The following is a 1,153,433-nucleotide window of genomic DNA, read 5'->3' as shown; positions in this document are numbered from 1 at the left end:
TGTGTTTTTGTGCTGGGGCATCCGACATGAGGTATAGATGTTCGGTGGCTTTTCGTGCACTAGCGGTATCTGAGTCAGTGAAAGACCTACGAGTGCATGCTTCCATGTGTCATGCGTGTCAACTCAAGGTCACTCGTGGTCGGGCACATCATCCTCTCTCGGCCTTGATATGTCCACCCATGAAGATGCTTGCAAAGTGATTGTCACTGTTGCATTTCCAACATTTGTGTGCCAAGCACCGACGTGCGGGTATTCCAGGCCGCAACAATAGCATGTCCGTTAATGTTTCTCCTTCAGTGGCAGAGTTGGCATGTCTGCTGCTGCTTTCGGCCATGCGATGAGCCTGTTGCATCATCCGCATTCTCCCAGTTTCCATTTGGATGGCATGCTATGTGACCCTGGCTTCTGACTGAGTCATGGTCAGTATTTTGTCCAGTGTGTATGTTTCCTTCAGTATCTTCGTACAGAACCCAGTTGAGTGACACCCTTTGATGATACGCAGCCTTATTTTTTACTTGTTGTCAAATTTGTCGAATTTGCAGTAGGTGACTAGTTTGCCTAGTCGGGTCGCAAAATCAGAGAGGGATTCATCTGCTCATTGACATGCCATGTTGAACATGTGGTGTTTGAAATCAACATTTCTTTGGAGGTTGAAACTGTCTGTGAGGCACTTTATTAGGCCTTTGTATGTAGTAAGTGACTCAGGAGGGAACATTACCAGCAGGTCCTCAACATCATCCCCAATGAGTTTTAGAATTGGGTCCTTGCCTGTTCATCTCTGTGATTTTTACAAGTAGCGTTCAAAACACCTGATCCATTTTTCCCAGCAAGCAACTTTTGTCTGGGGTCAGAGAGGTCAAAGGACAGAGGGCGCCTGAAGATCACGCTTGAAATTGCCTCCTTATGACTCTCCTCCCTCATGGTTGTGGCAGCTGATCGCATGCAAGGAGTACGATGGTACAGTTATCTCTGTCCTTATAGTGATGTTTAATTGGTGTCACAATTGTAAGTTGAATCTGGCCTCAACACAAGCAGACCGCAGTTCTTCAATATTCCACCATTGCTAGCAGTGCACAGTCTAGTGTCTGTCAGCTTCTGTGTTTAGTGTGGGTGCCTGACTTCAAAACGGCTGCAGGGCTTCCCTACAGCTAATTGGCTCCTGGCACCTGACCTTAAAATGGCCGCAGTGACGTCACACTCTATTGAGATCTTGCATGAGCTGGAGATCAGAGCAGGAAGCTTAACTTCCCTCTGCAATTAGTGTTGCAGAGCTCGGTAGTGCTTACCAAATGCTTTCTCTTCTTTGAGGGCAGATGTGTGATCAGCAGGAGGGCCGGTGTAGTGGAGCAGCGTAGGTGGCGATCCAGATGCGGGGAAACATTGCGGTGGAGCAGGGTCAGTCTCGGTTCACGCTCCCCACCTTGGTCACCAGTTGTTGTGTCTCCTGGATCTCAACCCCAAAGAAGGACATGGAGGGAACAGAAATGGCATGAGGAATTTACTTTATTCTTTTGCAACAGTCCCCTGTGTATGGGGGGAATGTCCTTCCCCTCATGATGCCTGGTAGCCGTGTGTCCTCCTCCCCTGACTGGAGGTGGGGCCTGGTGTCCAGTTCCCTCACAGTTGGTGGACAGTGTGTGTGGTCCTAGTGTCCACACCTACTTGCGCCCATCGTTCTGACAGTTGTTATACTGTTAATAGAATAAAACACGTCTTTAGTCTTTTATTGGATCGTAAGGACTTTTTTTGCAGATGCCAACCGGCCTGCACTGATTTGCACCGATTTGCAAATCTCACAAAACCTTGATATGAGGGCCTTAATTCTAAAGTCAACTTTCAGTAACTTGGTATCAATGCTTGCCACAAAAAGCCAACAATTCTTGGATCCTTGAGCCGAAACGTTTAACATTTCAGCATATGAGGTTGTACGGAACACAATTTTGTAACACTACATGCACTCTTAAAATCTGTACTTTTCTTTCTGTGCTTCCAGTCTTAAAGGCGTATATCATGTATTTCAATTTGCCATTTATCCTGCTCAATAATCTGAAATAACATTTGCCCTAATGTTGCTTTGCTAGACATCTGAAGGTGGAGTACACATAAAAGCATTTGTGTTTTATCTCATAGGGGTATTCTTTCATTCTTAAAATGTCAAGTGCTCTGGAGATTAGATGATTTATTGACAGATATTGTAAGAGTCCAATAAACCAAAGTATTATCAAAATAGACGGATTTGCTATTTTAGAGATGGACTGGGTTCTTTAAGGGAACTTTTGATCGCCTGAGATCTGGAGCTAGTCAGTATGCAGGCGCAATCTAAATGTCTAGGGAATTCCCATATATAAGAGAAATTTCGTAAGATTTGTTACCAGTGTTCTACACCACAGATAGCTTGCACAAAGGTATATAAAATACCTTTGTGCAAGCTATCATATCTCCATGGCACTAAAACCCTTGATCATCAAGAGGTAAATGATTCTGCAGCAAGGCCCTTGGGTGATGTCACACTACTTTGGTTTTATTTAGGGACAAGTAAACTTGAGCCACCTCCAAATCACTGACAGACTGGAACTGTTGGAGCGGGGTCTGTGAAATGATGAAGCAGAGGAATTCAAGTAAGCATAGAGGCATCTAAAACTTCAGGTGTCACTTGTCTCTAGATGAATTAATTCAAGAACTGAGGCCACTCCTCATTAGAAACCTTTGTAAGTAAACAGGAGCATGAGGGTTAAAGTAATATTACTGTGGAGCAAGATAATTTTAGCCAGTAACATGTAATGCAGAAAGACCCAACTCAGCTCAGTGGTGCTGAAACAAATTTTAGAATGGGGATGCTAGGGTTTAGTTTTATGCTTCATGATGAAAATATCACACAAACTATATTGACTACAACTACATCGTTAAGGTACATATACCTACTTTGATGATAAGGTGATTGTTGATGTAGCAGCTGTATATTTTTGTGGATCTTTATTACTGAACTGGATATAATAACATACCACTGTGCTTGTGTAATAGTGTCTGCTTCCTAAATCATAGTGGCCAATCTGTTTAAATTTGTTGAGATTTGGGAGTTCTTGGAGTTCTTTGTTCTAAACAGTACATAGTAATAGCAAGTCAGCACGTCAAAGGAGCCCATAAAATGGTGGCCCATACATTGTGTGAATAATGCCATAACATTAACAGATGAGGGTACAGAGTGCTGTTGTCAAAATACTAGTATAGAAAATGTGCCAACATTTTTCTAAGAGGGACTTGGCCGTTACCTTTATTTCAAAGGGGAATTTTAAATGATTTTGCCAACCCAAAGGTATTATTTTTAATTTGAAGAAGAGTATGAAGAAAGTTAAAAGCACTATTTAGTCCAAGTAATGATCACACTTAAAGCATAGTGAATGCAAGGGATTCTCACTGAAGAGACGCACTAGATATAATTCCTGGTCCCCTGACAGCGGCAGTAAATTTATATTATAGGCACCCTGCGTTGGCTTACCACTAATAGGCATGCAACACTACACTAAACAAGGAGTACAGCATAAACTGACATTTTAGACCTCATAAGATGCCAGTGGCCCTATGCTCTGGGCCACAACTTGATAGACATGAAGATTCCAAGTTCAACACATGAACTGAATGGAGGTTTTTCCTTAGCAGCAAAGTGTTAAGTATATATACAGCATACAAACAGTTAAAAAGTGAGAACACAACACAAATAAAAGCCCACACCAATATAGAAAAATAGAGTAAATTTGAATAAATAAAAGTATACCAGAATGACAAAAATCCAATCTGCAGAACTAATGATATGCAATTTCAAACGTGTAGGTAAGTATAGCACCTAAATGCAGAAAGTGCCCCTTGCGGTTGTCTGATTGTGTAGATAGGGGGAAGGCTACAAGTTCAGTCCAACAATGGTGGAGTGCAAGGCGTATACAGGGGCCAGGTTAGTCCCACTGAAAAAGTTACCCTTTCAAGATCTTGCATGAAAAGTCCAGTTCACAGTGGAGGAGGCAGCAAGGAGGGAGAGTGTGGAGGATGGTTATTGCTGTATCGAGAAGAGAAGGCTAGGCATCACAGATGTTCATTGCTATGGTCAGAAGGTGCAGTTGGGCTTTGCAGATGATCTTTGCTGGAGCTTCACGTTGGTGGTCTTTGCAAGCTTTCATTGCTGTAGCGTGAAGTACTGATATTTTCTTGCCATGGGGCGCACATCTTCCCACTAGCACAGAGTCAGGTTAATCGCAGCTTCACTTCAGCGGTTGTTTTGGGCAGCAAGGTCTCAGTGTGAATGGCCCTGTTCACACTGTGAAGAGCACAACACTTCAGGATTTCACCTTTCTTTAGCAGAGGAGCGCACTCAGATGCCAGCCAAGGGTCCAGGGCCGGGGTGGTACCTCTTGGGGATCAGGGAACCACTTCTGCAGAGGCCAGCAGGGCTCAGGCTTGTCCTGATGCAGGTCCAGACAGGTACAGATGCAGCAGGTCAGGTGGGCAGTTGCAGGGAGACTGATGGAGTGTGTTGTATCCTATTAGCTCAGGAGGTCAGCCAACTAACCTTTGGAGACACCTGAGACCAAACATGATATTTTGACCGGTTCCTAATCATTAAATGTAATAAGGTAACCCATTATCATCATTGGAGAGAGGTAGGCCTTATAGGAGTAAAAAAATTAGTTTAGGAGTTTTTCACTACCAGGACATGCAAAACTTAAATTCACATGTCCTAAATTAAATACAATATACTCTACTCTATTGGCTGTTTAATGCCTACCTTAGGAGCGACATATGTATTACAAATGAAGGTTCAGGACTGGCAAAAGGGTTTGTTTGCCAGGCGAACTGGCATTTTAAAACTGCATATAGGCTGAAATGTCAGATCTGAGACAAGTGCTACTCTAGTCCATGGGAAAATGAGTGCTGCAGACCCATTAGTAGCATTTCATTTACAGGCCCTGGGTACATGTATTACCACTTTACTAGGGACAGACAAGTAAATTAAATGTGCTAATCACATGTAGACCAATTTTACTATGTTTAAGGGAGAAAACACAAGAACTTTAGCACCAGTAATCAGTGGTAAAGTGCAGAGACCTAATGGCAACAAAAATGCATTCAGAAAAGAAGAGGAGTGAAGGCAAAAGGTTTGGTGGTGGCCCTCCAGAGAGGGCCAAGTCCAGCAATTACAAAATCCACCAAGATGGTTGACAGTCTTGTGGCTTCATTTTGGCACCCTTTGTATTTTTTTAAGCTATTTATCCGGGGCTAAGAACAGACACTTTCAAGTGTTTGGACTCCTCCAATAGAAAACCTTTTTTGGCTTTTATTCAGTTTGCAACGTAGCTGTGCACTGAGGTAAGATGTTATGTGAGGATTACTCAAGGAGACTGCTCAGCCCATTCTTACATGGAAATCAAGTATTTATTGCTGAGCGGGGGGAAAGGAAACCCCTTTGCTTAGGATTACAAGGGAAAAAAAGCAAAAACAGTCCTGCTTGCTTCTATTAAAGACAAAAACAACTGAGGGAATACCAGAATGCTTTGTTTCAAGCATTGATTTTACCTGATCGGTTTCCTGTTAGCTCTTTGGCACTGTGATTTCACTTTAACTTTTTGTTTGCCACATTGCGAGGTCATCATTTTAAGGTTTCACATGCACAGCTCTTATGCTGTGCTGATGAAGTCTTTTGTATTTAATATAAAGCTTAAAAGGGGCATAAATCCCTCTCCCTTGCTTTCCTTGCTTTTCATTGGTTCCTGTGTTTGGCACTTACTTTTCCTCAATTTTTAATGGCGGTAGCATACCTTTTACTGTTCTTCCTCGGGTTGTTCCTCCTGTGATTTTTTTATCAGTTTCAGGTCAACCAAGTACTGTTTCCATCTGCTTTGCTGGAACTTCTTGTCAGCACCTCTGCATGCTTCGAGCAGCACACTCACCAGTCCCCCCAGGGCCAAAGTAGGCACCCACTCTAGTGCTCCGTTCACTAGTTCCCCCCCCCCCCCCCCGGGCCAAAGTAGGAACTTGCGCTAGTGCTCCCTTCCGAGCAACTTTTGAAGCGCTGTATATTTTTGAAGGGCTCTCTGCTCTGTTTGTTTGCTCCCTGCTTTTTCTTTTTCCTTACAGGCCCAGTTTCAATAGTTTCATCTACACACACAAGCACAACTAAGAGAGACACCAGGTAACCCACACGGCGTGACTGCAGTGTGTTTCCCGTACACCTGTTCAGAGACATGCAGGACATGAGAGCTACACAATTAGTGTGCAGGGTTTACAGAATTTACTTGAGCTCATCCACTCTAATGAGATTGCGATTATGGGTGCAGTGTTTCACTGGCGGACTCTGCGCACATTTATGCAGTCTTTTTTGAGTTACTGTTCACAGCCATGTTCACAATACTGCATCCTTGGTGGGAAAATGCTTTCGTAATCTTTGGCCAATTGACAGGAGAGGGGTGTCTCAATGTAGCCGGTCCCTTGACTCATCAGTCTGTTTTCCCGGCATTAAGTGTCGACTAGGAATTATTTTAAAGTGCTAGTGGTGCCTAAAATATATATTGACACAGATGTTGGCCCTCAATATGACCCTGGTGGTCTTCTGACTGCCTGGGCCACGGTGGCAGTTTCACTGCCCACAGGCTGGTAGTGAAGACTGCCACATTATGAGTGTGGCAGATTGGCTTCTGCCAACCCACCACATCCCCACTCATATTGCCAGGGCGATTGGACCAGCCGAGCCAGAGATGAGCATCTCCGACCTGGGGGTCCACAGAAGACTGCCGGCCTGTTGCCGGTGAAACCGCCACCGTGGCCCTGGCAGTCAGAAGACCAGGACCAACCTGCCACACTCATAATGTGGCAGTCTTCACCGCCACACTTCCGCTATTGGTCAATTTATGAAGCCCCAACCAGGGGAGCCTCAGCGCGATGGACTTGTCTTTCCCTGTGGACTTAAAGCATAATTTCCTTACTATCCCTAATGTGTGTTTTAAAGGCTGTGATATAGATTTCATTTAGAATGATGATTCATATTACTGCTAAACACAACGAAAATTTAAAGACAACCCTGAATATTCTCTGATTCAGAATATTAACGCTCCTTTTTCTCTCTGTGATGGAGCGCTCTCGTTGGGAACGACCAGGCAACATGCCATATATTTCACAGAAAAGAAGATAGAACGACAATAATGAAACAGTTGTAAAAGGAAGAGAAAAAATAAGGGAAAATGCCTTATAAAGTTTTCTGTTTTTATTCTTTTTCCAACTACACTCGAATAATATGAAGCATTGTTCTTTTCCCCTGTGAATAACAATCAAAGACAAGAAAAAAGGGAAATATAAGTACACACATCGCCTATCCCTTGCATTCTGTTCAGCTACAAGAGACAATTTTGCCCTCTGAATAAAGTGAGTAAATCCTTGTAAACTAGTATTACTCAAAACGGTCTGTTTCAGACAAAACACGTGACTAAACTTACCAGTAAAATCCCCTTCATAAACCATGTCAATATTGTGCTTGGCTCATTTCCTCCACAATTAATTTTCCAGCTAATTTTGGGACATTTAGCACCTGTGTTGTGCTCTTCAGTGTTGTGGGAGTGCATTCGAAGTTTCTGGTCACCATGTATTTCTAATAGCGTGAATTTGGCAGTGCTCGGAGTTGCCTGATCGACACCCACAGCTTGCTTCTCCTTGACGTCATATGGAGTCAGCGCCATAGCCAGTAGCATAGGTTTTGGGAAGCCTGGCCCCCGTGATTTAAACAACATAAAAGTAGTAAACAAAGGGTTCACAAGCAACATTGATTTGGGCCATAGGTATGGGGACTTCAACACTTAGGGATAATTTTTAAGATATACTGCTACGCTTTCAATTTTTTGTAGTATATTTCAAATGTGGTATTATTCTCCTGAGGGCATTACTTACAAAAATGTGTAAATTGTGGCTTACACCGATTATTTTCTATTGTATTTATAGATTTAGATATGTTTCTCGCTCACAGACTTTTGAGCAAATGCATGCAAATTGTTGCATTTTCAACACATTTGTCAACTATGAATGTAATGCATCTTAAAAACAAAAGTGAGTTGGGGTTCACCGGGCTTCTTAATTCTCATTTAGACCAGTATGATGTTTGTTTCTGGGAGAATCACTTTTTGTTCCAGTATCTTACATAGTTAATATATGCAAATGGATAACAGAAAATGTGAAAATAGAAGTTCCACATGATTCTCTTCAAATCAGAATGCACATCATCTTTTCCCATTTGCATTCTTCTGGTTTCTGTAATCTGGTCTCCTCTTTATCCCATCACATTAGTTTATTTACAGAATCTCACTTCTGAGATGCACCTCCCAAGTGCAAATATGTTCATTGCAAAACCCTCTACAGGTTCTTTCAGCTATGTCTGGGATCCGTCAAATATCTAAAAAACGATATATTTATTTTATGAGCTCCCTCTTAATTAGAACATACTGAACAAATACCCCAGTGGAACTTACAGAACAAATACATTTCTCACCCTTTCTCACACCTGAGAGTTCCAAAATGGCATACTTTTTGTCTGCTAAATGTTTGATCGTTGAGGAGTCCCGGGGGCACTCTGGGCATAGAAGTGACAGCGTTGCTCTCATTGGATGTGAATCAAGTTGTAACTCTATCAATCTGCACAATATGTACACAATCAGATACTCATGGTATACAATAAGTAGGAGTGTGATAGCGCGTCCAGCCCTTATAAATTACTTGTACTTGGACACGCTGGAGGTCGGTGAACCTTTTAGCCGAAATGGGCTCTCCTCATCCAGGAATAGTCGGATCACTCAAATTAATAAACAAGAACCATTATGATCAATACCCAATACTAAATTAATGGATCAATCAACACATTAAGAATCAATAACAATCAGTGTTTCGACGCACCATGACCTTTCAGTCATGAATAACCACACCAGTTTATGAGAAGTTAATGAATTTATTTCCCTATATTAACTAAGCTAGCATGATATAAGTGAGTCTCAAAATCAAATGGTATACATATACGAACATTACTATCTGTCCATAGTGGCGGAAGAAACGCAATATACGCAAAATCTGGATTATAATGCACTTGGGTATAGCAATTCAAATCACTAGAATAATCAGCTGAATTTTACTAATTGCATACATCTGTCAGCATAACAAGATTTCAATTTAGCATGATGCATCAAGTGAAATACCTCACCTAACCTCTAATTAGCAGTGGCATGTGGAGCTTCATGCAAAACGAATTTAGTCAACACAAATTTAGAAAAACTCCTAGCTTGGGCCCTATCAAAATAAGCAGTTGGTACCTAGGAAAGAAAACACAATGCATAATACAATTATCCTTTCATATTTACCAAATACAATCAGCATTCAAGAAAAGTCTTCGTCCTTCAGGTAACGGTTCGATCAGCATGTGGCAGATTTCAAGGGGGCGAAGTTAAAGCAAGTTTCCTTGCGGCAGCAAGGGGAATGGGGCAAAAGTTACTACATGGAAAGAATGGGGCAAAGTTAAAGTTAAAGTCTCCAGGGTGAGAATTCTTTAAAGTCTTTTTCTCTGCGACAGAGAAAAGGCATCAATGGCTCGTCCCAAAATGGCGTCTTGGATCAGACTTCAAAATGGCATCTTCGAAAATGGATGACTTCTCTTTGTCCGGTGGGTTTAAGTAAGAAACATTCCAAATTCTTCAGGGTCTTCCATTGGAGGGTTCATAGGGTGGCTTCCTTTTGACCAATGAATAGTGTCCTTCTCCTAGTACTCATTTATGCATAAGGCGTCCTTGGAGCCTTGGAACACAAGTTGCAACAAAGTTTGCCAATTATTTCGGTTTAAAAGCTTTTATTGTCCGCACTTGCAGAAACCGACCTTGCTTCAAAACGGATGAAACTAGCCTAGCACGAAACCTTGAGATAAGTGTATTAGTAATCTCTACTGGAAAAATACAGCCTTAAAGTAAAATAATATGTCTTTGTTAATACAAGTGAAAACCATGCAGTTAAATTTGAGACCAGGCAACTAGGCCAAAGCCTCTGCTAAATTTAAGCTAAGCATAAAACAGTTTAGACAAGAAAATCATAGAATACATTTGTAATTATGACGGATTACTACATTTTCAGTTCTTCATGATTAATTAAGCTTGTTTATAATAATGGTGAACTACCCTGTGGGCACAATTTCCCACGTACATTATTTTTCTTTGCTAAAATCACACTATCTTTTACGATTTTGATTACATGATATATGAGTATTTGTTAGTCCTTCTTTTTCTGCGTCATCAAGTGGACAACAAATTCCCCACCTTTGTCTTGCACTTGTTACGTGGAGTTCTGGCCACGTTTCATCTTTCATGCGGCTCGCTAATGGTAAATTGACAAGCACAAGTGAGAATTGGCATCCACTAGCATGATTCTTGGGTGCTTTATGGTGCTAGGAGGGCACCCAGTGAAATGTTCCCACCATAAATGGTTAGGGCCAGTCTCAACCATTCACGGTGAAAAAGCTGATGGTCAGTAGAACATCTACTTGAGTGGCAGCAAAATCAAATCAAGCAGCAGCACCCTTTGGTGTAGTTTGTGCTTATTTTTCAGCACAAAATGAGCCCCCAGTGCTAAAAACAGAGCAAGCAGCACAGCATTACGATTTTCACTTGTTCACAGAAGCTTGCAGAGTTTTCATGTGACTCTGTGGAATTCATGAACACATATTTATACAAACATGTGCAGTCTATGGCAAATGCACAGATTAGAATACATATCCTGTATATTCCTCAGGTCTCTGATATTTACAAGGGGTGCACATCTTCTGGCCTATAAACAATGTGCAGACTTCTAATATGTATCAGTTGTCCGATAAATGTGTTATTAATGCATCAGATTGTGTCTGCATACATCAAATAAAATGGTTTAGTGGTTTAATGCTCACCCCTGACATCTGATGCTATCTGCAGGAGGCAAAATAGAATCCAGCAATGCCAAGTCAGTTTACCATCCTTCCTAGGTCAATCAGTAAGGTAGGTAATAGGACCTGTTATTTACACTTCAAGAATGGAGTGTGAAACACCATAAAAGACTAAGATACTACTATTCTATATCTACCACTTGAGAACTAGTCATTTAGCAGAGGCATTCATATTGTTGTGTATCTGAGGTTTCTAAATTTGTGTATTATAAGTATATTAAGTACACGAGGTGCTTCTATGTATATATATATATATATATATATATATATATATATATATATATATACATGTATATATATATATATAAAATTATATATATATATATATACATGTATATATATATATATATATAATTATATATATACACACACACACATATATATATATATATATATATATATATATATATATATATATATATATATATATATATATTTTACCTACTGGTGGGCCATGTTTCCAAGGAAATCTTTTTTTGACTTGTATAAATCTTTTGCACTGTTTCCCGAAATTCTCCCAAAAAGTGTGCTGGTGATTCTTGTTGCGCACAGGAAGTTTTGGGGTGATCTGTCAAGTGGGGACCGAGGAAAAGAGAGCAAAAAACGTTGCTTTTCCCATGTTTAATTCTCATAGGACATTTGAACACAACTCACAACAACCGCTGGATGGAATTACACCAAATTTGGCAAAAAGCTAGCTGTCAGTATGCAGGTTACATTTTCACTTATTTGGTGTAAATCTGTTCAGTAGTCTTCAAGAAATTAAAGGAAGAATACATTTGTATATCTCTGGCTGTGATGACTTCGCAAATATTGACGAGCTTGTGCAGGGCAATGCACTGATCTGATTGGTTGCCAATACTTCAACCACGGAGTGTAGGCAGTCATCGAGTCCCAACAAAAAGTGCAAAAAACAAAAAGGAAAAGGGGTCAGGGTAGAGACACCCTGACCCCTTAGCCCTGGTGATGTGGTCCCTGAAGGGCCCTGCCAGAGCAGAAATCCACTTTAAAAAAGAAATGCTGCATGTTTGCAGCATTGCTGCAAATTTGTGACAAAAAGTTTTTTTTTAAAAGAAGTGTGTTGTCCTGTGCTTGTTTTTTAAAGCCCCCAGGTGGGCCAGGTCCCGGGGGCATATACAAAAATATGGAGGGGGTACACTTGGCCCCTCTCCTGGGCTCATTACTGCCCCGGGGGCTTTACTGAAATATTATGCGGTGGCCGTGCACCCTCATAGCCCCAGGGACTGCCACCTACCTGGCACTTCCTTCTATTTCAATTAGGGGGCCACAAGGCCCTGCCGCAGCCCTGGAGAAAGCACCTCCCTGGGGCTTGTTTGTATTTGAATGCAGAGGGGCCATACACCCCCCCCGCCGCAGCAGCCCCGTAGACCACTACCTCCCCGGGGCAAACATTAAAAAATATAAAGGGAGTCTGTTCTGAACCCCCAGAGACTGCCACCTTCTCGGGGCTAAATTTGCCTCCACTGCCACACGGCCCCCCTCAAAGAGCAAATGATGGCCCTGGGGACTGTCACCCCCCACCACCCCTCAGGGCTGGCTCCTGCTATATCCTGCGGTGCCTATCCCCAGGATATGGCTGTTTGCTTTTGCTTGGTGGGAGCTCCCGCCAAGCAAAAGTAAACAAAGTCCTCTTTCTGCAAGTGAGAGCTGTCTAACAGCTCTCACTTGCAGAAAGCAGAGTTCTGTCTGTCTTCCCTGCATGCAAATATGTGTGCGGGGAAGGCAGATGAAAACATTGCTCCACCAAGCAGGGAGTTGCTATTAAAAGCATCTCCCTCCTTGGGGGATCAATGTCAGCTCCTGCAGGATGCAGGGACCAGCTTGGACCATGGGGTCCTTCAGACTTCCCCCTCCTATCCTGTCACTCTCTTTCTCTCTCTTCCATCCCATAATGAGTGGAAAAGAAAGAGAGAGTTTGCCATTGCAATGGTCTCTCCATACAATGAATTTAAAGAGTCAGACTGGCAAGATATTTGGGACGAATGTTATAGCTACATTTGGATGGAAAGCAGAACATAGTCACTTGTGGCCTAATGGCCATGGTCTTGTGCTTTCACTCAGGTGAAGGTTCAAATACTAGTAGAGCTTGGCAGTGTGTTTGTTTATTTACTAATGTTTTGACTTTTAAACCCTCCTAGTGATGGAACATTCACATTTTTTCCAATTACATGTGTGGTTTTCAATGTCATATGTTTTTCCGGGAGCATCACAGTAAGGAGCCACCTAAGGCCTAAAGGTTACAGTCATAGACCTTCACCCTGAAAGTTGAGGATTTCCACTCCATATGTGCCCATTCACATTTCCTTTTTTATTTTTTTTTAAACTTCAAAAGTTTAAGGTTCATACTGAAAGGTAATCTCAGTCTTTTTTAATTGACAAATGTATTTTTCTTTTCAATTTGTCTAGAAATATCCCATTCTAAGTATATCATTCATCAAAGTATAAACATGATATCTATCTCTCTCCCTCTTTCTCTCTCTCTCTCTCTCTCTCTCGCTCTCTCTTTCAGTCTCTTTCTGCCACTTTCACACCAACTCAGACTCTTACGCACCCACTCAAAGATCCACTCAGACACTCACGCAACTAGTCACAGACCCACTCAGACCCTCGTGCACCCACTCACAGCAGTACTCAGACCCTCACACACCCACTAAAACCCTAATGCACCCACACACAGACTGACAGACACTGAAGCACCCACTCACAGACCCACTAAGACACTGATACACCCACTCTCACACCCAGAAACATATTCTCACAGCTGCTCTCACACCCAGATACACCCTGTCACACCTATTCTCACACCCAGAGAGACAGGTTGCATCCAACTCCGCCTTGAATGGCCAAAGGCTGTGCACATCGTGAGAATGGGTGGTTAGGTGGGTTGGCCACAGCGTCTGGCTGCAGACCAGGCTCTGAGGCCAAACCCCTCTGTGCACATCCAAGGCCATGTGCAGGGCGGTTTTGGGTGGTCATAGGGGTTGGCCGCACAGGCGTGGATGCAGGTGAGCCCCTGTGGCCAACTCCTGCTGTGCACAGCTGAAGGCCATGTGCAGCTCAAGGTTGGCCTGTTAGAGTGGTTGGTGCACCCAGGCCCTATGGCCAACAGGATCCGCGCAAGGCCAAAGGCTGTGCGCGGCAGTGGCTGGATTAACGTATAGTAATGAAAGCTACTTTATGTTTAAAAAAACATAGAAATTCAATTAAAAAAACAAAGGTTACGGGGACATTATAGTTATGCTCACATTTTAAATTCCAAAACCATAGAAATTCCCCTGACAGAGTTATCTCAAGTAACTATATCTTGTGCCCTAAGCTAACTATAACTCGCGCCCTCGCCATGCACTGCTAATTATCCAACAAATTACAGCAGTCATGACATTTCAGATAAAATCATTGAAAATGTCACTGTAACATCTGTAGTACATCTGCAGTATAGTTATTGATCATATAACGGGGCATACGTTATAGTTAACTTAGGGCACAAGTTTTATATATATATCTTCCATACAAGAATATGATGGCATACTCTCCATCTGAATTTGGGCTCTGAAATATGCACATTATATGCATATTCATATTCAACTGTGGGAGAAAAGTCTTTGAAAATAATAGAAATTTGACTTCCCGAAATTGAACTAATAAGTCATTCAGACAGACATATTGGATGAGTACCACACATTCAATTCTTACCATTGAAACAGCAGGACATTAGCACATTCTAATGCAGGCACCATCAGCATGCATCTATCCCACTGACTTCATGGCCAACTACATCAAGATGATCACAGGCAAACAAATTTTCAAATCAGCAGAAGCTACTAACTTGCAACCAGTATGCAAGAGGCCACTTTTGGCAAACTCATCAACATAGAAGGCTTGGACAAAAACCTTCCCTCTATCACCTCTGGAATGGCCAGAAGAACCAGTTTCAACAGAAATGTATGGACTGTCTAATCATTACTAAACCCATCCACTGCCTTTGATTCAGTGCCTCGTGTCTTCTGAGGCTAGAAGATCTTGGTATTTAAGGAACTTTCATAGGATGGATCTCCTCTTATCTCTTCAAAAGATGAAGCATCATCTTGTTTCCACTGTACTCTAACTCCTTTCTACATTAAATAGGTAGGCTCACAATGTTTCATCATTCCTCCACCACTCAGCCAACTACTAGAACTCATCTAATCTTTCAATGAGACATGTTACAGCCATGTAGAAGACACCCACTGCACTTTAAAGCTCAAAACTTGACCTATTCTCTTTTGTCCCATACCACTGCCTCCAAGCCATCGATAAATATAACTAATCAATCTCCTGAATTTTAACTCATCAAAAACTGTGGGAAAATTGAAAGTTATCACCCTGTGCACATCTGGCCTCAGTAACTGGATCACTTCTAATGACATGCAGAAAATCTTGGGGTTTTCATGGGCACTCACCTGTTACTAGTGCCACAAGCAAAGAAAGTTACAGAAAGTGGCATCTTTATCATGCCAACCCTCTCCCACATTTTTTCTCATATGTTTCCCTCAGAAATTTTGGACCACCACATCTTGATACTGTCCTAACTGGGCTAAGCAAACTTACTGTCCATTCCACCGTTCAAGAAAATGTGCATTGGTGGCAAATCCCTGTCTCTTCAGCAGCCAATTACAAGAATCTACTGCCGGCAAGATTGACAAATATTCATCATCTCCTGGCATTCAAAGAGGTAGCAAAAAGCTGAATTTTTACAAAACGATTTCTCTCTTATTTCAAACTCCACCAAACCAGATCTTGACTACCTAGCAAAGGAAGAATCAGCTATGCACACACAAATATTTCTAACAAACTCCTACTTTACTTAATGATGAAGCATAACTACAAGTTCACTATGACATGAAAAGCACACCTATCTGGGTCCCATGCAAAATACAAAAACTCTTTCCACATAAGCAACACTACAATCCCCAAACTCTATTAATTAAGCACAGCACAACAAATGGAGTATCAGTAAAGAGCTCAAATCAAAGGAAGTCTGGCTCAGTCTTTCATCATTCTGAGCTCATTAAATTTAGTAATTGTTGCATCTTCTATTTACAGTGTTTAAAAACAGTACCATATAGAAAAACAGTGTCTAATAATTATCACTGAGGGGACATTTATCTTGAAGAGTTAAAAATAAAGTTATACATCACTGCACTTGCATATGGGTTTAAATATGCCCCTTGTTTTAAATGGCTCTATCAACCCCCACCTTTGTAAGGATATGGCACCTGATCTATATGTAGAAGCATTGGATTTGTATGCTGCCACTTCTGAGATGATCTTCATTGTCCTCATGAGGAGCATTTCTCAGAATCATTAAGTACATTAATCCCATAAAAAAGGCTTTTTAATTGCAAACCTAATAACTGTGGAATGTGTTTGTGGAGAAGGCAGCATCATAATGCAAAATCCACTTTAGGCATCTTCTCAAACAACTTTCTTATTTTGTGTAAATACTGATGTTTTATACTACAGTGTCATCCTGTCTAACTTTGTTTGATGCTAATAGTTTATTGAACAGAGATAGCCAGCCTAACTAAAGGTGTTCCATGGACAGTGCAAAAAATGGTCAAAACTGTAATGATGAGCATTATCATCTCCTAGAAAACTGAAAATCAACTGGGGTGGTGACTCTTCAGGGCTGCGATTGGGGCAGCCATGATTGTACACTGACTCTCACACAGAACAAGAGCCAGTCTGCCCTTTTCTGACATGTTAAATGGATAGGGCTATGTACAGACTGCTATAACCTTGGCAGGTTCATTCCACAATATCCATGGGTTGGGGTATGGGTTTGCTATCATAGTTGCTGAAAAGTTGCACATATGTATTTGCAAACTGTTCAGCTCAGTCATCAAGCTGTTGTCTGTAATGGTACAGATGCACTGGTATCTCTTTACTGTGATTGAAAGTGAAGGATGCCACTGAGTAATGTAAGTTTCATTCGTTCCAAATTATACTGTTTATCAGTACAGTTTGTTTCTAGCATCTTTGGTAATGGTTATATGCATTTGATTGCCAATGTAGTAAAAAGTGACCTTGTGACACCAGAGCTCACTTTGTGTTCTCCCGCTTCATTTCCTGCTGATGTTGATTTGTTTACTTCTGAACACCACAGTCACTGAAAAAAGGCAGAGAACCAAACAGCTTTTGGTCATTTACCACAACCCTATTTTTGGACACATGCTGAAACCATGCAGCTTTTCCATATGTACAAACATTGATAGTGTGGTGGTTGTCAGACTCCTTAAATAAGTTCATGGCAGGGAATGAGGATTTTACACAAATATAAACTAATTTTGTGATACTCCAAATGTAGGCCAAAGTATGGTAGCATTGTCCAGCGGTTCCAACCTATGCTGCACACTAGCAAGCTTGCAACATGCCCTTTAGATGGTGATGGAAAATAACCACGGAGTACCTTGTACAATGGCGGGATAAAGCCTTAGTATGTTCCAATGAAGATGGGATAGTTCCACGATGAACACTGCATGATAACTGAGTAGGATGATAGACCCTATGGGTACCTGGTATTGAGACAGGATCCCTCCATAGGGTAATCTAAATAGTGAATAGCCAGAAGTGTATGTCAATCCACATGGTAATGAAATCGAACTTTAGTTTACCTAGTGTGGTTCAGGCTACAACTCCTGGGTTTTCCATACGGTACTAGGGTAGGGCAGTCCCTGTGACACTTCTTATCTTTATTTAACTGACCTTTAAGCTCTTCTATGACCTTTATCTGGATATAGGAAAATGTCTTGAACAAAGTCTTTGAGCACTTTGTACTAAGGTGAGCTATAGGTTTCAGGTACTCTGTCTTGAAGTACTATTGAGACTTGGGACATGAAAGTGCCCTGGCATATTCTACACTGATAATGGATAGAGCCTTTAAGTACTTTGTGTTGAGGTACAATTGAGGCTTTGTGTACTCTGTTCGAGAGTGTATTCTGTACTGTCATAGATAAAATCTTCAACTACTCAGCATTATGATGGGACATTCTGTCTTTGAGTAAACATTTCATGATCCTATGTCTATGTTGACATTGCTATAATGACTGTCACATGTGGTGGCACTCAGAAATATGTGAACCTACTTAAACGGCATTGTGTGTGACAAAATATAGACAGGTAAATATCCAGAAACTTTTGGTTGTGCAAGACTTCCACAGCCAACGGCATGACTGAGCCCTGCTGATATGCAGTAGTTTTGTAGATCGTTCAAGGGATGCATCTACTGCTGCTGAAGCTGGTCAGCTAAATTCAACTCATAAAGAACAAATTATGGCTCAAGGTTAGAAAACATTAAAGTTTGAAACAGTTTACCTAAAAATTAATTAAGCTATGGAATTGTAGTTTTAGTTGAAGGCATTTAGTTGATGTCATTCTTTAAATATGTTTTAAACGGTGAAGTCAGTAATGTTTGTGCTCTACCATACAGTAAACCTTTAAAGCTCTCCTGGAATTTCTGCTACATATGAAGAACACTCCCTTAATCTGTGGGTTTCATATTTTTTCTTGTATTAGATCATGCAAATGCTAACAGGAGCACCATCTCCCCCTTCTTGTCATCTGTTCTAATACTATCTTCCAAGGAAACAAAACGTTACAGTTATAAAACACTTCTTACAATCTACATCGACCTCCCACTTCATTCCTCCTTCTGCTGCACCTTTAAGTGGATAGAAAAGCAAGTGAATAAATTAAAGGTAATGTAGCACCCTTCCAACGTGTTTGTTTGCCTTTGTATTTTTATTCCAGTGATGAAACAAAGGGCAGACCTGTGAGCCTAGGAACTTGAGAAAACAGAGATAAGCGGAAAAAGGTTTCGTTGGAATATATTTAAAACGGATCCAATTAATTACGGAGTGCATTCAATGCACAAATATGAAAGGGTAAATAGGGTATGCTAGCAGGCCATGTAGAGTACAACACAACCACTTGTAGACAATTATTGTTGATTATGAGTAAAGACAATATGCCTTTCAATACAAATGTTTCCAAACAACATTGGAAGTGCTACAATAAATATCCTAAAGTGTGGGCACAGGGCTCATTATTAGTGTATGTGAAATAGGAAAATAGTGTGTGTGAAACAACAGACAATTTCAAGAGTAATTTCGGTGTAATGTTTTTGGTTTTGACATGAAACATCAAACCGTGTTTGTTTGCAAAAGGCAACTACTTGTTTGAATGAATAATTATGATAAAAAGCTGCGCAAAACATGGAGTCGATGACACAAATTATGAAACCAACAGATCCACTTAAGAGGATCTTCATTATGACATGGTGCAGAGCCAATGGGCAGTGGTTTTCCAATTCAAATCAACCTGTGTAATTCAGATGTGAAGAGAATCATACAATAGGGGGAAAGATGATGCAGGGGTGACAAGCATCTACCAGTGTGGGGGAGTAAGGAGAAATAGGGCTATGTATTCCTTTCAGAGAAGCACACCTAGCAGCAATCAGCAAGTCCTATTTCTTTTTACTGTAGTCCACTTAAATTTTACATCATATTATTAATATGAATTAACATTCTAACTTTTTTAAACTTTTATATTTGTAAACTAAAATATTTACAAATGTAAAGCTTTACATATGTAATTTTTCAAGCTATTTGTTTTAAAGTTTTGATCTCTCTAAGCTAAATTCTCAGCACTATTCATAGATTCGGAAGTTGTTCTCCCCCGAATTCGGTTTCACACTTACTACTATGGATACTTAAGAGTAAGAACTGAAACTGGAGTAACCTTTCACTAATTCCTCAGCAGGCAAAAATTAAATGGCTATGTGCAACAACAATACAATTGTGAGAAACTGGGGCTGATTGCAGAGGCCCCCTAACTTTTTGCCCCCATTTTCCACTTTATGCTGGTGTTTTCCTGACTCTGCTGGTGCCCTGGGTACTGCTAACCAGTCCCAGGGCCTGTGCTCTGTGTAAAATGGATATGCAAATTAGGCTAATTATAATTGGCTAAGTTAACCTACCTATAAGTCCCTAGTATATGGTAGGGCATGTAGGTTTAGGGACCACAGCATAGGTGGTGCACACCTAGGTGCATTGCTGAGGTGCCCAGTGTCATTTTAAAAGCAAGCCTGCCTTGCTGGCTGCTTTTAAATTAAAGTTATATGCAAATTCGACTTTGGAATTAAAGGTACTTCCAAAGTCTTAAACTACCTTATTTTTACATATAAGTCACCCCTAAGGTGTGCCCTATGTGCCCCTAGGGCTGGGTGCCATGTAACTATAAGCAGGGACTTTATAAAAATAGATTTATAAGCCCTGGTGAGGTAAAAACAGCCAAATTCGTTTTTCCCTCATTGAAGTAAATGGCCTTCATAGGCTAGAATGGGCAGACTTTATTTTAAATTTTAAAGTCTCCTTAAATGTTACATACCAAGAATTTGGTATCAAATTGATTGTTATAATAAATCCCACAACTTCCAGTTGTTGGATTTAATATAACTAGTGCAGGTAAAAAGTTTAGACTTTACCTAAAAAGTTGCCAATTTCAGCTCTGCATTGTTTTTGCTCCTGTGCTCTGATTGGCCAGCCTGCAGCAGCTTCTGCCAGGCTACTTTAATGAGGTGTGAAGTGGCCTGACTTCACACAAAGGAATGTGCTTGGGGGAGAGAATCTCCCCTCAGCAGATGGGGAAGCAGGAAGGGGGAGGGCTGCCAAACTGGTCTTCAAAGGCAGAGAAGGACATCTGGAACACCCAGCAACACCCCCACATCCTGCAACCCCAGACAGCTAGGTGCCCCCTTGATTAGATTAGGAGAGGGCAGGAGAGGGGTGTGTTTATGATTTTTAGCCACACCAGTGGGTGGGCTCAGCCAGATCTCTCCTCTAAAAATCAGATTCATCCATTTTGGATTTTTAGAGACTGTTGCCTTCTGGGATGGATTGTTGCCACACTTCCCAGGAAGTGGTCATCACAGGGGGACGACCCTGTCCCTGATTGGAGGACCAGGGCCCCCCTGCTTTTCACCCAGGAGCAAGGATAAAACTGGCAGACCTGCACCCACGCCTCAGATCCCCACCAAATTTCAAGAAGAAAGAACTACAAGAAGAAGAAGGACTGCCCTGCTGGACCCCTGGCCTGCACCTGGACCCTGCACTCAGAAAGACTGCACCAGCTGCACACTTGGGCTTCACCACAAGAAGGACTTTGCCTGACTTCCACTGGTTCAAGGAGGGACTCCCTGTTTGCTACAGGTGAAAAATTGCTAACCAGAGTCCCCTGCACCAACTCCTGAAAAAGTGACCAGCTGACCACTGTCCAGTGGCCAAAAAGGAGTTTGCGCCAGGTGCACTCTGGGAGTTGAAGTCCGCACTTCCCAAGGACCATCACAGAACTTCTGGACCCTTGGGGTGAGCTGTGGACCCCAAAAGAACCTTAAAAGAACATCTGGGTGAAGCCCCAGAAGTTTGGAAAAGATTGGAGAAATTTTGGAAAAAAGCTCCATAAAGTGACCGACCCGACGCGGAAATTCTAGCCGGCTTGCCTCAACCGCGACCCGGCCTGACTTCGTGGTTCGTCCCGGTAAAGAAAAACATCCGAAAAAGAGACTAAGTCCGAACGTAAAAAGTTGACCGGGACCTTCCAGCCATCGTATCCGAGAAGGGCTCCACGGACGTCGGATCAAGATCCAGGTTTACCCCGGTCGAAGGATTTTCATCTCGAAAAAACGACTAAGTCCGAAGGTAGAAATCACCACCGAGGAAACCGACTTCGCGTATCCGGACAAGGGCTCCAGGAGGTCGGATCCAACTGGCAGGTTCGTCCCGGTGAAGAAAAACTTCAAAATAAAGACTAAGTCAGAAGGTAACTTTTTAACCGAGGCCTCCCGCGACCTGTAGCCGAGCAGGGCTCCATCGCGGTCGGCCTGAAAGTTTGACTTTGTCCCGGTCCTGGTGCAACCAGATGACCCGATTGGCGCTTTTTGTTTCTATGCGCTAGAAAATAATAATACTTTAAAAATTCATATCTCCGGTTCCCCTGAACCGATTTTAATCGTTTTTGTGTCATTTTAAAGATAAAAATATAAGCTATTTTTATAAATTGGTTTTGGATTTTTAAACTGTTTCCTGTGTTTTATTTAATTACTGTTGTGTGATATTTGAATGCTTTACACTTTGACTCCTAAGTTAAGCCTTGACGCTCGATGCCAAGCTACCAAGGGTAGAGCTGGGATTAATTTACTGAGACCTAACTGTACTTTTGTGGAGGTTTGTGGCTTGTTGCTAGGTGTAGGTACCTACCTGCCCTACCAATAACCCATTTTCCAACATAATTGGAAGCAGCGACGGGAGCCTGTACTTGTGTTCAATATCACGTTACAGTTTTAGATAAAACAAATTAAAAATCCTTTAAATTGTCCTAGTGCGAAAATTGTTTTTAATTTTTAATTTTAAATTTTTTTTAAAAAATTAATTTGGATTAATTTCAATTATTGAATTTTTGTAATTTTTCTAAATTCTTGTTTCCAATTTTTGCAAAAAGTTTTTGTTGACACAAAACTAGGGAACCATGGAGCTTGATCTGGCTAGCCTACCCACACTAACAGTAGTCCAGCTTAGGGGGTTGTGTATTGAGAGGGGGTTGCCTGCAACCCCTGATCTCAGGAAGCAAATCCTGATTAAATCCCTGACAGCATGGGCTGAGGCCCAAGAGGTAGAGACAGAGGAAGCTCCAGAGGGGGAAGAAAAAGAGGAAGATGCTAACTCTAACCACTCAGGGGAGGGAAGGCATCAGACCCCAAGTGAGGAAGAGGAGGAACGGTCCTCACTGGATACAGTCACTAGGGGCAGACCCAAAGCTAGTGGTAGGAAGAGGGTCCTTTCAGGAGGAGAGAACCCATCCATCAGGGAAAGAGAGCTGGAAGCCCAGCTAGCCTACATAGCTTTGGAAGCAGAGAAGCTGGCCCTAGAAAAGAAAAAGTGGGCATACAAAGAGAAAAGAGATGGAAGCAGCGATAAAGAAGCTGAGGTGTCCATGGGTGGGGGAGTTTGCCCCAGATTACCCAAGGGGGTGGTTCCTGCTTATGTAGAGGGGGATGACATAGATAAGTGGCTAGGGGCCTTTGAGAGGGCACTCCAAATGAGAAGGGTTAAGCCTCAATACTGGGGTTCCCTTTTGTGGGAGTTGGTCCCCAACTCAGGGAGGGATAGTCTTCTGACCTTAAGGGGGGAGGAGGCAGATTCATACCCTAGTATGAAGAGGTGCTTAGTCAAGAAGTTTGGTCTGACCCCAGAGCAATATAGAATGAAGTTCAGGGACACCCAGAAGGTCAGTACCCAGTCTTGGGTTGACTTTGTGGACACCTCACTAAAGGCACTAGAGGGCTGGATTATTGGCAACAAAGTAAATACTTATGAGGGGTTATACAATCTGATCATGAGAGAGCACATCTTGACCAATTGTATCCAAGAAAGGTTACGCCAGCATCTAGTGGACTCTAAGCTGACCAACCCTAGAGAGCTAGGGGAGGCAGCTGATGAGTGGTTGAGAACCAGGGTGGTTGTCAAGTCCCAGGGGGGAGACTCCAAGAAGGGGGGGACAGGTCCCCAAAAACCTAAGGAGGGAGGTGGTAAGCCCACCACAGAGACTCCCTCTGTACCCCAGAACCCTAAGAAGGAGGAGAGTAAATCCCACTCCCACTCTGACATACAGAGACAGGGAGACCCAGGGTTAAAAAAGCTCTTGGACAGTAGGGCTTGCTTTGACTGTCAGCAGACAGGTCACTTCAGAGGAGATGCAGCCTGTCCAAAGAAGGTGGTTAGCACTGGGCTGTCCAGTGTAGCCATAGAGGAGGATTCCTCAGATGATGAAGTCCTCCTAGCATTGTGCTGGGAGACAGGACCAGATGGTAAGCTGGTGATCCCTGAGGGTGGGAGTAGGCACTTCCACCACATTCAAGTGAATGGGATCCCTACCACTGGCCTGAGAGACACCTGTGCCAGTCACACTGTAGTGAGTGACCGGTTAGTGACCCCAGACATGTATGTCCCAGGAAAGACAAAGAAAGTCAGGATAGCCACAGGGGAGGTCACCTCCAAACCTGTAGCCATAGTGCCCCTAGAGAGGGAGGGTATCCTTGACTGGATTAGGGTGGTAGTCAGTGCTGACCTTCCCCTAGATTGTATCCTGGGCAATGACCTCCCAGAGGTGAGTCTGGTCACAGATAAGGTGGTCGCCCAGGGCGCCCCCCCAACCCAAAGTCCTGGGGAGTCAGTCCCTACAGTTAGGAGACAGGGGTCCCCAAGAAAAGGAAAGAAGAAAAGGAAGGGTAGGCCACTCTTAAAGAGAGTTCCAGGGAGCCAAAGGCCTTCTGCCCCAGTAGGGGGGGAGCCCAGAGTTGGCACTGGTGAGGCCTCACCTGACCCCAAGGAAGTCCTGAGTAGTCAGGCAGCTGTCCAGATGCAAGGTGTTGCCCCTGCACTGACAGAAGGGAGAGTGGAAGGAGGGTGTCGGCCACAGGAGGTGGTAGCCCCCCACTCAAGACAGCAAGAGGGGTGCCAGGACCCCAAAGATGCCCCTAAAGCAGCTCAGCCACCTGTCAGTGGAGAGCTTAGGGTGTGGTTCTGGGTACTGACAGCTGTCAGTAGCCTCTGCTGGGTGCTAGCCTTCCTGGCAGCACTGTACTTGGCCTGGGAGGCAGACCCCAGGGCCAATAGTAAAGTAGGCCCCCTGACCCTATTGGTCATGGTGGGGTTGCTCTAGTGTTGGGTGACCTCTTTGGGTAAGCTAGGTGTTGCCCTAGCAAAGTTTGGAGTAGGGGAGGTGGGCACCTCACTACCCAAGTTGGCAGAGAGAGAGGAGGAAAACCCCCCTAGAGGGAAGTTTCAGTTTGAGTTGGGTCCTTTTACTGTTGGGATGGCTTCACTACCCAGAGGGAGTGACCCTGACAGGAGGATATAAGGCAGAGTAGGCCCTGCAAAGGGACAGCCAGTTTTCTTCACTGTCTTCCTCGCCTAACAAGCCAGGAAGACTCTCCCAGGGTTGGGCTGAGTCTCCTGGGCGTGTGGGCTGGGGGGGGTTGTGTGAGAAACTGGGGCTGATTGCAGAGGCCCCCTAACTTTTTGCCCCCATTTTCCACTTTATGCTGGTGTTTTCCTGACTCTGCTGGTGCCCTGGGTACTGCTAACCAGTCCCAGGGCCTGTGCTCTGTGTAAAATGGATATGCAAATTAGGCTAATTATAATTGGCTAAGTTAACCTACCTATAAGTCCCTAGTATATGGTAGGGCATGTAGGTTTAGGGACCACAGCATAGGTGGTGCACACCTAGGTGCATTGCTGAGGTGCCCAGTGTCATTTTAAAAGCAAGCCTGCCTTGCTGGCTGCTTTTAAATTAAAGTTATATGCAAATTCGACTTTGGAATTAAAGGTACTTCCAAAGTCTTAAACTACCTTATTTTTACATATAAGTCACCCCTAAGGTGTGCCCTATGTGCCCCTAGGGCTGGGTGCCATGTAACTATAAGCAGGGACTTTATAAAAATAGATTTATAAGCCCTGGTGAGGTAAAAACAGCCAAATTCGTTTTTCCCTCATTGAAGTAAATGGCCTTCATAGGCTAGAATGGGCAGACTTTATTTTAAATTTTAAAGTCTCCTTAAATGTTACATACCAAGAATTTGGTATCAAATTGATTGTTATAATAAATCCCACAACTTCCAGTTGTTGGATTTAATATAACTAGTGCAGGTAAAAAGTTTAGACTTTACCTAAAAAGTTGCCAATTTCAGCTCTGCATTGTTTTTGCTCCTGTGCTCTGATTGGCCAGCCTGCAGCAGCTTCTGCCAGGCTACTTTAATGAGGTGTGAAGTGGCCTGACTTCACACAAAGGAATGTGCTTGGGGGAGAGAATCTCCCCTCAGCAGATGGGGAAGCAGGAAGGGGGAGGGCTGCCAAACTGGTCTTCAAAGGCAGAGAAGGACATCTGGAGCACCCAGCAACACCCCCACATCCTGCAACCCCAGACAGCTAGGTGCCCCCTTGATTAGATTAGGAGAGGGCAGGAGAGGGGTGTGTTTATGATTTTTAGCCACACCAGTGGGTGGGCTCAGCCAGATCTCTCCTCTAAAAATCAGATTCATCCATTTTGGATTTTTAGAGACTGTTGCCTTCTGGGATGGATTGTTGCCACACTTCCCAGGAAGTGGTCATCACAGGGGGACGACCCTGTCCCTGATTGGAGGACCAGGGCCCCCCTGCTTTTCACCCAGGAGCAAGGATAAAACTGGCAGACCTGCACCCACGCCTCAGATCCCCACCAAATTTCAAGAAGAAAGAACTACAAGAAGAAGAAGGACTGCCCTGCTGGACCCCTGGCCTGCACCTGGACCCTGCACTCAGAAAGACTGCACCAGCTGCACACTTGGGCTTCACCACAAGAAGGACTTTGCCTGACTTCCACTGGTTCAAGGAGGGACTCCCTGTTTGCTACAGGTGAAAAATTGCTAACCAGAGTCCCCTGCACCAACTCCTGAAAAAGTGACCAGCTGACCACTGTCCAGTGGCCAAAAAGGAGTTTGCGCCAGGTGCACTCTGGGAGTTGAAGTCCGCACTTCCCAAGGACCATCACAGAACTTCTGGACCCTTGGGGTGAGCTGTGGACCCCAAAAGAACCTTAAAAGAACATCTGGGTGAAGCCCCAGAAGTTTGGAAAAGATTGGAGAAATTTTGGAAAAAAGCTCCATAAAGTGACCGACCCGACGCGGAAATTCTAGCCGGCTTGCCTCAACCGCGACCCGGCCTGACTTCGTGGTTCGTCCCGGTAAAGAAAAACATCCGAAAAAGAGACTAAGTCCGAACGTAAAAAGTTGACCGGGACCTTCCAGCCATCGTATCCGAGAAGGGCTCCACGGACGTCGGATCAAGATCCAGGTTTACCCCGGTCGAAGGATTTTCATCTCGAAAAAACGACTAAGTCCGAAGGTAGAAATCACCACCGAGGAAACCGACTTCGCGTATCTGGACAAGGGCTCCAGGAGGTCGGATCCAACTGGCAGGTTCGTCCCGGTGAAGAAAAACTTCAAAATAAAGACTAAGTCAGAAGGTAACTTTTTAACCGAGGCCTCCCGCGACCTGTAGCCGAGCAGGGCTCCATCGCGGTCGGCCTGAAAGTTTGACTTTGTCCCGGTCCTGGTGCAACCAGATGACCCGATTGGCGCTTTTTGTTTCTATGCGCTAGAAAATAATAATACTTTAAAAATTCATATCTCCGGTTCCCCTGAACCGATTTTAATCGTTTTTGTGTCATTTTAAAGATAAAAATATAAGCTATTTTTATAAATTGGTTTTGGATTTTTAAACTGTTTCCTGTGTTTTATTTAATTACTGTTGTGTGATATTTGAATGCTTTACACTTTGACTCCTAAGTTAAGCCTTGACGCTCGATGCCAAGCTACCAAGGGTAGAGCTGGGATTAATTTACTGAGACCTAACTGTACTTTTGTGGAGGTTTGTGGCTTGTTGCTAGGTGTAGGTACCTACCTGCCCTACCAATAACCCATTTTCCAACAACAATACACTGAGCAAACATTACAATAGGTAAGTTCAGGCCATGATCTCAAGTTAGCCCCATTGAATGTGTTACACCTTCAGTTAGTCCTAGCCTTTTATCCAACACTGTTTTGCATTCCAAGGCTAGAAATCCCATATTTAGAATGGGAAACAGTGAACTCCAACTAGAAAAAAGAATTTGGCTGGTGGCAAAAAGCCTGGACTTGCGAAGGTGCTATACATGACATGGGCCCCTGCAGTTATGAACATTGAAACAGATGTGGACATAAGACTACAATAATAGGTAAAATAAATTCAACAATAGTACTGTTGTGTCCCTGGCATGTCAATGGCAATCGCTCACCACTCCACAACTGACTTAATCAAGTGTTAAATGTAGTACAAATAGAAATCTTATCATTTACAGAAAATTAGCTGCACACTGACCCTAACCAAAGCAAAGGAGCATTTGGTTACAAAAACACAGCATAAATGACATTCATCCTGCAGCTGGGCTTTAAGAACCCATTCCATTTTCTGGTATTACAATGTGGACCTTAGAGTAGTATATTTTATTGGGTTAGGTATACACCTATTTTAAACACATTATGGCTCTCATTACAACCCTGGCGGTAAATTGAGCTTACCACCCTGCTGACGGCCGTCAAGATAACATGGCCGTGGCAGAAATCCGCTACAGGTATTGAGACCCACATCTCGTAATCCGGCACAATACAGACACCCACACAAGTCAGCCACACCAAAGGTCAGTGATAAACTGGTGATAGCAAAACCTGCACCGTCATGCCAACAGGAATATGCCCACAGTATCACGACCCACGAATCAACGTGGCGGTCTTTCAACCGCGGTAATCCATTGGCGGTACACACCGCTGCGCTCAAAATACACACACATTTACAAAACACAACCACATTGGACAATTCAAAATACACACACCTGAGACACATGCACACACCCCACACTCACACCACTATAAAACACACACCCACATTACGCACAACCCCTTACAAAGCAAATTTTGGAAGAAGCAGAGAGAGAGATAATAGCAAACAAAACACCAGCATCCACAGGCACACAGCACCATCACTCATACAACATCCACTCACCTCAAAGAACACACACCAACACGTCACACAGCACAAAAAACATCACCTTACACATCACCCACACCACATTATGGCACCGCAAAGACACCCCAGGTTTTCTGAGGAGGAGCTCAGGGTCATGGTGGAGGAAATCATCTGGGTAGAGCCACAGCTATTCGGATCACAGGTGCAGCAGACATCCATTTCAAGGAAGATGGAGCTATGGCGGAGAATTGTGGACAGGGTCAATGCCGTGGGACAGCACCCAAGAACACGGGATGACATCAGGAAGAGTTGGAACGACCTACGGGGGAAAGTGTGTTCTGTGGTATCCAGACACCAGGTAGCCGTACAGAGGACTGGCCATGGACTTCCACCTCCTCCCCCACAACTAACAACATGGGAGGAGCAAGTCTTGGTGATCATGCATACTGAGGCCTCGCAGGAGTATCTTTATTCTCCAAATTTCAGAAACGAATATTCATATCTACGTTCTTCAGTTCTTCAATTTTCCAGCTGTTGATTGTTGGTTGCCATAAGAACCCGCCAACACGTGTTTCGTCAGGGGTGTACCCCAAGACTTAATCAGGGCTGTAATGGTATATATATGGCATGTTGTCATACAGTACAGTATAAACTAAAAAATACTCCATAACAAATTTGTTTTTATACATTTCTCATACAAAGAGAGGGATCATACTGTTTAAATGTTAAGTGTCAGTTACCATAATAAGTGAAATAAAGTGAAATTTTGCTTTCTAACTATTATATACAATGATTTTTTGTGGAGATAAAAAATCATGCACATAAGAAACAAGTGGAGCAAGAAGACGGAGGAGACCCAGCTGGGGTGGCCTCCCTACGTAGAAGGGGTGCAGGTCGCACCACGACCCCCCTGATGTACTGGATCCTGGCGGTGGCATATCCGGAGTTGGATGGGCGCTTGAGGGCATCCCAGCAGCCACAAGGGGGTGAGTACAGTGTCATTCAGCTGACTCAGCGCGCTTTACGAGGTGTCTTGGTGGGGTAAGTGTGCTGTCGCTTCGCCTAGGCCAGGGTGAAATTGGTCGGGTAGGTCCCTTGTTAGGCACGCTCTGTGGTACTCCAATAGTGGTAGTGGCCATCTACACCTAGTCAGGCTCCTGTAGATTCCAGGTGTGCAGCAAATGGGCTCAGCCACAGTCCACCATGGCCAGGTCATTTTCCTAAGAACTGTTAGTGCATGGCCTAGTGCATAGGGCCGGTCCCTGTGTGTTGTGTCCGCCAACAGTGGTGTTGTTGCTGGCATTGACCATGTGTCTTCTCTGTCTTTACCCCATTTTTGTTTTGTCACCCTGTTCTTGTGTGCATTAGCATCATCTGGCAGAGGAGCAGTGGCACTGGAGCAGGAGGGAGCTGCAACCCACATGGCCCAGGAGGGTGAATGTACGGAGTCTGAAGGCACCAGTGGGACAGAGGGCGAGGGGATCTCCACGAGGAGGACATGAGGAGACACCAGTGACAGCGACTCCTCCTCTGATGGGAGCTCCCTTGAGGTGGAGGTCCCCTCTGTGCCCACCGCAACAACAGGTACAGCTGCCACCCCCCTACCAGCACCGCCCTCCCAGCAGCCCCTCAGTGTGTTTTCTTTGCCCGCTCACCCAGGAGGGTGGGCATCTCCTTTGCCCCAGGCACCTCAGCCCCTGCCCCAGTCAGCCCTGCTGCCCTCAGTGAGGAGGCTATTGACCTCCTGAGATCCCTCACTGTTGGGCAGTCAACCATTTTGAATGCCATCCAGGGTGTCGAGAGGCATTTGCAACAAACAAATGCATACCTGGAGGGCATTCATTCTGGCGTGGCGGCCCAACAGAGAGCATTTCAGGCTCTGGCCTCAGCACTGATGGCAGTCATTGTCCCTGTGTCCAGCCTCCCCCCCCTCCAACTTCCACTACCCAGACCCAGACCCAGACCCAATCCCCTCTACCTCAAACTATCACAAGCACACCATCAGACCAGCATGCACACACATCTACACACAAAAGTGGCTCTGGCAACCATGAGCACCACACATCCCACAGGCAGTCACACAAGCACCATACCCATGCAGATCCACCAACATCCACTACCTCCACTTTGTCCCCCTCCTCCACATCCTCCACCTCCCTCCTTGTCTTGTCTCCACTCACACCTGCATGCACTACATCCTTAGCCACTACCTCCCTCACCAGCACGCCCATCACCACACACCGCTCACATGCAAACACCACCCCCAATACTATGCACACGTCCCCTGTGTGTCTGTTGTCTGTGAGCCCTGTTCCCAAATTACACAAACGCAGGCACACACCCACTCAACAGCCATCCACCTCACAACAGCCTCCAGCCCATGGCTCTTCACCCAAACTCAGCAGATGTACACCTCCTACAGCCACTACCTCTTCCTGCACTGCCAAACCCCCTCCATCTTCCTGTCCCAATGTGTCTAAGAAACGTTTCCTAACTTCCGTTGACCTCTTCCCTACACCTCCCCCCAATCCTTCCCCTAGGGCCAGGATGTCCATATCCCAGCCCAGCACCTCAGCCACAAAATCCTCGAGCACTGTGGTCCCTGCAAGTCCGGGAAAAGCGAAGGCGGCACCCATCAGGGCTGCCAGTGTGCCACTTAGTGAGGCCAAGAACCACCCTTTTCCGCCACCTGCCAAGGTGAAGAAGGGGCCCACATGTTCAGGGAAAAGCTGCACCAACCACCCAGCAAGGCCTCGTCCAGAACCAAAGAGGACAGTGCCAAGGTCCCAGCAGCGACTTCCAAGGTGGGGGAAGGGACACAAGGGCAAAGGGAAGTCAGCTCAGGACACGGAGCCTCCGGGTGAGGGACTGGTGTCACCTCTTCTGCAAGACAGAACAGCAACCTGTACAGCGGTGGCCACCGCCACAACGACCGCCACCTGCACCGCCACCTGCACGTCTGCTGCCTCTACTATAGTCCCCAGCATCAACCTCAGTGGGCACCCTTCCAAGACTGCAGGAGACGGCCTGGTGTCTCCCTCCACAGGTACTGACACCTGCATTACCGCCAGCATCTCCGCCGCAGACACCACCGCAGCCACAACCACCTGCCCTGCGACGTGCCCAGCCAGTGCAACCACAGCGGACATCAGCAGCATCCCCAGTAGGCACCCTTCTGAGGCTGCAGGAGATGGCCTGGACCCTGCACACACTACATGAGGCACCACAACTAGCACTGGCACTACCAGCAGTTGGCAGGCTAAGTCGCCACAGGGTGGAGTGTGTCTCTGCCTCCATGGAGTATCATGCTACCTGTTCCCTGAAAATCTTGTGCCTCAGACACCCAGGTGAGGGAATGGGAACTACCACACTCAAGGTGCAGCATCACTGGGCACAAAACCCCCCTCCAGAACCAATGGAGAACAGCATCCACTGCCCCAGTCCTTGGCAGGATGAAGCACTCTGGGCACCATGTCCCCTCCAGAACCAGTGGAGAAAAGCATCCACTACCCCAATCCTTGGCAGGATGCAGCACTCTGGGCACCATGCCCCCTCCAGAACCAGTGGATAAAAGCATCCACTACCCCAGTCCTTGGCAGGATGAAGCACTCTGGGCACCATGCCCCCTCCAGAACCAGTGGAGAAAAGCATCCACTAGAGAGACTGTTGCTTTGCACTCCCCAGGACCAAGCAGTGGGCAAACCACCCACTTGGAGACTTGAGAGACTGCGGCTTTGTACTCCCCAGGACAAAGCAGTGGGCAAACCACCTACTTGAGAGACTTTGGAGACTGTGGCTTTGCACTCCCCAGGAGCAAGCAGTGGGCATGGAGCCCCCTCGTGGAGCAGTGGCATCGTCCCGTCATCCGGCTGAGATGCCCCACCTTCCCTTCCCCCTGAGGTGCCTGTGTTTTTTTCAAACTGATGCCCCTGCTGTGTTCTCTCCGTTTTGAGGCAGGTGTCATGTGTGGGCTTTGCCCATGCTTTTTGGGACCACTGGTCCATGGACATGTAATGGAACAGTATACGGACTTCTGTACTTGCTGTAAATATTTGTATATACTGGTCTTTTAAAGTTATCTTGGCCTATCTGGATTCTCAATGATTACACTTGTTACAAACATTTCGTTTGGTCCTTGCGTTGTTCCAGAGGGTGACAGGGTGCATCTGTAATGTGTCTGGATGTGTTTGTGTGTCTGTTGTTGTGGGTGGGGGTGTTGCGTGTTGGTGTCACTCTTTCCCCAGTCACCTGTGTGCTAGGTGCAGTACTCACCGTGGTCGTCGCCGCAGTCTTTGATGTTCCTGGTAGAAGAGTAGGTAAACCAACATTGGTAACACCTGTAACTCGGGCTCCATGGCGTCCTGGTTCCTCGTTGGGTGTCGAGAGGTGAGTGGATTCCGTTCTACAGACTTTTCCCCTGTGCTTTTGATGGGGTTGGTACCGCCCTGGAAAAGCTGGCGGATTGGTGCCTTGTAATACGGTGGGCGGAACCTTCCGCCTGACTGTTGGCGGTTACCGCCACGGTGTTTGTTTCTACTTCCGTTAGAGGTTTCCTCAATGGTAGTGATTCAATTTTTTTTACTGCCAGCCTGTTGGCAGTATTACTGCCGCTTTATGACTGACCGCAGGGTTGTAATGAGGGCCTCTATGTACATTATTATAAATAATTTTCAAAAGGTGCTTCTGAAGGTGACGATAAGTATGCTTGCAGATTGGTCTTTGGTATTCAAATTTCAGTGGCCCAACAATGCTTTCCCTCAGGTCACCAACATCAAAATCATGACCCTGCTGGATCGTAGACCTGGCAGCAACTGATTGATTTCTCAATAATGACTGAAAAAAAACCTTAACGTAATCCATGTCAGAGATGCAGTTCCTGTTTACATTTACCATGTTTTACTTCGTGTTACATTTCCTAAGAGTACTTTCTTTTTCCAGATATGTCTCACATGTACTTTTAAATCTTGCTGAATATATCTTTTGTATAGTACATGCAGTGAATGGAATCACCTCTAGGTTTCCGACCAAATTTAGGTTGGGATTGAGTGGTTATGCTGAAGCTGCAGGCAGTGCATCATAGAGATGTGCAGACTACATGGACATCCAATCTTTGGCTCTCTTCAAAGTGGACATAGTAATGGTCACATATGTACCAACTGCATTTGTGATTCTATGATAGAGTGTCTGAAGGGGTGGTCTACTGTGGAAATATTGACAGCACCTAAAGAAAAGAAATCGCAGTCCTTACAAGGGAGAGGTCGATTTATATGTGGGAGGGATGGTAAATGGGGGAGTTCAAAGGAATTGTGTGCAGGAAAAAGTAAAAGGGTACTGAAGAGAAAATAGAAAACTTGTTAGATATTTAAATGAACTTCAGACAGACGATGCAGAGAAAAAGTTTGTTAGCATCTAAGAGAATCAGAGCCTGCAGAGACTGGAGAGGAAAGCAAAGGGGAGAGCAGGGATGATTGAAACACTCAAAAGACCTGCACCCCTTTCACAGACCTTAGTAATCATTAATTCAAGTACCACATTTTTATACTAGCAATTTAGAACAAAATTGTTGTTGCCAATTTATTTAATACTGCTTACGGGCACCGGGACAGCTTAGTGTTAGCGCCTGACCTTGATAAGTGAATTTACAAGTTGATGTGAATGGGTAGATGAACCTTGTGACTCGCAATTAATATGTTCTTACCATAGCTCTAGTACACAATCAATAGTCAATACACAGTAATAAAAAAACATTAGCAATCAATAAAATCAATAATTAATGTAGTCAGTAAATGTCACACACCATGACCTTTCAGTCATGAATGAGCACACCTTTAGAAAAAGATAGAATATTTATTTCCCTACTATTAACAATATTAATGTCATGTAGATTAATCCAATATCAAATCAAAACACATACAGAATCAATACTGTTTATCTGAAGTGGCAGAAAACTCAATCTACTCAGCTTAAACTACAACACATTTTATGGTGCTAATCAATAGCAAAGTCAGTTACATCAACGAAGTTAAACAAAAAGTTTAGCAGAGAAAATCCACCAAGTATTAGTCCCTGTTACCATAAATCATTAGTGAGAATCCTTAACTAACACCAAATTAGCATTAGCATGTTGGGCTTTATGCAAAACTATTTAGTAACACAAATTTAGCAAAACATCTAACTAGGACTCTATCAAAACAGTGCAGTTGGCATCTAGAAAGAAAAGCAAATTTGCATGATAATCACATTGGCGATTTATACCTATCCTCGGGTGGATCAGCAAAGCAGAATCAGTCTTCATCTTCAGGACATCAGTCGATCAGCAAAGCATCAAGATTCATCAGCAAAGTTCATTAAGCGCAAAGTCTTTAAGCATTAAAGTAAAGCACGTCTTCAGACGCATAAAAATACTGGGCAATAATAACTGTTGGAATATTCGCAATAATAAGAACTCTACACACTATGTGGTGGCATTAAGTTAAAATCATCTAAACTCGCCCCTAATTCCCTATTGGTCAGTCAATCGTATGTTCATACTTTACCTAATTACATTTTGGTTTCAAATCTAAGAATTCTACTATTTCTCCTTTCACACGTAGTTGATTGGTTGTCTTTCAATGTCCTCATCATCTGGCTTGTCCGGTTACAATAATGTTGCATCTTATACTCCAGTCAGTGTCTTCATTGTTCTCATCCTGAGAAAGTTGTCTTACACCCATTACACATACAATGTTACATTGATAGGAGCATCATCTTCTAGCAACCGGTTCTCATGAGAAAACTTCAGCTATGAGCACATTTAACAATACAGAATGGAAAATCACAATTTAACTCACTTGGTCAGCATTTTAATCAATTCTAAGAAATACAGCATCTGCATGAGGGTTGGCAAACTAGGCCAAGACACTTGCTATGTTATTGCCTACAATTAATAAAACACATATTTAATACATAACGCTAATCTAGTCAAACATATGATCATTATTTCAGGTTAAAACTCATTAATTAATACACTTTGTTAACATTGGTGGCCACTCATCATAATCACATTTTCAAATGCATGCGTTATTATTTCTGCATTATTACATTTTCTACACAAATCCATTATTCTGAATACATGAACAGTCTCCACTGGTTCTGGAGTGGCCATGGTGCCCAGAGTGCTTCATCCTGCTAAGGACAGAGGAAGTGGATGGATCTATCCACTGTTTCTGGAGGGGGCATGGTGCCCAGAGTGCTTCATCCTGCTAAGGACAGATTAGTGGATGACAGTTTCCACTGGTTCTGGAGGGGGCATGGTGCCCAGAGTGCTTCATCCTGCTAAGGGCAGAGGTAGTGGATGACAGTCTCCACTGGTTCTGTAGGGGACATGGTGCCCAGAGTGCTTCATCCTGCTAAAGACAGAGGTAGTGGATGGATCTCTCCACTGGCTCTGGAGGGGGCATGGTGCCCAGAGTGCTTCATTCTGCCAGTGACGGACTCAGTAGTCCCTTTGTGCTCATGGGCCAGCGTTGCTTGAGAAGGCGGTGCCCTGTTCAGCGGTGCTTGAGACGGCGGTGCCCTGTTCGGCGGTGCTTGAGACGGCGGTGCCCAGTTCAGCGGTGCTTAGAGCGGCAGTCTCCTTTGCAGTGACTCAGCTGCTGGCTGTCCTTCATGGACCAGCAGGGCTTGTGCTGGCGGTCCTCTATGTCCCAGCGGGGCTTTTCCTGGCGGTCCTCTCTGTCCCAGCGGGGCTTTTCCTGGCAGTCCTCTCTGTCCCAGCGGGGCTTTTGCTGGCCGTCCTTCATGGCCCAGCGGGGCTTTTTCTGGCGGTGGCCTCCTGGGCAGCTGGGCTTGTGCTGGAGGTGGCCTCCTGGGCAGCTGGGCTGGTGCTGGCGGTGGCCTCCTGGGCAGCTGGGCTGGTGCTGGCATTGGCCTCCTGGGCAGCGGGGATGATGGCGGTGGCCTCCTGGGCAGCGGGGATGATGGCGGTGGCCTCCTGGGCAGCGGGGATGATGGCGGTCTTCGCCGTGCTGCTCTTCCCAGACTTGCTGACTTTCTTGTGGCCCTTCCCCACCTTCGAAGGTGTTGCAGCTGACTCCACACTCCCACTTGTACCCCTGGGAGTGGCTTTGGTGGCTGGAGTCATCCCCCTCTCCCGCCAGGCACTGGACAACTTCTGATGCTTCACAGGTGGGGGACTGTCTGTGCTGTGGCTCCATGCCACACTGGCTGCCCTGGTTGGCCGGTGCACTCCAGATTCCGGTGACTACAGGCACCAGTGGTCCCGGAGATATTGTGGCAGAGGTGCTGGTTCGGGCCCTAGGAGACGGACGGGGTGGGGGAGGTGTGGGAAAGAGGTCAAGGTTGGACAGGAAAAGTTTTTGGGAGACACTGGGATGGGTAGCTGGAGGGGGTTTGGGAGTGGAGGAAGAGGTTGTGGTTGTAGGAGGTGTCCGTTTGGTGACTTTGGGTGAAGGTGCATGCGCTGGAGGCTGTCGTGAGGTGGATGGCTGTTTGGTGGGTGTGTGCCTGCGTTTGTGTATCTTGGGAGGGGGCGTCACAGACACACTGGGAGAGGACACAGGGGACGTGTGAATGGTAGTAGGGGTGGTGAGTGCACGTGAGCGGAGTGTGGTGGTGGGTGTGCTGGTGATGGCAGTAGTGGCTGTAGAGGTAGTGCATGCAGGTGTGAGTGTAGACGAGACTGGGAGGGAGGAGGGAGACGAGGAGGAGGGGGACACAGTGGAGGCAGTGTACGTTGGTGTGTCTGCATGTGTGTGATGCTTGCGTGAGTGCCTGTGGGATGTGTGGTGCTTATGTTTGCCTGATCTTCCCTTGTGTGTTGACGTGTGTGAAGGCTGGTCTGACGGTGTGCTTGGGATAGGCCGGGGTACAGGGGATTGGGTCTGGGTGGAGGAAGTTGAACGGGGGAGGCTAGAGACAGGGACAATGGCTGCCATCAGTGCTGAGGCCAGAGTCTGTAAAGCTCGCTGAAGGGCCGCCTGACCAGAATAAATGCCCTCCAGGAATGCATTGGTTTGTTGCAACTGCCTTTCTACACCCTGGATGACATTCAAAATGGTAGACTGCCCAACAGTGAGGGACCTGAGGAGGTCAATGGCCTCCTCACTGAGGGCAGCAGGGGTGACTGGGGCAGGGCCTGAGGTGCCTGGGGCGAAGGTGATGCCCACCCTCCCGGGTGAGCGGGCACGGGGCGAAGGCTGAGGGGCTGTTGGGAGGGCGGTGCTGGAAGGGGGGGTGGCAGCTGTACCTGTAGATGGGGGGGGCACAGATGTTGCCGCCACCACAAGGGAGCTCCCATCAGAGGACGAGTCCGTGTCACTGGTCTCAGCTCCTGTCCCCGCCCTGGAGCTCCCCTCGCCCTCCGTCCCACTGGTGAAGTCCGATTCCATAGCGTGGCCCTCCATGGCCATGTGGGATGCAGCCCCCTCATGCTCCGGTGCCACTGCTCCTCCGCCTGATGATGCTAATGCACACAAGCACAGGGAGACACAAAAAGGGGGGGACGACAGAAGAAAGACATGTTGAGTGCATGCATTACCGCTACCGTTGGCGGACACGACAGACACAGAATCCCCCTGCACTACGCCGCGCTCTTGGGCTCCACTGTTCAATCCCTGGGAAATGGCCTACTAGGCTATGGACGATATCTGCACACATTGATGACACACGGGCATGACTAGGTGTACTTGGCACTCTACAGAGGTGCGGTGGGTTGCCACATGGCCATCCTTACGGAGGGACCTTGCCTACGGAACTCACCCTGGCCTAGGGAAACCCACAGCCCACCTTCCCCACCCAGACCCCTCCACTGTATGCACAATCAGTAGAATGCGAGTGTACTCATCCACTTGTGGCTGCTGTGATGCCCTCAAGCGCCTATCCAACTCCGGGTACGCCACCACCAGGATCCTGAACATCAGGGGGGTCATGGTGCGACGGATACCACTTCCACGTTGGGAGGCCATCCCCAGCTGAGCCTCCGCCATCTTCTTGCTCCAGCGGCGAATGTCCTCCCATCTTTTCCGGCAGTCGGTGCCCCCTCTGTGGAAGACCCCCAGGGTCCGGACGTCCTTGGCGATGGCACCCCAAATGTCTTTTTTCTGGTGGGCGCTGACCTACATGAATTGTCCAGGGAGAAGAAAAAGTTATTACCAACTGCACCGTCAAAGTGATTGGCCCCCAGCCCTACCCTTGGCATGTGGCACATGCACTCACCATCGTTTCATGCACGCCGCACTCTCCCCCCTTCCTTTTTACATCCACCCCTCTCCACACATGCATAGCCCATACAGAATGTTGCCAGTGTACTTACCTGTTTGTCTGGAGGACCGTAGAGTAGCGCGTACTGGGGGAGAACCCCATCCACGAGTTTCTCCAACTCCTCCGATGTGAAGGCAGGGGCCCTTTCCACAGAAACTCGGGCCATTGTCTCTTCCAGACCGAGGTCACAGCAGCACTTGCAGTGTAGGTCCTCTCCTGTCAAAGATCAGGTATCGAGTGATTGAACAGATAGAAAATGGCGGTCATGTCCATGGCGGTGCGTACCGTCACCACTGGAGTACATCGTCATTGGCTCCTGGGACCCATAGGGTCCAATGTTAACCAATGCAGCATTTCGCTGCGGTCTTCGACTGCCTGCCGCTACGGTGTACAACGCCAGCGCAGTTACCTCACATCCCATTGTCCCACTGTACAGGTCAGGCAGCCGCCATTTCAGGGGCCCACATGGCTACATTTTCAAATGCATCCCACATACCTAGGCCTAGACTCAACACACATACAGGCCACTTTTTAGATTATGAATGGTGTTCTGTGTAAGCTGTGGGTACATACCTCTGAGTTGGTTGACTCTGTGCTCGCTGTTGTCCTTCATAGGCACCGTCCGTTGGGACATGTGAGGAGATGGTGGCATCCTCCGGTGTACCAACCGTTGGTGGACCTGTCAACAATGGAGGAAAGACATGTGATAATCACATACAGGCTTGACCGTGCCACAGTCCAGGAACTGTGTACCCAGTTGGAGCCAGACCTGATGTCAGCTATCCACCATCCCACAGGAATCCCCCCTCAAGTGCAGGTGCTGTCAGTGCTCCATTTCCTTGCAAGTGGGTCATTTCAAACAACAGTGGCCATAGCATCAGGGATGTCCCAGCCTATGTTTTCCAATGTGTTGTCCAGAGTGTTGTCTGCCCTGCTGAAACACATTCAGAGCTGCATCATTTTCCCTCAGGTGGAGGATTTGCCTACAGTAAAAGGTGATTTCTATGCCCTGGGACATATCCCCAACATCATAGGTGCCATTGATGGGACCCATGTGGCTTTGGTCCCCCCCACAGGAGTGAACAGGTCTGCAGAAACCGGAAGAGTTATCATTCTATGAATGTACAGATGGTGTGTTTGGCAGACCAGTACATCTCCCATGTGAATGCCATGTCCCCTGGCTCTGTGCATGACGCCAACATCCTGCGGAGTAGCAGCATCCCTTATGGGATGGGTCAACTCCAGAGGCACTGTGTGTGGCTATTAGGTGAGCACCTGGAAGCTAGTCAGTGGGAATGGTTGTGTGGGTCTGGGGATATCCCTCCAGGTTAGTGTGTGTCTAACAGTTGTCCCTCTATATTTGCAGGTGACTCTGGTTACCCCAACCTGTCATGGCTCCTTACCCCAGTGAGGAATCCCAGGACAAGGGCAGAGGAACGCTACAATGAGGCCCATGGGCGAACTAGGAGGGTGATCGAGCGGACCTTTGGCCTCCTGAAGACCAGGTTCCAGTGCCTCCATATGACAGGTGGATCCCTATTCTACTCACCAAAGAAGGTGTGCCAGATCATCGTGGCCTGCTGTATGCTTCACAACTTGGCTTTGCGATGACAGGTGCCTTTCTGCAGGAGGATGGTCCAGATGGCGGTGTTGTTGCAGCTGTGGAGCCTGTGGACAGTGAAGAAGAGGAAGCAGAGGAAGAAGACATGGACAACAGGGACTCAGCGATCCAGCAATATTTCAAGTGAAACACAGGTGAGACTACAGAGCTGCCTACTACATGTACTTAAACACTACTGCCTCTTTACTGTCTGTAGTTTTCACCCAGTGTATGGTCACTGAATTGTCACTTTCCCTTACAATTTCACAGATCTGGGTCCCACAGTGTGTCATCTGCTTTGACTCCTCATGGACTAGAGCTGTGTGACATAGGTATGTTGACATTACAAATGAAAGAGCCTTTTGCAATAGTTATTGCTAATACAGTATTCCGAAATCACAGACAGACTCCAGATTGTTTTGTGCTTTAAGAGTGTTTATTTAAGTGCTCAATATTGGAGGGGATAGTAAAATGGTGAGGGGTGATGGTGGAGGAATGTCCATGGCAGAGTCCAGTCTATTAGTCTCACAGGTGCATTGCCCAAAGGTGCATAGGAAGTGGAGCTGGGGCAGTTTAAGGATGGACAGGGTGACAAAGTGGGACAGTAGGATGACAATCAGGGTGGTCCCATTTCTTGGTGGGGGTCTTGGCATCGTTCTCTGTCTTGTTCCTGGATCTCAGGGACCGTTTGCGAGGTGGTTTCCCCTCTGCAGGGGGTGGGGTGCTGGTGTGGTGGTCCTGTGGTGGTGCCTCCTGTCCACTAGCCCGGCGGAGGTGGTGGGCAGTTCATCATCCATGCTAGTGTCAGGGGCTCCTTGTTGTGCCACAGCGTCCCTCCTGGTGTTGAGTACTTCCTTCAGCACCCCTACGATAGTGCCCAGGGTGGAATTGATGGTTCTGAGTTCCTCCCTGAATCCCATATACTGTTCCTCCTGCAGGCGCTCGGTCTCCTGAAACTTGGCCAGTACCATTGCCATCGTCTCCTGGGAGTGGTGGTAGGCTCCCATGGTGGAGGAGAGGGCCTCTTGGAGAGTGGGTTCCCTGGGCCTGTCCGCCCTCTGTCGCACAGCAGCCCTCCCAGTTCCCCTGTGTTCCTGGGCCTCTGTCCCCTGGACCGTGTGCCCACTGCCACTGCCCCCAGGTCCCTGTTGTTGTTGGGGTGGTGGGTTAGCCTGGGTTCCCTGTAGTGGTGGACACACTGCTGAGTGACTTGTCCTGGGGCCGGAGGTATGGGCCCGCTGGGTGGTTCTGTGCTGGTGTTTCCAGAGTGGGGTAGCTCTGTGGTGGCCTGTGACTGGGTGTGGGGAAACGACTGTCCTGAGGTCCCCGATGGGCTGGGCTGGTCATCTAGATCCAGTTGGACAGAGGTGCTGTCATCACTGTGGACCTCTTCTGTTGGTGGTGAGGACATGTGTGGACCCTCCTGTCCGGTGATGCTGGGTAGGGGTCCTGAAGGGGTATAAAAGGATGTTTATTACATCTGTGTGTGCCATGGGGTGCAATGGGTGGGTGACCGTGTTCCCTCAGTGCTTGCATTCCTGTGTGGGACCTTGTGTGATGATGGTTTAGGGGGGTGTTTGGGTAGTGGACTGGGCATGCTTTAGTGATGTGTGCCCATGCGTTGTTGTTGCTTGCAGGGCTTGGTGTTGGGATGGGTGGGTTGTGATATTGGGACATTTGTGAGGAGTTGGAGTGATGGGGGTGAGGGTGAGGGTATGTGCTGGCATGCAGGTAGGGTGGGGAATGTAATAGTTAAGATTTGAATTACCAGAGTCCATTCCTCCACCTACTCCTGCGAGGCCCTCAGGATGCAGAATCGCCAAGACCTGCTCCTCCCATGTTGTTAGTTGTGGGGGAGGAGGTGGGGGTCCGCTGCCAGTCCGCTGAACCGCCTGGTGGTGTCTTGAGACCACGGAACACACTGTCCCCCGTAGGTCATTGCACCTCTTCCTGATGTCACCCCGATTTCTTGGGTGCTGTCCCACTGCGTTGACCCTGTCCACTATTCTTCGCCATAGCTCCATCTTCCTTGCAATTGAGGTGTGCTGCACCTGTGATCCGAATAGCTGTGGTTCTTCCCGGACGATTTCCTCCACCATGACCCTGAGCTCCTCCTCCGCGAACCTGGTGTGTCTTTGCCGTGCCATGGGGTGGTATAGGTAATGTGTGGGGTGGTGTGTGGGGTTATAGGTGTGCTGATATGTAGTGGTGTGTAGTGTGAGGTGCGTGGAAGTTATGTGGGTGATGGTGTTGTGTGCCTGTGGATGCTAGTATTGTTGATGGTGGTGTCTCTCTCTGGCCTGCGTTCGTGAAATTTGGTCATAGGGGTTTGTGGGTGATGTGGGTGTGTGTTTTATATTGTATTGGATGTGTGGGATTGGTGTGTGTATGTGTATCAGGTGTGTGTATTTGGAATTGTCCAATGTGTCTGTGTTTTGGAGATGTGTGTGTATTTTGTGCGCGGATGTGTGTACCGCCAATGGAATACCGCGGTTGTAAGACCGCTGCGTGGATTCGTGTGTCGTGATAGTGTGGGCGTATTTCTGTTGGCGTGACGGTGGAGGTTTTGTTTTCTCCAGTTTATCACTGACCTTTGGTGTGGCGGACTTGTGTGGGTGTCTGAATTTTGGCGGAGTCTGTGCTGTGGGTCATAATAGCTGTGGCGGTTTTCCGCTGCCGCGGCGGTGTGTTGCGGTCTTCTGCTCGGCGGTAAGCGGCTTTTACCGCCAATGTTGTAATGAGGGCCTTAGTCTTTATCTGAAGATTTTCTTCAGCGGGGCGAACCTGACAGTCTAATCTGACCTCCTGGAAGTCTTCTCCGGATACGCGTTGCGGGAGCCCTCGGTGGAGATTTTTACCTTCGGACTTAGTCGTTTTTTCGGGGTGAAAATCCTTCGACCGGGGCAAACCTGGATCTTGATCCGACGTCCTTGGAGCCCTCCTCGGATACGCTGGCTGAGAGGTCCCGGTCAACTTCCTACGTTCGGACTTAGGCCCTCATTCTGACCTTGGCGGGCGGCGGAGGCCGCCCGCCAAAGTCCCGCCGTCAGGTTACCGTTCCGCGGTCGAAAGACCGCGGCGGTAATTCTGACTTTCCCGCTGGGCTGGCGGGCGGTCGCCTTCAGACCGCCAGCCAGCCCAGCGGGAAAGAGGCTTCCACGATGAAGCCGGCTCGGAATCGAACCGGCGGAGTGGAAGCTGTGCGACGGGTGCAGTTGCACCCGTCGCGTATTTCACTGTCTGCGCAGCAGACAGTGAAATACATGTAGGGGCCCTCTTACGGGGGCCCCTGCAATGCCCATGCCAGTGGCATGGGCACTGCAGGGGCCCCCAGGGGCCCCGCGACCCCCCCTACCGCCATCCGGATCTCGGCGGTCCGACCGCCGGGATCTGGATGGCGGTAGTGGGGGTCGGAATCCCCGCGGCGGTGCAGCAAGCTGCGCCGCCGCGGAGGATTCAATGGGGCCGCGGTACACTGGCGGGACCCCGCCAGTGGTGCCGGTCCGACCGCGGCTTTACCGCCGCGGTCGGAATCCCCATTGGAGCCCCGCCGGCCTGTCGGCGGTGCTCCCGCGGTCCTCCGCCCTGGCGGTCAAAGACCGCCAGGGTCAGAATGACCACCTTAGTCTCTCTTTTGGAGATTTTCTCCACCGGGACAAACCTGCAAGTCAGGCTATGTCACGGTTGAGGCAAGCCGGCTAGAGTTGCAGCAGCGGGTCGGTCCCTCTATGGAGCTTTTTTTCAAAAGTTCTCTAAACTTCTGGATCTTCTTCCAGATGTTCCTTTAAGGTTCTTTTGGGGTCCACAGCTCACCCCAATGTTCCAGAAGCTTTGAGATAATCCTTGGGGGTGTGGACTACAACTCCCAGAATGCACCTGGCGCAAACTCCTTTTTGGCCACTGGACAGTAGTCAGCTGGTTGGTTTCTTCAGGAGTTGATGCAGGGGACTCTGGTTAGCACTTTTTCACCTGTAGCAAACGGTAAGTCCCTCCTTGAACCAGTTAAAGCCAGGCAAAGTTCTTCTTGTGGTGAAGCCCAAGTGTGCAGCTGGTGCAGTCCTTCAGAGTACAGGGTCCAGGTGCAGGCCAGGGGTCCAGCAGGGCAGTCCTTCTTCTCCTGTAGTTCTTCCTTGTTGGAATCTGATAGGTATCTGAGGTGTGGGTGCAGGTCTGCCAGTTTTATCCCTGCTCCTGGGTGAAAAACATGGGGGTCCTGGATCTCCAATCAAGTGCAGGGTCCTACCCCCTGTGATGACCACTTCCTGGGAAGTGTGGCAAAAATAAATCACAGGGAGCAACATTACTCAAAAATCCATCATGGCTGAAAGTGATTTTTGGAGGTTACATCTGGCTGAGCCCACCCACTGGTGTGGCTAAAAATCCTAAACACACCCCTCTCCTGCCCTCTCCTAATCTAATCAAAGGGGCACCTAGTTGTCTGGGTTTGCAGGATGTGGGGGTGTTGTTGGGGTGCTCAAATCTGTCCTTCTCTGCCTTTGAAAACCAGTTTGGCAGCCCTCCCCCTTCCTGCCTCACCATCTGCTGAGGGGAGATATCCTCCCACAGGCACATCTCTTTGTGTGAAGCCAGGCCACTTCACACCTCATCAAGGCAACCTGGCCAGGCTGCCAGAGGCTGGCTAATCAGAGCACAGCAGCAAAAAACACTGCAGGGCTGAAGTTGGAAACATTTCAGGTAAAGTTTAAAACTATTTACCTGAACACGTTATATTAAACCCCACAACTGGAAGTTGTGGGATTTAGTATAACAATTAATTTGATACCAAACTCTTGGTATCTATCACTTAAGGGGACTTTTAAAATTAAAATAAAGTCTCCCCATTCTATCCTATGGAGGCCATTCACTACAATGAGGGTAAAACAGATCTGGCTGTTTTTACTTCACCAAGGCTTATAAAACTATGTTTTATAAGGTCCCTGATTATAGTTACATGGCACCAATCTCTAGGGGCACATAGGGGTGACTTATATGTAAAAATAAGGTAGTTTAAGACTTTGGAACTACTTTTAATTCCAAAGTCGAATTTGTATGTAACTTTAATTTAAAAGCAGTCAGCAAGGCAGGCCTGCCTTTAAAATGACACTGGGCACCTCAGCAGTGCACCTATGCGGGTGCTACCTATGCTGGGGTCCCTAAACCTCCATGCCCTACCATATCCTAGGGACTTATAGGTAGGTTAACTTTGCCAATTATAATTAGCCTAATTTGCATATCCACTTTACACAGATCACTGGCCTAGGACTGGTAAGCAGTACCCAGGGCACAGCCAAGAGTCAGTAACCACCAGTACCTGTCCAAAAAGTGTGGGGGTGACCAGGGCAAAAAGGAGAACTTTTCTACAGACCAGAAATCCGAAACGCAGTATTAGTTCTCTAAGCAACAATGTTGCTACTGTGAGACTCTCATTTCTACGTGTAGGGTAAGCTTCAATCCAGTGACTAAATATGCAAACGATCAACAACACATATCTCAAACCTCCACACACAGGCATTTCAATAAAATCAATCTGCAGTCTGCTAAATGGACCTCCAGCTCTTCCAATGTGGCTCAAATTAACCACTTTCTCTTTTCCTGCGTTTTCCTGCTGGCAAATGATACAGTGATGGCAAACTGCTTCAGCAACTTGTCTAAACCTCGGGTTAAACCAATCATGTTTGAACAAACAAATTATTGCATCCCTCCTGATATGTGCCCGACCATGATAGCACCTTGCCATCTGAGACAACATGCTATCTGGCAAAAACTAATTTCCCTTCTTCAGAAACCCACATTTCATCTTGTCTTTGCACACATTTCATTTTGCCCCATGAACGTTTTTCCTCCCTGTCAGCTTGGTTTTGTAGCATTTTAAATTCCTCCAAAGTGTCAAGTACTTTCAATGCATAGCTTGAACATTGTTCCTCATCCTCAGATAACAGTCCCCATTTGTCTTTGAATAATATACAGTTCAATGCCCAAAATCTTGTGACTTGATCCGCATATCCATTTACCATGGACATAAAGTCCTGCGACTTTAGATGTGCACTGCATTTCACCACTGCAATTTTTTCAGGCATTTGTATCGCTTGTAACAATTCTTTAATTTTCTCACCATTTCTCACTGGTGACCCAGAAGAGGTCATGAAACCTCTCTGTGACCACAACTGGCCAAAATCATGGACTAATCCAAATCCATACTGGCTGTCTGATTAGATTGTGACTTTCATTTGAGCAGAAACCTGGCATGAGCTGGTAAGAGCTACAAGTTCTGCTACTTGAGCAGAATACACTCCTCAATGTGAAGATGCTTCTAGGATACTAGTAACTGTACACACAGCATATCCTGCATTATCTCTTAGACAAGAACCATCAACAAAGACAATTTGGTCATTTTCTTCCAATTTTGTATCTCTAATGTCAGGTCTCGGTTTTGTGTACAAGTCAGTTACCTCAAGACAATCATGCTCAACATCTTCCAACTTTTCAATTTCAACATTTTCATTGGAACTAAAGTTGCTGGGTTCAGCACTTTACATCTTTTCAATGTTACATTTGGCGAACCTAGGATGCTTGTTTCATAGTTGCCAACCTTGCACCAGTCAAATATTGCATTTTTGTCCTTGTCAGTAAAATCTCAATAGAATGAGGGACCATTACAGCCAAGGGATGTCCCATCACACTGCCCTCATCCTACCCTGAGTAAAGCTTTGACCAACTGCTGTAACTGTGTGCAACAACCTGGAAAGGCTGCTACGACTGGGTCCAAAGGAGCTGAAAGATATGCTACTAAGCGATGTGTGCCTCCATGGACATGTGTCAAGACAGACAAAGAACAAGCATCACGCTCATGACAAAACAATCTGAAAGGTTTTGTGTAATCAGGCATCACCAATGCTGGAGCCTTGCACAGACTCTCTCTCAATTCAGTGAGCGCTTTCATTTCATCCTGGTCTAACACTATAGGATCAGTGACCTCTTTATGAGTCAGCTTCTGCAATGGTCTTGAAATGACTGAAAAATGTGGAATCCACTGGCGAAAGTAACCTACCATCCCTATAAACATCCTGACATCTCTCTGTGCAGGTGGTCATAATCCTTTCTCTGGATATTTTCCTTGAACCCCTCTCAATCTGGTGACCCAAATGTCTCACTACTTTCTGACAGTACTGCAACTTAAGTGGAGACACTTTGTGACCACTCTTTCCCAAATGGTCCAACAGGGCAAATGTATCATACTTGCATTCGTCCCTTGTTTAGGACGCAATCAGTAAGTCATCAATGCAGTGACCCAAGATCGATTAGAGAGGCAAGTCTGCCGACGCCAAATTCTTTTTCAAGATCTGATTGAATATGGAAGTTTACTCTGGAAACCCTTGAGGAATTCTGCACCAGCAATAGACTCGATCCAGGAATTTGAAACAAAAGAGAAATTGACTATCCTCATGAAGAGGCACAGAAAAGAAGGCTTGTGACAAGTCGATGACAGTGAACCACTCGGCATCACAAGGAATCTGAAACATTATTACTACTGGAATCGGTACCACAGGGCAACATTTAACCACAATCTCATTTATTTTTCTCAAATCCTGAACTACTCTCACTTTCCCACAAGGTTTCTTCAGCCCCATTATCAGTGAATTGCATGGACTGCTCAATACTAACTTCAAAACTCCTTGCTTTACAAAGTCTGCATTTCTCTGAGCCACTTTCATAAGGACATCCTGTGGCATGTGGCACTGTGGAAGTTGAGGGAAAACTGCATTTGGCTTCACAGTAACTTTAAATGGCTCAACTCCCTTGATCAAACCTACTTATTTTCCTGTCAACTTCCACACTTTCTCCATAACCGTTCCCTGCCAACCAGGATGAAGCTTTTTCACTGTGAACATCGGGAAACACTCAATCAACAGGTAGTCCTCATTTTGAGCTTGGTCATCTTTATCCACTCTATTTGTCTGGACTTCAATTCCCTCAGCTGAACAAGTAATCAAACACTTCATTTCACACATCATGTCTCTTCCCACTAGGGATACCGGAATTGAATCACAGACTACGAATTTGTGCAATCCCTGAAAGCTGCCAGTCTCAACTTGGACTGGATCTGTGATCGGATTTGTCACGTACTGGTTTGCTACTCCTACAACCTGAACTGTCCCCCCTGAAAGAGGTAAATTTGGAACTTCTGCACTTCTAACTGTAGAGCGTGTAGCTCCTGTGTCAACCAAGAATGAAACTCTGTGACCCATAAACTTTTCTTTCACATAGGGTCCCCTTTGATCTACCACTAAAGAAGCTGCAAGCACACATGGCTCCTCATCCAAACTGTCACTCGTCCATTCATCATTTATTCCATTTATTCTCACTGTGTAACAGGAATTGGTGCACTGTGTTACTACTTTGGTTAGACCTCTGACCTGTGACCTGTTGAGAAAGCATCATCTGTTGCTGTTCCATCGGGGCTTGAGGTATTTGAATTTGCTGTCTAGGTACCATGGGAACCTGCTGGGAACCTGCGTTTGCATCAGCTGCATCTGTGTCATTTGTACACAGGGCATTTGCACCTGCTGCATAGGCTGAGAATTCTGCACATTATTCTGAAAATTTGGATTGGGACCTCTCACTCTCGGTCATCTCACATTCAGGAATGAATAGATGTCATTACTCTGCTGAATGACACCCCCCTGCACCATCATCAGACACTCTTGTTTCCAATGTCCAATGGCTCCACAAATGTGACAAGGTAATAGCTTCTTCATTTCCTACACATCATTCTGAACTACTACAGTACTTAAGTCTGGACCACGATTCATATTTCTTCCACGACCTGTACCTCTCATCTGTGGCTGAAACATGTTAAGCTGAAACATAACGTTTTCTTGCTGCTGCTGTGGTAGCTGTTGCAGAAAATTCCCTTGCAACCCTGTTTGAGCTACTTTAATCTGCATCACCATTGCCTTGTCTTTCAACTTTCTCTGCTTCATTTCAATCTCATCACTACAGTATTTCACATACTGTAATACTTTGCTTGCCAGCAAATCAAATTACTCTTAATCATCTTGCTAATTTCAGGTCTCAATCCTTCCACAAATCTGAACACGAAATGGAGCATGTCTTTCACCTCATAGGATTCTGTACCGCTGTAATGTTTGAACGCCTGCAAAAATCTCTCATAGTACGAATGTGTTGACTCCTTTGCTTCCTGAGCTGTCCTGTCAATCCTCTGCCAATCGATATTCTTAGAAGAAATTCTTGTTTTCAAAACCTCAGTCACCTTATAGTAATATTTAATTGCCTGAGGAGATGGTGCACCTGTATTTATATCTCTCTCAGGTTCACTTGTCGGCCAATCTACACTCCTCTTACACTCAATCCATAGATCATCTGGAACCACTGTCTCTACTAATGTGTCCAAGTCTTCCCACAGGCACTTTGCAAGTTTCACAAACCTGTCTGTCTGCTGATACCACTCTACTGACTTCAATTTTGAATAATCATTTGTAAATATCAATAGAATATCACCTCTACTCCACGAGACGTGAACAAAATTCCCCCCCTGGAATCTCCCTCATTGTTAAAGTTTTCACTGGATCATTATCCTGCTGCACATTTACAGTCAGCTCTCCAGAATCTCTTTTCCTCTTTTCTCTCTTCTTCACCCATCTGCCTTCCCATTTGTCTAATGCTCCCCATGTCTGAGCACTTTGAAGCAATTCCTTAACCCCTTCGCAGCCAGGCCTTTTCCCCCTCCTGTGCCGAGCCTTTTTTTGGCTATTTGGAGCAGTTCGCGCTTAGGCCCTCATAACTTTTCGTTCACATAAGCTACCCACGCCAAATTTGCGTCCTTTTTTTCCAACATCCTAGGGATTCTAGAGGTACCCAGACGTTGTGCGTTCTCCAGAAGGAGGCCAAGAAATTAGCCAAAAAACAATGAAAGTTTTGTTTTTTTCAAAACAATTGGAAAAATGGGCTGCAGAAGAAGGCTTGTGGTTTTTTCCCTGAAAAGGGCATCAACAAAGGGTTTGTGGAGATAAAATCACCAGCTTCCCAGCTTTCAGGAACAGGCAGACTTGAATCAGAAAACCCAATTTCTCAACACAATTTTGGCATTTTACTGGGACACCCCATTTTTACGATTTTTTGTGCTTTCAGCCTCCTTCCAGTCAGTGACAGAAATGGGCATGAAACCAATGCTGGATCCCAGAAACCGCAACATTTCTGAAAAGTAGACAAAATTCTGAATTCGGCAAGGGGTAATTTGTGTAGATCCTACAAGGGTTTCCTACAGAAAATAACAACTGAAAAAGAAAAATATTGAAATTGAGGTGAAAAAAAACATCACTTTTTCTCTACGTTTTACTCTGTAACTTTTACCTGCAATGTCAGATTTTTGAAAGCAATATACCGTTACGTCTGCTGGACTCTTCTGGTTGTGGGGATATATAGGGCTTGTAGGTTCATCAAGAACTCTAAGTACCCAGAGCCAATAAATGACCTGCACCCTGCAGTGGGTTTTCATTCTATGCCGGGTATACAGCAATTCATTTGCTGAAATATAAAGAGTAAAAAATAGCTATCAAGAAAATCTTTGTATTTCCAAAATGGGCACAAGATAAGGTGTTGAGAAGCAGTGGTTATTTGCACATCTCTGAATTCCGGGGTGCCCATACTAGCATGTGAATTACAGGGCATTTCTCAAATAGACGTCTTTTTTACACACTGTCTTACATTTGGAAGGGAAAAATGTAGAGAAAGACAAGGGGCAATAACACTTGTTTTGCTATTCTATGTTCCTCCAAATCTCCCGATAAAAATGATACCTCACTTGTGTGGGTAGGCCTAGCGCCCGCTACAGGATATGCCCCAAAACACAACATGGACACATCACAGAAAACAGAGCTGTTTTTAGCAAAGTGACTACCTGTAGATTTTGGCCTCTAGCTCAGCCGCCACCTAGGGAAACCTACCAAACCTGTGCATTTCTGAAAACTAGAGACCTAGGGGAATCCAAGATGGGGTGACTTGTGTGGCTCGGACCAGGTTCTGTTACCCAGAATCCTTTGCAAACCTCAAAATGTGGCTAAAAAAACACATGTTCCTCACATTTCTGTGGCAGAAAGTTCTGGAATCTGAGAGGAGCCACAAATTTCCTTCCACCCAGCGTTCCCCCACGTCTCCCGATAAAAATGATACCTCACTTGTGTGCGTAGGCCTAGCGCCCGTGACAGGAAATGCCCCAAAGCGCAACGTGGACACATCCAAATTTGTGAAGGAAAACAGAGGTGTTTTTTGCAAAGTGCCTACCTGTAGATTTTGGCGTGTAGCTCAGCCGCCACCTAGGGAAACCTACCAAACCTGTGCATTTCTGAAAACTAGAGACCTAGGGGAATTAAAGATGGAGTGACTTGTGTGGCTCGGACCAGGTTCTGTTACCCAGAATCCTTTGCAAACCTCAAAATTTGGCTAAAAAAACACATGTTCCTAACATTTCTGTGGCAGAAAGTTCTGGAATCTGAGAGGAGCCACAAATTTCCTTCCACCCAGCGTTCCCCCATGTCTCCCGATAAAAATGATACCTCACTTGTGTGGGTAGGCTTAGCGCCCGCGACAGGAAACGCCCCAAAGCGCAACGTGGACACATCCAAATTTGTGAAGGAAAACAGAGGTGTTTGTGCAAAGTGCCTACCTGTAGATTTTGGCCTGTAGCTCAGCCGCCACCTATGGAAACCTACCAAACCTGTGCATTTCTGAAAACTAGAGACCTAGGGGAATCCAAGATGGGGTGACTTGTGTGGCTCGGACCAGGTTCTGTTACCCAGAATCCTTTGCAAACCTCAAAATTTGGCTAAAAAAAAACATGTTCCTAACATTTCTATGGCAGAAAGTTCTGGAATCTGAGAGGAGCCACAAATTTCCTTCCACCCAGCGTTCCCCCACGTCTCCTGATAAAAATGATACCTCACTTGTGTGGGTAGGCCTAGCGGCCGCGACAGGAAGCGCCCCAAAGCGCAACGTGGACACATCCAAATTTGTGAAGGAAAACAGAGGTGTTTTTTGCAAAGTGACTACCTGTAGATTTTGGCCTGTAGCTCAGCCGCCACCTAGGGAAACCTACCAAACCTGTTCATTTCTGAAAACTAGAGACCTAGGGGAATCCAAGATGGGGTGACTTGTGTGGCTCGGACCAGGTTCTGCTACCCAGAATCCTTTGCAAACCTCAAAATTTGGCTAAAAAAACACATGTTCCTAACATTTCTGTGGCAGAAAGTTCTGGAATCTGAGAGGAGCCACAAATGTCCTTCCACCCAGCGTTCCCCCACGTCTCCCGATAAAAATGATACCTCACTTGTGTGGGTAGGCCTAGCGGCCGCGACAGGAAACGCCCCAAAGCGCAACGTGGACACATCCAAATTTGTGAAGGAAAACAGAGGTGTTTTTTGCAAAGTGACTACCTGTAGATTTTGGCCTGTAGCTCAGCCGCCACCTAGGGAAACCTACCACACCTGTGCATTTCTGAAAACTAGAGACCTAGGGGAATCCAAGATGGGGTGACTTGTGTGGCTCGGACCAGGTTCTGTTACCCAGAATCCTTTGCAAACCTCAAAATTTGGCTAAAAAAACACATGTTCCTAACATTTCTGTGGCAGAAAGTTCTGGAATCTGAGAGGAGCCACAAATTTCCTTCCACCCAGCGTTCCCCCACGTCTCCCGATAAAAATGATACCTCACTTGTGTGGGTAGGCATAGCGCCCGCGACAGGAAACGCCCCAAAGCGCAACGTGGACACATCCAAATTTGTGAAGGAAAACAGAGGTGTTTTTGCAAAGTGCCTACCTGTAGATTTTGGCCTGTAGCTCAGCCGCCACCTAGGGAAACCTACCAAACCTGTGCATTTCTGAAAACTAGAGACCTAAGGGAATTCAAGGTGGGGTGACTTGTGTGGCTCGGACCAGGTTCTGTTACCCAGAATCCTTTGCAAACCTCAAAATTTGGCTAAAAAAACACATGTTCCTAACAATTCTGTGGCAGAAAGTTCTGGAATCTGAGAGGAGCCACAAATTTCCTTCCACCCAGCGTTCCCCCACGTCTCCCGATAAAAATGATACCTCACTTGTGTGGGTAGACCTAGCGGCCGCGACAGGTAACGCTCCAAAGCGCAAAGTGGACACATCCAAATTTGTGAAGGAAAACAGAGGTGTTTTTTGCAAAGTGACTACTTGTAGATTTTGGCCTGTAGCTCAGCCGCCACCTAGGGAAACCTACCAAACCTGTTCATTTCTGAAAACTAGAGACCTAGGGGAATCCAAGATGGGGTGACTTGTGTGGCTCGGACCAGGTTCTGCTACCCAGAATCCTTTGCAAACCTCAAAATTTGGCTAAAAAAACACATGTTCCTAACATTTCTGTGGCAGAAAGTTCTGGAATCTGAGAGGAGCCACAAATGTCCTTCCACCCAGCGTTCCCCCACGTCTCCCGATAAAAATGATACCTCACTTGTGTGGGTAGGCCTAGCGGCCGCGACAGGAAACGCCCCAAAGCGCAACGTGGACACATCCAAATTTGTGAAGGAAAACAGAGGTGTTTTTTGCAAAGTGACTACCTGTAGATTTTGGCCTGTAGCTCAGCCGCCACCTAGGGAAACCTACCACACCTGTGCATTTCTGAAAACTAGAGACCTAGGGGAATCCAAGATGGGGTGACTTGTGTGGCTCGGACCAGGTTCTGTTACCCAGAATCCTTTGCAAACCTCAAAATTTGGCTAAAAAAACACATGTTCCTAACATTTCTGTGGCAGAAAGTTCTGGAATCTGAGAGGAGCCACAAATTTCCTTCCACCCAGCGTTCCCCCACGTCTCCCGATAAAAATGATACCTCACTTGTGTGGGTAGGCATAGCGCCCGCGACAGGAAACGCCCCAAAGCGCAACGTGGACACATCCAAATTTGTGAAGGAAAACAGAGGTGTTTTTGCAAAGTGCCTACCTGTAGATTTTGGCCTGTAGCTCAGCCGCCACCTAAGGAAACCTACCAAACCTGTACATTTCTGAAAACTAGAGACCTAAGGGAATTCAAGGTGGGGTGACTTGTGTGGCTCGGACCAGGTTCTGTTACCCAGAATCCTTTGCAAACCTCAAAATTTGGCTAAAAAAACACATGTTCCTAACATTTCTGTGGCAGAAAGTTCTGGAATCTGAGAGGAGCCACAAATTTCCTTCCACCCAGCGTTCCCCCACGTCTCCCGATAAAAATGATACCTCACTTGTGTGGGTAGGCCTAGCGGCCGCGACAGGTAACGCTCCAAAGCGCAAAGTGGACACATCCAAATTTGTGAAGGAAAACAGAGGTGTTTTTTGCAAAGTGACTACCTGTAGATTTTGGCCTGTAGCTCAGCCGCCACCTAGGGAAACCTACCAAACCTGTTCATTTCTGAAAACTAGAGACCTAGGGGAATCCAAGATGGGGTGACTTGTGTGGCTCGGACCAGGTTCTGTTACCCAGAATCCTTTGCAAACCTCAAAATTTGGCTAAAAAAACACATGTTCCTAACATTTCTGTGGCAGAAAGTTCTGGAATCTGAGAGGAGCCACAAATTTCCCTCCACCCAGCGTTCCCCCACGTCTCCCGATAAAAATGATACCTCACTTGTGTGGGTAGGCCTAGCGGCCGCGACAGGAATCACCCCAAAGCGCAACGTGGACACATCCAAATTTGTGAAGGAAAACAGAGGTGTTTTTTGCAAAGTGCCTACCTGTAGATTTTGGCCTGTAGCTCAGCCGCCACCTAGGGAAACCTACCAAACCTGTGCATTTCTGAAAACTAGAGACCTAGGGGAATTCAAGGTGGGGTGACTTGTGTGGCTCGGACCAGGTTCTGTTACCCAGAATCCTTTGCAAACCTCAAAATTTGGCTAAAAAAACACATGTTCCTCACATTTCTGTGGCAGAAAGTTCTGGAATCTGAGGGGAGCCACAAATTTCCTTCCACCCAGCGTTCCCCCACATCTCCCGATAAAAATGATACCTCACTTGTGTGCGTAGGCCTAGCGCCCGTGACAGGAAATGCCCCAAAGCGCAACGTGGACACATCCAAATTTGTGAAGGAAAACAGAGGTGTTTTTTGCAAAGTGACTACCTGTAGATTTTGGCCTGTAGCTCAGCCGCCACCTAGGGAAACCTACCAAACCTGTGCATTTCTGAAAACTAGAGACCTAGGGGAATCCAAGATGGGGTGACTTGTGTGGCTCGGACCAGGTTCTGTTACCCAGAATCCTTTGCAAACCTCAAAATTTGGCTAAAAAAACACATGTTCCTAACATTTCTGTGGCAGAAAGTTCTGGAATCTGAGAGGAGCCACAAATTTCCTTCCACCCAGCGTTCCCCCACGTCTCCCGATAAAAATGATACCTCACTTGTGTGGGTAGGCTTAGCGCCCGCCACAGGAAACGCCCCAAAGCGCAACGTGGACACATCCAAATTTGTGAAGGAAAACAGAGGTGTTTTTGCAAAGTGCCTACCTGTAGATTTTGGCCTGTAGCTCAGCCGCCACCTAGGGAAACCTACCAAACCTGTGCATTTCTGAAAACTAGAGACCTAAGGGAATTCAAGGTGGGGTGACTTGTGTGGCTCGGACCAGGTTCTGTTACCCAGAATCCTTTGCAAACCTCAAAATTTGGCTAAAAATACACATGTTCCTAACATTTCTGTGGCAGAAAGTTCTGGAATCTGAGAGGAGCCACAAATTTCCTTCCACCCAGCGCTCCCCCACGTCTCCCGATAAAAATGATACCTCACTTGTGTGGGTAGGCCTAGCGGCCGCGACAGGTAACGCTCCAAAGCGCAAAGTGGACACATCCAAATTTGTGAAGGAAAACAGAGGTGTTTTTTGCAAAGTGACTACCTGTAGATTTTGGCCTGTAGCTCAGCCGCCACCTAGGGAAACCTACCAAACCTGTTCATTTCTGAAAACTAGAGACCTAGGGGAATCCAAGATGGGGTGACTTGTGTGGCTCGGACCAGGTTCTGTTACCCAGAATCCTTTGCAAACCTCAAAATTTGGCTAAAAAAACACATGTTCCTAACATTTCTGTGGCAGAAAGTTCTGGAATCTGAGAGGAGCCACAAATTTCCCTCCACCCAGCGTTCCCCCACGTCTCCCGATAAAAATGATACCTCACTTGTGTGGGTAGGCCTAGCGGCCGCGACAGGAAACACCCCAAAGCGCAACGTGGACACATCCAAATTTGTGAAGGAAAACAGAGGTGTTTTTTGCAAAGTGCCTACCTGTAGATTTTGGCCTGTAGCTCAGCCGCCACCTAGGGAAACCTACCAAACCTGTGCATTTCTGAAAACTAGAGACCTAGGGGAATTCAAGGTGGGGTGACTTGTGTGGCTCGGACCAGGTTCTGTTACCCAGAATCCTTTGCAAACCTCAAAATTTGGCTAAAAAAACACATGTTCCTCACATTTCTGTGGCAGAAAGTTCTGGAATCTGAGGGGAGCCACAAATTTCCTTCCACCCAGCGTTCCCCCAAGTCTCCCGATAAAAATGATACCTCACTTGTGTGCGTAGGCCTAGCGCCCGTGACAGGAAATGCCCCAAAGCGCAACGTGGACACATCCAAATTTGTGAAGGAAAACAGAGGTGTTTTTTGCAAAGTGCCTACCTGTAGATTTTGGCCTGTAGCTCAGCCGCCACCTAGGGAAACCTACCAAACCTGTGCATTTCTGAAAACTAGAGACCTAAGGGAATTCAAGGTGGGGTGACTTGTGTGGCTCGGACCAGGTTCTGTTACCCAGAATCCTTTGCAAACCTCAAAATTTGGCTAAAAATACACATGTTCCTAACATTTCTGTGGCAGAAAGTTCTGGAATCTGAGAGGAGCCACAAATTTCCTTCCACCCAGCGTTCCCCCACGTCTCCCGATAAAAATGATACCTCACTTGTGTGGGTAGGCCTAGCGGCCGCGACAGGTAACGCTCCAAAGCGCAAAGTGGACACATCCAAATTTGTGAAGGAAAACAGAGGTGTTTTTTGCAAAGTGACTACCTGTAGATTTTGGCCTGTAGCTCAGCCGCCACCTAGGGAAACCTACCAAACCTGTTCATTTCTGAAAACTAGAGACCTAGGGGAATCCAAGATGGGGTGACTTGTGTGGCTCGGACCAGGTTCTGCTACCCAGAATCCTTTGCAAACCTCAAAATTTGGCTAAAAAAACACATGTTCCTAACATTTCTGTGGCAGAAAGTTCTGGAATCTGAGAGGAGCCACAAATGTCCTTCCACCCAGCGTTCCCCCACGTCTCCCGATAAAAATGATACCTCACTTGTGTGGGTAGGCCTAGCGGCCGCGACAGGAAACGCCCCAAAGCGCAACGTGGACACATCCAAATTTGTGAAGGAAAACAGAGGTGTTTTTTGCAAAGTGACTACCTGTAGATTTTGGCCTGTAGCTCAGCCGCCACCTAGGGAAACCTACCACACCTGTGCATTTCTGAAAACTAGAGACCTAGGGGAATCCAAGATGGGGTGACTTGTGTGGCTCGGACCAGGTTCTGTTACCCAGAATCCTTTGCAAACCTCAAAATTTGGCTAAAAAAACACATGTTCCTAACATTTCTGTGGCAGAAAGTTCTGGAATCTGAGAGGAGCCACAAATTTCCTTCCACCCAGCGTTCCCCCACGTCTCCCGATAAAAATGATACCTCACTTGTGTGGGTAGGCATAGCGCCCGCGACAGGAAACGCCCCAAAGCGCAACGTGGACACATCCAAATTTGTGAAGGAAAACAGAGGTGTTTTTGCAAAGTGCCTACCTGTAGATTTTGGCCTGTAGCTCAGCCGCCACCTAAGGAAACCTACCAAACCTGTACATTTCTGAAAACTAGAGACCTAAGGGAATTCAAGGTGGGGTGACTTGTGTGGCTCGGACCAGGTTCTGTTACCCAGAATCCTTTGCAAACCTCAAAATTTGGCTAAAAAAACACATGTTCCTAACATTTCTGTGGCAGAAAGTTCTGGAATCTGAGAGGAGCCACAAATTTCCTTCCACCCAGCGTTCCCCCACGTCTCCCGATAAAAATGATACCTCACTTGTGTGGGTAGGCCTAGCGGCCGCGACAGGTAACGCTCCAAAGCGCAAAGTGGACACATCCAAATTTGTGAAGGAAAACAGAGGTGTTTTTTGCAAAGTGACTACCTGTAGATTTTGGCCTGTAGCTCAGCCGCCACCTAGGGAAACCTACCAAACCTGTTCATTTCTGAAAACTAGAGACCTAGGGGAATCCAAGATGGGGTGACTTGTGTGGCTCGGACCAGGTTCTGTTACCCAGAATCCTTTGCAAACCTCAAAATTTGGCTAAAAAAACACATGTTCCTAACATTTCTGTGGCAGAAAGTTCTGGAATCTGAGAGGAGCCACAAATTTCCCTCCACCCAGCGTTCCCCCACGTCTCCCGATAAAAATGATACCTCACTTGTGTGGGTAGGCCTAGCGGCCGCGACAGGAATACACCCCAAAGCGCAACGTGGACACATCCAAATTTGTGAAGGAAAACAGAGGTGTTTTTTGCAAAGTGCCTACCTGTAGATTTTGGCCTGTAGCTCAGCCGCCACCTAGGGAAACCTACCAAACCTGTGCATTTCTGAAAACTAGAGACCTAGGGGAATTCAAGGTGGGGTGACTTGTGTGGCTCGGACCAGGTTCTGTTACCCAGAATCCTTTGCAAACCTCAAAATTTGGCTAAAAAAACACATGTTCCTCACATTTCTGTGGCAGAAAGTTCTGGAATCTGAGGGGAGCCACAAATTTCCTTCCACCCAGCGTTCCCCCACATCTCCCGATAAAAATGATACCTCACTTGTGTGCGTAGGCCTAGCGCCCGTGACAGGAAATGCCCCAAAGCGCAACGTGGACACATCCAAATTTGTGAAGGAAAACAGAGGTGTTTTTTGCAAAGTGACTACCTGTAGATTTTGGCCTGTAGCTCAGCCGCCACCTAGGGAAACCTACCAAACCTGTGCATTTCTGAAAACTAGAGACCTAGGGGAATCCAAGATGGGGTGACTTGTGTGGCTCGGACCAGGTTCTGTTACCCAGAATCCTTTGCAAACCTCAAAATTTGGCTAAAAAAACACATGTTCCTAACATTTCTGTGGCAGAAAGTTCTGGAATCTGAGAGGAGCCACAAATTTCCTTCCACCCAGCGTTCCCCCACGTCTCCCGATAAAAATGATACCTCACTTGTGTGGGTAGGCTTAGCGCCCGCCACAGGAAACGCCCCAAAGCGCAACGTGGACACATCCAAATTTGTGAAGGAAAACAGAGGTGTTTTTGCAAAGTGCCTACCTGTAGATTTTGGCCTGTAGCTCAGCCGCCACCTAGGGAAACCTACCAAACCTGTGCATTTCTGAAAACTAGAGACCTAAGGGAATTCAAGGTGGGGTGACTTGTGTGGCTCGGACCAGGTTCTGTTACCCAGAATCCTTTGCAAACCTCAAAATTTGGCTAAAAATACACATGTTCCTAACATTTCTGTGGCAGAAAGTTCTGGAATCTGAGAGGAGCCACAAATTTCCTTCCACCCAGCGCTCCCCCACGTCTCCCGATAAAAATGATACCTCACTTGTGTGGGTAGGCCTAGCGGCCGCGACAGGTAACACTCCAAAGCGCAAAGTGGACACATCCAAATTTGTGAAGGAAAACAGAGGTGTTTTTTGCAAAGTGACTACCTGTAGATTTTGGCCTGTAGCTCAGCCGCCACCTAGGGAAACCTACCAAACCTGTTCATTTCTGAAAACTAGAGACCTAGGGGAATCCAAGATGGGGTGACTTGTGTGGCTCGGACCAGGTTCTGTTACCCAGAATCCTTTGCAAACCTCAAAATTTGGCTAAAAAAACACATGTTCCTAACATTTCTGTGGCAGAAAGTTCTGGAATCTGAGAGGAGCCACAAATTTCCCTCCACCCAGCGTTCCCCCACGTCTCCCGATAAAAATGATACCTCACTTGTGTGGGTAGGCCTAGCGGCCGCGACAGGAAACACCCCAAAGCGCAACGTGGACACATCCAAATTTGTGAAGGAAAACAGAGGTGTTTTTTGCAAAGTGCCTACCTGTAGATTTTGGCCTGTAGCTCAGCCGCCACCTAGGGAAACCTACCAAACCTGTGCATTTCTGAAAACTAGAGACCTAGGGGAATTCAAGGTGGGGTGACTTGTGTGGCTCGGACCAGGTTCTGTTACCCAGAATCCTTTGCAAACCTCAAAATTTGGCTAAAAAAACACATGTTCCTCACATTTCTGTGGCAGAAAGTTCTGGAATCTGAGGGGAGCCACAAATTTCCTTCCACCCAGCGTTCCCCCACGTCTCCCGATAAAAATGATACCTCACTTGTGTGCGTAGGCCTAGCGCCCGTGACAGGAAATGCCCCAAAGCGCAACGTGGACACATCCAAATTTGTGAAGGAAAACAGAGGTGTTTTTTGCAAAGTGCCTACCTGTAGATTTTGGCCTGTAGCTCAGCCGCCACCTAGGGAAACCTACCAAACCTGTGCATTTCTGAAAACTAGAGACCTAAGGGAATTCAAGGTAGGGTGACTTGTGTGGCTCGGACCAGGTTCTGTTACCCAGAATCCTTTGCAAACCTCAAAATTTGGCTAAAAATACACATGTTCCTAACATTTCTGTGGCAGAAAGTTCTGGAATCTGAGAGGAGCCACAAATTTCCTTCCACCCAGCGCTCCCCCACGTCTCCCGATAAAAATGATACCTCACTTGTGTGGGTAGGCCTAGCGGCCGCGACAGGTAACGCTCCAAAGCGCAAAGTGGACACATCCAAATTTGTGAAGGAAAACAGAGGTGTTTTTTGCAAAGTGACTACCTGTAGATTTTGGCCTGTAGCTCAGCCGCCACCTAGGGAAACCTACCAAACCTGTTCATTTCTGAAAACTAGAGACCTAGGGGAATCCAAGATGGGGTGACTTGTGTGGCTCGGACCAGGTTCTGTTACCCAGAATCCTTTGCAAACCTCAAAATTTGGCTAAAAAAACACATGTTCCTAACATTTCTGTGGCAGAAAGTTCTGGAATCTGAGAGGAGCCACAAATTTCCCTCCACCCAGCGTTCCCCCACGTCTCCCGATAAAAATGATACCTCACTTGTGTGGGTAGGCCTAGCGGCCGCGACAGGACACACCCCAAAGCGCAACGTGGACACATCCAAATTTGTGAAGGAAAACAGAGGTGTTTTTTGCAAAGTGCCTACCTGTAGATTTTGGCCTGTAGCTCAGCCGCCACCTAGGGAAACCTACCAAACCTGTGCATTTCTGAAAACTAGAGACCTAGGGGAATTCAAGGTGGGGTGACTTGTGTGGCTCGGACCAGGTTCTGTTACCCAGAATCCTTTGCAAACCTCAAAATTTGGCTAAAAAAACACATGTTCCTCACATTTCTGTGGCAGAAAGTTCTGGAATCTGAGGGGAGCCACAAATTTCCTTCCACCCAGCGTTCCCCCACGTCTCCCGATAAAAATGATACCTCACTTGTGTGCGTAGGCCTAGCGCCCGTGACAGGAAATGCCCCAAAGCGCAACGTGGACACATCCAAATTTGTGAAGGAAAACAGAGGTGTTTTTTGCAAAGTGCCTACCTGTAGATTTTGGCCTGTAGCTCAGCCGCCACCTAGGGAAACCTACCGAACCTGTGCATTTCTGAAAACTAGAGACCTAGGGGAATTAAAGATGGGGTGACTTGTGTGGCTCGGACCAGGTTCTGTTACCCAGAATCCTTTGCAAACCTCAAAATTTGGCTAAAAAAACACATGTTCCTAACATTTCTGTGGCAGAAAGTTATGGAATCTGAGAGGAGCCACAAATTTCCCTCCACCCAGCGTTCCCCCATGTCTCCCGATAAAAATGATACCTCACTTGTGTGGGTAGGCTTAGCGCCCGCCACAGGAAACGCCCCAAAGCGCAACGTGGACACATCCAAATTTGTGAAGGAAAACAGAGGTGTTTTTGCCAAGTGCCTACCTGTAGATTTTGGCCTGTAGCTCAGCTGCCACCTAGGGAAACCTACCAAACCTGTGCATTTCTGAAAACTAGAGACCTAGGGGATTTCAAGGTGGGGTGACTTGTGTGGCTCGGAGCAGGTTCTGTTACCCAGAATCCTTTGCAAACCTCAAAATTTGGCTAAAAAACACTTGTTCCTAACATTTCTGTGGCAGAAAGTTCTGGAATCTGAGAGGAGCCACAAATTTCCTTCCACCCAGCGTTCCCCCACGTCTCCCGATAAAAATGATACCTCACTTGTGTGGGTAGGCCTAGCGGCCGCGACAGGAAACGCCCCAAAGCGCAACGTGGACACATCCAAATTTGTGAAGGAAAACAGAGGTGTTTTTTGCAAAGTGACTACCTGTAGATTTTGGCCTGTAGCTCAGCCGCCACCTAGGGAAACCTACCAAACCTGTTCATTTCTGAAAACTAGAGACCTATGGGAATCCAAGATGGGGTGACTTGTGTGGCTCGGACCAGGTTCTGCTACCCAGAATCCTTTGCAAACCTCAAAATTTGGCTAAAAAAACACATGTTCCTCACATTTCTGTGGCAGAAAGTTCTGGAATCTGAGGGGAGCCACAAATTTCCTTCCACCCAGCGTTCCCCCACGTCTCCCGATAAAAATGATACCTCACTTGTGTGCGTAGGCCTAGCGCCCGTGACAGGAAATGCCCCAAAGCCCAACGTGGACACATCCAAATTTGTGAAGGAAAACAGAGGTGTTTTTTGCAAAGTGCCTACCTGTAGATTTTGGCTTGTAGCTCAGCCGCCACCTAGGGAAACCTACCAAACCTGTGCATTTCTGAAAACTAGAGACCTAGGGGAATCCAAGATGGGGTGACTTGTGTGGCTCGGACCAGGTTCTGTTACCCAGAATCCTTTGCAAACCTCAAAATTTGGCTAAAAAAACACATGTTCCTAACATTTCTGTGGCAGAAAGTTCTGGAATCTGAGAGGAGCCACAAATTTCCTTCCACCCAGCGTTCCCCCACGTCTCCCGATAAAAATGATACCTCACTTGTGTGGGTAGGCATAGCGCCCGCGACAGGAAACGCCCCAAAGCGCAACGTGGACACATCCAAATTTGTGAAGGAAAACAGAGGTGTTTTTGCAAAGTGCCTACCTGTAGATTTTGGCCTGTAGCTCAGCCGCCACCTAGGGAAACCTACCAAACCTGTGCATTTCTGAAAACTAGAGACCTAAGGGAATTCAAGGTGGGGTGACTTGTGTGGCTCGGACCAGGTTCTGTTACCCAGAATCCTTTGCAAACCTAAAAATTTGGCTAAAAAAACACATGTTCCTAACATTTCTGTGGCAGAAAGTTCTGGAATCTGAGAGGAGCCACAAATTTCCTTCCACCCAGCGTTCCCCCACGTCTCCCGATAAAAATGATACCTCACTTGTGTGGGTACGCCTAGCGGCCGCGACAGGTAACGCTCCAAAGCGCAAAGTGGACACATCCAAATTTGTGAAGGAAAACAGAGGTGTTTTTTGCAAAGTGACTACCTGTAGATTTTGGCCTGTAGCTCAGCCGCCACCTAGGGAAACCTACCAAACCTGTTCATTTCTGAAAACTAGAGACCTAGGGGAATCCAAGATGGGGTGACTTGTGTGGCTCGGACCAGGTTCTGTTACCCAGAATCCTTTGCAAACCTCAAAATTTGGCTAAAAAAACACATGTTCCTAACATTTCTGTGGCAGAAAGTTCTGGAATCTGAGAGGAGCCACAAATTTCCCTCCACCCAGCGTTCCCCCACGTCTCCCGATAAAAATGATACCTCACTTGTGTGGGTAGGCCTAGCGGCCGCGACAGGAAACACCCCAAAGCGCAACGTGGACACATCCAAATTTGTGAAGGAAAACAGAGGTGTTTTTTGCAAAGTGCCTACCTGTAGATTTTGGCCTGTAGCTCAGCCGCCACCTAGGGAAACCTACCAAACCTGTGCATTTCTGAAAACTAGAGACCTAGGGGAATTCAAGGTGGGGTGACTTGTGTGGCTCGGACCAGGTTCTGTTACCCAGAATCCTTTGCAAACCTCAAAATTTGGCTAAAAAAACACATGTTCCTCACATTTCTGTGGCAGAAAGTCCTGGAATCTGAGGGGAGCCACAAATTTCCTTCCACCCAGCGTTTCCCCACGTCTCCCGATAAAAATGATACCTCACTTGTGTGCGTAGGCCTAGCGCCCGTGACAGGAAATGCCCCAAAGCGCAACGTGGACACATCCAAATTTGTGAAGGAAAACAAAGGTGTTTTTTGCAAAGTGCCTACCTGTAGATTTTGGCCTGTAGCTCAGCCGCCACCTAGGGAAACCTACCAAACCTGTGCATTTCTGAAAACTAGAGACCTAGGGGAATTAAAGATGGGGTGACTTGTGTGGCTCGGACCAGGTTCTGTTACCCAGAATCCTTTGCAAACCTCAAAATTTGGCTAAAAAAACAGATGTTCCTAACATTTCTGTGGCAGAAAGTTCTGGAATCTGAGAGGAGCCACAAATTTCCTTCCACCCAGCGTTCCCCCATGTCTCCCGATAAAAATGATACCTCACTTGTGTGGGTAGGCTTAGCGCCCGCCACAGGAAACGCCCCAAAGCGCAACGTGGACACATCCAAATTTGTGAAGGAAAACAGAGGTGTTTTTGCAAAGTGCCTACCTGTAGATTTTGGCCTGTAGCTCAGCTGCCACCTATGGAAACCTACCAAACCTGTGCATTTCTGAAAACTAGAGACCTAGGGGATTTCAAGGTGGGGTGACTTGTGTGGCTCGGAGCAGGTTCTGTTACCCAGAATCCTTTGCAAACCTCAAAATTTGGCTAAAAAAACACATGTTCCTCACATTTCTGTGGCAGAAAGTTCTGGAATCTGAGAGGAGCCATAAATTTCCTTCCACCCAGCGTTCCCCCACGTCTCCCGATAAAAATGATACCTCACTTGTGTGGGTAGGCCTAGCTGCCGCGACAGGAGACGCCCCAAAGCGCAACGTGGACACATCCAAATTTGTGAAGGAAAACAGAGGTGTTTTTTGCAAAGTGACTACCTGTAGATTTTGGCCTGTAGCTCAGCCGCCACCTAGGGAAACCTACCAAACCTGTGCATTTCTGAAAACTAGAGACCTAGGGGAATCCAAGATGGGGTGACTTGTGTGGCTCGGACCAGGTTCTGTTACCCAGAATCCTTTGCAAACCTCAAAATTTGGCTAAAAAAACACATGTTCCTAACATTTCTGTGGCAGAAAGTTCTGGAATCTGAGAGGAGCCACAAATTTCCTTCCACCCAGCGTTCCCCCACATCTCCCGATAAAAATGATACCTCACTTGTGTGGGTAGGCATAGCGCCCGCGACAGGAAACGCCCCAAAGCGCAACGTGGACACATCCAAATTTGGGACGGAAAACAGAGGTGTTTTTTGCAAAGTGCCTACCTGTAGATTTTGGCCTGTAGCTCAGCCGCCACGTAGGATAACCTACCAAACCTGTGCATTTCTGAAAACTAGAGACCTAGGGGAATCCAAGATGGGGTGACTTGTGTGGCTCGGACCAGGTTCTGTTACCCAGAATCCTTTGCAAACCTAAAAATGTGGCTAAAAAAACACATGTTCCTCACATTTCTGTGGCAGAAAGTTCTGGAATCTGAGAGGAGCCACAAATTTCCTTCCACCCAGCGTTCCCCCAGGTCTCCCGATAAAAATTATACCTCACTTGTGTGCGTAGGCCTAGCGCCCGTGACAGGAAATGCCCCAAAGCGCAACGTGGACACATCCAAATTTGGGACGGAAAACAGAGGTGTTTTTTGCAAAGTGCCTACCTGTAGATTTTGGCCTGTAGCTCAGCCGCCACCTAGGGAAACCTACCAAACCTGTGCATTTCTGAAAACTAAAGACCGAGGGGAATCCAAGATGGGGTGACTTGTGTGGCTCGGACCAGGTTCTGTTACCCAGAATCCTTTGCAAACCTCAAAATTTGGCTAAAAAAACACATGTTCCTAACATTTCTGTGGCAGAAAGTTCTGGAATCTGAGAGGAGCCACGAATTTCCTTCCACCCAGCGTTCCCCCATGTCTCCCGATAAAAATGATACCTCACTTGTGTGGGTAGGCCTAGCGCCCGCGACAGGAAGCGCCCCAAAGCGCAACGTGGACACATCCAAATTTGTGAAGGAAAACAGAGGTGTTTTTGCAAAGTGCCTACCTGTAGATTTTGGCCTGTAGCTCAGCCGCCACCTTGGGAAACCTACCAAACCTGTGCATTTCTGAAAACTAGAGACCTAGGGGAATTCAAGGTGGGGTGACTTGTGTGGCTCGGACCAGGTTCTGTTACCCAGAATCCTTTGCAAACCTCAAAATTTGGCTAAAAAAACACATGTTGCTAACATTTCTGTGGCAGAAAGTTCTGGAATCTGAGAGGAGCCACAAATTTCCTTCCACCCAGCGTTCCCCCACGTCTCCCGATAAAAATGATACCTCACTTGTGTGGGTAGGCCTAGCGCCCGCGACAGGAAACGCCCCAAAGCGCAACGTGGACACATCCAAATTTGTGAAGGAAAACAGAGGTGTTTTTTTGTAAAGTGCCTACCTGTAGATTTTGGCCTGTAGCTCAGCCGCCACCTAGGGAAACCTACCAAACCTGTGCATTTCTGAAAACTAGAGACCTAGGGGAATCCAAGATGGGGTGACTTGTGTGGCTCGGACCAGGTTCTGTTACCCAAAATCCTTTGCAAACCTGAAAATTTGGCTAAAAAAACACATGTTCCTAACATTTCTGTTGCAGAAAGTTCTGGAATCTGAGAGGAGCCACAAATTTCCTTCCACCCAGCGATCCGCCACGTCTCCCGATAAAAATGATACCTCACTTGTGTGGGTAGGCCTAGCGGCCACGACAGGAAACACCCCAAAGCGCAACATGGACACATCCAAATTTGTGAAGGAAAACAGAGGTGTTTTTTGCAAAGTGACTACCTGTAGATTTTGGCCTGTAGCTCAGCCGCCACCTAGGGAAACCTACCAAACCTGTGCATTTCTGAAAACTAGAGACCTAGGGGAATCCAAGATGGGGTGACTTGTGTGGCTCGGACCAGGTTCTGTTACCCAGAATCCTTTGCAAACCTCAAAATTCGGCTAAAAAAACACATGTTCCTAACATTTCTGTGGCAGAAAGTTCTGGAATCTGAGAGGAGCCACAAATTTCCTTCCACCCAGCGTTCCCCCACGTCTCCCGATAAAAATGAATCCTCACTTGTGTGGGTAGGCCTAGCGGCCGCGACAGGAAACGCCCCAAAGCGCAACGTGGACACATCCAAATTTGTGAAGGAAAACAGAGGTGTTTTTTGCAAAGTGACTACCTGTAGATTTTGGCCTGTAGCTCAGCCGCCACCTAGGGAAACCTACCAAACCTGTGCATTTCTGAAAACTAGAGACCTAGGGGAATCCAAGATGGGGTGACTTGTGTGGCTCGGACCAGGTTCTGTTACCCAGAATCCTTTGCAAACCTCAAAATTTGGTTAAAAAAACACATGTTCCTAACATTTCTGTGGCAGAAAGTTCTGGAATCTGAGAGGAGCCACAAATTTCCTTCCACCAAGCGTTCCCCCACGTCTCCCGATAAAAATGATACCTCACTTGTGTGGGTAGGCCTAGCGCCCGCGACAGGAAACGCCCCAAAGCGCAACGTGGACACATCCAAATTTGTGAAGGAAAACAGAGGTGTTTTTTGAAAAGTGCCTACCTGTAGATTTTGGCCTGTAGCTCAGCCGCCACCTAGGGAAACCTACCAAACCTGTGCATTTCTGAAAACTAGAGACCTAGGGGAATCCAAGATGGGGTGACTTGTGTGGCTCGGACCAGGTTCTGTTACCCAGAATCCTTTGCAAACCTCAATATTTGGCTAAAAAAACACATGTTCCTAACAATTCTGTGGCAGAAAGTTCTGGAATCTGAGAGGAGCCACAAATTTCCTTCCACCCAGCGTTCCCCCACGTCTCCCGATAAAAATGATACCTCACTTGTGTGGGTAGGCATAGCGCCCGCGACAGGAAACGCCCCAAAGCGCAACGTGGACACATCCAAATTTGTGACGGAAAACAGAGGTGTTTTTTGCAAAGTGCCTACCTGTAGATTTTGGCCTGTAGCTCAGCCGCCACGTAGGGAAACCTACCAAACCTGTGCATTTCTGAAAACTAGAGACCTAGGGGAATCCAAGATGGGGTGACTTGTGTGGCTCGGACCAGGTTCTGTTACCCAGAATCCTTTGCAAACCTCAAAATGTGGCTAAAAAAACACATGTTCCTCACATTTCTGTGGCAGAAAGTTCTGGAATCTGAGAGGAGCCACAAATTTCCTTCCACCCAGCGTTCCCCCAGGTCTCCCGATAAAAATGATACCTCACTTGTGTGCGTAGGCCTAGCGCCCGTGACAGGAAATGCCCCAAAGCGCAACGTGGACACATCCAAATTTGGGACGGAAAACAGAGGTGTTTTTTGCAAAGTGCCTACCTGTAGATTTTGGCCTGTAGCTCAGCCGCCACCTAGGGAAACCTACCAAACCTGTGCATTTCTGAAAACTAAAGACCGAGGGGAATCCAAGATGGGGTGACTTGTGTGGCTCGGACCAGGTTCTGTTACCCAGAATCCTTTGCAAACCTCAAAATTTGGCTAAAAAAACACATGTTCCTAATATTTCTGTGGCAGAAAGTTCTGGAATCTGAGAGGAGCCACGAATTTCCTTCCACCCAGCGTTTCCCCATGTCTCCCGATAAAAATGATACCTCACTTGTGTGGGTAGGCCTAGCGCCCGCGACAGGAAACGCCCCAAAGCGCAACGTGGACACATCCAAATTTGTGAAGGAAAACAGAGGTGTTTTTGCAAAGTGCCTACCTGTAGATTTTGGCCTGTAGCTCAGCCGCCACCTTGGGAAACCTACCAAACCTGTGCATTTCTGAAAACTAGAGACCTAGGGGAATTCAAGGTGGGGTGACTTGTGTGGCTCGGACCAGGTTCTGTTACCCAGAATCCTTTGCAAACCTCAAAATATGGCTAAAAAAACACATGTTCCTAACATTTCTGTGGCAGAAAGTTCTGGAATCTGAGAGGAGCCACAAATTTCCTTCCACCCAGCGTTCCCCCACGTCTCCCGATAAAAATGATACCTCACTTGTGTGGGTAGGCCTAGCGGCCGCGACATGAAACACCCCAAAGTGCAAAGTGGACACATCCAAATTTGAGAAGGAAAACAGAGGTGTTTTTTGCAAAGTGACTACCTGTAGATTTTGGCCTGTAGCTCAGCCGCCACCTAGGGAAACCTACCAAACCTGTTCATTTCTGAAAACTAGAGACCTAGGGGAATCCAAGATGGGGTGACTTGTGTGGCTCAGACCAGGTTCTGTTACCCAGAATCCTTTGCAAACCTCAAAATTTGGCTAAAAAAACACATGTTCCTAACATTTCTGTGGCAGAAAGTTCTGGAATCTGAGAGGAGCCACAAATTTCCTTCCACCCAGCGTTCCCCCACGTCTCCCGATAAAAATGATACCTCACTTGTGTGGGTAGGCCTAGCGGCCACAACAGGAAACGCCCCAAAGCGCAACGTGGACACATCCAAATTTGTGAAGGAAAACAGAGGTGTTTTTTGCAAAGTGACTACCTGTAGATTTTGGCCTGTAGCTCAGCCGCTATCTAGGAAAACCTACCAAACCTGTGCATTTCTGAAAACTAGAGACGTAGGGGAATCCAAGATGGGGTGACTTGTGTGGCTCGGACCAGGTTCTGTTACCCAGAATCCTTTGCAAACCTCAAAATTTGGCTAAAAAAACACATGTTCCTCACATTTCTGTGGCAGAAAGTTCTGGAATCTGAGGGGAGCCACAAATTTCCTTCCACCCAGCGTTTCCCCACGTCTCCCGATAAAAACTGATACCTCACTTGTGTGCGTAGGCCTAGCGCCCGTGACAGGAAATGCCCCAAAGCGCAACGTGGACACATCCAAATTTGTGAAGGAAAACAAAGGTGTTTTTTGCAAAGTGCCTACCTGTAGATTTTGGCCTGTAGCTCAGCCGCCACCTAGGGAAACCTACCAAACCTGTGCATTTCTGAAAACTAGAGACCTAGGGTAATTAAAGATGGGGTGACTTGTGTGGCTCGGACCAGGTTCTGTTACCCAGAATCCTTTGCAAACCTCAAAATTTGGCTAAAAAAACACATGTTCCTAACATTTCTGTGGCAGAAAGTTCTGGAATCTGAGAGGAGCCACAAATTTCCTTCCACCCAGCGTTCCCCCATGTCTCCCGATAAAAATGATGCCTCACTTGTGTGGGTAGGCTTAGCGCCCGCCACAGGAAACGCCCCAAAGCGCAACGTGGACACATCCAAATTTGTGAAGGAAAACAGAGGTGTTTTTGCAAAGTGCCTACCTGTAGATTTTGGCCTGTAGCTCAGCTGCCACCTAGGGAAACCTACCAAACCTGTGCATTTCTGAAAACTAGAGACCTAGGGGATTTCAAGGTGGGGTGACTTGTGTGGCTCGGAGCAGGTTCTGTTACCCAGAATCCTTTGCAAACCTCAAAATTTGGCTAAAAAAACACATGTTCCTAACATTTCTGTGGCAGAAAGTTCTGGAATCTGAGAGGAGCCATAAATTTCCTTCCACCCAGCGTTCCCCCACGTCTCCCGATAAAAATGATACCTCACTTGTGTGGGTAGGCCTAGCTGCCGCGACAGGAGACGCCCCAAAGCGCAACGTGGACACATCCAAATTTGTGAAGGAAAACAGAGGTGTTTTTTGCAAAGTGACTACCTGTAGATTTTGGCCTGTAGCTCAGCCGCCACCTAGGGAAACCTACCAAACCTGTGCATTTCTGAAAACTAGAGACCTAGGGGAATCCAAGATGGGGTGACTTGTGTGGCTCGGACCAGGTTCTGTTACCCAGAATCCTTTGCAAACCTCAAAATTTGGCAAAAAAAACACATGTTCCTAACATTTCTGTGGCAGAAAGTTCTGGAATCTGAGAGGAGCCACAAATTTCCTTCCACCCAGCGTTCCCCCACGTCTCCCGATAAAAATGATACCTCACTTGTGTGGGTAGGCATAGCGCCCGCGACAGGAAACGCCCCAAAGGGCAACGTGGACACATCCAAATTTGTGACGGAAAACAGAGGTGTTTTTTGCAAAGTGCCTACCTGTAGATTTTGGCCTGTAGCTCAGCCGCCACGTAGGGAAACCTACCAAACCTGTGCATTTCTGAAAACTAGAGACCTAGGGGAATCCAAGATGGGGTGACTTGTGTGGCTCGGACCAGGTTCTGTTACCCAGAATCCTTTGCAAACCTCAAAATGTGGCTAAAAAAACACATGTTCCTCACATTTCTGTGGCAGAAAGTTCTGGAATCTGAGAGGAGCCACAAATTTCCTTCCACCCAGCGTTCCCCCAGGTCTCCCGATAAAAATTATACCTCACTTGTGTGCGTAGGCCTAGCGCCCGTGACAGGAAATGCCCCAAAGCGCAACGTGGACACATCCAAATTTGGGACGGAAAACAGAGGTGTTTTTTGCAAAGTGCCTACCTGTAGATTTTGGCCTGTAGCTCAGCCGCCACCTAGGGAAACCTACCAAACCTGTGCATTTCTGAAAACTAAAGACCGAGGGGAATCCAAGATGGGGTGACTTGTGTGGCTCGGACCAGGTTCTGTTACCCAGAATCCTTTGCAAACCTCAAAATTTGGCTAAAAAAACACATGTTCCTAACATTTCTGTGGCAGAAAGTTCTGGAATCTGAGAGGAGCCACGAATTTCCTTCCACCCAGCGTTCCCCCATGTCTCCCGATAAAAATGATACCTCACTTGTGTGGGTAGGCCTAGCGCCCGCGACAGGAAACGCCCCAAAGTGCAACGTGGACACATCCAAATTTGTGAAGGAAAACAGAGGTGTTTTTGCAAAGTGCCTACCTGTAGATTTTGGCCTGTAGCTCAGCCGCCACCTTGGGAAACCTACCAAACCTGTGCATTTCTGAAAACTAGAGACCTAGGGGAATTCAAGGTGGGGTGACTTGTGTGGCTCGGACCAGGTTCTGTTACCCAGAATCCTTTGCAAACCTCAAAATTTGGCTAAAAAAACACATGTTCCTAATATTTCTGTGGCAGAAAGTTCTGGAATCTGAGAGGAGCCACAAATTTCCTTCCACCCAGCGTTCCCCCACGTCTCCCGATAAAAATGGTACCTCACTTGTGTGGGTAGGCCCAGCGGCCGCGACATGAAACACCCCAAAGCGCAAAGTGGACACATCCAAATTTGTGAAGGAAAACAGAGGTGTTTTTTGCAAAGTGACTACCTGTAGATTTTGGCCTGTAGCTCAGCCGCCACCTAGGGAAACCTACCAAACCTGTTCATTTCTGACAACTAGAGACCTAGGGGAATCCAAGATGGGGTGACTTGTGTGGCTCGGACCAGGTTCTGTTACCCAGAATCCTTTGCAAACCTCAAAATTTGGCTAAAAAAACACATGTTCCTAACATTTCTGTGGCAGAAAGTTCTGGAATCTGAGAGGAGCCACAAATTTCCTTCCACCCAGCGTTCCCCCACGTCTCCCGATAAAAATGATAACTCACTTGTGTGGGTAGGCCTAGCGGCCACGACAGGAAACGCCCCAAAGCGCAACGTGGACACATCCAAATTTGTGAAGGAAAACAGAGGTGTTTTTTGCAAAGTGACTACCTGTAGATTTTGGCCTGTAGCTCAGCCGCCACCTAGGAAAACCTACAAAACCTGTGCATTTCTGAAAACTAGAGACGTAGGGGAATCCAAGATGGGGTGACTTGTGTGGCTCGGACCAGGTTCTGTTACCCAGAATCCTTTGCAAACCTCAAAATTTGGTTAAAAAAACACATGTTCCTAACATTTCTGTGGCAGAAAGTTCTGGAATCTGAGAGGAGCCACAAATTTCCTTCCACCCAGCGTTCTCCCACGTCTCCCGATAAAAATGATACCTCACTTGTGTGGGTAGGCCTAGCGGCCGCGACATGAAACACCCCAAAGCGCAAAGTGGACACATCCAAATTTGTGAAGGAAAACAGAGGTGTTTTTTGCAAAGTGACTACCTGTAGATTTTGGCCTGTAGCTCAGCCGCCACCTAGGGAAACCTACCAAACCTGTTCATTTCTGAAAACTAGAGACCTAGGGGAATCCAAGATGGGGTGACTTGTGTGGCTCAGACCAGGTTCTGTTACCCAGAATCCTTTGCAAACCTCAAAATTTGGCTAAAAAAACACATGTTCCTAACATTTCTGTGGCAGAAAGTTCTGGAATCTGAGAGGAGCCACAAATTTCCTTCCACCCAGCGTTCCCCCACGTCTCCCGATAAAAATGATACCTCACTTGTGTGGGTAGGCCTAGCGGCCACAACAGGAAACGCCCCAAAGCGCAACGTGGACACATCCAAATTTGTGAAGGAAAACAGAGGTGTTTTTTGCAAAGTGACTACCTGTAGATTTTGGCCTGTAGCTCAGCCGCTATCTAGGAAAACCTACCAAACCTGTGCATTTCTGAAAACTAGAGACGTAGGGGAATCCAAGATGGGGTGACTTGTGTGGCTCGGACCAGGTTCTGTTACCCAGAATCCTTTGCAAACCTCAAAATTTGGCTAAAAAAACACATGTTCCTCACATTTCTGTGGCAGAAAGTTCTGGAATCTGAGGGGAGCCACAAATTTCCTTCCACCCAGCGTTTCCCCACGTCTCCCGATAAAAATGATACCTCACTTGTGTGCGTAGGCCTAGCGCCCGTGACAGGAAATGCCCCAAAGCGCAACGTGGACACATCCAAATTTGTGAAGGAAAACAAAGGTGTTTTTTGCAAAGTGCCTACCTGTAGATTTTGGCCTGTAGCTCAGCCGCCACCTAGGGAAACCTACCAAACCTGTGCATTTCTGAAAACTAGAGACCTAGGGTAATTAAAGATGGGGTGACTTGTGTGGCTCGGACCAGGTTCTGTTACCCAGAATCCTTTGCAAACCTCAAAATTTGGCTAAAAAAACACATGTTCCTAACATTTCTGTGGCAGAATGTTCTGGAATCTGAGAGGAGCCACAAATTTCCTTCCACCCAGCGTTCCCCCATGTCTCCCGATAAAAATGATACCTCACTTGTGTGGGTAGGCTTAGCGCCCGCCACAGGAAACGCCCCAAAGCGCAACGTGGACACATCCAAATTTGTGAAGGAAAACAGAGGTGTTTTTGCAAAGTGCCTACCTGTAGATTTTGGCCTGTAGCTCAGCTGCCACCTAGGGAAACCTACCAAACCTGTGCATTTCTGAAAACTAGAGACCTAGGGGATTTCAAGGTGGGGTGACTTGTGTGGCTCGGAGCAGGTTCTGTTACCCAGAATCCTTTGCAAACCTCAAAATTTGGCTAAAAAAACACATGTTCCTAACATTTCTGTGGCAGAAAGTTCTGGAATCTGAGAGGAGCCATAAATTTCCTTCCACCCAGCGTTCCCCCACGTCTCCCGATAAAAATAATACCTCACTTGTGTGGGTAGGCCTAGCTGCCGCGACAGGAGACGCCCCAAAGCGCAACGTGGACACATCCAAATTTGTGAAGGAAAACAGAGGTGTTTTTTGCAAAGTGACTACCTGTAGATTTTGGCCTGTAGCTCAGCCGCCACGTAGGGAAACCTACCAAACCTGTGCATTTCTGAAAACTAGAGACCTAGGGGAATCCAAGATGGGGTGACTTGTGTGGCTCGGACCAGGTTCTGTTACCCAGAATCCTTTGCAAACCTCAAAATGTGGCTAAAAAAACACATGTTCCTCACATTTCTGTGGCAGAAAGTTCTGGAATCTGAGAGGAGCCACAAATTTCCTTCCACCCAGCGTTCCCCCAGGTCTCCCGATAAAAATTATACCTCACTTGTGTGCGTAGGCCTAGCGCCCGTGACAGGAAATGCCCCAAAGCGCAACGTGGACACATCCAAATTTGGGACGGAAAACAGAGGTGTTTTTTGCAAAGTGCCTACCTGTAGATTTTGGCCTGTAGCTCAGCCGCCACCTAGGGAAACCTACCAAACCTGTGCATTTCTGAAAACTAAAGACCGAGGGGAATCCAAGATGGGGTGACTTGTGTGGCTCGGACCAGGTTCTGTTACCCAGAATCCTTTGCAAACCTCAAAATTTGGCTAAAAAAACACATGTTCCTAACATTTCTGTGGCAGAAAGTTCTGGAATCTGAGAGGAGCCACGAATTTCCTTCCACCCAGCGTTCCCCCATGTCTCCCGATAAAAATGATACCTCACTTGTGTGGGTAGGCCTAGCGCCCGCGACAGGAAACGCCCCAAAGCGCAACGTGGACACATCCAAATTTGTGAAGGAAAACAGAGGTGTTTTTGCAAAGTGCCTACCTGTAGATTTTGGCCTGTAGCTCAGCCGCCACCTTGGGAAACCTACCAAACCTGTGCATTTCTGAAAACTAGAGACCTAGGGGAATTCAAGGTGGGGTGACTTGTGTGGCTCGGACCAGGTTCTGTTACCCAGAATCCTTTGCAAACCTCAAAATTTGGCTAAAAAAACACATGTTCCTAACATTTCTGTGGCAGAAAGTTCTGGAATCTGAGAGGAGCCACAAATTTCCTTCCACCCAGCGTTCCCCCACGTCTCCCGATAAAAATGATACCTCACTTGTGTGGGTAGGCCCAGCGGCCGCGACATGAAACACCCCAAAGCGCAAAGTGGACACATCCAAATTTGTGAAGGAAAACAGAGGTGTTTTTTGCAAAGTGACTACCTGTAGATTTTGGCCTGTAGCTCAGCCGCCACCTAGGGAAACCTACCAAACCTGTTCATTTCTGAAAACTAGAGACCTAGGGGAATCCAAGATGGGGTGACTTGTGTGGCTCGGACCAGGTTCTGTTACCCAGAATCCTTTGCAAACCTCAAAATTTGGCTAAAAAAACACATGTTCCTAACATTTCTGTGGCAGAAAGTTCTGGAATCTGAGAGGAGCCACAAATTTCCTTCCACCCAGCGTTCCCCCACGTCTCCCGATAAAAATGATACCTCACTTGTGTGGGTAGGCCTAGCGGCCACGACAGGAAACGCCCCAAAGCGCAACGTGGACACATCCAAATTTGTGAAGGAAAACAGAGGTGTTTTTTGCAAAGTGACTACCTGTAGATTTTGGCCTGTAGCTCAGCCGCTACCTAGGAAAACCTACCAAACCTGTGCATTTCTGAAAACTAGAGACGTAGGGGAATCCAAGATGGGGTGACTTGTGTGGCTCGGACCAGGTTCTGTTACCCAGAATCCTTTGCAAACCTCAAAATTTGGTTAAAAAAACACATGTTCCTAACATTTCTGTGGCAGAAAGTTCTGGAATCTGAGAGGAGCCACAAATTTCCTTCCACCAAGCGTTCCCCCACGTCTCCCGATAAAAATGATACCTCACTTGTGTGGGTAGGCCTAGCGCCCGCGACAGGAAACGCCCCAAAGCGCAACGTGGACACATCCAAATTTGTGAAGGAAAACAGAGGTGTTTTTTTGTAAAGTGCCTACCTGTAGATTTTGGCCTGTAGCTCAGCCGCCACCTAGGGAAACCTACCAAACCTGTGCATTTCTGAAAACTAGAGACCTAGGGGAATCCAAGATGGGGTGACTTGTGTGGCTCGGACCAGGTTCTGTTACCCAAAATCCTTTGCAAACCTGAAAATTTGGCTAAAAAAACACATGTTCCTAACATTTCTGTGGCAGAAAGTTCTGGAATCTGAGAGGAGCCACAAATTTCCTTCCACCCAGCGATCCCCCACGTCTCCCGATAAAAATGATACCTCACTTGTGTGGGTAGGCCTAGCGGCCACGACAGGAAACACCCCAAAGCGCAACATGGACACATCCAAATTTGTGAAGGAAAACAGAGGTGTTTTTTGCAAAGTGACTACCTGTAGATTTTGGCCTGTAGCTCAGCCGCCACCTAGGGAAACCTACCAAACCTGTGCATTTCTGAAAACTAGAGACCTAGGGGAATCCAAGATGGGGTGACTTGTGTGGCTCGGACCAGGTTCTGTTACCCAGAATCCTTTGCAAACCTCAAAATTCGGCTAAAAAAACACATGTTCCTAACATTTCTGTGGCAGAAAGTTCTGGAATCTGAGAGGAGCCACAAATTTCCTTCCACCCAGCGTTCCCCCACGTCTCCCGATAAAAATGATACCTCACTTGTGTGGGTAGGCCTAGCGGCCGCGACAGGAAACGCCCCAAAGCGCAACGTGGACACATCCAAATTTGTGAAGGAAAACAGAGGTGTTTTTTGCAAAGTGACTACCTGTAGATTTTGGCCTGTAGCTCAGCCGCTACCTAGGAAAACCTACCAAACCTGTGCATTTCTGAAAACTAGAGACGTAGGGGAATCCAAGATGGGGTGACTTGTGTGGCTCGGACCAGGTTCTGTTACCCAGAATCCTTTGCAAACCTCAAAATTTGGTTAAAAAAACACATGTTCCTAACATTTCTGTGGCAGAAAGTTCTGGAATCTGAGAGGAGCCACAAATTTCCTTCCACCAAGCGTTCCCCCACGTCTCCCGATAAAAATGATACCTCACTTGTGTGGGTAGGCCTAGCGCCCGCGACAGGAAACGCCCCAAAGCGCAACGTGGACACATCCAAATTTGTGAAGGAAAACAGAGGTGTTTTTTTGTAAAGTGCCTACCTGTAGATTTTGGCCTGTAGCTCAGCCGCCACCTAGGGAAACCTACCAAACCTGTGCATTTCTGAAAACTAGAGACCTAGGGGAATCCAAGATGGGGTGACTTGTGTGGCTCGGACCAGGTTCTGTTACCCAAAATCCTTTGCAAACCTGAAAATTTGGCTAAAAAAACACATGTTCCTAACATTTCTGTGGCAGAAAGTTCTGGAATCTGAGAGGAGCCACAAATTTCCTTCCACCCAGCGTTCCCCCACGTCTCCCGATAAAAATGATACCTCACTTGTGTGGGTAGGCCTAGCGGCCACGACAGGAAACACCCCAAAGCGCAACATGGACACATCCAAATTTGTGAAGGAAAACAGAGGTGTTTTTTGCAAAGTGACTACCTGTAGATTTTGGCCTGTAGCTCAGCCGCCACCTAGGGAAACCTACCAAACCTGTGCATTTCTGAAAACTAGAGCCCTAGGGGAATCCAAGATGGGGTGACTTGTGTGGCTCCGACCAGGTTCTGTTACCCAGAATCCTTTGCAAACCTCAAAATTTGGCTAAAAAAACACATGTTCCTAACATTTCTGTGGCAGAAAGTTCTGGAATCTGAGAGGAGCCACAAATTTCCTTCCACCCAGCGTTCCCCCACGTCTCCCGATAAAAATGATACCTCACTTGTGTGGGTAGGCCTAGCGCCCGCGACAGGAAACGCCCCAAAGCGCAACGTAGACACATCCAAATTTGTGAAGGAAAACAGAGGTGTTTTTTGAAAAGTGCCTACCTGTAGATTTTGGCCTGTAGCTCAGCCGCCACCTAGGGAAACCTACCAAACCTGTGCATTTCTGAAAACTAGAGACCTAGGGGAATCCAAGGTGGGGTGACTTGTGTAGCTCGGACCAGGTTCTGTTACCCAGAATCCTTTGCAAACCTCAATATTTGGCTAAAAAAACACATGTTCCTAACAATTCTGTGGCAGAAAGTTCTGGAATCTGAGAGGAGCCACAAATTTCCTTCCACCCAGCGTTCCCCCACGTCTCCCGATAAAAATGATACCTCACTTGTGTGGGTAGGCATAGCGCCCGCGACAGGAAACGCCCCAAAGCGCAACGTGGACACATCCAAATTTGTGACGGAAAACAGAGGTGTTTTTTGCAAAGTGCCTACCTGTAGATTTTGGCCTGTAGCTCAGCCGCCACGTAGGGAAACCTACCAAACCTGTGCATTTCTGAAAACTAGAGACCTAGGGGAATCCAAGATGGGGTGACTTGTGTGGCTCGGACCAGGTTCTGTTACCCAGAATCCTTTGCAAACCTCAAAATGTGGCTAAAAAAACACATGTTCCTCACATTTCTGTGGCAGAAAGTTCTGGAATCTGAGAGGAGCCACAAATTTCCTTCCACCCAGCGTTCCCCCAGGTCTCCCGATAAAAATGATACCTCACTTGTGTGCGTAGGCCTAGCGCCCGTGACAGGAAATGCCCCAAAGCGCAACGTGGACACATCCAAATTTGGGACGGAAAACAGAGGTGTTTTTTGCAAAGTGCCTACCTGTAGATTTTGGCCTGTAGCTCAGCCGCCACCTAGGGAAACCTACCAAACCTGTGCATTTCTGAAAACTAAAGACCGAGGGGAATCCAAGATGGGGTGACTTGTGTGGCTCGGACCAGGTTCTGTTACCCAGAATCCTTTGCAAACCTCAAAATTTGGCTAAAAAAACACATGTTCCTAACATTTCTGTGGCAGAAAGTTCTGGAATCTGAGAGGAGCCACGAATTTCCTTCCACCCAGCGTTTCCCCATGTCTCCCGATAAAAATGATACCTCACTTGTGTGGGTAGGCCTAGCGCCCGCGACAGGAAACGCCCCAAAGCGCAACGTGGACACATCCAAATTTGTGAAGGAAAACAGAGGTGTTTTTGCAAAGTGCCTACCTGTAGATTTTGGCCTGTAGCTCAGCCGCCACCTTGGGAAACCTACCAAACCTGTGCATTTCTGAAAACTAGAGACCTAGGGGAATTCAAGGTGGGGTGACTTGTGTGGCTCGGACCAGGTTCTGTTACCCAGAATCCTTTGCAAACCTCAAAATTTGGCTAAAAAAACACATGTTCCTAACATTTCTGTGGCAGAAAGTTCTGGAATCTGAGAGGAGCCACAAATTTCCTTCCACCCAGCGTTCCCCCACGTCTCCCGATAAAAATGATACCTCACTTGTGTGGGTAGGCCTAGCGGCCGCGACATGAAACACCCCAAAGCGCAAAGTGGACACATCCAAATTTGTGAAGGAAAACAGAGGTGTTTTTTGCAAAGTGACTACCTGTAGATTTTGGCCTGTAGCTCAGCCGCCACCTAGGGAAACCTACCAAACCTGTTCATTTCTGAAAACTAGAGACCTAGGGGAATCCAAGATGGGGTGACTTGTGTGGCTCAGACCAGGTTCTGTTACCCAGAATCCTTTGCAAACCTCAAAATTTGGCTAAAAAAACACATGTTCCTAACATTTCTGTGGCAGAAAGTTCTGGAATCTGAGAGGAGCCACAAATTTCCTTCCACCCAGCGTTCCCCCACGTCTCCCGATAAAAATGATACCTCACTTGTGTGGGTAGGCCTAGCGGCCACAACAGGAAACGCCCCAAAGCGCAACGTGGACACATCCAAATTTGTGAAGGAAAACAGAGGTGTTTTTTGCAAAGTGACTACCTGTAGATTTTGGCCTGTAGCTCAGCCGCTATCTAGGAAAACCTACCAAACCTGTGCATTTCTGAAAACTAGAGACGTAGGGGAATCCAAGATGGGGTGACTTGTGTGGCTCGGACCAGGTTCTGTTACCCAGAATCCTTTGCAAACCTCAAAATTTGGTTAAAAAAACACATGTTCCTAACATTTCTGTGGCAGAAAGTTCTGGAATCTGAGAGGAGCCACAAATTTCCTTCCACCAAGCGTTCCCCCACGTCTCCCGATAAAAATGATACCTCACTTTTGTGGGTAGGCCTAGCGCCCGCGACAGGAAACGCCCCAAAGCGCAACGTGGACACATCCAAATTTGTGAAGGAAAACAGAGGTGTTTTTTTGTAAAGTGCCTACCTGTAGATTTTGGCCTGTAGCTCAGCCGCCACCTAGGGAAACCTACCAAACCTGTGCATTTCTGAAAACTAGAGACCTAGGGGAATCCAAGATGGGGTGACTTGTGTGGCTCGGACCAGGTTCTGTTACCCAAAATCCTTTGCAAACCTGAAAATTTGGCTAAAAAAACACATGTTCCTAACATTTCTGTGGCAGAAAGTTCTGGAATCTGAGAGGAGCCACAAATTTCCTTCCACCCAGCGTTCCCCCACGTCTCCCGATAAAAATGATACCTCACTTGTGTGGGTAGGCCTAGCGCCCACGACAGGAAACACCCCAAAGCGCAACATGGACATATCCAAATTTGTGAAGGAAAACAGAGGTGTTTTTTGCAAAGTGACTACCTGTAGATTTTGGCCTGTAGCTCAGCCGCCACCTAGGGAAACCTACCAAACCTGTGCATTTCTGAAAACTAGAGACCTAGGGGAATCCAAGATGGGGTGACTTGTGTGGCTCGGACCAGGTTCTGTTACCCAGAATCCTTTGCAAACCTCAAAATTCGGCTAAAAAAACACATGTTCCTAACATTTCTGTGGCAGAAAGTTCTGGAATCTGAGAGGAGCCACAAATTTCCTTCCACCCAGCGTTCCCCCACGTCTCCCGATAAAAATGATACCTCACTTGTGTGGGTAGGCCTAGCGGCCGCGACAGGAAACGCCCCAAAGCGCAACGTGGACACATCCAAATTTGTGAAGGAAAACAGAGGTGTTTTTTGCAAAGTGACTACCTGTAGATTTTGGCCTGTAGCTCAGCCGCTACCTAGGAAAACCTACCAAACCTGTGCATTTCTGAAAACTAGAGACGTAGGGGAATCCAAGATGGGGTGACTTGTGTGGCTCGGACCAGGTTCTGTTACCCAGAATCCTTTGCAAACCTCAAAATTTGGTTAAAAAAACACATGTTCCTAACATTTCTGTGGCAGAAAGTTCTGGAATCTGAGAGGAGCCACAAATTTCCTTCCACCAAGCGTTCCCCCACGTCTCCCGATAAAAATGATACCTCACTTGTGTGGGTAGGCCTAGCGCCCGCGACAGGAAACGCCCCAAAGCGCAACGTGGACACATCCAAATTTGTGAAGGAAAACAGAGGTGTTTTTTTGTAAAGTGCCTACCTGTAGATTTTGGCCTGTAGCTCAGCCGCCACCTAGGGAAACCTACCAAACCTGTGCATTTCTGAAAACTAGAGACCTAGGGGAATCCAAGATGGGGTGACTTGTGTGGCTCGGACCAGGTTCTGTTACCCAAAATCCTTTGCAAACCTGAAAATTTGGCTAAAAAAACACATGTTCCTAACATTTCTGTGGCAGAAAGTTCTGGAATCTGAGAGGAGCCACAAATTTCCTTCCACCCAGCGTTCCCCCACGTCTCCCGATAAAAATGATACCTCACTTGTGTGGGTAGGCCTAGCGGCCACGACAGGAAACACCCCAAAGCGCAACATGGACACATCCAAATTTGTGAAGGAAAACAGAGGTGTTTTTTGCAAAGTGACTACCTGTAGATTTTGGCCTGTAGCTCAGCCGCCACCTAGGGAAACCTACCAAACCTGTGCATTTCTGAAAACTAGAGCCCTAGGGGAATCCAAGATGGGGTGACTTGTGTGGCTCCGACCAGGTTCTGTTACCCAGAATCCTTTGCAAACCTCAAAATTTGGCTAAAAAAACACATGTTCCTAACATTTCTGTGGCAGAAAGTTCTGGAATCTGAGAGGAGCCACAAATTTCCTTCCACCCAGCGTTCCCCCACGTCTCCCGATAAAAATGATACCTCACTTGTGTGGGTAGGCCTAGCGCCCGCGACAGGAAACGCCCCAAAGCGCAACGTAGACACATCCAAATTTGTGAAGGAAAACAGAGGTGTTTTTTGAAAAGTGCCTACCTGTAGATTTTGGCCTGTAGCTCAGCCGCCACCTAGGGAAACCTACCAAACCTGTGCATTTCTGAAAACTAGAGACCTAGGGGAATCCAAGGTGGGGTGACTTGTGTAGCTCGGACCAGGTTCTGTTACCCAGAATCCTTTGCAAACCTCAATATTTGGCTAAAAAAACACATGTTCCTAACAATTCTGTGGCAGAAAGTTCTGGAATCTGAGAGGAGCCACAAATTTCCTTCCACCCAGCGTTCCCCCACGTCTCCCGATAAAAATGATACCTCACTTGTGTGGGTAGGCATAGCGCCCGCGACAGGAAACGCCCCAAAGCGCAACGTGGACACATCCAAATTTGTGACGGAAAACAGAGGTGTTTTTTGCAAAGTGCCTACCTGTAGATTTTGGCCTGTAGCTCAGCCGCCACGTAGGGAAACCTACCAAACCTGTGCATTTCTGAAAACTAGAGACCTAGGGGAATCCAAGATGGGGTGACTTGTGTGGCTCGGACCAGGTTCTGTTACCCAGAATCCTTTGCAAACCTCAAAATGTGGCTAAAAAAACACATGTTCCTCACATTTCTGTGGCAGAAAGTTCTGGAATCTGAGAGGAGCCACAAATTTCCTTCCACCCAGCGTTCCCCCAGGTCTCCCGATAAAAATGATACCTCACTTGTGTGCGTAGGCCTAGCGCCCGTGACAGGAAATGCCCCAAAGCGCAACGTGGACACATCCAAATTTGGGACGGAAAACAGAGGTGTTTTTTGCAAAGTGCCTACCTGTAGATTTTGGCCTGTAGCTCAGCCGCCACCTAGGGAAACCTACCAAACCTGTGCATTTCTGAAAACTAAAGACCGAGGGGAATCCAAGATGGGGTGACTTGTGTGGCTCGGACCAGGTTCTGTTACCCAGAATCCTTTGCAAACCTCAAAATTTGGCTAAAAAAACACATGTTCCTAACATTTCTGTGGCAGAAAGTTCTGGAATCTGAGAGGAGCCACGAATTTCCTTCCACCCAGCGTTTCCCCATGTCTCCCGATAAAAATGATACCTCACTTGTGTGGGTAGGCCTAGCGCCCGCGACAGGAAACGCCCCAAAGCGCAACGTGGACACATCCAAATTTGTGAAGGAAAACAGAGGTGTTTTTGCAAAGTGCCTACCTGTAGATTTTGGCCTGTAGCTCAGCCGCCACCTTGGGAAACCTACCAAACCTGTGCATTTCTGAAAACTAGAGACCTAGGGGAATTCAAGGTGGGGTGACTTGTGTGGCTCGGACCAGGTTCTGTTACCCAGAATCCTTTGCAAACCTCAAAATTTGGCTAAAAAAACACATGTTCCTAACATTTCTGTGGCAGAAAGTTCTGGAATCTGAGAGGAGCCACAAATTTCCTTCCACCCAGCGTTCCCCCACGTCTCCCGATAAAAATGATACCTCACTTGTGTGGGTAGGCCTAGCGGCCGCGACATGAAACACCCCAAAGCGCAAAGTGGACACATCCAAATTTGTGAAGGAAAACAGAGGTGTTTTTTGCAAAGTGACTACCTGTAGATTTTGGCCTGTAGCTCAGCCGCCACCTAGGGAAACCTACCAAACCTGTTCATTTCTGAAAACTAGAGACCTAGGGGAATCCAAGATGGGGTGACTTGTGTGGCTCAGACCAGGTTCTGTTACCCAGAATCCTTTGCAAACCTCAAAATTTGGCTAAAAAAACACATGTTCCTAACATTTCTGTGGCAGAAAGTTCTGGAATCTGAGAGGAGCCACAAATTTCCTTCCACCCAGCGTTCCCCCACGTCTCCCGATAAAAATGATACCTCACTTGTGTGGGTAGGCCTAGCGGCCACAACAGGAAACGCCCCAAAGCGCAACGTGGACACATCCAAATTTGTGAAGGAAAACAGAGGTGTTTTTTGCAAAGTGACTACCTGTAGATTTTGGCCTGTAGCTCAGCCGCTATCTAGGAAAACCTACCAAACCTGTGCATTTCTGAAAACTAGAGACGTAGGGGAATCCAAGATGGGGTGACTTGTGTGGCTCGGACCAGGTTCTGTTACCCAGAATCCTTTGCAAACCTCAAAATTTGGTTAAAAAAACACATGTTCCTAACATTTCTGTGGCAGAAAGTTCTGGAATCTGAGAGGAGCCACAAATTTCCTTCCACCAAGCGTTCCCCCACGTCTCCCGATAAAAATGATACCTCACTTTTGTGGGTAGGCCTAGCGCCCGCGACAGGAAACGCCCCAAAGCGCAACGTGGACACATCCAAATTTGTGAAGGAAAACAGAGGTGTTTTTTTGTAAAGTGCCTACCTGTAGATTTTGGCCTGTAGCTCAGCCGCCACCTAGGGAAACCTACCAAACCTGTGCATTTCTGAAAACTAGAGACCTAGGGGAATCCAAGATGGGGTGACTTGTGTGGCTCGGACCAGGTTCTGTTACCCAAAATCCTTTGCAAACCTGAAAATTTGGCTAAAAAAACACATGTTCCTAACATTTCTGTGGCAGAAAGTTCTGGAATCTGAGAGGAGCCACAAATTTCCTTCCACCCAGCGTTCCCCCACGTCTCCCGATAAAAATGATACCTCACTTGTGTGGGTAGGCCTAGCGCCCACGACAGGAAACACCCCAAAGCGCAACATGGACATATCCAAATTTGTGAAGGAAAACAGAGGTGTTTTTTGCAAAGTGACTACCTGTAGATTTTGGCCTGTAGCTCAGCCGCCACCTAGGGAAACCTACCAAACCTGTGCATTTCTGAAAACTAGAGACCTAGGGGAATCCAAGATGGGGTGACTTGTGTGGCTCGGACCAGGTTCTGTTACCCAGAATCCTTTGCAAACCTCAAAATTCGGCTAAAAAAACACATGTTCCTAACATTTCTGTGGCAGAAAGTTCTGGAATCTGAGAGGAGCCACAAATTTCCTTCCACCCAGCGTTCCCCCACGTCTCCCGATAAAAATGATACCTCACTTGTGTGGGTAGGCCTAGCGGCCGCGACAGGAAACGCCCCAAAGCGCAACGTGGACACATCCAAATTTGTGAAGGAAAACAGAGGTGTTTTTTGCAAAGTGACTACCTGTAGATTTTGGCCTGTAGCTCAGCCGCTACCTAGGAAAACCTACCAAACCTGTGCATTTCTGAAAACTAGAGACGTAGGGGAATCCAAGATGGGGTGACTTGTGTGGCTCGGACCAGGTTCTGTTACCCAGAATCCTTTGCAAACCTCAAAATTTGGTTAAAAAAACACATGTTCCTAACATTTCTGTGGCAGAAAGTTCTGGAATCTGAGAGGAGCCACAAATTTCCTTCCACCAAGCGTTCCCCCACGTCTCCTGATAAAAATGATACCTCACTTGTGTGGGTAGGCCTAGCGCCCGCGACAGGAAACGCCCCAAAGCGCAACGTGGACACATCCAAATTTGTGAAGGAAAACAGAGGTGTTTTTTTGTAAAGTGCCTACCTGTAGATTTTGGCCTGTAGCTCAGCCGCCACCTAGGGAAACCTACCAAACCTGTGCATTTCTGAAAACTAGAGACCTAGGGGAATCCAAGATGGGGTGACTTGTGTGGCTCGGACCAGGTTCTGTTACCCAAAATCCTTTGCAAACCTGAAAATTTGGCTAAAAAAACACATGTTCCTAACATTTCTGTGGCAGAAAGTTCTGGAATCTGAGAGGAGCCACATATTTCCTTCCACCCAGCGTTCCCCCACGTCTCCCGATAAAAATGATACCTCACTTGTGTGGGTAGGCCTAGCGGCCACGACAGGAAACACCCCAAAGCGCAACATGGACACATCCAAATTTGTGAAGGAAAACAGAGGTGTTTTTTGCAAAGTGACTACCTGTAGATTTTGGCCTGTAGCTCAGCCGCCACCTAGGGAAACCTACCAAACCTGTGCATTTCTGAAAACTAGAGACCTAGGGGAATCCAAGATGGGGTGACTTGTGTGGCTCCGACCAGGTTCTGTTACCCAGAATCCTTTGCAAACCTCAAAATTTGGCTAAAAAAACACATGTTCCTAACATTTCTGTGGCAGAAAGTTCTGGAATCTGAGAGGAGCCACAAATTTCCTTCCACCCAGCGTTCCCCTACGTCTCCCGATAAAAATGATACCTCACTTGTGTGGGTAGGCCTAGCGCCCGCGACAGGAAACGCCCCAAAGCGCAACGTAGACACATCCAAATTTGTGAAGGAAAACAGAGGTGTTTTTTGAAAAGTGCCTACCTGTAGATTTTGGCCTGTAGCTCAGCCGCCACCTAGGGAAACCTACCAAACCTGTGCATTTCTGAAAACTAGAGACCTAGGGGAATCCAAGGTGGGGTGACTTGTGTAGCTCGGACCAGGTTCTGTTACCCAGAATCCTTTGCAAACCTCAATATTTGGCTAAAAAAACACATGTTCCTAACAATTCTGTGGCAGAAAGTTCTGGAATCTGAGAGGAGCCACAAATTTCCTTCCACCCAGCGTTCCCCCACGTCTCCCGATAAAAATGATACCTCACTTGTGTGGGTAGGCCTAGCGGCCGCGACAGGAAACACCCCAAAGCGCAACGTGGACACATCCAAATTTGTGAAGGAAAACAGAGGTGTTTTTTGCAAAGTGACTACCTGTAGATTTTGGCCTGTAGCTCAGCCGCCACCTAGGGAAACCTACCAAACCTGTGCATTTCTGAAAACTAGAGACCTAGGGGAATCCAAGGTGGCGTGACTTGTGTGGCTCGGACCAGGTTCTGTTACCCAGAATCCTTTGCAAACCTCAAAATTTGGCTAAAAAACACATGTTCCTAACATTTCTGTGGCAGAAAGTTCTGGAATCTGAGAGGAGCCACAAATTTCCTTCCACCCAGCGTTCCCCCACGTCTCCCGATAAAAATGATACCTCACTTGTGTGGGTAGGCCTAGCTCCCGCGACAGGAAACGCCCCAAAGCGCAACGTGGACACATCCAAATTTGTGAAGGAAAACGTAGTTGTTTTTTGCAAAGTGCCTACCTGTAGATTTTGGCTTGTAGCTCAGCCGCCACCTAGGGAAACCTACCAAACCTGTGCATTTCTGAAAACTAGAGACCTAGGGGAATCCAAGGTGGGGTGACTTGTGTGGCACGGACCAGGTTCTGTTACCCAGAATCCTTTGCAAACCTCAAAATTTGGCTAAAAAAACACATGTTCCTCACATTTCTGTGGCAGAAAGTTCTGGAATCTGAGAGGAGCCACAAATTTCCTTCCACCCAGCGTTCCCCCACGTCTCCCGATAAAAATGATACCTCACTTGTGTGGGTAGGCCTAGCGGCCGCGACAGGAAACGCCCCAAAGCGCAACGTGGACACATCCAAATTTGTGAAGGAAAACAGAGGTGTTTTTTGCAAAGTGACTACCTGTAGATTTTGGCCTGTAGCTCAGCCGCCACCTAGGGAAACCTACCAAACCTGTGCATTTCTGAAAACTAGAGACCTAGGGGAATCCAAGATGGGGTGACTTGTGTGGCTCGGACCAGGTTCTGTTACCCAGAATCCTTTGCAAACCTCAAAATTTGGCTAAAAAAACACATGTTCCTAACATTTCTGTGGCAGAAAGTTCTGGAATCTGAGAGGAGCCACAAATTTCCTTCCACCCAGCGTTCCCCTACGTCTCCTGATAAAAATGATACCTCACTTGTGTGGGTAGGCCTAGCGCCCGCGACAGGAAACGCCCCAAAGCGCAACGTAGACACATCCAAATTTGTGAAGGAAAACAGAGGTGTTTTTTGAAAAGTGCCTACCTGTAGATTTTGGCCTGTAGCTCAGCCGCCACCTAGGGAAACCTACCAAACCTGTGCATTTCTGAAAACTAGAGACCTAGGGGAATCCAAGGTGGGGTGACTTGTGTAGCTCGGACCAGGTTCTGTTACCCAGAATCCTTTGCAAACCTCAATATTTGGCTAAAAAAACACATGTTCCTAACAATTCTGTGGCAGAAAGTTCTGGAATCTGAGAGGAGCCACAAATTTCCTTCCACCCAGCGTTCCCCCACGTCTCCCGATAAAAATGATACCTCACTTGTGTGGGTAGGCCTAGCGGCCGCGACAGGAAACACCCCAAAGCGCAACGTGGACACATCCAAATTTGTGAAGGAAAACAGAGGTGTTTTTTGCAAAGTGACTACCTGTAGATTTTGGCCTGTAGCTCAGCCGCCACCTAGGGAAACCTACCAAACCTGTGCATTTCTGAAAACTAGAGACCTAGGGGAATCCAAGGTGGCGTGACTTGTGTGGCTCGGACCAGGTTCTGTTACCCAGAATCCTTTGCAAACCTCAAAATTTGGCTAAAAAACACATGTTCCTAACATTTCTGTGGCAGAAAGTTCTGGAATCTGAGAGGAGCCACAAATTTCCTTCCACCCAGCGTTCCCCCACGTCTCCCGATAAAAATGATACCTCACTTGTGTGGGTAGGCCTAGCTCCCGCGACAGGAAACGCCCCAAAGCGCAACGTGGACACATCCAAATTTGTGAAGGAAAACGTAGTTGTTTTTTGCAAAGTGCCTACCTGTAGATTTTGGCTTGTAGCTCAGCCGCCACCTAGGGAAACCTACCAAACCTGTGCATTTCTGAAAACTAGAGACCTAGGGGAATCCAAGGTGGGGTGACTTGTGTGGCACGGACCAGGTTCTGTTACCCAGAATCCTTTGCAAACCTCAAAATTTGGCTAAAAAAACACATGTTCCTCACATTTCTGTGGCAGAAAGTTCTGGAATCTGAGAGGAGCCACGAATTTCCTTCCACCCAGCGTTGCCCCACATCTCCCGATAAAAATGATACCTCACTTGTGTGCGTAGGCCTAGCGCCCGTGACAGGAAATGCCCCAAAGCGCAACGTGGACCGAGCCAAATTTTTGAAGGAAAACAGAGGTGTTTTTTGCAAAGTGCCTACCTGTAGATTTTGGCCTGTAGCTCAGCCGCCCCCTAGGGAAACCTACCAAACCTGTACATTTCTGAAAACTAGAGACCTAGGGGAATCCAAGATGGGGTGACTTGTGTGGCTCGGACCAGGTTCTGTTACCGAGAATCCTTTGCAAACCTCAAAATTTGGCTAAAAAAACACATGTTCCTCACATTTCTGTGGCAGAAAGTTCTGGAATCTGAGAGGAGCCACAAATTTCCTTCCACCCAGCGTTCCCCCACGTCTGCCGATAAAAATGATACCTCACTTGTGTGGGTAGGCCTAGCGCCCGCGACAGCAGACACTTCAAAACGCAACTTGGACACATCACATTTTTTCATTGAAAACAGTGCCTACCTGTAGATTTTGGCCTCTAGCTCAGCCGGCACTTAGGGAAACCTACCAAACCTGTGCATTTTTGAAAACCTAGAGACCTAGGGGAATCCAAGATGGGGTGACTTGTGTGGCTCCGACCAGGTTCTGTTACCCAGAATCCTTTGCAAACCTCAAAATTTGGCTAAAAAAACACATGTTCCTAACATTTCTGTGGCAGAAAGTTCTGGAATCTGAGAGGAGCCACAAATTTCCTTCCACCCAGCGTTCCCCCACGTCTCCCGATAAAAATGATACCTCACTTGTGTGGGTAGGCCTAGCGCCCGCGACAGGAAACGCCCCAAAGCGCAACGTAGACACATCCAAATTTGTGAAGGAAAACAGAGGTGTTTTTTGAAAAGTGCCTACCTGTAGATTTTGGCCTGTAGCTCAGCCGCCACCTAGGGAAACCTACCAAACCTGTGCATTTCTGAAAACTAGAGACCTAGGGGAATCCAAGGTGGGGTGACTTGTGTAGCTCGGACCAGGTTCTGTTACCCAGAATCCTTTGCAAACCTCAATATTTGGCTAAAAAAACACATGTTCCTAACAATTCTGTGGCAGAAAGTTCTGGAATCTGAGAGGAGCCACAAATTTCCTTCCACCCAGCGTTCCCCCACGTCTCCCGATAAAAATGATACCTCACTTGTGTGGGTAGGCCTAGCGGCCGCGACAGGAAACACCCCAAAGCGCAACGTGGACACATCCAAATTTGTGAAGGAAAACAGAGGTGTTTTTTGCAAAGTGACTACCTGTAGATTTTGGCCTGTAGCTCAGCCGCCACCTAGGGAAACCTACCAAACCTGTGCATTTCTGAAAACTAGAGACCTAGGGGAATCCAAGGTGGCATGACTTGTGTGGCTCGGACCAGGTTCTGTTACCCAGAATCCTTTGCAAACCTCAAAATTTGGCTAAAAAACACATGTTCCTAACATTTCTGTGGCAGAAAGTTCTGGAATCTGAGAGGAGCCACAAATTTCCTTCCACCCAGCGTTCCCCCACGTCTCCCGATAAAAATGATACCTCACTTGTGTGGGTAGGCCTAGCTCCCGCGACAGGAAACGCCCCAAAGCGCAACGTGGACACATCCAAATTTGTGAAGGAAAACGTAGTTGTTTTTTGCAAAGTGCCTACCTGTAGATTTTGGCTTGTAGCTCAGCCGCCACCTAGGGAAACCTACCAAACCTGTGCATTTCTGAAAACTACAGACCTAGGGGAATCCAAGGTGGGGTGACTTGTGTGGCACGGACCAGGTTCTGTTACCCAGAATCCTTTGCAAACCTCAAAATTTGGCTAAAAAAACACATGTTCCTCACATTTCTGTGGCAGAAAGTTCTGGAATCTGAGAGGAGCCACGAATTTCCTTCCACCCAGCGTTGCCCAACATCTCCCGATAAAAATGATACCTCACTTGTGTGCGTAGGCCTAGCGCCCGTGACAGGAAATGCCCCAAAGCGCAACGTGGACCGAGCCAAATTTTTGAAGGAAAACAGAGGTGTTTTTTGCAAAGTGCCTACCTGTAGATTTTGGCCTGTAGCTCAGCCGTCCCCTAGGGAAACCTACCAAACCTGTACATTTCTGAAAACTAGAGACCTAGGGGAATCCAAGATGGGGTGACTTGTGTGGCTCGGACCAGGTTCTGTTACCGAGAATCCTTTGCAAACCTCAAAATTTGGCTAAAAAAACACATGTTCCTCACATTTCTGTGGCAGAAAGTTCTGGAATCTGAGAGGAGCCACAAATTTCCTTCCACCCAGCGTTCCCCCACGTCTGCCGATAAAAATGATACCTCACTTGTGTGGGTAGGCCTAGCGCCCGCGACAGCAGACACTTCAAAACGCAACTTGGACACATCACATTTTTTCATTGAAAACAGTGCCTACCTGTAGATTTTGGCCTCTAGCTCAGCCGGCACTTAGGGAAACCTACCAAACCTGTGCATTTTTGAAACCTAGAGACCTAGGGGAATCCAAGATGGGGTGACTTGTGTGGCTCCGACCAGGTTCTGTTACCCAGAATCCTTTGCAAACCTCAAAATTTGGCTAAAAAAACACATGTTCCTAACATTTCTGTGGCAGAAAGTTCTGGAATCTGAGAGGAGCCACAAATTTCCTTCCACCCAGCGTTCCCCCACGTCTCCCGATAAAAATGATACCTCACTTGTGTGGGTAGGCCTAGCGCCCGCGACAGGAAACGCCCCAAAGCGCAACGTAGACACATCCAAATTTGTGAAGGAAAACAGAGGTGTTTTTTGCAAAGTGCCTACCTGTAGATTTTGGCCTGTAGCTCAGCCGCCACCTAGGGAAACCTACCAAACCTGTGCATTTCTGAAAACTAGAGACCTAGGGGAATCCAAGGTGGGGTGACTTGTGTAGCTCGGACCAGGTTCTGTTACCCAGAATCCTTTGCAAACCTCAATATTTGGCTAAAAAAACACATGTTCCTAACAATTCTGTGGCAGAAAGTTCTGGAATCTGAGAGGAGCCACAAATTTCCTTCCACCCAGCGTTCCCCCACGTCTCCCGATAAAAATGATACCTCACTTGTGTGGGTAGGCCTAGCGGCCGCGACAGGAAACACCCCAAAGCGCAACGTGGACACATCCAAATTTGTGAAGGAAAACAGAGGTGTTTTTTGCAAAGTGACTACCTGTAGATTTTGGCCTGTAGCTCAGCCGCCACCTAGGGAAACCTACCAAACCTGTGCATTTCTGAAAACTAGAGACCTAGGGGAATCCAAGGTGGCGTGACTTGTGTGGCTCGGACCAGGTTCTGTTACCCAGAATCCTTTGCAAACCTCAAAATTTGGCTTAAAAAACACATGTTCCTAACATTTCTGTGGCAGAAAGTTCTGGAATCTGAGAGGAGCCACAAATTTCTTTCCACCCAGCGTTCCCCCACGTCTCCCGATAAAAATGATACCTCACTTGTGTGGGTAGGCCTAGCTCCCGCGACAGGAAACGCCCCAAAGCGCAACGTGGACACATCCAAATTTGTGAAGGAAAACGTAGGTGTTTTTTGCAAAGTCCCTACCTGTAGATTTTGGCTTGTAGCTCAGCCGCCACCTAGGGAAACCTACCAAACCTGTGCCTTTCTGAAAACTAGAGACCTAGGGGAATCCAAGGTGGGGTGACTTGTGTGGCTCGGACCAGGTTCTGTTACCCAGAATCCTTTGCAAACCTCAAAATTTGGCTAAAAAAACACATGTTCCTCACATTTCTGTGGCAGAAAGTTCTGGAATCTGAGAGGAGCCACGAATTTCCTTCCACCCAGCGTTGCCCCACATCTCCTGATAAAAATGATACCTCACTTGTGTGCGTAGGCCTAGCGCCCGTGACAGGAAATGCCCCAAAGCGCAACGTGGACCGAGCCAAATTTTTGAAGGAAAACAGAGGTGTTTTTTGCAAAGTGCCTACCTGTAGATTTTGGCCTGTAGCTCAGCCGCCCCCTAGGGAAACCTACCAAACCTGTACATTTCTGAAAACTAGAGACCTAGGGGAATCCAAGATGGGGTGACTTGTGTGGCTCGGACCAGGTTCTGTTACCCAGAATCCTTTGCAAACCTCAAAATTTGGCTAAAAAAACACATGTTCCTCACATTTCTGTGGCAGAAAGTTCTGGAATCTGAGAGGAGCCACAAATTTCCTTCCACCCAGCGTTCCCCCACGTCTGCCGATAAAAATGATACCTCACTTGTGTGGGTAGGCCTAGCGCCCGCGACAGCAGACACCCCAAAACGCAACTTGGACACATCACATTTTTTCATTGAAAACAGTGCCTACCTGTAGATTTTGGCCTCTAGCTCAGCCGGCACTTAGGGAAACCTACCAAACCTGTGCATTTTTGAAACCTAGAGACCTAGGGGAATCCAAGATGGGGTGACTTGCGGGGCTCTGACCAGGTTCTGTTACCCAGAATCCTTTGCAAACCTCAAATTCTGGCTAAAAAAACACATGTTCCACACATTTCGGTGACAGAAAGTTCTGGAATCTGAGAGGAGCCACAAATTTCCTTCCACCCAGCGTTCCCCCAAGTCTCCCAATAAAAATGATACCTCACTTGTGTGGGTGGGCCAGGTGCCTGCAACAGAATAAGGCCCAAAACTTGTAGAGATAGAGGGGATAGCACAGCAAGTTTATAAGGACATATTCTTTTATACATCTTTAGACTGACTCTGCTTTGGGGACCCACATAAGTGAGGTGTCATTTTACTTGGGAGACGACTGAGGGGAACACTGGGGAGTAGGAATTTTGTGCTGGAGTGGTGATCTTACGAAGAAAAGTAAGGAAAATATGCTTTTTTAAGCACATTTTGAGGTTTACAGAGGAGTCTGGGTAAGAAAATGTTGGGGGATCCACGCAAGCCGCACCTCCCTGGACTCCTTGGGGTGTCTAGTTTTAAAAAATGTCTGGGTTTGGTAGGTTTCCCTAGATGAAGGCCGCACACAGGACCAAAAACATAGGTGCCCTCTCCCCCCCAAACACAGGTAGTTTTGTAATATATCGTTTTGATGTGCCCACATACGTCCGTGATGTGCCAAACACTAAAATTTTGAAAAGAAACACACTTAGGTTATGTGAAAAAGACCCCTCACCCACCAACCAAGTTGGTGGCATGCTTCATCATTGGGGTCCCACCTGAGGCACCTAGCGTGTCACAGGTGTGCTGCGACGCCTGATTACCGCGGAGCAGGTTTTGTCATTTTTACCACACATACTGGTTGGATTTGGCACGAGGGTGAGTGATGGTTCAGTGGATCAAATTTTACTAACAGAAGAGCTTTCACAAAAATGAAATGCACGGTTAGTAACTGAAAGGCAGAAAACTGAACCAATGACTCACAGCTCGTGAGCTGTAAAGCCGCGACAAGGCACCAACCGCTTTACAGTCCATTCACACAACTTTCATACATGACACACACAAGGCCATTCACACCGCCAGCCACGGGCCCAGCACATTACAACACTCACATCGACAGACAGCGCCACTCAAGGGCCCATCCCTTACATACGCCCACATGCCTGATACAACAATCACACCAGCTGATGGGAGTGTGTGGACTGGTGTTTGGCTGGCAGTGTGTTGCAGTAGCCAACAGCAAGTCAATATGTACACTCTCAGCCAAGCCCCACTCCACACACAATGGCATCATTTTTTTTTTTTTTTTTAACAGAGGCACCCCTAACTAAGTAGAAAGAATTAAAAAACTACAAACACAAAAGCTCTAACTAAGAACATGACAGAAATGCTAACCATGAAACTAAACACATGAAAATACAAAACAGACATGAGTTTACACTCATGGTTGTTCCCAGAAATTCTTCTGGGTGTGGTAATTCTTAAAACAAGCACCGACACACAGCCCAGGCTTTGAAGGACAATCTGGGCAGTACATTCGAGTCTCCCTCCGGATACCTCTTCGAAAACACACTCTACATTTCTTAGCTGGAAAGTCTTTTTTGGGTGTGGGAGGAATGTGCTCAGCAAAGTGGCGATCTTTCAATCTAGCCACATCCTCCACCACTGCTTCTCTAGGAACTCTGGCCTGTTCCACCACAATAAGGCTCTCTATCACTGACTCCTGAAATTTCACAAATGTCATCTTTGACTCTGGAGACCTATCCCTAAACACAATAAAAGCATTGAAGGTTGCTAAGTGGAAGAGGTGAAGTGCTAACTTCTTATACCAAACGTAAGACTTACGAATAGCAGTATAAGGTTCCAACCTCTGGTCAACTCTATCTACACCTCCCATGTGCTTATTATAATCTAAAATGCACACAGGTTTGCGCACTTCAGCAACCTGGCCCCAAACAGTCACAGGGGAAGTACTCTCATCATGGATGGTACTTAGCATGTAGACATCCCTCTTGTCTGAAAATTTCAAAGCTAGCAGCTCCTCGTTCCGCAAGGCACAGCACTGTCCTCTCTCAAGTTTTTTACAGACAAGCTCCCTTGGATAGCCTTTCCGGTTAGAACGGATTGTGCCACAAGCAACTGTGTCCACTCTAAACAATTCCTTGAACAATTGCACACCAGTGTAGAAGTTATCTACATACAAATGGTGACCTTTGTTGAACAGTCGTCTACCAAGATCCCACACAATTTTCTCAGTAACTCCAAAAGTGGGAGGACAACCAGGGGGGTCAATATTGGAATCCCTACCAGTGTACACACGGAAACTATACACATATCCTGTCCTACTTTCAGACAGCATATACAATTTAATTCCATATCGTGCCCTTTTGCTAGGAATGTAATGCCTAAAAACCAAACGACCCTTGAAGAGGACCAAAGACTCATCAAAACTTAACTCTTTGCCTGGAACATAGACCTCCGAAAACCGATCTACAAAATGATCAAGTACAGGCCTAATCTTAAAAAGACGGTCAGAATCTGGGTGATCTCGTGGCAAGGCTAATGCATTGTCAACAAAATGCAGCATCCTAAGAAGAAGCAAATACCGATTACGACTCATGGTCGCTGGAAATATAGCTGTTGCCATCAAGGGACTAGTAGACCAATACGAAGCCAGTGACGGCTTCCTTATCAACCCCATCAAAAAAGTCAAACCCCAAAACTTTTTTAACTCCTCCAAATTTGTGGGAATCCACTGGGCAGCTCTAGAGTGTGGCCTAAGTCTAGCAGCGTTGTCCCTCAAATGCTGCTCCGCATACAAATTAGTCTGCTCAACAATCTCTTCCAAAAACATATCATCCATGAATAACTCAAAGAAATTGATAGGCATAAAGTTCTCTGTATTGGCGTTACACCCCGGGAGACCAGTAAAGGCAGGCAACTCTGGCTGCTCCATGTTTGGGGCAACCCAGACATCAGGTCTTATAACGGGAAACCTTTCAGCCCCAGGTTGCTGCACTATTGGCACATCAATGTCCTCCTCTAAAACAGGCCCTTCATCTGCACTGAGTGTGGCTTCATCATCAGAAGATTCCCCTCCAACAGAAACATCACTGCCAGAATCTCTGACTTCCTCCTCTGCCTCAGATGCAGAGTCCGTCTCATAGTCATGATCAGACTGTGACTCAAAAAGCATACCAACCACCTGCTGAGCGGTCATCCTGCGGCTAGCCATAATCTCTCCTGCTAAAATTAACTGGACAAATTCACCACCAACAACCAGCACTGTGTAAGACAAGTAACAAAGTGTAGCTTTGTTAGTAAGAGTTATAAACTCACAAACTATACCGCTCACTTGCCTGAAAAAGCTTGATTCACCAGCAACTACACAGCAATCACCAATGATATCCCACTAAAAATAAAGAAAGAAAGGCAAATTAGAAATAAGACAAACAAATATCATTGTGCACAAACCTAAGGACAATTTCACACACAATCCTGCATTTAGTACACCCCCTACAAACATGTCATTCATGCATTGCAACAATACTCCTTTGGAGTAAATTGTTTTTACTTACCTAAAACATGCAACTGTGCAAACTACAGGTCAACCACCACCAAAACCACAAGGAGCCACAGCAAATAAAGCAAAAGCTTTGAACTAGAACAAAAAGGAGGAAAACATTTTTTATCACAAATGCAAAGACTTCTTCAGTTGACAAACACCCCACCATCAAACATTTAGAAATTGGTGCCTAAGTGGATTCTGCCATAGGGGCAGATGGGCCTACTAAAAGAATAGGCCTGTCTGCCCCAAGGAAGCCAGAAAATACCTTTAGTAGTGTGTCCCCATGGAGAGCGACCCTTGCCAAAGGGGACAGCCCTCAAACAAACAAAAAAACAAAAAACACACACAACACTATCCCTGGTGCCTAAGTGGCTTCTGCCCCCCTTGGGGGCAGGTGGGCCTAAGAAAATAGGCCCATCTGCCCCCAGGGGGTTTAGAAATGGCCAACAGGTCAATGCCCCCCTTGGGGGGGCGCCCCGTGACCAAGGGGACGCCCCCCCACAAAAATAAACAAATAAAAAAAAAACCCTGGCGTTCTAGTGGTTTCTGCCCACCTTGGGGGCAGACCAGCCTAAAAATAATAGGCTGATCTGTCTCCAAGGGGTGCAGAAATGGCCTGGGTACATGTGCCCCCAAAGTGGGGGGCGACCCTTGCCCAAGGCCCCCCCCCCCATCCACTAACACACACACACTATCCCTGGTGTCTAAGTGGCTTCTGCCCCCCTTGGGGGCAGGTGGGCCTACAAAAATAGGCCCATCTGCCCCCAGGGGGGGCAGAAATGGCCAACAGGTCAATGCCCCCCTTGGGGGGGGCGCCCCGTGACCAAGGGGACGCCCCCCCACAAAAATAAACAAATAAAAAAAAAATCCTGGGGTTCTAGTGGTTTCTGCCCACCTTGGGGGCAGACCAGCCTAAAAATAATAGGCTGATCTGTCTCCAAGGGGTGCAGAAATGGCCTGGGTACATGTGCCCCCAAAGTGGGGGGCGACCCTTGCCCAAGGCCCCCCCCATCCACTAACACACACACACACACACACTATCCCTGGTGTCTAAGTGGCTTCTGCCCCCCTTGGGGGCAGGTGGGCCTTACAAAATAGGCCCATCTGCCCCCAGGGGGTGTAGAAATGGCCAACAGGTCAATGCCCCCCTTGGGGGGCCGCCCCGTGCCCAAGGGGACGCCCCCCCACAAAAATAAACAAATAAAAAAAATCCCTGGCGTTCTAGTGGTTTCTGCCCCCCTTGGGGGCAGACCAGCCTAAAAATAATAGGCTGATCTGTCTCCAAGGGGTGCAGAAATGGCCTGGGTACATGTGCCCCCAAAGTGGGGGGCGACCCTTGCCCAAGGCCCCCCCCATCCACTAACACACACACACACACACACACACTATCCCTGGTGTCTTAATGGCTTCTGCCCCCTTGGGGGCAGGTGGGCCTAACATAATAGGCCCATCTGCCCCCAGGGGGTGTAGAAATGGCCAACAGGTCAATGCCCCCCTTGGGGGGGGCGCCCCGTGACCAAGGGGACGCCTCCGCACAAAAAAAAACAAATTAAAAAAAAAACCTGGCGTTCTAGTGGTTTCTGCCCACCTTGGGGGCAGACCAGCCTAAAAATAATAGGCTGATCTGTCTCCAAGGGGTACAGAAATGGCCTGGGTACATGTGCCCCCAAAGTGGGGGGCGACCCTTGCCCAAGGCCCCCCCCATCCACTAACACACACACACACACACACTATCCCTGGTGTCTAAGTGGCTTCTGCCCCCCTTGGGGGCAGGTGGGCCTACAAAAATAGGCCCATCTGCCCCCAGGGGGTGTAGAAATGGCCAACAGGTCAATGCCCCCCTTGGGGGGGCGCCCCGTGCCCAAGGGGACGCCCCCCCACAAAAATAAACACATTAAAAAAAATCCCTGGCGTTCTTGTGGTTTCTGCCCCCCTTGGGGCAGATCAGCCTAAAAATAATAGGCTGATCTGCCCTCAAGGGGGACAGAAATGTCCCTAAAAGACATGCCCCCCAAAGGGGAGCGACCCTTGCCCAAGGGGGCGCCCCCCCCATCCACTACACACACAATCCCTGGTGCCTAAGTGGCTTCTGCCCCCCTTGGGGGCAGATGGACCTAAAAAAAATAGGCCGATTTGCCCCCAAGGGGGGCAGAAAAGGCCAACAGTTCTCTGCCCCCTTGGGGGGGGCGCCCCTTGCCCAAGGGGGCACCCCCCCCACATAAATACATATAAAAATAAAAAACCCTGGTGATCTAGTGTTTTCTGCCCACCTTGGGGGCAGATCTGGCTAAAAAGTAGCCAATCTGCCCTCAAGGGGGGCAGAAATGGCCCTAAAAGACATGCCCCCCAAGGGGAGCGACCCTTGCCCAAGGGGGCGCCCCCCCATCCACTACACACACAATCCCTGGTGCCTAAGTGGCTTCTGCCCCCCTTGGGGGCAGATGGACCTAAATAAAATAGGCCGATCTGCCCCCAAGGGGGGCAGAAAAGACCAACAGTTCTCTGCCCCCTTGGGGGGGGCGCCCCTTGACCAAGGGGGCACCCACCCACATAAAATGCACATAAATATATAACACCCTGGTGATCTAGTGTTTTCTGCCCCCCTTAAGGGCAGATCCGCCTAAAAAATAGGCCAATCTGCCCCCAAGGGGGGCAGAAATGGCCATAATGAATTGCCCCCCAAAGGGGAGCGACCCTTGCCCAAGGGGCCGCTCCCCGCCAACAAGAAACAGGTAAGTAAACAAAAAAAAAGAAATCCCTGGTGTCTAGTGGGCATTCCTGCTGCCCGATCGCAATGAGATCGGGCAGCAGGAATGCTCAAAGAGACACCGGGGGAAAGGAAAAGCCTTTCCTTTCCCCCGGTGCCTCTTTAGCTCAAACCCCCCACCCACCGGGAAGAGGAACTCACCTCTTCTCCGCTCGCCGCACAGGAAGCAAATGGCTTCCTGTGCGGCGAGAACCCCATAATGAAGTCAGCGCGCAATCGCGCGCTGACGTCATTATGGGGGGGGGTGGGGAGGTCGGGGGTGGAAGGGGAAGGGCTTCCTCTTCCATCCCTGACTTTGGGGGGTGGGGGGAAGCACACAGAGGGAGCGAGAGCGCTCCCTCTGGGCTGTGTGCCGAGGACGTAGTGGTTACGTCCTCGGCACAGCAGCACTGTGCCGCGGGACGTAACCACTACGTCCGCGGCACAGAAGGGGTTAAGATGCGCCTTCATTCCAGCAGATCTCATGTGTTCAAAATCTTTAGTCTTAAAATCTAATCTGTAACTACTCTTCAGATGCTTCGTTTTCTCTATTTCTATGCCGTACTTCTCTGCCAAATCTGCTAATCTCTCATGCACATTGCGCACTTCTCTCATAATTTTCAGGCACAAATATCTCAACTCTGCCTCTGTGTAGGATTCCAATCTGTTCACCCCCATTGTTCGCTCAATGAGCTCACCCGCTTCCATGCTTAGCCTAGCACAATTCAAGTACTCCTCTCCCTTAGGGGCACTCTGTGGGGTATTCAGCTTGTCTAACCATTCAGGTAACTACTGCGCTGTCAATCCCTGTAACAATATGTTACCTGCTTGGACTGGTGGCACCTGTTGTGCAACTGTATTCCGGGTCTGTGATGTCAGCAATTTCAAACTCTGACTAACGTTTTGTCATAGTTTCTGGAAGTAGTAGCACTGGACTAAGGTCTAATAATGATCTCGACCTGTCAAACATCTGTTCCATAGAAGAGACTACTTGAGCATCTTCATTACGACCTTCCCTCATTATACTCTGGTACATTGCTCCCTGTTCAAATAATGGTAAGGCTGGACCTACAGTAATAGGCAGTGACATAGCATCTGGTGCTTCTCTGACATTTCCACTCTTCGGAGGAATAACCCCCATGTTCTCATCATCGGAGTCATCTCCGATTGGGCCCCTGTTACCGGAGTAAATCTCGACATTGCCTGCGGCTGTACTTGGGGCAATAGTAATGAAGTTGGTTCTGTCTGAACCAGAATTGGTCTCGGAATCACTTGCTCCGTAGGCTTCATTAAGTTCGAAGTTGCTTCTAAAATGGGCACAAAAGGATAAATTATCTGAACCTGTGGTGTTTGCATCAGTGTCTGCACTACAGGAGTGGTAGGCCCATTAAGGCCACTCTGCATCACATTCTGTGTCAGGCTAGCATTGACCTGCGCTGGACTCTTTGTCCCATTAACCTGTGTCGGGGCTGTTGGTTCTGTACTGGTACTTGGACCATTCTCTTGTACTGTATATGGTGGTGGGCAATCTCTCAATAACTGAGTAATAAACTCATCATCGTCTGATTCTTCCTCTGTCCTTGAAGACTTCCTAGCCTCTCTACTCTCAGTCGGACTTCCATTAGACTTTCTAGTAGCTTTCTTTCCTTCCTTTTCATTGTCCTGTGTATTTGGCGAAAACAACTTAATCCCTTGCAACGTCTCTCTCCACCATCTTTTCTGGTCCCAATCCCATTTGGCCTTCGCTACAGTCTTTTCTGCTTATCTCATCCTCATCTCAAATTTCTGTTGCTGCTGCTGTCTAGATACTAGCTCCCAAATTGCTAACGCTTCAAACTGTGCTGGCTTTGGAAGTGCCTTTGATTCCTATAGCACCATCCATAAAGGCTCCAAAACCCCCAAATTGAATGCCAAGTTCCCATCTTTCTCTGTCAGTTTGCACCATTGCTTTTGCCAAAGACATGGCGCAACACCCTTCTCTTACATCACAATGTAAGCTGGTAAATTCTCTGGCGGCGTAGCCTCGTCTACACTCGCTGTAATATACATATCTCCCTTTAGAGCACTTTTTAATGCTTTGAAAATGTTCATCTTTTCAACCTTTTTTGTTATTCAAAATCAGTGCAGGGAGTGACTTTTAATCTCAAGATTTCTTTCACCTACGATCTCAACCAATTGCCTCTCATGGATGGCAGCCAATCCATGTGCCACCTTTCTTACTAACCGACCTATGCCAGCGCGGCTCCACTGATGTCACACTTACACGTACTGCGGCTGACAAAGTTTTGCAGCTTGTCCTCCTAAACTTTAACTCACACAGAACTAATGCAATGTATTGCGAGCACTAATCAAAAATCAAAAACCAAAAACAAATCTGCTGGTTTACTACAGGAAAGGTAACTCAATCGCTTCAGAAACCTTACGGATTTTTCACTGATGGCTCATCTCGCGCTTACAGCTACTCCTTCTTTCTCGGTCTCCCAGATTCGCAAGTAAAATTCCACCCGCAAATTTTACTCCTAACTTGATCAATGGGTCTGTCCTGGTGCACATAGAACACGCCAAATCTCAGTCAAAATTCTCTTTCACTCACTTTAACTCATACTGCATAAACCAGACAAATTACAACATATAACCAAGTGTCTCATAAACGTTTTCAAAATATTCCAGAGTCTTAGACCACGCTGGGTCCGTACATCAACAACCACATGCGCAATTTGTGAGCACAAAGTGCCACACACATATGAAGTTCAACGACTTCCCTACTCTTACGTTGCGGAGGATGCACACTCCATCTACAACTTCATTTGGAGTACACAAACTCCCTAAACCCCTCACAAACCTCACAATTCACCTGTGATTTTCATAAGCTGTGCAAACACAACCTACTTCATTCCCACTATCACTAGAACGCCGGCAACATCCTCAAACAACCATTAGCAGGATCCAGGAACTGGGAAGTCATTTCGGGGCTTAAGGGAACATGATTTTCTCTCCAGTTATCATCTTTGAAAGACAAAATCCAAATCTCAATAATAATGATTCTCGAAAGTACCAGCTTCAGACTGCTTCCATAACTGGAACACCTGTCACTGTATATTGAACGTCGATGGTATGATTCTAAAGAGACGAATCATCAGTCTCTTACCTTCAACTGTTATCCTCTGTACCGGTCATCTATGGCAAGCTCTTAAAGAGGATAACCGTTACTGCTGTTACCATAACTGTTATCACTCTGTACCAGATATCTATGGCAATCTCTTCAGGAGAGGAACCATCAATCTGCTACTATGACTGTTAACGCCCCAGACCTTGATAAGTAAACTTACAAGGGGACATGAATAGGTTGATGAACCTTTTGACTCACAATTAAGATGTTCTTACCATAGCTCCAGTACACAATCAATACACAATAATCAACAATCATTAGTAATCAATAAAGGGCCAGATGTAATAAGCGATTTTGAATTCGCAAATGGTGCGAATCGCAAAATTTGTCAGTTTACGAATGCAAAAATGCTGTTCGCGCTGTATGAAAGGCATTCGCAGTGCGAAAAGAAGGAATCGCAAAAATAGCGATTATTCACGAGTGCGACATGAGTTTGCGTATTGCAGAGTATTGCAAATAGCTAGACGAAATACCGAATCGCAATTTGCGAAAACCAAATTGCGACACCGAATAACGAATCGCTGATAGCGGTCTGCAAAAAGAGGTCGCTATTTGCGATACGCTGATGGTGACACGCAAAACCATGTCGGAATGCGATACATCAAAAATTCTCAATTTGCGATTATTCGCAGAATGGCCTTTTGCACATGCAGTTTACCACAAATTGAAATCATGTGGTAACCAGGTGCAAGCTATATAAAGAGGCCCTGAATGACTCAGCCTCTTTTCCACAATGGCTGCACTCTAAGAGATGGCGAGGAGAATGAGGATCTTGGCAGGTTTGAGGAGAGGTAGTAGGAGACAGGAGCTCATTGTTAGGGTGCGCATAACCATTTTTGACCAGAATAAGGAGGAGATTTATGAGAAGTACAAGTTGAGCTCAGCCATGATACTTGACCTGATAGCTGAGCTACAACCCATGCTGCAGCGCACAACACACAGGACCAATAGCATACCCACCCATGTGCAGGTATTATGCTTCTTGCACCTACTAGCCTCAGGGAGCTATCAAGGGGTCATAGCAGCAGCTGGAGGGGTATCACAGAGTGCCATACTGAGCAGGATACAACACTCCATCAGACTCCCCAACACCCCACAGGAATTACAAAAAACTAAAATTAAATTCTACCAGATAGCACAGTTCCTTCATGTCCTAGGCACCATAGATGGGACACATGTTGCAATCTGTCCACCATTGGCCACAGTGTACGTGTACCGCAACTGTGAAAACCAACATTCAATGAACATACAGGTGAAATGCAATGGCTCCTAAATCATCACTGATCTCGTGGCCAGATACCCAGGGAGCACACATGATTCGTACATCTTTCGCCACAGTGGGATTCACACAAGACTGCTAGCTGGGAAATTTGGTGAAGGCTATCTACTAGGTACTTTGATAGTTTACAATGTTGCATTGATGTTAGTGTGACGTCAGATGTCACAAGTACTCATTTTACTCTCTTTTCCTTCTAGGAGACAGTGCCTAAGCAGTGCGCACCTATATGATGACGCCCTACCTGAACCCTGCAACACCAGCAGAGTGGAGGTTCAATGCAGCACACAGGGCAACCCACAATGTGGATGGACCACACCTTTGGGCTGCTGAAGAGCCGCTTCAGGTGTATACATAAAAGTGGAGGGGCACTACAGTACAGCCCAAAGACCACATGTAAAATTGTGGCCGCATGTGCTATCCTGCACAATATAGCAACCACCAGGGGCATCCCAGTAGAAATAAGGGAGCTAGACTCAGAGGAGGATGATGATCCAGTTCTACCCCTACAGCCAGCAGACAGGAGCAGTGCAGCTGAGGGCAGGCAAAGGCGTGCTGACATAGCGCGCAACGATTTCTGATGTAAGTAATGACAACACCACCTCAACAATATGTATTTCTGTAGTTAGCATCTTTATTACCTTGACTTCAGGTAACATATGTGTCAATAGGACATAGCTGTACACTATATGCAGACATAAGCTATTAACAGTGTCACACTATTAACATCCTAGCATAACTGTACTGCTACATGTTAAGGTAGCCCCCTGTAGCCCTCAATATCACTTCTTACCACCACACACTCCACTTGAGTGCTCAGTGCCCTCACTGGCACCTCTTGTAGTGAGGTCACAGGCAGTACTGTGTCTGGCACTGCGACGCCTAGGATCAATCACAGGGACTGTCAGACTGCTGAGGCTAGAGGACTCCTCACTATCCCCAACACCCAGTTCGCTGGTTGCAGCACTGCGCGCTGTCTGCATTGCATCCAGAATGTTGGTTATTTGCAACAATCCCTGTGCAACGTCCCGACTGCAATGTGCCATCTCCACCTGGATGGTCACAGTACGCTGTGAGATCAAGGCAGTTGAACTAGCAAGCCAATTGACGGATCTGCAGAACCCATTAAACCTTCCCATAAACTGGTGATGGCGCCTGCGGTGGTTGACATGCTCCTGCTTAATCATACTACAGAGTTTACCAGTGGAGTTTGGCATCTCCTTTGTGTTTTCTGCTGCTTTTTGCTGACCCTCATTCAGAGACTCCAACTGCTTGTTTATTGATCCAATGTTTTCATTGAGTACATCCATCTGCTTGTGCAGTACTGGCATTGTTAGACTCAAACTGCCTGTGCATTAATCTCATGTGTTTGCATTGCAGGTGCTGCACTTTCAGCATGGACGCTTCAAGGCCGCCAAAGATTGATGGGCCCTCTCCGTCGTCTGTGCACTGTCTACCTGCTTCGTGACGCCTCCTGAAGGCAGTTGACTGATGCTGGGGCAGGGACTGCTGTCTTCTTGTGGATATAGCTTCTGGGGGTGGTGTGTGGACTTCATCCGGCATTTCATCTGAGTCCATGTTCAACTCTGAGAGAGGTAACACCCTTGCCCTGCATCTAGTTGGTGCAATAATCAAAGACTCACTGGTGTTTGAGTCGGACTGTGGCTGTGTTTCAGCATCCCCCACATTTCCAAATTCTGCTGCGACAGGGCGTGAGACATCTGCAACGACAATGTGCAGCATGTCATTTATGAATGTATTACAAACTGTTGCACAATAGTAATAAATGTACACTTACATCGTATCACTGTGAGCTGTGTGTGTTGTTCCTCTGTGTGGCTGTACACTTACTTGCTATCTATGTGATATTCGCAGGTTAGGGTTGTGGACTACCACTCCCATATGGACTACTCATCCCAATGCATTGCACTAATAGCTATTTTCTAAGGGGCATTTGCACTTGCACATCTGGGGATACACATCATTACTGGCCTTACCTTTGCTGGTGCTGTGTGTGCCTGAGGTGTCAATGCCAGTGACCCCACTGACAGCTTCAGGGAGTAGTGTGGACTCCACCATGTCGTCCGGTGGTGTAGATGGTGTTTGGGTGGGTGGTCGGCCTCCGGTACTCCTTGCTTCCTTCAGCCTGCTGGCTACCCTTTCTTTGGCACGGGAACACAAGCCATACCATCTCTTGTGTATCTCCTCCACTGAGTGCTGCGCAACACCCACTGTGCATATTTATGTTTGGATTTCCAACCACAGCTTCCTTTTATCACTTTCTGGCACCTGTAGTGAGTTCTTTCCAAACAGTTTGTCATGGTTCCTGACAACCTCTTCAGTGAGCACCTCCTGTTCCTGCTCACTGAATATGAGCTTGTGCTTCCTGTCTCCCTTGTCCTTCTCCTTCCCGTCACTGGCCATGTTGCAGTTTGGTCCTGGTAGGCTCAGAAAACTGCCTCCCTGGTGCTGGGCTGTGTCTCTCTGCCTGCTCCTGTGAGTGTGGATCCTGGAAACAGCATGGGCTGAGCATGGGCTGACTCACTTCCTGGTTGTGATGTCATCAGGTTGTTCCGGTTTGCTGTTTTTGCAATTTGCGAGTTTCAAATACTGAATCTCTATTTTTTTGCAATTCGGTATTTGGACCTCGCAAATTGCGTTTGCGATTTTTAAGATTCTCTATTACCGACTCGCAATTTTGATACATCCCATTTTGCATGTCTCAATTAGCGATTTCTTAAAATTCGCTATTTAGGAAATGCACACCGGGAGCTTGATACATCTGGACCATAATCAATAATCAATGGAGTCAGTAAATGTCACACACCATGACCTTTCAGTCATGAATAACCACACCTTTAGTAAAAGTTAGAATATTTATTTCCCTTCTATTAACAATACTGATGTCATGTAGATTTATCTCAATATCAAATCAAAACACATACAGAATCAATACTGGTTATCTGAAGCGGCAGAAAACTCAATCTACTCAGCTTAAACTACAACACATTTTATGGTGCAATTCAATACCAAAGTCAGTTACATCAACAAAGTTAAACATGAAGTTTAGCAGAGAAATTCCACCAAGCATTAGTCCCTGTTACCATAAGTCATTAGTGAGAATCATTAACTAACACCAAATTAGCATCGGCATTAGGGCTTTATGCAAAACAATTTATTAACACAAATTTAGGAAAACATCTAAGTAGGACTCTATCAAAACAGCACAATTGGTACGTAGAAAGAAACGCAAATATGCAGAATAATCACAGTGGCGATTTATACCTATCCTCGGGTGGATCAGCAAAGCAGAATCAGTCTTCGTCCTCAGGACATCAGTCGATCAGCAAAGCATCAGGATTCATCAGCAAAGTTCAGTAAGTGCAAAGTCTTTAAGCAATAAAGTTAAGCACGTCTTAAGACGCATAAAAATATTGGGCAATAATAACTGTTGGAATATTCGCAATAATGAGATCTCTACACACTGTGTGGTGACATTAAGTTAAAATAGTCTAAACTCTCCCCTAAATCCCTATTGGTCAGTCAATCGTATGTTCACACTTTACCCAATTACATTTTGGTTTTAAATCTAAGAATTCTACTATTACTCCTTTCACAAGTTGTTGATTGGTTGTCCCTCAATGTCCTCATCATCCGGCTTGTCAGGTAACAATAATGTTGCATCGTATACGCCATTCAATGTCTTCATTGTTCTCGTCCTGAAAAAGTCAGTCTTACGCGCATTACACACAAAATGTTACATTGATGGCAACATCATCTTCTAGCAACCAGTTCTCATGAGAAAACTCCAACTACGAGCACATTTAACTATACAGAATGGAAAATCACAATTTAACTCACTTGGTCAGCCTTTTATTAAATTCTAAGAAATACAGCTTCTGCATGAGGCCTGGCAAACTAGGCCAAGACACTCACTAAGTTAAGGCCTACAATTAATAAAACAGGTACTTAATACATAACCCTAATTATGACGCATTACTACATTAGTCAAAAATATGATCATTATTTCACGTTGAAACTCAGGAATGAATACACCTCGTAAACATTCGCGGCCACTCATCGTAATCACATTTTCAAATGCGTGCATTATTATTTCTACATTATTACATTTTCTACGCAAATCCATTATTCTGAATACATGAACTCTCATAAATATTTTTATTACTAAATCTGCGCTAGCACAGGTTTGGTTTGTCCTTTGAGGTAATATAAGTCTGAATGCAAGAATAGAAAACGCACAAGGAGACATCAAAATATTTGTTAGGTGGCACTCTGTGTGAAGCAGAGGCTTTTTGGGATATATGTTTTAAACTACAACCTTAATGACATAGGAAAGCAATCTTCGTTAGATTTCTATGCCACGTTTATTTTAGAGACCCCCACCCTCTTTTCATTCCACTTAAAAAAGCATGATCATTAAAGAGTGGTGGTACTCGGTTGTTTAACCAAGAAAGCTAATTATCCAAGCAATTTGGGCTAATTTTATGAAACACTTTCGTTGTTTCTGTCTCTGTAGCCGCAAAGCCATCAAGCATGTATGTGGAGAGATGTTATCTCAGTCTGCTCCAGTTAAATTATATAAAGCCAATTTACCAGATTCTAAAACTGCTTTATCTCGATCATCCTACCTGCCTCTGCCACGCTTTCTCTTTCTCCTTTCTGCATGGGCTTGGTGTAGGGACTCGTGTCAGACACATTTAAATCATCGTTGGCTGGACTTGCTGCAATGACTCCGGCAGACGAGCTTGAACAACTGCTGGCTGGCACTGTGAGGGAAGAAGCAGGAGTGCAAACTGTCCGAGCATATTATTACTTTATCCAAGCATTTTTGCTGTGGTTCCATCTGCACCGAGTGGGGCATAACCAACAGTATGCAGTAGGAAGGTAAAGCATGCTAAGATACTGTCATCCACATCGGTGTGACCCAGCTCTCCAGTCGCTGCGCACTACACCCTGACTGGGAGTGTGGTACCACATGGTTTATACAGGGCGAGCCCAGGACTCTGTGGGACCTTTGTGTGCAGATCTGCTGCTCGGGCCAAAACTTCCACACCTTTAAAAAGGTTCACAAAAAAAGAACAAGCAATTGTAATCCGATGGGTCACGCGTTTCCTCGAGTCAGAGCCATTAGCGTTGTAAACTCCTAACTGGACTTTTCTTGCCACATAAACTGAAAATGAAAAGTAAAACAGTTTCACATAAGGGAGCTGTTTTAAAGCACCACGCCATGAGCGTGAAGGTGACTAATCAGAACAAAAAGACCAGTCCGGTTTTGCCTTTGCATAGTAATAAAAAAAAAAATAGCACGATCGTGCTGTGTAAAACCTTGAATTTGCAAAGGAGCGCTAGGATAGAAAATTGAATTAAACTGGTAGTCATGAAAAGCGCTTGATTACTGCCCAGCGAGATTGTGCTGTCTAAAAAAGAAAGAATAAAAACCATATGGAAAACATGGAGTATTGTATGTTTTCAGTAGTTTACTGGTGCGCTCGAGGAAGGCTAAACACCGGAAAAGGCATGACGTATGCATGCCTTTCCAAAATTAAATCAAGCAAATTTTAAGAGGCAAGCCCACGAACCAACAAAAGTGATGGGTGTGACATGGGCATGGTTAAAAGCCCACAGAGAGATTACAACAGGGACAGAGCGCTTGCGCGCTCAACCCTAAAACAAAGAATATTAAGCAATTTTTTTAAGTACTAGTAATATGGGGCTTCAGATTTAGGGGGGGGGGCAGACAGAAATTTGGGCTGGCCTGGCCCCACTCGTACCTCAACACTCCCCACCCCCGTGGCCACGGCTCTCTATGGAGTGCTCATCTAATTAAAGATCCGATGGCAGCCTGATGTTCTTACTTTAAAGGTTTCCCCATCCATCTGTTGTGATTGATTGTGTAGTTCACACTTATCTCTGTTACCTGCAGATTACCTCGGCGAAGATGCCACCAAAAAATTACCACTGACTTTCACTTTAAGTCGAATCAGTAAATCACCTGAAAAATCTTGCAGCATTCCAGGGAGCTCTCCCCCTACTAAGAACGAAAACAAATCATGAACTTGTGCTACATTATGAGGAAATGTTCATTAAATATTGATGCCATAGACAGTGCTGCTGGATGTAATCTTCAATACTCGCATTTACATTCCTCTCCCCAGTGTTTTAGGTTTTGCCTGCACGCTGTGGTGCACTCTCAATGATCGAGGAAAGTGAAGCCTGCCAGAAATGCACAATGTCACACAAGACATAGAGCCACTTAGCAGTTTCACATTCTTTCTGCTTGTACTGCTTTGTAACTTACACCTTTGTACGCTGTCGGTCAGTAAGAGCATTACTTACATCCTTTTCCCTTCCACTGTACTGCACAGTTGTCCCCTTGTGTGATTATTTTTATGATAACCTACGCACATCACCCACTGCTCTTACACACACTTTCCTCCATACATTCTTTCTTCATTTACACATCTGACCACCTCATAAACTATAATCCCCTGTCAACGCTCTTTTTTTGTTTGTGTTTCCATTATTTAATTACTCCCCGAATTATTGCTGTTCCAAGTCCACTAAAGTGGTATAGTAAGTTCCTTATGCTCATGGGCCCTGGTGAAACTCCTCATGCAGCACCCTTGATAACTAGCGCTCTTCCCTGCATAGAAATGCACACAATGTTATCTTAGATTATTTGCTGAATAAACAAGTCATAACACTGTAAATTATACTGCCCAACCACTCACCAAGCTAAAGCTTAAAAAATATATATAATTCATCACATAGCCGAAACCTAAAGCATTCACCAATGCTTGTTAACTGTATGTGGAAAACAATTTTGCTTCTAAAACATATCTGCATCGTTTGTTACCCTATAGCTTGTCTGTCTCTAGGCCTCTATTTGTCTGCTTTTTCTGTTTAATCAGTGGCCATTTTAGCTGTCACACGATAGACTGAGCTTAGTTGGTGATCTACATGCTCATGTGGACTGAGTGTCTTATATAGCGCAGGCTCAGCAAGTAGCCTTGCTGCACAAGTTCATTTTCGAATTTACACTGACTTGTTCATAAGTAAGATTTTAACATACTCCCCATTACCTTCTTTTTCTCTTTTGCAATAACAGCCTTCCCGAAGCTAGAACCATTCAAACGCTAATAATCAGTCTTCCCATTCCCAGCAACCCCTCACATGCACTCTAATTTAAGATTTTATTATGCAGTGTCAAATTGTGAGAGAAACAAAATAGATGCTAACAGCCAAAGTCAATAAGGAGGCGGAACTGTGATAATCTCCACCTTTCAACTGAACATTTGAATTCTTACCCCATCTTAGACTGTCTGCCCTTTCTCTGTAAAATTTGTCAATCTTACTTATAGTTTCGTCCTAATATCCTGACCAACCCTCCCCACCCCCCCACCCCTTACTATTTAAACTCAAAACGGGTTCAATTGGCTGAAGCAATTGGACAACATTCATCATGAAAAAGTTATTCAGTCATTTTGGGAGATCTAAACTTTTCCTTTAAACTTCCCAAGAGAGCAGCCATCCTCCAGGTTAAACAAAGTTTATAGACTTTTATCCTTCTCATACACTTTCTCAGGCTACATCAATTGGCAGGCATCTTTTTGGTTCGATTTTCTCCACAATTTATGACACTGAAGTAAGCCAGTTTCCGGTCGACTGGTAAAACTGGGTCCAGAATATTTAACAGGGAGATCTAAATCTCTGTAGGAATAAGGGCATTCAGTGTGAGGGAAGTAGAAATATTCAAGGGAGTACCTGAGAACTTGGAAGGACAAGGACAGAATAGCAGCTGAACACCAAAGCAGGTTACAGTGGACTGGGATCATGACACTGGACATCAAGATTCCTGCAAATAGGAAATTACACAGCTTAAGAACAATAGACGATATACAAAATTAATGATAACAAGGCATGCAGCAGTTGATCTCACGGAGTCCTGGATGACACTCAACAGCTTCTATAACGGAAGATCATGGAGCACGTCTTTGTGCAGGAGGCTCTCACAAACACTTTCTGGTAACAATGACTAAGGTCTCAATATTAACACAAAAGAGGATAAAAGGAATACAGCACAGTAAATGGACCTTAGGAAAAGCAGGGGCAGTCTAAGGAACAAAAACAAAATAAAAATACGCAGAGGAGTCTGCTCCTCTCAACACTACACAACTGAGAGAGCGTAGCACTTACACTCAAAATTAACATGAAATGTTTATGAACTAATGCATAATAATGCCACATAGAAAAATTTATTAATGTACTTTTGCTAAACGTGCGCTTGAAATGTGCCCACGGGGAGTGGCCGTCAATATATACAATGACTAATGAAACTGACTAATTATGAGAAAATGATATGATAATGTATGGTTTTACACTAATATTAAGAATTATATGTTAAGGTTTTGCTAATAAATCATTAGGCTTTAGTTAGCATGAGTCGAGGCCTAGCTGCCCGGTTTTTATATTAAATGTGTTTTTCGAACGTGCAGTGTGCTGACTTGCTGAAGGACATTTACTCGTACTTTTCCAAAAACTACAACCTGAATGTAACCGTAGTAGATCCGTTCCCATGAAATTCGACTTGCTCAGTGAAACATTTTTGCCGAATGAAACAGTGTAGACTAGAACAGGTACAAGGTCGCCTAAACCGGTACAAACAATGGACCTACTGACTGAAGTTGCGAAGAGGACCACAAGAGTATGAAATCATACCGGACATTCTGCCCGCTTGAGACGTCAATCATAAGAACCAATAAACTACGTGAGAAATGTTATGGGGTGACAAATTTGATGAAATCATTGGAAACTTATTGGATGGAGATAATGGGGTACCAACCCCATCCAATCGGAAATTAGGGTACTGTACAACAGAAAAGGGATAAAAACCTTTGACACGAGGAGCCATTAGGAGATGCTGTTGCAAACTTTTGCTATGACCCAGACATTTTGTCACTCTGCATAGAGACTTTTCTGTTTGGTTCTTTAAATCATCCTTGTCCTTATCTTGCCCGTTATATACTTTTCCTCCTTATGAGGGAAGTGTCCCTTCTTACCCGTCTTGCTGAATTCCCTGTCTGATGGCAAATCAACTGATGTCCAGAGGACGAAGACTGAACCTGTATGCTGACCCAATACGGAGGATAACTATATGATGATAAAATTGTAATTGTCTGTTTGCCTTTCCTTTCTAGGTACCAACTGCTTCTTTTGACAGAGAACATAGGGCCAGATGTACCAAAGGATTTTACCCATTCTGGGTCAATGGGAAAATGCTTTAGTACATATGGCCCATAGTTAGATGTTTTCCAAATTAGTGTTACCAAATTATTTTGCATGAAGCCCAACATGCTAATGCTAATTAGAGGTTAGTTAAGCGGTTTACTTAACGGGCACAAATAGACAAATGACTGATTCAATGCTTTGTTGAATAATGTGCAAATGATACTCTGCTAAGGTTAACCTATGTTGACGTTGTGCTATGTTCTAATGTTTGTGATCTTGGCTTTGATGAAATCTTATTCGAGTTGCCATATTATGGCAATGCTGATGTGTTTCATGGTTATGAGACTAATAAACTTGCAAGTAGAATTGTAATCAATAGGGAATAAATATCACAAAATTGTACTAAACTGGTGTGGTTATTCATGACTGAAAGGTCATGGTGGTTTCTGAGTCTTATTGATGATGTTATTGACATATTGATTGACATGTTAATCAGTTATCTCATCCTAAGGTGTCTTCAATTAGGGTCAATAGATTCATTGGCCTAAAACGAGTCCCAGGGTGAATAAATTAACTAGAAAGGGACACGTTAGCATTTCTGGTAGCAGAGGGACGGTTTAGGCCCTTTGGGGCCCTAGGACGAGGGACCATTGTTTAAAGGTGTTTTTTGAAATAATGCAAATTTGAGGTATGATGTGTCTCTAAATTCCCCATGACTTTCCTGGAATCTCGGAGCTTGCCTAAGTGAGTAGGGTATGTTCTCGGCGTTCTAGTATGTGTGGTGTAGAATTTGCGCTTGCTCAGCTTATGCATATTGCAGATGATTTGTGAAGTTTGTGTGGATATGGGCCAGGTAATGTTGTTTTAGTAGGAGTGGCCGTACTCCGCAGTATGAGAGTAGGGAAGTCGACGAACTTCATGTGAACTTCATGTGAGTGTGGCGCTTTGTGCTAAAAAATTGTCCACGTGGTTGTTGGTGATGTATGGACCCGTCGTGGTCTAAGACTCCGGAGTATATTGATAAGTGTAGGAGACACTTGGTTTATGTTGTAATTTGTGCGGTTTAATAGATCAATCGGCGTGGTTGACAAGTCGAGTTTGAGTCAAATTGTGTGAGTGAAACCTTCGATGGAGATTTGGCAAGTTCTAAAGTGCACTAGAACGAGCCATTGACAAGTCGAGAGTAGGATTTGCGGGGCGAATTCTGCTTGCAAGTGCGGGAGCTGAGAAGGAGAGAGTAGCGGCCGAGGCTTCAAGTGAAATCTCTGTAAAGTTCTGAAGCGATTGTGTTACCCTTCCTGTAGTAAACCGGCAAATTTGGGTTTTTGTGTTAAAAGGTGCTCACAATATATTGCATTAGTTTATGTGTGAGGAGGACAAGCCGCAAGACTTTGTCAGCCGCAGTGTGTGTGAGTGTGACGTTAGTGGAGCTGCGCTGGGATAGGTCATTTGCTGAGAGGGGTCGCGCACGGATTAGCAGCCGCCCGTGAGAGGCAATAGGTTGAGACGGTGGGTGAAGAGTGTTCTGGGAATTAAATTCACTTCCTGATTAGATTCTAAACGAAATAAAAGACGCAAAAATGAAGTTTTTCAAGGCTCTCAAGAGTGCCTTGAGGGGAGATACATACATTACAGCGAGTGTGGGGGAGCCTACTCCGCCTGAGGGTACTCCAGCTTATATCCTAATGGAGGAGAAGGGAGTTATGCCATGTCTTTGGTTAAAGCAGTGATGCAAATTGACAGGGAAGGAGGGATGTTTGGTGTTTCCGGAACACAGAGGGGGTCATTCTGACCCCGGCGGTCTCTGGTCGGCGGGAGCACCGCCGACAGTCCGGCGGTGCCCCGCAGGGCATTCTGACCGCGGCAGTTCGGCCGCGGTCAGACAAGGAAAACCGGCGGTCTCCCGCCGGTTTTCCACTGCCCCTGTGAATCCTCCATGGCGGCGGAGCGCGCTCCGCCACCATGGGGATTCTGACACCCCCTACCGCCATCCTGTTCCTGGCGGGTCTCCCGCCAGGAACAGGATGGCGGTAGGGGGTGCCGCGGGGCCCCTGGGGGCCCTTGCAGTGCCCATGCCAATGGCATGGGCACTGCAGGGGCCCCCGTAATAGGGCCCCACTTTGTATTTCAGTGTCTGCTTTGCAGACACTGAAATACGCGACGGGTGCCACTGCACCCGTCGCACCTTCCCACTACGCCGGCTCAATTCTGAGCCGGCGTCATCGTGGGAAGGTTGATTTGCCCTGGGCTGGCGGGCGGCCTTTTGGCGGTCGCCCGCCAGCCCAGGGCAAATCCCAAAATACCCTCAGCGGTCTTTCGACCGCGGAGCGGTATTTTGACTTAGAATCACCCCCAGAATGTTTAATATAAGAATTTTGGAAAATTTGCGGGTGATGTTAAGTGTGCAAAAACCGCCCCCCAGACCAGTTCAGTATAAGAATTTTGGAAAATTTGCTGGTGATGTTAAGTGTGCAAAAACCGCCCCCCAGACCAGTTCAGTATGAGGCATTATTGGTCTTGGATTTAATGACCATAAAACAAAGGCAGCAGAAATTTATGAGTAGAATGAAAAGAGCAGAAAAGACTTTTGCAGAAGCTAAATGGGATAATGAGACCAAGATGTGGAGAAGGGGAATAGTTGATGGAATTAAGATGTTTCCGGCAATAACCCAAGAAGGCGAGACACAGGGAAAGAAGTCTACTTGTGAGACAGACAAAGGTTCTAGTAAACCAAAAGAGACTCAGAGGTCTTGGGCAGACGCAGATGATTCAGAAGATGAAGAGTTTCTTAATCAGTTGTTATACGATCACCTGCCTCCATACGCCATAAATTAGAATAAACAGAGTACTAGTGTGGGTCCTGAAGAGCTGATACATAATAAGGGAATTGCGAATACAGTACAGACATGTGATATAGTTTTGATACAGAATGGTGTCAGTGTACCCACTGCACCAGACACACAGATTCAGTTGCAGCCACCACAAATTCAGAGGCTCTATCCTGATGTCCCAGTATTGGAGACAACTACGAGTTTGATGGTGCCACCTGATCCAGTATACATGAGATCAAAGTTAGTGCAGATTGATCCAACTCCGCAATCAATCAATCAATCAATGAATTTATAAAGACCGCTATATACCCGTTAGGGTTTCCAGGCGCTGGGGGGGGGCGCTGCTATCGTTCGAAGAGCCATGTTTTGAGGAGTCTCCTGAAGGTGAGGAGGTCCTGGGTCTGGCGCAGTGAGGTGGGGAGAGAGTTCCAGGTCTTGGCGGCGAGGAAGGAGAAGGATCTGCCGCCAGAGGTCTTGCGCTGGATTCGGGGGACGATGGCGAGGGCGAGGTTGGCAGAGCGTAGTTGACGTAGAAGTTGAGTCTGGTGTTCAGGTAGGTGGGTCCGGTGTTGTGTAGTGCCTTGTGTGCGTGGGTGAGCAGTTTGAAGGTGATCCTCTTATCCACGGGGAGCCAGTGGAGGTCCTTCAGGTGAGGGAGATGTGACATTGGCGGGGTATGTCGAGGATCAGGCGGGCAGATGCGTTCTGGATACGTTGGAGTCCTTTGATGTCTTTTGTTGGGATGCCTGTGTAGAGTGCATTGCCGTAGTCAAGTCTGCTACTGACGAGGGCTTGGGTCACCGTCTTTCTGGTTCCTGTTGGAATCCACTTGAAGATCCTGCGGAGCATGCGGAGGGTGTTAAAACAGGAAGAGGAGACTGCGTTGACCTGTTTGGACAAGGTGAGAGCGGAGTCGAGGATGAAGCCGAGGTTTCGTGTGTGGCTGGCTGGGGTGGGTGGGGGGCCGAGGGCGGTGGGCCACCAAGAGTCGTTCCAGGCCGAGGGGGTGCGCCCGAGGATGAGGACTTCCGTCTTGTCGGAGTTAAGTTTCAGGCGGCTGTTGCTCATCCACTCGGCGATGGATTTCAGTCCCTCGTGGAGGTTGGTTTTGGCGGTGAGAGGGTCTTTGGTCAGGGAGCGGACGAGCTGAGTGTCATTGGCGTAGGAGATGATGCTGAGGTTGTGTTGGCGGGCCAGTTGTGCGAGGGGGGCCATGTAGACGTTGAACAGCATTGGGCTAAGTGAGGAGCCTTGGGGGACACCGCAGATTAGGTTGGTGGCTTTGGAGCGGAAGGGTGAGAGTCGGACTCTCTGGGTTCTGCCGGAGAGAAAGGATGAGATCCAGTTGAGTTCTTTGTCTTGGATGCCGGCTTCGTGGAGACGGGTTAGTAGGGTGCGGTGGCAGACTGTATCAAAAGCGGCTGATAGGTCGAGGAGGATCAGGGCTGAGGTTTCGCCATTGTCCATTTGTTGTCTGATGTCATCTGTGGCGGCGAAGAGTGCGGTCTCAGTGCTGTGGTTTCGTCTGAAACCAGATTGAGAGGGGTCTAGGATGGAGTTGTCTTATAGGAAGTGGGCGAGCTGTGCGTTGACGATCTTCTCGATGACTTTCGCTGGGAAAGGGAGGAGGGAGATCGGTCGGAAGTTTTTGAGATCGTTGAGGTCAGCCTTAGGTTTCTTGAGGTGGGGTTGGATTTCTGCGTGCTTCCAGCTGTCCGGGAAGGTAGCGGTGTTGAAGGAGAGGTTGATGATCTTGCGGAGTTTGGGGGCGATGGAGGCGTCGGCTTTGTTGAATACGTGATGTGGGCAGTGGTCAGCGGGAGATCCTGAGTGGATGGAGTTCATGGTCTTTAGGGTTTCGGTGTCGTCTACTTGGGTCCAGGTGGTGATGCGGCAGGCGTGGGAGGAGTTTTCGGGGGTGGGGTCTGACGGAGGTGAGGTGTTGAAGCTGTCGTGGATGGCTGCAATTTTCTGGTAGAAGAAGATGGAGAGATCGTCGCAGAGTTTCTGGGAAGGAGGGACGTCGTTGACGTTGGCGTTGGGATTGGAAAGTTCCTTCACGATGCAGAAGAGTTCTTTGCAGTCGTGAGCGGTGTTGTTGAGGCGTTCTGTGAAGTGGGAGCGCTTGGCGAGTCGGATCAGTTGGTGGTGTTCACGGTTGGCTTCCTTGAGGGTAGCAAGGTTGTCGGGTGTGCGCTCGAGGATCAATTTTTTCTTGAGTTTCTGGCAGGTGCGTTTGGAGGTGGTCAGTTCATCTGTGAACCAGGCTGGTTTTTTCTTTTCTTGGTTGGCGGTGGGTCTCTTGAGTGGAGCTAGGATGTTGGCGCAGTTGAGGATCCATTGATGGAGGTTGATGGCGGCGGAGTTCGGGTCGGCCGGGTCGGGTGGTGGGTTTTTGGCGAGGGTGCTGGTTAGTTGATCTTCGGTGATTTTTCCAAAGCGGCGGTGAGGCGGTAGAGGGGTGCGGTGGTGTTCGATGTTTTTCTTGAAGGTGAAATGGACGCAGTGATGGTCGGTCCAGTGGAGTTCGGAGGTGTGGCTGAATGAGATGTGGTTGCTTGAGGTGAAGAGTGGGTCAAGGGTGTGTCCGGCGATGTGGGTGGGAGTGTTGACCAGTTGACGGAGACCGAGGTTGGAGAGGTTGGTGGTCAGTGATGCGGTGTTGGCGTCATTGTTGTTCTCCAGGTACAAATTTAGATCTCCCAGGAGGATGTAGTCTGGAGAGGCGTGGGCGTGGGTGCTTGCGAGGTCGGAGATGGTGTCGCTGAAGGGGGCTCTTGGTCCTGGAGGGCGGTATATGAGGGTTCCTCTGAGGGTAGTGTGGGGGTCCGTGTGAATCTGGAAGTGGAGGTGTTCTGCTGTCTTGAGGGTGTCGTCCGTGTGGGTGTGGATCTTGAGGGTAGATTTCTGGGCGATGGCTATTCCTCCTCCGATTCCGTTGGTGCGATCTCTTCTGGTGATCTTGTATCCGTCAGGGATGGCGATGGCGATGTCAGGGGCCGAGGAGTCGTTCCACCAGGTTTCGGTCAGGAAGGCCACGTCTGGGGCGGTGGTGTCGAGCAGGTCCCAGAGCTCGATGGCGTGTTTTCGTGCGGAGCGTGTGTTGAGGAGGATGCAGTGCAGGTGGTTTGTGGTGGTTGTTGCTGGCTTCGTTGTTCTGTTGCAGGAGAAGTTGCAGGTGCGGCAGGAAAAAGGTCCTTTGGTGTGCTTCGGGGTGGCCTGGAAGCATTCGGTGGAGGGGCCAGGGTTGAGGGCGAGGAGTTCGCTGGCTGAGTATCGGAGGGAGGGGGTGCGGGGGGCGTGAGGACCAGGGGGGGTGGCGCTGGGCGCGGTCCAGGCGCGGACGGGCGCAGACGGGCTTGCCTCTGGCGCGCCAGCCATTAAGAAGGGAGCAGCTGGGAGGCGGGAGGCGGAACGGAGCGGCGAATGGGGGCGCGAGGGGGGGCGGGCCGCAGGGAGGCAGCGGCAGGGAGAGAACTGCAAGGAGGAGCGCCCAAGGGGCGAAAACAAGAAAACAAGGCAGAAAAAAGTCGGGCACAATTTGAAAAACAGTCACAAAAATACACTAATGGCACAAAATACAATCGGGGTACAGCAGTCAGGGGGACACAACGGGGGCAGATGCGCAGGAGGCAAGGCGCTTGAAAGACAAGTAGAAAACAATAGAAAAAGCACTTATGGGACGGCGAAAAGTGGCACAATCAGAAGGGGCCCGACGGGGGCAGAAGCGCATGGAGGCAAGGCGCTGAAAATATGAAAAACACTTACAGGACGGCGGAAAGCGGCACACGGGTCAAGTGAAGCTTACTAGAGCCCACTAGACACCAGGGATGAGGCGCAGGAGGATGCCTGCGGGTGGAGGAGGGCCTCGAACACGCTAGCAGCAGCTTGGGCGGGGGTCAGAGGCAGGAGACAGCAGGTTGGTGCTGCGGACGTGGGGGGCGAGCTCTAGACCTAAAACAGGTCAGAGGTCGCTCACTCGCGACGCGCAGCGCCAGCCATTAAGAAGGGAGGGGGGAGCGAGGAGCAGCTGGGAGGCGGGAGGGAGCGGTGAATGGGGGCACGAGGGGGGCGGGGCCGCAGGGAGGCAGCGGCAGGGAGAGAACTGCAAGGGGGAGCGCCCAAGGGGCGAAAACAAGAAAACAAGGCAGAAAAAAGTCGGGCACAATTTGAAAAACAGTCACAAAAATACACTAATGGCACAAAATAAAATCGGGGTACAGCAGTCAGGGGGGCACAACGGGGGCAGATGCGCAGGAGGCAAGGCGCTTGAAGGACAAGTAGAAAACAATAGAAAAAGCACTTACGGGACGGCGAAAAGTGGCACAATCAGAAGGGGCACGACGGGGGCAGAAGCGCAAGGAGGCAAGGCGCTGAAAATATGAAAAACACTTACAGGACGGCGGAAAGCGGCACACGGGTCAAGTGAAGCTTACTAGAGCCCACTAGACACCAGGGATGAGGCGCAGGAGGATGCCTGCGAGTGGAGGAGGGCCTCGAACACGCTAGCAGCAGCGTGGGCGGGGGTCAGAGGCAGGAGACAGCAGGATGGTGCTGCGGACGTGGGGGGCGAGCTCTACACCTAAAACAGGTCAGAGGTCGCTCACTCGCGACGCACAGCGCCAGCCATTAAGAAGGGAGGGGAGAGGGAGGAGCAGCTGGGAGGCGGGAGGTGGGAGGGAGCGGCGAATGGGGGCGCGAGGTGGGCGGGGCCGCAGGGAGGCAGCGGCAGGGAAAGAACTGCAAGGGGGAGCACCCAAGGGGCGAAAACAAGAAAACAAGGCAGAAAAAAGTCGGGCACAATTTGAAAAACAGTCACAAAAATACACTAATGGCACAAAATACAATCGGGGTACAGCAGTCATGGGGGCACAACGGGGGCAGATGCGCAGGAGGCAAGGCGCTTGAAAGACAAGTAGAAAACAATAGAAAAAGCACTTACGGGACGGCGAAAAGTGGCACAATCAGAAGTGGCACGACGGGGGCAGAAGCGCAAGGAGGCAAGGCGCTGAAAATATGAAAAACACTTACAGGACGGCGGAAAGCGGCACATGGGTCAAGTGAAGCTTACTAGGGCCCACTAGACACCAGGGATGAGGCGCAGGAGGATGCCTGCGGGTGGAGGAGGGCCTTGAACACGCTAGCAGCAGCGTGGGCGGGGGTCAGAGGCAGGAGACAGCAGGTTGGTGCTGCGGACGTGGGGGGCGAGCTCTAGACCTAAAACGCAATTGCTGCCCCAGCCGCAGCAACAGGTGGTTCCGAGTTACACTTCTGTTGCAGGACCGCAATCAGTAGCTACAGCACCCATAATGAATCAAGCTATGGGAGTTAATGCTCCACAGGGTTTGGGAGTTGGTCAGCCACCAGCTGCTATATCATTGCTAATTACTGTTGGTCCACCAGTACAGCTGTGTGCGCAAGGTAAACCTAGTGTATGTGATCAGGGAGTAAGGACCCAAGAGGCAATAAGAGGAGGGTCTACCGGAAACCTGCAGGGAATGACACAGGGAGGACAGACAGCTGACAGGTCTAGATCCTTGTTGGACTTTAGTCCGATTGGGGTTCCTTTGGAGACGATGAGGCAAGCAGGGTTGGGAACACTAACCCCACAGGTAATGAGTACAAATACGACACAGACACCAATGATGCAGTCTGGAAATGTCTAGTTGCAAGGCTTAACAGCGCAACAATTGAACGTGTGGTTAGACAAGCTTAACACTCCGCAGACTACTACAGTAACCACAGAGAGGTCAGAAAGGGAAGAATATCTGAATTTTGTTAGGCTGGGTGTAGAAGCCACCGAATCAGTAAAAGGAACGATGGGGGTGAACACATTATAGTCAAACACGGAAGCAGAATTGAGGTATCTGTGCCCCAAAATAACCAAGGAAGTGAGCAGAGTGCATCAGAGGTTTGGCAAACCTGGCGGATAAATATGGCATAGATAAAAAAAATACTAAGCATTTGAAGAAGAGCTATAGGTTAGACTTCGAACCTAAAGACTTTTATCACATGAGATCCACTGGGATGAAGGCACATCTTAAAGAAATACTGCAGAGTGCTCAAATTTGGGGAGCCTTAGAAAAGTGGGAAGGCAGATGGGCAAAGAAGAGAGATAAAGAGAAAGGTGACAGCCCGGAACCAAAGCAGGCAAAAATTGCACCAGACATGGGAACAATAAAGATGTTGCCAATGAGAGAGACAGCTGGAGAGGTTCTAGTCCATGTACCGTGGTCCAGGGGTGACATCCTGTCATTCACAAATGATTATCCCAGGTTGAGGGAGAAGCCAATAGAGTGGTATCAGCAGACGGACAGGTTTGTGAAGCTTGCAAAATGTCTCTGGGAAGACTTGAATACTAGATGTTTGAGATTATAGTTCCAGACGACTTATGGCTTGAGTGCAAGAGGGGTGTGGATTGGCCGACAGAGGAGCCGGCAAGGGACAAGGTCACTGGAGCACCGTCTTCTGAAGTGGTGAGGTATTATCATAAGGTGATTGAGTTTTTAAAGCAGAAAGTATTGCCGAAGGTGACTGATTGGCAGAAAATTGATCGAACATCACAGGAGGGCAAAGAGTCGATACATGCTTACTATGAGAGGTTGTTGAAGGCATTCAAACACTACAGTGGCACTGAGGTCATAGAACCAAAAGACATGAATCATCTTGTGTTCAGGTTTGTCGAAGGGCTGAGACCAGAGATTAGCCAGATGATTAAGAATTATTTGATCTGTTGGCAAGCAAAACCGATTGATGAGGTGTTGCAGTATGCGAACTACTGTAGTGACGAGATTGAATTAAAGCAGAGAAAGTTGAAGTTGAAAGTGATGGTGATGCAAATTAAGGCAGCGCAAGCAGGGATGCAGGGAAATGGAATACAGAAGATGGTACAGCAGCAACCTCAGGGAAATGGCATGTTTCAGACACAACCGAGAGGTCAAGGTCGAGGAGGTTTTGTGAACCGTGGTCCAGACTTGAATACTGCTGTGGTTCAAAATGATGTGCAAGGGATGAAAAAGGTGCCACCATGTCAAGCTTGTGGGGGCGTGGGGCACTGGAAGCTGGAATGCCCAATGGTGGTGCAGGATGGTGTTCAACAAAGCAAAGATGTCAGTACATTTCAAAATGTTAGGGGTTCAAAAATGAGAGGTCAAAACCCGAACTTTCAGAATAACATGGTGCAGATGCAGGGTCTCCAACCCGTGCAGCAAATGCCGTGTGTTCAACCAGCACAAATGCAGCAGGCACAACAGCAGATTCCCATGGTACCTAGACAGCAAATGCAGATACCATTAGTGTCACAGTTCCGGCCGGGTCTGATCAGGACTCTGGTTTGGACACCCCTTGAGGTCACTGAATATCCTAAAGAGGTAGTGTACTGGGGCAGAAGAGCAGCTAAAGGCATACACGGAAAGGACAGCTAAGGACAGACACAGGAAACAGGAAAGTAAAAGCAGAGCAACCCTTGTGTGAACAAATAGGAAACGGATTACTAGTGGACAAACACGCTGGGGTTGTACACAGAGTAAGGTGCAGAACCTCCCACAGTGACAGGGAATCTCAATGCCTCTGTGCAGTTTGCTCTTACAGATAGTCACCCTGCCAGCCCCATAGAAAGGAGGCAGCAGAAGTGATTCTGTCTCTGGACCCTAGAGCACAAACAAGGATAGTACTTACATACACAGGACACGCTCTTGTGGGTCCAGCTGGAAACACAGTGGCGATTCCTGAGAAAACAGCAATAGCACACTGTCACTGTTAGGCACAAAAGACAACATATAACACTAGACAAGGATGGGGGCTAGAATTGCCTCCTGGAAACCAGGAGCCAACCCCAGTACAAAGGAGGACACTTATACACTGGTGAAGACTGATAGAACACTTATCAGACACAAAGAACCAAGAAGAAACAGAAACAGAAGGGAACAAACAAAGAGGCAGAGGCAAGAACTGGGAACAGGCTCAGTCTGAAGTAAAGGCAGGACTAGGACTTAAAAACAGGGTGCAAACTTCTGGCTGGAACAAACAGAGATGGGACTGGGAAACTGAGAGCAGGCTCTGGCTGGAACAGGCAAGGACAGGACTGGAATACAGGGAGTAGGAATGAGTAGTAAACAGGACTGGGAAACAGAGAGCAGGTTCAGGCTGAAACAAGGCAGGAGCAGGGCTGAGAAACAGGGAGCAGGCTCTCGAAGAAACAAACAGGTACAAGGCTAAGAGATTGGGAGCAGACTCTGGCTGGAACAATCAGGAACAGGGCAGAGAAACAGGAACCAGGATCAAGCTGGAACAGCGCAGGAACAAAACTGGAACACCATCCGACAAGGGGTCTGTAACACAAAGGAATCGAACTCCAATGCACGACGGGGATCTTGAGGAAATGGCTGCTTATAAGCAGTTCCAAGCTGGGCAGCACAGGAGAGGTCTCAGATGTGTGTAATTTCAGACGCTTGCAAGTCCTGGAGTAGAGGATCCGGTGAAAAGGAGCAACTGGACTTCTCCCATAGAAAACAATGGGAAAAAGAATCCAGGTTTTCCTGACTACCAGGCTGTGCATTATGGGAGTTGCAGTCCCAGGAAGCAACTGTAGTACTACACAAGTATACCATGGCCAAAAGAGAAACAAACAGGAGTCAGCAAGGGACTCTAGATAAATGTTTAAGGTGATTCCCAGGCTTCCGACAGTCCCCTTACAGCGCCCCCTAGAAATGGGATGACAGAGTCGTAACAATTAGCTCCAATGGGACAGCAACAGGTGATGCTTCCTCAACAGGTCACAGCTCAAACAATGAGTCAAAATAACACAGTACAACAGTTCCCATTGTGTGGTGAGGATGGGATAAACGATGAATGGTCGGATGATTGTTTAGACAGTGAGGAATGCAGGCTTGCAGCGTCCTTAGAAGTAGATCAGAGGGGTCCTTATGTGGAAGAAAGGTGATGGGTCACAAGGTTTCATTCCTAGTTGATACAGGAGCTACCCGCCCAACAGTCAGAAGTGCATAAGTTCCGAAATTGCCACTTTCGGGGTGTACCATAAGGGTGGTCAGAGTAGCAAATCAGTTCCTGACAAATCCAATTGCAGATCCGGTTCAAGTAGAGATTGGTACCTTCCAGGGATTACATAGATTTGTAGACTGTGATTCGAGTCCCGTATCCCTACTGGGAAGAGACTTGCTGTGTAAAACGAGGTGTTTGATTACATGTTCCAATGAAGGGATTAAGGTGCAGACGAACAGTAATGATGAAGGGGACGATGGTCAGATCTCAGAATTAGAGATAGAGACTGCAAATGATGAATACCCTTTGATATCCTTATTCACGATGTTCACCGTGACTGACTTACCGTTCGAACTACAGGGAACAGTGACAGACAAGGTGTGGGACCTGACAGGAAAAAAAGTGGGACTAATAAATGGAGTAGAACCCGTCAAAGTAGAGGTGAAGCCAAATGCAGTGTTTCCCCAGGTACCGCAGTACCATATGGCACAAGATGTCCTTATACAGGTGATGCAGATAATTGCAGACTTCATAAAACAAGGCATTGTAAAAGTAGTAATGAGCAGCCCGTGTAATTCACCAATAATGGGTCTGAAAAAGCCTTGTGGGAAGGTTCGAATTGTTCAAGATTTGAGGAAAATCAATGAGATTGTGGTAAAATTTTGCCCCATAGTGCCAAATACAGCCGTGATTATGTTTCAGGTTCCGTGTGATGCAGAGTGGTTCACAGTTGTGGACCTGTCTCAAGCATTCTTTTCGGTGCCTCTTCATGAGGACAGCCAATTTCTTTTCAGTTTCAAATCCCTGGACAAGGTTTACAGTTGGTGTAGAATTCCTCAAGGGTTTTCTGAATCACTTTCCATCTTCAATCAGATATTGAAGAAGGACTTGAAGTCATTAGAATTGCCTTTCAGTTTGACTCTAGTACAGTACATTGATGATTTGTTGATTGCGTCCAGAACAAAAGATGGCTGCAGAATAGACACAATTGCCTTACTGAGCCATTTGGGGAAGAATGGACATAAAGTGTCCCCAAAGAAGCTGCAATACTGTCAGAAAGAGGTGAAGTATTTAGGTCACCTGATTGAAAAGGGGTCGAGAAAAATATCCAAAGAGAGGGTGACAGCCATATTGCAGATGAAACCCCCGACATCAAAGAGAGACGTTAGGATGTTTCTGGGAATGGTGGGCTACTGTCATCAGTGGATTCCCAACTTCTCGATTATCTCTAAACCTTTGGTGAGATTGACTGTCAAGAAAATTCAGGATGGCCCAGGTCCTATAACCATGTCCGAGGAAGAGACTGAGGCATTCATGGAACTGAGGGAAAGCATGTGCAGGGCACCAGCTTAAGGTATGCCTGATTACACAAAGCCTTTTGTACTGTTTTGACATGCTTTTTCTTTGTCTGTCCTGACACCGGTCCATGGAGGTTCAAACCGCCCAGTAGCATATTTTTCAGCTACTTTGGACCCAGTCACAGCAGCATTACCGGGTTGTTTGTGTGCAGTTGCAGCAGTTGGTCAAAGCCTCACTCAGTGTGAAGGTATAGTGATGGGACATCCTTTAACAGTGATGGTCCCACATTCAGTTGAAATCCTGTTGACCCGAACAAAGATGCAGCATGTGACAAATGCAAGACTTACTAAGTACGAAACAATTATACTGGGGTCACCAAATGTATCCTTAAAAAGGTGCACTGTGCTAAACCCGGCAACTTTGCTTCCTATTGAAAATGCAGACATTGACGATGCTGAGGAGATAGAACATGATTGTCTTGAGGTAACAGATCTGTGCACCAAGCCGAGACCTGATATTAAAGATACCCAATTGGAAGAAAATGATTACATTATCTTTGTTGATGGTTCATGCCTGAGAGACTCAGTAGGAGTACTGAGAGCTGGGTATGCCGTGTGCACAATCACTGGTATCTTAGAAGCTTCCTGGCTCGAAAGAGTATACTCTGCTCAAGTGGCTGAATTGATTGCTGTTACTAGGGCATGCCACGCAGCTGAAAACCTGAAAGTCACTATATATACTGACAGTAGATATGGATTTGGAATTGTACATGATTTTGGCCAATTGTGGTCACAGAGAGGTTTCATTACCTCTTCTGGTTTACCAGTGAAAAATGGCGAGAAAATTAACGATTTGTTGCACGCGATTCAGTTACCTCTTGAAATTGCTGTGGTAAAATGCAATGCTCATGTTAAGTCACAAGACTTCGTGTCAATGGGAAATGGATATGCAGATCAAGTCGCAAGGTTTTGTGCATTGAACTGTATATCGTTTCAAGACCAGTGGGAATTGTTACCTGAAACTGAAAATTAAACATGCTCAAATTATGCATTAAGGGTGGTTGACACACTAGAAAATCATTGCAGGGACGTGCTAGCAAAGAGGAGAAACGCTCCTGGCAGAGAACGCAATGTGTACAGACATCTGATGATTTGTGGGTTTCAGAGGAGGGGAAAATGGTTTAGCCAAAAGAGTCTTTTGTCACAATTTGAGAGGTTTTACCATGGTCAAGCACATGTTGGGAGAGACGCAATGATCAGGTTATTCAAAATCGATTGGTTCAATCCAAAATTCAGACAAGATGCTAACCTGATTTGACAAAGGATCCTGGGAGTGAGTGTAACGCTGTAAATACTTGCTAAGAAAGAGACTTGCAGAAGAAAGAAAAAAAAAAGAGCTTTTATATCATCCTCAAGTTGATTATTTGCTTTATCTTATTCTGCTCTCTGATTCTTTATAGATCATGAGTAACACTAGAAATGATAATAGAGGTAGGATGTGTGGTTGGTTGAGAGCTATTTTGGGTATTGTGTGTGCAATAATAATTATAGGTGTGATTGTGGGAATGCCATTGGTGGATAAGAGTGTGACTAACAATGCTTCAACTCCTTAAACTGCTACACTAACACCATGGGAGAGGTTTGAGCAGGATACAAATTACTTGCATGAGGGAACTAATTCTAAAAGGGAACTATCTACTCATTTCTTCTATCGCTTGCTGAATGATTATGTTGACACAATTGATGCGAAGAATTGCTATGTGTGCACAAAGATTCCTTCATCAATACAAGAAGGGGTTACTTACCATAGTCTGCCACTTACATATGGAATAAGCTGTAGTTTGCTATTAACGAGATTCTATGATCAAGAACATGTGCAATACTTTTACTCTAATCTAGACGTGGTATTTTCTTTTGTGCCTGTGATTGAGTTTCTAAATAAATTAGCTAAGGAGCATAACATAAAAATAGTTAGGGATTTCTTTGATCCAACACTGACAATTGGAACAGCTTATGCCCACCGCAATAATCTGACCTGCTTACTAACACCTGTAGAAAAGAGCTTCTCAGATCACTGTAATGGGTTCTTTACCTCCAGGTGGAAGGGATATTGGAATAACTCTATAGACGCAGGTTTGAGTGGAAAAGTGATTTATTTATAATTAATTATGGCTGTCTTTTTAGTTCTTATGTCTCAGGTCGGCTTTTAATTCTATTCCTCTGGGTTCTTTTCTCTCTCTGACAGGGTTTTCAAACGAGATTCCGGTGTTGCCTGTTCCTGAATCGAAGGAGGTCCGGTCTTTTCCCTCGTGGCAGCAGCCCAGGTTTCCCCAAAACAAAAGAAGAGCAGGAAAACAGGTAAGTGCAGAGGTAAGGCAGGGGATGAATAAAGTTAATAGGTTGGTGGGAGGGAAGGGAGGTGTGGGATAGTGGTGGGATGACTTTCTTGCACAGTGTGTCACCTTCCCGTGAGTCTCCTAGTTTCTTTTCTCTCTCTTTACTTTTTATCTTTTTTTTTCTTATGACGGGCTTCCCCTTACAGTGAGGTTAGGGGGGGGTTCAGTATGTTTCCCCTTCTTTATAAGATCTCCCCTCCTCGCTCCCAGTCTTCCCCTCCCTTGGTTTCTTTCCCCTTAACCAAGCCGGCCAGAAACCCCAGGATAGGTACGAACGTACCTGTGGGTGCGACGCCCCTCTGGGGATGTGGCTGGTTCCTTCGTGATCTCCCGACTTCTCTCCGGGAATGGCGGGAGGCGCCCCGTGGCCTCCTTTCTTCTCCGGCGTTCCTCCTGCGGCGTTGCTCTTTCCTCCGACGTCCTGTAGCTCTGGCGTTTCTCTTCCTTCGGTCAGCATCTCTCAAGTCTCTTTCTGCTCTCTCCGACGATCTTCACTTCGTCCGTCTTCTCTTTTTCTGTCCGACGAGACGCCTTCTGCGTCTGACGTCACCCCTCTGGGACTCTCTCAAGTGCCCCGGGGGTATATCGATACGGGCTCCGTCAGCGCACGTGTACCGGTGTCGACGGATGCCCGGTTACACATCCCCTCCCCTGAATGGGGCTGTTCGAGACCCAGAGGGCCCAGGAACCGGGACAAATAGTCAGCCTGACCCATAAGATCACCAGGGAGGTGGCAAACCTGGAAGGAAAAAGGTTGAAGCTCCATAAACCATCTCAGAATACGGACGTTGGTATCTTTATATCTCGAGAGCCATGTAAGAGGAGCGTGGTCTGTGTACAGCAGGAAAGACCTTCCTAGGAGGTAATACTGCAGGCTCTCAATCGCCCACTTGATGGCCAGACACTCCCGTTCAATAATTGGATATCCCTGTTCTCTTGGAAAAAGCTTGCGACTAATAAAGACTACAGGATGGCTCACGTTTTCCTCATCTTTTTGAAAAAAAACGGCCCCCAGACCCACGTCGGAGGCATCCGTTTGCAGGTGAAACGGGAGATCGAAATCAGGACATTTTAATACCGGTTGGGTAGTAAGACACCTTTGTAAGGTATGGTAACTATGTGACTGGACCGGGTTGAGATTCGTAATATTTTTGGGCTGACCTTTCTTTAGGAGATCCGTCAGGGGAGCGGCCAATGTGGAATAGTGCGGTATAAATCTCCGATAGTAACCCACTAGGCCTAGAAACGAACGTATCTCCTTTTTCGTGGTAGGTGTTTTTATGCGGAGAATGGCCTCTACTTTATTCATTTGTGGTTTATTGATACCTCTTCCTATGTGATACCCCAGGTACGAGATCTCATTAAACGCTAGTCGGCTTTTGGAGGGGTTGGCTGTCAAACCCGCCTTTTGTAGGACTGTAAATATCTTGTTTAAATGTGACAAATGGTCGTCCCAAGTTTCGCTATAAATAACGATGTCATCCAGGTAGGCGGCTGCGTATCTGGTATGAGGTCATAATATGGTATCAATGAGACGTTGAAAGGTGGCTGGTGCCCCGTGTAACCCAAAAGGGAGAACATTAAAATGATATAGGCCTGAGGAGGTAGAGAATGCCGTTTTTTCTTTATCCTTTGGTGCTAAAGGAATCTGCCAGTACCCTTTTTTCAAGTCTAGGGTAGACATATATTTGGCTTTCCCTAATCTTTCTATGAGTTTGTCTACCCTAGGAATGGGGTAAGTATCAAATTGGGATACGGCATTGACCTGTCTGAAGTCAGTACAAAAGTGTATAGATCCATCCGGCTTTGGTACTAACACCACCGGAGAACACCAGGGGCTTTGTGAGGGCTCTATAATACCTAGGTCTAACATTTTCTCTATTTCTTTTTCCACTAAAATTTTCCTAGCTTCGGGAATACGATATGGTCGTAACCTGACTATTTTACCAGGTTGAGTTATAATTTGGTGCTGTACTAACTTGGTTTTACCCGGTATCGGGGAAAATACTTGGTTATGATCGTTGAGTAATTAGGTTAACTGGCTATTCTGTTGGAATGAGATTTCTGTATTTCTTTGGGGTACCTCGTCTTCAGAAGGGCGGTCTGTGGGACACCATCCTATTTCCAGTTCCTTAACCGTATTAACTAAATATCCAGCTGTCTGGTCTACCATAGGTTCTTCCCATTTTTTTAGCAGATTGATGTGAAAGATCTGGGATCTTTTGGGATTAGCAGTTAGTTGGATGTTATAGGTAACAGGGGTTACTACTCCTATCACCTTATATGGTCCCTGCCATTTTGCCAACAGTTTGTTGTCGGAACTGGGTAGAAGTACTAACACCCTGTCCCCTTCTGCTAAGGTTCGCATTTGTGTGTTCCTATCGTAATATTGCTTTTGCTTACCCTGGGCTCTTTCTATATGTTCCCTTACGTCTTCCCATACAGTTTGTAATCAGGATTTTAAATTGCTGGTACAGGGAGTGCAGAATTATTAGGCAAATGAGTATTTTGACCACATCATCCTCTTTATGCATGTTGTCTTACTCCAAGCTGTATAGGCTCGAAAGCCTACTACCAATTAAGCATATTAGGTGATGTGCATCTCTGTAATGAGAAGGGGTGTGGTCTAATGACATCAACACCCTATATCAGGTGTGCATAATTATTAGGCAACTTCCTTTCCTTTGGCAAAATGGGTCAAAAGAAGGACTTGACAGGCTCAGAAAAGTCAAAAATAGTGAGAGATCTTGCAGAGGGATGCAGCACTCTTAAAATTGCAAAGCTTCTGAAGCGTGATCATCGAACAATCAAGCGTTTCATTCAAAATAGTCAACAGGGTCGCAAGAAGCGTGTGGAAAAACCAAGGCGCAAAATAACTGCCCATGAACTGAGAAAAGTCAAGCGTGCAGCTGCCACGATGCCACTTGCCACCAGTTTGGCCATATTTCAGAGCTGCAACATCACTGGAGTGCCCAAAAGCACAAGGTGTGCAATACTCAGAGACATGGCCAAGGTAAGAAAGGCTGAAAGACGACCACCACTGAACAAGACACACAAGCTGAAACGTCAAGACTGGGCCAAGAAATATCTCAAGACTGATTTTTCTAAGGTTTTATGGACTGATGAAATGAGAGTGAGTCTTGATGGGCCAGATGGATGGGCCCGTGGCTGGATTGGTAAAGGGCAGAGAGCTCCAGTCCGACTCAGACGCCAGCAAGGTGGAGGTGGAGTACTGGTTTGGGCTGGTATCATCAAAGATGAGCTTGTGGGGCCTTTTCGGGTTGAGGATGGAGTCAAGCTCAACTCCCAGTAATACTGCCAGTTCCTGGAAGACACCTTCTTCAAGCAGTGGTACAGGAAGAAGTCTGCATCCTTCAAGAAAAACATGATTTTCATGCAGGACAATGCTCCATCACACGCGTCCAAGTACTCCACAGCGTGGCTGGCAAGAAAGGGTATAAAAGAAGGAAATCTAATGACATGGCCTCCTTGTTCACCTGATCTGAACCCCATTGAGAACCTGTGGTCCATCATCAAATGTGAGATTTACAAGGAGGGAAAACAGTACACCTCTCTGAACAGTGTCTGGGAGGCTGTGGTTGCTGCTGCACGCAATGTTGATGGTGAACAGATCAAAACACTGACAGAATCCATGGATGGCAGGCTTTTGAGTGTCCTTGCAAAGAAAGGTGGCTATATTGGTCACTGATTTGTTTTTGTTTTGTTTTTGAATGTCAGAAATGTATATTTGTGAATGTTGAGATGTTATATTGGTTTCACTGGTAATAATAAATAATTGAAATGGGTATATATTTTTTTGTTAAGTTGCCTAATAATTATGCACAGTAATAGTCACCTGCACACACAGATATCCCCCTAACATAGCTAAAACTAAAAACAAACTAAAAACTACTTCCAAAAATATTCAGCTTTGATATTAATGAGTTTTTTGGGTTCATTGAGAACATGGTTGTTGTTCAATAATAAAATTAATCCTCAAAAATACAACTTACCTCATAATTCTGCACTCCCTGTATATTCCAAAAGGGATTTTTCCCCATCATCATCCTCTTCCCATAACTCCGCTGCCATGTCTAATAATGTTCTAGTCTGTCGTCCGAACACCAATTCAAAAGGACTATGTCCCGTGGAGGATTGCTCATGTGTCCTGATGGCATATAATACTAACAGTAGCTTCCTATCCCAGTCCTTACCTGACTCTGAAACCGATTTTTTTAAGAGAGTTTTCAGGGTGCGGTTGTATCTCTCCACTAACCCATCCGTTTGTGGATGATAAACTGCAGTCCTTATTTGTTTAATTCCCAGAAGTTGACAAATCTGAGCCATTAATTTGGACATGAACTGGGTACCTTGGTCCGTTAAAATCTCTCGGGGAAAACCTATTCGGGAAAAGAACCCTATCATTGCATTGGCAACACTCTTGATGTTAATACTGGTGAGGGAGATGGCCTCGGGGTACCTGCTAGCGTAATCTACCAATACTAGTATATATCGGTAGCCTTTAGAGGAAGGTAGAAGAGGGCCTACTATGTCCATTCCTATCCTTGAAAAAGGTATGTCATTAATGGGAAGAGGCTGTAATGGGGCTCTTTTCTTTGGTCCAGGATCGACTAATTGGCATTTAGGACATTGCTGACAGAACTTTCTGATCTGAGAAAAGACCCCAGGCCAATAGAATCTCCTTAACAGGTACTCTTCTGTCTTCTCTCTCCCATAGTGACCACCACCCGGCTGACTATGGGCCAGATGTAGCACCTGCTGCCTGTAGGGTTCAGGAACTAGTAGTTGTTTCTTTTCTTGCCTTTCATTGCTAGTGATTCGATATAACAAATTCTTAATTATAGTAAAAGAATGGCCCTTATCGCCAGGGGTTCGGGGTCGGGCGGTCTTCCAGGCATTAATCAAACTAGGATCTTCCCTTTGACAAATACGGAAGAGGGGAAGACCAGTGAGGGTATGGACCCGTGTAATTACCCTATTGTAGGTCGAGTCCCCTTTTCCATAGAGTTTCCTTGTTTCTCGTTTTTCTTTCGTCGTAGGTTTATACCGAATAGCCTGGGGTTGTATTTGTATGGTAGAAAAGGGGGCGCTCCTCCACCAGGAACTCGTGTCCTCTTTATTCCTTGTGCTATCCAAAAGTATCGAAAAGTCTTTGAAGTCTGTTTCTATGATGGCTTCTTCAACCAATCGTTCAACCACTCCAGTCCTTATGGGGGTTTCCTTTCCCTCCCATGAAAGGGTGGCCCAAGTCATGGGATACTCTTTTGTTTCCCCATGTATACAACAAATGGAGAAAGTAAGTCCCGGAGTGAAGGTATGGCTGTCTATCAAATCCGCCCTGATTACGGACTGACTACATCCGGAATCGATAAGTGCCACAGTTAGTCTCTCATTGATGAAAAGCTCTTTCTTGTATTGAGTATCTTTTCCCCCTGTAAAGAAGACCCTCCCTCTAGTAATTCCTATTTCCATAGGCTCTGGTTTCTTAGTTTTCAGGTGACAAACCCTGGCTATATGGCCCCATTCCCCACAACTATAACATTGGGGTTGCTGTACATACGGTCTCTTGCCCCTCGTGATTTACCTGGGTATTCTACCGGTCTTCGCCCCATGGACGCGGTTTGTCCGAGGTTCTGTCGGATGGGGGTAGGCGTTGTGCGAGGGAGGGGTGTCTTAAACTCGAGGGAACGGTGGAAAGCACAGGCCAACTCAATGGTAGTGTTCATGTCAGGACTCGGGTGTTGTTTGATCCAGTTGCGGGTATGGGTAGGTAGGGCATCTAGATCTTGTTCCAAGAGGATGGCCTCGATAATATCTTCCCTATTAGATCCTATGGGTCCTAACTATTTAAGACCCAAATCTTTTATCCGAAAATATAATGCCCTGGGATTCTCGGATGGTCCCACTTGGCTTTCCTAAACCTGACCCTGTAATGTTCTGTTTCAAAGCCCACCCGCTCCAGGATGCTCTTTTTAATGTCTTGATAGGGCATTGTACCTCCCAGGTTTACCGCTTGATAAGCTGCTTGGAGAGTCCCGGTTAACAAAGGGGCGAGATACTGGCCCCACCTATCCTGAGGCCAGGTGGCGGAAGTAGCAACCCGTTCAAAGTTGGTAAAAAAGGCGTCCGGATCTTCGCCTTCCTGATACCTTTGTAAGACGGAGCTGGGTACATTCGGATGTACTCTGGTGGCCGCAATGGTATCTGTTAAGGTTTTTAATTCATTCTCATGTACCAACTGATTGTTGGCCATGATAGTGGCCTGACTTTTGAGAGCGCTTTGTAGTGCCTCTCTTTCCACTTTTGCTTCTTTCTGTTGTTCCTCCCACACGATCTGCAGATGTCTCTGTCCCTCCGCCAATTGCTGCATCATGTCCGCTATGGTGGGAGTACCCTCCATGGTCTCAGTCAGTCCTGTCGCCTATTCCAATATCCCACTTCTGACACCACTGTAATGGGTTCTTTACCTCCAGGTGGAAGGGATATTGGAATAACTCTATAGACGCAGGTTTGAGTGGAAAAGTGATTTATTTATAATTAATTATGGCTGTCTTTTTAGTTCTTATGTCTCAGGTCGGCTTTTAATTATATTCCTCCGGGTTCTTTTCTCTCTCTGACAGGGTTTTCAAACGAGATTCCGGTGTTGCCTGTTCCTGAATCGAAGGAGGTCCGGTCTTTTCCCTCGTGGCAGCAGCCCAGGTTTCCCCAAAACAAAAGAAGAGCGGGAAAACAGGTAAGTGTAGAGGTAAGGCAGGGGCTGAATAAAGTTAATAGGTTGGTGGGAGGGAAGGGAGGTGTGGGGTAGTGGTAGGATGACTTTCTTGCACAGTGTGTCACCTTCCAGTGAGTCTCCTAGTTTCTTTTCTCTCTCTTTACTTTTTATCTTTTTTTTTCTTATGACGGGCTTCCCCTTACAGTGAGGTTAGGGAGGGTTCAGTATGTTTCCCCTTCTTTATAAGATCACCCCTCCTCGCTCCCAGTCTTCCCCTCCCTTGGTTTCTTTCCCCTTAACCAAGCCGGCCAGAAACCCCAGGATGGGTACGAACGTACCTGTGGCTGCCACGCCCCTCCGGGGACGTGGCTGACCCCTTCGTGATCTCCCAACTTCTTTCCGGGAATGGCGGGAGGCGGCCTGTGGCCTCCTTTCTTCTCCGGCGTTCCTCCTGCGGCATTGCGCTTTCCTCCGACATCCTGTAGCTCCGGCGTTTCTCTTCCTTCGGTCAGCGTCTCTCGGGTCTCTTCCTGCTCTCTCTGACGATCTTCACTTCGTCCGTCTTCTCTTTTTCTGTCCGACGAGACGCCTTCTAAGTCTGACGTCACCCCTCCGGGGCTCTCTTGAGTGCCCCCGGGGTATATTGATACGGGCTCCATCAGCGCGCGTGTACCGGCGTCGACGGATGCCCGGTTACAATCACGCTGATGATAGATGAAAATCATTAAAGGAAAGCCTAGAAAAGGGATTAGAAAAACGACGTTTGCAAATGATTATGCTTATAGTGCAATAAAGACACAGGGCAAATTAGCTATAGATGCATTACATGTAGGAAGGCTTTGTATATATAGGCCAAAATCTGATCATGACACTTTATTTGTGGGAACAAGTGAATGCAGGCATGTGTTTTTGTTTCAGAGTAAATGAACGTTCATGTTAAATGGACAGGATCCAGCGATCCCTGTGATCTATTACATATGTGAACTTAGGGGTTCATTACAACATTGGCGGTATAAGGCGCTTACCGCCGTGCAGAAGACCGCCAATACACCGCCGCGGCGGCGGAAGACCTCCACAGTTATTATGACACACATCTCGGAATCCGCCGAAATTCAGACACCCACACAACACCGCCACACCAAAGGTCAGCGATAAACATGCGGAAACAAATCCTCCGCCTCCACGCCAACAGAAACACGCCCATGCTATTACGACCCACGAATCCACGCGGCGGTCTTACAACCGCGGTATTCCATTGGCGGTACACACCGCCGAGCTCAAAATACTCACACAGCTCCAAAACACCGCCACATTGGACAATTCAAAATACACACACCTGATACACATACACACACCACTCCCACACACCCAACACAATATAAAAAACACACCCACATCACCCACAAACCCCTACAACCAAAAATTCTGAGAGAAGGCGAGAGATAGAGCACAGCTATTGACAACCCGATCACACGAGGCACACAACACCATCACCCACACAACATCCAAGCACAAAACACCTCATACCACTACACTCACCGTACTCATCACCACATACACCACCCCACACATCACCCACACCACCCCATGTCACGCCAAAGACACCCCCGCTTCTCCGAGGAGGAGCTCAGGGTCATGGTGGAGGAAATCCTACGGGTAGAGCTACAGCTATTTGGCTTACAGGTACAGCACATGTCAATAGCCAGGAAGATGGAGCTATGGCGCAGAATAGTGGACAGGGTGAATGCCGTGGGACAGCACCCAAGAAATAGGGAGGACATCAGGAAGAGGTGGAACGACCTATGGGGGACGGTGCGTTCCACGGTCTCCAGGCACAACATCGCGGTGCAGCGGACTGGCGGTGGACCCCCACCTCCTCCCCCACAACTAACAACATGGGAGGAGCAAGTCTTGACCATCTTGCATCCTGAGAGCCTCGGAGGAGTCGTTGGAGGAACGGACACTGGTAAGTCAAATCTTAACTATCACATCCCCCACCCTACCTGAATGCTATCACACACCCCCACCCTCACCCCCTCCGTTATCACTCCAAATCCTCACTAATGTACCCATGACACTAACCACCCATCCCAACCCCAAGCCCTGCTTGACACAACTAAGCATGGACACCCATCACTAAAGCATGCCCACTGCACATACCCAGAACACCCCCCCAACCATCAGCACACAAGCCCCCACACAGGAATGCCTGCACACCCAACCATTGCACACCATGAAACACACACATGCAATAATCATGTTCTTATACCCCTGCAGGAACCCTAAGGAACGTCACCACACCAGAGGGTCCAGACAACACCACTCCACCCTCAGGACAGTCGGTTCCCCTTGCCCAGCCACAGCCCAACACCGAGCTTCCACCCTCTGGTAACACCAGCACAGCACCCACCCAGCGGGCCCAAACCTCCCTACCCAGGACAGGTCAATCAGCGGTGTGTCCACCACTACAGGGCACCCAGGGTAACGCACCACCCCAACAACAACAGGGACCTGGGGGCAGTGGTAGTGGGCACACGGTCCAGGGAACGGAGGCCCAGGAACACCGGGGAAATGGGAGGGCTGCTGTGCAACAGAGGGAGGACAGGCAAAGGGAACCTACTCTCCATGAGGCCCTCTCCTCCATCATGGGAGCCTACCACCACTCCCAGGAGACGATGGCAACGGTCCTGAACAAGTTGCAGGAGACCCTGCGTCTGCAGGAGGAGCAGTATTTGGGGTTCAGGGAGGAGCTCAGGACCATCGGCTCCGCCCTGGGCACCATCGTAGGGGTGCTGACGGACATTCAAAAGACCTTGAAGGACACCGTGGCACTCCAAGGGGCCCCTGACACTAGCCAGGACGACGAACTGCCCACCACCTCTGCCGGCGCTAGTGGACAGGATGCCCCGCCACAGGACCACCACACCAGCACCCCACCCCCTGCAGACGGCGAACCACCCCACAAGCGGTCCCTGAGATCCAGGAACAGGACAGAGCACGATGGCAAGACCCCCGCCAGGAAATAAGACCACCCTGATTGTCCCCCCACTGTCCCACTTTGTCACCCTGTCCAAATCGGAAATGCCCCAGCTCCACTTCCAATGCCCAGATGTGCAGTGTACCTGTGAGACTGATAGACTGGACTCTGCCATGGACATTCCTCCACCATCCCCCATCACCAGTTTACAACCCCACTTCATTTTTTGAGCACTTAAATAAACACCCTTGAAACACAAAAAAATCTGGAGTCAGTCTATGATTTGTAACTTTGTATTATCTATAACAGTGTCATAATGGGTTACCCATTGGAAGGCCAACATACCAATGTCACACATCACAAGCCCTTCAATGATGCAAGCAGTTGACACGTAGGTTATCACACTTGTGAAACTGAAATGGAAGGGTACAACTCAATTAACAAATAGTGAGTGAAATGGAGGTACAGGATAGAGGTAGACGTGTGAAAGTTAATGTAATGTAAAACCAGAAAACGTCCTCACCTGTGTGTCACTGGAAATATTGCTGTATGACTGAATCCCTGTTGTCGTTTTCTTCTTCCTCAGCTTCATCCTCATCACTGTCCACAGGCTCCCCAGGCTCCACAGCTGCCACAACACCGTCATCTGGATCATCCTCCTGCAAAAAAGGCACCTGGCGTCGCAATGCCAAATTATGGAGCATGGAGCAGGCCACGATGATGTCGCACACCTTTTTCGGTGAGTAGAATAGGGATCCACCTGTCATATGGAGTCACCTGAACCTGGCCTTAAGGAGGCCGAAGGTGCGTTCGATCACCCTCCTAGTCCGCCCATGGGCATCATTGTACCGTTCCTCTGCCCTGGGATTCCTCACTGGGGTCAATAGCCAGGAAATGTTGGGGTAGCCAGAGTCCCCCAATAGCCATACACGGTGCCTCTGGAGTTGACCGATCATATCAGGGATGCTGCTATTCCGCAGGATGTAGGCGTCATGCACAGAGCCTGGGAACATTGCATTAACCTGAGAAATGTACTGGTCTGCCAAACAGACCATCTGGACATTCATCGAATGATAACTCTTCCTGTTCCTGTACATCTGTTCACTCCTGTGGGGGGGGACCAGAGCTACATGGGTCCCATCAATGGCACCTATGACGTTGGGGATATGTCCAAGGGCATAGAAGTCACCTTTCACTGTAGGCAAATCCTCCACCTGAGGGAAAATGATGTATCTCCTTACGTGTTTCAGCAGGGCAGACAACACTCTGGACAACACGTTGGAAAACATAGGCTTGGACATCCCTGATGCCATGGCCACAGTTGTCTGAAAAGACCCACTTGCAAGGAAATGGAGCACTGACAGCACCTGCACGCAGGGGGATTCCTGTGGGATGGTGGATTGGTGACATCAGGTCTGGCTCCAACTGGGTACATAGTTCCTGGATAGTGGCACGGTCAAACCTGTAGGTGACGATTAAATGTCGCTCCTCCATTGTCAACAGGTCCACCAGCGTTCGGTACACCGGAGGATTCCGCCATCTTCTCAATTGTCCCAACTGACGGTGCCTAGGAAGGACAACAGCGACCACAGAGTCAACTTTTTTCCAGGTATGTACCCACAGTTACACAGAACACGACACCAAACACAAAACCCTTCCTGTATGTGTGTTGAGTGTAGGCCTAGCTCTGTGTGACGCAGAAGTAAATGAAGCCATGTGGGCCACTGAAATGGCGGCTGCCTGACCTCTAAACTGGGACAATGGGATTGTGGGGTAACTGCGTTGCCGTTGCACACCGTTGCGGTAGGCGGTCGTAGACCGCGGCGCAATGCTGCATTGGTTAACATTGGACCCTATGGGTCCCAGGAGCCAATGAACAAGTGCGCCACCGGTGATGATACGCACCGCAGTGGACGTCACCGCCGCAGACGTCACCGCCATTTTCTATCTGTTCAATCACTAGATACCTGATCTTCGACAGAAGAGGACCTACACTGCAAGTGCTGCTGTAACCTCGGTCTGGAAGCGACGATGGCTGCTGCGTCTGGGGAATGGGCCCCTGCCTTCACTGCTCAGGAGTTGGAGAAACTAGTAGACGGGGTCCTCCCCCAGTACAGGCTACTCTATGGTCCTCCAGACCAACAGGTTAGTACACAGTTAGCACGCTGTATGGGCTAGGCCTGGGTGGAGAGGGCTGGTTGTAAGAGGGAAGGGGGCAGAGTTCAGGGAACATTAATGCATGTGAATGCATGTGCCACATGGCTAGGGTAGGGAGGGGGGATACTCACATCGACGGTGCAGTTGGTAATGACTTCTCTTCTTCCCTTGTGCATGTCATGTAGGTCAGCACCCACCAGAAGAAGGACATTTGGCGTGCCATCGCCAAGGACGTCCGGACCCTGGGGGTCCACCAGAGACGGGGCACCCACTGCCGGAAAAGATGGGAGAACATCTGCCGCTGTAGCAAGAAGACGGCGGAGGGTCAGCTGGGGATGGCCTCCCAACGTGGGAGGGGTGCCCGTCGCACCATGATCCCCCTGATGTTCAGGATCCTGGCGGTGGCCTACCCGGAGTTGGATGGGCGCTTGAGGGCATCACAGCAGACACAAGGGGGTGAGTACAAGCTCATTCTCGGTACTTGGCACGCAGTGGAGGGGCTGGCTGAGGGAGGAGGGCTGTGGGTGTACCTAGGCCATGCAGAAATATGTAGGCTAGGCCCCTCCGTAATGCAGGCCATGTGGCACTCTACCCCACCGCAGTAGAGTGCCAAGTACAGGTATACATGCCCCTGTGGCATCCATGTGTGCAGATGTCCACCATAGCCATGTAGGCCAGATCCCAGAAATTGCATCTGTAGAGGCCAGGAGCACGGCGTAGTGCAGGGGGCTGCTGTGTCTGTATTGTCCGCTAACGGTAGCGGTATGCCATGCACTCAACCTGTCTTTCTTCTGTCTCCCCCCTCCCCCTTTTCTGCTCTCCCTGTTTTTTTGTGCATCAGCATCATCAGGCGGAGGTACAGTGGCACCGGAGCACGAGGGAGCTGCATCCCACATGGCCATGGAGGGCCACACCACGGACTCTGAATGCACCAGTGGGACGGAGGGCGAGGGGAGCTTCACGTCGGCCACCGGATCACCAACCAGTGACATGGACTCGTCCTCCGATGGGAGCTCCCCTGTGGTGGCAGCACCATCTGTGCGCCCCACTTCTACAGGTACAGCCGCCACCTCCCCTACCAGCACCGCCCTCCCAGCAGCCCCTCAGCGATCGCCCCGTGCCCGCTCACCCAGGAGGGTGGGCATCACCTTCGCCCCAGGCACCTCAGGCCCTGCCCCAGTCATCCCTGCTGCCCTCAGTGAGGAGGCCATTGACCTCCTCAGGTCACTCACTGTTGGGCAGTCTACGATTGTGAATGCCATCCAGGGTGTAGAACGAGAGTTGCAACAAAGTAATGCATTCCTGGAGGGCATTCATTCTGGTCAGGCTGCCCTTCATCGAACCCTGCAATCTCTGGCCTCAGCACTGATGGCAGCCATTGTCCCTGTGTCTAGCCTCCCCCCTCCAACTTCCTCCACCCAGATCCAATCCCCTGTACCCCAGCCTATCCCAACCACACCATCAGACAAGCATGCACACACCTCAACACACAAAAGTAGCTCTGGCAAACATAGGCACCACACAACCCACAAGCACACACACAAGCATCACCCACATGCAGACACAGCATCATCCACCGCCTCCACTGTGTCCTGCTCCTCGGCGTCTGCCTTCTCCCTCCAAGTATCGTCTACACTCTCACCTGCATGCACTACATCTACAGACACCAGGACTCGCACCAGAACACCCTGCACCACACCCCGCTCACCTGCACTCACCACCTCCACTACCATTTACACATCCCCTGTGTCCTCTCCCAGTGTGTCTGTGATGCCCCCTCCCAAAGTACACAAACGCAGGCACCCACACACCCAACATCCATCCACCTCACGACAGCCTCCAGTACCTGCACCTGCACACAAAACACCTAAAGTGACACCTCCTACAACCACCTCCTCTTCCTCCACTCCCAGACCCCCTCCAGCTACCCATCCCAGTGTTCGTCAGAAACTGTCCCTCTGCAAAGTTTACCTTTTTGCCCCACCCCTCCAATTCATCAGTCCCGTCGTAGTGCCTCAGCCAAAAAGCCTCCAGTACCAGTGGTGCGTGTTACAGGTGTGTGGAGTGCACCGGCCACCAGGGCAGGCAGTGTGACACAGAGCCAAGGCACTGCCAGTCCACCCCCTGTAAAGCATCTGAAGTTGGAAAGGGGCCGACAGGACCGGGTGAAGACTCCTGGAGGCAAAACTGCTCACAGAGGTCCCAGGGGGATTGCAGAGTCAGCTGTGACTCCTCCAAAGGTGGGGAAGGGCCAGAAGAAGTCTGCACAGCCTAGTCTGAGCATCACGGCGGAGAAGGCCGGCATCCTTCCCGGCGGCCGGGACGCCAGCACCTGCACCGTCGTCACTGGTCATGAGACCACCGCCAGAGTCAGTGCCCAGGAGGGCCCAAGTCTCGTCACTGGTCAGGAGACCACCGCCGGAGTCAGTGCCCAGGAGGGCCCAAGTATCGTCACTGGTCAGGAGACCACCGCCACCGCCGGAGTCATTGCCCAGGAGGGCCTAAGTATCGTCACTGGTCAGGAGACCACCGCCACTGCCGGAGTCATTGCCCAGGAGGGCCCAAGTATCGTCACTGGTCAGGACACCACCGCCGGAGTCTGTGCCCAGGAGGGCCCAAGCATCGTCACTGGTCAGGAGACCACCGCTGGAGTCAGTGCCCAGGAGGGCCCAAGTATTGTCCCTGGTCAGGAGACCACCGCCGGAGTCAGTGCCCAGGAGGGCCCAAGTATCGTCACTGGTCAGGAGGCCACCGCCAGAGTCAGTGCCCAGGAGGGCCCCGGCAGCCACAGCCCCGCTGGGCAATGAGGGAGCGTCATGCCACACACCAATGCCCAGTCTAGAGTACGTCATGCCACACACCAATGTCCAGTCCAGAGAACGTCATGCCACACACCAATGCCCAGTCCAGAGAACGTCATGCCACACACCAATGCCCAGTCTAGAGACCGCCATGGCAAAGCACCGCTGAACAGTCCAGGACTGCCATGGCAAAGCACCGCTGAACAGTCCAGAGACCGCCATTGCAAAGCACCGCTGAACAGTCCAGAGACCGCCATGGCAAAGCACCGCTGTACAGTCCAGGACCGCCATGGCAAAGCACCGCTGAACAGTCCAGAGACCACCATGGCAAAGCACCGCTGAACAGTCCAGAGACCGCCATGGCAAAGCACCGTTGAACAGTCCATAACCGCCATGGCAAAGCACCGCTGAACAGTCCAGAGACCGCCATGGCAAAGCACCACTGAACAGGGCAAGCACAGCTGAACAGGGCATGCACTGCTGAAGAAGGAAAAGAGCGCCACATCAAGCATCGTTGTCCCATGTGCAGCTGGGACAGTGACGGGACAGGAACTGTCACGGGGAGACTAATCCAGTCTGGGCACCAGTCCCCCTCCAGAACCAGTGGAAAGATCCATCCACTCTGTCTGTCCTTCACAGGATGAAGCACTCTGGGCACCAGTTCCCCTCCAGAACCAGTGGAGGATGTTATCTACTTGAGAGACTGTGGCTTTGCACTCCCCAGGATGGTCCAGTGGGCAACCCACCCACTGTAGAGACTTGAGAGACTGTGGCTTTGCACTCCCCAGGATGGAACAGTGGGCAAGCCACCCACTGTAGAGACTTGCGAGACTGTGGCTTTGCACTCCCCAGGATGGAACAGTGGGCAAGCCACCCACTGTAGAGACTTGAGAGACTGTGGCTTTGCACTCCCCAGGATGGAACAGTGGGCAAGCCACCCACTGTAGAGACTTGAGAGACTGTGGTTTTGCACTCCCCAGGATGGAACAATGGGCAAGCCACCCACTGTAGAGACTTGAGAGACTGTGGCTTTGCACTCCCCAGGATACATAAAGGGGCATGGAGCCCCGTTGTGGATCTGGCTTTGCATTCATCCGTCTGAGGTGCCCCCCCCTCCTTTCCCCCTGAGGTGCCTGTTGTATTTCTCTCTGATGCCCCAGCAGTGTTCTCTCCATTTGTGGACAGCTATCTTGTGTGTGCCTCGCCCATGCATTTTTGGACTAGTGGTGCACGGACAATGATATGTGCATATCTGCACTACTTCTCGTAATGTATATACTTTTGACTGATTTTATAATATATCTGTATATATTTGAGACATTTATATTGATACATTACAATGTTTGAACTGATTTTGTTTTGTCTTTCCATTCTTCCGGGGGGTTGTGGGTTGTTACTGTGATGTTACTAAATGCATTGGTATGTGTGTTGTAATATGCGAGGGTGGGGGTGTTGCGTGTGTGTCCCCCTGACTTTTGCCTCCCCCCTCCCCTATGTCGTAGGTGCAGTACTCACTGTTGTCTTTGCCGGCGCCGGCGTTGATCTTCGTAGATGAGTAGGAATACAAGGGCCGGTAGGATTTGTAATTCCGGCTCCATGGCATCCTCCTTCCTCGTGGGATATGTTCAGGTGAGCGTTTTCCCATTGCAGAAACTGTTTCCGCCATGTTTTTATCCACCGTGAAACCGCCCCGGAAAAGGTGGCGGATTGGCGGGTTGTGATACTATGGGCGGTACATTGTCTTCTGCCTGTCTGTTGGCGGTGACCGCCGCGCTGCTTGTCTGTACCGCCGTGGCGGGCGGTGTGTTAAAGTGGCTGTCTGTGTTGGCGGTTTCCGCCAGGGTCATGATTCCCTTTTTTTGTCCACCGGCCTGTTTGCGGTCTTACCGCCGCTTTAACACCGTCCGCCAGGGTTGTAATGACCCCCTATATGTTAAGGTTTGCCTAATAAATGATTAGGCTTTAGTTAGCATGAGTTGAGGCCTAGCTGCTCGGTTTTTATCTTAAATGTGTTTTTCTAACGCGCAGTGTGCTGACTTGCTGTAGCACATTTACTCGTACTTTTCCAAAAACTAGAAGCTGAATGTAACCATAGTAGATCAGTTCCCATGAAATTCGACTTGCTCAGTGAAACATTTTTGCCGAATGCAACAGTGTAGACTAGAACAGGTACAAGGTCGCCTAAACCGGTACAAACAATGGACCTACTGACTGAAGATGCGAAGAGGACCACTAGAGTATGAAATCGTACCAGACATTCTGCCCGCTGGAGAGGTCAATCATAAGAACCAATAAACTACGTGAGAACTGTTATTGGGTGACAAATTCGATGAAATCATTGGAAACTTATTGGATGGAGATAATGGGGTACCAACCCCATCCAATCGGAAATTAGGGGACTGTACAACTGTACAACTTTGTCACTCTGCATAGAGACTTTGCTGTTTGGTTCTTCAAATCATCCTTGTCCTTATCTTGCTCGTTATATACTTTTCCTCCTTCTGAGGCAAGTGTCCCTTCTTACCCGTCTTGCTGCATTCCCTGTCTGATGGCGAATCAACTGATGTCCTGAGGACGAAGACTGAACCTGTATGCTGACCCAATACGGAGGGTAACTATATGATGATGAAATTGTAATTGTCCGTTTGCCTTTCCTTTCTAGGTACCAACTGATTCTTTTGACAGAGAACATGTTTTGATGTTTTCCAAGTTAGTGTTACCAAATTATTTTGCATGAAGCCCAACATGCCAATGCTAATTAGAGGTTAGTTAAGGGGTTCACTTAACGGACGCAAATAGACAAATGACTGATTCAATGCTTTGTTGAATAATGTGCAAATGATACTCTGCTAAGGTTAACCTATGTTGACGTCGTGCTATGTTCTAATGTTTGTGATCTTGGCTTTGATGAAATCATATTCGAGTTGCCATATTATGACAATGCCTATGTGTTTCATGGTTATGAGACTAATAAACTTGCTAGTTGAATTGTAATCAATAGGGAACAAACATCACAAAATCGTACTAAACTGGTGTGGTTATTCATGACTGAAAGGTCATGGTGGTTTCTGAGTCTTATTGATGATGTTATTGACATATTGATTGACATGTTAATCAGTTATCTCGTCCTAAGGTGTCTTCAATCAGGGTCAAAAGATTCATTGGCCTAAAACGAGTCCCAGGGTGAATAAATTAACTAGAAAGGGACGCGTTAGCACAACCACAGCAGCTCGCTCCTTTCTGAACACTCTGTCCTCTTGATGGGTAGCCACGCTGCTTACCTCTCTCAGCAGACAGGGAGACTTCTAGGTGCTTTAAGACAGGAACACATATTCTCCACAAAGTATTCCAGACTTCAGGTAAAGTCCCATCACCTATGGGAGATGGGAAGCCAGGAGACACCAGCCCTAGTTGCACAGCAGCCCTTTGACTATTCTGATGAGCACTTCCTTCCTTGGTCACAGAAATCTTGGACTGGAACAACAAGTGAGGCAATGTGGCCCGATATTGATCTAACTAAAAGAATACCAAAATGACAAAAAACAAAGATAAAAAATGTTAAATGTTAAACTTAAATAAAATGCTTAGAAAATCAATAGCTCCAACTGGTGCTATCATGGCGTTGTGACAGAGTCGTTTCCAACAGTGAGGCACTGGTCACATAGACCCCAGGTACAGTACCTTATAAACAAGGCAGAGTCAAAGACGTGGCAGGGAGTCGGGGAGGTGAGGCGTCGCTGGAGCCGGTGCGGCATTGGTTCTGTACTGCTGCACAGGAGGTGAGGCTTCAGATCCTTACTGCTACGTAGAGGAGGTGAGACATCGGTTCCTTATGAAGGCAGTGGAAGAGAGGCGGCGGCGGCGGTGAGGCATCAGTTCCTTACGATCCGGTGTGGTCGATGAGTCCAGCAGATCAAGACGCAATGGGACGACCTCTCTGGGTCGCAGTCACAACAAGGGGCCACAGGCCGTGGTCAAGTCAGTTGTCACAAACGTCGGTGACACAGTGCTCCGAGCTCACAGTACTAGGACTTCAGAGGCTCTGCGGTCACGTCAGGCCTGAGATGTCAGTCACTGTTGTCACACTGCAGCGGGGACCACAACTTTGGGTGAAGGCAGGAGCCAGTTCAGGAGTTTTCTAGAGTCAATGTGCCTGGTTCTTCTTGTTTTATGCCAGACTTCACTCCCAATGGCCCAGGAACTAAAGTGGCACCTCTTGGCAAGTCAGGGTCCTCAACAAGAGACCCCAGGGGCTGGCAGGTGAAGTCTGCAATGCCCCTGAGACTTCTTAACAGGAGGAAAGCTCAGTCCAAACCCTTGGAGAAACTTCACAAGTAGGATACACAGCAAAGTCCAGTTATTGTCGTCTCCAAAGCAGAAGCAGCAACTGCAGGGCACCCCAATAAAGCACACACAGCAAAGGGGCAGTACTCTGCCTCACAGCTCTTCAGCTCTTCTCCTTGTGACAGTCTCCTCTGCCAAGTGATCTAAAAGTCTGCGGTTTTGGGTCCAATACTTATACTCATTTCTGCCTTTGAAGTAGGCAAACTTCAAGGGAAAGTCTTTGTAGTGCACAAGACCCTGCCTTTCCTGTCCTGGTCTGAGGCACACTCTAGGGGGCTGGAGACTGCATTGTCTAACGAACGGCACAGCCCTATTCAGGTGTAATTGTCAGCTCCTTCCACCCTTCTTGCCCAAGAAGACCCATCAGGAAATGCAGGGCATACTTTAGCTCCCTTTCTGTGACTCTCTAGACTGAATTAACAACTAGCAAAACTGACATCCTGATCCAGACATGTATTCCACAGCCAGGCAAAGGCGCAGATTGGTTAAGAAGGAAAATCCCCACTCTAGAAAGTGGCATTCTCAAACACGCATTTTAAAAACGACCTTCATTAAAAGATCTATTTTTAAATTATAAGTTTGGCAACCCCATACTACAAGTCTCTATCTTCTCTTAATGGGAAATTACACTTAAAAGCTATTTCATGGAAATCCCCATGTTAACCTATGGGAGAGATATGCCTTGCAATAGTGAAAAACTAATTAGGCAGTATTTCACTATCACAACATGTATAACACACCAGTACATGTCTTACCTTTCAAATACACTACACCTTGCCCATGGGGCTACCTTGGGTTACCTTATGGGTGCTTTAAATGTACTAAAAGGGAACATTTGAACATGGCAAGTGGGTGCATATGCCAGGTCAACATGGCAGGTTAAAACTGCACACACAGACACTGCAATGGCAGGTCTGAGACATGTTTTCAGGGCTACTCATGTGAGTGCCACAATCAGTACTGCAGGCCCACTAGTAGCATTTAGGCCCTGGACACACATGGTGCACAATACTAGGGACTTACTAGTAAATTAAATATGCCACTCATGGATAACCAATCATAATCACTACTTACACAAGGAGCACTTTCACTTTCGCACTGATCACCAGTGGTAAAGTGCTCAGAGTACCAAAACCAGCAAAAATAAAATCTAGCTCACAGTCTAAAATACAGGAGGCAGAGGCAGAAAGACAGGGGAAACCACACCAAGGATGCTAAGTCTAACATGTACCCCCCCCCCCAGCTGAGAGTTGGGAGAACTACCCAACCTCATGGGAGTTCTCATCACTATGGTGGAAAATTCTGGACAGACCATCAGCATTGAAGTGTTCTGTACCAGGGTGGCATTCCACTGTAATGTCCATTCCCTGTAGGGAGATGAACCACCTCAATACTTTTGGGTTCTCAACCTTCATCTGCATCAACCATCTGAGGGGCCACTGGTCTGCCTGAATCCAGAAGTTAGTCCCAAAGTATTCGCTTCTTCAGCGCCCAGACCACAACACAAGCTTCTCTCTCAATTATGCTCCACCTCTGCTCCCTGAGGAGTCACCTCCTGCTAATGAAGGCTACAGTCTGGTCTAGGCCCTCTTCATTTAGCTGTGCTAGAATTGTCCCAACACCATGCTCTGAAGCATTGGTCTGAACAACAAATTCATTAGAGAAGGCGGGTGCCTTCAGCACATGTGCCGTGCACATGACTGCCTTCAGGGCACCAAAAAGCGGTTTGACAAGCCTCAGTCCAGATCTGCTTGTTGGAAGTCAGCTCTGTCCAGGGAGCATAATGGTGCCAGAGCCCTAGACAAATCTCCTGTCATAACCGGAGACCTAAAAAGGCTCTCAACTTGGTCTGGGTCTTGGGGGGTTCCCAAGCAGAATGGTGCCAATCTTGAATTGTGGGGGTGCCACTTGGTCACTCCCCTCCTGGTGGCCCAAGTATACTACCGACTCCTGCCCTATCTGCCACATACTGGCCTTAATAGTGAGACCTGCCTTCTGTAGGGTCTTCAACATTTCCCATAGGTGACGCAAGTGATCCTCCTAGCTGGAGTTGAACACTGCAATTTCATCCAGGTATGCAGTGATGAAATCCTCCAGCCAAGACCTGATTGACCAACCTCTGAAAGGTGGCAGGGGAATTTTTTAATCTAAAGAGCATGACCCAAAAACTGGTAGTGCCCCTCTGGCATTGAAAATGCTGACCTCTATTTGGCCATTTTGGTCAAGGCAATCTGCCAGTACCCAGACGTTAAGTCAAGATACTGAGGATTTTGGTAGCTCCTAGCCCATCTATGAGCTCATCACCTCTGGAGATGGGGGTGCGTCAGTCTTAGTGACAACGTTGAACCCACAGTGGTACACACATAACCTAATATCAGGGGGGCACCTGGGGCAGCATCCTTGGGGACCAAGACCACTGGACTGGACCAAGGACTGCTGGTGTGCTCTATCACCACTAATGCTAGCATCTTGGAGACTTCATCCTTGATACTGGCTTTGACCTTGACAGCCACCCTGTAGATTTTATGTTTCCCAGGTGGACCTTTACCCAGTGTCCACATTGTGAATGCACAAATGGGTGACTCCTGTGGTCAAGGAAACAGGGAGGCAAACTGTCCCACCAACTGGCGACAGTCCCTCTGCTGTTCCAGGGTCATTGTTGGGGAGAGGTTCACACCCTCCACAGACCCATCTTGTCTTTGACAGACAAGAGGTCAGGAAGAGGTTCACTCTCCTCCTCCATCCCATCATCTGTTGCCAAGAGCATGATCAGTTCAGACCTCCCAAAATGTGGTTTAATGTGGTTTACATGTAGGACCCTCAAAGGGTTCCTTGGTGTATGCAAGTCCACCAGGTAGGTGACATTACTCTTGTGCTCCATCACCTCAAAAGGCCCAGTCAATCAATAAATCAGTCAGAGTTTGTAAAGCACAGCTACACACCCGTTAATGTCTCAAGGTGCTGAGGGGGGGGTGTAACGTGTACCGGAGGTGTATTAAAAAAGCCATGTCTTCAGTTCCTTTGTGAAGCTGGGGAGGGAGGTGGTTTGTCTGATGTAGATGGGTAGGGTGTTCCAGGCATTGGCGGTGAGGTAGGAGGAGCATCCTCCTGTTCTGGTTTTCCTGATGAGGGGAACTTCTGCAAGAAAATGCTGGGCTGAGCGTAGGGTCCTGTGGGCTATGTGGAAGTTGAGTCGTTGGTTAAGGTAGGCAGGTCCAGTGTTGTGGAGGGCTTTGTGTGAGTAGGTGAGGATTTTGAAAGTGATTCTTTTCTCTATGGGGAGCCAGTGCAGTGTGCATAGGTGTTGTGAGATGTGGCAGTGTCATAGTAGGTCGAGTATCAATCTGGCGGTGGCGTTCTGGATGTTTTGCAATTTGCGGGTGAGTTTTTTGTTGATTCTGGCATAGAGTGCCTTGCTATAGTCCAGTCTGCTGGTGATGAGGACGTGTGTGACAGTCTTTCTATGCTTGAGGGGGATCCATTTGAAGGTTGCGTAGGAGGCAGAGGGTGCGGAAGCAGGTGGAGCTGACTGAGTTAATCTGATGGTTCATGCTGAGGTCTGGGTCCAGTCCACTTGTCCTGCAGAGTGCAAGGCTCCACTGGTGCCATTACCCACACTTTCTGGCCAGGCTGCAACACAACCAGAGTGGAATTCTGGTCATACCATTGCTTCATATCCTCCTGCCATGCTTCTAGGTTACCTGAGCGAGTTTCCTGAAGCGCACAGTCTGGTTTCTGAAGGTCAGGATTTAGCTAAATACGCCCTGGAGGACCTACTGGGAGCTTTCTCCCAGCCTTCTTTCACAAGGCAAAGAGGTCCTCTTACAGGGTGCCAGCACAGCAGTTCAAAGGGGCTAAGGCCAAGTCCCTTCTGCGGTACCTCCCTGTATGTAAAGAGAAGGCATGGCAAGAGGACGTCCCACTTACGCCTGATTGAGTATGACAGACCCATAATTATGCCTTTCAGGGTAATGTTGAACCCTTCAACCAACCCATTTCCTTGGGGGTCATAAGGAGTGGTGAACTTGTAGGTCACCCCACACTCCTTCCACAAAGACTTCATATATCCCATAGTGGATAACTCAGTTGGATACTACTTCCTTGGGGAACCCCATGAGGGAAAAGATCTTCATCAATGCCTGGCTCACCACGGGTGCCATCACTGACCTCAGAGGGATAGTCTCTGGGTACCGGGTGGCATGATCCACCAAGACCACGATGTACCTGTTACCCATGGCTATCTTGGGGTCCAGAGGACCCACAATGTTGAACGCCACCCGCTCAAAAGGCATGGATGGACTCACAGCTACCCTAAAGGAACCTGAGACTCCCCCATTCGAAGGGAACCTGCATCACATTGCACTGGCACTCAGAGTTGTCGACAGCAACTACTTAGTGAAACATATTGGGGATCACCTGCTCTTCAGACACCAGGTGACACCTGACAATAGTCATGTTGGCTCCTGTGTCTCTCAGAGCCTCTACCCTCTGCCCATTGATGGCCATCCACTGCCTGTACTTTTTAGTGTTCTCAGGTTCGAGAGTCCTCTGGACCATCTCACTGTCCCCTAGTGAGTCAAGGGTTATCTCATCTTGCTCTCACCCTTCTCCTGGAACCAGCTCCCCCCATGCGCTGTCCTGGCCAACTCCCGTAACTATGCATCAGTGGGTGCTGGTGTCCACTTGGGACACTCAGGGTCCCCTCTCATGGGACCCTTCTGATCACATGCATTATACTTGTGGAGACCCTTCTCTGCAGGCTTTCTAGTAGAGATCCATGGCTTCTTCTCACCTGGAGGACAAGAATCCTTACCCTGGGAACTAGGTTGGGGCCCTTTAGAGAACTTCCCCTGTTTATCCTTGCCTCCCCCCACTTCCTCTGATGGGGACCCTACCGACCCTTGGTGGCATACCCCCATACCTCTTGCCGACCCTGATACTCCCCCAGTGGTCCGCCTCCTAGGCAAATTTCCTGGGGTCAGTCAGCTTGCTGTCAATCAGATGCTGGTGCATCTCTAGAAAACAAAGACCATACAAATGCTTCCATGCAAACAAATTGCACAGTGCCTCAAAATAGGTTACTTTGCAGCCCTTCACCAATCCATCCAGTGCTCTACAGAAAGAATTGGGAATCCAACTTCTTGTAGGACCTAAACTTTTCCTTGTACTGCTCTGGGGTGAGATTGTACCTGGTGAGTAGGGCGTCCTTCATGAAATAGTAGGTGAGCCCCTGGGGACCCCCTAAGACTGTCACTGTGTCCTACCCTTTACCTCAAAATGCTTCCCCAGACCTACCACCCAGTATACCTCAGGGACCCCGCTCCCCGTTCATGTGGAGAGCTGACTCACACCCCTTAAACCACAAGTGTATGTCATCCTCCTTCTGATAATCGTTCACTAAATCTGTGCACCCTCTTCTCAGACTGTACTGGAAGTATGCTGCCGCCAATCGCCCTGGTTTCGGCCTGCTGGGCTTTGAGGTCCGCTCCATCATACTCAAGTTGTGAGCCAAAAGCAATTTCTTTTCCTCCAGAGCAAGGGCCTGTTCCCGCTCTTGTTGATACATGTCAAACTTTTTGTTTTCTGCTTCCAGCCTGAGCTTTTTAATTCCCACCACATGCTCTCTGTCACCTGTCCTCAAGCAACTCTAAAGACAAACCTCTGGATCACACATTGCTGCTGCTCTTGGAGGGTACGCTCCCTACAGACAGATCTTGAGCTCCAATGTCCCTTTTTTGGTTCTGTGCCTCCACATCCTCAATATCAGCCTCCCCAGCTTCTCTTGCTGTCCACCAGGCCCTCAGTGCCATTTGCAGCTCCTCTTTCATAGAGGAACTTTTCACAGGGCAAGTAAGATCCTTTAAGTACTGTTTCAGTTGAGGCACTGTGTAGGATTTCAACTTCTAAGTCTCAAACACAACTTCTGCAACTTCACTTGCTTGTTCACCGGACAGAGACATGATTTGTGGATAACTCCAAGGGTTGTCAAAAACTGAAAAAATCTAAATACAGTATGTGATTGCGTAATGGTCTGCATTATGAAGTAGTGTATGCCAATCACTGTATGCCAGGTACAAGCATGAGTCCTATCCCACTGCTGATCACCAATGTTAGAAATTGTGTCTCTAGTTGGCAGTCAGTTTACACCCTATCCAAGTAGGGACCCTCACTATATTCAGAGTAAGGGAGTCACAACACTAAAATAACCCCTGCTCACCCCCTTGGTAGCTTGGCACGAGCAGTCAGGCTTATCTCAAAGGCAATGTGTTAAGTATTTGTACCCACACACAGTAACACAGTGAAAACACTACAAGGGGACACCACACCAGTTTAGAAAAATAGCTAATTTTTATCTAGGTAAACAATACCAAAACGACAAAATCCAACATGCCCAGGCAAAGATACATATTTTTAAAGGTTCTCAATAAAATGCTTAGCAAGGCAATAGTTATAACTGGTGCTATCAGAGAGTCATAATGGAGTCGTTCTCAACAGTCCAATGCCATTCACGAAGGACAGCGGCGCCAGTCATGGAGTCGCATGACCCCAGGTACACTACCTTAGAAAAGAGGCAGAGTCACAGATGTGGCACGAAGTCAGCGAGGTGAAGCATCACTGGAGCTGGTGCAGCGTTAGGTCTGTACTGCTGGGCAGGAGGTGAGGCTTCTGTTCCTTTCTGCTAATGAGGGGAGGTGAGGTGTTGGTTCCTTATGGAGGCAGTGGAGGTGAGGCAGCATCAGTGGCAAGGCATTGGTTCCTTACGATCCAGCGGGGTTGATGAGTCCAGTGGGTCAAGATGCAATGGGATGACCTCTCTGGGTCACGGTCGTACCACGGGGCCACAGGCGCCGCAGCGGAGTCGGGTGTCACAGAGGTCAGTGACATGGCACTCGGATCTCACGGTGTTGCAGGTCTTCAGAGGTGGTGCAGTGGCATCCAGCCTGCAGTGTCGGTCACAGTCATCACACTGCAGTAGGGACCATGGCTTCAGGTGCATGCAGCTGCATGTTGTCAGGTGGTGGTGCTGGTTCTGGAGTTGTCTGGAGTCAGTGTACCTGGTTCTTCTTGTTTTATGTCAGACTTCACTGCCAAGGGCCCAGGAACTCGAGTTTGCACCACTTGGCAAGTCAGGGTCCTCCTCAAGAGAACCCAGGTGCTCGCAGGTGAAGTCTTTGATGTCCTTGAGACTTCTTAACAGGAGGCAAGCTCAGTCCAAGCCCTTTGAGAAACTTCACAAGCAGGACACACAGCAAAGTCCAGTCTTTGTTCTCTCCAAAGCAGAAGTAGCTAATGCAGGCCAACCCAGAAAAGCACACACAGCAAAGGGGCATTACTCCTCCTCACAGCTCTTCAGCTCTTTTCCTTGGGACAGTCTCCTCCTGATCCAGAAGTGTTCTAAAAGTCTTGGATTTTGGGTCCAATACTTATACTAATTTCTGCCTTTGAAGTAGGCACACTTCAAAGGAAAGTTGAGCACAAGACCCTGCCTTTCCTGCCCTGGTCCCAGACACACTCTAGGGGTTGGAGACTGCATTGTGTAAGTACAGGCACAGCCCTATTCGGGTGCAAGTGTCAGGTCCTCCCACCACATTAGCCCAGGAAGACCTGTCAGGATATGTAGGGCACACCTCAGCTTCCTTTGTGTGACTGTCTGGAGTGAATTCACAACTAGACCAACTGTCATCTAGACCCAGACGTGTATTCCACAGCCAGGCAGAGGCACAGAATGGTTAAGCAAGAAAATGCCCACTTTCCAAAAGTGGCATTTTCAAACACACAATTTAAAAACCACCTTCACTAAAAGATGTAATTTTAAATTGTGAGTTCAGAGACCCCCAAACTCAACATCTCTATCTGCTCTCAACGGGAAAGAGTACTTAAGAGCTATTTCAAGGCAATCCCCATGTTAAACTATGTGAGAGATATGCCATGCAATTATGAAAACCGAATAGGGCAGTATTTCACTATTAGGACATGTCAACACACCAGTACTTTCTAGCTTTTAAATACACTGCACACTACTGTTAGGGCTTCCTTGGGCCTACCTCAGGGGTGACTTTCATGTACTTAAAGGGAAGGTTTGGACCTAGCAAGTGGTATCACATGCCAGGTCGACATGACAGTTTAAGTTTAAAACTGCACACACAGACACTGCAAAGGCAGGTCTGAGACATGTTTACAGAGCTACTCATGTGGGTGGCACAATCAGTGCTGCAGGCCCACTTGTAGCATTTCACCATCTCACTGTCCCCTAGTGAGTCAAGGGTTATCTCATCTTGCTCTCACCCTTCTCCTGGAACCAGCTCCCCCCATGCGCAGTCCTGGCCAACTCCTGTAACTATGCATCATTGGGTGCTGTTGTCCACTTGGGACACTCAGGGTCCCCTCTCATGGGACCCTTCTGATCACATGCATTATACTTGTGCTGCAGGCCCACTTGTAGGACTCACAGGGTCACCTATCTAAAAAACGGTAGCCAACATATTTCTGCCCTTAGTAGTGAGCCAAGGAAGGTCTCGGGGCATTCATCAGGGCCTCGGATCCCAGGTGATAGGTAGGTGACCCTGTGAGTCCTTGTTCTCACAGAGGTGTCCCACTCTATGTTTTTAACCACACCAAACAGACACCATTATTAAATTGTAACTTCATACAGGTGGCTGTTTAGGTGTTTTTATTTCCCTAGATTAGCTGGATCCCGATCTTTCCAGACCAAGAATTTATTTACGCACTCCCTCCTGTTCTTTTAACAGCGAGGTTGAGTCCGCCCAGGTGGCACTGTCCTACCTGGGTGAAGCTAGGTGGTCAAACGATGAAGCATGACACTATATAGTGTGTGAGACAACCTAGTCCGTAAAGGGAATTCCATTGTGTCCTCTCAATACTCCACAGCATCTCACTGACCTCATACTGACCTTATCCCTTTAATAAAGGATCACGAGTAACCAAGGGCACAAATTGTACCCCTGACATTTATTCTTTGATTTATTAGAGAACCCCGTACTTCTTTGTGTGATTTTTGGTTATATATATAGGGAGCTGAGTACGGTTGTGTTCCTCCTATTTTCCCATATCTCCCTCATACTCTCTCCATGTGTTTTGATTGCTGAATTGGATGACACCAGAGAAGTTTTTGATAATGCTGTGGCGTAGGAGAAGCTTTGCTTTCTATCTGAGTAAACCTTGGCTGGGTCTTGGGATATGGAAAAGATTGCGTTAGGGCCTGTACAGTGAGTCATTTAACAACATTACATTCTCCCTAGTGCTTGATATGACATCTCATGCGAAGGACTAAATAACCCCCCACCACAGAAATAATGGAGATGGTGGGGACTGAGGAAAGCATTGATGTGAGTAGGGACAGCGGAAGAAATACTGGAAGACATCAGATAGTTGTTGAAATATTTTTTTCATCCCACAAACAGAACTTGCGACCTTTATACAGCATCCTACCTCAAGGGAGGGACAACTCAAGGATTTTGGATGCCCGAGGTCAAACGTATTTTTGGGGCCTCTGTTATGCACAGCTTTGAATTTATGATCCAGTTTCAGCTCTTAGTGCAAAGCACAAAAACAGGCACACTTGTGCAAACTGTAAATGTGTTCACATCTAATATTCAGGGATGCTGATGTATGTTTTCAATACTGTAACACAGCAGCAGCTCACAACCAATAGTACAAATAATCTTTGTGACACCCTCTAATTTATCATATGTGATGTCCTGTTTTGATCTAAAAGGAATTTTATTTATGGATGAAACATAAAGATAGCATTTTGTCTGCAAGATGTCTGTAATAGACACTCGCATAACACCCACAGTAAAAAAGGTATTTAAAACAGTCTGTTTAAGAATTATTCAAGGTCATCAGGGAAAGTCTCCCTGAATAACAGAGCTGGCTCTGTGGGGTATCCTGAAAGGCTGCGGCCCTGGGCCAGAGCCCACTTTGCCCATGTCTGAAAATGTCTCTGGCTCAAAGAATCGGACTTATGTTTGACAAATGGTTTATAAAGATAGGCGTCTTTACAAGGGTGTACATCACTTTTGTGAAGCTTTTGATATTGGCAGAGAGCCGTGCTATAAACCAGGCATTAAAAGGGAAGCTATGTGCGTGAATTTAAGAAATGTGGCAAAGTGTGATGATAAACACAATCAATATCACTTCCTCATATCGAGTTGGAAGATATGCAGGAACCTCACCTGGCTAACCCACGACTCACCAGAGACCTATAAATTCCGAATCGACTTTCATGAGTGACAGAAAGCACGTCTGCACACAGCTCAGGATGATCTCAGCAGAGTGCAGCACCGCTCTACTGCTGCTGCTGTGCAGTGGGTGGCTGCCGCACGTTGCAGGTAACAAGGCATTTTTAAAGTTGCGTTCTGTTTTGAAGGCGTGAAAAATGTGTGGTTATGTTTAGGATGCTTCAATTCTTTCGTGTTCTCACACATAAAAAGGAGCTCGAAGCACTAAAAAGGACCTGCAGATATATTGCTTGCAGTGTTAACATTTAGGCTAAGAGTGGTGGTGCGTAAATCCTGTGCGTAGCAATAGCGAATAAGGAAGAGCTACGAATGGGTCCCTCCTTGATAATACTGTGAGGCCAGGTCCAGAATCAAATAATGTAAATAGTGATTGGAGGACGAATTCGAGAATTTTAATGTTTTTATTCCGTGGGTTTATGCTCATTGGAGGGTCTTGCAGTACCTGTGGTTAGACATGTGTGGTGCCTGTCTTACTACTGTCTTTTTTCAGTATTAACTTACATTCTTAAGTTTGGACCAGAAATGTAAAAGTTTACACATTTTTTAATAACTTTACTACTTTGGGCTATCCACAAAATTAGAGAGGAGGTTACTCAAAAGTGTCGACTTACACATCTCCGGGTCCAAACTCACAACTGTAAGTTACTACTGAAAAATAGGAAGTAGTAATTCCAGCACCACACATGGTCAAACAGAAGTAATGCAACACCCTCCAATGAAAATAATGGAGGTAGGTACTTACATTTAAAATCCCATAGGAAATAATGTTAAATTAAATTATTTAAAATAGTTAAACATATATATAATTATAATGTAATGTTAAAAATATCAAAAATAGCACATATGTTTTATTTATTTATAACATATATTAATAACCTGTTTTAATGTAACAATAAGTTTTGCTAAATATAATAAATTACATTTAATTCATTTTATACATGAGTTTCAATAATTATTAGTGCATAATAAAACATCTTTTAGGTTTGCATTTAGATTTTAACGTTTTTAGAAAACAAGTTGTATTGTAATTAATTATATTTACATCACATAAAGACAATTTAAAAATAGTGCAGTATCATTTTTCTTTAGTTTTATATTTAAAATAAATATCTATATCGCATTTTACATTAATATTTATAATACAAATATTTTGACAAACATTTTCAAGTGATAGTTAAATACAATTTACATTTTACAAGAACCACGTGCAGCTTTCTCCTAACCTAGGTAAAACTGCCACTATGATTGAGTGAGCTGACAAGTGGTCCCACGTCTTGTGTGATTCCTTTAGACAGTCCTGCCATTTTAGCCAGCAAAGTGGGCTTAGTGTTAGGGTGCCAAATCCTAAGGCCGTTTTAGGCAGGGTTTTAGCTGAGAGTGAGACAGGTTCGGGCAACAGTGTGACATATTCAGTTATGTGTGAAACACATACCGGCTATGTGTAACACGTATATGGATCATATGCATGACAGCCTATAGGACCATGTCTGCAAAACCGACTACATAGCTTTTAACCTATGCCGCTCAATGACAGACTCTGATTTGTTTAAGTTTCTGGGATGGTGATATTTGACTTCTCCTGGGTGTCATGTTCTGGTTTCTTGAAGCATACGATAAGAAGTGTTTGTGGGATAGGCTAAATGTTGTGTATGCAAGAGGTAGTGGGACTGCGTGTAGATGTGCATTCATGTGCATGATTTGTTGAGTGGATGTTTATTGCAGTGGCGGCCTATGCATGTCGACCTCTGACATGTAGCAGGTTATGTGTGTGCTTGTTCTCTGTGGCATCATGAGATGGTATAGTGCACTTTATGGCAGATTCTGTGCTCTTTGCACGTCGGGACAGCTTGTGGCCTGGTGCGTACCATGACTTCAGTGGGTGTTTGGGTCACATTTGGGATGTTGGTGCCACGCTCTGACATTTGGTGCATAGCAAGTTATATGCAGGGCCAAAATGGTCTGTAAGGCAATCTGGCAGTGCCTAAAGGGCTGGTCTGAGAGGTTGGTGTTTGGGCTCGTTTTTTGACAGTTTGTGGGCCTGTTTTGTGGTCTGGTGGACCGGTTATTACTGTTGCATTCTGTGATATTACCACAAACGTTGCCTGCAACAAGCACAAATGTATGCAGTCTCCCAAAGCGTTTGTACATAGTAAAACACCTATACAGCTTGTCTTCACAAGTTCAAAGCTCCCCTGATTTTCGAACATAGGACACTTCTTAGCTATTTATTTCGCTAATGGGGGCCACTTTAATTTGGGTTTGGGCATATCTTCTGTCTCAGCCCGATGATGTTATGCTACTTGTTTGACATGACATGGGTGATAGACTACGTGACTTTATGTGATGTTATGGTACGCCATTTTTCACAGTCAGGGCTGTGTGCATGTTCGTAAGAGGACTGCCTGTGTGTATGTAACAGATTGAGTTGCTTTTGTGACAACTTGACTGTAAACGTCTGAAACAGGAACTAACCAGTGGTTTCAGGCTGTGGGCATGATATGGGTACAGGCTTTGCATAACAGACCATGGTAATAGAGATTAAGACTAACTCTGGTGAACTATTGCTACCATCTCCCAGAAGGTTATGTATGGGAAGATCTTTTATCCACAGGTTTGAGTGACTGCTGCAAGGAGCTGTTTGTACCAGACTCTGAACTGACTGTGCGCAACACTTTCTCAGTTGTGTGCCGGACAGCTACTGTCAGGCAGCCCTGCTGTCCTGCAGACTGTTAGGCTCAGTCACTTTGCATGCAAAGCATACAACTCCAGTCACGCACAGTCCTGAGACATATCAACCAGCCCTTAGCTACAGAACTTGCCACAAAGGCCAGAAAGCGCTACTCTTTCTTTAGCTCCTTCTCAAAGCCCTCAGTGCTTAATTTGTCAAATAAAAAAAGTGCCGGTGCCCAAAGCTCTGCTTAGACGTCTTTTGTCAGTGTAATTTTCAGCGCACCGAAAACCAAGGCTGTGTAGTCCTAAATCCACCTGAGCCCTCGTTAATCTGCTACGAGACACCCCCTGCCTGTTTATCTCACTTTTGCAGGTTCCGGCTTTCCCCCTTAGTTGTGATGGTTGTTCCCTCTCTTGCTCTCAGTAAATGTCTCATGCAGGAAAATAGTGCTTTTCAGAAAACGAGTGCCAGTGGCTCCCAATGGCAACCACTGTCCCTTCATTTACTGGCTCTCTTACATGGAGAGAGGCTCCAGGTTTGAAAAGCTTGGGAAAAGGTATTCAATTGTGAACGCACTACGAGGAATCAGCTCTCAAGCCAATTTGAGAGGTGCAGAAGCCACTACTGTTTCAGCCATTGAACTTTCTACACACATGACCATCATCAAGTCCCTTAATGGAAATAAATATTTGCATGCGCATTTCAAGACCCACGGATGCATCATCTGGCTGTTTGTCACAGTGCCTTTGAACATGTCCAAATTAACCATGATTGGTGCAACTAACTTTACTATGAGGCCATAGTATGTGGTGCAGAAATATACTGCTGGTATGGAAAGTTAGATGCCACCTGTGGACTGCGACACCTATTGTGCCATCCACTACAGAGGCAGTGAAAACACGGCGTAAGCCCTATCCTGGTAGTCTGACAGCAGCACCTTGGACCCTGTTGCACAGACTTGCAAAAATTATGCATGTGTGAAATTCTTGTTCTTTGTTTTCAAACAATGATATAAAATTATGGCAAAATGAAGCAAAATTACATAAAATGCACATCTGTCATTTCACGTGATACTTTAGTACGAAACACAGCCTTGCATCAGTTTTTGATACGAGGGCCCATTTCGACAAAAGCATGCAAACATCAGTCACTTTTGTTCTATTACCTTATGTTCACTGTAAATGTTTATCATGAATTGAGCAGTTTGCAGTATTTTTTTACCATTAATGGCATGTAATTACACAAAGTGGCATAATGGCTTAATTTTTGAATTTCACATGACAAGGGTAATGTAAAATTCCTGGAATTACGTGAACTACATGGCATAATTGAAATTTTGCAAATGATTTACAAAGGACTGAGGCACACATCAAGATGCACCTCTCACTGTAGGGAAGGGCAAATATCATTGTCAGTGCACTGGACTGGGAGGTCAGCCCTTTACACCTACTGATTAGGGCATAAAGCCCATTCAGCATGATAGACAAAGGTGTCCAAGCACCAACAGCATCTAGAAACAGTAATGTTTATGAATTAATACTCAACCACAAAAACCCATCTTATGGGTTACACTCTTCACAGCACAATAAAGAGAAAGTCTCATTTCAGCCACATAGAGATGTCAAATCTTCAATATGTATGGTTTTCTTAAACTTTTTTCAGTTCTTTATTGAAATGTCATTTCGGATAAAATTTCTTCATCGAGTAGCCAATGCATTTTGTCCTGTTCAAGGACTTCTCCAGGACTTCATGCAGTATGATATCAACGGCACACTCGTAGCGGGGACCCCAGATGAGATTCCATTCAGGCATAGATGTCATGAAAAAGTTGTTGTGAGTCTGACATCAGAACCCCAGGGACCAATGCTTTGGACCTTCATTTCCCACACCATTGGAGGTCCATTCTGACCGAAAACCCCTGCTGTAATTACGCTTCAACACAGATTTCCGTTGCAGTCAACTAGAATAATTTACCAAAAAACAAAATGTAGTCCTGTGGGCTCATTGTACCCAACCTTACTCTATCACATTTTTCTGAAAATTCCACCAAAAATGTGTCAATTTCTGGAGATATTTGGAGAAGTAGTAGTTCTGAAATTGTTAGAACTGGCTATCACAAAGTTATTACTGATTCAGCATTAAAATGTTGTCTCTATCGGTTTTCTTTGAGGTTTGGGAAGTTAAGACTACTGAGAAGGGCCAATGTTGAGAAGACAGCGATAAACAGGCATGCTTGTTTGATATGCTATTATTCTTGCCCTTTACTAAGTCTCGAATAGTATCTGTTATCAGAGCTTGCATGGCTTTTAAAGATGAATTAAATGGTAGATGGTTGGCCATGTTAGGGAGATACAACTTCCCATGAAAGTGTGTCTTACAAAGGGTTTGATGATCGGAGAAAGAATAGTGTTGAAAAACTGTAACAGTAAATATATCAATATTAGATGTCATGATGTGGATTAATTAACTGTTACTGTAAGCCTCCCACAGATATTTGCTCCATAAAATAAAATATTGCATTGTAAATTGTGGATACATCTGGGAAAGATTAAAGGGAATGCTGAATAAGTTACACTAAGAAATAACGAATAAAACAGTTGTATTTTATTTATTTATTCATTCAATACAAATGCATTACCCAAATTATGTTTTATGTCTTTATATATCAGTTTATTTGTCTCGCATTCAAACTCTCCTCCATTCATTTTCGACACCTCCATTACCTCGTTAAGAGATGGGATCTTCACTTTAATGTATTTATGGCAATTTAAAGTAACTTTGATATCAACTTTAATCTTTTCGTATATAATTTCATAAATCCCTATGTTTATATAAACAATTTGTTTCTATGCCTATCACAATGAAAATGGCACTAGGGAAAATCGGTAGGTGTGCTTTGGGATTCTGTTTACTAACGATGATGTGCATATGTTCATTACTTTTCAAAGGACGAGTAGGGCCCACTTTCCATCATTTTCAACAGCTTTAATTGTATGTTCATATGACTGTCACACAAAACTCATTTTAAGGTTCTAGGCAACCTGAGGGTTCATCTGATGTAGTTACTTGCACTACATATTGTGATTGTTATTTTATTTGTAAGTAAACGCAAGGAGGGCGGAGCTCGGGGTTAAGGGTAACTGGGCCTTGGCATAAATTACACTGACCAGGAACTTTGCAAGTGTTTGGAGAGTGAAACAATGCCATGACAATGCCATATGCGTGACCTATTTAGTGAGCATGACTTGCTTCAGGACTCCAACCTGAACTCTCTTGGGCTTTATCAATGTTGAATGGTACGGTGGTTTAAAAAACTGTTGGGAGACAGAAATGGCATTGTTCACAGGTCAGAATGCAGCACTTGCAGCATGTATGATGGGTAAAAGTGCACATACACTAGAAAGCTTTCCGGATATTGAAGGATTTTGCTCAGAGAAGCTCCTGCTCACTGGACTCTCTTGTGGTGGGAAAAAATGATAGGTTTAGATGTGTGTGAGTTTAGATTGCCTCACATCATGGTTCAGACCTTCAGTGGGGACAAGAAGAGGTTCAATGTACAAAGAGAATTGAGATACATTCTGTTGTTGGCAGGTCCCGGATAAAGAAAGACAGGATTCAGTTTGGCAAGTAATATGAGCCTTTATGAATAACGGCCGGGAGGACAGCACAGCTCTAAGTCTGAAACCGTTCTCAAAATCATCAACTCAAGCAGCCCTTTTTATATACTTTTGCTACCTTGAATGCATCTTATCACTAGTCATGCATTTTGATTTAAGCGCTCACGTGGTACATTGTGTCACTGCTTTCGTCAGCATAAAGCCGCATTTCTCATGAGAAAGCATCTAATTACACATATGCAGAAAAGCGAAGGTTACACATCTATCACGTGCACATTTATTGAAAAACAGCAATACCTTTATCTCACGTTCTAAAGGCTGTCTGTAGCTCCTCCTTTCCTAACTCCAGGCTTGGAGCTCTCCCCGACTGTCTGACCTCCTTCACACAGCTGCTGACCTTCTAGCATCAAAGCTTTTACATTCCTGTCCAGAAACTCCCTTTCCTCATTAACGTGGATTTGAAATGCGTGCCTTTCCTCTAACTATATTATTTGCAAGCTTCTAGGCCTTTCTACATGTAGCTGCTTTGTGGATAACTATGCCTTTGTCTCTCTTCTCTGTCTCCTGCACTGGCCTTTTACTTGGATGCCATGAGCACTCGGGCCTGTATTTCTCTCTGAGCACATATGATTCTGCACGTTTTCCTCCCAACTCTTGCTTTAGCAAAAATGGGCCTTCTCTTTCCAAGTTTTCAGTAACATTCCCCCCTTTAGTTGAACTTTCAACTACTATTCCACCCTCTCTACTACATTCATTCATTTGGATATATATGTGATCCTCATCCTCCTTTACGTCACTGGCTGCCCTAATAGTGAACATCCCACCTATCTTCTGGCTAACCTTCTTGCAGCATCCTACCACTAACTGAAAGGTGCAGAACATCAATAACATCACCACAAGTATCGGGAATAACCCCTTAATCAGTCCTGATAACCAGGATGGTATCCATGCAAACCACCCTGAAAACCATTCATTGGGGGCACCCCCCTCGTCTGCCATCTTCTTCCGCAAGTTATGTAGAGTCTCTATGGCCTCCGTGATTGTTCCATTGTCTGCATCGTTGGCCGGTACATATGTACAGCAGGCCGTCCCGATCTTGGCACAGACCCCACCCTCCATGGCCGTCATCAAGTCTAGCACATACCTATGTTGCATAAGCATCACTCTCTCAGCCCGCATCTCTTCCTTGACTGCATTGAATCCATCTTCGGTTTCATTGATTGTCTTCATCAGTTCCCATCGTGTTATCTGCAGCCAGCGGGCCGTGGCCTTTGTTTGAACAAAGGGAAAGATGCTCCCAAAGAACAATTGGGCATCATTAAACAACCTGTGCTCTTGTGGAACGTCTCCCCAGGTTGCAGTACCCATGTTTTCTGCATATCTCTTTTTTCGATGACGCAATAAAGTCGTTGGACGGCTCATGGGGTGATCATATAACTTTGAGATGTCCACCCCTGGAATCACCAGGGAGGGGGTGTGCACAGTTACTAAGGAACAGAGACCTTTCCATCCGGAAGGAAGTCGCGAATGCAGCCATTCTCCGCATTGCCAATAATAGTCCATCAGACTGGAGGTGCCCCATTGCATATCAGCATTGTACTCTGTGGTGATGCAATTGATGTTCCTTCCCACAGGGACTGTTCCATTCCCTCTGAAACATAAAAAGAAAACAATTGGTGTTCTGCCTGCTTGGAGAGTTGTTGGTGTTTCCACCCAAGTTAATCTAGATATATTTTCATCCCAAATAGCCTGACACTTCTTCTGGGTGCTATTATCAGTCTGATTTCCCTTCCAGAGAGAGAGAGCTCTACATCCAAATGTTGCACCGTGGTACCACTGACCATGAACATACACAGATCCATTTACTCGAAAATATGGTCTTTCCTGACAATCTTGGGACATGGGTGAAGCTGAATAATTCTTACAGAAAAGTGTAGATCTTGATATTCCTAGGAATCCCTGTTCTATTATTTTATTCTTCCAATTCCTACTTTTATATTTCAGTATTCCCGTCTCAGCCATCCTCCCTAATTTCACCACTAATTCCTTGCGATCTGTCAAGATATTTGTTTTATCGGCTAATTCCTCCTCATATTGTGTGGTGTTTACTAGAAATGCTCCCTGTCTTATCTGCAAGGGCTGCATTCGTGCTCTCATCCTGCAAAGGTACAAGTGCAATAAACATCGAGTAATATTTGGAAATACTTCTTTTGATGAATGTAGCCTATCTGTGTCACTAGCATGTGGAATCAAAGAACAAACAAAACATGATTCATTAGTAGTCTGCATGCCTATCTCTGTCATGTGCTGATACCATACATTGTCTAATAAGCTAGTATGAATATTGTGAGATATATTTTCATATTTATATACTTCTCTCTGTAAGCGCTTAGTATATTGACACATCGCCATGTGTGGAATAAGATACCATTGAAAGGTAATTGCTAACATAACAAAGCATGAACAGTAAAACAAAATCAAAATACATAACTGTCCACTAGTAGTGTCGAGTAGAAGTTCTGCTGGCCTCTTTAGGAAGGACGCTGTCCTTCGTCTTTGTCTTTGTCTTGCTGTAAATGTTCCTGTGAAGATGGTGATGTATGACATGAGGCCGGGGACAATCGAACGTCTGATAGGTGTATCCATGGCTTCCTGCCCTCCACCTTCCCCGCTGTGGGGGTGCTCTGGGTCACTAAGTAAGGGCCCTCGAACTTGCTGTCTTTCCATCGTCGCACAAAATTGCGGATGTACACTTGCTGGCCCACGGATATTGGACTGGTCTGCTGGGCTGCGTTGGTGCACTTCTCTTGTCTTGCCACCTGTTTAGAGAAGAACTTGACAGACTTCAATAACTGAGATAGATAGCTACTCATTTCCTGTCCTAGGACTTCAGCTGTCTTTTGAGCATCTGTTCGCTGTCGAGCTATTGTTAAGGGAGTTGGCATAGGCCGTCCTGTTACTATCTGGTGAGGGGTCAAGTGATGGTCACTTCCTGGTTGGTTTCTAAGGGCATATAAGGCTAGGGGAAGGCAGTACAGCCAATTCTTGTTCATGGTGACACACAATTTACTGATTTTGTTCTTCAGCAGGCCGTTAAGGCGTTCCACAATACCATTACTTTGGGGATGATAAACAGATGACAATTTATGTTTTATTCCTAAAGAGGTGCAGATGTGCTGAAACATGGCATTAACAAAATGGGTGCCGTTATCTGAACGTATTGCTTCTGCAATTCCCCACCTAGGTATGACTTCTTGTATCAAAAAATTAGCTGCAGCTTTGGCATCATTATGTACACATGGTCCTGCTTCAATCCACCTTGAAAAGGGGCAGACTACTACAATAAGGTATCTGTAGTTATTACATCTTTCAATCATGTCAACAAAATCTAGGTGCAAATTTTTAAATGGACCTGTTGGACGCGGTATAGTTGATGTAATTACTTTTAATGTAGGTCTTGGACTGTATTGTTGGCATACCGTGCATTCTGCAATGTACATCGTAATCATTTCAGATAACTGCGGAATGAACCAGTCTGTCTGTAATGTGGCAAGGAGGTATTCTTTGGCAGTGTGTGCAGGAAGGTGTAGTTGCTCAAGGGCAATATATAGCAGGGCTTGAGGCATCACTGGTTTGCCTGTACTTTCTTGCCTATAGATAAAATCTGTTGGTGACTGTATACACCCTCGCTGCTCCCACAGCTCCCTTTCATGAGGTAGTGCTTGTTCTTGCAATTCGCGTAAGTGCAATCGTGCTGTCTCGGTGTATGGGGGTGGTAACTCAGTAACACTCTGTTGTCTGTTTATCATCATCCCTAACGTGTGTTCATCTTGTTCACTGAAGTTTGGAGAGGTTTTAGCTACTTCTTTTGCTGCCCAGTCTGCCAAGGCGTTTCCTCTGGAGATGTGATCTTGCTGATTGGTGTGTGCTGCACATTTTATAACTGCTACCTTAGATGGCAGTGCTAAGGCTTTTATCAATTGCTCTAATAGATCTTTATGCATTACAGGGGATCCATCAGATTTGAGAAACCCCCTCCTTTCCCACCGGCGAATACTAGAATGCACGGTGGTGGTGACATATGCTGAATCTGAATAAATGGTGACCTCTAGTCCTTCAGCGTGCTGTAGTGCTTCTATCATGGCCACTAACTCTGCAGCCTGTGCTGAGAAATGGGATGGAAGGGGTATCTGGCTCACTATTTGTAAGGTGTCAGAAGATCCCTGCTGTTCTGCTCTAACAACAGCTGCTCCTGAATGTCGAATCCCAGTCTCCTGATCTATGAAAGAGGACCCATCAACAAAGAGTAACATGCTCCCAGGGATGGGGTCCTCTCTTATCTCGCTCTCTTCCTCTGGGGTGTAAGTAGCACAGTCATGTACCTGCTCGTCCTCAGAAACTGGGTGCGCAAAGAATGTTGCTGGATTAACTGTGTGACACCGTACCACTTGCAAGGATGGTATTGACAGGATTACTTCGTATCCAGATACTCTCTGAGTTGTAAGAGTGCTTTTGCTTTTCTGTAAAATGGCAAATACCGCATGCTCTACATACAGTGTTAAAGGTGATCCCATCACTATGGTGGCACTCTTTTGAACCGCAAAGGCTGCTGCTGCCAGAGCTTGTTCACATGGGTAATGCCCTTTCATGACGGGATCTAGCAGCCCACTGTAGTAGGCAATTGGTTTGTGTCCCATAGATGTCTTTTGAGTCAGTACTGCTGTCATTGTTATTCCATTACAATGACAAAAAAGGTAGAAATGTTTTTTGTAATCAGGTGTAGCTAACACTGGAGCATTTGTAATTGCTTCTTTCAGCTCCAGGCAGGCTGTTTCCCTGTCATCGGTCCAATCTACTTTATTTGCGTTTGCGTGGGACTCTTTTAAGGCAGTGAGAAGTGGTGCAATTAGGGTGGTATAATCAAATATCCACTGTCTCACATAATTGCAGAGTCCTAAAAACTTCTGCATCTGTTTAGTGGTTGTGGGCTTAGGCATATTCCTAATACTCTGTACTCTGTCTGGTGTCATCCTCCTCCTATCTTTGGATATTATCTGTCCCAAGTAATGTACCTCTGTCTGCACATACTGTAATTTGTTCTTATCCACTTTGTACCCCTTTTCTGCAAGCGTGCAGAGGAGACCAATGGTGTCATCTCTACATATGTCTTCAGTAGCGCTGCAAACCATGATGTCGTCCACGTACTGTAACAAGGTACTCCTACACTCTATATTTGCTAAATCTTTCTTTACTATTCTGTTAAAAACACTTGGCGATTCACAATAGCCTTGAGGCAGTCTCCTGTAGCAAAGTTGAGTCTGTTTAAATGTAAATGCAGTCAAATATTGGGACTCAGGATGCAGTGGCACGCTGAAAAAAGCATTCTTGAGGTCGACCACTGAAAAATAAGTGGCTTCTTTAGGAATGTTTGTTAGTATGATTGATGGGTCAGGTACCACTGGAAACTCTGGTATCACTACATCATTAAGAGAGCGAAAATCTTGAACCATTCGCCAAGTTCCCCCCTTAGCCTTGCGTATCGGGTAGATTGGAGTATTGCATGGTGATGACCTCTCGTATATTACTCCCTGCTCAAGCAATGCTTGTATTGCTGGGAGAATACCTTCTTCTGCTTCCTTGGATAAGGGGTACTGGCGCATCCTGGGCAGAATTGCTCCAGGCTTTAAAGTAATCTTCACAGGTTCAGCCCCTTTGATCAGCCCCACATCATATGGACCCTTGGTCCACAGTACCTATGGAACCTTTGCCAAGTCTCTCTCAATGATTGTTGGGTCTCGTACATGTCTGGATGCTGTTCTGTATTGTAACTGTACTCTAATATCAATGTCCATTTCAAACACAACTGTCTCAGTTTGTGGGTAATCATCAAATAGTTCTTCATCTGATATATCTCTTAATTTTACCCCAGGATCTGTGAAAATTATTGATGCCCACATCTCCTCTCTCCTGTCAGTTGCGAATAACACAGCATATGTGGGTCTGATTTTAAGAGCAGATATTTCCAATATCATTTCACGTTCTTTGATAGGATCCACAAGCTCATGAGGCCTGAACAACAGTTCTTTTGGTAACTGCACTGTTTTCCCTTGCAGCGCTGGTGTGTGCGCTATTAGGGCATACACACCGCGCAAAAAAGCTTCTGTATCAACAGGAGCTGCTCTGACCTGCTGTCCTAGCTCCTCATGAGCTATGAGGGACAATATTCTGCTCGGCGTAACACCTGGTGTGTAGCATACCATTGACCCATCTTCCAGGAAGGGGATGGTCATATTCAGTTTACTCATCAAATCTCTCCCAAGGAGATTAACTGGTGACTCTGGGGAATACAGTAACGGTCCTTGAATTTGCTTATCTCCCACAGTCATGTTTACTGATTTGGTGAAAGGAACCCTACTCACAGCCCCAGAGAACCCTTGTGTGTCCATTGAATAGCAAGAAAGAGGTAATCTCCCTTCCTTAATACACGATTTGGTGGCCCCAGTGTCAATTAGAAACTTATAGGGGCGACCTTCTATGGCTACCATCACAGTGGGTTCCTCGTCTGACCTGTGGGTTACCGATAGTATTGGACACACAGTGGCTATCTGCGGGCTCTGTCATTGCATATAGTTTTGAGGTGGTGCTCCCCCAAACAGTTGGGGTGTTGCTTGGAAGGGGTTGCCTCCTTGCACTATTACCCCTCCCACCTGTGCCTGTCCTCCCATTGTATTGTTAACACCTTGAGGCCCGCCTTTCGGCATTGGCCCCTGAGGTGCAATCCACTGGGCTTGGGGCCCTAGCGGGGGCCCCTGCATGGCTTGCTGTTGGGGTGCCCACTGCACTTGTTGAGGCCTCATCTGGCCCTGTGAGGTATTCCAACCTTGCGCTCTCCCATCACTTCTTCTGGCTCTGCATTCCCGTGCAAAATGGCCCATCTTACCGCAATAATAGCATTGCTGTCCTACTCTTTAGTTTCCCTGCCTTTTCCCTTGTGTTGTCCCTTGCTCTCGTGTAAAATTTCCCTGTCCTTTCTTCATGTCACTTACTGGTTGTCCCCCTGGTGTCTGCACCTGTACTGGCATAGTGACGGACATCGGTGGTACAGTCACGAGTGCCCCTTCTGTGCTTGGCTTCTTAAGTTTTTGTTGCACCAACTTCGCTGCGGCCCTTTCTGCTTGCTCTGTCCTCTCCTTATCTTTTTCTTGTTTTCGCTTAAAATAATGTATTATGTGGGTCTGTATTTCAGGCCACGGCTTAGCTTCTATTCCCACCACTCCATCTAAATTTGCTTGAATATCAGTGGGAAGGCCTCGCTTTAATACATTATAAAACAACATTGCATTTCCTCCCGTATTTTCCCAGTTGCATCCTACTTCCTGAATCCATCGCTCTTTCATTCTGCTGATAAAATCTGCAATATCCTCAGTTGGTTTTATACTTTCTGCCATAAGGGCTCCAATGTCCGGCCTGTCTGGGTACGTCCGTCGGAGTGCATCCCAAACATATTGGCGGACATTGTTAAAAGATGACCCATCAAACTGTGTATTTATCAATGTTACCTGAGGGAACCCTGCTCTTACAAATATGGTATTTACTTCATCTCCCACTAATGAGCTGAGCAGGCTTTTGACATCTCCTAAGGCAAGGTTGACCCCGGCAGTATGTTTTTCAAAACTTCCTATCCATTTCCCTGCACCTTCAGACAACGGAGGCAATGCTCTCTTTAAATTTTCTTTGTCCATTTGTGGCCATGGTACATATGTAGGCACTTGCCCTCCCTTAAAGATAAGGGGCAACTGAGTTATTGGTTGAGGGCTCCCTGATCTGCGGCTTAATCTTTGATCTGGTCTAGTACTACGTATCACTTGAGTGGGTTTGCCCTCAGCATACTTTTCCCAGACTGCAAGGCATTCTTGCATGTAAGGTTAATTCCAACTTGGGTCACCCTGTCCATGTCGTATGCAATCTTCTGCAGTTGCTAAATAAAAGGGTTGAAAAGACCCTTGTTGGGGCCACGGCTTCCTTCCTTCTCTTTTAGTCCACTTTGCCAAATCATTTGAGAAGGGGTAACAATAATGACTACCCTCCTCTTGCTCTATTATCTCTATGGGTGTCAGTTCTGCCCTCTTTTTGACTGTTGATGGTCTTGTGGTGACTGAGACACCTCTGGCTGTCATTACTAATTCTCGTTGAGGGCGCGGGCGAAAATTGTATAACCTTCTATTAACTCCTTGCTCATGTGCACCCCTATTAAATCCATTGTCCCATTCCTCATCCTCTTCTGCCCCCCCTATGCTTTGTGAGCCTTCTGGGGGCTCCTCATATGATGGCGTGTGTACACCTCCTCCCCGCTCCTCTTCTTCCTCCATCCAGTCCTCTGCTGCCTCTCTTAGTGTCTCTGCAGATGTGTCACCAAGCCTGAGAATAACATTCCCTGTAGTCCATTGTCCCCGAAGGGGTTGCTCTGCCTGTCTCAGTGTGTGTTGCAATTCACTTACTAGCCTGTCTCTCCCACTCAACTCTGGGTCAGCTCGAGGGGCTGAAGGGACAGGAGCAGGGGTTGCTTCAGTTCCTTGTGCCTCTAACCTCTCCTCCTTAGGCTCAACCCGGACGGGATCTTGATACCCTGCAGCTGGCAAGATAGCGTACAACCCATAAGGTGGGGGTTCCTGTAGCGAATTCCCTGGGGACTCTGTTTGAGTTTTGCCCCTTCTTGTATGGGTGTCACTGCCTCTTCAGGTGTGGTAGACTTGTCTCTTTCTTTCTCATGACAGAATACTCGCCACAGGGACAGAATAGCTTCCCTCTTCTGCCTTTTCTTTTTCTTGTATGTTGAACGAATGTAAGTCAATGTGTGTTCAACTATGTTGTGGTCAAATGTCCCATTTTTTGGCCATGGTTGAGCGTGGCCCTCAATGCATTTATGCCACTGTTTGCAATATTTTTGCATTCTTCCCTTGTCTGAAGGGAAAGTTTTCATCAAATGGTCCAAAGGGGTATCCATGATCCCCATAGGACGAATGTTTTCCTATGCGTACCTCTAGCAGCGTAACTGATGCGCTCTTTTTTCCCTGTCTGTTATCTTGTGAGTATTTTAATTATGCCACTGTCACTAACTCACAACAGTATTGTATAAAGTCAGTCCTACTCAGTATTACCAGACTTCACATATATTGTTGTAAGACCGTATCTGTGGACATCAGCCATGCTTATCGCTAGTCTGTGTAACACTTCTTCTATGGTGATGTCTGGGGCAGGTGAATTTATGGGTGGTCTAAGTGGATTAGTAGCTGAAGCAATGCGTGTTATCATGTTGTCATGTATGTAGATGAGTATTTGTGGTGCTCGGGGGTGCGTTGAGCCATTCATTATTTAAAGTAGTGAAGGCACGAATATCTGTGAGGAATGCATCAAGAAGAGCCTCTAATACAAGGGGTGATTGAGTTATTATTTCAAACCTCGGGTGTTACATGGGCATGGGGGTTGACCGTGAGCCCACTTAAATACTAATTTTAGCTCAAGTGTATCTGTTTCTTGCCACAGAGAATTATTAGCCTCACTCATAGGGATTTATTATCAAGTTTTACTTGCTTTGGTGTTATTTATTCGGGCCTCCTGCGTTTTTATTTTCACTAATTACTGCCCCTTCACAGAACTCTTTAAGGGTGTCTGTTGGGATGTCAAAAATATGGCAGAGATCTCGCACCCTCTCCTCTTCACTTATATCTGACTGCGTGACAACTGGAGGGGACACCTGCCACTTCTCTATAACCTGACCTTTATGATTGTAAAACACAGTATTATTTTTATCCTCTTTTTTACTCATTACTCATAAAACGCATTCACTAGTCCCTATTGCGCTTTGCAGGTCTGCAACCAGGGGTCTGACTGTACTCAGACTCTTACTAATATTTCAGCCCTGGTCACTTCCCCTCAAAGACGCCTTCCAGAGGTTAGTAAATCTGGGAATCTGGTGAACCGGGCGTGTGACTCAATCAGAGCAAAATGTGCACACTTGTTACTCGGTCCACTTCACTATTTCCTACTCTAACCCCTCTGTTCTAACGGGAATATCTGTTAGGCATTCCCAAATGAATGTCTCTTCCAAGGGCTGTCCCCTAGGTAATGCACTACTTTCGTCCAGGGCTGCCCCCTTGGTAATACACTGTTGTCATCCAGGGGCTACCCCCCTAGGTAATACACTACTGTCTTCCAGGGGCTACCCCCCTGGGTAATACTCTAAAGGTCTTCCAGGGGCTACCCCCCTGGGTAATACTCTAACGTCTTCCAGGTGCTACCCCCCTAGGTAATACTCTAAGGTCTTCCAGGGGCTACCCCCCTGGGTAATACTCTAAAAGTCTTCCAGGGGCTACCCCCCTGGGTAATACTCTAAGTCTTCCAGGGGCTACCCCCCTGGGTAATACTCTAAAAGTCTTCCAGGGGCTACTCCCCTGGGTAATACTCTAAATGTCTTCCAGGGGCTACCCCCCTGGGTAATACTCTAAGTCTTCCAGGGGCTACCCCCCTGGGTAATACTCTAAAAGTCTTCCAGGGGCTACCCCCCTGGGTAATACTCTAAAAGTCTTCCAGGGGCTACCCCCCTGTGTAATACAGTACTATCTATTACACCAGCTAGTCTTCTGGTCTGACCAGGAAATCACAGTGTAGTAATAATATACCATCAAAACATTGCTTTAACCCCCTGGCTAGTCTTCCGGTCTAACCGGGAAATCACAATTTATTTTTTAGCACACAGCATAATATTGCATTAAAACATTTAAACCCCACATAAATCATGCATGCATTTTGTCATACTATAGTTGCCAAAAAGAATCATGCAATTAAAAATAATAAGGTACAAGCCCGATCTCTCTTTACCCCTTTAGGACTGCTACATCTGGAATCCCCGACTGCCTGGTTGAATAGGCAGGTGTAATCTCACCTGTTTATATTGCGCGCAGTGTTCTATTCAAGCAGTACAGACAGATTTTCCTTCAGCTGCGTCCGGACAAGAGAAGGAGGGCTCCTGGCTCGGCTGCGCCAAATGTTGTTGGCAGGTCCCAGATAAAGAAAGACAGGATTCAGTTTGGCAAGTAATATGAGCCTTTATGAATAACGGCCGGGAGGACAGCACAGCTCTAAGTCTGAAACCGTTCTCAAAATCATCAACTCAAGCAGCCCTTTTTATATACTTTTGCTACCTTGAATGCATCTTATCACTAGTCATGCATTTTGATTTAAGCGCTCACGTGGTACATTGTGTCACTGCTTTCGTCAGCATAAAGCCGCATTTCTCATGAGAAAGCATCTAATTACACATTTGCAGAAAAGCGAAGGTTACATATCTATCACGTGCACATTTATTGAAAAACAGCAATACCTTTATCTCACGTTCTAAAGGCTGTCTGTAGCTCCTCCTTTCCTAACTCCAGGCTTGGAGCTCTCCCCGACTGTCTGACCTCCTTCACACAGCTGCTGACCTTCTAGCATCAAAGCTTTTACATTCCTGTCCAGAAACTCCCTTTCCTCATTAACGTGGATTTGAAATGCGTGCCTTTCCTGTAACTATATTATTTGCAAGCTTCTAGGCCTTTCTACGTGTAGCTGCTTTGTGGATAACTATGCCTTTGTCTCTCTTCTCTGTCTCCTGCACTGGCCTTTTACTTGGATGCCATGAGCACTCGGGGCCTGTATTTCTCTCTGAGCACATATGATTCTGCACGTTTTCCTCCCAACTCTTGCTTTAGCAAAAATGGGCCTTCTCTTTCCAAGTTTTCAGTAACAATTCTCACAGTACAATGTAACATAGTTCTTGCACTGTAGATAAAGAAAAATAAACCATGGCCAAAGAAAAAACACAATTTATTTCTCTAATCCTGTGGAAACTCTACAAGTTTGATCAAGAGGATTAACTTTAGCAAGCAAAGTCACAGTGATGCGCAGTGCACTGCACTTTTAACACAAAAGTTGGCATGCACAATGGCCGCTGGGGAAGGAGATCACATACGTGGAGCCATGCAGTGACAGTCAAAAATGGAGGGATGCACAATTGCTGCAGGTCCAGCCTGATGGAAGATGCCTGACAGGTGTCTGAGGGTAAGCAGTGTAATGAATGGCTGGATTAAAACCCGGGGAGACAGAAATTCAACACAGCACACGCTGAAACAGCAACGACCCTACAAATAATGCTTGGGCACCAATAGGTCAGCAGTATCCAGAATCTGTGGACCCACCCAGGGTGGGTTGACTGTTTTATCATTTGTTAAATGGATTAAATGGATACGTTGCTCCTCTAGTATTTGTCTGGAGAGCAGATGAAAATTGGAAACTTCTAAATCTGTTATGATGTACATTGAATGCCGGCCCTGTTTGCAGTGCAGCGTATGCTGGATGCGGTTCCAGGAGGCCCACGAAGAAGTATTTCAGCAGCACACCTTCCCCCGCTACCTGTATGCACAGGATCTGAGATAGCGAGCCTCTTTCTATGAATCTATGCCTCCTATCTCTAGCGTGATTCCCCAGCATTAACAAAACTGCAGAAGTGTGAGGGATTCTTGTGCAGCCTGGTCTGTGTTCACTACAAGGAGCTACATTCAGGGTAGTTTGAAATGGATGATTTTCATTATGTCAAGGGACCACCTGACATCAAGAGTCAATCAGGGGTGGCTGCCTTTTCGACTTTTTTGTGATCCGGGCCTCTCGCAGACTAGGGCCTCAGTTAATTCTCCTTTCAGCCTGTGACATTACACAAAGCTACTCCACGCCCTCTATAGGTGTCAATTAAAGCTGTAGTGGAGCACATGCTGTCACTTTCCAGATGGTTGGGCTCCGACCTGCTTCAGGTTCTTGCATATGCCAGAGAGAGACAAAGGCCCAGTGGTGCTTGGGCCCAAAGTGTGATTGACCATCAAAGGAAGAGTGCCACCTGGAAAGTGGGCAACAGATTAAATGGACAAGTTATCCCTTCATGTGAACAATGATGCTACGTTGAGAAATCCGAACATGTGCTGCAGGGTGCATATAAAGGCTACAGTTCAGACGGGGTAAATTAACGAGGGAGAAGGTATTGAATCACAGGGCTTTGAGAATAATTGGTTCGAGGACGTATCTTCATGTTGTTAGTATTGATGACTCTTAAGTTTTGGGTTGGCAGACACTTGAGGCACAGCCTGGTGCCCGCCACACTCACTGCAAAGAAAATTCAAGCTTCTGCAGCTTTTCTTTTAACTTCCTACCATCGACAAAGGCACCCGCTACGTATAGACAGTACAGAGGCTTAGGGGACAGATCCTGTCTTCCACCATCACCCTATGTCACACTGTCTCTTTTCACTTTAGTGGTATCACTTACAGCAGTATGTAATGGGGTGTCTCTTCATCCAGAGTTGCCTGTTGCTGTTTCTCAAAAAATTATTTTGTTAGGTGTTCAACTACTAGACCTGGTGTAATAAAACAAATAAACAAATCTGCTACAATACCTGGAAGGGGAAACTTTATTATGAGGATGCACATGTGCATCCTACAGCACTGCATTGTAATTATCAATTGGCAATGGAAATGATGGCAGATGTGTCTTTGCTTTAGCACTGTAGTCATTATTACATTCCTGCAGTAAACAGTGTCTCCAATCACCTGATTCATAATTGGTCACTGATATACCCAAATAACCAGTGAAGGCAGCACAAAAGATCAGTTACAGACCTTAGGGGACTGTGATTTACACCAGAGGAGCATGACAAAATAGTCACCCATCCCAGTACGTTTTGTGACATCATACCCTGTAGTCTACTAGAATTCCTGTCTCTCTAGGTGGACACCCCTTTTGTTTATACTATACCCTTGTTTTACACCAATAGGCACTCCCAGAAGGGCAGAAAAATGTTAATTCTCAGGGGATGAGAGGGTGTAGCACAATGCCAAGAAGGGCAATAACTCAACTCATTCACATTCTCACTCCCAATCCATCCACCCAAATGGCAGAAAGAGTGCCTGGTGCCTAAAGATGGGGAGGTGTGGCCTAAAGTCAGGACTGATGGTGACTCAGACCATCTGTGTTTTTTTTACTGGTGGCGCACTAGGCTTTCTGCCCCTTTGGTGGATAGGCTTTGCTTAAAGACTGTTTGGTGCCTGGGGTGGATGGGCGTGGATGACAGAATGAGACAACTCCAAACGCATTCATTTTGAAACCAATTCCTGGTGTCTGCTGGGGGTTTTTGCCACTTGGTTGGCAGATTGAGACAGTTTACCGTCTCTACGCCCTAGGAGAGGTGGGAAGATGCAGCCTGTGCGAAACAGTCAAATTCCTCACCTCATTCCTTTTTTCACTTTTTTCTAGGGGGTCTGGTGAGCGTTCTGCCTCCTTGGTGGTTAGCACCCAAATCTGAGCCCACGAATGTAGAAAAACTGTCTCTGGCCAGGAAAGGAAAAGCACTAGCTGCTAGGAAAGCTGGTCACACATTAATTGTTGTTTTTGTTCTTCCCTTTACTTATTATTTCTTGTTATTGTAGGCTTTCTGCCTCCAAGGATGGGCAGATTGCAGCTAAACTCCAAATCTGGTAAACCTCTCCTGCAGAAATGAAGAAAGTCTATTTACATACAGACTGTGGGTATTAGGGCAGCCCTATGTGATAAGATCTGGCACCACCCATTCCTCTTTCTGTTTTTGCATTTCTCCCCTGATGTCTTGTGGGCTTTCAGTACCCACCCTCCGAGACAGACAGATTGGGTAAACCCCCTAATTTGGTCTCTTCGGGGGCAAAAGTGCTACATTTGTCCCTGGGATGGGGTATGCCACATGACACTATGGTGGTCATTATGACATTGGCGGTGAGTGATAAAGTGGCGCAAATACTGCCAACAGGCTGGCGGTAATTACTGCCAAAATATGACCATGGCAGCGAGAACTCCCATAGACAGCCAATGTACCACACCATCCACCAGGGTGTTAACACCACGCATGCCGGCGGTCGCCATCAACAGTCAGGCGGAAGACAAAGTACCACCCACCACATCACAACACAGCACACTGCCATGATTTCCGGGGCACTCACCATCAGAGACACAGAAAAGGGGAAAGCCACCATGGAACCAGAACTGCAAGTCTTCCCGATGCTCTTCTATGCCATGCTCCACCTGGATCACCAACACCGACACCGACGAAGATGATGACGTGAGTACAGCCGCCTAGCACACAAAGGAGGGAGGGAGTGAGGGTCTTTGGTTGACAGTCAGGTTACCCCCTGTTCAAGCAAGGACCCTCACTCTAGTCAGGGTAAAAGAGAATCACCCTCAGCTAATCCCTGCTTACCCCCTTGGTAGCTTGGCAGAGCAGTAGGCTTAACTTCAGAGCGCTAGGTGTAAAGTATTTGTACGAACACACACAGTAACTTAATGAAAACACTACAAAATGACACAACACCAGTCTAGAAAAATAGGAAATATTTATCAAAACAAAACAAGACCAAAACGACAAAAATCCGACATACACAAGTCAAGTTATGAATTTTTAGAGATTAAACTCAAAAATAACGTTTAGAAACAAAAATGCTTCGATGAGATGTTAACACGGTGTCGTGACGGAGTCGTTCCCAACAAGCCGACACCAGCGGCGCCAGACACGGAGTCGTGTAGACCCCCAAGTACAGTACCTTTGGTGAAGAGTGAAAACAAGCTGATGTGCGAAGTCGGGGATCGCGGCGTCTGTGCGAAACGTTGAATCCACGCGCTTCGAGCGGCGTCGGTCACAACGGGGTGCGGCGACTTCCACGGAGCTGCGGACTCCAGCGGGGCTGCAGCGGCATCAGGCATGTGAAGAGCGTCGCGTTCCAGCGAAGGTAACAGCGTCAGGTGCAGGCGGCGTTACCGGATTCAGCAGCGGCGTCGGTCCAGAATCGTCCGAAGTCGATTTTCTTGGATTTCCACCAGCTTTCCTTTCAAGGGCCCAGGGACTGGATAGGGCACAACTTGTCAGAGCAGGAGTCTCTCCAGAGACTCCAGGTGCTGGCAGAGATAAGTCGTTGCTGTCCCTGAGACTTCAAACAACAGGAGGCAAGCTCTAAATCAAGCCCTTGGAGATTTCTTCACAAGATGGAAGGCACACAAAGTCCAATCTTTGCCCTCTTACTCTGACAGAAGCAGCACTGCAGGAAAGCTTCACAAAGCACAGTCACAGGCAGGGCAGCACTTCTTTCTCAGCTATCAGCTCTTCTCCAGACAGAGGTTCCTCTTGGTTCCAGAAGTGTTTCTTAAGTCTGTAGATTTGGGTGCCCTTCTTATACCCATTTTAGTCTTTGAAGTCACCTTTCTTCAAAGGGGACTCACACCTACTTGTGAAATCCTGCCTTGCCCAGGCAAGGCCTCAGACACACACCAGGGGGTTGGAGCCGGCATTGTCAGAGGTAGGCACAGTCCTTTCAGATGAGAATGACCACTCCACCCCTCCCTCCTGGCAGAGATGGCTAATCATGAAGTGCAGGTTATACCCCAGCCCCCTTTGTGTCACTGTCTAGTGTGAGGTGAAAAACAACCCAACTGTCAAACTGACCCAGACAGGGAATCCACAAACAAGGCAGAGTCACAGAATGGTTTAAGCAAGAAAATGCTCACTTTCTAAAAGTGGCATTTTCAAACGCGCAATCTTAAAATCAACTTTACTAAAAGATGTATTTTTTAATTGTGAGTCCAGGGACCCCAAACTCCACATGTCCATCTACTCTCTAGGGGAATCTACACTTTAATCATATTTAAAGGTAGCCCCCATGTTATCCTATGAGAGAGACAGGCCTTGCAACAGTAAAAAACAAAGCTGGCAGCATTTCACTGTCAGGACATATAAATCACATTACTATATGTCCTACCTTATCCATACACTGCACCCGGCCCTTGGGGCTACCTAGGGCCTACCTTAGGGGTGCCTTACATTTAAGAAAAGGGAAGGTTTAGGCCTGGCAAGTTGGTACAATTGCCAAGTCGAATTTACAGTGTAAAAATGCACACACAGAAACTGCAGTGGCAGGTCTGAGACATGATTACAGAGCTACTTATGTGGGTGGCACAACCAGTGCTGCAGGCCCACTAGTAGCATTTGATTTACAGGCCCTGGCACCTCTAGTGCACCTTATTAGGGACTTACTAGTAAATCAAATAGGCCAATCATGGATAAACCTATTACATACAATTTACACGGAGAGCATATGCACTTTAGCACTGGTTAGCAGTGGGAAAGTGTTTAGATTTCAAAAGCCAACAGCGACAGGTCAGAAAAAAATAGGAGGCAGGAGGCAAAAAGATTCAGAATGACCCTGCATAAGCAAAAGTCCAACAGGGAGGAAAAGGAGAGTGACACACACATGCACAACACACACCAGACACACACACACACCATACACACAACCAGCTGCAGACGAAAAACAATGGTACACAATGCACGGCATAATAATGCAAGGACAACAAGAAGGCAGTAATGAGAATGTATTGAATGGGACCAGCCACAAAATAAACTAATTGGATAACAAAGAGATACGTACAAATGTCCATAAATGGCCAATGCCCAGTCCAAAGTACTAAGGGCCCACATGGCCACATCCGCACAGAACTCTTCAGGGGCATCAGTTTGGAAGTGGGCAGGCACCTGAGGGGGATGGGGGACACCTCAGCCGAATTCAGGAACTTGCCCACTGGTTCTGGAGGGGGCTCCATGCCCATTACTCTGTGCTGAGGAGTGCAAGGTCACAGTCTCTCAGGTGGGTGACTTGCTGCCCATTTCTCTGTGCTGGGGAGTGCAAGGTCACAGTCTCTTAGGCGGGTGACTTGCCCAATGGTTCTGGAGGGGGTTTCATGGCCATTACTCTGTGCTGGGGAGTGCAAGGTCACAGTCTCTCAGGTGGGTGACTTGCCCAATGGTTCTGGAGGGGGGTTTCATTCCCATTACTCTGCACTGGGGACTACAAGGTCACAGTCTCTCAGGTGGGTGACTTGCCCACTGGTTCTGGAGGGGGGTCCATGCCCATTACTCTGTGCTGAAGAGTGCAAGGTCACAGTCTCTCAGGTGCATGACTTTCCCACTGTTCTGGAGGTGGCTGCATGCCCATTACCCTGTGCTGGGGAGTGCAGGGTCACAGTCTCTAAGGTGGGTGACTTGACCACTGGTTCTGAAGGGGGGTCCTTGTACAGCAGTCCCAGGAGGGTGGCCTACATGCCCTCTGCTGGAGGTGAGGGCTGCACTGTCTCATCTGGAGGTGAGGGCTACACTGTGTCAGCAGGTGAAGGTGCCTCCTGGGCAGCCTCTGCTGGAGGTGAGGGCTGCACAGTCTCAGCAGGTGAAGGTGCAGCCTCTGCAGGAAGAGTGGGCTGCACTTCCTCAGCTGGAGGTGAGGGCTCCATGACCACTAGTGGTGGTGGTGTCACCCTGCCAGCCGCTGCTGCAGTTGAGGGCTACTTCCCCTTCATGGCAGGAGGTGCGGGCTCCTTCCCCTTCATGGTAGGAGGTGAGGGCTCTTTCCCCCTCATGGCAGGAGTTGAGGGCTTCTCCCCCTTCCTGGCTGGTGGAGTGAGATTCTTCACTGTCATGCCACCACGACTAGGAGGTGCCTCCACTGTCTGTGTGGACTGTTTGGCTGAGGTGCTGGCCTGGGTTGTTGGGACCCTGCTCTTACGGACAGGACAGGGAAAAGGGGAAGGAAGATGTCAAGTTGGGCAATGAAAAGCTTCTTAGGGACAGTGGGGTGGGAAGAGGGAGAAGGATGGGAGTGGAGGTTGAGGGAGTGGTTGTTGGATGTGTATGTCTGATGGGCTTGGGTGCAGGTGCATGGGCAGTGTGCATGTGTGAGGTGGATGGCTGTTGGGTGTCTGAGTGCTTGCGTTTGTGTTGTTTAGGAGGGGGACAGACAGGGTGCGAGAGGACACCGGGGACGCGTGGATGGATGTTGTGGAGGTGTCTGCTAGTGAGGTGTGTGTGCTGCTTAGTGTGGTGATGGTGGTGGTGGATGTTGATGCAGTGCATGCAGATGTGAATGTGGACATGACTGTGAGGGAGGTAGAGGAGGAGGAGGAGGAAACAGTGGAGGTAGTTTATTTGGTTGTGTCTGCAACTGTCTGGTGTTTGCATGAGTGCTTGTGGGCTGAAGTGTGGTGCCTGTGTTTGACTGTGCCACTCTTGTGTAATGTCTTTTGTGCATGCTTGTCTGTATGTGTGCAGGTGGGTTGGGGTTCAGGAGACTGGGACTGGGAAGTGGTAGTTGGAGGGAGGACGGTAGGTAAAGGGACAATGGCTGCCATCAGAGAGGAGGCCAGAGCCTGAATCGATCGCTGTTGGGCCGCCAATCCACTGTGAATGCCCTCCAGGAATTCATTGCATTGCTGCATCTGGGATGCCAGCCACTGAATGGCATTCACAATGGTTGACTGCCCTACAGAGATGGATTTCAGGAGATCAATAGTCTCCTCACTCAGGGCAGCAGGGCTCCCTGGGGCAGGGCCTGAGGTGCCTGGGGCAAAGGAGATGCCCACCCACCTGGGTTAGCGGGTACAGGCAACTTGCAGAGGGGCTACTGGGTGGGCCGTGCTGGTATGGGGGTGGCCACTGTGCCTGCAGCTGAGGTGGTCACAGAGGTGTCCGCCATCACCAGGGGGCTTCCATCTGAGGAGGTATCTGAGTCAGTGTTGTCACCTCCTGTCTCCTCTGTGGTGCTCCCCTCGCCCTCTGACCCACTGGTTCTCTCAGCGTGGTTGGACTCTGCCTCCTGGGTCCTGTGGGATGCAGCTCCCTCTGTCGCCAGTGCCCCTGCTCTTCCGCCAGATGATGCTAATGCATGCATGGACAGGAATGCAGAAGAAAAAAGGGGGGAGAGAGAAAGGGAGCTCTAGGTAAGTTACTGCACCATCACCACAGAAGGCATACACAGTATCATCACACACATGGATCAGGATTGAGCACTATGCATTGCACTGCCAAACAATTGCTATATGCCATAGAAAGATGAGGGCCAACCACCACCAACTGCACCCCTCTTGGGATCCACATAGCTCTGTCTGACATGGAATGCAACCTAGCTAGGTCACCTTGTTTTCCTTTTCAACAATTACCCTTGAGCTGGATTATGCTGCAATGTCTGGCCTGGCATGAAGGGACACCCACTAACGGACACCCACAACCCGGATCCCATGCCACCTATAAATTATTGTTGGAATGCCCACTGTACTCACCCCCTTGGGGCTGCTGTGATGCCCTCAAGCGCCCATCCAGCTCTGAGTAGGCCACCACCAGTATGCAGGCCATCAGGGCGGTCAGGTTCTGACGGGCCCCCCTTCCTCGTTGGGAGGCCATCCCCAGCTGGGCCTCCGCAGCCTTCCATGCCCAGCATCTCAGGTCCTCCCACCGTTTCCAACAGTGGGTGCTCCGCCTGACATAGACCCCCAGGGCCTGCACGTCCTTGGCAATGGCACACCATAATCGCTTCTTTTGATGGGCGCTGACCTGCAGAGACGATACAGATGGGAGGACACCATTACACATACAATCCAGCCTGTCACACATATGGCCCACCAATCCCGTTTCCATCACCATTGGCACACACATTGCCCAGTGCACACCATGTACACCACCACAAGACAGTCCCCCCCTCCGATGACATGATGCTTGCACACAAATCTCCATGCATCCTTCCCACATGCATCGTGCCCAAGGTGTACTCACCTGTTAGTCTGGAGGTCCATACAGCAGTCCTTACTGGGGTAGGACCCCATCCACCAATCGCTCCAACTCTTCTGCAGTGAAGGCAGGGGCCCTTTCCTCGGTCACACGGGCCATGGTAGGTTCCAGGCACAGGTCACAGCAGCACACACAGTGTAGGTGTTCTTCTGTTGTAGGTCAGGAAACAAGTGAGGAGTCAGATAGAAAATTGCAGTCATGTCCGCGGCGATGTACACCATCACCGTCAACGCTAATCCCCATTGGCCACTGTACTCGAGAGAGCCCAATATTATCCAATGAGGAATTGCACGGCAGTGCAAGACTGCCTTTCGCCACAACGCCCAATGTCGGCAGAGTTACCACACTTCCAGCTGTCCCTACATACAGTACAGGCGATCGCCATTTCATGGTGGTGGACAACAATCAGTTTAACCTTAACTGTGTCACTGCTTAGATTTGCACATACATTGCCATTCCCACTGTCCCATCACATAAATGCACTAGGTACACTGAGGTGGAGGTTCCATTGTTTAAATTGTGACAGCCTACTCACTCTTGTGTCCCTTAGATACCTACTGCTGAGGATGAATGGGAGGAGAAAACAAACCCCTGTGTACAGACCCCTTGCGGACTTGGCCACGCTGGAGGACAGGCACATTATACTGACTTATAGACTGGACAGGGCCACAATCGTGTGCCCAATTGGAGCCTGACCTGATATCAGCTATCTGTCATCCCACTCAGATCCCACCTCTTCTGCAAGTGCTATCAGTGCTCCATTTCTTGGCCACTGGTTCTTTCCAAGTGACAGTGAGCTTGGCAGCAGGAATGTCACAGCCAATGTTTTCATTTGTGCTGGCTAGGGTTTTGTCTGTCCTGGTGAAACACATGTGCAGCTATATTGCTTTCCCCCAGGTGGAAGATTTGGCCACTGTGAAGGCAGGATTCTATGCAATGTTGCATATCCCCAATAATTTTGGGGCAATTGATGGTACACATATAGACTTTGTCCCGCCCCGTCAGAATGAACAGGTGTTCAGGAATCGTAAGAGTTTCCACTCACTGAATGTGCAAATGGTGTGTCTGGCAGACCGGTACATCTCCCATGTCACTGCCAAGTATCCTGGGTCAGTGCATGACACCTTTGTCCCGAGGAATAGCAGCATCCCAAATGTTTTGGATCAACTACAGAGGCACACGGTGTGGCTAATAGGTGAGCCAGAGTTCTCACCCACTGTATGTCAGTGTATCCCTTCAGGTGTTACCCCCATAGCATTGTGTAAGGCTAGATGTTGTCCCTCAATATTTGCAGGTGACTCTGGCTACCCAAACCTATTGTGTCTTCTGACCCCTGTGAGGTATGCCAGGACAGGGGCTGAGGACCATTATAATAAGGCACATGGGTGAAACAGAAGAATAATCAAGAGGACCTTCAGGCTCTTAAAGGCCAGGTTCAGGTGCCTCCATCTGACAGGTGGATCCCTGTGCTACTCACCCGAAAAGGTCTGCCAGATAGAAGTGGCATGCTGCATGTTGCACAACCTATCCCTCAAACAACATGTGCCTTTTCTGCAGGAGGAGGAGACTGTGAATGTCCCTGTGGCAGCAGTGGACCCTGAGGACAGTGAGGATGAGGAGGCAGAGGATGAGGATGAGGACAACAGAACATCAGTTCTACGTCAATACTTCCAATGACACACAGGTGAGACAGTTCCAACTGATCATTACTCTGACTATTGATGTTTTCTGTGTGGCTGTAGCATGATGGCACTCACTTCCTTAGCATCTCAACCTACTGTCACCTATGGCTTCTCATTTTCCAGATGTTGGTGATATGACAACAATGTCCTGATGTGATCACTACAGACAGTTACAGGTCATTATTTGCATGCTATCACAATGTTCAGATCATTTGCACTAGATGTGACTGTTCCTGCAAATGCACATTTTCAACACATAAAACAGTGTCACTCAAATTCAAGGGTGTTTATTTTAGTGCAAATAAATGAACGAAAAGTGCAATTGAATGGGGTGATGGTGGAGGAAAGTCCAGGGTATTGTTCCAGTCTGTTTGTAGCACAGGTCCAGTGTCCAAGGGGCCATAGGAAGGGGACCAAAGGCAGGTTAAAGTGGACAAGGGGACAGGGTGGGACACAAGGGGGGCAATCAGGAGAGTCTCATTTCCTGGCGGTGGTCTTGGTCTTGGCAAGTGTCTCTGGCTTCTGTCTGGGTCGCAGGGAACATTTGCGGGGTGGTTCACCTTCTGCAGGAGGAGGGGTGCTGGTAGCCTGTGAGTCCTGTGGCAGGGCCTCCTGTCCACTAGCTGCAGCGGTTGTGTTGGGCTGGCCAATAGACTGGCTAGTAGTGGGGGCCCGCTGCTGTGCTGTCCATTCCCTCATGATGTTGGCCATGTCTGTCAGCACCCCTGCTATGGAGATCATGGTAGTGTTAAGGGACAGCAAGTCCTCCCTGATCTCCTGATGATGTTCCTTCTGCAGCCGCTTATTCTCCTGCATGTTGTTCAGGATCTGCCCCATCATGTCCTGGGATTGTTGGTAATCCGCCAGGACATTAGTGAGTGCCTCATGGAGAGTCGATTCCCTGGGCCTGACCTCCCCCTGGTGCACAGCGGTCCTCCCAGTGTCCCTGTTGCCCTGTGCCCCTGTCCCCTGAATGGTGTGCCCACTGCCACTGACCCCAGGTCCCTGATTGTCTTGGGGGCGAGGTGTGGACTGGGGTCCCCGTATAGGTGGGCACACTGCCGATTGACGTGTCTTGAGGACAGAGGTGTGGGTGCGCTGGGTGGGTGCTGTGGTGTTGGATATTGATGGGGGAGGCTCTATGGTGGACTGGGGTGACAGAATGACCTGTGGTCCCTGATGGGCCAGGTAGTTCATCCAGATCCAGAAGTCCAGAGTTACTGTCATCACTTGGGGCATCTTCTGTTGGGGGACTTGATAGTCATGGCACCTCCTCTCTGCTGAGATTGGCTGTGGCACCTATGGGGATGTAAGTGATGTATTATGCTTCATGCCTGTGGCATAATGTACATCCCTCTCTTCCCCTCTATCGTTGCTTTTGCCCTGCCACCTTTGAATGTGTATGGTGATTTATTGTGGGATTGTTAGTACCCCTATGCTGTGCATGCTTTTGTGATGGGTGTCCATGCAGGGCTCGGAGGGCCGTCCATGCATTGCTATGGCATGCAGGGCTTGGCATTGGGGTTAGTTGTCTGCGTTGGTGCAGTGTGTGGGATGGAGTGGCGTGATGGGAGTAAGGGTGAGGGTGCGAGATGGCATGTAGGTTTGGGGGCTGATACATAGTAAAAGTTGATTCACCAGTATCCAGTCCTCCGGCTACTCCAGTGAGTCCCTCAGGATGCAGTAATGCCAAGACTTGCTTCTCCATGCTGTGAGCTGTGGGGGAGGAAGTAGGGGTCCACCGCCAGTCCTGTGTGTGGTGGGCTGGTGCCTTGCTTCCACGGAATGTACCTTTGCCCGTAGGTCGTTCCACCTCTTCCTGATGTCATCCCTTTTTCTTGTCCCATGGCTTTCACCCTGTCCACGATGCTCCACCTTCCTTGCAATGGATATCTGCTGGACCTGTGCTCCAAAGAGCTGTGGCTCTACCCTGACTACTTCCTCCACCATGACCCGCAACTTTTCATCTGTGAAACGGGGTGTCACAGTTTCGGGCGGGTCTGATCAGGACCCTGGTTGGGACATCCCTTGAGGTCACCGAATATCCTAAAGAGGTAGTGTACTGGGGCAGAAGAGCAGCTAAAGGCATACACAGAAAGGACAGCTATGGCCAGGCACAGGAAACAGGAAAGTAAAATCAGAGCAACCCTTGTGTGAACAAACATGAAATGGATTACTAATGGACAAACACGCTGGGGTTGTACACAGAGTAGGGCGCAGAACCTCCCACAGTGACAGGGAATGTCAATGCCTTTGTGCAGTTTGCTCTTACAGCTAGTCACCCTGACAACCCCATAGAAAGGAGGCAGCAGAAGTGATTCTGTCTCTGGACCCTAGAGCACTAACAAGGATAGTACTTACATACACAAGACAAGCTCTTGTGGGTCCAGCTGGAAACACAGTGGCGGTTCCTGGAACAACAGAAATAGTACACAGTCACATTTAGGCACGAAAGACAACGTATAACACTAGACACGGATGGGGTCTGGAATTGCCTCCTGGAAACCAGGAGCCAACCCTAGTACAAAGGAGGATACTTATACAATGGTGAACACTTACCAGACACAAATACCAAGAGTAAACAGAAACAGAAGGAACAAACTAAGAGACAGAGGCAGGAACTGGGAACAGGCTCAGGTTGAAGCAAAGGCAGGACTAGGACTTGAAAACAGGGCGCAAACTTCTGGCTGAAACAAACAGAGACAGGACTGGGAAACTGAGAGCAGGCTCTGGCTGGAACAGGCAAGGACAGGGTTGGAATACAGGGAGTAGGAATAAGCAGTAAACTGGACTTGGAAACAGAGAGCAGGTTCAGGCTGAAACAAGGCAGGAACAGGACAGAGAAACAGGGAGCAGGCTCTGGAAGAAACAAACAGGAACAAGGCTAAGAGATATGGAGCAGACTCTGGCTGGAACAATCAGACAGGGCAGAGAAACAGGAAACAGGCTCAAGCTGGAACAGAACAGGAACAGGAACAAGACTGGAACACCATCCGATAAAGGGTCTGTAACACAAAGGAATCAAACTCCAATGCACGACGAAGGATCTTGAGAAAATTGCTGCTTATAAGCAGTTCCAAGCTGCAGAAAACCCCAGGTGGAATCACATGACTGGGCTGCACAGGAGAGGTCTCAGGTGTGTGTAGTTTCAGACACTCACAAGTCCTGGAGGAGAGGATCCGGTGAAAAGGAGCAACTGGATGTCTCCCATAGAAAACAATGTAAAACAACTAGATCCTGTTTAGAGTTATGGAAACACTTTGCTTTGAAGGTCAAGGCAAAAGTATCATATTTTTAATATACAATAAAATAATTTTGTGATGGAGAACACACAATAACACATTAGAGAAAAAAATATTGACTGGATATTTAAGACAAAGATAGTTGAAACTTTAGAAATGAGTTTTGTAAGGTCTTGTGCTCTTGAACATTTAAATACGACAATGTGATCAAGGTGAGCTAGTAGCAACATAATGGATTAGTTCGTCAAAGAGACTCTCAACAACTGACAATTAAGGAAATTAGACTCATACATAGCAAGTTATAAAATGCAAAAAAGATCTTATGATTGTGAATGTTTAAGTGTATACAATCCACTGCCAGGCAAGGGCAGTGCAGCAGTGCTAACATAGGTAATGTACAAACTGCAATAACCGCCAGCATTGGGCTGAGTGTACACTTCTAACACAGTACTTTTTTACATGACTTGATTAAAGGTCAATAACAAATCGACAACTGAATATTGAACAGAGCATCAATAGGACCATGCAACATTGCGTTTAAAGAGTATCACAACATGATAAGGTCATAACTGGAAAGCTGTCAGTGCTGACAAAGTCTCTCACCTGGCCTGGTTCAATAGGGGTGGGACATGGCTAAACGGTGTTGATCAATATTATGTGACATTGGCAAAATCACAATATGTCAAAGCAACTCAGTGCATCCAAAAGCAAAATGAGCCACAGGAGAAAAGAATACATGAAACATAAGATAAAATAGAAAAGAAAGCAAGAAAAGTATGAAAAAAATAAAAAAGGAAGAATAAAATGAGAGAAGGTAAAGGAAAATGGAAGAAAGTACAAGAAAAGAGTACCATGGTGCAAGGATGCCTGCGTTGCGGAGATGATTGTTTTTGTGCAAGAATGATTGTTTTTGTGCAAGAATGGACACCTTCCTGCACAAAAACAATCACAAGAGGTGTTTTCCTCTATAAATGAGAAAAAGAGAAAGAGGAAAAATGGGGAGAAATAAAGATATTTCTCCCTGTTGTGTCATTCTTATGCCACCCCTAAGGTAGCGTAGGAATGTGACACATTTCCAGCCTTGTAAATCCGGGAATGTGTCAGATTCCTTCCAGTTCCATGGGTGTTGCATGGGAACATCCCAAGCAGCACCCATGGAACGCCTCTTCAATGCAGTGTTATGTGTGAAAGGGATCCATATTTACAAGGCCATGGAAAGCCATGAAAGGTGGCTTTGCTTAGCCTTGTAAATATGGATTGATACACTGTGCCCCTGGAGCATCAAAATAAATAACGCTCCGGTGGCGCAGTGTGCCGCTAGGGCCTCGTAAATGAGGTCCTTCGTTCTAAGGGCATGAATGGTAAAGGCATATGTGTGGTAAAGGATTTAGAGGTAAGTATAATTTTTTATATGCGTGGTAAAGGTTTAATAGGTAAGTACAGGTAATTATTAAGTGTGTATAGGTGAGTATAGGTTTTTCGGTGGTAAGGGCTTTTTAGGTTTTAGGGTGGGTATGGGTTTTTGGGTTTAAGAGCCGTTTTAGGGTGGTATGGGTTTTTGGGTGGTAACAGCATTTATAGGTTTTAGGGTAGGTATGGGTTTTTGGGGTAAGGAGTGTTTAGAGTTTATGGTGGGTATGGTATTTAGGGTAGTAAGGGGTTTTTGGGGTTCAGGGTGGGTATGGGATTTGGGGTGGTAAGGGTATTTTAGGGTTTAGGGTGGGTATGTGTTTTGGGGTGATATGGGCACTTTTAGGTTTTAGGGTGTGTATGGGTTTTTCGGTGGTAAGGACAGTTTTAGGTTTTAGGGTGGCTATGGGGTTTTGGGTGGTAGGGGCATTTTTAGGTTTTAGGGTGGGTATGGGTTTTTGGGGGGTAAGGGGTGTTTAGAGATAAGGGTGGGTATGGGTTTAGGGTTGTAAGGGCATTTTTAGGGTTTAGGGTGGGTAGGGTTTTGGGTGGCAAGGTGTGTATGTATATGTATAAATACATGCAAATGTAGCAATACTCAAGCCCTAAAGTAACTATAACTCACGTCCTGCCATTCATAGTTTTTTCATCAAGATTTTTACTGCAAATATTACATTGATATTATCAATTAGATTATGAAAGATGTTGTGAGTGCCGTAATTTGTGGGTTAATTAGCAGTTGTAAGGAAATGGCTCCCTGTTGCAGTTACCCCCCACTTTTTGCCTGATACTGATGCTGACTTGACTGAGAAGTGTGCTGGGACCCTGCTAACCAGGCCCCAGCACCAGTGTTCTTTCACCTAAAATGTACCATTGTCTCCACAATTGGCACAACCCTGGCACCCAGGTAAGTCCCTTGTAACTGGTACCCCTGGTACCAAGGGCCCTGATGCCAGGGAAGGTCTCTAAGGGCTGCAGCATGTCTCATGCCACCCTAGGGACCCCTCACTCAGCACAGACACACTGCTTGCCAGCTTGTGTGTGCTGGTGGGGAGAAAATGACTAAGTCGACATGGCACTCCCCTCAGGATGCCATGCCAACCTCACACTGTCTGTGGCATAGGTAAGTCACCCCTCTAGGAGGCCTTACAGCCCTAAGGCAGGGTGCACTATACAACAGGTGAGGGCCTAGGTGCATGAGAACTATGCCCCTACAGTGTCTAAGCAAAACCTTAGACATTGTAAGTGCAGGGTAGCCATAAGAGTATATGGTCTGGGAGTCTGTCAAAAACTAACCCCACAACTCCATAATGGCTACACTGAATACTGGGAAGTTTGGTATCAAACTTCTCAGAATAATAAACCCACACTGATGCCAGTGTTGGATTTATTAAAAAATACACACAGAGGGCATCTTAGAGATGCCCCCTGTATTTTACCCAATTGTTCAGTGCAGGACTTACTGGTCTGTGCCAGCCTGCTGCTGAGAGACGAGTTTCTGACCCCATGTGGTGATGGCCTTTGTGCTCTCTGAGGACAGAAACAAAAGCCTGCTCTGGGTGGAAGTGCTTCACACCTCCCCCCTGCAGGAACTGTAACATTTAGCAGTGAGCCTCAAAGGCTCAGGCTTCATGTTACAATGCCCCAGGGCACTCCAGCTAGTGGAGATGCCCGCCCCCTGGACACAGCCCCCACTTTTGGCGGCAAGTCCAGGGGAGATAATGAGAAAAACAAGGAGGAGTCACCCACCAGTCAGGACAGCCCCTAAGGTGTTCTGAGCTGAGGTGACCCCTGCTTTTAGAAATACTCCATCTTGATTTTGGAGGATTCCCCCAATAGGAATAGGGATGTGCCCCCCTCCCCTCAGGGAGGAGGCACAAAGAGGGTGTAGCCATCCTCAAGGACCGTAGCCATTGGCTACTTCCCTCCCAGACCTAAACACACCCCTAAATTCAGTATTTAGGGGCTCCCCAGAACCTAGGAAACTAGATTCCTGCAACCTAAGACGAAGAGGGACTGCTGAGCTGAAAAACCTGCAGAGAAGACGGAGACACCAACTGCTTTGGCCCCAGCTCTACCGGCCTGTCTCCCCCCTTCAAAAGAACTGCTCCAGCGACGCGTTCCACAGGGTCCAGCGACCTCTGAAGCCTCAGAGGACTACCCTGCATCTAAAAGGACCAAGAACTCCTGAGGACAGCGGCTCTGCTCCAAGAAAGAAGCATCTTTGCAACAAAGAAGCAAATTTGAAAGAACACACGTTTCCCGCCGGAAGCGTGAGACTTTGCACTCTGCACCCGACGCCTCCGGCTCGACTTGTGGAGAACAAACACTACAGGGAGGACTCCCCAGCGACCGCGAGCCCATGAGTAGCCAGTGTTGACCCCCCAGAGCCCCCACAGCGACGCCTGCAGATGGAATCCAGAGGCTCCCCCTGACCGCGACTGCCTGCTTCAAAGACCCGGTAAAGGCATATGTGTGGTAAAGGATTTAGAGGTAAGTATAATTTTTTATATGCGGGGTAAAGGTTTAATAGGTAAGTACAGGTAATTATTAAGTGTGTATAGGTGAGTATAGGTTTTTCGGTGGTAAGGGCTTTTTAGGTTTTAGGGTGGGTATGGGTTTTTGGGTTTAAGAGCCGTTTTAGGGTGGTATGGGTTTTTGGGTGGTAACAGCATTTATAGGTTTTAGGGTAGGTATGGGTTTTTGGGGTAAGGAGTGTTTAGAGTTTATGGTGGGTATGGTATTTAGGGTAGTAAGGGGTTTTTGGGGTTCAGGGTGGGTATGGGATTTGGGGTGGTAAGGGTATTTTAGGGTTTAGGGTGGGTATGTGTTTTGGGGTGATATGGGCACTTTTAGGTTTTAGGGTGTGTATGGGTTTTTCGGTGGTAAGGACAGTTTTAGGTTTTAGGGTGGCTATGGGGTTTTGGGTGGTAGGGGCATTTTTAGGTTTTAGGGTGGGTATGGGTTTTTGGGGGGTAAGGGGTGTTTAGAGATAAGGGTGGGTATGGGTTTAGGGTTGTAAGGGCATTTTTAGGGTTTAGGGTGGGTAGGGTTTTGGGTGGCAAGGTGTGTATGTATATGTATAAATACATGCAAATGTAGCAATACTCAAGCCCTAAAGTAACTATAACTCACGTCCTGCCATTCATAGTTTTTTCATCAAGATTTTTACTGCAAATATTACATTGATATTATCAATTAGATTATGAAAGATGTTGTGAGTGCCGTAATTTGTGGGTTAATTAGCAGTTGTAAGGAAATGGCTCCCTGTTGCAGTTACCCCCCACTTTTTGCCTGATACTGATGCTGACTTGACTGAGAAGTGTGCTGGGACCCTGCTAACCAGGCCCCAGCACCAGTGTTCTTTCACCTAAAATGTACCATTGTCTCCACAATTGGCACAACCCTGGCACCCAGGTAAGTCCCTTGTAACTGGTACCCCTGGTACCAAGGGCCCTGATGCCAGGGAAGGTCTCTAAGGGCTGCAGCATGTCTCATGCCACCCTAGGGACCCCTCACTCAGCACAGACACACTGCTTGCCAGCTTGTGTGTGCTGGTGGGGAGAAAATGACTAAGTCGACATGGCACTCCCCTCAGGATGCCATGCCAACCTCACACTGTCTGTGGCATAGGTAAGTCACCCCTCTAGGAGGCCTTACAGCCCTAAGGCAGGGTGCACTATACAACAGGTGAGGGCCTAGGTGCATGAGAACTATGCCCCTACAGTGTCTAAGCAAAACCTTAGACATTGTAAGTGCAGGGTAGCCATAAGAGTATATGGTCTGGGAGTCTGTCAAAAACTAACCCCACAACTCCATAATGGCTACACTGAATACTGGGAAGTTTGGTATCAAACTTCTCAGAATAATAAACCCACACTGATGCCAGTGTTGGATTTATTAAAAAATACACACAGAGGGCATCTTAGAGATGCCCCCTGTATTTTACCCAATTGTTCAGTGCAGGACTTACTGGTCTGTGCCAGCCTGCTGCTGAGAGACGAGTTTCTGACCCCATGTGGTGATGGCCTTTGTGCTCTCTGAGGACAGAAACAAAAGCCTGCTCTGGGTGGAAGTGCTTCACACCTCCCCCCTGCAGGAACTGTAACATTTAGCAGTGAGCCTCAAAGGCTCAGGCTTCATGTTACAATGCCCCAGGGCACTCCAGCTAGTGGAGATGCCCGCCCCCTGGACACAGCCCCCACTTTTGGCGGCAAGTCCAGGGGAGATAATGAGAAAAACAAGGAGGAGTCACCCACCAGTCAGGACAGCCCCTAAGGTGTTCTGAGCTGAGGTGACCCCTGCTTTTAGAAATACTCCATCTTGATTTTGGAGGATTCCCCCAATAGGAATAGGGATGTGCCCCCCTCCCCTCAGGGAGGAGGCACAAAGAGGGTGTAGCCATCCTCAAGGACCGTAGCCATTGGCTACTTCCCTCCCAGACCTAAACACACCCCTAAATTCAGTATTTAGGGGCTCCCCAGAACCTAGGAAACTAGATTCCTGCAACCTAAGACGAAGAGGGACTGCTGAGCTGAAAAACCTGCAGAGAAGACGGAGACACCAACTGCTTTGGCCCCAGCTCTACCGGCCTGTCTCCCCCCTTCAAAAGAACTGCTCCAGCGACGCGTTCCACAGGGTCCAGCGACCTCTGAAGCCTCAGAGGACTACCCTGCATCTAAAAGGACCAAGAACTCCTGAGGACAGCGGCTCTGCTCCAAGAAAGAAGCATCTTTGCAACAAAGAAGCAAATTTGAAAGAACACACGTTTCCCGCCGGAAGCGTGAGACTTTGCACTCTGCACCCGACGCCTCCGGCTCGACTTGTGGAGAACAAACACTACAGGGAGGACTCCCCAGCGACCGCGAGCCCATGAGTAGCCAGTGTTGACCCCCCAGAGCCCCCACAGCGACGCCTGCAGATGGAATCCAGAGGCTCCCCCTGACCGCGACTGCCTGCTTCAAAGACCCGGTAAAGGCATATGTGTGGTAAAGGATTTAGAGGTAAGTATAATTTTTTATATGCGGGGTAAAGGTTTAATAGGTAAGTACAGGTAATTATTAAGTGTGTATAGGTGAGTATAGGTTTTTCGGTGGTAAGGGCTTTTTAGGTTTTAGGGTGGGTATGGGTTTTTGGGTTTAAGAGCCGTTTTAGGGTGGTATGGGTTTTTGGGTGGTAACAGCATTTATAGGTTTTAGGGTAGGTATGGGTTTTTGGGGTAAGGAGTGTTTAGAGTTTATGGTGGGTATGGTATTTAGGGTAGTAAGGGTTTTTTGGGGTTTAGGGTGGGTATGGGATTTGGGGTGGTAAGGGTATTTTAGGGTTTAGGGTGGGTATGTGTTTTGGGGTGATATGGGCACTTTTAGGTTTTAGGGTGTGTATGGGTTTTTCGGTGGTAAGGACAGTTTTAGGTTTTAGGGTGGCTATGGGGTTTTGGGTGGTAGGGGCATTTTTAGGTTTTAGGGTGGGTATGGGTTTTTGGGGGGTAAGGGGTGTTTAGAGATAAGGGTGGGTATGGGTTTAGGGTTGTAAGGGCATTTTTAGGGTTTAGGGTGGGTAGGGTTTTGGGTGGCAAGGTGTGTATGTATATGTATAAATACATGCAAATGTAGCAATACTCAAGCTCTAAAGTAACTATAACTCACGTCCTGCCATTCATAGTTTTTTCATCAAGATTTTTACTGCAAATATTACATTGATATTATCAATTAGATTATGAAAGATGTTGTGAGTGCCGTAATTTGTGGGTTAATTAGCAGTTGTAAGGAAATGGCTCCCTGTTGCAGTTACCCCCCACTTTTTGCCTGATACTGATGCTGACTTGACTGAGAAGTGTGCTGGGACCCTGCTAACCAGGCCCCAGCACCAGTGTTCTTTCACCTAAAATGTACCATTGTCTCCACAATTGGCACAACCCTGGCACCCAGGTAAGTCCCTTGTAACTGGTACCCCTGGTACCAAGGGCCCTGATGCCAGGGAAGGTCTCTAAGGGCTGTAGCATGTCTTATGCCACCCTAGGGACCCCTCACACAGCACAGACACACTGCTTGCCAGCTTGTGTGTGCTGGTGGGGAGAAAATGACTAAGTCGACATGGCACTCCCCTCAGGATGCCATGCCAACCTCACACTGTCTGTGGCATAGGTAAGTCACCCCTCTAGGAGGCCTTACAGCCCTAAGGCAGGGTGCACTATACAACAGGTGAGGGCCTAGGTGCATGAGAACTATGCCCCTACAGTGTCTAAGCAAAACCTTAGACATTGTAAGTGCAGGGTAGCCATAAGAGTATATGGTCTGGGAGTCTGTCAAAAACTAACCCCACAACTCCATAATGGCTACACTGAATACTGGGAAGTTTGGTATCAAACTTCTCAGAATAATAAACCCACACTGATGCCAGTGTTGGATTTATTAAAAAATACACACAGAGGGCATCTTAGAGATGCCCCCTGTATTTTACCCAATTTTTCAGTGCAGGACTTACTGGTCTGTGCCAGCCTGCTGCTGAGAGACAAGTTTCTGACCCCATGTGGGGATGGCCTTTGTGCTCTCTGAGGACAGAAACAAAAGCCTGCTCTGGGTGGAGGTGCTTCACACCTCCCCCCTGCAGGAACTGTAACATTTAGCAGTGAGCCTCAAAGGCTCAGGCTTCATGTTACAATGCCCCAGGGCACTCCAGCTAGTGGAGATGCCCGCCCCCTGGACACAGCCCCCACTTTTGGCGGCAAGTCCAGGGGAGATAATGAGAAAAACAAGGAGGAGTCACCCACCAGTCAGGACAGCCCCTAAGGTGTTCTGAGCTGAGGTGACCCCTGCTTTTAGAAATCCTCCATCTTGATTTTGGAGGATTCCCCCAATAGGAATAGGGATGTGCCCCCCTCCCCTCAGGGAGGAGGCACAAAGAGGGTGTAGCCACCCTCAAGGACCGTAGCCATTGGCTACTTCCCTCCCAGACCTAAACACACCCCTAAATTCAGTATTTAGGGGCTCCCCAGAACCTAGGAAACTAGATTCCTGCATCCTAAGACGAAGAGGGACTGCTGAGCTGAAAAACCTGCAGAGAAGACGGAGACACCAACTGCTTTGGCCCCAGCTCTACCGGCCTGTCTCCCCCCTTCAAAAGAACTGCTCCAGCGACGCGTTCCACAGGGTCCAGCGACCTCTGAAGCCTCAGAGGACTACCCTGCATCTAAAAGGACCAAGAACTCCTGAGGACAGCGGCTCTGCTCCAAGAAAGAAGCATCTTTGCAACAAAGAAGCAAATTTGAAAGAACACACGTTTCCCGCCGGAAGCGTGAGACTTTGTACTCTGCACCCGACGCCTCCAGTTCGACTTGTGGAGAACAAAAACTACAGGGAGGACTCCCCAGCGACCGCGAGCCCATGAGTAGCCAGTGTTGACCCCCCAGAACCCCCACAGCGACGCCTGCAGATGGAATCCAGAGGCTCCCCCTGACCGCGACTGCCTGCTTCAAAGACCCGACGCCTGGTAAGGACACTGCACCCGCAGCCCCCAGGACCTGAAGGATCCGACCTCCAGTGCAGGAGAGACCCCCAGGTGGCCCTCTCCCTTGCCCAGGTGGTGGCTACCCGAGGAGCCCCCCCCCCTTGCCTGCCTGCATTGCTGAAGAGACCCCTTGGTCTCCCATTGAACTCCATTGCATACCTGACGCCTGTTTGCACACTGCACCCGGCCGCCCGTGCCGCTGACTTGTGTCCCCCCGGTGCCCTACAAAACCCCCCTGGTCTGCCCTCCGAAGACGCGGGTACTTACCTGCTGGCAGACTGGAACCGGGGCACCCCCTTCTCCATTGAAGCCTATGCGTTTTGGGCACCACTTTGACCTCTGCACCTGACTGGCCCTGAGCTGGTGGTGTGGTAACTTTGGGGTTGCCCTGAACCCCCAACGGTGGGCTACCTTGGACCCAACTTTGAACCCTGTAGGTGGTTTACTTACCTGCAAAACTAAAAAACACTTACCTCCCCCAGGAACTGTTGAAAATTGCAGTGTCCAGTTTTGAAATAGCTTATTGCCATTTGTGTGAAAACTGTATATGCTATTTTGCTAATTCAAAGTTCCTAAAGTTCCTAAGTGAAATACCTTTCATTTAAAGTATTGTTTGTACATCTTAAACCTGTGGTTCTTAAAATAAACTAAGAAAATATATTTTTCTATATAAAAACCTATTGGCATGTAATTGTCTTTGAGTGTGTGTTCCTCATTTATTGCCTGTGTGTGTACAACAAAGGCTTAACACTACCCTCTGATAAGCCTACTGCTCGACCACACTACCACAAAATAGAGCATTAGAATTATCTCTTTTTGCCACTATCTTACCTCTAAGGGGAACCCTTGGACTCTGTGCATGCTATTTCTTACTTTGAAATAGTACATACAGAGCCAACTTCCTATAGTAGTGTATGGTGGGGCGCGAGTTATAGTTACCTTAGGGCACGAGTTATAGTTACTTGAAGTAGCTCTAACTATAACTGGTGAATTTCTATGTTTTGTATGCTTATAATGTGAGCCTAACTATAAAGTCCCTGTAACCTTTGGGTTTTTAAGTGAATGTTTATGTTTTTCTAATTCTATTTCCTAACTATAAAATCCCTCTAACTTTTGTGTTTCTTCAGTGAATTTCTATGGTTTTGTTTGTAACATATAGTAATTTTCATTACTATATGTGAATCCAATCACCACCATGCATGGCCAAAGGCCATGCACCACAGTGGTTGGCCACAGGGCCTGGCCCGAGGCGAGGCCCTTTGGCCAACCCTGTATAAGCACCCAACATTGCACCATGCATGGCGTTCGCCCGTGCGTACTAAGGGTTGCCTGCAAGGGCTGGCCTGCAGCCAGGCCCTGGGGTCAACCCTCCTAATCACCCAGCCCCATGCTGTGCACGGCCCTCTGGCTGTGCACGGCAGAAGTTCCCCAAGGAATCTCTGGGTGTCAGAATATGTGTGCTAGGGTTTCTCTGGGGATGGGAGTGACTTGAGAGTGTCTGTCTGGGTGTGAAAGTGCATACATCAGTGTTTAGGTTGATGCAGTAGTATATGTGCAAGTCTGTGAGCGGGTGCAAGAGGGTGTCAGTGGGTCTGTGAGTGGGTGTGTGAGAGTATGAGTGACTCTGTGAGTGGGTGCATGACTGCTAGCTTTTTGCCAAATTTGGTGTTATGATGGACTATGCAATAAAATGGAATCATATTTTCACAAGATGGGTCTGTGCCTAATCTTTTGAAGTGCGATTTGGGCAAGTTGTGAGAAAAAATATATATATTTATATATGGGTTATACTTACCACTTCACTTTTTACCATGCATATGCCTTTACAGTAAAGATGGGTTTCCTAGATAAGGAGTATGTTAGGGGATTTGGTTGCTAAGTAGGCAAGGATTTTTTGCCTCTTTTTATAATGCATCATGCCACTAACCTTGAAGGACAGCAATCGAAAGTTTCTAAGGGGTCTTTGATTGTCCACATGTTTGTTTGTGCACATGTGTGCTAAAGGTTAGTGCACCGAAGAAGCTGGCTGTGAATTGTGATTAGCAAGTTGAAAGGAGTGATTTGTAGTGGGGCTGTATGATCTACAATGGATTATGATGTGTCCACCCATTGTGTCTATGAGGGTGACTAAGACCAAAAAATACATAGGCTTTTCATCGATGTAAATATTAGTAGTGACTTTTATCAGGTCACTTTAGAAGAGGGATGCAAAGAACAGTGGAAAAACAAACATCTGTATATATATATATATGTATATATATAAATATATTGAACTGACATAATGCTCAGATTTACGTGGATTGGTGCCTTGGTTTTTCTTCGTGTCAGTTCAATATTTCAATGGGAAGCTTCACCCCTGCAACCAAGGCTGCCCTGCAGGATCTGTGGCCCTCGTGTGAAGTAGATGAACTTGGATATATATATATATATATATATATATATATATATATATATATAGTAAAAAAGAAACAGATAATCATAATGTATATATAGTAACCGTCTGATCTGCTTTAACAAAAACTCCTGGGGAAGCAGATCCCCAATAACCAACTTCTTTGAACGGATGAGCTGTCTCTTTCCTCATCACATCGCATGGTGATTTAGACTTACAATCTCTAGACACTCAATTTAGCTTGCACTACAGTGTACCCCTGCCCACCCCATGGCAGTGTCTTACACCATTGTCCAAGGTGGGTAAGGCCTAGAATATTAGGTCAGCCATACTTGCCAAGGACCACCTGCATTTCTCCCTTCCCTACAATTCATGATATCCCCAAGTAGCCCCTCCTCTGCCATTCCATAAGGCAGTAGAGAAGATCAGGTCTTACACGGGGAGTAGCTGTCTATGTCACTGTTGTAGCAGCACCTGCACACTTTCCTCCCATCAGCCCAAACCATAAATCAGTCGTTCAGATGAGATTTAGACTTCTCTCTCTGCCTGATGGGTACAACAGGTCCTTCCCTTTGATTTTTTCTCCCTGATCTTTACAGCACTGTTTCCAGTCTGTGTCTCTCCACTAAAGAGACATCAAGCTTACCTTCAGGGGTCAATGAATCAGTAACTCTTGATTCCAAGTAAAGATCGTCAGAGTGATTCCATGGTCATGGCCTCCTCTGTGTCCAGAAAGTGTTTCAGTTCTTCTGGGACAATAAGTTCTCTATGTGTTATGGTTTCAAGGGGCCATAGCATACCTCCAGCTGGCAGATTTGTGGCCTGAGTGCTAATGATTTTTTTCTACGGAGCATGGTTTCCTGTGAGAAGTCCTCTGATACATAGACCTTGGGGCTGTTGTGGTGCTTCACTACTGAGGTGACTTTCCTGCCTCCAAACACTCTGGCACACCCATGAAGCAGACATTGTTCCTCTGACTGCGATCCTCCACTTCCACCAACTTTTTCTGCATACTCTTGAGCTTCTACCTGAGATCCAGACTTCTTTCTAAACCTTCCATGTGGTTCTCCAGATCTATCATCTTCCGGTCGGTCTTGTCCAATTGCAATCAGAAAGTATTCAGTTCCATGGTTGTCTCAATGGAGGTGAGTTTTCTCCTCAGTGTTTCAAGAGTGACATTAGCCATGTCATCACCTGTCCGGCCACAACCTCTGTAAATAGGTGTTCACACAATGCCATGCCTTTGGGCATTCACAGGCCAGTACGGTAATCAAAAGATGGCCTTCTTGACCCAGCGATCACTACAATCAATAGCTGGAGAGTTCATCCACTTTCTCTTCACTCAGGTCTAGGCAGGACAAAGTAAATGAAGGGTGAGGCAAGTGGGGCTCTACCTCCGATTTCACCAGGTATTGCTATAGGCGTATAGGTACTGACAACTCCATCCCCAGCTAGGGAAGCAAAGACTGTCTGCTAAAAATCCCTGACTCCAGGATCATCCCTTTCTGCAGACCCCTCTATCTGCTGCCAGTATATTCAGGGAGAGGGAGTGTGTCCCATCTCACCACGGTCAAACCTACAGTGTATGTTGTGGTGCTCAAGTAATCTGGCAATCCACTCTTGGGCCATCTTGCCTCAAGCTCACTGCACTCTGTCCTTGTTCTAGACATTAAAGGTCTCACAGCCATCAATTCCAGGCCTAAAGCATGGGGCACATCACTGTGTTGTGCTCCAGACCCCTCTTCAGTATGGCCTTGCCCAAGCCCAGCGCAGGGTAGCTACTCCATTATGTCTGCTCATGGGGAGGGACTGAAATACGAAGAGTCATGCTGGGAGGCCAACGCCCAAGGCTTACTTTGTTATGGTCCCTGGTCAGCCCTAGGGGTGGTGCTTCTCCTCCGGTAGCAAGCCCTCCACTGCTGCTTGTCATGGTGAGGGTCTGAGGGACAAGATACATATGTCTGGACACAGAAGAAGCAGCTGCTCCTCCAGGCTTACCTTGACCAAACTTGCTATGGGCCCATGGATGAGCTGTGCCACACCATCTTGGCACATAACACTCAGCAGAATACAGCTGCTACACCAGTGCCATCATGGTCTCTGACTCCATTTCCCAGGTCACAGTCAGGTATGTTGCACCTTCTCCAGCCCAGAAGCATGCACAATAACGTGACACACAAGATTGTATCTAACGTCTTTATTCCTCAGCATACAAAATTCAACAATCTTCTCAACATCCTGTAACTTTTAGAGACCACACCTTCCAGATTGATTGCGTAATCCCTTTCCTTAAATATTCCTCCTAGCCACTGGCTCTTAGTGCTCACTTCCAAGACGTTACAGCTCCCCCTTGTTAAACAAAAAGACACACAAAGAAAACATGAACAAATGGCAGCATTACAGTTTCTCGATCAGCCATGTGGGTGCTCGCACAATTCGGCCAGACCGAGTGACATGAGTTAGTTGAACTGTACCTGGGTTGGACTTCGAAGGTAAAGGGTCTGATGTCTGATTAGGGCTTTCAGGTGGAACAGCTCACTCTGGGCTTGCAGGGACTGATAACCTCAGTTAGATATGGCATCTTTAGGGTGGTCTCACCCTAGACGTTTTGCCTTCACCTCCTGTTTTGTTACTGTATCTTTTTGTTGACCGTAGGACTCTAAGGACTTTATCACTGCTAATCAGTGCTAAAGTACATTTACTTATCTCCTAACACATGGTAACATTGGTGTATCCCTAATTGACATACTTCATTTACTTGTAAGTCCCTTGAAGAGTGTTACACCAAATACCCAGTGCCTGTAAATTAAATGTTACTTGTAGGCCTACAGCAATGATTATGCCACGTACTTAAGTAGTTCTGAAAACATATCTCAGGCCTCCCACTGCAGAGCCTATGTGTGCAGTCTCACTGCCACCCTGACTTGGCATCTGAAACCTCTTGCCAAGCCCAGAGCTCCCCTTTTGAACATATAAGTAACTCTTGAGGCAGGCCCTAGGTAGCCCACAGGGCAGAGTGCCATGTAAGCAAAAGGCAGGACATGTAACTTTATGTTTTTTATGTCCTAGTAATGAAAACCTCCTAAAGTAATTTTTCATTACCTTGAGGCCTGCCCCTCTCATAGGCCAGCATATGGAATTCCTTATAATATATTTACGCTGTAATTCCTGATCGGAGAGGAGTAGCTGCATTATGTTTAGTACCATTGAGATGTTCATAGTAAATCCTCTTTATTGGTAAAGTTGGATTTAGTATTACTATTTTAGTAATGCCACTTTTAGAAAGGGGACATTTCTCTGAACTCTTTGCCCTCTGTGCCTAGAGCCTATCTCCAAAACACGTCTGGCTGGTTGAGGTGACAGTTACACTTGTGCGCCCCTATAGCACACAATACTCAGCTATAGCTGCATTTATCTGCATATTGATGGGTCTTCCTGGTGAGGAGTTTTAGTTTAGATTAGTTTAGTGAATTGTTTAGAGAGCATGGCTACCCGAAGGCTTCCCAGCGCTAGAAGTAGACTGACAAACTAAGGGATGCCTCTGCTGTGAATAGAAATGCCTTCAGTTTCTTATGAAAAAAAAATTCCAACTGCTCTTGTCAGAGTTCCAATGCGAGTGAATTCCAAAGGCTTTGAGAGAAAAAAAGCTGCCTCCCCATATTGCTTTCCTAAACCGGGAAGTGTTGATCAACGACGGGGTGGAAGATCTAAATGCCCTCCGAGGAGCATAAGGTGCTATACATTGCCTGAGAAACAGCGGACCCTTATTATGGAGGGCTTTAAAAGTCATGCAAATAGCCTTAAAGTTAATATGTTGTTCAATGGGAAGCCAATGAAGCAAGGCCAGTGCTGGTTTGGCAGAGAGGTGTCTGGGTAAGCAGATGTGCAGCGGCATTTTGCTCCACCTGCAATCTCTTTTTTACGTAGCCAGGAGAGCCAAGGAAAAGGGAGTTACCATAGACTGGGCGAGATAATATAAGGGCCTGAATGATGAGTCTTCTAGCCGAAAAAGGTAGAACTTTAAGAATTTTTCTGATGGTTCTCAGTAGGCCAAAACAAGTTGCGGCCAACTTTTTAGATTGGCAGTCCATCATGAGACGGGAGTCTAGCCTGAAGCCAAAACTTTTTATGTTATCTTTAGGTGGAGGAAGGTGTTTAAGATCTTCCAAAACCAGGGTTGGAGACTTAAGGAGAGGGCTGTTCCCTACTATCATTACTTCCGATTTATCATCATTCAGTTTGAGTTTAGAATTAGCCATCCATCTAGCTACAGCAGAGACAGGAAGATAGATTGGTTTGTACAACATTACCAGTACTGGATAGAGAAACTACAAGCTGAGTATCATTAGCATATGATACCAGGGAAAGACCGTAAGGTTCACTGATTTTGGCTAAGGGGGACATATATATGTTAAAAAGAGTGGGGCTCAGCAAGGAGCTTTGAGGGACCCCACGAGTAAAGGGGAATGTTTTGGAGAAGAAGGAACGATCAAGGACTGTTCTATCTCTCAGAAAGGAGGAAAACCATTTAAATGTGGTGCCTTCAGTTCCTACTGATAATAGTCTCTGAACTACAGTCAACTGTAGTCTACAGTAAAATGCGGCACTGAGGTCCAATAGAATAATGGCTGCGTGACCACCTAAATCCAGTTGTTGGTGAGTTTCTTCCAAAAATGGTTAACAGCCAATTCTGTGCTATGTTGTGGTCTGAAACCCATTTGTGAAGGATGGAAGAGTTTATGGCCTTCAAGAAAGCATGTTAGTTGATTGTTGACATGTTTTTCAATTATCTTCAATGCAATGAGAAGGAGAGCAATAGCTCTGTAGTTACTAAAAAGGGTTGCATCAAGTTTAGTTTTTTTTAATAGAGGCTTAACAATTGCATGTTTCCAATGCTGGGATACAAGGCCAGACGTTAAAGAATGATTTAATATATCTGTTAGTATGGGCGAGATTCTGTGCGAGCCCAAGGCTAAAACATAAGGGGGAGCGGGATCTGAAGGGGATCCAGATTTTATCGTATGCAGGTATTTAGTAACTAAGGTGGTCATTACAACCCTGGCGGTCGGTGTTAAAGCGGCGGTAAGACAGCCAACAGGCCTGCGTTAAATAATTAGCAATTACGACCGTGGCGGAAACCGCCAACAAAGACAGCCACTTTAACACTCGGACCGCCACGGTGGTACAAACAAACAGCACGGTGGTCACCGGCAACAGACAGGCGGAAGACAATGTACCGCCCACACTATTATGACAGGCCAATCCGCCACCTTTTCCGGGGCGGATTCACCATGGATAAAAACACGGCGGAAACAGGAATCCCGAAGGGAAAACGCTCACCTCTACACACCCCACGAGGAACGAGGACGCCATCAACCCGGAACTCCAAATCCTCCCTGCAATAGTCTTCCTGCTCCTCTACCAGGAGCACGAACGCTGGCGGCGAAGACCACGGTGAGAATTGCACCTACGACACAGGGGAGGGGGGAGGCAAAAAACATGGACACACACACACCCACCCCCACCCTCACCCACTACAACACACACACTAATGCATATCAATACATCACAGTTACACCCCTCAAACCCCCCGGAAGAATGCAAAGACAATAGAAAATGAGTGTAACCATTGTAATCTATTAAAAGCAAGTAGGCAGAAATATATATATATATATATATATATATATATATACACCATGTACATAATATATACCCAGCATAGTAGTCCAGGTAGTGCACTAAGAAAGTCTGTGAAACACTGGGACCACACGGTATGGGCGAAGACCACGCAAGATCCCTGACCATGACGGAGAGAACACTGCAGGGGCATCAGAGAGCAACTAAACAGGCACCTCAAGGGGAGGGAAAGGGGGGGCACCTCAGCCGCTTGAGTGCACAATGCCAAATCCACGAGGTGGCCACATGCCCACTGTTCAATCCTGGGGAGTGCAAAGCCACAGTGTCTCAAGTCTCTACAGTGGGTGGGTTGCCCACTGCCATATCCTGGGGAGTGAAAAGCCACAGTCTCTCAAGTCTCTACAGTGGCTGGGTTTCCCACTGCCATATCCTGGGGAGTGCAAAGCCACAGTCTCTCAAGTCTCTACAGTGGGTGGCTTGCCCACTGCTTTATCCTGGGGAGTGCAAAGCCACAGTCTCGCAAGTCTCTACAGTGGGTGGGTTGCCCACTGCCATATCCTGGAGAGTGCACAGCCACAGTGTCTCAAGTGGATGACAGACTCCACTGGGTCTGGAGGGGGCATTGTGCCCAGAGTGCTTCATCCTGCCAAGGATTGGGGTAGTGGATGCTTTTATCCACTGGTTCTGGAGGGGGCTTGATGCCCAGAGTGCTTCATTCTGCCAAGGATTGGGGTAGTGGATGCTTTTCTCCACTGGTTCTGGAGGGGGCTTGGTGCCCAGAGTGCTTCATCCTGCCAAGGATTGGGGTAGTGGATGCTTTTCTCCACTGGTTCTGGAGGGGGCTTGGTGCCCAGAGTGCTTCATCCTGCCAAGGATTGGGGTAGTGGATGCTTTTCTCCACTGGTTCTGGAGGGGGCTTGATGCCCAGAGTGCTTCATTCTGCCAAGGATTGGGGTAGTGGATGCTTTTCTCCACTGGTTCTGGAGGGGGCTTGGTGCCCACAGTGCATCATTCACCCCGTGATGGACTCAGTTGCGTCAGTGCCCTTGCCGCTCATGGGCCAGCGGTGCTTGAGAGGGCGGTGCCCTGTTCAGCGGTGCTTGAGACAGCAGTGCCCTGTGCAGCAGGGCTTGAGATGGCGGTGCCCTGTTCAGCGGTGCTTGAGATGGCGGTGCCCTGTTCAGCGGTGCTTGAGACGGCGGTGCCCTGTGCAGCGATGCTTGAGACGTCGGTGCCCTGTTCAGCGGTGCTTGAGACAGCGGTGCCCTGTTCAGCGGTGCTTGCGATGGCGGTGCTCTGTGCTGCGGTGCTTGAGACGGCGGTGCCCTGTGCAGCAGTGCTTGAGATGGCGGTGCCCTGTTCAGCGGTGCTTGCGATGGCAGCGCCCTGTGCAGCGGTGCTTGAGTGGCGGTCTCCATTGCAGTGTCTCAGCTGCTGGCGGTCCTTCATGGCCCAGCGGGGTTTTTGCTGGCGGTCCTTCATGGCCCAGCGGGGTTTTTGCTGGCAATACTTCAAGGCCCAGTGGGGCTACTGCTGGCGGGGGCCTCCTGGGCAGCTGGGCTGGTGCTGGCGGTGGCCTCCTGGGCAGCTGGGCTATTGCTGGCGGTGGCCTCCTGGACAGCTGGGCTGGTGCTGGCGGGGGCCTCCTGGGCAGCTGGGCTGGTGCTGGCGGGGGCCTCCTGTGCAGCTACGATTGTGCTGGAGGTGGGCTCCTGGGCATCGGGGATGATGGCGGTCTTCTCCACCGTGCTGCTCTTCCCAGACTTGCCGGGTTTCTTGTGGCCATTCCCCACCTTGGAAGGTGTCACAGCTGACTCCACACTCCCACCGGGGCCCCTGGGAGCGGCTTTGGTGGCTGGAGTCTTCCCCCTCTCCCGCCGGGCACTGGCCAACTTCGGATGCTTCACAGGTGGGGGACTGTCTGTGCTGTGGCTCCGTGCCACACTGGCTGCCCTGGTGGCCGGTGCACTCCAGATTCCGGTGACTACAGGCACTACTGGTCCCGGAGATGTTGTGGCTGAGGTGCTAGTTCGGAACCTATGAGACGGACGGGGTGGGGGAGGTGTGGGAAAGAGGTCAAGGTTGGACAGGAAAAGTTTTTGGGACACACTGGGATGGGTAGCTGGAGGGGGTTTGGGAGTGGAGGAAGAGGTGGTGGTTGTAGGAGGTGTATGTTTGTTGACTTTGGGTGAAGATGCATGCGCTGGAGGCTGTCGTGAGGTGGATGGTTGTTGGGTGGGTGTGTGCCTGCGTTTGTGTATCTTGGGAGGGGGCGTCACAGACACACTGGGAGAGGACACAGGGGACGTGTGAATGGTAGTGGGGGTGGTGACTGCACGTGAGCGGGGTGTGGTGGTGGGTGTGCTGGAGAAGGACGTAGTGGCTGTAGAGGTAGTGAATGCAGGGTGCGAGTGTAGACGAGACTGGGAGGGAGGAGGGAGACGAGGAGGTGGGGGACACAGTGGAGGCAGTGGATGTTGGTGTGTCTGAATGTGTGTGATGCTTGTTTGAGTGCCTGTGGGATGTGTGGTGCTTATGTTTGCCTGAGCTTCCCTTGTGTGTTGACGTGTGTGCAGGTTGGTCTGTAGGTATGCTTGGGATAGGCTGAGGTACAGGGGATTGGGTCTGGGTGGAGGAAGTTGGAGGGGGGAGGCTAGATACGGGGACAATGGCTGCCGTCAGTGCTGAGGCCAGAGTCTGAAAAGCTTGCAGAAGGCCCGTCTGACCAGAGTGAATGCCCTCCAGGAATGCATTTGTTTGTTGCAACTGCCTTTCTACACCATGGATGGCATTCAAAATGGTAGACTGCCCAACAGTGAGGGACCTGAGGAGGTCAATGGCCTCCTCACTGAGGGCAGCAGAGGTGGCTGGGGCAGGGCCTGAGGTGCCTGGGGTGGAGGTGATGCCTACCCTCCTGGGTGAGCAGGCACGGGGCAAAGGCTGAGGGGCTGCTGGGAGGGCGGTGCTGGTCCGGGGGTGGCGGCTGTACCTGTAGATGCGGGGGGCACAGATGTTGCCGCCACCACAAGGGAGCTCCCATCAGAGGACGAGCCTGTGTCGTTGGTTTCAGCTCCTGTCCCCGCCGTGGAGCTCCCCTCGCCCTCCGTCAAACTGGTGAACTCTGAGTCCATAGTCTCGCCCTCCAGGGCCATGTGGATGCAGCTCCCTCCTGCTCCGGTGCCACTGCTCCTCCGCCTGATGATGCTAATGCACACAAGAACAGGGAGATGACAAAAAGGGGGGGAGGCAGAAGAAAGACATGTTGAGTGCATGCATTACCGCTACTGTTGGCAGACACGACAGACACAGAAGCCCCCTACACTATGCCGCGCTCTTGGGCTCCACTGTTCAATTCCTGGGAAATGGCCTACAAGGCTATAGACGACATCTGCACACAAAGATTACAAAGGGTCATGACTTGGTGTACTTGGCACTCTACAGAGGTGGGCTGGGGTGCCACATGGCCTGCCTTACGGAGGGGCCTTGTCTACGGAACTCGGCCTGGCCTTGGGAAACCCAAAGCCCACCTCCCCCACCCAGACACCTCCACTGCACGCAAAGTCACCAGAATGAGAGTAAACTCACCCCCTTGTGGCTGCTGTGATGCCCTCAAGCGTCCATCCAACTCCAGGTAGGCCACCGCCAGGATCCTGAACATCAGGGGGGTCATAGTGCGACGGGCACCCCTCCCACGTTGGGAGGCCATCCCCAGCTGAGCCTCTGCTGTCTTCTTGCTCCAGCGGCGAATGTCCTCCCATCTTTTCCGGCAGTGGGTGCTCTGTCTGTGGTAGACCCCCAGGGTCCGGACGTTCTTGGCAATGGCACGCCAAATATCTTTTTTCTGGTGGGCGCTGACCTACATGAAATGTACAGGGGAAAAAGAAAAGTTATTACCAACTGCACCGTCAAAGTGATTGGCCCCCATCCCTACACATTCACTGTTTCATGCACGCAGCACTCTCCCCCTTTCCTTCTTACATCCAGCCCTCTCCACACAGGCACATAGCCCATACAACATGCTCCCTGTGTACTTACCTCTTTGTCTGGAGGACCGTATAGTAGCGTGTACTGGGGGAGGACCCCATCCACGAGCTTCTCCAACTCCTCCGATGTGAAGGCAGGGGCCCTTTCCCCAGACGCTTGAGCCATTGTCTCTTCCAGACCGAGGTCACAGCAGCACTTGCAGTGTAGGTCCTCTCCTGTCGAAGATCAGCTTTCGAGTGATTGAACAGATAGAAAATGTCGGTCACGTCCGCGGCGGTGCGTACCGTCACTGCCGGCGTACATCGTCATCACCTACCGCGACAGTGTAAAATGCGAGCGCAGTTACCTCACATCCCATTGTCCCACTTTAAAGGTCAGGCAGCCGCCATTTCAGGGGCCCACATGGCTTAGTTTCCAACTGCGTCACACATACCTAGGCCTACACTCAACACACATACAGGCCCCCTTTGGTGTATGATTGGTGTTCTGGGTAAACTGTGGGTACGTACCTCTGAGTTGTTTGACTCTGTGCTCGCTGTTGTCCTTTAAGGCACCGTCCGCTGGGACATGTGAGGAGAAGGCGGCATCCTCCGGTATACCGACCGTTGGTGGACCTGTTGACAATGGAGGAGCGACATGTGATTATCACATACAGGCTTGACCGTGCCACAATCCAGGAACTGTATAGCCAGTTGGAGCCAGACCTGTTGTCAGCAATCCGCCATCCCACAGGAATACCCCCTCAAGCGCAGGTGCTGTCAGTGCTCCATTTCCTTGCAAGTGGGTCATTTCAAACAACAGTGGCCATAGCATCAGGGATGTCCCAGCCTATGTTTTCCAACGAAGTATTGTCCAGAGTGTTGTCTGCCCTTCTTAAACACATGTGGAGCTACATTGTTTTCCCTCAGGTGGAGGATTTGCCTACAGTGAAAGGTGATTTCTATGCCCTGGGACACATCCCCAACATCATAGGTTCCAGTGATGGGACCCATGTGGCTTTGGTCCCCCCCCACAGGAGTGAACAGGTGTACAGAAACCGGAAGAGTTATCATTCTATGAATTTACCGATGGTGTGTTTGGCCGACCAGTACATCTCCCATGTGAATGCCAAGTTCCCTGGCTCAGTGCATGACACCTACATCCTGCGGAATAGCAGCATCCCTGATGTGATGGGTCAACTCCAGAGGCACCGTGTGTGGCTATTAGGTGAGCACCTGGAGGCAAGTCAGTGGGAATGATTGTCTGGGTCTGGGGATAGCCCTCCAGGTTAGTGCGTGTCTAACCGTTGTCCCTCACCATTTGCAGGTGATTCTGGCTACCCCAACCTGTCATGGCTTCTGACCCCAGTGAGGAATCCCAGGACAAGGGCAGAGGAACACTACAATGAGACCCTTTTGCGAACTAGGAGGGTGATCGAGCGGACCTTCGGCCTCCTGAATGCCAGGTTCAGGTGCCTCCATATGACAGGTGGATCCCTATTTTACTCACCAAAGAAGGTGTGCCAGATCATCGTGGCCTGCTATATGCTTCACAACTTGGCTTTGCGACGACAGGTGCCTTTTCTGCAAGAGGATGATCCAGATGACAGTGTTGTTGCAGCTGTGGAGCCTGTGGACAGTGAAGACGAGGAAGTAGAGGAAGAAAAACAGGGACTCAGTGATCCAACAATATTTCCAGTGAGACACAGGTAAGAGTACAGACCTGCCTACTACATGTACTTTAACACTACTACCTCTCTACTGTCTGTCGTTTTCACCCAGTGTATGGTCACTGAGTTGTCACTTTCCCTTACGATTTCACAGATGTGGGTCCCACTGTGTGACATCTGCTTAGATTCCTCATGGACTAGAGCTGTGTGACATAGGCATGTTGACATTATAATTGAAAGAGCATTTTGTCACTGCAATTGATAATACACTATTTTGAAATCACAGACAGGCTCCAGATGGTTTTGTGCTTTAAGTGTGTTTATTTTAGTGCTCAATATTGGAGGGGGTAGTGAAATGGTGAGGGGTGATGGTGGAGGAATGTCCATAGAAGAGTCCAGTCTATTAGTCTCACAGGTGCATTGCCCAAATGGGCAGAGGAAGTGGAGCTGGGGCAGTTTAAGGATGGACAGGGTGACAAAGTGGGACAGTAGGATGACAATCAGGGTGGTCTCATTTCTAGGTGGGGGTCTTGGCATCGTGCTCTGTCTTTGTCCTGGATCTCAGGGACCGTTTGCTGGGTGGTTCTCCCTCTGCAGGGGGTGGGGTGCTGGTGTGGTGGTCCTGTGGCGGGGCATCCTGTCCACTAGCGCCGTCGGAGGTGTTCGGCAGTTCATCATCCATGCTATTGTCAGGGGCCCCTTGTAGTGCCACAGTGTCCCTCCTGGTGTTGAGTACTCCCTTCAGCACCCCTACGATGGTGCCCAGGGTAGAGCTGATGGTTCTGAGTTCCTCCCTGAAGCCCAAATACTGTTCCTTCTGCAGGCGCTGGGTCTCCTGAAACTTGGCCAGTACCGTTACCATCGTCTCCTGGGAGTGGTGGTAGGCACCCATGATGGAGGAGAGGTCCTCGTGGAGAGTGGGTTCCCTTGGCCTGTCCTCCCCCTGTCGCACAGCAACCCTCCCAGTTCCCCTGTGTTCCTGGGCCTCCGTCCCCTGGACTGTGTGCCCACTACCACTGCCCCCAGGTCCTTGTTGTTGTTGGGGTGGTGGGTTAGCCTGGGTTCCTTGTAGTGGTGGACACACAGCTGATTGACGTGTCCTGGGGATGGAGGTATGGGCCCGCTGGGTGGTTGCTGTGCTGGTGTTTCCAGAGGGGGGAAGGTCTGTGGTGGCCTGTACCAGTGTGAGGGGAACCGACTGTCCCGAGGCCCCCGATGGGCCGAGCTGGTCATCTAGATCCAGTTGGACAGAGGTGCTGTCATCACTGTGGGCCTCTTCTGTTGGTGGTGTGGACATGTGTGGACCCTCCTGTCCGGTGACGTTGGGTAGGGGTTCTGCAGGGGTATAAAAGGATGGTTATTACATCTGTGTGTGTCATGGTGTGCAATGGGTGGGTGACCGTGTACCCCAGTGCTTGCATTCCTGTGTGGGTCCTTGTGTGATGATGTTTTAGGGGGTTGTATGGGTATGTGCAGTGGGCATGCTTTAGTCATGGGTGTCCATGCTTTGTTGTTGCATGCAGGGCTTGGTGTTGGGATGGGTGGTTTGTGATGTTGGGACAGATGTGAGGAGTTGGGGTGCTGGGGGTGAGGGTGGGGATATGTGATAGCATGCAGTTGGGGATGTAATAATTAAGATTTGTCTTACCAGAGTCCATTCCTCCAGCTACTCCTGCGAGGCCCTGAGGATGCAGAATCGGCAAGACCTGCTCCTCCCATGTTGTTAGTTGTGGGGGAGGAGGTGGGGGTCCGCTGTCAGTCCGCTGGACCGCCAGGTGGTGTCTTGAGACCATGGAACGCACCTTCCCCCGTAGATCGTTCCACCTCTTCCTGATGTCCTCCGGATTTCTTGGGTGCTGTCCCACTGTGTTGACCCTGTCCACTATTCTTTGCCATAGCTCCATCTTCCTTGCTATTGAGGTGTGCTGCACCTGTGCTCTTAATAGCTGTGGCTCTACCCGAACGATTCCCTCCACCATGACGTTGAGCTCCTCCTCCGAGAACCAGGTGTGTCTTTGCCGTGCCATGGGTTTGTGTAGGTGATATGTAGTGGGGTGTTGTTAGACTTTTCATCCTTGGCGTGGTCTCCCTTAACATTTTGCCTCTGTTCCCCAGGTTGTTGATGTGTGCTGGACTCTGATTTTACTGTTTTTGTTACTCTGGGCACTTTACCACTGCTAACCAGTGCTAAAGTGCAAGTGCTCCTGTTTAAAATGTGTACATAATTGGTTCTCCATGATTGGCATATTTATTTTACTGTTAAGTCCATAGTAAAATGCACTAGAGGTGCCCAGGGCCTGTAAATCAAATGTTACTAGTGGGCCTGTAGCACTGATTGTGCCACCCACACAAGTAACCCTGTAATCATGTCTCAGACCTCCCACTGCAGTGTCTGTGTGTGTATTTGTACACTGTAAATTCGTGTACCCACTTGCCAGGCCTAAACCTTCCCTTTTCTTACATGTAAGGCACCCCTAAGGTAGGCCCTATGTAGCCCCAAGGGCAGGGTGCAGTGTATGGATAAGGTAAGACATATAGGGGCTCATTCTGAGCCCGGCGGGCGGCGGGAGCCGCCCGCCTGGAGGGAGCCGCCAAATGACCGCACCGCGGTCAAAAGACCGCGGCGGCCATTCAGACATTTCCTCTGGGCCGGCGGGCGCTCTCCAAAAGAGCGCCCGCCGGCCCAGAGGAAATGCCCCTGCAACGAGGACGCCGGCTCAGAATTGAGCCGGCGTAGTTGCAGGGGTGCGACGGGTGCAGTTTGCACCCGTCGCGTATTTCAGTGTCTGCATTGCAGACACTGAAATACACAGTGGGGCCCTCTTACGGGGGCCCCTGCAGTGCCCATGCCATTGGCATGGGCACTGCTGGGGCCCCCAGGGGCCCCGCTGCACCCCCTACCGCCATCCTGTTCCTGGCGGGCGAACCGCCAGGAACAGGATGGTGGTAGGGGGTGTCAGAATCCCCCATGGCGGCACAGCAAGCTGCGCCGCCATGGGGGATTCCAAGGGCAGCGGAAAACCGGCGGGAGACCGCCGGTTTTCCTTGTCTGACCGCGGCCGAACCGCCGCAGTCAGAATGCCCTGCGGGGCACCGCCGGTCTGTCGGCGGTGCTCCCGCCGACCCTGGCCCCGGCGGTCTGAGACCGCCGGGGTCAGAATGACCCCCATAGTAATGTGGTTTATATGTCCTGACGGTGAAATACTGCCAACATCGTTTTTCACTGTTGCAAGGCCTGTCTCTCTCATAGGATAATATGGGGGCTACCTTTAAATATGATTAAAGTGTAGATTCCCCTAGAGAGTAGATGGACATGTGGAGTTTGGGGTCCCTGAACTCACAATTTAAAAATACATCTTTTAGTAAAGTTGATTTTAAGATTGTGCGTTTGAAAATGCCACTTTTAGAAAGTGAGCATTTTCCTGCTTAAACCATTCTGTGACTCTGCCGTGTTTGTGGATTCCCTGTCTGGGTCAGTTTGACAGTTGGGTTGTTTTTCACCTCACACCAGACTGGGGTGTAACCTGCATTTCCTGATTAGCCATCTCTGCTAGGAGGGAGGGGTGGAGTGGTCACTCTCATCTGAAAGGACTGTGCCTGGTTCTGACAATGCAGACTCCAACCCCCTGGTGTGTGTGTGAGGCCTTGCCTGGGCAAGGCAGGATTTTCACAAGTAGGTGTGAGTCCCCTTTGAAGAAAGGTGACTTCAAAGACTAAAATGGGTATAAAAAGGGAACCCAAATCTACAGACTTTGGAAACACTTCTGGAACCAAGAGGAACCTCTGCCTGGAGAAGAGCTGATAGCTGAGGAAGATGTGCTGCCCTGCCTGTGACTGTGCTTTGTGGAGCTTTCCTGCAGTGCTGCTTCTGCCAGTGTAAGAGGGCAAAGACTGGACTTTGTGTGCCTTCCATCTTGTGAAGAAATCTCCAAGGGCTTGAGTTAGAGCTTGCCTCCTGTTGTTTGAAGTCTCAGGGACAGCAAAGACTTTTCTCTGCCAGCACCTGGAGTCTCTGGAGAGACTTCTGCTCTGACAAGTGGTGCCCTATCCAGTCCCTGGGCCCTTGAAAGGAAAGCTGGTGGAAATCCAAGGAAAAAGACTTCGGACGACTCCGGACCGGCGCCGCTGCTGAATCCGGTAACGCCGCCTGCACCCAACGCCGTGACCTTCGCTGGCGACGCTCTTCGCAGGCCCGACGCCGCAGCAGCCCCGCTGAAGTCCACGACTCCGTGGAAGTCGCCGCACCACATCGTGACCGACGCCGCTCGAAGTGCACAGATTCAACGTTTCGCACAGACGCCGTGATCCCCGATTTCGCGCATCGGCTTGTTTTCACTCTTCACCAAAGGTACTGTACTTGGGGGTCTACACGACTCTGTGTCCAGCGCCGCTGGTGTTGGCTTGTTGGGAACGACTCCGTCACGACGCTGTGTTAACATCTCATCGAAGCATTTTTGTTTCTAAGCGCTATATTTGAGCTTAATCTCTAAAAATTCAAAACGACTTGTGTATGTCGGATTTTTGTCGTTTTGGTCTTGTTTTGTTTAGATAAATATTTCCTATTTTTCTAAACTGGTGTTGTGTCATTTTGTAGTGTTTTCATAAAGTTATTGTGTGTGTTGGTACAAATACTTTACACCTAGCGCTCTGAAGTTAAGCCTACTGCTCTGCCAAGCTACCAAGGGGGTAAGCAGGGGTTAGCTGAGGGTGATTCTCTTTTACCCTGACTAGAGTGAGGGTCCTTGCTTGAACAGGGGGTTATCTGACTGTCAACCAAAGACTCAATTTCTAACATTGGTGTTCAGCGGGTGGGATTTGGACTTGTATTTGTACTTGACCCACAGTAATTAAGTGTACACTACTGTTTGAGTTCAGACCACTATGTGACCACATACTACTAGTCTTGTGATTTTTGTTTTTTTTCTATCTGGACTGTTTTTGCTCTGCATTCATTTGTTTTCTCGCTGATTCCTTGATTGACTTTCTTTGGAACTTCATTTGGGAACTTGTTTTTCTGCCTTTGGAACTTTACACTTGTTTTTGAATCTTCATCATGTCCCATGCTGGAGATGCATCAGTTGGAGCTGACTTTGACCTTGAGAAATTGGAGAGTTATACCAAAGCTCAGTTGAAGCAGTTCTGTAAAAGTTTTGACTGTCCCATTAAGAGCTCATCCAGGAAGGAGGAGCTGCAAAAGGCGCTGAGGGCCTGGGTGACAGCCAAGAGCACTGAAGGGTACACAGAGGATGAGGGAGATGAGGCAGAGTGTTCTGTTCACAATGGTATTGTGGGTGGGCCTGTTGTGTCAGGGAGAAGGTCTCCAGGGCAGGTAGCAGTGTCTCATCCAAGGGTCTGACACCTGAGGAGTTACAGGACAGACAGGCAGAAAGGGAGTACCAATTGGAGCAGAGGAGGCTAGCCCTTGAGGAGAGGAAGTTCGAGATGGCTCATGAGCTTAGCTTGAGAGAGATGGATCATAGAAGCCAGTCCAGTAGAGATGGTGGCAGCAATCCTACAGTGCAGCCTGAGAGAAGGGTACACATCCCAAAAGACCTTGTGAGGGATTATAAGAGGGAGGTTGACATCTACTTGTGGTTCAAGGGTTATGAGTCAGCTCTCCACATGAACCTGGTCCCTGAAGCTCATTGGGGACAGCCCTGTGGAAGCATTTTTGAGGCAGAGGGGAGTGACACACTGACAGCCTTAGGGGATGCTCAGGATCTCACCTACCCTGTCATGAAGGAGGCCTTACTCACCAGGTATGGTCTCACCCCTGAGCAGTACAAGGAGAAGTTTAGATCCTACAAGAGAAAGGAATCCCAAACATGGTTGGTTTCTTTTTGCAGGTCACTGGATGGTTGGGTGAAGGGCAGTAAGGTAAACACGTATGAGGGGCTTTACAATTTAATTGCTTGGGAGCACTTGTACAGTTTATGTTTTCCAGAGATGCGCCAGCACCTCATTGACAGCAAGCTGACTGACCCCAGGAAGCTTGCACAGGAAGCGGACCGCTGGGAGAGCACCAGGGTCCAAAAGAGGTATGGGGGAGACCACGCCAAGGGTGGGCAGGGTACCTCTCAGAAGAAAGGGGGGGTAAGGGCAAACATGGGGAGTTCTCTAAAGGGCCCCAAACTGATTCCCAGGGTAAGAATTCCCAAGCCCCCAGTGAAAAGAAGCCATGGTTGTCCAAAGAGAAGCCAGTGGCAGGTGGTCCCCCACGTAAGTGCTATGCATGTGACCAGGTGGGTCATGTGAGGGGGGACCCCAAATGCCCCAAAAGTACACCGGCACCCACTGGTGCACCGTCCCATGGTTTGGCCAGTGTAGCTCTTGGGGAAGAGTTGGTTTCAGGTGGGTGGGAACCAGCAGAAATGACCCTTGTCTCACTAGGGGACAGTGAGATGGCCCAGAGAAACCTAGTGCCTGATAACACTAAGAAGTACAGGCGATGGGTGACCATCAATGGACAGAGGGTGGAGGCTCTGAGAGACACAGGAGCCAGTGTGACTACAGTTAGGAGTCACCTGGTGTCTGAAGAGCAGATTGATCCCCGGGTACTTCACCAAGTAGTTGCGGTAGACAACTCTGAGCGCCTCTGCAGAGTGGCACAGGTTCCCTTTGAATGGGGGGGGGTCTCAGGTTCTTGGAAAGTAGCTGTGAGTCCAACCATGCCTGTTGATTGTTTGCTAAGTAACGACCTGGAGGATTCCCCTTGGAAGGAGGTGGAACACAGGTCTCACTTGGAGATGTTGGGTCTGCCTGGGTGGGTATGCGTATCCACCCGGTCTATGGCAGCCAATCAGGGTAGTCAAGAGCACCTGGAGCCTGAAACAGTGGCCCAGGGGACCGCCAAGAAGAGGAAGGGCAGGGGGTGCGGGAAACCAGCCCCCGAGGTTCCCACGGTCCAGAAGAAGGCGGAGCCTGAGGTTGATGCCCAGGAACCTACAGGGGAGCAGGTGGGTGAACTGGGGGAGGTCCCTGAGCTGTCACAGTGGCAGCAGGAAGGGGTACCCACCCGGGAAGCATTCTACACAGCGCAGAAGGAGTGCCCTACCCTTGAGGGGCTGCGGCAGCAGGCTGCAGCCCAGGCGGCTGGCGAGGTGCCAGGTACTCACCTGATCTATTGGGAGGATGGCCTCCTGTATAGTGAGCCTAAGGTTCCTGAGCCTGGGTCAGCTCGTATGCTGGTGGTACCCCAGTTCTTCAGGGCCTTCCTACTGGGTTTGGCTCATGATGTGCCTTTGGCAGGACATCTAGGGCAGGACAAGACCTATAAGAGGCTTGTCTCCCACTTTTACTGGCCCTTGATGCACAAGCAGTCAGCTGCTTATTGTAGGTCTTGTCAGACTTGTCAGGCAAGTGGCAAGAGTGGGGGAAAATGCAAAGCTCCCCTCCAACCTTTACCTGTAGTCAGTACTCCCTTTGAAAGGGTAGGAATTGACATTGTGGGGCCTCTGGATCCCAAGACAGCCATGGGCAACAGGTTCATCTTGGTCTTGGTGGACCATGCCACACGGTACCCAGAAGCCATTCCTGTAAGGACGGTCACTGCCCCCGTGGTGGGACGTGCCTTGATGGGAGTTTTCACCCGCATGGGGTTCCCGAAGGAAGTGGTATCTGATAGGGGTACAAACTTCATATCCACTTATATGAAGTCTCTGTGGAAGGTGTGTGGGGTAACGTACAAGTTCACCACACCTTACCACCCCCAAAGTAATGGTCTGGTTGAGAGATTCAACCGCACCTTGAAAGGCATGATTCAGGGCCTGTCAGAGCCCTTGAGGTGTAAGTGGGACGTCCTCTTGCCATGCCTTCTGTTCGCTTACAGGGAGGTGCCTCAAGAGGTACTTGGCTTTAGCCCCTTTGAGCTCATCTATGGCCACCCTGTGAGGGGACCGCTCAGTCTGGTGAATGAGGCTTTGGAGAAAGCTCCTAGTAAACCACCCCAGGATGTATTTAGCTACATGCTGGCACTAATAAACCAGACTGCCCGCTTCAGAAAGTCTCGCTCAGGAGAACCTGGAAGCAAGCCAGGAGGATATGAAACAGTGGTACGACCAGTATGCCACTCTGGTTGAGTTTCAGCCTGGACACAAAGTGTGGGTCAGGGCACCAGTGGAGCCTAGGGCTCTCCAAGATAAGTGGACTGGGCCTTTTGAGGTGGTGGAAAGAAAGAGCGAGGTCACCTATCTGGTAGACTTGCAATCTCCCAGGAACCCTGTGCGGGTCCTACATGTCAACCGCCTCAAACCACACTTTGAGCGAACTGAGCTATCCATGCTCCTAGCGACAGATGACGGGGTGGAGGAAGAGAGTTAGCCTCTTCCTGACCTCCTGTCTGCAGGAGAGAAAGATGGGTCTGTGGAGGGAGTGATCCTCTCCCCCTCCCTGACTGAGGAACAGCAGAGGGACTGTCGCCACGTGTTGGGACAGTTTGCCTCGCTGTTTTCTCTGATCCCAGGAGTCACACACCTGTGCACACATGATGTGGACACTGGGGACAGTACACCTGTTAAACATAAGGTTTACAGGGTGACTGACAGGGTCAGGGCTTGCATTAAGGAGGAATTCTCCAAAATGTTAACCCTAGGGGTTATTGAGCACTCCAGCAGTCCTTGGGCCAGCCTAGTGGTATTGGTCCAAAAGGCTGCTGCTCCTGGTGCCATTCCGGAACTTAGGTTCTGTGTGGACTACCGGGGTCTCAATGCGGTCAGCAAGACTGACGCACACCCCATCCCCCGAGCTGGTGAGCTCATTGATCGGTTAGGAGCTGCCAAGTACCTCAGTACATTTGATTTAACATCTGGGTACTGGCAGATTGCCTTAACTGAGGGCGCAAAGGAGAGGTCAGCATTCTCTACCTCAGATGGGCATATTTTTAGAAATATCCTGTGAGACCTAAAAAGGCTCTCACTTCAGTCTGGGTCTTGGGAGGCTCCCAAGCCAGAATCGTGTCAATCTTAGGCGGTAGTGTTTTGTAAGAGTGTGTGTATTTTGAGTGTGGCGTTGTGTACCGCCAATGGAATACCGCAGTTGAAAGACCGCCGCATAGATTCGTGTGTTGTGATAGTGTGGGCGTATTTCTGTTGGCGTGACGTGGAGGATTTGTTTTTGCCAGTTTATCACTGACCTTTGGTGTGGCGGACTTGTGTGGGTGTTTGAATTTTGGCAAATTCGGAAATGTGGGTCATAATGGCTGTGGCCGAATTCCGCTGCCGCGGGGGTGTGTTAGCGGTCTTCTGCACAGCGGTAAGTGGCTTTTACCACCAATGTTGTAATGACCACCTAAGTCTTCTGTTACAGGTTGAAAAAAAGGAAATGTAGCTCTGGGCAATTGAGAATTGTCATGTGGTTGCAGATCTATCTTTTGAGGGAAGTCAGAGGGAAAGGTCGAATCAATGTCTAAGATTTTCTTTAAGAAGTAGCCTGTCAGGGTATTGCTATGGAATATGGAGGTCTCCTCAGGGTTTTCCACAGAGGGGTCCAGGGTCATTTGTTAAAAATCGTAAAGATCTCTTTGGGAGAGTTTGAAGACTGTTCGATTCTGGCTGTGTAGAAAGCTGCTTGTGCTAATTTGATTTCCACATGAAATGACCTAATCACCTTCTTATATTCTGTCTTAAAGATATCATCATAGTCCTTCCTCCACCTCATTTCATTACATTTGAGAAGGGCTCACATTTACATCTCAAAGGGTAGTGGCCAGAGCACACACAAAGGAGATGATTACCCCCCACTGATAGTCTGGAGCTAAGGCTGAGCTGAAAGGGGGACCTGTGCACTTCACAGAAATCCTTTGTAGTCCTCCCCCACATCAATGGCACTTTCTAATATAGGTACTGGGCCTCTTGACCCAAAACCAAAAAACAGAAACTACTGAACTAAGAAGAAACTCTGCTGGAGTAATAGCTGTTGTGCCAGGAGGATTGCCACTCTGCTGTGACTGACTGTCCCCCAAAAACTGCTGACCTACTGTGTTGTGCTGTCCTGCTGCCTGCTGACCTTTTCCCTGCAATAAGAACCAACAAGCAGCTCCAGAGTGTCCCCAAGGGCTCATTGACTGACTCCCCCTGTCGGTTTGAGCCTGCTGGAATGCTACAACCTCACCTGCCTCTCTACCAGTGTCTGCAGCGAAGGCAGTGAAGAGTCAGGGTAGTTCCTAGTCCCACAACCACTCCAATGCACTTGGGACTAAGGAAGACCACCCTTCCCTGGATGGAGTGCTTGACAGGTGGCACATTGCACCATGTGAGGTGTACTCTTGTCCGGAGATCTGTGAGCTGTTCATCCCCCCTTCCGCCCCGCCTGCCGCAGAGCTGCATGTCCATGTGCTGGCCGCCAGCCTTCCGACAGCCAGGAGCACAGACTTGCCTGTTAGCCCCGCACCGTCCTCGCCGCATGGCACACTACTGCCCAACTCAGCTTCCCCAGCCTGCAACCAAGAGCTATCCCGGCCCGAGGCCACAGGAGCATTTCTTTTGTGATCGGACCCAAGCCGTTACAGGGGGATTACTCAGCGCTTCTCGCTGGTGAGCAGTACTACCGCATTTCTTCTAATAGGCTAACCAGCGGGGCCTGGCCTCTTCAATAACCACTAACAGGGCATTCCTCTGCAGTATCAAAAAGGTCCTAAACCAAGCCACGGGCACTTAGAATCTGCCTATTCCTCCATTTATGCAAGTGCCTTTTTCACTATGTTGTGAACTTCACTCAGAATCATATTTATTGCCATGATCTAATACTGACTGGAGCAGATTTGCGTTAATATCCAGCTCCTAAATTACTTATTGGATTTTTTATTGTATTGGTTATATGTTAACCAGCTGAACCTCACCTACTTTCTTAAACCCTCATGGAGTCTTTTTATGGTGTCTCCATTGTATTTCTGCGTGTGATGTGCTGCACAAATACTTTACACATTTACTTCTAAGTTAAGACTGCCTGCTCTGTGCTAAGCTAACCTAGGATGAGCACAGGCTAATTTAGGTTGTGTAGTTGTTTTTCCCTGGCTAATGTGACGGTCCCTACTTGGACAGGGTGAAAACATCTGCCAACTAGAGACCCCATTTCTTACAATCTCCTAGACAGATGTCCAAAGTTTCACGAGTCCCTTGTAATAGATTTGCCAAGTCGGCGCATTGTTATCATGTGTCCCTTGCTCTGGAGGACTATCAGAGCTTCAACATCAAATGGAGGATCTGTCATTCGTTTCTGTTTTTGGTTGAAGAGAACCAGTCACTGTGATCGAACACGATTTACGAAGACCGACAACTTTGATCAGCATATGTCTTCATCTGACATTTCAGAGCAGTGTCAGTAGCACGAACCTCGTCATCATCCAGAGTTCTCGCAGATGTCCATTGTGGTCATTTGGTCCCTACATCTCTCCTGAACATTAGGATGGCAGGACTCTCATCAGTGGTAGACTGATAGGCATGGAGGGCTTGGCACAATGCTTGATTCAGCTCAATGACCTTCATCGGGGCACGTTGGATCACTCATTTCTGGGTCTCCATAAACCGTTCTACAACACTGTTGGCGTGAGGCCACAAGAATGTGCTTTTCTGATGCTTCTCATAAGAAACACCTTTAATTCCTTGCTGTTGAGTGGCGGACCATTGTCAGATTTCCGAGTGTCCAGTATGTTCCACACTGCAAATATGTCTTCTAGCCGCTCAATAACTTTGTCGTGAGTTGTTGATGATATATCTTCCGCCAGAGAAAACCGGGGATACTTGTTGATGACCACCATAAGATAGTGTTCATTTGCCAGGGACCCAAAGAAATCCACAGCTAATCTTTCCTGTGCATGCAACATGGTTAGTGGACGCTGGGTCATTGTGGAAGACAGGCAATTGCATAAATGATACTTCTTTAACCCCCTTTTGAGTTTCAGCATTTAATGTGAGACCTGCACCTGTAAGTAACTGACACACTTGTTTCAGAGCTTTCTCATGTTCTTTCTGTGTTGCGCAAAACACAAGTACGTCATCATTGTAATTGCAGGCATGTGTAACAGGCTGAATAATTCTACATATCACATGTTGAAATATTTCTGCAGCAGGTGACACTGCAAAGCCCAGTCGTTCGTATCTGAGAAAAACAACATAAGTAAAAAAAGTGGTAATGTACCTGCAGTTTTCTTCCAGTTCGAGTTGATGGTACCCTTTGTTCAAGTCAAGTCAGGAGACGACTTTTGCTCCATTCAGCTGCATGATCAGATCCACAATGTGTGGATCAGGATGCATTTCTCTCTCGATTGCATTGTTGGCCTGGTGCATATCCACACATATGCGCACTGCACCTCCGCTGTCCTTCTCTGGCACTTCCATTATGGGAGACACTCATGGTGTGGAACCAGTAGAGTGCTCGATAATGTTGTATTTCAGCAGCTCTTCTAATTCGTTCTTGACTCCTTCTTGCAGATGAAATGCTATCCTGCGGTGTCACTGTGCAACAGGTCAGATGTCTTCCTTGATGTGAAATTGCACCTCTATCATCTTGAGCCTTCCTAGGGCATGGAACAGTGACGGGGACTGATGCACAATGTCAGATTGCATATTTAGGTTGCAATAGATAGATTTTCATCCCATGTCAGCAGCAGTTGCAAAACTAGGCAAGCATGCACTAGATAGAGTACCTTGAAGAACATAGATTGGGGCCTGAACAGATGTCTTCTTGTGCTGCAAGGTTACTGTGAATGATCCTTGACTTTATAACGGTTCGGAATGTATACACCTTCATATTTGATGCTTTAAGGTGTGGCACAGGTGCCAAACTGTGAAATTCTTCGACTGGCATGATGTTGATCAATGCACCCCTATCAATTACAAAGGTTATGGGCAACCATTAATCTTGAATTTGATCCTGGGGCAATGTGTATACGAGTTCTTTTCTTTTGTTAACTCACTTGTTTTTTTGTATTCATTTGTTTTCTTTGCAAGCAGCAAGGCCCACATATGTATGTATGTATGTCACTCCTTTTTTTTATGATCATTGCTCATTCACCCTCATCACTGTCACTCAATGGTGATATCAAGGAACTTGTGCAGGGTGACCTTGATGACGATCATCTTCGTGTGGTTTCCAGCTGTTGCTGTTTAGGTTCCTTTTTTGTCTTGTGGGCGTGGTGAGAATGTGGTGGAACTTTCTGGTGTCCATTTTCTCATTTTGCCGTGACACACTTGGTTTCTCCTTTGCCTTGAAAACCGTTATGAAATGATTCTCCTTTTTACACCCCTTGCACGTTTATCTGAAGGCAGGACCTTTATTCTCATGTGGAAAAGAAAGTCTATATCAGAGACACGGTCTTTCTTTCATTGGAGACATTGGTTTACGGGTGTCTGCTCGAGACCATCAATGACTCAGAGGTGCATGGCCTCGTCATCATGAAATTCACATTGGATTGAACTTTTTATGACATTGTCTCACTGTGGGAGATTTTCTGTATCACTTCTTTCTCTCCATCACCAGAAAGATCCTTTAAGTATTTAATGATTTTCTCATCATTTACTTCTTCCAGGGCATCTTTGAAATCATTAAAGGTCTTGATTCATGTGGTCCATCTGGTGTCAAAATTCTGTTTTCTGGTAGAATTGAATGGTGGAGGATGTTTTAGAAATGCGGCTGCTGTGTACTTCACACCTCTTTCATCAGACATTGAAAGTATGTGCTGTTCAGGCAGCACTCATTGTGCATCTGCATCTGCGCCTCCAGGAAGTACTAGTTTTGTGCCTGAGCTTGGGTTGCCAAACTGGCTAAAACGCTTTGTGGTGCTTACTTCATTTTTAATGGTGAATACATTTTCTATTTCTTGCATGTTCTGGTCTCTGCTTTTGTTTTTGTGTTTCGGTCGAGTCATTTCTTCATGCTATTTTGGCAGCTTTTACTACTCCGGGCCCAATTTCTGACTTTGATAATGTTAGGCCATGTGTTCAAGGTGTATCACTGGAGGCAAGATTCAGTGGTGTAGTTGCTTGCTACTTTGTATGAATCGGTCAATCCACAAGATCTCAGCCACTGTGCCTGATGTCGTAGTTGTGATTGTTTGCCTCACTGGTGAGTATATACTTATATCTCATACTGGGTTTTTGCTGCCTTTAGCGTTTTCTTTGTATGACTGATGGCTCGCTGTTGTGGCGCAGCACCTTCTTTTTTTCCCTATCCTGGCATGCAAGTCTTGTTGGGCCTTTACAACAGTGCTGCCTTGTTAGGTCTTCAACTTCTCCACAAGGCTTTGTATGGGCTGGAGTGGAGCTTGTATTCCACAAACACCAACTGCAGGATTCTTTGCTTCAACTTGGGTGCACGTGGCACACACAAGTGGTTTGTTATTCCTTGAAAACTCTCATCGAGAGCAATTGACAGTTGTTCCATCCTTCCTTGCCTGAGAGCATGCACAAGAACACACCATAAACAGAACTCATATCAAATGTCTTTATTTGTAGGCATACGACATTCAACTAACTTCTCAACATCCCATAACTGAAAAAGACCACACCTTAATACCTCTCAGATTGATTGCATAATCCCTTTCATGAGTCTTCCCCCTAGCTACAGGGTCTTAGTGGTCACAGTCCCAGGAAACTACAGGATGCAGCATCAGTACAGACAGACGGGGTTTCGCTGTACAAATATATGGGGCCACACTATATCCAAGATTGGTTCCGCGTTCGCAAGGAGCACTATCAGAAGTTGGCCAATTTCCCTCAGTTATGCTTTTGATTTACTAGTAAGTCCCTAGTAAAGTGCACTAGAGGTACCCAGGGCCTGTAAATCAAATGCTACTAGTGGGCCGGCAGAACTGGTTGTTCCACCGACATTAGTAGCCCTGTAAACATGGCTCAGACCTGCCATTGCAGTGTCTGTGTGTACAGTTTTAAACTGCCAATTCGACTTGGCAAGTGTACCCACATGCCAGGCCTAAACCCTCTCTTTTTATACATGTAAAGCACACCTAAGGTAGGCCCTAGGTAGCCCCATGGGCAGGGTGCAGTTTTTGTTAAAGGTGGGACACATACTCATGCGTTTTTTGATGTCCTGACAGTGAAATACTGCCAAATTTGTTTTTCACTGTTGCAAGGCCTATCTCTCTCATAGGTTAACATGGAGGCTGCCTTTAAATATTATTAAAGTGCAGCTTCCCTTTGGGAGCAGATAGACATAAGGAGTTTGGGATCTCTGAACTCACAATTTAATTTGTTTTTTTTTAGTGCAGTTGGTTTTTAGGTCGTGTGTTTGAAAATGGCACTTTTAGAAAGTAGGCATTTTCTTGCTTAAACCATTCTGTGACTCTGCTTGTTTGTGAATTCCCTGTCTGGGTCAGTTTGACAGTTGAGCTGTTTGCACCTCTCTCTAGACAGTGACACAAAGGGAGCTGGGGTGTAGCCTGCATATCCTGATGAGCAATCTGTGCTAGGATGGAGGTGAGGAGTGGTCACCTGAAAGGGCTGTGCTGTGCCTGCCCTCACACAATGCAGTCTCCAACCCCCTGGAGTGTGTCTGGGGCCTGGCCTGGGCAAGGCAGGATCTTGAAAACAATAGAAAATTCTCTTTGAAGTAGGCCTACTTCAAAGGCAGGAAGGGGTATGAGAAGAGCACCCAAAACTCCCTGAAAATTGGATTAGTTCTGGAACCAGGAGGAACCTCTGCCAAGGAGAAGAGCTGGGAGCTGGAGGAGGAGTACTGCCCCTTTGCCTGTGGCTGTGCTTTGCTGGGTTGGCTTGCAGTATAATCATAAAATATTAAGCAGAGGTGTGCAAAATTTGCATAATTTTCTTTTCCGTAATGATGTGAAATTTCAGCAAAATCACATGAAATTATGTGCAATTACATAACTATTTAGTGTAATATGCATCCGTATGTTTTTGGCATAATGATACATTTAACAAAAGTGCTGTACATTTTTACTGCAAATGGCACATTCAAAGTAACTTTTTTACCATGAATGGAGTGTAATTCTGCAAAGTGGCATTATGCTGTAATTTGAATTATTTTGTGTAAAGAGCGTAATGCAAAATTCTGAAAATTGTACAAATTCTTCCATTGTACTACTTTGCCCACGTCTTGCTCTTAAAACATGTTATTATTTATATTCTTAAAGGGGAAGGGGTCCCTTGGGTCTCCTTTGCTGGTGGGTTATCACCAGTTTTGAACTGGTTGTAAAGTATTTTTCTTTTGTAACCAGAATGCAGTTGCCAAACAGTAATACATACCAAACCAATTCAGTATTTGGAAGGGGATGCGCTAAACACACCCCTTCCGAATACCGAATCACAAATGCAAAATGTGATTCAGAAATAGGTTACTGACTCACATTTTGCCTTTTGTACATTAGACAAAGCATTTTTCTGGCTACCAGAAAAATGCTTTGTACATATGGCCCTAAATTCTCAACACCATCACTAATGACAGTCCACCGCATAGTGGTGCTGTCTGTCTAATTTTGAGATGTGCACACTAACTGTGTTTAATAATGCAATATACATTAAAAAGTCATAATATCTGCTGCCAAGACCATTCATATAACTCTTGCTGGTCTGAACTGGTCTGCATTGTCACAATTGTAGGAGTGCCATGATTAATAGTTATGAAACAGTCACCCTCATGACTTCGACCCACTCTGGCTCACATAATGACCCATGCCCGCATTACATCTTTAACCTGGGTCAGAAGGAAATCAGCAGCATCCTCGTTCCCATCCTCTACACATCCATCAGGACTGTCACCATTCTCAAAACATGGAAACAAGCAGAGGTCAAGTCGCTATTGAAGAAACCTTCCGCTGACCCCAGTGAACTAAAAAATTACCACCCTCATCTCTCTGCTCTCCTTCCCAGCCAAGGTCCTGGAAAAAGCCATCAACAAGAAACTCTCCATACAACTGTAAAAACACAACCTACTAGACTCCTCCCAATGTGGTTTCCGCTCAAACCACAGACCAACCATGGAGAGAAGGTGGTCTTGATCTTCCTAGACCTCTCTGCTGCATTCAACCCTCACCTCTAGACTCCACCACATCAAGATCTGAAGCAATGGTCTCACATGGATACACTCCTTCATCACAGGCCTCACGTAGAGGGTCCACCTCAGAACCTAAAAGCAACATGTGCAGCTTCCCCCAGGGATTCTCTCTCAACTCCACCCTTTTCAGCATCTACATGGCACTGTTGGCCGAGATTGTTCGTTCCCATGGACTTCACATCATCTTATACACTGATGACACCCAACTCATACTATCCCTTTCCGAAGACCACCCCATCCCCAGAGACAACTTCAGCAACTCTATGGCACACACCACTGAATGGGTGACATCTAACTGTTTGAGAATGAACATGGACAAGACTGAGGTGATCATCTTTGGAAGCAACCCCTCTCTTTGAGATGACTCCTGGTGGCCCCCCATGCTCAGACAACCCCCCTAACCCGACTGACCACACCTGCAATCTCGGCATCATCATCAACATCAAACTTACTTTGAAAGAGTAAATAAACGCAGTGGCCTTCTACAGCTTCCACAACCTCTGCATGCTATGGAAGATCTTCAGATGGATCCCCACCGACACCAGAAAGCCGGTCAGCCAAGCCATCATCACCAGCAGACTAGACTACGAAAATGTCCTCTACATTGGACTCCCACCCAGCTACACCACCACTTCCAGACCACCCAGAAAGAAGCAGCGAGACACGTCCTGGACCTCCTGAGACAGACCAACATCACCCTATAACTCAGAGGTCTCCACTAGTTGCCTGTGCACAAGAAGTGCAAATTCAAGGTTCTCATCATCGCAAACAAAGCCGTCCACAATATCGGACCCTATCTAATCAACTACAGATCCTGCTTCCACCAGCCAACCAGGGACCTCTGCTCAGCAACTCCTGCCCTCACGCATGTCCAGAGAGCTCGATGCAGCTGCAGCGGAGGGTGTTCCTTCTCCTACCTCGCTGCTACGATCTGGAACAACCTCCCCGCCACCTACGCACTGCAGACAACCTCCTCGACTTCAAGAGAAAGCTCAAGACATGGCTCTTTGATGAGTAGTTACTGACTCACAGTGATGATCACAGCACCTAAATACCCCCTGTGGTTATAAACCGTGCTTTACAAATCTAATGATTGATTGTTAATACTGTCAATGGCAGCGCTGGCATGAGCCATGGACGTGAAAGCTGCACTAGCCTTATAAAAAAGGCCCCGGCTGGCACCTACTTTTTTTACACATTAATCTCTGCTGTGATTGGACATAAGCACCTGAAATAACACATTCATTAAACCTGAAAACGTTTTTTGGGACGGGTGGGGTTGGCAGGCTTAATATCAAGACGTTATGCCAAGGGCATGTAGAAATCTCCCCATATTTTGCAAACAAGTTGCATCCTTTTTATTATGTCTATTATTGTAGTGTGGACAGGAGCATCAGCATCAATTGAATCTAACATTTTGTCCATTTTTTTCTACAGCCCCAAAGGTCACTGATGGCTCTGGCAACAAAACTGGACCAGGTGAGTCTACTAATCCACTGACATATTTTTTGATTCATAAAGATGATCAAAACTAGAGGAATCAACTTTCGGTTCCTGGCCGTTGAACCAGTATTTCAGATACAGTTTTGGCCCAGGACTGCTTTGAAAATGTATTATATCCCATTGAAATGTTATACCTGTATATATGTATGGCACTTTCCTATTTCAGCTGAGGCACTTAAATCGCCTACAGGTCCCTTCTGTGTCATTTATTAGGGTTTCCAGTTCTATAAATGCCTTTTGCAAAGAGCCTCTCATAAATTAGGAATGGGCTCCATGATCCCAAAGATGAGATGAGATTCAATATGCACATCCTGAAATGTCTTAATGCATGCATTCTGACACAACAAAATGCCACTAATCACTAGTAATATATTATTATAGGTAATAACTATGTCCCAACACCCCCCCTGGAAGCACCAGCGCATAGCTTCATGCTACCCTTGCTCACAAACCAAAATCGAGAAGCATGGCAGTGTAGTGCTTACTGTTATTTTTCATTTAGTTTTGTATGCAATATATGGTAAAAGTAAATGGCCAGACGAAACAGAAAGAGCTCATTGGCAACATGGAAGCCCTGCTCAAAAACAGCACTCTGTAATATGATAGCAAACCATGGGGGATATTTATGATGCCCCTAGCGCCACCTTGTGCCACATTTGCATAATTTGTTTAATGCAAATGTGGCTTTAAGGTGGTATTTCCCTTGCGCCTTATTTACAAAGTGGTGCAGTGCAAGCATTTTGCCACATTGTAAACTCTTGCGCCACATTATGCCTGCACCAGGCATAGTGTATGCAAGGAGGGAGTTCCCACGTAGGGAGGTCCAGAAAAACGGCGCAGTGAAATTTATTAGATTTCACTGCACCATTTTTAGCATCATTATTTACGCCTGCCTAAGGTAGGTGTTAAGATGATGCTCCCATTGAAAACAATGGCCATCCCTTTGCTTTGCTGCATTAGCCCCATAATTTATGGCACTAATCCAGAAAAGAACCACATTAGCACCATAAATTATGATGCTAATGTGGACACGACCGCCATGGTGCACTGATTCTAAATACAGCGCACACATTGTGTCATTAGGGGGACGCAGTGAGGCGCTAGAAAAGTGGTGCATCATGAATGATGCACACTTTTCCATAAATATGCCTCCTTATGTGTAACAATTAAAGACATGAGCTATCCGGATATTTCTAAATGAAATGTGCTGCATTAATAGTGTTTGGGACATATTTACTAGAAGTGGCCACTGTGCCAAAACTGGCAGCACTGTTCTGCGTCACTTCTAAAATGCAAGGATGTGCAATATTTAAAAGAATACAGCGCATCCCTATCTTTCTCCCTTGCCGTGGTGCAAGGATGGCTGCTTTGCAGGGGAGATTCTTTAATGGCGATTTGCTTCTTCTATTTGTGCTGCAGAATGCAGCACACATAGAAAGAGCAAAAAACAAGGAGAACAACTCCTCATTACGTGATGCTAACGCCACCCCTGGCGTCGCAATAGATTTTGGCGCTGCCTCAGGTTTACAAAATCTCATAAATATGGGACAGCATCAAAACGCAATGGGTGTTGCTGTGGAATGCTCACAGCAACACCCATTGCAGGCCCATTACCCGCAAAGTGCTGCGTGTTAAGGGGCTGTATTTACAAGGTGGCTTGAAGCCACAAAAAGTGGCTTAACGCCACCTTGTAAATACGGCGCAGTGGATAGCTTGTGACGATGCCCCTTTGTGTGGCCGTTTGATCCCCAGTTCTCAACTGCCTTTGAAAGGGCAGAGGCTGATGAACAGAAGCCCTGAGGTATTGATAATGTAAGGAAAAGGAAAGGAATGGCACCACATCAGGGAAGAAATGGGGTGGTTGATTATTAGTCTCTCTCTTCCATCTTGTTCAAAGTATAGCTTTAGTTGTGAATTGCTCATAGCTCATGTTTTAAAATGCACCTAGTTGATACAATAGGCACACCAGGTAAACAGGCAAAAAAGCATTATTTTACGTACTATGATTTTGAGTCAACATTGTTTGCCGTCTGTATCCATCAATGTTGTTACTTAAGGTACATTGAAAGGAATAAACACCCATAGGTTGTGCGTAGCGGGATGTAGAAAGAGACGTTGACGATCCATGATCGCATCAAAGCACTCTGATAGCAGCACTGTACCTCCAAGTGATCATAGAACCCCTGCGCTTTGATGTTTTCCGTTTGGATACCTTCGAGGTTAGTTAGTGTCTTAATTTTCATATACTTCATGTTCTTATTAGATGCTGGTTCTGCCTTCAGAGCACATATTTAACAATACAACCACTATTCTCTTGCAGCAAACTATCAAAAGGAAGAAGTGATGTAACTGTTTTGTAGGTGCAGTGCTTCAATCCTCTTCCTTCTTTGACCTCACCCGTAGAAAGAGGGATCACTGTGACATCACCCGCCTCGTTTCATTCAGAAGAATCTGTGGTCTTTTCACCTACTTGCTCTGCCTTCTGCTCTGTATCCTGATCCAGTAATTTCACTGTCTCTCAGAGACATAAAAACAAGATCACTGTAAAAAGTGTATCTGTCAATGGAAAGGCCTCACATGCTCTTCCTATTTGTTTTATGTAGAACCATCTATCAATGTGAGCTAGGCTTGATGCTGGTGGTCATGTCAGCGACAAAATGACAATCACAAGTAGGGCTTCATAAGAGAGCAGTGTTCAACTCGGACTTGCTGGCTTGATTTTCCCTTTGTATTTTGGGACTTGCAATCCCGTTTTCTGGATTGGAGCTAAATTGTAAGTCCCTGGATATGAATAAATAAAAAGGCACTGGCAAACGCTCCCCACTCAGTAAGAGTACTTGGTGGGGATTTGTGGAAGTGGAGAGGTGAGACCCAAGTCTGGAACTCTTCAAAGAATTGCAATTACCCATCTGCGGTTACATTATTTCATTTATCTTACAGAAATACAGATATAATATAGAAAGCATTTAATAGACTGACAAGGATTGGAGTGGACAAAGTAACAAAAAAGATGGCCAGCCTGTGCAGTTGACCCGTGCCAATACTGTCTCCCTCAAACAGGATGCCCATGTAAATGTTGCGTGTGCAAATACTACAAACACTGCTGACACTGCAAGCACTAGACAGTATGCTCACAGTTATGTCTGCCAACTTGAGCATTATTCTCTGCTGCTAATACCGCCAGCTGTAAATCCACTGATCCCTGATCCCTAAATAATTATATTTACATTGTAGCTGGTCCAGGACACTTTCGCATAACAATTATGCACAGTGCTGACATTGCAGAAATGTGTGCTCGTTAAACACGCTGTTTAACATTGCTTTCGTAAGCTTTCCTAAACATTAAAAACATAATTTACCAAGTCATCTTCAGTCATGAGCGTGCTTTTTTTAATAGAAAAAGATGGCGAAAATTAATAAAAAGTGACCAGTAGAGAGATGCGGGTAATATTTGTGTGATACAACGTAGCAATAAATCCAATGCAAGGGGTGAATAGTGAGCAGAAAAAGACATTGTTCACCTATGAAGTATTTGAAGTCCCAAACATGCCAGTTTCACAGTCACCTTTATTCAATAAATTATTTTGGCTTGTTCCTGAATCAATATTGTTAGACCTGACAGCCTTAGGGTGGTCATCCCCCACTTTTAGCCTGCCTGCCTCCCTCCACTTTTCTGACACTGTTGTTGCTGGTTTTAGGACTCTGCACACTTTACCACTGCTAACCAGTGCTAAAGTGCTTTTGCTCTCTCCCTTAAACATGGCAACATTGGTTCATTCCCAATTGGAATATTTAATTTACTTGTAAGTCCCTAGTAAAGTACTCTACATGTGACCAGGGCTTTTAAATTGAATGCTACTAGCGGGCCTGCAGCACTGGTTGTGTCACCCACATAAGTAGCCCCTTAACCAGGTCTCAGGCCTGCCATTGCAAGGCCTGTGTGGGCAGTTTCACTGCCACTTCCACTTGGCATTTAAAGGTACTTGTCAAGCCTAAACTCCCCTTTTTCTACATATAAGTCACCCCTAAGGTATGCCCTAGGTATCCTATAGGGCAGGGTGCTATGTAGGTGAAGGCAGGGCATGTACATGTGTGTTTTATATGACCTGGTATTGGAAAACTCCTAAATTCGTTTTCCACTACTGTGAGGCCTGCTTCGTTCATAGGATAGCATTAGGGCTACCCCTTATATTGTTGAGTAGTAGATTCCGATCAGAAAGGGGTAACCAGGTCATATTTAGTATGGCCAGAATGGTAATAGAAAATCCTGCTTATTGGTGAGGCTGGATTTTATATTACTATTTTAGAAATGCCTCTTTTAGAAAGTGAGCATTTCTCTGCACTTAAAATCCACCTGTGCCTTGCAGCTTGTCTCCAATCAATGTCTGGGATGGGCTGGTTGACAGCTCCCTTGTGCATTTCACCCAGACAACCACAAACACAGGATACTCAGTCACACCTGCACTCATCTGCATACTGAACGGGTCTTCCTGGGCTGGGAGGGTGGAGGACCTGACACTTACATTTCAAAGGCTAGTGGTCTGCCCTCACACAATGGACTGCCAAACCCCCTACTGGAACCCTGGCAGACAGACCTGTACTGAAAGGGGACCTTGTGCACTTCAAAACCACTCCTTGAAGTCTCTCCCACTTCAAAAGCATTTTGGGTATATAAACTGGGTCCCTGACTCCACCATCTTAGACACTTCTGGACCTAAACCTGCAACCTGTCAAGAGGAACTACCTGGCTGCCCACAGGACTCATCTGGACTTCTGGACTGCTTTGCTGAGAAGGACAGTTGCCCTACTATTGCCCTGCTGCCTTGCTGCTCTCTGACTTTGCTGAGAAGTGCTCTCCAAGGACTTGTATTGAGCTTGCCTCCTGTTTTCTGAAGTCTCAGGTCCAGAAATACTTTGTCTCTTAAGGAAACACCTTTTATGCTGAAAATTGATGCACAACCTGCCGGACACGATGCACAGCTTGTCTTGCAGTGGGAAAATCACCACACAGCCAAACCGGCATGACTCAGCCCAACTTCCCAAGTGAAGATTCGATGCGACGCCTGCATTGCGATCAGAAATTTGATGCACAGCCATACCAGAACGACGCACAGCTAATCTGGAATGACACAACCCGTCTTCCTGAGAGAAGAATCGACACAGCACCTGCTGTGCAACAGAAAATTCAACGCATCACCTACAAGATTGATGCAACACTGTTACTTCTTCTTCCTGCACGCCCAGGATTTTCCCCACATCATCCCTGGGCGTCAAACAGACCCCCGCATCGTAGTGAGGAACCAAGACTGTGTGTCGGAAATTGTTGCAAAGCCCCTTGCAGCATGGAAAGAAATGGCACACCGTCTGTGCCATGTCGGAAATTCTGGTGCACACCCTATTTTTCCACGCATCTACTCCTCTCCGGTCTCTGTGTGTGTTATTTTTGACGCTAACCAGGTACTTTGTGCAAACAAGAGACAACTGTTGATTTCTAAGTTGTAAGACTCTTTTTAATCTTACAAAAGTAATATCTCAACCTATGCTTATTGAATCTTTATCATTTTCACCTAATTTAACCAGATACATATCATATGTGTGGTATATTTTTGTGGTGTTTCCACTGAGTTACTGTATGATTTATTGCACACATTCTTTTCACATTGCCTTCTAAGTTAAGCCTACCTGCTCTCTGTCAAACTACCAGAGGGTGGGCACAGGATAATTTAGGTTGTGTTGTGACTTACCCTGACTAAGATTGTGGTCCCTACTTGGAGAAGGTGCATTCCTCTGCCAACTAGAGACCCATTTTCTGACAGGGAGCAGGTCCATCCTTCCTTCCTCAGGCAGCAAGGTTGAAGACAGCCCTCTGTGAAACAGGACTCCAGGGCAGTCCTTCCAGCAGCTGGAAAAAAAGTGCAGAACAGCAGAGCACTCTTTTTCCTGAGTCTTCCACAGTACCAGAAGTGATCTGAAGAGTTTGTCGGAGGGTACATTATATATACCTGGTGTCAGCTTTGAAGTTGGAGAAACTTCTAGAGTCCTCCTCACATCTGGTTCTGGAATTTCTTTCCTCTCTTCCCTGGTCCCGGGGTGTCTGAAATCACAAAAGGCTAGTGTAAAGTTATTTTTTTGTGTGCTGAGGCAGCACCTTTGAAGTGCAAGTGTGGTTGGTGATAGTTCTACCTCTTTCATCAGGTCAGGATGTCTAATCCTGCCAACACCCACCCATTCATTTGTAATATGTCTGTGAGGAATACAGAATTGCCAGCTGTAACTAAACTGAGTCATGTGACTCAGGATACAGGCACCAAATAGTTAGGACATGAAAATCTCAACTTTCTAAAAGTGGCATTATCAGAATTTTGACTTAAAATCTGACTTTATAATTGAAGAGTTTTAAATTACGATTCAAAAGAGACCAAGCATGACATTTCTAACTCTTCCCAAGGAAAATGTATCACTTATCAAATGTAATAAGGTAACCTATGGGAAAAGGGTAGGCCTTGCACTAGTGAAAAATAAATGTATGAGTTTTTCACCACCAGGGCATGAAACCTTAAAAGTACATGCCCAACTTTTTAAATACAATGCAACCTTCCCAATGGGCTGTTTAGTTTCTACCCTACTATTGACCTCTATTACAAAGGAAGATTTAGGCCTGGAAAAGGTTTATTGTGCCAGGTTGAAATGGCAGTTTAAAACTGCAATACAGGCTGCCAGGGCAGGCCTGAGATATGCTTTAAAAGGCTACTGCAGTGGGTGCTTCAGGCCCACTGGTAACATTTAGCTTCCAGGCCCTGGGCACATGTAGTACAATTTTTCAAGGGACTTACAAGTAAACTTAATGTGCCAATCAAGTGTATGCCAATTCTACCATGTTTAAGAAGAGAACAAAAGCACTTGTTAACAGTATTATAGTGCACAAAGTCCTAAAGCCAACAAACATTCTTCAGCAAAACAGGAGGGCAGAAGGGAAAAGATTTTGGGGCGACCCTTTAGAGATGGTCATGTCCAACACAAAGAACATTATTTCTTGACAGCAGCATAGCATGTACGTGCCTGTACTTGTCTTAATCAGAGAATGAATGGATGCAGAGCAGACACATATGTGTACCACAAGTGGCATCTTCTTCATGTGGTCCTCCAAAGAATTTGTTAGTCTCTGTCTTGTTTTGAAGTTTCACTGAGGACTGTGGGGCACATTTAGTATATTTTACGCACCCCGGTGCAGCAAGAGAACTTGCTGCACCATGTTAAGTGAAAGGTAGAGAGCCAAAATATTTGATATTTACAAATATATTGAGCATTTGTGCTCTCTCTTTGCTCTGGCACACTGCAAGGGTGCCTGTGCTATGGGCAGGATTGTTTTTGTGCAGGAAGTATGACCTTCCTGCACAAAAACAATTCTTAGTGGCATATTCCTACTTTTATGTGTGCTGCACAATTCAGCACAAATAGAAAATGTAAGTAAAGAAGAGAAATAAAGGCATTTGTCTTTGCTACGTCTTTGTTAGGTAGGCACACTCTTTTAGTGCAAATCCAGATTCACAAGTCTTTGTAAATCTAGGATTGAGTAAAAGTACATGGGTGGATGGAAAGGAATGCCTCCGTTCCACCCATGTAATGCCTACCAGATGCATAGTAACAGAAGGCAGTGCTATCATCTGCGATGTGTTTCTTTTTATTTATTAAACGTTGCAAAGCAACTCAAGGTGTCTTTGTGTGTCCTAGCAAATGAAAATAAAATTGGGGTCAGCGCTGTGTCACAAAAGTGATGTAACACTGATGGAAAAACATAGTAAATTTGGGACTGAGTCTTCTTTATCAGTGGGCCAATCATTCATCGTAGCACAGACATCCTGATAGTAAGTGTGACCTGATCCCAGGAGTGCTATGCTGTACAGTGAGATGATGATTTGCTTTTATTGAAAACGCAACTGTTAATGTGAACCCAAAAACACAAAGATATTTCTCCTTGTAGGACTTACGATCGGGTCTTCTACGAAAACCACATACCCAGAACCAGTGGTATTTTATTAACAGCGAATTGGCATTTGGAGTGCAAATATGCCATCATGTTTTAGGATAAATAATCATAAATCTCAAGTGTCTCCTTCAATCTTAGTCTTTTTCAGTTCTTTTCTTTTGGCAATAAGTAATATTTTAAGGGGTGTCTTTATAGTCCCTTTAGGGAGGGCCTTGGCTTTTATTTCAAGGCCCCAGGTACTCTCTGAACAAAATAGGAACCTGTCAGCACACCTCTGTTCAGCTGGTTATCTTGTTGCTGACTCAGAGACTGACAGAAGTTATACAGTGACCTATCAAGAATCTCTAAACCCTCTTCGGTCCTTCTTTTCATAGGGCTGGTGAGATATTTGTGTGGCTCTTCCCCCTAATGTGTGATCATTTTTTACTGGATTGCGTAGAGAGGTTGGACCAGAAAGCCCTTTTTTACAAGTAGTAGGTTGTGTTGATGAAGAAAGACATGAGGCCTGCTCTGGCGCCTGCCACCAACCCTGTGGCTTATAAACCTCTTGGGAGAGATCTACCACCTGCCTTGCCCTAGGTAAGTGACAGGTCTTTCTTTGCTCTGTTGCTGTATTTTTCCAACCAATATTTTCATCAGCCTTTTCATAGGAGTGGATGCTTGTGGTACCTGTGCTAACCACAATCCCTCTACTCCCTTACCGCAGAGCACATTTGTGGGTGCTGCTGTGCTTGTGCTGTGGGAGTGTCATAGCTGCATCTGAACATGGTTGCTTTAGTTACTAGCAGTCTGTGTCTTTGGATGCTTCACATTCTTTCCAAGACAAGGTGACCTTGCTGATATGGTGACCCACTAGTCAGTGATGCTGAGAAGGTGCCATGCTTCCCGTGCCCCTTTTTAGTTAACTTGCTAGTACGGGTGACCTATATTTCCCTGAAGTCAAGCATGTTCTTTCATCGATAAATTTGATTAAAAATACATTTTAATATCACCCTAGTGACAGTATCAGCATTCATCAACATTAAGTTTGATGTTTACATTTTTGAATAACATGGATGAGATGATGTATTTTTAACCCTCAGGAGCCAGGCCTTTTTTTCGCTTTTTGGGGCAGTTCGCGCTTAGGCCCTCATAACTTTTTGTACACATAAGATACCCACGCCAAATTTGCGTCCTTTTTTTCCAACATCTTAGGGATTCTAGAGGTACCCAGAGTTTGTCAGTTCTCCTGGAGAGACCAAGAAATTAGCCAAAATACAGCAAACATTTTGCTTTTTTTTTTAAATGGGAAAAGAGGGCTGCAGAAGAAGGTTTGTGTTTTTTTCTTTGAAAACGGCATAAACAAAGCATTTGTGGTGCTAAAATCACCATCTTCCTAGCTTGCAGAAACAGGCAGACTTGAATCAGACGACCACATTTTTCAACACAATTTTGGCATTTTACTGGGACGTACACCATTTTTACTATTTTTTGTGCTTTTAGCCTCATTCCAGTTAGTGACAAAAATGGGCGTGAAGCCAATGCTGGATCCCAGAAAGCTAAATTTTTCTGAAAAGAAGATAAAATCCTGAATTCACCAAGGGGTCATTTGTATAGATCCTACTAGGTTTTCCTACAGAAAATAACAGCTGAAATAAAAAAAATATTGAAATTGAGGTGAAAAAAGCCATTTATCTCCACGTTTTACTCTGTAACTTTTTCCTTCAATGACAGATTTTCAAAAGAAATATACAGTTATGTCTGCTGGACTCTTCTGGTTGTGGGGATATACTGGGCTTGTAGATTCATCAAGAACCCTAGGTTCCCAGAGCCAAAGAAGGAGCTGCACCTTGCAATGGGTTTTCATTGTATGCCTGGTATACAGCAATTCATTTGGTGAAATATAATGAGTGAAAAATAAGTATCAAGGAAACCTTTGTATTTGCAAAATGGGCACAATATAAGGTGTTGAGAAGCAGTGGTTATTTGCACATCTCTGAATTCCGGGGTGCCCATACTAGCCTTTGAATTACAGGGCATTTCTCAAATACATGTCTTTTTTACACACTGTCTTACATTTGGAAGGAAAAAATGTAGAGAAAGACTAGAGACAATAACACTTGTTCTGCTATTCTGTATTCCCCCAAGTCTCCTGATAAAAATTGTACCTCACTTGCATGGGTAGGCCTAATGCCCATGACAGGAAATGCAACATGGACACATTGCATTTTAACATTGAAAACTGATGTGTTTTTTGGAAAGTGCTTAGCTGTGGATTTTGATCTCTAGTTCAGCCGGCACCTAGGGAAACCTCCAAAACCTGTGCATTTTTGAAAACTAGACACCTAAGGGAATCCAAGATGAGGTGATATGTGTGGCTCTTACCAGGTTCTGTTATCCAGACTCCTTTGCAAACCTCAAAATGTGGCAAAAAAACACTGTTTCCTTACATTTGGTGACAGAAAGTTCTGGAATCTGACAGGACCCACAAATTTCCTTCCACCCATCGTTCCCCCAAGTCTCCCAATAAAAATGGTACCTCACTTGTGTGGGTAGCCCTAGTGCCCGTGACAGGAAATGTCCCAAAACACTATGTGGACACATTAAAATGATCAAATACAAAACTACCTGTTTTTATGAGGGGAGGGTCTGCATTTTTGGTCCTGGGCTCAGCAGCCGAATAGGTAAACCTACCAAACCCAAACATTTCTGAAAACTAGACCCTGAGAGTCCAGGGAGGTGTTCCTTGTGTGGATCCCCTAGTGTTTTCTTACCCAGAATCCTCAGCAAATCTCAAATTTAGCTGACAAATGAAATTTTCCGACATTTCCGTGTGAGATCACCACACCAGCACAAATTTCCTACCACCCATTGTTTCCCTCAGCTTCGCTGTAAAGGTTATACCTCACTTGTGTAGGTGGCCCAAGTGCCTGTGACACGGAAGAGGCAAAAGCATGTCGAAAATGAGGGGGGACCAAAGCGGGTCCAAAAAGGGCAGTTTAGGCTGACATGTGGGGCAGAATTTTTATCGGAATAGATGCGACAATGCTAGGTGGTAGGAATTTTGTGGATTCCTGCAGATTGCGGAAGGTTCCATCACAAAAATGTGGGGAAAATGTGTGATTTCTAGCAAAGTGGGAGGTTTGCAGGTCATTGTGGGCAAGAAAATGGCATGGGGTGCATGTGAAGCACACCACCCTGGTCTCACCCAGATTTTTAGTTTTCAGATGTTTCTAGGTCTTGTGGATTTTTCTACATTGCAGTGTCCCAATGTCCAAACAGTGAAGCACTCACCATTCCAAGTGGGACGATTTTGAGAGTTAGACAAGCTGTTATGGCCCAAATGTAAAACCAAAACCCAAAATAATCAAATGTCCTCTTGCTTGCCGTGAGATAAGATGTTTTAGTGTGCAGGGGAGAGATGAAAGACTGTTACCCCCTGCAGTTGGGGTGGGGGCATAACCATGCCCATATTGGTTGGTAGCCACAACCCTTCTTTCGTTTTTCATTCCCAGGCATCTAGTAGGCTTTCTGACCCCCTGGGGAATGGATCAGGGGTAACTTTGTCCCCATTTATTTGGGGTGGGGGTATGGTCATACCCCCACCCTCTTTTTTTTAGAAAAGAAAATTTCCCTGGACTCTGGTGGCTTTCTGCTGCCCTGGGGGGCAGATGAGCCTTACAAAAATAGGCCGATCTGCGCCCAAGGGGGGACAGAAATGGCCAACAGTAATGTGCCCCCATGCTGAGCGACCCATGCCCAAGGGGTTGCCCTCACAAACAAAACAAACACACACCAATCCCTGGTGCCTAAGTGGTTTGTGCCCCCTTGGGGGCAGATCAGCCTAATAGAAATAGGGAGACAGAAATGGGCTAAAATACATTTGCCCCCCAGGGGAGCAGCCTTGCCTAAGGGGTTGCTCCCCATCTGTAAAAATATAAAAAAAAATCCCTGGTGCCTACTGGTTTCTGCCTCCTAGGAAGCAGACTGGCCTAATTAAAATGGGCCAATCTGCCACGAGGGGGGCAGAAGTGGCCAAAAATCTATTTTTTTCCACAGGGGTAACGACTCTTGCCTAAGGGGTCGCACCCCTTGCGTGAAACTGATGTTAAAAAAAAAATCCCTGGTGTCTAGTGGTTTCTGCCCTCTTTGAGGAAGATTGGCCTAATAAAAATAGTCTTATCTGCCCCCAAGGGGGTCAGAAATGGTGTTAAAAGAATTTGCCCCCAAGGAGAGTGACCCTTGCCTAAGGGGTCGCTCTCCACATGTGAAAAAAACAAATACAAAAAATCCCTGGTGCCTAGTGGCTTCTGCCCCCCAGGGGCAGATCAGCCTAATTAAAATAGGCAGATCTTTCCCCAGGGGGGTAGAAAAGGCCTCATCAATAATTGCCCACCAGGGGAGCGACCCTTGCTCAAGGGGTCACTCCCCTTCATTGTTTATGCAAAAAAAGATATATGTAGAGCTGCTCGCAGGACGTAACGGTTACGTCCTTGGTATCACAGCACCGCAGTCAAGGACGTAACCGTTATGTCTGTGGTGGCCAAGTGGTTAAAAAGAACTTTAATTCATTGATCAGGTCAAATAGGTTAATTAAATGTCTGTTGTATCTGAATGTGTTAAATAAAGCTGTGTACATACTGATCGTCTTGCACAGAACCTTCCTTGCACCATTTGCCACCAAGGCATATCCCTTAAGGTGCTTATCATTGCAGTGTATTTCAGATAGGGCATTAAAGAACACTTCTCTATGCTCGGTGAATGCCACCCAGTTCAATTCACCCGCTACACTATGACTGCCTTTCAAGACAACAAAAAGTTTGAGAACTACAAGTCCATCTAGGCAGAGAAACTGCAAAGAGCGTTTCACCCCTGCTGCCCACTCCAGAACGGAACCAGCCTGCTTGTGCAGCATATGGGAACCTACTCCCACAACACCAACTCAGGATATTGGATTCTATACTCACTGTCGGGTCATGTCCACCAGCTGTTGAGGTACAATTGCTACCAAAGTAAAATGAAGGTCTGGGACTTGAGGTGTGGGAAAGACCTGAAGAGGATGCTTCTTAAAGTTAATCCCCTGCCTGCTAATGATCCTGTGTTTGGCTACACACTGATGCCAATCACAGATACATTGGCACCCACCCTGTCTGTGATAGTGAGTGTTCAGATGTAGAGAAGAGGAGAGGATTGGCTGATTTGCAGGTTCTAAAACCCTTCAATAAAGTTTAACTGATCGAGCTTTACTGTGCGAAAATGTTCAAAGACACAAAACAATGCTGACAAAGCTCTAGCCACAGCCTGAGAAAAACAAAGACTCTCTCCCTATTGCAGTTTTTCACTGTGCTCTAAACCTTTTTAATCTGTATTACTTTGTTCTCATGGTTTCAGGGTGATTGCGTTCTTGACTGTTTCTCTACCAGCAATTAGCCCATCAAAGTTATTGGGCAGAAAATAAACCAATATCACAAATGTTTAAATTGTAACTGAGTGTTTTGCCATTCCATGACATGGTGTTTTAGAAATATATTCTTGGGTTCTACCATTATTATTCTGATGTTTTTCAGATATTTCAAGGTGCTGCTCATAGTAGACATTAAGGGCCTCATTATGACATTAGTGGAGGGAATTACTCAATCCCAAACATGATGGATATCATGTATGCAGTTTTTCAAGTTCTCTAGGCAATACCACTGACCTGGTCAGGGCACTGCTCTGCCTTCCATGGTTCCACCCTGTAACTAGAGCCCTTTCCCTGGCTCCTCTGAACTCCTGACCCCTGACTGGAGTTAAAGGCCCTCCTCCACCCTCAGGCTTCTGCCTGTGCCTCATCCCTGGTGTCTAGTGGGAGAGCTCTGCTTTCCTACTAGGTTACCTTCTGCCTCTCTCCTCCTTTTGCTTTGCTTTGCTCTCTTTACTGCTTCACTTCTGTTCCTTTTTGGTCCTTTTGCTTTGCTTTGCTCTCTGTTCAGCTTCACTTCTGTTCCTTAGTGCGCCTTTTGCTCTGCTTTGCTCTCTGCTCTGCTTCACTACTGTCCCTTAGTGCTCGTTTTGCTTTTACGCTACACTCTTCCCCGTTTCGCTCTCAGTCCACGCTCTCTCTCACTTTCACTCTCCCCCTGTTTATCTCCCCCGCCGCTGATGTTCCTGCAGCCCACCCCTCCTCTCTCTCCCGTGCTGCACTCTCGCCGCTGCTGCCCCCGTAGCCCACCCCCTTTTTCAACTCCCTCCCTTTTTTGAGAAGTTTGTTGTCCCCCTCCCACCTCCCAGCTGTCCTCTCCTCCCCCCCACCTCCCTACTTAATGGCGGCCGCTGCGTGGTAGGTCAAGCAATACCACTGACCTGGTCAGTGCACTGCTGTGCCTCCCGTGGCTCCACCCTGTAAGTAGAGCCCTTTCCCTGGCTCCTCTGAACTCCTGACCCCTGTCAGGAGTTCGAGGCCCTCCTCCACCCACAGGCTTTTGCCTGCTTCTTATCCCTGGTGTCTAGTGGGAGAGCTCTGCTTTCCTACTAGGCTATCTTCTGCCTCTCTCCTCCTTTTGCTTTGCTTTGCTCTCTGCTCTGCTCCACTTCCATCCCTTAGTGCTCCTTTTGTTTTGCGTTGCTCTCTGCTCTGCTTAACTTCTGTCCCTTAGTGCTCTTTTTGCTTTGCTTTCCTCTCTGCTCTGCTTCACTACTGTCCCTTAGTGCTCCTTTTGCTTGCTCTACACTCTTCCTCGTTTTTTCTCACTCCACTCTCTCTCTGTCACTTTCACCCTCCCCCTCTTTCTCGCCCCTGCCGACCCTGAGGCCCCACCCCCTCCTCTCTCTCCTGCGCTGCACTCCCGCTGCTACTGCCCCCGCAGCCCTGCCCCCTTTTCCAGCTCTGCCGCCTTTTTTATACTGTTTTTCTTCCCCCTTCTACCTCCCAGCTGTCCTCTCCTCCCCCCACCTCCCTATTTAATGGCAGCCACTGCGTGGCCACGCCGCTGGCGCAACAAGCCCGTTGCTCCCGTCCGCACCCAGACCGCACCCAGCGGCAGAACCCCTGCCTCTCGTCTTCCCCACCTCCACCACGCACATCTTCACTATAACGCTGCCACCGTTGGTGCCCTCAACACCGGCCGCTCTCCCGCCTGCCTTCAAACCTCCCTGCAGACCACCCGCGGACCCTTCTCCTCCCGGAACTGCAACTTCACCAGCCTCCACACCAACAACCCACCCATCAAGGCAGGATGCAACCATCTCAGATGTATCCTCCTCAACACCCGCTCCATCCACAAGCATGCAGTAGAGCTATGGAATCTACTCGACGAAAGCCTCCCCAGATGTTGCCTTCCTGACCGAGACCTGGATGAACCCCTCCTCAGTGCTTGACATCACCATAGCCATCCCAAACGGCTACAAGATCACCAGCAGGGACCGCTCCAACAAACCAGGAGGAGTCATCGCCATCATCCACAAGAATACCCTCAGGATCACGACCAACACCCAAGACACTCTCAGCACCGCAGAACACCTGCACTTCCAACTCCACACTGACCCAAACACCACCCTCCGAGGGACCCTTGTCTACAGGCCCCCACCCCACGACAGCAGTTCAGCGACTCCATTACCGAGATCATCAGCACACACGCTCTCGCATCCACTGACTATATACGCCTCGGGGACTTAAACTTCCACCTTGAGAACACCAATGACAACAACACTGCCACCCAACTCGACAACCTCTCCAACTTCAGCCTCAAACAGCTTGTCATGACACCATTCCACTCTGCAGGACATGCACTCGACCCTATTTTCTCTGACAGCAACACCACTGAGCTCCACTGGACAGACCACCGCTGCATCCACTTCTCCTTCAAGAAACCACAACACACCATCACCCACACTGGATCCCTCAGCGCAGTTGGAACAAGGTCACTGAAGACCAACTTATCACGACCCTCTCCCAGAACCCACCCATCAACACCACCGACACTCATGCAGCTGCCCACAACTTCAGGAAATGGGTCAACACCTGTGCCAATACTCTCGCCCAAATCAAGAATCCCTCCAACGGACGCACCGACAGAAAGGCCTTCTGGTTTACCAGCGACCTCCACAAATCTAAGCAAAGCTGGCTAAGCCTCGAAAGAAAGTGGTGCCAAGATCAAACTCCGGACAACTGCACGGCCTTCAAAACGCCATCCGCAGACAGTGCCAACTCATCCAAGCCGCCAAAAGAACCTCCTTCAATGACCGGATCAACAACAACACACACAGCCACAAGCAGGTCTTCAATGTCATGAAGGAACTCTCCAACTCCAGCTCAAACGTCAACAACATCCCACCATCCCAAGACTTCTGCGACTCCCTAGCCTCCTACTTCCACCGCAAGATTGCAGACATCCACGACAGCTTCAGCACCCAGACCCCGCCCAGCAACCACCAACACCACAAATTCACCTCCGACCAACCTCCTGCTCTTCTGGACCCCCGTCAATGACAACAACACCATCAAAATCATGAACACCATCCACTCCAGCTCTCCATCTGACCCCTGCCCTCACCACATCCTCAACAAAGCAAGCTCAGCTTTCGCACCCCAACTACTGAAGATCATCAACAGCTCCTTTGAGTACGCCACCTTCCCGGAGAGCTGGAAACACACCGAGCTCAACGCCCTCCTCAAAAAACCCAAGGCAGACCCAAAGGACCTCAAGAAATTCCAGCCTATCTCCCTGCTCCCCTTCCGGACAAAAGTAATTGAGAAGGCTGTCAACAGACAACTAACCTGCTTCCTCGAGGAGAACCACACCCTGGACCCTTCCCAATCTGGATTCCGCAGCAACCACAGCACTGAAATCACCCTCATCGCTGCCACCGATGACATCAGAACCATACTGGACAGCGGCGAAACTGCGGCCCTCATCCTCCTAGACCTCTCGGACACATTTGACACCGTCTGCCACCACACCCTATGGTCACGCCTCAGCAATGCTGGAATCTGAGACAGAGCCCTGGACTGGGTCACTGCCTTTCTCACTGGCAGAACTCAGAGAGTCTGCCTTCCCCCATTCCCCTCGTAGGCCACCAAAATTATCTGCAGCATGCCCCAGGGTTCGTTCTTTAGCCCGACCCTCTTCAACGTCTATATGGCCCCCTCGCTAACAGCGCCAGATCCCACAACCTCAACGTCATCTCATACGCCAATAACACCCAGCTGATCCTCTCCCTCACCAAGGACTCCACCAAGACCAACCTGCATGAAGGAATCAAAGCCATTGCCGAATGGATGAAGAGCAGCTGCCTCAAACTCAATTCCAACAAGACGGAAGTCCTCATCTTCGGCTCCATCCCCTCCACATGGGATGACTCCTGGTGGCCTGCCACTCTCGGAACCGCTCCGACTCCCACCGACCACGCACGCAACCTAGGATTCATCTTGGACCTCTCACTATCCATGACCCAGAAAGTCAACGCCATCTCCTCCTGCTTCAACACCCTCCGCATGCCCTGAAAGATCTACAAATGGATACCCACCAAAACCAGTAGAACAGTTAACCATGCCCTCGTAAGCAGCAAACTGGACTACGCCAATGCCCTCTATGCAGGAACCACTGCCAAACTCCAGAAGAGGCTGCAACGCATCCAGAACACCTCCGCACACCTCATCCTGGACATCCCCTGCCACTGCCACATCACAGACCACCTTAAAAACCTTCTCCCAGTCAACAAGAGAATCACGTTCAAACTCCTCACCCACGGTCACAAAACACTGCACAACACCGGACCAGAATACCTCAACAGATGACTCTCCTTCCACACCCAGACCTGGCATCTCCGCTCCACCGACCTCACCCTCGCAACCGTCCCACGTGTCCACAGAACTACAACTGGCAGTAGATCATTCTTGCACCTCGCTGCCAACACGTGGAACACGCTTTCCACCCACCTGCGCCAGACCTAAGACCTCCTTACCTTCAGGAAATTTCTCAAGACCGGGCTGTTCGAGCAGTAGCAGCACCCCCCCATTTCTCCCCTCTTGCCTCCTCAGTGCCTTGAGAACCTCACAGGTGAGTAGTGCACTTTACAAGTTCCTGATTTATTGATTGATAATGGAACTTGTAATACGGCAGGCGGAATAACTGTCACATTTGGGACAGAGTAATCCCCTCCGCCAAACTCTTAATTTGGCCCTAAGAGTGTCATCCTAGTAGGAATGCTGTCCAAATGTGGCAAGGTTATGCTGAATGTGAAAGCATCTTAGAGGTGATGCTTGAATAGGATATGGCAGTGGTGCAGTTTAGTTATGCCTGGGTCAAACATATCTGTCTCTGTAAGCCAAAAAGTCTGGGGATGTTCATTGTGCAAGCAGCATTGCTCAAATATGTCAGTACTTCCGGATACAACATTGGAGTTGCTAAAAAGATCCTTGTGGCTTATGGTGTCCGGGCAATGCTCATTGTGACAGCATGGCGCCCTGGGTATGATGCCTGCTGCTCAGTACCCAAGGGCCAGTGAAGGTTGCTGATTATCATCAGTTTATTGATTTCCAGTGTAGATCTTGGACACTGGAGCTACCTATCAAGATTTAAACTTTCATGATTCAAGTTTACAGATCAAATTGTGCCATAATGTTTCAAAATGCCTAGGTTTGTAAAGTACCAGTTCCATGCCAGTGAAGTGCAGTGCTATCTACCACATTGACTTAATATTTAAAGTATTATTAACATGCCATCTTGTTCACTGCTCAATAATGTAAAATGCATTGCTATGTTGTCAATGAAACTTTCACCTAACTATAACATCACCTTAACTTTTGTTTTTTTTTAGTAAGTTTCTAAGGTTTTTTAGGGTAAAGTAATATTTTATACTATATCTAAAGCCAATCCACCCGCAATGCATGGCCAAACGCCAGGCCATGCAGCCAACACCCAGCAGGCAAGCAATCCTACCTGGCATGGAGTTGACTACATGGCCTAGCTTGTGGCCCTACATCCAATCCTCCACAGGCAGCCAACCCCCTGCAATGGATGGCCTTTGACTGTGTGCAGCATGGGTTTTGCTGCATGGTCTGGCAGCACTCAGGCAGACTCAGGCAGACCTCATTTCACGGGGCTGATTTGGGGAGGGGGCATGCAACCCCACTGCCTGAATCTCTAGAGGCCCTGGTGACTCCATCCAACTCCATCTATCTGGGCCTTTTTTCATTAGGTGGAGGAGGGCATGCAGCTCCCCCATGAGCCCATATGGGCACCAAAGACACCATGACCTGTGGCCTTTTTTCATTAGCTAGAGGAAGGCACATAGCCCCCCTACCTGAGACATTAAGGTCCTAGTGACCCCATCCCCTGGGGGCTTCCTTTATCTTAAGGGGAGGGGCTGCATGGCCTCCACCCCAAATCTTTATAACCTCAGGTACCCCATTCGCATGGGTTTTACATTTTTGTAGGGGAATGAGAGCATGCAGCCTCCCTCCCTGACCATTTTGGTTCCCTTGGACCACATCCCCCAGGGCTTTTTTTAAGGAGGGGAGGCATGTGGTACCCCTCCACAGGCCATGATGGCACTAGGATCACATCCTTCAGGGCCCAAACATACATTTAGAGGGGACAGGAGGGGGGCACGCCTCCTCCTGAGTCCACTATCGGCCCTGGGACTCCCTTTTTCATTAAGGGGTGAGGGGTGTGTGCCCCCTCCACAAGCCACTGTGAGCCCTGTGAAACACACCCCAGGGCCTTCTCTTTTCAGAAAGTTGAGGGGACACACAGCCCCCCTCCCTGACTCTATAGTGGCCCCAGGTACCCCATCCCCCAGGCCTCATTTGCTTCTAATTGGGTCCTCCAGTGCCCACCCGGCTCACCCACTAAACAATAAATTGGGGGCCCTGCGGGGTGAAGCCCATGGCCTCGGCAGCCCTGTTCTCTAATCATATGCATCAATTCTTGGTGCTGCTGGAGCAGCATCACTCCCACCTGGCAGGTGCAGCTGTTTCTGCTTGCTCCCACTGAGTGGGAACAATTTGAATTTCCCTAACCACAAGAGTGCAGACAGGGAAATAAAAGATTGCTCCCACCTGGAAGGAGCATTTTCAAAGTTACCACCGGGTGGGAGCAGACTTGCCTTTCCACTGTGTCCCAGGGGTGGGCTTACACAGTGTAAGAGAAGGCCTGGGAATGAGGTCCTCAGGGCCTTTTAAGGTTCAGGAAAGGGGGTTCACACGCTCTCTTCCCTAAAGTTAACTGCATGCCATGAGGGGGGGATCTCTGGGGCCTATACAGGTTTCATCCCTTTTTTTAAGGTATTAGCCCTGAGGATGGGGCTCCTAGGGTCATAAAAGGCCTAGGGAGAGGACTACACGGCTCCTCCCTTATAGTAGAGCCTTGGCCCTGGGAAATTAGGTCCCTGGGGCCTCGACTAGTTTTAACAATGGCTCCGGCTGCCAATACCTTTATTTTAAACTCTACAATCAGGCGGGTCTTCAGCAGGACTGCAGGTTTAAAAAAAATATATTTTGACCTAGAAGGGCCTCATGGTATTCCTATTCTGCCCACTTATATTTTTATAAAGTAAACTCAGGACAGAGGACTAAGTCCCACTGTCCTGCAAAGGATGCCTACAACATTTTTCTTCATGATACAGGCAGCCAGACATCTCACTCCTGCGGGAGTGTGTCTCCCATGGGAACAAATTGGCCCAAGGGGAAAAGCCCCCTGGGCCAATCAGAACCCTCTATTTTTTTTAATTGTGTTTGAGGGACTGTCTCGAGTGTCCATGAACATAACCATCCTGATGCACAAACATTTGTGTACCTTAATTTCTCAGAAATTACTCAACTAATTTATACAAACTCATGAAAACCACACTTTTGGGACCTAGATCTAGCTTCATGTTCAGGTGAAATATCACTTGCAGAAGTAAATTTGTTGTTTATGTGAATGAATGTCCATGTGGGAAACAATATGTTGGGAGTACAATCTGTGAATTGGAAAAAAGAATTATAGAACATATAAGGGCAACAAATAACAAGGATAGGAGTAATGCTGTTGCCAAATACATGGAAACACATCATTTGAGTGAGTAGGAGCAGCTGACATTCTATGGAATAGATTGAATAGAAAAAAATGAATAAGGCAGGGACAGAGAAAATAAATTGAGTCAGACAGAATCATGTTATATAATATTACTGCAGACACCAGCTCCAAAAGGTTTAAACCAAGATGACGAACTTTATGTGCACTTGGAGTCATAAGAACAGCATCTGTAATGGGTAGAGAGTAGGAGACATAGTAGACATAGGTTTTGTGATGAGAATATAAATGGAAAAGTACAAGAAGGAAAAAAGTACAACTGTTGGCACATTGGATGGGGGTGTGTGGCAACAGGCAACTGGATGTTATTATCAGGGCATTAGACCTCTCTGCAAAATCATTGGCCCAATAAATTATGATATTGTAAAAGGGAAACATCTCCTAAACAACACAAGGATACATAGTGGCAATTCGACCTTAGTTTGTGACAAATGAGAATTGTACACCTCAAAGATAAGGAAGCCCAAGGGGGGACATGAGTTTTGAATGGGTGGTCCAAACCACATCAGAACTGGGTGGCAAGCGCCCATTAAACATTGAGTGATTACATTTATAGCATGATGGTAGCAGAGATAGAATGCATAAGACTCAAAAAATGGTATGAACCTGCATAAAGTGATTTTATAAGTAAAAACAATGCACGCCCATACTAACGTGAAATTGATAAGAGCACAATAGGGCTTGATTGGTGACATGAAGAGGAGTAACAGACAGCTGATCTTGAAATTACTAAAATATGATTTGAAGGTAAATGTAAAATGATTCAATGTATCACAACAAGATGCAGAGGCAAACACATGTGAGGCAAAGGTAACAACAAAGCCAGAAGGGTTTTGTTTTCCAAGAAAAATAAATATTTGTGTGCCTACAACAATCCAGAATGCATTGTAAGGAGAAGGAGGCACCCAAACAAAGCATGATATCAATGTAATTGACATAATGCTTCACAAATGTAAACAAAAGTATAGAAATAAATGGTTTAGCAATACGTGAAAGGGTAGAATTAGAAGTGAAAGAATGTAGAAATTTGTAAGAACTGTTCATTTTAATTAATGTTGGTGGGTTGGAAAAGGAAACATGTAATGTGTCCATGTGTATTTTAAATAAAGGAAACAGACTGTTAATTTGTGTGTGATCAAGGTCCTGGACAGACCAAAATGTGTCAGAATCTGTTTTGCTGCACAGTGCGTCTCTAGTTTGGTTGTGTGGAGGAGTGGAAGGTATCATTAAGAGCAGTGTGGTCCAGCCGCAAGAGGTTCGCACTCCACACAAGAGTACCGAAGTCTAAACATGGACTGAACAGAAGGGATATATACATATATATAGGGTAGCAATGTCAGTGCCAACATTATATTTTAAACTTAAAAAACACTGAAATTAACCAGTTATTGTTAACTGAAGTAATGTAACTCACATCCAGGCCATAGACAGTTTTGTTATTAATGATGTAATTTCAGATATCTGAAACAATGTTATCAATGATGTTATAGAACATGTCATGAATGAAATACGCAGTGCATGGTGAGGCCACGAGTTATAGTTACTTTTTTAACTAACTTTTATAATTAACTATAAGTGGTACATTTCAGTGTTTTCTCAGTGTGCGGCAGGTGGCTGGCATAGTTACACATGGTAATTCAATTCTTTATGTTAAAAAAACTTAGAAAATCGCTGAAAAAACAAAGATTAAAGTGACATTATAGATAGGTATGGTAATGATATCCCACTTTACATTAAAAAGCTCAAAAATGACTGAGGTTAAAGTGAAATAGATAAAAATGTCTGTTCAAGCGTAACATTTTAAACTAAAAAAAACTTGAAATTCACTAGTTATGTTTAACTCAAGCAACTGTAACTCCACCTGTGGTACAAAATGAAACTTCAAAGCACTATGCTTAATTCACAAAGTCTTACATGATGACATCCACCTATCTGACCCATGCCTTTTGACCCTTAGCAACCAGCCAGAGGCTTAGGGACTATGAACCAGAAACTACTCTTGATTTGCCTGTTCCGCTTCAAGAAATCCAGAGGCAAACCAATTCACACCCTGGCTCTTTCCTTAGGAGCTCTCTACCATCGCATTTAGGAGTATGAAAAAACTTTCTGAAATGTATAAAACTTTGAACTATCTGCCTTTTCAGTATAGTTTATATTTCAAGAATGGTTCAGCCTCTAGCCTGAAGACTGTCCTGAGGCTTGGTGGTTATAGGCCCAAAACCAGGTACACTTTATAGCGTCCTACCTTTCTCCCTAAGCTTTAACACCTCTTTCCAACTAATAGGATTTGCTGATGTCCCTACCAACATCTTGATCGCATTATTCATATAGCAATGTGATCTTTGAGTAGGGTACTTTTGCTGGCTACTTGTTCTTTATGCATGGCATGGATAAATAAATACGTGCATAAATAAGTAAATACATTAATGATCTGGAGGGCAAAATCTGTCACTGAGCACAGGTAGTGTTAGACTGCAGACAAAACTTTCCAAATGACAATCTGTAAAATATGAGCTAGAAACCTGCAATGTATAGCGGATCTCCCTCTCTGCGTTGACATTATCAGAATGCACTTAGCGGGACAGGCATTATAGGCCCATATTTATACTTTTTAGCACCGCATTTGCGCCGCTTTTTTATGCAAAAGCAGCGCAACTTACAAAATAACATTTTGTAAGTTAGCGCCACTTTTGCGTAAGAAAATGACGCAAATGCGGCGCTAAAAAAGTATAAATATGGGCGATAGTGCCAAGAAAGTTACATTTTACAAAGAGATATCAGAAGTGGTATGTGGAGGTCCAAGGCACTGTTCATCCCAATATCAGTCATTCACAGAGCTTAAGCTATCCATGTGGACAACTTTGACTGTGCAAATGGTGATTGCCTGACAAGGACCGTTGTTAAACTTTCATCGCTTTGCGACCACCTTTGAATTTTGTCTTTGGCTATTACAAGTAAGAGGCAATGATTCTCTGCCACTCCAATTTCATTGAAATGCATCAGAGATCACAATGTTGATACAGTGAGGCACTAAATAGTACTGACGCTGTTTTTAAATATGATGTTTTTACTGTTTGAGAAACTTAACTTAGAATGTAAATATTTTTACAATTCTATGTTAAGTTTCTCAAGCAGAGAACATCATAATGACAACATTATAAAACTGTAATGACAACATTTATACAACTGTAATGACAACATTAAGGGGGTCATTCCAACCCTGGCGGTCGGTGTTAAAGCGGCGGCCAACCCGCCAACAGGCAGGCGGTAAAAAAATATGGAATTCTGACCCTGGCGGAAACCGCTAACACAGACCGCCACTTTAACACTCCGACCGCCACGGCGGGACAAACAAACAGCGCGGCGGTCACCGCCAACAGACAGGTGGCAGACAATGTACCGCCCACCCTATCACAACTCACCAATCCGCCACCTTTTCCGGGGCGGGAGCCCCGCCGATAAAAACACGGCGGAAACAGACTACGAACGGGAAAATGCTCACCTCTACACACTCCACGAGGAACCTGGACAGCATGGAACCAGAACTACACATCCTACCAGCTATTGTCTACCTGCTCCTCTACCAGGAGCACGAACGCCGGCACAGAAGACAACGGTGAGTACTGCACCTACGACACAGGGGAGGGGGGAGGAGAAAAATTACGGGGACACACATACGCGACACCCCCCCCCCCACAACTACCTACACATCAATGCAGAGCAACAACTCAGAGTGACACCCCCAAAACCCCCAGGAAGAATGCAAAGACAAAATAATATGATCATGAAATTCAAATATATTGTAAGGCTAAGTAAAAAATTAATTCGAACATCTATAACTATATACACATATGTAAATTGTCCTGTCAAAATTGGCTGTCAGTCATTGTACGTGGGCCAATGGTCCTCAACACATGGGCAAAGCCCACACAGGAGACCCGAATCCATTGGAGAGAACACTGCAGGGGCATCAGATAGCAAAACTACAGGCACCTCAGGGGGAAGGGAAGGGGGGGCACCTCAGCCACATGAGTCCACGACGCCAGATCCACGAGGGGCCTCCATGGCCACTGTTCCATCCTGGGGAGTGCAAAGCCACAGTCTCTCAAGTCTCTACAGTGGGTGGCTTGCCCACTGTGCCATCCTGGGGAGTGCAAAGCCACAGTCTCTCAAGTCTCTACAGTGGGTGGCTTGCCCACTGTGCCATCCTGGGGAGTGCAAAGCCACAGTCTCTCAAGTGGATTACAGACTCCACTGGTACTGGAGGAGTCTTGGTGCCCAGAGTGTATCGTGCAGCCCTGCCCAACACAGATCCGGGCTTGCCCCTTCTGCCAATGGGCCAGCGGTGCTTGAGATGAAGGGCCCAGCGGAGCGGTGCAGAGACGGCGGTGCCCAGCGGAGCGGTGCTTGAGATGAAGGGCCCAGCGGAGCGGTGCTTGAGATGAAGGGCCCAGCGGAGCGGTGCAGAGACGGTGGTGCCCAGCGGAGCGGTGCAGAGACGGCGGTGCCCAGCGGAGTGGTGCTTGAGATGAAGGGCCCAGCGGAGCGGTGCTTGAGATGAAGGGCCCAGCGGAGCGGTGCAGAGACGGCGGTGCCCAGCGGAGCGGTGCTTGAGATGAAGGGCCCAGCGGAGCGGTGCTTGAGATGAAGGGCCCAGCGGAGCGGTGCTTGAGATGAAGGGCCCAGCGGAGTGGTGCTTGAGATGAAGGGCCCAGCGGAGCGGTGCTTGTCTTGAAGGGCCCTGTTCAGCGGTGCTTGTCTTGAAGGGCCCTGTTCAGCGGTGCTTGTCTTGAAGGGCCCTGTTCAGCGGTTCTTGTCTTGAAGGGCCCTGTTCAGCGGTGCTTGTCTTGAAGGGCCCTGTTCAGCGGTTCTTGTCTTGAAGGGCCCTGTTCAGCGGTGCTTGTCTTGAAGGGCCCTGTTCAGCGGTTCTTGTCTTGAAGGGCCCTGTTCAGCGGTCCTTGTCTTGAAGGGCCCTGTTCAGCGGTGCTTGTCTTGAAGGGCCCTGTTCAGCGGTGCTTGTCTTGAAGGGCCCTGTTCAGCGGTTCTTGTCTTGAAGGGCCCTGTTCAGCGGTTCTTGTCTTGAAGGGCCCTGTTCAGCGGTTCCCGAGACGGCGGTGCCCTGTTCAGCAGTGCTTGACATGTGTCTCCAGGGCACCAGATCCTGACAATATATGGTGTTCACTCGCCATCCGACTTCTCGCTTGCGGGGCCCTCCTGTGCTGGAGTCCCATGCCCGTGGGTGTCCTCCTTCACACCCGGAATGGGGCTGGTTGGACCCTCCTGGGCAGCTCGCCTGCTGCCGGACTTGTCGGCCGTACTGCCCTTGCCATCCTTTCGTGAGTCTCTGTGGCCCTTGCCTCCCTTTGTAGATGTGCCAGGTGGCACCCCACTTCCTGACGGTGCCAGGGTAGTGCCTGTGGAGGCTGCCGTCTCTGTTCTCTCGCGCCGGGCCTTGCCTTTTTTGGATTTTGAGATGAAGGGCCCAGCGGAGTGGTGCTTGAGATGAAGGGCCCAGCGGAGCGGTGCTTGAGATGAAGGGCCCAGCGGAGCGGTGCAGAGACGGTGGTGCCCAGCGGAGCGGTGCAGAGACGGCGGTGCCCAGCGGAGTGGTGCTTGAGATGAAGGGCCCAGCGGAGCGGTGCTTGAGATGAAGGGCCCAGCGGAGCGGTGCAGAGACGGCGGTGCCCAGCGGAGCGGTGCTTGAGATGAAGGGCCCAGCGGAGCGGTGCTTGAGATGAAGGGCCCAGCGGAGCGGTGCTTGAGATGAAGGGCCCAGCGGAGTGGTGCTTGAGATGAAGGGCCCAGCGGAGCGGTGCTTGTCTTGAAGGGCCCTGTTCAGCGGTGCTTGTCTTGAAGGGCCCTGTTCAGCGGTGCTTGTCTTGAAGGGCCCTGTTCAGCGGTGCTTGTCTTGAAGGGCCCTGTTCAGCGGTGCTTGTCTTGAAGGGCCCTGTTCAGCGGTTCTTGTCTTGAAGGGCCCTGTTCAGCGGTGCTTGTCTTGAAGGGCCCTGTTCAGCGGTTCTTGTCTTGAAGGGCCCTGTTCAGCGGTCCTTGTCTTGAAGGGCCCTGTTCAGCGGTGCTTGTCTTGAAGGGCCCTGTTCAGCGGTGCTTGTCTTGAAGGGCCCTGTTCAGCGGTTCTTGTCTTGAAGGGCCCTGTTCAGCGGTTCTTGTCTTGAAGGGCCCTGTTCAGCGGTTCCCGAGACGGCGGTGCCCTGTTCAGCGGTGCTTGACATGTGTCTCCAGGGCACCAGATCCTGACAATATATGGTGTTCACTCGCCATCCGACTTCTCGCTTGCGGGGCCCTCCTGTGCTGGAGTCCCATGCCCGTGGGTGTCCTCCTTCACACCCGGAATGGGGCTGGTTGGACCCTCCTGGGCAGCTCGCCTGCTGCCGGACTTGTCGGCCGTACTGCTCTTGCCATCCTTTCGTGAGTCTCTGTGGCCCTTGCCTCCCTTTGTAGATGTGCCAGGTGGCACCCCACTTCCTGACGGTGCCAGGGTAGTGCCTGTGGAGGCTGCCGTCTCTGTTCTCTCGCGCCGGGCCTTGCCTTTTTTGGATTTTGTCCCAGGGGGTGGGCTGGCTGTCCCTTTACTGCTGGCCGATGTAGCTGCCCTTTAAGGTGTTGGACTCCAATATCCTTGGACCATGGTCCTTGTAGGTCCAAGGGTTGTGGTGGCTGAGGTGCTGATTGGACTCCTACGAGATGGAGGGGGTGGGTCAGGTGATGGAAAGAGGTTAATTTTGGAGAGGAAAAACTTTTTAGGAGCAATGGGAAGGGTAGGTGCAGTGGGTATGGGAGTGGAGGAAGAGGATGTGGTTGTAGGAGAGTCAAGTGTGCTGTCTTTGGGTGCAGGTGCTTGTGACGGAGGCTGTCGTGAGGTGGATGGCTGTTGGGTGGGTGGCTGCCTGCGTTTGTGTGGTTTGGAAGAGGGGGTGACAGACACAGTGGGAGAGGACACAGGGGACGTGTAAATGGCAGTGGGGGTGGTGACTGCACGTGTGCGGAGTGTTCTGGTGGGTGTGCTGGTGATGGACGTAGTGGCTGATGATGTTGTGCATGCAAGTGTGAGTGGAGACGTCACAGGGAGGGAGGAGGGAGACGAGGAGGAGGGGGACACAGAGGAGGCAGTGGCTGTTGGTATGTCTGCATGTGGATGTTGCTTGTGTGAATGCTTGTGTGATGTGTGGTGCTTATGTCTGGATGAGCTTCCCTTGGGTGTTGAGGTGTGTGCAGGCTGGTCTGTAGGTGTGTCTGGGATAGGCAGAGGAACAGGGGAGTGGGACAGGGTGGAGGGAGTTGGAGGAGGGAGGCAGGAGACAGGGAGAATGGCTGCCGTCAGTGCTGAGGCCAGAGCGTTGAACGATCGCTGATGGGCAGCCTGACCCGAATGAATGCCCTCCAGGTATGCATTGCTCCGGTGCACCTCCCTTTCTACCCCCTGGATGGCATTCAAAAGGGTAGACTGCCCAACAATGAGCGTCCAGAGGAGGTCAATGACCTCCTCACTGAGGGCAGCAGGGGTAACTGGGGCAGGGCCTGAGGTGCCTGGGGCGAAGGAGATGCCCGCCTTGGTGGGCGAGCGAGCACGGGGCGAACGCTGAGGGGCTGCTTGGAGGGCGGAGCTGGTGCGCTGGGTGGCGGCTGTACCTGTTGTTGCGGTGGGCACGGATGTTGCCGCCACCACAAGGGAGCTCCCTTCCGAGGACGTGTCTGTGTCGCTGATGTTTCCACGTGTCCCCGTTGTGGAGCCCCCCTTACCCTCCATCTCACTGGTGAAATCAGAGTCCGTTGCATGGCCCTCCGGGGCCATGTGAGATGCAACTCCCTTGTGCTCCGATGCCACTTCTCCTCCGCCTGATGATGTTAATGCACACATGAACAGGAAGAGCAGCAAAAAAAGGGGGGGGGGACATAAAGACATGTTGAGTGCATGCATTGGCAACACAGTTGGCGGAGAGGACAGACACAGAAGCCCCCTGCACTACGCCGCGCACTTGGGGTACACTACTCAATCAGTGAGACTTGGCCTACAAGCCAATGGACGACAACTGCACACATAGGTGACACAGGGCCATGGATAGCTGTACTTGGCACCCTACAGAGTTGGGGGGCGGGGGCACAGGGCCATGCCTTACGGGTGGGACTAGCCTACAGAAATCGCCCTGGCCTAGGGATACCCTCAGCCCTCCTCCCCCACCCAGACACCTCCACTGCGCGCTAAGATAGCAGAATGTGCTGGTACTCACCCCCTTGTGTCTGCTGTGATGTCCTCACGCGCCCATCCAAATCTGGGTAGGCCACCGCCAGGATCCGAGACATCAGGGGGGTCAATTGACGAGTGGCACCCCTCCTACGTTGGGAGGCCATCCCCAGCAGAGCCTCCGCGGTCTTTCTGCTCCCGCCGCGGATGTCCTCACACCTCTTGCGGCAGTGGGTGCCCCGTCTGTTGTGGACTCCCAGGGTCCGGACGTCCTTGGCGATGGCACGCCACATGTCGATTTTCCGATGGGCGCTCGCCTATGTGACATGTACAGGGGGAGGAAACAAAATATCATCACCTTCTGCATGCTCGATGTGAGTGGCCCCCATCCCCACCCTTGCCATGTGGCACATGCTCTCATCTGTCGTTTGATGCATGCCTCATTCGCTCCCCTCCCCACCATCGTTCATTCACCCCACTCAACCCAGGCATTGGCCGTAAAGCATGGTCCCAGTGTACTTACCTGTTGGTCTGGAGGACCGTAGAGTAGCGCATACTGGGGGAGGACCCCTTCCACGAGTTTCTCCAATTCTTCAGAAGTGAAGGCAAGGGCCCTTTCCCCAGTCACAGCAGCCATTGTCTCTTCCAGACTGAGGTCACAGCAGCACTTGCAGTATAGGTCCTCTCATGTGGATGATCAGGTCTCGAGTGATTAAGCAGATAGAAAATGGCGGTCACGCCCGCGGCGGTGCGTACCGCGGCGGTGCGTACCGCGACCGCCGGCGCACATCGTCATTGGCTCCTGAAACCCATAGGGTTCAATGTTAACCAATGCGGCTTTGCGCTGCGGTCTTCGACCACCTACCGCCACGGTGTGCCACGACAGCGCATTGACCTCACATCCCATTGTCACACTTCACAGGTCAGGCAGCCGCCATTTCAAGGGCCCACATGGCTTAATTTCTACTGTGTCACACAGGCCTAGGCCTTGCATTGCCACTCATACAAGCCATTCAATGCATAGAGAATCGTGTACTGTGCAAGCTGTGGGAACGTACCTGTGGGTTGCTTGACTCTGTGCTCCATGTTGTCCTTCCTAGGCACCGTCCGCTGGGATTTGCGAGGAGATGGAGGAATGTTCCCGTGTACAGACCGCTGGTGGACCTGTCGACAATGGAAGAAAGACATGTCATACTGACATACAGACTTGACAGAGCCACTATACAGGAACTGTGTGCCCAGCTGGAGCCAGACCTGATGTCACCCATCCGCCAACCCACAGGGATTCCCCCTCTAGTTCAGGTTCTGTCAGTACTCCATTTTTTGGCAAGTGGGTCATTTCAATCAACAGTGGCCATTTCATCAGGGATGTCTCAGCCTATGTTTTCAAAGGTGTTGTCCAGAGTGTTGTCTGCCTTGATGAAATACATGCCGAGCTACATTGTTTTTCCTGAGGTGGGGATTTGGCTACAGTGAAGGGTGATTTCTATGCCCTTGGACATATTCCCAACATCATTGGTGCCATTGATGGGACACATATTGCTTTGGTACCCCCCAGAGAAAGTGAACAGGTGTACAGGAACAGAAAAAGTTATCATTCGATGAATGTCCAGGTGGTCTGTTTGGCTGATCAGTACATCTCCCATGTAAATGCCAAGTTCCCTGAGTCAGTGCATGACGCGTACATCATGCGAAATAGCAGCATCCCTTATGTGATGGAACAGCTACAGAGACACCATGTGTGGCTAATTGGTGACTCTGGTTACCCCAACCTGTCATGGCTACTGACCCCAGTGAGGAATCCCCGGACCAGGGCAGAGGAACGGTACAATGAGGCCCATGGGCGTACTAGGAGGGTGATCGAGCGTTCCTTCGGCTCCTGAAAGCCAGGTTTAGGTGCCTGCATATGACAGGTGGGTCCCTAATGTACTCACCAAAGAAGGTGTGCCAGATCATCCTGGCCTGCTGTATGCTTCACAACCTGGCTTTGCGACACCAGGTGCCTTTCCTGCAGGAGGATGGTCCAGATGGTGGTGTTGTGGCAGCTGTGGAGCCTGTGGAGAGTGAAGAGGAGGAAGACGACGGGGACGACACAGACAACAGGGACAGAGTGATACAACAGTATTTTCAATAACACACAGGTAAGAATCAACACCAGCATTTTACAATTACTTACAGTCTCCTGCCTCTCTACTGTCTGAGTTTCCCCCCAGTGTATGTTAACTGAGTTGTGACTTTCCCTTCCAATTTCAGAGATGTGGGCCCCACTGCGTGACCTCTGCTTTGTTTCCCCATGGACTACAGCTGTGTGACAGTGGTATGTTGTCATCACAATGTAACTGGACATTTTGGCACCGTTATGTCTAATGCATTTGTTCAAAATACAGGCAGACTCCAGAATATTTTGGTGCAATAAGTGTTTTTATTAAAGTGCTCAATTTAGGGACATGGTTGAAAATCGGTGATGGGTGATGGTGGAGGAATGTCCATGGCAGAGTCCAGATTTTCAGTCTCACAGGTGCATTGTCCATATGCCTGTGGAAGGATGGAGCAGGGGCAGTTTAAGGTTGGACAGGGTGACAATGTAGGACAGTGGGATGACATCAGGGGGTATCCTTTGCTGGCGGGGGTCTTGGCATCGTACTCTGTCTTCTTCCGAGATCTCAGGCCCCGCTTGCGGGGTGGTTCTTCTTCTGCAGGGGTGGGGTTCTGGTGGCCTGTTGTTGTGTGGGGGCCTCCTGTCCACTAGCGCCGGCGGAGGTGGTAGCCTGTTCATGGTCCATGCTAGTGACAGGGGCCCTTTGTGGTGCCACATGGTCCCGCAATGTGGTGACAATCTGGTTGAGAGCCCCGACGATGGTCCCCATTGCGGAACTAATGCTTCGGAGTTCTTCCCTGAACCCCATGTACTGTTCCTCCTGCAGTACCTGGATCTCCTGGAACCTGGCCAGGACCGTCGCCATCGTCTCCTAGGAGTGGTGGTATGCTCCCATGATGGAGGAGAGGGCCTCGTGGAGAGTGGGTTCCCTGGGCCTGTCCCCCCCCTGTCGCACAGCAGCCCTCCCAGTTACCCTGTTTCCCTGGGCCTCTGTCCCCTGGACCGTGTGCCCACTACCACTGCCCCCAGGTCCCTGTTGTTGTTGGGGTGGTGGGTTATCCTGGGTTCCCTGTAGTGGTGGACACACAGCTGATTGACGTGTCCTGGAGACAGAGGCATGGGCCCGCTGGGTGGAGCTGTGCTGGTGTTCCCAGAGGGGGTTAGGTCTGCTGTGGCCTGTGCCTGTGTGAGGGGAACCGACTGTCCCGAGGTCCCCGATCGGCCGGGCTGGTCATCTGGGTCCAGGGAGACAGAGCTGCTGTCATCACTGGTGGCCTCTTCTGGGGGTGGGATGGACATTTCTGGACCCTCCTGGGCGGTGTGGTGGCGTTCGGATCCTGCAGGGGTATAGGAGTATGGTTATTGCTTCTGTGTGTGCCAAATCGTGCAATGGGTGGGTGCCCGTGTACCCCAGTGCTGTAATTCCCTTGTGGGGGCTGTTGTGATGGTGGCTTGTGGGGGAGATGGGTATGTGCAGTGGGCATGCTTTGGTGATGGGTGTCCATGCTTTGTGGACGCATGCAGGGCTAGGTGTTGGGATGGGTGAGTTGTGATGGTGAGCCATTTGCAAGGAGTTGGGGTGATGGGGGTGGGGGTGTGGGTGGGGGTATGATTTGGCATGCAGGTGGGGTGGGGGAATGAAGTGGTGATGGGTTGACTTACCAGAGTCCATTCCTCCAGCTACTCCTGCGAGGCCCTCAGGATGCAGGATGTGCAAGACTTGCTCCTCCCATGCTGTAAATTGTGGGGAAGTAGGTGGGGGTCCGCCGCCAGTCTTCTGCACCGCGGTGTTGTGCCTTGATACCATGGAACGCACCTTCCCCCGTAGGTCGTTCCACCGCTTCCTGATGTCGTCCCGATTTCGTGGATGCTGTCCCACAGCGTTGACCCTGTCCACTATTCTTTGCCATAGCTCCATCTTCCTGGCAATGGTGGTGTGCTGCACCTGTGTCCCGAAGAGCTGGGGCTCTACCCGAACTATTTCCTCCACCATGTCCCGGAGTTCAGCGTCTGAAAACCGGGGGTGTCTTTGGGGTGCCATGGGGTGGTGTGGATGAGGTGTGGGGTGGTGTATGTGTTGTAGAGTGTGGTGAGTGTGGTGGTGTGTGGTGTTTTGTGTGTGGCTATTGTGTGGGTGATGGTGTGGTTTGCCTCTGTGTGATGGTGTTCTCTATTCTGTGCTGTCTCTCTCTGGCCTTCACTCGCAATTGCGGTCGTAAGGGTTTGTGTGTGATGTGGGTGTGTTTTTTATATTGTATTGGGTGTGTGGGAGTGTTGTGTGTATGTGTCTCAGGTGTGTGTATTTTAAATTGTCCAATGTGGTAGTGTTTTGTAAAGGTGTGTGTATTTTGACCGGGGCAGTGTGTACCGCCAATGGAATACCGCGGTTGAAAGACTGCCGCGTGGATTCGTGGGTCGTGATAGTGTGGGCGTATTTCTGTTGGTGTGACGGTGGAGGTTTGGTCATCGCCAGTTTTACGCTGGCCGTTGGTGTGGCGGACTATTGTGGATGTCGGGTTTTTGGCGGTTTGCCAGTTGCGGGTCAGGATGACCGTGGCGGTTTACCGCGCCCGCGGCGGTGTTATGGCGGTCTTCTGACCGGCGGAAAGCGCCTTTTACCGCCTAGGTCAGAATGACCCCCTATATATTTGCCGCTGCTATTCTGAACCACAAATTTTCAAAGATAAAGTCAACCTAAGCAGGCTATTTTAAGAATAAAAAGTGCCTTAAGCATATATAGTAAACTGGAGTCTGATGGTCTGTACTAAAATAAGGGGCAGATTTACAATAAAATGGTGTCCCGATGCGCCACTTTTCTTGCATCACCCTTTCTGCCTCTAACGATACCATGTTTGTGCCGTATTACAATACAGCGCACCATGGCAGTCGTTACCACAACAGTGTCAACATTTTTTATGCTGTTGTGTCAAAAATGTTTGAGCTAGTGCATCAAAGCACAGGGAGGCCCATAGATTATTATTGGTGCGTCACTTTAACGAATGCCCTGAGTAGGCGTTAAAAATGACGGAAAAATTGGCACAGTGAAATCTTGTAAATTTCACTGCACCTTTTTTTTGGGCCTCCATGCATGGGAACGACCCCCTTAGTTATATTATGCCTGATGCAGGCATAATGTGGCGCAGGGGGTTGCGAAGTAGTGCAATGCATGCATTTCACCACTATGTAAGTATGGCGCAGGGGTATAGCCTCCCTAACTCCACCTTAGTGTCATAAAAATTATGCTAAGGCAGCGTTAGGGCAGCGCTAGGGGCTTGAAAATCTGCCCCTAAGTATCTTTGGTGCAGTGGCATGCATGGATCTTCAGGAGAGTGAATTAGAAGCTATCCATTAAATAAGCTGTACCCCAGATAGTGACCCACAATGACTCCTGGTTTAACAATCAATGAATCTGTGACCACACAAGTCTCCATACCCCGCAATAATTATTTGTATTTTTTTTATTTCTCTTTTAGCAAGTAAACTCTATATCAACGATTCTCTGAAAAGTTTTAGTCAAATCGTACACAAGAACTGTTTCCACATCAAGCCATGAGCAACATGACGTGGCAGAGTTTTTAGTATATTAGTTTGGAATTGTGTGTGATTAAAATCGAACAGTGCTTACTAGCTGAAACATTCCCTATGATCAATGATAATTCCATATTTATATCTTAGTGAAAAAGACTTTGCCCTGGGCTTTCCAGGGCAAGGTTTTGGGCATTGCGAGTTCCTTTGACTGAGTATGAGATTGGATACAGTGCTTAGTTTGTAAACTAATAAGAGCCAGGACCCCCCACAGTCACGCCTAGCCAGGGTTGCATGGAACGGGGCAGCGCGACGGGACAGAGGATTGAGAAATATTAATGAAATTAAAAATATAAATAAATAAATAAATAAAAAACTTACCTCCACTCCGTGCCGTGCCGCCTCTCATTCTTCCTCACAGGAGGCCCAGGCTCCCAGCCTGCCCTGCTCCAATCTTGACGCTTCTCAGAGCAGCTTTAGGATTGGCTGGGAGTGCCCAGCCGGAGTGCTCCCAGGCAGGCTGGAAGCCTGCTCTCTCCAGCCCAACAACACAGTGCTGGGCTGGAGAACATACAATGCGCATGTATGTTTGGACGTCAGGAGATGGCCGGCCAAACATACATGTGCAATGAGGGGGAGTGCTGTGCACTCCCCCTCAGTGCTGTCATCCCCAATGCAACCCCTTTTACTACAAAACAATAATAAGCGTAATTTATTATTGTATTGTAGTAAAAGGTTTTCATAGCGGAGGAGCCGCCACTAGCCCAACATATTTCTCAGAAGGCCACTACTGCTCATACAGCATCAGGTCCCTGCCAGCACTGCCACATATCCATTTCTACAACCTCTACTTACCATGACATTCCTACAAACGCTACGATTTGCACTTTACTAGGTGACGCAAAGCGAGAGCACCCTGGTATTTTTTTATCATATATTGAATTGTGAAAGTGTCACCATGTGACAGACTGCCACAAATATGTGCCAGTGTTACAAAATAAGTGCAGGTGCCAAGACAGGTAGATATCAGCCCAAATGAGGCACTCATTGGGATTAAGTGGGGTGTGGAAGGGCAATACAAAATAGTGGCTCAAGTAAATAGGAGGACTGAAATCTTGCGAATGCACATTTATGTATGTGGACCCAGAGAAAATATAAAGGCCCTAACTAGTAGTTATGGGCTGAATCTTAATCCCTGGACAAACACGTGTTTGCACAGGAATCAGGATTATGAGTTGTGTTGTAATTAACACACCCTCAAATTTCCCTCCAGTAGATTCCAGCAGCTCAAACCTGCTGAAATTTAGCAAAGAAAAGGATGGGAAAAATTCAACTTTTGGTGTGTAAAATGAGTCAGCATGTTTCATATTCCAGATGAAAACCTACAAGAGGAGATATTTGCCACAAGTGATAAATACCTCACCCTGGGTTGATGGTATTTACCCTGTGTGATAAATACCCACCCTATTCTGAACAAACCTGTAATAAGGACCTCTATGATTGATTTTTGGTGACAGACAAATGTGTGGCTTCTTACTAATTGCTTGAGGTATGGTTGTGTTACAGGGAGATTTATTTTATAAATTAGTTAGTACTTTATGCCTTGACGTAATCATTGTTTTTACTCTTTCAGTTTTATAGTTGGTTGTGGAGGCGGTTGATCCTGTTGACAGGTTGAAGAGGGTCCCTGTGGCAAAATTCATCATTTAGTTGTAACAAGCCAATGCATATTTAGGTAGACCCAGTAGTAAGATGAATAATAGTTCATTAACCTGTTCTGTGCCTTGGACGAGGTGACCTCGTCCAAGGCTACAGTTCCAGTGTGCCTTGGACGAAATCACCTTGTCAAAGGCACAGGAACTGGGGGGAGTGCTAGCGTGCCCCCCCTGTGCAGAGGCGGGGATGGAAGGGGAAGCCCTTCCCCTTCCACCCAGACCCTCCCCACCCCCCTTGGGACATCAGCGCACGAGTGTGCGCTGATTAGTCACAGGGTCTCCCCCATCGCGCTGAAAGCGCTGCTTCCAGCGTGATTGAAAGAGAAATGCTCGGCATTTCTCTTTCATTCATGTGGGGGAGGCCCGGAGAGGCTTCAAAGGGAAGGGAATGTATTTCCGTCCCTTTGAAGTCTCTCCCAGGGTTTCAAAAGCCAGATTGCTTGCAATCCGGCTTTTGAAACCCCACTAGACACCAGGGATTTTTGTTTTTGTTTTTGGTTATGGACATAAGGATGCGACCCCTTGGGCAAGGGTCGCTCCCAGGGGGGGCATTTTTTTGGGAAGGCCTTTTCTGCCCCCTCTGGGGGCAGATCGGCCTGTTATTAGGCAGAAACCTCTAGGCGCCAGGGCAAATTTTTTTTGTGTGTTTTTTTTTTTGTTTTTTTAGAGATGGGGAGCGACCCATTAGGCAAGGGTCGCTCCCCTGGGGGGGAAATTGTATTTAGACCATTTCTGCCCCCCTTGGGGGCAGATTGGCTGATTTTAGGTCAATCTGCCCCCAAGGGAGCAGAAACCACTAGGCACCGGGGATTTTATTTTTTTTGGCACCAATGTCACGCAGGGGGAGCGACCCCATAGGCAAGGGTCGCTCCCGGGGGGGGGAGGGGTTGCGGGCAAATTTATTTTAGGCCATTTCTGCCCCCCTGTGGGGCCGGCTGAGCTAGAGGCCAAAATCCACAGGTAGGCACTTTGCAAAAAACACCTCTGTTTTCTGTGAAAAAATGTGTTGTGTCCACGTTGTGTTTTGGGCCATTTCCTTTCATGGGCGCTAGGCCTACCCACAGAAGTGAGGTACCATTGTTATTGAGAGACTTAGGGGAACGCTGTGTGGAAGGAAATTTGTGGCTCCTCTCAGATTCCAGAACTTTCTGTGACCGAAATGAGAGGAAAAAGTGTTTTTTTGGCCAAATTTTGATGTTTGCAAAGGATTCTGGGTAACAGAACCTGGTCAGAGCGCTGCAAGTCACCCCATCTTGGATTCCCCTGGGTTTCTAGTTTTCAAAAATGCGCTGGTTTGCTAGGTTTCTCCAGGTGCCGGCTGAGCTACAGGCCAAAATCCACAGGTAGGCACTGTTTTCTATGAAAAAATGTGATGTGTCCACGTTGTGTTTTGGGCCATTTCCTTTTGTGGGCTCTAGTCCTACCCACACAAGTGAGGTATCATTTTTATTGGGAGACTTAGGGGAACGCTGGGTGGAAGGAAATGTGTGGCTCATCTCTGATTCCAGAACTTTCTGTCACCAAAATGTGAGGAAAATGTGTTTTTTTAGCCGAATTTTGAGGTTTGCAAAGGATTCTGGGTAACAAAACCTGGTCAGAGCCCCACAAGTCACCCCATCGTGGATTCCCCTAGGTCTCTAGTTTTCATAAATGCATAGGTTTGGTAGGTTTCCCTAGGTACCGGCTGAGCTAGAGGCCAAAATCTACAGGTAGGCACTTTGCAAAAAACACCTCTGTTTTCTTTAGAAAAATGTGATGTGTGCACGTCGCGTTTTGGGGCATTCCCTGTCGATGGCAGTAGGCCTACCCACACAAGTGAGGTATAATTTTTATCGGGAGACTTGGGGGAACGCTGGGTGGAAGGAAATTTGTGGCTCCTCTCCGATTCCAGAGCTTTCTGTCACCAAAATGTGATGAAAATGTGTTTTTTTAGCCAAACTTTGAGGTTTGTAAAGGATTCTGGGTAACAAAACTTGGTCAGAACCCCACAAGTCACCCCATCTTGGATTCCCCTAGGTCTCTAGATTTCTAAAATGCATAGGTTTGGTACGTTTCCCTTGGTGCCGGCTGAGCTAGAGGCCAAAATCTACAGGTAAGCACTTTGCAAAAAACACCTCTGTTTTCTTTCAAAAACTGTGATGTGTCCACGTTGCGTTTTGGGGCATTTCCTGTCGCGGGTGCTAGGCCTACCCACACAAGTGAGGTATCATTTTTATCGGGAGACTTGGGGGAATGCTGGGTGGAAGGAAATTTGTGGCTCCTCTCTGATTCCAGAACTTTCTGTCACCAAAATGTGAGGAAAATGTGTTCTGTTAGCCAAATTTTGAGGTTTGCAAAGGATTCTGGGTAACAAAACCTGGTCAGAGCCCCACAAGTCACCCCATCGTGGATTCCCCTAGGTCTATAGTTTAAAAAAATGCATAGGTTTGGTAGGTTTCCCTAGGTGCCGGCTGAGCTAGAGGCCAAAATCTACAGGTAGGCACTTTGCAAAAAACTCCTCTGTTTTCTTTAAAAAAATGTGATGTGTCCACGTTGCGTTTTGGGGCATTTCCTGTTGAGGACGCTAGGCCTACCCAAACAAGTGAGGCATAATTTTTATCTGGAGACTTGGGGGAACGCTGGGGGAAAGGAAATTTGTGGCTCCTCTCTGATTCCAGAACTTTCTGTCACCAAAATGTGAGGAAAATGTGTTTTTTTTAGCCACATTTTGAGGTTTGCAAAGGATTTTGGGTAACAGAACCTGGTCAGAGCCCCACAAGTCACCCCATCTTGGATTCCCCTAGGTCTCTAGTTTTCAAAAATGCATAGGTTTGGTAGGTTTCCCTAGGTGCCGGCTGAGCTAGAGGCCAAAATCTACAGGTAGGCACTTGGCAAAAAACACCTCTGTTTTCTTTAAAAAAAATGTGATGTGTCCACGTTGCGTTTTGGGGCGTTTCCACACAAGTGAGATATAATTTTTATCGGGAGACTTGGGGGAACATAGATTAGCAAAACAAGTGTTATTGCCTCTTGTCTTTCTCTAAATTTTTTCCTTCCAAATATAAGAGAGTGTGTAAAAAAGACATCTATTTAAGAAATGCCCTGTAATTCACATGCTAGTATGGTCACCCCGGAATACAGAGATGTGCAAATAACCACTGCTCCTTAACACCTTATCTTGTGCCCATTTTGGAAATACAAAGGTTTTCTTGATAGCTATTTTTGACTCTTTATATTTCAACAAATGAATTGCTGTATACCCGGTATAGAATGAAAACGCACTGCAGGGTGCAGCTTATTTATTGGCTCTGGGTACCTTGGTTTCTTGATGAACCTACAAGCCCTATATATCCCACAACCAGAGGAGTCCAGCAGGCGTAATGGTATATTGCTTTCGATAATATGACATTGCAGGAAAAAGTTACAGAGTAATACGTAGAGAAAAATTGCTGTTTTCTTCACCTCAATTTCAATATTTTTCTTTTTCAGTTGTTATTTTCTGTAGGAAACCCTTGTAGGATCTACACAACTGACCCCTTGCTGAATTCAGAATTATGTCTACTTTTCAGAAATGTTTAGGTTTCTGGGATCCAACATTGGTTTCATGCCCATTTCTGTCACTGACTGGAAGGAGGCTGAAAGCACAAACAATTGTAAAAATGGGGTATGTCACAGTAAAATGCCAAATTTCTGCTGAAAAATTGGGTTTTCTGATTCAAGTCTGCCTGTTCCTGAAAGCTGTAAAGTTGGTGATTTTAGCACTGCAAACCCTTTGTTGATGCCATTTTCAGGGAAAAAAACACAAGCCTTCTACTGCAGCCACTTTTTCCAGTTTTTTTGAAAAAAACGAAATTTTCACTGTATTTTGGCTAATGTCTTGGCCTCCTTCAGGGGAACCCACAAAGTCTGGGTACCTCTAGAATCCCTAGGATGTTGGAAAAAAAGGACGCAAATTTGGCTTGGTTAGCTTACGTGGACAAAAAGTTATGAGGGCCTAAGCGCAAACTGCCCCAAATAGCCAAAAAAAGGCCTGGCACAGGAGGGGGAAAAGGCCTGGAAGCGAAGGGGTTAATAAGGGCCTTGGTCACTTTAGCTGGGAAAGCTTGCCATATGTGTTCTATACGAAATAGCTAAAAGCTAAAAAAGTTGAAGTGTAATGATAATTTCCTAGATGCACATGATAGTGTCAGGGTGTCATGGAGAACAGTAATGGGAAGGACAAGGTGGTATGACAGAAGAGGCAGTAAACTTCTTTAAGAAGTTCAGCATAAAGAGTGTAGAGGTGCAAGTGAAGGTCGCCACCATAGGAGTGGTAGGAGAAGCTGAAAGATAGTATAATTCCAGGGATACCACAAGTGCTTCCAGGGTATTGCTTGGGAGAATGCACTCTGGTAAAAGGACAGCGAGAAGGAGATCCAACAATTACCTAAGTGAGGAATATCAGGAAAATTTGGAGTAGACGTACTTGAGTGATTTTCTGGCGAAGTTATGAGTACTGATGGACAGGACCATGGTATGTTGGTTAAAGTATTGAGAGCAGTAGAAATATCAAGAAGACTATTGGGAGAGTTTGCTATGAGTAAAAATTTGAAAATTGGAAATTTGTGTGGTGGATATCTATGTGGAGTGCCATTAATAGAAATAAATTGCAGCTAATTCAGTATGTTGTAGAAGTGATAGAAAGTTAGACTGGCAAATCCACATCGTTTAGGGATATTGAAGAAGAATGGGAACTGGTTTAGATGTCAGTAATTAGATGAGTATAGGAGCCAGTAGTCTGTTTTCAGCAAGTGTAAGAGGACTGAAGATTTGAAACAGCTGAGTATGTTCTAGGGGGGAATGAGGTGTTGCAGATTTAGGTGACTCACTTAAAATCCCCATTGCAGACAGTAGTGGTTGCAATTAGCTTGTCATTTCACTTTTGTGTGCTCATGCAGCAAGCAGTGGAGTCCGATTCTACCTCCCCTGTACTGACCGTTGCTTCCCCTTGTGTGGCAGGGCCTAGTTAACCTATTTATAGCAAAAGACCTGGACTAATACTTTTTTTTTTGCTGTTTGGCATCTGCTGGTCTATCAGCATGGCACATCAGGCTTGTGAATTTTGAAAAACCTGTCCTTGGTAAGAAATAAATACTATCCTTTGTATTTCATAAACAATGTGAGCTGAATAACCACTCCCCCCCTTTTTAACATTAATGCCTGAATTAGCACATCATGTTGTGTGGCTGTCATGCAGTTGCTGTTCCTCTGGCTTAGAAAGTAGTATTGAATTTTTGTTTTGCATTTAATAAAACACTGTTAGTTTCTTTCTTCAAACTGATGAGAAAGAAAACATTTTAAATCCTCTGATAGTGCAAGTGAGCTCTTGTCCACAATGAAGTATGTTTCTTCCTCTGTCTAGTGATGAAGAATGGATAGCAAACTGATATTTAGGTTTTAGGTTAGAGTTTTGAGTAGGTAGTAGCAGCTACTGTTGCAGCTTCAAATCATTGTCTTTTATAGTCAACTGAACACTTAAATTAAATAGACATGGTCAGAGAACTTTGCGCCAAAATGGTAAACAGTATGACCTTAGCCCTCTGACATTTTGGACAACACTGGTATGTGTACCACTGGATCAAGTGCAGATTTATGGAAGTTGACTCTGGCACCACATTGAAAAAACATTATGAATATGCCTGAGCCTGTCCCTTCTGATATGATAAGGCTGGAAACTGCAGAGTTAACTTTTCCTGGTCATTTGTCCTACACACCTGTAATCAGCTATTTGGTGTTTTTCATGTTGTGACTAATTGGCTGATGTCGATTTCATCTGAGTCTTAGGAATCCATCTCCCACTGCAAAGGCTTGCTAACATTAATATCCTGTCCAGATCAAAATGGAGATTGATTCACTTTCTTGTTCTCACTGTAAGGTAAAGAGGTTAATATATCCCTCTGGTTATGGGTGTTTTACATTGATCTTCAACAGTGCTGTGTAGTGTTTCATTAAGCCGAGGCCTACATAGTAGACTCATACTTGGTGCCTCACTGGTAAAGTAATGCAGGACCCAATGTTGAATGACCTAAATTTGTAAAGTTGGAATGATAGAATATTACAATTATGAGTATGTGAGAATATTATAAACAGTTTGTGTAGTATGATCTGTAGCTAAGCTAGAAACACGAGCTAAGCTTGTGCTGTTCAAAACCAATGTGTAGGTTCGGTTTACTCTGTTATTTTAGTTTTTTGGGAGGTGGTAACAGTTTACTAGGCTACCTTTTATTACTCAAGAAAAACATCAGTGTACGAAGTTATAAAACATTTTAACAACTTCTGGCATCATCTGTGATTGGAAAATGCCATGTAAATGCTAGTACAAAACAGTTCAAATTGATCTTGTTTTGCTAGCAGGTGTCTAGCAGCATGGAGAAATATTTGAGTATAGCTCTCAATTGGACTTGAATTGGGAGATAAGTTATCTTTCCCTTAAAAAGAACTTTATTTGGAAATTAATTTGAAAGACCCTGTTGTTATTGACAGCAGAAAAACATTTGTATCTAGATATATTCCAAGATCAGGACTTTAAAGTGCTGGAGGTATGTTTCTTTAATTTTATGATATCATTATAAAGCATATACAATAGGTATACAAGGGAAAACTAAGCTTAGAGTGTGAAATGGTGGAACAGGTTTTAGAAAATAGTACTTCACCCAGCCTTACAGATAGGAAGTATTGTTGAAGACCTCCCCCAAATTCATCCATGATTAAGTTATGTACTTGGTGTACCCAGTCGGTGACTAAAGAGTAGAATGTGTTTGTCCAAGCAGTCAGTCTGAGACTGTATCTTCTATTTAGTGTCATCCAAAAATAAAAAACAAAATTTTGAAAATGTTGTATTGAAGAGTGTAGGGTACACCTTGATTATTTCCATTCTTGATTGCCTGAATAATTATTTTTTTAGCTTGATTCGATACAATACAGTAGGTTGTATTAAAGAAATACTGTGCAAATGTGGTAATAGAATTTTAACTTAAAGGTGTTTGAAGGTGTTATGCTTAGGTAGTGTTTTTGTTAAAATGTTCCAGAATCCATTTTATGTACAGAATTTGAGTTAAGTTAATGTTAATTCCATAATAATCAGGGTTCATTGTAAATTGAAAAGGTATTGAATGTATACTAGTGGTAACACAATTTTAATGCATTGTAAATTGAGTTTTCAGCCTCACCGATTTCTGTGGAGCTCGACTGGTACCACACCACAAATATCGAAATGATGAAATATATTGTGATAGTAAATGAGACACAGAATCATGCATGTGAAAAATCGAAAATATGAACTTGATGCTTGAATGAATTTGTGTGCCTCATACTGAAATGTAAATCTGTCTTGTAGATTAGAACTTTTACATCCTTATTTTGTTGAGAAAAAAAATGACAAGTGTAAAGTAGACTCTGTTTTTCATAGGTAAAAACACATCACATATCACTTCTAGGAGACAAAAAAACATGAACAGTAAGAGGAGCTATGTCCCTGTGAAAGTCCTGTAGCAAAAACATCAACCATCAGAAATTGTATGCCAGCTGAAAAATTAAGTATCTTGGATCCACTGACTGGATGTATAATTACTTTAAAAGTGTCCATCGAATACCTGTGAGGCAGACTATGGCAATCCACAGTATATGAAAAAACTGTGTAGTTATACCATTTGTTGGCACTAGGAATATGGCAAACTGTTAAATATGTATCTCAGAATATATAAATGTTCTGTGATTTCACTTTAAACAGAGGGCAAACACTACAGTGCCTTTGCTTTTCTTCTAGTCGCTGTGCCACAGAATACCTGACCGTATGTCACTCTGAACAGAACACACTGTTCATCTGTTACTAGGCCACATAATATGTGCTGTGAAAGGCCTTCAGATTACTGGGATGTAAGATGCCTGAACATGAAATACTAAGCTACATTAAGCTTACTATCAGTTACTAGGCTTGATAATGCCTGTCAGCATCTGGACCACGTAATCCCTATACATCACGTGCTGGTCCTGGTATTGGATGCTTTTCAGCTATGGGAGCACATGGTGTGTCCTCAGTTGATGCTATAGCGTATCCTTCCATGACATTTTCTTTTCTAAGGCAGGTAATAGTTGTTTAGCAGGCACAATACCTCAGGGTGTCTGCTAAATAGTGAGTTACATTCTGACTTTCATTGGTCGCTGGGTCACAGGATTGCTTCCTATTACTTTCTGGTCTACACTGTGTCTACCATAAATCAGTGGTTCACAAGATTCCTACCCACTAGTTACTGGGGCACTGGATAATTGGGCAGAGCTTATTAGGGCACTCAGTATGTCTATACCCTCTCTGCCTCTGTTGGTCTTCACTCCCTCTCCATTTTTTTCTCTCAACTTTCTTTTCCAAACTTTTTTTTTCATCTTTTGTTTTTGATAAAAAAAAAATACAAACATTTCAGGGTTTGCAATTTTCGATACACCAATACATAGTGGGTACATTTATAGGTGTATATCACTAATGGCACATTACCACTGCACATGTCCTCTGGACCAGCTTGATGCTTTTACGGCCTCTCCTACCAAGCTCTTCTCCCACCCTCAGTCCCCTCCCTCCGTGATATCCTGTAGGTCCTCCCCAAGTCTGCCTCCTCGAACAGTTGCCCGGGCTCCCCATATCTTCTCCCATTTCTTTGGACAGCCCCTGCCTTTGTATATCATCTCCTCGATCCTCTGGCACCAATCCAGGTCACATTGCCAATCTGATACTAGTGGGTTGGCTGTGTGCCCCCTGAACGCCCATGCTTTTGTGATATTGCTTTAAATACCCCAGAAACCAATCTTAACCAAATTTCTGTGTATCTGGGCCAGGAGTGATCTTCTGATATTCCAAGGATTAGACACTTAGGGTCCAAAGGTTCGATCAGCGTTATGGTCTGGGGAATTGTTGATCAATTTTCTGTAAATCGGTGACACTCTTTTTCTGGGAAGTGGTTTCACTAGGACCTTATCTTTCAGTGGTGAGGCATCTGGTAGTTGCTCCCCCCCCTCTCTGAGATGTCTCCTAATGGTGTGCCCCAGCTGGAGGTCCCAGTAATATTCAGTGTCTGCCATCGCGTATTCCTCTCAGAGTGTGTCAAAACTGATGTAAGCCTGCCCTTCCACACATCTCCCAGGCGCTCTATGCCTATCATCTCCCATTTCTGAAAGCCCTGAAGGCTTCTCACGTCAGTGAGGGCATCACTGTGCCACAGCGGGCGAAGTCAGTGAGCTTTCCAGCCAACCCCAAATATTTAGTTGCTGCTTTCCATACCTGTAGCACAACCCTAGTGTGGTGCGGCAGTGTTCGTTCACATCTGGTGTCGTACTATAGAGCTTCGGGACATTCCCTCCCCATCATGCGCCTGCCCATCCTGAATGCAGGGTCCTGTTGGTCTGAGAATATCCACTTGTTAGCCACGATAAGGTGGGACCCCCAGTAATATTTCCGGATGTCTGGTATTGCTAGTCCCCATCGTACACCCCTGTAGTGATATTTGTGTGTTGACCACTGACTTCGTGTCACACTACTTTGCACTTGGCTTAGCTGCCCACTGTAACTTTATTGGTCACTAGTTATCGACTCCATTTCGTATTTAGCTTAGCGTCACTGCCATGTGAGAGGTGCAAGTAGTTTTTTGTACAGACATGTTATGCAACGTGTTTTCTATTTCTGCATGTTCTCTTTCTCCCCGAAGAGAGGAGTTAGTCACCACAATAAGGATGTACCAGACTGATGTTTATGGTATGCAGGGAACGGTTTGATTTTGGCAGGGATGCCTTGGGATTTTGGCCAGTTCCAACGTGTTTCTTTCAAAGTTTCAAATATTTCTTGATGTGAGGGGCTTTAAGAAATAAAAGATGACCCTGATCGGCAGTCGTAGATTCAGAGACCTCAGTCAAGATTTTAGACGTCGGATGCCTGATACATTTCCCGTGAGGGTAGAGATCTTTCTTGCAGTCGAACAGGGTCATCGTCTTGCTGGCATGAGAAAGATGAAGCACCTGACAGGCCCTACAGTGATGCATTTTTATTATTTGCTTTGCATTGTGTATGGATATATACATATATCAATATAAGTGTTTCTATCCTTGCATGTATATATTTGCTGTTAATAGATTGAAGATTCTTTATAAATGGTCTTAATTCATTGTTGCACATTATGAAAGTAACCTTTTTTACTGTTCAAGCCTTCGTTCACGAACCTGGCAAAAAGCTATAATAAATGTCTTCTTCAGAATAAGAGGTGCATTCCAGAGAATCTTTTTGAATCCTTTGTGTGTATATTTTGGCTCAGTCAAAAGTAAAGCAAAACAACCCCCCTTCACAATTTGGCCTGGGCGATCCTGGGCATGCCCCAACCCCACAGCAGCCTACGCACCTCTAAGTCTATTGTGCTGAAGATTTTTCGCAGAATATAGTAAGGAGTATTCTGCATCACGTATAGCAGTCACTGCAGACTCATCATTTCATAGGGGGCTGCCCTGCCCACCAGGGTCAACGGGAGGCCATGCCAATGTGTTACATCTCCTTTGAGTCTTTCTAATTGGTGTGCTAAATTTCTTTTCAGGAAGTCCAGGGGATCTCTAGTCACGTATATACCTAAATAACGGAAGCCTTCCCTCACTACTGCGGCCCGCAATCCCAGGGGAGGCTAGGGCTCTACCCAGAGAGGGGAACACCACTGATTTTGACCAGTTTATTGTGTAACCAGAATGTTCTCCGAAGATCTTAAAGATTTGTATCAGCCAACCCATCGTCAGGGAGGGCTTTGAGACATATAGGAGTATGTCATAGGCATAAAGGGATATGTGCTCCTCCCAAACCTCTGGGACCTTTATTTCCCAGACCAGTGGATCCTTGCAGATCCAGGCCGCCAGCGGTTCCAGAGCAAAGAGAAGTAGGGATAGGGGACAACCCTTACGGGTGCCCCTCCCCAACTTAAACTCCCTAGATACCACTCTGTTGATCCTCGCATGTGCCATGGGAAAAGTATACAATAATTTGGCCCATGCACAAAACTGTGGTCCGAAGCCCAGTCTCACCAGGAGAGCAAACATATAGTTCCATTCTAGTGAATTGAATGCCATCTTGGCATTCAACGCCATTAAGGCCACGTGTTCCGACTGAGGATTGGTAGTTGGATGTAGTAACCCATGCAGGGGCCAGAGTTTCAGCTGCATGTTCTGGTCTGGCATTTCGCGATGACCCCGTGTGGTCTGCTTGCCAAGACCTTTGCCAATACTTTTGCTTCCATATTTAACAAGGAGGTGGGCCTATTGGAACTGATGGCTGTCGAAGGTTTACCCTCCTTATGAATTACAATTGTCGATGCTCTTTGGTCTGCTGGAAGGCAGCCCTTGTCCCTGGCATCCCTGAACATATCTAACGGTGGGCCGACAATTGTTAGCCATCCCTTTATACATTTCAACTGGGATCCCATTCGGGCCCAGAGCCTTTCCTGACTGAAGGTCCCATAAGGCACATGTTACCTCCTCTTCTGTCATATCTCCCTCTAAAGCGCCTGTCGAAATCTTGCAACACCCACAAATGTATGTCCTGGAGGAGATCAGTACAATCCTCCATGGACATAGAGGATCTGGAGGTGTATAAATCCTCTTAGTAGTCTGCAGAGGTCTCTATTATATCAGCACCTGATTTCTGCAGGACATGCCATGCGTTTCCACCTTTCGCACCCAAGTGTGCTCTTTCCCGCCTTTCCATCCATGTTAGCATTTTGCCCGCTTTGTCCCTAACCTCGTCCAGTCGATGGTAGACTGTGGTTGCCTATTTCCTGGCGTGATTTTCCTCCCGGGACTGCAGCTCCTGCTGTCTCAGTTTCTGTTTTTCCCCACGCTCTGGATCCTCCATGGTTAAGGGTGTTGCCTCCAGCTCCATCACCTCTCTCTCAATAGCTGCGCACAGCAGCTGCGTTTCTTTCCTTACCACCCCATTAATGCCTGCGCCTGTCCTTGGAGGACCACCTTAAAAGCTTCCCACAGCATACTTGCTGAGGGAACTGAGCCCTGATTTTCTTTAAAGTAGAGGACTGCCCCTCTCGCAGTTCCTCTGGTCTTCTGAAATGTCCAGGCGACCCGGTAGCGTGAACTTTTGCACTGGACCCATCACTGTGACCTCTACCGGTGAGTGATCTGCAATCCTCCTTGCATGAATGACCGCATCCCGGAACCAGTGGGCCTGAGCGCTCAGTGTGAAGATGTAATCAAGTCAGGAGAAGCTCCCATGAGTCACGGAGAAGTATGTGTATTGTCTTGTGTGTAGGCTCCCCTGTCTCCACAGATCAGTCAGACCCATTGCCCCGGCAAACTTAGAAAGTAGTCCCTTGCCTCCTCCAGCCTCTAGACCCCCAGACCTGTCTATCCCTGCATCTGTGGTCCAGTTTAGGTCACCTCCGAATATCAGGGCCCCGGGGGAAGCCCAAGGAGTAGGTCCCCTATCTCGGGGAGCGCCACCTTCTGCAGGCGTGGGGGAAGGTACACGGAGCCACATTGTGTGGTTCCCTCCTAAGTTCCCGACAGTGCAGCATACAGTCCATTACTGAGGGCTACCGATTTCATAACTAGTATGCCCAGCCCCCGGAGTCAGTGGTGTACCCGGAGTGGGCCCTAAGCATTTATCCAAATCTATTAAGTGCCTTAAAGTGATTCCATCAGATGTCTCCTGGAGTAGAACCATTCTGGCTTGTGACACTTTATATGCTTTGTGACCATTGTGCGCTTGCTCCTGCTACCCAGACCATTGACATTCCATGACCATTTGGTCCTGTTTCGCAAAGGATTACCCATTTATCAGTTTTGTGTAGATGTGGGAGTCCAGACGTGCTTGCCCCATTTCTTCCTCTTCCAGTCAAGTGCCTTGAATCCTACCACTGCACTGCACCAACCCAGATTGCCCACCAATTAACCTCCAAAAACAGGCTTAACCACCATACTCAAACAACTATGGTTGTAGATGCCTATGTTGATAAATATTTTTTCTGATTATGTGTCTATTTCTGGTTATGTATAGTTCTTTAGAAAATATGTATCGCTACTATGTCATAACAATAAAATACACACACACTCTTTAAAACTGTTTGACTAAGTATATTTACCCATGGTTCTAATTATGTATTGTATGTACATATATATGTGCATATGTGTGTGTATTCATGTGTGTATGTATGTGTGTTTGTATGTGTATACTGTATATATATATATACATGTATGTATGTGTGTATGTTGTTCTGTGCTTGGCATGTTCATGGGTCATTGCATGGCTCCTGGGTGGGTTGTTATACTAGATATCTATGGAATCCCTGCTCTCATCTTATCACACTTATCTAGCCATCATCATATGTCATGTCTCTATTAATCTATCCTCCATTCCCACTCTGACTCACCCCAAACCCATTCTACTACTATCATCTCCTAAATAACTCTGCCTAAGCTATTCCCTCTGCTTCCACATCTAACTCACCAAACCTCACTCTACTACCATGACCTCCCAAACAACCCTACTAAATTTCTCCCTCATTTATCTCACCCTGCTACTATGATCTCCCTAACCCTTCCACAGACTCTTCCCTCCTCCATCCCCCTTTACTCATCCCAAGCCTTTGGGATGAGTAAATGAGGGATATACTCCCAAGTAACACTTCTGGATTTCTTCCCTCCTCCACCCCTCCATTACGCCAGGCAATCTAACTAACAAACTCTCATATCCGCAGCTCAAATGAACTCTTAATAATACTAAAACTGTACTCATATTTCCCGATACTAATCCATCACTAATCCTTGTTGGGTTCCGGAGTAGCGTGCTACTCGCCGAAAAGCACTTCGACGACTCGTCAGGGGTAGTAAGCGCTATATAAATACTATTACAATACAATACAATACAAAAAGTTAGGTGGCTGGAAAGATTGAATGAATCTCATCCAACAGGAATCACTCTGGCCAGATTTCAATCTGTTCTATCTTTACCCACTTTAGCACTTTAGACCACAGACAGAGACCAGCAAAACACAAACTTGGTCCTGCTCCAACAGCAATAGTTCAGCCCACAGTGCTAGTAAGGGAGCCCTTTAGAGAAGAAAACAAGCAACCCCACACAACTGTGGGCTTTTAGCCATCAGCAGAGTATCAGGGTAGTGCAGCCTTAACCCAGTGGAACAATTACTATGGAAATCCAGATTTGGCGCACCCCTCACAGCTTAGGACGTCTCACTTAGAAGAAAAAGTATTGGCGAAATGCTTGAATTATTACCGGTCACTGCTAATTACTAACCACATTTATGGTCCAAAAGTGATGGCATAATCATCACTTCAAACGACCTCTAACCTTTTTGTGATTGATGTCATCTTGTGGTAAGCGAAGAAGGCATCTTAGTTTGTCATGTGGTGTGAAATATTCTGGCTATGAACAGGGGAGGGTTTAGAATTTCTAGGTTTGAGATAAGTGAATGAGGCTTGTCAGACTTGCCAAACTAAGTGTTAAGTTTATTCTGAGTATGAAGATTGTTGGAAATCACCATCTTTTGCATGGTAGTCCCTAGATTTTTTTCTTCTTTTGCTAAACCCATTTTTGTGGGCCATAGGACTCTGCTCACTTTAGTCCTGCTAAACAGGAGGAAACATGGTAAAATTGAAGTACACTGAATTGGCACATTGAAATAACTTATAAGTGTCCCTATTATCTGTTGCTACATATATTCCAGTTCTGTAAATGAAATCCTGCTCATTGGGTGCAGCACCCATTCTGCCACCCACTAAAGTAGCCTTGTAATAGTAGCCTTCAGGCGGCCCCAGCAGCCTAGTCATGCTGTTTAAACTGCTATTTTGAACTGGCAAGTAAAACTTTTGTAAGGCCTAAACCTTCCTTTTTAATATTTATAGGTATCGCTAATGTAGCCCTAGATGACCATTTGGCAGGTGCATGGTAATTAAAAAGTAGAGCATGTATATTTAATGTTTTACATGCCCTGGTTGTGAAAAACCTTCAAAGTAATTTTTCACTTTAGCAAGGCTAGCGTTTCCATTAGAAACCACTGGGTCACACTATAACATCCTATAGTGCTTAATTTCAGTTTGGGAGCAGCTAGAAACATGGTTCAAGGACTTACTTTAAAAGGAATTTAAAATCCAACTTAAAAGTCAGGTGGGATTTGTTATTACTATTTGGGAACTACACTTTTAGGTTGATGACATTACTCTGCCTAAGACAGAAGGTCCTTTCTGCCATTGCCCAATGTCGCATGACTGTTGAATGGCTGCCCTGTGATGAGGTGTGAATTGCTCTCAGACAGTGGACACAATCATTGGGTGTAGAGAGGTGTTTTCTTCCTTGAACAGGATGGCCTGGGGGGATGTGCCCAGCCCCTTCATGAGCTTCAAAGGATGCCTACCCTGTCATGGGCAGATGTACATCACACCTAGGCCTGCCTCTCTTTGTCTTCCTAGTCAGATTGGTTCCAAACCCAGTGGGAGGGAGGAGCTACCCTGAAACTGGCCTGGAGTTACCACAATGGAGGGTTTGCTCATTATCCTAGCCACCTCTCTGGGTGAGCATAGGGAGCTTTGACCGGGGAAGAATCTTTCTACTTGTGTGATTTAGGTAGAGATAGGCACTGTGGGGTAGTTTACAGTAAAACACACAGGAAGAGATGCACACGTGGGTAGGATCACCCCAGGGCACTTTTCCCTATTGGTTAGGGAGTGGTCTGGAGTTTCCCTCTACTAACAGGCTGTCACTAGGCATACATGTGGCACCCCCAGTACCCTCCTCACCTCCTTAGAACACATATGGACCTGAGATGAATCAGAAGGAGGATTGTCCTACTGATTGAAGAACCTGAAGGAAATTAGACCTGTTTGCCTTAAACTGAGGACCCCAGAAGTGACTCCAAAGGTCAGTTAGCTGGAGCTACAGAAAAATACCAAGCTTCCAGGGGCCTGTCTACTTGCAACTGCCAGCTGCCCAGTTCTAGTTGGACCTTCATGGACCCTGCTCCTGTTGGAGCGAGTCTTGACTACCAAGTTGTGCCCCTTGGGTCCTTGACCCTTAGCTGGTGTTAGATTATACTCTTCCTGTCCAGATTGCAAAGGCTGGGAGTTAAAAATGTTTTGCCAGCTTTTCCTTCTAAAAAAACAGTAGGAGACTGGGACTGCCATTAAGCCACTGAGATCACAAGTCATATTCAACTTGCTGGTTTGCCCTGCTGAAGGAGATGCGATTTCCAGAAATGATTTTAAGTCCGTACATTGAGGGCTTTATCAGGTTTGGTGCTGAGCAGCAACCTGTCGACATTGAGGCCTTTCTAGGAACAAACTTAGACCTTTCCTGTCTTTGTTGACAACTGAATCAGGACCCAACTCTTCAGCAGCTTACCGTTGTAATGCCCTCTTCCGGATCTAGGTGCAGTTTGCCCTGCTGCCAACTCATCCATGACCACTTTTCCTCCATAGAGGGTTCTAAGTCAGAAGATAAACTTTCCAACTCATCTACAACCATGTTTCCACCATAAAGGTTTCCAAATCAGAAGATAATCTTTCCACCGAAACCTTGTATAAGATCCATGTTCATCATAATTGGCCTTAATGTCTTACTTTGACCTGCCTAACAGGAATAGATAATCCTGGTTTTAATTTAAACTTTAAAAAATTCATATTGCTTGTTCTACTCATTGGATTTTGTCATTTTGGTTTCATATTATTTATTCAAATGTACTCTATTTTTCTAAATTGTTCTGAGACTTTTCTTGTGTTTTTACTTTGTTACTCTTTGAGTACTGAATAAATACTTTATAAATTACATCCAAGTTAAGGCTGATGGCTTTTTGCCAAGCTAGAAATAAGCATGGGTTTAGTCAGTGACTTTTGCAGTTCATCTTGGTAAGGATTTTTGTTATTATGTGAGGTGGGCTCACACCCCCTCAACTAATATCTCAATTTCTTACAGAGATTTTATGACAATCCAGGGTGATGGTAACCATAGAGTCAAGGAATGCTTCTAAAAGGTGTGCTGAATGCCTTCTGTGTTAGGTGGGCGTTTCTAAGAGCAATTCACAGACAGTCACAGTAAAAGGTGCAGATTTAGCCTCAAAATGTATAAAAAGAGATTTGATTGACTTTGTATGTGACAGCTTGTCTGCAAGTTTATAGTTTCCAGAGAGGGATTGCAGATTCTGTGTATTAAAGAGGAAGGAGACCAGTGGAAGGAAGGAGCAGGAGGAAGTGAGGTGGTGGAGAGGAAGTGTGGTTGTTATTTTAGACTAGGAAAAGCAAGACTAAGGGGGTCATTCTGACCCCGGCGGTCAGAGACCGCCGGGGCCAGGGTCGGCAGGAGCACCGCCGACAGACCGGCGGTTCCCCGCAGGGCATTCTGACCGCGGCGGTTCGGCCGCGGTCAAATGCGGGAAACCGGCAGTCTCCCGCCGGTTTCCCGCTGCCCTGCAGAATCCTCCATGGCGGCGGAGCGTGCTCCGCCGCCATGGGGATTCTGACACCCCCTACTGCCATCCTGTTCCTGGCGGGTCTCCCGCCAGGAACAGGATGGTGGTAGGGGGTGCCGTGGGCCCCCGTAAGAGGGCCCCACAAAGTATTTCAGTGTCTGCTATGCAGACACTGAAATACGCGATGGGTGCCACTGCACCCGTCGCACCTTCCCACTACGCCGGCTCAATTCTGAGCCGGCGTCCTCGTGGGAAGGTTGATTTGCCCTGGGCTGGCGGGCGGCCTTTTGGTGGCCGCCCGCCAGCCCAGGGCAAATCCCAAAATACCCTCAGCGGTCTTTCGGTATTTTGGTGGGGGAACTTTGGCGGGCGGCCTCCGCCGCCCGCCGAAGTTAGAATCACCCCCTAAATGCCTGCAATTGGAGCTGGAGTGAGAATCTCTTGAGTGAAAAGGTCATTGATGGGGTGTGAGAAAGATTATAAATAGGGAAGCAGTAAAGGTGCATAGCTTTGCAGATTAAAACAGATGAGAGGAGGGGGGAATGCCAGGTGGGAGAGAGGGGAGGCAATGAGAGGTAGCTGTCCATAAGTAAAGGCTGTAAAAAGAAAAGGAGCACGTTGTCACTTATGAAAGGTGATTGTCATCATGGGTAGTCAGGAAATTAAGTCTCAAGAGGTCTTAAGATAGGAGAAATATTTGTTAGGTGAGGTGCTTAATTTGAGCCGGTGGTTTCTGCTGCTTGGTACCAGCACTTAATTGTCAACACTGATGTTTCTGACGGTCTGCCACAAGGTGGTGCTGTTTAGCTAATTTAGAGATACCACAACAAAAGTTAATTATTAACTAAGCCATTACTTTTCTGTGGACATGAGCAACAAATTGCTTACTGTCTGAACTTTTGTTATTATTTTTACAGCACTAAAGTACCCTGATGCCTCCAGTAACAAAATTGGATCAGGTGAGACAAAACCTACTGCTCCACTGGAATGTTTACAATTTGTGAAGGATGGTGTACAGTGGAGAGGTCAGTTTAGGGTTTCCGGGGCTGGGAATGTGACCTTCCAAATAAGCTGTAAGCTCAAGGCTCTCTGGAGGTAAGATGATGTGTCCAAATCTGGATGATTTCTTAGCTTTCACAGTCAAGTAATTGCCCTAAGATTGGCTACTTGAGGATGGGACCCAGGAGTGCTAATTTCAGTGCATAAACTAGGTGCACGGTGCATGAAATTACCTTGCTGATCTCCTGTCAATATACAATGGATTGAGACAGTTGAAGAGAAAGAACTCTCCCACCATGAAAACACCCAATTTCAGATCTTCTGAAGTCTTGAAGCAATCTTTCACAGATGCTGCTTTAAGTTATTTGAATTCTGTCTCTAAACCTTAGATTAGCAACAAAGATACTGTTGTTACATGAATAACTAAAGACATATCTCTTTAGGAAATACCTAGGCAGAAAAGATCCTCCAACTGTTCTGTCATTTAGAGCCTGGATTCCTTATCTCGCTGCCTCCTCCCTTTTAATTTTTTGCCTCCTAGTTATCATTTATGCATATAGTGCTGTCTGTGCTATATGTGAAACACTATGATACTGCCTGGTGACACTGTACTTGGAAGAATGCATTTGCAGTATCCTTATCATGTACGGCAGGGGGTACCTTACGCCTTATAGTACATGGTCACACCATCACCTTTCTCACAAACCACGTAAATCCTTGGTAACTATCACTTTCATGTAAAAGAGAGGTAATATTTGCAAACATGGTGAATAAAAACAGAATCTCTAGTGCAAAATTAAATACTTCAAAAAAGCCAGTAAGATGTCTGTTGCAAAAAGATTTTAGAATCAGTTTAACCAAGTCAGTTTTTCTCTTTTTTTATAAAGGTACAGTAGTTCAGAACGTGTCCAAACATGCAGAAAGCCTCTGACTTTTCTATATTTACCTGAGTTAAAAAAACAAATGTTGCTATAAACACCTTCTTGGTTGTCACTCTACAGTTAGATAAACACAGCAGAAAGAAAGAAGAGCAATGTTTTCTTTTTCTTCTCCTACTCTTGCTACATCCATGCTCTATGGCCTGACCGTCCTTTCCTCTCAGTTGCTGACTCTGGCAGTAGGCGTTGTCACATCACAAGTCAACTGTAATAATTTCTGACGTTGGGCACTTGGTGTGAGAAATTAGAGACAGGTTTTTATACAGTGATTGTAGAATTCCATGTATTATTTTAGGTCTTTAAATACAAATAAAAAATGGCAATCTGACCACCCATCTTGAAAAATACAATTACAAAATCCCCTAAGCAGGTTGCTAAATATTCACAATACTCACTCAAACAAAGAGCACATACCAAAGTTGAAGAACTGGGTACATGGGCCCCCTCCAATGTCTGCACATGACAGAGTACATGAACAAAAGCTATCAACACAACCTCAACAAAAACAAAGCCCATAAAATGCACAAAAAGACAGACATCCAAAAAGTGGAGCATACATAGTCTTCATCTAAAAACACAAAAAGCTTTACACAAAGGAAACGTTTGTACATTATTAGTTTGACACTTCAACACAACATAACTGTCTGGAACTAACAAGCGAGGGGACAACTGGATAAGGTAAGTACATTTAAAGGGATTTCGTACACGTAAGATAAAATATTTAAAAAAGCCACTGTGTGACTGATACAATGGCAGGTATCTAGGGTGACATATCTTACGGGATAAAGGCTACCTAAAACCCAAAACTTATAATTCGATTTTGTTGTGGTGTAGGCGATAATTTCATAAGGTTATGTTTCTTATATTCAGTCAAAGGTGATTCTGGCCTCTTACTAACAGACAGTTATTGAAATGAGCGAAAGGCAGATTGACAACCATAAGAGGACAAATGTAGTGGAAGGGGGGGTCTTCCAAAGTGAAGGTAAGCTACTTACTTTGGAAAACCAGGACCAATTTCACACAATGCAATGCAGGCAAATAACAACATCCTGGAACACGGCTCATTCTCAATACAGAGTAATTTGGTTCTGGGTTCCAATGGGAGTTGATGGGGAAACCCAACGGATTATCTGCAAAGAATGATACATAAAATCCCTTTGGAAGATCAGTGACAAGAGTAGGTTGTGAAATTTCTGAATTCTCCATTGAAAAAAGGATTTTGAGAGGTATAGAACCTTATTTGTGCAAAGCAGTTAGCAAACGACAAAATGCAAATAATGTTTACATTTATGGTCTTGTGAACAATCTTGTTGGTTGTGATGCGACTGATGAATAATTGTGTGTGAAATCCCTGTTATTTGCTTTAGCTTAATTATGCGAAATATTGGCAAACTCAGGTGAAATTACACATAATTACTCAAAATTGGTATTTGGCGCTGTATTTTAGCACGAAATGCATCGTCTCATCCATTTTAGATGTGAAGATGCATTTTGAGCAAAACAATAGCGCAAACAAACAACAGCGCAAAAACACCAGACGCTCATTCCCTGTTGTTCTCACTGTTCCTGTGCGTTCGTGATAATTTTTTTCTGCAAACAGCACTTTTGTGGCGAATTAATACTGTGAACGGTGCATAATTATGCAATGTGGCGCAATAGCAAAATTTTGCAAAAAAAAGAGTAATGTAAAATTACCAAATGTATGCTAAATACACTTGAGTAATGCAACTTTTGCCCATGCACAGTGATGAAATAATCAGTTGCACTGCAAAATGTATGTTGTCAGGAGGACAGAAATCCTCCTGGCTCATGAATATTATTAACCGCCTGCAAAACTTTGCAAATGCAGAGATGGAGGCCCTAAGGGATAGCAGACCCAGATACCTGGGTTTGAATTCCCTACCTGAAAATGAAAACAAATATTCTGCAGTCCTTGGGAAAGCTCTTTCCTCCCCACCAAAGCTACCTATAACAGGTGACTCTTTGAGAGTCAGTTACAACCACAACTTGGGAGTATCTTTTGCTTTGCCACCACATTTGCTATCATGTACCATTGATACCTACTATTGTAGCACGCGAAGAGGAAGGTGACGGCTCGTTCATGTCCTCACCTATCTGTGATTTGGAAAGAGGTGCAAACACGTTTTGAGAGTCTAAAAGACATTTCTGACTCACAAAATGGCTTTTGTGCATTGCACATAGCTATTTTGCTCTTCAAAGTCTGTATGTTTTTGTATTGCAGGCTTTTAACAACAAAATATATTTGCATACTTGTGCCTTAGAGACTTGAAGATGGTACTTGTGGGAGAGCAGACTTTAAAAATAAAGTTTTGAGCATTTTGTATAAAGATGTAATGCGAGAAAGGAAGCAGGTTCGAAGAACTAAGGGGCATACCAGGCAACATGGTACATACATAACGCAAACGCTACATGTGATTTATGAAGCCACACAATGCCACTTTGCATGGCCCTAGGTGGCTCAATAAACCTGGAGTAAGGCAGTGTAGGCCAAGTCACTGTGTTGCCTCACTCTGCCCAGGAAAGGTGTTCCATTGGCATTGCGCAGATGTTGCCATGCAACTCCCAAAGGTTTTGATGCATTCTCAGATTTACCAGAAGTGGTAGACCCGAGAATGCACCAAAAAGATACACCTTCTCAGAATGCAGCACACATAAAAGAAGAATATACTTCTCAGGATTGTTTTTGTGCAGGAAAGTGTACCTTCCGAAACAAAAACAATCATGCATGCAATTCAGGCACCCTTGCACCATTGAGAAAGGGTGCCTGTGTCAGCACCAGGGAGCCCATTTTGTGCCTGCACTGGGGAAATTACAGGAAAGCGCCTGTTGCAAAGATCTTTGTGCTTCAGAGGAGCTGCTTCCAAGGGAAGCTGATGCCTCTAAATACAACTTTGCCCAGTGGCTGCCATATTCAATGCAGCTACTCAACAAAGATTTTTTTTTTAGAACAAATCAGAAATGGCCTGACATGCTGAGGGTTTTTTTTCTCCAACATGCAGGAGTAAGGTTTTTGTTTTTTTCTTGTTTGGGACCACTATGCTTATATTTATGTTTGGAGCTACTAATGAGTTGGGGTTTGAACATCAACAGTGAAGAAGATGTAAACCACCTGGGTACTGGCCACAATGAGTTTAATTCAGGTGCTCGTTTCAGTAGCTCATATAGTAAAATTGGAACGATACAGAGAAGATTTACATGGCCATGACGCAAGGATTCTTTCCTGAAATGACGAAACACCCTTCAGATATGATCGCTTGACCTTGTGATCGCTCCTCGAACCAAAGCACATAGCACTTTATTTTCTTTTGTAATTTCTATGAGGGTTTATGGAAATATAATATAAACCCAATCTTTTTTTGCACAGAATATCAGAGATCATAAAACTGCATTGTGATATTTACATGAGCTTGGGAAACTCCCTGTAAGCTTTAACACTGCACTCTTTATACCGGAACAATTTTTCTTAGGATGAGTATTACATTTTAGTGACCAGCAAGAGGGGGAGACCGGTAAATTTGTATATTCACTGTTCTTAACTATACATATTGTATATAGTTTTAAATGCTGTTTTATTGATGATGTGTTTTTTAGATAATTTTGTGGCCACCGTGATTGTGCCGAATAAAGATTTTGAATCAAATCGACTTGAATGCAGCTAGCTGATGAACATTAAGCTGGGATTGTTGGCCAGTCTGCGTGATTCATTTGGCCTCCTCAGATAAAACACAATACCTGTACCCTCACTCTTATTTGTAGGGTGTCAACAGTCCAGCCACTCGTCGTCATCCTCGAAACCAGCAAATGGTTACAAAAGACTATTGTTATCATCTGCTAATAAAATCCTCCTCACTAACAAAATTATAATTTAATTGCCATTGATTTTAATGGGTTCATTCTCTAAAGCCACATATTTTCTCACTCTTTGAAAAGTTAAGAGGTTGAAAGAGACAGAATGAGTGGAGCTCGAAAGATGTTTGGAGCAAAACAGCACTCAGCTACACGAAAAACATTAGCCTTTCTTGGATGGTTTAGGCCCTTCACAGATAGGCTCTTGTATCGTCATAACACCTGCACTGCTCCCTGAGACGGTATTATGGGAGCAGCAGTACTCGATCACAAAACGTATCTGTGTCATATTTGAGGCAGAGACATGAAGCACGTTCACAGCATCATATTCAGAACGCATGAGAAATGCAGACAATTATTTACTATACTGAGTGACCGAGGTGTCAAACTGTGGGACAAGACACACTGCGGTCAAGCGTAGTTGGGTTTTATTCTCTATTTGGTAGTTCAAAGCAGGTGAAGAGTGGAAAGTGAAGAAAGAAGTTTGATCTGGTATCACCCCGATTCGGATAGGAAGAGATCACTAGTCCAGTTGACGGGGAGGAAATCGTTAGCTGAATTAGTCAGTGGGGAAGGTATTTGATAAGGTATTGCTCATATTATGGTAGGAACATTTCTCTAGTTTTACGTTACTCGGACAAGAAACAGTGAGTTAAATTTGTCGGTCATCAACTGCCGTCCGTTTCGAATTGATGATGGAATGGGTGTCCTGTGAGAAATACCCACCCAAAGTCAGGTAGAAGGGGGGCGCACTGGTCAGGTAACTGAAACGAACAGTGGGTCCAAAAAATGGGGAACTGCTAAGATAACAGATTACCCAACCGTGAGTAGTAGTTTCTTAAGGAGTTGAAAAGGAGTCAGAATTGTCTCTAAGGAGGGAATCACGTATCACGCAAAATATTATTAGTGGTCCCAGAATGATTCTACCTTTAAACGGTTTCCACAGCCGCTCTTGGGTAACAATGTGAATAACACGGTAGTTCTATAAAAAGTGAGCATTAACGGGATAGGATGACAACTGGGTTAGATAATTTTAATACTGGAGAAGACATGTTGGTGCAACTGAGAATCAGGTAAAAGAAGTTCTCGGTGTGGCCATCTCAACAGGATCTGTAGGTCGCCGAGCACTGTAAAGAAAATACAGATGACAGGACGGCAGTCGCTGGGACAGAGTGTGTCACTGGGTGGTGCCAAAGGAAAAGGGATTAAAAAAAGAAAAACACACATAATAATCGGTGCAACAAAACCTTGGGGTCATTTTGTTGAGGGGCCTGTGAGTGACTGCATGTCACACTGGGGCAGCTCCTCCGCTAGTGCGGAGGAGCGTCGCCCCTTCTGCTGTCAGCAGAAAGGGAAGGAAAAGTAAAATGATAATAAAGCTTTATTATCATTTTATTTTTCATTGAACCAGGTTAGGGCGGGGCAGGCCTGGATGGGGCTGCAGGGAGGAATGGAGTGCAGCCTAAGTGCGGCAAAACACACATGTGCACTTTGCATTTCTCCAGCCGAGTGGAGAAAGTGCACAGGTTGCCACTCCCTCTGTGAGTGTCGAAGCAGGGCACTCATACTCATGCTGACAGCAGTGTCGTGATTGGCGAGGAGTCTGGAAGCCTTGTGCTTTCGAGAAGAGGATGGAGGAGACAAACCCATTTCTGTCTGTAGGAAAGAGGTAAGGGATTTGTTTTCTTTCTTATTTTTTTTCACCCCCCCCCCTCGTCTTGCCACCTCCAGTCAGTGACGCTTCGGCAACGCGCTTGAGGTGCCTGCATCCTGCACTTTTAAACACTGGCAATCCCGCAGCGTGGGTCATTTTGTTCATGGCGCTGTGAAGGGACTGCATGTCCCAGGCTGCTCCTCACCAGTGATGCTGCTGGAACACACCAGGATGCACCTGCATTCTGTTCTGCACTTTTAAGCAGTTCAGCAATCCCACAGCGCAGGTAATTTTGTTCAGGGGGCTGTAGAGCAACTGCATGCCCAAGGCTGCTCCTCACTGGTGACGCCAGTGATGCCGGCTGAACGCACCAGGAGGTGTCTGCATCCCACGCTTTTAGGCGCTTCGGCAATCCCACAGCATGAGTCATTTTGTTCAGGGGCTTTGGAGGCTGCTCATCATTGATGCCAGTGACTCCACCCAAACGCGTCATGAGGCACCTGCATCCTGCACTTTTAAGCACTTCGGCAATCCTGCAGCATGGGCCATTTTTTTCAGAGGGCTGTGGAGCGACTACAAGCATCAGGCTGGTCCTCACCAGTGATGCCACCTAAGCACGCCAGGAGGCACCTGCATGCCACACTTTTAAGCGATTCGGCAATCCAGCAGCATGGGTAATTTTGTTTAGGGGGCTGAGGAGGGGCAGCATGCCCCAGGCCAATGATGCCGCCTGAAGGCACCAGGAGACACCTGCATCCAGCTCTGGTAGGTGCTCATGCAATCCCACAGCGCAGGACGTGCCCGGATGCATGCCCAGGTGAAGACCGAACCAAGACTGAGCCTATCTGCATCTGTCAGTGGCCGGACAAGGCTGGGCTGGGTCACCTCCCTGACATGTGCCTTCCATTTGCGGTGAGTGACTATTTTTGGAACTCGATCTGTAACATTTGGGTCACTAAACAGTGGGTGCATCCATTGGTTGTCTGCATAACTCCACGCTCCAACAGCAGGCTAATTAACCAGTTAGACATAAGTCTTGGGGCATGAGCCTCGGCCTGTTATTTAATTCTGTTTTGCCACCCATAGGGATGATATTCTCTCTTTTTGGACACTGTCTCTTTGTTTACAAGTCACCAGCACAGACTACATCTTGGACTCTGGGACACTGGTATTGTGTGCAATGTTGTGCTGGGTCCTACAGTTCAGAAATATTTGACATAGTGCTCCTGCCTGTTCTCTTGAAATCAGTAGAGAGGGGCCCTTTGGTGAGATTGTAAATCCCTATGCTGTTTTAGACAAGTTGCCCAGGAGTTGCTTCTCCATCTCTATTTTCCAAACTATCCTGGACAGGGGTGGGATTTGGGGTGCTCTTTCATCTGTTAGTGCCATACTTGTGCTGGCTGCAACTTAAAATTATTTTAGGACTAACACATTTGTAAGGTGGGGAGTAAATGCGGCTGAGCACCCTAATTTAAAATCCTCTTTGATGGTAAGGTCTGATTTCAAGTTGTAATTCGGAAAATGGCACTTTTAGAAAGTTGGAAGTTTCTTGTCCTAACCATTTTGTGCCTGTTGCCCGTATCCTGGATCACATGACTGTTAATGTCTCTGTTGTTAGACTTTGTGTATTCCTTCCAGGCAGTGATCCAAAGGGGGGCTAGGTGTCGACAGGATGTTTGGGATGGAACTGTTCCCTGCCCCGTTTACATTTCAAAGGGATTGCCCCAGCACACACAAAGGAACCTGACACTAGTCTTTTGTCACCCCAGACTCCTTGGAGTCCTGGCAGGTGAAGGGAAGGACATTCAAGAACCAGGTGTGGAAAAAGTATAGAAAATTCCCCCACTTCAACGGCTGCCACCAGGCATAACTATTAAAGCCTCAGAACCACATTTCAGTACACTCCTGGACCTGTAGAAGACCTCAGAGGGACTGTCCTTCACCCCAGAGGACTGTCTGCTGCTTGCAGCCTGCCTTGATCCCCCGAAGGCCGCTGTGCTGCTACCAGAGGACTGCCCTTCTGCTTGAGGCCTGTCTTGCTCCCCAGAGGACTGCCATGCTGCTTGATGCCTGCCTTTCTACTTTAAGGAGAGAAGGACCATCTTCTTGAACCCAGGAGTTCCAGAAGTGACTGTAAGGGTTGGTTGTCTGACCACGTGTGTGAACTACATGGACATAACAAGCTCCAGGTACCTTAAACCCTGCACCTGGCCTCTGGTGGAGTGAGACCTAGTCCCCCTAAGTGGTGCCAGCCAGTTCCTGGACCCTTGGAAATGGTGTTAGAATTGCTGCACCTATCTAAACCTAAAACATGGGAGTTAAAGAAATTGTCAGAAAACAGTGCCAGATGAACTGACAGAAGACTGGGAAATAAATGCTATCCGATCCACCCAAGGTGTATCGTAAATTAGCCTTACTTTGCTATCGCTCCCACTGTGTTTTTTTCCGCAGCAGCAAATCCTGTTCAGCATGACCTTTCAGTGATGGTATCCGGCCTCCTGAAGCCCTCTTTGGCTTCAGCTTGCATCTTCGTTCTACAGGAGGTTTTTGGACTTTCAAAATGTTGTCTAAGTCCAAAGGAAAATGTTTTCAACGTGCTTGAAAGTGACAGGATCCCCACCGACGACAGCAACTTTGTCAAGCTGGTACTTTATTCCAACTCTGAACTTTTTTCTGAAATTTACAACAACTTCACCAAAACTTCATCCAGTGACTCCCCGACGATGACAACACTTCCTTGGATACAGTCTACAGGCTGCTGCCTTGCCCTGTTGAACTCTACCTTCTCCTGGACTTTTCTTCAGAATATTTTCAAAACTCAAAGGTAAGCCGAGACTGGGCCCATTCCATCTCGGGTGACGTACGCTCCATCGCAATCGATTTAGGGTCTGCCTTTTCCCCAATCTTGTGCAACCAGATAGCTGTGATTGGCACTTTGATCTTTTAGGAGCTGGATTTCAACTAAAAACTATACAAATACATAACTTTTTCTGCTAATTGTATTTCATTATGGCATCATTGTATTTATTAAAATTGACTTTACTTTTCTAAATTGGTTTGGGATTTTTCTTGTGGTGTGTATTCACTTTATTACTGTTGGTGTGCTGCTATATTACTTTACACATTGCCTCCAAGTTAAGCCTGACTGCTTTTGTACCAAGCTATCAGAGGGTTAAGCACAGATTAAGTGAGTGACTTTTATGGTTCACCTTGTCAAGGAGTGTGGCTGTTACTTGAGTAGACTTTTCACACCCCTCAATCAAATTCTTACAAATGGGAATTGAGGGGTGACTCCCACCTTAGACCCTCCCCCAAGAAGAAATCTGTTCTTGATGGCCTCTAGGCCTATCACAATCTGCTAAGGCCTGAGACAGTAGGTCCTGGTGATCTTGCCTCCCCTCAACATCCTGTCCTTCTGTTTATCAGGGCCCTGACCATGTTGGGCTTGCTAGAGAGCCTCAGCACTTTCAAGGGTGAGCGCTGGAAGAATTTTTACAGGACCTTGAAAAAAGCCTAGATCGGCTGCGCTCCAACCTGGGGGGTTAAAAATCACAGAGCTACACTCCATTGCCAACTCGGTGGGCCAGCATGTTCTCAACGTGGAAACTAGACCAGATTTTCTAGTAGAGGGTCACGCTGTTACAGAATCTAAAGGCGATATCATGGGAGAAAGACTGATTAGGAGAACCCCAGGGTAACTTTTTTCTTTCTAACCACCCATCTTTAGTAGTGGTTATGGAAAAAGATCTACTTTTATGGGAACTTTTGGTGCTCTCTTTGCTTGGTAGGATTAGTGTAATAAAGATGAGTGTTCCTCCACACCTCCTCTATGTGTTCCAGGCACCTTAAATCTGGCTTGACAGAACATATTAGAAACAAATCCCGCAATGGCTTCTGGACATCATTTGGAAGGAGAGAACCCCTAGGACTCTTAAGATATTGCTGACCCAGCCTAGAGAGGCAGGGACCTAGCAGCATCAAGTATTCCACATGACTAAGCAGCTGCTTAGTTGAGGGTGGTGGTTGATTTGGTCCACACTGGACTCTGAGAAAAATGTGCACATAATGGATCACACCATAGTTCAGAGACCCTTTTGGGTCTGGTGAGGATGTCTAAACAATAGAGATCCACAAACAGCTACCACAGCACACCAGTGCACACCATGTTGAAAACTTGGGATACATATGCAACAGCTTGGGGTGGGTAACATATCCATCTCACTGCAGCCCCATACACTACAATGCAGCTTTTCCCCCCATCTATGAAAAACAGAAACTTCATACTTGGAGGGTGTAAGATTGCAGGATCATTTCAGATATGTTTGAACATGCTATCCCTAACACCTACCTGCAATGCAAAGCAACTGTTAACCTTTCAGATACTGAGCACCTTCACTATGCTCAGATCCAAAAATGGATAACAAACCCTTCTTTGTGCTTGGAGGCTATTAGAGATAAGACTCAGTTTGAGAATCTCTTTCCAAAATTGGTGGTCACAAGGGGTACCATTGTTAGCCTGTATAAAATACTCCTATCACATGATATCCCACTGAGGTGGAAACACAGTGACTAAGGGGAATAAATGCTTTGCAAACATATTACACAGAAACAGTTGAGAGGCAGGGAAAGAATATTCAATCATCCTCAATTTCCATCCTGGGAAAGAAGATATATTACAAAGTGGGTATGGTTGATGCTATACTGTCTGAGTACTGCATTGTATGTATTGCAGTGTTTCCTCAAATGTTGGAGGGGTTCTGGTGCTCTGGGGAAGGCACTGCTCATTTGGTAGAATTGTTTGTTTGCCTTCCCCTTTTGGCATAGGGTGTCAAACATAGTAAGGGAGATAGGGCCTGATTTAAAAGTCGGCAGAGGGGAATGCTCCATAACAAACATTACAGATATTCCATTTGCCATATTAAGATCACATTCTATCATATGAGGATCCTAATAGAGTGGACAGGGTATCCGTCATGTTTGTGACAGAGTATTCCCTAAGCTGACATCTAAATCAGGCCCATAATAAACTATCCATTCCTCTTGCTATCTGAAGTGATGCTCCAGGGCCTAAAATCTGCATATTTGAAGGGATGAAAAAACAGGAGTGGCATACAGTGTTTCAGTGTTTGAGGGCCACTAAACTGACTATAGCATATAATTGGAAAAGACTGACTGCCCACCAATCACTCATTAGTACCATAAACTATGGTCTATTCTCGCTATGGAGTGGTTGGGGAGCAGTATGATTTGTACCCACTTACTTCATGAAACCTAGTGGAAGTGCCAAATTGAGTGAGAGCCCGCCAACCTCAGTGCTTCCTCCACAATAGAGGGCAACAGACTTATTTTACTAATGTGATTGTGAATCTTACGCCTTTCTTTGAATACTGTATTTTCATTTGATTTAGGGTTTTCAGACACTAATGTGGGAGGACACTTGGGGGACAGGTGAGGTTTCACCCTTCTGAAGTTGTGGTTTGCAGAAAGGAAGGAGCGGAGTATTACTGAGAGGCAAAAGAGGTATCAGCCTGTTTCAATCGACAAATGCCTTTTCTCGTTTGAATTATGCAAAGTCTGTAACCACCTTTTGCTCACAATTTCATGTCTTTTGACAGTTCCTTTCTTTGTTTGTAGATGATCTGGCTGGATAGCCTTTGCTGCTTAGCTCCTGACACTCCAATAAAAAGATACCCACAAAAATATTAGGCGGTGTGCTTACTAATTATGTTGAAAGAGAGACTGAAATTGGTCACTGTGGTCGGAGAAATTAAATTCCTCCTGTTGTTAGGGTGGTAGTTGATTATGAAATATGTAGTTGCCAGGATTCAAATAATGATGGTATGGCAATTGTTCTGGGCTAGGGATAGGATGAAGACATCCTGTGCCAGTGATAATATGGTGTCCATATTGGAACAGTGTGAGGTGTAGTGATGCGGTGATAACAGCAAAATTAAGAATTACTGTATGAACCCCTCCTGGTGTCAGTACACCATGTATGTCTAGTGAATTCCATATGAGAATCACCTGGGGCTCCAAAGCAAGAATAAGGAGCAGGGGGAGAGACGACATCCCTGCCTCATTCCCCTGTGGGTGTTGAAGGGCGTAGAAGTATAGGCACTACAGGTCACTGTCACCTTTGGGTGGATATAAAACCTTTACACCCAGCTCCTGAATTTGGTCCTATGCTGATGTGTCATAGCACCTGAAAATAGAGTTCCATTCTATTCTGTCAGATGCCTTCTTGGCATCGAAGGAGACCACACATTTTTCATCCCTGTTGCTGTGCACTGCCTACAGGACATGGGATAAGGCTCAGAGACGGGATGTGAAGGAGCTGGATGGAACAAATCCCACCTGGTTCTTGTGAATTAGGGAGGGTACAACCTGCTTGAGGCGGTTCATGAGGAGTTTGGTCAGTATTTTAGCGTCTGCATTTAAAGGAGATATTGGTCTTTAGTTTCCTCAACTCAACCTGTTTTTGTTAGGTTTAGGTATGAGTGGGATTTTCACCCCATTGGCTTTGGCCTGTATGTTGTATGGGGTGGGTGTTTCAATCAATCAATCAGTAGATTTGTAAAGTGCTTCTTGTCACACGTGAGGGTATCCAGGTGCTGGCAGGTCCGTAGTTGTAGTGTATGGCCTTGTATGTGTGGGCCAGGAGCTTGCATTGGTGTCTTTTCTGTACAGGGAACCAGTGGAGTTTCCTCAGGTAGGGGGTGATGTGGGTTCATCTAGGGAGATCTAGGACAAGTCTGGCTGCAGCATTCTGTATAGTCTGTAGTTGTCAGAGGAGGTAAGCTGTGATCCCTGAGTAGAGAGGATTGCCACAGTACAGTCAGCTGAAAATGAGGGCCAAGGTGATGTTGCGTCTTGAGCTTTGGGGGTAGCCTTGGCTAGCCTGAGTAACCCTAGTAACACCCATGGACCTTTTCCTTGTCGTGCCTTCTCCAGCGCCCTCCAAGGACCACCCCATGATCCTGCCCCAAGCATGGACAGCCACCTCATACTCCTCAACACACGCTCCCTCGTCAAGTACGCAGTAGAGGTCTGGGACCTCCTCGACTCAACAACCCTGGATATTGCCTCCTTCATGGAGACTTGGATCACCTCCAACACTGCCCAAGACATCGCCATGGCCATCCTGGACAACTAGAAAATCATCCACAAGGACAGAGCCAACCGGCCTGGAGGAGACATTGCCATAATTTACAAGAACAACCTCGCCTGACTACCACCATCGAGTCGCAGTCTCTGTCAACTCACGAACACCTACATTTCCAGATCCAGACCAATCCAAAAACCTCCATACATGGCACCCTCATCTACAGACCACCCGGACCTTGACCCCAGTTCTGTGAAGACATCGCCGACCTCATCGCGCCCCATGCGCTCACCTCCTCCGACTACATCCTACTCGCCAACCTCAACTTCCATCTTGATACCCACGAGGAGTCCAACACCTCAAACCTCCTGGACAATGTCACAACTCTTGGCCACAAACAACTCGTCAATGTCCCCACCCACAGAGTCGGACACATTCTTCACCTCATTTTCTCAGAAGGGGACAACATCACCATCTCCCACACCTCCGAACACCATTGGACCGACCACAAGTGCATCCACTTTACCTACACAAAGAACACTGAACGCCACTACACCCCCCATCCTCCTGACAGACACTGGGGCAAAGTCACGAAAGCACAAATCACCAACTTTCTCAACCACTCCCTCCCACCGGACGCAAATGAATCTGCATCCTACACTGCTGGCTCTCAAACTGCACAACCAACGTAGCCTCCCGAGAAAACAGCAGGGAATCAACAGAGCAAAACACCCAAGTGGTTTACGACAGACCTATAGGAATCCAAGCTCTCCTGAAGATGGCTGGAATGTAAATGGAGGCTCAGCAAATCAACCGAAGACAGAACTGCTTACAAAAATGCAGTCACCACGCACCACCAGAACACCAGAGCTGCCAAAAAGCCACCTTTCAAGCATGCCTCAACACCAGCGCTCACAACAGCAAAGAGATCTTTGCCATCGTCAAAGAGTACACAAACCCTGGGACAGACACCTCTTCTATCACTCCCTCCCAAGACCTCTGCAACAATCTCGCCACCTTCTTTCACCGTAAGATCCAGGATATCTGCGAAGACTTCAGGAACCAAGTCCCACCAACACCGCTCACCATCATGCACCTAGCACCTCACCAGATACTGAACTCCTTGACCCCCATCACCATAGAGGACACCCAAAGACTGATGAACTCCATCCACTCGAGATCACCCTTGGATCTGTGCCCTCATCACATCCTCAACCTGGCCAGCGTCACCATAGCACTGGAGCTCTGCCAAACCATCAACTTATCTTTCGAGACCTCACATTTCCTCAGACTGGAAGCAAGCCAAAATCAGCCAAATCACACTGCGTCCTAGACCCATGCCAGTCCGGATTCAGAAGCAACCACAGCACTGAAACCACACTCGTAGCACCCACCAATGACATACGCATCATACTGGACTGTGCAGGCACGGCCGCACTCATCCTCCTCAACCTCTCTGCCGCATTTGACACCATCTCTCACTCCACCCTCTCCAACAGACTGCACGAAGCCGGCATCTGAGTCAAAGCCCTGGAGTTGATCAGGTCCTTCTTCATTGGAAGAACACAGAGGGTCAGACTACTGCCGTTCAGGTCAGAACCTAAATACACTTGCTGCAGAGTGAAGTATCTTCACTCAGCTCGACGCTTTTCAACATCTACTTGGCCCCGCTTGCCAAGATCACCAAACAACATAAGCTAAACATAGGGGGTTATTCCAACTTTGGAGGAGGTGTTAATCCGTCCCAAAAGTGACGGATTTACCACCAGCCGTATTACGAGTCCATTATATCCTATGGAACTCGTAATACGGCTGGTGGTATATCCGTCACTTTACCGTCACTTTTGGGATGGATTAACACTCCTCCAAAGTTGGAATAACCCCCATAGTCTCCTACGCCTACAACACCCACTTGATCCTTTCTCTGTCCAAGGACTTTGCTCAAGCCAAAAGGAATTTCCACAACTTGATGAGAGCAGTCGCCACCAGCTGCCTCAACCAGCTGCCTCAAGCTCAACTAAAAAAAATACAGAGATCCTCATGATCAGCTCCACCCCTTCAGCCTGGAATGAATCCTGGTGGTCCACCACTCTGGTAACGGCCCGCACTCATTGACCATGCATGCAACCTGGGCATCACTCTGGACTCCTCTCTATCAATGACCTGCCAAGTCAACACTGTCTCTTCGTCATGCTTCCACACCCTTTGACTCCTGAAAAAGATTTTTAAATGGATTGCCCCCGACATGAGGAAGATAGTCACCCACGCACTCATCACTAGCAAATTGGACTACAGCAATGCACCTCTATGCCGGCATCACCAAGAAACTTCACTCAAGACTACAAAGAGTCCAGAACTCAGCATCCAGACTCATCCTGGATATCCCCCGACAGCCATGTCTCCTCCCACCTCAGAGACCTACACTGGCTCCCAGTTAACACGTGAATTGCATGCAAACTCCTGATCCACACCTACAAGGCACCGCACAACAGAGGACTGGTATACCTCAACCACTGCCTCACTTTCTACGTACCCAACAAATATCTCCGTTCCTCCCAGCTTACCCTTGCAGCCATCCCCAAGATCCGTAAAAGTACAGCAGGAGGAAAATCCTTCTCCTACCTAGCAGCCCCGACATGGAAAACACTACCTCTCAAGTTCAGGCAGACTGCATCACTGAAGCAGTTCAAGAAAGACCTCAAGACTTGGCTCTTTGACTGAGCAGCATGCCCATATACAGCACCTTGGGATCCTATGAGTGATTAGCCGCGCTCTACAAATCCTTGATTGATTGATTGATTTGAATAACTTACAAAGCATGGAGAGGATGAAGAAGCAGTAGGAGGAGGCACATTTGACCTGAGTCATCATGGTTAGCTTGTTGTCCAGAATGATGCCTAGTTTCCTAGCATGATCAGCAAGGTAGGAGTGAGGCTGAGTTCTGAGGGCCTCCGGGATGCGTCCCATGGGAAGCTTTTGATTCTGAACATCAGTTCTTCGGTCTTGTCTGTGCTGAGATTCAGGCAGCTGTCCTTCACCCAGCTGGCAACGTCTGTCATGCAGTTGGGAAAGTTGGCCTTTCACTTGGTGGTATCTTCAAAGAGGGAGAGGATGAGTTGTGTGTTGTTGGCATATGATAAGATGTTGAGTCTGTGGGTTTTGACAATGCTGGCCAGAGGTACTCCACGGATGATTTCCTTGGGCTCGTAGGTCAAGGGGGAAGGCAGACTTTTGTTTTCTTCTGTGAGGAAAGGGGCAATCCATCTGAAAGAGGCTCCTTGGATGCCTATGTTATGTAGCCTTTTGATGAGTGTATGATGTTATGCAGCCTCGTGATGAGTGTATGATGGGAGACTCCATCGAAGAAGGCTGCCGAGAGGTCTAGGAGGATTAGATCTGCAGTCCTTCCTCTGTGAGGAGTGCTCGGAAGTCGTCAGTAGCTGCAATGAGGGCTGTCTTGGTGTTGTAGTTGATGTGGAATCTGGATTGGGAAGAGTCAAGTAGGAGGTTCTATTCCAGATGTGAGGAGAATTGTTGGTTATTGGCTTTTTCCAGCAATTTGGCCAGGAACAGGAGCAGGGTGATCGGTCAGCAGATGTTGAGTACGCTGGAGTCTGACAATGGTTCCTTTAGTAAGGTGCTGACTTCGGCATGTTTCCAGTCCTTAGGGATGGTGGTTGTGGCAATTGAGGTATACAAGGTGGTGAGTTCCTGGATGATTCTGTCTTTGCATAGTTTCAAGATATAGTGGGGCATGGGTCGGTTGATGCCCCTGAGTGGACAGAGTTCATGATGGAGGTGGTGTCCTGTGGGGCAAGCTGGCTCGATTTGGTTAGCAAGATGTCTGTGGTCATAGAGGTGTTGTTGTGTTGCTTGAAGGTGTTGGGGGCCTGGGGCTGAGGTTTGAAGTTTCTGTAGAAGTTGGCAATTTTGTCATGCAAGAAGTTTGCAAGGTTGTCGCAGAGTTCCTGTGAGGGGTTAATGTTGACTGTTGCAGCTGAGGGGGTTGGATAACTCCTAGATGATGTTGAAGAGTTCTTCACTGTTATTAGAGATTGTTTTGAGGGGCGAGGCTAAGGCCATTTACTTTGATTCTCTCAACTATCTGTGGCACAGGTAAAGGGCTGTCTTGTCAGTCATGTCCTTGCTTATGTGGAATATCCTTTCCAGTTGTTTACAGTGTCATTTAGTGGTTCTGAGTTCTTCAGTGTACCATCTAGCCTGCTTGGTGGACTTTCTGTGGGTATTGTTGCTGATAGTTGCAATGCTGTCAGTGCAGTTGGTGATCCAGTTGTTGACATTTCTGACATTCTGGTCTTGGTTGTTGGAGGAGATGGGGTGGGTAGTATTTAGAGCATTGATCCATCTGTCATTTGAGACTTTCCTCTGGCTGTGGTGGGGGCTCTGAGCAGACTGGGGTGGAATTCTGCAAGCTGCTGATGTTGAAGTTGACAATGGAGTGTTTGGTCCAGGTGTGTCCTGTGGTGTGCTAAAACTGAGGCGTCACTGGAGGTGAAGATGGGATGGGATGGCCTGTGGTGGGCCTCCAGTTGTGGATTAGTTGGATGAATCCGATGCTTCTCATGTTGCAAGGAGGTTGGTAGTGTTGATGTTATTGTGGTTGTGAGAAAAGGCCTCTTTTTAACATGGCCCCCACCTTTTGTTTGACATTGATGTAGCCTAGAAGTTATACTGCCCATGGCCCCTGCTAACCAGGTTACCTGGGCCAGAGCTCTTTTCCCTAAAATTGTTGTGATGCATTGGCACAATTGGATACACCCTTAACTACCACTATAAGTCCCTAGCAAATGGGTAAATATGCGCCCAGGGCATGGGGAACTATGTGGCCCCTGAGGACAGCAGCACTGATTGTGCCATCCTCTAGGGCCATGCATGCAGATGCACCCAGCACTGCTCTTGCAGGCTAAGTGTCCTGGTACAAACCTAAAACACAAACTCGACATGGCACACTGCTTGTGAGCCCTGTCCACCATACATTGCATGTACTATGGGTAAGACACCCCTCTGACAGGCCTTACAGTCCTAAGACAGAGTTTCATATTGTATGTGAGGGCATAGCTGCCTGAGCATTATTCCCCCAATGTGTCCTTTGCCAAACTTGGGACATAGAGAGTGAACAGAGCAGCCATTTTAATACATGTGCTGGACACTGGTCAGCACGAGTTTCCCAGCTGCATGATGGTCACTCTAAACCCTGGGTTTCTTGGTATCAAACAGCTCAGAAAGATAAACCCAAACTGGTACCAGTTTTGGATTTATCCCTAAATGTACCCAGGGGTCACCTTAGAGATTTTCCCTGCAAAACTAGCATGGCAGGGTTGTTGAATGGTTCTATCCAGCACGCCACCTCCAGAAAGGCAATATACAAACCCAAGGGAGAGCCCTGTCTCTCTGGCTTGTAAGACAATGCCCTTTCTGGGTGGAGGAGCTAACACCCCCTCCCTCAGGAATGTGCTTTGCTCTGGCGGTGAGCTTCAAAGGGCTGCTGCCCTTGAAACTCAACCCCCAGGTGTGGTACTATCAGCAGATGGCCTAACCCTTTGCAAATCCCCTCTTTTGGTTGGAGCAAAGGTGGGAAACCACACAAAGGGTAGGAGAAGTGGCCCCACCTGGCATGCACCACCCCTAAGGTATTGCCTGCAAAGTTGACCCTCCATTTTATTTTCTTCCATCTTAGATGGAAGGAAAATAGCCAATTAAGATTAGGGAAGTGACCCTTTCCACAGGAAGTGGTCACTGTAAGTGGTGTAGCCACCCAAAGGTAAGAGTCCCATTGGACACTACCAGGTCCCCTAAAACGCCCACTAAATTAAATATTTAGTGGGCATCCATATACCAAGAAATCAAATTCAATGGATGCAAGGAAGACCAGCACCAAGAAGATCCAAGGCACAAGAACTGTGGACCTGCTGCAGCAAGAAAAGGCGCCAAACCCTGCCTGTTGCACCCAGGTCCAGACAATTGCCGCTGCGGAGAAGCTAGACACTGGACTGATCTCAAGAAACCCAGAGGACCTACTGGCTTCACCAATCGCCCAAGACCTCCCTCCAGAGTGGAGGTAGCACTCCGCAACAAACTAAGAAACAACAACCTAGTGAGGGTCACTGACTGACTGGCTGATATCTCCCGAATCGGAAATGCAGCCAGACTCAACAACACACTAACAACTACCAGGACAAAAGCCACAAGTGTGCCAAATTTGGTGCCACTGTGCCCTCCATTGGCCGGACTGTGCCAATACCCTGGGTACTGGTCAGCTGACGTTGGACATCAGGAAACTCAGCTCACCTAGAGCTGAAAAGGAGCAGGAGGAAGCCCTAGTTGAGGGACTTTAGGAACACCCCAGACTTCCCACCAGAGTGCACCCGTTGTCCTGTAAGTGACTGACAAAGAGACCTACCTCCCGATCCAAAGGGCTCCTTTGCACACAGCCTCTGGCTCACCAATTTACTCTGCACCCAGCCACCCTGTGCCCTGCAATGAAGAAAAAGCTGTTCCCCAAGGGTCCCTCACCTCTTGTGATCTCAACACTCTGAGGGGAAACTAAGGCACCACATTTAAAGCTGCAAGAACAGACCTTTTCTAAGTGGTCTCCCGCATTGGCCCTGCTCCAGCTCCTAGAGACTTTTCATGGCTGCTCCCGCTGGAACAGGGAGCCTCCTGAACTTCTCCAGCTGACACAGCGTGCCCACTGATGACCATGACTAGCCTGCAAAAGAAGAACTTGGTGAAACAAATGTGTGATTTTATATGCATTTTTAAAAGTGACTACCTATTGATTCCAGTGGTGCGTAATTACACACAGAAAGACTACATTTATTAAAACTTCAAAAATCAATATCTTAAAAAGTACTTACCCAATTTTGATAATCTTGGTCTTAAAAATTATAGAAAAATCTGAAGTGTTCTTATAAATTGGTCTTGAGTTATTCCTTTGAATGTGTGTCATGCATGATAAATACTGTGAGCACAACAAATGCTTTGCACTTCTTAAAAATTGGCCTAACTGCTCGACCAACTACCTAAAAAATTTGAGCATTTGGTAATCTAGTTTTTACCTCTGGCAACCAATGTGTCATTGCCTGGACCCCCTGCACAGTGTGCCTAGTTTTACACACTACATAGAGGGCCAGCCTCCTACATTTGGTGTATCATTGGTGGGATAAAGATTTTGCATTTGCTGATACCACTTTGTCAGTTTTATGAGCACACAGCTAAATTGCCTTTAGTTAATTATTTTAGATTTTTTTAATTGACTAATCATTTTTTGCAAATTTTTTAAATATTTGTTAGGGCCCGGGTTAGATCCCCACAATTCTAGCAGAAAGTTTCAAAAGTCCTTACTTTAGTTGGCCTATCCAAAAAGGGATCCTAAATTTCTAAAAAGGTCCCAACTTTAGAAAAATAATATGTCTGATAGAGAGGCCAGAAACCAGGAGCCCGACCTGGAACCTTATGAGGCAATTATCTGTGATCAATTAAGGAGGTTGTGCAGAATATACAAAAATTCATACTAGATAGAGCCCCAAAACAGACAAAACCTAGGTTTCTGGTGGCCCAGCATGAAAGAGGTAATCCCCCAGATGAGATAGATATGATGCATCTGTGCTGGATGAAGACCTCGTAGACAAGAGATATGAGGGTAGCTCATCTACCAGTAGCACTAGTGCAACCACAGAAACAGACCTGAATATTGCCTGAATATTGCCAGGCTCACCAAGAGACCTGCCTTAGAGAGTCAGGTCTTGGAAAAAGAAAAACAAAGGAAAGAGTTGGGCTTAGGATCCATCTCTGGTGGCAGCATACAAGTGTTGAAGAAGAAATCTTTCACCAATAAACTCCTAAAAGGAGTTGTCCCTCCCTTCACTGAAGGAGATGATATGGTAAAATGGTTTTCAGCCTTTGAAAGAGCCTGCATTGGGTGTGAAATTGAAAAGAAACATTGGGGCACACTGATGTGGCAGTTATTCTCAGGAAAGTGCAGGGATTGGCTCCTGACACTGAATGAGGCAGATTCTAACTCCTATGACCTCATGAAGGGTACCCTGATTGAGGGATTTAGATTTACAACTGAAGAGTACAGAATATAGGGACTGCATGTAGTCAAGTACCTTCTTTTGTTTGACAGAGCTGGAGAGGTTGTTAATATTCAGGGACACTACAGAGAGGCAGGAGCTCTGTGTCAAGAATTTTGGCATTCAGATAAATATTCTGGGGTGGAATGCAACCAAGGGAATTGTACCTGAAGGAGGCCCAGGTGTGTGTCCCGTGACATAGCTTGTTTGTGTAAATAGTGTAGGTTGAACAATGGGCCATCTGTGGGGGAAGGGGTAAACGGTCTGTTCCCCAGGATTGTGACCTGGGTCGCGCAATGAGGTTTCTGAGAATGGGGCTACCAATTGCTGGACCTCAGTGGTGTGTGTATGGGGGCCAAGGGTATTGAACGGGCAAAGAAGGCCCCACCCAGAGTGGGTTGATTGGAGGTACCTGTGGACAAGTGGTTGGATGTGCATTGGAGTGCGGGTTTGCATCCTATCAGCATCTGCTATGATGAAGAGGTGGACAAGAGTTGAGGTGCTCAATGTACAGGCAGTGATGCTGAGAGGGAGGAGGGGAGACCCACGTTTGTGGTGTGAGAAGCATACATTCTCTTGTAGTGCAGTTGGGGCAAGGCCATTATAGTAAAGGGTTGGGGCTGGTCCAGGAGTTTGAGTCAAAGGGAACCAGGATTTGTCCCTCATGTGGGTGTCTTTACGAGGACAATCAGGTCATTCTTTCACAACTTCTTCCAGTCAGAGGTGTTCCTCTTCTAGGTGCACATCTAGGTAGAGCAAAGATGATCTGGTCCAGGCATGGGGAACAGTGCCTATCCCGATGTCTATACCAGTGGGAGACAGTGCCTCCAGGTACCCTAAAGTTGGCTGGGGTCTGTGAAATCTGTGGTCTTATTGTTGTGGATTGTGAGCAATATCACCGAAGGCCATATCTGAATTTCAGGTGTTTGAGGCGGAGGTGTAGTTGCACTGTAAATTACTTATTTATTGATTATTCAATTATATTAATTGTTGCATTGCTTTTCAAAATGTATGTTTTTAAAATTGATGTGTATTTTAATTCTATAAATATTAAGTGTAAGCTATATTTTATTAGTTGAGTTTTTAGGGGAATAGGGTGGGAAGGTAATTAAGTACTAATTATTTTAATTTAATGCTTCATATTTCCAATTTTAATTTATTTATTTAATTGGTTATTAATTATGGCAATTGTTTAATTGTATCATTCTTTTTTAATTTATTTTGTTGATTCTGAAGTATAAATATATTTTTAATACTATGTTACATTTAATAAAGGGTTAGTGGGTTAGAAAGGAAATAGGGTGGAGAATTAAATAAATTAAACCATATTTAAAATAAGTATGTTTTTTCTGTTCATGAAATCACTAAGGGCCAGATGTAGGTAGGTTTCCTTTTGCGAGTTGCAAATTGCGAGACCCAGCGACTCGCAATTTGCAACTCGCAAAAGGAAATGCAGAAAGGTGTCTTAGACACCTTCTGCAACTCGCTATGGGGTCGCAAAGACCCACCTCATAAATATTTATGAGGTGGGTCGCAGTTTGCGACCCCATAGCGAGTCTAGGCACTCACGGGGATGGTGGCCTGCTGGAGACAGCAGACCACCATGTCCGTGACTGCTTTTAAATAAAGCAGTTTTTTTTTTTTCTCTTTGCAGCCCGTTTTCCTTAAAGGAAAACGAGCTGCAAATAGAAAAAATACCAAAACCTTTTTGTTTCGGTTTTTTTCAAGTGGATGGTAACTGCGAGTTGATTTGCGACCACTTTTGCGGTCACAAATCAACTCTACATTGCGATGCGGTCGCAAATAGGAAAGGAACACCCCTCCCTATTTGTGATTCTGCATCGTGTAAGGGCTTATGCGCCTTGCAAACGGCGTTTTTCACCGTTTGCAAGGCGCAAAAGCCTTCCTACATCTGGCCCTATTTGAATAATGACTATTGAAATAATGTTCTTTTTCTATTTTTTAAGTGTTACATTTTTGTGTAGTCATTAAATATCTTTTTAAAGTTTTTTTAAGTCATAGGGTGGACAGATGTTAAATTTATGATGTTATGTTAAATAGTTTTTTATATGTGATTGATTAATTGATAATTGATTATGATTAATTTCACTGTTGTATTGTTTCAATTACGGTCAAGTTTTTGATTTTATTAATTACTTCATTTGCTAGTGGTTTTGAAATGTTGTCTGTGGAATCACCTTTGTGTTATTTTTTTGTGCTTTTTTCCAGTATTAATTTATAATAATTACATTTGCATTTATTTCACAAGATCTTAATAGCTGTGCACTTATGTCAGTTTAATGGGATTTTAAGTAATGCTATTCTTTTGTTTTTTACAATTTTAAAATATATTTCAATTTGTTTATATTTTTCTTAATTAGCATAGTATTCATATTTTATGTGCACTATAATTTACAATGTTTAATTCTGCATTAAAATAGTTGAAATAAACAATTTGAACTTTTATTGTTCTATAAAATTCTTTCAAAGTGTAATACTTTCTCTACTCTACTGTTATTTGACTGGAGTGGGATTAATTACTCTTACTCTTCTGAAATCCAAACTTTTCCCTAATGTTGCTGAGACTGCAGTGGAAATAGTAAATCTAACCCCTTAGAAGTCAAACATTTTCCCTGCTCACCTGGGACCATCCACATCAGACTGGGATGACTCTTGGTGGCCATCGACTCTCAGTACCTCCCCCAACAAACCACGCACGCAACCTCAGCGTAATCCTGGACTCATCGCTCGCCATGACCTGACAGGTCAGCTCAGTTGTATCCTCCTGCTTTCACACACTCTTACTTCTCTGGAAGATCTACAAATGTATCCCAAAGAACTGCCCCAAAACCATAACCCATGCCCTGGTTATCCGCAGACTCGACTATGGCAACGCCTTCTAGCTTGCACCACCCAGAAGAACCTGAAGAAACTACAGCACATCCAAAAAGCCTCCACCATACTAATCATGGACATTCCCTATTCCCAAAAATATCTCCAATCACCTAAGAGACCTCCTCTGGCTTGTAAAAAGAATTAACTTCCAGCTCCTTGGCCATGCTTAAAGGCCCTCCACGACTTAGTACCTGCCTATCTCAACCACTACATTACCTTCTACTCCCCACCAGGCCTCTCTGCTCTGCTCAACAAGCAGTAGTCACCGAACCCCGCATATGGAAGGCCTCGGCTGGTGGAGGATCCTTCGCATACATCACGGCAAAGAGCTGGAACACCCTGCCCCTGCACCTCAGGCAGTCACAATTGCTACCTCAACTCAGGAAGGACCTTAAAACCTGGCTCTTCAACTGAAGCTCAGAGAAAAAACCCCCTTAGTGCTTTGAAACCCTTACAGGTGAGTAGTTGCGCTTTGTAAACCCTGATTTGATTTGATTTGTTGTTAAACTAGAATGAGAATAGTAAATCTAGCCCCTCCCAAGTCCACCCCCTTCCATGGAGTGGACATAGTACATCTAAGCCCTATGATGTCAAACATTTGCCCTACTGTTGCTTAGAGTGGATTTTTAAGCTTTATATTGTTGTTTGTTGTTATTATAATTGTTTAATTCTTTTTTATTGTTTTGTGTTTAGAAATGTTTATTTTTTGTAGAGTTTTTTTAACTATATTTCTTACGTTAATATTTTATATATAGTGTTTTAAATGTTTTATTTATATTAATATTTCTGAAAATGTGCAAAATTATTAGCACATTATGAATACATGTTAAATAAACTGGTTTTGTTTTCAAATTTAGTGAGAGTATAAGAAAATACATATTATTTTTATGTGTTCATTTTCATATTTTATTTAAGGTAAATAGTTTCCTGGGTAGCATATTTTTTTAATTTTTGTTATTTGTTTTACTTAAAAAAATTAAACTACAGTATTTTAAAAATTGTTTGTTTGTGAATTTGCTACAATATACAATGTATCGCCTTCCTCTAGTCTGTTATGACACTTCTGTGAATCAATTGTGTCTAATGGGAGTTCGGTGGACCCTGTATCGCAATTATTGTATATAAGCTTAGGTAAACCAACATTCGAAATGTGATATGTGACTCACTTTTGCTCTTACCTCTGGAAGACTCCAGTTCAGGCAGAATCCTTCAACTGCATCGGTTCGGCACTCTAACCTTAATGGTAGCTGGGCCAAACTTGACATTCTCCAACATCTAACATTTAGTAGAATATATATAAATGTGGGTTACAACATGTTGAGCACTAATGAAGTCAGTGGAGCTAATGCCAATGCCTTCCTTAATATGGCATGTGCAGCTAAGAATCATATTGATATTGATTCAACCATAATTTGAACAAAGTGATAAGTCAATATGATGGTAACAAAAGCACTCACTGCATATAATCATAAGAGAACCATCATTAATAAATGTGTCTTATTGCATTGCTGTTCTAAGTTGTGTGCCAAATCGATTTTCATTGTAATTTTTGCTACACCCTAGGAGCATATTTATGACCCCCTTGTGCCATTGTTGCATAATTTATTGTGATGCAACAGCAGTGCATTCCTTGCATCCATATCTATGAGTCCACTCAAAGCCACTTCGTGTGGCTTTGAATGGCCTCATAGAGATGGAGTAAGGCAAGGCAGCGCAAGTCACTGCGTTGCCTTACTCTACACAAGGAAGGCAATCCATGGGCGTTGTGGTGGATGTTCCCACGCATCACCCATGAGTTTTGATAAAACCCAGATTTATCAACCCTGGTGAACCTCAGAATACCCCAAAACCTTACGCCTCCAAAGGGGAGGCTCAATGTGGAGCAATAGCTTGATTTCACCTAATTTTTTCTCTTTCTACGTGTGCTGCAAACATGAACAAGCTTCCCAGGATTGTTTTTGTTCATTAAGGTGCCTCTTCCTATACAAAAACAATCCTGCATGCAACACAGACACTCTTGCACCATGATGTAAGGGTGCCTGCATTGGTGCTAGGTAGCCCATTGTGCATCAGTAGAGGAGGAAAGGACAGGAATGTGCCATATCCTTAAATCCGGTGCATTCCTTCCCTCTCCAAGCAATGCAATGCAGCACAGCAAAGTGACTTGCTGCACTGCACCACTTTTTCGAATATCTGGCCCTACATTTCCAAGAATGCTCCATTAGGAACATGACAGGTTTGTATATATAACAGAGAAATAGATGATGGGCCTACTAACTGTGATAAGGACTGTGTTGGTCCAAATGTGTTGGTGTCTGCCTGAAGATCTCATTAAAGTGTCTTAAAAATGTGGAGTTTCTAGAGTGCAGCGTTTTCCATTCGTTGAAAATACACATGAAGGTCAGTTTACCTTCCCCACAAGCACCAGCAGCTATACATAGATATATATATTGTAGAACAAAGTGGTCGAAGAGTTGCTGGGCGGCGCACTCCACTGCCCAGTGACAGAGAAGACCAATCTCGAAATTATATAATGCCAAAAAATTTCACTGCACTCCACCATTGGTTGTTACTTCAATAAAATACACGTTTATTTGTATCTCGTGGAGTGTGGTGACATTTTTCGGCATTATATATATATATATATATATATATATATATATATATATAACTCTGCTCCACAAGGCAAGGTGGTATCGCACTGATGTTTATTGTGATCTTACATCCATGACGTGTTTCAGTCTCTTGACCATGTTCACATAACCCATATCTCCACACTGTGTGACATAAGTAGAGATTTTGACCCCGGAGACCTCATCCCCTGGTGCCTGGTGTTATTATTATGGGGGAGGGGCGTGGTGCCCTCCTCTTGGGCTGATTTTGGCCTCAGGGACCCCATCCTGTATTAATATCAGGGGGAGGGGGCATAGGGCCCCCCTCCCTAGGCTGACTTCGGGTCTCGGGCCATTAATGGCTCAGGGAGAGGGGGCTGAATGGTACCCCTCCCACTTTACACATGCAGTTAGCCTCTGAATGGGTAACCCAGGGCCGAAAGCGGCCCAGGGAGGGGGGTTGTGTGCCCCTCTCCCCCTTTACAAATGAGGCCCGACCTAAGGGGTGGGGTTCCTGGGGCTACAATCAGCCCAGAGAAGGGGGTCATGTGTCCCCTCCCTGTGGTGGGGATCCTGGGGATGAAAATGGCCCATAGAAGAGCACATGGTACCTCCATTCCCCCCAAAAATGAGCTGGAATGGGGTACCTGGGGATGAATTCTGCCTGGGGAGGGGGGGCTATACACCCCTCCCCCATTTCAAATGCCACCCGAGCCTTGGGGATGGGATCCCTGGGGGTGAAATCGGCCCATGGAGGGGGCTGCATGTGCCCTCCCCCTTTACAAATGCAACCAGGCCTTGGCTAATGAGGTACCCAGAGTTAAAAACAGCACGGGGAGAGGACTAGCATGTCCCCTTTGCAATTGCTGCTGGGTCTCAGAGGATGGAGTCCATGAGGCTGAAATCGGTCTGGGGAAAGGGGCCATGTTCACCCCTTTAAAATATGGCCAGGCCTGGGCTATGGGGTGCCTGGGGCCAAAACAGCCCAGGGAGGGGGCAGTGTGCCCTTCTTACCCTTTTCAAAGGTGGCCAAGCCCCAGAGATAGTGTCCCTGGTACTGAAAATGGCCCCAGGAGAGGTGCCATGTGCCCCCTTCCCAGAAAATTGCACCTGGGACGGGGTCCCTCCCCCAAAACATAACAGTTTCTTCCTCCCCGGGATCCGGACCATCCATGGAGCTTAAAAACACAAAGCAGCAGATTTACAAGAAAGTGATGCAGTCCCGATGCACCACTTTTATTGCGTCCCCCTACTGCCACCTAACAACACCATGTTTGCACCGTATTTATAATACGGTGCACCATGGCAGTCGTTAGCACAATAGTGTCAAAATGTTTGCTATTGTGGCACTTTGCTGCACTAGCTTAAAAAATGTTGACGCTACTGCAGCAAAGCACAGGTAGGCCCGCAGGTTACTACAGGAGCGTCATTTTAACACTTGCTCATGGCAGGTGTTAAAAATGATGGAAAAAATTGCGCAGTGCACCATTTATTTTGGCCTCCCTCCATCGCAACTCCCCCCTTGCATACATTATGCCTGACACAGGAATAATGTGGCTCAAGTGTTCACAAAGTGGTGCAATGTAGGCATTGCACCACTTTGTCAATCTAGTGCGGGAAAAAGGCCACCTCAGTGTTGAAAAAAATTATGCTAGTGTGATGCAGGGTGGAGCAAGTGGCTTGTAACTATGCCCCAAAGTGCAGGAGGCTAAAAAAAACATAGAAATTCACTTCAAAAGCAAAGGTTTCAGGGACATTTACAAAACCATACAAATTCACCTGTTATAGTTAGAGTTATCTCAAGTAACTATAACTCGTGCCCTAAGGTAACCATAAATAGAAACACCGCTATGCACTGTTTTTTTTAACCAAAAATGTTACTGCCAATATTACATTGATATTATGAAAGATGTTATCAAAGGAGTCATGAGAGTCATAATTTGTGGGATAGTTATCAGTGTATGGTGAAGGCACGAGTTATAGTTACTTGAAATGATCTGAGCCCTGGGGACCACATCCCCAGAGGCATGGCCTAAATATTTACTGTTTTTTGGGGGAGAGGGGGCCTCGCGGCCCCTCTTCCTAGGCCAAACTTGGACCCGGGGCACTTATCTCCTGGGACCAGGCTTACTTATTTAATTTTTTGAAGGGTAGGGGGAGGGGGTCCGAGTGGCCCTCTCCCCAGGGATGATCCTGGCCCTGGGGCCCTCAATCCCAGGGCCCAGCCATGTGACCTGGGTGTCCTCCTAGGGCACTCAGTGACAATATTAGGGACCACAGGTGAGCCTGAAGGCCCCCATGGCCCAACTAGCTCCCCACCTCCTGTGGGAACTGACATTGCTGTCATAGAGGGGGAGATGCTAAATCAGCTCCCTCTCTCTGAGAGCAATGTTTCCTCTGTTTCTCTGCCAGCATCTCTGTGGGCATGAAAACAGAGGACACCTCTGCTCGTAGTAAGGGAGAACTGTTTGGCAGATCCCCCTCACTGCGAGCTGAGTGTTTGCTGTAACGTGTTAGGAGCTGTCAGCTCCTGCCAAGTCTCAACACATAGTTATGTCCCAGGGCTAGGCAGAGTTGGAGCCAACCCTTGTGGGGGTGGCAGTCCCCAGGAACATCAGTGGGTCTGTGAGTGAGTCACGCAGCCCCTCTCCAACATCTATAGTCCAAGGAAGGTGGTGGTTCCTGGGGTTGGGGGAGCACAACGGACCCTCTATGTGTTTTAAAATTTGTGCCACAGGGAGGTTATGGCCCCAGGAGCTGTGGGGGCCCAGGTGCCCCCCCCCCCACATTAGTTTTAGAGTAGTGTCCCCAGGAGGTGGTGGTCCCCAGGGCTGGGGTGAACGGGCAGCCCCTGCATTAGTTTTATGCATGTTCCTCAAGGAGATGGTGGTCCCCGGAGCTACGGGTGCCGGGCAGCCCCTGCATTAGTTTCAGGGACGTGCCCCTGGGAGCGGGCAGTACCAGGGTTGTGGGGGGGGGCAGCAGCCCCCCACATTAATTTTACACATGTGCCCCTGGGAGGTGGTGGTACCTGAGGCTGCGGGGGTGCTGCCCGGCTTCCTGCATATAGTTTTATACATTGTCCCCTGGAGGTTGCATCCCCAGGGCTCTGAGGGACTGTGCAGCTCCCCCTCATTGACTTTTGTCATAGCCCCAGGGAGATGGTAGTCCCGTGGGCTGCCGGTGGGGTGGGCAGCCCCCAACATTGTGTTTTATTAGAGCCCCGGTGTGGTGGCAGTCCCTGGTGCTGCAAGGGACAAGGCAGCACCCTCACAATTAATCTGACAATGCCCCCAGGACCTGGCCCACCCAGGGGCTTTTGTGAAACAAGTGCAGGAGCCACCCCTTGTTTTTTGGGGGGGAATTTGTGGTGGATCCATGGATCCGCCACAGCCTCTAAGGATTATTCCAAAGCAAAATGCTTTTTTGTTCTGGGGGGGTCCCTCTGGTACCCCAGCAGCAGAGCTAAGGTCTCTGGGTGTCCTTACCCTGCTCTTTTTTTTTTTTTTACTTTTTTTTCTGGGAACTCTTCCTTGTTGAACTGTTGGCAGCCAATCAGATCTCAGCACCAGATCATGAGGGTTCTCGGAGTCTTCGCGTCCCTATATATACAGATTTGTTCTGGACAAGAAGCTACCTTTCTGCCAAATTTGGTGTAATTCTGTCCAGTAGTTCAGGCACTAGCCCTATGGAAACATGAATGGGGGAAAAGCATGTTGGGCCACTCCCTTTTTCTTGGCCCCTGCTTGAAGAATCACCTCAAAACTTACCAGGCAGACTCTGAAGTGAGCATTGTATTTTTGGGGAAAATTTGGGGATGATTCATCAAACAGCACCAAATTTATTAGCAAAATAAAAATGCTTTTTCTAAGGAACAAGGTCCTAACTATAACTACGTAGTGGCGAGTAGAAAAAACACAAAAGAAGAAGAAAGCAGTGAAAATGAGGGAATAGCAACGAGAAGGCACTCAAAAACAGGAGGAAAAGCAAGGAGAAAGCAGTGAAAATCTGAGAAAAGCAAGGAGAAGGCACACATATTACAGGGGAAAAAGGAGAAAGCAGTGAAAATGAGGGAAGGGGGCAAGGAATGGGTACACACAAAGAGGGAAAAACAAGGAGAAAGCAGTTAAAAAGTAGGAAAAGGAAAGACAGGGCACACAAAGTAATGCATCAAAAACCAACGAGAAAGCAGAGAGAATAAGGGAAAAACAAGGAGAAGGAACACAAAAAATGGGGCAAAAACAAGGAGAAAACTGTGAAAATAAGGGAAAAGCACAGAGAAGGTACTCAAAAAGAGGACAAAAATAGGAAGAAAGCAGTGAAAATGAGGTAGAGCAATTAGAAAGGATACAAAAAACAAGGGAAAGGCAAGGAGAAAGCAATGAAAATGAGGCGTAAAAAAGGAGAGGGCACACAATAAAGGGGTAAAAAATCAAGGTGAAGGCATTGAGAACAATGAAAAGCATGAAGAAAGCACAGAAAAAGAAAAAGCAAGGAGAAGAGAGAAGCAAGAGTGATGCAGTGGCATAAGGAGAGCTGGGACTTGAAAAAAAAAAATCTACAGATTTGCAAAACAAAAGTAACAGAAAAAACATTTTGGCCCCCAGCAGTGTCCCTCTGGGACCCCACCACCATTCCTAGCGGGTCTGGGTATCTCTTTTTATGTTTTTTGCTGGGACACAGCTGAGCCTGGATCCCAAGATGGCTGCCAGCACTTCTTAGCTGAAGTACTGCAAATATGTGTGTGAGGAAGAAATATGAAAACATTGCTCCCACAAGCAGAGAGCTGCTATTAAAAGCAGATCCCAGCTTGGGGGAGCAATGCCGGCTCCCACATGATGACAGGAGCCGGAGAGGACCACAGGGGCCTTCAGGCTCCCCCCTCAGCCAGGTCACTCTCTCTCTTCCATCCCATAATGGCATGGAAGAGAGAGAGAGAGGTGGTCAATGGAATGGGCTCTCCATGCAATGACTTCAAACACTTAAAGCACACTGAGCTGTCATGAGTTACAAAATGGTTAAGAGTTCAGACAGACAGTGGATGGTTCTAGTCCAGGTGTGTCTGTGGTCATTTCCCCATATTCATTCCTTTAAAAGTATAAGGTTATAATAGTGGTATTATAAGGTGATCTCACTCTTTTTAAGTGACAAATACATTTTCCTTTTCAATTTTTCCAGAAATATCTCATTCTAAGTATATCATTCATCAAAGCCTAAAAAACTCTCTATCTCTCTCCCGCTCTTTCTCTCTCAATTTCTCTTTTTCAATCTTTTTCTCTGACTCACTCACCCACTCAGACCCTTAAACACCCACTCACAAACCCACTCAGAACCTCATGCACCCACTCACAGACCCTCTCAGACACTCATGCATCTACTCACAGACCCACTCACACTCTCACACACCCACTGAAACTCTCACACACCCACTCACAGACCCAGACATACCCACTAAGACACTGACACACCCACTCTCACACCCAGATAGACACTGACGCACCTACTCACAGACCCACTCACACTCTCACACACTGACTCACAGACACACTGAAACCCTCATGCACCCACTCACAGATCCACAGAGACTCTGATGCACCCACTAAGACATTGATGCATCCACTCTCACACCCAGACACACACCCTTACAACCACTCTCACCCCAGATGCACCATCTCACACCTATTCTAACACCCAGAAAGACGGACTGCTGCCAACACCCCCCATGCCTGGCCGAAGGGCCAGGCACAGGGTGGGGTTGGGTGGTTAGGGGGTTTGGCCAAATGGTGCCACTCACAGCCAAAGGCCATGCATGGCAGTGTGTGTAGTAATGTATAGTATAAAAAATTATTTTAAGGTAGAAAAATCATAGAAATTCACTGAAAAAAACTAAAGATTACATGGACGTTATAGTTAGGCTCACATTTTAAACATACCAAACCATATAAATGTGCCTGTTGTAGTTAGAGTTATCTTAAGTAACTATAACTTGTGCCCTAAGGTAACTATATATCGCGCCCTTGCCATGCACTGCTAATTACCCCACAAATTGCCAAACTCATGACATTTGCAGTGAAAATTTTGAGGAAAAGACTGTTCATGGCGGGGGCCTGAGTTATAATTACCTTAGGGCACGAGTGGCTACCAACACTCCAAACCAGGAAATGTTGGCACCTAAAAAAGTGAGGAAAAGAAAGGGTCTTAGTTAGGGCCACCTTGACCCCTTAGCTGTGGTGCTGGGGTCCCGTCAGGGCACAAAAGCACTTTAAAACAAATTCACAGCAACAAATGTAAAAAAAAAACACAAAAACAAGCGCGGGCACCCCTGCGTGTTTTTATTAAGCCCTCTGCGGGGGCCTTGTCCCAGGGGCATGTTGAAATAAAGGAGGGGGCGCATGGGCCCCCCCTCCTAGTACATTTTTATGCCACCTCCCCTGGGCTTTAATCATAATGAACTCAGGGGACCACATGGCTGCCTCCCCAGCCCTGAACTTAAAGAAGGAAGGGGATCCATCACGGTCCCCCGGCCCTGGGACCACCACCTCCCCAGGGCAGGCTCCTCCTATGTCCCGGTGTGCCCACCCCTGGGCCATAGTTGTTTGCTTTTGCTTGGTGGGAGCTGATAACTGATAGTAAACATAACTCTGCTTTCTGCAAGTGGGAGCTGTAAAACAGCTCCTGCTTGTAGAAAGCGAGTTTTTAATCTGTTTCCCTGCATGCAAATATGCGGTCCACAGGCAATAACTTCAAAGCGTCACACTAACAAGATCATTGCTGCAAATGTCATAGTTACATTTTCATTGACAGCAGACCAGGGTCACTTCTGGCCTAGTGGTAAAGCTCTTTGAATATCAGTAGATTGAAGGTTCAAATTCTTGTTTCTCATGGCAGTGTGTCTGTTCATTTTCTAGTGTTTTGACTGTTAAACATTCAAGTCAAGTCTTTATTCCTATGTGAATCTTTTTCACCAACAAAATCTTTGGCTTGAATGTCAAAGTTATGGCTGCCCACTATACACTAAGGAGCATTCGATGAACTAGTGCTTAAGGTCTCTGACCCTCACACTGAAAGGTGAGTGTTCCAGTCTTAGTGCGTCTCTGGTTGTTCGCCTAATTTATTTTATTTTCAAATTCAAACATTTAAGGAATATAGTTACATTTCAATTTGTCTTAAACATATCATTCTAACTATTTAATTTATTAAAGTTTATAAAAACTCTCTTGGTGGTTACAGGGAGTTGGCCGCAAGGCCATGCGCGGCACAGGGATTGGTGCTGATAGGGGCTGGCTGCAGGGCCTGGCCTACAATCAACCTCTGCTGTGCACGACCAAAGGCCAAGCGTGGGTGGTGGTTAGATTAATGTATAGTAATTAATATTACTTTACATTAAAAAATACCATAGAAATTCACTAAAAAAAATTATGAGGATGTTATAGTTAGGAAATATAATTTAAAAAACCTTAGAAATTCACTTATAAAACCAAAGGTTAAAAGGACGTTATGGTTAGGTTCTGAATATACTCGCACAAAACCAGAGAAATTCAGCAGTTATAGTTATAGTTAGAATTATTTCAAATAACTATGACTTGTGCCCTAGGGTAACTATAACTCGCGACCCAGCCGTGCACTGCTAATTACCCCAGATACTGAGGCACTCATTACATCTTTGATAACATCATTGATAATATCACTATAACATCTGCAGTAAAATCATTGTTCAGATCAATTATGAGCCAGGAACAATGCTTATGCTCTTTTCCCACTGGGATAAGGTTTCCGCCGGTCAGCCCAATGAGAAAAATATGGTGTTCCCAGTATGTGTGAGAAGGTAACACTAAACCTTTCATATAAAATGCCAACACTGTCCAATATACTCACTACCAACAACTGAAGACCTATAAGTACACCACTTCACAAATACTGACATTCAAGAGAGGCATTCACACTGCCAACACTGCACCAGTGACTGATTAACTATTGTTGAACCACAGAAGCAGTATAATCATGTTCTAATAGTTTGTTATTTGTTTCTACAGTCCAGAGCTCTGCCAACGTCTACGATAATAGAATTGACAAAGGTGATCCAAGGGTTATTGATCCACTTAATTTTATTGAGTTTGTGGCAAGGGGTGACACTGCAGGAATCATCTTTGTGTTGTATGGTTTTGGGAGCATCTCTGATAAACTGTTAGGCCTGCATAGGTCTGAAGGCAAACTGAGTTCATGACACAAGTTTTATCAGTATGCATATGTATCATATAGCATCTCTGCCATATGTCATTTGGTGCATCCAGAGTAGTATGGTACTCATCACACATCTCTGAGCGAGAGACATCAGTGTTTATAATTAACATGCAAAAAATAGCTCAATAAAATAGGGAGGCAAAGAGGTTGTGCTGCAAAGGCAAAATCTTCCTCCCCATCCTCTTGACATCACCTACTGTGCTATGCTAAGCTCCCATAAATTGCCCTGATCACCTTCTCATCCTCATCATATGGCTTAGCATCCAGCCAGTGCTCTGAGGCTAATCCAAAAGAGAACAACAAATGCTCAGCTCCTTAAAAGTACAGTACAGTACAATTCATAGATGACCTCTGCTTCCTGGTTTTTCTGGTTCCCTCTACCATATTTAACACCATCAACCATCCCACCCTCATCCACACCTTGAAGACTCAAGTGGAATTCACTTCACTGGTTCTCCTTCTATTTATCCAACTATACCTGTTTGATGAGGTAGGCACATTGTCCCCAGTCATCGCCAATCCCTACATGAAGCCCATTTAGACTCTACTCATTGATACAAGCATTATCATTCAGTACTGCAATGGTGGCACACAATTCTCTATGAAACTCTCTCAGACAATCAGTGCCTCAAACATGGCATGCACCTCATCTCGACCTAGATGTTCATTATCCACCTGCCTGAATCTCAACCATAAACAACAAAATTGCAGCTTTTCATCAAAAACAACAGGCAACAACTAGTCTCAATGACATGAACGTAGCTGTATTCAAACTCCAACTTTCATCTGACACCATGTCACTTAGATTCATTATGGCGTCTGACCTCAGCCTTGAGAAACCCATTATCAAGAAAAGCCAGGCAGCGGGGTAACAGTTATTTCTACTAAAGTAAACAAGATTGTTCCTACAAGAGATATACTACAGAACTGATATTTAATCCTGTACTTTTGCATCTGCATGGTGGCAAAGCCTTGCTCCACGACCTCCCAGATTCCTCACTTGCTTCATAAGGCATTCTACACACCACAACATGCCTCAATAAAGGCCTCGAAGAAGAATGAGTACATCACCCCACACAAAGGAACTCAAATGGCTCTAATGATCAGCCTGCACCAACTTTAAAAACAGTTGCATCATCGACAAAGCCTTCATGATGGACAAACCCACCTATCTGGCTGACAAACTTGCTATCTCCTGTGGCTCTTGACATACCTCCAGCCAGGGCACCAGCAGACTGGAGAGAAAGTAGTGAAAAAAACAGAAAAGCAAATCTGTGTCTACATCCAGAATCTGGAAAGGTATTCTTTCACAACTGCCTCATCCCTGCTCTAATTTAAGAGGGAGCTAAATTGACACCTCTTTAACGAGCATGTAGTAGCAGTCCACTTCTGTTGACAGAGCCCAACTACTGCCCAATCATTCAATTACTGAACCCTTGCCTTTGATTCTGTACAACACTTTTCCTCCCTTCATCTAGGTTCGAGTCATACAAGTACACATACACACATTCATAAGATAGGTCCCTCTGAACGTTATTTGCTAAGGCTTCCAACAGTACATCTTGGTTGTTAGTGGCAAAGGTCCATGAAAGCTCCAGTTTTACCAGTGCAGCTGCATGGCGACTGTCTAAGGCAATCAGTAGTTTTTCCACGATATTAAGGAAGTAGACATATGTCCCATCTCACGAATGGTAGACTAAGGATGATTAAGTGGACTTTCCTTCTCCATATTGTGTAAGAATATTTATTCACCGGGAACATATAAACTTATGTAATGTCAAGGAGAGAAACACAAGTAACTGCCCAAAAGAACATTCTCACATAGTTCACCTGTTCTGTCCCTCACGCAGTATTATCTAGTACTTTCATTTACATGCTGTACAGCGTTCATATATTTGTCACCATCGTTTTAGTTGTATCGCTTGTGCAGTCATGCCAGCATCAATTATTAGTTGGTTAGGTTCTCAGAATTTGCATTCTGCCTTGCCCTTTTAAGGGAATATTCATGTGGATGATAGAGCATTTATGAGCGTGTTGCCAAGTAGGGATGAAATAATATGTACTCAAGGCCGAGAATAACTGTTTCTCAAATGATAGGTAGAAACATAAGGAACTATGTGGGGTACACTGGAATGGTGTCAAGGTCAACAATGGTGTTTGATGGGTAAGGCTAAGCATATGTTTGCTTGTGTTGTTTGTGTCACTGTTAGTACGCTTGTGGTGCCACAGGTTGAATCTGTGCTGATCATACACCGTTTAAAATAGATTTGAAGACTTACGTACCCAAATACTGAGTATTATAATGTTTTTTAAACAATGTGACAATGTGTGCTTACTATACTCAAGATCTGATCACACTCATCTATTTAACGTTTTGGCAATTAGCCAATAACAGAAATTATCTTATTCTAATAAATTAGGGATGTGTGGTAGCATGCCTTAAAGTATTAATGCTCATGTGCGTTAAGTGTGGCAAGGGATAAAACGTAAAACTAAGCATATGTTTACCTACAATCTTTTGACTTTGCTGTGGAAAAATAACATTAGGTTTTTACATAAATGTGAGCCAACTTAGAATACATAGATTTTATTAGATAGCTAGTCATTCTTTGCTGATTCTTTGCTGATTCTAAAGAAATTCACAGTGGGATCCTCCACATCATATTGAAGTGGAAATGTGCCTTTTGGTGCACTGGATTTTTTAAATATAAACAAACATTCCTAGGTTGAGTCGCCCAGTGTCAAATCCATAGTTTTCTTTATCTAGCTATGGAAGGATAAGTTACTTAAACTTAGATGTTAGTTCTCTTCCAGGGGAATCCTCATCAATGTCATAAGCACTAGAATACATGTATATGTAAGTATAAAATTGTATTCAGAATTTTAGTACATATATATATATATCATATATACATGCGTCAATGTAATCATGAAATCTATGTTGACAAACAGGTCAAAAATGCCGTATTTTTGTAAAGGTTTTCTTTATTAAGCACATCAACCAGAGTTAAAACATTTCTGTAAAGCAGAAAAGAGAGACATAAAATGCATTAGCAATCTTCAATGGAGAAAAAAACTGTAATGAAAAACAAAGGTATTATTAGCCAATAGGCTGCATTCAAATTTACATAGCAGGACACTTACTTCAAAATTATCTGAACAAAGAAAACCACTGCACTCATACAGCGTATTTCTCAGTTATAATCAATATGAATATTGCATGTCGTAGATCCAAAAGCAAGTAATACAGAGTTCTTCATTAAGTTCCAGTAGATCTTTTAATCGGACTGTAGTCGTCAATCCACAGTAAACTCCAAATAGGTACAGCCAGTACAATCCAAATAGGTACAGCCAACACGTATTTCGTCACACCTGTGACGTTATCAAGGCTGAAAATACATACAGTAATGGCTATTGTGAGATGTACAGGTAAACTGGAACATAGGCATTCTAGAGAACGACACAAAAGTGTAAGTGTGCAAAAAAAACATGGCAAAATCCACACGTGTGTAAAAGTGACATCCAACACCTGTAGTCAAATTGGATACAAGAACGAAAAGAATGTAGAACCAGCACATGGAGACCAAAGTAAGTCCTAAAAGTAAAATAAAAGTGTTAGCACCCCAAACATGTGTATTGATAACTAGATCCTAATGAAACAGTGAGCAATGAAGGTAGAAACGGGTGGTTGGAAGGTAGGCTCAACACTAGAGTAGAGATAATTGCAAGGAAAAAGACAGAACCGCTTACCTATAGAAGCTGTAAATTAAGCGGTAACTCCCAGGAGTACGTGCGAAAAATAACCGGGGAAGACTGGAAATGTAAGAAGAAAGAGAGAATAAAAAATGAAGAATTAAGGTCACAATGGAGTAAGTGACAGAAAGGGTAGGGGAAAAGAATGGAGAAGGGGAGAGATCTGTGTAAAACCTCAGGTTCAGGGAGAGGCGCGGACCCTGGTAAGTCCTATGGAAGGTAAAGTACGAATGTAGAGAATGTAATGTCACGAAAGGTAAAAAAAGTGTGGGTGACTGGAAGGTGTCACTGAAAAATGTTCCAACAGTAACGGGAATAACGGTGGAAAAGTGATGGGGCGAGATGGATAACATAAGGTGAGTAATGGTAAAAAATGGTCATTGGGCATATGAGGGACAGATAAAGGAAAGCCCAAACGCGTTGCAAAAGATAAAGCGCACACGTGGATGAAACGGCCCCCGGTGGGTACAGTACGAGCAAAATACGGTGGCGAGAGCTGATAAACGCAGCCCAAATGGCTAGGAATGGTGATTGTAAACGATGTGATGAAATAGCCCAAAGAGGCTCGCGGGCAAGAGCGTCATTGTGCTAGCGATTTAAAGTGCAAATGGTGAAGCCAGCGCTTATAGCAGTGAAGGAAATAGTTAGGGTAGCAAAATGTGGAGGGTAAATATTAGCGTCATGCTAAAAAGAGGAATAGTAATCGCAAACGTGCAACAGCGTCATTGTGCTAGGAAAGTAGAAGAATTTGGCGTGGCCGGCGCTCATACCGTTACAGGAAAACAGTTAGGGTAGGAAATACAGGGGGTAGCTATTGGTGTTGTGCGGAAAAAGATAAAATAAACAGAGTGCGGTTAAACTTAAATACATACCGATAACATAGAGACATGCACCTTGGAAGTGGCGCGTAAACTCTGGTAAGTAAAGATTAAGAAGGAGCAAAGGTCCAACTTACCGAGGGAAAGGAATGTTCAATAGTCAGTCAGTCCAGTATAGCATCGGTAGGGTGAACCGACCGGAGTTAAATGGAGAAGGGTATGCTCGTCAAGGAGGGGGGGCCCGTAGGATGGCCAATGGAATAGCACCAGAACCCAGAAATGTCCATCGAGGGAATAGGCGGCAGCCATATTGACGGAACCCACAAGGAAAGTTAAGATCGACCTGTAGGTTAGAAATGTCACTAAGCAAGAGCGAAGAGGAAAAGTAGTGTGAAAGTAAAAGACACCCTTGCTCTTATGTGATAAAGAACATGTAACATAGTATTAGATTACATAAACATACAGTCCATCAAAACATGTACTTTGTTGGATCAGATATTGCAATAAAACTCACCCAAGGAGGCATGTGCATATATTATAAGATGAAACCACATGTTGTGATCAAAAGGAGAAATGTGTAAATAAAATATGTACATCTTCAACAACTGGCGTTGTATGTAGACAGTGGTATTGGAGAAATTGTCAGAACCAAGTAATGCACACAGTAATAATCGGAAGGTAGCATTGTGTCCAAAGTATGGTACATAAAAATCAGTAAGTTGAACATAGAAATATGGAAGGTAAAAATTAAGAAATAGCAAACGTAACTGGTATGTCCCAGCCCATACGTACAGTAATAAATGTATACAAATATACAAAATGTGTCTGAACAGTTTAAGACAACAGTAGAGACTGTATAGACTTGATGTTACATCTGTACAAAAAAGAATAAGAAAACACCGCAATTTATCAAACTATATTGGGAGACAATTAGTACGATATGCTGTGTATGATGAAAAGATTCAGGTGAGGAACACATGTAGTTCATTGTCCGTATTTAGAACCTTCTCAACAGCCCGTAGCTGAAGAATCCATCTGGCCTCACATTTCCGAAGTTCCTTGGTCCTAGTTCCCCCTCTGGGAGAAGGGGTGATGTGTTTAAGGCTGAAAAATGTAATCCTAGGGACATCTGATTCCCCGTGTACAGAGGCAAAATGTATAGCCAGTGGATAGTTAGGTATGAGGTTCCCCACAGCCCTGATGTGCGCTTTTTATACGTTCTTTCAGGGGGCGTATGGTGCTGCCCACGTATATAAGACCACATACACATATGATCACATAAACAGTGTACCTTGTGTTGCAATTGATAAATTCCTTCACTAAAAGCGTAGTTGGAGTGTTGAAAGAGAAGGATGTAGTCTTGTTCAGTGTGAATTGGCAGGAGATGCAACCTCAGCATTAAAAAACACCTTCTGGTTTGTTAGGTAACCACAATGATGAAGAGGAGGGGGGAGGTGCCAGAAAGCTAAGGCAAAGCATGTTCCTAAGTGTGTGACCCCTACTGTGTGTGATGGATGGTCATTGTCCAATAAGCATCCCCAGTTTAGTCTAAAAGTAGTAGGGGCCAATGTTTTTTGAGTATACGGAATACAGCCCCACTGACTGGACTGTATTTGGTGATGAAGGAGACCCTATCTCTTGGGGTCTTAGTAGATTTTTTATGGGTCCTGATAAGTAAAGAGTCCCGTTGTTTGGAACGTACACGAATAAGTGCTGAGTCAATGGTCGTTTGGAGGTAACCTCGATTGATAAATCGTTTGGTTAGTAGGTTCAACTCTTGTTCGAAAATGTCATCACTGCAGTTACGTCTGGTCCTAATAATTTCTCCGTAGGGAATAGCCCTGATTTGGGAGTTGGGATGTGCACTGTGGGCATGTAAGATGGAATTGCATGCAGTGGGTTTCCTCAAAATCCGGGATGAGATCTTATTACCTGAAATGTATAAGAGCAGATCCAGGAATTCAATGTGATCTTTATCTACCTTGGAAGTGAAGGTTAGATTGTAGTCGTTAGTGTTCAAGTGTTTGAAGAGTTCCTCTAGGTCATGTCTATTGCCGGTCCAGATAGCCAGGATGTTGTCGATGTATCTACCCCAGAATACAATGTGTTGTGTAATGTGGTTAGGGCAATTGAGCCAGAGATGGTATTTCTCAAATTGTGCCATGTAGAGGTTGGCATATGAGGGTGAAAATTTAGAACCCATTGCTACAACCTGGGATTGTCTGTACCAAGTTCCTTCATGTAAAAAAAACATTGTTAACCAAGACTAGTTTGGTCAGGTCTATTAACATTCTAGTGTGTTCATATAGGGTGGCGTCCCTATATGAGAGAGCCAGAGTCAAGGATTCCAAACCCCGTTCAAGAGGGATAGAAGTATAACCGGCAGGTGTTTTCAAATGTGGCACTGTTTATGTGATCATATGTGTATGTGTATGTGGTCTTATATATGTGGGCAGCACCATACGCCCCCTGAAGGAACGTATACAAGAGCACATCAGGGCTGTGAGGAACCTTACACCTAACTATCCGCTGGCTATACATTTTGCCTCTGTACACGGGGAATCAGATATCCCTAGGATTAGATTTTTCAGCCTTAAACACATCACCGCTTCTCCCAGAGGGGGAAATAGGACCAAGGAACTTCGGAAATGTGAGGCCAGATGGATTCTTGAGCTACGGGCTATTGAGAAGGGTCTAAATACGTACAATGAACTACATGTGTTCCTCACCTGAATCTTTTCATCATACACTGCACATCGTACTAATTGTCTCCCAATATATTTCGATAAATTGCGGTGTTTTCTTCTTCTTTTTTGTACAGATGTAACATCAAGTCTATACAGTCTCTACTGTTGTCTTAAACTGTTACCCTCCGCTCTTTGTACGATTGCTTTGGCGATTTGTGTGTACCATACTTCAGACACATTTTGTGTATTTGTATACATTTATTACTGTACGTATGGGCTGGGATCTACCAGCTACGTTTCTATTTCTTAATTTTTACCTTCCATATTTCTATGTTCAATTACTGATTTTTATGTACCATACTTTGGACACAATGCTACCTTCCAATTATTACTGTGTGCATTACTTGGTTCTGCCAATTTCTCTAATACCACTCTCTACCTACAACGCCAGTTGTTGAAGATGTACAAATTTTATCTACACATTTCTCATTTTGATCGCAACATGTGGTTTCATCTTATAATAGATGCACGTGCCTCCTTGGGTGAGTTTTATTGCAATATCTGATCCAACAAAGTACATGCTTTGATGGACTGTATGTTTCTGTCATCTAATACTATGTTGCATGTTCTTTATCACATAAGAGCAAGGGTGTCTTTTACTTTCACACTACTTTTCCTCTTCGCTCTTGCTTAGTGACATTTCCAACCTACAGGTCGATCTTAACTTTCCTCATGGGTTCCCCCAATATGGCTGCAACCTATTCCCTCGAAGGACATTTCTGGGTTCCGGTGCTATTCCATTGGCCATACTATGCCCCCCCCTCCATGACGAGCATACCCTTCTCCAAATAACTTTGGTGAGTTCACCCTAGACCCATGCTACACCTGACTGACTGGCTATTGAACATTCCTTTCCCTCTGTAAGTTGGACCTTTGCTCCTTCTTAATCTTTACTTACCAGAGAATGCGTGCCACTTTCAAGGTGCGTGTCTCTATGTGATCAGTATATATTTAAGTTTAACCGCACTACGTTTATTTTATCTGTTTCCGCACAACACCAATGACTACCCCCGTATTATCTACCCTAACTGTAACGGTATGAGCGCCGGCCATGCCAATTTCATTTACTTTCATAGCACAATGATGCTGTTGCACGTTTGCGATTACTATTCCTCTTTTTAGCATGATGCTAATAATTACCCTCCACATTTTCCTACCCACTGCTATAAGCGCCAGCTTCACCATTTGCACTTTAAATCGCTAGCACAATGACGCTCTTGTCCCCAAGCCATTTGGTCTGGGTTTATCAACTCTCGCCACTGTATTTTGCTCGTAATGTACCCATCGGCGACCGTTTCATCCACGTGCGCGCTTTACCTTTTACAACGCGTTTGGGCTTTCCTTTATCTGTCCCTCACATGCCCAATGACCATTTTTTACCATTACTCACCTTATGATGTCCATCTCACCCCATCACTTTTCCACCGTTATTCCTGTTACTGTCAGAACGTTTTTCAGTGACACCTTCCAGTCACCCACACTTTTTTACCTTTTGTGACAGTACATTCTCTACATTCGTACTTTACCTTCCATAGGACTTACCAGGATCCGCGCCTCTCGCTGAGCCTGAGGTTTTACACAGATCTCTCCCCTTCTCCATTCTTCTCCCCTACCCTTTCTGTCAGTTACTCCATTGTGACCTTAATTCTTCATTTTTTATTCTCTCTTTCTTCTTACATTTCCAGCCTTCCCCGGATATGTTTCGCACGTACTCCTGGGAGTTACCGCTTAATTTATAGCTTCTATAGGTAAGCGGTTCTGTCTTTTTCCCTGCAATTATCTCTACTCTAGTGTTGAGCCTACCTTCCAACCACCCGTTTCTACCTTCATTGCTCACTGTCCCATTAGGGTCTGGTTATCAATACACATGTTTGGGGTGCTAACACTTTTATTTTACTTTTAGGACTTACTTGGTCTCCACATGCTGGTTCTACATTATTTTCGTTCTTGTATCCAATTTGACTACAGGTGTTGGATGTCATTTTTACACACGTGTGGATTTTGCCATGTTTTTTTGCACACTTACACTTTTGTGTCATTCTCTAGAATGCCTATGTTCCAGTTTACCTGTACATCTCACAATAGCCATTACTGTATGTATTTTCAGCCTTGATAAAGTCACAGGTGTGACGAAACACGTGTTGGCTGTACCTATTTGGATTGTACTGGCTGTACCTATTTGGATTTTACTGTGGATTGACGACTACAGTCCGATTAAAGGATCTACAGGAAGTTAATGAACAACTCTGTATTACTTGCTTTTGGATCTACGACATGCAATATTCATATTGATTATAACTGAGCAATACGCTGTATGAGTGCGTTTTTCTTTGTTCATTTCATGTTGTGTATTTGATACACTATATAGTGCCTTTTTGGTAGTAGGGCACCTGACCACACGCACCAACCATTTCTCCCATTTTTACAATTCACCACTGTGGACACCGTTCTTGATGTGCGATCGATTCCATTTACTACCTCCCTTTGTATTAATTTCAAAATTATCTGGAGTTTTTCACCAGAGCTGGTGCAGACATTGCTGTATATCTCTAGACATGTGTTTCTGGATTTAGGGCCTGATTACAACTTTGGAGGAGGTGTTAATCCGTCCCAAAAGTGACGGTAAAGTGATGGATTTACCATCAGCCGTATTACTAGTCCATTATATCCTATGGAACTCGTAATACGGCTGGTGGTATATCCGTCACATTTGGGACGGATTAACACCTCCTCCAAAGTTGTAATCAGGCCCTTAGTCATTTATCAGTAGACAGTAGATAACAAAGAAAATTCATCTGGGGTTGCTGGAAATGCTGCACATAATTTTGAAGTAAGTGCTAACTCTGAACTGCATTTACCAGGAAGGAAAGGGACAAACTGTGCTGGGATGTGAGGCAGTGTGCTCCAACCCCTCTTCCTGGTTGAAAGGCTCCCTTGAGCCAGTGTGCTGATGAGCTTTGGAAATGCACCTGTGAGTGGTACTTGACCTGAGAGGAATTTAGCAGCATTTCCAGCAACCCCAGATTAATTTTCTTTGTTCTTTACTCTCTACTGATGAAGGGCTAAACCCAGAAACACACGTCTACAGAAGTTAAAAGCCTACAGGGAGATTACAACAGGGACAGAGCGCTTGCACGCTCAACCCTAAAAACTGGCACCATGCATTTAAGGCCTGCAGAACCTCTGGTATCCCACAATGCCTCAGAGGTGAGAGTGAGGTGACAGTTGGGTTACAGTTAGGTCAGTACTTTTTACGGTGATAAGAAGAGTAGAATACAAGAAATTTAAACTGCTGTACATTGAGAATTTCTTCCGGGGAGGTGGGCGAGTTGCTTATGACTTTGATGAGGATTCCCCTGGAAGAGAACTAGGATTTACAGGTAACTAACCTATCCTTCTCTTCCAGGGGATCCTCGTCAATAGTCATAAACACTGAATAGATTTGCAAGCCCACCCCACACCCCTGTGGATGAAGAAATGCAAGCTCAAGCAGTTTACTAGTTCTATTTAAATAGATTTCTTAAAGAAGCCTGAACCACTTGAGTGTCTGTCTTAGCATCTGAATCTAGATAATAATGCCTTGTAAAAGTATGTACAGATCTCCATGTTGGGGCTTTGCAGATTTGGCAGATGGGAACATTCCCCAATAGGGCTGTTCTTGCCGCTTTGCCCCTCGTAGAATGGGCTTTGAGTCTGGCATTCAATTGTTTGTTAGCCAATTGATAAGTAAATACAATACAGGAGACCATCCACCTGGAAATGGTTTGCTTTGAGGCAGCTATGCCTGTTCTCATGGGGCCATAGTTCACAAACAATTGATCAGATTGTCTGATATCTTTAGTCTTATCAAGATCAAAATGTTAGTACTCTTTTTAGATCTAAGGAATGGAATGTTATTTCTATTGGTATAGATGGTTTAGGAAAGAATGTTGGAAGAGAGATGGTCTGGTTAATATGGAAATCAGACACCACTTTAGGTAGGAAACCAGGATGGGTCCTCATTACCACCCTGCTATCATGAAGTATTGTGTAGGGCTCTTTAGAACAGAGAGCCTGAATTTCGCTGACCCTGTCAGCCGAGGTAGTGGCAACAAGAAAAGCTGTCTTCCATGTGAGATGTTGCAAAGAAGCTTTGTGTATAGGCTCAAGGGGGGGACCCATGAGTTGATACCAGACCACATTCAATTCCTACAGAGGAGAAGGTGTCTGAACTGGTGGGAAAACTTTCCTTAAGCCCTCTAGAAAATCTTTAAACACAGGCATTGTAAAGAATGATGCTTGAGAGGGCGAATTTAGATAAGCAGTAATGGTGAAAGATGTACCTCAAATCATGAAAATGGCAAACCTGATTTTGCTAGGTGAAGGAGGCGGGTAGCATGACATCCTCCTGTGCTAGAATTGGATTGGAGCCATTCTGGATACACCATATGTAGAATATTTTCCACTGGAATGAATATAAGTAGGATGTTCTTGCATTCCTGGAGAGACCTAGATGACCATATTGCAGGAATTTAGGAGCCAAGCTGTCACGCAGAGCGAGGGAAGGCTGGGATGAAATACCTTTCCCTCTAGCTTGTGGATTTGTTGATAACTCTGGGAATCAGGGTAATGGGTGGAAAAGCATAGAGAAATGTCTCTGAGCAGTCTATTAACAAGGCATTCCCCTTTGTCCCTGGTTGGTAAAACATGAATGTGAAGCTTCATCATTTTTTGATGTTTTCATCAGCAAACAGGTCTACTTGAGGATTCTCCCATTCTAGAATAATGCTTTTTACAACATCGCTGGGGAGCACCCAGTCATGTGTGCCTGAGAGGCTTTGGCTGAGAGAGTCTGCTTGTGTGTTCTGGACTCCTTGGAGGTGAATAGTTATGATCAACAACCTCCTTGCTATTAGCCAATGCCAGATGGTCTGTGCCTCATGAGATAGGGGGCAAGATTGAGAGCCCTCCTGCTTGTGCATTGTGGTTGTGTTGTTTGTTTGGACTAGGAGCGAGCTGTCCTTTATGGAAGGATAAAAGGACTTGAGTGCTAGATGAACTGCCCACAGCCCTAGCATGTTGATGTGGTATTGATACTCTGTATGACCACAGGCCTTGACTTTGGAGGGAGCCTATGTGAGCCCCCCAGCCCTGAAGAGATGCATCCATTATAAGATTTTGAGTAGGAATGTTCTAACGAAAAGGGATCCCTATTGACAGATGCTATCGGTGAGTCCACCACTGTAGTGAGTTTTTTTCAGCTGGTGACAGACTCAATCTGTCCTCCCACTTGTCTACGAACTGACTCCTTTGATCCTCTAGCTTCTCTTGAAGAGGTCTCATGTGTAATCTGGCATTCAGAACAATGAAAATGCAGGCGGTCATGGAACCCAGGAGTGAGGCTATTTGTCTGGCCGTTGGTTGCAAAGTGTGAATGATGCTGTGGCACTTCTCTGCTACTTGGTAATAGTCTCTCCTCTGAAATATACACTTTTGTGTGGTTTGTATCCAATGTTGCTCCTAAGTAATGGAGCCCCTAGGTTGGAGTATGTATAGACTTTTGTAGATTCACTTAAAGACCAAGATTTCTGAAGGTATTAAAGCTGATTTTGAGATGTTGCATCGCCTGACTTGGAGAGATGCTTTTCAGTATCCAATCGTCAAGGTACGGGTAAATGAAAATCTTTTCCTCCTCAGGTGTTCTGCCACTACCGCTACACACTTGGAGAACGTGTGAGGGGCTGACTTCAGACCTATGCAACTGCAAAGCGTGGGAATTTCCGGTGTTTCTCTGCCACTGGGTTGTGTCATCTTACAGATCGATGGAGCACATTCAGTCCCTCTGATGGATTTGAGGGTAGATCTGTTGGAGGGCAATCATTCAGAATTTTTCTTTGTAAATGTATTTGTTGGGATGTCTCAGATCTAAAATGGGTCTGAAGTCTCTGTGTCGCCCTTTTTCCACAGCAGGAAATAGCAGGAGTACACTTCTTTTCCCCTCTGCGAAGGAGGAACTTCTTTGATAGCTCTTTTTCGTAACAGAGTGAGAAGAAGTTGTTGATGATGAGAGGTTTTAGTTTGTTGAACTGGAGTGGGGAGATTTGAAAAGTAGAGAATACCCATTTTCACGAATATTTAGTACCCCTTTGGTTTTTAGTTATTGAGCGACACTCGCTTATATAATTGGTTATACTTCCCCCCATTGGAGAGGGTGACAGAAGTAGGGGAAGCAATTCTTCATTGCTTTCCTGATATTTTGGCTGCAGATGGATTTTGTCTGTTTGTTCCTGGTTCCCTTTTTTGTTTGTGTGACTGGTACAAGGGTCTTCCTTGCCTCTGTTGCTGTCTTGGGGCCCAGTGAGGGGTTTGAACCCTCTGCTGAAATGGGTGCTGTCATAAGGTCTATATCTTCTGCGGTATTCCTTGCGCTTTTCTAAAGCTACAGCTTTGAGTGTGTGGAGTTCAGCTTTCATTTTCGCCATCTCTTAGTCCGTGTAGGACACAAATAGAGAGTTGCCGGTTAATGGGAGATTTATAATGCGATGATGTGCCTCCGGCTTGAGGCCTGTTAGATGGAGCCAAGATGATCGTCTTGCACATATACCATGAGCATACCCAGGTGTGGCTAGATCTGAGCTGTACGCAGCTATGCTGATTACCTGGCTACTTGGCCTCCTTCTTGTAGGATTTCTTGGAGAGATATGTCATACACCTGGTTTGAGGTGCCGGTGACGGTGTCCTTGGAAGGGATCTTAAAGGAGAATACATTTGAGAATATTGTGAGTCCAGAGTATGATAGACCAGGCCCTTGTTAAGACTCTCAAGCCATCTGAAAGATTATTTGGTGAGACTAAACCTCTTGTTACAGAATGGAAGGATGCTCTCGAGGATGCCAGAGATTAATTACTTCCTATGGTTTTTGCAGCATCATGTCTTTGATCCACTGACATCGATAGAGAACCAGTAGGTGATGTTGTCTTCCATGGTAGAGGATATGTCGACGTTGAACAACATTGTGGGGGGCGTGAATGGTCCTGTCTCAACGTCAAAGTCTGTCTTGATATTGAATGCTATTGAATAGGTGAGGTGTGTCTCAATGTCGAATGACAGTGCAATGTCATCCGCAGAGCACATGAACGCCCATATCGCAATGTTGAATGATGTCTTGATGTCGATTGTGATGTCACAGGTGATGTGTGTTCCGATGTCGAGCAGTGACTGGTTGCTGTCGACAGAGAAATAGCTCTTTGTCTTCACGTTGATGACTGCTGGACTGTTGTTGATGTCATGGTCTTTGACATTAAGCGTTGCCTCGACGTCAATAGGTCATGATGTACTCTTGACGGAGTATCCGCACAACAGTAGTATCCGCACAACAGTGCTGGCTCGATATTGAGTGGTGGGTGATTGCTGATGAAGACTTATCCTTTGCTGACGTCGGTGTCCTATGGCTTTTGACGGTATGTCTCTCGAAGTCGCGTGTGTCGCCGTTGACAAAGGTGTGCTTGTCGACATTGGCTGGTAACGTTGATGCAACGACAGAACTGTTAACGTTGATGTCAACACTGATGGTGAACAAATAGGTATTTTCCTATGTGCTGAGGAAGATCTTGCTCATCGCTTGTCCATTTTGCCTTCACTTTTTTTCCCGGAGACCTTCTTATGAAGAGAGGTGGTTGTCATATTGTCCCTCTCTTGCAAGCAATGAAGACAAATTTTTTACCTGTCTTTTAAGGTCCTTTTGGAAAGATTCTGGCAATGACTGCAGGTCTCAGGACAGTGGCTTTCAGGCAGATATGCTATGCAGACTGAGTGAGGATCAGTCTGAGGCTTCTTTTTGCCAAATGCAGGGCATTTGACAAAAAGGAATGGCATTTTGCAGGAAAATAATAAAAATTCCTGTCAGGAAAAAGTATTATATACTCAGAAAGTGAAAAGATGTCGAGTAAAATCTTGAAAATTTAGTTTAAACAGAGATTTTCTGGTAAAAAATGCACTCAGAAAATGAGAGCTCAATGCTCCAGGATCCTAACTTTAGGAACTAACCCAACTGTAACTCAACTGTCACCTCACTCTCACCTCTGAGGCATGGTGGGATACCTGAGGTTCTGCAGACATTAAAGGCACAGTGTTCTGCTATGTTAATTTGAATGCAGCCTATTGGCTAATAATGCCTTTGTTTTTTATTACAGTTTTCTCTCAATAGAAGATTGCTAATTAATTTTATGTCTCTCTTTTCTGCTTTACAGAAATGTTTTAACTCTGGTTGACGTGTTTATTAAAGAAAAACTTTAGGGCATTTTTAGCATGTTTGTCAACTGCATGATTACATAGGCATATGTATATGATATGTATATTTACTAAAATTCTGAACATAATTTTATATTTACATACACATTTAATGTATATGCATGTGTGTAATATGTGCTCTGGGGTACCTGCACGTGGGAGGGAATATTCCAGTGCTTAAGACTATTGATGAGGATCCCCTGGAAGAGAACTGATATTTAACACTGGCTTCGTTCTAAATGTGATTCTTCCAACTTTCAAACTTTGGGATCAGGGTGAACAGTAGCTGTCTGGGAGAGCTGGTTTGATCTGCTGGCAGAGTATTCAATGAATCGTTGGTGATGTATTAGGAGCTCTATTAGCTTGTTTGTCTATACTTCCCAAGTAGAAAGCTTTCTTCAAGATGGAGATCACAAGTTGTACATGTCCCAAGTGCCCCCTGGGCATTTCTTGAGACAGAGGTTGTTTTTGAACAGTCTGTACTCCTCACCCTCTTCTTGTACCCCTTTGTATTGTTCTTACTACTTTACAGGAAGAGGCCTGCAATACCTGCCCCAGTGTGTTGCTAATCCACAGCTCTGTGAGTGCCATGATTCATGGATGTTTGCGAGTGGTCAAGTCTTATGTTTTTACTGCATTTTCATATCAGACATTTCAATAGATGTGGCTAATGAGAGATCATAGAATGGGAGTGGCCTTAGAGACACATACTTTATCCCCAGTAATGGAAGTTATAGATGGGCTTGATCTGGCTGGAAGAGTAATTTCACGCTTTCTGGGTGCTATTTATTTAACTTGGTGGAGCTATCAGGTGTGGCTTGCTATGTGTTGTTACCTGTAGCTGGTGCTTGCATTAAAGATAGGCATCTATAGCTTTTTGTCTACATGTTTATTTGTTTGGGGAAGGGGAAGTATGAGATTCTGGTTTATAAATTCCCTTAGTGAATGATTCCAGTCCTATTGCACGTTTAATGGCTGTGCTTGCTTGGGATATGCGGTGGTAAATTTACAGATATCTGTACTATGGCTCGAAAGTCATAATACAATTTTGTGCTGCCATTTTCTCCTGTGATGTGCCTTCCAAGACTCCTCGCAAAACATTAGTAAATCTCCTATTTTTGTTATCTCTAACATTGTTTTTCGTGTTCTCTAGATTGCTTTGTTTGTGTAACATAGTGCTGATGGATTTTTCTTTCTATTTCTTGCAGTTTTTTGGGCATTTTCAGATTTTTACAGATTTTTTTTTTAAATAAGTTTCTTACTTTGTTGAAGTAGCCTCTGTCCTTTTTTCACAATATATAATTTTCTAATGGGTTTCCTAGAGTTAATACATTTGCATCCCTGGGGCAGAAAATTAAATTGTGTCACCTGGTGTAGGCCCACCATTGAGTAATACTCAATACATGTTGGTACCTGTTTACATCCTTTAGCCATTCTTGACAAAATGGTGGTTGCTTTCTCAAAGACATATTTTTTAGCAAAACACAGTATTGAAATAATTAAAGGACTTCATATAAAAAGTCGAATAATGACTGCTGAGCATTGGGATATTGTGAGTAGTCTGATGTGATATCCATCTTCAGTTTGACTAGTGTCTAATAAGGACACACTTATCTTATTTGATTTATTACTTTGCATGAAAGCTGCATATATCGCTTGTACTTTGTCTGCTTATGCAATGACTAATCCACCTCAAACTAATCATTCTATGATTAAGTCATTGTAGGAAATGTGAGCAAAAAACCATCACGCACAGACCCCTAAGCATGTAAATTATTTTGCAGTATGTTCGAACAAACCCACTTAATGCTAATGGGAGCAACAGGCCAAATATATCTTTTTAAAGGAGAAGGGGGCAGCTTTCTAATGCACTGAGCAACAGTAACTTGCAGGTTGGCATTTACCGGCCTACAGCATCTCAGAGAATTTTCAAATTATCTTGTCGGTTCACGCCGTGGCTGCTGCTTCATATTTCAAACACTGTAAAATACCTCACCTGATGATGGTGCCTGTAACAAAGGCACCAGCAACCGCACTCGCCAATCAAGAAAAGGACAAATAACATGGTAGCTGCATCCCAAACAACTCAGATAAAAATAAATAATTTGTTGCACGGGGCTGGCATATGGATGGTCCAGATGAATCCTGGTCTTTTGAGAATCGTTATACTACAACATTATTTTTCACTATTCGAGTACAAGTTAAGCACAACACATTGTTTGATTGGATGATATCTTTTGACAAGACATTTTAAATTACCCTATTAATGAATGCAATAGATGCTGCCTATTAGAACTGACGCAAAAATGCCAGCATAGACCCCGATGCTTCTGAAAACACTAGCGCAAGGGACTAGGACGAGGATCGGTATCCTATCTGTCAACTTTTTCATAAAATGACCTTGAGGGGAGGGCCAAGTGCATGAGGTTCCAGTACCAGCTGAAGTGACTACCCATGCCTGAAAGCAATTATGCACAGAAAATGAACACACCTTTTAGTTAGAGTAGATCACACACTCCAAAAAGCACCAAAATATATTACCACACGATCTAGTCAGTTTGGAAGGGCAATGTGCTCCGTTGCCAGAACTGACAGTGATAGGCTATTGGATGGCCAAAATCATGTTTTGGCACATAGGATGACCCAGACTTTATTATGTTATGCAAAAGGGACGTAGGGCAAAATGTATATGGCTGTGGACAAATGATGACTTCCTGAGCTGATTAGAAATGGATAGCCTTTTTACTACTAAACGTCTTCGTTAGCTATCTATTATTTCCAGTCTTGTAGCAGATTGGGGATTAATATTGTGGTGACAATCCAATCAGCACCCAACCCATTACACCTCAGCCAATCCACATCCAGTTCTTTCTACTCCCAGAATTTATTTCCATTTCCCTTTACAGTCTCGTTAAAAGTCTTCAATAACATGTCGTGTGTGGCAGTGGGCAGATGTGATAGCGTGTCAGGACTTTAATAAGTAAACTTACAAGGTGACACGCCCAGGCTGATGAACCTTTTGACCACATTTGAAGACTTCCCAGAACGAGACATCCCTTTTTCATCACAATCAATATGTTAATAACTCCTTCAATATTCACAATAACTAATCATTAAGTTAATCAATAACATTCAATATAACTCAATACAGAGAACGCACCTTTACCTTTCAGCCATGAATAACCACACAAATCTAGTAAGCGTTAGGATATTTATTCCCTATTAGTTACAACCTAGTATCATATTTATTAGTTTCAACAATAACAAGCACATCAAAAACACTATAACTTGGCAATCAGAGCAGAACTTTATCACAGCATAGATCATGAACATTAGAATGAAGCACAACGTTAACATGAATCAACTTTAGCAGAGTATCATCAGTACATTATTCAACAAAGCAAGAATTCAGTTGTTTGTCTATTTGCATACAATATTAGTGAATACCTTAACTAACTTCGAATTAGCATCAGCATGTTGGGCTTCATGCAAAACAATTTAGTAACACAAATTTGGAAAACATCTAACTATGGCCTCTATCAAATGAGCAGTTGGTACCTAGAAAGAAAAGGCAAACAGACAATTACAATTCTATCAGATCGTTACCCCTCCAACGTATCAGCAATCAGCGTCAGTCTCCGTCCTCAGGACATCAGTCAATTCAGCATCAGCAAAGGTAGGACGGGACAATTGTCAGTATGGCATAGTTAAGAATAGGCTCTTCCCTCATAAGGAGGAGAAGTCAGTATTTGGTAAGGGTTCAATATGGGATGGTTAAGATATCAGAACAGCAAAGTCTCCTAGAATAGTGACAAAGTATAGCCTAAGGCAAAATGTCTGAATAATGGCAAAAGTGTCCCAATAATGGCTGATTTCTTCTCGGGTCATCCAGTTATATCAACACTGTCAAACTAGTCCTTAATTTTTCATTGGATCAACTTTGGTGCATCATTATCTCTGTCCAATAATTCTCCACGCACCTTACTAGAATTTTCCACAAAACACAGTTCTCATGCAGTCTTTTGGCTCCTGTGATTGACGTCTTCATCAGGTGGAATGTCAGGTAAGAAAAGTTACACTTAACGCTCCAGTCAGTAGTTCCATAGTCTTCTCCTAGTCCAGGCGACCTAGCACCTGTTGCAAATTACACTGTTGCATTCGGCAAGAATGTCTACTTGAGCAAGTCGGGTCCCACGAGAAAGAATTTACTTCGGCTACACACACATATCTCTAGCTTCTGGAAAAGTACAGCTTAGTGTACTTCAGGAAAACAGCACATTGCATGTTAGAAAAACACAATTAATATGAGACCAGGCAGGTAGGCCCAGTCCCTCGCTAACTAAGGACTTGTGATTAATTTAGCAAAACTCTAATACAACCCTTAATGCTAATACAAAGTCATACATTAGTACATTGTTAATTCATCATTAGTCAGTTTCATTAATCATCGTATACATTGGTGGCCACTCCCCGTGGGCACTTCAAACGCGTGCATTATTTCTACATTAACACATTTCTATGCAGTTTCACTACACATTATATTGCAAGCTTTCCATGTTAATATTAATTTTAAAGGTAACACTCCAACAGATGCACTCTGTTCAGATCAACATACCACCTTTGAATGCAAAATTAAAATGTAACAACAATGCATATATTTGCCTTGTGAGAGAATTGAGAACGCTGCCCGGCTGTTCTATAAGTAAATTACGTAAGAGTCAGGGAGGCAGGGCAAGAGCACACTAGAAAAGACCGGAAAATCGAGTGGATTTTGCCTAGGGACAAGTGTATTGATTGAGGGAAAACATAAAGAAACTGTTGAGCAAGCACCAATTTCCACAGTATTCCTCATTCCAAAGACTAAACCCAGAATACACACTGTACATCAAGAGTGATGAAGCACATGCATTTTTTCACCTTCTTATGTGACCCCCCTCTTGAACTAATGCCCTCACCCGTGGTCTGATAACACGCTTAATCAGAGAGCATCCTTCATGTCCATTTTACACAACATACATACTGTATTCGGTAAAACATAATAACGAGACAGAACAAAACGTGTTGCACTGCACACAGAAGTGGAAAACACAGTGATGGTAGACACTGTTAAATAATTTTTTTAAACTGCAGTTTCTCTTACCCAGTGGTCAGAAAAAAATGTTCCACTGGAACATCTCCCTGTAGTCACACGTTGGGTGGAGATATAAACAGTGGCCATGTAATTGATGTACTCTCCCTTTTTAAATCCGTCCCAGCTCCATAGATCTCCCCCTTTCCTTTAAACTCTTCTGTCCTCAAAGGTTTTCTGAAGGCTCCATAGCCCCCTCTCTAGAAAAATGAGTGGCTCTTCTGCATGCTATTCTATGAAAATGTACATCATAATACCTCTCCTGTTTAGAAATGAATCTTGTTTCTTCTACACCGCCGCCACTAATTATCTTGTCATAACAACATAACGCTGATTTTGCATTAACAGATCAGATGAAAGCCATGAGATGGCGCTACACCACTGAAAATCGTAAGTACTATATTTGTTGTTAGGTGGCTAAATTTCTTCTCTATATGATGACAGTGCTTTAGCATTTGGTTGTGGGACTATTATGCTGATAATGTATAGCTGCATTCTTTGCACATTTCCACACTATCACTTATGCATCAACTTCTGGGGTGGCTGTGCCCGCACACATTTAGACTTTATTGGGAGACAGTAGCTACCTGAAAACAGTGATGAATAATATCTATTAAAATTACTCGCAATGAATGGTAAAAAGTAAAAAAGAAAAGGGGTTGTTAACAAGAGCTAAGTTAAAGTACAGGTATGCTAATGAATAGCAATTTAAAAAACACCGAAATTCGGAAGCAATGGTTAGCATAGCAATCCATAACTCAGACAACTTGTAAGTAAACCAAAAATCACATTCTGAATGTAATTCTAATGAATTTCAGAGTTTTTTTTAACATATGTCAAGGTCTTAGAAACATTCCATTCTACAACTCATTTACACTGTATCGTTTCAGTCAATTTCTATGTTTTAATGACATCCAAATTTCAAACAATGAAGATGGCCAACACCTGATGGACATGGCCCTGGCTGTGCTCAGCAGGGATGGGCTGCAGGACCTGGCCAAATTGAATGCGTTGTATGAACTCCCAACCACATCTATGCACGGCGTGAGGATGTGCACTTATTAGCACAGGTTCTGGCCTATGGTTCCGCCCTTTGCACTACCCCTGCAGTAGGAGTCAGACAAAAACAGCTGTAGTGTGACAAACTAAAAAAAAGAAAATAATTTTTTGTGTTTCGGAGGCTGCATCTATGGGACAAGAGTCTGAGATTCATGAATAATACGATACAAATAATTCTTCAAATGTATGATTTAATGTAGAAGGGTCCCTTGAGGATCCACCCCTGTGGGTCAGGGTAGCCTCACCGTACTCTCGTATGACCTTTACGTTTTTATTTTTCTCAATTCGGTAATTGGTACAGCATGTTGAGTAATAGTTTTCATAATGGGAATTTATCTGTGATGGCCACCAATCAGAGCATGGCAGATTTGTGACTATTTGGCTGGATTTGTCAATCTCCAATGGACAATAGACAAAAAAACTCCCTTGTGCATTGGAGGGCCTTTACTTTCTTTAAATTAAATTCATGAATGCTATGTGAGTTTGCGAAACCATTGAGAATCTTTTTAACATTTTTTCAGCTCACCTAACACATTTTTGTAACACCAACTTCTCGAAGACTACTGAGTGTTGTATATTTCATATTGTCAAGGTATGTTGTTTTATGAAAGTTACCATGGCAATTAGAATGGGGGAATGGAATGGAGAGAAGCGAAGGGACAGTTGCTGTGAACTGGTCTCTTAGCCAGCTGTATTTACATCAGATGAAATAAAAGAACAATGTTTGGACAAGATTTCATTATTGATTGAAGAAAAGGAAGTTGTTATGGTGGCGACGAGGATGGGATCAATAGAGGACAGCCGGCTCAGGAAACATTGGTATGGATTATGCTAATTATTACTGCCGTATTCATGTTCAGTCTCTTGGAAGCAGATAGCAACTATCGTTGACATTTTAATGTGGAAACGCATAAGCAGAATGAGTACCATTTGCGTGGGAGCAAATGTGTGATTTATTGTGAGACGGCGAGTGTTTGTATAGAACTGCAGTTAATATATTACTGAAGAAATTTGAAGAGAAGAGAAACGCGGCAGGATGCAGTACTCACGTTTCAGTACCATTTGCGTGGGAGCAAATGTGTGATTTATTGTGAGATGGCGAGTGTTTGTACAGAACTGCAGTTAATATATTACCGAAGAAATTTGAAGAGAAACGCAGCAGGATGCAGTAGTCAAATTTCAGTGTTAATTGTGTGTGAAAGGAAAACACACGTTTTTCAACACTGTGCTGACGAGGTGCGAGGACTTAAAAAAAACATGAACATGCTATGATTTAAATGTGAACATGTGGAGCGCAAGTACAATGAAGCGCGTGGCACTTTTAACCGGGTGAGAAGGAGAGGTGAACGTTCAAAATATACTCAGGGCTCGGTGCTCGAGTTCTGTTGATACTGATGCCATTAGTAGAGGTTACTCAACTCTGATAGTAAAACTGAAAGTGAAAAAGGACTTTCGTTCAACATTGCTTAAAGGAAGAAAAAAAAGCATAGAAAGGAAAAGAGGACTTACAGTTGCATATGAAGGCGGAAGTCTAGACAACTGTGACAACTTTATTTGTATTAATTTATTGTTTTAAAATAGACGACGGTGACAACATTATTTCTGTTAATTTATTATTTTAGTGAGCATTTGTATAGCTATAGTAAACAAATTGTTTATATATATATATATATATATATATATATATATATATATATATAAAAATTCAAACAATTTTACCACCACCTACATTCTTAGAGGGTCCTGGAAATCCGATTATGCAGTGGGAGGATTTGCGTGAAGCATTTGAAACATATTTAGAAGCAGTGGATGGGTGTGCTTTCACTGCTAGATGGAAGTTGACCATCTCGAAACATAATTTGGGAGTTGAAGGTAGAAAAGTTTTGAAAACGTTACCAGGTATTAGTAATACAGAACAAGTAAACATTGATAATTCTGATATTGAAGAGGAATTGTTCAATGAATACGATAAGGCGATAGGTGCAATGGAAGAAATTTTGGTAGGAAAGTAGGTGTAGTGTTAGAGAGACACAAATTCTTTTCTCGTTCACAAGGTGTGGATGAATCCATTGATCAATATGTGGCTGTTTTACGTAATTTATCCATCACATGTCAATTTAAAGGTTTACAAGATGAGAGTATTCGGGATCAGTTAATTAATAGAACGAGTAATGTAAAATTTCAAGAAAAGTTACTAGGGATGAAAGAACCAACATTAGAAAAAGCCATTGTTGTGGCTAAAAGCGTGGAAAATACATTCAAGTATGTAAATGAATTAAAAATTTGTGACAGTGTTTGCAAAATAAAAGAGATGGGTTCTAAAAATAAATTTAAGGAAGAAGAAAAAAGAAACTTATTAATGACTGAGAATTATAAGAAAGTGTGTTATTGTTGTGGGAGCGTAAAACATTTAGCATCAGCTAGTAATTGTCCTGCAATGAAAGTGAAGTTTTACAAGTTTAAAAGAATAGGTCATTTTGCTAGAGTTTGTAGGAGTGAAGGAGTATTACCAAAGTGAATTGCGTAACTGACCAGGGATGTATCAATAAAAATTATGTGGAAGGAAAGTCAGACTCCGAAGATGAAGTAGAAGTGTTGATGGTGCAGGACATGGAAAATGTACTAAAATTGGAATCATATGATACAGAATATCGCCCTGCAAAATGTTTTGTGAATATATGCAGAAAAGAAATATATATGTGGGCGGATTCTTGTTCTCCTTATACACTAGTCAGTAAGGATGTATGTTATGAGTTGGGTGGCATCGAACTACAAGAGGCACACATTCAACCTGAAGGTTATGGTGGAGGTAAAATTCTGATTATTGGGTGTTTTGAAACCAAAATGTCATTTAAGGACAGAAGTGCTAGATGTACTATTTATGTCGTAGATAAAGGGAAGTTATTGTTGGGATGGCAAACATGCTTTAGGTATTACATTAGATCCAAATAGGGAAGATCGAGTATTGGTGACAGCTTCTGATGATAAAACTATGTGGGTATAGAAATTTCCTACATTGTTTAGTACAAAGTTAGGTTGTTTAAAGAAATGTGTTCATAAAATTATATTGAAAGAAAATACTACTCCAGTAGTTCACAAAGTAAGAAGTGTACCTTTGGTATTGAGGGGTCCTCTGAAGGAGGAATTAGAAGGATTGTGTAAACTTAACATAATTGAACCACTTGAGGTGTCGGATTGGTAAAGTCCAATTGATTTAGTGAGGAAACCGAATGGGAAAAATAAGAATGTGTGTGGACTTGAGGGACTTAAACAAGTGTATATGGATTGATCACCATCCTTTACCTAATATGGCAGAATTGTTGCCAGGTGTGTTTGAAGGAAGATATTTTTCAACAATTGATCTATCAAATGCTTACCATTAAATTATGTTACATGAAGATTCTCGTCATTTGACATCATTTGTTACACCAGAAGGAGCATTTTGTTTTAAAAGAATACCGTTTGGGTTGGCATCTGCCTAAGCTGTTTTTCAGCGAATGATGCAAAAGTTGTTGGGAAGTGTCAAACAAGTAAGATTTTTTCAGGATGATGTGTTAATTTGGGGTGTTGACAAACAAGACCATGACAGAATTTTATATGAAGTGTTGTGCATGGTGGATGAAGCTGGTGTGACGGTTGAATTGAATAAATACAAATTTGCTGTTCGAGAAGTGGAATATGTAGGTCATACATTGTCAGAACAAGGTATAAAACCCAAGCATAAATTAATGGAAGCTATTGAAATGGCTCCAAATCCATTGGAAAAGGATCAATTACAATCATTTTTAGGTCTGGCTGAATTTTATTCGAAGTTTGTTGATCACTCTGCGGATAAAGTCAGACCTTTGAGAGAACTAATGAAAAAAGGTTGAAAGTTTGCATGGTCAACAGAATGTGAAAAAGCTTTTAATGATATAAAGGATTGTATTATAAATGCAGTAGCTTTAGCACCATCTAAACCAGGTGACAAATCCATTATTGCAACTGATGCAAGTATGTATAGGTTAGGTGCTGTTCTTATACAGAGGAATAGACATGGACATGAAAGGATAATAGCGTTTCCGTCGAGGACGTTAAGAGGCGCAGAATTAAGTTATTCTACCATCGAGAAGGAAACTATGGCGTGTTGGTGGGGTATTCAACACTTTAGAAATTTTGTGTGTGGTGTCGATTTTGAACTTTGGACTGACCATAAGCCATTAATTGATGTATTTACAACAAAAGGTGCAGGAAAAGCTACTCCACGCATTGCAAAATGGCTATTTAGATTACAGGAATATACATTCACAACAAAATATATTCCTGGAAAAAGAAATGTAAATGCGGATTTTTTATCATGGTGTCTATTAGAAAAAATATGTCATGAGGAGGATGACATTTTAGTGGCAGATATAGAAAGTGCAAGCTTCAAAGCAATTTCTGAAAAAGAATGGAGACTTGCAATAGAGAAAGATGAAGTTTGTCAGAAGATAATAAATATGTTGCCAAAGCGTTGGAAATGGGAATGGAACAAATTGGATGAAATCTCCAATTATAAATTTGTATGGGCAGAGCTATCATACATTAATGGAATTTGGAGACATAGTGATAGATTATTAGCGCCAAAAGCTATTCGATGTAAGGTATTAACTGCACTTCATGAAGGACATGGTGGGATGTCTGCTATGAAACGCAAAGTTCGATTGGACTTTTGGTGGCCAGGTTTAGATCTCGATGTGGAAAGATTTGTAAGAGAATGTATTGCATGTGCATGTAGTGACAAGTCTCACAGTCCAGTTAGTACGCCGGTAACAGCTATGGATTATCCTGAATGTGCTTGGCAGAGATTAGGAATAGATGTGTGTGGACCTTTTGATATATTAGGAATTGAAAAAAGGTATGCTGTGGTGCTGATAGATTATTATTCTAAATGGCCAGAAATTACTTTTGTTAGAGAGGAAAAAAGAAAAGTAATTATAGAGTTTTGTAAAGAAGTATTTAGGAGGGAAAGATATCCGGACATTTTAGTTTTGGATAATGGTCCGCAATTTGTAGCAAAAGAATTTGAGGAATTCTTAAAACAGAGTGAAATTACACATTGGAAGACTGATGCATATCATCCTCGTGAAAATGGTCTTGTTGAGAGGTTTAATAGAGTTGTGGGGGGAAACATACAAATAGCTGTGAAAAGTAAATTGGATTGGAAGGAGGAAATTAAGAAAATGGTGTGAAATTATCATACCACACCACATTCCTTAACCGGTGAAACTCTGTTTGTTTTGTTGAGAGGTAGGAAAGCTTGTACTATAGCTGTTCCAGCTTGGATGAATAAAGATAAAGTAGTAAGAGTGGATAAAGAAAACATGAGGAAGTCTGTTGAAATAAAACAACAAAAGTATTGTTCAAAGGAAGAAGTTCATACAAAAAATAAGAATTTACGTTTGAGTGTAGGTGATGTAGTAAAAGTAAGAAGATTCCAGGAATATAAGAAAGGTGAGTCAAAATGGTCTGATCCTAAGAAGGTTCAGAAAGTAATGAAATATTCAGTAATCTTGGATGATGGAAAGGTATGGAATTTAAGGAACATTGTGAAATGTAGAGATATTGAAACAAATAAGTTTGAAAAGTACGATCGTGAATTAATGATAAAACAAACAAATGCAAACAAAAATGTTAAGAAGTATGAAAAAAAATGTCATGAAGGTGTAAATTTACGGAGGAGCAATCGTCAGAGAAGAATTCCAGTTAGATTTAGAGAATGAATTTGAATATGGTGATAATATGTTACGTAAATAGTTTATGTACTATGTTCGAGATTGTTATGTTTTATTTTGTTGATAAGGGAGATACGTTGTATATTTCATATTGTCAAGGTATGTTGTTTTATGAAAGTTACCATGGCAATTAGAATGGGGGAATGGGATGGAGAGGAGCGAAGGGACAGTTGCTGTGAACTGATCTCTGAGCCGGCTGTATTTACATCGGACTAAATAAAAGAACAAGGTTTGGACAAGATTTAATTATTTATTGAAGAGAAGGAAGTTGTTATACTGAGCAGATTACACCAGCAAGCAAAAGCACTTCCTTAAGTAAAGTTGTACATCCAAGCCAGGTTTGAGGCATTTGGATCTGCAAAACATGTCATGCCAAACCCTAAGCAGTTTACATTTTTTATAGAAAAGTATCCGTCATATTTGTGGGCTTCCTGGATCGTTATTAAGAAAACAAAAGATGGCTTTTAAATGAAATCTGTAACCTAATCATAGTCAAACACTGGCTATAGCCAGTGTTTTGTGTGTGTGTAAATACACATATGCACACACACCCTCACACAGATATATATTTTGTTTTCATTGCTTTCTCCTTGTTTTTTTCCCTGCTTTTTGAATGCTCTCTCCTTGCTTTTCCCTCATTTTCACTGCTTTTTCCTTGTTTTCCCTTCGTTTTTTATGTCTCCTCCTTTCTTTTCCCTTATTTTCACTGCTTTTGCCTTGCTTTTTCCCCGTTTTTTTGAGTGCCTTCTCCTTGTTCTTCCCTCGTTATCACTGCTGTCCCTTGCTTTTTCCTTACATTTTTTGAGTGCCTTTTTCTTGCTTTTCCTTCATTTGTACCGTTTGCTCCTTCCTCTCCCCTCATTTTCACTGCTTTTTCCTTGCTTTTTTCCTCTGTTTCTTGAGTTCCTTCTCCTGGTTCTGCCTTTATTTTCATTGTTTTCACACCCATTTTTTGAGCATTTTCCCTTTGCGTTTCCCTCATTTTTACTACTTTCTCCTTGCTTTTTCCCCTGTTATTTTTCCCTCACTGCCCATCCCGCTTGCTAATTGGCCTCCCAGTGCCCCTCACTCCTCCAAAGACCTACTTAGTGGAGACCACAGAGCAACCTCATTGAGCAGGTCCCTGACTCAGCTCTCCCCAGGCTACTGCATTGCTCTTGCTCCTATCTTCTCCTTGCTTTATCTTCCATTTGTTTGACTGCCTTCTCCTTGCTTTTACACAATTTCCACAGTTTTTTCCTTGCCTTTTCCCTGTTTTTTTAATGTCTTCTCCTTGTTTTTCCCTAGTCTTCACTGGTTTCTCCTTTTCTTTTTCCTCATTTCACTGCTTTCTCCTTGCTCTTCCCTTCTTTCCTCTGCTTTTCCCTTGCTTTCCACATATTTTGAGAGCATTCTCCTTGCCCTCCCTCATTTTCACTGCTTTCTCCTTGCTTTTTATCCTGTTTTTGAGTACATTCTCTTTGCTCTTCCTTCGTTTTCACTGCTTTCTCCTTGCTTTCACTTCAATTTTTTAAGTGCTTTCTTCTTTCTTTTCCCTCGTTTCCACTGCTTTCTCCTTGCTTTTCCCCCTGTTTTTTGGTACCTTCTCCTTATCTTCCCCTCACTGCTGCTCCTGCTGGCGTTTCTTGCCTCCTGTTTAGCCCCCTGCACTGCCTCCCAGTGCCCCTCTTTCCTCCCAGGACCTACTTAATGGAAACTGCAGTGTGACCCCATTGAGCAAGTCCCAGTTCCAGCTCTCCCCGTGCTGCTACATTGCTCCTGCTCTTGTCTTCTCTTTGCTTTTCCTCCCATTTTCTGAATGCCTTCTCCTTGCTTTTCCCTTGTTTCACTGTTTTTTTCCTTGCTTTTTCCCCCATTTCTTGAGTATCTTTACCTTGCGCGTCCCTCGTTTTCACTGCTTTCTCCTTGCTTTTTCCCTTGATTTTTGAGTGCCTTCTCCTTGCTTTTCCCCTATTTTTACTGTTTTCTCCATGCTTTTTTCCCTGTTTTTTGAGTGCCTTCTCCTTGCTTTTCCTTAATTTGCATGCTTTCTCCTTCCAAAGGGCCCTCTAGACCTGCCTGTTAGATTGAGCCTTTGAGACCTACAAGCACCTGGCTACCCTGTCAGGTGATTAGCTGCTCTTTACAAATCCCGATTGATTGACAATAATAATAAAAAAACACAACTCCAGACAGTGGTTTTTTTTCTGCGATCCCAGAATAACATAGATTGGAGTGGCGTAGAGTGCAGTGAAATAAAGTGGAGTGGTGTAGACATAAATAGCGTAGAGTGGAGTGGCATAGAGTTGAATGGTATAGAGTAGAATAGAATAGCAAAGAGTGGAGTGGTATAGACTGGTGTAGAGGGGAATAGAGTGGAGAGGAGTCCCATTGGGTGGAAAAGCATACAGGGGAGTGGAGTACAGTGGAGTGGGGTAAAATGGAGTGGTGTAGGGTGGAATAGCGTACAGTGGAATGGCATAGAGTGGAATGGTGTAGAGTGGAATAGGGTACAGTAGAGTGGCATAGAGTGAGTAGCATTAAGTCAAGTGGCGAAGAATGGAGTGTCGTACAATAGAGTGGAGTGACATGTCATACAGTGGTGTGTGGTGTAGTGTATTAGATTGGAGGCGCATTAGATCTGCCAGTCTTGGGGTGATCTTCCCCCAAACCTTTTTGCCATTGTCACTGTTTTTTTGTTGAAATTAGTTTTGTTGTGTTAAGGGCACTGTGCACTTTACCACTGTTACCAGTGTCAAAGTGCTTGTTCTCTCTCCCCAAATATGGGTAGAATAGGCTTACACCTGGATGGCATATTTGATTTACTTAAAATTCCCTTGTATAGTGATATACCATATAGTCCCAGGATGCTTTTTTCTAGTCCAGGGAGGACCTGGCCTGGCAGTTCGGGCTGGACTGTTCCCATGGGGAACAGGGTCAAGACTGATTTGCGTATGGCTGGGTCCAAACTGGAATGGCATGCCAAGCAAAAAAACTGATGGATTAAACCCAGATCTGTGACTGGGAGTGAATGTTTGATTTGCTCTGCATTCCGTCCATCATCTGTTGTTTTTGATTTTGTCACCCCAAGTGAAAAGGGTATGCCCAGACGTGGGTCTCGTGCTTGCTATGCCATCAGATTCAAGCTAGCCTGGTTGATGAAGGGTGATACCCTGAAACTGGTCCCAGGATGCTTTTTTCTGGTCTCGGGAGGACTTGGCCTGGCAGTTCAAGCTGGACTTTTCCCATAGGGAACAGGGTCAAGACTGATTTGCATATGGCTGAGTCCAAACTGGAATGGCATGACAAGCAAAAAAACTGATGGATTAAACCCAGATCTGTGACTGGGGTGAATGTTTGATTTGCTCTGCATTCCGTCCATCATCTGTTGTTTTTACTTTTGTTGCCCCAGGTGGGAAAGGTATGCCCAGACTTGGGTCCCATGCTTGCTATGCCACAATATTCAAGGTAGCCTGACTGATGAAGGGTGATACCGTGAAACTTGTCCAAGGATGCTTTTTTCTAAGCCAGGGAGGACCTGGCCTGGCAGTTCGGGCTGGACTGTTATCATGGGGAACAGGGTCAAGACGGATTTGCATATGGCTGGGTCCAAACTGGAATGGCATGGCAAGCAAAAAAACTGATGGATTAAACCCAGATCTGTGACTGGGGTGAATGTTTGATTTCCTCTGCATTCCGTCTATCATATGTTGTTTTTGTTGTTTTTACTAATAGGGCTGCAGCACCTATTTTGCCTCACACTTAAGTAGCCCCCTAAAACATGTCCCAGGTCTACTACTACAGCTTGAATGAAGTGTTAAACTGCTAATTCGACTTGGCAACATAACCCCCCTGCCAAGGCTTAAGCTCCCATTTTATTGCATTGGGTTGTCTTATTACATGAAATAAGTGCTAACTTTTGGTTATTGACAGTTAGACTTTTGTTATTTGGTGTCTGAGAGATTGTAATTAGAAATCCTCTTTAACAGTAAAGTTGGATTTTAACCACTTCGCTGCCAGGCCTTTTCCCCCTCCTGTGCCAGGCCTTTTTTTGCCTATTTGGGGCAGTTCGCGCTTAGGCCAGCATAACTTTTTGTCCACATAAGCTAACCAAGCCAAATTTGCGTCCTTTTTTTCCAACATCCTAGGGATTCTGGAGGTACCCAGACTTTGTGGGTTCCCCTGAAAGAGGCCAAGAAATTGGCCAAAATACAGGGAAAATTTTGTTTTTTTCAAAAAAATTGGAAAAAGTGGCTGCAGAAGAAGGCTTGTGGTTTTTCCCCTGAAAATGGCATCAACAAAGGGTTTGCGGTGCTAAACTCAGCAGCTTCCCAGCTTTCAGGAACAGGCAGACTTGAATCCGAAAACCCAATTTTTCAACACAATTTTGGCATTTTACTGGGGCATACCCCATTTGTGCAATTTTTTGTGCTTTCAGCCTCCTTCCAGTCAGTGACAGGAATGGTCATGAAACCAATGCTGGATCCCAGAAACCTAAACATTTCTGAAAAGAAGACAAAATTCTGAATTCAGCAAGGGGTCATTTGTGTAGATCCTACAAGGGTTTCCTACAGAAAATAACAGCTGAAAAAGAAAAATATTGAAATTGAGGTGAAAAAAACATCAATTTTTCTCTACTTTTTACTCTGTAACTTTTCCCTGCAATGTCAGATTATCGAAAGCAATATACCGTTACGTCTGCTGGACTCCTCTGGTTGCGGGGATATATAGGGTTTGTAGGTTCATCAAGAACCCGAGGAACCCAGAGCCAATAAATGAGCTGCACCCTGCAGTGCGTTTTCATTCTATACCGGGTATACAGTAATTCATTTGCTGAAATATAAGGAGTAAAAAATAGCTATCAAGAAAACCTTTGCATTTCCAAAAAGGGCACAAGATAAGGTGTTGAGGAGCAGTGGTTATTTGCACATCTCTGAATTCCGGGGTGACCATAGTAGCACGTGAATTACATGGAATTTCTCAAATAGATGTCTTTTTTACACACACCCCTATATTTGGAAGGAATAAATGTAGAGAAAGACAAGGGGCAATAACACTTGTTTTGCTATTCTATGTTCCCCCAAGTATCCCGATAAAAATGATACCTCACTTGTTTGGGTAGGCCTAGCGCCCGCGACAGGATATGCCCCAAAACACAACGTGGACACATCACAGAAAACAGAGCTGTTTTTAGCAAAGTGACTACCTGTAGACTTTGGCCTCTAGCTCAGCCGCCACCTAGGGAAACCTACCAAACCTGTGCATTTCTGAAAACTAAAGACCTAGGGGAATCCAAGGAGGGGTGACTTGTGTAGCTCGGACCAGGTTCTGTTACCCAGAATCCTTTGCAAACCTCAAAATTTGGCTAAAAAAACACATGTTCCTCACATTTCTGTGGCAGAAAGTTCTGGAATCTGAGAGGAGCGACAAATTTCCTTCCACCCAGCATTCCCCCACGTCTCCCGATAAAAATGATACCTCACTTGTGTGGGTAGGCCTAGCGCCCGCGACAGGATATGCCCCAAAACACAACCTGGACACATCACAGAAAAATGAGCTGTTTTTAGCAAAGTGACTACCTGTAGATTTTGGCCTGTAGCTCAGCCGCCACCTAGGGAAACCTACCAAACCTGTGCATTTCTGAAAACTAGAGACGTAGGGGAATCCAAGGAGGGGTGACTTGTGTGGCTCGGACCAGGTTTGGTTACCCAGAATCCTTTTCAAACCTCAAAATTTGGCTAAAAAAACACATGTTCCTCACATTTCTGTGGCAGAAAGTTCTGGAATCTGAGAGGAGCCACAAATTTCTTTCCACCTAGCGTTCCCCCACGTCTCCCGATAAAAATGATACCTCACTTGTGTGGGTAGGCCTAGCGCCCGCGACAGGATATGCCCCAAAACACAACGTGGACATATCACAGAAAACAGAGCTGTTTTTAGCAAAGTGACTACCTGTAGATTTTGGCCTCTAGCTCAGCCGCCACCTAGGGAAACCTACCAAACCTGTGCATTTCTGAAAACTAGAGACCTAGGGGGATCCAAGGAGGGGTGACTTGCGGGGCTTGGACCAGGTTCTGTTACCCAGAATCCTTTGCAAACCTCAAAATTTGGCTAAAAAAACACATGTTCCTCACATTTCTGTGGCAGAAAGTTCTGGAATCTGAGAGGAGCCACAAATTTCCTTGCACCCAGCGTTCCCCCACGTCTCCCGATAAAAATGATACCTCACTTGTGTGGGTAGGCCTAGCGCCCGCGACAGGATATGCCCCAAAACACAACGTGGACATATCACAGAAAACAGAGCTGTTTTTAGCAAAGTGACTACCTGTAGCTTTTGGCCTCTAGCTCAGCCGCCACCTAGGGAAACCTACCAAACCTATGCATTTCTGAAAACTAGAGACCTAGGGGAATCCAAGGAGGGGTGACTTGTGTGGCTCGGACCAGGTTCTGTTACCCAGAATCCTTTGCAAACCTCAAAATTTGGCTAAAAAAACACATGTTCCTCACATTTCTGTGGCAGAAAGTTCTGGAATCTGAGAGGAGCCACAAATTTCCTTCCACCCAGCGTTCCCCCACGTCTCCCGATAAAAATGATACCTCACTTGTGTGGGTAGGCCTAGCGCCCGCGACAGGATATGCCCCAAAACACAACGTGGACATATCACAGAAAACAGAGCTGTTTTTAGCAAAGTGACTACCTGTAGATTTTGGACTCTAGCTCAGCCACCACCTAGGGAAACCTACCAAACCTGTGCATTTCTGAAAACTAGAGACCTAGGGGAATCCAAGGAGGGGTGACTTGTGTGGCTCGGACCAGGTTCTGTTACCCAGAATCCTTTGCAAACCTCAAAATTTGGCTAAAAAAACACATGTCCCTCACATTTCTGTGGCAGAAAGTTCTGGAATCTGAGAGGAGCTACAAATTTCCTTCCACCCAGCGTTCCCCCAAGTCTCCCGATAAAAATGATACCTCACTTGCGTGGGTAGGCCTAGCGCCGGCGACAGGAAACACCCCAAAGCGCAACGTGGACACATCCTAAATTTTGGAAAAAAACAGAGGTGTTTTTTGCGAAGTGCCTACCTGTAGATTTTGGCCTCTAGCTCAGCCGGCACCTAGGGAAACCTACCAAACCTGTGCATTTCTGAAAACTAGAGACCTAGGGGAATCCAAGGAGGGGTGACTTGCGGGGCTCGGACCAGGTTCTGTTACCCAGAATCCTTTGCAAACCTCAAAATGTGGCTAAAAAAACACATGTCCCTCACATTTCTGTGGCAGAAAGTTCTGGAATCTGAGAGGAGCTACAAATTTCCTTCCAGCCAGCGTTCCCCCAAGTCTCCCGAAAAAAATGATACCTCACTTGCGTGGGTAGGCCTAGCGCCGGCGACAGGAAACACCCCAAAGCGCAACTTGGACACATCCTAAATTTTGTAAAAAAACAGAGGTGTTTTTTGCGAAGTGCCTACCTGTAGATTTTGGCCTCTAGCTCAGCCGGCACCTAGGGAAACCTACCAAACCTGTGCATTTCTGAAAACTAGAGACCTAGGGGAATCCAAGGAGGGGTGACTTGCGGGGCTCGGACCAGGTTCTGTTACCCAGAATCCTTTGCAAACCTCAAAATTTGGCTAAAAATACACGTTACTCACATTTCTGTGGCAGAAAGTTCTGGAATCTGAGAGGAGCTACAAATTTCCTTCCACCCAGCGTTCCCCCAAGTCTCCCGATAAAAATGATACCTCACTTGCGTGGGTAGGCCTAGCGCCGGCGACAGGAAACACCCCAAAGCGCAACGTGGACACATCCTAAATTTTGGAAAAAAACAGAGGTGTTTTTTGCGAAGTGCCTACCTGTAGATTTTGGCCTCTAGCTCAGCCGGCACCTAGGGAAACCTACCAAACCTGTGCATTTCTGAAAACTAGAGACCTAGGGGAATCCAAGGAGGGGTGACTTGCGGGGCTCGGACCAGGTTCTGTTACCCAGAATCCTTTGCAAACCTCAAAATTTGGCTAAAAATACACATGTTACTCACATTTCTGTGGCAGAAAGTTCTGGAATCTGAGAGGAGCCACAAATTTTCTTCTACCCAGCGTTCCCCCAAGTCTCCCGATAAAAATGATACATCACTTGTGTGGGTAGGACTAGCGCCCACGAAAGGAAAGGGCCCAAAACACAACGTGGACACATCACATTTTTTTATTAAAAGCAGTGCCTACCTGTGGATTTTGGCCTGTAGCTCAGCCGACACCTGAGGAAACCTAGCAAACCAGTGCATTTTTGAAAACTAGAAACCCAGCGGAATCCAAGATGGGGTGACTTGCGGGGCTCTGACCAGGTTATGTTACCCAGAATCCTTTGCAAACATCAAAATTTGGCCCAAAAAACACTTTTTCCTCTCATTTCGGTGACAGAAAGTTCTGGAATCTGAGAGGAGCCACAAATTTCCTTCCACCCAGCGTTCCCCTAAGTCTTTCGATAAAAATGGTACATCACTTCTGTGGGTAGGCCTAGCGCCCACAAAAGGAAATGGCCCAAAACACAACGTGGACACAACATATTTTTTCACAGAAAACAGAGGTGTTTTTTGCAAGGTGCCTACCTGTGGTGTTTGGCCTGTAGCTCAGCCGGCCCCAGGGGGGGGCAGACATGCCCTAAAATAAATTTGCCCCCCCAACCCCCACCCTCCCCCGCCGGGAGCGACCCTTGCCTACGGGGTCGCTCCCCCTGCGTGACATTGGCACCAAAAAACAAATCCCCGGTGCCTAGTGGTTTCTGCCCCCTTGGGGGCAGGTTGACCTAAACTCAGCCAATCTGCCTCCAAGGGGGGCAGAAATGGCCTAAATACAATTTGTCCCCCAGGGGAGCGACTTTTGCCTGATGGGTCGCTCCCCATCTCTAAAAAAAAAAAACAAAGAAAAAAAAGAAAAATTCCCCTGGCGCCTAGAGGTTTCTGCCCCCCCCCCCCTCCGGGGGCAGATCGGCCCAATAATAGGCCGATCTGCCCCCCGGGGGGGCAGAAATGGCCTAAAATAAATTTGCCCCCCCAACACCCACCCCCCCCCGGGAGCGACCCTTGTGCCTAGTGGTTTCTGCCCCCTTGGGGGCAGATTGACCTAAAATGGGCCAATCTGCCCCCAGGGGGGCAGAATTGATCTAAATACGATTTGCCCCCCCAGGGGAGCGACCCTTGCCTGATGGGTCGCTCCCCATCTCTAAAAAAAGAAACAACAAAAAAAAAAACACACAAAAAAAATTGCCCTGGCGCCTAGAGTGTTCTGCCCCCCCCCCGGGGGGCAGTTCGGCCTAATAATAGGCCGATCTGTCCCCCGGGGGGGCAGAAATGGCCTAAAATAAATTTGCCCCCCAACCCCCACCCCCCCCCCCGGAGCGACCCTTGCCTACGGGGTCGCTCCCCCTGCGTGACATTGGCGCCAAAAAACAAATCCCCGGTGCCTAGTGGTTTCTGCCCCCTTGGGGGCAGATTGACCTAAAATGGGCCAATCTGCCCCCAGGGGGGCAGAATTGATCTAAATACGATTTGCCCCCCCAGGGGAGCGACCCTTGCCTGATGGGTCGCTCCCCATCTCTAAAAAAAGAAACAACAAAAAAAAAAACACACAAAAAAAATTGCCCTGGCGCCTAGAGTGTTCTGCCCCCCCCCCGGGGGGCAGTTCGGCCTAATAATAGGCCGATCTGTCCCCCGGGGGGGCAGAAATGGCCTAAAAAAAATTTGCCCCCCCAACCCCCACCCCCCCCCGGGAGCGACCCTTGCCTACGGGGTCGCTCCCCCTGCGTGACATTGGCGCCAAAAAACAAATCCCCGGTGCCTAGTGGTTTCTGCCCCCTTGGGGGCAGATTGACCTAAAATTGGCCAATCTGCCCCCAGGGGGGCAGAAATGGTCTAAATACAATTTGCCCCCCCAGGGGAGCGACCCTTGCCTGATGGGTCGCTCCCCATCTCTAAAAAAACAAACAACAAAAAAAAAAAACACAAAAAAAAAAATTGCCCTGGCGCCTAGAGTGTTCTGCCCCCCCCCCGGGGGGCAGTTCGGCCTAATAATAGGCCGATCTGTCCCCCGGGGGGGCAGAAATGGCCTAAAAAAATTTTGCCCCCCCAACCCCCCCCCCCCTCCCCCCGGGAGCGACCCTTGCCTACGGGGTCGCTCCCCCTGCGTGACATTGGCGCCAAAAAACAAATCCCCGGTGCCTAGTGGTTTCTGCCCCCTTGGGGGCAGATTGACCTAAAATTGGCCAATCTGCCCCCAGGGGGGCAGAAATTGTCTAAATACAATTTGCCCCCCCAGGGGAGCGACCCTTGCCTGATGGGTCGCTCCCCATCTCTAAAAAAAGAAACAACAAAAAAAAAACACACAAAAAAAAAATTGCCCTGGCGCCTAGAGTGTTCTGCCCCCCCCCCCGGGGGCAGTTCGGCCTAATAATAGGCCGATCTGTCCCCCGGGGGGGCAGAAATGGCCTAAAATAAATTTGCCCCCCCAACCCCCACCCCCCGCCCCCCGGGAGCGACCCTTGCCTACTGGGTCGCTCCCCCTGCGTGACATTGGCGCCAAAAAACAAATCCCCGGTGCCTAGTGGTTTCTGCCCCCTTGGGGGCAGATTGACCTAAAATCGGCCAATCTGCCCCCAGGGGGGCAGAAATGGTCTAAATACAATTTGCCCCCCAGGGGAGCGACCCTTGCCTGATGGGTCGCTCCCCATCTCTAAAAAAAAGAAAGAACAAAAAAAAAAAACACAAAAAAAAAATTTGCCCTGGCGCCTAGAGGTTTCTTCCCCCCCTGGGGGCAGATCGGCCTAATAATAGGCCGATCTGCCCCCAGGGGGGGCAGAAATGGCCTAAAATAAATTGCCCTCCCCCCCAGGGAGCGACCCTTGCCTAAGGGGTCGCTCCCTTTGCGTGAAATTCACGCAAAGAAAAAACTTCCTGGTGTCTAGTGGTTTCTACCCCCCTTGGGGGCAGATTGGCCTCATCAAAATAGGCCAATCTGCCCCCAAGGGAGGCAGAAATGGCCAAAATATAATTTTCCCCCAAGGGGAGCGACCCTTGCCTAAGGGGTCGCTCCCCACCTCAATAAAAAAAAAAGAAAAAAAAATGGTCCCTGGTGCCTAGAGGTTTCTGCCCCCCCTGGGGGCAGATCGGCCTAGTAAGGCCGATCTGCCCCCAGGGGGGGCAGAAAAGGCCTTTTCAAAAAAATGCCCCCCCTGGGAGCGACCCTTGCCCAAGGGGTCGCTCCCTTTGGTCAATTTCAATGAAAAAAAAAAAAATCCCTGGTGTCTAGTGGGGTTTCAAAAGCCGGATTGCAAGCAATCCGGCTTTTGAAACCCTCGGAGGGACTTCAAAGGGAAGGAAATACTTTTCCTTCCCTTTGAAGCCCCTCCGGGCCTCCCAAGTGATTGAAAAAGAAATGCTTTTGCATTTCTTTTTCAATCGCGCTGGAAGCAGAGCTTCCAGCGCGACTAGGGAGGCCCCTGTGACAAATCAGCGTGCGCTCGCGCGCTGACGTCACAGGGGGGGGTGGGGGGGGTCGGGGGTGGAAGGGGAAGGGATTCCCCGGTCAGCCCTGACCTAGGGGGGTGGGGGGGCGGCCCTCGGGAGGAGCGCTAGCGCTTCTCCCGAGGGAAGCATTCAGGACGTAATGGTTACGTCCATGGCGCCACACGGGCGCTGCCATGGACGTAACCATTACGTCCGTGGCGGGGAAGGGGTTAATTAACAATTATGAAACTTCCACTTTTAGAAAGTTGGCATTTTCCTGCCTTAACTACTTGGTGGCTGAGGCCTATTGCTATGTCACACGCCTGGGTCTAGCTGACAGTTGGGCTTTGTTTATTCCTCCCAGAAAGCCACACAATAGAGGGATTAGGTGTGTCTGGATGGGCCATCAACCGGGAGGTAGGGGACAGAGCTAGGCACAGTCCCATTTGCCACTTAATAGGTCTTCACACAAAGGACTTGTCATCCTTGCAATGTTCATGCATCCAGCTTGGAGCCAGGGCAGGGGAAGTCAGAAACTTCCAGCACTTCAAAGGGAATTCACTAGAATTTTCTCCTATGTCAAAGGAGCCACCAGGAATAAAAAGGAGATTCTCAGACCAGTGGCAGATTGCCACATAGGCAAAATAGACACCGGCCTATGGGCCCCACTCCTATTAGGAGCCCGTGACAACAGATTCAAATATTATTGATTTGATCTTGAAAGAAAATTATAATCAAGCTTTTTTAAATTGTTTCCAAAAGATAGAAAAAAATGAATCAACTCAATCAAACGAAAACTTTATATTAGAGACATCAGATTAACATAAATGTTTGTCACTTAAAAGCTCATCTCCTGTCAGCTGTCAGTTTGTAAAAAAAAAAATAGTGCAAACTACATACATGTAATGTTTAGTTTTGTGTAATAAAAGTGGTTTATTAAAATTGTTGGTTTGTAAAATTAAAATTGCATTAAGAGATCATTTGAGAGGAGGGCCCTGAAATTATGACTGCCTAGGGGCCTCCACAGGGTTTAATCTAGCACCATCTCAGACCCACTCTTCACTTCACTTTCTGTACCTGTGTAAGGGCTCCAAGAGAACTGCCTGCTGCTGTGTACTCCAGAAGACTGCCTTGCTTACTTGAAGGACTGCTTTGCTCCCTGTAGTCAGCCTTGAACCTTCAGAGGTCTGCCCTGTTCTTTGAGTCCTGCTCGACTGCTTAACCTAGGGCTACCAAAGTGACTCCAAAGGCCAGTTTGCTGGTTTCCTGATCAGAGCTTCAAGAACAGAACAGGCTTAAACCATCTTGAACCCACACATGTACCCTGCCTCAATGACTCCCCCCAAAGTGGTGCCCCTCCAGTCCTGGACCCTTGGCTGTCTTGCCAAAAAGGTGCCTAGATAGTCTAAATCAAAAACTTGGGACTTAGAAAATTTTTGCCTAAAAACTGCTCCAAGAACAGAGAGAAGACAATCCTACATGTCTGTCTGCCCAAGGTGCATCGGCGGTCATCCTGACTTTGTGGCAGCTTCCACTATGTTCTTCTCCCTAGCAGCAAATCCTATTCAGCTGTTGTTAGAAATGGGGTCTTTCATTGACAGTCAAGCAAGGACCCTCACTCTAGTCAGGATAAAAGAGAATCACCCTCAGCTAATCCCTGCTTACCCCCTTGGTAGCTTGGCAGAGCAGTAGGCTTAACTTCAGAGTGCTAGGTGTAAAGTATTTGTACTAACACACACAGTACCTTAATGAAAACACTACAAAATGACACAACACAGGTTTAGAAAAATAGGTAATATTTATCTAAACAAAACAAGACCAAAACCACAAAAATCCACAATACACAAGTCAAGTTATCAATTAAAAAGCAAAAAGAGTCTTTATGTTGTTTAAAACACACACTAACCATGTTAGAGTGAAAATGTACCTTGGGTGCGTCAAAAATATCCCCGCACGGGCCAGTGTGAGACAAAAATGGCTTGCAATGCATCACTTTCACTCACGAGCAAGACCTTGCGTCATTTATCCTTTCGTCGGGTCAGGGCATGTCGTTCCTTCTCTCCGCAGGAGAGCGATACATCGATCCGATCAGCACTCTCGGGTCCAGGCAGGCCTTGCGTTGTTTTTACATGCCCAGCGGTGTTTGCATCGGAAATCCAGCCACACGATGATCCGAAAACCACGCAGCGCGGGCTGCGATCTCACAGCTTCCGTCAGTGATGCTGCTTTTCGTTTCTCCAGCTCTGTGCATCGGTTCTTCGGTCGCATTTCCGGCGAACGTCAATTTTCAGCCGCGTAGCCGGCAGCCTGTTGTTTCTTCAGCTGCAGATCGGAGTTGCGTCAATCTTTTCTCCGCACAGCGCTCTCTGCGTGGATTTCCTCCGTTTAGGCTGCCAGCTTCTCCTTTCAGGGTCCCAGGAACCGGATGGGCACCACAGGGCAGAGTAGGAGTCTCTCCAGAGACTTCAGGTGCTGGTAGAGAGAAGTCTTTGCTGTCCCTGAGACTTCAAACAACAGAAGGCAAGCTCTAAATCAAGCCCTTAGAGATGTCATCTAAAGAAGGAAGGCACACAAAGTCCAGTCTTTGCCCTCTTACTCTGGCAGAAGCAGACACTGCAGGATAGCTCCACAAAGCACAGTCACAGGCAGGGCAGCACTTCTTCCTCAGCTCTTCAGCTCTTCTCCAGGCAGAGGTTCCTCTTGGTTTCCAGAAGTGTTCTAAAGTCTGTGGTTTTGGGTGCCCTTCTTATACCCACTTTCTCCTTTGAAGTAGGCCTACTTCAAAGCAAAGTCTCTCTTGAATGTGAAATCCTGCCTTGCCCAGGCCAGGCCCCAGGCACTCACCAGGGGGTTGGAGACTGCATTGTGTGAGGACAGGCACAGCCCTTTCAGGTGTGAGTGACCACTGCTCCCCTCCCTTCTAGCACCGATGGCTCATCAGGAAATACAGATTACACCCCAGCTCCCTTTGTGTCACTGTCTAGTGCGAGGTGCAACCAGCCCAACTGTCTGACTGACCCAGACAGGGAATCCCCAAACAGGTAGAGTAACAGAAATGGTATAAGCAAGAAAATGCTCACCTTCTAAAAGTGGCATTTTCAAACACACAATCTTAAAATCAACTTTACTAAAAGATGTATTTTTAAATTGTGAGCTCAGAGACCACAGACTCCACATGTTCATCCGCTCCCAAAGGGAATCTACACTTTAATCAGATTTAAAGATAGCCCCCATGTTAACCTATGAGAGGGACAGGCCTTGCAACAGTGAAAAACAAATCTAGCAATATTTCACTGTCAGGACATATCAACACATTACTATATGCCCTACCTTAACCATACACTGCACCTTGCCCTTGGGGCAACCTAGGGCCTACCTTAGGGGTGTCTGACATGTAGGAGAAGGGAAGGTTTAGGCCTGGCAAGTGGGTACGCTTGGAAAGTCTTATTTGCAATTAAAACTGCACACACAGACACTGCAATGGCAGGTCTGAGACAGGATTACAGAGCTAATTATGTGGGTGGTACAACCAGTGGTACAGGCCCAGTAGAAGCATTTGATTTACAGGCCCTGGGCACCTCTAGTGCACTGTACTAGGGACTTACTAATAAATAAAATTTGCCATTCATGGATAAGACAATCACATATACATTTTGTAAAGGAGCACTTGCAGTTTAACACTGATTAGCAGTGGTAAATTGCCCAGAGTAAAATCAGAGTCCAGCACACATCAACAACCTGGTGAACAGAGGCAAAAAGTTAAGGGAGACCACGCCAGGGATGAAAAGTCTAACAGCTGTCCTTCGGCAAAGGGGTATCTGGCCTCCTGGAACTCTCATTTACTACAGCCTCCATTTTGTCCAGCTGGAGACTTTGACTAAGATTTGACTAAGTCTAAATATAGAAATTGTAGGAGGCTGGCCCTCTATGTAGTGTACAAATCTGGGCACACTATGCAGAGGGTCCAGACAACTACACATTGGTATACAGAGGTAAAAAATAGATCACATAATGCTCTAATTTTTAAGGTAGCTTGGTCGAGCAGTTAGGCCAATCTTGGAGAAGTACAAAGCATTTGTCGTATTCACAGTATCAATCATGCAACTCACACATTCAAAGGAATAACTTGAGACCAATTTATAAGAATACTTCAGATATTTATATAACTTTTAAGACCAAGATTATCAAAATTGAGTAAGTACTTTTTGAGATATGGATTTTTGAAGTTTAAGGAAAATAGTCTTTTTGTGCGTAATTACACACCACAGGAATCAATGGAAAGTCACATTCAAAAATTCATATAATATCGTACAGTTGATTTACCAAGTCCTTCTTTTGTAGGTTGGTTGATGTCATCAGTGGGCACACTGTGCCTGCTGGAGAAGTTTGGGTGGCTCCCAGTTCCAGCAGGAGCAGTGATGAAAAATCTCTGGAGCTGTTGCAGGGCCACTGCGAGGGACCACTTGGAAAAGCACTGCACAGCTATGTTTAGAAGTGGTTCCTTGGGGTCTCCTTAGAATGTAAAGGTTGTGAGCGGTGGAGGACCCTTAGGGCACAGCAGGTTCTTCGTTGCAGGGCACAGGGTGGCCAGGTGCAGAGCTGTGTGCAAGGATGCCCGCTGGAGGTAAGTTGGTTCAAGGGTCGCTTGCAGGACAATGGGGGCACTCTAGTGGAAGGTCCAGGGTGTTCCTGAAGTCCCTCAACTAGGGCTTCCTTCTTTTTAAGCCCCAAGGAGGCTGGTTTTCCTGGTGTTCGACATCAGCTGAACAGTACCCAGGGTATTGGTACGATTTGACCACTGGAGGGTGCGTGCCACAAAACTTGGCACACTTGCAGGATTTGTCCTCACGGTCATCGGTATGTTGTCAGGTGTGGCTGCAACTTCCAGTTCAGGAGTTACCGGCCAGTCAGTGACCCTTACTGGGTTGCTGGTTTCTTCTTTGTTGCAGAGTGGTACCTCAACTCTGAAGGGAGTTCTTGGGCTATTGGTGAAGCCTGGAGGTCCTCTAGGGTTCTTGAGGTCAGTCCAGGTGTCCAGCTTCTCCGCAGCTGCATTTGTCTAGTCTTGGGTGTAACAGGCAGGGTTTGACACCTTTTCTTTCTGCAGCAGGTCCACAGTTCTCGTGCCTTGGATCTTCTTGGTGCTGGTGTTCTTTGTATCCTTCAAATCTGATTATCTGGTCTAGGGGTGCCCACTAAATACGGATTTTAGTGGATGTTTTAGAGGGAACCTGGTAGTGTCAAATAGGGCACCTTCCTTTGGGCGGCTACATACACTTCAGTGACCACTTCCTTCTGGAAGGGACACTTCCCAATCCCTGATTGGCTATTTTCCTTCCATCTATGATGGAGAAAAATGAAATGTAGTGTCCATATTGTAGGCAACTCATTAGGGGTGGTGCATGCCATTTGAAGCCACTCCTCCTACCCTCTGTGTAGTTTCACACCTTTGCTCCCACCAAAAGTGGGGGTTTCCAAAGTGGTTTACCATCTGCTGCAAGCAGCATGCCTGGGGGTTGAGTTTCAAAGTAAGGCCTTTGAAGCTCGCTGCCTGAGGAAGGGGGTGTTAGCACTTCCACACAGGAAAGTGCATTGTTTTTTAACCCAAAGAGACAGATCTCTCCCCCAAGATTTATAGATTGAGTGTCTGGAGGTGGCAGGCGGGATAGAACCAGTCAGCAACCATGCCAGGGTAGTTTGCTTTTGCAGGGGGCACCTCTAAGTTAACCCATGGGGACATTTAGGGATAAATCCAAAACTGGTACCAGTTTTGATTTATCATTCTGAGTTGTTTGATACTAAAGAACCCAGTGTTCAGAGTGGCCATCATGTAGCTGGGAAACTCGTGTTGACCAGTGTTCAGCACATGTATTATAAATGCTGCTCTGTTCACTCACTATGTCCCTGGTTTGGCAGCAACACAGTGGGGGCATATTGCTCATGCAGCTATGCCCTCACATATGGTAGGGTGCATCCTGCCTTAGGACTGGAAGACCTGCTGGAGGAGTGTCTTACCCATAGTATATGCAGTGTATGGCATGCAGTGTGCCATGTCAAGTTTGTGTTTTAGGTTTGCACCAGGACACCCAGTCTGAAATGGCAGTGCTGGGGCCATCTGGATGCATGGCCCTAAAGGGTGGCACAATCAGCGCTGCTGCTCTCGAGGGCCTTCCCTTAGTACCCCAGGCCCTGGGTACCTAAGTACCTTTTACTATGGACTTATAATGGAAGCTAAAGGTGTATCCAATTACCTTTGCAATGTTTTAGTGAAAGAACAATGGCACTTCAAACCTGGTTAGGAGGATCCTAGTGCACTCCAGTCCAAGTTGCATCCAGAAGCCAGGAAAAAGTTGGGGGGTATAGTGTCCTGCTGGACACATTTGAGTGTTTATGCCAGCCACTCAGCTGAGGGCTGGTCTTTCATGCATCCCCCACTCCCACCCAACACAGGTGCCACCAGTCAGGTGACCCTGCCAATAAAAGGGGCCAGGTGCACTTGCCCGTGGCCAGTTCTAACAACCATGCTACTGAGTCTGTGTCTGTTATTTTAGTAGCATGAGGGCCTAGGCCCCCCAACACTACATTGGTGACGAGGAGGATCTGCAACCCTACGTGGCTGCAGACACGAACTTTGATGTTGCGAATGGGGGGAAAGAATGCCTCTGCATTAGGCACCCCCATGTCTCCTGCCAGCACGGTCGGCACAGGAAGAGCAGTCGGTGGGAGAAGAAGGCCGCCGCAGTCCCAGCCCCGCTGGTGCGTGAGAAAGGGTAGGTGCTAGCGACCAGAGCATCCCACAGCACTGCCAAAACAGCTGTGGTCGCCGTAAGTGAAAGCGTTACGTCGAGGCGTGAAGTGCCCAAGGATGCCCTCTCCTCTCCAAACCCGGTGGAAGCAAAGCAAGAACGGCCCGCAGCATCAGGGAAGGCTGCTGAGGCCGTGCTTGGTGCTGTAGTGCACCAAAGAAGGGTTGTGCGCAAAATGCCCAGAGTCAACCCCGTGTCAACTGAAGCACGGCCTGCAGCGTGTGGGAAGGCTGCTGGGGCTGCGCATAATGTGAGCATACAGTGCTGTCGCGCACCGTGAAGTACTGAAAAAAGGGCACCAAACAATGGCATGGGTCGGCCGCCCCCACCCCCAAGAAGGTGATGTGGTCCGCAGCGTGGGACATGCTGCTGTGGCTGCGCATTGAGAAAAAGAACGAAAGAAAAATGCCCAGGGCCGCCCCCCCCCCCCCGGCTGCTTGGCAAGGCGAGAAGGCAATGACACAGCCTGCAGCGTGGAGAAAGCTGCAGACACACACCAAAGTACAGTGAAATATGGTGGTGCAGAAAAGGACCAAAATACAGTGAAACGGTGGTGCAGACATGCACCAAAATACAGTAAAATACGGTGGTGCAGACAAGCACCAAAGTAATAAAATGTCAACGGGCGCCCCACCCCAGAAATGCCGGCAACGCGGCCCGCACCGTGAGAAATTGCTGCGGACACGCACCAAATAAAAGTACTGTCGGGTGGTGAGGTGCTGTCGGGCACCACAAGAAAACACAGAAAAGTGCCCAGGGCCACGCCCCCCCTTCCAAGAAAGACAGAGAAATGCATTCGAAAGAAGGGGAGAGGTGCTGACATGCACCTAAGAAGATCTCAAGTGCCCGGAACCGCTCCACCCCCCTCACTGAACTCCGTGCCGTCTGCCTGCCTCTTCAAATGAGGCTGTGCAGGAAAATAGAAAAATATTAAAATAGAAGAGAAAAAAAACAAGAGAAGAAAGATAAGGTAAAATTAACAAAAGAGCACTTACCTACAGATCCTGCAGCCCCCTCGAGCCTGGTGAACTCCTCCCTGCAGCATGGCTCCTTTCCGGTGTCTGCTTCAACAAACGGGGCATGGGAGGAAGAATGACTGTCTTCCAGCTAGAAACAGGTGCAACACTGACATCTAGTGGCCAAAGTCGGTACTGCACAGGGAAACAAGCTGTGTTAAAGAAAAGTCTACAGCAACACCCCAGAGAGTGACTGTACCGGACCAACAGCGCGCCAGCGGACGGAAATGGCACCGAAGACGGAAACAGCCCAGAAGATGGAAGCGACGCGTACGACGCTGCACAGAGAAGGAGAAGACTGCAGCTGTCCCAGCCAAGCTGCAATGGTGAGGAATGGACTTAAGTGCACTAGGAGAGCACGCATGGCCTGCACAGCCCCTGGTGGCTGTCTGCCGCCACCGCCGAAAGAACACCACATGCCCCAGCAGTGATGGACATCACCGCAAGACAAGAAAGGGACATGGCAGGTGTTAACAAAGGATGCCCAGAGGTGAAAAAAAAAATACTATGTCACAGGTGCGCAGAGAGCTGTGCCAGAGAACGTGATGACAAGGGCAAAAGCCCGCGAAGATAGAGAGAGCACTCGAGAGCGTGACGTAACGCACGGGACAAGAGGCCGTGTCAGCCAGCCACACAACAACAAAAGATGGCCACCGTTGGCCCATCAGTGAGCTGGTCATCAGAACTGACCGACCCTGCCATAGCAGATTGGAGGCAGGAGTGAGCACCGCAACAGCGCAGCATTGAGGCGCAAGAGTGGTGCCCTTAAGTGAAGAGATGGACGAAGAGAACGGTGACCCTCCAGCCAAGAAGCTGTCTACGAAGAGGATCCGGCAACGGGCCAGACCAGGAAAGATCTGCAAGAAGAGCTGATCAAGTCCTACCCACAGGACTAAGCCTGCGAGAGGCTGCGACCGAGCAAGATGCACCAGTGGTGGTGCAGTGATAGGTCCATGTGACGCAGCATGTAACCTGTGGCACAACTCCACATTGAAGACGAAGAGCAAGATGAACCAGCAGAGGTGCAGCGGAAGGTCCATGTGACACAACATGCGACCTGTGGCATGACGTAACACCAAGGAGGAAAAGGAGAAGAGAGCGTGGCACGATGCCACAACAAGAAATGAGGCGAAGGAGAGAGGAGAGTGACAGATCGACTCAATCACAGGTGTGCAAGTGGAAGGAAGTAGAGTGACACAACTGAGGACTCGTGCAAGCAGAAGAGAAGGTATCCATCAGCACAAGAAAGTCACTGGGGTGAGCAGACGTCACTGAAGACAGCTACGTGGGTGGACCCCAACACCTCTCAGTGCAACCGTCCTGTCACTTGTCATGCTGCTTGGCTGCAATGGTATCCCCGTGGCCAACTGCACAGGCTACACAAGACTCTCCAGTGGCCACGATGTCCATCGTGATCCTTCCGCCAATGAAGGCTCTGCCACCTGTCTGATCTACAGGAGGATGAAAAACAGATCATTATGAGGTGCATCGCCCAAAAACCGAAGGAGCAAAGCACCACCCGACTAGAGCCAGAGCCAGTCATAAGAATCAACTCTAACAAGGCATGTCTGGCAACGTAGAAACTTACCACCTGAACACCTGCCATGAGCCCCGTGAACCAGACACTTGCCGGTGAGAGCATTCCAGATCATTTGGACCATCCATCCACTGTTGGGAGTTCAGAGCGACTCCTTTGGCGCGGCCTACGTTGCCTCGCACAGCACACGCAGCCCTGTGGCAATCCAGGGACAAGGGTCTTCAATTAATTCCTCTGAGAGAGGAATCCCGCTGAGAGATAATGCATCTGAGACAGCTCCACGTCAGGCATCGGGAAGTACGGAGGTCTCATATAGAGAGACTGCTCACCCAAAGACTTTGCACTATGGCCAGTGCACGTGAATCGTGATGGCTTGAGTAAGCTGACCCTGCATCAACCACCCAGGTGGCTCCATGCGAAATTAGGATGTGGTCCTGTAGGCTGTTCCTCTGCGACACCTTTTCTGGGCCTGCGATAGGCCGGCACAGTCCACACAGTCCTGTATCAGCCTGCCAAAGGGCCTCGAGGAGACTCCTGTTTGAGGAGGTCTGGCACGAGAGGGAAGACAGTCGCTGCTCTGTCGCTGGACTCCCAGGTGCACCAGGCCGTCACGCCATCTGCAGTCTTAGTAAGAGGACAATCTCCAGAGCCGGATTGCTGTCCAGAACTCTGTACAGTGGACTCCTCACTGCTCCAGATGCACCCGCATCAGAAGTTGTATATAGACTTTGAGTTGTACATAGACTTGGACAACGTGAGCCCAGGCGGGACTGGACAGACAATATCCAGCGAACTGTGAGGTTGTGGACTAGAGATTGAAGTAGCCGGATGTCATCTGCACTGCTGTTCTTGTCCAGTGCACTTTAGTTGAACAACGGAGGCGTGCTGTGATGCCGAGTGCCCAGCTGCACCTATTCCATGCCACAGCTCAGGTGGACCGCCTGAAGAGACTCTGTGCATATATTTTGTGTCTTTGTTTCTCTCTCACAAGTTGAACTTGTTGTTGAGTTCCTCAATAACATTTGGGAGGGATGTAGTGCCCTGCTGGACAAATTTTAGTGTTTATGCCAGCCACTCGGCTGAGGGCTGGTCTTCCATGCATACCCCTCACCCACCCAACACAGGCGTTACCAGTCTGTTGACCCTGCCAATAAAAAGGGCCAGGCGCACATACCCGTGGCCAGTTCTAACAACCATGCTACTGAGTCTGTGTCCGTTATTTTAGTAGCATGAGGGCCTACTGCCCCCAACACTACAGGGGGTACTGCAACAAAGTGCCAGTTTCCCACAGAAATTTCAACTCCAGCTAGCAGCTACCTGACGATGATGATTCCTCCTCCAACACTTCCTCTACCTTTGCCCCTCTGAACTCCGAAGGTAAGTGCTGACCGGGCCCAATCCACTTTTTTTATCTGTCCTACCCTCTATTGCGGTCGGCCATATTTTTTTACTTTCACCTGGTCTTGTGTGACTCGATGTTAGCGGTTGGCACTTTGATTTTTTAGGCGCTACTTTTTACCTTCAACTTTAAAAATTCATAATTCTGGCTCACCTAATTGAATTTTTGTCATCTTGCTTTGAAATAATTTATTAAGATTGGTGTGGGGATTTTCTTGTGTGATGTTTTCACTTTATTATTGTTGGTGTACTGCATAAATACTTTACATATTTACATATAACTCTAAGTTAATCTTCCCTTTTTTTTGTGCCAAGCTACCAGAGGGTTAAGCACAGGATTTTTTAGACACTTTTGTGGTTCACCCTCATAGGGATTGTCACTGTTGCTTGAACAGAGGTAAACCCCCTCCCATTCAACCAACAATCCAATTCCCCACAAGGGGCATGGAGTGAAGTGGTGTAGAATGAACTGGAATGTCACATTGTGGAGTGATGTAGAGTGCAGTGGCATGTAAAAGAGTGCAGTAGTGTGTGGTACAATGGAGTAACGTATCGAGGAGTGCAGGTAGCGTTACAGAATGGAATGGCATGTTGTAGAGTAGAGTTGTGTGTTGCAATGTAAAGTGTAATAGAATATCATAGAGTGGAGTAGATTGTCGTAGTGTGGAGTGGCGTGGAGTGGCGTGTCATAGAGTGGATCAATGCATCATAGAATGGAGTTGCATGCCGGATAGTGGACTGGCATGGCGTGTTCTGTCAACTGCTGAACATATGTTGATGAAATGTTGCAGGAATGCAGATGCTCAGATGGAAAGGGTCCTTTTTGGTAGAAGATCTGAAATGGTTAATTAGTGTTAGTTAGTGGTAAGGTTAATCCTATGGAACTTGTAATACGGTGGATGGGATATGTGTCATGGCGGAAACATAGGTGGTCATTACAACTTTGGCGGTCTTTTTAGAAGACCGCCGAGGGACCGCCGTACGGAAGACCGCCAGTAGTGGCTATTTGCCGCACGGCGTATTATGACCGTTGGCTGCCTTCCGTAATTTTTCTTACGGAGAGCCGACAACAGCCATATTTGCGGGCGGCGGGGAAGTGGAGGTTGCTCCACCTCCACCGCCACGACAACAGAACACCGCAAGCTAATCACGTCATGTGAGTCTGCGCGGTGGTGTTCTGTTGGCGGTGTGGTGTTGGCGGAGCTGCCCCCATGGCTCCCGTCCCCTCCCAGAGGATCGACGGAACAGGTAAGTCGATCGTCCGTTAGGGGAGGGGGGTGTTGTGTGGGTGCCTGGGGGTGTGCGTCTCTGTATGTAGGGGGGGGTGTGAGTGCGTGTATGCTTGCGGGGGTGATGCATGTTTCGGAAATGTGTGCGTGTATGTCTGTATGTATGTATGTATGGATGTGTGCGTGAATGTGTGAAGGTGGGTGTACGTGTCTGAGTGTGTGTGTGTGGATGTTGGCATGTATGTCGGTGTGTGTGCGTGTATGTGTGTTGGTGGTGCCTGCGTGCATGTCGGATCTGTGTCAGTAATGTTATGTTGGGGGTCGGGGTGGGGAGGGGGGCCCTGCCACCTTTGGGGGGTGGCAGGGGTGGTGGGGGGTGTAGGGGAGGGAGTCGGGGTGGGGGGTGGGTGAGACCCCTATCAGTGCCAGGGAAGGAATTCCCTGGCACTGATAGTGCTGGTTCCTACAGCTGGAAATCCACGGTGGTAAGCCGGGTCACAATACCGGCGGCGGTATTGTCACGGCCGACGGGCTGGAGACCTAGGTCTCCAGCCCAGCGGTCGTCTCGGCCCTAGCGGGCGGAACGGGAAAGCAGCGGATGGCCATGGCGGTAACCGCCATGGTCATAATACTGAAAAAAAGACCGCCAGCCTGTTGACGGTCTTACCGCCGCTTTAACACCGTCCGCCAGGGTTGTAATGACCCCCATAGTGTATAACTAAACTAAAAATTACTGTGGTAGTTACAGAAAAAAACAAGTGTAAAAAATTTAAACTTCACTTTTGTACACTACATATGTGAAATACAGTGTAGTACAGTGTATTTTACCTTTTGTTATTTTTTTTTCTAACTAGCTTGCTACTTTCTAAGTAGTACTGTTGTACGCCCTAAACTTTCTTTTTAGTTAAATATGTTAAAAAAATAGAAAATACACTGCACTGCATGGATATTCCGTATGCCATATTACAATTCCTATTGGCTACCATGGGATCTTAATACAGCAGATGGGATATCAGTCATGTTGCGATGGAGTAATCCCCTCCACCAAACTCCAAATCAGCCCCTTTATTTGTTAAATGTAGTGTAGTGCAGTGCATTCTTTTACATATGTATTTGTTTTTAATTTTTCAGTACCACAGTACTTCTAGGTAGTACCATGGTAATCCATAAACCTTTAAAAATATATTTAAAGAAATTAAACTACTTTGATTTAGCTTTACATACTTACTCAAAGTGCCTCTATACACCCTTTGCCCTTATGACCCACTAGTACACTACATTTCAACTTAAAACCCACAACAGAGACCAAGGGCCTGATTAGGAGTACAGCAGTCCCAAGACTGCAATACCAACTGTAGCGGTGTGACCGCCGCGTTCTCTACAGCCAGACCACCCAATTTGGACCACCACAAGACCGCTGCCACAACCAACTCTAGTCCCACCGCAGGGCGGAGGTTGGGAGAGATGCAGAAAATGTAGGTGGTGCCTGCATTGGCACTGCCACCCATATTCTGACCTGCCTTTCCGCCGACCTTTTCATGGCGGAGACACCACCAAGAAAAGGTTGGCGGAAAGGCAGGGAACGGGTCACGGGGGACCCAGGACCACAAATGCCCATGTTGTTGGCATTGCACAGGCCCCCCTGTCAGTACAGTCAGTGTGCGCACTGTCTGCCATGCACGACACTGTGCATGGCAACAGTGTGCCCAACATGCTGGTCGTGCAGTCGGCATTGGTGTCGGCACACCTTACAGCTGGAGCCAACGCTGGCTGACATAACTGCGCCCCCAGCACCGTGGGGATGTCCTAATTTGTGATTGTGAGGCCCCTGGCTAGGCAGCATCCTCCCGACCGTCCCACATGCCGGTCTGGCGGTCTGGCGGCCTGACCGCTGAATTCAAAATCGGGGCCTAAGTACGGGCTAAACAATATAGCTGCCTTTTACTTTTTCAAGACAGTCATTAATCAATCATTTAATGCTGTGTCATTGACAAGTACCATGGTATACAGTGAAATTACCGCTGTATACCCTGGCCCTATCTAGCACAACGTTTTAAGGCCTTAGAAGTTAAAAAATACTTCACCAAATTATAGCTACTAATGTAAAAGATCATCTACACACCATGAACTATATTCCTGACAAATTTCATTAAAATTCAACTGGCTGTTTTTCTGCTACACCTGAGTACAAAGTCTATGGGAAATGTAATGGTGGAAATGCATGTTTTGGGAACCCCCCTAATTCTTTGCACTTCCTTAATGAATCACTGCAAAACTTTGCATCATCTGCCAATGTAGATAGAGCAATAGTTCTGCAAAGTTTCGTGTTGTGAACATTTGTCAAATGGTGGCAAAGTTATGGCAAGTGAAAATCTGAGGAATTACTGTCTATGGGAATCTGAAGTATAATTGCAGAATGGCTACAGCCAGTCTACATTATATATGTATATATGTATATATGAAATGATTATTATCATTTTGAAAGCAATTAAAATGTATGAAAATGTCAAACATTACTTTGCCCAAATTATTGGTGTCATCAGCACCTCCATTAACTGAATTTGCTTTTTTATGGTTTAAGGGGTTAACTTAGTGATATTCTGTTACATGTTGCAGCTACTGATAATCTATGTTCTTTCATTTTCAAACAGCATATTATTCACAACTTCGGCTCGTGGGTGGAAGAAACAGGTGCCAGGGTCGCGTTGAGATTTATTACAACTACGATTGGGGGACGGTGTGTCATGACTACTGGGACTTCTCTGACGCACAGGTGGTGTGCAGACAGCTGGGATGTGGCTGGGCCATGTCTGCCCCAACACATGCCTACTTTGGGCAGGGCAGTGGGAGCATTCTCCTGGACGACGTACAATGTAGCGGCTATGAACACTACCTGTGGCACTGCAGTCACAGAGGGTGGTACAATCACAACTGTGGCCACTGGCAGGATGCCAGCGTCATCTGCTCAGGTAATTGACAAGATTGTGTATATTTGTGCATGCTATGAACGAGGTAAGAAACAATGGGGAGTGAAGGTTTGTGGTGATGTTATCTGTTGATGCAGTAGAAGTATTTGTGTTGTAAGTGTGTGCTGGTTGGCCATGGCAATGTGCTGCACTAAAGTTTCAACACATTCCCACACATGAGAGTAAGGAAGCAAGGAACTCTGAACTTAAGGTAACCCATAGGGATGGTCAGTGGTCCAAACTGAAGATGCTTAAAGTGGCCAACCGATGAATGATGGCACACTGCATACAGCACCAAGCAAATCAACATTCCACAGTGATTGCTGCTGGTGATGTTTAGAGATGCAGGACTGGGTAAAGAGAAAAGTTTTTGTCTCTACACTGGATGGTTGGTTTAGTGGCATTTTGTGGAGGATTCTTTCAAACACTACTAATATACTGGGGAAACTGAAGACATTTCCTTTGCATACATTCCTTTTGCACTCCTTTTTGGAGAATGGTTCATGAGTGATGTATTGTGGAATGTAATTTTTTTCGGGGCATTGGTCGACTTGTAGTCCAGGAGGCTGGACAGGCCAAATTATTTTGAGTGAGCCTTTACCTGCTCAGACTTAAAGCAGATCTGGAATAACATTCCTCATTTTAGTCTGGGTTTTGGCAGCGCTAGTTGTCGAACAAAGCTATTGCAAAATGTATCAGTAGAGTGCGCTAAAGTTCCACCAGTTTCAGCCATTCACTTTATTCAATCAGCCCTCATTCAGCCTTTCGCTTGAGGCTTTGTCAATCATACCTTGGTTCAGCCCAGTCTATATTCATCTCTACCCTAATACTAATGGCTGTTTGGTTGTATCCTTCCACCAACACTTAAGGACTTGCATTGAACTGCATGAGGAACTACTTTACGACTATACCCCCTGTCAGCTTCTGCTTGCTCCCTCATGCGTGCTTTACCCTAATGTGCTAAAGCTACATGCTATTTTTTCTTGAAATTTTATTTTTTTAGTACATTATCCCTTTGTTTGTTATTATGTTTGACAGTGGACATCCAGAACTGTTTATTTAAGAAATATTTATATTTTGATACTACTTGTTTGTGCTTTTCCATAGCTTTTTTAATGCTTAACTCCGAGTAGTTCTCTAACAGTAGTGAATGTGATGTTGTCTTCTTGTGTTTGTGTGCTAGCCTTTTGTTTTTTCCCCAGTATATTGATGTTCATGGATGAAACGTCATGAAATTTATTATTATACTCAGGGCTGCTGGAATCATTCAATTTTGTGGTGGCTGTGTTTTCCCCATAAATATGAATTAGCCAGATTTGCTATATAATCTATCATCTGCTTCATAACAGGCAACCTTTAACAAAACAACAAATTTTGTTTCGAGCTCAAACGGATCAAAAGTTACTAAAATCATGGAGACTGGTGTTTCTGAGCAATGGGAAGCCCTATGCAAAGTTTGACTGGCTATCTTTCTGTTGCTTATTACTGTATTCGACTAGCAATGAGGTGAGACCTTTGCCAGGAGAGTGCTAACTTTTAAAAAATTACACAATTATCAAGTAATACTATCACAAATGTGTCAAACTGGATGAAATAATTCACTATTCTTGACGCATAATTTAATCAATCCGACCACATAATTTGGTCCTCCCCTGCTGCTTAATTCCAGTGGCCCTGATTATACTTTTATCTCTGCCTTCAATCATTCACTAAAAATAACAATGTGGAATGTAAAAGGACTAAATGTACCTATAATACAGAGCACCATTTTCTATCACTGAACCTACAAGGAGTTGCTTTGCTAATGTTTGGTTCCTGGTGTTTGATTTGAAATATTTTATGTTAGTGTACTGATTAATAGATTTGTCTTGTGCATTTAATACTAAAAAGACTGAAGCGTTAATTTAATTGAAAATGTATCGGCTTTAAGACCTTAGGAGGTCTTTTATGGTTTAAATCTCTTTTATTGGTTTTGTAATGCAAAAGAAATACAATATACCCACCTACAACCACAGGCCGGTGGGATAACAGAGAACTTGAGGAAGGGGGGTGGTAAGAGAGGGGGGGGAAGAGGAATGCTGAGCCTATGTCGTGGGAGGCACCCTGTTCAGTATACTAATTCTAATCATGCACGATGTGGGAGAAGGACCCAGGCCTCGACCGTCAGTCCGGTTTGCGGGAGGTATGTGATGGGTTCATCAGGCGTAAGATGCACAAGTAGGAAGGGCAGGTTAGTTCCTGTAATTCATCTGACAGGTATAGTATTCATGGTACCCATGTTTTATCAAAGAGGGGCAGTGAGCCAGTCACTGCAGCTGTCAGCCTTTCCATGCCCAAGAGTGCCCATAGTCTGTGTAGCCAGTCATTGTGTGTGGGGATGGTCGTTGCACCCCAGTGAGAAAGCAGTAACAGTTTAGCAGCCCCTAGTGCCAGGGTAATTGCTTTCCCCTTACATGTGCGGAGTGGATATGTTTGAGGATTGTAAAGGCCCAGCAGCACGTAACTTGGAAAGCGCAGTATAGTGGTAGTGTACATGTCATCGATTGCAGTGAGGACGGCGTGCCAGAAGGGGGCTATCTCTGGGCAATTCCATAATATGTGAGTAAGTGTGCCTTTTTGACCACATTGGCGCCAACACTCACCATCCCCGTGTGCCCTCCATTGGGCTACCCGTACGGGTGTGTAGTACATGTAGTGTTCTATTTTCAGAAACATTTCTTTGGTGTTCGTTGCTTGTGCTGTGACTCATTCTCGGTGAAGGACATCTCACCACTCCCCATCTGTGAAACTGCACTTGCATTCCCTCTTCCATCTACGTCTTGCTGGTGTCATAGGTGTTGTGGTCAGAAAGGTGTAAATGTCGGACAAGAGCCGTTTGTCCGTATCTCTGGTCAGTATCCATTGCTCAAATTTTGTGAGAGGGCGGCCGGCATGTGGGCGTAATGCGGGTGAAATCACCCAGTGATGGATGGCCACAAATTGCCAGTAGGCCGAGGAAGGGAGACCATACACTTTCTGGAGGGTGTTGAAGTCCATTACGCCATTTTCGTAAAAAAAGTCGCCTATCCATTTGCAGTTCGCTACCTGCCATGACAAGAAGGCAGGTTCATCAAGTGCGGGGGGAAGTCCGGGTTACCAATGATCGGTGTTTGTGGTGACACCAATGTGGAAAGTTCTTTCGCAATCTTTACCCTGTCCCAGGCATGTAGTGTGGCCCTCAAGATCGATGAGACATATACCCCAGGTGGTCTGTGTCTCTTCCGCAGCCATGGTACCCTCCAAATATGAACTCCCACCACCGCCTGGTCTATAAAGCACCAGTATTTCTCTGTCATGCGTCGTTGTCCTTCAACCATATAGCGCAGCTGTGCGGCTTGGTAGTATCTTAAAAGGTGTGGGACCCCCAATCAGCCCTCAGACTGTGGTAAATATGCTTGAGGTCTTGACATCCTAGCCCTCCTATCGCCCCATATGAATTCCTAGATGAGGGTTTTCATTTTGTCCAATATGGCGGGTGGGTGCTGCAGTGGCAAGGTCTGCATGAGATTAGGGGCCAGATGTATCCAAGAATTTTGCATTCGCAAACAGTGCGAATTGCTAAATTTGGCCGTTTGTGAATGCAAAATCACTTTTCTGAATGTAAGAAAGGCATTCGCAGTGTAATTTTAAGGAATCACTAAAATAACGATTCCTTAAAATTGCGATCCCATTTAGAGAATCGCAAATTGCGATTCTCTAAATAAGAAATCACAAATAAGGAATCCTTATTTGCGATTTCTTAAGCACATGTATGAAGCAATTCCTTAATGCGTATTGGGCATTAAGGAATCATTAATTACCACCAAGTTGAACTTGGTGGTACCCATGTGCAAAATTAAAAAATGCATTTAAAATGCATTTTTAAATTGTACATGAAAAGCACACATGCCCTTTTGGCATGTGTGCACCTTACATGTCCCCCAAAAATGTTTTGGGGTGCAGCAGAGGGGGCCTTAGGCCCCCAGCACCCTGGGGATTTGCAAAATAAATTGCAGATATGGGCAGGCCCATAGCTGCGAAAGGGGCCGGTATCGAAATTTGCAATTCGATAATAGCATTTGTGATTTTTAAGAAATCGCTATTACCGAATCGCAAATGTGATACATGGCACTTTGCGAGTCGGAAATAGCGATTTCTTAAAAATCGCTATTTCCGAATCGCAAAGGGCCGTGATTATACATCTGGCCCAAAGTATCTTAGGCAACAGTGTCATTTTTACTGCTGCTAGCCGCCCCAGCCAGGAGAGGCCATGTGACTTCCATTTGGTTAAGTCAGAGGGAGCAGTGTCCAGTATCTGATTGTAGTTATGTCAACTGTAGCCGCTATAGCGGGGAGGATACACAAACCCAGGTACATAATCCCCTGCCTGGCCCATGGAAAGGGGAGGGCAGACTCCAAGGAGGTGTGGACGGCCTCCAAAGGAGTAAGGTTCAGTATGGAAGTTTTAGTTAGGTTGGCTTTAAACCCTGACACCTTTCCAAAAGCTGTCAGCTCCGCCATAATGCTGGGGAGCGAAGTCTGGGGCTGTACCAAGTGAAGGAGCATATCATCTGCGTAAAGGGCCAGCTTATGTTCCCTGCCACCCATTGGCACTCCTGAAATGTCCGGGCGTTGTCGTATGTGCTCAGCAAAAGTCTCTATGTATAAAGCAAATAGTAGTGGTGATAGAGGGCAGCCCTGACGAGCGCCCCATTGTATGGGGAACTGCCAGGATAGGCCCCCATTCACGGCAACCGCCGCTCTAGGTGTGTCATAACTGCACTCAATCCACCCTCAAAATCTGGGGCCCAGTCCAATCCTTTTTAAAACTGTGTGGAGGTATTGCCAGTGAACTCGGTCAAATGCCTTCTCCACATCAATGGAGAGGGGAAGTGCTGGGATTTTAGCTCGATGGACCTTGTCCAGTAGGTGGCATAGTCTCTTGGTGTTGTCACTACAAGACCGTTCAGGTATGAAGCCGGTCTGATCTGGGTCAATCAGGTGCTGCATGTACGGGTTCAGCCTGCGGGCCAATATGCCCTTAAAGATCTTCACATCTACATTGAGCAGTGTAATGGGGCGATAGGAAGAACAGCTCCGTAAATCCTTCCAGGGCTTAGGAATGACTGTCACTATGCCCAGTTGCTTCGTGGGCGGGGGGAGAGAGATGGGCCCAACGCATTATAGAGTCTGGCCAGAATTGGAGCAACTGTGCACCTAGCGATGTAAAAAACTCTGCCCCAAAGCCATCTGCACCCGGAGCCTTACCTAGCTTCAAGCGGTGTATAGCCTCGAGGACCTCCGTGGGCATTATATCCTTCTCTAGTGCGGCACTATCCACAGGGGGGAGACGGGCCACCAGCACAGAGTCCAAGTAGTCCTCCACTTCCGACTGTTCAACCCCCTCCGCGGAGCATAGGTCTGCGTAAAATCATTCAAATTGTTGGTGGATTGGCTCTTCCCGGCAGGTCAGAGTTCTGTCAGGCATCCTGAGCTCCGCCACTATGTGCAAGCAATTGTTCTGCTCTGTTCCCCCCTGTGTAGAATTTGAGCTTAGTGCAGAGTAGAGTGCACTCTGCTTTACCCTCATCTAAAGCTCATAGCTGTTTTCGTTGGACGGCGAGTTGTCTTCTCACTGCCAGGGACCCGGACTAGCTATGTGTCTCTTCTAATGCTCGTATGTCATACTCTAGCTGTTGACGCTTGTAATGATGCATGGCGTTCTGTCTTGCAGCTATCGCTATAAATTGTCCTCTGATGACCACTTTGAGAGTCTCCCAGAGAGTTTCAATACTGGTTTCAGGAGTATAATTTTCAACCAAAAGGTGGCTGACCGTGTCCTCAATTTCCGTTAGGGTGTCCTCATACGCTAAAAGCCTTGTATTAAGACGCCATTGTCATCTACCTGGTTTGTGGGCCAGTAGCGTAAGAGAAAGTGTGAGTGGGGAGTGACCTGAGGTCGAGGCCACCCCAACAGCCGAGCTAGTGGACAAGGTGGTAATGCGTGGTGCGGTAAGGAAGAGATCTATGTGGGCGCATGTTTGGTGTGCAGCTGAAAAGAAAGAGTACGCTCTATCTGTTGGGTGTTGTTGTCGCCAGATATCCATCAGGCCCGCCCCCTGAAGCCAATCCTGGAAACCCTGTGTGAAAGTGCCGGTCTGACCATATCTTTGAGCTGACCTGTCTAGTTGGGAATCTGGTGCCAAGTTAAAGTCTCCACCCACCACTATGTCTTCACCAGGTGTCGTCAGAACCTTCCCCACTGCATCCCTTAGAAAGCTTTCTTGATAGTCATTCGGACCATATATGTTAGCAATCGTTAAGTGATGCCCTTGCATATCAATTTGCAGCGAGAGGAGCCGGCCAGGGATCTCAGCCTGCACTCGGATCACCCTTCCCGGGAAGTTTGTGGCCAGCAGGATCACTGCTCCCGTGCGCCGCCCAGGGCTCGATGAGTGGAACTGTCGGTCAAACCAACACGTCGTCACCTTCTTCCAGTCTTGGTGGAGTAAGTGTGTCTCCTGCAGTAGGCATATATGGCAGTGCATGTCTCGAAGCTGGAGCATGAGGGCCTGTCTCTTCACTAAAGCATTAAGACCTCTCACCTTAAGACTCAGTATAGTTATCATCTGAAAACTGACAGATGTCGCTGTGTTATATTTCATCTTAGTGAGTAAAGCGTGAGGTGATTCCCCTGTGTAGTCAGAATTGATGGGGTAAAAGGCATCTGTCTCCTCAAGGATGGTGTAACTTGGGGAAAACTTGAAACAACGTTCCTCGCCTGGGAACAGTCTTCAGCATCGTCTGGGGTCTGTTCCTGTACATTGAACTGCCAAGGGTTCGACTGTCTCTCCGCTGAAGTGGAGCTCTGCTGTCCGGATATCCCAGCCCTTCATTGCTGTGGCCATGTAATCGATTGGGTGTTTACCAAGGCCACTCACAGGGGTCCAGTCCAAGAGGGCATATGAAATTGCGCATGGCTTCGTAATGTAGTTCAGTGGCCTGAGTCCACTTCGGGCACACTATCCTGGCGGCGTAGGCTTCTAATTAGTTCCGCCTTCTCCTTTTGTCTCTCGACAGTTGAGGGTTTATGAGTTGTGCGTTATCGATTGTTTGGTTTTAGGCGGTCCTGGCCTGGGCTCCGATGCCAAACTGGAGGCGCTGCCACCTGGGCAGCTCTTCAAGATTCTGTGGCATCCCCTTCAGTCTCTGAGCCTCTTCTAGGGTGCGGATACTGCGTAGTTCTTTGTGCCATGTGAAGAGTAGTCGGAAGGGGTGACCCCACTGGTACTTGATGCCTTTCTCCCTGAGAATTTCAGTCACTGGTCTGAGCAGTCTACAGCGCTGTAGTGTTAACGTAGAAAGATTCTGATATAGCCCGACCTGATAGCCTTCAAACTCAATAGTTGTCATGTCTCGTATTGCCACCATGATAACCTCTTTCTGTTTATAGTAGTGTAAGCAAGTTAATATGTCTTGAGCCTGTCCCGGAGTGCGGGTGGTTCTGCCCGCCCTGTGTGTTCTATCAAGCTCAATGTCCTGCTCCTTCAAGGACGGTGCCACATAACGGAAGAGACGCACCAAAAAATCTTCCAGAGACCCCGCCACTGCCTAAGCCGGAATCCTTTGTATCCAAATATTAGATCAACGTTTTCGAGGTCCTCTATTTGATATTGCAAGTCTTGGTTCTTATCCTGCAGGGTGAGGAGTTCCCTTCTATGACAGTCCAGCTCTTCCTCTCTCGCATCCTGCGTTTGTTCTACCAAGTCCAACCATTGGCCCAGATCTATCACCTCCTTTTTGAGGTCTTTAATGCCTGCCACTATGTCTAGTTTCAACTCTGCAAAGTCTTCATGTAAGGACCCAAAGAGTTGTTCCATAAATGCTTTTGTCAAGGGAGCTCCATCACCCTCCGATGGCGCAGGTCCCGTCTCATCACCACCCTCCGGTTCTTGTGGTCCTGACTGCGCCATTCTTTTGGCAGGGGTTTTGGCAAAAAGATCTTTGAGGGAACGCTCCTTTTTGCTGTGCTTCTGGGATGCCATTCCGAAAGTCCCGACGTGACTGATGTCATCCGTGGGTGTGTCACCTCTCTAAAATCGCCTCGCCCGTGGTACTAAGCTGGGCTTTGGTTTACATTGCGCCACCTTCACTCTATTCTGTGGCCCAGCGCTGCGGGGTCCGTTCACGTCGGCTCCCCGTCCGCCACCCCCCTTCTGTACCTCTGGTTCAGCCGGCCTCTCACCCCTGCTCCACACTGTTGACAGCCAAGGCTCCTCTCCTGGGAGCGGCCTGCCAAGCGCCCCGCCCTATGGGAGACCGTCTTCCACCAGTCACATGCTATTTCAGCTTTACAGCATCCGGTAGGCTAGGCCGTCAGACATCTCTCATCTGTGCTCAGCGTAGGCCCCTCAAGAACACCTCTGCACGTGGCGGCCCTGACCGGGCCCTGTCCCCTCACTATCCTGCAGGTCGGCAAGGTGGGCTTCCCCTGTGCTGACACCACTGCAATCTGGGGGGCAGCTCAATGTGGTGCAGCGGTCTCCCCCAGCAACGCCGTTGCGGGGGAACCAATAAAAAAGCTCCGTCCCCGCCATCTTCTCTGCAGGCTGTGACTGTCACGCAGCCGCTATTTTGATGCCGCGGCCCTCGACGGTCTGCAGCTCTGGGCCCCACGAGGCCCAGCGTCGCCTTTCTGTGCCACCAACCGGTCACCGGAGCATCCAGCGGGCCCAGGGCATCCCCCTACTCCCACCGGCGGCATGTTCCGGTTCCCGATCCAGGTTGCTGTGCCATCTGACGGCGGAGCTCCGGCAGGACGCTCCTGCACGGTGGCCATCTTGGCCACGCCCCTTAGGAGGTCTTTTAGACTGTAAACATATGTTTGTAATTTTTAAATCGCAGTTTCATGAAGAGATGTACCTGTGAAGTAATGTCTATGCACCAAAAAGTAATAAAACATTTGTTTAGTCCTCACTTGCTATAGCTTATGGGAAAAGATTTAATGGCATCTTCTTGGGAGGGGATTTGTATGTGACGTTATAGCCATTGATCGATATCTTGTACAATAATTAAAACCTTAGCACAGTCACTCGGTGTGTTCTAATAACCGTTCATGCCTTGTCACGTTTATAATATTTCATCATCTCACAGCCAAAGTATGCAAGCACTGTTACGATCAGCGCTCTGATCATTGAACTATTTACATGTGTTGCAGCCTAATCACAGATGGGGATCCTAGGTGCACTGGAGCCTCTTATTAACACTTTGGCCTACATTATGATCTTGGCGGACTTTGCCGCCATGCCGGCGGGAAATCCCACCATCCGGCATGGCGGCCCACACCGCCACAAAATGAAGACAGGGAGAGCCGCCATAGGTGGCCTTCCTCCACCGCCAGGCTGCCTCCGACAGGCAACCTTGCGCTGGACGACATAATTATCCGACAGGGCAGCGCTGCTGCCCCTCGGATAGTGATCCCATTTCCTCCAGCCTTTCCATGGCGGGTTTTCCCACCAGGGAAAGGCTGGTGGAAGGGGTTCACCCGGGCGTCCCTGCGGGCCCCTGCACTGCCCATGTACTTGGCATGGGCAGTGCAGGGACCCCTGTGCAGTTCCCCATCGTGCAGGTCACTGCCCGATTTACGGGTAGTGATCTGCGTGACGGGTGCAGCTGCACCCGCCGCACAGAGGCATTAACAGCGGCTCCATGTGGAGCTGCCGGCAATGTCCCGGCCAGGCATTCTGCTGGGCCGGCAGGTGGAAACAATGTTTATAATACGGCCGGCAGGGTTCCAGGGCGGCTGGCAGTCAATAGAAAGACCGCCAGCATGAAAATGGTAGGTAAAACCGCCATGTTCATAATGAGGGCCTTTATTGTTAAAGATCTGGTAATCATGTGCCCAGCACTATATTTGAGGTGCTGTGGATGTGAGTTCCATGTCTTAGCATCAAGGCCAAGTGGTGCCGGCACAATATGTCTGCTGCTACCAACCTCCACACTGGAAACAAATCATTTCTGCACTGTACTAAACAATCAGGAGATTTGTAGAGCACTGCTTGTCACCTGTGAATGTATCCAGGCACTGCCACAGTCCAGGTGATCAAATGAATAGCCAGGTCTTCAGGGACTTTCGGACTCCTGCAAGAGATGAGGAGGTCCAGAGATTAAATGGTAGTTTGTTCAATGTCTTTGTTGCTAGGTAGTAGAAGGAGCGTCCTCTGCTACTTTGGATAAGGGGGATGAAGGTTAGAGAAAGGGAATTGGAGCAGAGGTGTCTGGTGGGCTGATGGAAGTTAAGGTTGTGATGCAAGTAGGAGGGTCTGCAGTGGTGTAGGTCATTGTATGAATGCGTCAATAGCTCGAACTGGCATCCTTTCTGTTAAGAAAGCCAGTGGAGTTCTCTGAGGTAAGGGGTGATGTGGGTTCATCTAGGAAGGTCTGGCTGCAGTGTTCTGTATGGTCTGTAATCATTGTATCAGGTGGACTGTGATCCCTGTGTAAAGAGTGTTATTATAGTCCAGTTGGCTGGAGATGAGGGCCTGGGTGATGGTGCATCTTGAGCTTTAGGGATAACCCATTAAATATCTTATGAAGCATCCAGCGGATAAAAAAGTAGGAGGAGGAGACAGAGTTGACCTGGGTCGACATGGTTAGCTTGTTGTCCAGAATGATGCCTGGGTTTCTAGTGTGCATAAAAAAGTGATGGATGGAATGCTTGAATAAATCTCAGTCATTGGGGCTCGGGATGCATCCCAGTCACCTCAGTTTGGATCTGACTATATGCAAATCAGTCTTGACCCTGGTACAATCAGAACAGTCCAGCCTAAACTGCCAAGCCAGGTCTTCTCTGAGCCAGAGCACAGGCGACCTAGGACCAGTTTTGTGCTAGTTATGGGCTCATCAGCTGGTTACAGTTTAGGACCAGCGACGCAGTGTGCTGAGACCCACATCTGGGCATACCCATCTCACTTAAAGCAACACATAAAATACACAAAAAGTGGTGGATGGAATGTTTGAATCAATCTCAGCCACAGGTGTTTACCCTAGCCACATCCCTATCCATTGTTATTTTGCACACCACATAACCTCAGTTTGAACCCAGTTACATGCAAATCAGTCTTGACCCTGCTCCGATCGGAACAGTCCAGCCCAAATTGCCAAGCCAGTTCCTCCCTGAACCAGAATACAAGCAACCCAGGACCGGTTTCACCCTATGGGCTCATCAGCCAGGTAAAGATTGGTTCCAGTGGTACAGTGTGCACTGGATTCACCTCTGAGCATACCAGTTCCACTTCAAGCAACACATGAAGTACACAAAAAAGTGATGGATGGAATGCTTGACTTATTTTTGCCACTGGTAACTACTCAGGCTGTGTCCCAATCCATCATTATTTTGCACACCATGGCCCGTATTTATACTTTTTTTGCGCCACATTTGCGTCGTTTTCTGACGCAAAAACGGCACAAACTTGCAAAATACCATTGTATTTTGTAGGTTTGCGCCGTTTTTGCGTCAGAAAATGACGCAAATGCGGCGCAAAAAAAGTATAAGTACGGGCCCATATCTCCTCAGTTTGGACCAGCCATATGCAAATCAGTTTGGAATACTCTCCATTCAGAACAGTTCAGCATGAACTGCCAAGCCAAGTCCTACCTGAACTGAAACACAAGCAACCCAACACCAGTTTCGCCCTAGTTGTAGGCTCATCAGCTGGGTACAGCTTGGTTCCAGTGACAGTGTGCACGGGACCCACCTCTGGGCATACCCATCCCACTTATAGTGACACATAAAGTACAGCTAGGTTTCTAGCTTGGTTGGAAAGGGTAGGAATCGGTCTGAGTTCTGTGGGCCACCAGGATGTGTCCCATGGAAAAAGTTTGTTTCTGAAGATCAATACCTTTGTCTTGTCTGTGTTGAGCTTCAGGCAGTTGTTTTTCATCCAGATGGTGACATCCGTCATGCAGTTGTGGAAGTTGGTCTTGGTGTTGGTGGTGTCTTTGGAGAGGATAAGTTGTGTGTCGACGTAGTATATGATGTTGAGTCCATGGGTTTTTGACAATGCTGGCCTATGGCGTCATATATGTGTTGAAAAGGGTGGAGCTAAGCGAGGATCCTCGCGGTGCTCCACAGATGATTTCCTTGGGTTTGGAGGTGAAAGGAGGAAGGTGGACTTTTTGAGTTCTTCCATTGAGGAAAGAGGAGATCCATCTAAGGCAGCTCCATGGATGCCTATATTGTGCAGTGTTGTGATGAGCATGTGGTGGTTAGATCATATTGATGGCTGCTGAGAGGTCTAGGGGGATCAGTGCAGCAGTCTCGGGCGACTAGGGCTCGGGTGTCATTGGTAGCTGTGATGAGGGCTGTCTCAGTGCTGTGATTGCTGCAGAATCGTGATTAGGAGGGGTTGAGTAGGCGGATCCCTTCCGGATGAGAGGAGTGTTGTTGGTTGATGGCTTTTTCTAATACCTTGGCTGGGAAAGGGAGCAGGGAGATTGGTCAGTTGTTGCATTCACTGGGGTCTGCAGATGGTCTCTTTACTACGCCATTGACTTTTGCATGTTTCCAGTCCTTGGAGAAGATGGCTGTAGAAATTAAAGTGTTGAACAGGGTAGTGGGTTTGTGACTGATTCTGGCTCCACCTAGGTTGAAGATGTGATGTGGACACAGGTTGGTTGAGGCCCCTGAATGGACCGAGTTCATGAAGGAGGTGGTGTCCTGTGTGGCGAGCTGGCTCCATTATGTTAGTCAGATGTCTGAGGTGGTAGTGGGGTTATTGTGTTGATTCAGGCAGTTGGTGGCCTTGGGCTGGGGTTTAAAGTTCCTGTAGATGTTGAGGATTTTGTTGAGGAAGACATTTGCAAGGTTGCCGCAGAGTTCCTGGGGGGGGAGAGGGGGGTGATGTTGTTTGTTGCAGGTGAGGAGTTGGATATTTGGGTCCTGGGTACTCCCTCTCCAGAATGATGCTCTAACAGCACAAATGTGGAACTGAAACTCTGAGGCTCATGACCACAAGCACGGGGAGTATAAGTGTGATCTCTTCCGATCTTGGCCGTCTTTGGAAAAGGGAGACTCCTCTTTCAAATGATACAGCTTGTAAATGGATTGATGATCGGGGATCATGGCAAGACCACAGTGTCTTAGTAGGAATGCTTCCATTAGTCTCAAGGGAGTCGACTTAGGAGGAGTTCTGAGTCAAGGGATAACTTCATCCACTATAGTACAAGCTGATTTGACCACCAGAACATGTGAATGGATAGCTCATTCCTAATACATGCAGAGCTCAACTACATACAGCCATGCTGCAGGTGAAATGGAAGATAAATATCATAATTTGCTTCTCTTCTTGGAGAGAAGAAAACAAACTTGTCATGAAAAAATTTAAAACAGAAACTGATTGGATAGCCACCCACGAAATAGGTACCAGTTCTCCCTAACACCCAGTCAAAATAAACTTCTCCTCCAGGGGTTGCCTCTGAGGTTACCCCTCAATCTTATACCCCCAGGAGGAAATAAATCTGTTAGGATTAGGAGAGAAAGAAGAAATGCCATTCTGGGCTTGAAATCGGATGTTACTTCTGAATGTCTATTTTTCCAGTGTTTCTCTCTCAATGCAGTGTGCTTTAGGATGTGAAGGATTGAAATCCCTAAGCAGGGATCATTCCAATACACATCAAGGACTTTAAATGGGAGGAGAGCCCCTGGGTACAGGACTCAACCCACCTCAGACATTGAGCATATGTCCTCTCTGTATGCAAGGGGAGATTCTTGTCAGCTCATGGTGATCCAGTCTGGACTCTCTTTTGTTAAGATGCATATTGTTTCAAAATCTCTGGCATCTAGTGGGGTTTATTTTTCCCTCTAGATAACATTTTAGTTTGGTACCTAATCTGTCCATTTTAGGTAGAACAAAAACAGTTTGTTCCTGAAGAATTGGAGGAGTAAGACCATATGCCGGGGGAAAGTCTCAATAAAAGACTATGCTGCTCTGCTGTAATGCCTTCTGTGCTGGAATTGCATCCCTCTTGCAAGTTTGAGAAGGAGCTGTTCCTTCAGGGTTACCAGTGGAAGAGAGAGACTCTCCCCTTCTTGTGATGCCTCCCCTTTCTGCCTCAGTGTCTTGGATGAATTAGGTCAGCCTTTTTTTGTAATCCAGGAAGGGAAACACATTGGCATCCAATAGGCTTTCTACTTTACTGAGGGAGTGTATAAGATAGATCTGGAATTAACCCCAGATCAGACCTCAAGGAGAGGACAGAAACTATTTTTGCTCGGACAACCTCCATTTGAAACCGAAATTTCCAGATTCAGTCCTCTATCAGGAATCTTTTCAATAGCACCATAGTTGAAAAAGTGGAGATTTTCCCATTTTCAACTTTGGATTTTCTTTGTCTTTTAGTTCAAAGTGCCACAATTTATGCCTCTATCCTTCATGCATAAAGGGAAATTCTAGGCCTGGGCAAAAAATGCAATTACACAGAAGTAATCGGGTAATCTTTGATTCAAAATTACTGCAAATTATGCCAGTATGCCCATTTGTGCAAATACGAGCAATTAGGCACCATCTCCTGCCACATGAATGCAGACAACAAATGTAGCGAGAATGAGCAGATTCTGGCTGCTGTTGTTTCTGTTCTGTTGCATTTAGCATGATTTCCCTCCAGTTTTGTTATGCAAGGGCACATTTTGCACTAAAACAGCACTAAATGCTGGGTAACATAATTCCTTGTAATTTTGCTGAAATGTCCCATAATTATGTTACAGCAAGTTAAGCGAGTTATGCCCACCCCTAGAAAATTCTTGCTATTTAGTGGACTCAGGCTGTCGGGTGGGGTGACAGTGGAGTTGAACGGTTAATACTCTTTTGGCCTCTGAAGAAAAGAGCTGAAAACACAATAGGTCTTAGTGAATACTTGGTGTCACGCTGCACCAAATAAAAGATCAGGCAGGCCAAATTACAGCAGAGGCAAATAGTGGAGACTCTCTCCTTTGCAAAAGTGGACATACCAAAAAGGATTCTGGCAGACACATAATCTGCAAGTAAACATCTTTGGATTAGGTCCATAGGAACATGCAATAGGCGGTCTCCAGCACAGGTGCTAACTTCACCCCCTCTTCTCCAGCGGTGAACAGCTTTTCCCTTCATTGGTGATGAAGATGTGGATTTCTTTACATTCGGCTTGCTAGGGGAGCAATCATTCACTAATCACAAGGGATAATTGATTGTTCTAGATCTCAGGAAATTCTATAAACTGACCAACCCGGCCTACTTTCTGTCCAACGGATGCCCCAACAAAGCTATGCCAGACTTCAATCGCTTTGTCACCTAGCGATATCTCTCATGTTCTTGGCCCCAGCTACACCCAGCACCCACAACATCTTACCAACTTCAGATATTTTTGAAATCTAGCAATCCTCAGGAGGAAGAAGGCGTGACTTGCATGGTCACACCTCTGCCCTGTCAGACTTGCTAAAAAAATATATAATTTCCTCACATTTACATCATAAAATACTGACACATGAAAAGTGAGTTTTTGGCTGACAACTAAGGAAGCTATCGACCCCTTATGGTTTTGAAAGCTGGGACCATGAAGGAGTGACTTGCACGGATCACACCAATTTCTTCTTTACAAAATGCCCCATAAACCTTATGAAAATATGAATTCCTTATATTTGTGTGTCACAAAAGAAGGACAATTTCTCTTGATTGCAAATGTCCTGTGAGACTGCATTCTCAAGACACATCATAGGAGAGATAAATGGGACACAAACACAACCATATGAAGTCCAATTTGTTAACTCATTGGTATGACTTGGCTGCGATTTAGGTAATTATTTTTCTATGCAATATTCAATCCCACCCAGTGTTTAATTTAAGCCGATGGTTGCCGGTGTGGGACCGTGGCACTCGTTTTTGGTGACGAGCACTTCTTTTTCCACAGCAAACATTTCAGAAAGCAAGAAAGGAAAAACACACAAAGGGGAAAGAAGGAGGAAGAGAAAGACGGAAAAGCTATTGGGAAATGAGAAAGCAGGAACCTGTAGGAGAGAGATAAATACGCCACTGTCAGTGATGTACAGCACACATAGTTAGCACTAGTTTGGGGGTTTCAGGGCATTCAGCGCAAAATGTGATGCAGTCTGTGAAAATATACCTTTCTCACCATAGCTATGTTTAAAACCACCTGGGATTCATAGGGATCTTTACGTGCCATGAAGCCTCAGAAAAAAATACTGCAGTCGTAAAACATGGAAAGTTTTTCCCTCCTAATTTACACTGACATGGTCGTCGTGGCTATGGCAATTAGTATAAAAGATTTGCGAGCATGAACGTCAGTGTGCCAAAATGCAAGGGGTAGCGGAAGTGACATCACACGCCATTTGACCTTTACATTCACTCACATACACGCCTACATATACACATGCATTCACAAATATACTAACTGTCGCTCACATAAACACACTTTCATCCGCAAACACACACACAACATACATTTAAAAGCATGTTTAACTCACCTCAGCTGCCAGGGAAGGTCACATACCAGATAATTGTACTCCATTCTTTATTACACTAGTAGCGAACAACGTAGCATTATTCATTATTAGTGTAATAAAAAAATGACAGAAAAACCAGGAAAGTAGTGTGCCAACGGAGCTGCCCTGTGTTCCCTGGTACTGATTTTGCCACGCCTAGGCCAGGGGTCTCAAAGGCAGAGCCAGGGGTCGCAAGGGGCAATGACGTTCATGCTTGCAAGGCAAAAGAGATCACATAAAAAATATCACCAGTTACATGAAACACCATATACTAGACCACGGATACAACATTAAAAAGAAATTAATTTAAATGCTAGACGAAACAGACCTAAGCTTAAGCTCAACCAGTTAGACTATAGTAATGAAGGTAAGAACTGCTTGAAAGAGAAGAAGCAGCAAAGCAAAAGGACCGCCTACCCATTCCCTTCATAAAACTGGATAAAGGTACTAAGGGTATAAATGTAAGTACATGTCAGTGGCATAACAAAGGCCCCCACAGCCCCCGCGGTGTGGTTGGAGGTAAACTTCAGGACAGTACACTGGCCTGAGACCTCCTGAGTAAGTCTGGAGAGGGCACTCCTCCATGTACTATGCAGGGGGGTCCCCTCAAGTTTCTTCACGACACCTGCATGTTTTTTATATGCAATAAGGCAAATCAATGAAGTATGATGGCTTAATTAAGCATAGCAATGCAATTATGTGTGAGAAACTGAACTCAAGTGTTAAAGCATATCGCTGATAATATTGAGGTTAAGGAAAAGATTCATTCTCAAAGTAGCGGTTTGATTTTGAAAAGCATATAAGTAATGCGTCCCTTACTTACTGGTATGGCATAACTCCTAGCCCTTCTCCCTCGCCTTCCTTTCCCAACCAATGAGGCTCCTTGCTTCCCCTAAGCCCCTCCCTTCCCCTTTAAAAAGTCGCCTCCACCCCAACACCTCCTGTACAGAAACAAGCCCAAAACAGCAGCTCAGGCGTCCTGTACCGGGAGGGTGAGAGGGAACGGAAAGGAAGGCGAGGGAGTAGGACTAGGAGTAATGCCATTACCGGCACAGCAGAGGCTCCAGGAAGACTTGACCGTCGGGAACCCACAGCGAGGAGCACTGTACCTGCCGGGAGTCAACATGAAGCTCCCACAGGCCCTGCCGTGGAGTAGAAAGAGAAGGTAAGTCTAGCGGGCTAGACAAAAAAGAACAGGAAGTGTTGGGGGCAGGAGGGACTTTTTAAATGGGAAGATAGGTGTCTAGGGGAGGCAAGGAGACTCATTGGTTGGGAAAGGAAAGTGATGGAGGGACGGGAGGTAATGACCTTTACACCGAGATAGATTTCCCTGCGGTGCGATGCAGGGTCCCTCCAAGCTTTGTCTCCCATGGGGGACCCCTCAGCACCTGAGATGGGGTTTAAAAGCAACAGCTTGTAGAAGCTGTTTTTCCACAGAGCTGAAATAAAGAAAACATGCAACATTTATGCTTTAATGTGGATTGAACGGCCTCCATGAGCATAACAAAACCTCAGGAAAGGGGTCAAAAGGGGTCACTAGTTCCTTCGGCCCTGTGTCAGGGGTGTAACACAGGCCTTGTTGTGATGGGGTGGGGGCAAGCCCTACCTTGGGGGGGTGCATTCACCACAGAGCTAATGAATATCCTTGAGAAATTGGCAACTAATGGTCCCCTTTCATATAGTGCGTTGGGGGGCATAATTTTGCATTCCACCACTCGGTTGGAATGCTACCACAAGCGATTGCCAGTAGTTAGACTATTTGCAAGCATTTCACCCATCAACATTTGTGTATTTGATGTAATGCCCTAAGTCGTCAAGGAATGCCCAGACTTGGGTCAGTTGCTACTGTTCCACTGGAATGTAAGCTGCACCTGACTAAAGAGGCCCAAATAAGCATGAAATCAGTCTTGAATTGCTTGTGTTTGGGTTCATAGAGGATCAAGCTTGGAGCTTGGTCTGGTCTGATCCCATTGCTAGGTTGCAAATGGCTTATTCTATACTGAGCTGGTATGGTGGGCAAAAGAATGATGGGTTTGAATGCTACCCTGAGTAATTGCCAGTGGTTAGACAACTTTCAAGCATTCCTCACATTAGCTTTTGTGTGTTTGATCACAAAATTAACTTAAAAGAATAAGGCCATATGAAATAGTTATTCATCTCTCACACATAGCAAACAAACAATGCCCCTTCAAAGGACATAATCCATTTGCACTTGTTGCGAAGCAATATTTATAAAGTTTTTAATAAATACATATTGTCAGAGTAAATAATAATGAGGTGTTTTAGACAGCAGTTAGAAATGACAAAAGTGTTTTATGAAGTGTGTTATGATGAAGATTCTAACAGGAGGAGGGGCGTGGTCAACCGCCAGGGAAGATGACTGCTTACTAGAGCACTATCCACTAGCCCAATCCCTATACATCAGTCCTGCCAAATGATCTCCATTGTAGCCAAGCCTAAGACTTGAAGGTGGAGGCACATGGGGTAAGCGAAGAACTAACTGAAGGTTTCAACGAGCTTCGGAGTTGAAGATTGAGGCATGGCCTGTGCAACAGTGTGGAGCCATTGCCTTGCATGTGAGACAGGGGGCCGCTGTGGATCGAGCGAAGAAGCGCAGTTGGACGAACCACCGGCACACTCCGACACTTAAGGTACAAGCAGTGGGTTATGGGGTCCACCCCCCAGCTCACCGCAACACTTCTGAGGGGCAACTTGCCCATTGACGGTCAGTGGAGGAAAGACAGCAGCCTGCTGAACAAACAGGGCCCCATGTGACTGCAGACGGTGAAAGCAATTGCCTGCTGCCATCCTGAGTGCTAATTGGAGAGCGGTGATGCCTGCTTAGTGAGGGCAACCTATTTTGCATCCGCCCCCTCAAATCAGTGGCATCCTCTGGGGCTAACAGGTGCTGCTGGGAACCCTCCATTAAGGCCAGCAAGGACTCCGGGGAAATACAAGCGGTGGCTACCTGCTCTAACAGAGCATATTGTGTACTGATGTTGCTAAAATGGTGGCCTTGGTTAAGTATGCTCTGGGGCTTGAGGCTGCTAGCACCTTCAGTTTCCATCTATTTTGGCCACTTGAGAACACAATTATTTTGAAACTCCTTGAGTACCCTTGGAGTTAGGGCTCCTGATAGTCTATCTTTTCTGTTTGTGAGATATATCATTTCCTAAGTGTGTAGTAGTACCCTGGGCCACCACTGACTCCAGGCTGTGGGCTTCGTCCAGCATTGGGACCTAAAACAGCTATTGGATGATCTGGGAGACCTTCCATGTTGAAGTGTGAATTCTTCATTGCTTTCATTGTTGAAGCCTCCCAGATTCAAGGGGGGATCAGAGCAGCACCATAGGTAAACATCAACCCCTTCTGTAGGGACAGGGGGAACAGACAGTGGTGATAGCTGTATACTTCAATTCCAACAAGTGGTAGGGTGCAGTGTCCCACGGCTGGGATCGACTATTCTGCAGAAGACTGGGATAGCAGAAAAGGGAAAACTAACAGGCTGCAGGGTGGATTTTACCTGTGCCCTGGCAGGCAGTGGCGAGAACAGGGACGACCCTCCCACTGGTTCCCACCTTTACTGTGCCTTGCAACTGATCATCATCCTCCTATAACGAAAGACAATGACTGGTGGTAAAGGGACCTGCAATATGCACCAAACCAAATTGGAGAAATACGCACTACCCAAGGATCACGCTGACAAGACAGGGGTTCATAAAATGCAACCAAGTGCAGAACAGCCACCCACAGAGGAAGGGCCTCTTACATTCCATTACATTATAGAGGTAATCCAGAGGGTCTGTACCTCTTTGGAGGACAAAATTGATTCAGTATCATCTGAAGTCACCCTAGTCATAGCAGCCCTCCATAACATGAGAATCAGATTGTAGACTCTATCACCACTTTCAAAACTGATCATGTAAACCTGAAAACCTAGGTCAATGACCTGAAATCTGCTACAAGAGCCTTGGAGGAATGAGTGGAGGACTTCAAGGACTGCACCAGGGTCAATAATGTTCATATTATTGAGGTCCCTGAGCTATCAGAGGGGCCGGTGGTGGATCTCTTCGTACAAGACCTTATAATTAAAATGTTGCAACCTAGAGGCCTCTCAAACTATTTTTCAGTGGAGCATGTCCACCAGATCCCTGGCACCACATCCAAACTGGGGCACTTCCTTGTCCCATATAAGCATGGATTGTCAATAACCCGGACCATGACGTCAACTTGCAAACTGCTCTTGGTGCTGCACCACTCCCCTATGAAAATGCAGTCATCACTTTCTTTCCAAACTTTACCTTGAAAGTTTAAAGATTGAAGCACAATTTTCTGGAAGTTAAGAAGGCTTTGAGAGAGCGGGAGATAAAATACTCAGTGATTTTTCTGGTAAAGCTGAGAATAGCGGAAGAAGGCAAGACCTAGTAATTTGCTTGGCCCGAAGAAGTATAGCCCTTTACCCCTGGTCAAACTACCGCTTGCCAGCTGCTAGATGTCAATGCATAGGTACGGCTGACTCAGCCAGTCTCCCAGCAAAAGTTTTGGAAAAAAGCATCAATCAGGAACTTACATCACAGCTAGAAGACAACTACCTGATGGATTAATGACAGTCCAGTTTCCGGCCCAATCAAGCATGGAAACACCTCTGATCGCTGCTACGGATGATATCAGAACGATCCTCGACCAGGGACACTCAGTCGTCCACATCCTCCTCAACCTATCACCGGCCTTCTAGACAGTCTCCCACCAGACCCTGCTCAAAAGACTTCATTTGAACAGCATCCTCGGGGACACCCTGAAATGGATTGCTTCCTTCCTCTCAGGTCGAATTCAGATTATCTGTCTCCCTCCTCTCACCTCACAACAACAAGCCCATCATCTGCAGAGTTCCCCAAGGGTCTTCCCTCAGCCCTACCCTTCTCAATGCCTACATGACCCCCCTGGCCAACGTTGTAAAAAAGCACAAACTGACAGCATCTCCTTTGCAGGTAACATGTAACCTCTCACTATCAGAAGACCACATCAAGTCTAAAACCAACTTCCAAATCTGCATGAGCAGCATAGCCATCTGGATAAGGTAGAATTGCTTCAAACTTAACACCAACAAACCCGAAGTCCTAATATTCTGAAACTTCGCATTGCCTTGGGACTACTCCTTCTGGCCTACTTAACTAGAGCCCCCCAACCACAGCAGAACATGCACACAGCCTATGGATCATCATTGAAAACAAACTCAGCACGAAATACCAGCTCAATGAGGTCTCCTCTACCTGCTTCTGCACCCTCTGCTTCCTGCACAAGATCTTCAAATAGCTCCCAAATAACACTAGGCGCCCAAGCCTCGTCACCAGCTGTTTGGACTATGGTAATGCTCTCTATGCCAGACTCATGACCCACCTCATGAAGAAACTCCAGATCATTCAGAACGCTGAAGTAAGACTCATACTCGACCTCCCAAGATGCACCACCTCAGAATGCTCCACTGGCTCCTCAATCACAAACAATACCAATTTAAGCTGCTGATGTTCACCTACAAAGCCCTACACAATCTGGACCACCTGCCTCGACCATCGCCTGAACTTTCACCACCCCACTAGACACCTCCGATGAGATGCCCCCTACCTTGCCCGTACTCCACTCATCCAGAGGAGCAACAAAAGAGGTTGCACCTTCTCACACCTGCAAAAGCATAGAATGATATTCCCCTGAACCTGAGGTCCTTCCCCTCTATCCTGGATTTCAGTAGAAAGCTCAAGACCTGGTTATTCAACTGAGTCTTCAAACTGACCCCAAGCAGCTAACAAGGCGCCTGGATACCCTAAAGGATGATAAGCACCCCAAAAAATCTCCTGATTGACTGATTGATTGAAGTGTGGTATTGGCTGGATGGCTGGGGAACTGTTGGCAGTTTTAAATCACGACCCTGAGGAGGACAAAACACTGACCAATCCTAGCCACAAGATGACACTGAAGCTTTGCAATGACGACCAACCACCTCACTAGGCACACATCCTGATTTGGAGCGACATAACTGCCTGTTGCAGGAGGCCCAAGAGAGGCAGTTCCTTGTTGGGATATAGTTCTTCAACATTATGAGACTAAGATGTTCTCCATGTGCTACTAGTACTTTGTGCATCCAACGTTAAACTGTGAACGTTATGGAGATGGAGCAGTGACTGAGAAACGAGATGCAACTTTGGTAAAATGTCCCCTTTCTTGGGGGGAGGTGGGTTGATGATCACCTGGCATTGGTTATAGTCACCCACTGCTAATATAATGCTATGAAGCGACAGGCATTCTGCAGAGATGGAGGGTGGGCAGGCAGTTTGAGGTTTGCCATGGAGGGGGGAGGGAAATTAGGGTTTTAGTTGCTGTTTATGTTCAGGTTTTGATATGCCAGTATTCTTATAATTCACTGCAGATGATGCATGATCTACTCTCCAGGGAGGGATATCTCTTGCTATATCATCCCCCACCAAGAATCAGTCAACTAGACACACTACTTCAAATCCAAGTGTATACATGGCCAACTCGGTGATTGAATCAACCGTTAAAATGCTATTCCATAATGTGAATTGACTGGGGGGGATGTTCTACAATATATTAAGAAACAATCCCCAGAAATAGTCCTACTCCAGGAGAACACAAATCAGGTCTTGAACAGATGGGGATTCAAAATGATTGTAGACGTGGGCAACCTATGGTTCAATAGGTGTGGGTATACTGATGCACAAACATTACCACTTGGTGTCCAACACACATGGTTAGACCAAGGGCTGCTATTTGGCTATAGCTGGAATGTGGGAGAATAAACCAATTAATATAGGATCTGTATACATTCCTTGTTAGACCTGACAGCATTAGGGTGGTCACCCCTAACTTTTTGCCTGCCTCCCTCCACTTTTTGGACACTGTTTTTGCTGGCTTTTAGACTCTGCGCACTTTACCACTGCTAACCAGTACTAAAGTGCATATCCTCTCTCCCTTTAAACATGGTAACCTTGGATCACACCAAATTGGACTATTTGATTTACTTGTAAGTCCCTAGTAGAGTGCACTATATGTGCCCAGGGCCTGTAGATTAAATGCTACTAGTGGGCCTGCAGCACTGGTTGTGTCACCCACTTTAGTAGCCCCTTTACCTTGTCTCAGGCCTGTCATTGCAAGGCCTGTGTGTGCAGTTTCACTGTCACTTCGACTTGGCATTTAAAAGTACTTGCCAAGCCTAAAACAACCCTTTTTCTACATATAAGTCACCCCTAATGTGTGCCCTAGGTAACCCCTAGAGCAGGGTGCTGTGTGGGTAAAAGGCAGGACATGTACCTGTGTAGTTTACATGTCCTGGTAGTGTAAAACTCCTAAATTCGTTTTTACACTACTGTGAGGCCTGCTCCCTTCATAGGCTAACATTGAGGCTGCCCTCATACATTGTTGAAGTGGTAGCTGCTGATCTGAAAGGAGTAGGAAGGTCATATTTAGTATGGCCAGAATGGTCATACAAAATTGTGCTGACTGGTGAAGTTGGATTTAATATTACTATTTTAGAAATGCCACTTTTAGAAAGTGAGCATTTCTATGCACTTAAATCTTTCTGTGCCTTATAATCCACGTCTGGCTGGGTTTAGTTGACAGATCCTTGTGCATTCACTCAGACACACCCCAAACACAGGGTACTCAACCTCACTTGCATGCATCTGCATTTTGAATGGGTCTTCCTGAGCTGGGAGGGTGGAGGGCCTGCTCTAACAGAGGACTGACACCCCCCCTACTGGGACCCTGGCAGACAGGATTGAACTGAAAGGGTACCTGGTGCACTTCTAAGCCACTCTTTGTAGTCTCCCCCACTTCAAAGGCACATTTGGGTATAAAACAGGGCCTCTGCCCCACCACCTCAGACACTTCCTGGAGAGCACACCTGAACCAGAAGCTGCACCCTGACAAGAAGAACTGCCTGGCTGCCTAAAGGACTCACCTGACTGCTTTCTACAAAGGACTGCTGCCTTGCTGTTGCCCTGTTGTCTTGCTGCTCCCTTGCTTTGCCGCAGAAGTGCTCTCCAAGGGCTTGGATAGAGCTTGCCTCCTGTTCACTGAAGTCTCATGACCAAAAAGACTTCCCTCTTGCAACTGGACTCCTTGTGCAGCGAAAAAATTGACGCACAGCTTGTTCCGCGATGAAAAATTCACCGCACGCCAGACTGGAAAGACGCCGCTCGACTTTGCGAGGAAAAAATCGACGCGCCGCCTGCGGTGCAACCGGAACTTCGATGCACAGCCCGCCTGGACAACGCCGCCCGACTTCCAGAGAGGAAATCGATGCAGCGCCTGCCGTGAGGGAGAAAATTCCAAGCACAGCCCACCGGAATGACGCGCAGCCGGACAACAAGCCCAGGATTCCACGCACAGACCCCGGGGCATCTGAAAACCCCACGACCCACAGAGGAGACCTGTCCGCGCACCGGAAATCAACACAACGTCTTCCCTGCATGAAAAATAACGACGGAAGTCCGTGTGTGAAGGGACAAAACTGACGCACACACCATTTTCCACGCATATATATTGTGTTATTGTATGATTTATTGCATAAATACTTTACACATTAGCTTCTAAGCTAAGCCTGACTGCTCAGTGCCAAGCTACCAGAGGGTGGGCACAGGATAATTTGGATTGTGTGTGACTTACCCTGACTTGAATAAGGGTCTTTGCATGGACAGGGGGTAACCTGACTGCCAAACAAAAACCCAATTTCTAACAATGGTGATCAGCGGTGAGGATAGGACTTGTATTTGTGCAGTGACATACAGTAGCAAAGTATTTCACTACCTACCCACAGTTAAAGGTCAACTTGATTTGTATCTCGTTTTGCAAATCAGTTTTTCCTGACTATTTTCTAAACCTAAATCCTCACTCAACATGTCTCTGGCTGGGTCTCAAGCAGGAGATTTTGACCTAGCCCTGTTGGAGACATATACTGTTAAACAGCTAAAAGGATTCTGCAGGGAGATGAGTGTACCCACCCAAGGAGCCTCCAGAAAGGAGGACTTTCAAGTGGCGCTGAGGGCCTGGGCAGAAGCCCATTTAGAGGAGGATGATGAGAAAGAGGAGCCAGAAAATGGCCCCTCAGAGGATTTTTTGCCATTAGTGGGTGATGTTATCACTGCAATTGGGCCTCCTTCCAGACCAGGGAGCAGTGTCTCTGAGCAAGGCCTGACCGCAGAGGAAAGGAGAGAAGAGAGGGAGTTCCAGTTGCAAATGGCAAGAATGAAAATTGAGGCTCAACAGGAGGAAAGAAGGGCAGAGAGAGAAGCCAAACAGATTGAAGCTGAAAGAGCTGAAGCTGCAGCTGAGAGAGCCTTGGCTGAAAAGAAACTTTTGTTGGCTCATGAACTGAGTCTCAAGGAGCTGGATCTTAAGGCAAGACAGTTTGAATCCAGCGGTAATGGTGGCAGCATACAGACAGGACCTGCTAGAGAAAAGAAGGTTTGTATACCCAAAAATGTGGTGCCCAGTTTTGTGGAGGGAGATGGCATAGATAAATGGTTAGCTGCTTATGAAGTTGCACTAAGAGCTCATGAGGTTCCTGAAGGGCAATGGGGTACAGCTATGTGGAGTTATGTGCCACCATTGGGGAGGGACACAATTCTCACATTGGACAGACCAGATCAAAACATATACCCACTTTAGAGAGCCATTTTACTTGCCAAGTTTAGGCTGACCCCTGAGAAATACCGTCAGAGGTTCAGGGATAGCACCAAACTATCCACACAAACATGGGTAGATTTCTTTGACTTTTCGAGTAAGGCACTGAATGGATGGGTGTGGGGCTGCAAAGTAGATGATTACACAGGATTGTATAATTTGATTCTGAGAGAGCATATGCTCAGTATTTGTTTTACAGAGTTGCGCCAGCACCTAGTAGACAGTAAGCTGACTGATCCCAGGAAGCTTGCTGAGGAGGCGGACCTCTGGACTAGTACCAGAGTGTCCAAAAAGGTATCTGGGGGACACACACACAAAGGTGGTCAGGGTTCCCATCAGAAGAAAGAGGGGGGAAAAACTTAAAAACAAGGAGTTCTCAAAAGGCCCCCAAAATAGTTCCCATGGGAGTAGTGGTAACCAGTCCCGGTCTGATTCTCAAAAGAAAGGTGTTACTGACCATAAGACAGGGAGGTTTGTACACCACTGTGCAGAGTGAAATAAGTATGGGCACTCTGAGGGTGACTCCAAGTGTCCCAAGAGGGCAACGCCCCCCAAAGGAGGGCAGACGCCTGGGTTGGCTAGCGTAGCGCTCGGGGAGGAGATGGTCCCAGTCAGTTTTGGGGAGCAGGCAGAGGTAACCCTAGTGTCCCTGGGAGATGTAGAGATGGTGCCAAAAACCCACATGCCTGCCAATACTTCCAAGTATAGACAGTTGGTCACCATCAATGGGCAAAGGGTGGAGGCTCTGCAAGACACAGGAGCCAGCATGACTACTGTCAAGGGTCAGTTGGTGTCAGCAGAGTAGGTCATCTCAAATACATTCCACCAAGTCATAGTCGCCGACAATCGTGAGAGCCACCTACCGGTAGCTCTGGTTCCCTTTGAGGGGGGGGGTCTCTGGTACTCTAAAAGTAGCTGTGAGTCCTGCCATGCCTGTAGATTGTCTGTTAGGCAACGACCTTGAGCACACTACCTGGAAGGAGGTAGAGCTAAGGTCTCACTTGGAAATGTTAGGATTGCCTGAGTGGGTCTGCATGACCACACAGTCCATGGCTGACCGAGAGGGCAGTCAAGGGCGTCTGGAGCCTGGAACAATGGCCCAGACAACTTGCAAGAGGAGGGGCAAGGGGCTCAGGAAACCGGTCCCAGAAATTCCCACAGTGGTTGATGGGGTTCCTGAGGAGGAGGCCCCCGAGCCAACTGGGGAAGACATTGCCCCCCTAGGTGACCTACCTGAGCTTACTGGCTGGCAAGTTGAGGGTGGGCCAACCAGGGAGGAATTCTGCAAGGTGCAGAAAGAATGTCCCACTCTAGAGGGCATGAGGCAGCAAGCCTCAGCCCATGCAGCAGGTGAAGCCTCTGGCGATCACCACGTATATTGGGAGAATGATCTCCTCTACAGTGAGCCTAAGGTTCCGGCCATTGGCGCAGCGCGTTCGCTGGTGGTCCCCCAGTGTTACCAAACCTTCCTACTGGGACTGGCTCACTACATTCCCCTGGCAGGACATTTGGGGCAAGACAAGACCTTTGCCAAACTTGTCACCCACTTTTATTGGCCCAGAATGAGGACAAACTCAGATACGTTCTGTAGATCCTGTCCTACCTGCCAGGCCATTGGTAAAACAGGAGAATGGGTTAAGGCCCCCCTGATTCCACTCCCTGTTGTTGGCACCCCCTTTGAAAGGGTGGGCATCGACATTGTTGGTCCATTGGACCCCAAAACTGCCCTAGGCAACAGGTTCATTCTGGTTTTGGTGGACCATGCCACCTGTTACCCAGAGGCAATCCCTCTGAGGACCGTAACTGCACCGGTGGTGACCAGAACTCTGATGGGGATATTTACCCATGTGGGATTCCCAAAGGAGATAGTGTCTGACAGAGGCACTAACTTTATATCTGTATACATGAAGTCTATGTGCGATGCATGTGGTGTAACCTACAAGTTCACCGCACCCTATCACCCCCAATCTAATGGTCTTGTGGAGAGATTCAACAAGACCTTGAAAGGCATGATCTTTGGCCTCCCTGAGGCCCTGAGGCGTAAGTGGGACGTCCTCTTACCATGCCTTCTCTTTGCTTACAGAGAGGTACCCCAGAAGGGGGTAGGGTTCAGTCCCTTTGAGCTCCTCTATGGGTACCCTGTCAGAGGACCCTTAAGCATTGTCAAGGAGGGTTGGAGAAAGCTCCAAAGGCACCCCCTCAGGATGTGGTCAGCTAAATGTTGGCCGTCTGCAACCAGATGAACCGCTTCTGGAAAGAGGCCAAAAGTAACCTTGAGGCCAGTCAATAAGTAATGAAACGCTGGTATGACCAGAAGGCCACCCTGGTAGAGTTTCAACCTGGAGACAAAGTGTGGGTAATGGAACCAGTGGAGCCTAGAGCTCTCCAGGACCGCTGGTCTGGACCATTTGAAGTGAAGGAGCAGAAAGGGGAGACCACTTACCTAGTGGACCTCCAATCCCCTAGGAACCCCCTAAGGGTGCTCCATGTCAACCCACTGAAGCCTCATTTTGAGAGGTCTGAAGTCAACATGCTTCTGGTGACAGATGAGGGGGTGGAGGAGGAGAGTGAACCTCTCCCCGACCTCCTCGCTGCCAAGGAAGGTGATGGGTCAGTGGAGGGTGTCATTCTCTCTGACTCCCTGACCCTAGACCAGAGAAGGGGCTGCTACCAGTTACTGGAACAGTACTCCTCCCTGTTTTCTCTCACCCCTGGACGCACACACTTGTGTGTCCATGATATTGACACAGGAGACAGTCCCCCTGTAAAGAACAAAATTTACAGGTTGTCAGACAAGGTGAAGGCCAGCATCAAAGAGGAAGTCTCAAAGATTATGGGGGTCATTCTGACCGGGGCCAGGGTTGACGGGAGCACCGCCAACAGGCTGGCGGTGCCCCGCAGGGCATTCTGACGGCGGCGGTTTGGCCGTGGTCAGATGCGGAAAACCGGCGGTCTCCCGCCGGTTTTCCGCTGCCCAAATGAATCCTCCATGGCGGCGCAGCGAGCTGCGCCGCCATGGAGGATTCTGACACCCCATACTGCCATCCTGTTCCTGGCGGTTCGCCCTCCAGGAACAGGATGGCGGTATGGGGTGTCGTGGGGCCCCTGGGGGCCCCTGCAGTGCCCATGCCAATGGCATGGGCACTGCAGGGGCCCCCGTAAGAGGGCCCCACTTTGTATTTCAGTGTCTGCTTTGCAGACACTGAAATACGCGACGGGTGCCACTGCACCCGTCGCACCTTCCCACTCCGCCGGCTCAATTCTGAGCCGGCGTCCTCGTGGGAAGGGTGTTTTGCACTGGGCTGGCGGGCGGCCTTTTTGAGGTCGCCCGCCAGCCCAGTGCAAAACCCAAAATACCCTCAGCGGTCTTTCGACCGCGGAGCGGTATTTTGGAGGGGGGAACTTTGGCGGGCGGCCTCCGCCGCTCGCCAGGGTGAGAATCCCCCCCTATGTCTCTTGGGGTTATTGAGAAGTCTAGCAGTCCCTGGGCCAGCCCTGTGGTGCTGGTACCCAAGGTTGCTGCCCCTGGTGCCAAGCCAGAACTTAGGTCCTGCGTGGACTACCGGAGTCTCAATTCAGTCACACGGACTGATGCTCACCCCATCCCCCGAGCTGATGACCTCGTAGACAGGCTAGGCGCGGCCAAATTCCTCAGTACTTTTGATCTCACATCAGGGTACTGGCAGATCGCCTTGACTGAGGGGGCTAAAGAGAGATCAGCATTTTCCACACCTGAGGGCCATTACCAATTCCGGGTGATGCCCTTTGGGTTGAAAAATGCCTCCGCTACCTTCCAACGGTTGGTTAACGTGTTCCTAGCTGGCAAGGATGTCTTCTGCTCAGCCTACCTGGACGACATTGCCATCTACAGTGACAGCTGGGAGGAACACCTGCTCCACCTCAAGGAGGTGCTTCATGCCCTGCAACAGGTAGGCCTGACCATCAAGGCCAGTAAGTGCCAGATTGGGCAGGGTTCCATGGTGTACTTGGGACACCTAGTAGGTGGTGACAAGGTGCAGCCACTCCAGGCCAAGATTGAAACTATCAAGGACTGGCAACCACCTAGAACCCAAACAGAGGTGAGAGCCTTCTTAGGCCTCACCGGATATTACCACAGATTTGTCAAGGGCTATGGAACCATGGTGACACCCTTGACAGAACTCACATCCAAAAAGCAACCTAGGTTGGTGAATTGGACAGAGGCTTGTCAGAAAGCCTTTGACTCCCTGAAGGAAGCCATGTGCACAGCCCCGTGCTCAAGGCCCCTGACTACTCCAAGGAATTTATTGTGCAGACAGATGCTTCAGAGCATGGCATAGGGGCGGTCCTAGCACAGCTAAACGAGGAGGGCCTAGACCAACCAGTAGTCTTTATTAGCAGAAGACTATTACCACGGGAACAGAGGTGGAGTGCTATTGAAAGAGAAGCTTTTGATGTGGTCTGGGCACTGAAGAAGCTGAGACCATACCTGTTTGGGACTCACTTCCGGGTTCAGACAGCCCACAGGCCCCTCAGATGGCTCATGCAGATGAGGGGTGAAAATCCAAAACTCTTAAGGTGGTCCATTTCCCTACAGGTGTTGGACTTTACGGTGGAGCATCGCCCAGGGGTTGACCACGCCAATGCTGATGGTCTCTCCAGATACTTCCGGCTTAGCGATGAGAGCTCCCAGGAGGTTGGGTAGCTCTCCCCACTTTCAGCTGGGGGGGACACATGTTAGACCTGACAGCCTTAGGGTGGTCACCCCTAACTTTTTGCCTGCCTCCCTCCACTTTTTGGACACTGTTTTTGCTGGCTTTTAGACTCTGCACACTTTACCACTGCTAACCAGTGCTAAAGTGCATATGCTCTCTCCCTTTAAACATGGTAACATTGGATCACTCTCAATTGGACTATTTGATTTACTTGTAAGTCCCTAGTAGAGTGCACTATATGTGCCCAGGGCCTGTAGATTAAATGCTACTAGTGGGCCTGCAGCACTGGCTGTGCCACCCACTTTAGTAGCCCCTTTACCTTGTCTCAGGCCTGTCATTGCAATGCCTGTGTGTGCAGTTTCACTGTCACTTCGACTTGGCATTTAAAAGTACTTGCCAAGCCTAAAATGACCCTTTTTCTACATATAAGTCACCCCTAATGTGTGCCCTAGGTAACACCTAGAGCAGGGTGCTGTGTGGGTAAAAGGCAGGGCATGTACCTGTGTAGTTTACATGTCCTGGTAGTGTAAAACTCCTAAATTAGTTTTTACACTACTGTGAGACCTGCTCCCTTCATAGGCTCACATTGGTGTTGCCCTTATACATTGTTGAAGTAGTAGCTGCTGACCCGAAAGGAGTAGGAAGGTCATATTTAGTATGGCCAGAATGGTAATACAAAATCCTGCTGACTGGTGAATATTACTATTTTAGAAATGCTACTTTTAGAAAGTGAGCATTTCTCTGCACTTAAATCTTTCTGTGCCTTACAATCCATGTCTGGATGGGTTTAGTTGACAGCTCCTTGTACATTCACTCAGATACACCCCAAACACAGGGTATTCAACCTCACTTGCATACATCTGCATTTTGAATGGGTCTTCTTGGGCTGGGAGGGTGGAGGGCCTGCTCTCACACAAAGGACTGCCACACCCCCTACTGGGACCCTGGCAGACAGGATTGAACTGAAAGGGGACCTGGCGCACTTCTAAGCCACTCTTTGAAGTCTCCCCCACTTCAAAGGCACATTTGGGTATAAAACAGGGCCTCTGCCCCACCACCTCAGACACTTCCTGGAGAAGAACCCTGAACCAGAAGCTGCACCCTGACAAGAAGAACTGCCTGGCTGCCTAAAGGACTCACTTGACTGCTTTCTACAAAGGACTGCTGCCTTGCTGTTCCCCTGCTGTCTTGCTGTTCCCTTGCTTTGCTACAGAAGTGCTCTCCAAGGGCTTGGATAGAGCTTGCCTCCTGTTCCCTGAAGTCTCAGGACCAAAAAGACTTCTCTCTTGCAACTGGACTTCTTGTGCGGCGACAATTTCGACGCACAGCTTGTTCTGCGGTGAAAAATTCACCGCACGCCAGACCGGAAAGACGCCGCTCGACTTCACGAGGAAAAGATCGACACAGCGCCTGCAGTGCGACCGGAACTTCGACGCACGGCCCGCCTAGACAACGCCACCCGACTTCCAGAGAGGAAATCGACCCAGCGCCTGCCGTGAGGGAGAAAATTCCACGCACAGCCCACCGGAACGATGCGCAGCCGGACAACAAGCCCAGGATTCCACGAACAGACCCCGGGGCATCTGAAAACCCCGCGACCCACAGAGGAGACCTGTCCATGCGCCGGAAATTGACGCAACGCATTCCCCGCATGAAAAATAACGACGTAAGTCCAGGTGTGAAGGGGCGAAACCGACGCCCACACAATTTTCCACACATCTCCTCCTCTGGGACCCTTTGCGGAGATTTTTCACTCCAAACAAAGTACTTTGTGCTGGAAAGAGACTTTGTTTTCTTTGGAAAGACTTACGACACTCTATATCACTTTCCAGTGATATCTTTACAATCTCTTATTGCATCTTTTGTCGTTTTGACCTGCAAATATCCAGATAAATATTATATATTTTTCTAAACACTGTGTGGTGTATTTTTATGGCGCTATATTGTGTTATTGTATGATGTATTGCACAAATACTTTACACATTGCCTTCTAAGTTAAGCCTGACTGCTCAGTGCCAAGCTACCAGAGGGTGGGCACAGGATAATTTGAATTCTGTGTGACTTCCCCTGACCAAAGTGAGGGTCCTTGTTTGGACAGGGGGTAACCTGACTGCCAAACAAAGACCCCATTTCTAACATTCCTCTCTGTTACAAAACACTACACTCCCAGATTTAAGTACGCTACTTCTCCACCTTCTGGATGGCATATTGCTGATGGGTGGTGACTTTAATAATGCACTCGACAATTGGACTGATCATTTACCTGTGACATTGACAGGGCCCCCACCCACTAGTTGACGTTTTTTGGCTCTTTGGCTGTATGGCGCTCCCATCATCTGATGGCAGAACAATGTAAGTTTTATTGTGGGGCACATGGTAGCCTTTCTTCTACTGATTATGTTCTTATGCCCTCACACTTTAATCCCTACTTCAGTTAGGTCTTCCATTTAGCTAGTGGAATCTCAGACCACTCTCCAAAATGGGGGAGGCGTGTGGGCTTCCAGATAGGGGGAATCGCTGTGGTATAACACTCAATCCTTGGTTCCTCCATAAACCCCAAAAAAGAGAGGGTCTCTATGAGACCACAGAAAGCTATTTACTGAAAATTGGGTTCAGTAGACTCTGCGCAGACCCTCTAGGAAGCATGTAAAACTGTATTAATGCAACAGGGCCTCTCATTCATCACATGGCACAAGAAAGATAAGAGGGTGCAAATGGAGACACTAGAGCATAAAATCGAAGAGTTTAGAATAAACTTACAGCCCAAGTGGAACAAGAACTTCAACACGCACTAAGTGTAAAAGAAAGAGAATATAGGGACATAGGTGGTCATTATGAACATGATGGTAAAGACCGCACCGCCAGCGGTGGTGGTAACTACTGCCAACAGGCTGGCGGTCCGGTCCACCAAATAATGAAGCCCATGAAAAACAGCCAGCGTGAAAACCACACACCGTCAACAGAGGTGTGCCGACAGTGACGGAAGAGGCCGGCCACAGGCAGACGGAAAGGCCCCACCTGCCCAACAAATAATGAAGCACAAGACCACCGTCAGTTCCGGGGCGGGAACCACCACCACGCAAAGCCTGGCGGAAACGAACCAGGTAAAAGGAAACACTCACTGTAGGCACACACAACACGCCGAAGCAGACATGGAGAGAGAGTTGGAATCATGCCAGTCCTGCTCGTTGCCACATACCTCCAGGACTGTGTCCGCCGACAAAGACGATGACGGTAAGTACCGCAACCTAACAAACAAGGTAAGAAAGGCACAGTTACAAACCCACCCACCCTGCAACGCACCCCAACCCCTCACACCATCACAAGCCATACACACCAGAACAAGAGGTACTTACCCAACACAAGGCCTTCAAACTTTAATAAGGAATGAAAATTCTATGTCCAAATAAGGCCATTGGCCAGTCCAACTGTAAAAGGCTGAAGGGCCCAAATGGCCTGAACTAGACTCCCACATGTTCACATGGTACTTCACCATAAAGGGACAGCAATGGGGCGGCCAGGCAACTCAGGGAACAGGGGCCTGGGGTGGTGGGGGTGGGGACTTATGTTTGGGAGGGGGGCTTGGGCTTACGTTTGGGAGGTGGAGGGGGTTTGGGTTTGTGCTTGGAAGGTGGGGGAGTTGGCTTGGACCGGGGGTGTCAGATGGACATGGGCCAGCACATGGCTTCTTGTTCACTGGGGAAGGGGCACAGGAATGGGAAGGGAAGACTGGGGCGGACTTAGAAATGGAAGGAGGGGACAGGGCAAGGAGGTGGGCACGGTTAGGGATGAGACGGGGTGGGCCAGTGGGTTTGAAAAGGTCAACACGGCACAGGAACAGTTTTAGAGGGGCAGTTGGGGTGAACATGGAGGAACGTGTGGGAGTGGAGGTAGAGGGAGCGATTGTAACTGGGGTAGGTGTGCTGGATGTGGATGCAGGTGGCTGTACAGTGTGCTGAGGTGTGGTGGATGTGTTTTGGGTGGATGTGTGTTGGGTAGGTGTCTGGGAACGTTTGAGTGTTTTTGGAGGAGGGGTGGAAACAGTGGGACAAGACAGACTGCAAGTGTACATGGAAGTTATCTGGGTGTCTGCAGGTCTGGTGAGTGTGCTGCATGTGTCTGTCAATGTTGTGGTGAGTGCAGGTGTGGTGTTTTGGTTGCATGACTGGATGTCTGATGTTGTGTCAACTGTTTGTGGGTGTGCATGTTGAGGTGACAGACAGGGAGGCGGGAGAGGTGGACACACTGGGGGAAGTGGGTGTTGTTGTGTTTGCTTTTGTATGTTTACTGTGTGTATGCCTGTGGTGGGAAGTGTCGTGCTTGTGTTTCTCTGTGTGCTTTTTGTGTGTTGAGGTGTGTGCATGGCTGTCTGACCATGTGCCTGGAATGGGTGAAGGGAGTGGGGTGGTGGAAGGAGTAGAGGTGGTGGGAGGGAGGGCGGAAAGACCAGGGACACTGGCTGCCGTCAAAGAGGAGGCCAGAGCCTGAAAAGATCTCTGTAGGCCAGACATGGCACAGTGAATGCCTTCCAGATATGCATTGTTATGCTGCATCAGGGATGCTGGCCCCTTGATGTCATTCACGATGGTGGTCTGCCCTCCTCTGTGAGGGCAACAGGGCTGACTGGGGCAAGAGATGAGGTGCTGGGGATGAAGGAGACACCCACCTTTCTGGGTGAGCAGGCACAGGCAACTGAGTGGGGAGCAACTAGGAGGGCAGTGATGGTATGGGGGTGGCGGAAGATGACACTGAATGGGTGGGCCCACTTGGGTCTGCCACCACCAGGGAGCTCCCATCGGAGGAGGTATCAGAGTCACCACCTCCAGTGGTAGTTGCCTCCCCCGTGGTACTCCCCTCGCCCTCCAACCCACTGGTCTACTTGGCGTTGGTAGACTCTGCCTCCTTGGAACCGTGGGCTGATTCATCCCCACTCGCCGGTGCCACTGCTCCCTCGCCAGATGAAGCTGACGTGCAGAGACAACACAAGAGTACAGGGGTGGGGAGACAAATCATGAGAGATATCTGTAAATACTTGAATGGATGTACAAATTTGGTGTACACACACTCCCACCCAGCTTACACACCAACATGCAGTACCTACAATTTTAGTCATGCCTATGACTAGTGGCCACAACCCTAGCATACAACCCTTCTCCCACATAACACAAGGACCTGATGAACTGCAGACCTCCTCCTCAACATCTCAGTACCCATGGGGGCTGGATTGCTGTTAAACACCTGTCAGAGTACCTGGCACTAGACAGCATACATACTACAGGCCCCTCAGACATCCATCAAAGTGCATTACATGGCGTTGGTACTCAGCCCCTTGTGGCTGCTGTGCAGCCTTCAAGCGGCCATCCAAATCTTGATATGCCACCGCCAGAATACGGCGCATTGGGAGGGGTCAGGGCCCGACAGGCACCACTTCCTTGTTGGGAGCTCTTCCCTAGCTGGGCTTCGCATGCTTCCTGGCCCAGTGCCGCAGGTCCTCCCAATGCTTCCTGCAGTGGGTGCTCCGCTGGTTGTTGACCACCAGGGTCCGCACCTCCTTGGCGATGGCCTGCCAGATTGCCCTCTTCTGATGGGTGCTGACCTGAGTGGGACACACTGAATAGTAGGATCAGAGTTCAGGATATGGCCATGTGATACCGCTGACTATATGTCACCTATGGGACGGACACTTCACAAGATCATTTCACCACCTCACTCACAGTATTTGCCATACAATCTACACCTGTGCAGGTACATACCGACCACACATGTATATGGGCATTCACCACCATCACACACATCCATGCACGTCATCTGCCTGCTCACCTGCTCCTCTGGTCGCCCATATAGCATGGCATACATGGGTAGGAACCCATCCACCAGCTTCTCTAGCTCCTCTGTGGTGAAGGCCAGGGCCCCTTCCCCTGTGACGCGTGCCATTTGAGTAACCAGAGTCAGGACACAGCAGCACACTCAGTGGAGTACTTCCATGCACGGGATCCAGGAGTCAATTGGACCTGGGGTGACAACATGGCGTACGCTCCGCCGTGGTATGCACTGTCACCGCCGGCGGCGATTATCATAGGCCCAGGTTCTCCAATGACAACCATGTTAACCAATGAATGGTTGCACAGCGGTGAACACCGCCTTACGCCATAACGACAACCACCAGCGGAATGAGGTCACTTCCACTGTTACATATCTGAGTGGCAGGAGGCTGCCATTGTGCTAGCACGACGCCGATATTTCCTGGTCATGGGTCCCATACAGGCCCTATGGACCCCAGCCCATAGTCACATGCCCACATGGGTGTTTGTTCCCCACAACAGTCCAGACGTATCACTTCATACATGTCCCTACAATTGTACATCATACATCGCTTGTGTGTAACCTACATGTTGTACAGCAGTTAGTCATACACAACGTGTTGGGCATATGTATGTGTGTCCCTCACATGTGTTCTCTCCTCCCCTAGGTACAGACCCATGTGGCAAGGGAGGGCCCCATCCACGTACAGATCTGCTGTTGATTTGGAGACCATGGTGGAACGTCAGATCATTGTCACCTACAGACTCAATCCTGCGACAATCCATGAGCTATCTGCATTACTGGATCCAGTACTGAGACCGGCTAATCAGAATCAGCATGACATCCCTACTGAAGTGCAAGTGCTGTCTGTACTCCATTTCTTGGCCACAGACTAATTTCAGGTGACAGTGGGCATGGGCGCAGGGCTCTCACAGCCAAGTTTATCCTCATCCAGTCCAAATTCCTGGATGCATTTGTACTACATCTGAATACATATGTCACGCTTCCCCAAAGGGCTTAACTTCCTGCCATCAAGTCTGACTTTTATGGTTTTGCTAACATTCCCCATGTGAATGGTGACATTGATGGCACCCACACAGCACTCATACCCCCAAGAGTGAATGAACAGGTGTACAGGAACGTGAAAGAACTTCCGCTCAATGAACATACAATTGGTGTGTACTGCAGACCAGTACATATCACATATGAATGCCATGTTCCCAGGATCAGTCCATGATTCATTTGTCTTGAGAAACAGCAGCGTAACACACATGATGGATCAACTACAAGGGGACAGAGGATAGCTCATAAGTGAGTGTGCATGACACTGGTTCTGTACATGGCTGACAGCCAGGCTGTCGGAAAGTAATGGCAGTTTGTTACAGTCCTGTTTCAAACACTTTTGCTGGTGATTCTGGCTATCCCAAAATGCAATGGCTCCTGACACCTGTGAGAAATCCTAGGACAAATGCAGAGAGGAATTACAATGAGGCCCATGGACGTACTAGGAGGGTGATAGAGCGCACACTGTTAGCTGAATAATAATGTGTCATGTGCCATGGAAACAAACATGATGTGTACGTCTGTTTACTCCACACAATGTTGTGCGTGGGGTGCCATTCCTGCAATAAAGGTCTGATAACGGAATTGACTGGCAAATGCATTCACATATACAATTGATTCAGCATTAAGATAGGGGACATGGAATTGGTGTACGTGTTTTATTTGTTGTCCTAACTGCATAGGTGCGCTTTACAGAGATAGGGAGTGGGCTAATGGTGGATGTCCATACAAGGTACAACGGCTGAGTGATTGGTGGCAGTGGGTATAGGTCCATCTGTCCCTTGCAAGTTGTTATGTTGCTATTGGTGGGTGAGGATGGTTACACAGTGGCACACTTGGGAGACAGTCCATGTCAGAGTCACTTCTTAGTGGGGGCCTTGGTCTTGGCAGGTGTTCCTGTGCCATATCTGGGTCTGAGGGACCGTTTGAGTGTCTGGTGCTGGGCTGCACGGGTAGGGGTGCTGGTCTCCAGTGTGTCCTTTGCCTATGCCACCAGTCCAGCTGCATGCTGCTGATGTTGATGGCTGGTCTGTGTCCTGGGCAGTGGTAGGGGCTTCCTGGTTTGTGGGGGTCTCAGGCTGGGTTAGGTGGTGGTGCTGCAGCACCCCTGCTATAGTGTTCATGGTGGCATTCAGTTGTTTCCACTGCTCCATGGTCTCTTGATGTTGGGCTATCTGCAACCTTTGACTGTGTTCCAGGGTGGCCAGGATCTGGCCCATCCTGTCCTGGGTATGGTGGCATGCTCCCAGGCCCTCATGGGCTGCAGCATCCATCCTTTGGCCTCCACCCTGAGCCACTGATGCCCTCCCTCCGGGCCTAGCCCCCTGTGCCTGTGTCCCCTGCACAGGTCTGGCGGAACCACTTGTACTGGGACCATCATCACCCTTCCTGTCAGTAGGTGGAGACTCTGGCCTCTGTACTTGTCTTCCACCAGTCTGTGGCCTGGAGACACTGCTGTGGGGTCGTTTGACCAGAGCTGATGTTGGTGGTTGGTTGGTAGGGGTGTCAGTGGTATCCTGGATTGGGCTGCTGGGGGGTGACAGTCCAGGAGTGTGTGAAAGGCCAGGGTATTCCTCACTATCCACACTTCCCTCTCCAGTGTCCTCAGTGGGGCCTCTTTCTCCACGTGGGGTGCTGGCACACCTTGGCCTTTCCGTCAGGGGGCATGGGGAGTGGTGCCTGTGGGGGGAAATGGACATGCATGTTACATGTACTAAATCGAATCAGGATGCACAGCTCTGCCCTATTTTGTGGAGTTTATTCCCCTGTTGGGCCATGCAGGGACCTATGTGGGGTTGGCATTTGATTTTGCATGGCATGTGGAGGTGCATTGTGGGTGGTGTTGTGTCATTGGGATTCCTTGCAGGGGTAGGTGGCTCTGAACAGGGGAAGGACGTGGGCCTGTTAGTGGGTTTGTGAGCATGCAGGGTGACTGGATGTAGTGATTATGGCCTGGGTGGTGTGGTGGTCCTGGTGGTAGTTGGAGGAGCGGGGTGGTGCATGCATTACAGGTGTGGTGCATATGGGGTAATTGTAGATGACTTACCTGAGTCCATTCCTCAAGTGAGTCCCTCAGGATGCAGAATGGTCAGTACCTTTTCCTCCCAGTCGGTGCAGTCGGGGGGTGTAGGTGGGGGTCCTCCCCCAGTCTTCTGGACCCCAATGTTATGCCTTGATGCCATGGACCTCACCTTCCCGCGCAGGTTGTTCCATCTCTTGCCGATGTCGTCCCTCATGTATGGATGGTTTCCCACTGTGTTGACCTTGTTGACAATCATCTGCCATAACTCCATCTCCTGGTGATGGGTGTCTGCTGGACCTGTGCCCCTAAGATTTGTGGCTCGACCTTGAGTATTTCATCCACCATTGTTCTTAGCTCCCTATCTGTGAAGCGTGGGTGCTTAGGGGGTGCCATGGTGTGTGTTGTGTGGATATTGGTGAGAGTGCTGTTGTGTGGGTGGGTGTGTGATGTTGCATTCTGTGTATGCGTGTTGTGTTGTCAATCTCAGTTGTCCTATTGGCGATGCAAAGGATTGCGGGGTGTGTATGTGAGTGTTTTATAGTGTTGTGGATGTGTGTCAGATGTGTGGGGTTTCAAACTTGCCTATGTGTGCATTTCTTGCTGTTGGGTCCCACTGCTGGCCGTGGCGGTCCGTACCGTCAATGGTCGTTTGACATCCACTATCCGCTGCAGTGATTTGTGCATCATTATTTGCAGGGTGGGGGAATTGTCTGATTGGTGGTGGCTGGGTGGGGTGTGCAGCCTTTCTGCCATCAAGGGCCCTGGTGGTGGCTGGTGGTAGCAGGATTTTTGGCGGTTTCTGTTTTTGGCATCATTATATGGCGGGTTTCTTTTCATCGCTGTTAGAAATGGGATTTTTGGTTTGCAGTCACGTTACCCTATGTCCAAGCAAAAATCCTCACTCTAGTCAGGGTAAGTCACACACAATCCAAGATTATCCTGTGCCCACCCTCTGGTAGCTTGGCACAAGCAGTCAGGCTTAACCTAGAGGCAATGTGTAAAGTTTTTGGTCAATAAATCATACAAGGCCACCATATAGCACCACAAAAATACACCACACAGTGTTTAGAAAAATATATAATATTTATCATGATAATTGTAGGTCAAAACGAATAAAGTTGCAATGTGAATTTGTAGAGATATCACTGAAAAGTGATAAAAAGTGTCTTAAGTCTTTAAAAAGCAAACAAAGTCTCTTTCAAGCACAAAGTACCTGGTTTGGAGTGGAAAATCTCCTCAGAGGGCCACAGAAGAAGAGATATGTGGAAAAATGGTGTGTGCGTCGATTTCTCCCCAGCACACACGGACTTGAGTCGTTATTTTTCACGCGGGGAAGTCGTGCGTCGTTTTCCGGCACGCGGAAAGTCTCTTTCTGTGGATTGTGGGGATAACCAGATGTCCCGGGTCTGTGCGTGGATTCTCCTGCTTGTTTTCCGGCTGTGCGTCGTTCTGCAGGGCTGCGCGTCGAAGTTTCGCTCTCACGGCAGGCGTTGCGTCAATTTCTCCTCTGAAGGTCGGGCGGCGTTGTCCTTGCGAGGCCGTGCGGCGAAGTTCCGGTCGTCCCGAAGGCATCGCATCGATCAGCGTTGGTGTGCGGCGTTTTTCTCGCTGCGGAACAAGCTGTGCCGCGAACATTTGGGGGCACGAAGCGTCCAAGTGAAAAAGAGAAGTCTTTTTGGTCCTGAGACTTCAGGGAACAGGAGGCAAGCTCTATCCAAGCCCTTGGAGAGCACTTTCACAGCCAGACAAGAGTTCAGCAAGGCAGCAGGGGAACAGCAAGGCAGCAGTCCTTTGTAGAAAGCAGTCAGGTGAGTCCTTTAGGCAGCCAGGCAGTTCTTCTTGGCAGGATGCAGGTTCTGGTTCAGGTTTCTTCTCCAGCAAGTGTCTGACGAGGTAGGGCAAAGGCCCTGTTTTATACCCAAATGTGCCTTTGAAGTGGGGGAGACTTCAAAGAGTGGCTAAGTAGTGCACCAGGTCCCCCTTTCAGTCCAATCCTGTCTGCCAGGGTCCCAGTAGGGGGTGGGGCAGTCCTTTGTGTGAGAGCAGTCCCTCCACCCTCCCAGCCCAGGAAGACCCATTCAAAATGCAGATGTATGCAAGTGAGGCTGAGTACCCTGTGTTTGGGGTGTGTCTGAGTGAATGCACAAGGAGCTGTCAACCAAGCCCAGCCAGACGTGGATTGTAAGGCACAGAAAGATTTAAGTGCAAAGAAATGCTCACTGTCTAAAAGTGGCATTTCTAGAATAGTAATATTAAATCCAATTTCACCAGTCAGCAGGATTTGGTATTACTATTCTGGCCATACTAAATATGACATTCCTACTCCTTTCAGATCAGCAGCTACCACTTCAATACTGTATGAGGACAGACCCAATGTTAGCCTATGAAGGGAGCAGGCCTCACAGTAGTGCAAAACGAATTTAGGAGTTTTACACTACCAGGACATGTAAACTACACAGGTACATGTCCTACCTTTCCCCCACACAGCACCCTGCTCTAGGGGTTACCTAGGGCACACATTAGAGGTGACTTATATGTGGAGAAAGGGGAGGATTAGGCTTGGCAAGTATTTTTAAATGCCAAGTCGAGGTGTCAGTGAAACTGCACACACAGGCCATGCAATGGCAGGCCTGAGACAAGGAAAAGGGGCTACTTAAGTGGGTGGCACAACCAGTGCTGCAGGCACACTAGTAGCATTTAATCTACCGGCCCTAGGCACATACAGTGCACAGTACTAGGGACTTATAAGTAAATGAAATAGTCCAATCAGGTATGATCCAAGATAACCATGTTTAAAGGGGGAGGGCATATGCACTTTAGCACTGGTCAGCAGTGGTAAAGTGTGCAGAGTCTAAAAGCCAGCAAAAACAGTGTCCAAAAAGTGGAGGGAGGCAGGCAAAAAGTTAGGGGTGACCACCCTAAGGCTGTCAGGTCTAACAATCACCAATGGCGGTCTTCTGTTCACCGTCGCCACGGCGGGCGACAGTCTTTCCCACCATGTTCATAATGACCACCATAGTGTTCAAATCGGCCAGAGCCAGTCACCGTGCAACCCAACACCGTCTTTATTAAGTCAGGGACATAGCTGGGAAGCTCCTGTTATCGCTTGACAAACGTGAAAGAATGAATTGCTGGGTACTAGCGATACAGACAGATACAGGTGAGCAAGTAAAGGGAAGACAGGAGGTGGCAACGGCTTTTTCCACTTATTACACTCAACTGTATTCCTTGGTCTCTGCTGCTATGGAGGAAGATTACTGCAAGTTGCTGGCTGACATACAGCTCCCAAGACTATCAGGTGACAATAGGGCATTACTAGAGGAAGACCTCATGGAGGAGGAAATAGTTAGGGCAATATGGGAGTTGAACTCAGGAAAAGCAGCAGGCCCCAATGGGATTCCCATTGAACTCTATAAGCTTACAGCTGTAAAAATCAACTCATACCTGCTCACAATGTTCAGGGAAAGTTGCAATTTGATATTTCTTCCCAAGGACCAGCAGCTGACCAATATAATGTTTATACATAAGGATGGTAAACCACCCGACGATTGTTCCTCCTGTAGGCCAATCTCTTTATTCACTGTTGAAGTCAAAATATTGTCTAAAATTCCAGCTACTCGCCTGGTGCAGGGGATTACGACTTACATCCACCCTGATCATTCTGGGTTTATGCCAGGAAGAAACACCTCTTGAAACCTGTAACACCTCCACGGGGTCCTCAGACAGGCTGAATCCATTCAAGAGGACACCCTGGTGCTTTCCCTTGATGGTAGGATGCCCTTTGACATAGTTGAATGGCCATATCTGTTTGAGGTTCTGCATAGGATGGGCTTCGGCTCATTATATCTGAGCTGGATAATGCTCCTCTATACGGAGCCCTTGACCAAGGTTACAGTTAATAGAGGTGTGTCCCCTACGTTTTGACTCCAATGTGGCAACCATCAGGGTTTTCCACTTTTGCTCCTAATATTTGCACTTATTCTGGAGCTGCTGGCTGCCTGGATCTGACAAGACCCTTTGGGTTTGGGGCTTTGATGAACAGATGACTGGGAGGACAGAATCTCACGCTATGCAGACGACATATTGCCTTATGTCTTTGACTCAACACTTACACTCAATAGAATCATGAAAATACTTACCCAATTCAGCACCTACACAGGGTACACCATCAACTGGAAGAAGACTTTAATATATATTCTACATGGTGATGTGCCCGCCTGCCCCATGACATGTCTCAGAAAAAATGTTCAAGACTTGCGGGCACTGCCCCTCTCACTGCTTGGTGGGGCAGCTCTAGTCAAAATGATGGCATTGCCTTGCTTTCTGTATGTGTTTCATAATACTCCTTATCCAGTTCCATATTCTCATTTTAAGGAAATTGAGAGCAAGATGCGGGCACTGCTCTGGATCAGAGCCTCACCACCAATCGCCGTCTGAAAGCTATCAAGACCTTGGTATGATGGTGTCATCGCCCCACCCAGACATCCAGAAGTACTATTGGGCCATGCAGTTAGTGGCCGTTCAATACTGGATGCATCTTCCAACAACTGAGCTGGCATATCAGATGGATAGCTTTCTATTGCACAGTGGGGTCAAAGGGCCATACATGGGGGAATGCTCCCCACAGCTTTGGTGGGCCCAACTGCAGTGACATTGAAAGTCTGCCACACAACTCTTTGGGCACTTGGATGGAAGGATAAGATTACTCAAGTTACACATTTCTGGGACACAGCAAGCATAAGTACTCTAGCACGGCCAGGTTTTGCCAATGGGATCTCAATGGCCTGTCAAGGATAGGAGACCTTTGGTTACAAGGGGGTGTTGTCCCTTTTAAAGACCTACAAAGTGAATACCAACTGGTACCTACTAAAATTTACCGCTACCTCCAAGAATGATATGTGCTGCAGACGGCACTGCCAATGTGCAATATACTCCCAGAGGCTTCCCCGCTTGAAGGCAGACTGCTTGACCCTGTGTATGACCTGCAAATAGATCTCTTTCACTTATTCAAAAATAATTAACGATTTACCTGACATTCTTGTTCACTTGAGGGCACAGTGGGAGCGGGACTCCAAAGGCCTTGATGATGATGAATGGCAAGAGGCTCTGGTGTACCCCAAGGGAAGTGGCAATGAGGTCCAGATTCCATTTAGTGCAGCTCAAAATTCTACATTGGACATATTTCTCGAACACTATCTTGGTAAAAATGGACAGAGCCAGTGATGAATGTCATAGACCCTGTGGTCAGATAGGCACATTCTTTTATACTATAAGGAGTTGCGCCATGCTACAACAGTATTGGGCAGTTATGAATAATTGTATGAATACTGTTTGTGGACGGAGTATGGAACATGATGCCAAATAATGCCTCCTTAATATCTGAGACACATCGGACCTGACGTTCACGGACTGAATTTGGGTCTCCCTGATGGTGATGGTAGCTGAGGGGCAACATTGCATGCCTGTGGGGGACAGCGTTACCATCACAATTGAGAGACTGAAAAAATTACATGGTTTGGTACATGTTGACTGAAAAGGTGGTGTACGAAGGGAGGGGATGTCCCCGTAAATGGTATGTGGATAATGGAACGAATACAGAGGCAATCCTTGTACAGCCAAGACTAAGACTGGCTTTGATTTATCATTTGTTGATCAACCTGTTTATCTGGAATCACTGCACAATTGGACAGAAGGCACATAGGCGATCATGGGATAATGGATCTTTGTTTCTATTTCTATCAATGTATGACAGTGTGTGGCACCCTTTTTACTTTTCTTTTGCTGCCTTGTTTTGATGTTCATACCAACAAACAGAAATTCAAAAAGAAAGACTAACAGGGATGGCATTTTAAGATGTTACTACTTGCAGAATCAAAATCCTGTAGGCAAATATAGATACATAAAGGAAAAACACATAGCAAACCTATATAGAACACGGTTAATAAGTAATAAGTTATGTGCTACAGTGCACTCCTAGTCATTGATTGGCGTAACGCAGGCACCAGCAGCCATTGCGGTGCATGAGGGGGGCAACTCTTTAGGCATGAACGTCATTTAGGGGTAGCCAGGGTTCGCAGTTATCACCTCTGGCTTGCCCTTTGCGACCCCTGACACTGCCTTTGGGACTCCTATCCTTGGAGGTGGCAAAATCAATACCAGGAACACAGTGGCACCTCGTCCGTTTTTCAACGACGTCAGTTGGGACTCCACTCTCTTTGTTTCTGTCAATTTTTAATATATTAATAGCGAATAATAAAAGATTATAAAATATTATTCACTATTAGTTTAATAACAATGGGGTACAATTGTCCGGAATATGCCATCCATGGCAGCTCAGGCAAATAAAAATGCTTTTAAATGTATGGTGTGCGTGCGCGCGCGCTTGTGGCTAAGACTGTGTTTATGTGAGAGACTGTAGCCCATATTTATACTTTTTGACTCAAAACTGCGCCGGCGCAGTTTTGCGTCAAAAATATTACCACCGGCTAACGTCATTTCAGTGCGCCGTGTGGGCATCAAATTTATACTTTGACGCCCGGCGGCGCAAACCACAGGTGTACGTTTTTTTTTTACGCACACCGCAGTGTCAAGTCGTAAAGCAAAACGACGTTAACGTGACGGAAATGACTGTGGGTCGGTTTACGACCCCGCACACCGGATATGCAGCATTTTTTGATGCAATAGTGTCAAAATTCCCCGCAAACACAGCCATTTCAGCAGAGGAGAGCCAAAATGGATCCCAGATGCCTGTACAGACCCCAGGAAGATGACAACAGACCAGGAACCAGTCAGGAGGACCCACACAAGACCCAGGACAGTTTTAAGAAGGAAAGAAAGTGTCGCTTCAGTGCAGAGGAACGGGAAATTCTGGATAAAGAGGTGACGGAACACCAGCACCAACTGTTTGTCACCTCAAAGTTTCCAATAAGTAGGAGAGAGGCAATATGGCAACAAATTGTTGACAAGATTAACAGTGTGGCAGAAGAGCGCAGAACAGTCATCGAGTGCAAGAAACGCTGGCATGATTGCAAGCGCAGGACCAAGGAAAAGATGGCCAGCAACAGGAAGGCAGCACTGCAGACTGGAGGTGGGAGTCCAGCACACCAGGAGGCCCTGGACCACATGGAGGAGATGGTCACAGCCATCATCCCTGAGGAGATCGTCACAGGGATTGAAGGACAGGACAGCGCAGACTACCAGGAGACAAAGCACATGCAGGGTAAGTCGCATGGGGAATTATAATGCACTAATGTCAACTGTAAGCAGGGGGGATACCGACCACAAAATGCATGGAAGTCATCATATACATGGAGTGGCATGGGTAAAGGGGTATGGCATGGGGGCATGGCCTTCACAGAGAAAAACTCTGGGCACACCATAACACTACACCAACAACAGTCCCATGGGGGCATGCTGCCATGCCAACGATGGAGCAAAGGTAAAGGCACCTCAGGAGGGAAGGGCACAACGTCAAACTGACATCCTGGCACACATCAGCCACTATACCCCCTACATTAACTAGGGCCCAATTAACAACCTCTAGCCATACCAACAACTGGAATGTAACAGTGACAACAGTTGCCACTACCACCTCCACTCTGTGTGCATCTCAAGTTGCCAATGATAGTAACGTCCACATGGATCATACCCACCTAAATTAGTGGGCTGAGGATGACTACTTTAACAACCCCTGAAACAAGACAAAGGCTCCAGTCCTGTCAAATGTGAATGCCCATAGTTGCCGCAAACATCAGCCAATGTCATCAACAGTAGGAGCTACACAGCACTAAGGACACACCCATGCTGCATATGCCAGGGTCCATCCTGTGCCTGGGTCACAAAGCAACATCCCAAATGTCATGCGGCTCAGACAACAGCATTGAGGGGGAGGACACATGTAACTGGTCACTGACATACACCTGCACATTCAGAGGAGGAAATAGGACACTGCTACGACTATCAGGGCAATCCAATGTACCACACATTCCCCAACATCAGCTGTACACATTACCAATGCTAACATCCATATCGTGCCATAACAATGATATGCATAGGAAATGCTACATGTCAACTACATATAAGTGGATGTGAAAGATCAGAGACTGAGGCAGGTCCAGATTGTTAAGTGTGCTGCTAGTGCCATCAGAGCACCCACAGTCAGTGAAAGGCCTCGCCATTAGAATGGATGTAGACGGAGGATTGAGTAGGACAAGAAGGTGGCAATTCACTATTTGGCCTAAAACAACACTAGAGGAGATGATGCAGACAAGTCTAATAACTTAATACAATACATGTGACATGCAGGTGGGCCATAGGCCTGGGAGAATGCCCATCTGAAAGACTGGCGCAAGGAACACGAAACAAGATCACAATGTGAAATCATCAGAAGGCAGGCATGTCACATCACCAATGACACTATACAGGCACACTAATTGTACCCTATTTCATTGCACAGGATGATGGATCTCATGCGGATATGCCTCCCCAGGACTACCCTGATGACATGGATGACGAGCTGACAAACATCAGCCACCAGACCCTCCAAGATGTCCTTGGAACCCTCCAGACCCCACCCTCTGTCACAAGGAGGAGCTCAGAACAAGCAGCCATCACAGAGGGCCCACCCATAACACCAATTGTAAGACCTGCCAGCTCCAATACAGCTGAGGACTCAGACGACACAGCCACCAGCTTTGAGAGAACTGTAGTCAGAGTACAGCAGGAGCTGGCCAAGGAGGTGCTGGTGGGGATGCAAACTATGGCAGCCAGCCTAGAGGGGGTGCGTTTGTGGATGATGTCATCTGCAGATCAGGCAGCAGCCATGCAAGCCCTAACGTCTTCTAACACTGGTGTGTGTTGCCTCTTCAAACTGGAATGGCATGGGCAGCAAAAAAACGATGGATTAAACCCAGATCTGTGACTGGGGGTGAGTGTTTGCATTGTCAGCACTCCGTCCATCATCCTTTTTGTGTTGCTAATGTCGCCCTAAGTGGGAAGGGTATGCCCAGACGTGGGTCCTGTGCTTCCCACGCCACTGGATTCAAGCTAGCCTGGCTGATGAGGGGTGAAACCCCGAAACCGGTCCCAGGATGCTTGTTTCCAGTCCAGGGAAGACCTGGCCTGGCAGTTCGGGCTGGACTGTTCCCATGGGGAACAGGGTCAAGGCTGATTTGCATATGGCTGGGTCCAAACTGGAATGGCATGGGCAGCAAAAAATCGATGCATTAAACCCAGATCTGTGACTGAGGGTGAGTGTTTGCATTGTCAGCACTCCGTCCATCATCATGTTTGTGTTGCTAATGTCGCCCTAAGTGGGAAGGGTATGCCCAGACGTGGGTCCCGTGCTTCCCATGCCACTGGATTCAAGCTAGCCTGGCTGATGAGGGGTGAAACCCCGAAACCGGTCCCAGGATGCTTGTTTCCAGTCCAGGGAAGACCTGGCCTGGCAGTTCGGGCTGGACTGTTCCCATGGGGAACAGGGTCAAGACTGATTTGCATATGGCTGGGTTCAAACTGGAATGGCATGGGCAGCAAATAAACGATGGATTAAACCCAGATCTGTGACTGGGGGTGAGTGTTTGCATTGTCAGCACTCCGTCCATCATCCTTTTTGTGTTGCTAATGTCACCCTAAGTGGGAAGGGTATGCCCAGACGTGGGTCCCGTGCATCCATGCCACTGGATTCAAGCTAGCCTGGCTGATGAGGGGTGAAACCCCGAAACCGGTCCCAGGATGCTTGTTTCCAGTCCAGGGAAAACCTGGCCTGGCAGTTCGGGCTGGACTGTTCCCATGGGGAACAGGGTCAAGACTGATTTGCATCTGGCTGGGTCCAAACTGGAATGGCATTGGCAGTCAAGACTGATTTGCATATAGCTGGGTCCAAACTGGAATGGCATGGGCAGCAAAAAAACGATGGATTAAACCCAGATCTGTGACTGGGGGTGAGTGTTTGCATTGTCAGCACTCTGTCCATCATCCTTTTTGTGTTGCTAGCCTCTTCACAACCACCACCACCAAGGACAGAGGAGGCAACACACACATCATAAGAAGAAGACATGGAACTGATCACCTTCACACGGAAAAGTCCCCGGAAGCACTAGTCCTTGCCACATTGCCAGCTATTACCAAGGTCCAGCGCTTTGTAACATGCCAGTCTTACAACAACTGTACTCAATGACTGTTCTGCAAACCACTGTTTATCTTGTCACCCTGCCCAGTGACTGTCTCTCACTTACTCATTGGCAAATCCTGTCCCTCTGCACTGTCTGACGCATCACCCCAGCATGTCAAATGCATTTTCCTTTACCACTTGTGTAGGATCACAATGGAAGATGTCACTATAATGGACTCACAATCATGGACAATGTCCATATACCACTACAGCACTTTTGAATAAATAGCACTTACACAACCACTTTGTCTCTGTGTAATGTGGCACATCAACTGTGCAGTAGATAACTGAAATGTGCCTCCTGTCAAATTACGTAGCTTGTCAATACAACTGTCTTGAAATTATGTAGTCTGATAACTTTGCACAGTGGCCTGGATTGCATCATACTCTGCCCTTCCTGAGGTTAATATCTGATGAAAGGAGAAACCATACACCATCATGCTGTGTTGGACAGAATAATGCTTCCTCAAGGGATATCTAAGCCATCAAATAGTGGCAGCAAAATGTTGTCACCATGCAATACTAACACATATAACAGTGCCCTCAAATCTAAGCAAACACTCAAAAAACTGCATGAATGAATGTGTCTGAGTTTACATCCAAATAAGTAATCATGCTGAACAGTGTCACAAATGATGTCTGTGAGTCATGAAGACGATACTACAAGAGTGCTTACGACCACTCACCTTATAAGGGTTTCCTTGAACATCACACTACAGTCAGACATAAAACAGTTCCCCCAATACCAAATCTTAAGCACTGTCTGTGACTTTGAAAACATACTTATTGAAAAAAACACGTTTGGATCCATAGTAACTGTGATTGGTGGTTGCAATGAATGGTGGAATCTTTGCAAGGTAGCTCTGGGGTAGCTGTCAATCTTACAGCTCAGTTGGGATTTGTTTGTAGCATAGGACACATATGTAATAGAACAAAATTCATGTACACTTATGCCAAGGCCCTGATCAACAAGCATTTAACAAATACTGTAAAGGGTTCAATATATATTTATTAAATGGTAATAACAGAAAAGGAAACTCGGGGAAAAGTCTTACATACCCTAATCTACCCTAACTACTCATTACCTACAACTGTCCCTAACTAACCTAAGCTAAACGTACTTATCACATGTAACGAAACATTCTAAATATCAACCTGCCACCCCCCTTACGGGACACATGGAGGACAACAGATACTAGCCTAAAGACATACTATTGTATACTAAACAAATATATATTTGTTTGTATTTTTTTTTTTTTTTGTTTTTTTTCTAAACACACAAGAACCCCAACATAGCCCTCCACCCAACCACCCACACACTCAAAGAGAAAAAATTGAAATAATCAGGACTCTCCACCCCCCACCCACTAACACTAACTAAACTAACAGCCTATACTAACCTAACACTACGCCCCCTAAGCCCACTAAGTATAAGAACAAGGAAAGAGGAGGGAGGGAAGGGAATCATGTCGATTTACAAAGTCTAGAGGTTGGCCCTCCGGAGGGTCCGCTTAATGGACCGCACACGCCTGTTCACATGGCGAACATCCCGGCTCAGGTGACTAATTTTACGGAGGACACAGTCCATTTTGCGCTGCATGTCCTGAAAAGCTGCAGGGTCAACTGTAGCAGCTGTGGCGGTCTGGGTACCAGCTGAGGACGTGTGTGGGCGTGTATTGTCAATGCCTGTGGGCTGCCCTGAAGATGGTCCACTGCTAGGGCCTGGAGCACTTGCAGATGTTGTTGGGACAACAGTCCCAACTGTGGGTGGTGCCACCTGGGTGGAAGTGGTGGTCGTGCTGGTGGTGGCTGTGATGGGCAAAGTAGGGCCACCCTGTGGGAAAGCCCTCCATGCTCCGGAGGCCCTTTCATTCCTGTATCTTCGGGCCATCCGTCTGAACCCCGACTCTACCAGCAGGATATGCTGGTAACGCATTGCCCTCCTCTGGAACTCACGGACCTGGATGGGTGTCATGTTAGCAGCTGTGAAGGCAAAAAATTACATTAGGAACTGCATTGTGTGAAATGGCACACAAAGTAAATCAGACAGTACATCTACTGTACTTGTAACAGCTCCTATCATCATACAGATCATTGAATGTCCCTGAGGAAGTACATGGCAGGCCAGCCTACAAAGGTAGTATCACACATAGCACATCCAAACCCTACAAGATGGGTAACAACTGGCATTAATTTGGCATCAGAGTTCTGACAGTTGTCAGCTAACAATCATGCAGCAAATCCTGCACCAATGCCCGGGCTACAAATGTCAGTGTACGGGATGGAAATCTAGGGCCACACGATCTGCAAGTTGTAAATGGACTTGCTAGTATAGTACTCATGTGCTATACCTGAGTGTGTTTACTAGGTTCCGACCAAACATTCACTGATTTACATGTCTGTGTAACATACTTGTATCATCAGTCCTAGGTACACTATTCACAAACCCATGCCTGTGTTTGAGGGTGGGGGGCGGGGGGGTGGATAAACAACTAACAATTTCAAACAACATGGACACCCAGGAAGCTTAGGAAAGCTGGACATGTGTTTGGCTCTACACACACACCACAGGTAAGGTGTATCTACCAATAGGAGACAGCAAACCCTTGACCAATCGCAGAGCCACACATGTCTGGAAATGTAGACCTTTGTCCACAGCATATACTTCCAGTAAGGCATGACTTACAACAGACACAGAGTTGCAAGAACACCCCTGGCCATGATTTGCATGCACACCTAGGCCATTGCACTCAAGTGCCACATACATGTAGCACTACATGTGGATCTACATGCTGCTAGGAAGTTCACCCTACAGTTTCATCAGTACTTTGGTGAATAGAGAAGCAGAAGTCTGTGGGTAAGCATTTTGAAGCCCCATTCTGGGAGAATGTGGGTCTGATAGGCATACTAAATCTGTGATTAGGTTCAGTGCGACTCTTGTTGATACAAGTGTTATCCACATGACTCACCCTAGTTCACATTGCAGGGCCTAGAGGAATGACCTAGAATCCCTAGATAAGACAATAGGATAAGCATTGGCAAACTCCAAAATGCTTAGAGAATGAAATCCCACTCATGGAACAAGACAAATGATGGGCCAGCGAATCAGACCTTGCTATGTGTTCAACACACAGGAGTCCATCACACATCACCAGCAAACACAACACATAAAAGACATATCAACACTTACTGGAGTTGTTGGGGTCCTCAAATGAAGCCACCTCACCCACAGTGTAGGGTGCCTGTCCACCTGTAAGGTATGGAAGGAAGAAATGTGCTCAAAATCTGTGCACTGACCAACAATTCCAAAGACAAAAACTATGTGTAAGATGACATAAGTAAGTAAAGCCACTCAGACATGATGATACTGCATCCTATATAGCACAGCTAACATGTACACAGCATGGGTCTCCTGTGGCAATTAAAACACATATCTGCACACATGCAGTGGCCCTAACTATCATCTGGTGGCAAACATGCTCCTTCGTTAGTGAGCAGACATAATAATGGTGTGTATTCATCTCATCATGTGCATCCAAGAGAAACATCCAAAGCCTGGTTACTTGAGGAGTGCATTGCCAGTCAAACAACCATTGTGGCCATGACACATTTATGACACATAGGTACAATGTACAGAGGGGCAGGGACATTTGTAAGCACTCATGTTGTTACAGTATCTTCATTTGATGTGGCCCAGCTGTGGTGATTTGCACCAACAATAGAGATATGAACCCATGTGCATACCATTGTCCTGCCATCCCTAAACGAAAGGTGGAACACCAAATACCAGTGTAAGATGTTAGCTGAGGGCACCTTACACTTTTTCTCTATGTTTCCAAATCCAGATCTGACATGTATCCAAAATGATGAAGGACCACAATAATCCCTAACATTCATAGAACTTCCATGAACGCTTTCCTTACGCACTCACCAGACACACATGAGACATATGTCTGGGCCACATTGCTATCATCAATTGACGTGAAGCCTGCACTCAATTTCTGCATCATGTCTTGTTTTGAAAGTCAGTCTAGCTGATGCCTCAACAAAGGTTGCCAATACTTTGGAAAATGTATACTTTGCTTGCAAATGTGACCTAAATAGACGATTGGCTCCTAATTTGTGTTGCTGTCTGACACAAAGGCGGCACCAAATTACATTAAGCAAAAGTATTCAGTAAGTTTGCAGAGCACTTTCTTCCTGACAGCCAGCAATTGTGGTCCTTCACATAGTCCATCAATTACCCTGTATGCTTCCGAAGCATTCCACACACTCAGCAACTTAGCCGGCAGATATTGTACAAATCATCTGATGTCACTACAGAGCTTTTAATTGTGCACATTTACATGATTTGTACTCACCAACAGGGCCACCAATCACTATTCCCAGGTGGTCCAGCAGATCTTGCTCCCTGGTGATGAGGTCAGCCCAGCGGTGCTTCAGCTGGTGGTCATTCCTCTGGCTCCGATACACGTGCTGCAAGTGATGCAGGACCTTTCCCCACCGGACTCGTCGTGCCTCGGTGTGATACCCCTGTATCACCCTGCCTCAATCATCAGTGGGAGGAAATGACACACCAGTCATATAAACCCCCCAAGCTCCACCTCACCCATCTTGCCAAATGTTGAATAAATAACATTCATTGGTTTTATATAGTGCTTGCAAAGGGCAACATGTTCTGAAAAGTATGCGCCGGAGTACTTCAGGCAACTCGAAGAGTGCAAGCAATGGATGCATTTCAGCAATAAAAATGGAAGGTTTCCTTTTCATTTTTTTTTCAGTGTAGGCAGTGATCTGTGTGACCACAACCTGCTCTGAAAAAACGTTGGCACCCCCATTCACAAAAGGGAAGGGGTACGTAGGAGAATGACTTACCACCAATTTTAAATTGGTGCTAATCTGCGAATGTTTTGCAACTGCATTTTGGTAGCAAAACATGCGTACATACAGTCGCAAAACATTTGCAGAAACCTTTCAGATTCAGTATTAGGAAGGGACACTCTGAACACGCCACTTCCTCATACCAAATCGCAAAACCCAAATTGTGAATCGTCACAAGAAACTGAATCGCAAATTGGGCTTTGTACATCCCAAAAAGCATTTGTCTACTCGCAAATGGGCCGAATCTGTGAATCATCCCATTTACGACTATAAAAATGTTTTGCACATGTGGCCCATATGTGCTATATTTTAGCGCAAAATCCATCTTCATGTCAAAATTTGACAAAAAGATGCACTTTGCGCTAAAAAAACTGAGCAAAAATTTGTAAGGTCCATGATCAACAGCCACGCGCTTCTGTTATTCCTGTGTATTCATGGTAAATTTTTACAGTGAATGGTACAAATGCGATTAATATTTACTGCAAATGGTGAGTAAGTACGCAAAGTGGTGAAAGCGCTTCATTTTGGGAATTTTGATTCAAAAGCATAACATGACAGTCCTAAAATTATTATGCGAATTACACTGCTGTAATTCAAATTTCATCCAGGCCTAAAAGAGATGGGGCCTGAGGAATGGCCAGTTGTTGCAGTGGGTTCTGCCCCAGCAGTACACCCTGATTATTTATGCTTTTTGAACAATCAGTTTGTGGACTTTTTACTGTAGGTGAGCCTCATTACCGGTGTCAGCAACAAAGCCACAAAAGAGACCTGGGGCAGGGAGCCAGGAAGACCAGCTTTTGGAGGACTTCGGAGGTGAGGAGGATTATTGCAAATACATGTGGTGGGTAGAACTTACCACCAGGAGTAAAATAACCCCTGGATCGTTCAACCCAGCCCAACAGGGCCCGAGTTACAGCATTTTTATGTGTGGCAACCTTTGCCCTAATTTTCCTCCGAAGAGCGTGGTGCTCCGTAACAGGTCTGTTAAAATTCCCCCGGGGTGGGACAGGGCCCGTGGGATGGTGCAGAAAAGCTACATCTCTTTTGCTGGGGGAGAGGGTTTGTGTGGGGTCTGCTCCCCTTGTTCCTAACTCACCCACGGACCCAATTCCCCGGGCGGCTTCTCATGGCATGGGCCGGGACCCCCATCCCCACCCTGTGTATGCATAATAGTGGGGAAGTGCCATCACGCTTCCCCAGGAGGAGGCAGGAGGGGCACAAGACCCCATCTCTGGGTCCCATAAAGCAGCCCCAACATCAGCCATCTGATTGCTGTAGCGGGCAGACACGCAGAAGGATTGTTGGCTCCTGTGGCAATACGCAGATGTGTTGCCAGTGTGGGGAGCCAGTGAGGGAAGCCGTGAGTGGGCTCCACAAGTTGCATTCCAACAGTGGCCACCTCTGGGGTGCCCAGGTGGGACTCGGCACCCCCTCACAAAAGCAACATGGTGTGAGGCTGCATTAAAAGAAAGAAAACCAAGGAAAACAGCACTGTTACTCTCCCCAGCACAGTGGAGAGCCACTACTATGGTACTCACTCAGGGAATCTCATCCCATAATGTATTGCGGGGCCCTTCAATTGATTTACATTTTCACCCAAAACCCAGCCTGTGGTGGTCCTAGGAAATTGGGACCACAACCACAACGCTCAGCACAGCATGTCCTTTCTGTCTGGGTCATCTTCTGGGTCCCCACCCTAAGATGAGGGGGGCCCCAAAATCATCACCAGCTCTGGTATTGTTTGAATTTTCAAGATCTCCTACAGCTGGAGGTTTTGCTCTATAGTTGTTTCCTCTAATGTCAATAATAAAATGGATGATTACAATGCAGTGCATGTTGACAAATGTTTTAACTTTACATCTCATGGTGGCCATCATATAAAAGAGGACTGGAATGTAGTCTCTCCGAGTAGATCTTTGCTTTCCCCCTTTTTTATTCTACACCTGTTACCTCCCCAGGGTCTATCCATATAATTTCACAGTGGCCAACGTTCTGCCACAATTGGAATAGGAAATTGGATTGAAATATTACCAACACAAGGATGGACATGCAGATCTAATCAGAGCTGCTAGCATACCATAAAGAATAAAAAAGGTGCATCTATCTCCCGCATTTCCTCATCCATCTATCCATCAAGCACTGCATCCTATAACACTATACCACACCTTGGTGGTCATCACACAAACCATGAAAACACTTTCTACATGCTCAAAGCAAAGGCAATACGCTTCCAACTACACACCCAAATGGTGCAATGTTGTATATGTATAGGGTATTAAGTGCTACACAGCTGCTACAATAAAATACAATACAATGCAGACTACCATGATTCAATCAATATCTAAGATTAAAACAATCCACGCAGAAATATAACATATAAGAAATTCATAACTACAAATGTTGCCAGTAGTGCACTTCTGCAGTTATGGTTCTCTTTACACTGTCATTTATTGTCAGTGAATGTGCACAGCAAACCCTACCAAATTTACCAGGTATAATTATTTCATGGGTAAACACATAAAATATGTTAGTAGCTACGAAGGGGCATATTTATGAGAGGTTTGTCCCACCATTGCATCACTTTTAGTGACACAGCAGAGACACAAACCTTTCAACAATATCTATGAGTCCATGCAAAGCCACTTTGCATGGCTTTCAGTGGCCTCATGGATATGAAGTAAGGCAAGGCAGCGGAAATTGCTATGTTACCTTACTCTGCGTTAAGGAGGCATTTCATAGGCATTGCAGTGGGTGTTCCACACCCATGGATTTTTGACACATCACCAGATTTACAAGAACTTATAAACCTGGGGATGCATCAACATCTTAAACCTCCCCAGTGAAGACGCAACAAGGAGAAATATCTTAATTTCTTCTTATTTTGCTCTCTTTCTATGTAAGTTGCATTCTGAAGCACACAGATAAAGAGAAAAAACATCCCAGTATTGCTTCTGTGCAGGATGGTGCCCCTTCCTGCACAAAACAATCCTGCATGCAATGCAGACACCCTTGCACCATGGTGCAAGGATGCCTGTGTTGCCGCTATTCAGCCTATTGTTCACTAGCACAGTAGGAAAGGACAGGAATGCACATATGTTCTTAAATACAGTGCATTCTTGCCTTTTCCAAGTCCTGCAGTGCAGTGCAGCTGTGCCACTCCGTGCCACTTTCTGAGAAACAGTGTTCATAGTCAGGCCCTTTTATGATATGCCCAAGATGTACAAAATGCATTAATAGCTTCTTTTACTCAATTTGACGTTCTTATGGAGGTTCTCCAGAATGATAAAATTTGGTTGTCCCAAACTAAAGTGTGCTATTTCCCATTAGAAACTCATGTTGGTATCAGTGGTTGCCCACCTGTCTGTAATCGTTCTATCCGCAGAATCTCAATAGGAATTTCTATTGTGCATTAGTAGACCTCTTGGTGTATCCTTCTGGTGATGAAAGTCTGTCCACCTTGTATCCATATTGCTTTAAAACAACATTTATTGCCTTTTATTGCTGAGTTTGTGGGGCCTTTAAGACATCAAAGTAAATCCCTTGGGCAGAACATGAGCCTAATCTGAAAAGTGAAGCATGACTCCTGGATTGGAGAGTTATTAAGAACATCTCTTAGGGAGAAGCTCCGACTTGTGTGAACTGAGATGTTTTCAGCAGCAACAGGAGTTTGCTTTAGAATTTATAGTAGTTAATTGAGGAAGGTACATCTCTCAAGGGTCTCAAGGAGGATTTCAGCTATCTTACACATCTTATTTGAAAGACAATAACAACTGGGTTTGGAATGAGTTGAACTTTGCCTAACTAGGAACGTTACTATTTCTACCTTAGTGTTTTCAGTGGCTCATTTAAATTAGCATTCTTCCTATCAGTGTAGAGAACAATATTTCTGACCAAGATCAAGGCAATGTAGAGCTTGCTAATATAAATGCACATAAATTGCTAAATCAAGACTGTACATATAATTAGGGTCAAGTCAAAATAGAGATCTTATCTCAGGCATTAGTCCAGAACTGCTGATGCAGGACGTCAATACACGTCTTAGACCACACAGTGGGATGAGCACTGAATGTGAAACGTCTTATGTATGTTCAGTACTCCTTGTTAAAGTGAGAAAAAGTTGTAAAAAGTATTTTGTGTTTCCATTTCCACAGATTCTGATATCTCAACAACTCAAATTACTGAAGGTAAGATCAACATTTCAAAGCTTAAATGCAAATTACTATATTATGTGAGAGATATGCCATTTGCTCCATCTGCAGGCAGACTATGAATGCAAGTGCACACCCGTGCTGCAGATTTAAAGATGATCTGAAATCACACCTCTCTTTCCGAACCACACACTCATTTTTGCGGAACGTCCTGGAGCTAAAGCTACACACTGAGGAGAGAGCAATCAATCATCCTTAAACTATATTATACACATGAGGGATCACTATGATTCTGAGAGCATGTCCTGAAACTAAGAGCATACCCAGAAACTGAGAGCACTTATTATTCTAAGAGAAAATCTTGAAATAAAAAAACACCCTGAATCTTCAACCACTTGCTGAATCTGTTAGCATGTCCTGAAACTTAAGCACACTCTGAATCTGAAATCACATCTTTATGCCACACTCTGAATACGAGAGAACACACCTTGAAACTGTGAGCCTGACCTAAACTTAACATCACATCCTGAGACTCAAAGACATCCTAGGATCTGCGGGCCGACAATATATATATATATATATATATATATATATACATACTTTTGACACTCTACTTAAAACAATTAAGATGGTTGGGATGTAGAATTGTGGCTGTCTGAAATTTCATAAGACATTAAATTAAACTTCCACAAGACAGTAATTCAAGTCAAACCATAAAGGGTTATTCAAAATTAAGTTAACTACAAAAGGCAAGAAGTTAGTTACATCATGGGGAATCAGCAATCATGATCAGACAAAATCAAATAATATAAGAGAATCAACAGAAGGCCAATCTCTAAAGCAAGTGTCAGCTAGAATCAAAGTCTAGTCAAGCAAGAGGACCGACAAAGAGCCCGCCTCGAAACAGTGAACCATAAAGATTAGGAATAAAGTAAATAAACATACTAATGCAGTCTGCTCAGTTTAAGATGCAGAGAAAGCCTAAGTATAAATCAGTATACAGACTGACAGAGTCTGCACCTGTAGGAAAGCAAAAAATGGTCTGGCACATCGCCGAAACATCATATTTTATAGGGGCTTATACAGAAAACCCACACACATAGGTACTTTTAATGATCAGTCAGGGTTGGCCTGGCAATGTTACAAGACACAAACCAACAAACATTCAAATACATTATATACATTAAATAGGGTACACCTAGACACCTACTTTACTGCATATCAGTAAATTAGGTATGCATAGGAAATAAATGTGATTACATGAGGTTTATATAATGTATAATGCTGAAATGCATTAGACAGTACAGCTTATGAATGGTATGTATGAAAAGGCTTGAGCAAAGGACTTCAATTGTTACAAAGATGGGAACATCATGAGTATGGTTTCCTTGGAGCAACACAAATGAATACAATTACATTGTGCACAGTAAACAACACTACAAATGAGGCTTCAGTTATGCTGATTTTTCTGAAATGGGAAAGCATGCAACATCGACTTGGAGAATGCTTGTTCTCATAAAATAAAAATGCACATTCTTGCTGCATATGTGAATGAATGGCAGTGCAAGCTGTTAGCGGCCCAGTCATGCCAACTGAAGCACATCTAAATTAGGCATTATTTTTAATGATGAAAATGTCTTCACAACCCTAAACCTGAAATCAGACACTGGAGATATGATTACACCTTAAATATCTGAGCACAGTATGACTTTAATCATACACCATAGGTCTGACACCATAACCTAAATCTGTGAGCATATAATGAAATGGAAGACATGGAGTGGATCAGGTGGCCAACCTTGAACATGTACCCACATCCTGTGTCTGAGACTGCATTCCAAATCTGAAACCACTCAATTCTATGCTAAATCTGAACGCACTGTCTTAATTTAAAATCCAAAACTGAATGTGAGAGCTCACTCAGAATAATACTCCAGAATATTAATTTGAAAGGATGCATTGAATTTGACAGCATACCTTATGCTTGAAAAATAAATGTGAGAATCCCCTAAATCTTGCAGCCCACACATAATCTGAACATACCTTTTTTATGAATATGCACTCCCGTTCTGATAGCACACTTTAAAGAACTGGGGGTAACAGTTAAGCAGATTAGTTACCTTACTGCATTGCTCTGCATCACGGGGAAAGGCAGAAATGTGCCATATTTATCCAATATGGTGCACTCCTGTCCTTTCGCCTATTCTGGTGCCCTATTGGCAGCCTAGAACCAAAGCAGGCCATGGTGTAAGGGTGACTGCATTGCATGCAGGACTGTTATTGTGCAGGAAAGTACACCTACCTGCACAAAAAATCCTGAGAGGCTATATCCTCTTTCTATGTGTGCTGCAGAACCTCCTCTGAGGTCAGGTCTTTAGGGTTTCTTCGGCACCCCAAAGGATAGGGTGTACTATATTTAAAAATAGGACATGTATTTTTGAGTTTTACATGTCCTGCTAGTTGAAAACTGTTAAATCAATTTCAAGTGACTCCAATGGCTTGTTGGCTTGCCCCCTGTTTGGAAATATCAGGGCCATCAATGATTTCAACTGTTCCCACTACCGTGGGATTCTGTCTCTTGTGTGTCTGGCAGCAGTGTGTTTCGACGCAGAGCGGTGTGCTTGACATGCTCCATCTGGCCAGTGCATGTTCAGCACTTCTTTGTTTACCAGTCCAGTGCACTGTGTGCTTCACAGCATTCTAAAAGTCTGCATGTGTTGAAGTGCTCCACACTTGTCCAAGTCAGAGCTGTGTCTGGCCCAGCCACCAAATGAGACTTCACCCCATACTTTTCACTGGACTGCTGCCAAGACTGAGGTCATCTTCCCGTGGTCTTCCAGACACTGACAAGATAATGGAATTGGGGGAGCAGTGTAGACTGCTCAGACTGATTGTGTGCATACACCCGGCCAGGCCCTGCGCTGCAGCTCTGGGCTGTCTGTTGTGTGCTTCTGCCCTTTATTGATTTCCCAGTACCGAAGGGCCATAACCCAGCTCCAATCAGGGAATTATTCCAGAAGACTGCATCAGAACCATAATTGCGAGTGCTCTTCCAGCACTCCACTAAAGATACATTACCATAGCTCCTTTAAAGGGAGCGCCCACATCTTTTTGAGCACTATGAGTTTCAACGCTTATGTTTGAGATGTGATAACCTATGCAATTGTAAGTAACTGGATTTTTGTTGTTTTGGTCTTGTTTTAATCAGATAAATATTCTCCATTTTTTTTCTAAACTAGTGTGGAATCTTTTTGTGGTATTTTCACTGCATTACTCCAGTTTAAGTGTTGCACAAATACTTTACACATTGCCTCTTAAGTTAAGCCTGACTGCTTTGTGCAAGCTACAAGAGTGTGAGCAAAGGTTAAACTAGGGTAAGTATCTGACTTTCACTGACTAGGATTGTGGTCCCTACTTGGACAGTGTGCATACCCGGCCAACTAGAGACCTAGGCCCATATTTATACTTTTTCAGCACCGCATTTGCGTAATTTTTTTACGCAAAAGTGACGCAAACTTACAAAATACCATTATATTTTGTAGGCTTGCACCGCTTTTGCGTCAAAAAATGATGCTTATGTGGCGCTAAAAAGTATAAATATGGGCCCTAATTTCTACGAATCACTGTGATATTCACCAATGGGACCCCTTCAGGCATATAGGGTCACTGCCTCACTTCTACACAAGGCTAAGGCTCTTACAGTATGGCAGTCTAACCCACAGTGGCCTCTCCTAGCATATAAGATTGGTGCTACGCTAATACGCACAGGCTCCTGCCCAATCGGCACATCACAGCACATGGCTAAACTCACAATGGCCATCTCCTAGCTTACAGGGGTCACTGACTTGTTACTCCACAGGGGCAATGACCTGACTGGTGCAACAGCCATTTCCTTACACCTTACTTAGGGATGTCCTCACACACAACAGGGAGATTAGCAGGCCTTTCCCCATAGGCCTTGTCTCAGGCAGAAGTCCTGCAGAGCTTTCCCTCCTCACACACCTCATCTGGCTGCTTGGCAGATTACATTTTTTGGGTATCAAACTCCCCTTCTTTTAGTTCATTTCCAGACACCAAATGAGGTTTAGGGTCTGACTCAGAATTTTTATGTCGGGGTTCTGCTTCTTTTGAAGTCTCCTCTCCTCTGCCCCTTTCCCTCTTGAAAAGCAGTCTGTCAAAGCAGGAATGCCTCTAAAGCTGATAGTCCCACAACACAGGCCATGGAAGTGACTACAGATCACATCTGGATGTCAACCACAGTGATATGTGCCTCATGGGTTTAGCCCTTTTTATGATCCTCTTATCAGTTACAGTTCCTTCCTGAGATGTGCCCAGGCCCCTTCTTGTGGCCACTCATTGAATCAAAGAGCTCACTTTGAGGTGCACGGGGGAGGCCTGGTCCTTTCCTCTCTAATGTGAGTCCCAGAGGGCTTACAGGAATGCAGAAATACAAAATTCTACCTGGGGAGATCTCTCTACCTTCTCTCCATGTTTTGCCATGCAGGCCTGGCTCTCGCAAAACGGAACCCAGGTCCCCCCATGTATTGTACATTCACTGCCACGCATACACTCAGTGTATGTATACAGCATACACACACTTCACAGTACTGTATCCTCTATGTACTGTACCCCTCAGAGGCACACACATTCAGCACTTCACTCTGTTTTCTTTATGTATTGTACCACTAATAGACACACATACATCTAACCTATGCATTTAGCATGCACACACTGTATCCTTCATGTACTGAACTACTCATAGGCATACATACACCCTGCACATGCATTTAACAATCATATCTGCACCCTTCAGTGTTGTACCACTCACAGTTGAACATATACCTAGTACATGCTTTTGGCCTATACACACTGCACAGCACTTCATTCTTCTGGTACTGTACCACTCATAGACACATGTACTTCCAGCACCTGCATTCACTATGAACATACTGCTCAGTACTGCTCTATCCTTGTATTTTACCCTCCCCAGGCATCCATACACCCAGCACAGACACACCATGTCTGTGTTGAGCAGCTCTTTATACCAATCAGATGTAGGCCAAGGATGAGTTAAGCACATAGCTGTGGAACTTTAAACATGAGTGAGCTTGCAGGCCTTACTTCAGTGACAAAGATAAAAATTACCTGGTCACTCATACTGATCACCACACGGTATGCTGCCACCACTGCATTTGGGCTGCTTAACTCCTGGTGAAGGCAGTAACCTTACAACAATATGAGGGTAGCACAATGGGTGCCCCTCCCGGTCCAACAAAATTGCAATCTGTGAGAGAAGCCTCTGTCATGGCACACATGCATGATGAAGGTTTTCCTCTAACAGGATGACTCTCAGAACCCAATAGCCAAATTCTTCAAAGATATAGGCCCTTATTAAAAGTTTGGCAGTCTTAGGACCGCTATGGTGGTGGTGGCGGTATGGTCTTCGTCAGCCTGGACCGTCTTATTATGAGTGTGGCGATCCGACCGCCAACAGACTTCCAGCAGTCCACCAGACCCGCCATAATTCACTATGGCAGGAAGCGTGGGGGTCCTGACTGTGGCTATCAATGTTAGAGATCCAGGGATCGTACCATCATGGTTATTATGACCTGTTGGGCCATCAAGTTTTCAGTGGCATCTTCACCGCCATGGAAAGCTTGGCAGTCCAGAAGGCAAGGGGCACAAAATGAGGGCCCCCAGGGGATTTGGTCACACGTATGGGGAGTGGGAGACCCATGTGGGCCCCCAAAAATGTGGGTTCAGGGGCTCCCTGTGTCCTGTGCATTGTATACTACTTGGGACCAGGCTGCCGATCGGGCTGACAGGCAGGAGTGCATGACCGGCAATGGCTTAATTGCACAACCCTCTGCCTCCACCAGTGACTCCAGCCTGGTGGGCAAGTCGTCATCCAGCAGACAAAGGACTATCAGCCTACTGAAATTCAAAGGACTGCCACCATGAAGGTCTGGAGGCTGGACTGGCAAACTCGCAGTGGGGCCCATCCTGCCTAACATCCCTGAACACAACCCAGGCCAACTACCTTCTATATCCACTTAAAAAAGTTTAATCACACAAACTAAAAAAAAAACACTAACGATACTCCTTCTGCTCCTAGAAGATATCAAGGTATAGAATGACCTGAACATTGTCCAATGATACATAATGAGGAAACTTACCTTTTATATGACACCCTAAACAATGATCAACAAATCATAATATTCTCTTCAGCAGATAATTTACTAAAACTAAGCCATTGTCATACAAGGATAATGGATGGGACCTTCAAAATGTGTCCCAAAACATTCACTCTGATATACGCCAGACATGGTGAATATCAAAACACAGATGTCCCTTTTATATATGCCCTACCAGCTAATAAACAAAGCAGCACGTGGTTCTACGGCCTCTTAAAGCATAATAAATATAAAACAACTGCTACCCACAATAAATATTTGCAGACTTTGAACAAGTCAGGATTCAAACTATTTTACAAATGTACCCCTGTACAGCCATAGAAGGCTACTACTATCATTTCAATCAAAGCATATGGAGACACCTCCAACAATCTGCAAACTGCCAATGTGCCTTTGAAATACAAAAAATGATAGAACTAGTCTATGTACCTTTCACAGAGTTTGATAACCACAACACTTTAATAAAGGAAAGCTCCTTCTACCAAAAAAATGAAGATAAACTAAACCTCTAATTGATTACACCCTTAGGTTGGTAAGCTGCAACGATCCAGACGTAGATTCCAAACCAAATTCCAGATACCATGCTGGAATGTCTATGATAGCATCTTGGAACAGGAAACCAAAAAAAGAAGGATGGCACAATGCCTTCCAATCCACACTAGGCAAAACTCAACCTACACTCCGTACATTTATAGAAGCATTACAAAAAGAGTATAACAGTGAATGACTGGGTGTTTGCAGATCGCTCTGAACTGACCTAATGCATGGATCGGGAGGCCATGGGTAGTCGGGGTTATTCATCGATACCATATAAGAAACGATGCAAGGGCGCCCTGCTGACCCATGTGCAGATTGTGGTGAGGGCATGGCAGTAAGGTTCTAGATTCCTGGGATGGGAGGACAAGCTTACAGATAGGACCCCACTATAGAAGAGTGACCGTCAACTGTAGGTTGGGAGTTTAGAGGGGTTTTCTATACGGGAATTGCTTGGTATTGAACACTTAGGGGATGTCTGGAGAGGACAAGCATTGGTGACCTTTGTGGTTCTGAAGCAAGAATATGAGACAAAGGAGACAGAGCGCTTTAGTCATCTATAATTGGGGCATGCAGTGGGGTGACTCATCCTGGAGGGAGGACATTTGTCAGAGGATGTGCCGCTGGAGGATTGCCTCCTACTCGATCCCATGCCAGACAAAACCATCTTTCTGACCTACAGGAAATTGATGAATAATTCTCCCAATCCCCTTAAGGCATTGAGGGAGGAATAGGAGGGGGCAGTGGACTTATCGATAACAACAACTGGATGGAGGCAGTGCAGAGCCCCCGGAATGTAGTCATCCATTCACATTTCTTCCTAGTTCAGCTAAGGGTACTCCACAGATCATACTACTCCAGAACGCTCCTACACCAGCTGGGGAGTTGTGAATCTGCTCTATGTTCCAGGGGTTGTGGTCTGGTGGGTACTTTCTTTCATATAATGTGGGACTACTGGAAATCCTGCATTACTGGAGGGGAGTGGTACAAATCATGGCCCTAGTTACTGGACTTACCGTGCCGCTGGAGGCTAGATGGCATCTCCTGAACATAACAAGCAAGGAGGTGTGGTCCAGATAGCAGAATCTATAGATAACATTTGCGGTGGGGGGCACTAAGCACAACATAGCATGGGCCTGGTAAGCAGATAGACCCCCCACATATCGAAGACTGGGAAACTGACCTGGATTGGTGTCATTGTGCTGAACATGTGGTATATCAAAGTTGGGGCTGCCCTAGGAAAGGGGAGAAGGTCTGGGATAATTGGCACATAGAGGTTAGTGACTGGGAAAACATGTCATGTGACACCCTGGGTATTGGGCCCAAGATCTTGACTCAACCTTGTCTAGATGTGATGTTTAAACATGTACACACTTGTGAATCTCCGCATGCTCTTGGCAATTAGTATGATTGTATTGTGATTTGTTTCTTTTCAATACCTATTGTGCAACTAATCCGTCAGTTGCACTTGCAGTGTACTGAGTAATTGTTTAATAAAAAGATTGTTTTTTAAATAAATATACAGAATCAATTCTCAGTATTCACCCATACATTTTGACCCGTAAAATAAAATAAAATGTAACTAAAAACACAGTAGCCAAAAGTAATAACCTATGTATTCATATGTGAACATTAACATATAAAAGAATATTATTATCACTCGTATTAATTAATATATATTTTAATTAACAATCATAAAATGTAAAACATTTATAAAACCACATTTTAAATAAAAAGATAGTTTTTTCAAGACAATACAATTTTCTAAATAAAAATTAAATGATTTACTTATGATATTTTATCCAGACAAATTAAGAAGAATTAAAATATTACTTTATTAGACTTATTTTAAAAATATTTTTAATGTTTAAAAATAATTTGTTATGTAAATATTTCAACATTTAAAATAAAATAACTATGTTTTAAATGTAATTCAAATTTTAATAAATTTGATCCATTCATATAAATTGTAATTAATTATAAATTATTTAAAATTATTAATGCAGCAAAATACATTTAAAAAATTACAATATCAATTCACACACTATTAAAATAATTAACACTAACAATCTCATTACGAGTCAGGTGGGCTGACCGTTGGCCCGTCAGACCCATGAGGAGGAGACCACCGCAAGGCTGGAGGAGTCCCTCTCACCCTGGCCCTATTACAATGTATCCGCTGTGCTGACCGGCGGAAACCTCTGTATTAGGAGGTTTCTGCCAGTCAGCCCAGTAGAAACAAAGCAGCAGAATAGGCCCTACCTCTTTATGGAGCCAAGGCCAATTCCATTGCACAGATGGTGCCCCCAGCACTCTTGGAATGTGCACGTTCCGAGGTTGCTGGACAGGGGGGACCATGTACTGCCGATAACTTGGTCATGGGCAGTGCAGGCCCTCCCCCCTTGGTCCCCGACACTTGCTTTCCACCAGCCTTTTCATGGCAGGGACCCCACCATGAAAAGGCTAGCGGAAAGCAGACTTGTGATCAGCACAGCAGTGCTGAACTCAGAGCCGCTCTGGCTGACCACGACTCTGACCCCTGCCACCCCTTTGGGATCTCTGATCCTGGTGGTGGTGGTGGTCTGAGCACCAGGGTTGAAATCTGGCAGTCAAACTGCCAGGAGTGCAGCGGTCTGACCACCACCATGGGTTTGGTGGTCCTCAGACCACCAAACTTGTAATTCGGGCTTAATTTTATATTAAAACATCCACTTTTTAAAAATCTCTCCCAGCCTCAGCCCCTAAAAAACCAATATCCCACTGCTAAAAACATATAAACCCGATACTAATAGACATTAATATAACTAAAAAGACAAGTTTCAACAATTTTATCATTAAAAAAATTATCTTACTAAAACCACAAATAAAAAAATAACTTATAGAATCAAACACACTACAATAAATTACCTACAAAATACCACTTACAAATTACATTACATAAAACAATATTTTCTAAATCAATATTTTTCACAAAATATTACAAATGACACTTATAATGATATTTTCACCTTAGGAGATTCCTGTTAATTATATTTTTTGACATCCCAATATTCTTGACACAATATTTTTGTATCACAGTACTTTTTGTTTGAGGTGTGGCCCAAACACCCTTATGACAATCAAAATCTGCATTATGGATCCAGATATTTGTACAGTTCGGCACTCAGGGAAGGTATGCTTATCCATAACCATGCAGAGGACTGTTCCGTCCCAACAGAGATACTAGCACAACAAACGTTTTGTTGATACCATTGTTAGAAAATAAAACATACTAATATACTCTTTCTTCCACAGCACTTTTTGCCATGTTTCCCATAGAAATCAAAATGCAGCTATAATTTGGCAATTTCTCAGTTTCTTCCAGGGGAAACTACAAACCTTGGGTATCTTTAGATTCCCCAGGATGTTGGAAAAAAGGACGCACACTTGACTTGAATACCTTTTGCGCAAAAAAAACAAGTAGGAAGAATCAACATAAGCTACACTTAACATCTTAAGGGTCAAAAGGTTAACTTTTCAAAAACAACCATGCTATTAAACAACTGACATATCATCAAAATTCATGTTGAAGTCTAATTCTACAAAAATATGTTTTTTTTGGGTAAATGGATAGTCAGACAGGTGACTGCAACTTCTTCAGACCAAAGAAACCTATTCACAAGGGCATTTTATTTAGTACGAGAAGGATTTTGAATATATCTTTGAGAAACATAGGGACAAACACTCCTGAAATCTGGAGTGAAGAGATGAACGGTCTCCTTCTATTCTTAGAATCAACAGGATGTTGTCCGCATTAGAAAAACAGATAAAGCCAAATGAACGATAGCCACAAGCAGGGCCACATGAAGCTTAGAAAGATTATTATTAAGTGCTGAGACACTGAGTACACCACATCAGATTTTTTAAAGTTTTGATTTACATAGAGAAACGCTGCCTTAGAACAATCAGATAAAAATGAAAAAACCTATCAAGGGCACTGTTTTACGCACTGGCCTCAGTGAGGCTCTGGATCAAAATGGAGTGGGAAACTGGGTCAAAAACAGCAGAGAAATTCGGAAGAATCAGAAAATCTGAGTTTCTAGAGTTGAGATGCAAATGGATTTCATTATAAACACTCAATGAATGAATCAATCAGTATATTTGTAGAGCACTGCATGTCACCCCTGATGGTATCCAGGCACTCTCAGGGTCCAGTTGATTAGCCCAAAAGCCAGGTCTTCTCAGACTTTCAAAACTCTGCAAGAGATGGGGATGATGAAAAGGTAACTTGGTCCATGTCTTCACTGCTAGGTAGGGAAGGAGTGATCTCCGCATTTACTACTTTGGACGTGGGGGGTGAGGGTTAGAGAATGAGACATGGAGCGGAACTATCTGGTGGGCTGACAGAAATTCAGGCGGTGGTTCAAGTAGGCAGGTCCATAGTTATGTACGGCCTTGTATGCATGGGTCAGGAGCTTGAACTGGCATCTGATACATACAAGGAGCCAATAGAGCTCCCTGAGGTAGGGGGTGATGTGGTTTTGTCTAGGGGGATCCAGGATGAGATTGGCTGCAGTGTTCTGTATGGTCTGTAGTTGTCGTAGAAGGTGAGCTGCAATCCCTGCATAGAGAGGGTTGTCACAGCCCAGTCGGTTGGAGATGAGGGCCTGGGTGATGTTGCATCTGGAGCTTTAGGGTAGCCATTTGAATATGTTATGAAACGTGTGGGGACTGAAAAAGCAGGAAGAGGAGACTGAGTTGACCTGAGTCATCATAGTTAGCTTGTTGCCCAGAATGATGCCTAGGTTCCTAGCATGGTCAGTGGGGATAGAAGTAGATCTGAGTTCTGAGGGCCACCAGGATGCATCCAATGGGGAGCTTGTTTCCGAAAATCAGTATGTCTGTCTTGTCAGGCAGTTGTCCTTCATCCATTTGGAGATGTCTGTAATGCAGTTGTGGAAGTTGGTCTGGGGGGTGTCTTTGGAGAGGTAGAGGATGACTTGATTGTCAGCATAGGATATGATATTGAGTCAATGGGTTTCGGTGATGCTGACCAGAGATGTTAAGTGTTAAAGAGGGCGGGGCTGGGCTGAGGGAGGATCCATGGGGTACTCCACCTTCTGTTCGGAAGTGAATGGAGAAAGACAGACTTTTTGCGTTCTTTTATTTAGGAAACAGGCAATCCATCTGTGGGCGGCTCCTTGGATGCCTATGTTGTGCAGCCTTGCGATGAGTGCGTGATGGGAGACTGTACTGAAGACTGATGAGAGGTCTAGGAGGATCAAAACCACAGTCTTTTCTTGGTAGAGTAGGGCTCAGATGTAATTGGTAGCAGTGATGAGGGCTGTGATTCCTGCAGAATCAAGATTCGGAGGAGTCAAGTAGGAGGTTCCATTCCAGATGTGAAAAGATTTGTTGGTTAATGGCTTATTCTAATACTTTGGCCAGGAATGGGAACAAGGACATCGGTCAGTAGTTGTTGAGTTTTCTGTAGTCTGTCAATGGTTTCTTTAGTAGGGCATTGACTTCTGTGTGTTTCCAGTCCTCGGGGAAAGTGGCCAGGGCAATTGAGGTGTTGAACAAGGTGGTAAGATTGTGGCTGCTTTGGTGAGGGCATGGGTCAGTTGGGGTCCCTGAGTTGACTGAGTTCATGATGGAGGCAGTGCCCTGTAGTGGCTCCATTCAGTTAATCGGATGTCTCTGGTGGTTACAGGGTTGCTGTGTTGCTTGAAGAAGGCTGAGTCCTTGAGCTGGGGTTTGAAGTTTCCGTAGATGTTGGCAATGTGACCATGGCTGATTCTGTGTGGACCATGGCTGATTCTGTGCAGAACCCCAGGCGAAAGCTGAGCTGATGAGGATTGTGATACTAGTGTGCTAATTGAGTAAAGAGATGGCTGTTAATATAAGTTTCTGCGATTTTGGATGTATCTGGGAGCAGATAAATTAGTCTAAATTTGTGTAATAATGTAAGGCACACAGAATGCTTCTTCAATAGTGGAATCATAAGCACTTGTTCCCAGGGGTATGGAAATAGACTACAGTCCAAAAATAGGTTGAAAAGCCTGATGAGCTGTGAGGCAATAATGGGAACCCATGACTTAAGATCTAGCAGGGCAAGGATCGAGAAGTGATCTGGAATTAAGAGAAAGTATTTTAGTGCATACAAAATGTTCCTCAGCAGGCAGGAAGCACAAAGATTTGGGCATTTTTGAGAGGGAGATATGGCCTGCACAGTGGGAGGTGCTGTTGTGTTGGTTGTGAATGTCTGTAAAATATCCATAATTTTGTTATTAATGTAATCCATCAGGTATTGCATAGAGCAGTGGTTACCAACCTTTTGGCTTCTGTGGACCCCCACTTTATTCATTACTGGAACGAGGCGACTCCCACTGAATCATTACTGGAAACTAGGGACCCCGTACTAAGTCAATATTGAAAGCTGGGGACCAAATCTGTTAATATTATTTAATTTTCTAAGCAGTAGTGGACCCCCTGAGGAGGCTTTGCGGACCCCAGGGTCCCTGGACCACAGGTTGGGAACCACTGGCATAGAGTCTTCAAAGGAGCATGGAAGGATTTGAAAGTGTTAAAGATGTTAACAATGTCTTTTTGTTCTGTGCAATGTAAATACAGTTTCTGTAAAACTTAATTCCTGTAGTATATATGCGTTTTTTATTCATGGGGAGCTTTTAAATGAATATTATAAGTGGGCATAACTTTGATTATGCCAGAGTAATCAGAGTACTTTTAGTAATTGTGCATTACTCTTTGTTGCAGAATACTGTTAATTTCTGAATTCCTCCTCCTTGCGCAGATAAGAGTAATTTTGGACAAAAGAACCTACCAAAAAAGATTTAGGAGCATCTTTCGCAATTCATGTTCTGCTCCATTTAGCATCATTACTGACCACTAAATGCATTCTCGTGTCCATTCTGAATGTAAAGATGCATTTTGCGCTAAGAAAATAACACTAGATGACAGTAGTAAGCTGGGGGAAAACCTACCCCTAGAAACACATTACTGGAGAATGAACAGCCACTTGTGCTTGCTATTCATGTTCTGCTGCATTAAGCATTATTTCTTAGCGCAAAATGAATCCTCACATCCATTTTAGATGCACTGGAGCATTTTTGCACTGAGAAAAATCACTGAATGCACATTTACAGTTCTCACATAATTCAATGGCAATCTCACTGAATTCTTAGGTAATTCCACATGATTATTCTACACAGGGTTATGCGAATTACACCCACCCCAATAAAAAATATCTTTGTCATGGCTGATAAAGGAATGTAATTTACCTTCAAGGCACTTGTAGTGTTATTGCATCTCTTTAGGAGAGGGAGTGAACTAAGGGGCATCACAACAGGAATAGAAGTGCCAAGGCAAGTATAATCCATTTGTTAAAGACTGCAGTTTGGCTATTTATGTTGGATGAGGAGGTGAAAAGATACTTAAAGAGAGCCTAACAAAGGGTTTCTGATACTTTTGTGACAGATACTTTGGGTCATGGCCTACTTTGGGGGTGCAGGTGCGGCTAGGATGGAAGGTGGCTTGAATCTTGTACGTGGCAGCATGAATATGAGGGCTGAATGATTTGTCCATGCCAGAGGAAAGCAGGTACAATCACTGAGCAAATTATTTGACACAAAGAGACCTTTCTAGTTGGTGGTACTCTTACCTGGCTATATTATAGCTGGAATCGTTGTCAAGAAAGGCATGAGCTTCTTCAGTCTAAAAGCCAAGCATAATATCATTTTTGGTGTTAATTAGAAGAGATACTGAGAAAAATATGGGACAACCTGTATGTTAAAATAGGGAAGTGGTAGACTAGAAATCATTTATTAATATGATTCGAGTGATACAAAGTTAAAAAAAGAAGAGCGCACCTTCATTGAAAAGTTTAGTCCTTAGGTTCTTATTATGAACATGCTGTTAAAAATAACCACAAAACTGTTGCTGCTGATAGTTTTGTAGCCAAATGGCAATACAGGCAAAACATATGAGTTACAACGCTCATGATTGATTGATTGATGCATTATTAATATGTTTCACAAAGTAAAATCTTACATAAATTTACATCAAATAGAGCATTATACAATTCAAGTTAAAACAAAAAAAAAATGTGGAATTTAAAATTTCTTTAAAGTTTGAGCCTAAAGTCACTTTTTACTCAAGGTCAAACCATCACACAAGCATTTTTAACCTTTACTGAACATGACACCCCAGGCTACACAGGCGTAGTATGTGCAAAAAAGCAAGACTTTAGTTTTCTTTAGTTCGATGAAGACGATGGGCCTCACTGTTAGGCTGGTAGTCCTAGGACCACCAGACCCGCGGTGGGGGTCAGACCACTGTCGCTGTAGCGGTCCGACCACCACACTGCAAGATTGGCTGGTGGACACACCTAAAGACTGCCATCCCCACCAGGATTAAAGAGATCCTGACCGAGTGACTGTGGTTGGGCTTGTAACCAGCCTAGGTGGTGCTGAACTCAGCACCGCCTGGCTGTTAACAACCCCTCTTTCTGCCATCTTTCATGGCAGGGACACATTGCGATATGCTCGGGGGGAACGTCACTGCCATGGCGGTGGCGTTCTCTCCATGAGTTTGGCCGTTCCACCATGGGACTGCCAACCTCATAATGAGGCCCCTTGACTTTCTCAAGTTAAGTTCTGTGGTGAAATTTAGCAACTTGGCATGGGTCCATAATATGCAGCTGTTAAAACAGTACTTAAGGGCATACTCACAGTGTCTAATGTCTGTTTCAGGAGGATTTACCTCTCCCTGTACATGCCTGGGCAGCAACAAGTGATATGTGCAAGCGATTCTTGCTTGTAGTCGCATTGTCTGCTTCTATAATTCTGAAATTGATAGTTCTGTCAAGATTGTCAATATTTTTAATAGGAGATAATAAGAACTGCATACAAATATTGGAGAATCTGGTCGAGTCATGCGAGGGGTCCAATAAATATTGCTACGGTGTCATGTTGTTGTAAGTAGTCAAGGCCAAAAAGTTAGCAATCCTGCTAAGCAACAAGACTTGTGTATTCAAGGCTGATATGAGGGCAGCATGTGAGAGATTGTCTTCCCAGATTGACTGCACCTACAGATCTTTAATAGAGGACAGAAAATAAGAGGACTGTGGGTTTGTAGAGGGCACGCCCTGTTACAGTTGTGTCCTAATTATGGCTTTCAGTGTTCCTGGTTTTGCTTTTTTGACCAAAGAGCAATAGTCTACAAAGGTTGCTTTGCAAGTGAGATCTTGACATACTAGACCAAATTCTAGTCGAATATGTGCATGGTAGCAGTTCCGTGGTAGATGCAACAACCTCCGAAATGTATCGCCCAGTATGAGATCTAACTTGGAGATAAAGCAACCCAGATACGCCTGACGACAATAGGCCACTGAAGGAATTCATTTTGCTCTGGTAAAATGACAAATTGAGGTTGCAGATAGCCTGTTGAGTTTTGGGTTAGGGCTACAAAGGGCATATGCTACTGAAGTTCCTTTATGAATCAGTTTTTCCTGCTGATGTCTTGGTGAACCTTTCTTCATAAGCCAAATGCGAAGGTTGTAGTGACATGTGTAGTATCCAAGTTGGCATTGGCCGGAAAGCCATGTTTTCTCATGACCTTTCCAAAAGTCATTACACTAGACTTGGATTGGCTGAATTCAAGCTTGCTTCCACAGTTAAAGATAAATGGCTAATTTAGAACCCTTTCCAGCCCACTGTATGTGTGGTTGAGAAGGCCGTCAGCATATTGTAAAATTTGCACATGAGTGCTAATGATCTTTGAGTGGAAATGATCTTGCCCTCCCAATGGCTGCCCCAATGTCTGTAGTATAGAAGCTGTCTGAATCCAATAATGCAGTGGTTCCCAGGGGGTCCATAAATGACTAGGAAATTTAGTAATATTAACAGATTAATAAAGTGTATATAAAGAAAGTGGCTAAATGCACAGTTGAAAATTTTAATATGTACCTTAAATGGCAAGAAATATGAAATTACAGCCTAAAAATTGTATTAGTATCCTCAGATTGATTCATGTGAGCAGTGCAGGTGCAAAAAACTGAATATAATATGGACAAGGTGTTGCTTCAATTGAATTTAGAAAAGCTCCAACCTTCATATCAATTTTTTTTTTTTTTTTGCAAATTCACATTTATCAGTAGTATCTTGAGTGTTGACCTAGTAGTACCATTTTGTATCTATTAAAATAGATTGAAAGAAAGGGCATTTCGAATTTAGTAGTCTCTCAGAGGCTTTTATGGAGGTTGAGATATATGTTGACAGCCCTCCTTAAGGTCTGCCAAATCTTCTTTGTGAGACTGCCGACATGCAAATAATTGAAAAAAAGTCAATATAAATGGGGTCTCCTAGAGACAGATAATGTCCCAATTTGAAAGAGGTTTTTTTTTCCAGGAGTGTCCTTTTTAAGGACTGCCACATTCCACCTTAGAAGTGTAAGATGATTTAGCAGCCTGTCTGTAATTCTGTTATATAGCTTGGAGGGCCACTTTAGACCTCTCCCTAATAAGAGCGGAAGCCAGCTCCAATCATTTTCTCATGACTTTGGGGGGTTTGTGATGGATTGGCAGAGTCGCTGATTACCCTGATAGTAATATGAACTCCTTTGGTTATATATATCATGGAGTCATGCATGCCTGGTGTTTCTTGTAGGATGCTATATACTTCTTCTTTTTCTGGACTCGTTTTGAATTGAGGAGCTAATGCCAACTAATATTTTTCTCAGACTTTTCTACACAAATTGATTCCCCATTTTGATAACACATCTTTGTGAATAAACACCAGGTTTTATAATTCTGTAATTCTCCAGGTAACCTGTGTGGCCTCCTTTGGAGATTTAAGAGGACATTGCACAAACCAAATGCTGAGAATGTCCTGAGAAATTAAAGCTGACAGAGCTGGAGTGTGATGAAAAAGGTAGAGAATATTGCAGCGATTGAAAATGTCCTTAGGTCACTTGGATGATTATTCTGGTGAGAAAATCAGAATGTTGGATTCTGGTTTGTCTCCTGGAGGATCAACACAATAATTGTTCTAAAAACTAAGCCCTCTATATTGTCCCAGTTAAAGCTTCCCACCACTCTCAGACTTGCAGATGAATTTACAGTTTCTAGGCCTGGAATTTCTCCTCTGGTCTCTACACAATTGCAGTCAGAGCTAACCAGCCCCTTTATGAGGTCTGTTGTAAGGACAGGCCCAGTGACTAACAAGGTATTTTCTTTCCTGTAGTGAAGTTGACCTTTGGGGACTGCTGCTGTGACTTTTGTTCTGTCACCAGTACTGGAGCATGGTCATCCTTCACAGGAATCAATGCGCATCAGACTTTGATGATCCTTTTGACCCAGAAATAAAGTGTGGTAGAACCATTAAACCATACGCAATCACCATGCAATGAATTTAAACAGCATGGCCATACATGAAAAATTCTCTAATCAAAAATAAGGTTGAGATATTTATTACAAGCTTAAAATTGTGGTCACGTTCATTATTCTCAAAGCAAAGTTATAGACATACATTATCAGCCAGGATTGCAAAGAAATAAGTTTGTCAAACTAACATTAACAAAACAAAACATTCATGAAATTCAATACACAACATTAAAATGAATATCTGAAATACAGAAATCCAATGTTGCTCAGGGTTAGTCACCAGTAAATTCAATTTAACAAAGTTATGAATTTAGGCTGGGCAATATAGAATCCTACAACTAGCCAAATCAGGAAAATTCATCTGTGGGGCAAAACACTTGCAAGCAAAATTTTAAAAAATAGCAAACAGGGTGGAAATAATCTGGAAAAAGATAATCTCGGACTGTAGGTTACTAATTAAGATAGTCAAAAGATAGGTAAAAAGTGACAGCATCAGCATATCAGAAGCTAGGTCAAGAGTCTTCTGAAGGGGGATAACATTTTCTAAAACTCAAAGGGACATCTCAAAAGGGGCAAAAAAGAGAGGGAGTTACATCTTCAAGGGACTCAGCATTCAGGGACTCTTCTTCAGCAAAGTATCAGGGCCAGGAACCAAAGCAGCACCTCCTATCATCTCTGATAAAGTCCAAATGTCCAACGATATATTAGAATTCCTAAAACATTCTGATTCATCAAAGGTATCAGTCCATGTCATGTTGAAGGGGCATCATACAATAATATAGATCACACAACTACAAATTGTAACACTCTTTTAATTTCCCAGGCACTCCATGTGAACTTCTTCCATCTGTGAGATGCCACACAAGTTTGAAACAATTATATACAATGTCAGTCCATGTTCCACAATATTCTGCTCTGGTGGGTGATAAGATACATTTTCCCTATGCTTAAACAATGGGGTCTATTACCAAATTCTTGGAGCATAAGCAACAATAAAGTTCACACTAAAAAAATAAATCAGCATTTCTAACCCAGCTACAAATGCAAACGCATTACAAGCCTCACTTGTGCTAAGACAAAAATCATGACATTGCATTCAATCAATACGTTTTAATAAAACTCATATAATATGCAAACTTATCAATTCAACATTAATAATACTTCAATCATATGAGTAATACATTTCATTTTAAACGAAAAAGCTTTGTTAACATATTTCATTGGCTATAGCAGAGAAGTGCCTTTCTCTCATCTCTACACACATTTTAAACTCATTAAGTTTTAAAATCCAATATCGTTTTCATATATTCTGTCACTCTAGAGTCTAAATTGCATTTCAATACCACATTAATCCTTCTTACATTCACTTTAATTCAAATACCACCTAAGTCGAACTCTGCATTATAAAATTGCCCATTCATAAACGTGTCAGTGCAATTTTCTATGTTGAAATGGTTTGTGTTCTAAATCTAATAAAACATATATTGTCACTTTCTAATGACTTTTGCAACATAGGGGAAAACATCAAATTCCAAGCTCTATCACCAGCAATAGCTGGGCTAAGGTTATCAAACATTTATAGTAAGGACTGGCCCCTTGAGATGTTTCCTTTGTTCCAAGTGATGAAATGCACGACCTTAGTCCACCTGATTTCTTAATGATGGTTCCTCAGCTAATGTACAGACTGGCAGACTACACTCAAAGTAAGGGAATTAATTCAATACGTCGGGTGTCTTAACTTCCCCATCAGACTTGAATTCAAAGATCAAGTAATCCTGCTTAGCGGTGGTTTATCTATGTGTGACTGTCGTCATCTTTGGGATTTCACCTGTTTCTTTAGGTTTTTTTCTTTACCTTTCTGCTGAGTGAGTATGTAGGTGGTCTGTAATTTGTAGACCACTGGATTGGCGTGACTCAGAGCTGCAATGCCAGTGTTGGCTTTTCCTCTGCCAGTGCTTGTTATACTGCTGGAAAGTTGTACCTTTGCAGGTTGAGAGATGATTTGAGGCAGAGGGGGTCATTGTACTCCTTCACCCTGGTTAGAATGTTGGTCGTGAGAAATATACCTGGAACTGTTTTGAACTTAATGGATTCTACTAATAGTTATAACAACTTCAGCAAAGTGCATAGTTTGACAATTATATGTGGGCACCAGCATTAGGAAGAATTGGGTAAGGAGAGGGCTGAGAGAGAAGATTGTATGAAATCCACCTTATGTTGCACAGAAATCATTTTATTATCCAGATTAGTGATGCAAATGGCAAGAGATTGAAGGAGATCAACTTGAAGTTCCAGTTTGGTAATTTTCTATTTAGTGCCTGTATAGCTGTTTGAAGTGTTGTGTTAATGGTTTTACCTGAGTATCGGGAAGACATGATCGCTCGGATGCGCTACATCCGTTTGGTCTGTAAGGGAGGACTGGACGAAAGCATCCAGGTTGTCAGCATCTTAAGCAAAGCTGTCTAAGAGTATTGGGCGATCAACTGTCCTTGCCAATTGATCCTGTGAAGTCAATTGCAATGGAGATTAACTCAATAACAGCGTTTATGTGTCTGTTGCATTTGAACTTCGAATGTTTTTCGCTGTAATTGACTGGAATGAGGGATGGGCTCGCTTGTTTCGGGGATTAGAGATAACGTCCGCAATCGTAGAGGAGGCGGGTATTTTGCCTTTATCATGATCTTTGTCTTGAAGGAAAAGGTCGTAGGGATTCTTCAGAGTCTTTTGGGTGTTTGCGTTGTTGTTTTATTTTCTCTTTAGGGCAACTGTAGGATTAATATGTTGTTTACAGACTAGGGAAATTGCCAAAAGAGTTTGTGCACTTTAATTATCATGGGCCCGCCCGAAAAACTTGCAAAGACTGGACCTTTACTGGAACATATCTATCGAAACTGCAGAAGAATTTGCCTTGAACATGCAAAATAAGAACAAGTCGACCAACTTAAAAATGCAGTACATGAAAAATATGAAAAAGCCAAACAAACTGAAAGCTGTCCTTCCTTCCTGGGAGCCGCGCTGCTACTTCCGCCGCCGCCACCTTAGCCTGCAGCATGTCTGTAGGACGTTCACAGCACACATGCAGAGATAAAAAAATAGAATGAACGGGGGGCGACAGCGCTCATTGTGCCATTTTTAAGTGAGAATTACTGTGACCACGAAATTATCAAAGAAGTAATCGTGGAACTCTCTCATACGTTTGGATTTATTCTTAAATTGTGCTTAAATGATGGCACTGTGAGTTTAATTCTTCAGCTGAATTTAACCGTGAAGTGTTCATTGAAACAATTATAGATCTAGCACACAGGTAAGGCTGGTTCTACAGTGGTATGGCGGTTGGTGATGCCAGCAGGAGTGAACTCCTATGACTCACCTTGGAGGCTGGCACTTCATTTTTTGCAAATTAAACACTGATTTGACAAGACAGTGTGTTTTTATTAATATGCAAGTGATACGGGTTCAATGGTCTTCGGTTTCAAATGTTTATGAGGATTTATGAGTCTCCCAGAAGCATGAGCGAAGAAAGCAGGAGGAACTATACATTTCACTTCGAATTTATACAATTTCAATGGAGGATCTGTGAGAATAAGATTGTTGTACCTTAGAAGAAAGTCTCAGTCGTAAGAAATGATGCCTGCTTAACTTACAGGTAATAGGGCAGATATGGGTGCCCTTTGCCCAGAGGGTGCAGGGGCAGGTGCGATGGCGTACCTGCCTTTGGGCACCATAGCTCTATCACTGTGTGCGTCCGTGCCATTACTCCTTCCGAATTAAGGGACAGGGCTCATCCCAAGTGAGAAGGTTGTAAAAAGAACAGAGCTAATGGGGTGGGTGAACAGAGAAACAAATTGCCCCCCCCCCAAAAAAATTCCTCCCCATGATCGCCTTCACGATCGTGACTACTGGGATAGAAAATATAGATAAAACAACTAGGAAAGAGGACGAACCATAACCTAAATCCGATAAATGACAGCAGTGTCTCTGGCATTTAATTCAAATAACAATGGTGACAATTAAAATTAGAAATCAAAATAAGAGTTGGCAGGGTCAGGCACCCAAAAAATTACAAGAACCAAAGATTGAGAGGCGTTAAGACACAGTGAGGCAAACAATGACTAAGATAATGTTCACAATTACAGCAGGTGCATTCTCCACGCCATCAGCCCAAGGGGTAGGAGGGTTTCAGAATAAAAGAGCGAGGCTTGTCCTGGCGAGCAGATTGTAAAAAGAAATGGGATTCTCTTCTAGGTGAGCTTAGAAAAAAACTGGCACCCAGCAATGTCTGCCTTCGACCGTGAACATCTTCACGATAGTGTTCAATAGGAAAGAAAATATAGCTGAAACAGGACAAACCTTAAATAAAGACTGACCAGGCGCAGTACCATCTGTGAAGTTAATTAAAATAACAATAGTGACAAAATAAAATAAGAAATTGAAATAAGAAAGGGAGCCTGGCCAGACTGAGAGGCGTTAAAACAAAGAGTGGAAAATAATGAATGGCATAATTGCATTACTCTTTCTGCTGCTGCAATCTGCGCGTCCACACCGCCAGAGTAAATAGGTCTTTGAATAATGAGGCAAGACGTAACAAGGTTGTAAAAAGAAACAGTGACTTCTCCTGGTTAACAGACAAATCAAATGGCACCCAACAATTCCTGCCCTCATAGTGAACTCTTTCATTACTGTGACTACTGGGAAAAAGTATAGTTACAACAATCATGAGAGAGCCACACCAAGCAATAGCAATCTGTGAACTCCTACCATGTGGCTGAGTTATCCTCTCCTCTGTGTGTGTGTATGGACGTAATGTAGTTCCTTGTACTGAACAACAAGGAGTGTAACTACAAGATCGATGTGTCCTTTTCCACTTGCGTGGGCTGCCGAATTTTGAAATCTGTGTTTTGTGGCATTATGTTTGTTATTCAGTTCAAAGGTACGGGGGCACTGACTGTAGTGTGTGTGTGTGTGCAGTATTTACATATTTGGAGGATTAATAAATGTCAGATGAGTGTGAATTTTGTCAGGTGTATGGTGGTTGCCTATTCCCTTCCCTTAGAAGTACTCTGACCTAGAAGTGGGACCAAAGAGGGCTCCATGAGTTCAGATACCTTTGTCCAGAGGTCCCACTAAAAAGGATTTGCAGCTGCCGATAAGAACGTAGTGGGAGCTGCATCAAAGTCAATCACACCAGCAAAGTACCGTCATCAGGTTGGCTTGCAGGTAGGTTACAGTCTCCTGTTGGTTCTCTGAGCCATTTTTGGTGAAAAGGATTCTAAGTCCCTTTTTTAGCATTAAGCAGGAGAAGTGCAACCAACATCACTTTCAAGGGTCCAGGACCTTGGAGGCAACACTCGAGGGGTTAGGACTCACTCCAGCAGAGTCAGCAGCACCCCAGGCAGGCAGTTTGTATCGAGTTAGTATGTGGGTCCTGGGTTCAAGGAGAAGGCCCAGCCTTCCTCAGCCAGCAGGGCAGCAGGATAGTCCTTCTAGCAGAAGGGCTGCGGGGCAGTACTTCTTCTGAGGCTTTGACAGGTCAAGAAGGAATCTGATTTGAGATCTGAGAGTGCCACCTTTCATCACCAGTGCCAGCCTTTGTGTGTGTGTGTGTGTGGAAGGCCAGCCCTCTCAACTGACCTTCCTGGGTGTGGCTCACAAATGTCAGGGGTGAGAAAAAGCTTGTGTTAAATTAGCACTGCCCAGGGAAAAACATATTTTTACTACCATGTAGTGTTCCTAATCATTTAGATTTCACACCTCCAAGTTAGTTTGGAACTATCATTTGAGAGCTCAGACTCCCCATACATACCGACAATTCCAAAGTCAACCTTCAGACAAAGACGTCCTCCCATGCCCATCCACATTACACTGATACATAACTCATCAGATAATCTTTTTTGAGTTTTCTTTTACTCTTCATATATGTTTTTCTTTTGTACATCTTATAATGAAGATACACTTAATGCATTGCAAAAGGTCTCAGGCGTTGAATCAGTAATACAATATAGAATGCCTTTGATGAAAGTTTAGATGCCATCTCCTAGGATTTTCTAGCTACCAAAACAAGGAACAGCATCTAGTTTTGCCAAGTTTGTCAGTGAAAATAATGGATATTTTTCTTCTTTTGGCATTCTGGAAGAGTCAGACGGTACTCAAATAAGAATTTTTGAAGCATAATGTATATATTTTGACATTGTAATCCTGGTTCTCTATGCCTCAGTATTAGTGACCAACATTATCTCTCTGAGTAGCTCCAGCAAATTCATTTCTTTCCATCACATGGTAAGACTTGTGTGCAATAAATCTTCTATATGGGTATAAATCAGTGCTTGATTTGTAAAAAAAAAAGGTAAATGCAGGACCCTGGTCAAGAGGCCACAATAGCATGCATTGTCATTGCCAGTGCTTCCAATAATAGTACCTACAACTAATAACCTAAACACTCCTATAAGTGTGGCAGTTCAAAAAGCTCGAAGCTCCCAAAGCTGTAAAAATGACTTGGTGGCAGGTAATACTTGTTTTCAATGTATTTTGAATTAACAACTACTCATCCCTAGAATGCATAAAAAGCTCCACCGTATGGCAACTGTCATATATGCCAGTTTTGAAAATTAACTGCTGGTGCTAAGCACCGGAAACTACTGGCTCAGATTAAGCACTGTTATAAATAATGGGTTTAAGTGTGTTATGTGTTATGCGTACATTGCTACTATGGCCCACACATCACAACTTACCTTGTCTTGAAAAGCGTCCTGGGTGTTTGTCTTCAGGCATCCATCCTGCTCTGATATACAGTACACACTAGCTTCTCTCTAATTTTCCTATTTGTTTGGAATCTCTTTACTATATGGATCAAACAATGTTAAGCATTGCACTCCTGGTAAATGTTACTGCTTCCCAATGTTCCCTATGTCTACTCTAATAACAGAAACAATACTCTCAGTAGAAGAAACAACAAAAGGTAGCTATTGGTTAAATTTTTCAATTTATTTTGTATTTTAATTATTTCTGTGAGAAGTTGTGTGGCTATTTACTGTGGCTACCTAAGTTATTTTCTATTCATGTCTTGTTGGTGTTTTGCCCCTTAGGTCCCAGATTTAGGTTGGTGGTGCATAGCAAAGACCTCCCTCCAGCATACGCCATAGCACAAGTGGAGACAGCTTTTGCCAGCTATGTCAGATGTTTTTGCTGGAGACTGGTGCAAAAACGTAATGCATAGGCTTACTAGACACATCTTTCTTTCTTTGTCAGGAACTCTAAGCACCTATGAACCAAAACAAGTCCTCCAGGGAAACAAGAAAACACGGACACTTTGGTATCTGGCACCATCTACTCGAATAGTCATGTAAGCATCCTTATCATTGAGAAAGGCAGGGGCCCTTATTTTAAATGAAAAACCTATAAATAAAATTTGCTACAGAAAGGTGGTGCATGGAAAGTGCTGTGCAGAGGTAATGAGGTCCCTTCTATTTCCTGGTTGTAATGGACCTCGCTTCCACCAGCTTAACGCATTAGCTGCTGAGGCTTTTCCTTTCCCAGTGCTAAGTCCTTTATTTGATGCAGGGGGCACTTTGTGCTTAGGCCTTCATAACTTTTTTGACACAAAAGGTATTCAGGTGAAAATTTCGTAATTTCCCCACATGTTGTGGAATCAAAAGGTACTCAGGATTTGTTGGTTTCCTAGAGGACGCCGTGAAAGTAGCCAAAATTTAGGATTCGTTTAAAAAATGAGAAAAATAGTTCTGTGACAGGAAGTATAAGGTTTTTTTTTCCTAAAACTCACATGAGCAAAAGGTTTGCTTTGCCTAAAGTCCCTGCTTTCAGGAACAATTTGAGTTTTTTTTTCCAATCAACCTTGGTTTAGTAGGCTTTCCTGGATAGCTGCCGAAGGTGTCTTGGTTCCAAACATGACTCACGCAATCCCCCCCCTGAGTATTTCCATGCCATGGAGACTCTCCCTGATTTTGCAACCTATTTCAACACTGCTCCTGATGCGTTTGATTACCCAGGATCATCAATGACGTCGCAACAGCCTAATGAGCTCAAAACATTCTTTGACAAAATATTTGGTACTCCTTTGGATCCCTCTGGGATGCTTTAGGGCTCCAAGGGTACGAGGTGGCATCCATTCAGGTTACCGCCAGAGGATTCGTTCCTGATGCTGACTGTGTTTCCAGACCTCAATTCAAGGGTGGCCCATTCTTCAAGCTTGGCTCTATTGGATCTGGCTTAACATTCAAATCCTCATCCAACACAACCAACACTGCTAGCCCATGTCTTGACACCGGCGCAGAGGTCATTAATGCCTGAAGCAGAACTGATAATTTGATCTGATTCAGAAATACATATGCAACCTTCCCCGAGGTCCAAAAAGTTAGTCACTTCTATTCGGTTCCTGAAACCCTACACCACAATGTTGATGATGCTGATGTTTATAAGGCACTTTCCGATGTAGTGATGGGCGTCTGGGCAAAACCTGGCTCTTGGCCTTCTGCCAACAGAACAATAGCAAGGCAGCATAGGCATGCTCCCCTGGGGACCTGAATTTCCTGATTCAACAACTCACCCAGGAGAGCCTGGTGGTACAGGCATCTTCAAGTAGACCCAGCCCCAATGTATTTCCAGCCTCTCCTCCAGACAGGTAACCCAAGCATTTGATATCATTAGCCAAGCTTATGTTCTCATCTGCCAGCCTTGCTCCCAGATCCATCAACACCAGTTGCCTCCTGGGGAGGTACTCTCATGTGTTGTGGGACAGAGTGGCATATATCTTGTCAGCTGTCCCCAATGACATTCAACAAATCCTGCAGCAGCTCATCAAAGGTGGCCAGGATGCAACAAAGTACTCGATCTGCTCGAGTCTAGACACAACTGATTATCTGAGTTGGACAGTTGGCACCAGCGTGGTGCTTCTGCACCACACCAAGATTCACTCCCCTTGTTTATTGAATAGTATCTAGCAATCTTTGATGAACATGCCATTTGATGGCACTAGACTCTTTGAAGCAGAGACAGACTCAGTCTTGGAAAGGTTTAAGGAGAGCAAGACATGCTCTAGGCCTAGCTCCTTCTGTCCGGCGGTTCCCCCAGCATGTTCCATTTCAAGGCTTTTACAAGGGTACCAGTAAAGAGAATGACAGAATGTACCTCAAAAAACAGCAGACCTCTCTGTCCTTTGAGATAGAGGCAGGGGATCAGGCCCACAGCACCCAGGCCCCCAGGGTTAACGTACTACCCAAACCCAAGCCCCCAGCCTCACTGCAGCTAAACCACTTCAGTTCACCTTTGACAGCTCACAATCACACAGTGGGAGGCTGCATCACCTTCTACATTCCTGGTTTGAGGAGCATCATATGTGACCAATGGGCGCTCCAGATCGTGGAATACAGTTACTCCCTACCCTTCCTCAAAATAGCCACCCACACTGCAACACCTTCAAGTGGAACACTTATCCATACTCTGCGGAAACGTTCAACTATTTTGGACAAGGGTGCAATAGAGAGACTGCCCGCATCGGAAATCATGTCTGGCTGCTACTCGTGTTATTTCCTAGTGTCTAAGATTGATGAAGGCCTTTATCCCATTCTAGATGTTTGCCTCCTTTGGAAGGACAATGTCAAAATGCTCATCCTGGCCCACTTTCTCTCTGCTTGATCCAAGAGACTGAATCTTGGTGTCGGATTGGCTGGACAACAACTTTACATTTTTATCTTGCATTTCAACAGACATAACCTTCATTTTCAGGTGGCCCTTTGGGCTTACCAGTGCACCTTGGGTGTTCACAAAGGTGATGGTGGTGTTCAAAGCCCATCTGCCAAGGTTGGAAAGCACTAGTTTTCCATACCTCAATGTTAGAGACGGGTCTGTAGTTGCCATGGGTATGCACCCAGTTCTAATAGGGACTACCACTATAGTCAAGGGAAGTCAGATATTCACTAAAATATAACCTGTTTTCGCCCTCTGGTAGCATGACACAGAGCAGTCAGGCTTATCTAAAGAGGCAATGTGTAATATAATCTTTGTGCAACACACACAGCAACACAATGATAACACTACAAAAAGATGAAACACAGGTTTTGAAAAATAGACAATAATTTTGTAAGTAAATCAAGATGAAAAAGACAAAAGTCCAATGAATTATGAGTTTTAGAAGAATAAGTGTAAAATAGTGTTTCGAGACAAATAGCGCTTGAGGGGTTACTTGAGATCACAATGGACCGGGGCAAAGTCAACAGTTCAAGCTGACTGAAAAGAGCATGGGCCTAGTACAAGAGCAAGGCAGGCCTGGGGAACAGAGTACCTTTAATCCTGACAGCAACATAAGATGCAGGGTTGCATCAATGTCCCTCTGTAGTCGATGGATGCGTTGATTTTTCCCACATGTTGATGGCGATGCATTGGCATCCAAAGACAAGCATCTAAGTTACAACGCATTGACTCTGAAGCCAATGAGCCAGGTTTCTCAGTGCTGTCAAAGGGATGTGTCGATCTTCCTTCGGCAATGGCAGTGATGCAGTGATTTTAGTGGTGTTTCGATGCTGATGGGCTGGGTGTCACTTTCAGCAGTCAGAGAATGCCTCGGTCAATGAGGCAGTTCCAGAGATCTTGCTCAGGCCCAAAGTGTGGTGCACTGAATTTAGTCCTGAAAGAGGGTCAGTGTGCTGGTTGCCGCTTCCAGCAGGCAGGAGATGCATTGATTTCACTGGTGCAAGTATCTGGGTCTACTTCCAGTGAGCCAGGCACAGGGGCAGGGGTAGAGAATTTGATATCTCTGAATCTCTAGCAAGCCAGCAAGCCCATGGAGATAATTTGGGGTGCAAGGCAGAGTGCACATCTTCCTTAGCAAGGTCAGAGAACAGCAGACTGCAGTACAGCACACCACAGTAGAAAAGCAGTACTTCCAGGTCTGCAGTCCAGCGGAGTAACAGTCATAAGTGCATCACAGCAGGTCTTCTGACTGAGTTCAGTTGTAGGTCAAGAAGTATTTGATTTGGTGGGGTCAGACACCCAGTACTTATACCCAATTGAGCCTTTGAAGTGGTGGTGACTTCAAAGAAGGGTCTTTAAATTGCACAGGTATCCCTTCTTCCTCTGCCCAGGCTCCAGACTATTAGTAGTGTGTAATCAACCCTTTTTATGGGGACAGACACTGACTATTCAGGTGTGTCAGGCCCTCCCACCCTTCCTGCCCAGGAAGAACCATGTCACAAACCACAGAGGGCAACCCAGAAAGAAACCCAAAAGGGGGCTGGGTAAAGACTAAGTACAAAACCATATTGCCCCCTCGGGGAACAACAACATATCCATCTCATCTAATTTACATGCAGCATAGATACATAATAATATGAAAAACATCCTTTATTTTATATACAAAAATGTATTCCATACTCATATACAATTTCTAAATAAATAATATTTATATATTGTTGTTCCCCGAGGGGGCAATATAGTTTTGTACTCAGGAAGAGCCATGAGCATGCAGATGAAAGCAGAACAGCACTCAGACGAACCTAACCTTCATGTGTTTGTGGCTGTCTTGAAGGAATGCATAAAGTGTAGCTGTCACCCACCCCAGATGTGTATTGGAGACAGGTTGCAGACACACTGAGCTGTAAGAGCTTAAAAGTTTTATGAGGAATTCCCAATGTTAACCTAAGAGAGGAGTAGGCCTCACAATAGTGAAAACGAATTTGGGAGTTTTTCACTACCAGGATATGTAAAACTTAAAAGTACATGTCCTACCTTTTTATTACATAGCACCCTGCCCTATGGGCTACGAAGGGCATACCTTAAGGATGACATATGTATAATAAAAGGAGAGTTTAAGGCTTGGCAAAATGTCTTAAATGCCAAGTTGAAGTGGCAGCAAAAGTGCACACACAGGCCCTCTAGTGGCAAGTCTGAGAAATGGTTGGAGGGCTACTTGTTTTGGTGGCACAAGCAGTGCTGCAGGCCCACTAGTAGCGTAACATTTACAGGTACTGGGTATGTGGAATATCACTTACAAGAGACTTTTTGCCAATTGTGGATACCTCAGGTTTACCTTATTTAGGGGAGAAGGGCATGCACTTGAACACTGGTGAAGTGCTCAGAAGCCAAATGCCAACAAAAACAATCAGCAAAAACAGGAGGTAAGCAGGCAAAAGGTGTGGGGTAAGACCACCCTAAGGATGACAGGTCTAACACTCAACAACTGGCTCCTGAAGGTGGGCTGACTTCAAACAGAAGTAAGCCACCTTCAGACGTTGGCTGACGTGCTGACATCATTGGGCTTTTCCATCAATGTGCAGAAATCACATGTGACCTCTTTCACAATGGCTCTCCTTCATCGGAACAATTCAGAATACTGTGCTTTTCAGAGCCTTCCTTCCGCCTCAATGAGCCCTGGATATTTGGGATAGGATACCTATGTTTCAACCCTTAACATGGGTCTCAGTGAGAGAAGCTTTGAGGCTCAAGGGCCTCCTGGTCTCCTGCATCCTACTTTTGAACAACACCACGTGGCACCTGGTGATTCTATAGTGAATCTTAACTCTTAGTGGGTTCAGTATCTATCAGAGGGGATTTATCAGAGTCTATCCAGTGGAAAAAGGAGACTAGAAAAGACCTGCAGTGGTGGCAGATTAACCACAATCGGACCGTTATAAAACTCTCTACTGCCCCACCCAAGCCAACAGTGATGATGAAATTATCATGGTGGGAAGGGGAGGCCACATGGGAGATGTAGATATCAAAAGACGCTGGTGTCCAGCAGAGACTCACCTCCACATAAGTTTGTTGGAGTTGCAAGCAATTCACTTGGCACTGAAGGCATTTCTCCTGACCATCAAAGGTAAACAAATACAGGTTCTCATGGATAACACAACCTCTATGTAGTACTGCAACAAACAGGGCAGTATGGAGTCAGGGCGCTGTGCCAGGAGGTGCTATGTCTGTGGAAGTGGCTGAGTGCTCAGGGCATCTCCCTGGTCACACATCACCTGGTGGGATTTTTAACGATATGGCAGACACACACCGTTGCCTAGGAGATCCCAAATGACAGTTACACTAAGAGGTGGAATAGGGCATCATCCAGCAACAGGGAGAACCTTGACTCGATCTGTGTGCCACCATAGGGAAGGTGCAGTGTCCAATTTTATAGCTCCCTTGGAGATGCCATCTCTCTGTTATAGGCTTTGGAACTCCTGTACAGCTTTATGCCCCTACCTCTCCTGCCCACAGTACTGAAAAAGAACATGAAAGGCTGGGCCCAAGTCATCCTAGTAGCCCAGGAGTGGGCAAGGACAGTGTGGCACCAGAACATCTGATAATACACGTAATAGAGGCCTGGACAGCAGACGTCTATTGAGGTGCCATATCTGTTAACTCACTAGAATATTCTTCATTAAATACTGTTTGCTAGGAAGAATACAGAGGTACTTGAGAAATGTTAATTCCCCGAGAATGATGATGTGTGATAAGAGCTGGAATGAGAATGTAGCACAATGGTATGCATGTGAGAGGTCATTACAAAAGTAGTACAGACAGGACAAACAGTTGAATCAATCAGGTAAACAAAGAGCTTATATGTCCCTGGATTTCGTTTGCCAAATTCAGGAAAAGCCTAAAGGAAAAAATAAAGAAAAAAAACTACAACTTGAAACATATAATAAGGCAAACCAAATTGCACATTTTGTCTCAAAAAACACAAATTGCCATGATAGCATCTGGCACTGAAGGAAACAGATTTCTGTGAAATTGTACTCCTTGTGAATGGGCACAATGCGATCAATCGCAATGAAGTTAGCAAACAGATAAAGTAGGCTGACCCATTTCCCCATGGTGAAGTGGGCCGGAGTCTAATGTCATTTACTCAACAAGATAGGTGGATGAAGAGGACTGACCAGAGGCTCCTTTATATTTATGTAAGGACACTGAAATTATGTAATTCTGCTGTTGCGGCATTTTTAACTTAACTTTTGATTTGTTGCGTTTGTCATATAAACTTTCATCTGCTGTAAAATATGTAGATTTAAAAAAAAAGTTTTGTGGTCAAACTGTTCAAAAGTGGCAGCACTTAGTGAAGGTCCTTGACAAAACTTAACTGATCACCTTTCAGTTGCATATTATTGTATTTGAATATTGAGCTGGTACTAATGAGGTGAAACTTTTACCAAGACAGTGTTTACATGTTTTCAAATGAAAAAAAAATCAAACAATAATATAGCGAAGTGTGCTTTCTTATGCTACATAACTTGCTGTTTCTGGTCGAAATTGTTAGCCAACCTGGAAGCATATTTTGGTCCTGTCCTGTCGCATAATTCCAATGGCCCAGTATACATGCAATGCGATCTCTCATGTTGAAGCTAGCCAATGGCTAAGATGGGCTGATCAATTGTCCCAAGGTATATGCTGCCAGTGGGCTGAAGACAAATACTAATTACACAATTAGCCAAATAGTTGGAGAGGGTTGGTTAAAAGAACCCCTTTATCATCACAGCAAAAGTAGCCAATGACCCATGCAGTATGTTGTAGTGGACCGACGACAAATGTAAATGACACAACAATTGAGCAATGCATCAAGAGAGCAAACTCATTCTTGCCTGCTGTTATTTTTCATTTTCTATTGGGGGTAATTACAGACATAATGCAGAAGATATTGACATCTCATCCTCTCTATTCTAGGAGATTAAAATGGCAGAATTGTTAGCAAACCAGCTGACACACCTGTCAGTTCGTCTATTTAAACCTCTGTACCAGTGCTTTTGGCAGCGTATAGGGTACGTGACCATCAGGGGGACTTCATTAATTGTATGTGTGATGGCACTTCTCATTTTTTACCCTCACAACTTCATAATTCATAAACATGCCATGCATGCTGAAAACAGCACAGCATACCCAAGGTTTGGACCGTCCTAGGCTATTGATACCATTTTTGTAAAGTCAAGCTGCCGTACATGATGGCGAGATAAAGCAAACAAGCATTTGCAATGCAATTGGTCTCACATTTGTGAGAGTTAGAGCTATTGGCGTTATAAATGACATTACAACCCTGGCGGTAAATCCCACTTACCGCCGTGCAGAAGACCGCCAACATACCGCTGCGGTGGCGGAATTCCACTACAGGTATTGCGACCCAGAGCTCGGAATCCGCCACAATACAGACACCCACACAAGTCAGACACACCAAAGGTCAGTGATAAACTGGCGATACCAAAGCCCACACTGTCATGCCAACAAGAATACGCCCACACTATCACGACCCACAAATCAATGCGGCGGACTTTTAACCACGGTAAACCATTCTCGGTACACACCGCTGCGCTCAAAATACACACACTTTTACAAAACACCACCACATTGGACAATTCGAAATACACACACCTGATACAGATACACACACCACACCCACACACCCACAACAATATAAAACACACACCCACATTACCCACAAACCCTTACTACCAGAAATTTAAAGCAGGCCAGAGAGATACACTACCTTAAACAACAGCAGCATCCAAAGACACACAACACCATCACTTACACAACATCCATGTACCTCAAACAACACACACTAACACATCTCCTCACACATCACAAGAGACACCACCTCACACATTACCCACACCACATAATGGCACCTCAACGACACCCCAGGTTCTCTGAGGAGGAGCTCAGGGTCATGGTGGAGGAAATCGTCCGGGTAGAGCCACAGCTATTCGGATCACAGGTGCAGCACACCTCCATTGCAAGGAAGTTGGATCTATGGCGGAGAATTGTCGACAGGGTCAATGCAGTGGGACAGCATCCAAGAACACGGGACGACATCAGGAAGAGGTGGCACGACCTACGAGGGAAGGTGTGTTCCGTGGTCTCCAGACACCAGATTGCAGTACAGAGGACTGGCGGTGGACCCCCACCTCCTCCCCCACAACTAACAACATGGGAGGAGCACTCTGGTAAGGCAAATCTTTACTACTTTATCCACCCACCCCACCTGCATGCCATCACATACCCCACCCTTACCCTCACACCCATCACCCCAACAACCCACAGATACCCCACCAACACAACCCACACATCACAAAACGAAGCCCTGCAGGTAACACCAATGCATGGACACCCATCACCAAAGCATGTCCAGTACAGATACCCACACAGACCCCAAACCAACTATCACACAAGGACCAAGCCAAGAATGCAAGCACTGGAGTGGAGGATCACTCACCCATTGCACACAATGACACACACAGATACAATATGTATGCATTTACACCCCAACAGGACCCCTACCCAACGTCACCGGACAGGAGGTGCCAGACATATCCAGTACCCCCACAGAAGAGACCGACAGTGATGACAGCAGCTCTGCACGCCTGGATCAAGATGACCAGCCCGGCCCATCAGGGACCTCTGGACAGTCAGTTCCCCTGACACAGTCACAAGCCACCACAGAGCCTCCCTCCTCAGGAAACACCAGCACAGCACCCACCCAGCGGGCCCATCCCTCTGTCCCCAGGACACGTTATTCAGCAGTGTGTCCACCACTACAGGGAACCCAGGCAACCCCACTAACACAGGACGATCAGGGACCTGGGGGCAGTGGCAGTGGGCACACGGTTCAGGGGGTAGAGGCACAGGACAACAGGGAAGCTGGGAAGACTACTGTGCGACAGGGAGAAGACAGGCCCAGGGAACCCACTCTCCACGAGGCCCTCTCCAACATCATGGGAGCTTACCATCATTCCCAGGAGACGATGGCAACAGTACTGGCCAAGATTCAGGAGACCCAGCGGCTGCAGGAGGAACACTACCTTGGGATCAGGGAGGACTTGAAGTATATTAACAACACCCTGGTCACCATTGCAGGGGTGCTGCAAGACCTTGTCAACACCAGGAGGGACACAGTGGCACAACAAGGGGCCCCTGACACTAGCCTGGACGATGAACAGCCCTCCAACTCCGCCGGTGCTAGTGGACAGGAGGCACCACCACAGGAGCACAACACCAGCACCCCACCCCCTGCAGATGGAGAACCACCCCACAAACGGTCCCTGAGATCCAGGAACAAGACAGAGAACATTGCCAAGACCCCCGCTAGGAAATGAGATCCCCCTGAATGTCACCCTTCTGTCCCACTTTGTCACCCTGTCCATCCTTAAACTGCCATAGATCCACTTCCTATGTCCCTTTGAACAATGCACCTGTGAAACAAATAGACTGAACTCTGCCATGGACATTCCTCCACCATCCCCCCAGCCCATTTCACAACCCCCTCCATTTATTTTCACAGAAATAAACACACTTCAATCACAAAACAATCTGGAGTCAGTCTGTGCTTTCACAAATGTGTAATTGCAATAACCATGGAATATAGCAATGTCAATCTACTTGTGCACATACCAATGTAACACAGCTGTAGGCCAGGAGGAAACATAGCAGAGGGCACAAAGTGGGACTTATGCTAGCTCCAACAATAGTATGAGATGTGGGAGGCAGTGATATCTTCTTACCTGTGTCTCATTGGAAGTATTGCATGATTATGTTGTTTCGATTGTCGATATCCTCTTCTTCTGCCTCCTCTTCTTCAATGTACACAGGCTCCACAGCTGCCACAAGACCACTGTCGAAGTAAGCCTCAGCAAGGCTACTAGTGCAAGGGGTTCGCCTTTCTCTGCACAAAGTCCTCAGACCATATAGGAAGAAGTTGGCACAGAAACTGAAATAAGAGACAAAGGCCCTGATTCTGACCCCGGCGGTTCCTTACCGCCGGGGCCGGGGATGCGGGAGCACCGCCAACAGGCTGGCGGTGCCCCGCAGGTCATTCTGACCGCGGCGGTTTGGCCGCGGTCAGACAAGGAAAACCGGCGGTCTCCCGCCGGTTTTCCGCTGCCCGTCTGAATCCCCCATGGCGGCGGAGCGCGCTCCGCCGCCATGGGGATTCTGACACCCCCTACCGCCATCCTGTTCCTGGCAGGTCTCCCGCCAGGAACAGGATGGCGGTAGGGGGTGCCACGGGGCCCCTGGGGGCCCCTGCAGTGCCCATGCCAATGGCATGGGCACTGCAGGGGCCCCCATAAGAGTGCCCCACTTTGTATTTCAGTGTCTGCTATGCAGACACTGAAATACGCGACGGGTGCCACTGCACCCGTCGCACATACCCACTCCGCCGGCTCCATTCGGAGCCGGCTTCCTCGTGGGGAGGGGTTTCCCGCTGGGCTGGCGGGCGGCCTTCTGGCGGTCGCCCGCCAGCCCAGCGGGAAAGCCAGAATGGCCTCCGCGGTCTTTCGACCGCGGAGCGGCCATATGGCGGCTCCCTCCACGCGGGCGGCGACCGCCGCCCGCGGGGGTCAGAATGACCCCCAAAGTTTATCAAACCTCAAGAGGTGGTACTACAGTTCAAACAGCACCCTTCGGCAATGTTTGAAGTAGCACACTGAACTAAGAGAGCATGGTCCTTTTTTACCCACACAGGGGCTAAAAAAGAAGGTGATACAATTATAGAAGCAAGAGTTATATACATATAAGGTCATATGGAAATGCACAGTCAACAGGTAGGAGGGGCTAACAGTTTTCAAGGACTAGTAGACACATTACTGTCTGTTAATAATTACTAACAGCTGCAGATCTTACTGGGCATGTGCGAAAGTGGGAGATGCTAAATATAACTTGTCACTAGTCAGATTTTCAAGAGTAGTTAACAGGAAGGTAGGACAGAGCACATGGCGAGCACATGGCAGCATGTGGCAGAGATAATGGCTGCCATGAATACAAATGGATTCCGCGAAATGTTCACAATAGTTGCTAAATACAAGATGTCTTCTGCTAATGCTTAATCTAATTGCTACTAAATTTCCACACCACCATCTGGCCCATACTCCTGCAGAAAAGGCACCTGCCGTTGCAAAGCCAGGTTGTGCAGCATACAGCAGGCCACGGTGATCTGGCACACCTTCTTTGTTGAGTAGTATAGGGAACCACCTGTCAGATGGAGGCACTGGAATCTGGCCTTTAGGAGGCCGAAGGTGCATTTGATCACCCTCCTAGTTCGCCCATGTGCCTCATTGTAGCGTTCCTCTACCCTTGTCCTGGGATTCCTCACTGTGGTCAGTAGCCAGGACAGGTTGGGGTAACCAGAGTCACCTGCAAATATCGAGGGACAACTGTTAGACACACATTAACACTTAGGGACAACCCCATACCCAGACACCTATTCACACTGTATTGGGTCCTTGGTCTCACCTATTAGCCACACACTGTGCCTCTGGAGTTGCCCCAATACATTAGGGATGCTGCTATTCCTCAAAATGTAAGTGTCATGCACTGAGCCAGGAAATGTGGCATTCACATGGGAGATGTACTGGTCTGCCAAACACATCATCTGCCCATTCATCGAATGGTAGCTCTTCCGGTTTCTGTACGCCTGTTCACTCCTGCGTGGGGGTACTAATGCCGCATATGTCCCGTCAATGGCACCAATGATGTTGGGGATATGTCCCAGGGCATAAAAGTCACCTTTCACAGTGGGCAAATCCTCCACCAGAGGGAACACGATGTAGCTGCGCATGTGTTTCAGCAGGGCAGACAACACTCTGGACAGCACGTTAGAGAACATTGGCTGGGACATCCCTAATGCAATGGCCACTGTTGTTTGAAAGGAATCACTTGCCAGGAAATGGAGTACTGACAGGACCTGCAATAGAGCGAGTATCCCTGTGGGATGGCAGATAGCTGACATCAGGTCTGGCTCCAACAGGGCACACAGTTCCTGGATTGTTGCACGGTCAAGTCTGTATGTGACTATGATGTGTCTCTCTTCCATTGTCGACAGGTCCACCAGGGGTCTGTACACTGGAGGATGCCGCCATCTCATCACCTGCCCCAGCAGACGTGCCCTATGGAGGAGAACAGCGAGCAGAGAGTCAGCCAACACTGAGGTATCACAAATTGTTATTTGCTGAAAATGTATTAATCCGCAATGTGCCTGTAACTGTGTGTATTCCAGGCCTAGAGAGGTGTGATGCAGTTATTATTAATGCCATGTGGCCCCCTGAAATGGCAGCTGCCTGACCTGTATGGTGGGACAAGGGGATATGAGCTAGCTGCGCTGGCGTTGTACACCGTCGCGGTGGGAGACCACGGCGAAATTCAGCATGGGTTAACATTGGGCCCAATGGGTCCAAGAAGCCAATGACGATGTATGCCAGCGGTGACGGTACACACTGCTGCGGCCGTGACTGTAATTTTCTGTCTGTTCACTCACTTGCTACCTGACCTTCAACAGGAGAGGACCTACACTGCAAGTGCTGCTCTGACCTGTGTCTGGAAGCGACAGTGGCTCGTGTGTCTGGGGAAAGGGCCTCTGCCTTCACTTCGGAGGAGTTGGAGAAACTAGTGGATATGGTCCTCCAGACAAACAGGTGAGTACACTGTGAGCATGCTGAATGGGCAATGCCTGCTTTGTGTGGTGTGGCGGCAAGAAACATGGGGGGGCTGAGGCCTACATGTGCGGATACTGAGTGTATGTGTGTCATGGCATGTGTGGGAACTGGTGGGCAATTAGTATGACGGTCCGGCCGGGTGAGTAATGTCCTTTCCCCCTGTTCCATTCCTCTAGGTCAGCGCCCACCAGAAGAAGGCTATTTGGCGTGCCATCGCCAAGGACGTCCGGACCCTAGGGGTCTACCACAGACAGAGCACCCTCTGCCGTACAAGATGGGAGGGCCTGCGCCACTGGAACTTGAAGACGGCGGAGGCCCAGCCGGGGATGGCCTCCCAACGTGGAAGGAGTGCCCGTCGCACCATGACCACCCCTGATGTTCCGGATCCTAGCGGTGGCCCATCCGGAATTGGATGGGCGCTTGAGGGCATCACAGCAGCCACAAGGGGGTGAGTACACTCTCATTCATCTGACTCTGCACGCATCACAAGATGTCTGGGTGGGGGAGGTGGGCAGTGGGTTCCCCTAGGCCAGGGCAATCTTGGTAGGCAAGGTCCCTTGTGAGGCAGGCTATGTGGCACCCCAACCCCACTAGTGGTAAGAGCCATCTACACCTAGTCAGGCTCCTGTGACTTCCAGGTGTGCAGCAATTGGGCTTAGGCCTCGTACCCCATGGTCATGTGAAATATCTAGGAACTGTAAGTGCATGGCGTAGTGCAGAGGGCTGCTCACTGTCTGTTGTGTCCGCCAACGGCAGTGGTGTTGCATGCACTGAACATGTCTTTCTTCTGTCCCCCTCCTTTTTGTGGTCTCCCCGTTCTTGTGTGCAATAGCATCATCAGGCGGAGGAACATTTGCACCGGAGCGGGAGGGAGCTGCATCCCACTTGGCCCTGGAGGTTAAAGCAACGGAGTCTGAAGCCACCAGTGGGATGGAGGGCGAGGGGAGCTCCACGATGGGGACAGGAGCAGAGACCAGAGGCAGTGACTTCTCCTCTGATGGGAGCTCCCTTTCGCGGTGGGCCCCCCTGTGCCCACCACATCAACAGGTACAGCCGCCACCCCCCTACCAGCACCGCCCTCCCAGCAGCCCCTCAGCGTGTGTCCTGTGCCCGCTGTGGGCTCAGCACTGATGGCAGCCATTGTCCCTGTGTCCAGCCTCCCCACTCCAACCTCCTCCACCCAGACCCAATCCCCTGTACCTCAGCCCATACCAAGCACACCATCAGACCAGCATGCACACAAATCAACACACATGAGTGGCTCAGGCAAACATAAGCACCACACATCCCACAGGCACTCGCGCAAGCACCATACCCATGCACACATACCAACATCCACTTCTTCCACTGTGTCCCTCTCCTCCACGTCTCCCTCCTCCTCCCATTCTCGTCTCCACTCACACCTGCATGCACTACATCCTCAGCCACTACCTCCATCACCAGCACACCAATCACCACACACCGCTCACGTGCAATCACCACCTCCACTACTATTCACACATCCCCAGTGTCCTCTCCCAGTGTGTCTATGAGCCTTCCTCCCAAAGTACACGAACGCAGGCACACACCCACCCAACAGCCGTCCACCTCACAACAGCCTCCAGCCCATGCACCTTCACCCAAATTCAGCAGACGTACACCTCCTACAACCACTACCTCTTCCTCCACTCCCAAACCCCCTCCATCTACCCATCCCAGTGTGTCTAAAAAACCTTTCCTGGCTAACATTGACCTCTTCCCTGCACCTCCCCCCGTCCTTCACCTAGGGCAGGCTTTCCAGGTCCCAGCCCAGCACCTCAGCCACCACATCCCCAGGCACAGTGGTGCCAGCAACTGCAGGGTCATCGAGTGCGCCACCCATCAGGGCTGCCAGTGTGCCACGTAGCGAGGGCCAGGACATTCCGCCACCTGCCAAGGTGAAAAAGGTGCCCAGATTCCGGAGGGAGAAGCCAGAACTACAAGCCACCAAGGGCTCAGCGAAAACGAAAGGGGATAGTGGCAAGACAACTGCGCCACCATCAAAGGTGGGGAAGGGACAAAAACAGAAGGTCAGGTCAGGAGAGGGCATAGTGGCACCAACTGAGGGAACAGTGTTACACCTTCTGTCCACGTCCACGCCATCCTGTTCGGCGGCGAATACAGCTAGCTGCACCACCCCCTGCACCGCCACCTGCACCGCCTTCGGCACGTCTACAGCCTTTGTGACAGTCCCCAGCCTCTTCCCCGGTGGGCAGCCGTTCGAGGCTGCAGGAGACATCCTGCTTTCTCCCTCAGCCGGTGCTGACCCATGCACCGCCACCAGCCCCGCCGCCACAGACCACGCCGCCAGCACCGCCGCCACAGACACCGCTGCAAGCACCACCAGTGGCCCGCGACGTCCTCAGACAGTGGCACCACCGGTGACATGCCTACCATCCCCAGTGGTCAGTCGTCCGAGGCTGGAGGAGAGTTCCAGGACCCTGGGCAGCTTACATGAAGCATTACTGTCATCACTGTGCACCTGCAGGTGGAAGTCAAAGCCGCATCAGTGTGGGGTATGTCGCTGCTTCCATGGCGTATCATGCTACCTGTACCTCGACAATGTCGTGCCATGCACACTTAGGTGAGTGAATTGTACCGGCCACACTGCACGTGGAGCACTCTGGGCACAAGGCCCCCTCCAGAACCAGTGGAGTATCACATCCACTACCTCAGTCCTTGGCAGGATAAAGCACTCTGGGCACAAGGCCCCCTCCATAATCAGTGGAGACTGTTATCCACTTGAGAGACTGTGGCTTTGCACTCCCCAGGATAAAGCAGTGGGCAACCCACCCACTTGAGAGACTTGAGAGACTGTGGCTTTGCACTCCTCAGGATAAAGCAGTGGGCAACCCACCCACTTGAGAGACTTGAGAGACTGTGACTTTGCACTCCCCAGGATAAAGCAGTGGGCAATCCACCCACTTGAGAGACTTGAGTGACTGTGGCTTTGCACTCCCCAGGATAAAGCAGTGGGCAACCCACCCAATGGAGAGACTTGAGAGACTGTGGCTTTGCACTCCCAAGGATAAAGTAGTGGGCAACCCACCCACTTGAGAGACATGAGAGACTGTGGCTTTGCACTCCCCAGGATAAAGCAGTGGGCAACCCACCCACTGGAGAAACTTGGGAGACTGTGGCTTTGCACTCCCCAGGATAAAGCAGTGGGCAACCCACCCACTGGAGAGACTTGAGAGACTCTGGCTTTGCACTCCCCAGGATACAGGAATGGGCATGGAGCCCCCTCGTGCTGCAGTGGCATCGTGCGTTCATCTGACTGAGGTGCCCCCCTCCCCCTGAGGTGCCTGTTTCATTTTGATCTGATGCCCCTGCAGTGTTCTCTCTGTTTCCAGTCAGGTATCTAGTGTGGGCTTTGCCCATGCATTTCGGACCCAGTGGTCCACAGACAATGATTGGTGCACTATCCGGACTTGGACTTGTGTAGTTGGTGTACATAATTGTATATACTGGATTTTGAACTTTGATAATGAGATTTCACATGATTACATTTGTTCAAATCATTTTCTATTGTCCTTGCGTTCTTCCAGGGGGTGGGGGGAGTGTATATGTAATGTTGCTGCATGTATTTGTGTGTATGATGTTGTGGGTGAGTGTGGGGGTGGGGGTGTTGCGTGTGTGTGTCACTCTCTTTTCCCTCCCCCCTCCCCTGTGTTGTAGGTGCAGTACTCACCGTGGTCGTCGCTGCCGTCTTTGGTGCTCCTGATAGAAGAGAAGGAAGACCAGCATCTCCAGTGTCTGCAATTCGGGCTCCAAGGCGTCCTGGTTCCTCGTGGGGTGTGGAGAGGAGAGTGTTTTCCCTTCTGTGTACTGATTCCACCGTGTTTTTGTTGGCGTTTGTTCCACCCCGGAAAAGGTGGCGGATAGGCATCTTGAAATAGAGTGGGCAGTACTTTGTCTTCCGCCTGTCTGTTGGCAGTTACTGCTGCGGTGTTTGTTGCTACCGCCGTGGCGGCCGGAGTGTTAAAAGTGTTTTTTTTGCGCCAATGTCACGTAAGGGGAGTGACCCCATAGGTATTACCACCGCTTTAACACCGACCACCAGGGTTGTAATGAGGGCCAATGTCTTTTACATATGTGTTTTGGTTAGGGATGTATTGGATGTATGTCAGGTGACACAGCAACCCTCCCAGGCCTGTCACTGCAGGACAGAGGGCACAACAAGGCCACTATCTTGGGAGTGTTTTTGCCTCACACCTAAAGACATTCTAGTGTGTTTACCTAAACTTTTATAGCACCAAACAAGCCACAAAGAGGCACCTTAGTACCATTTAACCTGGAGAATGAGCAGGGCAAAAAAGTTAGGAGCAAAGAGAAGGGGGCAGCCATATATTTGTGTGTGTTAAACTTTTAAAGGAATTAGTCCTCTATACCAGTCTAACTTTTAACCTGTTCTGTGCCGCGGACGTAATGGTTACGTCCTGCGGCACAGTGCCTGTGTGCCCAGGACGTAACCATTACGTCCTGGGCACAGAGCCCAGAGGGAGCGCTAGCGCTGCCTCGTGTTCTTCCCTCCCACCCCCCAAAGGCAGGGATGGAAGGGGAAGCCCTTCCCCTTCCACCCCTGACAGCCCCCTGACCTCCTTGTGACATCAGCGCACGATCGTGCGCTGACCATCACAGAGGCCTCCTCCCATCACGCTAGAAGCTCAGCTTCCAGCGCGATCGGAAGTGAAATGCTCAGCATTTCTCTTCCGATCACATGGAGGAGGCCTGAGAGGCTTCAAAGGAAAGGAAAGGAATTTCCTTCCCTTTGAAGTCTCTGAGCATTTTAGCAGCCGGATTGCAAAGCAATCCGGCTGCTAAAATGCCCACTAGACACCAGGGATTTATTTCTAGGCTGAAATTGGCATAAGGGGAGCGACCCCTTGGGCAAGGGTCGTTCCCCAGGGGGGCATTTTTTTTATGGCCTTTTCTGCTCCTGCCCCCGGGGGCAGAAACCTCTAGGCACCTGTGATAATTTTTTTTTTTTTTTTTTTTTTAGGTGGGGAACGACCCCTTAGGCAAGGGTCGCTCCCCTAGGGGGCAAATTATATTTAGGCTATTTCTGTCTCCCTTGGGGGCAGATTGGCCTATTTTTATGAGGCCAATCTGCCCCCAAGGGGGACAGAAACGACTAGACACCAGGGAGTTTTTTTTTCCCCGTGAACTTCACACAAGGGGAGCGACCACTTAGGCAATGGTCGCTCCCCTGGGGGGCAAATTTATTTAAGACCATTTCTGCCCCCCTGAGGGGCAGATTAGCCTATTTTAATTAGGCCAATCTGCCCCCAGGGGGGCCAGAAACCACTAGGCACCGGGGATTTTTGTTGTTGTTTTACAGATGGGGAGCGACCCCTGAGGCAAGGGTCGCTCCCCTGGAGGGGCAAATTGTATTTAGGCCATTTCTGCCCCCTTTGGGCGGCAGATCAGCCAATTTAGGTCAATCTGCCCCCAAGGGGGGCAGAAACCACTAGGCACCGGGGATCTTTTTTTTGCGCCAATGTCACGTATGGGGAGCGACCCCGTAGGCAAGGGTCGCTCCCCTGGAGGTGGGGGGGTGGGGGAGGAAGGGGGGCAAATTAAGTTTAGGCCATTTCTGCCCCCCCTGGGGGCAGATTGGCCTATTGTTATTAGACCGATCTGCCCCCGGGGGGGCCGAAACCTCTAGGCGCCAGGGCAAATTTTTTTTGTGTGTTTTTTTTTTGTTTGTTTGTTTTTTTAGAGATAGGGAGCGTCCCATTAGGCAAGGGTCACTCCCCTGGGGGGCTAATTGTATTTAGACTATTTCTGCCCCCCTAGGGGGCAGATCGGCCGATTTTGGGTCAATCCGCGCCCAAGGGGGGCAGAAACCACTAGGCACCGGGGATCTTTTTTTTTGCGCCAATGTCAGGCAAGGGTCGCTCCCTGGGGGAGGTGGGGGCAAATTTATTTTAGGCCTTTTCTGCCTCCCCCTGGGGGCAGATCGGCCTATTGTTATTAGGCAGATCTGCCCCTAGGTGTGGCAGAAACCTCTAGGCGCCAGGGATTTAAAAAAAATGATTTTTGTTTGTTTTGTTTTGTTTTTTAGAGGTGGGGAGCGACCCCTTAGTCAAGGGTCGCTCCCCTGGGGGCAAATTGTATTTAGACCATTTCTGTCCCCCTTGGGGGAAGATCGGCCGATTTTTGTTAGGCTAATCTGCCCCCATGGGGGCAGAAACCACTTAGGCACCAGGAATTGGTGTGTGTGTATGCATGTGTTTTCTTTAGGGGGGCAGCCCCTTGGGTAAGGGTCGCTCCCCATGGGGGCACATTACTGTTGGCCATATCTGCCCCCCATTGGGGGCAGATGGGACTATTTGTGGAAGGCCCATCTGCCCCCAAGGGGGTGCAGAAAGCCCACCAGAGGCCAGGGAAGTTTTTTTGGCCATACCCCCACCCCAAATAAATAGGGCCAAAATTGTTCTGCCCACCAGTGGGCAGATGGGTCAATTACCCCTGATCCACACCCCGGGGGGTCAGAAACTCTACTAGATGCCAGGGAATTAAAAAAAAAAACTAAAAATATTGGGGTGGTGGCTACCAACCAGTATGGGCCTGGTTACGCCCCCACCTCAACTGAAGGGGGTAACAGTCTTTCAGCTCTCCCCCACACTCTAAAACATCTTATCACACAGCAAGCAAGAAGACATTTGATTATTTTGGGTTTTAGTTTTACATTTGGGCCATGAGAGCTTGGCTTACTCTCAAAATCGTCCCACTTAGAATGGTGAGAGCTGCACTTTCTGGACTTTGGGACGCTGCAATGTAGAAAAATCCACAAGACCTCGACACATCTGAAAACTAAACATCTGGGTTATTCCAGGGTGGTGTGTTTCACATGCACCCCGCACCATTTGTGTACCCACAATCCCCTGCAAACCTCCAACTTTGCTGGAAATCACATATTTTTCCCACGTTTTTGTGATGGAACCTTCCGGAATCCGCAGAAATCCACAAAATTCCTACCATTCTTGGATTCCCCTAGGTGTCGAGTTTTCAAAAATGCGCTGGTTTGCTAGGTTTCCCTAGGTGCCAGCTGAGCTTGAGGCCACTATCCACAGGTAGGCACTTTATAAAAAACACCTCTGTTTTCTGTGAAAAAATGTGATGTGTCCACGTTGTGTTTTGGGCCATTTCCTTTCGTGGGCGCTAGGCCTACCCCAACAAGTGAGGTACCATTTTTATCGGAAGACTTGGGGGAACGCTGGGTGGAAGAAAGTTTGTAGTTCCCCTCAGATTCCAGACCTTTCTGTCACCGGAATGAGAGGAAAAAGTGTTTTTTTGGACACATTTTGAGGTTTGCAAAGGATTCTGTGTAACAGAACCTGGTCAGAGCCCCACAAGCCACCCCATCTTGGATTCCCGTAGGAGTCTAGTTTTCAAAAATGCACTGGTTTGCTAGATTTCCCCAGGTGCCGGCTGAGCTAGAGGCCACAATCCACAGGTAGGCACTTTGTAAAAAAACACATCTGTTTTCTGTGAAAAAATGTGATGTGTCCACGTTGTGTTTTGGGCCATTTCCTTTTGTGTGCGCTAGTCCTACCTACACAAGAGAGGTACCATTTTTATCAGCAGACTTGGGGGAATGCTGGGAGGAAGGACATTTGTGGCTCCTCTCAGATTCCAGAACTTTCTTTCACCGAAATGAGAGGAAAAAGTGTTTTTTTGGCCAAATTTGGAGGTTTGGAAAGGATTCTGGGTAACAGAACCTGGTCAGAACCCCACACGTCACCCCATCTTGGATTCCCCTTGGTGTCTGGTTTTCAAAAATGCGCTGGTTTGCTAGGTTTCCCCAGGTGCCGGCTGAGCTAGAGGCCAAAATCCACAGGTAGGCACTTTGTAAAAAACAACTCTGTTTTCTGTGAAAAAATGTGATGTGTCCATGTTGTGTTTTAGGCCATTTCCTTTCGTGAGCGTTAGACCCACCCACACAAGTGAGGTACCATTTCGATCGGCAGACATGGGGGAATGCTGAGTGGAAGGAAATTTGTGGCTCCTCTCAGATTCCAGAACTTTCTGTCACCGGAATGAGAGGAAAAAGTGTTTTTTTGGACAAATTTTGAGGTTTGCAAAGGATTCTGGGTAACAGCACCTGGTCAGAGCCCCACAAGTCACCCCAGCTTGGATTTCCCTAGGTGTCGAGTTTTCAAAAATGCGCTGGTTTGCTAGGTTTCCCTAGGTGCCGGCTGAGCTAGACGCCAAAATCCACAGCTAGGCGCTTTGTAAAAAACACCTCTGTTTTCTGCGGAAAATTTTATGTGTCCACGTTGTGTTTTGGGGCATTTCCTTTCGCGGGCCCTAGGCCTACCCCCACAAGTGAGGTATCATTTTCATCGGGAGACTTGGGGGAACACTGGGTGGATGGAAATTTGTGGCTCCTCTCAGATTCCAGAACTTTCTGTCACCGGAATGAGAGGAAAAAGTGTTTTTTTGGATAAATTTTGAGGTTTGCAAAGGATTCTGAGTAACAGAACCTGGTCAGAGCCCCACAAGTCACCCCATCTTGGATTCCCCTAGGTGTTGAGTTTTCAAAAATGTGCTGGTTTGCTAGGTTTCCTTAGGTGTGGGCTGAGCAAGAGGCCAAAATCCAGAGCTAGGCACTTTGTAAAAAGCACCTCTGTTTTCTGTGGAAAAATTTGATGTGTCCATGTTGTGTTTTGGGGCATTTCCTTTCGCGGGCGCTAGGCCTACCCCACAAGTGAGGTACAATTTTTATCGGGAGACTTGGGGGAACACTGGGTGGAAGGAAATTTGTGGCTCCTCTCAGATTCCAGAACTTTCTGTCACTGGAATGAGAGGAAAAAGTGTTTTTTTGGAAAAGTTTTGAGGTTTGCAGAGGATTCTGGGTAACAGAACCGGGTCAGAGCACCACAAATCACCCGATCTTGGATTCCCCGATGTGTCTAGTTTTCAAAACTGCGCAGGTTTGCTAGGTTTCCCCAGGTGCCGGCTGAGCTAGAGGCCAAAATCCACAGCTAGGCACTTTGCAAAAAACAGCTCTGTTTTCTGTGAAAATGTGATGTGTCCACGTTGTGTTTTGGGGCATTTCCTGTCGCGGGTGCAAGGCCTATCCACGCAAGTGAGGTACCATTTTTATCGGGAGATGTGGTGGAACACAGAATGGCAAAACAAGTGTTATTGCCCCTTGTCTTTCTCTACATTTTTCAATTCGAAATGTAAGACAGTGTGTAAAAAAGACGTCTATTTGAGAAATGCCCTGTAATTCACATGCTAGTATGGGCACCCTGGAATTCAGAGATGTGCAAATAACCATTGCTTCTCAACACCTTCTCTTGTGGCCATTTTGGAAATACAAAGGTTTTCACTTTTTATATTTCAGCAAATGAATTGCTGTATACCCGGTATAGAATAAAAACCCATTGCAAGGTGCAGCTCATTTATTGGCTCTGGGTACCTAGGGTTCTTGATGAACTTACAAGCCCTATGTATCCCCGCAGCCAAAAGAGTCCAGCTGACGTAACGGTATATGGCTTTAAAAAATCTGACATCACAGGAAAAAGTTACAGAGTAAAACATGGAGAAAAACTGCTGTTTTTTCACCTCAATTTCAATATTTTTTTATTTCAGCTGTTATTTTCGCTAGGAAACACTTGTAGGATCTACACAAATGACCCCTGCTGAATTCAGAATTTTGTCTACTTTTCAGAAATTCTTAGCTTTCTGGGATCCAGCATTGATTTCTCACCCATTTCGGTCACTAACTGGAAGGAGGCTGAAAGCACAAAAAATAGTAAAAATGGGGTATGTCCCAGTAAAATGTAAAATTGTATTGAAAAATGGGGTTTTCTAATTCAAGTCTGCCTGTTCCTGAAAGCTGGGAAGATGGTGATCTTGCCTCCGCAAACCCTTTGCTGATGCTTGTTAGAAATGGGGTCTTTGGTTGGTAGTCAGGTTACCCCCTTTCCAAACAAGGACCCTCACTCTAGTCAGGGTAAGGCACGCACAATCCAAATTTACCTGTGCCCACCCTCTGGTAGCTTAGCATTGAGCGGTCAGGCTTAACTTAGAAGGCAATGTGTAAAGTATTTGTGCAAGAAATCAGACAATAACACGATATAGCACCACAAAAATACACCACACAGTGTTTAGAAAAATATATAATATTTATCTGGGTATTTGCAGGTCAAAACGATAAAAGATGCAATATGAAAATGTAAAGATATCACTGGAAAGTGATATAAAGTGTCTTAAGTCTTTAAAAAGCAAACAACGGTGGTCATTACAACCTTGGCGGACGGTGTTAAAGCAGCGGTAAGACCGCCAACTGGCCCGGCGGTAAAAAAAATGAAATTACGACCGTGGCGGAAACTGCCAACAAAGACAGCCACTTTAACACTCTGTCCGCCATGGCGGTACAGACGAACAGCTTGGCGGTCACCGCCAACAGACAGACGGAAGTCAAAGTACGCCCACAGTATCACATCCTACCAATCCGCCACCTTTTCCGGGGAGTATGCACCGTGGACAAAAACACGGGGGAAACAGGACTTAGAAGGGAAAACCCTCACCTCTACACACACCACGAGGAATCCGGACGCCATGGAACCAGAGCTGCACATTTTTCCAGCCCTCATCCTCTTGCTCCTCTACCAGGCATCGTAGGTGCTCTACCTGTGTCGTAGGTGCAGTACTCACCATTGTCTTTGCCGGCGGCAAAGACAATGGTGAGTACTGCACCTACGACACAGGGGAGAGGGGAGGGAAAAACAGGGACACCCACACACGCAACACCCCCACCCCCACCCTCACCCACTACAACACACACACTAATACAGCATGATACATTACAGTTACACCCCCTCAAACCCCCCTGGAAGAATGCAAAGACAAAAGCAAATGAGTGCAACCATTGTAATATATTAAAATCGAGTACGCAAAAATATATATATACACCATAAACAAAATATACACCAAGCTTAGTAGTCCAGGTAGTGCTCCAATGAAGTCTGTGAAACACTGGGCCCACACGGTATGGGCGAGGCCCACACAAGATCCCCGGCAATGACGGAGAGAACACTGCAGGGGCATCAGAGAGCAAGAAAACAGGCACCTCAGGGGGAGGGAAAGGAGGGGCACCTCAGCCGGTTGAGTGCACAACGCCAAATCCACGAGGGGGTCACATGCCCACTGTTCCATCCTGGGGAGTGCAAAGCCACAGTCTCTCAAGTCTCTACAGTGGGTGGGTTGCCCACTGTTCCATCCTGGGGAGTGAAAAGCCACTGTCTCTCAAGTCTATACAGTGGGTGGGTTGCCCACTGTTCCATCCTGGGGAGTGCAAAGCCACAGTCTCTCAAGTGGATAACAGTCTCCACTGGTTCTGGAGAGGGCCTTGTGCCCAGAGTGCTACATCCTGCTAAGGACAGAGGTAGTGGATGTATCTCTCCACTGGTTCTGGAGGGGGCCTTGTGCCCAGAGTGCTACATCCTGCTAAGGACAGAGGTAGTGGATGTATCTCTCCACAAGTTCTGGAGGGGGCCTGGTGCCTAGAATGTTTCATCCTGCTAAGTACAGAGGTAGTGGATGTATCTCTCCACTGGTTCTGGAGGGGGCCTGGTGTCCAGAGTGCTTTATCCTGCTGAGGACAGAGGTAGTGGATGTATCTCTCCACTGGTTCTGGAGGGGGCCTGATGCCCAGAATGCTTCATCCTGCTAAGAACAGAGGTAGTGGATGTATCTCTCCACTGGTTCTGGAGGGGGCCTTGTGCCCACAGTGCTACATTCTGCTTGTGACTGACTCAGTAGCGTCAGTGCCCTTGGCGCTCATGAGCCAACAGTGCTTGAGGCGGTGGGGCCCTGTTCAGCAGTGCTTGAGGCGGCGGTGCCCTGTTCAGCGGCGCTTGAGGCGGCGGTGCCCTGTTCAGCGGTGCTTGAGGCGGCAGTGCCCTGTTCAGCGGTGCTTGAGGCGGTGGGGCCCTGTTCAGCAGTGCTTGAGGCGGCGGTGCCCTGTTCAGTGGTGCTTGAGGTGGCAGTGCCCTGTTCAGTGGTGCTTGAAGCGGCGGGGCTCTGTTCAGCGGTGCTTGGGACGGCGGTGCCCTGTTCAGCGGTGCTTGAAGGGTCGGGCTCCTTTGCAGTGAGTCAGATGCTGGCGGTCCTCTCTGTCCTAGCGGGGCATGTGCTGACGGTCCTCTCTGTCAGAGCGGGGCGTGTGCTGACGGTCCTCTCTGTCCCAGTGCGGCTTGTGCTGGCAGTGGCCTCCTGGGCAGTGGGGATGATGGTGGCGGTGGCATCCTGGGCAGCGGGGATGATGGCGGTCTCCTTCGCCGTGCTGCTCTTCCCAGACTTTCCTGGTTTCTTGTGGCCCTTCCCCACTTTGGAAGGTGTCGCAGCTGACTCCACACTCCCACCGGGACCCCTGGTAGCAGCTTTGGTGGCTGGAGTCTTCCCCCTCTCCCGCCGGACACTGGCCAACTTCTGATGCTTGACAGGTGGGGGACTGTCCGTGCTGTGGCTCCGTGCCACACTGGCTGCCCTGGTGGCCGGTGCACTCCAGATTCCGGTGACTACAGGCACCACTGGTCCCGGAGATGTTGTGGCTGAGGTGCTAGGTTGGGACCTGGAGAGTCGGGACCTAGGAGATGGACGAGGTGGGGGAGGTGTGGGAAAGAGGTCAAGGTTGGACAGGAAAAGTTTTTTGGAGACACTGGGACAGGTAGCTGGAGGGGGTTTGGGAGTGGAGGAAGAGGTTGTGGTTGTAGGAGGTGTTCGTTTGGTGACTTTGGGTGAAGGTGCATGCACTGGAGGCTGTTATGAGGTGGATGGCTGTTGGGTGGGTGTGTGCCTGCATTAGTGTATCTTGGGAGGTGGTGTCACAGACACACTGGGAGAGGACACAGGGGACGTGTGAATGGTAGTGGGGGTGGTGACTGCATGTGAGCGGGGTGTGGTGGTGTGTGTGCTGGTGATGGTAGTAGTGGCTGTAGATGTAGTGCATGCAGGTGTGAGTGTAGACGAGACTGGGAGGGAGGAGGGAGACCAGGAGGAGGGGGACACAGTGGAGGCAGTGGACGTTGGTGTGTCTGCATGTGTGTGATGCTTGCGTGAGTGCCTGTGGGATGTGTGGTGCTTATATTTGCCTGAGCTTCCCTTGTGTGTTGACCTTTGTGCATGCTGGTCTGACAGTGTGCTTGGGATAGGCTGGGGTACAGGGGAGTGGGTCTGGGTGGAGGAAGTTGGAGGGGGAGGATAGACACAGGGACAATGGCTGCCATCAGTGCTGAGGCCAGAGTCTGAAAAGCTTGCTGAAGGGCCACCTGACCAGAATGAATGCCCTCCAGGAATGCATTGGTTTGTTGCAACTGCCTTTCAACACCCTGGATGGCATTCAAAATGGTAGACTGCCCAACAGTCAGGGACCTGAGGAGGTCAATGGCCTCCTCACTGAGGGCAGCAGGGGTGACTGGGGCAGGGCCTGAGGTGCCTGGGGTGAAGGTGATGCCCACCCTCCTGGGTGAGCGGGCACGGGGCAAAGGCTGAGGTGCTGCTGGGAGGACTGTGCTGGTAGGGGGGGGTGGCGGCTGTACCTGGAGATGCGGGGGGCACAGATGTTGCCGCCACCACACAAGAGAGCTCCCATCAGAGGACGAGTCCGTGTCGCTGGTGTCAGCTCCTGTCCCCGCCGTGGAGCTCCCCTCGCCCTGTGCCCCACTGGTGAACTCCAAGTGCATAGTCTCGCCCTCCATGAACATGTGGGATGTAACTCCCTCGTGCTCCGGTGCCTCCTCCGCCTGATGATGCTAATGCACACAAGAACAGGGAGACCACAAAAGGGGGGAATGACTGAAGAAAGACATTTTGAGTGCATGCATTACCGCTACCATTGGTGGACACGACAGACACAGAAGCCCCCTGCACTAGGCCGCGCTCTTGGGCTCCACTGTTCAATCCCTGGGAAATGGCCTACTAGGCTATGGACGACATCTGCACACATAGATGACACAGGGGCAGGACTAAGTGTACTTGCCACTCTACAGGGGTGGGGTGCCAAATGGCCTGCCTTACTGAGGGACCTTGCCTACTAAACTCGCCCTGGCCTAGGGGAACCCACAGCCCACCTCCCCCACCCAGACCCCTCCACTGCGCGCAAAATCAGCAGGATGAGAGTGTACTCACCCCCTTGTGGCTGCTGTGATGCCCTCAAGCGGCCATCCAACTCCGGGTACGCCACCGCCAGGATCCTGAACATCACGGGGGTCATGGTGCGATGGACAACCCTCCCACGTTGGGAGGACATCCCCAGCTCAGCCTCCACCGTTTTCTTGCTCCAGCGGCGAATGTCCTCCCATCTTTTCCGGCAGTGGGTGCTCCGTCTGTGGTAGACCCCCAGGGTCCGGACGTCCTTGGCGATGGCACGCCAAATATATTTTTTCTGGTGGGCACTGACCTACATGATTTATACAGGGGGATGAGAAACTTATTGCCAACTGCACCGTCACAGTCATTGGCCCCCATCCCTACCCTTGCCATGTGGCACATGCACTCACCATCAATTCAGGCACGTGGCACTCTCCCCCCCTTCTTACATCCACCCCTCTCCACACAAGCATAGCCCATACAGCATGCTCCCAGTCTACTTACCTGTTTGTCTGGAGGACCGTAGAGTAGCGTGTACTGGGGGAGGACCCCGTCCATGAATTTCTCCAACTCCTCCGATGTGAAGGCAGGGGCCCTTTCCCCAGACACTTTAGCCATTGTCTCTTCCAGACCGAGGTCACAGCAGCACTTGCAGTGTAGGTCCTCTCCTGTTGCAGATCAGGTATCAAGTGATTGAACAGATAGAAAATAGCGGTCACGCCCGCTGCGGTGCGTACCGTCACCGCCGGTGTACATCGTCATTGGCACCTGGGACCCATAGGGTCCAATGTTAACCAATGCAGCATTGCGCCGCAGTCTTCGACCGCCTACCGCAACGGTGTACAACGCCAGCTCAGTTACCTCACATCCCATTGTCCCACTTTAGAGGTCAGGCAGCCGACATTTAAAGGGCCCACATGGCTTCATTTTTAACTGTGTCACACATACCTAGGCTTAGACTCAACACACATTGAGGCCACTTTTCGGATTATGATTCGTGTTTTGTTTAAGCTGTGGGTACGTACCTCTGAGTTGGTTGACTCTGTGCTCGCTGTTGTCCTTCATAGGCACCGTCCGCAGGGACATGTGAGGAGATGGCGGCATCCTCCGGTGTACAGACCACTGGTGGACCTATCGACAATGGAGGAAAGACATGTGATCATCACCTACAGGCTTGACCATGCCACAATCCAGGAACTGTGTACCCAGCTGGAGCCAGACCTGATGTCAGCTATCCGCCATCCCACAGGAATTCCCCCTCTAGTGCAGGTGCTGTCAGTGCTCCATTTCCTTTCAACTGGGTCATTTCAAACAACAGTGGCCATAGCATCAGGGATGTCCCAGCCTATGTTTTCCAACGTGTTGTCCAGAGTGTTGCCTGCCCTGCTGAAACACATGCGCAGCTACATCGTTTTCCCTCAGGTGGAGGATTTGCCTACAGTGATATGTGATTTCTATGCCCTGGGACATATCCCCAACATCATAGGTGCCTTTGATGGGACACATGTGGCAGTGGTCCCCCCCGCAGGAGTGAACAGGTGAACAGAAACCGGAAGAGTTATCATTCTATGAATGTGCAGATGGTATGTTTTGCAGACCAGTGCATCTCCCATGTGAAGGCCAAGTTCCCTGACTCAGTGCATGACGCATACATCCTGCGGAATAGCAGCATCCCTTATGTGATGGGTCAACTCCAGAGGCACTGTGCGTGGCTATTAGGTGAGCACCTGGAAGCAAGTCAGTGGGAATGGTTGTCTGGGTCTGGGGTTATCCCTACAGGTTAGTGTGTGTCTAACAGTTGTCCCTCGCCATTTGCAGGTGACTCTGGTTACCCCAACCTGTCATGGCTAGTGACCCCAGTGAGGAATCCCAGGACAAGGGCAACGCTACATTGAGGCCCATGGGCGAACACAGCGGATAATGGAGCAGACCTTCGGCCTCCTGAAGGCCATGTTCCAGTGCCTCCATATGACAGGTGGATCCCTATTCTACTCTCCAAAGAAGGTGTGCCAGATCATCGTGGCCTGCTGTATGCTTCACAACTTAGCTTTGCGACGACAGGTGCCTTTTCTGCAGGAGGATGGTCCAGATGGTGGTGTTGTTGCAGCTTTGGAGCCTGTGGACAGTGAAGACGAGGAAGCAGAAGATGAGGACATCGACAACAGGGACTCGGTGATCCTGCAATATTTCCAGTGAGACACAGGTAAGAATACAGACCTGCCTACTACATGTACTTTAACACTACTACCTCTCTACTGTCTGTCGTTTTCAGCCAGTGTATGGTCACTGAGTTGTCACTTTCCCTCATGATTTCACAGATGTGGGACCCACTGTGTGACATCTGCTTTGATTCCTCATGGATTAGAGCTGTGTGACATAGGTATGTTGACATTACAATTGAATGAGCTTTTTGCCACAGTAATTGATAATACACTAATTCGAAATCACAGACCGACTCCAGATTGTTTTGTGCTTCAAGGATGTTTATTTAAGTGCTCAATATTGGAGGGAGTTAAAAAATGGGGAGGGGTGATGGTGGAGGTATGTCCATGGCAGAGTCCAGTCTATTAGTCTCACATGTGCATTGTTCAAAGGGGCATAGGAAGTGGAGCTGGGGCAGTTTGAGGATGGACAGGGTGACAAGGTGGGACAAAAGGATGACATTCAGGGTGGTCTCATTTCTTGGCGGGGTATTTGCATCGTTCTCTGTCTTTGTCCTGGATCTCAGCGACTGTTTGCGGGGTGGTTCTCCCTCTGCAGGGGGTGGGGTGCTGGTGTGGTGGTCCTGTGGCAGTGCTTCCTGTCCACTAGCGCTGGCAGAGGTGGCGGGCAGTTCATCGTCCAGGCTAGTGTCAGGGGCCCCTTGCTATGCCACAGTGTCCCTCCTGGTGTTGAGGACTTCCTTCAGCACCCTTACGATGGTGCCCAGGGTGGAATTGATGGATCGGAGTTCCTCCCTGAAGCCCAAATACTGTTCCTCCTGCAGCCGCTAGGTCTCCTGAAACTTGGCCAGTACTGTTGCCATTGTCTCCTGGGAATGGTGGTGGTCTCCCCTGATGTTATTGAGGGCCTCGTGGAGAGTGGGTTCCCTAGGCCTGTCCTCCCCCTGTCGCACAGCAGCCCTCCCAGTTCCCCTGTTTCCCTGGGCCTCCGTCCCCTGAATGGTGTGCCCACTTCCACTGCCCCCAGGTCCCTGTTGTTGTTGGGGTGGAGGGTTAGCCTGGGTTGCCTGTAATGGTGGACACACTGCTGATTGACATGTCCTGGGGACAGAGGTATGGGCCTGCTGGGTGGGTGCTGTGCTGGTGTTTCCAGAGGAGGGAAGCTCTGTAGTGGCCTGTGACTGGATCAGGGGAACAGACTGTCCCAAGGTCCCAGATGGGCCCGGCTGGTCGTCTAGATCCAGTTGGGCAGAGCTGCTGTCATCACTGTGGGCCTCTTCTGTTGGTGTGGATATGTCTGGACCCTCCTGTGCGGTGACATTAGGCAGGGGTCCTGCAGGGGTGTAAAAACATGATTATTGCATCTGTGTGTGCCATGGTGTGCAATGGGTGGGTGACCGTGTACCCCAGTGCTTGCCTTCCTGTGTGGGACCTTGTGTGATGATGGTTTAGGGGGGTGTATGGATATGTGCAATAGCCATGCTTTGGTGATGGGTGTCCATGCTTTGTTGTTGCATGCAGGGCTTGGTGTTGGGATGTGTGGTTTGTGATATTGGGACATTTGTGAGGAGTTGGAGTGATGGGGGTGAGGGTGCGGGTGGGGGTATGTGATGGCATGCAGATAGGGTGAGGGATATAGTAGTAAAGATTTGACTTACCAGTGTCCATTCCTCCAGCTACTCCTGCAAGGCCCTCAGGGTGCAGAATAGCCAAGACTTGCTCCTCCCATGTTGTTAGTTGTGGGGGAGGAGGTGGGGGGCCGCCGCCAGTCCTCTGAACTGTAAGGTGGTGTCTTGAGACCACGGAACGCACCTTCCCCCGTAGGTCGTTCCACCTCTTCCTGATGTCATCCCTATTTCTTGGGTGCTGTCCCACTGCTTTGACCCTGTCCACTATTCTTTTCCATAGCTCCATCTTCCTAGCTATGGAGGTGTGCTGCACCTGTGATCTGAATAGCTGTGGTTCTACCGGATGATTTCCTCCACCAGGACCCTGAGCTCCTCCTCAGAGAACCTGGGGTGTCCTTGCCGTGCCAGGAAGTGGTGTGGGTGATGTGTGGGGTGATGTGTGTTGTGATATGTGGGGTGATATTTTGTGGTGTGTTGTGTGAGGTGCGTGGATGTTATGTGGGTGATGGTGTTGTGTGCCTGTGGATGCTTGTTTGTAGATTGTGGTGTCTCTCTCTGGTCTTCAGTCGCAATTGTTGTCATAGGGGTTTGTGGGTGATGTGGGTGTGTGTTTTATATTGTATTGGGTGTGTGGGAGTGGTGTGTGTATGTGTATCAGGTGTGTGTATTTCGATTTGTCCAATGTGGTTGTGTTTTGTAAATGTGTGTGTATTTTGAGTGCAGCGGTGTGTATCGCCAATGGAATACCGTGGTTGAAAGACCGCCGCGTGGATTCGTGGGTCGTGATAGTGTGGGCGTATTCCTGTTGGCGTGATGGTGGAGGTGTTGTTTTCGCGAGTTTATCACTGACCTTTGGTGTGGCGGACTTGTGTTGGTGTCTACATTTCGGCGGATTCCGAGCTGTGGGTCGTAATTGCTGTGGCGGTCTTCTGCACGGCGGTAAGCAGCTTTTACCGCCAATGTTGTAATGACCCCCTTAATCTTCCCCTGCTACCAAAAATGAATTTTGTCTTTTGTAATGTAACCGGTGCTCGGGTAAAGCGCTGCAATACCTTTGTATTGAGTTTGCGCTAACTAAAGTCTGTTTGAAGAGACCCAACTTATATCCAAAGACTAGATGTTTTTTGCTATCAAGCTTGAGGCCGTGAAGTGCTTTTTGGAGACAACACCTTTCGCCATCTTCTTTCCTAGAACCAAACTATGTGCTTGGTTGATGACCCTTTAGAGGTTATCAAGACCACATGCTATCGCCTAGTTGGTAAGCTCTGCTCAGGTCATTTATTTAATGTGCTAATGTAAAACGCTGTACTATCTTTGTATTGAGTTTGCATTATATAAAACTGCAAATTAAATAAATAAAGTGCTCCAATACCTTTGTGTTGAGTTCACGCTACATAAAACTGCAAAAACATAAATAAATAAAAAAAGATCCTGCAGATATCGCAAAGAGAAAGCAAGATGCCCTAAACCAAGGAAGAAGATGAAACAACATACTGCATTAGCTAAGTGGCGAGGCAAAATTAAAAATAGTACGTTGACACAAAGCTATATGGACGATCGTGCAATAATCCATGTAACAGGGTCACTCCCCAAGGTGGTATCAAAGCAACTTTAAGGCAGGACAAATGTACAGCATTTACCAACGACATCAAGGGATTTTTGAAAGGCAGGCCCAGAAATTAATGAAAGGGATGGGCATGGTAAAGCCCACAGAGTAGATTATAACAGGTTGAAAAGTGGTGCATGCAAGCTGTTGGAGGCTGGCCTGGTTTGTGGTAGGTACCTGAGGTACTTACAGCTTATACCAGGTCCAGTTATCCCTTATTAGTGAAATGTAGACAGTGTCTAAAAGCAAGGCTCTCTAGGGGTAGTGTGGATGAGCAGCCAAGGCCTAACTAGGAGACATACAAAGCTCATGCAATACCACTATTGCAACACAATACTCACACACATGAAAGAAAATACTCAGTGCTACAAAAATAAAGGTACTTTATTTTGGTGACACAAATGCCAAAAATACCATAGAGACTATACTCCCTTAGTAGGTAAGTAATACACAAATTATATACACTAGTATGCAGAAATAGTTGTACAAACAGTTAGAAAACTGCAAATAGTGAAAATCACAATAGTTAGAATGGGCCTAGGGGGAACTCAAACTATATACTAAAAAAGTGGAATGCAAAAGTAGTTTGCCAACTAGGCAAGTGTAGTGTGTAGAGGGGTGCTGGGAGTATTAGAAAACACCAAAGGTAAGTAATAGAACCCACCCCAGAGCACAGGAAAGCAGGAGTAAATCACAGTAACTTTCCTAGAATACACAAGAACATGAGAAAGAAGAACTAGAAGAGGCTGCAAGACACCAATGATGGATTTCTGGACCTGAAGACCTGTGGAAGAAGGGGACCAAGTCCAAGAAGCACTGAAGAATCCATGTAGAACAGGAGCCCCTGCTAACCCGGATGAAGGTGCAAAAGAACCACTGGTGAAGAACAACAGTCAGTACTGCACCCAATAAGATGGATTGGGGTTCCTGTTTGGTGCAGATGATGTCCCACGCTGAAAGGATGATTGCAGTCAGGTTTGCATTTCTGGATTCTGCTAACTAGCTTTGTAACATGCAAAGCTCGTAATTGGAGGAAAATGGTGCTGCCCGTGACCAGGAGGGACCTGGCGGACTCTACCCAGGAGGGGGAGTCAGAAGGGGCTCTTAGCAACTCAGAGAGCCCTTAGAATACCAGGCAATGCACACAGGAGTCCCACAACACAGGAACAATTAAGGTGCAAAAAGAAGACCATGCAGCACTACACAAAGGGATGCCACGCCGCCGGAGAACCACTCAGGAAGCTGTGCGTCACAGGAAGGAGTGCTGGGGGTTGGAGCTGCATGGTACATGACGAACTTCATGGAAGGATACCAACAAGCCTTGGCAACTGCAAAAAAACGTGATGCATGTGGGTACTGTCTTGCATGGGGAGGCAAGATTTTACCTCCACCAAAGTTGGACAGTTGGACATCAGGACCGTCGGGACCACTTCAGTCCACCATCCCTGTTGCTGGATCCACTCACTTCTTCAGGAGAGGGGACCCACACCACTGGTCGTCGCTGCAGAGGAGTGCCTGCTGAAGCAGTGAAGTGACACTTCAAGGGAGATTCATTCATTCTTCTGGTGCAGGCTGAACACGGACAGTACTCAGAGGATGCATGAACTTGAAACAGTTGCGGTTGCTGGCAGGAGCTGAAGATACAATGTGGCAGAAGTCAACTTCACTTCGCTGTTGCAGTTTTTAGCGTTCCTGGAGGGTCCACATGCAGTTTCTTTGGTAAGAAGGTGAAGTAAAGGATGCAGAGGATTCCTTCTGGAGTCTTGTCATCCGAATCTGTTGAACCACCCAAGAGAGAGACCCTAAAGCCCTGAAAGGGGGATTGGTCAGCTATCCAGGTAAGTACCTATCAGGGGAGGGCTCTGACGTCAGCTGCTGTCACTGGCCACTCAGATGCTCCCAGAGTTCCCTGCCAACTTGAAATCCAAGATAGCAAAACCCAGGGACCCTCTGGAGGAGCTCTGAGCACCACCCCTGTGGTCACTCCCCTTTCCTTTGTCCAATTTCACGCCAGAGCAGAGGCTGGGGGTCCCTGAACCAGTGTAGACTGGGTTACTCAAGGAGGGCACCATCTGTGCCCTTCAAAGCATTTCCAGAGGCTCTGGGAGGCTACACCTCCCAAGCCTGTAACACATATTTCCAAAGGGAGAGGGTTTAACACCGCTCTCCCAAAGGAAGTCCTTTGTTCTGCCTTCCTGGGTTTGAGCTGCTCAAGCAACAGGAGAGCAGAAACCTGTCTGAGAGGTGGCAGCAGCTGGGGCTGCCTGAAAACCTCAGAAGGCTGGAAGGACAATACTGGGGGTCCTCTAAGAAAACCCCATAGTGCATGGAATCATACAACCAATGCTTGCAAAAGCATTGTGGTATGATTCCAACATGTTTGATAGCAAACATGGCCATATTCGGAATTACCATTGTGGAGCTGGACATAGGTAGCGACCTGTGTCCAGTGCACGCGTAAAATGGCATCCCGCACTCACAAGGTCTAGGAAAATGGTCCTGAGGTCGTGGGGGCACCTCTGCTAGTGCATTGGTGCCTACACACACAGGTACTCTTCACCCTACCCTCAGGGCTGCAAGGCCTGCTATGGGGGTGACTAATAAGTTACATGGTGCAGTGTACATGGCAGTGAATAAGTGCATTCACCTTTTCACACAGGCTAAAATGGCAGCCCTGTAGAAGCCTTTGCATGGGTTTCCTATGGGTAGTAAAAGAAATGCCCCAGCCTTTGGGGATCCCCTGGAACCCCAATGCCCTATGTACCTAGGCACCATAGACTAGGGACGTATAAGGCGGAACCAGCATGCCAATTATGGGTGAAATACAGGGTTAACAGTATCCAGTGACCATAATTTAAGGGAGAGAGAATATCTACTGGGGCCCTGATTAGCAGGATCCCAGTAGACACAGTCAAACACACTGACAAACAGGCCAAAAGTGAGGGTAACATTGCAAGAAACAGGCCACTTCCTACACATGCTGTTATGCTCAACCTAAAAATGACATTCAAAAGAAGGGTTAGGCCCAGCCATAACCTAAATTATGAAAAGGCTGTATCAGCAACGTCATGCACAGGATCTTCCTCTTTGCCCTTCCCCACCGCCCTCAAAAAGAGGAGAAGAGCCACTATGGAGAAGCCCATGTGTTATAAGATGGCTCTGGGCTGTCATTGCTAGTAGATGTTTCTCTAAGACATTTTTGAAGTTTGATGTCCATATGATTTTACTGCCATTAGACTTATCTCAGTGCTGTTAAAATATGTGTACTGATGAGCCCCCTACGATCATTTCTTGAGTCCCGAGCATGAGGTGGCAAAGTGCTGTTCAATGCCTAGCATTGGATAAGTAATAGTAGTCCCCCCCCTCGAGATGAAGTGAGATTGCTCCTCTCTAAACAGGAGAAATAATGGCTGCGTGACACCCACCCCCCCCCTCTTTCTCCCACCCACCCTTCCTTCCTTCTTCTCCCTTTCCTTATGTTCTGCTTTTGAGATTTAGTTCTTCACTGTTATAGCCGTTATACATAATACTGAACTGATTTCTTATATTGATTGATCTGCTGATACAATTGCCTGTATCGTATAGATATGGGACTCGTTAAAATTCTATGTCAATGATATTCTGCAATGTCTTGTTGGGCTATAATTTGTATGGTTGTATTTACTAATAAATGCGATAAATAAAATACAAATAATAAAAAATAAATAATATGTGTACTGGCTGCAGCCAAACTTCTTCCCTTTTCATTGATGTAAGGCACCCTTTAGCTTTTACTGCTCACCGGTATCATGAGCTATCATTGTCAGGAATTCAACCCTTCTCTTTGTGTCCGTAGACAGCTCTGTGCCCTCTGTCCAGTTGGGCACCGTGTACTCTGAGAGTTATAGGCTCTCAGGCATTGATGCAGTATCACTGATGACAGACCCCTGTGCTCCAACAGTGAATCTTGAGTATTAGGTTTACATCTGACTCATACTGCTGCCATGGATTCCCACAATTGCACCTTCATGATACCTCTAATGTTGATGGTGAAAACTGATGCTGTGAAGCATAAGCAAATGCACAGGCAGTAAAGAGAACACGGGAAAGATAGACAGTAGAGAAAAAGGGTGAGAAAAGAGGGAGAGAAAGATTGAGAGAAAGCAGAGAAGAGAGAGAACAGAGAGAAGATAGAAACCTACAGCAGAGGACCCAGAGACACAAAAAAGAATGAATTGAAATACTGCATAATGGAGCCCATATCATTTTTATAATTTCTAATTTTGGAGTCCTTTCTCCCAAATTAGGTTCCCATCATATGTTTTACAAGGACTATAGCATCAAACACACACTTTATCTAAATCTCACTCTATCTAAATCTAATTTGAAATCAAGCCTCCAACCTCCTCTTTTTGAAAAAAAATTCACGGACTCCAAGATTAGTGCCTTGTTGTGATTTTCCAGACTTTGAAGACCAAAAACACAGTACGAAAGATCTCTGCGTTCTCTTCAAACTAATCACATCATGCTTCATTTCCCTAAAGTAATCCTGCAAACATCTTTTAAGTTATTCTAAAATTAGTTCAATTTAGTTTGGGAGTTTGTAAAGCGCATGGCTACCCGAAGGCCTGCCAGTGCTAGCGTGGAAGGAGAACAACAAGGTGGGAATTTATTCTGTGAACAGAGGGGTATTCAAATTCTTATGAAAGGAAATTTCTTGACTATCCTGGCAGACCTCCAAGGGAAGGCAATTCCAGAGATTTGAGGCTCTAAATGTTGAATACTGACCTCCCCATTTTGCTTTCTTAATCTGTGGAATGTTAATTAGGGAGGCTGTCAAGGATATAAGAGCCCTTTGAGGGATGTAGGGCGATACAATCTGTTTAAGGAAGACTAGACCCTATTATGCAGAGCTCTGTGCAAAGTGCAGAGGGCCTTGAAGTTGATCCATTGTTCCACACGCAGCCAATAAAGGGAAACTAAAGCAGGTTTTGTGGACAGGTGTCTGGGAATCTTCATAAGTAGGCATGCTGCAGCATTCTGCACCACCTAAAGTATTGTTAGTACATACTGAGGTGAACTCAGATAGAGGATGTTTCCATAGTCCAGGCATGAAATTATGAGAGCCTGAGTGATTAGTGTTTTGGCTTGAAAAAGGAAGTATCTTAAAGACTTTTCTAAGAAGTCTTAATAGACTAAAAGAGGTGGCAGCCAGCTTTTTAGATTGATAGTCCATAGGCAGGTAGGAGTCCAGCCAAAAACTCAAGGACTTTATGTTGTCTCTTGGTGAAGGTAGGCCTTCCAATCCATCAGGGAGCAGAGAAGGGGATCTGAGTGTGCCATAATTACCCACCAGCATGATTCTGTTTTTTCTTAGTTCAGCTTAAGTTTACAGCTGGCCATCGAACTAGCTACTGCTTGAAGACAGGGTGTCAGGTTGGGCTGACCTGTCTTAGAGATTCTTGAAAATGAGAATACCAGCTGTGTATCGTCAGCATAGAAAACCAGGGACAAGCCGTAAGGTTCCACAATCTTAGCCAGAGGAGGCAAATAGATATTAAGCAACAGAGGGCTGAGAGAGGAGCCCTGTGGCACGCCACAGCTGAGAGGTAGGCTGTTGGAAAAAAGGGAGCGATCAAGAACTTGAAAGGTTCTATCACACAGAAAAGGAGGAGACCCATTTGAAAGCACGCCCCTTGATACCTGCACGGAAAATTCTATGAAGCAGAATGTCATGATCTATGGTGTCAAAAGCAGCACTTAGGTCCAATAGAATGATGGCGGCAGCGCCCCCTTAAATCCATACTTCGTCGAACATCTTCGACTACTACCAGAAGGGCAGTCTCAATACTATATTGAGGTCTGAAGCCCATTTGAGTATGATGAAGAAACTTGTGTTCTTCAAGGAAACCGGAAAGATGTCTATTGGCATGTTTTTCAATCAGTTTAGCTGCTATAGGCAAGAGAGAAATTGGTCTATAGTTACTCAATAGGGCTGTATCTAGATGAGGCTTTTTAAGTAAAGGTTTAATGAAAGCATGTTTCCAATGTGACGGAATAAGGCCTCTTATTAAAGACTTGTTAAGGGCCTTAGTCACAGCAGGGGCAATCATGTCTGTACCTCATGCCAAAATGTTATGAGGAGCAAGGTCCAGTGGAGATCCTGATCTTATAATAAGTAACAAGTTTGTTACCGATTTCTCCGTAAAGGATCTCTGGAGTTTAGAACCTGAGCCTGGCCTGCAAGGTCGTCATTCTGGGTGGTAATATCTGGAAAAGCAAAATAGATGTCTAGAATTTTCTTGTGAAACAAACAGGCCAAATTATTGCTATGCTCCTTGGAGGCTTCAGTGAGATCGGTGTGAGAGGGCACTAAAATTAAAAAAAACATTCCCCCACTTTTTAATGATAGACAACTAAAATATATGTTCATTTATGAAATACCTAATAACATTTTTGCCCTAAAAAGATATTTATCAGCATACTGTAGGCCTCAGCAAGGGCAGTCTTATTAATGGAACACACTTGTGAATGTTTATGTGTTGCTTTGAAAGAGAATAAATAAAATCAGTCCTGAGACGTTTTGCACATCAATCCTGTTTAGCTTAAACATTTTTAAAAGTATTGCATAGGTTTATCAGTGCAAAAAGAGACTGCTTGGCTTGTGTGTACAACAACAGACTTCTAACAATATGTATACAGAACTGTCGAATTCAACATTTTGACTCATTGAACAATACAAGACAATGATAGTACTAGACCAATGTGAAAGAATCAATGTAGTGAAATTAAGTAGTCAAATGAAAACTGTTGAATTCTTTTTGAAAGACTACTTACAGGTACTTAAGCACATGCTGAACACGTTTTAATAACAGCATACTGCACTTTGCATATCAATAATACTCTGAGTACTATGTTAACTTGTGTTGTGGTTTATGTCTCCATGAGCATATGAATATAACTAAGAATATCATAACTTTTCAAACTAACAATAAATTAAAGCCCATTGAACCTGTCATTGTCCATCCCCCACCACCTCCTTTGCTGCAGCCCACACACTCTCTTTTTAGTTGGGTAAACCAAGTTGCTTGTTGAGAAATCCCAGACTCACACCTCACTAACATTGACTAGGCAACGTTCCTGCTCCCCAGTCCCATAAAGGTGTTTCAAGTTTTTGTTGTGCTTCATCAAAATGTCAACTTGGTCTGACTAGCAATGACCGTACAAGCACAATGGCTCCCTTTAACTCTATTTGGCAGAAGAAGCAATGCTGAGATCGCTCTAGAAACAGCCATGCGCTTTCTTCTATTTTGAACATTTTACCACAATACTAAAGCAACCTGTAAAAAAACAATTGTAATAAACGCAACGGGTAGGAGAGTTTTTTCCTTCTTTTAGTACGGGAGAATGTATGTCTTTGTCTCACTAAGTCCTGAAGAACAAGAGTAACATTAGGAGTACATGACTTATTAGGGACAGCGTTTGAGCTCAGAGAAATGTAGACGGCCTTCATATAGGGGCTGTTGGAACATAAGCAACATTTAAAGGCTGGAAAGGACTACATGCTAATGTTGGTTTGCGCTGGGAAAATAGTCATTACATTTAGGTCAGAGAGGGAAGGGCTGAAAGTAACTGTATGGACAGTACAGGTTCATTGTATACAACCATAAATGAACATGAAAATGTTAATTGTGTCTCGTTGAACTGATTAAATTTGTTTTCTGCAATAAATGGTCATTTTTAATAAATTAACAAAGGTAAATTGATATACTTAGCTTATAGTATATTTTGCCTGTCTTGATAAAAGTTACACAAAAATCCACATACGTTCTCAGACAGCCTACTAATTTCTTATGTCTTCTCTAGTTACAGAAGATAACACAATAACTACAAAAGGAGAAACGGCTGATGGTAGGTATTTTTAATTGTTTTATGTAAAAATGCAATCTGCTACTTAATACGATCAGACACGTTTATTTATGTATGTATTTATTTACTGTTAATTTCATTGTGTATGTACCTATTGTGTTGTGTTCAATCATGCTCTTTTTCATTTTTTTGGTCCACATTCAAAGGTGGCCCCATCTATCATAAAGGCAGAGTATGTTTCTTTATCTGCCTTGTTTGCCAAGGAGTTCCATAGGATGGGTTGGCATGTTTACCTGATTTAAACACTAACCTTCCTATAGGTTGCACACAAAATTCTATGCAGGAATACTGAAACACAGAATGGATTTCCCAATAGGCTCAAAAGGGATAGATCCTCAGCTGATTAAACATGATCTTTTGGAAAGAACAATCCTCTTTTCTAAATCAAATGGCAGTCCATACAAAGTTTAAATCTCCTGATGGACTGCTCTGTTTTTTCAGAAATGAAGCGCTGCTCTGATAACCTAAACATGTCTTATTCTACAAAAGTATCCCAACAAAATCACCAAAAGTCGCTTTGAGAATTATGTGAATCAAAGTTTCTTTGCAAAATGTATTGGTTCAGCATCATTTTAAACATTATTACCTTTAAATCCTAATTAATTTCCCAATAGATAACACATGGCTCCCTAGTAAGATATCCTATAACAATAGGTAGGGGTACAGAGAGAAAAGTTTAAACAAGCTTCATCTACAATTATAATGTTTCTTATTTGTCTCACAATCGATATGCTGATCAGTTCAGTTGTAAGCAATTTGCTAAGTAATCAAGCATTCTCAAAGCCTATACATCTGATCTTTTCAAACTGTTGCAGTGGCTATTTGTTTTATTACAAGACAATTCTATTGGAAATTTGCATATGCCACCATAATAAAAAGAACAAAAGAGTTAACCTCATGCGAACTATACGTTAGAGACATATGTTTGCAGTAAAAAAATATATATATTTTAAACTGAAAGATGAGTACAAGAGCAACACAGCCCAATGAACGGAGTACCTTGATCCTGATTGCAACATAAGATGTGGGGTTGATGCATCGGTAGATATGTTGATGTCACTCCTTTAGTCAAGGGATGCGTTGATTTTTCACACATTGATGGTGCTGCCTTGGTTTCCGAAGATGAGCATCGAACTTGCCATGTATTGATTCCGAAGCCGATGCCCCGGGTTTCTCAATGCTGTCCAAGAGTTGTGTCGATCTTCCTTCAGCAATGGCGGTAATGCAGTGATTTCAGTGGTGTGTTGATGCCGATACACAGGGTGCACTTCCAGCAGGCAGAGGATGGCTCAGTCTTTGTGGCAGTTCTAGAGATGCTGCCCGGACCCCAATGTGGTGCACTGATTTTAGCCCTGCAAGAGGATCACTGCGCCAGTTGCCTCTTTCAGCAAGCAGAAAATGCATTAATTTTACTGGTGCAAGTATCTGGGTCTAGTTCCAGTGAGCAAGACTCAGGAGCATGAATAGAGAATTCGATATCCCAGCATCTTTAGCAACAGGAGGGAACCCAACAAGCCATTGGAGGTCTCTTGGGGTGCAAGGCAGAGTCCAGCTCTCCCTCAGCAAGGTCAGAGAACAGCAGACTGCAGTGCAGAACAGCACAGCAAAAAAGCAGTACTTTCATGTCAGCAGTCCAGCAGAATAACAGTCATTAATGCAGCAAAGCAGGTCTTCCAACATCGTCCAATTGTAGGTCCAGAAGTGTCTGATTTGGTGGGGTCAGAAACCCAATAATTATACCCAAATGAGTCTTTGAAGTGGGGGTGACTTCAAAGAAGGGTCTTTGAATTACACAAGTATCCTTTCTTCCTCAGCCCAGGCTCCAGACTATCAGTAGGGTGTTATCAGCCTTTTGTGTGGGAACAGGCACTGCCTATCCAGGTGTGTCAGCCTCTCCCCCCCTTCCTGCCCAGGAAGAGCCATAAGAATGCAGATAAATGCAGACTAGCACCGAGACACACCTAACCATTCTCTTCTTGTAACTTTCTTGAGGGAATGCATAAAGTGTCGGTGCCACCAACTAGATGTGTATTGGAGACAGGCTGCAGACACACTGAGCTGTAAGAGCTTAAAAGTGTTAAAAGGAATTCCCTATGTTAACCTGTGAGAGGATTAGGCCTCACAGTAGTGAAAACGAATTTGGGAGTTTTTTACTACCAGGATACGTAAAACCTTTTAGTTATATAGCAACCTAACCTACGGGCTACCAAGGGCCTACCTTAGGAATGATGTATGTATAATAAAAGGGGAGTTGAAGGCATGGTAAACTTGTCAACATCAGGGCAGTGCACGCTCTACGGGCGACTAGAATGCAAAAATCCAGCACTCTCAAGATAATGTAATTTATGCATTGTGATGATATGCTGTTGTTTAACCTTTTGCATTGCAGAGTTTAATCCTGAAGACCTATGTTCAAGGTGCATATAAATATTGTTCATTTGCAATGTACTGCTGCAGGCTTTCAGAGTGTGTCAGGGTGTGGTCCCCTTTCCAGGGCCTTCTAGAAGCTTTGCCTGCAGCATGCCTGGGTGTGGTTAGTGGGCTTGGCCAAGACTCTATACAAGGGAGCCAGCCCAGTTCCACATGCTCACTATTCAGAGGTCCCGGTGCAGAGTAGCAGCAACTTCCTGAGCTCCTGTTCCGGAGGCCTACTTTGATCTTCCAGGCCTCGCCCTTTACACTTTGCTGAGTGATTCTTGATCCGGGCTGTAAGACGGAGGTCGGGCTGGGCCCCCGATCCCGTTCTTGAAGGAATTTGAGTTCTTGGGCCTAATTAGCATGATACATCTATTTTGCTCTTGTGCGTGTAAAAATGCGCTAGATGTTTAATGACATTTACATTCTGGCATTTGAATCGTCTAGACGCGTAATTCTTTCTTCATATACAAATCTTTATATTCATTGTGCGCAACCATTTAATGGCATTTACTAGGTTGTATTTGAATTGGCAAGACGCGCGATTCTTTATTCGAGTACAAATCTTGATATTCATTGTGCATAACCATTTTATGGCATTTACAAGGTGCATTCGAATTGGCAAGACGCGCGATTCATTTCCTGTGCTTAATTCATGTTATTCATTATACTCTACCATTTCTTGGCATTCACATGGTGGCTTGCGAATTGGCAAGACGCGCAGTTCATTTCTTGTGTTTAGTTCATGATATTCAATGCGAGCTACCATTTCTTGGCATTCACATGGTGGCCTTTGAATCGGCAAGAAGCACAATTCATTTCTTGTGTCTAATTCATGATATTCATTGTGCGTTACCATTTCATGGCATTCACATGGTGGTATTCGAATTGGCAAGACGCGCAATTCATTTCCTCTGTTTAATTCATGATATTCAGTGTGCTGTACCATTTCTTGCCATTCACATGGTGGCCTACGAATCGGCAAGACGCGCGGATCATTCCTTGTGTTAAAGTCATGATATTCAATGTGTGCTACCATTTCTTGGTATTCACTTGGTGGCCATTGAATTAGCAAGACGTGCGATTCATCTCTTGCGTTTAATTCATGATATTCATTGTGTGTTATCACTTCATGGCATTTACTTGGTGACCTTCAAATCGGCAAGACGCGCGATTCATTTCTCGTTCCTAACTCATGTTATTCATTGTGCACAATCATTTCATGGCATTTATAAACCTTTGTGGAAATCTGCAATGTGCGCAATTCATGTTCCTGCATTTTAAGAAAACTAAAGTGTTAGAATTCTAGATGTTATATTGTATGTGCATAATATGTCCCTCTAGTACAATTCATATAATGTTATAGAAACCTTTCAGATTATTTCCTGGTCCTCATGCAAAGCCTATCCTTTAATTTGAAAGTGTAATGCTAGAAGGTTCTGATGTTTCTAATCCATGTGTAACATTTCATTGAGTGGTTCATTAGTAAATGGTAGTAATCTTTCTTGATTCTCTCACATGTATCCAGACATCTTGAGGCCTAGTTATTTAAGTTGATGCTTATTTTATCCATGTTTCCAATATGACAATACTTAGAGTCATAGCCTAGTAATGATTAATATAGTATAATCTCGATATTGTGTGTTTTAACCATTTGCTTCCTACAGGTCTCCTTCCCAACTGTTCCCTACCTAATCCCCTTTTCCCCACTTGAACTCTCTTAGACTCTGTGACATTTTAATCAGAGTATTGGAGCTGTCTTGTGGTGGATGTGTTGGGAACATGCACAGACCCCGAGGATCTGGTGACTCTGACAGAATAGTGAGCCCTCAAATAATAATCCTCCTGGTTTGTGTATGTTCTCAGCATGGCCACACTAGACAAGCTAGTCAAGGCTATCATGCAGCTCCAGGCAGAAGTGGTGCCATCAAATGATTTAGCAGCTAGTCTAACTGAGAGAGTGAGTCAGTTACAGGATAAGGTAGAGAAGAAGAAACAAAATCCTACAGGTGTGTCTTGGCCAGGTCCTTCCTCTCAGACCTCTGGAGGTAATCCCACAAACATTTCCCTCAATGTTCCTTCGGCCATTCCTTTAGCTCCTCCAGAACGTTTCTCAGGCAATCCCTTGAAAGCGCAATCTTTCCTGGTTCAAGTGGAATTACATACTTTCCCTGATGCCCCGTCCAAAGAAGCTTTCTTGTTATCATATCTGACTGGAGATGCAGCTACTAGGGATATACCTCTTGTGCGTAAAGACAGTCCCCTGCTTTACAACTGGAGAAACTTTGTTCGTGAATTTGAATGAGTATTTGATCGTAGAACTGTAACATTGTCGGCAGATCGTGAATTATTAGACTTACGACAAGATAATCAAGATTTAGTATCATATTTAGCCAACTTTTCCCAGCTGGTAGCCGAATCATCATGGCCTGAAGAAAAGCAAGTTGCCTTGTCCTACAAGGAACTCAAAGAGGAGCTAAAAGATATTATAGCTCAAATAGATCTACAGCCTACAGACTGTCAAGACCTGATAAACCTCGTTTTGAGACTGGATCATCGTTTAACAGAACAAAGGGGAACACGCAAAAAGACTGAAAAATATTCCTGGTGTGTTCACGATAATAGAGACTCAGGAACTCAGAAAGAAAGGATGCCAGAACCTATAGAAATTGGAACAATCAGGGGACCATTGACCAAAGACGAAAAGGACCTATGTAGGTAGAATGGGCAATGTCTTTATTGTGGGCGCAAGGGTCATTTTGCCAAAGAATGTCCAATCAAACCAAAGAGCAAACAATGTCCTGTCCAGAAAGTTGCAGCCAATACACAAGTTGAGTCAGAAAACTCAAAACACCCAAGATGTAAAGAAGGGTTGCTCTTGGGTGTCACGTGGACCCTTCACAATCTAGACATCTCAAGCTGGGCATAAAGGTTAAAGTAAAGAAAAATACCTATTTCAAGAAGGCCGTAGTAAACTCTGGGGCTACCGGGAACTTTGTTGACGCCCAGTTGGTTCGTACATGGGGGATCCCATGTATTGAGAAAAAGACCTCAGAAATCATCCAGGCAGTAGATGGAAAACTCTTGACTGGAGGTCCGGTAACTCTTCAGACTGTTCCCTTGTCGGTAATCTGTGAGGATAAGAACCGAGGAAAGAAACATAAAGAGACTCATCCTTGACATAACCAATGCTCCCCAGTATGGAATTACCTTTGGCTTGCCCTGGTTAACTCATCACAGTCCTGAGATTAATTGGGCAGAACAAAAGGTTGTGTTCTCATCCGTGCTATGTAAAGAACAATGCCTCCAAAAGTCTCAAGTACCAAAGGTTAGCAACTCTTATATAGCCACTGCCGTGAGAAAGAAGTTAAATTGCCCAAGCAGTATTCATCCTACGAAGATGTATTCGATTAGAAAGAAGCAGAAAACTTACCTCCTCATAGATCTTATGACTGTCAAATTGATCTAGTTCCAGGTGCAATACTCCCAAACTGTCATGTATACGCCCTGTCAGAACATGAAAATCAACATTTATGAAAGTATCTAGATCAATTCTTGGAGAATGGTTTCATTCGCACTTCTAAGTCTCCTGCAGCTTCTCCTTTGTTTTTTGTTTCGAAAGTGAATGGAGACCTTCGAACTTGTATCGACTATGGGGGATTGAACAGAGTCACCATCAAAAATAAATATCATTTGCCCCTAATTCCTGTCTTGCTGGAACAAGTAAAGAAAGCAAAAATCTACACGAAGCTTGATCTTCGAGGTGCTTATCATTTGGTCTGAATGAGAGAGGGCGACGAATGGAAAACAGCGTTCAAGACAAGATATGGCCTCTTTGAATACACCGTCATGCCTTTTGGTCTGTGTAATGCTCCAGCAGCATTTACATTTTTCTTGAATGACGTTCTTAGAGAGTACCTCAACATATTTGCCATAGTCTACATCAATGACATTTTGATCTACTCAGACAATGAAAATGAACATGTACAACATGTCAAGAAAATTCTTGCAGCCCTTCGAAAGCACCAATTATATTGCAAACTAACCAAGTGTGAGTTTCATGTTATCACAGTAGAGTTTTTAGGGGTTATCCTTACCCCTCAAGTTATGGTGATGGCAGAAAAGAAAGTAAAGGCTGTGTCTGATTCGCCCACCCCAAAGACTGTTCGTGATGTACAATGTTTCCTGGGGTTTGCACATTTTTACCGGAGGTTCATAAATCATTTCTCCCAGACAGTGGCTCCAATCACTAAGCTATTAAGAAAGAAAGAAAAATTAGTATGGTCCCCAGAAGCTGACCAAGCCTTTTCAAATTTGAAGGAAGCTTTCTCCACTGCCACAGTCTTGACTCATCCTGATCCGGACCGTCCCTTCATAGTGGAAGCTGATGCTTCAGATGTGGCAATGAGTGCAGTCTTGTCACAATGAAACAAAGACACTGGCCAACTTCATACCGTAGCTTACATGTCTCGGAAATTGAACGAAGCCGGACAGAACTATGTCATTGCTGAAAAAGAGCTTCTGGCAATTTGTGACGCATTTAAAGAATGGAGACATCATTTGCTGGGTGTCAAATACACTGTCACAGTATATACTGATCATCGCAATTTCCAGTTCATGAGTTCCGCCAGACTTTTGACTCCTCGGCAATTATGCTGGATGCTGTTTTTTGCCGAATTCAATTTTGTGGTAACTTTTCGTCCTGGTAAAGACAATCACAAAGCAGACGCCTTGTCCCGCCAAGAGTCTACCACGTTGCCTGCAGTTCAAACCTCCAGAGCTATCATTGCTCCAGACAAAGTCCTATGTATCATAAAAACTGGAGATTTCTTTGAAGACATCCGTAATTCACTGTTGAGAAATGGCAGACAAGGGCCCAAGCAGACTGCGAAGTCTGTGCCCCCATTAAAACAAGTCATTCAAAACCGAAAGGGTTGTTGCATCCACTCCCAACTCCAAGTCATCCTTGGGAACACATTTCTTTAGACTTTATTGTAGGTCTACCAGTGGTTCAACAACATTCAGTAATCCTGGTGGTAGTAGATAGTCTCACAAAATATGGACATTTCATTGCCTGTAAGAAATTGCCCACCTCCAGTGAACTGGCAACTATTTTACTGAATAGAGTGGTTCGTTATCATGGACTGCCAAAAGTGATCCTCTCCGATCGAGGGTCGCAATTTGCCTCCAATTTCTGGAAGACATGGTGCAAAACACTTCAAGTGACATCCACACTATCTACTAGCCACCATCCTCAAACAGATGGTCAAACAGAGAGACTAAACCAGACCTTGAAGCAATACCTGCGTGCTTACGCAGAAAAGGCACTTCATTCTTGGATTTCAATGCTCTGGTTAGCTGAGTTAGCTTACAATAAATCATTCCACAGTTCTACTGGCGTTACACCCTTTTTTGGCTTGTTTGGCTATCATCCTGACACCTTGCCCATCACGATCCCTCAAGAAAGTTCTCTTACACCAGCTGTGTCAGAAACCATTCAACATCTTCATCAAACCCAGAAATTGATTCAACAGCATTTAGAAAAGGCCAAACAAAAATACAAAAAGCACTATGACAAGAAACAATGTGAGGGACCGCAGTATCAACCAGGTGATAAAGTATGGCTTTCTACAAAACATATAGGGGGTCATTACAACCCTGGCGGTCGGTGGTAAAGCAGTGGTAAGACTGCCAACAGGCCGGCGGAAAAAAAATGGAATTACGACGGTGGCGGAAACCGCCAACAAAGACAGCCACTTTAACAATCCGACCGACACAGCAGTACAAACAAACAGAGCGGCGGTCACCGCCAACAGACAGGCAGGAGACAATGTACCACCCACAGTATCACAACCTACCAATCCGCCACATTTTCCGGGGTGGATTCACCGCGAACTAAAACACGGCGGGAAACAGGACTTCAAAGGGAAAACGCTCACCTCTGCACACCCCACGAGGAACCAAGATGCCATGGAACCAGAGCTCCACATTTTACCAGCCTTTATCTTCTTTCTCCTCTAACAGGAGCACGAATGCCGGCGGCGAAGACCACGGCGAGTACTGCGCGTACAGCACAGGGGTGGGGGGAGGGAAAAAACAGTGACACACACACGCAACACGCAACACTCCCACCCCCACCCACAGAGGTAGTGGATGTAAATCTCCCTGGTTCTGGAGGGGGCTTGGTGCCCAGAGTGCTTCATCCTGCCAAGGACAGAGGTAGTGGATGTAAATCTCCACTGGTTCTGGAGGTGGCTTGGTGCCCAGAGTGCTTCATCCTGCCAAGGACAGAGGTAGCGGATGTGATACTCCACTGGTTCTGGAGGGGGCTTTGTGGCCAGAGTGCTTCATCCTGCCAAGGACAGAGGTAGTGGATGTAAATCTCCACTGGTTCTGCAGGGGGCTTGGTGCCCAGAGTGCTTAATCCTGCTCGTGGCGGCCTCAGGAGCGTCAGTGTTTTCGGCGCTCATGGGCCTGGGGTGCTTGTGGCGGCGGTGTCCTTGGAAGCAGTGCTTGCGGTGGCGGTGTCCTTGTCAGCGGTGCTTGTGGCGGTCCTGTCTTGGACAGCGCTTCAGCTGCTGACGGTCCTGTCTTTGGCAGTGGTGCTTGTGGCGGGCCTGTCTTGGGCACCGGGGCTGCTGCTGGCGGTCCTGTTTGGGCCAGCGGGGCTGCTGGCGGTCACCTCCTGGGCAGCGGGGCTGATGCTGGCAGTCCTGTCTGGGCCAGAGGGGCTGCTGGCGGTTGCCTCCTGGGCAGCGGGCCGATGGTTGTCTTCTCCGCCATGCTGATCTTCCCAGACTTGCCGGGTGTCTTGTGCCCCATCCCCACCTTGGAAGGTGTCGCTGCAGACTCCACACTACCACCTGTACCCCTGGGAGCGGCTTTGCTGGCTGCTGTCTTCCCCCTCTCCTGTCGGGCACTGGACAACTTTTGATGCTTGATAGGTGGGGGACTGTCCGTGCTGTGGCTCCTTGCCACACTGGCTGCCCTGCTGCCTGGTGCACTCCTGAATCCAGTGACTACTGGCACCACTGGTCCCGAAGATGTTGTGGCTGAGGTGCTAGGTTGGGACCTGGAGAGTCGGGCCCTAGGAGACTGACATGGTGGGGGAGATGAGGGAAAGAGGTCAAGGGTGGACAGGAAAATTTTCTTAGGAACACTGGGACAGGTAGCTGGAGGGGGTTTGGGAGTGGAAGAAGAGGTAGTGGTTGTAGGAGGTGTATGTTTGGTGACTTTGGGTGAAGGTGCATGCTCTGGAGGCTGTCGTGAGGTGGATGGCTGTTGGTTGGGTGTGTGCCTGCGTTTGTGTACCTTGGGAGGTGACGTCACAGACACACTGGGAGAGGACACAGGGGATGTGTGAATGGTAGTGGGGGTGGTGACTGCACGTGAGCGGGGTGTGGTGGTGGGTGTGCTGGTGATGGAAGTAGTGGCTGTAGATGTAGTGCATGCAGGTGTGAGTGGAGACGAGACTGGGAGGGAGGCGGGAGACGAGGAGGAGGGGGACACAGTGGAGGCAGTGGAAGTTGCTATGTCTGCATGTGTGTGATGCTTGCATGAGTGCCTGTGGGATGTGTGGTGCTTATGTTTGCCTGAGCTTCCTTTGTGTGTTGAGGTGTGTGCATGCTGGTCTGATGGTGTGCTTGGGGTAGGCTGAGGTACAGGGAATTGGGTCTGGGTGGAGGAAGTTGGAGGGGGAAGGCAAGAGACATTGGCAATGGCTGCCATCAGTGCTGAGGCCAGAGTCTGAAAAGCTCGCTGAAGGGCTGCTGACCAGAATGAATGCCCTCCAGGAATGCATTGGTTTGTTGCAACTGTCTCTCTACACCCTGGACGGCATTCAAAATGGTAGACTGCCCAACAGTGAGGGACCTGAGGCGGTAAATGGCCTCCTCACTGAGGGCAGCAGGGGTGACTGAGGCAGGAGCTGAGGTGCCTGGGGCAAAGGAGATGCCCACCCTCCTGGGTGAGCGGGCACGGGGCAAAGGCTGAGGGGCTGCTGGGAGGGTGGTGCTGGAGGGGGAGGTGGCGGCTTTACCTGTAGATGCAATGGGGCACAGATAGGGCCACCAGCACAAGGGAGCTGCCATCAGAGGAGGAGTCTGTATCGCTGGTATCAGCTCCTGTCCCCACTGTGGAGCTCCCCTCGCCCCCCGTCCCACTGGTGAAATCAGACTCCGTAGTGTCGCCCTCCGAGCCCATGTGGGATGCAGCTCCCTCCTGCTCCGGTGCCACTTCTCCTCCGCCTGATGATGCTAATGCACACATGTACAGGGAGACCACAAAAAAGGGGGGAGAAGACAGAAGAAATACATGTTGAATGCATGCATTACCGCTACCGTTGGTGGACACGACAGACACTGAAGCCCCCTGCACTACGCCGCACACTTGGGGTCCACTATTCAATCCTTGGGACATGGCCTACAAGGCTATGGCCGATATCTGCACACATGGATGTCACAGAAGCCTGACTAGGTGTAGATGGCACTGTACCCAGGTGGGGTGGGGTGCCACAGGGTCTGCCTGAAAAAGGGGACTTAACTAGCACACTCGTCCTGGCCTAGAGAAACCCACAGCCCACCCAGACACCTCCACTGTGCGCTGAATCAGCAGAATGAGAGTGTACTCACCCCCTTGTTGCTGCTGTGATGCCCACAAGCGCCCATCCAATTCTGGATACGCCACCGCCAGGATCCTGAACATCAGGCATCAGGGGGTCATGGTGCGACGGGCACCCCTCACATGTTGGGAGGCCATCCCCAGCTGGGCCTCCGCCGTCTTCTTGCTCCAGCGGCAAATGTTCTCCCATCTTTTCCGGCAGTGGGTGCTCCGTCTGTGATAGATCGCCAGGGTCTGGACGTCCTTGGCGATGGCACGCCAAAATATCCTTCTTCTGGTGGGCACTGATCTACATGAATTGAACAGGGGAAAAAGAGAAGTTATTACCAACTGCACCGTCACAGTCATTGGCCCGCATCCCTATCCTTGCCATGTGGCACATGCACTCACCGTCGTTTCATGCATGCATCATTCCCCCCCCCATCTTTCATCCACACCACTCCACACAGGCATTGCCCATAGAGCATGCTCACAGTGTGCTTACCTGTTTGTCTGGAGGACCGTAGAGTAGCGTGTACTGGGGTAGGAACCCATCCACAAGTTTCACCAACTCCTTCGTGCTGAAGGCAGCGGCCCTTTCCCCAGACGCACGAGCCATTGTCTCTTCCAGACTGAGGTCACAGCAGCACTTGCAGTGTAGGTCCTCTCCTGTCAAAGATCAGGTATCAAGTGATTGAACAGATAGAAAATGGCGTCACGTCCGCGTCGGTGCATACCGTCACTGCCAGCGTACATCGTCAGTGGTTCCTGGGACCCGTAGGGTCCAATGTTAACCAATGCAGGATTGCGCCACGGACTTCGACCGCCTACCGCGACGGTGTACAACGCCAGCGCAGTTACCTCAAATCCCATTGCCCGACTTTACAAGTCAGGCAGCCGCCATTTCAGGGGCCCACATGGCTTTATTTTGAACTGTGTCACACATAGCTAGGCCTTGCCTCAACACTCATACAGGCAAAATTTGGGTTATGAATGGTTTTCTGAGTAAGCTGTGTTTACGTACCTCTGTGTTTGTGCTCGCTGTTGTCCTTCATAGGCACCGTCCATTGGGACATGTGAGGAGATGGCGGCATCCTCAGCTGTACAGACCGCTGGTGGACCTGTCGACAATGGAGGAAAGACGTGTAATCATCACCTACAGGCTTGATCGAGTTGGAGCCAGACCTCATGTCAGCTATCCGCCATCCCACAGGAATCCCCCCTCAAGTGCAGGTGCTGTCAGTACTCCATTTCCTTGCAAGTGGGTCTTTTCAAACTACAGTGGCCAGTCAGGGATGTCCCAGCTTATGTTTTCCAACGTGTTGTCCAGAGTGTTGTCTGCCTTGCTGAAGCACATACGGAGCTACATCGTGTTCCCTCAGGTGGAGGACTTGCCTACAGTGAGAGGTGACTTTAAGCCCTGGACATATCCCCAACATCATAGGTGCCATTGATGGGACACATGTGGCATTGGTCCCCCCCGCAGGAGTGAACAGGTGTACAGAAACCAGAAACCAGATGAGTTACCATTCGATGAAAGTGCAGATGGTGTGTTTGGCCGACCAGTACATCTCCCATGTTAATGCCAAATTCCCCGGCTCAGTGCATGACGCTTACATCCTGCGGAATAGCAGCATCCTTTATGTGATGGGGCAACTCCAGAGGCACTGTGTGTGGCTATTAGGTGAGCACCTGGAACCAAATCAGTGGGAATAGTTGTTTGGGTGTGGGGATATCTCTACAGGTTAGTGTGTGTCTAACAGTTGTCCCTCGCCATTTGCAGGTGACTCTGGCTACCCCAACCTGTCATGGCTACTGACCCCAGTGAGGAATCCCAGGACAAGGGCAGAGGAACGCTACAATGAGGCCCATTGGCGAATTAGGAGGATTATAGAGCGGACCTTCGGCCTCCTGAAGGCCAGGTTCTACTCACCAAAGAAGGTGTGCCAGATCTTCGTGGCCTGCTGTATGCTTCACAACTTAGCTTTGCGATGACAGGTGTTTTTTCTGCAGGAGGATTGTCCAGATGGAGGTGTTGTGGCAGCTGTGGAGCCTGTGGACAGCGAAGACGAGGAAGCAGAAGAAGAGGACATCGACAACAGGAACGCTGTGATCCTGCAATACTTCCAGTGAGACACAGGTAAGAATACAAACCTGCCTACTACATGTACTTTAACACTACTACCTCTTTACTCTCTGTCCTTTTCACCCAGTGTATGGGTACTGAGTTGTCATTTTCCCTTACGATTTCACAGATGTGGGTCTCACTGTGTGACATCTGCTTTGTTTCCTCAAGGACTAGAGCTGTGTGGCATAGGTATGTTGGCATTACAATTGAAAGAGCATTTTGTCACTGTAATTGCTAATATACTATTTCGAAATTACAGACAGACTCCAGATTGTTTTGTGCTTTAAGGGTGTTTATTTAAGTGCACAATCTTGGAGGGGGTTGTAAAATGGTGAGGGGTGATGGTGGAGGAATGTCCATGGCAGAGTCCAATTTATTAGTCTCACAGGTGCATTGTCCAAAGGGGCACAGGAAGTGGAGCTGGGGCAGTTTGAGGATGGACAGGGTGACAAGGTGGGACAAAAGGATGACATTTAGGGCGGTCTCATTTCTTGGCGGGGGTCTTGGCATTGTTCTCTGTATTTGTCCTGTATCTCAGGGACCGTTTGCGGGGTGGTTGTCCCTCTGCAGGGGGTGGGGTGCTGGTGTGGTGGTCCTGTGGCGGTGCCTCCTGTCCACTAGCGCCGGCAGAGGTGGGCACTTCATCGTCCAGGCTAGTGTCAGGGGCCCCTTGTTGTACCACAGTGTCCCTCCTGGTGTTGAGGACTTCCTTCAGCACCCCTACAATGGTGCCCAGGGTAGAATTGATGGATCTGAGTTCCTCCCTGAAGCCCAAATACTGTTCTTTCTGCAGCCGCTGGGTCTCCTGAAACTTGGCCAGTACCGTTGCCATCGTCTCCTGGGAATGATGGCACGCTCCCATGATGTTGGAGAGGGCCTTGTGGAGAGTGGGTTCCCTGGGCCTGTCCTCCCCCTGTCGCACAGCAGACCTCCCAGTTCCCCAGGACTCTGTCCCCTGAAAGGTGTGCCCACTGCCACTGCCCCCAGGTCCCTGTTGTTGTTGGGGTGGTGGGTTAGCCTGGGTTCCCTGTAGTGGTGGACACACTGCTGCTTGACGTGTCCTGGGGACAGAGGTATGGAACCGCTGGGTGGGTGCTGTGCTGGTGTTTCCAGAGGGGGCAAGCTCTGTAGTGGCCTGTGCCAGTGTGAGGGGAATCGACTGTTCCGAGGTCCCAGATGGGGCGGGCTGGTCGTCTATATCCAGTTGGACAGAGCTGCTGTCATCACTGTGGGCCTCTTCTGTGTGGATATATGTGGACCCTCCTGTGCAGTGATGTTGGGTAGGGGTCCTGCAGGGGTGTAAAAGCATGATTATTGCATCTGGGTGTACCATGGTGTGCAATGGGTGGGTGACTGTGTACCCCAGTGCTTGCATTCCTGGGTGGGACCTTGTGTGATGATGGTTTAGGGGGGTGTATGGGTATGTGCAGTGGCCATGCTTTGGTGATGGGTGTCCATGCTTTGTTGTTGCATGAAGGGCTTTGTGTTGGGATGTGTGATTTGTGATATTGGGACATTTGTGAGGAGTAGGAGTGATGGGGGTGAGGGCGAGAGTGGGGGTAGGTGATAGCATGCAGGTAGGGTGGGGAATATAGTAGTTAAGGTTTGACTTACCAGAGTCCATTCCTCCAGCTACTCCTTCGAGGCCCTCAGGATGCAGAATAGCCAAGACTTGCTCCTCCCATGTTGTTAGTTGTAGGGGAGGAGGTGGGGATCCACCGCCAGTCCTCTGAACCGCATGGTGGTGTCTTGAAACCACGGAACGCACCTTCCCCCGTAGGTTGTTCCACCTCTTCCTATTTCCCTATTTCTTGGGTGCTGTCCCACTGCGTTGACTCTGTCCACTATTCTTTGCCATAGCTCCATCTTCCTAGCTATGGAGGTGTGCTGCACCTGTGATCCGAATAGCTGTGGCTCTACCCGGATGATTTCCTCCACCATGACCCTGAGCTCCTCCTCAGAGAACCTGGGGTATCTTTGCCGTGCCATGGGGTGGTGTGGGTGATGTGTGGGGCGGTGTGTGTTGTGATATGTGGGATGATATTTAGTGGTGTGCTGTGTGAGGTGCGTGGATGTTATGTGGGTGATGGTATTGTGTGCCTGTGGATGCTTGGTTGTAGATTGTAGTGTCTCTCTCTGGCCTTCTGTCACAATTGTGGTCATAGGGGTTTGTGGGTGATGTGGGTGTGTGTTTTATATTGTATTGGGTGTGTGGGAGTGGTGTGTGTATGTGTATCAGGTGTGTGTATTCTGATTTGTCCAATGTGGTAGTGTTTTGTAAGAGTGTGTGTATTTTGAGCGCGGCGCTGTGTACCACCAATGGAATACTGCGGTTGAAAGACCACCGCGTGGATTCGTGGGTCGTGGGTCGTGATAGTGTGGGCGTATTTATGTTGGCGTGACGGTGGAGGTTTTGTTATCGCCAGTTTATCACTGACCTTGGGTGTGGCGGACTTGTGTGGGTGTCTCAATTTTGGCAGATTCCGAGCTGTGGGTCATAATGAACGTGGCAGAATTCCGCTGCCGCTGCAGTGTGTTAGCGGTCTTCTGCATGGCGGTAAGTGGCTTTTACCGCCAATGTTGTAATGACCACCATAGACTTCAAGAAGAAGCATATGTTCAACCCGTAAATTCATAGGTCCTTAGACTGTTCTTCAGCAAATCAATCCTGTGACCTATAAACTGCAATTGCCAAGATCATTACGGATTCATCCCGTGTTCCACACTTCCCTCTTGAAAAAGGCAGTCCAGAGGTCCGCCTTCAACCAGCTCCAGTTCTGGTACAAGGGGAAGTAGTTTACAAAGTCAAGAAGGTGTTGGATTCCAAACTGAGAGGGTGTAATCTATGGTATTTAGGCCCATATTTATACTTTTTTATGCCATATTTGCGTCATTTTTTGAGGCAAAAATGGCACAAACTTGCAAAATACAATTGCATTTTGTAGGTTTGCACCATTTTTGCGTCAAAAAGCTGCGCAAATGAGGCGCTAAAAAAGTATAAATATGGGCCTTAATCTCATGGAAAGGTTATGGCCCTGAAAGTAACTCATGGGTTTCCGCATCTGATATTCATGCTCCAGTACTTGTGAGGCGTTTTCATCGTCTCAATCCAGACAAACCAGGTCCTAGAGCGTGTCTGGGAGAGGGGAGTACTGTCAACATCAGGGCAGTGCGCGCTCTACAGGCGACTAGAATGCAAAAATCCAGCACTCTCAAGACAACGTAATTTATGCATTGTGCTGATATGCTTTTGTTTAACCTTTTGCATTGCAGAGTTTAATCCAGAAGACTTAGGTTCAAGGTGCATATAAATACTGTTCTTTGGAATGTACTGCTGCAGGCTTTTTAGAGTGTGTCAGGGTGTGGTCCCCTTTCCAGGGCCTTCTAGAAGCTTTGCCTGCGACATGCCTGAGTGTGGTTTGTGGGCTGGGCCAAGACTCTATATAGGGGAGCCAGCCCAGCTCCACGTGCTCACTATTCAGAGGTCCCGGTGCAGAGTAGCAGCAACTTCCTGAGCTCCTGTTCCGGAGGCCCACTTTGATCTTCCAGGCTTTTCACTTTGCTGGGTGATTTTTGATCAGGGCGGTAAGACAGAGGTCGGGCTGGGCCCCCGATCCCGTTCTCGAAGGATTTCGAATTCTTGGGCCTAATTAGCATGATAAATCTATTTTGCTCTTGTGCTTGCGAAAGTGCGATTGATGTTTAATGACATTTACATGCTGGCATTTGAATCGGATAGAAGTGCGATTCTTTCTTCATATACAAATCTTGATATTCATTGTGCGCAACCATTTAATGGCATTTACTAGGTTGCATTCGAATCGGCAAGACGCGCGATTCTTTACTCGAGTACAAATCTTGATATTCATTGTGCCATCCATTTTAGGGCATTTACAAGGTTGCATTTGAATCGGCAAGACGCGCGATTTATTTCCTGTGCTTAATTCATGTTATTCATTGTACGCTACCATTTCTTGGCATTCACATGGTGGCTTGTGAATCGGCAAGACGCGCAATTCATTTCTTGTGTTTCTTGTGTTAGTTCATGATATTCAGTGAGAGCTACCATTTCTTGGCATTCACATGGTGGCCTTCGAATCGGCAAGAAGCGCAAATCATTTCTTGTGTCTAATTCATGATATTCATTGTGCGATACCATTTCATGGCATTAACATGGTGGTATTCGAATCGGCAAGACGTGCAATTCATTTCTCATGCCTAACTCATGTTATTCATTGTGCACAATCATTTCATGGCATTTATAAACCTTTGTGGAAATCTGCAATGTGCGCAATTCATGTTCCTGCATTTTAAGAAAACTAAAGTGTTAGAATTCTAGATGTTATATTGTATGTGCATAATAAGTCCCTCTAGTACAATTCACATAATGTTATAGAAATCTTTCAGATTATTTTCTGGTCCTCATGCAAAGACTATTCTTGAATTTGAAAGTGTAATGCTAGAAGGTTCTGATGTTTCTAATCCATGTGTAACATTTCATTGAGTGGTTCATTAGAAAATGGTACTCATCTTTCTTGATTCCCTCACAGGTATCCAGACATCTTGAGGCCTAGTTAGTTAAGTTCATGCTTAAGTTATCCCTGTTTCCAATATGACAATGCTTAGAGTCATAGCCTAGTAATGATTAATATAGTAGAATATTGATATTGTGTGTTTTAACCTTTTGCTTCCTACAGGTCTCCTTCCCAGCTGTTCCCTACCTAATTCCCTTTTCCCCACTTGGACTCTCTTAGACTCTGTGACATTCTAATCAGAGTATTAGAGCTGTCTTGTGGTGGACGTGTTGGGAACGTGCACAGACCCCGAGGATCTGGTGACTCTGACAAAAGGGTTTTAAATGGCAAGTTGAACTGGCAGCGAAACCGCACACACAGGCTCTCCAGTGGCAGGCCTAAGACATGGTTTTAGGGCTACTTGTGTTGATGGCACAAGCAGTACTGCAGGCCCACTAGAGGCTTTTAATTTACAAACTCTAAGTATGTGGTTTGCCACTTTACAAGAGACTTACAAGTGAATTAAATATACCAATTGTGGATACACCAATTTGACCATGTTTAGGGGAGAAACACATGCAGTTTAGCACTGCTCAGCAGTTATGAAGAGCTCAGAGTCCTTAGGCCAATAAAAAGAATCAGCAAAAACAGGAGGTAAGCAGGCAAAACATTTGGGGTAAGACCACCTTAAGGATGACAGATCTAACACTCAACGACTGGCTACTGAAGGTGGCTCACTTCAAACAGTAGTAAGCCACCTTCAGATGATGGCTGACGTGCTGACATCATTGGGCTTTTCCATCAATGTGCAGAAATCACATGTGACCTTTTTCACAATGTGTTCCCTTCATCTGAACAATTCTGAACACTGTTTTTCAGAGCCTCCTATCTGCCTCAATGAGTCCAGGGTATTTGGGACATGACCCCTATGTTTCAACCCTTAACATGGGTCTCACTGAGAGAAGCTTTGAGGCTTCTGGGCTACCTGGACTCCTGCATCCTACTGTTGGACGACACCTGGTGGCACCTGGGGATTCTGTAGTGGGATTTTAAGTCTTAGTAGGCTGCAATGGTGGCAGCTGAACCACAATTGGACCAGTTACAAAACTCTCTATTGCCCCACCCAAAGATAATGGTGATGATAGAAATAACATTGCTGGGAAGGGGAGGCCAACTGGGATATGCAGAGATCAGAAGACTGGAGCCGAGCAGCGACTCACCTCCACATAAATTTGTTGGAGTTGCAAGAAATGTGCTTGGCACTGAAGGTGAAGGCATTTCTCCTCACCACCAAGGGGACACAAGTACAGAGTCTCATGGATAACACAACCTTTATATGGTACTGCAACAAACAGGGCAGTATGGGATCAGGCTGCTGTGCCAGGAGGTGCTGTATCTCAGGAAGTGGCTGAGTCTCAGGGCATCTTGCTGGTCACCCATCACCTGGTGGGATCTTTAACGCTAGGGTGGACAAACTCAGCCACTGCTGCCTAGCAGATCACAAATGGTAGTTACACTAAGAGGTGGTATAGGGCATCTTCCAACAATGGGGAGAACCTTGACTCAGTCTGTGCACCACCACAGAGAACGTGCAGTGTGCAATTTTTGGCTCCCTTGGAGATATCATCTATCTGAATTAGGTTGTGTAACCCCTGTACGCCTTTATGCCCGTACCTCTCCTGCCCACAGTACTGAAAAAGAACATGAAAGACTGAGCCCAAGTCATCCCAGTGGCCCGGGAGTGGGCAGGGAGAGTGTGGTACCAGATCTTCTGATGATGAACGTAGTAGGAGCCTGAGTAGCAGACATCTAAATAGGTATCATCTCTGTTAACCAACTGAAATAGGCATCATAAAATACTGTTTGCTAGGAAGAATGCAGAGGTACTTTTAGAAATGTTGATTCCCTGAAAATGATGATGTGTGCTGGAATGACAATGTAACACAATGGTATGCATGTGAAAGTTCATTTCAAAAGAAGTACAGACCGGACAAACAGTTAAATCAATGAAGTTATCAAATAGATTATAAGTCCTTAGATTTTGTTTGCCAAATTCAGGAAAAGCCTAAAGAAGAAAATAAAGAAAAAAACTACAACTTGAAGGCAAACTAAAAAGCAAATGTTGTCTCAAAAAACACAAATTGCCATGATATTATCTGTTACTGAAGGAAACAAGATTTGTGTAAAGTTGTACTCCTGTAAAATACGATCATTCACAATGAAGTTAGCCAACAGCTGAAGTAGGCTGGTCCATTGCCTCACGGTGAAGTGGACCGAAGACAAATGTCATTGACTTAAGAAGATAGGTGAATGAAGAGGGCTGACCGGAGGCTCCTTTATATTTATGCATGGTCACTTGAATTCTGCAATTCTGTTGCTGCAGCATTTTCCACATAACCTTTGATTTGCTGCATTTGTCACATAATCTGTCATCTGTTGCAAAATTGGGAGAATTTTTTTTATATGTTTCTTGCTAAAACTATGCAGACTCGATACTATGTTGCGGTCTGAAGCCCATTTGAGTTGATGAAGGATCTTGTGTTCTTCAACAAAACCTGACAGATGCCTATTGACATGTTTTTCAATCAGTTTAGCTGCTATAGGCAAGAGAGAAATTGGTCTATAGTTACTCAATAGGGCTGTAGCTAGATGAGGCTTTTTAAGTAAAAGTTTAATGAAAGCATGTTTCCAATGTGACAGAATAAGGCCTCTTATTAAAGACTAGTTAAGGGCCTTAGTGAGAGCAGGGGCAATCATGTCTGTACCTAATGCCAAAATGTGAGGAGGGGCAGGGTCCAGTGGAGATCCTGTTCTTATAATGTGTAACAAGTTTATTACCGATTTCTCCGTAAAGGGCGGAAAATCTAATAGAGGATCTCTGGAGTTTAGAACCGGAGCCTGGCCTGCAAGGTCGTAATTCTAGGTAGTTATATCTGGAAAAGCGAAATAGATGTCTAGAATTTTCTTTTGAAAAAACTGGCCAAACTATTGCTATGCTCCTTGGAGGCTTCAGTGAGATCGCTGTGAGAGGGCACTCAAATTAGAAAAACATTCCCCCGCTTTTCAATGGTAGACAACTAAAATGTATGTTAATTTAGGAAATACTTAATAACATTTTTGCTCTGAAAAGATATTCATCAGTATGCTATGGGCCTCAGAAAGGGCAGTCTTTTTAATGGAACACACTTGTGAATATTTATGTGTTGCTTTGAAAGAGAATAAATAAAATCAGTCCTGAGACGTTTTGCACATCAATCCTGTTTAGCTTAGACGTTTTTAAGTATTGCATAGGTTTATCAGTGCAAACTTAGACTGCTTGGCTTGTGTGTACAACAACAGACTGCTAACAATATGTATACCGACCTGTTGAATGCAACATGTTGACTCATTGAACAGTACAAAACAATGATATTACTAGACCAATGCGAAAAAATCATTGTAGTGAAATTAAGTAGTACTTACAGGTACTTGAGTTCTAGCTGAACACGTTTTAATAACAGTATACTGCACTTTGCATATCAATATTACTCTGTGTACTGTGTTAACTTGTGTTGTGGTTTATGTCTTCATGAGGATATAAATATAACTAAGAATATCATAACTTTTCAAACTAACAATAAATTAAAGCCCATTGAACCAGTCATTGTCCATCCCCCACCACCTCCTTTGCTGCAGCCCACCCACTCTCCTTTTAGTTGGGTAAACCAAGTTGCTTGTTGAGAAATCTCAGACTCACACATCCCTAACATTGACTAGGCAATGTTCCTGCTCCCCAGACCCATGAAAGTGTCTCAAGTCGTTATTGTGCTTTATCAAAATGTCAACTGGGTCGGACTAGCAATGACCGCACAAGCACAATGGCTCCCTCTAACTCTATTTGGCAGAAAAAGCAATGCTGAGATCTCTCTAGAAACAGCCATGCACTTTCTTCTATTTTGAACATTTTATCACAATACTAAAGCAACCTATAAAAAAACAACTGTAATAAACGCAACAGGTAGGAGAGTTTTTTCCTTCTTTTAGTACGGGAGAATGGATGTCTTTGTCTCACCAAGTCCTGAAGAATACGAGTAACATTAAAAGTACATGATGTATTAGGTACAGCGTTTGAGCTCAGAGAAATGTAGATGGCCTTGAGAGGGACTGTTTGAACATAAGCAACACTTAAAGGCCGGAAAGGACTACATGCTAATGTTGGTTTGTGCTGGGGAAAATAATCAATGCATTTAGGTCAGAGATGGAAGGGCTGAAAGTAACTGTATGGATGATACAGGTCATATTTATACAACCAAAAATAAACATGAAAATGTTTATTGTGTCTCATTGAACTGATTACATTTGTTTTCTGCAGCAAATTGTCATTTCTAATAAATGAACAAAGGGAAATTGATATACTTAGCTTATAGTATATGTTACCTGTCTTGATGAAAGTTACTCAGAAATCCAAATACTTTCTCAGACAGCCTACTAATTCCTTATGTCTACTCTAGTTACAGAAGATAACGCAATAACTACAAAAGCAGAAACTGCCGATGGTAGGTATTAGTTTTAAATGAAATATTTTCTAAGCTTTTAATTGTTTCATGTAGCACGGCAATCTGCTATTTAATACGATCAGACACGTTTGTTTATGTATGCATTTATTTACTGTTAATTTCATTGTGCATGTACCTATTGTGCTGTGGTCAATCATGCTCTTTTTCATTTGTTTTGTCCACATTCAAAGGTGACCCCATCTTTCATAAAGGCAGAGTATGTTTCTTTATCTGCCTTGTTTGCCAAGGAGTTACATAGGATATGTTGGCATGTTTACTTGATTAAAACACTAACCTTCCTATAGGTTGCACATGAAATTCTATGCAGGAACACTGGAACACAGAATGGATTTCCTGATAGGCTCAAAAGGGATAGATCCTTAGCTGATTAAACATGATCTTTTGGAAAAAATGTTCCTCTTTTCTAAATCAAATGGCAGTCCATACAAGGTTTAAATCTCCTTATGGACTGTTTTGTTTTTCCTGAAATGAGGCGCTGCTCTGATAACCTAAACATGTCTCATTCTACAAATGTCTCCCAACAAAATCACCCAAATTCTCTTTGAGAAGAATGTGAATCAAAGTTTCTTTGCAAAATGAACTGATTCAGCATCATTTTAAACATTATTACCTTTAAAACCGGAATCATTTCCCTATAGATAACACATGGCTCCCTAGTAAGATATCCTATAACAATAGATAGGGTGTACAGAGAGAAAAGGTTAAACCAGCTCCATGTACGATTATAATGTTCCTTCTTTTAAAAAATAATTGTTTTTTTTCTTTTCCTTGAATAGCATCTCATGGACTAAAGTATTCGTCTCCCAATCGATATTCTGAATCAGATCAGTTGTAAGCAATTTGCTAAGTAATCAAGCATTATCAAAGATTATGCATCTGATCTTTTCAAACTGTTGCAGCGGCTATTTGTTTTATTACAAGACAATTCTATTGCAAATTGCATATGACACCATAATAAAAAGAACAAAAGAGTAAACCTCATGTGAACTATACGTTAGAGACATATGTTTGCAGTAAAAAAAAATATATATTTTAAACGGAAAGCTGAGTACAAGAGCAACACAGGCCCAGTGAACGGAGTACCTTGATCCTGATAGCAACATAAGATGTGGGGTTGATGCATCAGTAAATGTTTTGATGTCACTCCTGTAGTCAAGGGATGAGTTGTTTTTTCACACGTTTATGGCGCTGCCTTGGTTTCCGAAGCTGAGCATCTAACTTGCCATGCATTGATTCCGAAGCCGATGCCCCGGGTTTCTCAATGCTGTCAAAGAGATGTGTTGATCTTCCTTCAGCACTGGCGGTGATGCAGTGATTTCAGTGGTGCGTTGACGCTGATGCACTGGGTGCCACTTCCAGCAGGCAGAGGATGCCTCAGTCATTGTGACAGTTCTGGAGATGCTGCACGGAAACCAGTGCAGTGCACTGTTTTTAGTGCTGCAAGAGGGTCAATGCGCCAGTTGCCTCTTCCAGCAAGCAGAACAAGCAATAATTTTACTAGTGCAACTATCTGGGTCTACTTCCAGTGAACAAGGCACAGGAGCAGGGACAGAGAATTTGATATCCTAGCATCTCTAGCAACAGGAAGGAAGCCAACAAGCCCATCGAGATCTCTTGGAGTGCAAGGCAGAGTCCAGCTCTCCCTCAGCAAGGTCTGAGAACAGCAGACTGCAGTGCAGCACAGCACAGCAGAAAATCAGTACTTTCATGTCAGCAGTCCAGCAGAGTAACAGTCATCAATGCAGCAAAGCAGGTCTTCCGACAGCGTCCAGTTGTAGGTCCAGAAGTGTCTGATTTGGTGGGGTCAGAAACCCAGTAATTAAACCAAAATGAGTCTTTGAAGTGGGGGTGACTTCAAGGAAGGGTCCTTGAATTACAAAAGTATCCTTTCTTCCTCAGCCCAGGCTCCAGACTATCAGTAGGGTGTTATCAGCCCTTTGTGTGGGAACAGTCACTGCCTATTCAGGTGTGTCAGCCTCCCCCACCCTGCCTACCCAGGAAGAGCCACAAGAATGCAGATGAATGCAGACGAGCACCCAGACACACCTAACCATCCTCTGCTTGTAGCTTTCTTGAGGGAATGCATAAAGTGTTGGTGTCACCCACCCTAGATGTGTATTAGAGACAGGCTGCAGACACACTGAGCTGTAAGAGCTTAAAAGTGTTATAAGGAATTCCCTATGCCTTTTGTGTTGATGGCACAAGCAGTGCTGCAGGCACACTAGTGGCTTTTAATTTACAAACTCTGAGTATGTGGTTTACCACTTTACAAGAGACTTACAAGTGAATTAAATATGCCAATTGTGGATACACTAATTTGACCATGTTTAGTGGAGAAACACATGCAGTTTAGCACTGCTCAGCAGTTATAAAGAACTCAGAGTCCTTAGGCCAATAAAAAGAATCAGCAAAAACAGGAGGTAAGCAGGCAAAACGTTTGGGGTAAGACCACCCTAAGGATGACAGGTCTAACACTCAACGACTGGCTACTGAAGGTGGGCTCTCTTCAAACAGTAGTAAGCCACCTTCAGACGATGGCTGACATGCTGACATCATTGGGTTTTTCCATCAATGTACAGAAATCACATGTGACCTTTTTCACAATGGCTTCCCTTCATCAGAACAATTCTGAACACTGTTTTTCAGAGCCTCCGATCTGCCTCAATAAGCCCAGGGTATTTGGGACATGACCCTTATGTTTCAACCCTTAACATGGGTCTCACTGAGAAAAGCTTTGAGGCTTCTGGGCCACCTGGTCTCCTGCATCCTACTCTTGGACAACACCTGGTGGCACCTGGGGATTCTGTAGTGGGATTTTAAGTCTTAGTGGGCTCAGTATCTATTGGGGATGTTTCAGAGACTATCCAGTGGTTGAAGGTGACCACAAAAGACCTGCAATGGTGGCAGCTGAACCACAATTGGACCAGTTACAAAACTCTCTACTGCCCCACCCAAAGCTAATGGTGATGATGGAATTAACATTGCTGGTAATGGGAGGCCAATTGGGATATGCAGAGAACAGAAGACTGGAGCAGAGCAGCGACAAGCCTCCACATAAATTTGTTGGAGTTGCAAGAAATTTGCTTGGCACTGAAGGCATTTCTCCTAACTATCAAGGGGAAACAAGTACGGGGTCTAATGGATAACACAGCCTCTATATGGTACTGCAACAAACAAGGCAGTGTAGGATCAGGGTGCTGTGCCAGGAGGTGCTATATCTCAGGAAGTGGGAGTCTCAGGGCATCTTGCTGGTCACCCATCACCTGGTGGGATCTTTAACACTAGGGTGGACAAACTCAGCCACTGCTGCCTAGCAGATCATAAATGTTAGTTACACTCAGAGTTGGCATAGGGTATCTTCCAACAACGGGGAGAACCTTGACTCAGTCTGTGTACCACCACAGAGAATGTGCAGTGTGCATTTTGGTGGCTCCCTTGGAGATATCATCTGTCTGAATTAGGTTTTGGAACCACTGTACGCCTTTATGCCCCTACTTCTCCTGCCCACAGTACTGAAAAAGAACATGAAAGACTGAGCCAAAGTCATCCCAGTGGCCCAGGAGTGGGCGAGGAGAGTGTGGTACCACACCTTCTGATGCTGAACATAGTAGGAGCCTGAGTAGCAGATGTCTAATTAGGCATCATCTCTGTTAACAAACTAAAATAGCTGTCATTAAATACTGTTTGCTAGGAAGAATTCAGAGGTACTTGTAGAAATGTTGATTCCCTGAAAATGATGATGTGTGATAAGAGCTGAAATGACAAGGTAGCACAATTGTATGCATGTGAGAGTTCATTACAAAAGTAGTACAGACAGGACAAACAGTTACATCAATGAAGTTATCAAATAGATTATAAGTCCTTAGATTTTGTTTGCCAAGTTCAGGAAAAGCCTGAAGAAGAAAATAAAGAAAAAAACTGCAACTTGAAACACACAATAAGGCAAAATAAAAAGCACATTTTGTCTCAAAAAACACAAATTGCCATGATAGTATCTTTTACTGAAGGAAACAAGATTTCTGTAAAGTTGTACTCCTGTAAAATAAGATCATTCACAATGAAGTTAGCCAACAGCTGAAGAAGCTGATCCATTGCCTCACGGTGAAGTAGAACGAAGACAAATGTCATTGACTTAAGAAGATAGCTGGATGAAGAGGGCTGATTGGAGGCTCCTTTATATTTATGCATGGTCACTTGAATTATGCAGTTCTGTTGCTGCAGCATTTTCCACATAACTTTTGATTTCCTGCATTTGTCATATAATCTGTCATCTGTTGTAAAATTGGGAGATTTTTTAAAGAAATGTTTCTTGCTAAAACTGTGCAGACTCGATACTATCTTGAGGTTTGAAGCCCGTTTGAGTATGATGAAGGATCTTGTGTTCTTCAAGAAAAACTGACAGATGTCTATTGACATGTTTTTCAATCAGTTTAGCTGCTATAGACAAGAGTGAAATTGGTCTATAGTTACTCAATAGGGGTTTATCTAGATGAGGCTTTTTAAGTAAAGGTTTAATGAAGCATGTTTCCAATGTGACAGAATAAAGACTCTTATTAAAGACTTGTTAAGAGCCTTAGTCAGAGCAGGGGCAATCATGTCTGTACCGAATGCCAAAATGTGAGGAGGGGCAGGGTCCAGTGGAGATCCTGTTCTTATGATGTGTAACAAGTTTGTCACCAATTTCTCCGTACAGTGCGGAAAATCTAATACAGGATCTCTGGAGTTTAGAACCTGAGCCTGGCCTGCAAGGTCGTCATTCTGGGTAGTTATATCTGGAAAAGCTAAATACATGTCTAGAATTTTCTTTTGAAACAAACAGGCCAAACTATTGCTATGCTCCTTGGAGGCTTCAGTGAGATTGGTGTGAGAGGGCATTAAAATTAGAAAAACATTCCCCCACTTTTTAATGGTAGACAACTAAAATGTATGTTAATTTAGGAAATACTTAATAACATTCTTGCTCTGAAAAGATATTCATCAGTATGCTATGGGCCTCAGAAAGGTCACTCTTTTTAATGGAACACTCTTGTGAAGATTTATGTGTTGCTTTGAAAGAGAATAAATAAAATCAGTCCTGAGACGTTTTGCACATCAATCCTGTTTAACGTAGACGTTTTTAAGTATTGCATAGGTTTATCTGTGCAAAATTAGACTGTTTGGCTTGTGGGTACAACAACAGACTGCTAACAATATGTATACAGACCTGTTGAATGCAACATGTTGACTCATTGAACAGTACAAGACTATGATATTACTAGACCAATGCGAAAAAATCAATGTAGTGACATAAAGTAGTCAAGTGAAAACTGTTGAATTCTTTGTGAAAGAGTACTTACAGGGACTTAAGTTCAAGCTGAACATGTTTTAATAACAATATACTGCACTTTGCATATCAATAATCCTCTGAGTACTGTGTTAACTTGTGTTGCAGTTTATGTCTCCATGAGGATATAAATATAACGAAGAATATCATAACTTTTCAAACTAACAATAAATTAAAGCCCATTGAACCAGTCATTGTCCATCCCTCACCACCACCTTTGCTGCAGCCCACCCACTCTCTTTTTAGTTGGGTAAACCAAGTTACTTGTTGAGAAATCTCAGACTCACACCTCCCTAACATTGACTAGGCAACAATCCTGCTCCCAGACCCATGAAGGTGTCTCAAGTCGTTGTTGTGCTTTATCAAAATGTCAACTGGGTCTGACTAGCAATGACCGCACAAGCACAATGGATCCCTCTAACTCTATTTGGCAGAAAAAGCAATGCTGAGATCTCTCTAGAAACAGCCATGCACTTTCTTCTATTTTGAACATTTTACCACAATACTAAAGCAACCTATAAAAAAACAACTGTAAGAAACGCAACAGGTAGGAGAGTTTTTTCCTTCTTTTAGTACGGGAGAATGGATGTCTTTGTCTCACCAAGTCATGAAGAATATGAGTAACATTAAGAGTAACATGACTTATTGGGGACAGCGTTTGAGCTCAGAGAAATGTAGATGGCCTTGGGAGGGGCTGTTTGAACATAAGCAACACTTAAAGGCCGGAAAGGACTACATGCTAATGTTGGTTTGCGCTGGGAAAATAGTCAATGCTTTTAGGTCAGAGAGGGAAGGGCTGAAAGTAACTGTATGGACGGTACAGGTCTTATTTATACAACCAAAAAATGAACATGAAAATGTTCATTGTGACTCATTGATCTGGTTACATTTGTTTTCTGCAGCAAATTGTCCTTTCTAATACATTTTCAAAGGGAAATTGATATACTTAGCTTATAGTATATGTTACCTGTCTTGATGAAAGTTACACAGAAATCCAAATACGTTCTCAGACAGCCTACTAATTCCTTATGTCTGCTCTAGTTACAGAAGATAACGCAATAACTACAAAAGCAGAAACGGCTGATGGTAGGTATTAGTTTTAAGTGAAATATTTTCTAAGCTATTAAGTTTTTTATGTAACAAGGCAAACTGCTATTTAATACGATCAGACACGTTTGTTTATGTATGCATTTATTTACTGTTAATTTCATTGTGTATATGCATATTGTGTTGTGTTAAATCAAGCTCTTTTTCATTTGTTTTGTCCACATTCAAAGGTGGCCCCATCTATCATAAAGGCAGAGTATGTTTCTTTATCAGCCTTGTTTGCCAAGGAGTTCCATAGGATGTGTTGGCAAGTTTACTTGATTAAAACACTAACCTTCCTATTGGTTGCAGATGAGGTTCTATGCAGGAACACTGAAGCACAGAATGGATTTCGTGATAGGCTCAAAAGGGATGAATCCTAAGCTGATAAACATGATGTTTTACAAAAAAAAAGTTATTCTTTTCTAAATCAAATGACAATCCATACAAGGTTTAAATCTCATGATGGACTGTTTTGTTTTGCCAGAAATTAAGCGCTGCTCCGATAACCTAAACATATCTCATTCTACAAGTCTCTTCCAACAAAATCACCCAAATTCTCTTTGAAAAGATTGTGAATCAAAGTTTCTTTGCAAAATGTATTGGTTCAGCATCATTTTAAACATTATTGTCTTTAAAACCGGATTCATTTCCCAATAGATAACACATGGCTCCCTAGTACGATATCCTAAAACAATAGGGAGGGTGTACAGAGAGAAAAGGTTAAACCAGTTTCATATACGATTATAATGTTTCTTCTTTTAAAAAGTAATAGCTTTTTTCTTTTCATTGAATAGCATCTCATGGACTAAAGTATTCATCTCCCAATCGTTATGCTGAATCAGATCAGTTGTAAGCAATGCGCTAAGAAATCAAGCATTCTCAAAGCCTATACATCTAATCTTTTCAAACTGTTGCAGTGGCTATTTGTTTTATTGCCAGACAATTCTATTGCAAATTGCATATGCCACGATAAAAAGAAAAATAGAGGAAACCTCATGCAAACTATATGTTAGAGACATATGTTTGCAGTAAAAAAAATATATATATATTTTAAACTGAAAGCAGAGTACAAGAGCAACACAGGCCCAGTGAACGGAGTACCTTGATCCTGATTGCAACATAAGATGTGGGGTTGATGCATCAGTAAATGTTTTGATGTCACTCCTGTAGTCAAGGGATGAGTTGTTTTTTCACACGTTCATGGCGCTGCCTTGGTTTCCGAAGCTGAGCATCTAACTTGCCATGCATTGATTCCGAAGCCGATGCCCCGGGTTTCTCAATGCTGTCAAAGAGATGTGTTGATCTTCCTTCAGCACTGGCGGTGATGCAGTGATTTCAGTGGTGCGTTGACGCTGATGCACTGGGTGCCACTTCCAGCAGGCAGAGGATGCCTCAGTCATTGTGACAGTTCTGGAGATGCTGCACGGAAACCAGTGCGGTGCACTGTTTTTAGTGCTGCAAGAGGGTCAATGCGCCAGTTGCCTCTTCCAGCAAGCAGAACAAGCAATAATTTTACTAGTGCAACTATCTGGGTCTACTTCCAGTGAACAAGGCACAGGAGCAGGGACAGAGAATTTGATATCCTAGCATCTCTAGCAACAGGAAGGAAGCCAACAAGCCCATCGAGATCTCTTGGAGTGCAAGGCAGAGTCCAGCTCTCCCTCAGCAAGGTCTGAGAACAGCAGACTGCAGTGCAGCACAGCACAGCAGAAAATCAGTACTTTCATGTCAGAAATCCAGCAGAGTAACGGTCATTAATGCAGCAAAGCAGGTCTTATGACAGCGTCCAGTTGTAGGTCCAGAAGTGTCTGATTTGGTGGGGTCAGAGACCCATTAAATATACCCTAATGAGTCTTTGAACTGGGGGTGACTTCAATGAACCGTTTTTGAATTGCACAAGTATCCTTTCTTCCTCAGCCCAGGCTCCAGACTATCAGTAGGGTGTTATCAGCCCTTTGTGTGGTAACAGGCACTCCCTAACTAGGTGTGTCAGCCACTCCTTCCCTTCCCCCCCAGGAAGAGCCATAAGAATGCAGATGAATGTAGACGAGCACCCAGACATACCTAACCATCTTATGCTTGTAGCCTTCTTGAGGGAATAAATAAAGTGTATGTGTCACCCACCCCAGATGTGTATTTGAGACAGGCTGCAGACACACTGAGCTGTAAGAGCTTAAAAGTATTATAAGGAATCCCCAATGTTAACCTATAAGAGGAGTAGGCCTCACAATAGTGAAAATGAATGTGGGAGTTTTTCACTACCAGGATACGTAAAACTTAAACATACATGTCCTACCTTTTAGTTACATACCAACCTGACCTATGGGCTACGAAGGGCCTACCTTAGGAATTATGTATGTATAATAAAAGGGGAGTTGAAGGCTTGGCAAAGGGTTTTTAAATGGCAAGTTGAACTGCCAGTGAAACTGCACACATAGGCTCTCCAGTGGCAGGCCTGATCGTGGTTTAAGGGATACTTGTGTTTGTGGCACAAGCAGTGCTGCAGCACAACTAGAAGCTTTTAGTTAACAGACTCTGAGTATGTGGTATACCACTTTACAAAAGACTTACAAGTGAATTAAATATGCCAATTGTGGATACACCAATTTCACCATGTTTACGGGAGGAATGCATGCAGTTTAGCACTGGTCAGCAGTTATAAAGAGCTGAGAGTCCTTAGGCCAATAAAAAGAACCAGCAAAAAACAGGAGGTAAGCAGACAAAAGGTTTGGGGTAAGACCAACCTAAGGATGACAGGTTTTACACTCAACGACTGGCTACTGAAGGTGGGCTCACTTCAAACAGTAGTAAGCCACCTTCAGACGATGGCTGACATGCTGACATCATCGGGCTTTTCCATCAATGTGCAGAAATCACATGTGAAATTTTTCACAATGGCTTCCCGTCTTCAGAACAATTCTGAACACTGCTTTTCAGAGCCTTCTATCTGCCTCAATTAGTGCCGGGTTTTGGGATATGTCCCCTATGTTTCAACCCTGAACATGCGTCTCAATGAGAAAAGCTTTGAGGATTCTGGGCCACCTGGTCTCCTGCATCCTAGTTTTGGACAACACCAGGTGGCACCTGGGGATTCTGTAGTGGGATTTTAAGTCTTAGTGGGCTCAGTATCTATCGGGGATTTTTCAGAGATTATCCAGTGGTTGAAGGTGACTACAAAAGACCTGCAATGGTGGCAGCATAATCAAACGTTTACCAGTTACAAAACTATCTACTGCCCCACCCAAATCTAGGGGTGGTGATGGAATTAATATTGCTGGGAAGGGGAGGCCAACTGGGATATGCAGAGATCAAAAGACTGATGCCCAGCAGCGACTCACCTCCACATAAATTTGTTGGAGTTGCAAAAAATTTGCTTGGCCCTGAAGGTGAAGGCATTTCTCCTCACCATCAAGGGGAAACAAGTACAGGTTCTCATGGATAACACAACCTCTATATGGTACTGCAACAAACAGGGCAGTACGGGATCAGGGTGCTGTGCCAGGAGGTGCTATATGTCAGGAAGTGGCTGAGTCTCAGGGCATCTTGCTGGTCACCCATCACTTGGTGGGATCAATAACGCTATGGTGGACAAACTCAGCCACTGCTGCCTAGCAGATCACAAATGGCAGTTACACTCAGAGGTGGCATAGGGTATGTTCCAACAAAGGGGAGAACCTTGACTCAGTCTGAGCGCCACCACAGAGAACATGCAGTGTGCAATTTTTTGGCTCCCTTGGAGATACCATCTGTCTGAATTAGTTTTTGGAACTCCTGTACGCCTTTCTGCCCCTACCTCTCCTACCCACAGTACTTAAAAAGAACATGAAAGACTGGACCAAAGTCATCCCAGTGGCCCAGGAGTGGGTGAGGAGAGTGTGGTACCACATCTTCTGATGATGAACGTAGTAGGAGCCTGAGTAGCAGATGTCTAATTAGGCATCATCTCTGTTAACCAACTAAAATATTCTTCATTAAATACTGTTTGCTAGGAAGAATACAGAGGTACTTGTAGAAATGTTAATTCCCTGAAAATGATGATGTGTGATAAGAGCTGGAATGACAATGTAACACAATGGTATGCATGTGAAAGTTCATTACAAAAGAAGTACAGACCGGACAAACAGTTAAATCAATGAAGTTATCAAATAGATTATAAGTCCTTAGATTTTGTTTGCCAAATTCAGGAAAAGCCTAAAGAAGAAAATAAAGAAAAAAAATACAACTTGAAGGCAAACTAAAAAGCAAATATCTCAAAAAACACAAATTGCCATGATAATATCTGTTACTGAAGCAAACAAGATTTGTGTAAAGTTGTACTCCTGTAAAATACGATCATTCACAATGAAGTTAGCCAACAGCTGAAGTATGCTGATCCATTGCCTCACGGTGAAGTGGACTGAAGACAAATGTCATTGACTTAAGAAGATAGCTGGATGAAGAGGGCTGATTGGAGGCTCCTTTATATTTATGCATGGTCACTTGAATTATGCAGTTCTGTTGCTGCAGCATTTTCCACGTAACTTTTGATTTCCTGCATTTGTCATATAATCTGTCATCTGTTGCAAAATTGGGAGATTTTTTAAAGAAATGTTTCTTGCTAAAACTGTGCAGACTCGATACTATCTTGAGGTTTGAAGCCCGTTTGAGTATGATGAAGGATCTTGTGTTCTTCAAGAAAAACTGACAGATGTCTATTGACATGTTTTTCAATCAGTTTAGCTGCTATAGACAAGAGTGAAATTGGTCTATAGTTACTCAATAGGGGTTTATCTAGATGAGGCTTTTTAAGTAAAGGTTTAATGAAGCATGTTTCCAATGTGACAGAATAAAGACTCTTATTAAAGACTTGTTAAGAGCCTTAGTCAGAGCAGGGGCAATCATGTCTGTACCTAATGCCAAAATGTGAGGAGGGGCAGGGTCCAGTGGAGATCCTGATCTTATAATGTGTAACAAGTTTGTTACCGAATTCTCCGTAAAGGGTGGAAAATCTAATAGAGGATCTCTGGAGTTTAGAACATGAGCCTGGCTTGCAAGTTCGTAATTCTGGGTGGTTATATCTGGAAAAGCTAAATAGATGTCTAGAATTTTCTTTTGAAACAAACAGGCCAAATTATTACTATGCTCATTGGAGGATTCAGTGAGATCGGTGTGAGAGAGCACTAAAATTAGAAAAAAGTTCCCCACTTTTTAATGGTAGACAACTAAAATGTATATTCATTTAGGAAATACTTAATAACATTTTTTGCCCCGAACTGATATTTGTCAGTATACTATAGGCGTCAGAGAGGGCAGTCTTATTAATGGAACACACTTGTGAATGTTTATGTGTTGCTTTGAAAGAGAATAAATAAAATCAGTCCTGAGATGTTTTGCACATCAATCCTGTTTAGCTTACACGTTTTTGTAAGTATTGCATAGGTTTATCAGTGCAAAATTAGACTGCTTGGCTTGTGTGTACAACAACAGACTGCTAACAATATGTATACAAACCTGTTGAATGCAACATGTTGACTCATTGAACAGTACAAGACAATGATAGTACTAGACCAATGCGAAAGAATCAATGTAGTGAAATGAAGTAGTCAATTGCAAACTGTTGAATTCTTTTTGAAAGAGTACTTACAGGTACTTAAGTTCAAGCTGAACACATTTTAATAACAGTATACTGCACTTTGCATATCAATAATACTCTGAGTACTGTGTTAACTTGTGTTGTGGTTTATGTCTCCATGAGGATACGAATATAACTAAGAAGATCATAACTTTTCAAACTAACAATAAATTAAAGTCCATTGAAGCTTTTATTGTCTATCCCCCACCACCTCCTTTGCTGCAGCCCACACAATCTCTTTTTAGTTGGGTAAACCGAGTTGCATGTTGAGAAACCTCAGACTCACACCTCCCTAACATTGACTAGGCAACGTTCCTGCTCCCCAGACCCATGAAGGGGTTTCAAGTCATTGTTGTGCTTTATCAAAATGTAAACTGGGTCTGACTAGCAATGACCACAGAAACACAATGGCTCCCTCTACCTCTATTTGGCAGAAGAAGCAATACTGAGATCTCTTTAGAAACAGCCATGCACTTTCTTCTATTTTGAACATTTTACCACAATATTAAAGCAACCTGTAAAAAAACAATTGTAATAAACGCAACAGGTAGTAGAGTTTTATCCTTCTTTTAGTACAGGAGAATGGATGTCTTTGTCTCACCAAGTCCTGAAGAATAAGAGTAACATTAATAGTGCATGACTTATTAAAGACAGTGTTTGAGCTCAGAGAAATGTAGACGCCTTGGGAGAGAGGCTGTTTCATCATAAGCAACATTTAAATGCCGGAGAGGACTACATGCTAATGTTGGTTTGGGCTGGGAAAACAGTCAATACATTTAGGTCAGAGAGGGAAGGGCTGAAAGTAACTCCAGTGACAGTACAGGTCGTATTTATACAACCAAAAATTAACATGAAAATACTCATTGTGTCTCATTGAAATTATTACATTTGTTTTCTGCAGCAAATTGTCCTTTCTAATAAATGAACAAAGGGAAATTTATATACTTAGCTTATAGTATATGTTGCCTGTCTTGATGAAAGTTACACAGAAATCCAAATACGTTCTCAGACAGCCTACTAATTCCTTATGTCTACTCTAGTTACAGAAGATAATGCAATAACTACAAAAGCAGAAACGGCTGATGGTAGGTATTAGTTTTCAGTGAAATTTTTTCTAAGCTTTTAATTGTTTTATGTAACAAGGAAAACTGCTTTTTAATACGATCAGACACGTTTGTTTATGTATGCATTTATTTACTGTTAATTTCATTGTGTATATACATATTGTGTTGGTTTCAATCATGCTCTTTTTCATTTGTTTCGATCACATTCAAATGTGGCCCTATCTATCATAAAGGCAGAGTATGGGTTTTTTTCAGCCTTGTTTGCCAAGGAGTTCCATAGGATGTGTTGGCATGTTTACTTGATTAAAACACTAACCTTCCTATAGGTTGCACACGAAATTCTATGCAGGAACACTGAAACACAGAATGGATTTCCTGATAGGCTCAAAAGGGATAGATCCTCAGCTGATTAAACATGATCTTTTGGAAACAACTTTCTTCTTTTCTAAATCAAATGGCAGTCCATACAAGGTTTAAATCTCCTGATGGACTCTTTTTTTTTCCAGAAATGAAGAGCTGCTCTGATATCTTAAACATGTCTCATACTACAAATGTCTCCCAACAAAATCACCCAAATTCTCTTCGAGAAGAATGTGAATCAAAGTTTCTTTGTAAAATGTATTGGTTCAGCATCTCTTAAACATTATTACCTTTAAAACCAGATTCATTTCCCAACAGATAACACATGGCTCCCTAGTAAGATATCCTATAACAATAGGTAAGGTGTACAGAGAAAAGGTTAATCCAGCTCCATGCACGATTATAATGTTTCTTCTTTTAAAAAATAATTGATTTTTTCTTTTCCTTGAAAAGCATTTCATGGACTAAAGTATTTGTCTCCCAATCGATATGCTGAATCAGATCAGTTGTAAGCAATTTGCTAAGTAATCAAGCATTCTCAAAGATTACATATCTCATCTTTTCAAACTGTTGCAGCGACTATTTCTTTTGTTACAAGACAATTCTATTGCAAATTGCATATGCCACCATAATAAAAAGAACAAAAGAGGAAACCTCATGTGAACTATACGTGAGAGACATATGTTTGCAGTAAAAAAAAAATATATATTTTAAACTGAAAGCTGAGTACAAGAGCAACACAGGCCCAGGGAACTGAGTACCTTGATCCTGTTTGCAACATAAGGTGTGGAGTTACTGCATCAGTAGATGTGTTGATGTCACTTTTGTAGTCAAGGGATGCATTGATTTTTCACATGTTGATGGTGCTGCCTTGGTTTCCGAAGATGAGCATACAAATTGCAATGCATTGATTCCGAAGCCGATGCCCCAGGTTTCTCAATGCTGTCCAAGAGATGTATTGATCTTCCTTCAGCAATGGCGGTGATGCATTGATTGCAGTGGTGTGTTGATGCTGATACACTGGGTGCCACTTCCAGCAGGCAGAGGATGCCTCGGTCATTGTGGCAGTTCTAGAGATGCTGCCCGGACCCCAATGTGGTGCACTGATGTTAGCCCTGCAAGAGGATCAATGCACCAGTTGCCTCTTCCAGCAAGCAGAACATGCATTGATTTTACTGGTGCAAGTATCTGGGTCTACTTCCAGTGAACAAGAATCAGGAGCAGGGATAGTGAATTCGAAATCCAAGCATCTTTAGCAACAGGAGGGAATCCAACAAGCCCTTGGAGATCTCTTGGGGTGCAAGGAAGCGTCCAGCTCTCCCCCAGCAAGGTCAGAGAACAGCAGACTGCAGTACTTTCATGCCAGCATTCCAGCAGAGTAACAGTCATTAATGCAGCAAAGCAGGTCTTCCGACAGCGTCCAGTTTTAGGTCCAAAAGTGTCTGATTTGGTGAGGTCAGAAACCCAGTAATTATTCCCAAATGAGTCTTTGAAGTGGGGGTGACTTCAAAGAAGGGTCTTTGAATTGCACAAGTATCCTTTCTTCCTCAGCCCAGGCTCCAGACTATCAGTAGGGTGTTATCAGCCCTTTGTGTGGGAACAGGCATTGCCTATCCTGGTGTGTCAGCCTCTCCTACCCTTCCCTCCCAGGAAGAGCCATAAGAATGCAGATGAATGTAGACGAGCACCCAGACATACCTAACCATCCTCTGCTTGTAGCTTTCTTGAGGGAATGCATAAAGTGTCGGTTTCACCCACCCTAGATGTGTATTGGAGACAGGCTGCAGACACACTGAGCTGTAAGAGCTTAAAAGTGTTCTAAGGAATTCCCTATGTTAACCTATGAGAGGATTAGGCCTCACAGTAGTGAAAACCATTTTGGGAGTTTTTCACTACCAGGATACGTAAAACCTAAACATAAATGTCCTACCTTTTAGTTATGTAGCAACCTGACCTATGGGCTACGAAGGGCCTACCTCAGGAATGATGTATGTATAATAAAAGGGGAGTTGAAGGCTTAGCAAAGGGTCTTAAATGGCAAGTTGAACTGGCAGCGAAACTGCACAAACAGGCTCTCTAGTGGCAGGCCTGAGACATGCTTTTAGGGCTACTTGTGTTGATGGCACAAGCAGTGCTGCAGGCCCACTAGTGGCTTTTAATTTACAAACTCTGAGTATGTGGTTTACCACTTTACAAGAGACTTACAAGTGAAATAAATATTCCAATTTGACGATGATTAGGGGAGAAACGCATGCAGTTTAGCACTGTTCAGAAGTTATAAAGAACTCAGAGTCCTTAGGCCAAAAAAAAGAATCAGCAAAAACAGGAGGTCAGCAGGAAAAACGTTTGGGGAAAGACCACCCTAAGGATGACAGTTCTAACACTCAACGACTGGCTACTAAAGGTGGGCTCACTTCAAACAGTAGTAAGCCACCTTCAGATGAGGGCTGACGTGCTGACATCATCGGGCTTTTCCATCAATGTGCAGAAATCACATGTGACCTTTTTCACAATGGCTTCCCTTCATCAGAACAATTCTGAGCATTGTTTTTCAGAGCCTCTTATCTTCCTCAATGAGCCCAGGGTATTTGGGATATGACCCCTATGTTTCAACCCTTAACATGGGTCTCACTGAGAAAAGCTTTGAGGCTTCTGGGCCACCTGGTCTCCTGCATCCTACTATTGGACAACACCTGGTGGCGCCTGGGGATTCTGTAGTGGGATCTTAAGTCTTAGTGGGCTCAGTATCTATCGGGGATTTTTCGGAGACTATCCAGTGGTTGAAGGTGACCACAAAATACCAGCAATGGTGGTAGCTTAACCACAACTGGATCAGTTACAAATCTCTCTACTGCCCCACCCAAAGCTATTTGCGATGAAGGAATTAACATTGCTGGGAAGGGGAGGCCAACTGGGAAATGCAGGGAACAGAAGACTGGAGCCAAGCAGCGATGCCTCCACATAAATTTGTTGGAGTTGCAAGAAATTTGCTTGGCACTGAAGGCATTTCTCCTGACCATCAAGGGGAAACAAGTACGGGGTCTCATGGATAACACAACCTCTAGATGGTACTGCAACAAACAGGGCAGTATGGGATCAGGGTGCTGTGCCAGGAGATGCTATATCCCAGGAAGTGGCTGAGTCTCAGGGCATCTTGCTGGTCACCCATCACCTGGTGGGATCAATAACGCTAGGGTGGACAAACTCAGCCACTGCTGCCTAGCAGATCACAAATGGTAGTTACACTCAGAGTTGGCATAGGGTATCTTCCAACAACGGGGAGAACCTTGACTCAGTCTGAGCGCCACCACAGAGAACATGCAGTGTGTAATTTTTTGGCTCCCTTGAAGATACCATCTGTCTGAATTAGGTTTTGGTACTCCTATACACCTTTCTGTCCCTACCTCTCCTGCCCACAGTACTGAAAAAGAACATGAAAGACTGGGCCCAAGTCATCCCAGTGGCCCAGGAGTGGGTGAGGAGAGTGTGGTACCACATCTTCTGATGATGAACGTAGTAGGAGCCTGAGTAGCAGACGTCTAATTAGGCATCATCTCTGTTAACCAACTAAAATATTCTTCATTACATACTGTTCACTAGGAAGAATGCAGAGGTACTTATAGAAATGTTAATTCCCTGATAATGATGATGTGTGACAAGAGCTGGAATGACAATGTAACACAATGGTATGCATGTGAACGTTCATTACAAAAGAAGTACAGACCGGACAAACAGTTAAATTAATGAAGTTATCGAAGAGCTCATAAGTCCCTAGATTTTGTTTGCTAAATTCAGGAAAAGCCTAAAGGAGAAAATAAAGAGAAAAAAAATACAACTTGAAACACACAATAAGGCAAACTAAAATGCACATTTTGTCTAAAAAAACACAAATTGCCATGATAATATCTGGCACTGAAGGATACAGATTTGTATAAAATTGTACTCCTGTAAAATACCATCATTCACAATTAAGTTAGCCAATAGCTGAAGTAGGCTAATCCATTGCCTCACGCTAAAGTGGACCAAAGACAAATGTCATTGATTTAAGAAGATAGGCGGATGAAGAGGGCTGACCAGAGGCTCCTTTATATTTATGCATGGTCACTGGAATTATGAAATTCTGTTGCTGCAGCATTTTCCACATAACCTTTGATTTGCTGCATTTGCCATATAATCTGTCATCTGTTGCAAAACTAGGAGATTTTTAAAAATGTTTCTTGCTAAAACTGTGCAGTCTCTATACTATGTTGAGGTTTGAAGCCCATTTGAGTACGATGAAGGATCTTGTGTTCTTCAAGAAAACCTGACAGATGTCTATTGAAATGTTTTTCAATCAGTTTAGCTGCTATAGGCAAGAGAGAAATTGGTCTATAGTTACTCAATAGGCCTGTATATAGATGAGGCTTTTTAAGTAAAGGTTTAATGAAAGCATGTTTCCAATGTGACGGAATAAGGCCTCTTATTAAAGACTTGTTTAGGGCCTTAGTCAGAGCAGGGGCAATCTTGTCTGTACCTAATGCCAAAATATGTGAGGAGGGGCAGGGTCCAGTGGAGATCCTGATCTTATAATGTGTAACAAGTTGGTTACCGATTTCTCCTTAACGGACGGAAAATCTAATAGAGGATCTCTGGAGTTTAGAACCTGAGCCTGGCCTGCAAGGTCATAATTCTGGGTGGTTATATCTGGAAAAGCTAAATAGATGTCTAGAATTTTCTTTTGAAACAAACAGGCCAAATTATTACTATGTTCCTTGGAGGCTTCAGTGAGATCTATGTTAGAGGGCACTAAAATTAGAAAAATGTTCCCCACTTTTTAATGGTAGACAACTAAAATGTGTGTTAATTTAGGAAATACTTAATAAATGTTTTTGCCCTGAAATGATATTAGTCAGTATACTATAGGCGTCAGAGAGGGCATTCTTATTAATGGAACACACTTGTGAATGTTTATGTCTTGCTTTGAAAGAGAATAAATTAAATCAGTCTTGAGACGTTTTTCACATCAATCCTGTTTAGCTTAGACGTTTTTTAAAGTATTGCATAGGTTTATCAGTGCAAAATTAGACTGCTTGGCTTGTGTGTTCAACAACAGACTGCTAATAATATGTATACAGACCTGTCGAATGCAACATATTGACTCATTGAACAGTACAAGACAATGATAGTACTAGACCAATGTGAAAGAATCAATGTAGTGAAACTAAGTAGTCAAGTGCAAATTGTTGAATTCTTTTTGAAGGAGTACTTACAGGTACTTAAGTTCAAGCTGAACACGTTTTAATATTAGTATACTGCACTTTGCATATCAATAATACTCTGAGTACTGTGTTAACTTGTGTTGTGGTTTATGTCTCCGTGAGGATATGAATATAACTAAGAATATCATAACTTTTCATACTAACAATAAATTAAAGTCTATTGAAGCTGTTGTTGTCCATCCCCCACCACCTCCTTTGCTGCAGCCCACACAATCTCTTTTTAGTTGGGTAAACCGAGTTGCATGTTGAGAAATCTCAGACTCACACCTCCCTAACATTGACTAGGCAACGTTCCTGCTCCCCAGACCCATGAAGGTGTTTCAAGTCTTTGTTGTGCTTTATCAAAATGTCAACCGGGTCTGACTAGCAATGACCACACAAACACAATGGCCCCCTCTACCTCTATTTGGCAGAAGAAGCAATGCTGAGATTTCTTCAGAAACAGCCATGCACTTTCTTCTATTTTGAACCTTTTACCACAATACTAAAGCAACCTGTAAAAAAACAATTGTAATAATCGCAACAGGTAGGAGAGTTTTTTCCTTCTTTTAGTACAGGAGAATGGATGTCTTTGTCTCACCAGGTCCTGAAGAATAAGAGTAACATTAATAGTACATGACTTATTAGGGACAGTGTTTGAGCTCAGAGAAATGGAGATGGCCTTGGGAGAGAGGCTTTTTGATCATAAGCAACATTTAAATGCCGGAAACGACTACATGCTAATGTTGGTTTGGGCAGGGAAAATAGTCAATACATTTAGGTCAGAGAGAGAAGGGCTGAAAGTAACTGCATGAACGGTACAGGTCATATTTATACAACCAAAAATGAACATGAAAATGTTCATTGTGTCTCATTGAACTGATTACATTTGTTTTCTGCAGCAAATTGTTCTTTCTAATGAATTAACAAAGGGAAATTTATATACTTAGCTTATAGTATATGTTGCCTGTCTTGATGAAAGTTACACAGAAATCCAAATACGTTCTCAGACAGCCTACTAATTCCTTATGTCTACTCTAGTTACAGAAGATAACGCAATAACTACAAAAGCAGAAACGGCTGATGGTAGGTATTAGTTTTAAGTGAAATATTTTCTAAGCTTTTAATTGTTTTATGTAACAAGGCAAACTGCTATTTAATACGATCAGACATGTTTGTTTATGTATGCATTTATTTACTGTTAATTTTATTTTGTATATACATATTGTGTTGTGTTCAATCATGCACTTTTTCATTTGTTTTGTCCACATTCAAAGGTGGCCCCATCTATCATAAAGGCAGAGTATGTTTCTTTATCAGCCTTGTTTGCCAAGGAGTTCCATAGGATGTGTTGGCATGTTTACTTGATTAAAACACTAACCTTCCTATAGGTTGCACACGAAATTCTATGCAGGAACAATGAAACACAGAATGGATTTCCTGATAGGCTCAAAAGGGATAGATCCTCAGCAGATTAAACATGATCTTTTGGAAAAGACTTTACTCTTTTTTAAATCAAGTGACAGTCCATTCAAGGTTTAAATCTCCTGATGGACTGTTTTGTTTTTCCAGAAAGGAAGCGCTGCTCTGATATCCTAAACATGTCTCATTCTACAAAGTCTCCCAACAAAATCACCCACATTCTCTTTGAAAAGTATGTGAATCAAAGTTTCTTTGCAAAATGTATTGCTTCAGCATCATTTTAAACATTATTGCCTTTAAAACTGGAATCATTTCCCAATATATAACACATGGCTCCCTAGTAAGATATCCTATAACAGTAGGTAGGGTGTACAGAGAGAAAAGGTTAAACCAGCTCCATGTACGATCATACTATTTCTTCTTTTAAAAAATAATTGCTTTTTTTCTTTTCCTTGAATAGCATCTCATGGACTAAAGTATTCATCTCCCAATCAATATGCTGAATCAGATCAGTTGTAAGCAATTCGCTAAGTAATCAAGCATTCTCAAAGCCTATACATCTGGGGCCAGATGTACGAAAGGATTTTACCCATTCTGTGTCTATGGGAAAAAACTTTCGTACATATGGCCCCTGATCTTTTCAAACTGTTGCAGCAGCTATTTGTTTTATTACAAAACAATCATATTGCAAATTGCATATGCCACCATAATAAAAAGAAAAAAGAGGAAACCTCATGCAAACTATTTGTTAGAGACATATGTTTGCAGTAAAAAAATATATATATATTTTAAACTGAAAGCTGAGTACAAGAGCAACACAGGCCCAGGGAATAGCGTACCTTGATCCTGATTGCAACATAAGATGTGGGGTTGATGCATCAGTAGATGTATTGATGTCACTCCTGTAGTCAAGGCATGAGTTGATTTTTCACACGTTGAAGGCGCTGCCTTGGTTTCCGAAGATGAGCATCTAACTTGCCATGAATTGATTCTGAAGCCGATGCCCAGGGTTTCTCAATGCTGTCAAAGAGATGTGTCGATCTTCCTTCAGCAATGGCGGTGATGCAGTGATTTCAGTGGTGCATTGATGCTGATGCACTGGGTGCCACTTCCAGCAGGCAGAGGATGCCTCGTTCATTGTGGCAGTTCTGGAGATGCTGCTTGGACCCCTGTGTGGTGCGCTGATTTTAGTCCTGCAAGAGGGTCAATGCACCAGTTGCCTCTTCCAGCAAGCAGAACATGCATTAAATTTACTGGTGCAAGTATCTGGGTCTACTTCCAGTGAGCAAGGCACAGGAGCAGGGACAGAGAATTCGATATCCCAGGCATCCCTAGCAACAGGAAGGAAGCCAACAAGACCTTGGAGATCTCCTGAGGTGCAAAGCAGAGTCCAGCTCTCCCTCAGCAAGGTCAGAGAACAGCAGACTGCAGTGCAGCACATCACAGCAGAAAAGCAGTACTTTCATGTCATCAGTCCAGCAGAGTAACAGTCATTAATGCAGCAAAGCAGGTCTTCTGACAGCGTCCAGTTGTAGGTCCAGAAGTGTCTGATTTGGTGGGGTCAGAAACCCAGTAATTATACCCAAATCAGTTTTTGAAGTGGGGGTGACTTCAAAGAAGGGTCTTTGAATTACACAAGTATCCTTTCTTCCTCAACCCAAGCTCTAGACTATCAGTAGGGTGTTATCAGCCCTTTGTGTCGGAGCAGGCACTGCCTACCCAGGTGTGTCAGCCTCTCCCACCCTTCCTGTCCAGGAAGAGCCATAAGAATGCAGATGAATGCAGACGAGGTCTCAGACACACCAAACCATCCTGTGCTTGCAGCTTTCTTGAGGGAATGCATAAAGTGTATGTGTCACCCACCCCAGATGTGTATTGGAGACGGGCTGCAGACACACTGAGCTGTAAGAGCTTAAAAGTGTTATAAGGAATTCCCAATGTTAACCTATGAGAGGAGTAGGCCTCACAGTAGTGAAAAGGAATTTGGGAGCTTTGTACTACCAGGATACGTAAAACTTAAACATACATGTCCTACTTTTTATTTACATAGCAACCTGACCTATGGGCTACGAAGGGCCTACCTTAGGAATGATGTATGTATAATAAAAGGGGAGTTGAAGGCTTGACAAAGGGTTTTAAATGGCAAGTTGAACTAGCAGCGAAACTGCACACACAGGCTCTCCAGTGACAGCCCTGAGACATGGGTTAAGGGCTACTTGTGTTGGTGGCACAAGCAGTGCTGCAGGCCCACTAGTAGCTTTTAATTTACAGACTCTGAATATCTGGTATACCACTTTACAAGAGACTTACAAGTGAATTAAATATGCCGATTGTGGATACACCAATTTTACCATGTTTAGGGGAGAAATGCATGCAGTTTAGCACTGGTCAGCAGTTATAAAGAGCTCAGAGTCCTTAGGCCAATAAGAAGGATCAGCAAAAACAGGAGGTGCGCAAAGAACCACAGAGGAGGAGATGCGTGGAAAATAAGAAGGTGTGTGTTGATTTCTCGGGCCGCACACTGCGATGCGTCATTTATTTTTCACGCAGGGAAGGCTTTGCAACGATTTCCGGCACTTGGTCTTGGATCCTCTTTGGGTTGCGGGATTTTCGGATGCCCCGGGGACGATGCGTTGAATTCCTGAAAGGATGAAATCACAGGGGCTGCGTCGATCCAGTGGGCTTTTCGTGGAAATTTCTACTGCACGGCAGGTGCTGCGTCAATTCCTTTCCGGAAGTCGGGATGTGTTGTTCTGACTCGGCTGTGCGTCGATCCAGTGGGCCGTGCGTCTAATTTACGGTCACTACACTGGCACTGCGTCGATCTTCTCGTTGCGAAGTTGGGCTGCGTCATTCAGGTTCAGCATGTGGTGACAATGAAGGCTGTGCGTTGTTTCTGGCAGGCTGTTTGTCGGTTTTTGCCGCACAAGGGAACAGGAGGCAAGCTCAATCCAAGCCTTTGGAGAGCACTTCTTCATTACAGCCAGAGAGCAGCAAGGCAGAAGGGCAACAGCAAGACAGCAGTCCTTCACATAAATCTGTCAGGTGAGTCCTTTGGGCAGCCGGACAGTTCTTCTTGGCAAGTTTGCAGGTTCTGGTTCAGGTTCTCTTCTCCAGGAAGTGTCTTGATCAAGTAGAGTGTCTACCTCAGAAGTGTCTGAGTTGGTAGGGGCAAAGGCCCTGTTTAAATACCCAAATGTGCCTTTGAAGTGGTGGAGACTTCAAAGAGTGGCTTAGAAGTGCACAACGTCCCCTTTCAGTTCCATCCTGTCTGTCAGGGTCCCAGGAGGGGGTGTGACAGTCCTTTGTGTGAGGGCAGGCTACTGTCCTTTGACATGTAAGTGTCAGGCCCTCCACCCTCCCAGCCCAGGAAGACCCATTCAATATGCAGATGTGTGCAAGTGTGACTGAGCATCCTATGTTTGGGGTTGTCTGAGTGAATGCACAATGGAGCTGTCAACTAAACCTAGCCAGAAGTGGATTGGAATGCACAGAAGGATTTGAATGTAGAGAAATGCTCATTTTCTGAAAGTAGCATTTCTAAAATAGTAATATAAAATCCAACTTCACTATTAAGCAGGATTTTCGTATCACCATTCTGGCCATACTAAGTATGACCTGGCTGCTCCTTTCAGATCAGGATCTATCCCTAAACAATGTATTAGGGTCTCCCTGATGTTAGCCTATAAAAAGGAGCAGGTCTCACAGCAGTGTAAAAATGAATTTAGGTGTTTTACAGTACCAGGACATGTAGAACACATATGTTCATGTTCTGCCTTTTACTTACATAGCACCCTGCCCTGTGGGTTACTTAGGGCCTACCTTAGGGGTGACCTATATGTAGAAAATGGGGAGTTTAAGGCTTAGCAAGTGCTTTTAAATGCCAAGTTGAAGTGGCAATGAAACTGCACACATAGGCACTGCATAGGCAGGCCTGATACATGGTTCGGGGGCTACGTATATGGGTGGCACAACCAGTGCTGCAGCCCACTGGTAGCATTTAATTTACAGGCCCTGGGCACATGTACTGCACTTTGCTAGGGACTTACAAGTAAATTAAATAAGCCAATTGGGTATGAGCCAATGTCACCATGTTTTAAGGAGAGAGCATTTGCACTTTAGCACTGTTTAGCAGTGGTAAAGTGTGCAAAGTCCTAAAGCCAGCAAAAATGAGGTCAAAAAAATAGGAGGAGGAAGGCAAAAAGTTTGGGGGTGACCCTGCAGAAGGGCCCTTTCCAATAGGTAATTACAGACATAATGCAGAGGATGTTCACATCTCATCCTCCCTATTCTAGGAGATTAAAGTGGCAGAATTGTAAGCAGACGAGCTGACACATCTTTCAGTTTTCTTGTTTATACATCTGTACCAGTGATGATGGCAGAGAAAATGGCATGCGACCCTCAGACGGGCTTCATGAATTGTATATGTGTAATGGCACTTCTCATTTTTCCCCTCACAACTTCACAATTCATGAACATGCTATGCATGCTTGAAAACAGCATAGCATACCTGAGGGTCGAACCATCCTAGGCCATTGACACCGTTTTTGTAAAGTCAACCTGCTTTACATGAAGCCAAGATAAAGCAAATAAGAATTTGCAATGCAATAGGTCTCACACTTGTGAGAGTTCAAGTTATTGGCGTTGTAAATGACAATGTCTTTTACCTATATGTTTTGGTTTGGAGTGTAGTGAATGTATGCCAGGTGACACAGCAACCCTCCCAGGCCTATCACTGCAGGACAGGGGGCACAACAAGGCCGCCGTCTTGGAAGTGTTTTTGCCTCTTTCTTAAAGGCTGGCTGTGATACCCTAGAGATGCAGCCCTTCCTAGTGTGTTTACCTAAACCTTTATAGCACCAAACAAGCCACAAAGAGGCACCTTGGTGGCATTTAACCTGGAGAATGAGGGGGCAAAAGAGTTAGGAGCAAAGAGAAGGGGGCAGCCATATATTTGCGTGTGTCAAACTTTTAAAGGAATTATTCCTCTACATTGGCAATACCAGCCTAACTTTTAAAAACATCGACTGTATACAAAGGGAATAAAAGAAGAGTCAGATTATCTACAAATGAATTATAGTGATTTTGTTAAGAATAGCACCTGCCTTGCAACACTATCGGTGGCAGAACCAGCAATACCAAGCGCTATTTTAAAAATGAGTTATTCCCTGACTGCCCCAACACACTCCAGACAAAGAACCCCCTAGGGGAGAGGATGTGGCATAAAGGCCAGATTTGCTGACTATGTAGCTGAGGATGATGGTTCGGGTCTTGACGCTGGCTTAACATCCTGTTATTCTGGGCAAATCACTTAATCTCCCCTTGCTACCAAAAATTAATTTGTTCTTGTTTAGTGTAACCGGTTCCTCATGTAAAGTAATGTAATACCTTTGTGTCCAGTATGCGCTACATAAAACTGCAAAAATAAATAAATAAATAAATAAAGCACTCCAACATTTTAGCATTGAGTTCGCACTACATAAAACTTAAAAAAAGAAGAAAAAAAATAATCCTGACAGCTTTTTCATCTCTGTAAGGTTGATGTAAATTTGCTATAGGGATTTTGTTAAGAATGGCCCCTGCTTTCCTGCTTTTTGATGCTGTAAAAGGGAAGAACGTGTATTACCAAGCACTATATAAAAAAAAATAAGCTATTACCAGACTGCCCCAATACTCACCAGACAAAGAACCCTAGGGGAGAGGATGTGGTGCAAAGGCCATAGCTGCTGACTTTGGAGCTGGGGAACATGGTTCGAGTCTTGCCGGGCTCAACATCCTGTGAGTCCAGGCAAATCGCTTAATCTCCTCTTGCTAACAAAAATTAATGTGTTCTTGTGTAATGTAACCAGGGCTCATGTAAAGCACTGTAATACTTTGTATCGAGTTTCAATTACAAAAAAATGCTAAATAAATAAAGTGCTCCAATACCTTTGGGTTGAGTTCATGCTACATAAAACTGCAAAAATATAAAAATAAATAAAAAAGACCCCACAGATATTGCAAACAAACAGCAAGATGCCCGAAACCTAGGAAGACGAAAACAACAACATACTATCATGAGTGAAGTGGTGAGTCAAAAGAAAAAATAGTGCACCGACGCAAAGCTCGTTATTATTGAACGATTGTGCAATAATCCATTTAACAGGGTCAGTCTCCAAGGTGGTAACAAAACAGCCTCAAGGCAGGACAAATGTAAAGCATTTACAAACAACACCATGGGATTTTTGAAAGGCAGGCCCATGAACAAATGAAAGTGATGGGCATGAGATGGGCGTGGTAAAGCCCAAAGAATAGATTACAACAAGTCGAAATGCAGTGCTTGCACGCTGCTATGCTCGACCTAAAAATGTCATGCAAAAGAAGGGTCAGTTGACCAAAATGCCTGGGGTAGCGGAAGTGACATCACATGCCATTTAACCTTTCCTTACATGCACCCACATTCACACATACACACACTTGCTCTCACATAAACACAATCTTAATGCAAGCACACACAAAATACATTTTAATGCATTTTTACTTACCTCTGCTGTCTGTGCAGGTCATATTCCAGCTACACTAATAGTAATAAAATATTATTTACTATTAGTATATAAATAATTGACAGAAAACAAGGACAGCGGAGCCCCAACCTATGGCCATAAGGACAAGCTGCCCATGTGTTCCAGGCACTGATTTTGCCACCACTGAGGCCAGGGGTCGCAAAGACAGTGCCAGGGGTCGCAAGTGACAAGCCAGGGTTCGCAGCTGTGACCCGTGGCGACCCCTAAGTGAAGTCCATGGATAGGCCCAGCCATATCCTCAATTACGAAAAGACTGTGTCAGCGAAGTCCTGCACAGGATTTTCCTCTCTGCCCTTCCCCACCGCCCTCAAAAAGAGAAGAGCCACTATGGAGAAGCCCATGTTTTGTAATATGTCTCTGGGCTGTCACTGCTAATGAATGTTTCTCTAAGACATTTTTGAAGTTTGATATCCATGTGATTTTACTGCTATTAGAAGTACTCTCAGTGCTGTTGAAATATATGTACTGGCTGCAGCCAAACGTCCGGCCTTTTCATTGATGTAAGACACCCTTTAGCTTTTACCGATTATGAGCTATCATTGTCAGGTAGTCAACACTGCTCTTTGTGTCCTTAGACACCTCTGTGCCCTCCATGCAGCTGGGTACCGTGCACTCCGAGAGTTCTATGCTCTCAGGCATTGATGCAGTCTCACTGATGAGAGACTCCTGTGCTCCAAAAGCGAATTTTGGTATGAGGTTTACATCTGACTCATACTGCTGCCATGGTTTCTCACAATTGCACCTTCATGATTCCTCTAATGTTGATGGTGGAAACTGATGCTGAGAAGCATAAGAAAATGCACAGGCAGTAAAGAGTAAACAGTAGTGAAAAGGGTGAGAAAAGAGGGAGAGGAAGATTGAGAGAAAGCACAGAAGAGAGAGAGCAGAGAAAAGGTAGAAACCTATAGCAGAGGACCTATAGACACAACAAAGAATGAAATGAAATACTGCGTAATGGAGCCCATATAAATGTTATAATTTCTAATTGTGTAGACCATTTTCCCATATTAAGTTCCCATCATACGTTTTACAAGGACTGTAGCATCAAACTCACACACTATCTAAAGCTCACTCTCTATCTAAATCTACTTTGAAATCAACCATCCTCCCTCCTCTTTTTGAAAATGTTTATGCGGACTCCAAGATTAGTGCCTTATTGTGATTTTCCAGACTTGGAAGAGCAAAAACACAGTACGAAAGATCTCTGCGTTCTCTTCAAACTAATCGCATCATGCATAATTTCCCTAAAGCAATCCTGTAATCATCTTTTAAGTTACCGTAAAATTTGAAAAACGTTCCCCCTATTTTTGCTGGTAGACAACTAAAATGTTTGTTAATTTAGGAAATATTTATTAACATTTTTGCCCTGAAAAGATATTCATCAGAATACTACAGGGCCTCAGAGAGGACAGTCTTATTAATGGAAAATACTTGCGAATGTTTACGTGTAGCTTTGAAAGATTATACATAAAATCAGTCCTGAAACGTTTTACAATTTAGCTTAGACGTTTAATAAAGTATTGCATAGGTTTATCAGTGCAAAGAGAGAATGCTTGGCTTGTGTGTACAACGACAGACCGCTAACAATATGTATACAGACCTGTCAAATGCAACATGTTGACTCATTGAACAGTACAAGACAATGATAGTACTAGACCAAAGCGAAAAAATCAATGTAGTGAAATTAAGTAGTCAAGTGATAATGCTGAATTATTTTTGAAAGAGTACTTACAGGTACTTAAGTTCAAGCTGAACACGTTTTAATAACAGTATACTGCACTTTACATAGCAATAATACTGTGTTAACTTGTGTTGTGGTTTATGTCTCCATGAGGATATGAATATAACTAAGAATATAACATTTCAAACTAACAATAAATTAAAGCCCATTGAACCTGTCATTGTCCATCCCCCACCATCTCCTTTGTTGCTGCCCACCCACTCTCTTTTTAGTTGGGTAAACCAAGTTACTTGTTGCGAAATCTCAGACTCACACCTCCCTAACATTGACTAGGCAACACTTCTGCTCCCCAGACCCATGAAGATGGTTCCAGTCTTTGCTGTGCTTTACCAAAATGTCAACTGGGTCTGACTAGCAATGACCGCACCATCACAATGTCTCCCTCTAACTCTATTTGGCAGACAAAGCAATGCTGAGATCTCTCTTCAAACAGGCATGCACTTTCTCTTAATTTGTGCATTTTATCAGAATACAAAGGCACCTGTAAAAAAACAATTGTAATAAACGCAACAGGTAGGCCAGTTTTTCCATCTCTCAGTACTGGAGAATGGATGTAATTGTGGCGCAAAGTCCTGAAGAGTAAGAGTGATATTAAGGCCCATATTTATACTTTTTAGTGCCGCATTTGTGTAATTTTTTTATGCAAAAGCGGCGCAAACTTACAAAATACAATCTCATTTTGTAACTTTGCACTGCTTTTCTGTCATAAAACCAGAGGCCTAAGAGTACATAACTTATTAAGGAAAACAGTGGAGCTCAGAGAAGGTAGACGACCTTGGGCGAGGGGCTGTTTGAACATGAGCAACATTTAAAGGCTTGAAAGGATTACATGCTAATGTTGGTTTGCGCTGGGAAAATAGTAAATACTTTTAGGTAAGGGCTCAAAAGTGACTGTATGGAAGTTACAGGTCGTACTTATACAACCGAAAATTAACATGTTCTTTGTGTTTCATTAAACTGATAATATTTGTTTTCTACAAGTGGTTCTTTTAAAAAAATTAATAAACAAAAATTCAAATACTTAGCCTATAGTATATTTTGCTTGCTTTGATAAAAGTTACACAGAAATCCACATGCTTACTAATTTCTTATGTCTACTCTAGTTACAGATGATAACGTAATAACTACTGTAACAGCTGGTGGTATGTATTTTTTAATTTAAATATTTTATAAGTGTTTAATTGTTTTATGTAACAAGGCTATTTAATACGATCAGACTTGTTTGTTTATATATGCATTTATTTATTGTTACTTTTGTTGTGCATGTACATATTGTGTTGTGTTCAATCATGCCTTTTTTTATTTATTTTTGCTCACATCCAAAGGTGGCCCCCATCTATAATAAAGGCAAAGTATGTTTCTTTATCAGCATTGTTTGCCAAGTAGTTCCATAGGATGTGTTGCCATGTTTACTTGGTTAAGGGCCAGTTGCGCAAAGCATTTTTCAGGTGGGTCGTTTGCGACCGGAAAAATGCTTTTTTTCAATGTACCAAAGCAAAATGCGACTCAGAAATTTGTTTACTGAAACGTGGGCCAGATGTGAAAAGCTTTTTTCCTGTCGCAGATGGCCATATTAGCACAATCGGGCTGTTTGGGACAAGAAAAAAGCATTTCTCATTGTACAAACCCAATTTTGCACGTCGGTAAACTATATACCAAATCACAAAAAGGGTTTGCGCGTCACAATTAGGAGGGCGAGCTCCAAGGGCGTCCCTTCCGAATTGTGAATCGCAGTGGCATGTATGATTGTTTTCTGACTGTAAATGTGATTGCAAAACAATCACAGTTAACACAAATTTCAAATTGGTGTTAACCCATTCGCATATGGGATGGTTTCATCAAGGGACCCCTTTGACTTTTTCAATGGAAGTGAAAATATTTTTTCAGAGCAGGCAGTGGTCGCACTGACCACTGACTACTCTGAAAAAATGAAAAGAAAACTTTTCATATTTTGCTTAAATGCATACTGTTTTCCTTTAAGGTAAATGGGCTGCATTTTTTTAAAAAAATGCTTTATTAAAAAAGCAGTTACAGACATGGTTTTCCGCTGTCCCCAGCAGGCCACCATCCCTGTGAGTGCGGTCATTTCCAATGGAGTCACAAATTGCGACCTACCTCATGAATATTGATGAGATAGGTCAATTGTGACCCCATTGGGAATCACTAAATGTGCCTGAGACACATATGTACATTTCATTTTGCAAGTCTCTAATTGCGACTTGCAAAAGTTGCAATTAGAGACTCGCAAAATGAAATGGACACACATCTGGCCCTTAAACACTAATGTTCCTGTAGGTTGTACATGATATTCTATGCAGGAACACTGAAACTCAGAATGGATTTCCTGATACCCTCAAAAGGGATAGATTCCCAGCTGATAAAACATGATCTGTTGGAAAAAACGTTCCTCTTTGCTAAAAAAAGAAAATGGCAGTCCATACAAGGTTTAAATCTCATTATGGACTGTTTTGTTTTTCCAGAAATGAAGCACTGCTCTGATAACCTAAACATGTCTCATTCTTCAAATGTCTTCCAACAAAATCACCCATATTCTCTTTGAGAAGAATGTGAATTAAAGTTTCTTGGCAAAATGTATTAGTTCAGCATATTTTTAAACATCATCGCCTTTAAAACCGTATTCATTTCCCAATAGATAACACATGGCTCCCTAGTAAGATATCCTATTAAAGTAGGTAGGGTGTACAGAGAGAAAATGTTAAACCACCTTCATGTACAAGTATAATGTTTCTTCTTTTAAGAAATAATTGCTTTTTCTTTTCATTGAATAGCATCTCATGAACTAAAGTATTTATCTCCTAATCGATATGCTTCAGAGTTGAGAATCAGATCAGTTGTAAGCAATTCGCTAAGTAATCAAGCACTGTCAAAGCCTATGATCTTTTCAAGCTGTTGCAGAGGCTATTTGTTTTATTGCAAGCCAATTCTATTGCAAATTGCATATGCCACCAAAATAGAAAGAAAAAAAGAGAAAACCTGGTGCGACCTATACATTAGAGACATTTGTTTGTAATAAAAAAAATATATTATTTTAAACTGAAAACCTAGTTTAAACATACAAGGATGGCCTAAACAAAACATTTGAACAACAGAAGGAAAGACGTTTGGTAAAAGTAAGGTATCTTCCCAAATGTCTTGGTACTGAAGTACTCTTCTTTTAGGTGGATGCGTACCCGTGATCGAGAAGTATGCAGTTACTCACATTCTAAAGTCAGTGACCTATACCTCTGTGTTGTATGCCTCAGTGGTTAAAAGCAAATCTGAATTAATGTTGAACAGATCAATTAATGAATAATAGTAGCCCAAACCTCCTCTTTGAATGTGTGAATCTTTTATTTATGACTATTTTCTTATGAGTAAGGCGTGACACATTACAATGGCTCTAAGCCATACCCACAGAGGTATGAGGGTAATGAAAATAGATTGCCTGATAGCAAAGAGTGAGTTCTGGCAAACTGGAAAATGACAACAGGGTGCAAAATCATCTTCACTCAAATTTTATAAACAGTTAGACAGTTAAAACAAATATGAGAGATACTGGTCTATCTCCACTAAATGGCATTTTCAGAACTAAGAATTTACTTAAGATCATTTTGTGTGCAAAGAATACATGTGAATATAAAACAATATGATAGTTCCTGTGACAGAGGCAGAGAGATAAACTACATGAATTTCTTACAATTATTTAGTAATAGTTTAGAAATCAACGTACAGATTCCAGAATATTACGTTTTCTCAAGCTTGACCCAATCTCTGTCATCCCCAGCTTCTGTGTTAAGGTTATGGTAGTAAATACAATTATTTCATCATGCCATTTATATGGATCAATTTGTCCTTGGGACCTCAGTCTATTCAATTGTGTCTTCCGCAGATATTGATAGAGGCAGAGGAGCCAAAAAAATCCAGCTATAGATGGGCTTCACTGTGAACTGCCTAGAATGTGCTCAGCCAGCCAGAAATTTTCAGGCAAGAGATAATTTGGCCCTGCCACACAATACTTATTTTACAAATACATTTAAAAAGACTACCTAAGGCATTCAGTGCCATCAAGAAATATTTAAAGGCTCCCAATAACCAAGTTTAGAAGAAAAGAAGTTATAAGATGACAACAAACTGTTAGTAGACTGAGGGGGTCATTACAACCCTGGCGGTTGCTGTTAAAGCGGCAGTAAGATCGCCAACAGGCCGGCGGAAAAAAAAATGGAATCACAACCGTGCCGGAAACCGCCAACAAAGACAGCTTTAACACTCCGACCGCCAGTGCGGTACAAACAAGCAGCATGGCAGTCACCGCCAACAGACAGGCGGAGGACAATGTACCGCCCACAGTATCACAACAGTCCAATCCGCCACGTTTTTCCCAGGCGGATTAACCGCAAACAAAAACATGGCGGAAACAGGACTTCGAAGGGAAAACGCTCACCTCTACACACCACACGAGGAATCAGGATGCCATGGAACCCGAGCTCCAGATCCTGCCAGCCCTAATCTTCTTGCTCCTCTACCAGGACCACGAACGCTGCCGGCGAAGACCACGGTGAGTACTGCACCTATGACACAGGGGAGGGGGAGGGAAAAAATAGTGACACACACAGACAACACCCCCACCCTCACCCACTACAACACACACAATAATACAGCATGATACATTACAGTTACACCCCCCAACCCCCCAGAAGAATGCAAAGACAAAAGAAAATGAGTGTAACCATTGTAATATATTAAAATCCAGTACGCAAAATATATATACACTATAAACAAATATATATACCAAAAACAGTAGTCCAGGTAGTGCTCCATTGAAGTCCGTGGAACACTGGGCCCATACGGCATGGGCGAGGCCCACACTCAATACTCGAACATGACAGAGAGAACACTGCAGGGGCATCAGATAGCAATAACACAGGCACCTCAGGAGGAAGGGAAAGGGGGGCACCTCAGCCGGTTGAGTGCACAAAGCCAAATCCACGAGGGGGCCACATGCCCACTGTTCAATCCTGGGGAGTCCAAAGCCACAGTCTCTCAAGTCTCTACAGTGGGTGGATTGCCCACTGTTCAATCCTGGGGAGTGCAAAGCCACAGTCTCTCAAGTCTCTATAGTGGGTGGTTTGCCCACTGTTCAATCCTGGGGAGTGCAAAGCCACAGTCTCTCAAGTCTCTATAGTGGGTGGGTTGCCCACTGTTCAATCCTGGGGAGTGCAAAGCCACAGCCTCTCAAGTCTCTCCAGTGGGTGGGTTCCCGACTGTTCAATCCTGGGGAGTGCAAAGCCACAGTCTCTCAAGTGGATAACAGTCTCCACTGGTTCTGGAGGGGGCCTTGTGCCCAGAGTGCTTCATCCTGCCAAGGACTGAGGTAGTGGATGTATCTATCCACTGGTTCTGGAGGGGGCATGGTGCCCAGAGTGCTTCATCCTGCTTGTGACGGACTCAGTAGCGTCAGTGCCCTTGGCGCTCATGGGCCAGCGGTGCTTGTTGCGACGGTGTCCTTGGTAGCGGTGCTTGTGGCAGCAGTGTCCTGTTCAGCAGTGCTTGTGGCGGTGGTGTCCTTGGCAGCGGTGCTTGTGGCGGCAGTGTCCTGTTCAGCTGTGCTTGTGGCGGCAGTGTGCTGTTCAGCGGTGCTTGTGCCGGTGGGGTCCTTGGCAATGACTCAGCTGCTGGCGGTCCTGTCGGGCCCAGTGGGGCTGGTGCTGGCGTTCCTTTATGGCCCAGCGGGGCTGGTGCTGGCGGTCCTTCATGGCCCAGCGGGGCTGGTGCTGGTGGTCCTTCATGGCCCAGCGGGGCTGGTGCTGGCGGTCCTGCCCTGGGCAGCTGAGCTGTTGCTGGCAGTCCTGTCCTGGGCAGCTGGGCTGGTGCTGGCCTCCTGGGCAGCTGGGCTGGTGCTGGCGGTCCTGTCCTGGGCAGCTGGGCTGGTGCTGGCGGTGGCCTCCTGGGCAGCAGGGATGATGGCGGTGGCCTCCTGGGCAGCGGGGATGATGGCGGTGGCCTCCTGGGCAGCAGGGCTGCTGCTGGAGGTGGCCTCCTGGGCAGCAAGGATGATGGCGGTGGCTTCCTGGGCAGCGGGGATGATGGCGGTCTTCTCCGCCGTGCTGCTCTTCCCAGACTTGCTGAGTTTCTTGTGCCCCTTCCCCACCTTGGAAGGTGTTGCAGCTGAATCCACACTCCCACCTGTACCCCTGGGAGCGGCTTTGGTGGCTGGAGTCTTCCCCCTCTCCCGCAGGGCACTGGCCAACTTTTGATGCTTGACAGGTGGGGGACTGTCCGTGCTGTGGCTCCGTGCCACACTGACTGCCCTGCTGCCTGGTGCACTCCAGATTCCGGTGACTACAGGCACCACTGGTCCCGGAGATGTTGTGGCTGAGGTGCTAGATTGGGACCTGGAGAGTCGGGCCCTAGGAGACTGACTGGGTGGGGGAGGTGAGGGAAAGAGGTCAAGGTTGGACAGGAAAAAAAAATTGGGAACACTTGGACGGGTAGCTGGAGGGGGTTTGGGAGTGGAGGAAGAGGTTGTGGTTGTAGGAGATGTTCATTTGGTGACTTTGGGTGAAGGTACATGCGCTGTAGGCTGTCGTGAGGTGGATGGCTGTTGGGTGGGTGTGTGCCTGCGTTTGTGTATCTTGGGAGGTGGCGTAACAGACACACTGGGAAAGGACACAGGGGATGTGTGAATGGTAGTGGGAGTGGTGACTGCACGTGAGCGGGGTGTGGTGGTGTGTGTGCTGGTGATGGAAGTAGTGGCTGTAGATGTAGTGCATGCAGGTGTGAGTGGAGACGAGACAGGGAGGGATGAGGATGTCACAGGAGCCTGACTAGGTGTACTTGGCACTGTACACAGGTGGGGTGGGGTGCTACAGGGTCTGCCAGAACAAGGGGACCGAACTAGCACACTCGCCCTGGCCTAGGGAAACCCACAGCCCACCTCCCCCACCCAGTCACCTCCACTGCATGCAAAATCAGCTGAATGAGAGTGTACTCACCCCCTTGTGGCTGCTGTGATACCCTCAAGCGCCCATCCAACTCCGGGTAGGCCACCGCCAGCATCCTGAACATCAGGGGGGTCATGGTGCGACGGGCACCCCTCCCAAGTTGGGAGGCCATCCCCAGCTCAGCCTCCGCCGTCTTATTGCTCCAGCGGCGAATGTCCTCCCATCTCTTACGGCAGTGGGTGCTCCGTCTGTGGTAGACCCCCAGGGTGCAGATGTCCTTGGCGATGGTACCCCAAATATCCTTCTTCTGGTGGGCGCTGACCTACATGAATTGTACAGTGGAAAAAGAAAAGTTATTACCAACTGCACCGTCACAGTCATTGGCCCCCATCCCTACCCTTGCCATGTGGCACATGTACTCACCGTCGTTCCATGCACGCCTCAATCCCCCCCCCATCTTTCATCCACCCCACTCTACACAGGCATAGCCCATCGAGTGATTGGACAGATAGGAAATGGCTATCATGTCCACGGCGGTGCGTACCGTCACCGCCGGCGTACATCGTCATTGGCTCCTGGGACCCATAGGTCCAATGTTAACCAATGCAGAATTGCGCAGCGGTCTTCAACCACCTACTGCGACGGTGTACAATGCCAGTGCAGTTACCTTACTTCCCATTGTCCCACTTTACAGGTCAGGCAGCTGCCATTTCAGGGGCCCACATGGCTTAATTTTTCACTGCGTCACACATACCTAGGCCTTGCCTCAACACTCATACAGGCCAAATCTCGGATTATGATTCATGTTCTGTGTAAGCTGTGGGTATGTACCTCTGAGTTGGTTGACTTTGTGCTCGCTGTTGTCCTTCATAGGCACCGTCCGCTGGGACATGTGAGGAGATGGTGGCATCCTCCGGTGTACAGACCGCTGGTGGACCTGTCGACAATGGAGGAAACACATGTGATCATCACCTACAGGCTCGATCGTGCCACAATCCTGGAACTGTGTGCCCGGCTGGAGCCAGACCTGATGTCAGCTATCTGTCATCCCACAGGAATACCCCCTCTAGTGCAGGTGCTGTCAGTGCTCCATTTCCTTGCAAGTGGGTCATTTCAAACAACAGTGGCCATAGCATCAGGGATGTCCCAGTCTATGTTTTCCAATGTGTTGTCCAGAGTGTTGTCTGCCCTGCTGAAACACATGCGGAGCTACATCGTTTTCCCTCAGGTGGAGGATTTGCCTACAGTGAAAGGTGACTTCTATGGCCTGGGACATATCCCCAACATCATAGGTGCCATTGATGGGACACATGTGGCTTTGGTACCCCCCGCAGGAGTGAGAAGGTGTGCAGAAACTGGAAGAGTTCTCATTCTATGAATGTGCAGATGGTGTGCTTGGCAGACCAGTACATCTCCCATGCCAATGCCAATTCCTTGGCTAAGTACATGACGCTTACACCCTGCGGAATAGCAGCATCCCTTATGTGATGGGGCAACTCCAGAGGCACCGGGTGTGACTATTAGGTGAGCACCTGGAAGCAAGTCACTGGGAATGGTTGTCTGGGTCTGGGGATATCCCTATAGGTTAGTGTGTGTCTAACAGTTGCCCTCGTCATTTGCAGGTGACTCTGGTTAACCCAACCTGTCATGGCTACTGACCCCAGTGAGGAATCCCAGGACAAAGGCAGAGGAATGCTACAATGAGGCCCATGGGCGAACTCAGCGGATTATAGAGCGGACCTTCGGCCTCCTGAAGGCCAGGTTCCGGTGCCTCCATATGACAGGTGGATCCCTATTCTACTCACCAAAGAAGGTGTGCCAGATCATCATGGCCTGCTGTATGCTTCACAACTTGGCTTTGCAACAACAGGTGCCTTTTCTGCAGGAGGATGGTCTAAATGGCGGTGTTGTGTCAGCTGTGGAGCCTGTGGACAGTGAAGACGAGGAAGCAGAAGAAGAGGACATCGACAACAGGAACTCAGTTATCCTGCAATACCTCCAGTGAGACACAGGTAAGAATACAAACCTGCCTACTACATGTACTTTAACACTACTACCTCTCTACTGTCTGTCGTTTTCACCCAGTGTATGGTCACTGAGTTGTCACTTTCCCTTACGATTTCACAGATGTGGGTCCCACTGTGTGACATCTGCTTTGTTTCCTCATGGACTAGAGCTGTGTGACATAGGTATGTTGACATTACATTTGAAAGAGCATTTTGCCACTGTAATTGCTAATACACTATTTTGAAATCACAGACAGACTCCAGATTGTTTTGTGCTTTAAGGGTGTTTATTTAAGTGCTCAATATTGGAGGGGGTTGTAAAATGGTGAGGGTTGATGGTGGAGGAATGTCCATGGCAGAGTCCAGTCTATTAGTCTCACAGGTGCATAGCCCAAATGGGCATAGGAAGTGGAGCTGGGGCAGTTTGAGGATGGACAGGGTGAAAAGTAGAACAAAAGGATGACATTCAGGGCGATCTCATTTCTTGGTGGGGTCTTGGCATCGTTCTCTGTCTTTGTCCTGGATCTCAGGGACCGTTTGCGGGGTGGTTCTCCCTCTGCAGGGGGTGAGGTGCTGGTGTGGTGGTCCTGTGGCGGTGCCTCCCGTCCACGAGCGCCGGCAGAGGTGGTGGGCAGTTCATCGTCCAGGCTAGTGTCAGGGGCCCCTTCTTTTGCCACAGTGTCCCTCCTGGTGCTGAGGACTTCCTTCAGCACCCCTACGATGGTGCCCAGGGTGGAATTGATGGATCTGAGTTCCTCCATGAAGCCCAAATGCTGTTCCTCCTGCAGGCACTGGGTCTCCTGAAACTTGGCCAGTACTGTTGCCATCATCTCCTGGGAATGGTGGTAGGCTCCCATGTTGTTGGAGAGGGCCTCGTGGAGAGTGGGTTCCCTTGGCCTGTCCTCCCCTGTCGCACAGCAGCCCTCCCAGTTCCCCTGTGTTCCTGGGCCTCCGTCCCCTGGACCGTGTGCCCACTGCAACTGCCCCCAGGTCCCTGTTGTTGTTGGGGTGGTGGGTTAGCCTGGGTTCCCTGTAGGGTGGACACACTGCTGATTGACGTGCCCTGGGGACAGAGGTATGGGCCCGCTGGGTGGCTGCTGTGCTGGTGTTTCCAGAGGGGGGAAGGTCTGTGGTGGCCTGTGACTGTGTCAGGGGAACCTACTGTCCAGAGGTCCCCGATGGGCCAGGCTGGTCATATAGATCCAGTTGGACAGAGCTACTGTTATCACTGTGGGCCTCTTCTGTTGATGGTGTGGACATGTGTGGACCCTCCTGTCTGGTGACGTTGGGTAGGGTTCCTGCAGGGGTATAAAAGGATGTTTATTACATCTGTGTGTGCCATGGTGTGCAATGGGTGGGTGACCGTGTACCCCAGTGCTTGCATTCCTGTGTGGGTCATTGTGCGATGGTGGTTTAGGGGGGTGTATGGGTATGTGCAGTGGCCATGCTTTGGTGATGGGTATCCATGCTTTGTTGTTGCATGAAGGGCTTGGTGTTAGGATGTGTGGTTTGTGATGTTGGGACATTTGTGAGGAGTTGGAGTGATGGGGTGAGGGTGAGGGTGGGGGTATGTGATAGCATGCAAGTAGGGTGGGGGATGTAATATTTAAGAGTTGACTTACCAGAGTCCATTCCTCCATCTACTCCTGCGAGGCCCTCAGGATGCGGAATCGACAAGACTTGCTCCTCCCATGTTGTTAGTTGTGGGGGTGGAGGTGGGGGTCCGCTGCCAGTCCGCTGAACCTCAAGGTGGTGTCTTGAGACCACGAAACACACCTTCCCCCGTAGGTTGTTCCACCTCTTCCTGATGTCATCCCTATTTCTTGGGTGCTGTTCCACTGCGTTGACCTTGTCCACTATTCTGTGCCATAGCTCCATCTTCCTAGCTATGGAGGTGTGCTGCACCTGTGATCCGAATAGCTGTGGCTCTACCCGGACGATTTCCTTCACCATGACCCTGAGCTCTTCCTCAGAGAACCTGGGGTGTCTTTGCCGTGCCATGGGGTGGTGTGGGTGATGTGTGGGGTGGTGTGTGTAGTGATAAGTGGTGTGCTATTTAGTGGTGTGTTGTGTGAGGTGCGTGGAAGTTATGTGGGTGATGGTATTGTGTGCCTGTGGATGCTAGGTAGTTGTTTGTAGTGTCTCTCTCTGGCCTTCTCTCGGTATTTTTGTCATAGGGGTTTGTGGGTTATGTGGGTGTGTGTTTTATATTGTAATGGGTGTGTGGGAGTCGTGTGTGTATTTGTATCAGGTGTGTGTATTTCGAATAGTCCAATGTGGTAGTGTTTTGTAAATGTGTGTGTATTTTGAGCACGGCCAATGGAATACCGCAGTTGAAAGACCACCACGTGGATTTATGTGTCGTGATAGTGTGGGTGTATTTCTGTTGGCGTGACGGTGGAGGTTTTGTCTTCGCCCGTTTATCACTGACCTTTGGTGTGACGGACTTGTGTGGGTGTCTGAATTTTGGCGGATTCCGAGCAGTGGGTCATAATGACCGTGGCGGAATTCCACTGCTGCAGCGGTGTTTTGGCGATCTTCTGCACGGTGGTAAACGGCTTTTACCGCCAATGTTGTAATGACCACCTGTATTTCTTGATTTACTTGCTTTTCTTGCTACAAAACATACCTAGACATCTCAAATTCAGGCGAGTCTTGGAGGCATGGTTTGTCAGAGGCAAGTCACCAATTCCCATACCACCACAGTATTTATCATCTAACGTTGCATTCCTAGCCACCTCTGTAGCATTTAGCACAAATGAAAACCTAACATGAAGAAAATGTTAGAGTTGATCTTATTTCATGCTTCATACCTAGCTGGTGTGATTGTTGCAAGTTATCAGATACATTACACTCCATCACTATTTAAAGAGCATTCTAAGTTTCAGCTCACATTTGTGTGAGTCACTGTACTAAGTGAAACAAGGATTAGAAAAGCCAGAGGCTCTCGCTTTCACATGACATAGAATGCAAACACAGGCATGCACAGATGCTGTAAAGGTAGACAACGGTGGTTGTGGTAGTAATGGTAGTAGTAGTTGTAATGGTGGTAGTGTTAATGATGGTGGTTGTTGTGTAGTAATGTTGGTGGTAATGGCTGTGTTAATTATGTTGACAGTGGTTATGATGGGTGCTATTGGTGGGTATGGTACTGGTGGTAGTAACTTAGGTACCAGTACTGGTGGTACTGGTGGTGTAGTAAATGATAGCTGTGACAATAGTGGAGGTGGTATGGGAGGTGTCAGTAATGCTTTTAATGATGTTATTGGTGATAATAGTGGTGCTAACGTTTCTGGCTGCTCTTTCTGTGGCAACGACAGAAGCAATGATGGTGATATTAGTCATGGTAGCAGTTGTGATAATTTATAGACAATGATGATGGTGGTGGTGGAAATGATGGTTGTAATGGTCATGGTAATGTTGAGAGTAGCAATGGTAGTGGTGGTAATGGGATCAAGGAAATGGTAGTGGTAGCAGTAATGGTGGTTATAACGGTGGTGTTAGTAATGGTAATAATGATAACTCTACTCATGGTGGTCGTACCTAGATGGTAATGGTGATCCTGGTGGAGGCTAATAATAGCGGTGTCGGTAATAATGTTGATGGTGGTACAGGCAGTGTAATCCAATGGCAGTAATAATGATTACAACAGTGGTGGTGGTAGTGGTGTCAGTGTATGGTGGGGTAGCACTGATAGCAGTGACAATATTTGTAATAGTAAAAGTGGTGGAAATGGATGAATAGTAATAGTGGTGGCAATGATGGTGGTAGTAAAAGTGGTACTAGAGGTGAACACAGTAATGGTGGTGGTAATGGTGGTAGTAATTGTCCAGTCAGTAATGGTGGTAATGCAGGTGGTAGAGATGATGATAATGGTATTATTAATTATGGTATCAGTGGTATTGGTTGTAATATTGGTAGGAAAATGGTGATATTAGTAATGGTTATTTTAGTAGTGATAATGGTGTAGTAGTGGTTTTTTATTTGATGTGGGTATAATGGTGGCATTAGTAGCAGTGATTTTAGTGGTGGAAATGGAGGTAATGGTCATTTGGAAATAATGCTGCTGGTAGTGGAGTGGTGGTAATGGTGTGAGTGGAAAGGGTGGCTGTAGTGGCAATAATGATGGTAGGGATTGGACATCTTGTGGTGATAATACTGGTGGTAGTAATAATGGTAGTAGTGTTAATGGCATGGTAGATGTAAGGTTAATGGTGGTAGTAATGGCATTGGGGTAATGGGGAAATAGTGGTTGAGATTGTTGTGAATGTAATTTTGCTAACAAAGTGGTAATGGTAAGGGTAATGGCATTGGCAATTTAGGTGGTGATAATAATGATCATGGTAATGCTGGTTGTAGTAGCAATGGTATTGATGGGAATGGTAGTAGTGTTGGACCTGGCAATCTTTGCAAGGTCATCCCACAACAACCTTTTTCCTTTTACTCTCCACTTTTTGCTGAATTCGTTTTTGTTGGCCTTAGGACTCTATGCACTTTAAATGCTAAAGTGCTTTTGCTCACTGCCCTAAACATGGGTTTAATTGGCTTATACCTGATTGGCATTTTCTTTTTTTTATAAGTCCCTTGCAGAGTGATATACCATATACCCAGGGCCGGTAAACTAAAATGCTAGTAGTGGGGATGAAACACTTATTGTGACAACCACTTAAGTAGCTTTTCAAAACATGTCCTAGGCTTGTGGTTGCAGCCTGAATGCATTTTCAAATTGCTAGTTGACTTAACAATAAAACCACCTTGGCAAGCCTTAGACTCATCTTTTATTGCCGATATGTCACCCCTACCCTGGTAACCCACAGGGCAGAGTGCACTGTAATTAAAAGGTTGGGCATGTACCTTTAAGTCCTGGCAGTGAAAAACTCCTAAATTCATTTTTTCACTACTGTGAGGCCTACCTGTCACATATAATATTTGGGATTCCTTATTACATTTAATGAATGCTAACTTTGGATTGTAACCTGGTATTCAGTTCATGTTTGGTATCTATGAAATTGTAATGAAAAATCGTCTCTTATTGTAAAGTCTGATTTTTTATTAGAAAATTTGTGTTTTTGTGCCCGTGAACCTTTGTGCTTGTAGCCTGTCTTGGGTTACATGACTGTATATTGACTTTGTGAATTTCTCCCAGTCACACATTAGAGGGATTAGGTGTGAATGAATGGGGCATCTGCTGGCAGAAAGGTGGGGGTAGTGCTGAGCACAGTCCAACTTGCAATTAACCCCTTCGCTGCCAGGCCCTTTCCCCTCTTGTGACAAGCCTTTTTTGGGCTATTTGGAGCAGTTCGCACTTAGGCCCTCATAACTTTTTGTCCACATAAGCTAGCCACTCCAAATTTGTGTCCTTTTCTTACAACATCCTAGTGTTTCAAAAGGCACCCAGAGTTTGTGGGTCCCCCTGTAGGAGACCAAGGAATTAGCCAAAATACAGCTAAAATGTAGTTTTGTTTGCAAAAAATGGGAAAAACTTGCTGCAGAAGAAAGCATGTGTTTTATTCCCTAAAAATTGCATCAACAAAGGGTTTATGGTGCTACAATAACCATCTTCCCAGCTATCTGTAACATGCAGACTTGAATCAGAAAACCACATTTTTCTACACAATTTTGGCATTTTACTGGGATATAGCCCATTTTTACTATTTTTTGTGCTTTGAGCCTCCTTCCAATAAGTGACAAAAATGGGTGTGACACCAATGGTGGATCCTGAACAGCTAAACATTTCTGAAAAGTAGACAAAATTCTAAATTCAGCAAGGGTTCATTTGTGTAGATCCTACAAGGTTTTCCGGCACAAAATGACAGCTGAAATAAAAAACAAATATTGACATTGAGTTGAATAACACAGCCATTTCTCTCCGCGTTTTACTCTGTACCCTTTTCTTACAGTGTCAGATTTTCAGATGCAATATACTTTTACATCTGCTGGACTCCTGTGTTGGTGGGGATATATAAGGTTTGTAGGTTCATCAAGATCCCTAGGTACTCAGAGCCCATAAATGAGCTTCATCTTGCAATGGGTTTTCATTGTATACCAGTTATACAGCAATGTATTTGGTAAAATATAAAGAATCAAAAACAGGTATCAAGGAAACCATTGTATTTCCAAATTAGGCACAAGATAAGGTGTTGAGAAGCAATGGTTATTTGCACATCTCTGAATTCGGGGGTCCCCATACTAGCATGTGAATTACAGGACATTTATCAAATACACTTCTTTATAACAGACTGTCTTACATTTGGAAGGAGAAAATGTAGAGAAAGACAAAGGGCAGTAACACTTGTTCTTATATTCTGTTTGCCCATGTCTCTCGATAAAAGTGGTACCTCACCTGTGTGGGTAGGCCTTGTGCCCGCGACTCAAAACAAAAACATGGACACATCACATTTTTACATTGAAAGCTGATGTGTTTGTTGGAAAGTGCCTAGCTGTGGATTTTGCCTTCTAGCTCAGCCGCCACTTAAAAAAACCTACCAAACCAGTGCACTTTTGAAAACTAGACACCTAGGGGAATCCAGGATGGGGTGTCTTGTGGGGCTCTCATTCGGTTCTGTTGCACAGAATCCTTTGCAAAGCTCAAAATGTGGCTAAAAGAACACCTTTTCCTCACATTTCGCTGCTGCAGTTCTTGAATCTGATGGGAGCCACAAACTTCCTCCCACTCAGCATTCCCCCAACTCTCCAAATAAAAATGGTACCTCACTTGTGTGGGTAGGCCTAGTGCCCGCGACAGGAAACACCCCTAAATGCAACATGGACACCACATTTTCCCAAAGAAAAGTGACCTGTTTTTGGCAAAGTGCCTAGCTGTGGATTTTGGCCTCTAGCTCAGTCAGCACCGAGGGAAACCTACAAAACCTATACATTTTTTAAAATTAGACACCTAGGGAAATCCAGAAAGGGGTGACTTGTGGGTCTCTCACCAGGTTTTGATACCCAGAATCCTTTAGAAACCTCAAAAGATGGATAGGTCTGGAATCTGAGGGGAGCCACAAACTTCCTTCCATCCAGCATTGCCCCCAAGTCTCACAATAAAAATGGTACCTCCCATATGTGGGTAAGCCTAGTGCCCGCAGCAGGAAAAGCCCCCAAATGCAACATAGACACATCACATTTTCACAAAGAAAACTGACTATTTGTGGCAAAGTGACTATCTGTGGATTTTGGCCTCTAGCTCACCTGGCACCTAGGAAAACCTAGCAAACCTATACATTTTTTTAAACTACACACCTAGGGAAAGCAGAATGGGGTGACTTGTGGAGTTCTCACCAGGTTCTGGTACCCAGAATCCTTTGCAAAGCTCAAAATGTGGCAAAAAACACTTTTTCCTCACATTTCAGTGATGGAAAGGTGTGGAATCTGAGGGGAGCCACAAACGTCCTTCTACCCCACATTTCCCCAAGTCTCACAATAAAAATGGTGCCTCATTTGTGTGAGTAGGCCTAGTGCTCGTGAAAGGAAACACCCTAAAAGAAGCTTGGACACATCACATTTTCCCAAAGAAGACTGTCCTGTTTTTGGCAAAGTGACTAGCTGTGGATTTTGGCCTCTAGCTCAGCTGGCACCTAGGGAAACCTAACAAACCTAAACATTTTTTGAAAACTGCACACCTAGAGGTATCCAGAATGGGGTGGCTTGTGGGCCTCGTTCCAGGTTCTGGTCCCCAGAATCCTTTGCAAACCTCAAAATGTGGCAAAAACACTTTTTCCTCGCATTTCGGTGATGGAAAGGTCTGGAATCTGAGGGGAGTCACAAACGTCCTTCTACCCAGCATTCCCCCCAAGTCTCACAATAAAAATGTTGCCTCATTTGTGTAGGTAGCCCTAGTGCCCGTGAAAGGAAATGCCCCTAAAAGCAGCTTGGACACATCACATTTTCCCAAAGAAAACTGATCTGTTTTTGGCAAAGTGACTAGCTGTGGATTTAGGCCTGTAGCTTAACCAGCACCTAGGAAAACCTAGCAAACCTAAACATTTTTTAAAAACTGCACACCTAGAGGTATCCTGCATGGGGTGACTTGTGGGGCTCTCACCAGGTTCTGGTACCCAGACTCCTTTGCAAACCTCAAAATGTGGCAAAAAACACTTTTGCTTCACATTTCGGTGATGGAAAGGTCTGGAATCTGAGGGGAGTCACAAACTTCCTTCCATCCAGCATTCCCCCAAGTCTCCCAATAGAAATGGTACTTCACTTGTGTGGGTAGGCCTAGTGTCCGCGACAGGAAAAGCCTCTAAATGCAAAGTGGACACATCACATTTTGGTGATGGAAAGTTCTGGAATCTGAGGGGAGCCACAAACTCTCCTTCTACCCAGCATTCCCCTAAGTCTCCTGATAAAAATGGTACTTCACACCCCTAAAAGCAGCTCGGACACATCACATTTTCCCAAAGAAAACTGACCTGTTTTTGAATAAAGTGCTTAGCTGTGGATGTTGGCACCTAGCTCAGCTGGCACCTAAGGAAACCTAGCAAACCTAAACATTTTTTAAAACTACATACCTAGGGGAATCCAGAATGGGAGCCTTGTGGGGCACTTACCAAAGTTTGGCTAAAAAATAATTTTACTTCACATTTGGTGCTGCAAAGTGCTGGAATCTGAGGGGACTCACATACCTCCTTCCACCCAGCATTACCCCAAGTCTCTTGATAAAAATGGTACCTCATTTGTGTGGGTAGGCCTAGTGCCGCGACAGAGAAGGGCCAAAAACATGTAGAGATTGAGGGGATATCACAGCAGGTTGATAAGAAGAATTTGATTTATTCATTTTTAGGATGGCTCTGCTTTGGGGAACATACACAAGTGAAGTATTATTTTCCAGAGGGGAACACTGGGTGGCAGGAAATTTGTGCTGGCTCGGGGATCTTTCAAAGAAAAGTGAGGAAAATTAGATTTTTTTAAGCAAATGTTGAGGTTTGCAGAAGAGTCTGGGCAAGAAAATGTTGGGGGATCCATGCAAGCCACAGCTCGCCAGACTCCAACAGGTGTCCAGTTTTCACACTAATCTAGAGCTGGTACTTCTTCCCTAGAGAAGAAACAAGCAAACTACCAAGATTCTTACTTCTATGATAATCCAAAAACTAAAATTGTGAAAAGAAACGCACTTAGGTTATGTTAAAAAGACCCCTCACCCACCTACATAGTCGGTGGCATGCTTCATCATCGGGGTCCCACCTGGGACACCTAGCATGTCACGGGTGTCCTTCAACGCCTGTTTACAGCAGAGCAGGTTTTTTCACTTTTACCACACATACTGGTTGGATTTTGTACGAGGGTGAGTGATGGTTCAGTACATCAAATTTTATTAACAAGAGATTTCACAAAAATGAAATTCACTGAAAGGCCCAAAAACTGAACCATTGACTCACAACTCGTGAGCTGTAAATCCACGTCACGGCACCAACCACTTTACAGTCCATTCACACACCTTTCATACGTGACATGTACAAGACCATTCACGCCGCCAGCCATGGGCCCAGCACTCACATCAACAGACAGCCTGTCACTTTCATATGCCCACATGCCTGATACAGCAATCACGTCAGCTGATAGGAGTCTGTGGACTGGAGTTTGGCTATCAGTGTGTTGTAGTGGCCAACAGCAAGTCACTATTCACAGTGCCAGCCAAACACCACTCCACCCACACCACCAGCCAAGTACCACTCCACGCACACTGCCAGCCAAGCACCACTCTACATACTCTGCCAGCCAAGCACCACTCAACGAACACCTCCATCACTTTTTTTTTTAACAACAAAGAAACCACTAACTAATTATAAATAAGTACAAAACTACAAACACAGAAGCTCTAACTAAATACAGTAATGCCAACAGTGAAACTAAACAAAAAATCTAAAAGAATACAGAACAGGTAGTTTATGCTCAGGGGAGCTCCTAATAATCCTTATGGATGTGGTAACTTCTAAAATGGCCAGCCACACACAGCCCAGGCCTAGAAGGACAAACAGGGCAGTACATCTGAGTCTCCCTTTGGATACTTCTTTGGGCACAAACTCTACATTTCGCCCGCGACTGTGGAGCACGAATCCTTTCAAAACAGGCACAAAGGGAAAGAAAAAACTCTTTCCTTTCCCCTGTGTCTGTTTTCCTCCCAACCACCGCCCCCCCCCCCAGGAAAAGGACTCACCTGTTTGCGTCCTCTCTCCAAGACACACTGGAAGCAAATAGCAACTGATGACGTCAGCACGCTTTTATGGAACCCAGGTAGAGTGTCTTGCAGCCTTAAGTCCAGGAGTGGGGAGTTGCACCATATATCAGCTGCGTCCAGACGTTCTCAGCCTTCAATTATTGTATGAAGATACCTAGGGATGGACAAAAGGCAAGTATCACCTGAATTCAGACTACGAGAGAGAAGAATTCAATAGACGGCCCTGAAAACCGGGTACAAAGTCTTAAATTCAACATGCTTGGATATAAGGAACCAATGAAAAGCCTTTTAGAGGATGAGAATCATTATGCTAAACCCAATTCCAAACATGTTGGGGCATTTTGAATCTGCTGTAGGTGTTGTAGTAGACTGGCAAATGATGCCAGAAACAGAGCTGCAATAGTCAGGTCAACTGAAAATAGATGGTTCTCACTACCAAAGGTCTAGTCTCTACTAGTAAAAAGGGCAAGATCTTCCACAGTACTCTCATTAAATTGATACAGGCAGTAGATACCTTACTCAAATAAGTGGATAAGGTCAGCTCTTGATCAATTTAAAGTTATTTAAAAAATTAGTTTTATTCTTTTTATTATGATTATGAGAATGGGGATGGAGAGAAAACTAATATGCTCAAGATAAAACCCATGCAGAAATATTTTGGGTTGGGGGGGTTTCTGCCATTGTCAGTTACTCCTTTTTCTCTGAATTTCATTAGAATGAATTAATGTGCACTCAGTTGGTTACTGCCTCCATACCCTCACTGTAACTCTTTCTGAGACGCCATGTGTATGATCAACTGAAATCAACAGCAAATTTCAGACCAAAGGCATGGATTAAATCCACAAATAATTGAACATGCAAATTAAACAAAGTAGGGCTATCGGTGAAATCCTGAGGATCTCCATGGTCTGTTGTCCTCAAGCCAGATTAGAAAGCTCCCACTTAACTGCCTGAGATCTCTTAGTTAGATAAGATTTAAACCAACTGAGTGCAGTGCCAAACTACCCCAACTGTTTCAGTAACCTGCTGTGAGAGACAATGTCAAAGGCTACCGAGAGCTCTAAATCCACCAGGCTGAAAAAATGCCCTGGTTGGCCAGCAACCTGAGATCGTCCAGGACAGAGAATAAAATTGCCTTTGGTAAGGCCTGATTTGGCCTCTTCAAAAATCCTAATTTTGTGCCATAAAGCAAGAAAGTTGAATATTTACAGTCATCCCAAAGACCTTGTTAGCGCAGCAGTTTTAATAAAAATATTAATGAATATTCATATATTTTGAGTAAGGGATATGCATAGAAAATGTAATAACCTAGAGAAAAATAATGCATGCATTTGAAAATGTGTACAGGTGAGTGGGTGCCAATGTTCATGAAGTGTACCTATCAAAGGCTTATTATTATGAAATGGTGAGCTTATGTTTGATTAATGTAGTACTGCATCATATTAAGAGTTATGCATTATGTATTAGCTTTATTAATTGGAAGCCTTGATTTAGTGGAGGTTTTGGCCTAGCTACAGGGCCTCATGTCAAGCTGAACTTCTTAAACATTTAATAAAATGTCTGCTTCGAGAATTACATTGTGATTTTCCACTGTGCTAACCTAATGTGCTCGTAGCTAAAAGTCTTTCTCATGAGAATTGCTTCCTAGAAGATGCTGTTCCTGTTAAATGTAACATTATAATTGTAATGTGTGCAAGACTGACGAGGACAATGAAGGCATTGACTGGAGTATAAGCTGCAACAGTATTGTTACCTGACAAGCTAGATGATGAGGACATTATGAAAGGAGCCAATCATCAACATGTGAACCATGAACTAGAAGAAAATGTAGATTTGAAGTTTTAGTTTTATTGGACAAAGTGTAAACATGTAATCCCTTGACCAATGAGGACTTGGTAAATAGTTTTAGGAGATCTAACTTAGAGTGCACTGAGAAGAGGCTGCCACTTGCCATTGCGCATTTGCCTTTTGCTCATTCCCGTTTTGCCATACTGCCATTATTCCTTGAGAAGAGACGTGCCTAACTTTAATGCTTAAAGACTTTGGCCCACATTATGACCCTGGTGGTTGGTGATAAAGTAGCAGTAATACCACCAACAGGTGGGCAGTAACTACCGGAAAATTATGACCATGGAGGAAAGATCCCCGAAAGACAGCCAATATACCACACTGACTGCCAGGGCGGAACCAACAGGCACCACAGCGGTAGCCGCCTACAGCCATGTGGAAGACACATTTTTTGATACCCTGGCCATATGTGCAGGGCAGGGGTGGGAGGGGTATGAAAGAGGTCAATTGTGGATAGGAACAGTTTTTTAGGGACATTGGGGCGGGAAGAGGGACAAGGAATGAGAGTGGAGAATGATGGAGTGGTTCTTGGAGGTGTCTATCTGCTGGATTTGGGTGCAGGTGTATGGGCTGTATGCTGTTGTGAGGTGGATGGCTGTTGGGTGTTTGAGTGCTTGCGTTTGTGTACTTTCAGAGAGGGGGATAGACACAGTGGGAGAGGACACAGGGGACGTGTTCATGGCTGTAGTGGAGGTATCTGCCAGTGAGGTGTGTGTTCTGCTTGGTGTGGTAATGATGCTGGTAGTGGATGATGATGTAGTGCATGCAGGTGTGAGTGCGGACTGAACTAGGTAGGAGGTGGAGGAGGAAGAAGAGGGGGACACAGTGGAAATAGTGGATATTGTTGTGTTTGCAACTGGATGGTGTTTGTGTGTGTGCCTGTGGGATGAAGTGTAGTGCTTGTGTTTGCCTGTGCCACTCCTGGGTGTTGTCTTGTGTGCATGCTCGTCTGTATGTGTGCCTGGAATGGGTTGGGGTTGACAAGAATGGCACTGGGAAGTGGAAGTTGGAGCGGGGACGGTAGAAACAGGGACCATTGCTGCCATCAGAGAGCAGGCCAGAGCCTGGATCAATCTCTGTTGGTCCGCCAATCCAGTGTGAATGCCATCCAGGAATGCATTAGACTGTTGCATATGGGCTGTCAGTAGGTCAATAGCCTCCTCACTCAGGGCAGCAGGGCTGACTGGGGCAGGGCCTGAGGTGCCTGGGGCGAAGGAGATGCCCACCCTCCGGGGTGAGCGGGCATGGGCAACTCGATGAGGGGCTCCTGGGAGGGCAGTGCTGGTACGGGGGGATGGCTGTACCTAGCTGGGGTGGTCACAGAAGTGTCCGACACCAGAAGGGAGCTTCCATCGGAGAAGGTAACTGTGTCTGAAGTGTCCCCTCCAGTTTCTGCTAAGGGTGCTCCCCTCGCCCTACGTCCCACTGGTACCATCAGCGTTGCTGGACTCTGCCTTCTGGGTCCTTTGGGATGCAGCTCCCTCCGTCGCCTGTGCCTGTGCTCCTCAGCCAGATGATGCTAATTCACATAAGGACAAGATGACAAAACAAGAAAGGGGGGGAGAGAGACAAATGATGCACTGGGTCAATGGCTGCACCAACACCACCATTGGTGTACACAGCACCCCCACACACAGGGAACAGGCCTATGCACTATGCATTGCACCACAGCGGATATTGCTAGCCCTCAAGGTATAATGAATGGCACACACTTCCAACTGCAGCACAAGTGGGACCCACGCAGTCCTGGACAGTAGTGGATGCCAATTAGCTAGGTAGCAGGATTATCCTTTCAGAACACTACCCACCAGGGGAGCTACGCTACTATGTCAGGCCTGGCCTAGGGGCACCCGCTGACACACATCCAACACCCAGATACCACCCTCCCATGCGTAAGTTGTAATGATGGGCACTGTACTCACCCCCTTGTGGCTGCTGTGATTCCCTCAAGTGCCCATCCAGCTCTGGATAGGCCACCGCCAGCATGCAGGCCATCGGGGGTCAGGGTTTGACAGGCACCCCTTCCTCATTGGGAGGCAATCCCCAGCTGGGCCTCCACCATCTTCCGTGCCCAGCATCTCAGGGTCTCCCACCGTTTGTGACAGTGGGTGCTCTGCCTGCCTGCCATAGACCCCCAGGGTCCGTACCTCCTTGGCGGTGGCATGCCATATACCCTTCTTTTGATGGGCCCTGACCTGCAGAGGCAAAACACACAGGGAAATACCATTAGACAACAAGTGCAGCCTATTACATATTTGGCCCATCATACCCGTTTCCATCACCATTGGCACACACATAGCCCAACACACAGCCTGTACACAGCCAAGAGGACATCCAACCACACCCTTTACACGAGGCCTTCACACACACCACTCCATGCATTCATGCCATATGCATCGTGCCCACAGTGTACTCACCTGTTGGTCTGGAGGCCACTACAGCAGTCCGTACTGGGGTAGGACCCTATCCACCAGTCTCTCCAACTCCTCCGAAGTGAAGGCTGGGGCCATGGTCGGTTCCACACACAGGTCACAGCAGCACATGCAGCGTAGGTCCTCTCCTATGGGAGGCCAGGTAGCAAGTGAGGATTCAGATTGAAAATAAAGGTCACGTCCGCGGCGGTGCATACTGTCACCTCCGGCTTACATCACCATTGGCCACTGTACCTCATAGGGCCCAATGTTAACCAATGAGGAGTTGCAGGGCAGTTGCCGACCGCCTCCCACAACGGCGCACAATGTCAGTGGAATTACCTCACTTCCACCTGTCCCTCCACACAGGACAGGCAGATGCCATTTCAGTAGGGGGGAACAGGCCTCTGGAATAATGCTGCGTCACAAGAGGTATTGGCACATACTGGACAAATCACACTGACCCATTACATGGTCACAGTATGCAAACTACTGTTGTAGCTCCATTGTTCAGGTTGTGACCGGCTCCTCACTGTTGTGTCCCCTAGATTCCTACGGCTGCAGATGAATAGGAGACAGCGACATACCCCGGTGTACAGACCGGGGTGGACTTGGCAACACTGGAGGACAGGCACATTATCCTCACCTATAGACTTGACAGGGCCACAATCACAGAGCTTTGTGCCCAATTGGAGTGTGACCTGATATCTGATATCTGTCACTCCACTGGGATCCCCCCTCTTGTGCAAGTGTTATCAGTTCTCCATTTCCTGGCAACTGGTTCTTTCCAAGTGACAGTGGGCTTGGCATCTGGAATGTCGCAGCCAATGTTTTCAAACGTGCTGAAAAGAGTTTTGTCTGCCCTGATTAAACACATGTGCAGCTACATTGTTTTCCCCAGGATGAGGATTTAGCCACGGTGAAGGCCGAATTTTATGCAATGGGACATATCTCCAACATAATTGGGGTGATTGATGGTATACAAATTGCATTTGTCCCCCCGCCAGAATGAACAGGTGTTAAGGAATCGTAAGAGTTTCCACTCCATGAATGTTCAGATGGTGTACTTGGAGGACAGTACATCTCCCACGTCAATTCTAAATATCCTGGTTCTGTGCATGATGTCTTTGTCCTGAGGAATAGCAGCATCCCAAATGTGATGGCCCAACTATAGAGGCACAGGGTGTGGCTATTAGGTGAACCCTGGTTTCCACCCAGTATATGTTGGTATATGGATATTGTGTGGGCCATATAGGATAGTGTCAATATTTACAGATGACTCTGGTTACCCAAACCTATCATGGCTGCTGAGCCCTGTGAGGAATGCCAGGACAAGTGCAGAAGAACGTTATAATGAGGCACATGGGTGAACAAGAAGGATCATAGAAAGGACCTTTGGCCTCCTGATGGCTAGGTTCCGGTGCCTCCATCTAACAGGTGGATCCCTGTGCTACTCACCCATGAAGGTCTGCCCGATAGTAGTGGCATACTGCATGTTGCACACCCTGGCCCTCAGGCGCCATGTCTCTTTTCTGCAGGAGGAGGAGACTGGAGATGCCCTTGTGGCAGCAGTGGACCCTGGGGACAGTGAAGATGAGGAAGCAGAGGATGAATATGAGGACAACAGAACATCTGTGATCAGACAATACTTCCAATGACACACAGGTAGGACAGTGTAGCTTTACATTTCAATGACTTTTGCTGTAATCTGTGTGGCAATGGCATGCTGATATTTCCCTCTTCTATGCCCACTTACTGTTCCCTCTGGCAATTCATTTTGCAGATCTTGGTGACCTGACATATACTCCTGGTGTGATCACTACAGCAAGCTACAGGTCATTAATCTGTACTAATTATATATACAGTTGATTTGCAATGGTTGTACCTGTTAAAATCAATACATATTTGAAATACCTGACATACCCGAAATAGATTTTGATCCAAGGGTGTTTATTGAAGTGCTAACATATGGGGGTGAGGGCCATGGCATAGGGTGATGATGGAGGAAAGTCCAGGGTATTTTTGCAGTCTGTTTGTAGCACAGGTGGCAGCTCAAGGTGGACAGGGTGACTGAGTGGGACCCAAGGGTGACAATCAGGAGAGTCTCATTTCCTGGCAGGGGTCTTGGCACGTGTCTCTGGCTTCTGTCTGGATCACAGGGAACGTCTGCGGGTGGTTCATCTTCCGCAGGGGCAGGGGTGCTGGTGGCCTGTGAGTCCCGTGGTGGGGCCTCCTGGCCACTAGCGGCAGTGGAGGTGGAAGGCTTTTCAGATGTCTGGCTAGTGGCAGGGGCCCGCTGGTGTGATGTTGCCTCCCTCATAATGTTGGCCATGTTTGCCAGCACCCCTGCTATGGAGAGCAGGATGTTGTTGATGGCCTACAAGTCCTTACTGATCCCCTGGTTTTGACCCTCCTGCAGCCTCCTGTTCTCCTGCACATTGTCCAGAATCTGTCCCATCGTGTCCTGGGAATGTTGGTCTGCTCCCAGGATCTCAGAGAGTACCTCCTGGAGAGTCAGTTCCCTGGGCCTGCCTCCCCCTGGGGCATAGCAGTCCTCCCAGTGTCCCTGTTGGCCTGTGCCTCTGTCTCCTGAACCATGTGCCCACTACCACTGCCCCCAGATCCTTGATTTTCTTGTGTGCTAGGTGTGGCCTGGGGTCCCTGCAGAGGTGGATACACTGCTGATTGACGTGTCTTGGGGACAGAGGTGTGGATATGCTGGGTGGGTGCTGTGGAGGTGTTTCCTGATGGTGGAGGCTCTGTGGTAGTGTGTGAGTGTGCCTGGGTAATCGGCTGTCCAGTGGTCCCTGATGGGCCAGGTAGATCATCCAGATCCTGAAGACTAGAGTTGCTGTCATCACTGTGGGCCTCTTCAGTTGGGGGACTGGATAGTTCTGGGACCTCCTCTCCAGTGACATTGACTGGGGTACCTGTGAGCATGTAAATTATGTGTTATGGTTTATGTCTCTGACATATTGTCTATCCTTGGCTTCACCTCAATGGTTGTTATTGCCCTGCCGGCTTTCCCTTGTGTATGTTAGTATATGGTGGGATTGTTAGTTCTCTCTGCTATGCATGCTTTAGTGCTGAGTGTCCATGCACAGCTGTTAGGGGTGTCCATACATTGGTACAACAGGCAGGGCTTGGCATTGGGATGGGTGAGGTGTGATGGTGGGATGTGTGTGATATAGTGGAGTGATGGGTGTGAGGGTGAGGGTATGTGATGGCATAAAGGTAGGGAGGATATAGTAGTAGAGAGTTGACTTACCAGAGTCCAGTCCTCCTCCGACTCCGGCCAGGCCCTCAGAATGCAGCATTGTCAAGATGCTGTGAGTTGTGGGGGAGGAGGTGGGGGTCCACTGCCAGTCCTTTGTACAGCAAGCTGGTGTCTTGCTGCTATGGAACGTACCTTCCCCCGTAGGTCGTGCCACCTCTTCCTGATTTCGTCCCTTGTTCTTGGGTGCTGTCCCACGGCATTGACCCTGTCCTCGATTCTCCACCATAGCTCCATCTTCCTCGCTATAGATATTTGCTGCACCTGTGCTCCAAATAGCTGTGGCTCTACCCTGTCAATTTACTCCACCATGACCCTTAGCTCATCCGCTGTGTCTTTGTGGTGCCATGGGTGTTATGTGATGTGTGTTGGTGAGGGTGTGTTGGGGGTGTGCGATATGGAGTGTGTGAGTGGTGTATTAGTGTGAGGAATGTGTGGCTCTAGTTGTGTCAGTGATCTTGGTGTCTGTCTCGTACCAATGAATGGTATTCGTAAAGGGTTGTGGGTAATGTGTGTGTGTGTTTTATAGTGTTGTGAGTGTGTGGGTGGTGTGTGTATGGGTGTCATGTGTGTGTTGTTTGTATTGTCCAATGTGGTGTTGTTTTCTGTGTGGGTGTCCATAAAGAGTGCAGCAGTATGTACTGCAGTTGAATGTCCGCCGCGGTGATTCGTGGCTCATAATGTTGTGGACAAAGTTCTGTTGCCGTAATGGTGTGGGTTTTGGTACCGCCACTTAATCACTGCCCTTGGGGCTGGCGGATTTGTGTGTCGCTGTATTCTGTCGGATTGGTGTGTGTGTTTGTCATAATATGGTGAATGGATTTCCTCTGCTGTGGTGGTAAGTTGGCGGCTGTCAGCATGGCGGTAAACAGGATTTACCGACAATGTCATAATGAGGGCCTTTGCCTTTTCTGAACTTTGATGCTGAACCTTGAAGCCTCGCTGACCAGACTGATGTCCTGATGACGAAGACTGTCACAGCCTACTGCTCCGAAATGATGATAGGTATAGTGACGATGATGTTCTTTGTTATGTCTATTTGATTTTCTTTCTAGGTACCAACCGCGCTATTTTGATAGAACCATAGATAGATGCTTTTCCCAATTTGTGTTGACTTAATTGTTTTGCATGAAGCCCAAACATGCCAATTCTAATCTAGTGTTTGCTAGGATCCTCAATAATGAAAATCAATACTTAGAATAACATTTGATGTCTTTTCTTTGCTGAATTTAAATGTATGTCATATAATTTGCACAGTTGATTTTGAGATTATCTCTCACAACGTTAGCATTGTTAATATGGGGAAATAAATATTCTAACTTTTACATAAATGTGTGGTTATTCATGACTATAAGGTCATGGTGTGTGCCAATTACTGACTCCTATTGATTGTTGATTATTGTTATTAATTGTCATTGTCTATTGTTCTGTATGTACTGGAGTTATCATGGGAACCTCTTAAGCAAGTCAAAAGGTTAATCAACCTATTCACGTCCCCTTGTGAGTTTATTTATTAAGGGCAGACACACCAACGGTGATGGTAGCAGACAATGGATGGTCTCCTTGAGAGCCCATCATTGATGCCCAGTACAGGTTTGCCTCTTTAAGAGCCCATCACAGAGGTTTTCAAAGAGATAGTAGCAGAGAAATATAGATGTTAACAGAGATGGTAGTAGCCTTATGTTCTTGTCTTTTGAGAGTTCATCATTACTGAGAATTGGATTTACTTTTTCAATGACACAAATTGGAGAGAAGATGTGTCCCTAAGCCCTGAAATGACTTTTCCAGGATCTTGGAGCCTGTTAATGGTTGTTTATGGATGTTCTCGGCATTCTAGTGACAGTGTGAATGAAGTAGGTTTTTGCGCTTGCACAACATGTGCAAATTGCAGGTGAATTGTGATGTTTGTGAGGGTTTACGGAGTTTGAATACTCCAAATGAAGTTGCAGAAGGAGTGTGTGTACTCCTAAGAATGAGAGTAGGGAAGTTGTCGAACTTCACATGTGTGTGGCACTTTGTGCTAAAAAATTGTCCACGTGGTTGTTGATGTACAGACCCTGCATGGTCTAAGACGCCAGAGTATATTGAAAAGTGTATGAGACCCTTGGTTTTTGCTGTAATTTGTCTGGTTTAGTAGGTCGATCGGGCGTGGTCGACAAGTCAGAGTGTGAGACAAAGTGAATGAAATAGTTTTTCGACTGAGATCTGGCGAGTCTTATGTGCACCAGGACAGACCCACTGATCAGTTGAGAGTTAAATTTGCGGGTCGAATTTTGCTTGCGAATCAGCAAGACTGAGAAAGAAGGAGTAGCTGCTAGAGCGAAAGGCCGTCAGTGAAAATTTCGTAATGTTTCTGAAGCGAATATGTTACCTTACCTGTAAACCAGCAAATTTGGTTCTGATTTTGTTTAGTGCTCGCATATTTTGCATTAAGTTAAGTGTGAATTTGAGTGTGGCAGGACGAGCCGCAAGACTTTGTCAGCCGCAGTACGTGTGAGTGTGACGTCATTGGAGCCACACTAGGATAGGTCGGTTAGTGAGAAGGGTCGCACACAGATTGGCAGCTGTACATGAGGTGCAAGTGGTTGGGAAAGTGGGTGAACAGAATTCTGGGATTAAAAGTCACTTCCTGATTTTGATTTGAGGTTCTGTATGACCTGAAGCCCCTTCTGAGACCAGCACAGTTCGAGGCATTAGTGATGTGTGAGCTAGTAGCCAGACAGCAACAGCAACAGCGACAGAAATTTGAGAGGAGAATGAGAAAGGCAGAAAAGACACTAACGGATGCTAGGTGGGACAGTGTTCAGAGGCTTTGGAGAAATTAGACTTCGCAGGGGATTAAGTTATTCCCAGCAATTAACAAGATGATTAGAAAGAAGGGAGAAAAGCTACAAAGAAGACTAATAAGAGCCTTTCTGAGAGCATGGAGACTAGAAAATCTTTAACATATGAGGAACAATCAGACGATGATGAGTTTCTTTTACAGTTATTACATCGTCTACCACCATATCCAGCACATGAGAGTGGTCCAAGTACCAGTGATGATCCTTCAGCTGTGACACAGGTTAATGGGACAGCGAGTCCGGTGTAGGTTAGCCCTAGCCCGACACAGAATCTGATGCAGAGTAGTCTAGACAGACCTACTACTCCAGTAGTACAGGCTCAGGTGCCACAGCCAAATGTCCAGAGAATGTACTCCGATGTGCCTATTGTGGAATCTGCCACGAATCTAATAGTGCCTACAGAACAGGTTTTTCTGAGACCGATGTTGGTTCAGACAGAGCCAAATTTCTCTTTTACTGCCACAAGTGCAGCCACAGGTAATGCCGAGGTATGCTCCTATGACAGGGACCCAGACAGATATGTTTGTATTGATGAGCCAAAATATCAGAGCTATGGAACTGCAGAACTTAAGCATTAGACCAAGCCCAGCTGCCGCATCTGTACCTGTTACGATAGGTCTGACTGTGCCATTATTTGCACAAGAGAAATCTAATGCAAGGGGACAGGGAGTCCTGAGTCAGAATTTAACGAGGGGAGGACTGAATGAGAATGTCGGGATAGCCTCTCCTGTGGAACAGACCTTTGACAGATCTAGATCATTGCTAGACTTTAGTCCATTAGGAGTTCCTACAAATATTGTGATAGGGTCGAACATTAGTCAGAGCCTGAAATTGACACCGCAGACCCCGTACACAGTTGTGCAATGGTACCACCTGTCCAGGCCAGCAATATTTCGCTGCAAGGTTTGACTGCTCAGCAACTGAGCGAATGGTTAGAAAGGCTGAATACCCCGCAGAGTGTTCCGAAGGGAGAGGAGTACTTGAACTACACTAGACTTGCATGGAAGCGGTTAAGCTCATTGAGAGAACTATGATGGTCAAGAGATTAGAATCCTACACAGAAGCAGAGTTGAGATATCTGTGCCCAAAGATTATGAAAGAAGTGAGTAATGTGCATCAAAAGCTAGCAGATAAAACAAAGCATTTGAAAAGGAGTTACAGGTTAGATTTTGAGACTAAAGATTTCGATCACATGAGATCTGCCGGAATGCAGGCACACCTTAGGGAATTACTTCAAAGTGCCCAGACTTGGGGAGCATTAGACAAGTGGGAAGGCAGATGGGTAAAGAAAAGAGATAAAAGGAAAAGGGATTCTGTGGAGCTGACTGCAAATGTACTGCAGGACAAGATTCCGGGAGGGAATTTTGTCCATGTCCCTTGGAGCAGAAGTGACATTCTGTCATTTACAAATGATTATCCTAGATTGAGAGAGAAGCCAGTGGAATGGTTCCAGCAGACATATGGCTCTGTTATAGATTGGCCGACAAAAGAACCAGAGAGAGATCAAGTTACAGGTGTGCCATCATCTGAGGTAATGAAACATTACTACAAGGTGATCAAATTCTTGAAAATTAGAATTTTGCCCAAGAACATTGATTGGCAGAGAATTGACAGGACAGCTCAGGAAGCAAAGGAGTCAATGCATGCATACTGTGAGAGATTGTTGCAAGCGTTCAAGCATTATAGTGGTACAGAGACATCGAGCCGAAAGACATGATTCATTTTGTGTTCAGATTTGTGGAAGAATTGAGACCTGAAATTAGACAGATGATTTAGACTCATTTGATTTGCTGGCAAGCAAAGCTGATTGATGAGGTGTTGCAGTATGTAAAGTGCTGTAGTGATGAGACTGAATTGAAGCATAGGAAATTGAAAGAGAACGCAATGATGATGCAAATTAAAGCGGCACAGACAGGGATGCTGGGACATTTTCCACAGCAACAGCTACATCAGGGAAATATTTTTTTTCAAAATTAGATGAGAGGTAGAAGTTCCGGAGGTAATGTGAATCGCGGTCCGGACATTAGTACTGTAGTCGTTCAGAATGATGTGCAGGTAATGAAGAAGTTGTTGCCTTGTCACCTTTGCAGAGCAGTCAGCCATTGGAGTGTCCGATGATGGTGCAGGAAGGTGTTGTTCAGCAAACTGATGATATCAACTCATTCCAAAACATGAGAGGACAAGGGTGAGAGGTCCTAAACCGAATTTCCAGAAAAATGTGAATCAAATGCAGAAGATTCAACCCATGCGGCAGGTGCAAATGCCACGTGTACCAATGACACAGTTGCAGCCGATGCAACAGCAGGTCCCCATGGTACCTAGACAGCAAATCCAAATACCTCAAGCCCTAATGGAAAAGCAGCAGGTGATGCTTCCTCAACAGGTCAGAGGTCCAACCAGAGTAATAACACAGTTCACCAATTCACGTTACACTGTGAGAATGGAATAAATGATGACTGGATGAGTGAGAGTTCGGATGAGGAGGCGTGTGTGCTTGCAGCTTCTTTAGAAGTAGATCAGAAAGGTCCCTATGTGAAGGGAAAAGTCATGGGTCACAGAGTTTCATTCTTGGTTGAAACAGGAGCTACACGCTCTACAGTAAGATCTGCTGAAGTCCCGAATTTGCTCCTTTCAGGAAAAACAGTCCAGATTATAGGAGTAGCGAATCTGTATTTGACCAACCCAAATACAGAACCAGTTCAGGCTAAAATTAGCAACTTTAAGGGATTGCATAAATTTGTAGTCTGCGATTCAAGTCCGGGATCCCTACTGGGGAGAGACTTGCTGTGTAAAACCTGGTGCTCCATTACTTGTTCAAATGATTGAATTGAGACACAGACGAATAGTGATGATGAGGATGACCCAGCTCCAGATCCCAAGTGTGACACGCCAAATTAGGAATACCCTCTGATTGATTTCATTCCAGTATTCACAGTAAAGAAGCTTCACCCTGATTTACAGGGACAGTTAAAGAGAAGGCATGGGAGCTGACAGGGAAAGAGAGAGGTCTGATAAAGGAAGTTGAGCCAGTTAAAGTCTCTAGCTAAATGTGATTTTCCCTCAAATTCCCCAGTACCATATGCCACAAGATGTTCTTATGAAGGTTGCCCAAATAATTGCGGATTTTGTGGAACGAGGGGTGTTGAAACAAGTGTTGAGCAGCCCATGTAATTCACTGATAATGGGAATGAAAAAGCCCTGTGGGAAAGTTTGAATTGTCCGGGATTTGAGAAAAATAAATTACATTGTGATCAAATGTTGCCCAGTGGTGCCAAATCCATCTATGATAATGTTTCAGATTCCATGTGATGCTGAGTTGTTCACTGTCATTGACTTGTCACAAGCTTTCTTTTCTGTGTCTCTTCATGCGGACAACCAATTTCTATTTTGTTTCAAATTTTTGGATCAAGTTTACTGTTGGTGTAGAATTCCTCAAGGGTTTTCAGAGTCACCTTCTGTATTCAATCAGATCTTGAAAAAGAATTTGGAGTGATTGGAATTGCCTTTCCAATCAACCTTGGTGCAGTATATTGATGTTTTGTTGATTGTGTCCAAGACAAGGGACGAGTGCAAGTATTACACAATTGCCTTACTGAACCATTTGGGAAAGAATGCCCATAAAGTGTCTCCACTGAAATTGCAGTACTGTCAGAAAGAAGTGAAGTACTTGGGTCACCAGATTGAGAAAGGAATAAGGAAAATATCCAGAGAAAGGATCACGACCATACTGCAGTTGAATCCCCCGACCACACTGAGAGATGTCAGGATGTTCCTAGGGAAGGTAGGCTATTGTCGCCAATGGATTCCAAATTGTTTGGTAATTTCTAAGCCTTTGCAGAAGCTGACCCACAAGGAGGTCACTGATCCCATAGTGTTAGACCAAGCAGGGATGAAAGTGTTTTCTGAATTGAGAGAGAGTCTGTGCAAAGCTCCAGCTTTGGGTATGCCTAATTACGCAAAATCTTTTAGGTTGTTTTGCCATGAGCATGATGCATGTTCTTTGTCTCTCTTGACTTAGGTCCATAGAGGTGTAAACCACCCAGTAGCATATTTTTCAGCTACTTTGGACCCAGTTGCAGCAGCCTTACCAGGTTGTCTGCGTGCAGTTGCAGCGGTTGGACAGAGCCTTACACAGTGTGAAAGCATTGTGATGGGCCATCCGACATCCCTTAACTATTATGGTCCCTCACTCTATTGAAATCTTCCTCACAAAGACGAAAACTCAATATCTGACAGGTACAAGGTTGACCAGATATGAGACGAATATTCTAGGGTCACCAAATATGTCATTGAAAAGATGTACAGTGCTGAACCCGGCAACCTTACTCCAGAGTGAAAATGTTCAAATTGAAAAATTGGAGGATATTGAGCATGATTGTCTTGAGGTTAATGACTTGTGCACAAAACCGATACCTGATATTAGAAACACCCGATTGGAAAAGAATGACCAAATTATCTTTGTTGATGGTTCCTGTGTGATAGACAATACAGGGACACTGAGATCAGGATATGCCATATGCACAATTCCGGGTGTCCAGGAAGCGTCTTGGCTTCAAGGAGTGTATTCAGCACATTTAGCAGAACTGCTAGCCCTTACTAGAGCATGCCATGTTTCTGCTCAGTTCACAGTTACGATCTAAACAGATAGCCCGTATGGATTGGATATAGTGAAAGAGCTGTTGCACGCTATCTAAATGCCTGCACAGATTGCCATGGTGAAATTCAGTGCACATCTGAAGTCACAAGTTTATGGCCCTCATTACAACCCTGGCGGTAAAGTCCGCTTACTACCGTGCCGACGACTGCCAACATACCGTGTCCGCGGCGGAAATCTGCTACGGGTATTATGACCCTCACTTAGAAATCCTCCACAATACAGACACCCACACAAGTCCGCCACACCAAAGGTCAGTGATAAATTGGCAGTACCAAAACCCACACCATTACGCCAACAGGAATATGCACACACTATCACGACCCACGAATCAACTTGACGGTCCTTCAACCACGGTAAACCATTGGCGGCACACACCGCTGCGAGGAAGGAGAGAGAGAAAAGCAAAGACCACACCGGCATCCGGAGGCACACAACACCATCACTCATACACCATCCACGCACAAAACACCACATACCCCAAAACATCACCCCACACATCACATCAACCATCACCTCACACATCACTCACACCACATCATGGCACCTCAAAGACATCCCAGGTTTTCAGAAGAGGAGCTCAGGGTCATGGTGGAGGAAATCATCCGGGTTGAGCCACAGCTATTCGGATCACAGGTGCAGCAGACATCCATTGCTAGGAAGATGGAGTTATGGCAGAGAATTGTCGACAGGGTCAACACGGTGGGACAGCATCCAAGAATATGGGATGACATCAGGAAGAGGTGGAACGACCTATGGGGAAAGGTACGTTCCGTGGTATCCAGACACCAGGTAGACATACAGAGGCCTGGCGGTGGATTCCCCTCTACCCCACAACTAACAACATGGGATGAGCAAGTCTTAGCAATAATGCATCCTGAGGGACACGCAGGAGTAGGCGGAAGACTGGACTCTGGTAAGTCAACTTTTTACCATGATATCCCCACCACCCTACCTGCATGCCATCACATACTCCCACCCTCACCCACACCCTCACTCCCATCACTCCACCATCTCCCACACACCCCATCATCACGCCCCACCACTCCCACAATCAAGCCCTGCATGTTACACCAATGCTTGGACACTCATCACAGACCTGCATGGACACCCATCACTAAAGCATGTCCAAGGGAGAGACTCACCCAGGGCATACAATACAATCACCACTGACACAAGGAACAAGGTGATATTGCAAGGACAGTAGTGGAGGGAAACACACCCATTGCACAAGATGGCACACACAGATACAATAACAATGCATTTCCACACCAACAGGACCCCTACACAACGTCCCCGGACAGGAGGTGCCAGCCATATCCAGTCCCCCCACAGAAGAGGCCCACAGTGATGACTGCAGCTGTGCACGCTTGGTTCAAGATTACCAGCCTGGCCCATCAGGGACCTCTGGACAGTTGGTTCCCCTGCCACAGTCCCAAACAACCACAGACCCTCCCCCCTCAGGAAACACCAGCACAGCACCCACCCAGTGGGCCCATGCCACTGTCCACAGGACATGTCAATCAGCAGTGTGTCCACCACTACAGGAACCCCAGGACACCCCACAAACACAGGACAATCAGGGACCTGGGGTCAGTGGCAGTGGGCACACGGTTCAGGGGACAGAGGCACAGGATAACAGGGAAGCTGGGAGGACTGCTGTGCGACAGGGAGAGGACAGGCCCAGGGAACTCACTCTCCACGAGGCACTCTCAAACATAATCGGAGCATACCACCATTCCCAGGAGACCATGGGCACGGTACTGGCCAAGTTTCAGGAGACCCATTGGCTGCAGGAGGGACAGTACCTGGGGATCAGGGAAGACTTGAAGTCCATTAACACCACCCTGGTCACCATTGCAGGGGTGCTGGCAGACATGGCCAACACCATGAGGGAGACAGTGGCATACCACCGGGCCCCTGACACCAGCCCAAACGATGAACAGCCTTCCACCTCCGCCGGTGCTAGTGGGCAGGAGGTCCTGCAACACTGGATTAAAGCATATCCTACAAGAAAAAATTACATCCTCACAGTAGCGAAACTACTGCTTAGGGAACTGATACCCGTATTGGGTTTCCGATCTCTTTAGAATTAGATAGGGAACGTCACTTCAACAATGAAGTAATTACATTGCTGTGTGCAGCATTGGACATTGAGCAGAAGGTGCATTGTAGTTACCGCCCGAAGCATCAGGACTAGTGGAGCAGATGAATGGTACCTTGAAGTCTAGAGTTGCAAGGATGTGTTCATCCACAAATTTAAAATGGCCCGATGCACTGCCTTTAGTCCTAATGATGATGAGAAACACACCTGACTGGAAAACAGGATTGTCACCCCATGAGATCCTTATGGGCCGAGCCATGAGGTTTCCAGCGGTGCGTGCAAATGCACTTGTCAACATTGCAGATTATATGGTGTTGGACTACTGCGTAGGTCTGGCTGATGTGGTTCACTCTTTCTCTCAGCAGGTGGAGGCCACCACACTGCCACCAATCCATGACTCAGGGCACAACCTGAGAGCAGGTGACTGGGTTGTGGTCCAGAAAAAAGTGAGAAAAACGTGTTCGGAGCCTCGTTCAAAAGGTCCTTATCAGGTATTTCTGACAACTACCACAGCTGTGAAGTGTGCTGGAGTCCCGAACTGGATCTATGCCAGCCACACAAAGAAAGTGGCATGTCCTTTGGATGATGAAGAAAAGTTGTTGAGAATACCAACAACGATGGGAGAACAAAGGTAACTGAGACCAGATCTGAACCCGTTGAGGACGGTTCAGTCACTCCTGTGGGAGATGAAGGAGAAGACCTCCAGGAGGGTGATAGTGAGCCTATCTTAACTGAGGCAGCAGGAGAGCCTAGTCAGAGTAAGGCTTTCCCAGAAGCAGACTAATTTGAGAGACAAACAAAGCAGTTGCCAGGCCGCGAGGGGGAAGGAGTTGAAGCGGATCAAAGCCATTGTTATCTGACTCTTCCTGAACCAGTTGCAGGTCCATCAAGAGAAAACACCACAGAGCAAGGAGAAGTTACAAGTACAACACTAAAAAGAACGTTGACAAAGGGTCCACTGAAAGGAGATAAGTGGCCGGAGTCACAAGCAAAGAGAAAGGAAGTAAATGTTGAGACAACAATTGAGGAAGAAGTAGATACAACAAGGAGAGATGATCTAAGTGAATGAGAATTGAATGGAGATCGAACTGAAAAGAAAGAGTAGCAAGTTGAAGATACACAGGTCCTGAATGAGCGTATGCAACTACAAGTGAATGGCAGAAATAATTTTTGTCTTTTTGTTTTGATCAAGACATTCCAGGTCAATATTTTGGCACTTGAAGGAAGCTGATGAACTGAACTGTTGGAAAAAATCTTTTGAGAAAAATTTGAGAAAGAAACTGTTGAAAGTAACAGGAAAACACTTTGATAACCTGACTTGACTTTTGAAACCTGATCTTGACAACCTGCTAAACCGATTTTGATAAATGATCCTGGAAGTGAGACTGAGAGCTGTAAATAACTGCTGAAAGAAGATTGAAGATTATTTTTTATTTTTATTTCTGCTGCATTTAAAAAAATATATATATTCTGCTTTCTAATTCCTTACAGATCATGAATAACATTAGCCAGCAAGGTAGGAAGAATAGGCGCTGTAAATACATGAGCACTGGTTTGGGAATTGAGTGTATGATATTGTTTGTGATATTGATTGTGGGTTCTTGACAAGGGTAAAGCTAACCATACTCCAGCTTTGGAGACAACTACTGCATCAACAGCAATAGAGAGGTTTAGATTAGATGCAAAATATCAGCACAAGGTTGCTAATGCACAGGGGGGACTTTATTCTACTGTGTTCTATCACTTGTTGAGTGAGTATGTTGAGTTGATGGATGCAGATTCCTTCATCAGTCGAAGAAGGAGTTATTTATCATAGCTTGCCTCTTAGCTATGGGATGAGTTGTAGTCAGTTACTATCAAGATTGTACAACCAGGAGTACATTCAGTACTTTTACTACCGATGTAGTGTTTTCCTTTGTCCCCATAATTCGGTATTTGAGTAGAATAGCTAAGGATAATGACATAGGCCCTCATTATGCACATGGCGGTAAACACCGCTCCGCCGGTGGTGGCGGTATCTACCGCCAACAGTCAGGTGGCCAGGACTGCCAAGTAATGAACCACCTGTAAAACAGGCTGCCTGAAAACCTCTCACCGCCAGGAGTGCAGAGGCCTCCCACAGGCCGACGGAAAGGCTCTACCCACCCATCAAATAATGAAGCACTAGACCACCGTCAATTCTGGGGTGGGAACCACTGCCATGCAAAGCCAGGCGGAAATGAACCAAATAAAAGGAAACACTCACAGCAGGGTCACACAACACCCGAAGCAGTCATGGAGAGAGAGTTGCAAATCATGCCAGCCCTGCTCCTTGCCATATATCTCCACGGCCCGAGACCACCGATGAAGACGACGATGATAGGTACTGCAACCTACTAAACAAGGGAAGAAAGGGCACAGTTACATACCCACCCATCCCGCAACACACCCACAACCCCTCACAACAGCACACGCCATACACCACAGAGCAAGAGGAACTTATCCAACACAAGGCAAAATAAACCTGCCCAAAGTACACACATGTACACAACACCCCCCCACAAAGAAATGATGAACCACGGATCCTGAGTGTGCCAAAACCAACACTGGCTTCACAAACTTTATTTAAGCTCCATGAGCAACAGAAGTCCAACAGAAGGTCAATGGCCAGTCCGTAATCCGCAGTGGCCCCAACTTGACTCCCACAAGTGCAAAGGTACTCCACCTCATAGGGGCAACAATGGGGCATCCAGGTACCTCAGGGAACAGGGGCAGTGGGGGTGGGGCCGAGGACTTACGATTGGGATGGGGGGTTGGCTTTATGTTTGAGAGGTAGAGGGGGCTTGGGTCTGGTGTTAGAAGCTGGTGAGCGGCATTGGACTGGGGTGTGGCAGATGCACCTGGGCCAGCACGGGGTCTCTTTCTCACAGGGGAGGTAGCATGGTTATGGGAAGGGCGGACAGGGGAGGGCTGTGATGTGGGAGGAGTGGACAGGGCAAGGATGTAGGCACGTTTAGGGACGAGACGGGGTGGGTGAGTGGGTTAGAATAGGTCAACATGGGATAGGCAAAGTGTTTTAGGGGCAGTCGGGATGGAGCTGGGGAAGGCGTGGGAGTGGAGGAAGAGGGAGTGGTAGTGACAGGTGTAGGTGTGCGTGACGTGGGTGCAGGTGACTGTACAGTATGCTGAGGTGTGGTGGATGTGTGTTGGGTGGGTGTTTTGGAGCGTCTGAGTGTCTTGGGAGGAGGGGGTGTGAACACAGTGGGACAAGGGAGGATGCCAGTGTAAATGGATGTTGTCTGTGTGTCTGCAAGTTTAGTACGTGTGCTACAAGTGGTAGTCACAGTTGTTGTGGTGAGTGCAGGTGCGGTGTCTGGGGTGCATAAATGGATGTCTGATTTTGTGGTGACTGCCAGACTGGGGTAGGCAACAGTGAATGAGGGTACAGTGCCTGTGAGTGTGCATGTAGAGGAGGCAAACAGGGAGGCGTAGAGGTGGACACAATGGGGGAAGTGGATGTTGGGGTGTGTGCCTTTGTATGTTGGCTGTGTGTATGCCTGTAGTGGGAAGTGTGGTGCTTGTGTTTTGCAGAGTGCTTCTTGTGTGTTGAGGTGTGTGCATGGCTGTCAAAATGTGTGCTTGGGACGGGTGAAGGGAGTGGGGTGCTGGAAGGGGTAGAGGTGGTTGGAGGGGGGACAGAATGACCAGGGACACTGGCTGCTGTCAAAGAGGAGGCCAGAGCCTGAAAAGATTTCTGTAGGCCAGACACTACACCGTGAATGCCATCCAGGTAGGCACTGGTCTGCTGCACCTCTGATGCTAGCCCTTGGATGGCATTGACAATGGCTGTCTGCCCTACAGAGATGGTCCTCAGGAGGTCAATAGCCTCCTCTGTGAGGGCACCAGGGCTGACTGGGGCAGGGGATGAGGTGTCTGGGGTGAAGGAGACGCCCACCTTTCTGGGAGGGCGGTGAAGGTATAGGGGGTGGCCAAAGAAGACACAGAATGGGTGGGCCCACTAGGGTCCACCACAGCCAGGGAGCTCCCATCGGAGGAGGTATCCAATGGTAGTTTCCTCCCCTGTTGTACACCCTTCACCCTCCAATTCACTGGTCCCTGTGGCATCGCTCGACTCTGCCTCCGTGAAACCATGGCCCGCTGCGTCCCCACTCGCCGTTGCCTCAGCTCCCTTGCCAGATGATGCTGATGTACACAGACAACACAAGAGAACAGGGATGGGGAAGCAAAACAGGAGAGACACTTGTAAATAGATGAATGGAGGTACATACCTGGTTCACACATACACCCACCTAGAAAATATTTCACCATGCAGCACCTACTGCTATAAACATGGCTATGCCCCTGACCAGTGCTCACAACCCTGCTCTACAGCTATACGCTACATCACTGAAGGACCTGAAGTACTGCAGACCTGACCCATACAACCCAGCTCCCCACGGGGGCCATTATGTAAAAGGACATCAGTCAGAGTCCCTGACACTAGACAGCATATAAACCACAGCACACTCACACATCCATCAAGGAGGCATACAATGGTTTCTGTGCTCACCCCCTTGTGTCTGCTGTGCAGCCTTCAAGCGCCCATCCAGGACTGGCTAGCCACCACCAGAACGCGTTGCATTAGGGGGGTCAGTGCCCGACGACCACCCCTTCCTCGTTGTGTCATAGTTTGGACTCTTGCTATTGGCAAGACTTCTGGTTAAAGGATGACAGTACTTTTGCTTGTAGGCGACTACGCCTTTCCTACAACAAGTCGCAACTGTTGTCCCAACCTTACCGGCTCACTAGCAGCACCTCACCAGAAACACAATAGTAAAAGGTGATTTGTGACGGCCTTTACGCATGGACTCGAGAATAAGAGATCTCAGGGAGTGTTGTGGTTAAACGGAGATTACCCCTTTCTCACAGATATATCATATCTCATACAAACACAGGCAATGACAATGATGCAGTAAAGTTTCAATAGTTTTTATTCCACATGACTGCTATTTGTGATAAGTTGCAAGGGCTGCAATGATTAGGATAATGAATAATGCAAGGAACAGAATTGTGAAGACGAGAGTCATTATTACAACGACCCCCACCATCTTGCCATGCATAGAAAAGACATACGAGATGTAATATCCCCTACTGCCCTAATGTGAAAAGCCTAACCTCCTACCTAAAGGAGAGCTGGGTTTGTTAAACCTAATCTGCCAATGCCATGTCCATGAGAGGAGCCCCCAACCCGCGCTACCTTGGAATGAGGTCCCTATCTCAGACTCCGCAGGGACACGAAGACTGGGTCAGCGTCAAGACGACTGCAGCATCGATATCAGGAATGGTGGCGATGACCTCTGGTCGGAATCCCTCTGATTATCTGTCTAAAGTGCGATGAATTTTTACAGATCTAGAAGGACCCCTGAGGAAGGTGTGTTCCCAAACAATAGATAACAGACATGCTTGGGACGGTAATTAATATAAACAATCCCTCGAAAGTATAGAGGGGAAATCCCTAAGTGTGAACACCTACTGTTTGTTTGTCTTTGTTGCTTGATCTTGACGCCTTAGCTTGATGACACTGATAATGTAACTCATAACAAGTGGCCTAACTATAAACAAGGCAGCCATCTTAGAAAAATTAAATAATTAAGGGCCACATGTAGCAAATTCCGAGATTGCGACTCGAAAATTGCGAGTCTGTCCGACTCGCAATTTCTGAGTTGCAATCTCGGATGCAGAACTGTGTCTCAGACACCATCTGCAACTCGCTATAGGGTTGCAAAGACCCACCTCATCAATATTCATGAGGTTGGTCGCATTTTGCAACCCCATAGCGAGTCCCTGCACTCACAGGGATGGTGGCCTGCTGAAGTCAGCAGACCTCCATGTCTGTGACTGCTTTTTAAATAAAGCACTTTTTTTTTTTCATTTTGCAGCCCGTTTTCCTTAAAGGACCACTGCCTGCTCTCAAAAAATATTTTTGGCGACATTCACAAAGGGGAAGGGGTCCCATAGGGACCCCTTCCCTTTTGCGAATGTGTTACCACTAGTGTATTCGTGGTCACAAAGCAATTCTGAATTGCGATGCGAGTCGCAAATAGGAAGGGAACACCCCTTCCTATTTGCGAGTCGCATTCACAAATTGCGAGTCGGTACCGACTCGCAATTTGTGAATGTGCATCGCGTTAGGCCGTTTGCATGGCGCAAACTGCGATTTTCGCAGTTTGCACCACGCAAACGGCTTCCTACATCTGGCCGTAAATGAGCTAAGACAGAGCAAGCTAAGTAGGTTAAAAGTCACTAGGTGACGGGGGCACGAGCCTGCAAGCCAAAGGCTAAGCTAACTCCTGTTATCCCATTAAAAACGAACTAGGGTTCACTACAGTTGGGAGGACTTCCCCAGCTGGGCCTCGCAGGTCTTCTTCGTCCAGCACTGCAAGTCCTCCCACCGCTTCCTGCAGTGGCTGCTCCGCCGGTTGCAGATCCCCAGGGTGCGCACCTCTCTTGCAATGGCATGCCAGAGTCCCCTCTTCTGATGGCTGCTATCCTAAATGGGACACACAGGAAAAGGAAGACAGAGGTCAGACTATGCCCATTACATACAGCTGGCTATACGACCCCTAAAGGACGGACACTTACAACAGCATAACAGGACTTCACACATGCAGCATGTCAAGAATCCCACAACTGTACAGTGTCAAACGTGCACACATGGTTACAGCCATCTACCAGCATTACACACATCCATGCCCCCCAATCCACCTACTCACCTGTACCTCTGGTCGACCGTAGAGCTTGGCGTACAGGGGCAGGACCCCGTCCACAAGCTTTTCCAGTTCCTCTCTGGTGAAGGCCGCGGCCCTTTCCCCTACAACTCGTGCCTTTTCCAGGACCAGAGGCAGGACACAGTAGCACACTCAGTGGAGTATCTGCATGCACCTAATCCGGGAGTCAAGTGAAGTTTGGGTGACGAGATTGCGTACGCTCCACGGCGGTGTGACCATCACCGCTTAGCGGCGATCATGATACACTAAAAATCCCCATTGACAACCATGTTAACCAATGAATGTTCGCACGGTGGTGAACACCGTTTTACGCTAATACAACAACCGCTAGCGGGATGAGGTCACTTCCACTACAACATTTCTGGAGTATAGGAGGCAGACATTTTGGCCATCACTATGCAGTTATTAATTTTTAATTTGCCCACTGCAGGCCCTATTGTCCCCAACCCCCATAGGCATGAACAAATATACATTTGCTCACCACAACAGTCCTGATGTATCATTGAGGACATGTAATTCCAGTTTAACATCCTACTATGCATATGTGTCGTCGACTTGCATGCCAGCAGTGCTCAATATTTAACATTGTGGGCAGATGTATGTGTGTTCCTCACATGTGTTCTCAACTCCTCCTAGGTACAGACCCATGTGGTGAGTGAGGGCCCGATCAGTGTACAGACCACTTGTTGATTTGGGGACCATGGTGGAGCGTTACATCATTATCAATTAAAGACTCAACCATGCTACAATTCATGAACTTTATGCATTGCTGAAACCAGCACTGAGCCCGGCTAATTAGAATCAGCATGCCATCCCTACTGAAGTGCAGGTGCTCTCTGTCCTGTTTTGCCCCCTTTTGCAGGTGATCCTGGCTACCCCAACATTCGTTGGCTCCTGACACCAGTGAGGAATCCTAGGACAGATGCAGAGAGGAATTACAATGAGGCCCGTGGACGTATTAGGAGGGTGATAGAGCACACAATAGGTCTCCTGAAGGCTAAATTCCGTTGCCTCCATATCTCTGGGGGATCCCTGGCCTATGAGTCAGGAAAGGTGTGTAGAAAAGTGGTGGCCTGCTGCATGCTTTTAACATGGCTGTGAGGAAAACTATTCCGCCTCTTGGAGGAGGAGGGGAATCCAGATCAGCTTCCTCAGAGAGGGGATGAGAGTGATGGTGATGATGAGGAGGGGGAAGATGTACACTCCAGGATCCAACTGATCCAACTTTACTTCCAGTAACTATGTTGAACTATTTGATGATGTTGCTGTCTGTGCAGCATACTATCGGTATGCCTTATCTGCAATAGGGGTGTTGGGTCTATAGACATTGTCACTGTAACCAGGTTTGCATGTGACATGTGACATAATGAACAACTTGTTTGACAGTTCTGTTGGCACAACCGCATGTTATGCATGGGGTGACATTCCTGCAATTGAGATATGAATTGATGATTTCAAAGACGATTGCATCCATACTTCCATTTGATTCAACATAATGACGGGGGCATTGACATTGGTGAACAGGTGTTTTATTTGGTGTCAGGGATGCCATTGTGCACTTTACAGTGATGGGAGTGGGCTACTGGTGGATGTCCATATTGGCTACATGGTCTCAGCGTTTGTTGGCAGTGGTGGTATGTCCATCTCTTATTTACAGTTATCGGGGTTGTTATTGCAGGGTGTGGACGGTGGTTCAGTGGCTCATTTGGAGGACAGTTCTTGTCAGATTCCCTTCTTAGAGGGGGCCTTGGTCCTGGCAGGTGTTCCAGTGCCATATCTGGGCCTGAGGGACCGTTTGGGTACCTGGTGTTGGCCTGTATGGGTTGAGGTGCAGGTCTCCTGTGTGTCCTGAGATGGTGGCACCAGTCCAGTTGCTGCTGCTGCTGTTGTTGGCTTGGTATCTTGGTCTGAAGAAGGGGCTTCCTGGTCTGTGGGGGCCTCAGGCTGGGTTGGGACAAGGTGTAGCAGCGCACCTGCTATGGTGGCCATGGTGGCATTGTGCAGTTTCCACTGCTCCATGGTCTCTTGGTGTTGGGCTCCCTTCAGCCTTTGACTCTGCTCCAGGGTGGCAACAATCTGGACCAATCTGTCAAGGGTATGGTGGTATGCTCCCAGGAACTCTGAAATCAGGTCCTGGGATGCATCCTGTGTCCTCCCCCCATGCCACTGATGCCCTCCCACTGGGCTTAGCCCCTGTGCCTGTGTCCCCTGCACAGGTCTGGCGGTACCACTTGTACTGGGGCCATCATCTTCCTGCCTGTTGCTAGGTGGTGACTGTGCCTCTGTCCTTGTGTTCTACCAGCCTGTGGCCTGGATACACAGGTGTGGGTCCGGTTACCCTGGCCTGATGTTGGTGGCTAGGTGATAGGGGTGTCAGTGGTGTCCTGGGTGGGGCTGCTGGATGGTGATAGTCCAGGACTGTGTGAGAGGCCAGGGAATTCCTCACTGTCCAGGGTTCCCTCTCCAGTGTCCTCGGTGGTGCCTCTGTCTCCATGTGGGGCACTGCCACTCCTTGTCCTGTCCGTCAGGGTTGCATGGCTAGTGGTGCCTGCTGAGGGAAATGGGCATGTCTGTTACAGTTGCATAATCGGATGGGGGGGCACAGGGCTGGGCTGTTTTGTGCTAGTTTTCCACTTTTGGGCCATGCAGGGTGCTTTGTGAGGTTGCCATTGCATATTGCTTAGGATGTGGAGGTGCATTGTGGGTGGTGTAGTGCCTTTAGATTCCTTGCAGGGGTAGGTGGCTGTGCACAGGGGGAGGTATGTGGGCCCTTTTTTGGTGGATTTGTGGGCATGCAGGGTGACTGGATATAGTGATTGTGCCCTGGGTGGGGTAGTGGTCCTGGTGGATGTTGGAGGGGTGGGGCGGTGCATGCATTACAGGTGTGGTGGATAAGGGGTAATTGTAGATGACTTACCCGAGTCCATTCCTCCAGTGAGACCAGTGAGGCCCTCAGGTTGCAGGATGACCAGTACCTTTTCCTCCCAGTCAGCGTAGTCGGGTGGTGTAGGTGAAGGTCCTACCCCACTCTTCTTGACTGCAATGTTGTGCCGGGATGCCATGGACCACACCTTCTAGCGCAGGTCATTCCATCTCTTGCGGATGTCGTCCCTCATGTGTGGATGGTGTCCCACTTCATTGACCTTGTTGACAATGGTCTGACATAACTCTATCTTCCTGGTAATGGGTGTGTGCTGGACCTGTACCCCGAATAATTGTGGCTGGACCTTCAGTATCTCGTTCACCAGGGTCCTTAACTCCCTTTCTGTGAAGCGTGGGTGTTTGGGGGGTGCCATGGTGTGTGTTGTTAGTGGTGTGTTGTGTGGATCTAGGTGAGGGTGCTGTTGTGATGTTAGGTGTGTGATTCGTGTGTTGTGGCGTTCAGTGTCTGCTTGTGGAGTTCTTAATATCAGTTGTCCTAATGGCGTTGCTAAGGATTGTGGGGTGTGTCTGTGTGTGTTCTATAGTGTTGTTGATGTGTGTCAGGTGTGTGGGTTTCAAACTTGCCAATGTGTGCATTTCTTACAGTTGGGTCCCATTGCTGGGCGTGGCGGTCTGTACCACCAATGGTCGTTCGTCTTCCACTGACCGCCTCAGTGATTTGTGCATCATTATTTGGAGGGCGGGGAGTTTGTGTGCTCAGCGGTGGCGGGGTGGGAAGTCCTGCATTTCTGCCAAAAAGGTCCTGGCATTGAATGGTGGTTGGTAGATTTTTGACGGGTTCCAATTTTTGCATCTTTATATGGTGGGTTTCTGTTCACTGCGGTCTTCTGTTCACCGTCGCCATGACTTTCCCGTCGTGTTCATAATGACCACCATAGTATTAGTTAGAGGTTTCTTTAAGACTACATGGACTTTTGGCATGGCTTACGCACACTACAACAATTTAACATGCCTGCTTACACCTTTAGAAAAGAGCTTCTTAGATCACACAGATGACAGGAGAAAGGCATTGAAGGAGAAATTAGAGAAAGGCTCAGAAAAAAGGACTTCCACAAATGATTATGCTTATCGTCCAATAACGATAAAAAGGGAAATTAGCTTTAGATGTGCAACACGTAGGGAAGCTTTGTGTATATAGGCCTAAATCTCACACTGACACTTTATTTGTGGGAATGACTGAATGTAGCCATGTGTTTTTGTTTCAGGGTAAATGTACATTTATGTTGAATGAATAGGATCCAGCGATTCCTAGGATATATTACATCTGTGGTCCTAATGCTTATTACTGCCTTCCAAGAGGATGGTATGGTACATGGTATTTAGGAATAGTTTTGCCGAATATTTTTCAATTTGATGACTTAAAGAAAGTTCCAAAAGTGACTGAATTACATCGTAGTAGACAGAGGAGAGAGTCTACTTCTGGTATTGTGGGTGATATATTTGGAGCAATAATTCCTTCAGTGACAGTTGTTCTGAATTCGATAAAGATTCAAAAGGTGTCTACTACTGCGGATAACGTGCTGACAAATTTTTCAGGGGCCATACTCCTGAAAGATACTGAATTAGCTCCTGAAAAAGCAATGCCGCTTCAGATTTGCCTTGCGTTAGACATTTTTAGCGAAGGATGGCAGAGTTTGTAAAATGATTAATTCTTGTTGTTCGTTCATTCCTGACAATAGAAAAGAAATTAGAAGCTTACTTACTAATATGACTAATGAGAGTGCTGATTTGAAAGAATTGAAGGAGCCAGGTGTTTGAGAGAAAATTCTCAAGGGATTTGCTTCAGTGGGAAATTGGCTCAGCAACATTGGGAAAGGGATTTTATTGAAAATAATATAGGGAGTATTAATTATTGTGGTTTGCCTAATTGGAATAGGGGGGATATGTAAATTGTGTAAAAGGATCAAATTGAAATAATCAAAGAATAATCAGAGGAGGGAAGAAAAGAAAAAGGAAAAATTGTTTACGGAAAATTCAAAAAGGGGACAAGAAGCTGAGGGGATTGAAATTATAGAATTTTAGCTGATGCAAACATTTGTGAGAAACAGGTTTGGTGTGTTGACACATTTAGACATCAGAGGGGGGATTATTAGAGCAGGAGTTTTAATAAAAAATATGAATGAATATTCAAGTATTTTCAGTAATGGATTTGCGTAGAAAATGTAATAATCTAGAGAAATATAATGCACGCATTTGAAAATGTGTCCACGTGAGTGGCCGTCAATGTTCACAAAGTGTACTTATTAATGGCTTATTAATATGAAATGTTGAGCTTATGTTTGATTAAAGTAGTAAATACCTCATATAAAGAGTTATGCATTATGTATTAGCTTTATTAATTGGAAGCCTTAACTTAGTAGAGGTTTTGGCCTAGCTGCACGGCCTCATGTCAAACTGTACTTCTTAAACATTTAGTAAAATGTCTGCTTAGAGAATTAAATTGTGATTTTCCACTGTGCTGACCTAATGTGCTCATTGCTAAAATTCTTTCTCATGAGAACTGCTTGCTAGAAGATGCTGTTCCTGCTAAATGTAACATTGTAATTGTAATGTGTGTAAGACTGACTTTCTCAAGCGAGGACAATGAAGACACTGATTGGAGTATAAGCTGCAACAATATTGTCACCTGACGAGCTGAATGATGAGGATATTACGAAAAGGAACCAATCATCGACATGTGAACAGTGAACTAGTAGAAAACGTTGATTTGAAGTTTTAGTTTTATTGGGCAAAGTGTGAACATGCAATCTCTTGACCAATGGGGACTTGGGAAATAGTTTTAGGAGATCTAACTTAGTCAGACTGCACTGAGAAGAAGCCACCACTTGCCATTGTCCATTTGCCTTTTGCCCATTCCTGTTTTGCCATATCGCAATTATTCCTTGAGCGTCTTGAGAAGAGATGTGCCTAACTTTAATGCTTGAAGACTTTGCCTTTTTCAACTTTGATGCTGAACCCTGAAGCCTCGCTCACCAGACTGATGTCCTGATGACGAAGGCTGTCACAGCTTGCTGATCCGAACTGAGGATAAGTATATTAATGATGATGTTGTTTGCAATGTCTATTTGAATTTCTTTCTAGGTACCAACCGCACTATTTTTATAGAGCCATAATTAGATGTTTTTCCAAATTTGTGTTGACTAAATTGTTTTGCATGAAGCCCAAAAATGCTAATTTTAATCTAGTGTTAGCTAGGATCCTCACTAATGAAAATCAATACTTGGAATAACACTTGATGTCTTTTCTTAGCTGAATTTAAATGTGTGTCATATTGTTTGCTCAGTTGTTCTTATTATTAATTTGCACAGTGACTTTAAAATGTGTAGTAGCTCAAGCCTTGCTTAGATTGCGTTCTTTTCGTCTCTTCGGCCAGCCAGTATTGTTTCTGTATGTTTATCATCTGATTTTGAGATTATTTTACATGACATTAGCATTGTTAATATAGGGGAAAAATATTTAAACCTTTACATAAAGGTGTGGTTATTCATGACTACAAGGTCATGGTGTGTTCAAATTACTGACTCCTATTGATTACTGATTATTAATGTTATTGAATGTCATTGATTATTGTTCTGTGTGTACTGGATTTATGGTGGGAATATCTTAAGCGAGTCAAAAGGTTCATCAACCTATTTGCATCCCCTTGTGAGTTTACTCATTAAGGTCAGATACGCCAATAACCTTTACCAGTAAGGGCAGAAATGATATGAGCCACAAATTCTCCACAACCCTTTGATTAGAATTAGTATTTTTTAGCAGCAGTATCAAAACTGCCTGTTTCCTAACCTCCTGTGCTATAGCGAACTGTAGGTACTTACTGAAGAGCTTCAAAAGTGCATCATAGATCAAACCGGGCCCTTTTCATATAATCTAGGGGTGGGTTGCAATCAAGAGAAGACCATAAACCAACTGCCTCCACCAGTTTAGCCACTTCAGCCAAAGTAACAGACTTTTAAGGCAGCCAGAGTTTGTAGGGAGTTCCTCTGGAGAATTTGAAAAACCAGCATTGTCCTAACCCAGAGCCCTACCTTATGAGGTAAGACCTTGCAGCAAGTCCTAAAATTAACTGTGGGATTGTGAGAGTTTGAATTATTTATTGGGCTGATAGTAGTCCCCCACAATTAACAAAGTCACTAACATGTTAGGTCCAGTCATCCAGTCATATGTTTCAGTAATTTAAAACTGAGCCTTAGCTTAACACTTGGTATATATAAATGTTCCTGAGTCCCAATGCGAACTGGGATATTTTCAATTTTCTGAGGAAACACTCTTCTTCATGCGGAAAGGACCTAAAATTCAATTCGACATCATGGAACTGCCAGTTAGATACTTTTGGCAGTCAGTCCCCTTTAAACTCTAGGAGCAAATTTTTTAAAATGTTCCAAATCAACAGGAGTACACCTCCAGGGTGCTGATAACCTCAGGGGAGTATTCAGAGACACACATGGCGTCAAGCAGAGTGTAACAGCAAAGTCCAGAGCAGGTCTAGTTGCCAGTGGTCAGCTGGGATCCTTCACAGGAGTGTGTTCTTCCATTTTTCCTGGAGCAAGCCCAAGGACCAGACTTATGATCCTAGGATATATTTCTCTCCTTGGAGTCAATGAAAAGGGTCCAACCTCCTCAGGTCCTTCTTACAAGTCATAGATGCCGAGTGCAGTAGGTTCAGTCCACTTGGTATTGTTTCACAAGTCCAACTTTGTTCGGAGGAAAGTTAGGTGAGGGTCCAGCTTTGTAGGGTTCATCAGCCTATGGGTAGATGGCACCCCTAGATTCTCTCTGACGGATGCAACAAAGGTTTCCATAAGCTGACCTACCTACAATTGCTATGGGTTTGTGTTCTTCAGTGCTGTGTTATATGTGATTTGTTATGACTAAAAGTGAAATTCAGTTGAACATTATAGTTTATTATGCTATGTTGTGTAGTGCAGTGCTGTGTTAGGTTTTGCTAAGATATGCAATGCTCAACTATTCAACGTTGTTTCTGTGTGTTGAAATGTGTTGTTCAGTGCTGTGCCAGGCTCTGTGATCTTAGAATGTGTTGAGCTGTGTCCTGCTGGGCCATGCTGTGTTATGCTAGGATGTGTTGTGTTGCGTGATGCTGTGCTTTGCTGTGTCATGTTAGAGTGCATTATGTTGTGTCTTGATGTGCAATGCTATTTTGTAATATGGTGTGGTGTGTTATATGATGTGTGTAAAGTAAATAGATCAGAGAACAAACAATGGCTGTCCATTATACGCTACATATCATGTCACATTCAGCAGTGTTAGAAAAGTTCTATTAAATACTTGATCACCAAACGGGACAATGTAACAAAATTATCATGTTCTTGATGGACACCCTATCCAGCCAAAGGAAAAGCTTGAAAACCATATGAAAGTCAAGGACTCAAAGAGGCTAACATATACCCCACTCTCTCCACATACTTCATATTGTACATTTTAAAATACCTGATTATATGAGGTTTTGTTCACAGCTGCAACCAGACCTAAAATGAACACTTTGTTAATTAACTAAACATAACAATGTTCAAATATTTACCTTAACAAATCCTGACAAAGATAACCCATTTAACACGATGCTCACCAGATAGACACTGATATGAAGAAGATTAAAGCCAGGGATCTGCACATATTTAGAAGATTCTTAGAGGAAGATACATAATAGAAGAAAACAAACACAGGAATAGAAACTGTGGTGGACAGGCAAATAAAAAGTAGGAAGGTCCTTTGCTACTGGAACTTATAAAAGTGAGTACTTCTAGATGATAAGGAGTAACAATTATCACTTTCACAAAAGAGATAGTCTCAGTTAAAGGAGCACCAGTGAAGGAATTCGATGCTTGGCAAAAGCAGCTGAAGGGCTCCTGCTACTTTTTCAAGTTCATATCTATTTGGGTTGGTATTTCACAAAATAACAAAGAAAAGATATTGTGATACAAGAATATTGTGACACCGGAATGTAGAATGCAAAAATATAATTTTCTAGGTGTGTAATATTATTTTGTTAAAAAATCCTGTATATATTATTGTTTTCTTTAATAAAGTTGTATGACAAGTCATGTTTTAACTAACACATACTACCTATTATAATAATATTAAGTATTGGGTATTAGGTATATTTACTATGATGATATTCATTGTTGTAGTATGATTTGTAATTTTTAATGTGAACTCGAAATGGTTTCAACTATAATTAGTACTTTGCAGTTAACTAGGGTTTGCAGGGTGTGTAGATGATTAGAGTGTGAAGTTACCATTCTTTTATTCATTTTGTATGTTAATGAAAAAATTGCTCATTAAATGTATTACTTATTCAATTGATTATTTTAGTATAGATTGCAATTTTAATGTTACTTATTTAATATAAGTGATAATTTGCATTTAAGTAGTGGGCTGTTGGGTTCGAAGGGATGAGAAGTCATTTTTACTATAATAATGTTTATGCTATCTAAATTATTAAATTTTATGGATTAATTGTGATTTTTAAAAAAAATTATTTGTTAATTTGTTGTTCAGGAACATAATTATATATTTTTTTAACTTTCAAATTCATTTTTTTTAGTATAATTTGTTTTATTTTATTTAACATTAATAATGTTTGATTTATTAAAACATCTTAAGTACTTAACTTGGATTTTGTTGGGTAGTAGAAAGGGAAGTGTATTTATATAAAAAAAGTTTCATTTCTTATATATTTTTCAATTTATTTTGTAATATGAAATTTGTATTTTTTCTACTGAATTCCATTTTATTGATCTGTAAATCATAAATTTTTCAACAGAATTACATATTTTTATTTTATTATGTATTTATGTTTTTAAAATTGGAACAGTATACCTAACACTTTCAAAGTGTAATACTTTCCCTGCTGTTGCTAAAATTGTAGTGGGAAAAGTAAATCTAACCCCTACAAAGTTAATCGCTTTCCTACCATTATTCAGATTCACATGGGAATAGTAAATCTAAACTCTCCAAAGTCCAAAACGTTTCCTGTCTTTGCTTATGTTGAGGTGGTTACAGTAAATGAAAGCTCTCCAAAGCCCAACACTTTACCTACTGTTGTTCACATTTGAGTTGGAAAAGTAAATCTAATCCCTCCAAAGTCCAACACATTCCCCACTGTTTCTCAGATTCGATTGGGAATAGTAAATCAAAACTTACTAAAGTCCAACACTTTCCCTTCTTTTCCTTAAGGTCTAGTGGGTATAGTAAATCTAACCTCTCAAAAGTCCATCACTTCCTCAATGTTGTTTAGATTGGTGTGGGAACAGTAAATCTGCTTTTGTGCTACTGTTTATTTGTGATTGTTAACATTTTCTTATTCTCGTTTATTTTGAATTTTTAAATTTGTTTATATAAAGTAAATAATATAAAGGTTTTGTTGGTTTTGTATTATTCTCATTGTTTTAATTACATTTCATATGTGTTTCTATTATATACATATTTATTCATTTTAATATTTAGATAATTGTTAATATTTTGTAAGCATTTTTCCAATTTAATGTTTCTATTTTTTAATATCAACAAACTATATATATATATATATATACATATATAGATATATATATATATATATATATAAATACATATCCATATCTATATATCTATATACATGTATATAGATATATATATGTATATATATAGATATAGGTATAGATATATGTAACATTTACAGGAATAATTACAAGTATTTGACATTATATTATTATGTTGAAATGTAATATTTGTAAACAATTACATGTAATGCCACATGTGTATATTTGAATGTTCTTGCCTTTTAGTGATATTTTGTTCCACAATAATTGTTCTAATATTTTGCTTCATTGTATGCAGAATATGTAAAGTGGTCATATTTGTTGATGATATTTCTGACATGTGACTGAGCCAGTCCCTATCAGCCTTTTGGAGACACCACCTGTAATAAATCCTTACCGTTTGACATTGTAGCATTCTTATAGATCTTTCCATGCCTCACATAGTGGCCTCAAAGTGCTTTACAAGTAGACAAGCATTACCCAAACTTACAGTTCATAGATGTGTAGTTGGTGTTGGTTGTGTTGTCATCTAAATTTTAGATTTTTCATGTTGTACATCAGTGCTTTGTGAGTGTGCTCCAAACGTGTTACAGAAGCATGTAAATGTGTCACACACATGAGGTGTTATAACAAAGGGAGTGACATTTGAATACCTCTGTGTCATTTTTGCAGGTAATTTGAATTCAACTGGTTTTGTGGGTCATTATTCTTAGTGGAGAGAATTGAAGTGTTTGTATGGCAGGACCAGAGAAGGTGCCCCTCAAGAATATTTGGTTACAGGGTTTCTTGGTGCAAAAACAGCCCAGTGGATTGAGGCACTGTGATGCAACCAGAAACCTACTTTTTATGTTACGTAAAAAATTATTTGTAGAGCGCATGTGCACCATTAAGGTTTCTTGGCGCCAAGGTACAAAAGAGGAAACACAATCAGAAGCTACAAAGGGAAGTTACCCTGACTCATATGCTTGCCAAAATAGGCAGATATTTAATGCCTGGAGATGGCTAAATAGTGAGAGGAAGAAAGTTCCAAATCATAGGAGCCTGCACAGAAAACCGAATGCCACCCATTCTTTTCTTAAAATATTTAGGTATTGACAAGGGCTTCAGGAAAGAAGAACAAAGTCTTCGGTTTGTGATATATTTCTTGATTTTAAATGTTATAAATGAGGGACCTTCATCTGTAAGTGTCTTAAAGGTGATAAAACCCATTTTAAAAATGATCTTTTGCTCCAAAGGGAGACAATGGTAGTCTCTCAAAAAAGGAGTGATGTGGCCATTTCTATGCTGTTTGTAAATGAGGTGTCCTGCTTGATTCTGAACAGTCTTAGGTCAGGTGAGTACAAACTTTTGGTAAACTGATACAAAGTGAGTTGGCCTAATCAAGTTGAGAGATGATCAAAGCCATAACAACTTAGATCAGAGCTTTGGAGGTGAAGAATCTGGCTTTTTTTTATTCCTGCGAAGACTTAATTTAAATAAGCAAAATTCAATTACTTACCATAGCTGGGGTCTTAAAGATAGCACGTTGTAGATCTTGACTCTCAGACTTTTATGGCCTCATTATGAGTTTGACCCTCCCAACGCAGGACCACCAAACTCGCGGGGAGGACACCACCACCAAGGCATTGGCATCCCCGTGCCCTATTACAATTACAATGTTCTCGCTGGTCTGATTCACAGGAACATTGTAATAAGGCATTCTTGTCGGTCAGACCGGTGGCAACTGTGCTACGAGATAGCACCCGGCTCTGACCATCAACGTGAGTGTTGTAGGTCTTGAACCTCCACACTCGAATGAGGCCCTTAGTCATTTTCTTAGGGGATGGTGGGTTTTCAATTTCATTTGGCCAAAAGGAATTACTCAAGATGACAATCTCTCTTCTATCCTCATTAAGTTTAAGATAATTACCATTCATCCAATCACAGATAAAAGCATTGTGTTTTGAAAATTCTTCTGGGAGGCCAAAGAGCTATTAAACCTTATGTGTAGCTGTAAGTCATCTACATAGATGTAAATTATGCCGTTCATTGCTTGCCCAGTTGTAATAAGAACCTGACGTTTAGAGGCTCTGTTATGCCACAAGTAAATCCTTTCATGGAGTCCACCCAAGAGAGAGAGAAGCTTGACCACTGCATGAGATTTTACACTATCAGGAGACCACTTTATGGAGTATGCCCAGGACAGGAGCAGAGAAGGCCCAAGCCCATGGAAGCACATTTACATCAGGTAGTATTATTGCTATAAATTGTGCTGAAAACAAGTTTACTTGTGTGCCCTCCATTATTGCATCCAAACATTTGACCATAACCAGTCCAGATCTACCTGGTTTGCTAATGCTTGTTAGCAGGATCAGATAAAATAGTAGCAACATTTATAATGCAGCTAATAATTAGTATAAAAAATGTTTCCATTCTGAAATTACAAGACTGAATTAAATATTGCTACTGTCTGTTGAAGGACTAGTGGCCTTTCAAGTGTCTGAGTCACTCCTGTTCTTACCTTAACTTCCCTTTCCTTTGCAATCTCTTTCTCTTTGTTAGACACTTTGGGGGTCATTCTGACCCTGGCGGTCGGTGACCGCCAGGGTCACCGACCACGGGAGCACCGCCAACAGGCTGGCGGTGCTCCGTCGAGCATTCTGACCGCGGCGGTTCAGCCGCGGTCAGAAACGGAAAGTCGGCGGTCTCCCGCCGACTTTCCGCTGCTCGGGAGAATCCCCCATGGCGGCGGAGCGCGCTCCGCCGCCATGGGGATTCTGACACCCCCTACCGCCATCCTGTTCCTGGCGGGTCTCCCGCCAGGAACAGGATGGCGGTAGGGTGTGCCGTGAGGCCCCTGGGGGCCCCTGCAGTGCCCATGCCAATGGCATGGGCACTGCAGGGGCCCCCGTAAGAGGGCCCCACAAAGTATTTCAGTGTCTGCAAAGCAGACACTGAAATACGTGACGGGTGCAACTGCACCCGTCGCACCTTCCCACTACGCCGGCTCCATTCAGAGCCGGCGTCCTCGTGGGAAGGTAGATTTGCCCTGGGCTGGCGGGCGGCCTTTTGGCGGCCGCCCGCCAGCCCAGGGCAAATCTCAAAATACCCTCAGCGGTCTTGTGACCGCGGAGCGGTATTTTGTCGGGGGAACATTGGCGGGCGGCCTCCGCCGCCCGCCAATGTTAGAATCACCCCCTTTATGCCCTTTTACTCCCCACATCTTTCTGAAGTCCAACAGCTACATATCATCCTCACTCTGTCCTTCTGCATGAAATTTCTTGTGTCACCTCTCATTCACCGTGCTCTCTTTCTCTCATTCCTTCTCACTCCTCTCATCTGTAAACACAGCATTGTCTTATCATTTCGTGCTGTTAATATTTCACAGTTGGGAATAACCCCTTCACACACTTTTAAATAAAATGAATATTACAATTGGCACCTATGTCATCATCTCTCTGAATACTCTTCAGTGAGACTAAGGATTGGTATGGGAAAGAAATGGGAATGTCTCCTGAATAGTAAACAGACATGCACGCCTACCCTGAGAGCCCGACTGCAGATGTAATTGCTATCACAGCTTTTTTTGTTTGAGTTTGGCACAACATTAATCTAGCATGTGCTCAAAGGCTTAGGCCTGTCCTTGGTAATGTGAGGTCTAGAACCTGCTCTGCAACTGGTAAATGTGCACAGTGCATACCATTATAGTAGGCATATGACCACTGTCAACAGCAGAGGTGAGTCAAATGAAGTGGTAAAGGCAGTATACACAGTTTTTATGAAACAATAAATTAAACAGATCTTTTGCTCGTGTCCAGGAGAGTGATGTCTACTTACCCCTCACATGTAATCTTTCTCTATGTGAGCCCCAGAATCCTTGTGCTGCCGTTCTGTGTGTGTGTGTGTGTTTTGTAGGTGTGTGTGTGTGTGTGTGTGTGTGTGTCATGCACATGTATAACAGTAAGACTGCATGTGTGTGTTGAGAGTCTGAGTACTGGGAACAGTGGGATCTATCTCTTTCATTTAAATGTCTGGGTCTCCCTCTTTCAGCCAACTGAATGCAGTCAATACTGTCTGGGTAAGCCCTCCATCTTGAGCTATGCTAAAACAAGGATTATCCGAGATGGATCGCTTACCCAGACAGTATTGACTGCATTCAGATGGTTAAAAGGGGGAGACCCAGACATTTAACTGAAAGAGGCTTGATACAGAACTACCTTTTGAAATTCAGTGAGGGCATCAGTAGAAATGGGATGCAAATTTGTTGTCCCTGAACACTGCCATTTAGTAGGTCGTAGAGATGAGGATGTGGATTTGCAGTTTAAGGTGTTCAATTTGAGGAATTTGTAGGCAGGGCATGTCCTTTTGTCTATCCCTGATTACTACTTCTGGAAGGCTGATGACAGCCGCGTGCAGATATGTGACACTTCATTTGTGATCTTCTTTTGGATGCTCCTGCTTGGAGCCACCATCATTGTTACCGCTTGTGAGAGGAGCAGGAGAACTGAGGATGAAAGGAGGACAAATGGGGCTGGAAGAAGGAGTCAGGAGCACGTGAGGGCAAGAAGTCACAATAGAAAGAAAGGTAGAGAGAAAGAAGAGAGAGTACAGCTTCTCTCTTTCTCTTCCTTAATAATAAATCAGAGCAGCCACCCAAAAAATGGAAATTAATAGTTCCCTAACTTCAGCATTGGAAATATACCCTAAACCACTAAAAAATAAAGGTGAAAAATAAATGATCAGCGAGTAGGCAAAAACACTTGAATAAGAAGGAAAATCATTGAATCAAGAAAAATGAATTGAAAAAGACAAATAAGCCATTCAGTTGTGAGCAAGGCAACAACACAAAGTTTTATGGCATTAATTTAAATGCTGTGTGCAAATGACAGCTTAGGCTAGACTGCCAAAAATAATCTTTGCTTTTTGGAAAATTAACCAACGTGTTGTGTGTTATCATTTTCAATGGAAACACAGCACAATTTCAAAGTGATCCACACACCAAGAGCAGCAAGAGTTTCTTATTTGATTAACAAATAAACAAACAAAATAAAATGAAATGAATTGAAAAAACAAATAAACATAATTACAAAAATATGATAAAAATTTAAAAACAAACAAAAACATAAGCAAATACTATAAAATTAACATTTAAATTTAAATTGTATAAACATATTCAAAGTCTAGATTTAACCAATATTAGGATGTGTTGGAGTCTGGGAATAATAGATATACTATTCCAACTGCAGTTTATGCAACAGTAGAGAAACTGTAGGACTTTGTTGGGGTTAAATATATTATTACACCTCTAATTAATAGTTACTTATGACACCTCTAAACAGTGCAACAGTAGGGAAAGCACTGTACTTCAGAGCAGGTAAATTTACTATCCCCACTCCAGTCTGTGCAACATCAGGGAAAGCATTGGACTTCGGAGGGGTAAGATTTACTATTTCCACTCCAGTCTGTGCAACAGTAGTGAAAACTTTGGACTTCAGTGGAGTAAGATTTGCTAGCCTCACTCCAGTCTGTGCAACAGTAGGGAAAGCACTGGACTTTGTACGCGTTAAATTTACTATTGCCACCCCAATATAAGCAACAGTAGAGAAAGCATTGCCCTTTGGACAGTTTCAGTTTACTATTCCCACTCCAGTCTGTGCAATGGTAGAGAGCGCATTGGACTTTGGAGGGGTAAGATTTGCTATTCCCACTCTAGTGTGTGCAACAGTAGGGAAAGCATTGGACTTTGGAGGGGTAAAATTCACGATTCCCACTCCAGTCTGAGCAACACAGGGAAAACGTTGGACTTCAGATGTGTAAGATTAATTATTTCCACTCCAGCCTAAGCAACAGTAGATAAAACATCTTCACTTCAAACACATTACGTACTCGAATCTTCCCATTAATTTGGTAAAAACATAAAATTCTAAATATAAACATTATTAATTAACATATGATATAAAAACATTAAACACATAAATAATTATCCAATTCAGAAAATTAATAAACAGTGTAATAATTAATCTTTAATTTAAATAATTATTATTTAATCATTTCTTATCTACCTTCCCCTCTATACCCCTACAAACCTAGGAACCCACTCCTGAATATAATAAAAATAATTTCATAATACCTCTTCTTACAGCATAGGATTTCAAGTCTTTGTTCTAAATTGAACTAACAATTTACAGCAGGCTTTTGACACATCAGCTCCTTAAACCATCTTTAACACCACCTGATCTGGGCATCAGATCAATCATTAGACCCCCTCATTACGAGTGTGGTGGTTCAAGGATCGACAAACTTGCGGCGGTGGTAGGACCACAGCACTCCAGGCAGTCCGGCCACCACATTACAACCTTGGCAGGTGGACCCTCCTAAAGACCGCCATCACCGCCAGGAACATGGTACCCAGTATGGTGACGATGGCATGAGTTGTATTCAGCCAGGGCAGCGCTGAACTGAGCTTCACATGGCTAAGTACAGTTCAGCTTTCTGCCAGTCTTTCCATGTTGGGGACCTCCCAATGGAAAGGCTTGCGGAAACCCAGTGCCGGGCACCACAGGGTGGCCCCTGCACTGCCCATGCCCTAGCCTTCTGTGATAGTAAATTGGTGACACTATGGGGGTCATTATGACCCCGGCGGTCGGCGGTATAGTGGTGGTAATACCACCAACAGTCTGGCAGTACATACCGCCATATTATACCATTGGCAGTTTGGCCAAAGCCAAACTGTCAATGTACCACACAGACCGCCATGGCGGTAATGACCACCACGCTGGAGACTACAGTCTCCAGCCTGGCAGTCATCACTAAGCTGCCCACGGGCTTATGACCCCACCTACCGCCATGGTTTCCGTCACGAAAACCATGGAGGTAGGCACTATCAGTGCCAGGGAATTCCTTCCCTTTCACTGAGAGGGGTCTCCCCCGCACCCTTCCCCCTCCCCAGAGTCCTCTCACACCCTCCCCCTCCTATCCCCCCAACTGAAACACACATACACACACAGACATACACACACGCATACACTCATGAACACACGCATGTATACATCCTTGCACACACACACTCACACACACTGACTTACATAGAGGCACACATGCATTCACATATCACAACATACATGCACACACACTTTCTTACATACGCACACACATGACACACGACCCACACCAAAACGCATGCACACAGACACAAACAAAGACACCCCAACACACACACAACTCCCCCCACCCACCATCTCCTGTCGGAGAACCCGATTTACCTGCTTGCAGGGGGTCCTCCGGCAGGACATGAGACTCAGTCTATTGGCATGGCGCTGCTGCTGGAAGCAGTGCCACCTTACCGCCATCCGCCGCCATGACCATAGATGGAATACCGCATCCTCCTGGTGGTATTGTGCCTACAGTCATAATATGGCAGTCGGCTGGTAGCCACGGTGACGGTCTTTTGGCGGCCGTCGCCGTGGTGGTAGGAGGTTTTTACTGCCAAACATGTAATGAGGGTCAATATGCCAGGATGAGCCATCATTGAGAATAGTACCATGCCAGTTGGACTGGAGCCTAGGGACCTTGAGTTGCAGTGACACGGTTTGACAGAGGGAGTCACCAGCATAAATAACTGTGACTTGTTCTCCCCTCCCCCCATCCAGAGAAGTGAGGACAGTATGAGAGTGCCTGTGCACCATCACCCAGGCAAGGGACCCAAAGCAGGATCATCATAGCCACCCCCATCTGGAGCCAAATTAACACGTACCCACAGGGAGAGCTGAAGAAAGTCTCTGTGCACTTCAGGAACAAGGCCACAGTAAGATAACCTGCAGCCACCATGGCTATGTAAGGCAACTTACCTGAACATGGCTGCAGCTGCTATGTGTGCCCATGGAAGGGGTGCACTCAGGGACTACAAACGGTTAACACGTAATGATGCAGGCAAGATTGCCTTCAGGCTTTTCGGTCCCAGGGTAACTTACTGCTAGTAGCATTGCAACATTGCAACATTGTTGACTGTAACATAGAGTCATAGTCGACTCTTGTAAATTGGACTGTTAGTAGGGCATACCCTGGATATTACCAATAGTGAATGGGGAATAACCACTATTGCTAACAGAGGAGGGATTGGGGCAAGGAATCACCATAATAACACTAGAGCACAGTCTTAATAGAGAGTGTGTAGGTGTGAATGCATGTTGTTTTTTTTTTCTTTGTGTTGGTTGTGGTAGGAAATAAAACACTTCTCTGATTTCATAAAAGTAAGTATTTAGCTGGACAATGATTTATTTGCTGCTGCTGCACATAGTTTGAGTTATGAGCCTGTGTTCACTCTCCTGTATCCACACCACTCCTCCTCCCAACGGAGGCTTGGACTCCCCAGGACATCAGGAATAAAAAAAACTCAACCCTCACTTTAGGTCCAGTAATCCTTGCTTGCCCCGTGGCCTCTCTAAAAGGGTTCTGATAGTTATTGTGATATGTTGGGAGGCACAGGAAGACTCACATTTTGCCACCTGCCCCAGCTAAAGGAGGAAGATAGTTAGCTACAGTTGTCCAGTTCTATGGGTCTAATTGTATGTTCTCTGAATGTTGCACTGAATTGTTTTTAAAATTTCTATGTCCATGAACAGAGATTCTAATGAGCTATAGGTGATGAGGAGAGGTATTTCAGTAACAACAGAGACACTTATAGGTATGATTTGAGGTAGATAAAACTTCTTTATGCTATTCTGTCCCTGAATCAAGATTTTGTACTGTATAATGTAACACATATTTTCACAATTCTGGTGCAAAGGATTCCAATTTTTACAAAAACAAAACCTTGCAGCATGGACTGAGCCAATTGTTCATTTACTTCTGGCAGGCATCGCTAATCTGTTCTCAGTTCATTTACCTGGGCAACAAATAACTCTATTTAATAGGTACTTTGTAGCATATTGAAAACTATTTTCTGTTTAATTAAATATTGCATTTAGAATAGTGAATAAAAGTTTCACAGCTTCACTTCAAGGTGTCATTATTGCATGTACACATCACACGTATGAAGGTGAGGTAGAGTTGGTAGAACCCTCATGTTTTCAGTTGAATTCGAGGTTATTGGCTTAGCCACTAGAAAATATATCTTTCAGAAAATTAAGCTAATCTCCGAGGAAGGAGACATCCTCAAGATGTGTACCTACAACCAATCTAAGTATGAAGTAAACAACAAACCTAGCACATACCTTGCTTGACATACCAACAAAAGGACAGCTGAAAATGTTATATTAGACTATAAATGTCATTTTACTAAGAGAGTTATTATAATTAGCAAATAGAAAAATTGTGTGTAAACTTTTAAAGACATTTAGATAGTGAATATCTTCACCCCAATAGATGGGATCTATTAACATGCTAACAGAATTTTGAAAATGCCAGGCTGACGAGCTGGAACATTGTAATATGCATTTCCTGCTGTGCTGCCTGGTGGAAAAAGTGCTACAATATTGATCCCAACTCCCTTAAAGGAGCCGCAGCCAATATCGTAACACTCCAAAACCCTTGGAATGCGCACTGTCTGCAAGGTGCTGCTGCAGTCTTTCCCATGTTGGCCCCTCCTGATATACGGGTTCTTGCCATGTTACTGCATAATGCTACAGCCCATCCACATAGTAGTCTTTTCCATGGCGCCCTTTCTGGCTTTCAATGTCACCAATTTGCTGCAAACTATTGGCTCCAACCCAAGCCGGCAGCACCAGAAATGACTAAATTCACAGCAACCCTCTCTTGGCATATGGGGCTCGCCATCTTTGTCCTGCACACCAGCAATGACCCAAAGAGTGCTGCAGCCATTTCCTTACACCTTGCACAGAAAGTCTACTCAACAGGACTCCTCACACGACCTCTCGAATTTTCTCCTGTTCCTCACACGGCACATTGGTCTTAGCAAGAAAGCATGTGCTGGTATTCCAGGCTCCTTGGTAGATGTCAATTTTTCAGTTCTCAAATTCCTTTTTGTATAGTCCATTTCCACACACCAAACGTGACTTAGGGTCTGAGTTTTTAAAGTTTATGTTGTGGTTCTGGTTCTTTGGAAGTGTCCATTCCTCTGACCCTCTTCCTCTTGAAAAGCTGCCTGTCATAGCAGGAGTGTCTCCAAAGCAGATAGTCCCATAACACAGGCCATGGAGGTGGCTAGAGTTCACATCTGGATGTCAGACACAGTGATATGTGCCTCAAACGGTTAGCCCTGGGCCCCTAGCACTACTCTTAATGTTTTGCTTATCAGCTACATCTCCTTCTTGAGATGTGCACAAGCCCATTACTTTGTGACCTCTCTCTGAATCAAAGAGCACCCTTTGAAATGTACACAGAAAGCCTTGCTATCCCCTCCCCAGCGTGTGTCTCCCTCAGCTTATAGGAATGCAGTAATACACAAATCTGTCTAGGTGGATCTCTCTATTCGCTCCTCATATTTCACCATGCAGGCCTTGTCCTCCCAAAATAGCCCTCAATGTTCAGCACAATCAACTAGCACACAAACAATCAGTGCACATGTGCAGCAAACATGCTCTGCATGCCGACCTTATATACTGTACCACTCATAGGCACACATACACCCAGCCCATGCATTTGTCCTGCAAGCACTTCACAGCACTACATCCTTCAAATACTGTACAACTCATAGGCACATGTACATCCACCACATGCATTTATCGTGCATGCAATGGTTAGTACTGCTTTATCCCTGTACTGTAGCTGTTAGAAATAGGGTTTCTAGTTGGCAGTCGGTTTGCACCCTGTCCAAGTAGGGACCCTCACTCTAGTCAGGATAGGGAGATACCCAGCTCAGATAACCTCTGCTCATCCCCTTGGTAGCTTGGCACAAGCAGTCAGGTTTATCTCAGAAGCCACGTGTAAAGCATTTGCACATTACACACAGTAATATAGTAAAAACACTACAAAAGGGCACCATACCAGTTTTGTAAAATAGCCAATATTTATCTATGCAAAACAAGACAAAAACAAGAAAAATCCGACATACGGTAATAAAGCTAGGAATTTTGCAAAAATTAACTTAAAAATACAGTTCCTTGAATTCAATAGCTCAGTCAGGGGCTATCGCACCATCGTGAACAACAAATCCAACAGTTCAGGCCGGCCGCGGTGTCACGGGCCAACTATGGTGTTGGGAAGACCCATAAACAGTACCTTGGAAATGTAGGGCGTTGTAGTCCTTGCAATGAAATCTGGAGCGCCAGGTCACTGGCATCGCAAGTATAAGTTCTGGAGGTTGGTGCAGGGATCGTCAGGCTCTTGACGTCAGAAGATCGAACTCTGGGCTGATGACAAAGTCAGGAGTGCTGGAGGGGATGGCATCAGAGCTGCGGTGCAAAGCAGCACGATGCTATGTGAGGTGGCCACAGGTCACCATGCAGGCAGCAGCTCGGTGATGGCGTCCTGCGATGTGGGTGAGACCAGGGCTGTGGTGAAAAGGTGGGCAGTACAACATGCGGTGTCTCCAGGTCCCAGTGCAGGCAGCAGCATCGTTGTTGCTGAAGCGTTGTCGTCTGTAGGCCGAAGACGGCTATGCAGCTCGGGACAGGCTTCGTACACCGTCCACAGGTCACGGTGCAGACAGCGGCGCCTGTTAACGACACTGGAGTTCATGGCACTGGCGTTGGTGGACTGAAGCTGTGGTGCGGGACGGACGTTGCTCTGTGTACCTCATGGCGTCCTCAGGAATTTACAGATCTACGGTGTGACACAGTATGGTGCCACCCACATTTGTGCTACAGATGGGGTTAATCCGTTACAACCGTGATAGATATCCTATCTGCCATTTTACGATTCCATTATATCCTATGGAAATCATAATACGGCGGACAGGATATTCTTCACATTTGTGATGGAGTAGCCCGTCTGCCAACCTCTAAATCAGGCTCTGTGTCATGGTGCACATGCATGACCCATGCTTGCCTCTGACAACAAAAACCTGCAATGGTGATTCAGACACCAATACACCTGGGCACTCAAGACAGGAGTGTGCATACGTTAAAATGCCCAAGACATTTCTGTCTTAACAATAGCCATGGATATGAAATCTTCTTGTACCAAGTTAATTTTGTTTTTTTTAACTAACTAAGAAGTTAAGGGTTTCTGATGTTGTATGATATTACTCACTTAATTACATCTAGCATGGCACATTGTGGGTCATTACAACCCTGGCGGACGGTGTTAAAGCGGCGGTAATACCATAAAACAGGCTGTTGAAAAAAAAGGGAATTATGACCGTGGCGGAAACCGCCAACATAGACAGCCACTTTAACACTTCGACCGCCACGGCGGTACAGACAAGCAGTGCAGCGGTCACCGTCAACAGACAGGCGGAAGACAAAGTACCACCCACAGTATTACAACAGGCCAATCCCCCGCCTTTTCCGGAGCGGATTCACCGTGGATAAAAACACAGCGGAAACAGCCATTTCAATGGGAAAATGCTCACCTGAACAAACTCCATGAGGAAGGAGGGCACCATGGAGCCGGAACTCCAAATACTCCCTGCGCTTGTCTTCCTGCTCCTCTACGAACATCAGAAACAGCGTCGCCGAAGACAACGGTGAGTACTGCACCTACGACATAGGGGAGGGGGGAGGCAAAAGTCACGGACACACACATGCAACACCCCCACCCCCAACCCGACCCTCACCCACTACAACACACACACCAATGCATTTTCGAACATTCCAGTAACAACCCCCAACCCCCCCGGAAGAATGGTAAGACAAAAGGAAATGAGTTCAACCATTGTAATGCATCAAAAAACAGTTAGCTCATATATATATCAATATATACACATTCCAAATATATACATCATGATTAGTAGTACAGGTATGCACATTTCAATGTCTGTGGACCACTGGGCCCAAAATGCATGGGCGAGGCCCACACACGATACCTGAGCAAAACGGAGAGAACACTGCTGGGGCATCAGATAGAAATACAACAGGCACCTCAGGGGGAAGGGAAGGGGGGCACCTCAGCCGGATGACAGCACCACGCCAGATCCATGAGGGGGCTCCATGCCCATTGATGTATCCTGGGGAGTGCAAAGCCACAGTCTCTCAAGTTTCTACAGTGGGTGGTTTGCCCACTGTTCAATCCTGGGGAGTGCAAAACCACAGTCTCACAAGTCTCTACAGTGGGTGGTTTGCCCACTGTTCAATCCTGGGGAGTGCAATCCTGGGGAGTGCAAAGCCACAGTCTCTCAAGTCTCTACAGTGGGTGGTTTTCCCACTGTTCAATCCTGGGGAGTGCAAAGCCACAGTCTCACAAGTCTCTACATTGGGTGGTTTGCCCACTGTGCAAACCTGGGGAGTGCAAAGCCACAGTCTCTCAAGTCTCTACAGTGGGTGGGTTGCCCACTGTTCAATCCTGGGGAGTGCAAAGCCACAGTCTCATGAGTCTCTACAGTGGGTGGGTTGCCCACTGTTAAATCCTGGGGAGTGCAAAGCCACAGTCTCACAAGTCTCTACAGTGGGTGGTTTGCCCACTGCTTTATCCTGGGGAGTGCAAAGCCACGGTCTCATAAGTCTCTACAGTGGGTGGTTTGCCCACTGCTCTATCCTGGGGAGTGCAAAGCCACAGTCTCACAAGTCTTTGCAGTGGGTGGTTTGCCCACTGTACCATCCTGGGGAGTGCAAAGCCACAGTCTCACAAGTCTCTACAGTAGGTGGTTTGCCCACTGTACCATCCTGGGGAGTGCAAAGCCACAGTCTCACAAGTCTCTACAGTGGGTGGGTTGCCCACTGTACCATCCTGGGGAGTGCAAAGCCAAAGTCTCTCAAGTGGATAACAGTCTCCACTGGTTCTGGAGGGGGACTGGTGCCCAGAGTGCTTCATCCTGCCAAGGCCAGATGGAGTGGATGCATGTCTCCACTTGTTCTGGAGGGGGACTGGTGCCCAGAGTGCTTCATCCTGCCAAGGATAGATGGAGTGGATGCATGTCTCCACTGGTTCTGGAGGGGGACTGGTGCCCAGATTGCTTCATCCTGCCAAGCATAGATGGAGTGGATGCATGTTTCCACTGGTTCTGGAGGGGGACTGGTGCCCAGAGTGCTTCATCCTGCCAAGAATAGATGGAGTGGATGCATGTCTCCACTGGTTCTGGAGGGGGCATTGTGCCCAGAGTGCATCACTCACCCTGTGACGGTCCCTGTTGCGTCACTGCCCCTGCCGCTCATGGGCTAGGGGTGCTTGAGTTGGCGGTGCTTGCCCTTTTCAGCGGGGCTTGCCATGGCGGTCTTTGCCCTGTTCAGTGGTGCTTGAGTTGGCGGTGCTTGCCCTGTTCAGCGGTGCTTGCCATGGCGGTCTTTGCCCTGTTCAGCGGTGCTTGACTTTGCTGTCTCTGACCTGTTCAGCGGTGCTTGCCATGGAGGTCTTTGCCCTGTTCAGCGGTGCTTGAGTTGGCGGTGCTTTCCCTGTTCAGCGGTGCTTGAGTTGGCAGTGCTTGCCCTGTTCAGCGGTGCTTGCCATGGCGGTCTTTGCCCTGTTCAGCAGTGCTTGAGTTGGCAGTGCTTGCCCTGTTCAGCGGTGCTTGCCATGGCGGTCTTTGCCCTGTTCAGCGGTGCTTGAGTTGGCGGTGCTTGCCTTGTTCAGCGGTGCTTGCCATGGCGGTCTTTGCCCTGTTCAGCGGTGCTTGACTTTGCTGTCTCTGACCTGTGCTGCGGTGTGTGCCATGGCAGTCCCTCATTGCCCAGCGGGGCTGTGGAAGCCGGGGCCCTCCTGGGCACTGACTCCGGCGATGGTCTCCTGACCAGTGACGATAGTGCTGCCCTCCTGGGCACTGACTCCGGCGGTGGTCTCCTGACCAGTGACAATTGTGCTGCCCTCCTGGGCACTGAGACGATAGTGCTGCCCTCCTGGGCACTGACTCCGGCGGTGGTCTCCTGACCAGTGATGATTGAGCTGCCCTCCTGGCACTGACTCCGGCGGTGGTCTCCTGACCAGTGACGATGGGGCTGGCGGTGTCGTCTTGGGCAGCTGGGAGGATGGCGGCCTTCTCCGCCGTGCTGCTCTTCCCAGACTTTGGAGACTTCTTCTGCCCCTTCACCACCTTGGTAGGAGTCACAGCTGACTCGACACTCCCCCCGGGACCCTTGTGGGCGGCTTTGCCGGCAAGTGTCTTCCCCCTCTCCCGTCGGGCACTGTCCAACTTCTGGTGCTTCACAGGGGTGGACTGGCTGTGCTTTGGCTCTGTGTCACACTGGCTGCCCTGGTGCCCGGTGCACTCCACATACCTCGAACAGGCACCACTGGTACCGGAATCTTTTTGGCTGAGGTGCTGCTATGGGACCTATGAATTGGAGGGGGGTTGATGGGATAGAGGTCAAGGTTGCTCAGGAAAATTTTCTGACGAACACTGGGACGGGTAGCTGGAGGTGGTCTGGGAGTGGAGGTAAAGGAGGTGGTTGTAGGAGGTGTAACTTTTGGTGATTTGGGTGCAGGTGCATGTTCTGGAGGCTGTCGTGAGGTGGATGGATGTTGGGTGTGCCCGCGTTTGTGTACTTTGGGAGGGGGCGTCACAGACACACTGGGAGAGGACACAGGGAACGTGTAAATGGTTATGGGGGTGGTAAGTGCAGGTGAGCAGGGTGTGGTGCTGGGTGTTCTCGTTCGAGTCCTAGTGGCTATTGTGGTAGTGCATGCAGGTGAAAGTGTAGATGAGACTGGGAGGGAGGAGGGAGACGATGAGGAGGGGGACACAGTGGAGGCAGTGGATGTTGCTGTGTCTGTATGTGGGTGATGCTTGTATGAGTGCCTGTGGGATGTGTGGTGCCTATGTTTGCCTGAGCTGCCCTTGTGTGGTGAGGTGTGTGCAGGCTGGTCTGATGGTGTGCCTGGGATAGGCTGGGGTACAGGGGATTGGGTCTGGGTGGAGGAAGTTGGAGGGGGGAGGCTAGACACAGGGACAATGGCTGCCATCAGTGCTGAGGCCAGAGATTGCAGGGTTCGATGAAGGGCAGCCTGACCAGAATGAATGCCCTCCAGGAATGCATTACTGTGTTGCACCTCCCTTTCTACACCCTGGGTGGCATTCACAATGGTAGACTGCCCAACAGTGAGTGACCTGAGAAGATCAATGGCCTCCTCACTGAGGGCAGCAGGGGTGACAGAGGCAGGGGCTGAGGTGCCTGTGGCGAAGGTGATGCCCACCCTCCTGGATGAGCGGGCACGGGGCGAAGGTTGAGGGGCTGCTGGGAGGGCGGGGCTGGTAGGGGGGGTGGCGGCTGTACCTGTAGAAGTGGGGGGCACAGATGGTGCTGCCACCACAAGGGAGCTCCCATCGGAGGACGAGTCCGTGTTGCTGTTTGCTGATCCGCTGACCGCCGTGAAGCTCCCCTCGCCCACCGTCCCACTCGTGTATTCGGAGTCCGTGGTGTGGCCCTCCATGGCCATGTGGGACGCAGCCCCCTCGTGCTCCGGTGCCCCTGTACCTCCGCCTGATGATGCTGATGCACAAAAGAACAGGGAGACTACAAAAAGGGGTGGGGAAACAGAAGAAAGACAGGTTGAGTGCATGGCTTACCGCTACCGTTGGCGGACAATACAGACACAGCAGCCCCATGCACTACGCTGTGCTCTTGGTGTCTCCAGATGCAGTTCCTGGGATATTTCCTACTTTCCTATGAGTGTCATCTGCCCACATAGATGACACAGGGGCATGTATACCTGTTTTTGGCACTCTACAGAGGTGGAGTGGAGTGGCACATTGCCTGCATTACAGAGTGGCCTAGCCTACGGAACTCGCCCTGGCCTGGGGAAACCCACAGCCCTCCTGCACCACCCAGACCCCTCCACTGCGCGCAAAGTCATGAAATTGTGAGTGTACTCACCCCCTTGTGTCTGCTGTGATGCCCTCATGGGCCCATCCGACTCAGGGTAGGCCACCGCCAGGATCCGGAACATCAGGGGGGTCATGGTGCGACGGGCACCCCTCCCACGTTGGGAGGCCATCCCCAGCTGAGCCTCCGCCGTCTTCTTGCTCCAGCGGCGAATGTCCTCCCATCTTTTCCGGCAGTGGGTGCTCCGTCTCTGGTGGACCCCCAGGGTCCGGACTTTCTTGGCGATGGCACGCCAAATATCCTTTTTCTGGTGGGCGCTGACCTACATGAAATGTACAGGGGAAGAAGAGAAGTCATTAGCAACTGCACCGTTGAAGTGAGTGGACACATCCCTACCCTTGCCATGCGGCACATGCATTCACAGTCCTTCATGCTCGCATTACTCTGCCCCCTTCCTACTTACATCCAGCCCTCTCCAACCAGGCATAGCCCATACAACTTGCACCCTATGTACTCACCTGTTGGTCTGGAGGATCGTAGAGTAGCGTGTACTGGGGAGGGCCCCGTCCACGAGCTTCTCCAACTCCTGTGCAGTGAAGGCAGGGTCCCTTTCCCCAGACGCACGTGCCATTGTCTCTTCCAGACCGAGATCACAGCAGCACTTGCAGTGTAGGTCCTCTCCTGTCGAAGATCAGGTATCGAGTGATTGAACAGATAGAAAATGGCGGTGACGTCCGCGGCAGTGACGTCCACGGTGGTGCGTATCATCACCACCGGCGCACTTCGTCATTGGCTCCTGGGACCCATAGGGTCCAATGTTAACCAATGCAGCATCGCGCCGCGGTCTTCGACCGCCTACCGCAACGGTGTACAACACCAGTGCAGTTACCTCACATCCCATTGTCCCACTTTAGAGGTCAGGCATCCGCCATTTCAGGGACCCACATGGCTTCATTTACAACTGCATCACACATACCTAGGCCTGGACTCAACACACATACAGGAAGATATTTGTATTTTGTGTTGTGTACTGTGTAGCTGTGGTTACATATCTCTGAGTTGCTTGACTCTGTGGTCGCTGTTGTCCTTCCTAGGCACCGTCAGCTGGGACATGTGAGGAGATGGCGGAATCCTCCGGTGTACCGACTGCTGGTGGACCTGTTGACAATGGAGGAGCGACATTTAATCATCACCTACAGGTTTGACCATGCCACAATCCAGGAACTGTGTACCCAGTTGGAGCCAGATCTGATATCACCAATCCGCCATCCCACAGGAATCCCCCCTCAAGTGCAGGTGCTGTCAGTACTCCATTTCTTTGCAAGTGGGTCATTTCAAACAACAGTGGCCATGGCATAAGGGATGTCCCAGCCTATGTTTTTCAACGTGTTGTCCAGAGTGTTGTCTGCCCTGCTGAAACACGTGAGGAGCTACATCGTTTTCCCTCGGGTGGAGGATTTGGCTACAGTTAAAGGTGACTTCTATGCCCTGGGACACATCCCTAACATCATAGGTGCCATTGATGGGACCCATGTGGCTTTGCCCCCCCCCCCCCCCCCACAGGAGTGAACAGGTGTACAGGAACCGGAAGAGTTATCATTCCATGAATGTACAGATGGTATGTTTGGCAGACCACTACATCTCCCAGGTAAATTCTATGTTCCCTGGCTCAGTGCATGACGCCTACATCCTGCGGAATAGCAGCATCCCTTATGTGATGGGTCAACTCCAGAGGCACCTTGTGTGGCTATTAGGGGACTCTGGTTACCCCAACCTGTCATGGCTATTGACCCCAGTGAGGAATCCCAGGACCAGGGCAGAGGAACGCTACAATAAGGCCCATGGGCGGACTAGGAGGATGATCGAATGCACCTTCGGCCTCCTGAAGGCCAGGTTCCAGTGCCTCCATATGACAGGTGGTTCACTATTCTACTCACCAAAGAAGGTGTGCCAGATCATCATTGCCTGCTCTATGCTTCACAATCACAAGGTGCCTTTTCTGCAGGAGGATGGTCCAGATGACGGTGTTGTGCCAGCTGTGGAGCCTGTGGACAGTGATGAGGAGGAAGCAGAGGAAGAAGACATTGATAACAGGGACATTTTTTTTACAATTACATTCACTTTCACACTTCTACCTCTATCCTGTCTGTCAATTTGAAGCAGTATATGCTAACTGAGTGGTACATTTCCATTACGGGTTCACAGGTGTGGTTACCAACGTGTGTCATCTGCTTGCATCCTTCATGGGCTTGTGATGTGTGACATAGGTATGTTGACATTACATTTTCGAACGGATTTTGTTATAGTCATAGATAACACACATTTTCATAATCACAGACTGATTGTTTTGTGGTTCAAGGGTGTTTATTGAAGTGCTAATTATTGGAGGGGGTGGCAAAAAGGTGATGGGTGATGGTGGAGGAATGTCAATGGCAGAGTCCAGTCTATTAGTCTCACAGATGCACTGCCCATATGGGCATAGGAAGTGGAGCTGGAACAGTTCCAATCTGGACAGGGTAACAAAGTGGGACAGTGGGATGACAATCAGAGTGGTCTCATTTCCTGGCGGGGGTCTTGCCATCTTGCTCTGTCCTGTTCCTGGATCTCAGGGACCGGCTGCGGGTGGTTCTCCGTCTGCAGGGGGTGGGGTGCTGGTGTGCTGGTCCTGGGGCGGGGCGTCCTGTCCACTAGCGCCGGCGGAGGTGGTGGGCAGTTCATCGTCCAGGCCAGTGTCAGGGGTCCCTTGGAGTGCCACGGTGTCCCTCATGGTCTTCTGTATGTCCTTCAGCACCCCTACGATGGTGCCCAGGGCCGAGCTGATGGTTCAGAGCTCCTCCCTGAACCCCAAATACAGTTCGTCCTGCATGCGCTGGGTCTCCTGAAACTTGGCTAGGACTGTCGCCATCGTCTCCTGGGAGTGGTGGTATGCTCCCATGGTGGAGGAGAGGGCCTCGTGGAGAGTGGGTTCCCTAGGCCTGTCCGCCCCCTGTCGCACAGCAGCCCTCCCAGTTCCCCTGTGTTCCTGTGCCTCCGTCCCCTGGACCGTGTGCCCACTGCCACTGCCCCCAGTTCCCTGTTGTTGTTGGGGTGGTGGGTTATCCTGGGTTCCCTGTAGTGGTGGACACACAGCTGATTGACGTGTCCTGGGAATGGAGGTATGGGCCCGCTGGGTGGGTGCTGTGCTGGTTTTACCAGAGGGTGGAAGGTCAGTGTTGGGCTGTGCATGTGCGAGGGGAACCGACTGTCCCGAGGCCCACGATGGTCCGGGCTTGTCATCTTGATCCAGTTGGCCAGAGCTGCTGTCATCACTGTGGGCCTCTTCTGTGGGTAGGGTAGAGATGACTGGACCCTCCTGTCTGGTGACGTTAGGTAGTGGTCCTGCAGGGGTATAAAAGCATGATTATTGCATGTGTGGGTGTCATGGTGTGCAATGGGTGGGTGAGCGTGTACCCCAGTGCTAGTATTCCTGTGTGGGGGCTTGTGTGATGATGGTTAGGGGGTGTTATGGGTATGTGCAGTGGGCATGCTTTAGTGATGGGTGTCCATGCTTTGTTGTGTCATGCAGGGCTTGGTGTTGGGATGGGTGGTTTGCGTTAATAGTACATTAGTGAGGAGTTTGAGTGATAGGGGAGGGGGTGAGGGTGGGGGTGTGTGATAGCATGCAGGTAGGGTGGGGGATATGATAGTTAAGATTTTACTTACCAGTGTCCATTCCTCCACCGACTCCTCCGAGGCCCTCTGGATGCATAATGGTCAAGACCTGCTCTTCCCATGTTGTTAGTTGTGGGGGAGGAGGTGGGGGTCCGCTGCCAGTCCGCTGAATCGCGATGTTGTGCCTGGAGACCACGGAACGCACCTTCCCCCGTAGGTCGTTCCACCTCTTCTTGATGTCCTACCGATTTCTTGGGTGCTGTCCCACTGCATTGACACTGTCGACGATTCTTCGCCATAGCTCCATCTTCCTAGCTATAGAGGTGTGCTGCACCTGTGAGCCAAATAGCTGTGGCTCTACCCGTACGATTTCCTCCACCATAACCCTGAGCTCATCCTCCGAAAACCTGGGGTGTCTTTGGCGTGCCATGGGGTGGTGTAGGTGATATGTGGGGTGGTGTATGTGGTGATGAGTGTGGTGATGTGAAGTGGTGTGTGGTGTTTTATGCGTGGATGTTGTGTGGGTGATGGTGTTGTGTGCCTCTGTGTGGTGGGGTTGTCTATTGCTGTGCTCTCTCTGTCGCCTTTGTCTCTACAGTATTTTTTGGTCGTAGGGGTTAGTGGGTGATGTGGGTGTGTGTTTTATATTGAATTTGGTGTGTGGGAGTGGTGTTTGTATGTGTATCAGGTGTGTGTATTTCGAATTATCCAATGTGGCGGTGTTTTGGAGATGTGTGTGTATTTTGAGCGCGGCGGTGTGTAATGCCAATGGAATACCGTGGTTGAAAGACCGCCGCATGGATTAGTGGGTCGTAATAGCATGGGCGTGTTTCTGTTGGCGTGACGGTGGAGGATTTGTTATCGCCAGTTTATCACTGACCTTTGGTGTGGCGGAGTTGTGAGGGTGTCTGAATTTCGGCGGTTTCCGAGATGTGGATCATAAACGCTGTGTGCGGAATTCCGCAGCCGCGGCGCTGTATTGTCAGTCTTCTGCACGGCGGTAAGCGGCTTTTACCGCCAATGTTGTAATGACCCCCACATTCTTTTTGCCTATTCTTAACTTTCCTTTTTAACATTTTCAAGTCACCACTAAGGTAGGCAATAAAAGCTCATAAAGCAGGATGCAGAATATTAAAAAGAAAGACATGACTATTTTATGTTTTACATGTCCTGAGAGTAAAAACTCACTAATTTGGTTTTTCACTGTAGCAAGGCTGGTAGTCCCACTGGCTAACATGGTGTTGCACTAGCCCAACTGCTAAGTGCTAAATTCTATGTGGTACCACCAAATATAGTACTCCAATTTAACAGACTAAGGGCCAGATGTATCAAGATTCCAGGTTGCAATTCTCAAACAGTGATTTTTAAGAAACTTCTTAAAAATCGCAAATGTTAATACCGAACCGCAATTAGTGATTGCAAACCAATTTGCACATATGGGCCTGTAGGCCCACATCTGCAAAGTTTTGCATTTTCCAAATTATGAACTCCAGTTAAGAATTCGCAAATTAGGAAATGCAAACCCCAGGGTGCAGGGGGCCCAAAAAATGTTTTAGGACAAGTGAAGCACACACATGCCTTAGGAGCCTGTGTGCAGTACATGTAAAAAAAATCTTTTTTTTTTTTTAGTCCTCATACACATCACATGTTTGTCACACTTTAATTCCGCCGGTTCTTGCTTCTGTAACCGAAACAAAAGTGGACACACCACCCAAGGATTCTCCCATGTCACCTGCTCAGCCTTCCTGGAGTTACCCCCAGGTGGCTGGCATGGATGAAAAGAGGGATTTTTTAAATCATAGGACAATACTCTCCTAGAGAGGGGACCATTGCAAGAGGGGAGCCCATAGCTTCCTTTTTTTCAACCTCTGCTCAGGTCCACCCACCTTCAGATGTAATATAGCTGTCTTCACAAGCATATCAATCCAGCTCCTATGTACAGGGGGGGCTGCCATCACCCAATTCAAGCAAATCTCCCTTCTGGCTAATAGAATAGCGAAGAACAGCAGACTCCTACTGTTTCTCAACCTCCCAACCAAATCCTTCGGTTTGCCAAAGATAATAAGAGGGAGATAAAGGATAACTTCCTTCCCTGTAATCTGCAACAGTGTTCCCACCACCTCAGTCTGGACACTCCAAAAACATATGTACATCGGTGGCATTTGGAACTCCACATTTAACACAATTCACCACTTCCCCTTTTTTTATTTTAGTTAGTTTTGCTGGGGTGATATAAGCTCTATGTATCACATACAGATGTTTTTTCCTCAATGGGGCAGCCTTTACTACCTCAAAGCACATTCTTATGGATTCTTACCAGCCTAACTGAGCTGTTTCTTTCATCATAGTTCCTTGCCATAACTGCTCCGGCAATTTAAAATCACCATCAATCAACTCCAGAATCTCCCAATACCACCTTGCAGCCTTGCTACCATTGGGGGAGCCATTAAAAAGGTCTTCTGCTGAGGGGTTTTCTCCCTGCCGGCTTCTTCGGGTAGACTGTGCCCAGGCTGCCAATTAAATGTATTTAAACCTAGACAGGGTTCCTCCAGTACTATCTTTCAGTTCATCCCAGGGAAGTAACCCTGGCTCTTGTAAATGATCTCCCCAATATTCCAAGCCGGCTTCCCTTAGTGGTTTGGCCAAAGCATCTTTCAAACACTCTAGAGTACCTGGAGAGTCCCAAATCGGAGCTCGCTGATTATAATAATCTATCTTAATGATGGATTTCACCTGGTGCCAACACATTGCTGCATCCTTCAATATTTTTTATCTTATTTTCTTAATAAATTTTGGATCACCAAATTTAAAAAGAAAGTGATTTGCTGCCCCCTGAATAGATCATGTCACATAGCCTTGAACATAGTGCCCATTGCTGTATCGTCCAGAGAGGTAAATAACAACCTCAAATTTCTCAACAGGAAGGCCCATGCATACAACTGCAAGTCCGGCAATGACAGGCCTCCCTTCTTTCTCCTCTTCCGCAACTTTTTCCACACGATTCTGGCACCCTTACATGCCCAATTAAATTAAGTAATAGCCTGTTGGAGCTTGTTAAGATATCTGCTATCCATTTGTAGCGGAATAGCATTCTGAATAAAGTTAATCTTTGGGAGAAGAATAATTTTAACCAGGTTCACCCTACCCAATATCATCAACAGGAGATGAACCCAGCCCCTCATTAAATTAGTACACTCCTCTAACGCCATTTCCTAGTTTTTCACCGCCAATTTCTCAATATCTTGTGTAATTAATACACCTAAATACCGCATTTCATCCTTCCCATGCCAGCTCCCCCCTTCTTGGTTCCATGCCATTATTTCAGTCTTTTCTGAGTTAACCTGATAGCCAGAAACAGAGACAAAGTCCTCGGCTAACCGTAACAGGGCTGGGAGAGCAGTCGACACATCTTCTGTGAATACCATTAAATCATCTGCATAAAGTGTTACTTTCCTCTCCCACTGCTCCCACTTAAAAGACGCTGTTTCAGGATGCTGTCTTATTCTTCTAGCGAAAGGCTTGATATACAAATCAAACAAAAGTGGGGATAATGGACATCCCTGCCTAGTACCTCTGGATATCCTAAGGGAGTTTGTAAGTTTCCCATTGATTAAAATTCTAGGAAAGGGGTCATGATAAATCCGTTTTATAGCCCTACAAAAACTATCGCCCAAATTGTGGCTCCTCAGAATCAAAGCTAATTAACCCCAATTAACCCTGTCAAAGGCTTTCGAAGCATCCAAAGCTATGTCCCCCAAGTTGATCTTATAAACAGTTGCCACATCAATTGCCCCAATTAGAGTGTGCGTAAGCTCATGTAAATACCTGCCTTTAACAAAGCCCTTCTGATCTACATTAATCAAATCCTTCACCACAGCATTTAATCTATCCGCTAAAATCTTTGCAAATAACTTGTAATCCGAGTTTAACAGTGAAATAGGTCTATATGACTCACACCTAACCGGATCTTTACCCGGTTTCAAAATCAGTGAAATGACTGGCTCATTCCAGGAAGCCAGAATGGGGGAGTCCTTTGCAAAAACCTCAGAAAACAATCTGAACAAAAAAGGCACTAGTGCCTGTTCCAAAACTTTATACACTTCACCCGGGAGACCATCAGGGCCAGGGGCCTTCCCCCCCTTACTACCTCTCAAGACAGCTATAAATTCACCTGAAGTGATAGGTCTATTCAACCAGCGCTGCTGCTCTAGGGATAAAGAAGGGAGAGTATCTTTCTCCGGCCAGATTTGAGCAGCTGATTCCATAACCGTTATCTCCTCAGTATAGAGTTGGGAAAAGAATTGCAAAAAGGCCCTATTGATATTTTCACACTCACTGTCTCGACTTCCTTAATACAGTTCCTCACTTGATCACTTTTAACTTTCCATGCCAAAAGTTTCCCTGGGCTCTCCCCATATTCAAAGTGCGCCAACTTACTTGCCTCCCATCAATTTGCAACCCTTGCTTGCAAAAGGGCTTCCAATTGCTGATTAAAAGCATCCAACCTCTGCTGCCCTACCCTACCCACTTCTCCTCTTCCTACATACTCTTCAATAGCTGCTCTCTGCAACCCCTCATCTCTATTTCGAGATACTCTAATTCACCTCTATACTGCTTATTCGTATAGCTGGCAATATTTATGAATATCCCTCGAAGCACTGCCTTATAGGCGTCCCAAACCACGTGAAATGCGGCTGTACCTAGATTCACTTTAAAAAACTCCTCAGTCTCTACACGTAGCTTAACTCCCACTTGTTCATCTAGCAATAAGGTGCGGTCTAACGTCCACCAACTCACCTCCCTCTATTTTAATATGTTCATTTTTAGTACTACCACTCCATGATCTGATAAGTGAGAGGGAAGATACACTATGTTTACTACCGCATCACGCCATGCTCGATTGACCAAAAAGTAATCAATCCGCGAAGAGTGGCTGTATGTCTTGTTGTTATATGAAAAAACCTGCTGAGAGCCTGCTCTGTACCTCCACCAATCATCCAATGCCCTTTCCTTCATCGTCCTTCTCAGAAACTGCTGAGACTTCGAGTTGACTATCGATCTGCTTTTGGTTGATCTGTTCAGTTTACTGTCTAGAATTATATTGAAGTCACCTGCCATTAGCACTGGGTCAGAAAAATCCAAAAGCTGACAGAACAGCTTTTTGAGAGGCTCTATATCGTCACTATTGGGGCCATAATATCCTACCAGTGTGATAGGTCTGCAGAATAAACTTACTTTAATTATTATCCATCTGCCTGTATTGTTCGTATTGACCTTTATTAATACTGCATCACACTGATGCTTAAACAATATTGCAACCCCTCTAGCGTTAAAGCCCTGTTCAGTACATACACACAGGCAGACCCAATTCTGACTTCTAAACAGAGCTTTACATTTGTTCCCAGTTCAATGCATTTCTTGCAATATCAAAACCTGGGCAGAAGAAACCCTCAACTACTGTAAAATCCTGTCTCTTCTACCTCTCACTCTCAATCCATTTACATTCCAGGACAAGTCTTTGATTACAGCTAACACCTTGAGCTGCCTCCTTCTTATACATCCCTTATGGTTTATCTAAAATACTGAGGTGTAGAGGACTTTCTTCTATTTGTTTTCCACTATTTTCTCCCATCTGCTCCCCACCCTGTGCTCCCCTAACCACCCCCCTCATCATGCCCCCCTTCCCTCCCTTGGAAAACCCTCCCTTCATACGGATCTATGACCCAATTTAGAAGCACCAATTGGTCATCCCTCGGTGGGCACAAATTATGTCTTGATACCTCCATCTTTAATGGTCTCCAGCAACTCATCCGCTGCTTTCACCTCTCTTATATTACACATTTTATTGTTATGCATGATCCTAAGAGTCGGCGGGAATCTCATCTGAACCGAGGCACCCTGTTTCCTAAAATCCTCCATCCGCTTCCCCAGCTCCCACTGACTATTTATTGTTACAATGGACAAATCAGACCTAACCTCAAAAGTGAAATGATCCCCTTTTAATGTTTTCTGTCTAAGTGTCAGAGTCAGGATTTTCTCTTTCAAAGAATATGTCTGAAAATGTATCAGAATCCTCCGAGGTTTAAGACTATTTGACCTTTTCTTAAAGGGGTCACTATGGATCCGCTGGATGTCCCTTGCTATTTCTTCTGGAGTCACTTCCAATGAAAGCGAGACCTTAAAGAGAGAACTCAAGAAAGTTTTTACATTTTCGCCTTCCACACCTTCCGGAACATTCAACACCCTCAAATTATTCCTCCTAGAGTTATTTTCCAGTTGTTCCAGTTTGTTCTGCAGGGACTGCTCATTTTCCTTTAATATGTTAATTTCTCTTTTATGGTCTCTGATTTCCTCTTTCATTTCTTCCACTGCCTCCTCTAATGCTTGAGTTCTTAACACCAAAAGGTCAAGTTTTTTTTCCAGGGCTCCGCAAGCCTCCCTTATTTCCCCATTTATAATGCATTTTTTAAATTTGCACATGCTTAAACTTTAGTTTGTGGTAATTGCATTTCCTAAGTGCCAAATTCGCATTTAGGAAATGCTTGATACATGTGGTAAAGAGATCGCAAATAAGGATTCCTTATTTGCAATATCTTATTTAGAGAATCGCAATTTGCGATTCTCTAAATGGGGTCACAATTTAAAGGAATCTCTATTTTAGCGATTCCTTAAAATTGCACTGCAAATGCCTTTCATACATTGGGAAATGCATTTTTGCATTAGCACCATTTGCAAATGCAAAATCGCTTGATACATCTGGCCCTAAGTGTTACATTAAACATGACATAGTGCTGAAATTGTATTTAAAGTAACTTTTTATATGACACTTGAAAATGTCATTACTTTCTTTCCTCACAGTTGTAGTGCCATTTCTGCTCAACTAAAGAAGTTATCACCTGAGGCAGCCTGCTTCCCTTCTAACAGGAGGTGTGAAGATCCTACCAAGAACTGTGAATAAACGGACTGTTGGAGGCAGGAGGTGTGACCTCTTCCTGACAGGGTGCCCAGAAGTCTGTGGCCACGGATGGTCCAGCTTAAGAGAGACAGTCTGCTCTGAGGGGAAAATGTGACACACAAAGCAACCCGCCTCTCTCTTTTTGTAGACGTAGACAGGCTAACATCTTCCCCAAGAAAGAGGGAATCTGTTGCAGTACCTCAAGAGTGTGCCCATAGCTCTGAACATGGGAGGAAAATATCTGACATCTTGGATTTGGGCAGAGTGGTGCATTGTCCCCCAGGAAAATATCTACGAGTAGGGAGAGTTGCCTGTGGGGATTTTTTACGCATTGCTTAGGGAGTTCTCCCCACCAACAAACTTGAAACTGACATAAAAGTGACACCCCTGGGTACCAGCCTCAGAACAATACAGGATAAGTAATGGACAGAAGAAAGACTGCACCTGTTGAACCTGTGAACCTCAATAAAAAGAGCTGAACCAAAAAAACACTGCACCTGCTGAATAAAGACAGGACTTCAGAAATAGAGGGGCTGCTTCTGCTGTGGACTTCATGGAGAGAGTTAGACGTCGGGGACTGGGCCTGCTCCCTACTTTTCCCCACTCATCCACCTCTGATGGGACTCCATGGGTTAGTATGTTTGCCTCTTGTTAACCTCCAAGAACACAAAACTAAAGGAACCCTGCATCTGCAAGAGCCCAGCTGACCAGTAACAGCTGGATTTGCCCTGGACCCTGCTAGTGCATGCTGGGAGATCGAGTCCTAGTCCCCACAAGGACTTGAAAGATTGAATAATGTCACTTAACTTCCTCTGAAGTTAACTATTAGCTTCTTCCCAAGTCCCATGACCCTCAGTTTAAAGATCCATGTGAATATCACCCCAGCCTATCAGTCATGCACCTAGACAGTCCCAGGCTTGTGTCTGGCACTAGAATGTACTCTTCTTGCTGGTAAGAACTTCAATTGTGAGCTCTGAGCTCGCAGCTCAAAGATAATGGTTTTTGATAAAGAACTAGAGACTCATACACTACTGCTCCTCAACACACTGTCATTACTAGGCCACAGATTCCATATTGCACGCGTTTAAACGTTTTGATGATTTGTAGATAGACTTGAACTGCCCACAAGAACTAAAATCTGTCCACTGATGTCAAGTCCAACACTGGATCCCAGCAGCGAAGGTCAAGCCCCCACCAATGAGCCCTTCAGTAAGAAAAAGAACCAGAGGTGTAAAGGTAACAGTTCAACAAAATAGTGACATTATTTTCTTGGTGCGGTCTCATAATTGTTCCAAATAACAATCCCATTCTCACACATAGTCCTAGGCAACTTGATTGTAAATCCTTACAATCAGATTGCACAAATTACCCTAGAGAGAAAAGGATTTGAGCGATTCAATAAAGTGACTTTACTCCCACCAATTTAATGAAGCTAAGAATTCCTCAAATTGGAGGGAGTTAAGTGACTTTATTGAATCTCTCAGATCCTTTTCTCACTTTGGAGCCAGATGTATCAAAGGAGTTTGCATTCACAAACGGTGCAAATCGGTAAGTTCAGCTGTTTGAGAATGCAGACTCGCCGTTCACGATGTATGAAAGGCAGTGCAGTGCAATTTAAGGGAATCGCAATTTTTAGCGAATCCCTAAAATTGCAACTTTGAATAGGGAATAGCAAATTGCGATTCCCTAAGTAGGAAATCGCAAATAGGGAATTCCTATTCCTATGCACATGTATCATGCATTTCCTAAATGCGAACTGGGCGTTTAGGAAATGCAATTGCCACAAGTTCAAATATGGTAGTAACCATGTGCAATTTTAAAAATGCATTAAAAATGCCATGTAGCGCGCACATGCCCTAGGGCGTATGTGTGCTTTACATGTGGACAATTTTTTTTGGGGGGGTGCATCAAAGGGGGCCTTAGGCTCCCAACACCCTTGGATTTGCATTACCTAAATTGCAACCCCTGTCCTCCTACTAGCTCCTAGGTGAGCCTAGCGGAGGAACGACAGTAGTGCCCAGGGGCTACTAATATACAGTAATTTTCTCTAGTAGGAAGCTCCTGCACCAACAAGGCTAGAGGCGGGACTTAATCAAATACTCAACCAGCATGGTATAGCACAACCCAAGAAAACAATGCCCACAGGTGCTTATGCAGCAATACCAGGTAGCAATTACATACCCTAGCAGGTACGTATTACAGCAGTCACGCAATGGAGTCATGCTCAGTCCTCCCCCGTTAGAATGACAAAAAGGCTTTCCTACCCTGAGAACTCCTGATGGCATGGGAGGGGTATTCCAGGTATGCCCCCAAAGGTACAAGTGTGGGTATTCACCTGTGCCTCCCTAGGGCTAACCCGGCCTTCTCTGGAAACATGTGGAGCCACCGCAAAGGAGTGTGGGGTGGATGAAGAACTCCCCCTGGGCCTGACTCAGTTGCTGTAATCCTGGTGAGGGCAGTCTCCAAGGGAAAAACTAGTGTTGGCTGAGAGGCCCCCACTGACCTGAGGACCAACTCGCTCCAGTACTTGGCCCTGGCTCAGGGTAGCTGAGAATGGGTCAGGAGGTTGGGAGCAGGTGTGGAGTGTTGGTAGGCCCTTGCAAGTTGGGGTCCCTACGGGGAGATTCATCTAGCAGGAGGGCACAACACAGAGGCCCCAGGTGCCAGCTGATGTGGGAAAGAGAAGAAATAGGAGGAGAAAGGCAAAAGGTTTAGGAATAACCCTGCAGAAATGGCCATTTCCAACAGTTGCCCTTCTTCCAAAAAACAGAAAGACAGGGGCTTTTTTGAAGAGTCACATAAACAGCAAATGGGACTAGTGGGCTTGAGTATATTTTTCTTCGACACTTGCGTGTTGGCAGCCTTGTTTGCAAGGTGTCTGATAACCCAAAACTGCTGGGATGTCAGTTTCTGCCTCCATCCTTCTTCTATTTACTGCTGTTACTACCTGATTCTCCTAGTCATTTTCTCTCTTTTAAGCATGGCAGTTATTTTCCCATCTCTCTCCCTGTCACAATATCCAGCTTTCTGTCTGTCACTGTTCATGCCTTCTCTTTGATTGTCCCTCCCCCACCCACCACTCTAACTGTAATCTGGCCATTTATTCTTGCATACCCCATTACTGCTCCCAATGGCCCTGATTTCCATCACTCTTCAAGTGCTGTCATCTGTTTTTTCTCTGTCTGTCATAATCTGCCACATTCCTCGTTACTCCCAGACCCGCCATGCTATAGGCATTCCATTGCTGAGCTCATAGAGATTACATGTATCCGACATCCCTGTTCCATCACTGCATGCTTTGCTCAGGATATTATTGAAGAGATTACCTAATGCTGGAATTACTTGTAGGAGTGATCTACCAAGATGAGTTACATTGTTAGTAAAACAGACTTGGGGTTCGGAGATGATATTTCTTCTTTCTCTCAATTTCTTACAGCTTATTTTTCAGTTCGACTAGTAAACGGCTTGGACAGATGCGAAGGTCTTGTTGAGGTCTATTACAACTCTTCCTGGGGCACGGTGTGTGATGATGGCTGGGACCTCAATGATGCACATGTTGTGTGCAGAGAAATTGGCTGTGGATATCCAGTGTCGGCTCCATGGCACTATGGTCAGGGTAATGGTCCAATCCACCTGGATGACGTCAACTGCAGAGGGGATGAGCATGTCCTGTGGATGTGTCCTCACAGAGGCATGGGCGTGCATAACTGCAATCACAATGAGGATGTCAACGTCATCTGCTCAGAAAGTGAGTGTGCACTCTTTAATGAAGCCCGTTACTGACAGCACTCTGTGACAAATTATTACACTATGGCATGAGAATATGACAATTTAAAAATATGGAAATAACAAACTAAGGCCCATATTCATACTTTTTGATGCAAATCAGCGCTAGCGCAGATTTGTGTCAAAATGTTTACCACCGGCTAATGCCATTCCAACGTGCCAGCCGGCCGCCTTATTTATGGAATGACATTAGCCGGCACTGCGGCCTGGTTAGCGTCAAAATAAATGACTCGAACCGGGCAGCGGAGGCGTAGGGAAGAATGGGGGTTGTGCGTCAAAGAATGGCTCAAACCTGACTAGCGTCATTTTTTGAGGCACAAGACAGGAGTCATGCCCCCCTGCCCAAGTTGTGTGCCTTGGCCCCCCCCCCTCTGGAGGGCCATTGGAGGCCTGGGGGCGCCCCAAGAGATCTAAGGCCCCAGGAGGGGCCCATTATAAAAACCAGAGGGGGTGTGTGTTGACCCATCCCCCCCAAATCATTGCAAGGCCCCATTTTCGTGTAGTGGAGCGCCGGGGGCCCCCTTTGTTTGCTTCTGGGCACCGAAAGTGCCTTCCATCAAGGAAACAGGTACTTTCTACAGGTATCCCTATTTCTTATGTTCCTAATATAGACTTAAGGATTTATATGCTAACTTGTTTTGCTTTAGGAGAGGCAGCATATATGTTTTTCTAATGTTCCTTTTATGGACATGCTCTGCTAATATGTTTCCCTGACTTGCCATATGTTTTATAATGTTCCTGATATGGGCGTTTATGATATTTCTATGATAAGTGCATTTGTGTAGTAATGTGATTCCTGACTACTGCTTATGCAGAATAATAAGTAACCTGTGTGTTATATGTGATTACTGCTGGTTCTGCAGAGTAATATAATAATAATAATAATCTTTTATTCGGTATGAGCGAATTCATCCATCACAATAAATAATCGCCAATACATTTGTTAATATAGCAGTAAAACCATAAATAATAAAAACACCCATCAAGAATATAAACATATAAAACCTAATTCATAGAGAACAATAAGATAGAAAAATGTATTCCAAAAACTCTACATTATTATGCCAACTAATCGCTCCCTTCAGGAACGATCCCAGGCCCTTCCACACCAATACATCTGAGGCCTTTTGCAACCACATAAAAGCAGGACGATATTGAACGAAACCCTTGGGCCTTAGGAGAGGTAATAAAAATCGAGTTCTAAACGGTGCATAAAAAACACAAAACAACGTAAAATGGGACAAGGTCTGTTGGGACACCCCATCACAGGGGCAGGGTCTAATACATTTTTCCCCATACTGACCTAGCGGGAACCACAGATTACTTCTGATGATCCCCAAACGGAATCGGGTTATAAGAGACCTTTCCCTCACATCCTTTATCTCTAAGAGATAGCGCTCAGGACCTACCCACATCTTTAACATGATGAAATCCCTGATCGATTTTCTCCCTAAAGCCTCCCCCTCCCTCCTGGTCTCCTGGATTCTCAGAAAATTATCCTTAACCCATTTCTTATCACAACTAGTCAGGCCCTCAGGATGGTCAAACAATTCAGGCCTCCCCAAATCATGAGCCATCTTCCTTATGTGCATCAGCCAGGGAATATTCTTTACATTGTCTGCAGAGTAACTAATGTGTAACATTCAGACAACAGCTAAGGTAGCAGGATATTACTGACATGTTGTGTTTGGTCTACCAATTGCGTTGTGTACAATACAGTATATTTTCATATAACTTGGTGCTGTGTTTCCTTTGTTGGGGGACAGTGTGTCACGTGTGTTGTGCAAACGCTTTGCACATTGCCTCTGGGATAGGCCTGACTGCTCATGCCAAGGTACTAAGGATGTGAGCAGGGGTTATCTTGGATGTGTAACTCCCTTGCCCTGACTAGAGTGGGTGGGTTCTGCCTGGCTTCGGTGCATCACCTAGCCAACCAGAAACCCCATTTCTAACACATATCCATTTTATTTGATTGGTTTTCTTTTTCTGGTGCCACATATATTTTATTCAGTTCCTTTTTGTTAGCCATGTTTTTTCAGAGACCAGCTGAAAACACTTTGAGATCTCTTTGCTAACTTGAGAAGTGGCAAGGCGGAGTGCACCTCGGTTTCCCCTGATGTAGTGCTGTGTCTAGCAAGCGTGAGTGCTCATCTATGCTTGAGACTTCTGACACTTTCTCTAAGACATTCATTGGCTGCAATTAAAGACTGGGCTTGGCAGAAGTTGTCTGTTGCAGAAGTATCCTGTTTATCTCCTGACACAGAAGCAGGAGCAACAGTCATCATTTATAAAATGTCTTATTCTGTGAGTTTCAAGGCAGCCTTGGTATGTGTTTGCAAAAAGAACAGAGGTTGGCGGGAATGCTGAACAATGCAAACATTCACCCCGTCACAGAGATCTGGGTTTAATCCATTGTTTTTATGCCCACCCGGCCACTCCAGTATCGACCAAGCCATATGCACATCAGTCTTGACCCTGTTCCCAAGGGAGCAGTGCAGCCCGAACTGCCAGGCCAGGTTCTCCCGGACTGGAAAAAAGCATCCTTGGACTGGTTTTGAGCACCCTCAATTATGGATTTTCTCTCTCCCCTTCTCTTGACATATATCTTTTCCCTTGAAGAATTTACCATTGCATGGTATGATATAATATGATGACATGATATGGTATACCATAATATATCATGCACAACACGACTACCCTCAGTCTGATAACCCTCACAAGATACCCATCTACCTAGACTTCTCTAAGGAACTACTACCACGTTTCTTAAAAAACATCCAAAAAGACATAAATTGCATTTAATTCAATTTAGCTTCAGTCATAAACGGTAAACAGATACGACAAGCAGTAAAACATGCTAAACCCTATAATTCATAAGTAGCTGTGTAGCAAGCGACACTGCACTGGGATAGGGTATTGCAATTTGCTACCATAGACTAGCCATGGTCCTGCTTAAATAAAAACTGTCCAGGCCAAACTACCTGCCAAGTCCCTTGTGCATGAGACTACAAATGCCGGCCATATGACCGATGAACAATAGGATCCTTACTGATGAGCCCCGACAAGGGAGGAACCATTCTCAGTTTGCTTGTGTTAAGTTTCAGAGTGGGCGTTGATTTGCAGTTTTGACTGGACTGTCATTACTGGAGCGGCACAGTGGGCAAAAAAAAATGACTGATATGGAGCCCGATCGGTTGGCACCCAGGGCCATTTCTTTTTCTAGAGATCAAAAGCAGACGCAGTCTATCAATGTTTTCACCAAAGTCCTTTGTGCATTCTTCATCTCTTTCTAAATTCTTGTACAGATTAAAAAAAAAAACACATATTTTAAAACGCTCCAGGTCATAAGAATCATTTGTATGTGGTAACTCATAGCTCATTCAGCGAGTATGACACTGATATGTGTTTGTGAACTGCATTCTACATAGCCCTGAAGCAATCGAATACCATCCGTTTGTCCTATATCTCTACCCTTTTCTGCTGTAGAAAGTACACTCAGTCACATAAATAAATTGGCTAGGAGAAAACAATACTAGCAAATAACCTCATCAGTGTGTACAAATACTGTTACATAAAGCCACCAATGTATATACATAGTCACATAGCTTTACAAGTGTGAAAACTCTCAGTCATATAACCTCTGGATAACAGTAACATTTAGGCTCTCAGTCAAAAATAAATCTGACTCTAAATTGCTGCTGTTCGGATATTAATGCCCCTCCGGGAGTAATGTCTGAGAGTATTGCGTTTAGGTCTTGCTCCAGGCAGCGGAATACACATGCCCATGGAAATAAGGTTGGGGTACAATTTAGTGGCATACAAAAATGGGTTCAGTGCCCCCCGGAGGCAGGTTTAAGTCCAGCAGAGGAGAAACCCGATGAGTATCATTGCCTCCGTGTTTAGTGGCCACACAAATCTAAATCTAGATGCCGAATATGGATTTATCCATTTTAGTACTTTTTAATTGTTTGGGGAAATAATTGCATGCAAATACCAATTGCAGTAATGCATTAGAAATAGTATTTTCTGTATTTTACCTGGCAGTACTCCCAGTGTTAACGGTCAAGTCGATATGTAGGATGGTGCAACCTTGTTATACTGTGAGGCAAACCAGAAGGCTCGCCATCAAGACCAATACGTGGTGCTGGTCAAGACTGCTACACTAAAAAATCCATGGCCTAATTTAGAGTTTGGCAGACAGGATTGCCATGTCACAAACGTAATGGCTATCCCGTCCACTTTATTACAATTCCATTATTTCTATGGAAATCGTAATACGGCGGACGGGATATTCGTCACGTTTGTGACAGAGTAACCTCGTTCGCCAAACTCTAAATCAGGCCCTTAGGGGCATATTCATACTCTCTTTGCGCCAGATTAGCGTCATTTGTTTTTTTACGCAAATCTGGTGCAAACTTAACTCCATATTTATACTTTGGCGCTCGACCCCTCTAGCGCTAAATTTATGGAGATTGAGTAGTTTTTTTACAGTGGAAACCTATCTTGCGTTAATGCGATGCAAGGTAGGCATTCCAGGGCAAAATATGACTCTAAAGCCTTTGCGTCTTATTTATACTCCTGTGCAAAAATGACGCATGGAAGGGGGAGGGCCTTAAAAAATGACTCTAAACCAGTTTAGAGTCATTTTTTAACGCCTGGGTCAGGGCAGGCGTTAAGGGACCTGTGGGCTCATTTCCATGGCAGTCCACATGTGCCCTTCCCTGCCCCCCTCACCCACCCCTGGAGGACACCCATGGATGGGGGGACCCATTTACGGTAAGTAGAGGTAAGTAGAGATAAGTATTTTTTTTATTTTGTAAAGTGGCATGGGGCTACCTTGGACGAGGCTTCCACCCCGGCCTCCCAAAAGGAGACTCAGGGCTTCGGTGGGGCTGGGGGGAGCCTCCAATGAGGCTTCCTTTCCCCCACCCATCCTAAACACACAAGCAGGGCTCCAAGGAGCAGGGGGAGCCTCTGATGAGGCTTCCTTCCCCCCTGCCCGTGCACCACACACTCAGGGGCTTCGGCGGGCGGGGAGCCTCCAATGAGGCTTTTTTCCCGGCCCGATCTTCTCCAGCCGAAGAAAGGGGCCCGCCTGGGCCGCGACAGTGATCGGTCCTAAGTTAGGGCCTTCTGGTGCCCTGGGGGCACTCCTCGGAGCAAACCTTGCCCTGGGGTCAGCAATAGGAACACACTTGTTCCAGTTTCCCTTTCTTCGTGCCTTGGGGGCACTGTGCAGCATGCTTCACTCGCTCTTCTTGAAAACAGCCCGGCCAGGCTGCGGGGGTGATTTCCATTGTGGCAAAGCGCTGAGGGCACAAAAGGAAAGCGTCCACAAGGCTCTTGCGGAATACTAGTACAGTGCTCTCTATATGGTATATTTATAAGGAAAAAGAGCTCTCAAGGTGCTACAGGCCGTAAAAATGAAGTGCTCCTCCTGCACTTCCAACAGTTGCAGGGGCCAGGGGCCACAGCACCCAACCCCTGGGGGACAATAGTCCAAGAAAAAGGAGCACAGGATAGTAGGGCCCAGCAGCTGGGCCAGCACAAGAAGGATGCAAACAGTTTGCAGTTCCTGCTAGTGACCCAGCAGGTCGCAGGTCGCAGGTCACAGGTCAGCACAGCAGCAGCAGTCCATGGCGGTTCCTGGTGAGTTCCTCCAGCATTCTGTGTCCAGTTCAAAGCGTCACCAGTGTCTCCAAATTGTGGGGAAAATTCCCCTGTACTTGTACTCAATTTTACAGTGTGTTACAAAGGAAGGAGAGAGGAAGTTCCAACCAGTTACACCTGGTTCTGGGAGTGCCCCCTCTCTCCTCCAGCACAGGCTCCGAGCATCAGTTGGGGGAAACAACCCTATTGTGGGAGGCCGGGGCACAGCCTTTACACATGCAGGTGTGCCCTACCTCTCCCTTTTACCAGCCCAGGAAGACTATTCAGCATGCAGATGCACCTTTGTGACACCTTCACCCTCCCTGTGTACAGGGTGTCTGAAAAGTATGCACAAAACCCAACTGTCACTCTGCCCAGACGTGGATTGGAGTCAAGCTGCAAAATACCAGAGTCATAAGTACAGAGTAATGCTCACTTTCTAGATGTGGCATTTCTGTAATACTAATAAAAAATCCACTTACACCAGTAAGCAGCATTTCTCACTACCATTACAATCATACCAAACATGCCTACACTACCCTTCATAAACCAGACAATACCCACTAGACATAATGCAGGGCATTTCCAATGCAATCCTATGGGAAGGCAGCACTCACAGCAGTGAGAAACCAAATAAGCTGTTTGTCACTACCAGGACAGGTCATGCAAACAGGCACATGTCCTGCCTGTTACATGCAAAGCACCCTGCCCTTAGAGCTAGCCAGGGCCTACCTCAGGGGTGACTTACATGTAGTAAAAGGGAAATTCTGGGCCTGGCAAGTAAATATAGATGCCAGGTCCCTGGGGCAGAAAACTGCGCACACAGGCCCTGCACTAGCAGGCCTGAGACAGGTTTGAAAGGCTACTTCAGTGGGTGGCGCAAGCAGTGCTGCAGGCCCACTAATAGCATTTAATTTAAAGGCCCTAGGTATAGAGATTCCACTGTACAAGGGACTTACAGGTAAATTAAATATGCCAAATAGGTATAAGCCAATCATACCAACTTTAGAAGGGAGAGCACCTGCACTTTAGCACTGATCAGCAGTGAGAAAGTGCTCAGAGTCCTAGAGCTAACAACGAGAGGTCAGAAAAAAATAGGAGGAAGGAGTCGAAAAGTCGGTGGATGAACCTGCCACAAGTGCCAGGTCCAACACAACCCCCCACCAGCCTAAAGCCAGGGGAGAACAATCAATACCTTGATGGGTTTCCCTGGTTGGGGCGAAAGAACATGGACCCTGGCCTGCCACTGCAGGGGCATGCTCCAATTCTATGCCAACCTGATCTCAGTTGAGTCTCTCTGTCAATGCTTCCCAGGCAACCTAGATTAACCTACAGGGGCTCTCTAGCTGCCAATGGCCAGAACCAGGCCCCAGGCCATCTAGGAGCCTCTTTTCTCTGAAACCACAATGAGTGGGGGGTGGTAGCCCCAGGTGCATAGCAACCTGTCTCCACTCCACTTTCAATCAGTTCAGGGAGTCTACCCTGCCACTGATCCACCAACCTAGGGTCCGCACCCATAGGTTCCACAGGGGCTAGAAGCAAGGCTCTCCTCCCTCTGCCCCTCCTTCTAGGATCCCACCCTCCTCTGTTAGGAGGGGTATCACCAGAATCCATAGCTGCCAGGGCGCTGGATGCAGGCGTCCTGCACAACTCTCTCGCTAGCCAGGATCACTAACTGACGGTTGACCACCCAACCCATGGACACTACACTTGGGTTGCACCAGGGTCCGGGGTGACCTTCCCCCTCTCTGGACCCCACTTTCCAAGTTCCGCATCTCCCCACCTTGCAAGAGGCCACAAGAAGTTACACACGGGGGGCGAGCACACTAACGCCCCTTCAACCAGGTCAGAGTTTACCCCCTGAACCTGACCATCAAAACCAGAGTCACCACCCTGCCGTTGAACCATTGCCAGGCGCACCATGGTTTCCTTCAGAGCACACCTACTCCCATCAGGTCAGCGTTTACTCCCTGAACCTGTCTACCCAGTCCAGAGTCAACACCCTCAGACTGGACTCCCAGAGTTCCACGTCTCCCCACCTTGTGAGAGGCGACTAGGAGTTACACAGAAGGGGTGAGCAGACTAACCGCCCCCCAACCAGGTCAGAACTTACCCCCTGAACCTGTCTACCCAGTCCAGAGTCAACACCCTCAGATGGGACCATTGCCCTGGGAACAAGGACTTCCATGGGAGTACACCTACCCCTGCCAGGTCAGAGCTTTCCCCCTTAACCTGATCATCCAACCCAGAGTTACCGCCCTGAGGTTGAACCATTGTCTGGTGCACCAGGACTTCCTGGGGAGCACACCTACCCCCCACAAGGGAAACACCTTCCCTAAAGGCCACACAAGAGTCTGGCTGGCACAGGCCTTCTGACCTCTGCCCATCTGGCAGAGTCTGGATTCCCCCAACCCAAAAATCGTCTCACCACAGTCATTCCTGGGGGGCTCTGCTCTCAGAGCTGACCCCTGACCCTCTAGGTTCACCACTGGGGCCCACAGTCCCCTCTCAACCCTACGCCTGGCTTTCCTCCTCCTCCACTCTGGAGTGAGACTACCACAGGACTGGCGGAATGCTATCACCAGCCACCCGCCCAAGTCCTACTGGCAAAATGGGATCCCTCTGAGAAGTTGGCCCTATGGTGCAGGCTAGGCTCCCATCCTGGCGTCCACTCATGGAACCAACCAGGCTATGAGACCGGGTCTTGGACATCCTGGGACACAGCCCACCCCCACTCCCTCTCCTTTGAGACAAGTCATGGGATCCCAAACCCTTCCCCTTACACTGGGACCTACCTGGGGCACAAGCCTTTCCCACCACACCTGGCTGGGAAAAACATAGACCACTCTCTTTAGGAACAACCCCTAATGCCACACTAGACTCTCTGGTACGCAACCAGAGGTCTGCCTCCTTTGCAAGCTCCCTGGGGTCAGAGAGCTCACACACTGACAAGTGTTGGCGTGACCCTGAAAAACAACAATGAAGCAGGTGCTGTCTGACAATCAGATTAAATGGCCTTCAAAATTGTTTACTGTGCTACCCTTCACCCATCCATCTAGTTCAATGCAGCAATCCTCCACAAACTCCTCCCAAGACTGGTGGGACAGTTTCTTAAAACCCCTGAACCTCTTTCTGTATTCCTCAGGGGGAAAACCATACTTCACAATCAGTGCGTTCTTTATAGTGGAGTACCCCTATCTGTCACTCTCTTTAGAGTCAGTAGGGCATCCCTCCCCTCTTCAGCAACATAGTTCCCCAGGCCAGTCCCCCAATCCTTCTCAGGGATCCTGCGCTCTACCAGAGCCCTCTCATATTCCTTTAACCACTGACTTATGTCACCCCCCTCTTGGAACCTAGGTACCAGCTCTGTGGGTATATGAGGAACATCTTTGCTACAGTACTCTACATTGCTGCCACCACTGGACGTGGATTGGAGTCAAGCTGCAAAACACCTTGAGCACAGAGTCATAAGCACAGAGTAATGTTCACTTTCTAGAAGTGGCATTTCTGTAATACTAATAAATAATTAACTTAAACCAGTAAGCAGCATTTCTCACCAACATTACAACCATAACAAACATGCCTACAGTACCCCTCATCAATCAGACAATACCCCCTAGACATAAGGCAGAGCATTTCCAATGCAATCCTATGAGAAGGCAGCACTCACAGCAGTGAGAAACCAAATCGGCTGTTTGTTGCTACCAGGACAGGCCACGCAACCAGGCACATGTCCTGCCTTCTACATACATAGCACCCTGCCCTTAGAGCTAGCTAGGTCCTGTCTTAGGGGTGACTTACATGTAGTAAAAGGGGGGTTTTGGGCCTGGCAAGTAAAGTTAGATGCCAGGTACCTGGGGCAGAAAACTGCACACACAGGCCCTGGACTAGCAGGCCTGAGACAGGGTTGAAAGGCTACTTCAGTGGATGGCGCAAGCAATGCTGAAGGCCAATTAGTAGCATTTAATTTACAGGCCCTGGGTATAGAGATACCACTGTACAAGGGACTTACAGGTAAATTAAATATGCCAAATAGGTATAAGCCAATTATACCAACTTTAGAAGGGAGAGCACCTGCACTTTAGCACTGATCAGCAGTGATATATTGCTCAGAGTCCTCGAGCCAACAGCAAGAGGTCAGAACAAAATAGGAGGAAGAAGGCAAATAGTCAGGGGATGAACCTGCCACAAGGGCCAGGTCCATCAGTATGTCATAGCCTATCTTTATTATACGCAAGATAAGGAGCATGGGTATTCAAAAATATGTTGTGTAACAAATATGCTGGTAGGTACAGTCTAAATGTCCATTTAAATACCACACAAAACAAACTGACTTTTTTGCACTTCATAATATCACACTGATACTAAACTGCTGACCTATGGTAACGTGCATATAAAAACAGCAAGTACAGTTGTGTGCATTTGTACATATACGTTTATATGTGTGATAAAAGTTGCTGCAAAAGGGAACAGCAGCATCCGTTAGCGCATCTGAACTTATTTGGTTATTTATCATTAGTTTATAAGGGGATGCGTTAGAGGTTCGGAGGACCTTTTGACTGCACTTAGAGTAGTTCCCACCATAAACTCAGTTCCCATACAAGCCAATAGCAATATTAATCAATAACCTCGATAATCTTGGGAGTCAGTAATTTCCCGGCATCATGACCTCTTGGCGAATAATAACCACACCTTTAAGTAAAGGTTAGAATGTTTATTTCCCTATATTAACAATGCTAATATCACCTAACTTAATCTCAAAATCAAATGATGAGCATAGTGAAACAACACTGGTTGACCAAATCTTCTAAAGAATCTCTTTTTAGTTAAAGCATGGATCACTACACATTCTAGAGTTACAGTACAAAATCAAAAGCAAGAATAGCTGTGCAATAGAAATAGCATACCTTTAGATTCAACAAAGAAAATACATCAACTGTTGTTAATATTTAGCAAGCATCATCAGTGAGTATCCTAACTAACCTTATGATTAGAATAGCATGTTTGGGCTTCATGCAAAACAATTTAGTCAACACAAATTTTTTAAACATCTAGCTTTGGCTCTATCAAAAGTAGCAGTTGGTACCTAGAAACAAAAGCAAATAGGCATAACAATCAGTGACATTGTTTTATACCTTGCCTCAGTGTGGGTCAGCAAGCTGTAGCTGTCTTCGTCAACTGGACATCTGTTCGGTCAGCAAAGTATTGGTATTCAGCAATAGAGTTCAAGATAGAAATGTCTCAAGAACAGACATATTAGAATGTTACTTCTAGGCAACGAAGATAAGAAAAGTTAAGCATGTCTCCTCTCGAGGCGATCAAGAAAATAATGGCCTATCTCTTCTCGGTGCGGTCTGGCTAAGTTAGATTCTCTAAAACTACTATCCACGTTGCTATTGGTTAAAGAATCATACGTTTATGTTTAGTCCAATGAAAACAGAACCCCAAATCTAAGAGTTTACTAAACCATTGTTCAAATGTTGATGATTGTCTCCTCTTCTCCTATTCCCGTTGTTGTCCTCGTCAGGTAACAAAATTGTATTAGCTTCTAATCCAGTCAGTGCTTCCATTGTTCGCTCCTGGGAACCTGTCCTTTACACACACTAAGTTATACAAACTATCTATAGCTAGTACAATATTTTCTAACAAGCAGTTCTCATGGGAAAGAACTTTCAGTATTAGCATTTGGTCAACGCAATGGAAAATTACAATTTAATTCTCTAAGCAGCCATTTTATGGTTAGTCTAAGCAATGCAACTTAACATGAGTTCGTGCAACTAGGCCCAAGGCCTTGCTAAATTAAGGCCTATGATTAATAAAGCAAATACATAATACATGACCATTAATATGACATACTACTACATTAATTCAAACATGACAACAACATTTTACATTAATGAACTGTTGATAAGTACACTTTGTGATTATTGGTGGTCACTCAAGTAGGCACATTATCAAACGTGTGTATGAATTTTCTAAGCTAACTCATTCTCTATGCAGATTTAACATTCAAAATACATAAATATTCATTAGTAAAATGTCAGTGTTAACACATTCCTTGGCAGAACTCCAATCTGGGATTTTTCTTGAATCACAGTTGTGAGCTAGTAGATGCAGATTAGTGAAGTGCCTATCTGCACTCTTTTTGATGATGTCTGGAGATAGAGGGGGCTGGATAGCAGATGTTGGGGTTATCACGGTGCCACATAGCCTATGTTAAATATAGCTAGGTGCCCCTTAACCTATGTGAGGTATGAAAGGGGCTCTGTGCGCTTGTGGGGAGTGAATGAGGAACTCAGAGACAATGGTGATCTTTGAAACTGGTGGGGTGTAAAACATGCACTGATGCCAGCCAGCCAAGCAAGGGATCCCAGACTGCTCTAGATTCTTCTCCTCACTACAATCACTCACCGCACTCTTTCCCAATACCTCACCGTTATTCTCACTCACTCCTCATTTCTTACACTCACTCTCTTGCTCTCACACATAAGCATCCCCTCCCCTTAGCAGTGAACCTTTGCAGCTGTCAGTATTGTAACTGCTGTGTATTCCTCCTGTACTTTTTTACAGAAGGCGGTGATTACAATTGGCACACATGTGAGCATCGTTATGTGTGTGCTCAGTAGAGAGGTTACACCAGGGACTGGATGAGCATCTTCACACACTTATGATCCACAGACAGACACTGTGAGAATCCCAAAATTGACTTCAGCCTCAGATCTAGAGTTCCGTCATGAACACCTCCCTACAACCTGAACTCCCCCAGGCACCACTAGAGGTGGCTCAGTCTACAGTAAGCACCATACAAAGTCATATCCTGCTTGAAAAAAAAACCCACAGATGCACAACATATATCAAAACCAAATACTCTCACTGCGCATCCTGGGCTGTAATTCCACTTTCCCATCAGTGTTGTCAAGCTGAAAGTAACTGCCACAACAGAGGATTCGCTGACAACTGTGTACGAGCAATAAATTGGCATGCAGGTTAACATTTCGGGAGGGCTGACACTGGGTTTCATCCCTCTAAGATTCATTTCAGTAATTTGGGTAAATCTGATGCAAAGTCACATATATTGTTCTGTGAAAATAGGGAAATTAGTTCAATAATAAGGGGCATATTTATAGGCCCCTGTCTGTCCCTCTTATATCACACAACGTGATACAAGAGTAATGTAAAATTAGACTTATGGACCTGTTGTGTAGCCATTTTAGTTATAGCTCCATGCACGTTATTTGAACAGACTAGGCCTGAAGCTGTGCACTTTAAACTAGACACATTTTATTCAGCTTTGTTTAATATTATTAACAAAGCCACATTTGCGGTCTTGTTTTATTTCTCTCTATCTAGCTGTTTCTTGCCTAGTCCAGCACTGTGTTCCTAAACAATACATTTCTTTCACTCTGTGCTTTCCCAAGGCTGCAGTAAGATAGGTTGCTGGTGAGACGTGGAAATGATTAGTCTCTGGTATTCATAGAAACATACACATCCTTACATAGGGACATTTTCCCAGAACATCTGCTGTTTTATAATAAAAACACTTCCTTGTCCCAACACACGTTAGAGGGAGATTCCAGCCAGATTACCACGACTGCATGCTGATTGCTGAACGCTTCACTACAACTACTTATGCAGACTTCAGGCTTTTGCTCATGTATGGGGGATGATGTCTTTCCAGGGGAACCTGAAGGGCAGAACTAGAGCTTAGCATGCTGTGCTCTTATATAGCCTAGGTAGGAATTAGTCTATTGACTCTAGTGACAACATGGTAGCATTATTTCTATGCTTTACTCTCCTTGTCACAATTTTTATCTTGTCAAGCTTTATCGTCCTGCTTTATTATCTAAGATGCAGTTGCTTCATTAAAACCTTAATTGAAACATATACTGCTCTACTTGTCATTGTATATATGAGACTAACGTAACTGATAGAAATGTTTGGATCTGAGTGACCACGATTTCCCTGAGGAGTCAATTGTGTCATGCGCTCGGCTGTCCAATCATCCCTACCTTTCGGTGGAGATGAGGCACTGCTAGTTAGCCGGAGCAAAACCCGAATTGGGGCAACAGGTGTCACCTGTAGTGGGATAGACTCCCCACACCGCAGGCAATTCTGCCGCTCAAAATCCTGTAGTCTCATTAGAATAATGAGAGCCTATGCGACAGACCCATGCAAGGCCACCTTGCATGTCCCTGCTTGGCCTCACAAATCTCAATTAATGTAATACTACGCAAATTGCTGAATTGCATTATTCTGCACCAGGGAGGCCTTTTAATGGGTGTTGCTTGGGTGTTCCCACGTAACATCCATAGATTTTGATGCACTCTCAGATTTACAAGAACGGGTAAACCTGGGAATGCACATAAAAGATAAACCTCAACAGAATAGGTGCAATGGGTAGAAATAACTTTATGTCTCATTATTTTTTTCCTCTTTCTATGTGTGCTGCAGAGGAAAAGGCCTCTCAGGATTGATTTTGTGCAGGTAGGTGCCCCATTCTGCACTAAAACAATCCTGCCTGCAACACTGACACCCTTGTATCATAGTGTGGGGATGCCTGTGTTGGTGCTAGGCTGCCAAAACAGAACCAGGGCAACAGATAAGGACAAGATTGAGGCAAAGTGGATAAAAACAGCACATCCCTACCCTTTTCCTGTGAACTAATGCAACACAACTGTTAGAAATGGGGTCTTTGGTTGGCAGTCAGGTTATCCCCTGTCCAAGCAAGGACTCTCACTCTAGTCAGGTTCAGGGAGAATCACACTCAGTTAAACCCCACTCACCCCCTTGGTAGCTTGGCACGAGCAGGCAGGCTTAACTTCAGAAGCAATGTGTAAAGTACTTGTCCCAACACACAAGGTAATACAGTGAAAACACTACAAAATGGACCCCACACCAGTTTATAAAGATTGGTAATGTTTATCTAAATCAAATAAGACTAAAACAACAAAAATTCAACATACATAAGTCAAGATATGATTTTCAAAAGAATAAGGCCCTCATTACGACCCTGGCGGCCGGTGATAAAGTGGCAGTAATACCACCAACAGGCCGGCGGTAATTACAGCCTAATTATGACCATGGCGGAAAGATCTCCAAAAGACAGCCAATGTACCAAACCGACCGCCACGACAGAAACAACAGCCACAACGGCAGTAGCCGCCAACAGCCAGGCCAAAGTCAAAGTTCTGCACACCATATTACAGCAATACAATCTACCACTTTTTTCCGGGATGGTACGAACGACGTCAAAAGCCTGGTGTAAACAGAGCTCAGAAGTGAAAGGACTCACCATTGGAGACACAGAAAAGAACCACACCGCCATGGAACCCAAACTGCATGTATTTCTGATGATATTCTACATTCTGCTTCACCACGAATACCAACACTGGCAAAGAGGACAACAGTAAGTACAGCTGCCTAGCACACAAGGGAGGGGGGATGAAAACGAGAGTGACACACACACGCACAACACACACCTCATACAAACACCCCATACACACAACCAGATGCACAAGAAAATAAGTTAAGCCCCCTGAATCGGCTGAATAATGCAAGGACAAAACAAATTTACTAAAGTGAGTGAAATAATATCAACACTGTATAAATAAGAATGTATCCAATGTTACAGATATTTACAAATGTACAAAAAAAGGGACACTGCCCATGCACTGTGTTTGGTCCTGGGCAGTGCAAGGCCACAGTCCCTCGAGTGGGTGTCTTCCCTACTTGTTCTGGAGGGGGCAGCATGCCCTGTGCTTGGTCCTGGGGAGTGATGTACCACTGTCTGTCGAGTGGGTGTCTTCCCCACGAGTTCTGGAGTGGGCAACATGCACTGTGCTTGGTCCTGGGGATTGCAAGGACACAGTCCCTCGAGTGGGTGGCTTCCCCTCTTGTTCTGGAGGGGGCAACATGCCCTGTGCTTGGTACTGGGGAGTGAAGTACCATTGTCTCTCCAGTGGGTGTCTTCCCCACTGGTTCTCGAGGGGGCAACATGCCCTGTGATTGGTCCTGGGGACTGATGTACCACAGTCTTTGGAGTGGGTGTATTGCCCACTGGTTCCAGAATTACATTGCGCCCGCCGGCAGTGACGGCTGCACTGTGGTGGTTTTAGTGGTGGTGGGAGGCTCCTGCACATCCCCTGCACCCTCGGATGGATGCACTGTGGTGGTGCTGGTCGTGGTGGGAGGCTCCTGCACATCCCCTGCACCCTTGGATGGATGCTCAACCATGGTTGTTGGTGGTGGCTCCGTGGCAGCTGCTGGTGCAGGCTCCTGGCCCTTCTTGCCTGCTGGTGCAGGCTCCTTGCCCTTCTTGCCTGCTGGTGCAGGCTCCTTGCCCTTTCGGGTGGCAGGTGCAGGCTCCTTGCCCTTCTTGTCTGCTGGTGCAGGCTCCTTCCCCTTTGGGCTGGCTGGTGCAGGCTCCTTCCCCTTCAGTACATGTGCCCCGGATTCCTTTCCACTATGAGTGGGTGAGGATGGAACTGGGCCCGTGGACTGTGTGGCTGAGGTGCTTGGTTGGGTTTGTGATACCCTGTCCATACATACAGAACAGTGGGGGGAGGGGTAAGAAAGAGGTCAGCTGTGGATAGGAAAAGTTTCTTAGGGACATTGGGGTGGGAAGAGGGAGAAGGCATGGGAGTGAAGGATGAGGGAGTCGTTGTTGGAGGTGTCTGCCTGCTGGATTTGGGTGCAGGTGCATGGTCTGTATGCTGTTGTGAGATGGATGGCTGTTGGGTGTCTGAGTGCTTGCATTTGTGAACTTTAGGAGGGGGGACAGACACAGTGGGAGAGGACACAAGGGACGTGCGCATGGGTGTTATGGAAGTGTTTGTCTGTGAGGTGTGTGGTCTGCTTGGTGTTGTAATGATGCTGGTAGTGGATGATGATGTAGTGCATGCAGGTGTGAGTGTGGACATGGCTGGGAGGGAGGTGATGGATGGGGAGGAGGGGAGACAGTGGAGGCAGTGGATGTTGTACTGTCTGCAACTGTATGGTGTTTGCGTGAGTGCTTGTGGGATGAAGTGTGGTGCTTGTGGTTGCCTGTGAAACTCTTGGGTGCTGTCCTGTGTGCATGCTCATTTGTCTGTGTGCATGGGATGGGTTGGGGTAGAGGAGAGTGGGACTGAGAAGTGTTAGTTGGAGGGGGGACGAAAGAAACAGGGACAATGGCTGCCATCAGAGAGGAGGCCAGAGCCTGGATCGATCTATGTTGGGCAGCCAATCCAGTGTGAATGCCCTCCAGGAATGCATTAGATTGTTGCATCTGGGCTGCCAGCCCCTGGATGGCATTCACAATGGTTGACTGCCCTACAGAGCTGGATCTCAGGAGGTCAATAGCCTCCTCACTCTTGGCAGCAGGGCTAACTGGGGCAGAGCCTGAGGTGCCTGGGATGAAGGAGATGCCCACACTCCTGGGTGAGTGGGCACGGGCAACTCGATGAGGGGCTGCTGGGAGGGCGGTGCTGGTATGGGGGTGGCAGCTGTACCTGTAGCTGGGGTGGTCAAAGAAGTGTCCGCCACCACCAGGGAGCTTCTATCGGAGGAGGTATCTGTGTCTGAAGTGACCCCTCGAGTCTCCGCTGTGGTGCTCGCCTAGCCCTCTGTCCCACTGGTGCCATCAGTGTCAGTGTACTCTGCCTCCTGGGTCCTGTGAGATGCAGCTCCCTCCGTAGTTGGTGCCTCTGCTCCTCCGCCAGATGATGCTAATGCACATAAGGACAGGATGACAAAGCAAGAAAAGGGGGGAGAGAGACAAAGGATACACTGGGTCAATGGCTGCACCAACACCACCATTGGCGTACACAGCACCCTCACACACAGGGAGCAGGCCTACGCACTGTGCATTGCACCACCACTGATCTCCCTAATCACCAAGGCATGAGGAGGGGCACACACTGTCAACTGCAGCACACCTGGGACCCACGCAGCCCTGACCAGTAGTGGATGCCTACAAGCTAGGTAGGCAGGATTATCCCTTCAGAACCCTAGCAACCAGAGGACCTATGCTGCTATGTCAGGCCTGGCCTAGGGGCACCCGCTGACACACATCTAACACCCGGATACCACCCCACCAGGTGTAAGTTGTAAAGATAGCCACTGTACTCACCCCCTTGTGGCTGCTGTGATGCCCTCAATTGCCCATCCAGCTCTGGATAGGCCACTGCCAGTATGCGGGCCATCAGGGGGGTCAGGGTTCGACAGGCACCCCTTACTCATTGGGAGGCCATCCCCAGCTGGGCCTCTGGCATTTCTATGCCCAGCATCTCAGGTCCTCCCAACGCTTGCGACAGTGGGTGCTCCGCCTGCCATACACCCCCAGGGTCTGCACCTCCTTGGTGATGGCATGCCATATACCCTTCTTTTCATGTGCGCTGACCTGCAAAGGCAATACACACAGGAAAACACAATTAGACAAACAGTCCAGCCTGACACACTTATGGCCCACCATACCCGTTTCCTTCACCATTGGCACACACATAGGCCAGCACACAAGCTGTACACTGCAAAGAGGACATCCACCCACCTCCCTTACATGAGGTCTTCACACACACAACTCCATGCATTCGTGCCACATGCATCGTGCCCACAGTGTACTCACCTGTTGGTCTGGAGGCCCATACAGCAGTCTGTACTAGGGTAGGACCCTATCCACCAGTCTCTCCAGCTCCCCCGAAGTGAAGGCTAGGGCCCTTTCCCCGGTCACACGGGCCATGGTAGGTTCTAGACACAGGTCACAGCAGCACATGCAGTGTAGGTCCTCTCCTATGGAAGGTCAGGTAACAAGTGAGGAATATGATAGAAAATGGCGGTCACGTCCACGACGGTGCATATCATCACCGCCGGTGTAGATCATCACTGGCCACTGTACCCCTTAGGGCCCAATATTAACCAATGAGGAGTTGCACGGCGATTCCCGACCGTCTCTCGCCACGGCGCACAACTTCATCGGAATTACCTAACTTCCACCTGTCCCTCCACACAGGACAGGCGGACACCATTTCAGGGAAGGGGCAGCCCTATGGATTTATGCTGCGTCACAGGAGTAATAGGCACATACTGGACAAATCACACTGACCCATTACAAGTTTGCTAATTGCTAACTCCTGTTGTGGCTCCAATGTTATGTTTGTGACAGCCTCCTTACTCTTGTGTCCCTTAGATACCTACCGCTGCGGATGAATAGGAGATGGAGACAGACCCCTGTGTACAGACCCCTGGTGGACTTGGCAACACTGGAGGACAGGCACATTATCCTTACCGATAGACTTGATAGGGCCACGATCACAGAGCTGTGTGTCCAATTGGAGCCTGACCTGATATCTGTTATCTGGCACCCCACTGGGATCCCCCCTCTTGTGCAAGTGCTATCTGTATTCCATTTCCTGGCAACTCATTCTTTCCAAGTGACAGTGGGCTTGGCAGCTGGAATGTCACAGCCAATGTTCTCAATAGTGCTGACAAGAGTGTTGTCTGCCCTGATTAAACACATGTGCAGCTACTTTCTTTTCCCCCAGGTTGAGGATTTGGTCACAGTGAAGGCCGAGTTTTATGCAGTGTGACATATCCCCAACATAATTGGGCCGATTGATGGTGCACATATTACATATGTCCACCCCACCCCCGGCAGAATCAACAGGTGTTCAGGAATCGTAACAGTTTCAACTCCATGAATGTTCAGATGGTGTGCTTGGTGGACCAGTACATCTCCCACGTCAATGCTAAGTATCCTGGGTTGGTGCATGATGCCTTTGTCCTGATTAATAGCAGCATCCCAAATGTGATGGGCCAACTACAGAGGCACAGGGTGTGGCTAATAGGTGAGCCCTGGTTCCCACCCAGTGTATGTTGGTATATGGATAAGGTGTGGGCCATATATGATAGTGTGTGGCTAAATGTTGTCCCTCAATATTTGCAGGTGACTCTTGTTAACCAAACCTATCATGGCTGCTGACCCCTGTGAGGAATGCCAGGACAAGGGGAGAAGAGCGTTATAATGAGGCACATAGGTGAACAAGAAGGATAATTGAAAGGACCTTTGGCCTCCTGAAGGCCAGGTTCCGGTGCCTCCATCTAACAGGTGGATCCCTGTGCTACTCACCCGAGTAGGTCCGCCAGATAGTGGTGGCATGCTGCATGTTGCACAACCCGGCCCTCAGGCGCCATGTCCCTTTTCTGCAGGAGGAATAGACTGGAGATGCCCCTGTGGCAGCAGTAGACCCTGTGGACAGTGAGGATGAGGAGGCAGTGGATGAGGCTGAGGACAACAGAACATCAGTTATTCAAAAATACTTCCAATGACACACAGGTAGGACAGTGTAACTTTACATTTCAATGACATTGGTTGTAATTTGTGTGGCAATGGCATGCTGATATTTCCTATTTCTATGCCCACTTACTGTTTCCTCTGGCAATTCATTTTGTAGATGTTGGTGACTTAGCAAATACTCCTGGTGTGATCACTACCGCCAGCTACAGGTCATTAATCTATGCTCATTCTATGTACAGTTAATTTGCAATGTTTGTACCTGTTCCAAAGAGTACATATTTGATATACATGACATACTCCAAATGGATTTTTGTAAAAGGGTGTTTATTGAAGTGCTATCATATGGGGGTAAATGAAATGGGATGGGGAGATGATGGAGGAAAGTCCAGGGTATTGTTCCAGTCTTTTTGTAGCACAGTTGCATTGTCCAAAGGGATATAGGAAGGGGACCAATGGCAGTTCAAGGTGGACAGGGTGACTGAGTGGGACACAAGGGTGACAATCAGGAGAGTCTCATTTCCTGGTGGGTGTCTTGGCAAGTGTCTTTGGCTTCTGTCTGGATCGCAAGGAACGTTTGCAGGGTGGTTCACCTTCTGCAGGGATAGGGGTGCTGGCGGCCTGTGGCGGGGCCTCCTGGCCACTAGCGGCAGTGGAAGTTGAAGGCAGTTCAGATGTCTGGCTAGTGGCAGGGGCCCACTGGTGTGAGACTGCCTCGCTCCCTCATTATGTTCGCCATGTCTGCCAGCTCCCCTGCTATGGAGATCAGGGTGTTGTTGATGGCCAGCAAGTCCTCTCTGATCCCCTGGTACTGTCCCTCCTGCAGCTGCCTGTTCTCCTGCACATTGTTCAGGATCTGGCCCATTGTGTCCTGGGAATGTTGAGAGGTTCCCAGGATTTTGGAGAGTGGCTCCTGGAGAGTAGGTTCCCTGGGCCTGTCCTCCCCCCGGCACACAGCAGTCCTCCCAGTATCCCTGTTTGCCTGTGCCTCTGTCTGTGAACGGTGTGCCCACTGCCATTGACCCCAGGTCCCTCTTTGTCTTGAGGGTGAGGTGGCCTGGGGTACCTGGGTGGATGCTGTGGTGGTGCTTCCAGATGGGGGAGGCTCTGTGGTGGTGTGTGACTGAGCTTGGTTAACCGGCTGTCCAGTGGTCCCTGATGGGCCAGGTAGGACATCCAGATCCTGAAGACCAGAGTTGCTGTCATCACTGTGGGCCACTTCAGTTGGGGGACTGGATAGTGCTGGCACCTCCTCTCCGCTGACAATGGCTGGGGTCCCTGTGGGGATGTAAATTATGTGTTAAGGTTTATGTGTCTGACATATTGTACATTCGTGGCTTCCCCTCTATGGTTGGATTTCCCCTGCCAGCTTTTACTTGTGTTTGTTGGTGTATGGCGGGATTGTTAGTTCTCTATGGTGTGCATGTTTTAGTGATGAGTGTCCATGCAGGGCTGTGAGGGGTGTCCATGCATTGGTACAGCATGCAGGGCTTGGCATTGGGATGAGTGAGATGTGATGGTGGAGTGTGTGGGATGTAGTGGAGTGATGGGAGTGAGGGTGAGGGTGTAGATATGTGATGGCATGCAGGTAAGGGGGTGATAGTAGCAGAGAGTTGACTTACCAGAGTCCAGTCCTCCTCTGACTCCGGCCAGGCTCTCAGGATGCAGTATTGCCAGTACCTGTTCGTTACATGCTGTGAGTTGTGGGGGAGGTGGTGGGGGTCCACCGCCAGTCCTCTGGATAGCGAGCTGGTGTCTTGCTGCTATGGAACGCACCTTCCCCATAGGCTGTTCTACCTCTTCCTGATGGCATTCCTGGTTCTGGGGTGCTGACCCACAGCGTTGACCCTGTCCACGATTCTCTGCCATAGCTCCATCTTTCTTGCAATGGATATTTGCTGTACCTGTGCTCCAAAAAGCTGTGGCTCTACCCTGACAATTTCCTCCACCGTGACTCTTAGCTCCTCCTCTGTGAATCAGGGGTGTCTTTGTGGTGCCATTGGTGTTATGTGATATGTGCTGGTGAGGGTGTGTTGTGTAATGTGTTGGGGTGTGTGATGTGGAGTGTGTGAGTGGTGTATGGGTATGAGTAGTGTGTGGCTCTAGTTCTGTCAGTGGTCTTTATGTCAATCTTGTGCCAAGGCTTTGTAGCAGTAAAGGGTCGTTTGTAATGTGGGTGTGTGTTTTATAGTGGTGTGGGTGTGTGAGTGTGTTGTGTGTATTTGTGTCAGGTGTGTGTTGTTTAAATTGTCCATTGTCCATTGTGGTATTGTTTTGTCTGTTGGTGTCCATTGTGAGCACAGCGCTATGTACAGCCAATGGTTTACCATTGTTGAATGTCTGCCGTGGTAATTCGTGGGTCATAAAGTGATGGGCGTTGTTCTGTTGGCGTAACGGTGTGGGTTTTGATACCGCCACTTTATCACTGACCTTTGGTCTGGCAGATTTGTGTCTCTGGCTGCATTCTGTCAGATTGATGTGTGTGTGTCATAATATGGTGAGCAGATATCCGTGGCAGTAAGTTGGCGGCCATCAATGTGGCGGTAATTGGGATTTACCACCAATGTCATGATGGGGGCCTAAGAGTCTTAATCCTTAGAAAACAGTGAGAATGCTGTTGTTACACAAACTACCTGGTTATAGTAAAAAATAAAGCCGCACAGGCGAGCCTGCATCGGAATAGTCAGTGATGTGTTGGTTCATCAATCATGAAGTGAGACCGTGCATTGTTTCCTTGTCCGGTCTCGCTTCATTTTTCTCCCTGGCAAGAGAGCTATGCATCGATTTCCAGATGGGGCAATTCGGATCTGTACAGAGCCGGGTTGACTTGGATGCCCAGGGACAATGCGGGGAAAATCTGGTCACTGGGTGTTAGAAAAGCACGCTGCATGGGGTTTGCGTCGTTATTAGCCTCCGCAAGCAGTTGTTGTGCATCGTTTCTCCAGTTGGTTGCGTCTATCTCCCAGTGGCAATGCAGGTGGAGTGTCGATTTCAGCCGCAAAGCCGTCGGCGTGTCATTTATCAGCCACGTTGTGGAAGGTGCATCGTAAATTTCCCTGCATGGTGTTCTGTGTGTTGATTTTCAGTGGTTGTCTGCCAGCTTCACCTTTCAAGGGCTCAGGGACTGAATAGGGCACCACTTGGCAGGGCAGGAGTCTCATCAGAGAGTCCAGGTGCTGGCAGGGGAAGTCTTTGATGGGCCGGAGACTTCATCAACAGGAGGCAAGCTCAGTTCAAGCCTATGGAGATTTTTCTGAAGCAGGAGTGCAAAACAAAGTGCAGTCTTTGTCCCCTTTTACAGGCAGAAGCAGTAAATGCAGGATAGCCCAAAAAAGCAGTCACAGCCTGGGTGCACCACTTCTCCTCAGCTCTTCTTCTTGGCAGAGGTTCCGCTTGATTTCAGAAGTTATCTAATTTTCAGGGGTTTTGGGTCCCGTACGTACATCCCTTCCTGCCTTTGAAGTAGGCAAACTTCAAAGGAGAGTCTCTCTTATTTGTAAGATCCTGTCTTGCCCAGGCCAGGCCCCAGGCACACACCAGAGTGTTGGATACTGCATTGTGTGAGGGCAGGCATAGCCCTTTCAGGTGTGAGTGACCACTCCTCCCCTCACGCACAGATGGCTCATCAGGATATGCAGACTTTACCCCAGCTCCCTTTGTGTCACTGTGTAGAGGAAAGGTGCAAGCAGCCCAACTGTCAAACTGACCCAGACAAGGAATCCACAAACAGACAGAATCACAGAAAGGTTTAAGCAAGTAAATGCCTACTTTCTAAAAGTAGCATTTTCAAACACACAATCTAAAAAAAACTTTACTATAAGATGTATTTTAAATTGTGAGTTCAGAGAACCTAAACTCCAACTTTCTATCTGCACCCAAAGGGAATCTGCACCTTAATAGTATTTAAAGCAGCCCCCGTGTTAACCTTGCCTTGCACAATGAGAACCGAATTTGGTAGTATTTCACCGTTAGGGCACATAAAACACATTAGTATATGTCCTACCTTAAACATACCCTGCACCCTGCCCAAGAGGCTACATAGGAACAACCTTAGGGGTGCCTTGCATGTAAGAAGAGGGAAGGTTTAGGCCGGGAAAGTGGGTACACTTGCCTAGTCGAATTGGCAGTTTAAAACTGCACACATAGACACTGCAGTGGCAGGTCTGAGCATGTTTACAGGGCTAGTCATGTGGGTGGCACAAACCCTGCTGCAGGCCCACAAGTAGCATTTGATTTACAAGCCGTGGGCACCTCTAGTGCACTGTACTAGGGGGTTACAAGTAAATCAAATATGCCAATCATGGTAAGTCAATTACACGTACATTTTACATAGGAGCACTTGCACTTTAGCAATGAATAGCAGTGGTAAAGTGCCCAGAGTATTAAAACCAACAAAAACAGAGTCCAGCACAAATAAACAACCTGGGAAACAGAGGCAAATAGTTAAGGTAGACCACACCAAGGATGCCAAGTCTAACAACAACAAGGTGACTTGCTGCACCACCCTGCGCCACAATAGTCATAAATATGCTCCTGGGTTCTTTAGACAATGCTGTCTTTCAAACTATTACAACCAAACCATGAATACAGCAACCACAATCTATACACTGCATTAAAAAGCTGTACAAGCTTAAAAGCAACTAAAACATCCACCACATCTGTAAAACATCAATCTACTAACTGTTTCATTGAAGATCATGAGTAGGACATGACATTAAATTTGACAAATACAGAAAGTCTAATCATGACGCCCAAATGTGACCAGAATGTGTGATCCTGGTCAGACCCCGTTAACTCTTGCAGCCCTGGAATCTTTAGAAAACAGCTGAATAGCACTGTCAAGGCTGCTATGAGGCACTATTAAGGCCTCTATAAAAATATCTCTCCCCTATTTAAGGACGAAGGTAAATGGACCATAAAGGCAGGAGAAGCCCTCCAGTACTGTCTCACAATTGAAGAAGCCATTGGTGATGACACCTTGCTTGTACAGCCCTCTGAAGCTAAGTCCATGGCAAAGTGCTCTTTGGAACAGCAGGCATAGGGCAAAAATAAGGCTTGACAATGGCTTACAAAGGCATTGCAAATCTATATCTACTTTGCTGCTGTGGGTGGAAGTACTGGTGGCTTGGATTCTCCCTCACTATTTTAGTGTCTCTCACTGACCAAGGTGTGCAACAGATGAGGTTCGATAATTTTGGGTGTGGCTGTGCTACATAAAAATGCCATGAAGCAGGTGATAAAATAAACTAAAAATCTATGTCCTTGTGACACCAGTTACTCAGTTCGTAGCCCTCAAAATTCAGGCCCAGCATGAGGCTGCTCGAGTGTGCAATCGACAACCTACAGCCCTTCCAGACTCGGAAGTCACCTTTGAGGTGCAAGATCTGGCAAAGACTCAGAGGGACCAGCTCTGCCCATTCCTTCAGGCGTTCCATCGAGCCAAGTCTACAATGTGTGACCTGTGTGCCCTAAAAAACACGTAGTAGCTTTCTCTTTGAACTACATGCTCTCCTTTCCCAGGTTCCAGTCCTTCTATCAATAAGTAGCAACAGAAATTGCTGAGTTGCATGAAGCAGGAAGAGCAGGGGTCACTAACACCACATCCAAGCTAATACTCAACCTCTCAACCAGCTCCTCCCTTGGCCCTTTTGTTTAATGCAGTTGTGCAATCCTGCCTTGTGCCACTGATGGTAATGCTCAAATTAAAGCATAGTTGACAAAAAGACCCACAAAACCTACCTCTATGACATAAATGATATAGCTTAATTATTCTTGGGCAAGGGAGATCTCGCCCAGCCAGTGGCAGTGAATGTGCAAGAAGCCATCCTTCCAACCCATGCCCCTCTCCCACCTCCAAAAGAAAACAGATTAAGCCCACTATGGCTCCAAGCAACGATTTCAATTTGTTATTTGTTTCCTGCTGCTCCTAGTTCTTTTCATCCTCTTGTTAGTACCCCAGAGTAGGAGGTCTATGCCCCTCACTCTCATCAATGTCAGCTACCCTGCTGAAGGGAGAAACTGAAGAACCAAGCATACCACTTGGTGTACACAGAAAGGGGTTGAGGACAGGCAGAAGTACTTTGGCATCCAGTGGTGCAACAAAACTGGAGGGGCCACCTGCAAAGAACATGGAAGGGGCCCACATCCATACTCACTCAGACCAGGGGCCTCTAGAGCTCAGAGGTTCCCCGTCACCACTGGGGCCGCAGAGCATTCTTTACAGCACTGTTGGTGTTGAATGAGAGCCAGCAGAGATATTCTTAGGGCCAACTCAGGTGCTCTTCAAGACAGGTTGAGTTGTCTAAGAGACTGTAGAGTAGGTTACAGGGACTCCGATGTCCATCAGTTCTGACCAGGACCGGACTGGGAACCCAAAACAGACCTGGCAAATTTTTTAAGACAAGCCTCCAAAGGGTGCATAGCCAGTGAGCCTGACTACTACCAAGAAAATTAGCTAGAAAACTGGTAAAAATTGTGCATTCTGCAACAAGTTTTTCATTATATATTCAAATGTATTATGTTCTAAAGCATAGTAAATGATGGCATTTACAATGCACCAGGATACAGTAATATTTAATGGTCCTCTTCAATGATTCCCTCACCATCGCCCTCTAGTAGTACCTCTCGTCTCTTCTCTGACATATATTTCATTTGTTTTATAGCACCTCTCTTTCCACTGTAGAATGTTGGAGCACTTTCCATCACACACATACAAGGACAATGAATCACGTGTTTATGAATCAATGTATAGAAAATCTTGATAAATGGGAGTACAGGGTGTAGGATTCACATCACCCATACTGACAGGCATTTTTAAGATTGCTTGATCTGGGAAAGCATATATTTAGAATTCAGAACATAAACAGTGGTTGGGGTTAACCTTACTAATAACAATTAGTTTGTACCCAAACAAACCATTTTTAGCAAAATTAGGATACTCAAAGACAGGGACAGTACATGTCTTTCTAACCTTTACCATGCAGTTTGCATGCAGCTCTTTCATGGCAGTTCATAACTCACTGTGCTAGATTATGATTTCATTTATGAACTGCATGGTAAACAAGGAGCTCAATGACAAAAGCAGTATTTCACTGAGCAATGTAGATAACATCCTGTTCTGTGATCTACATAGCAGACGTTCTTCGCAGTAGGCATATTAATCTTCTGCACTACCCTGGATGATTTAAACTGCCACTAAACCCTGATCTCGCTTTATCAGCTACATGAATCACCAGAGTTTTCTTGGCACTTTTATTGTTGCCTAAAAACTGTTGGATATATAAGGAACTTTGCAGTGCTTTTAAAACTGCTGCACTGCTACAAAACCGTCCCCCAGCACCAAAAGCAGCCCCGCACCCTTACAGCCTCCTGAGGAAACACCCGATGCCTGGTATGAACAGACCAGCCTTGGTTCTGGAAATCTTTGAGGATTCAGATTAGCAATCAGTGTCAGTTAAGGGACTCTTTTGGTCCACTTATGGCCGTAGAGATTCGTATGCTAGACTGAGGTCTGGTTGAGGCTGTCCATGACAAGGAAAAATCTGAGCAGATCTAAGTACTATCAAAATGTCTCAAAGAATCTAAGTGACAGCTCAGGAAGTCTGGGTGTCAATTGTTGGTTTCTAAGCACATTCTCAAGGTCATATGAGGGTGCATCATGACTCACATGGGGTACATGAGGGCAGCTGAAGACTAATCTCTTGTTGACTGTAGTCTAACCTGGTATCTCAACAGCTTGTCTGAAGCTCTTTAAGGGTTCCAATATCCCTCCTATGTTATAAAAGCTTCTAAGGACAATCTAGAACCTCCCTTTAGGTGGATTGCTTATATTTTCCCTTCTCGAGATCCATCACTGCATAATAGTGATCAGCAAGTTACATATTTAGCAGAAATCCACACATGACTGACACGTGAGACCATGGGATCTGGCAACACGACATTCAAAATGCTGTTTCCTGTCACTGATATCTTTTTAGATTAAAGTGCAAAGTTTTCAGAGGAGTCTGAGAAGGGTGAAGATTGTCAATGTCAATACAGGGCTGGAACGTTATCACAAACTAACTGCCGTTCATTGCTGCTAAACCTTGTTAGAGATAGAAGCTGTTTATTAGATTTAGGGGGTCATTACAACCTTGGCGGATGGTGTTAAAGCGGCGGTAAGACCACCAACAGGCTGGCGGTCTTTTTTTGAGTATTATGACCATGGCGGTTACCGCCATGGTCATCCGCCGCTTCTCCGTTCCACCCGCCAGGGCGGAGACGACCGCTGGGCTGGAGACCTGGGTCTCCGGCTTAGCGGCCGTGACAATACCACCACCGGTACTTTGACCCGGCTTACCGCCGTGGATTTCCAGCGCTAGTAACCGCCATGAAATCCATGGCGGTAAGCACTATCAGTGCCCTGGAATTCCTTCTCTGGCACTGATAGGGGTCTCCCCCACCCCCCATCCCCACCCCAACTCCCTCCCCTACACCCCCCACCACTCCTGCCACCCCCCAAAGGTGGCAGGGTCCCCCTCCCCACCCCGACCCCCAACATCACAACACCCATACCAACACGACACGCACGCAGGCACCACCTACACACTTACACGCACACACGCCGACATACATGCCTACATCCACACACACAGTCAGACACACACACCCACATTCACACATACACGCACACATCCATACAGACATACCTACAGACATACACGCACTCATTCCCAAAACACGCAACACCCCCGCAAGCATACATGCACTCACACCCCCCCTCTACATACACAGACGCACACCCCCATGCACCCACACAACACACAACACCCCTCCACCCCCCCCTCCCCTAACGGACGATCGACTTACCTGTTCCTTTGATCCTCCGGGAGGGGACGGGAGCCATGGGGGCAGCTCTGCCGACACAACACCGCCAACAGAACACCGCCTCGCCGAATCACAGGACAAGATTCGCTGGGCGGTGTTCTGTTGGCGTGGCGGTGGTGGTGGAGCAACCTCCACTTCCCCGCCGCCCGTCAGTTTGGCTGTTGGCGGCTCTCCGTCGGAAAAACAACAGAGGGCAACCAACAGTCATAATACGCCGAGCGGCAAACCGCCACTACTGGCGGTCTTCCGCACGGCGGTCCCTTGGCGGTCTTTTTAAAAGACCGCCGAGGTTGTAATGACCCCCTTAATGTAAAAGTACATGGCTTAGAACTGGTCCGAAATCTAATGATCATGTTCATCAGGGATTGCTCTTTCCTTTATACTTATTTGATTGGAGAAGCCTATAAGTGACATTCATCTTTATTTTTCCGATTCTGGCTCAGATTTTGCTGCCTTTTCTGATTACACGTCACTCAGCAACCACAATGCTACCAGATGGTAATTATGAGTCCATGTTCTTATGTCTGTGCCTCTGTGCGGTGTACATTAGTGGGGAAACTGAAATTTCACAAAAGAGTCAATATCTATGAAGAGCAATTTAAGATTAACAGAAGCGATAATACAATGCTAGATCTGGCAGAGACTCAGAGGGATCAACTCTGCCCTTTTCTTCAGGCGTTCCATCCAGCCAAGTCTGCAATGCGTGAACTGTCTGCCCTGAAAAACACGCAGTAGGTTCCAGTCTTCCTATCAATATGCAGCAACACCTGTTGCTGAGTTGCATGAAGCAGGAAGATCAGAGGTCACTGACACCACACCCAAGCTAATACTCTCTTCTTTACAACAGTGTTGGTGTCGACTGAGAGCCAAAAGAGATATTCTGAGGGCCAGCTGAAATGCTCTTAAAGACAGATTGAGTTGTCTAGGAGCCTGTAGAGTAGGTTACAGGGACTCCATGTCCAGCAGTTCTGACGTGGGGCTAGACTTGGAACCCAAAGCAGACCGGCCAATTTTTTTTAGACCAACCTCCATAGGGTGCATAGCGAGTGTGCTGGCCACTACCAAGAAAATTTGCTAAAAAAATGGCAAAAACAGTGCATTCTGCTATACGTTTTTCATTATATATTCAAGTGTATTATTTTTTAAAGCACAGTAAATGATGACATTTACAGTGTATCAGGAGACAGTAATCTTTATTGGTGCTCTTCGATGATTCTCTCACCATCGCCCTCTAACAGTACCTCTATCACTGCATAATAGTGATCAGCAAGTTACATATTCAGCAGAAATCCACACATGAATGACACATGAGACCATAGGATCTGGCAACACAACATTCACAAGCCTGTGCCATGTCTCTGATGTCTTTTTAGATTAAAGTGCAAAGTTTTCAGAGGAGTCTGAGAAGGGTGAAGATTGTCAATGTCAATACGGGGCTGAAAAGTCATGACAAATGAACTACTGGTTATTGTCACTAAACCTTGTTAGAGATGGAAGCTGTTTATTAGATTTAAAGTAAAAGTAGATGGCTGAGAACTGGTCTGGAATTTAATGATCATGTTCATCAGGGATTGCTTTTTCCTTTATAATTATTTGATTGGAGGAGCCTATAAATGACATTCATCTTATTTTTTTTGATTCTGACTCCGATTTTGCTGCCTTTTCTGATTACAGGTCACTCAGCATCTACAATGCTACCAGCTGGTAGTTATGAGTCCATGTTCTTATGTTTGTGCTTATGTGCGTTGTACATTAGTGAGTAAACTGCAAGTTTACAAAAGAGTAAATATCTATGAAGAGCAATTTAAGAATAACTGAAGCGATAATACAATGCGTCCGTAATGAGTGTTGAGACATATGGTGAGAGGAGAATCACTATAGACCAGGTCGTCGTACATCACTAATGTGAATATTACACTGCCAAGAAAGGAGATAACCGGAGAAACCAAACTGTATTCCCAGCTGCCTTTTACTGAGATAGCTCTAGTGACCAATTGTGCCAGAATAAACTGCACTTAAGGTGTCACTGTCAGAAGGAGCTTTGTAAAAATACAACTCTAATATAAAAGTCTTGCTGACTAGTTTTGATACTGGATATAGTGGTGCGATCTATCAGAATAGAAGAACTGGGTTGGGTGTCTAGAAGAACCTTCAATAAAACATGAATACCTGTGTATATCTGCACCAGGCAGTTTGGCCTGGACAATTCCTATTGGAACAGAACAATTTCTAGTTTGCAGTAGCAAATTGCAATACCCTATCCCAGCGCAGTGTCACTTGCTACACAGCTACTTATGCATTTCAGGATTTAACAAGTTTTACCATTTATCATTGAAGGTGAATATAATGAAACATAATTTAAGTTGATTTGGAGGACTTTTGAGAAATGGAGTACACAGTTAGCTTATAGGATTCTGGGTAGATGGGTCTCTGGATGGGCCTTGTAAAGGTTTTTCAGACTGAAGGTTAGTCCTGTTGTGCATTGTATGCTAAGTCACCCCATACAATGTAGTAATGATGTATCTTGTGATATAAAGGTGAATTTTTCAAACCCTCCTCTTATATTCATTAGATAATAGACATAGGTGAAATGAGAAAAGCGTCACCAGGAAAAGACATATGTGTCACAGCCCCATGTGTTTTGAGTAGAGGCGCATCAGTTCAGTTTGCCTCTTTCATAATTAGGATCTTGAGGGGGGAAAAGGCTGAAGAATGCACAAGCGGAAAAGATCCACAAATGACTGACAAGTGAGATCATTGGATCTGGCAACACTACATTCACAGGGCTGTGTCCTGTCACTGATGTCTTTTTAGATTAAAATGCAAAGGTTTCAGAAGAATACGAGAAGGGTGAAGATGGAAAAAGTCCCTACAGGGCTGAAAATTTATCACCACCAAACTGTCGGTTACCACCGGTAAACCTTGTTGGAGATGGCTACTGTTTTATTTGATTTAATGTGAAAATAGATGATTGAGACCTGGTTCAAAATCTAATGATAATTTTCATTATGGATTGAAAGCAGCTATAAATGACATTCAGTTTTGTTTTTCTGATTACGATTTTGCTGTATTTTCTGATTACAGGTCGCTCAACTACTCCAACGTCAGCAGTTGGTAATTATGAGTCAATTTTCTTATGCATGTGCTTGTGTGTGGTGTAAATTAGCGAATACACTCCCAGTTCACAAAAGCATATATCTATGAAGGGCAATTTAAAATTAACAGAAACAATAATACAATGTGCGCATTATAAATAAGTACATTTTTGGATAGGCTTTTGTCAGAAATGCTCTGATCAGAGCCAGAAAAGATGATTAATCCAGACACTTAGGAGGTCATTTTGAATTTGGCTCTGTGGGATCGCTGCTGCAAATCATCTGTGCTACTGCATGGCTTTAAATGGAGCCAGGGAAAGGACTTGATTAAGGTTGGTGGAACCTCAGCTGGTTTCACTTGTATGAATTCTTGCCATGATGACTCAAGTCCTATTGGGCTGTCAAGTCATTGTGGTAATCAAGAGATGAAATAGGTAGGTCGTCTAACTGAAGATGGACGATCACGTCTTTGCAGCGGAGGGAAATCCATGAGGTAGATGAGCAATCATGACTCTAAAGCAGAGAGGTAGCCAAACCATTTAGAGCAGGTATGAGATTGCTGGGCAGATTACCATTGAGAGGAAAAACACAGATGAGGGTCAGAGAGCTCAGAGAGGACAAGAAGCATTGTGATAAAAGTTGAGTGGAGAACTCAAAGTGTTCAAGATGAGGTTTTCGAGGGAGTTCTCTAACGACGTAATGCTAGAACACAACAGTAAAATAAGGACATTCCCATTAATGGCAAGACAGTCATCCTGAAGATTAGACAAGAGAGAAGTACTTTGAAGACAAACCTATAATGAACATTTCAAGAAAAAGTGGGATAATTGTCAAATTATTGGTAACCTTTTTATTCAAAGTATAAATATAATAACTGAAAATGTGTATTTTTCTCAATTTCATCTTTCCCACTACCAGCCACTACATGGAATGTACCATCTATCACTCAAATAACTCCCACGCCATGTAAAACACAAATCATTATCGTTTGAACCTGTTTTCTTTGTCATGGTGAAAAATGCCTGATTGGTGAATATACAATGGAAGTCAAATCGAAATGTAAAAAAAGGAATCAAAAGAGCACATACATTAAAAAAATTAGCTGATCATGTCGACTTCATATAGTCCAGCAAGGAATTGGAAAGAAAAAATACTCAATAATGAAATGCACCAGCCTTTGGTGAGCCTACGTTCACACTACTCATCTAAAAAAATATTCTGTGGCCCACTTTCTTCGAACTGTTACTTTCTTCTTTTTAGGGTCAACAACAACTACTAAAGGATTTAGTGACTTTAGTGAAGGGGACAAGGCCATCGCAACTAAACATAGGGTCTGCCGTTGCAATATTACTGATCTTGATCCATAACCCTACACTCCACATCACCTATGATAGCTTCAGTGGCAGATCCTCCGCAATGGCGAAGGAGCATCGCCCCACTGGCTCAGATCCAGTGGCTGAAAAATAAAACACTATTTTATTGTCATTTTATTTTTCAGTTGCCGGCTAAGCCAGCGTGTGCACAGATGGGTGGGGCTGGGCCATGGGAGTGGAGAGGAGGAGTGCAATGGAGTAACTGGAGTGCACTTAAAAGTGTGCTGTCAAACAGACATGCACACTTAAATTTCTCCCCCCCATTTGTGTTGCACAGCGGGTTGGAGAAGCGGCACAGGGTCCCATACACTGTCTGAGCAACAGACCAAGCCGCTCAGACCAATCCTGGTGCTGCTCTCGTCCTAGGTATAGCCTTAGAGCAGTGACAAGATTGCATGGGGAACGCGTGCTGGTGTCCCAGTGACTGCTGGGACATCATCAGAAGCATGAGAGAAGAGAGGGGTGGGCAGCAGCGTCAGCGGCAGGAAAGGTACGCTTTTTTTTAAATTATTTCCCTAGTCTTTCACCCCACTTGAGATCTGCGGCAGCTGCCACTGCTATAAGTGTGCTTCTCTACTGGTGTAGCTTTAGGATACTGTAAGGATTACATCTACACTACTGCATAGCTATTCGGTTCCATGTTGCTGGTTAGTTAAGTTAGGGCGATTGATTGTGATGTGCATACAAGGGTGCTGCACTCTCCATAAGAACACACAATAAAAAAAATCCAACTCTGTCTGGATATATAAATAAATACAGTTGAATTAACAATATGAACTGCCACCTAAACTAGTTCATGAGGGTACTACAGTTCTTGTCTTTCTGACTGTTATCCTCCTGACAAGACAATACAGGTAGGTAATTATAGTAGGTAGAAGCTACAGATAGGTAATTATAGTAGGTAGAAGCAAAGGCGTAGGGATTGGAAGGGGAAAGGGACTGAAAATGGCTAATTATAGTCTGTATAATGTATTTATTTATGCAAAAGAACTAAAGTGGACAACAGGTTCATTATGAAGAGACGGGACAGAGGGGTCATTACCCGCTCTCATGCTGCATGTTCTTTTTATAGGTTTTTAGGTCTCATCTATGGACCTCTATTAGCTTTTCTGTTGTTAAGAGACCTATCGTATATAGCACTGATAGAAAAGGCATTGGTTCCCAATATTCCTTGTCAATAATGTGGGCTTGCTTCTTATTTGATGGCCTTACTTCCTTTTATTTTGTTGACTTTTCCTTGGAAGATAGTTTCTTTACTATCTTTCTGACCAGTTGAGAGAACAGGGCTGATTGCAGAGGCCCCCTAACTTTTTGCCCCCATTTTCCACTTTTTGCTGGTGTTTTCCTGACTCTGATGGTGCCCTGGGTACTGCTAACCAGTCCCAGGGCCTGTGCTCTGTGTAAAATCAGTATACAAATTAGGCTAATTATAATTGGCTAAGTCAACCTACCTATAAGTCCCTAGTATATGCTAGGGCATGTAGGTTTAGGGACCCCAGCATAGGTAGTGCACCCATAGGTGCACTGCTGAGGTGCCCAGTGTCATTTTAAAGGCAGGCCTGCCTTGCTGGCTGCTTTTAAATTAAAGTTATATGCAAATTCGAATTTGGAATTAAAAGTAGTTCCAAAGTCTTAAACTACCTTATTTTTACATATAAGTCATCCCAAAGGTGTGCCCTATGTGCCCCTAGGGCTGGGTGCCATGTAACTATAAGCAGGGTCCTTATCAAAATAGTTTTAAAAGCCCTGGTGAGGTTAAAACAGCCAAATTCATTTTCCCTCATTGTAGTGAATGGCCTTCATAGGCTAGAATGGGGAGACTTTATTCTAATTTTTAATTTTAAAAGTCCCCTTTTGGTATCAAATTAATTGTTATAATAAATCCCACGACTTCCAGTTGTTGGATTTAATTTAACTTGTTCAGGTAAAGAGTTTTAAACTTTACCTGAAAAGTTGCCAATTTCAGCCCTGCATTGTTTTGCTGCTGTGCTCTGATTGGCCAGCCTCTGGCAGCCTGGCCAGGCTGACATGATGAGGTGTGACGTGGCCTGGCTTCACACAAAGAGATGTGCCTGTGGGAGGGGATCTTCCCTCAGCAGATGGTGAGGCAGAAAGGGGGAGGGCTGCCAAACTGGTCTTCAAAGGCAGAGAAGGACATTTGGAGCAACCCAGCAACACCCCCACACCCTGCAACCCCAGACAACTAGGTGCCCCTTGATTAGTTTAGGAGAGGGCAGGAGAGGGGTGTGTTTATGATTTTTAGCCACGCCAGTGGGTGTGCTCAGCCAGATGTTACCTCCAAAAAACACTTTCAGCCATGATGGATTTTTGAGGAATGTTGCCTCCTGGGATTGATTTTTGCCACACTTCCCAGGAAGTGGTCATCACAGGTGGAAGGACCCTGCACCTGATTGGAGAACCAGGACCCCCCTGTTTTTCACCCAGGAGCAGGGATACAACTGGCAGACCTGCACCCACACCTCAGTTCCCTACCAGATTCCAACAAGGAAGAAGTACAGGAGAAGAAGGACTGCCCTGCTGGACCCCTGACCTGCACCAGGACACTGCACTCTGGAGGACTGCACTAGCTGCACACTTGGGCTTCACCACTAAAAGGACTTTACCTGTCTTCTACTGCTTCAAGAAGGGAATCCCTGTTTGCCACAGGTACAAAGGAGGTTCCCAGAGTCCCCTGCATCAAGTCCTGCAAGAAGAGCTCAGCTGACCAGTGTCTAGTGGCCATTTGAGGATTATGACCAGGTGCATTCTGGGAATTGTAGTCCCAACTCCCAAGGAGCAACTCAGAGCTTCTGGAACCTTGCATCAAGTTGTGGACACTTCAAGGACACAAAAAGAACCTCTGGAAGAAGATCCAGAAGTTTGGAGACGTTTGAAGCAACTCCATAAGTTGAAGTGGTGCACTGTGGGAGTTGTAATCCCAGACCCCAAGAGGCACACAAGAACCTCTGAACCCTTGGCTGGTGCTGTGGACCACTTTCCTGAATCAAACACTTCTGAAATTAAGTGTGACAGTGTTACCTCATGGGTGGCCTGAACCCTGCACTTTGTTCCTTTCCAGTGTGACCCTTTTTAACCCTTTGAGCGCCAGTTGCTTCTATGCGCTAGAAAGGAATAATTCTTTAAAAATTAATATCTCTGATTCCCCTTATCCGATTTTATTCGTTTTGGTGTCATTTCAAAGATAAAAATATAATCTATTTTTATAAATTGATTTAGGATTTTTTAACTTTTTGCTGTGTTTTATTTAATTAATGTTTTGTGATATTTGAATGCTTTACACTTTGGGGCTCATTCCGACCCCGGCGGTCAAGGACAGCCAGGGACGGGGATGCGGGAGCACCGCCAGCAGGCTGGCGGTGCCCTGCAGGGCTTTCTGACCGCAGCGGTTTGGCCGCGGTCAGACCAGGAAAACCGGCAGTCTCCCGCCGGTTTTCCGCTGCCCTGGGAATCCCCCATGGCGGCGCAGCTTGCTGCGCCGCCATGGGGGATTCCGACCCCCTCACCGCCATCCTGTTCCTGGCGGTTCCGACCGCCAGGAACAGGATGGCGGTGAGGGGTGTCGTGGGCCCCCTGGGGGCCCCTGCAGTGCCCATGCCAATGGCATGGGCACTGCAGGGGCCCCCGTAAGAGGGCCCCACTTTGAATTCCAGTGTCTGCTCAGCAGACACTGGAATTCGCGACTGGTGCAACTGCACCCGTCGCACCTTCCCACTCCGCCGGCTCCATTCGGAGCCGGCTTCCTTGTGGGAAGGGGTTATCCACTGGGCTGGCGGGCGGCCTGCTGGCGGTCGCCCGCCAGCCCAGCGGGAAAGCCAGAATGGCCTCCGCGGTCTTTCGACCGCGGAGCGGCCATATGGCGGTTCCCTCCAGGCGGGCGGCTCCCGCCGCCCGCCGGGGTCTGAATGAGCCCCTTTGTCTCCTAAGTTAAGCCTTGTCGCTCGTTGCCAAGCTACCAAGGGTTGAGCTGGGTTTAATTTAATGAGACCTAACTTGACCTAAGTGGAGGTTAGTGGATTATTGCTAATCGTAAGTACCTACCTGCCCTTACCAATAACCCATTTTCCAACATGCAGGAAATACCTTTATTTTTTCAGCACACCATTGGAAATACATGTATTTTCTTGTTCTATGCCCATATGCTCTGCTTCCCCATCACAAGAACTTCCAGCTTACTGTAATTTTGCAATTGTTACTTCGGAATAAAATTTTCAGACCACATGCCTGCGATAAACACCTAAGTGACCATAAACACAAAAAAAACCTGTCTCCCCTTAACATATGTATTCATTTCTTGCTTTACTGTTTCGATTTGGGGTTAGTCAAGACCCTTTCATTTTACTAATTGTATTTGTATAATATATTCATTTAAAGGGACTTTCAGCCACCTCTCTTCATCCCTTGGTCTGTTGTTGTGTCATTCACAGTGTGCTTCTGACCACTACAGCATTCAGCATTGGGCAGTGGGCCAGCATGCTTAAGCCACTGGTTAAATTCACTTTTAGTGACTGCATTTTGCTCTCTCATAAAGAGCACACTTGTACACAAGGTAGTTCTCTACAGTGCAGTGTTTTTGTTTCACCTTTAGAATTACTTTAGTATTGCCTTTGGGTTTAGAGTCTGATGTCATAGCAGTACACCTTTGATGAATAGGGCACATTACAGCCTCATCAGTTCCTGTACCCTGCCAATGCTGTTGTAAGTTCCTCTTGAGTTAACCTTTTTTATGTGACTGCTGCTGTTTCACTGGTCTGAAAAAGCTGTGTAGAAAAGAGTCTTTTGAAAGACAACAGATATACAAACAGCAGCTCATACAAACTCTGATATAAGCTCATAAGTGTGCTGTATCTTTGCAACCTTGATTGTTCTTTTGTCTTTTTTTCCTTATTGTTTTCTTTCTGTCTTTTCTCTCCTTTTCATTTCCTTACATCATTTCTGTTTTTTGCTTTCCTTCCTTTTGTTTTCCTTGTTTCTTTACTATTTCCTTTCTTTCATCCCTTCTTTCTTGCACTCTCCTTTTATTTTTCAATTGTTTTTTCTTTCTCTCTTTCTTTCTTTCTCTCTTTCTTTCTTTCTTTCTTTCTTGATCCTTTTCTTCTTCTTTCTTTGCCTTTTCTTTCTTTTCTTGTTTTTCCATTTCATTCCTTGCTTCCTTTTCTTCACTGTTTCCTTTCTTTCATACATTCTTTCTTGCATTCTCCCTTTATTTTACTTCCTTTGTTCTTTCATTGTTTTTCCTTTTCCCTTCTTTCTTTCCGTCTTTCTTTCTTTCTTTCTTTCTTTCTTTCTTTCTTTCTTTCTTTCTTTCTTTCTTTCTTTCTTCTTGTTTCCGTTCTTTCTTTGCTTTTTCTTTCTTTCCTTGTTTTTTCCCTTTCATCCCTTGCTTTCTTTTCATTCCTTTTCTGTTCATGCCTTTTCCTGCCCTTTTTCTTGCCTTCCCTGCCTTTTTTGCTTTTGCCTTTCTTCCTTTCTTTCTTTCTTTCTTTCTTTCTTTCTTTCTTTCTTTCTTTCTTGATCCTTTTGTCCCTTCTTTCTTTGCCTTTTCTTTCTTTTCTTGTTTTTTCCCTTTCATTCCTTGCTTCCTTTTCTTCACTGTTTCCTTTCTTTCATACCTTCTTTCTTGCATTCTCCCTTTATTTTACTTCCTTTGTTCTTTCATTGTTTTTTCTTTTTCCTTCTTTCTTTCCTTCTTTCTTTCTTTCTTCCTTTCTCTCTTTCTTTCTTTCTTTCTTTCTTTCTTTCTTTCTTTCTTTCTTTCTTTCTTTCTTTCTTTCTTTCTTTCTTTCTTTCTTTCTTCTTGTTTCCGTTCTTTCTTTGCTTTTTCTTTCTTTCCTTGTTTTTTCCCTTTCATCCCTTGCTTTCTTTTCATTCCTTTTCTGTTCATGCCTTTTTCTGTCCTTTTTCTTGCCTTCCCTGCCTTTTTTGCTTTTGTCTTTCTTCCTTTCTTCCTTTCTTTTTTGCTTTTGTCTTTCTTCCTTTCTTCCTTTCTTTCTTCCTTTCTTTCTTTCTTTCTTTCTTTCTTTCTTTCTTTCTTTCTTTCTTTCTTTTCTCTATTATCTTCCCTTCTTTCGTTCTCTCTTCATTTCTTTCATTTGCTCTCTGTTTGCTTTCTCTTTCCTGCTTACTGTCTCAGTTTTCTTTCTCTCTTTTATTTGTCTTTAGTTTGTTTCTTCTGTCTTTCTTGCCTCCTTTCTTTTTGCTTTCCTTGGATCCTTTTTGTTTCCTTCTTTCTTTCTTCCTTCCTTTGTTTGTTTGTTTTTTTCTTTATTCTAACCTCCTTTCTTTCCTTCTCTCCTTCTGTCACACACAATAAATTTTTGCAAAAACATGACAAAACAAAACAAGATTTACCAAAATGCTGAAAGCCAATGCCAGACCTATTGGCTTTGTCAATGTGTGTTTTAAAAAGGACGACTGTCCTTGCAGGCCACATGTCACAACTTGCTTTGTTGTGCTACAGTGTAGTCAGAAAGTATTTTCAAGGAAATAATTTGAAGCAAAAAATGACTAACACTAACCTATTGGCCTCATTCTTTATGAGTTTTTTGTTTCTGCAGCTGAGTGAGTGACTCTTTCATTAGAAATTATTTTAACCCACAAGGGTATCCTGGCACTGGGCAGGTGTGTGCACCTAGCCCTGTCTAAGTTAGGTGGATTAATGGAAAAGCCAAGTCTTCAGCTCCTTGAAGAATTCAAAGAGGGAGGAGGAGACTATGTTGTGAAGTGGGTGGTAGTTCCACGCATTAGGAGCAATGAAAGAGAATGTCTGTCCTTCTAATCTGATTCTGTGTATGTGTTATATGTGGGCTGTGTGAGAGTAGAAGTCCTGCAAAGTGGAGGTGTTTGGGTGGTTGGTGGAAGGATATCCTACTGTTCTATTAGGTGGTGCCTAGCTTTGTATTGCATTGAATGTGTGTGTGAGGAGTTTGAAGTGAGCACATTTGTGTATTGGGAGCCACTGTAGTTACCTGGCATGTGGTGTAGTGTGACTTCTCTGTGGGAAGTTGAGCATGTGTCTGGCTGCCAAGTTCTGGATGGTGGGCATACTAGCTTTTTTCTAACAGCACTTTTCAGTATCTGTGATAAGCTTTTTTGGCAAATCCTGATCAATATTGGCAAGAAGAATTGATAAACCTAAAACGTGTGCAAACACTTTTGAAAGGGGAGGCCTATTGTTTTGTCAATGGTTGACGAGAAACAATCCCCTCACTTACAGGTCACAATCTTTACTTCAGTTAACTGAAGAATTTCACATAAAATTGATCAGTTTCCACCAAATGTAGTACCTAACTTAAATTATATACACTGCCCTTAACTTTCTGTACAGAACAAAATTTGTACTATCCATAGAAGATGCAAACTTAGGGGGTCATTATTAACCTGGCAGTCTGCGATAATGTAGCGGTAGTACTGCCAACAGGCTGGTGGTACTTACCACCACATTATGACATTAACCCGCCACTGTTCCATACCGATCGCCAAGGCGGTAATAGCCGCCGGGCTGGAGATTACCATCTCCAGCCCAGCGGCTGCCATTGTGCCGGCTGCAGGATTATGACCCCGCCTACTGCCATGGTTTTCGTGGCGTTTGTAACACCACAAAAACCATGGCCACAGGCCATGTCAGTGTCACTGATAGGGGTCACCCCACCCCTTCCTCTCCAGATTCCCCCACAACCCCCCCACCTCAAAAAACTCCCCCACCACTCCCCCTACATCCACGGCCCCCTTCACACACACACGCATACACTCATTTATTGACACATACATACACACATGCATACATTCAATCCCACACACATCCGTACACACTTCCAAACATACATGCATACACGCATTCACATTTCACAACATACACACACTCACACATCCAAATATGCACACACACACATTCAATATTTAACACACACCTGTATTCATGCACATACATACATTCACACACCCCCATGCATACACACACACAACACCCCCCCTCCCCTGTTGGAGACCCGACTTACCTGGAACCGGGGGGGTCTTCCGGCAGGAGACGGGACAGGGTGCTGCTACCACTAGCAGCGCCCACCAGCAGAACACCGCCAGGCTGTATTATTTGTCATAATACGGATTCACGGCGGTAACTGGCATGGCGCTGCTGGTCGTAGCAGCACCACCTTACCACCATCTGCCAGCACGGCCACAGCCAGATTTCCACCCTTCTTGTGGCGGAAATCCGGCTGTGGTCATATTATGGCAGACAGATGGTAGACGCGACCTAGGTCTTTTGGAAAAAGCGGTTAATAGCCCCAATGTTATAATGAGGGCCAAAGTCCTTTGTATATATTTTATAGTTAGAGTTCAGCATGCTATTGGTCTATCTACATCTTCATGTCTTTTTGTTTAGCTTGAGTAGCTTTACCAACATAACTAGAATGAATGTTTTCTGAAACTTCCTCCTACAGCAATAAATTTAAAACCATTCTCAAACATTTAACTAACTATTTTGAGTAGGCTTTCTATAAACCAGTTGCTAAACCATCCTATACATTCCCTCCTCCCCAATCCCGGCATACTTTCAAAAGCTTCACCTTGCTCAATCATTAGACTAAAGCCAAGGGCGTTCTTAACCCCCGCTTTAGCAGCTATAGCAGTGGTGGTGTTCCTGATGGGCTTCCTCTGTCTGCAGATCAGCAGACAAAGACTCATAATAAACCGTAAAATGTTAGGAGAGTGAGTGAGTGAAAGGATGGACAGACGGACAGACAGACGCACAGATGGATTGATCACTTGATAGATGAGTGAAAGGATAAATTGATAGAGGAGTGAAAGGGTGGGTGGATAGATTCATGGATGAATGAGTGAAATGGTGGATGAGTAAAAGGGAGGAAGGATGAGTGAAAGGGTGGATGGATGACAAGAGAAAGGATGATGGATGGATGTATGGATGGATGGATGAGTGAGTGAGGGAGGGAAAAGATGGATGGATGGATTGGTGAATAAAAGGGTGAACAGATAGATATATGAAGGAATGAGTGAAAGGATGGATGTAAGATTAGATGACTTAAATGTAGGACCGATGGATGGATGAATGCATGGATGGATAAGTGAAAAGGTGAATGGATGGATGAGTGAAAGTGTGAGTGGATGGGTGTGTGAAAGGGTGGATGGATAGATTCATTTATGAATGAGTAAAATGCTGGAAGTAATGGTGGATGAGTGAAAGGCAAGAATGATGAATGGATAGATGAGTGAAAAGGATGGATAGATGAATGGACAAGTGAGTGAAAGCATGGATAGATGAGTGAAAGGGAGGTCAGATAGATGGCTGGGTGGATGGATGGATGAGTGAAAGGGTGGAAGGATGGAGTAAAAGGCTGGATGAATGGGAAGGATGGATGTAAGGATGGATGAATTAAAGAATGAATGGATGAGTGGAAGGGAGAGTAGATGGATGGTGGGGTTAAAGTGTGGATGGATGAATGAGTAGAAGGGTGACTGGATGGACAAATGAGTGAAAGGGTGGATGGATGGTTCAGTGAGTGAAAGGATGGATGGATGAGTGAAAGGATAACTGGGTGGTGGATGAATGGATAAATGTGTGGAAGGGTGGCTGGATAAGTAAAAGAATGGAAGACTGAGTGATAGGGTGGGTGGATGGATGGATGCGTGAAAGGGCGGGTGGATGGAGTGAAAGAGTGGCTGGAGTGAAAGGGCGGATGGAAAAGAGAACGGATAGATAGATGATTAAAAGGGGGTGGATATGTGAAAGGATGGATAGATATGGCTGATGGATAGACTTGAAGATGAATGGGGGATGGATGGAATGGTGTCAGACTGAATGTTCGATGAAAGACTGAATGGGTGACAGAATGCAAAGGTGAAATTGTGAATATATGTGGATTGATGGAAGGAAGAAAGGATGAATGGACAGATGGATGAAAGAGGCAAGCAAGATCTTTTGGAGAGGGTCACAATGACAACACTACAGAAGACAGACAAATCACCACCGGCACTGTCAGTGCAGTCAGGCCACCATGGACAGCTGGGGGCACTCTCAGGCCAGCGGAGACCTTGTTTCTGGCAGACAGATTACGAAGTTGAACACCACCAAGGTTCCCATCGCGGTTGCACCACCACGGAAACCCTGCCAGAAACCAAAAGTATAAAAGGAGACACTCACCTTCAGGAAGCCATACCTGTTCGGAGCCGCCATGGAACCTGAACTAGACGTCTTACCACTGCTCCTGCTCACCCAGTGACTCCAGAACCAGCGATGGCGACGACACCAACTGTAAGTACACATACTTACCTGCCACTGTTGCATAATGGCAAAGTTGGCAACGCACACACAACATACACATTCGGTATAGATGGGGATGGCAAAACATACACGTACTCTTACACTGACACACATTCACACAGCCACATACACACATGTGCACAGACTCAGTATACACACCACGGCCAACACACACTACCAAAACACACACCAAGCCATACAGGCACTGTCAAAGGCAACAACACATAACACCAGATAAGTACACAACTACACAACAACTGCAACTCCCCTTACACACCATCAACACTCCACAACACACATAGCGTTACAACACCATTGTACCAATACATACAGTCACACAGCTATACATTGAGCCCGAAATCACAACATGCAATCACATCACACCTCAAGGACTGGGGTGGGTGGAGGGAGGGATTTTGGTTTTGGTTTGGGAGGGGGTTCTTTGGGCTTGGGCTTGGGAGGGGGACTTTGGACATAGCTTAGGGGAGGGTTTGGAACACACTGGAGGGGTCAATGTCTTTGCAGGGGATGGGCATGGGTAGTAGCAGGGGGGCCTTGGAGGTAGTAGGGGTGACTCGAGGAGGGAAACTGATCTTTTGGGGGTCACACGGGGTGGGAGAGGAGTAGGGAAAAGGTTTAACTCCGAGAGAAGAAACTTCTTAGACACATGAGGATGGTCATGGCAAAAGAGTTTGGGAGTGGAGGGAGAGGGAGTGCTTGTAGGAGGTGTCTTGGTGGATGTTTTGGGTGCATGTGTGTGAGGAATGCATGTGTGTGCTGGGTGTCTGTTAGGTGGGTGAATGTGGGCATTTATGTGAGGGGGTGGAGGTGCTGGGAGATGCTGTGCTAGATGGGTGACTGTATGTTGTGGTGGTGACTGCAGGTATGGTGGATGTGGTTGTGGTGTCTGCGGATTTGGTGACTGCGGTGGAAATAAGAAGGTCTGCTATTGTGCTGACTGTGGGTAAGATAGGTGTTGTGGCTGTACCAGTGAATGTGGGTTTGGTGACTGCAGGTCTGTCACGTGTGGTGTATGTGAAGGTGGGGGAGGCAGGGGAGTCTGTGTAGGTAGTGGCTGTTGGTGTATCTACATGTGGGTGTTGTTTGTGTGCATGTCAGTGGCGGGTCTTGAAGTTCTTGTGTTTGTCTGAGGAAAACTTGGATGTTGAGGTGGATGCATGCTTGTCTGTCTGTGTGCTCTGAATGGGACGAGGAAGAGAAGTGTGGGATTGGGAAGAGGAAGATGGTTGGAAGACAAAGGGTGACTGGCTGCCATCGGTGTGGAGAACAGAGCTTGAAAGGATCTCTGTAGGCCAGCCAGTGCACTGTGAATGCCCTACAGGAATGCATTGCTCTGTTGTATATGAGTTGCCAGTCCCTGGATTGCATTCACAATGGTCGACTGACCCACAGAGATAGACCTCAGGAGGTCAATAGCCTCCTCACTGAGGGGGCCAGAGGTGCCTGTGGCGAAGGAGACACCCACCCTCCTGGTTAGCGGGCACAGAGAGGTGGGTGGGGATCTACAGGGAAGGCGGTGATAGTAAGAGGGGTGGTGGACAAAGATGGTGCTGGGGTGGTCCCAGCTGGGTCTGCCACCACTCAGGAGTGTCCACTGGAGGAGGATTCCAAAGATGATGATGCAGAAGTTCTGGTCTCCCCCGTGGCACTACCCTCGCCCTCAGGGCCACTGGGCACCTCACTGTCACTGGTCATAGCACTCCGGGTCCCATGGCCAGCAGCATCCCCACTTTCCTGTGTCCCATCTCCTTCAGCTGCTGATGTTGATGCACAATATAGAGAGAGAGGGAGGGAGAGACAGCAGGTGAGAGAAAAGGTTATCATATTCCCCACATACACATATTTAAACATGTACACCTGTATGTAAACATCTCCAGGCTAGGAAATCCCTGTTGGCATTACACACATCCTACATCATGTCACTGCATGTTACAACTATCCACCCCTCAATGTCAACTCTCACACCCACATCTGATTCCAAGTAAGTTTGCATGACTGGTGTAATCCTATTGAACACCTGTAAAGTAGGAATAACAAACAGATTCAAGATATTGGGGCTCATTCTGAGCCCGGCGGGCGGCGGGAGGCGCCCGCCTGGAGGGAGCCGCCAAATGACCGCACCGCGGTCAGAAGACCGCGGCGGCCATTCAGACATTTCCTCTGGGCCGGCGGGCGCTCTCCAAAAGAGCGCCCGCCGGCCCAGAGGAAATGCCCCTGCAACGAGGACGCCGGCTCAGAATTGAGCCGGCGTAGTTGCAGGGGTGCGACGGGTGCAGTTGCACCCGTCGCGTATACTTTGCGGGGCCCTCTTACGGGGGCCCCTGCAGTGCCCATGCCATTGGCATGGGCACTGCAGGGGCCCCCAGGGGCCCCGCGGCACCCCCTACCGCCATCCTGTTCATGGCCGGTTTCCCGCCATGAACAGGATGGCGGTAGGGGGTGTCTGAATCCCCATGGCGGCGGAGCACGCTCCGCCGCCATGGAGGATTCCCCCGAGCAGCGGAGAGTCGGTGGGAGACCGCCGACTTTCCGCTTCTGACCGCTTCTGACTGGCTGAACCACCGCGGTCAGAATGCTCGTGGGAGCACCGCCAGCCTGTTGGCGGTGCTCCCGTGGTCGGTGGCCCTGGCGGCCACCGGCCGCCAGGGTCAGAATGACCCCCCATATGTCTCCATAGTACTATCACCTATTGGAGGAGCAGGTGACTGATCACAACACACCATGAATGTCCTATGATAACACCTGACCAGTCCTTCTCAATGAGTAATGTCCCTCAAAAGTGTAGACTACCATATTCATAGACCACACAGCACCTGCCATACACATCACATGGCTGGCTGACCCCTTATACATATATGGTAACATGAGTACCTGAACAGATGAAGCCAGAACAAGTGGGACTCTCCTACAAGTGAAAAATGATGAGTAGAATACAAGTCTGGAGTACAGGATTGGCATGACATTCACACATTCACAGAGGGACATCTACTGACACAGAACAAAGTTACACCACACCACATCACTGCATAAATGCATTTGTAGCTACAGTGGACTACAAAATACACATGAGACCTCCAGAAGCAATTACTGAGTGCTGTCTCACAACAACTAAAGTGCAAATGCTCCTATGTAAAATAAATGTGTAATTGACTTTCCAAGGTTGGCATATTTCATTTACTAATAAGTCCCTAGTACAGTGCACTAGAGGTGCACAGGGTCTGTAAATCAAATGCTATTAGTGGGCCTGCAGCACTGGTTGTGCCACCCACATTAGTAGCCCTGTAAACATGGCTCAGACATGCCACTGCAGTGTCTGTGTGTGCAGTTTTAAACTCCAAATTCGACTTGGCAAGTGTACCCACTTGGCAGGCCTAAACCTTCTCTTTTCATACATGTAAGGCACCCCTATGGTAGACCCCAGATAAACCCATGGGTAGGGTGCAGTATATGTTAAAGGTCGGACATGTACTTATGTGTTGTATATGTCCTAACAGTGAAATACTGCCAAATTCGGTTTTCACTGTTGCAAGGCCTATGTCACTCATAGGTGAAAATGGGGGCTGCCTTTAAATATTATTAAAGTGTAGATTCCTTTAGGGAGCAGATAAAAATATGGAGTTTAGGGTCTCTGAGCTCACAATTTAAAAAACATATTTTAGTGAAGTTGGTTTTCAGAATGTGTGTTTGAAAATTCCACTTTTGGAAAGTAGACATTTCCTTGCTTAAACCATTCTGTGACTCTGACTGTTTGTGGATTCCCTGTCTGGGTCAGTTTGACATCTGGGCTGTTTGCACCTCTCTCTAGACAGAGACAAAAAGGCAGCTGGGGTGTAGCCTGCATATCCTGATGAGCCATCTGTGTTAGGAGGGAGGGGAGGATTGGTCACTCTTACCTGAAAGGGCTCTGTCTGCCGTCATGCAATTCAGTCTCCGATCCCCTGGTGTGTGTCTAGGGCCTGGCCTGGGCAAGGCAGGATTTCACAAACAAGGGAGACTTTCCTTTGGAGTAGGCCTACTTCAAAGGCAGAAAGGGGTATAAGAAGAGTGCCCAAAACCCCTGAAGATCAGATCACTTCTGGAATCAAGAGGAACCTCTGCCAAGGAGAAGAGCTGAAGAGCTGAGGAGAAGTGCTGCCCCTGCTATGGCTGTGCTTTGTTGGGCTACCCTGCAGTTGCTGCTTCTGCCTGTGAAAGGGGACAAAGACTGGACTTTTTGGTATATTCCTGCTTGAGAAGAATCTCCAAGGGCTTGGACTAAGCTTGCCCCCTGTTCTGAAGTCTCAGGGCCATCAAATACTTCCCCTACCAGCACCTGGACTCTCTGCTGAAACTCCTGCCCTGACCAGTAGTGCCCTTTCCAGTCCCTGGGCCCTTGAAAGGAGAAGCTGGTGAAACCTACTTCGGATGACTCCGGATCAACACTGCTGCCGAATCTCGCGACGCAGCCTGCAACTGACTCAGTGGTCCTCGCTGGAGTGTGATGACCCTCGCAGGCCCAACACCGCTGCAGCCCCGTCAAAGTCTGCAACGCTCTGGAAGTCGCCGCACCACATCGGGACCAATGCCGCAATAAATATTGGCTAATTTTTATAAACTTGTATTGAGTCATTTTGTGGTGTTTTTACTATATTACTGTGTGTGTTGGTACAAATAATTTACACCTTGTCTCTGAAGTTCAGTTTACCTGCTCGTGCCAAGCTACCAAGTGGGTGACAGAGGGTTAACTGACCGTGATTCTCCTTTACCCTGACTAGAGTGATGGTCCTTGCGTGGACAGGGGGTAACCTGACTGCCATCCAAAGACCCCATTTCTAACATTTGTGATCAGCGGTGAGGATTGGACTTATATTTGTACTTGACATACAGTGATTAAGTATACACTACTGTTTTCAGTGCAGGCCACTGTGTGACCACATAGTACTTGTCTTTGTCTTTTCTCTTTTTTTTATTTTTCCCTACTTCCATTTGGTGGTAATCCTTAATTGACACTTGAACTTCATTTGGGAACTTGTTTTCTGCCTTTGGAACTTTGCACTTTTATCTCTTCATCATGTCTCAATCTGGAGATGCATCAGCTGGAGCTGCTTCTGATTTAGGGAAACTGAAAAGTTACAGATTTGTTCAACTTAAGCAGTTCTGTAAGGATCTTGTCTGTCCCATTAAGAGCACAGCCAGGAAGGAGGAGCTGCAAAAGGCACTAAGAGCCTGGGTGACAGCCAAGGAAGCTGATGGGCACACAGAGGATGAGGATGAGGGTGAGGAGGAGATGCAGAGCATTTACAATTGAATAGTGGGTGGGCCTGTTATGTCCAGGGGGAAGGCCTCCAGGGCAGGTAGCAGTGTGTCATCCAAGGGTCTGAGTCCTGAAGAGTTGCAGGACAGACAAGCAGAGAGGCCTCACCAGTTGGATTTGGAGAAAATGAGGAGAGCCATGGAAGAGAAAAAGTTATTGTTGGCTCAAGAGCTTAGCTTGAGGGAGCTAGATCAGAGAAGCCAGTCTAGTAGGGATGGGGGCAGAAACAACACAGTGCAGCCTGAGAGAAGGGTACACATTCCAAAAGACCTAGTGAAAGACTACAAAAGGGAGGATGACATTATCTTGTGGTTCAAAGGGTATGAGTCTGCTCTCCATACGAATCTGGTCCCTGAAGCACACTGGGGGGCGGGTCTGTGGAAGCACTTTGAGATAGAGGGGAGGGACACCTTGACATCCTTAGGGGATTCTCAGGGACTCACCTACACCATAATGAAATATGCCTTACTCACAGGATATGGTCTGACCCCTGAGCAGTATAAGGACAAGTTTAGGTCCTACAAAAAGAAAGAGTCTCAAACCTGGTTGGAGTGTGTGGATTCCTTTTGCAGGCCACTGGATGGTTGGGCGAAGGGCAGTAAGGTGACAAAGTATGAAGGGCTTTACAATTTAATTGCGTGGGAGCACTTGTACAGTTTAAGATTTCCAGAGTTGCACCAGGACCTAATTGACAGCAAGCTGACTGATCCCAGGAAGCTTGCGCAGGAAGTGGACTGCTGGGAGAGCACCAGTGTCCACAAGAGGTATGGGGGAGACCACGCCAAGGGTGGGCAGGGTCCCTCTCAGAAGAAAGGGGGGCTAAGGATAAAAAGAGGGAGTTCTCTAAAGGGCCCCAACCTAGTTCCTAGGGTCAGATTTCCCAACCCCCTAATGAAAAGAAGCCATGGTACTCCAAAGGGAGACCTGTGGAAGGAGGTTCCCATGTGACCAGCTGGGTCATGTGAGGGGTGGCCCCAAATGCCCCAAGTGTACACCGGCCACCACTGGTGCGCAGTCCCAGAGTTTGGCTAGTGTAGTGCTTGGGGCGGAGTGGGTTCCAGGTGGGTAGGAGCCAGCTGAGATGACCCTTGTCTCACTAGGAGACAGTGAGATGGTCAAGAGAACCCTCGTGCCTGAGAACACTAAAAAGTACAGACAGTGGGTGACCATTAATGGACAGAGGGTGGAGGCTCTGAGAGACACAGGAGTCAGTGTGACTACAGTGAGGAGTCACCTGGTGTCTGAAGAGCAGATATATCCCTGTGTACTTCCGCAAGTGGTTGGCGTGGAGAACTCAGAGCACCTGTGCAGAGTGGCGCAGGTTCCCTTTGAATGGGGGGGTCTCAGATTCCTTGAAGGAAGCTGTGAGTCCAACCATGCATGAGGATTGTTTGCTTGGCAATGACATGGAAGATTCGCCTTGGGAGGAGGTGGAACACAGGTCATATTTGGAGATGTTAGGTCTGCCTGGCTGGGTATGCGTATCCAACAGGTCAACGGCAGCCCGTCAGGGTGGTCAAGAGCCCCTGGAGCCTGAAACAGTGGCCCAGGGGACCACCAAGAAGAGGAAGGGCAGGGGGTGTGGGAAACCAGCCCCAGAAGTACCCACAGTTCGGGAGGAGGCGGAGCATGAGGGTGACGCCCCAGAGCCTACAGGGGAACAGGTAACTGAACTGGGGGAGTTCCCTGAGCTGTCACAGTGGCAACAGGAAGGGGGACCCACCAGGGAGGCATTCTGTGAGACACAGAGGACATGCCCTTCTCTAGTGGCTTTGTTGCAGCCGGCTGCAGACCAAGCGGCTGGCAAGAAGCCAGGATCTCACCTGATCTGTTGGGAGAACGGCCTCCTGTAGTATGGTGAGCCTAAGGTTGCTCCGCCTGGATCATCCCGTGTGCTACCCCGTGCTTCAGAGCCTTCTTACTGGGTCAGGCTCATGATGTGCCCTTATATGGACAATTGAGGCAGGACAAGACCTTTGAATGGCTTGTCTCCCACTTTTACTGGCCCCTAATTCGCAGGCACTCGGATGCTCATTGCAGGTCTTGCCAGACTTGTCAGGCAAGTGGCAAGAGTGGGGGGGAAGCACGAGGCTCCCTCCAACCTTTTCCTGTAGTTGGTACCCCATTTGAGAGGGTTGGTATTGACATTGTGGGGCCACTGGATCCCAAAAAAGCCATGGGCAACAGGTTCACCCGGTACCCAGAAGCCATTCCACTAAGATCAATCACTTCCCCTGTGGTGGGTTGTGCATTGATGGGGGATTTTACCTGCATGGGGTTCCCCAAGGAGGTGGTATCTGATAGGGGTACCAATATCATATTCACGTATATGAAATCCCAGTGGCAGGAGTGTGGGGCAACTTATAAGTTCACCACTCCTTACCACCCTCAAAGCAATGGTCTGGTTGAGATATTCAACTGCAACTTGAAAGGCATGATCCTGGGCCTGTCAGATCCCTTGAGGCGGAAGAGGGACGCCCTCTTGCCATGCCTTCTGTTCACCTACAAGGAGGTGCCTCTAAAAGGGCTTGGCTTTAGTCCTTTTGACTTGCTGTATGGCCACCCTGTGAGGGGACCCATCAGTCTGGTGAAGGAGGGCTTAGAGAAAGCCCCCGGTAAACCTCCCCAGGATGTATTTAGTTGCATGCTGGCATTCAGAAAACAGACTGCCTGCTTTAGAGCTCTTGCACAAGAGAATCTTGAAGCAAGCCAGGCAGACATGAAACGGTGGTATGACCAGAATGCCACTCAAGTTTCAGCCTGGGCAAAAAGTGTGGGTGCTGGCACCAGTGGAGCCTAAGGTGCTCCAGGACAAGTGGACTGGGCCATTTGAGGTGGTGAAGTACAAGAGTGAAGTCACCTACATGTTGTACTTGTGGACTCCCAGGAACCCCTTGAGGGTCCTGCATGTGAACCGCCTCAAGCCACACTTTGACTGGACTGAATTGTCCATGCTCTTAGCAACAGATGACGCAGTGGAGGAAGAGAGTGAACCTCTTCCTGACCTCCTCTATGCAGAAGAGAAAGATGCGTTTGTGGAGGGAGTGAACCTCTCCCCCTCCCTTGCAGCAGAGCAGCAGAGGGACTTTTGCCAGGTGTTGGGACAGTTTGCCTACCTGTTCTCCTTGATTCCAGGGGTCACACACTTGTGTACACATGATATGGACACTGGGGACAGTTCACTCATTAAACAGAAGGTTTACCGGGTGACTGATAAGGTCAGGGCCAGCATCAAAGATGAGGTATCTAAGATGTTAGCCCTAGGGGTAATTGGGTTTTCTGTGGTCTTGGTCCCACAGCCTGCTGCTCCTGGTGCCACCCCAGAACTTGGGTTCTGTGTGGTCTACCGGGGTCTCAATGCGTTCACTAAAACTGACACGCACCCCATCCCCCGAGCTGATGAGCTGATAGATCGGTTGGGAGCTGCCAAATACCTCAGCACGTTTGATTTGAAGTCTGTGTATTGGCAGATTGCCTTAACTGAGGGGGCCTAGGAGAGGTAAGCATTTTCTACCCCAGATGGGCACTTCCAGTTTGGTTCAGGTGCGACTAGGATGGAAGGTGGCTTGACTCTTCTACGTGGCAGAATGAATATGAGGGCTGAATTATTGGTCCATGACTATGTGACACAAAGGATAGGTCAAGCATATGGCCTTTCTAGTTAGTGGTACTCTTGCCTGGCTCTTCAGTCAGTTGTGTATTCAGTGTTAATTTTAAGATCGACAAGCATAATTTCATATTTGGCGTTAATTGGAAGAGATGGCGAGAAAAATAGGGGACAACCTTTATGTTAAAATAGGGAGGTGGTAGACTGACTAGAAATAATTTCTTAATATAATTAGGATGATACAAAGTTCAAAAAAGAAGAGCACACCTTCATTGAAAAGTTTAGTCCCTATGTTCTTGTTGTGAACATGCTGTTAAAAATAACCACATAACTGCTGCTGCTGAGAATTTTGTAGCCAAATGGCAATGCAGGCAAAACGTATGAGTTACAGAACTCATGATTGATTGATTGTTTTATTATTAATATGTTTCATAAAGTAAAATCTTACAGAAATTTACATTCAATACAACAGTTTACAATTTTATTGAATCAATTCAAGTTAAAGCAAAAATTAAATGTGGAATTTAACATTTCTTAAAGTTTTGGCCTTATAGTCATTTTTCACTCAAGGGCAACACATCACACAAGCATTTTTAACCATTACTGAACACAACAACCCAGGCTACACAGGTGTGCAAAAAAGAAATACTTTGGTTCTCTTAAGTTTGATGAAGACAATGGGCCTCACTATGAGGCTGGTAGTCCTAGAACTGCCAGCCCGCAGTGGAGGTCAGAACGCTGCTGCTGTGGCGGTCCGACAACCACACTGCAAGATTTACTAGTTGACCCGCCCAAAGACCGCCGTCCCCGCCAGGAATAAAGATCCCGATGGGATGACGGTGGTTGGGCTTGTAACCAGCCATGGTTGTGCTGAACTCAGCACAGCTTCGCTGACACATTGTTATATGCCCGGAGGGGGGAAGTCACTGCCATGGTGGTGGTGTCCTCTCTGTAAGTTTGGCAGTCCCGCAGTGGGACTGCCAACCTCATAATAAGGACCTATGACTTTTTGAAGTTGAGTTCTGTGGTGAAATCTAGAGAACTTAGAATAGGTCCATAAAATGCGGCTGTTAAAACAGTACTTAAGGGCATACTCACAGTGTCTGTTTCAGCAGGATTTGCCTCTCTCTGTACATGCCTGGGCAGCAACAAGCGCTATCTGCAAGTGATTCTCGCTTGTTGTCCCATTGTCTGCTCCTATAATTCTGAACATGCTGGTTCTGCCACAATTGTCTCTATTCATTAATAGGCGTTAATAAGAGCCGCATACAAATATTAGAGAATCTGGTCAAGTCATACAAGGGCTTCAATAAATAGAGCTACAGTAGCATGGTGTTGAAAGTAGTCAAGGCCGTCAGCAAGTTTGCCAAGCAACAAGACTTGTGTATTCACGGCTGATTTGAGTTCAGCATGTGAGAGATTGTGTTCCCAGATTGACTGCGTCTACAGATCTCTAATAAAGGACAGATATTAAGAGGACCATGGGTTTATAGAGGGCACACCGTGTAACAGATGTGTCCTAATTATAGCTTTCAGCGTTCCTGGTTTTCCTTTTGTCACCAAGGAGCAATAATCTGCAAAGTTTGCTTTGCAAGCAAGATCTTGACATACTAGACCAAATTCTAGTCGAATATGTGCATATTAGCAGCTCAGTGGTAGATGCAACAACCTCCGAATGTATCGCACAATATGGTATCTAACTTGGAGACAAAGCGACCTGGGTACGCCTGACGACCATAGGCCACTGAAGAAATTCATTTTGCTTTGCTAACATGACAGATTGAGGTTGCATATGGCCTGTGGAGTTTTGTGTTAGGGCTTCAAAAGGCATATGCTATTGAAGTTCCTTTATGACTCAGTTTTGCCAGCTGATGTCTTGGTGAACCTTTCGCCATAAGTCACAGTAAGGTTATTGTGACATGCGTAGTATCCAAGTTGGCATTGGCCGGAAAGCCATGTTTTCTTGTTACCTTTCCAAAAGTCATTACACTAGACTTGGATGGGCTGAATTCAAGCTTGCTTCCACAGTTAAAGATAAATGGCTAATTTAGAACCCTTTGTAGCCCACTGTATTTCTGGTTGAGAAGACCGATGTTGTCTGCATATTGTAAAATTTGCACAAGTGCTCCTGATCTTTGAGTGGAAACGACCTTGCCCTCCCTAGGGCTGCCCCGATGTCTGCAACATAGAGGCTGTCTGTATCCAATAATAAAGTGGTTCCCAGGGAGTCCGTAACTGATTAGGAAATTAAGTAATATTAACAGATTAATAAAGTGTTATAAATAAAGTGGCTAAATGCACAGTTGAAAAATTCAAAATGTACCTTAAATGTCAAGAAATATGAAATTGGAGGCTAAAAGTTAAATTAGTATCCCCAGATTGATTCATGGGAGCAGTGCAGGTGCAAAAAACAGAATATAATATAGATAATGTGTGACTTAAATTGAATTTAGAAAAACTCCAACCTTCCTATTAAAATTATTTTTCTTATTTATATTTTTCGCAAATTAACATTTATCAGTGGTATCTTGCATGTTGACCTAGTAGTAACATTTTTTATCTATTAAAATAGCCTGAAAGAAAGGACATGTCGAATTTAGTAGTCACCGGGAGGCGTTTATGGAGGTTGAGATATATGTTGACAGTCCTCCTTAAGGTCTGCCAAATCTACTTTGTGAGACTGTCGACGTGCAAATAATTAAAAAAAGTCAATAAAAATGTGGTCTCCTGGAGACAGATAATGTCTAATTTGAAAGAAATGCTTCGGTGTTTTTATCCGGGAGTGGCCTTTTTAAGGGCCACCAAAGTCCAATTTAAAATTATAAGATTAGCAATGACTCGCCTGTAATTCTGTTAGAAAGCTAGAACGGCCACTTTGGACCTCTGCCTAATAAGAGCGGAAGCCAGCTTTAATAATTTTCGCACGACTTTGTCGGGGTTTGTGATGGATTTGCAAAATCGCTGATTACCCTTGGTGATTGTAATATGAACTGCTTTGGTTATATTTAACATGGAGTCATGCACACCTGGTGTTTGTTTTAGGATGCTATCTACTTCTTCTTTTTCTGGACCTGTTTTGAATTGAGGAGTTAGTACCAATGAATATTTTTCTCTGACTTTTGTACACAAATTGATTTCCCATTTTGATAACACATCTTTGAATAAACACCAAATTTGATCATTCTGTGGTTCTCCAGGTAACCTGTGTGGCCTCCTTTGGAGGTTTAAGAGGACATTGCACAAACCGAATGCTTAGAATGACCTGATAAATTAAAGCTGACAGAGCTGGAGTATGATGAAAAAGGCAGAGAATATTGCTGCCATTAAAAATGTCCACGGGCCACTTGGATGATTACTCTGGTGAGAAAATCAGAAAGCTGTATTTTGGTTCGTCTCCTGGAGGATCAACACAATAGTTTTTCTAAAAACTAGGCCCTCTATATTGTCTCAGTTAAAGCTTCCCAGCACTCTCCGACTCGCAGATGAATTTACAGTTGCTAGTTCTGGAATTTCTTCTCTGGTCTCTGATTTAGTTCAGTTGCAGTAGTCTGTGGTTCACAATTGAAGTAAGAGCTAACCGGCCCCTTCATGAAATCTGTTGTAAGGACAAGCCTGGTGACTAACAAAGTCTGTTCTTTCCTGTAGTGAAGTTGGCCTTTGGGGGACTGTTGCTGTGACTTTTGTTCTGTCACCAGTAGTGAAGCATTTTCATCCTTTGCTGGAATCAACCCACATCAGAGTTCGATGGTTCTTTTGACCCAGAAATAAAGTGTGGTAGAACCATTAAACCAAACACAATCACCATGCAATACATTTAAACAATATAACCCATTTGGCCATACATGGAAAACTCTACTCAAAATAAGGTTGCACTATTTATTACAAACCTAAAATCATGGTCATTTAAATTATTCTCAAAACAAAGTTATAGACATACATTATCACCCGGGATTGCCTAAGGCGATGAAAAAAGTTTTATCAAACTAACATTAACAAAACTAAACATTCAAGAAATTCAATACACAACATTAAAAGGAATCAGACATCCAATGTTGCTCAGGGTTAGCAATCATCAGTAAATTCAATTTAATAAAGTTATCAATTTAAGCTGGGCAATATAGAACCCTACAACTAGCCAAATCGGGAAAATACACGTGTGGGGTAAAACACTTGCAGGCAAAATAAAAATAAAAACACAAACAAAAACAATCCGGAAAAAGATAATCTCGGACTGTAGGTTACTAATTAAGATATGCAAAAGATAGGTAAAAAGGGATAGCGTCATCATATCAGAAGCTCAGTCAAAAGTCTTCTGAAGGGGGATAAAACTTTCTAAAACTCAAAGGGACATCTCAAAAGAATGAGGGTCAGGAATCAAAGCAGCATCTCCAAGCATCTCTGACAAAATCCAAATGTCCAAATTAGAATTCCTAAAACATTCTGATTTGTCAAAGGTATCAGTCCATGTCATGTTGAAGGGGCATCATCCAATAATAATCACACAACTAAATTGTAACACGCTTTTAATTTCCCAGGCCAGCCATGTAAACATTTTCTACCTGTGATTCTCCACACAAGTTTGAAACAATTATATACAATGTTTTTTTTTTTTAATCTGTTTATTAAACATGATAAAAAAGCAGCAGTACATTTCACCATTAAAGATTTTGCAATCTGTTTACACGCATATGTTATCTGGCACTATGCGGTTTGTATTTTGAGGTACTGTAATGCAACATATAACTGTAAAATTTATGATTAAGGTCACATTTGTATTCTGAGGATATATAAGCGGGCATATGATGTGTTTCGGGCAGTACTTGCCTCTGGGGTGGGGGTGGCACTTCTGTTGTGTATGTGAGCTGTGGAACAGGGGCTGGGGCTAGACAGGAGTACGCACAGCGCCAAGAGTGGTGGTGTTGTGTCCACGTGGTAACTCACGGGGTCGCTGTTAGGGGAAACTATTTTCACTTAATATTTTTGCGCTTCTTGTAGATATGTTGATGTCTGGGCTGATTTTTGAAGGGCCTCAGGGGTTTGTGCAGTGTGGAGTTTAGACAGAGAATATAACACCTGGGTTCCAAGATGTTCTGGGGGGGTATGTGTCATCTCTGGCTTCTATGCTTTCCACAAAATTATCCCAGATTTCAGAGCCGCCCTGGGCCAGTCCCCTATATTGTAGTTGGCGTAATATCTGAGCCTCTGCTTGCGAGCGGCTATGCAGGTCCTGGAGCCAGGCATCATGGTACGGAGCGTGTGGGGCCTTCCAGTGCGTGGCAATCAAGCACTTGTAAACTACGAAGGCAAGGTCTATGAATTTATGAAGGTGTTTGTCTCCTTTATCGCGATGGCGTGTGCCAAGTAAGCATGATTCCGGCGTGGATGCTAGGGTGTGAGCGACGATGTGCGCTGTGGCATCAGTGATACGTTGCCAGGCCATGTTCACTGGGTGGCAGCTCCATACCATATGATAGAAGTCTGCTGCAGGGGTAGCGCATCTAGGGCATGCAGGGTTTGAGTTCGGCTATATTTTGTTAATGCGGGCCGGAGCTAGGTAGGAGTGATGAATGTAGTTGAACTGGATGTATCGCAGTCTAGTATTACGAGATACGTTCTTAATCATAGAGAGTGCTGCGTCCCAAGTTTTCTGAGGTAATGGTGAGGGGAAGGCAGCGTCCCAGCAGGACTTAACATGTGCCAAGTCCGAGCAAGCCTCTGCTAGGAGCAATTTATATAGTTTGGTTATGATGCCTTTTGTGTTGCCTATAGTGAGGATTACGAAGAGCAGCTGAGATTCTTGTGGCTCAACATTGCCGAGTCCCCATAAGTCGTTGAGTAGACTTTTGACTGCGATGTATGTCAGAAAGGCCCCAGTATGAGTAACCCCGTCGTTCACTAGTTCCGTGAAGGTGCACATTGTGGAGCTTAAATAACAGTCTCCTGCGTTTAATAGTCTCATGTCTCGTATGTCGTGGTGTAGTGAACGTTTTTGGGTTCCCGGCAGTTGTGTCATTGGCAGCAAGGGATAATAAGGAGGCGTGGGGGCCTTGTCTTGGATATATCTACGTCAACAAGATCTGGCTACATCCAACAATATAAGCTTTTTCTGTGGGTGGGGGAGGCTAGCTAATAGCGAGGTTAGAATCGGCAGAGGTGCTATATGTTCTCGCAATGCTTTGCTTTCTTCTAAAGGGGACTCACTAAGCCACATGGTTGGCCATTGCAGTTGAGCAGCGGCGTAATATAGTTCGAAATTTGGCATGCCAAATCATCCTGCATCTTGTAGGTATTGTGTTGTGGATAAAGCTACTCTGCGCCTGTCCTTGCCCCAGAGCAGGTCAGTCCGCAAGGAGTGCAGCGTGTGAAAAAATGATTGTGGCAAGAGTATTGGGAGTGCAGTGAAGTAATATAAGAACCTCGGAAGGATGAGCATTTTGGCTATAGCTACCCAGCCCATAGGCGATAGAGGGAGCGAGCTCCAAAACGTCAGAGAGCTGCGGGTAGGTCTGAGAATTCTGTCGAAATTGCCCTCCCTTAAGTCAACTATGGAGTGATATATTTGTATTCCTAAATATTTAAAGGTTGAGTGTGACCATGGCAATTGGTATTTTGGTAATGCCGTGTGCCTGTCATTTGCTATGGGAATAAGGGCAAAAATACTTGACTTGGACCAGTTAATTTGTAGGCCAGAGGCGAGTGCAAAGGTGTCCAGTATTGACATCACCCCAGCTATGGATGTGGTGTGATTGCACAGATATATTAGGGCGTCATCCGCATATAGGGATATAATGTGGTGTGTGTTACATTCTGTGAAGCCCTAAATTTGGGCGCAGCTGCGGAGCTGAACTGCTAGTGGTTCCATTGCTATTGCGAACAGTAAGGGGGATAGTGGGCACCTTTGCCTAGTGCCTCTGCCTATTGGGAATGATTCGGAGATAACTTGTCCTGTTTTGACAGGAGCTGTGGGTTCGGAATATAATGTTTTAATCCATCTGACGAAGCCGTTGCCGAATCCAACGTGACAAGTGTGCGCATGAGGAAGTCCCAGCTTAGCGTGTCGAATGCTTTTTCTATATCTCAGGATAGGGCCACTGCTTCCTCACCTATGTCATTGTGCATTATGCGGATTAATCTTCTGATATTTAAAAAGGTGCTTCTCCCTGGGATGAATCTGGACTGATCAGTCTGTATCAGATTTGGTAGGTAGGGGAGCAGCCTATTTGCTAGGATTTTCCCCAGAAGTTTGCAGTCCGAAATTAGTAGGGAGAGTGGTCTATATGATCTGACATCAAGAGGGTCACGGGCCAGCTTCAGGAGCACAACTATCAGGGCGTTGTGCATGGAGTCAGGTAGTTGCACCCTTGTATTCGCTTTGTTAAACACCTCAAGGAGTGGTTGCAGGAGGTGGGTTGCTTGGGAGTTACAATATTCTACTGGGAGGCCATCTGAGCCAGGTGTTTTGCTACATGCCAACTGTGACAGTGCTAGGCGTATTTCATCTATGGTAAGAGGGCCCTCCATTGCATCTGCGTTTTCAGTAAGCTGTTGATTTTGGGCGATTATTGACAGTAGTTCAGCCATTTGATGTTCAGTTGGTGGGGGGGCGAATATAAGGAGCTGTAGTATGTAAAAAAGGCCTCGTTGATTTCCACCTGAGTGTTAATAATGTTACCTGAGTGCAGTTGAATTGCATCTATTGGTGAGGTTTGTGATGGCTGTCGAATCAGCCATGGCAGTAATCTGCCTGATCTGTCTCTCTCTGCGTGTTGTCGTGCTATGAAATATCTGTGATCATGCTTACATAGCCTAGTGTCTGCCTCCCTGTGGCTGGCCCTTAGCGATTTCAGTTCCTCTAGCGGTGTCTCATTTCTGGAGACCGCTATCTCCACCTTGTGCAGCTTTGTCTCCAGTACTTGAAGTTCTTTGGTTAGTGTGCGTCTTACCCCCACTGAGGCTGCAAGACAATGACCGGGTATCACAGCTTTATGGGCGTCCCATTCGGTTGCTCGGGACGTGGTTGTATTATTATTCATGGAGAACTAGTTAGTCAGACACTTGGCCAATTCTGCGTGGAAGGGGGGGCCTGCGAGCACCTCTGTCTGTAGTCGCCATGTTGGTATGCATGTGTGTATGCGGCCCCACTCCAGAGTTGAGTATAACGGACTATGGTCTGAGATGGTGCGGGCTAGGTACTCTGATGTGTATATTTTCTGGATTACGGCCGCTGGTGCAAGGAGCATATCTATCCTGGTGTGTAGACTGTGCACTGAGGAGTAATAGGAGTATTCGCGGTGTGTAGGGTGCCCAGATCTTCAGATGTCCCTCAGGCCATTTTTGGAAACCCAAGTTCCTAGGTCCAGTGAGGCGCGATTGGTCGGGCAGTGTCAAGGGGAGGGAGGAGCGGTCTTTGTTTGTGTCTAGGATGCAGTTAAAGATGCCTCCCCATATGGTATCCCCTGCTGGGTCATTAAGGTTTCCCATTGTTAGTGTTCCCAGAAAGTCACCAGCGCTGGGAGTGAGCCATCAAGGACGCCCTCAAGGATCACATATCTACCATTGGGATCAATCTGCGTTCGAGTCTTGACAAATGGGACACCCTGGGTGATCCAGATCGCCAATCCCCGGGCGAATGAGGAGGATGTGGTTCCGTGTAGTTGTCCTTGCCATTTTACGCTGTGCTTTCAAGTGTAGTAATTGAACAGTGTGTCTCTTGCAGCATGGCTAGGTGTATCTGGTGCCTCCTGAGATATGTGTATACCCAATGCCTCTTGCGCGATGATGCCGTACCTCTTATGTTCCATTTTAGCACATTATATTTTGGGATATGTTTTTGAGCTTGGGAGGTCATGTGAGGTTGTAGGTTTAGCTGGTCGAGGGTCATACATGATCCTTGTCACATTCATGTTAGTGATGTGCCTTTTGCACCACAGAATTAACCTGTTTATGCTCCTGATTCTGTTGAGCATAATATTACTAGTATAGCAAATGTGACGTGAAATACTGAAAGCGTGAGACCATGTAAACAACACGGGGGAATCCCATTGAGTGATAATAGAATTAATAACAATATAAAACATTAACTTTGATTGTGGCAAGGTGGGTAAAGATCTGACGATTGCCAACTTGAGTGAACGGTCCATATGGAGCAGGGTGTGCATAGGGTAGATGGAAACAAGTCTTCAGGATACCCAGCCCGTAATGCACCTGACACTGAATCCTCTGCCCAGGACCCCAGATACCTGGTCTGCTGTGGTGTGAAGTAACATAGGACTTTAGTTTCTCCCAGTCGATCCTTGTGCGACTGTTTGGGTCGGGTTATGTTGCTGCGGGTTGGTGGCGTCGCAGGGTACTTGAATGGACAGACACCGAGTGTTTATCATATATTGTCTGCCGTGCACGGCGTGAGGGACGGGCCCCGGATAGAATCTGCAGAATCCGAGTGCGCGTCTTGGTCTAGTTCGCCATCTGTTTGATTGGATAGAGTTGTTGGAGATGTACTAACAAATCGAGATGTGGCCTGCAGGAGGAGGGAGCGCAGGCCAAGGACTGTTCGGGTATGGGGTTAGTGCCTTGCTTTTTGCATTGCCTGCGTCTTGCCTTAGGAGAGGACCATTCTTCCTCAGGGTTATTCACTTCTGTCAGGTCGGCCAGGCCCTTGGCATGTAGCCAGGTCCAGGTGTCTTCTGGTGTTCGGAAAAAAGTACTCAGGAGGCTTCCTGCACGCGGAGTCCGGCTGGATACATCAACGCATACTTGATGTTGTGCTCGCGGAGGCATTCTTTAACACGATAAAAAGAGCTGCGTTTCTTCTGCACTTCTGTAGTGATGTCAGGGTAGGCCGTAATCACTGCATTTTCAAAGCATATAGGGCCTGCTTTGTGGAATAGCTGCAGGATGAGGTCTCTGTCCCAGTAGTTGAGAAGTCTTGCTGTCAGCGGGCGAGGTTGTGCACCAGGTGGAGGGGGTCTGCCCAGGACCCTGTGTGCGCGCTCTATTGAGAAGAACTTCAGGCTATTGAAGTATTTAGTATTGTCTCCATGAGCCATTGTTCTATGAATAGTTATGTGCTGGGGTCTTCAACTCGTTCTGGGAACCCGACTAGTCGGATGTTGTTGCGCTGAGATCTTCCCTCAGCATCTTCAGCTCTGCGTTTTAGGTCATCTACTTCTGCTGCCAGGGGATTCAACTGTGATTGTAGTTCTTTCACTGTTGGGGGAAGGGTTGCGGTATCCTTTTCCAGTTCAGCCACCCTATCAGACAGTGCGTGCTGGTCTGCCCGCAGTATGCTGACGTCTGCTGCAACAGATCCTATTTTGGCTTCCAAGGTGGTGTTGGTATCCAGGATGGCTTGTAATATCTTTTCAAATTGTGCTGTATGGGCATGTAAAGTAAGTTCCATTTTCTGCAGAGCCTGGTGCGTAGCGGTATGGTCACCAGAAGGAGGGGTACTTGATTCCATGTTCCCCAGAGATGCTTGTGGGGTTTTCGGCTTGCCCATTTGGTGTCCGCTGCAGTCAAAGGTTTAAGGTGATGTGTACCCGGTTGAGTGCGTCTTAGGCCGTTCAACTTGACTAGAAAGCTGTGGTGCTATACTGGTTAGGTTAAAGTTTTATGACAATGAGTGCCGGACGTAGGTCTGTGTTACCGCATCAGTATTAATAGTGTGCCCGGTGAGGACTGGGTCGGTAGTCTATGTGCAGTGGAGTGAGGCAGAGATATTGGCATTGATATGCAGATCAGTCCATCTCAGGGTCTCTCGCGGCGCATCGTTTCCTTGCCTAATTCCTCACCGGCGCTCCCAGGCAGCAGCCAAGCCCACCCCGTTGCGTGAAGTGGTTTGGGAGGCCAACTGGAATTAGCAGTTCTGGTGCAGCACAGGTGTGGCACCTGCTGTGTGGGATCGAGATTGAGGTCCCCTGGAGTTGGCGATTCAATCCGCAGCGGGCTCGGCTGCCAGTCGGGCGCAAGCAGGTCTCGGGAGAAGAGATAAGCAGGATCGTGGATCAGTGTATCTGCTGTGCACGGAATGAGGTGATTGTGTGCAAAAAGGGTTTCTTGTGGTGGTTAGGTGGTCTGAGGTGGCTGCTGCAGTGTTTTTTCGGGGCTACCATCGACTCAGCTCACTCCGATTGGGACGGAAGCCAGGCCCCGCACCTGCCCCACCGCCCGGCGTGCGCCACCGAAGATCCATGGGCTGTGGTCCCACGGCCGGCGCCAGTCCAGTGCTGGTGCCCGGAGCCAAACAGGGATTCTCCTGCCGCCCTCTCCTTACTTGCGGCTTCTCTTGTGTGGCAGCGCCCTCCCCGGTCGCAGGCCACTCAACGTGACTCACATTTGCGCTGGCAGCTATACGCGGCCGAGTAGGGCTCGGCACCCTGGTGCTTCGATTTTTATTTTTTTATTTTTTACCCTTCCATTGAGGAGCAATGTTGGGCCCCGGCCCCGATCGGCACTTCTCTTGTGCGCGGGTCGCGGACATCGGCTCACCTCCTTGTCGGCCAGCGCGCGCCACGGAGTGGGGTCCGGTGCCCAGTTGTTTCAGTTCTCTGTGGGGAGGAGTCTGGCCACAGTCCCGACAAGCGTCCTCCTCGGTCGCGGGCAGCGGGTTCCGACCCGTCCCCGCGTCAGTCGTTTGTTCATGCCGGAACAGTGTCCGACACCTTGGCGCTTCAGTTTGCTGGGAGCGGCGTTGGACTTCGGCCCTGGGCGGCGCCCAACCAGGTTGCGGGCTGCTTGTGGCGACTTGCCTCCACGCCGGTCGTTGCTCGCTTCGGTGGGCAGCAGCTGCACCTGGAATGAAGCCGCCGCTTCTCTTGGGGATCCTGGGCGGCTGGGGAAACAGCGCCTACCTCGGGTAGGTTTGGAGGCGCTGTAAACAGGATAATTATAAGGGCCAGGAGGAGAGCTGTAAATTATGCTGCTGCTCCGGTCGCCATGTTGGCCACGCTCCCCAATTATATATAATGCCAATCCATGTTCCACAATATTCTGCTCTCGTGGGAGATGTCAGTGTCACCAGATCCTCGGGGTCTGTGCACGTTCCCAACACTTCCACCACAAGACAGCTCCAATACTCTGATTAGATTTGTCACAGAGTCTAAGAGAGTCCAAGTGGGGAAAAGGGGATTAGGAAGGGAACAGCTGGGAAGGAGACCTGTAGGAAGCAAAAGGATAAAACACACAACATCAAAATTACATCTCATGAAATCAGTACTATGCTATGACTCTAAGCATCGTCATTCTGAAAACATGAACAACCTAAGAATAGTCTTAAAATGACTAGGCTTTTAGATGACTGAATACCTGTGGGGGAAGCAAGAGAGGTTAGATAAAACTCAGCCAAGTACTTTCTTAAGCATGAGAATCAGGAAACAATCTGAGTAATTTCTGAACCATCATATGAATCTTATTTTAAGAATACATATCAGGAACACACAGCATTACATCTAAAACTCTGGTCTTTTTGTGTTCTCTCAAAACATTGGAAAGTGAATTGCGCACATTGCAGGTTTCCATATAAGTATTAAACACCATAGAAGGATAGTGCACCATGAATAACACAACGTAGATTCAAGGAATAAATCACGCGACGTGTCAACTCGAATACTACCAAGTAAATGCCTTAGAATGTTAGCGCACAGTAAATAACATTAATTAAGCATGAGGAAAGAATCGCGCATCTTGCTGATTCGAATGCCACCATGTAACTGCCAAAAAATGGTAGCGCACATTGAATATCATGAATTACGCACAAGGAAAGAATCGCGCATCTTGCCGATTCGAATGCCACCATGTTACTGCCAAGGAAATGGTAGCGCACAATGAATATCATGAATTACGCACGAGGAAAGAATTGCGCGTCTTGCAGATTCAAGTGTCACCATGAAACTGCCAAGGAAATGGTAGCGTACAATGAACATCAAGGGTTAAATCACTAGGAAACGAATAGCGCGTCTTGCCAATTTGAAGGCCATCATGTAACTGCCAAGGAATAGTAGCGCACAATGAATATCATGAATTTAGCACAAGGAAAGAATCGCACGTCTTGCCGATTCGAATGCCAGCATGCAAATGTCATGAAAAGTCCAAACGCACATTCACACGCGCAAGAGCAAATTGTTTTAACATGAAGAATTAGGCCCAAGAATTTGACCGTCCTCGATTACGGGGTCGGGGGCCCAGCCCAACCTCCGTCTTAACGCCCTGAGTAAGGATCACCACTGTAGTATGAAGGGCAGAGGCCTGGAAGATCAAGGTAAGCCACCGCAACAAGAGCTCTGGAAGTTGCTGCTGCTCTCCACCGGGACCTCTGAATAGTGAGCATGTGGAGCTGGGCTGGCTCCCTTTTATAGAGTCTTGGCCCAGCCCACAACCACACCCAGGCAAGCTTCTAGAAGGCCCTGGAAAGGGACCACACCCTGACTCACTCTGAAAGCCTACAGCAATACATTGCAAATGAACAGTATTTATAAGCATCTTAAGAATGAGTCTTCAGGATTCAATTCTGCAATGCAAAAGGTTAAACAATAACATATCAGCACAATGCATAAATTACATTATCTTGAGAGTGTTGGGTTTTTGCATTATAGTCGCCCGTAGAGAGCGCACTGTCCTGGTGTTGACAGGAGATAAGATACATTCTCACTATGCTTAAACAATGGGATCTATTACTAAACTCTTGGCTTTCTCATGGGAACATAACCTAAAAGTTTACAAAGAAAAAATAAATCAGCATTTCTAACCCAAGTACAAATGTAAACTCTAAAGGCCTCACATGTGTTAAGACAAAAATCATGACATTACATTCAATCAAGATGTTTTAATAAAACCCATATACTATGCAAACTTATAAATTCAACATTAATAATACTTCAATAATATGAGTAATACATTTCATCTTAAATGAAAAAGCTTTGTTAACACATTTTATTGGATATAGCAGAGAAGGGCATTTCTCTCATTTCAGCACACATTTTTGACTCATTAAACTTTATATTTCAATATTGTTTTCATATATTCTGTCAGTCTAGAGTCTAAATTACATTTCAATACCACATTAATCCTTCTTACATTCACTTTAATTCAAATACCACCTAAGTCGAACTATGGATTATAAAAAGGCACATTCACAATTGTGTCAATGCAATTTTTTATGTTTAAATGGTTTGTGCTTTAAATCTAATAAAGCACATGTTGTCACATTCTAATGACTTTTGTGAGATAGGGGACACCATCAAATTTCAATCTCTACCACCAGCAATAGCTGGGCTAATGGTATCAACCTTTTGTAGTGAGCACTGGCCCATTGAATGTTTCCTTTGTTTTAAGTGATGAAGTGCACAACATTGGACACCCCCTGATTGCTTAATAATGGTTCCTCAGCTAACGTGCAGACTGACAGACTAGACTCAGAGTAAGGGAATTGATTCAATACATCGGATGTCTTAACTTCTCTATCAGACTTAAACTCAAAGATCAAATAAACCTGCTTGGCGGTGGTTTATCTATGTGTCACTGTCTTGTGTCTTTGGGATTTCACCTGTTTCTTTAGTTTTTTTCTTTACTTTTCTGCTGAGTGAGTGTGTAGGTGATCTATCATCCAGGGCAATTTGTAGACCACTGGATTAGCGTGACTCAAAGATGCTTTGCCAGTGTTGGCTTGTCCTCTGTCAGTGCTTGTCATACTGCTGGAAAGTTGTACCTTCACTGGTTGAGAGATGGTTTGAGCCAGAGGGGGTCATTTGCAAACAAAAGCAAATAGACATAGCAAACAATATCATAGTCAGTATACCTCTCCTCAGTAAGGATCAGCAAGCTGTGACAATCGTCGTCATCAGGACATCAGTCTGGTCAACAAAGCATAAGGATTCAGCATCAAAATTCAGAAATGACAAAGGTGGTCAATACAACCCTGGCGGACGGTGATTAAGCGGTGGTAAGACCACCAACAGGCCGGCGGAATTGTTTTTGCTATTACGACAGTGGCAGAAACCGCCAACAAAGACAGCCAATTTAACACTCCGACCGCCACGGCTGTACACACAAACAGCCTGGTGGTCACCGCCAACAGACAGGCGGAGGACAATGTAATGTCCACACTATTATGACAGGCCATTCCGTCACCTTTTCCGGGGTGGATTCACGGCGGATAAAAACACAGCGGAAACAGGAATACCGAAGGAAAAATGCTCACCTCTACACACCCCACGAGGAACGAGGATGCCATGGATCCAGAACTCCAAATTCTACCTGCAATAGTCTTCCTGCTCCTCTACCAGGAGCACGAACACCGGCGGCAAAGACTACGGTGAGTACTGCACCTACGACACAGGGGAGGGGGGAGGGAAAAAACAGGGACATACAAACGCAACACTCCCACCCTCACCCACTACAACACACACACTAATGCATATCAACACATCACAGTGACACCCCCCAAACCCAGAAGGCAAAGACAATAGAAAATGAGTGTAACCATTGTAATATATTAAAAGCAAGTAGGCAGAAATATATATATATATATATATACACCATGTACAAAATATAAACCAAGCATAGTAGTCCAGGTAGTGCTCCAATAAAGTCCATGGATTACTGGGACCACACGGTATGGGCGAGGCCCACACAAGATCCCCGACCATGACGGAGAGAACACTGCAGGGGCATCAGAGAGCAACTAAACAGGCACCTCAGGGGGAGGGGAAAGGAGGGCACCTCAGCCGCTTGAGTGCACGACGCCAAATCCACGAGGGGGCCACATGCCCACTGTTCCATCCTAGGGAGTGCAAAGCCAAGTCTCACAAGTCTCTAGAGTGGGTGGGTTGCCCACTGTTCAATCCTGGGGAGTGCAAAGCCACAGTCTCTCAAGTCTCTACAGTGGTTAGTTTGCCCACTGTTCAATCCTGGGGAGTGCAAAGCCACAGTCTCTCAAGTCTCTACAGTGGGTGCTTTGCCCACTGTTCAATCCTGGGGAGTGCAATCCTGGGGAGTGCAAAGCCACAGTCTCTCAAGTATCTACAGTGGGTGGTTTTCCCACTGTTCAATCCTGGGGAGTGCAAAGCCACAGTCTCACAAGTCTCTACAGTGGGTGATTTGTCCACTGTTCAATCCTGGGGAGTGCAAAGCCACAGTCTCACGAGTCTCTACAGTGGGTGGGTTGCCCACTGTTAAATCCTGGGGAGTGCAAAGCCACAGTCTCTCAAGTGGATGACAGTCTCCACTGGTTCTGGAGGGGGCATTGTGCCCAGAGTCCTTCATCCTGCTATTACTGAGGTAGTGGATGCCTTTCTCCACTGGTTCTGGAGGGGGCATGGTGCCCAGAGTGCTTCATCCTGCTAAGGACAGAGGTAGTGGATGCCTTTCTCCACTGGTTCTGGAGGGGGCATGGTGCCCAGAGTGCTTCATCCTGCTAAGGACAGAGGTAGTGGATGCCTTTTTCCACTGGTTCTGGAGGGAGCATGGTGCCCAGAGTGCTTCATCCTGCTAAGGACTGAGGGAGTGGATTCCTTTCTCCACTGGTTCTGGAGGGGGCTTTGTGCCCAGAGTGCTTCATCCTGCTAAGGACTGAGGTAGTGGATGCCTTTCTCCACTGGTTCTGGAGGGGGCATGGTGCCCAGAGTGCTTCAATCTGCTAAGGACTGAGGTAGTGGATGCCTTTCTCCACTGGTTCTGGAGGGGGCATGGTGCCCAGAGTGCTTCATCCTGCTAAGGATAGAGGTTGTGGATGCCTTTCTCCACTGGTTCTGGAGGGAGCATGGTGCCCAGAGTGCTTCATCCTGCCAAGGACTGAGGTAGTGGACTCCTTTCTCCACTGGTTCTGGAGGGGGCTTTGTGCCCAGAGTGCATCATTCACCCTGTGACGGACTCAGTTGCGTTAGTGCCCTTGCCACTCATGGGCCAGCAGTGCTTGAGACGGCGGTGCCCTGTTCAGCGGTGCTTGAGACTATGGTGCCCTGTTCAGCGGTGCTTGATACAACGGTGCCCTGTTCAGCGGTGCTTGAGGTGGCGGTGCCCTGTTTAGCGGTGCTTGAGGTGGCGGTGCGCTGTTCAGCGGTGCTTGAGACAGTGGGGCCCTGTTCAGCGGTGCTTGAGGCGGCAGTGCCCTGTTCAGTGGTGCTGGAGGCGGTCCTTCATGGCCCAGCGGGGCTTTTGCTGGCGGTCCTTCATGGCCCAGCGGGGCTTTTGCTGGTGGTCCTTCATGGCCCAGCGGGGGCTTGTGCTGGTGGTCCTTCATGGCCCAGCGGGGCTTTTGCTGGCGGTGGCCTCCTGGGCAGCTGGGCCTGTGTTGGCGGCGGCCTCCTGGGCAGCTGGGCCTGTGCTGGCGGTGGCCTCCTGGGCAGGTGGGTTGATGCTGGCAGTGGCCTCCTGGGCAGGTGGGTTGGTGCTGGCGGTCCTGTCCTGGGCAGGTGGGCTGGTGCTGGCGGTCCTGTCCTGGGCAGCTGGGCTGGTGCTGGCGGTTCTGTCCTGGGCAGGTGGGCTGGTGATGGCGGGCCTGTCCTGGGCAGCTGGGCTTTTTCTGGCGGGCCTTTCCTGGGCAGGTGTGCTGGTGCTGGCGGTCCTGTCCTGGTGCAGGTGGGCTTGTGCTGGTGGTCCTGTCCTGGGCAGCTGGGCTTGTGCTGGCGGTCCTGTCCTGGGCTGGTGCTGGAGGTGGGCTCCTGGGCAGCGGGAATGATGGCGGTCTTCTCCGCTGTGCTGCTCTTCCCAGACTTGCCGGGTTTCCCCACCTTGGAAGGTGTCACAGCTGATTCCACACTCCCACCGGGACCCCTGGGAGCAGCTTTGGTGGCTGGAGTCTTCCCCCTCTCCCACTGGGCACTGGCCAACTTCTGATGCTTCACAGGTGGGGGACTGTCTGTGCTGTGGCTCCCTGCCACACTGGCTGCCATGGTGGCCGGTGCACTCCATATTCCGGTGACTACAGGCACCACTGGTCCCGGAGATGTCGGGACCTATGAGACAGACGGGGTGGGGGAGGTGTGGGAAAGAGGTCAAGGTTGGACAGGAAAAGTTTTTTTGACACACTGGGACGGGTAGCTGGAGGGGGTTTGGGAGTGGAGGAAGAGGTGGTGGTTGTAGGAGGTGTTCGTTTGATGACTTTGGGAGAAGGTGCATGCGCTGGAGGCTGTCGTGAGGTGGATGGCTGTTGGGTGGAGACGAGGAGGAGGGGGACACAGTGGAGGCAGTGGATGTTGGTGTGTCTGCATGTGTGTGATGCTTGCAGGAGTGCCTGTGGGATGTGTAGTGCTAATGTTTGCCTGAGCTTCCCTTGTGTGTTGATGTGTGTGCATGCTGGTCTGTAGGTGTGCTTGGGATAGGCTGAGGTACAGGGGATTGGGTCGGGTGGAGGAAGTTGGAGGGGGGAGGCTAGACACAGGGACAATGGCTGCCATCAGTGCTGAGGCCAGAGTCTGAAAAGTTCGCTGAAGGGCCGCCTGACCAGAATGAATGCCCTCCAGGAATGCATTTGTTTGTTGCAACTGCCTTTCTACACCCTGGATGGCATTCAAAATGGTAGACTGCTCAACAGTGAGGGACCTGAGGAGGTCAATGGCCTCCTCACTGAGGGCAGCAGGGGTGACTGGGGCAGGACCTGAGGTGCCTGGGGCGAAGGTGATGCCCACCCTCCGGTTGAGTGGGCACGGGACGAAGGCTGACGGGCTGCTGGGAGGGCGGTGGTGGAAGGGGTGGTGGCGGCTGTACCTGTAGATAGGGGTGGCACAGATGTTGCCACCACCACAAGGGAGCTCCTATCAGAGGACGAGTCTGTGTCACTGGTCTCAGCTCCTGTCCCCGCCGTGGAGCTCCCCTCGCACTCCATCCCACTGGTGAAGTCCGAGTCTGTAGTGTGGCCCTCCATGGCCATGTGGGATGCAGCCCCCTGGTGCTCCAGTGCCACTGCTCCTCCGCCTGATGATGCTAATGCACACAAGAACAGGGATATCACAAAAAGGGGGGGGGGCACAGAAGAAAGACATGTTGAGTGCATGCATTACCGCTACCGTTGGCGGACACGACAGACACAGAAGCCTCCACTGTTCAATTCCTGGGAAATGGCCTACAAGGCTATGGACGACATCTGCACACATAGATGACACAGGGGCATGCCTAGGTGTACTTGGCACTCTACAGAGGTGGGGTGGGGTTCCACATGGCCTGCCTTACAGAGAGACCTTGCCTACGGAACTCGACCTGGCCTAGGGAAACCCACAGCCCACATCCCCCACCCAGACCCCTCCACTGCGCGCAAAGGTAGCAGAATGAGAGTGTACTGACCCCCTTGTTGCTGCTGTGAAGCCCTCAAGCACCCATCCAACGCAGGGTAGGCCAACGCCAGGATCCTGAACATCAGGAGGGTCATGGTGCAACGGGCACCCCTCCCACGTTGGGAGGCCATCCACAGCTGAGCCTCCGCCATCTTCTTGCTCCAGCGGCGAATGTCCTCCCATCTTTTCCAGCAGCGGGTGCTCCGTCTGTGGTAGACCCCAGGGTCCGGACGTCCTTGGCGATGGCACACCAAATATCCTTCTTCTTATGGGCGCTGACCTACATGAAATGTACAGGGGGAGGAGTAAGTTATTACCAACTGCACTGTCAAAGTGATTGGCCCCCATCCCTACCCTTTCCATGTGGCACATGTATTCACCGTTGTTTCATGCATGCCGCACTCTCGCCCCTTCCTTCTTACAGCCAGCCCTCTCCATACAGGCATAGCCCATACATCATGCTCCCTGTGTACTTACCTGTTTGTCTGGAGGACCGTAGAGTAGCATGTACTGGGGGCGGACCCCATCCACGAGTTTCTCCAACTCCTCCGATGTGAAGGCAGGGGCCCTTTCCCCAGTCACTCAAGCCATTGTCTCTTCCAGACCGAGGTCACAGCAACACTTGCAGTGTACGTCCTCTCCTGTCAAAGATCAGGTATTGAGTGATTCAACAGATAGAAAATGGCGGTCACGTCCACGGCGGTGCGTACCGTCACCGCCGGCGTACATCGTCATTCGCTCCTGGGACCCATAGGGTCCAATGTTAACCAATGCAGCATTGCGCCGTGGTCTTCGATGGCCTTCCGCGACGGTGTACAACGCCAGCGCAGTTACCTCACATCCCATTGTCCCACTTTACAGGTCAGGCAGCCGCCATTTCAGGGCCCCACATGGCTTCATTTTCAACTGCGTCACACATACCTAGGTCTAGACTCAACACACATACAGGCCACTTTTTGTGTATGAATGGTGTTCTGTGTAAACTGTGGGTACGTACCTCTGAGTTGTTTGACTCTGTGCTCGCTGTTGTCCTTCATAGGCACCGTCCGGTGGGACATGTGAGGATACGGTGGTATCCTCCGGTGTACCGACCGTTGGGGGACCTGTCGACAATGGAGGAAAGACATGTGATTAGCACATACAGGCCTGACCATGCCACAATCCAGGAACTGTGTACCCAGTTGGAGCCAGACCTGATGTCAGCAATCCGCCATCCCACAGGAATCCCCCCTCAATTGCAGGTGCTGTCAGTGCTCCATTTCCTTGCAAGTGGGTCATTTCAAACAACAGTGGCCATAGCATCAGGGATGTCCCAGCCTATGTTTTCCAATGTGTTGTCCAGAGTGTTGTCTGCCCTTCTGAAACACATGCATTGTTTTCCCTCAGGTGGAGGATTTTACCTACAGTGAAAGGTGATTTCTATGTCCTGGGACATATCCCCAGCATCATAGGTGCCATTGATGGGACACATGTGGCTTTGGTACCCCCCACAGAAGTGAACAGGTGTACAGAAACCGGAAGCGTTATCATTCAATGAATGTACAGATAGTATGTCTGACCCCAGTGAGGAATCCCAGGATAAGGGCAGAGGAACGCTACAATGAGGCCCATGGGCGAACTAGGAGGGTGATCGAGCCGACCTTCGGCCTCCTGAAGGACAGGTTCCGGGGCCTCCATATGACAGGTGGATCCCTATTCTACTCACCAAAGAAGGTGTGCCAGATCATCGTGGCCTGCTGTATGCTTCACAACTTGGCTTTGCGACGACAGGTGCCTTTTCTGCAGGAGGATGGTTCAGATGGCAGTGTTGTGGCAGCTGTGGAGCTTGTGGACAGTGAAGACGAGGAAGCAGAGGAAGAAGACATGAACAACAGGGACTCAGTGATCCTGCAATATTTCCAGTGAGACACAGGTAAGAGGACAGACCTGCCTACTGCATGTACTTAAACACTACTCCCTCTCTACTGTCTGTCGTTTTCACCCAGTGTATGGCCATTGAGTTGTCACTTTCCCTTACGAATTCACAGATGTAGGTCCCACTGTGTGACATCTGCTTAGATTCCTCATGGACTAGAGCTGTGTGACATAGGTATGTTGACATTGCAATTGAAAGAGCATTTTGTCACTGTAATTGCTAATACACTATTTCGAAATCGCAGACAGACTCCATATTGTTTTGTGCTTTAAGGGTGTTTATTTAAGAGCTCAATATTGGAGGGGGTGGAAAAATGGTGAGGGGTGATGGCGGAGGAATGTCCATGGCAGAGTCCAGTCTATTAGTCTCACAGGTGCATTGCCCATATGGGCATAGGAAGTGGAGCTGGGGCAGTTTAAGTATGGACAGGGTGACAAAGTGGGACAGTAGGATGACAATCAGGGTGGTCTCATTTCTTGGCGGGGGTCTTGGCATCGTGGTCTGTCTTGTTCCTGGATCTCAGGGACCGTTTGCGGGGTGGTTCTCCCTCTGCAGGGGGTGGGGTGCTGGTGTGGTGGTCCTGTGGCGGGGCATCCTGTCTGGTAGCGCCGGCGGAGGTGGTGGGCAGTTCATCGTCCATGCTAGGGCCCCTTGTAGTGCCACAGTGTCCCTCCTGGTGTTGAGTACTTCCTTCAGCACCCCTACGATGGTGCCCAGGGTGGAGCTGATGGTTCTGAGTTCCTCCCTGAAGCCCATATACTGTTCCTCCTGCAGGTGCTGGGTCTCCTGAAACTTGGCCAGTACCGTTTCCATCGTCTCCTGGGAGTGGTGGTAGGCTCCCATGATGGAGGAGAGGGCCTCGTGGAGAGTGGGTTCCCTTGGCCTGTCCGCCCATTGTCGCACAGCAGCCCTCCCAGTTCCCCTGTGTTCCTGGGCCTCCATCCCCTGGACCGTGTGCCCACTGTCCCCAGGTCCCTGTTGTTGTTGGGGTGGTGGGTTAGCCTGGGTTCCCTGTAGTGGTGGACACACAGCTGATTCACGTGTCCTGGGGAAGGATGTATGGGCCCGCTGGGTGGGTGCTGTGCTGGTGTTTCCAGAGGGGAGAAACTCTGTTGTGGCCTGTGCCTGTGTGAGGGGAACCGACTGTCCCGAGGTCCCCGATATGCCGGGCTGGTCATCTAGATCCAGTTGGACAGAGGTGCTGTCATCACTGTGGGCCTCTTCTGTTGGTGGTGTGGACATGTGTGGACCCTCCTGTCCGGTGACGTTGGGTAGGGGTCCTGCGGGGGTATAAAAGGTTGTTTATTACATCTGTGTGTGTCATGGTGTGCAATGGGTGGGTGACCGTGTACCCCAGTGCTTGCATTCATGTGTGGGACCTTGTGTGATGATGGTTTAGGGGGGTGTATGGGTATGTGCAGTGGGCATGCTTTAGTGTTGCATGCAGTGCTTGGTGTTGGGATGGGTGGTTTGTGATGTTGGGACATATGTGAGGAGTTGGAGTGCTGGGGGGGAGGGTGGGGGTATGTCCTGGCATGCATGTAGGGTGGGGGATGTAATAGTTAAGATTTGTCTTACAAGAGTCCATTCCTCCACCTACTCCTGCGAGGCCCTCAGGATGCAGAATCACCAAGACCTGGTCCTCCCATGTTGTTAGTTGTGGGGGAGGAGGTGGGGGTCCGCTGCCAGTCTGCTGAACTGCCAGGTGGTGTCTTGAGACCACGGAACGCACCTTCCCCCATAGGTCATTCCACCTCTTCCTGATGTCCTCCCGATTTCTTGGCTGCTGTCCCACTGCCTTGACCCTGTCCACTATTCTTCGCCATAGCTCCATCTTCCTTGCAATGGAGGTGTGCTGCACCTGTGCTCCGAATAGCTGTGGCTCTACCCGGACGATTTCCTCCACCATGACCCTGAGCTCCTCCTCCGAGAACCTGGGGTGTCTTTGCGGTGCCATGGGGTGGTGTAGGTGATGTGTGGGGTGGAGTGTGGGTTGATAAGTGTGCTGATATGTAGTGGGGTGTTGTGTGAGGTGCGTGGAAGTTCTGTGGGTGATGGTGTTGTGTGCCTGTGGATGCTGTTGTTCTTGCTGGCGCTGTCTCCCTCTGGCTTTCGTTCGTGATTTGTTGTCGTAAGGGTTTGTGGGTGATGTGGGTGTGTGTTTTATATTGTATTGGGTGTGTGGGAGTGGTGTGTGTATGTTTATCAGGTGTGTATATTTCGATTTGTCCAAAGTGGCTGTGTTTTGTAAATGTATGTGTATTTTGAGTGGGGCAGTGTGTACCGCCAATGGAATACCGTCGTTGAAAGACCGCCGCGTGGATTCATGGGTCGTGATAGTGTGGGCTTATTTCTGTTGGTGTGACAGTGGAGGTTTTGATTTCGCCAGTTTATCACTGACCTTTGGTGTGGTGGACTTGTGTGGGTGTCTAGATTTTGGCGGATTCAGAACTGTGAGTCATAATTGCTGTGGCGGAATTAGACAGCCGTAGCGGTGTGTTGGTGGTCTTCTGTACGGCGGTAAGCGGCTTTTACCACCAATGTTGTAATGAGGGCCAAAGTCTTTTAAGCAGTAAAATTAAACATGCCTAGTTAAGAAAAGTAACAGTTTTGGAATTATTTTTCTCTCCTCGGTGCAGTCTGGCTAGGTTAGATTTCCTAAAACTACTTCCCATATCCTAATTGGTAAGGGGATGGCTTGTTCATACTTTGTCCAATGAAACTAAAACTTTAAATCTACATTTCTCCTAGCACATGGTTCACATGCCGAAGATTGGCTCCTTCTTCTCCCGCTCTAGTCATTGGGCTTGTCAGGTATCAATACTGTTGCAGCTAATTCTCCAGTCAGTGCATCCATTGTCTGCTCCTGGGAAGGTCAATCTTACACACATTACATTTAACATTGTTGCACTAACAAGTACATCATCTTCTAGCAAGCAGTTCCCATGAAAAAGACTTTTCAGCTACAAGCACATGAACAGTACAGTAGAAAATCACAGTTTAATTCTCTAAGCAGACATTTTATTAAACACCTAAGAAATGCAGCTTGACATGAGGCCGTGCAACTAGGCCAACACCTCGCTAAGTTAAGGCAACAATTAATAAAGCTAATACATAATGCATATCCCTTAATTTGACATATTATTACTTTATTAGTCAAACATAAGCTCAATATTTCATATTAATAAGCCATTAATAAGTACACTTTCTGAATATTGGTGGCTGCTCAGGTGGGGGTACCTTCAAATACGTGCATTACTGTAAGTTATTACATTTTCTACGCAAATTCAATACTCAAAATATATGAATATACATTAGTAAAACACATTAATATATGAATATACATTAGTAAAACTCATTAAAATTCTGCGTTGAAAGGAGTGAACTCCTATGATGCACCTTGGAGCCTGGCACTTACTTTTTTGCAAATGAAACACTGGTTCGTCTAGAGAGAGTGTGTTTAATAATATGCAAGAGATACGGTTTCAATGGACGTTGCTTTCAAATGCTTATGAGGATTTATGAGTCTCCCAGTAGCATGAGCGAAGAAAGCAGGAGGAACTATAAATTTCACTTCGAAATTATACGTCAATGTGAGAATAAGATTGTTGTACCTTAGAAGAAAGTCTCAGGCATACGAAATGATGCCTGCTTAACTTACAGGTAAGAGGGCACATACTGGTGCCCTGTGCCAGGCTGGTGCAGGGACAGGTGCGGATGAGCGCAGACGGAATTGCCTTTGGGCACCACAGCACTACCACTTTTTGTCTCTGTGCTATTACACTAAGTAAATAGTCCTTCAGAATAAAGTGACAGGGCTCATCCGGGGTGAGAAGGTTTGACAAAGAAAAGCGTTAATGTGGTGGGTGAACAAAGAAACAAATTGGGACCCAAAAAATCCTCCCTATGATCTCCTTCACGATCGTGACTACTGGGATTGAAAATATAGATAAAACAACTATTAGAAAGGACGAACCATAACCTAAATCCGATAAATGACACCAGTGTCTCTGGCAATTAATTCAAATAACAATGGTGGAAATTAAAATAAGAAATCAAAATAAGAGTTGGCCGAGGCAGGCATCCAAAGATTTACAAGAATCAAAGATTGAGAGGCGTTAAGACACAGTGAGGCAAACAATGACTAAGTCAGGGGTGACAAAAGGCTTGTGTCAAATTAGCACTGTCCAGGAAAAAACAGTTTTTTACTACCATGTAATGTTTCTATCATTGCCAAATACCCACACCTCCAAGTTAGTTCGGAAGTATAATTTGAGAGATCATACTCTCCATATGTACAGACAATTTTAAAGTCAACCATCAGATAAAGTCGTCCTACCATGCCCATCCACATTATAATGATACATATCTCATCAGATAATCTTTTTTGATGCTTGTTTTTACTCTTTATATATATTTTTTTTTTCTACATCTTATAATGAAGATACACTTAATTCGTTGCAAAAGGTCTCAGGCGTTGTATCAGTAATACACCATAGAATACCTTTCATGAAGGTTTAGATGCCATCTCCTAAGATTTTCTAGCTACCAAAACAAGGAACAGCATCTCGGTTTGCCAAGTTTGTCAGTGAAAAAAACTGGACATTTTTAATGTTTTGTCATTCTAGAAGAGTCAGACGGTACAAGAATAAGAATGCTTGAAGCATAATATATATATTTTGACATTGTAACCCAGGTTCTCTACGCCTCAATATTAGTGACCAACATTATCTCTCTGAGTAACTCCAGCAAATTCAGCCCTTTCCATCACATGGTAAGACTTGTGTGCAATAAATCTCATTTATGGTTATAAATCAGTGCTTAATTTGTAAAAAAAAAAAAAGATAAATGACAGGGCCCTGGTCAGGAGGCCACAATAGCATGCACCGCCCATTGCCTTTGCCAGTGCTGCCAATAATCATACCTACAACTACTAACCAAAACACTCCTATAAGTGTGGCAGTTCAAAATGTTTGAAGCCCCCAAAGCTGTAAAAATGACATGGTAGCAGGTATTAGTTCTTTTTAATGTATTTGAATTAACAATTGCTCATCCATAAATTACATAAAGAGCGCCACCACATGGCAATTGTCATACATGCCAGTAATGAAAATTAACTGCTGGTGCTGTGCACTGTAAACCATTAGCTCCTATTAAGCACTGGTATAAAAAATGGGTTTAAGTGTGTTATGTGTTATGCGTGCATTGCTGCTATGGCCCACACATCACCACTCACCTTGTCTTGAAAAACGTCCTAAGTGTTTGTCTTCAGGCATCCATCCTGCTCTGATATATAGTATACACTAGTTTCTCTCTAATTTTCCTATTTGTTTGGAATCTCTTTACTATGAATTAAACAATGTTAAGCATTGCACTCCTGGTAAATGCTACTGCTTCCCAATGTTCTCTATGTCTACTCAATTAACAGAAACAACACGCTCAACAGAAGAAACAACAAAAGGTAAGCTATTAGTTACATTTTTCAATGTATTTTATATTTTAATTATTTCTTTGAGAAGTTGTGTAGCTGTTTACTCTGGTTACCTACTTTGTTTTCTATTCACGTCTTGTTGGTGTTTTGCCCTGGGGGTCCCAGCTTTAGGTTGCTGGTGCATAGCGGGAGCTAAAATACCTTCCTCCAGCATAAACCCTAGAACAAGTAGACAGCTCTTGCCAGCTCTGTCAGATGTTTTTGCAGGAGACTCGTGCAAAAACCTAATGTATAGGTCTACTAGACACATCTTTGTTTCTGTGCCAGGTACTCTAAGCACCTATGAACCAAAACAAGTCCACCAGGGAAACAAGAAAACACAGAAACTTGTGTATCAGGCACCATCTACTGGCACAGTTATGTAAGAGTCCTTATTGTTGAAAAAGACAGAGACCCTTATTTTAAATAAAAAAACAATCAATAACATTTGCTACAGGAAGTTGGCGCATGAAAGCTGGGCAGAGGTTATGATATCTCTTCTATATCCCACTTGTTAAAGGTCTGGCTTCCACCAGATTAACCCATTTGATGCTGAGGCTTTTCCATTCCCAGTGCTAAGTCAGTTATCTGATGTTGGGGGCACTTTGTGTTTAGGCCTTCATAACATTTTTGACACAAAAGGTATTCAGGTAAAATTTTTCTAATTTTCCTACATGTTGTGTAATCGAAAGGTACTCCGGGTTTTGTTAGTTTTGCTAGAGGGTGCAGAGAAAGTAACCAACATTTATGATTCTTTCAAAAAATGAGAAAAAAGTTCTGTGATAGGAAGTACAAGGCTTTTTTTCCCTAAAACTAACATCAGCAAAATGATTGCTCTGCCTAAAGTCTCATCTTTCACGAACAATCCAAGTTTTTTTATTTTTTTTTAATCAATCTGGATTTAGTAGATTTCCCTGGACAGCTGCCGGTGGCGTCTTGGTTCCAAATATGACCCAGTGTTATGTGACTATTGTGTGAAGATGTACTACAAGGACATCCGAAAAGTCAAACTCACCATTGCAGAACTCAGAAGGAAGTCAAAGAAGCTGCGGTCTCAGTTGAAAGATGAGGAAGAGGATGTGCTGCTGAGGCGAATCTCGCCATCTCTCATTGCAGAAGTCACAAAGCTCAAGTATATCAAAAAAAGTCAAGAGACATTAGAAGTCCGAGCAGAGCTCTCCTTCGTCCCGCCACTGTCACCATTTGGAATCACGCGAACCTCCTCCCATCCCACTGTTCCCACCCTGGTAAATCTATGCCAGAGTCCCTCCCTGAATTTGGGAACCTATTTCAACACCGCTCCTGATGCGTTTGATTTCCCAGGGTCATCAGCGACATTGCAACAGCTTAATGAGCTCAAATTTGTCTTTGACAAAATATTTGTTACTCCTTTGGTATGCTTTTGGGCTCCAAGGGTCCGAGGTGGCCTCCATTCAGGTTACCCCCAGAGGATTCGTCCCTGATGCTGACTGTGTTTTCCGACCTCGAACCAAGGGTGGCCCAATCTTCAAGCTTGTCTCTATTGGATCTGGCTTAACATTCAACTCCTCCACCGGCAACGCAACCAACACTGCCAGCCCAAGTCTTGACACTGGTACCGACGTCATTGATGCCAGAAGCAGAACTGATCATTTTGTCTGATTCAGAACACATCAGCATCCTCCCCGTGGTCCAAAAAATTAGTCAATTTTATAATTCGGATCCTGAAACCCAACACCATGTTACTGATGCTGATGTTAATAAGGCACTTTACGATGTAGTGATGTGCGCCTGGGCAAAACCAGGCTTTGCCCTTCTGCCAACAGAGCAATAGCAAGGCAACGTAGGCATGCTCACCTGGGGACCTGAATCTCCTGATTCAACATCTCACCCATGAGAGCCTGTTGGTACAGACGTCTTCAAGTAGATTCAGCCCCAATGTATTCCCAGCCTCTCCACCAGACAGGGAATCCAAGCATTTGATAACATTAGCCAAGCATATGTTCTCATATGCCAGCCTTGCTCTTAGATCCATCAACACCATTTGCCTCCTGGGGAAGTACTCTCATGCCTTGTGGGACAGAGTGGTGTAGATCTTGTCAGCTGTCCCAGATGACATTCAATAAACCCTGCCGCAGCTCATCAAAGGTGGCCAGGATGCAGCAAAGTACTTAGGCCCATATTTATACTTTTTGAGCGCTGCATTTGTGCCACTTTTTGGCACGAAAGCGGCACAAACGTACAAAATACAGTTGTATTTTGTAACTTTGCACCGCTTTTGCGTAAAAAAATGGCGCAAATGCAGAGCTAAACAAATATAAATATGGGCCTTAATCTGCTCGGGTCTATACACAATTGATTGTTTGAGTAGGACAGTTGGCACCAGCGTGGTGCTTCTGCACAACACTTAGATTCACTCCACTGGCTTCTGGAATACCATCTAGCAATCTTTGATGACCATGCCATGCCAATGACAGTATGCCCCTTATAAAACAGCAGACGTCTTTGTCCTTTGAGGTAGAGGCAGGGGATCATGCCCACAGCACACAGGCCCCCAAGGGTAACATAGTGCACAAACCCCAGCCTCACTGCAGCTAAACCACTTCAATTCACCCTTTGCAGGTCACAATCACACATTGGGTGGCTGCATCACCTTCCAACTTCGTGGTTGGAGGAGCATCACATGTGACCAATGGGTAGTCCAGATCGTGGAATACAGTTACTCCCTACCCTTCCTACCAGCCCTCACCCACAAATAAGCCATCCACACTGCAACACCTCCCAGAGAATCACTTGTCCATACTCCGCAGAAAAGTGCAAGCTCTCTTGGCCAAGGGTGCAATAGAGACACTGTCAGCATCAGAAATCAGGACTGGCTGTTACTCGTCTTATTTCCTGGTGTCTAAGATTGACGAAGGCCTTTATCCCATTCTAGTTGTTTGCCTTCTTTAGAAGGACAAATTTAAAATGCTCATCCTGTCCCACTTTCTGTCTGTTAGATCCAAGAGACAGAAGTGGTGCTGGACTTGCGGAATAACAACTTTACATTTTCATCTTTCAATTCCACAGACATAACTTCCATTTTCAGGTGGGCCAACAGTACTTTCAGTTCTCTTTGCTCCCCTTTGGGATTACCAATGCACCTTGGGTGTTCACAAAGGTGATGGTGGTATTTTCAGCCCATCTGCAAAGGTTGGAAAGCACTAGTTTACCAAACCTCAATTTTAAAAACTGGTCTCTAGCTGGCATAGGCATGCACCCAGTCCAAGTGGGACCACCACTCGAATCAGGGTAAGTCAGATACACACAAACATATAACCTCAGTTCACCCTCTGGAAGCAATGCACAGAGTAGTCAGGCACATCTAAAGAGGCAATGTGTGAAGTGTTTTTGTGCAACACACACAGCAACACAATGATAACACCATAAAAAGATGCCACACAGGATTTAGAAAAATAGACAATGATTTTATAGATAAATCTAGACCAAAATGACAAAAGTCCAATGGCTTATGTGTTTTATAAGAATACGTGTAAAATACCATTTGGAAAAAAATAGCCCTGGAGAGGTTACTCAAGATCACACTTGACCGGGGCAAAGTCAAAAGTTCAAGCTGACTGCGATATAGCATGGGCCCAGCACAAGAGCAATGCAGGCCTGGGGAACAGAGTACTTTGATCCTAACTGCAAGATAAGATGCAGGGTTGATGCATCAGTAGATGCATTGATGTCACTCTGTAGTTGAGGAATGCATTGATTTTTCCCACTTGTTGATAGCGATGCATTGGTTTCCAAAGACGAGCATCGAAGTCACGATGCATTGATTCCTAAGCTGATTCACCAGATTTCTCAATGCTGTCAAAGGGATGCATCGATCTCTCTTCACCAATGGCGATGATGCAGTGATTTCAGTGCTGCATGGGTACTGATGGGCTGGGTGCTGTCAGAGGATGCCTCGGTCAATGCAGTGGTTCCAGAGATGCTGCTCAGGCCCCAAGAATGGTGCACTGAATTTAGTCCTGCAAGAAGGTCAATGCACCGGTTGCCACTTCCAGCAGACAGGTGATGCAATGATTTCACTGGTGCAAGTATCTGGGTCTACTTCCAGTGAGTGAGGCACAGGGGCAGGGATAGAGAATTTGAACATCATACCCCCAGACACCACCCCAACACCCACACCCACTAGGCACTGAAGGCATTCCTCCTGACCATCAAAGGGAAACAAGTACAGGTTCTCATGGATAACACAACCTCTATGTGGAACAGCAGAAAGCAGCGCAGTATTGGATGAGGGTGCTGTGCCAGAAGGTGCTATGTCTCTGGAAGTGGCTGAGTGCTCAGATCATCTCCCTGGTCACCCATCACCTGGTGGGATCTTTAATGCTATGGCGGACAAACTCAGCCACTGTTGGCTAGCAGATCACAAATGACAGTCAGAGATGGCACAGGGCATCTTCCAACAATGGGGAGAACCTTGACTCAATCTGTGCGCTACCATAGAGAATGTGCAGTGTCCAATTTCTTAGCTAACCTGGAATCATAATTTGCCCCTGTCCTGACGCATAATTCTGATGGCCAAGTATATATGCAATGTGATCTCTCATGTTGAAGCTAGCCAATGACTAAGGTGGGCTGATCCATTGACTCAAAGGTATATGCTGCCAGTGGGCAGAACACAAATACTAATTACAGAATCAGCCCAGTAGTTGGAGAGGGTTGGCCAAAAGCACCCCTTCATCATCACAGCAAAAGTAGCAATTGGCTGAAGTGTACTTTGCTCATGCAGTATGTTGTAGTAGGCTGCGATAAATGTAAATGGCACAACAATTGAGCAATGCATGAAGAGAGCATCCTTGCCTGCTGTTATTTTTCATTCCCTAATGGGGGTATTACAGACACGATGCAAAGGATGTTACCATCTCATCCTCCCTATTCTAGGAGACTAAAGTGGTAGAATTGTAAGCGGACCAGCTGACACATCTGGCAATTTGTCTGTTTAAACCTCTAGACCAGTGCTGCTGGCAGAGAAAAGGGCATGTGACCATCAGACATGCTTTATGAATTGTATATGTGTAATGGTTGTATATGTGTAATGGCACTTCTCATGTTTCCCGTCACAACTTTACAATTCATGAACATGCTATGCATGCTCAAAACAGCACAGCATACCTCAGGTCTGACCGTCCTAGGCCATCGACACTATTTTTGTAAAGTCAACCTGCCTTACATGATGCTGAGATAAAGCTAACAAGCATTTGCAATATGATAGGTCTCCCATTTGTGAGAGTTAGAGCTATTGGCGTTGTAATTGACAATGTCTTTTACCTATGTGTTTTGGTTTGGAGTGTAGAGTATGTATGCCAGGTGACACAGCAACCCTCCCAGGCATGTCCCTGCAGGAAAGAGGGAGCAATATGTCACCATCTTGGGAGTGTTTTGCCTCATTCTTCAAGGCTGGCTGTGACACCCTAGTGATGCAACCCTTTCTAGTATGTTTACCTAAACTTTTAAAGCCCCAAACAAGCCACAAAGAGGCACCTTTATGGCATTTAACACAGAGAATGAGGGGCCAAAAGAGTAAGGAGCAAAGAAAAGGGGACGGCCATATATTTGTGTGTGTTAAACTTTTAAAAGAATTATTCCTCTACATTGGCAATATCGGCCTAACTTTTAAAAATATTGACTGTATACAAAGAGAATAACAGAAGATTCAGCTTACATGCAAATAAATTATAGCAATTTTGTTAAGAATGGCATCTGCTTTGCAGCGCTATGAAATGGCAGTACTTGTAATACCAAGCGCTATATTAAAAAAACAAACGAGTGTAAGAAATGGGGTCTCTAGGTGGCAGAGGTATAGACCTTGTCCAAGTAGGGACCACAGTCCTAATCAGGGAAAGTCACACAGAATCCAAATTATCCTGTGCCCACCGTCTGGTAGCTTGGCACTGAGCAGTTAAATGTAACTTAGAAGGCAATGTGTAATAACACAGTGAAAACACCACAAAAATACACCACAAAGGTTTAGAAAAACATGAGATATCTATCTGATTAAACTAAGGTCAAAACAATCAAGATTTTGATAAGCACAAGTTGAAATATCACTTTTGCAATGATAAGAAGAGTCTTAATTCTTTAGAAATCAACAAAGTTCTCTTGTGTGCACAATGTATCTGGTATGCGTCAAAATTATATGCATGAAGACCGCAGAGGAGGAGATGCGTGGAAAAAGAAAGATGGGCATTGGACTTCCTGATGCACACAGACGATGCATTGATACTTTACACGCTGCAAGGGCTTTGCATTGATTTATGGCAAGCAGTCTTGGATCCTCACTGCGATGCAGGGTGTTTTGATACCCAACGAGGATGCATGGAAATCCTGGGCGTGCGGGACGAAGTCATAGGTGCTGTGTCGATCTGGTATGGCGATGCGTCAAAGTTTCTGTTGCATGGCAGGCACAGCATTTATTCCTCATGCAGGAAGTTGGGCTGCGTCGTTACGGCTTGACAATGCATCAATCCGGTATGGCTGTGTGTTGAAGTTCTGGTCGCAACTCAGTCACTGCATTGATCTCCATTTGGGGAGCCGGGCTGTGTCGTTCCGGTTCGGAGATGCAGCGATTCTTTCATCGCTGGGCAGGCTGTGCATCTGTTCCAGCAGGCTATGCGTCGATTTTCAGCAAACAAGGAGTTTCCTTGAAGAGGAGAAGTCTTTTTGGCCATGAGACTTCAGGAACAGGAGGCAAGCTCAATCCAAGCCCTTGAAAAAACTTCACTGCAGAGCCAGAGGCCAACAAGGCAAGAGGGCAACATCAAGGCGGCAGCATTCCTTCACAGCAAAGCAGTCCAGGTGAGTCCTTTGGGTAGCCAGGCAGCTCCTCTTAGCAGGTTGCAGGATCTGGTTCAGAGTGTCTGTCCCAGGAAGTATCTGAGTTGGTGGGATCAGGGATCTAGTTTATGTATCCAAAAGTGCCTTTGAAGTGGGGGAGACTTCAAAGAGTGGTTTTGAAGTGCACAAGGTCCCCTTTCAGTACAGGTCTGTTTCCCAGGTTCCTAGTAGGGGGTTTGGCAGTCCATTGTGTGAGGGCAGGCCACTAGCCTTTGAAATGTAAGTGTCAGACCCCTCCACCCTTCCACCCCAGGAAGACTTATTCAGTATGTAGATGAGTACAGGTGTGATGGAGTATCCTGTGTATGTGGTTTTCTGGGTGAAATGCACAAGGGAGCTGTCAACCAGCCCAACCCAGACATGGATTGGAGACAGGCTGTAAGGCACAGATGGATTTTAAGTGCAGAGAAATGCTCACTTTCTAAAAGTGGAATTTCTAAAATAGTATATAGAAATCAACCTCACCAATAAGCAGGATTTTGTTTTACCATTCTGGCCATACTAAACATGACCTATTTACCACTTTCTGATCAGAGTCTACCACTCAACCAGTATATGAGGGTAGCCCTAATGTTAGCCTATTAAAGGAGCAGGCCTCACAGTAGTGGAAAATTAAAGAAATACACAGGTACATGTCCTGCCTTTTACCTACACAGCACCCTGCCCTATGGGTTACCTGGGGCCTACCTTAGAGGTGACTTATATGTGAAAAAGGGAAAGTTAAGGCTTGGCAAGTACTTTTAAATAACAAGTTGAAGTGGCCGTGAAACTGCACACACAGGCCTTGCAATGGCAAGCCTGAGACATGGTTAATGGGCTACTTATGTGGGTGGCACAACCAGTGCTGCAGGCCCACTAGTAGCATAGCATTAAATCTACAGGCCCTGGACACATGTAGTACACTTTACTAGGGACTTACAAGTAGATCAGATATGCCATTTGGGTATAAACCAATGTTACTATGTTTTAAGGGAGAGCGCATATGCACTTTAGCACTGATCAGCAGTTGCAAAGTGTGCAGAGTCCTAAAACCAGCAAAGGCAGTGTCACAAAAGTAGGGGAAGGCAGACAAAACATTGGGGGATGACCACCCTAAGGCTGCCAGGTCCAACAAGGAGTTATTCCCAGACTGTCCCAATATGCGCCAAAGTACCCTAGGGGAGAGGATGTGGAGTGACGGCCAAGGTTGCTGACCTTGGGGCTGGGAAACACAGTTCAAGTCTTGTCACTGTCTTAACATCTTGTGATTCTGGGCAAATCACTTAATCTCCCCTTGCTACCAAAAATGAATGTGTTCTTGTGTAACGTAACCGGTGCTCATGTAAAGCGCTGTAATACCTTTGAATTGAGTTTGTGCTAACTGAACTCTATTTGAAGAGGTCCAATTTATATCCAAAGGCTAGATTTTTTTTGCTATCAAGCTTGAGGCTGTGAAGTGCTTGGGTCCGGAGTCACAACTCTTTTACCACCATTTTGGAGACAACACCTTTCACCAACCTCTTGCCTAGAACTAACCTATGTGGTTGGTGACCCTCCAGAGGTTATCAAGAACATGTGCTATAGCCTAATGTTAAGCTCTTCTCAAGTCAGTTGGTTAATGCACCCACTTTGGTGGTCTTGACAGAACAAGAATGTCACAGATTCCAATCCTGACATAGCTTTTTCACCTCTTCATCTCTGTGAGGTTGATGCAAATGATAGAATTTTTTGTACGAATGGCACAAGCTTTGCAGTGCTATGAAATGGAAGTGATATTGAAACCAAGTGCAATATAAAAAAAATCGAGCTATGCCCAGACTGCCCCAATGCACAGCAGACAAAGGACCCTAGGCGAGAGGATGTGGCATAAGGGCTAGAGCTGCTGACTTTGGAGCTGGGGTACTCGGTTTGAGTTCCGGTGACGGCTCAACATCCTGTGATTCAGGGCAAATCACTTAATCTCCCCTTGCTACCAAAAATAAATCTGTTCTTGTTTGATGTAACCGGTGCTCATATAAAGCAATGTAATACCTTTATATTAAGTTCACACTATAAAAAACTGCAACAAAAAAAATAAGTAAAGCTCTCCATTTTCTTTGTGTTGAGTTTGCGCTGCATAAAACTGCAAAAATATAAATAAATAATCCTGACATAGCTTTTTTATCTCTGCAAGGTTGATGCAAAATAGTTTTTGCAATTTTGTTAGGAATGGCACCTGCTATTCTGCTTTGCCATGCTGTGAAAGGGCAGAACCTGTATTACCAAGCACTATATTAAAAAAAAAAAAAATAGTCATTATCAGACTGCCCCAACACGCACCAGTCAAAGAACCCTAAGGCAGAGGATGTGGTGTAAAGGCCAGAGCTGCTGACTTTGGGGCTGGGGAACATGGTTCGAGTCTCGACGCTGGATCAACATTCTGTGGCTCCAGGAGAATCACTTAATCTCCCCTTGCTACCAAAAATCAATGTGCTCTTGTGTAATGTAACCAGTGCTCATGTAAAGCGCTGTAGTATCTTTGCATTGAGTTTGCACTCTATAAAACTGCAAATAAATAAATGAAGTGCTCCAGTATCTTTTGTGTCAAGTTCGGGCTACATAAAACTGCAAATAAATAGATAAAAAAGACCAGAAAGATGCAGCAAGATGGCCTAATCCAAGGAAGAAGAAACAACATCCTGCCATGAGTGAAGGGGCAAGGCAAAAGTAAAAATAGTGCACAGACACAAAGCTACATGGATGATCATGCAATAATCCATGTAACAGGGTCAGTCTCCAAGGTGGTACAAAACTTTCTCAAGGCAGGACAAACGTAAAACATTTACCAATGACATCAGGAGATTTTTGAAAGGCAGTCCCAGGAACGAATGAAAGTGATGGGTGTGAGATGGGCTTGGTAAAGACCACAGAATAGATTACAACAGGTCAAAAAGCAATGCTTGCATGCTGCTATGCACAACCTACATATGACATGGGCCCAGCCCTATCCCAAATTATGAAAAGGCTGTGCCAGCAAAGTCCTGCACAGGATCTTCCTCTCTGCCCTTCCCCACCGTCCTCAAAAAGAGGAGAAAAGCCACTAAGGAGAAGCCAATGTGTGGTAAGATGTCTCTGGGCTGTCACTGCTAGTAGATGTTTCTCCAAGACATTTTGGAAGTTTGATATCCATCTGATTGTACTGCCATTAGACTTACTGTCTATGTTGTCGAAATATGTGTACTGGCTGCAGCCAAACTTCCTGCCTTTTCATTGGTGTAAGACACCCTATAGCTTTTACTGCTGACCGGGATTACGAGCTATCTTTGTGAAGGAATCAACCCTCCTCTTTGAGTCCTTAAACACCTCTATGCTATTGGGCACAGTGTACTCCGAGAGTTCTATGCTTTCAGACATTGATGCAGTCTCACTGACGAGAGACCCTTGTGTTCCAACAGCAAATCGTACATATTAGTTTTACATCTGAGTCACATTGCTTCCTGGATTCTCACAATTGCACCTTCATGATTCCTCTAATGTTGATGGTGGAAACTGATGCTGAGAAGCATAAGAAAATGCACAGGCAGGAAAGAGAACATGGGAAAGATAGACAGTAGAGAAAAGAGGGAGAGAGAAAGTTTGAGAGAAAGCAAAGAAGAGAGAGAGCAGAGGAAGGGTAGAAACCTGTAGCAGAAGGCCCAGAAACACAACAAAGAATAAAATGAAATACTGTATAATGAAATCCATATAAGTTTTATAATTTCTTATTTTTGAGTACTTTTTCCCATATTAAGGCCTTCATTTTGAGTTTGTGGTCAGCGGACCCTGCCCGCCAAACTCTTTAGGATGGAAAATGGCCACTCCAGTTTTCCAATCACTGGCTCTGTTATGAGTTTCCTGCTGGGCCAGCAGGTGCAAATAGCGTTTCTGCCTGCTGGCCCAGAGGGAAACAGGCCACAACATTGACTCCAGCTTGTAATCGAGCCGGTGGCAATACTGTGGTGCATCACGTGCAACAGCACCCATCGCGCTTTTCATTGCTTGTAATTCAGGCAGTGAAAAGCTTGACAGAGCTGTCAATGGGGGCCCCTGCACTGTCGATGCCAAGTGCCTGGGCAGTGCAGGGGCCCCCATGGGACCCCTACCACCGTGTTTTCGCCAACCTTTGCATGGCAGAGAGGGGACTCGTAATACCCGTGGCAGACGTGCTTGCAGCACTGTCCTGGTGGATTAGGACTGCTGGCACCTCCAGGCTGTTGACCAGCAGCAATCTGGTGGTGCTGGCAGTTAGACCGTGGCGGCTCCACCATGGTCATAATGTGGAGGCCTGACCGCTGCTTTGGCGGTGGTCTGACCGCCACCGTGAGTCTAGTGGTCCCAGGACCTCCAGAATCATAATAAGGGCTTAAGGGCCAGATGTAGCAAAAAAGCAATTTGCGACTCGCAAATTGCGAGTCCCTGCGACTCGCAATTTGCAAGTCGCAAATTGCTATGCAGTACGGTGTCTCAGACACCGACTGCAACTCGCAATGGGGTCGCAATGACCCACCTCATGAATATTCATGAGGTGGGTCGCAAATTGCGGCCCCATTGCGAGTATAGGCACTCGCTAACATGGAGGCCTGCTGACGTCAGCAGACCTCCATATTAGCGACCTGCTTTTAAATAAAGCAGTTTTTTTTTTTTGAAATGTAGCCCGTTTTCCCTAAGGGAAAACGAGCTGCATTTCAAATAAATCCGAAACCTTTTGTTTCGGTTTTTTCAGGGCAGGGAGTGGTCCCTTGGACCACTCCCTGCCCTGAAAAAATTTTTTGGGGTCCAGTCTCAAACTGGAAGGGGTCCCATGGGGACCCCTTCCAATTTGCGAGTGGGTTACCATCCACTTGAAGTGGATGGTAACTGCGACTCCATTTGCGACGGCGTACGCGGTCGCAAATGGAGTTGCATACCACTGCGACTCGCAAATAGGAAGGGAACACCCCTTCCTATTTGCGATTCGGAAATGCATTTTGCGAGTCGGTAACGACTCGCAAAATGCATTTCTGCATAGGAAACACACATTTGCGAGTCGCAAACGGCTGATTTTGCCGTTTGCGACTCGCAAAGTGTTTCCTACATCTGGCCCTAAGTTCCCATCATATGTTTTACAAGGACTGTTGCATCAAACTCACACTCTATCTAAATCTCACTCTCTATCTAAATCTGGTTTGAAATCAACACTCCTCCCTCCTCTTTTTGAAAATGTTTACAAGGACTCCAAGATTAGTACCTTGTTGTGGTTTTCCAGACTTGGAAGAGCAAAAACACAGTGTGAAAGATCTGTGCATTCTCTTCCATCTAATGACATCATGCTTCATTTCCCTAAAGTAATCCTGCAATCATCTTTTAGGTTATCGTAAAATTAGAAAAACAATCCCCCACTTTTTAATGGTAGACAACTAAATGTATGTTAATGTAGGAAATATTCAATAACATTTTTTTGCCCTGAAAATATATTTATCAGTATAGGCCTCAGAGAGGGCAGGCTTATTAACGGAACACACTTGTGAATGTTTATGTGTTGCTTTGTAAGAAAGTTAATAAAATCAGTCTTGAGACATTTTGCACAATCAATCCTGTTTAGCTTAGACGTTCATTAAAAAATTGCATGAGTTTATCAGTGCATAAAGAAACTGCTTGGCTTGTGTGTACAACCACAGACTGCTAACAATATGTATACAGACCTGTCGAATGCAACATGTTGACTCATTGAACAGCACTAGACAGTAATAGTACTAGACCAATGCAAAAGAATCAATGTAGTGGATTTAAGTAGTCGAGTGTAAACTTGAATTCTGCTCGAAGGAGCCCTGACAGGTCCTTAAGTACAAGCTGAACACATTTTAATAACAGTAAACTGCACTTTGCTTATACGTAATAATCTGAGAACTGTGTTAACTTGTGTTGTGGTTAATGTCTCCATGAGGATGTCAATAGAACTAAGAATATCCTAACTTTTCAAACTAGCAATAAACTAAAGCCCATTTAACCTGTCATTGCTCAGCCCCCACTACCTACTTTGCTGAGCCCACCAACTCTCTTTTTAGTTGGGTAAATCAAGTTGCTTGTTGAGAAATCTCAGACCCACATCTCCCTATCATTGACTAGGCAACGCTCCTGCTCCCCACGCCAATGATGGTGTTTCCAGTCTTTGCTGTGCTTTATCGGAATGTCAGCTGGGTCTGACAAGCAATGACCATACAAGCACTATTTGGTAGAAGAAGCAATCCTGAGATCTCTCTAGAAACAGCCATGCACTTTGTTCTAGGTTGTACATTTTACAATAATGCTAAAGCAACCAGTAAACAAACAAGTGTAATAAATGCAACAGGTAGGCCAGTTTTTTTCCTTCTCTAAGTACGGGAGAATAGATTTATTTGTGTCACAGTCCTGAAGGATAAGAGTGATATTAAGAGTACATGCCTTACTAGGGACAACGTTTGAGCTCAGAGAACGTTAGACGGCCTTGGGCGACGAGCTGTTTGAACATGAGCAACATTTAAAGGCCGAGAAGGACTACATGCTAATGTAGGTTTACACTGGGAAAATAGTCAATACCTTTAGATCAGAGAGATGAGGGCTGAAAGTAACTGTATGGAAGTTACTGGTCGTATTTATACAACCGAAAATGAACATGAACATTTTCATTGTGTCTCATTAAACTGATAATATTTGTTTCCTGCAACAAATGGTTCTTTTTAATAAATTAATAAACTAAAATTCAAATACTTAGCCTATCGTATATGTTGCCTGTCTTGATAAAAGTTACACAGAAATCTACATACTTTCTCAGACAGCCTAATAATTCCTTATGTCTACTCTAGTTACAGAAGTTAATATTATAACTACAACAGAAGAAATGGTTTATGGTAGGTATGAGTTTCAGTTTAATTATTTTCTAAGCTTTTAATTTTTTTATGCAACAAGGCAAGCTGCTATTTAATATGATCAGACTTGTTTGTTTTTGTATGCATTTATTTACTGTTAGTTTCATTGTCTTTGTACATATTGTGTTGTGTTCAATGATGCTCTTTTTTATTTTTGTTGTCCACATTCGAAGGTGGCCCCATCTATCATAAAGGCAGAGTATGTTTCTTTATCAGCCTTGTTTACCAAGAAGTCCCATAGGATGTGTTGGCATGTTTACTTGATTAAAACACTAACCTTCCTATAGGTTGCACATGAAATTCTATGCAGGAACACTGAAACACAGAATGGATTTCCTGATAGGCTCCGCCCCAGCTGATTAAACATGATTGTCTGTAAAAAACATTCTTCTTTTTAAAAAAAAACGGCAGTCTGAACAAGGTTTAAATCTCCTGTTGGAGTCTTGTTTTTCCAGTAATGAAGTGCTGCTCTGATAACCTAAAAAGGTCTCATTCTACAAATGTCTTCCAACAAAATCACTCATATTCTGTTTGAGAAGAACGTGAATAAAAGTTGCTTGGCAAAATGTATTGGTTTAGCACAATTTTAAACATTATCGTCTTTAAAGCAGGATTAATTTCCCAATAGGTAACACAAGGCTTCCTAGTAAGATACCCTATAACAGTCGGTAGGGTGTACAGAGAGAAAGGATTAAACCATCTTCATGTACAATTCTAATGTTTCTTCTTTTAAAAAAACAGTTGTTTTTTTTCTTCAGTGAATGGCATCTCCTGGACTAAAGTATTCGTCTCCCAGTCAAAATGCTTCAGAGTTGAGAATCACACCACTTGTAAGCAATTCACAAAGTAATGAAGCACTGCCAAAGCCTATGATCTTTTCAAGCTATTGCAGTGGCTATTTGTTTTATTGCAAGCCAATTCTATTGTAAATTGCAAATGCTACCAAAATAAAAAGAAAACAAGCGTTTGCAATGCAATGGGCCTCGCATTTAATCAAGTTAGAGCTGTTAGTGTTGAAAACTCCTAACCAGACTTTTATTGCTACATAAATTTAAAATGAAAAGTAAAACAGTTTCACATATGCAAGCTGATTCAAAGTGCCATGGCCACCATGAGCATCAGGGTGAAGGAGACACAAAAGGAAAAAGAAGTTCGCTTCCAGTGGAACGTATCAGCAAAAGTGCAATTAGCCATGCAACATGGTCGATGTCCAAGGCGGTAACCAAACTGCCCCAAGGAGGGACAAACGTAAAGCATTTATCAATGATAAAAAATATTTTTTGAAGGTAAGCCCATGAACGAGAATGGATGTGCGGTGGGCATGGCTAAAAGCCCAAATAGATAACAACATGTCAGAAAAGCAGCACTAGCGCCCTGCTATGCTCACCCTAAAAAGAGAAAACCTGGTGCAACGTATAAGTTAGAGACAAATGTTTGTAGCAAAAAAAATATTATTTTAAACTGAAAACCTAGTTTAAACATACAAGGATGGCTTAAACAAAACATTTGGGCAAACAGAAGGAAAGACGTTTGGTAAAGTACACTTCTTTTAGGCAGATGAGTACCCATGATCAGGAAATATGCAGTTACTCACAGTCTGAAATCAGTGACCCATCCCTCTATGTTGTATATGTCAGTGAGTGAATTGAAGCAAAATCTGAATTAATGTTGAACAGATCAAATAATGAAGAATAGTGGCCCAAAGCTCCTTTTTGAATGTATCTATGTGTGAATCTTTTATCTATGACTATTTTCTTATATGAGGTGGCGTGACACAATGCCAAAGTCACACCCTCAGAAGGCATGAAGGTAATGATTTCCTGATAGCAAAGATTGAGTTCTGACAAACTGAAAGATGAGAATTTGGTGCAAAATCTTCTTCACTCAAATTGTAACAACAGTTAGACAGTTAAAAAAAAACTGAAAGTATGAGAGATACTGGTCTATCTCGATTAAATTACATTTTCAGAACTGAGAATTTACTTAAGGTCATTTTGTGTGCAAGGAATAAATGTGGCTAGAAAATAATCTTATAGTTCCTGTGACAGAGGCAGAGAGATAAACTACATGAATTTCTTACATGTAAATTGTTTAGTAATAGGGAAATCAGTGTATATATTTAATAATCTTACGTTTTCTCAATCTTGCCCCAATCTCTGTCATCCCTAGCTTCCGTGTTAAAGTTATGGTAGCAAATAAAATCATTTCATCATGCCATTCATATGGATCAATTTGTCCTTGAGACTTCAGTCTATTCAATTGTGTCTCCTGCAGATACTGATTGAGGCAGAGAAGCAAAAAAAAAAAACAGGTGCAGCTGGGCTTTTCTGTGCACTGCCAAGAATGTGTGCAGCCTGCCTGAAATTTTCAGGCATTAGATAATCTGGCCCTGCCACACAATACTTATTTTTCAAATAAATGTACTACCTAAGACATTCAGTGCCATTGAGAAATATTAAAAGGTTCCCAATAAACAGGTGCAAAACAAAAGGAGTTAGAAGGAGAAAACAAACTGTTGGCAGACTCTGGGCCTGATTCTAACTTTGGAGGACGGTGTTAAACCGTCCCAAAAGTGGCGGATATACCACCTACCGTATTACGAGTCCATTATATCCTATGGAACTCGTAATACGGTAGGTGGTATATCCGCCACTTTTGGGACGGTTTAACACCGTCCTCCAAAGTTAGAATCAGGCCCTCTATCTCTTGATTTACTTTTTTTTGTTACGACAAAACAAACATAAAACATCTCAAATTCAGGTGGATCCTGTAAGCGTGGCCTGTGAGAGCCAATTCCCTGATTCCCATACCACCACAGTATTTATAAACTAACATTGCATTCTTAGCCACCTCTTTAGCATTTAGAACAAATTGAAACCTAATATGAAGGAAATGTTAAAGTTGATCTTATTTCATGCTTCATACCTAGCTGGTGTGACTGCTACAGATACATTACACTCCAACACTATTTTAAAAGCATTCAAAGTTTCAGATTAAATTTAGGTGAGTTACTGTACTAAGGGAAATAAGGATTGAAAAAGTCAATGGCTCTAGCTTTCATGTGAAATAGGATGCAAACACAGGTATGCACAGATGCTGTAATGAAAGACGATGTTGGTTGTGGTAGTAATGGCAGTAGTAGTGGTAATGGTGGTGAGGGTAACAATGCTGGTCGTAGTGTAGTAATGTTGGTGTTAATGGTTGTATTAATTATGTTGACAGAGGTAATGGGGGTTATAATGGTGGTGTTAATAATGGTGGTAATGATAATTCTGCTAATGGTGGCCGTACATGAATGGTAATGGTGATCCTGGTGGTGGCTGATAATAGCAGTGTTGGTAATAATGTTAATGGCGGTATAGGCAGTGCAATGGTGGCAATTATGATTACAACAGTGGTGGTGGTAGTGGTGTCAGTGTATGGTTGTGGTAGCACTGGTAGTAGTGGTAATATTTGTCATAGTAAAAGTGGTGGGAATGTCTGCAATGGTAATAATGGTGGCAATGTTGATGGTAGTAATAGTGTTACTAGAGCTGAACTTGGTAATCATGGTGGTAATGGTGGTAGTTCAACTACTGCTGCTGGTAGTTGTGGTAGTAATTGTCAAGTCAATAATGGTGGTAATGCAGGTGGTAGAGATGATGATGATGGTATTATTCATTGTGGTAGGAATGTTATTGGTTTTAATATTGGTAGGGAAATGGTGATATAAGTAATAGGTATTTTAGTGGTGATAGTGGTGTAGTGGTGTTTTTTCATTTAATGTGGGTATAATGGTAGGATTGGTAGCAGTGCTTTTAGTGGTGGAAATGGTGGAGGTAATGGACATTTGGGGATAAATGGTTTTGCTGGTGGTAGTGAAGTGATGGTAATGGTAATGGTGTGAGTAGAAATGGCAGCTGTAGTGGTAATTATGGTGGTAGGGATTGGACATCTTGTGGTGATAATATTGGTGGTGTGGTAATAATGGTAGTAGTGTTAATGGCGTGGTAGGTGTAAGGTCACAATGGTATCAATGGCATTCGGGTAATAGGGCATTAGTGTTGAGGTGGTGGTAATAATGATCATGGTAACACTGGTTGTAGTAGCAATGGAATTGATGGGGATGGAAGTAGTGTAGGACCTGGCCCTCTTTTCAGGGTCATCCCAAAACAGCATTTTTGCCTTTTACGCTACGCTATTTGCTGATTTTTTGCTGAATTCATTTTTGTTGGACTTAGGACTCTGTGTACTTTAACACTGCTTATCAGTGCTAAAGTGCTTGTGCTCACTCCACTAAACATGGGGTTAATTGGCTTATACCTGACTGGCATATTTAATTTACGTATAAGTCCCTTGTAGAGTGGTATATCATATGCCCAGGGCCTGTAAATGAATTGCTAGTAGTGCAACACTTCTTGGCCACCCACTTAAGTAGCCTTTCCCAGGCTTGCAGTTGCAGCCTGAATGCAGTTTTAAACTGCCAGTTGACTTAAAAATGTAACCCCTAAAGTAGGCCTCAGGAAGCCTATAGGGCAGGGTGCACTGCCTTCACATAGAGGACATATCACCTATACATCATCACTGCAGGCAGCTTGGAGGCAGAGTGGGGGAGTCCGGAAATGCCATGACCTTCAAACAAACTCTTTAGAAGCTTCTCTTACCTTCCTGAGGGAAGGGCTCCAAGGATAAACATAGGACCCTCTGACTCACTCTTCAGTTCACTTTCTTGATCTGAGGAATAGCTCACAGAGGAATGGCTGCTGTTGTGACCTGCTGTGCACTCTGCAAGACTGTTTTGCTGTACCTGAAAGGACTGCTTTGCTGTCTGGAAGCATTGAACCTACAACTACTAATAATAATAATATTAATAATAATGGTGATAATGGGAATAATGATAAACTAATTACAATAATATTTATTCCTCCTGGAAGTTCTATAATCCTGTGTCAAGGAATTTACTATTTATGTAACCCATGTCTAACCCAGTTCATGTACATAACACTTTGTACTTTTTGGTAAGGTAAGGGCAGTTGAAATCATTGGTTAAACATACCATTCTATAAGACAGTAGGTAATTGCATTAAGAATGAAGTAGAAATACTGTTTGCTGATGTTCTCCCTGGTATAAGATCACATTAGGTTCCAATTGTTGCTTCCTTAACAAGCAGGGAGAGGGCTTTGGACACAAAGTAACAGCTAATATTTCTTTGGGGCATGTCTCAATGAAAATGGTCAATCGGGTTAATTATTTTTTTTAGGGATAAAACACTAGCTAAAAAATATTTGCAATGTTTGCTGTTGTGTTTTTATCTTTCATAGACATTTAGAAATAATCCATTTTGGGAAAGTGGTGGTTTCTTACTGAAAGAGCACATTGCTCTAAAATATTAGAGTAATATAATGAAATTGCCATTTTTACAGTGCAACAAATACTAATTAGTGTCCTAGAGTGAAATGATAGAAAGGCAGAATTACTTGTTGAAAAGCCAAGTCTTTAAAATTTTAAGGAACCCAGGTAGTGTGTCCTGCAGCCTAAAGTCCAGGAGTGGGGAGTTGCACAATTTAGCAGCTACCTCCAGATGTTCTCATCCTTCACTTTTCTTATGAAAATAGCGAGGGATGGGTAAGAGGCAAGTATCTTCTGATTTCAGACTACGAGAGAGAAAGATTCAATGGATGGCCCCGAAAACTGGATACATAGTCTTAAATTCAACATGCTTGGATATAGGGAATCAATGAAAAACACTTGAGAGGATGAGAATCATTATGGTAAACCCAAAGCCAAACATGTTGGGCCATTTTGAATCTGCTGTATGTGTTATAGTCGATTGCCAAACAATGCCAGAAACAGAGAGCTGCAACAGTCAAGTCGACTGAGAATAGTGGTTCTCACTACCAAAGGTCTAGTCCCTACTGGTAAAAAGGCCAGGATCTTCCACAGTACTCTCACTAAATTGATGCAGGTGGTGGCTGCCTTACTCAAAAAAGTGGACAAGGTCAGCTCTTGATCAATTTGAATTTACTTAAAATAATCGTTACTATTCTTTTTATTATGATTGTGAGAATGGAGGTGGAGAAAAGCTAATTTGAGATGCCATGTGTATGATCAACTGCAATCAACAGAATATTTCAGACCAAAGGTGTGGATTATATCCACAAATAATTGAAGATATAAATTAAACAAAATAGGGCTAGGATCTCCATGATCTGTTGGCCTTAAACCAGATTGGAAAGCTGTCACTTGAACTGCCTGGGACTTCTTAGTTAGATAAGATTTCAACCAACTGGGTGCAGTGCCGAACTACCCCAACCCTTTCAGTAACCCGCTGTGAGAGACAATGTCAAAGGCTAAGGAGAGCTCTAGTTCCACCATGCTGAAGAATTGCCCTAGTTGGCCAGCTACCTGAGATCGTCCAGGACAGATACTAAAATCGTCTTTAAGAAGGCCTGACATGGTTTCTTCAAAAGTCCTAAAATTTTTCTATAAAGGAAGAAATTAGAATATTCACAGACATCCCTAGGACATTTACCAGTAAGGGCAAAAATGATACAATCTCCACCACCATTTGATTAGCATTAGTATTTTTTAGCAGCGGTATCAAAACTGCCTGTTTTATAACTTCCTGTGCTTTAGCCAACTGTAGGTAATTACTGAAGAGCTCAAAAAGTGCATCATAGATCACATTTGACCCTTTCCATATAATCTAGGAGTGCAACAGCAATCAAGAGAAGACCATAAACCAACTGTGTCTAGCAGTTTAGCCTGTTCAGTCAAAGTAACAGACTTTTAAGACAGTTTGTAGGAGGTTCTTCTGGAGAATTTGAAAAAGCAGCATTGTCCTAACCCAGACTTCTATCCTACGGGGTAGGGTCTTGCAACAAGCTCTGAGTTTATCCCCCAAAAAACTGGGGGATTGCGAGAGTTTGAATTTTTAAGTGGGCTGGATAGTAGTCCCTAACAATTAACAAAGTCACTGACATGTTCGGTCCAGTCATCCAGTTAAATGTTTCAGTAATTTAACCCTGAGCCTTAGCCTAACCCTTGGTATATATGAATATTTCTGAGTCCCAATATGAACTGGGACTTTTTCATTTTTCTGAGGAAAAACTCTTCTTCATGTGGAATGGACCTGAAATTCAATTCAACATCATGGAACTGCCAGTTAGATACTTTTGACAGTCAGTGTCCTTTAAACTCTAGTGCTCTGGAGCAAAGGTTTGTTTTGAAACTGTTCCAAAACAGCAGGAGTCCACCTCCAGGGTGCTGAGAACTCTGGGGAGTAGTTAGAGACCCACATGATATCAAGCAGAGGGCAATAGTAAAGTCCAGCACAGGTCCAGTTGGCGGTGGTCAGCTGGGATCCTTCACAGGAATGTCCTCTTCCATTTTTCATGGATCAACTCCAGGGACCAGCCTTATGATCTTAGGGGATATTTCTGTCCTTGGATTTCAAGTGAATATGGTCCAACCTCCTCAGGTCCTTCTCACAGGTCATAGATGCCAAGTGCAGCAGGTTCAGTCCATTTAGTATTGTTTCACAAGTCCAGCTTAGTTCGAAGGAAAAATATATGAGGGTCCAGCTTTGTGGGGTTCATCTGCTTATGGGTAGATTTCACCTTTGGACACCCTTAGCACCTCTCTGATGGAATGAGTAAAGATGGCCATAGGATGTATTCTGCAATGCTATGCTGTGTTATATTTGATTTGTTATGACTGAAAGTGAAATACAATGGGACATTATAGTTTATTATGTTATGTTGTGTAGTGCTATGCTGTGTTAGGTGGTGTTAATATGTGCAATGCTCAACTATACAAGTTTGTTCTTGTGTGTTGAAATGTGTTGTGTAGTGCTGTGCCAGGGTCTGTGATCTTAGGATGTGTTGAGCTGTGTCTTGCTGGGCCATGCTATTTTATGCTACGATGTGTTATGGTATGTGATGCTGTGCTGTGTTATGTTAGGGTGCTGTATGTTGTGTTTTGAGGTGCAACGCTGTTTTGCAATAACTCATAAAAGTGATTACTTCTAGATGATAAGGAGTAACGATTCTCATTTTCGCAAAGGAGATAGTATTGTTTAAAAGAGAATCAGTGACAGAATTTGATGCTTGGCAACAGCGATTGTAGGGCTCATGCTACTTTTTCCAGTTCATACTTGTTTGGTGTGGTATTTTAAAAATAACAAAGAAACTATATTGTGATACAAGAATATTGTGACACAAATAATGTCAACTCAACAAATATCATGGGCCAGAATATAGAAGGCAAAAATATAATTTTGTAGGTGTATCATATTATTTTGTTAAAAATTATCGTATATATTATCATGTTATTTAATAAAGTTTTATGACAAATTATTTTTAAACTAGTACATACTACCTATTATGATAATATGATGTATATTTATTATGATGATATTTGTTTTTGTAGTATGATTTGTAATTTTTAATGTGAAATTTAAATTGTTTCAAATGCACTTAGCAATTTGTAGTTTATTAGGGATTGTAGGCTGTGTAGGTGATTAGCGTGTGAAGTTATTTAAAAAACTATTTATTATTCTTTTATTCATTTTGTATGTCAATCAAATAATTGCTAATTAAATATATTACTTATTCGATTTATTTTTTAAATTATTTTAGTATAGATGTTAATTTTAAAGTTATTTATTTGATTTAAGTTGTAATTTACAATTAAGTAGTGGGTTGTTCAGTGTGAAGGGATGAGAAGTTATTTTTACTATAATATTATTTATGCTAACTAAATTATGAACTGAAAAGTATTTACTTTAAATATTTAATTAATTAATTAATTAATTGGCATTTTAATTAGCTTTCTTAAATTATTTGCGAATTTGTTGTTGAGGAACCTAATTAGATATTTTTAAAAACTTTCAAATACATTATTTCTTTTAGTTTTAAATGTTCTATTTAATTTAACATTAATAATGTCCCATTCATTAAAACATCTTAAGTATTGTACTTATTTTTTTCTGGGGTATCAGTGAGGAAGGTGTATTTATATAAAAAATGTTTCTGGCCTTGATATAATAGCTCTATAAAACAAAACAGAATATTTCAACAAATATTATTATATACATGTGCCTACTTGTAACTATTACCCTATTGATAAAAACAAAACAATACACAATATACCAAATATATTCCCTTGTGTAACCTTACATAGTACATATTATGACAGCTTGAATCATCCTAAATGTACCGATAATTCCTCATCAAGGTTAAAGCCCTCAGGTGACATTGTTCTGTATTTAATAATATATTTCAAATCCAATCTTCGTAATTCCTGTTCTCTATTTCCACCCCGTATATTTTGAGGAATGTTATATTCAGTATATATATTTTTTTAGGTACAACTGATGCAAAAGAGCTATTATATCAGGGCCAGAAGGAGAACAGAAAAGATTTAACTGTGATGTATAACTTAGCTCTTCTTCTAATATTGTCATAAATTTCATTACCACTTGTGGATTTAGAGTGCATGCCGATAAGGGATGTACTGCAGGAAGGTTTAAAATTCACGTAGGTAGTTGTGATATGGTATAACTGAGTTAGGTTCATATAATTAGATTGACAATTGTATTTTGCATGAAAAAAAGTTTTTTGAATTAATTATTTTAGATAATTTGATTAATGCTTATATTCTTCTAAGGAAATATATATCTAGTGTGTAGGGGAATGTAGAGCTTTACTTATAACATGTAGTATAATTGTAGTAGTAGAAAACACATTCAAAGATGGCTGACATTTTTCCTGGGAAAGCAGGTGTTTTGATAGTCCTTTGTTTATTTTGTAATTTGAGTGAAAAAAAAGATGGTGGTGGTCTTTAAATAAGTAATTGAATCAGGTATGTGTAACAACCTGTGATCAAGGAACACCAGCTCCGAAATGTGAAAGGTTTTTTCAAAATAAATACATTGGTGCTAAATTTGTCTCGGTACGTTGTTGTGTTAAACGCAAAGAAAGTTTTTCCAACCGACGTGTTTCTTTGGATATATATATATATATATATATATACATATAAAATGTACAGGAATAATTACAACTATTTGACATTATATTATTATGTTGAAATGTAATCAATCAATCAATCAATAGTTTATTCGGTCTAAGATTAGACCATTTCAAAAGATAAAAGTGACCATACATACAGAAAAATAGAGATCATAACCATCACAAAAGAAGGAAGCATTAACAGTTGGCACACTGCTTGTCCGACGGGCCAGAAGTTAAATAAAACTCCTCAGTTTGTACTTCCTAGGTAAAGAAGTACCATTTACCAAGACAGTTATAAAGAAAAACAGATAGTATGCCAAATCCTTTCAAAAAGTGCCTATGAAAACTATTCTAGAGCAAGTTATACTTGAGAAATGGTTCATAGTACTTCGTAGAGGATTTCATAAATGATTAAAAACCAGACAAATAAAATGGTACCTAAATCTTGCCATTTACAAAGTGCTATGTGCTAAGATAATATAAATCGATTTAAAAGAAATAGTATACCAAATCTTTTCTAATAATACCTATGAAAACTATTCTAAAACAGGTTTATACATGAAAATAGATCATAAAACTTCATAAAATGGTTCCTGTTTGCAAGAGTTAAAAGCCAAACAATGGAAATAGATCATAAAACTTCATAAAATGGTTCCTGCTTACAAAAATTTAAAACCAAACAATGGAAAAGGGTACCCTAGAATTAGCCTCATCTCTTAAATAAATTGATCAGAGGAATTAGGTCTTGCAGTTTGCGAAGTGCTATATGCTAAGGTACTGTAAACCGATTTAAATGGGGAAACCCACTAGAAAACATACACAGGGGTGCAATCTAATATCGTGAATAGATCAGCACTGGTAGTTATATCCCTTTCTATTGTAACAATCCATGTCCGCTAACTGCTAGACCATTCTTCAGCCAGTGGATTAAGATCTGAAATAGTCCTTCTGCGGATTGTTCATGCTGCTGACAGATATTTAGAAACAGAGCTTCCTATCAGCATGGAAGTATCATATTTACATAATCTATAGGCACTGATTCGGTTTTGTAATAGCAGTGCTTTACACAAGGGAATAATCCACTTTCCTCTAGGGCATTTATACAAGGGGCAAAAAAATAGGACATGCTCAGGAGTTTCCTTGCATAAATGGCAGTTTATACATTTGTCAGACATAGGACTATTGGACGGCCAACGAGCCGTAAAGCTGTTGACCCCCAATGTTCTGTATCTGAACTGAAGTAGTAAAGTTCGGGCACGTGCTGGTATGGGGAGATCCAGGAAACTTTCAGGCCAGGGTTCGTGCTTGACCAGCAGAAACTCTGCTGTCAGCCGACCTGGCCCATCTGAGCCGAAAAACTCCTCGTAGATTTTCCCCGAATATCGATCTTTGATCAGCAATCTGGCGTTAGCAGGAATCATCTCAGGATTCTCCCAATAATGGGATAAGCCCAATTTGACCCAAGCTGCTTTCATCTCCCTCAACCAGCAAACTTTTTCCCATCCGTGACAAGGGGGTATTAGATCTTTGACTGCTGTCCTAAAGGGTTCGAGTTCTTCCGTTTTTCATAGTCGAACCCAATATAGAAGTGGCCTTAAGTATGCTGTATCTTTGATGCTATTTATACCCAGGTCTAATCTTAGGGGGAGCACCGGCGTGCCCTTCCCTAGTCTAGATATGTGTCTAAGGAAATTGTTTTCTTTAGTTTGAAGGGTGTCCAGTTGTCTGTATGAACCCCAGAGTTCCGCTCCATACAGGGCAGCGGCACGGATTTGGACTTTATAAATTTCAGAAATAAGAGTCAAAGGGGGGCTTACTGCAGTACTGGCCTTCCGTTCTAGCACTACGCATCTTTGGCTGATGGTAAGCGCCCCTTTCCTTATGGCTGCGTCCCAGCTACCCTTATCAGATAATCTAATGCCCAGGTAATCGTATTCCATTACCCTCTCCAACAGGACTGAATCCATTGTTATATTTGCTTTGAGCTTCTTGTTCGGGGCACTATATATCATAAGTTTGGTTTTCTTAGCATTAATATCCAACCCGTAATCTCTACAAAATACACAAAACTGGTTAACCAGATTTTGGATTCCCATGGATGTTTTGGCCTGCAGGATAGTGTCATCCGCATAAAGTAAGCATGGCACTTTGTTCCCGGCCAACTTTGGGGAGTCATTAGTACAATTTGCTAAATAGTTAATACAATTATTTATGTATAGGAGAAAAAGGGTAGGGGCCAGGACACAGCCCTGTCTGACTGCTCTCTCAATAGCCACTGGATCTGTTAGGTCGCCATCCTTACCGCTCCTGATTTGTGCGTAGGTGTTCTCGTGTAATCGGGCCATAAGTTTCAAAAGACCATTTGGGATGCCCATGTTGGCTAATGTCAACCATAACTGGTTTCTGGGGACCAGATCAAATGCGGCTCTAAGAAAACTACAAATAGGTTACCCCCTCCTGCTTCCACAGTCTTCCATTTGATTGTTAGAAATCTTAAAACTTGGTCTATAGTACTGACTGCTGGCCTAAACCCTGCTTGCAGGTCGGAAATAGCATTAGTTTCCAGAATCCATTCTTCTAAACGAGACAAGATTTGCTTTGCAAAAAGTTTTTGGAAATTATCAAGAAAGGAGATTGGACGGTAGTTGGCAGGGTCGGAGGGGCTACCTTTCTTAAAGATGTGGACTATCTCCGCTCCCATCCAGGAGCTCGGGACAGGCGCTCCTGCAGCTACTGCATTGGAGACCAGATTCAGGTATGGGGCCCATATATCTGGGCTTGTCTTGGACAAATCACCTGGAATTTTATCAAGGCCAGGGGCCTTTCCCCATTTCAGTGAGGCAATCGCAGCCTTGGTTTCTGCCAGGGTAAATTCGGTTGGAAGGGTCTTAGAGGTCATAATATGGTTCAATTCCCTGGTAGTAACACCTAAGGGCCCAGAGTATAATTGGGAAAAGTGATCTGTCCACTCTACGGGGAGTATTGAGGCACCAAGTGAACGGTTAAGTTCTTCACTAGCATCAGCCACCAGTTTCCAAAATTTCGAGGTATCATTTGCTTTAGCAGACTCCAGGAGGGAGGCCCATCTAAATTCATCCCATCTCCTGCGGGTTCTACTTAGTTCCTGTTTGTAATCTTTCCTTGCTTTCCTTATATGCTCTGTCTGGCCCCCTCCTAAAGCTCTCAATAGTTTGTGCTGTGCTTCCCTGCATGCAGCACTGAACCACCTTGCGTTGCACTTCTTTTTGGCTTTTTTGGCAATCTCTTTGGTGAAAATGTGTTTTAAAGAATTAAATAATTGTGTGTGGGCTGCTATAAGCCCTTCACTATCTTCTAAAAGCTGGGGTATGCGCTCCATATGATCAGCCAACTGGCTGTACACAGATGTCATTATGCCTGTGTCATTGCTCACAGATTCCCATTTAACGTTTCTTCTATTATTGGTCAATGCGAGCTGTTGCTCGTGAATCTTGGGGCAAGGGGCTTCAAGTAGGGGTAATAGACTCCTGAGAGATAAAATCAGTGGCTCATGATCACTTTCCTCGTGTTCTACAATGTTCATGTCAACCATGTGACCCCACAGCCGGATATCAAGCAAAATGTAGTCTATCTGGTTTTTCTGTGTTCCACGCCTAAATGTAGGATGAAGATCAAGGTCCGAGCGGGAACGACCGTTACAGGTCCGAAGGCCATGTGCCAGTGTAATATCCACAACTTGATGTGTTAGTCTGTTTATTCTCGGTCTTTTGCTTGACACCAGTTGGGGAATACCCCAATAGGCGTCCTTATCTTTGTATAGTTCCTGGGCCAGCGAGTAGGGTTCAAAAGTAACATTAAAATCCCCTGCGAAAAGAATAAAATGGGAGGATGATTTACAGGAGAGGAAGCTATCCAAAATAGTCAATGCATCTGACTAATATTTGCTACCCAAGCTCCTATTATAGATGTTAATTATTAGGAGCGGTTTCTCATTAAGGGATGGTATTGATAAACCCATCAGATCGGGACAGCCCATGTCAATTATTTCAATCCGGCATTTAAGGGAGCAACTAAGCCATATAAGCAGCCCACCTGAGGGTCTCCTGAGTTTACCTTACTTGCTGGGACCCAATAACTTTTGAAACCAATTCTGTATTTGGGCTCCAGTGCCCACGTTTCTTGAAAACGGCATATTTTATGTTCATCTATAAATTTTCCCCATTCAGGGATACTCATTTTATTCTCCAGCCCTGCAATATTCCAGCTAAGAACTGTGTCTAGACCATCTATTTTGTCTTGGGGAACTTTAGCCGCAGAGTTCCCTCTTGCAAATGGAGTGCCATGGGGAGGTTTTGTACCCTTTTCAATCGTAACTAAACCAGCCTCAGTTGGGTTTCCCACTACATTGTCACCCAAGATATTACTTTCCCCGTTTAGATCGGGACATGGCATAGTCGATTCGGATGCCTGGGCTGGTGGAGAGGACCCATAGTTACTGGGGCCTATTAAATCCGGGGCTAGGTTGGTCTCATTCGCCTTACCCTCCTTACTGGCTCCCCAAATACAAATTTCCAAACTCTGATCACAGAAGGAAAGAGGGGGACTGTTTTCCATCCTAGAGGGTTCTAGCTGGGCAAGTGTGGGGGTTAGCGTGGAATCTCTGATGTCTGCAGTAAGAATCTGAACGGCCTCAGGATTGCCTAACCCCATTTCATATGTTTCAATATTTCCGGCTATAGGATACTTCTTATCCCAATTTTTAAATCCTTGGGGCTTGGGTGAGCTGTGCACAGGGCTGATTTTTAGTCAATCGATTTCAGAAAGCAAAAGGGAGCTACGTCTCGACTGGGGGTCAGGCTGCATCTGCAAACTAGTGACACCTCTGGGTGGCATTAGTGCCCCCTTAGTAGCTGGTAAAACTTTGTGAGGGTAGAAAGCCTGAAGTCTACACAGAGATATTTCTCCCCCTAGAGGGTTAGATTGGCACACATTCAAAGAGAGCTGCTGAACAAGGGTGGGTGCATCAAAGTTGATAACGATACAATCTCCCGTGCCTGGATTCTTGAGTGGACCCACCCATCCCACCCTCCTCACCATTAATATTGAGGGTACCATATGAAAAGCAAATCTAGCGTTTCAGTGTAGCCAATGAATGACCTTATTTTTCAGTTCTGTAAATGTTTCGGAGATGTTGGTTTTAAGTTTGGGAACACTCGTGATAACAAGCACATAAGGGCAAGCTTCCGGTGGTAGATGTAAAGTTCTCGTATTAGTTCCTTGATCCCTATGCATCCGATCTACTGAAGGGTGGATCTGATCAGGGGTATCTTTGTAGAATTTTGTACCCATATTATTGGAAGAAGCAGCTCCGTCATTCCCCCTCGGAAAGAGAGGAGCAGTCTTAGAACACTTGGCTTTTGAGGCATTGACCAGTCTAACAGTTGGAGCCTTCACTAGTTGATATGAAGAATCAGGGCAGTTCGTTATAGGGTTATGGTCCATTCTCAGTGATAGGGGAAGGCTACTGGCACTGTTGCCTGGAGGGCTCGGGGGAAAATTTTGGTGGAAATACTGCAAATCTGGTGAGGGAGACATGGTCATCTGCTTGAGCTTGATGAGACCATCTAGTTTCACCTCAATGGCTAATAGGCGAGTTGTTATAGGGTGTAGCTTTTTAGAGATCTCGTCTTTTATATGTTCAATTATATAAAATATTTCTGGACTGTCATTGTTAGGTGCTTGGGCTGATATATAATCCTTGGTCGTAGTAGGTACAACATGATTGGGGGAGTTCAAAATGCGGGGCCGTTTGTTCCTTAGGTTTGCCTCCCCTCGTTTTCTTTTGCCCTTTGTGTTGTGCTCTAAGGTGGGTACAGACCTATCTGGGAGAGGCTGTGTAAGTTCTGGAGGCTGTATAACATTTTCCAGGGTCTCCGCAGCAGACTCTTGGGTAGTTAGAGGTGAGATAGCTTGGGCAGGCTGAGAAGCGGGTGGATGGAGAGATTGTGCTGGAGTTTGCGGTGGAGCCTCCATCAATGGGGGGGCAGTTAGATGGCGCTCCACCATTTCAATTTCCTTTTCTAGTGCCCCAACCGCTTTTTGGAGAAAACCGTCTAGGGTCTTGTTGTTATCGGCCTTTTCCAGGAGCCGCCCCCCCTTCCGTCTACCCATCTTGGCTTATTTAGACACTTTTTATCCAGCCGGAATTTTGGCAGCCTTTTTCTATAGGTGCTTTTCCTCCCCTGTTCCCACCCTATTTCCGCCCCACTGGGGCCTTGTTGGAGAGGCTAGAACAACAGAAGGGCACAAATGCTGCTCACCTATGATGGTATGGTGTCCAGGTGATTGCAGTATATTCGACCGCTAGTCACCGGCCTCAGTATCAAGATGAAAATGGTGTGGCCCAGCCCAGCCTCCTCGGTCGCCGACGGGCGCAGGATGGGCCCGCCATTGGCCCGGGCTTCGCCCGGGTGCCGCCCGCGCGCGTTCTGCGAGGCGGGAGCGCTGTTGAAAATTTAAAGGGCTCCTGCCCTGAAGGAACAAGTGGTGCCGCCTCCTGCCGCCCTCCGTGTGCGCGTCCCGCAAGGCGGGAACGCTGTTGAAAATTTAAAGGGCTCCTGCCCTGAAGGAACAAGTGGTGCCGCCTCCTGCCGCCCTCCGTGTGCGCGTCCCGCAAGGCGGGAACGCTGTTGAAAATTTAAAGGGCTCCTGCCCTGAAGGAACAAGTGGTGCCGCCTCCTGCCGCCCTCCGTGTGCGCGTCCCCCATTGAAATGTAATATTTTTAAACAATTACATATAATGCTGCATGTGTAGATTTGAATGTTCTTACTTTTTTAGTGATATTCTGCTCCACAATATTTTTTGCAATATTTGGTTTCATTATACACAAAGTATAGAAAGTGGACATTTTTGTTGATGATATATTTGACATGTGCCTGAGTCAGTCCCTATGAGCCTTTTGGAGACACCACCTGTTATAAATTCTTACCATTATTCATCAATTGGCATTGTAGCATTCTTATAGCTCTTTCCACGCCTTATGTTGAGGCCTCAAATTGCTTTACAAGTAGACAATTAAGCATTACCCAATATTACAGTTGATAGATGTGTAGTTGGTATTGGTTGTGCTGTCATCTAAATTTGAGATTTTTCATGTTGTGCGTCAGGGTCTCTAGAGTGTGCTCGTTACAGAAGCATGTAAATATGTCACACATATGAGGTGGTAAAGCAAAGGGAGTGACATTTGATTACCTCTGTGTCATTCTTTCTGGTAATTTGAATACCACTGGTTTTGTAGGTCATTATTCTTAGTGGAGAGAAATGAAATGTTTGTATGGCAGGGCAAGAGAAGGAACCCATCAAGAATATATGGTTACAGGGGATCCTGGTGCAAAAACAGCCCAGTGCCTTCAGGCACTGTGATGCAAAGAGTAACCCACTTTTTCTGTTATGTTAAAAATATTTTGTAAAGTGCACATACACCATAAGGTTTCTTCGAGCTAAGGTACAAAATAGGTAACACAATCAGAAGCTACAAAGGGAAATTACACTGACTGATGTGCTTGCCAAAATAGCCAGGTATTTAAAGCCTGTCTAAATTTCACATAATCGAGTTACTGCTAAATAGTGAGAGGGAGAGAGTTCCAAATCATAGGAAAATGCTCAGAAAATCGAATGCCACCCACTCTTTTCATATTGTATTTAGGAATAGCCAAGGGTTACATGGAGGATAAATGAAGTCTTCGGTTTGTGATATATTTCATGAGTTTACATTTTATACATGAGGGAACTTCATCAGCAAGTGCCTTAAAGGTGATAAAACCCATTTTAAAATGATCTTTTGCTCCAAAGGGAGCCCATGATAGTCTCTCAAAAAGGAGTGATGTGGCCATTTCTATGCTGTTTATAAAATAGATGTGCTGCTTGATTCTGAACAGTCTTAGGTCAGGTTAGCACAAACATTTAGTAAACTGATACAAAGTGAGTTGGCCTAATCAAGGTGGGAGATGACCAAAGCCATAACAACTTAGATCAGAGCTTTGGAGGTGAGGAATCTGGATTTTTTCCAATCCTGAGAAGATTGAAAAAGCAGAATGTAATTACTGACCATTTCCGACATATGAAAGATATTTCATTGTAGATTATGACTCTCAGACTTCTATGGCCTCATTATGAGTTTGACGGTCCTTGCGGGCCAAGGTAGTGGCACCCCTTCCCACCATGTTACGATGATCCCGGCGGTCTGACCGACTGGAACATTGCAATAGAGCATTCTTGCTGATCAGACCGGTGGAAACTGTGCTCTACGAGATAGCACTTGGCTCCATTGAATGAGCTGAGTGATATCTTGTAGCAGAGAGGGGGTTGACCAGCACCATCAGAGTGCACATTCCGATGCTGCTAGGAAGGTGGCCCCTGCACTGCCCATGCCTTAGGCATGGGCAGTGAAGGCACATTCATGTGCCCCCCTGCACTTGTCCTACTAGAATTTTCATGGTGTGGTTCTGCCCCACCTAGGGTCGTAATTGGGCAGTCACACCACCCAGAGTGTGGAAATCTGAACATCAACGTGAGTGTTGCAATCCTCGGACTGCCACACTCGTAATGAGGCCCTTAGTCATTTACTTAGGAGATGGTGGATTACCCATTTCTGTGGGCCAAAAGGAATCATTTCACAATTCTATTTTCCAACTCAAGATGACAATCTCTCTTTTATCCGCAGTAAGTTTAAGATAATTACTATTCATCCAATCACGAATAAAAGCATTGTGTTTTGAAAATTCTTCTGGGAGGCCAAAGAGCTATCAAACCTTAAGAGTAGCTTTAAGTCATCTGCATAGATGTAAATTGTACAGTTCATATTGCTTCCCCAGTTGTGATCAGAGCATGACTTTTGGAGGCTCTGTTATGCAACCAGTAAATCCTTTTATGGGGTCCACCCAAGAGAGAAAAAAGTTCGACCACTGCAGGCACTTATACACAATCAGGAGACCACTTTATGGAGTACACCCAGGAGAAGAGAAGGCCCAAGCCTACGGAGGCACATTTAGGCCAGGTAGTATTATTACTAGAGGTTGTGGTGAAAACAAGTTTACTTGTGTGCCCTCCATTATTGCATCCAACCATTTGACAAAGCCAGTCTAAACCTATGTGGTTTGCTAATGCTTGTTAGCAGGATCAGATAAAAGAGTAGTAACATTTGTACTGCAGCTACTAATTGGAATGAAATGTTTCAGATCTGAAATTACAAGACTGAATAAAATATTAATACTGTCTGTTGAAGGACTAGTGGTCTTTCGAGAGTCTGAATCCCTCCTGTTCTCACCTTTACTTCCCTTTAGTTTGCAGCCTCTCTCTCTCTGTCAGACACTTATGCCCTTTTTCTCCCCACATCTTTCTGAAGTCCTCCAGGTACACATCTCTCTCACTCTGTCCTTCTGCATGTATTTTCTTATGTCACCATGCATTCGCCATGCCCTGTTTCTCTCATTCCTTCTAGCTCCACTCATCTGTAAATACAGTATTGTCTTATCCTTTGGTGCTGTTAATATTTCACAGCTGTGAATAACCCCTTCACACACTTTCGAATAAAAGCTATTACAATTGACACCTATGTCATCATCTCTCTGAACACTCTTCAGTGAGACCAAGGATTGGGATGGGAATTAAATGGGAATGTCTCTGGTATATTAAACAGACATTCACGCCTACCCTGAGAGCCCGACTACATATGTAATTGTTATCCCAGGTTTTTTTGGGGAGGTTGGCACCACATTAATCTAGCATGTGCTCAGAGGCTTAGGCCTTTCCCTGGTGTGAGGCCGAGCACCTACTCTGCAACCTGTAAATATGCACAGTGCATACCATTATAGTAGGCATGAGATCACTGTTAACAACCAAGGTGAGTCACATGGAGTGATAAAAGCAGCATACCCAATTTTTATGAAACAATAAAGTAACCAGACCTTTTGTTCTTGGTCCAGAAGAGTGTTATCTACTTACCCCTGTTGTGTAATCTTTTTCTTTGTGAGCTCCAGAACCCTGTGCTGACATTCTGTGTGTATGGGTGGGGGTGTGTGTGTGTCAACTGCATGTATATGCAATGAGTGTGTGGCGCACATATGATAGTAGGAGTGCCTGTGTGTGATGAGAGGCTGAGTACTGGGACCAGTAGGATCCATCTTGGATGATCCTTGTTTTAGCATGGCTCAAGATGGAGGGCTTAATAGACAGTATTGACTACATTCAGTTGGCTGAAAGGGGTAGGCCCAGACATATAATTGAAAGTGGCTTGATACAGGACTACCTTTTCAAATTCAGTGAGGGCATCGTTAGCAATGGGATGCTAATTGTTCTCCCTGAACATTCCCATTTAGTAGGTTGTAGAGATGAGGGAGTGGGTTTGCAGTTTCAGGTGTTCAGTTTGAGAAACTTTGTATATGACAGCCAGTTGCAGATATCTGACACTTCATTTGTGATCTTCTTTTGGATACTCCTGCTTGGTGCCACCAGCATTGTTATCTCTTGTGAGAGCCATTGCCATGCTCAAAGGCTGTGTCTTAGGAACAGCCAGGACATGAAATTTGAAAAGGAACCAACCGAAACCAGTTCTGAAACCTAAGACAGTGTATCACCATCCCCTATATGCAAATATTTATAAAAGTGTAATCCAAACACCCTAATTTGTTAACATTTCAAGTTTTTCATGACCAAGGCCCCAGCCAGCTCCCTATATCCAGCGGGAGCTGGCACTGCTCCCATCTGCAGGGAGCAGCTAAAAATGCTGCTCCATGCAGGCAAGAGTAATATTCAGATCTGTATCACTACAGGCAGGGAAACAGATCTGAAGTTTGTTCCCGGCTAGAGGGATAATTTTTAATGCTTTAACCTTAGTGAGAGTTTTTAAATTGCTCCTGCCAAGAGAAAGTAAAAACAGGCTTCCCTCCATGCACCAGTGTGGGCAGGGAAACTGCTATGTCCCCGGGCTGGCACCCCAGGACATAGCCTGAACTGGCCCTGGTGGATGCGGTCCCAGGACTATTATTGGCAGAGGGAGGGGGCCACCTGGCCCGTTCCCTTTGTATACATGGCCTAGCCCTTTGGAATTGGGTACCCTGTGCCGAAATTGGCCCAGGGAGGGGGCCGGCATGCATCTGGTAAGTACCATTGGCTTTGCAAATGCCAGTGCAATTTTCCAAGCAGTGGCCAAGTCAATAGCCAAGAGCTGCCCCTAGGCCCTGGACACTTGGCTGGCATCACAATGCACCCCCTCCTGACCCAACTGTGGCCTCAGAACCAACGGAGTGTGATGCAACACAATGCAGTGTGATGCAGGATCTCAAATCGCAGCTCTCGATTAATGGCCTCATCGGAACCACGTAATGAATCTCACAGAAGAACCTCACATCAGAGTGCTTTGCAGCTCCTGAACAACAGCCTCATTGGAACTGATGCAGCACAATGAATATCAATGCAGGACCTCGCATCACAGCCCCTCACAGCTCCTTAATGCATGACACAACGCCTGAGGGTAGAAGTCAGTCCATAACCCGGCCTGTGCTTCATAACAGCTGGCTTCAACTTGTGACTTTTCCGAGTTCGGCACACCCAGCTAACTCCAGTTGTCGGTTTGTGCTTCATTGCGCTATTTTCACTTTAGAATTTGAAATAGCATATCTCCACCTCTACTAATTGGATGCTTGTCCTTCGGACATCATTTTATTTATTAAAATGTACTCTTTTTCTAGATACTTTTTATGTTGTTTTTCTAATTTATCGTTGTTGGAGTGCTATAAATATGTTATGGATTGCCTTTGAGTTAACTTCTTTTTTGCCAAATTACCAAAGCGTTAAGCACATATTAGTTTAGTGACTTTTGATGGTTCACCCTGTTCAGGACTGTGGTTGTTGCTTGAGAAGCGTTTCACCCAATCAACCAATAACCCAGTTTCTCACATCGCCATACTCAGCTTCAGCCCCTAGTAACTGAGAAAAGACCAATAATGTTCTTGCTGCCACCAAACAGCTATAGTTTATATTTCTCTTTGCGTCCTTGAGATGAGACAAACCTATAATTTTCCAAAGCAGAACTGTTTTTTAAGCCACAATATACCATTCATCGGTTTATCGCTTTTTTGGAGAAACTATACAGACTATGCACTCTTGCCCCCTCAATTGGTCAGCTAGTGCTGTAACATTCATATTGATTTCACCGAAGAAATAGCACTACCCCGGCCTTCTTCCAGAGTTTTCAAAATCCTTTATTGCTATATCACATTTTTTTATATAAGGGGCACATACTTAATCACTAAAAGAGTTGGTGCACAGCTTATGGTGGAATGGCTTTACAGTAAAATATTGCTAGGTATAAGAATTGTTATGTAATTTAGTATGATTAAAGAACACCATCCCAAAGAAAACTGTTGCATAGTTTGTAGTGGAACTTCTATGCAATATCATAACACGGGACATACGATTAAGTCCGTCTGCCATTTTCCACATCAGCTTGATTATTCAATGTCTGGGTGCTTTTCTTTTCGAAATGAAGAATTTTGAACAACACATTGTACTCGAACGTACTGATAGAGAAAAGATTTAAGTACTGAGGAACAGATTATTTCGAATGTAATACTGTAAACATATAGGTTTGGATTTAGTGGAAGTCTATGAAAACACTTTTTAATTATTGATTTATGCACTGTTGCACCCTTGAAAGAATTACAGGTTGGAACAAAACCAGTTGGCTGACATATGAATGATAAAGGACCAAGAGAAACCAGTACCAAATGTATGATGACTGTGAGCTTTGAATCCGAACCAAAACACAAGGCACACAAATGGTTCAAACCTCACACTTTTGTAGTGGGAGTACCTATCTGGTCAGGACAGCTCCACCAACTGCCATGACTCTTCCGCATGACTTGGTCTGCTGCAGAGGCCCCCGGTAAAGGAGTGAGCCAAGAAGAGCCAGATTTGGAAGGCCAGGATGGAGGACTCGACGAGCTCTGGGGAGAATGGCTGTGCCCCCAGTAGGAGATAATTTAAATGGTGAGATACTAGGCAGACATTTTAACACATCTTCACAGGGGCCTGCGGAGCAGACAGCAGAAATTGGGCTGAGGCGCCTGCTGGGTGAGTTGCTGCTGATACTCCTTGTGAGCTTGATGGTGGGGTCAAGATGGCAGTCTTGGGGACTGGGGAGTAACCCGGATAATAGTAGGGACTGAGTTGACAACTCTTATGACTCGGCCAGTCCTCCTGACACCCCCATAGTAGAAAAGACATGAGCAGTGACATACCATCAGTTTGTATATAAGGAAAGTGTCAGATTCGTTCTTCTGCTGGGTGCCACTGACCCAAAAAAACAACAAAAAAAGTAAGTTTCTAGCTATTTAATTTCCACAGAGACAAAGATAGCATCGCCCACTGAGCCAGAAGACAACAATATGTCCCTCACAGGGGAAGACTTGCTCTCATCCCTAAGAGACTTTAAAAGGGAACTTCCTAAAGAGCTGAAGGTTGTTCTGGACTCTTCATTAGAAGCCCGTAGAGTCAACCTCAGTGTTAAACTAGCCACACTGGAACAAGACATAGACTCAGTTGGAACCAGAGTGTTAGATTTAGAGAGCCCTCTAAGTTAGAAACCTGCTCTAGCAACGTGGAAGATTTAACAGTCAATACGGCAACAACCCCAAGCATCTATCCTCAAACAAGAGAACTTAAAGAACAGGTCAAGGAAGGACAAGATAAGAATCCGGGACCAGGCAGAGGGGATGGAAGCTCTTGGGGGGAGGTGGACAATGAAGGTAAAATTAGACAGAGTTCACATATTGGGCCTAAGAGCTTCTAGTGAAAAGGGACAACCACACCATGTACTGGTGAAGCTCTGCTCTTTTAAAACCAAGGAAGCCATCCTCCAAGCAGCACTCAAAGCTGAGGAGACCACCTATCAGAGAGAATCATTCACACTGTTTCAGGACATTGCCCCCACCATGTTAATCAGGTACCAACAATTCAAGCCAGTGACAGACAAACTGAGGATCATATCAGGTACCAGTGGACATTTCTGTTCGGCATAGCCTTTGACCTGCAAAATAACTCCCACATGTCACTGATCTGCCTGAAGAAATGACACTGCTGGGACACCAGTGACAACAGAATCCTGGAATGAATCACCCAACTTCTGAAGCATAGATCTGGCTGCCCTGGCAGGGCAGCCACCGAAGGTTGGCACTGACTATTCCTTTGGGTGAAATAATAACAGCAGGAAGAGGAGAGCAAATGGTCACGAAGCCCTGTTGCACGATTGTGAGATTGGTTGGTGACTTTCCTAGTATAGATTCCTGTTTATCCATTTGTTTTGTAATTACCAATCATGTCTAGGTTGTAACTAATACCCTAACTACACAAGCTTCACAAAAATACACTTTAGCAGTATCAGGCCAATTACTCAGTTCAATGCAGATAACAGTGCTGCTGTGATTGAGTTGGGGACCTGCTCTCCCATCACTTTTTTTTTTTTTCGTGTTGAGGGGTTGCAGGGAAGAGTTCTTGGGAACAGACAAGACATACTATCACACAGTGGGACGTACTGAGAGTCTTCTGACTCTCAGTTCAAGGCTCTCTTTCATCTACAGGCTCATCCCTGTGCCTCAACCCTGGTGGTCTAGTGGCCATCTCAAGTAAATATTTCTCTCTGTTGCTTTTACACTCTTGCATTTTCTGCCTGTTTGTCTTTCATTTTGCCTTTTCCCGCCCACCTGCATGCCACCCCCTCTTAATTATGGCAAGCCCATCTGCACCCGTCGGCACTCGTCTGCACCTGGACCGCGCCCAGATCCAGGAACCTTGGATCACTGTTAAACCACCTCCTGGCCTGCCTCCATTGCTACTCTGAGACCCTCCTTCACCTCAACACTGGGCATCTCAGCAACTGCTGCATCATCATGTCCCCCAAAAACACTCACAGACCGTTTACCTGAAGGAACTGCAACTTCAGCACCAGCCTCAACAAGTTGAAGGTACTCTCCGCACACAAAGAATCCAACAACCTCCACAACTCCATCAACTGCCTGATCCAGAACATCCACTCCCTCCGCAAACACGCCACAGAACTCTGGGAATTGATCAACACTGCCCAACCAGACATCGCCTTCCTTACCGGGACCTGGACCAACCCCACCTCGGGACCAGACAATGCCATCGCCATTCCCGATGGATACAGCATCCTAAGGAGTGACCGGCCATTCCCACCTGGCAGGAGGATTCGCCATCATACACAAGTCCTCACTATGTGACAATGCACCACCATGGAACAACTTCACTTCCTGGTCCACTTCAACCACAACTCCTCCATCTGCGGCACACTGGTGTACAGGCCACCTGGCCCGCTTAGCTTTCATAGATAACGTTGTAGACATCGTCACCCCCCAGGTCCTAGCATCAGCTGGCCACCTCCTCCTCAGCGACCTGAATTTCCACCTCAAGGGCCATGCCGTCCCAAACACCACCACTCTATTCGACAACCTTGCCACACTCGGCCTCAGACAGCTGTTCTCTGCACCCACACAGATCGCAGGACACACACTGGACTCCATCTTCTCCTCAAGCATACCAGATCACCATCAAGACCATCTTACCCCTAAACTGGACCGACCAAAGCTGCATACACTTCACAGTCACCGCACCCAGCAGGCGCACCTGCACCCCAGGAACCCCCACAGGAAATGTAGCAAAATCACCAACGAGCAACTCACCTCATCACTCACCATATCATTCCCTCCAACAACGTCAACACAGCAGCGTACAATCTCAACGCATGGATAACGAATGCACCAACACTTTGCCTCCCCCCTCCGGCTAACAATTGCCTAAGAAAGTCAGCTGGTTCACCATTGAACTCCAAAAATCAAAGCGTACCTGTGATAGCGCGTCCAGTCTTTTTAAATTACTTGTACTTGGACACGCTGGAGGTTGGTGAACCTTTTGACCGAGTTGGGTTTCCCCTCATCCAAGAATAGTTGGATCACTCAAATCAATAATCAATAACCATTATAATCAATACCCAATACTCAATTAATAGATCAACAACAAATTTGTTAAACAGAAAATCAGTACTGAGACACATCATGACCTTTCAGTCATGAATAACCACACCTGTTTATTAAAGGTTAATGAGTTTATTTCCCTATATTAACAAAGCTAGCACAATATAAGTACGAACATTTCTAGCTGTCCATAGCGACGGAAGAAACACAATCTACGCAAAATCTGGATTATAATGCACTCGGTTATAGCAATGCAAATCACTAATATAAGCAACTGAATTTGACTAATTGCATACACCGGTCAGCATAACAAGATTTTAATTTAGCATGGTGCATCGAATGAATACCTCAACTAACCTCTAATTAGCATTGGCATGTGGGGCTTCATGCAAAACGAATTTAGTCAACATAAATTTAGAAAACTTCTAGCTTGGGCTCTGTCAAAATAAGCAGTTGGTACCTAAGAAGGAAAACAAAATGCATAATACGATTATACTTACATAATTTCCAAATACAATCAGCATTCAAGGAAAAGTCTTCGTCCTTCAGGTACCGGTTTGATCAGCATGGGGCGGATTTCAAAGGGGAAAAGTTAAAGCAAGTTCCCTTGCGGCAGCAAGGAGAATGGGGCAGAAGTTACTGCATGGACAAGACGGGGCAAAATTAAAGTTAAAGTCTCTAGGGGGAGAATTCTTAAAGTCTCTTTCTCTGCGACAGAGAAAAGGCATCAAAATGTCATTTAAAATGGCGTCTTGAATCTGGCTTCAAAATGGCATCAAAGAAAATGGCTGACTTCTCTTTGTCCGGTGGGTTTAAGTAAGAAACGTTCCAAATTCTTCAGGGTCTTCCATTGGAGGGTTCATAGGGTGGCTTCCTTTTGACCAATGACTAGTGTCTTTATCTTAGTACTCATTTATGCATCAGGTGTCCTTGGAGCTTTGGAACACAAGTTGCAACAAAGTTTGCCAATTATTTCTGTATCAGGCTCTTTATTGTCTGCACCTGCAGAAACTGACCTTGCTTCAAAGGGGATGAAACTAGCCTAGCACGAAACCTTGAGATAAGTGTATTAGTCATTTCTACTGGAAAAATACAACCTTAAAGTTAAAATACGTTTTTGTTAATACAAGTGAAAACCACGCAGTTAAATTTGAGACCAGGCAACTAGGCCAGAGCCTCTGCTAAATTTCAGCTAAGCATAAAACAGTTTCAACAAGAAAATTATAGAATACATTTGCAATTATGATGGATTACTACATTGTTGATTCTTCATGATTAATTTAAGCTTGTTTATTATAATGACGACCTACCTCGTGGGCACATTTTCCCACATACATTATTTTTCTTTACTAAAATCACACTACCTTATACGATTTTGTTACATGATATATGAATATTTGTTAGCCTTTCTTTTTCTGCGTCATCACCTGCAGAAGTTTAGAGAAGAAATGGAGGAATAGTCAAACTAGCGAAGACCTTGCCTAGTTCAGAGCCGCAACCGCCTCCCACTGACAAAAAATCAAAAAGGCAAGGAAGAACGCATTCCGAGAACACATCAACTCCTTTGCACACAACTCTAAGGAACACTTCTCACTCATCAACGAGTTCACAGATTCCCCCTCCAAAGCCACCAGCATCCCCCATCACAGGACTTCTGCGACAAACTCACAACCTTTTTCCACCACAAGATCCAGGGCATCTACGACAGCTTCCTTCCGGAAAACCCTTGCACCAGAACCTGTGACCAACCCACCCCCCCAGAGCACACCCAGACCATCCACAGCTGATCAACACTCACCACCGAGGAAACAGTCAGTATCATGGACAGCACCCACTCCGGAGCACCCACGGACCCCTGCCCGCACCACATATACATCAGAGCCAGTGCATCCATCGTCCCTGAGCTCTGGAACACAATCAACTGCTCTGTTAACACTGGCACCTTCCCCGAGGACTGGAAGCATGCCGAAATATGCCCTCTCCTGAAGAAATCTTCGATCGACCTATCAGAACTAAAGAACTTCGGTCCCATCTGGCTACTACACTACCTTGCCAAAGTACTGGAGAAAGCAATCAACTCACAACTATAGAATTTCATCGAGGTCAACAACTCCCTGTACAGCTCCCAGTCTGTCTTCCACAGCAACCACAGCACGGAGACCGCCCTCCTGGCAGCCACCAACGACATCCAAATTACTCCTAGACTGCGACCACACTGCAGCGCTCATACTCCTTGATCTCTCAGCAGCATTCAATACAATCTCCCACCCCACTCTGTGCACCAGACTCCAATATGTAGGAATCCATGGAAGAGCCCTGAAATGGATCCACTCCTTCCTCTCCAGGAGGACGTAGAGGGTCAGACTCCTGCCCTACACGTCCAGACCCACAGTAGTCAACTGCAGAGTCCCCCAAGGATCCTAACTGAGTCCCACACTGTTCAACGTATACAAGGCCCCTCTCGCTGCCATCGTCAGAAGCCACAGTATGAACATCGTGTCATATACCGATGACACACAACACATCATCATTTTCCTCACCGGAGACCCAGACATGGTCAAAAGGAACTTCCACTCAGGAATGGAAGCTGTCGCCACCTGGATGAGAGAAAACTGCCTCAAGGTCAATTCAGACAAGACTGAGCTCATTATCTTCGGAAACGCCACTTCAGCTTGGGACAACTCCTGGTGGCCCACATCCCTCAGTGCACCCCCTGCATCAACTGAGCCCACCGGAACCTAGGAATCATCTTCGACTCCTCCCTATCCATGACCCCCCAGGTAAACTCAGTCGCCTGCTCCTGCTGGCACACACTCTGCAAACTTCGGAAGATCTTCTGATGGATCCCAGACGATTGTTGCAGGACAGTCACCCACTCCTTAGTCACTAGCAAGCTCGACTACGGAATGCCCTCTATGCTGGCATCTCAACTAGAAACATAAAAAAATACAACTCATCCAGAACGCCGCCGCCAGACTCATTCTGGACCTCGCTCGCCAAAAACACATCTGCCAACCCATGAGGACCCTCCACTGGCTACTGGTTGAGAAGTGAATCCCCTTCAACTACTCACCCACAAGTTTAAGGCCATACACAACGCAGGACCAGCCTACCTGAAGCACCACGTCTCCTTCCACACCCCTGCCAGATCCCTCTGCTCCGCCCAGATGGCCCTGGCCACCACCTGCAAAACCACAGCCAGAGGATGATCTTCCACCTATATTGCAGCAAAGGGCTGGAACAGCCTCCCCCTGCACCTCAGACAATGCCCGTCGCTCACCATCTTCAGGAAGAAACTCAAGATGTGGCCCTTCGGATGAAGCCTCTGCCCTCCCCCCAGTGCCTTGAGACCCTCACGGGTGAGTAGCCACGCTTTACATAAATTGATTGATTGATTGATTGACACTGAGCGAGGGAGTTGGAGAGGAGAGAGAGATTTCAGAAATTAATGGAGAGAGAGACAGAGAGAGAGCGAGAGAGAGAGAGAGAGAGAGAGAGAGAGAGAGTGGCTTAGTTGATATTTGTGGAAGGGAGAGTGGGCCAAGAGTGGGCCATGCGTTCCTATCAGAGGCAAGCCCAGAAACTCCCTGCTAAACATCAAAAACTTTAGAAGTGTTTATTAGACCAATATTATGATGTGATAGCATTACAAGAGACGCATCTTAAGCGTGAGGAGGACCACAGACTGAGGCATGAAACATATGTTCAAATTGTTTAATCCTCCTCTACCTCCAAATACAATGAAGTGGCACTCATGTTATAGGCATCACTGAAATTCCAACCTACAGGGCACAAAGTGGATAAAGAGGGTAGGGCTATAACAGTAAAGGGCTTTCTTTGGGGTCGACCCACCACCTTTGCCTCTGTCTATGCCCCTAACACCAATCAGAAACAATTCTGTACTCCTTCCGAATACTGCTGGGTGTATTTGCAAAGGAAGAGATTCTGCTTATGGGAAACTTCAATCGTATTTGGCATGCAAACACTGACAGCACAACCCCCACTGATTGCCAACAGGCATCTTTTCTAAAACACTGAAACACCCCATAAAGGAGATGGGCTTGGTTGATGCATGGACAACACTCCACCCAAACGACAGAGACTATACTTTTTACTCCCATTCCCATCAGATGCATTGCAGACTTGATTACACATTTGATAGCCAGTCAAGAGTCTGAGACCTAAGATTCACAACGATCCACCCAATACCCTTTTCAGATCATGTCCCAGTGTCTGTTACACTGAAATTGTGGAATGTAGTGCTGAGAGACCGCTGTGGGTTTTTCCAACATGCTGTTAATAGAGACGAGTTACAACAAACCATTAAGGGATACTTCCAATATAAACCCCCGCTGACCTAAACCCGTGTAATAACTGGGACGTCTTCTAATTGGTACTGTGGGGGAAGTGTATTTCCCTGACAGCAGCACTGAATAAACAAAGGGCAAAAGACCACCTAGCCCTGGAAGTGGAATTGCAGTCCTTGGAACGGGCACGCAAGGACCACCAACATTACTGTTACATCATAAAGTCACGGCATTGAGGGCTAACTTAAATGTTATATACATCAATAGGGTGGAGCTCACCCTACTGCACCTGAAACATCATATGAACAGAGGAACACCCATCTGGGGAGACAACTCAGAGTTAAAATGGAGAAGGAGTAAGTAGGAGACATAAGACGACCTACAAATGCATTTACCGGTTCAGACACAGAGGAGGCAAAGATATTTCGGGACTTCTACCAGACATTATACATAGCAGAATACACAAACTCCTGTCACCAACTAGACCACTTTGGGGGCATGGACCTCCCCCAGGTGGCCCCAGCCCAAAAGGATCTCCCAAGTGAACCCATCACTGAAGAAAAGGTGAGGCTAGTGATAGCCAATTTAAAACTTTATGAATCACCGAGGCCAGACAGCCTCATGGCCCAGTTTTACAAAACTTTTCGTTCTGTCTTGGTTCCGTACCTGACCACCCTGTATAATCATATTGGTGTCTGGGGCGGTCACCCCATCCATGAGTGAAGTGCTAATCACCATTATTCCCAAAACGGGGAAAGATCCACAAACCTGTGGCTCCTATGCCCATACCACTCCTAAACCTAGATGCAAAGCTTTACTCGAGGAAATTGGCAACTAGACTGGATGACCTAATACCTGACCTGGTCTACCCGGACCAATTGGGATTTATCAAAGGTCGACAAACTCACAACAACTTACTGAGGGTGGTCCACCTGGTAGAGAAGGCCACCTAGAAAAAATATCTGCAATTCTTTTCAGTTTAGATGCCGAAAAGGCTTTCAATCGGGTGGACTGATTCTTCCTCTCCCACGCCAATTCATCACTGTGAGACAAGAAAACTATGCAATTCTTCAATATAGGGTTTTAGTAAGCAGTTTAAGCTCCAATCCTTTATGTTTAGAAAGAGGGACACGACAGGGCTCCCTCCTTCTCCTCTTTTATTTGTACTCAGTATAGAGCCTTTGGCTGCAAGGATTTGATCCTCTCACTACCACTCATGGGATACTGTTTGATTTGATGGAACATAAGATTTCCCTATTCACTTATGACGTGCTTCTGACATTCACCAACCCAGGCCCTTCTCTCACCTTACTTCATGAGCAATTGCACTTTTTCGAAGAAGTTGGGAGGTTAAAATCAACCTGACTAAATCTTACATGCTGGACCAGATGCTGGCTACAACAGAGTTGGAGGTTCTAGCCACTGTAACACCCTTTCTTTGGGTGAAAAAAGAAATAACATATCTAGGCATTAAAATTACACAGCAAGTGGACAACCTCTATAGCGTGAACTTTCCTCCTCTCCTGGGTCAATTAAAAGTAGAGGTGAAAAGATGGGCACTGCTCTATCTTTCATGGCTGGGTAGGATAGAAGCTGTTAAATTGTCAATACTTCCTAAGGCGTTATACTTATCACAAAGCTTTCCCATAGATGTTGATCGAGAATTTTTCTTGACTGCATACCTTTATCATACGATTCATCTGGCAGAACAGTAGGGCCCGTCTTTCTTTTCAAACACTGCATAAGCTAAGGGAGGCAGGAGGCCTGACTGTCCAGGACTTTCAACTGAACTACAAAGTGGCCCATTTGAGAATTATTTCTGAATGGTCATTCCGAGAATCTGACAAATATTGGCTACACATGGACAGGGCCATTGCATTGAGGGTAATCTAGGATCTACTTTGGAAGCCAAAAGTGGAACACCCATGTGTACCTGAGCTCGTCAATGAAAACAATACTTAAAACATGTGATAATCAAAATAGCGGGGTGGACAACCTTCCCTTCTCCTCACACACCACTACACTACAATTCAGCCTTTTCTTCTGTTTTCCGACTGGGACCTTTTGAAACTTGGAGAGGGAGATGGGGGCTGCCTCACACTATCTGACCTTATCCATAACTGGGACATACTGACATTTGAAAATTGCAAACTGAACTTCAATTTACCTTCCACAGAACACTACCACTACACACAACTATGATGTTAAGCGTTACCACCCGAGGTCTAATCAGCATCTGCATGAGAATTGTCCCGCATTGAACACTTCATCTGCCGAGCAGTGTCTCTAGCGGGACCATCTCCTTTCTCTACTTCCTGCTGATTACAACATTAACTCCCTCACAGCCTGACATATCATCTTTTAGGAACATGTGCAAGGGAATGATGCATAGGGAGACAGCTCAAAATGCAATCATTCAATGGCATTGAGAGAAGCTCATTACAAGACTTTATATGACTGGTACCTGTACCCTACTAAATTGAAGAACATTTTTCCTCCAACTTGGAGGGGATGTGACCTACGTATATGGTGAACTGCCCCACAATCAGACCCTTCTGGAGTGAGATTCTTGCACAAATCAAAGATTTTCTAGGCTACTCAATCCCAAATACAATTGGATTTGCCCTTCTAGGCCTACGGGACGAAAACCATAAATACCAAACACGTAGCAATAAGGCCATTATGTGGCTATGTCCAGGCGCGGAAAAGATGAAGATTGCAGTAGCATGGAAAAAAAGAAGACCCAGAACTCACTCCCTGGCATCCCTGCCACTGGAGGGCCCTTACACTGGAGAGAATGGCACACGTAATTTTAGATGACTTTCAACATTTTGAGTTTGCTTGGTGGCCCCTAGTCTCTTACTTATCTGTGTGGTTACCATTGACAACCTGTCCCACATGTACAAGTGGTCTTCATCTATTCCAATTTTAGCATCTCAGAACGACACCTAGATTTCGTTCTTACGTGACGACTCACCCCCCCCACCATGTGCCTCCTGCAGGTTGCTGAAGACTTGCGTCATACACACAAACATACCATAGCACATATTGGGGGTCATTCCGACCCCGGCGGGCGGCGGGTGCCGCCCGCCGGGCGGTGACCGCCAAAAGACCGCACCGCGGTCAAATGACCGCACCGCGGTCAAATGACCGCAGCGGTCATTTTGACTTTCCCGCTGGGCTGGCGGGCGACCACCAAAAGGCCGCCCGCCCAGCGGGAAAGCCCCAGCAACGATGAAGCCGGCTCCGAATGGAGCCGGCGGAGTTGCTGGTGTGCGACGGGTGCAGTTGCACCCGTCGCGATTTTCAGTGTCTGCTTTGCTTTGCTTGCAGCGCCGCCGTGGAGGATTCCCTGGGGCAAGGGAAAACCGGCGGGAAACTGCCGGTTTCCCTTTTCTGACCGCGGCTTTACCGCCACGGTCAGAATTGCCCCTGAGGCACCGCCAGCCTGTTGGCGGTGCTTCCTCCGTCCCCGGCCCTGGCGGTCGGAATGACCCCCATTGTTCTTTGTGAATATCCTGCTTCCCTCATGAGTTTTTGAAAATATTGTTATCTGTATTCAGAAATGTTTGATCTATCTGTGCAAGACTCAGGATATTACATGGAATCTTTTGCTGTGACAAATAACTGTATGTTTTCAACTTGCTAATGGGTAAAATGTCAGGAGAATCTTGATGACATTCCATGATTTGTGTATTGACTTTCAAATCAACAAAAACAATGTTGACAAAAAAGATAAACATTCATCAAGGAAAAACTTTGGGCATGATCCTAAAGCAGAGAAAGGCCACAGAAAGGTGAGTAGACAAGCAAGATAAATAGAAAGGGACACATTTACTACTTTTTGGCTCAGGACAGCACTGCAAGGATCCTTTCTGTACTGCCTTTTGTCCAAAGGAAAGGGCAGGAATGAGCTGCATTAATGGCATACAGCACACACCTGCACACATTGATACCTAGAGCCAAAGCAGGCACCCTTGCAAAATGGTGCAAGGGTGTCTGCATTGTTGGAATGATTGTTTTTGTGCAGGAAGCAACACCGTCCTGAACAAAAACAACCAATGGAGGCATTTTTCTCTTTCAATGTGTGTCTCAGAATGCACAGGAGTGGTGACTCTGCTCTGGATGTAAGTGGGCCTGGAAATGATAAAGTACAGAGATAGTGTGATCCTCTGCAGAACAAGCATAATTAATGCATCCTCAAAGTGTATGTATATGCACAAGGAATACATTACGTGAGAGATGTACTGCTGTGCAGTGCGTGTGTAATGAAATTAAGTGCTGTGTGTTTGTGTGCTCGTGACAAGTACAGTACATAATGGGTGAAGTGTTGTGCAGTGTTCGCATGGGGAGTTTGTATACTGGCAGCGTGTGTATCTTTTTAAATAGCACACCATTGCACAATAGAGAAAGAATACAGTGCTAAGCAGTGCATGTAGAGTGATTGTGGATGGTGGATGTATGTACACCTGGAAAGGTACAATACACGAGGCACAGTACTGATAAATATGTGTGCTGTGTACGTAAACTGAGTGCAAGTGTGCCTGCAATGGTAGATTACATGGTACATTACATTGGGAACCCTGGGTTCCATTTTGGGATGCCCTAGCCTCCCTGGTGGGATTACCGACAGAATATCAGAAAGACAAATATGATGTGAAATTTGATGTGGACAGAATATTGGTGGTCATTACAACATCGGCGGTAAAAGCCGCTTACCGCCGTGCAGAAGACCATCAATACACCACCGTGGCTGCGGAAATCCGCCACAGCTATTATGACCCACATCTCGGAATCCGCCGAAATTCAGACACCCACACAAGTCCGCCACACCAAAGGTCAGTGATAAACTGGCGAAAACAAATCCTCCACCGTCACGCCAACAGAAACACGCCCATGCTATCACGACCCACGAATCCACGTGACGGTCTTTCAACCGCGGTATTCCATTGGCGGTACACACCTCTGCGCTCAAAATACACACACATCTCCAAAACCCTGCAACATTGGACAATTCCAAATATACACACTTGATACACATACAAACACCACTCCCACACACCCAACACAATATAAAACACACACCTACATCACCCTCAAACCCCTACGACCAAAAATTATTGACGAAGGCCAGAGAGACTGCACAGCATAGACAACCCCACCACACAGAGGCACACAACACCATCACCCACACAACATCCACGCACAAAACACCACACACCACTACACATCACCACACTCATCACCACCCCACACATCACCTACACCACCCCATGGCACGGCAAAGACACCCCAGGTTCTCCGAGGAGGAGCTCAGGGTCATGGTGGAGGAAATCGTATGGGTAGAGCCACAGCTATTTGGATCACAGGTGTAGCACACCTCCATAGCTAGGAAGATGGAGCTATGGCGAAGAATAGTTGACAGGGTCAACGCAGTGGGACAGCACCCAAGAAATCGGGAGGACATCAGGAAGAGGTGGAACGACCTACGGGGGAAGGTGCGTTCCGTGGTCTCAAGACACAACAGCGGACCCCTACCTCCTCCCCCACAACTAACAACATGGGAGGAGCAGGTCTTGACCATTATGCATCCTGAGGGCCTTGGAGGAGTCGGTGGAGGAATGGACTCTGGTAAGTCAAATCTTAACTATCATATCCCCCACCCTACCTGCATGCTATCACAGAACCCCACCCTCACCCCCTCCCCTATCACTCTAACTCCTCACTAATGTACTAATAACACAAACCACCCATCCCAACACCAAGCCCTGCATGACACAACAAAGCATGGACACCCCTCACTAAAGCATGCCCACTGCACATATCCATAACACCCCCCTCAACCATCATCACACAAGCCCCCACACAGGAATGCTAGCACCGGGGTACATGGTCACCCACCCATTGCACACCATGACACACACAGATGCAATAATCATGCTTTTACACCCCTGCAGGACCACTAACCAACGTCACCAGACAGGAGGGTCCAGACATCTCCACCCAACCCACAGAAGAGGCCCACAGTGATGACAGCAGCTCTGGCCAACTGGATCCCGATGACCAGCCCGGACCATCGTGGGCCTTGGGACAGTCGGTTCCGCACACCCAGTCACAGCCCAACACAGACCTTCCACCCTCTGGAAACACCAGCACAGCACACACCCAGCGGGCCCATACCTCTGTACCCAGGACACGTCAATCAGCTGTGTGTCCACCACTACAGGGAACCCAGGATAACCCACCACCCCAACAACAACAGGGACCTGGGGGCAGTGGTAGTGGGCACACGGTCCAGGGGACGGAGGCACAGGAACACAGGGGAACTGGGAGGGCTGCTGTGCGACAGGGGGCGGACAGGCCAAGGGAACCAACTCTCCACGAGGCCCTCTCCTCCATCATGGGAGCATACCACCACTCCCAGGAGACGATGGCTATGGTCCTGGCCAAGTTTCAGGAGACCCAGCGCATGCAGGAGGACCAGTTTATGGGGTTCAGGGAGGAACTCAGAACCATCAGCTCCACCCTGGGCACCATCGTAGGGGTGCTGAAGGACATACTGAACACCATGAGGGACGCCGTGGCACTACAAGGGGCCGCTGACACTAGCATGGACGATGAACTTTCCACCACCTCCGCCTGCGCTAGTGGACAGGACGCCCGCCACAGGACCACCACACCAGCACCCCACCCCCTGCAGACGGTGAACCACCCCACAAGCGGTCCCTGAGATCCAGGAACAGGACAGAGCACGATGGCAAGACCCCAGGCAAGAAATGAGACCACCCTGATTGTCGTCCCACTTTGTAACCCTGTACATATTGGAACTGCCCCAGCTCCACTTCCTATGCAAATATGGGCAGTGCACCTGTGAGACTAATAGACTGGACTCTGCCATGGACATTCCTCCACCATCACCCCTCACCATTTTACCACCCCTTCAAATATTTAGCAATTCAATAAACACTCTTGAAGCACAAAACAATCTGGAGTCAGTCAGTGATTTTGAAAATGTGTATTAGCTATGACAGTGACAAAATCCGTAATGTCAACATACCTATGTCACACATCACAAGTCCATGAAGAATGCAAGCAGATGACACACATTGGTAACCACACCTGTGAAACTGTAATGGAAATGTACAACTCAGTTATCAAATACTGCTTGAAATTGACAGACAGGATAGAGGTAGAAGTGTGAAAATACTTGTAGTAGGCAAGAAAGTGTTCTCACCTGTGTGTCACTGGAAATATTGCTGGATGACTGAGTCCCTGTTGTCAATGTCTTCTTCCTCTGCTTCCTCCTCATCACTGTCCACAGGCTCCACAGCTGCCACAACACCGTCATCTGGACCATCTGGACCATCCTCCTGCAGAAAAGGCACCTGGCGTCGCAAAGCAAGATTGTGAAGCATACAGCAGGCGATGATGATCTGGCACACCTTCCTTGGTGAGTAGAATAGGGAACCACCTGTCATATGGAGGCACCTGAACCTGGCCTTCAGGAGGCAGATGGTGCGTTCGATCACCCTCCTGGTCGGCCCATGGGCCTCATTGTAGCGTTCCTCTGCCCTGGTCCTGGGATTCCTCACTGGGGTCAGTAGCCATGACAGGATGGGGTAACCAGAGTCCCCTAATAGCCACACACGGTACCTCTGGAGTTGACCCATCACATAAGGGATGCTGCTATTCCGCAGGATGTAGGCGCCATGCACTGAGCCAGGGAACATAGCATTTACCTGGGAGATGTACTGGTCTGCCAAACATACCATCTGTACATTCATGGAATGATAACTCTTCAGGTTCCTGTACACCTGTTCACTCCTGTGGGGGGAGACCAAAGCCACATGGGTCCCATCAATTGCACCTATGATGTTGGGGATATGTCCAAAGGCATAGAAGTCACCTTTAACAGTAGCCAAATCCTCCACCTGAGGGAAAACGATGTAGTTCCTCATGTGTTTCATCAGGGCAGACAACACTCTGGACAACACGTTGGAAAACATAGGCTGGGACATCCCTGATGCCATGGCCACTGTTTGAAAAGACCCACTTGCAAGGAAATGGAGCACTGATAGCACCTGCACTTGAAGGGGGATCCCTGTGGGATGGCAGATAGCTGACATCAGCTCCAACTGGGTACACAGTTCCTGGATTGTGTCACGGTCAAACCTGTAGGTGATGATTAAATGTCACTCCTCCATTGTCAACAGGTCAACCAGCGGCCGGTACACCGGAGGATTCTGCTATCTCCTCACATGTCCCAGCTGACGGTGCCTAGGAAGGACAACAGCGACCACAGAGTCAAGCAACTCAGTGGTATGTACCCACAGCTACACAGAACACGAAACATAATCCAAAAAGTTGTCTGTATGTGTGTTGAGAACAGGCCTAGGTATGTGTGACGCAGTTGAAAATGAAGCCATGTGGGCGCCTGAAATGGCGGCTGCCTGACCTCTAAACTGGGACAATGGGATGTGAGGTAACTGCGCTGGTGTTGTACACCGTCGCGGTACGCGGTCGAACACCGCTTCGCAATGCTGCATTGGTTAACATTAGACCCTATGGGTCCCAGGAGCCAATGACGAAGTGCGCCGGCGGTGATGATACGCACCGCCGCGGACGTCACCGCCACAGACGTTACCGCCATTTTCTATCTGTTGAATCACTCGATACCTGATCTCGACAGGAGAGGACCTATAATGCAAGTGCTGCTGTGGCCTCGGTTTGGAAGAGACAATGGCTCGTGCGTCTGGGGAAAGGGCTCCTGCCTTCACTGCACAGGAGTTGGAGAAGCTCGTGGACGGGGTCCTCCCCCAGTACACGCTAGGACTGCATGTGCTACATGGCAAGGGTAGGGATGTGGGCCACTCACTTCGACGGTGCAGTTGGTAATGACTTCTCTTCTTCCCCTGTACATGTCATGTAGGTCAGCGTCCTAGAAGGATATTTGGCGTGCCATCGCCAAGGAAGTCCGGACCCTGGGGGTCCACCAGAGACGGAGCACCCACTGCTGTAAAAGATGGGAGGACATTCGCCGCTGGATCAAGAAGACGGCGGAGGCTCAGCTGGGGATGGCCTCCCAACGTGGGAGGGGTGCCCGTCGCACCATGACCCCCCTGATGTACCGGAGCCTGGCGGTGGCCTACCCTGAGTTGGATGGGCGTTTGAGGGCATCACAGCAGACACAAGGGGGTGAGTACACTATCATTCAGCGGACTTTGCGCGCAGTGAAGGTCTCTGGGTGGGGGAGGAGGGCTGTGGGTTTCCCTAGGCCAGGGCGAGTTCCGTAGGCTAGGCCCCTCCGTAATGCAGGCCATGTGGCACTCCACTCCACCTCTGTAGAGTTCCAAGTACAGGTATACATGCCCCTGTGTCATCTATGTGTGCTGATGTCCACCATAGCCATGTAGGCCATATCCCAGGAACTGCATCAGTAGAGCCCAACAGCGCGGCGTATTGCAGGGGGCTGCTGTGTCTGCATTGCCCGCCAACAGTAGCGGTAAGCCATGCACTCAACCTGTCTTTCTTCTGTCGCCCCCCCCCAGCTTTTTGTGCTCTTCCTGTTCTTTTGTGCATCAGCATCATCCGTCCCAGTGTTCGTCAGAAACTTTTCCTGAGCAACCTTGACCTCTTTCCCACCATCCCCCCTCAAATTCATAGGTCCCGTACTAGCACCTCAGCCAAAAAATGTCCGGTACCAGTGGTGCCTGTTAGAGGTATGTGAAGTGCACCGGGCACCAGGGCAGCCAGTGTGACATGGAGCCACAACACAGCCAGTCCCCCCCTGTGAAGCACCAGAAGTTGGACAGTGCCCGACGGGATAGGGGGAAGACTCCAGCTGGCAAAGCCGCTCACAAGGGATCCCGGGGGGACTGTCCACTCAGCTGTGACTCCTCCCAAGGTGGGGAAGGGGCAGAAGAAAGAGCCAAAGTCTGGGAAGAGCAGCACGGCGGAGAAGCCCGCCATCATCCCCGCTGCCCAGGAGGCCACCACCAGCCCCATCGTCAGTGGCCAGGAGGCCACCGCCAGAGTCAGTGCCCATGAGGGCAGTCCCATCGTCAGTGGCCAGGTGGCCACCGCCAGAGTCAGTGCCCAGGAGGGCAGTCCCATCGTCAGTGGCCAGGAGGCCACCGCCAGAGTCAGTGCCCAGGAGGACCCTGGCAGCCACAGCCCAGCTGGGCAATGAGGGACCGCCATGGCAAACACCGCTGCATAGGTCAGGGACAGCAAAGTCAAGCACCGCTGAAAAGGGCAAGCACCGCTGAACAGGGCAAAGACTGCTGAACAGGGCAAAGACCGCCATGGCAAGCACCGCTGAACAGGGCAAAGACCGCTGAACGGGGTAAAGACTGCCATGGCATGCACCGCTGAAAGGTCAGAGACAGCAAAGTCAAGCACCGCTGAACAGGCCAAGCACCACTGAACAGGGCAAAGACCGCCATTGCAAGCACCGCTGAACAGGGCAAAGACCGCTGAACAGGGCAAAGACCGCCATGGCATACACCGCTGAACAGGTCAGAGACAGCAAAGTCAAGCAAAGTCAAGCAAAGTCAAGCAAAGTCAAGCACTGCTGAACAGGGCAAGCACCGTTGAACAGGGCAAAGACCGCCATTGCAAGCACCGCTGAACAGGGCAAAGACCGCTGAACAGGCCAAAGACCGCCATGGCATGCACCGCTGAACAGGTCAGAGACAGCAAAGTCAAGCACCGCTGAACAGGGCAAGTACCGCTGAACAGGGCAAGCACCGCCAACTCAAGCACCGCTAGCCCATGAGCGGCAGGGGCAGTGACGGAACTGGGACCGTCACGGGGAGAGTGATGCACTCTGGGCACCAGTCCCCCTCCAGAACCAGTGGAGAAAGGCATCCACTCAGTCTGTCCTTGGCAGGATGAAGCACTCTTGGCAACAGTCCCCCTCCTGAACCAGTGGAGACTGTTATCGACCCACTGTAGAGACTTGAGAGACTGTGGCTTTGCACTCCCCAGGATTCAACAGTGGGCAAACCACCCACTGTAGAGACTTGAGAGACTGTGGCTTTGCACTCCCCAGGATGAAGCAGTGGGCAACTCACCCACTGTAGAGACTTGAGAGACTGTGGCTTTGCACTCCACAGGATACATCAATGGGCATGGAGCCCCCTCGTGGATCTGGCGTGGTGCTGTGATCCGGCTGAGGTGCCCCCCCTTCCCTTCCCCCTGAGGTGCCTGTTGTATTTCTATCTGATGCCCCAGTAGTGTTCTCTCCGTTTTGCTCAGGTATCGTGTGTGGGCCTCGCCCATGCATTTTGAGCCCAGTGGTCCACGGACATTGAATGGTGCATTACCTGCACTACTCATCGTGATGTGTATTTTGTTGACTGTGTATATATATCTGTATATATTTGGTTATTGTATTTTGATATATTACAATGGTTGCACTCATTTCCTTTTGTCTTTGCATTCTTCCGGGGGGTTTGAGGGTTGTTACTGTAATGTTTGGATATGCATTGGTGTGTGTGTTGTAGTGGGTGAGGGTCGGGGTGGGGGTGTTTCGTGTGTGTCTCCCTGACTTTTGCCTCCCCCCCCTCTCCTATGTCGTAGGTGCAGTACTCACCGTTGTCTTCGGCGCTGGCATTGCTGATGTTCGTACAGGAGCGGAAGACTATCGCAGGAAGTATTTGGAGTTCCGGCTCCATGGTGTCCTCCTTCCTCGTGGAGTGTGTAGAGGTGAGCGTTTTCCCATTGAAATGTCTGTTTCCGCCGTGTTTTTATCCACGGTGAATCTGCCCCGGAAAAGGTGGCGGATTGGTAGGTTGTGATACTGTCTCCTGCCTGTTGGCGGTGACCTCCGTGCTGTTTGTCTTTACCGCCGTGGCGGTCGGAGTGTTAAAGTGGCTGTCTTTGTTGGCGGTTTCCGCCACGTCATAATCCCCTTTTTTTTTTCGCCGGCCTGTTTCCGGTCTTACCGCCGCTTTAACACCGTCCGCCAGGGTTGTAATGACCTCCATTGTGTGAAAAATATAGAGGACCAAAATATCAGGACGGTAAGCAAAACTAGGTAAGTATAGACTTACTATTCTTAACTTCACATCTATGCACCTTGATGATATATACATAGTTAATGTACTTATATGTGGACTTATATATAGTAAAACTTTGGTTACCCATAGAACCTTAATATTGTTTCCCTGATATTTTGTCTGAGCTCCATGGGACCCACTGGAAGAAATAAGAGAGAGAGAGAAACACGCCCAGTTGACTTAAAAAGGGTGCTCTATTATTTAGCGATCATAAGGAAGGAACATAGATACATCTAAGGAAGAAGATGGGACTGATAAGTGAACCATAAAGAGAAGGGCTGGAAGCCCAGGATTTACCTTTTGAAACACATATCTCTGTGGCTGACATCCTAGTGCAAACTCTAGTTACTCTCATGTTCTGTGTTGTGGAATTATCAGCTTTGGAGTTGCTCCTGCTGTGACAGAGAGCCTTTCATGAGGAAAAAGAGAGTAAAGTGTACACTTCAAAAGGAGCAGAACTCCAATATAAAAGTTCAATGACCGAGGCCCTAAATCATATTTGGTGTCTGGGAGTGGACTATGAGAAGGGGAGGTTGAGACTCTAAAATTGGCATTTGCCAAACAGCCTGATGGGCTGTGTGAGAAGGGGAAGTTCTGTAAAACTTCTGCCTGTGATCAGGAATGGAGGTCAGGCCTGGTAGTCTGCCTGCTGAGTGAGAAGACATCACCAAGGGAAACCAAGACCACTTGTCTTGGACCCTGAAGCACCATCACCCCCTGCTTGCCAAGACCAGTGTTCCCTGCAAGGAAGAGGAAAGTGTTGGAATGAACAAGGTCCAGTGGGAAGCCCAACTGAGAAGAGGTGTGAGGTGTGAGGAGACAGCTGTGCATTGATGAGGTAATTGCCAGTGTCCAGAAGTAATTTGGTGACCCTCATATGCCAGGAGTGGGTCATCAGTAACGGAGCTGTGCATCAAGAGCTGAGCAACAAGGCTGTATGGCTTTGTTGCGGTGACCCTGTATGCAAGAGGGGGCCACCATTAAAATGACTTTGCCGACAAGCGTGCCAAGGATCATTTTTGCTATATCGGTGACTCTGTATGCCAAGAATGCCCACTCTACAGTGGGTAATTGTACTGGAGAGGTAAGTAGCGTGGGAACCCTGTATGCTAGGTGGGGCTGCTGGTACTGATTTTTGCTAGATCCTCAGGCTTTTGCTTGAGAAAATGGAAGCTGTGATCTGTAGGTCGAGCCCATGAATCAAGATCTGCTCCTAACCAACTCTAAAGACTTCAGATGATGCCGTAGGGGACATCGCACCATTGCTGGGATCCTGTCAGGAGGAAAACAGACTGAGGGCCTGATTTAGATCTTGGCAAATGGAATACTCCATTACAGACATTCGTGACAGAGCATTAGCCTAGATCTCAATCAGGCACTTACTGTGCTTACGGAAGCTGGTACCGTCTCTGATCAATGATGAAGCTGGCAGTGCTGCTTGGCAGAGAGAGCCTGCGCATGCCGGGGTGCTGCCACATGTACCACGGGAAGCCTTACTTCTCTAAACAGGACCAGAGCTTGTAAGCAACCGCTTTTGGGGCACACTCTGAATGTGTCTGTGCTGCAGGTACAGGTAAGACTTGAATGAGGCCCGTTGGACTCAGCAGGACTTGCTGTTCAAGGTGCTAAGGCTTCATTGACACTCTTGACTATTTCCTAAGAGTCATAGGGGTCTCTTGAGTAAGACCTACTAGTCAGCATTCACTTAATGGGGCCACCAGTGAATGAGGAATAGACAAACTACATTGCAAGGAAAAGGGTGGGACAGGGTTTTCCAGGCAATCACTAAATGCTCAGATCTCAAGGGTATTCTGCTACTGCTTATAAATTGTGTTATCTCTTTCAATGCATAGAGTTAGAAATAAAATATTCTCTTCATACAAAAACAAGTATTTGACTGGACACTGATTTATTGAAATTGGTGAGTGCTCTCTGAGTTATAAGTCGGGTTCACCAAGGAAGCCTTTTACTGCTCATCCATAGCTACTACTGAGTGTCAAATGCAGAAGTGGTACTTGGCCCAGTTGCTTAGGATACATAGAATAGTGGGTCCCTGAACATCAAGTAATAGGCATCAACCATCACAGTTTGGGCCCAGTAGCCCCTGTATGCACCTTGGCCATACAAATGGGGTTCTGACAGTGATGTAGGAAAGTCTTCAAAAGAGATGGAACGACAAAGCCAATAAGAGAGAATGTAATTCTTCAGTAAATTTGGGTAAGCAACACTGAGGAGACAGATTAACAGACCTCATACAAATCTCAGCAAAAGAGAGGAGCAGCAAGATATGCAAACGTAAACAAAGTTCATAATCAAGACCAAGAAGTTGTGCATCACACATCCTTCAACAAAGATGGTTTATCAATGTTGATTTTCAAAGACATAGGTCATCTACCTAAAGATGGATACTCAACATTGTGCAGCAGAGAAATAGCCTTTGAAAACATGAGAAGGTAGGACTCTGAATTGCATAGCAAGCTGAACCTTTTAATAACAGCAACTGAATTAGACTGAGTATTAGATTGCTGGACATAATATCTATTGAGACCGAAGATACAGGTGAGGATCATAGATATCAACAGTATTTCAGAAAGATATATAACCATAAATGAGCATCACCAAAATGGTCAGAGTCATGAGAACAATAAGGAACTGAGGCCCATATTTATACTCTGTTTGCGCTGCAATAGCGTCATTTTTTTTTTAAGCTATTTAAGCGCAAACTTAACTCCATATTTAGATTTTGCCACTAGACATGTCTAGTGCCAAAATTATGGAGTTAAAGTCATTTTTTGTCTTCGGAAAACTGCCTTGTGTCAATGAGATGCAATGTAGGCGTTCCCGGGCAAAAAATTACTCTAAGGCCCAAGCGCTTTATATATCCTCCCGTGCAAAAATAGTGCATTTTATTTCATATTGCGCGTGTAGGACAGAGAATGCGTTAATTAATTTTGCTCTTGTTACGTTTTGCCCAGAGAAGATGTTCATGTCATGGTGGGACACTGATTCATTGCTGGTTAAAAGGAAGAGTGTTGTCATGACTAATCATGGTCAGCGTTCCTGTAACCATGCTGGGTCACGGGCAGTATTGTCTCAGAGAAATGAATGAAGAAAGCCTTCTGTTTTGGCTCACAGTGAAACAAGGTTGTACCATCCTACATAACGACTTGACTGTTAACACTGGGTGTACTGACTGGTACAATACAAAAAATACTATTAGAAATGCATTACTGCAGTCGGTATTTGCATGCAATTATTTCCCAAAACAATATTAGTACTAAAATGGATAAACCCATATTCGGCATCTAGATATAGATTTGTGTGGCCACTAAACACAGAGGCCATGATACTCATCGGTTTTTTCCTGTGCTGGCCTTAAGCGTGCCTCCCGGGGGCACTGGAACAATTTTTGTATGGCACTTAATTGTACCCCAGACTCATTTGTATGGGCATGTGTATTCTGCTGCCTGCAGCAAGTCATAAATGCAATACTCTCAGACATTACTCTTGGAGGGGCATTAATACCCGAACAGCAGTAATTTAGAGTCAAATTTATTTTTGACTGAGAACCTAAATGTTTCCATTATCCAGAGGTTACATGACTGAGAGTTTTCACACTTGTGAAGCTATGTGACTATGTATATAAATTGGTGGCTTTATGTAAAGAGTATTTGTACAAACTGATTAGGTTATTTGCTAGTATTGCTTTCTTATAGCCAATTTATTTATGTGACTGAGTGTATTCCATACAGCAGAAGAGGGTAGAGATATAGGGCAAAGGGATGCTACTGTATTACTTCAGGGCTATGTAGAATGCAGTTCACACACATATATCAGTGCCATATTTGCTGAATGAGCAGTTACCATATAAAAACAAGCATTTGCAATGCACGGGTCTCGCATTTGCTCGAGTTAGACCTATTAGCGTTGTAAACTCCTAACCGGACTTTTCTTGCCACACAAATTGAAAGAAAAAAAGAAAAAAAAACGAGTGCTATGTCAAACTCAGTGCAACCGTGTTGCGTGGAAAATAAAAAGATAAAGTAGTGCAGAAACCAGGCTGGAAACGTCGATCCTAGTATGTTTTCAGTAGTTGGCCGGTGCACTCGAGGAGGGCTAAACACCGGAAAAGGCATGATGTGTGCATGCCTTTCACTAATAAAAGCAAGCGGATTTTAAAAGGCAAGCCCACGAACCAATAAAAGTGGTGGTTGTGACATGGGAGTGGTTACAAGCCCAAAGAGAGATTACAACAGGGATGGAGCGCAAAACCCTATGAATATATTGTTCTTAATCTGTAAAACCATTTAATACAATAAATAGCATAGATAAAACCAGCTAAAATCCCATTCTTAAAAAAAAAAAAACGTTTTTACAGCTGGGAGATACTTCTCTTTTTAAGGGTCTGACATCTCGAATCTTGCAGTGCCTACAAGTCAGATGTGTGGTGTAAAATACTGTTCTGCAAGGCATATTTTAGGATGAATTTCAAAAGGAGAATAGTTTAGTTAGAAGGCATTAAGAAAACGTTAGGCCAATTTTAAACATAACTGGGATAAGAGTAATAAAAGAAGCATTATATGGAGTGGGCAATGTCGACTGGATTTATGCAGAGTGCAAGACTGTATTTTTATACAAACTATTTACTTTCAATGTAGTTACGAACAGTGGTAATAAGCAGTGGCGTCTGATGATTGTTTTTTAGAGTGGTGGAGCATACAAGTTATTTTCAACTTTCACAGTATGAGTGGGACAGCCATATAATACCAAGGTCTGAACTACGGAATATGAAAGCATAAACCCTGAAACAAATCCCAGCTTCCTTGCTTGACCAAACTGTGTCACGCCAGGCAAATATTTTATTTCACAAAGATTCCTTTCTGATCATTATCACATTAGAGTGCACCTTAATACACCCAAGGTCAGGATATGCCTTTAACAGGAGCATCTTACATTTAATTAAACATTATTTTGCGTCATGTTTCAAAAGAAACTAGGCCACATGGACATGGACACGGTGGCCTTGACTCTTAAATCAGTAATAGCATTGTTGTTGGGGCATGGACGCAGGAATGTGTTTAAGAACTATCATTTTTAACGATGATTTCAAAGAGTGTGTGTGTGTGTGTGTGTGTGTGTACATGAGCAGTAGCGTTTTGTACACAGAACTCCACAAAAAACAGGCCATATTTTTTCAGTGTAACTCGCTGTTGTCTGACATGGGTGTAATATGTAACCAGGACATGCAGACCCGAACCACGCTTATCCTAATTACATTGTAGTGGGGTTCAGGAAAACAAATATGTTTAAGCATTTACACACAATACCAGTCCTGTGTTTGTTGAATTGTGCACGCTTACTAAATCTAGTTTTTCTAGACTGTTTAAATTTGAACAGATCCGCAAGCACAAGAAAAACCTTTTTTGAGTTGTAAACACACTTTAGAGCTCAGCTAGTGCTCGGCTCTACGTAAATTTCCCACATCGACCAATATTAGTGGAATGTCTTTAGGGCCTCTTCTGCTTCATTCAAGCATTCCGTTGTAAAGCAGGCTCTCGTCCCTCTAACTTAATAGTGCCTTGAGCACAAAACCTCGGCTAAAACTACTGCATTACCCACTGCGAGTCACAGAGCAGAGTTTCCCCATCACATCGTGCTCCATGCAGCAGTGGAGGGCTGACTGGCATAGATGAAGGAGAGAAAATGGAAGGAAGAACAGAAAGGGAGGAGAGGAAACATGGAAAAGTAAGTGGAATAGGAATTAGAGGACTGAGAAACACATTGAGGAAGGGAGAGAAGAGCAGACGAGAGGGGGACAAGCGATAAGAGAAGGAGGTGTGAGAGGAAGAAGAGAAAGAAAGCCAGAGGAGCGTGTGAAGGGTAAAAATAAGGAGGGTGGGAGATAGATGATTAAAGCAGGTGAACAATGAGGCTCACAGAAGGAAGGGAACGGAGACCGGGCAAGGGTAATCCGGTGCGCAGGCTGTACGCCGAAAGGATTCTTATTAGTCGATGAGTGATTGTGCGATCAATAAGTCACTACTAGGAACATCACCCCTTAATTTCTCTTCTTTTGTTGCCCCAGCTGCTCTGCAGGCAACACTAAAAGGTGTAGTAGCACCACGTGGGTCAGAGAATTTATGGCTCTGCGATTACTTATTCAACCAGCAAAGATATTGTTTTTTATTTAGAAGATTGGTTAAATCGTAGTAGCACCACGTGGGTCTGAGAATTTATGGCCCTGCAATTACTTAGTCAACCAGCAAAGATATTATTTTTTATTTAGGAGATTGGTTAAATATTTATTTTCAGTTTGTTATGCTCGGGAGGTCGAAGGCCGGAGAAAGCTGAACAGCTCACGCCTGCTAGCACCAAAACGTGAGCACGGAAAATTAAAAAGAACAAAAGGGAACATTACCAAAACATGGGCTGGTTCGAAAGCAACTAAAACAAGCATTTGGAATGCAATGGTGTTTGTTAGAATTAAAGCTCATGGCGCTGTAAATTACTAACTGGACTTTTATTGCCACACAGACTGAAAATAACAAAAGGAAGAGACCCAGGGTGAGCTGGCCTTGGAAAAGCCCCTCTCTGCTGTTGGTTTATGTTTACAGAGGGAGCTGGTGGGGAGGAGGGCCTGAACAAGCACCCACAGTGTAAGACCAACAGGCAAATTCTAAAGAAAATGCTAAAGAAAAAAAGTCCCATACAGAAGAGATAAACAGGACATAGCATTATAAGACAGTCCTTTGTGCTGCTCCCAAAGAGAAAAAGGCAGGACAATGAGACAGAACTGACCACTAGCAAGCAAGGATTTTTAAAGGACACTGGAACCAACAAATGAAATTGCTTTAATTTGCTTTAACCCATATTATATGTATACTAAAAGTATACAACATATCGAACGCTACGCTCGACCTAATGAATCTTATGACCTGAAGTGTTTTCAAATATGTGTTTTCTCCTTTTGAAATCTGTAGGGTACTTTAGTAAGAGATGAAGAATGCACAAAGGAGCTTGGTCAAAACATTAATAGACTGCGTCTGCTTTTGGTCTCTAGAGAGGGAAATGGCCCTGGGTGGCAACTGATCGGGCTCCATATAAGTCAATTGTTTTGCCCACATTGCCTCTCCAGTAGTGACAGTCCAGTCAAAACTGCAAATCGATGCCCACTCTGAAAGCTAACACAAGCTAACTGAGACTGGTTTCTCCCTTGTAGGGCCTCATCAGTAAGGATCCTATTGTTCATTGGTCATATGGCCGACATTTGTATTCCCATCCGCAAGAAACTTGGCAGGCAGTTTGGCCTGGACAATTCTTATTTGAGCAGGACCATGGCTAGTCTACAGTAGAAAACTGCAATACCCTATCCCAGTGCAGTGTCAATTGCTACACAGCTACCTATGCATTATAGGGTTTAGCATGTTTAGCATAAAAACAATGGATTAAACCCAGATCTATGTGACAGGGTGAATGTTTGCATTGTTTAGCATTCTCACCATCATTTGTCCTTTTTGCAAAGCCATACCAAGGCAGTCTTGAAACACACAGAATAAGACAATTTACAAACGATGACTGTTGCTCCTGCTTCCGTGTCAGGAGATAAACAGGATACCAGACAACTTCTGCCAAGCCCAGTCTTTAATTGCAGCCACCGAATGTGTTAGAGAAAGTGTCAGAAGTCTCATGCATAGTTGAGCATTTACACCTGCTTGCTAGACACAGCAGAACATCAGGAGAAACCAAGGTGCACTCTACCTTGTCACTTCACAAGTTAGCAAAGAGATCTCAAAGTGTTTTTAGATGGTCTCTGAAAAAACATGGCTAACAAACAGGAACTGAATAAAATATATGTGGCACCAGAAAAAGAAAACCAATAAAATAACATGGTTATGTATTAGAAATGGGGTTTCTGGTTGGCTAGGGTAGGCACCTAAGCCAGGCAGAACCCACCCACTCTATTCAGGGCAAGGGAGTAACACGTCCAAGATAACCCTTGATCACCCCCTTGGTAGCTTGGCACGAGCAGTCAGGCCTATCCCAGAGGCAATGTGTAGAGCGTTTGCACAACACACACAACACATGTGATGCACTATCCTCACCACAAAGGAAACACAACACCAGGTTATATGAAAATATACTGTATTGTACACAACGCAATTAGTAGACCAAACACAACATGTCAGTAATATCTTGCTACCTTGGCAGCTGTCAGAACGTACACATTAGTTACTCTGCAGAACCAGCAGTAGTCACATAAAATACACACGTTGCTTATTATTCTGCAACATAAGCAGTAGTCAGGAATCACATTACTAAACAAATGCACTTATTATAGAAATATCATAAATACCCATATCAGGAACATTATAAAACATATGGCAAGCCATGGAAACTTATTAGCAGAGCATGTGCATAAAAGGAACATTATCAAACATATATTATAGCACCTCATAAAACAAAACAGGTTAGCATATAAATCCATAAAGTCCATATTAGGAACATAAGGAAAAGGGATGCCTGTAGAAAGTACCTGTTTCCTTGATGGAAGGCACTTCCAGTGCCCAGAAGCAAACAAAGGGGGCCCCAGGTGCTCCAGTGTGCGAAAACAGGGGCCTTGCGATGATTTGGGGGGAGGGGGCGAAACGCACCCCCTCCAGTTTTTATCATGGGCTCCTCCTGGGGCCCGTGATCTCTTGGCCCCCCCCAGGCCTCAACTGGCCCTCCAGAGGGGGGATCAAAGCACACAACTTTTAGGAGCCACCATGGGGGACCGGTGGGGCGGGGGTCCTCCTGCGAGGCTTCTACCCCGCCCGCGGTCTCCCAAAAGGATACTCAGGGCTTTGGTGGGGCCAGAGGGAGCCTCCAATGAGGCTTCCTTCCCCCTGCCCATCGTAAACACACACGCAGGGCTCCAAGGGGCAGGGGGAGCTTTGGGTGAGGCTTCCTTCCCCCCTGCCCATGTACCACACATTCAGGGGCTTTGGCAGGTGAGGAGCCTCTGATGATGCTTCCTTCCCCGCCTGATCCTCTCCAGCCAAAGAAAGGGGTCCGCCTGGGCTGCAAAGGTGATCGGTCCTAAGTTAGGGCCTTCTGGTACCCCAGGGGCGCTCCTCAGAGCGAACCTTGCCCCAGGGGCACCGATAGGAGCACACTTGCTCCGGTTTCCTTTTCTTCGTGCCTCGGGGCACTGTGCAGCGCACTTCATTTGCGCTTCATGAAAGCAGCCTGCCCAGGCTGCCCGGTGATTTGCACGGCAGCAAAGTCCTGAGGGCACAAAAGGAAAGCATCCACAAGGCGCTTGGGGAATACTAGTACATCGCTCTCCAGGTGATATATTTATAAGCAAAAAGATCTCTCAGGGCGCTACAGGCAATAAAACTGAAGCACTCCTCCTGCGCTTCCAACAGTTGCAGGTGTCAGGGGCCACAGCATCCTGCCCCTGGGATACAATAGTCCAAGAAAAAGGAACACAGAACGGTGGGGCCCAGCAGCAGGGCCAGCACAAGATGGATCCAAGCAGTTGGAAGTTCCTCATAGTGACCCAGCAGGTCACAGGTCAGCACAGCAGCAGCAGTCCATGTCGGATCCTGGTGAGTTCTTCCAGCATTCTGTGTCCAGTTTCCTAAATTGTGGGGAAAGTTCCTCTGTGCTTATACTCAGTTTTATAGTGTGTTACAAAGGAAGGGGAGAGGAGGCTCCAACCAGTTACAGCAGGTTCTGGGAGTGCCCCCTCTCTCCTCCAGCACAGGCTCCAAACATAATTTGGGGGTAAACGACCCTATTGTGTTAGGCCAGGGCACAGTCTTTACAAATGCAGGTGTGCCCCACCTCTCCCTTCTCCCAGCCCAGCAAGACTATTCAGCATGCAGATGCACCTATGTGACACTTCCACCCTCCCTGTGTGCAGGCTCTTTGAAAAGTATAAACAAATCCTAACTGTTACTCTGCCCAGACGTGGATTGGAGTCAAGCCGCAAAACACCAGAGTCATATGCACAGAGTAATGCTCACTTTCTAGAAGTGGCATTTCTGTAATAGTAATAAAACATCCACTTACACCAGTAAGCAGCATTTCTCACTACCATTAAAACCATACCACACATGCCTACGCTACTCCTCATAAATCAGACAAAACCCCCTAGACATAAGGCAGGGCATTTTTAATGCAATCCTATGAGAAGGCAGCACTTACATCAGTGAGAAGCCAAATAGGGTGTTTGGCACTACCAGGACAGGCCATTCAACCAGGCACATGTCCTGCCTTCTACATACATAGCACCCTGCCCATTGGGCTAGCTGGGGCCTACATTAGGGGTGACTTCCATGTAGTGAAAGGGAAGTTGTGGACCTGGCAAGTAAATTTAGATAACAAAAACGAAAGAGGGGGAGGGACCGGGAGATTACTGGTCCAGTGTACAGTCTCCCAAATCAGTCAAAATACAAAGTGTACACTGTTCCAACAATGTAGTCAACCAGAGGACCAGGGACTACTAGAGTGTGAACCCTCAAGCATCGCAATGGATGACTAGCTTCATCATTGGGAACGCTCTTCGCCAGGCTGGTACTGCAATGCCTGGTGGGCTTCCGAAGGGGGCTCTTAACCAAATCGCTCTCTGGGTAGCTCATGGAATCAAATTAGATGGATGGATACCTCATTAAGCATCCCAACGTAAACCGGAGAGAGTAGTACAAAAATAAAATTGGTTATCCATCTAAAAAAACATCATACATTTAATCAGTATAAGTGAGGTGGAGACCAAGATTAAAAAAACAAGGTGAAAGTAAAACTAATGAGTGACAATGCTCAAATACTTTCAACAAAAACCTAGAGTATCCCAAGAATCAAGAAGCTCTAGAGATGGGTCGACATGTTTCGCGCCAAGCGGTCCGATCGGATCCTACGACGCTTCATCAGAACCAAAAAGGATAGTTAGACAACATCTTCTCCAAAAATAACTCAAACAAAAAAAATAGAAAGCACTTACTTTAAGTTAATTGGTAAATACAGAAAAAGGTTGCCCTAGAAGAAATCACAATCACACGTGTCAAAGATGATCAAAACATTGTGATAAATGTACACTCATGAAATTAGTGTGTGATAAAACTTCACACATGAATAAAAAAGCTTACCCTTCCCAGATTCAGGAACGGCTCCTTGGGATTCGCATTGCAGTATCAGCCTGGCGAAGAGCGTTCCCAATGACGAAGCTAGTCATCCATTGCGATGCTTGAGGGTTCACGCTCTAGTAGTCCCTGGTCCTCTGGGTAACTACATTGTTGGAACAGTGTACCCTTTGTATTTTAAGTAAATTTAGATGCCAGGTCCCTGGGGCTGAAAACTGCACACACAGGCCCTGTGCTAGCAGGCCTGAGACAGGTTGGAAAGGCTACTTCAGTGGGTGGTGCAAGCAGCGCTGCAGGCCCACCAGTAGCATTTAATTTATAGGCACTGCGTATAGAGATTCCACTGTACACAGGACTTCCAGGTAAATTAAATATGGCAAATAGGTATAAGCCAATTATAATAGCTTTAGAAGGGAGAGCGCCTGCACTCTAGCACTGATCAGCAGTGATAAAGTGCTCAGAGTCCTAGAGCCAACAGCGAGAGGTCAGAACAAAATAGGCATAAGGAAGCAAAAAGTCAGCAGATGAGCCTGCCACAAGGGCCAGGACCAACAGTATGTCATAGTCTTTCTTTATTTTATGCAAGATAAGGAGCATGGGCATTCAGTAATATGTTGTGTAACAAATATGCCGTTATGTACAGTCTAAGTGACCATTTAAATACCACACAAAACAAACTGACTTTTTTGCACCTCATAATATCACACTGATTCTAAACTGCGGAACTATGGTAACAAGTGCATATAAAAAAAAACAGCAAATACAGATGTGTGCGTGTACATATATGTTTATATATGTGAAACAAATTGCTACAAAAGGGCACAGCAGCATCTGTTAGCACGTCTTATTTGGTTATTTATCATTAGTTTATAAGGGGACAAGTTAGAGGTTCAGTGGACCTTTTGACTGAGCTTAGAGTAGTTTCCACTATAAACTCAGTTCCAGTACAAACCAATGGCAATATCAATCAATAACCTCGATAATCTTGGGAATCAGAAATTTCCACGCATCATGACCCTTTGGCGATTAATAACCACACCTTTAAGTAAAAGTTAGAATGTTTATTTCCCTATATGAACAATGCTAATTTCACGTAACTGAATCTCAAAATGAAATGATAAGCATACAGAGACAACACTGGTTGACCAAATCTTCTGAAGAATCTCAATTTAATTAAAGCATGGATCACTACACAATCTATAGTTACAGTACAGATCAAAAGCAAGAATAACTGTGCAATAGAAATGGCATACCTTTAGATTCAGGAAAGAAAAGACATCATCAGTTGTTAATATTTAGCAAGCTTCATCAGTGAGTATCCTAACTAACCTTCTGATTAGTAGAGCATGTTTTGACTTCATGCAAAACAATGTAGTCAACACAAATGTGGAAAACATCTAACTATGGCTCTATCAAAATTAGCAGTTGGTACCTAGAAACAAAAGTAAATAGACATAACAATCAGTAACATTGTTGTATACCTAGCCTCAGTATGGTTCAGCAAGCTGTAACTGTCTTAGTCAACTGGACATCTGTTCGGTCAGCAAAGTATTGGTATTCAGCAATAGAGTTCAAGATAGAAATGTCTCAAGAACAGACATAATAGAATGTTGTTTCTAGGCAATAAAGTTAAGAAAAGTTGAGCACGTCTCCTCTCTGGCGATCAAGAAAATAATGGCGTATGTCTTCTCGGTGCAGTCTGGCTAAGTTAGATTCTCTAAAACTACTTCCCACATTGCTATTGGTTAAAGAATCATATGTTTATGTTTAGTCCAATGAAAACAGAACCTCAAATCTAAGAATTTACTAAACCATTGTTCACATGTTGATGATTGTATCCTCTTCTCCTGTTCCCGTTGTTGTCCTTGTCAGGTAACAAAATTGTATCAGCTTATATTTCAGTCAGTGTTTCCATTGTTCGCTCCTGGGAACCTTTCCTTTACACACACTAAGTTACACAAAGTATCTAGAGCTATTACAATATTTTCTAGCAAGCAGTTCTCATGGGAAAGAACTTTCACTACTAGCATTTGGTCAACACAATGGAAAATTACAATTTAATTCTCTAAGCAGCCATTTTATGCTTCGTCTAAGCAATACAACTTAACATGAGTCCATGCAACTAGGCCCAAGGCCTTGCTAAATTAAGGCCTAGGATTAATAATGCAAACACATAATACATGACCATTAATATGACATACTACTACATTAATCTAAACGTGAGCACAAGATTTTACATTAATAAACTGTTAATAAGTACACTTTGTGATTATTGATGGTCACTCAAGTAGACACATTCTCAAACTTGTGCATGGATTTTCTAAGCTAACTCATTCTCTATGCAGATTTAACATTCAAGATACGTAAATATTCATTAGTAAAATGTCAGCGTTAACACATCCCTTGGCAGTACTCCAGCCCGGGAATTTGCTTGAATCACAGTTGTGTGCTAGTAGATGCAGATTAGTGAAGTGCCTATCTGCACTCTCTTTGATGATGCCTGGAGATAGAGGGGGCTGGTTAGCAGAAGTTGGGGTGCTAGGGTGACACATAGCCTATGTTAAATATAGCTTGGTGCCTCTTAACCTATGCAGGGTACGAAAGAGGCTCTATGCGCTTGTGGAGAGTGAATGAGGAACTCAGAGACAATGGTGGTGTTTGGTGGGGTGTAAAACATGCACTGATGCCAGCCAAGCAAGGGAGCCCAGGCTGTTCTAGATTCTTTTCCTCACTACGATCACTTACTACACTCTTTCTTAATCACTCAACGTTATTCTCACTCACTCCACATTACTTACACTCACTCTCTTGCTCTCACACATAAGTACCCCGTCTCCTTAGCAGTGAACCTTTGCAGCTGTCAATATTATAACTGCTGTGTATTCCTCCTGTACTCTTCTACAGAAGGCGGTGATTACAATCAGCACACATGTGAGCATCGCTATGTGTGTGCTTAATAGAGAGGCTACACCAGGGACTGGATGAACATCTGCACACACTTATGATCCACAGACAGGTCCCTTGAGAATCCCAAACTCACTTCAGCCTCATATCTAGAGTTCCGTCTTGAACACCTCCCTACAACCTGAACTCACCCAGGCACCACTAGAGGTGACTCAGTCTATAGTAAGGACCACACAAAGTCATATCCTGCTTGAAAAATAAAACCTACAGATGCACAACATATATCAAAACCAAATACTCTCACTGAGCATCCTGGGCTGTAATTCTACTTTCCCATCAGTGTTGTCAAGCTGAAAGTAACTGCCACAACACAGGATTCGCTGACAACTATGAATGAGCAATAAATGGGCATGCAGGTTAACATTTCGGGAGGGCTGACACTGGGTTTCATTCCTCTAAGATTCATATCAGTAACTTGGGTAAATATTGTGCCCTGATGCAAAGACACATATATTTGTCTGTGAAACTAGTGAAATCATTTCGATAATAAGGGGCATATTTATGAGCCCCTGTGTGTCACTCTTGCATCACACAATGTGATGCAAGAGTAATGTAAAATGAGACTTATGGACCCATGCAAGGCTACCTTGCATGTCCCTGCGTGGCCTCATAAATCTCAAGTAATGTAATAAGGTGCACATTTGCTTAATTGCATTATTCTGCATCAGGGAGGCATTTTCTTAGGTGTTGCGTGGGTGTTCCCACATAACATCCATAGATTTTGATGCACTCTCAGATTTACAAGAATGGATAAACCTGGGAATGGACCAAAAAGATAAACCTCCCCAGAATAGGTGTAATGGGTGAAAATATATTTATTTCTTGTTATTGTTTTCCTCTTTCTATGTGTGCTCCAGAGGAAAAGGCCTCTCAGGATTTATTTTGTGCAGGAAGGTGCCCATCCTTCACAAAAAGGATAGTTAGACAACATCTTCTCCAAAAATAACTCAAACAAAAAAAATAGAAAGCACTTACTTTAAGTTAATTGGTAAATACAGAAAAAGGTTGCCCTAGAAGAAATCACAATCACACATGTCAAAGATGATCAAAACATTGTGATAAATGTACACTCGTGAAATTAGTGTGTGATAAAACTTCACACATGAATAAAAAAGCTTACCCTTCCCAGATTCAGGAACGGCTCCTTGGGATTCGCATTGCAGTACCAGCCTGGCGAAGAGCGTTCCCAATGACGAAGCTAGTCATCCATTGCGATGCTTGAGGGTTCACGCTCTAGTAGTCCCTGGTCCTCTGGGTAACTACATTGTTGGAACAGTGTACCCTTTGTATTTTAAGTAAATTTAGATGCCAGGTGTTGGACTTTTGGCCATACGCATGGTCATCCCTAGTCTTTTTGCCTCCTTCCTCCTGGTTTTTCTGACCTTTCGCTGTTGGCTCTAGGACTCTGAGCACTTTATCACTGCTGACCAGTGTTAAAGTGCAGGTGCTCTCCCATCTAAAGTTGGTATGATTGGCTTATACCTAATTGGCATATTTAATTTACCTATAATTCCCTTGTACAGTGGTATCTCTATACCCAGGGCCTGTAAATTAAATACTACTAGTGGGCCTGCAGCGCTGCTTGCGCCACCCACTGAAGTAGACTTTCAAACCTGTCTCAGGCCTGCTAGCGCAGGGCCTGTGTGCGCAGTTTTCTGCCACAGGGACCTGGCTTCTAAATTTACTTGCCAGGCCCAGAACTCCCCTTTTACTACATGTAAGTCACCCCTAAAGTACGCCCTAGCTAGCCCTAGGGGCAGGGTGCCATGTATGTAGAAAGGCAGGACATGTGCCATATTGCATGGCCTGTCCTGGTAGTGACAAACAGCCTAACTTAGGTGTCTCACTGCTGTGAGTGCTGCCTTCTCATAGGATTGCATTAGAAATGCCCTGCTTTATGTGTAAAGGGTATTGTCTGATTTATGAGGGGTAGCGTAGGCGTGTTTGGTATGGTTGTGATGGTGATAATAAATACTGCTTACTGGTGTGGGTGTATTTTTTATTACTATCACAGAAATGCCACTTCTAGAAAGTGCGCATTTATCTGTGCTTATAATTCTGGTGTTTTGCAGCTTGACTCCAATCCACGTCTGGGCAGAGTGACAGTTGGGGCTTTGTGCATACTTTTCAGACAGCCTGTACACAGGGAGGGTGGAGGTGTCACCTAGGTGCATCTGCATGCTGAATAGTCTTCCTGGGCTGAGAGAAGGGAGAGGCGGGGCACACCTACATTTGTAAAGGCTGTGCCCTGGCCTCACACAATAGGGTCGTTAACCCCCCACTGATGTTTGGAGCCTGTGCTGAAAGGAGAGAGGGGGCACTCCCAGAACCAGTTGTAACTGGCTGGAACCTCCTCTCCCTATCATTGTAAAACCCTGTAAAACTGGACTATAAGTACAGGGGAATTTTCCCCACAATTTGGAGATGTTTTGAACTTACCTGGAACTGGACACAGATTACTGGAAGGACCCACCAGGGACCGCCATGGACTGCTGCTGCTGTGCTGACCTGTGACCTGCTTGGTCACTGCAAAGGACTTGCCACTAGCCTGCACCCTCTTTGCGCTGGCCTGTTGCTGGGCCCCCCACCACCTGTGGACCTGCTTCTTAGGACCTGATCCCCAGGGGCAGGGTGCTGTGGCCCCTGACCCCTGTAGCCATCCTCTGCACGGGGAGGGCCTCACTGCTCTATCAAAAAGTGGCGCTTCTAAGCGCTGCCCCTTGTGATGCCTTTGCGCTTGAAAAAGCGCTCTACTGCAGGGAAACATCACCGCCGCAACCTGGGCTCTATTTTATGCAAAAGCGCTTTTAAAAAGCGCATCGTGGTGGGCGAGATTCACCGCTGCAGCCCGAGTTTCCTCGTTACTTCTGCACGTCGGAGACGCGCTGGCTTCGGTGCCCTCGGGGCACGAAGAAGCGGCGACAGAAACAACTTGGAGCAAGTGTGCTCCTAGCGGTGCCCCCGGGGCTAGGATCGCTCCGAGGAGCGCCCCCGGGGCACCAGAAGACCCTGACTTTAGGGCCGGCACTGCCGCAGCCTCGGGAAAGAGGAGGAAGTCGCCTGCCGGTCGGGCAGGATTCCCCCGGGTGCAGCTGGGCCGGTTGCGAGCCTCCGGCAGGCTCAATGTTCACTCCAGGAGGAGTGCAGCGAGGGACCGAGGTTTGTGGGGCCCCCGCTCTCCTCCTTTGAGGTAGCCCAAGGCTAGGCGGGGTGGAAACCTCATCGGAGGTTCCCCGCGCCGCCGGGCTGCCTCGTCCTCCCTTCGGGGCCTTTTGTCTTTTGTTCCCCCCGCATTGGAGGGCCAGCGCAGGCCCAGGGGGGAACTCCTAAAGATCACGGGCCCCAGGAGGGGCCCGTTGCAAATTGGAGGGGGTGCGTGCCGCCCCCCTCTTCTCGCTCAAGTCTTGGGTGACCTTGTCCCCCCCGCAGGAGGGCCAGTAAAGGCCCGGGGGGCCCCCAGTGATCACGGGTCCCAGGAGGGGCCCGTCAGGAATGCTAAGAGGGTGCGTGCCGCCCCTCTTAGTCCCAAATGTTCACAGGAGGCCCCCGTTTTGCGCAGAGGAGCGCCGGGGGCCCCATTGCTTATTTTAGGCACTGGAGGTGCCTCTTCCCTCTACCAGGTACTGTTAAATGGACCAATATGCTGATAATTTAAAGTTCTTTCTACAGACTTTATTCATTCTGTTATATTGCCTACCTGTTCTTTGATGTGTTGACATATGTGTGCACATGTTCCTTTTATGGGCATGACTTGCTAATATGTTTGCTTAACTTGCCATAGATTTTCTAATGTTCCTATTATGGGCGTTTTATGATATTCTTATGACAAGTGTGCTAATGTGATAACGTGTTTCCTGACTACTGCTTATGTTGCAGAATACTGAGTAACCTGTGTGTTATGTGTGACTACTGCTAGTTTGCAGAGTAACTAATGTGTAACGTTCTGACAACTGCTAAGGTAGCAGGATAGTACTGTTATGTGATGTTTGTCTGATAATTACGTTGTGTACAATACAGGATATTTTCATATAATCTAGTGTTGTGTTTCCTTGGTGGTGGGAATATTGCGTCACATGTATGTGTGTGTTGTGCAAACGCTTTACGCATTGCCTCCGGGTTAAGCCTAACTGCTCGTGCCAAGCTACCAAGGGGGTGAGCAGGGGTTATCTTGGACGTGTAACTCCCTTGCCCTGACTAGAGTGGGTAAGTTCTGCCTGGCTGAGATGCATACCCTAGCCAACCAGAAACCCCATTTCTAACATTGGAAGTCAGCGGTGAGGATAGGACTTGCGCTTGCACAATACCATTGTGACTCATTATTTCACTACAAGGATTGCGTTTAGACCATCACATGTTTGGCTTCTCTTAACTTTCTCTCTTTGGTCATTTTTCCTGTTTTCAGTTCTCACGCTTGGGTATTGTGGTTGTCACAGTTGAGTTATTTGTACCTTTTCAAGATGGGGCTTACCTTTGATTTAGAGGACCTGCCGTTTTACACGCAGGGGGAATTAGAGGGGTTCTGTAGAGAGAGAGGGCTGCCTGTAGAAGGGGACCTCAGGAGATCTCTGAATTTCTTTGAAAGGTTTGTGACATTTACCCAGGGAGGGAGTGTGCGTAGGGGGTACCCAGAGGATCCTGAGTGTAGCGAGGGTTCCCAATGGGAGGGCTCCCAGACCTCATCCCTAGAGAGTGGTAGAGAGACTGATCAGGAGGGTGAGAATGACCGGTTGGGGACGCCAGTTGACAGGGAAGGCCCCAGTGATAGGGAGTCCCTTGCTGGGTCCAGTGTAAGAAGCAGGGCTACCTCTCATTCCATGACGCCTGATGAGCTAAGAGATAGGCGGGAAGAGAGGGACCTGAAGTTGCAGTTAGCGCGCCTAGCTGTTGAGGAGAGAAGGGCTGAGGTAGAGAAGGCCTTAGTACAGGAGAGAATGGCAGAGGCAGAGAGGGCCTTTGCCAGAGAAAGACTCGCTCTAGAGCGCAGTCTGAAGGTTCTGGACTCACCAGCGTTGCAGGTGGAGTCCAGTGGTGGCAGCAATGTACAGTGCTGTAGCAAAGAGGTTCCTCACATACATATAGATCTGGTACCTAGGTTCCAAGAGGGGGGTGACATACGTCAGTGGTTAAAGGAATATGAGAAGGCTCTGGTAGAGCGCAGGATCCCTGAGAAGGATTGGGGAACTGGCCTAGGGAGTTTTATTCCTGAGGAGGGGAGGGATGCCCTACTGACTCTAGAAGAGAGTGACAGGGAGGGGTACTCCGCTGTGAAGAACGCACTGATTGTGAAGTATGGTTTTTCCCCTGAGGAATACAGAAAAAGGTTTAGGGGTGGTAAGAAACTGTCCCACCAGTCTTGGGAGGAGTTTGTGGAGGATTGCTGCATTGCACTAGATGGATGGGTGAAGGGTAGCACAGTAAACAATTTTGAAGGGCTGTTTAATCTGATTCTCAGAGAGCACCTGTTTCGTTGTTGTTTTTCAGAGTTACGCCAACACTTGTCAGTGTGTGAGCTCTCTGACTCCAGGGAGCTTGCAAAGGAGGCAGACTTCTGGTTGCGTACCAGAGGGTCTGGTGTGACATTAGGGGGTGTTCCTAATGAGAGTGGTCTAGGTGTTTCCCAACAAGGTGTGGTGGGAAAGGAATGGAGTGTCCCAGGTAGGTCCCAGTGGACTGGGATGGGTGAGGGACCCCATGTCCCGTCTCTGAGGAGAGGGAATGGGGCTGGGCTGAGGCCCAAGGTGCCCAAGATACCGTCCCAGGCCCCTGAAGGTTCCATGAGTGAATGCCAGGAGGTGAGCCTAACCTGTGCCGTAGGGCCAGCTGTTCAGAAGGATCCCATTTTGTCATTAGGATTTAGGCGGGTGGCTGGTGATAGCGTTCCGCCGGTCCTGGTGTCTGGTAGTCTCGCTCTACAGCGGAGGAGGCGGAAATCCAGACATAGGGTTGAGAGGGGGCTGCGGGCCCCAGTGGAGAACCTGGAGGGTCAGGGGTCAGCTCTGAGTGCAGAGCCCCCCGGGAATGACCTTGGTGAGACCATTTCTGGGCTGGGGGGAATCCAGACTCTGTCCGATGGGCAGAGGTCAGGAGACCTGCGCCAGCCAGACTCTTGTGTGGCCCTTGGGGAAAGTGTTTCCCTGATGGGGGGTAGGTGTGCCCCCCAGGAAGTCCTGGTGCGCCAGGCAATGATTCAACCGCAGGGTGGTGACTCTGGGTTGGATGATCAGGTTCAGGGGGTAAACTCTGACCTGATGGGGAGTACGTGTGCTCCCAAGGAAGTCCTGGTGCGCCAGGCAGTGGTTCAACCGCAGGGTAGTGACTCTGGGTTGGATTGCCAGATTCAGGGGGTAAGCTCTGATCTGGTAGGGGGTAGGTGTGCTCCCAAGGAAGTCCTGGTTCGCTGGGCAATGGTCCAGTCTAAGGGTGTCGTCCCTGGACTAGATAGACAGGTTCAGGGGGTAAACTCTGACCTGGTTGGGGGGGCGGTTAGTGTGCTCACCCCCCTGTGTGAAACTTCTGGTGGCTTCTCCCGAGGTGGGGAGACGCAGGACTCTGGAAGTGGGGTTCAGGGAGGGGGAAGCCCGCCCCGGACCCCGGTGCAACCCAAGGGTGTCGTCCCTGGGTTGGGTGGTCAGTCGCCAGGTAGTGATCCTGGGCTGGCGAGAAAGTTGTGCAGGGCTGCTGTACCCAGCACCCTGGCAAGTGTGGATTCTGGTGATACCCCTCCTAGGAGAGGAGGGCGGGATCCTAGAAGGAGGGGTAGAGGGAGGAGAGCCTCGCCTCTAGCCCCTGTAGAACCTATGGGTGCGGACCCTAGGTTGGTGGATCAGTGGCAGGGTAGAGCCCCTGAACTGATCAGAAATGGAGTGGAGACAGGTTGCTTTGCACCTGGGGCTACCGCCCCCCACTCATTATGGTTTCAGAGACCAGAGGCTCCTAGATGGCCTGGGGCCTGGTTCTGGCCATTGGCAGCTAGAGAATCCCCGTGGGTTGGTCTAGGCTGCCTGGGACGCATTGACAGAGAGATCCCAGTGGAGTCAGGAAGGCGTAGAACTGGAACATGCCCCTGCTGTTGTGGGCCTGGGTCCTTGTTCTATCGCCCCAATCAGGAAAGTACATCAAGGTATTGATTGTTCTCCCCTGGATTTTGGCTGGTAGGGGGTTGTGTTGGACTTTTGGCCATACGCATGGTCATCCCTAGTCTTTTTGCCTCCTTCCTCCTGGTTTTTCTGACCTTTCGCTGTTGGCTCTAGGACTCTGAGCACTTTATCACTGCTGACCAGTGTTAAAGTGCAGGTGCTCTCCCATCTAAAGTTGGTATGATTGGCTTATACCTAATTGGCATATTTAATTTACCTATAATTCCCTTGTACAGTGGTATCTCTATACCCAGGGCCTGTAAATTAAATACTACTAGTGGGCCTGCAGCGCTGCTTGCGCCACCCACTGAAGTAGACTTTCAAACCTGTCTCAGGCCTGCTAGCGCAGGGCCTGTGTGCGCAGTTTTCTGCCACAGGGACCTGGCTTCTAAATTTACTTGCCAGGCCCAGAACTCCCCTTTTACTACATGTAAGTCACCCCTAAAGTACGCCCTAGCTAGCCCTAGGGGCAGGGTGCCATGTATGTAGAAAGGCAGGACATGTGCCATATTGCATGGCCTGTCCTGGTAGTGACAAACAGCCTAACTTAGGTGTCTCACTGCTGTGAGTGCTGCCTTCTCATAGGATTGCATTAGAAATGCCCTGCTTTATGTGTAAAGGGTATTGTCTGATTTATGAGGGGTAGCGTAGGCGTGTTTGGTATGGTTGTGATGGTGATAATAAATACTGCTTACTGGTGTGGGTGTATTTTTTATTACTATCACAGAAATGCCACTTCTAGAAAGTGCGCATTTATCTGTGCTTATAATTCTGGTGTTTTGCAGCTTGACTCCAATCCACGTCTGGGCAGAGTGACAGTTGGGGCTTTGTGCATACTTTTCAGACAGCCTGTACACAGGGAGGGTGGAGGTGTCACCTAGGTGCATCTGCATGCTGAATAGTCTTCCTGGGCTGAGAGAAGGGAGAGGCGGGGCACACCTACATTTGTAAAGGCTGTGCCCTGGCCTCACACAATAGGGTCGTTAACCCCCCACTGATGTTTGGAGCCTGTGCTGAAAGGAGAGAGGGGGCACTCCCAGAACCAGTTGTAACTGGCTGGAACCTCCTCTCCCTATCATTGTAAAACCCTGTAAAACTGGACTATAAGTACAGGGGAATTTTCCCCACAATTTGGAGATGTTTTGAACTTACCTGGAACTGGACACAGATTACTGGAAGGACCCACCAGGGACCGCCATGGACTGCTGCTGCTGTGCTGACCTGTGACCTGCTTGGTCACTGCAAAGGACTTGCCACTAGCCTGCACCCTCTTTGCGCTGGCCTGTTGCTGGGCCCCCCACCACCTGTGGACCTGCTTCTTAGGACCTGATCCCCAGGGGCAGGGTGCTGTGGCCCCTGACCCCTGTAGCCATCCTCTGCACGGGGAGGGCCTCACTGCTCTATCAAAAAGTGGCGCTTCTAAGCGCTGCCCCTTGTGATGCCTTTGCGCTTGAAAAAGCGCTCTACTGCAGGGAAACATCACCGCCGCAACCTGGGCTCTATTTTATGCAAAAGCGCTTTTAAAAAGCGCATCGTGGTGGGCGAGATTCACCGCTGCAGCCCGAGTTTCCTCGTTACTTCTGCACGTCGGAGACGCGCTGGCTTCGGTGCCCTCGGGGCACGAAGAAGCGGCGACAGAAACAACTTGGAGCAAGTGTGCTCCTAGCGGTGCCCCCGGGGCTAGGATCGCTCCGAGGAGCGCCCCCGGGGCACCAGAAGACCCTGACTTTAGGGCCGGCACTGCCGCAGCCTCGGGAAAGAGGAGGAAGTCGCCTGCCGGTCGGGCAGGATTCCCCCGGGTGCAGCTGGGCCGGTTGCGAGCCTCCGGCAGGCTCAATGTTCACTCCAGGAGGAGTGCAGCGAGGGACCGAGGTTTGTGGGGCCCCCGCTCTCCTCCTTTGAGGTAGCCCAAGGCTAGGCGGGGTGGAAACCTCATCGGAGGTTCCCCGCGCCGCCGGGCTGCCTCGTCCTCCCTTCGGGGCCTTTTGTCTTTGGTTCCCCCCGCATTGGAGGGCCAGCGCAGGCCCAGGGGGGAACTCCTAAAGATCACGGGCCCCAGGAGGGGCCCGTTGCAAATTGGAGGGGGTGCGTGCCGCCCCCCTCTTCTCGCTCAAGTCTTGGGTGACCTTGGCCCCCCCGCAGGAGGGCCAGTAAAGGCCCGGGGGGCCCCCAGTGATCACGGGTCCCAGGAGGGGCCCGTCAGGAATGCTAAGAGGGTGCGTGCCGCCCCTCTTAGTCCCAAATGTTCACAGGAGGCCCCCGTTTTGCGCAGAGGAGCGCCGGGGGCCCCATTGCTTATTTTAGGCACTGGAGGTGCCTCTTCCCTCTACCAGGTACTGTTAAATGGACCAATATGCTGATAATTTAAAGTTCTTTCTACAGACTTTATTCATTCTGTTATATTGCCTACCTGTTCTTTGATGTGTTGACATATGTGTGCACATGTTCCTTTTATGGGCATGACTTGCTAATATGTTTGCTTAACTTGCCATAGATTTTCTAATGTTCCTATTATGGGCGTTTTATGATATTCTTATGACAAGTGTGCTAATGTGATAACGTGTTTCCTGACTACTGCTTATGTTGCAGAATACTGAGTAACCTGTGTGTTATGTGTGACTACTGCTAGTTTGCAGAGTAACTAATGTGTAACGTTCTGACAACTGCTAAGGTAGCAGGATAGTACTGTTATGTGATGTTTGTCTGATAATTACGTTGTGTACAATACAGGATATTTTCATATAATCTAGTGTTGTGTTTCCTTGGTGGTGGGAATATTGCGTCACATGTATGTGTGTGTTGTGCAAACGCTTTACGCATTGCCTCCGGGTTAAGCCTGACTGCTCGTGCCAAGCTACCAAGGGGGTGAGCAGGGGTTATCTTGGACGTGTAACTCCCTTGCCCTGACTAGAGTGGGTAAGTTCTGCCTGGCTGAGGTGCATACCCTAGCCAACCAGAAACCCCATTTCTAACACCAGGTCCCTGGGGCTGAAAACTGCACACACAGGCCCTGTGCTAGCAGGCCTGAGACAGGTTGGAAAGGCTACTTCAGTGGGTGGTGCAAGCAGCGCTGCAGGCCCACCAGTAGCATTTAATTTATAGGCCCTGCGTATAGAGATACCACTGTACACAGGACTTCCAGGTAAATTAAATATGGCAAATAGGTATAAGCCAATTATACTAGCTTTAGAAGGGAGAGCGCCTGCACTCTAGCACTGATCAGCAGTGATAAAGTGCTCAGAGTCCTAGAGCCAACAGCGAGAGGTCAGAACAAAATAGGCATAAGGAAGCAAAAAGTCAGCAGATGAGCCTGCCACAAGGGCCAGGACCAACAGTATGTCATAGTCTTTCTTTATTTTATGCAAGATAAGGAGCATGGGCATTCAGTAATATGTTGTGTAACAAATATGCCGTTATGTACAGTCTAAGTGACCATTTAAATACCACACAAAACAAACTGACTTTTTTGCACCTCATAATATCACACTGATTCTAAACTGCGGAACTATGGTAACAAGTGCATATAAAAAAAAACAGCAAATACAGATGTGTGCGTGTACATATATGTTTATATATGTGAAACAAATTGCTACAAAAGGGCACAGCAGCATCTGTTAGCACGTCTTATTTGGTTATTTATCATTAGTTTATAAGGGGACCAGTTAGAGGTTCAGTGGACCTTTTGACTGAGCTTAGAGTAGTTTCCACTATAAACTCAGTTCCAGTACAAACCAATGGCAATATCAATCAATAACCTCGATAATCTTGGGAATCAGAAATTTCCACGCATCATGAGCCTTTGGCGATTAATAACCACACCTTAAAGTAAAAGTTAGAATGTTTATTTCCCTATATGAACAATGCTAATTTCACGTAACTGAATCTCAAAATGAAATGATAAGCATACAGAGACAACACTGGTTGACCAAATCTTCTGAAGAATCTCAATTTAATTAAAGCATGGATCACTACACAATCTATAGTTACAGTACAGATCAAAAGCAAGAATAACTGTGCAATAGAAATGGCATACCTTTAGATTCAGGAAAGAAAAGACATCATCTGTTGTTAATATTTAGCAAGCTTCATCAGTGAGTATCCTAACTAACCTTCTGATTAGAAGAGCATGTTTTGACTTCATGCAAAACAATGTAGTCAACACAAATGTGGAAAACATCTAACTATGGCTCTATCAAAATTAGCAGTTGGTACCTAGAAACAAAAGTAAATAGACATAACAATCAGTAACATCGTTGTATACCTAGCCTCAGTATGGTTCAGCAAGCTGTAACTGTCTTAGTCAACTGGACATCTGTTCGGTCAGCAAAGTATTGGTATTCAGCAATAGAGTTCAAGATAGAAATGTCTCAAGAACAGACATAATAGAATGTTATTTCTAGGCAAGAAAGTTAAGAAAAGTTGAGCACGTCTCCTCTCTGGCGATCAAGAAAATAATGGCGTATGTCTTCTCGGTGCAGTCTGGCTAAGTTAGATTCTCTAAACTACTTCCCACATTGCTATTGGTTAAAGAATCATATGTTTATGTTTAGTCCAATGAAAACAGAACCTCAAATCTAAGAATTTACTAAACCATTGTTCACATGTTGATGATTGTATCCTCTTCTCCTGTTCCCGTTGTTGTCCTGGTCAGGTAACAAAATTGTATCAGCTTATATTTCAGTCAGTGTTTCCATTGTTCGCTCCTGGGAACCTTTCCTTTACACACACTAAGTTACACAAAGTATCTAGAGCTATTACAATATTTTCTAGCAAGCAGTTCTCATGGGAAAGAACTTTCACTACTAGCATTTGGTCAACACAATGGAAAATTACAATTTAATTCTCTAAGCAGCCATTTTATGCTTCGTCTAAGCAATACAACTTAACATGAGTCCATGCAACTAGGCCCAAGGCCTTGCTAAATTAAGGCCTAGGATTAATAAAGCAAACACATAATACATGACCATTAATATGACATACTACTACATTAATCTAAACGTGAGCACAAGATTTTACATTAATAAACTGTTAATAAGTACACTTTGTGATTATTGATGGTCACTCAAGTAGACACATTCTCAAACTTGTGCATGGATTTTCTAAGCTAACTCATTCTCTATGCAGATTTAACATTCAAGATACGTGAATATTCATTAGTATAATGTCAGCGTTAACACATCCCTTGGCAGTACTCCAGCCCGGGAATTTGCTTGAATCACAGTTGTGTGCTAGTAGATGCAGATTAGTGAAGTGCCTATCTGCACTCTCTTGGATGATGCCTGGAGATAGAGGGGGCTGGTTAGCAGAAGTTGGGGTGCTAGGGTGACACATAGCCTATGTTAGATATAGCTTGGTGCCTCTTAACCTATGCAGGGTACGAAAGAGGCTCTATGCGCTTGTGGAGAGTGAATGAGGAACTCAGAGACAATGGTGGTGTTTGAAACTGGTGGGGTGTAAAACATGCACTGATGCCAGCCAAGCAAGGGAGCCCAGGCTGTTCTAGATTCTTTTCCTCACTACGATCACTTACTACACTCTTTCTTAATCACTCAACGTTATTCTCACTCACTCCACATTACTTACACTCACTCTCTTGCTCTCACACATAAGTACCCCGTCTCCTTAGCAGTGAACCTTTGCAGCTGTCAATATTATAACTGCTATGTATTCCTCCTGTACTCTTCTACAGAAGGCGGTGATTACAATCAGCACACATGTGAGCATCGCTATGTGTGTGCTTAATAGAGAGGCTACACCAGGGACTGGATGAACATCTGCACACACTTATGATCCACAGACAGGTACTATGAGAATCCCAAACTGACTTCAGCCTCATATCTAGAGTTCCGTTTTGAACACCTCCCTACAACCTGAACTCACCCAGGCACCACTAGAGGTGACTCAGTCTATAGTAAGGACCACACAAAGTCATATCCTGCTTGAAAAATAAAACCTACAGATGCACAACATATATCAAAACCAAATACTCTCACTGAGCATCCAGGGCTGTAATTCTACTTTCCCATCAGTGTTGTCAAGCTGAAAGTAACTGCCACAACACAGGATTCGCTGACAACTATGTATGAGCAATAAATGGGCATGCAGGTTAACATTTCGGGAGGGCTGACACTGGGTTTCATTCCTCTAAGATTCATATCAGTAACTTGGGTAAATATTGTGCCCTGATGCAAAGTCACATATATTTGTCTGTGAAACTAGTGAAATCATTTCGATAATAAGGGGCATATTTATGAGCCCCTGTGTGTCACTCTTGCATCACACAATGTGATGCAAGAGTAATGTAAAATGAGACTTATGGACCCATGCAAGGCCACCTTGCATGTCCCTGCGTGGCCTCATAAATCTCAAGTAATGTAATAAGGTGCACATTTGCTTAATTGCATTATTCTGCATCAGGGAGGCATTTTCTTAGGTGTTGCGTGGGTGTTCCCACATAACATCCATAGATTTTGATGCACTCTCAGATTTACAAGAATGGATAAACCTGGGAATGGACCAAAAAGATAAACCTCCCCAGAATAGGTGTAATGGGTGAAAATATATTTATTTCTTGTTATTGTTTTCCTCTTTCTATGTGTGCTCCAGAGGAAAAGGCCTCTCAGGATATATTTTGTGCAGGAAGGTGCCCATCCTTCACAAAAAGGATAGTTAGACAACATCTTCTCCAAAAATAACTCAAACAAAAAAAATAGAAAGCACTTACTTTAAGTTAATTGGTAAATACAGAAAAAGGTTGCCCTAGAAGAAATCACAAACACACGTGTCAAAGATGATCAAAACATTGTGATAAATGTACACTCGTGAAATTAGTGTGTGATAAAACTTCACACATGAATAAAAACGCTTACCCTTCCCAGATTCAGGAACGGCTCCTTGGGATTCGCATTGCAGTATCAGCCTGGCGAAGAGCGTTCCCAATGACGAAGCTAGTCATCCATTGCGATGCTTGAGGGTTCACGCTCTAGTAGTCCCTGGTCCTCTGGGTAACTACATTGTTGGAACAGTGTACCCTTTGTATTTTAAGTAAATTTAGATGCCAGGTCCCTGGGGCTGAAAACTGCACACACAGGCCCTGTGCTAGCAGGCCTGAGACAGGTTGGAAAGGCTACTTCAGTGGGTGGTGCAAGCAGCGCTGCAGGCCCACCAGTAGCATTTAATTTACAGGCCCTGCGTATAGAGATACCACTGTACACAGGACTTCCAGGTAAATTAAATATGGCAAATAGGTATAAGCCAATTATACTAGCTTTAGAAGGGAGAGCGCCTGCACTCTAGCACTGATCAGCAGTGATAAAGTGCTCAGAGTCCTAGAGCCAACAGCGAGAGGTCAGAACAAAATAGGCATAAGGAAGCAAAACGTCAGCAGAAGAGCCTGCCACAAGGGCCAGGACCAACAGTATGTCATAGTCTTTCTTTATTTTATGCAAGATAAGGAGCATGGGCATTCAGTAATATGTTGTGTAACAAATATGCCGTTATGTACAGTCTAAGTGACCATTTAAATACCACACAAAACAAACTGACTTTTTTGCACCTCATAATATCACACTGATTCTAAACTGCGGAACTATGGTAACAAGTGCATATAAAAAAAAACAGCAAATACAGATGTGTGCGTGTACATATATGTTTATATATGTGAAACAAATTGCTACAAAAGGGCACAGCAGCATCTGTTAGCACGTCTTATTTGGTTATTTATCATTAGTTTATAAGGGGACAAGTTAGAGGTTCAGTGGACCTTTTGACTGAGCTTAGAGTAGTTTCCACTATAAACTCAGTTCCAGTACAAACCAATGGCAATATCAATCAATAACCTCGATAATCTTGGGAATCAGAAATTTCCACGCATCATGAGCCTTTGGCGATTAATAACCACACCTTAAAGTAAAAGTTAGAATGTTTATTTCCCTATATGAACAATGCTAATTTCACGTAACTGAATCTCAAAATGAAATGATAAGCATACAGAGACAACACTGGTTGACCAAATCTTCTGAAGAATCTCAATTTAATTAAAGCATGGATCACTACACAATCTATGGTTACAGTACAGATCAAAAGCAAGAATAACTGTGCAATAGAAATGGCATACCTTTAGATTCAGGAAAGAAAAGACATCATCTGTTGTTAATATTTAGCAAGCTTCATCAGTGAGTATCCTAACTAACCTTCTGATTAGAAGAGCATGTTTTGACTTCATGCAAAACAATGTAGTCAACACAAATGTGGAAAACATCTAACAATGGCTCTATCAAAATTAGCAGTTGGTACCTAGAAACAAAAGTAAATAGACATAACAATCAGTAACATTGTTGTATACCTAGCCTCAGTATGGTTCAGCAAGCTGTAACTGTCTTAGTCAACTGGACATCTGTTCGGTCAGCAAAGTATTGGTATTCAGCAATAGAGTTCAAGATAGAAATGTCTCAAGAACAGACATAATAGAATGTTGTTTCTAGGCAATAAAGTTAAGAAAAGTTGAGCACGTCTCCTCTCTGGCGATCAAGAAAATAATGGCGTATGTCTTCTCGTTGCAGTCTGGCTAAGTTAGATTCTCTAAAACTACTTCCCACATTGCTATTGGTTAAAGAATCATATGTTTATGTTTAGTCCAATGAAAACAGAACCTCAAATCTAAGAATTTACTAAACCATTGTTCACATGTTGATGATTGTATCCTCTTCTCCTGTTCCCGTTGTTGTCCTTGTCAGGTAACAAAATTGTATCAGCTTATATTTCAGTCAGTGTTTCCATTGTTCGCTCCTGGGAACCTTTCCTTTACACACACTAAGTTACACAAAGTATCTAGAGCTATTACAATATTTTCTAGCAAGCAGTTCTCATGGGAAAGAACTTTCACTACTAGCATTTGGTCAACACAATGGAAAATTACAATTTAATTCTCTAAGCAGCCATTTTATGCTTCGTCTAAGCAATACAACTTAACATGAGTCCATGCAACTAGGCCCAAGGCCTTGCTAAATTAAGGCCTAGGATTAATAAAGCAAACACATAATACATGACCATTAATATGACATACTACTACATTAATCTAAACGTGAGCACAAGATTTTACATTAATAAACTGTTAATAAGTACACTTTGTGATTATTGATGGTCACTCAAGTAGACACATTCTCAAACTTGTGCATGGATTTTCTAAGCTAACTCATTCTCTATGCAGATTTAACATTCAAGATACGTGAATATTCATTAGTAAAATGTCAGCGTTAACACATCCCTTGGCAGTACTCCAGCCCGGGAATTTGCTTGAATCACAGTTGTGTGCTAGTAGATGCAGATTAGTGAAGTGCCTATCTGCACTCTCTTTGATGATGCCTGGAGATAGAGGGGGCTGGTTTGCAGAAGTTGGGGTGCTAGGGTGACACATAGCCTATGTTAAATATAGCTTGGTGCCTCTTAACCTATGCAGGGTACGAAAGAGGCTCTATGCGCTTGTGGAGAGTGAATGAGGAACTCAGAGACAATGGTGGTGTTTGAAACTGGTGGGGTGTAAAACATGCACTGATGCCAGCCAAGCAAGGGAGCCCAGGCTGTTCTAGATTCTTTTCCTCACTACGATCACTTACTACACTCTTTCTTAATCACTCAACGTTATTCTCACTCTCTCCACATTACTTACACTCACTCTCTTGCTCTCACACATAAGTACCCCGTCTCCTTAGCAGTGAACCTTTGCAGCTGTCAATATTATAACTGCTGTGTATTCCTCCTGTACTCTTCTACAGAAGGCGGTGATTACAATCAGCACACATGTGAGCATCGCTATGTGTGTGCTTAATAGAGAGGCTACACCAGGGACTGGATGAACATCTGCACACACTTATGATCCACAGACAGGTACTATGAGAATCCCAAACTGACTTCAGCCTCATATCTAGAGTTCCGTTTTGAACACCTCCCTACAACCTGAACTCACCCAGGCACCACTAGAGGTGACTCAGTCTATAGTAAGGACCACACAAAGTCATATCCTGCTTGAAAAATAAAACCTACAGATGCACAACATATATCAAAACCAAATACTCTCACTGAGCATCCTGGGCTGTAATTCTACTTTCCCATCAGTGTTGTCAAGCTGAAAGTAACTGCCACAACACAGGATTCGCTGACAACTATGTATGAGCAATAAATGGGCATGCAGGTTAACATTTCGGGAGGGCTGACACTGGGTTTCATTCCTCTAAGATTCATATCAGTAACTTGGGTAAATATTGTGCCCTGATACAAAGTCACATATATTTGTCTGTGAAACTAGTGAAATCATTTCGATAATAAGGGGCATATTTATGAGCCCCTGTGTGTCACTCTTGCATCACACAATGTGATGCAAGAGTAATGTAAAATGAGACTTATGGACCCATGCAAGGCCACCTTGCATGTCCCTGCGTGGCCTCATAAATCTCAAGTAATGTAATAAGGTGCACATTTGCTTAATTGCATTATTCTGCATCAGGGAGGCATTTTCTTAGGTGTTGCGTGGGTGTTCCCACATAACATCCATAGATTTTGATGCACTCTCAGATTTACAAGAATGGATAAACCTGGGAATGGACCAAAAAGATAAACCTCCCCAGAATAGGTGTAATGGGTGAAAATATATTTATTTCTTGTTATTGTTTTCCTCTTTCTATGTGTGCTCCAGAGGAAAAGGCCTCTCAGGATTTATTTTGTGCAGGAAGGTGCCCATCCTTCACAAAAAGGATAGTTAGACAACATCTTCTCCAAAAATAACTCAAACAAAAAAAATAGAAAGCACTTACTTTAAGTTAATTGGTAAATACAGAAAAAGGTTGCCCTAGAAGAAATCACAATCACACGTGTCAAAGATGATCAAAACATTGTGATAAATGTACACTCGTGAAATTAGTGTGTGATAAAACTTCACACATGAATAAAAAAGCTTACCCTTCCCAGATTCAGGAACGGCTCCTTGGGATTCACATTGCAGTACCAGCCTGGCGAAGAGCGTTCCCAATGACGAAGCTAGTCATCCATTGCGATGCTTGAGGGTTCACGCTCTAGTAGTCCCTGGTCCTCTGGGTAACTACATTGTTGGAACAGTGTACCCTTTGTATTTTAAGTAAATTTAGATGCCAGGTCCCTGGGGCTGAAAACTGCACACACAGGCCCTGTGCTAGCAGGCCTGAGACAGGTTGGAAAGGCTACTTCAGTGGGTGGTGCAAGCAGCGCTGCAGGCCCACCAGTAGCATTTAATTTACAGGCCCTGCGTATAGAGATACCACTGTACACAGGACTTCCAGGTAAATTAAATATGGCAAATAGGTATAAGCCAATTATACTAGCTTTAGAAGGGAGAGCACCTGCACTCTAGCACTGATCAGCAGTGATAAAGTGCTCAGAGTCCTAGAGCCAACAGCGAGAGGTCAGAACAAAATAGGCATAAGGAAGCAAAAAGTCAGCAGATGAGCCTGCCACAAGGGCCAGGACCAACAGTATGTCATAGTCTTTCTTTATTTTATGCAAGATAAGGAGCATGGGCATTCAGTAATATGTTGTGTAACAAATATGCCGTTATGTACAGTCTAAGTGACCATTTAAATACCACACAAAACAAACTGACTTTTTTGCACCTCATAATATCACACTGATTCTAAACTGCGGAACTATGGTAACAAGTGCATATAAAAAAAAACAGCAAATACAGATGTGTGCGTGTACATATATGTTTATATATGTGAAACAAATTGCTACAAAAGGGCACAGCAGCATCTGTTAGCACGTCTTATTTGGTTATTTATCATTAGTTTATAAGGGGACAAGTTAGAGGTTCAGTGGACCTTTTGACTGAGCTTAGAGTAGTTTCCACTATAAACTCAGTTCCAGTACAAACCAATGGCAATATCAATCAATAACCTCGATAATCTTGGGAATCAGAAATTTCCACGCATCATGACCCTTTGGCGATTAATAACCACACCTTTAAGTAAAAGTTAGAATGTTTATTTCCCTATATGAACAATGCTAATTTCACGTAACTGAATCTCAAAATGAAATGATAAGCATACAGAGACAACACTGGTTGACCAAATCTTCTGAAGAATCTCAATTTAATTAAAGCATGGATCACTACACAATCTATAGTTACAGTACAGATCAAAAGCAAGAATAACTGTGCAATAGAAATGGCATACCTTTAGATTCAGGAAAGAAAAGACATCATCTGTTGTTAATATTTAGCAAGCTTCATCAGTGAGTATCCTAACTAACCTTCTGATTAGAAGAGCATGTTTTGACTTCATGCAAAACAATGTAGTCAACACAAATGTGGAAAACATCTAACTATGGCTCTATCAAAATTAGCAGTTGGTACCTAGAAACAAAAGTAAATAGACATAACAATCAGTAACATCGTTGTATACCTAGCCTCAGTATGGTTCAGCAAGCTGTAACTGTCTTAGTCAACTGGACATCTGTTCGGTCAGCAAAGTATTGGTATTCAGCAATAGAGTTCAAGATAGAAATGTCTCAAGAACAGACATAATAGAATGTTATTTCTAGGCAAGAAAGTTAAGAAAAGTTGAGCACGTCTCCTCTCTGGCGATCAAGAAAATAATGGCGTATGTCTTCTCGGTGCAGTCTGGCTAAGTTAGATTCTCTAAAACTACTTCCCACATTGCTATTGGTTAAAGAATCATATGTTTATGTTTAGTCCAATGAAAACAGAACCTCAAATCTAAGAATTTACTAAACCATTGTTCACATGTTGATGATTGTATCCTCTTCTCCTGTTCCCGTTGTTGTCCTTGTCAGGTAACAAAATTGTATCAGCTTATATTTCAGTCAGTGTTTCCATTGTTCGCTCCTGGGAACCTTTCCTTTACACACACTAAGTTACACAAAGTATCTAGAGCTATTACAATATTTTCTAGCAAGCAGTTCTCATGGGAAAGAACTTTCACTACTAGCATTTGGTCAACACAATGGAAAATTACAATTTAATTCTCTAAGCAGCCATTTTAAGCTTCGTCTAAGCAATACAACTTAACATGAGTCCATGCAACTAGGCCCAAGGCCTTGCTAAATTAAGGCCTAGGATTAATAAAGCAAACACATAATACATGACCATTAATATGACATACTACTACATTAATCTAAACGTGAGCACAAGATTTTACATTAATAAACTGTTATTAAGTACACTTTGTGATTATTGATGGTCACTCAAGTAGGCACATTCTCAAACTTGTGCATGGATTTTCTAAGCTAACTCATTCTCTATGCAGATTTAACATTCAAGATACGTGAATATTCATTAGTAAAATGTCAGCGTTAACACATCCCTTGGCAGTACTCCAGCCCGGGAATTTGCTTGAATCACAGTTGTGTGCTAGTAGATGCAGATTAGTGAAGTGCCTATCTGCACTCTCTAGGATGATGCCTGGAGATAGAGGGGGCTGGTTAGCAGAAGTTGGGGTGCTAGGGTGACACATAGCCTATGTTAGATATAGCTTGGTGCCTCTTAACCTATGCAGGGTACGAAAGAGGCTCTATGCGCTTGTGGAGAGTGAATGAGGAACTCAGAGACAATGGTGGTGTTTGAAACTGGTGGGGTGTAAAACATGCACTGATGCCAGCCAAGCAAGTGAGCCCAGGCTGTTCTAGATTCTTTTCCTCACTACGATCACTTACTACACTCTTTCTTAATCACTCAACGTTATTCTCACTCACTCCACATTACTTACACTCACTCTCTTGCTCTCACACATAAGTACCCCGTCTCCTTAGCAGTGAACCTTTGCAGCTGTCAATATTATAACTGCTGTGTATTCCTCCTGTACTCTTCTACAGAAGGCGGTGATTACAATCAGCACACATGTGAGCATCGCTATGTGTGTGCTTAATAGAGAGGCTACACCAGGGACTGGATGAACATCTGCACACACTTATGATCCACAGACAGGTACTATGAGAATCCCAAACTGACTTCAGCCTCATATCTAGAGTTCCGTTTTGAACACCTCCCTACAACCTGAACTCACCCAGGCACCACTAGAGGTGACTCAGTCTATAGTAAGGACCACACAAAGTCATATCCTGCTTGAAAAATAAAACCTACAGATGCACAACATATATCAAAACCAAATACTCTCACTGAGCATCCTGGGCTGTAATTCTACTTTCCCATCAGTGTTGTCAAGCTGAAAGTAACTGCCACAACACAGGATTCGCTGACAACTATGTATGAGCAATAAATGGGCATGTAGGTTAACATTTCGGGAGGGCTGACACTGGGTTTCATTCCTCTAAGATTCATATCAGTAACTTGGGTAAATATTGTGCCCTGATGCAAAGTCACATATATTTGTCTGTGAAACTAGTGAAATCATTTCGATAATAAGGGGCATATTTATGAGCCCCTGTGTGTCACTCTTGCATCACACAATGTGATGCAAGAGTAATGTAAAATGAGACTTATGGACCCATGCAAGTCCACCTTGCATGTCCCTGTGTAGCCTCATAAATCTCAAGTAATGTAATAAGGTGCACATTTGCTTAATTGCATTATTCTGCATCAGGGAGGCATTTTCTTAGGTGTTGCGTGGGTGTTCCCACATAACATCCATAGATTTTGATGCACTCTCAGATTTACAAGAATGGATAAACCTGGGAATGGACCAAAAAGATAAACCTCCCCAGAATAGGTGTAAGGGGTGAAAATATATTTATTTCTTGTTATTGTTTTCCTCTTTCTATGTGTGCTCCAGAGGAAAAGGCCTCTCAGGATTTATTTTGTGCAGGAAGGTGCCCATCCTTCACAAAAAGGATAGTTAGACAACATCTTCTCCAAAAATAACTCAAACAAAAAAAATAGAAAGCACTTACTTTAAGTTAATTGGTAAATACAGAAAAAGGTTGCCCTAGAAGAAATCACAATCACACGTGTCAAAGATGATCAAAACATTGTGATAAATGTACACTCGTGAAATTAGTGTGTGATAAAACTTCACACATGAATAAAAAAGCTTACCCTTCCGAGATTCAGGAACGGCTCCTTGGGATTCGCATTGCAGTATCAGCCTGGCGAAGAGCGTTCCCAATGACGAAGCTAGTCATCCATTGCGATGCTTGAGGGTTCACGCTCTAGTAGTCCCTGGTCCTCTGGGTAACTACATTGTTGGAACAGTGTACCCTTTGTATTTTAAGTAAATTTAGATGCCAGGTCCCTGGGGCTGAAAACTGCACACACAGGCCCTGTGCTAGCAGGCCTGAGACAGGTTGGAAAGGCTACTTCAGTGGGTGGTGCAAGCAGCGCTGCAGGCCCACCAGTAGCATTTAATTTATAGGCCCTGCGTATAGAGATACCACTGTACACAGGACTTCCAGGTAAATTAAATATGGCAAATAGGTATAAGCCAATTATACTAGCTTTAGAAGGGAGAGCGCCTGCACTCTAGCACTGATCAGCAGTGATAAAGTGCTCAGAGTCCTAGAGCCAACAGCGAGAGGTCAGAACAAAATAGGCATAAGGAAGCAAAAAGTCAGCAGATGAGCCTGCCACAAGGGCCAGGACCAACAGTATGTCATAGTCTTCCTTTATTTTATGCAAGATAAGGAGCATGGGCATTCAGTAATATGTTGTGTAACAAATATGCCGTTATGTACAGTCTAAGTGACCATTTAAATACCACACAAAACAAACTGACTTTTTTGCACCTCATAATATCACACTGATTCTAAACTGCGGAACTATGGTAACAAGTGCATATAAAAAAAAACAGCAAATACAGATGTGTGCGTGTACATATATGTTTATATATGTGAAACAAATTGCTACAAAAGGGCACAGCAGCATCTGTTAGCACCTCTTATTTGGTTATTTATCATTAGTTTATAAGGGGGCAAGTTAGAGGTTCAGTGGACCTTTTGACTGAGCTTTGAGTAGTTTCCACTATAAACTCAGTTCCAGTACAAACCAATGGCAATATCAATCAATAACCTCGATAATCTTGGGAATCAGAAATTTCCACGCATCATGACCCTTTGGCGATTAATAACCACACCTTTAAGTAAAAGTTAGAATGTTTATTTCCCTATATGAACAATGCTAATTTCACGTAACTGAATCTCAAAATGAAATGATAAGCATACAGAGACAACACTGGTTGACCAAATCTTCTGAAGAATCTCAATTTAATTAAAGCATGGATCACTACACAATCTATAGTTACAGTACAGATCAAAAGCAAGAATAACTGGGCAATAGAAATGGCATACCTTTAGATTCAGGAAAGAAAAGACATCATATGTTGTTAATATTTAGCAAGCTTCACCAGTGAGTATCCTAACTAACCTTCTGATTAGAAGAGCATGTTTTGACTTCATGCAAAACAATGTAGTCAACACAAATGTGGAAAACATCTAACTATGGCTCTATCAAAATTAGCAGTTGGTACCTAGAAACAAAAGTAAATAGACATAACAATCAGTAACATTGTTGTATACCTAGCCTCAGTATGGTTCAGCAAGCTGTAACTGTCTTAGTCAACTGGACATCTATTCGGTCAGCAAAGTATTGGTATTCAGCAATAGAGTTCAAGATAGAAATGTCTCAAGAACAGACATAATAGAATGTTGTTTCTAGGCAATAAAGTTAAGAAAAGTTGAGCACGTCTCCTCTCTGGCGATCAAGAAAATAATGGCGTATGTCTTCTCGGTGCAGTCTGGCTAAGTTAGATTCTCTAAAACTACTTCCCACATTGCTATTGGTTAAAGAATCATATGTTTATGTTTAGTCCAATGAAAACAGAACCTCAAATCTAAGAATTTACTAAACCATTGTTCACATGTTGATGATTGTATCCTCTTCTCCTGTTCCTGTTGTTGTCCTGTTCAGGTAACAAAATTGTATCAGCTTATATTTCAGTCAGTGTTTCCATTGTTCGCTCCTGGGAACCTTTCCTTTACACACACTAAGTTACACAAAGTATCTAGAGCTATTACAATATTTTCTAGCAAGCAGTTCTCATGGGAAAGAACTTTCACTACTAGCATTTGGTCAACACAATGGAAAATTACAATTTAATTCTCTAAGCAGCCATTTTATGCTTCGTCTAAGCAATACAACTTAACATGAGTCCATGCAACTAGGCCCAAGGCCTTGCTAAATTAAGGCCTAGGATTAATAAAGCAAACACATAATACATGACCATTAATATGACATACTACCACATTAATCTAAACGTGAGCACAAGATTTTACATTAATAAACTGTTAATAAGTACACTTTGTGATTATTGATGGTCACTCAAGTAGACACATTCTCAAACTTGTGCATGGATTTTCTAAGCTAACTCATTCTCTATGCAGATTTAACATTCAAGATACGTGAATATTCATTAGTAAAATGTCAGCGTTAACACATCCCTTGGCAGTACTCCAGCCCGGGAATTTGCTTGAATCACAGTTGTGTGCTAGTAGATGCAGATTAGTGAAGTGCCTATCTGCACTCTCTTGGATGATGCCTGGAGATAGAGGGGGCTGGTTAGCAGAAGTTGGGGTGCTAGGGTGACACATAGCCTATGTTAGATATAGCTTGGTGCCTCTTAACCTATGCATGGTACGAAAGAGGCTCTATGCGCTTGTGGAGAGTGAATGAGGAACTCAGAGACAATGGTGGTGTTTGAAACTGGTGGGGTGTAAAACATGCACTGATGCCAGCCAAGCAAGGGAGCCCAGGCTGTTCTAGATTCTTTTCCTCACTACGATCACTTACTACACTCTTTCTTAATCACTCAACGTTATTCTCACTCACTCCACATTACTTACACTCACTCTCTTGCTCTCACACATAAGTACCCCGTCTCCTTAGCAGTGAACCTTTGCAGCTGTCAATATTATAACTGCTGTGTATTCCTCCTGTACTCTTCTACAGAAGGCGGTGATTACAATCAGCACACATGTGAGCATCGCTATGTGTGTGCTTAATAGAGAGGCTACACCAGGGACTGGATGAACATCTGCACACACTTATGATCCACAGACAGGTACTATGAGAATCCCAAACTGACTTCAGCCTCATATCTAGAGTTCCGTTTTGAACACCTCCCTACAACCTGAACTCACCCAGGCACCACTAGAGGTGACTCAGTCTATAGTAAGGACCACACAAAGTCATATCCTGCTTGAAAAATAAAACCTACAGATGCACAACATATATCAAAACCAAATACTCTCACTGAGCATCCAGGGCTGTAATTCTACTTTCCCATCAGTGTTGTCAAGCTGAAAGTAACTGCCACAACACAGGATTCGCTGACAACTATGTATGAGCAATAAATGGGCATGCAGGTTAACATTTCGGGAGGGCTGACACTGGGTTTCATTCCTCTAAGATTCATATCAGTAACTTGGGTAAATATTGTGCCCTGATGCAAAGTCACATATATTTGTCTGTGAAACTAGTGAAATCATTTCGATAATAAGGGGCATATTTATGAGCCCCTGTGTGTCACTCTTGCATCACACAATGTGATGCAAGAGTAATGTAAAATGAGACTTATGGACCCATGCAAGGCCACCTTGCATGTCCCTGCGTGGCCTCATAAATCTCAAGTAATGTAATAAGGTGCACATTTGCTTAATTGCATTATTCTGCATCAGGGAGGCATTTTCTTAGGTGTTGCGTGGGTGTTCCCACATAACATCCATAGATTTTGATGCACTCTCAGATTTACAAGAATGGATAAACCTGGGAATGGACCAAAAAGATAAACCTCCCCAGAATAGGTGTAATGGGTGAAAATATATTTATTTCTTGTTATTGTTTTCCTCTTTCTATGTGTGCTCCAGAGGAAAAGGCCTCTCAGGATTTATTTTGTGCAGGAAGGTGCCCATCCTTCACAAAAAGGATAGTTAGACAACATCTTCTCCAAAAATAACTCAAACAAAAAAAATAGAAAGCACTTACTTTAAGTTAATTGGTAAATACAGAAAAAGGTTGCCCTAGAAGAAATCACAATCACACGTGTCAAAGATGATCAAAACATTGTGATAAATGTACACTCGTGAAATTAGTGTGTGATAAAACTTCACACATGAATAAAAACGCTTACCCTTCCCAGATTCAGGAACGGCTCCTTGGGATTCGCATTGCAGTATCAGCCTGGCGAAGAGCGTTCCCAATGACGAAGCTAGTCATCCATTGCGATGCTTGAGGGTTCACGCTCTAGTAGTCCCTGGTCCTCTGGGTAACTACATTGTTGGAACAGTGTACCCTTTGTATTTTAAGTAAATTTAGATGCCAGGTCCCTGGGGCTGAAAACTGCACACACAGGCCCTGTGCTAGCAGGCCTGAGACAGGTTGGAAAGGCTACTTCAGTGGGTGGTGCAAGCAGCGCTGCAGGCCCACCAGTAGCATTTAATTTATAGGCCCTGCGTATAGAGATACCACTGTACACAGGACTTCCAGGTAAATTAAATATGGCAAATAGGTATAAGCCAATTATACTAGCTTTAGAAGGGAGAGCGCCTGCACTCTAGCACTGATCAGCAGTGATAAAGTGCTCAGAGTCCTAGAGCCAACAGCGAGAGGTCAGAACAAAATAGGCATAAGGAAGCAAAACGTCAGCAGATGAGCCTGCCACAAGGGTCAGGACCAACAGTATGTCATAGTCTTTCTTTATTTTATGCAAGATAAGGAGCATGGGCATTCAGTAATATGTTGTGTAACAAATATGCCGTTATGTACAGTCTAAGTGACCATTTAAATACCACACAAAACAAACTGACTTTTTTGCACCTCATAATATCACACTGATTCTAAACTGCGGAACTATGGTAACAAGTGCATATAAAAAAAAACAGCAAATACAGATGTGTGCGTGTACATATATGTTTATATATGTGAAACAAATTGCTACAAAAGGGCACAGCAGCATCTGTTAGCACGTCTTATTTGGTTATTTATCATTAGTTTATAAGGGGACAAGTTAGAGGTTCAGTGGACCTTTTGACTGAGCTTAGAGTAGTTTCCACTATAAACTCAGTTCCAGTACAAACCAATGGCAATATCAATCAATAACCTCGATAATCTTGGGAATCAGAAATTTCCACGCATCATGACCCTTTGGCGATTAATAACCACACCTTTAGGTAAAAGTTAGAATGTTTATTTCCCTATATGAACAATGCTAATTTCACGTAACTGAATCTCAAAATGAAATGATAAGCATACAGAGACAACACTGGTTGACCAAATCTTCTGAAGAATCTCAATTTAATTAAAGCATGGATCACTACACAATCTATAGTTACAGTACAGATCAAAAGCAAGAATAACTGTGCAATAGAAATGGCATACCTTTAGATTCAGGAAAGAAAAGACATCATCTGTTGTTAATATTTAGCAAGCTTCATCAGTGAGTATCCTAACTAACCTTCTGATTAGAAGAGCATGTTTTGACTTCATGCAAAACAATGTAGTCAACACAAATGTGGAAAACATCTAACTATGGCTCTATCAAAATTAGCAGTTGGTACCTAGAAACAAAAGTAAATAGACATAACAATCAGTAACATCGTTGTATACCTAGCCTCAGTATGGTTCAGCAAGCTGTAACTGTCTTAGTCAACTGGACATCTGTTCGGTCAGCAAAGTATTGGTATTCAGCAATAGAGTTCAAGATAGAAATGTCTCAAGAACAGACATAATAGAATGTTGTTTCTAGGCAATAAAGTTAAGAAAAGTTGAGCACGTCTCCTCTCTGGCAATCAAGAAAATAATGGCGTATGTCTTCTCGGTGCAGTCTGGCTAAGTTAGATTCTCTAAAACTACTTCCCACATTGCTATTGGTTAAAGAATCATATGTTTATGTTTAGTCCAATGAAAACAGAACCTCAAATCTAAGAATTTACTAAACCATTGTTCACATGTTGATGATTGTATCCTCTTCTCCTGTTCCCGTTGTTGTCCTTGTCAGGTAACAAAATTGTATCAGCTTATATTTCAGTCAGTGTTTCCATTGTTCGCTCCTGGGAACCTTTCCTTTACACACACTAAGTTACACAAAGTATCTAGAGCTATTACAATATTTTCTAGCAAGCAGTTCTCATGGGAAAGAACTTTCACTACTAGCATTTGGTCAACACAATGGAAAATTACAATTTAATTCTCTAAGCAGCCATTTTATGCTTCGTCTAAGCAATACAACTTAACATGAGTCCATGCAACTAGGCCCAAGGCCTTGCTAAATTAAGGCCTAGGATTAATAAAGCAAACACATAATACATGACCATTAATATGACATACTACTACATTAATCTAAACATGAGCACAAGATTTTACATTAATAAACTGTTATTAAGTACACTTTGTGATTATTGATGGTCACTCAAGTAGGCATATTCTCAAACTTGTGCATGGATTTTCTAAGCTAACTCATTCTCTATGCAGATTTAACATTCAAGATACGTGAATATTCATTAGTAAAATGTCAGCATTAACACATCCCTTGGCAGTACTCCAGCCCAGGAATTTGCTTGAATCACAGTTGTGTGCTAGTAGATGCAGATTAGTGAAGTGCCTATCTGCACTCTCTTTGATGATGCCTGGAGATAGAGGGGGCTGGTTAGCAGAAGTTGGGGTGCTAGGGTGACACATAGCCTATGTTAAATATAGCTTGGTGCCTCTTAAGCTATGCAGGGTACGAAAGAGGCTCTATGCGCTTGTGGAGAGTGAATGAGGAACTCAGAGACAATGGTGGTGTTTGAAACTGGTGGGGTGTAAAACATGCACTGATGCCAGCCAAGCAAGGGAGCCCAGGCTGTTCTAGATTCTTTTCCTCACTACGATCACTTACTACACTCTTTCTTAATCACTCAACGTTATTCTCACTCACTCCACATTACTTACACTCACTCTCTTGCTCTCACACATAAGTACCCCGTCTCCTTAGCAGTGAACCTTTGCAGCTGTCAATATTATAACTGCTGTGTATTCCTCCTGTACTCTTCTACAGAAGGCGGTGATTACAATCAGCACACATGTGAGCATTGCTATGTGTGTGCTTAATAGAGAGGCTACACCAGGGACTGGATGAACATCTGCACACACTTATGATCCACAGACAGGTACTATGAGAATCCCAAACTGACTTCAGCCTCATATCTAGAGTTCCGTTTTGAACACCTCCCTACAACCTGAACTCACCCAGGCACCACTAGAGGTGACTCAGTCTATAGTAAGGACCACACAAAGTCATATCCTGCTTGAAAAATAAAACCTACAGATGCACAACATATATCAAAACCAAATACTCTCACTGAGCATCCTGGGCTGTAATTCTACTTTCCCATCAGTGTTGTCAAGCTGAAAGTAACTGCCACAACACAGGATTCGCTGACAACTATGTATGAGCAATAAATGGGCATGCAGATTAACATTTCGGGAGGGCTGACACTGGGTTTCATTCCTCTAAGATTCATATCAGTAACTTGGGTAAATATTGTGCCCTGATGCAAAGTCACATATATTTGTCTGTGAAACTAGTGAAATCATTTCGATAACAAGGGGCATATTTATGAGCCCCTGTGTGTCACTCTTGCATCACACAATGTGATGCAAGAGTAATGTAAAATGAGACTTATGGACCCATGCAAGGCCACCTTGCATGTCCCTGCGTGGCCTCATAAATCTCAAGTAATGTAATAAGGTGCACATTTGCTTAATTGCATTATTCTGCATCAGGGAGGCATTTTCTTAGGTGTTGCGTGGGTGTTCCCACATAACATCCATAGATTTTGATGCACTCTCAGATTTACAAGAATGGATAAACCTGGGAATGGACCAAAAAGATAAACCTCCCCAGAATAGGTGTAATGGGTGAAAATATATTTATTTCTTGTTATTGTTTTGCTCTTTCTATGTGTGCTCCAGAGGAAAAGGCCTCTCAGGATTTATTTTGTGCAGGAAGGTGCACCATCCTTCCCAAAAACAATCCTGCCTGCAACACTGACACCCTTGTATCACAGTGCTGGGGTGCTTGCATTGGTGTTAGGCTGCCAAAACAGCACCTGGGCAAGAGATAATGACAAGAATGAGGCATATTGGATAAAAACAGCACATTCCTGCCCTTTTCCTGTGAACTAGTGCAACACAACTGTTAGAAATGAGGTCTTTGGTTGGCAATCAGGTTACCCCCTGTTCAAGCAAGGAGCCTCACTCTAGTCAGGTTAAAGGAGAATCACACTCAGTTAACCCCCGCTCACCCCCTTGGTAGCTTGGCACGAGCAGTCAGGCTTAACTTCAGAAGCAATGTGTAAAGTATTTGTACCAAAACACACAGAAATACAGTGAAATCACTACAAAATCGACACCACACCAGTTTAGAATAAGAGGTAATATTGATCTAAATCAAACAACAAAAATCCAACATACACAAGTCAAGATATGAATTATCAAAAGAATAAGTCTAGGGGCCAGATGTACGAAGCTGCTTGCATGGTGTAAACAGCGAAATTTGCTTTTTGCGCCATGCAAAAAGCACACCGCGATGCTCATTCCCATTTTACGAGTCGGTAACCTGGTTACCAACTCGCAAAACGGGAATGCGACTGGCAAATAAGAAGGGGTGTTCCCCTTCCTATTTGCGATTCACATCCCAATGTAGAATTCCTTTGTGACCGCGAACGCGGTCGCAACGCAATTCGCAGTTAGCACCCATTTCAAATGGGTGCTAACCCATTCACAAAAGGGAAGGGGTCCCCATGGGACCCCTTCCCCTTTGTGAATAGCCCTGTAAAAAAAATTTCAGAGCAGGCAGTTGTCCTATGGACCACTGCCTGCTCTGAAAAAATGAAACAAAAACATTTCAGTTTGTATTGCAACTCGTTTTCCTTTAAGGAAAACGGGCTGCAATACAAAAAAAAAATGCTTTATTCAAAAGCAGTCACAGACATGGTGGTCTGCTGTCTCCAGCAGGCCACCATCCCTGTGAGTGCTGAGAATCGGAAGGGGGTCGCAAATTGCGACCCACCTCATTAATATTAATGAGGTGGGTCTTTGCAACCCACTTGCGATTCGCAGGTGGTGTCAGGGACACCATCCTGCATCCGGGTTTGCGACTTGCAAATTGCGAGTCGCTCAGACTCGCAATTTGCAAGTCGCAAACTCGGAATTTCCTACATCCGGCCCTTAATTCTTAGAAAACAGTGAGAATGCTGTTGTTACACAAAGTACCTGGTTAGCGTGAAAAATAAAGCCGCAAGGGCGAACGTGCATTGAAAATGTCAGCGATATGTCGGTTCCTCACTCTCGAAGTTAGACCGTGCATCGTTTCCTCCTCCGGTCAGGTCGGCAAGGCATCATTTTCTCCCTTGCAAGAGAGCTATGCGGCAATTTCCGGACGGGGCACATCGGATCCGCGCAGAGTCGGGTTGACTTGGACGCCCAGGGACAATGCGTGGAAAATCCAGTCACAAGGTGTTTGAAAATAGCGCTGCCTGGGATTTGCATCACTATCAGCCTCTGTAAGCAGGTGTTGCGCATTGTTTCTCCAGCCGCGTTGCGTCTATCTCCCAGCTGTGATGCAGGTGGAGTGTCGATTTCAGCCGCAAAGCCGGCGGCGCCTCGTTTATCAGCCATGTTGTGGAAGGTGTGTTGTAAATTTGCCTGCACAGCGTTCTGTGTGCATTTTGAGTTCTTCTCTGCCAGCTTCACCTTTTAAGGTCCTAGGGACTGAATAGGGCACCACTTGGCAGGGCAGGAGTCTCATCAGAGAGTCCAGGTGCTGGCAGGTGAAGTCTTTGATGGCCCTGAGACTTCAACAACAGGAGGCAAGCTCAGATCAAGCCTTTGGAGATTCTTCTCAAGCAGGAATGCACAACAAAATGCAGTCTGTGTCCCCTTTCACAGGCAAAAGCAGCAAATGCAGGATAGCCCAAAAAGCACATGCAGGGGCAGCACTTCTCCTCAGCTCTTCTTCTTGGTTCCAGAAGTGATAATATTTTCAGGAATTTTGGGTCCACTACGTATAACCATCCCTACCATTGAAGTAGGCAAACTTCAAAGGAAAGTCTCTCTTGTTTGTAAGATCCTGCCTTGTCCAGGCTAGGCACCAGACACACACCAGAGGGTTGGAGACTGCATTGTGTGAGGGCAGGCACAGCCCTTGCAGGTGTGAGTGACCACTCATCCCCTCCCTCACAGCACAGATGGTTCATCAGGATATGCAGGCTTTACCCCAGCTCCCTTTGTGTCACTGTCTAGAGGAGAGGTGCAAACAGTCCAACTGTCAAACTGGCCCAGACAAGGAATCACCTGGGGGAATCCCCTGGGGGCAGATTGGCCTATTGTTATTAGGCCGATCTGCCCCCAGGGGGGGCAGAAACCTCTAGGCGCCAGGGCAATTTTTTTTTTGTTTGTTTGTTTTTTTAGAGATGGGGAGCGACCCCTTAGGCAAGGGTCACTCCCCTGGAGGGGCAAATTGTATATAGGCCATTTCTGCCCGCTTTGGGGGCAGATCGACCAATTTTAGGTCAATCTGCCCCCAAGGGGGGCAGAAACCACTAGGCACCAGGGATCTTTTTTTTGCGCCGTCACGCAAGGGGAGCGACCTTGTAGGCAAGGGTCGCTCCCCGGGGGGTCACGGGGCAAATTTATTTTAGGCCATTTCTGCCCCCCTGGGGGCAGATTGGCCTATTGTTATTAGGCCGATCTGCCCCCGGGGGGCAGAAACCTCTAGGCGCCAGGGCAATTTCTTTTTGTTTTTTGTTTGTTTGTTTGTATTTTTAGAGATGGGGAGCGACCCCTTAGGCAAGGGTTGCTCCCCTGGAGGGGCAAATTGTATTTAGGCCATTTCTGCACCCCCTGGGGTCAGATTGGCCTATTGTTATTAGGCCGATCTGCTCCCGGGGGGAAGAAACCTCTAGGCGCCGGGGCAATTTTCTTTTTTTTTTGTTTGTTTGTTTGTTTTTTTAGAGATGGGGAGCGACCCCTCAGGCAAGGGTCGCTCCCCTGGAGGGGCAAATTGTATTTAGGCCATTTCTGCCCGCTTTGGGGGCCGATTGGCAGATTTGAGGTCAATCTGCCCCAAACCACTAGGCACCAGGGATCTTTTTTTTTGCGCCGTCACGCAAGGGGAGCTACCTTGTAGGCTCCTCTCAGATTCCAGAACTTTCTGTCACCGAAATGTGAGGTAAATTTGTTTTTTTAGACAAATTTTGAGGTTTGCAAAGGATTCTGGGTAACAGAACCTGGTCAGAGCCCCACAAGTCACCCCATCTTGGATTCCCCTAGGTCTCCAGATTTAAAAAATGCACAGGTTTGATAGGTTTCCCTAGGTGCCGGCTGAGCTAGGGGCCAAAATCTACAGGTAGGCACGTGGCAAAAAACACCTCGGTTTTCTGTAGAAAAAATGGGATGTGTCCATGTCGTGTTTAGGGTAATTTCTTTTCGTGGGCACTAGACCTACCCACACAAGTGAGGTACCATTTTTATTGGGAGACTTGGGGGAATGCTGGGTGGAAGGACATTTGTGGCTCCTCTCAGATTACAGAACTTTCTGTCACCGAAATGTGATGAAAATGTGTTTTTTTAGCCAAATTTTGAGGTTTGCAAAGGATTCTGGGTAACAGAACCTGGTAAGAGCCCCATAAGTCACCCCATCTTGGATTCCCCTCGGTCTCTAGTTTTCATAAATGCACAGGTTTGGTAGGTTTCCCTAGGTGCCGGCTGAGCTAGAGGCCAAAATCTACAGGTAGGCACTTGGCAAAAAACACCTCTGTTTTCTGTCAAAAAATGGGATGTGTCCACGTTGTGTTTTGGGGCATTTCCTGTCGCGGGCACTAGGCCTACCCACACAAGTGAGGTATCATTTTCACCTGGAGACTTGGGGGAACATAGAATAGCAAAACAAGTGTTATTGCCCCTTGTCTTTCTCTACATTTTTTCCTAACAAATATAAGACAGTGTGTAAAAAAGACGTCTATTTGAGAAATGCCCTGTAATTCACATGCTAGTATGGGCACCCCGGAATTAAAAATGTGCAAATAACCACTGCTCCTCAACACCTTATCTTGAGCCCATTTTGGAAATACAAAGGTTTTCTTGATAGCAATTTTTTACTCTTTATATTTGAGCAAATGAATTGCTGTATACCTGTATAGAATGAAAACCCACTGCAGGGTGCATGTCATTTATTGGCTCTGGGTACCTAGAGTTCTTGATGAACCTACAAGCCCTATATATCCCCGCAACCAGAAGAGTCCAGCTGATGTAACGGTATATTCCTTTAAAAAATCTGACATTGCAGGAAATAGTTACAGAGTAAAACGTAGAGAAAAATTGCAGATTTTTACACCTCAATTTCAAATTTCTTTTTTTTTTAGTTGTTATTTTCTGTAGTAAACCCTTGTAGGATCTACACAAATTACCCCTTGCTGAATTCAGAATTTTGTTTACTTTTCAGAAATGTTCAGGTTTCTGGGATCCAGCATTGGTTTCATGCCCATTTCTGTCACTGACTGGAAGGAGGCTGAAAGCACAATTTTTTTTTAAAATGGGGTATGTCGCAGTAAAATGCCAAAATTGTGATGAAAAACTGGGTTTTCTGATTCAAGTCTGCCTGTTCCTGAAAGCTGGGAAGCTGGTGATTTTAGCACCACAAACCCTTTGTTGATGCCATTTTCAGGGAAAAAACCACAAGCCTTCTTCTGCAGCCCCCTTTTCCCATATTTTTTTAAAAAACGACATTTTCACTGTATTTTGGCTAATTTCTTGGCCTCCTTCTGGGGAACCCACAAAGTCTGGGTACCTCTAGAATCCCTAGGATGTTGGAAAAAAAGAACGCAAATTTGGTGTGGGTAGCTTATGTGAACAAAAAGTTATGAAGGCCTAAGCGCGAACTGCCCCAAATAGCCAAAAAAAGGCTCGGCACAGGAGGGGGAAAAGGCCTGGCAGGGAAGGGGTTAATATTAACAGAAACGATAATACAATGCTCGCATTATAAGTGAGTACTTTTTTTGGATAGGCTTTTGTCAGAAATGCTCTGATCAGAGCCAGAAAAACATGATTAATCCAGATACTTATGAGGTCATTTTGACTCAGATTTTGATGCCTTTTCTGATTACAGGTCACTCAGCAACTACAATGCTACCAGATGGTAATTATGAGTCCATGTTCTTATGTTTGTGCTTATGTGCAGTGTACTTTAGTGCGTAAACTCTGAGTTCACAAAAGAGTAAATATCTATGAAGAGCGATTTAAGATTAACAGAAGCGATAATACAATGCTAGATCTAGCAGAGACTCAGAGGGATCAACTCTGCCCTTTCCTTCAGGCATTCCTTTTAGCCAAGTCTGCAATGTGTGAACTGTGTGCACTGAAAAACACGTAGTAGATTTCTCTTTGATCTACATGCTCTCCTTCCCCAGGTTCCAGTCCTCCTACCAATGAGCAGCAACAGCAGTTGCTGAGTTGCATGAAGTAGGAAGAGCAGAGGTCACTGACACCCACCCAAGATAATACTCTACCTCCCGACCAGCTCCTCCCCAGGCCACTTTGTTTAATGCAGGCGAGCAATCACGCCCTGTGCCACTGATGTTAATGCTCAAAATAAAGTATAATTAACAATGAGACCCACAAAACCTACCACTGTGACATCAATGATGTAGCTTATTATTCTTGGGCGAGGGAGATCTTGCCCGACCTGAGGCAGTGAATGTGCAGGAAGCCATCCTTCCAACCCACACCCCTCTCCCATCTCCCAAAGACCACAGATTAGGCCCACTATGGCTCCAAGCACCAATTTCAATGTGTTATTTTTTTCCAGCTGCTCCAAGTTCTTTTTATCCTCTTGTTAGTCCCCGAGAGTAAGATGTCTATGCCCCTCACTCTCATCAATGCCAGCTACCCAGCTCTTCTCCGACATGTATTTCATTTAATTTATAGCACCTCTCTTTCCAGTGTAGGATGTTGGAGCGCTTTACATCACACACACACAAAGAAAATAAATTATATGTGTGTGAATCAATGTATAGAAAAAGTTGACAAAAGGGAGTACAAGGTGAAGAATTCACATGACCGATACTGGCAGGCATTTTTAGGATTGCTTGATCTGGGGAAGCATAAATCTAGAATTCAGAACGTAACATAGTGGTTCGGGTTAACCTTACTAATAACAATTAGTTTGTACACAAACAAACAGTTTTTAGCAAAATTAGGATAATCAAAGACAGGGACAATACATAGCTGACTAATCTGTACCATGCAGTTTGCATGCAGCTCTTTCACGACAGTTCATAACTCACTGGGCTAGATTGTGAATTAATTTATGAACTGCATGATAAAAATAGAGCTCAGTGACAAAAGCACTATTCTATAGACCAATGTAGATAAAATGTGGTTCTGTTATCTGCATAGCACACCTTCTTCGCAGTAGGCACATTAATCTTCTGCGCTGTCCTAGATGAATCGCAAATGCCACAAACCCTGATCTCTCGTTTGCCGCTACATGAATCACCAGAGTCTTGACACTTTTATTGTTCCCTGGAAACTTTTGGATGTACAAGGAAATCTACAGTGCTTTTAAAACGTCTGCACTGCTACAAAACCGTCCCCCAGTAGCAAAAACAGACTCCTACCCTTACAGCCTCATGAGGAAACGGCGCATGCCTGGTATGAACAGACCAGTCTTGGTTCTGGCAATCTTTGAGGATTCAGATAAGCAATCAGAGTCAGTTAAGTGACTCTTTTGGTCCACGAATGGCCGTAGAGATTGTTATGCTAGACTGAAGTCTCGTTGAGATTGTCTATGGCAAGGAAAAAGCTCAGTCGATCTAAGTACTCTCAAAACTTCTCAAAGAATCTAAGTGACAACTGAGGAAGTATGGGTGTCAATTGTTGGTCCCTGAGCACATTCTTAAGGTCATATGAGGGTGTCTCAGGACTCACATGAGGTACATGAGGGCAATTGAAGAGTAATTTCTGGTTGACTTTAGCCTAACCTGGGATCTCAACAGCTTGTCCGAAGCTCTTTAAGGGCTCCACTATTCCTCCTATGTTATAAAATCTTCGAAGGACATTCTAGAACCTCCCTTTTGTGGATTGGTTATGGTTTCCCTTCTCGAGATCCATTACTGCATAATGGTGATCAGCAAGTTACATATGTAGAAAAAATCCAGACATGACTGACACGAGACCATGGGATCTGGCAACACTACATTCACAAAGCTGTGTCCTGTCACTGATGTCTTTTTAGATTAAAGTGCAAAGTTTCAAGAGGAGTCTGAGAATGGTGAGGATTGTCAATGTCAATACAGGGCTGGAAAGTTATCACAAATTAACTGCTGTTTATTGCTGCTGTATCTTGTTAGATTTGAAAGCTGTTTATTAGATTTAATGTAAAAGTTGATGGCTGAGAACTGATCGAAATTTGATGATCATGTTCATCAGGGATTTCTTTTTTATTTGATTAGAGAAGGCTATAAATGACATTTATCTTTATTTTTCTGATTCTGACTCAGATTTTGCTGCCTTTTCTGATTACAGGTCACTCAGCAACTACAATGCTACCAGATGGTAATTATGAGTCCATGTTCTTATGTTTGTGCTTATGTGCGGTGTACATTAGTGAGTGAGCTGCGAGTTCACAAAAGAGTAAATATCTATGAAGTGTAATTTAAGATTAACTGAAGTGTTAATACAATGCATGCGTAATGAGTGTTAGTGAGAGGAGAATCACTACAGACCAGGTCGACATACAGCAGTAGTGTGAATATTGCAGTGCAAAGAAAGGAGATAACCGGAGAAACCAAACTGTATCCAGTCACTGATGTCTTTTTATATTAAAATGCAAAGGTTTCAGAGGAGTCCGAGAAGGGTCAAGATGGAAGAATTCACTACTGGGTTGAAAATGTATCACAAACAAACTGCTGGTTACTATCACTAAACCTTGTTGGAGATTGCAACTGTTTTATTTGATTTAATGTGAAAATAGATGATTGATACCTGGTCCGAAATATAATGATAATTTTCATTATGGATTCAAAGCAGCTATAAATAACATTCAGTTTTGTTTTTCTGATTATGATTTTACTGCATTTTCTGATTACAGGTCACTCAACTACTGCAACGGCAGCAGTTGGTAATTATGAGTCCGTTTTCTTATGCATGTGCTTGCGTGCGGTGTAAAGTAGCGAGTACACTCCCAGAGCACAAAAAACATATATCTATGAAGGGCAATTTAAGATTAAGATAAATGATAATACAATGGGTGCATTATAAGTGAGTACGTGTTTTTGGATAGGCTTTTGTCAGAAATGCTCTGATCAGAGCCAGAAGAAAATGATTAATCCAGATTGTTAGGAGGTCATTTTGACTCAAATTGTGCTGCCTTTTCTGATTACAGGTCACTCTGCAACTTCAATGCTACCAGATGGTAATTATGAATCCAGGTTCTTATGTTAGTGCTTATGTGAGGTGTACATTAGAGAATAAACTCCAAGTTCACAAAAGAGTAAATATCTATGAAGAACAATTTAAGATTAACAGAAGTGATAATAGAATGCTAGATCTGGCAGAGACTCAGAGGGATAAACTCTGTCCTTTCCTTTAGGCGTTCAATCCAGCCAAGTCTGCAATGTATAAACTGTGTGAACTGAAAAACAAGTAGTAGCTGTCTCTTTGAACTACATGCTCTCCTTCCCCAGGTTCTAGTCCTCCTACCAATAAGTAGCAACAGCAGTTGCTGAGTTGCATGAAGTAGGAAGAGCAGAGGTGACTGACACCCACCCAAGCTAATACACTACTTCTCGAGAAGCTCCTCCCCCGGCCCTTTTGTTTAATGAAATCGTGCAATCACGCCCTGTGCCACTGATGTTAATGCTCAAAATAAAGCATTATTAACAATAAGACCCATAGAACCTACCACTGTAACATCAATGATGTAGCTTATTATTCTTGGGTGAGGGAGATCTTGCCCGACCAGAGGCAGTGAATGTGCAGGAAGCCATCCTTCCAACCTATACCCCTCTCCCACCCCCCAAAGACCACAGATTAAGCCCACTATCACTCCAAGCAGCAATTTCAAATTGTTATCTTTTTCCAGCTGCTCCAAGTTCTTTTCATCCTCTTGTTAGTCCCCCAGAGAAGGATGTCTATGCCACTCACTCTCATCAATGCCAGCTACCCAGCTCAAAGGAGTAACTGAAGAACCAAGCATACCTATTGGTGTACACAGAAACGGGTTGAGGACAGGAAGAGGTGATTTGGCGTCCAGTGGTGCAACAAAACTGGAGGGGGCCCCTCTGCAAAGATCATGGAAGGGGGCCCCCATCCATACTTACTCAGACCAGGTGCTGTGCTGTGGGGGCCCCTATAGCTCAGGGCCCCCCCCACACCATGGGGGCTGCAGGGGCATTCCTTACAGCACTGTTGGTGTCTACTGAGAACCAACAGAGATATTCCGAGGGCTAACGGAGGTGCTCTTCAAGATAGGTTGAGTTGTCTAGGAGCCTGTACAATATGTTACAGGGACTCCGATGTCCAAGAGTTCTGACCAGGCCCGGACTGGGAACCCAAAACAGATCTGGCATTTTATTTTGAGACCTGTCTCCATGTGGTGCATAGCAAGTAAGCCTGACCACTCCCAAGAAAATTTGCTAAAAAAATGCAAAAACAATGCATTCTGTAACACATTTTTTATTATATATTCAAATGTATTTTTTAAAGCATAGTAAATGTTGACATTTACAGTGCACCAGGATACCATAATCTTTATTAATGCTCTTCAAGGATTCCCTCACCATTGCATTCTAACAGTACCTCTCATCTCTTCTCTGATATGTATTTCATTTATTTTATAGCTCCTCTCTTTCCAGTGTAGTATCATGGAGCGCTTTACATCACACACACACAAGGACAATAAATTATGTGTGTGTGAACCAATGTATAGAAAATGTTGACAAATTGCAGTACAAGGTGAAGGATTTACATGACCCATACTGGCAGGCATTTTTAGGATTGCTTGATCTGGGGAAGCATACATTTAAAATTCAAAACGTAACATAGTGGTTGGGGTTAACCTTACTAATAACAATTAGTTTGTACACCAACAAACAATTTTTTGCAAAATTAGGATAATCAAAGAGAGGGACAATACATAGCTTTGAAATCTGTACCATGCAGTTTGCATGGAGCTCTTTCATGACAGTTCATAACTCACTGGGCTAGATTGTGATTTCATTTATGAACTGCATGGTAAAAAAAGAGCTCAGTGACAAACGCAGTATTCCACAGAGCAATATAGATAAAATGGTGTTCTGTGAACTGCATAGCACACCTTCTTCACAGTAGGCATCTTAATCTTCTGCGCTATCCTAGATGATTCGAAAATGCCACCAAATCCTGATCTCTCTTTAGCAGCTACATGAATCACCAGAGTTTTCTTGCCACTTTTATTGTTCCCTAAAAACTTTTGGATGTGCAAGGAACTCTGCAGTGCTTTTAAACCTTCTGCACTGCTACAAAACCATCCCCCAGTAGCAAAAGCAGACTCCCATCCTTGCAGCCTCCTGAGGAAACGCCAGATGCCTGGTATGAATAGACCAGCCTTGGTTCTGGCAATCTTTGAGGATTCAGATTAGCAATCAGAGTCAGTTAAGTGACTGTTTTGGTCTACGAAAGGGCGTAGAGATTGGTATGCTAGACTGAGGTCTGGTTGAGGCTGTTTATGGCAAGGAAAAAGCTCAGCCGATCTAACTACTCTCAAAGTTTCGCAAATAATCTAAGTGACAACTCAGCAAGTAAGGGTGTCAATTGTTGGTCCCTGAGCACATTCTTAAGGTCATGTGAGGGTGTTTAAGGACTCACATGGGGTACATTAGGGCAATTGAAGAGCAATTTATGGTTGACTGTAGCCTAGCCTGGGATTTCAACAGCTTGTCTGGAGCTCTTCAAGGGCTCCACTATTCCTCCTATGTTATGAAATCTTCTAAGCACATTCTAGAACCTCCCTTTTGTGGATTGCTTATGGTTCCCCTTCTCGAGATCCATTCCTGCATAATAGGGATCAGCAAGTTACATATGTAGAAGAAATCCACACATGACTGACACATGAGACCATGGGATCTGGCAACACTACATTCAGAAAGCTGTGTCCTGTCACTGATGTGTTTTTAGATTATAGTGCAAAGTTTTCAGAGAAGTCTGAGAATGGTGAAGATTGTCAATGACAATACAGGGCATGAAAGTTATCACAAATTAACTGCTGTTTATTGCCGCTGTATCTTGTTAGATTTGGAAGCTGTTTATTAGATTTAATGTAAAAGTAGATGGCTGAGAACTGATCGGAATCTGATGATCATGTTCATCAGGGATTTCTTTATTACTTGATTGGAGAAGCCTATAAATGACATTCATCTTTATTTTTCTGATTCTAATTCAGAATTTGCTGCCTTTTCTGATTACAGGTCTCTCAGCAACTACAATGCAACCAGATGGTAATTATGAGTCCAGGTTATTATGTTTGTGCTTATGTGCGGTGTACATTAGAGAGTAAACTGCGAGTTCACAAAAGAGTAAACATCTATGAAGTGTAATTTAAGATTAACTGAAGTGTTAATACAATGCATGCGTAATGAGTGTTGATGAGAGGAGAATCACTATAGACCAGGTCGACATACAGCAGTAGTGTGAATATTTCACTGCAAAGAAAGGAGATAACCGGAGAAACCAAACTGTATTCAGTCACTGATGTCTTTTTATATTAAAATGCAAAGGTTTTAGAGGAGTCCGAGAAGGGTGAAGATGGAAAAATGCACTACTGGACTGAAAATGTATCACAAACAATCTGTCGGTTACTACCGCTAAACCTTGTTGGAGATGGCAACTGTTTTATTTGATGTAATGTGAAAATAGATGATTGAGACCTGGTCCGAAATCTAATGATAATTTTCATTATGGATTCAAAGCAGCTATAAATTACATTCAGTTTTGTTTTTCTGATTATGATTTTGCTGCATTTTCTGATTACAGGTCGCTCAACTACTCCAACGTCAGCAGTTGGTAATTATGAGTCCGTTTTCTTATGCATGTGCTTGTGTGCAGTGTAAATTTGCGAGTACACTCCCAGTCCACAAAAACCATATATCTATGAAGGGCAATTTAAGATTAACAGAAACAATAATACAATGTGTGCATTATAAGTGAGTACGTTTTTTTGGATAGGCTTTTGTAGAAATGCTCTGATCAGAGCCAGAAAAAATGATTAATCCAGATTCTTAGGAGGTCATTTTGACTCAGATTATACTGCCTTTTCTGATTACAGGTCACTCAGCAACTACAATGCTGCCAGATGGTAATTATGAATCCATGTTCTTATGTTAGTGCTTATGTGCGGTGTACATTAGTGAGTAAACTCTGAGTTCACAAAAGAGTAAATATCTATGAAGAACAATTTAAGATTAACAGAAGTGATAATACAATGCTGGATCTGGCAGAGACTCAGAGGGATCAACTCTGTCCTTTCCTTCAGGCGTTCCATCCATCCAAGTCTGCAATGTGTAACCAGTGTGCACTGAAAAACACGTGGTAGCTTTCTCTTTGAACTACATGCTCTCCTTCCCCAGGTTCCAGTCCTCCTACCAATAAGTAGCAACAGCAGTTGCTGAGTTGCATGAAGTAGGAAGAGCAGAGGTCACTGACACCCACCCAAGCTAATACTCTACCTCTCGACCAGCTCCTCCCCCGGCCCTTTTGTTTAATGCAATCGTGCATTCCCGCCCTGTGCCACTGATGTTAATGCTCAAAATAAAGCATAATTAACAATGAGGCCCACAGAACCTATCCCTGTGACATCAATGATGTAGCTTATTATGCTTGGGCGAGGGAGAACTTGCCCGACCAGAGGCAGTGAATGTGCAGGAAGCCATCCTTCCAACCCATACCCCTCTCCCACCTCCCAAAGACCACCGATTAAGCCCACTATGGCTCCAAGCAGCAATTTCAATTTGTTATTTTTTTCCAGCTGCTCCAAGTTCTTTTAATCTTCTTGTTAGTCCCCCAGAGTAGGATATCTGTGTCCCTCACACTCATCAATGCCAGCTACCCAGCACAAAGGAGCAACTGAAGAACCAAGCATACCTCCTGGTGTACACAGAAAGTGGTTGAGGACAGGCAGAGGTGATTTGGCGTCCAGTGGTGCAACAAAACTGGAGGGGGCCCCTCTGCAAAGATCATGGAAGTGGGCTCCCATCCATACTCACTCAGAATAGGTCCTGTGCTGTGGGGGCGCCCTACAGCTCAGGGCCTCCCCACCCGCCATGGGGGCTGCAGGGGCATTCTTTACAGCACTGTTGGTGTCTACTGAGAGCCAACGGAGAGATTCTGAGGGCCAACTGAGGTGCTCTTGAAGATAGGTGGAGTTGTCTAGGAGCCTGTAAAGTATGATACAGGGACTCCGATGTCCAACAGTTCTGACCAGGGCCGGAATGGGAACCCAAAACAGAGCTGGCAATTTTTTTTTAGACCTGTCTCCATAGGGTGCATAGCAAGTGAGCATGACCACTACCAAGAAAATTTGCTAAAAAAAATGCAAAAAACGGTGCATTCTGTAATACGTTTTTCATTATATATTCAAATGCATTTTTTAAAGCATAGTAAATGATGACATTTACAGTGCACCAGGATACAATAATCTTTATTGGTGCTCTTCAATAATTCCCTCACCATCGCCCTCTAACAGTACCTCTCATCTCTTCTATGACATGTATTTCATTTGTTTTATAGCTCATCTCTTTCCAGTGTAGTATGTTGGAGCTCTTTACATCACACACACACAAAGACAATAAATTATATGTGTGTGAATCAATGTATGGAAAATGTTGTCAAATGGGTGTACAAGGTGAAGGATTCACATGACCCATACTGGCAGGCATTTTTAGGATTGCTTGATCTGGGGAAACATAAATGTAGAATTCAGAACGTAAAATAGTGGTTGGGGTTAACCTTACTGATAACCATTAGTTTGTACACAAACAAACCATTTTTAGAAAAATTAGGATAATCAAAGACAGGGACAATACATAGCTTTCTAATTTGTACCATGCAATTTGCATGCAGCTCTTTCATGACAGTTCATAACTCACTGGGATGGATTGTGATTTAATTTGTGAACTTCATGTTAAAAAAAGAGCTCAGTGACAAAAGCAGTATTCGACAAAAAAGATAAAATGCTGTTCTCTGATCTGCATAGCACACCTTCTTCAAAGTAGGCATATTCATCTTCTACGCTATCCTAGATTAATCGAAAATGACACCAAACCCTGATCTCTCTTTAGCAGCTACATTACTCACCAGAATTTTCTTGGCACTTTTATTGTTCCCTGAAAACAGTTGGATGTACAAGGAACTCTGCGGTGCTTTTAAAACTTCTGCACTGCTACAAAACCGTCCCCCACTAGCAAAAGCAGACTCCCCCCCTCACAGCCTCCTGAGAAAACGCCGGATGCCTGGTATGAACAGACCAGCCTTGGTTCTGGCAATCTTTCAGGATTCAGATTAGCAATCAGAGTCATTTAAGTGATTCTTTTGGTCCACGAATGGCCGTAGAGATTGGTATGCTAGACTGAGGTCTGGTTGAGGCTGTCTATGGCAAGGAAAAAGCTCAGCTGATCTAAGTACTCCCAAAATGTCTCAAAGAATCTAAGTGACAACTCAGGAAGTATGGGTGTCAATTGTTGGTCCCTGAGAACATTCTTAAGGTCATATGAGGGTGTCTCAGTACTCCCATAGGGTACATGAGGGCAATTGAAGAGTAATTTCTGGTTGACTGTAGCCTAACCTGGGATCTCAACAGCTTTTCTGAAGCTCTTTAAGGGCTCCACTATTCTTCCTATGTTATAAAATCTTCTAAGGAAAATCTATAACCTCCCTTTTGTGGATTGCTTATGGTTCCCCTTCTCGAGATCCATTCCTGCATAATAGTGATCAGCAAGTTACATATATAGAAGAAAACCACACATGACTGACATATGAGACCATGGGATCTGGCAACACTACATTCACAAAGCTGTGTCCTGTCACTGATGTCTTTTTAGATTAAAGTGTGAAGTTTTCAGAGGAGTCTGAGAATGGTGAAGACTGTCAATGTCAATACAGGGCTGGAAAGTTATCACAAATTAATTACCGTTTATTGCCGCTCTATTTTGTTAGATTTGGAAGCTGTTTATTAGATTTAATGTAAAAGTTGATGGCTGAGAACTGATTGAAATCTGATGACCATGTTCATCAGGGATTTCTTTTTTATTTGATTGGAGAAGCCTATAAATGACATTCATCTTTATTTTTCTGATTCTGACTCAGATTTTGCTGCCTTTTCTGATTACAGGTCACTCAGCAACTGCAATGCTACCAGATGGTAATTATGAGTCCATGTTCTTATGTTTGTGCTTATGTGTGGTGTACAATAGTGAGCACAATGCGAGTTCACAAAAGAGTAAATATCTATGAAGTGAAATTTAAGATTAACTGAAGTGTTAATACAATGCATGCGTAATGAGTGTTGGTGAGAGGAGAAGCACTACAGACCAGGTTGACATAGAGCAGTAGTGTGAATATTGCACTGCAAAGAAAGGAGATAACCGGAGAAACCAAACTGTATCCAGTCACTGATGTCTTTTTATATTAAAATGCAAAGGTTTCAGAGGAGTCCGAGAAGGGTGAAGATGGAAACATTCACTACTGGGCTGAAAATGTATCACAAACAAACTGCTGGTTACTACCGCTAAACCTTGTTGGAAATGGCAACTGTTTTATTTGATTTAATGTGAAAATAGATTATTGAGACCTGTTCCAAAATCGAAAGATAATTTTCATTATGGATTCAAAGCTGCTATAAATGACATTCAGTTTTGTTTTTCTGATTATGATTTTACTGCATTTTCTGATTACAGGTCGCTCAACTACTGCAACGTCAGCAGTTGGTAATTATGAGTCCTTTTTCTTATGCATGTGCTTGTGTGCGGTGTAATTTAGCGAGTACACTCCCAGTCCACAAAAACATATATCTATGAAGGGCAATTTAAGATTAACAGAAACGATAATACAATGTGCGCATTATAAGTGAGTATGTTTTTTTGGATAGGCTTTTGTCTGAAATGCTCTGATCATAGCCAGAAAAAATGATTAATCCAGATACTTAGGAGGTCATTTTGACTCAGATTGTGCTGCCTTTTCTGATTACAGGTCACTCAGCAACTACAATGCTTCCAAATGGTAATTATGAGTCCATGTTCTTATGTTAGTGCTTATGTGTGGTGTACATTAGTGAGTAAACTCCGAGTTCACAAAAGAGTAAATATCTATGAAGAACAATTTAAGATTAACAGAAGTGATAATACAATGCTCGATCTGGCAGAGACTCAGAGGGATCAACTCTGCCCTTTCCTTCAGGCGTTCCATCAAGCCAAGTCTGCAATGTGTGAACTTTGTGTCCTGAAAAACACATCATAGCTTTCTCTTTGAACTCCATGCTCTCCTTCCCCAGGTTCCAGTCCTCCTACCAATAAGCAGCAACAGCAGTTGCTGAGTTGCATGAAGTAGGAAGTGCAGAGGTCACTGACACCCACCCAAGCTAATACTCTACCTCTCGACCAGCTCCTCCCCGGCCCTTTTGCTTAATGCAATCGAGCAGTCCCGTCCTGTGCCACTGATGGTAATGCTCAAAATAAAGCATAATTAACAATGAGACCCAAAAAACCTACCACTGTGACATCAATGATGTAGCTTATTATTCTTGGGCGAGGGAGATCTTGCCCGCCCAGAGGCAGTGAATGTGCAGGAAGCCATCCTTCCAAACCATACCCCTCTCCTACCTCCCAAAGACCACAGATTATGCCCACTATGGCTCCAAGCAGCAATTTCAATTTGTTATTTTGTTTCCAGCTGCTCCAAGTTCTTTTCATCCTCTAGTTAGTCCCCCAGAGTAGGATGTCTATGCCCTCACTCTCATCAATGCCAGCTACCCTGCTCTAACGAGCAACAGAAGAACCAAGCATACCTCTTGGTGTACACAGAAAGGGGTTGAGGACAGGCAGAGGTGCTTTGTCGTCCAGTGGTGGAACAAAACTGGAGGGGTCCCTCTGCTAAGATCATGGAAGGGGGCCCCCAATCATACTCACTCAGACCAGGTGCTGTGCTGTGGGGGCGCTCTATAGCTATGGACCTCCCCCACCATGGGGGTTGCAGGGCCATTCTTTACAGCACTGTTGGTGTCTGTCGGAGTCACCAGATCCTCTGTGTCTGCGCACTTTCCCAACACGTCCACCACTGAACAGCTCCAAGACTCTGATAGATGAATCACAGAAGCTAAGAGAGTTCAAGAGGTGAAGAGGGGATTACGAAGGGAACAGCTGGGATGAAGACCTGTAGGAAGCAAAAAGTTAAAACAACACAACATCAGATTCAAAACCACATTTAGACTCATAAAAACTCTCTGTTGGATGAAGGGTTCAATGATACTTGGAACATGAAATAATACTCTACTGAGTCCAGAGTTCTATGACACTCGCAACATGAATTAACACTCTGTTGAACCTAAAGTTCAGTGATACTTAAAACATGAAATAAACACACTGTTGAACCTAGAGTTCAGTGATACTCGGAACATGAAATAACACTCTGTTGTGTCTAGAGTTCAGTGATACTCGGAACATGAAATATCACTCTGTTGAGTCTAGAGTTCAGTGATACTCGGAACATGAAACAACACTCAGTTGAGTCTAGAGTTCAGTGATACTCGGAACATGAAATAACACTCTGTTGAGTTTAGAGTTCACTGATACTTGAAACATGAAATAAACACACTGTTGAGCCTACAGTTCAGTGATACTCGGAACATGAAATAATACCTAAAACTAAGGAAACATGAATGGTCTAGAACTAGACTCTGATTAGGCCTCACTAAATCTAGGTACCTGGAAAAGAATCAAAAAATGGTTAGTACAATGTTGTAATTTTCATGAATTGAAAACATACTGTTCTAAGAATACGAGAACCTTCCAGAACAATGTCCCAGAACAAACACAACCTCATTCCATGAGGATAAAGGCTATCCGAACATTCCTTGGAAAATAATAGGAATTGTACTAAAGACCTTAAATACACATAGAATATAACATCCAGAATTCTAGCACCTTAGGTCTTTAGAATGTAAGAACACAAATTGCGCACATCGAGGAGTTCCACAAGAGTTTTGGAAATGTCATGAAATAGTTGCGCACAACAAACAACATGAATTACACAGAGGAAAAGGAATTGTGCGTCTTGCCGATTCGAAGACCACCATGTGAATGCCAAGAAATGACAGCAAGCACAATGAGTAACATGAATTAAGCACAGGAAACAAATCGCGTGTCTTGCCGATTTGAATGCACCCTAGTAAATGTCAGAAAATTGTTGCGCGTAAATGAATATCTAGATTTGAACACGAGTAAAGAATCGTGTGTCTTGCCGATTTGAAAGCAACCTTGAAACTGCCAAGAAATGGTAGCGCACAGTGAATATCAAGGGTTAAAGCACGAAAAGCGAATTGCGCGTCTTGCCAATTCGAATGCCCCCATGTAACTGCCAAGAAATGGTAACGCACAATGAATACCAAGGGTTTAAGCACGAAAAGTGAATCGCGCGTCTTGCTGATTCGAATGCCACCATGTAACTGCCAAGAAATGGTAGCGCACAATGAATATCAAAGGTTAAAGCACGAAAAGCAGATTGCGCATCTTGCCGTTTCGAATTCCACCATGTAACTGCCAAGAAATAGTAGCGCACAATGAATATCAAGGGTTAAATCACAAGAACATGAATCGCGCATCTTGCCAATTTGAATGCCACCATGTATGGTAGCGCACAACGAATAAAATGCATTAAGCACGAGAAAAGAATTGCGTGTCTTGCCGATTCGAATATTCAAAGGTGAATGCCATGAAACGCCCAAGCGCAACTTCACACGCTCAAGAATCCGAACACTTCTCATGCAAAGATTAGGCCCAATAACTCAAACGTCTTTGATAACGGAGTCAGGGACCCAGCCCGACCTCTGTCTTACCGCCCTGATCAAGAATCACCCAGCCAAGTGAAAGGGCGAGGCCTGGAAGATCAAAGTAGGCCACCGGAACAGGAGCTCAGGAAGTTGCTACTGCTCTGCACCGGGACCTCTGAATAGCGAGCACGTGGAGCTGGGCTGGCTCCCTTTTATAGAGTCTTAGCCCAACCCACAAACCACACCCAGGCATGCTGCAGAGGAAGCTTCTAGAAGGCCCTGGAAAGGGACCACACCCTCACACTCTGAAAGCCTGCAGAAATACATTGTAAATGAACAGTATTTACAAGCACCTTAAATATATGTCTTCAGAATTAAACTCTGCAATGCAAAAGGTTAAACAACAGCATATCTACATAATGCATGAATTACGTCATCTCATACGTGCTGGGTTTTTGTATTCCAGTCGCCTGTAGAGCGGGCAAAGCCAAGATGTTGACAGTGTCTACTGAGAGCCAACAGAGATAATCTGTGGGCCAACTGAGGTGCTCTTCAAGATAGGTTGAGTTGTCTAGGAGCCTGTACAGTATGTTACAGGGACTCCAATGTCCAACAGGTCTGACTAGGGCCAGACTGGGAACCCAAAACAGAGCTGGATTTTTTTTTTTAGACCTGCCTCCATAGGGTGCATAGCAAGTAAGCCTGACCACTACCAAGAAAATTTGCTAAAAAAAATGCAAAAACGGTGCATTCTGTAACACGTTTTTCATTATATATTCAAACGTATTTTTTAAAGCATAGTAAATGATGACATTTACAGTGTACAAGGATACAATAATCTTTATTAGTGCTCTTCAATGATTCCCTCACTATCGCCCTCTAACAGTACCTCTCAGCTCTTCTCTGACATGTATTTCATTTGTTTTATAGCTCCTCTCTTTCCAGTGTAGTATGTTGGGGCGCTTTACATCACACACACACAAAGACAGTAAATGATATGTGTGAATCATTGTATAGAAAATGTTGACAAATGGGTGTACAAGGTGAAGGATTCACATGACCCATACTGGCAGGAATTTTTAAGATTACTTGATCTGGGGAAGCATAAATTTAGAATTCAGAACGTAACATAGTTGTTGGGGTTAACCTTACTAATAACAATTAGTTTGTACACGAACAAACCGTTTTTAGCAAAATTAGGATAATCAAAGACAAGGACAATACATAGCTTTCTAATCTATACCATGCAGTTTGCATGCAGCTCTTTCATGACGGTTCATAACTCACTGGGCTAGATTGTGATATAATTTATGAACTGCATGGTAAAAAAAAAGGAGCTCAGTGACAAAAGCAGTATTCCACAGAGCAATGTAGATAAAATGCTGTTCTGTGATCTGCATAGCACACCTTCTTCACAGTAGGCATATTAATCTTCTGCGCTATCCTAGATGAATCGAAAATGCCACTAAACCCTGATCTCTCTTTAGCAGCTACATTAATCACCAGAGTTTTCTTGGCACTTTTATTGTTCCCTGAAAACTGTTGGATGTACAAGGAACTCTGCAGTGCTTTTAAAACTTCTGCACTGCTACAGAATCGTCCCCCAGTAACAAAAGCAGACTCCCACCCTTACAGCTTCCTGAGGAAACGCCAGATGCCTGTATGAACAGACCAGCCTTCGTTCTGGCAATCTGTGAGGATTCAGATTAGCAATCAGAGTCAATTAAGTGACTCTTTTGGACCACGAATCGCCGTAGAGATTGGTATGCTAGACTGAGGTCTAGTTGAGGCTGTCTATGGCAAGGAAAAAGCTCAGCCAATCTAAGTACTCTCAACATGTCTCAAAGAATCTAAGTGACTACTCAGGAAGTATTGTGTCAATTGTTGGTCCCTAAGCACATTCTTAAGGTTATATGAGGGTGTCTCAGGACTCACATGGGGTACATGAGGGCAATTGAAGAGTCATTTCTGGTTGACTGTAGCCTAACCTGGGGTCTCAACAGCTTGTCCGAAGCTCTTTAAGGGCTCTACTATTCCTCCTATGTTATGAAATCTTCTAAGGACATTCTAGAACCTCACTTTTGTGGATTGTTTATGGTTCCCCTTCTCGAGATCCATTCTTGCATAATAGTGATCAGCAAGTTACATATGTAGAAGAAATCCACACATGACTGACACATGAGACCATGGGATCTGGCAACACTACATTCACAAAGCTGTGTCCTGTCACTGATGTCTTTTTAGACTAAAGTATAAAGTTTTCAGAGGAGTCTGAGAATGGTGAAGACTGTCAATGTCAATACAGGGCTGGAAAGTTATCACTAATTAACGGCCGTTTATTGACACTGTATCTTGTTAGATTTGGAAGCTGTTTATTAGATTTAATGGAAAAGTAGATGGCTGAGAACTGATCGAAATCTGATGACCATGTTCATCAGGGATTTCTTTTTTATTTGATTGGAGAAGCCTATAAATGACATTCATCTTTAGTTTTCTGATTCTGACTCAGATTTTGCTGCCTTTTCTGATTACAGGTCACCCAGCAACTACAATGCTACCAGATGGTAATTATAAGTCCATGTTCTTATGTTTGTGCTTATGTGCGGTGTACATTAATGAGTAGACTGCGAGTTCACAAAAGAGTAAATATGTATGAAGTGTAATTTAAGACTAACGGAAGTGTTAATACAATGCATTCGTAATGAGTGTTGGTGAGAGGAGAATCACAATAGACCAGGTTCGACATATAGCAGTAGTGTGAATATTGCACTGCAAAGAAAGGAGATAACCGGAGAAACCAAACTGTATCCAGTCACTGATGTGTGTTTTATATTAAAATGCCAAGGTTTTAGAGGAGTCCGAGAAGGGTGAAGATGGAAAAATTCACTACTGGGCTGAAAATGTATCACAAACAATCTGCCGGTTACTACCGCTAAACCTTGTTGGAGATAGCAACTGTTTTATTTGATTTCATGTAAAAATAGATGATTGAGACCTGGTCCAAAATCTAATGATAATTTTCATTATGGATTCAAAGCAGCTATAAGTGACATTCAGTTTTGTTTTTCTGATTATGATTTTGCTGCATTTTCTGATTACAGATCGCTCAACTACTGCAACATCAGCAGTTGGTAATTATGAGTCAGTTTTTCTTATTTATGCATGTGCTTGTGTGCGGTGTAAATTAGCGAGTACACTCCCAGTCCACAAAAAACATATATGTATGAAGGGCAATTTAAGATTAACAGAAACGATAATACAATGTGCGCAGTATAATTGAGTATGTTTTTTTGGATAGGCTTTTGTCAGAAATGCTCTGATCAGAGCCAGAAAAAATGATTAATCCAGATACTTAGGAGGTTATTTTGACTCAGATTTTGCTGCCTTTTCTGATTACAGGTCACTCAGCAACTACAATGCCCCCAAATGGTAATTATGAATACATGTTCCTATGTTAGTGCTCATGTGTGGTGTACATTAGTGAGTAAACTCAGAGTTCACAAAAGAGTAAATATCTATGAAGTACAATTTAAGATTAACAGAAGTGATAATACAATGCTAGATCTGGCAGAGACTCAGAGGGATCAACTCTGTCCTTTCCTTCAGGCGTTCCATCCAGCCAAGTCTCCAATGTGTAAACTGTGTGCACTGAAAGACACGTACTAGCTTTCTTTTTGAACTACATGCTCTCCTTCCCCAGGTTCCAGTCCTCCTACCAATAAGTAGCAACAGCAGTTGCTGAGTTGCATGAAGTAGGAAGAGCTGAGGTCACTGACACCCACCCAAGCTAATACTCTACCTCTCGACCAGCTCCTCCCCCTGCCCTTTTGTTTAATGCAATCGTGCAATCCTGCCCTGTGCCACTGATGTTAATACTCAAAATAAAGCATAATTAACAATGAGACCCACAAAACCTACCACTGTGACATCAATGATGTAGCTTATTATTCTCGGGCGAGGGAGATCTTGCCCAACCAGAGGCAGTGAATGTGCAGGAAGCCATCCTTCCAACCCATACCCCTCTCCCACCTCCCAAAGACCACAGATTAAGACCACTATGGCTCCAAGCAGCAATTTCAATTTGTAATTTCTTCCAGCTGCTCCAAGTTCTTTTCATCCTCTTGTTAGTCCCCCAGAGTAGGATGTCTATGCCCCTTACTCTCATCAATGCCAGTTACACCTGCTCAAAGGAGTAACTGAAGAACCAAGCATACCTCTTGGTGTACACAGAAAGGGGTTGAGGACAGGCAGAGGTGTTTTGTTTTCCAGTGGTGCAACAAAACTGGAGGGGGCCCCTCTGCAAAGATCATGGAAGGGGGCCCCCATCCATACTCACTCAGACCAGGTGCTGTGCTGTGGGGGCGCCCTATAGCTCAGGGCCTCCCCCCACCACCATGGGGGTTGCAGGGTCATTCTTTACAGCACTGTTGGTGTCTACGGAGAGCCAACAGAGAGATTCTGAGGGCCAACTGAGGTGCTCTTCAAGATAGGTTGAGTTGTCTAGGAGCCTGTACAGTATGCTATAGGGACTCCGATTTCCAACAGTTCTGACCAGGGCCGGGCTGGGAACCCAAAACAGAGCTGGCAATTTTTTTTTTGGGCCTTCCTCCATAGCGTGTATAGCAAATAAGCCTGACCACTACCAAGAAAATGTGCTAAAAAAATGCAAAATCGGTGCGTTCTGTAACACGTTTTTCATTATATATTTAAATGTAGTTTTTAAAGCATAGTAAATGATGATATTTACAGTGCACCAGGATACCATAATCTTTATTAGTGCTCTTCAATGATTCCCTCACCATCGCCCTCTAACAGTACCTCTCATCTCTTTTCTGACATGTATTTCATTTGTTTTAGAGCTCCTCTCTTTCTAGTGTAGTATGTTGGAGCGCTTTACATCACACACACACGAAGACAATAAATCATATGTGTGTGAATCAATGTATAGAAAATGTTGACAAATGGGTGTACAAGGTGAAGGATTCACATGACCCATACTGGCAGGCATTTTTAAGATTGCTTGATCTGGGGAAGCATAAATTTAGAATTCAGAACGTAACATAGTTGTTGGGGTTAACTTTACTAATAACAAACAATTAGATTGTACACAAACAAACTGTTTTTAGCAAAATTAGGATAATCAAAGACAAGGACAATACATAGCTTTCTAATCTGTACCATCCAGTTTGCATGCAGCTCTTTCATGACAGTTCATAACTCACTGGGATGGATTGTGATATAATTTATGAACTGCATGGTAAAAAAGGAGCTCAGTGACAAAAGCAGTATTCCACAGATCAATGTAGATAAAATGCTGTTCTGTGATCTGCATAGCACACCTTCTTCACAGTAGGCATATTAATCTTCTGTGCTATCCTAGATGAATCGAAAATGCCAATAAACCCTGATCTCTCTTTAGCAGCTACATGAATCACCAGAGTTTTCTTGGCACTTTTATTGTTCCCTGAAAACTGTTGGATGTACAAGGAACTCTGCAGTGCTTTTAAAACTTCTGCACTGCTATAAAACCGTCCCCCATTAGCAAAAGCAGACTCCCACCCATACAGCTTCCTGAGGAAACGCCAGATGCCTGGCATGAACAGACCAGCCTTGGTTCTGGCAATCTTTGAGGATTCAGATTAGCAAACAGAGTCAATTAAGTGACTCTTTTGGATCACGAATGGCCGTAGATATTGGTATGCTAGACTGAGGTCTAGTTGAGGCTGTCTATGGCAAGGAAAAAGCTCAGCCAATCTAAGTACTCTCAACATTTCTCAAAGAATCTAAGTGACAACTCAGGAAGTATTGTGTCAATTGTTAGTCCCTAAGCACATTCTTAAGGTTATATGAGGGTGTCTCAGGACTCACATGGGGTACATGAGGGCAATTGAAGAGTAATTTCTGGTTGACTGTGGCCTTACCTCGGATCTCAACAGCGTGTCCGAAGCTCTTTAAGGGCTCTACTATTCCTCCTATGTTATAAAATCTTCTAAGGACATTCTAGAACCTCACTTTTGTGGATTGTTTATGGTTCCCCTTTTCGAGATCCATTCCTGCATAATAGTGATCAGCAAGTTACATATGTAGAAGAAATCCACACATGACTGACACATGAGACCATGGGATCTGGCAACACTACATTCACAAAGCTGTGTCCTGTCACTGATGTCTTTTTAGATTAAAGTGTAAAGTTTTCAGAGGAGTCTGAGAATGGTGAAGACTGTCAATGTCAATACAGTGCTGGAAAGTTATCACAAATTAACGGCTGTTTATTGCCACTGTATCTTGTTAGATTTGGAAGCTGTTTATTAGATTTCATGTAAAAGTAGATTGCTGAGAACTGATCGAAATCTGATGACCATGTTCATAAGGGATTTCTTTTTTATTTGATTGGAGAAGCCTATAAATGACATTCATCTTTATTTTTCTGATTCTGACTCAGATTTTGCTGCCCTTTCTGATTACAGGTCACTCAGCAACTACAATGCTACCAGATGGTAATTATGAGTCCATGTTCTTATGTTTGTGCTTATGTGCGGTGTACATTAGTGAGTAGACTGCGAGTTCACAAAAGAGTAAATATGTATGAAGTGTAATTTAAGACTAACGGAAGTGTTAATACAATGCATACGTAATGAGTGTTGGTGAGAGGAGAATCACAATAGACCAGGTTCGACATACAGCAGTAGTGTGAATATTGCACTGCAAAGAAAGGAGATAACCGGAGAAACCAAACTGTATCCAGTCACTGATGTGTGTTTTATATTAAAATGCCAAGGTTTTAGAAGAGTCCGAGAAGGGTGAAGATGGAAAAATTCACTACTGGGCTGAAACTGTGTCACAAACAATCTGCCGGTTACTGCCGCTAAACCTTGTTGGAGATAGCAACTGTTTTATTTGATTTCATGTAAAAATAGATGATTGAGACCTGGTCCAAAATCTAATGATAATTTTCATTATGGATTCAAAGCAGCTATAAGTGACATTCAATTTTGTTTTTCTGATTATGATTTTGCTGCATTTTCTGATTACAGGTCGCTCAACTACTGCAACGTCAGCAGTTGGTAATTATGAGTCCGTTTTTCTTATGCATGTGCTTGTGTGCTGTGTAAATTAGCGAGTACACTCCCAGTCGACAAAAAACATATATCTATGAAGGGCAATTTAAGATTAACAGAAACAATAAAACAATGTGCGCAGTATAAGTGAGTATGTTTTTTTGGATAGGCTTTTGTCAGAAATGCTCTGATCAGAGCCAGAAAAAATTATTAATCCAGATACTTAGGAGGTTCTTTTGACTCAGATTTTGCTGCCTTTTCTGATTACAGGTCACTCAGCAACTACAATGCCCCCAAATGGTAATTATGAGTCCATGTTCTTATGTTAGTGCTCATGTGTGGTGTACATTAGTGAGTAAACTCCGAGTTCACAAAAGAGTAAATATCTATGAAGTACAATTTAAGATTAACAGAAGTGATAATACAATGCTAGATCAGGCAGAGACTCAGAGGGATCAACTCTGTCCTTTCCTTCAGGCGTTCCATCAAGCCAGGTCTCCAATGTGTAAACTGTGTGCACTGAAAGACACGTACTAGCTTTCTTTTTGAACTACATGCTCTCCTTCCCCAGGTTCCAGTCCTCCTACCAATAAGTAGCAACAGCAGTTGCTGAGTTGCATGAAGTAGGAAGAGCAGAGGTCACTGACACCCACCCAAGCTAATACTCTACCTCTCGACCAGCTCCTCCCCCTGCCCTTTTGTTTAATGCAATCGTGCAATCCCGCCCTGTGCCACTGATGTTAATGCTCAAAATAAAGCATAATTAACAATGAGACCTACAAAACCTACCACTGTGACATCAATGATGTAGCTTATTATTCTCGGGCGAGGGAGATCTTGCCCAACCAGAGGCAGTGAATGTGCAGCAAGCCATCCTTCCAACCCATACCCCTCTCCCACCTCCCAAAGACCACAGATTAAGAACACTATGGCTCCAAGCAGCAATTTCAATTTGTAATTTTTTCCAGCTGCTCCAAGTTCTTTTCATCCTCTTGTTAGTCCCCCAGAGTAGATTGTCTATGCCCCTTACTCTCATTAATGCCAGATACCCTGCTCAAAGGAGTAACTGAAGAACCAAGCATACCTCTTAGTGTACACAGAAAGTGGTTGAGGACAGGCAGAGGTGCTTTGTTTTCCAGTGGTGCAACAAAACTGGAGGGGGCCCCTCTGCAAAGATCATGTAAGGGGGCCCCCATCCATAATCACTCAGACCAGGTGCTGTGCTGTGGGGGCGCCCTATAGCTCAGGGCCTCCCCCCACCACCATGGGGGCTGCAGGGTCATTCTTTACAGCACTGTTGGTGTCTACGGAGAGCCAACAGAGAGATTCTGAGGGACAACTAAGGTGCTCTTCAAGATAGGTTGAGTTGTCTAGGAGCCTGTACAGTATGTTACAGGGACTCCGATTTCCAACATTTCTGACCAGGGCCAGACTGGGAACCCAAAACAGAGCTGGCAATTTTTTTTTAGACCTTCCTCCATAGCGTGTATAGCAAGTAAGCCTGACCACTACCAAGAAAATGTGCTAAAAAAATGCAAAATCGGTGCATTCTGTAACAAGTTTTTCATTATATATTCAAATGCATTTTTTAAAGCATAGTAAATGATGATATTTACAGTGCACCAGGATACCATAATCTTTATTAGTGCTCTTCAATGATTCCCTCACCATCGCCCTCTAACAGTACCTCTCATCTCTTTTCTGACATGTATTTCATTTGTTTTATAGCTCCTCTCTTTCTAGTGTAGTATGTTGGAGCGCTTTACATCACACACACACAAAGACAATAAATTATATGTGTGTGAATCAATGTATAGAAAATGTTGACAAATGGGTGTACAAGGTGAAGGATTCACATGACCCATACTGGCAGGCATTTTTAAGATTGCTTGATCTGGGGAAGCATAAATTTAGAATTCAGAACGTAACATAGTTGTTGGGGTTAACCTTACTAATAACAATTAGATTGTACACAAACAAACCGTTTTTAGCAAAATTAGGATAATCAAAGACAAGGACAATACATAGCTTTCTAATCTGTACCATGCAGTTTGCATGCAGCTCTTTCATGAAAGTTCATAACTCACTGGGATGGATTGTGATATAATTTATGAACTGCATAGTAAAAAAGGAGCTTAGTGACAAAAGCAGTATTCCACAGAGCAATGTAGATAAAATGCTGTTCTGTGATCTGCATAGCACACCTTCTTCACAGTAGGCATATTAATCTTCTGCGCTATCCTAGATGAATCGAAAATGTCACTAAACCCTGATCTCTCTTTAGCAGCTACATGAATCACCAGAGTTTTCTTGGCTCTTTTATTGTTCCCTGAAAACTGTTGGATATAGAAGGAACTCTGCAGTGCTTTTAAACCTTCTGCACTGCTACAAAACCGTCCCCCAGTAGCAAAAGCAGACTCCCACCCTTACAGCTTCCTGAGGAAACGCCAGATGCCTGGTATGAACAGACCAGCCTTGGTTCTGGCAATCTTTGAGGATTCAGATTAGCAATCAGAGTCAATTAAGTGACTCATTTGGACCACAAATGGCCGTAGAGATTGGTATGCTAGACTGAGGTCTAGTTGAGGCTGTCTATGGCAAGGAAAAAGCTCAGCCAATCTAAGTACTCTCAACATTTCTCAAAGAATCTAAGTGACAACTCAGGAAGTATTGTGTCAATTGTTGGTCCCTAAGCACATTCTTAAGGTCATATGAGGGTGTCTCAGGACTCACATGGGGTACATGAGGGCAATTGAAGAGTAATTTCTGGTTGACTGTAGCCTAACCTCGGATCTCAACAGCTTGTCCGAAGCTCTTTAAGGGCTCTACTTTTCCTCCTATGTTATAAAATCTTCTAAGGACATTCTAGAACCTCACTTTTGTGGATTGTTTATGGTTCCCCTTCTCGAGATCCATTCCTGCATAATAGTGATCAGCAAGTTACATATGTAGAAGAAATCCACACATGACTGACACATGAGACCATGGGATCTGGCAACACTACATTCACAAAGCTGTGTCCTGTCACTGATGTCTTTTTAGAATAAAGTGTAAAGTTTTCAGAGGAGTCTGAGAATGGTGAAGACTGTCAATGTCAATGCAGGGCTGGAAAGTTATCACAAATTAAAAGCCATTTATTGCCGCTGTATCTTGTTAAATTTGGAAGCTGTTTATTAGATTTAATGTAAAAGTAGATGGCTGAGAACTGATCGAAATCTGATGACCATGTTCATCAGGGATTTCTTTTTTATTTGATTGGAGAAGCCTATAAATGACATTCATCTTTATTTTTCTGATTCTGACTCAGATTTTGCTGCCTTTTCTGATTACAGGTCACTCAGCAACTACAATGCTACCAGATGGTAATTATGAGTCCATGTTCTTATGTTTGTGCTTATGTGCGGTGTACATTAGTGAGTAGACTGCGAGTTCACAAAAGAGTAAATATGTATGAAGTGTAATTTAGGACTAACGGAAGTGTTAATACAATGCATTCGTAATGAGTGTTGGTGAGAGGAGAATCACAATAGACCAGGTTCGACATACAGCAGTAGTGTGAATATTGCACTGCAAACAAAGGAGATAACCGGAGAAAAAAAACTGTATCCAGTCACTGATGTGTATTTTATATTAAAATGCCAAGGTTTTAGAGGAGTCCGAGAAGGGTGAAGATGGAAAAATTCTCTACTGGGCTGAAAATGTATCACAAACAATCTGCCGGTTACTACCGCTAAACCTTGTTGGAGATAGCAACTGTTTTATTTGATTTCATGTAAAAATAGATTATTGAGACCTGGTACAAAATCTAATGATAATTTTCATTATGGATTCAAAGCAGCTATAAGTGACATTCAGTTTTGTTTTTCCGATTATGATTTTGCTGCATTTTCTGATTACAGATCGCTCAACTACTGCAACGTCAGCAGTTGGTAATTATGAGTCCGTTTTTCTTATGCATGTGCTTGTGTGCGGTGTAAATTAGTGAGTACACTCCCAGAGCACAAAAAACATATATCTATGAAGGGCAATTTAAGATTAACAGAAACGATAATACAATGTGCGCAGTATAAGTGAGTATGTTTTTTTGGATAGGCTTTTGTCAGAAATGCTCTGATCAGAGCCAGAAAAAATGATTAATCCAGATACTTAGGAGGTTATTTTGACTCAGATTTTGCTGCCTTTTCTGATTACAGGTCACTCAGCAACTACAATGCCCCCAAATGGTAATTATGAGTCCATGTTCTTATGTTAGTGCTCATGTGTGGTGTACATTAGTGAGTAAACTCCGAGTTCACAAAAGAGTAAATATCTATGGAGGACAATTTAAGATTAACAGAAGTGATAATACAATGCTAGATCTGGCAGAGACTCAGAGGGATCAACTCTGTCCTTTCCTCCAGGCGTTCCATCCAGCCAAGTCTCCAATGTGTAAACTGTGTGCACTGAAAGACACGTACTAGCTTTCTTTTTGAACTACATGCTCTCCTTCCCCAGGTTCCAGTCCTCCTATCAATAAGTAGCAACAGCAGTTGCTGAGTTGCATGAAGTAGGAAGAGCAGAGGACACTGACACCCACCCAAGCTAATACTCTACCTCTCGACCAGCTCCTCCCCCTGCCCTTTTGTTTAATGCAATCGTGCAATCCCGCCCTGTGCCACTGATGTTAATGCTCAAAATAAAGCATAATTAACAATGAGACCCACAAAACCTACCACTGTGACATCAATGATGTAGCTTATTATTCTTGGGCGAGGGAGATCTTGCCCAACCAGAGGCAGTGAATGTGCAGGAAGCCATCCTTCCAACCCATACCCCTCTCCCACCTCCCAAAAAACACAGATTAAGACCACTATGGCTCCAAGCAGCAATTTCAATTTGTAATGTTTTCCAGCTGCTCCAAGTTCTTTTCATCCTCTTGTTAGTCCCCCAGAGTAGATCGTCTATGCCCTTTACTCTCATCAATGCCAGTTACCCTGCTCAAAGGAGTAACTGAAGAACCAAGCATACTTCTTGGTGTACACAGAAAGTGGTTGAGGACAGGCAGAGGTGCTTTGTTTTCCAGTGGTGCAACAAAACTGGAGGGGGCCCCTCTGCAAAGATCATGGAAGGGGGCCCCCATCCATAATCACTCAGACGAGGTGCTGTGCTGTGGGGGCGCCCTATAGCTCAGGGCCTCCCCCCACCACCATGGGGGCTGCAGGGTCATTCTTTACAGCACTGTTGGTGTCTAAGGAGAGCCAACAGAGAGATTCTGAGGGCCAACTGAGGTGCTCTTCAAGATAGGTTGAGTTGTCTAGGAGCCTGTACAGTATGTTACAGGGACTCCGCTGTCCAACTGTTCTGAACAGGGCCGGACTGGGAACCCAAAACAGAGCTGGCAATTTTTTTTGAGACCTTCCTCCATAGCGTGTATAGCAAGTAAGCCTGACCACTACCAAGAAAATGTGCTAAAAATATGCAAAAACTGTGCATTCTGATGGATACAACTACCTGTGGATTCCTCACCTGATGAATACTCCCATGGCGCCAGCATTTGACGGAAATCTTCTTACTAGTCTCTGCACGTCGACGAGGACGTCACTCTAGCCCACGCGACGCCGTCTGACGTCATACAGGCAATAAGAAGTCCTCGCCGACGTGCCGATGACAGTTCCCTTTTTTCCGTGCATTCGAAACGGTTATCTTCGAGGGAGTTACTGTTACCTTCGTGGTTACAGTGTATTGTCTGCTGCGTAGTCTTCTCTGCGGTAACAATGTCTCAGAGGAAGTCGGGTTTCAAGCCCTGTCGAGAGTGTGGGGGCAAGATGTCAGTTACAGATCCTCACTCCGACTGTCTATGGTGTTTGAGCTCCGACCACGACGTCTCGACTTGCGATTCATGTCAACACATGAATCCGAAGGCCCTCAAAGAGCGCGAGGCCAAGTTATTTATGGCAAAGTCAAAGAAGAAGGAGAAACATCATAAGAAGTCTTCTTCGCCAAGGTCTCACCGGCGTCATCGAGACTCCCGGCGCCGTAGAGACTCACGACGTCACTCCAGCAAGGAGTCTCGTTCGAGGTCACCTTCGGCTCGGCGTCGGAGGACTTGGGAGGTCAGCCCCACGGTCACGCCGCATCCATCGACGCCGTTGCCCTCTCCGGCGTCACCGACTTCACCTGGTCAGGCGTCAGTGATTGAGGTGGTGCAGCCTCTTGTGTTTTCTCCGGCGTCGCAGACGTCGAGGCCGGCGTCGGGGTCGCCCTCGATCCAGGCACCCCAGTATCCGGCTTTTCCCACTCCTGGAGCCGATAGTACCGCGTTTCTTAATGCGATGTATACCATCTTTCAGCAGATGGCTCCAGGAGCTGCTCCGGCTGGTCCTTCGGGGCCCTTGGCCTTTTCGTTGGGTGATCCTGCGCCTCTTCGGCCGGCACCCTTTATGCCCTTTCTCCCTTTTGGGAATGTGGGCTCGGCGCCGGTGCCGGCGTCGGTGGCCGCTCCGGTGGCTTTGGATGTTTCGGCCCCGGAGGTTGCCCCTCCGTCGAAGTCAGGATTTTGGCCTGTGACTCCGGTTGGTCCATCGGCTCCAAGACCTCGTCCTCCGGCTCCTGCCTCGGCGCCGAAGCTGCCTGTGGCGCCGGACGCGGCGTCAGATGCTTCTGGAGATCGGCGCCGTTCTTCGACGTCGGCGGAGGCCATGTCGACTCCGCGTATCGAGGAGAGACTTCATTCGAGGAGGCGTGCTCTCCGTCTTTTAGAAGAGCAAGAGTACCAGTGAGTCCTAGAGGAGGGAGAGATTGAGGACTCTGGAGACGGACTGCATGGTCTGGATACAGCCAGTGGGCTGGACACTTCCCCTGAGTGGGACCTTTCATCTCCAGGGGAATATACGGAGGAGGCTGCTTCCTTTCATGCTGTGGTGAGGAAGGCAGCGAGCTTTTTGGACCTGCCTTTGCCGGTGGCAGAGGCAAAGCAGAATTTGCTGACAGAGGTATTGCATCCGGCCTCTGCTGCAGCTGAGCCTCTCTTGCCATTTAATGAGGCTTTGCTGGATCCGGTGTTGGAGGTGTGGAAGAAGCCGGTGTCTTCCTCGGCCGTTCATAGGGCTGTGGCCAGGAGGTATCGAGCTGCACCATCTGACCCTGGCTTTCTCTCTAGACACCCTACGCCGGAGAGCTTGGTGGTGCAAGCCTCCTGTTCCTCAAAGTCAGCGCCTGGTTCCTTCCCGACGGTGCCTGGAGACAGAGACTCCAAGAAACTGGATGCGCAGTCCAAGAAAATATTTTCGTCATGCAGTTTGGCGTTGAAGGCCACCAACGCCACGTGCATTCTGGGGAGGTACATCCATGCGCTGATGGATGATATTTCGTCTTCATTCACGGAGCTTCCCAAGGGTCTTTTGGATGTGGTCTCGGACGCCCAGGCTGCCGCGACCCAGATTATCCAGTCTGGGCTGGACACGACCGACTCGGTGGCCAGGGCGATGGGCACGGCTGTGGTGGCAAGAAGACAGGCCTGGCTCCGAAACTCAGGGTTCTCTGCGGATGTGCAGTCGACCCTGCTGGACCTCCCGTTTGATGGGGACAGACTGTTTGGAGCCAAGGCAGATTCAGCCTTGGAACGATTTAAGGAGAGCAGAGCCACAGCCAAATCGTTAGGACTGCAAGCTCCTTCTTCCTCTGCCTCTTCTAGAATTTTCAGGAGGTTTCGGGGATTTGGGCGTGGCTCTTATTCCTCTTCCTTTCGGGGGAGGTTCCAGCAACCCGCCTCTTCCCTCCCCTATAGGTCATTTAGAGGGAGGGGGAGGGGTGGGGTCCGTACCAGAGGAGCCTCTCAACAGCACTCTGCCTCTTCCTCGTCCTCTGGAGGGGTGCAGCAGGGGAAGCAGCCTTAGGCTTCCACCGTTTCCCACTCACTCCTCTCCTGTAGGGGGCAGATTACAGCGTTTTCTCCACAAGTGGAAGTCTATCACAACGGACACTTGGGTTCTCGGCATTGTGGGAAAAGGCTACGCCCTTCCCTTTCGGGAGTTCCCGCACCTCATCCCACCCCGCCCATCTTATTGTTCAGAAGAACACCTCCTGTTGCTAGAACAGGAGGTTCAAGTCCTCCTTTCAAAGGGCGCGGTAGAGTTGGTCCCAGAGCAGGAAAAGGGTCGAGGTTGTTACTCAAGATACTTCCTGATTCCCAAAAAGGATGGTCAGTTGAGACCAATCCTGGATCTGAGGATCTTGAATTGGTTCCTCAAACAGGAAAAGTTCAAGATGCTGACCCTAGCACAGGTGCTTTTGGCGTTGAACAAGGAAGATTGGATGGTGTCTGTCGACTTGCAGGATGCTTACTTTCATATCCCGATACTCAAGTCGCACAGGAAGTATCTCCGGTTTGTGGTAGGGTCGCAGCACTATCAGTTTGCGGTCCTCCCGTTTGGTCTTACTTCAGCACCTCGAGTCTTCACAAAGGTGATGTCAGTGGTTGCGGCGGAGCTCAGAAGGAAGGGGATAGCAGTATTCCCTTACTTGGACGACTGGTTGATCAAAGCCAAGTCCCCGGAGCTTGTGTCGCATCATCTGCAGTCAACAACCCAGTTGTTGTTCGACCTGGGCTTTTCGGTGAACGTGCCCAAATCTCACCTGGAGCCCTCTCAGCGCCTCCTGTTCATAGGGGCAGTACTGGATACAACATTGAGTCGAGCCTTTCCTCCGCCTCAGCGGATTCAAGATATTCAGGAATTGGTTCCAATGTTTCGAAATGGAGCGGTAGTTCCAGTCCTCAAGGTCCTTCGTCTGCTCGGTCTGTTCGCCTCCTGCATTCTGTTGGTCACGCATGCTCGCTGGCACATGAGGGCTCTTCAGTGGTGCCTCCGAAGGCAGTGGTCTCAACACAAGGGAGATTTAGAAGGTACTGTCAAGATCTCCAGAGATGCTGCTGTGGAATTGAAGTGGTGGATTGCGGGCAACAATCTTTCACAGGGGAAGCCGTTCGCGCAGTCGCCACCAGTGGCCACGGTAATAACGGATGCCTCCACCCTAGGATGGGGAGCTCATCTGGGGGATCTGGAGATCAAAGGGCTTTGGTCTCCAGAGGAACAGGTGTTTCATATCAATCTGTTGGAGTTACGGGCTGTACGTTTGGCTCTCAAGGCCTTCCTCCCATCCCTTCGTGGTCAGTCGGTACAGGTCCTGACGGACAATACTACCACGATGTGGTACATAAACAAACAGGGAGGAGTAGGGTCGTACCTTCTCTGCAGAGAAGCTCTTCGGCTATGGTCCTGGGCAAAGGACCATCAGATTTGCTTGGTGGCAAATCATCTGGCCGGGGTCTTGAATGTACGTGCGGACAGTCTCAGTCGCCAATTCTCGGCAGACCACGAGTGGCGTCTCCATCCAGATCAAGTCTGTTTAATCTTCCAGATGTGGGGGTTTCCTCGGATAGATCTGTTTGCCACTCGGGAGAACGCGCATTGCCCGTTATTCTGCAGCCTCCAGTATCCGATGCAGGGAGCGTTGGGGGACGCGTTTCAGATAACCTGGTGCGACTAGTTGCTTTACGCGTTTCCCCCCATACCCTTGATTCCTCGAGTGTTGAGGAAAATTCGCCAAGACCGGGCCCAAGTCATCTTAATAGCTCCGGATTGGCCAAGGAGGGTATGGTACTCCGACCTTCTCCAACTCTCACTGTGCCCTCCGCTCCGTCTCCCTCTCAGGGCAGACCTCCTCTCGCAGTCGCAGGGGCAGGTTTTACACCCCAACCTCCAGAGTCTGCACCTACATGCTTGGAGATTGAACGGGGCAACCTGAGTTCCTTCTCTCTCCCACCTGATGTAGTGGATGTTATCTTAGCGGCCAGGCGACACTCCACTAAATCTATCTACGCTAATAGGTGGTCTAATTTTGTTATGTGGTGTGGAGAGAGACAGATTGATCCCTTACATGCTCATCTGTCACATGTTTTGTCTTTTGCACTGTCTCTAGCGCAGAAAGGTTGTGCAGTAGCTACCATTAAGGGTTATTTGTCGGCCTTGTCAGCCTTCATTTGTCTTCCAGACCAACCATCGTTATTTAAATCCCCTATTGTTCTCAGATTCTTGAAAGGTCTTCTGAATCAATATCCTCCAAAACCATTCGTTATGCCTCAATGGGATTTGTCCTTGGTCCTGACTTTCCTTATGGGGTCCCCTTTTGAGCCTATGCATTCTTGCCCCTTAAGGTATTTGGTTATTAAAACAGTATTCCTGGTAGCTATAACATCTGCAAGGAGAGTGAGTGAGTTGCAGGCCTTATCGGTTAAACCCCCTTATATAACGTTTTATGGGGATAAGGTGGTGTTGAGGACCAAGGCTGCTTTCCTTCCGAAGGTTGTTTCACCCTTCCATTTGGCTCAGACAATCACTTTGTCCACGTTTTATCCTCCGCCTCATCCTTCAAAGGAGGAAGAAAGACTACATCGCCTGGACCCAAAAAGGGCGTTGAGCTTCTATATCGACAGAATGAAGGATATCAGGCTGGAGGATCAGCTGTTTGTCGGATACGTGGGCAAGAGGAGAGGAAAGGCAGTCCACAAGAGAACACTCTCCAGGTGGGTTGTTCTTTGCATTAAAATCTGTTACTCTTTGGCAAAGAAGGATCCGCCTGAGGGCATTAGAGCTCACTCCACCAGAGCTAAGTCGGCCTCTTCGGCCTTGGCCAGGGGTGTTCCTGTGGTTGACATCTGCAAGGCCGCAACTTGGTCGTCCCTTCACACTTTTGTGAAACATTACTGTTTGGACTCTGAGGTCAGAAGGGACGGTCATTTTGCACGGTCAGTGCTGCAGGATTTCTTGGTTTGACCATTTAGGCACCCACCGCCGGGCGTGGTACTGCTTTGGGACTCTATTCATCAGGTGAGGAATCCACAGGTAGTTGTATCCATCAGAAGAACGAGTTACTTACCTTCGGTAACGACTTTTCTGGTGGATACATTAGCTACCTGTGGATTCCTCATGGTCCCACCCGCCTCCCCGTTGCCTTTTTGGTCTCTCCAAGCAATCCTTGAGTGTGCTCCTTTTGGTCTTCAAAGTTGCAATACATTTTGCATGTATGATATTTGTATATATGTGTATATTTATATATAAATCTATATATATATTGGGTATATACATGATTCGTATGTATAAATATATTTATTTGTTTAAAAAAAAAAAAAAAAAAAGAAAAAGGTTATATTAAATCTACAGCTATTTTATTGCAATGTTGTGTGATTTACAATATTAAGAGATGTTGCTTTGCTCTTTCATTGCATTGGGTTATTATTATTATTCTCATGCACGTAAAAAATGTTGGTACTGTCATCGGCACGTCGGCGAGGACTTCTTATTGCCTGTATGACGTCAGACGGCGTCGCGTGGGCTAGAGTGACGTCCTCGTCGACGTGCAGAGACTAGTAAGAAGATTTCCGTCAAATGCTGGCGCCATGGGAGTATTCATCAGGTGAGGAATCCACAGGTAGCTAATGTATCCACCAGAAAAGTCGTTACCGAAGGTAAGTAACTCGTTCTTCTGTGACACGTTTTTCATTATATATTCAAATTGTTTTTTATAGCATAGTAAATGATGATATTTACAGTGCACCAGGATACCATAATCTTTATTAGTGCTCTTCAATGATTCCCTCACCATCGCCCTCTAACAGTACCACATCTCTTTTCTGACATGTATTTCATTTGTTTTATAGCTCCTCTCTTTCTAGTGTAGTATGTTGGAGCGCTTTACATCACACACACACAAAGACAATAAATTATATGTGTGTGAATCAATGTATTGAAAATGTTGGCAAATGTGTGTAGAAGGTGAAGGATTCACATGACCCATACTGGCAGGCATTTTTAAGATTGCTTGATCTGGGGAAGCATACATTTAGAATTCAGAATGTAACATAGTTGTTGGGGTTAACCTTACTAATAACAATTAGATTGTACACAAACAAACCATTTTTTACAAAATTAGGAACATCAAAGACAAGGACAATACATAGCTTTCTAATCTGTACCATGCAGTTTGCATGCAGCTCTTTCATGACATTCATAACTCACTGGGATGGATTGTGATATAATTTATAAACTGCATGGTAAAAAAGGAGCTCAGTGACAAAAGCAGTATTCCACAGAGCAATGTAGATAAAATGCTGTTCTGTGATCTGCATAGCACACCTTCACAGTAGGCATATTAATCTTCTGCGCTATCGTAGATGAATCGAAAATGCCACTAAACCCTGATCTCTCTTTAGCAGCTACATGAATCACCAGAGTTTTCTTGGCACTTTTATTGTTCCCTGAAAACTGTTGGATATACAAGGAACTCTGCAGTGCTTTTAAAACTTCTGCACTGCTACAAAACCGTCCCCCAGTAGCAAAAGCAGACTCCCACCCTTACAGCTTCCTGAGGAAACGCCAGATGTCTGCTATGAATAGACCAGCCTTGGTTCTGGCAATCTTTGAGGATTCAGATTAGCAATCAGAGTCAATTAAGTGACTCTTTTGGACCACGAATGGCCGTAGAGATTGGTATGCTAGACTGAGGTCTAGTTGAGGCTGTGTATGGCAAAGAAAAAGCTCAGCCAATCTAAGTACTCTCAACATTTCTCAAAAAATCTAAGTGACAACTCAGGAAGTACTGTGTCAATTGTTGGTCCCTAAGCACATTCTTAAGGTTATATGAGGGTGTCTCAGGACTCACATGGGGTACATGAGGGCAATTGAAGAGTAATTTCTGGTTGACTGTAGCCTAACCTTGGATCTCAACAGCGTGTCCGAAGCTCTTTAAGGGCTCTACTATTCCTCCTATGTTATAAAATCTTCTAAGGACATTCTAGTACCTCACTTTTGTGGATTGTTTATGGTTCCCCTTCTCGAGATCCATTCCTGCATAATAGTGATCAGCAAGTTACATATGTAGAAGAAATCCACACATGACTGACACATGAGACCATGGGATCTGGCAACACTACATTCACAAAGCTGTGTCCTGTCACTGATGTCTTTTTATATTAAAGTGTAAAGTTTTCAGAGGAGTCTGAGAATGGTGAAGACTATCAATGTAAATACAGGGCTGGAAAGTTATCACAAATTAACGGCCGTTTATTGCCGCTGTATCTTGTTAGATTTGGAAGCTGTTTATTAGATTTAATGTAAAAGTAGATTGCTGAGAACTGATCGAAATCTGATGACCATGTTCATCAGGGATTTCTTTTTTATTTGATTGGAGAAGCCTATAAATGACATTCATCTTTATTTTTCTGATTCTGACTCAGATTTTGCTGCCCTTTCTGATTACAGGTCACTCAGCAACTACAATGCTACCAGATGGTAATTATGAGTCCATGTTCTTATGTTTGTGCTTATGTGCGGTGTACATTAGTGAGTAGACTGCGAGTTCACAAAAGAGTAAATATGTATGAAGTGTAATTTAAGACTAACGGAAGTGTTAATACAATGCATACGTAATGAGTGTTGGTGAGAGGAGAATCACAATAGACCAGGTTCGACATACAGCAGTAGTGTGAATATTGCACTGCAAAGAAAGGAGATAACCGGAGAAACCAAACTGTATCCAGTCACTGATGTGTGTTTTATATTAAAATGCCAAGGTTTTAGAAGAGTCCGAGAAGGGTGAAGATGGAAAAATTCACTACTGGGCTGAAACTGTGTCACAAACAATCTGCCGGTTACTGCCGCTAAACCTTGTTGGAGATAGCAACTGTTTTATTTGATTTCATGTAAAAATAGATGATTGAGACCTGGTCCAAAATCTAATGATAATTTTCATTATGGATTCAAAGCAGCTATAAGTGACATTCAATTTTGTTTTTCTGATTATGATTTTGCTGCATTTTCTGATTACAGGTCGCTCAACTACTGCAACGTCAGCAGTTGGTAATTATGAGTCCGTTTTTCTTATGCATGTGCTTGTGTGCGGTGTAAATTAGCGAGTACACTCCCAGTCCACAAAAAACATACATCTATGAAGGGCAATTTAAGATTAACAGAAACGATAATACAATGTGCGCAGTATAAGTGAGTATGTTTTTTTTTATAGGCTTTTGTCAGAAATGCTCTGATTAGAGCCAGAAAAAATGATTAATCCAGATACTTAGGAGGTTATTTTGACTCAGATTTTGCTGCCTTTTCTGATTACAGGTCACTCAGCAACTACAATGCCCCCAAATGGTAATTATGAATCCATGTTCTTATGTTAGTGCTTATGTGTGGTGTACATTAGTGAGTAAACTCTGAGTTCAAAAAAGTACCTATGAAGTACAATTTAAGACTAACAGAAGTGATAATACGATGCTAGATCTGGCAGAGACTCAGAGGGATCAACTCTGTCCTTTCCTCCAGGCGTTCCATCCAGCCAAGTCTCCAATGTGTAAACTGTGTGCACTGAAAGACACGTACTAGCTTTCTTTTTGAACTACATGCTCTCCTTCCCCAGGTTCCAGTCCTCCTATCAATAAGTAGCAACAGCAGTTGCTGAGTTGCATGAAGTAGGAAGAGCAGAGGACACTGACACCCACCCAAGCTAATACTCTACCTCTCGACCAGCTCCTCCCCCTGCCCTTTTGTTTAATGCAATCGTGCAATCCCGCCCTGTGCCACTGATGTTAATGCTCAAAATAAAGCATAATTAACAATGAGACCCACAAAACCTACCACTGTGACATCAATGATGTAGCTTATTATTCTTGGGCGAGGGAGATCTTGCCCAACCAGAGGCAGTGAATGTGCAGGAAGCCATCCTTCCAACCCATACCCCTCTCCCACCTCCCAAAAACCACAGATTAAGACCACCATGGCTCCAAGCAGCAATTTCAATTTGTAATGTTTTCCAGCTGCTCCAAGTTCTTTTCATCCTCTTGTTAGTCCCCCAGAGTAGATCGTCTATGCCCTTTACTCTCATCAATGCCAGTTACCCTGCTCAAAGGAGTAACTGAAGAACCAAGCATACCTCTTGGTGTACACAGAAAGTGGTTGAGGACAGGCAGAGGTGCTTTGTTTTCCAGTGGTGCAACAAAACTGGAGGGGGCCCCTCTGCAAAGATCATGGAAGGGGGCCCCCATCCATAATCACTCAGACGAGGTGCTGTGCTGTGGGGGCACCCTATAGCTCAGGGCCTCCCCCCACCACCATGGGGGCTGCAGGGTCATTCTTTACAGCACTGTTGGTGTCTAAGGAGAGCCAACAGAGAGATTCTGAGGGCCAACTGAGGTGCTCTTCAAGATAGGTTGAGTTGTCTAGGAGCCTGTACAGTATGTTACAGGGACTCCGCTGTCCAACTGTTCTGACCAGGGCCGGACTGGGAACCCAAAACAGAGCTGGCAATTTTTTTTTAGACCTTCCTCCATAGCGTGTATAGCAAGTAAGCCTGACCACTACCAAGAAAATGTGCTAAAAATATGCAAAAACGGTGCATTCTGTGACACGTTTTTCATTATATATTCAAATTGTTTTTTATAGCATAGTAAATGATGATATTTACAGTACACCAGGATACCATAATCTTTATTAGTGCTCTTCAATGATTCCCTCACCATCGCCCTCTAACAGTACCACATCTCTTTTCTGACATGTATTTCATTTGTTTTATAGCTCCTCTCTTTCTAGTGTAGTATGTTGGAGCGCTTTACATCACACACAGACAAAGACAATAAATTATATGTGTGTGAATCAATGTATTGAAAATGTTGGCAAATGTGTGTAGAAGGTGAAGGATTCACATGACCCATACTGGCAGGCATTTTTAAGATTGCTTGATCTGGGGAAGCATAAATTTAGAATTCAGAATGTAACATAGTTGTTGGGGTTAACCTTACTAATAACAATTAGATTGTACACAAACAAACCATTTTTTACAAAATTAGGAACATCAAAGACAAGGACAATACATAGCTTTCTAATCTGTACCATGCAGTTTGCATGCAGCTCTTTCATGACATTCATAACTCACTGGGATGGATTGTGATATAATTTATAAACTGCATGGTAAAAAAGGAGCTCAGTGACAAAAGCAGTATTCCACAGAGCAATGTAGATAAAATGCTGTTCTGTGATCTGCATAGCACACCTTCACAGTAGGCATATTAATCTTCTGCGCTATCGTAGATGAATCGAAAATGCCACTAAACCCTGATCTCTCTTTAGCAGCTACATGAATCACCAGAGTTTTCTTGGCACTTTTATTGTTCCCTGAAAACTGTTGGATATACAAGGAACTCTGCAGTGCTTTTAAAACTTCTGCACTGCTACAAAACCGTCCCCCAGTAGCAAAAGCAGACTCCCACCCTTACAGCTTCCTGAGGAAACGCCAGATGTCTGCTATGAATAGACCAGCCTTGGTTCTGGCAATCTTTGAGGATTCAGATTAGCAATCAGAGTCAATTAAGTGACTCTTTTGGACCACGAATGGCCGTAGAGATTGGTATGCTAGACTGAGGTCTAGTTGAGGCTGTGTATGGCAAAGAAAAAGCTCAGCCAATCTAAGTACTCTCAACATTTCTCAAAAAATCTAAGTGACAACTCAGGAAGTACTGTGTCAATTGTTGGTCCCTAAGCACATTCTTAAGGTTATATGAGGGTGTCTCAGGACTCACATGGGGTACATGAGGGCAATTGAAGAGTAATTTCTGGTTGACTGTAGCCTAACCTTGGATCTCAACAGCGTGTCCGAAGCTCTTTAAGGGCTCTACTATTCCTCCTATGTTATAAAATCTTCTAAGGACATTCTAGTACCTCACTTTTGTGGATTGTTTATGGTTCCCCTTCTCGAGATCCATTCCTGCATAATAGTGATCAGCAAGTTACATATGTAGAAGAAATCCACACATGACTGACACATGAGACCATGGGATCTGGCAACACTACATTCACAAAGCTGTGTCCTGTCACTGATGTCTTTTTATATTAAAGTGTAAAGTTTTCAGAGGAGTCTGAGAATGGTGAAGACTATCAATGTAAATACAGGGCTGGAAAGTTATCACAAATTAACGGCCGTTTATTGCCGTTGTATCTTGTTAGATTTGGAAGCTGTTTATTAGATTTAATGTAAAAGTAGATTGCTGAGAACTGATCGAAATCTGATGACCATGTTCATCAGGGATTTCTTTTTTATTTGATTGGAGAAGCCTATAAATGACATTCATCTTTATTTTTCTGATTCTGACTCAGATTTTGCTGCCCTTTCTGATTACAGGTCACTCAGCAACTACAATGCTACCAGATGGTAATTATGAGTCCATGTTCTTATGTTTGTGCTTATGTGCGGTGTACATTAGTGAGTAGACTGCGAGTTCACAAAAGAGTAAATATGTATGAAGTGTAATTTAAGACTAACGGAAGTGTTAATACAATGCATACGTAATGAGTGTTGGTGAGAGGAGAATCACAATAGACCAGGTTCGACATACAGCAGTAGTGTGAATATTGCACTGCAAAGAAAGGAGATAACCGGAGAAACCAAACTGTATCCAGTCACTGATGTGTGTTTTATATTAAAATGCCAAGGTTTTAGAAGAGTCCGAGAAGGGTGAAGATGGAAAAATTCACTACTGGGCTGAAACTGTGTCACAAACAATCTGCCGGTTACTGCCGCTAAACCTTGTTGGAGATAGCAACTGTTTTATTTGATTTCATGTAAAAATAGATGATTGAGACCTGGTCCAAAATCTAATGATAATTTTCATTATGGATTCAAAGCAGCTATAAGTGACATTCAATTTTGTTTTTCTGATTATGATTTTGCTGCATTTTCTGATTACAGGTCGCTCAACTACTGCAACGTCAGCAGTTGGTAATTATGAGTCCGTTTTTCTTATGCATGTGCTTGTGTGCGGTGTAAATTAGCGAGTACACTCCCAGTCCACAAAAAACATACATCTATGAAGGGCAATTTAAGATTAACAGAAACGATAATACAATGTGCGCAGTATAAGTGAGTATGTTTTTTTTTATAGGCTTTTGTCAGAAATGCTCTGATTAGAGCCAGAAAAAATGATTAATCCAGATACTTAGGAGGTTATTTTGACTCAGATTTTGCTGCCTTTTCTGATTACAGGTCACTCAGCAACTACAATGCCCCCAAATGGTAATTATGAATCCATGTTCTTATGTTAGTGCTTATGTGTGGTGTACATTAGTGAGTAAACTCTGAGTTCAAAAAAGAGTAAATATCTATGAAGTACAATTTAAGACTAACAGAAGTGATAATACGATGCTAGATCTAGCAGAGACTCAGAGGGATCAACTCTGTCCTTTCCTCCAGGCGTTCCATCCAGCCAAGTCTCCAATGTGTAAACTGTGTGCACTGAAAGACACGTACTAGCTTTCTTTTTGAACTACATGCTCTCCTTCCCCAGGTTCCAGTCCTCCTATCAATAAGTAGCAACAGCAGTTGCTGAGTTGCATGAAGTAGGAAGAGCAGAGGACACTGACACCCACCCAAGCTAATACTCTACCTCTCGACCAGCTCCTCCCCCTGCCCTTTTGTTTAATGCAATCGTGCAATCCCGCCCTGTGCCACTGATGTTAATGCTCAAAATAAAGCATAATTAACAATGAGACCCACAAAACCTACCACTGTGACATCAATGATGTAGCTTATTATTCTTGGGCGAGGGAGATCTTGCCCAACCAGAGGCAGTGAATGTGCAGGAAGCCATCCTTCCAACCCATACCCCTCTCCCACCTCCCAAAAACCACAGATTAAGACCACCATGGCTCCAAGCAGCAATTTCAATTTGTAATGTTTTCCAGCTGCTCCAAGTTCTTTTCATCCTCTTGTTAGTCCCCCAGAGTAGATCGTCTATGCCCTTTACTCTCATCAATGCCAGTTACCCTGCTCAAAGGAGTAACTGAAGAACCAAGCATACCTCTTGGTGTACACAGAAAGTGGTTGAGGACAGGCAGAGGTGCTTTGTTTTCCAGAGGTGCAACAAAACTGGAGGGGGCCCCTCTGCAAAGATCATGGAAGGGGGCCCCCATCCATAATCACTCAGACGAGGTGCTGTGCTGTGGGGGCGCCCTATAGCTCAGGGCCTCCCCCCACCACCATGGGGGCTGCAGGGTCATTCTTTACAGCACTGTTGGTGTCTAAGGAGAGCCAACAGAGAGATTCTGAGGGCCAACTGAGGTGCTCTTCAAGATAGGTTGAGTTGTCTAGGAGCCTGTACAGTATGTTACAGGGACTCCGCTGTCCAACTGTTCTGACCAGGGCCGGACTGGGAACCCAAAACAGAGCTGGCAATTTTTTTTGAGACCTTCCTCCATAGCGTGTATAGCAAGTAAGCCTGACCACTACCAAGAAAATGTGCTAAAAATATGCAAAAACGGTGCATTCTGTGACACGTTTTTCATTATATATTCAAATTGTTTTTTATAGCATAGTAAATGATGATATTTACAGTACACCAGGATACCATAATCTTTATTAGTGCTCTTCAATGATTCCCTCACCATCGCCCTCTAACAGTACCACATCTCTTTTCTGACATGTATTTCATTTGTTTTATAGCTCCTCTCTTTCTAGTGTAGTATGTTGGAGCGCTTTACATCACACACACACAAAGACAATAAATTATATGTGTGTGAATCAATGTATTGAAAATGTTGGCAAATGTGTGTAGAAGGTGAAGGATTCACATGACCCATACTGGCAGGCATTTTTAAGATTGCTTGATCTGGGGAAGCATAAATTTAGAATTCAGAATGTAACATAGTTGTTGGGGTTAACCTTACTAATAACAATTAGATTGTACACAAACAAACCATTTTTTACAAAATTAGGAACATCAAAGACAAGGACAATACATAGCTTTCTAATCTGTACCATGCAGTTTGCATGCAGCTCTTTCATGACATTCATAACTCACTGGGATGGATTGTGATATAATTTATAAACTGCATGGTAAAAAAGGAGCTCAGTGACAAAAGCAGTATTCCACAGAGCAATGTAGATAAAATGCTGTTCTGTGATCTGCATAGCACACCTTCACAGTAGGCATATTAATCTTCTGCGCTATTGTAGATGAATCGAAAATGCCACTAAACCCTGATCTCTCTTTAGCAGCTACATGAATCACCAGAGTTTTCTTGGCACTTTTATTGTTCCCTGAAAACTGTTGGATATACAAGGAACTCTGCAGTGCTTTTAAAACTTCTGCACTGCTACAAAACCGTCCCCCAGTAGCAAAAGCAGACTCCCACCCTTACAGCTTCCTGAGGAAACGCCAGATGTCTGCTATGAATAGACCAGCCTTGGTTCTGGCAATCTTTGAGGATTCAGATTAGCAATCAGAGTCAATTAAGTGACTCTTTTGGACCACGAATGGCCGTAGAGATTGGTATGCTAGACTGAGGTCTAGTTGAGGCTGTGTATGGCAAAGAAAAAGCTCAGCCAATCTAAGTACTCTCAACATTTCTCAAAAAATCTAAGTGACAACTCAGGAAGTACTGTGTCAATTGTTGGTCCCTAAGCACATTCTTAAGGTTATATGAGGGTGTCTCAGGACTCACATGGGGTACATGAGGGCAATTGAAGAGTAATTTCTGGTTGACTGTAGCCTAACCTTGGATCTCAACAGCGTGTCCGAAGCTCTTTAAGGGCTCTACTATTCCTCCTATGTTATAAAATCTTCTAAGGACATTCTAGAACCTCACTTTTGTGGATTGTTTATGGTTCCCCTTCTCGAGATCCATTCCTGCATAATAGTGATCAGCAAGTTACATATGTAGAAGAAATCCACACATGACTGACACATGAGACCATGGGATCTGGCAACACTACATTCACAAAGCTGTGTCCTGTCACTGATGTCTTTTTATATTAAAGTGTAAAGTTTTCAGAGGAGTCTGAGAATGGTGAAGACTATCAATGTAAATACAGGGCTGGAAAGTTATCACAAATTAACGGCCGTTTATTGCCGCTGTATCTTGTTAGATTTGGAAGCTGTTTATTAGATTTAATGTAAAAGTAGATGGCTGAGAACTGATCGAAATCTGATGACCATGTTCATCAGGGATTTCTTTTTTATTTGATTGGAGAAGCCTATAAATGACATTCATCTTTATTTTTCTGATTCTGACTCAGATTTTGCTGCCCTTTCTGATTACAGGTCACTCAGCAACTACAATGCTACCAGATGGTAATTATGAGTCCATGTTCTTATGTTTGTGCTTATGTGCGGTGTACATTAGTGAGTAGACTGCGAGTTCACAAAAGAGTAAATATGTATGAAGTGTAATTTAAGACTAACGGAAGTGTTAATACAATGCATACGTAATGAGTGTTGGTGAGAGGAGAATCACAATAGACCAGGTTCGACATACAGCAGTAGTGTGAATATTGCACTGCAAAGAAAGGAGATAACCGGAGAAACCAAACTGTATCCAGTCACTGATGTGTGTTTTATATTAAAATGCCAAGGTTTTAGAAGAGTCCGAGAAGGGTGAAGATGGAAAAATTCACTACTGGGCTGAAACTGTGTCACAAACAATCTGCCGGTTACTACCGCTAAACCTTGTTGGAGATAGCAACTGTTTTATTTGATTTCATGTAAAAATAGATGATTGAGACCTGGTCCAAAATCTAATGATAATTTTCATTATGGATTCAAAGCAGCTATAAGTGACATTCAGTTTTGTTTTTCTGATTATGATTTTGCTGCATTTTCTGATTACAGGTCGCTCAACTACTGCAACGTCAGCAGTTGGTAATTATGAGTCCGTTTTTCTTATGCATGTGCTTTTGTGCCGTGTAAATTAGCGAGTACACTCCCAGTGCACAAAAAACATATATCTATGAAGGGCAATTTAAGATTAACAGAAACGATAATACAATGTGCGCAGTATAAGTGAGAATGTTTTTTTTATAGGCTTTTGTCAGAAATGCTCTGATTAGAGCCAGAAAAAATGATTAATCCAGATACTTAGGAGGTTATTTTGACTCAGATTTTGCTGCCTTTTCTGATTACAGGTCACTCAGCAACTACAATGCCCCCAAATGGTAATTATGAATCCATGTTCTTATGTTAGTGCTTATGTGTGGTGTACATTAGTGAGTAAACTCTGAGTTCAAAAAAGAGTAAATATCTATGAAGTACAATTTAAGACTAACAGAAGTGATAATACGATGCTAGATCTGGCAGAGACTCAGAGGGATCAACTCTGTCCTTTCCTTCAGGCGTTCCATCAAGCCAAGTCTCCAATGTGTAAACTGTGTGCACTGAAAGACACGTACTAGCTTTCTTTTTGAACTACATGCTCTCCTTCCCCAGGTTCCAGTCCTCCTACCAATAAGTAGCAACAGGAGTTGCTGAGTTGCATGAAGTAGGAAGAGCAGAGGTCACTGACACCCACCCAAGCTAATACTCTACCTCTCGACCAGCTCCTCCCCCTGCCCTTTTGTTTAATGCAATCGTGCAATCCCGCCCCGTGCCACTGATGTTAATGCTCAAAATAAAGCATAATTAACAATGAGACCCACAAAACCTACCACTGTGACATCAATGATCTAGCTTATTATTCTTGGGCGAGGGAGATCTTGCCCAACCAGAGGCAGTGAATGTGCAGCAAGCCATCCTTCCAACCCATACCCCTCTCCCACCTCCCAAAGACCACAGATTAAGAACACTATGGCTCCAAGCAGCAATTTCAATTTTTAATTTTTTCCAGCTGCTCCAAGTTCTTTTCATCCTCTTGTTAGTCCCCCAGAGTAGATTGTCTATGCCCCTTACTCTCATCAATGCCAGTTACCCTGCTCAAAGGAGTAACTGAAGAACCAAGCATACCTCTTGGTGTACACAGAAAGTGGTTGAGGACAGGCAGAGGTGCTTTGTTTTCCAGTGGTGCAACAAAACTGGAGGGGGCCTCTCTGCAAAGATCATGTAAGTGGGCCCCCATCCATAATCACTCAGACCAGGTGCTGTGCTGTGGGGGCGCCCTATAGCTCAGGGCCTCCCCCCACCACCATGGGGGCTGCAGGGTCATTCTTTACAGCACTGTTGGTATCTACGGAGAGCCAACAGAGAGATTCTGAGGGACAACTGAGGTGCTCTTCAAGATAGGTTGAGTTGTCTAGGAGACTGTACAGTATGTTACAGGGACTCCGATTTCCAACATTTCTGACCAGGGCCAGACTGGGAACCCAAAACAGAGCTGGCAATTTTTTTTTAGACCTTCCTCCATAGCGTGTATAGCAAGTAAGCCTGACCACTACCAAGAAAATGTGCTAAAAAAATGCAAAATCGGTGCATTCTGTAACAAGTTTTTCATTATATATTCAAATGCATTTTTTAAAGCATAGTAAATGATGATATTTACAGTGCACCAGGATACCATAATCTTTATTAGTGCTCTTCAATGATTCCCTCACCATCGCCCTCTAACAGTACCTCTCATCTCTTTTCTGACATGTATTTCATTTGTTTTATAGCTCCTTTCTTTCTAGTGTAGTATGTTGGAGCGCTTTAAATCACACACACACAAGGACAATAAATTATATGTGTGTGAATCAATGTATAGAAAATGTTGACAAATGGGTGTACAAGGTGAAGGATTCACATGACCCATACTGGCAGGCATTTTTAAGATTGCTTGATCTGGGGAAGCATAAATTTAGAATTCAGAACGTAACATAGTTGTTGGGGTTAACCTTACTAATAACAATTAGATTGTACACAAACAAACCGTTTTTAGCAAAATTAGGATAATCAAAGACAAGGACAATACATAGCTTTCTAATCTGTACCATGCAATTTGCATGCAGCTCTTTCATGAAAGTTCATAACTCACTGGGATGGATTGTGATATAATTTATGAACTGCATGGTAAAAAAGGAGCTCAGTGACAAAAGCAGTATTTCACAGAGCAATGTAGATAAAATGCTGTTCTGTGATCTGCATAGCACACCTTCTTCACAGTATGCATATTAATCTTCTGCGCTATCCTAGATGAATCGAAAATGTCACTAAACCCTGATCTCTCTTTAGCAGCTACATGAATCACCAGAGTTTTCTTGGCACTTTTATTGTTCCCTGAAAACTGTTGGATATAGAAGGAACTCTGCAGTGCTTTTAAAACTTCTGCACTGCTACAAAACCGTCCCCCAGTAGCAAAAGCAGACTCCCACCCTTACAGCTTCCTGAGGAAACGCCAGATGCCTGGTATGAACAGACCAGCCGTGGTTCTGGTAATCTTTGAGGATTCAGATTAGCAATCAGAGTCAATTAAGTGACTCTTTTGGACCACGAATGGCCGTAGAGATTGGTATGCTAGACTGAGGTCTAGTTGAGGCTGTCTATGGCAAGGAAAAAGCTCAGCCAATCTAGGTACTCTCAACATTTCTCAAAGAATCTAAGTGACAACTCAGGAAGTATTGTGTCAATTGTTGGTCCCTAAGCACATTTTTAAGGTCATATGAGGGTGTCTCAGGACTGACATGGGGTACATGAGGGCAATTGAAGAGTAATTTCTGGTTGACTGTAGCCTAACCTTGGATCTCAACAGCTTGTCCGAAGCTCTTTAAGGGCTCTACTTTTCCTCCTATGTTATAAAATCTTCTAAGGACATTCTAGAACCTCACTTTTGTGGATTGTTTATGGTTCCCCTTCTCGAGATCCATTCCTGCATAATAGTGATCAGCAAGTTACATATGTAGAAGAAATCCACACATGACTGACACATGAGACCATGGGATCTGGCAACACTACATTCACAAAGCTGTGTCCTGTCACTGATGTCTTTTTAGAATAAAGTGTAAAGTTTTCAGAGGAGTCTGAGAATTGTGAAGACTGTCAATGTCAATACAGGGCTGGAAAGTTATCACAAATTAACGGCCGTTTATTGCCGCTGTATCTTGTTAGATTTGGAAGCTGTTTATTAGATTTAATGTAAAAGTAGATGGCTGAGAACTGATCGAAATCTGATGACCATGTTCATCAGGGATTTCTTTTTTATTTGATTGGAGAAGCCTATAAATGACATTCATATTTATTTTTCTGATTCTGACTCAGATTTTGCTGCCTTTTCTGATTACAGGTCACTCAGCAACTACAATGCTACCAGATGGTAATTATGAGTCCATGTTCTTATGTTTGTGCTTATGTGCGGTGTACATTAGTGAGTAGACTGCGAGTTCACAAAAGAGTAAATATGTATGAAGTGTAAGTTAGGACTAACGGAAGTGTTAATACAATGCATTCGTAATGAGTGTTGGTGAGAGGAGAATCACAATAGACCAGGTTCGACATACAGCAGTTGTGTGAATATTGCACTGCAAACAAAGGAGATAACCGGAGAAAACAAACTGTATCCAGTCACTGATGTGTATTTTATATTAAAATGCCAAGGTTTTAGAGGAGTCCGAGAAGGGTGAAGATGGAAAAATTCACTACTGGCCTGAAAATGTATCACAAACAATCTGCCGGTTACTACCGCTAAACCTTGTTTGAGATAGCAACTGTTTTATTTGATTTCATGTAAAAATAGATGATTGAGACCTGGTCCAAAATCTAATGATAATTTTCATTTTGGATTCAAAGCAGCTATAAGTGACATTCAGTTTAGTTTTTCTGATTATGATTTTGCTGCATTTTCTGATTACAGGTCGCTCAACTACTGCAACATCAGCAGTTGGTAATTATGAGTCCGTTTTTCTTATGCATGTGCTTGTGTGCGGTGTAAATTAGCGAGTACACTCCCAGTCCACAAAAAACATATATCTATGAAGGGTAATTTAAGCTTAACAGAAACGATAATACAATGTGCGCAGTATAAGTAAGTATGTTTTTTTGGATAGTCTTTTGTCAGAAATGCTCTGATCAGAGCCAGAAAAAATGATTAATCCATATACTTAGGAGGTTAGTTTGACTCAGATTTTGCTGCCTTTTCTGATTACAGGTCACTCAGCAACTACAATGCCCCCAAATGGTAAATTATGAATCTATGTTCTTATGTTAGTGCTCATGTGTGGTGTACATTAGTGAGTAAACTCAGAGTTCACAAAAGAGTAAATATCTATGAAGTACAATTTAAGATTAACAGAAATGATAACACAATGCTAGATCTGGCAGAGATTCAGAGGGATCAACTATGTCCTTTCCTTCAGGCGTTCCATCCAGCCAAGTCTCCAATGTGTGAACTGTGTGCACTGAAAGACACGTACTAGCTTTCTGTTTTAACTACATGCTCTCCTTCCCCAGGTTCCAGTCCTCCTACCAATAAGTAGCAACAGCAGTTGCTGAGTTGCATGAAGTAGGAAGAGCAGAGGTCACTGACACCCACCCAAGCTAATACTCTTCCTCTCGATCAGCTCCTCCCCCTGCCCTTTTGTTTAATACAATCGTGCAATCCCACCCTGTGCCACTGATGTTAATGCTCAAAATAAAGCATAATTAACAATGAGACCCACAAAACCTACCACTGTGACATCAATGATGTAGCTTATTATTCTTGGGTGAGGGAGATCTTGCCCAACCAGAGGCAGTGAATGTGCAGCAAGCCATCCTTCCAACCCATACCCCTCCCCCACCTCCCAAAGACCACAGATTAAGACCACTATGGCTCCAAGCAGCAATTTCAATTTGTAATTTTTTCCAGCTGCTCCATGTTCTTTTCATCCTCTTGTTAGTCCCCCAGAGTAGGATGTCTATGCCCCTCACTCTCATCAATGCCAGTTACACTGCTCAAAGCAGCAAGTGAAGAACCAAGCATACTTTTGGTGTACACAGAAAGGGGTTGAGGACAGGCAGAGGTGCTTTGTTGTCCAGTGGTGCAACAAATCTGGAGGGGGCCCCTCTGCAAAGATCATGGAAGGGGGCCCCCATCCATACTCACTCAGACCAGGTGCTGTGCTGTGGGGGCGCCCTATAGCTCAGGGCCTCCCCCCACCACCATGGGGGCTGCAGGGTCATTCTTTACAGCACTGTTAGTGTCTACTGAGAGCCAACAGAGAGATTCTGAGGGCCAACTGAGGTGCTCTTCAAGATAGGTTGAGTTGTCTAGGAGCCTGTACAGTATCTTACAGGGACTCCGCTGTCCAACTGTTCTGACCAGGGCCAGACTGGGAACCCAAAAGAGAGCTGGAATTTTTTTTTTAGACCTTCCTCCATAGTGTGTATAGCAAGTAAGCCTGACCACTACCAAGAAAATGTGCTAAAAATATGCAAAAACAGTGCATTCTGTAACATGTTTTTCATTATATATTCAAATTGTTTTTTATAGCATAATAAATGATGTTATTTACAGTGCACCAGGATACCATAATCTTTATTAATGCTCTTCAATGATTCCCTCACCATCGCCCTCTAACAGTACCTCTCATCTCTTTTCTGACATGTATTTCATTTGTTTTATAGCTCCTCTCTTTCTAGTGTAGTATGTTGGAGCGCTTTACATCACACACACACACAAAGACAATAAATTATATGTGTGTGATTCAATGTATAGAAAATGTTGACAAATGGGAGTACAAGGTGACGGATTCACATGACCCATACTGGCAGGCATTTTTAGGATTGCTTGATCTGGGAAAGCATAAATTTAGAATTCAGACCATAACATAGTGGTTGCGGTTAACCTTACTAATAAAAATTAGTTTGTACACAAACAAACCGGTTTTAGCAAAATCAGGATAATCAAAGACAGGTACAATACATAGCTTTCTATCTGTACCATGCAGTTTGCATGCACCTCTTTCATGACAGTTCATAACTCACTGGGCTGGATTGTGATTTAATTTATGAACTGCATGGTAAAAAAGGAGCTCAGTGACAAAAGCAGTATTCTACAGAGCAATGCAGATAAAATGCTGTTCTGTGATCTGCATAGCACACCTTCTTCACAGTAGGCATATTAATCTTCTGTACTATCCTATATGAATCGAAAATGCCACTAAACCCTGATCTCTCTTTAGCAGCTACATGAATCGCCTGAGTTTTCTTGGCACTTTTATTGTTCCCTGAAAACTGTTGGATGTACATGGAACTCTGTAGTGCTTTTAAAACTTCTGCACTGCTACAAAACCGTCTCCCAGTAGCAAAAGCAGACTCCCACCCTTATAGCCTCCTCAGGAAATGCCAGATGCCTGGTATGAACAGACCAGCCTTGGTTCTGGCAATCTTTGAGGATTCAGATTAGCAATCAGAGTCAATTAAGTGACTCTTTTGGACCACGAATGGCCGTAGAGATTGGTATGCTAGACTGAGGTCTAGTTGAGGCTGTCTATGGCAAGGAAAAAGCTCAGCCAATCTAAGTACTCTCTACATTTCTCAAAGAATCTAAGTGACAACTCAGGAAGTATTGTGTCAATTGTTGGTCCCTAAGCACATTCTTAAGGTTATATTAGGGTGTCTCAGGACTCACATGGGGTACATGAGGGCAATTGAAGAGTAATTTCTGGTTGACTGTAGCCTAACCTCGGATCTCAACAGCTTGTCCGAAGCTCTTTAAGGGCTCTCCTATTCCTCCTATGCTCTAAAATCTTCTAAGGACATTCTAGAAGCTCACTTTTGTGGATTGTTTATGGTTCCCCTTCTTGAGATCCGTTCCTGCATAATAGTGATCAGCAAGTTACATATGTAGAAGAAATCCACACATGACTGACACATGAGACCATGGGATCTGGCAACACTACATTCACAAAGCTGTGTCCTGTCACTGATGTCTTTTTAGATTAAAGTGTAAAGTTTTCAGAGGAGTCTGAGAATGGTGAAGACTGTCAATGTCAATACAGGGCTGGAAAGTTATCACAAATTAACGGCCGTTTATTGCCGCTGTATCGTGTTACATTTGGAAGCTGTTTATTAGATTTAATGTAAAAGTAGATGGCTGAGAACTGATCGAAATCTGATGACCATGTTCATCAGGGATTTCTTTTTTATTTGATTGGAGAAGCCTATAAATGACATTCATCTTTATTTTTCGGATTCTGACTCAGATTTTGCTGCCCTTTCTGATTACAGGTCACTCAGCAACTACAATGCAACCAGATGGTAATTATGAGTCCATGTTCTTATGTTTGTGCTTATGTGCAGTGTACATTAGTGAGTAGACTGCAAGTTCACAAAAGAGTAAATATGTATGAAGTGTAATTTAAGACTAACGGAAGTGTTAATACAATGCATTCGTAATGAGTGTTGGTGAGAGGAGAATCACAATAGACAAGGATCGACATACAGCAGTAGTGTGAATATTGCACTGCAAAGACAGGAGATAACCGGAGAAAACAAACTGTATCCAGTCACTGATGTGTGTTTTATATTAAAATGCCAAGGTTTTATAGGAGTCTGAGAAGGGTGAAGATGGAAAAATTCACTACTGAGCTGAAAATGTATCACAAACAATCTGCCGGTTACTACCACTAAACCTTGTTGGAAATAGCAACTGTTTTATTTGATTTAATGTAAAAATAGATGATTGAGACCTGGTCCAAAATCTAATGATAATTTTCATTATGGATTCAAATCAGCTATAAGTGACATTCAGTTTTGTTTTTCTGATTATGATTTTGCTGCATTTTCTGATTACAGATCGCTCAACTACTGCAACGTCAGCAGTTGGTAATTATGAGTCCGTTTTTCTTATGCATGTGCTTGTGTGCGGTGTAAATTAGCGAGTACACTCCCAGAGCACAAAAAACATATATCTATGAAGGGCAATTTAAGATTAACAGAAACGATAATACAATGTGCGCAGTATAAGTGAGTATGTTTTTTTGGATAGGCTTTTGTCAGAAATGCTCTGATCAGAGCCAGGAAAATGATTAATCCAGATACTTAGGAGGTTATTTTGACTCAGATGTTGCTGCCTTTTCTGATTACAGGTCACTCAGCAACTACAATGCCCCCAAATGGTAATTATGAATCCATGTTCTTATGTTAGTGCTCATGTGTGGTGTACATTAGTGAGTAAACTCCGAGTTCACAAAAGAGTAAATATCTATGAAGTACAATTTAAGATTAACAGAAGTGATAATACAATGCTAGATCTGGCAGAGACTCAGAGGGATCAACTTTGTCCTTTCCTTCAGGCATTCCATCCAGCCAAGTCTCCAATGTGTAAACTGTGTACACTGAAAGACACGTACTAGCTTTCTTTTTGAACTACATGCTCTCCTTCCCCAGGTTCCAGTCCTCCTACCAATAAGTAGCAACAGCAGTTGCTGAGTTGCATGACGTAGGATGAGCAGAGGACACTGACACCCACCCAAGCTAATACTCTACCTCTCGACCAGCTCCTCCCCCTGCCCTTTTGTTTTAATGCAATCGTGCAATCCCGCCCTGTGCCACTGATATTAATGCTCAAAATAAAGCATAATTAACAATGAGACCCACAAAACCTACCACTGTGACATCAATGATGTAGCTTATTATTCTTGGGCGAGGGAGATCTTGCCCAACCAGAGGCAGTGAATGTGCAGGAAGCCATCCTTCCAACCCATACCCCTCTCCCACCTCCCAAAGACTACAGATTAAGACCACTATGGCTCCAAGCAGCAATTTCAATTTGTAATTTGTTCCAGCTGCTCCAAGTTCTTTTCATCCTCTTGTTAGTCCCCCAGAGTAGATTGTCTATGCCCCTTACTCTCATCAATGCCAGTTACCCTGCTCAAAGGAGTAACTGAAGAACCAAGCATACCTCTTGGTGCACACAGAAAGTGGTTGAGGACAGGCAGAGGTGCTTTGTTTTCCAGTGGTGCAACAAAACTGGAGGGGGCCCCTCTGCAAAGATCATGTAAGGGGGCCCCCATCCATAATCACTCAGACCAGGTGCTGTGCTGTGGGGGCACCCTATAGCTCAGGGCCTCCCCCCACCACCATGGGGGCTGCAGGGTCATTCTTTACAGCACTGTTGGTGTCTACGGAGAGCCAACAGAGAGATTCTGAGGGGCAACTGAGGTGCTCTTCAAGATAGGTTGAGCTGTCTAGGAGACTGTACAGTATGTTACAGGGACTCCGATTTCCAACATTTCTGACCAGGGCCGGACTGGGAACCCAAAACAGAGCTGGCAATTTTTTTTTAGACCTTCCTCCATAGCGTGTATAGCAAGTAAGCCTGACCACTACCAAGAAAATGTGCTAAAAAAATGCAAAATCGGTGCATTCTGTAACAAGTTTTTCATTATATATTCAAATGCATTTTTTAAAGCATAGTAAATGATGATATTTACAGTGCACCAGGATACCATAATCTTTATTAGTGCTCTTCAATGATTCCCTCACCATCGCCCTCTAACAGTACCTCTCATCTCTTTTCTGACATGTGTTTCATTTGTTTTATAGCTCCTCTCTTTCTAGTGTAGTATGTTGGAGCGCTTTACATCACACACACACAAAGACAATAAATTATATGTGTGTGAATCAATGTATAGAAAATGTTGACAAATGGGTGTACAAGGTGAAGGATTCACATGACCCATACTGGCAGGAATTTATAAGATTGCTTGATCTGGGGAAGCATAAATTTAGAATTCAGAACGTAACATAGTTGTTGGGGTTAACCTTACTAATAACAATTAGATTGTACACAAACAAACCGTTTTTTCCAAAATTAGGATATCAAAGACAAGGACAATACATAGCTTTCTATTCTGTACCATGCAGTTTGCATGTAGCTCTTTCATGACAGTTCATAACTCACTGGGATGGATTGTGATATAATTTATGAACTGCATGGTAAAAAAGGAGCTCAGTGACAAAAGCAGTATTCCACAGAGCAATGTAGATAAAATGCTGTTTTGTGATCTGCATAGCACACCTTCACAGTAGGCATATTAATCTTCTGCGCTATCCTAGATGAATCGAAAATGCCACTAAACCCTGATCTCTCTTTAGCAGCTACATGAATCACCAGAGTTTTCTTGGCACTTTTATTGTTCCCTGAAAACTGTTGGATATACAAGGAACTCTGCAGTGCTTTTAAAACTTCTGCACTGCTACAAAACCGTCCCCCAGTAGCAAAAGCAGACTCCCAACCTTACAGCTTCCTGAGGAAACGCCAGATGCCTGCTATGAATAGACCAGCCTTGGTTCTGGCAATCTTTGAGGATTCGGATAAGCAATCAGAGTCAATTAAGTGACTCTTTTGGACCACGAATGGCCGTAGAGATTGGTATGCTAGTCTGAGGTCTAGTTCAGGCTCTCTATGGCGAGGAAAAAGCTCAGCCAATCTAAGTACTCTGAACATTTCTCAAAAAATCTAAGTGACAACTCATGAAGTACTGTGTCAATTGTTGGTCCCTAAGCACATTCTTAAGGTTATATGAGGGTGTCTCAGGACTCACATGGGGTACATGAGGGCAATTGAAGAGTAATTTCTGGTTGACTGTAACCTAACCTCGGATCTCAACAGCTTGTCCGAAGCTCTTTAAGGGCTCTACTATTCCTCCTATGTTATAAAATCTTCTAAGGACATTCTAAAACCTCACTTTTGTGGATTGTTTATGGTTCCCCTTCTCGAGATCCATTCCTGCATAATAGTGATCAGCAAGTTACATATGTAGAAGAAATCCACACATGACTGACACATGAGACCATGGGACCTGGCAAAACTACATTCACAAAGCTGTGTCCTGTCACTGATGTCTTTTTATATTAAAGTGTAAAGTTTTCAGAGGAGTCTGAGAATGGTGAAGACTATCAATGTAAATACAGGGCTGGAAAGTTATCACAAATTAACGGCCGTTTATTGCCGCTGTATCTTGTTAGATTTGGAAGCTGTTTATTAGATTTAATGTAAAAGTAGATGGCTGAGAACTGATCGAAATCTGATGACCATGTTCATCAGGGATTTCTTTTTTATTTGATTGGAGAAGCCTATAAATGACATTCATCTTTATTTTTCTGATTCTGACTCAGATTTTGCTGCCCTTTCTGATTACAGGTCACTCAGCAACTACAATGCTACCAGATGGTAATTATGAGTCCATGTTCTTATGTTTGTGCTTATGTGCGGTGTACATTAGTGAGTAGACTGCGAGTTCACAAAAGAGTTAATATCTATGAAGTGTAATTTAAGACTAACGGAAGTGTTAATACAATACATTCGTAATGAGTGTTGGTGAGAGGAGAATCACAATAGACCAGGTTCGACATACAGCAGTAGTGTGAATATTGCACTGCAAAGAAAGGAGATAAGCGGAGAATCCAAACTGTATCCAGTCACTGATGTGTGTTTTATATTAAAATGCCAAGGTTTTAGAGGAGTCCGAGAAGGGTGAAGATGGAAAAATTCACTACTGTGCTGAAAATATATCACAAACAATCTGCCGGTTACTACAGCTAAACCTTGTTGAATATAGCAACTGTTTTATTTTATTTAATGTGAAAATAGATGCTTGAGAACTGGTCCAAAATCTAATGATAATTTTCATTATGGATTCAAAGCAGCTATAAGTGACATTCAGTTTTGTTTTTCTGATTATGATTTTGCTGCATTTTCTGATTATAGGTCACTCAACTACTGCAACGTCAGCAGTTGGTAATTATGAGTCCGTTTTTCTTATGCATGTGCTTGTGTGCGGTGTAAATTAGCGAGTACACTCCCAGTCCACAAGAAACATATATCTATCAAGGGCAATTTAAGATTAACAGAAACGATAATACAATGTGCGCAGTATAAGTGAGTATGTTTTTTTGGATAGGCTTTTGTCAGAAATGCTGTGATTAGAGCCAGAAAAAATGATTAATCCAGATACTTAGGGGGTTATTTTGACTCAGATTTTGCTGCCTTTTCTGATTACAGGTCACTCAGCAACTACAATGCCCCCAAATGGTAATTATGAATCCATGTTCTTATGTTAGTGCTTATGTGTGGTGTACATTAATGAGTAAACTCCGAGTTCAAAAAAGAGTAAATATCTATGAAGTACAATTTAAGATTAACAGAAGTGATAATACAATGCTAGATCAGGCAGAGACTCAGAGGGATCAACTCTGTCCTTTCCTTCAGGCGTTCCATCCAGCCAAGTCTCCAATGTGTAAATTGTGTGCACTGAAAGACACGTACTAGCTTTCTTTTTGAACTACATGCTCTCCTTCCCCAGGTTCCAGTCCTCCTACCAATAAGTAGCAACAGCAGTTGCTGAGTTGCATGAAGTAGGAAGAGCAGAGGTCACTGACACCCACCAAAGCTAATACTCTACCTCTCGACCAGCTCCTCCCTCGGCCCTTTTGTTTAATGAAATCGTGCAATCCTGCCCTGTGCCACTGACGTTAATGCTCAAAATAAAGCATAATTAACAATGAGACCCACAAAACCTACCACTGTGACATCAATGATGTAGCTTATTATTCTTGGGCGAGGGAGATCGTGCCCAACCAGAGGCAGTGAATGTGCAGCAAGCCATCCTTCCAACCCATACCCCTCTCCCACCTCCCAAAGACCACAGATTAAGACCTCTATGGCTCCTAGCAGCAATTTCAATTTGTAATTTTTTCCAGCTGCTCCAAGTTCTTTTCATCCTCTTGTTAGTCCCCCAGAGTAGGATGTCTATGCCCCTCACTCTCATCAATGCCAGTTACCCTGCTCAAAGCACCAACTGAAGAACCAAGCATACCTCTTGGTGTACACAGAAAGGGGTTGAGGACAGGCAGAGGTGCTTTGTTGTCCAGGGGTGGAACAAAACTGGAGGGGGCCCTTCTGCAAAGATCATGGAAGGGGGCCCCCATCCATACTCACTCCGACCAGGTGCTGTGGTGTGGGGGCGCCCTATAGCTCAGGGCCTCCCCCCACCCCCATGGGGGCTGCAGGGTCATTCTTTACAGCACTGTTGGTGTCTACTGAGAGCCAACAGAGAGATTCTGAGGGCCAAATGAGGTGCTCTTCAAGATAGGTTGAGTTGTCTAGGAGCCTGTACAGTATGTTACAGGGACTCCGCTGTCCAACTGTTCTGACCAGGGCCGGACTGGGAACCCAAAACAGAGCTGGCAATTTTTTTTTAGACCTTCCTCCGTAGCGTGTATAGCAAGTAAGCCTGACCACTACCAAGAAAATGTGCTAAAAATATGCAAAAACTGTGCATTCTGTAACACGTTTTTCATTATATATTCAAATGTATTTTTTAAAAGCACAGTAAATGATGATATCCACAGTGCCAGGATACCATAATCTTTATTAATGCTCTTCAATGATTCCCTCACCATCGCCCTCTAACAGTACCTCTCATCTCTTTTCTGACATGTATTTCATTTGTTTTATAGCTCCTCTCTTTCTAGTGTAGTATGTTGGAGCGCTTTACATCACACACACACACAAAGACAATAAATTATATGTGTGTGAATCAATGTATACATTTTTTTTACAAATGGGAGTACAAGGTGAAGCATTCACATGACACATACTGGGAGGCATTTTTAGGATTGCTTGATCTGGGGAAACATAAATTTAGAATTCAGACCGTAACATAGTGGTTGCGGTTAACCTTACTAATAACAATTAGTTTGTACACAAACAAACCGGTTTTAGCAAAATCAGGATAATCAAAGACAGGTACAATACATAGCTTTCTAATCTGTACCATCCAGTTTGCATGCAGCTCTTTCATGACAGTTCATAACTCACTGGGCTGGATTGTGATTTAATTTATGAACTGCATGGTAATAAAGGAGCTCAGTGACAAAAGCAGTATTCCACAGAGCAATGCAGATAAACTGCTGTTCTGTGATCTGCATAGCACACCTTCTTCACAGTAGGCATATTAATCTTCTGTACTATCCTAGATGAGTCGAAAATGCCACTAAACCCTGATCTCTCTTTAGCAGCTACATGAATCGCCTGAGTTTTCTTGGCACTTTTATTGTTCCCTGAAAACTGTTGGATGTACATGGAACTCTGTAGTGCTTTTAAAACTTCTGCACTGCTACAAAACCGTCTCCCAGTAGCAAAAGCGTCTCCCACCCTTATAGCCTCCTCAGGGAAATGCCAGATGCCTGGTATGAACAGACCAGCCTTGGTTCTGGCAACCTTTCAGGATTCAGATTAGCAATCAGAGTCAGTTAATTGACTCTTTTGGACCACAAATCGCCGTAGAGATTGGTATGCTAGACTGAGGTCTAGTTGAGGCTGTCTATGGCAAGGAAAATGCTCAGCCAGTCTAAGTACTCTTAAAATTTCTCAAAAAATCTAGGTGACAACTCAGGAAGTATGGGTGTCAATTATTGGTCCCTGAGCACATTCTTAAGATCATATGAGGGTGTCTCAGGACTCACATGGGGTACAAGAGGGTAATTGAAGAGTAATTTCTGGTTGACTGTAGCCTAACCTGGGGTCTCAACAGCTTGTCTGAAGATCTTTAAGGGCTCAGCTATTCCTCCTATGTTATAAAAACTTCTAAAACATTCTAGAACCTCCCTTTTGTGGATTGCTTATTGTTCCTCTTCTCAAGATCCATTCCTCCATAATAGTGATCAGCAAGTTACATATGTAGAAGAAATCCACACATGACTGACACATGAGACCATGGGATCTGGCAACACTACATTCACAAAGCTTTGTCCTGTCACTGATGTCTTTTTAGATTAAAGTGTAAAATTTTCAGAGGAGTCTGAGAATGGTGAAGACTGTCAATGTCAATACAGAGCTGGAAAGTTATCACAAATTAACTGCCGTTTATTGCCGCTGTATCTTGTTAGATTTGGAAGCTGTTTAATAGATTTAATGTAAAAGTAGATGGCTGAGAACTGATCGAAATCTGATGATCATGTTCATGAGGGATTTCTTTTTTATTTGATTGGAGAAGCCTATAAATGACATTCATCTCTATTTTTCTGATTCTGACTCAGATTTTGCTGCCTTTTCTGATTACAGGTCACTCAGCAACTACAATGCAACCAGATGGTAATTATGAGTCCATGTTCTTATGTTTGTGCTTATGTGCGGTGTACATTAGTGAGTAGACTGTGAGTTTAGAAAAGAATAAATATCTGTAAAATGTAATTTGAGATGAACTGAAGTGTTAAAACAATGCATGCGTAATGAGTGTTGGTGAGAGGAGAATCACTATAGACCAGGTCGACATAGAGCAGTAGCGTGGATATTGCACTGCAAAGAAAGGAGATAACCGGAGAAACCAAACTGTATCCAGTCACTGATGTCTTTTTATATTAAAATGCAAAGGTTTCAGAGGAGTCCGAGAAGGGTGAAGATGGAAGAATTCACTACTGGGTTGAAAATGTATCACAAACAAACTTCTGGTTACTACCGCTAAACCTTGTTGGAGATAGCAACTGTTTTATTTGATTTAATGTGAAAATAGATGATTAAGACCTGGTCCAAAATCTAATGATCATTTTCATTATGGACTCAAAGCAGCTATAAATGACATTCAGTTTTGATTTTCTGATTATGATTTTACTGCATTTTCTGATTACAGGTCGCTCAACCACTGCAACATCAGCAGTTGATAATTATGAGTCCGTTTTCTTGTGAATGTCCACAAAAACCATATATCTATGAAGGGCAATTTAAGATTAACAGAAACGATAATACAATGTGTGCATTATAAGTGACTATGTTTTTTTGGATAGGCTTTTGTCAGAAATGCTCTGATCAGAGCCAGAAAAAATGATTAATCCAGATACTTAGGACGTCATTTTGACTCAGATTTTGCTGCCTTTTCTGATTACAGGTCACTCAGCAACTACAATGCCCCCAAATGGTAAATTTTGAGTCCATGTTCTTATGTATGTGCTTCAGTGCGGTGTACATTAGTGAGTAAACTGCGAGTTCACAAAAGAGTAAATATCTATGATGTGTAATATAAGATTAACTGAAGTGATAATACAATGCATGCGTAATGAGTGTTAGTGAGAGGAGAATCACTATAGACCAGGTCGACATACAGCAGTAGCGTGGATATTGCACTGCAGAGAAAGGAGATAACCCGAGAAACCAAACTGTATCCTGTCACTGATGTCTTTTTATATTAAAATGCAATGGTTTTAGAGGAGTCCGAGAAGGTTGAAGATGGAAAAAAGTCCCTACAGGGAAGAAAATGTATCACAAACAAACTGCTGGTTACTACCGGTAAACCTTGTTGGAGATGGCAACTGTTTTATTTGATTTAATGTGAAAAATAGATGATTGAGACCTGTTCCAAAATCTAATGATAATTTTAATTATGGATTGAAAGCATCTATAAATGACATTCAGTTTTGTTTTTCTGGTGATTTTGCTGCATTTTCTGTTTACAGGTCTCTCAACTACTCCAACATCAGCTTTTGGTAATTATGAGTCCATTTTCTTATGCATGTGCTTGTGTGCGGTGTAAATTAGCGAGTACACTCCCAGTCCACAAAAAACATATATCTATAAAGGGCAATTTAAGATTAATATAAACGATAACAACGTAATGCTAGAACACAATAATAAAATAAGGACACTCCGATTAATGGCAAAACAGTCATCCTGAAGTTTAGGCAAGATGTAGGAAAGTACCATCTTGCCTGGCATGTTACCCCCATTTTCACTGTATGTATGTTTGTTTTTGCCTATGTGTCACTGGGATCCTGCTTGTCAGGACACCAGTGCTCATAATGTAGGCCCTGTATGTGTTCCCTGTGTGGTGCCTAACTGTATCACTGAGGCTCTGCTAACCAGAACCTCAGTGTTTATGCTCTCTCTGCTTTTAAAATTGTCACTGCAGGCTAGTGACTAATTTTACCAATTCTCATTGGCACACTAGAACACCCTTATAATTCCCTCGTATATGGTACCTAGGTACCCAGGGTATTGGGGTTCCAGGAGATCCCTATGGGCTGCAGCATTTCTTTTGACGCCCATAGGGAGCTCAGACAATTCTTACAAAGGACTGCCACTGCAGCCTGAGTGAAATAGCATCCACGTTAGTTCACAGCCATTTTACACTGCACTTAAGTAACTTATAAGTCACCTATAGGTCTAACCCTCAATTGGTGAAGGTTAGGTGCAAAGTTACTTAGTGTATGGGCACCCTGGCACTAGCCAAGGTGCCACCACATTATTCAGGGCAAATTCCCCGGACTTTGTGAGTGCAGGGACACCATTACACATGTGCACTATATATAGGTCAATACCTATATGTAGCTTCACCATGGTAACTCCAAACATGGCCATGTAACATGTCTAGGATCATGATATTGTCACACCAATACCATTCTGGTATTGGGGGGCCAATTCCATGCATCTCCGGGTCTCCAGCACAGAGCCCGGGTGCTGCCAAGCTAGCTTTCTGGGGTCTCCACGCAGCTACTGCTGCTGCCAACCCCTCAGACAGGTTTCTGCCCCCTGGGGCCTGGGCAGCCTGGTTCCAGGAAGAAAGAACGAAGAATTTCCTCTGAGGGAGGGTATTACACCCTCTCCCTTTGGAAATAGGTGTAAAGGGCTGGGTAGGAGTAACATCCCCAAGCCTCTGGAAATGCTTTGATGGGCACAGATGGTGCCCTCTCTGCATAAGCCAGTCTACACCGGTTCAGGAATCCCCCAGCCCTGCTCTGGCATGAAACTGGACAAAGGAAAGGGGAGTGACCACTCCCCTGACGAGCACCTCCCAGAGGAGGTGCCCAGAGCTCCTCCAGTGTGTCCCAGACCTCTACCATCTTGGATGCAGAGGTGTGAGGGCACAATGGACAGCTCTGAGTGGCCAGTGCCAGAAGGTGATGTCAGAGACCCCTCCTGATAGGTGTTTACCTTTCTCAGTAGCCAAACCTCCTCTGTGGGCCATTTAGGGTCTCTCCTGTGGGCGGTTCCGCAGATAACAAATGCAAGAGCTCACCAGAGTTCCTCTGTACTTCCCTCTTTGACTTCTGCCAAGGATCGACCGCTGACTGCTCCAGGACGCCTGCATAACCGCAATAGAGTAGCAAGAAGACTACCAGCAACATTGTAGCGCCTCATCCTGCTGGCTTTCTCAACTGTTTCCTGGTAGTGCATGCTCTGAAGGCTGTCTGCCTTCACCATGCACTGGAAGCCAAGAATTAATCTCCAGTGGGTCGATGGAGTCTTCCCCCCTGCTAACGCAGGCACCAAACTTCTGCATCACCGGTCCTCTGGGTCCCCTCTCATCCTGATGAGTGTGGTCCCTGGAACACAGGAGCTGGGTGCAAGTGTCTCCCACAGTCCAGTGGCCCTTCTGTCCAAATTTGGTGGAGGTAAGTCCTTGCCTCCCCACGACAGACAGTAATCTTGTGTACTGCATGAACTGCAGCTGCTCGGGCTTCTGTGCACTTTTGCAAGACTTCCTTCATGCACAGCCTAGCCCAGGTCCCCAGCGCTCTGTCCTGCATTGCCCAACTCGTTGAGTTGGACTCCGACTCCGTGGAACCCTCTTTTGTTGTGCTGAGTCGACCGTCGTGCTCAAATCTTCTAAATGCCTGTTCAGGTGCTTCTGCGGGTGCTGCCTGCTTCTGCATGGGCTCGTCATGTTGCTGAGCAACCCCTCTGTCTCCTCCTCCAAGGAGCGACCTCCTGGTCCTTCCTGGGCCCCAGGGGCACCCAAAATCCTCTACCGTGACTCTTGCAGCTAGCAAGGCTTGTTTTGCGGTCTTTCTGCATGGGAACAACTCTGCATCCTCCAGCACACCGTGGGACATCTTCTGACCAAAGGAGAAGTTCCTGGCACCTTCCGTTGTGGCAGAATCTTTGGCTTCTTCCACCCGGAGGCAGCCCATTTGCACCTTCATCCAGAGTTTAGTGGGCTCCTTCCCTCCTGGAAACTCGGGTGACTCTTGGACTTGGTACCCTTCATTTACAGGTCCTCAGGTCCAGGAATCTGTCTTCAGTGTTTTGGAGTCAGTTGTTGTCTTTGCAGAATCCCCTATCTCAACTTTGCTGTTTTTCTGGGGTAGTAGGGTAACTTTACTCCTACTTTTCAGGGTCTTGGGGTGGGGTATCTTGGACACCCTTGGTGTTTTCTAACACTCCCAGTGACCCTCTACACACTACACTAGGTCTGGGTCCATTTGTGGTTTGCATTCCACTTTTGGAGTATATGATTTGTGTTGCCCCTAAGCCTATTTCTCCCTATTGCATTCTATTTTGATTCTACATTGTTTGCACTACTTTTGTAACTGTTACTTGCCTGTTTTTGGTTTGTGTGCATATATTTTGTGTATATTACTTACCTCCTAAGGGAGTATATCCTCTGAGATACTTTTGACATATTGTCACTAAAATAAAGTACCTTTATTTTTTAGTAACTCTGAGTATTGTGTTTTCTTATGATATAGTGCTATATGACATAAGTGATATAGTAGGAGATTTGCATGTCTCCTAGTTCAGCCTAAGCTGCTCTGCTATAGCTACCTCTATCAGCCTAAGCTGCTAGAGCTTAGCCTAAGCTGCCTAAGCTACTAGAACACCTCTATTCTACTAATAAGGGATAACTGGACCTGGCACAAGGTGTAGGTACCACAAGGTACCCACTATAAGCCAGGCCAGCCTCCTACACAGGAGAGCAGCACTTTGTAGACAAACCTATAATGAACATTTCAAGAAAAAGAGGGTTAATTGTCCAATTATTGGTAACCTTTTTATCCAAAGTATAAATATAATAACTGAAAGTGTTTATTTTTCTCTATTTCATATTTCCCACTAACAGCCACTACATGGAATGTATCACCTATACCTCAAATAACTCCCACAACCGGTAAAACACAAATTATTATTGTTTCAATCTGTTTTCCTTGTCATGGAGAAAAATGCCTGATTGGTGAATATACAATGGAAGTCAAATCTAAATGTAAATAAAGGAATCAAAAGAGCACATACATAAAAAAAAAAGTAGCTGAGCATGTTGACTTCATATAGTCTACTAAGGAATTGCAAAGAAAAAATACTCAATAATGAAATGCACCAGCCTTTGGTGAGCCTACTTTCACACTCCTCATCTAAAAAATTATTCTGTGGCCCACTTTCTTCAAACTGTTACTTTCTTCTCTTTAGGGACACCAACAACTACCAAAGGATCTAGTGACTTTAGAGAAGGGGACAAGGCCATTACAACTAAACAGAGTGTGCCATTGCAATATCACTAATCTTGATCCATAGCCGCTACACTCCCACATCACCTATGAGTGGATAGCTTCAGTGGCAGATCCTCCTCAATGGTGGAGGTGAATCGCCCCACTGGCTCAGAGCCAGCAGATGAAACATAAAACAATATTTTATTGTAATTTTATTTCTCAGCTGCTGGCTAAGCCAGCGTGTGCAAGGAGGGGTGTAGCTGGGCCATGGGAGTGGAGAGGAGGAGTGGAGTGGAGTACCTGGAGTGCACTTAAAAGTGTGCATGTCACACAGACATGCACACTTAGGTTTCTCCCCCCCAGTTGTGTTGCACAGCGGGTTAGAGAATTAGCACAGGGTCCCATACACTGTCTGATTGAAAGACCAAGCCGCTCAGACCAATCCTGGCACTACTCTAATGCTAGGTATAGCATTAGGGCAGTGGCAAGATTGCATGGGAAATGCATGCTGGTGTCCCAGGGACTTCTGGGACATCATCAGGAGCATGAGAGAAGAATAGAGTGGTGGCCGGCAGTGTCAACGGCAGAACAGGTACTTTTTTTAAAATTATTTCCCTAATCGCCCACCCCACTTGAGATCTGCGGCAGCTGCCAATGCGATAGGTGTGCTTCCCTACTGTGTCACTTTAGGATACTGTGAGGATTACATCTACACTACTGCATAGTTATTCGGTTCCATGTTGCTGGTAAGTTAAGTTAGGGTGATTGATTGTAATGTCCAAACAAGGGTGCTGCACTCTCCATAAGAACACACAATTAAAAAAAATCCAGCTCTGTCCAGATATATAGATAAATAAATACAATTCAATTAACAATATAAACTGCCACCTACACTCGTTCATGAGGGTACTACCGTTCTTGTCTTTCTGACTCTTATCCTCCTGACAGGACAATACAGACAGGTAATTATAGTAGGTAGAAGCTAAGGCGTAGGGATTGGAAATGGAAATGGACAGAAAATTGCTAATTATAGTCCGTTTAATGCATTTATTTATGCAAAAGAACTAAAGTGGACAGCAGGCCCATTATGAAGAGGTGGGGCAGAGGGGTCATTGACCCACTTTCTTGTGAACGCCCGCTCTCATGCTGCATGTTCTTTTTATAGGTTTTTAGGTTTCATCTATGGACCTCTATTAGCCTTTCTGTTGTTAAGAGACCTATTGTATACAGCACTGATAGTTAGAAAAGGCTTTGGTTAACAAAATTCCTTGTCAATCTTGTGGGCTTGCTTCTTATTTGATGGCGTTACTTCCTTACTTTTGTTGACTTTTCCCTGGAGCATAGTTTCTTTACTATATTTCTGACTAGTGGACTTTTATCATTCCACTGCTAATATGCAGGAAATACCTTTATTTTTTTCAGCATTGGAAATACACGTATTTTCTTGTTCTATGCCAATATGTTCTGCTTAACCATCACCAGAACTTCCAGCTTATTGTAATTTTGCAATTGTTACTATTTGTCCGGCAGCGGTCTACTGGTGTGGCGCTGCTGGTGTTAGCAGCGCCACCTTACCGCCATCCGTCAGCATGGATTTCCACCCTTTTGTGACGGAAATCCAGCTGTAGTCATATTATGGCGGGCGGATGGTAGCCGCAGCGACGGTATTTTGGCGACCGTTGCCGCGACGTTAAGCTGTTAAGATCGCCAATGTTATAATGAGGGCCAAATTCCTTTGTATATATTTTGTAGTTACAGGTCAGCATGCTATTGGTCTATCTAAACTACACATCTTCATGCCATTGTTTTACCTTGAGTAACATTACCAACATAACTTGAATGAATGTTTTTAAAAACTTCCTCCTAAAACTATTCTCAAACATTCAACTAACTATTTTGAGTAGGCTTTCTATAAACCAATTCCTAAACCATCCTGTACATTCCCTCATTGCCAATCTCGGCATACCTTCACAAGCTTCATCTTTGCTCAATCATTAGACTAAGGCCCATATTTATACTCTTTTTGCACCACATTTGCATCATTTTTTGACACAAAAGCGGTGCAAACTTACAAAATAGTATCGTAATTTGTAATTTTGAGCTGCTTTTCCATCAAAAAAATGAGGCACATGCCATGCAAAAGAAGTATAAATATGAGCCCAAGAGTCTGGTGGCTAATTTCTGCAAGAGAGGGATTTTCAAATTCTGTAAGTATGTAAATAAAGCCTATCTATCAGGGTGTTGATATTCACTGTACAAACTTCTATAAAAGTGTACAAACATTTTTTCCATTTGCTATTTTAAATAATTGTGTTAGTAAGAGGATGTTTGTGTCCAATGTAACATTACCAGCTGGTCTGCAATGCAAGTAATGTGTTTACCTTGTTATTTACCTCATGCATATTTTGTTTGTAGGTGCATCTGTTGAGGATTTCTGATAACTTTCTGACAGATATCTATTTCTAGTAGTTAAACCAATAGATCTTAAATCAAAATTAAAACATTAGGGCTCTGGTGACACTATCTTACCTTGAGACCCGTGATGAATGCATGCAATAAGGATACTTTGGAGGAACGTTGTGGAAATATTACTCACTTATTAAAAGGGAATATCTCATTAACCAGAAAATAGGTTTCAGTGTGACACCTAATGTTTTAACGAAAATGTCCCTATTAAAGAGAGTTATCTACAGCCCACAAAATTACCATCTAAGGCTGTCTGCATGCATATGATCTCTCCCCAGGCTAATTTCAAAGAAATGAGATGAGACTCCACCCACTAAATATCTCATGGGGCAGTAAATCTAGTTAAGCTATCTTTGTCCTTTTCCCTCCAATGATTTATGTAGGCCTTGGCAACTTTACTGTTGGTCCTTACCATCAGATGGTACATCTTTAGCTGGAGAGAAAAGGACCTGAGAGATTGAAAAGTGGCACTTCAGTTACTTCAGTTGGATGAATTCTTTGCTTCTTCCCAAGTTTAGTGACCCTGAGTAGAAAGATCCTTAAGAATATTGGCCCTCATTACAACCCTGGCGGTCGGTGTTAAAGCGGCGGTAATACCGCCAACAGGCTGGCGGTAAAAAAAATGGGATCACGACCACGGCGGAAACCGCCAACATAGACAGCCACTCTAACACTCCAACCCCCACGGCAGTAGCAACAAACACCGCTGCGGTCACCGCCAACAGACAAGCGGAAGACAATGTACCACCCACCCCATTACAACCCGCCAATCTGCCAGCTTTTCCGGGGTGGCACCAATGCCATCAAAAGCACACCGGAAACAGTACACAGAAGGGAAACCACTCACCCCTCAACACTCAACGAAGAACCAGGACGCCATGGTGCCCGAGTTACAGGCCCATGCTTGTCTACCTCCTCATCCACCAGGAATATCAAAAGCGGCGGCGACGATCACGGTGAGTACTGCACTTAGCACACAGGGGAGGGGGGGAAGAAAAAGAGAGTGACACACAGGTAACACCCCTAATCCCACCCTCACCTACAACACCATACACACAAACACATGCATCAACATTACATTTACACCCCATAACCCCCTGGAAGAACCAGGGAAAAAAGGAATAGAGTCCAATCAGTGATATATTAGATATAGGCAGATATACGTAACGAAAATAAAAACAGTATTTACAAAAATATACATTATCTACGGAAGGCCGTACATTGTCCTTTGCAAATTTCTGTGGGCCACTGGGCCAAAATTCATGAGCCAAGCCACACTTGACTCCTGCCTCAATACGAAGAGAACACTGCAGGGGCATCAGGTCTTAAACACACAGTCACCTCAGGGAGATGGGGAAGGGGGGCACCTCAGCCAGAAGATGGAATAAAGCCACTGTTCCTGGAAGGGGCTACATGCCAACAGTGATGTCCTGGGGAGGGCAAAGCCGCAGTCTCTCAAGTGGGTGCTTTGCCCACTGCTTGGTCTTGGGGATTGCAAAGCCACAGTCTCTCAAGTGGGTGGTTTGCCCACTGCTTGGTCCTGGGGAGTGCAAAGCCAGCCACAGTCTCTCAAGTGGGTGGTTTGCCCACTGCTTGGTCCTGGGGAGTGCAAAGCCACAGCCTCTCAAGTGATTGCCTTCCTCCACTGGCTCTGGAGAGGGCCTTGTGCCCAGTGTGCTTTATCCTGCCAAGGAAAGGGTGAGTGGATGCATATCTCCACTGGTTCTGGAGGGGGCCTTGTGCCCAGTGTACTTCACCCTGTCAAGGAAAGGGTGAGTGGATTCATATCTCCAGTGGTTTTGGAGAGGGCCTTGTGCCCAGTGTGCTTCATCCTGCCAAGGAAAGGGTGAGTGGATGCATATCTCCACTGGTTCTGGAGAGGGCCTTGTGCCCAGTGTGCTTTATCCTGCCAAGGAAAGGGTGAGTGGATGCACATCTCCACTGGTTTTGGAAAGGGCTTTGTGGCCAGTGATGCAGCACTTGGCGTATGGCAGTTCACATTCCTTCACCTGGGTGTCTGAGGCATGAGATTTGCAGGGACCAGGTAGCATGAAAGTCCATGGAGGAAGGGCCAGACTCCATCCTGCAGCGACTGAGGCTGCAAACTGGTGGTAGTGCCGGTGCTGGCGGGGGTGCTGCCAGTGGTAGTGGGAGGCTCCAGGCCGTCTCCTGCAGCCTCAGACGGCTGCCCACTGGGGCTGCTGCTGCTGGTGGTGGTCCTACTGTCAGAGGTTCAGGTGGCGGTGCTTGCGATGGTGCTTGCAGCGGGGATGCTGGCGGTGCTGGCCTTGGTGCAGGTGCCGGTGCTGCCAGTGGTGGAGGGAGACACCAGCCCTTCTCCTGCAGCCTCAGGCGGCTGGCCACTGGGGATGCTGCTGCTGACAGTAGTGGTGGCAGGTGGTGGTGCAGGTGACGGTGCATGGGGCGGGGATGCTGGCAGTGCTGCCCACGGTGCAGGTGGCGGGGCTGTCGGCTCTGATGGTAGCCACCAGACCCTCACCTGCAGCCTCCAATGACTAAAGTGCCTTGCCTTGGCTTTCCTGCCCCTTCCTCACCTTGGCAGTTGCTGTTGGGACCTTGGCTCTGCCAGCTGGAGTTTTGGAGGAGGCTTTGCTGGGTGGGTCATGCTCCTTGCCCTTGCTGCGTGCTGTCCCCTTCTTCACTTTGGCAGGTGGTGGAATGGTTTAGTCCTTTGCAGGGGTCGGTGGCACACTAGCTGGCCTGACGGGTGCCCTCTTTTACCCTCTGGGAGTTGTAGGTACCACAGCGGACGCCGGTTAGGTGGCTGAGGTGCTGGCCTGGGTTCTGGACACCCTGGTCCGAGGGGAAGGACGGTGGGGTGGAGGGGTAGGGAACAGGTCAATGTTTGCCAGGAAAATTGTTTTAGACACACTGGGGTGGGAAGATGGAGAGGGTTTGGGAGTGGAGAAAGAGGGAGTGGTAGTAGGAGGTGTCTGTCTGCTGAGTTTGGGTGAAGGTGCATGGGCTGGATGCTGTTGTGAGGTGGATGGCTGTTGGGTGGATGGGTTCTTGCGTTTGTGTACTTTAGGAGGAGGGGTCACAGACACACTGGGAGAGGACACAGGGGTCGTGTGAATGGTTGTGGGGGTGGTGAATGCTCGTGAGGGGTGTGTTGTGATGGGCGTGCTGGTGGATGAAGATGTAGTGCATGCAGGTGTGAGTAGAGACGCTACTGGGAGGGAGATGGATGAAGACGAGGAGGGGGACACAGTAGAGGCAGTAGATGTTGGTTTGTTTGCATGGGTATGGTGCTTGTGTGGGTGCCTCTGAGATGAAGTGTGTTGCTTATGTTTGCCAGAGCCACTTTTGTGTGGTGATTAGGGTGAATGCTGGTCCGAAGGTATGCTTGGGATAGGCTGGGTTTGAGGGGATTGGGTCTGGGTAGAGGAAGTTGGAGGGGGAGGCTAGACACAGGGACAAGGGCTGCCATAAGTGTGGAGGCCAGAGCCTGAAATGCTCTCTGTTGGGTTGCCATGCCATAGTGAATGCCCTCCAGGTATGCATTTGTTTTGTTTCAAATGCCTCTCGACACTCTGGGTGGCATTCAGTATGGTTGACCAAAAGTGAAGGATCTCAGGAGGTCAATAGACTCCTCACTGAGGGCAGCAGGGCTGACTGGGGCAGGGCCTGAGGTGCCTAGGGCGAAGGAGATGCCCACTGTAGGAGGCTGGCCTGGCTTACAGTGGGTACCTGATGGTACTTACACCTTGTGCCAGGTCCAGTTATCCCTTATTAGTAGATTAGTACTGTTCTAGCAGCTTAGGCTGATAGAGGTAGCTATAGCAGAACAGCTTAGGCTGGACTAGGAGACATGCAAAGCTCCTACTATACCACTTATATCATATAGCACTATATCATAAGAATCACAATACTGAGTTACTCAAAATAAAGGTACTTTATTTTAGTGACAATGTGTCAGAAATATCTGAGAGGATATACTCCCTTAGAAGGTAAGTAAAATACATAAAATATACACACAAACCAAAATCAGGTAAGTAAACAGTTAGAAAAGTAGTGCAAATACTGTAGAATGCAGTAGGATGCAATAGGCCTGGGGAAACACAAAGAAAGTGGAATGGGAACCACCTAGTGTAGTGTGTAGGGGGTTGCTGAGAGTGTAAGAAAATACTAAGGATGTCCAAGATACCCCACCCAAGGACCCTGAAAATTAAGAGTAAAGTGACCCTACTTCCCCAGAAACACACTAAAGTAGTTGTGATAGGAGATTCTGCAAAGACCACAACTGACTGCAAAGCACTGAAGATGGATTCCTGAACCTGAGGACCTCTAAGAGAAGAGGAGCAAGTCCAAAAGTCACAAAGGGTGCAACATGGCTGCCTCCGGGTGGAAGAAACTGAAGATTCTGCAACAATGAAAGATGCCAGAAACTTCTCCTTCGCACAGAATATGTCCCACGAAATGCTGGAGGATGCAGAGTTGTTTCCTTGCAGAAAGACCACAAAAAAGCCTTACTAGCTGCAAAGATTGCAGTTGAAGAAAATGGGTGCTGCCTGGGCCCAGGAAGAACCAGGAGATCGCCACTTGGAAGAGGAGACAGAGTGGGCCCTCAGCAATACAGAGAGCCCATGCAGAAGAAGGCAGCACCCACAAAAGTACTTGAACACAGGTTCAAGAAAACTGAGCATGGGAGTCATCTCAACACTACAAAGGAAGGTCCCACGTAGCCGGTGGTCAACTCAGTGAGTTGAGCAATGCAGGACAGAGTGCTGGGAACCTGTGCTATGCTGTACACAAAGGATTCTTTGCAAGAGTGCACAGAAGCCCTAGCAGCTGCAGTTCACGCATTACACAGGATTACTGTCTGGCGAGGGGAGGCAAGGACTTACCTCCTCCAAATTTGGACAGATGGACCACTGGACTGTCGGGGTCACTTGGATTCAGCTCTTGTGTTCCAGGGATCATGCTCAATACGATGAGAGGGGACCCAGAGGACCGGTGAAGCAGAAGTTTGGTGCCTGCTTTAGCAGGGGGAAGATTCCGTCGACCCACAGGAGATTTCTTCTTGGCTTCCAGTGCAGGGTGAATGCAGACAGCCCCCAGAGCATGCACCACCAGGAAACAGTTGAGAAAGCCGGCAGGCGCTACAATGTGGCTGGTAGTCTTCTTACTACTTTGTTGCAATTTTGCAGGCATCCTGGAGCAGTCAGCGGTCGATCCTTGGCAGAAGTCGAAGAGGGAGTTGCAGAGGAACTCTGGTGAGTTCTTGCATTCATTATCTGAAGAGAGTCCACAGGAGAGACCCTAAATAGCCCTCAGAGAAGGATTGGCCATCTAGTCAGATAAGCACCTATCAGGAGGGTCTCTGATGTCACCTGCTGGCACTGGCCACTCAGAGGCCTCCATTGTGCCCTCACACCTCTGGATTCAAGATGGCAGAGGTCTGGGACACACTGGAGGAGCTCTGGGCACAACCCCTGGGGTGGTGATGGACAGGGGAGTGGTCACTCCCCTTTCCTTTGTCCAGTTTCGCACCAGAGCAGAAACTGGGGCTACCCTGAACCGGTGTAGGCTGGTTAATGCAAGGAGGGCACCATCTGTGCCCTTCAAAGCATTTCCAGAGACCAGGAGAGGGTACTCCTCTCGGGCCCTTAACACCTATTTCCAAAGGGAGGGGGTGTAACACCTCTCCTCAAGGAAATCCTTTGTTCTGCCTTCCTGAGACTGGGCTGCCCAGACCCCAGGAGGGCAGATGCCTGTCTATGGGTTTGCAGCAGCGGTAGCTGCAGTGAAAACCCCAGAGAGCTGGTTTGGCAGTACCCGGGGTCCATGCTGGAGGCCCAGGGATGCATGGGATTGGCACCTCAATATCATATTTAGCATGGGGGACAATTCCATGATCTTAGACATGTTACATGGCCATATTCGGAGTTACCATTGTAAAGCTATGTATAGGTATTGACCTATGTGTAGTCCCCGCACTCACACTCAAGTCCGGGGAAATTGCCCTGAAGTATGTGGGGGCACCTTAGCTAGTGCCAGAGTGCCCTCACACTTAGTGACTTTGCACTTAACCTTCACCAAGTGAGGGTTAGACATATAGGTGACTTATAAGTTACTCAAGTGCAGTGTAAAATGGCTGTAAAATAACGTGGACGTTATTTCACTCAGGCTGCAGTGGCAGTCCTGTGTAATATTGGTCTGAGCTCCCTATGGGTGGCAAAAGAAATGCTGCAGCCCATAGGGATCTCCTGGAACCCCAATACCCTGGGTACCTAGGTACTATGTACTAGGGACTTATAAGGGTGTTCCAGTGTGTCAATTGGAGTTGTGAAAATTATCACTAGCCTGCAGTGACAATTTCAAAGGCAGAGAGAGCATGAGCACTCAGGTTCTGATTAGAAGAGCCTCAGTGACACAGTTAGGCACTACACAGGGAACACACATTCAGGCCACAGCTATGAGCACTGGGGTCCTGGCTTGCAGGATCCAAGTGAGACAGGGAAAAACAAACTGACACACAAGTAAAAATGGGGGTAACATGCCAGGCAAGATGGTACTTTCCTACACCCACCCTCCTGGGTGAGTGGGCACGGGAAACACGCTGAGGGGCTGCTGGGAGGGTGGTGCTGGTAGCGGGGGTGGTGGCTGTACCTGTTGCTGGGGTGGGCATAGATGTGTCTGCCACTACCAGGAAGCTTCCTTTGGAGGAGGAGTCACTGTCTGTGGTCTCCCCTCCTGTCCCCATTGTGGTGCTCCCCTCGCCCTCCGTCCACTGGTGCCCTTACCCTCGGTGGATTAGGCCTCCAGGCCCTTGTGGGATACAGCTCCCTCCGTCGCCGGTGCCTCTGCTCCTCTGCCAAATGATGCTTATGCACATAAGGACAAGGTGACAAACAAAAAGGTGGGGAGAGAGACAGAGGATACACTTGGTCGATGCCAGCAACATCACTACCGTTGGTGTATACAACACATGGAGCAGCCCTATGCACTAGGCCATGCCCAACCATTTACTAAGACAGTCACCAGCCCATGGGGTTCAATGCTTAACGCCATTAGCTGCACACTTGAAACCCACAGGACCCTGCCCAGTAGTAGATGCCCACCAACACTATTGGGGTAGGAGTGCTCCAAAGCCTGCCAAACAAGAGACCCACCCTGTCATGTTTGCCCTGGCCTAGGGGCACCCACAGCTCACATCCCCCACCCAGGTACCTCCTAACGCACGCAAAGTCAGGTTTCAGATTCTGTACTCGCACCTTCGTGGCTTCTGTGATGCCTTCAAGCGGCCATTCAACTCTGGATAGGCCACCGCCAGGATGCGGAACATCAGGGGGGTCATGGTACAACCGGCACCCCTTCCTTGTTGGGATGCCAGCCCCAGCTGGGCCTCCGCTGTCTTCTTTGCCCAGCGGTGCAGGTCGTCCCACCTCTTGCGGCAGTGGGTGCTCCATCTGACAAAGACCCCCAGGGTCCGCACCTCCTTGGGGATGGCACACCAAATACCCTTTTTCTTGTGGGTGCTGACCTGCAGGGAAAAGACAGCGGAAAAGGGAATTAGTCACCCGTCCAGACCGTCAGAATAATTGCCCACCAGATCCCACCCATCCCCTGATGCACATAGATTGACCACCTTACATGCTGCACTGTGGTCAGGACCCCTCTGCTCCCCCTACATGTGGCTTACACACACACCACTCCATACATTCATGTCCCACGCATAATGCTCACAGTGTACTCACCTGTTTGTCTGGAGGACCGTAGAGTAATGTGTACTGGGATAGGGCCCCATCCACCAGTTTGTCCAGCTCCTCCACGGTGAAGGCAGGAGCCCATTCCCCAGACACATGAGCCATGGTCAGTTCCAGACACAGATCACAGCAGCACTTGCAGTGTAGGTCCTCTCCTGTTGAAGGTCAGGTAGCAAGTCAGTTATTAGATAGAAAACGACAGAGACGTCTGCAGCGGTGCATACCGTCACCGCCACCGTACATCGCCATTGGCTCCTGGAACCCATAGGGCCCAATGTTAACCAATGCGATTATGCGTGGTGGTCATCAACCGCCTACTGCGACGGCACACAACGCCAGCGCAATTACCTAATTTCCACTTGTCCCCCCCCACAGGTTAGGCAGCTGTCATTTCAGGGGGGCACAGCGCATGGCACCTAACTGCGTCACAGCAGACATTGGCACATCAACTGACTCTCGAGTTCACATTCTGTTGCTGTAAAGTAAAAATATCATCATTGGTGCAATATATGTGTGTGAATATGACCCTCTGCTCACTGTTCTCTTCCATAGGCTTCAACCGCCGAGGCAGAATATGAGATGATGACATCCTCCGTGTACAGACCCCTGGTGGACCTTGTGACAATGGAGGACAGACACATTATCATTACCTACAGACTTGATTGTGCAACAATCTAAGAACTGTATGCCCAATTGGAGCCAGACCTGATGTCAGCTATCCACCAGCCCACAGGTATCCCCCCTCTAGTGCAGGTCCTGTCAGTGCTCCATTTCCTGGTAAGTGGTTCCTTCCAAACAACAGTGGCCATGGCATCAGGGATGTCTCAGCCAATGTTCTCTAACGTATTTACCAGAGTGTTGTCTGCCCTGCTGAAACACATGCACAGCTACAACGTGGTCCCCCAGGTGGAGGATTTGGCCACAGTGAAGGCTGACTTTTATGCCCTGGGACATATCCCCAACATCATTGGTGCCATTGATGGTACACATGTGGCATTTGTCACCCCCGGAGAAATGAACAAGTGTTCAGGAATAGAAAAGCTATCACTCAATGAATGTGCAGATGGTGTGTTTGGCAGACCAGTACATCTCCCATGTGAATGCCAAATATCATGGCTCTGCGCATGACGCCTACATCTTGAGGATTAGCAGCATCCCACATGTGATGGGGCAACTCCAGAGGCACCGGATGTGGCTAATATGTGAGCCAAAGGTCCCAACACACTATAAGTAGGTTTCTGGGTATGGGGTTGTCCCTAAAGTTTAGTGTGTGTCTAACAGTTGTCCCTCAATATTTGCAAGTGACTCTGGGTACCCCAACCTCTCATGGCTACTGACCCCAGTGAGGAATGCCAGGACCAGAGCAGAGGAACGTTACAATGAGGCACATGGGTGTACAAGGAGGATTATAGAAAGGACCTTCGGGCTCCTGAAGGCCTGGTTCCGGTGCCTCCATCTGACAGGTGGATCCCTGTACTACTCACCCAAGAAGGTGTGCCAGATCATTGTTGCATGTTGCACAACCTGGACTTGCGATGCCAGGTGCCTTTTCTGGAGGAGGATGTGCCTGGAGATGGTCTTATGGCAGCGGTGGAGCCTGTGGACAGTGAGGAAGATGGGGCAGAGGAAGAAGATGTTGACAACAGAACCAATATTATTTGGCAGTACTTCCAGTCACACACAGGTAAGACATTGTAACTTCACTTAACACTTCAGTTACCTGTTGGACATTGTACAACGCAGCCCTATGTCTATGGCCACTGACTGTACCCTTTGGCATCTCTGTTTTCAGATCTCTGTGCCCCACTGTGGCTCCTGCTATGTGTACTGCTGCCCACCAAAGGTCATCCTAAAGTATATTTCACTGTACTTATGAGTTGCTATGCTTTGATAATGTAGTACTAATACATTTGTGAATCATTTGAGAGACTTCAGATTGGTATTTGTTCCAAAGGTGTTTATTTAGATTCTCATAAGAAGAGGGGGATATGCATGGGTCTGGGCTGATGGTGGAGGAAAGTTCAGGGTAGAGTCCAGTCTCTTGGTATCACAGGTGCATTGTCCAATGGGGCATAGGAATGGGAGTAATGGCAGTTCAAGGTGGACAGGGTGAAAGTGTGGGACACAAGGGTGACAATCAGGAGAGTCTTATTTCTTGGCGAGGGTCTTGGCAGTGTTCTCTGGCTTCTGCCTGGATTGCAGGGACCGTTTGTGGGGTGGGGTGCTGGTGGCCTGTTGGTCCTGTGGGGGGGCCTCCTGTCCACTAGCGCTGGCGGAGGTGGACGGCTGTTCCTTGGTTTGGCTATTGTCAGGCTCCTGTTGTTGTGCCACTGCCTCCCTCATAGTCCTGCCAATGTCATCCCGCACCCCTGGAATGGTGACCAGGATGGTGGAGATTTTTGTTAGGTCATCCCTGATCCCCAAGTACTGTCCCTCCTGCAGCCGCCTGGTCTCCTGCAACTTGGCCATATCTGGCCCATCGTCTCCTGGGAATGGTGCTATGCTCCCAGGATGTTGGAGAGTGCCTTGTGGAGAGTGGGTTCCCTGGGCCTGTCCTCCCCCTGTCACACAACAGTCCTCCCAGCCTCCCTGTTGTCCTGTGCCTCTGCCCCCTGAACCATGTGCCCACTGCCACTGACCCCAGGTCCCTGATCGTCCTAGGTTTGTGGGGTTGCCTGGGGTCCCTGTACTGGTGGACACACTGCTGATTGACGTGTCCTGGGGACAGTGGCTTGGGCCCGCTGGGTGGGTGCTGTGCTAGTGTTTCCTGAGGGGGGAGGCTCTGTGGTGGGTTGGGACTATGGCAGGGGAACCAACTGTCCAGAGGTCCTGGATGGGCCAGGTTGGTCATCGAGATCCAGGTGTGCAGAGCCGCTGTCGTCACTGTGGGCCTTTTTTGTGGGGGGACTGGATGTAGCTGGCACCTCCTCTCCGGTGACGTTGAGTATGGGTGCTGTGGGGATGCAAATGCAGTGTTAGTGTATCTTTGTGTGCCATCTTGTGCATGGGTGTGTTTCATTGAATGATTGTGATTTCCCTGTCAGCTTGGCCTTGTGTGAGTGGTGATTTTGTGGGTTGTTGAGTCTCTCTAGTGGGCATGCTGTGGTGATGGGTGTCCATGCAGGTCTGTGATGAGGTCCATGCATTGGTGTTGCATGCAGGGCTTCGTATTGGGATGGGTGGGTTATGATGGTGGGGTATATGTGAGGTGATGGAGTGATGGGAGTGAGAGTAAGGGTGGGGGTACGTGATGGCATGCAGGTAGGGTGGGGGATACAGTAGTTAAGATTTGACTTACCAGAGTCCAGTCCTCCTGCTACTCTTGCGAGGCCCTCAGGATGCATGACCTTCAAGACTTGCACCTCCGATGTTGTTAGTTGTGGGGGAGGAGGTGGGGGTCCACCGCCAGTCCTCTGTACTGCTACCTGGTGTCTTGCTACCACAGAACGCACCTTCCCCTGTAGGTCATTCCACCTCTTCCTGATGTCATCCCTGGTTCTTGGGTGCTGTCCAACGGCGTTGACCCTGTCCACGATTCTCCGCCATAGCTCCATCTTCCTTGCAATGGACATCTGTTGCACCTGTGATCCGAATAGCTGTGGCTCTACCTGGATGATTTCCTCCACCATTACCCTTAGCTACTCCTCAGAAAACCTGGGGTTTCTTTGGGGTGCCATGGATGTGGGGCGAGTGATATGTGTGAGGATGTGTGGGTGATTCATTGGGGTGTATGCTGTGATGTGCATGGATGGTGTATGGGTGATGGTGTTCTGTGCCTCTGATTGAGTGGGTGCTCCTGGCTTGTCTCTCTCTCTGTGCTTTCTTTTTTTTCGCTGTAAAGGGTTGTGGGTAATGTGGGTGTGTGGGTGTGGTGTGTCTATGTGTGTCAGGTGTGTGTAGTTTTAATTGTCCAATGTAGTGCAGTTTTGTAAGTGTGTGTGTATTTTGAGCGCGGCGGTGTGTACCGACAATGGTTTACCGCGATTGAATGACCGCCGCGGTGATTCGTGGGTCGTGATACTGTGGCCGTATTCCTGTTGGTGTAATGGTGTGGGTTTTGCTATTGCCAGTTTATCACTGACCTTTGGGCAGGCGGACTTCTGTGGGTGTCTGTATTGTGGTGGAATTCTCAGTGTGGGTCACAATACCGTGGCGGAATACCGCCACGATCACGGTATGTTGGCACCAGTCAGCACGGTGGTATTTACCAGCAGGGTTGTAATGAGGGCCATTGTATCCAACCTATCAGTCGGGCCAGGGGCGTTCTTAACCCTCACTTTAGCAGCTACAGCAGTGGTGGGTTCCTGATGGACCTCCTCTGTCTGCAGATCAGCAGACAAAGACTCATCATAAACAGTAAAATGTTAGGAGAATGAGTGAGTGAAAGGATCCACGGACGGATGGATGGATGGATGGATGGATGGATTGATCAATTGATCGATGAGTGATAAGATGAATTGAAAGAGGAGTGAAAGGGTGGATGGGTAGATTCATGGATGAATGGGTGAAATGTTGGATGAGTAAAAGGGAGGAAGGATGAATGGATGGTTTTATGAAAGGGTGGATGGATGACAAGAGAAAGGATGATGGATGGATGTGTGGATGGATGGATGAGTGAGTGAGGGAAAGATGGATGGATGGGTGAATAAAAGGGTGGACAGATAGATACATGAATGAATGAGTGAAAGGATGGATGTAAGATTAGATGACTGAAAGGTAGGACCGATGGGTGGATGGACGGATGAGTGAAAAGGTGAATGGATTGATGAGTGAAAGGGTGAGTGGATGGGTGAGTGAAAGGGTGGATGGATAGGTTCATATATGAATGAGTAAATGGCTGGACATAATGGTGTATGAGTGAAAGGCAGGAAGGATGAATGGATAGATGAGTGAAATGATGGATAGATTAATCAACAAGTGAGTGAATGGATTGGCAGATGAGTGAAAGGGAGGTCAGGTGAATGGCTGGGTAGATAGATGGATGAGTGAAAGGGTGGACGGATGGAGTAAAAGGTTGGATGAATGGAAATGATGGATGTAAGGTTGAACGAGTGAAAGAATAAATGGATGAGTGGAAGGGAGAGGAGATGGATGGCTGGGTTAAAGGTTGAATGGATGAATGAGTGGAAGGGTGACTGGATAGACAAATGAGTGAACAGGTGGATGGGTGGGTCAGTGAGTAAAAGGATGGATGGATGAGTGAAAGGATAACTGGGTAGGTGGATGAATGGATAAATTGGTGGAAGGGTGGCTGGATAAGTGAAAGAATGGATGACTCAGTGACAGGGTGGGTGGATGGATGGATTAGTGAAAGGAAGGGTGGATGGAGTGAAATGGTGGCTGGAGTGAAAGGGCGGATGGATAAACAAACAGATAGATGGATGGATAAAGGGGGGTGGATACATGCAAGGATGGACAACTGAGTGAAAGGATGGATAGATATGGCTGATGGAGAGACTTGAAGATGGATGGGGGATGGATGGATGGAATGGTGTCAGACTGAATGTTGGACGAAAGACTGAATGGATGACAGAAAATAAAGGTGAAATTGTAAATATATGTGGATGGATGGATGGAAGGATGAAAAGATGAATGGATAGATGCTTGGATAGAAGAGACAAACAAGCTCTTTTGGAGAGGGTCACAATGACTTGTTTCCCTTGCTTGGTGCCATAAGAGCTTTGGTTCAAAGTGGGAGGTATTTTAATGTTCTATCTACCGCTTTGAGTCTGGCATCAGTTATCAAGACCAATGATAATCACAGAAGAAGTGAGCCCCCTTTCAACCAATTGTATTTGTGCCAGCAAGAAACCATAATGATTTAAGTATGCTGTACAAACCCTCCAAAGCTCACTGTCACTCACACAGCAGTATTCAAAACACTATGGGGGTCATTACAAGCATGTTGGCGGTCGTAGATCACCAAATTATGACCCCTGCGGTCAACACTGCAGAATACAGCCAAATCACCACTGGCAGAGCCGGTGCGGTCAGGCCACGATGGACGGCTGGGGACACCTTCAGGCCAGCAGAGACCATGTTTCTTCCGGACAGATTACGAAGTTTGCTCCACCAAGGTTCCCACAGCGGTTGCAGCACCACGGAAACCCTCGCAGAAACCAAAAGTATAAAAGGAGACACTCACCTTCAGGATGCCATACCTGTTTGGAGCCGCCATGGAACCTGAACTAGATGTCTTCCCACTGCTCCTAATCACCCAGTGACTCCAGGACCAGAGATGACTGCAACACCAACCGTAAGTACACATACTTACCTGCCACCGTTGCATAATGCCAAGGTTGGCACACACAACATACACATCTGGTACAGATCGGAATGGCAAAACATACACGTACTCCTCCACTGACACGCACTTTCACACAGCCACATACACAGACATGCACAGACTCAGTATACACACCACGGCCAACACACACTACCAAAACACACTCTGAGCCACACACACAGCATCGACACTGCCAAAGGCAAAAACACACAACACCAGCTAAGTACACAACTACACAACAACTGCAATACCCCTTACACACCGTCCACACTTCACAACAAACACAACGTAACAACACCATTGTGCCAACACACACAATCACACAGCTATACAATGAGCCCTACATCACAACATGCAATCACATCACACAGCAGTTTGGACATACCTATCACCACACACAAGCACGCACACAGTACAACCACACAAGGGCACACCACAAACCAAATTACGGATGCCACTACCACCAAAACACACAATATCAACATACATGAATATCTCAAACACATACATGCCCAACACACCATACTCAACCATCATAGTGAGGCAAATACAAAATACACACCAACACTAACAGCCCAAACACCACAGGTAGCACAACACACAAGACATCCTCAGACAGAAAAAAAGCAGGCAAGACCATGACAGCGATGAGGAATGAAAGGCAAGAAAAGAAGTAACTTTGGGACTGGGCGTCCCCGATGTATGTAGAAAAAAAGTTAAAAAATATAAATAAATAACTATTTCCAAAAATAAGTTACCCATAGGCCAGTCCAAACAAGAACTTGCACAATGCACAGATGGCAATTAAGAGTGTCCCTACTTGACTCCTGACTGCTAATCAACCTCCATGGGAAGGAGCATCAAGGGGGCAGGCAGGCACCTCAGGGACTGGGAGGGGGTCTTTGGGCTTGGGCTTGGGAGGGGGGCTTTGGACGTTGCTTAGGGGAGGGTTTAGAACACATTGGAGGGATCAATGTCTTTGCAGGGAAGAGGCATGGTTAGTAGCAGGGGGGCCTTGGACGTAGGTGGGGTGGACTTGAGGAGGAAAACTGATCTTTTGGAATCACACAGTATGGGAGAGGAGTAGGTAAAAGGTTCAACTCCGAGGAGGAGAAACTTCTTAGACACATGGGGATGGTCATGGCAAAATAGTTTGGGAGTGGACAGAGAGGGAGTGCTTGTAGGAGGTGTCTTGGTGGATGTTTTGGGTGCATGTGCATGTAAGGAATGCATGTGTGTGCTGGGTGTGTGTTAGGTGGGTGAATGTGGGCATTTATGTGCCTTGGGAGGAGGGGATGGAGGTGCTGGGAGATGCTGTGCTGGATGGGTGACCATCTGTTGTGGTGGTGACTGCAGGTATGGTGGATGTGCTGCATGTGTGTGTGTCTGTGGTTGTGGTGTTTGCAGATTTGGTGACTGGGATAGATGTATGAAGGTCTGCTATTGTGCTGACTGTGGGTAGGATAGGTGTTGTGGCTGTACCAGTGAATGTGGGTGTGGTGACTGCAGGTGTGTCACGTGTGGTGTATGTGAAGGTGGGGGTGGCAGGGGCATCTGTGCAGGTAATGGCTGTTGGTGTATCTGCCAGTGGATGTTGTTTGTGTGCATGTCAGTGGTGGGTCTGGTGGTGCTTGTGTTTGTCTGCGGTACCATTGGATGTTGAGGTGGATGCATTCTTGTCTGTCTGTGTGATCTGAATAGGACAGGGAAGAGAAGTGTGGGATTGGCAAGAGGAAGATGGTTGGAAGACAAAGCGTGACTGGCTGCCATCAGTGTGAAGGTCAGAGCCTGAAAGGATCTCTGTAGGCCAGCCAGTGCACCGTGAATGCCCTACAGGAACACACTGCTCTGTTGTGTATGATTTGCCAGACCCTGGATTGCATTCACAATGGTCGACTGACCCACAGAGATAGACCTCAGGAGGTCAATAGCCTCCTCACTGAGGGCAGCAGGGCTGAATGGGGCAGGGCCAGAGGTGCACCCACCCTCCTTGGTGAGCAGGCACAGAGATCTGGGTGAGGATCTACAGTGAAGGTGGTGGTAGTAAGAGGGGTGGTGGACAAATATGGTTCTGGGGTGGTCCCAGCTGGGTCTGGCACCACCCGGGAGTGTCCACTGGAGTAGAATTCCGAAGATGATGATGTGGAAGATCCGGTCTCCCCCGTGGCACTCCCCTTGCCCTTCAGGCCACTGGGCTCCTCACTGTCGCTGGTCATAGCGCTCCGGGTCCCATGGCCAGCAGCATCCCCACTTGCCTGTGTCCATTCTCCTTCATCTGCCGATGCTGATGCACACATATAGAGAGAGAGGGAGGGAGAGACAAAGAGTGAGAGGAAGGATTATCATATTCCTCGCATACACATATTTAAACATGCACATCTGTATGTAAACATCTCCAGGCTAGGAAATCCCTGTTGGCATTACACACATCCTACATCATGTCACTACATGTTACAACTATCCACCCCTCAATGTCAACTCTCACACCCACATCTGATTCCAAGTAAGTTTGCATGACTGGAGTCATCCTATTGAACACCTGTAAAGGAGGAATAACAAGCAGATTCAAGATCATATCTCCCCATACTACTATCACCTATTGGAGGAACAGGTGACTGATCACAACACATCATGAATATCCTGAGATAACACCTGACCAGTCCTTCTCAATGAGTAATGTCGCTCGAAATTGTAGACTACCCTATTCACAGACCACACAACACCCGCCATGCATATCACATGACTGGCTGACCCCTTATACTTATACGGTAACATGAGTACCTGAACTGATGAAGCCAGAACAAGTGGTACTCCCAAACAGGTGAAAAATAATGAGTAGAATGCAAGTCTGGAGTACAGGCATGGCATGACATTCACACATTCAGAAAGGGACATCTGCTGATACAAAACAAAGCTATATCACATCACTGCATACATGCATTTGTAGCTACAATGGACTACAAAGCACACATGATACATCCAGAGGCAATTACTGAGTGCTGTCTCACAACAACTACACTTCAGTCAGCCAGAATTGACATCACAGGCCAACTACCATTCCACCTGACATAGAGTTACAGTTCCAAGATTTCTCAACATGAGTAAATTGACATTGATCGCTCCATACCTGACTAGTGAGTCCATGTACCTCACTCCAGACTACACATATTGGACACCAAAATGACATGTGAACATTATGTGCACGTGCACCTATATGACTGCCAGTGGATGTACAACATTTTGCATTACAACAAATACCTGCTCAAGCAATAGTGGTACATATACACCATTACATCATTGTTAGACTTGGCATCCTTGGCGTGGTATATCCTAACGTTTTGCCTCTATTTCCAAGGTGTTTTTGTATTATGGACTCTGTTTTTGCTGTTTTTGTTACTCTTGGCAATTTACCACTACTATCCAGTGTTAAAGTGCATGTGCTCCCATGTAAAATATATGTGTAATTGTATTTCCATGATTGGCATATTTGATTTACTAGTAAGTCCCTAGTACATTTCACTAGAGACCCAGAGCCTGTAAATCAAATGCTACTAGTGGGCCTGCAGCACTGGTTGTGCCACCCACATTAGTAGCCCTGTAAACATGGCTCAGAACTGCCTCTGCAGTGTCTGTGTGTGCAGTTTTAAACTTCCAATTTGACTTGGAAAGTGTACCCACTTGCCAGGTCTAAACCTTCCCTTTTCATACATGTAAGACACCCCTAAAGTAGGCCCTAGGTAGCCCCATGGGTAGGGTGTAGTGTATGTTAAAGGTGGGACATATACTTATGTGTTTGACATGTCCTAACAGTGAAATACTGCCACATTTGTTTTCCACTTGTGCAAGTCCTATCTCTCTCATAGGTAAACATGGGGGCTGCCTTTAAATATTATTAAAGTGCAGATTCCCTTAGGGAGCAGATAGAAAAGTGGAGTTTAGGGTCTCTGAACTCTCAATTTAAAAATACATCTTTTATTGAAGTTGGTTTTTAGATTGTGTGCCACTTTTAGAAAGTAGCCATTTTCTTGCTTAAACCATTCTGTGACTCTGCCTGTTTGTGGATTCCTTGTCTGGATCAGTTTGACAGTTGGGTTGTTTTCACCTCGCTCTAGACTGTGACACAGAGGGAGCTGGGGTGCAACCTGCATATATTCATACACTGTTGAGCCATCTGTGTTAGGAGGGAAGGGAGGAGTGGTCACTCACACCTGAAAGGGCTATGCCTGCTTTCACACAATGCAGTCTCCAACCCCTTGGTATGTGTCTGGGGCCTGGCCTGGGCAAGACAGGATTTCACAAACAAGTGAGACTTTCCTTTGAAGTAGGCCCACTTCAAAGGCAGAAAGGCATATAAGAAGAGTGCCCAAAGAAGATCCCTTCTGGAATGAAGAGGAACCTCTGCCAAGGAGAAGAGCTGAGGAGCGGAGGAGAAGTGCTGCCGCCACCTGTGATTGTGCTTTGTTTGGCTACCCTGCAGTTGCTGCTTCTGCCTGTAAAAGGGCACAAAGATTGGACTTTGTAATATATTGCTGCTGAAAAGAATTTCCTAGGGCTTGGACTGAGCTTGCCCCCAGTTCTGAAGTCTCAGGGCCATTAAAGACTTCACCTACCAGCAACTGGACTCTCTGCTGAGACTCCTGCCCTGTCAAGTAGAGCCCTTTCCAGTACCTTGGCCCTTAAAAGGAGAAGCTGGTGAAACTCCGAGAAAACTGACTTCGGACGACTCCGGACCGACAGCGCTGCCGAATTTCGTGATGCCATCTGCAACTGACTCAGTGGTCCTCGCTGAAGTACGACGACCCTCACAGGCCCAACACCGCTGCAACCCCGCCGAAGTCTGCGACTCCATGGAAGTCACCACACCATGTCGTAACTGACGCCTCCCGAAGTGTGCGGATTCAACGCTTCGCACCAACACCTCCTCACCTCCACCACTCTGCAGCAAAGACCCAATGCCTCTTCCTGATGCCTCAGCTCTTTTGCCCCGCAGCACGGGAACCAACACCACCTCAGATCTAGCGAAGCCGCGATGTCGCAATCCCCGACTTCGCGCACCGATTTGTTTTCATACTTTACTAAGGTTCTGTACCTGGGGGTCTACGTGACTCTGTGCCTGGCGCTGTTGGCGTTGGATTGTTGGGAATGACTCCATCATGATGCTGTGTTAACACCTCATAGAAGAATTTTGTGTTTCTAATCGCTATTTTTAAGTTTAATCGTTTAATTCATAACTTGACTTGTGTATATCAGAGTTTTGTCATTTTGGTCTTGTTTTGTTTAGACAAATACTGGCTATTTGTCTAAACCTGTCTTGAGTCATTTTGTGGTGTTTGTACTATATTACTGTGTGTTGATACAAATACTTTATACCTTGTCTCTGATGTTAAGCCTACCTGCTCATGCTAAGCTACCAAGAGGGTGAGCGGGGATTAACTGAGTGTAATTCTCCTTTACCCTGACTAGAGTGAGGGTCCTTGCTTGGACGGGGGTAACCTGACTGCCAACCAAAGACCCCATTTCCAACATTTATGATCACACAATTAATGCTATCCATAATCCTCACCAGACTGGACACATCAGCTAGGTCACAGGGTAGCAAATAATGTTCCACTTCATATGTTGTATCCCCACGTAACCATTGTGACATGATGTAGACACCATATTACCCAGGTTAAAAAGGAATTGGCAGGGCATAACCTTACATCGTATTGATATAGCATAATGTAAAAGCCAAACTCTGCCAAGGAACTCACCTCCTCTAGAACCAACCCATTGTGACAGAGAAGAAAAATCCACATGTCAATGACAAGGAAGAGCATATTGAGTTTAAATACACAAATCTGACACTCAAAGTAGAATGTCTTACAGTTGCAACCTTCACATACACCATTGAATGGTGATGAAAGGACAATGGATGTACAGCAAAAAACACAGATATTTACTGTCCTACACAGGCTAAAACTGTGTTGGAATTGAGATGGCAGCCTCACATGTAGCCCATACCTGAACTAGTACTAGTTATGTATTGACCTGTACCAAAAAAAGTGTGTCTCCCAGTTCACAAAACAGGTGATCAGCACAGGTGAGAGTGGTCAGACACGTTGGAGCCACTAATGCTCTATGCAAATGGATGGACTAGGTTAGAGTCATTAAGTATGGTGAAATACCAGATCACATCCATATGAATGTCTGGATTGTGAAACACATGTGGCATTGACATATGAGCATCGCCACATGCAGTCAGAATGATGTCTTGATACAGGAGTCCTAAACTCAAACATAGCTAACCATTATGTCAGATCCACCTCTCCTACAATGTCAAGGTGGTACCAACTGATTCCCACTAGTCTACAAACATTCATCACCTACTACAAGGACACAGAAGATAAAGTGGGACAGCAACCACCATACAACCAGAGCCAAGAATGAGGAAACCGTCAGTACCCTTGTGGCTGCTTTACTGCCTTCAAACGCCCATCCACCTCATGGTAGGCCACTGCCAAAACTGCAGGCCATTAGGGGGCTCAGGGTCTGACGGGCACCCCTCCCACATTGAGAGGGCATTCCCAGCTGTGCCTCTGTGGCCTTCTGGGCCCAGCATCACTAGCCCTTCCACTGCTTACGACAATGGGTACTCCGCTGGCTGTGGACCCCCAGAGTCTGCACTTGCTTGCCGATGGCATGCCAGATCCTTTGCTTCTGACGGGCGCTCACCTGCATGGATGACACAGACAAAACGGGAAAGTCATGTACTCATGCCCCATATCAACAGGAGTTGACACTACACAACTGTTACAGCAAGTGAGCACACATACCCATACTCTCAGCACACACGCCTGTACAGTACATCACATGCATGCATGTAATCCAACAATAGGGCACATAGTTGACTCACCACCACACACATCACCAATCATACATGGCAGGGGCATTGGACTCACCTGTTCCTCTGGTGCTCCATTTAGCTGCCCATACCAGGGTAGGACCTCCTCCACCAGCTTCTCCAGCTCTTCCTGTGTGAATTCAGGGCCCTGTCACCTGCAGGACGTGGCATGATGGCTTCCAGAGGCAGTACACAGCAGCTCATGTAGTGGAGGTCTTGCTAGCAACAGTGTAAGAATTCAAGAGAACAAGACTGCAGAAAATGGCAGTCACGCCCGCCATGTACAGGACTGTCACTGTCGGCGGTCATCACGTTTGGCTGCAGTCCAACATTGGCAGCAATGTTAATCTTTGATAAGTTGCATGGCGGTTGCGACCGCCTGCCGCCATGACAAGTTCACTTCCAACTGTCCAAAACAGTAGATCAGGCACCTGCCATTTTGGGCACATGTACTTGATGCATGTGCCTAAAAAAGTGTGTCAGACACCTAGGTGTCCGGATATCAGTGTCACCCAATGTTGTGATTTCATGGTTGTGCTACCGAATGGGCCAATCATGAAAATATGACGTGATGTGGATAGTTCTGTGTAGCTACTCTGAGGTACATAGGTGTCAGATAACCATATGTTAATATTGTTACATATGTGTGATCGTTGCAGGACTGCACAGTCACCCACACTTTTCCTAATGAATATGTGTTATATATCCAATCTGACTCACATTTCTGCCATATATGATGGTGTATGATGTGCATTTCTATGGTCTGTATTGTTGGTGTCAGCACTGCTACGTAACCCCTACACATGTTGAGTGTATGCTACTATTTCATGTGCTGCTGACGTGTGCCTACTGCATGACTCTTTGTACATTCTCTCCTGTATACATAGATATCCTATCATGAGGGAAATGAAACAACCATCAGTGTACAGTCCACCGTTAGACCTGGCAACCATGAAGGACAAGCATGTCATCCAGACCTACCGTCTGAATCCCCAGACCATCATGGATCGATATAGACAGTTGGAGCCAGATCTGATGCCAGGCAATCACAATCTCTATTGCATACCTCCTATTGTTCAAGTATTGTCAGTGTTACACTTCCTGCCCACAGGGCTATTCCAGAATACTGTTGCCTTTACAGCAAGGATGTCTCATCCCATGTTCAGCCTGGTGTTGAGGGATGTAGTGTGTGCTTTTTTTAAACACCTGGACAGCTATATCATATTTCACCAAGGAGCGGATATGGCCTATGTGCCTATGCAAAGTTGGACTTTTATCAGATGGAACAGATTCCATATATGATAGGGACAATGAACAGGTGTATAGGAACAGGAAGAACTACCACTCAGTCAACGTGCAGGTGGTGTGTCTGGCAGACTTGTACATCTCCCAAGGTACAGACAAGTTTACGGGTTCAGTGCATGACTCCTACATTTTGAGGAACAGCAATGTCCCACACATAATGGTATGACTACACAAAGAGGGCCTGGCTGGTTGGTAAGTAATCATTGTGATGTGTTACAATGTAATGTGACTTGTCATCACTATTTACCCACTTGCTGAACCTTCAATTTGATCAGTCCTACCATTGTGTTCACAGGTGACTTGGGCTATCCAAATCTTTCTTGGCTGTTGACACCTGTGTGGTACCCAGCCACACCAGGGGAAATCTGTTTTAATGAGGCCCACAGGAAGACAAGGCGTGTCATCAAATGAACCTTTGACCTCTTGAAGGCAAGATTCAGGAGCTGGACCTATCTGAGGTGCCCTCCTCTACTCACCCCACAAGGTTTGCCAAATCATCGTAGCCTGCTGCATTCTCCACAATCTAACCCTGAGGCATCGGATACTATTGCTAGGTGATGACGGTGAGGTAGGTCTACATGTGGCTGCACATGTTGACATGCAAAGTGATAAAGAGCCAAAGGAAGAAAGAGCAGCTGACTGTAGGACTGAGCTCATCAACGAGTACTTCCAGTGACATACAGGTATGTGGGGTGGCCCTATTCAAGTCTTGTCTATGCACAGTTAGAAGTGGATAGCTGACAATATACCTCCTGACATTTGGCATATTTGATGGTGTATGATGTCCACTGCCTATGTGTGATTGGTGGAAGCATACAGTTATGATGAAAGGTGTACCATATTAGTGGATCACCTCTAACATGTACTGTGACAACTGATAACTGATTCCAACATTCTCTTTGCAAATGGATTGACCTGTTTAGATCTGGATTACCTGCATTCATTCTCCTATTCCCATATCCTCTGTTCTCCTGGATGTGGATTTCATCTGAGGGTCTGCTACCACAGGCTTGAGATATACATTGTCAATAGTCAGTGATGATTGTGTAACATTCTGAGAGGGGTACATGACAGAAAGCCTGTTAAAGGAATCATGTGAAGGGTCAGAGCCTGGTGCTGTGTAGGTCCAATCTTGGTGCCCATGAATGGAAGTCATACTACTAAAGTAAAGCAGTACATTACCTCTATATGTGCTTTGTGTGTCATCTTCTCTTCTGTCTTGCTGTGTTTGCTGATGACATAAATCACTTGTTAGCTGGTGTTACTGTGTACTTCAACATCACTCTCTGACATCTGTCAATGCACATTGTTGTCATGTGTGTCCTGCTGAGGGAGCCTCTGTCCGAAGGCCATTACACTACTAGTTCGAATCAGGGAGGCATTACCAGACCACACTTGTGAAGAAGGACAAATGTTGTTGGACCAATAAATGCACATTTACAGTAGTTGGATTAAAAAGTGATTTATTGTGTATTTCAGTTTTGAGACATGTTGAATAAATGTTAAGTACGTTACACACAGGTGATGAGTGGAGTTATGGTAGATGGGTAGATCTAAGTAGCAACTACTGCTTTGGGTCACAGAGGTCAAGTGCCCTTGTCCCAAGGGAACATAGAGTTCTGTCTCAGTCCAGTCAACAGGGTATATTCGTGGAACACAAGAGTGACAACTCAGGAGAGGTTCACTTTCTGGGAGTGGGTTTCAATTTGGCATCAGCTCCAGCTGAATGTCTGGATGGACATCCATTTTTGCAGGGGGGTTCTTCAGCTACAGAGGGAGGGATGGGGTTCACCTGGCAGGGCCTCCAATCCACTGGCTGCCACTGAGGGGGCAGGTGTCACGTTGCTAATGGAAAGGGCCTATAGGTGGGTGGTTAAAGCATGCAGGGTGCTGGTCATGTCCTTCAGCACCCCTGCTTTGAAGGTCATGGTGGCATTGTGTTCCTGTCACTGCTGCATGACCTCCTGGTGGTAGTCTCTCTGCAGCCTTTGATTTCCCCCCAGCATGGTGTTGATGTGGGCCATCCTGTCCTGGTAATTTTGGTATGCTCCCACGACTTTTGAGATGGTATCCTGGTCAGTGGAGTTCCTTGGGATCCCCATCCTCTGGCCAGATACCTGTGCCAGTGCCATGGTGTGTCCACTCCCAGTGTTAGCAAGTCCATCCTTGTCTGGGATGTCAAGGTCTGTCTCAGGTCCCTTTACTGTGGGGCACACCACAGATTGAACATTCCTTGGGAAACAGGTTTGGGGGCGCTAGCTGGGTTGTGATGTCAGAGCACCAGGGGTAGAGGGTTTGATATGGGAAGGGTAGGGATAGGAGTCGTCAGCTGACCAGGTGTTCCGCATGGGTCAGGTAGGTTGTCACTGTCCAGACGTCCAGGTGTGCCGTCCTCACTGGGGCCTTCATCGTGAGGAGGGCTGGCAGTGTCTGGTATCCTCTCAATGGTGGCAATGGCAGAGTTACCTGTGGATGAAGTGTGACACAGAGTCCAGTTGAGTAAGTGTGTTTGTATCCCTCATTGTGAGATGCAGACAGTGGCTCACCATGATTCCATACAATGACAATGGCAGTTGCTGCACAGCATAGATTGGTACTACATACAAGTCTGTGACAGGAGTACCATACTCTATGTTGGGTGCTGTCATCAATGATTGGTACATAAGGCACTACTGAAGGGTTCTATTACTATCTGAAACTTGACATGACTATTATATTCTGGTATCTCATCGTTTCGGGAGCACTGAGGAGATGTAGGTCGAACCACGGCGTATGGCAATTCCACAACCCTGTTGGACTACGCAATCCTGGTGCTTCTCCCAAGGGGCCCATCCTCTAAAATCATGGAGGGTTCCTCAATCAAAATATTCCCTATTATGGGCTACCAAGTATTTAAGGATTAGGTAGGTGTTTTCAGTCCTTAAGAATCGCACTAGATCAATTTTTTGACTTCTAGCAAGAAACATGTTGACCAAGATGCAAGAGTAGTACAGGGGATCCTGTGTCTACCTTCACTAACCTCTATATCGAGAGACTTAGTGACTACCAAGAACATTTCTTGATTGTTTAGGGGAGTTTAGACATTGTTCCATTTTCTCCCCGATATGTGTTTTTAATTATGTCTGAGCTCAAATACCTAATTAAATGATATTGTACCTCTAGTAATTTTTAACAGTTTTTTCTTTCTTTACACCAATCCAGTATTCATTTTTGACTGGCTTGTCATTATCTGCAAAAGATCTCCGGCAAAGAGCCCCCCTGTGGGGCCCGTCAGGCATTGGAGCGCCGGCCTGACGAGGAGCAGAGCCCTATGATGAAGCATGTCACTGAATGTTGAGTGAGGGCTCTTGCTTCAAAGATTTTGACTCCTAGGGACCTGTGATTTATGGTTACATTTTGTATGTTGGAACTGTGTATATACTTTTTTTGATTCATATTATATTCTGGTACCCAGTGAGTATTCAGGCTTGGTAGTTGTCAGACAATTAGCGTGCACGTTGCACCATGATGTTCCATCGGGACGAAAGTAAGTGGGTATGCAGGGTTATATTCTTGTCTGTGATTATTGTGCATGGAGTCTGGCATCTTACTTTCCAACCCAGGGTCAGTCCATTACGGGTTTGGGGATATGGACCAATGTCCATTTGGAATTGTCACTGAGCAGTAGCTGTGTTTAGCCTTGCTTGCCATTGTGGTGTGCCACTGCAGTCTTGATCTGCCATGTACCAGTCCTCTGTCGTACAATCTAGTTGGTGTAGGTAGGACAATAGTCATACATGCATGAAATATGACGTGATGTGCAAATTGCAGGTTTTGGCATCAATGGTTTGGTGTATTGAGAGAGTTGTAGTGATAGTAGTAGGCTGTGGTATCCGTTCCCGGGCCAAGGGCTGTGTGGGAAGTAGGACTGTGTGGGGTGGTGGCATGCAGGAGAGGGGCATTGGGTGCTTGGCAGGTAGGTGCAGGGGAACAATCAATGAAGTAGAGGGTATTTGGGTGATGAGGAGGCATGCATTGCACGTCAATTGTGTGACATAGATGTTGTGGGTACTTACCAGACTCCAGTCACCCAGGTATTCCAGTCAGGCCCTGCATATGCAGTATCTCCAAGACCTTCTCCTCCCAAGATGTGAACTGTGGGGGAGGAGGTGGGGGCCCACCACCAGTCTTGTGCACGGCTATCTGGTGTCCTGATACCATGAAATGCACCTTTCCCCGTAGGTCATTCCACCTCTTCCTGATGTTGTCCCTTGTGCATGGATGGCTGCCCATTCAGTTGACCCTGTTGACTATTCTTTGCCATAACTCAATTTTCCTGTTAATTTATGTTTGCTGGACCTGTGCTCCAAACAGTTGTGGCTCTACCCTGACAATTTTATCCACAGTGACCCTTAACTCATCGTCAGTGAATCATGGGTGCTTTTGTGGGGACGTGGTTGTGATTGTGTTGATGGTGTGGGTGGAGTGTTGTGTATGGAGGGGTATTGTGTTGGGTGTTTGATGGGGTGTGGGTGTGTGTTGTGAGGGATGGGCGATTGTTGTGAAACGTGTGTGCTGGTTAGCTGTGTATTATGTTTGTTTAGCTGGTATGTGATGAGTGTGATGTGTGTGTGCCTGTAGAGTTAGGGTGATCTCTCTGTGTGCGTGCCTGCTCTCCATTTCTCAGTATTGTGGTTTTTGTTGCAAAGGTTTGTGGGATGTGTGAGGGTGTTATATATTGGTGTCTGTACGTCTGTCAGGTGTGCTGATATGTGTAAAGTGTGGGGTATTCAAACTGTCCAATGTAGTGTTCTGTTTTGTCAGTGGCAGTGTCTGACCGCAATGGCTAGCAAAGCCCATGGTTTTCCACCATGATAGTACCACTGTGGTGATTTGTGAGTCATAATCTAGTGGGTAGATTTGTGTCAGCCTGGTGGTGCTGGTGGTGGAACCGCCTCTTTCCCGTCCACCAGTGTTCTGTGCTTATTCAGTATTTTGGCTGTTTTTTGGCAGTCTTCACAGTCTGAATCATAGTACGTCAGTTGGATGACCGCCAACATGGCGGTCTATTGGCTGCCGCCACCACGGAGGTCTTGCCAGAACATCACTAAAGTCGTAATGAGGCCCTATGTATTTTTTACCTACACAGTGCAATATTGCTGACTAGAAAATATCTGTGACCCGGCCCAAGGTATGTCATTAACAGATGTAATCTATGAAGTTAAGTGCAAATGCTCTTTAAAGTATCAGCACTTTGCCAAGCATCATCTTTTTGAGGTTTGTGCAGGCTCATCTTTGCAGAAAGAATGTCTACATGTGTATTGAAGCCGTACACATGTAGCCTTTTGAAGCCGTCCATTCTCCTCCCTGTGAATCCCGCAGGAGACCTCATGAGGAAGTCCTCATGGTTGCCCTTCTTCCACTTCTTTCAATGGGAAATGACTTTTGTGAAGAGTCACATAAAACAGTAAATTGACCTAGTCAGCTTCATCATCCTTCCTTTAAAACTTAGGTATTGACATCTTTTTTGCGCTGAGAATCTTTGTGCATTCATGTTTTATGCACCATTAATAGGATGCAGAATACAGTTTTACACTCAATTATACATGTACACACATGTAATACAATTGCACTAAAACACATTTCTTACGATGCACAGAAGTGTGTTTTCCTGACCCTTTCTAACTAGGGCTCAGGTTGGGCCTAGCAGACATATTTTACAAAATGGAAGTCTTCCCCTGCACATTTCACTGGTTTTTATTTCTGAAGCACACAGTCATGCAGAGTAATTTTTTATTATTTCCATTGTCATTGTTCATGCTGTTCTGGATGAATCTTCCCTGTCCTGGACACAAAATTGTAACATTTTCCAAGGCCCTTCTTCTAGCTCACTGTATCCTATTCATTAATATTAGTTTGTCTGGGTTCATGTATTTACTTTGTTCTACTGTTTCTGGATGGTAGTAGCATAGAATGGGTAGAATCAATATTAAGTTAGTGGGATAGTGCTTAGGTGTTAAGGCAATATGATGCTTCATATAAATGTTTTCTGACGTACTGAGAATGTAACACTTTACACCACATCACAATGACTTTGCAGTTTTGGTGATTTAATGTGTTAAATTAGTGTACATAAACACTCAATATTGGGGGTAAGCCAGAATACTTCTTTAAAGACTTAGATGTAGCTAGGGATGCTGTTCTTTTCTCTCTTAACTTTGGGGCTCACTTGGGACTTAGAACATGTTTGTTTTTGGACTTTTCTGTGATGCTCTATTTGCTGAGTTCATTCATGGCAATTATTCTGTAGCAGGTCTTTTGAATTTTGAAATAAAACCCTTGACGTAGAACTCAATTATTGAGTGGCCCCTTCTACTTAATTGACTCAATTTCTGGTATTTTGACATGTTGGGATATGCCTTACCATTGACTCTTGAAAATATGTTTTAACACTACCTCCAATAAATCGAATTGTAGGTGTTCTTTAGAGGTGAAGTTTTGGGGTGTCAAAATTGTGCGGTCCCCCACTCCTACATACTTCTGACAACAACAAATTCAGTGATACCACTTTCTCCCTCCACTGTCCTGCTCTTTACTGCAGTTACCACTTGATTCTTCATGTCACTTTCTCCATCTGAAGCCTTGGCAGTTACTTTTCCCATCTCTCTTCCTGTCATTATTCCCACCTTTCTACCTGCCACTGTTCCTGCCTTCTCTTTGCTCATCCCTCCCCCATTTACCTCTCTGCCTGTGACTGTGTGTTGTCTGGCTATCTATTCCTGAATACCCCATAAGTCTCCCCACTTGCCTTGCTTTCTATCACTTTTGAAGTGCTGTTTTTCCCTTTCACATTCCGCCACATTTCTCTTCTATTCCATACCCACCATACTAATGGTATTCTATTGTTGAGCTCATAGTGCTGGCGCGCCTGGTCCTTAGTAAATAAACTTACAAGGGGACGCGTATAGGTCGATTAACCTTTTGAATTGCATGAAGTATCCTAGTCATGCAGCGATTACTAATCAAATAATCAACATTAATACATCATTATCAACGCTCAATAACCAACAATGGAAACCCTAACTAATAAAATAACCATCACTCACTGGAAAAGGTTAATAGTTTTTATTCTCTATTGATTACAAATCTAGTCAAAACCTTTATATGCCTTTTATTAATCAAAGCTTTATTAATCATCACGAAAACATTATTCACTAAAAGAATCACAAACGATTGAAGCAAATCACAAGTCAGCAAATTATACATTAATGGAGCAATTCAGCAATGCAATTTCATCAGTCAATTGTCTCCGTCAACATCTCCCCCTGTCAGCCTACCTAACCAAGATTAGCATCAGCATGTGGGTCTTCACGCGAAAAAATTTAGTCAAAAACATTAATTTGGAAAAATCTATCTAAGAGAGAAGTTCTGTATAACAGCGCAGTTGGTACCTTGAAAAAAAAGGCACAAATTAATCAGTCACATTATTATAGCTACCTATACAAGATGGATCAGCAACGAGTCAGTTTTTGTCCCCAGGTCATCAGTAGTCAGCAAAGTATCAGGCCCACAAAAAGCAAGCCCAATTATTGGCACTTCGGACAGCGTCTCCTGACATCATCAACTTTCTCCTCCCTGCCCTGATTTCGCTCCCCTTTGTGTTGCTTTACTCTTCAGAATATTAGAACTATGCACTTCAGGATATTTTAAGGCGCAATGTAAAGCAATCACTCTCAGACACCTTCGTAAGTACTCTGTGAATAACTGCAAGAGTAAGTGCATATAATACAAGCACACACAATATACTTCAATGCTCAATAGCATGAAAATGACTGCTAGAATAAGTGCATATTACGCACGCACACACAATATACTTCAATGCTCAATAGCATGAATATGACTGCAAGAATAAGTGCACATTACGCACGCACACACAATATACTTAATAAATTGAAAAGCTTCACCGAAAAGAGCGTCTGCATCCCTCCGCCGTACACAAAGCCGTGGAACCCAAATCAGCTGGCACAGGGAGCCTCTTTTCGGGACAATCAGTCCTCCTGGCGTTGCGTCCAACCCAGAAGAGAGTTCCTAAACTAGTCCATCCAGGCCCCCAACCTTTATAGTATTTACTAACGCCCAGGAGTCTTTTCTAGAAAACAAAAACCTCCTTTACAAATTGTGCAATCGGCGGTACCTTGTTCACCCTTCGCGACGTCTCCTCAGAACGGGCCAAGTTCCCAGGAGAGGGCTCCAAGGTGAAGCTTGCATTCCTCCTTGTGTACAGGCAGCCTGCATTCCTCCTTGTGTACAGGCACATCCCCCTGTTGTTCTAACTGATAGCTCGTGGAATGTAAATAGCGCCCTTCGTATCAGGCAGATGGAGCGAAGTTGAGCAGAAAAACACCCCACCCTTTCAGCTTTCCGAAGCTTGTGGAAAAACACAGAACAGTGCATTACGCACTGAACCAGACTCGACAAAATGGAGTCGTGAACCAAAATGGAAGCGAAGGCCAATGAAAGCAGAGGCCAATGGTCCACACCCTGCACCATTGTTTATCTTGCATGCAGTGCATGTAGCACTACATTTCCACCTTTGGACCATTTGGCCAACTTACAACTAAGTATATCCTATAAGCTGAAATGGCAATGTTCTTGGGCGCAACTGAGATAGAAGGTTAGGCACACACTGAATACAACAACATAACGAAATTAAAATAACTGTTATGATAATGATTACACCAAAGATATAACGCAGTTGGCCTAAATTAGGTAGCCATCCAAAAGCCCAATCCCACCACCCCTTGTCAACATCCTGCTGCACCCCCTTCACTAACTTATGCAGGGCCTCTATATGGGAGTTGATTGATACGGAGTGGTCGGATAAATTGAAGCAACACAACCCTTCAAAATCACTGCAGCCATGGTTGTGTTTAAGCAGTAAATAATCAATAGCAGCGCGATTCTCCAAAGCAGCTCTTCTAATTCCCTGTACATCTAATAACAGTTCAGCTAAGGCAGCTGATGTATAGTTAATATTCTTGACTACTAAACATGCAAGTTTATTAATAACTCTGGTATTATATACTGCAAGTCCTGGCACCCCTACGATGGAACCAGCTAAACTAACATATTCTGTTTTGGAAAGCAATGAAATTTCAGAATCACAGTCCATAGGTAATTGAATAGTGTCTCTGGTATAGCGAGGGTGTAGAGCAGTAGCCACAGGAAACATGAGAAAGCCTAAGCGTGACCAGGCACAAGGCCCTCCGGTTAGATTGGCTGGAATATAAGTGAAAGAAAGGTTACCACAAGAAAAGAGCCAACCTTTAAGCAACTTAACATTTTGAATGTGGCTGGCAGCAGGCACCACATGCTGGCAAAACATCGAATTATTTACATTCAAACAGGTCAGGTCATTCCGTGAGTGGCACAACGTCCGTTGTGCAGCAGTTAAGTTTTTGTCTCTTTTCTCCAATTTGAGCTGAGCACATTTACCTATTTTCATAGGATCACAGGTCAATGAATAGCACACATCCCCATTTAAGATGTTAAACGTGAGTATAGATGTCAAGTTCCTCCACAACCGCCTGCCCACCTCCGGGCAATGACGGCAGTACTCATAGAGTGACAGATGGGAGCGAACGTCACTCACATCCACCATTCCATCCTGGTTTGTATTGTTAAAGATGTGCAATAATACAGCAGCAGGAGTGGGCACTGCCACTAGACAAGTGGTAATCAGATCTTGAACGCTTTGCATGTTACTCATACAAAAGTGAGATATATTCAGCACTTCCTGAGCTAGATGAATCCAAACATTGTTCGGTTGATGCAGTAGCGTCGGCATCTGCGGCTGACGGTTGAATTTTTGGGCTACGAGCCCCTCCCGCTCCCCGGTGGAGTCTCCCGAACGGGCTCCATACACCACACTCATGGCACAGGCACTCCACAGGATGATCTAAAAAGAAGAAGGACAAAACACGTATTATCATTCTCACAGATAGCATTTGTCAGCGGGAACATGTTCCCATTTGTCTTGACCAGGTCGCATAACTACCAGGACATTGTCTGGTCCAGTGGCCATGACATCAGCGGGTTGAGGAGGGTTATTTGGGGATTCAATCCACACTTTGGCCCCTGGGTTCTTGTCAGTAGATCCGAACCCTCCTTTGCCTCTTACAGTGAGAAGAGCTGGGGCACTCCCCTTCTTGACAACACCTCCATAAACCGGCATGATGACAATTTGGGCAACGCGATCACCAGGTTGCACCACTAGGTCTGTGTCACCACTGTTCAAGAGAATGACTTTCAACTCGCCTTGGTAGTCTGCATTTATCACACCTCCTAAAACTTGGATGCCTCTCAGGGCAAGCCCAGATCGAGATCAGACCGTAATGCTCAGGGGGAATTTGAATTCCCACCCCAGTTTCAATCAGAGTGATGTCTCTAGGCTTCAATCGATGCATGTGTAAAGCATGTAAGTCAAGTCCTGCAGATTCTGGTGTAGCTCGATATGGGGCCAAAGCTCCTGGAGCTGTTTCCCAATACACAATGGTATTGTTTGCTGTAAACGGATTAATCTGTAAAGCAGGTGTGAGCATTCTCATGAGAGGTGTCTCGGCATTTGTAAGGGGTCGGTTGTGCAAAATTTGCAAAGCATCGGACAAATTATCCCTCCACCCCTTAAGTGTCCCATCAGACAGTTTACGCAATTGTTTTCAGGGTGCTCTGCTGAGTTGCGCGCTTGCAGGGAAAGGCTATGAGATAACCAGAGTAAGTGTCTACCACGGTGCAGGCATACTGACACCCTCTGCTCACTGGCATTGGTCCAATGTAATCAATCTGCCAAATCTGTCCTGGCAATTTACCTCTGCCTAGCTGGCCTCTCACCACCTGTGGGACCGGCCTGTGCTGTGCATGCTGACAAATGGGACATTCAATGATCGCTGTTTTAATCAAATCTAGGGGAAGATGCATCTCTCTAATCTCGGCCCAATTGTGAGTAGCCTTTTCTCCAAGATGTCCGCATTTCTGGTGTGCTCATTTAGCCATTCCCACCAAATCAGAATTCTGCGCCTCCACTTCAGCCTCTTGAATCTTGGCTCGATCGTCTGCAAGACAATTGAACCATCGGTCTAATGAATCAGTTGGACAGTGAGCGTCCACATGATAGACAGTCACAGTGCTTTGAGGTAACATTTCCCAGATCTCCTGCTATAACTCCTTCCCCCATACCTCTTTGTTATGGATTTTGTACTGATGTGCATGCCACGTAGGAAGCCAAGTAGCTAACCCATTGGCGGTAGACCAGGAATCTGTATAAATGTGACATTTTCCGGGTAGCTCTTGTTTTAAAGCCTGATACACAGCATAAAGCTCTGCAAACTGGCTACTTCTTCCCTGTCCTGTAGCTGTCAAAAGCTTCTTTGTAACAGGATTATAGGACACTGCCTTCCAGTGCCTTTTCGCTCCAACATATTTTGCTGAGCCATCTGTGAACCACACATGTTTTTTGACATCTGCAGACAAGTCTGCGAACGGCTGGCCCCACCCTACTGGGGATTCACACACTGAGGGTACATCATGCAACATTTCGGAATTCTCCACTGGAGCCTGCGCTACTTGCTCATGCAAAACGGCGGTTCCTTTTGGACCCGCTCGTGCCCTGTCCTGGACATACCATTTCCATTTTATAATGCTGGCTTCCTGCGCATGCCCAATTCTATGAGTTTTAGGGGAACTCATCACCCACTGCATGATGGGAATTTCAGGCCTTAAAATCACATTGTGTCCCAGTGTAATTTGCTCAGTATCAACCAGGGCCCAATAGCAGGCCAGCAGTTGCTTATTAAAGGGAGTATATCGCTCTCCTGCCTCGGGTAACTTCTTGGTCCAAAATCCCAGTGGCACCCTCTTTCTTCCTTGTTTTTGCCATAAACTCCAATTAGCATACTGCCCCTGGACTGTCACATTCAACTCAATGTCTCCCTCTCGAATCGGCCACAAATCCAAAGCATGCTGAATGGCGTCTTTCGCTAATTCAAACGTGCGCTGCTCCTGCTCTCCCCATTCAAACGCATTTTTCTTTCATGTAACTTTGTACAATGGGGCCAAAATCTGAGACAAATGGGGTATATGCTGTCTCCAATACCCGAATAGTCCAATAAAACTCTGGGCTTCCTTCCGATTTCGCGGCACTGCAAATTCCTTAATCTTTTGTTTCACTTTTGGCAACACTTCTCTGTGTCCCTGATTCCACTGAATGCCCAAAAATTTCATGCTCTGAGGCGGTCCCTGCACTTTTTCGGGGTTAATCTCCCACCCTTTATTCTGCAAATGTTCCACCACCCTGTCTAGCTGAATCTGCACCTGTTCTTGTATCTCTCCCTGCATCATTACGTCATCTATATAGTGAGAAATTTGCACTCCAGGAACCACTGGTACTTCATCCAAATGCTCTGCCACCAGCTGATGGCAGATAGTGGGGCTATGTAAATACCCCATGGGCAATCTACAGAAGGTGTACTGACGCCCCGCCCACTGGAATGCCAGCTGAGGCTGGCTCTCAGTAGCTATTGGTATCGTAAAGAACGCATTGGCAATGTCAATGGTGGCATACCAAGTCCCACTGTGTTTCTGTATGTTATCAATCAAGGTAATGGTGTCTGGGACCGCTGCAGTCAGATGAGGTGTATGTTTATTCAACTGGCGATAATCAATGCAAATCCTCCAACTGTTATCACTTTTACGAACAGGCCAGAGGGCATTATTCCACGCAGTGGTGATGGGAACTATTACCCCGGCCTCCAGTAAATCATGTATAGTCTGGCTAATCTCCTCATGCCCTCCCGGTATTCTGTACTGTTTCATTTGAATCACCTTAGTAGCTTGGTGAAGTGTTATGGGAGGAATCTTCAACAGCCCCACCCTTGCGGCGGCTATTGATATAAATCTTTTGGAACCAAATTGATAACATCCATCTTCCAAATGTAGGGTCATCCCTTTCAAAATGTCAATTCCAATAATGTACTCGGGAATGGGCACAATCAAGACAGTGTATTCCCTCTTTGGAAGTGCCCCTATTTTCATGGGAACCACTATCTGCACTGCCGGAGTTTCTTTTCCGCCCAATCCTGTAATGGTGAAGTACTGTCCCCTGAATTTTCTTGGGTTGCCATGAATCAAAGTGGCCTCCGATCCGGTGTCAACGAGGGCTCGAACCTTTTGAACATTTCCACGTTTCCAATAAATTTCTACTTTGACATGAGGTCTGTTATCTTTGCGAGCCCATCCCTGCACCGGAGTTTGACCTGTTTCCTAATCTATTTTCACTCTGCGCACATCAGAATCTGCCCAAGTCAGATCTGGATACAGCTTGCGTAATTCTCAGGGAACTCCTCCTCCCTGTCTCTGCTTTGCAACCTCTCTGAGCTTACCAGCTCCCTCTCCCACTCTCTTCCTCAAGTTTTCCCAGAACCTGTCAGTTCCCGGTCTCTCTCCCTGCTCCGGGTTCCCTCTGAACTTCGGTGCTCTTCCTCCCAATCTCCATCATCTGGGGATCTCTCTCTATTGTGGGGCTCTCTCCCTCTCCCTCCCTTTTCACCCTCACGCTCCTCCCCTCCTGCCTTTCTCTGGTTCACCACTTTGTTATCCTTCTTGTTCCCTTTCCTTCTCCCCTCCTTTTTATCCAAACCGCGTTTGCGGTACATTTCCCACATGTCCTTGGTGCTTATCCCATCAATTTCATCCCTGGTCACCCCATCTCGCAGCAAGGCCTGAAACATGTCTCGCCTTGTCACCCTGTTGTTATCAGTACGATTCTCAGACCGTGAATTTCTCTCTGGCTTAGCCCATTCTCCTAAATCACTTAACTCACTCACCGCTTCTACCACCTGAGACAATGGGTTACCCGTCTGATTAATTAACAAAGTCATGATGACATGCTTATATGCAGGAGGAGCGGCCCTAATCAACCGGTTTCGCACAGACACACTTAAAATTCCATTCATCAAATCATGGGCATTGCCCATAAAGATAGCTGTTTTCATCCCTTCTTCCTTCAATCTCTGTACTGCATCTCTCAAAGTATACCAAGGTTTATCATTAGGCGGCCAGTCTGACTCTGTCGGATACTTCTGAGCACACCCTTGCGCAGCTAACTCCAACAAATTGGTCATGGGACCATTCCCTGGATATGTTCTAAACTCATTTTGGATAACCGGGTCTGTACTTAACATACAAAGCCTCGGGGCGTCGCCGTGATCCAATTGGACCCCCTGGCCGCCCATATCATGCACACGCACCATCCACGTAAGCAATGTTTCCCCAGACCTCTGTCGAAATCTGTCTATCACATCACTTAGTTCTTGCTGTGTATAATCCTCCAGGGCATCCAACATCACCCCTCCAGGATTAGCTGGGCTATGCTATAACTTTTGCCGATATATGGGCTGCGCACGGACAACATTCCTGCGCTCTGTCTTTCCCTGACTAACATCTTGACAGTCATCGCCCCCGGACTCATTTGAAAAATCAGATGTATCCCAGATGTTTCCATCCCAAAATTCAGGGTCAAAGGCTAATCCTGCCTGAGAGATAGCTAAATGCACCTTCTTTTTATTAACTTTCCCTCTTCGTTTCTTGTGTTTATATTTAGCTACGCTAACGGCCGTTCTCTCTGCAACCAGTTGGTACATTTCCAGCTTATCACTTAATAATTTATTTTGACAAGCTAGCATGGTAGAGGAATTTCGGGCTTCTACTAACTCCTTCTCCAGCTGCTCGTGGTCTTTTTGTAACTGTAAACATTTTTCATACAACTTACGGTACGCAGAAAGCAAGATCCAGCCTCGCCTCCCCAACGCACAAATCTCCCTTCCCTTATCAATTGATACTTTTTGTAAACATGTAAGAACATCTTCAGGTTCTGCATTTAACATACACGCATTCCAATTTTCACACAAACCAGCACAACGTGACCATTCCTGAGCTAAAAGTTTATACAGGGCCATTTCCCACCCCGGTATTTCTATGTCTGGATTTGCTACATGAGAACTTGCTTTTGAGTTCGCTTTGATCTTATTAAGCATTTTCCCTTTTTTTTTTTTCTTCGAATCCTGCAAACGACTACGCCAATTTGTGTTGCTTTACTCTTCAGAATATTAGAACTATGCACTTCAGGATATTTTAAGGCGCAATGTAAAGCAATCACTCTCAGACACCTTCGTAAGTAGAATAATCAAGTTTATTTAAGGGGCAAGTTCTCAGATAGCAAAACTAAACCACACTAATATATATATACATCAGGAGAATAACATGAGAATAATGATGAAGATATAAGCACTCTGTGAATAACTGCAGGAGTAAGTGCATATAATACAAGCACACACAATATACTTCAATGCTCAATAGCATGAAAATGACTGCTAGAATAAGTGCATATTACGCACGCACACACAATATACTTCAATGCTCAATAGCATGAAAATGACTGCAAGAATAAGTGCACATTACGCACGCACACACAATATACTTAATAAATTGAAAAGCTTCACCGAAAAGAGCGTCTGCATCCCTCCGCCGTACACAAAGCCGGGGAACCCAAATCAGCTGGCACAGGGAGCCTCTTTTCGGGACAATCAGTCCTCCTGGCGTTGCGTCCAACCCAGAAGAGAGTTCCTAAACCAGTCCGTCCAGGCCCCCAACCTTTATAGTATTTACTAACGCCCAGGAGTCTTTTCTAGGAAAAAACCCCTCCTTTACAAATTGTGCAATCGGCTGTACCTTGTTCACCCTTCGAGACGTCTCCTCAGAACGGGCCAAGTTCCCAGGAGAGGGCTCCAAGGTGAAGCTTGCATTCCTCCTTGTGTACAGGCAGCCTGCATTCCTCCTTGTGTACAGGCGCATCCCCCTGTTGTTCTAACTGATAGCTCGTGGAATGTAAATAGCGCCCTTCGTATCAGGCAGATGGAGCGAAGTTGAGCAGAAAAACACCCCACCCTTCAGCTTGCCGAAGCTTGTGGAAAAACACAGAACAGTGCCTTACGCACTGAACCAGACTCAACAAAATGGAGTCGTGAACCAAAATGGAAGCGAAGGCCAATGAAAGCAGAGGCCAATGGTCCACACCCTGCACCATTGTTTATCTTGCACGCAGTGCATGTAGCACTACACCCTTGTCATGACTTTTTATTAGTGTCTCTCAGTCCGTCCCACTAATTTCTTATTGGTCAACTTTATCAGAAGTTATGACTCTAACCTATAGTTTTTGTTTACTAAATCTAAGATCCAGTTCAGGCTTCAAGTTCCATTAATTTGATTGGTCCCTCTGTTTGTGAGAACATCATCCGGCTCTTCAGGTAACAAAATTGTTGCATACAAGTCTTTAGTCAGTGACTCTACTGTTCAAGTCCTGGGAAAGTGCATTTAGCCTACACTATACATAATTGTATCAAATTGTCTTCATCATCTCCTGTCCACTGGTACATTTGCTGAATGTTCTAGCAGAGTCATCTGAACTCTGCACAGTTCAAGGTCCTTCGCTCCGGTTGCCAGTCCTCACAAGCCTTGTCGAGTCTTCACTTTATAAGCAGGCAAGGCCCAGTGAAACCAGGCCTTTGGTTCAGCTAAGTTAAGAGTGCGAATTAACACAAAACAGGTTATACAGTACGTTCAGTTATGATATATTAATACATTTTACATATATTTTTCTCATATTTTAGCATCTTGTTCATACACACGGTGGGTGACCACTCCCTGTGGGCACATTTTGCTTATGCATGTTAATTTCTAATATCAGGTTCTTTATTGAATTTTCTCATTAATAAACACGCATTAATCATTAGAAATTTCTTATATTAGCATATCTGCTTCATCAATAGTGATGGCATGAATCTGACGTCCCTGCTTCCATCTGTACCCACTTTACTCAGGAAAACATCCTGAGCAGGCCTCTCAAGACACTACTTACTCAAAGCTAAGCTTTTTTTATGAGAGTGATCTTCATCAAAACATCGATGTCAAAATGATATGGATTTGAGTGGGATAGTAGTGAGTCCTTTTCAGGACTTGTTACCTTGGTAGTGATACAGACTTGGGTTCAGAGCAGATATTTCTTCTTTCTTTCAATTTCTTACAGCTTATTTCTCAGTTCGACTAGTGAACAGCTTGGACAGATGAGAAGGTCGTGTTGAGGTCTATTACAGCTCTTCCTGGGGCACGGTGTGTGACGATGGCTGGGACCTCAATGATGCACATGTTGTGTGCAGAGAAATTGGCTGTGGATATGCAGTGTCTGCTCCAGGAAATGCCTACTATGGTCAGGGCTACAGTGCCATCCATCTGAATGATGTAAACTGCAAAGGGTATGAGCATGTGCTGTGGATGTGTCCTCACAGAGGGATGGGTATGCATAACTGTGTCCACAGCGAGGATGCCAGCGTCATCTGCTCAAGAAGTGAATGTTCGCTACTTGTGGAAGAGTGTTATTGACTCTGTCTAACAGTATTCTGTGACAATTCATTGAAGTGCATCATGAGAATATGAGAATCTAAAATATGGCACCAATACAATAGTTGTTTCTATTTTTAATGCAGCAGCCATGAACAACTCCACAATTGGTCTGGATGCACATATGGTTCCTTATCTTTTTTATTTTTTTCATGTGACTAAAAATGCTCCATGAGAATTCTTGTTGAGATATGTCACTCACAAGATGGTTTTCCAGGGTTAGCTATGTAGATAACTTAATTACTTTTAAGAGATGTCATACTTCAATAGTGCCTAAGGAAAAAGAAGGGCACATTTATATATTGAAGGAATTAATTCATTTTGCTCTTGTTTACATGGCTCAGAGGAAATATTCATGCTATGTTGGTACATTAGTTTACTGCTGGTTCAAAGGAAGAGTTCTGTCATTACTGAGAGAGTGTAGATAATATAATCAATATTGACATGAAATGTTTATGAACTGATGTATAATAATGCTGCATAGAAAATGTACTAATGTATTTTGCAAAACGCGTGCTTGAAATGTGCCCACGGGGAGTGGCCACCAATATATACGGGGACTAATGAAAATGACTAATAATGATGAAATATTATGTTAAGGCAGTGGTCTCCAAACTTTTTAACGCCGCTCCCCCCCATTTGAAAAATATAAAACATTGGGCCCCGCCTCAAATGTTTTCACAGTTATTTTCTAAAGATGCCAATTTTTAAATCTGTCTAAACCTATTTAAACATTGCAGTTAAGTACTGTTATATATTTTTAAAATGCAATAACATGCTTCTGCTTAAAACAAAGGCCTGTTATCTGTATAATGCTTCTTTAGGCCGTAGTCTGGCACCCCCCCTGAGATCACTTGAAGCCCCCCTAGGGGGGCCCGCCCCCCAGTTTGAAGACTTCTGTGTTAAGGTATAGTTTTACACTAATAATTAAAAGTTAGATGCTAAAGTTTTGCTAATAAATCATCAGACCTTAGTTAGCATGAGTCAAGGCCTAGATGCCTGGTTTCATATTAAATGTGTTTTTCTAACGTGCAGTGTGCTGACTTGCTAAAGGACATGAACCCTTGTTTTTCCGAAGCTAGAAGATGAATGTAACTGTAATAGATCCATTCTCATGAAATTCGGCTTGCTTGAAGAAACATTTTAGCTGAGTGCAACAGTGTAGACTAATCGCAGGTACAAGGTAGCCTGAACAGGTACAGACAATGGAGCCACTGACTGAAGATGTGCAAAGGACCACGAGAGGATGAAATCATACCGGACATTCTACCCGCTGAAGACGTCAATCATAAGAACCAATAAAATACATGAGAACTGTTATGGGGTGACAAATTTGATGAGCTAATTGAAACTCTATTGGAGGGAGATAGTGGGGTACCGACCCCCAACCAATTACATTTTAGGGGACTGTACAACGAAAAAGGGATAAAAACCTATGACACAAGGAAGTAGTTTAGATTGGAGAACGAGGAGACTAGGAGAGGGGAGATGCTGATGCGATTTGCTATGACCCAGACACTTTGTCACTTTGCATAGAGACTTTACTGTTTGGTTCTTAAAACCAATCTTGCCCTTATATTGCCCGCTTATACTTTACCTCCGTATGAGGGAATTACCTTTTTACCCTTCTTACCCGAATTGCTAAGTTCCTGACTGATGACGAATCAACTGATGCCCTGAGGACGAAGACAGAATCTGTATGCTGACCCAATACGGAGGGTAACTATATGACAATGATATTGTGATTGTCTGTTTGCTTTTCCTTTCTAGGTACCAACTGCTTCTTTTGACAGAGACCTTAGTTAGAGGTTTTCCAAATTAATGTTACAAAATTGTTTTGCATGAAGCCCAACAAGCCAATTCTAATTTGTGGTTAGTTAAGGGGTTCACTAAACAGACGCAAATAGAAAAATGACTGAATCTATACTTTGTTGAACAATGCGCTAACGTTACTCTGCTGAGGTTGATCTATGTTGATGCTGTGTTATGTTCTAATATTCGTGATTCTGGCTTTGATAAAATCTTATCAGAGTTGACATATTGTGACTATGCTATTGTGCTTCTTGGTTTTGAGATTAATAACTAGTAGAATTGTAATCAATAGGGGATAAATATCACAAAACGTACTAAACTGGTGTGGTTATTCATGACTGAAAGGTCATGGTGATGTCCTGAGTCTTATTAAATGTCTTTGACTAAAGTGAATTGCCTTGTTATAATAAATATTGATGACGTTATTGACATATTGATTAACATGTTGATTAGCTATCTCGTCCTAAGGTGTCTTCAATCAGGGTCGAAAGATTAATTGGCCTAAAACGAGTCCCTGAGTGTATAAATTAGTCATAAAGGGACGTGTTAGCATTACTATACATGCACACAGATCCCATAATCATGCTGGGTCATTGGCAATATTGGCTCAACGAATAGAGAGGTTGTATCATTGTGCTGGAAGATTTGGTCAGTTCAATGGCCTCGAAAGAAGAGAGCCTTTTGATTTGCTCACAATAAAGCAAAATGCACCACCATACGAAGGACCATTTAGAAACTCCATTTTGGTGGCTTGCATATATTTTCCTTGCCCAAGATCCATACCTGCCCAGTACCCCAATTTGACACTTCCCACGTTTACAGGTATGGGACTGCAATAATGTAACCTTCTCCTTCTCAGTTAGTTCTGAGTGTAGGTGCTCAATACTGTTTGCATCCTTGACAACAAGCATCCAAAGGGGGTTAAAGCTGAAAAATCAATAAACAGAAAGCACAGAGTGGTGATCACTACAATAAAGGTTTAGCAGAAATCCACCCGTCACTGACACATGAGGCCGTAAGATCTGGCAACACTACATTCACAGGAGCATATTCCTGTCACTGATGTCTTTTTAGAGTAAAATGCAAATGTTTCAAAAAAGTCTGCGAAGGGTCTGTGAAGGGTAATGATAGATGATATCCCCTACAGGGCTGGCACATCAGTGAATGAGCTGCTGATTATCACTTCTAAACATTGTTTGAGATGGAAGCTGTTTTAATTGATTTAAAGTATTAATAGATGAATGAGACCTGGTTCAAAATCTAATGTTAATGTTCATAAAGGATTGCGTTCCAAATGATATAAATATGGATTGAAGCCACCTATAAGTGACATACATTATTTTTTCTGGTTATAATGTTGATACTTTTTCTCATTACAGGTCAATCAACAACTACAACGACAGCAGTCGGTAATTATGAGTCAATTTTCTTATGCTTGTGTGTGGTTTCAATTGTTGACTACACTGCCAAATACTAATAGAGCAAATATCTTTGAAGGGCAGTACTGAGAGTATTGCAGTGCCAAGAAAGAAGAGCTTTGAAGAATAACTGTAGCCCTAACTGCCTTTATTTCCAGGCAGCACTCATAACCAAGTGTGCCAGAATGCACTGCATTAAAATGTCACTGTCACAAGGAAATTTGTGAAAATACAACTTCATAACAAAAGTCCTAGTGACTGGAGTCAGTACTGTTACAGGTGCTGGGAGTTTTGAAGAAGCTATATTATACAGAATTATAAAGGGGTAACAGTCAATTAAGGCGATGTTCTGGGTGACATGAAATAGACAATGAGAGTGAAGCTCAAATTTTCTATGATGTCACTCGGAACCCTGAGGTGAAAAACATCCCTGTAATTCACTTTTACCCATCTATATTTTTGTATTATGAATGCCCCAACATTCACTGCTACACAGGGGCAAAAGAGTAAGGGAAAGTCCAGTGCTTAATTTGTGCTTGTTGTTGCCGGTGCAGAGGACCAGCACTTATTTTTGAGGGACAGCAGTTATTTATTTGCCACAAGCATTTACTGCGAGCAAAAGACACATTTGGGAAAGAAGGAGGAAGAGTAAAACTAAAAATCATCACAATGGAAGAAAGCAGAAAGCTGCAAGAGTGAGCTGACGGTGCAAGGAGTGGCTTAAAATAGATTGGAGAGGCCCAAGATAACTTCAGGATTAGGCTGCCTCCGTATACCGTGTTCGCACATTTAATTGCAGGAGCCGCATGTTTGGGAGGAGGGCTCTGGGCACTGGCACCTTTTGATTTACAAATTAAACACTGGGGAAGCCATAACTAACATGGCCTCTCCTACCTGTCCCAAGTAAAAACAAAATAACTAATTTCCTATTATCTACCCCACCACTCTGTGCCTTCCCTCACCCTAAGAAGCTGTACACCCTGCAATCCAGTGTGACCTTGTGCAGTGTAGATGGCAGTAAAAGGGTGCATGCACCCTTTCACACAGGCTGTAATGGCAGTCCTGCAGAAGCCTTCGTATGGGCTCCCTCTGGGTGGCAAAAGATATGCTGCACCCCTTTGGGATCCCCTGCAACCCCAATGCCCAGGGTACCTATGTACCATATAGTAGGGACTTTTAAGGGGGCACCAGTATGCCAATTGTGGGTGAAATACTGGATTACCAGTGTGCAACAATCAAATTTAGAGGAGAGAACGCATAATCACTGTGGTCCTGGTTAACAGGATCCCAGTGAACACAGTCAAGCACACTGACATCAGGCAGAAAATGGGGTTAACCATGGCAAAAAGTGTACTTTTCTACACATTGTGAATAAAAGAACAATGGATTTAACCGAGATCTGTTACTGAGGATGAGTGTTTGAAAAGTTTCAGCACTCCATCCATCATTCTTTTATGTTGCTAAAGTCGCCCTAAGTGGCCAGGATATGACCAGACATAGGTCCCTTGCTCACTGTACCATTGGGTTCAACCTAGACTGGCAGATGAGGCCAGTCCCTGGATGCTTGTTTCTGGTTCAGGGAGGACCTGGCCTGGCAGTTTCAACTGGACTGTTCCAGTGGGGAGCAGGGTCAAAGACTGATTTGCATATGACTAGGTCCAAACTGGGGTGGCATGGTGAGCAAAGGAATGATGGATTTAACCCAGATCAGTGACTGGGGGCGAGTGTTTCAAAAGTTTCAGCATTCCGTCCATTATACTTTTCTGTTGCTAAAGTCATGTTACTGTCTCTCAGTGAGTCACACAAAACGCTAACATGAGTGTGTATCCTTCCTTCATTTTTCTTTGCAGGTGCTTTTTCAGAAATGCTAAGATTGGAGAGAGAAAAGATGATTAATACAAATAAATAGGGAGTCATTTTGAGTTTGGCTGAGTGGTAGACACCACTTAATTTATTAAATAATAAGTACCAGGGCCCAAACGTGCTCAGTGCTTGTTTTAGGTGCTGCAGAAGGTTGTGGTGTTGAATAACATGAATGATTAGCATTCATTTATCTTCATGAATCTTTAATCTATCACTAGGCATTCCCTGGCTCCCAAACAAACTTCTGCACACTCAATTTTGTCCCTGCTTTTACAGTTCGTTACTGTTGTCCTGCTTTCTCTTCCTCCTTCTTTCTCCTTTTGTGTTTTTCTATTTGTTGTTCTGTGTCAAAGTCTGATGATGAAATATAAATACCAGCGCCCAGAAATAAATGATGAAGGACCCCAGCTGCAACCATCGGCTCACATCGAGCACTGCTGCACATCACTGGTTCTCCTGCTCTGCAAAACTCACTATTCCCTGACGCCAGTTGGGGTGAGGGGAATCACTTGATTTACACAGGTGGAGCCCCAGCTGCCTTTGCTGGTGTAAATTATTGTACTGATGGATTGCACCAGACTGGCGTACATGGTCACAATGGTGATCACCCCACCCTGATTCGAGAGGGATGACATTTTTCAATATATAGGGTTAATTGATACGTTATGGTGCACTCGAGTACAGAAAATGCACAGTGCACCTCGTGAGCATGGGGTAAACTCCCTGCACGTCAGGACCATTCATTTATGTTCCAGCAAACAAACTCACGGTTTTGGTGTTTGTTTCCAGAAAGCAACATTTTCGACAATCAATTGAATCAAATATGGTACCAACTCAGCAAAGAATTCCTCTTTCAATTGAGCTAATGCAGCACTGGTTCTTCTAAAAGAACAATATCTCTACCTGCCTGATGGGGAACTGTAAATATTGTGGGTGGATCTCTGCATAGGGAATGGACCTGGCAGAGGAGTGGAATGCGTTTGCTGACCTAGCAGGCCTCGGGGGCACCTGCCAAAGTATTGATGAATGTAGTGATATTACTGAAAAGCTGTGGACAAATTGAAATAGTTCAAATTGTGAAGTAGATAAGAAAAGTAAACATTACAAAACGATAGTTCTGTAGCATTAACCATGAAAGCTATTGTCAATCTTCAAAGCCCTAATTTGAAATCACTGGAGACATAGGGTCAGAAATGTGAAGGCATTTTGCAGTAGGACGTGGCCTGATTTGCAAAATAGGGCAGTTTGCAACTGAAAAACGGATTTGTATGGTGTGTATTAAACTCAAATACCCATTTGATAATACATTACTAAATCGCAAATTTGGGTTTGCAACCACATACCGATTTTGTATTTGGAAGGGGTGTGTTTATGGCATCCCTTCAAAACATTTTACTGGTATATAATTCAGTCATAAAACATTAATATTTTTCCAACACCCCCGTTTTAAATACATGGATGTATGTTTTAATTACATCGATAAAGAAGTAGGACTTCAGGAGTGATGGGGATGTTTTACAGAGAAAGAACTGTTTAAAAAATAAAACTATATGAACTCAACAGCCTGCATTTCATTCCTGATATTAAATAACTAAAACTAGTCCAGACAGTCACTAATTTCATTTCAAACATTGACTGTAAGAACTTCATTAAAGATCTCACCAACGGCCTTACCAGACCAGCCTGGTATATTTGAGGAAAGATATTTAGACAAAATTATAAAGATGCACGAAGAGAGTGACAGACTTATCTAAGGAATAGAGACACACGGATGTCTGGATATGACTGGACATAACGGATTGGTGACATGCAAAATATGATGTAACATATTATTATGGCCTAATATTGCATATAGAGGTTCTGGTAACATTATTAAGCCACAAGGTTGAAGGCTAATGCAAGGGGTTTGTAAATGCCACCAGAACATCGAGATGGCAATACATGAACATATTTAACGTTCCTCATTATGTATATTTTGAGATTACATGTTCATTTTAGTGAAGTTAGCTACAAAAAGCTGTTTACCCCAAAGTGTAGCAAACAGTGTGTTGCAATGAGGAATCAAAGCAAGAGGATTGAGTACCTTTTTATTATCTTGACTGAAATATGAAATGCAGCATCAGAGACTACAACGCTATCCTTGTTCCTCATCTCCTGTTCATCACCCCCCTCCTCCCCGGTATTCCATGCACCGTAATAGAACGTTCTTGACACAACATTCAGTTCCATAAAGGGCACAGCACTTTCCCCTTTTTATTATAACAACAGCTCGCACTTAAAATACTCCATACTGAATGTACAATTAATCATTGCACCTAGTGTTCAAGGACTAATAGACTGCACCCTTACCCTTTTGTGGCCTCTCCATTTAAGTAGTTACTTAACTACATTTTAAAAATGAACCCATTTGTTTCAAGTTGCTCGAAGTGAAAGTCTTGTAGTTTCATAAGCCCCACTGCGCCTGGGTTAGTATGTGGCTGACGCTGCACAGCTAGCTGACAGGGCTTGCACAGCCCTTATGATTTTTCATGACACAGTGAGGTCCCTAGCTTATCTCCTCCTCTGTCATGAGCGCTGATAGTAAACAGCCTCGGACGTTTTACTATCTGGCCCAGGTTCTTAAATACTGCATGAGTCCTGAAAAACTGGGGTAAAAGTCTTTGGCATTGCCCAACCTAAATTGAGGGTTAATATGAGTTGAGAAGTCCGGGTATGCGTAAAGTACCTCTACCCATTCAAGAAACATTGGGGCATATTTAAACTTTTTGATGCAAAACTGCACTAATGCAGTTTTGCATAAAAAAGTTTAGCACTGGCTTGCGCCATTCCTGAGAGCCAGCCAGGCGCCATATTTATTCAATGGTGCAAAGGGTGGGCTAGTGTAAAAAAAAGAATTATGTTAGCCGGGTGGGGTGGTGGTATGGAATAAGGGAGTTTTTCACCAAAAAATGATGTTAGGCTGGTTAGAGGCCAAAAACAAATGCCTCTAACCATCCTAGAGTCATTTTCTGATGCAAAACCATCCATACCACATGACTCATTTCTTAGAAAAGACAGGAGTGATGCTCACCACCCCAATGGCCAGCCCAGTGTCCCATGGGCATGGCCACTGCACCCTGTGCCATGCAGGGGTCCCCAAGTTGGGCCCCCGATGGCACTTTAATTAAAAAAAAATATATATATATACTTACCTGTACTTAACCTATTTACCTGGGATGGGGTCTCCCATCCTCCAGTGTCCCTCTGGTGTGGGTAGGAGTTTTCCTAGGGCTTGAGGAGGGCACCTGTGGACTCATTCTATGGTGTTTAACCATGGAGATGGGTCCACAGGTCCCCTAAAGCCTGGTTTGACCCAGGTGTTAAATAATGGTGCAAAGCAAGCTTTGCACCATTATTTAGCCCCTCCACCCATCCTTTTGTCATTTTAGCACGGGGATAAATCTGAGGCTATGTGGTTAGCACCATTTTCTAGATGAGAATGTCTACCTTGCATCTAACTGATGCAAGGTATGTTCACGCATCTAAAAAATGGTGTAAACTCCAATATTTTGACTTTAGACGTGTCTAACGCCAAAATACTGTATAAATATATGGAGTTAGTTTTGCGCCAAAGTTGCGTAAGGAAAATGACGCAAATTCAATGCAAATGGAGTATAAATATACCCCATTGATTCCAGTATTACAGGACAGAGCTGAAGGTGTTAAGTATTTTGTCCTTGGTTGATCCAATGAATAATTCAGATAGAATTTCCAGTCTTTATTTCTGATGGCAAACTTGTGAAAACATTGCCAAAGCGTGCTTTGCTATTTATAAAAACATACAGCCAGCACATGTTTTGGCCCCTGCTGGCTAGCAAACCTGGGTCTTTTTCAAGGCTGATTTTACTTCAAAAAAGGAGTTCAAATTGCAGAAACATTGGTAGCAACCATACAGAAACAAAACATAGTTTTATAAAATCGAGAAACCCAATGATGCCCACAAGGAATTGATAAAACAATACATATAGATGCACAATATAATTGAGATCAATATAGCCCATAAACGTTGCAATCATACAAAAGAGTTGTGCAGAACTTACAAAATACCATATCCATATTAGTGATAATATACATTAGAAATGCAATATGTCAGTTGTGGAATCAAATATAGTAATTATCCAATTTGTCAAAAATTACCGGTATACCAGCTCAAGGCCAAAAGTTAACCCAAATATTCACCTTAAAAGATACCAATCGAGGTTCTACAAGACAAACATAAAATATGAAAGGGGGAAAACACATATTTCCATGAGTGAAGAATCACAATCCCAGAAACCGTAGAAGCCCACTGTTAGTGCTGTGCTGGAACAGAATTATACCCCGTGGACGAATGACACCAAGGAAATGTTTTAAAAGCTGTGCAGTCTTAAGTAGAACCACATTAGTTTTCCACAACAGCAGAAAGGCTAGAATGGAATCCTAGTCCACAAGACACCAGAGAAGGAGGGTTAAGATGTGCAGTCGGAAGACGTAAAATCGAGAGGGAGAGACTGGAAAGGGTGAATAGTATTATGAGCTTACTGGTTAGAAACTAAAGGTCATATAGTGTTCTTGTATGCACGTTTTTGGACAGACTCACAGAATTTCATATCTGCCACAATTGCAATATTTGCAAATCAGGACTTAACAGAGCACAAGACATCCCTCTAACAACTGGCAAAGGTATGAAAATTTCACAACAATTGGCTATCATAGCCAATAGATTGTCTACATCATCCTTTTTCCCTGCAATCAACCATATATTGGCAGCACCATCAGACCTCTGCATACTCGCATACAAGAACGCTATAAGAACATCAATAAATTCTCTACTGGACATCCATTCACTGATCAATTTCAGAACACACATCTTCACAACAAAATGTTTTCCTTCGTAGGTATTGAAATTCTTGCTAAAACCTCTGGGGGGTTGGGGTTAGGAATCATGAACTCAAATTACATAGACACAGAAGTGAACTGATTTTGAAATATCAAATGATGAATAAAGGTCTGAATAAAGATGCCGAAATACACTGCTGCCTCTATTGTTTTTCCATTCTTTTATCACTTTCAACTAGAATTTCTCAATTCTCTTCCTCTTGGACTTAGTGCACATCTCTTTGAACGTTTGAAATATAATTTGCCACACTTCAAATGCCCACTATTGTTGCTGACTTACTTTTGATTTGGTTACACCAGCATAAGATGACCAGCGTAATGCTGGCTTTCCCTTGCATTTCTGTTTACTCCTTTACAATCCATAGATTAAATGATCTGTTTAAATGTATACACTTAGGTATTCATTATATGTATTATATGTTTTGTCCTATTTTGGGTTCAGGTATCTTTGACTCTGACCCACAGCATTTCCTTTGTACCATCAACATGGCATCTCTCACTTGTCTACCTTTAATGCTCAGATGTATGCAGTTGTTTTCACACCTGTGGACTCCTTCCATAAAAAAACATATCTGTTTTTCGCTTTGTTTAACAACTCTGTATGACCCTAACTGGGCTGACATACATGGATGTTTCTAATTATGTAACTGCTAGACGTAACTTTCTATTTCCGGACACTTTCTGTTAATGTGATTCGTGGTCCTAGTTTAATATTGGCTGCCAGACAGCATAATGCTGTTTATTTCTTCTTAGTCTTAGATTATAAGGAATCCACTTCTATGCCCGACATAGCTAAGTTATAAAGTGGTCTGCGACCTCACCAGGACCCTTTAAAGGTATTACACCGCCTATGCTCCCTAACCTAAGTACTTTCTCTTATTGTAGGTTGTACCACCAATCTACCATGAAGAATTCTTCCTTTTCCATTAGATTGTTTCCTGAATGACCCCATGACTTACTAGTATTTTGACTTTGACCATTAGTTTCTAACCGGTAAGCACATAAGACCATTCACACTTTCCGGTCTCTCTCTCTCTCGATTTTTCCGACCCCCTAACTGCACATCCTTAACAATTTACCCTGGTGTCTTGTGGATTAAGATCCCGTTATGGCCTTTCTGCTGTTGTGAAAAACTAAGGTGATTCTACTTAAGACCGCACAGCTTTTAAAACATTTCCTTGGTGTCATCAGCCCACAGGGGTAGAATTATGTTCCAGCACAGCACTAAGAGTGGGCTCCTATGGTTTCTGGACCCGCTGAGATTATGATTCTTCATTCATGGAAATATGTGTATTCCCCTTTTCCTATTTTCTATGTTTTTCCTGTGGAACCTCGATCAGTAAGTTTTATGGTGAATATTTAGATTTGGATTCACATTTGGCTTTGCGCTGTTATGCCGTAATGTATGATATATTGGATAATTACTATACTTAATTCCACAAATGACATATTGTATTTCTAATATGTGTTATCACTAATATGAACCAGGTATTTTGTCATTTTTACACAACTCTTTTGATAATTTTCACTTGTATGGGCTGTATTGATCTCGATTATATGATGCATATATTTGTATTGTTTTCTCATTTCCTTTTTATTTTTTTGCTACTAATCTTTTTTGGTGTATGTTACTTTAATTGTGGTTATCGTTGTGCTTCTTGATTTTCTATCATTATGTGTTGTTTTTGTATGATCTCTACAAATGTGTTTGTAATTTGATCTCTTATATTCATGTCAAATCAGCCTTGAAAGGCCTCAGGCTTCCTTGCCACAAGGGAGAGAATCACGTGTTGGCTGTATGTGTTTAAAAATAGCAAAGTGTGCTTTGGCGATGTTTTCACAAGTTTGTATTAATCATTGGCTCAACATAGGACAACATTTTTAAAACCTTTAGCTCTGTCCTGTAATACTGGGATTCTAAAACCTGCTTGTCACTTAGCTGCTGTTACTCCACCCTCTCCCATCTCATCAAAGGGAGGGGTATGATCAGCAAGCCTTACTGACCATACCCCACTCTATGACAATATTGGAAAGGGTGAGTTTTTAAGCATGTCAACAGACATGTGCTCATTTTGTTGATAAAAAAAAGTATGTGATGCTTGAAACCCTGCATGCCCCTTCCCAGAAAGCAAGAGAAGACCTAAGATGGAGGAATTTAAGCAAATAAATACAATTTTCCAGTGCTCCTCTGAGAGACAAGAGTGTTTGATAGGACATGGCCTCAAGCCATAAATATGCATAGGGCTTCTATTTTTAGAAAATAAGTAAAAAATCTGTTTTCTCAGCTCTCCAGTCCCTCCCTGTCTCTCTAAGTGCTGCTGTCTCTCCAAGGCATCAATGGGTACAGTACCTTATTATCATGACTATATTCTCTGCAGATTAATTGCTACATCTTAAGTCATATCAAACAGATGTAATCTGCAGGTGAAATAAAACAAACAGCACCAAAACGTGAAAGTGTAGCTTTTTATTACTGAAATATCTGGTGACTGTATATGTGAAGCTATGTGTGTTTGTGTGAATGAAAGGATGAGAAAGTGATTGTGCAGGGTGCAAAAATGCGCGTGGCTGAGTATACGAGTTGGATGAAGGGCAGTGTATAGCATTATGTGGATGACTGAGTGTAAATGAGTAGGTGAACGGAGGCAATGGGTGAGTGAATTGTTGAAGGCAGGTAGGTGAGTAGTTAATATGAAGTAATTGGGTAATAAGGTGCATTCAAACAGCACAAACTGCACATTTGTAGTTGTGCCTCACCACTATTTTCAATTGCCAGCTGCCACTGCAATTAATAATACAACAACCAAAGTAATAATAATCTAGCTGGATTAAATTTACTATAAAAAGGAAACAACTATTAAGCAAAATTAATAAAAAAGAATAGGTCTAAACATAAGACAAATAGTATCATACAACAACTTACAAACTGTCATGAACGTAATCTTTTAACCACTTTGGTGCTTTTTTTTTGCTTTTTTGTCAACCTCACACTGAACATTCTGTGCTTGCATTTCCTTATCAACTTTCTCAGACTCCACAGACTCCTCAACCTCTACACACGCAACATCTTCCACCACCTCATTGTCACCTCTTACAATATATGGTAAAACAGCATCATCAGCAACTTGGGTTTCTTCGGAAAAACAATAATCAGTATCTATGGTTATTATTCCACAGTCCTTGGCACATATAGGGTCATCCCTTACACTCATGTACTTAACATCATCCAATAAACCAGTATCACATCCTATAGCTCTTTCTGAACTTGCTTCCATTCTACACTGAGTCTTGTGGCAATTCGATTAAGATTTGATACCTCATCCTTACTTGACCACACAGAATGTTGTAACACTTCACCTACTTCCTCAGGTTCACATAATTCACTCTTACCTTTGGTAATGAAACCTGTTTTTTTGTTTATCCAAACCCAATCCTGTATCTTTATCTTCACAGGTTTTGCACCCCTTTTTACATAATGATACAACTTGTTTTTTCTGTGATTCTCATTGATCTTGGCATGGACAGTTTTGACAGACCATTGCTCCAGCCCGGTGTGAAACAACAATCATGCATTCTAGGATTCTTACCACTCATTATGTCACCCAATGTAATATACGACGAAACAACGACTACAAAAAAAACTACTGCCTTAACAACGAGGTCGGAACACCGACCTCGTTGCTACTACTAATGATTTTACCACGAATGCCTTAACAACGATATTTCGTTGTAAAGGCATTCCTGATCAAATCATTAGCAATAGGCACCATTCACCCTACATCCCTCACCCCACCCCCCAACCCCACCCCAAAACCTAAAACCCCCTGACCCCCCACCCACTCCCCAAAACCAAAAACGCCCCACACCCCCAAACCCACCCCAAAACCGAAAACCCCGTGACCCCCCACCCACTCCCCAAAACCAAAAACGCCCCACCCCCCAACCCCACCCTAAAACCTAAAACCCCCTGACCCCCCACCCACTCCCCAAAACCAAAAACGCCCCACCCCCCCAACCCCACCCCAAAACCTAAAACCCCCTGACCCCCCACCCACTCCCCAAAACCAAAAACGCCCCACCCCCCAACCCCACCCTAAAACCTAAAACCCCCTAATCCCCCACCCACTTCCCAAAACCAAAAACGCCCCACCCCCCCAACCCCACCCCAAAACCTAAAACCCCCTGACCCCCCACCCACTCCCCAAAACCAAAAACGTCCCACCCCCCAACCCCACCCCAAAACCTAAAACCCCCTGACCCCCACCCCCTCCCCAAAACCTAAACCCACCACTTACCTTCGCCAAGTCCCTTCTTTGTACCTTAACCACGCATGTTCGTTGTTCAGAACATACGTAGTTAAGGCACAAAAAACCGAAGTCGTGGTTAAAAAAAGCGTTGTTGCGCTTTTGTTAACCACAACCTTCGTAAAAAAAAAGTCGTAAAAAAGGATGTTTACCCACCCAATGGATTAATTCGTAGTAACTCTGTAACCCCACACCAATTTCCAAAGCTGAATAGTCTAATACTTGTTACTTACCATTGGCAAATGTATAGTAACCTTGATTACATGGTTAAATCTCTCAACCATGCCATTTCCACTATGATTGTGTAGAGAAGTAATTTAATGTTTTACTCCAATTTGGTCCAAGTGGAATTTTTGCTCTACTAGAAACAAACTGCACCCCATTATCACTTAAAATGGTAGCAGGTATGTCTTCAGATATTTACATTTTATCAAGAAATTCCAAAACCGATGGAGACGGTTTCCTGTGAGCACACCAGATCATGTACTACTATTGCCCGCCTGCTTCTTTTGAAATGTTCCTTTGAATGGGGCAGATTTCAAAACTCACCGGCTTAACTGTGAGTCAGTGTGAGGTCTGTACATCAGCTTCCCCATCAAAATAAATAAAGATATAGCAAAACTGAACACCAAAGAAATTTGTAATCCGTGAGGAATAATCCAAAGTATTTGTTGGTGGTTGTTCCACTTATGGAACTAGATGTTAAGGCAAGAGTGTTCCATCACAATACTGGAGGAGAGCTTATGAGTGGAAGATAAGGAAGAAAGATGGCATTGTGCTACTTGCTGTTGCATTTCATACTTCCGGCAAGAAAATTGAAAGGAACTTAATCATACTGCTTTGCTTCATCATTGTAACAAATGACAACAAGCTTGTGAACCCCACCCATGTAACTCATTACTGAAAGGAGTTATTGGTGCGATTATTCCCATTATCTAGTAAGGCAAATGCTGAAGCCAAGTCTCAAAATAGCTGCCAACACTTCCTGGTTGATGTGTTGGCAGACTATCAGATCTCTGCATAAGAGCAGCAGTATTCGCAAATTCATTACAACTTTATATATACAAATTTGGATTTCCTTTAATTTCTTCTAAACTACTGAATGGATTTACACTAAATAACGCTCATCAGTGGACCAAAAACAAAATTTCTGCCAAATTTGGTGTAATTCTCTTCAGTGGTTTGGGCTGCAGGCATGTCTAACGAGTCAATGGGAATTAACATGGGTAATGGACTTTTTTGACCCCCCCCCTTCTCTCAGTCTTGCTTTGACAGATCACCCTGAAACTTTCCATGCCCTATAAGATTCTAAAGGCCATTGTTTTGGAAAAGTTTGTGAAGATTCGTCAAACGATGCCAAAGATATAGGCAAGTCAAAAAACACTTGTTCTATGGAAACTAGGTCGTAACTATAGTTACCTACTGGCAAACACCAGTAAGTAGTATATAATTCATAACTTTACCCTTCAGGTAACAAATACATTTACAAATAGCATAAATTAATAAATTCTCTTACAGGTGAGATTACATATCAGATTACCATTCTAAATGAGACAACTCAGATCGTCATATTATTATTTATTAGTAAGAGTGTATGTTGTTATTCAATTTTTCAGGTAATTTCGTTTTTTACTGCATTCAAATGTAATTCCTTTGTCTGCTTCACAAAGCCTTTTGCCAGGCCCTGAACTCAGCCCACCAAAGGCAGCAAGCCCTCCCTGCTCACATCTTTTGAGCAGCCATGAGAGGCTGGGCCCTTCTATTTTATCTTTCATTTTAACATTTTTAAATGTCTTTGTTTTATTGTCTAGAGGTTTGTTAATTCCAAATTGAGTATTTATAATAAAGGGAAAGCCCTTGGTCCTATGGTGCCCCCCCCATGGCATCCAGAATATTTATGGATCACAAAGTAGCTAAAGATAATTTCAAAGATAGGCATCAAAGCTTCCACAGGTAATCTCGCCCTCTAAAACCTCAGGAAGGGCTAGTGTTCCCCACAGATGGGAATGAGAATATTGGTTTGCTTTTGGTCTACCCTGAACATTCCTTCACCTGAAAGAAGCGTGTCTGTCAGAAGACGAAAACCTTCCATCTTGAAATGTTGGTAAGCCACACAGACAAGTGTGATTAGTTTGAGGCTTTTCCCTTTCTTTCTTACTAGGAAAAGAGCCAAAAGACACATTAGAAAGAAGTGGGTATGAAGGTACTTTCTTGCACTGCACCAAGAGGTTTTGGGAAAACATTTAATGGGAGAAGCCTTGGAAAGGTGGGCTCAGGGCTGGCAGATTTCGTCTCATGGAGGAAGCTGAAAGGCTTACCTTGCATGCTAAGAGAACAATTAGGTTGCTGAAAGCCCTGTGTGGTGCCTTGGGAGGCTTTTGCATGATCTCTATGTGCCCAGAAGATGACAGGCTTTGAGAGCTGATAGTGAATTTTCCACATGCACAAAAGGTGGAGCAATGGAGAAAATGTCCTATATCCTTAATAGCCCACTTTTAATACACAGGGTCTACAAAGCAAGTGCCTGATAATTTCATGTACCTTGCCCAAAGGAGTAAAGGTAGAGATGAGGTTGCCGTTGGTTTGAATGAATCTTTTCTCAATGAGAAGACCATTGGTACCATCCAGGAGGAGATCAGAAGACAATGTATCTATCTTTGCCTCCATGTGGAACAGGATAGTTCTACAGTACCCAGCCTACATGGTAGACTGTGCATTGCCCAGAAAAAAACAATCCCACTCAAAAAGACCTCTTCAGGTGCCTAGAACAGCTCCTTCAAAGTAGTCATAGCTCTTTTGAATGTGTCCAGACGTTCTGCAAGGGGACCATAGATATCCAAGTGCCAGCCTTGACAATACTTCAATGGCCTATGGACATCCTTACCTGAACACTGTAAGAGGATAGCAGATATTGATTAAATTTGGGAGTAATTCAGACCTTACCAGGGATGGAGGGTTTAGGTGATTGTGAGCAAAGGATAAAAAAGAGGAGAGAACCCCTAAGGGACAGGCAGAGCTGATATGATATCAGGTGAGTGTCCCAATGGCAGTAGGAAGAGGATTGGAAGTAAGTGCTAGTAGCATGCATGGAACTGAAAATCTGAGCATAGGACACAGCATTTAGGTAGTAGGGGTGAGATTAGCTTCTGCTGAATTCCATTTAATGAACACTGATCCTAATGTGAGACAGACAGCTTAAAACCTGAACCCACGGAACAGTGAACAGTGATCGTAAGCCTTGTGGTGTTTACTTTTGGCACTGTAATAGATCCTGCTGATCCCTTTATGCTTCCCTGATGTTTTATTCAGTTCAAGGTTGTTTTGAAAGCTCCTGGGAATATTTGTCACTTGCTCCTCAATGGTAATTATAACCTTAATCTCCATTACTTGGCTTAATTTTGGACCATATAAGTATCCGTGTTAGGTACAGTAAGGGATTCAGTAATGTAAACGTGAGCTCAACCACTGGTAGTTATGGTGCAGAGCAAACAGTCCTAACTTAAGAAAATATGTAAAGCATTTAGAAGTACAAAAACAGTGAAAAAGTCATAAACACATCACAATACACATCTCACTTCACTTTATACAATAGAGACTATTTTAATGAATATAATGACAACAACATTGCAACAATCCACTTAAGTAAAACTGATATATGATTTTTTTAAGTTTGAGATGTAACTAGCACAATGACAATTTAAGCCCAAACTGGAGTCAGCTAGTTGCTCTTGACTGGGCATGAGTGAAGGCTGACCATGATGAAGTATGGATGGGATCAGAAACCAGGTGTGTCCCACTCGGACATTTTACCTTCTGACTTACTCTCTGAACTGGGAGTCAAAAATCCTAAGTTGGGAAAGGCAGCAGGCTGTGGCAGAGACGGTTTCAATGAGGCAGTATAGTCATCATCAAAGTCCAAATAAAGACATTAACTTTTGGTGAAAAAGTTCCAAATGGCAGAATTTCAAACTTCATGCCTGAGGGCCTCAGGACATTAGGGATGCCACATAGATGTCATGAATCACTCCAGAAGCAGCTGCCAGCAGGGTCCAGGACAGGCACAGCTGGAACATGTTAGCTGGGCTCTTCAGGAAAGTAGGCTTCTTGCAGGTTTTGTGTCCCTGTAGCTTAACAGGAGGTCAGCCAACTGACCCTTGGGGTCTATTTATCAGTCCTTGGTACAAGTAGGAGTAGGTCCAGCCCTTGGGGTTCTCCTCATAGGTCAATAGCAGATCCAGTCCCTCCTCTGTCTCCAACAGTTCCAGAGGTGTTCTGAAGAGGGCACTGCGGGTGCCACATTTATGCCCAGAGTCAGTCCATGGGCAATAACAACTCCTGGCCTCTCTTTAACCAATGGGGTATAGTTCTTGTGGTGACCATATGACTTGTACAGCACATGCTGTGTTTTTCACTATAATTAGTCCTACAGTGTCCCTCTTTACCTAAACGCAAGATGACTGGACCAACCTTCCCCTGTTCAGAGCTCCCTGTGCCCACCCAGAGGTGTGGGAAAAGTAATGGGAAAACCCTCCCTTGTGGACACCTAAACTTGTTTCTGTAGGCAGCTCCATTTCCAGTGGGATTGTTGCCTGGCTGGATAGCAGAACAGTAGCAGGGTAAGCCCAGGTATGAGCTACATCTGCCTGTGACAGGGTAAGTATCATTTGAAGGTAATTAAGTTCCTAGGCACCACCTAGATGGCCATCCTGCCAGGGGACAGTAAGTCCCTCTCCCTTTGCCTCACCTCTAGGATCAACTTCACACATAATTAAGGAACCATTAAGTTCAGGCAGAAAAATGACAACTTTCTTAAAGTACATTTTTTAAATAGTTAGAAAAATTGAGTTATTGGTTTAGGGGGTTGAAACCCCCCTCAAGCAGCAACTGCAATCCTTGTCAGGGTGAGGTACAAGCAAACCCTAAATTAACATGTACTCAACCTTCGGGTAGTTTGGAAGAAGGCAGCTAGGTTTAAATTAAATGCTATATGTAAAGTATTTATGCAGCATTCTAAACAGTAATAATGTCAAAACACAACACAAGAAAAATTCTACACCAAAAATAGAAAAACATTTGTTAAATGAAATCAAGACCAAAACAACAAATCTCCAATCAGTAGAAGAGGAGAGATGCAACTTTAAAGGTTTAGGTGAAAATGGTGCCAAAAAGCACAATGTGCCAAAGGTGGGTATCCGGTCGCTGGACAGGAACAAAGTCACAAGCTCAGGCTGACAGCAATGGAGCGCAGGAGGGCTACAGGGAGCCAGGTAACCCTGCTGAACTAGAGTACCTTAAGTCCTGGTTGCAGAGCCTTGCAAGGTTCCGTGTTGAGGGTGCGTTGCACAGTCGAGGCAATGCATGGGTTCCAAGGAGCGGTGTAACTGCACTGTGAGGTCCTGCATCATTGTCAAGAATCCCATTGATGAGGGCTTGTGATGTGAAGTACCAAAACCACTTCGCAGAGTGGAAGTTCAAGGCAGACTGCAAGGTTGATGCAAAGTCCTTGCCCACCTTCAGGCCCATGTGCAAGGGCACAGGCCTGAGGTGTCACTACTTAGCAGGGTAGGACTCACAGATGGCAGGGTCCAGGTGCTGGGTTCAAGGTTGTTGAGTCATCTCTTCCTGAGGCTCTAGTAGGGAGGCCAGCCAACTTGCCCTTGGAGTCACTCTGGTGTCCTTCGTTCAACAAATGCAGGTCCAGTCCTTCTGACCCAGGTAAGAGTGCAGCAGGCAGCAGATCAGCACAGTAGGGCAGCAGTCCTTCGGAGCAGCAGTCCAGCAGACTGGCAGTCCTTTTATCCCCACAGCAGTCCTTCTTACTGGCAGAGTAACCACAGGTCCAGAAGTGTACTGAAGAGTTGGTTTTTGGGCCTTCCCTTGAAGAGAGAGAGGCTTCTAGAGGTTTTCCTCTGACGTCTGCAGGCATCCTGCCTTTCCTGTCCTGGCTCCAGACTAACTACAGGGGATAGGAAGTCATTTCTGTGGAGAAAGGACACAGTCTATTCAAGTGTAAGTATGACTGTGCCCAGCTCCATCCTCCCATCCTGCCATTGATGGCCCTTCCAGGCACACCTAAGCTGTCTATTGTGTGCAGCTGTCTGGAAGGAATACACAAAACTAGAGGTTGGCTGAGAAACTCTGCTCCACCAGCATTATTTGCATAGTTTTGGCCACTCCGCTGATTGCAGTTCTGGCAGAATTCCGCCAAGCACTACGTATCAGAGTTTTTTCTTGAGGACGGTTTGCCAATGGTAAGTTAGCAAGTGTGAGCGAGAATTGGCCTCCCCTAGAGTGATTTTTGGGTGCTAGGAGGGCACCCTGCAATATTTTCCCTCTGTAGGTGGTCGAAACCGTTGACGCTGGGATAGCTGCCACTCGAATAGAAAATCTACTTGAGCAGCAGTAAACAAACTCAAGCAGCAGAACATACTGTCATGCCTGTGGTTCCATTTGCATTGATTTCTCAGTGTGGAACAAGCTCATGGTCAGCACGACATACTGATTTCCGTCCACTCGCGGAACACAGCAGAAACTTGCCGAGTTTTTAAATAACTTTACGCAATTCTGTCAGTTCTGTTCACCCCTATTCAAAACCCACATTCAGCTACATTCAGTTATATAACCCAGAGACAGGCTGCAGGCACTAAATAGCTAAGACACAAAAATGTTAACCTTCTAAAAGTGGCATTTTCAAAATGGTAGTTTAAAATCAAACTTCACCAGGAGAAAGGACTTTTCATTCAGGGGCGGCTAGTTCACAGTGGTGAAGGAGCGCCACCCCACTGTGTGAGCCAGCAGCTGAAAAATAAAACAATATTTTGCTATTGTTTTAGTTTTTCAGCTGCTGACTCAGCCAGCATGTGCAGGGAGGGGCAGGCCATAGGAGGGAAGCGAGGGGAGGGTGAGTGGAGTACACATCAGTGTGCGTGCTAGTTTGGCCGGCAGTCTTAGGCTGGCCAAATTGACCTGCACACTTAGCTTTCTTCAAACTGGCTGTGTTTCACAGCCGGGTTGGAGAAACTGCAGACTCCCATTCACTTTCCGAGCAGCTCAGACCAATCCTGATGCTGCTCTCATGGTTGGTATGGCATGAGAGCAGCACCAGTATTGCGTGGGGAGCCTGTGCTGGTGTCCCAGGGAATGCTGGGATACCAACACCATTGAGGGAAGAGGAGCGAGGAGGCAGCAACAGTAAAGGTACTTTTTTAATTGTTATTTTACTTCTCCCTGTCTCTTCTCTTCCCTCCCTTCCCCCTTTCCATTGAGATTTAGGGCAGCTGTTTTCATTACAATTCCAAAGACTCCAAACATGAACTGTTTACCTGCTCCCATTTTTTAAAATTATCAAGTATGAAATGTAATAATGTAGCCCAAATGTTATCCTATGGGAATTGCAGGCCTTGCAGTGGTGAAAAATAAAAGAGGTTTTCACTAACAGAACATATAAAACTAAAAAGTACATGTCTAACATTTTAAATATACTGCACTGTGCCTCTGGGCTGCCAAGGGCCTCCCTCGGGTGAATTATATATTAAAAGGAAGTTTTAGGCCTTGCAAAAGGTTTATTTTGCAGGTTAACTTGGAAAAAAGAGGCTATAATTGCAGGCTTAAGATATGTTTAAAGAGCTACTTAAGTGAGGGGCACAATCGATGCTGGAGGCCCACTAGTATTAGTTAATTTAGAGTTCCTTGGCACATATAGTGCCAATTTACTGGGGACTTCCAAGTAAATTAAATATGCCAATTGCGTATATGCCAATTCTACCATGTTTATTAAAGGAGAGTGTGCATGCTAAAGTCCTAAAGCCATCAAAAATTAAATCATCAAAACAGGAAGGTTGAAGGTAAAAGGTTAGGGGGGACCATACCAAGGATGCTAGGTCTGAATTGACACTAAGGCGGTCATTACAACATTGGCGGTAAAAGCCGCTTACTGCCGTGCAGAAGACAGCCAACACACCGCCGCGGCAGCGGAAATCCGCCATAGCTATTAAGACCCACAGCACGGAATCCGCCAAAATTCAGACACCCACACAAGTCCGCCACACCAAAGGTCAGTGATAAACTGGCGAAAACAAAACCTCCACCGTCACGCCAACAGAAATACGCCCACACTATCACGACCCATGAATCCACACGGCGGTCTTTCAACTGCAGTATTCCATTGGCGGTACACACCGCTGCGCTCAAAATATACACACTCTTACAAAACACATCCACATTGGACAAATCGAAATACACACACCTGATACACATACACACACCACTCCCACACACCCAATACAATATAAAACACACACCCACATCACCCACGAATCCCTACGACCACAATTACTGAGAGAAGGCCAGAGAGAGACACCACCATCAACAATACTAGCATTCACAGGCACACAACACCATCAACCACATAACTTCTACGCACCTCACACTACACACTACTTTTCAGCACACTTATCACCCCGCACACCACCCCACACATCACCTACACCACCCCATGGCAAGGCATAGACACCCCAGCTTCTCGGAGGAGGAGCTCAGGGTCATGGTGGAGGAAATCGTCCGGGTAGAGCACAATTATTCGGATCACAGGTGCAGCACACCCCAATTGCAAGGAAGATGGAGCTATGGCGAAGAATAGTAGACAGGGTCAACGCAGTGGGACAGCACCCAAGAAATCGGGAGCACATCAGGAAGAGGTGGAACGACCTACGGGGGAAGGTGCGTTCCGTGGTCTCAAGACCCCACCTTACAGTTCAGCGGACTGGTGGCAGACCCCCACCCCCTCCCCCACAACTATCAACATGGGAGGAGCAGTTCTTGGCGATTCTGCATCCTGAGGGCCTCGCAGGAGTAGGTGGAGGAATGGACTCTGGTAAGTTACATCTTAACTATTACATCCCCCACCCTACCTGCATGCCAGCACATACCCCCACCCTCAACCTCACCCCATCACTCTAACTCCTCACAAATGTCCCAACATCACAAACCACACATCCTAACACCAAGCCCTGCATGCAACAAAAAAGCATGGACACCCATCACTAAAGCATGCCCACTGCACGTACCCATACACCCCCCTAAACCATCATCACAGAAGGTCCCACGCAGGAATGCAAGCACTGGGGTACACTGTCACGCACCCATTGCACACCATGGCACACACAGATGTAATAAACATCCTTTTATACCCCTGCAGGACCCCTACCCAACGTCACCAGACAGGAGGGTCCACACATGTCCACACCACCAACAGAAGAGGCCCACAATGATGACAGCACCTCTGTCCAACTGGATCTAGATGACCAGACCGGCCCATCGGGGACCTCGGGACAGTCGGTTCCCCTCACCCAGTCACAGGCCACCACAGACCTTCCCCCCTCTGGAAACACCAGCACAGCACCCACCTAGGGCCCATACCTCCGTCCACAGTACACGTCAATCAGCAGTGTGTCCACCACTACAGAGAACCCAGGCTAACCCACCACCCCAACAACAACAGGGACCTGGGGGCAGTGGTAGTGGGCACATGGTCCAGGGGACGGAGGCCCAGGAACACAGGGGAGATGGGAGGGCTGCTGTGTGACACGGGGCAGACAGGCCCAGGGAACCCACTCTCCACGATGCCCTCTTCAACATCATGGGAGCCTACCACCACTCCCAGGAGACAATGGCAATGGTACTGGCCAAGTTTCAGGAGACCCAGCGCCTGCAGGAGGAACAGTATTTGGGCTTCAGGGAGGAACTCAGAGCTATCAATTCCACCCTGGGCACCATCGTAGGGGTGCTGAAGGAAGTACTCAACCCCAGGAGGGACACTGTGGCACTGCAAGGGGCCCCTGACACTAGCCTGGACGATAAACTACCCACCACCTCCTCCAGCGCTAGTGGACAGAATGCACCACCACAGGACCACCACCCCAGCACCCCACCCCCTGCAGAGGGAGAATCACCTCGCAAACGGTCCCTGAGATCCAGGACAAAGACAGAGAATGATGCCAAGACCCCACCAAGAAATGAGACCACCCTGAATGTCATCCTATTGTCCCACTTTGTCACCCTGTCCATTCTTAAACTGCCCCAGCTCCACTTCTTATTCCCATTTGGGCAATGCACCTGTGAGACTAATAGACGGACATTCCTCCGCCATTACCCCTCAACATTTTGCTACCCCCTCCAATATTGAGCACTAAAATAAACACTCTTAAAGCACAAAACAATCTGAAGTCAGTCTGTGATTTCAGAATACTGTATTAGCAATTACTGTGGAAAAAAGGTCTTTCATTTGTAATGTCAACATACCTATGTCACACAGCTGTTGTCCACATTGGGACCCACATCTGTGAAATCATAAGGGGAAGTGACAACTCAGTGACCATACACTGGGTGAAATCGACAGACAGTAGAGAGGTAGTAGTGTTTAAGTACATGTAGTAGGCAGGTTTGTATTCTTACCTGTGTTTCACTTGAAATATTGCTAGATCACTGAGTCTTTGTTGTCCATGTCTTCTTCTTCTGCTTCCTCGTCTTCACTGTCCACAAGCTCCACAGCTGCAACAACACCGCCATCTGGACCATCCCCCTGCAGAAAAGGCACCTGTCGTCTCAAAGCCAAGTTGTGAAGCATACAGCAGGCCACGATGATCTGGCACACCTTCTTTGGTGAGTAGAATAGGGAACCACCTGTCATATGGAGGCACCTGAACCTGGCCTTCAGGAGGCTGAAGGTCCGCTCGATCACCCTCCTAGTTCGCCCATGGGCCTCATTGTAGCGTTCCTCTGCCCTTGTCCTGGGATTCCTCGCTGGGGTCAGTAGCCATGACAGGTTGGGATAACCAGAGTCACCTGCAAATGGTGAGGGACAACTGTTAGACACACACTAACCTGTAGGGACATCCCCAGACTCAGACAACCATTCCCACTGTCTTGCTTCCAGGTGCTCACCTAATAGCCACACATGGTGCCTCTGGAGTTGACCCATCACATAAGGGATGCTGCTATTCTGCAGGATGTAGGCATCATGCACTGAGCCAGGGAACTTTGCATTCACAGGGGAGATGTACTGGTCTGCCAAACATACCATCTGTACATTCATCGAATCATAATTCTTCTGGTTTCTGTACACCTGTTCACTCCTGTGGGGGGGACCAAAGCTACATGTGTCCCATCAATGGCACCTATGATGTTGGGGATATGTCCCAGGGCATAGAAATCACCTTTCACTGTAGGCAAATCCTCCACCTGAGGGAAAACGATGTAGCTCCGCATGTGTTTCAGCAGGGCAGACAACACTCTGGACAAAATGTTGCAAAACATAGGCTGGGACATCCCTGATGCTATGGCCACTGTTGTTTGAAATGACCCACTTGCAAGGAAATGGAGCATTGACAGCACCTGCACTTAAGGGGGGATTCCTGTGGGATGGCGAATAGCTGACATCAGGTGTGGCTCCAGCTGGGTACACAGTTCCTGGATTGTGGCGTTGGTCAAGCCTGAAGGTGATGATCACATGTCTTTCCTCCATTGTCGACAGGTCCACCAACGGTCGGCACACCGGAGGATGCCGCCATCTCCTCACATGTCCCAGCAGATGGTGCCTATGAAGGACAACAGCGAGCACAGAGTCAAACAAATCAGAGGTACGTACCCACAGCTTACACAGAACACCAATCATAATATAACAAGTGGCCTGTATGTGTGTTGAGTCTACGCCTAGGTATGTGTGACGCAGTTAAAAATGAAGCGATGTGAGCCTCTGAAATGGCGGCTGCCTGACCTCTACAGTGGGACAATTGGATGTGAGGTAACTGCGCTGGCGTCGTACACCGTCGCGGTAGGAGATCGAAGACCGCGGCGCAATGCTGCATTGGTTAACATTGGACCCTATGGGTCCCAGGAGCCAATGACGATGTACGCCGGCGGTGACGGTACGCACCGCTGCAGACGTGACCGCCATTTTCTATCTGTTCAATCACTCAATACCTGATCTTCGACAGGAGAGGACCTACACTGAAAGTGCTGCTGTGACCTCGGTCTGCAAGAAACAATGGCTCGAGTGTCTGGGGAAAGGGCCCATCGGAAGAGTTGGAGAAACTCGTGGATGGGGTCCTCCCCCAGTACACGCTACTCTACGGTCCTCCAGACAAACAGGTAAGTACACTGGGAGCATGCTGTATGGGCTATGCCTGTGTGGAGAGGGGTGGATGTAAGAAGGAAGGGAGGAGAGTGCGGCGTGCATGAAACAAAGGTGAGTACATGTGCCACATGGCAAGGGTAGGGATGGGGGCCAATGACTGTGATGGTGCAGTTGGTAAAAAGTTTCTCTTCCCCCTGTACAAATCATGTAGGTCCGCGCCCACCAGAAAAAAGATATTTGGTGTGCCATCGCCAAGGACGTCCGGACCCTGGGGGTCTACCACAGACTGAGCACCCACTGCCGGAAAAGATGGGAGGACATTCGCCGCTGGAGCAAGAAGACGGAGCTCAGCTGGGGATGGCCTCCCAACGTGGGAGGGGTGCCCGTCACGCCATGACCCCCCTGATGTTCAGGATCCTGGCGGTGGCATACCCGGAGTTGGATGGGCGCTTGAGGGCATCACAGCAGCCACAAGGGGGTGAGTAAACTCTCATCCTGCTGATTTTGCGAGCAGTGAAGGTATCTGGGTGGGGGAGGTGGGCTGTGGGTTTCCCTAGGCCAGGGCAATTTTAGTAGGCAAGGTCCCTCCGTAAGGCAGGCCATGTGGCACCCCACCGCACCTCTGTAGAGTGCCAAGAACACCTAGTCATGCTCCTGTGTCATCCATGTGTGCAGATGTCGTCCATAGCCTAGTAGGCCATTTCCCAGGAATTGAACAGTGGAGCCCAAGAGCGCGGCGTAGTGCAGGGGGCTTCTGTGTCTGTCGTGTCTGCCAACGGTAGCTAAGAACGCTGGCACTCAACATGTCTTTCTTCTGTCTTCCCCCCCTTTTTGTGGTCTCCCTGTTCTTGTGTGCATTAGCATCATCAGACGGAGGAGCAGTGGCACCGGAGCACGAGGGAGCTGCATCCCACATGGCCCTGGAGGGCGAAACTATGGACTCGGAGTTCACTAGTGGGACGGAGGGCGAGGTGAGCTCCACGGCGTGGACAGGAGATGACACCAGCAACACGGACTCGTCTTCTGATGGGAGCTGCCTTGTGGTGGCGGCAACATCTTTGCCCCCTGCATCTACACGTACAGCTGCCACCCCCCTACCAGCTCCGCCCTCCCAGCAGCCCCTCAGCCTTTGCCCTGTGCCCTCTCATCCAGGAGGGTGGGCATAACCTTCGCCCTAGGCACCTCAGGCCCTGCCCCTGTCAGCCCTGCTGCCCTCAGTGAGGAGGCCATTGACCTCCTCAGGTCCCTCACTGTTGGGCAGTGTACCATTTTGAATGCCATCCAGGGTGTAGAAAGGCAGTTGCAACAAACAAATGCATTCCTGGAGGGCATTCATTCTGGTCAGGTGGCCCTTCAGCAAGCTTTTCAGACTCTGGTCTCAGCAATGATGGCAGTCATTGTCACCGTCTCTAGCCTCCCCCCTCCAACTTCCTCCACCCAGACCCAATCCCCTGTACCCCAGCCTATCCCAAGCACACCTTCAGACCAGCATGCACACACGTAAACACACAAGGGAAGCTCTGGCAAACATAAGCGCCACACATCCCACAGGCACTAACGCAAGCATCACACACATGTAGACACACCAACATCCACTGCTTCCATTGTGTCCCCTTCCTCCTCGTCTCCCTCCTCCCTCCCAGTCTCGTCTCCACTCACACTTGCATGCACTACATCTACAGCCACTACTGCCATCCCCAGCACACCCACCACCACACCCCGCTCATGTGCACTCACCACCCCCACTACCATTCACACGTCCCCTGTGTCCTCTCCCAGTGTGTCTGTGACACCACCTCCTAAGATACACAAACGCAGGCACACACCCACCCAACAGCCATCCACCTCACAACAGCTTCCAGCACATGCACCTTCACCCAAAGTCACCAAACGAACACCTCCTACAACCACAACCTCTTCCTCCACTCCCATACCCCCTCCAGCTACCCGTCCCAGTATCTCCAATAAACTTTTCCTGTCCAACCTTGACCTCTTTCCAAAACCTCCCCTACCCCGTCCGTCTCCTAGGTCCCGAACTAGCACCTCAGCCACAACATCTCCAGGACCAGTGGTGCCTGTAGTCACCGGAATATGGAGTGCACTGGCCACCAGGGCAGCCAGTGTGGCACGGAGCCACAGTACAGACAGCCCCCACCTGTGAAGCATCAGAAGTTGGCCAGTGCCCGGCGGGAGAGGGGGAAGACTCCATCCACCAAAGCCGCTCCCAGGGGTCCCGGTGGGAGTGTGGAGTCAGCTGCGACACCTTCCAAGGTGGGGAAGGGCCACAAGAAAGCAGGAAAGTCTGGGAAGAGCAGCACGGCGGAGGAGACCGCCATCATCCCCGCTGCCCAGGAGGCCACAGCCGTCATCCCCGCTGCCCAGGAGGCCACAGCCATCATCCCCGCTGACCAGGAGGCCACAGCCATCATCCCCGCTGGGCCAGAGAGGACCGCCAGCACAAGCCCTGCTGGGACAGAGAGGACCGCCAGCACAAGCCCCGCTGGGACAGAGAGGACCGCCAGCACAATCCCCGCTGGGCTATAGAGGACCGCCAGCACAAGCCCCGTTGGGACAGAGAGGACCGCCAGCACAAGCCCAACTGGGACAGAGAGGACCTCCAGCACAAGCCCCGCTGGGCTAGGGAGGACCGCCAGCACTAGCCCCGCTGGGACAGAGAGGACCACCAGCACAAGCCCCGCTGGGCTAGAGAGGACCGCCAGCAGCTGAGTCACTGCAAAGGAGCCCGCCGCTCCAAGCACCGCTGAACAGGGCACCGCCGTCTCAAGCATCGCTGAACAGGGCACTGTCATCTCAAGCACCGCTGAACAGGGCACCGCCGTCTCAAGCACCTCTGAACAGGGCACCGCCGTCTCAAGCACTGCTGAACAGGGCACCGGCGCTCCAAGCACCGCTGAACAGGGCACCGCCGTCTCAAGCACCACTCAACAGGGCACTGCCGTCTCAAGCACCGCTGAACAGGGCACCGCCGTTCCAAGCACTGCTGAACAGGGCACCGCCATCTCAAGCACTGCTGAACAGGGCACCGCTGCCTCAAGCAACGCTGGCCCATGAGCGCCAAGGGCACTGACGCTACTGAGTCCATCACGGGCAGAATGAAGCACTCTGGGCACAAAGCCCCCTCCAGAACCAGTGGAGAGATACATCCACTACCTCTGTCCTTAGCAGGATGAAGCACTCTGGGCACAAAGCCCCCTCCAGAACCAGTGGAGACTGTTATCCACTTGAGAGACTGTGGCTTTGCACTCCCCAGGATATGGCAGTGGGCAACCCATCCACTGTAGAGACTTGAGAGACTGTGGCTTTGCACTCCCCGGGATATGGCAGTGGGCAACCCACCCACTGTAGAGACTTGAGAGACTGTGGCTTTGCACTCCCCAGGATTGAACAGTGGGCAACCCACCCACTGTAGAGACTTGAGAGACTGTGGCTTTGCACTCCCCAGGATATGGCAGTGGGCAACCCACCCACTGTAGAGACTTGAGAGACTGTGGCTTTGCACTCCCCTGGATATGGCAGTGGGCAACCCACCCACTGTAGAGACTTGAGAGACTGTGGCTTTGCGCTCCCCATGATTGAACAGTGGGCATGTGGCCCTCTCGTGGATTTGGTGTCGTGCACTCAACCGGCTGAGGTGCCCCCCCCTTCCCTCACCCTGAGGTGCCAGTTTTCTTGCTCTCTGATGCCCCTGCAGTGTTCTCTCCGTCATGGTCGGGGATCTTGTGTGGGCCTCGCTCATACCGTGTGGGCCCAGTGTTCCACGGACTTAATTGGAGCACTACCTGGACTACTATGCTTGGTGTATATTTTGTTAATGGTGTATATATATATATATATATTTTTGCCTACTTGATTTTAATAAATTACAATGCTTACACTCATTTCCTTTTGTCTTTCCTTTCTTCCGGGGGGTTCGGGGGTGTAACTATCATGTATTAATATGTCTTAGTGTGTGTGTTGTAGTGGGTGAGGGTGGGGGTGGGGGTGTTGCGTGTGGGTATCATTGTTTTTTCCCTCCGCCCTCCCCTGTGTCGTAGGTGCAGTACTCACCGTGGTCTTCGCCGCCGGCATTCGTGCTCCTGGTAGAGGAGCAGGAAGACTATCGCAGGGAGAATTTGAAGTTCCGGCTCCATGGAGTCCTAGTTCCTCGTGGGGTGTGTAGAGGTGAGCTTTTTCCCTTCGGAATCACATTTCCGCTGTGTTTTTATCTGGGGTGAATCCGCCCCGGAAAAGGTGGCGGATTGGCCTGTTGAGATACTGTGGGCGGTACTTTGTCCTCCGCCTGTCTGTTGCCTGTGTCCGCCGCGCTGTTTGTTTGTACCGCCGTGGTGGTCGGAGTGTTAAAGTGGCTGTCTTTGTTGGCGGTTTCTGCCACGGTCGTAATTGCAAAATTTTTACCGCCGGCCTGTTGGCGGTCTTACCGCCGCTTTAACACCGACCGCCAGGGTTGTAATGAACACCTAAGTCGGAATTTAAATTACTATTAAAATGTGTTCTCTGTTCATTTTTCTAGGCACTGCTAAACTGAAGGTAGGCAGTTTTAGGTGTTATAATGTAATCCAGTGATTTCCTATGCAGAGTCAGCCTTGATACAGTGAAATGGACTGGGTTTTTCACAGCCAGGACATGCAAAACATAACATGTACATGCCCTACTTTTTAAATACAATTCACCCTGCTCTATAGCAATGTATACCTTGTAGGAAGGTAGCCTTTTTCTAGCCTTGTTACCCCCACTTTTGGCCTGTTTGTGAGTATATGTCAGGGTGTTTTTACTGTCTCACTGGAATCCTGCTAGCCAGGGCCCAGTGCTCATAGAGAAAAACCCTACGTTGGCAGTATGTTTGATATGCGTCACTGGGATCCTGCTAGCCAGGACTCCAGTGCTCATAAGTTTGTGGCCTATATGTGTTCCCTGTGTGGTGCCTAATTGTACCACTGAGGCTCTGTCCATCCCAGGATCAGGAGGTAGAGCAGGGGGTACCCAGCCAGACTCAGAGGAGTCCCCTGAGGGTGCTGGGGAGGGTTCTTCCAAGGACCTGTGAGCTAACAGGCCATCTAGTGACACTGATAGTGGGAGGGGGTCACACACTAGTAGGGCACCTTTCACTCCTAAAGGCCAGGTTACTAGGGTCCAGCCAGTTATGGACAGGTCCAACTCTGCCAGTTCCCACCTATCTTCTGTATCTCACAATTCCCAAGCCTCCCACCCTGAGGATAACTTAATGGAAAGGGAACTCAGAAAGCTGAGGTTAGAAGAGGCCAGGCTGAAGCTTAAACAGCAGCAGCTGGCCTTAGACAGGGAATCTCTGGTTGTGGAAAGGGAGAATTTGGGGTTAGTTCCCCATGGTGGCAGCAGCAGTGCTTTTGATAGCAATCCTGTTAGAGATCAAGATTCCAGAAACCTGCATAAGATAGTCCCCCCTTACAAGGAGGGGGATGACATTAACAAGTGGTTTGCTTCACTTGAGAGGGCCTGTATGGTTCAGCTGGTCCCTCAATGGCAGTGGGCTGCTATCTTGTGGCTATCTTTCACTGGTAAGGATAGGGATAGGCTCCTCACTGTCAGAGAAAGTGATGCTAACAATTACAAAGTTTTGAAGGAGGCACACGTGGATGGATTTGGCTTAACCACTGAACAATACAGGATAAAGTTCAGACACACCAGAAAGGAGTCCTCTCAAGATTCAACAGACTTTGTAGACTGTTCAGTGAAGGCCTTGGTGGTTTGGTTACATGGCAGTAAGGTGACTGACTATGAAAGCCTGTATAATCTAATCCTGACAGAGCATATTTTGAACAATTGTGTGTCTGATTTGTTGCACCAGCACTTGGTAGACTCAGATCTGACCTCTCCCCAAGAATTGGGAAAGAAGGCAGACAAATGGGTCAGAACAAGAGTGAACAGAAAAGTCCATACAGGGGGTGACAAGGATGGCAAGATGAAAGATGGTGAGACATCTCAGGATAAACATGGGGAAAAGGGTAAAACTAAAGATCCTGCTTCAAATCCTGAACACTCTTTGGGGGGGGGAGAAATCAACTTCTTCCTCTTCTTCACAACCCACACACATTAAAAAGCCTTGGTGCTATGTGTGTAAAAATAAAGGCCATAGGCCAGGGGATACGTCCTGACCAGGTAAACCCCCTGAGCCTACCACCACTAATACATCAAACTCTAGTGCCCCTAGCAGTAGTGGTAATAGCGAGGGACTGCTGGCAACAGTTAAAATAAGGGTATAGTTGGGTTCACTTATGGGTCCATCATAGAAACTGGGGTAGTCAGTCCCAAGACAGTTTCTGTCACACCTGGTGGCATTGGCCTTGCCACACTGGCTGCTTGTCCCCTTACAATGGATAAGTACAGGCAGACAGTTTCAATAAATGGTGTTGAGGCTCAGGCCTACAGGGACACAGGTGCCAGCATCACTTTCGTGACTGAAAACCTAGTGTCTCCTGCACAACACATCACTGGACAACAGTACAAGATTATTGATGTCCATAACTCCACTACGTTCCTGCCCTTAGCTGTAATTCAGTTTAGTTGGGGTGGAGTTACTGGCCCTAAGCAGGTGGTAGTATCACCTAGCTTACCTGTAGACTGTCTCTTAGGTAATGACCTAGAGGCCTCAGGTTGGGCTGAGGTAGAGTTCATTACCCATGCAGCCATGCTGGGTATCCCTGAGGATTTGCTTTCTCACATTTCAGCTGAAATGAAAAAGCAAAGGAGAGAAAAAGGCCTGAAAACTCAGGATCCTTCTCCAACAACAGGTGAAAAGGGCATCAAAGTATCCCCTACCCACCCTGCCATTCAGGATACCATTCCTGTGGTGGGAGAAACCTCTCCTGGAGTGGCACCTGTACCAAGGGAACCATCAGCCGGCACAACTGTGCTCCCTGAGGTAGAAGTACCTCTCTGTGGGATAACTAATATTGGTGAGAATAAGCACACCACTTTAGTTAACATGGAGCATCCCTCCAACCCTCCCAGAGAAACTTTAGAGTAGCAACTCTGCACTGTCTCACAACACTTAGGACAGCAGCCCTACCCTAGTGTGGAGCTCAGAGGACAGCATCCCTGCCCTGCTCCAACTCAAGAGAAACAGCAACCCTGTTCTCTCTTACAGCCATATGGACAACATTTTTGCCCAGCTATGGCTTTACTGAGACAGCATCCCTGTCTGACATTCATATCACTTGATATAGGTCCAGTGGACAATTCCCTAGTATATGGTACCTAGGTACCCAGGGTATTGGGGTTCCAGGAGATCCCTATGGGCTGCAGCGTTTCTTTTGCCACCCATAGGGAGCTCAGACAATTCTTACACAAGACTGACACTGCAGCCTGAGTGAAATAACGTCCACGTTATTTCACAGCCATTTTACACTGCACTTAAGTAACTTATAAGTCACCTATATGTCTAACCTTCACTTGGTGAAGGTTAGGTGCAAAGTTACTTAGTGTGAGGGCACCCTGGCACTAGCCAAGGAGCCCCCACATTGTTCAGGGCAATTTCCCTGGACTTTGTGAGTGCGGGGACACCATTACACACGTGCACTACATATAGGTCAATACCTATATGTAGCGTCACCATGGTAAATTCGAACATGGCCATGTAACATGTCTAGGATCATGGAATTGTCACCCCAATACCATTCTGGTATTGGAATGACAATTCCATGCATCCCCAGGGCTCCAGCATAGAGCCCGGGTACTGCCAAACTAACTTTCTGGGGTTTTCTCTGCAGCTACCACTGCTGCCAACCCTCAGACAGGTTTCTGCCACCCTGGGGCCTGGGCAGCCCAGTCCCAGGAAGGCAGAACAAAGGATTTCCTCTGAGAGAGGGTGTTACACCCTCTTTTTTTGGATATAGGTGTGAAGGGCGTGGGAGTAGTAGCCTCTCCTGGCCTCTGGAAATGCTTTGAAGGGCACAGATGGTGCCCTCCTTGCATAAGCCAGTCTACACCGGTTCAGGGATCCCACCAGCCCTGCTCTGGCGTGAAACTGGACAAAGGAAAGGGGAGTGACCACTCCCCGGACCAGCACCTCCCAGGAGAGGTGTCCAGAGCTCCTCCAGTGTGTCCCAGACCTCTGCCATCTTGGATGCAGAGGTGTGAGGGCACAATGGACACCTCTGAGTGGTCAGTGCCAGCAGGTGACGTCAGAGACCCATCCTGATAGGTGCTTACCTTTCTATATAGCCAATCCTCCTCTGAGGGCTATTTAGGGTCTCTCTTGCGGGTATCTCACCGGATAACGAATGCAAGAGCTCACCAGAGTTCCTCTGCACTTCCCTCTTAGACTTCTGCCAATGATCGACTGCTGACTGCTCCAGGACGCCTCCAAAACCGCAACAAAGTAGCAAGAGGACTAACAGCAACATTGAAGCGCCTCATCCTGCCGGCTTTCTCGACTGTTTCCTGGTGGTGCATGCTCTGAGGGCTGTCTGCCTTCACCCTGCACTGTAAGCCAAGAAGAAATCTCCTGTGGGTCGACGGAATCTTCCCCCTGCCAACGCAGGCACCAAACTTCTGCATCACCGGTCCTCTGGGTCCCCTCTCATCTTGATGAGTGTGGTCCCTGGAACACAGGAGCTGGATCCAAGTGTCCTGTCCCCAACAGTCCAGTGGCCCTCCTGTCTAAATTTGGTGGAGGTAAGTCCTTGCCTCCCCACGCCAACAGTAATCCTGTGTACTGTGTGAACTGCAGCTGCTAGGGCTTCTGTGTACTTTTGCAAGACTTCCTTCGTGCACAGCCTAGCCCAGGTACCCAGCACTCCGTCCTGCATTGCCCAACTCGCTGAGTTGGACTCCGACTGCGTGGGACTCCCTTTTGTTGTGCTGAGTTGACCATCATGCTCAGATCTTCTTAATGCCTGTTCAGGTGCTTCTGTAGGTGCTGCTTGCTTCTGCAAGGGCTCTGTGTGTTGCTGAGCGCCCCCTCTGTGTCCTCCTCCAAGGGACGACCTCCTGGTTCTTCCTGGGCCCTAGCAGCACCCAAAAACCTCAACTGCAACTCTTGCAGCTAGCAAGGCTTGTTTGCAGTGTATCTGCATGGAAATAACTCTGCATCCTCCAGCACGCCTTTGGACATCTTTTGACCAAAGGAGAAGTTCCTGGCACCTTCCGTTGTTGTAGAATCTTTGGCTTCTTCCACCTAGAGAGAGCCCTTTTGCACCTTTATCCAGGGTTTAGCGGGCTCCTGCCCCCCCTGCACACTTGTGTGACTCTTGGACTTGAACCCCTTCCTTTGCAGGTCCTCAGGTCCAGGAATCCATCTTCAGTGCTTTGCAGTCAGTTGTTGTCTTTGTAGAATCCCCTATCTCAACTTTATTGTCTTTCTGGGGTAGTAGGGTAACTTTACTACTACTTTTCAGGGTCTTGTGGTGGGGTATCTTTGACACCCTTAGTGTTTTCTTACACTCCCAGCGACCCTTTACACACTACACTAGGCCTGGGGTCCATTTGTGGTTCGCATTCCACTTTTGGAGTATATGGTTTGTATTGCCCCTAGGCCTATTGTCTCCTATTGCATTCTATTGTGTCCTACAGTGTTTGCACTACTTTTCTAACTGTTTACTTACCTGATTTTGGTTTGTGTGTATATTTTGTGTATATTACTTACCTCCTAAGGGAGTATATCCTCTGAGATACTTTTGGCATATTGTCACTAAAATAAGTTCCTTTATTTTTAGTAACTCTGAGTATTGTGTCTTCATATGATAAAGTGCTAAGTAATATAAGTGGTATAGTAGGAGCTTTGCATGTCTCCTAGTTCAGCCTAAGCTGCTCTGCTATAGCTACCTCTATCAGCCTAAGCTGCTAGAACACTACTAATCTACTGATAAGGGATAACTGGACCTGGCACAAGGTGTAAGTACCACAAACTACACACTATAAGCCAGGCCAGCCTCCTACATATCTATCTTAGGTTGTCTTATACATGTTAAAAAGGAACGATTAGGCCTGGAAAATAGTTTATTTTGCCAGGTTGAATTCATGGTTTTACCCAGGGCACTCCCGGAGACATGATTTGCACCATATGTGCTGCTGTTCTCCAGTGATATTTAACTTACAGGCGCTGTGTACACCTTTGTGGAACATATTTAGGTGAGTTAAATGTGCGAATCAGGGATACAGCCAAATTCAGCATATTTTAGGGTTCAGATATCATGTACTGGGGCCTGGTTAACAGATTCCTAGTGCGCAGAGTCATAAAACCAGCAGCATCAATTCAGTGCAATGGTGGCGATGATCCAAAAAGAGGCATTTTCCTACAAACATGTTGTGGAACCAGCAGTGGTGATGCTACAGTGCATCCAATGTTTGTGGAGGCAACAGTTAGGTTGCATGAATGCTAATATATGTGGGCAAGTTGGCTGCCTTTTGATGGTGATCTAGGGAAGCAAGGAGGTTCAGAAAAAAAGTAAAGGTGCTAGTGGTCAAAAGAGACTGTGCATAGAAGCAACAGCAGAAGCAGTTGTTGGGCAACTGGAACGTTAACTCAAGTTCAAAAGTAAGAAAATACTGAAGCAGCCAGGGACAATGTCTGCATAAAGTTTGCAATGGCTATAAGTGATTTAACAGTTAGAAGGAAAGAGCAGCACCCATCAGAAGAAGGGAAGGAGGCCAGAAGAGAGGCAAATAAAGAGTAGCGGTATCCAGAAAGTATGGTAAAGGTTGGAAGACTCAAAGACCGGATTGCCTATGTAAAAGGTGAAGTAGAAAACTGTAGGTCGTAGAGAGCACCAGGGGGAAAAAGGCATGGAGCACCAAGCACGTAAAAATAAAAAAGATGAAAAAGAGAAGGAAATAGCGGTTTTAGAAGTCCCAGATTTAGAAGGGGATGGACAGAAACCCCAAGGCAGTAATCTAGACAAGATCTAAGAAAAGAATGAACTTCTCTTCAGCCAGGACCAGCAAAAGGCAGGCTTGTATGCATATGACCATGGTAATATAACATCATACTGTGTCTACATTCTAAACATTATTGCTACTGGGACTAGTGATAAAGATTAATAATATAATAAAGATTATATACTTTTTTAAATAACTGGCATATAAGAGTTGTGCGGTTGATGAGTAGTTTGAAAACATGCAGGATCTCGATCCTTAGACCAAAACAGAGCTCCATAATAGTTTTTCCTAGACATTAGCTGACCATGATCACCAGTAGAATTGCACTAAAAACATTGTATACATGGGGCAACCAGTAGAGGGATTACAGCACAGTAACATTATGATTATTTGTCTAAAAAGTCTTGCTTCATCTCTGGATTTCGATTTGGGTTTTGTCAATACTTTAAACGTCACCCTGGCTTTATGCAAATATAGATTAATGCTGGAATGAAAGCAAAAGTGGTTGTAAGGTGCTGCTCATAGGCACACAAAAGGGCCATCCAGAATCTCTTTAAGTTCCTGGATTCGCCTAGTGCCCAAACAAGCTGAGTTCTGTATCTCTGCTGAGCATAGTAGAGTCATGGCACTCCCAAATGTCACAGGGCGGAAATGCATCAGTGGAGTCCCAAATGACACAGGGTGGAGATGCATCAGTGCTCATGCCATGGCAGCCCAGGAAAGAGCGAGATTAGAGATCACACAAAGCTAAGACATGTTGGGTAACTAAGTGTGTGCGCTCATCACTGACCAAATGGTGAGGTATTTTGGGCATCTCTTTCCCGTTTGTGGTTAAATGTAGAGAGCGCTTATTTGATCTATGTGCCTGTGTCTCTGGACTACTAGGGCTTGCTAAGTTCTTCCACACTAACAACACAAACCAATGGTCCCCTCTGGGAAATGCAGGCATCTACTTATCTGGAAGTTTTAAGAAGTCCATCAATTAATTTCTTTTCAAATTAATTAAATTTATTATGAACAATAATGCGTTTAGTCACAGAACATATACAAATGCATAGACATACTGTATCAGAAGATGCTTACGAAACGGTGCAGTGATGGTGAATAAGTAAATTAAAGTGTGCAACTGATATATACATTGCATATATATCAACCTAGAGGCTAGCATGACTATAAAATACAATGACACATCTCAGAGTCAGAGTATAGTGTGAACAATTCTGATTAAAGCCAGCCCTCTAGGATATTTGTCAATGTTTCAACCCCAATAAACAATATTTTGAAACAAGGTCATCATCGGAACGAAAAACAAGGTAGCACCTGGACAGAGAAAGTTAACCAAATAAATGTCCATTCCTTCGATACAATGCCCATGGTTGCTTCCAGTTAGAGTGGATTATAACATACTAATCGTAAACTAAATATACATTGCCAAGCGCAACTTGTAACACTCATAAGGGTAGTCTACAAAAACGAACAGTGGAGCTACTGAAATTCAGCGAATAATGAGTATTTCAGCTATATTCACGAGTCAGTGATTGAAGAAGAAATTGTATTGAAAAGACCGTAACAGAGACTGATCTTGAGGCCTAAAATCAAGTCTGTTATAATGTGAAAATTCCTTAAGCGCAGTCTACAGTTCAGTGATGGATAGCTCCCCGAAATGCAATAATAAAATATATTGTATTATAAGGTATAAATAATATATCATGCTTTGTTAGAAAACGAGGTCTTGAATCACTAAAAGTAAGACTATATTATGGGAGACCCACCAGTAAGAACAAATACAATTGGACAAAAAAACTATGTTCAAACACCCTCTACAGATCGTTCGCGAGTGCATTGAAATATTCTGTAAATGCGAGAAAAGTCATGTCAGTAAGAAGAATAACATTAGTCTGCCTTTAAGTGGATAAAGAACGGCACTCAAGTAGAGCTGCAAGCCGGACGCTGTGTGCTTCAGAGGCTCAAGCATGAACAGACGTTCTAAAAATAGAGCGAAGCAGGATAGCCGAGTGCACGTGATTTGAATATAAAGCAAAAGAAAAAATGACGCAAAAAATAAATATGAAAAGGATTAACATACATGTTGCCTATTAAAAATTGCCGTGCAAAACCAAGAACTATATCTAAAAATTATGTGAGATTGTGTTTTGCAGACTACAATAGAAATAGATAAACATTTCCAAGCAAATCATATAAAATTTCCAAGCAAATCATAGGCAATAAGATTTCCCCTATTAACTCATGTTGTGTTAGTTTTGGAGCCATAAAATCATGGGTTTAATATAACCTCTACACTTTTCCCCGAACCAGGTTAAAGCATGTGAGAACAAAAACAAATAAACGTATGCCATAATCATTGTCAGTAACACTGTGTTGATTTGAGTCCATGTACAACTGAGTCCAATTTTTTTCAACCATTTAATTGTTCAAATCAGATTTCGGGGGATGTGGTGAGTTGGCTCTCACTAATGTATCCTTCAAGTTGGTTCCCGTCTTAAAAGAGAAAAGTGGAGCTACCATACTGCGTAGGGGGTCTGTAACCAAATTCCAGTGGTTTAGTACAATCTTTCACTTCATTACTTGCAGCACAGAATGTACTCAAACAGATAAAACGATCAAGGTCGCTATCCCTTTGTCGAGGTTCTATTAGTTCTTCTGTAGACCCTCTTGGAATGAATTCACAGACAAAGATTTGTTCATGAATGTGTTCAACAAATTATTTAAAATCTCTTTTTCACCATACATGTATGTCTTACTTCTGCACTGTCCAAGCTTTGGTCTGCTCCTCTTGGTTGAAGTGACACATCTGTATGCAAATTATGTTCACTCCCAGATGTTTGAAACATTAGAAATGTTATCAATCGATCAGGAGGTCCTTATGAAGCTCAAGGTTCTCACCCCGGGGAGTCTCCAGGCATTGGTTTGGTGTTGCGGGCAGGCTCATCTGGCTGCGGTGATGGTCGAAAAGCCAGGTCCTGCGTTGCTTCCTGAAGTCCTTCAGGGAAGGGGTAGTATGGAGATGGGGGGTTTGTTCCACGCTTTGGCGAGAAGGTTTGGAGAAGGAGCTCCCTCCAAGGTTTTTGCAGTGGATGCGGGGGACGTGGGTCAGAGTGAAGGAGGCCAAGCGGAGTTCTCTGGTGGGCTGATGGTGGAACTTGAGGGGGTGGTTGATGTAAGAGGGTTCAGAGTCATGGAGGACCCTGTGAGCATGAGTGAGGAGTTTTTAGAGGCATCTTTGTTGTATGGGGAGCCAGTGCAGGGCCCTGAGGTGGGGTGTGATGCTGATCCTTCTAGAGAGGTCGAGAACAAGTTTGAATGAAGTGCTCTGGATGATCTGAAGAGGTCCTAGGAGTTGTTTGGTGGTCCTGACGTAGAGAGTGTTGCTGTAGTTGAGGCGGCTAGTGATGAGGGTTTGGGTGACGGTCTTACTGTTGGAGAGGGGTATCCATCTGAAGATCTTGAAAAGCATGCAGAGGATTTTGAAGCAGGCTGAGGTGAAGGCATTACATTTTTCTTCATGGTGAAGTGGGTGTCCAGAATATCCTGAGGTTGTGTGCTTTGTCTATTGGTGTAGTAGGTGGGCCCAGGCAGTAGGCCACCATGTCTGTCCCAGGAGAAGGGCTTGTGCCCAAAGATAAGGACCTCCGTTTTGTCAGCATTTAGCTTGAGGCAGATGGATATCATCCAGGTGGTGATGCCAATCATGGTGTCTTGGAAGTTGGTTTGGGTGGAGGTGGCATCGTCTTTGAAGGAGAAGAAGAGCTAGGTGTGGTCAGCATAGGAAATGATGTTGAGACTGTGGAGCGGGCGAGGTCAGATAGTGGAGTTATGTAGATGTTGAAGAAGGTGGGGCTAAGGGAGGAGCTCTTGGGAACGATGAGATCTTTGGGAGCAGAGATGAAGGGAGTGAGTAGGATCATCTGTGTTCAGCTGGCAAGGAAGGACGAGATCTAGTAGATTGCCTTGTCTTGGATGCAGATGTTGTGAAGTCTGGTGATCAGGGTGTGATGGGGGGTGGTGTTGAATGCTGCCGATACGTCTAAGAGGATGAGGGCCACTGTTCCACCAAGGTCGAGGATGTTTCTGATGTCATCAGTAGCTGCGATCAGGGCTGTCTCCATGCTGTGGTTGGGCCGTAAGCCGGATTAGGATGGATCTAGTAGGTGGTTGAGTTCTATGTGGTGCGTGTGCTGGCTGTTGATGGTTTTTTCCAGGACTTTAGCGGGAAACTGGGGGATCGATATTGGGCAATATTTCTTGAGTTTTCTGGGGACGGCAGAGGGTTTCTTAAGTAGTGGTTTGACCTTGGTGTGTTTCTAGTGGTTGGGAAAGGTGGCTCTGGTGACAGAGGCATTGAGGATATCCATGAGGGCGGATGTTATTTCTTATTTGCCCAGGTTTTAGAGATGTATGCTCTATTTAATTATAAATTACACCCTTGAAAAGTCCTAGGCTTGTGCTCCACGCTTTGGCTGCCAACCTTGAATGACCTTATGACCACACAAGATGTGAATGATAGCTGCAACTACCAAACACCAGGAAAAACACTTAGAACAGGGAATGTTCATGGAGTCTTTGCATTTTTGCGTTTTTAGATTGCCTGTAACTATGTTACTAAAATCATGCAAGTCCCACTACTTTATAAATTGTGGGTGTTGCATTCTTCATAGTCATGCTTATTAATCTGTGGGATAGAGTGCTTTACCAATGTATCAATAGGAATACATTGATACACCAATCATACAATTTTACTGGTATAGACTGGCTATTAAGTAGGGTCTCAACACTGTTGAATGTTTCCCTTTTGTGTCTAAATAATTCTTCAGAGCATTTTGAACTCAGTATAAACATCTCTGAATCTTAACATTGTGGGTGCTCTGCAGAACTATTGATCTGGATTCCCCCAAAAAGTTACTTCTTACACAGCAGCAGATGTGTGATTATGTGAACTCATAAAACATTCCTGAAGTATGCCTGTAAACATTCACCTGTCAAGTGTTTCCAGGCTTACTCCTCTGATTTTTAAATTTCTGCATGACAAAATTATGCCATTGAGGGCCCTATTTACAAAGTTTAGGCGTAGGCAGCACCACAAGCCTTTTTGCTGCACCGCTTGTAGGAAAGTACCATCTTTTTTGGCATGTTACCTCAAATTTCTGCCTGTTGGTCAGTATGTTTTGCCTGTCTCACTGGGATCCTGCTAGCAAGAACCCTAGTGCTCATAGTTTGTGGCCTAATGTGTGTGTTGTCAGTGGTGCTTAACTGTGTCACTGAAGTTCTGCTAACCAGAACTGCAGTGCTTATGCTCTCTCTGCTTCCAAATTAGTCACTGTAGTTTAGTGACTTCATATTCCTATTCCAATCGGCACACTGGACCCCCATTATATGTCCCTAGTATGTGGTACCTAGGTACCCAGGACATTGGGGTTCCAGGAGATCCTTATGGGCTGCAGCATTTTTTTTGCCACTCATAAGAAGCTCAGACACACCTTTCTTCAGCACTGCCACTGCAGCCTGAGTGAAATAGTGCACACACAAATTCGATGCCATTTTCACTGCACTTAAGTAACTTATAAGTCACCTATATGTCTAACCGTCATTTACTGAAGGCTAGATGCAAAGTTACTAAGTGTGAGGGCACCCTTGCACTAGCAAAGGTGCACCCACGTAGTTCAGTGGCAATTCCCCGGACTTCATGAGTGCGGAGATGCCATTGCACATGTGCACTTTATATTGGTCAATACCTATATGTAGCTTCACAATGGTAACTCCAAATATGGCCATGTGAGGTGTCTAAGATAATGGAATTGTCCCCATTCCAACTCTGGTATTGGGGTGACAATACCATGCATCCTGGGGGCTCCACCATGGACCCCCAGTACTGCCAAACCAGCTCTCTGAGGGTTGTACTGCAGCTACAGCTACAGCTGCTGCCACCCCACTGACAGGGTTCTGCCCTCCTCAGTTCCAGGAAGGCAGAGCAGTGTATTTCCTTTGGGAGGAGGGTGTTACACCCTCTCCCTTTGGAAATAGGGGTTACAGGCTTGGGAAGGATAGCCTCCCAGAGCCTCTAGAAATGCTAGAAATGCTTTGAAGGGCACCAATGGTGCCCTCCTTGCATAAGCCAGTCCACACCGGTTCAGGGACCTGCAGTCCCTGCTTTGGCACACAACTGGATAAAGGAAAGGAGAGTGACAACACCCCTGTCCATCCCCACCCCAGGGGTAGTGCCCAGAGGTCCTCCAGTGTGTCCCTGGTGTTAGCCATCTTGTTTTCCATGGTGTGGGGACACTCTGGAGATCTCTGAGTGGCCAGTGTCAGAAGGTGACATCAGAGACCCCTCATGATAGGTGCATACCTGGGTAGGTAGCCAATTCCCCTCTCAGGGCTATTTAGGGTCTCTCCTGTGGGTTGCTCTTCAGATTCAGCTTGCAAGACTCCTCCAGGAATCCTCTGCATCCTCTACTTCAGCTTCTTCTGTATTCAGATCAACCACAGACTGCTCCAGGAACCGTTGTAACTGCAACAAAGTATCCAGAAAGGCTACTGTGACCCTGTAACTGCAGCAACTGCAACAGTTTCCAAGGTGTGCACACTCTGAGGACTCCCTGTCTTCACCCTGCACCAGAAGAACCAAAGGAATCTCCATTGGAGTGACAGAGTTACTTCCCTGCTCCTGCAAGCACCTTCTGCGACGACGACCGGTTCTCTGGGACTCCTCGCCTGACAACAAGCATGCTCCCTGGAACACAGGCGGTGTACCAACATGACCCAGACTGTTCTAAGGTCCAACTATCCAAATCTAGTGGAGGTAAGAGCATGCTTTCCCAGTTTGCAACAGTACCCCGTACACTGCATCATCTTCAGCTCCTTGGGCTTCTGTGCACTTCTTGCAAGAATCCTTCCTGCACAGTGTAGTCTAGGTCCCCCGCACTCCATCCTTTGAAGCACAACTCACTGAGTTGTTCTCCGGCAGTGTGGGACTCTCTTTTGTTGTGCTGCACCAACTGCATTTTGCATCTTCTTTGTTGCCGTGTCCTGGGACTCTTGTGGGTGCTGCCTGGTCATCTGTGGGCTCTCTCAAGTGTTGTGAGCCTCCTCTGCCTCCTCAGTCTGAGGTGAGGCCCCCAGGTCCCTCCTGGGTCGAGGGAGCACCATTTTGACGCAAACCGCGATCTTGCTTGAACCAAGCCTTGTTGGACGAATCCAGTAACACAAACAGCCTGCATCCAACATCTCAAAGTGGGACATCTCCTTTACCATGCAGGAACCCGCAGCCATCTTCTTTGGTGCTCTTCTGCAGACTTCTTCTAAATGGGGAATTCTCTTTTGCACCATCTTCTAGGTTGGCAGGGGCTCCTGTCCTTCCTGGAATCTTCTGCGACTTCTGGACTTGGTCTCCTCTCTTCACACATCTTCAGGTCCAGGAATCCACCATTTGTTGCTTGCAGTCATGCTTGGTTCTTGCAATAACTCTTATCACGACTTGTGGTGTGTCCTGAGGAAACTTGCAGTACCTTACTCCTACTTTCCTGGGCTCTGGGGTGAGGTATTTTACTTACTGTTGGTGTTTTCCTACACTCCCAGCGCCCCTCTACACACTACACTTGCCTAGGGGGGAATTTGTGATTCACATTCCACTTTCTTAGTGTATGCTTTGTGTTGTCCTTAGGCCTATTGCATTCTATTATATTTTTTACTGTTTGCATAATTCTATGACTATTTACTTACCTGAATTAGGTCTCTAGTGTATATGTTGTGTATAATACTTACCTCCAGAAGGAGTACTGCCTATAAGATATTTTTGGCCTTGTGTCACTAAAATAAAGTACCTTTATTTTTGCTAACACTGAGTATTGTCTTTTATTCTGTATAAGTACTGTGTAATTATAGTGGTATTGCAGGAGTTTTGCATGTCTCCTAGTTCAGCCTAAGCTGCTCAGCTACATCTACCTCTAGACAGCCTAAGCTGCTAGAACAGTGCCTACATTTCACTACTAAGGGATAACTGGACCTGGTATAAGGTGTAAGTATCTATGGTACTCACTACAAACCAGCCCAGCCCCCTACACCGCCCTGCGTCAAAACAAAAGGGCAGGAATGCACTGTATCTATAAGATATAGCACATTTCTGTCCTTGTCAACTGCGCTGGTGCATACATTGCTGCCTAGCACCATTGCAGGCACCCTTGCACTATGGCGTTGCAGAGATGATTGTTTATGTGCAGCTAGGGGCACCTTCCTGCACATAAACAATCATTAATCAAGTTTTCCTCTTCAGAATGCAGCACACATACAAAGAGGAAAAAATTGGAAAATTAACTTCGCTTTACTACCACCTCTGAGGTGGCATAGGAATCTGACGCATTCCCAAACTGCTTAATCTGGGAATGCATCATATTCCTTCAGATTCCATGGGTGTTGCATGGGAACACCCACAGCACTACCCATGGAATTCCCCTTTCACTCAGTATTATGCGTGCAGGGGGTCCATATTTAAAGACTATAAAAAGCCACACAATGTGGATTTGCAAGGACTTGTAAATATGGGGCATCACACTGCGCCACCACAGCGTCCAAAACATGACGCTCCAGTGGTGCAGTGTGCTGCTAGTGCCTTGTATATGAGGCCCTAAGTTTGTTATTTGGGCACATTTGGCATTAAAACAAAGGTAATAAAAATGTAGGTTTGTATGGAATGTGAAAATATATTCATAGTCAAGGAGCAATACATGAAAGTCACAAAGTACCATTAAAAGTGAATAGTATAAGTTTTAAATTGTAGGACTTTAATGTAGTTTTATGTTTCACAGAGATACAGTGTTTATTTGTGCCATTATTGCCTATCAGATTCTTCTTGATGAAATACTCTGTTTGCTGTCCATCTGTGCTGGTATATCAGGACCAAACAAATACATGTTAGCCTTTGCAGAGCTAATAAAGATCAGACATAGCTCAGAAAAATGTGTTAGAAATTTGGTCTCTAGTTGGCAGAGGAATTCACCCTGTCCAAGTAGGGACCACAATCCTAGTCAGGGTAAGTCACAACACACCCTTAATTATCCTGTGCCCACTGTCATGCAGCCTGGCACAGATCAGTCAGGCTTAACTTAGGAGGCAATGTGTAAAGTACTGGTGTACGATTCCAACAATAACACTGTGAAAACACCATACAAAGACTCCACACCAGATTAGAAAAACAGATCAGCAGGAATTTATAAATAAAACAAGACCAAAATGACAAAAATCCATCCAGTTCAAGAAAAGATGTGATTTTTAAAAAATGAAATGCAAGTATGGCGTTTCGAAGTAACTAGTGCTCAAAGAGTTAATGGGTTCCCCTGGACCTGGACAAAGTCAAGAGATTATGCCACCCACAATGGAGCACAGGCCGTATACCGGACTCACACGTGCCCCCGATGCAAAAGTACCCTGATCCTGGTCTCAACAGTGAGGTTTTGTTGATTCCCATGCAGGTGAGATGTTGCGCTGAAATTCTCCATGCAACTGTGGCGATGCATTGGGTCAATGAGCAAGCATCGGTTCCGAAGTGTGGCAGCTCTGAATTTAAAGCACCAGGTTTCTCCATGCTGTAGAGATGATACGTCGATCTTCTTCACTCAGTGGCAGAGATGGGTAGGTTTGGGTGCAGTGGTTCCGAGTATGATGAGTTCTGAGTGTGATGTGCCAATCAGGTTCGCACAACGGCAGCAATGCATTGATTTTATTTAGATCTAAGCAATAGTCCAGAGAAGACCATCAAGTTGACAGTCTTCCATCCCCTGTATTTAGATGTTACAGCTCTGCAAGCGAATTGACCTGCAATGGATTTCCAATGGAGAGAAATGGAGGCAGGACTCAAAAGACTTCTCACAATGGTAGAGGCTATGAAATAGAGATAAGTGACACTAATACACTGCACCTTGCCTTATGCCTTCCCCCGCACTATACAACACAACACAACACATCACATTCACACAACAACTCATACCTTTTCCAAAGTAACACAACCCATACATGCCAAAACACACATTGACATACATCCATGCCACAACATACACACACCATTGTCACTGCACCCACACACCACAACAACCAACACAACTACACTCAGCTACACAAAAACACACATGCCGAAATACACACATCAAGACAGCGTCTGCCATTCAACGATTACCCTAGCCTGAATGTGTCACATGGCAACACAGCTAACAGAACAACATTGGTCTCACATGAAAGTGACACAGATACAGAAAGAACCACATCACCTACTCCTGTTCCATCCACCTCAACCAGGCAATCCACACACACACAAACACACACACACACATACACACACATACACACATACATGTACTGACTTACACACTCAACTCGCAGCACAACATGAAAGGTACAGGTCCGATGAATTTTCACTCTCTCTCCCCATCCACCCCCACCCCAATGCACCAATTGAAAGATAAAGGTCAGATAGACACTTTTTTTTAGGCGAAAAGACACATCCAAATCTGCATGGCAGAAAGGGTGTCTGGGGTTCCACCGTCAGTCACTTTTCCCTATTCCATCATTGTTAGACTTGACATCTTTGGTGTGGTCTCTCCTAACTTTTTACCTCTGTTTCCCAGGTTGTTGATATGTGCTGAACTCTGTTTTTGTTGCTTTTGATACTCTGGGCATGTTACCACTGCTAATCAGTGCTAAAGTGCAATTGCTCCTATGTAAAATGTATGTCTAATTGGCTTATCCATGAGTTTGGCACGTTTGATTTACTAGTAAGTCCCTAGTAAAATACACTAGAGGTGCCCACGGCGTGTAAATCAAATTCTACTAGTGGACTTGCAGCACTGGTTTTGCCCCCCCCATACGAAGCCTTATAAACATGGCTCAGGCCTGCCACTGCACTGTCTGCGAGTGCAGTTTTAAACTGCCAATTCGACTTGGCGAGTGTACCCGCTTGCCAGGCCTAAACCTTCCCTTTTTATGCATGGAAGGCACCCCTCAGGTAGGCCCTAGGTATCCCTATGGGCAGAGTGCAGTGTATGTTAAAGGTGGGACATGTACTGATGTGTGTTACATGTCCTAACAGTGAAATACTGCTAAATTCAGTCTTCACCGTTGCCGGGTCTATCCCTCTCATATGGAGCTGCCTTTAAATATTATTAAAGTGCAGATTCCATTTGAGAGCAGATAGAAATGTGGAGTCTAGGGTCTCTGAACTCACAATATAAAAATACATCTTTTAGTGAAGTTGGTTTTTAGATTATTAGGGCCTTATTCATACTTTTCGGTGCAAAACTGCACTAACGCATTTTTGCACCAAAAAGTTTTGCACCGGCTTGCACCATTTTTTAGCACCAGCTGGGCACCATATTTATGGAATGGTGCAAGCCGGTGCAAAGGGTAGGCTAGCTTAAAAAAAAATGACCTTAGGCAGTTTTGAGTCAAAATAAATGATTCTGACCAGATTAGCATTATTTTTTTACGCTAAGGGGCATATTTATACTCTGTTTGCACTGAGTTAGCATTATTTTTTTCTCTAATTCAGTGCAAAACTAACTCCATATTTATACTTTGGTGCTAGACCAGTCTAGCGCCAAATTTATGGAGTTAAAGTCATTTTTTGGAAGTGGAAACCTACCTTGCCTGAATGAGATGCAAGGTAGACGTTACCGGGCAAAAAATGACTCTACGGCTATAACACCATATTTAAACTCCCATGCAAAAATGGTGCAAGGGAGGGAGGAGGGGTCAAAAAATGGGGCAAAGCTTGCTTTGCCCCATTTCTTAAGACCTGGGTCAGGGTAGGCGTTAGGGGACCTGTGGGTCTATTTCCATGGTGGAACACCATGGAATAAGCCCAGAGGTGCCCTCCCTAGGCCCCGGGGGCACCCCCACCCACACTAGAGAGACTGCGAGGATGGGGGACCCCATCCCAGGTAAGTACAGGTAAGTGCATTTTATTTTTTAAAGTGCCATGGGGGCAGGAGTCATGCGGTTTGGTAAGTTTAGCACCATAAAATGACGCTAATCTGGTTAGAGTCATTTTTTATTACTCTAACCTGCCTAAAGCCATTTTTTGGTGCTAAACCCTCTTCTTCTATACTGCCAACCCCACCCGACTAACGTCATTTTTTAAAACTCTAGCCTACCCTTTGCACCGGCTTGCACCATTCCATAAATATGGTGCCCGGCTGGTGCACAGAAATGGTGCAAGCCGGTGCTAAACTTTTTGGTGCAAAACTGAGTTAGTGCAGTTTTGCAGCAAAAAGTATAAATAAGGGCCAATATTTTGAAAGTTTGCGCCACTTTTGCGTCAAAAAATGACGTTAATGCAGTGCAAAAAAAGTATAAATCAGGGCCTTGGTGCTACATGGGTCTAGCACCAAAGTATAAATATGGAGTTAGATTTGCACCAAATTAGAGTTAAAAAAAAAAGACGCTAATTCGGTGCAAACAGAGTATAAATATGCTGCAGAGTATAAATATGCCCCTAAATATGGCGTTAAGGCCATAGAGTCATTTTTTGCACGGGAACGCCTGCCTACCTTGCATCTCATTAAGGCAAGGTAGGTCTCCACTTTCCAAAAATGACTTTAACTCCAAAAATTTGGTGCTAGAGGGGTCTAGCACCAAAGTATAAATATGGAGTTAGTTTTGCACTGAATTAGAGTAAAGAAAAATGACACTAATTCGGTGCAATCAGAGTATAAATATGCCCCTTAGTTTGAAAATGCCACTTTTAGAAAGTAGACATTTTCCTGCTTAAACCATTCTGTGACTCCGCCTGTTTGTGGTTTCTCTGTCTGGGTCAGTTTGACAGTTGGGCTGTTTGCATCTCTCCGCTAGACAGTGATACCAAGGGAGCTAGGGTGTAGCCTGCATATCCTGATGAGCCATCTGTGTGAAGAGGGGAGGGAGGAGTGGTCACTCACACCTGAAAGGACTGTGGCGGTCATTCTGAACCTGGCGGTCAAAGACCGCCAGGGCGGAGGACCGCGGGAGCACCGCCGACAGGCCGGCGGTGCTCCAATGGGGATTCCGACCGCGGCGGTAAAGCCGCGGTCGGACCGGCACCACTGGCGGGCTCCCGCCAGTGTACCGCCGCCCCATTGAATCCTCCACGGCGGCGCAGCTTGCTGCACCGCCGCAGGGATTCCGACCCCCCCTACCGCCATCCAGATCCCGGCGGTCCGACCGCCGGGATCCGGATGGCGGTAGGTGGGGTCGCGGGGCCCCTGGGGGCCCCTGCAATGCCCATGCCACTGGCATGGGCATTGCAGGGGCCCCCGTAAGAGGGCCCCTACATGTATTTCACTGTCTGCTGCGCAGACAGTGAAATACGCGACGGGTGCAACTGCACCCGTCGCACAGCTTCCACTCCGCCGGCTCGATTCCGAGCCGGCTTCATCGTGGAAGCCTCTTTCCCGCTGGGCTGGCGGGCGGTCTGAAGGCGACCGCCCGCCAGCCCAGCGGGAAAGTCAGAATTACCGCCGCGGTCTTTCGACCGCGGAACGGTAACCTGACGGCGGGACTTTGGCGGGCGGCCTCCGCCGCCCGCCAAGGTCAGAATGAGGGCCTGTGTCTGCCCTCACACAATGCAGTCTCCAACCCCCTTGTGTGTGTCTTGGGCTTGGCCTGGGCAAGGCAGGATCTTGTAAACAACAGAGACTTTCCTTTGAAGTGGGCCCACTTCAAAGGAAAGGCAGAAAGGGGTATACATATTGAACCTCAAACCCCTGAAAATTAGATCACTTCTGGATTCAAGAGGAACCTCTGCCAAGGAGAAAAGCTGAAGATCTGAGGAGAAGTGTTGCTTCTGTCTGTGAAAGGGGACGAAGACTGGACTTTGTTGTTGTGAGAAAGTAGCCTCTTTCTAGCATGGTTATCCCCATTTTTGGCCTGTTTTGTCTGTGTGCTTGACTGTGTCACTGGGATCCTGCTAACCAGGACCCCACTGGTTATGCCCTCTCTTTTCCCAAATTTGTCACTATCTACTGGTAACCCAGTATTTCATCCCAAATTGGCATACTGGTGCCCTCTTATATGTCCCTAGTATATGGTACCTTGTTACCTATGGCATTGGGGTTCCAGGGGATGTCTATGGGCTGCAGCATTACTTTTGCCACCCATAGGGAGCCTATGCAAAATTTTCTGCAGGACTGCCATTGCAGCCTGCGTAAAGTGGCGCATGCACCATTTTTTATAGCCATTTACACTGCACCAGCTCACTAATAAGTAACCTGGGGGCAAAGTACCTGTGTGTGAGGGCACCTCCGCACTAGCAGAGGTGCCCCCACATCGTTCAGGACCAATTTCCCACACTTCGTGAGTGTGGGGAGGCCATTTTACCCGTGCACTGGACCTATGTCCAGCGTCACATTGGTAACTCCGAATATGGCCTTGTAAGGTGTCTAATATCTGGGAATTGTACCCCAATACTGATTCTAGTATTGGTTGTATAATTCCATGCACTCTGGGGGCTCTACAGCGGACCCCCAGTACTGCCATACCAGCCTTCTGAGGTTTTCCTGGCAGCCCCAGCTGCTGCCAACTCACAGACAGGTTTCTGTCCTCCTGTTGCTTGAGCATCTCAAGCCCAGGATGGCAGAACAAAGCATTTCTTTTGGGAGAGGGGTGTTACACCCTCTCCCTTTGGAAATAGGTGTTACAGGCATGGGAGGGGTAGCATCTTCAGCTCCTGCCAGCAACTGCAACTGTTTCCAGGTCGTGACTCCTCTGATGACTGCCTGTCTTCAGCCTGCACCAGAAGAATGAAGGAATCTCCCTTGAAGTGAAAGAGTCACTTCCCTGCTTCAGCAGGGACCTCTCTGCAGCGATGACCGATGGCGTGGTCCCCTCTCCTGGTGAAGTGGGTCGATCTAGCAACACGGGTAGTAGACTGAATGTTGTCCTGATGGTCAGAAGGTCCAGCTGTCCAACTTTGGTGGAGGTAAGAGTTTGCCTCCCCATGCAAGACAGTACCCCCTTGCACCCTGTGATTTGCAGTTGCCAAGGCGTGTGTGTGACCTTCCACAAAGTTCTTCATGCACAGCACAGCTCTGGCTCCCAGCACTTCTTGCTGCAATGCACAGCTTCCTGAGTGGTTCTCCGGCGGCATGGGATCCCTCTGTGCATGCTGCATGGGCCTCCATTTGCACCTTCTTTGTCCCCATGCTGTTGGACTCCTGGATGTGCTGCAGGGTCTTCTGAGGGCTCTCTGAGTAGCTGAGAGCCTCTCTGTCTCCCCTCCTGGGTAGAGGGCACCAGGTCCCTCCTTGTCCCGGGCAGTGCCATGTTTTGATAACCGCAAGCTTTGTGTTGTGCCAAGGCTTGTTGGTGGAATCCAGGGATGAAAACCAGACTGCAATCATCCATCCAGTGTGGGACATAATCTGCACCAACCAGGAACCTGCATCCATCTTCTTGGGTGCAGAACTGATTGTTTTTCTTCACAGGTGGTTCTTCTTTTGCACCTTCATCCAGGTTAGCAGGGGTTCCTGCTCTCCCTGGTTCTTCAGTGCTTTTTGGACTTGGTCCACTTCTTCCACAGGTCTTCAGGTCCAAGAATCCATCATTGGTGTCTTGCAGGCTCTTCTGGTCCTTGCATTATTTTCTATCACAACTTCTTTTGTGTTCTAGGAAACGTCCTGTGATTCACTCCTGTTTTCCTGGGCTCTGGGTTGGGTTCTATTACTTGCCTTTGGTGTTTTCTTTCACTCTATACACTTTACTTGCCTTGGTGGGAAACCGACTTTTGCATTCCACTATTTTAGTATATGGTTTGTGTTTACCCTAGGCCCATTGCAACATATTGTGATTTTCAATATTTGCACAGTTTTCTAACTGTTTGTACAGCTATTGCTGTATTCTAGTGTATATACTGTATATATTAGTTACCTCCTAAGGGAGTATAGTATCTAAGGTATTTTTTGCATTGTATCACTAAAAATAAAGTAGCTATATTTTTACAATGCTGAGTAATTTCTTTCATGTGTGTGACTACAGTGGTATTGCAAGAGCTTTGGATGTCTCCTAGATAAGCCTTGGCTGCTCAGCTACAGCTACCACTAGACAGTCTGGTTTCTAGACACTGACTGCAATTTGCTAATGAGGAATAACTTGACATGGTATAAGCTGTAAGTACACTTGGTACCAACTACAAACCAGGACAGCCTCCTACAGTTGTGCATTCCTGCTTGACAATAATCTCCAGGCTTGAAATGAGCTTGCCTCCTGTTTTGAAGTATCAGGGCCATCAAAGATTTCCTCTACCAGCACCTGGATTCTCTGCTGAGACTCCTTCCCTGCCAAGTGGTGCCCTATCCAGTCCCTGGGCACTTGAAAGGTGAAGTTGGCAGATAAGAGCTGAAAATTCATGCACAGAACACTATGGGGGTCATTCTTACTTTGGCGGGCGGCGGAGGCCGCCCGCCAAAGTAACCCCGTCAGAACACCGCACCGCGGTCGAAAGACCGCTGCGGTGATTCTGAGATTTGCCCTGGGCCGGCGGGCGGCCGCCAAAAGGCCGCCCGCCAGCCCAGGGCAAATCAACCTTCCCACGAGGACGCCGGCTCAGAATTGAGCCGGCGTAGTGGGAAGGTGCGACGGGTGCAGTGGCACCCGTCGCGTATTTCCGTGTCTGCATAGCAGACACTGAAATACTTTGCGGGCCCTCTTACGGGGGCCCCTGCAGTGCCCATGCCATTGGCATGGGCACTGCAGGGGCCCCCAGGGGCCCCGCGGCACCCCCTACCGCCATCCTGTTCATGGCGGGTTTCCCGCCATGAACAGGATGGCGGTAGGGGGTGTCTGAATCCCATGGAGGATTCAGAGGGCAGCGGTAAACCGGCGGGTGACCGCCGGTTTACCCTTTCTGACCGCGGCTGAACCGCCGCGGTCAGAATGCCCTTCGGAGCACCGCCAGTCTGTCGGCGGTGCTCCCGTGGCCGGTGACCCTGGCGGTCACCGGCCGCCAGGGTCAGAATCAGGCCCTATGTGTGGAAATTTATGACACACCATCTGCAACGTGCTGATAAATAACGCACCATCGGCCTCACAGCTAAAATTGACACTCCACCTGCATCAACACATTGTAGCTGGAGAAATGACGTGCTACACCTGGTTGCAGCTGCTGATAATGACGCAAACCCCACGCAGTGCGGTTTTCTAACATTGTGCAACAGGATTTTCCATTCATCATCCCTGGGCCTCATAGTCAACCCGACCCTGAAATCGATGCATCGCTCTCTTGCAAGGGAGAAGAAACAACGCATTGCCAACCAGACCGGAGAATAAAACGACTCACTGCCCCCCTTGCGAGGAAGGAATCAACGCATCACTGCCTTTTTCCGATGAATGCTCTCCTGTGTGGCTTTATTTTTTACTTTAACCAGGCACTTTGTGTAACAACAGCATTCTCTCTGTTTTCTAAGTATTAAGGCAGTCATCACAACACTGGTGGACGGTGATAAAGCAGTGGCAAGACCGCCAACAGGCCGGCGGTAAAAAAATTGCAATTACGACCGTGGCAGAAACCGCCAACAAAGAAAGCCACTTTAACACTCCGACCGCCACGGCGGTACAAACAAACAGCGCAGCGGTCACCGCCAACAGACAGGCATAGGACAATGTACCGCCCACAGTGTCACAACAGGCCAATCAGCCACCTTTTCCGGGGCGGATTCACCGCAGATAAAAACACGGTGGAAACAGGAATGCCGAAGGAAAAACGCTTACCTCTACAAACCCCCCGGAAGAATACAAAGGCAATAGGAAATGAGTGTAACCATTGTAATATATTAAAAGCAAGTAGGCAGAAATAATTATATGTACACCATGTACAAAATATATACCAAGCATAGTAGTCCAGGTAGTGCTCTAAAAAAAGTCAGTGGAACACTGGGACCACACGGTATGGGCGAGGCCCACACAAGATCCCCGACCATGAAGGAGAGAACACTGCAGGGGCATCAGAGAGCAACTAAACAGGCACCTCAGGGGGAGGGAAAGGGGGGGCACCTCAGCCACTTGAGTGCACAACGCCAAATCCACGAGGGGGCCACATGCCCACTGTTCCATCCTGGGGAGTGCAAAGCCACAGTCCCTCAAGTCTCTACTGTTGGTGGGTTGCCCACTCTTCAATCCTCGGGACTGCAAAGCCACAGTCTCTCAAGTCTCTACAGTTGGTGGGTTGCCCACTCTTCAATCCTTAGGAGTGCAAAGCCACAGTCTCTCAAGTCTCTACAGTGGGTGGGTTGCCCACTGTTCAATCCTGGGGAGTGAAAAGCCATAGTCTGTCAAGTCTCTACAGTAGGTGGGTTGCCCACTGTTCAATCCTGGGGTGTGCAAAGCCACAGTCTCTCAAGTCTCTACAGTGGCTGGGTTGCCCACTCTTCAATCATGGGGAATGCAAAGCCACAGTCTCTCAAGTGGATGACAGTCTCCACTGGTTCTTGAGGGGGCTTTGTGCCCAGAGTGCTTCATCCTGCTAAGGACAGAGGTAGGGGATGCCTTTCTCCACTGGGTCTGGAGGGGGCTTTGTGCCCAGAGTGCTTCATCCTGCTAAGGACAGAGGTAGTGGATGTGATACTCCACTGGTTCTGGAGGGGGCTTTGTGTCCAGAGTGCTTCATCCTGCCAAGGACAGAGGTATTGGATGCCTTTCTCCATTGGTTCTGGAGGGGGCTTTGTGCCCAGAGTGCTTCATCCTGCCATGGACAGAGGTAGTGGATGACTTTCTCCACTGGTTCTGGAGGGGGCTTTGTGCCCAGAGTGCTTCATCCTGCCATGGACAGAGGTAGTGGATGACTTTCTCGACTGGTTCTGGAGGGGGCTTTGTGCCCAGAGTGCTTCATCCTGCCAAGGACAGAGGTAGTGGATGCCTTTCTCCACTGGTTCTGGAGGGGGCTTTGTGCCCAGAGTGCTTCATCCTGCCAAGGACAGAGGCAGTGGATGACTTTCTCCACCGGTTCTGGAGGGGGGCTTTGTGCCCAGAGTGCTTCATCCTGCTAAGGACAGAGGTAGTGGATGTGATACTCCACTGGTTCTGGAGGGGGCTTTGTGCCCAGAGTGCTTCATCCTGCTAAGGACAGAGGTAGTGGATGTATCTCTCCACTGGTTCTGGAGGGGGCTTTGTGCCCAGAGTTGCATCAGTGCCCTTGCTGCTCATGGGCCAGCGGTGCTTGAGACAGCGGTGCCCTGCTCAGCGGTCCTTGAGACGCGGTGCCTGTTCAGCAGTGCTAGAGACGGCGGTGCCCTGTTCAGCGGTGCTTGAGACAGTGGTGCCCTGTTCAGCGGTGCTTGAGATGGCAGTGCCCTGTTCAGCGGTGCTAGAGACGGTGGTGCCCTGTTCAGCGGTGCTTGAGACAGCGGTGCCCTGTTCAGCGGGGCATGAGGCAGCGGTGCCCTGCTCAGCGGGGCTTGAGACGGCAGTGCTCTGTTCAGCAGTGTTTGAGACGGCGGTGCCCTGTTCAGTGGTGCTTGAGACGACGGTGCCCTGTTGAGCGGTGCTTGAGACAGCGGTGCCCTGTTCAGCGGTGCTTGAGACTGCAGTGCCCTGTGCAGCGGTGCTTGAGGCGGCAGTCTCCATTGCAGGGACTCAGCTGCTGGCGGTCCTTCATGGCCCAGCGGGGCTTTTGCTGGCAGTCCTTCATGGCCCAGCGGGGCTTGTGCTGGCGGTCCTTCATGGCCCAGCGGGGCTTTTGCTGGCGGTCCTTCATGGCCCACCGGGGCTTTTGCTGGCGGCCCTTCATTGCACAGCGGGGCTTGTGCTGGCGGTGGCCTCCAGGGCAGCTGGGCCTGTGCTGGTGGTGGCCTCCTGGGCAGCTGGGCCTGTGCTGGTGGTGGCCTCCTGGGCAGCTGGGCCTGTGCTGGCAGTGGCCTCCTGGGCAGCTGGGCCTGTGCTGGCGGTGGCCACCTGGGCAGGTGGGCTGGTGCTGGCGTCCTGCCCTGGGCAGCTGGGCTGGTGCTGGCGGTCCTTTCCTGAGCAGGTGGGCTGGTGCTGGCGGTCCTGTCCTGGGCAGCTGGGCTGGTGCTGGAGGTGGCCTCCCGGGCAGCGGGGATGATGGCGGTCTTCTCCGCCGTGCTGCTCTTCCCAGACTTGCTGGGTTTCTTGTGGCCCTTCCCCACCTTGGAAGGTGTCACTGCTGACTCCATACTCCCACCGGGACCCCTGGGAGCGGCTTTGGTGGATGGAGTCTTCCCCCTCTCCCCCCTGGGCACTGGCCAACTTCTGATGCTTCACAGGTGGGGGGCTGTCTGTGCTGTGGCTCCGTGCCACACTGGCTGCCCTGGTGGCCGGTGCACTTCAGATTCCGGAGACTACAGGCACCACTGGTCCCGGAGATGTTGTGGCTCAGGTGCTAGTTCGGAACCTATGAGACGGACGGGGTGGGGGAGGTGTGGGAAAGAGGTCAAGGTTGGACAGGAAATGTTTTTTTTACACACTGGAACGGGTAGCTGGAGGGGGTTTGGGAGTGGAGGAAGAGGTGGTGGTTGTAGGAGGTGTTCATTTGGTGACTTTGGGTGAAGGTGCATGTGCTGGAGGCTGTCGTGAGGTGGATGGCTGTTGGTGGGTGTGTGCCTGCGTTTGTGTATCTTAGGAGGTGGCATCACAGACACACTGGGAGAAGACACAGGGGACGTGTGAATGGTAGTGGGGGTGGTGACTGCACGTGAGCAGGGTGTGGTGGTGGGTGTGCTGGAGAGAGACTTAGTTGCTGTAGAGGTAGTGCATGCAGGTGTGAGTGTAGACGAGGCAGGGAGGGAGGAGTGAGACGAGGAGGAGGGGGACACAGTGGAGGCAGTGGATGTTGGTGTGTCTGCCTGTGTGTGATGCTTGCGTGATTGCCTGTTGGATGTGTGGTGCTTATGTTTGCCAGAGCTTCCCTTGTGTGTTGACGTGTGTGCATGCTGGTCTGTAGGTGTGCTTGGGATAGGCTGAGGTACAGGGGATTGGGTCAGGGTGGAGGAAGTTGGAGGGGGAGGCTAGACACAGGGACAATAGCTGCCATCAGTGCTGAGGCCAGAGTCTGAAAAGATCGCTGAAGGGCCGCCTGACCAGAATGAATGCCCTCCAGGAATGCATTTGTTTGTTGCAACTGCCTTTCTACACCCTGGATGGCATTCAAAATGGTAGACTGCCCAACAGTGAGGGACCTGAGGAGGTCAATGGCCTCCTCATTGAGGGCAGCAGGGGTGACTGGGGCAGGGCCTGAGGTGCCCGGGGTGAAGGTGATGCCCACCCTCCCGGGTGAGCGGGCACGGGGCGAAGGCTGAGGGGCTGCTGGGAGGGCGGTGCTGGAAGGGGTGGTGGCAGCTGTACCTGTAGATGCGGGGGCACAGACGTTGCCGCCACCACAAGGGAGCTCCGATCAGAGGACGAGTCCGTGTCACTGGTCTCAGCTCCTGTCCCCGCCGTGGAGCTCCCCTCGCCCTCCGTCCCACTGGTGAAGTCCAAGTCCGTAGTGTGGCCCTCCATGGCCATGTGGGATGCAGCCCACTGGTGCTCCGGTGCCACTGCTCCTCCGCCTGATGATGCTAATGCACACAAGAACAGGGATACCACAAAAAGGGAGGGGCGACAGAAGAAAGACATGTTGAGTGCAAGCATTACCGCTACAGTTGGCAGGCACGACAGACACAGAAGCCCCCTGCACTACGCCGCGCTCTTGGGATCCACTGTTCAGTTCCTGGGAAATGGCCTACAAGGCTATGGATGACATCTGCACACATAGATGACACAGGGGCATGACTAGGTGTACTTGGCATTCTACAGAGGTGGGGTGGGGTGCCACATGGCCTGCCTTACGGAGGGACCTTGCCTACGGAACTCGCCCTGGCCTAGGGAAACCCACAGCCTACCTCCCCCACCCAGACCGCTCCACTGCGCGCAAAGTCAGCAGAATGAGAGTGTACTCACCCAATTGTTGCTGCTGTGATGCCCTCAAGCGCCCATCCAACTCCGGGTATGCCACTGCCAGGATCCTGAACATCAGGGGCGTCATGGTGCAATGGTCACCCCTCCCACGTTGGGAGGCCATCCCCAGCTGAGCCTCCGCCGTCTTCTTGCTCCAGTGGCGAATGTCCTCCCATCTTTTCCAGCAGTGGGTGCTCCGTCTCTGGTAGAACCCCAGGGTACGGATGTCCTTGGCGATGGCACGTCAAATATGTTTTTTCTGGTGGGCACTGACCTACATGAAATGTACAGGGGGAAGAGTAAGTTATTACCAACTGCACCGTCAAAGTAATTGGCCCCCATCCCTACCCTTGCCATGTGGCACATGCATTCACCGTTGTTTCATGCATGCCGCAGTCTCCCCCCTTCCTTCTTACAGCCAGCCCTCTCCACACAGGCATAGCCCATACATCATGCTCCCTGTGTACTTACCTCTTTGTCTGGAGGACCGTAGAGTAGCGTGTACCGGGGGAGGACCCCGTCCACAAGTTTCTCCAACTCCTCCGATGTGAAGGCAGGGGCCCTTTCCCCAGACACTCGAGCCATTGTCTCTTCCAGACAGCAGCACTTGCAGTGTAGGTCCTCTCCTGTCGAAGATCAGGTATCAAGTGATTGAACAGATAGAAAATGGCAGTCACGTCCGCCGCGGTGCGTACCGTCACCGCTGGTGTACATCGTCATTGGCTACTGGGACCCATAGGGTCCAATGTTAACCAATGCAGCATTGTGCCTCTGTCTTTGACCGCCTACCGCGACGGTGTACAACGCCAGCGCAGTTACCTCACATCCCATTGTCCCACTTTAGAGGCCAGGCAGCTGCCATTTCAGGGGGCCACATGGCTTCATTTTCAACTGCGTCACACATACCTAGTCCTAGACTCAACACATATACAGGCCACTTTTTGTGTACGAATGGTGTTCTTTGTAAACTGTGGGTACGTACCTCTGAGTTGTTTGATTCTGTGCTCGTTGTTGTCCTTCATAGGCACCGTCCGCTGGGACATGTGAGGAGATGGAGGCATCCTCCGGTGTACCGACCGTTGGTGGACCTGTCGACAATGGAGGAAAGACATGTGATTATCACATACAGGCTTGACCGTGCCACAATCCAGGAACTGTGTACCCAGTTGGAGCCAGACCTGATGTCAGCAATGCGCCATCCCACAGGAATCCCCCCTCAAGTGCAGGTGCTGTCAGTGCTCCATTTCCTTGCAAGTGGGTCATTTCAAACAACAGTGGCCATATCATCAGGGATGTCCCAGCCTATGTTTTCCAACGTGTTTTCCAGAGTGTTGTCTGCCCTTCTGAAACACATGCGGAGCTACATCGTTTTCCCTCAGGTGGAGGATTTGCCTACAGTGAAAGTTGATTTCTATGCCCTGGGACATATCCCCAACATCATAGGTGCCATTGATGGGACACATGTGGCTTTGGTACCCCCAGCAGGAGTGAACAGGTGTACAGAAACCAGAAGAATTATCATTCAATGAATGTACAGATGGGATGTTTGGCAGACCAGTACATCTCCCATGTAAATGCCATGTTCCCTGGCTCAGTGCATGACACCTACATCCTGCGGAATAGCAGCATCCCTTATGTGATGGGTCAACTCCAGAGGCACCGTGTGTGGCTATTAGGTGAGCACCTGGAAGCAAGACAGTGGGAATGGTTGTCTGGGTCTGGGTATCCCTACAGGTTAGTGCGTGTCTAACAGTTGTCCCTAGCCATTTGCAGGTGACTCTGGTCACCCCAACCTGTCATGGCTACTGACCCCAGTGAGGAATCCCAGGACAAGGGCAGAGGAACGCTACAGTGAGGCCCATGGGCGAACTAGGAGGGTGATCGAGCCGACCTTCGGGCTCCTGAAGGACAGGTTCCGGTGCCTCCATATGACAGGTGGTTCCATATTCTACTCACCAAAGAAGGTGTGCCAGATCATCGTGGCCTGCTGTATGCTTCACAAATTGGCTTTGCGACAACAGGTGCCTTTTCTGCAGGAGGATGGTCCAGATGGCGGTGTTGTGGCAGCTGGGGAGCCTGTGGACAGTGAAGATGAGGAAGCAGAGGAAGAAGACATGAACAACAGGGACTCAGTGATCCAGCAATATTTCCAGTGAGACACAGGTAAGAGTACAGACCTGCCTACTACATGTACTTATACACTACTGCCTCTCTACTGTCTGTCATTTTCACCCAGTGTATGGTCACTGAGTTGTCACTTTCCCTTACAATTTCACAGATGTGGGTCCCACTGTATGACATTTGCTTGTATTCCTCATGGACTAGAGCTGTGTGACATAGGTATGTTGACATTACAATTAAAAGAGCATTTTGTCACTGTAATTGCTAATACACTATTTCGAAATCACAGACAGACTCCAGATTGTTTTGTGCTTTAAGTGTGTTTATTTAAGTGCTCAATATTGGAGGAGGTAGTAAAATGGTGAGGGGTGATGGCGGAGGAATGTCCATGGCAGAGTCCAGTCTATTAGTCTCACAAGTGCATTGCCCATATGGGCATAGGAAGTGGAGCTGGGGCAGTTTAAGTATGGACAGGGTGACAAAGTGGGACAGTAGGATGACAATCAGGGTGGTCTCATTTCTTGGCGGGGGTCTTGGCATCGTTCTCTGTCTTGTTCCTGGATCTCAGGGACTGCTTGAGGGGTGGTTCTCCCTCTGGAGGGGTTGGGGTACTGGTGTGGTGGTCCTGTGGTGGGGCGTCCTGTCCACTAGCGCTGGCGGAGGTGGTGGGCAGTTCATCGTCCATGCTAGTGTCAGGGGCCCCTTGTAGTGCCACAGTGTCCCTCCTGGTGTTGAGTACTTCCTTCAGCACCGCTACGATGGTGCCCATGTAATAGTTAAGATTTGTCGTACCAGAGTCCATTCCTCCACCTACTCCTGAGAGGCCTTCAGAATGCAGAATCGCCAAGACCTGCTCCTCCCATGTTGTTAGTTGTGGGGCAGAAGGTAGCGGTCCACCGCCAGTCCGCTGAACCGCCAGGTGGTGTCTTGAGACCACGGAACGCACCTTCCCCCGTAGGTCGTTCCACCTCTTCCTGATGTCATCCCGATTTCTTGGGTGCTGTCCCACTGCGTTGACCCTGTCCACTATTCTTCACCATAGCCCCATCTTCCTTGCAAGTGAGGTGTGCTGCACCTGTGATCCGAATAGCTGTGGCTCTACCCGGATGATTTCCTCCACCATGACCATGAGCTTCTCCTCCGAGAACCTGGGGTGTCTTTGCCGTGCCATGGTGTGGTGTAGGTGATGTGTGGGGTGATAAGTGTGCTGATATGTTGTGGGGTGTTGTGTGAGGTGCGTGGAAGTTCTGTGGGTGATGGTGTTGTGTGCCTGTGGATGCTGTTGTTCTTGCTGGTGCTGCCTCTCTCTGGCTTTCGGGTGATGTGGGTGTGTGTTTTATATCGTATTGGGTGTGTAGGAGTGGGGTGTGTATGTGTATCAGGTGTGTGTATTTCGATTTGTCCAATGTGGCTGTGTTTTGTAAATGTGTGTGTATTTTGAGCGAGGCGGTGTATACCGCCAATGGAATACCATGGTTGGAAGACCGCGGTGTGGATTCGTGTTTCGTGATAGTGTGGGCGCATTTCTGTTGGCGTGACGGTGTCGGTTTTGTTTTCGCAAGTTTCTCACTGACCTTTGGTGTGGCGGACTCGTGTGGGTGTCTAGATTTTGGCGGATTCCGAACTGTGGGTCATAATAGCTGCGGCGGTGTGTTGGCGGTCTTCTGCACGGCGGTAAGCGGCTTTTACCGCCAATGTTGTAATGAGGGCCTAAGACTCTTATTATTTGTAAAATTCATACTTGACTTGTGTATGTTGGATTTTTGTCATTTTGGTCTTGTTTTATTTAGATAATTATTACCTATTTTGCTAAACTGGTGGTCTCCATTTTGCAGTGTTTTCACTATATTACTGTGTGTGTTGGTACAAATACTTTACACATTGCTTCAAAAGTTAAGCCTGTCTGTTCATGCCAAGTTACCAAGGGGGTGAACAGGGGTTAACTGAGTGTTATTGTCCTTTAACCTGACTACAGTGAGGGTTCTTGTTTAGACAAGGGGTAACCTGATTGCCCCCACTTCTAACAGCCATCGACACGGGGTCATTCTTGGCGGAGACAGAGGTTCGAATGCGGGCTTTCGTCAATGAAATCACCAACATCTAAACCCAGCGGGTTGACCTACCCGGGGGCGGATGGGTTTTCAGTTGAAAAGTCAATGGCGGGAGCATGACTGCCAACATCTAATCAGGCCCAATGTTTTGTTTCAACTGGAGCAAACCCCTAGGTCCTTTTCCAAGGGTACAGGACTGGGGTGGCACCACTTAGCAGTACACGGTCACAAAGAGATGAGCCCAAGCGTTGGAACAGGAGGGTTTTAAGTCTTTTGTGTCCCTGAGACTTATTAAACACGAGGTAAGTGAGCAAGCCTTTGGAGTCACTCTAGTTTCAAGTGATGCAGGTCTCTTCCTTTTCAACCAGGCATTGGAACAGCAGGCAGCAGGGCAGCTCAGCAAGGCAAGAGTCCAGCAGGGATCCAGGAGAGTACCTGTCACTTAAACTACACAGCAGTCCTTCCTCCTGGCAGGTTCTCCACAGGTCCAGAAGTGTACTTATTCAGCGGGGTCACAAACCCAGTACTTATAACCAGTTGTGCCTTTGAGTTGGAGGGGACATAAAAGAAGGGTCTTTGAAGTGCACAGAGGTTGTTTCTACCAGCCCTGACTACATACTATCAGTAGGGGGTAATAAGCCCGTTTTGGGGTACAGACACTACCTATTCAGGTGTATCTGTCAGACCCTTACTGCCCAGAAAAAGTCATCAGAATGTAGATGAATGCTCAGACACATCTAACCTTCCTGTTTTTGTGGCTGTCTAGTAGGAATGCACAAAGTGCAGCTGTCACCCACCCCAGATTTGTATTAGAGATAGTCTGCAGGCACACAGAGCTGTAAGAGCCGAGAAACTGCCTCTTTACAAAAGCGGCTTTTCTGAAATTGTAACATTACATTCAGCTTTACCAGTAAAGGGGATTTATCATTACCATTCCAATGATGTGAAGCATGACAAAATACTTCTTCTCAATCTGGATTCTGAATCACAGCTTGAGATTGTAATAAGGAATTCCCTATATTAACCGATGAGAGGGGTAGGCACCACAATAATGAAAAATGAATTTGGGAGTTTTTCACTACCAGGACATGAAAAACTTAAAACTTTCTACCTTCTACTTACGGAACACCTTGCTATATACGATACTAAGGGCTTACCTTAGGGTTGACTTATGTATAATAAAAGGTGAGTTTAAGGCTTAGAAAAGGGTTTTAAATGCCAAGCCGAGTTCGCAGTAATATTGTGCATATGGGCTCTGCTATGGCTAAGGGACTTGTTAGGTGGGTGGCACATTTATTGCTGCAGGCCTACTAGTGACATTCAATGTACAGGCCGTGGACATGTCTAGTGCACTTTACTGGGGACTTATAAGTAAGTTAAATATGCTCTTTGGGTATGAGCCAATGTTACCATGTTTAGAAGAGAGAGTACATGCACTTTTGCACTGGTTAGCAGTGGTAAAGAGCTCAGAGTCCTAAACCCAACAAAAACGAAGTCAGAAAAAGAGGGGGACGAAGACAAAAAGTTTCGGGAGACCCTTAAGAGAGGTCCATTTTTCAACAGAATGCTGACTGAGCTTAGGATAAATTTCATAGGTTTATTGTACCAATATAAATATAATTTTTTCAACAACTGCACAAATTTCACTGGCCTTGAAAAGTATGTTTTCTTGAAGAAAATCCTCCAAAATTGTTTCTCAGTGTAGTAATTATTTACGCAGTTTTTAAGATTCTAGAGCCAAAAATAATTTTAGAGAAGTACCGCCCACATTAGAGCTATCTCATGTCAGCAGGTATAGATATTTGAATATTCCTTTGTCCGCTCAGATAAGTCATAGATCTTAGAAGCTCTTCCTTGTTGGATATTCCATAGAAATGGACCTTGAGGAACAACAACATCCAAAATTACTACAGATTTGGTGGACTGTTTAGTATATGAATATAAAGACACAAGTAATGGAAAGATTTGTGATAAATCTAAACAAGCAAAACTAAAATTTCTAATATCTATAATTGTTGAGATAAGATTTATGCATTTATAAGAAATCAATATTACAATGACAACCATCACATTGATATGAAAACTAAAAAAATGGGATTTCAACAAATTTGAGATTTTACAATGTTGTGAAATTTGTTAGGTTTATTAAAAATGTGAATATACTGTAACAATATGTTAATCCAGAAACAAAAAAAAAGAAAAGGTGGTTATGTAATTTTTCAGAGCAATGTACCTATTTCGATCTCTGCTGATGGGCAAATGATTTCATTTTATGAAGGCTTGCACCAATGGTGGAAATAACCAGTTCTATAATACACAGACATTAACAGAGAGTTTGAACATTTCAAGTGACAAAACATTCCCTAACATCCTTTATACTTGCTGCAAAATGTTGCAACACATCTCCCCTCTGCACATTCATGACCAAGATATACAATGTATACACAGACAAAAACTGACATAAAACAGATGAATACAAAACCCTGTAAATATCTAGTAACCTTTGTTTTTCTCTATCCTCTATCTTCCAAACTGTTCTTTGTAACATATACTTTATCAACTAGCATCTCTCTGTTCATAATCTCTCAAATGCCACTGTCCAATTCAGTTCCACCATTTCTGGTTTTGACTATTGCCTTAGCTTTCTTGTAATATGACTCCCTTTCAAAGTCTTTTGGGGATTTTTCAAAATATATGTTCGCAATTACTGCATCCTTAATATTTCTAGAAAGGACATTTTAAAGTTTCAGTGAGTTTCTATACTTACTTATGTGACTATCCCATTATCCACCGTCACTGATCCTATTTGTGACTCTGTCCATCCACAAATGTTCTCCTAATGAATGTAAAAGTTATTTCTCTCCTGGCATAATTTCTAATTATATGTTGTACCCAAACAATTTCTCTTAATACCAGTTTACCCATCTAGGCTTATGGCATTAGCCAGTTGCAAACGGTCCACAGTAAACCGGTTCATCATCTCCACCATCTCTTGAGATTTTAAGTATGGTCATGCTAAATTAAAAATGTATACGTAGGGGCTTTCTCTCTCTTGATCAAATCTGTATTGTATTGTCTGTAATTGCATGCCTTTGTGCCTTATCTCTAAAACAGTACCAGAAGTTCCTTTCATATGATTTAACGATTTAATAGGCAATGCAAATTGATGTTAAATATTATGCACTGGGTGTGTTTTATTAGTTATAATCATGGAATCATGAATGCAGGAATTTTTGCTCATTATATGACTGGTCTTCTTCTCATTAAAGGCAACCACACAATGATACAATAGAGGGCCTCTTGAAAATGGGTTTGTGGTGTGCAATAGCCAGCAGGAGTCCTCATACAGAAGTGTAAAATATGGGGAGAAAGTATTATTAAGTCCATGCACATTGAATAATTAGGGTTGCCAAGGATAATGTGATTGAACACAAACATGAGAAGCACTCTGCTTCAGAATGAATATTTGTTTTTCAAGTATCTCAATCTCTTCTCATTACAGATACTGAAACTTCATCTTCTGTCACAGGTAAATGTTCATGTTCTCTTAATCACGTGGCGTTGGTCAGTGGGAAGAAATTCACAATATATCACTGAATTATAACAAATTTAGGATAAATTCAAAATACTTGGTATACCTTTGATGGCATATTGGATATCAGCTTCTAACACATTAGGGCTATAGCAATATCTTAGACCTAATGGTGGTGCATCCAACCATGATTGTTTGAGAGGGCTCTGTGATACAATGGCTTTTTAAAACAGGCTCTTATGCAGGTTCTTCCAAACATTACTCAGGAACTCTATGAGGATGTCAAATTCTGGCAGGATAAATGTGCCCGCTTTTGCATGAAGGGTGATGTATCTTCGAAGTCATGGTGAAAATGATTAAACTCTGGTAAATTAGAGAAAAAGTGTGAGCTTTCTCAATGAAGAAACTTCTATGATATTAATTATCTGAATTACAGACGAAAGATCAATTTACATGAGGCAAAAAATGATGCAAGTCCCATCCTCCCTCCATTTGCTTTCCCTGCTTCATTTAGAGTTTGTGGAATGGCTGGCTGTGACTTATATAGGGACAACTAAGCATTCGATGGGAAAGGTATTTGCTGTTAAATGTTGACAGGTAGGAATGTTTTAAAAATGCAGATAAAGAAGAGGTACGGCTTAGAGAGTGGTAAAGGAAGATTTGCAGGGAATGAGCTGTGAAGATGAACAAAGAAAAATTTCAACCTAAAATATTGCATTGCATGCATTCACCTGTTATAAAATGAGTAAAACCAGAGCAAACTTTCACTTATTCCATTTCGATCCTTGTCTGTAGCTGTTTAATCAAAGGTCCCACCAGAGGCCAACTCAGACAGGCAGATAATATTGAGGAAGGATAACTAGATTTGAAGGGTGCAAGAAGAGAGTGACAGACTCATGACAAAGACAGACAGTGATGTAATTTGAGATATAATCAGTGATGTCATCAGTAATGTTATCAATGATGTAATATATGAGGACATAGACAGAGCATTGAAAGGTCGCAAGTTATAATTAGCTCAGTAAAATATAACTGGTGAATTTCAGTGTTGTTTGTTTTAAAACAATATGTTTTATTTTATTACAGTGCCTCACTATAATGTCAATTTACCCTTTGATGTTTCAATGAATATCTAGGCTCTTTTTAACACTACGTTAGATGCTATTACTTTACCCAACTACAACATCATTCTAACAATTTTTCTTCAGTGAAGTATCGAGGTTTTTTTTTTACTGTAAAGTAAGATCTTATTACCATATGTAGGTATAAAGTCACTTTAAACTTCGGTATTTTCAGTGAATTTCTGTTTTTCTATCATATTCACCCAACTCCCTCAGTGGGAATACCTTTTGCCTTGCAAAGCACAAACTGACCACAAAACATGGAGTGCAACCAGGCCCTGTACTCAGCACCTCATAACCGGCCAACAACTCCACCATGCACGGCCTTTGGGCATGCGCAGCGAGTAATTGGCCTCTGCTCCCAACCCACTCTGCCAAACAATCCTGTGCAGGCAGCCAACCATCCATTAATCCCTACCTCACATTTTAAGTGTTTTCTTTTGTCTTTATTTATTTTTCTCTGGGTCATTTGTATTCCTGGGGTCCACACAGAGGTTCAAGCGGAGTTCCATGCTCGGTCCCTCAAGAGTCCTATGATATCTCAAGGGAAGCTTGTATTCGTAGTATCTTAATAACATAGCATTTTCCACTCTATAATTTTAGACGGGGGAAAAAGAAAGTCAAGAAAGAAAAAATAGAAAGAGCAAGTGCATATAACATGTATGCTTATGGTTGTCATAGAGGTGTTACAAATCAATTAAAATACAATGCTATGAATAAATATAAAGGTTTGTGGTGGCTGAAAGGCTAAATTATTGCTTTTAGATTGAACTGAATTAAATAAATATATTGTGTGGGGTGTCCAAAACATTTCCTTCTGATTAAGTTGTTATGTAGAGGTGACGTATACTCTATCATGTCAATAATGGTGACAAAGTCGATTTGACTAACTGGTAAACGTAACTTGTGTAGCACCCTTCTATTTAGATGTAATTATTTGAAAAGCAATTGCGATAAGCAAATCAACAAATTTTCACAGTTTGTGCATACAAATCCAACTGGGTGAAGAACTTTCTAAAATATGTTGTGGATTTCAAAAGGAAAAACAACCAAACATACTGATGAAATAATTTTTTTTACATATATTTATACAAAATTATTTAATTGGTGGGCAATGAAAAAACATATGCATGAAGGTTGCCAGAGTTTCTTCACAAGTCCAAACTTTATTTTGTAACAGTGGATTATATTTGTAGAGGGAGGATGGTATTAAAAACAACTTATGGTAGAAATATTATTATTTTGCATAGTAATGGCAGTAGAAGATGTATGGTGTATTTTTACCAAATTGAATTCTAGGTCTACAAGGAAAATGAATGCTTTAATTCTGATCACCATATTATTTCTATATTAGATTTAGGGTGAAATGGGGGTGTATAACGAATGCATTTGTATATGTGGGAAGCTTTAATGTGTAAGGAGAGGTTTGTTGTTTTTGGAGTTTAGGTGATTGTGGAAGAAGGCTCTTGTGAAAGGAAAGAAATATATTGTGTAAGAACGTATATCAAGATATCATATTTAAGAGTAGAGGCATGGAAGAGGCCCAATTTATATTGTACCTCAGAAGGGAAAAGGACATGATCCCCACACAGTAGTTATTTGAATTGCAATATTTCTTTAGTTCCCTAGTCTTTCCAAAACATGGTCTGGTTAGGAAGTTTAATGTATTTATTATGGCACATTGAGGAATCTAGAAACACCTGCAATGGCAACAAAGATTGAGTAAATATTGGAAAAAATGAATGAAAAAGAATGTGTTATGGTTGGAGAGTGAAAGGATTTTGGAGGGTATAGAAAATATGCTGAAGAATGGCAAGAGAACAGGGAAATCAAAGTGTTCTCCAATTTATGCTAGACATTTGGGGATGGCTCCATATTAGTTTGAAAATGTGGTAGAATTTCTTTCATCGTAAAGGAGGAGTGATATTGTTAATTCACACCTCCCAATTCTTTGATTTTCATTAGAAGATAAAGATATGCAGCCTTCTTTTGATTTCATAAAAAAAGTTCCAATGAGCTATTTAGGTTTTTAAATAATTTCAACAGAAGCTTCAATGACAACACAGATAAATAAAAAGTAATAACCAGTGACATCATTATTTTGATTGTGTCTAACGTACCCCAGCAGGACAGACGTAGAGGAGACCACCATTCGGACATTTAAAGAATTCTTTGATGAGCATCATCCATGTTTTTCTGAACTGTTTTTGTAATCGAAGAAGAATACTTTATCCCTAAGCACTTGATATAATTAGAATTTAATTTAAAGCTATTGTCAGCAAACATTTCTTTGAAACAAAATTTGATTAGCACAAGGACTTCAGATTTAGTGAAATTCAATTTAAATGCAGACAAAGTAAGTGATTAAAAGATTTGTAAATGTTGGTATAGATGTTCGTGGATCTGGCACATATAGAACAATGTCATCTGCAAGAGCAGTACATTTCATTTAAAACTTTTTATATGTAAAGCTGTAAAACGAAGAAGAGTGTCGGTTTCAAAGACAATATAATTAGTAGCAGGGAAAATGGACAGCCTTGTCCAGTACCTCTTTAAAGGGGAAAATTTGAGCTTTGAAAGCCATTGATAAATATTGACCTTGTTTGAGAAGAATAAATCAATTAAAAAAAAAAAAAAGGTCTTTTTGAGCGCACAAATAATGAAATGTCATTGTATCCAATCAAAGGCCATTTCAGCATCTAATGTAATAGTGGCCGTCGGCGTAGAGTTTTTTCTAAAATTATCAGACAAATGTCTTCCCTTGACAAACCTGGTTTGTTCTATAACTCATTCATTCATTCATTCATTTACTTTATTTGGTGCAAAAAGACCATAAAAGGCATCAAATAAATAAGACATACAAATTTCTCAGTCAATAAAATTCCTAAAAACTTTATTAATACATTTTCCGAATACCATGAGCAGCATGTATAAAATTTAACACAGCCTGGATTGTGTCCATATTTCCCAGATCGTGTAAATGGGAATAAGCAAGCTGGCTAATTCTAATATTATTACACAGAAATAAGGGACGTAAAAACCTTTTTCTTGGAACAACATATAAGGTGCAAAAAAGCATAAAATGTCATGTACTCTGAGGTGTCTTTCAATAGCAACAACAGGGAGGGAGGTTCTTAAACCAAGTTCCACATACTGGAAATGCTACCAAATTATGTAAAATATTTAAACGTAGCCTTGTGAGTAAAAACCTTTGTCGCTCATAATTAATAATGGTCAGATACAGCTTTGGTTGAAATTGCTGTGTCTCATACCTTGACCATAATCTCATTGCACCAGATGCTGACTCCATGGCCTGATTTTTCTGCCAAAATATATCTTTAACCTTCTTAATGTCCTGACTTGTAAGGGTATCTGGTTTAAGAAAAAAATCCCCTAATCCTAATGATAGAAGAGAGAGATAAACATATCTAAGCCAGGGTATATCCAGAGATCGTGACAAGAGGAGACAATCCTGTATCACCTTTCTGCATAAGTGCGCTTCGGGCTTAGTCCAGATTTTAACCCACAATATTACTGGTTGAAGTTTTATATAACTAGATATGTGTCTCAAGCCTACCTCTTTGTGACAGAACTTTACTGGAGTAGATTGAGGGACTGGTAGTAACCTTCTTAAAAAACGTATTTTCTATAGTCTGAAGTCCTGTACATTCTGCATACCCCCAGACCCCGGCTCCAAATGTTGCAATAGAAAGACACTTAGAGGAGAAGACAGTCATCATTTCCTTAACAGGTTTATGTCGGAGTCTATTCGCGAACCTAAAAACTGCTTCAATGGCTTTTTGGAATTGTATTGAGCGTATATTAACTAAAACTTTCCAATTAAAATCTACATCAATAGGAACCCCCAGATACGTAAAATGTGGAACCTTAAATATCTCATGCCCGTCTAAAACAAATGTTTTCGTTTTTGCTAATTTGGGTCCGGTCTTCATCACAAATGACTTAGTTCTATTTATTTAAGACCAAGGTTTCCCATAAAAGTATTAAAAGCATTTAATAAAATCTGGAGTCCATTTGCTGTTCTTGAAATAAGTACAGCATCGTCCGCATACAGAAGAACTGGGATTGGAGAATTATTAATAACTGGAAAATCCTTCCCTGATTCGCAAATAAATTTCTCTAGACCATTTATGTACAAGAGAAAAAGAAAAGGGGCAAGGACACATCCCTGTCTGACCCCCTTTAGTGAGGGAATTTTCTCTGTCATGCAACCCTCCTGGGAATAACGGACCCGAGCCTCTGTACAGGCATGAAGTTTACTAAGTAGTATGACTATGTCTTTATCCACGCCCACATCCAGCATTACCATCCACAGTTTCTCCCTATTGACTGTATCAAAGGCACAGGACAAATCCATGAATGCTAAATGTATACAACCCCTTTTAACCTTAGTATATTTCTGGACTATGAGAGTCAGGTTAAGAGTTTGTTCCACTGTGCCGACACCTGGGCGAAAGCCAAATTGTATTTCTGAGAGGGAGTGAGATTCAGTCGCCCATTCTTCTAGCTTATTTAGGATCACTCGACCTAAAATTTTAACTGAGCTATCCAATAAAGAAATTGGGCGATAACACAAAGGATCAGCCCTGTCTTCCTTCTTAAAAATTGGGACAATGATTGCCTCTTTCCACGAATCTACAAGAGGGCCTGCCATAGCCGATCTCAGAACGTTAGTAAGCAATGGTCCCCAGAAATCTGGAAGTGCTTTATATAAATCAGCAGGAATTCTGTCTGGGCCAGGGGCAATCTTGAAGAGCTTGTTTAACATCCTCCACACTTATAATATTAGTAAAAGCCAGACTTAGCTGATTATTTTCTACAAACTTCACAGTTTAACATTTCTGGTTGAACATTTGTCTCTGCGGCAAAAGTTTTTTTAAAATAATCCACCCAAGTCTTAGCTGGAATGACAGTATCCATGGACATCTCATGATTGTTATTCGACGATAAAGAGTTAACCACTCGCCAGAATGCAGTTGTATCTTTAACTTTACTTGCAACCATCAGTTCCTCCCATGCAGATTCACTTAGTTCGACTTTCCTTTTAGCAAGTGCTTCTTTGTAGTTTTTCCTAGCAATCTTAATTGCTTGTCGATCTTGAGGAGATGCATTGACTGTTTTCTTTAACTTACTTAAGGATGTGGTACATGCGTGGTTACACCATCTGGAGCTGTGGACTTTGTTAGTGCGAGAAGGCTGTAATTTCTCCGCCATATACTTTGTCAGAGTGGAAAATGCATGGACAATTTCATTGGGGGCCCTATCTTCATCCAGGGATATCATGACATCTGACCATTTATTCAGAAATAGATCTTTGAAAAAGGTATTACTATTTATCTTTCCCCATTTAATTGTGAGTCTTTTTTGGGATGAGAGCTTTATAGCAAGATGTCGCTTCCCTCTTCTTGAGTCACATGTCAAATCCAGATTAATCACAATAGATAAGGGGTTATGATCACTAATACAAGCCGGAGTCACCCTAAATTGTCCTGCAATAGAGGATAGTTCTCTGGAATAAATAATATAATCAATAACAGTGTGAGTGTCCCCCCTTACAAATGTTGGTATCCCTCTAATAACTGGTATGGGAAAAAGAGAGTTTGCTATTATCATAGAATTAAGAGCATTCCCATTTGGGGAGTGTTTAAAATGTTGAGTGGGATTATCATTTTCGTCCGAAAGTCCACAACAATCCAAGAGCTCTGGCTCACACAGGTGGGCATTAAAATCACCAACCCAGACTATTCTTATGTCCTTTTTGCTAATTGTTGTTACCTTATGTATTAACATCTCCAAACTACTAACCACACTTATATCAGAATTATCAAAGGTATTGTTATAATAGTTGATCAGTAGTATATCAAATGGCTCTGCTAATTTAAAAAATAAAGCCAGAAAAAAAGGAGATGTGCCCACAACACGTGCTTCCATCCCTCCGGCCTCCACAGATAGAAAAGTGACCAAACCGCCCTTAGCTCTACCCGTGGAGGCCTTAGTTGCAGGAACACTATATGTGGTATAGCCATTGATATGCGGGGATTCTGTGAGCCAGGTCTCCTGGCAGCAAATAAAAAGATTTTCCGTCACTAGTGTTATCCAGTCAGGGTTTCCAATTTTTGATTTTAGACCTGCAACATTCCAGGAGATAATCCCTAGAGCTGTCATACCCTGTGTGTCATGTATATCGGGGACACCCTTGGATTGCACGAGGGGTTGTTCTATAACTATTAAATATGAACTGATTAAATCAGAGGGATAGAGGTTTTGCTAAACTTTTGCAATCCAAATGTATGAGAGAAATGGGTGTGTAGTTTGGCCAGGAAGAAAGATCCTTATCTTTTTTTGGGGGGATCAGACAGAGTATTGCTTATAAGAAAGTACCATGTGATTCATTATTAGAAAGAAAACATTGATATAAAGAAAGCAAACAAAGAAGTAATATAAACATGTATAGAACTCAGCTGTAAAACCATCTGGTCTAGGGGCTTTGTCTTTAAGTAATAGATTGAGTGCATTCTTCAGCTCAGAGATAGACAATTCCTTATCTGGGGGGAGAAAAACTGGGACTGGGGGAATTAAAAAATGATCCAGGGCCACATTTGAATGAGAATGCTCTGCAGTGTATAATTTTTGATGGAATTTTGTCATCTTTAAAATGTTTGATTGCCTTGTTGTCTATATTATTATTTATTTTGACCTTTTGAGATTTAATTTTGAGATAGTTCTCAAGAATTTTCCCTGCTCTATTAAGACCTCCACAGAATTTAGCATCACACATAGAAGTGCCTAATTGCCATTGTAGATTGTTTATGTGTAGGAAGGGCCACCTTGCTGCACTTAAACAATCTTTCCCCTCAAACCAGACACCCTTGCACTGGCAGCTAAATTTAATGCCAGCGCAGGGGGAAACACAGGGGCACACCATATTTTTGTATATATGGCGAATCCCTGTGTTTCTAAGTGATAAAGCGTGACCCTGAAAATGTTGGTGCAGCACCGCTCTGCCCACTTTTTAGTAAATTTGGTCCTTTGTTTCTTAATTGGGTTATGCAAGCATTTGACATTCCAGAACACTAATCAAAGCTTATTAGCCATTTAACTGTAAACAAAAAGAAACATAGTATATATTTTTACATATAATACAATCTGTAGGAAGTTGGCTCTGTATGTGCTATTTCAAAGTAAGGAATAGCATGCACAGAGTCCAAGGGTTCCCCTTAGAGGTAAAAATAGTGGTAAAAATAGATAATACTAATGCTCTATTTTGTGGTAGTGTGGTCGAGCAGTAGGCTTATCCAAGGAGTAGTGTTAAGCATTTGTTGTACATACACGTAGACAATAAATGAGGTACACACACTCAGAGACAAATCCAGCCAATAGGTTTTTGTATAGAAAAATATCTTTTCTTAGTTTATTTTAAGAACCACAGGTTCAAATTCTACATGTAATATCTCATTCGAAAGGTATTGCAGGTAAGTACTTTAGGAACTTCAAATCATCAAAATTGCATGTATACTTTTCAAGTTATTGACAAATAGCTGTTTGGAAAGTGGACACTTAGTGCAATTTTCACAGTTCCTAGGGGAGGTAAGTTTTGGTTAGTTTTACCAGGTAAGTAAGACACTTACAGGGTTCAGTTCTTGGTCCAAGGTAGCCCACCGTTGGGGGTTCAGAGCAACCCCAAAGTCACCACACCAGCAGCTCAGGGCCGGTCAGGTGCAGAGTTCAAAGTGGTGCCCAAAACACATAGGCTAGAATGGAGAGAAGGGGGTGCCCCGGTTCCGGTCTGCTTGCAGGTAGGCAAGGGGGGGATTCCTCGGGGAAACCTCCACTTGGGCAAGGGAGAGGGACTCCTGGGGGTCACTCCTCCAGTGAAAGTCCGGTCCTTCAGGTCCTGGGGGCTGCGGGTGCAGGGTCTCTCCCAGGCGTCGGGACTTTAGGTTCAAAGAGTCGCGGTCAGGGGAAGCCTCGGGATTCCCTCTGCAGGCGGCGCTGTGGGGGCTCAGGGGGGACAGGTTTTGGTACTCACAGTATCAGAGTAGTCCTGGGGTCCCTCCTGAGGTGTTGGATCGCCTCCAGTCTCTTCGGAGGCGTGGGTTCGAATCCCACCGCTGCCACCAATGTAGGAAGTTGGCTCTGTATGTGCTATTTCAAAGTAAGGAATAGCATGCACAGAGTCCAAGGGTTCCCCTTAGAGGTAAAAATAGTGGTAAAAATAGATAATACTAATGCTCTATTTTGTGGTAGTGTGGTCGAGCAGTAGGCTTATCCAAGGAGTAGTGTTAAGCATTTGTTGTACATACACGTAGACAATAAATGAGGTACACACACTCAGAGACAAATCCAGCCAATAGGTTTTTGTATAGAAAAATATCTTTTCTTAGTTTATTTTAAGAACCACAGGTTCAAATTCTACATGTAATATCTCATTCGAAAGGTATTGCAGGTAAGTACTTTAGGAACTTCAAATCATCAAAATTGCATGTATACTTTTCAAGTTATTGACAAATAGCTGTTTGGAAAGTGGACACTTAGTGCAATTTTCACAGTTCCTAGGGGAGGTAAGTTTTGGTTAGTTTTACCAGGTAAGTAAGACACTTACAGGGTTCAGTTCTTGGTCCAAGGTAGCCCACCGTTGGGGGTTCAGAGCAACCCCAAAGTCACCACACCAGCAGCTCAGGGCCGGTCAGGTGCAGAGTTCAAAGTGGTGCCCAAAACACATAGGCTAGAATGGAGAGAAGGGGGTGCCCCGGTTCCGGTCTGCTTGCAGGTAGGCAAGGGGGGGATTCCTCGGGGAAACCTCCACTTGGGCAAGGGAGAGGGACTCCTGGGGGTCACTCCTCCAGTGAAAGTCCGGTCCTTCAGGTCCTGGGGGCTGCGGGTGCAGGGTCTCTCCCAGGCGTCGGGACTTTAGGTTCAAAGAGTCGCGGTCAGGGGAAGCCTCGGGATTCCCTCTGCAGGCGGCGCTGTGGGGGCTCAGGGGGGACAGGTTTTGGTACTCACAGTATCAGAGTAGTCCTGGGGTCCCTCCTGAGGTGTTGGATCGCCACCAGCCGAGTCGGGGTCGCCGGGTGCAGTGTTGCAAGTCTCACGCTTCTTGCGGGGAGCTTGCAGGGTTCTTTAAAGCTGCTGGAAACAAAGTTGCAGCTTTTCTTGGAGCAGGTCCGCTGTCCTCGGGAGTTTCTTGTCTTTTCGAAGCAGGGGCAGTCCTCAGAGGATGTCGAGGTCGCTGGTCCCTTTGGAAGGCGTCGCTGGAGCAGGATCTTTGGAAGGCAGGAGACAGGCCGGTGAGTTTCTGGAGCCAAGGCAGTTGTCGTCTTCTGGTCTTCCGCTGCAGGGGTTTTCAGCTGGGCAGTCCTTCTTCTTGTAGTTGCAGGAATCTAATTTCTAGGTTCAGGGAGAGCCCTTAAATACTAAATTTAAGGGCGTGTTTAGGTCTGGGGGGTTAGTAGCCAATGGCTACTAGCCCTGAGGGTGGGTACACCCTCTTTGTGCCTCCTCCCAAGGGGAGGGGGTCACATCCCTAATCCTATTGGGGGAATCCTCCATCTGCAAGATGGAGGATTTCTAAAAGTTAGAGTCACCTCAGCTCAGGACACCTTAGGGGCTGTCCTGACTGGCCAGTGACTCCTCCTTGTTATTCTCATTATCTCTCCTGGACTTGCCGCCAAAAGTGGGGGCTGGGTCCAGGAGGCGGGCATCTCCACTAGCTGGAGTGCCCTGGGGCATTGTAACACGAAGCTTGAGCCTTTGAAGCTCACTGCTAGGTGTTACAGTTCCTGCAGGGGGGAGGTGTGAAGCACCTCCACCCAGAGCAGGCTTTGTTTCTGTCCTCAGAGAGCACAAAGGCTCTCACCGCATGAGGTCAGACACTCGTCTCTCAGCAGCAGGCTGGCACAGACCAGTCAGTCCTGCACTGAACAATTGGGTAAAATACAGGGGGTATCTCTAAGATGCCCTCTGTGTGCATTTTTTTTAATAAATCCAACACTGGCATCAGTGTGGGTTTATTATTCTGAGAAGTTTGATACTAAACTTCCCAGTATTCAGGGTAGCCATTATGGAGCTGTGGAGTTCGTTTTTGACAGACTCACAGCCCATATACTCTTATGGCTACCCTGCACTTACAATGTCTAAGGTTTTGCTTAGACACTGTAGGGGCATAGTGCTCATGCACATAGGCCCTCACCTGTGGTATAGTGCACCCTGCCTTAGGGCTGTAAGGCCTACTAGAGGGGTGACTTACCTATGCCACAGGCAGTGGGAGGTTGGCATGGCACCCTGAGGGGAGTGCCATGTCGACTTAGTCATTTTCTCCCCATCAGCACACACAAGCTGGCAAGCAGTGTGTCTGTGCTGAGTGAGGGGTCCCTAGGGTGGCATAAGACATGCTGCAGCCCTTAGAGACCTTCCCTGGCATCAGGGCCCTTGGTACCAGGGGTACCAGTTACAAGGGACTTACCTAGGTGCCAGGGTTGTGCCAATTGTGGAAACAATGGTACATTTTAGGTGAAAGAACACTGGTGCTGGGGCCTGGTTAGCAGGGTCCCAGCACACTTCTCAGTCAAGTCAGCATCAGTATCAGGCAAAAAGTGGGGGGGTAACTGCAACAGGGAGCCATTTCTTTACACAATCATAATACAAATTGTGTATGACAGCCAATGAAACAAAATTTGAGTATAAAAGAATGATCAAAAAGAGGGTAAAGATATAGAAAAAAGGGAAGAAGGGGAGAAGAAGGAGTGGATAGAAAATAAGTACAATGTGATGAAGGCACAAGAGAATGGCAAAAAAACAAAAAGCTTCAGCCATAATAAGTGCAGAGACATAGAATAAGAAAGCAATATATTGATGGGATGGGGAAAGAGAAAGATGAACAGTCAAGACTGAGATGAAACATAGACAGATGGCAAAAGCCTTGGAGACATTTAAACAATGTTGTATAATGTTCCTGCAGAGAGAAAATTTAGGTAAGATATGTGATGACGACACAATACGTAAGCAGGTTCACTTACTGACGAATTAAGACATATGTACACATTAAGCTTCTCATTATTAGTTTGGCGGTCCCACCACGGGACCACCAAACTCACAGGGAGCATGCCACCTCCATAGTGGTCACATTCTGCCTGAGCATATTACAATGTTCCTGCCACGCTGATCAGAATCAACATTGTAATACCTGTTGTCGTCGGGCTGACTAGCAGGAATAGTGTTAGGATATAGGCCTCAGCCCCCTTAAGAGAGCCGAGGCCAATATCCTAACACTCGAGTACCCTCTGAATGTGCACTGTCTGCAAAGCAGAGAGTGTGCATTCCACCAATGGTAGGCAGTGCAGGGGTCCACCTGTGGCCCCCGGCACTTCCTTTCCACCAGCCTTTTCATGGCAGGCTCCCCACCATGAAAAGGCTGGTAGAAAGAGGGCTTGTAATCAGACATGCAGCACTGAGTTCAGTGCCGCCATGGCTGGTTTCAAGCCTGACCGCCGTCATGCCATCGAGAACCATGTTCCAAGTAGGGGTGGTGGTATTTTGGTGGTCCGAATTCCAAAGTTGTAATTTGGCGTTCAGACCACCAAAACCACGGTGGTCCGACCAACACTGCAAGTTTGGCGGTCTCATGACCGCTAAACCCATAAGGAGGACGTGAGTCAGGGAAAGGATATACATATGACATAGTTACAACAAAAACAGAAAACATTAAGTGCTGAAAAATCATTATACAATCAAGATCCAACCATAAGTTATTTGGATAATAATACTAAATAGCATGCATATATAAATAAATTCATGTTTTCCAAAGTTCCATTTCTTCTTCCTTGCATCAAAATATACATTTTTTTTACATCAGCTGGGGAGTCAAATGAAAATGTTCTGTGTTTATAAGTGACTTTAAGACAGGGTACTGTTCGAAAAAACTTTGCATTGTGCTGCCGTAGAATGGACCACAACTTGAGAAAAGAAAACTTTTTGACCTGAACATAGCATTTGTTTTCTTTGTTTACCTACTGCCAAAACCATAAGCAATTCAGTATATTCCAAAAATAAAAATGATTCCTCTTAGACAACCTAATGAAGAAGCTTCCGAGGGTTTAAGGTTTAGGGTTTAGGATTTAGGTCCTATCCAGTGAGCTCGTTGTGCAGTACCTTGTGAAGAATGGAAAGAAGCCGATGCGAGAAGTCGGGGATCGCGGCATCTGTGCGAAACATTGAATCCATGCACTTAGAGCGGCATTGGTCACGGCGTGGTGGGGCGGCTTCCACGGAGTCATGGACTCCGGCGGGTCTGCAGCGGTGTTGGGCCTGCGAAGGTCGTCGCGTTCCAGCGAAGATCACGGAGTCGGTTGCAGGCGGCATCACCGGATTCAGCAGCAACGTCAGTCCGGAGTCGTCCGAAGTCAATTTCCTTGAATTTTCACCAGCTTTTCCTTCAAGGGCCCAGGGACTGGATAGGGCACCACTTGTCAGGGCAGGAGTCTCTCCGGAGACTCCAGGTGCTTGCAGAGAGAAGTCTTTGCTTTCCCTGAGACTTCAAACAACAGGAGGCAAGCTGTAAATCAAGCCCTTGGAGATTTCTTCTCCAGATGGAAGGCACACAAAGTCCAGTCTTTGCCCTCTTACTCTGGCAGAAGCAGCAACTGCTCCACAAAGCACAGTCACAGGCAGGGCAGCTCTTCTTCCTCAGCTCTTCTCCAGGAAGAGGTTTCTCTTGTTTCCAGAAGGGTTTCTGAAGTCTGTGGTTTTGGGTGCCCTTCTTATACCCAATTTCTTCTCCTTTGAAGTAGGCCTACTTCAAAGTAAAGCCTCTTTTGAATGTGAAATCCTGCCTTGCCCAGACCAGGCCCCGGACACTCACCTGGGGGTTGGAGACTACATTGTGTGAGGGAAGGCACAGCCCTTTCAGGTATAAGTGACCACTCCTCCCCCCCTCCTAGCAAAGATGGCTCATCAGGAAATACAGACTACACCCCAGCTCCCTTTGTGTCACTGTCTAGTGTGAGGTGCAACCAGCCCAACTGTCAAACTGACCCAGACAGGGAATCCACAAACAGGCAGAGTCACAGAAATGGTATAAGCAAGAAAATGCTCACTTTCGAAAAGTGGCATTTTCAAACACACAATTTTAAAATCAACTTTACTAAAAGATGTATTTTTAAATTGTGAGCTCAGAGACCCCAAACTCCACATGTCCATCCGCTCCCGAAGGAAATCTACACTTTAATCAGATTTAAAGGTAGCCCCCATGTTAACCTATGAGAAGGACAGGCCTTGCAACAGTGAAAAACTAATTTAGCAATATTTCACTGTTAGGACATATAAAACACATTACTATATGTCCTACCTTAACCATACACTGCACCCTGGCCTTGGGGCTACCTAGGGCCTACCTTAGGGGTGCCTTACATGTACGGAAAGGGAAGGTTTAGTCCTGGCAAGTGGGTACACTTGCCAAGTCAGATTTACAGTTAAAACTGCACCCACAGACACTGCAGTGGCAGGTCTGAGACATGATTACAGAGCTACTTATGTGGGTGGCACAACCAGTGCTGCAGGCCCACTAGTAGCATTTGATTTACAGGCCCTGGAACCTCCAGTGCACTTTACTAGGGACTTACTAGTAAATCAAATATGCCAATCATGGATAAACCAAACAACAATACAATTTACACAGAAAGCATATGCACTTTAGCACTAGTTAGCAGTGGTAAAGTGCTCAGGGTAAAAAACCAACAGCAACAGGTCAGAACAAATAGGAGGAAGGAGGTAAAAAGATTTTGGGCTGACCCTGCATAAGCAAAAAAGTCCAACAGTGAGATTTACAATAAGAAAGGTATTGATACGGTATCAAGTAGAATCACAAAATGGATGGCAGCTCTGCCAGATTTTGATTTTGAAGTAAAATATATAACTGGGGTGCAGAATAGAGTGGCTGACACGTTGCCAAGGTTTGTGCAGTTAAATGAGGGAGATCAAGTGGAGATGAAATTTGATGAAGATTAAGATACTGAAATGGTGTGTGGAATTGAAGACAGTGCCATAACGGAAGTCAAGTGGGGGGCAGAGTTTGAATCTGTCAGATGTATTGTTGTTTATTAAGGAAGGGTGGAATGACAGAAACTAGGAAGTAAGGCATGTCAAAGAAGAAGTATAAAAAAGGGGTTTGCTGTTCAGAGGAACAAGGTTGATTGCTCCTACTGTTTTGAGGCAGGAATTGATCTCTCTTGCACATTTTGGTCATCAGGGAGTGGCAAGAGTGAAAGAAAGGTTACAGTTGACATAGTGGTGACCAGGCATGAACAATCAATTGCAGAGGATAATATGGGAATGTGTGCAGTGTGCAACAGTTAAAGGAGTTAAGGCAGTTAATCGAAAGTGCAGCCCATGGAGATTAGAGATCGTCCCACACAACCTTGGAAAGAGGTTGTCCTTGAGATATTAGTCCCAATTCATTGGGAAGGATATGGTACATACCTCATAGTTCTTATAGATTTGTACTCTCCGTGACTAGAGGTTATATTCTGTAGAGGAATAGAAATAAAAATGTAATTGGTTTACTTAGAGAAGTATTTGGGAAAGAGGGCATTACCAATGTGATACTTACTGACAATGGAGTAAAATTGGTCTCCAGAGAGATGGAGATGTTTCTGAATGACTATGTAATGCAGCACACAAATTGTGCGCTGTACCACCCTGAAACCAGTGGCACGGTTGATCACTTTATTAGGGTGCAGAAGGAAACCATAGCCGTGTCCAAGGACAGTGGACTGGATTGAAAGTAAGAAGTGCTCAAGAGAGTTGAGGCATACAGGGTTTCACCTTACTCGATTACTGAGAGGACTCCTTTTGAACTGTTTAGAGGCAGGCACCCTAAAACGTTGGGGGCTGCCACTTTGGTAAATGATATTGAATTAAAGTCAGGCAAGATAAAGTCAGATGAAAACTGAAGAGTTAGAGAAGTAGAACAAATAAAAGCTTGTAAAGAAAATTCTGATATCAGAAGGTTTGTTAAGGAAGCAAAGGTCAATGTTGGTGATTGGGTAGTTATAAAAAAAAATTAAAGGAGCAGAATACCAAGAGAGAATTTCGAATGATAGATAATTTACACCTCTCAATAGTGGGATGATGTAATGTAGTCTAGTTGCTTGTTTCTATCCAAGGTACTTTTATTTTTTCAGGGCCATCCCTTTGGAGTTAGAAAGTTGCTAGTTTAAGCCAAAGGATGATATGGTCAGTAGTTGTATAAGGTCATATGCTAGAACCAGAATACCTAATTGTACTTAGGGTAAGAGGGAATGGGCTGTGCCTAATTTTATGTTTTATTATTGGGTTGCTGCCCTGTAATATATGAGGACCTTAATTATAGGAAAGCAGCTGGGTGACCAACTGAGGAAGAACTTTCCCCAATTTATGACCATTTGATAGGAGAAGAGGTAAAAGGATGTTTTGTAAGAGTAGTGGAGCCTAGCGATTTAAAATTTTTTAAATTCAAAACAATACAGTCAGCATATACATCATGGTCTCAGGTCAAGTGTAAATTGGGGATTGGGTGATATAATTACTTTTCTCCCCTGTTTAAAACACAGATTCTTCCACATATCTTTCATCACAACTACTGTAGCAGATAGAAACAATGTAGAATAGGGAGAGTTGGGTACTTTTTTATTCTAGTCACTTTTTAGGCTCCATTATGAGTTTGTTGGCTGGATGATTCCCGGGGAGCATGCCACCATCATACCAGTGGTGTCCTCACCAAGTGCATTACAATGTTCTCTTCAGGCTGACCGCCGGGTACATAGTGTTACGTTTTCCTGCAGGGCTGACTGGTGAGAACAGTGCTACCATATTGGTCTTGGCTCCCTTAAGGGAGCAAAAGCCAATACCAGTGCATTACAGCACCATCAGAATATGGACTGTCGGCAAAGCAGACAGTGCACATTCCAGTGGTGCTGGGCTGCGGGGAGGGGCTGACTGCCCATGCCACTAGCTTTCCACCAGCCTTTCCATGGTGGGGTGACCGCCATGGAAAGGCCGGCATGTAAGCTGAGTTGAAATCAGCATGGCACAGCAGGATGTTCCTGGCAGGGATGGCGGTCTGACCGCCTTGAGTGAGGCATTCCAACCATCAATGTGATTAGGTAGACCTTGGACCGCGATACTCGCAATGAGGCCCAAAGTCTTTTGATGAGAAGCATCTGGTTTTTGAACTTGAAAGGTTGGATTTTTAAAATGTTTCCAATTTAGAGATTTTTTATAAAAATGTTCCAGGTGGACTGCATGGCAGGGGGAGATCCAGGTTTTGGAGCAGCTCAGCAAATTTGCTCAGTGTAGGATAAGTCAGATACATCAGCACCTGATTAAACTTATGCAGGAAGATCAGGCAAAACACTCAGACAACTGGAATTTGTGTCTGGGCATTAATGAAACACAATTTTATGACTCTTTGGAAATCAGCCAGCTGGTATTAACATCTACAGGGCTACAAGCTCAACATAATAGGACGCTCTTTAATCTTTATTATACCCTCGCAAAATTAGATAGTTGGCAAAGAAGCGTTGGCATATCTTGCCTACGATGAAGTATGCAGACATGGCCCATATATTCAGTAATTGTGCCAAGCTGGAGGGGCTTGAGCAGGGGATCCCTGGGTTCTTAGAAGCTGTGTTACACATATGGATATATCCCTCAACCCAGCTTGTCCTATTAGGCATAGATAATCAAGAGGTACCGAGTCAGTTCCAATATTTTGCAGTTGTTGCTATGGCAGTAGTTTGGTTGTGCATTGCCTCAGACCGGCTTAGACTAGACCCTCCGACATACTATCAATGGACAGCCCGATTGCTCTCCATGTTCCATCTGGGGAGCAACTTGTAAGCCGGTAAAGGTAGGGCTGCAAAAAAAGGGAATCAAGATCTGGGTACCAGTCTTGAACTGGTTGTAAAAGGGCTCAGAAGAAAATTGGGTTATGAATATATGAGGGTGCAGAAGTCTTTTTTGATGATTTTTTTGGGGGTTCATTATGATCATTGAGATATGTGAGGTAAAGCAAATTCATCTACATATATTAATTGAAATTGACCCTGATATATTTTCTGTGATTAATTGTTGCTTTTGCTTCTGCAATTACTTTGTAAATTGAATATTAATATGACAACTCCTGATTTGGGGTGTTTTATATGAAATGGATTTGATGGAGTCATGAACGGTTTATATTCAACTTGCCTTTGAATTTTTGTTCTATAATCATGCTTCTATATTATTTCTGTACCTCTTCTGTGCAAGTGAGGGGAAAATAATTAAAATACAAATATTTAAAAAATGAGAACTGTTTTGTTGAAACCATTAGAAAAGGGAAGTCAGGGAGTAAAAATGTTGTTATAGGGACCTTAGAATGAAAGGTATGTATTATAGGAAGAGCAGATAATTCAGGTTAAGAATATCTATAACAATGACTCTTTACTTTCTATTTTGTATTTAAAGGCATGCTTCTGATACGTAAGTGTGAAGTCATCCATCCAGCATGACAAAGGCGCCTCCTTACCTGTGCTCTCTTTCTTTTATCCAATGGTCCTCTTGGATAAAATAGAATTCTAGTATGTCAAAGATAGTTGTTTGAGTCCGAGAGAGAAGTGAGGAAGCAGATATTCAGGTTTTTGGTTTTGCCGCAAAATTGTTAAGTCCGTAACTCATGTCAGATAGGGAAGGAAGGGTTGCAGGGATGGGGATGGTGACAGAAATGGGAAGGGGGCAAGGGATGGGAAAGGCAATAATGACAGAGAAGATGACAGAGGTGTGAGAGGTGAGAAAGAGTGAGAGGAATTAGGAGCATGCCAGTGGTGGTGAAGCAGGGTTGTGTATGATAACTAGGATGCCATATGTGAACAGTATGTGAACAGCATCAGGAGTGTGAATGATTAGTAAACTGAAAGTGACTTAAAGAGTGGATAGCACCTGACCCACATCTTTTCCCTACTCCATTCCCTTCTAAATATCATCCTATTACAACCACATCAGCTACCCACCTGCCCCTACATCACTGCTTCCACCCCCAGTTTTATTGAGCTACCCACATCTTTGCCCGACTTAATTTACTACCTTACCTGTCTGCCTCTTGTGCCACTACAACCACCTTAACCTCTCACCTATCCCCACCTTTGTCTCTATCCACCAGCTTTTGTGCACACACATCTATGTCAAACATTACTACCCGCCTGGTTGGTACTCCTCCACCCTCATCCTAGACACTATCTACCCACTCCACAATTTGGCCTACATGTTATTCACTAACTACCTGCCCTCTAAATCCTTGACACCATCTTAGCAACTTCTCAACTTCCCTATCTGCTCAAACTCTGTTCCACCTCATTCATTACTCACTTGCACCACACTCAACCCCTACTAATCACTAGCCTTCTGACCGCAATTTCCCTGCCCCTACTCTAGGCCCTTCCTTCCACTCTAACACATTTTACCTTACATCATGAAGAAAGTACTTGCTTCCAACCCACCTTAGTCACTGCCTGACTGCCTCACACCACTGACCTCAGCAGCTTCTACCATCCCATCCTTCCCTACCATTGTGACTACTGTGCTCTTGCCTTATACCAGTCAACCCACCTTCTCCCACCTCAATTACTACCAACCTTTGCCAGAATATACCCCTACGCATTCATCACTGCCCATCTAACTGCCACATTCCTTTCTATACCTGTCACTATCCAGCTGCCTCTACACCCCTGCTTCCACAACCCAGCACCCACCCCACATACTACCTATTTTCCTCCAGAACTGTGCCCAGCTTCACAAACCATTATCCTCCTGACTGCTACAAACACCTCAGCAGCTACACCTTTATGCCCCATACTTCTGCTCCCACTGAGAATACAATAGACATACTCCACAACACTATATGAAACAAATTGAAATAATCAGCTCCTTCTTACCCCAAACACCATGCAATATTTTTTTCCCTGAATGTGCTATCTTAGGGCGGAGACCCCAGATATATTTTCGCTCTCCACTCCGTCCCAAGTCATCCTTTACTCACCCACTACACAATCTTTCAGCCTAACTGACTCGATTTTGGGGAATCCAGGATAACTTCCCCTTTCAAACCTCCAATTCACCACACTCTAGTTGTCTGGATGATTATTATAACTTACATGAAATCATAATGCCAGATTGTTCCCCTGAGGTGTACTTTTTGCCTAGCAGCAGTAGTCCGGCTCAAGAGACACTGTACCTAATGCACTCCAGTCTGCTCTTTGATTTCCTGGCTGCACCACCCTCCCGTGCCCTCCACCTGAACATTACCATGCTTGGGCCTAGGACAAAGTTCCTAGCAATAAACACAATTAATTTCACTGCATTTATCTCACAATGAAAGCAATACTTTTGCAAAGCTGATATCACCAATATTCAGACAGAACCCACTTCCCAAAGAAATGACTTGCAGTTAAAATTCAAATGTGGGCATTTTGTTTAGATTGTCACCTGCACACTAGCCTAGGGGCCAGGGGCATTCTCCTGAAACCAAAATCAACGGGAAGGGACTGGGCAACCTAGCTCCCCCTGATAAAATCTATCACTGCATCATTAACAGGAGTGGTCTCTCAATCTCCATAGCATAAACACAGCACACAAGTCAAGGTCAAAATTGAGGCTTCTCCGTTATTGTTTCATAGAAAACAGTAGTCCATGTCCCCCTGCTAGGACTAATCCCATAAACGTCAATGTATAAGAAAGAACCAGATTGTTGATAGTTTCAAAGCTGAATGTGACCTTCTTTTATTTTACCTTAACAAGAAGGGTTTGTTGAAAAGAAGGTCTGCAAAAGGTGCTTTAGAAGAAAACTCAAAGGCATGGTCAAATCCAGACAAAGTAAAATTGGGATTGGTGCTGTGATTTTATCTGGTTTATGTCATTAAATGTGTCACCCTGTACGAGGTTGCCAACAGAGAAATGCATACTCCCACATTTGTAAACTTCCCCAGCCTTGTGTTCAGTCCACTTCTGCATAAAGAGCACCAGGTAATGTTGAGGTGCTTGACTCAAGTATGGATGGAAGTCCTCACTACATTATTTGAGAACAGGAGGATTGCATTTTTGGCTTTGTGTAGATGATTAGATGCATACAATCAAATGGAAGGTAATGTGTCCTGAGCCAGATGCTACTGTTTTCCGCAGCTTTACAATTTCTACATGATACTTGATTGCCTCACGTACTGAGTAAAGGGAAGCTAGGGTCAGTGGAACAGGGGAATCAGAGCAGGGATTGAAATGAGAACTATGTACCCATCATGCCACCAATTGTTTTGTATCTTACACAATTGGAGATGTTGTTTTGATTGCACTGCCATCAATTATATAATCTTTGGGTTTAGGTATTGTGGTTTTCAAAATGCAAAGTGGTTGTGAATTATTTTAGGAGCTTTAGCTTTTGAGGCAACTGCTCTTTGCAATAGTTGGTTTGCTTAGCAAAGGGTTTCTTTGAGGCCAAAGAGTCAAATACCCATCAGTGGCCCATGCCTAATCATATCCATGAAGAACTCTATAAGAGCCCTTCTGTTTCTCATCCTGCACAATAGACAAACCCATCTCACCTGCCAGTTCTAGTTATTCTCTCTGTTTGTTTCTTCAGATTATTCATGCATAAGCATCCTTTTATCACCAACTTCACAAGCTCCAAAATCATTATATGAGTGATGTTTCCACTGTTTCTTCATGTATACATTATTCTGATTTATTATGGTCTCAATAAACCTCCATTGACTTACATATGCTCAAAACTAAACTGATCTTTGGAAAATTCAGGCCTAGCACTCCCCAAGTCAACATTTGGATTATTCCAGAATTGCTATAAATTCTCACCCTTCTCTTTATCAATAAACTCGCTTGAGGCAGTGTCAAAGCAAGGGAAGCAATGTGGGCCATGGGAAGGGACAAACACAGTAGAAGACATGACAGAAAATACAATGAAACGGTCAACACCCTGTTAAACCTGTCTAAACATGTTTTCCCTGATGAAGAACTTATGGTACTGCACACATTGACTTACTTTTTGTCCTCAATCATTTTAATTATCCTGAAGTTCATTTAGACACCTTGAAAGGTATCAGTTCACTTTAAAGCCACCTAAAAAAAACGGACTGATAGGAAAAAAAAATCAGATTGACTATATTTATTATTGGATCTCACTTGAGACACAGCTTGCGCTGTTGCTTGCAGGATGTTTTGTTACCTTAAACGTAAAGGGTGCATAGAGCTCACCCATTTTCGGCTTCATCATCACTCTCATTTCCTTGCTTCTCAATCGTCAGCAGATGCTGGTTTTCACTTTCTTGCTTCAAATGCTTTTCTCTTCAATGGAGCATGGACCAAGTCTTGAATAATGTCTTTATGAGTGTGCTTCCCTGCTTATCCCTTGGATAAACTACTTTGACACTATCACCAAAGATGTATTTAATGTTTAAAAGCTCCAGGGCAATAGTGCAACAAACCTTTTTACGGTTTATAAGCAATTTGATCATTTTCCAAATGCAGTGTTTATTACAATGTGGCTTTTATATCTTCTAGATGGACACTATAGCCAATGACTATTTTTTAAACCATTTTCTGGCTTTTAAACATTCAATTTTACCTTTCAATTGAAGCAGATCATGTGACTGCATGTTTTTCAGCTGTGCGTCTTCTTCTCATTAATACTGTAGCAATGGAAGGAAGTTTGTGCCACTGCATGTTTTTGTCTGCTGAGCCTCTTCTTTGCACTAACAATGTATTCTAGGACTTATTTAATGTTGAAAAGCTATAGGGTGATACTGCAGGGATAGACCTATTTAATGTTTAAATACAGTTTGTTCATTTTCCAAAAGCAATGCTTACTACAATATTGCTTATAGATCTTTCAGGGCAACACTATACCCATAGACTATTACATACAATGACAGGCCATACCACAACATATCATGCCATAATGAATAATTGTAGGGTAGGCCATTCAATAACATACCATACCATAAACTGACAAGCCATACCATACCATCTTATACAATGGCAGGCCATACCACACTAGACAATGACATACCATACCATAATATACTCTACACGTACATTCCATATCATACCATGCTGTACAATAAAAGACCATGCCATATCATGGTATACATAAACAGGGCATACAATACCATACAATATCATACAATGACAGTCCATACGTTACCATACTATACAATGACGGGCCATACCATAGCATATCATACCATTTCATATCATACCATACCATAACATACCATACCATACATTGATGGACCATAGAGTACTATACTATACATACAAAGTTAGGCTACAATTACAGCCCATATCATACAGTATCAAACCACTCCATGCCTCAAGTGGCCACAAACTATCATGCTACACAATAATAGGTCATACCATACTATACAATGACAAACCATATCCAACTATACAATTACAGGTCATACCATATAACTAAATAAAATTACAAACCCAAAACACCTCTCACAGGTCTATTTGCATTGCCAGTGTTTGTTATATTAAGTGCACCTTGATGTTTTAAGTAAAAACTTGATAGATTTCATATATTTCATGAAATTGTGTGGTCACTATTGCCGACTTTTCAAACTTTCCCATGATTGCTAAGGATGAGTGAGGAAGAAACAATTGTTTTACCTGAATTTAAAATGGGCAACATGTTTTAAAATGCTACATTGTTGCACAGTGAAAACATCTTTAACTTTGCTGAATGCCTTTGGGGCAATTTGATCTTCTCCCGACCTAATTGAAACCACAAAATAAAATTATGGTTCCTTACTTTACCTGTTGAGAATTTTAGACAGATTTAACCAGAAACTAGGTATTTTATGCAATAATTTTTTCTTATTTTCCCTACAGCCTCCTATCCATGTGGTGGAATCCTTTTAGAGCCATCTGGGACGCTTTTCAGTCCGTTCTATCCAGGCCATTATCCCAATAACGCCCGTTGTGTGTGGCAGATACAAGCGCGAAACAACTTCCGGATTCATCTTTCTATCCCCAACCTGCAGTGAGTAAAACGGTCCAGGGGCCAAAGTCAGAGGTGTAGTTTATTCAATAAGTTAGAGGGATGTGATTTTGAAATTTCGGAAGAAGCGATGCGGTGTAGCGAACTACAAAAACGTTGAGAGCTGTGAACGTGCGGAGAAACCTAAGCTATTACCTAAAATCAGATAGTAGGTTTCATGCATCAGGCCGATTGGACCGAACCGACATTGTATAGAGGGGATGTCAATTGCATGACGTCATAATCATCACAACAATATAAAATCAATACAATCTCATAGTACTTCAATAACCACACCAGTTTTAGTAAAATGGTTAACAATTTTGTTTCCCTATATTAACAATGCTAAAGTCACAAAAATAATTCTCAAGCACAAATGATACATATAGATAGTCAACAAAGACTGATTAGAATGCCTCATGTATCTGAGTTTAACCAAAGCAAATAAGCAAATCAATTCAATTATTATAACACAAGAACATAGCACCAAAATCTGTGCTAAAGTAATCAAATACATCAGAGCAAATGATAAAACATCAATAACAATTCAAGAGCATGTGAAGACAACCTTTTCCTCACTAACCACTAATTAGCATTAAACATGTTGGACTTTATGCAAACGTTTTAGTAACACAAATTTAGAAAAATATCTAACTCGGGTTGTGTCAAAAATCATTAGCAGCAGTTGATTCAGTGAGTTGCAGTTGGTACCTGGAAAACAAAACACATAACAAGTGCAATTCATACATTACCCAATTGCACTACAAAATCAGTAAGTTCGGCTGCTTTATCAGAGGGACACCCTCTATAATCAGCATTGGAATACCGGCTACAGGATGAGATAGGGTAATGGTTTAGATTTTGGATCATAAACTACACTAAACCATTAAAGCATTAGGAATATGAACTCTCAAAGGTAGAACTGCTAAAGATCTCACAGTCAGGCTCAAACCTCCCAAAGATGACTGACTAAAATAAGTGGTGACCAAACATTAAAACTTGTGTATGAAAATGAATGGACAAAACATAAGGTGAGCTAAGTATGACCAATTAAAATTAAAACAGATATATAGGAATTACACATTTATACATCATTCACATTTTCCATTGGTTGTTGAATCCCTAAACTAATTAATTTGTGTCCTAGACTTCCTTCTCTTCCATCTCGTCTGTGGATCAGTTGTTTCCCCGTCCTCAAGAGCTTGTGCTCAGGCTATGTGATTTAACATTGTTTCATTCATTTCCACCCTCAAGGGAAACACATACATTAATAACATTTCTCTAACAATGAGAATATTAAGACTTCGAACAACAATTGAAGCATTTAATTAATTACATCATACAACAACATTGCATATGCTTATGCTTTAGTCCTGTAGATGTCACTGTTAACACATTTATTGGTTAAGAAACGTACTAGAGAAAATATGTGCAGAGTAAATGAAAATAATTCTATTCATGCTAAGTCATCACAGGCCTACATTAGATGATGGCCATTTCATAAAACACTTGTTTTCATTATCACATTGATTAATCAAAGTTAAACCACACATTAATTTATAAACTGCATACATCATCATCCTATCCAGATTTTTATCACTAAAATCTCTGCTTCCAGAGTGCTCTGTGCCAAAGGAGGATGAGGAGCTGTAACAGGCTTTAGTTTATAGCTGGAGTAGTAATGACATAATTGTAACATCAATTCACACAAAGGGATAAGAGACAACACAAGTAAACGAATCATGTTTAGCCTCCACGGAAGAGTGTGACAGTAGGCTTCTAACTAGATACCAACTGTTTACACTTGACTACTTAAATCCACTTGATTCTTTCGCAAATCTCTAGTACTGTCAAATCTTTTGCTCACTAAGGCTTATATTTATACTTTTTGACACAAAACTGCCATTGAGTAGTTTTCGGTAAAAAACTATAGCACTTGCTTGCGCCATTCCAGGATGCCCTCCGGGCGGCAAATTTATGGAACGGAATGGCGCAATCCGGCACAAAGGGTGAGCTAACGTCATGAGAAATTAGGTAAGCCGCGTGCGGGGGTGGGTGGCGGTGGCGGAATGGGAGAAGAGGGTTTTGCATTAAAAAATGATGTTAGGCTGGTTACAGCGTAAAAAGATGACTCTAACCAGCCTAGCGTCATTTCTTGACGCAAAACCAACCCTACCAGATGTCTCCTGTCTTATAGAAGACAGGAGTCATGCCCACCACCTCAATGACCAGCACAGGGGACAAGGGTCCCCTAGGCATGGACATTGCACCCTGTGCCATGTAGGGGGGCCAAGGCACTTAAAAAAATATATACTTACCTCTACTTACCTATAATTACCTGGGATGTGGTCCCCCATCCTGTGGTGGCCCTCTGGTGTGGGTGGAGGCGTTCCTGGGGATTAGGGAGGGCACCTGTGGGCTCTTTCCATGGTGTTTGGCCATGGGCTTGTGTCCACAGGTCCCCTAACACCTGCCTAGACCCAGTCATTAAATAATGGGGCTAAGCAGGCTTAGCGCCATTATTTAGGCCTGCCTCCCTCACATGAACCATTTTTGCACAGGAAGCTAAATAAGGCGCTAGGGCCTTGGAGTTATTTTTTGGGTGGGAACACCCACCTAGCATCTCATTGATGCAAGGTGGTTTCACGCATCCAGAAAATTACTTTAACTCCAACATTTAAATCTGGCCCTCAACGTCTATATTCAGCATTGGACCAGTCTGTATTCATTCTGCATCCATTTGTATACATACTGGTACAATTCTGTGTTTTTTTCATGCAATAATGCCGTTTGTGTGAACTGATTTTCGTAGCACTCATACAAAACAGCACATAAACTTTAACAGCTACATTTCTTCAGTAAGACTCATTAAGCCCACGTAGCATTCTGGTAGATTTAGTCCCTGAAGTTTTTAGATATTCAATATTAATTTACAAGTGAAATACAGATGCTTTAATTTTTTTATTGAAACAGTTAGACCAGTTTAATTTTCAATGAGGTAACTCCCTGATATCATGATAACTCACTTTTCTTAAAGCTCTCAAGAGGGACCTTACCTTGTTGGGTGCTGCTGTCTATGAATGCTGCAGAACAACTCAAATGGTAAAGACCAAGTCCCTTTTGAAGCAAAGAAGTCCCTCTGTGATGCATGCCATGGACTACGGAAGTGCACATATCATGAAGTCAGGCGCTTATCTAATAAAAAAGTAACTGTAGTAGGTGTTTGAGCATGAACATGTCATCATGAATGTGTGCAATGGTCTACCTGACAGTAGAAGGAAGCCTATATGAATAATATGAGGAGCACTACTTGCTTCAATGTCTGACATAATAGTAACTTGGGTTTTTAACCATGAGCACTTTAAATTATGGGACTTAAAATCCGGAATTACCACTATTGCTAAATAAGATATGATCATAAGATATACATCTGCATTTGCCAATATTATAATATTAGAACATAGAGGGGAGCCATACCATGAAACCAGAACTAATAGTGTGTTACTTGAAAAGCATAATGAAACTGAACAGTGAACTAATGGAAAGCTGGGTACAAGTTAGGAATACAATAATCCAATGCATTGGCCACACTATCTTGCAACAAGGATAGTGGGGTGGGAGTTTACTGGGCAGGTGTGCAAGGGAAGGTCAGGCAGGGACTAGCTCTGATCAGAGAGTCCTGGGGCCGTATTTATAGGCCTCAATCACCACAGGAGTGTCACTTTTTCTGACGCTCCTGTGGCATTAAGCACTGAGCCGTATTTAAAAGTGGCGTTAAACCACATTTTGTGGCTTAATGCCACCTTGTAAATACCGCCTCTTCCCACGCAGCACTGTGCGTGGAAGGGGAGTGCAATGGGTGTTGCTGTGGGCGTGCCACAGCAACACCCATTGCATTTTGACGCTGCCTCAGATTTATGAAATTTGGTAAACCTGAGGCAGCACCAACATCTAATGCCACCCCCATGGGTGGCATTAGCAGGCCGCAACGAGGAGGACAGCTGTTATTCCTCCTCATTTTCTGCTTTTTCTGTGGCACGCATGGAAAGAGCAAAATGATTGTTTATGTGAGAGAAGGTGTCCCTTCCTGCACATAAAAATCATTTGAAAATGATGCTTTGTCACTTCTGTGTGTGCTGCATTGTGCATCACACACAGAAGTGCCAAAGTGCCATTAGTGATTGTTTATGTGCTAGAAGAGACACCTTCCTGCACATAACAATCACACCACTCAAAGCAAACATCCTTGCACGATGGTGCAAGGATGCCTGCATTGGCAGCTAAATTTAGCACCAGCACAGGGGGAAACACAGGGGTGCACCATATTCCCTTAAATACGGTGCATCCCTACATTTCTAAATTTATGCAGCATGGCGCTGCCAATTTTGGCCCAGCACTGCGCTGCGCCACTTTTCCTTAAATCTGTCCCCATGTGTCCCATGATACACTACAACCTGTGCTATTAATGTAGACAAACCTGAAGACCATTACACTTGTTTGTCTATTGATCTTAGGTAAGCATTTGCCATATGTATATCTTATGGAAAATGTAAATAAACAATTAACATAAAAACATAAGGCAAAAAAGGTGGAGGTCAATCTTTTTTATTCTGGTCTTTGCTTACCCATGTATTGTGTCTGAACAATGATCCTCTAGTATTCAGGAAATTATCAAAGACATACTTGTTTAAAATCTAATTGTGTTGGTGAGATTTTGCTTTGTATTGATTGTGTCTAACACCAGACTGCCCATAATACTAGTAGTGCCCTCTTCTAAACTACTAAATATATTTAAAAAGATTTTAAAAAAAGAGAACATAAAATACCAAATGCCACCTTAGACCCAGAAGCTAAATATTTGTTTACATGTATTTATTTATTTTTATTGACTAAATAATTACACAAAAAAATATATTCATGGATCCCCACACCCACAGCCCTCACAGATAAAAGGTATTATACAAACAAATCAACAAATCAACCTTATTTCCATATTTCATATATAAACTCTATACGATCTCTTCACAAAAAACTTTTCCCCCTTGTTGGCAGCCCTCCTTCAAATTACATACCAGAGGGTGCCTCCTTTGGGGAGTACACTGGAAGAGCTGGTAATGCACCTCAGTAATATCATTCTAAAATCATCATTGATAGTTCCACTAATCCTGTTATTGCACTCAAATGTTACTCCTCCAACTCACAGCCCAAAATAGGCCTTTTATAAGTATTGCACCGAGACATTGGTGAGAACGGCATTTATCATACCCAGATGCAATTTTCTGTTAGTATTGCACAAGTCCCTTTGTTGCATTGAACGTCCTATAGCATCATACGCAGCCTAGCACATGCTGTGCCTACAGGGTACCATTGAAATTGTGTAAAATTGAACCATCAGGGACTATCTCGTTATAGTCCTCAGGTAATCTACATACTCCTAGTCAGCCTGCAGTAGAAATTATCCCGTTACTACACTTGGATGTATCTAATGTTGAGTTTCCTCAAACAGTTCAATACCAAAAAGAGACCTTTCAGTAGGAATTGCACTAAACCAGTTATTGACCTAAGCTTTCTGTGGTACCTTAAGGCACATTCTATACCTTACCCATTCCCATTGTCATCAGCCTGCTGTTACAGCACAGACATTTTCTCACTGTTTCAATGCCCAAAGGGGAATTTTCAGGAATCAGTGAACTAATCCCATTATTGCACTGAGCTATTTTATATCTCCCTAGGGCACATACCCTGCCTCACATGTGCACACCATCTAGTCAGCCTGTGTTAGATGTTGACATCATCCTGCTGTCTCACCACAAAACTTTCCTACACCCCAAAGAGCCCAAAAGCAGCATTCAATAGACACTGCACTTTGCCCTTTATTGTACATTTCTCCTATAAACCCTAACCAAGCAACCTCAATTGTGGGGTTTTGAAGACATGTTCATGGTACAAGTCATCTCTTATTCCCATTCCTTCTTTGAGGGTTCAATGTCAGTATGGCCCATAATTGTTTCTTCTGTGTCACCTCTTTCCTAGAGGTATAAGAACATAATTAGGTTCCTAGCAATGTCATTTTTTGGCATTTAATACGTCACACAAAGTCAATTTGTGCGACTTTGCTTGGCTTAGTAGATGCAAAGTAATGCAACATAGGACATAGTTTTACTTAGTGTTAGATAGGCATTGCATGAGAGAAGTATGTGTGTGTCTGTGCATCCATCCATGTATTTTGAAGAAAACCCAGATTTACAAAGGCTTGTAAACCTGGGTTTGTGCGAAATGACTGCCCTACCAACATAGGCATTAGAATTAGAAAGAAATATCTTCATTTCTCCTTGTCACTTTCTCTTTCCGTAATTGCTGTACACATAGAAAGAGGTATATGCCTCTACGAATTGTTTTTGTGCAGGAAGTAATTCCTTCCTGCACAAAAACAATCCTGCCTCTAATGCAGGCACCTGTGTACCATAGATCAAGGATGAATATGTTAGTGCAAGTGCACCAGTGCATAGAGAGAGCTGAGCCGTGCCATAACTTTGTAAATATGGCACTGTTCACCTCTCTCCTGTCCTTGCGACACAGCGTAGCAACTTGCATTGCTGCCCTATGTTGTGTATGCTATTATTAACTATGCCCCTTAGATTTAAATAGTGTGTGAGGTAAATTGGTGTGGTCTGCACTTGTCGCTTAATACTCACACTCAAGTATGGGGCATTAGTGCCTCATTGGAGGCAGGAAGTTGGAAAGAGGGCGCTTGTGTACTCTTTATTATTTAGTTTCGCCATCAAACTGGCGCTTGAGTTAAATGAGTAAAAGTCTTAGCAGCCTAGGACATGTATTATTTGGTGAAAATTATTTTGGTCTAGAAAAGTTAAAGTAGGTTGTGTATGTTACTTGATTGCGTTCCATACAGTTCCTAAATCCTCTACAATTCAAATAATGATTACAGCTTAAAATATAAATTACAAGGAATTAGAAAAGATTAGGCCTTAGGGTGCATTCGAGCGATCTTTTCCAAAACTGATGTTCTAAAAATGTCCATATTGCTTTTCATAATGCAAATATTAAAAGATAGGTTTGTTATAATTACGAGGTCATTTTGTCAAATGAAATTGAAAATGATCACAGAAGTTGGTTGAGGCAGCCTCACAGCAAAATTGGACAGTTCTTGTGAATTTATCAAACAAGGATTAGTATTCTGTATACTGCTGGAGAAAAAGGCAAAAAAATCCTTTTGAAAAGAGTAGTACTAGTAGTAACGGTTATTAGTATGTTGATATTAACAGATGCCTTTCACAAAGCTTCAGATAGTTGGAAGTGACTCCAAAGCTGGTGTGCTTAGATGTCATGTAACACAAAATATTCTATGAGATAGAAAGTGATTGAGTAAGAATGGAATGTGTATGTTTGTACATTATGAAGCACAATAAATTGCCAATCTATATCAGCTACTTTGTTCTGGCTATCATTTATTGGTAAATCACAAATACATTTCTTGCTTTAATCTGCATTAATATACGTTTTTGTACGGAGTATTAATGGACTTCTATGATTGGGTTATACTTTTGCATGTCAGTTCTGCTGTTAGTGCTTCAGTTTGGCCGCTGCAAATAAAATGTGGCAGATGTCCTATCTGCTGTACTAAATACATATTTATAGATGTGTAAAAGTGAATAATGCAGATGTTTTCCACTGAGGGCCCCTGAGTGACATCAAGTGGATAATGAGTGTGAAGCTTGAATTTTCCATTACATCACTCAGACCCGGATGTCAAAAACGTCTGTTATTCACTTTTCATCCACACGCATGGTACGCTTGGCCACCAAAATCGTTTGCTACTGATTTCAACAGCCATCGAGGGAAGAGGAATAATGTGGGAGTCATGCATTACATATGCTCTAAAAATGATAAAAAAAACCTGGCCTCCTGCCACCTTTCCCCACCACCCTTTGTGCTTTCACCTCCCCTCCCAATGCTGTGCTCTTCGGAGCAGAGACAACACTGCACTGAAAACTCTCACAGAGCTGTGTTAGAGCAACCTGGAATTCCATTATAGTATACAAAAAAGTGATGGTTGTAATGCTTGAATTAATCTCAACCACAGTTAAATCCCTTATGGCCGCATCCTAGCCTGTCATTAATTTCCACACTATGCCACCTCAGCTGGGACTCAACCATGTGCAAATTCTTGAACTTGCTCCAGTAGGAACAGTCCAGCCTGAACTGCCAGGCCATTTCCTCCCTTAGCCAGAACACAAGCCAAGCAAGACAGGTTTCACCATTATTAGATCTCATCAATCTAGTGCAGCTTGGGTTAAGTGGCACAGTGTGCACAGGACCAATATCTGGGTATACATACCCCACTTATGGCACCACACTTAAGTACACAAAAATCAATGAATGGAAGAATTGAATTTTCTGAGCCACTGGTAATCACTCGGCCGTATCACAGTCCATATTTATTTTTCACACCCATGCCACTTCAGTTTGGAACCAGCTATGAGGGAATCAGACTTGACTCTGCTCCAGTAGGAATAGTCCAGCCCCACACAGCTTTGTCAAAGCAGTGAGTAATCCAGTTTTCAACCTGGTATGTTTAATAGTTGCTGTCAGTGAGAGCCACACATAACAAGTTTATTTTAGTCAATGGCAGTCTAAATATGGCAGGCAGGATATCTGGCATGTTTTGTGGAGTACTCTTTCTGCTAAACTCTAAATTTTGCTTTGAACTTGATAAATGTTAGTGCACAATACCAGAATTTTGTTGAACTCTAAATTGTGCCAACAGTCTTACACAAGACACTTCCAGGTCTCCAGAAGCAGGTGACTTTATGAAGGAAATGCTGGGGGAGGGACTGTCAGACCAGTAGTAGAAGCAAACACCAGCCCAGCAGGAACACAAGGATCAGTATTATAGCACAGAGAGGGTTGAACACTCCTCAAAGGTGTTCAGCATTATTTAGTAACAGCTCCTCCATTCATAAAACAATTACACACATTAGTGAAGAAACACATAAATATTAGGCTTCCCTCCTTAGTTTAGGGGCAAATAGAGGGTCCAAACATACAGAAACATCTGGTGGTAAGGAAAAGTGGATGCGTAGCATTACATATCATATATGCATGTTTGTCTTAGCTAATCACAGTTTACCTCTTTTCATGCCAACCTTCATGCTAGCCTTGAAAGCATTTTCTCCACTCACCCAAAGGACCATGTTCCTTTCAAATTAGATATCCAGGTACGTTTTCACCCTCTTTCAGACCTATTATCTTAAGACATTGTTGCATTATTCAAATCTCAGTCCTACCCATCTTCTAATTTAGCCATGATCAGTACTATCCCCATTCTGCTCCACGACCACGCTTCTTATAGCCCTATTCATCCTTTTTAAAGTTTTTTAGTCTATCATAGGCCTAAGTCCATTCTACCATACTCATGTTCAGTGCCAACCCTGACGATAGACCAATTACACCTAGTATAATCATTCATTTTTCAAAGACCTTCCATCTCCCTAGTTCATCAATTCGTACCTCAACTGCAACATTCTTTTTAGCAGTCAGCCTGAAGTTACCCTTACCCTCCCAGTCTTTGAGTCACTTGGGAGAGTCTGAGACCCAATCAAGGAGTGTTATATTCTGTCATTTGTATTTAAAATGTGGAGAGAATTGGGTGTCTGTAGTCCAACTGAGAACAAAATATACAAAGTCTACATTTATGAGAAATAATCTGTAGTATTTTCCTGTCCTAGACTTGAGCCATCCAATAACTGTGTTTATGATTACGTCGAAGTCTACGATGGACCGCTCTACACATCTCCTTTGCTCAGAAGGATTTGTTTGAGTTCATCATACAGCTTCACCTCTTCATCAAATAGCATGACTGTCTTGTTCTCAAGCGATGGCAGTACCACCTCCTCAGGATTCCGTGGCTTCTATTCTGCCATTGAACCAGAATATAATGAGACTGGTAAGTTCTCAGAAATTGAATTGACTACAGAAAATGAGGCAGTACCCAATTGATGGCCAGTGTACCCTGTAGAAAAGGTTTTAACAACTTTGAGTGGATCATGTCTCTCCACGAAAGGCAATTTTATGCACATATATATAGACCTGTAATAATACTTTTAAACATAATGCCTACCTGAATAGATGACTTGTTCTCCTACTTGAGTGCTGGAAAAGCTGTTCTTGAGCCTGCTGTTTTTGAGTCTGCGAACGGGTTATCAACTACTACTAAATAACATGTAGATGTAATTGACTGTATCCATAAATATTCAAAAGTCTTCACTGCAATTATACTTCCTCACTAATATCTCGCCATTGAATTCAGGGTTACTATTTGTGATCATAAATCACTGACAAATGAGACATGGTTCTTCATGGACTATGGGCCTAATTACGACTTTGGAGGATGGGATACTCTGTCACAAACATGACGGATATCCCATCCGCTGTATTACAAGTTCCATTTTATCCTATGGAACTTGTAAAACGGAGGGTGGGATATCCGATCCACCAAGGTTGTATTCAGGCCCATGTCTTCTGTTAAGCAGGAGTGTCGTACACATAACAATATCATGTCTAGCAAGGTTTCTTATTTCTCCTATTATGTGCAAAGTGAACTGAGGTTTTCTGATTTTACTGTCTAGGTGACAGCACTGAATGAGCACAAATTGTCTTTATTTCTAGGTAACCTGCCCATCCAGAAACAGAAGGGCTTTCCTGATCAACTTCTGAATCACAACATTCCTATCTGTCCTAGCTCCCACAGTCAGAAAAACAACAAATCAGGGATTTATGCTACAACAGTGAATACTAAAACAATAACATTAGCAATTGTTATGGTGCAAGCCGGGATGCAACAGCTTATGTTGTTATGTTATGCCATGCTATATGTTTCATGTAGGCTGCACACAAATTGCTCCTCAGTACTAGCAGTTCCAGAACATAGTGGAAAGTTAAATATTGATCATCAGTGAAGAAGAGAGACTCAGCCAGGCCACCCTCTCTGTGGCATTGAAGAAGGCCCCCCATCTGGTTACATCAGGAAGGGGGAAGAATCCTCATCCCCCTTAGGCTAACATAAGAAGCTTAAGGAGCCATGAATCATATTGTATCTTGCAAAAAAGGAGCCTTGGCCCTTGCAAGATTCTATAAATACGTAAAGTGCCTGAACCTTTGCACTGCTTTCAAATTAGTCTCAGGCAGTGTATAGGGCTTGTTTCTACCTTTAATATAGGACTTTCAGGCCTTTCACTGCCTCACCACCCTGCCTGAATCATTGATTACTGGACGAGCCCTCCTGGACTTTCTTTGAAAAGACGTGCATTTGGGTGCTTTGCTAGATTTGACAGATTCACACTTGACATCTGGCCTCTTTGGCATTAGCTCACCAACACTAATAGGCTTGGCAGTCCTTAGCAACCACCACTTAAATATTAAGTCCTCAACAAAAAGTGGGTCTGGACTGAGCCTCCTTGATACTCTTTGAGGCGAGTCCCAGCACAGTGCGATATTTAGTACACATATTAGTGGAAATACTTTGAAGATGACAGAAATCACTGTGCTGGATGTCATACAGCAACCACAGTTTAAACCTGGATGTAACATTGAATATGATAGACTTGTGTGGAAACCAGTGCACTAATAAAGATTAAAGCAGATGTTAACATACACTACACAAGAGCTCATGGATAAGCACAATACAGTGTTCATGCAGTTATATTGTTCATGAATTTCTAATATCCTCCAAGCCCAAAACAAATCCACGATGGAAGACAATTTACCAATCCGATGCAGTACAGACAGGGAAGCACACGCTTTTCTAACAGTTCATATTTGCAGACCTTTAAATGGACATAGTAGCTTAAAACGATGGTTGCACTCTTCCTGCCAAAACAGGTTAATTTGTATTTAAGGTTCATGACTATAAAGAATTACAAACATCTGACGCACCATAAAAAAAGCAAAACACAGCTGCCACCAAGGGCCTGATTTATACTTTTTTAGCATCGCATTTGTGTAATTTTTTGATGCCAAAGCGGCAAAAAGTTACAAATTCTAAATTAATTTTGCAAGTTTGCGCTGCTTTTGCATCAAAAAATTATGCAAATGCGGTGCTAAAATAGTATAAATCAGGCTCTAAATGATGAGGAAAACTGTTAGTAATGAAGCAGTGTTTGTACTTTGTGTGTCAGCTTTGTGGAAACCGTGGAGTTATACCACATCAGAGTGTCAGCGTAACACATGGGCACTGATCCCAAATCCACACACATTCAGCACAGATCACAAGGTTCTTTGGACAAAGTTGGCATGCTAGCCAAGCAAATGCTGGAACACTGCATATTGAAGGACCTGTGAGCAACTAGGAAATTGTTTGAAAATTAACCAAAGTTAGTGCATCAAAAGGTATGACTACAAATCACTACTGTCATACCTGCACTTTTAAAAGTTGATCTGTCAAGCAGGCTTCCTCTATTTTTGGTGATGATATGAGGGTTCTCTGTAGGTATTTATGAGCCCTGGTTGAATGTTCAGCTACTTAGCTTAGTGTCATGGTGAGGAGTAAAGCTGCTTCTGTGCCTTAGGGCTCCTTGGTCTACTTCTTGGGATTCCAGGAGGGGCACAGTCAGCAACAGAGCAGACCAGCAGAGATTCAAGAGGGCTGTTAGGCTTAGTCTCACCCAGGGGGAAATGGACAGCATGTTAGCTTTGTTGTCTGGATTTCACATTTAGAAGAAAGACCCACACAGAGTACATACAACATTCAAAGAGCTGCATGGTACTAGTACCTTATATTCCCACACCTGGGCAGGTGGGAAGATGTTCACTTCCAGTCAGTGTCAATTGCATCCTTATAATTTCAAAGGACCATTCAGTCAAGATGGACAAGTCTTTTCCTCTGCAGATAGGAGTTTGGCAAATCCTGTAGCCAATTTTCTGGTGAGAAAGTCTATGGATTCCCTCCAGACAAGCTAAAATGGAGAACATAGTAGGAAGAAGGGAATATTTTAAGGAATCTTATACAAAAACATGTGGTGTAGTTGGTTTAAGATTCCGGGTCACATTAAGAGTTGAAGAAAATTTAAAATCCCTTGATTTCTTGAAGAAACTCTTAAATCAGAGTAGAATCCTCTGAATGTTCTCTGCAGCCGGTGTATTATTGTGAAGGAAATTCTGCCAGTGGACTAGAGCACTCAAGGAATGTTTGTGCAACCAGTTCACTTGATCTATTTTCCCTAAGGCTTATGGAAGTGATGATCGTGCACAATTTATCTGAATATTAGATTTAATACAAAAAACATGAACTGGTCCCTATCTACCCCAAGTATCTGGACTTACATTACAAAGGCAGCTGGCAGGGATCTAAGCACCACTAAGGATGATGGTGTCACTAACCAGTAGCCACGCAGAAGTGATGATCAGGAGAGACTACCCCCTTGAGACTGACGATAGGGAGATCAATTGTTTATCCCTCACCTGGTGGCTTACCTAAAACATAGCCCTAAAACTGCAATCTTCAGTTTGGGGTCAAGTGATTAGGCGCCTCTTCTCAAACAGTACCAGATATGTAAAACACATGGTGAATTTCAAGGAAAAAAATGACAGTATGGCAAAGTTGCACCCTGGGTATGGGATCTGTTTATGAGCAACCTCAGTTGTATGTAGTCATTTGATGTGTGGTGCCATTACCATTAAGCCTGATTCTCAAAAAAGCCTGTTTTCATCACAATTGATGCATTATTTTGCAGTCAGACTCTACCGCTGTAATCAGCGAGATGTTATAAGCATTAACAAGGTAAAGGGAATTTTCACTAAGAGTCCCAAACCTCACTCCTCATAAAAATGTATGAGGGCAGAATTGCAATGAGACTCCAAGTTGAAAGTTGTGTATGCTGGGATGAAGGCCTGCACAGGGAAGCAAACCTCCATCCCAGCATTTAGAATCTCAGTATTACAGCATTATGAACACATTCGTTTTTAAGGAGCAAGAGTCAGAATGCTGCAACTGGCATACTGTGGTCAGATGCTAAGGAGGGCTGCAAAGGTCTGTGGGATCCGTGTATGTCCTTCGCATACCTCCATCCTGCACAGGCAGTGTGTCAGGTGTCACATTCTGACAGCTTAACTTTGTGAGTGGTTAACACCTGTCCATGGCGCACACTAACCTTTCCTTGCTCTTTGACTGCATAACCATTCACAAGAAGATATGTCATACATCTGTGAAACTTAAGGGAAGTAGATGTACCCCTTTGCCTTTCCCTTGCATTTCGCATGGGTCACACTGTTTGCTTTGTAATTGTAGTTATGAATTGCACAGCAATTGTATGCATTGTAATTTCTGACTTGCACTGACTTTACGAATGCAAATTCTTTTGAGAATCCAGCCCCAGATACTCCGCGTTGGCTGTGATACTAAACTGAATGTCTGCTCTTTTGAGGTCTAAAGATACGTATTCTTTGCTCCTAGTTGCACTGTTCTGCTCAGCAGACTCCATGCAAGCAGTGATTTCCAGATCTTACCTCCAGTCCCTGGGGTACACCGGATCAGATTTGTCTTTGAATATTAACAGCTGTCGTCCCCAAACATCTTCATCTGCTGTCACATTCAACATTCCTCACAACAGCTGTGGTACAGTGAAAGAGGTGAGACTGGGAGCTCTTTCTGTGATACAACTAGTGACGGTTCTTCCATTCTGTCCTTGTGTTAATGCTGCGAGCAGGACTAGCACATGCTATCAAGCAGACACCCGCAGTACATTCTCCCTTCATTGTTCAAAGGCTCTCAGACTGAGTGTGATAACGAAAACCAAATCACACATATATGTTAACTTGTATAGCTCTGTATTGCCACTGTAAATACATTTCCCACAAAAACGCCCAAATAAACGACCTAAAACTAAAGTTACAGATATCATTGGTGATTATTTGCACTTGCGAAAACAGTGCTCACCACAAGTGGTTTAATTTTGTTCTTGGCATGGCTTTTGCCACTCAGGGCAGGGGTCTAAATGGCAGTACCCGTGCTCACATACAGGAGAGGATGTGGGGATAATGAAATGTGGCGCCAGAGCTGGCGAATGTGGAACTGGAAAACCAGGTTTGAGTCTCGGCGTCGAGACAACAATATGTGCTTCTGTCCAAATCACTTCTGCTTGTGCCTAACAAAAATGAATGTGTCCTTGTGTAATGTAACCGGTACTCATGTAAAGCACTACAGCACCGTCGGATTGACGTTGTGCTATATACAACTATCAAAGGAAAAGGGGCAAGACAAGGGTTTCCACTGAATTAAGAGGCACTATTAAAACTCTGCAATTTACGCCCTTGTTGATTATCAGTATTTGGAGGTATTTAGGCGTGGGACTGTTGCAATTAATGCATAATTCCAATATTGCCCAATTTTGGAGTGCACTTGGATGGTACTGTTGAAAGAGTAGTAATTAAATCAGTAATGTGGCCCACTACTAGTATGTGACACTCCCTGGGCTCTATTACACAAACTGCTCTGTGGGCACAACAGGTGTGTGCACCCACTTTGTGCGCCCCCAGGGCACTTTATTACAGAAGGGGCTGCCAACATTTGTGCTGCCCCTTTGGTAATACAGATAGAGGTGGTGAACAAGTAATGGTGGTGCCTTCCTGAGAGGGTGTTCCCTCATTTGCTAGGGGATGTGGTCCCATGCAAATGAAAGAATCTCTTCGCCTGTGTGCCTGTGCCACATTATGGATGAGGGTGAAAAATGAAAGAAGCCATCAGGAGGTGCACAAACAGTGCACCCCATGAGGACATTCCTCAGGAGGGGGACAAGGGGTCCTATGGACCCCCAAACGCTCCTGCAGGTGAGTACAGTCACTCACTGCACAGGTCTGCAAAGATATCTTTCCAGGGCCGGACTGGCGGTAACGGGCATCTGGCCTTTTCCCAGGAGGCTGGAAGGGTGGGGACCAGTTTTACAGTGGTTGGGGTCAGTTATGTGACTGTAGGCTGGTTTTGTAGAGCTGCTGCAGAATTGACCCACTGTAACAAAAGCAGCAGTACTTTCTGTTTGTAACCCCCACCCCTGACCCAGGGGCTGGTCCAACAAAACTGCCAGGGCTGCTTTGGGTTCCTAGTCAAGCCCTGGATCTTTCTCTCCTCTTGGAAGTTCAGCCACTCCTTATTCCACTTGAATGCTATGCTCGACTTTCGCAGCTGTCCTGAGGGCAGCACATTCACAATGATAGGAATAGCTTTCCCTGTTTGTGCCTGGAGCCCCTCCTGAGAGGTGTGCCGCAGTGCAAACAGAAAAAGTGCACACTGTGAGTAATACAACCCTACTGTCTAACCTGTGACCCCCACAATCTAATCAACTGTGGTATAAATTCAACAATATCAATTTTCCAGCTTCAGCATTTGTAAATAACCTACACAGGAAGAGCAATGGAAAACATTTTGTTTGATCCCATTGAGGAATACTGGGTTTCATAGTCCTCCTTTGAAAATCACTGTAGCGCTGTTCGACAGCATAGCAGTTTTTCTCAAGGGGAATTGCCATTCTTATAAATGTAATACAATCACTGAAATGAAAGTGTAGTTCAGCGCTTCTTTATCCATCTCCCCTCAACTACTCAACTTAGATGGGGTGTTTAGAAGGTTCAGAACTCAGTAAATTGTACATTACTTAATTATTGCTTCAATTGTAGGCAGGATCAGCAATTTTAGCTAAAGTCTGCACAATTGCAACATTAGGAAATATATATTTGCTGTACATTGGCAAAATTCCAACATTTCAGTGAAGTTCCATGTTTTTAAAGCTACTTTATGGGACTAGAAAATGCCATATTATGTCCTTATAGGTGAATTCCCAGCCTAAGAGTCCATATGAAACCTTGATAAGTGTTAGACTTTTCATCCTTGGCGTGGTCTCCCTTAACTTTTTGCCTCTTTTCCCCAGCTTGCTGATGTGTGCTGGACTCTGATTTTGCTGTTTCTATTACTCTGGACACTTTACCACTGCTAACCAGTGCTAAAGTGCAAGTGCTCCTGTTTAAAATATGTATGTAATTGGTTCTCCATGATTGGCATATTTGTTTTACTGTAAGTCCCTAGTAAAGTGCACTAGAGGTGCCTAGGGCCTGTAAATCAAATGTTACTAGTGGGCCTGCAGCACTGGTTGTGCCACCCAGACAAGTAAACCTGTAATCATTTCTCAGACCTGCCACTGCAGTGTCTGTGTGTGTATTTTCACACTGTAAATTCGACTTGGCAAGTGTACCCACTTGCCAGGCCTAAACCTTCCCTTTTCTTACATGTAAGGCACCCCTAAGGTAGGCCCTAGGTAGCCCCAAGGGCAGGGTGCAGTGTATGGATAAGGTAGGACATATGGTAATGTGGTTTATATGTCCTGACAGTGAAATACTGCCAACTTCGTTTTTCACTGTTGCAAGGTCTGTCTCTCTCATAGGATAATATGGGGGCTACCTTTAAAAATGATTAAAGTGTAAATTCCCCTAAAGAGTAGATGGACATGTGGAGTCTGGGGTCCCTGAACTCACAATTTAAAAATAGATCTTTTAGTAAAGTTGATTTTAAGATTGTGTGGTTGAAAATGCCACTTTTAGAAAGTGAGCATTTTCTTGCTTAAACCATTCTGTGACTCTGCCGTGTTTGTGGATTCCCTGTCTGGGTCAGTTTGACAGTTGGGTTGTTTTTCACCTCACACTAGACAGTGACACAAAGGGAGCTGGGGTGTAACCTGCATTTCCTGATTAGCCATCTCTGCTAGGAGGGAGGGGCGGAGTGGTCACTCTCATCTGAAAGGACTGTGCCTGCCTCTGACAATGCAGACTCCAACCCCCTGGTGTGTGTCTGAGGCCTTGCCTGGGCAAGGCAGGATTTCACAAGTAGGTGTGAGTCCCCTTTGAAGAAAGGTGACTTTAAAGACTAAAATGGGTATAAGAAGGGCACCCAAATCTACAGACTTCAGAAACACTTCTGGAACCAAGAGGAACCTCTGCCTGGAGAAGAGCTGATAGCTGAGGAAGAAGGGCTGCCCTGCCTGTGACTGTGCTTTGTGGAGCTTTCCTGCAGTGCTGCTTCTGCCAGAGTAAGAGGGCAAAGACTGGACTTTGTGTGCCTTCCATCTTGTGAAGAAATCTCCAAGGGCTTGATTTAGAGCTTGCCTCCTGTTGTTTGAAGTCTCAGGGACAGCAAAGACTTCTCTCTGCCAGCACCTGGAGTCTCTGGAGAGACTCCTGCTCTGACAAGTGATGCCCTATCCAGTCCCTGGGCCCTTGAAAGGAAAGCTGGGGGAAATCCAAGGAAATCGACTTCGGATGACTTCGGACCGACGCCGCTGCTGAATCCGGTGATGCCGCGTGCACCCGACGCCGTGACCTTCGCTGGAACGTGACGCTCTTCGCAGGCCCGATGCCACTGCAGCCCCACTGAAGTCTGCGACTCCATGGAAGTCGTCGCACGACGTCGTGACTGACGCCGCTGGAAGTGCGTGGATTCAACGTTTCACAAAGACTCCACGATCCCCGACTTCGCGCATCAGCTTGTTTTCACTCATCACCAAAAGTACTGTACTTGGGGGTCTACACGACTACGTGTCCGGCGGCGCTGGTGTCGGCTTGTAGGGAACGACTCCGTCACAACGCCGTGTTAACACCTCATCTAAGCATTTTTGTTTCTAAGTGCTATTTTTGAGTTTAATCTTTAAAAATTCATAACTTGACTTGTATATGTCGGATTTTTGTCGTTTTGGTCCTGTTTTGTTTAGATAAATATTTCCTATTCTTCGAAACCTGTGTTGTGTCATTTTGTAGTGTTTTCATTGAGTTACTGTGTGTGTTGGTACAAATACTTTACACCTAGCACTCAGAGGTTAAGCCTACTGCTCTGCCAAGCTACCAAGGGGGTAAACGGGGGTTAACTGAGGCTGATTCTCTTTTACCCTGACTAGAGTGAGGGTCCTTGCTTGAACAGGGGGTGACCTGACTGTCAACCAGAGACCCCATTTCTAACAATAAGCCTAAATATTTGGATATTTCATTACCTTAAGTCATTTGCTTTTCCAATGTGAATCTGAGGAGAGTACTAACACACTATGATTTTTTATAGGTGGACACAAACACTTTTATTTACTCCAACACCATCCGTGCACACCCACCTGCAACGCTCATCACTCGCCAGAAGAAGCTATACGTAACCCTGCGCTGCCGCATGAACCAGGACTCACTGGTAGAAGTCATATACTTGGCAAATGACACAATTGAGATCAACAAGCTGCAGTATGGGCGATATGACATGAGAATGTCCTTCTTCAGCTCACACTCCTTCCAGTACCCCATCTACGACTCACCATACCGCGTCAGCTTGAACCAGGAGTTATACCTTCAGGTGTCTCTTCATAGCTCGGACCCAGACCTGGAGGTGTTCCTAGACACATGTGTGGCCTCTCCAGATCACTTGGACTTCACATCCCAGACCTATGATTTAATCCGGAGTGGGTAAGTGTGCATTGATCCACCATTTACATTCGTTACACACAACATCCAAGTCACCCACTTTTCTCAGTGATTCTTCCGCTACCATCCGTAAGGCAAAGCAAAAAAAACAACCTGTTATTTCCTATGTAGTAAATAGATTTTACTGAGCCACTTCGATAACCCCTCACCTTCAATAAAATCAGTTTATGGATAAAGATATTCACTATCTATTTTGACTCAGTCCTCTTCCTCTCATACTTTGGATAGACGCACCGTACGTAAAAACAACTCGGAACTCAGCCCCAAGCTTCATTCCATCTCATAACCATTCATTTTTAATCTCAGGCTTTTTCGTAGTAAGTTGTCTTTCAGCTGATCTTCCCAAAAATGCTTTATTCCAACTACAGACGATACAATACAAAACTGCACAGTAGACTGTGGCTGAAAAAGTACCATGCCTCTATACAAGGAAAACATTAACACTCCAGAGATTCCCTTCAGACACGTGATTTCAGTCCAGAGGATGTTGTGCTGTTGAGAAGGCTTTCGGTATAAGATGCAGCTAAAACATTGAAGCCGAATTTTTTAGCTATATTCTCAACTGCAGCTGATACTCCGCCACGCCCCTCTTATCGGAACCCCACAAGCCATGTACAACAGAAGAATAGGCTGCTTCTCTAAACACATTTTAATGTTTACAGCACTATTATGTGCAGACATTCGATATACGTGCAACAGTGCAACAGCTGAAGCATTAGTAAGTGAAGCCACTGCAGCAGTTTTTGTTACAGTGGCATCCTGAGTCATTGACTGAGCTATCAGTGCTCCAATTCAAATCATATTCCTTATTATGAACTGAATAGCCTTTAATGAAGTCAGCTGATCTTTACCTCAGATTTCTACAACCCATGTCTACTACCATTTCTTTTACTTGAAAGTGACTCAAGTCACATGCTTTTAAGAGGCCTACGGGGCAACATTTGTCTTGTCCTGGTTCTCTGGAACTACTAAAGAACTGCAGGTCTTCCTGTGAATTCTCACCAAAGCAGAAGTCATTGATTCTCGACACTTTAAATAACTGGGAACAGTTCAGAATCACCTGTGCTCAATAAATAATGTAATAACTTTCCACAACATACTAATAACAACAACAATAATAATAACCATCATAATACAATTATTTGTATTAGTGTTATTAATATTATCTTTCAAATCAGCTATTTTACTGTGCAAAATGATGGATACATACCTGAAAATGTTTCTTATGTCTCCTCCCACAAAATCCTAAAATGAATTCCCCAAAACATTATTTTCCATTATTGAATTTTAAATTCAAAGTGTAAAAGTCTGCAAACATTGTGTGGCCCATGGCAGTTTTGATTATGTTTTAAAATAGTAGCCACGTTTTCCTGTCTTATTTACAATGTTACTTACTTTGAAATATGTTTAAAAAAATTAACCCGTAGTTGTTTATAAGGTATACAGAGCAACATGTTCATGAATAGCATATACATATTTCTAAGCGTATTTTTATAATTTTCTTATTGTCGTAGTTGGACTCTTGCTCTAGGCAAGACTGCTGGTTTAGGAATGACAGCACTTTTGTTTGTAGGCAACTAGGCCAAGCCCACAACAAGTTGCAACTGTCGGCCCAACCCTACCGGCTCACAAGCAGCACCTCATCAAAAACCCAAACAGTAAAAGGTGACTTATGGCAGCCTTTATGCATGGACTCAAGAGTGTGACATATCAGGGGAGTCGTGGTTAAACGGAGATTATCCTTTTCTCCCTTTTCTCATATGAGCAATAAGTCTCATTCATACACAGTGTCAATAGGTTTTATTAACAAGACTGCAATCTACTGTAAGATGCATGAGCTGTAATGATTAGATAATGAACAATGCAATAATCGGAATTGTAAAAATGAAAGTTGTGAATACAAAGACCCCTACCATCTTGCAATGAACGTGGAATGTAAAATATCCCTAAAACCCTAGCATGGGGAACCTAATATCTAACCTAAAGAGAGCTGGGTGTTTTAAACCTAATCTGCAAGTACCATGTCCATAAGAAGCGCACCCAACCCTTGTTACCTTGGAATGAGGTCTCTAGATCAGACTCCATGGGGACCCAAAGGCTGAATCTACATCAAGGCGACATGTAGAATAGATAGCCTTGATGGCATCTGGTAGGAATCTCTTTGATCACTTTGTCTGCATGCAATATATTTATACAGATCTTGTAGGACCCCTGACGCATGTATGTTAACAAACAATAGATAAGAAGGCATGCTTGGAGCAGCAATTATATAAACAATTCCCTTCAAAAGTATATTATGTTAATGGCGCACGTAAGTGGGAAAGGAACATGATGTGAATACCTATGTATATCACTTGTCTTTGATGCTGATAGTGACGCCTTGGCACTGTAAACATGAAATCAAAACTTCTACCTAACTATAAATATATCAGCCATCTTGGAAGAAATAATTAAATAAATACACTAAAACAGAGCAGGTTAAGTAAGATAAAAGTCACTAGGTGACGAGGGCAAAGGCCTGCAAGCCAGAAGGCTGAGCGAACTCCTGATTCCCAATAAAAATAAATAGGATCCACTACATTATGTTTTACCAACAGTTAAAAAATATTTCGAACTATTGAATATTTATGAGGGCAAAGGCAACTGCTGTTTAAAGGAAGTGGAAAAATAGCTTCTTCAACCCCTAACAATCTACCCAATCTTAAATCAAGTGGCCAGAGTTGGTAGAAATTACACTGAATGAAACTTAATGAGTTGCAATGACAAATCAGATAGCTGAGTACCAGAATGCTGCATTTTGATTGGCTCCTAGTGGGTCGATACCTACCTCGGAGATTCAAAGGTAGTACCTTAGAAAAGCCTTATTACATCATCAAGTTCTGACCATTGGCTATGTCATCAGTATCATTAATATTTGTTTATATTTTTGCACTTGTTTTTGGAATATCACCTGGAATTAAATAATAGAATACAGATTTGAAAGATGCAGGAGTTAATAATTTTACTTTTCTTTCTTCAGGTGTGTTAGAGATCCTACCTACCACGCCATCTACTCTCCCTTTAGAAACAAGTCTCGATTTGCCTTCCGTGCCTTCCAGTTTTTGAGCAGACATCCCTTGATTTACCTGCAGTGTAAAATGGTGGTTTGCCGTGTGAGCGATTACTCATCTCGTTGCTGCCGGGGTTGTCTTCCAAGACACAAGAGGTCTCCAGAAGAGAACACTCAAGAAGCAAATGTCATTGTTGGACCAATTCAACTCAAAAAGTAAAATAATCACTACAAAAAGCTTGAAACTAGTGAATATACTTGGTTCATACATTTTAGGGACTTTTAGAAGAATGTGTTTTGTGGTTGATACCTACGCCACAGTATATTTTAAAGTGATTTGTACAATTTGATGCCATTAAATTGACTAATAAAATAAGTAATACATGTTTTGTCTTAGTCTAAGTTTTGGGACTATTATTAATTGGTTTATTTATTAAAATTGTTTGTAATTGAACTGTGTTAAAAAATCCATAATAATATTCAGCTCTGGAGATGTGACTTGCTAGAGACACACAGTCATATATATGAAAATCATATGCAGCTCCACATACCTGAAAATATATATAAGGTAATCATCACTTGGACTTATTTTTATAGGCTTGGTTACTCCCTGCATAACATGGTATCTATTTTTTATTCATACTGTCACAGAAAGAGGTTCAACATTTCCAGATCCATTGTCTGCAGGCTAATACATTTCTTTGACATTGAACCATTATAGCTTCCACATGGAGCTGAGGGGCCTGAGCAAAAAGATCAGTTCAGGGTTATCTCTGGACTTTCAGACATACTTGAGTCATTAAGAAGGCGATAAACAACAATTCCTTTTGAAATTTAAAGAGCTGGCAAAGGTCCTGTCTCATGATTTAGTCACTTCAGGAGTGTCCACACACTTTGTTATTTTTTAAATTTAATTTGTAATAGTTTTTATTCGTATGCAAAGGCGATTCAACATTATCAATACAAAGCCTTCTTTAGAGCAGAGCTGTATCACTTTCAAGAGGATGCATGATCAAAGCAGCAATGATTGAAAGTTAAAGTGGTGGAGTTAGCAAATGAAATACAATAAATAATAAATAGGTAGGGAAGACATTGATATTGACAAGTGGGGGAAGTGTAAGGGAGGCAGCAATGGCACAAACTACCTGCATTTGAGCAAAAAACTGTAATGGCTGCAATTGTGAAAGGTCATTGTATCATTATATTAGGTCTGTTGTTAGCCAATACCTTTTGTTTTTCTACTAAACTCACTTCTCTCTCTCTCCCGTTTTTTGTAAGTGAGCCATTACTCTCATGGAAAGCACAACCACTCTGCATTAGAGTGCTGTAGTATTTTACAATAAATACTTCTTAGCATATTCTAATAAACCAGTACCTTGCTCACTACAACTCCTCGGTGACTTGCAATATCCTTATAAATAGAAGTAGTGGTATTAGGGTAGAGGTACTATGATACGGGTACAAGTAGTTGTACTATCAAATAGGTAGGACAAGGGGTATGTGGATATAGACAGTTGTACTAGATGACAGGAAGGTTACAGAAATGTGATTAATAATTTGGGAGGAGTTTAAGCTTGACAGTTTAATAAACAAAATCTGGTTAGGTTACAAAACAATTTTAAAAGAATCTACACTAACCCTAGCTCCTTTAGAAAAATAAAAAGTAGGCAAAAAGACAGGAGCATGGTTCAAATGGTATAAGGTGGACCGGAGATATGAACATTCAGAGTGGAAGTGCCAAAAGCCACCAAGAAAACACAAAGCACGAATCAAAAATCATGGTTCACAGTGAATATGACATGCAATGGCGTGCAAATTTCAGGCAGTTCATAAGCAGGTCACATGGATCAAACATTGAGAACTGCAAGAAGGGAGCAAATAGCAGAACGTCAATCTGAATCCACAAAAACTTCACTTGCACCATCGGGCATGTCTTAACAAGAACAGGCACAAAGATAGAGAACCTTGAAAACAAGGTGTGGTTAAAAAAAAAAGAAAAGTGAGGATTAGAGCAACACCAACATAGTTGCAGTTAGATGATAACACTAATCCTTACAAGGATTAGATGCATGACGATAGAAAGAAGAAGACCAGAAAATAATCCTTGCCTTTCTCATTTCAGTACGGAAGCCACCGATTTAGATGATGTGAAGAATTTTTCTGTATTATTAGGTATTTTGGAAAAGCACAGGTTACTTAGTCAACAATGGCATGTATAAAAAAGCATTTGCATTGCAATGGGTCTTGCATTAGTTCAAGTTAGTGCTATTAGCGTCGTGAACTCCTATCCGAACTTTTCTTGCCACATAAACTGAAAATGAAAAGTAAAACAGTTTCACATAAGAGAGCCAAAGGACGCCATAAGTGTGAAGAAGCACACAAAAAGAAACAGAAATTTGCTCGCAGTTAAACATATCGGCAAAAGTGCAATTACCAATGTAACACAGTTGATGTTGTGCAAAACGCCCATCAACTGCCCAGCGAAATCACGCTGCGCAGGAAATAAAAAGAAAAATAGTCCAGAAGCCATTTGGAAAGCATGAAGCATCGTATGTTTTCAGTAGTTTGCCAGTGCTCTTGAGGAGGGCTAAACACCCGAAAAGCATGACGTATGCATGCCTTTTACTAATGAAATCAAAAGAATTTTATTTTAAAAGACAAGCCCATGAACCAAACAAACTGATGGGCGTGACATAGGCATGGTTAAAAGCCCACAGAGAGATTACAGCAGAGTCCAGGACTCTTGCACGCTCGTCCCTAAAAAAGTAAAATGGAGCATCGTCTTGGTCTGCCTCTCTGTCGTGGTGCCCCGTTCTCATCAAGCCACTGCTATAATGAGCCCCAAAGCAATATGAGTAGTGGGGTATTCAAGCTGCAGTGGTGAAGGAAAGCACCAGCATACAGCTACTAAAGCAGTCAGCAACTTCTGAACCACGCCGATATCGTCATCATTTCGTTTATTGGTTATTCAAAATAAAAAGTAATTAGCAAGATACATAAAACAATCACAATAAAAACGAAAATGACATTTTTCAAGCGGCACAATCAAAAAAACATGAATACATAACAAAATCTAAAAACAGATATAGCAAAATTGATCAAAAGTTAATCAGACTCATTATCCCGTGAGAATCAATAGGTCATACTATCTAGAAACCTTTGCCTCATTGTCTATGCTATGTGCAAAAACTTAGGCACCATCACTATCTTTGAGGTTTTACTTTTGCAAATTCTACAGGATTCTCCTTTTTCTACTAAATTAAGGAATCAACACAAAGGCACTAACCACTTGCTTCTACCGTTAGCATAAGGAGGGCAAGATAATAACAATGGTTTATCTATTTCCATATTGGTTTTGCAATAGAAACAGAAGTGTGACTTCTAGTGTTCACCCCTCCCCCAATAGGCAGTAAAAGCTCTACTGCCAGCGTCCCATACCTAAATTGCAAGAACACTGACCGTGCATGGGCCAGTCGTATGAATTCCAAGAACTCTTCATCATTACATGTGGATTTGTGTAGCAAGAAAACACTTGCAAGGCACCTGTGTTGATTCGATCTTCCCTGTGACTAGCAACTTTCTTGTGGGTCAATTTTCTTTTACCAGCTACACATCTCCTGGGCGAGTGGGACAGGGTTCCTCGAAGATCTTTCCAGTTCCAGATCGGCCCAGGCCCTTTTTATAAATCCTGTTGGAGTGTGGCTTTTAAAATCAATATTAATTACGTAATCTTGCAATATATTGTGTGATGAAGCTGCATAGAAAATGTGTTAACATAGAAAATGATGCATGCGTTGAAATGTGCCTACGGGGAGTGGCTACCAATGTATACGAAGACTAATGAAAAGACTTATTAATTCTGAATTATTATGCAATAATGTTTGAATTTGTATTAGTATATCATAATTAGAGTTATGTGTTCAGAGTTTTGCTTTATTAAATCAGAAAGCCTTAGCTTAGCGAGGATTTGGGCCTAGCTGACTGGCCTCATATTGAATTGTATTTTCGAATGTGTAATGTGCTGTTTTCCTGAAGGACACGAAGCTGTACTTTTCCAGGAGTTATGTGTGTGTGTAGCCTTAGTAAATTCTTTCTCATGAGAACTGGCTTGCTCAAGGCGACGTTCTTGCTAGATGCAACAGTGTAATTTGTAACAGGTGCAAGGTTAACCGTACTAGGAGAAAACAATGAAGACACTGACTGGAGCGCAAAGTGTAACATTCTCTACCTGACATTCCAACCATTGAAGACGTCAATAACATGGACCAATCCGCGACATGGGAACTGTAAATTGTGCAAAATTCTAGTAAGGTGCTTACTGAATTATTGGATAGAGATAATAATGCACCAAACTTCATCCAGTGAGGAACTTGGGAATAGTTAGACAGTTTTGATTTAACGGCGTAACCCAAGGAAAACGACACAGAGACACTTCTTTCACTTACACGGGGACCCTTACCCTTGTCATTTGCCATTCTTTTTGCTAGGAGACTTTTGCTAGATGATTTTTGCTAGTTGCCATATATTAGTTTAATTGCCCTGTCACTTTCATTTCACAATAAGCTTTATTCGGCCAACAGACCATCAAAGCAATACAATACAAAGATAAATAATCATCATAAATAAAACAGTACAAATCTACCATGAACCAAAATCTAAACATAAAATAAAATCCCTGATTGCCCAGACTTAAAAATCAGTTAAGATCATTGTTTATATAAAAATTACGTATACGCCATACTGCTACTAAAAACTTGCTTACTGCATAAATTAACACATTTGAATTTAAGATCCTCAGAGCTAAGGCACATTTCCTTATCTTCAATTCCCGGCAGATTTTACGGATCCATTTAAACCTTGGGACTAAGTATGCAGGACAGAAAAACATAAAATGTTCTACTGTTTCGGGGGAATTGCCACACACAGGGCAAATATCAGAAGTGGTATTAGATCCCCATCCGCTCGTCAGGGTCTTCAATGGTAGTGTCCCAAAACGGAATCTGGCATACAGTCCTTTGCCTAGTAGGTCAGGTATTATATCTAGATATGATTCGAACTCTGGGTACCATTTAAAATCAATAAAAAGATTAGATAAACGGCCATGGGATTTTTGAGAAATCTAATTGTTCCGTATATAGGACCAGTAAACACCCTTCAATACTTTTACATGGGATTTCTCAAGTTGGTGGGGATTCTCCCATAAGTCTCTCAATCCCAATGTACGAAACCAACTAGATACGTCTTTAATCCATGGGATGGAGGTAGAATTTGAAAATTTTAGCAATTCTAGAAGTGAGGTCTTATATACGACCAATTCTTGGACTATCCATAGCCTCACCCAATACAGCAGAGGTCGTAAAATAATTAGGTTGGCCATTCATTTTAGTCCTAAATCTAGAAACAAGGGGATTAATGGGGTTCTAGTAGGGCACGCACATATGGCCCTTGCAAAGCTATTCTTGATTTTGGTTATTCTACTACTATCAGAGATGCCCCAGATCTCTGCACCATAGGCAGCAGCTCCCTGCGCCTTGGCCACATAGATCTTAATTGCTGGGGATACAGCTTTGGCCATCGTGCTCCTATAAAGGCGCAGTATGGATGCTGCCCGATGTTGCAAGAGCCCAGCACTCTTGCTAACCTGTTCTTCCCAATGAAGTGAATCTGTAAGCCTCACACTCAGGTAATCGATGGAACTAACCTGATCCAAGGTAACACCATCTAATCTTATAGTGCATTTCTTGTGAGAACCAGAGCGAAACACCATCAGTTTAGTTTTCTTCAAGTTCAACTCTAGACCAGAGTTCCGACAAAATAGATTAAGTTTGTCCACAAGAATTTGTAGGCCCATAGGGGTTTTTGAGAAGAGTAGGGAGTCATCTGCAAAAAGAAGAATAGGAATTTTCTGATCTTCTAAGGTAGGATCATCATTCTAACATGCCCTTAATTCTTGCACCACCTTGTTAATAAATAGGGAGAACAGGAGTGGTGCTAGCACACAACCCTGTCGGACACCCCTTTTAATGGGGAATTTATTAGTCAACTCACCTTGGTTGCCCCATCTCACTTGCGCGTATGTGTCTTCATGCATGCGTTTCAATAGGTGAGTTATATTAGCTGGTATCCGTATTTTGTATAGCACTTCCCACAGCTTTTCTCTTGGGACCAAATCAAAAGCAGATCGCAAATCAACAAAGGCAACATATAAGGTTTGCTTTGCCAAAACTACATATTTCCAATGTAGCACTGCCAATCTAAAAGCCTGGTCTACCGTACTTATTCTAGGCCGGAACCCCGCCTGGAGCGGAGAAAGAATCTGTTGTTCCATGACCCAACTTGATAGTCTATCTAAGAGCTGTTTGGAAAAGATTTTTTGCAGGTTATCAATTAGACTAATCGGTCTATAGTTGGGTTGGGAGATTTGCGTTACCCTTTTTGTAGATGGGGATAATTTCGGCACCCTTCCACATCCCGGGAATCTGTCCTCCTTCTGTGATTTTATTCAACAGTAAGTTGATATACCAGGTCCATATAGATGGCTCAGATCTATAAAGATCGCCTGGGATTTTGTCTTGTCCTGGGGCTTTACCAGGTTTCAAGGAGCTGATAGCGTCGGCAGTTTCTTCTAGGGAGAAACAAATGTGATCCTTGGTGTCATATAGACTCCCGTCTGAGGAAGAGGTAACAAGGTTAGCATTTGACGAAGTGAGGGGATCTAGTCCCACGTTGTCTCTATCAGGAGCCCCTGGAGTGGTAATTTTCTCGTAAAGGAAAGAGAAGTGCTCCACCCAACTTTCAGGTTGGATATGGTTCCTTAGGCTAGACCTGCCCCCTTTCTCACGTTCAGTCAACAGTTCCCAGAACAGCGTGTTATTATTAGTTTTTGTGGCATCCAACAGCTCCTGCCAAATAGAATCTTCCCAGGATTTCTTTGATTGTAAGATTTTCTTCTTATACAGACATCTAGCTTGTTGGATCGCCCCCGGGGTCCCATCCTTAATAGCCTTTTTTAGCCCGGACTTGGCCCTCATACATGAATCGTTGAACCATCTATTATTAGTCGAAACCCCACATCGCGGTCTTACCATAACCTTTTTGTAAAAAATACTTTGGAGTTTGACAGTCATGTTTTCATGAATACCAAGAATTGGAATAGCCTTAGGATCAAGGTCTTCATAGGCTGATAAATTATCAATAAACATTTGGTAGATCTTGCGTAACAAATAGGGATTCAACAACACTTTTGGCCACCCAACCTTTGTATAAGCATTATTCAGAATAGGGGGAGGGATCATTGTGAATTGCGTGTTCAAGGTTCTACCAAAGATATTCCCAGAGAGGGTGAGTAACAGGGGGTAGTGGTCACTCTCACACCTGGAATCCACCCTCATATCTCTCAATAACGGCCAAAGTCGCACATCCACTAGGAAATAATCGATAACACTAGTCAGAGAACCTCGTTGGAATGTAGGTGCAAGGTTTAAATCAGAAGGAGTACGACCATTACAAGCCCTAAGGCTAAACTTTAGGCATAGTGAGGCTAACTGGACTGCAACTCGAGAACCTGGGCAAGGGATGTCACCATTCAATTGTGCAATCCCCCATAGTTCATCCTCCTCCACGGTTAAGTCACTAAAAAGCACAGAGGGTTCAAAAGTACAATTTACATCCCCAACAATAATTAAATAGTTGGTTTGTATAGTATCTAGGAAATCAGAGAGTAAAGTTAAAATGTGTGATTCTGATCCTCGAGAAATATCGAGCATATACATTAATAAAAATTACATTAAAATTCTGTTGGAAGGAAATTTGTAAACCCCTCAGATCAGCACAATCAAATTTTAAAACTTTATAATCACATTGAAGTTTTGAGTTTAAAAAATTTTAAAGTCCCCCATTTGCACGACCTGTTGCTTTCTCTGATGGCTGTGCTGGGATATTAAAAGAAAGTAACCCGTCTATAACCCGTCTATACTAGTTCGACCCTCGACCCAGGCTTCTTGGAAGAGACACACGTCTTGGATCTTTATATAAGTGACCCAATCTATATCGTCCAGTTTCCTAGCAAGGCCAGCTAGATTCCAAGTCATTATGGATAGGCCAATAGTGTCTGTTTCAATACCATAGTTTGTGGGAGAAGCATCCTCGAGGTTCGACTCATTAGTAATAATCTTATCAGGGCTATTCGTTTGGGATTCCTCTAAGTTGTCCCTGGTGAGAGCTTTCTGGGCAGAAGATAGTCATACAGAACCATGGTGCATAAATTCACCTTGGTCCGGGGGATCCCTCCTATTAGTATGGGCGATGTGACCAGACACAGGGGCCTGCTGTGGATCAACTAGTTCGGAGACTAACATAATACCTCCTCTTTTTTGCCCCTTGTGCTGGTGCACACATGCAACAAAGTCAATGAGTTGGTCTGCCGTGATTTTAACCAAAAACTCAATTGAGATTACATGGAAGTTTGACCCAGAGGTACTCCATCTTTCAGTTTTTAAGATGTCCGAACGTATAACTGAAAGGCATTCCTGTCGATAACGTAGCCAGTGGGTAACCTTATTAATCCGGGACTCTTGGTCCTCAACAGAACTAGGTGGCAACTTCGGGACATTAGTTAAAAAGAGAATGTTGCCTCCGTGCCTAGGGCCTGTACTTTTTAAAGGCATGTCTAAGGTGCTATGAACTCCTTGGGTGGGGATGGTACAGATCGGATCATTAATCAGGGGGGAGGTGGGCAGCCTATTAGTATTAGGGGGAGTACAATCCATCGTACCTAAAATATTGTTAGTGATATTGTGCCTCTTGGGTAGACCGCTATTCAGTGGGGCAAGGGGGCGACCGGTAACATCAACACCATTCGCAGCAGTAGTTCCGTCAAAGATGGTACTATTGCATCCTAGTTGTTTACTTTTAGGTCTGGCTATATGGGGAATTAGATTAACCTCTGCAGCACCCATATGAGGTCCAGTACTTCGGGAATAGTTGGTTGGTGCCCCATGTGCATTAATGTTGGATGGAATTAGTTCGGCCGCCAGGGTTCCTCCTTCCTAGGCTGCCTCTGACACTTGACATTTACATCTCGGTAGTTGTGCCATTTTCCCCTGGAGGAATTTGGTTAGCTGCAGTACCAAATTCCTAACTTCATCTATTCTTTGAAGAATTAGAGGCAAGTTAACTTCACTAGCAGGTGGTTCAAAGCGAGTAGCGTCAATAAGAGGGGAAATAGCAGCCTCGATGACTGGCTCGGGCGTGAGATGATCATGGGCCCCAATCAGATCGCCCTCCTCAGTCAAGAGCTCAAAGCGATTTCTACACGGTAGGTTAGGGACCAGCCTTATCTCAGGGCTCAGTGGGAAGGGTATGTGTTCTATTTCCTCTGCATGAGATGTCCCCTGGGTGGGTGAAAAATTAGTGGTACTACTATAGGCCACAATTCCCTGTTGAGTTGGGGGAGTAGTAACATTGACATTAGGCAGTTTTTCTGCACCATTGATCAATTTTCCAGAGTCAACAGTTTGGCCCTTCTTTCTCTTGTTAAAGAACTCTTGGATCCTTTTGGGTTGGGGCAAAGGCTTCTTTAGGGGCAAAGTTTCATGGGTAACTAATTCGCTATTGAGAATGGCCTCCACCTCCTCAAATAATAGATCTATCTCGTCGAGTGATTTCGGGCCACCTCGTGCGGTCTTTTTGGCTAGTTTCCTGGGATGCTTTTTCTGTTTTTTAATGTCATCCAGTGGTGCCGACAGATCAACGGCTTTCCTTTTCCCCATGATGTTTTAATTAACAGTAATAGCCAAAAATAAAAGAGATAGGATAGTAGTCTTACTTGGGGTGAGGTTGGAAACTTCCTTTAAAGGGACTGGTCCCGTCCCGGTCTCAGTTGTGCGATGACGGGCGAAGACGGGCCCGTCTTGGCCCGGTCTTTGCCCAGGCACACGCCCGGGCACGTCCCGCGGGGGCACGTCTCTTTTATGGCCGCCAAAGAAGAGGTAAAGCCGGAAGGGAAGTCCCGTTCCCCCGGCAACGCAGACGCTGGAGCTGGAGGCGCTGGGTCCGTGAAAGGCCGCATCCCGCAGGGGCGCATCACTTTTATGGCCACCATAGAAGAGGAAAAGCCGGAAGGGAAGTCCCGTTCCCCCGGCAATGCAGACGCTGGGGCTGGAGGCGCTGGGTCCGTGAAAGGCCGCGTCCCGCGGGGGCGCGTCACTTTTATGGCCGCTAAAGAAGAGGAAAAGCTGGAAGGGAAGTCCCGTTCCCCCGGCAACGCAGACGCTGGAGCTGGAGGCGCTGGGTCCGTGAAAGGCCGCGTCCCGCGGGGGCGCGTCTCTTTTATGGCCGCCAAAGAAGAGGAAAAGCCTGCAGGGAAGTCCCGTTCCACCGGCAATGCAGACGCTGGAGGCGCTGGGTCTGTGAACGGCCTGTCACTTTAAATCATCCTCTACCCCATTCTTGTCTGATGCTAACTTGGCCTCCATCAGAGGGAAATAATCCGTTTCTTAGCTATGCTATCTTGAGACTTTGCCCGCCTTATCTCTGATGATGGTGAATCTACTGATGTCCTGAGGACGAAGACTGACGCTGCTTGCTGATCTGTTGGATTGGTAACTATCCGATGCAAATTGTAATTGTCTGTTTGCCTTTTCTTTCTAGGTACCAACTGCTATTTTGATAGAGGCTGTAGTTTAGATGTTTTCTAAATTTGTGTTCTCTAAAATGTTTTGCATGAAGCCCAACATGCTAATGCTAATTTGAGGGTAGTTAAGGCGTTCACTAATATCTTGTGCAAATGACAAATGACTGAGTTCTTGCTTTGTTGATTCATGTACTAGTGAGACTCTGCTAAGTTGATTCATATAAATGATGTGCCTAAATGCTGAATGAATATAGCTGATGCATTGATTAAGTCATGCTTTGATTACTGTAGGAAAGTCCTCCTTTTTGCCCTGGTCACCCCCACACTTTTTGGACAGGTACTGGTGGTTACTGACTCTTGGCTGTGCCCTGGGTACTGCTTACCAGTCCCTTTAGTCCTCACAAATTCAGCATATACCCCAGCCAAAAACAACCAAAGGAAACTATTGCCTGACATAAAAATCTGCAACACTAAGTGATTTATTGAATCAAAACACAAAAGAGATATATCCACTTATTATTCCTCCATCGACAGCACAGCAGACCTAAAGCTGGTGACAACTGGACCATTTTACAGCTGCACATGTGTCTTTCAAATAGGTCCCCTTAAGTGAGGCCCAAGAAGAACAAAATCACCTAGAAGAACACCCTTGATTGACCACAGGAAGACGGATACCTTTGTTTTGTTAGGCCAACAAAATCTCAGTCTTCACCGACCTACTCAGGGTGGAAAAGGTAGGACGCTGACCTCTATTGTCCAAGCCTAAATACATTAATAAAAAGTCAAACTTTTGAACAGATGCTGTCCTTTCAAAATAGCTAGTCAGTGACCTGACCAAATCCAAGGAATCCGGGGAATATCCTGGCCTGAAGAACGGAAAGCTTAGAAAGAGGATAGAATCAAGTACTGAATTTAAGAAAAAAGGAAGAAACTTTGGGAAGAAGATACATATCTGGCCGAAGGACCACCTTATCCGGACAAATCTTTAGAAATGGTTTGTGACATAAAAGAGTCTCAATCTCCCCCACCCTCCACCCTGAAGAAATTGTCACATGGGAAAATACCATCAAGATGAGAAATGTGAAAGAAACAGGAGAAGAGACTCAAAAAGAACTCCCTAGAGGAAGGACAAAACCCGTGGAAGGTCCCAAGGACAATTTGGAACATGAATCACCGGTCTCCTCAAATGAAAACTATGTCACAGAAGAAAAATAGGAAGCCCTAGAGGCTAAGCCCCACTTTTCTAGTCATGTGGTAATCCAGTTCCTGTAAGCCAGAAAGGGTGGGGCTTAGTTTTAGATTCTGATGTAGGTGAAACATTGTGCACAAGCTACAGAAAAGGTCAATTTGTGAGGATTCAAGGAAGATGGGCAAGGTTGGTAATGCATTGCACACTGATCAGCCAGCAGGAGGGGCGGGGCTGGGCCACAGGAGGTGGGAGGGGGGATGAGGAATTGAGTGCACTGTGTGCATGGGTGTTTGCACAGCCTAAGATGGCCGTGCAAACACACATGCACACAGGTTTCTTTCTCCAGCCCGAAGAAACGACACGGACCCCAGAGTTGTCTCTGAGCCGCAGACCGAGCTTTCATGCTAGCCTTCGCATGAAAACAGCACCAGGATTGCTGTGAAGCCTTTTCTGGGACACCAACAGGCAAGGACAAGCGAAGGAGCAGGAGAGGATGGCGGTGGTGACGAATGGTCAGACTTTTTTCTTTTTTTAAATGTATTTACCCGTCCGCCACCCCCCCCCACCCATCGCCTTGGTATTTGCGGTTGCCGCCGCTGCGCTGGATGATAGTTGAGTACAGGTGCCTTCAGTTGGGTATGGTAATGTGTCTGTAGAATTTCACCAGGCATTTTGACATACAGACAAAAACGCCCACTCACTCGCTCCCTTTCTGCTTCGAAAGCCTTAAAAAATGTTGATTATTTTAGAAAATATTGCATTTTCTCTCACTTACTACCCCTGCCAATCCACATTTGTCTCCCTTTCCACTGCTCCTTTTAGTCCGTATCGGGGCCCTGCTTGTCCTATTTTTTGAAAAACCAGAAGCTCACAACCCACAAACTTACTGACCAAGCTACATGGCACAGGTGACAGTGTTTTTAGATTGTGACAGCGATGGAGAAAGGTTAGACCACCGAGAACCCACCAGCCTCCAAGCACAAAGGGAATTCTCAGGCACTGGTTCCTCTATCGGGGCAGCTAGCACTCAGGACACCTGCTTGCTAAACAAACAGAAACTCGCAACCGTTTGCGCAACACCAACTCCCGTTCCTGGCTATTAATAAAACATATTTAATCTAATTGTGATACCGCTGCTGGCGTAATTGCTATTTTGTGGGACAATAAGGAGCATGTGCCCAATTCATCTGTATTAAATTTGTCATCCTGACAAGATGCCGCAGTCGGCTTTCTTTGGCTTTGAGCGACTCATTCATAGGCTGCTCCTTAAATTGCGAAGTTCTGACGTCAGGACTTTATAACAATGAGGGGATTCAAGTGAGCGCTTATGGCACGGGTGCGGACGCACAACCCTGGAGGAACATGCCGGATATTGGGTGAAAAGCTTGCACAACATAGAAGTATGTATTAATCTTTCTAAGAGCAGTGCGTTTCACCTGTAATCTATTTTCCTCCTCAAGGAAATACTTTCAAGTCTACAATTGGGCCCAAAAAAGATAAGAACGTCCCCTTCATCTAAAAACTTCTGTTCTGGCAATAATCCATGTTGTAAAAGCCGATAAAAGGGAGATAAGGTGCCTTTAAGAACTAGTTGGCATTGCAATAAACAAAATCGAAACCACTTCTGCGCAGCAACGACAAGAAGCCCGTGTAGTGGCAAGTATGAAGGATGCGAGGGAGCCGGATTTCATGTTAATATCTTTTATTCTTGCCACAAGAAATAAGGCCCACGAGCAGCCGGCCGGCCGCAACACCGCACTTTGTTCGCGCCTCTGCCTTTCCGCCGCGCCGCCCCCTGACGTCACGACCGTCCTCGCTACGGATTGGTCGTGGCGTCATGAGGCGCCTAAACATAGAAGACAGACCAGTTCTGTCCCTCCGGCCTCGTACGTTAACTCACGTACGACATCTCCCTTTTCAACAGAACAAGAAAACTTAAGGAACTTCACCTCATAACAAAATCTTCGAACCTCTTGGGTGCTCGGATACGCCTAATTGGCCTGCTCGGAGTAACATACTGAAGTGAATTCGCCTTGACGGCGCACGCATCCTCTCGGCTTGACCCCATTACATTGTGACTGTCGCTCTCCACAGATTCGGGCCTGCAACCATTCTGTCCTGAGGCAGCCGTCAAGCCACGCCATGCCTTCTCGCATCGCTCTGCACTCCCCTGTCCACTTATTCCTCGCCTGGAAGGCGTATTCGCACATTCCTCCTCATCAATGACTACATCCCTGGCTTCGTGAGTTTGCCACTCGTCAACATCATCCGTGCATTCGGCCCCATCCACACGGACATCTTTCATGATGATTTTCTCTTGACCAGCCTTGAGCCTAACTATGTCGTCCTTGCTCCGCCACCCCGCTCCTTCGAGACAGAGGGGGTGATTCTGATTCTGGCGGGCGGCGGAGGCCGCCCGCCAGAATTCCGCCCCCATTATACCGCTCCGCGGTCAGAAGACCGCGGAGGGTATTATGAGTTTTTTCCTGGGCTGGCGGGCGGTCTCCAAAAGACCGCCCGCCAGCCCAGGGAAAAACTCCCTTCCCACGAGGATGCCGGCTCGTAATCGAGCCGGCGGAGTGGGAAGGTGCGACGGGTGCAGTGGCACCCGTCGCGTATTTCAGTGTCTGCGAGGCAGACACTGAAATACTTTGCGGGGCCCTCTTACGGGGGCCCCTGCCGTGCCCATGCCATTGGCTTTCCCGCCATGAACAGGATGGCGGTAGGGGGGGTCAGAATCCTCATGGCTGCGGAGGATTCAAACGAGCAGCGGTAAGTCAGCGGGAGACCGCCGCGGTCAGAATGCTCGTTGGAGCACCGCCAGTCTGTTGGCGGTGCTCCCGTGGTCGGTGGCCCTGGCGGCCACCGGCCGCCAGAGTCAGAATGACCCCCAGACTGCCCCTCTTGTCACTCCTTGCACACGCACCGGGGTTTGAAACACAGACTCCCCCTTCATCACCCTGTTGGGTTTCTTCACCAATACCCAATCCCCTTGCGCTATATTCTTAGTTTTGGCTCTATTCACCATGTCAGCGTACCGCTTATTGTTTTCCTGTTTGGCCACTATTCTTGCTTTGACTCTCAACCTCTCATCAGATTCTGCCTCAATTTCCCGGTTCATGTCATACCACTTATTGAATTTGGGGGTAAGCTCACTCATGCATCTTCTCCCTCTCATCAAATGAAACGGAGTGTGTCCAGTAACCTCACTGGGCGTGTTGTGGAAAGTGTGCACCTTGTCCGCCAGAAACGCTTTCACATTCATGTTGGAAGCGATCGCCTGTTGCACGCCCTCTTTGAGGAATCTATTCATACGCTCAACCTGCCCATTGCTCTTCGGGCTGTACAGCGGGGTCTTCTCCTGCTTAATCCCCAACCTGGACAGAAAATCCGTCATCTGCCTGGACACTAGCTGGGTGCCGTTGTCCGACACCATGATCTTCGGCTGTCCCTCAATCGCGTAAATTTTCGTCAATGCCTTGATCACTCGTTCAGTGGTAACTTCCCTGACGAACTTGTAGTGAATCCATTTGGAGAAGTAATCCATAAGGACGATGAGATGTCTACACTTGTCAGGTAGCATTGTAAATGGGCCCGCAAAATCAATGGCAATCTTGTTCCACGGGCCGGCAGGAATGTCCACCAGCTGCAACTCTCCTTTTGTCGTCTTCCAGTGCTTATCGGCCCTTAAGCACGGTCCACACCGATCAATGAATCTGCTGACGTCGCTGCACATCCCTGGCCACCAGTAGTACTGCTTGAGGAGATTCTTTGTAGCGGTATTTCCCGGGTGGCCCTTATGGGCAATCCTGATTAGCTTGTCTCTTAAACTTTCCGGAGGTACAAACAGCTCATGTCTCTTCACAAAGCCGCCTTCGATGGTGAGTTCGGAACTAATCTGTTGGAAACTTCTGAGTGCCCCGTGCAAGTTCCGGATAGGGGGCCAATGAGCCTTCATGTGGTCCATCACCCTCCGCATAATCACGTCCTTCTCCTGAGCCGTCAACCATTCTTCCTCTGATATGGATCCCTCGCACATGGCTGTTGCGTCAACCATTGCCACGACGCACTCCGTGTCGTCCAGGGAATCATTCTCCTCATCCGGGATCGGTATGCGAGATAGGCAATCCGCCCTGCAGTTGAGACCCCCTTTGATGTGTCTGACGGTGAAGTGATATTCTTGCAACTTAGACAGTAGACGTAGGAGCCTCGAGCTGGCTTTGCCATTGCCACGTCCTTCACCGTCCATCATGTATATCAAGGGTTTGTGGTCGGTGACTAATTTGAACTCCCTGCCCCACAAATAATTTCTCAGTTTCTCCACGGCCCAGATGCACACGAGCGTTTCCCGCTCGATGGTGCTGTAGTGCTTCTCTGCTTCGCTCAATGACCGCGATATAAATGCAACAGTGTTCTCCTTCTTCCCTTGGAATTGGCAAAACACTGCACCGATTCCCTTGGCACTAGCGTCAACCGTGATTACATTCCGGAGGTCCTTGTTGTACGGTCGTAATACTGGGGCCGCGGCGATTGCCTGTTTGACGGATTCGAAGGCAGTGCTTTGTTCCTGTGTCCACGTATATTTTTCGTTCTTCCGTAGCAGTTTCCTTAGAGGCTCCACAGTGGTTGCGTATCCTTGCATGAACTTGGAATAGTATTCGCTGAGTCCCAGGAACGATCGCAAGGCGTCTTTGTCTCCTGGGCAAGGGGCATCTCGTATGGCCCTCATTAGATCATCTTTCGGCGCAATGCCATTTGGGGTAAGCACATGCCCTAAGTATTCTATCTTGCCTTCCATGAATTTGCACTTGTCTTTGGAGACTGTCATCCCCCTTTTTTGTAGCACCTCCAAAACTCTGCGCAGCAGTTCCAAGTGCCCCTTCTCGTCTTCCGTGTGTATCAGAATGTCGTCCTGAAATGCTTCAACCCCCTTCATATCGCAGAAGAGGAGGTCCATTAGCTTTTGAAAGACGCCCGAGGCCGATGCAAGGCCGAATGGAAGACGGATGTACCTGTATGCTCCAAACGGGGTAATAAAGGTGGTAAGTTCCTTGGATTCCTCCGTGAGACATACCTGGTGGTATGCAGACTTCAGGTCAATCAGGGTGAAAAACTTCGATCCTGCTGTGGCCGACAATATCTCCTGAATGTTGGGCAGTGGATGGCAGTTCACCAGGATATTTCTGTTCAGTGATCGCAGGTCTACACACAACCGAATGTCCTCTGTCCTCTTCTTCTTGGACACCACGATTGCGGACACCCATTCTGATGCACCTGCTTCCTCTATTACTCCTTCCCTTTTCAGCTTATCAAGAACAGCCTTAAGCTCCCCCCTTACAGAAAGAGGAATCGTTCTGACTTTGTGCTTCATTGGTAGGGCACCCTTTTTTAACCGTATAGCATGCACAAATCCTCTCACACACCCTACCTTGTTTTCAAAAACGGAGTCAAACATTTCGAGGACCTCAGCTAATCCATCATGTAAATCATCAGGCTGCACATAATTGACCCAGTCATCTCTCAGAACTATGGGATCTTCTGCCCCAGGGACTAGCATCACACCTAGCTTCGCAGGTCCTTCCATCCCACAAGGCTCCTCCCATTTTCAGCCACATATATCTTTGTTCTCACAGCGCACCCTCGAAAGGTGAGGGAGTCCCAGAAGTAACCTTTCATCACTATGTCGTGTTCCCCGAAGGCCTTTGGACTCACATCCGTCTCATGCAGTCGTACATCTTGCCATTTCGAATCAAATGTCCTATCAGAGATCAGGGTAAGGGGGGAACCAGAATCAGCCGTAAATGGCAATTTTATCACACCAATCATGACGGAGCCAATGGGACCCTTCACTCTACCGTCCTCACCATCAATAGACAACACAATGTCCGCATCCGCATCAGTGTCACTCTCGCTTACCGAGCTCACTTTCATGCCCGTATTATATTTTTTCGCTTTACATACTGCTGCAAAGTGGCCCAACTTCCTGCATTTAGAACAGCTTTTGTGCACGGCAGGGCAGGCCCTGCTATCCGCTAAGTGATCCTTTGACCCACATCTAAAACAGACGAGCTGCCTCCTGCCTCCCCCTCTATCACTCGCCGCCCTGTCTGAAGTCTTGGGCACATGTTTACGGCTGTCCTGTACATAGAACACATTTGAAGCCTGACTAGTGTTCGCCAGTTCCTTGGAAGATACCATGGAGCGTTCCACTGCCTTTGCAATGGCTATTACGTCCTTCAGTGAAGGATTCCTGCATGAAAGCAAACGTTCCTGCACTTTCTTTGAATGGCAGTAGAACACCACCTGATCTCTAATGTACGTATCAGTCATCGCTGCAAATTCACAATCTTGAGCTAGAACACGTAGACATGCAATATACTCTTCGATAGTCTCTCCTTCCTCTTGTTTCCGCACTGCGAATTTATGGCGCCCCACCATGATGTTGCACTCCTCCGCATACTGCAACTCAAGCTGCCGTACAGCCTCCTGGTACTCATTCAGCAGAGCTGTGGCTCCATGGGGATTCACATAAACCGGCAGGCTATCGAAAACCTCTTGTCCAGCCTTCCCCAACAGTCCAAATAACAAAGACTTTTTCCGTTCGGGGCTATACCCCTGACCATCAATTGAGATAATATAGTTCTCAAATGCGCGCAGACATCCTTTCCACTTCATGCATGGCTTACCAGGAGAGTCCAGGAAGAGAGGAGGCACTCAGATATGACCTGTCTGCGACATGGCCGGAAAGCGGGCGCCACACTTGGAAGGACCGCGTGATGCAGGTGCAGCATCCACTATGGGAGGCTACTGGGCTGCGCAGAACGGTAGGAGTCGTCAAAATCAATTGTGTGGAGATCGCAGCATCAGCGCCTTAGGGGTTGCATGTAGTCTCACGTGAAGAGATATCAGCGCTTTCCACTGGCCTCCCGGACACCAGGTAAGGTGGGCTACACTCGTGGGCCTTGGTAGAAGCTGTGACCCTCGTCGCCATTTGTAGTAGCAAGTATGAAGGATGCGAGGGAGCCGGATTTCATGTTAATATCTTTTATTCTTGCCACAAGAAATAAGGCCCACGAGCAGCCGGCCGGCCGCAACACTGCGCTTTGTTCGCGCCTCTGCCTTTCCGCCGCGCCGCCCCCTGACGTCACGACCGTCCTCGCTACGGATTGGTCGTGGTGTCATGAGGCGCCTAAACATAGAAGACAGACCAGTTCTGTCCCTCTGGCCTCGTACGTTAACTCACGTACGATAGCCCGCGTCTCAAATTTGCACACAGTAGAGATATATGCAGTTTTGAAGAGACTTTGAGAAAAGTGACTCCGTTTCCGATATCAGGATGAGAACAGCAAGTAACACCACACTTCTGCTGCTGTTCTTGCTCTGCAGTGGGCGGCCGCGACAGGTACTGGCTGTCTCTTTCCCAGCCACAGAGAGAATTTTGAACTGCTGCTGGTCTGTGTAGGGAAGCATGCACCGCTGCCCCCTGTCCTGTAACTCTTCTTCCTCTTAAGCACCAGCACTGGAGCCGGCAGCCATGTAGCAGAGAAAGTTTGGGGTGAGAGGTCGGGGAGCCACATCGGAGGGGTTGACTATAGTCAAATTGGCAGCTATTGTTGGAACGTGACTTTTATAATCAATATTAACATGAAAAGCTTGCAACATAACGTCTAACGAAACCGCATAGAAAATGTGTTAATGTAGTACTAATGCACGCGTTTGAAATGTGCCCACGGGGAGTGGCCACCAAATGTATACAATGCTTAATGAAACTGACTAATAATGAATTAATAATGTACTAATGTAGGCTTTTGTATTAGCATTACGAGTTATGTATTAGGGTTATGCTAAGTTAATCACTAGGCTTTAGTTAGCAAGGGTCTGGGCCTAGCTGCCTGGTCTCATGTTAAACGTGTATTTTTCTAACGTGCAGTGTGCTGCTTTCTGAAGGACACGAAGCTGTACTTTTCCAGAAGCTAGAGATATGTGTGTGGCCGTAGTAAATTCTTTCTCATGGGACCCGACTTGCTCAAGGAGACATTCTTGCTGAATGCAACAGTGTAATTCGCAACAGGTGCAAGGTCGTCTGGACTAGGAGAAGACAATGGAGCTACTGAGTGGAGCGACAAGTATAACTTTTCTTACCTGACATTCCACCCGTTGAAGACGTCAATCAGAGGAGCCAATCAACTGCATGAGAACTGTCTTAGGTGAAAATTCTAGTAAGGTGTGTGGCGGATTATTGGACAGAGATAACGATGCACCAAATATTGCCCAATGGGCAATTAGAGACTTGTTCGACAACGTTGATATAACAACGTAACACAAGGAGAAACCAGCATTTTCTTAGCCATTCTAAGCCATTCTTTTGAAGCCATTACCAAGCATTTTCTTCCTCACCACTTTGATGCCATTACTTTGCCATTCCTTGCCCTTCTGAGAGACGTTGTCTTATACCTTAAACCATCCTCATTCTGCCCTTGCCTGTTATGTACTTCTCCTTATGAGGGAAGAGTCCTTCCTTGCTATGCCCTACTGAAATGTCCCTGTTCTATCCTTGCTGATGGCGAATTGACTGATGTCCTGAGGACGAAGACTGACGCTGTATGCTGACCCATTTGGAGGGGTAACTATCTGATGATAAATTGTAATTGTCTGTTTGCCTTTTCTTTCTAGGTACCAACTGCTCTTTTGATAGAGGCCATAGTTAGATGTTTTTCCAAATTCATTATAGTGGTTTTGATGTGCTTATTGATATTGAGACTAATAAACATGATTCTAGATTGTAACTAATAGGGAATAAATATCCTAACTCTTACTAGATTTGTGTGGTTATTCATGGCTGAAAGGTCATGTTGTGTTTGATTCTTATTAAATGTTATTGATTAACTAGATGATTAGTTATTGTGAATATTGATGAGGTTATTGATCTATTGATTGGAATGTTAAACGGATATCCCGTTTCTGGGAAGTCCCCAAACATGGTCAAAAGATTCATCAGCCTAAAACGAGTCCCTTGTAAATAAATTATCAAGGTTTGGACGCGTTATCACTATTACCTATAAAATCAGAATTAATGGTCCAGTAAGAGCTTTTCTTAGCCGTTAGAAGGCTGTGTTCAAGTTGATCTTGCTTCAAGGACACCTAAATTATGGTAAAAGCTAGGCATATGCCTGGATATCTGTACGGATACCATCTAAAAACCAATGCCCTCCTTTCACCACCGTTTAGCCAAACACTGTGATCCTTATCTTTTCAGTGTTAATGACTAGCCTGTTAATTAAAAACAGGGCACAAGTCCTAAGAAAAGAAGTTGGGGGACTAACCGAATTCGGTGGTATGCAAGTGACATCATGGCGTGTGACATCACGGCGCGTGACCTTGCACATGGAATCACAGAGCATGGCATCAGAACCCATGACATCTCAGGAACTGACATTGCAAAAAGTGACATATGCTCAGCAGGTCTATGGTGAGTACATTTGAGCACATTACAATATTTAACAAATGAGAATACAAAATTTTCTAGTGTAGCATTAAGAATTTTAGATTCTATTAAGTACACGGAGGCGAGGATTATGCTTCTCAATTCTTTACTACTTAAATACAGCAGCCAATGAAAAAACAGAACCATTAAGAGGCTTTGAACCCTGCCTCCCATAACCACCAATAGTAGACCAACGTGGTCTATAAACAGGGGAGGCACCAACTGATGTCCTCTTTGTTTGAAAAGTCAGAAAACCACAAAAGCTCAAGTCCAACCAAAGTCTCTGGGAAGAGGAACAATCCACCAAAATCCATCTCTCCAAGAACGACCCAAGCGCCGGCTCATCACAGGTTCAACCTTGTTTACCATCCGTGTCTGAAAGAAAAATCCATGATAAGACTCGAGACTTAAAACAATACAATTTCCAGGGTGGGAAAACAAAATAGCTATAATATAATCATTGAATAAGAACATTCAATTCAAATTATGTACTGGGTGGGGTAATCCTCGCCTTCGTGTCCTTAATAGAATCTAAAATTCTTAACGCTACGATAGAAAATATTGTATTCTATGTCAGGACCGAAGGCTCTGATTATGCTGGTTTAAAGCTGATCCACCACCAAATTAGACACATGTACTATAGGTTTATAATAAAACATTTTAAATATAGAATCACTAGACCAATCGGCCACCCTAAGAACATCTTCCAGTCTGGAACCCAAAACAAACGCTTTTAATTCCATGGCCCACCTGGTAGAATGGGCCCCATATAGAGACATATCAATACCTGCTTCAAGACATCACCCAATGAACCCAGCGAGCTAAAGTAGCTGCTGAAACTGGTTTGAAGGGTTTCTGGGTGGAAATAAGAAGAGAACCCGAAGGATCCACCCTGCAACTTGCAGTGCGTTCTTCATAAACTTTTAAATATTTGACAACACACAAATTGGCATTATGTGGAAAAGCTGGATACTCAACAAAAGAAGACATACATTTAGTACGTTTTGAAATGATAAAAGAAACCCCAGAAGGACAAAACAACCTCCCTCCTAAGTCAAGGACTTTGACGTCAGACACCCTTTGACAAGATAATAAACAGAGTAGCATAGTTAACTTTGTGGATAATTGTTTCATACATAACAAATGATTCTCTGGCCAATTAGACAAAAAAGATAAAACGACATTCACAGCCCACAGCTGAGAATAACGCGGTCTAGTAGGCTCGGCCACTCTGATACCTTTCAGTAATTAACAAACCAAAGGGTGTTGCCCCGCCGGTTTGTTATTGATCCAAGAATGCCCAGCAGAAATAGCAGACCTAAATTATTTACCGACCTGTAACATAAACCAGAGTCTGCACACTCAGACAAAAAATTTATAATGTCTTTGACCTCGGATCCCACAGTATCCACGTCTCCTCGAATGCACCAACCCACCCACTTCTTCCATGTATGGGAATATCGTTTGTGGGTGGAAGGAGCCCAAGCTTGTCGTATAAATGAGGAAGCTGAAGTCGAAAGGCCCTGTGAGTGTCCCACGATATCTTCCAGGCCATGAGGCACAGTTGACCTGATAGGAGAAGAGGATGCAGGGAACCCACCGGATCCAAAAGGAGCTGCGGAAACACCGGGAGGTGAAGAGGAAAGGCAATTGAGAGTTCCAGAAGGGATGGAAACCAAGGTTGACTCTTCCAAAAGGGGGTTATGAGAACTGCAGATGTTGCTTGGCGTCGTAAACACATTGCTACTCGAGGAATCATGGCAAACGGAGGAAACGCATAATTCATCTGAGATGACCAATCCTGCAGAAATGCATCCATCGCCAAGGCCAGAGGGTCTTGCCTCCAACTAAAAAATTTGGGATCCTGGAAGTTGAGGCGAGACGCAAACATATCCACCTGGCAAGGCTCCAAAAGTTCCATGACCATATGAAAAACAGAAGGTACAAGTTTCCAGTCGCTGGCACCCCTCAGGAAATGAGAATTCCAATCTGCCACTAGGTTGTATTTGCCAGGGAGGAATTCCGCTATCACCATGATCTTCCTATCCAAACAAAGGTGCCAGAATTCCCTGGCAATATTCGCCAGGAGGTGAGACCTCGTTCCCCCCAGACGGTTGATATACTGGACTGCGGACACATTGTCCATCTTCAGAAGAATACAACAATTAGTCCGGGGGGGGGGGGAAGAGATCTGATTGCAAAAGAACCCGCTAAGAGTTTTAGACAATTGATGTGGAGATGCAATATGTCTGAGGACCACCTCCCCCCTGTCGAAAATGGACCGCATCTCGCTCCCCAGCCCCAACGACTGGCATCTGATACCACCTCGGGAATGTCCCCAAAAATGGCCCTGCTGTTCAATGCCTCCATGTGAGAGAGCCACCACTAAAGCTCTTCTTGGGCTTCTAGAGGTATAGGAACCAGGTGATCGTAAGAGAAACCTCTTTGAAGGAAATGGATTTTCAATCTCTACAGGGCTCTGTAATGTAGAGGACCCAGAAAAACCGCTTGGATGCAGGAGGCCAAAAGGCCCACAATCTGAGCTAGGGACCTCAAAGAAACCATCTCTTTCGATAACGCCAGCTTCAACTCCCTCTTGATCGATTTCATTTTCTGAGGAGGAAGAAGCAACTGGGCTTGTACAGAATCCACTTGGAACCCCAGGAACTCCAATCATTGGGTTGGGATCATGCAGGATTTCTTGTGATTGATCACAAACCACAAATCCTGAAGAAGGGAATTCTCCCAAAACAGGTGGGTCAGTAAGAGCGATTGGTCTTGATAATCATGTCATCTAGATAGATAATCAATTGAATGCCCCACTCGCGAAGATTATCCACCACTGGTTTCAGGAGTTTAGTGAACACCCACGGAGCTGAGGACAGGTCGAAAGGGAGAGTCAGGTACTCGTACCATCTGTCTTTCCACCAAAATTGAAGAAACCGTCGGTGCAAAAGCGCTATGGGAACTGATAAGTAAGCATCTTTCAGATCTAAACAAACCATCCAATCTCCTTTTTGAAGAAGATCTCATAACAGATGGATGCCTTCCATCTTGAAGTGGCGATATACCACAAAGGGGTTGAAATGCCTTAAATTGAGCACTAGTCTCTGACCACCTCCCTTCTTTTGCACCAGAAAAACGTTGCTGAAGAGACCCTGTGGATGATGGGAGGTTAAGGCAATAGCCTTCTTTGCTAATAATTCCTGAATTTTGCCATCTACAAAGGATTTGTCTAGTTGGGAATAAAGGATAGGATGAGGGAATGCGTGTTGTTGAGGGGCTGAAAGCAGCTCTATGGAATAACCTCGAACCGTATCTAGAACCCATACGTATGAGGAAATGGAAGCCCATTTTTGAGAGAAGAATTTTAGTCTGCCTCCTAAGGGAATAGAAGGAAGAGAAAGATTCATTACCTGTGGGGGCGTTATCGTTGGCTCTGTAACCTCTGTTCGCACCTCGATTGTTGCGGTTGCGCACTTCTCTATATCTGGAGGGGTAGAAACCTGCTTGGGAAGGATATTGGGTATAACCCCTGCGTCTTGAATAAGTACCTCTGACAGGACCTTGCTGAAAGTCCCTGCTGGTCGAGCGTCCTCGAAATCGACCAGCCCATCCAAAAAGTGGGTTAAATATTCCTTTAAGGGAAGACTGGGATTTGTCCAACGAAGTGAAAGTGTTAACAAATTTAGCAATGTCTTTCACAAACTAGTTCCCAAAAAGTTGTCCCTCGGCTAGAGGACCTGCTTCAGCCGAAGCCAAGTCTGCCAACTGAGGGTCAATGCGAAGTAGAACAGATTTTCTATGCTCAGACGCTAAGGCGCAATTCGCATTGCCAAAGAAACATATTGCATATTGCGTCCACCCAGCCAGCACCTCCGGATGGATGGCTGCCCCAGTCTCCTGAGCTTGAAGGGCCAATTCGAGAATTTTTGCCAGAGAACCAGATACATCCAGCAATTGATCCTGACAAGCCTTGAAGGCTCTGTCAATTCCTTTCTTTGGATCCTTGTTTTATTTTTTTAGGAATGTGACCATAGTGTTGTCAATCTCCGGAGTGAGTGCGGTTTTATGAGGTAAATCCGGCCGAGGACACTCTGATCTCAATCTGGATCTGACCTCTTTCTCAAACCCTTTACGAATATGCAGCTGCATATAATTCGCTACAGCCGGGGCAGGGGCCCAGTCTGACGATTTAGGATGATTAATATCAGACGGCTCAAAAGTAAAAGGAGAGGGGGAGAAGGAAGAAGAAAGTTTATGCTTGTTAGTGCGTTTCTTAGGAGGAGCGGAATCCTGAGAGGAAACAGAATCAGAATCAGAGACAGTTGTAGGCAAAGTAATAGGCGTAGAAGGGTCTGAAGCATAAGTGTGCTCCGAGGTAGAAGGAAAAGGAATATTGGCCAATTTACACCTGTGAGGCCACTGTTGGTCAGTAGAAGGGACAGTTGGAGATGAAGTATCTCCAGAAGGAAGAGAAGAAGAAGGGCCAGCTAGATCATCAATCTTTTTGGATAAGGGTACTAGAGCCGATTAAATAGCTTTATCCAATGACTTCTGAATGGAAGAGTCAATAACCTGTTCAAAACAGGGGTCAAAATAGTATTCTTCTTCTTCATAAGGGCCATAAATCTCCAGTCCCTGGCCATAATACTCTTCATCAGACATGATAATGCCGTTGTCAAAACTTCCAAGATTGAAGTACTCACAGAAGCTAAAAACAGCAAATTTCTAAAATTGTCACAACCCCAGCCAGCACAGGTCAGGGGCGTCAGAAGACTCAGCAAGTCAAATATATCAAAATAAAGGGTAAATGATTATTGCTGCACTAGGAGACGTGTGCCTGCACAAAGCAACAAAAGCAACTGCTTGCAAAAAGAGGCAGCGTAGGGTTATTCTTGAAATATCACTTCCCCTACCCCTATTAGAACAGCCTGAGGCCGGCGTCTGTAGTCCAACGAGAGAGTGAAGTTGACCTACGTCACTTCCCTCCCTCGAAGGATGTAAAAACCACGTGAACAGCCCAATTGGGCTATACATGCATGTCTCCCAGCGCGAGTTAGAAGCGCGACCCGGAAGTCCTGCCTGACCCTCCGGACGCATCCATACAGCGAAAAGGGGGAGGGCATGCCTACGTGCTGAAAAACAAACTCAGCTGCAGCAACAATGCGAGTGCAGTGCGACCCGGAAGTCAGGAAAGCCCTGCCTGACCCTTTCGACGCAGCAACACAAGGAAGGGAGGCGCATCCAGGCGCCGATAAACACAAAGCCGCAGCGCGGTAAGGAAGTCTGAGGTGCAGTGAACCCAAAATAAAATTCACAAAAGCCCCAGGGGCCGCCAGTCACATCACAGCCGAGCGCGTCGGGAATAAGAATAAAAGAAAAAAGACATGCATAAACCAAGCGTGAGAGTGCTACAAAACTAAGTGAAATAAAGGAAATACGGGCGCAACACGCACCCTAGCGTGCTAGAATGAGCAAAGTGCCACCATAAAACACAATGAAATCATCAAGTAACTCAATAAAAAAAATGTAAATAGCACAAATGAGGAGGCACTTAACTGACTATGAAGCAGTAAAGAAAGAGGACATCAGTTGGTGCCTCCCCTGTTTATAGACCACGTTCTTCTACTATTGGTGGTTAAGGGAGGCGGGGTTCAAATTCTCTTAATGGTTTTGTTTTTTCATTGGCTGCTGTATTTAAGTAGTAAAGAATTGAGAAGTATAATCGGAGCCTCCGGTCCTGACATAGAATTTGCGTTGGGGCTGTTCCCTGTGATGCAACCCAGTGCAAAATCTGGGCCTTACCTTTTACATTTAAGGCCCCATTTACATGGAAATGCCACAGTGTGGTGCAGCAAACAGTTTTGCTGCGCTGAAATGCATCATTACCTGAATATTAATCATCCCTGTGTTTTGTCCTGTGCCAGCGCTAAATTAGCTACCTAGCGCCAGTGCAGCCACCCTTGCATCATGGTGCCTGCGTTGGGGGGGTGATTGTTTATGTGCAGAAAGAGACACCTTCCTGCGCAAAAACAATCATTAATGGTAATTTGCTCTTTCTGTTTGTGCTGCACAATGCAGCATACATGGAAAGAGCAAAACATGAGGAGAAATAAAAGTATTTCTCCTGATTTCACTATTCTAATGCTACCCCTGGGCACAGCCTCAGGTTTACGTTTCCTTGTAAATATGGGGCAGTGTCAAAAAGCAATGGGTGTTGTGTGGCTGTGCCCACAGGAACACCCATTGCACGCCCCTTTGCCGCAAAGAACTGCTTTGGGTGGCCAATATTTACCAGGCTATGTTAAGCCATGAAAAGTGACATAACGCCACTGTGTAAATAGCGAGCAGGGTACAGGGACACTGGACTGTCACAAAAAGTGATGGTCCGGTGGCACAAGGGGCTTTTAAATAAGACCCTTATGTTTTAAAAACTCTGCCACAAATAATTTGGCAACAAGAAGAAATGCAGCAGTATGGGGGTCATTACGAATTTGTCAGATGGTTTTTGCTGTCTCCCAAACGTCCGACGGGGATGTTGCCACCACACAGGCTACCTCCTCACCATACCCACTAAGAGTTTCCTGCAAGGTCAGCAGGCGTAAACCTGAGTTTTCACCCACTGACTTAGCGGGAAACAGGCTAAGAGCTGTCTCCGGCTCATAATCGAGCCAGCGGAAATCTTGTCGCTTGCAGTGTGCACTAGCACCCTCGCAATGTGCACTGTCTGCAGAGCAGACAGTGAACACTGTGATGGTACTGGCCAGGGAAACTCCTGCATTGCGATGCTAATTGCATTGGCCGTGCAGAGCCCCCCGGGGCCCCCGTGACCATTCTCCACTAGCCTTTTCATGGCGGTGCTACCGCCATGAAAAGGCTGCCAGAGAACGAGGTCATAAACCCCACCAGTGCTGCCCTGGTGGATTAGGACCGCCACCAACCTCCAGGCCACTGGGATCTCTGATCCTGGTGGAGCTGAAGGTTGCCGGGTGACTGAACCGCCAGGGTTGTAATGTGGTGGTCGGACCGCAGCATTGGCAGTTTTTTGAACGCCATCCATGAGTCTGGAGGTCTAGTGACCGCCAGACTCGTAATGAGGCCCAAAGTATGTTCTGTTAAATTGGTTGCAAAGTCTACATTTTAAAATCTATTGTGGGGTTAAGGTACCTGCAGCATATATCTTTGTGTGGTAACTCAATCTCAGGGAATAATAATAATGGTAAAATAACTCTGGAGGCTGGTATATTTGCTAGAGAGATATGTGTTTTGTCTAGTCCCAAATTTGAATCAATGTAGCATAGAAGATTAAAGCATATTATGTAACATGCATATATCATATTTTTATTTTATGTCAATGGAGAGTGTTACTGGTTTTAACTCAAATATGCTTTTGTTATTCGCAGTTCGTAAATTGTAAGTCACAGTGAGCTATGAAGGACATGTGACTCCTACACCTTTTACCTTAACTGTCTTATGTAACACATCCTGTACATTGATTGACACACATATGATTTATGGTCAATGTATAATGATGTAAAGTATTCTGACACCCTTCGTTGGTATGAGAAGTGCTATAGCACTATAAAATAAATAAACCAATTAGTGTATTTAAATTGTTATTTGTGTAAGTACTGGTACAGACCCACACATCTGACATTCTGACAGTGCTTTTATATGTCTTATATACAGGGACTGAACAAAGTCAAAAGCATGACTTTCTTAAGTACTTTTGAAGAGATAAGCTGTGTACCTTTGTCCCCCCATTGCATTTAGGTGTGAGGATCCTGATAGCTCCAAACCAGGATACTCCAACTAAAGGAGGCCCGATGGCCCCTTAATTTCGTTATCGACCCAGTTGGAATCTGATAAGCCCCCTGGCTACCTGCACGTTGCTGCTCCAAACAAAAGCAGGCAACTGCAGGTGCTGCTATATGTGCTTGTGTCTAAAAATTACACTTGTACAAATTTAGCAAATTTCTGTTGGGCCCAAACTGTTGGTATGGTACATGGCATCCACCCTGTGAAATTAGTGGGTAAATGCTGTCTACCCGTGTGTACCCTCGACTTGTGCCCTCATTAAATACTGTTGACTTAATGCTGGCAAGGATCTTTGAAGACGTGTATCATCTTGCATAGTGTAAAACTGACACAATTTACACACCCAGCTTTAAACTCTGGCCCATATTTATGGACTTTTTAATCAGTGCAGCAAGTCACCTTGCAACATCTAATATACTCTAATGGCTCTGCATGTTCTTTCAACATCCCCACAAGGCAGGAATGCCCCTTATCTATGGCATACAACACATTCCTGTCTTTTCCCAGTGCCAATTTGGCATGTGTGATGTGAATTCAATGGAGCCCTCCCAGCTATCAGGAATTCTCAAAGATAAGATATAGAGCTTCAGCAGTGGTAGGTTCTGCATCAAAAACCATGAGTTGCAATGTCGGAATGTCCATGGGATGCCCCTTAACATGAAGTAGTGCAAAGTACTTTTTTCTTTACTTTTAGGACTACTTTAAAACCTTTTCACTGGGAAGTAAATGCGTTTTCAAAACTTTGCATTTGTTTGCATCACATTCTGTGACGTTGCTTTGGGGAAAAGTGTTTATAAAATTTGTGCCTCTGTTTCTGTGACCCTGCTAAGGTCTGCCTTGCCCTAGACCCTACCATGACAGAGATGCCTATTCTCTATTCATGGCTACAGTGAAGCATTTCATTTCCAGGCTTCTGTTTTTTTTTAGTTGAGGTCTTCAATTACACTTTACATTTCTTCCTTTCAGGATCCCCAAAAATGCAGAATAGTAACCAGAAAGGATGTTGATTTAGCAAGAATTCTGCCCATTACTAACATTTGGGGCATTGAGATAGGCAAAAATAGGTGGACCTACACAACAGGCTGCTTTATATTGTTTGACATTATCAGACATATTTATTTATGTTGTGACACATTTAACAGGCCCAAAACACTGTAGTACCAACTGCCAAAACGGAGGATGCCTGACCTTGCTCACTGGATATTATGAGTTGCCCGTGGCTAGTGGTAGAAGTTGACCATGAAGTTGGCAGTTTCAACTGCAGCGGACACAGCCATAGGCCAATGTTTTTGACTGTGACAGTCGCATCCCAATGGCTGTTGCCGTTGGTGGTGATTACGGCGTATGTGGTATACATGTACTCTGCGTTTTGCTAAATCACTCCTTTGACTTCTAACGCTGCTGCCATCAACACCTCCACCACTTTAGCTGCTGTGTGACACCTCTGGGTGCAATCATGACAGACAAAGCTGAGGAGCTTATCTCCTGAGGAGCTTATCTCCTGAGGAGCTGGAGAGGCTCATTAAGGAGGTCCTTCCCTTGTATGGCCAGCTTTATGGCTCACCAGTGGAGCTGGTAAGAACCTCATAGGCATGGTTGACTCTATTCAACCCGTCCTTTCCTTCCTCGTAGGCTACAGTATGCCTATGAATGCCAGTGAGACTTTTTGGTTGGCTGTTGTCACATTTTATGGTCCAGACATAAGATGTACATGGTCCTCGTAGTAGAGACAAAGTACTCCATGTATTTCACATTACAATTGTGTGTGTGATGTCTGATAAGCCATAGATCCTCCTTCTGTTGCATTCATACATCTAGGGAAGAAAGCTTTATGGCCATACAATTATATATCTCTGAACATGATGTTGGTATATGTAAAACAACATGTATGTGCGTTACAGCATGAGCTGTGTATGTATACTGTTTGAGTCATTTGAAGATCTTGTTAGCAATGTATAAAGTCCGACAGATGTAGGAGGCTGGCCTGGCTTATAGTGGGTACCTGATGGTACTTACACCTTGTGCCATGTCAAGTTATCCATTATTAGTAGATTAGTAGTGTTCTAGCAGCTTAGGTTGATAGAGGTAGCTATAGAAGAGCAGCTTAGGCTGGACTAGGAGACATGCAAAGCTCCTACTATACCACTTATATCACATAGGTACCAGATCATAAGAAACACAATACTCAAAGTTACTAAAAAGAAAGGTACTTTATTTTAGTGACAATGTGCCAAAAATATCTCAGACGATATACTCCCTTAGGAGGTAAGTAAAATACACAAAATATACACACAAACCAAAATCAGGTAAGTAAAACAGTCTGAAAGTAGAGCAAACACTGTAGAATACAATAGGATGCAATAGGCCTAGGGGCAACACAAGCCATATACTAAGAAAGTGGAATGCAAACCACAAATGGACCCCTAGGCTAGTGTAGTGTGTAGAGGGTCACTGGGAGTGTATGTAAACACTAAGGGTGTCCAAGATACCCCACCCCAACACCCTGGAAAGTAGGAGCAAAGTACTACTATTTCCCCAGAAACACACTAAATTTGTGACAGAGGATTTTGCAAAGACCACAACAGACTGCAAAGCACTGAAGACAGATTCCAGGACCTGCAAAGGAAGGGGACAAAGTGCAAGAGTCGTGAAAGTGTCTGGGGGGGCACGAGCCCACTAAATCCCGGATGAAGGTGCAGAATGGCTGCCTCCAGATGGAAGAAGCTGAAGATTCTGCAGCAACGAAAGGTGTTAGGAACTTCTCCTTTGTGCAGAGGATGTCCCACTGAGTGCTGGAGTATGCAGAGTTGTTTCTTTGGAGAAAGACCACAAACTAAGGTTGCACTTGAAGAAAAAGGATGCTGCCCGGGCCCAGGAAGGACCAGGATTTTGCCTCTTGGGAGAGGATACCGAGGGGGCCCTCAGCAATGTAGCGAGCCCATGCACAAGAAGGCAGCACCCACAGGAGTACTTGAACATGGGTTCAAGAAGACTGAGCATGGCGGTCATTTCAACACTACAAAAGAGGGCCTCACGAAGCCGGAGGTCAACTCAGGGAGTTGAGCAATGCAGGACGGAGTGCTGGGGACCTGGACTTGGCTGTGCAGAAAGGATTCCTTGGAAAGGTGCACAGAAGCCCTAGCAGCTGCAGTTCATACGGTGCACAGGATTACTGTCTGGAGAGGAGAGGCAAGGACTTACCTCCTCCAAATTTCGACAGTTGGACCACTGGACAGTCCGGGTCATTTGGGCCTGCCACCTGTGTTCCAGGGGCCACACTCGTCAGGATGAGAGGAGTCCCAGAGTACCAGTGACGCTGACGTTTGGGGTCTGCTGAAGCAGGGGGAAGATTCAGTCAACCCACTGGAGATTTCCTTGTGGCTTCCAGTGTAAGATGAAGGCAGGCAGCCCCCAAAGCGTGCACCACCAGGAAACAGTCGAGAAAGCCGGCAGGATTGGGTGCTACAATGTCGCTGGTAGTCTTCTTTCTACTTTGTTTCAGTTTTGCAGGTATCCTGGAGCAGTCAGCGGTCAATCCTTGGCAGAAGTCACGGAGAGAGGTACAGAGGAACTCTGGTGAATTCTTGCAAGTTATCTGAGGAAAAGCCCACTGGAGAGACCCTAAATAGCCCTCAGAGGAGGATTGGCCACCTAGTCAGGTAAGCACCTATCAGGAGGGGTCTCTGACGTCACCTGCTGGCACTGGCCACTCAGAGGCCTCCAGTGTGCCCTCACACCCCTGGATTCAAGATGGCAGAGGTCTGAGACACACTGGAGGAGCTCTGGGCACCACCCCTGGGGTGGTGATGGACAGGGGAGTAGTCACTCCCCTTTCCTTTGTCCAGTTTCACGCCAGAGCAGGGACTGGGGGTTCCCTGAACAGGTGTAGACTGGCTTATGCAAGGAGGGCACCATCTATGCCCTTCAAAGCATTTCCAGAGGCTGGGAGAAGCTACCCCTCCCCAGCCTTTAACACCTATTTCCAAAGGGAGAGGGTATAACACCCTCTCTCAGAGGAAATCCTTTGTTCGAACTTCCTGGGACTGGGCTGCCAGACCCCAGGAGGGCAGAACCCTGTCTGTGGGGTGGCAGAGAAAACCCCAGAGAGCTGGTTTGGCAATACCCAGGGTCCAGAGTGGAGCCCCGGGGATGCATGGGATTGGCACTCCAATCCCGACATAAGTTATAACATCACTTCTCCTAAAATCACCCGACATGGTAAACAAAAAAGTCTCAACTCTCAAAGCAGATTGACTTACAACTTTCTGACAGCTTCTGGTTACAGAGCACTTAATGGGAGATTTGTCGATGAACAGCCCGCTAAACCTACATTCTGGGGTCCAAGGGCATCAACCACCATCAATTACACATTTGTCCACTATTCCAACAACTACCTTTGCAAGAGTTACTCTATTATACAGAGGCCCGAGAGTGACCATGACCCACAGATGGTAGTTCTTAACATCAAACCAGACCAGCTTGAATCTTGGAAATTAGCAAATACTAATCGCATAACTGCTGTCAACAGCAAGAAACTCAAATGGAGCATCGCTCTCAAAGATGAAGCTCCAATATATGTGAAGCATTTTGTCCATTAAGCTCATATTTTAAAAACAAATATTTCAGTCTTGGGGTTAATGATGACTGGACTAGTACCTGTCAGTATACAGTATACACTAGACCTCGTATCGTCTGTTATGATTACCAAGTTACCTGTATGGAGAAGTACCTTTCACTCGTCCAGTTTTCAGGCACAAAGCCAGGCAAAAAGGGAAAAAGAATCTACTTTCAGGCATTACAACATTCTTTAAAACTAGCTCCTTCAAAGGGCAGAGACTCAAGAATCAGAAACCTGAAGACTGTGTTTAAGAGGAAAAATATACAAATAAAACAGGACCAACAATAAAATGCTTGGGCCAAACTGTTATATGCTACCTCGTCACAAAACTTAAGGACCTTTTGAACTTTGGTCAGTGAAGGCTCTGGGCCCTATCAGCAGGGTGATGACCTGTTTATTTCAAATGGCAAGTGGGAAATGCAAACAACACACTTATATAAATCCACAATGAATGGCTTATTTGACCCTTCAACAAACTTAGTTTCATATCCTGCCATCACTAAGGGATACAAAGCAACATTATTAAGAAGTTCTGACCCTTCCAAAGCTGCCAGCCCAAACTGTATACCCTTGTAAAAACTAGATGTCCCCTTCTGAAGTTTATTATTTAAACAGCTATTTTCCTGTGTCACCATGACTGGACAGGTTCCGACCTCCTGGAAAGGAGCAGTAGAGAATCCTGTCTTTAAAAGGGGTCCCAAAAAAGGTCCAGCCAGTTATAGAATAATAACCCTCCTAGACTTTGAAGGGAAGCTGTTCGGCAAGCACTTACTAACCAAATTTGCTAACTGGGCTGTGGACAATGTTTAATATCAGTAACTCAAAACAGATTCCACTCTGGCTTCTCAACTGTTGACAACATTATGGCCTTGACCCATCTGGAAAAAACTTAAAGAACAAAACCATGTTTTGTGGATTACTTCACTGCGTTTGATAAAGTGAACAGGCAAAGACTAGGGGCAAAGCTGAAGAAGTGGAAAATCAACCCTTGTTTATTACATTTCCTGGTAAAAGTACACACTGAAACATGGCTTCAGGTAATAGTATCCACCAAGAATTCTTTGTTATCTAAGTTTCATACTGAGAATGACCTCAAACAAGGGTGTATTCTGGCCCTCTACTATTTTCCTTGTATATCACTGTTTTAAGTGAGTCTCTGGATTTAGATCTTGGGATTCCACCTAAAGCTGGGAGGTACAAGAATATCACATTTTCCCTACACAGACAAATTGGTGATTTTGTCACAGACTCCAAATGGCCTACAACACTTATTAAATCATCTAAATAAATTTAATTTGGAGAATTAACTAATTGCCAATCTGCCCAAAACAAAAAATTATGATCTTTGGAGACAAACCTAAGGATGTTGTGGGTATTAGGACATGCTCTGATTGAAACAGTAAATCGATCTGATTACCTTAGGGCTACACTCAACAGCAAGATATCATGGACCAACCATCTCGATACCAGATAGCTCATGATCACAAAATCTGTTTTAAGATTTGCCAATTTGTTTCGTGCCAGAGCAATCTAGCCATCACCGAAAGTACTAAACATGAAACTTATTCCGTACTTGCTTAATACATCTCCTGTGTTAAACCATAAGGTTATAGAAAGTCTTGTCTTGTCTTTAATGTAATCCCTTCCATCTTCACACACTTACTTTGCACTGTGCTATCAGGTTCAAACTAAACCTAAAATCCTTCACGTCACTTCAACATAGAAGCATTTCAATTTATGCCTATGACTGCCTTAAAACCCTTAATCCATCAGGAACTGAGGAAAACAACATATAAAGACTTGAACTGAAAGTTTTATCTTCAAACACAGCTCCAGAAACATATAAACTACCCAAACTAAAGTCACTAGCAAAGTTAAATTGACCAGCCCGGAAAAGTCTACTTTGTGGGATTTTAAATTGCAGACAAAGGGACACCCACCTGGCAAAATCAAAACAATACAATCATATGGACTTAATTTTTGACACTATTGCTTTACAGAACCAAGAATATCTAGGGTCAATCTGCAAGGCTATGTTAAAATGAAATTTCTGAGATTAAGACTGTTCTATATCCAGATTTAGGAATTTGAGGGCAAATGGGATCCAAAACTTAAAGGAAAAATTGCTTGTTGACTCAGTGGCCTCACAATAGAAACTCTTCTGCATATTATAAAAATTTTCCCCAACCAATTATATTTATGAAAAATGTATCCAAGACCAATTTTTAATAAGGCAAAAATAAGATCTAGTGTGGAGTCTGTTAGAGACAATAGTGCAATAGTTAGGATACTGAAATTCTTAAACCAAGCCTATAAAGTGTTAATTGCTTGAGTTAAGCAAGCTGTTCTTAAATATCAATGCAAGCTTATATGTGTCTAGAACCTTTTTTAACCAATACCTAATATTTGCACCAATTGTGATATTTTTGTATGTTTTATTGTAATCTTTTGATGAATAAATTACATCTCATTTATCATTCTCACCATCACTCATCAGCTTTTCTAGCCAGCTCTCTGGGACTAGAAAGCTTTGAATCAACTAGATACTGGTGTAACTTCTCTGAGGGACAATTGCTCAATGTTTGAAGTTTGTGAGCCCAGCATTGTCCCTGTGCCTTAATACAGCCCAGTGATCAAGAATTCCTTAAAGACCTAGGTAAGGAGCCCCAGACATTTCTTGGAAATCGTATTATTTGTTTAAAAGTGTTTTTACTGCTACTCGTGCCTGCTTACTGTAGACTCTGTGTTTCAGGCAGCTTGGCCTTTTAAAGTTCTGTTTTTTAGCCGTGAGTGTATGCATTTTCCCTCCAAGTTTGTGGCACAAGACTGCATACAGCCCCCTTTTCTAAGTAAAAAGGCTACATACATCTTGCAGAGTGTGTTTAGGAGACTGCTTAATCAGTTTCTGTGATTCAAATTGTGTTTAGATACTCTCTGCATCCCCTGTTTTTGCCTTACAAAAGACACATTTCAGAGTGCACGACAAGCAGTATTTCAGTGTTGTTTTACAATCCCTCCCTTAGCTGGAAAGTAGACTCTGCTAGCTTGGGAGTGTGGATTCAGCCTGTCTGTATCCAACGAAATTCAGAATAGAGCAGTAGTTGCCTCCTCCCTTCCCAGAGGGACTGGGCTTCAGTTAACTTGGCCCTTATATAGGTTTCTATTGGTTGTTGCATATGGTGTTGTGATAGGTTGTTGGGTGCTGATCTTTCTATTGGCTTAGAGATTTGAGTTGGGCTTGTGATTGGTAGTAGGGCTGAGATTCTGACTGGTTCCTAGTTTTTAGGGGGATGGGCTTGTGATTGGTAATAGGGCTGAGATTCGGATTGGTTCCTGGTTTTAGGGCTGGGCTTGTGATTGGTAGTAGGGCTGAGATTCTGATTGGTTCCTGTTTTTTAGGACTGGGCTTGTGCTTGGTAGTAGGGCGAAGATTCTGATAGGTTCCTGGTTCTAGGGTTGGAGTTGTGATTGGTTGTCAAGATTAGGGTTATGATTCGTGATTAAGGCTGGGTCTCCCATTGGTTGTAAGATTTAGTGCTACAAATCTGATTGGTTAGGATTAGGACTAGGTTTCTATTGGCCAGGAGGGCTATTTAAGCCTAGCGCTCAGGGCGTCTCAGCCCAGGCGTTGAGGCTAAGGGAGGAGAGGACAAGGGCAGCTGCCTGTTTGGGCCTGTTTGAGACTGGAAGGGCCAAGGGCAAGAAATGCTTCCCAATTTCCCATTTAGCAGAAAGGAACTTACTTCCTACACATCTATCAACATGCAAACACATTATCTGCAAAGGCATCAAACTCCTGCATCACACACAGATTGCAATGTCCCATCATCCAACACGATACCCCATATACAACACCTATACACATATCCACCACAACTACAACAGTAAAACACCTTCATTCTCACAGCAAACACTACTCTGTCCACTCCCACTAACACAACCTGCCATCACCCACACAACACAAAACCACACTATATATTACTTTCAGCCTTCCAGATACACACTTCCTGTTCATACAAACCAACAACACTATCCTCTATTTGCTCCACACAGACCACCTTTCATCATGACAATTCCTTAACCCACCATTTCAACACACCATCTACAAACACACTCCCCCTCTCTTCGCCAATTACACTCAAGCATACACTCCACTCCACCACACATATTACCTCTTCCAGTCATCACAACTAACACAAACTCCTCTGATACACACACATCCCATCTTACACACCTCATACATTCATCTCCAAAACACATCAACACCCCCTGTAATACTTTAATTCCACTCACCAGCACTAACTCACATACAAATCCCTCACAGAAAACCACTACATCAATATCCCATCTCACTATACCTAAAAAACAATACAGACCACACACATCAGCACATCAAATAAACACAAACTTTCATTATACTTATTATCACACCCACTCCCACCCTCATGACTACACAAAGAATACAAATCCCGTCCAATCTTTACCCCTACATTCTCACTCTTCACAAACATCTACCACAAGCACCCCAACACAGCAATATTCATTTACCCGCCTCTCATCCATTGCACAATTTAGAGCCTTACATCATGATCCACATGTTTCTCAACCACCCTTAGCCCATACTCCATCCACACTAAACAGACGCAAACAAAATAAACAACATGCCACTCTGAACAACTTTGCATCCCCTTGACTATTACATAATAAAGCTACCCTACAAAAAACAGTACAGTCTTCATGTCTCTCTCAGCCACCAGGTCTGCCACCCACGCACACAGACCCCAAAAAATGCCTCCTAAACCTGCTGGAAGAGGAACACTATATGGAAAAACAAGACTAGTGTGACACTCACACAGTTATCACAACCAACAACACAACTGCTACAAGCTCAAAATATACTGCTCACCCGTCTCCTAAACAAAACAACACTACCACTAACACACTTTTTCTAAACTGCCAGTTCATGAATGCTCGGTCACTCTCATAAAACATGCACCACATCTATGACCTGCTCACAGACACATAACCTGACTTAATATTCATAAGAGACTCATGGTTGGGAGATTACATGGCCCCAATGTTGCATGAAGCCCTTTCTCTGGACTATCATACCATCACACAAAACTGTATAGACAAGAGAGGAGGTGGACTAGCTATTATATTCAAACAGGCAGTAATTCTCAGTAAAACAGACATTTCCATACAAGGTTCTGAAGCCCTCCTCGCCAGATGCCACCCTACTCTAACTTCCTCCTGTAACTTTTTCCTCCTTTACAGACCTCCACCGAACAACTCAACATTTCCAGACGCTTTGTTAGATACATTCTCAAACCTTGTTACATTATACTTAAACCTATGCATTCTTGGGGACCAAAACATTTTGTTTGACAAACCCAATATGCCCCATTCAAAAGCTATCACCACTGGCCTAATCGCATTGAACCTACATCAGATAGTACACAATCCCACACACATCTCTGGACACATCCTAGATGTCATTTTTGCTAAGCCTGAACTACTTACCGCTCATAGCATCACACCAATCATACAGTCAGACCACCATCTGATAACTTTCCGACATGAAACACCACTTATCAACACACCCCACAACTACTTACATACATGCACCTATCGACCTTGGAGCAAACTCAATTTTGATTACTTAGAAACACAACTAACAGCCAACACAGGTCTAGGTACAAATAATTCTGTTCCAAAATGTATGAGTGGCTACAGGAAGCTTTTGATATCCTAATACCACTCAGAAAAACTAAACAGGAAAAAAGAAAAACAACACCTTGGAGAAATACAGAACTTAAAAAGATAAAGCAACAAATCAGAAAGTTGCAGCAGACCTGGCTCACAACAAACAACAGTCAAGACAAACTTCAGCTAAACAATCTTAACAGGATATACAAATCATCAATCAACAAAGCTAACAAAAAGGTACTGCTCAGACGGAATTCAAAATGCTAAATCTGCAACCAAAGAATTGTATAAGATTCTCAATGAATTTTGAAAACCTACATGCATGGAAGGAAGTCAACCCACTACTCAAAATTTCACAAACAAACTGGCAACTCATTACACAACCAAGGCAGACACATTGGACTTCTATTTAAAACAGAAGAAAACCATCAGCACCAACCCCTTTCCTAAAATACCCTCTAAGAATAAACCAACCCAGCCTCTACAGTCCTTCACACAAATATCACAAGGTGAACTTAGGGATTTGGTCAAAGCAAGCAAATCTTCTGGTTGCCCTTCTGACCCTTGCCCACCACCCATCTTCAAGAACATTCTTTTATCTACTTCTGCTGCCACACCTGTAAGAAGAATCATCAACAACTCTTCAACCACAGGAATTTTTCATATAGACCTGAAAAAGCATACATATGACCGTTATTAAAGAAACGAAACCTAGACCCGCAAGACCCCAGCAACTCCAGATCAATCATGAATGGACCTTTCCTAGGCAAACTGATAGAAAGAGCAGCATTCATGCAGATGTCACAATTCATTGGAGACAATTCTATACTTTCAGACTTCCAAACTGGATTCCGCCCAAGAAGAGGCACTAAACCGGCATTCATAGCAATCTGGGATGATCATAAAAACATAATCGACCACAATGGAGTTGCTACACTACTTCTCTTGGACCTCTTGGCTGCCTATGATACAGTTGACCATTACACCCTAATTCAAAGCCTCCACAAACTCCGCATAGAAGGGACTGCTCTCGACTGGATAACATCCTACCTTAAAAAAAGAACTAATATCATCTATTCTCCCCCCCTTCTCGTCCAAACCCTACCTCACAAAAGCAGGGGTCCCCCAAGGATCAATCTTCTCACCTTTGCTTTTCAACATCTACATGATCCCATTACCAGAACTGATCAATGATTTTCATCTCATATGCTACAATTATGCAGATGACACACAAATACTACTTAAATTAAAATGCCCCAAAAACATTGAAAACTCACTAATCTTCAGTTGCCTCTGAGCTGTTGATCAGTGGATGACTTGGAGTCATCTCAAACTCAATGCCTCCAAAACAGAAATACTCATATGTGGTAACTGGAAAAATTATGACCCACTGTGCGCCTGGCCTGACAATCTCGGACCACCTCTTCAATTATCCAAGGAAGTTAAAAACCTTGGAATCACTATGGACTCCAAGTTAACTTTGAATGCCCAAGTGGACAAACTAGCATGAACAAGCTTCATCACCTTGAAGACTCTACGACACATCTTCCCCCACCTCGGATTTCCACACATGGTGCAAGCTACTATCTCCCTTGTACTATCCAAACTGGATTATGCCAATGGCGTCTACCATAGATCACCTCTATCTATTATGAAAAAACTACAACGTATTCAGAAGTCCGCAGCCAGGCTACTTTTACATGTAAAGCCACAAGCCCACATCTCCCCTGCCTTGAGAGCACTACACGGTTACCCATTGTCAGAAGATGCACCTTCAAGCTGCTTTGTATCACCCACAAAGCTATATATGGAACAGGACTGCTTTTTGTCAGAAACAAAATAACCAAATACATTCAACAAAGAAACCTCCGCTCAAGATTGGCACCCCCCCCTTAGAACACCACCATACAAGAAAAAGACTATGGCCCTCATTATAACATAGGCGGTATTAACCGCCTACCACCAGGGTGACGGCAGCCAACATATCCTCACAGTGGCTACCAACCGCCCATGCCATTATGACGGTAGCTGGAATTCCGCCAGAAGGCTGGCGGAATTCCGTCGACCGTCATGGTGGCAGATGGTGGTAAGGTGGCGCTGCTGCCAGCAGCAGGGCCGCACCAGCAAAACACCTCCAACCATATCATGTACCTGGTGGTGTTTTGCTGGTGGACGCTGCTGGCAGCAGCGCCTCGTTCCATCTCCTGGAGGAGGACCACCTGCAAGCAGGTAAGTTGGGTTCTCTGACAGGAGAGGGGGGTGGGGGGGTGTTGTGTGCGTGTGTGGGGGTGTGTGTGACTGTGAGTGAATGCGTACATGCAGGTGTAATGCGTGTGTGCATGGGTGGGTGTGTGTGTACGTGCATGTTATGTCATGTGATTGCGTGTGTACCTGGATGAATGTTTATGAGTTTGGATGTGCGAGTGTATGTATGTATGCATGGGTGGGTGAATGTGTGCATGCATGTGTGTATGGGTCTGTATGTATGTGCGTGTATGTGTATCTGAAGGAGGGGTTGGGAGGGAGAGGGGTGGGGAGACCACTATCAGTGCCATGGAAGGAATTCCCTGGCACTGATAATGCCTACTGCCATGGTTTTCGTGGTGGTATGAAAGCCACAAAAACCATGGCAGCAGGCGGGGTCATAATCCCGAGGGTGGGGTTGTGACATCCACCTGGCTGGAGACCAAGGTCTCCAGCCCAGCGGCTGTTACCGCCCTGGCGGACGGAGTGGTAGATTGGCGGTTTGGCTTGAGCCAAACCGCTAATGTCATATTTTGGGGAAGAGTACCTCCGGTCTGTTTGCAGTACTCTACTCCAAAATACCACCGTCCGCCAGGGTCATAATGAGGGCCTATAGGTGGTACATCCTTTTCCGTTCAAGCAGCCAAACTATGGCATTCATTACCCCCAACTATAAGAGCCACAGATAACTATCTTGTCTTTGGAAAACTACTAAAGAGTTGGCTCTTTCCTTCATAAGCACCATATTCAAACAGCTATGGACTGCATATGCCTATGTTGATACATATTTTTATCTGAGTATGTGTATATTCTAGTTATATATAGTTCTTTAGAAAATATGTATCGCTACTCTGTCATAACAATAAACTACACACATACTCTTTACATTTTTTTAACTAATTTATATTTACTCATGGTTTAAATATGTATATGTATGTACATATTTGTGTGCATATGTGTGTGTATTCATGTGTGTATGTATGTGTGTGTATATATATATATATATATATATATATATATATATATATATATATATGTATATATATATGTGTGTATGTTATCCTTTGCTTAACATGTTCATAGGTCATTGCATAGCTCCTAGATAAGTTGATATATTAGATACTTATAAATCCCTGCTCTCATTTTATATCACACTTTGTCTACCCATCACCAAATGCCATGTCTCTATCAATCTATCCTCCATTCCCACTCTGACTCGTCCCAAAGCCATTCTACTACTTTCATCTCCTAAATAGCCCTGCCTAAGCTCTTCCCTCCTCTTCCACATCTAACTCACCCAAACCTCACTTTACTACCATGATCTCCCAAACAACCCTACTAAATTCTCCCTCATTTTTCTCACCTTTAACTCATACAAAACCCCTCCAGCTTCTATGATCTCCCTAAACCTTTCTACAGACTCTTCCCTCCTCCATCCCCCTTCACTGATCCCAAGCCTAACTCCTATTACCATAAACTCCCAATTAACACTTCTGGATTCTTCCCTCCTCCACTCCTCCATTACCCCAGTCAATCCAACTAACACTCACATATCCGCGGCTCAAATTAACTTAATGATAATACTAAAACTGTACTCATATTTCCCCATACTAATCCACCACTAATTCCTTTTGGGTTCCGGAATATTGGCTACTCGCCGAAAAGCGCTTTAACGACTCGTCAGGGATACTAAGCGCTATATAAATACTATTACAATACAATACAATACAATAGAATATTTGCTCCTTCATGAACAAATTGTAGAGTCCCTCATGGGTGCTTAACTGATTACTCTGTAGGCAGACCCCTAGTGCATTTACTGCAATGTAAACCAAGTCCAACCAAGATTGGGTGCTAACTTTCTAGGGGTCCCTGAACATCATCCTGTACTGCTCAGTGGTAAGACAAAACTTTCTGATCAGACACTTTTTAATGATTAAGCTTCCTCCCCCTCTAGGGTCCGGAGCCTATCATTCCCAGCTACTGGTATCAACTCCCGCAGGAGTGAACCCCAGTATTAGGAGGTAACCCTCCTTATTCTATGGGCCTCTCAAGGACTGCCAGCCATTTAGCTATATCATCACCCTCCTGATATTTAGAGACAATCACCTTGGGCAGCCTTGGGTCAAACCCACTACCCCTTGACACCTTAAACTCTTCTTCACTGTCACCATCTCTTCTCTCTTCCTCCCTTGCCCACTTCTTTTTGACCAGGACCTACTTCTTCTTTTCTACAGCTCTGTAAGCTAACTGGAAATCAAGCTCTTTAACTTTGAGGGACAGTTCTGGTTCGTCTTTGGTGGATCCCACATATCCCCTACCCCTTCCACTAGCTGTAGGCTGTTCTCTGTTTAGTGAAGTAATGGACGGGCATTCATCCTCCTCCTCCTGGAGGTTGGTGGAGTCATCCTCCCCCTCCTCTTCTATATCTGGAGCTTGCTCTGTGGCTTCTAGCTGGGACCCTGCCAAAGCTTCAAGGGACTTCACCAGCTCTGCCTTTGTGGTCTCTGTAGGTACTGGTAACCCCCTATCCTTACACAACCCCCTAAGCTCAGCTACAGTGACTGTGGGTAGGCTAGCCTGATGAAGCTCCAAGGATTCCCTTTATTATGTGTCACACACATAAACTCTTCAAAAATTAAATTAGTAATTCAAAAAGATAAAAACATGGATTAATTAAAATGACTCCAAATTAAAAAAACATTTTTGACCTATGTCAGTTGAGAGAATTTTTAAAAATGTTCACTTAAATGTTGTATAGTGTTATTAAACACAAGTACTGGATCCCACTACTGCACACCAAATGTTGGAAGGTGGTTTATTAGTAGGTGTAGGTAGATACCTACAACTACTAATAACACCACAATCACAAGTAAGATCCAGTCAAGCCTCAATAAATTAATCCTTGCTCAACCTTTGTTAGCTAGGCTAACTAGTCATCAGGCTTAACTTAGCAGACAGGTGTGTAAAGGATTTAGGGGGTCATTCTGACCCTGGCGGTCTTGGACCATCAGGGCAAGAATGACGGAAGCACCGCCAACAGGCTGGCGGTGCTTCAATGCCCATTCTGACCGCGGCAGTAAAGCTGCGGTCGCCCCGCCGGGGACGGCGGTTTTCCGCCGTTTTTGCCCCGGCTGGGAGAATCCGCCAGGGCAGCGCTGCAAGCAGCGCTGCCCTGGGGATTCTGACCCCCTTACCGCCAGCCTGTTTCTGGCGGTTTTCACCACCAGGAAGAGGCTGGCGGTAAGGGGTGTCCTGGGGCCCCTGGGGGCCCCTGCACTGCCCATGCCACTGGCATGGGCAGTGCAGGGGTCCCCTAACAGGGCCCCGGACAGCTTTTCACTGTCTGCCTAGCAGACAGTGAAAAGCGCGACGGGTGCAACTGCACCCGTCGCACGGCCGCAACACCGCCGGCTCCTGTGTTGCAGGCCTCATTCCCGCTGGGCCGGCGGGCGCTAACTTGGTTAGCGCCCGCCGGCCCAGCGGGAATGTTGGAATGGGGACCGCGTTATTGGAATCACCCCCTTAATATCACCAGAACTGTAAATAGGTAGGGGACAACACACAACAAAAATCCAACACCAATTCAGAAAAATTGTGAGTATTTGTATCTTTAAAATGACACAAAAAGACAAAAATCCAATGTAGGGAACCAGAGATATAAATTAAAAAAGATTAAGGGGGTCATTCTGACCCTGGCCGGCGGCGGAAGCCGCCGGCCTGGCGGGAACCGCCAGAATACCGCTGCGCGGTCAAAAGACCGCCGCGGTTATTCTGAGTTTCCCGCTGGGCGGGCGGGCGACCGCCAGAAGGCCGCCCGCCCGCCCAGCGGGAAACCCCTTCCCACGAGGAAGCCGGCTCCAAATGGAGCCGGCGGAGTGGGAAGGGTGCGACGGGTGCAGTTGCACCCGTCGCGATTTTCAGTGTCTGCATGGCCCCACGACACCCCTTACCGCCATCCTGTTCCTGGCGGTAATGGAGGTCGGAATCCCCATGGCGGCGCAGCAAGCTGCGCCGCCATGGAGGATTCCCCAGGGCAGCGGAAAACCGGCGGTACACCGCCGGTTTTCCGTTTCTGACCGCGGCTGTACCGCCGCGGTCAGAATGCCCATGGGAGCACCGCCAGCCTGTTGGCGGTGCTCCTGCGGTCGTTGGCCCTGGCAGTTTTTACCGCCAGGGTCAGAATGACCCCCTAAATGTAAAAATTTGCTTTCTAGCTCCAAAAAGTGAAAAGCTCCATCTGCGGCTATCTGGTCAAAGTTTTAGGCTAGCTGCAATGGAGGTCGGATCGGTCAGGTTTTACCTTTTGGACCTAGGGCCTCATTATGAGTTTGGGGGTCCAACAATCGGCTGCCATCATACCAGCAGCCTCACCTGCACTCATATTACAATGTTTCCACCGAGCTGACTGGCGGAAACATCGAATTATGACATTTCAACTGGTCAGCCTGGAGGAAACTATGCCATGGTAAGGGAGTTGAGGCCAATGCCATCTCATGACAGCACCCTCGGAATACTCACTTTCTGCTGAGCAGACAGTGCGCATTCCGAGTGTGCTAGCAGGGGGGCCCCTGTACTGCCCATTTCGTAGGTATGGGCACTGCAGGCCCCTCCTCTGGCCCCCATCACTGTCTTTCCGCCAGCCTTTCCATGGTGGGTAAACCATCATGGAAAGGCTGACAGAAAGTGAACTTGTGCCCAGCATGGCAGTGCTGCCATGAGCACCACAGTGACTGACCTCGGATCCAACCCCCGCCACCCTGTCAGGATCTGTGATACGGCGGTGGTGGGCGTCCTCTGGTGGTCCAAATGCTAGGGTTGTATTCTGGTGGTCTGACCACCAGGAGTGCGGTGGTCTGACTTCCACCATGAGTTTGGTGGTCATTGTAAGACCGCCAAACTCATAATGAGGCTCTTAGTCACTTTTTGTAGCTGTTTCTCTCAATGTTGAGCGGTAGTCCTCGGCAATCCGGCTTTTTGTTAGACAAAAACTGCTTTCTTCAGCGCAATGCCTCAGTGAAGCCAGGGGGTCTTTGTCTTCGCCGTTGATGTTGTAGCGTTTTCTTTGGGGCAAACCTAGAAGTCAGGCTGAGTCGCAGGTCGATGTTACCAGCTTGACTCTCATCGTCGAGGTCGGTGAACTTATGGAGCTTTTTGACAAAAGTTATCCAAATGCTCTCAAACTTCTAGATCTTCTCCCAGAAGGTCTTGTTTTGGTCTTTGAGGGTCCACAAAACCAGTCAAGGGTCCAGAAGCTCAGAGTTGCTTCTTGGGAGTTTGGAAATTCAAGTCCAGGTAAGCTGGTCAGTTGGGCTTATCCTTGCAGGAGTTGACACAGATTACTTCTTCTAGCTCTTTCTGACCTGCTGCTTTCAGGGAGTCCACTCCTTAGACTTAGAAACAAGGCAAAGGCATCTTTTGAGAAGCCCAGAGTGTGAAACAGGTTCGGTCCTTGTGAGTGCAGTCCTCTCTTGGTGCAGACCAGGGGTTCAGTAGGGCAATCATTCTCCTTTAGACTTCTTCAAGCAGGGATCTGAGGTGCTGTGCAGTGCTCCCATATTTATCGCAGTTTTCTGGGCTGGCAAGAGGGGGGCACCCCTAACCAAAGGGGTTCAAGTTGCCACCCTCTGTGATGACCATTTCCTGAGATATGTGGCATATTTTTGTCATAGAATTCACATCTCTACAAAAATCAAAATGGAGAAAATCTCTCCTGGGAGCTCAGGTCTGGCTAACTCAACCAACAGGTGTGGCTAGCTTTTCCCTACACTCCACTTCCAGCCCCTCTCCTAATCTTATTAGAGAGGCTGCCATCTGGCTGGGGTGCAAGAAGTGGGGGTAGATTTGGTTCTTCTACTATCTGTCTTTCTCCCTCTGAAAACTAGTTTGGCTACTCAGTCCCCTTCCTATCGTGGCATCTGTATCAGCAGATCTCCTCCCGTCAGATGGTCTCTTTGTTTCAGCCGAGGCTTCTTTACTCCTCATCAGAGCAGCTTGGCTCAGCCTGTCAAAGATTGGCCAATGAGAAGAAGCTGCTTCAGGGCTGATTTGGGTAACTTCAGGAAAGCAAGTTCTAAAGCTACTTTCCTGTAATAGTTATAATAAATTGGACCTTGACAAGGTGCTGGATTTATTTTAATTATTATTTTAATACTTTGAATGGGTGTTCTAGCTCAATCCTGTCAAAATTTAGACTTCATTAAAGCGTAGTAAAACCTTTCCATGTTAGCCTATGGAGCTAGCAGCACTACAATAGCGAAGAACGAAATTGGCAGTTTTTCTCTCACCAGGGCAAATAACACATCTTTTATTATATTCCTGCTGTTTATAACAATATCCCTACCCTTTGGTCTCCTAGACTAGACCTTAGGGGTGACTTATCTGTAATAGAAAGGTAGTTTAGACTTTGTAAGCACTTTTAATTCCAAAATCGAATTTGGACATAGTTTTGTTTTAAAAACAGCCTGCAAAGTGGGTCTGGTTTTGGAACGATTGCACACACTATAACTGTGCACACTTAAGTGCTTTAAATCTACTGGGGGTCTCTAAACCAACATGTCCTACCATATTCTAGGGACTTATAGGTAGGCTGTCTGAAATAATTGTAAATACTCCATTTACCATAAACCTTTTAAACAGAGCACTGGCCGTAACCTGGTTAATAGAGCCAAGAACACCGTCAGAGTCAGAAAAACAGCATCTAGTAGTCCAAATGGGAAACAAAGTGGGGGGACATCTGCAATAAGCCCTGTTTTCTTACAGCATGGACATGCAGCAGACACACACAGTGGGTGTGCTGCTGGCAGACCCCACCCATACCCAGCTCCTGGTGCCCCGGTCCTTTACCCACCCATCACATTCTCAAATGCTACTCTGCCATAGCCCTGCTGGCCTTAAACCCCAGAAGCTCCTCCCACCTCTGCAGCTGGGCCTTCTCAGCCAACCCAGAAACTTAATTCTCCTGTGCATACTGCCACATATCTTGCATGCCCTGCCTACCTTCATCCCGCTGCCACCACCTCCTACTCAGCATCTGACACATTTAAACACACACCCCATGCCATCCCCCACAGGATGTTCAGTCCTTGCCGCTGTACCTCCTCCTTAACACCTGTAACACCTGTGTTCTCTTCAGACACACCATCGAAGTCTAAGATCTCCTGCATTGCTTCTCACCAGACTGCTCTTCCTGACAGAAACCAGGCACATCTTGACATCCTTCCCTGCCTGACATCACCACAGCAAACCCCCCCCATGTCTACAAGATCATGAGAAAGGACAACATCCACTGACCCCCTGGAGAACTAGCCATGATCTTCAGGGAAAACATCCACTTCTCAGTCACCTCCAATAAAACCACCATGGCCACCTAGAACACCTGACCTTTAAATTGCACATCCCCACAAATCCTCCCTAGTAGAAAGCCCTCATCTACCATAATCTGACTTTGACCACTCCTTCTCATCCTGTTGTTCAACTTCAGCATCTTCCTCTTCTTCAGCTATGTTAACTACCACCTGGAATACCTCACTGATCCTAACCGCAACAACTTCTTCAAGGACCTGACCACACTCTGACTAACCCAACGAATGAAAGAAAGACCCTACATGCGTCAACAGACATTTCCTTGACTTCATTTTCACTAACTTCAAGGACATATCAGTGAACAAGCCCACCTCCTTTGCCTCGACTGATCTTTCCCTCATTCGCTTCATGCTGCTCATTCCCCACTAGTGTGGAACAGCAGTTTCCAAAACCTGCCCAAAAAAACTGGAACAGGATCTTGCAAGAAACATGGACCACAAAGCTGCAAGTCAACCAACCACTACAACATGACAAACTCTTGCGATCCATCAGCAGCTTTAACACCTGGATCACCTCCTGCGCCAACACCCTTGCCCCCCCACATCTACCACTGCCAACAGAGCCAGCTTGCAAGCAAGCTAGTAGACAGAAGAACTCACTCTCCAAGCACCACTGCAAGGAAATCAAACACAAATGTAGACAGACCCATGGGGAAACAGACAAAGGCACCTACAAATCAGCCCCCATGTTCTACCACCAGGAGATCAGGTTAACCATGCGATCAGCACTGACTGAAAACAACAAAAACAGAACAACTGACACCAAAGAATTTCTTAGCAATCGTAAAGGACTTCACCTCACCCATCACCATCTCCACAACTAACAGCCCATCTCAGAAGTTCTACACCCAGCTCTCCCACTATTTCAGTCACGGGATCAGCAACATCTACCACAAATTTGAACCCCAGCTGGATACAGCCACCATTTCAGCCCTCTTGCACGATGAACTGAACCCCCCTGGACACCGCCAGGTAGAAACCTCAGCACATATGTGATCTGTTCACTTCGGAGCTTTGTCGGAACCTTGCCCACACTTCATCTTCATTAAAGGAATGGACCCCATCTGCACAGCCTTACCTCTGATCCTCAGCAGCTCTATCAGTATAGCTACCTTCTCTTATGACTGGAAACACACCACCATACCCTTTGGAGAAACCCCCAGCACACCCTAAGCTGATGGCCAACTAACCTTGCTGCCTTACCCTGCCTAACTCATCAACAAATGACTGGCCAACAACCTGAACAACCTCCTCCTCAACCCGACCCAAGCTGGATTCAGGCCCAACCACAATACCAAGACCACCCTCATTGCATCCATAGACAACATTTGACTGGCCATGGACAGAGGAGACACCACACCTCTCAAACTATTGACCCTAACTACTTCTTTCGATACTGTCTCCCACCCTATCCTCATCCAAAGCCTCCACAAATTTGGCAGACTTTTACAGCATATGGCTTGAATAGAGCTGCTTCTTCCTCAGCAGATGCACCCAGTCAGTCAGGGTTTTCCCCTGTAAGGCAGCGGCTGCCAAATTATCTGCAGTGTTCGCCAAGGATCATCCCTCAACCCCATGCTGTTCAATGCCTGCATGCAGCAATTTGTCAACTTTATCCAATCCTATGGAATCAACATCTCCTATGCCAACAACATCCGTCCCATCCTCTCCCTCTCTGAGGACAAATCCAACATCCAGATCAACTTCAACTCATACATGTCTAAAGTCACCTCCTGGATGATGACCAACTGTCTGACACTTAGCACAGATAAAACGGAATCAATACTCGTCTACAAGTACACTTTCCTATGGAATTCTACCTAGTGGCCAGCAGACCTCAAACTAACATACTGTGTTGGACCTGACAGCCTTAGGGTGGTCTTTCCCAAACATTTTGCCGGCTTGTCTAATATTTTTGCTGATTTGTTTTTATTGGCCTTAGGACTGTGAGCACTTTACAGCTACTGACCAGTGTTCTCTCCCCTAAACATAGTTTTATTGGTACATCCATAATTGGCATATTGAATTTACTTACACATGCTTAGTAAAGTGCACTATATGTGCCCAAGGCCTGTAAATTGAATGCTACTAGTGGGCCTGCAGCACTGATTGTGCCACCCACTTAAGTAGCCCTTTAAACCTGTCTCAGGCCTGGCATTGCACGGCATGTATGTGCAGTTACACTGCCATGTTGACTTGGTATTTTAAAAATCTTTCTAAACTTTAAACTGCCCTCTTATTACATATGTCACTCCTAAGGTAGGCCCAAGCAGGCAATATGGCAGGGTTCTACCTAATTAAAATGTAGAACGTGTACTTTTAAGTTTTACATGTTCTGGTAGTGAAAAACTCCCAAAGTCATTTTTTACATCTGTGAGGTCTACCTCTCTCATGGGTTAGAACTGGGGATTCTTTATTGCATTTAATAAGCTGTAATTCCTAACTGAGAAGGAATAAGCATGTCATGTTTAGTGCCTATGAAACTGTAATGACAAATCCCCTTTAATGGTTAAGTCAGATTTATTATCATAATTTTGAAAATGCCCCTTTTAAGTTGGCATTTTCCTGTATTCCCTCTAGACAGTCTCACACAATGGAAGGGTAAATGTGTATGAGTGTCCATTTGCATGTTGATGGGCCATCCTGGGTAGGATCAGAGAGAAGAGCTGACACATCTAAATAGGCAGTGTCTGGCTCCCACACAAAGGACTGCTTAACACCCTGTCTGGCGCCACAGCAGGAAGAAAGGACCTTAGCGTACCTCAAAGAGCCTTCTTTGAAGTCACCCCCAAATCAAAAGCACAACCAGGTATGAGTATTGGACCTCTGCTCCTAACAAGACAGTATTCTTTTGGACCTGTGAAGAACTTTTCCAGAAATAAGGACTGGTGTGCTGCTATAAGGACTACCACTCTGGACTGCTACTCTGAAAGAACTACTTTTCTGCTGTGATGCACTGCTTCCCTTTACCCTGCTAAGGAAGGACTGGACCCATCTCCAGCTTGCCTCCTGTTCTGCAGTCTCAAGGACATCAAAAACTTCACTCACCCCTGGTACAGCGTCTGAACTCTGCCAACTGTGAGTCTTGCCCTGCCAAGTGGTGCCAATCCAATCCTGGGCTCTTGGGAGTGGGTCCTGCAGCTGTTTCTACAAAGACCCATACATTGCTGTCACTGTGCTGATCAGAATCACTGAATCTCTCCTCGATTCTGACATATAGTTGCTGCCACTGGGGATGAGGACATCGCAGCTCTGACTGTGCAGCTCCGGATGACATATCCCCCTCAGCTCCGACACATTGCCTTCACATCGCATGCTGTGTGGCTCGAATATGACACATCACTTCTTTCACCAAGGTTTCACTGATGGCGCATCCCTGACTGTGCAAATTGAAACTGACGCATCACTTGTGCATCGCCTCCTCTGTTCCTCGCATCAGGTCTTCAATGTTGACTCATCCTCCAGTCACAAGGTACTTTTTCAGCGGGACAAGGTTGGTCCCTGTATCTCTCGGCCTGAACTCTTGATGTTGCACTGGTCTATCGCATCCAGATAGACCGGCTTGTTGCTTTATGATTCTAAGCACTACCATTTCATATATTCTTTAAAAAATCATATCTCAACTTCTACTTTGTTCTTAAAATTAAGCTCAGCTCTATTTTCTATTTTTGTGTGGAGTCTTTTTTGTTGTGTTTTCATTGTGTTACTGTTTAAAGCGTTGGACACACACTTTACACATTGCTCCTTAAGTTTAGCCTGCCTGCTCTGTGCCAAGCTACCAGAACGGGAGCAGATGTTAATTTATGGTGTGTATCTGACTTGCCCTGACTAGGATTGTGGTCCCTGCTTGGACAGTGTACATACCTCTGCCATCCAGAAACCCAGTTTCTAACACCTTGCCTGACCAATGAAGCCTGGACTTTGGGCACAGTGGTGGACAACCAACTCTCAATGATCACTCAGGTCAGTGGATAGCCTCTTCCTGCTTTTACATCTTAAAGATCCTCAGAAAATGTTCAAATAGCTCCCTATCAACAGATGCATATCTGCAACCCAGGTCTTTATCACCAGCAAGCTACAGCAATGCACATTATGTTAGCATTACTGACCAGCAGACATCAGGTCATAGAAAGTGCAGCAGGCAGACTCACACAGGCTCCCACTTCGCACACACATCTGCCCACATCTCAAAGAGATTCACTGTAACCATCTGTTTTGCCTAAATCCTTTCTGGGCTCACAGTTCCTATATTGACAGGGTCCTTGTATAAGAGATTGCTGATTACGTTCTCGTAGGCTATACAGGTCCACAGAAAGGTGAGGTTATTCAGAAGTGGAAAACATCCCATTGGATCATGCTGTGCATTCACAACTACTATGCTTGTGCAGCCTGAGGGCATTAGGACTCATTTTGTCAGGGGAAGGCCTATTGTTTGGTATTATTGAGGAATATCCCTGCCTTGTATCTTTGTTCAGCTCTAACAATGGGCTTTGGTCCACATGTTCTCCAAATGTTAATTTCTCAACTCTGAAGTTCACAGAAACGGCCATTTTGCCAGATCTGTACAATTGGTCGTCTTCTCATAATTACCACTTTAGAGGTGCTGCTTGGGCATTTATTTTAGAGGTGAGGGAAATGCAGATAGCTCTACCAATCAGAACAGGTTACTATATCTACCTACAGATTCATCACTGATCCTGTCCACTTTCCCATGATAAGGAGTGGTCACAAGACCTTTAATTAAGTCTCTAGTTAGTTTTGATAAACTTCAGTTTCTGCTAATCTCTTCAGTCTCAATTATGTCGCTGAGGAAAAAGGAAGAGAAAATGACATCAGTATTCCTGAGTGACACCATATATGGCTCCATGATCAGCTCTTGGAGGACAGCTGGAGCCAAAGCATCACTTATTGGAGCAGAGGAGCTTTTTCATCTTTCCTCATCCCCTCTGGCACCTAGAGAATTAAGAAGTGGGTAATTTGCAGGTAGACAGGAAACCACAGGAAATTTCAATGCAGAAGGTAAGTATCTTGGTCCTCTGTAATGACTCCAATAAAGATTTCGCTCAGTATTGGAGGAATGGAATTATTTCTAACAGAGGTATTACATCTAAACAAGAACTAGGGTGTCACAACAGTAGACCATCAGGTATCCTCCTCTGTAGTTGATGGTATGGATGTGTGAGTTTAAATTTGTGTGTGTGTGTGTGTTTGCATACATGATTCTGTATGTGCATGACTGGTAAGTAAGAGTGAACGTATGTGTCCTGTTTTCTATTTCTGTGCATGTGTGTATGTCACAGTGTAATTGTACTTGTGTATATATCTAGGTATGTCTATGCTATGCATGTGTGTGTCGATACATCCTTATATGTGTATGTGTGAATGTTTTTTTTAATAGTGTTGGTTTAACCATTTTCAGGTGTGTGTGTCTATGTGTGCATCTGGATATCTTTGTGTGCATATGTTGGTGCTTGCATACATCTATTTGTTTTTTTGTATGGGTGTGTGCAGGCACATAGCTGTATACGTGAATGTCAGTGGACACCTGGGTCTACTAGTCATCATCATCATCACCATAACTGTATTTGGTTATTACAACCATTAAAGTTAACAAAACATAACAAAAATATATAATATAATGAGTATAATTCATCAAAAAACAGATATGGAAATCAAATGACAAATCATAAAATCACCACTCAGCAAAGGGAGAAGGACAAGCTATAGTCCAGTCACGCTTAGAGGTAATTACAAAACGTCTTACGGTCTGCCAGGATGGTTTCCAATGTGAAGAAGTCCTTCTTGCCTTGAAGATCCAGTTTTAAAACATGTTAAAGATACAGTACGAAGCAAAGACATCACAAAGCAAGAAATAAGGAGACTAAGGCCCTCATTATGACATTGGGGGTAAATGCCGCCTACCGCCACACTGACAGCCACCAACATACAGCCGTGGTGGTGAATTTACGTTCACCATATTATGACACACACACACACTTATCCGACAGAATACAGCCACATACACAAATCTGCCAGACCAAACGTTAGTTATGAAGTGGCCGTTCCAAAACCCATACCGTTACGTCAAGAAAATAATGCCCACCACATTATGACCTACGAATCACCACGGTGGACATTCAATGGCGGTAAACCATTGGCGGTACATACCGCTACGCTCGGAATGGAAACCCAGATACAAAAAACACCACATTGGCCAATACCAGAAACACACACCTGACACCCATACACACACCACACACACCCACCCACAGCACTATAAAACACACACCCACATTACGCACAACCCTTTATGAACAACAATTACTGCCAGGAGAGTGACACGAACAGCACAGTCACAACTAGACACACACACCACATTCACCCATACATCCCTCACGCACCCCACATTACACACCCCAACACATTACTTAACACACTCTCACCAACACGCACCACAAAGGCACCTCCGTTTCACTGAGGAGGAGTTAATGGTCATGGTGGAGGAAATTGTCAGGGTAGAGCCACAGCTGTTTGGGGGACGGGTACAGCAGATATCCATTGCAAGGAAGATGGAGCTACAGCAGAGAATTGTGGACAGGGTGAACACCGTGGGACAGCACCTGAGAACAAGGGATGACATCAGGAGGAGGTTGAATGACTTAATGGGGAAGGTACTTTCCATTGCAGCAAGGCACCACCTCGCCATATAGAGGACTGGCGGTTGACGCCCACCTCCTCCCCCACAGCTCACAGCATGGGAGGAGCAAGTAATGGCAATACTGCATCCTGAGGGACTTGCTGGAGTAGCCAGAGGACTGGACACTGGCAAGTCAATATTTACTACTTATCATCCCCCATACCTGCATGCCATGTCACACCCACACTCCCATCACTCTACTCCTCCCACACACCTCAATTTGTTAACCCTAAATTAAACACCCTTGAACACAACTCAAATACTTGTATGTCATGTGTTGACAAAGTGTATTTATGGAAACATTTACATCCATTGGAAATTAACTGTACATTGTGAGAGCATAGAAATGATGACCCGTAACTGGCACATCAGTACACAGTTGTCATAGCACTAACATCTGTAAAATGATAAACCATAGGTGACAGTAAGTGGAGGTAAAAGGGAGTTAATGCCGTCATGCCAGAGCCACACAGAATACACCAATAGTCATAGAAATGTGAAGTTGCACTGTCTCACCTGTGTATCATTGGAAGTACTGACAGATAACTGATGTACTGTTGTCCTTATACTCATCTCCAGCCTCTTCATCCTCACTGTCATCAGGGTCTACTGCAGCCACAGAGGCATCTCATGTCTCTTCCTACTGCAGAAAAGGTACGTGGCACCTAAGGGCCAGGTTGTGCAAAATGCATCATGCCACTTCAGTCTGGAAGACCTTCTCGGTGAGTAGCATAGGGATCCATCTGTCAGATAGAGGCTCCTGAACCTGGCCTTCAGGTGGCCAATCCGTCTGGTTCACCCATGTGCCTCATTATAACATTTTTCAGCAGGTCAGCAGCCACGATAGGTTTGGGTATCCAGAGTCACCCGCAGGTATTGAGAGACAACATTTAGCATTGCACTATCCTATGAGGTTAACACCAGAGGCATACACTAACATACACTGAGTGGAGACCAAGGCTCACCTATTAGCCACACCCTGTGCCTCTGTAGTTGGGCCATCACATTTCGGATGCTGCTATTCCTCAGGACAAAGGCATCATGCCCCGACCCAGGATACTTAGCATTGACGTGGGAGATGTACTGGTCAGCCAGGCACACCATCTGCACATTCAGGGAGCGGAAGCTCTTATGATTCCTGTACACCTGTTCATTCTGGGGGGGGGACAAACTCAACATGTGTCCCGTCAGTCACCCCAATAATATTAGGGATATGTTCCATTGCATAGAATACGGCCTTCACAGTGGCCAAATCTTCCACATGGGGAAAAGCTATGTAGCTGCACATGTGTTTTACCAGGGCAGACAACACTCTTGCCAGCAGGACTGAAAACATTGGCTGTGACACTCCTGCTGCCAAGCCCACTGTTACTTGGAAAGAACCTGTCACCAGGAAATGGAGCACTGATAGCACTTGCACAAGAGAGGGGAATCCCAGCCGGATGAGGGATAGATGAGATCAGGTCTGGCACCAACTGGGCACACAGCTCTGTGATTGTGGCCCTGTCCAGTCTATAGGTGAGTACAATGTTCCTGTCTTCCAGTGTAGCTAAGTCCACCAGGGGTCTGTACAGGGAGTATGTCTCCACCTCCTATTTATCTGCAGCGGTAGGAATCTGAGGGACATAAGAGTGAGTAGGCTGTCACAATTTGAAAAACAAAACCACAACAGCAGTCCACATGGTGCAGTTATGTATTGGGACAGTGCTTCTGGTGAAGTATGTGTCAATCTAATCTGTGACTCAGCAATTGTCAATATGCCTGTTCCCTCCCCACCCTGAAACGGTGACCACCTGTCCTGTATGTAGGGACAGGTGGAAATGAGCTAACTCCGCAGACGTTGGGCATCGTGGAGGAAGGCGGTCTTGCACCGCCATGCAATTCCTCATTGGATACTATGTGGCTCTATGCGTACAGTGGCCAATGGAGATTTACGTCAGAGGTGACGGTGTACACTGCCGCCAACGTGACTGTAATTTTGTAGCTCAATCCTCACTTGTTATCTGACCTTCAACAGGAGAAGACCTACACTGCGTGTGCTGCTGTGACCCGTGTCTGGAACCTACCATTGCCCGTGTGACTGGGGAAAGGGACCCTGCCTTCACTTCGGAGGACATGGAGCGACTGGTGGACGGGGTTCTGCCCTAGTACAGACAGCTGTCTGGGCCTCCAGACCAACAGGTGAGTACACTTTGGTCACAATGCATGTGGCAAGGATGCATGGAGATGTGTTTGAAAGCATCGTGTAAGGGTGGGTGGGGGAAAACGGGATTGTCTGTTGGCGGTACACATGTTGTGCGCTGGGCTATGTGTCTGCTAATGGTGATGGAAACAGGTACAGTGGGCCATTTGAGTGACAGGCTGGACTGTTTGTTTGATGGTGTTCTCCTGTCAGTCTTGCCTCTGCAGGTCAGCGCCCATCAAAAGAAGGGATTATGGCATGCCATCGCCAAGGACGTGCGGACCCTGGGGGTCTATGGCATGCGGAGCACCCACTGTCGGGAACAGTGGGAGGACCTGAGACGCTGGGTACGGAAGACCGCGGAGGCCCAGCTGGGGATGGCCTTCCAACGAGGAAGGGGTGCCCATCAGACCCTGACCCCCCTGATGGCCGCATACTGGCGATGGCCTACCCTGAGCTTGATGGGCGCTTGAGGGCATCACAGCAGCCACAAGGGGGTGAGTACAGTGGGTATCAATATATATTTTGGTTGGTGGGATGGTATCCAGGTGGTGGATGTGTGTTAATGGATGTCCCCAAGGCCAGGCCAGACATTGCAGCATGGGTCATCTGAAGGGTAATGGTGTATGGAAAATACTGGTGACCTAGCTTGTTAGCAGTCCATTTCAGGCAGGGCATTGTGGGTCCCAGGAGTGCTTCAGTTGGCAAGGTGTGGTCCTCATCTTGCCTTAGTGACTAGCCATATCCATGGTAGTGCAATGCATCGTGCTTAAGCCCGTTTCCTGGGTATTATGGTGATGTGTATGCCAATTGTGGTGTTGGTGCAGTTATTGACCCAGTGTATCCTTTGTCTCTCTCCCCACTTCCTTGTTTTGTCATCCTGTCCTTGTGTGCATCAGCATCATCTGGCGGAGGAGCAGGGGCACTGGCGACAGAGAGAGCTGCATACCACATGACCCAGGAGGCAGAATCCATCAACACCGAGGGAACCAGTGGGACGGAGAACGAGGTGGTCACCACGGCGGAGACTGGAGGAGACAACAAAGACTCAGATACCTCCTCTGATGGGAGCCCCTTGATGGTGGTGGACACGTCTGTGACCACCCCAGCTGCAGGTACAGCCACCACTGCTGTACCAGAACCCCCCTACATGCAGCCCCTCAGTGAGTTTCCTGTGCCTGTTCACCCATGAGGTTGGGCATCTCCTTCACCCCAAGCACCTCAGGCCCTGCCCCAGTGAGCCCTGCTGCCCTGAGTGAAGAGGTTATTGACCTCCTGAGATACATCTCTGTAGGGCAGTCAACCATTGTGAATGCCATCCAGGGGCTAGCATCCCAGATGCAATGCATTCCTAGGGGGCATTCACAGTGGGTTGGCGACCCAACAGAGATCTATTCAGGCTCTGGCATCCTCTCTGATGGCAGCCATTGTCCCTGTTTCTATTATCCCCCCTCCAACTCCAACTTCCCAGTCCCATTCTCTTCAACCCCAACCCATCCCAGGTACACAAACGGATGAACATGCACACAAGACAACACCCAAGAATGCCACAGGCAAACACTGGCACCACACTTCATCCCACAAGCACTCATGCAAACAACATACAGTTGCAGAAATGACAACATCCACTGCCTCCACTGTCTCCCCCTCCTCCTCCACCACCTCCAAGCAGAACACACATCTTACTGGCAGACACCTCCACAACAGCCATGCACTCGTCCCCTTTGTCCTCTCGCACCCTGTCTGCCCCCCAAAGGACACAAACACAAGCACTCACACACCCAACAGATTTCCACCTCACATCCGCATACAGCCCATGCACCTGCACCTAACTCACATACACCTCCAACAACCACTCCCTCAACCTCCACTCTCATTACTCCTCCCTCCTCCTGCCGCAACATCCCTAAAAAGCTTTTCCTTTCCTAACTTGACCTCTTCCCTACCCCTCCCGCCCGTCATGCCCATATGAGCAGGTTACCAAGGAAACAGCCCAGCACCTCAGCCAAACAGTCCACAGGGACTGTGGTAGCTCCCCCTTCTCGTGGTGGTAAGGATACCACACCTTCATCGAAGAAGGAGCCAGCACCACCAGGCAAGAAGGGGAAGGAGGCTGCACCACCAGGCAAAAAGGGGACGGAGCCTGCACCACCAGGAAGGAAGGGAAAGAGCCCATCCACCCCTGCCACGAAGGGTAAGGGATCCACGCCCCATGTACTGGAGGAGATGAAGCCCTCTACTCCAGCGGAGGCTGTCAGGGTGATACCTCCACCACCACCAGCTGTCACGGGCCCCCACTGCCAGCTGATGAATTGCAGACATCAGAAAGTTCAGAGGCTGCCCAGGAGGCACCTTCATCCACCACCACACTGCAGCCTTCAGAAAGTGCAGAGGCGGCCCAGGAGGCTCCTCCATCCACCACCACACTGCAGCCATCACTGCCAGCTGATGCCATGTAGGCCACATTCCAGGGGCTGCTGTGCAAGTTGCCCCCTCCAAAACCAGTGGGATAGTCACCCACTCTAGACTGTGGCCTTGCACTCCCCAGGGCAGAGCAATGGGCAAGTTGCCCCCTCCAGAACCTGTGGGAAGGTCACACATCTGAGAGACGGTAGCCTTGCACTCCCCAGGACCGAGCACTGGCAAGTTGCCCCCTCCAGAACCGGTGGGAAAGTCACCCACCTGAAAGACTGTGGCCTTGCACTCCCCAGGACAGAGAAATGGGCATGGAGTCCCCTCAAGAACCAGTGGGCGTCACCCACATGAGAGACTGTGGCCTTGCACTCCCCAGAAAAGAGAATTGGGCATGGAGCCCCCTCCAGAACCAGTGGGAAAGTCACCCACTCCAGAGACAGTGGCCATGCACTCCCCAGGACAGAGCAATGGCAAGTTGCCCCCTCCATTACCAGTGGGAAAGTCACCCTCCTGAGAGACTGTGGCTTTGCACTCCCCAGGACAGAGCACTGGCACGCTGCCCCCTCCAGAACCATTGGGAAAGTCACTCACTACAGAGACTGTAGCCTTGCACTCCACAGGACAGAGAAATGGGCATGGAGCCCCCCTCTAGAACCAGTGGGCAAGTCACCCACTCGAGAGACTGTGGCCTTGCATTCCCCAGCAGAGAGAAATAGGCATGGAGTCCCCTCCAGAACCAGTGGGAAAGTCAACCACATGAGAGACTGTGGCCTTGCACTCCCCAGGTCAGAGAAATGGGCATGGCGCCCCCTCCAGAACCAGTGGGAAAGTCACCCACTCCAGGGACTGTGGCCTTGCACTCCCTAGGACAGAGCAATGGACAAGTTGCCTCCTCCAGAACCAGGGGGAAAGTCACCCACCTGAGAGACTGTGGCCTTGCACTTCCGAGGACAGAGAAATGGGCATGGAGCCCCCTCCAGAATCTGTGGGAAAGTCACCCACCTGAGAGACTGTGGCCTTGTACTCCCCAGGACAGAGAAATGGGCATGGAGCCCTATCCAGAACCAGTGGGAAAGTCACCCACTCCACAGACTGTGGCCATGCACTCCCCAGGACAGAGCAATGGGCAAGTTGCCCCCTCCAGTACCAGTGGGAAAGTCACCCACCTGAGAGACTGGGGCCTTGCACTCCCCAGGGCAGAGCACTGGCAAGTTGCCCCCTCCAGAACCATTGGGAAAGTCACCCACTCCAGAGACTGTAGCCTTGCACTCCCCAGGACAGAGAAATGGGCATGGAGCCCCCTCCAGAACCAGTGGGCAAGTCAACCACTCAAGGGACTGTGGCCTTGCATTCCCCAGCAGAGAGAAATAGGCATGGAGCCCCCTCCAGAACCAGTGGGAAAGTCACCCACACCAGCGACTGTCGCCTTGCACTCCCTAGGACAGAGCACTGGGCAAGCTGTCCCCTCCAGAACCAGTGGGAAAGTCACCCACCTGAGAGACTGTGACCCTGCACTCCCCAGGACAGAACAATGAGCATTGAGCCCCCTCCAAAACCAGTGGGCTTGTTCTAGCATCCGGATAAGGTGTCCCCTGAGGTACCTGCCTATTTGCAAACTGTTGCCCCTGCAGTGTACTATCCGGATGTGGTCAGGATTCGAGTTGGGCCTCAGACTGTGCCCTGTGGCCATGTGGGACCTTTGAACTTTGGACTGGGCAGTGTCCCTTTGAGTACATGTGTACATATCTGTTTCATTGACAAACTGAATTATTAATTTTGATTTTGATCTGATTACTATCACTTTCATCCATTCCTGTTGTCCTTGCATTATTTTGCCATTCTTTGGGGAAAAATTGTTTTTCGTGTGCAGCTAGTTGTGTGTATGGTGTGTGTGTGTCGGGTGTCTGTGGTGCGTGTGTGTGTCACTTGTTTTCCTTCCACCCTGCCTTGTGTGCTAGGTGGCTCTAATCACCGTCGTCGTCTTCATCGCCGTTGGTGTTCCATGTGGAGCCTAACACAGAAGATCATCGAAAAGACTTGTAGTTGGGGTTCCATGGCAGTGTTGTTCTTCCCTGTGTTTTCGATGGTGAGTCCTTTCTCTTCAGTGGTGCGTTTCTGCCAGGCTTTTGATGGCGTTGGTACCGCCCCGGGAAAGGTGGCAGAGTGATGTGTCTTAATATGGTGGGCGGTACTTTGTCTTCCGCCTGGCTGTTGTTGGCTATCGCCGTGGTGAGTGTTGTTTCCAGCCAGGCGATTGGTGTTATACATTGGCTGTATATGGGAGTTATCATCGCCATGGTCATAATTTGTCGGTACTTACCGCCAGCCTGTTGGCGGTATTGCCGCCATTTTATCACTCACTGTCGGCGTCATAATGAGGGCCTATGTAGACCCAATTTGTGACATGCAAGGATTATCCATTTAGAGCGACTTGTTGTATTTGTTGGTCAAAAGAATAGGAAATGTTCCTCTCTCTCGTTGTAATAGGAACAGACACAGCATGCAGTGGAACTCCTTGCATTAGCTAGCCAAGTGCTTGAAAATGCTGTGAGGGGAAGACTGCCTTAGCAAAATTTTAAATAATGAGATCACGATTAAGCAGGGCTAATAGTATCTAAAACATTTTTCATAAACAGGTAGCAATTTAAAAGTAAAAATAAAATAGAGTTAATGAGCCTGCAGCTCCAGGGGCCGTACGTTTAGCAGCGTGCCTTTCCCAGAACCTCACTCCTAACAGTCTCAAGGAGCCCTGGCTAATAAGTTCAGAAGAAGTCCAAAAAACTTCCAGGTCGAGCTCCATCAAGTTTGCCTTGATCGATCACAGACAAGGAATCTTCCTCAAAGCTCCTGACCTTCTGAGAATGTTAGCAAGTCACTCCTTGCACGGCTTCAGCTTGTCTGAATGCCAGGTGCAAACCCAATAAACAAATGGCTGTAATTTGGCCACCAGGCCCCAAAGCCTCAGTCTGAGATCACATCATACAGGTAGCAAGGGGCAACTCTGGGGTAGTATTAGTGATGTTCGCACAATTTGTTTTCCTCGCAACCCAGATTGGTCGAGTCTGAATAGGCCCATAATTTGCTTCCAAACCAACACCACAGTCAAAGCCTGTGCCCTATGTATTTAGAGGGAGATGTTAATAGGGTGGGACTTGACTGTTTTCACAAATCTAAGTGAGACCTAGGTCCTGTGTTTCCATGAATTGGAGTCTTATAACCTGATACCAAATAATCAAAGTTCCTCACTCTAACAAAGGAGACACATTGGGGCAATAATCTCCCCATGAAGTTTGGTCATAGGTTAAAAGCCATATACTTGGTCTTGGCTGTATTCAGGTCAAGGCCACACTAATGACAAAAGAGAGAAAACTGCAGCTACAAAATTGACAACCCCTAGCAGACTTTGACAGGAAGAGGGTGTAACCAACAAACAATAAGGCAGGCACTTTGTTTCATGATTGTTGAAAACTAGGTTTCTGGTTGGCAGAGGTATGTACCCTATCCAAGCAGGAACCACAGTCCTAGTCAGGATAACACACCCTAAATTAATCTGTACTTGCCACCCTGTAGCTTGGCACAAAGCAGTAAGGCTTAACTTAAGAGGCAATGTGTAAAGTATTTGTGTAACACTTCAAACAGTGAACAGTAAAAACACCAGACAGAAAAGGATACTACATCTGATTAAACAAATAGAGCTTAATTTAATTTACAAAACGAAACAAAAACAATGAAAATCCAATGAGCAGAACTTGAGATATGAATGTTTAAAGACTAAATTGAACGTAGTGCTTAAAGGCATAAAGCTCCAACCGGGGCTATCAGGTTGCCCTAGACCTGGTCAAATCTGAAAGATCGGCCGATTACAACAGAGCACACCCGGATACAGGGACCAGTCGTGGCCAGGTGTAAAATTATGTTGCTTACATTAATGTCAAGGGAGGTGCTAGGGTTATGAGAGGCGATGCGTCCCATTGATCCTTTAGGATGTAGGCGATGCATCGGTTCTGGGCCACGTAAAGTAAGGGATGCATCAGAAATGGAGGCCATGTGCCGCACCGTCGATGATGCAATGTCCCCAATTCTCACAGAAGAGGCAATGTGTCAATGGAGATGCGCCTGTTCCCATTGGCACAATGGCTTTGATGAATTGATTTTGGATGGAGCAGCACTTTATACCCACTTCCAAGTGCTCAGACTGGATTGCCACCACTTGGCAAGGCGAGGCTCACAGTTGGCACAGTCCAGGTGCTGTAGCAGGTGAGTTGGAAGTCTTTTTTGTCCCTGAGACTTTGGAAAACAGGAGGCAAGCTTGCAAACCCTTGGATTCTCTTTCGTTCTGGGTTGGAGAGATGCAGGTCCAGTCCTTCTCACTCTCAGGTAAGGAGGCAGCAGGAAGCAGGTCAGCATAGCAGAGCTGGAATCTAGCAGAGTAGCAATCCAACACAGTGGCAGTCCTTTCAGCACAGCAGTCCTTCTTCCTAGCAGAGAATCCACAGGTCCAGAAGTGTACTGATGTAGTGGTGTGAGATGCCGAGTACTTATACCCAATTGTGCCTTTGACGCAGAGATTCGGGGATGCATCATATTTAAAACAATACCGCACACCCTTTGTTTCCCCTAGCACTGGCACTAAAATTAGCTGCCCAGCACCAACACAGGCAGTCTTGCATCATTGTGCAAGGGTGCCTGAGTTGCATGAAATGATTGTTTGTATGCAGGAAGGCGCACATAAAACATTATTAATGGGGTTTTGATCTTTCTATGTTTGCTGCAGAATGCAGCACATATAGGAAAAGCAAAAACAAGGAAGTATTTCTCCTCGTGCCACCAGGCTAATGGCACCCCTGGGGTGGCGTTAGTTTTTGGTGCTGCCTCAGGTTTACAAGTCCTCGTAAATCTGGGGCAACGTCCAAATGCAATGGGTGTTGCAGTGGAAGGCCCAGAGCAACATCCATTGCACGCCCCTCTGCCAATAGAAAATGGCACAGCACCATCAGACTGTCATGAAAAGTGACGCTCCAGTGGGACTAGGGCCTCGTTTATGCGGCCCTAAGAATGTTACCCATTTCACGACTTCTTATCAACATAACACTCCTTTGTCATATATTTGTCAAACACATGATTGACTCACACCAAGAGCACCAGTCAGAATGCATTTTGCCATTTGAGTGAGTACTATCAATTTCTAACTTTTTTTTCAGCTAGAAAATCCTGCTCCAGATAAGAGCACCATGCATCATTGTACATTTTTCCATTGACAACAATCTGAGATTACATGTGAATGATAGCAGTCTGAATACTTTCTTGTTCCTGGTCTGTGATACAGGAAGCATCAGATTTCTGATGTCACTCATCAACACCTATCTTATGAGCAAACAATTTGCTATAATAGTTATTTGAGTGATTGGGCTCAAATGAGTGTAGTGCCCTCATAAACTATGTTTTACAGCACCTGCAGTTTATTGCCTTTCTGTGAATGTTTACAAATATCCCTTGTTTGACCCAAAGTATGGAATTCACTAGATTTACTGAAATTTCCATTTACTGACATGGTCAGTAGGTTAAACAACTATAGTAATTATACATGAACAAACAACACAAATTGGCATGTTGACTGGGCATGTCTATCCAAGGCAAGATGGTGGTCATATTCTTAGATCACAAAGAGCAGCAACCCACAATCTGTCGTCATCCTCCATAATCTGTGTTGCGGTTCCTTGACAGGAAAACCCTGTGGTGTGGGAACAAACAACACTAATCGGGCAGCATCTGGGACTGTAAGGTTTGTCGGAAAGCTGTCATAATAACCTGCACCCACCCACGACTGTGCAGCTTGTACATGGGCCACTTGGGGGTGCAGAGTGAGTCTGAGAGGCTTGGATGGGCTGCTGAATCTCCTGCAGTCCACGTATGGCATCACAGCTATCTCCATGGCCTCTGGCAGCGACATGGGGGTCCATGTCTCATTGATGACCCAGGAATTAGCCAGTGAGAGCTGTAAGTAGACCCTCTAGGCCCCAGACAATTTGTGGCAGCGGCCTACACTGACTGACCACCTTGGCTTCTGTGCTGGCAGTTCTGCTCCTTGTGGACCCCCTCCACATGCCTACTAAACAATTGCTAAACATGGGCATCCTGGTTAGCAGGTTGCCATGGCCGCATTCTCAGGCCTTGAATGATGGGACAGCGGATTGAGCCCACTGCATGATCTGAGGCTGGTGGCCAAACATAGCAAGGAGACCATGCAGTGCCTGAGCATTTGGAACAGTGGCCTACACTGCACAATGATCGCACCCTTTTTCAGGTGATTTCGATCCCTCCAGGAGGGACTCTCTCCCCTCTTCACACAGCAGCTGGATACTTTCTGCATTGGGGGTATTTTATTGGCAACCGTACTTACCAACCCGGAGGGTGACCAATCTTCAGTACACTTACGGAATGCCAGAGTCAGCCTGCGCCAGGAGTGTCCAATCATTAATGGACAATTGGTGAAGGTTGTAGGGGCACCTCTCATCTGGTTCACTGGCTGGGGTGGAACTAGGAGTACGTTCGTCCCTACTAGCAGATACATCACCCTTCAATCCTGTGGGGATCCTCATTGCTGAATCACATATATCTTCTTCCCCCAACCCTGATGACTGTCTCTGGGGGGCCTGTATGGAGCCTGGACTGATTGTGCCCTCTTTACCACACCTTGACTAGTCTTGAGGGGAGAAGCATGTCCTGACGAGGTGAACAGATTGGAGCCCACTAGAGATGCCGGCCTAGAATGATGACCAGGGCCATCTACGAACAGAGTCATCCCCCATGCCCATTTCCTATCACCTCCTTGGACCCCAGTCAATATGAGACATTTCTTCGCCATACTAGTGCCAGTCTCCTTTGCCACACACCTCCATGGACAGAGAAGAGCTCCATCAGGAGCCACCTGCAGAGCAAACTCTGGTTTACCCGGTTTTCATTTGTTACTCCGGCATGTAGTATTGGAGTGGAAGCTGGGGGACAGGTGGGTCCACTGGTACAAGACACTAAGGGCTACATGTACGAAAGAATTGTTTTACGACTCGCAATTTGCGAGTCGCAAAACCCTATGTTGAACAGTGTCAATGACACTGTTTGCGCTTCGCAAGGGGGTCGCAAATGCCCTACCTCATGAATATTCATGAGGTAGGGCGCAATTTGCGACCCCCTTGGGAATGGCCTCCCTCACAGGGATGGTGGCCTGATGGAGACAGCAGACCACCATGTCTGTGACTGCTTTTAAATAAAGCAGTTTTTTTTTTTTTTGTAATACAGCCCGTTTTCCTTAAAGGAAAACAAGATGCATTTCAAAATCAAAAAATTAATTTTTTTCGTTTCATTTTTTTTAGAGCAGGCAGTGGCCTGCCTGCTCTGAAAAAATGTTTTTACTGCCATTCACAAAGGGGAAGGGGTCCCAAGGGGATCCCTTCCTGTTTGCGAATGGGTTAGCACCAGTGTGACATTGGTGGTAACTATGATGGTTTTGAGACCGCATTCAAAGTCACAAAACAATCATACATGGGACTCGAGTCACAATTAGGAAGGGAACACCCGTTCCTAATTGCAACTCGCAATCCCTTTTTGTGATTTGGTAAATAGTTTACTGAGTCGCAAAAATGGGTTTTAACATACCAAAGTGCATTTTGCATGTCAGAAACAGCCTGATTCGCTGTTTGCTATGTGCAAAATGCTACGTAGCCCTAAATGAAACACTATAACCTCCCCCACCCAAAGTTTGTTTGCCCAGCATTGCTGCTGACCTTTGTTCAGGAAATGATACTTCTCATCCCCCAATGGGGCAGCAAGGGGCAGGAAGCTCCCAAATGGTGGAGCTCCGAGATGCCAGGACTACTGATCAGATTGACAAGGTGACACAACCAGAAGAGCCAAGCGCAGAAGAGCCACCCACTGCCCTTGTGCTAAGCTATACAAAGTCCTCACTGATATAACTGAAACCAGGCAAGACCTATGTAACATAGTTGATGTGTTGGTAGTTGAAGTGGGTCGAATGCATGAAGATCAAAGGAAACTTACCACCTGTGTAACACAAGCAGAGAACACCGCTAGATGGGCTCCGGCCTGCAGTGTCCAAACTGGAGGGGCAGCACAAGTCCCTCATGGCCAAGGTCCATGAGCTCAAGAACAGGGCGGAGGACTCTGAGGATGGCCCTGCAGCAGAAATCTTTGAACTGTGGGCTTCCCCTTGGGGGCATAGAGCTCAGACCCAGTGTTGTCCTTTGAGCGGTGGCACCTGTGGAGCTGTTGGGTCATTACCTGATGGAATGTTCTCATTGAGTGCCAGCAAGATGGCCACTACTAGGGGCAGCCCCCAGGCTGGCAGTAGTCAGGCTAATGAATTACAGAGATAAAGAGGCCATCCTACGGCAGTTCATGCCACGGGTACGATTGTGTACGAAAGCATGTGCATATTCCTGGTTCCGGACTACACTCTGGCAGTGCAATGCCACAGAGCCTTCTTCCTTGGAGTGAAGCAGTGAATACGGTTGACAGGCTAGTCACTGCTATTCCCAACCAAAATGAATGTGATGGTGAATCAGTCTACCTACTTCTTTACCGAACCGGTGGATGCCTGAGATTGGGTGCAGAAGAGGCGGTACAAGTCCTCGGTTCCATTGACGCTAACATCATGATCCAGGACGGGCAAGACACAGTGGAGTCATAAGTGCAGGAACTGGAGAGATGAGGACACAACAGTCAGTAGCCTTCCCACCCTGGAACAAGCCAGAGAGGAACAGATCAAGGTTCTGTGAACTGCCACCACTATGTTGCAGAGAGGCGCTTTCCCCAGGTTCCTGAGGACATGCTCTCCAAGGTGGGCTCCAACACCACAATGGGTAGCGCCATATCAGTAATCCTGCCAGACATGACTCCATAGACTGCAGATTATCTGGTCTGAAGTGACTGCAGGTATGACACATGTGGCCATGCTCAAGGACCGTCCAACTGGCCCTGTGAATGTATGGGTGTACCAGCATGTCTGCTTCCATGTAAAGCAACTGTGGAATCGGTCATCCTTTTTTTCCCACACCTGACAATTTCCCGTACAAGTTAGAACCTGTGCCTTACTTGAGTGGGACCTTTTGGGGTTTCTCTAACTCCTGACATTAGTAGAGACAAATTGGGTTGAAGTCCCCACCGCTGTGCTCTACTTTCTGGTTCATGACCAACACACTTTATAACCGTGCCACACAAGGCTGCTGCACACTGGCCACCTCTGGAAACTATTCTTGGAGAAAATTCTGTATACTACTACATGACCCAGAGAACCCACTTATGGAACTGTTTGTTATTGGTTTGGGCAGTTGGAGTTTGCTCAGTCGCCCTGGGTTGGGAGTTCAGTTTACCTTGTTTCCAAAGTCATGCAGTGATACTATACCTAGCCCCATGTGATACTTACTCTTCGTGCTAGCACCCTTGACAGGTGTTGTTGAAGACACCCCTCTGGTTCCCTCTTCCTCACTCCCAAACAGAGCATTATGGCTATATTGCACATTTTAACATGGAATGTCTGGAGCATGGGGACAGCACACAAATGGCAAATGGCAAGCAGTACAGCAATAAATTAAAATTAAGGATATTCACTCATCTGGAGGGGAAGACACACACCTAAAAACTCGCTGGTCTGGTCATTGCTATAGTACAGCATACTTTTGCTTAGGAGGCCCTTTTTTTCGGGTTACACCAGGAGTGCATTTTAGGTGCATAGTCATGGAAATAGACTCTCAGTGGTGCTATGTCCTAGTGGAGGGACAACTTGATGGCAGGCTCCTCCTGCTGGGTAGCATATACACCCCAAATGTAGCACAGCTGGCCTTCCTGGTGCGTCTCTCCATTATCCTTACCAGATGGGCACACATACCCTGGATCATTGGAGGAGACTTCAATTGTGTTTTAAACCTGCAGCTAGATCATTTGCATCCTCCTTTGCTGGCCTCCCCTGTCATGGTCACCACTGCATGTCTTTTTTCAATGGCTCACACACCGGTCCCTATTGAACAGCTGGCATGCTCTTAAACCAGACGCCAGAGCATACTCCTATTATTCACCACCACACATCCTCTATATGCGCCTGGATCATATACTTTGTCATCCATCCACTCAGCTACAGGCCATCAATGCTGAATATTTAGTGAAGTCATTCTCAGGTCACAAAGCACTTCAATTACATCTTCAATGGGCGGCACCATGCAGCTCTATCCAATTACTTGACAGACGGCTGGGGCATTGCTACATCCAGATTATAGAAATGGGAAGCAATGAATGGGGTGCTACGGGGCCAGTGCATTCACACAACTGTGGGAGTAAGGGCTGACCTTCACTAGGACCTATTTCAGATATAGTCATCCCTAAGAGCCTTGAAAGTGGCAGTGCATGGCTCCCATTATGAGGCTGGCACTAGGCACAGCAAAGGGGAAGCCTGTATCCTGAGACTGTGGTACATGGCCTAATGCTCTGTACACCTGGTTCTGTACCAGATACCACTGCACATGGCAAATCACCTGGCACAGATAGTTTGGTGCCACAAAAGAGCTGACAGAGGGCCTGACCACAGGGTCTTGCCACAGGGTATAAACCCTGCGCATAGAGCCTACCTTGCACAAACGTAAGTCTTTTAAATTTGTCTTAAATGTTTCACCCAGCTAGTCAAAAACGTTCACAAAAAAAAAACACATCAAGTATAGTATTGACCGGAAGCTAGGAACATTTTCCCATAGTATGAGGTGTCACAGGGAGGATAAAGGAGGAACTAAGGCTGCTATTCAAATACTTTGCATTGTGGAAAATGTTTATGAAAGATATTGTCTCAGCTAATCATGCAGTTTGGGTAATGGGTGTGTGCGAAAGTCAAAACAGTGCACAACATTAATTTAGACCATATTGTGTGTATGCCGTAGTTGCCACATGTGGAAGTACAAGTGGGTGGTGTTGTGAGGATACAAGCCCATAAAATGTCTTCAAAAAAGTATTTCTCATATGTATATTGATGTCATTGTCGAACACAAAAGTGATAACTACCCCTGACGAGGCATTGAAGCACTTTTCGGCAAGTAGCACGCTACTCCAGAACCCAAAAGGATTAGTGTAGGGAAATATAAGTACTGTATTAGTAATAGTATAGGGAGGTATGAGTTAATTTGAGCAGAGGACATGTTAGTCTGTTAGTTGATTTGAATAGAATAATGGAGGGATAGAGGAGGGAAGTATCCAGAAGTGTTAATTGTGAGATCATAGTTGTAAGATGAGGTTTGGGATGAGTAAAGGAGAGGTGGAGTCTTCCCAGGTTGATGTGGATGGTCCCAAGAGGAGGATCTTGGTCTTGTCAGAGTTGAGCTTGAGACAGCTGTCCTTCATCCAGGCAGCGACGGCTTCCATCCTGGTGTAGAAATTCTTCTTGGCAGTAGTGGGGTTTTTGGTCAGTGAGATTATCAGCTGAGTATCATCGGCGTAGGAAACGATGTTCAGCCCATGGTTCCTGGCGATGGATGTGGGCGGGCCATGTAGATGTTAAAGAGTCTGGGGCTCAGGGAGGAACCCTGTGGAACTCCACTGCTGATCTCTGTAGGTTCTGACAGAAATGACGGGAGTCTGACTCTCTGTGTTCTGCCAGACAGGAAGAAGCGTATCAATTGTAGGACCTTCCCATGGATGCCAGGTGTGTGGTGTCTGGAGCAGAGGGTGAGGCACAAGAGTGTGCCGAAGCCGGCCAATAGGTCCAGTAGGATGAGGGCTGCTGTATAGCTGCGGTGGAGGAGCAAGCAGTTGTCATTTGTGGCGGCAAGGAAGGTGGTCTCCGTGCTTTGGTTGCTCATGAAACCTGATTGGGAGGTATCCAGTATGTTGTCATCGATGTGCTTACAGAGCTGAGTGTTGATGACCTTTTCGATGACCTTGACTGGGAACGCAGCAGAGAGATGGGGTGGTAATTTTTGAGGTCCAGGGGGTCGGCTGTGTTTTTTTTCAGGAGCGGGCAGATCTTGGAGTGCTTCTAGTCCTCAGGAAGGCTATCTCTATGAAATAGATTAGGGTGTGGTGGAGCTCGGGTGCAAAGGAGATGTTTGCTTTATTGGAAATGTGGTGAGGACAGGGACCCTTAGGGGCTCCGGAGTGGATGCTGCTCATGATGGTGCGGGTCTTGTCTGTGGTGAGTGTGGTCCAGCAGTGAAGGATCTAAGAGGGTTTGATGGGTCAGAGCTGGGGGTAGTTGGAGGGCTCTGAGAATCTTGGGATCCAAAACTGTTGTATATGACTTTGATTTTCCAGTGGAAGAAGGTGGCTAGTCTGTCGCAGAGGCCTTCAGATGGAGGGATGCTTGCCTTTTCCGATTAGGGTTTGGCAAAATCTTTGACCATGGCGAAGAGCAATGTAGGGCCCTCAAGGCAAGGGAGATGTGGTCTAGAGGCTTTACATATAGAAGTAGTCTGTCAGCCGAGTTCTGAATGTGCTGTAGTTTTTCCATAGTACATAGAGATGATCCCTAGTAGAGGCCATTGGCATAATACTGTACAGTTTAGATAGCACAAGAGACATAGTAGCCCGTGCCTTGTGTGGAAATGTGAGGTGGGGGAAGATGTGTCCCAGAGTTTTCATGGTGATAAAGCCTGATCTTGCTAATTTGTCCACCTGTGCATTCATTGTTAACTTGGAGTCAATGACGATTCCAAGGTTTCTTGCTTCCTTAGATAGTTTAGGAGGCGGCCCAAGATCATCAGGCCAGGCGCAGAGTGGGTCATAATTTTTCCAGTCACCACTTGTGAATGTTTCCGTTTTGGAAGCATTCAGTTTGAGATGGCTCCATGTCATCCACTGATCAACGGCTCTGACGCAACGGAAGATTTCTGAGTATTCGAAGTCTTTGGGACATTCCAGGTTAAGGAGTATTTGTGTGTCATCTGCACAGTTGTAGCATGTGAATTGAAATTCATTAATCATTGTTGGTAATGATATTACGTAAATAATGAAAAGCATGGGTGAGATAATTGAGCCTTAAGGGACCTCTGCTTTTGTGAAGTAGGGTTTGGATGAGAAAAGGGGAAGTATGGATGACATTAGTTCTGTGTTTTGAAGGTAGGATGTGATCCAATCAAGAGCAGTCGCCTCTATGCCGGCTTCAAAAAGTCTTTGTATTAAAGTGTCATGGTCAACTGTGTCAAAGGTTGCTAAGAGGTCCAGGAGAAGTAGTGCAGCAACTCCATTGCGGTCGATTGTTGTTTTTAAGATCATACCAGATGTTGATGACGGTAGATTCATTGTCTCTTCCTCGGTGGAATCCAGTTTGGTAATCTGAAAGTGTGGAGTTAGCTTTGAAGAGTTGTGACATCTGGGTGAAAGCTGCTCTTTCTATTAGTTTGTCCAGGAAAGGTCCATTTGTAATTGGTCTGTAGTTGTTGGGACCCTGAGGATCCAGGTTTGTTTTCTTTAATAATGGGCGTATGTATGCCTCTTTAAGATCTTCAGGAAAGATTCCCGTAGTTAAAGAAGTATAGATGATTCTTCTTACTGGTGTGGCCGCAGAGGTAGATAAAAGAATACTTCTGAAGATGTGTGGTGGACAAGGTTCAGAAGGGCAGCCGGAAGGCCTGCTTCCTTTGAGAAGATCCATAAATTCACTTTGTGACATAATCTGTCCCACCATATCATCAGTGACCCCATTTGAGATGTCATTTGTGATATCACTGATAATGCCATTTGATGTGTCATTAGTGATGCCATCTGTGAAGTCATGAGATTTAAATGAGCTGTAGTAGATTTTGCTAACCATAGTAGTCAATGTATCACTTATGGTAGAGCATCCTCCACTCTCCTGTTCCTGGATTTGGAGTAAGCTCAGTTTTGGTTCTTGGGGAGGAGATCAAAATGCAAGGAAGTATTGAACTCTGGTGCATCTTTGTGAAATCATGGCCTAAAGAAAACTCCTAACTCGCTTGATATTACACCTTATTGTTAGGTTGGCTGTTTGATGGACAAATCTAAAGAAAACACCACTTGTCTCCCCATGACCTCACACAGACATGAGGAGCACCTGGACTCTACTTCAATGGTCTGGTAGAGTGACCTGACATCTGTGACAACTGAGCAGGGCACGTTGCCTTAGAATTAACCAAACTGTCAGTCATATCCATGCTCAGGCATTAGGGTAAACCAGATGGCCCTGTCTGTCTCTCTTGGATCACTAAAGAACACTTCTTCCATTTACCTGGATCGTCTTTGACACTTAAGAAATCAATCTAAACTGACTTTGAAAGATTGCTGTAAATGCCTCAAAAAAGACATAAGCTGTGCATGAAAAGAGGTAGGAACCTTAACCAAGATCAGACACCACTACCTTAAACGTATAAAGGAAGCTGTCTAAAGCTACAATTGAGACCCAAGGAAAATCGTCTCTAATAGAAGGATTAGCAAAATCACATTGCCCCTTACTCTCAACCTCAAAGGGCTGAAGTAGTCTGAAAATCAGTTTCCTTCATCCTTTCTCAAATATGTATTCACCTTTCTCCAACTCTCCATAGTAACACCTTAATATCAAAATCATGGATATTATTTGACAAAAAATTAGTAATTTTGATTAGACCTTATGACCTTTTGCTTCAGTAAGCTACATTCCCTGGGCTGTATCACATGAAGTGAGAACTGGAAAACTGCTCATTTAAGACATGCCTCTGCTAAAGCTTTGGACTGACTGGTGTATTAAATAGTGAAAGAGGTAGAATAGCAGTGTTTTACCACCTTAGACGTGGTGAAATGTAGTATGTCACTGGACTTCTACAGGAATGAACTGCTTTTCGTTGAAAATGTATCAACATATGTTGACATCTGTAATGACAGAGCACAACAAACACAACATAGTAACATAACACAAAGCAAAGTAACAACACAAACGTGACAGGGCACAACATAGTAAAACAGTCCAAGCAGAACTCAGCTAATAATCACAGTAGAATACAATAGCAAAATACAGCAATTCAGCATGAAAACACAATAACATAAAAAAACACAAAACTTCATCTCCACGTCAAAATTTAAAAACAGCAAACATTCACAAACGTTAATGTCACACATTGCCCCCTCTACAAATCTGCTTTTCTTGTACAAATGTAAAAGATGTTTGCACATATCGGTACCTTACTTATCAAAAAGCAAGTGAAATTGTGCCAGTCCAAAATGTTTTGTGAACTATCTCCCTGTTTCTGTACCTTACAAGTCCTCTTGAATAACTACTTTCTCCATTTGTTACTGTTTTATATCTTTCTTTCATCTTCTTTCTTCATTTTCTTTCTCATGCTCTTGTTCAAAGTCTGATGAGATAAAATTAGCCCAGTTCTCCAAAAATCAATGTCCTGTATACCAACTGCAACCACGGCACAAATTAAACACTGCGCTAGGTGGCCTAGGCGGTCCTCTTTTGCTGTTGCATTCTGTCTTGTGTATGAGAAGCGATTTGTGTTAATTTGTGTTTTGAATGTTGCATTATGAGACCTATTATTTAGTATGTGTACTGTCCTATTGGCATTTTTTCTGTACATTTCTGAAACGGTTTCCTCGAGGTGGTAAAGCTTAACACGCTACTACTTGACCAAATCATTTCGTTGTTTAAAAATGTGCCTTATGTCAGTGTTCTCTTTGGTCGAGTCTAGGGAGTGCTGTGAAGTAGGATAATCAGAGGATCGAGGGCTATACATGAAAGTGACTTATTGTTTTCACCACACAACTGCTAAGAGGCGATCCAGATTGTTAAATTGCACTTTACAGACCACCTTTTGTTCACAGTGAAGTACCTTGTCCATTGTGCGCTAAAGTTTGAACCGTGCTCCTCGAGCTCTGGTCGGTAAATGCAGGCCTCCTATTTCATACTGGCCGTCAAGTTTTATTTCAGTTTGATAGCCGCCCTATAAAAAGGACGGATTTATGACATTCAGTGCGTAGCTTATGATAACAATGTCGGTGTACGTGTAGGCATGTTTTACAGGCACAGGTCAAAGTCGAGTTCTGCCAGTGCACCGTTCCGCCTATCATTTTATTGTGCTGGTGACGCACGGGAACATCTACTAGTAGAACATTAATTTTACTATGGGGAAATTTAAGCAACATAACATTTAAACGTGCAACGAAGTAGTCAGACTGCTATAAAAAGGAGGGGTATCAGCGCTTATTTTCAGACTTTGTGTGTGGGGGGGGGAAGCGCTCTACAGACAGAACTGTCTTGGCAACACTCACACCACCCTTGTACCCATAGCTAATTCAATAATTCCACTGGGGTAGTGACATCACACATCCCCTGAGCCTCACAATTACATCACATTGTTGACCACTGGTTCCACCCTTAAATAATCCTGCCCATCTGATATACGTTGTAAAAATTGTTGTCCAGAGATTTTGATTGTTGATTTGTGTTTTTGGAACATTAAAGAAAGAATTGAGCTTGGGTAAACATTGCTGACATAGGCCTAATTTTTCTGGACAACATTTTTAAAAATGTCAGATGTGTTGCAGTGACAAAGTAATATTTCAAGACCCATAAGACCTATTCTTCTTCCTTTTGATGTCAAAACATAAGTTTTGGGGGTCAAGTAGTTTTATATAGACAAAAAATAACTCCTCAGAGAAACCCTTCTGCCATTTTCCAAAAAGGCAGCTATAATAGAGGAAGAAGGGACATATATAGAAATGAAACAAATATACACCAAACATTGTTTTTGATCTGAATATGAACAAAAAAAAATTTGATCCTGTTTTAGAAACATTTTGATAGTTCATTTGGCCATCGCTCGCTGTACATTTGCAGCATGTTGAACACTTGAGAAGAGCACATGGACAGGGAGCACTGGTTTTGCAAGTACATGTACATGCAAGTTCTGTGGGTAGAGGCTTTAGAAATTTAGTAGGTTTTAGCACTCCATCAATATCTTCCCAACCAAATTAACACAGATCTTTCTCTAAATATGCATGATCCAAAACATTTACACATCTTCTGCTCAAGTAGAATGCTCTTTTAATGTGTCAACACACAAAAGATGACGTCGTGGAAGGTCACTTAGCGGGACTGATCTCTTGAACACAGTGTACCAAAGATCGTCAAATGTATGACGGTCAGAACTCATTTTCTACACCACCAATTTGGCTCATAATGTCATCACACATAAGAATATGGGGCATCTCTGGGTCAAGTTTTTTGTACAGAATATGAAGTGGGATTAAGGTCCTTATTATGCAATTGGCGGTAAATCCCACTTACCGCCACGTTGATGGTCGGCAACTTACCACCGCCGCTGCGGATATCCGTTCACCATATTATGACAGACACGCACCAATCCGTCAGTATACAGCCACATACACAAATCCGCCTGACCAAAGGTCAGTGATGAACTGGGGGTATCAAAACCCACACCGTTACCCCAACAGAACTACACCCACTACATTATGACCCACGAATCACCACAGCGGACATTCACCGGTGGTAAACCATTGGTGGTACATACCGCCGTGCTCAAAATGGACACTCACATACAAGTAGTCAACACAGAAAAATATGGGGTTCACCATGATATGGAGCTACAATCACGAGAGATTATCCGTGGGATCCTAGACCTCACTGGGTGTAGAAAACGGGCAGTGTGGGTACTGTGAAGGGTGAGTGAGGGTAGGGGGTATTTCCTTTACAGACTAGGGGGTCTCACTCACTTTATAGTGTCATGCTTCATCATTTGACAACCTAGCCCCACCCAGGTAGGACAGTGCCACTTGGGCGGACTCAACCTCACCGTTAAAAGAACTGGAGGGAGTGCGTAAATATAATTTTATCTGGAGATAATGGGATCCAGCTAAGCTAAGGGAATATAAAAACACCTAGGCAGTTACCTGTTTGTGATCTACACTTTTAATAGTGGTGTCTGCTGATGTATTTAAAAAGAAGGACGGACACCTCAGTGAGAATGAGGAGTCACTGGGCCGCCTATCTAAAAAAGAGCCAACATGTTTCTGCCCTCTACTATGAGCCATGGAAGGTCTGGGGGCATTCTTCAGGGCCTAGGATCCCTAAACATCATGCAGAGTGCAGATAGATAAACCTCCCCTAATACAGGTGGGGAAGAAGAAATAATTAGAAAAAATGAGAGGGCCTACCTGTAGCAAGGAACTACCTTGCGGAAGCCTGAAGGAGTAAAAAACGTGGGTGACGTTAACTCAACAGCACAACACAGCAAAGCACACAATAATGAGGGGTGCCATAGCAAGCCAAAGTCATGCAGTGCAAGCAGTGAAAACAGATATATACTGATGAAAAGATACCTCACCCTAATATCTAAGGCTACTGGCCTCAGATTCCAGGAGGGGGAGTGTCCCCTTATAGTCACACTCTGGGGAGGGAGGAAAATAGAGACATAGACATTGTAGGGGGTTATTTATCAGAAAATAAAATTCTCAGTCTGAGGGGAGAACTCCTTAGGTAGAGATTAATGCAGACTGGAGGGTGGGGGGTGGTTTTGGGGGCGGGCGGTGAAAAAAGGCAAGAAAGAGAAAGATAAGAAAAGGCAACAGAAAGCCAAGAAAAAGGAAAGAGGGGGACAAGAGGGGGGCAAAGGGGAAAGAAAAAGGCAGCGGAATGGGAGGGGGTTTGGAGTGGAGGCGGGGCAGGGAGAAAAGGGCAGGAAAAAGAACGATAAGAAACAAAAGATAAGAAAAAACGGAAAGCCAAGAAAAACGAAAGAGGGGGACAAGAGGGGTGCAAAGGGGAAAGAAAAAGACAGAGGAATGGAAGGGGAACAGAGGAAAAAACAAAGGAAAGGGGAGACAAAAGAGAGAAAGCAGTGGGAGGAGGGATTAGAGGTGGGGGTGGGGAGAGGACAGGGAAAAGGAGAGCTAGGAGGAATAGAAGGGACAAAAAGTAGGAGAAAACATATGGGGAGGGGAAGGGACAGGGTGGAGGAGGATGGGCTTGATAGGGGGGCATAGGGAGTGGTCACTAATTAAGTGAGGACCAAGGGATGTCATAATTCAAACCGCTTGTGTCTGTGTGTAGTCTGCAGACCCAGCGTTGCTCATAATAGTGTAGTTTCTGTAGCATATTCTTGGTTGTGGGTGGCAGTTGTTCTAACACAGTCCATCTCATGTCATCAAGGGAATGATTTTTGGCGCCAAAGTGGCTTGTAAGCTTTGTGGCGCCCGTTTGCATCTTATCGTACTTCTGTGTTCATAGATACGGGTGCTGACCTGTCTTGTTGTCATCCCGATTAATTGAGTTCACAGAGGCACTTAATCATGTAGACCACATTCTTGCTGTTGCAATTTGTGAGTGCCTTTAGTATCCATGGTGTCTTTAGACCGAGTTCTACAGTGGTGGACTTCTGAGTGAATCTACACACACTGCAGTTACTGCATGGGTGGTGGCCGGCTGGTGGTGGTAACTGCCAGAGGGTCAGTTGTCTAGTAGGGAGTTTATTAGTGGGTCTGGTGTGAACTACCATGTCACGTATGTTGGTGGCTCTTTTAAATGCATGCAGTGGTTGTTGGAGAGGGAGACCACCTGATGTCAAGATCTCCCAATCATCTCTGATGATCTTTTGGATCTTATTAGATAGTGGATTGAATGTAGTCACTCACACTATCTGCTCCGTCTTGGGGTTGCTGATCCGGGGTAGCAGTAGCTGGTCTCTGTTGTTATTTCGTGCTCTTTTATAAGCTCTCCTAATCAGGTATGTAGGGTACTCTCTTTCTTGTAGTTTTGTGGACAAGTTACTTGCGTGTTTATTATAGTCTGAACTATTTGAGCAGTTCCGTCGTAGTAGTAGAAATTGCCCCATGGGTAGATTCTCCCTCAGGGATCTTGGGTGAAAACTCTTAAATTGTAGTAAATTGTTTGGGTCTGTGGGTTTGTGGTAGACCTCAGTGACCAGTAGACCATTGCTTTCACAGATTAGGAGATCCAAGAATGGCAGTTGGTCATTGCCTATGGTCATTGTAAATTTCAAAAACAGATTTGCGGTGTTGAGCCAGCTTATGAAAGTGTGTGCTTCTTCTCTGGATCCTGCCCAGATGAGTAGGATATCGTCAATGTACCATTTACATAGTTTGATCTGCTCCAGGAATGGATTTTCTTCATGGAGCACTACCTGTCTCTCGAAGTTGTCTACATATAGACAGGCCAAGCTCGGGACAAAAGAGCTCCCCATCGAGGTCCCCTGTATCTGAAGGAAGAACTGGTTTTCAAATTTGAAGTAGTTCCTTGTCAATGCCAGGTGAGCAAGGTCCAGTATGAACTCAGGCGATGTCAGTGAGTCACTCATGTTGTTTTCTAACAGCTCACCTATTACCCCTAGGTTTGCTTCCTGAGGGATATTAGTGTAGAGAGACTCAACATCCAGTGTAATTAGAAGTTCAGTGTTTTCGTCAAAGGACATTGAGTCCAGGAGGACAAAGGCATCCGTTGTATTTTTCAGGTAAGTGGGGATCTGCTTCACTAATGGTTGAAGGAACACATCGCAAAATTGGGAAAGTGGTTGAAAGATCGAGCCAATCCCGGACACGATGGGTCTCCCGGGAGGGGGGATCTTCCCTTTGTGTATTTTGGGAAGTATGTTGAAGTATGGTATTGAGAGAGCGTAGCTTATATAATCTATATTAACATGACATTTTTATGATCTAATGTAGAATAATGCCTCATAGAAAATGTATTAATATGTTTTGTTAGAACGTGCTCTTGAAATGTGCCCACAGGGAGTGGCCACCAATGTATATGGGAACTAATAAAAATTACTAATGTTGATCAATTATTACATTAAAAGATGGTTTTACACAAATTTTTAATGGTTATGTTACTAAAGTTTGCTAATAAATCATTAGGCCTTAGTTAGCATGAGTTGAGGCCTAGCTGCCTGACTCTCATATTAAATGTGTTTTTCTAAACGTACAGTGCGCTGACTTGCTAAAGGACATGAACTCTTGTTTTTTTCCTTCAAACTAGAAGTTGAATGTAACTATAGTGGATCTGGTCTCATGAAGTTCATCTTGCTTGTAGAAATATTTTAGCTGAATGCAACAGTGTAGATTAATGTTAGGTACAAGGTCGCCTGAACCGGTACAGACAATGGAGCCACTGACCGAAGATGCGCAAAGAATCACAAAAGGATGAAATCATACCGGACATTCTACCTCTAAAGACTTCAATCACAAGGAGCAATGAAATGCATGAGAACTGTTATGGGGGTGACAGATTCCATGAGCTAATGTAAAGTTAATTGGAGGGAGATAGTGGGGTGCAACCCCTTGTCTAATCAAATTTTAAGGGAATGTACAACAAAAAGGGAATAAAAACCCTTGACACCAGGAAGTAAATCAGAACTAGAGAGACCAGAGACGAGAGACTAGGGGAGATGCTGATGCGATTTGCTATGATCCAGACACTTTGGGCCTGATTCTAACTTTGGAGGACGGTGTTAAACCGTCCCAAAAGTGGCGGATATACCACATACCGTATTACGAGTCCATTATATCCTATGGAACCCATAATACGGTAGGTGGTATATCCGCCACTTTTGGGACGGTTTAACACCGTCCTCCAAAGTTAGAATCAGGCCCTTTGTCACTTTGCTTAGTGACTTGCTAATTGTAGTTAGAACCATCCTTGTCCTTAGATTGCCTGTTTATACTTTACCTCCTTATGAGGGAAGTACCCCTTTGCCCTTCCTGGCTGAGCTGAGTTCCTGACAGATGGCGAGCCAACTGATGTCCTGAGGACGAAGACAGAACCTGAGTGCTGACCTAAAAGACAGAGGGTAACTATATGACAATGAAATTGTAATTGTCTGTTTGCTTTTCCTTTCTAGGTACCAACTGCTTCTTTTGACAGAGACCATAGTTAGATGTTTTCCAAATTGATGTTACTAAATTGTTTTGCATGAAGCCCAACATGCTAATGCTAATTTGAGATTAGGACAGGTGTTCACCAAACAGATGTAAATGGACAAATAACTGAATCTATGCTTTGTTGAATAATGTGCTAATGATACTCTGCTAAGGATAACCTATGTTCACGCCTTGCTATACTTTGATGTACGTGATTCTTGCTTTGATGAAATCTTATCAGAGTTGCCATATTGTGACTATGCTAATATGTTTCTTGTGTTTGAGACTAATAAACTTACTAGTAGAATTGTAATCAATAGGGAATAAATATCACAAACTCATACTAAACTGGTGTGGTTATTCCTGACTGAAAGGTCATGGTGGTGTCTTGATTTTTAATTAAATGTCATTGACTAAGGTGAAATGCATTGTTGTAATAAATATTGATGACATTATTGGCATATTGATTGACATGTTGATTATCTATCTTGTCCTGAGGTGTCTTCAATCAGGGTCAAAAGATTCATTGGCCTAAAACGAGTCCCAAAGTGAGTAAATTGGTCATAAAGGGACGCGTTAGCAGTTCCTTTGGATTGGTTTGTGTCAGGAATGCTGCCTCGTGTCTAGTTATCCAGTCGTTTTCGATTCCTCTAGTAACTAAGAAGGAGATTTCTTCCTGGATTTCAGGGGTAGGATCTCGGGAGAAGCGTTTATAATGATGTGCATTACCTAGCAGGCACCAGCACTCATCTTTGTACATAACCACTGGTAGAATTACCGTGGCCCCACGTTTGTCGGCTCGTTTTATGATAATGGAGGGGTCTGCAATAAGATGTTTTAATGCTGTAATTTCGTCTGAGCTTATGTTATGGGAAGTGTCATTCAATGAACCTATGAGCCCGTTGATTTTGCAGGACACCGATTTCTCGAAGGCCAATACTTCGGGAGGCATTTGTCCAGCTGTTGGACAGAAGGTGGATTTAGGGCGTAGGCCTGTGTTGCGGTCTGATTCAGCAAAATCTCTTTCCAAGAAAAAGGTTTTAAGGCGAACTTTGCGAAAAAGGTCGGCAATTTCTGTTCTGGTCTTGAAAAGATCTAGTCTAGGGGTAGGGACAAAGTTGAGGCCTTTGTTTAGTGCCTTAGACTCAATCGAGTGAATAGTTCTATTGCTTAGGTTCACAATATTATCCCTTCCCTTGGTTATCTCAGAAATTGCTATATTTTGCTTGTTCCAGGAGTGTTCTCCTGAAGAGGCTCCGGTGGTTCGTCTCTTGGTTTCCAGTGCACCCCTTTCTTTTCCCCTTTCCCCTCCCTTGGCCTCTGTCTAAAAAAGGGGAGGCTTATCAGGAAATTACCATTGTCCTGAGTTTTGAAAAAAGGGGGGGTTTGAAAGTTAGTGGGGGGTCCATACTGAGCTGGCCAGCCCCATTGTTGACTCATGGGCGGGGGTATGAGGGCATCATGGGTGGGTAATTCCATCTCCCCGGTATTGGCCACGGCACACTTTGCGCTGTCCTGTCTGAGTTGACGAGTCACTGCCAGTGTCCGAGCTGGTATTCCTGTTAGAGGAATTGTCGGACATGTTGCCTTTCGATACATATTCGGGATTCGTGTATGGATATACTTTCTCTTGCGAGAATCTTTTCAGGTCTTTCAGAAAGTTAGAGATCTTTTGATGGGTGAGGTATTCTCTATATTCATTCATGTTCTTATTAGTTTCTTCCAGCTTTTTCTTAAAGGACAGGATACTAACGCCTGTTTTTAGATTATTCTCACTAGTTTTAATCTGTATCAGGAGTGCTTCAGACAAACGGGTCACTGTTTTAATTATCAGTACCAACCAGTCTTGTGTGCACTTTCATGCAATCAGAGCCCAGTCTTTTCTGAATTCTAGGTCTTCTAGGAAGATACGTGGCTTGTTGGACACGATAAGACCGTTGGGTGTCGTGTTACTATGTAGGTATTCAGTTAGAACGGCCCGTGTAGGATTGTCCTCACCTGTGACCGCTTAAGTTCTACTAGAGTATCCCAATCCCCTAGTGGGGGCAGGCTTTTTGAGAGGGCTGTGTCGCCTAGAAGAGATGGTGCTGATAGAATTGCAGTCACCTCTTCATCATCAAACGTGAGTCCCTCTGCCATGTTGGTAAGCATTGTCAGGGGAAGCCCAAACTGCTATGTCCAAGTCCAAATCCCAGGGGTGTGGGGGGCGTTTAAGGTTGGGGGAGGAGACCAACAAATGTAGGTCCTGCCTTTCTCATTGAGTGTTCCTCAGAAAGTACGTCTTGTCTCAGGGCTTTCCTGAGATGGTAACTTAGAAAAGGACTCTCGCTGCTAAGAGCTTCTCTAACTATTGTAACACAACCGGAGAGTAAAGGGAGATAAGAGACATGTATTTGGTGGGAATCAGCCCATACTAGCTCCCTATTTCTAAAACTAGTCAACACAGAAAAGAACGGGGTTCACCAATGATATGGAGCTACAATCACAAGAGATTATCTGTGGGCTCCTAGACCTCGCTGGGTGTGGAAAACGGGTGGTGTGGGTGCTGTGAAGGGTGAGTAAGGGGAGGGGGTATTTCCTTTACGGGCTAGGTGGTCTCACACACTATATAGTGTCATGCTTCATCATTTGACCACCTAGCCCCACCCAGGTAGGACAGTGCCACCTGGGCGGACTCAATCTCACCGTTAAAAGAATGGGAGGGAGTGCGTAAATATATTTTTATCTGGAGATAATGGGATCCAGCTAAGCTTAGGGAATATAAAAACACCTAGGCAGTTTACCTGTGTGTGATCTACACTTTTAATAGTGGTGTCTGCTGGTGTATTTAAAAACAAGGACGGGACACCACGGTGAGAATGAGGACTCACTGGGTCGCCTATCTAAAAAACGGCTAACATGTTTCTTCCCTCTACTATGAGCCATGGAAGGTCTGTGGGCATTCTTCAGGGCCTAGGATCCCTAAACATCATGCAGAGTGCACATAGATAAACGTCCCCTAATACGGTGGGGGCAGAAGAAATAATTAGAAAAAATGAGAGGGCCTACCTATAGCAAGGAACTACCTCGCGGAGGCCTGAAGGAGTAAAAACCGTGGGTGACGTTAACTCAACAGCGCAACACAGCAAAACACACAATAATGAGGGGTGCCACAGCAAGCCAAAGTCATGCAGTACAAGCAGTGAAAACAGATATCTACTGATGAAAAGATACCTTACCCTAATATCTAAGGCTACTGGCCTCAGATTCCAGGAGGGGGAGTGTCCTCTTATAGTCACACTCTGGGGAGGGAGGGAAAAAGAGACATAGACAGCATAGAGGGTTATTTATCAGAAAATAAAATTCTCAGTCCGAGGGGAGAACCCCTTAGGCAGAGATTAATGCAGTTCAAAATGCCTTGGGGAAACAATTAGTGCCCTCCTAGCTCAAAGGTACAGTGGGTGGCGGAATCCTGACCCTGTGGGAGGCTAGGGTCTGAGGTTGGTATCTACAGTAAAATACACAAAGGAAATGAACTGCAGGGAGGAGGAATAAATACAACCTGGTTGCAGGAGTGAACAACAATTGCCAGAAAATGCAAATAAGCACATAAGCACAACTGCACATATTACTGATAGCAACACACACACTCTCAGTTCCAGTCCACCAGACAGTCTTATTTGTAGCGTGGCTGGAGGTCAAATGCAAGTCCACCAGCATCCTGCACTTACTACATCAAAGGAGGCGCTCGTTGTGCACATAGACCGACCCCTTGCTGGACCGCTTGAGGTATAGGGTCCAGCGCAGTGGCGGCATAAGTAGTGTTGCTCTATTTGAACGCGCCTATGTGTCCTTTGCCGAACCGGCTGCAGCCGGAATCGGTGCACAGGGTGCAGCTGAAAAGACGCGGCTAAGTGTCTCAGACGCTGGGAAACTGTGTTCCCAGCGTCCCTGTGGCTGCCGTGAATTGTGCGGCGGTGAGCCAACGCTAGGGAGTCTGGGGAATGTAGTCCCCAGTCTCCGGGAGGTTACTCACATACAAAACACCATCACATTGGACAATTCAAACAACACACACCTGACACCCATACACATACCACACCCACACACCCACACCACTATAAAACACACACCCACATTACCCACAACCCTTCATAAACCACAAATACTGCCAGGAGATTGACACCAAGACCACTGACACACTTAGAGCCACACACTATTCACACCTGTGCATCACTCACGCACCCACATCACACACCCCCAACACATTCCCCAACACACCCTCGCCAACACACCTCACACAACAAACATGGCACCACAAAGACACCCCCGTTTTACAGAGGAGGAGCTAAGGGTCTTGGTGGAGAAATTATAAGGGTAGAGCCATAATTATTTGGAGCAAAGGTGCAGCAGATATTTATAGCTGGGAAGATGGAGCTATGGTGGAGAATCATGGACAGGGTCAACGCCGTGGGACAGCACAAAAGAACTAGGGAGGACATCAGGATGAGTTGGAACGACCTCGGGGGAAGGTACGTTCCTTTGCAGCAAGACACCAGCTCGCTGTATAGAGGACTGCCGGTGGACCCCCTCCTACACCACCACAACTAACAGCATGGGAGGAAGAAGTCTTGGCAATCCTGCATCCTGAGGACCTGGTCGGAGTAGGAGGAGTCAACTCTCTACTCCTACTACCCCCCACCTGCATGCCATCACATACCCCCAACCTTACTCCCATCACTCCACCACTTCCCACACACCCCACCATCACATCTCACTCAACCCAATGGCAAGTCGTGCATGCTATACCAATGCATGGTCACCACTCACAGCCCTGCATGGGCACACATCACTAAAGCATGCACACTATAGAGAACTAACTATCCCACCATACATCAATGTACATAAGTGAAAGCTGCCTGGCAAATCCAGGCAAAGAGGGCAAGCCACGGATGCACAATATGTCAGACACAGAAACCATAACACATCATTTACATCCCCACAGGTACCACAGACAATGTCAGCGAGAGGAGGTGCCAGCATAACCCAGCCCCCCAACTGAAGAGGCCCACAGTGATGACAGCAACTCTGTTCTTCAGGATCTGGGTGACCTACCTGGCCCATCAGGGACCACTGGACAGCTGGTTACCCAGGCCCAGTCACACACCACCACAGAGCCTCCCCCATGATGAAACACCACCACAGCACCCACCCAGTGTAGCCACACCTCTGTCCCCAGGACACTTCAATAAGCAGTGTGTCCACCTCTACAGGGACCCAAGGCCACACCTCATACCCAAGACAATCAAGGACCTGGGGTCAGTGGCAGTGGGCACACGGTTCAGGGAACAGAGGCACAGGCCAACAAGGAAACTGGGAGGACTGCTGTGCGCCAGGGGGAGGACAGGCCCAGGGAACCGACTCTCCAGGAGGCACTTGCAGGGATCCTGGGAGCTTATCAACTTTCCCAGGACACGATGGGTCAGATCCTGGACAATGTGCAGGAGAACAGGGGGTTGCAGGAGGGACATTACCAGGGGATCAGGGAGGATTTGCAGGCCATCAACAACAGGGGTGCTGGCAGAAATGGCCAATATTATGAGGGAGGCAGTCTCACACAGCGGGCCTCTGCCACAGCCAGACATCTGAACAGCCTTCCACTTCAGCTGCCACTAGTGACCAGGAGGCCCGCCACATGACTCACAGGCCACCAGCACCCCTCCCCCTGCAGAAGGTGAACCACCCCACAAACGTTCCCTGGGATCCAGACAGAGACACTTGCTAAGGCAACCGCCAGGAAATGAGACTCTCCTGATTGTCACCCTTGTGTCCCACTCAGTCACCCTGTCCACCTTGAATTGCCATTGCTCCCCTTCCTATGTCCCTGTTAGGGTTTGTGCACAGCAAAGAGCATGTCCCCTATCACTGCACTAGCGGGTTCTGTAATAGCTCCCTTTTAAACTTACTATTGAAAGCCTTTCTTGTTATCTCACCTTCCCCCCCCCCCCAGGCTTCTGTGTATGTTGTTTAATGTGCTGTTTTGTTTACACATTGGGCCTTGCTTTTACCAAGGCTTCTTTAAAACACTCCACTCTAGGCCATGTGTTAATTTAACTCATTTGCATAATAACTGAAACTCTGCACACCTTTCAAGAACATGTGCAGCATGTGAGGACCACACCCAGCTCTTCAAACCACACCCAGCTCTGCACACCTTTCAAGAACATGTGCAGCATGTGAGGACCACACCCAGCCCTGTCTATAAAAGGCAGCCCCCGAGCCTCACCCAGTGCTTGTACTCGTCTACCTCCCGCTTACCTGAGGACAGATCCCTCGGCGCTGGCACTCCTGCTCTCTACAGACTTTCATTGGCTTCAATGGGCGCAGCTGCTGGCTCTTCCTTCTTCCGGTTTCCAGTTCCTCCTTGCCTCAGCCTCTCTCCTACAAGCAACCTGCAAAAGAGAAAGAAGACAAGGTTAGACTGATCAGTATCTCTTGCCAGCAACAAATAAGTGCAAAACTTTTATTACCTGAAAGAACTTTGACAACAATTTCTGGATTCGTGTATAGACAATTTGAAACAAGATACCTTCCACGAACATTGTGATTCAAACTCTTTGTTACAAGAATACTTTGCAGAACTTTGTGAGGCAAACAGTAAATCACGGACTTGCACAAATTACATGCTGTATTTTGACGTAAAAGTACAGTATTTGTTTTATAAAAGATTCTGGAAATATGGGAAAAGTGAGTCTGCTATTGGGAATTTAGGCTTTAGTTATATTAAGATGAATGTTTGATATTGGTAATTCTGATAACGGTATTTGTTTAATGTTTTAGAAGCTTTAGAGTAATAGAAAGCACATCCCAGAGCAGTAACACAATCCAAACCTGGAAACTAGAGACCAGGATCCAAGAGGTACTTTTAGAAGACATTTTTTAATAAATAAAGGGATAGTCAGGAACCCAGTTAGGACTAGGGTGTACTTATCTGTTCTTTGTTTATGTTTCATTAGGCACTAGTTTCTACAGAAGTCAGAGAGGGCCGCAGATTTGTGCAGCACTTCAACAGTGGAAACGCAAGAACGGTGTTGTCTCTTTATTTTATTTTATCCACTTCCCCCCTTCCCTTGAGCTTCTGTTCTTAGTGCACTGTTTTAAAAACTAGTGTGCTGGAACAAGCAGTTTCAGGGTGGGGTCGGATTGTCTTCAACCTCCATCAGAACTGAACAAGGACTCAGGTGAGCTGGGCTTTGACAGTCCCCTTGGACAATGCACCTGTGCTACAAATAGACTGGAACAATACCCTGGGCTTTTCTCCATCATCACCCCATCCCATTGCACCATCCCCCTATATGTTACCACTTCAATAAGCAACCTTTGAAAGAAATCTATTTTCGGGTATGTCATGTACATCAAATATGTATTCATTGAAACAGGTACAAACATTGCTAATTAACTGTACATACGGCAAGCATAGATTAATGACCTGTAGTTGGCTGTAGTGATCACACCAGGAGTATTTGTCACATCACAAACATCTGCAAAATGAATTCCCAGAGGGAACAGTAAGTGGACATAGACGTGAAAATTATCAGCATGCCATTGCCACACATATTCAAATAAATGCAATTGAAATGTGAAGTAACGCTGTCTTACCTGTGTGTCATTGGAAGTATTGCTGGATCATAGATGTTCTGTTGTCCTCATCCTCATCCTATGCCCCCTCATGCTCACTGTCCACAGGGTCTCCTGCTGCCACACGGGCATCTCCAGCCTCCTCCTCCTGCAGGAATGGGACATGGCATCTGACGGCCAGGTTATGCAACATGCAGCATGTCACTACTATCTGGCAGACCTTCTTGGGTGAGTAGCACTGGGAACCACCTGTTAGCTGGAGGCACCAGAACCTGGCCTTCAAGAGGCCAAAGGTCCTTTCAATTATCCTTCTGGTTCGCCCATGGGCCTCATTATAACATTCATCTGCACTTGTCCTGGCATTCCTCACAGGGGTCAGCAGCCATGATAGGTTTGGGTAACCAGAGTCACCTGCAAATATTGAGGGACAACATTTAGCCACACACTTTCCCATATGGCCCACTCCATACCCATACACCAACAGATACTGGGTGGGAACCAGTGCTCACCTATTAGCCACACCCTGGGCCTCTGTAGTTGGCCCATCACATTTGGAATTCTGCTATTCCTCAGGACAAAGGCATCATGCACCCACCCAGGATATTTAGCATTGACTTGGGAGATGTACTGGTCCACAAGGCACATCATCTGTACATTCATTGAGTGGAACCTCTTCCGATTCCTGAACACCTGTTCATTCTGTAATATAATATGGGTTCCATCAATCGCCCCATTTGTTGGGGATATGTCCCATTGCATAGGACTCAGCCTTCACTGTGGCCAAATCTTCAACTTGGGGGAAAACAATGTAGCTGCACATGTGTTTTATCAGGGCAGACAACACTCTTGTCAGCACTATTGAGAACATTGGCTGTGACATTCCTGCAGCCAAGCCCACTGTCACTTGGAAAGAAACAGTTGCCAGGAAATGGAGTACAGAGAGCACTTGAACAAGAGGGGGGATCCTAGTGGGGTGATAGATAGCAGATATCAGGTCAGGCTCCAATTGGGTACACAGCTCTGTGATTGTGGCCCTTTCTAGTCTGTAGGTGAGGGTAATGTGCCTGTCCTCCAGTGTTGCCAAGTCCACCAGGGGTCTGTACAAGGGGGTAGGTCTTTATCTCCTGTTCATCCGCAGTGGTAACAATCTTAGGGACACAAAAGTGAGGATCCGGTCACAAACTGAACAATGGAGCTACAACAGTAGTTTGCATCCTGTAAACATGTAATGGGTCATTGTGATTTGGCCAGTATCTGCTAATATATCATGTGACGCAGCATTATTCCTGGGCCTGCCCCCCTTTCCCCGTGAAATGGCATCCGCCTGTCCTGTGTGGAGGGACAGGTGGAAGTGAGGTAATTCCACTGACGTTGTGCACCGTTGCGGGAGGCGGTCGTGAACCACCGTGAAACTCCTCATTGGTTAACATTGGGCCCTATGGGGTACAGTGGCCAATGGTGATCTACGCCGGCGGTAACGGTATGCACCACCACGGACGTGACCGCCATTTTCTATAATATTCCTCACTTGCTACCTGACCTTCCATAGGAGAGGACCTACACTGCATGTGCTGCGGTGACCTGTGTATGGAACCTACCATGGCCCTTGTGACCGGGGAAAGGGCCCCAGCCTTCACTTCGGAGGAGCTGGAGAGACTGGTGGATGGGGTCCTACCCCAGTACTGACTGCTGTATGGGCCTCCAGACCAACAAGTGAGTACACTGTGAGCAAAATGCATGTGATATGAATGCATAGAGTTGTGTGTGTGAAGGCCCCGTGTAAGGGAGGTGGGTGGATGTCCTCTGGGCAGTGTACAGGTTGTGTGCTGGGTCATGTGTGTGTAAATGATGATGGAAAAAGGGTATGGTGGGCCATATGTGTAACATGCAGGACCGTTTGTCTAAAGCTATTGCTGTGTGTATTGCCTCTGCAGGTCAGCACCCATCAAAAGAAGGGTATATGGCGTGTCATTGCCAAAAACGTGAGGACCCTGTGGCTCTATGGCAGGCAGAGCACCCACTGTTGCAAACGGTGGGAAGACCTGAGATGCTGGGCACAGAAGATGGCGGAGACCCAGCTGGGGATGGCCTCCCAGCAAGGAAGGGGTGCCTGTCGAACCCTGACCCCCTGATGGCCAGCATTCTGGCGGTGGCCTATCCTGAGCTAGATGGGTGCTTGAGGGCATCACAGCAGCCACCAGGCTGGTGTCCGGGTGGGGGATGTGTGTCACTGGGTGCCGCTAGGCCAGGCCTGACATTGCAGCGTAGGTCCTCTGGTAGCTAGGGTTCAGAAGAGAAAATCTTGTAACCTAGCTTGTAGGCATCTACTACTGGTTAGGGCTGCATGGGTCCCAGGTGTGCTGCATTTGGCTGTGTTTGCCGCTCCCCATGCCTTGCCCGCTTACTATTCCTCTGGTAGTGCAATGCATATTGCGTAGGGCTGTTCCCGGTGTGTGACGGTGCGGTGTACGCCATTGGTGGTGTTAGTGCAGCCACTGACCAAGTGTATCCTTTGTCTCTTCCCCCCCGTTTTTGTTTTGTTATCTTGTCCTTATGTACATTAGCATCACCTGGTGGAGGAGCAGAGGCACCAGCGACATAGGGAGCTACATCACACAGGACCCAGGAGGCAGAGTCCACCGGCGGTGAGGGCACCAGTGGAACAGAGGGCGAGGGGAGCACCATGGCGGAGACTGGAGGGGACAGTTCTGACACAGATCCCTCCTCTGATGGAAGTTATCTGGTGGTGGTGGGCACTTCTGTGACCACCCCAGTCACAGGTACAGCCACCACCTCCTGTACCAGCACCGCCCTACCAGCAGTCCCTCATTGAGTTGCCCGTGCCCGCTCACCCAGGAGGGTGGACATCTCCTTCGTCCCGGGCACCTCAGGCCCTGCCCCAGTTCGCCCAGTTCTCCCTGCTGCCCTGAGTGAGGAGGCTTTTGACCTCCTGAGATCCATCTCTGTAGGGCAGTCAACTATTGTGAATGCCATCAAGGGGCTGGCAGCCCAGATGCAACAATCAAATGCATTCCTGGAGGGCATTCACACTGGATTGGATGTCCAACAGAGATCAATTCAGACTCTGGCCTCCTCTCTGATGGCAGCCATTGTCTCTTTTCCTACCGTCCCCCCTCCAACTTCCACTGTCCAGTCCCATTCCCGTCAACCCCAACCTATCCCAAGCACACATACAGACAAGCATGCACACAAGTCAACACCCAAGAATATCACAGGCAAACACAAGCACCACACCTCATCCCACAGGCAGTCACACACAAACACCATCCAGTGGCAGACACAACAACATCCACTATTTTCACTGTCTCCCCCTCCTCCTCCTCCACCTCCCACCCAGTTACGCCCACACTCACACCTGCATGCACTACATCACCATCCACTACCAGCATCACCACACCAAGCAGAGAACACACCTCACTGGCAGACACCTCCAAAACAGCCATGTCCTCTCGCATTGTGTCTGCCCCCCCTCCTAAAGTACACAAACCCAGGCACTCAGACACCCAACAGCCATCCACCTCATAACAGCATACAGCCCATGCACATGCACCCAAAAGCAACAGACACCTCCAACAACCACTCCCTCATCCTCACTCCCATTCCTTCTTCCTCTTCCTGCCCCAGTGCCCCTAAAAACATGTTCCTATCCACCATTGACCTCTTCCCTACCTCTCCTCCCCTGTCCTGCACATATGGCCAGGGTAGGAAGAACCCAGCCAAACCCCTCAGCCACACAGTCCACTGGCCCAGTCCTCACCTCAACCACTCATGGTGGAAAGGGATCCAGGCCACATGTCCTGAAGGGGAAAAAGCCTTCACCAGCCAGCCTAAAGGGGAAGGAGTCTTCCCCAGCAGACAAGAAGGGAAAAGAGCCTGCACCTGCCACCCAAAAGGCCAAGGAGCCTGCGCCAGCAGGCAGGAAGAGCAAGGAGCCTGCTGCACCTGCCACCCGAAATGCCAAGGAGCATGCGCCAACAGGCAGGAAGATCAAGGAGCCTGCTCCAGCAGGCAGGAAGAGCAAGGGGCCTAGACCAGGAGTTGTGAGGAAGCACCCACCACCAACCATGGTTGTGCAGCTGTCCGAGGTTGCAGGGGATGGGCAGGAGCCTCTCCCCACCAGCAGCACCACCACTGTCCAGCCATCCGAGGTTGCAGGGGATAGGCAGGAGCCTCCCGCCACCAGCAGCACCACCACTGTGCAGCCGTCACAACTGGCGGATGGTATGTAATCATGCCTCTATGGGCTGCTGTGTGGCCTGCCACCTCCAAAACCAGTGGGCAAGACACCCACCTGAGAGACTGTGGCCCATCAATCCCCAGGATCAAGCACAGGGCAGGTTGCCCCCTCCAGAACCAGTGGGTATGACACCCACCTGAGAGACTGTGGCCTTGCACTCCGCAGGATCATGCACAGGGCAGGTTGCCCCCTCCAGAACAAGTAGACATAACACCCACCTGAGAGACTATGGCCATCACTCCCCAGGATCAAGCACAGGGCATGTTGCCCCCTCCAGAACCAGTGGTCTTGTTACATTTCCCTGCTGAGGTGCACCCCCATCCCCGGTCCCCCTGAGGTGCCTGCCTATTTACCAACTGATGCCCCTGCAGTGTTCTCTTCATGTTGAAGCAGGTGACATGTGTGGCCTTGGACTTTGGTCTGGGGTCACGTGGCCTACGCAAATTGTGGACTGGGCTGTGTCCCTTTTTCTGTACATATGTATATATCTGTTATCTTGCATAACTTATTTTTCATACTGTGCTGATCTCATTACATTCACTTTTGCGAAAACATTTTGTCCTTGCATTATTCAGGCGAGTTACGGGGTAAAATTGTTTTTGTGATGTATTTGGTTGTATGTATGTATGATGTGTGCGTATGGGGTGTGTGTTGTGCGTGTGTGTGTCACTCTCTTCCCCCCCTTGTGTGCTAGGTGGCTGTACTCACCGTTATCATCATTGCCTGCATTGGTGTTCCTGGTGAAACAGAACGTAGAATACCATCTGGAAGATATGCAGTTCAGGTTTCATGGCGGTGTGGTTTTTTCCCTGTGTCTCCACTGGTGAGTCCTTTCCCTTCTGAGCTCAGTTTCCGCCAGGCTTTTCGTAATGAGGGTCTAAGTGTCTTTTCTCTCCTGTTCCATAACGTATCCATAACTCTGACAATCCTTGACTTATGAACATTGTAACAAATCTAAGTAGCACAATAATAACATCTATGTCATTTGACAGTACAACGACTCTACTGCAACCATGTCAAAAAGCCCACTCAATATGTGGCACAACAAGAAGATCAGCTTCCTGCAATTTGCTGCTAATTTCTTGAAAAACATGGCCTGTACCTTTTGAATATATCTCTACAGGCACCAACTCCTCATTGACAATTTTTCCACCTGAAATAATTGGAAATTCAGTGTTCACTGAAGCATCAGTAATGTTTTGGTGAGTTAACCTCTCCAAGTTCATCTTGTTTGATGTTGATGAACAAAATTTATCAAGTTGCACAAGTATAGATGTTGAATGTTTGATGCAGGCAAGGTCAATTCTTCCACTTATAGAGATTCCTTTGATTCTCTCACATGCTTTGACAGGTAGTTCAAGATAACTGTCAAAGACAATGTGCAGTTTTTGCAAGGTGCACACTGACTTTGATATCTGTAGAACAGTCTGAATGACCTCTCCAAAGTTTTGCATGGATGAAATTTTGACCATTCGCAACTGTGACATATAGGTGGTCATTCTGACCCTGGCGGTCTTTGACCGCCAGGGCGGAGGACCGCGGGAGCACCGCCGACAGGCCGGCGGTGCTCCAATGGGGATTCCGACCGCGGCGGTAAAGCCGCGGTCGGACCGGCACCACTGGCGGGGTCCCGCCAGTGTACCGCGGCCCCATTGAATCCTCGGCGGCGGCGCAGCTTGCTGCACCGCCGCGGGGATTCCGACCCCCCCTACCGCCATCCAGATCCCGGCGGTCGGACCGCCGAGATCCGGATGGCGGTAGGGGGGGTCGCGGGGCCCCTGGGGGCCCCTGCAGTGCCCATGCCACTGGCATGGGCATTGCAGGGGACCCCGTAAGAGGGCCCCTACATGTATTTCACTGTCTGCTGCGCAGACAGTGAAATACGCGACGGGTGCAACTGCACCCGTCGCACAGCTTCCACTACGCCGGCTCGATTACGAGCCGGCTTCATCGTGGAAGCCTCTTTCCCGCTGGGCTGGCTGGCGGTCTGAAGGCGACCGCCCGCCAGCCCAGCGGGAAAGTCAGAATTACCGCCGCGGTCTTTCGACCGCGGAACGGTAACCTGACGGCGGGACTTTGGCGGGCGGCCTCCGCCGCCCACCAAGGTCAGAATGAGGGCCATAGTCCACAACAACAGCAGTTTTCAATGTGGACACCTTTTTGAATTCAAACTCTTCAGGTGCTAGGGTTTATTTTTAGCTCTTGTACCAGTTTGTGCTTAACTGGTTTGGTTGCAGCATCTCCATCAAATGATGCATTTGTTGGAAGAAGATCATGCGACAGAAAGTCCTTGATAAATTTACCCCTTTTTTTGCTACATCCATCTCTCTATGTGCTTGCGCAAATTGTTTTTTTTGTAACCTGTGTTATAGTGGCTGATTGGACGGCTATCAAAGTGTGGAACTTTAGCTTTAGTGATTATCCCTCCTGCTTCAGTTCTGCACATAGTTTCAATCCATGTTCCAGGACATCTAGTAGTGTCTTCATAGTGTTATCCACATATTGTTTGGTCACACAGGCTCAGTAATTTCAAAGGGCTTTCCTTGCTGCTGCATGAAATGAAGAAGGTTGTCCCCATCTATATTAAAATGTTGCCCTCTCTTTCCCACAAGTTCATTGTGAGGAACATTTTCATGATAATCCATTAATTTTGAATTTGTCGTCTCACTGAAAACATTGCAAATAGAAAGGACTTCATGGTGAACTAGCTGCCATTGAGCAACATATTCACTTTTACGTGTCTGACCAACAATTCCCTTGGGGCTTTTCTGTACTCTGTGGGGATCGTCTGTTCCAGTTTATATCTGGAGCCAAAGCATTGAACCTTCACTCTCTGTCTTTTACCACAAAGTGTCTTTGGATTAATGTTCTGTAGAGGTATGGTTTTCCCACCTCTAACTTCTTCACTGTTTCCAAATACCAGGACCCAAATCTCAGGTAGTTTATGCAAACACATTCATGAAACACAGTAATCAGTGACTCCACAGTCTTCACGTGCAGCTCCCAATCACCTTCACAATCAGCATGCACCAAGTTTTTCACTAGTGCTATCAGGTGTAAAACATTTCCCCAGTACTTGGAAAGTTCTAATTTTTCTTCACATTCTTTGGCAAACTCTATGAACTTGGTTTTTAGGTTTTCTGATTTTGAATTGAGTGTACTGAACATTGCCTGCCTTTGCATTATGTCTTTTGAATGAAGTGCATCCTGTGCCTTGTTCACTTCTGAGATAGGATAAGCAAAACCTAATTTGTCATTCATGTTCCAGAAAGAATTCCAACACAATGTTTCTACAGCCTCAGATATAATGAGCATACCTTGTAATAAATAAACATAATGAGTTCCGCTCATTACTGACTGGACAGTTTTGCTTCCAAAGATTTCATCCTCAACAATTTCATCATCTATGCCACATCCACTGTGATAACTTCCTGCACACCGCAGATCATCTTTTGTCAGATGGAAAACGCTCACCATTGGATGAAGATCATGAAATTCTTCTAGATTGTTCATAATAATGTCAGCTACAATATGAAAAACTCCTTAATCACAGAAAATTGGCAGTGTAGGCTAGTTTTCAAGTTGAGCACGCACATTTTTTGAAATTTATTAGAGATGTGTATACCGTTGCGTAGTTAGTTTGTGACTGGAGATGGTATTACTAGTAAACAAACCAACCCTCTTCAGTGCAGCGGTATTCTGGGAGATCAGAGCATATATGTCAGCCCATGGAGGAACTGGCTTTTCTCCATCCTTCAGTCCGCACTGAACAAGCAATATGATAAATTCAGTTAAATCAGCTTTGTGGACCGCATCATCAGGTAGAAGAAGATCAATTTCCTCAGCCATTTTGAAACTTTCTGGTAGACTGGGACATCTTGATGGCTTATAGTGATTTTGCTCACTTTGGCAAGGCAGTTGGGGTATAAGTTTTCAGCTTTGTTTGTTCATGCCTACAGCTGAGACAGCTTGTTTTCCAGCAGCTACTTCACTGGTATAGCCTTTCAAAAGCACCATGGCAGTATCATGTGTGCTGGATGTTCCAGACAAAGAAGAGCTGTCTTCAAAATCAAAATTATCAAGAGCAGCAATTGTAAATCTTTTCCTGGTGAAGTGATTTGGAAGTGGTGTGTTGTGGGATTCACAAAACTTTACAGCATGTCATGCTAACAAGTTACCACTCCATAATGTGTCATTATAACGTGTTGATACAGCAATCCTATCCATTAAAGGGATTGGGGGGTCAATACAACCCTGGCGGTACAAGACCGCCAGGGCTGTTATGACGGAAGCACCATCAACAGGCTGGCGGTGCTTCCCAGGTCATTATGACAGCGGCAGAAGTGCTGCGGTCGCACCGCCGGGGCCAGCAGTTTCCCGCCACAATGGCCCCAGTGGTAGTAATCCACCAGGGCAGCGCTGCTAGCAGCGCTGCCCAGGGGATTACGAGTCCCCCTACCGCCAGCATTTTCCTGGTGGTTTGAACCGCCAGGAAAAGGCTGGCGGTACGGGGAGTCACGGGGCCCCTGGGCAGCGCTGCTAGCAGCGCTGCCCTGGTGGATTACTACCACCGGGGCCATTGTGGCGGGAAACCGCCGGCCCCGGCGGTGCGACCGCGGCACTTCCACCACTGTCGTAATGACCTGGCCTCCTGACAGGGCCCCGTGCAGCTTTTCACTGTCTGCATAGCAGACAGTGAAAAGCGCGACGGGTGCAACTGCACCCGTCTCACGGCCGCAACACCGCCGGCTCTATTTGGAGCCGGCTCCTGTTTTGCGGCCCAGCGGGGATCTCCAAATGGCCGCGGCGGGGGTGCGGCTGCATTGTTGCCCGCCCGGCGGTCCGATCAAGGTCATAATGAGGGCCTAGGTGTCTAATTTTGCACTTGTCATAGATTGCGTGGGCAGTCATCATGTGTAGTGGAATTTTCTTTTTGCTGTGATGTAATTCATAAAACATGATTTGTAAAAGACAGTATATTTGCACAGCATAAGCCTGTCGGTTCATGGGAATGTCCTTCACTTCTTTGCTTATATCTTCAGAGCCATCATCAATGTTGTTGGCTTCTGTTCCGAACTCAAGAACTTTACTCTTTAACAGTTTTGTTTGTTCATGTTAAACAATTATATAAAAAATGTTAAGACAACATCAGGAATTCTTGTTGACTCCCATGATTTGCGGAGCCCTGGGGCATCACAAAATCTGTCATTAAGTCCAAAATCTAAATCTTTCAGGACATTTCATAAAATGGTTCATGCTGATTATACTGCATCCTGTGATTCTCTTTTGGCAGTATGAACTTCAGGAGTTATATCAGCTGAGAACACCATAAGCGGCTCATTCTTTATGTTAGATTGACAAAAAACACATTCTGTCATTGTACATTTTCACCAGAAAAATTTGAATTTCATTATTATGGATTAATACAGTTTCCTCAATGTTGACCATTAATCCTTTCATCTCACTGAGTGTAAAACCGTAGCCAGCACTCAAAAGTGGCTTTAAAGATTCAATTGCTCTTTTGAAGAGTGCAAACTTAACCAAAGGCTGCCGGTTAGTTGCTGCTGGGAGCTCATTGAACATTCATATTTTCGAATGTATGCATGCACACAGTTCAGGTCGGCATACAAATCCTGGAGTAAGTTATGCCCCTAAAGTTCTGGGACACGTAGATAAATATGAGTGTACTCCTCCTGCCTATCTCTAAAACCTAGGACTTAGAAACAGTTTAAAGCATTTTTTCCTGGAGAACCAACAGAAGACCCTGATAAACCAGCCAAGTCAATCTGACAAAGGTGCATTGCCTCTGGAGCAAAGATTTAGGTTTCTCCCACTATGCACTTCTCCACAGCAGCAAATGGGTTTCAGTGGGATGTGGTGGAAAAGGTATCTGTCCTTGTGCAGCCCTGTCGGGCTACTGCTTGCTACAGCTTACAGACTTGCCCTGCTGGAGGAATCGGACCTTTAAAAAAATGATTAAGGGCTGATTTAGATCTTGGCTACGGGTCACCCTGTCCTACATAACAGAGGTTTCAGTCTATCTGTCATGCTGCTGGAGGTCCTGCCACTCAATTTACATATTTAATGGAAGCACCTATGTCCGCCTTTATGAAGGTTTATCTATCGGACCAACGGTTCTCTTCCGTCTGATACACCTCCGTCAATGTTGGTAAACTGTCTGTCAGATTTAAATGTTTCCATCATCACAGTGATGTTGGAGACTATTTTCGTAGAAGACATGTTTACTAGTGACATAACCTTCCATGTTAATGATGGATGCATACATCAAACACACCTGAGCTTTATGTGAACATTAATCACAACTGGAATCCACACTATAAAACCCATCCCTTCCTAACCAACAATCCTTTGACCTAAATAGGGGATCAGGGCCAATAGAAGAAGATTCCACAAAGACCACCACCAAGAGGTGCAAGCATTAATTTTCTCCTGTGAGCTGCTAGCATTCACTTTTAGACAAATTCGAAAACACATTTGACTGTTACAAACTGTGTTGTTTCTGGACATGGACTACAAATAACTGTGACTCATCATAGTAATATTCTAACCAATTACATTATTCTGTCTCAAGAAGGTATTTACGAGGGAGTTCAATGGAAAGTGGCCTTCTTGGTGTGTTCACACTCTGAATCACTTATGAAATAATTGATGAATAAAAATTTGTTTGGCGTAAGTCATCAGTCCGTCATGTGGAAGACCATGGCCCTCATTAGAACATTGGCGGTAAATCCCGCTTACCGCCGTGCAGAAGACCACCAACACACCGCTGCAATGGCAGAATTCAGCTACAGCTATTACGACCTACAGCCTGGAATCCACCAAAATCCAGACACACACACAAGTCCGCCACACCAAAAGTCAGTGATAAACTGGCGATAACAAAACCTCCACCGTCACGCCAACAGGAATACGCCGACACTATCACGACCCAGGAATCCACGCAGTGGTCTTTCAACCGCGGTAAACCATTGGCGGTACACTCCGCTGCGCTCAAAATACACACACATTTACAAACCACAACCTCATTGGGCAATTCGAAATACACACACCTGATACACATACACACACCACTCCCACACACCCAATACAATATAAAACACACACCCACATCACTCACAAACCCTTACTACCAAAATTGAGAAAGAAGCCTAGAGAGAGACACCACCAGAAACAACACGAGCATCCACAGGCATACAACACCATCACACACACAACATCCACGCACCTCAGACAACACACACAAACACATCCCATCACACATCACAACCGACACCACCTCACACATCACCGACACAACATCATGGCACCTCAAAGACACCCCCCTGTTGTCTGAGGAGCAGCTCAGTGTCATGGTGGAGGAAATCGTCCGGGTAGAGCCACCGCTATTCGGATCACAGGTGCAGCACACCTCCATTGCTAGGAAGATGGAGCTGTGGCGCAGAATCATAGTCAGGGTCAACGCAGTGGGACAGCATCCAAGAACACAGGATGACATCAGGAAGAGGTGGAACGACCTATGGGGTAAGGTGCATTCCGTGGTCTCAAGACACCAGATTGCAGTACAGAGGACTGGCGGCGGACCCCTACCTCCTCCCCTACAACTAACAACATGGAAGGAGCAAGTCTTGGCTATACTGCATCCTGAGGGCCTCGCAGGAGTAGCAGGAGGAATGGACTCTGGTAAGCCAGATCTTAACTATTACATCCCCCACCCTACCTGCATGCTATCACATACCCCACCCTCACCCCATCACTCCAACACCTCACAAATGTACCACTATCATAACCCACCCATCCCAACACCAAGTCCTGCATGCAACACCAAAGAATGGACACCCATCACCAAAGCATGTCCACTACAGATACCCACACAGACCCCAAACCAATTATCACACAAGGTCCTAGACAAGAATGTAAGCACTGTAGTACAGGGTCACCAAGCCATTGCACACGATGGCACACAAAGATGCAATAATCATGCCTTTACACCCCTGCAGGACCCCTATCCAACGTCACTGGACAGGAGGTTCCAGACATGTCCACTCCCCCACAGAAGAGGTCCACAGTGATGACAGCAGCTCTGTACAACTGGATCAAGATGACCAGCCTGGCCCATCTAGGACCTCTGGACAGTCGGGTCCCCTGACACTGGCATATGCCACCACAGAGCCTCCCCCCTTAGGAAACACCAGCACAGCATCCACCCAGCGGGCCTATCCCCCTGTCCCCAGGACACATCAAGCAGCAGTGTATCCACCACTACAGGGAACTCAGGCAAACCCACCACCCCAAGAAAATCAGGGATCTGGGGGCACTGGCAGTGGGCACACGGTTAAGGGGACAGAGGCACAGGAAAATAGGGTAACTGGGAGGACTGCTGTGTGACAGTGGGAGGACAGGCCCAGGGAACCCACTCTCCACGAGGCCCTCTCCAACATCATGGGAGCGTACCATCATTCCCAGGAGACAATGGCAACGGTACTGGCCAAGTTTCAGGAGACCCAGCGGATGCAGAAGGAACACTATCTGGGGATCAGGGAGGAACTTAAGTCCATCAACACCACCCTGGTCACCATTGTAGGGGTGCTGAAGGACCTTGTGAACACCAGGAGGGACACTGTGGCACAACAAGGGGCTCCTGACACTAGCCTGGATGATGAACAGCCCACCACCTCCGCCAGCACTAGTGGACAGGAGGCACCGCCACAGGACCATGACACCAGCACCCCACCCCTTGCAGATAGAGAGCCACCCCGCAAACGGTCCCTGAGATCCAGGACAAAGACAGAGAACAATGGCAAAACCCCTGCCAGGAAATGAGACTCCCCTGAATGTCATCCTTCTGTCCTACTTTGTCACCCTATTCATCCATCAACTGCCCTAGCTCCACTTCCTTGTCCCCTTTGGACAATGCACCTGTGAAACAAATAGACTGGACTCTGCCATGGACATTCCTCCACCATCACCCCTGCCCATTTTACAACCCCCTCCACTAATTAGCACTGAAATAAACACCCTTGAATCACAAAACAATCTGGAGTCAGTCTGTGCTTTCACAAATGTGTATTTGCAATAACTATGGAATATAGCAATGTCAATTGTATTGTCAACATACCGATGTAACACAGCTCTAGTTCATGAGGTAATACAGCAGAGGTCATACAGTGGGACCCACATCTGTGAAATGGAAATGCAAAGTGACAAGTCAGGGTCCATACACTGGGTGAAAGTGACAGACTTATGCTAGCTCAAACAATAGTATGAGATGTGTGAGGCAGTGACATCTTCTTACCTGTGTCTCACTGGAAGTATTGCTGGATAACGTTGTTTCTGTTGTCGATATCCTCTTCTTCTGCCTCCGCCTCTTCACTGTCCACAAGCTCCACAGCTGCCACAAGACCACCTTCTGGACCATCCTCCTGCAGAAAAGGCACCTGTCGCTGCAAAGCCAGGTAGTGCAGCATACAGCAGGCCACGATGATCTGGCACACCTTTGGTGAGTAGTAGAGAGAACCACCTGTCATATGGAGGCACCGGAACCTGGCCTTCAGGAGGCCGAAGGTCCTTTCAATCACTCTCCTAGTTCACTCATGTGCCTCATTGTAGCGTTCCTCTGCCCTTGTCCTGGGATTTCTCACTGGGGTCAGTAGCTATGACAGGTTGGGTTACCCAGAGTCACCTGCAAATGTCGAGGGACAACTGTTAGACACACACTAACCCTTTGGGACAACCCCAGACCCAGACAACTATTCACAGGGTACAGGGTCCTTGTCCTCACCTATTAGCCACACACGGTGCCTCTGGAGTTGCCCCATCACATAAGGGATGCTGCTATTCCTCAGAATGTAAGCGTCATGCACTGAGCCAGGAAACTTGGCATTCACATGGGAGATGTACTGGTCGGCCAAACACACCATCTGCACATTCATAGAATGGTAGCTCTTCCGGTTTCTGTACACCTGTTCACTCCTGGGTGGGGGTACCAAGGCCACATGTGTCCCCTCAATGGCAACTATGATGCTGGGGATATGTCCCAGGGCATAGAAGTCACCTTTCACTGTAGGCAAATCCTCCACCTGAGGAAGCACGATGTAGCTGCTCATGGGTTTCAGCTGGGCAGACAACACTCTGGACAACACATTGGAGAACATAGGCTGGGACATCCCTGATGCAATGGCCACTGTAGTTTGAAAAGACCCACTTGCCAGGAAATGGAGTACTGACAGGACATGCACTAGAGGGGGGATCCCTGTGGGATGGCGGATTGCTGACATCAGGTCTGGCTCCAACTGAGCACACAGTTCCAGGATTGTTGCACGATCAAGTCTATAGGAGACTATTACGTGTCTCTCTTCCATTGTCGACAGGTCCACCAGTGGTCTATACACTGGAGGATGCTGCCATCTCATCACCTGCCCCAGTGGACGTGTCCTATGGACGAGAACAGCGAGCAGAGAGTCAGCCAACACTGAGGTATTACAAAAAGTCATTAGCACACATTTGTCAATCCGCAATGTGCCTGTTACTGTGTATATGCAAGGCCTAGATAGGTGTGACGCAGTTATTATTAATGCCAGATGGCCCCCTGAAATGGCGGCTGCCTGACCTGTAAGGTGGGACAAGGGGATATAAGTTAACTGCGCTGGTGTTCTACACCGTTGCGGTAGGCGGTCGAAGACCGCAGCGCAATCCTGCATTGGTTAACATTGGACCCCATGGGTCTGAGGAGCCAATGACGATGTATGCCGGCGGTGACGGTACGCACCGCCGCAGATGTGACCGCCATTTTCTGTCTGTTCACTCACTTGATACCTGACCTTCGACAGGAGAGGACCTACACTGCAAGTGCTGCGGTGATCTCAGTCTGGAAGCGACAATGGCTCATGGGTCTGGGGAAAGGGCCCCTGCCTTCACTTCGGAGGAGTTGGAGAAGTTAGTGAATGGGGTCCTACCCCAGTACACGCTACTCTACGGTCCTCCAGGCAAACAGTTGAGTACAATGTGAGCATGCTGCATGGGCAATGCCTGTTTGGAGTGTTGTGGATGGAAGATACATGGGGGGGACTGAGCCCTACATGAGCGGACAGTGAGTGTATGTGCGTCAGGGCAAGAGTGGGAACGTGGGCCAATGACTGCGATGGTCCAGACGGTTAAAGGTTTACCTTTTCCCCTGTACTATTCCTCTAGGTCAGCGCCCACCAGAAGAAGTATATTTGGCATGCCATGGCCAAGGACGTCCGGACCCTGGGGGTCCATCACAGATGGAGCACCCACAGCTGGAAAAGATGGGAGGACATTTGCCGCTGGAGCAACAAGACGCAGAGGCCCTGCTGGGGATGGCCTCCCAACGTGGGAGGGGTGCCCGTCACAGCATGACCCCCCTGATGTTCCAGATCCTGGCAGTGGCGTATCCAGAGTTGGATGGGCGCTTGAGGGCATCACAGCAGCCACAAGGGGGTGAGTACCGTCACATCCATCTGACTCTGTGCGCATTAAGAGGTATATGGGTGGGGGAGGTGGGCAGTGGGTTCCCCTCGGCCAGGGCGAGCTTTGTAGGCAAAGTCGCTTTGTGAGGCAGGCTATGTGGCACCCCAACCCCACCAGTGGTAAGAGCCATCTACACCTAGTCAGGCTCCTGTGACTTCCATGTGTGCAGCGATCAGGCATAGGCCTTGTACCCCATGGCCCCGTGAATAATCTAGGAACTATAAGTGCATGGCGTAGTGCAGAGGGCTGCTGTGTCTGTTGTGTCCGCCAACGGTACTGGTATTGCATGCACTGAACATGTCTATCTTCTGTCTCCCCCCTTTTTGTGATCTCCCTGTTCTTGTGTGAAATAGCATCATCAGGCGGAGGAGCAGTGGCACCGGAGCAGGAGGGAGCCGCATCCCACTTGGCCCCGGAGGGCGAGACAACTAAGTCTGAAGCCACCCGTGGGACGGAGGGCGAGGGGAGATCCACGGCGGGGACAGGAGCAGAGACCAGCAACAGCGACGTCTCCTCAGATGGGAGCTCCCTTTCAGTGGCGGGCCCCTCTGTACCCCGCATCAACAGTTACAGCTGCCACCCCCTACGAGCACCGCCCCCCCCAGCAGCCCCTCAGCTTGTGTCCAGTGGCCGCTCACCCAGGCGGGTGGGCATCTCCTCTGCCCCAGGCACCTCAGGCCCTGCCCCAGTCAGCCCTGCTGCCTTCAGTGAGGAGGCTATTGACCTCCTGAGATCCCTCACTGTTGGGCGATCAACCATTCTGAATGCCATCCAGGGTGTTGAGAGGCATTTGCAACAAACACATGTATACCTGGAGGGCATTCATTCTGGTGTGGCAGCCCAACAGAGAGCATTTCAGGCTCTAGCCTCAGCACTGATGGCAGCCATCGTCCCTGTGTCCAGCCTCCCCTCTCCAACCTCTTCCACCCAGACCCAATCCCCTGTACATCTGCCTATCCCAAGCACACCATCAGACCAGCATGCACACACCTCAACACACAAGGGTGGCTCTGGCAAACATAAACATCACACATCCCACAGGCACTCACACAAGCATCATACCCATGCAGACATACCAACATCCACTGCCTCCTCTGTGTCCCCCTCCTCCACATCCTCCTCCTCCCTCCCTGTAGGAAAGTCCTCCTTTTTTGCCTGATCACCCCCACTCTTTTTGGATAGGTACTGGTGGTTACTGACTCTTGGCTGTGCCCTGGGTACTGCTAACCAGTCCCAGGGCCTGTGCTCTGTGTAAAATGGATATGCAAATTAGGCTAATTATAATTGGCTAAGTTAACCTACCTATAAGTCCCTAGTATATGGTAGGGCATGTAGGTATAGGAACCACAGCATAGGTGGTGCACACCTAGGTGCACTGCTGAGGTGCCCAGTGTCATTTTAAAAGCAAGCCTGCCTTGCTGGCTGCTTTTAAATTAAAGTTATATGCAAATTCGACTTTGGAATTAAAGGTACTTCCAAAGTCTTAAACTACCTTATTTTTACATATAAGTCACCCCTAAGGTGTGCCCTATGTGCCCCTAGGGCTGGGTGCCATGTAACTATAAGCAGGGACTTTATAAAAATAGATTTATAAGCCCTGGTGAGGTAAAAACAGCCAAATTCGTTTTTCCCTCATTGAAGTAAATGGCCTTCATAGGCTAGAATGGGCAGACTTTATTTTAAATTTTAAAGTCTCCTTAAATGTTACATACCAAGAATTTGGTATCAAATTAATTGTTGTAATAAATCCCACAACTTCCAGTTGTTGGATTTAATATAACTTGTTCAGGTAAAAAGTTTAGACTTTACCTAAAAAGTTGCCAATTTCAGCTCTGCATTGTTTTTGCTGCTGTGCTCTGATTGGCCAGCCTGCAGCAGCTTCTGCCAGGTTACTTTGATGAGGTGTGAAGTGGCCTGGCTTCACACAAAGGAATGTGCTTGGGGGAGAGAATCTCCCGTCAGCAGATTGTGAGGCAGGAAGGGGGAGGGCTGCCAAACTGGTCTTCAAAGGCAGAGAAGGACATCTGGAGCACCCAGCAACACCCCCACATCCTGCAACCCCAGACAGCTAGGAGCCCCCTTGATTAGATTAGGAGAGGGCAGGAGAGGGGTGTGTTTATGATTTTTAGCCACACCAGTGGGTGGGCTCAGCCAGATGTAACCTCCAAAAATCAGATTCAGCCATGTTGGATTTTTAGAGACTGTTGCCTTTTGGGATGGATTTTTGCCACACTTCCCAGGAAGTGGTCATCACAGGGGGACGACCCTGTACCTGATTGGAGAACCAGGGCCCCCCTGCTTTTCACCCAGGAGCAAGAATAAAACTGGCAGACCTGCCCCCACACCTCAGATCCCCGCCAACTTTCAAGAAGAAGGAACTTAAGGAGAAGAAGGACTGCCCTGCTGGACTCCTGGCCTGCACCTGGACCCTGCCCTCAGAAGGACTGCACCAGCTGCACACTTGGGCTTCACCACAAGAAGGACTTTGCCTGGCTTCAACTGGTTCAAGGAGGGACTCCCTGTTTGCTACAGGTGAAAAATTGCTATCCAGAGTCCCCTGCACCAACTCCTAAAAAAGAGACCAGTTGACCACTGCCCAGTGGCCCAAAAGGAGTTTGCGCCAGGTGCATTCTGGGAATTGAAGTCCGCACCCCCCAAGGACCATCACAGAACTTCTGGACCCTTGGGGTGAGCTGTGGACCCCAAAAGAACCTTAAAAGAACATATGGGTGAAGCCCCTGAAGTTTGGAGAAGATTTGACAAATTTTGTAAAAAAGCTCCAGAGAGGGACCGACCCGCCGCGGAAATTCTAGCCGGCTTGCCTCAACCGCGACCCGGCCTGACTTCGTGGTTCGTCCCGGTAAAGAAAAACATCAGAAAAAGAGACTAAGGGGGTCATTCTGACCCCGGCGGTCTTAGACCGCCGGGGCCAGGGTCGGCGGGAGCACCGCCGACAGGCCGGCGGTGCCCCGCAGGGCATTCTGACCGCGGCGGTAAAGCTGCGGTCAGACCGGCAACACTGGCGGTCTCCCGCCAGTGTACCGCCGCCCTTCTGAATCCTCCAAGGCGCTGCGCCGCCGAGGGGATTCCGACCCCCCCTACCGCCATCCAGTTCCCGGCGGTCCGCCCGCCGGGAACCGGATGGCGGTAGGGGGGGTCGCGGGGCCCCTGGGGGCCCCTATAAGTATTTCACTGTCTGCTTGGCAGACAGTGAAATACGCGACGGGTGCAACAGCACCCGTCGCACCTTCCCACTCCGCCGGCTCGATTACGAGCCGGCATCCTCGTGGGAAGGGAGTTTTTCCCTGGGCTGGCGGGCGGTCTTTTGCCGACCGCCCGCCAGCCCAGGGAAAAACTTAGAATACCCTCCGCGGTCTTTCGACCGCGGAGCGGTATTTCGGAGGGGGAAGTCTGGCGAGCGGCCTCCGCCGCCCGCCAGACTTAGAATGACCCCCTAAGTCCGAACGTAAAAATTTGACCGGGACCTCCCAGCCATCGTATCCGAGAAGGGCTCCACGGACGTCGGATCAAGATCCAGGTTTACCCCGGTCGAAGGATTTTCATCTCGAAAAAACGACTAAGTCCGAAGGTAGAAATCACCACCGAGGAAACCCACATCGCGTATCCGGACAAGGGCTCCAGGAGGTCGGATTCAACTGGCAGGTTCGTCCCGGTGAAGAAAAAACATCAAAATAAAGACTAAGTCAGAAGGTAACTTTTCAACTGAGGCCTCCCGCGACTTGTAGCCGAGCAGGGCTCCATCGCGTTCGGCCTGAAACTTTGACTTTGTCCCGGTCCTGGTGCAACCAGATGAACTGATTGGCGCTTTTTGTTTCTAAGCGCTAGAAAAATAATAATACCTTAAAAATTCATATCTCCGGTTCCACTGAACCGATTTTAATCGTTTTTGTGTCATTTTACAGATAAAAATATAAACTATTTTTATAAATTGGTTTTTGATTTTTAAACTGTTTCCTGTGTTTTATTTAATTACTGTTTTGTGATATTTGAATGCTTTACACACTGTCTCCTAAGTTAAGCCTTGACGCTTGTTGCCAAGCTACCAAGGGTTGAGCTGGGATTAATTTACTGAGACCTAACTGTACCTAGGTGGAGGTTAGTGGCTTGTTGCTAGGTGTAGGTACCTACCTGCCCTTACCAATAACCCATTTTCCAACATTTTTGGTGGCAGCGGTGGGATCCTGTACTTGTGTTCAGTATCACGTTACAGTTTAAGTAAAACAAATTAAAAATCCTTTAAATTGTCTTAGTGCAAAAAAAAAACATTTTTTAATTTTTAATTTTTATTTTTTTTATTAATTATTAATTTGGATTAATTTCAATTATTGAATTTTTGTAATTTTTCTAAATTCTTGTTTCCAATTTTTGCAAAAGGTTTTTGTTGACACAAAACTAGGGAACCATGGAGCTTGATCTGGCTAGCCTACCCACACTGACAGTAGTCCAGTTTAGGGGGTTGTGTATTGAGAGAGGGTTGCCTGCAACCACTGATCTCAGGAAGCAAATCCTGATTAAATCCCTGACAGCATGGGCTGAGGCCCAAGAGGTAGAGACAGAGGAAGCTCCAGAGGAGGAAGAAAAAGGGGAAGATGCTAACTCTAACCACTCAGGGGAGGGAAGGCATCCGAGCCTAAGTGAGGAAGAGGAAGAACGGTCCTCAGTAGATACAGTCACTAGGGGCAGGCCCAAAGCTAGTGGTAGGAAGGGGGTCCCTTCAGGAGGAGAGAACCCATCCATCAGAGAAAGAGAACTGGAGGCCCAGCTAGCATACATAGCTTTGGAAGCAGAGAAGCTGGCCCTAGAAAAGAAAAAGTGGGCAAGCAAAGAGAAAAGAGATGGTGGCAGCGATAAAGAGGCTGAGGTGTCCCTGGGTGGAGGTTTTGCCCCCAGATTACCCAAAGGGGTGGTTCCTGCCTATGTAGAGGGGGATGACATAGATAAGTGGCTGGGGGCCTTTGAGAGGGCCCTCCAGATGAGGAAAGTCAAGCCTCAGTACTGGGGTTCACTTCTTTGGGAGTTAGTTCCCAACTCTGGGAGGGATAGGCTCCTAACCATGAGTGGGGAGGATGCAGACTCATACCCCAGTATGAAGAGTTGCTTGACTAAAAAGTTTGGTCTGACCCCAGAGCAGTATAGGCTCAAGTTTAGGGACACCCAAAAGACAAGCACCCAGTCCTGGGTGGACTTTGTGGACATTTCAGTAAAGGCACTGGAGGGCTGGATACAGGGCAACAGGGTAAATACCTTTGAGGGGCTGTACAATTTGATTATGAGGGAGCACCTTCTAACTAATTGTGTCCAAGAGAGGCTCCGCCAGTATCTAGTAGACTCTAGGTTGACCAACCCCAGAGAGCTGGGGGAGGCAGCAGATGACTGGTTAAGAACTAGGGTTAACCAGAAACCCCCAGGGGGTGATCAGAAAAAGGGAGGACATGGTTCTTCTCAGGGGAAGAACCAGGGGAAAGATGATAAAAAGCCCAAAGAGTCCTCACAAGAGTCCCCAAAAACTTCTCAGGGAGGGGGAGCCCGAGCCAATTCACTTTTAAAGGGAAAGGGTATCAGGGAAAGAATTTTGATCCTGCTAAAGCAGGAAGGTTTCAGGAGCTTGCTAAGGCCGGCAAGTGTTTTGATTGTCATCAACCTGGACATAAAAGAGGAGATGCTATCTGCTCCAAGAAGCCCCCCACTGGTGGGCAATCCCAGGGGATTGCTAGTGTAGGGTTGGGGGTGGAAGTTGGCCCAGGGGTGGAATCAGGGTACACTGAAGTCACCTTAGTATCCGTGGGTGGGGTGGACATTGCAACTATGGCCACCTTACCTCCCATCATGGCGAGGTATAGGCAGAGGCCTAAAGTCAATGGGACTGAAGTGGAAGCTCTGAGAGATACAGGAGCCAGTGTGACAATGGTCACAGAAAAGCTGGTTTCTCCAGAGCAGGTCTTACCTGGTGTCTTCCACCAGGTGACTTATGCAGATACCAGAACCAAACTCCATCCCATGGCTATGGTGAGTCTGGAATGGGGAGGTGTGACTGGCCCTAAAAAGGTAGCTGTAGCTCCTGCCCTCCCAGTAGAGTGTCTGCTGGGAAATGATCTTGAAGCATCTGAATGGTCAGAAGTGGAGAGAAGGGTCCATGCACAGATGCTGGACCTCCCTGAATGGGTGTGTGCTGTGACCAGGTCACAGGCAGCACAACAGGGAAATGCTGGACACTTGGACCCTGGAACAATGGGCCAAGCCTCCAAGAAAAAGAGAAAGGGCACTGGGTCTGGATTGCCAGCCCCAACAAGTACAGAGTGTCAGGAAGAATCCAACCCTGAGGGGGAGGATCTGAACTCTGAGGGAGGGACACTTTCCCTGCAAACTATGCCTGACTTGGCAGAACTGCAAGGGGCAGGTGGGCCCACCAGAGAAGATTTGTGCCAGGGACAAAGAGAGTGTCCCACTCTTGAGGGCCTGAGGCAGACTGCTGCCAGGCAAGAACAAGGGGATACCAGTGGGTCCCACAAGGTTTACTGGGAGGATGGAGTTCTCTACACTGAGGCAAGGGCCCTCAAACCAGGGGCTACTAGGAAAGTAGTGGTCCCCCAGAAGTATAGAGAATTCCTCCTTACCTTAAGCCATGATATCCCCTTAGCTGGTCATTTGGGACAGACCAAGACCTGGAACAGGCTGGTCAACCATTTTTATTGGCCCCAAATGTCAGAAAAAGTCAGGGAGTTTTGCAGCTCCTGTGTCACCTGTCAAGCCAGTGGCAAGACAGGAGGCAAACCAAAGGCTCCCCTGATACCACTGGCAGTTGTTGGGACTCCCTTTGAGCGGGTGGGGATTGACATTGTTGGTCCCCTAGACCCACCAACTGCTTCAGGTAACAGGTACATTGTGGTGGTAGTGGACCATGCCACCAGGTACCCTGAGGCAATACCCCTCCGGACAGTCACTGCTCCCACAGTGGCTAGGGCCCTACTTGGTGTGTTCACCAGAGTGGGATTCCCAAAGGAGGTGGTCTCAGATAGGGGCACAAACTTTATGTCCGCCTATCTGAAAGCCATGTGGGATGAGTGTGGTGTTACTTATAAGTTCATCACCCCCTACCACCCACAGACCAATGGTCTCGTGGAAAGATTTAATAAGACCCTGAAGGGCATGATCATGGGTTTGTCTGACAAACTCAGGAGGAGATGGGATGTCCTCCTCCCATGCCTGCTGTTTGCCTACAGAGAGGTGCCACAGAAGGGGGTTGGATTCAGCCCCTTTGAGTTACTGTTTGGGCACCCTGTAAGAGGCCCATTGTGCTTGGTGAGAGAGTCTTGGGAAAAGCCTCTCAAAGAATCCAAGGAGAATGTGCTAGATTAAGTACTGGGCCTGCGGTCACGCATGGCTGAGTATATGAAGAAGGCAAGCAGAAACCTGGAAGCCAGCCAGGAGCTCATGAAGCTCTGGCATGATCAAAAGGCTACCCTTCCTGAGTATCACCCAGGACAGCTGGTGTGGGTTTTGGAGTCCATGGCTCCTAGGGCACTACAGGCCAAGTGGACTGGGCCCTATCCAATTCTGGAGAAAAAAGGTGAGGTCACATACTTGGTGGACCTTGGCACCCCCAGGAATCCTCAC

General features: G+C 45.8%; 2 protein-coding genes, 1 long non-coding RNA gene and 1 other non-coding gene across 4 annotated transcripts; all 4 read left to right on the top strand.

Annotated features, from left to right (window-relative positions):
- The first annotated feature begins 231,772 nt into the window (after positions 1-231,772).
- Positions 231,773-824,475, top strand: LOC138301691 (deleted in malignant brain tumors 1 protein-like). The gene is made up of 17 exons (XM_069242207.1): positions 231,773-231,785; positions 232,084-232,125; positions 343,637-343,678; positions 376,203-376,520; positions 435,550-435,582; positions 501,437-501,481; positions 523,645-523,689; positions 530,075-530,119; positions 536,774-536,818; positions 553,224-553,262; positions 636,456-636,767; positions 668,670-668,699; positions 715,874-715,906; positions 729,604-729,648; positions 821,417-821,446; positions 823,834-823,863; positions 824,399-824,475. The coding sequence occupies exons 1-17, from the start codon at positions 231,773-231,775 to the stop codon at positions 824,473-824,475; spliced, it is 1,224 nt and encodes a 407-aa protein (XP_069098308.1).
- Positions 291,269-291,376, top strand: LOC138302263 (U6 spliceosomal RNA). Its single transcript, XR_011205354.1, has one exon. It is a non-coding gene; the product is annotated as a U6 spliceosomal RNA (small nuclear RNA).
- Positions 824,476-824,693: 218 nt separating the features above from the next.
- On the top strand, positions 824,694-828,642 carry LOC138300187 (uncharacterized). Its single transcript, XR_011204886.1, has 4 exons — positions 824,694-824,722; positions 827,754-827,783; positions 828,319-828,348; positions 828,611-828,642. It is a non-coding gene; the product is annotated as an uncharacterized lncRNA (long non-coding RNA).
- A 51,371-nt stretch (positions 828,643-880,013) lies between these two features.
- Positions 880,014-1,040,548, top strand: LOC138300186 (deleted in malignant brain tumors 1 protein-like). Its single transcript, XM_069239177.1, has 10 exons — positions 880,014-880,038; positions 880,574-880,603; positions 883,957-884,004; positions 929,669-929,698; positions 993,395-993,421; positions 1,017,475-1,017,625; positions 1,027,369-1,027,586; positions 1,032,090-1,032,265; positions 1,036,728-1,037,116; positions 1,040,154-1,040,548. Exons 1-10 carry the CDS (start codon positions 880,026-880,028, stop codon positions 1,040,401-1,040,403), a joined length of 1,332 nt encoding a protein of 443 aa, XP_069095278.1. The 5' UTR covers positions 880,014-880,025; the 3' UTR covers positions 1,040,404-1,040,548.
- The last annotated feature ends 112,885 nt before the right edge of the window (positions 1,040,549-1,153,433 follow it).

The sequence above is a fragment of the Pleurodeles waltl genome, chromosome 6, assembly GCF_031143425.1.
Source record: "Pleurodeles waltl isolate 20211129_DDA chromosome 6, aPleWal1.hap1.20221129, whole genome shotgun sequence".
In the NCBI taxonomy this organism is placed as follows: Eukaryota; Metazoa; Chordata; class Amphibia; order Caudata; family Salamandridae; genus Pleurodeles; species Pleurodeles waltl.
This window is presented reverse-complemented; position numbering and strand designations above follow the sequence as displayed.

Bases quoted from the DNA above. Each gene is read 5' to 3' on its own strand.
- LOC138300186 (XM_069239177.1), top strand. The intron at 1,027,587-1,032,089 runs GTAAGTTCTCAG...CTTTGCTCCTAG, and splicing joins ACCAGAATATAATGAGACTG to TTGCACTGTTCTGCTCAGCA. The intron at 1,037,117-1,040,153 runs GTAAGTGTGCAT...TTCTTTCTTCAG, and splicing joins TATGATTTAATCCGGAGTGG to GTGTGTTAGAGATCCTACCT.
- LOC138301691 (XM_069242207.1), top strand. The intron at 536,819-553,223 runs GTAGGTATTAGT...TGTCTACTCTAG, and splicing joins AAAAGCAGAAACGGCTGATG to TTACAGATGATAACGTAATA. The intron at 553,263-636,455 runs GTATGTATTTTT...AATTTCTTACAG, and splicing joins AACTACTGTAACAGCTGGTG to CTTATTTTTCAGTTCGACTA.